The 1,153,433-nt window shown below is 37.2% G+C and overlaps 3 protein-coding genes across 10 annotated transcripts; 2 read left to right on the top strand and 1 right to left on the bottom strand.

The window, feature by feature from the left end:
* The first annotated feature begins 221,000 nt into the window (after positions 1–221,000).
* On the top strand, positions 221,001–911,895 carry LOC120534138 (voltage-dependent calcium channel subunit alpha-2/delta-1). Of its 4 annotated transcripts, XM_039761458.1 has the most exons (40): positions 221,001–221,307; positions 343,676–343,757; positions 386,126–386,242; positions 519,422–519,481; positions 551,239–551,280; positions 585,536–585,662; positions 677,975–678,106; positions 696,403–696,472; positions 701,039–701,089; positions 707,185–707,284; positions 751,766–751,924; positions 752,463–752,567; positions 760,521–760,599; positions 764,662–764,711; positions 779,184–779,273; positions 794,292–794,369; positions 795,104–795,178; positions 798,388–798,462; positions 807,368–807,424; positions 822,438–822,509; positions 822,942–823,013; positions 824,663–824,724; positions 842,084–842,160; positions 845,293–845,313; positions 846,151–846,211; positions 853,804–853,901; positions 872,931–873,012; positions 873,741–873,803; positions 874,811–874,914; positions 885,266–885,352; positions 887,336–887,403; positions 890,506–890,544; positions 890,632–890,703; positions 890,989–891,141; positions 891,292–891,344; positions 895,290–895,345; positions 897,803–897,929; positions 905,051–905,163; positions 906,344–906,426; positions 910,087–911,895. In XM_039761458.1, exons 1-40 carry the CDS (start codon positions 221,213–221,215, stop codon positions 910,201–910,203), a joined length of 3,324 nt encoding a protein of 1,107 aa, XP_039617392.1. In that variant the 5' UTR covers positions 221,001–221,212; the 3' UTR covers positions 910,204–911,895. The 4 variants fall into 4 exon arrangements, with proteins under 4 accessions (XP_039617392.1, XP_039617394.1, XP_039617393.1 ...); XM_039761460.1 differs by lacking the exon at positions 807,368–807,424; XM_039761459.1 differs by lacking the exon at positions 845,293–845,313.
* LOC120534139 (E3 SUMO-protein ligase ZBED1-like) lies at positions 241,689–269,281 on the bottom strand. 2 transcript variants are annotated; one of them, XM_039761462.1, is made up of 2 exons: positions 268,860–269,281; positions 241,689–241,851 (listed from the first exon to the last, which is right to left on the bottom strand). In XM_039761462.1, the coding sequence occupies exons 1-2, from the start codon at positions 269,234–269,236 to the stop codon at positions 241,839–241,841; spliced, it is 390 nt and encodes a 129-aa protein (XP_039617396.1). In that variant the 5' UTR covers positions 269,237–269,281; the 3' UTR covers positions 241,689–241,838. The 2 variants fall into 2 exon arrangements, 1 of the variants encoding a protein (XP_039617396.1); XR_005634686.1 differs by lacking the exon at positions 241,689–241,851 and adding an exon at positions 255,770–255,897.
* Positions 911,896–1,056,218: 144,323 nt separating the features above from the next.
* LOC120534137 (hepatocyte growth factor-like) lies at positions 1,056,219–1,151,189 on the top strand. 4 transcript variants are annotated; one of them, XM_039761455.1, is made up of 19 exons: positions 1,056,219–1,056,452; positions 1,068,847–1,069,003; positions 1,073,018–1,073,130; positions 1,079,909–1,080,023; positions 1,092,879–1,093,006; positions 1,093,450–1,093,570; positions 1,097,295–1,097,413; positions 1,105,117–1,105,282; positions 1,106,068–1,106,201; positions 1,108,822–1,108,921; positions 1,111,989–1,112,110; positions 1,113,696–1,113,734; positions 1,118,283–1,118,388; positions 1,128,022–1,128,096; positions 1,131,646–1,131,795; positions 1,131,967–1,132,073; positions 1,133,924–1,134,066; positions 1,143,203–1,143,348; positions 1,150,131–1,151,189. In XM_039761455.1, the coding sequence occupies exons 1-19, from the start codon at positions 1,056,404–1,056,406 to the stop codon at positions 1,150,150–1,150,152; spliced, it is 2,112 nt and encodes a 703-aa protein (XP_039617389.1). In that variant the 5' UTR covers positions 1,056,219–1,056,403; the 3' UTR covers positions 1,150,153–1,151,189. The 4 variants fall into 4 exon arrangements, with proteins under 4 accessions (XP_039617389.1, XP_039617388.1, XP_039617390.1 ...); XM_039761454.1 differs by having other exon boundaries at positions 1,092,864–1,093,006; XM_039761456.1 differs by lacking the exon at positions 1,143,203–1,143,348 and having other exon boundaries at positions 1,092,864–1,093,006.
* Positions 1,151,190–1,153,433: the final 2,244 nt, after the last annotated feature.

Below are 1,153,433 nucleotides of genomic sequence, written 5' to 3'. Positions count from 1 at the left end.
ATGGCTTGATTTAAATTTAAATATATGCCAGGTCTCTAAAGACCTTAGGTACTGTATATATTAGTGTTTGTTGAAAGTCCCATGTATACAAGGGTTAAATGTGAAATTTGTAATAAATATGACAAATATAGTAAACTCACTCATTCACACCCATTGGAGGATCATCTTTATTTTGACATACCATCCTCTACATTCTCTGTTATCTAACTAAACAATGTAGAGTTTGGAGATAGAAATTGCATATTTTAAAGAATAGAACTTAGTCATATTATAGTCATAATATTATTACAAAGTGGGGGTTCGTAAATATATACAGTAGAAGCTTGTTCAATCATTTTTATTATGTACAACTTCATCCAGTCATTTCAGTGACATTATGATAAAAAGAAAGTTCATTTTTTAAAATTGGGCTATTTCTGTTAATCTGGATCTCTGCTGCAAGAAGAGCTTCATTTCTTATTACTTCTTGCGTCAGATTATGAAGAAAGCGTTAAGTTACTACACTTTTAGGTTTAGGGAAAATGAAATGTTTGTATTAAAATGGGGGAGAAGCATTTAAGCCAGGAAGCACTTCTTTACAGAAAAGGTTATGGGAATATGGAACAAATTACTAAGCCTTGCTGTTGAAGTAGAAACCTTGGCAACCTATAAGAAATACCTGGATAAGATATTAGGACAGTTTAACTATTAGTTATATGAGCTTGATGGATAGAATGGTTCCCTCTCATTTGTCAAATTTCTTATTTTAAAAAGTTAGTTTCAGGCAATTTATTGTTGAGGTACTGTATTTGCTAATCCTTATACTATACAGTATTCTCCTTAACACTCTGTGCATTGGAGTTTTGTGGCGGAATCCTACTTTGGTTCAAGGCCAATATGATGTTGTCCATTATTTTAAGATGCACATATATTGTATGTACAAGGAAAACCAGAGTACTGTTAGAAAAGCCTATGGAGAATATGGAAAAGGAGGCATACATTCCATTCAGTCAATAACCAGGCAAGGGATTCAAATTTAGGATGTTTGATCCATGTGATAGTATGAATAACCACTGTGCCATTCATTTCTAATGGAACAGTGTAATGATTAAAAAATATTATAGAAATAGAAAATAGGCAAACAAAAAGGATAAATCAAATGTGAGAAACTTCATGTGAAACACAAAATTCTGGTGTTAAATATTACTCTCTAATTAAAAGGCAATGACAAATTAGTCAGAATTAGAAGCTTTTCCGGGGATTCTTCGGCTTAGAAATAATTTTATCCCTCTGCCTTGACTATTCACTTGTGTTCTGCATGTGATATTGGGCCTGAATAAAGGAGTGATAAATCTGGTGTTCACAATCAAATCTGGGCAACATAAAATTATAAATGTCATGATTTATGTCCACTCACACATTTTACAGATGTGTATAATATTGTACCTTAAGTGTTTTTTTGCTAGTGATCATGGGCATCATCTGATACCTAATATGGGTGGATGGTAGTACTGTAGATCTTGGTGGCATCAGGTCCAAGCCCCAGTTTGGGCTGATATGAGAGTGTACACCTGGGCTGTGGCTTCTGGATGTGATTGGCTGATGTTAATTTATTATATTTTCCTTATTCTGTGCCATGCTTATGACCACATCCATTCTTAATATGATTACAGTTTTGCAATATTAAAGTATAAAATGAACAAACAATACCATGCAAATCATGTACTAAAATATACCATTTTTAAATGCACCACAATACTTATTTAACAGAAGAATCATGTACTAAAAAGTGCATTTATCTCTCCAGGTTCTGAGCCCCCTTTGACCATTTTGGAATTAAGGAGAATCCAAGCAAAGTGCTACAGAAATCGACACAGCCTTAGAAAAGACACTTCCTGATAGCAGGCCAATTCAGACTTAACTAATACTCATGGCTGTGTGGAGAAACCAAAAAGACCAGGCATACACTCCTTGCCTTTGTGGAATCTGCACATTCTTCCTGAGTTTCATTTGGCCCTTCAAAAACATTATTTTGTGCATCAAAATGTTATCCTTGCATGGGACTGGAAAATCTTAAAAGTTCTTCCTAACCATGTAATGAGCTAAAAAAATTAAGAAAATGGATGGATGAATTTTACAATCTTTCCATTCTTAAATTCAAAATGACATACAATTTAATCTATTTTCTTCCATACATACTGTACAAAAATGAATTATCATATCTGGTTTTGAGGAGCTGGTTGCATTCTGCATCAGTTAGGTTTCTAAGAAACTTTGAAAAATGTGTATTCTCACAATCCTTTATGAAAATGTTATATTATAGTCAATCATTACTCATCACTGCCTCTTCTTACTGTTTTCTGCTGTTTTGGAAGTGATTTAAACAAACACATGTGACTTGTATGGAATGCTTCCCACAAAATCATGAAATAGGCACTTTAGAACATGTTGCACTTTCTTGCATGAAGTTTTGCATTTGCCACTGAATTCATGTTTCAAGGGTACTACTGTGAAGAAATAAAGATTTGTTTAAAAAGTGTTGTGTTTTTTTTTTTTTGCAATTGTAACCAGGTTCTCCCGGTAGTGATCCCAACTTGAGCCAATCCAGCTGTGCACCAGGGATATAAATTTGCTCTTCATTTCCACGCAAATAGCAGAAAACTAATGTCTTAGCTGGTCAAGGCATTGGAGAGTCTTTTCCCCACAGCAGACTCATTCTACTTGAGCTCTGCTACACAATGACATCAAGAAAACTTAAAATAGTTCTGAATTTTGCTCAAAATAAAAATGCATGTAATTTTAATGATGAAAATACAGGGAATCTTGTAACTATAAAAGTGACTGATATTACAAAACATACGTGCCTCTGGTTTGCACTGACCCACTCTGAGCTCTCTTACTTGAGCTGTGTGACACTTTCTACCTTACATTTTCTGAGTAAGACTCTTCCTACAAGTAAATATTATACAGTCTGTATTTTACACAATACAGTAATCCCTCCTCGATCGGGGTTGCATTCCAGACCCCCCCGCAATAGGTGAAAATCCGCGAAGTAGAAGCCAGATGTTTGTATGGTTATTTTTATATATTTTAAGCCCTTATAAACTCTCCCACACTGTTTATACAGTAAATATTCCCTGCACAGTTATACAGCATAATTCCTTTGTATTCTCTTAGATATTAGGTAAGATTCATTGAAATTATGTATTGTGGGGTACAGCCTGGACACAGACAGGCAGACATGTTCTTTCTCCACACACATGTTTATTTACAGCTTATATTTACAAGTAAAGTGCACTAACCCAGTGCCGCAGCACCAATCACCCCTTACAGTCCTGGCCGCACAACAATGCCTTGCTCAGTCCTTCTGACTGCCTCCACTCCTCTCCTCCGAGCTCCGTCCTCTTCCACCCGACTCTTGCTGTCGACTGGAGAGTGGTGGTCCCTTTTATCCGCACCCGGATGAGCTCCAGGTGCTCCCCGACAATCTTCCACTGACACGCCCCAGTGTGGCGGAAGTGCCGGCTGTTCTCCCGGAAGCTCTCCGGGTGTCCCTGCTTCTCTTCCCCCAGCACTTCCTTGTGTGGCGGAAGTACTGGGATCCAGGGTTCCCAAGGCATTGGGGCACCTCCTGGCGGTGACCACGGGCCCCTACAGGGTGGGGCTTCCATGCCCTGCACCCGTGGTCCCCAAAGCAACCAGGAAGGCGGCCCCCACGTGATCCCAGATGGGCTCACGCCCACTTCCGGTCCTCTAAGGCGTCCCGGCCGGGTCGTGGCCCCTGGTATCCTCGACAGTATGTAAACACACTGTTTATATACAGTTAAATCTAAATATTATTTTAAAGATATCGAGTGTTTCCGATATCACATATGTTACAGCCATTGCGATAGACAGGCCACCAGTAATAAATACATACAATGCAAGAAAATTTGTACACAGTAAATGTGTGTACAGTGACACCAAACATACGTACATGTACTAAGTACTGTAAGTAGAAAATTAATTATGGTTACTCACCAACAATGACACGATGACTTGTCCGATAATGATGAGTTTAATTTTACTGCACAACAAAGGAAAGCGTTACAGCCCTTAAAGGAGCCACTTCAGGCGATTGTGAAGCACTTCCGCTGTTCTTCTTCTGGCAGTCTTCAATCCAAATCCCTAAAGCAGATTCCATCCAGACTACTGCCTTATTACATCCACTTACAACTCGTTTTGCACCCTGGTTAAAAGGACACTGTGGCCATAGATCTTATATTCCTTTCCTACTTTTTAAATAAAAAGAATCGTAGCCTCATTGATGCTGTAACAGCGTCCTACAGCGGTGTAGCTTTTCCCTTCCTTCAACAAATCCAAAACGTTTACCTTTTCGGCAATCGTTAACATCTTCCGTTGGCACTTGGGCACGGCCCCTGAAGCAGTAGCAGGAGCAGATCGTTTTGGAGCCTTAATGAAGGGCTTGACTATGCACAAAGATAAACAAAAAAGAGCACAAAAGTTAACTCTTTACACAGCGAAATACGTTGATGCTGAATGAGCGAGACAAGACTTCCTGGTTAACACCGCATTCAGCACACAGGAACTTAACTGCGTGCTCTGATTGGTTAGCTTCTCAGTCATCCGCCAATAGCGTCCCTTGTATGAAATCAACTGGGCAAACCAACTGAGGAAGCATGTACAGGAAGTGAAAAAACCCATTGTCCGCAGAACCCACGAAGCAGCGAAAAATCTGCGTTATATATTTAGTTATGCTTACATATAAAATCCGCGATAGAGTGAAGCCACGAAAGTCGAAGCGCGATATAGCGAGGGATTACTGTATATAATTTAAACATGTACTTTCATTCCTGGTATTAATGTGGCCTTATTTATTTTTTAAATGAGTAGTTACGATTTATCAGACAGGTTTATTTCAATGAGGTGGCCTTGATTAAACTTATCATTCATTGATAATACAAAACGAGGTGCATTGCCTGTTTTAACTCTAGTTTTCAACATGTTTTGATGATGAGAGAGAACATTCTGGAACAATTCCAACAGTACAGTAGATGATATACATTGTACATGTATGTGGAGAGTTTCGCTGTGATTAGTGGAGCTGATGTTGACAAGTCCAGTCTCTTTGCTAGCCTGTGTCATCTTGATGCCTCATTGCTATTTCCCACGCTGTATCACATTCCTATATGTATTTCTTTACTGTAGAGATGGCACATTAAATGATAGTGTATAGGGTCCTGCTTTCCATGACCCCCGATATTAACTTGTATTCAAGGCAGTTGTCCACAAAGTAAACATTAAGTAGAAGGCTAAAAGTATTGTTAAATGTAGACAAACGTCATGTAGAGTGGATTGGCGAGATGAATAGAGTCTTCCATGTGGTGTATTACAGTTGAACTGTCATTCCCACAAAAGAATTTGGAGACAAACAGGAACATTTGATTTTTCGATTTGCCCTTAAAGTAATTGCCACTTTCCATCTTTGACAAGAAACTCATGTTAGACTGTGTAGTCTGTAGGAACAAGAAGAAAAACAGGACACCACCCATAAGGCATGTATTGCAAGCAATTTTTTTAATTGCATGTTTTTAATAGCATCTTACGGTTCACAAAGAGTGACTTTTCCTGAAAAAATATCAACCTGCAGCTATGATAGGGAAAAAAAATCAGCATTAACAGAGTTAAATTATGCATGGGTAGAAAATAAATGAAATAACAGATGGAGAGCTGAGTCACAGCTTTTGTTAAAACTATTACAAGTATGGCTTTTTTTTTCCAAGAAATAATCTGCAAGGAGTTTTGTCACCCTCTTGTGGTCCACATTTTTAGAAATGTTTCCCCACAGGCTTGGCCTATCTCATGCCTTGAAATGCTGTCTTTCATTTTTCTCAGTTTGTAACTGATGAAAAGCTCATCTTGTTTTATTCTTACAAAGTAAGAAGGGTAGTTGCCTTGAATCTTCCAACTATGTAACTCTCAAGTTTGCAAAATGCTTCTGTCTGTGCTTTATTATCACTTTGGATTTGCTAGGAGAAGGCGTGATAGACTTATTAGCACTTCACAGCAGAAATCTCAAATTAGGCAAACACAATTTTCTAAAAATGGAAGACTTTTTAAACTTAAAGTCATATGATTGCAATGTGATCAGTAAGTAATAGTCAACATTTGTACACAGAAAAAAAAACTCATGAGGCTGAAATGTGCCATACAGTTGGTTAGTAAAGTAAGTAATTGTGAGTTTATCTCTAGCTCATTTAGTGAGACAGGTAGATAATGTGATTCAGACTCTTTTTTATTTGGGGATGAAGATCAATGCCTTCGAGTGTAGGTATTGCATACTCTTTGTTATTGTTTGTACATAATGAAAGAACCAAACATTTTTCTGTCCTATTGGTATAAAGTATATATTATATTACTACAAAATACATACTTCTAACAATAGTGTCTTTATTACTTAAAACAATAATGATGTTTATGAACACAAGATGCCATACTGAGACACTAATTCCCTTATTAATGAAGGAAAATCACTGTCATGACAAAGAACTAGGTGTAAAATGAAATAAAGTGCTAAATCACAAACAGGTATTGCCTTCATACAGCAGCCTCACTTTTACATGGGAGACCATTTCCAATATAAGGTAGGATGTGGGGAAAGAAATTACTGTTCTTGAATAATGATATCAAACCCACTTCATGTTTGTAGGTGTTTTGATTTTACAGTTTTCAAATGTGGAAACTTTTATTTTGGACATGTTTTGTGATTTTCTTTTCATTTTTAGATTGTGAGTAAATTTTAGCATTTTATTTATATTTTGTCACTGCCATTTTGTATCTTGTTTTTAGTCATGGTGACAATTTGTGCATTTTGTCATGGCTGTGGATTTATTGTTATTAACAGAGCCCCTTTTGTTACTACATTGTTGCCAGAAGTTGAGATATGTGATGTTGTCAAGCTGCCACTATTTAAAATGCCAGCATATCATATATCAAGATGGCGCCGATTGGTGTGGCTGGCCGTCTGCTCATCTCTCTAGTCTATGTTTTAACATTGTTTTTAGGTTTAAGTTTATCCCAACGGTCACTGTCCTATGATCATGAGTCTTTATTAAACATATTTTCTGGCTTGCTTTCCTCTCAATTTTCATCTCCTGATTGTTTTTTTGTGAACCTCCACCTTTGTTTTATTCATCTGACTTCTTCACCTGGACGCCGGTGTTCACCTGTATCAGTGAGTTAAATGGCCCTCGGAGACGCAAACACACCCACTGCCTTCGTGGGAAAAGAGCCGGAATTGCTGTTAAACAACGCCAACTTAAATCCCAGAGCTTTGATTCCCGATGCCTGCGAGTCGTCTACGACCCATCTTCTCCTGCTCAGGACTCCATCACTGGTTCATGGGTGCTGGACACCGGATTTATTTTCTCCATTTCAAGAGAGCATCACTTTTCCTTGGTCTGCAATCGAGCAGTAAACACTGCTAATCTCCGCACGCTCACTCGTGCACATCCTGCAACAAGCTCTTCTACTTCTATCAAGGCTGCTCTCTTGAACGTGTGATCAGTGTCTAATAAAACTTTTATTCTGCAAGACTTTATTACCTCAAATAATCTGGATTTCTTTCTCATCACTGAGACTTGGATTTTAAATGGTGACTCTTCATGTTTTACTGACTTGGTTCCATCAGGTTATTTATTTTTAAACTCTCCTCGTCTGACTCATTGTGGGGGCATTACCACTGTTTTTAAAAGTATGTTCTTGTGTTGGAGCATTACAAGGGGTCCGTTTAGCAGCTTTGAACTTCAACTTTTCAAAGTGTGCAGCTCCCCTTCTCTGCTGTTTGCCGTGGTTTATAGACTGTAATTAATGATACTTTCATTTCTGAATTCTCTGATCTCCTGGCTGATGTTATCCTCTCCCATGACAAAGTATTTATTGCTGGTGATTTCAACATTCCCGTTTGTTGTCAATCGAAACCTTTGGTCAATGACTTTTTATCACTATTGGACTCATTTGATTTTATACAGCATATCAATACGCCAACTCACTCTCTCGGTCACTCCCTTGATCTTGTTCTTACTCGTGATATTTCAGTGAATAATATTGATTTATGTGATGTTTCTTTCACTGATCACTTTTCTATAATGATGGATCTGAATATTACTGTTGATGTCCCGACTAAATATAAACTCAGGTTTATATTCCTGTCTGCAACTCTGCAACAAAACAACTCCACAACTGTCTGTCTGAACTAAGATCCTGGATGACTAAAATTTTCTTGATCTGAATCAAAATAAAACAGAGGTGCTTATAGTGGGTCCATCAGCTAAAGCCCAAATTGGTCTTGGACTTCTCAGCTCTTTCTCTGTCTTTTCCAAACCTCAAGTCCGCAATCTTGGTGTTACCTTTGATAGTAACCTCTCTTTTGAGAAACATGTAAATTCTGTAGTCAAAAGTTGCTTTTTCCAACTTCGTCTATTAGGTAAGATAAAGATTTTTTTATCTTCTAGGGATCTTGAGAAAGCTACTCATGCTTTTATTTTTTCCTGCCTCGATTACTGCAACTCGCTGTATTTTGGGATTAACAAATCTCTGATACGCAGGTTACAGCTGGTCCAAAATGCTGCCGCTCGCTTTCTGGTTGGGGCAAGAAAGTATGACTCTGTTTCTCCTATTTTAGCTTCTTTACACTGGCTGCCTGTCAGTTTTCAAACTGATTTTAAAATCTTGCTGCTAGTTTTTAAATCTTTACATGGGCTTGCTCCTGCCTATTATTCTGAATTGTGTGTTTTACACCAGCCATCCAGAGTGCTTAGATCTTCTGGTCAGTTGTCTCTTGTTGTCCCTCGTACTAAGTGTAAAACTAAGGGGGTCAGGGCCTTTGCAGCTGCTGCCCCTCGCCTGTGGATCTCTCTACCTCATCATATAAAGGAGACGTCTACAATTGAACTGTTCAAAACAAGATTAAAGACTCATTTCTATTCACTTGCATTCCGTGACCTTCATTAATACTGATGGTTTCCTCTTTGTGATTATATAACATTATTTCTATTTATTATGTATCTTATTTTATGTTCACATATTTTATTTCTATTTATGTTTTTATGTTAATTGTTTTGTTTTTCTTTTATTGTATTATGGTAAAGCACTTTGGCTTCGCAGTGGAGAAGTAGTGTGTTAAAGAAGTAAAGAAAAAGAAAAGGAAACATTTTGAAAATAACGTAACATGATTGTCAAATTAATTGTTTTGTGTATTTGGCCTCAGCGTCACGAAGTTGTTTTCGTCTAGCTGCATCAGAAAATGTACCACAACGTCTGACACGCCTCCTTTTTAGTGTTTTCTCACAGCTTGGATTGCTGCTGTTATAATCGGTTTGAGTCTACGCACATATATATATATATATACATATTAATATATATACATACAGTATATACATATATATATAAATATACATATATATACACATATCTTCATATACATACCTATCTACATCATATATACACACACATACATACATACACACACACACATTCACGTGATCAAAAGTCTCCGCGCTCTTTGGAGGTCATTCATATATATATATATATATATATATATATATATATATATATATATATATATATATATATATATATATATATATATACTAATAAAAGGCAAAGCCCTCACTGACTCATTGACTGACTGACTGACTCACTCACTGACTCACTTATCACTAATTCTCCAAGTTCCCGTGTAGGTAGAAGGCTGAAATTTGGCAGGCTCATTCCTTACAGCTTACTTACAAAAGTTAAGCAGGTTTCATTTCGAAATTCTACACATAACGGTCATAACGGTCGATAACAGTCGACAACATCCGCCATGTTGAACTTTCTTATTCATGGCCCTATCTTCACGAAATTTGGTAGGCGGCTTCCCTGCGCTAACCGAAACCAATGTACATACTTATTTCGGTGGTATGACGCCACTGTCAGCCGCCATATTGAACTTTCCAACGTCACTAATTCTCCAACTTCCTGTGTAGGTAGAATGCTGAAATTTGGCAGGCTCATTCCTTACAGCTTACTTACAACAATTAAGCAGGTTTCATTTCGAAATTGTCCACGTAACGGTCATAACGGTCAACAACATCCGCCATGTTGAACTTTCTTATTTACGGCCCCATCTTCATGAAATTTGGTAGGTGGCTTCTCTTAGCTAACCGAAACCAATGTACGTGCTTATTTCGGTTGTATGACGCCACTGTCAGCCACCATATTGAATTTTCCAACATCACTAATTCTCCAACTTCCCGTATAGGTAGAAGGCTGAAATTTGCAAGGCTCATTCCTTACAGCTTACTTACAAAACTTTAGCAGGTTTCATTTCGAAATTCTACACGTAATGGTCATAACGTTCAACAACGTCCGCCATGTTGAACTTTCTTATTTATGGCCCCATCTTCTCGAAATTTGATAGGCGGCTTCCCTTCACTAACTGAAACCAATGTACGTACTTATTTCGGTAGTATGATGCCACTGTCGGCCGCCATATTGAACTTTTCAACAGTCTTTGTTACTTATGAGCCCATGTTCAAGAAATTCTATCGATCAAAGAACTGTCACTTACCGAGTGGTTTCCATGCCCGGAGATACCACCTACCTTTTCCATTCTCTTTGTTACATATTGCACGGCCATATCAGGCTCACTCTTGATATCCGGAGGAACATTCTGTCTTATGTATTGAATGACTGGGACAGGTTCAAGGTGTGGACTGATGACGGTACAGGAGATAATTATACTACACAGGAGCACTAGAAGAGTGAAATGCTTAAGCCCTTCACCTATGGTTCTGCATGTGAGTTGATGGCTGCCGCTGAATTGTTCGGTTGTCGCTTTCAAGTGTACCGAAATGGTCAAATATTTTACACCTTTCGACAACCGCCAATGCCTCTTAAACATCTTAGATTCACAGGTGACGATTTCAGTAGTAGACACTTTGATGTTTATGAATGTTTAAACTCTCAAAAGCTGGATGTGATTTTATCGATGAAACCGGTTGTGTGCTTACAACGCTTGACAGATGCCAAATGTCACTTCAACACAACAAATCCTGCAAATACTGTCGTAATTGAAACAAACCATGAAACTCAAACCGATTATGACAGCAGCAATCCAAGCTGTGAGATTTGAGACAAGATTACTGTTCACATGGCCAACTGTACGTTGCATGCTCAAGAGTAAGCTCAGCGCACAGCTTGGTCATGTTACAACCGGAGGGCGAACTGACAACATGGTATACAAAGAGATCCTTAACAAATAATTATTGGCATATTGTCCCACAGTTTAAAAGGTTTAATTTTCTTCTTAATAAAAATTTGAATGCAGTACTTCACCGCTGCGAAGCGCGGGTATTTTGCTAGTATATATATATATAAGGTGGTGTGAAAAACTATTTGCCCCCTTCCTGATTTCTTATTTTGCATGTTTGTCACACAAAATGTTTCTGATCATCAAACACATTTAACCATTAGTCAAATATAACACAAGTAAACACAAAATGCAGTTTTTAAATGATGGTTTTATTATTTAGGGAGAAAAAATCCAAACCTACATGGCCCTGTGTGAAAAAGTAATTGCCCCTGAACCTAATAACTGGTTGGGCCACCCTTAGCAGCAATAACTGCAATCAAGCGTTTGCGATAACTTGCAATGAGTCTTTTACAGCGCTCTAGAGGAATTTTGGCCCACTCATCTTTGCAGAATTGTTGTAATGGTTAAATGTGTTTGATGATCAGAAACATTTTGACAAACATGCAAAACAATAAGAAATCAGGAAGGGGGCAAATAGTTTTCACACCACTGTATATATATATATATATATATATATATATATATATATATATATATATATATATATATAACTGATCACCCATTGGCCTCGCTCACTGAGTGCAAGGGAAAAAAATAAAATGTAGTCTATAAGTTATTAAACAGTAAAAAATTAACATTTTAAGAAGTAAAACTACATTGACCATTACAGGAGTGGTTTCAGGTAAACTACACTTTAAAGACGGTGTAACACAACAGGTAAGTAGTACTAACAGCTGCTAAAAATGTATATGGATCATCTCTCAGTAGTAGATCCCTTTTGAAAGGCGCTACACGACGGCTGTGGTATAGAAATTACATTTTCTATGTGAACATCCAAATTTCTGCCTCTGGTAATGTGCCTTACTGGCATTACCAGCAATTAAAGAGTTTTGTGTCCTCTGCAGTGTTAAGAGAGAAAGGCTTTGGTTTGGGATAAAAGGAAGAAAGGTGTAAAGAAAGTAAAGTTGCCTTTTTCTTTTATATAGTATAGAGAGATGTCTTCGCTGATGATATGAGCGCCTTTTGGGGACAGTCGCGGTGGGTCTTGTGTAGACTGGTGAGAAGTCCCTGCCATTAATTGGCTGTGATGGCACTGTTGGTCCTCCACTCCTGTGCGTGTCTTCATAATCCGAGCTGACGACCTCATAATCGTATACGTGCAAAAGAAAGTGCGAAGCGCTTAATATTAGTTTGCTGCAATGTAGAAAAGGGGTCCCGTGTTTGCACTTGTCTGGGCTATAGCTCAGGGGGAGGAGGAAAAAAAATTAAAAGTGCTCAGTTTATCTTAAGGCAGAAGCGCAGTCAGCGTCTCAAAGGCCGGCACAGCTATGCACGCACGCCGGCTGCTCGACTTTTGCAGGGCAGGAGACGCCAATTTTTGCAGACACGTTCACGTGATCAAAAGTCTCCGCACTCTTTGGAGGTCATTCATATATATATATATATATATATATATATATATATATATATATATCTTGTCACGCTTGGGTCACAGATTTGCACAAAGACACTCGGGTTCGTGGAAAAAAAAAGAAGGAATTTTATTCAAGCACTGCAAATAAACATTTGTCACTTCAAACTTGCTCCTTGACAAAGATGGCTGTTTCGTCTTTCAATTAAAGGTTACATGAGTTTCTTCTTCTTCGAATGTAAACGCGTCAGGAGCAGAGGTAGTCTGAGAGAGAGAGAAAGCAAAAGAAATCAATAACAAAACCGACAGGTGCTGCGCACGGCTTTTTAAGTCGGCGGAGTACCGCGCGAGGCTTGTGTTGCGCGTTATAGTGCAAGGTTAATGAGCAATGCGGGGGTAGTCCGTGTAGTCCGTGTTTCGGGCTCTGTGGTTTTCCCAGGGGCGTCCGTATCTTCTTGGGGTGCGATCAGCCCTCCAGCTCACACCCTCCCCCTCAGCTTTATTCACATTCGTGTGAATCAAGCGACTCTCTAAACCAAGTTCATGTTCATGTAGTCGTGATAATACGTCTGCGTTGACGTGTTCAGAACCTGGTCGGTGCTTTACTGTGAAACTGTAAGGTTGTAAACCCAGAAACCATCTCATTAGACGAGTTTGTATCTTTTGTCGGTACAACCACTGGAGTGGAGCATGATCAGTTACCAAAGTGAAGTTTCGTCCCCACAAGTAATATCGAAGTGCCTCCACAGCCCACCTGATTGCCAAGCATTCTTTCTCAATTGTAGAATAATTACGCTCTCTAGGTAGTAATTTCCTACTTAAATATGTGATTGGATGTTCTCTCCATCAAAAATCTGAGACAACACTGCGCCACACCAAATGCACTTGCCTGTTTGCAAGATAAAATCTTTTGTGAAATCCGGGTTTCTAAGAACCGGGTAAGAAGACAATGCTTTTTAAATCGTTGAAGGAGTTAGCAATTTTCTGTCCATACGATAGGTCGGTTTTTCTTGCCTCTAGTAAGTTCTGTAAGGGGAGCGGCTCTATGTGCAAAATTTGGGATGAATCTTCTGTAGTAACCAGCAAGCCCGAGAAAGGCGTACCTGTTTCTGTGTCCCAGGTCTCGGATAAGCAAGCATTTCTTCTATTTTCCTTAATTGTGGTCTAAGTAGACCCTTGCCCATTGAATAACCTAAGTAATGAGTTTCGGACATGCCCAGTTTACATTTTTTGGGGTTAGCAGTAAGGCCAGCCTGTTTCAAGCTTCCAAGAACGGCTTGAAGCCGCTCTAAGTGTGTTTGCCAATCATTGCTGAAAATCACAACATCGTCAAGATATGCCCCAGCATATTCAGAGTGAGGACGCAGGATCTGGTCCATCATGCGTTGAAAAGTCAGAGGTGCCCGTGAAGACCAAACTGGAGTCTTGTAAATTCATAGAGTCCGTCAGGAGTCGCAAATGCCGTTTTCTCACAACTGCTAGCCTCTAAAGGCACCTGCCAATAGCCTTTCGTGAGATCTAGCGTGGAGATATAGCTCGCCTGACCCAGTTTTTCCAACAGTTCATCAACACGGGGCATGGGATAAGCATCGAATTTAGAGACCTTATTCAAGCGTCTGAAATCGATACAGAACCGAACCGAACCGTCTTGCTTTGGGACTAATACGACTGGGCTGCACCAGTCACTCCTACTTTCACGAATTACACCCAGTGCCAGCATCTTTTTTACCTCTTCGCGCACAATATTCCGCCGCGCTTCCGGTATCCGAAACGGCCGCATCTGTACGCGAACTTCAGGTTCAGTGGTAATTTTATGTTTTGTAATGTTAGTCTTGCCTGGTAAATCCGAAAAGACATCAGTGTTCCGTTCTATCAAAGATAACAGTTCTGTCTTTTGCGTGTCAGTAAGATCGTTACCAATGGTAACATCGGTCTGAGAAACAGCAGCCAAGGAAGTGTTAACCTCTTGTCGGTCGTGCCATTCCTTCAAGAGGTTAATGTGTAAAATCTGGAATGGTTTGCGCCGGCCCGGTATTCTAACCTTGTAATTTACTGGACTCACACGCTCCTCAATAATGGCGGGGCCCTGCCATTTAGCTAAGAATTTGTGTGGATCCGAGGGAACCAGTACCAAAACACGATCGCCAGGTTTGAACTCACGGAGCTTGCTTCGCCTATCGTAAAGACGCTTCTGAGTTTCCTGTTCTCGTTGTTGGTGTTCCACAGCAATAGAGGAAAGCATAGAAATTCTGTCTTGCAACGAAATTAGTCGATCTGCAAAGCTTGGACCTTAGCTGCTCTCTCGTTCCTATCCATTCCTCCGTACCACATCCAGGATGCCTCTCGCCGCCTGCGAATAACAACTCGAAGGGACTCAAGCCAGTGGGCGCCTGTGGTGATTCTCACGCGCACAAAACAAAAGGTAGGACAGTGTTCCATGTTGTGGGATCATTATGAGCAACTCGCCTGATCATCTGTTTCAATGTTTTGTTAAATCGCCGGTTAAACCATTCGTTTGAGGATGGTAAACAGTAGTACTCAATTTCTTAATAGCAAAGCTGTCACACAATTGTTTCATCAGAGAAGTGAAAGGTGTGCCCTGATCAGTTAAGATTTCTCTAGGGATACCAATACGAGTAAAAGTTTCACATAGTGCTTTGGCTACAGCCGAAGAGTTGGCCTTTTTCAGCGCAATCATTTCTGGATATCGTGTGCATAATCAACCAACACCAGCAAATATTGGTACCCATCCTTAGTCTTAGGTAATGGTCCCACAATATCTAATCCCACACGCTGAAAGGGAACTTCCAATATGGGCATAGGACAAAGGGGAGCCCGAGGAGGCTTATAAGCAGAGACGATCTGGCAGTCTGGACATGAAGTACAAAACCGTTCAACATCTTTTCCCATATTAAGCCAATAAAATCGTTTTGATAACCGGTCTCTAGTTTTGTCGGCACCTATGTGTCCCCCCAAGATGTGTGAATGTGCCAGATGCAAAACAGTTTCCTATGTGCTTCAGGTACCACCAGTTGTTCAATAAATTCCCTCCAAATGATCTGAGATCACTCTGAAAAGGCAACCGTCCTTTTCTATAAAGTGTGGGGTTTTCACCCCGGAATTACGCTCTTGGTAATAAGAGTCATTAGCAGGGTGAGCCTGTTTAAATGCATATTCTAATGAGCTATCAGTATGCTGCAAACGCACAAAATCTGATTGTTCGTTAACACTCGATTTGTGTTCGGAGGCGTTTGCAATCTGGGAAGATGTAGAAGGAGCAGCCCATTCTGGAAGATTGTCGGGGGTGACCTCCTCCGTCTCGCTGGAGAGATCGGGTTCAATTTCTAAGACGGGATTTAAATTTTCACCGGCCGCTACCAGTTCTTCGTCTTGGTTTTCTTCTTCTCCCCCCCCACTAAGTTGCATATTGGATTGTTCTACTGGTCCCTGACATTTATTAATCAGTTTAGGAAAAGGGCATTTCTCCGTCCTATGAGTAATGGCCATGGACAGGAATCTGACACTGCAGTCCAGACCTTAAAGCGACGACCCTGTAAGTTAAAGGAAGAAGTAATGTTTGATAAACTTTAACATCACCATGTACACATCTTATTTTTACAGTCTCACAGTCTCTAAGGAATCTTTCTTCAAGACAGTCTCGTCTCACAATACACAGTTCACTCCCCGAATCTAACAATGCTGAGATTTCTCTGCCCCCCAATTTAACTGGAACAAATAATCCATCCTTTCCTTCCGGCGAACATGTAATATTCGAACAACAAACCTCGGCCAATCCAACTTCCATCGACTGCGCTGGAGATAGACGACATTCTCTTGCCAAATGACCGAGTTGATTACACCGGAAACATCGACGGTCGGCGCCGCTGCCAAAATATCCTCTGCGACGTCCTCGTACAGCTGGTGGAGCTTCACCAGAAACTGGCATCTCTGTTACGACCGGGTTCCCCGGGGGCCTACCTGACCCCATCTGATTTTCCTTTCCACCAGGTTGTCGAAGTTGCTGACGCCGATCGAAGTATTGGGGATGTCCAGCGCGCTCGTTCCCTGTTTGCGAAGAATCGGCAAATCCACTGTAACCGCTTTTCTTCCAAGTTGCTTGTGAACCTTCCAGTCGTCTTGACATAATCGTTAACGACTCAATATCATGACGTAGAAATTCATCTCGAATAACTGTTGGTATACCGTTCAACAGTATATTCATTACCACTTTCTCTACGACTCGATCCATCTCACTTCCCTCAAACCAGCAGTTCACTTTATGTATCAAATCTTGAATCTGCGCACGGATCGGGCCATCCATATTCAGCTTCCAGTTGTTTAATTCGAACCCTTTTGCCAAAAAAGTCTTAGTTTTACGTAAAACCACTTGGTCTTTCAGGAACTCATAATCGCCAAGCTTGTCTCTGGGTACATTACGTAAAGAGTAAAGAGCATCTCCAGATAAAAAGGGTGTGATTATAACGGCCCACTGTCGTCTGTCCCATCCGAGCATAGTTGCGACTTGTTCAAAGGCTAACAAGAACATCTCAGGGTCATCGTTAGGGCCCATCTTTGTTAGTATATTTTTCGCATTTTCAGGTAGAGGAGGCAAAGGGGTGTATGGCTGACGGTTAACAATTGGAACATTCGGATCACGAATATGTCGTTGATTTCCCACAACAGGAATCTCAGGGATGTCATCCTCCGAATCAGCTGGGAGTGGAACACTTTGAGCCAATTGGTATAAATAATCTTCAGCATCCATCTGTGCAACCACTTCTGGTACCACTTGTCACGCTTGGGTCACAGATTTGCACAAAGACACTCGGGTTCGTGGAAAAAAAGAAGGAATTTTATTCAAGCACTGCAAATAAACATTTGTCACTTCAAACTTGCTCCTTGACAAAGATGGCTGTTTCGTCTTTCAATTAAAGGTTACATGAGTTTCTTCTTCTTCGAATGTAAACGCGTCAGGAGCAGAGGTAGTCTGAGAGAGAGAGAAAGCAAAAGAAATCAATAACAAAACCGACAGGTGCTGCGCACGGCTTTTAAGTCGGCGGAGTACCGCGCGAGGCTTGTGTTGCGCGTTATAGTGCAAGGTTAATGAGCAATGCGGGGGTAGTCCGTGTAGTCCGTGTTTCGGGCTCTGTGGTTTTCCCAGGGGCGTCCGTATCTTCTTGGGGTGCGATCAGCCCTCCAGCTCACAATATATATATATATATATATATATATATATATACTGATCACCCATTGGCCTCGCTCACTGAGTGCAAGGGATAAAAATAAAATGTAGTCTATAAGCTATTAAACAGTAAAACATTAACGTTTTAAAAAGTAAAGATACACTGAGCACCAGTGGAGTGGTTTCGGGTAAGCTACATTTTAAAGCCGGTATAACATAACAGGTAAGTAGTACTAACAGCAGGTAAAATGTATATGGACCATCTCTTGGTAGTTGATCCCTTTTGAAAGGCGCTACACGACGGCTGTGGTACAGAAATTACATTTTCTATGTGAACGTCTAAATTTCTGCCTGTGGTAATGTGCCTTACCGGCATTACCAGCAATTAAAAGAAAATCATTTTTGTGTCCTCTGCAGTGTTAAGAGAGAAAGGGTTTGGTTGGGGATAAAAGGAAAAAAGGTATAAAGAAAGGAAACTTGCCATTTTCTTTAATATAGTGTAGAGAGAGGTCTTCGCTGACAATATGAGCGTCGCGGTGGGTCTCGTGTAGACTGGAGAGACATGTGCCTTACCGGCATTACCAGCAATTAAAAGAAAATCATTTTTGTGTCCTCTGCAGTGTTAAGAGAGAAAGGCTTTGGTTGGGGATAAAAGGAAAAAAGGTGTAAAGAAAGGAAACTTGCCTTTTTCTTTAATATAGTGAGAGAGGTCTTCGCTGACGATATGAGCGTCGCGGTGGGTCTCGTGTAGACTGGAGAGACGGCCCTGCCATTTACTTCTCCGGGATGGCACTGTCGGTCCTCCGCTCCTGTGCGCGTCTTCATAATCCGACCTGACGACCTCATAATCGTATACGTGTAAAAGAAAGTGCGAAACGCCTTAATATTAGTTTGCCGCGGTCTAGAAATGGGATCCCGTGTTTACAGTTGTCTGGGCTATAGCTCATGGGAATGGGGAAAAAAATTAAAAGTGTTTACTTTCACTTAAGGCAGAAGTGCGTCTCAAAGGCCTGGCACAGCTATGTACGCCGGCTGCCCGACTTTTGTAGTATTTTTGCAGTGCAGGAAATGCCACTTTTTGCAGACACGTTCACGTGAGCAAAACTCTCCGCGCTCTTTAGAGGTCCTGCTTTCTCTGCGTACTGCGTTCATAGTCAGTTCACATGAGCTGCTCGGAGTACATGCATCGAAGCCTCTGAGCTGTGCCTGTGATATCTCACGATGTCCACGGCGTTATTTAATGTTAGCTAAGACCCGGCAGTTAAAATTTTCTCGCTACAGCAATTTTAACTCCGTTACTAAGTGATCCAAAGTCTTGTTTATACCTCGTGTCTTCTCATTAAACTTGTATCTTGCGAATAAAGTATTCTGCGCTCTTTGGGGGCTCTTCCTTCTTTTCTACATACTGCGGTCTTAGTCAGTTCACGTGATTATGTGGGAGGCGTGATGATGTCACACGTAGCTCCGCCCCCCACAGCCATCGGGCTAAGGTCCATTACAGTATATGGAGAAAAATAGGTTCCAGTTATGACCATTACATGTAGAATTTCGAAATGAAACCTGCCCAACTTTTGTAAGTAAGCTGTAAGGAATGAGCTTGCCAAATTTCAGCCATCTACCTACATGGGAAGTTGGAGAATTAGTGATGAGTGAGTGAGTGAGTGAGTGAGTCAGTGAGGGCTTTGCCTTTTATTAGTATAGATAAATTGACATTCTTAAATTAAAATGTTTGTGTCTTTTGCCAGCATTAAAACCTTTCTAGGGAGTCAAGACTTTGCATGGTTAATTAGCTTTTTTATTTTTGGTTTACATTTAGGCTTTAATGTTTTGATAAATTTTTTTATCCTTTCTCTGTTTAACTTTGTTATCTCTCTCATCTCCTGATGCTTTGGGCAATTTTTTCCAACTCTTGAATCTCTAAGAACTGTAACAGAAGCAAAGACATAAGTCAGGTCTGAGCAGGCATCAGTCCATGGCTGGGCCAATTTAGACTTGCTTTGGGTGATTTGGGAGGAAAACAATTCCAGAGCATAGTTTATAACTAATAGAACTAAAAACAGTTCTCTTCATATCTCAACAAGTTTTAATTTAGGTAATCTGAAATATAGTATACTAGCCATCCCCTGTAGTAGTGAAACAGGACAGTGAGGAGAGCCCTGCCCGGCTCCCTACTCCTGATGTCACGCTTCCTCCTGCCCTCGGAGCCTCTGTCTCAGATTAGCACAAATATATCACTCCTGCAAGTGAACTATGATTCATAGCGCGATGAGAGAAGTCGCAAATTCAACTGGAATGTTCAAGCAAATTATAGAAAAAAACCCAATCTAAATCTGTTAAATATTTCTCCCGTTCGCTAACTAAGTGGAGGTAAGGTATGCCCCAAGGCCCTGCCCCCCCTCCCATTGGCCCGCTGCATGTCTCTTTGATTCGTGCAAATAAATTGGTACCGCAAGCAAACTATGATACATAGCTCAATTTTTGAACATACCGTTAAGCGGAACGCATGGCTGAGGTCGGAATGGGCATACCAACTGGCTCCCTACCTGAAGGGAACGACGCAAAGAACCTACTATGATTTAACTAAGGAGTAGGCTGCTGATTATGACTCTCTAAAGTTAGAGGTGATCAAACGCTACGGCGTATCTCCGGAGCAGCAGGCAAGAGAATGGAGGTAGTGGCAGTTTGACCCTGAGAGGCCACTGCGAACCCAGGGCTATGAGGCTTGGGAAAAAGTTTGCCGCTGGCTAAGGGCCAAACATCAATAGCTCTCACAAAATGGCCGAGCTTTTAGCATGTGAGACTTTTGTACATGCCCTCCCTGAACATATCGCCCAGCAAGTCCGGAAGCATAATTTTGATAACATGGACACCCTGATAAAAATCTCGGAGCGCCAATGGGAGGCTTGTAAATCAGGGCGGTTCTCTCGCCGAACCCAACAGGCACATGGGGCAGCTCCTGAGCCCACCCAACAAGCTCCCAAACCTGCCGTCCATAGACGGGACAGACCAGCTAATCTTCCCTGCTGTTTCAAGTGTGGGGATATTGGACATCTGTCCTCTAAATGTTCCTTTGAGCCCATGGATTGCTCATTAGTGAAGGGAGAAAGGTATTGTGCCAAGGTGACTAAACCTTTATCTCTCCCATGTACAGATGCAGTTATTATTAATGGCAGAAAGGTAAGGGCAATGTTTGATTCCAGGAGTAACATTTCCATTGTTGCTGCCCGTTTCATTTTACCGCAACAGTGGACTAAGATAAAAACTAGTCTTAAATGTATTCATGGGGATATCTGGTATTATAAAACAGCTAGATGTGTGGTATCAGTAAATAATAACCTGACAAGCATGGCCATGGCTGTATTACTGGATCCCTCTTTTCCAGTCATACTTGGTAGAAATTGGAATGAAATTACCAGCAGTAAAGACGCAACTGTACCTAAAAATATTTAGGCTTAGAATGGAGAATACTGCTCCGACTACCTCCACGCCATGTCCCACAGTAGCACGGACCAATACGGGTACCTAATGCGAAGAAATCGATGTCCCATCATCCTCAGTACAGTTAACGTGGAGGACGTAGAGACAGAGGCCCCACCCCTTGAAGTCATGCAGGACCCAATTCAAAGTTTATATACCCAATTCCTATTAACACCATCATCTTTTAAAAAAGAACAATGGAATGATGATTCCTTAAAATTTGCTAGGAATGCAGTAGTGTCCACCGAGGGTTATACAACCCTAAATCCCATGCCAACGATGCCATTCTTTGTAATTAAAAATGAATTATTATATACAGTGGTAGAACAAGGGGGTCAAATGAGAGCATTGCTGTTAATTCCACGCACTTTTCGGCAACAAGTGTGTGAGCTGGCACATGCTCACCTTCTAGGAGCCCATTTATGCTCTGATAAAACTTTATAGAGAGAATAAAACTCTGATTTTATTGGCTGGGAATTAATGAGGAGTTCCGTGATTTTCCGTTTCCTGTCCAGAATATCAACTTCGCCAGATTCCAAGACGGACTCGAGCTCCTCTCGTTCCCCTTTCCCTTTATAAGAAATAATCATCACAATTGGCATAGTCGGCAGGATTTGTTCTCCTTTTATAAGAAACGCATAATTTTTATAAGAAATAATCACCACACTAGCTAAGAATTTTTTAAGATGGATGGATGGATAGATTTTTATTATTATAATAAATTAAATTAAATTATAATTTATTATATATTATTATTTTGTTAAAAAAATTTTCATGTGTTTAGAACATTCATTCAAGCATTATGTTTCATGTTTTTTAGATATTCATGTGTCATTTGTTTTTTAGCTATAGCCATAGCCAGACAATAAAATTGTTAAACTGAATGATATTTTAGATTAACTAAATACATTACAAAAGCTATGGTGATTTAGAAGTTGCACACTTAGGTGGCCCATGCAATGCGTTAAATGCTTGAAATACTTATTATATATACTGAAACATACACACAGCATACATGGCATTGTTGTTTCTGTTTGCTTTTGATGGAGTGTCAGCGCTGAAGGACAGTGAATCGATGACCGCTGACACTTGTAAAAAAAACTTGCACCTTTCACCCTTCAATTTTGGTCCGTGTCTCTTCTATCCTCTGTCCCCATTTGGTTCATGATCTATCAGATGTCCAGAGTGTAGGCTGGGGCCACATGTTGGTGTTCATCTGGCAACTTGTCTGTATTGACCAGAAAAAAATGGAATGCCTTAAAATAAACCACTTGCTATTGCATTAATAGTGACAAATAAAGAAATACAGGTTGGCTAATTTTCTATTTACTAACGCAACACCAAATTTCAATCAGATCAGTTGGAAGTGTTTTTGAGATTTTAGGTTTTCCATTGTTTTACTCTTAAATGTTAATATATCAAAATATCTTTTCTTAGCTGCCAACTGACCTATATGTGCCATAGTGTTTTGGCTGATGAGTGAGTGTGTCAGTCAGTCAGTCAACTTTGCATTTTATGTACAGTATACAACATAGTAGCCAAAGTTCCAGGTGCCTGGATATATTTGTGTGATGGTTTAGGGTAAGATATAAGGTAACATATTTCTGTATGTTTTAAATGTGTACCTTTTTGTCATTTCTGGGTTATCCATTATCTACACCAGTAGTTGTCAACCCCTTTTGTATAGTGGACAGTCATAGTAGTGAGTGCAATGTAATGGAGAGTATTGTTGGAGCTTCAAGCATCTTGTGAATGGGAGGGTCTGAGTGCCAAGATTGTTTAACCAGACATATTACAGCGTGTTTCTTCCAGGTATAATATTGGAAAATTTCAAGCAGACCAATGACATTTCTTAGACACTGTTGGACCTACTGGCAGTTGGCAATAAAAGTGTTACCTTCCTCTCCATATTTAGAAAAACCACACCAAAGCTCACAGGCACAACTTGTGGCACCTGCACACAACCTTAAAAGTAATCTTGCTAAGTATGTGTTCTTTGAGCTGTACCGACCTATGAGACTGGTCCAACAGTATGGATTTGTATAATGGATAAATATACACACACAGAGATCTGCTTTATATATTAGATCATCTTATAAACATCAGATATTTTGTCATAGCACTTATCTCTCTTTTGTCATTTTCCTATTAAGTCACCTTTTTGCTCTCTTTCTTGCATTCTAATAATGGCAATTAACAATGAATGAAGTAGACACCAGGACAGACATCACAGAATGGTGAAAGGCTAAAGCTACTTGAGTATCAGACCCACAAGTGTGCCCATTGGTTAATTAAGGCTAGGACTCCTGAACAAATGGAATAAAAATCATGATGAGGATGATAAACTTTAAAAAAAAATTAAGATAACATTAAAGTATTTCCATGTAACATACACAAATGCTTACCAATAAAACTTTGGAAATCTAATCTTGTCATTTTTGTAAATACATAGACTGGGATATATTTCTACTGCTTTTGGTCTTTCGCCCCAGAATGAGGAGAATGAGGCTGGACTTGACCAGACTCCAAGATCAGGCTGTTTCTAATGAGTTTGCGCAATGTTTGTGTGAGGAAATTTCAGAAGTAAATGCGACTGTCAATCTTAATGTGTTGTGGAAGACCTTCCATAACAAGACCCTGAAGGCTGCTGAGTGTTACGTTGCTCACAGGAGGAGGTATTTCATCTCGAAGGGCACCCTGGAATTCATAGAGAGGAGTTTCTGCACATGGCTTTATGGTAACTCTGGACTGAGAAGCAAAGCTGCAAAAGAAGTTAATTAGCAGCAAAAACAGATCACTAATTACGAAAAGGGTTAGAATGAAAATCTGCAGCCACTGCGGCCCTCCAGGACTGGAGTTGGGCACACCTGCTCAATAGGATCCGTGACCACTTGCTCACCTACCAGCGACCGGAACAGTCTGGTTTTATGCCTACGAAGTCTACTGTTGAGCTGGCACTGAGGGTTCTCATGGAGTGCAAACAAGAATATCGGAAGAGTTTCATTGCATCTTTTGTCAATTTTCATAAAGCGTTCAACTCAGTTGTTTGAGCTGCATTGTTGGACATCATGACACTTTGCATGATTCCTCCGAACTTGGAGTGTGAACCTCTGTTTTTTTCCTACTTGATCCCGGGGCTTATCAGGGGTGTGTTCTTGCTCCTATTCTATTCAGTGCTTGCGTGGACTGGGTGTTGGGCAAAGTCAATGGAGGCTCTAATAGGGGTTCCCGTGAGACTGAGCAAGGAGTCTGAGTGTCTGGGCTGGCGATTGTCCTTGATAAAAACCAGGAACCAGGCTTTTAATAACCTCTTGGGCACATCCATCACCAGGCATCTGTCTGTTAAGAGAATGTCAACCTCGTCGAGAGGTTTACTTACCTCTGTAGCGGCATTCATGGTTTTGGTGACTCTTCCTATGAAGTCAGTAGACAGATTGGGTGAGCGTGGGGGGTCATGAGGTCTCTGAAAAGGGGTGTGTGGCACTCCTGATATCTCTGCAAAAGAATCAACGTCCAAGTCTGAGTCCTGGTTCTTCACGTTTTGCTATATTGTTCAGAGACATGGACACTATCTAGTGATCCGAGACAAAGATTCCCCCAGTTAACAAGATCTTTATTGTTGAGGAATCAAGTGGCTGGACCAGACCAAAGGGATACCCACGTGACACTGGCTGTAGCAGAGAAATGGTCATTTTCGGGAAATGTGACTGGACCGTATGTCTGCTTGTGGATTTGCCTACCAGGATCCTGTTTCGTTGTGTGGTAGGTGTGACAATGAGCTGTACCAGTGTGTACTCCCCGACCTGACCTGACCTCCCCAAAATTTGTACTCTTAAATCCATATATCTGTATAATTCAATTTGTTTGCTTAATCCAAAAATAGACCACTCCTCTAGAAAGTATTTGTTTATGTCTTACATCTTGTTCTTCCCAAGAAAATGTGAGAGATACCAAATGGCAGAGCTCATGCATCAAGCCACATATAGCAGTTCATGTGAAAAAGCAGCAAAAAAAAGTTTAGTGCTTCTTTACCTTGTATGACTACTGTAAAAAGTTTATATAGCTGAATGACTGCTAACCTAATAGTCAGATAATAAAACCAGAAGGCCACAGCTTACATATCCGACACAATATTATGTGTATTACAATGCTTACTAATTCAAGTACTTGTCAGAAAGGACAACTTTTTTGTTTTCTGCTTCCTTTTTATTGCTGATGCATTTTAACATAACATGTGGCTTACTTATTTTGAGGTTTAATTATAAAAGCTAGAACTGTGATTTACAAAAAAGGTGTAGAGGTGTTTGTGTGAATGCCTAAAATATACAATAAGAGTATTACCCAAAACTGAGCATACAAATGTGAAGCCTGAGATTAATTAAAGTGTGTCATTTTTTGTTAACACACTGCTGTTAAATACAAAAAGAGTTATAAATAAAAAGGGAGCCAGTAGCTTTTCATTTTCACTCTATTTATCATAAAAATGCTTTGTGACAGAAATAAGAATAAAAAGTTTTATATTGTGGGTTGATAGAATTTTTCTGTTTTGAATTGCATTTTCAAGAATGTAACTACACACCTTTAGGACTTTCCGATGTAGAAGGACAAAAGCAGAATCAAGCCATTTGAACTGGCATGGCAGAATTCAGGTTTTTCCAACTGTAATGTGGTGGTTCCTTAATATGTCCCACATAAAGCATTTCTTCATGTTCTGCTCACTTCAAATGTTTTGGCCACAGTTTGTCCCTTTTAGCTAGACTTCATCAAAATTAGTGAAATTCTTGGATTTCTTATTCTAATAGCTTTGGCCTTTTCCAGTGTCTCTATATGAGGTCATGTGATGAGTCATATAGGTGGTGTATGTAGAGTGTAACCTTATAGTATTACAGAGGTACATCTTACAAACCTATCATATGTGATGGTGTAAAAACTGCTTTACATCCTGCTTCCACAGTAAAAAAAAAAAAAAAAAGATGCCTAACCTTTCTTTACAATTTAAACCCATTTTGGAGGAAAAACTAAGGGACTATGCATCTATTGGATTTTAAAAGAAGATAAATATAGCTATACAATATCAGTGTATTAATACTTAAATTCTTCTTATTACTACTAACTAAAAGTAATTTTGCAATATAAAATAGTTGCAGAGGCAGTTAATGTTTTTTACTGTAATATTGAACAGTATTTTATATGTGTTTTTCTGCATATTCCAGGATTATGAAACATGAGGAGTCAATTTCTGGCATTTATTGCATAACTCTCTATTATAATAAAAAAATCTTGGGAAGAGAGACGAGACGTGATTTTCTCAGAGAGATACTTTCACGTCCCGCGAGACAAGACTTTGTGCCAAAAGATTTAACTACGCCTGGGGCTAGAAATAAAAGACAAAGAGTAGATGACAAAGTAGAACATCATAAATAATTCAAAAAAGTTGATGCGATACACAGCAGGTTAGAGATAATGGAAGTACAAAAATTCTAAAGTCTCAAAAGAAAATAGTAAAAATCACAGCGCTAACAAACAAAAATTATTACTCAAAATAACGGAACAACGAAAAGAGATTGAATATAATGTTCAGATTTAATCTTTAAGTCGGATACTTGTTGATCATCTAATTCGTGTTGCCATCAGGGAAAAGTGGTGTTTCTTCTTTATGAAGAGATGTATCCGTGAGAATTAAAAGATTTGTTGTTTGGTGAAAGTGCAATCCCGCGAGAGAAAATTTGAAGCCTCTGGTTGGGTAAACCAACTACAAAAAAGCCTTTAGCATCAGTTTGCTTATTTCCCAAGTGATAGGATTTTGGTTTTGACTTTCATTTTGTATTTGACTCACAAGTATATTCTTGCTTTTTTTTGTTCTTGATAGCTGCGATTTAGTTTTGTTCTCATGGCTGTGACTCTTGGTTTGCCTGACCACGACTTGTTATAATCTCCCAGTACTTTTCAGTCCTCACAATTTATGGGAGGTATTTTCTGCAAAAAAAAAAATAAATTACAAAATGAAAATGCAATCTCTGTTTTGAAATTTCATTTTCAATGTCTACATGCAAAAATGCTGCAAAAATTAAAAATAAAATGAAATAACACTGTTTGCATTTTCAAAGTCTATCATCAAGAATGTCACAAAAATTTAAAATAAAATGAAATAACATCATTTGCAATTTCATTTTTAGAATGAACCGCAATGAAGCCACAAAAATGAAAATGAAAATGGAAATAAGCACTGGTGCCACCTGCTGCTTAGTGCATTTTCATTTTCAAGCTCTCAACCTACAAATAATGGGGGTCAATGAGTTGGGCTTTACATCTGGATTTTCCAGTTCTTGGTCTTTCGTAGCTATAGGTACTTTGATTGACAGAATACTTCTATCTACTTCTCCCTTCGACTGTGTTTACGTCACATATGATTTTAATCTTTTCACCTCCAAACTGCAAGTTTCACAGTGCAACCATCTTACAAAATCCGAAGACCATGCATAATTGTAATTCTGATGTAATTAATATGCTATTTAAATAAATAATAATAATAATACATTTTATTTATATAGCACCTTATTTAACATTACAGAAATTAGCCTTTATTACATCATAGTTTACACTGAAGTGGAAACGGAATGCTTTGAATTTTTGTAGTATTATGGTGTAGCATCTGCAGCAAGCAGGAGGTGCTGCAGTGTCTCGTGGCTCAGATTTGTAATCTGGAGCATCATTTAAAGCAGCAGTGCAGGGATGAAGACACCTGTACAGCTCCACCACCATTTCTCCATTTGCTAAAGTCCACTAGCCTGGGTATATGGACACTGGCAACACTTCAGGATCATGAAGCAGGGTAAAATTGTGGCAGATTGAGTAGCCAATGACCCCAAGTGAACCGTGAGAACCAGGGCTAGTGATATAAATGTGCAGGAAAAGGACAAGCAAATCGTATAGGCATTGTGAAGTGGCAGTGAAGGGAGAGCCTCAAAGCTAACATCCAGATCTGAAAAATGGTTTGTAGTGCCAGTTCAGTAAAGGAGAACAGCAAAGAAAGTGGAACATCTGCATCTCCACACTAGGAGGTTCGTCTACTTACCTATAGCTGACCAGTGTTGAACGCTCCAGCTACACTGAACAACAGCACAGCACTTAACATCCTAGTTATGCCACCTGTCAGTGTAACATGCAACATTGATACTGTGCTATCTGACAACACAGCTCTCCCAAACCCTGCTGATGTGAGATGAGAGAAGACCACTGTGCCATTTCGACAAGTACAAGGAGTGGCTGGTGGGGACAGAGACTTTGAAGGAAGGGCTATGCAATGGCTCTGGACAAGTTACCTTAACTAGGGATGAGTCACCAAAAGACTGAGCTTACAGGTATCACCAATAGCAGGAGTGTGTATAACAACAGCAACTCTGGACAATTTCATAGGTTTTTCCAGCTAGTGCGGCAAAAGGCAAGCAGTCCTTTTAAGGATAGCGTGCCATCTCAAACAGCCATGTAAAGAGCAGTGAATCCAGCCAATGTGGTGCTTGGCGCCAACACTACACCATATTACTACAAAAATTCAAAGTGTCCTGTTTCCACTTCAGTGTAAATAAATGTAAGTTATGGTATAATAAAGACTAATCTGAAGGTACTTGAATGTGTCCAATACAACAACAAAAACAATTTATTTCTTGTATTACTGAAAGTCACACAAGGAATGCCCCAATGGGCTGTTTTTTGATAGCCGCCCCCACACCCAAAGCTTGAATCCTTAAGGAGATAAGAAAAAACTCCCAAAAAACCCTTGTAAGGAAAAAAAGATTCAGGTAGGATGGGCATTCAGTGTATGTCAAAAATGAGGTAAAATGAGTTGGTCTCGATCTGGAGTTGGTCTCGTCCATTACGGGAGATGGACATCTGAAGCAGAGCTCCATTAGCAGCAGCTTTATTTTTTCACTTATTTCTGATTATCTCGAAGTATCCTGTATTTACCCAACCCGAGGAGTTTCTACTACAGTATATACACATGAGTAACAAGAAAGGGGGTCAAAGAAATGGAAAGGAAACTTAAAGTTACACCCAAACCTTTCAGCGACTGACCTGGAATAGGCAGGCGAAAGCATAGACTTCCCAGGACCCCGCTCCACCTCATCATCTCCAGTCGAGAGCGAAAATGGGAGCGAAGGTGTAAGTGATACATGTAGCTCGCTGATTCCAGAAGATCACTTGAAACTAGAACTGGCCTTGCAGTCCATGCTTTCATCTACTCCTCGCAAGCCGGAAGCATCGGCTGTAACCGGGGTTGCCACTTCACCCGCGGAGCACGAAAGCCGAAACAATTTGTCCGAGCTGAAGGAAATGATCGCAACATTGGCCACAGCCACAGCCATGGCCATAAGTGAGCTTAAGAAAAGCATTCAGAAAAATATGAAAAAGGAAATAAATGGCTTGCTCAAGACAAACGAGAAGCTGCAAAACGAGACTAACGAGAAGCTGCAGCAGGATAATAAAAACTTGGAAAAAAATATATATAATCGTTTTAATGCAACCTTTAAAGGTATACTGGGAAAAATTGAGGACCACATTCAGGAAAATGTGTCTAAACTGAGAGAACTTGCCGATCAGCTGGAAGACATTAAGCAGACATTCACGACTCAAATTGAAACAAATTGAAACATCTGTCACCGATGGAAAAGCTACAGCTGCGAATTCCGAATGCAAAAAAGCCGTGAAAGATGGATGCAGAAAGAATAATATTAGAATTGAAGGTCTACCTGAGAATCATGAAAGTCCAAACCCAGTGAAACACGTAGCTGAACTATTCTCAAAAATAACTGAAGAGGACTTTAAATTAGATACCGAGATATTGGCAGCTTATCGCATACGTGGATCAAATACCTCTAAACCTAGGCCTCTAATTGTTCGCTTTGAGAGATTACACTTTAAGCTTAATGTAATGGCACTTCTCAGACAGAAACAAGAGATTATATTTGAAAATAACTACATTTGTATTTTCCCTGATTTCTCACCCTCAACAGCTGTAAACATGTAGCTTTTTACAACATTAAACAGAGGTTACCGAAAGCAGATATTACATACAGCCTCTTGTATCCTGCCAAACTGAAAGTGAACATTCAAGACAAATATTACATCTTCTCCAGCAAAGAGGAAGCAGAAAAGGAATTAAGAAAGCTGATCCTGACACTTTTTGGAAATATGATAGTGAATTGCATCCTGTCATGTCATGGCAAGAAGACATTACCTGCTGTCTGATCCGCTTGCAACAATACGGGTGCCATAATTATACCTCCTTTTCTCTTCTCGGACATTTTTTGTTTATATTTTAATTACAATTATAGGCATATGTGTGCAAGAAATTAAAGCAGGTTTTTTTTTTTTAACTATTTTAAAGGAGACTGCTTAAAATCATATCCATGGTTTATTGTTATTGTTATTATTGCATTAAGGTGTACTATGCTTATCCAGGACCACTTTTTAACACTATTCCCTGGGTTTACTGTCTTAATATTTGAAGACTGTTGAAGATTATATTTTATGCTTATAGTATTTAGACTTTATTGGCAATAAATATCTGTACTTTTTAATCCTCATACGCTGCTGCTGGGGGGCTTGTTTTGTTTTGGACGTGCTCTGTCTCTAGGTATGTCAGAGGACTGGGACTTTGTGAAGTGGGGTCCAGCCTTACGTGGGGAGGCAAAATGGGGGGGGGGATAAGGTGGGGAGAGAAAGAGAGCAAGCTATATCTAATCTAGCCTCTTAATCCTTATAATTATAGCTACCAATGTAACAATATGCTGCATGGCAATAACTCGTGGGAAAATTGGAAATTAAGGTTAAAGCTATCTCACTTCCAGTTAAGACTACAAAATCACATCAAAAATTCAGAATCAATGTCTCCATGATGGGACAGTTAACTTTGTGAACTGGAATGTTAAAGGCCTGATCACAAATAAAAGAGAAAGAAAGTATTCTCTCGCCTAACAGGTTTAAATGCTAAAATAGTATTTTTACAGGAGACCCACTTACTAAGCAAGGATCAGTTCTGCCTGCAAAAAGACTGGACTGGCCAAATGTTTCATTCCAGCTTTACAAAGAAAACTAGAGGTGTGGGAATTCTGATACATAGAATAGTCTCATTTTTAGTATCAGATGTAGTATCTGATCCTGAAGGGAGATATGTGATTCTCATGGTCAATTTATTTAACTGTAAAGTGATTTTGATAAATGTTTATGCACCCAATGTAGATGATAGGGAATTCATGCAAAATGTATTTGCATCCATTCCTAATGAGAAAACTCATAAATTTACAATGAATGGGAACATTAATTATGTTTTAATTCCACTCTTAGACAGAACTCTTGTCACAGGGGGGATGACATCTAACACTGCAAAGAAAATTACACAGTTTTTAACTAACCACAACCTATCAGACCCATGGAGGTTTTTAAACCCAAACTCAAGAACATATTCCTTTTACTCACCAGTGCATCATTGCTACTCAAGAATTGGTTATTTCTTTATAGATAATAATTTCTTGCCTACGATTAAATCTTGCAAGTACAACACTATTTTTATTTCCAACCATGCCCCTCTGATCTTGGAGCTAAAATCATTATGCCCCACACACTCATCTTGTAGATAGCATCTTAATCTACTTCTATTAGTATATGAGAACTGTACAGAATTTATATCCAAACAAATCAGTTTCTGCCTAGAGACAAATACATCCTCAGAGGTCTCTGCAGGAATTCTCTGGAATACTCTAAAGGCCTTCTTAAGAGGACAGATTATTTCATATCTTTCCCACAGAAATACATTAGAAACCAAGAAGGTATCAGGGCTAACCAGCGAAATTACTACAATAGATGAAATACATGCCAGGTTTCCAAGTGAGGCTCTTCATAGGAAAAGCCAGGCTCTGCATTCAGAGCTCAACCTGTTAACAACCAAAAAAACTGAACAACTCATTTTTAAATCAAGACATCATTACTATGAACACAGCGAGAAAGCTAATAAGCTCTTAGCTCAACAAATCCACAAGCAAGAAGTTTGCAGTGCAATCGCAGCAATCACCAACACAAACGGAGATAAAATCATTGACCATAAAAATATAATGCACACATTTAGAGACTACTATAAATCTTTATATTCTGAGTTTAAAGAAGACAACACACAATCTAATGCATTTCTGGATACATTACAGATACCATAAATAGATAATTTTAGTGCAGAGGAACTGGATAAACCTCTGGCACTATCAGAAGTACTAGATCCTATAGTCACTTCAAAGCGGAAAAGCAGCAGGACCTGATGGCTACCCTGTAGAATTTTATAAGAAATTCTCCACTCAGTTAGCTCCCCTCTTATTAGCAACATTTACAGAAGCTAGAGACAATCAAATTCTACCTCAAACGTTTTGCCAAGCATTAATCACCGTCTTTCCTAAACAAAATAAGGACTTATTGCAATGTGCATCATACAGACCAATTTCACTTCTGAATAATGATTTTAAGATACTCTCCAAAGTCCTAGCTAGAAGGATGGAGAAAGTGCTGCCTTTGGTAATATCACAAGATCAAACTGGATTTATTAAAGGCCGGCACTTAGCTTCCAATCTTCGAGCAATTACATACATTCCAAATTTAACTTTCCAGCATCACAATTCTTGCACTATCTTTAAATTAGAAACTTTGTTAAACAGAACCTGCCCGATTTTCCTCATCTCACACCTTCCTCTATGCTGGAAAAAATTTGCTCAGTTTCGAGGACTCAGACAGCATTCCTGTAATATATAAAATTATTTTATAGTCCCTGCCTTTCAAAGATCCAAGAGGACAATGGGAAAAAGATCTCTCACTCAACATACTGTATCAGAAAAGGAGTGGAAGGTAGCAATGCAGTGAATTCACTCGAGCTCCATATGCGCAAAGCATTCAATTATTCAACTCAAAATTATATGAGCACATCTGTCTCACTTAAAATTGTCCAAAATGTTTCCAGGGCAAGATCCAACCTGCGAACGCTGCAATAAAGTCCCAGCCTCACTGCATCACATGGTTTGGGCCTGCACCAAATTAACATCATTCTGGACAAAACGTTTTAAGTGTCTTTCAGACAACCTTGGTGTCACAATCCCTCCTAACCCATTAACAACTGTGTTTGCTGTTCTTCCAGATGGGCTTAAAAGTGGAGAAGGACAAACAAACTGTGATTGCGTTCACTACACTATTGGCACATAGACTTATTTTACTAAACTGAAAGAATCCTAACTCTCCTATTTTAAGTCAGTGGGTAACTGATGTTTTATACTAATTTGAAATTGGAAAAAATCTAATTCTCAGTTAGAGGATCTGTGCAGAACTTTTTCAAATCCCGGCAGGATTTAATCAATAATATTTTAGAATAAGCTATTAAAGCACTGAGGAAGTAGATTCTCTTCCCATTTCTTTTTCTTCTCCATTTATCTTTTTCCGCCTATTAAACTCATCAATTTATGTATTTTTTAAAAGCTTTAAGCTTTACTCTATTGGCCATGCTCTCTTTCTCAGGGGTGGTGGTTGATTTGTTTTCAATCATATTTGTATTTGTATGGAATGATTACAATAAAATCAATAAAATAAAATAAAAATGAGGTAAATACAATACACAAAACAGGACAAAAGTAATCCTCTTCACAGAGCTGAATGGCCAGTCTATCATTGTTACCTCAGAAATACAATATAATCATACAAAAATACATACTGAGGATTCATTATTCACCCTAAGACTATACATTTTGTTGCAGAGGTTACTCATTTAAGAGAAGATCAAGAAGTAATGTAAGAACAACTGAATAAACTTGCTACTCGTGTGAATAGTCAATAAGTGACATTACAACCTTAAAACAAGCAGGAAAGGCTGCTCCCCAACTTTGAAGCTCATACATCATTCACCCTGAAGGAAATTCTGCAGACCTGGCCAAGATCAGAGGATTTGTTAATCATTGTAAGCTGATTTTTGATTGATAAGCCATTTGGTTGGGGATCCCCTCTGTATGTATATAAACATCTAGTGTACCATAAATTTAGACACCTTTTAGAAAGATTTTTTGCACAAATATTTAAACAGCTGGGCAGAATAAGTTATTGAAACTAAAACATGGAACAAAGGTAGTTAGTGAGTTCATAACATTTTTCAAAACTTTACTGTAATGCTCTGGTCGGGACGATGCTACTTAGGTGTTCCTATACAATATATCCTATCTTATATCTACCCCAGTCTAACTCTACCCCTAAACCCTTGGGATTAATAAAGTATATCTAATCAAATCTATGCAGAAGTGATTTATCTCATGATATTATGAGGACTTGGCAAATTATATTAGATGAAGTAAGAGTGCAGAGTGTTCATACAGTTTCAAAAACCCTACCTGTCAATTAAAGAACAGCAGGAACCTATGGAAGTTGTTAAGACTGGTACTGATCCAAAGGAACATTGCCTGAATGTTTTATGGGTTATGTTTTCACTGTGTTCAACCAGAGCATTTAGTTGCAAGCTGCCCTAGGTGTCAGTTCCCTTCTTATGAAAGGAATGGTGAGGAAGTGTATTTGAAGTCAATTCCAACTAAAAGCTAACTTGTTCCTCCTTGCCTTTTACATAAAAAGGAAACTTTGATGTTTACTTATTCAGATGCAGCAAAAATACAATATTATTCATGACTTTGCGAAAGAATTTGTTTACAACTATGACAGTGTGGGTCCTGCTCCATGCTCCCTCTTCCAATTTTGGGAGCCTCTTGAACCCAAATCACACTGATCAAGGGTATGGTGTCAAAAGTGTACAGTGCTTTTATTAAAAACAAAAACTAAAACATTGTCCACAGTGCAGTAATTCAAAGTTAATAAATAAACAATCCATGAAGAAGATGTGATAAAAGTGCAGGTTAAAATCCACAATAAATAAATCCTTTTTATAACGAAATTAAAATACTGGCTGGAAGTTTGCCTTTTTAAAAACCTTGTGCTTTCTCCTTTTAACTGACAGCTTCCCTGCTTCTCCCGTACAGGCCTTGCAACAGGGGAGTCGCCCTATCTGCAGATGCTGCTGACTCCCAGCTGGTCTGGTAGTCGTCTGTCCCCTGGCTTCGTGCAGCTCACACACTGGACAGAGCCTCAGTTCCCCAATGGCCAGGGCGCTCATGATAGGGCTCTCCCTCCCAAACCTCCTCGACTCCTCCTCATCCCTACGCAGTGAGCCATCAATAAGATTCTCAGAGAAGCAGGAGTGACCCAATCCATCTACCCAGAGTGTTGGCCTTACACCCTGTCAGGGCTCTCCTTCCAACTGCCTGCCTTTACTCAAGTGAACCTGCTCTGATCTGTGGACACCCCACTGTAAGCATTTTCATTTCTCGCTCCTGCACCGGCTTTTTTCTCCTTCTGCCTTCTTCTTTCTCTAACCTCTGTTCTCTATGTTCCCTCGCTTTCTTTTTCCTCTCGATCTCTTGCGTCCCATACATGTGCAGGTGCGTTTTGACCTAATTACCTCATCAACTCCCCACAGCTGTGCGTACGCACCCACTGAGACTGACATGGCCAAAGGATTATTTAAAAACACTGCCAGTCTTAAAGAAAAGCGTAACCGCTATATCACAACATTAAATCTGCTGCTACATAGTGCTTTCTAAAACTGGAAGTGTGGTTTGAAGCTTCTTTGAGCTCAACAAAAAAAAAAAAATTCAAACAAAGAGAGTGAGACATGATGTGTATTAGGCATGTTTTGTTCTACTGTGATGTCAAATTCAATACGTCACACCACAATCATAGACTGGCACATTAATGCTTTATGTTTTTTATTATTGCCAGAGCTCAGGTGGATCTTCAGGTTAATGTCTGTGTGAATTGTTGAGGTAACTTTCAACTGCCACTGTGGTGTGCACTGTGCATCTTACGTTTTACTAACATGGAAACTCCAAATGCTTGGACAAGTTATAAAGCATTCTTTAAACACTTACAGTTCTTATCAACTGTACTCTAGACAGTCAAACATTTAATAATGAAAATGCTTACAGTGGGGTGACCACAGATCAGGCAGAACCAAACCCAGAATGGATTTTGTGTGAGCAAATACAGTGGGATTGTAATCTCTCTTTGTATTGACAAGATGCATAGGCCTCAAATAGTAAAGTGTGAAAGATGCATTACCACAAATATGCAATCTGCTTTTTGTAAATTATTCACTTAACATTTCAAGTGGATTCCAATTGAAAAGGATTACAAAGCAGAAAATAATGTTTCCTACTTGATCCTTTAGTAGTAATTTTCAGAATTATTTGTTCAACATTGGTATAAATAAACACTATGTGATTGGGTTCTGTTGACACTCCCTTCACTGATCATCCTCAGGGTACTCTTGGGACATAATCTCATGTCTTTACTCCCAAAGAATATTAAAATCAACTAAGAACAAAGAATAGCACTACCAGGGCATGAAATGTATTGAGCTAGGGACTGTTTGCAGTAGTTTTATTTAATTTCAGCATTGCAAAATATAACCCATATATTAGTAGCCATGTCAGTGGCTTTCAGGGTTGGTGTTTTACAGCTTTTTGTTGAACTCTTTTATCAGAATGTGTAATTTTAATACAAATGGCCAGGAGATGTCACTAGTGAGATGGATGTCAAATGCTTTGAAGCAATTCTTGGCACAAATAGTTTTAAATGTCTTGGTGCTTTACTAGAAATTGTATGCTTTCATCTGAATATTTTTATATTTCTCCCATTCTTTATAAATAACATACTGTTTTACATTTTGAACTTGTCGGTCTTGTAAAAAAAACTTAAACTCAAAACTGGTTGAATACTAGAGGAATTATTAATCTGAAAAATTAAATAAACACTCAAACCTAACTAAGCAACATATTGGATTAAGGCAGTAAATTATGCATTATAGGCAGTACCACAGAGCTGCAAAGAATAAAATATTAACTAAAACTACAGTCATTTTTACATGGTGCATAAAAAATAAGAGATTAGCTTAATTCATGATTTAAATATGGAATCATATTCTTACAGATTCTTCACAATGGGTAAAAATTGAATCAGAGAGAGACTGGTTGTTTTTATTATCTCCTCTCATTTTATTCAAGTAGGCAACAAAGAACATCAAAACTTTTACCTTTAATTAATTAACTAGTTAACTAGTGCATAACACATGACAAAATGGTGACTGTAAACTGAAGTGAGGCATATTAACACATAACAATTGGTCAGTCCTTCTAAATCTGAGGGCATTAAACTTACAATGCATTGATTTATTATTGTTAGTCATTTATCATATTAGACAGTTGTGTGGATAACCTGGTTTGTGTGTTCTGAATTTTAGAGGTCCAAATTTGTTCTCAGAATGGAAGCCACTATGAAGGCAACTATTCAGGCACTTAGCACGCAATCCGGCAATGTCTTGGTTTGACTCCTTTGTAGAAAGGAAAGACGACAACTTTGAAGCCAAGAGTTACACTGTCCACAAATTACAGTGCCAAATGATTCAGGCTGACAAAAATCTCTGTTCTGGAAATACTGTTAAGAACTGGTTAGCTCCAGAGACATTACTAAGACACTCTCCTGGGGTGGGCATTTGGATATGAAGGGAGGCAACTAAAAGTCAACATAAGCTAAAAAGTTACTGATTTTTCATTGGGTAGGTAAACTTTACTTTTAGGGGGTACTACCCATAGTTATAGCCACACCCCTGGCTTGCCGTGTCTTAAAAATGCAGAATTTTGTAACTTTACACAATAAAAAATGAAACACTATTTTAGGACAGGATTGCTTTGCCTGGTGTGGATAGTTTATAATAGTACTATGAGACTTTAATTTGCTTGGTAGTGCTGAACAAAGGGATTGCTGCTCGTTGTATTGCTATTTTAGGTAGCTTGTTATCCTTTGATGGGCCATTTGCAAAAGTTACTGTACACTAGGATGTTGACTGCATGGTAACAGTGTTACAATATATCTCTCTATATATAAAATCCAATGTCTGTCTGTCTGTACGCTTTTCATGAGAGAACTACTTAACGGATTTAGATCAGGTTTTTTTCTATAATTTGCTTGAATATTCCGGATGATGTTGTGACTTCTCTCACTACAGTATTTATCATAGTTTGACTTGTGGTACCGATTTATGTGCACGAATCCAAGAGATATGCAGCAGGCCGAGGATAGAGGGGCGGGGCACTCGTCACTCACGTACCAAACTTGGGGCATTCCTTACCTCTGCTTAGCTAGCGAACGAGAGACTGCTTAATGTATTTATATTGGGTTTTTGGTATAATTTGCTGGAACATTCCAGATGATTTTCCGAGTTCTCTCATCGCGCTAAGAATCATAGTTCGCTTGCAGCAGCAATATATTTGTGCTAACCTGAGACAGTGGTAGCAGGCCGGGGGGAGGGGGAAGCATGACGTCAGGAGTAGGGAGCTGGGCAGGGCCCTCCTTACTGTCCTGTTTCACTACTATATGGGCATGGCCACGGGGGTCAGCTAGTTATATACTGTATATAATATGAATCATAATATAAGTACCAAATGACACATACTGAACAATTGTTATTAATATTGAGAAAAAATGTAAAATTGCCCATTTTTCCATTTGTGGAACATAAAATCAAAATTACCTTCATTTAAATGCCTTGTACTTTACATCAATAATCCTTAATTCAAAGGTTGGGAAGTGGTTTAAGATTCAGTCAAAATATGGATACTGACAAAATATGGAAAACACCCTGGAAAATCGCAACCAACAAGTGCATACTCTTAACAATAAAATAAAAAGAATGATATCACTCTCTTGCTTTAATTCCCATACTACAATACAAAAAATAAAAATACTCAGGATGGGTTGAAGTAGACAATGCTAAATCTATGTCCTATACCTTACTACTAGCACACAGACTTATCCTGCTCAACTGGAAGATTCACAACCCTCCTTTGGGTAAGCGATGTTGTATATTATTTCAAATTAGAAAACAAAAAATTTAAACTTGGCAAAAAATCATCATTATTATTTTAGAATAAGCATGCCGGGGCAGTAAATGACTCTTGTATGCTATTAATTGTTCCATTATATTTTAAAAGATTTTTTTTTCTCTCATTCCTTTTCTTTTTCTCTTGGGTGCGGGTTGAATAAAGTTTTGCTTTTTTCTCCATTATATTTCTAATTATTAATCTTGAAGTAAATCTTCATCAGTTATGTTATTATTATTTGATTGATTGGGTAGTATACCATTGTAATGCTCTGCTTTCTAAAAGTTCATATAAAAATTTCCTTGACAATGTTTACCTGTTCTTTCCTAAAAGGGAACAATATCAACTTCAATACAATATCAGCTACTGATATACCAACAGCAAAACAACTCCCAAATAAATAAAATCGTATTTATAAAATCTTTCTAGAAGTCAAGGCCACAACCAAATTACACAGTTATTATGCATGTCCATGCCTGCCAATAGACACAGCATCTAACAAAAGCCAAACTGTAAGCAGCAGAAAAGTAGCTTGCCTCTCACCACTCAGTGGTGCCTTTTAAAAACTCTAAAGTGAAAGCCTCACCTCTGACTTCTCAGCTGTTTTCCACCTGCTGCCTCACTGCCTAATTAGCAAGCAGGCCAATAGGACCTCAGCTTGTTTCCTGTTTCAGGGCTACACTCATGCATTTAAAAACATGAAATATGTGTGAAACATTAAGTTGTGTATAATTAAAGTCATGATTAAGTAAGTCAATCTTTATCTCATGAAGCACAGAAGGCATAATAAGTATAATCACAAGGCAGACAAGCTTGGAATACCAAGCCACCTTCAACATCACAAGACATAAAAATAATGAGAATCCATTTTTCAGTCTGTGGAATACTGACTATAGTGTAATTTTTAAGCATTGTGAATCTCATTTTTAGATCACTATAAATCAATAGGACCAAAGGAGATGACGTAACATTTAAGTGCCAAAAACAGTAGTTTGTAAATGACAACAAAAAAACATTTATATCTATAGTATATACTTACATGCTAGATGTAGCTCAAAATGCTTTAAAAGATGTCAAAGAAATAATTACACAGAAAAGCAAATTAAAATTAGTTAAGAAAAATAAAACATACAAGAAATAAATGCATTAAACAGATAAACAGTATAATTAGGTTGTCTTTTTAAAGAAGCCTTTTAAATAAATACAAAAACTGGTAGATAAATAAATAAATGAATAAATACACTCCAGAATGATTAAAAAGCAAGAGAATTAAAAAGAAGGAAAACTTCTAACTGGCTGTAACAGCTCCAGTGAGGCATTATGCATGCATATTGCTGTTGGTATAAAGGAGCCTCAGTTGTGTTTCTGTTGAATGATTCATTGGTTGAACATACTCAGTGTGTCAGAGAGAAGATGTGCAGCATGGTTCATAATGGCACTCAGTTTTGCTTTAATTTCCTCCTTTGCTACCTCCCAGTGAAGGTACCTGAGCGCCAGTAATTCTCTGAGACATTTTGGTAATACGCTGTTGTCAGAAGTGCAGCCAGAGTACCATGCTACAGTGCAGTATGAGACGAGAGAATCTATGGTGCACCTGTAGAAGTTAACCAGCAGCTGAATTCATTCCATGCAAAACGTTTACTCACTAAGTCACCAGTTAACCTAACATGTACAAAAGAATATAGGAGTAGGGTGAATATGCACACTCTATAGAAAAAGTAACTGGGTTGATATTTGAAATGAAGAACAAGATAACCAATGTGCTACCCAAAACCCAACGTGTAGTCAACAAAAATAATCATAGAAGAATGAAGAAAAAAGCACAGACACTAATGATATGTCATATACATACATGATACGACCATCTAGAATGCCCTTTTGTTTTACCAAGGTTTACACTGTAGTTCATTTAAATGACAACGTAATGGAATAAATCCAAAAATTAGTAATTTAAAGGCTAGGATGTGTTTTTTGTCAAGTACACATATTTTGTGAATAAAATTATTACATTTGGTGTCAGGTGAGAAGGGCGGCCAGGAACCTTACCTGGCTGAGACTCCCATGGCATGGTAAAACAACTGAACTGAGTGCTACACTAGTGTCTGGTCTTTGGGCAAATGGGATTTCCCCTGGTGGCCACAAAGGACACCTAATTATTTTACCTGTATTACCACAGTGGTGGTATCTATGTTAATTTTACATCACTAACAATCTGTGTAGCACAAAATTCATAACATTGTCATTAAAGATAAAAAAAAGAAACTATCGATGTCTGAATAAGCAGAATTGTTTTATTTACAGTAATAGAATCATCTATCCATATACTGTATATATGATGATATATATAACATGAATGGTCTGCAGTTATGCAACCCCTGCATTCTGAAACCTTCCTCTCATGGCCAGCACTATGTTTTTAGCAACTTGTGTTACAGCAGCTCTCCTGGGGGATTGGACCAGATGGGTAGCTTTCACTCCCCATGTGCATCAGTTAGCCATGGATGCCTATGACCCTGTCACCGGTTTGCTGGTTGTCCTTCCTTGGACCACTTTTGGTAGGTACTAACCATTACATACTGTAAACGCCCTACAAGACCTGCCATTTTGGAGATGCTGTGACCCAGTTGTCTAGCCATCACAATTTAGCCCATGTCAGAGTCACTCAGTTCCTTAAGCTTGCCCATCTTTCCTGCTTCCAACACATCGCCTTCAAGAATGGATTGTTCACTTGTTGCATAATGGTCGCAGTAACAACATAGATAGATAGATAGATAGATAGATAGATAGATAGATAGATAGATAGATACTTTATTAATCCCAATGTTATTCACTTCACCTGTCAGTAGTTTTAATGTTGTGGCTATTCAGCGTATGTATGCATGTGTTTATATGTCTAACCAACCATCTTTAAATTGAAAATAAAGAGACCATAACGGGAGGTAAGAAAAGAAAAGAAAGAAAAAATATCAAGAGGAGTTGGATATTATGCATTGTGCATTTTAACATGAGCTAGTTTATGACACTTCATATTTTTTGCCATTAAATTTTAATTGTGAGATGCATATATAATATGCATTACATCAAACAGGCAGCCAAAACTGTTATTCATTAATTACTAATGCAGCAAATTAACTCGGTTTCACTATTGTGGTTTCAGTGATTGAACAATGTAATTATGAAAGCATTTAAGCATATAATGAATAATTTCAAGTCAATGAAAAAATCTTTATAATTTAAATCACAGTTTTGGGTTCTCCTATAATTGTAAGACAATGAAATAAATCAGTTTTATGAACAAGAATGAAATAACTATTGTAGTGTTATTATGCCAAACATCCAGAAGGTGGTGATATTGCCATATACTGTACTGTATTGTATTTTTTGTGTTTAGTCTTTTAATGATAATAGACATAAAACAGATTATTAAAAAGACAAAAAAAAACCCAATAAATTAACAGTTTTTTTATGAAAATATACTGCATGTTATTAACCTGCATTGTCTGTTGAAACTAGTACTATATTTGTGTTTATCATTACATTTATTGTTAAGCATAATGCAGTTAAATTGATCCACAGTATATTCTTTGAATATCCGCTTGAATTTACCATATTTAATTTTCATTACTGGGCCCCCTGTGAAAAACTTTACTGTTCCTGTTGTAGAAAAGAAAGAGGCTTACAAAATGTTTCAAAATCAGGATAAGGGTAAGCCAGAGTCTCCTCTGGAAATATTGGATGGTAGGGAGGAACCTGTCCTGTAATCCTGTGGTCCCCAAACTTGGTCCTGGGGACCCCCTGGGACTGCAGGTTTTTGTCCCAACCAACGACTGTTGTTAATTGTACTCCTAGCTAAATTAAGTGAGCTATTATTATCCAGTTTCTGTGTTTTGGGGCCAATAAAGTAGTTATAAAGGTAATTTTAATACAAAATAAAGCATTTTTGTGTAGACAATGTAATTTTATTTTACTTTTTATTTATGTTCATCCTCACTTCCATTCAGCTTTTGCATTATTTTGTTATTAGCGGGTCTGACGCTGAAGCAGTTGCAGCCTTTCATCAATGAGTGTTGTTCACCCTGGTGTCTATTTTGCTTATTTTTAATTGTCACTATTGGGACACAATAAGGAGAGTAAACTACACAGAACAAGGGGAAAATAATAGGAAAACACTAAAAAAAACAGTTAAGCATTTAGAACTATAGCAAAAAATGGAAATATTTATAAATATTCAGAATAAGACAAGAGAGAAAAAAGGCCAGCTATCTAAATGAGATTACCTGTTATCAATTATTGTGAATCTTGTTGGAACAAGATCCCACAGGTGGTCCACAAGACTGAGGGCCCAGATTAGACTCAGATAAATAACCTTAGCACTTCTGCAAACACAGGGGGAGAACATACAAACCTCATGCAGAAAATGACTAAGGGCAACACTCAAATCCATGATGCTGAATTTGTGAAGCAGCAGCACTAACAACTGTGCCACCACTCTACCCCTAACCATTTTATTTAACTTATTTTTTATATAAACTGCAGTGCAGCCTGAGAAATACCATTCCAAGCAAGAAACATTTCATGCAAAGAACGAGTCCTGAGTTTGATTTAAATCTGTACTCTGGGGCTCCACTTCAATGAAATGGAATGAAAGGGTTTGAAAAATGAATTAATGAATCAATTATTATTCCAAAAAGAGTTCATGATTTAGTTATTTTGGGTGTGATGTACTTTATATTTAAATTTTGCTTTAAAAATAAAGTACTTTAAATAGTATACTGTGGTCACTGGAAGGAACTACAGGTTCTTAAGTTGAATGACCTGTGATAAGTTCTTGTAATGAGTGATGCTCCCTTCCAGGAACCAAGGGATATGAAGCGTGGGACCGGAAGGGGCGGAGTCAGTTGCCGTCACTGTGCATCTTGTCAACATTGTAGAGGGAAACACAGAGGATAAGGTTACCACCAGTACACCCCTCTCAATCCATGCTGGAAGTACATACTGTAACTCAGAAGAACCCTGAAGATGAATACTGATGCGCATGTGGAATTCTATGATAGCAAAACAGAGGTTCAGCTGCACTACCTGTTATAAACCAATAACGTTAACAAAAATAAGACTAACAAAGGATAGAGGCTCAGTGCATTTATATTCTGTTAAATTGAAGATATGTTGCATTTATTTTGTAGTTCAAAAATATGGGTAGATAATGATTCAGTTTTTAATGGGCTATTGTTTCTTTAAGAAGGGGTGCTAGATTGCAGGGGTTAATGGGAACTAGGAAGTATTATAAGTGTGCGTGTGGATTGATAAAGCCGTGGAAACACATAGTTTTCTTATTATGTCTATCTTAAGTTTCACTTCAACCAAAATAATGATTTTCACAACAATGCAGTGGATAAATGTTAAGCATCAAGGATTGGAAATTAATAAGTTACTGCTGTAGCTACTTTTAAATTTTCAGGTCGTGTTCAGGGACAATTTGTAATGCCATCACACACTTTTGAATGGCACCTTTCAAATATGACAACATTTTCAAGTTCCATCCATTCATTTTCCCACCCGCTGAATCTGAAAACAGGGTCATGGGGGTCTGCTGGAGCCAATCCCAGCCAACAAAGGGCACAAGGCAGGAACCAATCCCAGGCAGGGTGCCAACCCACCGCAGGACACACACAAACACACCAAGCACACACTAGGGCCAATTTAGAATCGCCAATCCATCTAACCTGCATGTCTTTGGACTGCGGGAGGAAACTGGAGCGCCCGGAGGAAACCCACGCAGACACGGGGAGAACATGCAAACTCCACACAGGGAGGACCTGGGAAGTGAACCCGGGTCTCCTAACTGCAAGGCAGCAGCACAACCACTGCGCCACCATGCCGCCCCATTTTCCAGTTTAAAAAACCAAAACAAAAACATATTGAAGAATTTTAGAAGGTTAAATAGAATTTTATGCATTTTTATATATAATAGCAGGTTTACATTGGTAAAATGCTGGCTCAATAGTAATTATTAAAATAGTTGCCACAGATTTCTTTTTTTTTTTTTTATTATTCAGCTTCACCCCAAAGTTATTTTATTGGATTAAGATCTGGGGACTACACCGACTATTGAAGGAAAGTAAAGTTCACTGCCATGCTAATGAACCAAGATTGAGATGATTCATACTTTGTCACTTTGTTCGTTAAAGAAAGGGCACATCTGCATCCATAAACGGATACACACAGTCTTCAATAATGCTTGAGTATGTTGCAGCATTCAAATTACACAATTACACTGCCAGCAGTTGACTGCATCATTGACACAATCCAGGATTCATCCATAGATACATGCTGTTTATGACAAATTTAAACTGTACCATCTTAATTTCATACCAGGTGACATTTTTCCAAAATTCAGTCAGACAGTTTTGGTGTCAGATGCCAACTATAGCTTTATTTTCCTTTTTTAGCTGACAGGACACAGTTGTGGTATTCTGCTGCTATAGCCCATCTACTTCGAGTTCCTACATCTTATTTGTTCACAGATCCCCCTCAGATGTCCCTTTGTACAAATCAGTCATATAAAGCTGTCATTTGAGCATTTCTGTTAGACTGACAGAGTCATCTCTGACCATTCTTGTTAACAAGGTGGCTTTACCCACAGAGCTTATTATTATTATAGAGGCATATGATTACTATTTTTATTTTATTATTACAATTATTAAATCGTGTTGTAACCTATGTAAAGCACTTTGAGCTTAATTAAATTATATACATTTATTGTATTAGCATTATTATTAGCATTATCTTAATTCCATCAAACAGGTGGGTTGATCTAAAAATTGCTTTCTGTTTTGCAAGATGGAATTAGCAAATATTGCTTCATCATTATTTAAACAGTTAACAGTGACTTATCTGAAGAGACTATTGCTAATGACCCCTACAGGTGATTTAATAAATTACAAAAGCATTTTAAAATTACTACATTTCAGTTCTTTCATTCTTTTATTATTCTCTATTTTCTTTTTTCACTATAGAGTTGTTGTGAAGAAGATTTTGTGACTCAAATACAATTTTCCAAATTATTGCATTAACATTCCAGGTCATCGGTCAGTCAGTGTCCAACCAGCTATATCCTAACACAGGGTCACGGGGGTCTGCTGGAGCCAATCCCAGCCAACACAGGGCGCAAGGCAAGAACAAATCCCGGGCAGGGTGCCAGCCCACCACAGGGCACACACACACACACACCAAGCACACACTAGGGACAATTTAGGATCTCCAATGCACCTAACCTGCATGTCTTTGGACTGTGGGAGGAAACCGGAGCACCAGGAGGAAACCCATGCAGACAGACGACTCCTGGGATTTTTTAGGTGATTCATCAGCATTACCTGGAATCACTCCTAGGTGTAATGGAAATTCATTACCGGACTCTGTAACTCTCCTTGGCAGCTCCCATGGGAACCAATAAGAACAACAACAACAACATTTATTTATATAGCACATTTTCATACAAACAGTAGCTCAAAGTGCTTTACATAATAAAGAATAGAAAAATAAAAGACACAATAAGAAAACAAAATAAATCAACATTAATTAACATTGAATAAGAGTAAGGTTCAATGGCCAGGGGACAGAAAAACAAAAACTCCAGACGGCTGGAGAAAAAATAAAATCTGTAGGGATTCCAGACCATGAGACCGCCCAGTCCCCTCTGGGCATTCTACCTAACATAAATGAAACAGTCCTCTTTGGATTTAGGATTCTCACGGAAGGGCTTGATGATGATGATGGTCACGTAGACTTCTGCCTTTTAATCCGTCCATCATTGTTGGAGCATCATGAAGCTTTGAGTAGGTGGAGGTGGCGCAGGCCACCACCACAAAGAAACCGGAAAAAGAAACAGAAAAGAGAGTAGGGGTCAGTATGGATTTTAGAGCCACCATGAATAGTTATTATGATGAATTGAACATATAGAGTATCAGGATTAAGTTAAATTAAGTTAAATGAAGTTATAAAAGGCCATGTTAAAGTAATGTGTTTTCAGCAGTGTTTTAAAGTGCTCTACTGTATCAGCCTGGCGAATTCCTATTGGCAGGCTATTCCAGATTTTAGGTGCATAGCAGCAGAAGGCCGCCTCACCACTTCTTTTAAGTTTTGTTCTTGGAATTCTAAGGAGACACTCATTTGAGGATCTGAGGTTACGATTTGGAATATAAGGTGTCAGACATTCCGATATATAAGATGGGCGAGATTATTTAAGGCTTTATAAACCATAAGCAGAATTTTAAAGTCAATCCTGAATGACACAGGTAACCAGTGTAGTGACATTAAAACTGGAGAAATGTGTTCTGATTTTCTTTTCCTAGTTAGGATTCTAGCAGCTGCATTCTGCACTAGTTGCAAACGATTTATGTCTTTTTTGGGTAGTCCTGAGAGGAGTGCGTTACAGTAATCTAGTCGACTGAAAACAAACGCGTGAACTAATTTCTCAGCATCTTTCAGTGATATAAGAGGTCTAACTTTACTTATGTTTCTTAAGTGAAAAAATGCTGTCCTAATGATCTGATTAATATGTGATTTAAAATTCAGATTACAGTCAACAATTACCCCTAAGCTTTTTACCTCCGCCTTGACTTTTAATCCTAATGTATCCAGTTTATTTCTAATAGCCTCATTGTATCCATTATTGCTAATCACTAAGATTTCAGTTTTCTTTATTTAACTTGAGAAAGTTACTATTCATCCATTCTGAGATACAAGTCAGACATTGTGTTAGTGAATCAATAGAATCCGGGTCATCAGGTGCTATTGATAAGTACAGCTGTGTGTCATCAGCATAGCTGTGGTAGCTCACGTTGTGCCCTGAGATAATCTGACCTAACGGAAGCATGTAGATTGAGAAGAACAGCGGACCCAGGATAGAGCCTTGTGGAACACCATATGGATATCATGTGTCTTCGAGTTGTAATTCCCACAACTAACAAAAATTTTCTCCCTGTCAGGTAGGATTCAAACCAATTTAAGACACTGCCAGAGAGGCCCACCCATTGACTAAGGCGATTTCTAAGAATATTGTGATCAATGGTGTGAAATGCAGCACTCAGATCTAAGAGGATGAGAACAGATAAATGGCCTCTGTCTGCATTCACCCGCAAATCATTTACTACTTTAACGAGTGCAGTTTCTGTGCTGTGATTTGTTCTAAAACCCGACTGAAATTTATCAAGAATAGCATGTTTATTGAGGTGGTCATTTAACTGCATAATGACTGCCTTCTCCAGAACTTTACTTAAGAAAGGCAGGTTAGAGATGGGTCTAAAATTTTCAAGAGTCGAGGGGTCAAGATTATGTTTCTTAAGTAGGGGTTTAACTACAGCAGTCTTAAGACAGTCTGGGAAGACCCCCGTATCTAATGACGAATTTACTATGTCCAGAACATTATCAATTAGCACGCCTGATACTTCTTTGAAAAACCTTGTTGGTATTGGGTCAAGGACAGGTGGAGGTTTTAATTGAGAGATTTTTTTTGTAAATCAGGTAAATCTATCCTAGTGAAAGAGTTTAATTTGTTTATAACAGGATGCTTAGGAGGATCCTTAGTGTTGGAGGGATATACTATGTTATTTCTAATATCATTAATTTTTGATTGAAAATACAGCGATAGCCTCACAGGTTTTACTGGAAGCACTTAGGAGGCATTCCTTTGAGTTACCTGGGTTTAGTAGGCGATCAATTGTAGAAAATAAGACTCTGGGATTACTAGCATTGTTATTTATAATCTTGAGAAATAGCAGCGTCTCTCAAGACGGACAGTGTTATTTCATGGTGGATAGTAAGTTTATTCTTCCTCCATTGACGCTCAGCTCTGCATGTTCTCTTTAAATCAGACACTCTTTGGGTCTTCCATGGTATAACAATGCTAGAAGATTTTTTCACTGTCTTTTCAGGTGCAACTATGTCAACAGCAGCTCTCACTTTAGTATTAAATCTTTCCACCTTACTATTTACATTATCCTCGCTATTATAGCTGGCACTATAAACGGACTGATTGCTTAGAATGTTTGTAAGTTTTAAAGCTGCTGCCGAGTCAAAGAAGCGTTTTTTAACAATATGCTTCTCATGAGTGTTTTTTATCATTATTTCTATATTAAAAAGTAGAAGAAAATGGTCTGATACACCAATATCAATGATCTGTGTTATATCAACTTTCAGTCCTTTAGTAATCACTAAGTCTAACGTATGACCTGCTTTATGTGTAGGCTGATTTATGAGTTGTCTCAAATCAAAAGAATCCGAGGTTCATAAATTTTTTACTTTTAGATCACACTGATTATCTATATGAAAATTAAAGTCGCCAACTATTAGGAGTGTGTCATAGTTAGTAATTAAAATTGACATTAAGTCAGAGAATTCCTCAAAAAAAGATGCGTTATATTTAGGAGGTCTATACACGGATAATACTAGAACTTGAGAATCTCCATGAACAACAACGGCGAGATACTCAAAGGACTTGAACTTGCCAAAACTGACATCTTTACATTTTAATCGGCTCTAGTAAATTTTAGCCATTCCGCCTCTCTTTTTCCCCTGGCGGTCTACACGAGTAAAACTGTAATCCGGAGGCGCAGATTCGATTAAAACAGACGCACTGTCTGAGCTAAGCCATGTTTCACTTAGTGCAATAAAATCTATTTTTTTATCACTAATAAGATCGTTGATAAAAAACGTTTTGTTAGTTAAAGCTCTAACATTCAATAGTGCCATATTTAATGTTTCGAAGGTGCCAAGATGAATACTATATGCGTTATTGATATTTGGAATAGGAACTAAATTACAATTACAAATTACAATTACAACAATGGAGGAACCCTTGGTGATACAGCTGCCCAGGAGAGCTGTCTCCATTATCCCAGCAGAGGTAATGCCTCGCAGGTGCTCTCTTCCCCGGTCCTTCCATCCTGCTGTTGTCACGGCCAGACAACAACCGTGGACACCCATCACTATATATATATACATATATACATACATACATACAGGGGTAAGCAAAAGTATGTTTACAGTTGTGAGTACCCAAAATGCAGAGTTTATTCTTGCATCATTAATTTATCTATTAATGTTTGCTTTATTCATTTGTATTACTTGTCTCCTTCTTATTATTATCATTGTTATTATGTCATATCTTTATGTAGGAAGTAGACTACAAGAATGTGTAAATAATGAAGGCCGGCAATTTGAGTACTTATGAGATTGTACCTAAGTGCACTGTGCCAATGTGACATTCTTTTGAGTTAATAAACCTACTTTTCTTCACCACTGCTTATAGATATATTTATATATAAAAGAATCTCAAAGTGGTTGCTGGCATTGACCCAGTGGATACTTGTTCTTTACATTGCCTTTTTAGGTACCTTGCTGTCACCATAGTAGATATATGGAATTGATATACGACTTTAGCAAGCCTAATATTTTTATAGGCCTGCCTGTAGCACTGTTACATAGCCTAGTCATTACTCATTTATTTTCAGCAACACACAAAGTCTTCAGAATGGCAGGGTGGTCTTCTCTTCCACTGCAGATGTATGGCCAGTGACAAGGACACATCAGCTGGTATGCTGAGTGCTGTATTACCAGATCTCACAGAAAGGATGTTAAGCACTGCAATGCTCTAATATTTACACATCTTTATGTGTGTGTTTTGGTGTTAAATTAGGTTTTGATATGTGAAGAGTCTATTTCTTACTTTTATGCTGCATTTTCAGTTGAAATACAAAAGTTGATTTTAATTACCTTCTTGATTTTTCTTTTTAAGCAGTGCATTATTCTTAATTATGTGATAGTGACATTTACACCATTCACATTACTGCACACTATAAATAAATTACACTTTAAAGTTATCCCTTGGTGGATGCAAAGTCACATTTTTTGAGTGTTAATTAGCTTCATTTCTAAATACACCCTTGTGTCATGTTTTGATTTTCTGCTTTCGAATGTCTGACTTTGACTTTTACTCTTTTTGCCCTATGGTTTTGGTTGCCTATTATTGTTTGGTCTTTTGGTTTTTTGACCCATGCATTTCCTTTCTAACCATGTATGCTCAGCATTAAGATCACCTCCTTGTCTTTTGTCAGCTCACAATAATCCTGGGGCATTTTGCATGTCCATAACAGCAGCAGCAGCAGAGGTGTTTAACACTGCATGTCAATGCAGAGATCCAGTGTAGAAGAACCTGAAGTGCACCAACATCTAGGCTGTCTTTCTTCCATGAACTGATGCTGCTACCAGTGTTCAGTTTTGAAAGTCTTCCTACTTGGCTAATCTGTGATGGCACTTTGATCTGTCATGTCCTTTGCCTGCACAGTGTCACCGCTGGTTCTGCCTCACACTACTTTCTTGGGGTCAGTGACAACATGAAATGCCACACTTTCGCCAGCTCCATGAGCCAATCTAGGCCTTTCATTTCTGAAGCTCTGCAGTAGACAGTACACCCAGGCCAATGAAACTTAGTGGACAAATTTATTGGAACTGCAGATACAGCTGTCAGTTGTTAGTCTTCCTTTCTGTATTAATGCTGCCCCCAGAATTCCAAATCTCATATCACAGCCTTTAGGCATTCTACCAACTCCTCTGAAGAGTCCAACAAGTCCATTTTGAGAGTCCAGGGGCCTCATGTATAAACGGTGCGTACGCACAGAAATGTTGCGTAAGAACTTTTCCACATTCAAATCGCGATGTATAAAACCTACACTTGGCGTAAAGCCACTCACTTTTCCACGGTACCTCATGCCTTGTCGTACGCAAGTTACGTCAAAGCAATGGTACTGTTCTTGTGTGATTACTCATTATTTTCATGACGCGGCTTTATAAATACACAGAAACTAACCGCATGTTGTTTATTAGTGTAATGCATCTGATTGTAATTAACTCGTAACAATATAATGGTTCAGGGAACAGCCATAGTATTCCAAATACCATAACTGCTTTAGCGTTGTTACTCTCACTTCTTCTTCTTCTTCTTCTTTCAGCTCCTCCCGTTAGGAGTTGCCACAGCGGATCATCTTTTTCCATATTACTCTTACTGCACGACTCGGAGTATTTATATCACTGTATCTGAGTGTGAATCACAGCAGCAGCTGATCGGAAAGAGAATTATCGGTATACAGCTTTAAGGACACGCTGTCTCAGCCACGACAAAACGTTTTAAAGCCTTTCCTGTACAGACCTTGCGGTTCAGAAACAGTTTAATCCCAAGAACTTTAAATGCACTCAATCACTTGCTCCTTGTAGAACGGTTTGTACTTATAAGTACAATCACCCCACTGTAAACTTGCACTACAGTTATAATATCTCACAACCTGAGCCACTTTATAAAGCGCGTATTTACATATGATGACTATATCATTTTTAAAGTGAAATGCAGCAAAATATGTTTGTTAAATTATACACATAAAACTTTAACTTCATTTAAATAATCTATATTCTTCACTGGGAGTGTCGTGAAGGATAGAATAATTAAACATGTACTACGTAAGATATTTCAATGTTCTTTAAACGCTTTTGAAGAATCGGCGCTTAAGCTTACAGATGGCTTAACGTCTATTACAGAGCTGATTGTGTGGCGATCGGTTACTTGGGGAAAGAAAAGCACTGACTGCAGTGACGGCTACACCAATATATATTGAATATAAAACAGAAAGAGAAAATAACAACACAGCTAAAAACGGAGCGACAAATTTCACAATAAATTATTTCATCGAAGTGAAACACATGTTTAATAACGTGCTTTAACTCCTATCATCATGAAAATGACATCACGTATACATCTCAGTATTTTAGTTATTCAGAGAGCTGTAATATCATGAATGTAATGGACTCTGTGTCCAGTTGGAGGAAGAGAGCCAGTTTAAGAAGCAAGTAGTGATTCACACACATAGAGCACATACGAGTAGAAGATCAAATACAAAACAAAGCATTTAACGTGCTACTTTAATTACGATGTGATTTGAGAAACTGGTTAATTAAACGATTTTAAGATGAAATTTATAATGTTCTACTAAATGACAAAATAAACTACGTGATTAAAGTGGAAATGTCGAGATTGAAGTTGACATTTCGTGCTTTTTCCCCACTGTGTGCCTTTTTTCTCTGTACCCTAATAAACTTTCATATGACACTCAGACAGTGGGCTTACAACTCTTCTTTTCACAGCAACTTTGATATGTGACTTCTTTTTTATTTCCGGCACTGTGCGATTTTGTGAATGTGAGCTTTCAAGTTTCTCCAACACGCTATGTCACTCGATCAACTTCCTTTTGTTGATTATACCACGGTTTATTTGAACAAATAGTATGTTTTTCCTTTGCCTCCACTTGGTATTCGCTGAAATTCTTATATTTTCCCCGTGCTTTTCCCATTGTCTTTTCACAGAAGGCTGTGCTTAAGGGCGATTTATATTGATTTGCATATTCAAAGAGGCGTAATTCTGGGAGGATTTGGGGCGTTACATAATGCGCGTGCGAAGCGTTAGTTTTCACGCTGATCGGGATTTATGTAGCGGAAGAACGTGGAAGTTGGAGTACGCACAGATTCCTGCATCTGGATTTTTCTGTGCGTAAACACATTTCGGCTTTTGTGCTTACGCCATGTTATAGTGCGAGTTCTACGCACGGCGTTATACATGAGACCCCAGGTCCTGCAGTATTGTACTATGTCAGCTTGCAGGTCTTCTCTTGATCAAATTTCTCACATCAATTTAGTACCAAATGCTGATCCAATGGATTCATGCTATTTTACAACACTCTTTTAGGTGGCTTGCTGTCCTTAGAAGATTCCTTTGCTTTACCCTTGCTACTTGGAAATTGTACAACTTTTGCCATTTTTACATTCTCCCCTGCAGCTGGCTCTGAATGTACTCATTTAAATGATACTAGATTATAATGTTGGTCACTCATCACTGATACCTGTGTTGTGACATTACTTTTAATATTAGTATTTTTTAACTTTTTATTTTCTCCATTTGGGTTGATCTTGCCCTTGTGTTGGGGGATTTTGAGGTCAGATATTTCAATATTGACATTTACTTTTTGATTAGTCATTTCCCCGGTGAGTTGTATCACTTCGAGGTAACATTATGGCTGCCCTTTTGGATCATTACAGCTGCCGCTATTTTGTGCAACAGTTGTTAGGAGAGCATTACATTGTTGGGGCATATCCTTGAAGATCAAGACCTGTCAATCAGGGTGACAGGTTTAAAGGTCAACGGAAAGTCCACATCATTATCCAAACTGTGGATTCCAAACCTAAAAACAAATCTTTGCTATTCTTGATATAGTAATGTTTATTTGGCTCTAAAACTTGCTTGTTTTTGACTTTGATTTTTGTCTCACATTTTTGGATTTTGCTTAGTATTCTTTGATTTCCTGGTTCTGACCCTTTTTGGCTTATGTGGATTTCCTGGTTTTCCCATTAAAACTATTTGTTAGTTTGTTAACTGTACAACAGCCTTTTATACCTGATGGTAAAGAAAAGTTGAGTTTTAAAAAGGGACAAAAAGAAGAGATGATGTTGTTACACCAAGTTAAAGTCTAAACTCAAAGTCAGTCCTGTCTTTCATTAAAACAAAATATTACACAAAAATTGTGTTAAAAAAATTGAAATTGAGAGGTATATTGTTTAAGGCAAATAATAAAACGAAATAATAAATAGCCATATAGAAAGAGGAGCCAACAATAAACTTCAATGTTTAACATACATTTTTCATTTATCCATCTTGTACGCATTCAGACTCTAATACAAACAATAACAACCTATTGTATTAGTTACTTTCTTGATATACAATTAAGTTAATCCAATTAGCCCACATAGAATATATAGATCATCCAATTAGAAGCAAACTTTAAACATGCCCTAGTGCATATTGATATTAAAATCATGCAATTTATACTTTAAACTTAAAAAAGAACTTAAAATTATGCACAAACATTATCTTCTTAGATTTGCTGTTTTGTACTGCTACACTATTTGTACTCAACTGGTAATTATATTGTTAAACTAAAGTAATCAAAGAAAGGAGGCTGTGCAAGATGCACCATCAATCATGTGTAAATTAAGACACATGATGCACAGTTCATTTGCATCTTGTCGCCATTATGATCATCACTGCTATTCTGCCAAGAGGAAAATTTAACGCATCCAATTTCTTCATTTCCTTCTGTCTCTGGTTCTTTGGCTCATGAAAGCATTCAAAATTTCCTTTTTCTTTCCATCATGCAATGTACTGTTTAAAAGCATGTATACTATACAAAAATAAACGAGCTGTAAAATAAAGTTCTTTAAAAGGCATTCCACTTATCTGTAGAGTTTCAAATGAAAAAGTAATCTAAATGCACGGTAATCAAATCAAAATATCAATAGACAGAAATACTAGGTTCAGTTGACATACTGCAATGATAGTTGTTTACAGCTTAAACACCATCTTCATTTTGGTAATTAAATATTTATTTGTGATAGCTTTCTTTGTATGACCAAATGATCTCCTCAGGATACAAAATTTGTTTAGCTACATTTAATGCACCAAAAAAGCCTTCTTATGTGGACTTTGCTAATGGTAGAAGCTGTCTAAATAAAAATGTTTTTTTACAGATTATATGAGAACTATTAGTGTGACAATGTAAGCCATGTCATTCAAGTAATTGCTTCTAAGCCTAACTTATGCTGTACAGTTTAATTGAGAAGTTCATGCCTGGCTTTTGCAATGATCATAGTAAAGAAAAGGCATTAACGGCTTTGACATACATTGTAAATGACATTTTAAGTATCTTCAGGTATTGTAAATTTTACTGTTATTATATTGTTAGATTTAGGTGCAGCTTTTGATGACCTTTGACCACTCTGTTCTATTTTATAGATTTGAAAGTTGCATTGGGCTTAGAGGTGTCAGCTTTGCATGATTTAAACCATATTTATCACATTAATTTCACTATGTACAGACATGTGATGTTACCTCTCCTCATGCTTGTAGTGAGATGTTTATTTTCAAGTATTATTCTGAGAAGAGAATAGATAAGCAAAAGACAGAAGCATGTTGCTAAATGTAGTGAGGGACAGAAAAGGGGTTAATGCCAGGATATTCGGACAGAGTGAGCAGTCAAGACACAAGGGAAAACTGGAGATTCAAAAGCCAACATCACAAAGGGAATTCCAAAACCAAACCTCAAAAGTGGCCTACATGTTTAGAAACTAGCTATAATAAAGATTTTGTTTATCCAACTGAGGGACACTGAAACATGAAAATGCCACTTCCTTTATAGAGTCACTGCTTGTGTGCTTTAAGGAGCACAATCACTGCAGTCACATGACTAGTCTTTCATATCATGTAAGCAAAGAATGAAAATAAAATAAACTTTGCAAAAACTAATTTAACATGAATATAAATCTGCACAAATAGAGTATCCATTCCAAAATAAAGCAAAATTCATGTACAACCATGCACCATTACAACATAATCCCCTCCCAAAAAACTGCTCTCCAAGCAGCACCATCCACCACAGAAGGCCTAAGCTGAAGGGCATGAATATCTCTGGCAAACAGTGCCATAACCCATCCAATCGACCAGATATTCCACCCTCTTACATCATCTCACAGAATTGGAAATTTGCACACCTCAAACTCCTGATGACTCTCAATAACCACAAGAAATGGCTAAAGAAATACAATAGCAAGACACTTGAAGTGTCTTAAACATGACATTGAAAAGGTGAGTACAACATAAAATGAGCCAGCAGCAGCAACTTATAATTAATTGTAGCTACACATTTAATAATCTTTTAAAGGCCAATAAACCTTTGGCCCAATTTATGAGATGGCACATGCAAGCGAATCTCAGAACATGCGAGCCACACTCTTTGCCTAATTTAACTAGCATGACAACATAATTTTTCTGTCCGCAAAGGATTTAAAAGAGGCTCTGAAAAAGTCAGAACAGAAGGAGATGCATCTGATTAACACAATATACCATTATTAACTCTCAAAAGGTATAATTCTTCACCTCAGATGTTTTAACACATTACTTGAAAATTCATCCAGAAGCAAAACTTCCACCTAATTTGATTAAAATGTGTTAATACACCTCAAAAACGTTTCCAAGTCTTGATTAACCCTTTCACAAAGCCTGCTGCATTCAAGATAATAACAGAAGTTAATTTCACCACAATCCCAACTTTAGCACAGAAAATCCTCCAAAATCTAGAGATAAACTAGGGACCCTGTTGGAAAGAATCTAATTTTGGAGATGTACTGACATGCTGACATGATGTTTTGCAAATGACAGAAAAGTGGCTGAGAGTTGTTTTCTGTGCTGTTAGTTAATTAAAAAATACATTTTTCTTTTATAAACATGTGTTTAGTTGCCAGTAAGGATACAAAAATATAATACAAATCTTAGTATTTTGGAAGAGTGTCGATGCAAAGGGCAAAGCCTAAGGAGTATACACTAAGGGGTATATGGGATAAAGTTTTAAGTGTGGTCACAGTCAAAGAGCAGTAGAACAGTTTTAAAAATGTTTTACATATAACGCAGGACAGGAACATGCTTAAATTTGGAATTAGAAGGAAAAAAAACACTTTAATGGGTTAATAAAGAGTTAAAAAAGAAGTTGCAGAGGAAAAAACAGCTGTATACAGTGTATAAGATCTAATAACTCCAATGTGAGGGAGTATGACACCATGGGGGAAACCATTAAGAAGGATATTAGGGAGGCTAAAAGACAGTTAGAGAGGAATATAGCAGATAAGGTGAAAGACAACCCAAAGAGATTCGTTCAGTATTTTAGTTTTAATAAAACAGTCAAGAAGGAGGTAAAGTGCACATAGTACAGAGAGAGAAAGAGATGGGTTAGGAGCATGCGTTGATACAGCACGTTGCCAAATAGTAAAGGAAATTAAAAAATACTGGCAGTGAAATAACGGATGCTTTAAAATTGCATTTTTCTGAGGTCTTCACAAGTGAGGAAGTAGATAACCTCACGGGGTAAAGGGAACTACTAAGGAGGTACTGAGTGATTTGGAAATTGTAGAGGGAGAAGTACTGCTTAAATTAAATAGGCTGAAATGAAACAATTCACCAGGACCAGATAATATTTACCCTCGAGTTCTTAAGGAGGATAGTGAATACATATAGAGTATAAACCCTTGACCTATATTTTTAGGAAGTCACTGCACTCTGGGAAAATTACAATGGAGTGGAAAATGGAAAATATTATCCCATTATATATAAAGGGTGATCAGGTAGATCCAAGCAAACTTTTAGCCAGTAAACTTAACGTGCATTACAGGAAAATTAATAGAAAGAATTATTAAGGGTATGATTAGGCAACACCTGGCAAGAACAGCTGTGTTATTGTAGAGTGGGCATGTTTTCAGAAGAAGAAGGTCATGTTTTACTAACAAGCTGGAAGTCTATTAGGAAGCAACAAAAGGGTATGATCAAAGTGGAGCATATACTGTATTATTTATCTTGACTTTCGGAAAGCATTTGATAAATTGGGCATCATACTAAAAGAAGTGGGAATTCAGGGTGATGTTTGTAGTTGGGTGCAAAATTAACTCGGAAACAGGAAGCAGAGGTTTATGGTGCAAGTAACCTTATCAGAATTGGCTGATGTCTAGAGTGGTGCTCTACACAGGTCAGTGCTGGGGCTACTGCTATTTTTAATATATATATATATAAACGGGCTAGAAAGGATACTAACAAGCTGGTTAAGCTTGCAGATGATACCAAGATAAATGGACTGTCAGATATTCTGGAATCCATTGAACCATTGCAGAGGGAGTTGGACAGCATACAGGCTTGGGTTCATTTGTTGCAGATGAACAGCCTCCATCTTGCTCCTAAATAAGCCATTTCCCAAAAACACACTACACAGGGTTTCATAAAATCCACTAATCTTTTGCCAAACCCAGCAACCAGATGTATCATTAGTTAAAATTCCAAAGTTTTGGAAGTACACTACTTTAGTATCTAAGAAAAGCGATGAATGATCCCTATCCAAAAACCGTCTCACCACCAACTCAGGAATAAACAAATTTACCCTCAGGTAATTTAGGCAGGATTGCAGAAATTATCCACACATTCCTTGGGACCTCCTGTAAAATCTGAAGACTAACATCATAACAGCCCCTACAAATTAATAGGGCAGAGTAATATAGGTTTGGGTTCTGACAACGCTGTATCCAGATCAAACATGCAACATAAGGTTTCAGCTTTAGTATTACTTTTCCATAGATGATATGTAATAACAAAATTAAATTACACAAAAAAAACCAGTAACTTGCTTGCTTGTCAAGATGCAGCAGATTTCTTTGTTTTGTGAATATAGCAAATTCATGACTGGCTCCTCCAGCTAATGATGCCAGGCCTAATTTCTCTCGGATGCCAATAATTTTTTAGGAAAAAAACACAAGGATAGAGCTTTCCAGAGCCAGGGAAATGCTAGGATAAAACAGCACCCACACATTTGACTCATCAACTTCAGTTTGAAACTGCAAGTAACAAAAATGTTGCTGAAGTGAAATTAGGAATTTTAAAAGACTATTGAGCTACAGTGGTCCAACAAGAGGAGCAATCAAAGAACTAAAATCTTTGGTAAAAATTAATGAAATCCACACATTTCTGGATAAGTTTAACACTTTTAGAAGGCTTTCAATTCAGAATAGCTGGACCTTTGTGCAGATCCATTTTACTCCAAGTGTGGCTGATAAAATATTACAAAAGTACCGTAATACAGAAGAGTATAAAATTCGCACTTCTCCAGATTGACAGATACTGATATTATTAGCCAGAAGACAGTGTAATACTTCCTTTACTTGAATGATACAAGAAACTAAACCTAAACCTGCCCGGGATTTGCTCCTGCCTTGCTCCCTGTGGTAGCTGGGATTGGCTCCAACAGACCCCATGACCCTGTATTAGGTTATAGCAGGTTGGAAATGGCTGACTGACTATGGGAGAGTGTTTAACAAACCATGAAAACCCCCAGATTTCTGCGTAATTAGATGAAGATAATACGAATGATGAATTCTAATGCAAGCTCCCTACCCATGTAGAAACTGAAGAAGTAATTTGAGTAATAAACCTTCTCCAAAAGATTCACCATCTATACCCACAACACACAAAGGAAGTTTGAGTAATTTGCATTCTAAACCATTCCTTAAAGCAAAATCAACACTTATGGATTTTTCAGTATCTCTGGAATCAATTAATACTTTATTCTCTCTGTCATTAATAACTGCAGGTAGAAAAAAATTCAAGTGTTCTTAACTGCAAAATCCCCTCCCAATATAAGTTTTCCCTAGTTTCATAAGCTTTAAAGGTGGCTGATTAAATGAACTAGCTTCTGAACTTTTTCATCATTGGGAACATTAAAGGCTTAAATATTTCTTTTTCACATTTGTTTTGCTCACATGTACTTACCAATCTTTGTGCAATACACACGGACTTGTCCAAAGTGTTTTCTAAATCATATTTTGCTAATTCATCCTTAATTACCCTGGCAAAGCACTCCAGAACATTGTAACTAAGGTGGCATCATCCCAACTAGAATCGGCTGCCAAAGATCTGACTGAGATAATAAAATCCCTAATTGGCTTATTTCCTTGTCTCAATTTTAAAAGAAAGTTGCGGGTAGTTTAAGTATGCTTGAAAGTGTTTCAGAAATAAATCCAAAAGGACAATAATTGAACTCTTGTTTATATAAGAAGCTGATGCCTACACATGAGACTTATCCGATAACAATGAAACAATAAATGCCACTTTTGTTTTATCATCTGCATAGGTGCAAGGCTGTAAACTGAACACCAACTTGAATTGGCTCACAGATCCACAAAATTTTTTAGGATCTCCAGATATGGGATTTGCAAGACATATATACTGGAACACAGGACTTGAGTCTTTAAAGTTTGTTTCTGTGACTTTATTAAATACATATTGGATTGTTGCTGCAAGCCCATTTATTTGCTTAATAATAGCAGTCTGCTTCAAATCCAGATACTGAGCTTCATCCACTACGTTCTTCATGTTGGAATTTCTCATGATTCTTCTGTATTGTAGTGAGACATTTATCTCAAGGTAATATTATAAGAAGAAAATAGATAACAAGGAGATGTAAATATGTAGCTAAACACAGGAAGGGACAGAAAAAGGATCAAAGCCAGAATAATCAGAGTCTGAGCAAACAAGACACAAGTACAAACCAGAGAATCAAAAGTCAATGGCACCAAGGGAATCTGAAACAAAATTTAGCACTTGGCCTACTTCTTTAGAATTTAACTACACTAAAGTATTTGTTTATCCAACTGAGTGATTCTGAAATACAGAAATACCACCATCTTTACAGCATCACTACCCATGATGCATCAAGTATGAAGATTGTGGCCACGTGACAAGTTGCGTCAACAAAGAACAAGATTACAAAACAATTACATTTTGCAAAAATAATATAAAACAGAAAAATCTCCACAAACAAATTCTTTATTTAAAAAAAAATAAAAACGCAAAATGCATATACAACCATTCACCATTACAACAATTCTATTCCAGCGTTAAACATGTCATGCAAGGCTGAGCACTAAGACCATTACTGTTTTCATGTTACATGCTACTGCTGGGAGATAGCACAGCTGAGGTCTATTATTGTAATAAATAATATCATCTTTGACTCATATAGTATATCCAGCTGTGAATTTTCTACAGTCATTCTACAACATGTTATCTTATAATATCCGTATTTGGTTGTGTCAGTGAGTAAAAAGAATAGATGAAAATAATTACCTATCTTTCAATATAGAATTAAAAATATTACTGCAGTGTTATTTGTTTGTACTATTTAAGAGCTAGCTTATTCAATCAGGCACTAATTCTGACCATGAGTGGTCTGTGTAATAAGGCATTCATTTAACTCTTTTCTTACAGGCATTTTCTAAGGCATCTGATTGTAATGCCATATGTTGTTCCCTTATTTATTGGTTTGTTGCTAAAAAATATTGAGGAGTAAGTCATCGTGACCTGGGAGACCCTAAAGCACAAGTTCAAAAACACTTTCAATAACTGCCCACTAGAGGGGTAAACCCTGACTAGAAACCCAAAAGGCAGAGAAAGTCTTTATAAAAATATAAGGTTTGTTTCCACTAAGGCCATGCAAGCACAAAGCTCCAAAGAGCATAAAGGACTGCCTGAAAAAGGCAAGAGAATACACAGTAACCAAAGTCCCAGAGGGCCATTCCTGGTGGTGATTGGCAAGTGGCCCCACCCGTGGTGGAACCTCCCACAAAGCACATGGAACATAACTTAGGCCTTTCTCACATAATGTAAACACAAAGAAAATGTGATAAATAAAAGAAATAAATACAAATAATTGATACACAATTAAACAAAATAGACCAGAAACATTACTTGGAAACCCAGCCAAGTGAGAAATGCTGACAAAAACATGACATAAGTGGCCTGTTTTATCCCTTCATTAATATTTTTTATTTATTTTTTTTTATTTTCTATTTTATTTTTGTTTCAAATAAACCACTGTAGTTGTTTTATCCAAGGAAAAACAAAGTTTTATATACATATATTGTGAAGTGTGAATACCTGTCTTGCACCCCAAAACACTAGTCTGTGTCTCAGTCCTTTAGCAAAGCCAGCTTTATTCCGCTTGAAACAGGAACAGCATTGTTATTTATTGTAGCAGGATCTACTACTCTCCTATACACAGGCACAGCAATCGGGCAGGGATGTGGCCATGTTAGTGGACAAGTAATCCTGTTCCCTACATTTATAATGTTCCTTGCATCACCCATTGAAAGCAAGTGTTTATACTGTGACCACTGTCGACTTGTACCTGCTTTAGCTGTGAACTGCTGCAGCACTGGGAGCCTGCAGTTGCCTCGGCAATGGATAAGCTGTCTTCCACAGACGCGGTCGCACTTCAGGATGGAGGGAGTCCCAAAAGAGCTTAGAAACCTTACAAAAGAAAAAAAAATATATATATATATATATATACACACATATTTATTCTTTTCAAGTCTGAATGGAAATCCGATTATTAGGAGGTTACCTACCAGGTAACACTTTGGTTGGTCGGCCAAACATCCACCATGTTCTCTCAGTTGTGAGAAGCAGATCATGGCATATCTAAATTATTACTACCTTATAACAAATACCTCTCTAATTTGAATTGAAGAAAAACTCTAGTAATGGTTTACATAAACTGCTCTAGTTCAGACTCCAAACTCACACTTGTGTGCAATGAAAACAAATATGGCAGGTTCTGAGCTGCTATCTCCTTGGCCTTACACATTTCCCCTGGTACAAACTGAGAGTTGAGACACCTGTTGCAGAATTATATTTATTACTATAACTCTACCAATATAACCAAGTGTAACTCGATTTTGAATTTCCTACCAAGTAGGCAATAGGCAGTAAAGTCAAGAAACAAGACTTCATCCTAATTTTAAATTCAAGCACCTTCTTTTGTGGTACTTCACACCTAGACTGCACATGTAGTCACCTTTTGACCCAATACTAAACATCCAGAAATAACAACCACAGTCTCTAATCCTACTGTAGTTTTCTGCAACTGCTGGAAATTCCTTGTGTGTCGGGTGTCCATGTACCAGACTTTTGCCAGTAAAACAGAAGTCACAGTATAAAATCCACAAGATAAAACAAATAAATACTGTAAGAGACATGCTGTAAGTAATGGATACACATTAATTTTTTCTTATGTACTATAGACCTATTCCAAAGTTTTGAATTTATGTTACATTTTTTAAGGCATAATATATTTTTATTCTATAGCACAGTAAGTTCTCAGTTGATGTGGACTTAATAAGAATAAATTGAACTGAATTGTATATTTGTATTTTGGTTTAAAATTTAGTGCATTAAAATAACACGAGTCTAGTTAATTGACAGTGTAATAGATTTTTAAGAAGTGATTAGTTGAACTAAGGTGACTGTCACAAACATTCATCTGATTCCTCCAAAGCTGATGCTGAATGAATGTCAAGTATGAAGTGCAGAGCAGATTTTATATGGTGACTCTGGTAAATGTGCCATAACACAAACATTATAATATACTTTTACGATACTTAAAATGCATGTGTCATCATTAATGACAAAGCCTAGTTGGAGGTAAAGGTGCTGGCATTTGTGTAGACTACAATTTAGTTGGTCCTTTTCTCTCCATTGCCATCTAGCCTCAAGAGTGTATATTCATACTTTTCATCTTAAATTACAATTATGCAGGTGCCCTAAGAACATAATTAAGAAGAAAATCCACAAATAAGAGATGTTCCTGTGTACATATTACTTGGAAATTTTTCATTTTGTATCATGTTATTTTGTAATTTATTGTAGCTGTATTACACATGATAATATGTGAAATGCCCAGGACTTGTTAATGAACATGTGCTGAACAGAAATATATTAAACTGAGTTAAATACACCCTGTGCTCCCTAAAGTTACTGGTGTTGATTTTTGTTGATATATTACCATTCTCCCAGGTAATCCAATTATGTTATAATGAATGTGTGTTACCCAGATTATAGGCACATTAAACTGACATTAATATTCTAAATGATTCAATTGTCTATTTGCCTCCAAGAGATACTGTTCATTATCTATGATGAAAAGACTAGCTCCCCTATATGCTCTTTTATAATTAAATCAGTAATGATAAGTGGTTTTATACTTTGTAAGTTAGTCAGATCTGATCAAAAATAGAAGCTGGAGACATCTTTTCAGCACTGAAAGGAAACTGATATGGATTAAGAATGTATCATGACTCCTTAAAAGGAAATATTATGTCAGATTCTTATGGAACATGGTGAAGCCACAATCAGGTTAGTGTTCATTTTAAAACCACGTCAAGAATATTATATTTAAAACACCTGCTGCAATAAAATAAGACAATAATTCATAACAAACAACTTGGCCATCAAGATGCATTTAAATCATCCAATGAAATCAAAGTCCAAAAGTTTAGACATATTATGAATCCCTCATTCTAACAAACAAGCAGATGAGTTTAGGAATGCCATAATTTTGGTAAATGAGTCTTTAGAAAATGATCCACAAATTAGTACCATTGAACATCCAACATTAATGGATGCTGATTTATTTCTGGGGGATCAATTACATTGGACAGAGCACCAAGTTCTCTTGGTTTGACAGGTTAGGGATGATGGTTGTCATCCTTGAAGTTAACATATTGAACTTATTTCATTAATTTAAATTAACACAATCAGATATCTCCCTTTTACATAAAGGTTTAAACTTCATTCCGACTCCTCCAGAAGGAATTGATTCTCCCCAATTTTTCCATGATCCATCAGTTTAGACTCTGAAAGAAGGTAAAATTGATTCTATTATTTTAAATCTTGTTAAAAAAGATCTCAGAGGGTTAGATACTTTGGGTCGAGTGGAGGGCGAACAGGATAATTTAAACTCAAGCATGCTTCTTTCCAATATTTGTGTAAAAATAAAAAATTACTAAACTGGAAGACAAGGGCTCAATAATAGTTATCATGGACAGGGAACAATACACCCATGAAGCATATAGACAACTAAATAACAGTTTACACTATCAACCTTTAAAAAAAGTCTTTACAACCTGACACTAAAGAAAAAGATTTTGTCTCTATTATCAAACTTGTCTAACAATGGGTATATTATTTCTAAACAGAAAAAAATATTTTATGGGTCCTTCTGTTCCGTCCACTCGCAAATTTTATCAATTACCGAAAATGCATAAATCCCAAAATTTGAACGGACCCCTTTCAGATACCTTCAGGGAGACCAATAGTGTCAGATTGCTCATCTGTCCTATAGAATCTCAGAATACACTGACCATTTTTTAAATCCTCTTTCGCAAAGGCACAATAATATTGTGAAAGACACATTTCATTTTTTACAAATCATCAAGACTTAAACTTTTCCATCTGGGGCATTTATGTTTTCTATGGATGTAGAATCCCTACATACAAACATTAATATTCAGCTTGGCCTACATCCAGAAATATCTAGATCATAACAGAAAAGGGGCCTTATGCATAACGCCATGCGTAGAATTCTCACTAAATTATGGCGTACGGATAAAAGTCAAAATGTGCAAAAACTTCAGGTGCAGAAAACCAAGCATCAGCTAACTTCCACGCACTTCTGCTACATAAATCCCAGTCTGAGTGAAATGTAGCGGTCATGCATGTGCCTGCCACCCCTCCCAGAATTACTCCTCTTTCTATATGCAAATCAATGTAAATATTATCTTAAGTTCAGCGTTCTGTAAAAAGACAATGGCTAAAGCATGGGGAAAAAAGAAGAATATCGGAGACTGCTAAGTGGAGGCAAAGAAAAGCATACTATTTGTTGGTTTAAGCATTTGTTTAAACAACAAAAGGAAGTTGATCGAAAGTTCAAGTTCAGAAAGTTGCACAGTGCCTGAAATAAAAAAGAAGTGGTCAGATATCAAAGTCGCTGTGAAAAGGCGAGTCATAGCCCACCATTTTGCTTAAACTGTAAAGGCTCAGCTCTTTTAATCTTTCCTCATAATTCAACTCCTGTAGCCTTGGAATCAGCCTAGTCGCTCTTCTCTGGACTAATTCCCTTCATAATTTTAAACACTTCAATCATGTCACCTCTTAATCTTCTTTTGCTTAAACTGTAAAGGCTCAGCTCTTTTAATCTTTCCTCATAATTCAACCCCTGTAGCCCTGGAATCAGCCTAGTCGCTCTTCTCTGGACCTTTTCTAGCGCTGCTATGTCCTTTTTGTAGCCTGGAGGCCAAAACTGCACACAGTACTCAAGATGAGGCCTCACCAGTGCATTATAAAGGTTGAGCATAACCTCCTTGGACTTGTACTCCACATATCGTGCTATATAACCTAACATTCTGTTAGCCTTCTTAATGGCTTCTGAACACTGCCAGGAAGTTGATAGCTTAGAGTCCACTATGACTCCTAAATCCTTCTCATAAGGTGTACTCTTGATTTTCTGACCGGCCAATGTGTATTCAAACCTAACATTTTTACTTCCCATGTGTAATACTTTACATTTACTGATATTAAATTTCATCTGCCACAAATCTGCCCAAGCCTGTATGCTATCCAAGTCCTTCTGCAATGATATAATAGATTCCAAATTATCTACTAATCCACCTATCTTGACATGATTAAAGTGTTTAAAATTATGAAGGGAATTAGTACAGTGGATCGAGACTTGTATTTTAAAATGAGTTCATCAAGAACACGGGGACACAGTTGGAAACTTGTTAAGGGTAAATTTCGTACAAACATTAGGAAGTTTTTCTTTACACAAAGAACAATAGACACTTGGAATAAGCTACCAAGTAGTGTGGTAGACAGTAAGACGTTAGTGACTTTCAAAACTCAACTTGATGTTTTCTTGGAGGAAATAAGTGGATAGGACTGGCGAGCTTTGTTGGGCTGAATGGCCTGTTCTCGTCTAGAGTGTTCTAATGTAAAAAATGTAAAAAAAATCTGAATGTCATATGGAAGCTTATTAGGGTACAGAGAAAAGAAATGAAATAGGGACACAGTGTAAAAAAAAGCTCAAAATGTTAATTTTAATCTAAAAATTTCCACTTTAATCACGTAGTTTATTTTGTCATTAAAGTACAATGTAATAAACTTTTTCTTAAAATCTTTTAATTTAATAGTTTCTCAAATCCCATTGTAACTAAAGTAGTACATTAAATGCTTCATATTCTATGTGTTCTTCTATGTGCGTGAATCACTACTTGCTTCTTAAAAGGTCTTTCTCATACGCCAACAGTATGCAGAATACATTACATTCATGATATTTTATCTCTCTGAGGAGTTTAAATACTAAGTTGTATACTTGATAGCATTTTCAGGAAATTAATTAGGACATGGTAGCAACGAGCTGGCGCTCTGTCCAGAGATTTTTCCTGCCTCCTGCAAGATGCTTTCTGTGCCGTGTTCAACCCTCGATAAAATAATTTATTGCAGCAGTACTGTCTCTTTCAAAAGTACTAATCCTGTCCTTCCTTTACTTTCTCCAAGTAACCAAACGCCACACAATCTGCTTTTTAATAAATGTCAAGCCATCTGTAAGCTTAGAATGCAGATTCTTCAAAACCTTTAAGGAACATTGAAATATCTTTGTAGTGCATGTTTAATTATTCCATCCATCTATCTATCCAGGGTCACGCCAGTCCCAGAAAGCATACAGCGAGAGGCAGGAACAATCCCTGAATGGGGCGCCAATTCATCGATATCGCTGTCCACTGTGTCCACACATTTAATAAGAGTATATATTATTTAAATGAAGTTAAAAATGTATCTGTATAATACAATGTATATATTCTTTATTGCATCTCATCTGAAAAATGATATCAAGAGCTCCAAAAAGATAGCAAGTTGAAATCTAAATTGACTTAGAAGCCAGTCATCATCATCTAAAAAATACATACTCTCTTCTATTGAACTGAATTTAATTCCTTTATTGTTATTGTATGGTGCAATGAGATTCAATATATAAATCCTTCATAAACTTATTTTCCTATAAAATGGTAAAATAACAACAAAAAAACAATAATAATAATAATACTATAAAAAAACTATAAAAAACATACAACATGAAAGCATAAGTGGCTCAGGTTGTGCAATATTACCACTGTAATTGTACTTATAAGAACAAACAGTTCTACCAGGAGCACTTGATGGACTGATTGAGTGTGTTTATATCTCTTGGGTTGAAACTGTTTCTGAACCGCGAGATTCGTGCAGGAAAAGCTCTGAAGTGTTTTCCGAATGGGAGAAGTTCATATAGATTGTGTGTATGGCTGAGGCAGCATATACTAGAAGCTGTACCCAGAGAATTCTCTCTGCGGTAGAGCTTTCTGATCAGCTTCTCTAGAGCTGTGATTTCACACTCAGATATGTTGAGTTAAAATACTCAGTGGTGCACTGAGAGTAACAACACTAAAGCAGCTATAGTATTGGAATAGTTTGGCCATTCCGTGCACCATTATATGGTTACAGGTTGATTACAATGAGATGCCTTAAACCAAAAAAACGATATGCGGTTAATGTCAGTGTATTTGATAAACCCTTGTCAGGGACGTGAATCTAAAACTTCAAGGGAAGCCACCCAGGAGCAGTAGCACTGCTTTGATGCTGAGTGCTGCCAGTTTGCAAAACTGAGCCAAAAACTTGCATACGCTATGGTTTGGGCTGGCATGAGAATGTGCGTGGCTTTACGCTAAGTTTAGTTTTTATACTTCACAATGTAAGTGTGGAAATGGGCATACGCAATATTTTTGTGCATACGCACCGTTTATACATTAGGCCCCAGATGACTACTTATTAAAACTTTTACATCTTAGCTTGACAGCTAATGACTTTAAGTTTAATGGTAAAATGTTTGTCCAAATAAAAACGTTTATAATCTTGGTGTTTTTCAATTAAATTATAGTCTACCCCAACTTTATTCTAAACTTAAAAATTCTTGGGGAAGTATGTTGTCATTAATGTTTAACATTATCCCTAAAATCAGATTGTTCTCCAAAGGGATGGGCTTCCCCAATATCTTTCCAGATCGTAACATTTTGGGCTTCTGCTTAATCTTAAGGAGTCCTTTCTGGACCTAATCTTCATCTGTGTGATTTTATGACAAAGATTAACTTTAATATTTTGGAACTCTTGCCTAACTTTAAAGACCCTAATTTAATTTGTGTAATCTAACGCCTAAGAATAACCCTAATGGTGTGACCTTGATGTCTTTTATTGATGGACAGGACAGTTTGCCTCATTTTGGGTCTTCTTTATCTTATACTGTGGTTGATAGGATTGAGATAGATAGATACTTTATTAATCCCAAGTGGAAATTCACATAATCCAGCAGCAGTATACTGATACAAAGAAACAATATTAAATTAAATAGTAATAAAAATGAAAAAAATTAAAATAAAATTAATTGATTGAGGGTTATGGGGTGAGACAGCAGATACAGGACAAAGGGTATAGTAATAAGGGGGTGGATGGGGAGAGGACCCAGTTGATCCCTTTTTCGTCTTCCAATACGAGTCGGCATAATCATTCTCAACTAAAAAATATTTTACCTATGGTATTTACGTATGGCTTGAATGCTGCATATCGTAAAAACAAAAATCTGAAAGATATGTTAGTACATGCATCATGTACCATTAAAAAGAATAACAGTTGTGCTTGGTCAGTACCTTTCATACATAAAAAATACTTAAAAATAAAAAGAACATCTAGGGAATTGACAATTCTTCAGTAATTTCAACTGTCTATAAACTTTATTTATGGAATTCGGTGTAAGACCTGCAGTTTCATATATTGGTGATACCAATACCTCTTTGAGACCATGTTTTGTATAGCATTTGAGACTTATGGAAAACCAGAGAAAAGATACCATTGACCAGAATAATCATTTTCCTGTTATTTTTGGTTTGGATCATAACAGTTCATGGAATAAACCACTTAGACTCAAAAAGGAGAAATATTGGATGGATACATTAGGTACATATTTTCAGCATGGTTTAAAAGAACAATAAAAGTTTGTTGTTTTAGGTTTTTTTTCCAGTGTTACCAAAAAATAAATTAAATTTAGGTTCTATATAGAGGGTCTGTGTGCCAGTGCTAGCCACAAAGCGTATTATCCCTTACGCTAAACCTAACCCTTGGAAGTAACTCACAAGGACTTTCTTCACTTCTCTTATCCTTTGAAGTAAAGCAAACCGACTTAGTAAAATCCAACAGCAAAAAAAAAGAAAAACACAAAGATGTAACTAAATCACCAAAACAAACTGACATAATTAGGGAAAAAGAAAGAGGTTTAATGGTTATGGAAATACCAGAGAGGAGATACAACCAAAATGACAGAATAGTCTGTGAAAAAGCACAACAAATATCACAAAGGCATCATTAATTAGGAAGAAGCTGAAACCTTCCCAGCAGAATTTCTGCCCTTTCAAATAATGGCTACACTGCTGCATGCCAGCAAAAGCATGCAAGGACAATGTGCAACACAAGCTCCACCACTGGTATGCTGTTTTTGAGTATCGAGATAATATTATTAGGAAGACTAAACTAACTATCCACTATGAAATATTAAAAGTTAAAATAACAGAATACAATAACACTGTCCGTCTTGAGTGGCGCTGCTATTTCTCTAAGATTATAAATAACAATGCTACTAATCCCAGAGTCTTATTCTCTACGATAGATCATCTGCTAAACCCACGTAACTCAAAGGAATGCCTCCTAAGTACTTCCAGTAAAACCTGTGAGGCTATCGCTGTATTTTTCAGTCAAAAAATTAATGATATTAGAAATAACATAGTATATCTCCCCAACACAAAGGATCCTCCTAAACCCCAGCATTCTGTTATAAACAAACTCTTTTACAAGGATAGATTTACCTGATTTACAAAAAATAATATCTCAATTAAAACCCTCCACCTGCGTCCTTGATCCAATACCAACAAATTATTTCAAAGAAGTATCGGGCGTGCTAATTGATAATTTTCTTGACATAGTAAATTCGTCATTAGATACGGGGGTCTTCCCAGACTGTCTTAAGACTGCTGTAGTTAAACCCCTACTTAAGAAACATAATCTTGACCCCTCGGCTCTTGAAAATTTTAGACCCATCTCTAAGCTACCTTTCTTAAGTAAAGTTCTGGAGAAGGCAGTCATTATGCAGCTAAATGACCACTTAAATAAACATGCTATTCTAGATAAATTTCAGTCTGGTTTTAGAACAAATCACAGCACAGAAACTGCACTCGTTAAAGTAGTAAATGATTTGCGGGTGAATGCAGACAGAGGCCATTTATCTGTTCTCATCCTCTTAGATCTGAGTGCTGACTTTTGACACCATTGATCATAATATTCTTAGAAATCGCCTTAGTCAATGGGTGGGCCTCTCTGGCAGTGTCTTAAATTGGTTTGAATCCTACCTGACAGGGAGAAAATTCTTTGTTAGTTGTGGTAATTACAACTCAAAGACACATGATATCCGATATGGTGTTCCACAAGGCTCTATCCTGGGTCCGCTGCTCTTCTCAATCTACATGCTTCCGTTAGGTCAGATTATCTCAGGGCACAACGTGAGCTACCACAGCTATGCTGATGACACACAACTCTATTTATCAATAGCACCTGATGACCCCGGTTCTCTTGATTCACTAGCACAATGTCTGACTTGTATCTCAGAATGGATGAATAGTAACTTTCTCAAGTTAAATAAAGAGAAAACTGAAATCTTAGTGATTGGCAATAATGGATACAATAAGGCTATTAGAAATAAACTGATTACATTAGAATTAAAAGTCAAGACAGAGGTAAAAAGCTTAGGGGTATTTGTTGACTGTAATCTGAATTTTAAATCGCATATTAATCAGATCACTAGGACAGCATTTTTTCACTTAAGAAACATAGCTAAAGTTAGACCTCTTATATCACTGAAAGATGCTGAGAAATTAGTTCACGCTTTTGTTTTCAGTTGACTAGATTACTGTAACGCACTCCTCTCAGGACTACCCAAAAAAGACATAAATCGTTTGCAACTAGTGCAGAATGCAGCTGCTAGAATCCTAACTAGGAAAAGAAAATCCGAGCACATCTCTCCAGTTTTGATGTCACTAGACTGGTTACCTGTGTCTTTCAGGATTGACTTTAAAATTCTGCTTATGGTTTATAAAGCCTTAAATAATCTCGCACCATCTTATATATCGGAATGTCTGACACCTTATATTCCAAATCGTAACCTCAGATCCTCAAATGAAGGTCTCCTTAGAATTCCAAGAACAAAGCTTAAAAGAAGTGGTGAGGTGGCCTTCTGCTGCTATGCACCTAAAATCTGGAACAGCCTGCCAATAGGAATTCACCAGGCTAATACAGTAGAGCACTTTAAAACACTGCTGAAAACATATTACTTTAACATGGCCTTTTTATAACTTCACTTTAACTTAATCCTGATACTCTGTATGTTCAATTCATCATAATAACTATTCATGGTGGCTCTAAAATCTGTACTGACCCCTACTCTCTCTTCTGTTTCTTTATTAGGTTTCTTTGTGGTGGTGGCCTGTGCCACTACTACCTACTCAAAGCATCATGATGCTCCAACAATGATGGATGGATTAAAAGCCAGAAGTCTACGTGACCATCATTATCAAGTTCTTTCGTGAGAACCCTAAATCCAAAGGAGGACTGTTTCATTTATGTTAGGTAGAATGCTCAGAGGGGACTGAGCAGTCTAGTGGTCTGGAATCCCCACAGATTTTATTTTTTTCTCCAGCCATCTGGAGTTTTTTTTTGTTTTTTCTGTCCACCCAGGCCATTGGACCTTACTCTTAATTTATGTTAATTGATGTTGACTTATTTTATTTTCTTACTGTGTCTTTTATTTTTCTATTCTTCATTATGTAAAGCACTTTGAGCTACTTTTTGTATGAAAATGTGCTATATAAATAAATGTTGTTGCTATGTCAAAATACAGCAGGAGCAAAAACTGTTAAAAAAAATTAATACAAAAATGACTGAGGAGCAACTTGGTCTACTAGCTACCAGTGAGAATTCTTTAGAGACATCCCAGGACTCATAGAAGGCACTCCTGACTCAGAAAGCAGGGGGTGGCCTCAGAGTAACTTAGGTGTGGATATAAAGTCTCTTATTGAAGTAGACTACCTGCTAGTTACTGACTAGTGCCTTTTTGTCAGGCCTAGTGTGACAGCTATAATTTGCTTTCTCTTTATTAGATATGTTGGTGTTCCTCCTGTTATCACCTAATCTTTGTATCTTTTTCTCCTTAACCATCTTTTTATATACAGTATTAAGATTTTGATTTTGATACTATGCTCAGGGTTTGGGGCCGCACTGGTGTGCACTGTATAGGTGTAAATTTCATATTTGTTACTCTACAACAAATGTAAACTGAATATTGTATGCCAGCTTTGTAAATATTTAACTAACAGATTACCACTTTTTCACTTTGAAAATAAGTCACAAATACTTTTTAATGTACACTTTTTCCAGTCCCTCGAAGAATCTGAACAGGCTGTTTCAAAACTTACCAACTTTCTCATGGAGGGAGCAAACACTTTCTCATAAATCAGCAAAGACAATGTGACTCAGACAATGGAATATATTTATTTCCTTGTAGATGCTTCTGTCATTTATCAGCACCTATCTAGAAAATGAAATTTACAGTAGCAGTATGATGCATGGTTATTTCCACTGTTTAATGACTTCTGCCTCTAGGAAGCAATCAGCAATTTTACAATCTTATTATGAAGCATGTAAAATAATCCACATGCCTTTTTCAAAGACAATGGCTTTTCTAATGAATAATTACCAAAGATCTGGTTGAATTACATATAATATAATCTTATAAAAATGAAGGGGGATTTTTCTTTAATGGCCTAAGGGGCTTTTATTTTAATAGGTACTTCAAGTATTGGAAATAAGAAAGAAATTCAGAAGAATTGCTTACCATTTTTCATGCATTTTGGGATTTCATTTGTTTTCCTTTTATAAACATTCAAAAATATATTAAACTACAAATGTAAGGATAAAACTGTGATTGTATCCTGCGGCAGATTTAAGCAAGTAAAGAAGAAATATTTGCATAAACTTGGTAAGTGAAAAATCTAAAACATAAGGCACCATTGTTGAGACTAAATGAGAAAGTGAATATTAGACAGTGGAGGAAGTATGGGTTCTAAAATATTTGTTCATAAAATTAAGTGATTCCAGGTAGGTCAGGATTAAAGAGAAATGTAATAAAAGGGAGTGTGAGTGGAGGTTTGGGGAGAACTGGGGGAAAAGTATGGACAAGAAAGGAGAGAAACTTCTGCAGTACTGTGGATACCCAGTGAACAGCCATATAACACAGATGATTTATACCCAAGCAGCAAGAGCAACAAATGGACAGTATTAAACTCCTTAACATTAGATCAGGACAGGGTTTACTACAGGTCAAACTAATTATGAGAAGTCAGGAAAGCCATCTTGGAAGCCAGTGTATGCTTCAATCTTTGAGCACACTTCTTACAGTAGTTTTTGAATAAAGCAGATTTCCCAGCTTTACCTTGATGTTGAGATTGTTAAACATTACAATTCAATAATTAGTACTACATGGCAGTCTTCCCAAGTCATCTAAATTTGTGACTGGAGTCTCTTAGTCTCCTGGGGTCTTATGTATAAACAGTGCGTACGCACAAAAATGTTGTGTAAGAACGTTTCCGTTTTCAAATCGCAATGTATAAAACCTAAACTTGGCGTAAAGCCACGCACATTTCCACGGTACCTCATACCCTGGCGTACACAAGTTCTCTGCTCAGTTTTGCAGACTGGCGGCACCCAGCGTCAAAGCAGTGCTACTGTTCCTGTATGGTTATCCTTTCTTTTTCAGATCCACATCTCTGATGCAGCTTTATAAATACACTGAAATTAACAGCATATTGTTTATTAGTTTAATACATCTGATTGTAATTAACCAGTAACAGTATAATGGTCCATGTAATGGTCAAACTATTCTAAATAAAATAGCTGCTTTACCATTGTTACTCTCACTGCACCTTCTTCTTCTTTCAGTTGCTCCCATTAGGGGTTGCCACAGCAGATCATCTTTTTCCATATTACTCTCACTGCACCACTCAGGGTATTTATATCACTGTATCTGAGTGAGGAATCAAAGATCTACAGAAGCTGAGAAAGAGAATACAGCATCAAGCATACGCTACCTCAGCCATGCTGTCTATTGAACTGCTTTCACAAGGCAAAGTTTCAAAGCCTTTCCTGTACTGACCTTGTAGTTCAGAAACAGTTTCAACCCAAGAACTATAAACGCACTCAATCAAGTGCTCCTTGTAGAACTGTTTGTACTTCTAAGTAGAATTACCTCACTGTAACTTACACTACAGTTATAATATTGCACAACTTGAGCCACTTTATAAAGCACATATTTACATATGATGATGATATTTTTAAGATGAAATACAGCAAAATATTTTTATTTTATTATACAGATAAAACTTTAACTTCATTTAAATAATCTATATTGGAGCCAATCCCAGCCAACACAGGGCACAAGGCAGGAAACAAACCCCGGGCAGGGCACCAACCTATCGCAGTAATCTATATTGTTAATAATTAAACATGCCAGGGCACGGTGCCGCAGTGCTAGCTAGGAGCTTGCGCTCTGTTCACGGATTGTTCCTGCCACGCACTATGTTCCTGCTTGTGCTGGCGTGAGCAAGAAGACACTGGAAGAATAGAATAATTAAACACATACTATGAAGCAATCAGCAATTTTACAATCTTATTATGAAGCATAATAATCGGCATTCTAAGCTTATAGATGGCTTAACGTCTATTACAGAGCTGATCGTGTGGAGATTGGGTATTTGGAGAAAGAAATTTAAGGACAGGAATTGGGAGTTAGTAAGTTTGAAAAAGATAGTACTTCTACAATAAAGTTTTTCATTGAAGGTCGCGCAAGGCGCAGCAAGTATCTTGCGTGAGACATGAACAATCACTGCGCCACCGTGTTCCCATGTTTAATAACATGATTTACCTCCTATCATCATGAAACTACCATGTATACATCTCAGTATTTTAATTATTCAGAGAGCGGTAATATCACGAATGTAATGGAATCTGTGTCCTGTCGGAGGAAGAGAAAGCCCGGAAGCAGATAGTGATCCACACACATAGAGCACATAGAAGATCAAATACAAAACAAAGCATTTAACATGCTACTTTAGTTACGATGGGATTTGAGAAACTAGTAAATTGAACGATTTTAAGATGACGTTTATGATGTTCTACTTTAATGACAAAATAAACTACGTGATTAAAGTGAAAATTTCAAGATTAAAGTTGACATTTCGTGTTTTTTTTCCACTGTGTGCCTATTTTTTTGTCTGTACTGTAATAAGCTTTCATATGACACTGAGACGGTGGGCTACAACTCGCCTTTTCACAACATTTTTGATATGTGACTTCTTTTTTATTTCGGACACTGTGTGACTTTGTGAATTTGAGCTTTTGAGTTTCTCCATCTGTCACTCGATTAGCTTCATTTTGTTGATTATACTACTGTCAAAACCAACAAATAGTACGTTTTTCCTTGCCTCCACTTGGTATTCGCTGAAATTCTTATATTTTCCCATTGTCTTTTCACAGAAGACAGTAGGCACGTGCATGTGCGCTACTTTTCACGCTGACCGGGATTTATGTAGTGGAAGAATGTGGAAGTTTGCGTACACACAGATTTATGCATCTGGATTTTTCTGTGCATACGCGCATTCCCGCTTTTGTGCTTACGCCATGTTATAGTGCGAGTTCTACACACGATGTTATACATGAGGCCCCTGGTTACTAAATCTCCTTAAACTAATACAAAGTAACAAATGCAAACTGATTGCCTCATACTAAATAGAGATTTGGAACAGGGATGTTACCTGCAATTTTGTTTTCATTAGTTTCCCCACATAGTAAAATTACAGAAGTTTAAAGGACTGCAATGCCCTGCAGTTGTCAAACACTTGGAGGTTGTCCACCATATTCTAGCACTCTGATGGCAGCAGAAAGACTGTCATTCAATGAAGTGGCACCATTTCATGGCAATATTATTTTCTCACCACTCTGTTATGTTGTCTTTTAAGTGTTATTTACTGTATTAAGCGACTATAAACTTCAGCAGATGGTTTTACACAGTTGCCTCATTTGCCATTTGTCTCTTGAACCTTATTTATTGTGTCGAGCAGATAAAAAGTAGCCTAGAACAATAATGAAATATAATTGATCAGCTCCAGTTAAACATCCAGAGCCTCATTATTAAATAGAAAAGAAATTTAAGACAGCAGATGAAAGAATGGTACTTAATAGGTAAGTCCACCCTTTATCCAGCTAGACAGCAAGGCATTTGTGTTTTACTTTAAGAGAAATTTGCAAAGGGATCTGAGAGACTGATGTGTTCTCTGCTTTACGCAAACTTGACTGACATCAAACATTCCCTTTGCAGTGAGTAAATCAATTAGCTGGGTTAACATTTTATTGCTTGGGTCACACAATCAATCAAAAAAGCTAATGGAAGTGGCATTTGCTTTTAACAATGCTTGGTGCACATACCTTAACAAATTGTGCGCTCCTAACCTGGAATATCTCATGATTAAATGTTGACACTTCTAGCTGAGAGAAGGATCTTCTGACACTGACATGGCTATGTGCATTTGTGGACAGGCTAATAATGTAGTAAGTTTCAATAATATTTATGGAGTCTTCTAAAAACATGAAAACCTGCTCCTGCAGATCGACTTCATAGTGGTTTGAGATTTCAGCCATTGTACTTTTAACATGCTAATACAATATGGTGAACACTGAAAAAGTATATTTTCACAAGTTATCCAGATATTTACAGAACAGTTACTAACAATACTGCCTGCTAGGGTAAGTATATACTCTATAATGGCCCAGTCTGAAAAAGTACGGTTGTGTACACGAGTTCTCAATGTAATGGAATAGTGTCCCAAGTAACCTTGAGCTGGAAAAGTGAGTTAGAAAATGAATGAATAAATTAATAGATATGTGAATGAATTGCATTGTAATTGAAGGCATCTCTCTGAAAGTATTCATATAATAACATTTACTTACGTAGCATTTTCATACAAATGATGTAGCTCCAAGTGCTTTACAAGATGAAGAAAGAAAAAATACAAAAATTAGGCAATACTAATTAACAGAGAATAAAGTAAGGTCCGATGGCCATGGAGGACAGAAACAACAATAAAAACTCCAGAGGGCTGGAGAAAAAAACAAACATATACATTGTCAAACACATGCACTTAGGAGGCAGCCAACAAGCCTTAAGGTGAGTGATCTACCACGAGATGAAGGGTTGATTTTGAGTGCTAACGCCTCTCTCTCAACAGAGCCAAAGAAGAAAAATAACAATCCTACGCACTTACCTTCAGTACTTCCAGTTTCACAAAATGGCCACTCCACAACAATCCCGCTTCCAACTCCCATGGATAATGTCACTTCTGACTCTGACAAGCAACCCCCGCTCCTATGGATGATGTCACTTCCGGTCCAACAGTGATGACAACACTTCCATCTCCCTATTGATGACATCACTTTGCCTTTCTGTATTGTCATTTCCTGCCAAATCACTTCCTGTCCCCATTTTTTTATATATAAACTCTCATTTCAACACTGTATTCTTTTAAATGCTTTGGTTTTTGATTGTATTTAATTCAAATCTTCATCAAGTCCGATGGACATTATACGGTGCAATTTCCTCAACTCTTTGCCTGAGTGAAATTATTTATTACAACATATAATACATATAAAACATAATAGCATAATATTTCCCAATTCACCAAATCAGAGTGGTGGGAACACTGGATTCCACCCTGCCAAAACTAGACAAAAGGTATGAATTGTCCATAGACAAGCAGCCATTCAATCATACGGTTCACTAAAATACATCCACACACATACTGAAATAAAATTATTTTGAATCAACAAATCACTATGATACAGTACCCAGAAGAAAACCCATGCAAAGATGGGGAGAATAAAGAAACTGCACAAAACATTACAAGGCACTGGAAATAAACTCAGGTTGATAAATCAATGATTCATCACAGCTAACCTCTGTAACAACCTATACTGTACTTGAATTAGACAGTAGCAATTTACTTAATAAAATTATGGATCTTTCTTGAAGGTTGTTCATAGCCACCTTCATGTTACGTTTACCCCTGGAAAAATGAGCCTAAAACAATGAGATTTTTTCAACAAGAAAAAATGTTATGTGTAATTGAGACATGTAAATATCAAAATGTGAACATATATCTAGTAGCAAAGGTATGTGTAGTGTCTACTGCTTTTTTAGTACGCATCCTTTAATATGTTTTTGAAAACTCAACAACGTACAACCTGTTGTTCCAATTGGGACAGTAGAAGCGTGTTTCTTTGCTCACTATTCTCATAATTTTGTTTTTGTTGATTGCACATGAAAAGATAGAATGTCAGTGTCTGATCCACATGATTAATTGAACATATTGTTTTATTAGAGGATACCATAGTGCAAGGTTTAGTGATTTCCACATTTTTACTGACACGAACATTGACAGTTGCATTGTGAACAGTCCTAAGGAGGCTAACACCTTTCTTGTCCTTCCTGTTGATCGCCATCATTTTTCCTTTTTGACACTCTTGGTCATGCTGAAGTATCACACAAGTGAAATCAGCAGCCATACTCATTAGTTTCATTAGTTATTTCCACACCTAATGACTAATTCACGTTGTTATCACTATCGCTTAATTCAGCTAAGTGTTCAGTTTCAGATTGTTCTAAAACTGGCTTTACAGCTTTTCATTTACAGTACATGCCACTGCTTTTTGGTTGAAGGGTCTACCCCACTCATGTATATAGTTGTTATCACAAAGTGGAAGCAAGCATAAAATATTCATGATTTTTATTTTTATTTTATTGACTAGATGGCAGCAGAATACTGCTCTGAGCATTATTTAGACTTAACACTTTATATCAGATTTTAACAGTTTTCCACGGTTACGCTTGGGGTTGATGCCAAGGAGATTTAAAATAAAAACACAAACCAATGTATGCTTGCTAAGAATAACATGTCATTTAGAATATTTTATAATGCCACTATTTCATTTCAGTTTATAATATCAAACAAGCTTTTTTTTAATGTATGCTACTACATTTTTTGCTGAATTGCACAGGTGTGAGTGAATATAAGTATGTGTATGACTGTGCCCTGCAATAGAGAGTACATTATAAAGCCGGTACAAAAGAAAAAAAAGGAAAATCACAAACCTGACAATAATTCATTACAAAATACATACCAAAATTCATGCAAAATAAAAAGCAAATCTAAATTAAAAAAAAATCCATAAAAAGACACACTTGAAGCTATAACTAACAATACCTTATTAACAAGGTGTGGATGTATAGGTGGTCCACTCCTACAAGTACTTGAGGGTCCACATTAATGATAAGTTGGACTGGTCTCGGGACACAAGGGAACTACCTAAGAAAGGGCAAAGCATGCTCTTTTTCCTTTGTAGACTGCATTTCTTTAATGTGGGAAATCACATCATTGACATCTTCTAAAACTCTGTGATGGCCAGTGCTTTGTTCTACACTGTGGTGTGCTGGGCTGGTAACATCACTTCAACAGAGGCCCACTGAAACAACAAACTAATTAAAAGGGCAAGCTAAGTTTGCACTCTGGACCCACAGGAGGTAGTTGCGATGGAGAGAGTTAAAACAAAATGAGTGCCCCTACTCTCTTTTCTGTTTCTTTTTCCGGTTTCTTTGTGGTGGTGGCCTGCGCCACCTCCACCTACTCAAAGCTTCATGATGCTCCAACAATGATGGACGGATTAAAAGGCAGAAGTCTACGTGACCATCATCATCATCAAGCCCTTCCGTGAGAATCCTAAATCCAAAGAGGACTGTTTCATTTATGTTAGGTAGAATGCCCAGAGGGGACTGGGCGGTCTCATGGTCTGGAATCCCTGCAGATTTTATTTTTTCTCCAGCCGTCTGGAGTTTTTTTGTTTTTTCTGTCCCCCCTGGCCATTGAACCTTACTCTTATTCGATGTTAATTAATGTTGATTTATTTTGTTTTATAATTGTCTTTCATTTTTTTCTTTAATATGTAAAGCACTTTGAGCTACTGTTTGTATGAAAATGTGCTATATAAATAAATGTTGTTGTTGTTGTTGTTGTTATTATGAACAATGCTGCACACATCCTCTCTCTCTCTGACACACTAACACTGTGTGTTTTCAGCCAAAGAATTATTCAGCAGAAGTGCGTCAAGAAACACTAATGGGGTTCCTTTATACCAACACTAATGTTACATTGGAACTGTGACTGCCAAGTCATTTTTTTTTCTTTTCAATTTCCTCCATTGTTCAGACCAAAGTATGTACAGATATTTGTATGTATGTATATATGTATGTTTTTATTTACTTACTTACTTACCTATCTACCCTATTTATGTACCATCATATGAAGGAGTTTGGGAACCACTCTTAATTTTTTGGATTATTGTTTATCATTGCTTGAGCTTTCAAAGTAGCAACTTCCTTTTAATATATGATATGCCTTATGGAAACAGTGGTATTTCAGCAGTGACATTAAGTTTATTGGATTAACAGAAAATATGCAATATGCATCATAACAAAATTAGACAGCTGCATAAATTTGGGCACCCCAACAGACATAGTACAGTAATCCCTCGCTATATCGCGCTTCGACTTTCGTGGCTTTACTCCATCGCGGATTTTATATGTAAGCATATCTAAATATATATCACAGATTTTTCGCTCGTTCGTGGATTTCTACAGACAATGGGTCTTTTAATTTATAGTAAATGCTTGTTCAGTTTGTTTTCCCAGTTGATTTCATACAAGGGACGCTATTGGCGGATGGCTGAGAAGCTACCCAATCAGAACACGTATTATGTATTAATTAAAACTCCTCAATGATATACGATATGCTTCCCACGCGGTGCTTCGCATACTTAAAAGCTCTAACAGCACCTAATGAGTTTTGATTATTTTCTTTGCTCTTTCTCTCTGATATTCTCTGCTCCTGATGCAGGGGGTGTTAGGAGAGGGGCTGTTTGCACACTGGCCTAGAGGATACGGATGCTCCTCTAAAAAATGCTGAAAGACTACCTTCACATTGCTCCCTTCCTTGCAGCTGCTTTGTTGGGCGGTGCTTCGCATACTTAAAAGCACCTATTGATTTTTGATTGTTTGCTTTTCTCTCTCTGTCTCTCTCACTCTGACATTCTCTGCTCCTGACACGCACTCCTTTGAGGAGGAAGATATATTTACATTGTTTTAATTGTGAGACGGAACTGTCATCTCTGTCTTGTCATGGAGCACAGTTTAAACTTTTGAAAAAGAGACAAATGATTGTTTGCAGTGTTTTAAAGTCCCTGTCTCTACAACCTCCTGTATTTCTGTGCAAATCTGTGACTCAAGCGTGACAATATAAAAATAACAATATAAACGTGTGGTTTTTACTTTGCATATTTTCACCTTTCGCAGGGGGGGTTCTGGAACGCAACACCCGCGATTGAGGAGGGATTTCTGTACATCAATACTTAGTTGAGCATCCTTTTGCAAATATAATTGCCTTTAGTCACCTCCTATAGCCTTTGATGAATGTCTGGATTGTGGATGGAGGTATTTTTGACCATTCTTCCACACAAAATCTCTCCAGTTCAGTTAAATTTGATGGCTGCTGAGCATGGTCAGCCTGCTTCAACTCATCCCATAGGTTTTTGATGATATTCAAGTAAGGGGACTGTGACGGCCATTCCAGAACATTGTACTTCTCCCTCTGCATGAATGCCTTTGTAGATCATTGTCTGGTTGGAATATCCAACCCCTGTGTAACTTCAACTTTGTGACTGATACTTGAACATTATCCTGAACAATTTGTTGATATTGGGTTGAATTTATCTGACCCTCGACTTTAACAAGGGCCCCAGTCCCTGAACTATCCACACAGCCCCACAGCATGATGGAACCTCCACCAAATTTGACAGTAGGTAGCAGGTGTTTTTCTTGAAATGTTCTTTTCTGCCATGCAATGCAGTTTTTGTTATGACCAAATAACTACATTTTTGTCTCATCAGTCCAAAGCACCTGGCTTGTCTAAATGAGCACTTGCATACAAAAAGTGACTCTGTTTGTGGCATGAGTTCAGAAAGGGCTTCTTTCTCATCACCCTGCCATACAGGTGTTCATTGTGCAAATTGCGCTGAATTGTAAAATGAGGTACATATACACCATTTGCAGCAAGATGTTCTTGCAGGTCTTTGGAGGTGATCTGTGGGTTGTCTGTAACCATTCTCACAATCCTGCACATATGCCGCTCCTGTATTTTTCTTGGCCTACCAGACCTGGGTTTAACAGCAACTGTGCCTGTGGCCTACCATTTCCTGATTACATTCCTTACAGTTTAAACCTCTGAGATAGCCTTTTTGTAGCCTTCCCCTAAACCACGATACTGAATAATCTTTGTTTTCAGATCTTTTCAGAGTTTCTTTGAGGATCCCATGATGTCACTCTTCAGAGGAGGGTCAAAGAGAAGCACAACTTGAAATTGACCACCTTAAATACCTTTTCTCGTGATTGTCACCTGTCTATGAAGTTCAAGGCTTAACGAGCTAATCCAACCAATTTGGTATTGCAAGTAATCAGTATTAAGCGATCACATGCATTCACATAAGCAAAATTACAAGGGGGGTACCCAAATTTTAGCACAGCCAGTTTTTCACATTTGATTTAATTTCATACAACTAAATACTGCTTCACTAAAAATCTTTGTTCGGAAAACACCCCAGTACTCAGATGTTCCTAGGAAATCAAAGACATACTACTGTGTTTTTTTTTATTGAAAGTAAATTATTATTATGTAGGCTGAGAGGCTTTCCCAAGGTTTTTCATATGACTGTATGTATTTATTTAAAGAGCTTCTGTAAAATGACAAATATCCCTTTGGAGATAAATACCTCTGTCTAATCTAATCAAATTCAATTTAATCTTACCTAAGTAGTTCTTAAACAGGGGAGACCAAATGGGTTATGTGGTAGGCCCCTGGACTCTACATTAAGAAACGCAAATAAAAAATAATTGAATAGAAAAGAGAACATTGGGAAAAACTCTACCAAATGATTAACTAAAAGGAGAACAATTACATATAATTATGAAACTTACAAAAGTCAATAAACTGAAATGGAAATGGTTACCAAATGAAATTAGAAAAGAAACGCAACACACAAAGTAAAAACAAGGCAAAAATTCCAGGGACAAATCCCAGTATGATCTTAACACATATGCTATTCCTCCAGTCTGGATGTGAGGTGTCTGGAATTGTAAAGGGTAAATTAATATATTGTTATTTGGAATACATGCATTTCATGTGTGTTCCGTGTCTGCAACGATCTGGGTAAATTTAGGATGACAGGAAATGCGAGGCAAGAAATGTTAAACACATAACTAAAACAAACAAACAAAAAAAATTTAATAATGCCAAAATGCAGATGTGAAATGTATAACTCTAGGTACCTCACAGCCAGATAAACAGACTTGAGCTGGGAGACCTTAAGCTGATTGACACATTTGCAAAACAAAGATGCTGATAAGGAGTTGCAAAGGAATTTAAGGTGGCCGGGCATTACGTCTTTTTTCATGGGCTCCAGGAATTCTAGTGTTAACCAAAGCTGGGTTACTATAATTATAACCGTCTCATTCTTTAAGGCTATTTCTGCTTTGAGTTAAACAAATGTATTTGAGTTTGATTATTGACTCCAGTCCCTGTACATTATAGAATTAGTGGGCACTTCTATAAAATGCTTGTTTTCTAAAATTAACAGTGGTATAAAATACAATGTATCATCACAGTAAACGCTTCAAATTAGAGTTGAGTTTTTTTTTGTTTCTTGTCATCAGTTTTTATTTGAATTTATTATTTTGCATTTTCCTCATGTATTACTAAGTGCCTGTTTCCAGTTTGTAATTTAATGTACTGAGAAACAACCCAGTACCAACATTATTCCTAATTCTGAAGGAAAGAAATTTTCAAGTTAGCTTGCTACTACTGTACAGAAAAAAAATAAAATCAAATCAGTTTTATTTCTGGGTAAAATGCTGGGGTATCAAGTTGCAGTGATCCATGTATTGCATGAATTACTATAATGTTATATTATGACATTGTTGCAAATTAGGAAAAGGGCTCAAAGATGAATTAGTAGAGGCTATAAGTTATGCAGTACAACATAACTGTTTGTTTTAGTCTAGAATTACCATAAAAATGGGAAACAAATGCATTAAATGATCCTTACCTAAAATAAATGAAATTTTGTTATCCATTACATCTACGGTAACATTGAGTAATGCATTAAACAAGCTAGAAATGGAGCACTTAAACACTAAATTGATTTCTTTATAACAGGCAATTTTAATGAGATTTCAGGTTGTGTCAATGAACTATACATAATAAATCATATTCAAGGTGAAATGTTGATCTCCTTCATTGTCTTTAATTTTACCTTGCATCATTACTTGAATGAGCTAAAGCTGGAAAAAAAACCTTACCATCCTGCTGTTGGGTAAAAGAAAGTTTAATTAATGTTCATCCAACACTAGATTGGGATGATGAGATAATTATCTAAGGTATAAATTTCTTCCTGTTTTTATATGGATCTCATTATGTTAAGGCATCATCCATTTATTGCATGAGTCTGTTTCCACATTATAGGCCAAATATAATAAAAAGTGTTTCCAAATTGAAAAATAATCAAAAATGGACTTATCAAAGATGTTATAGAATAGAGAACATCTGAAAAAATGAATAGGATAAAGGTAAGATCTTCAAGTAATATAGTATAGAAGTCAATCTTTTTCCCACTTCTATGTGGGATCAATGTGTTTGATCAAAATTCACTACAGCTCTGTCCTGTACCTCCTCGCCAGTGAAGGTGCATTTCTTTAGATATTCTTTTACTTTATCCATTCACCTCCACTTTAGTCTCCCTTGCTTTCTCTTCCCCTGTATGCCCATTCCCATCACTCGTTGCCCACATATTCATTGTCTCTCCTCATCACATACCCATATCACTTTAACCTACTTTCCTGTACTTTCTTAGATATCTCACCCACTTTGTTGTACAAACAGATGAAATGTTTATATTTCATACGTGTGTGAGCCTTGTATTGACCACTAGAGAGGATATGAGCACTAAGGATGGAATCTGGATTCAGTAAGTTAGCACACTTCTATTCTAACATGGACCTGTAAGAGCAGAGGCTGCAGATTTTTTCCAGCTAATATAATCAATTAGAAGCTGATTTCTGCCAATAATTAATGTGTTTTATATCCCTATCCTCATTCTCTCTCATTTGAAATCTTACCATTAACTTTTTGTGAGAACGTAAAAAAAACAAAAGTTTTTTAACTCCTAAAACAGTTAATCATTAAAAGCTTTGTCTAAACATTTGGTTTACAGAATAAGACTTCTTATATCTAAACTATTATCACAGAATAAAGCAAAAAGTTAAATGTTATATATGATCTAATATCCTCCGATAATGTGTACTGGTACAAATGGAGTCAGGATTGCCTAGTTTAACAGGCAGCCAGTTGTAATAGATTACAGGCAGTCCCTCGGTTACGTACGAGATAGAGACTGTAGGTTTGTACTTGAGTTGAATTTGTATGTAAGTCGGAACAGGTACATACATTTAATAAATGCTATTGTTGACCGACTGCAACCAAGTGCTCTGCCAATGAATGATGGAGTTTCACCTCTCTCTTTTTATTATTTCTACTTTATTTTCAATGGTGATGGTTTTTGTCTTCTTTACTGTATCACCAGCAGTTGCATCAGATTTGTGTTTCAGAGACATTGTTGAAGGGTGAAGACAAAAGATTAAGATGAGCTCTTCTGCACAGCACTGTACATGCTATCACAGCAGGAAGGCACCCCTTGTCAACACGTCTGATGTACTGACAAGAGACAACTTTCTGCTATGTACATAACAATACAAGCAGGCTTGCCATTGAAAATGAATGGGGGTACCAACGGGCGGTTCATCACCAGCCCACCTCACAGTCACCTCCACTACAGCATGCTGCCTGCAGCGCCCGCCCATCGAAAACGAATTGCCCAAATTCAATAGGCAGCCATCCGATGCACACTACAATGCTACCCCCTGCCGCCCCATTCACCCTCAATGGCCTCCGTTCAGCCACAACCGGGTCACCATTTGCAGCATTACCAGCCGCCCACCGAGAGGGACACTACGCTGTGTGAGTAGCGAAAAGTCACCGCTTACAGCATCCCGAGGCCAAAGATGACAGAGCGGTAATTACTGAGGCGCATGTGTTGCAGCTGCGGCCTCGTTCGTAAGTCGTAGGTCGGATGTCCGTACCCTGGGGACTACCTGTATATGGCTATTTTATATATGTAACAAGTGAATATAATATGTAATTCAAAAATAAAATTAAAGATCAGAGAAGTCAGTTTCTGACAAAACAAAATAAGGAAAAAACTTATATCAATTGTATACAAAACAATTACAAAGTGGTTGATCATATATCAGACTTGCAAAATACTCGTGCTTCGTAGCGGAGAAGTAGTGTGTTAAAGAAGTAATGAAAAAGAAAAGGAAACATTTTGAAAATAACGTAACATGATTGTCAATGTAATTGTTTTGTCACTTTTGTGAGTTATGAGTGTTGCTGTCATATATATATATATATACACACACACATATAAACATATATATATATATACATATCTACATATACACATTGTAATAGATTAGGGTTTGCTCGCACCCTTGTACCCTCAGACTATACGTCAAACACCAGGTAAAAGTCCAATAATGATATTTATTATAATAATAATGTGCACAAAGCACCACCACTCCACTATTCTTCAATAAACAATACAATAATTAATCACAATCCTCCACTCCCAGACGCTTAGCCACCCTGCCTCCCAACTCAGCTTGTCCGTCTGGGATTTCCCATAGTCCTTTATACTCCTTGACTCCTTTGTCCCTCAGTCCATGTGACTTTCTATCACTTCCGGGTCAGGTAAAACTTCTCTTTTTCTTCATCCCGAAGCACGCTTTTCTTCTGTCCATGTGAGTGGGACGCATTCGGAGTGTAGGGAAAATAGTCCCTGGGCCTCCCTGCAGCGACTCCTGGCGGCCCCCATGGTATCCAGTAGGGCACCTCTATGCTGCAAGGAGGGCTCCATCTGGCGGCCTGGAGGTATTGGCCAGGGTACATAGCCGGCCATATCTTACAACATATATATACACACACACATATATACATACTTATATATATATATACTTATATGCACATACATCCATTTATATATACATATATACATATACATATCTACATATACACGCATACATACACACATACATACATATACACACACAAATACATATATATATATACATACAGACATATATATAAACATATATATACATATACATTCATATCTACATATATACATATACACACACACACACACTCATAAACTGAAGAAAAAGCAAAGGATAACACTGACATTTAAAACCACAAAACTGAAAATAAGCCAAGAGGACACATAGAACAAAAACACATAAATTAACACCATTATATGATGTGAGGTTAGGAAAATAACCTCTACATGCACAAGTGCAGAAACATGAAACAGATGAAAAATACATGAGGCAGTCACAAAATCTAAACATAAAACCAATGCAAAGGTATAGCAGTCCATCGCATTGGGGTAACATGGTGCAAACTTTTTGGTTCAGAGGTGGCCTAGAAGGAGTAATAATTGATATCAGTGTGATTTTGTTTGGGATCTGTCATTGGCTTGTTTTGTTTATTATTTACTGTTTAACATTCTTTCTTTAGATGTTTTTGTTAGTAAAATTTTTAATGACTTTCTTTTATTATGTATTTTTTAACTTTTGTTAACCATTTTGTAATTTTCCTTTTGTCTTTTAAAAACGATTACTTAGTCTGGTGTTGACCTGTTACTCTTTATATTAAGCCCAGGAGGCAAAGCATTCCTGGGAGGAAGGTAAACATTTAGTTTTTGAGTATTTTTATATTTTTCTTCATTTTAGGTTGAATGACATATTTCAGTCACACGTCTTTTTGTGGATTTCTTTGAATTTGGAATGTTTGTGCCTTATTTTCTTCTGTACTTGGCCTTATTTTCTTGTGAGTTGTTTTTTGTTTACTTAGCTGAATTGACTTAATTGTATTTTGTAATGTAGTTTATTACTCATCATTGTTTTCAAACATTACTAATTATTGTCTTCAGTTAGTAAGTAATTTAAATTTTGATCCCACTTGTTATGTAATGATATGTAATGTTCCTTTTCTCTCTTTTATTCCTTTTATCAAGAATGGAAAGCAACTACAGTAATGTAAAACATGTAGCAAATAACAGATAATTACATAGGAAATAAATATGCAAACAGTGCATATAAAAATCACAAACTACATAATTACCAGAAATTGTATTTTTTAAATTAGAAAGCACATGCTAGCATCAATGTTTAGATTTAGAGTGCCTGATAGAATGTATTGTGATGTTACATTTATGTCTAGAGATGTTATGCCTAATTATGTGGAAGGTTTTCAAATGCATAATGAGGGCCACAATCAGAGTAGCAAGTAAATAAAAACATTTTAGAGTCATCAAGTCCTTATTGTCACATGCAAAGAGTACAGTGTAAGTCTTACTTGCATGTGCTAAGCAACACGTCACCATCCTCCGCTGTCATGATTAATGAGTATAACTATCTTACCTCAAAACTTCTTGTCTTTATTATCTGAAATAACTGCCTTAGGGGTAATGTCCAGGTTAGTGGAAGAGGGCCGAGTTGAGAAAAAGAGAGTAGAATGTAAATGATTAATTGCATAGTCTTTAGTGCTGGGACCTCGAGAGAAATAATAATGGTGGTTCTGTAAAAGTGGGATTAAGGTGATGAATATACCAGTGTTTTAAAACAGCATATTAGAATGAATTGGTGTATTGGGAGTGTGGGAGATCATAAATCAATCTACTGGTAATAGATTTTTGACATGGTGTAAGGTAATGATTTCGATCCACGAACAAGGCATGTTTGAATGTTTTGTACACAAAGTTCTTAGAATTCCAGTTATTGGAAAAACTTTTCATGTCATATACTAAGTAATGAAGTTATGACAAGTTGAGCACACCAATGAAAGCAGAAGAAACAGGAAGACAGGCAAATTGTGAATGAAAGCTGGATGTGCGCAGGAGAATATTACAGTTAGTTAGCTCTCTGTAAAGAAAGACCTGGAAAGAAATATTTAATAACAGTGACATGTAAAAGTAAGAATGAAATATCAAAGTAAGTAAATATAAAACCTAAAGACAAGGTTAATATCACCATTATTTAAAAATTTGTGAAACTGAAAAAACAAATTAATGTCACCCTCCTATAAAAAAAAAGCAAATCATGATTATAGCGATACCAAATATTTTCTTTTGAAAATGATTTGCCAAAGTGACTAGTAAAATGTGGACATGAAGTGTATATATTAACACATTTGGTCCAAAAGCAAATAAAGATAACTTTTAAATAAAATCTTTTGGTTTTGATTATGATTTTAGAAAACATTTTATTTTTTATACAAGAAACCTGTATGGCAGGCCTTATGTTAAACTTCTGTTCTTTTATTTATTTCTGCTTGTTGTACTTCTGATTGTTGTACTTAAAGATGATATCCACCCAAAATGTATACTTTTGTTCAGTTTGAATATAGCCATTTTGTTTTCATACACCTGTTTATGTTTTTAAGGCTGTTTGTTGTTTTCTTTCTCAGCACATTTTAGTTCTTTGGAGCTGTATAAAGTTCTATTAATTAGCTTTGTGAGGCAAATGATAGTTCATATTAGGGATTACACTACTTACCCTCTTCTGCATTTTGATTCCATGTTTCTGAAAACATTTAGACAATTCGGTGGCATTTTTGAACCTCTTGAATATTTTTTCACGCTACCTTAGTCATAAACATTTGTTGTTATGTGTTAATTAGGCGCATTAAATAATGATATGAAGAAAATGTGAACAACATGCAGCTTCTAGTCAAGATCTGACTCATCAAAAAGAAGACTGAGAACTCTTCCTGTTTTTAAATCTGTCATAAATGTCTGCTCCCATCTATGTCAAGTTGTATTTTAAAAACCATGCTTGTTCCAAAAAAGGCAGGTGATTCTTCACCGAATGAGTACAGACCACTGGCACTTACATCTTACATCATGAAGACTTTTGAGAGACTGGTCCTGGACTATATGCACCCTCTTGTGGTAGACATCCATGACGCACTGCAGTTTGCCGATCTGACAAAGATTGGAGTTGAGGATGCAATAATCTGCTCCATAAGGCTTTCTCTCATCTGTGATGATTATGTCCATCCCAATTAAAGGGTAAACTCAGAGATGTGAAGGTGGATGAGCCTATGTTGTCCTGGATAATGGATTATCTTTCAGACAGACCACAGTTTGTAAGACTTAAGGACTGTATTTCAGATAAGGATGTGAGCAACACTGGAGCACCACAAGGAACAGTCCTGTCTTTAAATATAACACCAGGTCATGTCACTGGTAGAAATTATCTCATGACTCTGCATTTATGGTGTGTCTTGATGAGGGGGTTGAGCCAGAATTTAACAGTCAGGTAAAGAACTTTGTTTCTTGGTGCAAAGAGAATTGTCTACAACTAATCATCAGTAAAATGAAGTAACTGGTTATTGACTTTCACTGCACCAAAGAGCCTATATGTCCGGTCACTATTCAAGGAGTGGATGTAGAGATGATCCACTCCTACAAGCACTTGGGGGTCCATATCAATGAGAGTTCGGACTGGTCTAATAACACAGAGGACCTATATAAGAAACCACAGTAACGGGTTTTTTTCTTAGGAGACTATGTTACTTTAATGTGTGTAATGACATGCTTCACCTCTTCTGTAACTCTGTGATGGCCAATGTGATTTTTCTACACTGTGTTGTATTGGGCTGGAAACATCACTTCGAGATAAGCCCATTGAATCAACAAGCTAATTAAAAGGGCAGGTTCAGTTATGGGACCCCCAGGAGGACATAGTGAAGGAGAGGATTAAAACAAACTGAATGCCATTTTGAACAATGCAGCACATCCTCTCTCTGACACATTAACACTGAGGACTTTCAGCCAACAAATTATTCAGCAGAGGTGTGTCAGGAAATGCTACAGGGGCTCCTTTATACCAACAGTAATACAACTGCATAATGCCACACAACTTCTGATTGTTAAAGTTCACACCATTAATACTGTAATAAGCAATCTCAATGCACGTAGAAAACCTAGGAAATACGGCATAAACTCCAATAATCTAATTAAAATCACTATTTTAGAGGAACAATGTATTAAAACTATAAAACAGATCGCAGATTAAACAAAAAATATACACAGAGCGGCGCTAATAATAATAATTTAGTTCCTATTCCAAATAACAATAACGCACATAGTACTCATCTCTGCACCTCCGAAACATTAAATATGGCACTATTAAATGTCAGAGCTTTAACTAACAAAACGTTTTTTATCAACGATCTTATTAGTGATAAAAAAATAGATCTTATTGCACTAAATGAAACGTGGTTGAATTCAGATGCGCGTCAGTTTTAATCGAATCTGCGCCCGGATTACAGTTTTACTCATTCAAACCGCCAGGGAAAAAGGGGGCGGATTGGCTAACATTTACTCGAGCCGATTAAAATGTAAAGATGTCAGTTTTGGTAAGTTCAAGTCCTTTGAGTATCTCGCCGTTGTTATTCATGGAGATTCTCAAGTTCTAATACTATCCGTGTATAGACCTCCTAAATATAACGCGTCGTTTTTTGAGGAATTCTCTGACTTAATGTCAATTTTAATTACTAATTATGACACACTCCTAATAGTTGGCGACTTTAATTTTCATATAGATAATCAGTGTGATCTAAAAGTAAAAGAATTTATGAACCTCCTGGATTCTTTTGATTTGAGACAACTCATAAATCAGCCTACACATAAAGCAGGTCATACATTAGACTTAGTGATTACTAAAGGACTGAAAGTTGATATAAAACAGATCATTGATATTGGTCTATCAGACCATTTTCTTCTACTTTTTAATATAGAAATAATGATAAAAACACTCATGAGAAGCATATTGTTAAAAACGCTTCTTTGATTCGCAGCAGCTTTAAAACTTACAAACATTTTAAGCAATCAGTCCGTTTATAGTGCCAGCTATAATAGCGAGGACAATGTAAATAGTAAGGTGGAAAGATTTAATTCTAAAGTGAGAGCTGCTGTTGACATAGTTGCACCTGAAAAGACAGTGAAAAAATCTTCTAGCATTGGTATACCATGGAAGACCCAAAGAGTGTCTGATTTAAAGAGAACATGCTAGAGCTGAGCGTCAATGGAGGAAGAGTAAACTTACTATCCACCACGAAATATTAAAAGTCAAAATAACAGAATACAATAACACTGTCCGTCTTGAGAGACGCTGCTATTTCTCTAATATTATAAATAACAATGCTAGTAATCCTAGAGTCTTATTTTCAACAATTGATCGCCTACTAAACCCAGGTAGCTCAAAGGAATGCCTCCTAAGTGCTTCCAGTGAAACCTGTGAGGCTGTCGCTGTATTCTTCAATCAAAAATTAATGATATTAGAAATAACATAGTATATCTCCCCAACACTAAGGATCCCCTAAACCCCAACATCCTGTTATAAACAAATTAAACTCTTTCACTAGGATAGATTTACCTGATTTACAAAAATAATATCTCAATTAAAACCTCCACCTGCCCTTGACCCGATACCAACAAGGTTTTTCAAAGAAGTATCAGGCGTGCTAATTGATAATGTTCTTGACATAGTAAATTGTCACTAGATACTGGGGTCTTCCCAGACTGTCTTAAGACTGCTGTAGTTAAACCCCTACTTAAGAAACATAATCTTGACCCTCGCTCTTGAAAATTTTAGACCCATCTCTAACTGCCCTTCTTAAGTAAAGTTCTAGAGAAGGCAGTCATTATGCAGTTAAATGACCACCTAAATAAACATGCTATTCTTGATAAATTTCAGTCAGGTTTTAGAACAAATCACAGCACAGAAACTGCACTCGTTAAAGTAGTAAATGACTTGGGTAAATGCAGACAGAGGCCATTTATCTGTTCTCATCCTCTTAGATCTGAGTGCTGCATTTGACACCATTGATCACAACATTCTTAGAAATCGCCTTAGTCAATGGGTGGGCCTCTCTGGCAGTGTCTTAAATTGGTTTGAATCCTACCTGACAGGGAGAAAATATTTTGTTAGTTGTGGGAATTACAACTCAAGACACATGATATCCAATATGGTGTTCCACAAGGCTCTATCCTGGGTCCGCTGTTATTCTCAATCTACATGCTTCCGTTAGGTCAGATTATCTCAGGGCACAACGTGAGCTACCACAGCTATGCTGATGACACACAGCTGTACTTATCAATAGCACCTGATGACCCGATTCTATTGATTCACTAACACAATGTCTGACTAGTATCTCAGAATGGATGAATAGTAATTTTCTCAAGTTAAATAAAGAGAAAACTGAAATTTTAGTGATCAGCAATAATGGATACAATGAGGCTATTAGAAATAAACTGGATACATTAGGATTAAAAGTCAAGACGGAGGTAAAAAGCTTAGGGGTGATTGTTGACTGTAATCTGAATTTTAAATCACATATTAATCAGATCATTAGGACAGCATTTTTCACTTAAGAAACATAAGTAAAGTTAGACCTCTTTATCACTGAAAGATGCTGAGAAATTAGTTCACGCGCTTGTTTTCAGTCGACTAGATTACTGTAACGCACTCCTCTCAGGACTACCCAAAAAAGATATAAATCGTTTGCAACTAGTGCAGAATGCAGCTGCTAGAATCCTAACTAGGAAAAGAAAATCAGAACACATTACTCCAGTTTTGATGTCACTACACTGGTTACCTGTGTCATTCAGAATTGACTTTAAAATTCTGCTTATGGTTTATAAAGCCTTAAATAATCTCGCCCCATCTTATATATCGGAATGTCTGACACCTTATATTCCAAATCGTAACCTCAGATCCTCAAATGAGTGTCTCCTTAGAATTCCAAGAACAAAACTTAAAAGAAGTGGTGAGGCGGCCTTCTGCTGTTATGCACCTAAAATCTGGAATAGCCTGCCAATAGGAATTCGCCAGGCTGATACAGTAGAGCACTTTAAAACACTGCTGAAAACACATTACTTTAACATGGCCTTTTATAACTTCATTTTAATCGTAATTTAACTTAATCCTGATACTCTGTATGTTCAATTCATCATAACAACTATTCATGGTGGCTCTAAAATCGGTACTGACCCCTACTCTCTTTTCTGTTTCTTTTTCCGGTTTCTTTGTGGTGGTGGCCTGCGCCACCTCCACCTACTCAAAGCTTCATGATGCTCCAACAATGATGGACGGATTAAAAGGAAGAAGTCTACGTGACCATCATCATCATCAAGCCCTTCCGTGAGAACCCTAAATCCAAAGAGGACTGTTTCATTTATGTTAGGTAGAATGCCCAGAGGGGACTGGGCGGTATCATGGTCTGGAATCCCTACAGATTTTATTTTTTCTCCAGCCGTCTGGAGTTTTTGTTTTTCTGTCCCCTGGCCATTGAACCTTACTCTTATTCGATGTTAATGTTGATTTATTTTTTTATAATTATGTCTTTCATTTTTCTATTCTTTAATATGTAAAGCACTTTGAGCTACTGTTTGTATGAAAATGTGCTATATAAATAAATGTTGTTGTTGTTGTTGTTGTGTTGTTGTTATTTTTTTATTTTTGATGTATAGTCATTCTGGTGTATGTTCAGACCAAAGTGTGTATATATTTATGTATCTACATATTTATGTATATATTTACTTAGAGAGCTTTTTTTAAAAAGCCAAATTACCCCCATGACAAAAAAGTTCCATTTATCTATTTACAGTATCTATCTTGTTTATATGTGCCTGACAGCAAGCAAGCAGTTAAATCTCATTCTAATGACACTATCAGACTAAGAGATCACCCTGAAACTTCAATGGCTACTGCACACCATTGCATCCTATTCTGCATCAAGAAAATGACATTTAAGGGTAGGTTCTCACTACAGATCAGATGGGCTTCAGCTCCTACCCTCTTAAAAATAAATGTGCCAGAGTAGTTTTTAAGAGTGATGCCATAAGGTAACCATTTGTGGTTCCTAAAAAATCCATCCACATGAAGGTTCCAGACATAACAATTTACTTCTTTAGATGTATAACAGGATCCATACAGCAAATAACAATAAATATATGGTAACCGGTTTGTGAGATACCAATGTGCTCTTCATTTTGAAAGGACTGTTGCTGCATACATTAACACAAGTCCAGGTTTTCTTAATCTGCTAGGTAGCCTACCACACAATAAATATTTCAGTTTTTTTCTACATTTGAGGAGGTTTTTCAAAGAACCAACTTCATATAAAAAGACCCAGCCACAGGGGGTGCACAAATCAGTGTGTTTCTTCGTGCTCGTCCCAAGCCCGGATAAATGGGGATGGTTACATCAGGAAGGGCATCAGGTGTAAATTTTTGCCAGATCAATATGCAGGCAATAATAGAGATTTCCATACCAGATCAGTTGAGGCCCAGCTTAACAACGGCCGCCACTAGTACCACTGGCCAACTAGGTGCTGGCGGCAATTGGGCTACTGTTAGCCAAAAAAGGAGAAGATGAAGAGGGGGGAGGCATGTCTGGAGGCAGGAGGAAGGTAAAAAGAGTAGTAGTGAAGATAGGAACTTTAGATGTTGACAGTATGACCTGTAAGGGGAGAGAGTTAGCTGATGTGACGGAGAGAAGGACGATTGATATATTCTGCCTAAAGGAGAGTAAGGCCAGGTGGATCAGAGGTGGATTCAAATTGTTCAATCATGGTGTGGATGGGAGGAGAAATGGGTTAGGGGTTTTCCAGAAGGAAAGGTATGTCAAGAATGTTTTGAAGGTGAAACGAGTGTCAGAAAGAGTGATGACTATGAAGATGGAAATTGAAGGTGTGATGATGAATGTTGTTAGTGCATATACCCTGCAGGTTGGTTGTGCGATGGACGAGAAAGAAGAGTGAGTTGAATGAAGTGGTGAAGATTTTACCAAGGGAGAGAGAGTGGTGATTGGAGCAGATTTTAATGGACATGTTGGTGAAGAGAACATAGGAGACTGGGAGCTGATGGGTAGGTTTGATGTCAAGGAGAGAAATGCAGAAGATCAGGATGGGCATGGCTGTGGTGAATACGTATTTTAAGATGTTCAAGAGTAGAGGAATATGCACAAACTTAGAGGATAATCTATGTAGGAGGGTCAGTCTAAAGGAGGCTGGAGACTGCAAAGTGGTGGCAGGGGAAAGTGTAGTTAGGCTACATAGGATGGTGTCTGTAGGATGACATTGGAGATCAAGAAGAGTAGGAGAGTAAGGGCAGAGCCAAGGATCAAATGGTGGAAGTTGAAAAAGGAAGAGTTCAAGGTTGAGTTTAGGGAGAAGGTGAGACAGGCATTGGGTGGCAGTGAAGAGTTACCCTACAGCTGAGCAATTATAGCAGTAAGTAGTAAGGGCGACAACAAGAAGGGTGCTTGGCATGACATCTGGACAGAGGAAGGAGGAAAAGGAAACCTAGTGGTGAATGGGGAAGTACAGGAGAGTTTACAGAGGAAGAGATTGTTGAAGAAGTGGGATAATCAGAGAGAAGTAGAAAGTAGGTAGGAGTACAAGGAGATAAGGCATAAGTTGAAGAGAGAGGTGGTGAAGGCTAAAGAAAAGGCGTATGATGAGCTGTATGAGAGGTTGGACACTAAGGAGGGAGAAAAGGACCTGTACCGATTGGCTAGACAGAGGGACCGAGCTGGGAAAGATTTGCAGCAGGTTAGGTTGATACAGGATATATTCACAAGCGGGGACAGTGTGTTGAGCAGATGGAAAGAGTACTTTAACAGGCTGATGAATGAAGAGAATGAGAGTGAGAGAATGATGATTTGGAATCAGGATGTACAACAGATTAGCAAGGAGGAAGTAAGGACAATCATGAAGAGAATGAAGAATGGAAAGGCTGCTGTCCAGATGACATACCTGTGGAAGCATAGCGGTGTTTAGGAGAGATGATAGTGTAGTTTTTAACCAGATTGTTTAATGCAATCTTGGAATGTGAGAGGATTCCTAAGGAGTGGAGAAGAAGTGTACAGGTACGGATTTTTAAGAATAAGGGGGATGTGTAGAGCTGTAGTTACTACAGAGGGATAAAATTGATGATCCACAGCATAAAGTTATGGGAAAGAGTAGTGGAAGCTAGGTTAAGAAGGGAGGTGATGATTAATGAGCAGCAGTATGGTTACATGTGAGGAAAGAGCACCATGGATGCGATGTTTGCTTTGAGGATATTGATGGAGAAGTAAAGAGAAGGCCATAAGGAGTTGCACTTCATCTTTGTGGACCTAGAGAAAACATATGACAGAGTGCCTAGAGAGGAGTTGTGGTATTGTATGAGGAAGTTGGGAGTTGCAGAGAAATATGTAAGAGTTGTAGAGGATATGTAAGAGGGAAGTGAGACAGTAGGAGTAGGAGTAGGAGTAGGAGTGACGGATGCATTCAAGATGGAGGTGGGATTACATGAGGGATCGGCTCTAAGCCCTTTCTTACTTGCAATGGCAATGGACAAGTTGACAGACAAGATTAGACAGGAGTCCCCGTGGACTATGATGTTTGCTGATGACACTGTGATCTGTAGCGATGGTAGGGAGCAGGTTGAGGAGACCCTGGAGAGGTGGAGATATGCTCTAGAGAGGAGAGGAATGAAGGTCATTAGGAACAAGATAGAATACATGTGTGTAAATGAAAGGGAGGTCAATGGAATGGTGAGAATGCAGGCAGTAGAGTTGGTGAAGGTGAATGAATTTTAAATACATGGGATCAACAGTACAGAGTAACAGGGAGTGTGGAACAGAGGTGAAGAATAGATTCCAAGCAGAGTGTCAGCAGTTATTTGTGACGGACGGGTGTCAGCAAGAGGGAAAGGGAAGGTCTACAGGACGGAGGTGGCAGAGTTAAAGATGCTAAGATTTGCATTGGGTGTGACGAGGATGAACAGGATTAGAAATGAGTACATTAGAGGGTCAGCTCAGTTTGGATGATTTGGAGACAAAGTCAGAGAAGTGAGATTGCATTGGTTTAAACATGTGTAGAGGAAAGATGCTTGGTATATTGGGAAAAGGATGCTAAGGATAGAGCTGCCAGGCAAGAAGAAAAGAGGAAGGCCTAAGAGAAGGTTTATGGATGTGGTGAGAGAAGACATACAGCTGATGGGTGTAACAGAGCAAGATGCAGAGGACAGGAGGATATGGCAAAAAGATGATCCTCTGTGGCAAGAGCCAAAAGAGGCCTTACCAGAATGAAATGATGCTTTGTCAAACAATGGTTCTACAAGGAACCACATAACCAAGTAAAAAAACATAAAATGCCATTGAAGAAATGTTACTTTTAAGAGTGTAGATGACTTCCTACAGCACATGTTTACATCATTCTTGTAGCACTCCCCTTCTGTCTTTTATTTGGGACACATTTATTGGTGAGCTCTTTTGTTTAAAATCAGACTGCAGAGATAAGCACCCCACAGTTACACAAAAGAATTGCATTTAAACAAGCACTCATTTGTTTATTATAGAAGATGCGACTTTCATTTACCTCATTAATTTTTACTGCATGTTTTTAACAAGTTTCAGACAAATAAAATTAAGAAAATCTGTGGGACATCCTGTTAGTGTTTTTGGCTGTTAAATAAGCTAATTTATGTGCACTTTGACAGGCTCATCAGATAACTAGGGGCCCACTACAAGGATGTTTGTTTTGTCTGACAGCTCTGGGGCATCCAACTGCTAGCATTTTTGGGCATTTTGTATCCATATATACTTTCCATTTTTGTATGCTTCATTGGTTATGTAAATTGCCCACCATCTTCTCTGTGTTATTTTCTGTTAGCCTTCATTAAAGCAAATTAATCACCACTTGCAGCCATTAATTAATTTTGGTAATTCTTTCTTGAAGTTCTGTATTAGAATATTGGTAATGATACAGCAGAAGTGCTTTGCTTATTGTGAGATAAAGTAAAAACATGGAATATTTTCAAATACTGAAGTGCTTGTTTCTTAATTTTGCTTTACTTTAGACTCTACTATTAAAGCCTAATTTAACAAACAAGTTAGAATTCAAACTGCAGTAGTTCTTCCAAATAAAGTACTTAATCACTAGAGGGCACCAGAGCTTAATTTTTGCAATTGCAATCTGAAATGTTAAAATTATAGGACGGTACAAAACAAAAATATTATTAATGTATGATATTTATATTAAATTGGATGTGATAGATATATTTTATGACAAAATTTCTGCATAAAATGTAGTATATATTTTAAATATCTCCAATTGTACATTTATTTTTTGAACAAATTTTTGTGCTGCATGATTCTGCAAGCTGAGATCTACTCCAGGACTATCAGAGACATGCCACCAGTCAGTTCTGAATAGGATGGTAGTGCATTACAAAACTCCTTTACACACACCAGCTCTCTCATGTAGGAACATTCTGTCATCATTTCACCAAGGACGCACATCTTGATGTACTGTAGTTGGTAAATGGACCCAAAGAAAACCCAAGGGGACATATGGAGAACACATTAAAAAGAAAAAAATACTTGAGACATTTGTCAGGCATGGAACTAAGCCCAGGTCCCTGAAGATGTGAACTTCATTAAGCATTAGGCCACACTTTCTAAATATGTGTATTTATTAATTTATAGTGTAAAATAGTTTCTATCTGATGGAACTGATGCATATATATGCATATATAAAAAATTATTAATATCTGGGCACTGAAAATTCACACACTCATTCATAGCGAATATCTTGTTCCAAAAACCTGCTGACACTTTTGGGCCTATGTTTGTGAGTAAATAGGAAATATAACCTGCAGCACTTTGATTATCTCTTTGAAGCATAAAATGAATATGTAAGCTGGAAGTATTTTTTGATATGTCATATAGTTTGGCAATAATTTCCTGAATTAAAAATATCATGCCGTTATCAACTGTAACCAATATAAATAGTTTGAAATTAGAAAGTTACACCAATCCAAGAGCAATAACAACAAGAGTAAATGGCAAAAAAATAGTAACAAAATAAAAATAAAGGTGGAAAGCAGTCGATAAACAGTTGCTATGTTTTAGGAACCTTTCAGATAAGACATCAGTCAAAGGTAGTAGATGAGAAAGGATCATGTGCCAACCATCGCTTTATTTACTTGACAAATTAGAAGTTACACTCTTAAAAGTTGTCATTCCTTAGTTGCATTTTATGGTTCTTTACTGGGCTGCATGGCTCCTTGCAGAACTATTGTTTGACAAAGCACCATTTTTCATTCTGGTAACGGTTCTCTGCATATGAAGTTGGGACTTTGTGCTTTGAAAAACTTCTTAATATGTGTAAAAAAACTGAAATCTTGAATCTGTAGTAGTCTTTTTACAATCATGAACTCATTGGTATTTTATTATTTGTTACCATCTATTCATGGTTATTTACTTTATGGAACCTGTTACAGATCTAAATAAATGAAAGTTTTTTTTGGATCCTCCATGGTAGGAGTCTTTTGGGAACCACAAATGGTACCCCTATGGCATTGCTCTGAAGAACCATTCTGGCACCTTTATTTTTAAGAGTGTACATCATTATTAGTACAGTAATTGCAGCCTCAGGTCTGTTAAGACAGTGCATAATTAAAAGTAGAATGGAGATAACACTGCAGAGTCTACGTCATTTGCCAGGGTCTCCCATTGTCTAATTTATTTCTACTTTTATGGTGTGGAGGGTGCATGTTAGGCCTTTAAAGTGTTCCACTGTGAGTGTGTCCAGCAAGAGATCAACTGGGAGGCTGTACAGCCTGGTGAGGGGTCAAGCAACTCAGAGGCTAGCTCGATATTCTAGTAGCATCCTGAGAGAAATTACACCCTGGAGCTAAGCAGTTTGACAGCACGTCCTGACCCTCACAATAACCCTACACTGGGGTTTATGAAGCTACTCTCAGGCAATATTGTTGGAGCTCAGAGAAAGGAATCAGATTAAAAAAAAAAAAAACTCATTAGTGAAGTGGCACTATGGTCTCAATAAAGACTGGGACTGACCAGACAGGACAAGTGCTCATTTGATCTGTAAAGCTGCTGAGGATCTGTGCTCACGTAAAGTATAATCAGGCTAGCAGAAGACAAGCAGCTACTTTTTGCATCACCTTTATGTTTTGTTTTTTTACAAATATTACTCTATTCTATGTTACATTTTTATTTTTAACAGTTACCCTAACAATCTTAAATGCAAAGTTAGATCTGATTAATTTGCACATTCAAATAAAACAAGAAATATTTTACGAGTTAGAGTTAATTAATAATCTACTGAGGCAAATAATGCTTACTGTTTATTTGTCATAACTTTGAGACAGAGACACATTATAATTTACATTCAAATTGAAATAATTTGTTCAAAAAAAGCATTTTAAAGTCTCTCAAAAATATTTGCCAACAAGCTACCTTGGTGATTAACTTATTACCAATAAATTTAAATCTGAATCTTGTGAATACAAGTGATGAGCTGTCATCTTTAACAGCTTCTTCCAATGACTTGAGGAATATTATGTCAAATTTTGACAAAAAACATCCATCCATCTATTATCCAAACCGCTGTATCCTAACTACAGGGTCACGGGGGTCTGCTGGAGCCAACCTCGGCCAACGCAGGGTGCAAGGCAGGAAACAAACCACAGGCAGGGCGCCAGCTCACCGCAGACAAAAAAACATTGAATGTATTAATAGGCAAAATTGTAGGTGTTGGTAATAAAGATATACAGTTCTATATTAAATATATCCTATTTAAATACAACTAATATCTCATCTGGGTGCACTATGTACTTATAGTATAATCAACACCCTACTGCAAAATAATTATTGATCCAGAACACATTTAAACAGACTTGAATTTTTAGCAAAGATGTAATAAGACAGAGCTCCATATTGAATATTAAAGGATTGAAACTGATAATTACTTCTCAAGGAGAGCATACACAGACCATCAAATAATTCATCCATTAATCTATCCATTCCTTTTTTAATCCTTTCGTCTTCCAGTTTTGCCAATTACAGGGTCTTGGAGAAGTGGAATCTGTTCTAAAAGTTCGAAAAAAGTAACAGTGAATGGGAGGACAAGTGAGTTTATATGAAAAATAGCTAAAATGAATCGTTAATGCTGAGATACATTTCAAATACAGTAATGTGTGCTTTCTGATCCTAATAATCATATTAAAATTAACAGAGGGACATTAACATAAAGCAGCTGATTTAATCACATATTATGATTATTTGATTTTCCTTGTTCATAACCACAAATATATGTGTTAAAAATGAATGCAAAAATTGTAATGTAAATAAATAGTTTGCAATGCCAAGGCTATGGATTTACTGTAATTATAAGCCCTGCATCAATTCAACATTACACTGAATGCATGCTTTTCCAAGCACCTTTGAAAAAATCGATAGTGTGCTCCCTTCGACTTTCTTGTATAGTGAGATGGACGAAAGGGTCATCAGAACCAGTTGTGCAATATTTCTCAAATATCATATGTCTCTGTTTCTCATCATAACTAACTGATAATATCAATACTCGATCACTTATCTCTATTTATAATCAAACTTTACTTTAGCATTATATTTCCGCACTTAGGGAGGTCAAAAACGGTGGTGAAAGTTTTTCATGATTACATATGCATTACCTAGATTAACTGCAAAGTAAAAAGATTTAGTCACCTATAAACATAGAAAAAGTGTTAGTATTATATAATATTTGTTGCAATAATTTGCTATAGGTAAAACAGCATTTAGCTACATTTTATTATGATAATGATGGCAGAAATTAATTTATTTAAATGTATTACCAGGAACACAATGGGGACATAGCAGCTTATTGTTCCCATTACATCTTTATATTTACATGACATCTTCAATGTTTACATGTTATTGTTAAACTGATGATGTATACATTTAAATAAAATTAATAATAGTTATTGAAAGAATATGTGTTATATTTAATAAAGTTTTTAATATCTTGGACACATTTATATTTCCATAATGCAAAAAATTTGAATGGTTGTTTAAATAAAATATTACTTCTGGTTGGGTAATTTTTCTGAGATCTCATCTATCTGTAATTATAACCGTAGTTTATTTGAAAATTTGCGAAAGTATTCAGTTAAAGTACCACTTATGGGAGAAAAGCTGTTGTTTGTGATTATGTGGGTGTGTCGCAGTGTGGGTACACTTTCACCTGCTGTGTGGGTTGTTTCCAAAAATTATTTTTAAACAGGCCCCCCGCCTTTTAACAGGAAGCAAATCCCATCTGGGATGCCATTGTGGAAGTTCAGCCCTTGAACACAGACAGACACGACACCAGATGTCCACAAACACACACATTTAATCATTCTTTTACTATACAGCACCACACAATATATAAATCAGCCTTCTTTCTTTCTTTCTTTCTTTCTTTCTTCCGCCCTCACTCCTTCACACGCAAGCTCTGTCTTCTTCCACCCGACTCAGGCTCCTCCAATGGAGTTAGGCGACACCTTTTATAATTCCCCGGATGTGCTCCAGGTGCTCCATGATGATCTTCTGGTGGCACTTCTGGGTGTGACAGAAGTGCTGCAGTCCAAGGCTCTATAATCCAGGCCCCAAAAGGGTTGAGCTTCTCGGCTGCCCTCTCGTGGTCCAGGGGAAGTATTATCCCTCTCCCAGTCCTTCCAGGCATCCTGGCTGGGCAGGATCCCCAGCCATCCACCACTAAGGATACAATTCAATAGACTTAAAATAAAATGCATTACAAATAGGAAACCAAAACACATTATAATAAAGTAAATATTAATAAGAAGATTTTTGCAACAGTTTTCAACTTTGATGTTTTTGTTTTGGTTATCAGTGTCTAAGAGCTTTTTCTGATTATTTTGACTTTTTCCTTATTTTGACACTTTCCTTGTTGATAATTCAGTTTACTTCTGTCCATTTTCCTCCATCGCCTGGTATTTTCTGTCTCAAATTATATTCCGAAGATCTGTCTTTCCTCATGGTGTTCAGTATACCTGTTCGTAGAAAGCCTGTGTTCTACATGCAACCAATCAGATGCCCCTGGAATACCGTTGAGATTCACAGAATACATACAGTATTAACCCTAGGTGCAGTTCAATATGAACATTTATTAAAGATTTTTTTTTTTAAATATTATACACTATATGTATAATGGAGGCTATGATTGGGGCTCTGGAGAGACTGAGCGAGGAGTCTGAGTGTCTGGACTTGTGAGTGTCCTGGATAAAAACCAAGATCCAGCCCTTTAATGACCTCTTAGGCACAGCCATCAGCAGTGTGTTTGTCTGCAGAGAGAGTGTTGACCTTGTCGAGAGGTTTACTTATCTCAGCAGCGAAATGCAAGTCTGTGGTGACTCTTCCAATGAAGTCAGTAGATGGATTGGGACAGCATGGGAGATCATTAGGTCGCTGGAAATGGACCCCAACCTGACCTCACCTGATATACTACAGTAATCCCCCGCCTATCACGGAAGTTACATTCCAGACCCATCAGCGACAGGTGAAAATCCGCGATATAGAAAGACCATATAAATAAACATTTTTGTTATAGTTTAAGCCTTAAAATACCTCTCCCACACGCTTTAAACATATGTAAACTTATTAAAAAACACTTTGAAAACACATATGATATGTGGATTCTAGGCTTATGATATGAGTAACATCTCTTTATTATAAAAAAAAATCTTGGCAGGGAGACAAGGCTTGATCTTCTCGGAAGACATTTTAACATCATGCAAGACAAGGCAGTGAGACAGAAGTACAGCTGCTGTACAGGCTTTTAAATGATCGACGCACAGAGTGACAAGCAGAACAGGCATCTTGGCAGAAGCAGCACAAAGCCAGTAGCCAATCTGTCTGCTTCCCCTTAGCGTGTGTTCAGCAGCCTCACAACGTCAGTGGGAGAGACACGAAATGGCAGGAGTGTAGCGCGCCTCCAGGGAGGTTAACTGAAGCGATCGAGACCAGATCATCTCAGAGAGACACTTTGACAACACGCAAGACTAAACGTTACAACCTTAGGAAGCAAAACCCGTGAGATGGTGACTTTTGCACATCACGCCCTACTTAAAAACAATTTAAAACAAGCTTACTGACATCAAACCTAGCAGTTGTTGGAATGCTTTTGGCAGACAAACTTCAGGTGCTCCCAGCTCTTAAAACAGTGACAAGAAGAACACTGCAGCTGCAGCAAGTCAGCAGATGATTTGAGCGATTATCCTTAGCTTTCTTTCAGCTTGCTCCCCAATCCCCCACTTCAGAACACTAGCGGCAGAGACAAGAAGTGGCAAAAGGACAGCTGCTGTACAGGCTTTTAAGTGATTGACGCAAAGCACGACAAGCAGAGCACACAGCTGGCCAGCAGCAGCAGCAGCAAGACAGCAGCTGAACCGATCACATCTCTTTACAACGTGAGCAGTGTTTTAAGTCCCGCGAGATGGATTTAACCACGCCTGGGGGCAGGACAAATATTGTTTTTACAAAAGCATGTTGTGGTAGCCGGCCCGGACACAGACAGGCGGACACGTTTAAGTCACCCACAACGCGTTTATTCCCCATATTTACAAGTGCACAAACCCCAAAGTCCAGGCCAACTCAAATGCCTTCTCTCTCTTCAGGCCGCCTCCTCCAAGACCTTGTCCTTCCTTCTCTCCCGAGTCCAGCCATCGTATGGAGGGAGGCAGCCTCTTTTATATTCCGACAATCTTCCGCCGGCACTGCCCAGTGTGGCGGAAGTGCCGGCTGTGCACCCAGAAGCACTCCGGGTGTCCCCGATCCTCTTCCCCCCATCACTTCCAGGTATGCCGGAAGTGCGGAGGTCCAGGGCTCCCAAGGCATTGGGGTGCCCCCTGGAGGTGACCACGGGCCCCTACAGGGTTGAGCTTCAAAGCTCTGTACCTGTGGTCCCCATAGCCACCAGGGCAGTCGCCCCCACGTGATCTGGGGGAGGCGTAAGCCCTCCTCTGGTCCTCCGGGGCATCCCAGCCAGGTTGCCCCCCCAGCCATCTGTGACAATATGTAACAATTCCCATGAAAATAACAATCTTTTTAAATTGTTTATCCGGTAAACCAAACCCAGGGGTGGGCGAGTGAAGCAAGCAGGGGGCAGAGCCCCCTAGTAATAATAATAGTAATAAATCTGCAATGTGGCAGGGGCGCAATAGCTGAACCACAATGTAGCGGGGGATCACTGTATATGTAAAGACTGGGAAATGTGTTGACATGGGCAAAGTGACACCAATGAGGATCTTCAAAAACGGCAGATTCATAGATGATGTTGATATGTATTTTATTTTTTTCCTTATATTTAATATTTCTACTTGTGCTTTCAAAACAGGAAAAGAAGATAATATAATGTAATATTTATTACACTCAGCTAAATACAGTAAAACAAACTAGTCATCAGTTACACCATTATGAATGTCTATGGAGGGTACTCACAGAATAACCTGCATCAACAAATTGCAAAATCCACATAATCAGTGCATGTGCTTGAAAATAAAGCCACATATGAGGTAGTGGAAGCACATCAGTACTTTCATGTAAATTACAATTTAGTGATACCGCAGGAAATCACTGAACAGAAGATTTTATAATACAATACAAGCAATTGTAATGTATAATAACATATAATCAAGTATGTTAACTTATATATTTATTATATATACAAATACAAAGTAAAATAAACAAGAAATTGAATCAAGTGAACAACTTAAATAATATTTAATTTGAAACTAAATACATTGGGCCAAATAAAGTAAATAAGCTGCAGAGACAGATTGGGATGGCTTAAAGCCTCAGTTCAAATCAACCTTTACAGATTTATGTGAGTTAATTTACTTCTCTCCATTAGCAGACATATGTTCTGTTAGGAAAAACAAGCTATTTTGACTTATAAATTTCTTTGAGTGTGTGAGTGTGTGTGCGCACTTGTTTGTGTCTCTGTGTGTGTCTACATATATATTTAAATAAATTATATATCCCAAAAACTACTAAACAGAGTACACTGCAACACAACAATCCCAGTTAATTAATCAATTTTTCTAGCAGTTATCATTGGATGTAGGTCAAACCATTTTGAAGGATATGGACCAAAAAATGGACCAAAAACACTACACCGGGAGGCTGTAAGGCAAACACCATGCAGCTTGTTTGAAAAATATCAATTTTTTCAGAAGTTATCACTGTACATAGGTCTTTCCATTCAGGATTGATACTGAAACTACTCGTTCTAAATGTTTGTATCTTTGCTAGGATAAAGTCATCGATGAGGCTCTACAAAATTTTAAGATGTGAAAATCAATTTTGGTTTTCCACTGACTCGTACATGCACACAGAGACACTATGCTAAAATCAACTTCCTTGAGGTTTGTAAGATTGAGGTTCAGAATCTTATTTTGATTCCATAGTGAATATTTGACCCCATCACCAAACTTCCATTTACATAGAAGTGATAAGGTTTTTGATTGTACTTGAATATTCCCATGAAAAACTATTTTAAATTTACCAGAAACACATCAAATGCTCATATAATTTCTGGTACTATTCAGTTGGTCAGGAAAATTAATTTTTACTTATGATGGTTTATAGTGGGAGACATGTTAGTATGGATTCTTGGGTAGGTTGTATCTAAGACTGTTGAAAACCTGCTTTGTGAAATAAAAATAAATGACTCATTGAGCAGTCCTGTAGTTTGAAATAAATCTCACCCATTATAATTTTTTGTTTTAGTTTGTTTTCAATAAAATAGTTATTTTCAGCAAATTACCTTTTTGTTTCTGTTCACTCAGTTATAGTCAGAATCCTTGTATTGTTACATTTTCTATGAAATGTTGCTGTCATCATTATAATTCATACTGACTAGAAAGAAGTCTTTTCAAAATTAAAGCCCCTGTCATGTTTCCTTGTAAAGGGTGTTAACACAAAGAATGTTTTTTTTCCATGAACTCATTTCTATAAGCTAGGTTCAAGTTATAATAATAATAATAATAATAATAATAATAATAATAATAATAATAATCATCATCATCATTGTCATCATTATTATCATCATTGTGTGATTTGCAGGGTCATGCTTGGTAATCATGTATACCTTCCTCTTGCAGCATTCCATTTGGTATAGATCAGTTGATAAAATGGCAGAAAACATTGTAAATAAGAAATAAAAAATAAAGCAAAAAAAAATTATGTTCTGTTAAATATTTCAGGCTACCAAGCAACAACTTTTGAATAAAATTTATATGAAAGTTTGCTTGATCAACCGATCACCACTTCTGTTCTATTCTTTGACATAAGGCAAAAATATATATATATATATATATATATATATATATATATATATATATATATATATATATATATATATATATACTGTATAATTTAAAGACAGCATCAAAGCACAATGGCTAGTGTTTCTGCCTTCCAGCTCCAGAGAAAACATTTGGCCTAGGTACTCCAGATTCCTTCCACATCCTAAAGAAGCACAGATTACATTAAAGCATATTTCTAAATTGGTCCAGCGTAGGTGTGTACTTGACTGTACTCAGTAGTACTCATTGCCTAAAGCTGTTTCCTGACCATGCTGCTAATATACACTAGAGCTTCACATGAACCATTAAATAAGAAAGTTTTATATTGTTCAGCAGGCGAATATCAGCCAAAGATTGTATTTTGGCAAGGAACAGGAAAGGCAAAAAGGAAAAAATATAATTTCAGGATCCAAAAAAGAGTAGTCTAAACTAACAGGCAAATGGTCTGAGTCCAGAAAAGACAATGATTGACCCTAAAAAACTAAAATGAAGATAAAAAAGTAAAGCCAAAAATTCAAAGTAAAAGGTTATAAATATAACTGACAATTCCTATTCCTCACTGAAGTAAATATACAAAGAGCACCACGACAGGGTTGGTTGATCCAAATGCTTGATATTTTGGTAGTGTGTGTCACCATGTTATATAAACAATGAAAGATCCATGCATCCATTATCCAACCCGCTATATCCTAACTACAGGGTCACAGGGGTCTGCTGGTGTCAGTTTCAGCCAACACAGGGCGCAAGGCAGGAAACAAACCCCGGGCTGGGCGCCAGAACACCGCAGGGCACACACCAAGGACAATTTAAAATCACTAATGCACCTAACCTGCATGTCTTTGGACTGTGGGAGGAAACCCATGCAGACACAGGGAGAACATGTAAACTCCACGCAGGGAGGACCCGGGAAGCGAACCCAGGTCTCCTAACTGCGAGGCAGGAGCGCTACCCACTGCGCCAACATTGCCACCCACAGTGAAAGATGACTTACTAAATTGCATTACTCCTGAGTTGTATGACTGGACAGACTCAAAGTGACCATTACAATATAACCGTGGCCAATGAAACCTTCACAAAATAGCAATGACTGAGGCAGAACTAAGGTACAAAATGGCTTTAAAGAAATGTTGCTGAAAATAAATGATAAAACATAATCACAAATGAATAAAGAAGTCATTCAAAAGTGCCTGAAAAGGATTCTACAAGTTAAAAACCTCATGGAGCCTCATGTATAAACGGTGCGTATGCACAGAAATGTTGTGTATACCCGTTTCCATGCACACATCGCAATGTAAAAAAACTAAACTTGGCGTAAAGCCAAGCACATTTTCACTCCAGCTCAATCCCTCGCAAGTTCTCCACTTAGTTTTGCAAAATGGCGGCACCCAGTGTCAAATCAGTGCTATTGTTCCTGTGTGGTTTCCCTTTATATTTTAGATCCCTGACGTGGTTTTATCAAATACCCTGAAAGTAACCGCATGTTGTTTTTTAGTTCAAGGCATCTGATTGTAATCAACCTGTAACCATATAGTGGTGCACTGAATGGCCAAACTATTCCAAATACCATAGCCACTTTAGTGTTGTTAGTCTCAGTGCAAACTACTCGGAGTATTTTACCCCCATTGTATCTGAGTCTGGAATCACAGCTGTACAGCAGCTGATCGGAAAGCTCTATGGCAGATTGTGTCAAGAGTACGTTCTTCCTTGCCTCTACTTGGTATTCGCTGAAATTCTTCTTTTTCTATTGTCTTTTCACAGAACGCAAAACATAAGGGGTTATTTATATTGATCTGCATATTCAAAGAGGTATAATGCTGGGAGGAGTTGGCGTGGGGCAGCAGGATTGTGCACAAGTATTACTTTTCACACTGACCAGAATTTATGAAGTGGAAGAATGTGTACGCACAGATTTATGCATTTGGATATTTGTATGCGTACATACATTTCTGCCAAGTGTTACTGTGAATTCTACGCACGGCATTATGCATGAGGCCCCAGGTGACTGTGGAGACCATTTGAGTACAAGAAACTCATTGTCATGTTCAAGAAATCAGTTTGAGATGATTTGAGCTTTGTGACATGGCACATTATCCTGCTGGAACAAGCCACCAGAAGATGGGTACACTGAAGTCAAAAACGGGATAGACATGGTCAGCAACAATACTCAGTTAGGCTGTGGAATTTAAACAATGCTCAGTTGGTACTAAGCAGCCTAAAGTGTGCCAAGAAAATATCCCCCACACTATTACACCAGCACCACCAGCCATGGATCCATACTTTTATGTTGTTGACAGCAAATTCTGACCCTACCATCTCAATGTCGCAGCAGAAATCGAGACTCATCCGACTAGGCAACGTTTTTCCATTCTTATATTGTCCCAATTTTGATAAGCCCTTGAGAATTGTAGCCTTAGTTGCCTGTTTAAGCTGAAAAGAGTGGTACCCGGTGTTGTCTCCTGCTGCTTCAAGGTTTGATGAGTTGTGTATTCAGATATGCTCTTCTACATACCTTGGTTGTAAAAAGTAGTTATTTGAGTTACTTTTGCCCTTCTGTTACCAGTCTGGCCATTCTCCTTTGACCTCTGGCATCAACAAGGCATTTTTGCCCAGTGAACTGACACTCACTGAATATTCTCTTTTTTTTTTGGACCATTCTCTTTAAATTTTAGAGATGGTTGTGTGTGAAAATCCCAGTAGGTCATCAGTTTCTGAAATAGTCAGACAAACCCATCTGGTACCAACAGCCATGCCACATTCAAAGTCACTTAAACCACCTTTCTTCCCCATTCTGATGCTCAGTTTGATGCTGGTCATCTTGATAATGTCTACATGCCTAAATGCATTGATTTGCTTACATGTGATTAGCTGATTAGATATTAGTGTTAACAAGCATTTAGACAGGTGTACCTAATAAAGTGGTCGAATAACCTGAACTGTGCAATATTTGGGAATTGGAGAAAGAAGGTGTGGAAATGCCATAACTGAAGGTTATGTCAAATTTAAGGAAAACATTTACATGTTTTTGGATTCAGAAAAACTAATATTCAGCCCTGTAACCATTATTGTTTTATTATCTGCAGAACAATACCTATTAAAAGACGTGTTTGTTATACAAATATAAGAACAAGTTTTACTTGTTCACTGTTTCACCTTGGTAAAATAGTTAAGTAATGACTTTACTGAAGAAATATCACATTATTTTTATTATTAAATGTTTAACATTTTGATTGCAAAATATCTTTTCTCATCACAGAATGTAAAGAAGAAAATAATTATTCTATTCACATATGACAGATTACATCATGTCTGTTTAAGTTAGTAAGGAGTGAACACACTCTTCAAATTTAAGTATATAATAGAAATGATTATATAAATATAAGTATACTAACTTGAAATAGTATCTTACAATCCAATTAAATTCTCAGTTTTATACAGATAATGCTGTGGTCAGTATTATCAAAATCTGAGCTAAAACTTAAACATATAATGGTTTTAGAATTTCCTACACTGGAGAAATTTGAATATCATTAAAAAATTCAGTTGTATAACTCATATCACTGATTCTGTTTTGTGACAAGCATGAAGGCTAGATTGAATGTTTCGATAAACTATTTGGAACTGGGAAGGTGAAGTTTTCACTTTAAAAATCATTGGTAAGTGTATTTTTATCCTGTAACTGGAATGGAAGACAGAATGATATTTTTCATGCAGACTTTGTGACATGTCCAGGTTTGGTTTCTGTCTTATAACAATTTCAGGTTGGGTGTTGACTCCTATTTACCAAGTGGAGTGAGTTCACCAAATGGATATATGTGTGTTTGTGCTTTATACAATAACATTTAAAAGTGGGGTTACAGTTTTCTTCAAATTTATAAAGAAATGTTGCAAATTTCAGTTCCTAAGAATGTGATAAATTATTTGTGATGTATTTAATAAAGATCTAACAATGACCACTTGAAGGAATCTGAAACAGTGCCAGTCAGTGAGAATGTCATAATTATGTTCAATAGACTGTGCAATTATTGTTAATTACTTTATCACCAAACAAATTACAATTAGGCCTAAAGGCTAGAAGGTTTCATTGTAAAATCTGCTGTAACAATGTCTTCCTATTTTTTTAATCCATTTCTTAATGTTGTTGGTGGTAATATTATGAGTAACTGTAGTAATGCAGTGATGGTTTAATGCTGGGTGTGTCACTGATAATAATAAAAGTCTCCCAGACACTAGATTCCATTCCAAAGTCACTAGGGTTGTTTTAGTCAAAGTGGCTGCAATATCAAGAGGCAGAGAAAGACTTAGTAGCAGTTGATCGTAGCACACACACTAACAAAACCTTACATTTGAAACGTTCTTTTCAGGGACATGGGCGGTCACGGCCTATCCTGGCACCATTCCCCTTCAACCAGACATACACACAATTTTTAGATGTGGAGGAGAACCAAAGAGGCTGGAGATTGGAGATTAATCCATGGAGAAACATAGAGAGAGTGTGTAGCCTCCACATGATGGTGACTGAGTGCAGGATTCATACCCAGGATGCAAGATGCGTGAAGGAGTAGAGCTAACCAATAGATCACCCCATACAAAGTCAACTGATACCATTTAGAGATTACTACTCTAGTGCTCAATGCATTCTATTTGCTATTGCATTAGTTTTATAAATCTTTTTTTTTATTATCGTATTGCAGGGAACCTATCCTGGTGGCACTGCGTTCAAGGCCGGGGCTTTTCATTTAGTTTAGAGTTGCCTGTTCAATTCAAAATACACATTGCTGGGAATGGCAAAGGAACAGGACATGAGCAGCTTGTATGTATTACACACAGACATTGACCTAAGGTTCCCTGAAGCCATGAAACTTTTAGCCAAAATACTAATATCACCTATATAGATAGTCTTTGTCCTTAAGATATACAGTATTTGTACCAATATCACTATTTGCCATAAATAATTCATTTTTACTTGGATCTGCACAAAAATGTATCTTCCTTTGCCTGTGCCCTGTGCCATCATTTGAAGTGGTTATGCTTATAAAAAAGGAAAATGGGATCCACTCTGTTCATTGTATACCACATTGCCTGTTCTTTAAATGATTGTTTGCTTTATTTGTCAAATAACAGATGGTACTGTACATGTAAACAAAGACAGGTGACCTGAAGTCTAAATTGGATTCAAATTACTGTTTACTTATAATCTCAGCAGCCACTCACTAGAAGTATAATATACAGGTGAACATTTTCATGACCTTTCTTGCTGGCAGAATAAGGAAATTTATAAAAGTTTAATTATATTTCCCATCCATCTTTACTAGCAAACAAAAAAACTATTGTAATACTTTTAATACTTATATATTCTGTGTTGTTTAACTGTATTGACTTTACATATGAAGCATACACTTTTTTGTGACTATGTGTTATTTCTACATTAAAATCATTGAAAAGAAAGTTAAAGGCACACAGTTGTGCCTATAAGTCTTTTATCATGTTTATGACTGAAAAAAAGAACAGGGTACATAAATAGAAGAGAAAACAGCGTACAAAACTGGCGGGGATAATGAGGAATGTGATACTAGAGTGGAAGTGAAAGGCAGCAAATGCAGAAGGTGAAGTAAGAGATAAAAAGGTCAGCAAACTTCACCTTTTTTTTTGTCTTTTTGCAGATGTCCACTGAAATAGCCTTTCACTAACTTGATACATTTGCTCTGTTTTTATTTGACACCTGATTGTTTAGTTATGAATGGACAGCCTGTGATTTGATGTGGGAGTCATAAACACAAATGAGCTCTGTTTATACTTTGTCAGGTGCCTTCATGGTCAATGAGAAATGGTTTGATCCTCTCTTAAAATAGTGTATTTGGCCACACTACAGTAGGTATTCCTTAGGTCCTGAATATCAGTTTTTATTTGCATGTGCTTGTAAGTTTTAATAACTAACTTTTTTTTAATCACACTGTCTATGGTCTGGAATTTCTTTTCTGGCTGTTGTGACAAAGACCTTAATCTGAAACAGATGTCCAAAAAAGTGATAAAGTAAGTGATCACATTTTAACAATTATTGAGCTGCACATTTATGTATATGTTGTCAGGGATGCCAGGGGCCATGACCCGGCCGGGACGTCATGAGGGACCGGATGTGGGTCTGTGCCCATCCTGGATCACGTGGGGGTTGCCTTCCAGGTTGCTCTGGGGGCCACGGGTACAGGGCATAGAAGCTCCACCCTGTAGGGGCTCGGCTCGTGGTCACCGCCAGGAGGCGCCCCAATGCCTTGGGGACCTGTTACCCCAGCACTTCTGCCACACCAGGAAATGCTGGGGGGAAGAATTAGGACAGCGCCCGGAGAGCTGCCGGGAGGACAGCTGGGGCGTGGCCAGAAGAGGAATGCCGGGAACACCTGGGGCTCATCCGGGGTCTGTATAAAAGGGGCCGTCTCCCTTCATTCGAGGCTGGAGTCGGGAGGTGGAAGGACGAAGCTCAGGAGAGCTGTGGATGCGGCCCAAAGAAAGGCATTGTGGGCAGGACTGTGATTGGGGTAATTGTGCACGTGACTGGGGTCTTTGTGACCAATGAACTGGGGTCTTTGTGACCATATCATTTGAATATATTGTAAATAAACGTGTTTGTGGGTGACATGAACATGTCTGCCTGTCTGTGTCCGGGTCAACTTCCACAATGTATATATATATATATATATGTATATATATATATATATATATATAATATAAATATATATATATATATATACAGTATATATTTATGTGTATAATTTATGTGTGTGTGCTTCATTACTGAACCGAATGAGAATAAAGTTGATTTTGAACAGATATATTGATAAATATTATTTTACATACATCAGTTTAACTGTGGTGTAGAAGAAAGAATGTGATGTGATCAAACTGATTTCAACTCTAAATGCTGAGCATCATAAACGTTGAAAAATGGTCAGTAATAACATGCTTTACAAGATTACATTTGACTACTGGGGTTTGAATAACCTTATCAAATCATTCAGGATATTGGAATTCCAAAGATAGCAACGGGGGACATGCTATAGGACAAATTTATCTGTTAAAGTGTATTTTGCTGCAAAAAAAAAACGGAAGTAATATGTTTGACTACTTGAATGCAATGCAAGTCAAGCCAACAGGAAAAACTGAACAATTTAAGTGAATCACATTAACAATATTTTTGGCTGGATGATTGAGGCTTCTCATTCCTCTTCTTCTTCTTTTTTCGGCTGCTCCCGTTAGGGGTTGCCACAGCGGATCATCTTCTTCCACATCTTTCTGTCCTCTGCATCTTGCTCTGTTACACCCATCACCTGCAAGTCCTCTCTTACCACATCCATAAACCTTTGCTTAGGCCTTCCTCTTTTCCTGTTTCCTGGCAGCTCTATCCTTAGCATCCTATACTCAGCATCTCTCCTCTGCACATGCCCAAACCAACGCAATCTCGCCTCTCTGACTTCATCTCCCAACTGTCCAACTTGTTCCTCTAAACTGAAAAAAGTATTGCAGAATAGTAAATTTCATTAATTTATTTAACAGTCTGTAAAGATCTGGTTAAAAAGATAAGACCAGTCCATGTGGTAACTAAATGGCAGAACCAATCACTAATCAGATTTATGTGCTTTGTGTGGCATTGATAGTTTATGCACAATAGGAGACATATTGTGCAATAATACTTAAACCAAGAGGAAACAGAATGAAACCAATTTTTCTTGGGAATAGGAAAAGAAAGTTCAACGATGGAAAAAAAAGAAAAGCTCAGCAGTGGATGTTTTTACTCCATCAGCTTAGAAAGGTTAATCTGTCCCAATCAAGGCTGGTCCAGTTTTATAGAGCTGTCATTCAAAGTATACTCACTTTCTCCATAACAGTCTGGTATGGCAATGCATCTGCTCACTTGAAAAATAAACTGTAGCATGTTATTCAAACAGCAAAACCAATTGTAGGACTGAAACTGGACTCATTGAGGTCCTGTATGCATCATCGGTCAGTAAATGTGATGGAAAAATAAGCCCTGACTACACTCACCCAAGCAATAATCTCTTTCAATTATTACCATTAAAGAAACTTTACTGGTCACTAAAGGCAAGAACTACTGTACACAGAAACAGTTTCTTTGCTACTGTAGTCACTATGGCTAAACACAGTCTCTGGTTCATCCCTGTCTTTTGCTGCATTCAAAACTACTACATCCAATCTAAATTATGTTCTTTTTAGTTTTTAGTATAAGGACATATTTGACATATTACTGAGCAGATCTACTTTATTAGATTATTTTAAATATTTGTGTTTTCTGCAATATATTTTCATTACTACTTGATATAATGTTGTGATGATGTCATGTATTTTATATTATATTGCTTATTTGTATGTACCTTGTTATATGAATAGATGTATCACCCAAAAGAAATTCCTAGCAACTATGTTGCTTGGCAATAAAGTTCAAAGTTCAAGTTGCCTTATAACTGATAAACCTCTAGTTTTTAAACACACCAACAAAAGAGCATGAAACAAAAGCATGGCAACAGATACACAGAGAAAAAACGTGCACAGGAACAATCCTCAAAACAACAAATATGCACAACTAACAAATTGTACTTTCCATCTTTGAGAGTGCAGAGAAAAATGAGCAGGAATTTAATTAAGTGGACACTTAAAAAAACGAGAAAAGGGTTTGCCTGTATGATGAAATGTGATGATGTGCCTGTTGCTTTCCCTGCATAGCTATAGTTGTCCAAAACAAGGTATGTCCAGTGTAATCACTGCCTGCAACAGTTCATAGCAAAATGTTAATGGTGCAAGGGATTGTTTGTTATATGGTGTTACAAATTGAATGGTCCTGCTAAAGTATAATGTACATGATTTTGCCTGCATGTGTGCTTTTACTGCTCTAGTTTTCATATTTTATTTTCTTCCCAAAATAAATGCATGAGAGTTAAAGTTATAAAGTAACTTTTTACGCCCTCTCTCATCCATGGCTACACATTAAACCAAGAAATTGTGAGAATATTGCAGTATCATTTGAAAACACTAATGAGAAACCTTATAAAATCAAGAAACTCTGAGAAACCACCAAAGAAGCAAGAACTTATGCCCTATCTTTAATGTAATATACAAACTATAATTTTCCTATAGTTATTTTGTTTATCAATAAGTTGTATTATTCTGTTTTTAAAATGAGTGTGTTTCAGTTACCTTGATATAAATCTAACAACTGGTAATTCTATTCCACCGAGAAAGGTAAGAAAAATAAAGTGGGTACTTCCATGAAATGCATAAACACTACTTTTATCAAAAGGAAATTCGATAATTAGTGGACTTGTTCATAATAAAGTCTGCATTTTCAAGTAATCATAAGTGTGTTGTGTACTTTTAGTTTACGTCATTGAAGAGCCTATATCCTTTAAGATAAGTGTAAAAAAGTTGGCTAACACTATAAAAAGATGAGATGTGCTTTTGTGTGATTTGATGCATAATGCATGATCCTACATAATGTTTGTTGATGTTTTACATACTGTACATTCTTAGTTTCATGGGCATTTTGGTCCTTCTCTCACTTTGTTCTGTTGAACTGAAATACAGCTGCATCCAGCAAGAGCAGTCAAATATCTACCAAAAGTTATGACTATCCTCTAAACAAAAGGCATCAGAGAATGTAAAAGTCCAAGTGCAAAATATAACATCACTTACTGTATATTGCTTGGCCTTACACCAATGATAGATCTTAGGTTTGTGTGACATGACACTACTTAAACCATGGAAATTTGCTAGGATTGATTCTTTGTGAGATTGTACTCTATGAAGGTTTAAATAGGTTTTCTTCAATTTGCCTGTGAAATATGTGGCACTAGAGGTTTACTGCTTATAAATTCACAAAAACTGGACATGTTGCTTACCTCTTTTTCAGTTGCCACTTCCATTGAAAGTATGAAATTCAACCATCATAAAATTACAAGGACATTCAATTTGGTATTCTTGTTACAGACCACACCTAGAATGTGATTTATTAGTAGTCATTTATTTGTACAAATTTGATATCCTGTTTAGTGCCATTAGTCTATCTCAGGTGTGGGCAATGTTCATCCTGGAGAGCCGCAGTAGCTACAGGTTTTCATTTCAACCCAATTGCTTAATTAGAAACCAATCCTTGCCAATCTCAGACCTTATTTAATTGTATGGCTTGTTAGTCTGCAATGTTAGGGTCTTATATCTTAGACTAGCCATGTGTGCCCAACTACGTTGCAGGTGTTAAAGTTGTCTGTGAAGGGCTCCCTGTTTAAATGCGGCTGCCAGTCATGAACTCGGCCCTTCATCGCACAGCATTATGATTTTTTATAAGGGAAACAAAATTAAAAAAGAAAACCCTTGGATATTGATTCGATAGGAATGGCCTACTCGGAATCACTATCCGAATCTTAATTATGTGGTGGTGTAGGAGCATTTCTGTTTCTGTCCGTTCATAGTCCGTCTCATTTTCAGGACGCTATCGTTTCCTCTCATGATGTCTTCTCAACCTTTCTCCAATCTCGCAGGTTGCTTTGTGGCAATCCAAAGAGTAAGGCAATATACACGGAGCAATGGTTATAAAAGGGGGACACATAGGTATCCAGGCTCTTTAAAGCATAAATAGAAATCACTTCACTGACATGTGAACATGTACAACTGTGAGATGCGCAGCATTCGCCGGCTACAACGTAACAATAATAATTTCCGGAACGTGCTGTTATGTTGTCATTCATTTTACCCACTGTCTTTCTTTTATTCATATGTTACGTAGGCACGTACCTTTTATCTTCGGCAATCTCATTCTCTAACCAGGCCTCAGGAGATAACCAGCGTAACACTGTCCACCACCCCTTTCGTTATTCCGGCACATTGTTGACATCCGTGAGTAACAACAACGTACTAAACTGGAAGGTGGTCTACGCATACATGGAATTCACGGACAAACAAAGATCAAGATTTAAATGAAGATCTCTTTGGTTAATTTAAATTACAACAATTTGTTTAGTTGGCATGTCTGTGTTTTGAGGTGTGACTGGCGTACTACAGTCTTCAGTAGTATAAGCCTGGAGGAGATTCTTAATGCAATGCCTATGTTTTTAGCTGTCTCTCTACTGCCATCTAGTGCTTCTTCTTCTAATTCATTCGCGGACATACAAAGATCAAGATCCAAATGAAGATTATATATAGAGATTTTTTTTCCTTTCGAATGATATCTTCCAAATGATTTGAAGCCTAAAATGGATAATCTTCAGCCTGTTACATTTTTCTATTAAGTGTTTTATTAAATCAAGCAGTGCATGATGAACACACACGGATGTAAATGGAAAAAAAGAAAGGGGAACTGCTGGCTGCCTTGTCATTTACATCTTATTGCTAATAAGGAGCCACTAAAACATTGAAGCTTTAAGATTGAAATCAGCAATTAAGGGTGGGGAGCCTTAACAAGCGAGATCACTAAAATGAAACATCAAAATGTCACTAGGGTGGTAAGTGCTTCATCATCTGCAATAATTGACTTCTCATTAAGAAACTGGGTTGGAACAAAAACCTGAAGCCACTGTGGCTCTCCAGGACCGACATTGCCCACCCCTGGTCTATATAATAGATGGCATAATGGTAGTGTCACTGCTTTGCAATAAGGAGACCATGGGTTCCCGTCCCGGATTCTCCTTGCACAAACAGAATTATTATTATTATTACTATATTGATTCACAAATATAAAATTGATTGAACTAAATATTACAAATGCTGTCTATTTCTCAAAGGCAGATTGCTGGGAATTACTTGGCATAAGGTCTCATTTTGTGGTAGTGTATACTGTACTTTCTGCATGTTTATCTTATGGGCCTGTGACCCTGTCTGATTAATGAATGATATGTAGTCCACGGTGGCGCCGTGGTAGCAATGCTGCCTCGCAGTTAGGAGACCCAGGTTCGCTTCCTGGGTCCTCACTGCGTGGAGTTAGCATGGTGTCTGCGTGGGTTTCCTCCGGGTACTCTGGTTTACTCCCACAGTCCAAAGACATGCAGGTTAGGTGGATTGGCGATTCTAAATTGTCCCTAGTGTGTGCTTGGTGTGTGGGTATGGATGTGTGTGTCCTGCGGTGGGTTGGCGCCCTGCCCAGGATTGGTTCCTGCCTTGCTCCCTGTGTTGGCTGGGATTGGCTCCAGCAGACCCTGTGTTCGGATTCAATGGGTTGGAAAATGGATGGATGGATGGATATGTAGTCCACAAGTCTCTTATCTGAAATGCCTGTACTTTTCTATTTATCTGTCATATGTCAATGTTTTATGCACCTACAAAAAGACAGCAAACTTTTTTGAAAGATTGTGTTTTGCCATGCTTTATAACAACAGCCAGAAGGTGCCCTCTGGAACGAAAATTTTATTTCAGTTATTTTTTTGACCAAACATACATAACTGATTGAATTTTTTATGTCTTCTGGTTTGTTGTTTTATAATGCTGGGATTTTTGCTTTGGGATTTACACCATACTTTAACTAAATTAACTTGATATTAATAAGATGTCTGGTCCATTTTTAACAATGGCTACCTTACACTTACCATGAATAAAACTGCACCAGACAACAAAGAATAACAGAATTAGAGGGTGTTAGTTTAGTTGTACAAAGCAAAGACTTGCTGTACAAAGGATTACATTGCAACATTAACAACGCTTCTATTACTTGCCTAACCTATACCAGCTTACAGAAGATTTGGGGGATGCTGTTTCTGTCTTTGGATGCAGCCTGTCTGGGTTGCCACTCAATATTCAGTATTTCTACAAAGATGATAGTTTTCACATACTGAAATACTTTCCATTGAAAAGAAGTGAAAAACAATATTCATCTTGACAGGTGTAAATAAAGCTACCTTAGATTTAGAAGCTATTCCTCTGGAAGGTTGCAGAAATAATCAGAGATTTAGTCAGATGTTTCACTCAAAGCAGACAATAGTTGGAAACTGATGTAAGGAAAAAACTTGTTCAAGAGATTAAATTCTTTAAGTGACATAAAAAGTGAGACAAGTTAAATAACTGCACAAATGGGAAAAATACTACAACATGCCTCTTAAAAGGAACCAAGATAAATTGATTCCATAATAAAGGCCAAAAACTTTACTTTGAAAAGTAAGTAAAAGTTCCTTCAAAGCACAAATGTGAACTGGACATTATTGAAGGAAATGCACCATGACATGATAATAATGTCAGTTTTTATTCTCGCTTCTCTCATTCTGTAATGGTCCTTTGGCCTGCCTTCCACTTCCTTGATATCACTTGCTGTGGCCTGTGACATTGTCTGATCCCAGAGACAGGTCTTTTCATTTACAAATACTGTTCCCTAATCTCACATTTTTGAAAATAGATGCAGGAATCACCTGATCATGTTATGGTTGTTGTAAAAACGTTTAGCTTAGTATGATCAAGTGGGAGTATGTGTATGATTGTGTCGTGGGATGAACAGGCTTCCAGCCTTGCATGCAATGTTCTCAGGATAGGTTGTGGTTAGCCAAACCCTATAATAGGATTGACCATGTTAGAAAGTGAATGAATGGATTTTTTGAACAGAGTTTTGTGCACAAGATGGCCACAAGGAGGCAGTTGAACACTAAATGCCACTGGCATGCATCACATAAGCAACAAGATTATTGTTTTCTATTTTATTTACTTATATACTTAAAACATTCTAAATTTATGCGTATTACATCAGCAAATGTATCCTAAAGTACAATGAATGTCTTTTTTACTTTATGTATTAAACAAATGTAGTGATTTATTTGTAGAAGCTTACATACTAATTGAAGATATTTAGCTTACCGGTATGTTGTTTTATTTATTATTTGTGTTTGATGTTTAAAGTTAACTATTTAAACAACTGTTGGACTGTTTAATTTAAATTCACATACATTTAAAAGTTGTTATTGTCTCTAGATTTTGGTGGTTTGTTAGTGTCTGTCCTATGTAAAGGCAAAAATTGGAATCTTGTTTTTCTCTGGATTCTTACCTAAACATGTTCTTATTAATAAATGGTACAGTTTGTGTTCACTAATCCACTTGGAATATGACATATTGAGAAAACTGGAGGCATATATACAATACATTGCGCAAGACAGGAGCATTCTTTGGCGATACCTGAACTCAAATAATCAATGTAGACCAAAGTAATCCAAAAATGCATATTTGTTACAAAAATTTAAGTCACAGGGCAGGAATAAACACAAGAAGCAGGACACTGTATCAAAGGAAATGAATAGAAAACTGACACCTCAATGAGAATCCCTAAATAATATTTACTGTTTTATCACAACCACCAGGAGGACTTCATTAAAGTCTTGATTGAATGCATTTTTTTTAAATAGAAGTTTTTACAGATGTTACAATATATAGGGATGTTATAGAAAGGAAACCTGAAGTTCAAACAGAAAATATCAGTAGAACATTCATTAAATGTAACTGGAGATCTCCAAATTCAATGTGGCTAACTTAACCCGAGTTGTAACATAACATAAACTATCTAAAGAGTTCTGAAAAGCTATGTTTTCATACCAAGTCATTCTTTTATGTTGCAACAATGTTTAGGCACTGTTTAATGCTAACAACCATCTATTATAACATGATGTAATATGCCCAAGAAAATACAAAAGGGTGGAACTTGTGCCAAGAAAATACTTAAAATATTGGTGCATTGTCTTTCAAAATAGTGATGAAGTGATGTCACTGCTACAGCAGTAAAATAATAAACAAATAATGCAATAATTACAGGGTGTTAATTAGAAGCTCTTGACAACTTTGTTTAACAGATTGGGTCTTCTCCATCAGAATTGTGCCTGGGCTCCATCCTCAGTCCTTCTTTTTGGATGCTTTTATCCCCTGACTGCACCCATCTATTCCCATTTACTCCACAATCCTTGTTATGTGATATTACGCAAACATTCATAATGGCCACAGTTTAGAGTATCCTGCATATTTTCGTTATTTCTTTTGGTTTTTATTTGCTTTGCTTTTTGAATTACAATCAGCATTTCAATGTTATTTTGCAATTGGTATTTTGCATTTGGCCACTGCATCTTTGTGCTTTCACATATATGACATATTGCCTGACTTGGATCTTCCTTTTAAGCTACAAATTTTGTAAAACGAATAACATCTCTTACTCTTCTGTCCCTCTTACTTTATTATCTTTCGTTTGACTCTCTCATCATTGTGCTTTGAAGCACTAACTTGCTTACTGCTGTTAATAGAATTTTCCATTATTTAGAAGATATTTTGGTTTATTGTTACACAGCAGCTGTGGCTGAGGTTGAGAGAGGAACTCTTTATGGGATTTCTTGTTTTATTCAACAAATGATAAAAATCAGCTGGTAAGGTTTCAATATAATTCCAAGCATATAAATATATACAGTATATATTTATTGTTTTCATCATTCCTCACTGAGATCTGCACAACAACCTTCATGCTCACAGCCGGCCACACTTTTGCAGTATGGTGTCTAGCCGTATAGTCCCTCGTTGCTGTTTTCTTTATAAGAAGCCAGTGCTGAGAGGCTCTAATTAATTGATTATTTATATTTTGGTGCACACTAGAACACCCATCACTTTTAAGTAAAACTAAATCTTTGCCATTGTGGTAGTTATTTTTGCATGGTCTACTATATTGAGGTAACCGTTAAAAGTGTTTCTAAAGTCACTTTTTACTGTTAAGGGAGGCTGGTAGCCTTGCTGTTTCCTATACCTCAAACCAAATACTAGGCAGTTTAAAAGCTGTGGTTATGACATACATTTTCCTTGCATTTTTATTCAGTCTATTTTACATACTGTAATAATAATCTCAATAGTTATATGTACAAAACTTAATACTATATTTTGGTAGTAACTTTAGAAAATACACTGTTGTAGTGACCCCTCCACCTGTCCCAGGGCAAAAATATACTGTACATGGTAGAGATGATTAAATGGTCTTAACAACAAAATATACACAAGGAAAACAAATCCATTTGCCTCTCTGTGTCTTTCCATATAAATCTTAAACCTTATCTGGTAGAATAACTTGCCAAAGTATTACACACAACACTCCTTTCTTCCATCTCCTGCCTCTCTGTTACTGTTTCTCTCTCTCTCTTTCTCTCCTGCACTCTTTTTCTGCTGCCAGTGGGCCATTGCCCTACTCACACACAAGACCATAAATGGCTTTAAATAACCCTACCTGAATTATTTCTGAAATTGGTCTGGGTTTCTAATGTTTCAGGTATATCAATCCAAGAGTTCTTTGTTCTTGGAACTGCTGCTCCTCTGCAACCTTCCTTAGCAATTACAATGCCAGGTTCCTTAAGTAAGGTGGTCCAGCAACTGCTTGAAAGTGCCGCACAGTCCAACTGCCTTCCACTCTGGGACTATGTACTATGTACTACTGGGTGGGAACAATGGCTTCTAGCCATTTCTCTTTCACTTCACCCACAGTAAGGCAACATATCTATGCTCTTTCCTTTGTTGACTGTGATGTTCTTTGCCCTTCTACACATTTTTCGTGGTCATCAAGTGTCCACAATTCCTTCAATCTGTTGGCTCTCCTACTCTTTAATGGTTTGGGGAAATGTTATCAGATTCCCTGTTGAATTCACTTCTCCTTACTGGGGCCAAAGTATGTTGCTCATCTCAGGTTACCAGTATAAATATAGGGCCTACTAAGCAAAGCCCATCCACCCATATGTGTGTAAATTGCCACTGGCAGTGCATTTTCTTGTCACTTTTTCTGAACACTGTCTCTGACCTATGCCACTCTTATTCCTCTCGCCATGCTACATATGCAGTAAGATTTAGCTGCCAGAGCAGGTGATACTTATAGCCTTATGCGATTAGACAGCCTTATAACACAATAGCCTGGTCAGTCCAGAGACTGAGGTGATTTCTGTTTGAGGTAAGCGTGTTCTTAGTGTGTTTATGTATGCAGTTCTTCAATCAAGAGACAAGTTGTAATTAAAAGTGCTCTGTTTTTGAATAAATCAGCCTTTTTTCCTAATGCCCTAACAAAGAAATTAAATATTTACATTTTTTTTTCACAAAAGCATAGCAAAAAACAGATAATTTGAGTGAGAATGGCAAATAGCATCTAATGCCCTTTACTCTTGCATTGAAACAGCGCCCATGAATTTCTACTGTTGTTTTTCTCCAAGGTCTTTCTTCTTCTCTTCTTTTTTCCCCATTACATTCCATTTTCCTTTAGCAGTGTTCTTTAGAGTCTCTAAGGTGCTCCTGCGTATTGCATATCCGGTCGTGCTGTTGCGCACTGGCAGTGTTGGTGTTACTTAGCAACAGTTGAAAGCCAAATCCCTCAGCAGCTTGCCTTCTCAGGCCCACCTGCTTCCCTACTAGCTATTATTTAATTTAAAAAACACCTCAGTCTCTGTAAACATATCATAAGAGTTAGAAAAATGTTAAGAGAATCCACTCATTAGTTGTTAAACACCCTTTATTTTTTAAATATGATTTGAATTATTTTGAAAAGGTATTAATGATAACTTTTCTTATGGAATATTTTATAGTATGCAGAAAAAGTCATTGCACAAAATCAAATTAGTTACAAGGCATTGCACATAAGGGAAACACATTAGTATGCATACAAATGTCTAAAACAGATTTTTGCAAATATCGACTTTATACATGCTGTACACTCTCATACAGGGAGGTGCTTGGTCAGTGAGCATCTTTGAAAGGAAAATAAAAAGTTGAAGATAAAAAATTTCACTGAAAAATAAAAAGAAAGTTTCAGTTATACATTTCAAACTGTTAACAGTTCAACAGCCCTTTATTTCTCTAATTGCTATTTGCTGCTTTATTTTTTATTTTAGATCCACACAATGGCAAAATACTTGTTGACTATGTCTTTCAGCTCAACAGTCAGGCTCAGATCTCATTCTGTCAAAGGCTGTCTGGAGTCTGGATATCTTGTATCTCTTGGTCTCTTCTATATATGGGCTTTTAATGGATACTCCAGTTTCTGCAAATATGCCAAAGATGTGCATGCTTGACTAACATCTCTAAATTGCCATGTACTGAAAGGGCCTACCAGACTGCCCTGTTCTTTACCCAATACTGTACAATGTTGACTCTTGCAGACCTGTTCTGGAATAAGCAGGCTTAAAAAGAGGGTGGATATATGTGTCTGTTATTAACTGCTGCCTTTTGACAAAATATTCTTTGGAGACAAATATATATCTCACAATAAACACAAGATTAAACACAGGTGGAAATAAAAGTATCCTGAAGTGAAAAACATTCTGTATTGTTCCTGTTCCAAAGACGGGTGGGTGCTCTTTCACCTAATGGGCCCTTACATCCCATATCATGAAGACCTTTGAGGGATTGATCCTGGACTGGATGAGTCCCCTGGTGAAAGATCTCTTGAACCCACAGCATTTTGCCTATCAGGAAAGGTATAGAGTAGAAGATGCTATCTAGAAGATATACCTGCTTCACAAGGCAAATCTGGCAAAACTATAAGGATTATTTTTTTTGATTTTTTACGGTGCCTTCAATGTCATCCAGCCATCCCTGTTAAAGGGTAAGCTCAAAGATATGCAGGTGGATGAGCCTATGGTGTTCTGATTAATGGATGAGCTGTCGGGCAGATGTCTGTGAAGCTCAAGAACACTGTCTCTGTGATATGAGTAACACTGCGCACCACAAGGAACAGTTCCGCCTACTTTTGTCAGAAAAACCTAAGAAATGGTTATTGACTTCCATTACATCAAAGACATTCTATGTCTGGTCACTTTTCAGGGACTGGATGTGGAGTTGGTGCTGCTTGGGGGTCCACATCAGTAAGAAGGTGGACTGGTCTAGTAGCACAGATGACATACATAAGAAAAGGCAGAGCAGACTCACTTTTCTTAGGAGACTGCACTCCTTTAATGTAAGTAGTGACATCCTTTACATGTTCTATAAGTCTATGATGGTCGGGGTTTTTTTCTACACTATGGGGTGCTGTGCTGGTAACAGCACTTCAAGAAAGGCCCACATAATTAACAAATAAATGAAAAGGCTCAGTCCTGGGATTTATTCTTGACTCCCTGGAGGTAGTAGTCAAGGAGAAAATGAAGACAGAACTATGAACATTATGAAGAATGCTGCATATTGTCTCTCTAACACACTAAAACTGAGTACCTTAGCCGAAAAGTGTCCGGTAGAAGATTGCTTATCATGCCTTGAACTTCTGAAAAATGTAAAATTTTTATTTTTCAGAGAGGTAAAATGCTATCTATCTATTTATCATATAAGTCGAATATAAACAGTATGCCCTGTCATCTTGGCCATTGGGATACTGACCCAAGTAAATGTACCCATCAATTGCTTTGTGATTGCCTTGGAATGGAAATTCTCCAGGAATACATTTCAATTATATATCATTCATGTTTAATGCATATTTGACTTCAGATATCATGTGCCTAGTCTTTCTCCCAATAATTATAAAATGAAGCATTGATGGTATGACAAGAAACTTAAACTACATAGACTTTCCTTCAGTGGTTAGGTAAAACTTCTGCAGTGAGATTTCTTTTAATGCCACTGTATGTGCACGTCAGGTGTCTTTTGTTGGACTGGTGAATTATGTCTTATGACCATGGTGTTTTTGATAACAATACTGCTATTATTTTTGTGTACCATGGTATGATGATGCAGATTGGTCCCACACTACTGGGTCCTTCCGGGGAGCCTCTTGAACCCGCTACAACCAATAACGTACCAAAGAATGAGCCAGCAGATGAGCAAACTTACACATACACACTCTCACTAAAAGCAGGGGGCTGGTGCATAAAAATGCCAAGTGCTTTTATTAAAGAAGAGTCCAAAACAAAGTGTCCAAAAGTTCACTGCAATCCATAATAAATAAATAATCCAATAAAACAGTGACAGTGGAGGTTAAAATCAATCCAATAAATATTCCATAAAAAAGAGGTTAAAGCACAGTGCAAGAAGCTGCCTATAAAAACAAGAGCCCTGGTGCACTCCTTTAAAAACTGACATCCCCTTGTTGCAGCCAAGGAGGCACCTAATCGGCAGCCTCTAATTCCCCTGCAGCCATGCTGCCTCTCTCCTTCCTTACGTAGAGTTTCTTCAACTGAGCAGTGTGTGGCAGTCATTACAGCTCCTAGGTCACTCAGCCGAAGTGACCTCCTTTAGTCCCTGGGCGTTTGCCATATGGTTCCTCGAGGGACCTCCACCCTACTGCCTGCCTGCCGTCTCTCTCTCTATATCTCTCTCTCTCTCTCTCATTCACCTGCACCAGTTGTATCCACCTCCTGCCTTCTTTCTCCTTCCTTTAAACTTTTTTTCCTTTCCGATTCTTCGATTCTCCCTTTCACATGCTGGCTTTTTCTTATATGCCTCTGTGGCCACAGATTCTTAATTGCACACCGCAGGAAGCCAATGAAGCAATTGAGACAGTCTGCACCTTCACATGCAGGTCCGTCTCACCCCAATTACTCCACCAACCCCAACAGCTGCGTAAGGATACACACTTATTGAGAGCGAGCCTGACAATTAATTATTTATTCATTAAAATTGCCCTCTTTTTCTAAGCTACGGACCCGCTATACCACATATGGAGACAGCCATTCCTACTACCCTGACCCTTAATGAAATAGGGGATGAGGTATTGCCATATGCTGATAAGGAACGGTCTAACTTATCATTACCTCATAGTTTATACTGTCAATTACTACTCCAGTGGCAACCCCATGTGGTTCTTGCATCTGACATCAAACATTTACCTGGGAACAACCTGCTTCAGGGAAGGTAGCAGTTGGAATTTTATCAATTTGTTTGGAGGTGAATTCTGTACAGCTCTCTTCTGCTAATGACAGGGGGTTAAGATGTCAGCTACAAAATGAGTGTTTAGGGCATACTGATTCAAGCTCTAAGATCTGAGGGACACGATAAAAGATAACAATAGTGCCATACTTGCAAGACTTGATTGTGGGCAATAAATTATTATCGATAAACAAAAAAACAATTCTTGAGTAACTATGATGTACTCTTAGGCTCTTGATTTGTATTAATAATCCCCAAGGATCTGATAAGTTATGATCCATTACAAACTGTTTGATTGTTTTTGTGATATTACATGTTATCACCACTGTAGCTGAAGATCTATTCAGGCTCCAGCCATTATAATTTTATGAGTGTTCATACTGGAAAGCAATGCAAATATACTTTTGATGAAATCTCAGTTATGCACATTAGTTCCATAGATATTTAAATTAGTTTACTTTAATTTACTTTCAAAATTACTTTAGCTTTAAATAAATTACCCTGACACAACACCCTTCTGGATCAGATACTACATCTGATAATACAAATGAGATTGTTTTATGTATTAAAATTTCCACACCTCTGGTTTTCTTTGTATAGCTGGAGTGAAAAAATTGGCCAATCCAATCTCTTTGCAATAGAAACTTGTCCTAACTTATTAAATGATTCCCCTATAAAAATGCTATATGTTGGCATTTAGTCCTGCTAAGTGAGAGAATATATTTTTTCTCTTTATATCATAATTGAGACCTTTGACATTCCAGCTGACAAAGTTCACTGTTTGGTCAGAGAGACACTGCTTCTGAACTTTTCAGGACATTTTGTAATCTTAAGTAAAAGTACTGTGTTGTTTCATAAAATAATTTTCAACTTGATTTCATATTAATGGCAAGTATTATGATGGAGGAGCCTATTATTATGTTGGCACTTACAGTTGTTGGAGTGGAAAAGATAAAAAAGAAGTAACTTGCTCTCATTCTGTCCCCCTGCTCAGAAAATTTTGTGACAGGTGTAACTTGCTCGTAGTAGTCGATTGCTCATAGCGCCATAGCTTTTTATTTCTTTGTCCCTATTACTATAAAGCAGAAATCACCATGTTCTAGTTTGTTCATTCATTAACGTTTCACAGACTAACTAATGAATTTAGGTTTATCATATTTGAGAAGCAAGATGAAACCAGCAGAAAACTGATATGGGCAGAGGAAGAATGTACAGGTAATCTTCACAAAGGCAGAAATCAGACAAAGAACTAAAGTCAGGTCCCTGTGTCCAGCTCTGTGTCTATGATATGTTGGCAGCTTCCAGATGGTTTACTCAAATTCAAATGCCACATATGCTGTGTAGCTTTTTTGAAGATACTACACTGTATCCCACAATATTGTTGGCATGGGTGTCCTCCAGTGTGCACATGCTCCTGACTGCCATGCTCCTTCAAGCAGCATTGCTGCATAACCAGATCACAGAGCCTAAAGAAGAGAGAGATATGTACCCAGAAGCAGCATACAACAGTGGAAGCTGCAGCTCAGTGGCACTCTGGTTATCTGGATGGGTGTATAATACTGAGCCTAAAATTAGTTCAAGAAATGCATTGCTGATTCTTTCAAGTACAACTTGCTCTCTGGGCAACCAGTTATGTATGACTTTGTATTTAATTTCATTATTGTTTTCCATTATTAGTGTATAATTGTATTTCTTTTGTGATTGACTGCTTAACATATCCCAGCATGAATTGTCAAACTGTGGTTTCAGTTAAGTAGCCCTGTTTTCACCTTTGTCTATACTAAGAGTGTTGTTTGCTTCTCTGTGTAAAGTGTTTTTTACCCTCTTTGGTAATTAGCAACTCCAAATGACTAATCTCAGTGACAATGAGAGTGGCACAACTCATTTATTATCATCGACGGGACACTCCCTAAGCACATTGCTGAGGTACTTTTCCTCAGTTGAGCTGAAGGCTTTCTGAATTCGGAGCATCCCCTATCATTTGAAGTTAAAAATAGAAATAAACGAAACAAAAGCAAACAATTACTCTTCTACAGCAATTAGTGTCCTGAGATTTGGTGTTATCAGCTTGTACTACTACCCTTGGGAAAACTTGTTTCTGCTGATCAGTCTATTAGCAGCTGCCAAACATTTTCAATTAATGATCCAAACGTTTGATTGTGCATCATGCAAGAACAGCTAGAAAGTTTTTCATGAAAACTGCTCATAATAAAACTGTTGTGGCATGCGGCTGGGAGTGGAGCCAAGCCGGGACACCCAGGAGAACCGGAGGAGGGCTTGTGCCTCCTCCAGACCACGACGGGGCGACCGCCCTGGTTGTGTTGGGGGCCACGGGTAGAGGGCTTGGAAGCCCAACCCTGTAGGGACCCGTGGCCACTGTCAGGCGGTGCCCCAGTGCCTGAAGAACCCTGGACCTCAGCACTTCAGCCACACCAGGATGTGCTGGGGGGAAGAGGAGCAGGGAGACCCAGAGGACGTCCGGCTACACAACTGGTGCTTCTGCCACACGGGGGTATGTCGGCGGAGGCTCCTCGGGAAGCACCTGGAGTTCATCCGGGCTGGTACTTAAGGGGCCGCCTCCCTTCATTCAGTTGCAAGAGTCGGGTGGAAGAGGATGGAGAGAGGAGAGAGGAGTGGAGGCGGCCAGAAGGAAGGCATTTGGTGACTGTAAGGCTTGGACTTTGGGGGATCGGTGCTGGACGCTCTGGGTTGTGCACTGACTTCTGTAAATAGTGTATATAATAAAATGAGTGTGTTGGGTGAGAAACCATCTACCTGTCTGTGTCCGGGTCCAGTTCCACACTGTACAATATCTCAGGGGCAGTCCATCTTAGAATATGGACTATGTGGCATCTCAGCAGCCACAGAGGGGTTAGTAGGGCACAAACAGTGTCATAAAATATTGCAAAGAAACAGTAACTGGTCGGTTTTGATGAGGGTGCAATGGTTATCATACTTACCTTCTAAACATTTTAAAGCACATTTTCATACAAGCAATGTGGCTGAAAGTGCTTTATAAGATGACAAAAAGAAAGTTATGTGAAATGAAAAACAAAAAAGATTAGGCAATGATATTAAAGAATAAGTAAAAAGGGAAAACTGTAAGATCAGATGGCCACAAGGACAGAAAAAAAAAAAACCTTTAGTTATGCTGGAGAAAAAAAATTAATATGCCGGGGTTCCAAGGCCAAAAAGACTGTCCAGTCTCCATTGGGATCTGCATAACATAAGCAGTTGATCTAAGTTTGATTCCCACCCATCACACGTAATCTTTTCTTTAGTCATAGGTTTCACTGGAACATACAGTGGGATGCAAAAGTTTGGGCAACCTTGTTAATAGTCATTATTTTCTTGTATAAATCGTTGGTTGTTACGATAAAAAATGTCAGTTAAATATATCATATAGGAGACACACACAGTGATATTTGAGAAGTGAAATGAAGTTTATTGGATTTACAGAAAGTGTGCAATAATTGTTCAAACAAAATCAGGCAGGTGCATAAATTTGGGTACCGTTGTCATTTTATTGATTCCAAAACTTTTAGAACTAATTATTGGAACTCAAATTGGCTTGGTAAGCTCAGTGACCCCTGACCTACATACACAGGTGAATCCTATAATGAGAAAGAGTATTTAAGGGGGTCAATTGTAAGTTTCCCTCCTCCTTTAATTTCCTCTGAAGAGTAGCAACATGGGGGTCACAAAACAACTCTCAAATGACCTGAAGACAAAGATTGTTCACCATCATGGTTTAGGGGAAGGATACAGAAAGCTATCCCAGCGATTTAAGCTGTCTGTTTCCACAGTTAGGAACATATTGAGGAAATGGAAGACCACAGGCTCAGTTCAAGTTAAGGCTTGGAGTGGCAGACCAAGAAAGATTTCGTATAGACAGAAGTGACGAATGGTGAGAACAGTCAGAGTCAACCCACAGACCAGCACCAAAGACCTACAACATCATCTTGCAGCAGATGGAGTCACTGTGCATCGTTCAACCATTCGGCGCACTTTACACAAGGAGATGCTGTATGCGAGAGGAAGCCTTTTCTCCACCCACAGCACAGACAGACCCGCTTGAGGTATGCTCAAGCACATTTGGACAAGCCAGCTTCATTTTGGAATAAGGTGCTGTGGACTGATGAAACTAAAATTGAGTTATTTGGGCATAACAAGGGGTGTTATGCATGGAGGAAAAAGAACACAGCATTCCAAGAAAAACACCTGCTACCTACAGTAAAATATGGTGGTGGTTCCATCATGCTGTGGGGCTGTGTGGCCAGTGCAGGGACTGGGAATCTTGTCAAAGTTGAGGGACGCATGGATTCCACTCAGTATCAGCAGATTCTGGAGACCAATGTCCAAGAATCAGTGACAAAGCTGAAGCTGCGCCGGGGCTGGATCTTTCAACAAGACAATGACCCGTAACACTGCTCAAAATCCACTAAGGCATTCATGCAGAGGAACAAGTACAACGTTCTGGAATGCATTCTGAAAAGCATTTTGCAAAAAATAAAATATATAATTTAATAGATATTCTGTGCTTGCTGTTACCTATGGCCAGGATTAATGGTAAATCCCCATCTATTGGGCATTTTTGGAAGTTTTTTTGGGACTCGTGTGCGTTGGGACTTCATCCAGCGCTGGTTCTTGTCTTCTGCCCAGTTATAACGTGATAATGTTCTGTGGCCAACAGTAGGCACACAAGAGCCATCTTTGAATCCAGAATGAAAACCAACCCTCAGCTAAATGAAAAAAATGACTATTATCTAAATTAAATGCACAAAAGGGGAACAAATAAGTCACAATAATAAACAATAACAGAAAAATAAAAAAGTCTTTATGGGCCTACCTAGACACAAGAATCAATCCCTTTTTCTCATGTGGGGTTTCTGGTCCACTTGTCTATGAAGAAATAAAATAAGCACATCTTCCTTACCTCCAATACCTTACACACAAATCACTTTGGTCTCCCTTTCATCCACCATTTGAGCCCTTCCTCTCACTATTTTACTGACTCTAAACTCATTGTCACAGTGAGTGCAAAATGCTTTGAAGGCTCATCTGGGAATTGTTGCTAGGTAAATTTTCTGGACTTAACCCAAGGTCGTGAATCCCCAAGTTTCCTCAAATTTCTGTGACCTTCCACCTAAAGTCCCCCTGGTGTTCTTGTAGATCTAAACCCCAACCTATGTTAAAAGGGCCAGGAAACCGTGTAGTGCCTTCACAAACACAATATGGAACACAAGGCCATGTGTAAGAGTACATGCCTCCCTGCTTTCACCCATTAGATTGTGAGTTTCTTAATTTACTTGTTAATGTCCTTCTATTATTCTGTCATCCTCATGGCAGTTACTCCTAATGATCCTTCTTAACTGGCAGTAGTGCAACAAAAAATGAGTGCCACTCATAGACTGGTACTGTATAAATGACCTTCCATTCAAGTCAAATGCAGATTTGTAAATCCTGCAATGATCATGTCTGTTTTTACGGTAGATTAAGAAATAGGATGGATCTATGATTTTCAAATTAGACCAACCATCTCAAATGCTACAAAGAATTTCTACAATCATAAATATTTTGTCATAATTTCAACAGTAAATCGGCACAGCCAGCAATGGGCAGAGATAGGATAGACATTAAAACATTAAACATTCATTTTAACCTACTGCATATAGGAACAGAGGGAAAATGATTTTTCCTGATATTTGTACCCATGACAAGAAATTACCAACTCAAAAAATGTAGCTCATGCCTGAGTTATTTTAATATAGAACATCATATTTAGACACACAAAGTTGGACTTACTCCTTGGTCCAGAATAAAAAAGTGTTTTTTTAGGATGTTAGAATAATTTCTGCCTAGTGGAATAATTAAGAGGGCATATGAACAAATTTTTATGAGTCCCCACAAACATTTTACTGAGTTGAAAGCATTGCAATCACATCTCACGTAGTCTCAAATTCCACAAATGTGCACATTTCAAGTGTTATCTACGGTAGTAATATTTCACTTTTTCATGAAGGTTTAAAATGGTAAGAAAGAGTTTTGGTTAGCCTTGAAGAGCATAGTAAGATAATAAGAGACAGACCTTTTAAAGAGCAGATATGTTTTCTCTGTAATGTAATGACTTAGTATAGCTGAATTTATGATGCTTTCAGCTGAAAGGGTGAGCTTTTCTCCCAGTACATTGAGATTAATGACTTAATATGAGGGTGGCATAGAAAGTTTTGCAACACAATTTTTTTTATTACTCGTAATTCATTTTAGAATTGTTTGAACATGCTCATATGATAACTAGATGCATTTTCTGCACTTCCCATTTTTCTACACAATCTCAGGTAGCTTTTTGCAGCCTTTCACCATTGAGAAATAAGAGTATATATCCCCTTGTTTTACCAGGCTGAATCCTACACTTGCAGCCACTTGTTTAGTTCTTCAGTAACCTTGTCATCACTCACAAATCTTTTCATCCATTTGGCATCCTTGACAACAAGAAATACATCTTTTAAATGCCTGTGAATGACCATTATACAATCTTTCCCATGACCAGAAGTTCAAAGACAGCCCGTTGTTTAAACACACATTACCACAGAAGATGCAGTGTCAAGCAGAACATTTTAAATTAACTTACAACAAATTTCTGTTAATTTGGACTCAAATATAGAATGTGTTACCATGATCGTTTCAGTGACCTTCAGTATATAACCTTTATCCTGCATCAATGATTGATATTCTTTGACTAAACTTTGTTCTCCTGGTATCCCGCACTGGATGCAAATATTTTGAAAAGAGATAGAATGGTATGTGTGCTGTAAATTGTTATTCATCATATGCCCTTCACATTTAAATGGTCAATTTTGGAAAGCCATACTGTGATGAGACTGGATTAAAAATGGGTTTGCAACTGTATCTAGATAATTCCAGACAGGAGGGCAGTTATAGCACAATTGAAAACTGCACTGTCATTTTGTGTGGTTGTGACAACAAATGGGAACAGTGGCTGCATGGGAACAGTTGTAAAATGGAAAAACAGCAGGAAGATTCATTCTTGCATATGGTGCACCCTGCAATGCACAATTATGTACAGGTAAACTTTTTGTTGCCTGCCCCATTAGTGAAAGATTGGTGTTCAAGCCTTATATGGGTAAACTAGAATGAGCATGAGTACGATAAGTTCATGAGCTTCCTAGCTTAGACTTAAAGCCGGAAGTGATTTTAAGAATATACTCAGAATTACTATATGAGTGTGGCTTCAAAGCCCTTTCAATCCATTAGATATTTGCACTTGGTGTTGGTTGGATGGGAAGTGAAGATTCAGCTCTTAAGAAGAAATATTTCCAGTTTAGTAGAAAAATATAGAAGGTAAAGGAAGAGCAAAGATATCTCTGTGTTTGTTGATGGGTAGGTGCACAAAGCTCCCCACCTGTGAAATGGGGTGAAAAACCTGGAAAGTTAACCCCAGTACCACAGCTAGAATGTTGGTTTTTGCTTGTTCTTCATTTTTTACTTTTTTATTCATTGTATTCTTTTCTTTTACATTTTTCAGTTTTGTAATCACAACATCTGTGTTTGGCATCCTTGTCTTATTTTTGGGTTTGGGACTGATTTAAATGTGCCACTAAGGTCACACCATATTTAATATACTATAGACCACTGTTTTCACATGCCATTGTATTCATGACCCACCATGATGAATTGAGCTTGGTGGGGGTTCCTACACAGTCAACAGAGCATTGGCACAATTGTCAATGCTTTTCCTCCTTGCTGAATCAAGCCTGATTGTCAGAGTGTGGGTTTGGATCTGCCATGATTCACCACCGATGCTGCCACTGTGAAAGGAGCACCATCATCAGAGAATTGGGAGGGGGCTGCCATAAAATATTTATTTAAAATAAAAAGGATCTAAATGCAGCCCATGTCCACTGGTGTCACCATCAACATGCCTATTGATGTTACTTGTGACAGGGCTGGTGATGTCACACATAGCACGCCCATTATCATTTTTATCAGAATTTGAATTAATTGTAGTCAGTTTATTGATCTAACACAGGGGACAGACTGAGTAAGATAACCCTCTCCAATCATACCTGTAACTGCAATTATGTAAATGTACCTTTACAGTGGGTATAGTGTTTTATGAGAACATCACAAGAGATACAACTTGGAATGATTGAGTGTTTTGAATAATGCAATTGACTGGACATGTCACAAGCAATGTTTGTAGGCATAACATGAATAGTTTCATAGCCACAGAGGATGGTAATTATACTCTATTGTTTAAAAACTGTATGTATACATTACAGGAACCGTGTAACTCAGAGTATATTCACTGCTTAAATGCTCTCTTGCTTCCATGTTTTTGGTAAGAGGTTTTTTTTTTTTGGGAGTTTTTCCTTGTCTTCTTAGAGAGTCAAGGCTGGGGGGCTATCAAGGAGCAGGGTATGTTAAAGCCCTTTCTGGCACTTCTTGTGTGATTGTATTGAAAGAGCACAAAAGGCCGGAGATGATGAGCAGTAACACAATAAAATAATGAAAACATAAGAGACAAATACAAAAGTGCAATTAAAAAATCAAAAGAGCAGATGAAACCAGAAGGCTACTTACACATATAATTTGGGTAGTTTTTCTGTGCTGAGTTATAGCTCAATTTACTTACATTTAAAATAATGCCATACAAAAATTCAGATGTTTTAGGAAATTGCTTAAGTCTAATGTTAATGTGAATGCCTTTTATTGTCACTATACACTGAGATTAAAAGCAGCTCCTTCAGTGCAGACATATATGTAGTACACAACAAGTAAATAAACAAATAAACAAATTGTGCAAAAAGTTGCAAAAAAAAAAGTTCTGCAACACTATATACAAATGGAAAGAATAATAACTAAACTGAGTTATTGCACTGCTGAGGCAGCAGGAGGTGTAAATGTCCATCAAGGAGGGGAGAGGGCAGCCGATGATCTTCTGTGCGGCCTTTACTACTCGCTGAAACCTCTCCCTGTCTGCCATGGTGCAGCTGCCGTACCATGCTGTGATACGATACGTCAGCAGGCTCTCGATGGATGAGCAGTAGAAGGTCAGTAGCAGGTTGGAGTCTAGGTTGTGCTTTCTGAGGACCCTCAGGAAGTGTAACCACTCCTGAGCCTTTTTGATGACTACTGTGATGTTGTCTATCCAGGAGATATCAGCAGAGATAAGGATGCCAAGAAACCGGAAGATGTGGACCCTCTCCACACACTCGCCGTTGTTGTAAAGGGGGGCTAGGTCGGTGCTGTGCCTCCTGAAGTCGACAATGATCTCCTCTTTTCTAACCAAATCGTGATATTATCACTTACGGTCTCAATTCTGGTTTTTGACTTGGCTTAGGGGCTTGATTATGGTTTAATTGTCTATGTTCAGTCTTAATCTTGATACTGCACTTTAAATAATCGCCAAGTACTGTACGGTATTTGCTAATCCTCCTCAAAGTACTTGTGGAGTAAGTAGTATGATATACCTTTCTGTAAATTCCATGGAGTAGTGTGGTCACAAGAATAAATTCAGGTTTTATTGGTAAAATGGATGGAACATTCTCTTGTAACATTTAGAATAGGTGCAGATGAATAGAATTTTCTAATAGATTCAGAAAAAAAAATATTAATAAACCTGCACATTGTCTCATTTAAGCAAAAAAAATAAATTAGTTATAATTGGGGTTAGAAAGAGCAGTAAACTGACTGCAAGCATTTGAGGGAGACTAGAGAGATGTGTATTTTTACCTTCATTTTTTTGTTAAATTGATGAGACAGATTTATTATTTAAGTAACAGTCTGAATATCACATAATTGTAGAGCTGCCTGCAATTAAATATTTTACATAGGACTGCACTTCACATACACAGAGACCATATGAAGTAAAAAGAAAAATCCTTTGACAGTTGGATGTCAATATCATGAGAAATTTGGATGATCTATGAGTTGTGGTGGATGCTTTGCACGCTTTGTGTTCCATTTTCTTTAACATTTTATATGTACTTCTGTTTTACAATCAACGTGTCTCAATACTAATTATTTGTAAAGACCTTGCAAAAAACTGTCTGACCCTCTAAGTATCACAGATTAAACTTACTGGAAAGGAATTCAGTTAGAACATAGGGTGATTGCCACAACATTAAATTTTAAGATGCATTAAAATAACTGTCAGACTTTACTGCTAGATTGGTGTACATTTGAAGAGTATTAAAAGTATACTGCATATAGAATTTGTAAATTATGTAAAGTATGTGAACTAACTACTCCATCTTGAATTCAGGACAATACTTGAATAGGATTTGATGTGAGGTACAGTTTGCTTTACATTTAAAACTTAATTAAGAGACACTGACATCTTTCACATTTACATCTTGATAGATACTGACACCTCATCCGGGGTTGGTTCCTGCCTTGTGCTTAATGTTTTTCAGAACAGGCTGAAGCCCTTGTGACTACATATTAGATTAAGCATGCTATATTATTTGGATCACGAAAGAGAGAGTTGTAGCTTTGTCTCTTATACAATAATAACTACTTCAGTGTACAATGGATTATAGTAGTTTTATTTTTGTGAATGAAACGGTCAATTATACAATCTTTATACAAGAAATTTTAGATCCTCCTATGTAATGGAATTATAATCATGCAACGGCCAATAAGAGTTCTGTATTCATTTCCAGGATTTTCATTGACGTCTCCTAACAGAACCTGCATTATCCAGGAGGGAATAGTCTTTAGAAGACCAAATACCTTTCTCTAGATGGGCCTTAATGTCTCACATATACAGCTGGGCTGTTCATAGATGGAATACAGACAGTTTGAACGGAAGGTGAAAAGGGCAGTGATACCCTTAAAAATGAAATCAATCAGAAAGTTATTCAGAAAACTGAATTGACTCGGTTACTTTAGAAAATTCAGCCATTTCTGATTCATCCTGGCTTCAGTATAGTCTGTGCACGGCCAAAATGGACAGTACAAATTTTAATTGGGTAAAAGACATAGGGCTTATAAATCTAAATGAACTCCCTGGGCAGCCAGATCAAAGCCACAACAGGTACTCGGCACTAAACAGCATGTCTGTTGAGGCTGACAATGAGAAAGTGTTCATAATTGCTGATTCCATAGTGTAGAATTCTAGAAATCGAATCAATGTAAAACCAAGCAGTTAAAATAAAATGCCTCTTAGGTGCCAATATTTCTAACACTGAGAATAAATTCAACCCTAATGAGGAGTAGAACAGAAAAGTTTTGTTTTGCATACAGTTTTTGCAAAATTATTCCTAAAATTTATTTAGCATGAATCTTTGCCATTGCGAAATACATAACTCCCTAAAATTAAATTTTTAGTGTTCTTCGTTGGAAAGCAAACCATTTTGTTTCCTAATGATTATTCCATGGTTGAAAGGACTGCTTTCTTCCTCTGCTGCCCTGGTCTTCCATGGCTTCTTCCATGCAGCTCTACACACAGACTCTTATCCACTTTACATGCTGCCTACCTTTTGATTTGCACTGCTTGTTTTGGGTGAAAAGTAATGCCATCTGCATCTACTTTCCCCAACTCTATTGCCTAATCCAAGTCAGGATCCTCACTGAGACTCACCGGTAGTCACATACCTAGACAAATGGATATTAGAAGCAGGAATGTGACTCCAAAATACTTGCAGGTAACTGTTCTTTATGTAAATCTATTCCACTCTCTATACCAGAATAGATTTGCACATGGTGAAAGTGTTGCAGATGACATGATAATATATGTGATAATGGTGTGAAGTTTACTGATTGCTTAATACAAACTCAGAGTTTCCCTGCAAATTTAATTTCAACAAATCATTTTGCTCATCACTCTTCAACTCTCTGACTGAAGTATCCACCTTTTTGCTGCATGTTGGCTCTGATATGATATCCATTTACAGTTAAATGGAAAGAGGAACTTCACATCTATATGCACCAAAACTGAAAGAAAGTATTCAAATTTAATTGTGTGGTACCCATTACAGGCTTATATAGAGGTAATATAGAACAAATTGCCTTCCTTTCACTGCTCGTTAGTGACTGTAGTGATCCATGCATTGGCCAAACTGTTGTGAGGCCTCCAGAATGGCCAGGAAAGCAGGCTGGAATCTTGAATGGACTGCATAGTATGGGTGCACATAAAGGCAGCCTGAGATCCAGCCAGCCTGCACAGGGGCCAAAATACATTCTTAAATATCCCAAGTATATCAAAAATGTCCAACTAGAAACAGAAAGATTATAATTCCTAGGCTAGGAGACAAAAAGGGCAAATGAAGATTTTTCATAGATAAAACATTTATTTAAAAAAATGTTCTCTATAACAAACAAAGCTCAAAGATACAGAAAGACATGAAAGTAACAAAAATTTAGTAACAAACAGAATCCCAAAACAAAATCCAAATAGAGTGGTGAAAAAAATAGAACAAGAAGGTCGAAAATCCAGTAATTCAATAATAGCAATAAGCAAAACACTTGTGACACTCAACACATACAATGTACTCTAGTTAAATGCCTGGCTTCTTATGGAGGTGGGGCCAGTCCCTAGACAGATGGACAAGTGGCCCCGCCGCAAGAGGAACCAAACAGAAACTGCAAGAAACTTGTTAGAACAAATTCTTACACAATAAAACTATACAGACTATAAAACTGACAAAATATAATTATCCAAAGAATAAATGTAACTAACAAAGTTAACATATGCAATAAAAATGAAAGAATTAAAAATAAAACAAAAAAGACATAACAAATTAAACATAAGCCTGTAACACTGGCTTAAACATAACAGTGGCATGGCGTGCAAATAAAAAAAAAGTAGTCTTTATAAAAAATTGGGGTGAATTTTGGGAAAGGTCTGAATTTTCTTAAGCGATATTGTCATCATCCTAATTAGTAGTAAACTTATATTTTATTGTAAAATACAGTAGTAAAATTGTCAGAGCATTATTCAGGCCACAGCCTTGTGATCTTATATTGCAGACTGCCTTCTGTCCAACTCTTTTATTCTTCAGTAGCTGCTACTCAAAATCCCACTATCACAGTATCTTTAAAGTTGAGTTACAGTTAAATAAATCCTAATCAGCTAACAGCCAACCAATATGGAGCATGCATACACAAATGATTCAAATCAGACCTTCAGCTAGAGTTCATATTAGTAGTTTTGATTTACTGTTGTCACGCACGAGCGCATGGGGAGCAGTTTAAGGACCCGCTGGGCGCCGTGATCAGCCGTGTCCTGGGGGACAGTGGCAGAGTATTGACCCTTCTTCTTTTGTTTCTAAAAAGGACCGAAATGCCAATGCAATAAACGTACCCGGAAGCCTACTATTACCTCCAGCTTCTGGGGTCCTTCCTAACCTCCGGTCCCCCAAAGATGACATCACTTTTCCCATCATTCAACACTGCTCTTCCCATCATTTACTGTGCACCTTTATAAAATGTCTGATGTCCTTTGTTTTGACTGTCTGTTGTACTGAGTAGAAAACACTGACTAACCTTGAGAACGAACCTTTTATTTTACAGTATACGGGGCTTCAAACACCCCAAATCTTTATACTTTTCTGTGCTTTATTACACTGTATATTAAAATAAAAAACATAACACCAACCCAAAAATATTTGTCATTCTGATATCAGCCTCAATACAGAAGCCTGGCTTGGTAAATCTACACCATATGTTTTACCTTCCTTAATAAACTAAGAAATATTGTGCTTGAAAGGCTGGTCTTGGAAAAAGTGCACATTGCAAATAAAAATGTAACTGATTTCAAATTCTTTGATGTTCTCCTGTTGGATATTAAAACAGGTCCTATCCTGGGCCATTTTCATTATTCATTACTGAATTTGGTAGCTTTTTATTTAACCTATCTATACATTTATGATTATGTAGTGTAGTTTTGATAGGCAATTTTAATATTCACATAGATGTAAAAACAGATGCATTTTAGATATGTCCTGTACACCTATTAAATTTGGTAGGGTTTTTAATTAATTATACATTAGATCTAATTAATTAATTTAACATCCATTTGACATTCAGCTTTTAGCTACTGCTCCTCAAAACAGTGGGGTGATATACCTGCTTATGCCTTACTTTTTTCAGCATTTAAACAAAATCCAAAAGTCTCAGTACTTTAGTCAAGCAGACCCTGATTAGAGCTGCTGTTTAGCAGTTCATATGTCAGTCATTTGTACAAAAATACAAGCATGAAAAGTTACTGTTCCTTCACCGTTTGGATTCTTTTCTGTGGCATTTGGTGTCAGTGATTTTATTCTTTATTTCGCCTTATACAATTTCTTGTATTAGGAATTTGTTAGTTTTCACATACCCCTTGGGGTCAAATATTGCACAGCACCCCTGGATCAATTGAAGGTTAAGGGCCTTGCCCAAGGGCCCAGCAGAGTAGGATTGATCTGTTTTGGCAGTGATGGGGATTTGAACCGGCAACCTTCAGGATACTAGCTCAGATCCTTAGCCTCAGAGCCACCACTCCACACCACTTGCCAACATTCTGCCCATGGCAAGCTTGATCATATTTACTTTAAGACTTGGAATCCAAGAATGGAAGGATTTAGTCTTACTTAACTGCCTAGCACATACTTACAGTGTGCCTGGGCAGCCAATTGGACAAAGACACAAGAATGGTGACTTTGATTGTGACTTTGTCTGTTAAAATTGGCCTTGAACATGTTTCCATTTCCTACTTTTCAAGAGAAAAGCTGATGACTTGATTTTGTGAATTTGTCTGCTCTAATCAACTAGCTATATTTTGCTCATAATGATAATAAGTTTACATTGGCATAATATGTTTATGTTTATAAAACACTTCGTTCAATTTAATTTGTGTGTTTATATATGTAAATGTATGTGTGGTTTACTTTTTTCTAGAATTTCATTATATTTGAAATATTGTGCTTTTAATCCTAAAGTTAGGGAAGTAATCTCAGATTAGTGCTACAGAAAGCCACAATAGTAAAAATGACTTGAAAAGCAGATATTGGGTGCATTTGTGTCTCTGTGTTGCGGCAGGCTGGTAAAGCTACATTCAGTCTGCAGTTTAAAGGCATCCCAGTTCTGAATTTTGGCTCATATCTTTTGATTAGCGAAATTCACCAAAGCATTTTTTGCAGTGAATATGCTGTGTTTACCAGTGAACTTGTTTACCAAATGTCATTGTAGAAATTTGCTGTGCAGTTGGCTTAGACAAACTTTTTTCCCCAGGACATCATGATGTTTTACGAAGCCAGAGTAACATCACAGAGCTGTAGTAGTTTCACTATTTATTCGTGTATGCACAGAACTTTTATTCATGCATACTGTAAGTGCACTTCATTTCACATTTTATGTTGCTTCCTGCTCTGCTCTCATGTCACTGTCTGCTTTGTACTCCAGCCAGATTTGCAACCCACGTTCATTTAAAAAAAAAAAAAAACTTGCAGTATTTTCATTTAAGGGGTACATTAGCTGACCATAATGAGAATATTATACATACATCCATCGTACATTGTACCTTTAACTGTTGGATTAAATGTGCTATGTTCCTTGCTAGTAGCACAGATCAGGTTCTGACAGGGACAGTCCCTGAGTATATACCCATACATCATAAGCTATGCTGGTACTCCAAAGCTCAAAGAGAAAAGTGCCAGTACTGATTAGCACATGAGTCAATTTAAGAGAAGCAGGCACAGGCAGAATGCATGCATAATTAGCCACGCTGCGCAGCAGCTGTCAAAAAATACCTTAAGGGAGCTTTCCTCTTCCAGAGTCAGACAAAATGTGAGACCCTGTGTAATAATAATAATAATAATAATAATAATAATAATAACAAGAGATCTATCACAAGGCATTTCTATCTTCTTGTTGGAAGAAAAAAGAGCAAAACATCTGCACTGATACATAAAAAACAAAAAATTGTGCCAGTAGGAATGAGCCAGTCAAACGCCACCACTTCATGGCATGGCCAATTAGTGCCCAAAAGGCTGGAATTCTGTGAGTACTTATTGTCAGTTTCTGGCTATTTGTTGTACTTGATTTGTTGTTTGGCGCACAGTGGTGCAATGGTAAGCATTTCTGCCTCACAGATCAGATTACATTTTTAATGACTGGTCCAGCGTAGTTGCCAGATACTTCTTTTTAGCCCTTGTGGAAACTAAAAGACTATTTCACCATGACAATCCACTCAACACTTGTTTAGTTTCTCCTTCCCTTTTGTCTTCAATTCATTTTGCTGACTTTGGTGAGGTTCCATAACATTTCTCTGATATCATAGAACACACAGTGAAGCAAACTCTTTTTGTTTTGACTGTTGAGATTAATTCTGCAAGCAGTTCAAATCCCGTATAAGTATGTACCAATTGCTATATTTTCTCCAGACAGATTTAACCTATTAGACAACCATGACTACCAGCCACATGCTGACTGCTATCATGCTAACCACTGACTTCAAATTGTTTAGGTCTCAGGATGACTAAGAATTCATCAGCGTGTGATGGGAAGTGCACAAAGATGCTTTCACTGAAATCATCATTGCCAATTCTGTATATACAACCTGGAAAAGCCACTTTGCCAAACTGTCTGGAAAATACATACATGAGGTGTGACATTTCAGAAAAAAATCTGTAGCAATTGCAGTATACTGACAGGTTTTCTTATTTTTTTTTGCATTTCAAAAGTCTCTCAAAAGATTGAATATGTGTGATGTTGGTGAAAAATTAGCAGTGAGCAGCAGTATAAACATAAGTATAAACAGGTAACTTTCCATTTAATTCATCAACCTAAAAAGTAGCTTCCAGTGATTGTGACAGTACAAACATAATCTTACCAAAGCAGCCACTATAAACCATATAAATTAAATGTAGGTTGTTATTGCTCATCTGACTGGCACCACGAGCTGAACCCGACATAGACAAGCGAGGGACACAAGTTCAAGGCACACAAGGTTTATTTTTTCTTTTTCCCTTGTGGGAAACGCCTTCCCCATTCCCCACAAGTATAACACAGTCCAAGCACAGCACACAAACAATACTCTTCCTTTACTCTTTCCCTTCTCCTCCACTCCACTGGTTAAGCTTTGTCTTCCTCCTTCCGACTCTGGCTCCCCAAGTAGTGGCTGCTGGCTCCTTTTATAAGGCACCTGGAAGTGCTCCCGCTGCTTGATTACTCATTTCCGGCAGCACTACTGGGTGTGGCGGAAGAACTGCCCATAAGGGCTCAGCAGCTGCTTCTGCAGCACCCACTGGCAGCACCTGCAGATCCTAAAAGGGCTGCACCACAATCCAACTTCCATGAAGCCTTGCAGGAGTCCGAGGCACTGCTGCAACCCAGGGTGGTTGCCATCTAGCACTCTGGCCATGCTTGCTCCCCCGGTCCTCCCAGCGTGGAGGCATTCTGGCCGGGCAAGGGCCCTGGCCGCACCCTACAGTTTCTGAAAAAAATGAGTAGCCTGATATAATCAAAAAATTCTATCAAATTAAGTATAATGATTGTCTTTAAAGATTAATCCCTAATTTTTGTTAACTGTCCCCTTAAATTGGGACCCGAGTGCTACCATGCACTGGGTGTTGGGCAACATCGTGGGGTCCAGCGGCTGTGGGGCATCTGTTGGTGAAGAAAAATTCATGGATCTTGGCTTTGCTGATGATGCTGTGATCTTCATGGTGTCAATAGAGGCTCTGATTGGGGCGCTCGAAAGACTGAGCGAGGAGTCTGAGTGTCTGGGCTTGCAAGTGTCCTGGATAATAACCAAGATCCAGGCCTTTAACACTAGAATTACCAGAGCCAATGAGAAAACTCCAGCCCATCATAAATCCATTCACACCTCTCCATCAGCATCTTTTGTCCTGTAAATGTGCCGATTAAGACAAGCAGCAAGCAGCCTGCTATTCCATCCCTCCACTGACTTAGAACATGCCCAAACTTCTCCCAGCTCATGCCTTGTTTGATTATCTGGAAGTGAACTGCTGGAGTTTTTGAGTGGATAGATACATTTAGAAGATAAAAGATGCTGACGGAGAGGTGCGAATGGATTTAAGGTGAGCCGGATTTACGAGTTTTCTCGTAGGCTCTGGTAATTCTAGTGTTAATGACATCTTCAGCACAGCCATCAGCAGTGTGTCTGTCTGCGGAGAGAGTGTAGACCTTGTCGAGAGGTTTACTTACCTTGGCAATGACATTCATGTCTTTGGTGACTCTTCCTATGAAGACAGTAGACGGATTGGGAGAGCATGGGGGGTCATGAGGTCACTGGAAAGAGGTGTGTGGCGCTCCCAATATCTATGCAAAAAGACGAAGATCCACATTTTTAGAGTCCTGTTGCTTCCTCTATATGGTTGTGAGACATTGATGCTATCCAGTGACCTGAGATGAAGACTGGACTCCTTTGGTACTGTGTCTCTCTGGAAAATCCTTGAGTACCGTTGGTTTGACTTTGTGTTAAATGAGCGGTTACTCATGGAGTACCGAATGAGGCATATTACCTGCATTGTGAGGAAGCATCAGTTACGGCACTACGGCCATGTGGCACGTTTCCCCTCCTAACTTGACTTGTCCCCTTAATAACGTTATTAAAGTATTGTTATCATTATAATCATTCAAGTCATAGCTAGTGTTGAACAATGGAGGGCAATATTTGCTGAGTTTTGATGCAAGCTTTAATGTAATCCATTTGAGAGTGTGACGGGCGGCTGGGGCCTTTGCACGGTCGGGACACTCCTGCTGCATATGTTTCAGGACGCTTGGTGGCTCTGGCTGACGGTGATGATTAGTACTGCTTGCAAGGCCACCCCGCCCCCTACAAAAGACGCTGCCGCGATGACTGACAGCGTGGCAGGGGAGCATGCGGGGAGGCAGCTGGTGGATGTCGGCTGCCAAACAACCTCACCCCGACTGCCAGCACCAGTCTCGTGACTGTCTAAAGGGGTGCAGAAGGCAAGGGGTCCCTCTTCTTCCCATCAGTGCACCCCAGAGAAAGAGGAGGACCCAGAAGAGGAAACCGGGAACTCCTGAAAGAATGCAGCGTCAGCCCATTGACTGGAGGGCACAGAAGGGCTATGCTGCAGAGCGGTGGAAACTCCGGAAGCCTTCAGCTGAGTGGGTGGAGGGGCAGGAGTTTCCTGCCTGTTTCCGCTCCCGCAAGGGACGGGCGGAAGGGAGTCGGGTGTGTTATAACTGTGGCCACGTCTGGAGGTGTTCTCCAGATAGGACGTCCGAGTGGCAGGGACGTTGGGGCAGCATCCCCAGACTTGTTTATGTTTTCACAGGGCGGAGCTGTGGATTGAAGGACGCCAATTCCATATCCAGGAGAGGACCAGCCCTCGCGGGACGTGCCGATGAACCCCACGAGGCTCATCTGAGAAAGGGGCAGTGTGACGGGCGGCTAGGACCCATGCCCAGCTGGGACGCCCCAGCTACATATGTTCCAGGGGAGCAGCCATACCTCCCCCAGGACGCTTCGTGGCAGCGTCCCTGGCTGACGGTGATTTCACAACCTCCCACAGGTCTCCATGGGAGATGGAGTCCTCCACAGCCTGATTGGGAGCTGAGGTGCCCACTAGGGGCAGCTGCTGTGGATTCCACAGCCCAGCTGGACAAATCTTCAGCCCCACCTGGAGGTGCAATTGGGACCAGGTGGGCTATAAAAGGGTCCAGCCACCACCACTCAGGGTCCAGATTTGGGAGGAGGAGGACTAAGCTTGAGGAGGAGTGGTGGTAGAAGAAGAGAGAACTGTGTTGTGGGTCTTTGTTTTGCTTTGGGACTGTGTTGGGCTGTGCAACATGGGGAAGACGTGCCCCGCGGATGAAGAGAATATAAAAAGGTTTTCAATTTATACGTACCTCCATGTCCATCTGTGTCGGGTCAGGCACCTATATAGTGCCTCTTGTTACAAGTGATACTCCTGCTTTGAATTAAGTCAACCTTTAGCAATGCATTTAAAGCCTGTGGCCATGTTGATTGTTTTATTTTACTTTACCTTCTTTTCCATCATTCAATTTTTTCTTCAGCACTTGCTGGGCATCATTCAGAGCCTCTTTGTCACCAGAGTTGAATGCTGTATTTTTCTCATTCAGGAGTCTTTTTAGCAACTTAGTAATCCAAGACTTGTTATTTGGAAAGCAACATCCTAGGAGTGAATCCTGAGCCAGATTCTCTTTAATGTACCATAGACTATCATAAGGGATAATGATAAAGAGTTCTTTGTCTGCCTTCTTTCAAAAACCAGTTTGACATGGGTAACTCAATCAGAAGCAAACATCTTAAGATTCCATAGGTTTAAACATTATTGAAACCCCAATCTCATTAAGAACACCAATCTTGGTCAAAAGGGGTTAAAAACCCTTTTATGTAGAAATATTAGTGCAAATGTGCAGTTTTTTTAAACAAGCAAAGCATAACATTTTTAAACCATTTTTTTCAAATACTACTGTCTATATGCGGTATTAGGAGTCATTTTAAATTCAACACTATCACATATTTAGATATTTTGCCCAAACTGGTTTAAGTGTGAAACAAGTGACCAAATGATTGAAGATCTTAACAGATTACTTAGCTTTATAGATCAAAATGTTTTACTGGTAAGAAAGATTAAAGGCAAAGTTGTCACATAGCCAACATAACGTTTGTAATACTAAAAAGTAGGAGAAATGTCCATTTCTGAACTCCATTGCATTGTAAAACTTTTTCATTGTTATTTCATTATGTTTGCATATTTTATTTTCACTTAAGGTTCAAGAATAATTATATTATGCTCTTATTTTAAAAAAAGTTTCAGGATTATCTTATTGTTTAAAAGATTATGCCATATTTATATTTCATAGAAACCGAAAAGTCAATTGTAAGATTGATTGGTGCCAATGACAGATTACTTTGAAAAATTAACATTATTAAAAGAAACATCGTAGGGTCTTTAATGGACTAGTGCCCTTTCCAGGGATGCTTCCTCTTATATAAACAGTGGGTTTGGTAATATTATAGTATGTTATATTCAAAGAGTAACCTGACATCCAAAGAAATTCATCCATCAAATTACTAAACCCTTTTAATTTCGATTTTCATTTTATATTGTGCTTAGAGCCTAATCTGTCGGGAACCAGCTGGCATGATGCTTGCATAGGGCAAACACATGCACTGACCCACACTCTTTAATAAGACCAACTTAGATTACCCAGCCATTCTCAAACACATGTATTTGGTCTGAGGTAAATTGAAGTATCACTCCAAAAAGCCCTACAAAATATGTAGAGAACATGCAATTTGAAAAATAGAAAGTCAGTGAAGATTCAAATCCAATAAAATTCATTCTCATGGAGCTCATTGGTAGTAGCTCTAACCATTGTGCCACTATTCTACCCATAGATGGTACTCTACTGATGTTCTTATGGAGTGTACAAAACTGAACATGGAAAAGAGTGGTATAACGATAGAGGGAACAATGCAGTGGATTACCTGAAGATGCTATGGTGTCTGAATAAAGTACTTGAAACAGTGCACTAAAGGAGAAGAATCGTCTGACTTAATTATGATAATTTCCAGCAAGCCTTTCTATCACCTGAGTTGATATTTGAGGATACCTGTTATTAGTTAAAGCAAAAGTAAAGAATTTAGGAGTAATTATTGACTCTGACCTAAATTTTAAATCACATATTAATCAGATTACCAGGACAGCATTTTTTTCATTTAAGGATATAGCAAAAGTTCGATCCCTTATAACTTTGCAAGATGCTGAAAAATTAGTTCACAATTTTGTTTTTAGTCGACTAGATTACTGTAACGCACTCTTTTAAGGACTACCCAAGAAAGACATCAATTGGTTACAGTTAATACAGAATGCAGCTGCTGGAATCTTAACTAGGAAAAGAAAATCCGAGCACATCTCTCCAGTTTTGATGTTACTACATTGGTTACCTGTGCTATTTAGAATTGACTTTAAAATACTGCTTATGGTTTACAAAGCCTTAAATAATCTCACTAAGTCCTATATATCGGAATGCCTTTCACCTTACACTCCAAATCGTAACCTTAGAGGGTCTGCTTATAATTCCGAGAACTAAACTTAAAAGAAGTGGTGAGGCAGCCTTTCTGCTGTTATGCACCAAAAATCCGGAATAGTTTAACAATAGAAATTTGCCAGGCTAATATGGTGAAGCATTTTTAAAGACTGCTAAAAACTCATTATTTTAACATGGCTTTCTCATATGTACACTTTTGTGTACCCCTGATAAACTATATATGCATTCAATTATCATTTTCTTCATAGCTTTGCAATTCATACTAATCCCTACTATTCTCTTCTGTTCTTTCTGTTGCAGCTTTTCTGTGTTGGTAATCTGCTCCACCACCACCTGATCAAAGTACTGTGCTGTCCCTACATTGATGGATTAAAGGCCAGAGGTCCACATGACCATCATCATCTAATTCGTCCAAATGAAACGGGAAAACCATGAGGACTGATTGAGATCATTTATGTTAGGTAGAATGCTCAGTGGGGCTGGGGCAGATTTTGTTTTTTCTCCAGTTCATCTGAAGTTTTTTTTTTTTCTGTCCTCCTGGCCATCAGACCCTACTTTATTCTTTTGTACTTTGTATTGTCTAATCATAGTTTTGTTCTTCATAAACCTTTCTTTCTTCATTTTGTAAAGCAGTTTGAGCTATGTCATTTGTATGAAAACGTGCTACATAAATAAATTTTGTTATTGTTATTTCTCCAGCATTAATAAAAATATAGGTTCAGGAACACTGCAATAGTACAGTGCTTCCAATAATTCAACCTTATGCTTAATAAATGTGTTTTTCTTTATTAAACAAGTGACAGGAAAGGGTCATGCCTCTTTATCAAAGAAATTTTTGTTTAAAGGCTGAAAAAGATGATGCATTCTCACAGAAGCAGGACCAGACTTCAGTGCAAGCTTTGCTCTAGGCAACACTCTTAATAGTTTCAAGAGCTCCGGTGCCCTTCTGAATATTTCACTATCAAAATGATGTGGTTTTATGAATCACCTATGCCACTACATCAAGGTGATAAGCACTAGACAATCATATAAATCTCCATGCCACAAGTCACTTCTGTATTGTGCTCACCTGCCATGTTTCCTTGCCCTAGGCAATTGCTCTCATCATCTATGTCACAGATAGGCCCTGAATGTATGGAAAATGTATTTATGGGTTTCAAAGGTCAAAACAGACTATATCACAGATGGATAAGATGTGAACTTACAATTGTTTGACTGACCGCAAAGTTTGTCATAAACTGACATTTCAATTTTGTTCAAGAACACGGCAAAATGAAATCCCAGATCCTCTAATATTTTTCTGCAAATTCCACTTCTGAAAAAGAGGCTTTATTTATATATCTGATAAGCTGTGATGCTTTCACATGACAGAGGGCTTTATAGAAATAAACAAATTTTACAAGATTGAGAAAAGCATAAAGTGAGTCTGTCAGATTGAACACAGTGGTTGTGCTTTTAATGAAAGGAGTAACATTATCAGAAATGAAAAAATAATGTGTAGATTTAGCATAGACAGACCCACAGACCATGTATTTGATCTTGAAATGAAGTTCAGTCTTTGTGGCCTCCTGTAGTTTTCTAATTGGGTTCCCACATTAATTAAAAAAATGCATCTTTCAGTTTGTTTTTCTTTTTTTTTTTTAACTAAGTGTTTTCTGAATAAAGTAGGAATAGTGTGCATAAGAATTCTTTTTTGCTTTTTAGCATTTTGTTCTTTTTATTTTTCTGGCCATTAATGCCATAATTTACTAATAGGCACATACGTGGATAACACTAAAATACAGTAGCAGCTAGTGTCTCATTTTTCTGGTGTCTACTATGCTGATCAGTAATTGTCAGTATTCAGGTACAATTAAGAGAGCAAACTCTATTGAAAAGGTGGATCTGAAAAGAAAAAAATATGGCAAAAATACAAATATTTCTTCATTTTTTCTTAAATGTAAATTTAACACCAATGCATTCTTCTGAATGCAAGAAAATAAATAAAAAGCAAAAGTAATTAAACAATGAGACCAAGGATAAGTAAAAACAGCTTACAGCAAGGATCTTTAAAGGTGCTCCTGAAGGGCCATAATGGATCCAGGTTATTGCTTCAACTCGATTGCTTAATTAGAAATCAATCCTTGCCAATAAGAGATCTTATTTATTTTATGGCTTGTTAGTACTTTCATTCTGCCATGTTACTGGCTTGATTAGGCTATATTTTCTTGATTTTTTTTTATAAATTTTCCTTGACCTCAAAAATTATTTAGACCTTGTTTTAGAGTGTTAAGATGTAATCTTATCTTGTTGTCACATTTTGTTTTGTGCCTGATATTTTTTTAACAATGCTTAAAATGAGTAACGATCTCCTGCTACGGCAGTTTAATTTTCTTATGGATGCTGCCATTTTGAGGGTTTTTTGTTGATAGTGAAATGGATTTTAGTGTCAGTTTAGTTATGCAAATTGAAACTTGCTTGTTTTGCTCATCCTACTCAGAATTCAGTGAGCTAAGATGTGATATAGGGCAGCATGGTGGTGTGTGGAGTTTGCATGTTCTCCCCTTGTCTGCGTGGGTTTCCTCCCACAGTCCAAAGACATGCAGGTTAGGTGGTGTAAGATATGGCCGGCCATGTACCCCGGCCAATACCCCAAGCCGCCAGGTGGAGCCCTCCTTGCAGCATGGAGGTCCCCAGAAGACCAGCAGGGCATTATGGACCATGTAGTTTTTATGCACCGCCCTGCTGGATGCCATGGGGGCCACGAGAGGGAGCTGCAGGGAGGACCGAAGAGTTCTTCATGCCCTATGACCCGGAAGTTCGTCATAGGAAGAGCGACGGGCTTCCGGGGTGAGAAAAAACATTATTTACCCTGACCCGGAAGGAATAAGGACTTGTGGACTGTTGGGAAGGAACACCTCCGGGTCAGGGAATATAAAAGGACTGTGGGAGCTCCCAGACGAGGAGCTGAGTTGGGAGGCAGGGTGGCTAAGCGTCTGGGAGTGGAGGATTGTGATTGAGTATTGTTTATTATTGGTTATTGAAGAATAGTGGAGTGGTGGTGCTTTGTGCACAATTATTATTATAATAAATAATTATTGGATTTTTATCGGGTGTCTGACGTGTGGTCTGAGGGTACAAGGGTGCGAGAAAACCCTAATCTGTCACAATTGGCGTAGTCGGCAGGATTCTCTGGCCGTCAGTTTGGCAGAGGACCTGAATTTAAAAAATTTATTGTGGACAGAATACCCCGGGAAGACAGCATCACGACACACACAGAAAAAATCGCCAGAAACCTCATCTTTATCAAGTCCGTCATGGGGAAGAAGAAGACAAAGCAGAGCGCCAGCAACAGCGGAGGTCTAGCGCTCGGCATTGCCTGCGCTCAAGAGGAGCTATGGAGCGGCTACGCATTTCGGGAGAGATTTCTGGAGGAGGACATCTCCGACGAGGTATGTATGGGGAATGTACTGAATAATCTTTTTAAATTAACACATGATGTCCCATGTACATACCTCCCAGATGTCCATCTGAAGGCTCTGCGGGAGGCAGAAGACAGACCCGAAGGCGATGTCGCGCTCTCATTCGGGCAAACGAGTAACCCGAAGCACTTCCGCATTACGGGTGCCGGCGAGGGACACGTGACCTATCACAAGGGATTCCAGGAAGGTGACGTTCCGTATCCAGCTGTTTGTGGCTTCGCCCAAGAAAAGACGGACTTGAGTTTTTCGAAGGGGAAAGGGGAGGCGATCGAGTACCGCTCTCCCTACAAAAAGGTAAGGAGGTCCGGGAAATGATTGATCGGTCCGTCGATTAATTGATACAGACGGATCGCAGTCAGCCAAAAGCGGCACCGCGGTCCTCCGAAAAGAACTCCAAATCCCAGGCTCCCTTGCGGGACCTGTCTGAGCATGTGCCAGGAGCGGCCGTGTTTATTGGCTCCCACCCGGAGGGTAAGGCTAATGATGGCTTGAGCATGCCTCCAGGTGAATTAAATAACTTTTTGGACGTGCACGAGCTGGAAAAGTTGCTTCAGCCCGTGCACAAATTTTTACAGGTGGTGGAAACAATAAAGAAGATCGTTGGGGACTTGGGAGCAGCGGCTGAAGCGCCTTTAAGAAGGCTGGATGAATACTTACGGCGATTTGGTCGGGAGCCTCCCGTGTTATGTGATTTGGTGGTACAGGCAGGTAATGTCGGTACCGTATATAATGTAATAGGGACGCAGTGTGATCCGGGCCCGCTTTTAATCCATAGCGGGTGCCAAATGGATGCGTGCCCTACAAGAGAGGCCGAAACGTTTATGGAGCGGCCGGGGGAAGGACCGATCGAGCCAGAACCCGAACAACAACTCCTCCTGGAGGAAGACATCCCTCGCGGGGCTGGCCGCTCCGAATCATGATTTGTCACGGGGGGGGAGTACTGTAAGATATGGCCGGCCATGTACCCCGGCCAATACCCCCAAGCCGCCAGGTGGAGCCCTCCTTGCAGCATGGAGGTACCCAGAAGACCAGCAGGGCATTATGGAGTATGTAGTTTTTATGCACCGCCCTGCTGGATGCCATGGGGGCCACGAGAGGGAGCTGCAGGGAGGACCAAGAGTTCTTCATGCCCTATGACCCGGAAGTTCGTCATAGGAAGAGCGACGGGCTTCCGGGGTGAGAAAAAACATTATTTACCCTGACCCGGAAGGAATAAGGACTTGTGGACTGTTGGGAAGGAACACCTCCGGGTCAGGGAATATAAAAGGACTGTGGGAGCTCCCAGACGAGGAGCTGAGTTGGGAGGCAGGGTGGCAAAGCGTCTGGGAGTGGAGGATTGTGATTGAGTATTGTTTATTATTGGTTATTGAAGAATAGTGGAGTGGTGGTGCTTTGTGCATAATTATTATTATAATAAATAATTATTGGATTTTTATCGGGTGTCTGACGTGTGGTCTGAGGGTACAAGGGTGCGAGAAAACCCTAATCTGTCACAGTGGATTGGCGATTCTAAATTTGTGTGTGTCCTGCGGTGGGTTGGCACCCTGCCCTGGATTGGCTCCAGCAGGCCCCTGTGTTTGGATTCAGCAGGTTGGATAATGGATGGATGGGAGATGTGATATAATAATTTTGCAATTCTGAAATACAATCCATTTTATTTCTGACTATTTAGATTTGTTTTGTTGTTATTGTTTTTACCATTATTCTGGCAATGCCATTTTTTGTTGTTTTGATATAGTCACCACTGTTTTCCTTCCAATATTTCCATGGACATATTGTTTATAGTTTCCATAGTTGTTGCAAATCACAATATATGGTTTAATTTTCTGATCTGTGCGTGTGCCTTTATTAATAAATGTGTCAGGATCTATTTATTCTTCCGGTTTCCTGTTATCTCTCTCTTTCTCTGTGCTTCTCTTTTTTTATTTTCTAAATGACCTCTAGGTCACTGTGACAATTTGTCCTTTTAATTCATAATTGAGACTTTTGACATTTCAACTATGAAAGCTTAATGAATGATCATAACTATCCTCATTCTCCTTTTAGTACTTCACATTTCTTAATAACAGAGGTACTGTACTTCATATTACGTTTTGCTATATAATCTGAGTTTACCTTAGTACGCATATTTTTTTCTTTGTAGTACTTTCTGAGTTAGTAAGACCTTGAATGACCAACAGAGAATGATTCAATCAAATGACTATATACAGTAAGCTGCTCAGACTCAGAATTGAATAAGAGCAGTTGAAGTTCCTCTTGTAGCCAGAGGACAGTATTTTTCATCTACACAAGGATACTGGGGAGATTGGCAAGCCTGACCCTGGCCCTATTTCCTATGTTCATGGGACATTAATAGTCATGAACTGAGGATGGAATAGTGCAATGAGGACACAAACAAGCTTGTCAAACATGCAAAAAGTGTTTTGGGCAAGTTACTATAAATCAGGCTGATTAAAATAAATAGTGTTGTGCAAATCTTCCATAAATAAATAAATATTAAAATAAAAACAAATACTCTTTGTGGGAGTTAAAAATCAGTCAATAAATACATAGATACAAATGAATATCAAGAATAAAACCATACATCTAAAATCAAGTTGTTTCCTTTATTTTCTTAAGTCTCAGTCTCTTTCTCTCCTCTGCTCACCCATCTTGTCTCGACTGTGCGGCTGATACATCAGCAGGTGTGGTCAAATATTAAGTGTCTTTCGTCCCAGCCATCTCAGCCAGCACACACTGGAACAGCCACAACCTGGTTTCATCATCTCACCATCCTCCCTTAGTGTCCATAGGATGATCCTCTAAGCCCTGGATCACTTCTGCTCCCTCAGTGCTCAACAGGAATGACCCTTCCCAGAAGCACCATTCCTCTCGCTCACAAATGCTTCGCCTTCTGTTCAATGTTCGAGTTTGCTCATCTAATCCTACTCTAAGTTCTTTCCATACTCTTTGCCTTCCCATTTCTCTCTCTGTTTCTTTCTTCTGTATTTTCTGATCTTTCATTCTAATCTATTCTTTGTCTATCCTGTTCAGATTAATTATGAAGAAAAATTAAAAGAGATGAGTTCTTTCAGTTCAAGCAAAAAGAAAATAAGAACAGACATGATTGAAGAGTATAAAATTATGAAGGGAATTAGTACTGTGAATCTAGACTGTTACTTGAAAATAAGTTCATCAAGAGTATGGGGACACAGTTGGAAACTTAAGTTTAAATTTCGATTAAACATCTTTACTAAGAAAACTTTAGACACATGGATTAATTTACCAGTAATGTCATAGACAGTAGGGCTTTAGGGATCTTCAAAACTCAACTAGATGTCATTTAAAAAGGAATTAATTGGATTGGACCGGCAGCTTTGTTAGGCTGAAAGGCCTGTTCTCGTCTAGATTGTTCTAATGTTCATTCAAGTGTAAAGCTGGAACCAGCCATGGCAGGTCTTACACACAGGGTTTATTTAGACTCACCTGTCAATGTAACACCAAGTCTTTATGATATGAGAGGTCACTGGAACTCCAATAAAAACCATTAAAGACACTTGGAGAGCTTGCCAACATTGACCAAGGCAGAATTGGAACTGAACTTGGGTCCATGATTTCTTAAGACAAATACTTTGATTGAAATAAATTATCAACTGATGCTTTCTTGAAAAATGTACACTTTGTAAACATCCACTATTACAATTTTTAAAGACATTTTAAAGTGATGAAGCATGAACAAAAAGCTTATATAAAATATTTAACAACGTGCTCTAACTTTTATTATTCATTATAATATCCTTTTCATCATTTAAATTGACTTAAAGTGTGTTACTTATAATGAATTTATTTGCATATGGTCCTTAAACCATTTTATGAATTTTAATGAAAGTGTTAGTTATTTTTTTTAATTAAATAACTCTTGCTTTGGGGTGCTGTAATTTTATATAAATTGTGTTTAATATGCTTCTCTTTACCCGACCTTAAATAAAAAAAGGCAATTTTCCAACATATAAATGACTTAGCTTGTGTATGGGTTTAAAAGAAACATTTCAGATAAGTTATTGTCTTTTATATTATGAAAAATGCATTGCTGGGAATACCTTGTGTTGACAGTTTAAGGACGAGAATTCAGCCTACCCCACCATCATCCTAGCTGTCATGTGCTAAAACTGTGAAGTTATTGACTTCTCTCAGGCATATTATACTGTACTGTATGTACCCACCTCTGATTTGTTTTGCACTTTGAGCTAGAGCATCACAAAGCAAGACAGAATTTCATGGACTTCGATGCTTGTGTGTTGGTAAGTGATTGTATATAATTCAACTGTATTCAGTAATGACTTCCTAATGATATATTCTGTGATCAACCTATTTGTGTCCTTGTAAATTACATAAAAAATGTGATTGTATTTTTCTTATTTAATAAAAGTCCTTTAAAGAAAATTATCATTTCAAAGCATTATAGACTAGTAAATACTACATAAAAGTAATCATTTTTGTGTGACAACATGGAGATCTCATTTTTTTCCTATGCATTTGTAGATATCCCTGGCCTATAGTACCTAGGTTTGGCAGGCTACATCGATGCAATTGACTAGAATTTTACATGTAGGGCTATATGAACAGCAGTGTACACACTGACATTGAGAAGCCATAATTGAGGCTGTATGCACCTTCACACTACATATGATTGACACTTCCTCGAAAGAAATGGAGCATTGCTTTGATTTCTTCTTGGATGACACATGACACTTATTAAGGCATGTTGAAACTGTTTACTCTTTTTCTTACCATTTTCATGCTATGGGACATGCAGAACGACCATGGCTAAATCACACATAATTTAATTTTCTTTCTGTTCTGAGCTATGGTTTTTATTACTTAAAGAAATACTGGAAGAACAAGGGAACAGATTTTCCTCATAGCTACTTTACATCATGTTATTTTTAGAATACTGCATTTTTTATATTTGAATGCTTGAACCTGTTTCATTAAGCAAGTAGAGATCTATTGCCTGGAATTTTATAAAGTGATGTAACTCTCTATTTCACACGATAATTACATAAAACGCACGTTAATCCTAATTAAATTTAATGAAAAATATTGCTGCCAACACACAGAATGGCATACAACAAGTAAGTTCTCTGATTGATTGGAAAATAGTCTTCATATGTGTATTACGGGAAGAACTGCACCTGGTACTTTTTATAAAAAGTCACACACAGAGAAAGATGTTACATTTAAAGGCTGAGTATCCACAAAATGTTGTCAAAATTTCTTCATGCTTTGCAGATGTACAGCTAGTAAAAAAGCTTAAAAATATTAATAATAATGTAGCTAAGTAGCAGATTTTTGGCTCACTATGCTAACAAGTTCCTGCTCAACCAGCCATCAATTCAAGATGGAAGTCAAGATGGATATATGTTTCTCTTATAGAGTGCACCTGCACAGGATTTTGAATTTAAATAGCACTTGCCTGAGTATCACTATTATTTTTATTCTTGATGTTGCCACCATTACCATAATATTAGTGTATAAAAATGTGCGTACAAGCAAGTAACATCTAAAACTGTTTCTAAGTTCAAATGTATTTGAATATTTACTTATTTTAAATTTGAATATCCAAACCCTGTTTTTTGGGTACTTTGACAGGGTAATAAATATGAGACTCAACTAGAGCTATACCAGCCTGCATAGGTGAAGTGATCAGGGGCCTTATGCATAATGCTGTGCGTAGAATTCACACTATAACATGGCGTACAGACAAAAGCGGAAATGTGCTTATGTACAAAAAAATCCAGATGCATAAGTATGTGCGAACACAACTTCCAAGTTCTTCCGCTACATAATCCTGTTCAGCGCGAAAAGTAATGCACGTGCACACGCCTGCTGCCCCATCCCAACTCCTCCCAAAATTATGCCTCTTTGAATATTGCTATTCAATATAAATATCCCTTAAGCTCAGCGTACTGTGAAAAGGCAATGGCAAAAGCACAGGGAAAACAAGAATTTCAGCGAATACCAAGTGGAGGAAAGGAAAAACGTACTGTTTATTGGTTTAAACAGTGGTATAAACAACAAAAGGAAGTTGATTGAGTGACATAGCTTGTCGGAGAAACTCGAAAGCTCAAATTCACAAAGTCACACAGTGCCCGAAATAAAAAAGAAGTTGTCAAATATCAAAGTCAGCATGAAAAGGCGAGTCGTAGCCCACCGTCTGAGTGTCATATGAAAGCTTATTAGGGTACAAAGAAAAAAAATAGGCGCACAATGGGGAAAAAAGCACAAAATGTCAACTTTAATTTCGAAATTTCCACTTTAATCACATAGTTTATTTTGTCATTAAAGTAGAACATCATAAACTTAATCTTTAAATCATTTAATTTACTAGTTTCTCAAATCCCATCATAACTAAAGTAGCATGTTAAGTGCTTTGTTTTGTATTTGATCTTCTATGTGCTCTATGTGTGTTAATCAGTACGTGCTTCTTAAACAGGCTTTCTCTTTCTCCAACAGGACACAGAATCCATTACATTCATGATATTACAGCTCTCTGAATAATTAAGATACTGAGATGTATACTTGATATCATTTTCATGATGAAAGGAATTAAAGCATGTTATCAAACATGGGAACACGGTGGCGCAGTGATTATTCATGCTTCATGCAAGATGCTTGCTGCGCCATGCGCGACCTTTGATGAAATAATTTATTGCAGCAGTACTGTCTCTTTCAAACGTACTAACTCCCGATTCTTGTCCTTAGTTTTCTTTCTCCAAATACCCAATCGCCACACAATCAGCTCTGTAATAGACATTAAGCCATCTATAAGCTTTGAATGCTGATTTTTCAAAAATTTTAAGGAACATTGAAATATCTTTGTAGTACATGTTTAATTATTCGATCCATCTATCCTTCCAGTGTTGCGCCACCCCAGCAAGAATACAGCACGAGGTAGGAACAATCTGTGAACGGAGCTCCAGCTCCTTGCTAGTGCTATGGCACAATGTCCTCACATGTTTAATTATTAACAATATAGATTATTTAAATGAAGTTAAAGTTTTATCTGTATAATATAAGAAACATATTTTGCTGCATTTCATCTTAAAAGTGATATTGTCATATGTAAATACGTGCTTTATAAAGTGGCTCAGGTTGTGCAATATTATAACTGTATCGCAAGTTTACAATGAGGTAAATGTACTTATAAGTACAAAGCGATCTGCTAGGAGCACTTGATTGACTGATTGAGTGCATTTAGAGTTCTTGGGATGAAACTGTTTCTGAGCAGCGAGGAAAGGCTCTGAAGCATTCAATAGACAGTATGGCTGAGGCAGCATGTGCTAGATGCTGTATACCGATAATTCTCTTTCCGATCAGCTGCTGTAGAGTTGTGATTTCACACTCAGCTACAGTGATATTAATTCTCTGAGTGGTGCAGTTCAAGGTTACTATAGTTAACGAAAACTGAAATCAAAACTGAAACTATTATTAAAAAAACATTTTCATAAACTGAAATAAAATAATTAATAGAACCAAAATGAAAAACTAAAACTAAATAAAACTATTAAAGTAGCTGGAAAGACTATCCATCCATCCATCCATTTTCTAACCCGCTGAATCCGAATACAGGGTCACGGGGGTCTGCTGGAGCCAATCCCAGCCAACACAGGGCACAAGGCAGGAACCAATCCTGGGCAGGGTGCCAACCCACCGCAGGACACACACAAACACACCCACACACCAAGCACACACTAGGGCCAATTTAGAATCACCAATCCACCCAACCTGCATGTCTTTGGATTGTGGGAGGAAACCGGAGCGCCCGGAGGAAACCCACGCAGACACGGGAGAACATGCAACTCCACGCAGGGAGGACCCGGGAAGCGAACCCAGGTCTCCTAACTGCGAGGCAGCAGCGCTACCACTGCGCCACCGTGCCGCCCGCTGGAAAGACTAACTGAAATAAAATAATAATTTACTAAAATATTTTTTGTTTTCATTTTTGAATTAATATTCTTACTGTTAGTCTTTAACCTTTGTAAGTTTAACTCTAAAACAGAAAGTCATCCACCATGAGCCGCCTGCATATATTCATCCAGTGAATGGCACCTGGTGACGGAGGGCGGGTGTTCATGCAGCATTTGCGGTGACAGAGCAAGCTGAATAGAGTGCGTAAAGCGTGTGAAATAGAAAGCAATTAACGTGCTGCCTTTCTTTGCGCTTGTTGTATATCAAGATGTAATTGAAAAGGCTGAAATCATAATGTGCTGGTCAACAAAACATTTACCATATGGACAGAAAAATCACGAGTGAGTAACGTTTCAGTTTATTTCTCAGGTGACTGCTTTTTGTCGACAGCAATTCACATGCTACTTTGCACAGGAGAAATCGTGTTTAATTTCTCATATACGAGGTATAGAGAAAGTACAGTAATCATGAAAACATTCAACCTCAATATTTTGATGAATCTTGACGTTATAGACCTACTAGAGTCCAAAAATACCATTTTTTGGAATGTTATGTGTGCGCAAGTGTGTCTGTGTGTATATAAACACGATAACTCAAAAATGCAACTAGATAGATAGATGAAATTTGGCATGTGGTTGTTACACTACAATGTAATGTGTATTTGGGCCAAATACATCACCCGGAAGTGGTACTTTACCTGAACACATTTTTTTTTTTTTATTCATGCAGCTGCAAAGTTCGATTTATTCAACTTTACTTTTATAATAATTGTTCAATATATTATTAATTTGATTTGATTTGTTGCTGATGGTTCCTTAATGTACATAATAAAAAAATATAATAATTTTCTTGTGGTTTACACCTCAAATATCCATCCCCATATCCAAGTATACAAGAAGGTGTACGGGAGACCACTCCTGGTTTTTGAAAATAAAACGGCACTGATCGAGAGACTGACTAGGTCATCATACAAGATCAGCATGTTGTTGCTGACCAATCACTTTTGCTTTAAAAACATAGTTTAACAATGAAGCGACACAAACAAAGGTAGGTAGGTGAAGAGAGTCTGCCAAGTGATGAAAAACTAAACATACTAGTGGGTTTTTTTGTATTTATTCTATATTTATTCATTTATCTTTTTTAGTTCATATTCTCAACTCAAAATACCTGATATTGTGAAAGTAATCCATTAGCAGAATTATATTTTAAAATATTTGTCTTCCTTTTTTCATGTTTCTCTCTCTCTGTCAATATAGGTAGTTGAAATATCATATTCTTTTTGTCCTTAACATCAACCTTATCATACGTATTGCATACCAGAGATTTTTCCTGCCTTACATCCAAACCTGCTGCGGTAAGCTCCAGGTTTCCTGCGATCCTGCTCTGGATAAACAGGTTAAGATAATGTATATATTGTTCTTACTCTCAGATGCTATCTCTTTTGTTTTATGCCTGTCCGTAGTCCTATTACAGTACCTGCTCTTGCTCTGCTCTAGGTTTACTGTCCTTTATGTTGAGCTATTCAATCTCACTGCCCCTAACCTTGACACTACATGCTTGTTGTTCTTTGTTTACCTCAATACTGCTAAGTGCCCTGTTCTTCCTAAGCCCCCGTGATTTTCATGAGAAAATATTTTAAAACTTATAAAATTGTTCAATTCAGTATCTAGTTTTGATTATGCTTGTTTTTATCAGACAAAATAAAAAACAGATTGTAAACCATGTAGTGCAGTAAGCTTCCACTAACATTAAACTAGTATCCAAATTTTAAGTGTACAGTTAAGTGTACAGTTCTGTCTGATTGTGACACAAAACTAAACTCCATAGGAGCTCCATGCCATAATTACTAAAACTAAAACTGAAACTAATAGATATAAAAATAAAATAGAAATGTCTTTGTGAAATAAAAACTAAACTAAAACTAAAAATACAGGATGAAGAAAAACTAAAACTAAACTGAATTTCCAAGTAAGGTCAGAAAAAATATAGAAATAAAAACTAATATAAAAAGGCAAAACTATAATAACCTTGGTGCAGTTAGAGTAATATGGAAAAAGATGATCCGCTGTGGCAGCCCCTAACGGGAGCAGCTGAAAGAAGAAGAAGGTGCAGTGAGAGTAACAATGCTAAAGCAGCTATGGTATTTAGAATAGTTTGACCATTCTGTGGACCATTATATTGTTACAGGTTAATTACAATCAGATGCATTAAACTAATAAACAATATGCGGTTAATTTCAGTGTATTTATAAAGCCGCGTCAGGGATGTGGATCTAAAAAAGAAAGGGAAACCACACTGGAACAGCAGCATTGCTTTGACGCTGGGTTCCGCTACTTTGCAAAACTGAGTGGAGAACTTGCGTATGCCAGGGTTTGAGCTACTGTGAGAATGTGCATGGCTTTATGGCAAGTTTTGGTTTTATACATCGCGGTTTGAGCGTGGAAGTGTTCGTAGGCAACATTTTTGTGTGTACGCACCGTTTATACATGAGGCGCCAAATGCTTCAAATGGGTATGACTGGGTAGTTGCTTTTTTCAGATTGAGGGGCTCAATGTGATATCCTTTCACTGGAGCCAGAATTCATGTGTGTTATATTCTGTAATAAATGAAGTCAAGAAAGGAAACAAAAGATTCAAATTTCTCTTTTTTAGTGATTCAAGATATTTCAAGGAAACTTAAACAGTTCATTCACAGAATGTTTCCATGTGTTATATATTTTCAGTCTATTGGTCATTTAGCATAATTTGCATTTATTTTTTATGGTTTTTTATCTGTGTAATGAAATATTTATTGACTATAAATAACAACAATGAGCAAAAAAAAGAAATAGTCGTCACAGATAGCATATAATAAAATGTCAAAAGAAGACATTCTTAATATTATAATGATTGTAATAACAGTAAAAACATAACTCCACCCAAATCCACCCCAACCACCCACAGAAATTTACCCTGTAAAAAAAAGGTAGAAAAAAAGATAGAAAGAATACTGCCTGTGCAAAACTAGGAGGAAATCTCTGCACGGACATCAGGTTCTGTTGAAATAAATTTTAAGTAGAAAGAATAAGTGTGTAACAGCAATAATAGGCCATCTGCCTATGCAGAATTTGCACCAGAACACACCATTTAGTAATTACTGCAGTAATGCAGTATGAAGATGACCCATTGATTACCAGTGCTAAGAGTTCCAGAAGAGTAAAATCGAAAGATGAAGCTTGCCAAGAAAGAAAAGGAAAAGAGATATCAGTTTTCCATTGGGAAGCTAGAGACTCCTTTGCAGCTATTGCGTCCAAACAAAACAGCCTCTGCTGGATAGAAGAGACACAGAGAGAGACAAGTGGTCCTCTAAAAAACATCTGAGGAAGGAAATAGGTATTAATGTGAAAGATAAATGAAAGAAATTTAATGATCGACAACCAGAAAACCAAGACCTTATGGGTGCGGGGACACTCCCAAAACATATAGAAAAAACAACCTGATATTTGCCTAACCTGCATGTTTTGAAGATTGCTGTTCTTTCATGAATATAAAATATTAGTAAAAATAGATTTCAAGAAACTTGAGGTGTTGAGGGAATGTCCAACTGCCAAACACTGAATTGGTAAAGGTCAATATGAAGCCTTGCACAGACTGGCATATATAGATGCTACTAATTTTTTATTTTTCATAGTACATATGACAAACAAGATACTAAACCTTAATGAATTTGCCTTTTTGAATTAAAGACAGCAGAAGGGGAGAGGTGAATCTGTGCTTAGTCTTTTGTAGTATTGCCACATCAGTCTTTTTGTCCTATACATAATCGAGCAGATGTTTGACTTGAGTCTCGAACATTCAAAGACAATATTTTAATGTTATTCATACTAGTAAAAAGAAATACATGTCAAAGCAAAGTATTGAAAAGTAATATAGATAAAAAAGCTAATAACAAGGAGTTGAGACTGGGCCATTGCCTCCTTGAGAGTCCTAGGCAAAGTAGTGAAACACATTACCACAGAGCAAATTCACCCAGCCTAAACCAACCCAGTAACGCCAACAACAATGAAAATTTAAATGAAACAATATCCTACAACTAAACTCCTTCACATCAACTACCCCCACCTCACTAACCTGCAAAATAACCTGTGGCCATATATCCTACAAACAGATTATTGTTAGACTGTGTGAGTGCAGCAAGCCCTCTGATGTTGCATCCCCTAAAAGCACACCAGATAAAGGCATATTAGAAGGAGACCTGAGCTGAAAATTACATACATATACATAAACATAAATTGAAAAATTAGACAAAAATAATCGACTGGAACAGGAAATGTTGCATTGTTGGAAAGTGGCGTAGAAAAACACAGCACCTTGATCTCAGGGTTTAAGACACACACTAGGCAGCCCTGGGAGACATGCCGAAAACCTCAAGGTAGTTATTTAATGATCCCTACCCCCCATCAAAACACTGAAAAATGCAGAAATTGAACAGCTGACTTCACTACTGAATAAAAGTTCTGTTGTTGTGAAAACTGTCAATGGCATCAAAGATCATATGCTCTAATCTATGGGACAATTACAGACAATTTCCATAAGCTCAATTTTTTGCCAGAATAGCCTTTCTAATACATTAGCAGGACTACAATTGGGATAAAAATATATTGGTCTTCAGAAGACAGACTAGGGCTTTCCAGGCTGCTCTCAAAACCATCTGCTGGTCAGCATAATTCAAAACTCTCAAAATCAGGGCCCAATATGAGAAGAGTTCCTGGATGAAGAATATATCCTGTGGCAACATTCAATTTCAGGGGCTAATTAAAAGAATTGAGAAAGACTATAGGCCACAGCCTTTACAAAAGCTGAATGGCACCATGGCCTTCTTTAAAACCAATAATACTACTATTATTTCTACGGTTTTGCTCTTCCACCTTGATTACTTTAGTGGAGAATGATAAAACCTCATCTGTATATACAGTATATAAAATCCAACATCTGTGTGTCTGTCTGCTTTTCACGAGAGAACTACTTAACGGATTTTGTGTAATTTGCTTGAACATTCCGGTTGATTTTGTGACTTCTCTCATTGCTCTATATATCATAGTTCGCTTGCAGTACCGATTTATTTCTGTGAATCCGAGAGACACACAGCAGGCCGAGCGGAAGGGGCAGGAACTTGAGCGTACCTTAGCTCCGCTTAGATGGTGAATGAGAGAATAACAACGGATTTAGATCGGGTTTTTCTCTATAATTTGCTTTAACATTCTGGTTGATTTTGTGACTTCTCTTATCGTGCTAAGAATGATAGTTAGCTTGCAGGATCAATATATTTGTGCTAATCCAAGACAGAGACTGCGGGCTGAGGGGAGGGGGAAGCGTGACATCAGGAGTGGGGAGCCAGGCAGGGGCCTCCTCACAGTCCTTTTTCACTTCTACATGGGCGGAGCTACGGGGGATGGCTAGTTCTCCAGTAATTGTATTCCACCATTGTGAGAATGCACCTTATTTATGAAGATGCTAAGTCCCTTTAGAAATCTGTTTTTGCTTCTTAATATCCTTGAGAATTGTAGCAACATTATATTTAAAATCAAGCTCGCTTCCAACAAACTTCTTTAAGTCTGCATAAGTGGCATGCACTGTGGAATTCACCATGTTTTCATCAGACTAGGCCTTGCCTTAAGCTGCCTTCTTTTTCTGCAGGGTTGTAACTTCTGAGTAGACCTCCAACCGGCTGGCATTGCAGGTGGAAAATATAGCTAAAGCTGAGGGAAAAAGAGGGTGTCTCAGGAGAGCTGAACTAGCTAGCATGCAGCACTCAGGGCCACATGATACAAGTATATAAACTTAACATCTCAAACAAAAACACATAGTACACCTCACGATCATGAGAAAACCACCAAATTGATGCCTGGAGGTTAGAATAAAAGAAAGATAATGGATCAGACACCAGTGTCGTACATTCTTAAATTTTCCTTGTTGTTTTAGTGAATTATTATTTAAATGTAAAAAGCTTCAATCAAAATATTTTGAAAAATTTCCAGAAAGATTGTGCGTGTAATAAAGTTTGCTTTAAAGATTATACCACAGCTATCTTATGTTCTACATCAATGTGTTGTCATTAAAATATATGACTTCATCTCGTAACAACAGAAAGACGTGTGCTACTGACGTGTAGATGAAGCATCCAAAATGCTTTGATTTACCCCAATTGTTAAGCCTGAACATCATCCATCTCTAGGTTTGTTATTGTATTATTGTTAATTTTTTTTTATTGATTTTATTAAAATCGCACAACATTCCATACAAATAAATCAATTTCTACAAACATAAGATCAAAAACAAAACAACTCCCACCCCTGAGAAAGAGAGCTAAGCCAGCAGAGTAAAACTTAAAGCTCTTAAAAATAAGTAAGTAGATGAATGAATGAATTAATAAGTGAATAATGATAAATGGAGAAGAAAAAATAGGAAAAAAGGGGAGAGAATCTGCTTCCTCAGTACTTTAAAAGCTTATTCTAAAATATTATTGATTAGATCCTGCCAGGTTTTGAAAAAGTTCTGCACGAATCCTCTAAGTGTGATTTTTCCAGATTCAAATAGTATATAACATCAGTTACCCACTGACTTAGAATAGGTGAGTTAGGATTTTTCCAATTGAGCAAGATATGTCTATGTGCCAGTAGTGTAATAAAGGCGATTACAGTTTGTTTGTCCTTCTCCACTTTAAGCCCATCTGGGAGTACACCAAACACAGCTTTTAATGGGTTGGGAGGGATTGTGACACCAAGGCTATCTGAAAGGCATTTAAAGATTTTGGTCCAGAATGATGTTAATTTGGTGCAGGTCCAGAACATGTGGCCCAGTGAGGCTGGAACTCGATTGCAACAATTGCAGGTTGGATCTTGCCCAAGAAACATTTTGGACAATTTTAAGCAAGACAGATGTGCTCGATATATAATTTTGAGTTGAATAATTGTTGTTACCTTTTGAGCCTTTGCATCACGCTCTTCCCAAATAATCAAAAGACAGCTTGGGTGAATATTAGGTGCAATTAAAATGGATGGATGAAGGATTAGAAGTAGAAATGTTATGATTAGTAGAGTTCACACAGCGGAGTTGCATATTGAGTTTTTTGGATGAGATGAATGAAATGGCAGACATAACCAAATTCAATAAACTAGAAATGATTTCCCAAAACACCAAATGCAAAACATTTATTTGAAATTAGAAACCAGATGAAAGCCAAGTTCAAAATACTTAGAGATTACTTTTGCTAAAAATTGAATTGCTTAGTTTGCTCTGCTTTTTTGGATTCTCCCTTTACACTTAAACAATTGGACACATGCTACTCTGCATGGCTATTTGTTATATCATGACCACCATTGTGTTATGGATCACATGATAAAGCATCGTATCGACTAGACACACAAAATGGTGCCTCCCATACTGTCACAAGAAATCAATATATTTGTACAAAAAATAATTCCATTGAACATAAACATGGTATTAAAGAAATGCAAATCTTATGGTATCCAATGAAACCCCCAAACACAGCCATGCAAATACATACATGAAAAGCGAATTTAACCATATAGATGGCGGTTATTACCATATTGTTCTCAATTCAATACACCTTCATTTTAAATGAAAAGTAGACTTTTAGAAAAAATAATTGCAACTAAATATACCATAATTTTTTTAAACAATAAAGAAGACTGAAATACTGCTATTCTTTCCCCTCTTTAAAATGAACCTCTATTTAACAAACAGAACCTATCGGTTTGGAGGCCATTTCAGGCATATTACATTTAGACTTTTTTTTCTTTTTCCCTTTCCCTTTTGTGGAATCACTTTCCCTAGGTAAGTCCACAAACGTAGAGGTACTTTTCCCATAAAAAGCCTGTATGCACAAGCAATTCCATTCTTTTCTCAAGTTGTCCATGTAGGAAATTGCAGGAAAGATGATTTCAACAATTTTGAGGTGAGACAACTGAAATACATCAAATGTAAGATGCACTCCAATTTTAAGTTTGTCAATATATGGAAAAAAAAGCATCCTAAATTGGAAGCAACATGTTATACTGTATATAGAACCCATTGTACACACTGTCTTATGTGCAAAGAGATTGGGTTGATCCTTCAGCTTCCACTAGTAAAATAATAGTTCCAGTTATTGAGTATTAAGTGAATATTTTGGCTTCAGAAATATATTATTTTGGAAGTTCTAGATTTAAATTTGCCTGAAGAAGAAAGCTGACTATTGTCTGTATTTAATATGTTTACTCTTGTATCCTTACAACTGTTAATATTTCCTGAATGAACTTGTTTTATGCTAAAGTCGATCTCAGACATCTTTCCGAGATTAAGGGTGCTTTAATGCATAAATGCATCTTAAACATTTCTAATTCATTTACTTATTTGTCACTATCCAGCAAATATAATGACCTAATTTTCTAAGAATATAACCTAATGTAGTTCACATTTAGCAAATTACAAACTGGCATCTGTTCACAGGTTAAATTGTCTCAGTAAGAAAGTAAAAAAATATTTTAATCTCAAAGTAAAGTTTTTCCTTTTCACATTCAAAAGGATATTATGAATCTCTGACAGGAATGCAAAATGTACGCAATTAATTTGTGTTAAATCCCCAATGATCGCAAGTTTTGTCAATCAAATCTTAAACTTGTTTAAATTAAACCGAATGGGATTTTAGATGCTTATTGAACAACAGATTCTTAATGAAAATCCAGATTAGTATAATACCAATAGTTCTCAGTGAAATTCAAAATGCCTTTGTTAATATTCCTTCATGCATCTGTTACTAGCTGCAGCCCTAATTAATGAATACAATGTTGCCCAGACTAGAAAGCCCCAAGTCTTCATTATTAAATAACCATGAGACCTGTGCAAGTTACTTAATATTCAAATTTATCTTCTTAAAATATTTTCTTATATTTCCACATGAGTTATATTTAGCAGTTCGGAATACTGTGCAGTATGACAACAAGACAAATATAATTACAGTCTCATCTTCTTGGAATCTGCTTTTTTACTCCTGGTCCATATACTGTAATTGTCCTTTTGCAGGTCTTCTTTTGTGACATAATGCAAAGACACATCTTAGTTTTATAAGACCAAGTTCATATGTTTCTAATTAATTAATTTAGTGAAACTAAAACAATCAGTGAAGTCAGTGTTCTCTCATGTCTCAAAGATCTACAAGTAACATTCACTGGATACTCTGAAATGGTCTAGTATGAACTGTGAATATGCTCTATAATAGACTGGTTCTCCATCCAGAAGGATTTCCTGCTTTACACACAGTGTTGTGACAATAGGCTGGTCTACTATTTATGTAATTAAGATACTGGATGGATGGTGTACTAAATTTAGATTTTTTTGATCATAAAAGGTTTTTGGTTGATACAGCACTGTGACATTATGAGATACTGGGAGCTTTGGAAAGATTCTGTCATCAGAAGGAGCACAGACTCCACTATAGAAAGCCTAGAAGGGTGTGGGCAGCCAGCTGGCCAAGGTCTCCAGGTTGGTGTTTGTGTCTGACTTGGTCTTTAACTTTTGCTGTTATAATTAATCAAGGACCCTTCAGAGGTTTATTTTCTACAGGGATGAATCTGACTGAAGTTTTTGTTTTCCTCTCCTCAGTTGTCTACTGACCATAGCTCACCAATTAATACATGAACAAATAATGTCGGGCTCCATTTATGTTAACCAGTTTCAAACTACTTTGTTTTCCTGAAGTGTTAAGCAATTTTTTTTTTTGCTTCTTTGGTCTTGCTTATTTTTTCTAACATATCCAGCTCACTTTCACTTTTTTTGCCCTTATAACTTATTAAGCATTGTGGGCCTTGATAAATTATGTACTAATTCTTATTTAGTAATTTGTAAAATGTATTCTTTCATTTTACCTGTCACAGCGGCCCGTGCCTGCACTTCGTGATGATGAGTGCTGTACAAAATAATTTGACCCCAAATCTATACTAATAAAAGGCAAAGCCCTCACTCACTCACTCACTCACTCACTCACTCACTGACTAATCACTAATTCTCCAACTTCCCGTGTAGGTAGAAGGCTGAAATTTGGCAGGCTCATTCCTTACAGCTTACTTACAAAAGTTGGGAAGGTTTCATTTCGAAATTCTACGCCTAATGGTCATAACTGGAAGGTATTTTTCTCCATTAACTGTAATGGAGTTGAGCTGGAAAGACGGGGGGCGGAGTTTCGTGTGACATCATCACGCCTCCCACGTAATCACGTGAACTGACTGTCAACGCAGTGCGTAGAAAACCAGGAAGACCTCCAAAAAGCGCTTAAGAAAACATGCATTATATAATTGAGAAGGCAGCAAAACAATAAGAAGCGAGCGAGTGACACATACTGTACAAGCATATTCATGCCTGCAGCTACTTCAGAAACAAAGCACGGTGTAAACCTAAAGTTTAAATTAAGTTCATAGACAGGCTACCGCTGGCGTTTCACATGCCCACAGGTAATGCGGGATACAAGTTTAATGAGAGGACGCAGGATATAAATGAGAGTTTTGATCACTTTGTAACTAAGTTAAAATTGTAGGTGAAGGGGTGTGTTTATGCAAATTCCGAGAGACTGTGTTTGTGGGGGATTGACAGTTAAGGCGGATGGGGGAGTCACGTCATCATCTCCCCTCCCATTCATCTCATTTCGCTCTGAGCTGAGCTCTGCGGCTAACGCCGTCTTCCGAAGCAACTTCGTCAGACTGCCACCAAATACTCACAGAAAAATCCACAAGTTAATACACACGCTGTCTCTAGAGTTTCTCCACACTGAATCCTCCAGGCACTACTTACAAAAGGTCACATTGACAATCGTGTTACATTATTTTTAAAATCTTTCCTTTTCTTAGCACAAGCACAGCTGAGAAGCTTCGATGCATGTGCTCCATAACACGTTAAAAAATAATGCATTTAATCACACTTTGCATTACAAGCAAAGGGGAGCTTTTGTCAATGCATGATTTCCTGGTACACCGATTACATTGATCAGCGCATCCCGATTCATTTTACCCTCGCACCACCTTAGTTTGAGAAGAAGTATGAAAAATATGAGGTTAACACAGAAAAACAGATCACCAATTCAAGCTTTATGAATAATCAATTCGCCATCAATAATTGTTTTGGTAAAGCCATCCTCCTTCCATTTTATAATTTTTCCGCCACTAGCCATGATTAAATGAACGGTAAAAAGTAAGAGCAAAGCGAGGGTGACTTATTTAGGCAGGCATATATATGACAGCAACACTCATGACAATGTCAATCATGTTACATTATTATTAAAATGTTTCCTTTTCTTTTCATTACTTCTAACACACTACTTCTCCGCTCAGAGGTGCGGGTATTTTGCTATATATATATATGAATGACCTCCAAAGAGCGCTGAGACTTTTGATATCATGAACGTGACTGCAAAACTGGGGTCTCCTGCCCAGCAAAAGTCGAGCAGCCAGCGTGCATAGCTGTGCCGCCTTTGAGATGCTGACTGCGCTTCTGCCTTAAGTCAAAGTGAGCACTTTTAATTTTTTTCATCCTCCCCCTGCGCTATAGCCCAGACAAGTGCAAACATGGGATCCCTTTTCTACACAGCAGCAAACTAATATTAAGGCACTTTGCACTTTCTTTTGCACGTATACGATTATGAGGTCGTCAGCTCGGATTATGAAGACACGCACAGGAGTGGAGGACTGACAGTGCCATCACAGCCGATTAATGGCGGGACGCCTCACCAGTCTACACAAGACCCACCGCGACTGTCCCCAAAAGGCGATCATAACGCCAGCGAACACATCTCTATACTATATAAAAGAAAAAGGCAACTTTCCTTTCTTTACACCTTTTTCCTTTTATCCCAAACCAAAGCCTTTCTCTCTTAACACTGCAGAGGACACAAAACTAATTTTCTTTAAATGCCGGTAAGGCACATTACCAGAGGCACAAATTTGAACGTTCACATAGAAAATGTAATTTCAATGTACCTGTACTTCTTAAAACGTTAATGTTTTACTGTTTAATAACTTATAGACTATAATTTATTATTTTTCCCTTGCACTCAGTGACCAAACCTATACACACACATAGAGACACATACAAACATACACACAAGTATATGTATGTGTATATATATATACACACACACACATACATACATACATACATACATACACACATATATGTAATTTGTGTGTGTGTATGTATGTATGTGTGTGTATATATGATGTAGATAGGTATGTATGTATATATATATATATATATATGTATGTATGTATGTATGTATGTGTGTGTGTGTGTGTGTGTATATATATATATGATAGCAGCAATCCAAGCTGTGAGAAAACAGTAAAAAGGAGGCATGTCAGACGTCGTGGTACATTTTCTGATGCAGCTACCGAAAACAACTTCGTGACGCTGCCGCCAAATACACAAAACAATTACTTTGACAATCATGTTACATTATTTTTAAAATGTTTCCTTTTCTTTTTCATAACTTCTTTAACACATGACATCGCTGCGAAGTGTGGGTATTTTGCTATATATATATCACAGCAACACTCATAACAGTGACAAAACAATTACATTGACAATCATGTTACGTTATTTTCAAAATGTTTCCTTTTCTTTCTCTTTCCTTTTTTAACACACTACTTCTCCGCTGCCAAGCGCGGGTATATAAATATATAGATAGATAGATATATATATAGATAGATATGAGAACAACATATATATATATATATATATATATATATATATATATAGATAGATAGATATGAGAACAACACTCATATCAATGACAAAACAATTACATTAACAACCATGTTACATTATTTTTAAAATTTTTCCTTTTCTTTTTCGTACCTTCTTTAACACACTACTTCTTCGCTGCGAAGCGCGGGTATTCTGCTAGTAAATATATACAGTGATCCCTCGCTATATCATGCTTCGACTTTTGCGACTTTACTCCATCACGAATTTTATATGTAAGCATATCTAAATATATATCATGGATTTTTCGCTGGTTCGCGGAATTCTGCGGACAATAGGTCTTTTAATTTATGGTACATGCTTCCTCAGTTGGTTTTCCCAGTTGATTGGCAGATGGATGAGAAGCTACCCGATCAGTGCACATATTATGTATTAAATAAAACTCCCCAATGATATACGATATGCTTCCTGCGCGGTGCTTCGCATACTTAAAAGCCCTAACAGCACCTACCGATTTTTGATTGTTTGCTTTTCTCTTTTTGTCTCTCTCTCTCTGACATTTTCTGCTCCTGACGCACACTCCTTTGAAGAGGAAGATATGTTTGCACTCTTTTAATTGTGAGACGGAACTGTCATCTATCTCTTGTCATTGAGCACAGTTTAAACTTTTGAAAAAGAGACAAATGTTTGTTTGCAGTGTTTTAAAGTTCCTGTCTCTAGAACCTCCTGTGTTTCTGTGCAAATATGTAACCCAAGCATGACAATATAAAAACAACAATATAAACATATGGTTTTACTTTGCGGATTTTCACATTTCCAGAACCCCCTACGATCGAGGAGGGATCACTGTATTAATTTATATGTCTGCACTGCAAAATGCTTATGCAAAACCTGGACAAAATAAATTTTAAATGGGAGTTGTTTGTCTTTTATTTACCAAAAAAGTCTGCCAATGGGGGTGAGCAAAATTTACTTGACAAGATTTCTTAAAGTAAGCTGAATAATCATAAATACAGATTTTTTTGATAAGTCACAATACAATAAGGAAAACAAGATTTACTGTCATGATGTACTATAAATACTTTTCCACTTGCTTTGATTTCATTTTTTGCAGTGTGTGTAATCTTTAGGACTCTTGCTCATTAGATGCCTACTATATCAAAAGTAAAGATAGGGCTGCATGTCAAATCTGAACATTTTCATTTTGTACGGAACTTCTGCAACTCATTCAGCATAGGCACATTAAACAAGTATGTAGCCTTTATTTTCTACAACACCAACACCACCTCAGGACACTCAAGAAGAGCTCCATAGTACAAACGTCACATCTCTTGTCATTTGGTACACAGGTGGCTTGAGTGATTTACTAATTGCAACACAATAAAATTGTGTCATGCGATCTACAGCACTGAGATTTTAGCCAGCCACCTGCAGCAGACCACACCAACATATGGTAACAGCAACAAACACTGGAAAAAAAAAGAAATTAATTAGTTAAATTAGTTTATGCAAAAAGTAAATACCTTGAAGCATCTGCAATACATTACATACTCAAATATGGTACTATATTGGTGCCAACAATTTTGCTACATACATATATTGTTACATTGATTGTTTCCTAAGGGAAATGCTTCTGAGAGAGGTGTAGGAAAAGACAAATTCTTGTGCTTAAAATCTAATGTGTCCGTTCAATTCCTTCAGAGAAATGTGTTTGGATTTGAAATTTGGATTTTCATTTCACACAGTGGTCTAACTACAAAAGGGTTCTGTTACACGGCTATGGCAGTCTAATGACCTTGGTGGAAGGATTATGCAACAGGGTCCACCTTAGAGAAAGAATATGCATTTCATAGAGTTATGGGCTGGCAGTGCTCCTACAGAGGACTATTTTGTTTTTGAGTCTTTTCCTAAGTGACAACCGAATAATAATTGCGGGTTTGGCGTGTTCTCCAAGCTCATTTCTTTTTGGTTCTTATTTAATAAATAAATAAATATATATATATATATATATATATATATATATATATATATATATATATATATATATATATATATATAAACTATATTATATTTTTTACAAGTATTTTTGCTTTAATGCTGTTGTAAACAAGTACTAAGTATACATAGAGACAAATTTATAATGTATGAAAAGAGGCACTTTGAGCATTCTTTCACATTGTCCTTATTGACTGAGCGCGCTTTTACTATTAGCTTTGTCCCCACTGGATGTTTTTCCACCTATGTGGCAACTAGATTTCCAGCTTTGTTCTTTTTGCATTCTTTGCCAATTCTTCCCACATAATCATTCATTCTCTTTCATCTTCAATTGTGCCCTCCCATATGCACAGAAGTGTTCTGCAATTTTCTTTTTGTTCCATTGGTTTCCTTCATTTTTGCTAATGCTTCCAGCTCACTTTCACTTTGTTTTTGGTTTTTTTTTGTTTTTTTGCCCCTCCAGCTTATAAACCATTGCAGCCATGGGTAAATTGTTAATTAATTGTTAATTTCAGGGACTAAAATTAATGAACAATTTTTAAAAGTCAAAATTCCTTGAATAACATATAACAATAGTTGTCACTTTTTTGAATTATGCAATCACATTTATTTTTTAAATGATGTAGTGTCTTTTTCGAAGTGCTTTAGAGTGCAACTCAGAAGTTAATATAATTTTTTTCTTGTTGGTATGCAGATAGATTAAGTCACTTGCTCAGGGCCAAAGAGAACCTCAGAAATATGACTTGGCCACTGGCTATAATGCCTGGAAACAGCAATGCAGGTTTGTTATATTTGATGATTAGGACTTTGTGGGTTAAAGAATAAATAAAATTTCAGGCAGCCTTAGACACACTTAATGATATATTATTTTAATACAGTATTCTTTCTCACTTGAGTGCATGTTTTTTTGGTTGAAAGCATCTTTTAGCCCAAAAATACATTTTCACCACATAGTTTTGATGAATATACTCTCTAACTCCCATGCAGAACCTTTACAAACTTACAATGACAGACTTTACAGACAGAGAAGCCTATCAACAGCAGACACCTTACTGGGAATTGGTTATAAAGTAGATCAAATGGGGGAGTGGCATGTTTTTTATCCTATAAGTATGCTCACTAAAATGTAGGATGAATTTTTGTTTCTTATTCATTCATTTCCAAAACCCATCTTAATTATAGGGGCCAATAGTACATCACATCAGTGTCAGCTGCAAGATAGGAACTAACCTTGAGCCATCAGTGGGTAATAAAATGTTACTTATATGGACTTTTGCAAAGACTTGTGTTTTAGGTTTATTAGATAACTCTATATTAGCTCAGTATAGGTCAGTCATGCATTAGCCAGTGTGATCTAAAATGGTTCTGTCTTCCATTCATCTTTGGTTCTCACTTTCTGTCAAATGCTACTAGAATAGGCCCTGAGTGCTTGCAATGACAAAACTGTGACCAAAAAATATATGGATGAAAAGTAGTTTATGTTGTGGAAAAAACTTTCCTCTATCTTCAAAGAAGGCAGCCATGTGCACAGAGTTATGCACAAATGTCTTATTCTGTGGAGTGAGCATTCAATTAAACAATTCATTGCTTTTTATAATTTCCTATTACCATTACCTCATCTAATACTGTACATCACATCATCTCTTAATATGCAGAAACTTTATGACCTTACCCATCAACTAAAGCCACAAGTACTTTCTGACTAGTATCGATTCTCCCATTATTCTTAACACTGCTGGTTAAGAGGAGTGTTTTGTGTCCAATTGATTTTAGCACTTCTTCATAGGAGGAGTGTAAGGGCTTTCCCATTAGTTTATTCTCATTTTTTAGAGGGGTATTCATTGCTCATTTACCTCATTCTACCCTTTGAGAAATATACTATTGTCTTCTTTAAGACAGGACTGAGACCTCTTCCATTATTTAAACCTTGAATTACACTCAAATCTTTTCCTTGTCTTTAATAATTCATTCTGTTATGGCTTCATAAGTACACTTGTAATATATTGCAAAAATTATTACATATTAACTAAAATTCCATATTTATAGACCAAGTACTTCTATCAAAAATATGTGATAAATATTTAAGCTAAAAAAATTGCTACCATCTTTTATCTAAAATTATCTATCTATCTATTGTGAAAGTAGCAGACATGGAGCCACTGAAAGTGTTAGTGAACCAGTGGGCCCCAGTTTAATGCAGGTTGGAATAAGGAAAAAAAGGGTCAAAGAAAACAGCACAAAAGGCCGATAAAGCAGTAAAAATAAAGTTGTGGTCTATATCTCAAATAACTGGAGCCAAGATACTGAACATCTCCTTCTGGTCCCGGGTGGTTTTATATGCTGGTTCTCAGACGGGGCAGGTCTTAATGGCAAAGACCCTAAAGTGGCATCACTCATTTTCTGGATGACGTTTACCTGAACTGCAGAAGGAATGACAACCCCCACAAAATCAAGCCAGATTATTATACATATTTCGCCAAACTTTACAGCAAACACTATGTTAATGTTATCCTGGCTTATGCCAAACCCAGATTCATACATCAGTGAATACATAGTGAAGCATGATTCATCACTCCAGAATCAAATGATGGTGTGCTTTACACCACTCCTGCCAGCTCTTGACGTTACGCATAGTGATCTTAGGCTTCTGTGAAGATGCTCAGTCATGAAAACTCATTTCATTAAGCTACCATTGCACAGTTCTTGTGCTGATGTTGATTCCAGAGGCAGCTTGAAATTCTTGTGTGAGTGATGCACTATTTCACATGGTATACACTTCAGTACTTGGGCTGCCCAGCTCTGTGAATATACATGGTCTACCACTTCATGTCTGAGCTGCTATTGATACTAGATGCTTCTATTTTACAATAGTAAGTCCTTCAGTTGACTGGGAAAGATCTAAGAAAGCAGAAATTTCTCTTACTGACTTATGGCAAAGGTGGCATGATATGACAGTGCCAAGTTTAAAGTCCCTGAGTTCCCTTTCTAGTACCAATGCTTGTAAATTGAGTCTGCATGGCTTATGCCTTCAATTCTATACAACTTTTAATGAGATGTCTAACTGAAACACCTGAACTCAATAATTTGGAGTGGTGCACACATACTTTTAGCCTTGGCTGTCTGCTCTGACTGTAGCGGCAATATATATTTATATCTATATCTAGATCTATAGCTATATACAGTGTTGCCCCCGGAACTCCCAGAACTCAAACAACTTGAAATCTGAATGAAAAATTTGAGCAAAGTATGCCCTGGAATCCAAATGTTGCTTTGGAATCTGAACGCCCAGCACGTTGTTTGTGTGTGTTTGTGCGTACGTTTCCCCAGTGCTCGGGCCATCTATATGCTTTGTCGTTCAGTTCGTTGTCAGAAGCTGTAGTGAAAGCAACTTGCGTGATTTTCGCTGTTAATTTAATGCTTTTGTGCCTGTTTTGTGTTATTTTTTTATATTATAACAACTTAGTGTATTCGCCATGGGTCCTAAAAAGTGTAGTGAGGAAAATAAGAGTAAGAGCAAAGCTGTTAGAGCTACAATTGAAGTTAAGAAAGATCTTATCACTTTTTAAGGTAAATAGAGGTTTTTATATTTTTAATTTTATGGGCATTTTTATTCAAATATTATTATTATTTGCTAATATTGTACCTTAAAATCCAGTGTATTTACTGTCAAAATAATTTTGAAAATTCGAGTTTATGGGGTCCAGGAATGGATTAATCCAGTTTCTGTTATTTTAAAGGGGAAAAATTGTCTTGGAACTTGAACGATTTGTAACTCGAATGGGATTCTGGAACAGATTAACTTTAGATTCCAAGGTATCACAGCATTAGGCGTGATTACCCTGATGGTCCCTGTTCAATGCTTTTTAAAATACAGTATAATGAATAATATTTCTAACTCTTTATTATTATGCTAATGTCTACAACACTAAAGTCAGTTCCAATGTCATGAGAACCATTTTGACTGAAATGGAAGTAAGTATCTCCAAGTTCCACCATGAAACTGTCACATATGTGAGTGTAGTGTACCTCCTGCAGGGACCAGTTTGAAGGGTGCATGGGAGGAAGACTTGCTTACAACACAGTCTCTTACCCATTTTTCTCTTCCACCCTCAGGAACCAAGAAGAGAGCCCCAAAAAATAGCCGTAGTCCTTCCCCTGACTACATCTCATCTGGTCTATTCCCTTAAACCCCATCCCTCAAAAAGAGTATGTGATTTGATGGACCAACATGCAGAAAAGTTGATTTACAATGCACCACAGTACTTCTTCACCCCTTTTGGCTCATATCTTTATAACTCAATCCAATGGCTTTTAAATAGGACCATCCTGATACCAAAAGATTTTCAAGTGGTTCTTGCATATCTCATTTCACAAGACACTAAGAAAAGAAAGGCAATGGGAAGCTCTTAGCAACTAGCTTTCAAAATTAGTGCTAAAATGAATAAAATCTGATCGACTAAAAGAGCAAAGCGATTTTACTCATAAGTATATTAAAAACTTTACCTTCAATATCATCATTATAACTTTAAAGGTCACTTTCCAGTTTTCTCTATCCTTGGTTCTAGGAAACCTTTGGGTTTGACTTATTCTTTTAATATAAATTAAAATAATCTTATTTGATCTCCTCCTGGGCTTCATTCTGTGCATCTCTTCACCCAAACTTCCTTTGCCTTTCACACTACATGCCCAAACCACTTCAGTATGCTTCTTCCCTACACAACACCTATCTCCTCTACAGCAAGACTTACTATGGCATTCATTTTCCTTTCATGGGGGAATGCACTCCATACATCCAACTGATCGTTCTCATCCCTGCTCTTTCCAGTTTTGCTTAATGTGTTATCTAAATTGACCATTTCTCAATTAGATTGAGTATTTTGCTCCTCATAAAATGTTCAGAATGTTTACCATTCAGTTTTAGAGAAGCTCTTTTAGAAGACAGAATGCCAATCAGCTCCCAGAAGTTTTACCAAACAGCTCTCACATTCAGGACTTGTCTGTCCATACAGGCAAACTAGGTGATTGCCTAGATTGACACTTGAGTAAAAGTGGCCAAATGTACCCCTTTAACATGTTATTTAACCTACTAGGAAGTTGATGGCACAGCATTTAATCTTACCAAGTTCTGTCTAATCACATCAAACTGCTGGGGAATGTATCATTCCTAATGGCATTGATGTCAATTAGTGGATTAGTGGAGTGAGAGACTGTCAATTTCAGCATGTTAAAATGATCAAATTGTATGCTAAAAGTACAAAAATAGGAAACAATACATTCCCTCAGAAAATAGAATTACATTGTTTTTTACTTTTCCTATCTTGATCATTTCAGAAGAATGAACCTTTGAAAGGTTAAAACTGATAAACATAAAACAATATAAGTGCCCTTGCAGTATAATGACAAAGGGCAGGTTTCTTGGACTACAACTACAATTTCCACTTAGCATATATTTGCACAGAAAATTCAAGTAGAAAAGGCAGTTAAGATCTTAACAGCCATGGATGACCATGAAAAGCTGGTGTGCACACTCCTAAAAAGTAAGCACAGTTATGCTCAGTAATGTTTAATACTTTTTTACTTGTAGTATGCAGCCAGTATGGGTTTGTTTTGAAACATTTTCCCACAGATATCCAGTTTGATTTTATTGACGTATATACAACAGAAGTGGTACATGATTTGTGTATTGTTCTGCTATCAAAACCTGCAGTAATTTCCAGGGCCACCATGTGTTTGAAGAGGTGCACCAAATGGAGATGGATAGATACATATTAGGCTTGAAGATGGGATTGTGGGGTTGTCCCCCATTCGTAAATTTGCAGCCTCCAAGATGCATTAAATAAATGCACAGGGATAGATGAAGGCTACATTAGTAACTGAACTGCATATTGGCAGCTGACTATAAATGCTGCTGGTATGCGTGAAACTCCTGGTACTCTAAACGGCTAATGGAGAAATGCCAGTACAGACTACTGGTGAGTACCAGCCTATTTCAAGCACTAGTCTATTAACTGAGTGTTGAAAGAAGAAGTGCTGTTGTGCTACAATATTCACTGTCTACAGTATGTGTATAGGCAGATAGTAGATTTCAGCTTTTATGTGTTTTTTGCTTTTTGGTGGTAATGTTATAAATTTAGTGAAGGTAGGATTAACGGGTTTTGTCTTGAGTAGCAGAATGGCATGTAAAACCTCTGCTCATATTCGCTATCACTGCTTTCGCCAACTCCCATGTGGTTGCTCATAACGTTACCCTAGTAGCAAAACCTCCCTGCTTTCTCCTAAACAAATACAATACCTAAATTTAAATTTATTATATTAACGTCTTGTACAATTTCAATGGACAAAGATCCCACTTGCTGCTTTAGGACCTTTATCAGCATACCAAAAGCTCAAATTTAATCTAGGCATTCAAAACTCTTAAAAATAGATTACTGTGTATTCAACAGATGGCTTCAAGATAAATTGAGAAACTACAAAGCTCTTCAACCCACTGAGGGCAAAATGTAGTGATTATCACTGCTGTCTATATACCTCCCAATGCTAGTTAGTATAACTGTTTTTTTTTTCATTGCATCTTTAGGAGTAGCTGCTCTGTAATTTCATGATGGTATGATGACCATAAAGGCTTCTAATTCTAATTCCAATAAAAGTAGTCTCCAGCTGCCCACTAGCATTGTCGAATGAGTGCCCTGTCTAGATTTAGATGATAGAGCAAATTTGATATATGGTGTCTGAAAAACCTGTATGACCATCCTGAATGAGTTTTGCCTTATTGTTATAAATGTTTTAATATACCTTTATTAAAGAATATTATTTCCCAAGTGTTTTTCATGGAACTGTGTACTGACAATTACAACTTAATACAAACCATTTCAGTTTCTATCCTTAGCTTTGCGGTTCCAATTGGCAGCCACTTTTTAGAGCCAGTTTGAAACTAATATATGTCTTGAAAATTACTTCTGTTTGTAGTATGTTGATTAGATATGTTTATAGTCACCAGCTTGGTGAAAGATGAGAAAAATAATGTAGACTTGAGAGGAGAAGGAGATCATGTGATTGTGGGGCAATTTAGTACCCATACAAAACCAAGCTTTCTGTTGTAATTTATCATGTTTGATGTCCAGTTAAAAAGACAATAATTAATGACACCATATGGTGTAAAAACCTTTTGAAAGTGCAACAACAGCAATTCATAATTGGTCATTTTAAACTTCAATGTGTGTTTCTTTATAAAGTGCATCCCGTATACATTTTCAAAGTTTGTGTGCTTTGTTAAACCTACATTTTGCATTCTGAGAGTCAAATTTCTTTTTTAATGATACTATGAAAAAAAAAATCCACTTAGTATCTGGGTTTAAAGCAAGCAACCCGTAACCCTGGTTAGAAGTTTAGCATGAAAACACTTTCAGATTGTCTGTTGTGAACATTGAAGCCTTGATTCAGAGATTAACAAAATTTCCATTGTTATTCCTGTGTAGTGCTCTTGACTTAGCACAGGCCCAGAGTGCTTACACATATTTATAATGATGAGGCACTATTAGTAAATTATTAACCTACTAGGCTGACCCGCCTTTTAAGGCGACCAAATTTTAAGTTGACCACTTCTTAAGGCAATTCAATATATAGATCAATTTGATATTTTATACAAACTCATTAATTTGGTTATATTGCATTTGAGCGGTATTACTTTAATACTCGTAGTTTCTGTTATTTTTGTGATGAAATTTAAACTTTTTTTCTATATTGAGGTTGCCCTTTTGAACCCCCCTGATATTTACTACGCGGTGAGGCATTTGTACTCCATCAACATTAATTATTTCCAGAGACATAATTTTGTCTATTTTTCAAGCGCATCACGCACAAAAGCAAGGGAACGTTGAGAGCACAAGAACTCTGCTCACATCATGTCGCTTCGTACCGCAAGCTGCAAGTAGTAAGTCTGTGATAAGCAGAATACCGCTACGCTTTCCACTCACGGGACGGAAGGACAATCCCGACCGCTTTTATATAGTAAGAAAGAAGAAGAAGATATTGCACAGTCTGGAGTAGAAAATCATCTTTTATCTAGAAAAATGAAACTACAAATCCCATCGTGCATTGCAAAATGGATGGGGCGTGTGTGAAACTCCGTGCCTGCGTAGCACTCACGAGACGCAATTCAATATGTAGATCAATTTGATATTTTATACAAACTCATTCATTTGGTTATATAGCATTTGAGCGATATTACTTTAATACTCGTAGTTTCTGTTATTTTTGTGATGAAATTTAAACTTTTCTATATTGAGGTTGCCCTTTTCGTACCGCAAGCTGCAAGTAGTAAGTCTGTGATAAGCGGAATACCGCTACGCTTTCCACTCACGGGACAGAAGGACAATCCCGACCGCTTTTATATAGTAAGAAAGAAGAAGAAGATATTGCACAGTCTGGAGTAGAAAATCATCTTTTATCTAGAAAAACGAAACTACAAATCCCATCGTGCATTGCAAAATGGACGGGGCGTGTGTGAAACTCCGTGCCTGCGTAGCACTCACGAGACAGAAGGACAATCCCGACCGCTTTTATATAGAAGGATACAACATCTCAAAAAAAACTGACACACAAATTAAGTAAAACAAACAGTAAACCAGAATGATCCTCAATGACTGGCATAAACAAATCAAGGCAGTATAAGATTCTGTTAACATTACATATAAAGAATGGCCAGGTGATGAAAGAAGAGGAGACAAGCAAAAAATCCAATTCCCACCATGCCTAGAGTAAATCATTCTCTATGATTGGTTATAAAAAGTAAAGTCAGTTTTGATGACCTAGGCCAACTGGAAAGCCTCCTCCTCCTGAGCATTATACAATATCATAAGTACGTGATGAAAAGTAGGATAATCCTATTGAATCTCAAGGCTTCCAAAATCTCTGGTATTGTTTTCAGCAGTAGCTTGGCAAAGTAGTAGTGGCGGCAAGTGATACTGAGAAAAACAGAATAATGAAGGGTCAGTAATAGTTCAAAATGATTGCCATGTTTTTATTTTTGAGAAAATGATTGCCAAACAGGGTGACAGTATGAGAATCTAATGAATACCTCTAATCAGCATGTGCTAGACTGAGTAGAGTGAGTCTTCAGTCTCGATTTTAAAAACTGTGACGGATGAGGCATCCCTTAAACAAGCAGGCAGATCAATTTGCAGCTCTGGGGCCTTGTAGTTAAAAGCTTGACCTCCAGTTGTAAGTTTATTTATTATTCCAGGTAATGGGAAGAATGGTGGAAAATAATTGATATGCTTTAACACTCAGCTTATTTGTGTAATAGATGAAGTGTTTGCATTTGAAGAAAATACATTTTCTCTCAGTTTTTTTGTCTGTGGTTTACATGTTTATTGTGAGTTGTCCAAAATTTAAACAGAGCTTATTTTTTATTATACGTACACAATACTCTACATTAACTCAAATTAAATCACTATTTTTCATCATATGGTGGTTTTAGGTTTTCAGCCTATCTCTCTACATTTTTAGTTTAGCAAAGAAGACAGCATAAGCTGCCCATTAAGAAAGTGCATGTAAACACATACAAGCCTTATTGTGTATCACATACCTGCCCGTGTGTAGTTTGCATGTTGTCTTCATGTGTGGATTCTTTTTCAAGTACTTTGCCTTCTTCCTGCATTACAAAGCTGTGCAGGTTTGGCTGACTTAATGAGTGTACCCTGTGATGGACTGACACCCTTATCCTGGGTTGGCACCTATTGTTGCTAGGGTAAGCATCATGCCTCCATGGTTGAGTAATGGCAAACAAAAAGTTACAAAAAGTAAGTGAATAATTAACAATGTATGGATTTGTCTCTAAATGACTTTAACTCATTTAAGTGAAATTTCTAATTAGTAAGTTGATTAATTGATTGATTGAGCATTTTGATAAGTATGCAGTTGTTTAAAATGTCACGATTTGCCTAAAATGATTGTGAGCAATCTAAAATTGGGCATGAGTCTTATTTTTTAGTGTTTTCTTCCATGTTTACTAAATGGATTAAGGTTTAGAATCTCTTTTCTTGTTGTTCCTTTTAATATTTTCTGTAATATAATAGTAATATTTTGGTGTTAAGTGATAAAGCTCATTCTTCTTGTGAATACATTTTTTTTCTTCAGTTGGCAATAATTGTTAGTAAGTGTCCTTGGCATTTTGTCTTGTTGGAAAGTTGCTGTTCACACTGATGTAGTCCTTCATGTCAAGGATGATTTTAACAGAACTTTGATCTAGAATGGCAAGGCCATGCAATAAAGGCACACTGTTGCGTGGCAGTGGGCTTTAAATTGATGAAGCAGGCATTATGCCCTGGCAGCTACACAAAGCAATTAGCATCTACAAAAGGGAGCATGGCCTCCAACACTCTAATTTTGGCTGTGTTTGAAGCCTGCACAGGATTCATCATGGTTGCAACAATGACACCATCTGTACAGACAGCCAATCAATACTGAATAAGGAAGTGAGGCCTGTTCTTTCTTAGGCAGGAAAGATGAGAAATGGAAATGGAAGCTGTCAGATACTGTTACGTATTTAGGATAAGTGGTGCACAAAGTACATTTTCAAAAGATAAACAACTGTGTTAAGATGTATTTCATCTTACTTCTTGCTTTTATGTTTTTCTGTATTCTTTAATGTCAAGTTATAGCAATGGTGCTCTCTGCATTTTGCAGACTGAAATGAATTAAAACATTTAGTCTCCATCCAAGCATATCAGAAATATTCTAAAAAGCATACTTGGTCTAATAAAGTACACTTTTCATATAACTCCATATTTTTTTTTTTATTTGGATAATCCAAATTGCAGAGCAATTACCTTAAACACCATTTAAAAAATAACTGCTGCTTCCAATAAATGCTAATTAACAGTGACAAGTACAGATAAATAATTTCAGTGGATTCAGAAAGTATTCAGACCACTTCACTTCCTGCACACTGTATTATCATGTGTATTCCCGTCAACTTGCTCTTTCCTTATTTTCTTCAGTGATACAGTAAGTGTACTCATCGGGTTTGTTGCTGGGTTGGTCTACTCTCACACCTTAAGATTAACACACACACACATATACACATAGACACACACCCTAACCTCAAAGTACCATATGAAAGATGTGTACACAGCCTGCTATTCTCTAGCACTTTAACCCAACCAAGTGCTGTGTGAATAACACATGCACAGTCCGTCATTCCCTAGTACACAAAGAGACTTACTTATCAAAGGCACGAACAACACACAATATCTTAGATATATCTAAATATTACTTTTGGTCTCAAAGAATATATTCAAACATACAAGATAACTGGCTATAGACCACGGATGTCTTACTTTAATGTACTGTTCACTATTGGAGAGAGCTCTTCGTCCTCAGCTGGTAAATCTCACACTTTAGATCATATAGCACTTCCTCACTGCTTTCAAAGATGAATGTCCCATGATGGCATTGACATAGAAATTGATATTGTTCATTACATGCTGATGATCAAATGAAAATGGTCGCACATCTCTCATCCTCTCCTAATGTTGCTCTGTCTTCTCCTCTTGATGTCTCATTGTCTTCTCTTCCCTCGGACAAGCTTTATTTATTTTAAAATTCCATGTGGGATTCCAGAACATGTGATGTTACACACATTTGATAGGCTGGCTGTCAATATGATGGATGTAAGTATTTAAGTATGTCAGTTTACCTTTCTTTCCTAAGCTGCAAGCCAATTTGGAAATTCCTTGTCCCAGGTATCAATACAGCTGAGGCATCCTAGCCATTTCTTGGACTTCTGCTTATTTAAACAGATGGAAATAAAAGGATAATAAAAAGGTTTGATATGTAACTGTCCTTGTAAAATTTTGTTCATTTTTATTTGTGTGGGCATTATATATATATATATATATATATATAGTGGCGGATGGCCGGGCCCTTTACCTGACCAGGAAACCCTGACCATGGAAGGACCAGAGGAGAGAGTATCTTCAAGACTGGAAAGAGGGCAGCCCCCTTTGCTTCCAGCAGGCACACGGGTAATGAGCATAGAAGCTCAACCCTGCTGGTGCGCCTGGACATTTGAAGGGCCCTATTTGGCAGCACTTCTGCCACACCCAGAAGTATTTCCAGAATATATATACTGTATATATATAAAGTGAAATATATATATATATATAATGTGAAATCCACAACACTTACACTTACACTGTAACTGAGCAGGAAGTCTTAACTTTAATTTCTAAAATGACGCCCACTACTTGTTCCCTAGATCCAGTGCCAACAAAACTAGTAAAAAGTGCCATGGATGTTCTTGCAGCCCCTATTTTAACCATTATCAATAGTTCATTACTGCATGGCACAGTACCTGATGCACTAAAACTGTCAGTCATTAAACCTTTACTTAAAAAGTCAGACCTAGACCCACACATACTAAATAATTATAGGCCTATTTCAAATTTACCATTTCTCTCTAAAATACTAGAAAAAGTAGTCGCCAGTCAGCTTCAGTCACACCTTACGCATTACAATTTATTTGAGAAATTCCAGTCTGGTTTTCACACTAGTCATAGTACAGAAACTGCACTAACACGGGTTGTAAATGACATTCTGATATCCTCTGATGAAGGAAACTCCACTGTAATTATGTTGTTAGACTTAAGTGCAGCATTTGACACCATTGACCATTCTATTTTACTGCACAGGCTAGAAAACGATGTTGGGCTTACAGGCCCCGTGCTCGCTTGGTTTAGTTCTTATTTATCAAATCGATTCCAATATGTACAGAAATGTGCTGACAGTACTCCTTCATTATACACAGAAGTTCAATATGGTGTCCCGCAGGGCTCAGTACTGGGACCTTTACTGTTTTCACTTTACATGCTTCCACTGGGATCTCTCATTAGGAAACATAATGTTAATTTTCATTCATATGCAGATGACACCCAGTTATACCTTTCATTTAAATCAAATGAAGTTTCTCCGATGTTGTCTTTAATTAGTTGTGTTATTGAATTAAAGGAGTGGATGAATGATAACTACTTGTCTTTAAATACAGATAAAACAGAGATGTTAATTGTTGGAGGGAATGACGCTGATCACAGTAATATTTTGTCATCATTTAACTCAGTTGGAATCACCATTAATTTTACTGAATCAGTATCAGAGTACCAGTAATCAGAGCTTTTAGTTACATGGCCCCTAAACTGTGGAATGGTCTTCCTGCTTCTATAAGAGATACCCCTTCGGTCTCAGCCTTTAAATCCCGGCTGAAGACTCACTACTTCAGTTTAGCATATCCTGACTAGAGCTGCTGATTAACTGTACAGACTGCATCTCTGTTGTTAGCCATTAGCACTCGAAAAAAATAAGTAACATGATAATTATAATTTGGCCACGGCCCACCTGCCAAGTTGTTTGCCTGCCTATGGTAAAGTCATCCCTGATGGAGGATCACAGGAATCATGGGAAAAAGGGGTCCTTTCATCGGATTGGTTGGCCGAGCAACGTTTCAGCCGTGAAATGGCCAAATGGGGAGGCAGCTTGATGGATGAGGTCTCCAGGACTCTAAACAAATCCAAATCTTATTATGTGATATCATCTACTGTTACATTCTGGTCTGTACTTTTAAAATCTTTATTATTATGCTGTATTAGGGACTTGTTCTGTTCTGTGGATTGTATTGTATTGTATTGACCCCCTTCTTTTTGACACCCACTGCACGCCCAACCTATCTGGAAAGGGGTCTGTCTTTGAACTGCCTTTCCCAAGGTTTCTTCCATTTTTCCCTACAAGGTTTTTTTTGGGAGTTTTTCCTTGTCTTCTCAGAGAGTCAAGGCTGGGGGGCTGTCAAGAGGCAGGGCCTATTAAAGCCTATTGCGGCACATCTTGTGTGATTTTGGGCTATACAAAAATAAACTGTAACACTACACACACTTTATTGTGATGCAGATTTTATTTTAAATGGATACATGTGCCATTTTGTCCATCTACACTTGATAACCCATACTGGCAAAGAGAAAGCATGTTTCCAGAAATGTTTGCAAATTTATTAAAAATCAAAAACTGAAATCTCTCATTCATATAAGTATTCAGACCCTTTACTATGGCACTTGAAGCTGTGGTCAGGTGCATCCTGTTTGTTTTAATGATCCTTGAGAGGCGTCTAGATCTTGTCCACCTGTGGCAAATTGAATTGATTGGAAATACTTTAGAAACGCAGACACCTGTGTACTATATATAAGGTCCAACAATTCACACTGCAAGTCAGGACAAAAGCCAAGCCATGAGTTCTCTGCAGACCTCCATAATCAAATTGTTCTGAGGAATAAGTCGTGGCAAGGGCATAAAACCATTCCTAAAGCTTTGAGTGTTCCCAGGAGCACAGTGGCTTCAATAATTGTAAAATGGAAAACTATTGGAATCATTAGGACTGTTTACGGAGTTGGCTGTACAACCAAACTAAGTAAACAGTGAAGAAGTGCCCTAGTTAGAGAAGTGACCAGAACCCAATGGTCACTTTAACAAAGCTTCAGAACTCCTCTGATGAGAACCTGTTGGAAGGATGACCATCTCAGCAGCACTCATTAGTCAAGTGTTTATGGTAGCGTGACTAGATGGAAGCCACTCTAGACTAAAAGGCCTATGTATAACAAATCCAGGATGCTGGTCTTAGAGACAGAGTTTCAAAGAAAAAGACCTATCTGAAAGTGGCAAATATAAAGAAAAATTTAAAAAGGGTAAAATGACCCAGGCATTGGATGAAAGATGAAAAAGTGTATTATGGTCAGCATTCTGTAATTTTCTTTCCTCTGTTGCAGATGACACCGGTATTGTATATAGCGAAGAAGCCAACTGAGGTGGTGTTTTTTTCTCAAACTACAAATTCTGATGTCTTTCTTCTCTTATGCAATTGGCCATCCGGGCCTTCTCCTCTTTTTTCCATAAACGTAAGATCCAGTCTGTCCTCTACTCACAAGACTTGCTTCTTAGGAACATCATTATTGATTCTGTGGTCCCCAATTACATTGTATTACAGTCTTTCATGGTGTGTAAACCAGTATTAAGATTTTTCTCATAAAGCATGTTGCTGCCTCACCCTCCTTTTGCAATGTGTTCTTTGTACAGCGCCTAAACTTCAGTTAAGGGTTTACACACCCATGTAAACAATTTGGAAATACACTCTTTTTTATATGAAAATGGAGTCTCCTTTTTAAACTTACAGTGAGAATACCCATTGGAATTAACAAGATTTCATTGATTGCTGATTTTACCAGACACTACAGTACAAAGCTACTACATGGTAGTCTTTTCTTTGGTTGATTTAGTGCCTGGAAAATCCTGGAAAAAGTCAATGTATCCTGTGTAATGATACACCAGCTGGTGGAGATCCATCACATATGCTGTAGAAAGACCTTAGTTTTGTCAATCAGCTCAAAGTACCTTTCTATCCTTTTTCCCCACACTGTAATACAAATGTAAAAGAGGAGGGAGAAGAAAGTATTGAGTGTTTTTTCTGATACTCCAGAAAATGTTCATGTATGTGTGTATCTCATGTCTAGTGTTTTAGAAAGACACTTTATTAATGCCATAACAATGGTGCTTACTTCAACTGGTAGCATTAAGCTAAATTTACTACCAGACTTCTTTAACCACTTAAGTACATCTGTTGAATGTGTGACTTGTTAAGGTTTTCTTTGGGTGAATTGGTGACTGCTGGCTTCTTAGTTCACATTCACCTGGAGTATCTTTTCTGCCTGGTGAAGAGACAACCATGGGCAGACATGGAAAAAATTCATGGCCATCATATAATGGCAATGATTCACCAGCAAGAAAGACCAGCCAGAGGAGCAGAGGCAGACCCAATTAACACACTACCAGTGTCTTGATACTGGCAGGAGAGTAACAGAGACCCCCGCCCAGAGACAAGAGCGTTCACCGGCACTGCTCTGCTGCTACCACTGTTGCGAACCTAAACAGATGGTATCCAACTGTCCCCAAGTGGATGATCCCATGGCTTGCAGATGGGACCCTGGAGACAGGTACTGTTTTGTGTCTGCGTCTAACCTTCCTGTGCTTTCTTTAAGAAACACGGCCTGACTTAATAGACACACTATCCACCTCCTATATAATTCTGGTGGTAACATTTCCATTATTGTAGGCCAATATGTCTTGTCACAACAGTATGAAGGTCAGTCTCATCTGTATACATGGTCAGACCTGGCTATACCCCACTGCACTTTGTTGCATCCCAATACAGGGGCAGTTAAGGATGTTGTGGTTGGTGATCATGCCAGGTCAGCTGCTTGCATTAATCCCATGACAAGACTGGCCACAAAGCAAAAACAACAGAGATTGACCATGTCTGGCTGGGAGGAGGAGCTTGACCATGAACAGTAATATCTTATCTGAAGGTGACACCCCACCGTACAAAAGAGCAGGTAAGGATGTGGGCACCCAATATGACATGGCCAATCTGGGAGAGAACATCATGGACCAGCTATTGGTGTTATTTGTGTACCAAAACCCTCATCTGGCAACTCTTGCAGAAACCATGCCTGACCCTTTGGTAAATCTGCAAGTGATGTTTCATTCCATGCCCACCTCCTTTAAGTATGCACAATGGAATGACAATTCCCTGAAGTCTGAGAGGAATGCAGTTGCCATTAGAGGAGGAGGAAGCATCATCCTCCTCCTGTAACATTATTGAATACATCACAGCATTTTGCGTCTGCTTCTCAAAACTACTGTACCTTGTGAAGGAGCATTTCGTGGCAGCTCAGTGATCCCAGGCCTGGCTGTATAACCCCGGTACCCACCTTTGAGAATGCCACCCTGTGGATGGGGTCATGGTCTTAGTCCCCACATCCCATTTAAAACTTTTGGCTCATTGGCCTTATGAAGCCCACCAAGGAAAGGGCCTCGTGGACTACCTTGTGTCATGGCATGATCATCACTCTGACAAGAGACACTGAACAGCTCCCTTGACACCCAAGCAGTGGAAGACATTGGTGCCAATGTGCAGGCCGATCCTCACTGATTGCCCACAATATTATTACTGAACCTGGGCTCCTAGGGGGAAAGAAAGCAGTGATGTAACTGTAGATACAAATAACGCTGGACCTCGATGTCATAGAAGCCAGCCATAATCTGTGGTTCAGTTCTATTGGGTTAGTACCCATTCCCGATGGGAGCCAGATGGACACAAACCAAGAGACAGATGCATGCTTTCCAAGGACTAGTAGGGCACTACTGCCAGTTTGTTCCCCAGTTCTCAGAAAGAATCATGCACTTGACATCTCTTACAATAAAGAAGGCACCTAACACTGTGGTATGGAACCCTGAGGCTGAAGCCATATTCAGTGACCTGAAAACAGCCCTTGCGTCAGCTCATATGCTATGATCACCTAACTTTTCTCTCCCTTTCTTCCTCCAGACCAACACTTTGGATAACAGCCTTGGTGCTGTGTTGAGTCAAGTCATCAATGGAGATGAACACCCTGTCATGTACCTCAGCTGGAAACTGTAAACCGGGAGATGAGGTATGCAGCAATTGAACAGGAAGCCCTCGCCATTCAATGGGCCATTACTCAACTCTGATACTACCTGCAAGTTTATCCTAATAACCAACCATGTGCAACTCCAGTGGTTGTATGCCTACAAGGATTCCAAACCCATGGTGACTCGTTGTTCCTCAGTATCCAACCCGACAGTATACTGTGTCCTACAGGCGCAGGTCCCTCCACGACAACGCTGATGCCTTCTCCTGGGCCCATGACATCACAACTCAGTCTGACTGCTGTGGTGGGGCTGAGTAAAAGGGCATTTCACACATTGCATGTCAGAGGGTTACCTACCATCTCAAATCGAGAAGGGCACTGCTCCCACTAACTGCCTTGTCTTCTCTCTGTCCCACAGCGCAGAATGACCGCCCAGTGAAGATAACACAATGCGCTGCTATTGTACAAGCTAGTTTTTACTCAGACGACCACAAGTAGCAATATTGGAAAAAAAAAAACAAGATCTTCATTGAGAATCCCTTCAATTTTATGATATTCTGGTATTTATTGATTTTAGACTGGAAGAATAGAAAGACTGACTCTTTAATTAATTTAAATCAGTGAAATCGAGAACACATTAATTAACTTTATTAGCTTAGTCAATATTTTTGCATTGTGCAATGTAAATGATCTTATATGAGATGAACAAGATTTAAAGCAGCACTCACTTTTTTGCTTTGGTTGTTTGCACCTTGTTTATCCATTAAGTACATTACTTTGAAGTAACATTGGATCTGCATACTTTCAGAAATAATCATCATCCAAAACATTCATTTGGTGTTAGAAAAGAAAATAGGTTCATGAGTCAAAATGGTTATTTGAGGAATAAATTCAACAATACAAAATTAATAATACTTTATTATGAAAACTCGCTGATCTGTTGTGGACTCTGACAATCAATTTTTGACATCATTATTGCCTACAATGAGTTTTATGAATGGGTCCTAACCTTCTTCAATGCCAAAAGCCTCATTTACTGTCTGTTTAAAATGTACAGTGGCTAATGGTTTAATCAATTTACCAGCTTTGCAGAACCGTTTAGAGAACTACTAGTCTGTGACTATAAATGGTATCCTCTGAAATTAATGGAAACTTCAATAAAACATTGTACTACAGACTTTATTTTCCAAATTTAGGATAATGACTCAACAATTATTCACACACACATACACGTGATAGGAACTCAAATTATGATTTCAGAGGATCTTAGACAGCTACAAAAATATCGGGGATAAAACTGTTTTAAATAAAAAAAACAAGTCTGTTAATATACATGTGTAACAAAGCCATCTTATTGTATAAGAGTATATCATGCTATAGCATACTCTTGTTATACTTGCTGCTGAGACTGTTTCCATTCACTCTGTTAATTGTGTAGTCATTTAGTGTTACTTTTTTTTCTATTTTCTTTCCCTTCTGTGGTGGTACTGTCCTCAGACAACATCTGTCTAGAAAGTAGTTCATATAGAACAGTTGTGAAACACAGCAGCATGGTAATCTTTTATGGGGACCAGTCCAAGAGCACTCCTGGGAAAGGACAGTGATATAGAATGGTTCATCGCATAACGTATGTTACATAATCAGTTTTTAATTGGAACCATAACTGATGCTTGCATATAGTGAGCTATACTACAATCATTGATAATGTCAATGAATTCCAAGTCTTATGCTATACTCTTTTTCAGATTTTTATAGTTTATATTTCATTTTTTAATAATGTGCATTACCCTGCATTATTAATTTGAAAAAGCATACACAATGCCCATAAAGGGATTACATATTCAGCAACACTACTTAGGAATCCTAAGTCATTCAAATCACACTCAACTGGTATTAGGATGCCTTATATGTACCAAGAAAACTCTGACCATACTTTCACACTATCACATCCAACCTGTGATTTTGACATAAGTGATAGATCTATGCATTAATACCATTTAGGCCAAATTTTGACCACATCACCTATGAGTCATAGTAGAAACAAACATTCATATAACCAGGCAACATTTTTCCAATTTTCACTCCTCCAGTTTTTTGTCCAGTGTAGACTCATCTTCATGTTCTTTGATGAAAGAAGTAAAACCTGGCTTTTTCTTCTGCTGCTGCAGTCCATTTTAAGGTACAGTGCCTTTCTCATTCTAATGCTTGGTAAAAGAACATCTAAATCACTTGATCATACATGCATGCAGAGTTGTTGCAATGCCTAAATTGACTGGAGAAGCAGGCTTTTTGCAGTAACAAACTGTGGTACCTAATAAATTTGACACTAATTGGTTATATACGTTTCAGAAATTACATTGGTATTTGATGAAAGCTTTTTGTAAAAATGGTTCTATGCCTAATAATTCATTGAGTAATTTTTATGAACCAGCTTATTCACTTATGAGGCTGCAAGGAGTCCACTCCTAATTGTTTTCATCTAAACATCAACTCCAGGCTAAGAACCAATCTAATATGGCATCTAAAGTCATCTCAGAGTGCGCATCCATGTACAGTACACTCATACTGGGTCACTTTTGTGTTGCTAATCAAAAAAGACCTGCAGTTTTTAGGGATGTGAGTGAAAACTGGAGTAACTATTTAAAATCCAAGCAGATGGATGGAATGTGCAAATTTTATGCAAATAGTCTGTAATTTTGACCCATGTCACTGGAACTATCAGAAGCTATCTGACCCAAATATTAAAACTCTTAAAAAGATATTAAACTCTTATAAAATGTTATAAAATATACAATTTTGTAGACTTATTTTCTTTACCTGCTTTTGCTTTTCTAATGGTTTCGCAGTAATCAGGTCTGCTTTCATCTCCAATACACTATAGGACACACTCGCACAAATTGCTCTAGGCAAACATAGGAGTTATCCAGCCACCTAACAAAATATCTTTGGATTATGAAAAGCAAGTAAATTGGACCCAGTAGAGGAAACTTATGCACAGTGGGAGAATAAGCAGACATCTCAAAAGTTGTATGGCAATTAGAATTCAGACTTGGATCCAAGTAGTCTAAAGTGGCAGCACCATCATGCAGCCCCTTGAGCAGCTGCTTGGGACCTGCCAACTGAATGACCATAAAAGTCTTGTTACAACTTTTAACATATTGACATTTGTTATAAAAATTGACAATCAGCTATATGACACTGCTATTGTGGGCTGCATCAGGAGTGGGCAGGAGGAGGAGTACAGAAAGTTAATCAAAGACTTTGTTAAATGGTGCGACTCAAACCACTTACACCTTAACACCAGCAAGACCAAGGAGCTGGTGGTGGATTTTAGGAGGCCTAGGCCCCTCATGGAACATGTGATCATCAGAGGTGACTGTGTGCTGAGGGTGCATACCTATAAATATCTGGGAGTGCAGCTGGATGATAATTTTGGACTCGACTGCCAATACTGATGCTCTATGTAAGAAAGCTCAGAGCAGAATATACTTTCTGAGAAGGTTGGCATCCTTCAACATCTGCAGTAAGATGCTGCAGATGTTCTACCAGACGGTTGTGGCGAGTGCCCTCTTTTACGCGGTGGTGTGCTGGGGTGGCAGCATAAAGATGAAAGACGCCTCACGCCTGGACAAACTTGTTAAGAAGGCAAGCTCCATTGTAGGATTAAAGTTGGACAGTTTAACATCTGTGGCAGAGCGACGGGCACTAAGCAAACTCCTGTCAATCATGAAGAATCCACTGCATCCACTTAACAGTGTCATCTCCAGACAGAGGAGTAGCTTCAGTGACAGACTTTTGTCACTGTCCTGCTCCACTGACAGACTGAGGAGATCGTTCCTCCCCCACACTATGCGACTCTTCAATTCCACCCGGGGGAGTAAATGCGAACATTAATTTTATTTTAATTCTTTTCATTTTTATTACTATTTAATTTAATATTGTTTCTTTGTATCAGTATACTGCTGCTGGATTATGTGAATTTCCCCTTGGGATTAATAAAGTATCTATCTATCTATCTATCTATCTATCTATCTATCTATCTATCTATCTATCTATCTATCTATCTATCTATCTATGACTAATACTCAAACAAAATCTTTATTGTATCCACCAAAGGAGATGACTGAAGGATTGATTTATTACTTTACTTATCTTTGTATTGTAGGAGATGTTGGCTGTAGCTGGAAGCCTCTGATAATAACATGATTGCATTTATTAATATAGGAGTGTGGAACACTTTGCTATTTAGCACCCGTTATAAAATAATATCTCTTCCAAAGGCTATATTTTTTTGCATTTTTTTTCAAACAAATACTTGAGTTGGTGCAATTATACCTTCTTGCACAAATCCCAAATAATCCAGCATGCAATTTATGCAGCCATGCTCCCTCTGCTCCATCCCTTGATGACATATAATCATGCATCAGAGTCAGAAAGTTCAAATGTGATGTATTTATATATACTGCATATTTATATAATTATTTATTTTGTAATTTACAAATCCAAATCAAAATAATTTTTTACTCTGATATAGGTGATTTTTAAAAATGATTAAAATCTTCAAGCATAAATGCATGAATGTTTGATTTCACTGGAATATGAGTTAAAAGTGTTTCTGTCAGTTAAGACCCTAGTGTAAATTATTTCCTGAAAATGCCCTGCCAATTACTAATATACATATTTTTAAATTTCTTAAATTATTTGAGGCTCAAAGCTGATCATCTGTAATTATAGATATAGACAGGAAAAGCTGTCTTAAAGCCAGTTGAAGACCATATACTGTATTTCTTGGGAAAGTTCTTATGGTGGTCATTTGTGTTGCCATGCAGGCATTGTAGCTTTTACATCAATATGGTTAGTACTTTTATATCGACTTTGTACAGCAAGAATGACTCAATGAAGTTTCTTGTGATCCTGTTGGCTACCTGTATGGCAGGTAACCTTTAAATGTTTCTCTTTTTTCTCAAAGCCATGGTCAGCATGATGTATCACTGCATGTTAAATTTATTACAGACATTTTTAGTTTTACAGGAAAAAGACTCTTTAACGTTAAAATGTAAACAGATCTCTACAAAATGATCTAGGTTTAACTATAAATATTAAACATAAAATAATTCAGTATTTTAGTAGATTCAGTTTTGTTAGCCATGACAGCGTTTAGTATGTGTGCACAACTCTGCACATATGGAGCCTGCAATTTTACCTAATTTTACTTTGCAAAGCTGCTCAAGCTCGATCAGATTACATGGGGATTGGAAATGAACAGTCTTGTTCAAGTCCAATCACATATTCTCAATTGGACTGAGGTATGAACTCTGACTTAGCCATTCCAGGGCATTTACATTGTTGTTTTGAAGATATCCCTGTGTAGCCTTGACTTTATGATTGGGGTCATTGTCTTGCTGGAGAACATATCTTCTTCCAAGGCACATATTTCTTACAGATTGCATTGGGTTTTCCCTGTATTTTGCTATGTTTATTTTATCCTCTATCTTCACAAGCCTTGCTGCAGAGAAGCATTTTCCCACAGCACAATGCTGCAATCATCATGCTTCACTGTGAGGATGTTGTGTTTTTGATAAGTGCAGGCCAAATAAGGAATATAGTCGTATTGGCCTCAACAGACCAAGAAATCTTCTTCCAGCTGATTTCAGAATAGTCCATGTGGCTTCCAGCAAGATGTCATGTGCATTTTTTTAATAGTGGTTTTGTCTTTGCTTCTTTCCCTTAAAGCTGTTACTGGTGAAGTACATGGACAACAGTTGTTGTCTGCACAATCTCTCCAATCTAAGCCACTGTAACATATAATTTCTTCACAGTTAAGATAGATCTCTTAATGGCATCCCTCACTGGCCTTCTCTAAGCAGGTACACTCACCAGGCCACTTTATTATATACACTTTGCTACTACTGGGTTGGACCCACTTTTACATTCAAAACTGCCACAAGATAGTGGAAATATTCCTCAGGTATTTTGGTCCATATTGACATGATAGCATCACACAGTTGCCACAGATTCATATCCTGCACATCCATGATTCAAATCTCCTGCTCTGCCACATCCCAAAGGTGCTCTATTGGATTGAAATCTGGACACTGTGGAGGCCATTTGAGTACAGTGAACTCATTGTCATGTTCAAGAAACCAGTTTGAGATGATCTGAGCTTTGTGACATGCCACATTATCCTGCTGAAAGTAGCCATCAAAAGATTGGTACACTATAGTCATAAAGGGATGGACATGGTCAGCAACAATACTTAGGTAGGCTGTGGCATTTAAATGATGCTCAGTTGGTACTAAGGGACCCAATGTGTGCCAAAATAATATTCCCCCACCATTACAACACCACCACCTGCCTAAACTTTTGATACAAGGCAGGAAGGATCCATGTTTTCATGTTGTTGACACCACATTTTGACCCTGCCATCTGGATGTTGCAGCAGAAATCAAGACTCATCAGTCCAGGCAACATTTTTCCAGTTTTCTATTGTCCAGTTTTGGTGAGGTCCTGTGAGTTGTAGTCTCATTGCCCGTTCTTAGCTGACAGGAGTGGCACCAGGTGTGGTCTCCTGCTGCTGTAGCCCATCTGCTTCAAAGTTCGACGTGTTGTGTATTCAGAGATGCTCTTCTGCATACATCAGTTGTAAGGAGTGGTTATATAAGTTAATGTTGCCTTTCTATCAGCTTGTACCAGTCTGGCCATTCTCCTCTGACTTTTGGCATCAACAATGCATTTTTGCCCAGAGAACTATCACACTGCATATTTTCTCTTTTTTGGGCGACTCACTGTAAACCGTAGCAATGGTTGTGTGTGAAAATTCCAGTAGGTCATCAGTTTATGAAATACTCATACCAGCCTGTCTGGTATAACAACCGTGCCACATTCAATGTCACATAAATCGCCTTTCTCTTCCATTCTGATACTTGGCTTGAACTTCAGCAGGTCATCTTGACAATGCCCACATGCTGAAATTCATCGAGTTTTGTTATGAAATGGAGTCTCACACATGCCAAAAATGGGTTGAGGGCTTCAAAGAGACCATGAAGCAGATCAGAACCTTGAATAACCTTCCCAGAATAGACAAACTCAAAATCAGCCTGTACCAAACTATTACCTGCTAGCTTCAGCGTTGTATGTTTGGGTTTTTGAAGACATTCTTTGAGCATTTATTTCAATTGTTTAAAATGATCTTACACTATGAGAAGGTTTTGTGAGATAGAAAATTAATTTCTACGGTTATTTTTTTTCATTTTCCAATTTATTTTTCCAGTTGTATAATTTTTTAAATCGTTTTTGACACCATGTTGTATTTCAACGATCACTACCATATCTGTACACCATTACTAGGACAGCCTTTGTGGATTATCATCATTAAAAAGCTAAAAGATTGTTAAAAAGAGCACTTTCTTATCAAAGCTGTGGATTCAAAACCCTTCAAATTCCTTACATCTTTGCTAGAACGTTTTCTTCAGTTCTTTTTGCAAACATACTTTTGACTCAGATTTTTTCTCATATCTTGCCAATTTTGCTCATGTTCTTCAAACTATGGTTTTGATATATTTCTATTTTATATCAATCTCCTGGTTCTCCTAAAAATGTCTTGTCCGCTCACTGGAAGAACCCCGTCTACAGACAAAAAAAGCGGAGCCGGCATTAAAAGTACAAAATATAAAGAAAGTCAACACGGGGAGGGAGAAAACCTGAAAACTCTGGCTTTTAAAGACAAGCCCCACAAAGAATCTTTACATTGAAAATGTATTCAAGAAAAATAGAAAAACAGAGCAAAATATCTAAAAGAGGAAAAAGGATTTGCCTAAAAGGCAATCTGAGGCAAAGAAGTACCAATACACTTAAATAATGGCATAATACAGCAAGATAAAGAATTAAACAAAGCAAGAGAAACTTAAACAAACCAGAAAGAAAGAAATACACAAAATGCCCCTAACAACTTGTAATAATCTGCCACTGTGATTTTCAGCTGAAGTGATATCCCAGCAGCAGTAAAGTCAGGGTGGGTCCACATCCTTGGGCTCCAATGACAAAGTACACAGAATGGGAGCACATTTAAGTTTCAGTATACAATTACTAAATCATAGAAACATAACAGAAATTACAAAAAAGCATGAAAGTTAAGAATTCAACAACAACACAAACCGAAAAACAGAAGATAATTACCAGCCACAGGAAAAACCCATGCTGTACAAGAACATGTTTTGTTTTCTGTTCTGAAATATTAAAACATTCTACTTTAACTTGCATGCTGATAATAAGTTGAATATTATGATCACATGTCAAAGTCAGTAAGCAGTTGAATCCAGCAATTGTTTTTATGGAGTTTTCATGACTTCTCTGTACTTGCCATCGGTTTTATCACACATCTCCAAAGACATGCAGGTTAGGCTAACTGACAATTCTGTACTGGCTATGCATAAGTATGTTATTTTATAATTGTGTGTGTGTTTGTGTGTGTTGTCATGTTACAGGAGCAGACTTTGGCGTCCTGCAAATCTGACTTATACTCAGCAATTTTACGAATATTGAAACACAGTTTAGCCTCAACTTTTCTTAGAAATGATTTTGCTATCACAGATGATTTGAACATTTAGGGAAAGATATTCTTTTCAAACAGCTTGAGGTTTTTCTGTGAGATTTAATTCTAATATTTTCACCATTAATGTGTATCATTTCATATCTTGAAAGCTACAAATTGCATGAAAACTGTCTGGGCCCTGCAGTGACTGACATTCCGAAAATTAACCACTAGCAAGGCATCTGCTAAATCTGCTAAATCAACCACCTGGCTTTTTTGTTCAGTGGTTGCTGCCATCTTATTTTCACTTAATATAAGGTTGGACCATATTCTGGTTTTTTAGGTAACTTTTTACTACTGTATTTCCTCTTCACTTTGTCAATATAGCAAGTATTTCAAGTACTTTTTAACCATTCATTCTCTGCTGTGATACGCTGTTCTCTCTGTTACAGAATAGTTGCTACTTTTGAGATATAGTGAGAGAAACTATTTAGTGAAAACTTCATAGGTTCAATCATTCGTAAGCTTCTCACCATCTCCTGAGGTTCTCTGAAAAAGCAAGTGAGAGTCTAACAAGCTCTTCTTTATTTGTTTCAGTTCAATAAATCAATCCATAGGAATAAAAAATATATATTTTATAGGAAATAATATTATAGCATAGGCAATGTGGTGTTTATGAGTGCAAAGTTTATTGAATACACAGACCAGAGTGATTAATTGAAAATCGATTGTACTTCACTGCTGCCTGCTGCAGGGCAGAGCGCATGCCAACAGCATAACTACTAGGCTGGACCCAATCTTGGATAGAGCACTAGTAGATTACAGGGCTCACTCATGCAGACACCCACACATGCCAAATTACAGTTTCCATTTACGTTAACACGCATATCTTTGGAAGATAGATGGAAAACTTGACAGAAAAACATAGGAAGATATTTTTTCACATATTTACACAGAAAGCAACTAACTGTTGGGATGAAATCCAGGACACTAAATCCAAGAAGCAGCATCTTCTTACCATTGTCTTACAGTGATGCTTAAAATGTGCATGATTTTTATTATTAAACCCAGCTAAAGTTGCACCCACCTTTGTAATATCACCCTTTATTATGTTCGTTTCTCCATTCAATATTTCAGGCTTGAGGTATAAATACTCCTTCCTTATTTTACCCTTGCATGGTCGTGTAAAAGTGGTTTTGATTCACTTTACATTAACTGTAATTTATTACTGTACTAGCTGTTCTACCCGACTTCTGCTCAGCAGAGTGATGAAATGTATGCTACATGTGTTAAAAAAAAACAGCAGATGTGACACTTTTGACCTCTTCATAGTTGCAGAAAGACATGTATTTTTTAGTATTAATTAGCATCTAGTGCTTCTGCACTTATTAAGGGCTTGTGAAATTTCACTGTGAAATTAAGTGTAAGAGTTACAGAAATATAATTAATTATGCAGCAAAGAACAATTTGTAGAACCATAATAATAATTATCTCTGTAGTTCAGTAATAATATTGAAATTTCTACAGCATGTAGAATGCACCACAGTCGTAACTAATAACTTGATCAAAGATATAAATGAGGGTCTAGTGGCACACATACCCTCCTTCTCCCTTGGCAGCCCTTCTGGCTGGACCCCCACAAACTGTCCAACCTTCTCTATTTTGCCATTTCAACAGACTTCTATTACTCCAGCTCAATGGTGGGTCTCATCACAAAAGGGTCATTTACTTGCTGTTTGCCCTAGACAAAAACTGAATATGAACAAACAGCAGAACAGGGTTTTACAAATTAATTATAAAGAAAACATGTATTAAAATAAAAAAGCTCATAAAAACTCTATACATTTAATTGCATATATACATTGGGAAAGATACTTACCAACAAATGTATTTTTCATAAACATTTACAATAACATTGATTTTAACTCCAACTGACTATAACCATACAGATCTCACTCACTAATCTGCTGTAACTCAAATGATAGAACTTTAAACCAATATAAACAACATTTACACTCACTGCATAAATCAATTCACAATTACAATTGTGTGGAATTTAATGAACCCATTTAGCAGTCCAAGTCTGTTAACATTGATAAACTGTGGTCACACAGATCTCATTGACACACCCAGTCTTATCCATTCTTATTAACACCAGTATTAACTGACGCGTTCATGAGATTTACATCCTTTTTTAGGGCTGTGATAATTAAATCAAGCACAGAGTGATTAGTTACACTCAAATATAAGAGTTGATTACAAAACAGAACAAATTTTAGCATGACAATTTATGATTAGTTTGTATAATCAATGACACACGTTGATACCCAGGTGTGGTACTCACAACAGCAAATTACCTAAAATACAAGGTATACCAATTTACTTTTTGTTTAATGAACTTACCTATGTTATTTAACCTAGTCAAGATTAACACAGGAACACATCTGCTCAACTTCATGTTATAAAAACTTCACAGATAAATACGAGTTGCAGATAAAAAGTGAACAAAAACAAGGAAACTTGCATTCCTTATGATTGTAAAAGTAACATCACCATCAATCAAAATTATTTATGTATTGAAGCCCAACATGTTAATTATCTCAGAAGGATCCTTCCCACATGACTAAACCGACAAAAAAATAAATAAATATTTAGCATTGAGAACCAAGCACTGTATAATAAATATTGCTATTCCTACCATTCCTAACACAAACATATCCATAGCATACCACTCCTGATGTTCAAAAAAACTGAATATGACCCTTTTTTGGTCATAAAATTAGAATTTAGAGGGGAGTAAATGGAATTTTGATGTGATAAGCTGTTGACATACTTAAATATTTAACTATTGTGGTTAACATAAACATCAGAAATTGGTGTTGTTTGGTTATGCAATTATTTATAATTCAAAGTAAAAATCATGTTGGTATCATGTTGTGTTCTGCAAAAATTTGAAGTTAAAAGGAGCAAAGGACCAGTATTAATACCAACATTTAGTGGGGTTGTCTAATTTTTTTTCTACATATTTATGCATAGAAAATGTAACATTTAATTAGTCTATGCCAGAAAAAATGTAAGTAGATATTGATGTGTTGATTTTCGAATGATGCTTGAATAGACAGACAGACAGACAGAAATTCAATTTTATATATATTACAATAAAAATAAATAAGAAAAGTGCCATTCCTTCCAACTTATTTCAATACAATACTACTGACCTGTTGCTGTCATCCAGCAGGTACACTGCATATTGCTATTAATTTAGTATTATTTCAGCTGATAATGTGAAGAAATAACTGCAAAGTTATGTAGAAATAAGTGTGGTGGTTTTTACGTGATGCTCTAACAGACAGACAGATATTCAATTTCATACATATAGATACTTACACTATAATACAAGCTAATGTGTCTTCTTTATCTTTTGTCACTTATACGGGGTTGATGTGCTTGATCCACCTTTTCCAAACAGCTTGGTCCTGCACTTCCACCTCAGTCAAACCCTTCTCCTTCAGATCTTCTTTTACTTTATCCATCAACCTCTGCTTTATCCTCCCTCACTTTCTCTTCCTCTGTACTTCCACTCCCATCACTCATTTGCCCACATATCCATTGTCTCTTCCATCACATGCCTATAGAACTTCAATTTGCTTTTCTGTACTTTCTTAAATATCTCTCGCATTTCTCTTGTACCTCTTATTTCTTATTCTGTACTTTTCTTTTCTGACTCAACACATTTATCTCAACATTCTCATTTCTGTCACATATAATGTCTTCTCCCTTTACTGCTCCCTTTACTGCCCATATCCCAGCTCCATACATCATTGCTGGTCTTTCCATAGCCTTAAAAACTTTATCTTCACCTTAATTCTTTGATCACACAATCCTTCTGTCACCTTCTTCCAACTGTTCCATCCTCATTGCACTCTATGGGTTATCTCTGCATCTTGTTTTCCAACTTGGGATACTAAGCTGTAAAACTACTGTGTAACTTTATATTATTACTATGGGCATATTGTACAACTTCAGTAAGCAATCAGCTATGAAATAAAAATAAGAAATTCATACATACTGTGCAGTCCCTATACATATTATTATTTGTGTTACCCAGTAGCTAAATAGCATTAATGCTATTTAAACTTATGCCATCGTTGTGATGGTATGAAAGATTTAAAATCCTTTCAATGAAGTACACAACGTAAAGCTTTACCACAGTTTTTCAACCTAGAGCCACAAATGTGAATGAGTAACACAGCATGGGCTTCCATCACCGTGCTTTACAGGTATGTTAAATGACTCTTCATTCATTAAAGTCATTGAATTTCCTCTTCATTTGTTATCCTGTCATGAAGAACATCTACTGTACATCCTGTACTATAGCTATTGCCTATGATGGCACAGGATATCCTTGTAACTTACTGTTCCCTTTAGCTCTCTCAGTATTTTTTAACAGTGCATCAGATCATATTTGATTTTTACATCATCATCCACCGCAAATCAAAAATATTAATGTATTCATGTTTTTCTTCTTGCTTATAGCCTTGAATTAAAATTAATTATTTGGATAGTTGCCTTTGATAATGGGGGCTGACAAACTGAAATGCTGGACTAAGATTTACAGTAGGATTTGAATAAATATGACAGATTAATACTTCTGTCCTAGGCACATCTTAACAAAGAAACACCACCTTGTAGCTTTAACACTGACAGATATTGATACACATACAAACTGTGTTGATCCAGACTTTTTTAATATTAAAGATTTCAGTACCTTGGATCCTTTTGTTGATTCTCAAAAGATTTTATTGTGTGATTTCTCTTTATAAGTAAAAGTATTCATGACTGTGCTAACTAATCTTATAGTATACTGACTCATTTTCTGAAACCACAGTACTAATTTCGTTATCATAGTACAAGAGCTTATCAGCTGTATTAGGCATAAAACAGAAACCCACACTGAATGGGACACCATACCTCTTCAGTGCATAGTTAAAGTCACAGTCTCACCCGTACTGGCGAGATTTTAAGATATAAGCTAACCTCAGAGGTGAGCCACGCAGACATGGAAAAATGTGTACACTCCACACTAACCGTGACCAGGTCTCAATTTAATCTCAGGATTATGGAGCTATGACGTGGGAGGATAACCATTGTACCGTCATGCACTTATCCGATAAGTTTTGAGTAAACATTATTTTCCCCCATCCAGAGCTTGTTCCTGCCTTGCAATATATACTTCTGGAATAGTGTCTAGTTCCCCTGTGACAAATAAATTGGGCTGAATGGGATTGAGAGATTTTATGCTATTAAGAACCATTGCAAATAAGAGAAGGCAACATAGAACAGGCTGCACTGCAGATAGATTAATAATTGGATCTTATTTAATGTTTTGTGGAGGTGTCAGCTTAAACACTATGGCTATGTAAACCTTCTACAGCACTCTCTGTAAAGAACTGACTTATTTCATTCTTAAAGTCATTTTGTCTTATTTTTCACTGGTGTCCAGGCTTGTCATACATTGTGTAAATTAAATAAATAAATACATAAACAAATAAATACTGTAAATAATGGTTTAACATCATAATATAGTCTTCTCTGCACAATATTAAACAGATTATATTATTTAACTGTATTGGAGCAAATCATTCATTTTTGGCTTATGGCATTACTTTGAGCCCCATTCTGTTCTGCTTCATAGTTCATGACACAGAAATGCACATAATATTGATGGTGGAATCTGACTTGTACATTGTATGGCTTGGCCTTGTTTCCACTAAATTGCAATGAAAAGATTGCACTATATGCTATATACATTGTAGCCAGAGAGGGACTGGTTCCTTACCTGGACGGGAGGCACCTAACAGGCAGATGGGCTTCCTGGCCGGGGTTGAAAAAGGGATCAGACCCGGAAGGAAGGGAGCGGCAGTCAACCCACTAGAAAGATAAGATATCGCTGGGGGCTTTTTACTCTCCCAGCACGCTAAATGGCAGCAGCCCCAGATATCGGTGCCCAGTGGAAAGTCAGCAGGGCATGTAGGGAGATGTAGTCTGGTTGCCGCAAGAGGGCGCTGCAGGGAGACAAGCTCCCTGCTGTAATGGACTTCTATATGACCTGGAAGTACTTCCATTGGTCAGTGTTTCTAGAACCAGAAGTACTCCCGGGTCATTAAATAAAAAAGGGCTGCACTCCTTTGGCCAGGCAGGTTGGAGCTGGGAGGAAGAAAGGAAACACTCAACTGGTGGAGGGCAGTCCAGTGGTGAGAGAAGTTGTGGGGAAGAATTACAATACAATACAATACAATTAATTTTTGTATAGCCCAAAAAATCACACAAGAAGTGCTCCAATGGGCTTTAACAGGCTCTGCCTCTTGACAGCCTGCCAGCCTTGACTCTCTAAGAAGGCAAGGAAAAACTTCCAAGAAAAACCCTAGTAGGGAAAAAAATGGAAGAAAATTTGGAAAAGGCAGTTTAAAGAGAGACCCCTTTCCAGGTAGGTTGGACATGCAGTGGGTGTCAGGAAGAAGGGGGTCAATATAATACAATACACAGAACAGAACGCAAGCAGTCCTCAATACAGTGTAAAAATAAAAATATTACAAGTACAGAGCAGAATTTAACAGTAGATGATATCACATAACATGATTTGGAATTGAATTGTGGAGAGAAAAACCTGTGTTTTTGTGCTTTTTGTTACTTGTTTGAGGAGTCTGGTTAATAAACCAACCTTTATTTGAACCCGAGAGTTTGCTTGTGTGTTTGTGTCGGGGTTTCCATCGTAACATATTATTTTCATTGCATAGGAAGATGTGGACATAAACCCTAAAGATCTTTTCATAACTTTTGATTAATAGCTTTCTAAGTCATTATTGCCACATGTGCAGAGTACAGTAAACTTGTTATCTGCATTTCCTAATCTACGTGCAACATGTCACCATTCCCCAGAACCATGATATTTGAATATAACTACCTTACCTCAAAATTTCTTGTCCGCATTATCAGAAATAACTACCTTACCTCGAAACTTCCTCACCTGAAAAAATCTCACAACAGATTTACATTTAATGCACAGTATGTATGCAGACTTAATTAGACTTAATTGTAGAGAAGATTGCAGTAATAAATATTTAAGAGGTGAAAACATTTTCAAGAGTCACAGTGGAATGACTGTAAATACTTAATTATTATAAATCAGATAGTGGTATGTTGTATAATAAGTCTACTGTTACTTATTTACAGAAGAATTGATCCAAAAGTTACAGAGTGCTAATTTTTTGCTAGAGTTGTCTTGCTTAAAACCAGACTTGAGATGTACTTACCAAGTAACAAAGATGGAATAACTGAACCAGTTATGTAAAAATACTGTATTGGAGAATTCAGAAAATAACCTCTTAAACCTTCTGTGCTACCCTGTCCTGTACTCCACATACTTTAATTATTATTGTTCTCAGAAAGAAGAATTACTACACATGTAAATGCCATTTAACCAGCCCAGTTATTAATTTTATTCTGGCTTTGTTCAATTTTGTTTAATATTTCAACAGTGCATCCTGCATTTGTTCTATAATCTATAATTTCATCAGTTTACTATCTATGCTTGCATGTTTTTTTACTGATACTGTATATAAAAGATTGAGGAACCTTATAGTACTCTATTGAGGACATCACTCAAGTTTGCCCACACTTTCCTTTCCCATGCTCTTTGCTTTTTTGTCTTATTGTCAGTGTTACATCCAAGTGATCATATTGTCATTATCTAGAGAACTGTCATTCTGAATGAGTTCCAGAAGACTTCAGAAAGTTGTTTAGGATTTCTTTAAAAATATCCCACATGAATTGCTCTTTAGAGCCCCATTATCTGTTCCACTTCAGCTTTCTTCATATAAATATCTTTTCAACAATGTTTCTGTAACAACAGGAACAGCTGTACATACCTTCTTCTGCATTCATTAAATATGTGAACCATTCCTTCATTACTTTCCTCTGGTTCTTCTGTGGATAAGACCCATCTTTTATTTTCCATTCATTTTATTAACTTACTACTGAAAAAATATTTCATCCATTATGCCTTTTTTCTTCCATTCTTCTTTGCCTTCAGAATTTCATTTTTATTTTGGCTTTCTTTACTTTTTTTATCTATCAAACTTTTGGTGCAATCTAAACTGAACTCTTTGTAAGCACAATTAGTATACTCAAACAAGAGTTATCTACTTCTCAAATTATTCCTGGAGGACTCAGCCTAGGTAAGTAGCTTACTCCAGTTATTCAGAAGGAATTAAACCTCTTGATATATAACCATAGTAAGTCTATTAGACTCTGGGTGATATGCAGATGTTTAATTCAATACAATACCTGCTTGAGCACATAAACCACTTTTAAAGTGTAATGCAAAGTGTGAACCCTCTCAGAGACTCTTGTTAAACCATACCATTTGAAAAATGTGTTCAATAAAATATTCTGCCAGTTCTCTTGCTGTTGGCAGCCTCTTTACTGACAGAAAATGAGCAGCCATAGAAAAACAATTTACCATTATTACAAATGGCTTGAAAGAATTCAGAGCTGAAAAGTCAGTGATGAATTCAATTGAAAAAAAATTGCTCACTGTCAATTATGTATCGACAACAGATATCATTAATTCTCTCCTAGACAGGAATTAATAGGTCTAGAATAGATACAAATTTAACATATTGTTTATTATCTTCACCCATAGTAGGTGTCAAGTCTCTCCTGATAAGCAGAGGGTCCTGAAATCAATGATTTGTGCTTTTTATTAGATACTTGTTGACCATAAAACCTCCTGTACAAATATTTAGGAACACAGAGAGTTTTAGAGTTTTGAACTTGTTTCATCAAGTGAAATAGTACAGCAGCAGATTTTTCTTTGCAGGAATAATTGTTATTGGATACATGCATTCCATGTTTCTTCAAATTAATGACTCAAAGTTTTTTTTTCATAGAATCAATAACAAAATAGCAAAGAAAAAAATTAAAAACAAGGCCCAACAAGCCTGACTGGAATTTACTTATTTTAGCAGTTGAAAGAATGATTATTGCCTTGCAATTAACTGATTTTAATATATTTTGCTGAAGTATTCAAATGATGATGTTAAACAAAGAGCAGACATAACAATACACCAAGTATGAGTATTTACTTGAGTGTCATTTTGACTTGCCTCATCAAGAGCAAGCTCCATGAGCAGCATGAATAGTCACAGTCCAGTCAGTCTACTCAGGATACATAGGTTGAGACCACAAGTACACCACAAAGAGAAAGCATGAGAAACACCAGATGTATCAAGGGATGCTTGTTTTTCTTTGCAGGAGTGGACTGGTAACATCATAAGCTGTTTACAACTTTGAGAGAAACCAGATGTCTTTAGGAAAGCAAACCACATCGTTGCTGTTAGCAGTGATGACAAAGGAATACAGCACTTCTGGTCAAGTGAAATGTGGAAGAGAAACAAAGGAACAGGTCTCTTCTTACTTTGATGAGACAGTTAACTCTGTCTGATATCATTCTAAAAATCAAACAGACCTATTGTGACAATTAAGGACAATTAAATTTCCTATACAAATCTATAATAAAGCAAAATTATAAAGGAAAATGAAGGAGTCATCATCTGATGACAAAGAACATTCTGATGTTATTCTCCAATTGTCCAACAACTTGGTTTAACTTATATTATTTCTCTTTAACAAAACGTCAAAATGGTAAGAGGCATAGGAATGCGGACACACTCCCTTGTTACCCAAGAAATAATTCACATGTTCTACGCCCCATAGTTTTCAGCACAAGCCTCACAGACCACTGAATGCAATGATGGCAATGCCACATACAACTGTAAAAGTCTTCTACATTCTTAATCTATTCTAAGCATTGTCTGTTGACCTACTGTCCCACCAAAAGAAAGATTGTGCAATGACATTTAGACAAGCTGAGAGAAGCCGCCAGTGGGAACATGGAAGAAAAGTTCACTTACACTTATGATGTTCTGTAGATGCACTTTATGGCTTCTTTCATAAACTTCCTGGGGATGATCTTATGCCTAATATGGTTATTCCAGAATGTTATTCCTTAAGTTACTCCTTAGTTCCTACATTGATATATTTTTCTTGTCTTCTTAAAGAGTCAAGGCTGTCAAAAAACAGGGCCTGTTCAAATTCATTTCAGCACTCCTTGTGTGTTTTTTGGTTATAAAAAAATAAATGGTATTGTATTGCATTGTATTGTATATACCATAAAGACAGTCACTTTGGTTACAAAAAGTCACTCCTTTGAGGAAAGCAGCAACTTTTCTGGCCATTTAGGGTTAAATAAATATTGTAAACCATGTATAGCATGTTCTTCCAGATTCCCGAAATTTTAGCTCCTCTTCATGTATTTTGTATGGCTGAAGTTAGAAAATGCCATGTTAATATTACAGTTTTTGTAGTTTTTATTCTGACTGTTGATTGTACCTTTCACATTTTATGTTTGCAAAATTAAGGCAATGAATGCAGGAAGAATCTGATTGGGGTATCTTCTTGCCTGGTTCTTTTCATTCTTGTCTCGTAGGAGAGCTTTAGCATCTATAAGTAAACTGTTAAAGCCCTCCATGTCAAGACTCTGTCTGCTCTTTATGCTACCTACTGTATGTGCTAAACAAGAATAACTGCTTACACATCCCTTAGTAATACAGTAATTTCAAGCATTTTAATACAAGTGACCAAATTCACACAGTTTACATGGCACTAATGAAGTTCAAGTAGTTACTAGGACATTGAATACAAAAGTCTATTAAGAAAAAGAGAACTTTTTTTTTATAACACTCTTGTTTTACATTGTACTGGCGAATTCCAAATTATTGAATATTTCTAGTTAGACCATTAGCAGATTATCTGTAAGTCAAAGAATAACTTTAACCTGCTTTAGAACTGTAAGTTAGTGTCACGCACATGCGAATAGGATGACGTTGTATGAACCAAGTGGGGGTAATTCCACGCCAGGCCAGGGAGTGGCGAGGTGCACTAAATCTTCTTCTCTTGTCTCTGCAGACCAGCTGTGGGAAAACCTGTCTAATTCATCCCTGAAGAATCACTTCCGGTTCTGGCACCCACATCACTTGTGGTGCCGGTGACCTAGGATGATGTCCAGCCCGGTTCCGGTGTCTGGACGACATCACTTCCTGTTGTGACATCAGAAGAAGGCAACTTCCGGTTTCCCTACATCACTTCCCTACACTCACCTTCAGTTCACCACTTCCTTTTTACAGAACATTATAGATCATGTGACAGATGGTGTCAGCATAGCAACTAGTCACAATGGAAAAATGGAGCATTACAGTACAGTCATGGGCCAGTGTGAAAAAATCTACATGGATTCAGAATCAAGGCAGCTGGTCAGCTCATTGCTCAGCATATAATCCCTTGCATATAACTTACAACAAAACTAATTTCTTCTACATATAATAGTATTGTGAAGTGAACTGCAAAAAATGGAAGGCTAAGAAAAGAATTTTCTGTCCGGTTACATTGAAAATTTCACAAGGCGTGGCCATTACAAGTTTTGGATACAGCTAGGGAGCAGAAATCCCAATTTATGCTGAAAACATCTCAAAGGAAGGTTTGAGGAGGATATGATAATTAGGAGGCTCCCTTAGTACTCCAAAAAATGGATCCTGTTGATGGACCAGCAGCACAGAGCCTGCAGGCAAAAAAAAACTCAATCCGAGTATATTCAATGGCAAGTAGAGCAGATTTTCTTCCTTTAAAGTACCTCGGAGTGCAAAAATGCAGCAGCAGTGGAGTCCACCCTTAGTATTGTGAATGTCTAATTATCCAGTGAATTATCTAGTATACACAAAGTGAATTGTATATTCTAACATACAAACCACGATAGATATGGAAAATGCAGATACTGAAACATTGATCCTTTGGGAAAATGGGATTATGTTTCAGTAGGACCCTGGGTTGGTGGAGAACCAGTGGGGGGAGATGAGATCTCTGCTCTTGCCTCTTGAGATTCTGTAATGATCCTTCTACTGTTTCACCTACAGAAACCATCTTACATATTTTACTACCTCTATAGTCAAGTTCAATAATCTCCAAGACGCTCCACCAGAGGCCTTGAGCTACCGTGGTGTGTCTGATCCAAGGACATCACTAAACCATCCAATGGGTGGTAGTGATGTGTGATATGTACAAATGGCAGGTACTTAAATTCTCACTTATAGGATCTGTACAAACCTTTTTCAAAACCTGGCAGAATCTAATCAATAGCATTTTAGAATAAGCATTTAATTTGAGGAAGTGGATACTCTCCCCTCTTTTTAATTCAATTTATTTTTATTCATTAATTAATGTATCTATTTACTTATTTTTACTAGTTTAAACTTTTACTCTGCTGGCCTAGCTCTTTCTCATGGGTGAAGGTTGATTTGTTTTGAACCTAGTTTTTTCAAACTTGACTTGCTTTTATGGAATGTTATATGATTTCATTAAAATAAATAAAATCTTTAAAAAAAAAAAGTGCAAGCGTATGATTCGTACTTACTGGGAACAGTTGAAAACCCTAGTCCTCATTACGAATGGGGTTCAATGGCTTACCCAACCTTATCACCGGGTAGACACACGTTGATACATTCTGTGTAGCGCACGTGCAACCCTGGACATCTGGGGGCGTCACAGGCCTCTTATTGCTCAATCTCACAAGCTACTCATGCTCAATAAACCTCTTGGATTTTTTTTTCTGCCATGAATGGTCATGAATACAACCCCCGATGTCTTCGCCAGTCCCATTCCGCAGTCCACAGTGAGGACCCACAAATAAGCATGAATAAACTGTGGTTGTCGCAAAATGGATTACACTTTTATAATAGCGGAAAAGCAAATCTTCCGGAATGTAATCTGCAGATAACAAAGATTTACTGTATATTACAAACACAATCATATGAACAGACACCAGGCTATAACATGTGTATAAAACATTTATAACTTTCAGTTTTTGCAACTATCACTAGACATTCATATTCTTTTGGACCTAAATCATCATTTATACACAACATTTCATTACGTACTGTATATCTGTTGGATCAATTAGTTTACAATGGGCAAATTCAACCTTCAATTTGCTATGAACAAACACATTAAATAATAAAGCAACCATGATCAGTCCATTTAATGCATATTTCTCCTGGCTTTTAAAATTTCCTTCTTAGGTTGACCCAGCAAAATATTGCCAAGTAAGCTTTTGGTTTTTTTTTTTGTTTTTTTTTCCTACAGCAGTAATTCCAAATATAAAAATGTCTTCACTGAAAACAATTCCTAGCTTTTCAAGCAATAAATCAAAGAACCTGAACAGTGGTATTAGCCTGAAAAGACATGATAAATTGTTATTTGATTACAAAAAGAGACACTCAGCAGTAGGGCTTGATCCAATAGTTTGAAAAAAAAAGAAAAAATAGTTTTAAATACCACATGTTGATCCCAAGTCTTGTTTAATATTGGAAATTTATACAAAGTCCTACATGCGGCACCAGGTAAGATCAAAGTGTTCGATAGGCTTTGCAATGAATAAAATTTGATACTTTTAAAAAGTAATCATGCAGGTATTTATTTCATAAATCTTGGAATAAAATACAGACCAAGTAAATAACTTTATAAATTATTAAAAATGGAAATGCCCTTCATGGTAATTAATTATGATCTCACATGATAGATAGATAGATAGATAGATAGATAGATAGATAGATAGATAGATAGAGTTTTTCAACTGACCATAATTAACAATTATATTCCAATTACAGTCATAAAAAGAGTCATCAATCTATAACAAAAAAAAATTTACAACTTACAGGCTTAGTACATTTTACCACTTGACATTCTTTTTCTTTACAACATAAAACATCATTATACCATACATTTTCTTGTCATTTCATGTCTGTTTGAGTAGATAATTCATAATACTGAGGCTTCAATCTGCTGCGAATGAACACCTAAAATAACAACAAAGCGTCGGGATTAGTCCGTTTTTATCCAAATTTCTTCTTGTTTTTAGAATAGCCTTCTTAGCTTGACCCAACTAAAAGTTGCCAGTTGATAGATAGACAGTCTGAAAATTATAATTCTTCGCCATCATAAAAGCAACTTCATTCTTATTTTTTCCAGTGGAGGGTGTCTACTAATTTCACTTGTGAACACATATTTTCATTTTAAGAAGGCTTAAGAAAAGTCTGCATAGTTATAAACAGCTTATATCATTAAACATTATAAAATGAACAGAGACAGTGTATATATTCTGCAGAAGCACTGGACATCTAATACAATATGTGCGTAATAGCATTAGAGTTATTTATTTAGATTTGAGTTTATTCTGCGTATTATTTCTGTATATCCAAGTACAATTAATACGTGGGGGCTGCTGTTAGCTAGTCGATTTCCCGCTAATTTGAATAAAAAACCTATCTATCTATCTATCTATCTATCTATCTATCTATCTATCTATCTATCTATCTATCTATCTATCTATCTACATGTTAGACCAATAATAACAGCACCAACATGCCTGATTCGTGTCGATTCTGCCGAATTTGATTTTCCTGAGGTAATAGCAGTTTCACTATATTGTAACTGGCTTGCGGCAAGTAAAGTAGCGCTTTCCTGCAAAATGGTACACGTGGGCGGATTCGTATCTTTATTACACATCCGATCTTACATTGTTGTATCAAATTGAACATACAGATTATTATCTTATTTAATGTTAAATTTGCTTGGAACATTACTATTGACACGCTGTGGTGTAATCATTCGGTTGAATAGGATGCTATGCTTAGCTTGGTAGGCCGAATCAGTTAAAATACTGGAGGATTAAATAACTAGAGTGCGGGCTCAGAGTTGAAAATAAAGTTGAGAATCAACGTGATTAGCGGTACCTGTAGCGTTGATGTGCCGATTCGGTTGCCAGGCTTGTACTGTGTAATAAAGCATCGGCTCAGCTGATCTGCCTTTCTTTTTAAACCGCAAGCGAATACAGCACGCCGCCACGCTTCTCTAGGTCCCTGGGCTCCGCTAGAACGCGCCGGGCACAATGAAAAGATCCTGCAGCTTTAAGTTTACAGCGATTTCGCATCGGGAGGTCTGGTTGTGTATTTGATCGGAGGCAGTGGGAGAAATCGAGATGAACAGCTGCTGAGTTGGTGAGTTCTCTCACTCCTTGTATGGAAAGGCAGTACAAGATCATCATCAAGAGAGGGCTGCGCGACGCGCTCGAGAATCAAGGCGGGGGGGTTCGGGGGTGTGTCTGATCGGGAGGGTCGGCTCTGGCTTTTCTCTCCTGTACGACAGGGAGGAGGAGACGCAAACACCATTCTCCAAATCTACAACCCAAAAAAAAAAAACCCAAAAGATAGGAACAACACAACTAAACAAACAAGCCCACAACAAATAAAGCGACAGAGCTCTGATGGCGGCTCATCAGATTAGCTAGCACTGTTATCTAGCTAAGTGTGACTAGTACCAGCTGCCAGATTGAAACTGTTTGTCTTTCAGTATCCACCGCGAGATCGGGAGCTTTTCGGAAGCTGTGCATTTACCTTTTGAAGGATGTATACCTCCTGGATAACCGTCTTAATTATGATAGTTTCTCTATCTGTAACGAGCAGCCCTTCTGCGGGGGAACACTTTCCTTCGCAACAAACGTAAGTAAAGCGAGTTGCGGGTTTATTTCAAGCACATGGGGTGCTTCTCAACTGCCTGTCATTGACTTGTCACTCCGATTGTTGCGCTTGGATTAACGGAAGGGTTTACTTGCGCACTTGTTACAATGCTCACTGTGTATCTGTGTGTTTAGTTTCCGTTACACTGCAAGCAGCTCAGGCACCGTTATTCTCGTTGAAACTGGAGTGTTTACACCTGATCAGTTTGTATCATTTTCACTTTGTGCGAGTCGGACCGATCCCTTGGATGTATAGAGTGGTGTATTTCAGGTTAGAGCATAAGGAAGTGTATTCCTTCAAGCAAATGGCCAATAAAAGAAAAACTTTTGTAACTTGTTCGGATAATTATACTAAAACGAGCAATCACGGGTGTTATTTTTGGAAAGCTACTGCTAAGTCTACCCAAATGTATTATTATTATTATTAGTAGCAGTAGTAGTCATAATAATAATAATAATAATAATAATAATAATAATAATAATAATATATATTATTAAAGTCCATATGAACAGATCATAAGGGCAGATCGTCATGTACTGTAATGAATTCAGCAATTGCAAGTAGTGTGACTGACAGATGCCACGTGTAAACTAATTCATCTGGAAACACAACATCAGCTAGGCCGGGGAGTGTCATTGACTATACATTAAAAACGAGAGGAGCCTTCGCACATTTATTGGAAACAAGTTATAGAAACAGAGGCCTATCACACCAAATCGTTGTAACAGTATCTGTACTGATACGTTTTTATATGAAGCAGACAATATGTTGACATTCTTCACATAACAATTATTTTTAATATTAAGTAGCATTTATGGAGCTGATCTTTCTTTTAGAAAGAATGCAAGATCGCACGACTGTGTTTTATAATTTGAAAAATAGTGCAGAATTCATATACATATGTCATTCTGTATGTGTGTTTTTATATGTTAGAAACAATATTCACAAAACAATAATTTAATGGGCACGATTAGACTTGATAAGAATTCATGTATACAGTTACTAGAACCCATAACAGGTGACCAGATAGATACATAGATAGATATTGAAATTATTATGTAGACATTTACTGCACAGGCACGAGTAACTGTGACAGTAAGACACTTTATAAAGGCATTGTGATGTAAGGGTAGCTACAAAATCAGTTAAACAAAGATTAATTTAATATAATATATGGATTTTTTTAATGATGTTTATACTTCTCAGCTTTGTGGGGATATTACTTTACACGCGTGCTGTATATTAGAAATATATGTTTATTGGTACAATCAAAATCGTATCTGTCGCCATTAAGACTGTAACATTACAGCATATGAAAGGACTTTTTTTACTTAATGAAACTGAACTTTCACTGTTGTGAACAACAATTTTAAAGACAGCGTAGAATGCGCTTTAGCTGTATAGAATGTTTTCTAAACGAATATAATGTTTCATTTATGTCAGAAAAACATGAGACAAAAATAAGATGAAATGCTAGATGCCAACTGTGTCCACAGAGTAGTCCTATATGAATAACCCAACATATCTCGATATAATAGATAAGCCTACATTTTGCCAGGGGATATTCTAAGGGGGAATATTAATAATTCATCGGATATGCAGACTGCTATACAAGCGCGTAACTGCTTTAGCACTGCATTTAGCATTCATGTATTTTCACGAGTGATTTTTCTGTATTTTATTTTGTTTAAAGAAATAGACAGCTATTATAAATGGTTCCAAGTTAAAGGAAAATAAAGGATTTCACGCGCAGAAGGCTATATCATAAATGAAGTAATATGAACTCTAGACGGAGGGAGTATACAGATTCTTGGGATTGGGTGGAGATCCATTGTTCCCTTACTTAAATCACATGATTTAATATTAAGTTCTCGTAGTCATTGTTTGATTATTTTTTTTTCCAGTTATGCATTTTTTTCTTTTTTGTACTGGTTTCTTCTCAACGCAGAATACAAAAGCTGTAGAAGTCGAACAATTAAAAAAAATGCATAGCGCTTACTGGAAAATCGAAGATGTGTGTTGCAGTAGGCAACGATTTGTAAATAATGCCTAATTTTCATTCTTTATGCATGTGGGAAAACAGCAGCCAACAACTGTATGCTATCACTGATCCATTGTATATTCCATTGAATATATTAATAATAATAATAATAATACTAATAATAATAATAATAATTAGACTGGCAGCATGCTGTATTTTGTACAATCTGAAATGATAAGTCTGCTCTCAGGTGTTGCCTTTTGTGGAGGGACTCTGAGCTGAGGAGGCCGCCTCAGTGCTCTTGTGTTCGTTATGAGTGGCGGGTGTGTGATCTTCTTAGGGAATATTTCAGGTAAAGTTAAGGGTCAGAATTTTAAAAGAAACGTTCGTTTATGTGCAACCAATGAACACAACGTCATTAAACGTACATTTCCAGCACACATGGGGCATCAGATTGCTGGCTAGAGGAAAATAAACAGATTAGCGATTTAGCCTCAGGATAATGAAAGAATATCACCAGTGTACATATTTGGGGCGCATTGTTTTGGTTTCACTTTACCTGTATATATACGAACTTCCAGAACCATCGTTTCACACATGAGAAGTCTAAGTAGAGAATATCAACATGCTTTGAAAACTAAAGGTATTAATTCTTTAGATTAGAAGGCCAATTAGGAATCTATTAAGTAGACAGTCAAAAAAGCTAAATCGAGACAGAGGACACCCCGCTTTTGCCCAAGTCAATGAGCTTATGTTCGTAAAGGCTCAATGGTTTATTGTTGATTATCGGGTGTAAGAGGCATTCAAGCCCACTTTAATGGTTAGAAAAAACAATATTTTTTTCCACCACACGAACTTTTCAATGGCTGATTAATATATTAATAAATTCATTATTTAATAAATTAATGTATAATATAGCACGAAAAATATTGAATTTGTCTGACCCCCGCTTTTATTCAGATTAGCAAAACGCTTATTTATAACTGCTTTACACGTTTTACGTTTTCAGTTGTTTATTTAAGGTAAAAAATTGCTTTTAGGACATATAAAGTGGTTTTTGGAATTGTTTTTGTTTTTTTCTTTATACGTACACTATATATTTTACAACACTGACATATTTAGTTATGTATAAGACGTACAGTAAGACAATTAATTTGGGTTAATCATTTATAACACCATATCCATCCATTTAACTAATAACGGGTGAATAGATTTTAAAGCAACTTCACTCACTCTCTCTCTCTCCCTCTCTCTCCAGAAAAAAAAAATTAAATTAAAAATGCAAATCCCGAGGAAGAGTTCCATTAAGTTCGTGATTTAAGCCTTATTGAAAGGGTTAGGGAGTGAACCTGTTGCACTGATCAGAGCACTTGTTATTACTGCTTTGACGACGGCAGGTTGATCTGATGATCATCACGATGGCTTAGGTTCAAATTGACATATGGGCGGGCGAGTGTTCGATTTGATAGACACACCTTAAAATGATAAAAACCGAGCATCACATCTACATATTGCATCAACACTGGGTACGTAAGAGAGAGGGAAACTTCGTTATGTATGCACACAAACACAAGTACAAGACCATTAAGTCCAATTTAAATTCGTACCTTTCCCGAAATCTGTTTGGACAGCGATGGCCGCACAACAGGAGCCAGCCCTGCAGAGGGCGCCAGTCCATCGTAAGGTACGCTGACGCAAACACACACTTGTAGATGATGGTCTCAATACAATTTCATATTTCATTTGTGACTGGGCAGTTGTTTTCATGTGTCAGTCCACGCCATCCTTGAAGCGTACATGTTAGTGTTAGTTACATTAAAACCTAAATGCAAAGGGCGTTGATTAAAAAACAAAAAAAATGATGTGCCTAGTTATACCGTTATACCGGAGGCAAAAATGAAGTAAATCGGCTTTCCAAAACGTCTGCCTTACTTTTTCTTTCTTAAGACAATACTGTGACTAACCTTGCAGCACACCGTTACGTTTTTTTGCCGCATTTATGATATATCTCGTAGTTTATTTCTTTATTTTATATATTTAATAGTTTTTCTGATTTTAACCCCAACTACAAGACTTATTTAATTTCTTTCTCTCACTCTATGTTTTGGATCTGAAAGAAAAAAAACCTTTCTGTGATTTTCTCTTATGATATGAACTTAATGACGTCTTCTTGTGTATGTCTGATTATCTTAAAACCCACAGTTCTTCTTTCGCTGCGACCACTCTTAATTACCAAATACTTAAGGCCTCCTTTTAATACACATTCTTCCCGGACCATTGCAATGCGGTTTGAGAAATGTGCTAATAACCTCATCATCTTTTCATGGCTACTTCTAATATGAGATGAGAAGGAGCAGCTGGCTGGCAGGTCTTTTGTTTTAATTCCAGATTAAGTTGTTGCGCTTGTTAGTGTGACTAGATTGTGATCAAGGTTAAAACCCAGCCTCAGGCACATTACCTAATCCAGTCATTGGGGTGTTCTATAATTTACACTAAGTCAGAAAATACAGTTGTTAGCATGCTAAAATCTTATTAAGTCAACAGTGTGTGATAACACTTTGTATTGTATTGTATTGGGGGCTGAAAGCTTTAACTCTAAAGATTTCATTTCTTTTCTTGTCCTCTAATGTATTTGTGAAAGCCCAACTATAACTTAATGGTAATATACTAAAGGTGTCTTGGGTAATTATTTTTATTAAATCGTTCTTATGATTACTTTTTAAAATGTAATGCCAGAGTGTCTATTGCATTTTGTTAATAATTTTCTTAAGATGTAGAGAGATGCTTCTGAAATTAACTTAAAAAACATCACTGTCAGGTTTTAGACCTTGAATTACAGTAATATTAAGGATGTTTAAGGATCTCTTGAGCTCTCCTTAAATGCAAATACAAGACCAAGAAAGTTAAAGGACAAAGGGAAAAAGTGTTTTTAATGTATGCTACATTTGGTGGTTTTATATATCAAATTCAAGCCCTTGTATGCTCACTATTTTAATTGAGTTTTGAAATGCTTTGCTGCATTATAATGTATTTCAATTAAATAATTTACACACAGTTTGCATTTTAATTTGAATTGTGTGTTTAAACTTTGAAAAACTAAATTATTAAATACTTAATCAATATACAAGTACATGTAAGAACAAATACATACACTACACACAAGCAGACAGACCCCCCCCCACACACACACACATATACACACACACACACACACATACATATATAAGCCTCGAAGTCCATCTTAAAGAGATAGCAGTCTGCCCAATGCTAACAGAAGAGTACCTCATAGCCTGCCAGAATATCAGAGTCACAACGTTTAATCTTCAAAATATCAGACAGTGTTCTTATTCCTTTATATGAATGCCCTCTCACATTACTTAATATAACATTCTGAAATCTGCTTTATCCATTTCATGGATATAGACATGCCATAGCCTATCCTGGCAGCACTAAGAACAAGTATAGGTTCAACCCTGGAGAGGACACCAATCAAGCAAATATGTGCACATATTCTCACTGTTGACCAATATGAAACTACCAGTTAACCTAACTAGCATATTTCTGAGGATGTAGGATATTAGAGAAAACACTCAGTACATGGTGGAAAAATGCAGTTAGACAGGAGAGAGTGTGCAAACTCCACACAACAAATTCAAGATGTTGGATCCATGAGGTCTCAGCACTCCCCACTGCTCCACCCTGTCCTCCATCAGTTTATTTGATATGCTTTATTTTTCAGAAGAAAAAGACTTCATATATGTGAGACACTGGAAAGACCTAAGGTTTTTTTATTTATTATATCATTGAATGAAATTGTTGTACATAAGGAATTTTTGAGCACATACAGCAAATACAATAGCTGGACATCACTCTATTCTTAAATCAGTCGTTTATATATTCATGTCCATTGGCTTTTAAGTAGCTGATATTTTTCTTGGCAAATATGAGTATAAAGCTTTCAAGTTCACAGTGTGTGTGTGTTCAGGCTGATAGGATTCTGTCTAATTTTGGAAGCAATTTATTTTGGTTCAATTAGTAGGAATAACTCACAAGTGGTTTTCAGTTTCAAAGCTGTCAGATGGTTTTGCTGATTGCTGTTTATGCTTTCAAAAATTTTAATCTAGATTACATTGTTTTGGTTTCTAAATTCATGAAATTGTACATTTTTTTTTTACTGCTTGTCAGTTCTTTAAAAATGTTTTTTTTTTAACCTTGATGGGGTTTTTTCATGGTGAAATAATGGTTACCAGTATTACTATTCAATAGAAATACTGCTGCTTCTTAATTTGTGTTAAGTATGAAGCGGGGGAGTGAAACAGCAAGCAATGACAATATGCACTTCAGCAGACAGAGAGTGGGCATAGGATACATATCACTTAATACTTACTCAACTATATCTGAATCAATGAATGCTGGGAATCACAAGTCAAGATAGACGTATGGATATCGGGACAAGCTACCCTGGAACCTTCAAATACAGGTTTACTGTGGACATATGCATCTGTTTTAGAATTGCTGGACTAGATAAATGTAGATGGGAAAGATTTTTTTTAAATAATCTGTTATCATTAAGTATTTTAGTTTAATTCAATTAATATCATTTAACGTTAAAGAGCAATTGTTTGGTACAAGCATTTGGTTTTCATTCCATTAGATAAACATGCACCAACAATACAATACGTGGTGAAAAAAACACAACAGACACAAATTGTTAGGCAGAATAAATACCTAAAGATATAACTGTTACAAATTAAAAATAAATAGTGCATAATATATATATACAGTAATTACAGTATATTATACAAGTCAATGTGTATGTTCTGTGTATAAAACACATGCATTTTACTTGTTTCATGTATTTTTATAATCTAAAATGAGGCAGTTAAAGTGACTTTATCAGGGTTACACAGGAAGACAAACAGGAATTAAAGTGGCAACCTTGTAGTTTATAAAATGTCATGCTGAAGCCTCTTTAATATAATGTAATATGTATGATTTATGCATATACACATAAATACACGTATATATTTATATAACATAATGCATGTCTGCATAAAATAGCATTTCTGTATGCCTTGCGTCAAAATTTTGTCAATATTTTGTAGTGAGATACATGCTTAATACTGTTGTAATGACACAAATGTTTTATTATATAATTAGTTAGACAATTTAACAATACAATCAGATAGCCGTCTTCTCACTCTGTTTATCCCATTCATTAACCAAAGATGGGCCAAGAGCGTGATTCATTTTAAATCGCTGAACGAGTTGGTGTTGCCATTATTTACTGGACTCCAGCCTTCCTCACATTTGAACCAATGGATTTTTACAAATATCCACAGCCAACATAAAATGTAGGTTCTAAGTGGTTATTTCTCCCTCACCACACCTTCAACCACCAACACCTTTGTATTAAATTGCTTTCTCAGATTGCAATATTAGGAGATTGTTTTCATTGTTGTTTGGGGAACAAAATTCTGTAATTATCCTGATTTTGTAATTTCAGGATACATAAATCTTTATGCATTCTTTCTTTTTTAACTACATTGGCTTTAAAATAACAATATGAAGCATTTTTACATTCATTTTGTTGATTTATAGAATATTTTCAGTTTTAGATGACAGAGCCGGAAATGCTGTAGTTGTTCACATACATAACATGCAGGACATCAATACGAAATTGATTTACTTTGGTTTTTCCAGGTCAAATGTTAATGCAGTCACATTTTTTATGGTGACATTGTTTTCTTATTTGTTAGGAATAGTAAACAACAGTGTGTTGATTTTTGTTTTAGGACAGCAATACTGTATTAGCATTTGGTTACATCAATACATGTTTCTTAATTTGGTTTATAGAAATCTAACATTTCACTATAGGCGTACTCTGCTTTTATTTTCATTATTGAGGTTCAATACTAAATAGAATGAAGTCTCCATACTTAGCAGCAAAGAATGGTCAGTTATAATGTGAATGGTCAGGTTGCTATACATATCACGACTTGGTTGATGTACAACATTTTAATGTCTCCATTGAAAATAACTTGTATACAGCCAATCAAAAGAATGTGCTTCATTTATGCCAGAGAACAGACAGATAACTTGTTGTGCACAATGAAGAACACTCACTGTTTCTTGGTGATAGACTGCTGATGTGATGTTTCGTCATCCATAATAGGCAGGGCTTATTAAGAAAGTAAATGTTATTATTCATAAATAAACATTATGTATAGTATATGACAATGTCATGAAGGTTTTGTGAAGTCATCTGAGCATATGTCTGTAAGCGGAGGTATGTAAATGACTATGTGATGGAAAAATGTGTTGTTTAGCTTTGATTCATTCCTTGCTACCAGTACAGGCGACTGAATGATTGAATGAACAACTTTTAATTTAACAAATTTAACACATTAGTAATTAAAGGTCCAGCAATTTTTAATGGCTGATTAATTTAAGTACCTGCCTGTTGGCATTTCTTGTTTTGCACCTGTTGTTTCTGTTTAAGGCTTCAGCTTAGAATTACTTTAAAATGACAAATAACTAAGGTGGTTGAATAATAGGGTATCATCTTTGTAGAAGTCTATGTCTGTATTTTAACTGTACCATCTGTAAGTCTTTTCACCCTCCCCGTGTTTCCATGGAATGTCAAAACCATGCTGACAATCTTCACCTAGCCTCTGCTGCTTTCACTTAGACTTTTGTCTATTAAGTATATACAGCACAATTTATATGCTGACTTAACCTTTTTTTTTAAATAATTATGATAAAGATGAGATTGACATAATTCAGTTGCTCACTTCCCCAATAAAGCAAAATGAATCCTATTAATAACAATGAGTGCTTTTAATTTTTATTACAGCCAAATTAGAGTTGGAATATCTGTGAAATCATTTATGCCAATAAATAGGCTGGCCCATAAAATTAATCAAAATAATGTTTTAAAGGGTAATCGATTCAACAAAGATATCACTATATATTTCTGTGGAGAGTCGGGTGGATTTGGATCACCGCTGAAAAAACACGTTTTACCTGTGAATTTTGTTTGAGCCCATTAATGTATCTGCTCATTTTGTAACCTGCTTAATCCAATTAAAGGTTGCAGCTGCCTGGTGCCCTATTCTGGGAGCATAAATCCCAACCGACCTGCCTTTTGAATGAGATAGAAGGGGAGAAAATTTGCCCTGCATGTACACTGTGACCAGGATTCAAGCCACGTCTCCAGGATCTGTAATGCAGCAGCTACAAACCAATGTACCATCATGTCAATAGGTTCACTGGAGCTCATTCACATGTATACATATATACATAAATAAATAAGGAGATTTCTTAAAAACAACTGTGTGATATAACAATGGCAAGATATAAAGGTTCTATCAGGATATGCATGCATATGCAGTACACACGTGGATACAGGCTCATAAAGCCAATTGTCCACCAAAAGAGAGCAAAAGAAAAGCTGATTGTAATCCTAAAGACAATAAATCCTTGGGGAGCTCCTATACAAAAAGTTGCTGCCTTTCGGAGCTAGCCCTGCTGGCAGCCTCTAAAGGCATTCAATAATGTACAGTTATTTAGGCAAGTGTCCATGTCTGGAGTAGAATCAGATAGTAATGTGACACAGAGTACTTCCACTGGTGACTCCATTCATTCAAGGGCAAGGTTAAGCTAATTATTGTTGATTATGTATTAGGACAGTCTTAGAGCGCTGCTGACATATGTATCACAAATTGGTCAATGTGACGTGAGCTGGTGTTTGAGTCTTTTATAGATCTTCAGCTGTTTCCCTTTTTAAAAAACAAAACTCCAAAACAAATGTTGAAAAATCTTAAATGTGCTAAAACCTGTATTTTTATAATGGGTAAAAAAAATGTTTAGGATCATAACTACTGTAGAAAGATTCTTTTTAGTGATTTTAATCTACATGTATAGTTGTTATTGTAGCTCCAAGAGCAGAACAAAGATTTAGAAAAGACATTAGAAATGCATTGGAAGTCACACCCAGTTAGCAACGCCTTGCTGTGGGCAAAGGTCAGAGTTCATTTTGGCTCGTGGCTCATTGAAAAATCTCTTTTGTGAGCTTGAATGACTCTTGTGTTTGTTTTTTCTCTTCTTTTTTTTCTGTTAACCCATGGCTCCACCATAGTAACACTGCTTTGTCAGACATTTTCGCACAAAACTGATTTTCTGTATAAGATTCATATTTTATTAGGATGCAGAATTACTTAAGTGATATCTTGGAAATGTGTAACTACAACTTATGGATAAGAATGAGTTTGCTTAAATGCGTTGCAATTATTCAATCATTTTCATAAGGATGATGTGTTATGTATTTTATACTGTATGTTATATTTATATTATACACTACCATTTAAAAGTTTTAGAGCACATCAGTTCTTCCAGTTTTAATGGAAATGCACGCAGTGTAATGTCTTAATGTTTCACGAACTCAAGGCATAGAACAAATAAACAAAGTCATGAATTCATTAAGCACACAAAATTTGATAAAAATTGTTGATTCATCAAAGTAGCCACCTTTTGCTGATATAACAGCCAAACTGTGGTGACCCTTTCAATTCAGAATTCCAGTCACTTCTGTGCAAGTTACCAATTCTGCCTCCAGCAAAAGAACCCCAGACCATCACGCTTCCTCCTCCATGTTTGACAGTTGGTGTCTCACACTGAGGAATCATGCTTTCACCAGCTTGATGGCATACAAACACCCTGTGTGATGAACTGAAGATTTCAAATTTTGATTCATTGCTCCTTATACTTACTTTCAGTCTGCAGGAGTCCACTGCCGGTATTTCAAGGCCCTATTTTGTCCTTTAATGAATGGCTTTCTTACTGCCACTCGCGCTATCAAATTTGCAGCACAAAGTCTCCTCTTCATAGTAGAAACTAAGACTTGCTTTCTTTGACCAACATTAAGGTGTGCTTGAAGCTGCTGTGCTGTGAGGTGTCTATTATGTGAGCTGGTAACCCTCAGAAACGTGTCTTCTGATTGGGTTGTGACTTTGGGTCTCCTAGATCCCTTTCTGTCAGTGTTTCTTCTAGTTTCCAATTGCCTTTGGATTGTGAAGGACACCGTACACACTGAAACTTTGATTGTTTTTGCAGTTTCTCTAAATGAAAGGCCTACACTTCTAAGGGTAATAATACTTTGTCTCATTTCATGTGTTAATTTTCATTTTCTTGCTATTATCACTTGAATTTACAAATTTCTAAAGTGTAATATTGTCCAAATGGTACTTTAGAGGGTGTAGTAACATAGTCTGTTCTTACTCCGCTTTAAGACAGACAGAGGGTGTCACAGGTGGCTGGGTGCGGTCGGCAATCAGCCGCCTATTTAAGGAGCCGCCACCCTGCAATCAAGGCTGGAGTCGGGTGAGAAGGAAGACAAGGTCGTGGCAGAGAAAGCGAGGAGAGGCCCAAGTTATTTGTGTGTAGAAACAGTGGCTAGTGAGAGCCTGGACTTTGGGGAGATTGGGGGTTTGGTGGCGGTGCACTTGACATTTGTAAATACTGTAAATAAACGTGTGGTGATGGCTAAAACGGTATCCGCCTGTGTGTGTCTGGGCCACTCCATTTCACAAGGGTTTTTAAGTAATCAACAGAAGCTGGGACATCTGCGCAAATCGTTTGTTTCAAATTACAAGGCTTAATTTATTTTAATTGCTGCAAAACCTCTGTAGATTGTAAACTATTACAGTAGTTGTTCCCCAAAGAAGGCCTATTTGTAATATTCTGAAATTTCCTTTTTTTCCAGTTTTGCTAAGCTAAACTTTAAACTTAAATCTCCGGAAGCTTACTGCTTCCATTCTCACCATTTTTGGTCATTCATTGCATTTCAAATGATTAAATTTGAAGAAAAACTGGAAAATCTAAGGTGTTCTAAAACTTTTAACCAGTAGAGTTCCTGCATATTGTAGATATACTCTCAAACCGGCTTAATCCTTTTTATGGTCATTGGGGAAGTGGAGGCTATCCTGATATCATAGTGGGCAAGGCAAGAACCAATCCTGAACAGGACCCCCATCTAATATAGAACTATTTTCTATTATTATTATTATAAGCAGAAAAAGTAGTTGTAGGGGTAGTAGTAGTAGTAAAAATCCTCTTTTTAGTATTATTTTTTATCTATGTGCCTGATGATGAAAGAAAACCATACAGTTAACATAAATAACATAAAAAGAAATAAAATAAATGAACATTTGCAAGGTTAAAAAGCAGTATGAAGCAAAACCTCAAAAATGCTAAAAAACAATATGACGGCTAAGGGTAGATAGAACTTTATTCCTCTCCATTGGATAATTTGGCTTTCTACAAAGTCTCAATAAATATACTGTATAAATTAATGAATTGAGTAAATGAAAATGATTATGTTATAACAAACAACAAGACCCTCTCAAATATACACTGAAGTGACTAAAAAGGAAATTAAAAGAAAGAAAACGTATGACTTGGCAGTTACAGTCCCAGTGAGGCATTATTCAGATGTTTTGCTGTTGGTATGAAGGATCCCCAGTAGCGTTTCTTGATACACTTCTGCTGAATAATTTGTTGGCTGAAAGTCCTCAGTGTTAATAATCAGTTCCTTGATTTTACAGATGTTAATTGGTAGACAATTATTTTTACTCCAATAAAGAAAGACCTCCACTTGTCTCCTATACTCTGTCTCATACTCTTATCAATACACCCAAAAGTGTAGAATCAGAAAACTTCTGCAATTGACATGACCTGTTGTTATATTTATAATCTGAGGTGTACAGAGTGAAGAGAAAAGGAGACAGGATTGTTCCTTGTGGTGCTCCAGTGTTGCTCACATCCATATCAGAAGCACAGTCCTTGAGTCTCACAAACTGCGGTTTGCCTGACAGAAAGTCCTTTATCCAGGTTGGCATAGCCTTGTCCACCTGCATGTCTCCGAGTTTACTCCTTAACAAGGATTCCTGGATGGTGCTGAAGGCAGTGTAGAAAAAAAATACAAAAAAAAAACAAAAAACAAAACAAAACATAATCCACACAGCACTGTCCGCTTTGTCTACACGAGAATAAGCCTTGGGGAGCAGTTGGCTAATTGTATCCTCCACTCCAGTCTTTATCTGATAGGCAATCTGCAGTGGGTTGAGGTGGTCTATCACAAGAGAACTCATATAGCCCAGGACCAGCCTCACAAAGGTCATCATGATGTGAGACGTAAGTGCTACTGGTGTGTAGTCAAGTGAAGAGACGCGTCCCTTCCTTGGACCAGGAACAATACAAGATGTTTTTCACAATAGTGGCACTTTTGCAGCCTTAATAACAAGCTGCGGAGGTGATACAAGACACAACAAAGTTGGTCAACACAGGCCTTAAGAACTTGATGACTGACCTTTATCTGGCTTTTCTGGTGTGTATCTTCCTCAGTTATGGACAGAACAAACATCTAGAACAAAAGGTTTTTTGGTGCTGCTTTCATTCATAAACAATTAATTTAAAATAAGTAAATCATAGTGAAAATGCAATGAAAAATCAGTCAAATATTCTCTTTTTCAAGTTTACAGAGATGAAGTCTTGCACATTGTTCAAAGTCCTCTGTCATTTCTAGGCAATGTTGTGGACTGTTTTCCTAGATCAGATGCTAATAATCCTAATTGTAGATTTGTGGTTACACATTAGGGCACTGTGAACTAGACGCTATATAGCGCCTGACCCGGCACAGATTCACATTGAGGCACGTGTAAAAAGACACAGGCTTTTATTTTTCTTCACCTGTGGGGCACGTCTTACCTGTGAACCCCACAGGCAATACACAGTCCCAAAAGCAATTAAATCACAGACCAAATACTCTTCCTCTGGCACCACCACTCCTCCCAGGCAACCTCATCCTCTTCTTCCTGATTCTGGCCTTGAGTGGTGGTTTCCAGTTCTTTTTATAGCCCACCCAGAAGTGCTCCAGGTGTTTGATCACCTGTTCCTGATTACACCTCTGGGTGGGGCTGTAGAGTTGTCCAGGCTGGCTCAGGGACCCATGCAGCACCCCCTGGCAGCCACCCCAGATCCCAACAGGGCTGTGGAGAATTCCATCTCCAATGAAGCCCTGTGGGAAACTAAGGCACCATCCTTAGTCAAGGAGGCTGCCACCAAGCGTCTCAGAGGAGGTATTGAGGTATTGTTTGCTCCCCCAGAACATATGCAGCAGGAGCATCCCGGCGGGCCACCACAGCACACATGGGCGGACATCCTAATACCAAAGCTGCCAAAAGTGACCTGTACTTTTTTTGGAACTCTTTAATATGGCAAATTCAGTTAACGTAACAAGAAAACACTTCATCAAACTTAAGATGAGACCTTACTGGCTGAATATTCTCCCAAGATAATTTTGTACCCTTTTTGGGTTTCCTACAGATTCTTCCAATCCTCTCCCAGAAAAGACAGTGGAACATGCTTAGAGGCATCTGCAGTTCCCTATATGCTCCTTTTCAGTTTCCCTCATTTTCACGGCTCTGACCTCATAATTACCTGCTCTGACCTGATATACAGACAACAGAAAATGAGTGTTGGGGTCCAGAAATATTCTCTGTTTAATGAAAAAATCTAAAAGATGAAAAAGAAATAAAGTATCAGCACAATAGTTTGAACAACCAAATGGCGTGTTGTTAAATGCCCACAGGCACACAGCTCTGTATTTCTCCAAAGTTGGTCTGTTACTGAATGCCATTTTCCAGCAAAGGCTTCAGTTAAATATGGTGGCTAATATATATATAAATATAGTAAGAATGAAGGGGAGACAAAATAAAGTAAAGGAAAATAATGAAGAGCAATTTGCATCAGGCAAAAAGGCTCACAGTCAAAGGGTGTTTTATCAAGGGAGCTCTGTCCTCTTCAGGTGCAGGTTCAAGAACTTACAACTGACTTCCGGTTCAACAATTTCATAAATACTCAGGGGGCTGAGTGCAGGAAGTGATGTCAAATGTCCACTCGTGCTTCCCACCAGCTCTCCAAATAATAGAGGAGATGGAGTAAATGATCCTGTTGCCTTGCTTTTTGGGTGGAGGTTGTTCTTACCTTGTTAGAGCTTTGAAGGTGCTTTTGTGGGTAGGTATGTGTGTGTGTGTGTGTGCTTGTGCTCAAGCAGGGCGCTGTATAGAGTTTGTCTGTGTGAATTGTTTACTCAATTATTCTGATCTTCTTATTTTCCTCCATTATGTTAAAGATGTGCAGTCAAGTTTAATTGGCTACTGTAAATGTCTTCCGTGTGTGTATGAATGTGAATATACTCTTGGGTCAGTTCCTATAATACATAACACCCAGAGCCACCAGGATGGCCCAAATCCTTTAAAATGATTTGATAATGACTAAGCACATTTGTAATTTATTAAAAAAATATCCATTTATCATCAAACACAGGTTGAAGACTTACACTTCCTTTGTTTGGTGGCATATAGCACACAAGTTGAACTGAAAACACAATGTGCTTTTAGAACATCATACAATACTATACTTTCTCCACTGAATTTGTTTTTTAGAATGACAGTGGTGCAAAGAGTACATTTGAAAAATATGTGGTTTTTATAACCAGCTGCTATGATTAACATATAGGTCATACCACAGTTCATCTAACATCACTAGTGAATAGAAAGAAACAGCAAGCTTTTGCCATTCTCCCCTCCTTAGCAGACACATTTTATTTTTAAAACTCAGGCACAAGTGTTAGGCACTGCATGTGCTTCATTGCTTGAGAATCTCTCTCTGTCTGCATCTGTGTCTCTGTCTGCTTCTCATGACAGGTGTAAGTAGATGGATTAATAAACTGTGGCTGCAGTGTGTTAATTAATTTCCACACATATTGTCACTCCACCACCCCTTGGTGCTATCCAGGATCTTGAATGAAAATGGCTACAACCACTATTAATGAAAAGTAAACCCTTCTATTTAAAAAAGCTAATAGGATTCACTATAGAAATACACAAGTGCAAAACAATAATGCCTGGCTACTTGATTTGGATCTTGCTGCACAGACTTTACAATCACTGACTCTTTGAGAGGGTGCTTCTTTCCCTTTTTCCTTAGCTTTTCCTCCTTTTACCTATCTTCTTCTTTGACATCTGAGAGCTTCTTTTCTTTCCTAAGAAACATTGTTTTTGGCCTTATGGTCTAATGTTATATTCTTTCAGCTTGAAGCAGCCTATTACCGGTGTCACATCTAGTGCTTAAAGATCACTATGAACATCCTTGGTCTGCAGTCACTGCTTCACTGTGTTTCCTGAGGACACTATGCTCATGGGCCCTTTGGCAGCATTTAAATTGCTACTAGATAAATTCCTCATATGTATCACACATATAACTTTCAACAGAGCCAGCTAATGCTAAATATGGGACACCACTAATCCCTGGTATCAAACATTTCAGTACAGGAAAGTGGACCCTCTGATGTCTTTCCTGTGCCTCTCAATGGCACAATCTCTCTCTCTCTCATACTCTCCTAGTCATTTGTCCAAGGTCCTACAGCAACTCTATCTGGGATAGTAGTAATCATCCATTCTAATTAAAGATTGTGTTTTTTTATGCTATTAATAGCACTTTCATACCACACTTAAAATATTACAGTGCTTCAGTAATTTTAGGTATAAGGCATTCTAATGAAAGTGCATATAGACATGAGGATTTTTAGGTTCTCACATTATCTCCTCAATGCATAACCATTTTGCTTTATTTGGCACTCTCCATATAGAAGGTTTTAAATCAAAGTTGATTATTAATTAATTATAGTAATTGCTTTAATTGACAGTTTGTTAATTTTTTTCTATTTTTTATCTCTTATTTGCATCCATGGTGGTGGATGATCATCACAAATGATGGACCTGTTTTTAATTGTATTTTTTTCTGCTAAAATTGTCATTGTTTAGTATCTATCTATCTATCTATCTATCTATCTATCTATCTATCTATCTATCTATCTAAATATCCATACATACTATAGACATGGCATATTTGGGCTGATTCCTTACATGGTTGGAACACCCATAAAATGGAAGGAGCAGATGGACATGTCATCCAGGCCATGGTTGTTTTGTGATATCTTTCCCTGTTAGGAGGTTGTAATAGTGAAAGGACAGAGGGAGACTGTCTATAGATTATACTATAGTTTAGTTGCATTTATTTACAAAAAAAAACAATAAAAAAAAATATAATAAAGTATTAACAAAATGAATTAATTTGCATAATATTGTAGTGACCAGCGTAATAAGCAAATAGAACTCAGAGGCACTGGAGTTTTCTACGTTGTACTTGGAGTCTTTGTTCCGTAACAAATGGTTACAAAGCACATTCTATACGACTCACGTTGTCTTTTTTTATACCACAAACTCTCCTGCTTATTGTCTCCTGACTCCCTACTCAAAACTTCCTTCCGCTGCACTTTCTTTTTTCTCCTAACTTCTCCTGTCACTCATCTTCTAAGAGGTGTGGCCGCCCCTCACAGAACAGAAGACCTTCACCCAGTCCTATCACTTACAGCATTCCCCCCTTTCTGCTCCCGCACAACGCATTACAAGCTGCCTGCATGACACAATGTATTAACAAAACATAACAGAATTTAATAAGAAAATTAACAATGGAGAAGAAGATTAACATTAATACAGAATAACATTACCATCAGTGGTTTTACATTTTCAACATATTATTCAATTTTGCATCATGCTTCATATCATTCACTGTAGTTCTTCCGACTCCGGAATTTGAAGCATTGAAGCACCTTTGCCATTTTGTAAATAATAATCTCAATTTTTTGTGACAATTCCAACACCACAAGCATATGTTTATTGCCGATAACATGTATAGTAGTTTAATTTTAACAATAGAAAAGGTACGAAATGCTATTAAAGCTGAAGGTATGTAATTGACACTGTGATTTCAAAATCCAATATGACATGAGGTGCAGGGGAAGAACACTACGTGATAGCAAAAGGTAGAGCTCTTCCAATGTGCATAGCTCACAGAGTATCGTGCGGCAGTAGTAGTAGGCAGATGCCTATGGAAACAGATAGTTAATCGAATGATGGATAATCGAGGTTTTGCTGTACTTTTATTGCAAAGACTGCTGTAGAGTATTTGTGTCAAGGTCATTGACATACCCTAGTGACATTATATGTATATTTATTTAGTCTTGTATGTTTCTCCATCTTGTGTTTATGGTGCATTTATTTTACTCATACTATATTTTATTCTATGGAGCACTGAACTGTTAAGTGAATATGTACCTAATAAGTATAGTTCAATAAAGTGAATTGAATATACAGTAGCAATGAAATCTTCTTGTCATTTAATGCACTTAGTAGTTAGACTCACCATGAACAGTGCTGTTTAATGATTTTGCATAATACAGTACTTTTTTTTACCCTAGTATACATTTGCATATTCCACTACTTCTATTACTTTTTACTGTACAAATTATTTACAGTTTAACTGTAATAAAGATAGAGTGATTGCTTGGAAGAACACAATTGCTTGGTATGAAAATAATTCAGTTTTAATGAAAACCCACGAGAAAACTAGGAACAAATCTTTAAATTAATTATATAAGCTCTTCTACTTGTTTTCATAAAAACATTAATATACAAAAATGAATGTTAGAAGCATCTTCAAGGCTTTAATGCGTAAAGGAAAATTTTATGAACTAAGTGATATATACCATATTAAATATTTAAATAAGTTAAATAAATATTTAATACCACAGCCACCATAAACAAAGCATTTTTTAACATTAAGGTGTAGAAGCTAGCGATTACAAGTAAATAAAGAAATTTTATGTGTGTATTTTAATTACTTAAGACCATTTTAAGTTATTGACTTATTTAGTTATCTTTAATATCAATGAAGGTGGGGTGGTGAGGGAAATGAATATGTCACCAAACATGACATACAGTAATTTAACTTCTCATTCCAGCAGTAACAGATGTAATGTGAGAACCAACCTGGATGGGTCAATTTCATCAAATTAGTGTTATATGTAAAATGTAAATATATGTATACATGAAAGATTTTTTTTGGGCCAAAATGTTTTTCATAAATACTAATCCTTACTCTGTATTTATTTATTGCTTTATGACTCATGTCTGTATCATTATTTCAGCATAATTTCAGTGAATACACAAATGCTTAACAAAGAATTTTATAAATCAAAGGACATACTTTATTGGTTTAGCCTCAATGAATCTTATACTCTACACTGTTAAGAAGAGAATCCATGTCAAAAGTGTAAAAGCTGTAGTGGATTTACTGCTTGATTTATGCAAACTGACACAATAAGAAACGTCAGTGCAAGGAACATAATTGTTTGTGTGTGTATGTGTGTACATATACAGTATATAAAATTTATTTATACTGTGTATTATTTCCATATAGAAGACTTTCATTTTCAGCAATAAACTTTAACCTTTTTTTTTGCTTTGCTTCCTCCCCCCTTTGAAAACACATCAGATCTCAATGGGAAAAAAATCCTGCTGGATATCAATACTGATATGGACTGGGTAATGTGTTAGGAACAAAAGGATGCCACATTGTTTGATGGAAATGAAAATTATCAACATACAGAGGGCTGAATTCAAAGACACCCTGAAAATCAAAGTGAAAAAATGATGTGGCACTCTAGTCCATTTTGCCAAAATTTCACTGCAGCAACTCAGTATTTTGTATGGTCCCCACATGCTTGTGTGCATGTCTGACAGCGTCAGGGTCTGCTACTAATGAGACGATGGATGGTGTCCTGGGAAATCTCCTCCCAGATCTGGACCAGGGCATCACTGAGCTCCTGGGCAGTCTGAGTTGCAACCTGGCGGCGTCAGATGAACCGAAACATAATGTCCCAGAGGTGTTCTGTTGGGTTTAGGTCATGCGAGTCTGGGGCCAGACAATGGTATCAATTCTTCATCCTCCAGGAACAGCCTGCATACTCTCACCACATGAGGCCGGGCATTGTTGTGCACCAGGAGGAACCCAGGAACAGTGCACCAGCATAGGGTCTGACAATGGGTCCAAGGATTTCATCCCGATACCTAATGGCAGTCAAGGTTCGTCTATCGTCCATGGATATGCCTCCCGAGACCATCAGTGATCCATTACCAAATCGGTCATGCTGAACGATATTACAAGTAGCATAACCTTCTCCACGACTTCTCCACACCCTTTCATGTCTGTCACATGTGCTCAGGGTGAACCAGCTCTCATCTGTGAAAAGCACAGGGTACCAGTGGTGGACCAGCCAATTCTGGTATTCTATGGCAAATGCCAATTGAGCTCCATGGTGCCGGACAGTGAGCCCAGGGCCCACTAAAGTACGTTGGGCCCTCAGGCCACCCTCATGAAGTCTGTTTCTGATTGTTTGGTCAGAGACATTCACACCAGTGGCCTGCTGGAGGTCATTTTGTATGAGTAAAGTACATTAAACAGAACATCTTTTTAGATGGGAGTCTGATTCTGACTTAACAAGATGGCAGATCTTGATGGTTATGATGATTTCTGGACACTGGACATCATGTCAGTGACGGAAAAGACATCAATCATCCAGTCTGCAGAGGGAGGAAAAGGAAACATGTTATTACAGAACACCAACCTCTGAAGCAGTGAAGACTTTCCATTACCAGAGCTCTTAAACTGTCCTTTATGAACATGCCAGTGACTATAAATATATATACAGTAGGTGACACATATTTATCATGACCCATAACCATGTAATACATGTTATACATGGTTAAACATTTTATGCATATATATATATGGACATTGGTGGCAGCAGTGGGATGAGCCAAGGTGGTGAGAAACAAAGAACAGAAGGAGAAACAGCAAGTGGGTTAGGTGCCAGACTTTTAAGTAACCCATGAGACTCAAGCCAGAGGAGGACATTTTAGAACCCTGAACTTTGTAATGGACATTTATTTATTGTTGTTTTAATAGTCATTTTAAAGTTCTTATTCTTTTTATATTGTTTTTTTAAAGGGGGCTTGGGTTTGGTTTTATGAAAAGGTTGCTTTTAGTGCTTTTATTTATTGGCTTTGTAACAATTGTCCAAAAAGGGGTGTGATTGCTACACTTCACCACCCGCAAGGGAAGTAGACAATATTCGAAGGATATATTAGCATTAAAAACTATTTGGTCCTCGATCCGTCTCCCCCACTCTCTGCGCCCGCCAATGCTTGACAGAAACCCAGATGGTAGTTTGGTTGGTTAATTAAGCAAGTGTATTGTAATTTAGAGTACAATATTTAGGCATTTATATGAAAGGTGACTGGGTGCTCGTTCATGATCCCATTTTCCCTGGGTGCTCTCCCCCGCCTCCCTAGCCTCCCTTCCCTCCCTACCCTCAGTGGCCAAACCTTAATCCCTGGTATGAAACACACACAAAATAAAAAGCAAACCTAAAGGAGAATGATTAAACATAGTTTGTGTGAAACGGCGATAATTCCGGTTGTACAGTTCTCATTGATGAAAAAAAATGGACCTCAGGCGAATATGGCTGCCTTCTTCCTATCCTGAAGACAATCCCGGACAATCACGGGTCCATATACCGCAACCACTTGCTTCTTCTCTGGGATTCACCTCACTGTTTCCAACTTCTGGGTGGCCACCCACAAATAGCGGACGTATCTGGGTGAAGTCTGATTGTCTGAAGGAGAGGAAGGAGCGAACACGGGATATGTTACGGAGGTGAAAGGAAGAAAGTTTCTTAATGTGATTTATGTGGGCGGAGTAAGAAAGGGAAGAATCAAAAATGACACCAAGATTCTTTGCAGTAGAGGCAGGTCTGATGAGATCACCGCCAAGATTGGCTGGGACGGAGCTCATTTCATTAAGTTGCATTTTAGTCCCAATTTGCAGGAGTTCAGTTTTGTTGCAGTTTCATTTTAAAGAGTTCTGCTCCATCCAGGTTTTAATTTCACTAAGGCAGGTTGTGAGCTGAGAAAGCTCTGATGAAGTTCCACTTTTAACATTGAAGTAGAGTTGAATATCATCTGCATAAAAATGATAGCCCAGTCCATAGCTACGAATAATATGGTTAAGGGGAAGCATATAAATACAGAAGAGAAGAGGGCCGCGGACAGAGCCCTGTGGAACTCCTTGTGTGACTGGGGCCAAACTGGATCTGCTGTTGCCAAGACTAACAAACTCTTGCCTATCAGTCAGGTAGGACTTGAACCACTGGAGGGCAGTGCCAGAGATACCCAGCATGTTCTCCATTCTGGACAGTAGAATGTCATGTCTGACAGTGTCAAATGCTGCACTGAGGTCTAATAGAATTAATATGCTGGTTTGTCCAGAGTCTGCTGCCATAAGCAAATCATTGGTTACCCATAGCAGAGCAGTTTCACAGCTGTGCTGCGCCCTGAAACCAGATTGAAAGGGTTTCATCAAATTATTAGTGGTTAAGTAATTGGTGAGCTGGGAGGCTACAACACACTCAAGAGCTTTTGACAGGAAAGGTAAGTGGGACATAGGCAGGAAACTGTTAAGATTGTCAGCATCAAGACCAGACTTTTTTAACATTGGGGTTACAGAAGCGATTTTAAAAGTGAGCAGCACAGAGCCAGTGTCAAGGGATGAGTTTATTATTGTTGTAACAGTCGGTTTATGGCATGAAGGCAGGATTTAAGTAGTGTGCTGGGGATGGGGTCCAGTACACAAGTAGTCGGTCTAATCTTACAAAGCAGGTTATTAACAAACGCAGATGTGACTGGTGAGAACTTAGAGAAGGAGCTGGATGGAGTGGGAAAACAGGGAAAAGATATAAACAGATGATGTATTTATGTTAGTTGAATTATTTAGATCTTTAATTTTGTTACGGAAAAAGTGGAGGAATTCCTCACAGACTTCAGTAGAAGAGGTAGTTGGGCCAGATGCAGGTTTGAGTAGTTTATTAACTACAGAAAACAAAACCCTTGGGTTATTGTAGCCACTTTCTATTATTCTGCCATAGTGGGTGTTCTTAGCAGCAGTTAGTGCTTCTCTGTAAGCTCTTTGGTGGTCAGAGAAAGCCTGGATGTGCACGGTGAGGCCAGTCTTACGTGACATTCTCTCAAGGCGTCGGCCAGCTGCTTTCAAAGATCGCAATTCTGAGTTATACCAAGGAGCTGAACGTTTAATGGAAACCTTCTTATGTTTTAAAGGAGCTGTTTTATCTAATGCTGAATGAAGGGCTGAGTTATAGTGGTCAACAAGACTATCTAGTGTTGACGGAATAGGTGCAGACAGTAAAAGATCAGAAATGGATCCAGAAAGGATAGAGGGACAGATATTTTTAAGGTTTCTGTAAGAAATTTGTCGTTTACAGGTAAGAGGAGGGAAAGGCAATGAGACAGTGAAAAATACTGCTTTATGGTCAGAGAGTCCCAAATCAGTGCTGTAAATGTTGGCAACAGATAGTCCAGAAGTGCAGATCAGATCCAATATATGACCACCAGAGTGGGTGGGAAAATCAACATGTTGTGTCAAGTCAAAACAGTCCAGTAAGGATAGGAATTCATTTCTCAGTTTAGATGTAGTAGTGTCAATATGGATGTTGAAATCACCAAGAAGGATAATTCTCTGAGAGTAAGAGCTTAGGTGGGTTAAAAGTTCAATCAGATCAGATAAGAAGGATGCATTGTATTTTGGGGGACGATAAAGAACAATGAGTGAGACAGGACCTGTTTCCGTTATTAGTTTAAGAGCCAGGCACTCAAAAGACAGTGGACAGTCAATTGGTATTCGTTTGATATTTAAGTCTGCTCTGATAATTACTCCAAGCCCACCGCCTTGTCTAGAGCTGCGAGGTTCTGTATGGAAAGTGAAACCATGTGGAGTCGCCTCCATGAGAGACGTCAATTTGTTTGGTTTTTGCCAAGTCTCCGTTAAACACAGTATTTCAAGTTTGGTGTCAGTGATGAGTTCTGACAACACCTATGCTTTGCCATTAAGAGATCTCGAGTTAAACAGTGCAATTAGTTAATGAGGCTTCTTTTTGCACAGAGCCATGATCAGGGTTTATTTCCACACAATGTAAATTTGGCACACTGACACCTCTATTTCCAGGGCCATGAGAATGAAGGCTTATTGTCTTTTCATGTGCAACCTGGTGGTGGCGGCGACCTGACCCGCGATTTATATATTTTGGGCACTGGAAATTACTGGCGTCTTTTAGGATGTTGCAGTCAGACCATTTGCTCTGGACAAACTGTTTAATAAGATGGAGTTTGTCATGAGAGTATTTTAGCATGATACTTGGCAATACTAATCTGAATAGCAGTGGAGAAGCAGCACAGCACACTGGAACCGGTAGGGCAGGCGTGTGTGGTAGCGTAGATGAGATGAGCGGCGATAGCAAAGCAGCAGAAAGCATAGCAGGTGGAGGTAGCAGGATTTGTAGGTTCCAATACACAGCCATAAACAGTAACGCTTGGTAATTCCAGGCGTGCTCGCCCCGGAGTCATAAGCCAGGTTAGTATGAACATCAGATCAGTTCCCAGTCGTAGAGTACTGCAAAACGAATTGGGAACAGATCAGCATAGTGAATATAATCACGGAGACAGATCATCCCGAGGTCATAGATCGCCAGGTACAAAGAAATATTTGTAGGTCTCGTCCCGCGATCCACAGACTCAGCTGTTCCCAGTCAAAGTAGAGTCCATAAAATCTGTAAATATTAAGCAAAATCCATGCAATTCAAGTCGGCTGTATTCATGAACTATACGTACAATGAAAGAAATAAAACAAGCGTGAGGAGTGTAGAATTAAGGCGAATTTTGCGAAAAGTGTTGTTAACAGGGAGGAGCGGCAGCAACTTGCCTGCACCAGCGTCCCCTCACCTGCTAATAATGCCTAAAGGGACATTTCTTTGTCAGCCTCCAGACCATATTAAACAGTGATAGCCAGTTCAGGAAGCCAACCCACGTGTAGTGTTATGTAGGCTTGCTACAGTTTTAGTGCATCTATTTGGCTACACCACTGACCTGTGCCACCAATTGCACAGGGCTGGTTGAGTTGTGGAGCCTTTCCATGCAACTGACAGCTTAAGGGGGTAGATGTGTGGAATCACTGCACCCATGGTGGCATATAAGGGGGAGCCGGTACAAGAGAGGGGACATCTGTGAAAAACAAAGAATTGAACAGAGAAAGAAAAAGGGAGACAGAGGTTAAAATGGATGGAACACAAGAGTGAGCGAGTGTAAGGGAGAGAGAGAGAAAGGGTAGACAACCAGGAGCAGAACCCCTTAGGAGAGCATGTGGCTGATGGCCTGGGGCTGAAGAAGGCCACTCTAGCTGAGCGGCTTAGGGAGCTGGAGTGACCCGGTGCTTGCTCCCATGCATTTCTGGGGAAGGCAGCAGGAGCTATTTGGAGCACGGCTCAGCTCAGATGGGGAGCTCTGCTGGCGAGCCATGGACTGTAGTGGCCTGGGCCTGTAATAGAAAGTGGGCTGTGCTTGTCAGCCAAGTGTCTCCTCTGCTGCATGGCCCTGTTGCAGGGTAAGCGGAAGAGCTGTCAGTTTTAAAAGGACGCACCAGGGACTATGATTTTAGAAAAGTTTTCTGCTTTAGGATTTTAACCTCTCTTTTAAGGAATTATTCATACTGATGGATTTATACCATCCATTAATTTTTGGATCACTGTTTTTATGGGATTATGTATTTTTAATCTGCACTGCACTTATTGGACACTGTATTGTGTTTAGATTTTAATAAAATCACTTATAACCTTTTTACACTAACCCTTGCTACTTGTATGTGTCCTCATTTGCCTAGCACATCTTGGTTATATTATTGATGGTTGGCGGGTTCAAGAAGCTCCCTGAAAGCAACAGGAGCTAGGAGCTAACCTGCTCCACACTGTCACACCTAATTTTGCCTTATATTGCTATTTTATAATAATTTTCAGAAAAACACATTTTGCAAAGCAAAACATTTTGCTATAAAAACAATATTAAAGTCATTACTGTATCTTTTAGACTGCATTAAAAATTCAGGAATACACAGTATATAAAGATGGAGAATAGTGGATTTGTGGTTTGGTATACTGATTAAATAAGCAAATATATTCAGTATACATATTCTTATTACAGAATTTTCACTGCCTTAAATCCTGACTGAGCCTTTTACAACACAAACATTAAATTAAAGAAAGCAGTGGCAGCAGGCAGAACAGGTGGCCTATTGCCTGCCCTGACCTAGCTAGGACTTGCCTAATAGCCTCTGCTCAGTATGTTGAATACAAATGAAATTCATATAAATTAAGATGATAAAAATGGGTGGAAAATTATATATTGTTAATCTTCCAATGAATTATTGAATAGCACCTTAAATTACATGTGTAAAAGGACAAAAGGAATTAGAAAATTGCAATTAATTAATTGTGCTTGTCTGATCATTATCTTAATGCACAGTTCTCTTAGAGCTTGTAATTTGTTGAACATTATCGCTCCTTTCTTAATTTACATGCTTGAAATGTATCAATGTTGACTTTGGAGACTAACATCAAACAAAGCATGACTATAATAGAACCATTAGAAAGCAATCTTGCATTTTAAGGATTACACATCTGTTTGTGTCACTTTATCATTTTGGACAGATCCGGTGCATTAAAGCCAGAAATTACAATTTGCCTTTTCTTATAAATGCTTTCTGGTTTGTGGTCTATGACATTTGTGTTATGTGGTTTATTTATATTTTTATTTGACTCCTTTATTATTACACTAGCAAAATACCCGCGCTTCGCAGTGGAGAAGAAGTGTGTTAAAGAAGTTATGAAAAAGAAAAGGAAACATTTTAAAAATAATGTAACATTTGCTTTCAATTTGTTTGCATAAGCACAGTCCTTCACCAGCAATTTTAACTTAGTTACAAAGAGATCAAAAGTCTCGTTTATACCCTGCGTCCTCTCATTAAACTTGTATCTCGCGAATATCGTATTCGATTTAGGCAGGACAAACGCCAGCAGCAGCGTGTCTATGAAATTAATTTAAAGTTAAGCTTTACACCTTGCTTTCCTATTCGTTTGCATAAGCACAGTCCTTCACCAGCAATTATTTAATGTTAGCTCAGACCAGGCACTTAAAAGTTTCTCTCGCACTTTTACTGAGTTTGTGCCAAACACTATTCTATCCCTGACCATCTCATCTTCATTTGCATAAGCACAATCCTTCACCAGCAATTTTAACTCAGTTACAAAGTGATCAAAAGTCTCGTTTATACCCTGCGTCGTCTCAGTAAACTTGTATCTCGCAAATATTGTATTCGTCTTAGGCATGACAAACGCCAGTGGCAGTGTGTCTATGAACTTAATTTAAAGTTAAGCTTTACACCTTGCTTTCCTATTTGTTTGCATAAGCACAGTCCTTCACCAGCAATTTTAACTCCGTTACAGCAATTTTAACTCCGTTACAAAGTGATCCAAAGTCTCGTTTATACCCCGCGTCTTCTCATTAAACTTGTATCTCACGAATATCGTATTCGTCGTAGGCATGACAAACACCAGCGGCAGCGTGTCTATAAACTTAATTTAAACTTACGGTTTACACCGTGCTTTGTTTCCGCAGTAGCTGCACTTATGAATATGCTTGTATGCATCACTCGCTTCATATTCTTTTGCTTCCTTCTCAATTTTGTAATGCGTTTTTTGTTCAGCGCTCTTTGGAGCTCTTCCTTGTTATCTGCGTACTGCGTTCAAAGTCAGATCACGTGAGCCACTCGGAGTACATGCATCAAAGCTTCTCGGCTGTGCTTGTGCTATCTCGTGCAATCTCGCAATGTCCACGGCTTTATTTAATGTTAGCTCAGACCTGGCACTTAAAAGTTTCTCTCGCACTTTCGCTGAGTTTGTGCCAAACACTAGTCTATCCCTGACCATCTCGTTTTCATTTGCATAAGCACAGTCCTTCACCCGCGAATATTTAGCGGTAGCGTGTCTATTGGATTGCCGCTGACAGACGGCCTTATATGGGCAGGCACTCAATTACGTGGGAGGTGTGATGATGAGGAACACAACTCCACCTCACACGGCGACCGAGCTGTAGGCTATGACCGTATATATATATATATGTAAGTAGGTTCCAGTTATGACTGTTATGTGTAGAATTTCGAAATGAAACCTGCCAAACTTTTGTAAGTAAGCTCTAAGGAATGAGCCTGCCGAATTTCAGCCTTCTACCTACACGGGAAGTTGGAGAATTAATGATGAGTCAGTCAGTCAGTCAGTGAGTCAGTCAGTCAGTCAGTGAGGTCTTTGCCTTTTATTAGTATAGATTCTAACGTATGTATTATTCACATATACTGTGTGCTTCACCTGATGTTTAAAGTTTCTCTGACTTGTATAGTTTATGTATTGCATTTTATATTTTGAAGAAGACCGGGAACATCTCTACCCATGATTAGATACATAATCTTTATATATAATACACTAGCATGGCTGTTCGTTTGTTTGGCCAGGATTTTAAATCAGCTCGCAAACTGTTTGACCTGTTGACCTGAAATTTGGTACACAAATACTGCGTGACATCTACTATCTGCTTTTCGGGTGATGATTCACCTCCAAGGTTATTCCTATTTTTATTTTTATTTTATTTTATTGTAGAATCCACTCTCGGCAGCAGCACGTGTGTACGAGCGCCGTTCTCATCCCTACTACCTTCGCCGTCACTTCTCCTTCCTCTTCATATCTTAAATCATTCTTGAGGCAGATTGAAGACTTAAGTGCTATCTTAAGTGAAAAATTAAGAAAAACATACTAAGTAACTGCAACACAAACACTTAATCAGTTTTAACGCGAAAAGATGCCAATGAAAGAAGAGAAGAAGCGAGCCGCTAGGGTGGAGAAAAGAAGAGCTGCTCAGGAAGCAGCAAGCACATCAACCTCTGAGCAAACGAATGCTAAACGTACAGAAAAATGAAAAGTATGAATGCTCAAGTCAAGCGTATTTGCTGCACGTTATCGTGCAGTGCGCCGTTACTGGTATATTATAATTGCTCTTAGAAATCTTCATTGTTAGTTTGCTGATCTTATACATAAATGCTTATACAATATAATAAATGTATGTTATTATAATTGTGTTGCCCTGTTAGGGTCTTGGTTTCTGCCTTGCACTCCATGCTGCTTGAAATACTTTGTGAGTCACAGAGGAACATATCTCTTATTATGTCAAACCATCGAACTCTGATGGACATTCCAGGCCCATTCCTTTAAAGGCCAAGAGCCAGCCCTCTATATCGTATATGCAGCAGATCTGATTCTTAATAATGACAAATAATAAGAATGATAAAAGAAGAATTATCATTTTCAATCTATTTCAAAGAAATTGCTAATATGTACAATACTAACTGTGCAGCCCGGAGCCTTCTTTATTATTAGAAATGTTTTTATTATTATTGTGTATGTTCATTTAAAAACAATGAGTATTTACAGGTAGTATAAACAACAGTGCAGTAGTTGTGATTATTACTTTTAGACCAATGAGAAGCGTTTTTTTCATTCGGTCTGTAGAATGAATATTAACTATTGAAATAACAGCACCAGTTCCAGAATACAAAGTATTCAAAGTACAAGTACATCCCTTTGTATTTAATGAATAGCACTTAATTGTGTTCACATCATGGAAAGACAAGCTGTTGGATTTAATGAATAAGAACATGTTTATCTTTATTATGTTGCTGATACTAAAACTACCAGCTACATATACACATACTGCCTATCCATATGAGAATAATAACATTGCTTTTAATAAAGTGATGACAAACTAATACTCAGTTATGTGGTTACAGATAAATGGATTCTTAAAGGTAAAAGATTTCTTAACTTGAGGGATTTCATGGACAATCTTTATTTTAAGAGAGATTTGCACTTTTGTTTGTGAGAAGTTGACATCATTAAAGGTTCAGCTTATATCATTTTAGGGGTAAAATCTGAATCCCACAAGATCAGTTTAGAAGGTAATACCAGACAAATAATATATAGTGGCAGAGCAAAAATTCTGTGATAACATGAAAGAATGGAAAGTTAACTTCAGCATATGTGGTGGTATGTTTACATGCAGCCTCATCAGACCAACATCTTTAGTGTACTCCTTTGTAATGGACTTAATAAGGTAGTTATCACTGAGACTATTACTCTGCTTTTTGCATAACTTCATCTATGATTTCATGGGAAAGGTGCTATATAAATAAAATGTATTATTCAATTTAAATGGAGGGCCACAGTCAGAGGACAGAAATGAGCAAATCAAATAGCAGATATAATGGTAATCAGTTTCTGCATCATGTGTTTTTAAGTCAGAAATTTTAAACATTATAACTGCCTGTGTCCATGTAAACAGCAGAAAAGCACTCCTTTTTGCCATATCTATTTTATAATTTTTTAGTAATTTATTCCATGTGTAACTTAAATGAGTCACAGGGAAATCGCAATCAAATAAAAACAATTTTTTTTGTAAAATAATGCATATGCGTATGTGTGACATTAATCCATCTTCTTCTTTAGAAGGGATTTCATGTTAACAAGTAGTAACGAGGTACATACAATAGAAATGTGTACATCAACTTGATTTCAATAAAACAGTTATATTTTTTCCTGAAGAAAAGTTTATATCTGGCTTTCTTGTGATGTTCCAAACTTACCCAGAATCACCCAGAATCCTGATACACTATGGTTTTCAGAAATATACTTTCTTTATTGCCTCCCAAGCTGTTCTATCATTCTCCTCCTATATGTGTATGGTCATTATACTGTTAAGGAAACTCCCAGGCAGATATTTATATTGTCATCCCATACACTTCATGAGTCCTAATGTGTGTAACACCCGTAAGTGGAGATCATCTTCTTACAGAAATAATCTTGACTGATTTGAGATCTCTGTCTTATGATTACCCCCAGGATTTGTCTACATTTGATGATGGATTACTTCCCTTTGGAACATAGGGTAGGTATCTGTTAATCAAATCCAGAAGCTGTATCTTTGGTTAAAGAAAAACGTTGATGTCAGTCATCTTTCAATGAGTATTCCAGGTCAGATGATCAATGCAAAGGTCAAAAACTCACATAAATGTAACAATAAAAAAACACACAAAATAAAAAGTTAGCAGCAGAGCTCAAGCCAAAGCCTTTGAATACTGCTACTGAATTTCTCCTCATACTAACAATGAAAATCATGAGTCACATGGCTGCAAGTTATTGCCTAGCAACAAAGCTCATAGGTGTAAGCTAGACGACTTATTATGCATCGTAAAAACATGGATGCAAGCATATGTTTATATGACAATGACTGTGAACTTGTTTCTTTTTCATAATTTTGATATGCATTTGGAGCACTTTTTTATTTACTTTCACAGAAATTAGCTTTCTAGTTACAAGCATATTGTGCCATGCCATAACTTTTACTGACTGACACACCTTCACCAACAGTATATTAGGAATGTTAAAGATGTTAAGGTACTAAATCATCTTTTGGACAGTATTCATTACAGAAAAATGGAATTATGCATCAGAGTAGACTTTTGCTTTAGGGCTGGAGTGCTGGATGCTGGCAATATAACATCCTGGCACCATTACTCACACTCAGGAGACTTGCAAGAGCTAATGTGTTAGGTATACAGTAATGGAGATAGGCTCATTAATTCTCCTGAAATATACCTTTGCCATTTGTACTTTCCTTTAAAGTTTTTGCTGTGATTGATTGGTCTTCTGTCCCCTCTTTCCTCCCTCATCTCAGTGTTATCTTTGGCACTTGATTCACTACTAACAAAACCTTTCCATTTTAATTGAAACCAATTCATATTTGCAGGATTTTGCTTAGAGTGTTCACTGGATGATTTTATATAATAATATGATGTTCACATATTCTGTCTTACTGAATCACTGGAAATTTTTCTTTTAACAAAATCACTTCTTTTAATTACTATATTATTAAAGATTTTTTTAATTGCCAAGTTTCTTGTATAGACGTTTTGTCTTTTGGAAGTGAGACTAACATATTATTAATCCGAGGCAGCAATCTTTCTATGGAACTGGATTAAAGGTTCTGTTTTATCATTATGTAGTACTACAAGAGTCAAATCTAATAACATTCATAATACTAGGATTATTATAGTTTAAAACTATATTTAATTAATGCATCAATAACTCAGTGGAAAATTGCTCTGGATCAAAAACATGTTAAAGTTCTTGAGTACTGTAGTTGGAGGGCCAATCGTCTTTTTGTCCATCTGGAATTATGAAAAAAAGTCAGCTATTAAAAATGTATGTTTCATATTTTATTCATTTCATCAGTGTCACATTGTAAGCCTTATTACAGCAGGGCTGACAAGCATTTCAATGTTGATTAGCTTGCTTTCATAATGATAGTGACAGGTGAAGTGGCCAGTATACAGGTGCCATCTTTATTAAAAAATGTGAGATCACCAAAAATATGCCTCGCAAAAAACCAGGCTGCCAAGACTTTTTAAATTAAAGATAGGGAGCACTAAATAGAATAGGTAAGCTATAGTATCAGTAGGAACTCATGTCACAGTTGGAGCGTTTAAAGATAAACCTCAACCTTTTTATAGGTGGAAGATGAAGAAGGTAACACAAATGAGAAATTGCAGATACTTAAATTGAAAGAGTATATCACTTGAAACTATATGATCTGCAGAAACTTAATATATTGGACTTGATTTAATCTTTAATGCATAATGCTGCCTATTTTTACTTTTTTATATTTGCTGATGCCACACTGAAGTGCTATGCTTGATGTCATTTTTGGGGACATGGTAAACATGAGAAGTAAAGCTGGTTGTTTTATTCCGATTTTACATTTTCATAGTCAATATTCGTACCATGACACTTTCTTATAAGGGAGAGGAATAATTAAACAGTGCTATAACACCAGGAAACCTTGTGGACTGCTATGTTGTTTGCTTTCTTTTTCACTCCAAGTATTAAATAAGCATTTTCCATTTTTATTGAGAAAATGAGCAATGACTATTGCTTTATGTCCGTTTTCCACTTATTTGTTATGGGCAGTTTGCATATTCAAAGTGAAATAGAATTATAGATGTTGAACTAAAATCCTAAGGAGTGGGAGTTGCACCTACACAACCAAAATCAATAACAAACAATATAGAAACATATGGTCTGTGTCTTCAAAAAATTAAAAAGAAAACATGTCATCTTAGAAATGCAGCATCTTTGAGAATGCAGCAATACCTTTAAAAATTAATGGTAAAATGAAATACACATTTCATTAATAATAGATAGAGACATTTCAGGACATTCATATTTACAAGCAAAGTATGTGTATTCTTAAAGAAATTAGCTAAAAACAAGCAGGATATGCTAAAAGTTAATTATTACAATGATTTAAAGGACTATTTTGTAATATACTTCTATACCTGAAAAAGTTGACAAATTAAAACGGATAGTATATAGAAAATGACGTATTTCATAAAAAAGAAAACATATACAATTTATTACAGTAGACATTCTAATGAACTCAGGGTATTTCCGCTGTAAATCAGCTGTGAACAAACTACAGTATTATCCAATGACTCTCTTATTGCAGGTGACCAAATAGATGCCAGGATGTTTGACCCTCTAATTGAAAGCAGAGTGGGCAGCATATTACCACTAACTAGTGAAATGATAACAGATTGCCCATTCAAAGGCGAGGTCAGAGAGGACTAACAGAAGTCAGGAGAACTCTACCAAGTATGGCATTTGGTCCCAGATTTTATATGTTTACAGTGTCATTGTTGTCACATGTACAGGAAAATTCTTATTTACATGCTGCACATTTACATTCTCCAGAGTTAGGATTAGGGAGTAGGCAGCTTTGAGGCTACCTTTTAAGTTCCAGCTTCGTAGTCCCCACTAAATAATCAGGAATACAAGGAGCCAATACAAAGACTTGAAATTTGCTTTACTTTAGAAAGAGAAAATTATGAGAAGAGAAGGGAAGTGCTTGCTACTGTTTTAGTGACCTACAGGTTGCAAAGGAAGGCTTTAGTAATTTTTTTTGGTCTGTTTATTTGTTTTTTGTTTCCCTTGTATTCATTCCTGCTTAGTTGCTAATAAAGGTATACATTTTTGCTTACATTTTCCTTCCATGGTAACATTATGGGTGGAAGAGCTACAAATAATTAGCACATGTCTGCCCTTTGGTAAGAAATCAGTGTGGAATAGTAGCGGTAGCATTAGACTTTAATTCGCAGTGCTGCGGGTTCAGCCCCATTTCTGAATCATTGTGTGACCCTGAGCAAGTCACTACACTTTCTTGTACTTTAATTGTAGAAAATATATGTAAACAATTATACTGAATACTGTATGGCACATGAAATATAATGGATAGACAGAATTTTATTTGTCCCCATAATGTAAATAAGTACAAAGTAATAAACACAGGAAGTAAAAATGTTGAAAACACAATAGGAGGTCTGAAAATCAAAAGTACACGTCATGAGAAGGATTTAGGAGTCAGAGGATGCACAAACCAGTGTGTTTCTTCGTGCTGGTCCCAAGCCCGGATAAATGGGGAGGGTTACATTAGGAAGGGCATTCGGTGTAGAATTTTGCCAAATCCATATGCAGACAGATGATCCGCTGTGGCAACCCCTAACGGGATCAGCTGAAAGAAGAAGAAGAAGAAGTGGACTCGACACTATCAAATGCTAGTCGGTGATCAGAAGCCATTAAGAAGGTAAACAGAAGGTTAGGTTACATAGCACCACGTGTGGAGTACAAGTCCAAGGAGGTTGTGCTTAAGCTTTATAATGCACTGGTGAGGCCTTATCTGGAATACTGTGTGCAGTTTTGGTCCCCAGGCTGCAAAAAGGACATAGCAGTACTAAAAAAGGTCCAGAGAAGAGTGACTAGGCTGATTCCAGGACTAAAGGGGATGAATTATGAGGAAAGACTAAAAAAGCTGAGCCTTTTCAGTTTATGCAAAAGAAGATTAAGAGGTGATAAGTGTATACAATTATGAAGGGAATTAGTACAGTGGATCGAGACTGTTACTTTAAAATGAGTTCATCAAGAACAAGGGGACACAGCTAGAAAATGGGTAAATATTGCACAAACATTAGGATGTTTTTCTTTACACGATGAAGCATAGACACTTGGAATAACTACCAAGCAGTGTGTTAGAGAGTAGGACTTTCAAAACTAGACTTGATGTTTTTTAGAAGGATTAAGTGGATAGAACTGGCAAGCTTTGTTGGGCTGAATGGCCTGTTGTCATCTAAATTGTTCTAATGATCTTATGTTCTAATAAAGGCAGCTGCCAAACAGGCAAGGTTACTAATAATTATTTTAGGGATGTTAAATGCTCCATTTTGGTTTAATAATTTAAAATAAGGTGACCAATGCTCTGAAAATTCTAGCTAGGGCCAAGACTAGAGGAACTGTAAGCAGTGCCTATACTTATGGGGTTAGTCTGCATATTGGTCATTCCACATCTGTGATGTGAGAGAGCAGTGAAGAATCTCAATATAGAAGTGTTTTCAGATTAAAAGTCTCTTCCCAAGTGCAAAGAGTCTAATTCTGTTAGGTCTGAATATACAGCACACACAGCGGTAGAAACCCAGGAAGAGAAACCATGGAAACCCATGTTCAGTGAAGGGGACCCAGGAGATACATTGAGTAAAATGGAAATAAGGCGACACATGAGGTCGTCTGGCAACTTGGGATAATAAGACTAATAACTATGCATATAACATGTAGGTCAACTTTTTTGTTTTTATTATTTTGAATTCAGGGATTTTTTTGTATGTGTGGATGTCATCTAATTATAGATTTAAAAAAGTATGTGCAATATTTATTACCCTAAGGAATAATCAAAAATAGTGCGTAAAATAAAGACAATAATTAATATATTATATGCACACTTGGCTAAATGGTTTAGCTAAATTAGTCTTGTGTTATAATTTTAGGTAAAAGTAGTTATTTTCAGCGTTCTGCACACTATATAATCATTTCTTCAATATCATTTGCAGTCTTTATTTTTTACAGTCTTTGGCATTCTGTGGGCCAAGCTTTCAAAGCAGAGTGATGTTTGCTTGCTAACTGCCCACTGGAGACAAACAACAAGAGAAAAGTCTGCCAGTTTTGCAATTCCAATGACTGATAAAACATGTTGGATGAAAATAGATTAAACTTTGAGCCAGAGATAGTAAAAAGATAGATGTCCTTGTAATTGATATACTGATCATTTTGCCTAGTATTGGTGGTAAGTGAAAGATGATATGGGCGTTGCAAACTGAAATAATTCAAACTACCCAAAAATCAATAACAAAAATAAGAAACTATTATACCAGATCCTGTATGTCTCTTTCTTGTCATATGTTGTACTGTGAAAATTTGGACCACTAGTTATTTGCCATGGTAGCTTGAAAATGTTGGGGTGGCTTAACTTTGTGTTTGTTTCTTTGGCCTTCTATTAAAAAGGCTTTTTTCCTAATCTCTTTTCTATGTTACAAGGTTACCAATGTGAGTGAAAGAGCACTTTGAAGACCCATTTTGCTTTTACAGCTCTGTCGCTGTGCTTTGTACTTGTGAAAAATGGTCTTTGCAGTCATCCATCTGTGTGCTGTATGCAGACTGTGGTTTTGTGATATAAAAATGAGACACATGCAAAGATACAACCTAATAGTTGACAACATTTAAAATTAAGGTGAGGAACTAGAAAGCCCTGCAATGACCTGAAATAACTGAACAGTTTTTCCAGAGATAAACTTGTGATCTTTGTGACAGAGATTTCAAATACAAATGCACTAGCCATACACTTTTCAATTCATCTTATTATATTAACAGCACAAAAGAGTTATTTTAGTTCAATTTAATCTTACATCCTACACTTCCCATTAGGTAGGCTTTTAAGTTCTATGCCTTTTCATAAATATGTCATATGCAAATAATTACATACTGTCTATAAATATCAAATCATATTTCAAATTCGTAATGTCCAGATAAAGTTTTAGATAGATAGATAGAGATAGATAGATACTTTATTAATCCCAAGGGGAAATTCACATAATCCAGCAGCAGTATACTGATACAAAAAAAAAATATATATGTATATTAAATTAAAGAGTAATAAAAAATGTATGTAAAAATAGACATTAACTATAATGTTAGCATTTACCGCCCCCACCCCCACCCCGGGTGGAACTGAAGAGTCGCATAGTGTGGGGGAGGAACGATCTCCTCAGTCTGTCGGTGGAGCAGGACAGTGACAAAGCTGCTATACAAGTTACACTATGGTGTGAATGCAGAAAAAGTTTGACAGTATTTATAATGTTTACATGTAATGAAAATGTCTAACACGTTCAGACAGTATAAACAATTTGATAATATTTAGATATAGCACTTACTACCCTGATGGGAAGCAGAGTGGCTCAGTAGATAGTGTAGCATCTTTACCATCCCTGGATTCAAATCCTGGGGCCCTGGTATTATCTTTTCGGAGTTTAGAAGCTCTTACTGTATCTTTGTCTTTTTCCCAGGTGCACTTCTTTCCTCTTATATCCCAAGCATATGGCTCCTAAGTTCATTAATGGCACTAAATTGGTCCAGTGTAGATGTGAGTGAGCCTTGCAACAGTGTTGTACGTTCTTCAGAGTTGATTCCTACATTGTGATCAATTCTGCCTGAGCCATCGCTATCCTTCGTGATGCTGTAGTGGACTCAGTAGGTTTAATAATGGATGGATAGATGGATGTTGAGTTCAATATCAAGAAGTATTTACTAGCGTAAAGGTGCTATCACAATATTAATGCATGATATATTAGGAAGACAAAGGACTTTGTAATATATCTAGGCGGAGTCATTTTGCAACAAGAATACTGCAATGAATTTAGCCACTCATGCCAAAGCATCCCAGTGTGCAGGCACATTTGTTTTTTTCTAAACGTGCTAAGTCGATTCAAGGAGTCAGTATCTGGTTTTTGATCCATACAATCCTTTGCCAGAAGCAGCTTGCTCTTTGCAACAAAGTTTAACTTTACTGTTTATCAATGAGGTGATCTATACTAATAAAAGGCAAAGCCCTCACTGACTGACTGACTCACTCACTGACTCATCACTAATTCTCCAACTTCCCGTGTAGGTAGAAGGCTGAAATTTGGCAGGCTCATTCCTTACAGCTTACTTACAAAAGTTAGACAGGTTTCATTTTGAAATTCTACGCGTAACGGTCATATCTGGAACCTACTTATGTACATATATACCGGCCATAGCCTACAGCTCGGTCGCCATGTGAGGCGGAGTTGCGTCCCTCATCGTCATGCCTTCCACGTAATTGAGTGCCTGCCCATATAAGGCCGTCCGTCAGCGGAAATCCAATAGAAACACTCTGCCGCTAAATATTCGCGGGTGAAGGACTGTGCTTATGCAGACGAAGATGAGATGGTTAGGGTGGTGTTTGGCACAAACTCAGCTAAACTGCGAGAGAAACTTTTAAGTGCCGGGTCTTAGCTAACATTAAATAAAGACGCGGATGTCGCATGAGATAGCACAAGCACAACTGCGAACCTTCAATGCATGTAATTCCGAGCGGCTCACGTGGACTGACTGTGAACGTAGTACGCAGACAAAAAGCAAGAGCTCCAAAGAGCGCTGAACAAAATACGCATTGCACAATTGAGAAGACAGCAAAAGAATATGAAGCGAGTGACGCATACAAGAATATTCATAAGTGCAGCTACTGCGGAAACAAAGCACACGGTGGAAAAAGTCAATGTTCAGCCAAAGGAAGACAGTGTAAAAAAAAACGTGCATGCAGTGTGTGATGTCTCAAATAAAGAGGAAGACGAGCTGTTTATTGACGCAGTAAGAAAGGAATCGATGAATGAAACCTGTTATCTTTACAATGGTTGATAAACACGGAATGTAACCTGAACACAACACATCCTCCAAATACGAACCTGATTGAAACAAATAATGATAATCAAATCCTTGATGACAGCAACACTCATAACAGTCACAAAACAATTACATTGACAATCATGTTACGTTATTTTTAAAATGCTCCCTTTTCTTTTTCATAGCTTCTTTAACACACTACTTCTCCGCTGTGAAGCGCGGGTATTTTGCTATATATATATTTTATATTCCCCAATCTACATACTGTCAAATAAACGAACCACACACCGTGGCGCAACGCAAGAGGCTTTGCCTCTAGCGCTGACGTCCCAGGCTCGATTCCCGAGAGGGGGTGCATTGAGTATGTACGCCTGATGAGCCCAGAATTAGGGTGAAACATGTGTCGCGTACTCTTTGCATTATTTGACAGTAAAACTATTTTTATATATATATATACACACACATAAACATATATATATATACCTGTATAAATATATATACTAGCAAAATACCCGCGCTTCACAACGGAGAAGTAGTGTGTTAAAGAAGTAATTAAAAAGAAAAGGAAACATTTTGAAAGTTACGTAACATGATTGCCAATGTAATTGTTTTTTCACTGTTATGAGTGTTGCTGTCATATATATATATATACATATAAATATATATATATATATATATGCACACATACATACATACACACACACACTATATATATATATATATTATATCTATATATATCTATATATCTAATATCTATATATATCTATATATCTATATATACACATACACACGCTGCTTGGTAAAATGGATGACTCCTGCTCTTATGTGCACTTCGTGGGTATTATGAATAAATACATTTTTCTTCAATATAGAAATTTAAAGACTAAATTCAACTTACATTCCTACCAAAGATATTTCTGTTGACTAAATAGAACCTACTTATATACAAATAGAACTTGAAAAGATATATTTTTTCGAATCTGATCGCACATTGTAGAGCGACTTGACGCGCACCACATCGAGCCTGCGAGCTATTGAGCTGTCGCCTGCCTGCCTCAATAAGTGACCCTCGCTTCGCTCTTACTTTTTTACCATTCATTTACTCATGGGTACTCGCGAAAAAATTAGAAAATGGAAGGAGGATTACACTGAGTAAGGCTTTACCAAAACAATTATTGATGGTGAATAAAGTATCCATTATTCATAAAGCTTCAATTGGTGATCTGTTTTTCTGCGTTAACCTCGTATTTTTTCATACTTCTTCTCAAACTAAGGGGATGCGAGGGTAAAATGAATCCGGAAGCGCTGAATTATGTATATTGAATATATTGAAATAGTTTTACTGTCAAATAATGCAAACAATACGCGGCACGTGTTTCACCCTAATTCTGGGTTCATCAGGCGTACACATTCACTGCACCCCTTGTCGGAAACCGAACCTCGGACGTCAGCGCTAGAGGCGAAGCCTCTCGTGTTGTGCCATGGCGTGGGGTTCGTTTATTTGACCGTATGTATATATGTATATATATATATAACTCCTGTAGCCACAATTTATGCCTTTATTGAATAGACAAACCGGGGTGAATAAGTTCCTTTCTACTGCAGCCACAGCCGCGACATCACATAAAAAACATCAATAATAAGTCATAAACTTGCAATATTATTTAGGAAAATCACAACATTTTACTCACCAAAAATTCAGATTATTTGTAAACAAAATCCATCCTCCTCTCTTTCCTCAAAAACAGTTTAATTACTCTTTCGTACGGATTATCCGTGCGCTTCAGTTCCATCAAAACATCCCTTTGTATCGCATTCCAAGCTAATGCTGAAAGGCGAACTCGCCCTATGGTATTTCTGGCATAAGTTTGAATTTGCTTTAAGGCTGAAAATGTCTGCTCGATAGAAGCAGTGTACATGGGAATGCTCACCGCCAAATATACCAATATGAACAGCTGCCCCAGGCTCTCATTCAGATTTTTCTGATGAAGGAAGTCAAGGAGATCAGTGGGAGATTTTCCTGCAAAATCATCAATGGCATACATTACAGTCAGTTCTGTTTTTAGCCGAGACAGATCAAAAAGCGCTCTGTGGCTCTGTGTTGAAGTGGAGAAGGCTGCATGCATGAAATTTTTCTTGTATTTCCGAAACGTCTGGGGCTCGAGGAGCGTAACAAACATCAGGTTTTCGTGGTCTTGAAATCTGGTCTGTGTCTGGCAAATAATATTGTCCAGTATCCTGCCATGGAGTTGGCCGTAGTGCGCACGATGATCTTTCGCTCGGAGTGTTTGCAGTGTGTTCAGTGGCCTCGGAGAGTTCCTCATATAGGCTTCTATCCAATGAATGGGTCTGAATACGGTGACGTTGCCGTACGCCTGCTAGAGGGCCCTACTGACACCAACTCAAAATCTGATTGGTTGAAGCAACAGGTTAATTGACATTTATTCTGTGTTAGAGTGCCTCCACAACAGATTGTGAAAGCCTCTCTGCCTGGCAACAAATGATGGCTGAAATGTGATTGGTTAAATGCTTTAATATGAAACTCCGCCTCCCACGGCTATCGAGCTGCATTCTATTACAGTATATGGACAAAAATACGTTCCAGTTATGACCATTACGCGTAGAATTTCGAAATGAAACCTGCCCAACTTTTGTAAGTAAGCTGTAAGGAATGAGACTGCCAAATTTCAGCCTTCTACCTACACGGGAAGTTGGAGAATTAGTGATGAGTCAGTGAGTCAGTCAATCAATGAGGGCTTTGCCTTTTATTACTATAGATACACACACACATACATATATATCAGAGCTTCCTGATTCATTTTACCCTAACTCCCCCTGTGACGGACGAGGCCGATTTCGCACCCCCTTGGTTTGAGAAATATGAAAAAATATGAGGTTAACGCAGAAAAACAGATCACCAATTGAAGCTTTATAAATAACGGGGCCATACTCAGTGTAATCCTCCTTCCATTTTCAAATTTTTTCGCGACTAGCCATGATTAAATGAACAGTAAAAAAGTAAGAGCGAAGCGACGGTGACTTATTGAGGCAGACAGGCGAGAACACAATAGCACGCGGGCTCGATGTAGTGCGCGTCAAGTCGATCTAAAATGCGTGATCAGATTCAAAAAAATATATTTGGATATAAGTAGATTCTATTTAGTCGACAGAAATATCTTTGGTAGGAATGTAAGTTGAATTTAGTCTTTAAATTTCTATATTGAAGAAAAATGTATGCAATGATGACTAAATTTAACTTACATTCCTACCAAAGATATTTCTGTTGACTAAATAAAAATGACTTATATTTAAAATTTAAATAGAACTTGAACAGATACGATAGTTCATAATACCCATGCAGCACTAAGTGCACGAAAGAGCAGGAGTGGATAGATAAATTAAGATTTTGTACAAATAATGTTTTTCATTTTTCTTTCTCGATGGATTCTGGCACCCCCAGCAACAGTATATATATATAACAGTATATATATATGTAGTATATATGTGGATGTATGTTTATATATGTATATATGTGGATGTATGTTTGCATATGTATATATATGTATATATGTACAGTATGTGTATATGTGTATATGTATATATATGTGTGTGTATATATATATGTATGTGTATATATGTATGTGTGTATATATGTAGATATGTACTGTATATATATGTATATATGTATGTGTATATATATATGTGTACCTGTATATGTATATATGTAGATATGTATGTATATCATGCTACGTTATTTTTAAAATGTTTCCTTTTCTTTTTCATTACTGCTTTAACACACTACTTCTCCGCTGCAAAGCGTGGGTATTTTGCTAGTTGTGTAATATAGTTAAAGCATGAACCTGTTTGGCTAATCAGTTTGCTGCAAGTATTTTACTTCTCTATTGCAATGTTTGTTTCAAGTGGAAAACTTGGGGCTAGGATATCATAAATGATGCTAGAAACACAATAAAGGATGTGTACATGAACTGGCAGTTCAACCCAACACCCCTCTCTCCAATATAATAAAAGGTATCCAGTGTTATTCTGAGAGTGACAGTTCTGAACAGTTCATTAAATATATTTCAATTATTTGTCCAAGTATTTTTTCCCCTTTTCTAAGGTGTAATTTTAATCATCTTGGAGATGACTACTCGCCTACTTGTTAAGATGAAAAAGTTAAAATCCTTCGGTTTTCAGTCTCATGGCTCCTTACCTTTCAGTCCTGGAGTAGCTGAGTGTTTTTTTCCAGTAAATCCATTCAGGTGTTGCACCTAGTTTTCTAGAGATGGCCTAACATGCAGTCTAAAATTCAACTTGGCAAACCATTTAGCCATGTATTCTGTTTGCCTTTTTAAAGGATTCTGTCTGAAATGGCTTCAAATGTCCTTTTAAATTACTTCATCTCTGGCCTTCTTTCTTTACCTGAGCAACCTACAGCTTTAATACACAACAAAGTAAAGTCATTATAGATTGCACTTTTACAACTCAATTACTTATTGTAGTTGCAGTGGTCCAATTAGCAATGATTTGACATTTGAGCATTATAAGAAAGTAAACACAAATAGTGCATGAAAGGTTTGGCCCCGGATGTGATCCCCGTATATTGTAAAAGTCAGGTAGAAAAAAAAAAGAAATGTTTTCTTTTACAGAAGTGGAGCCAAAATTTGTCACTGGGTGGCTAGAGCAAAACGACCCTGTGTTCGGATTCAACAGGTTGGAAAATGGATGGATGGATGGATGGAGCCAAAATTGGGCTGATTCAAAATGGCAGAGGAGGTAGTCTTAAAGGTGGTGAAGGGGAAGAGGTGGGCTCAGTAGACTAGAAACAGGAAGTGACATCATTGGAGACCCAGGGCCGCCTTAACAGCATCATAGGCACTCCCAGGCAAAGTAGTGCACTGGGGCCCCTGTTTTGATAGCAAGATAGAAAAATACATACTCAACAGAAACATTGTGGGACCCTATGCTCCTGGGGCCCGTGGCCAGAGCCCATTGTGCCCATATATTAAGATGGCCCTGTGGAGACCATTGTTTTTTCTGCAAAGGGAGGAAGAGAGAAGACATTAGATGAAAGCACCAACCCTTGGTTTGGAGTGTAGTTACAATTAAACAAACCCTGAGGTTTTCTCCCAAAAGCACATGTGTGACAGGATTAAAAGTGTTTTTTGTTATAGTGAATGAGTCAACATTAGTTGTTAGCATGAAAGCATGCATTGGTCATTGGTTTTCATTTGGATTAGAGATTCTCCTGAGTTTGTGTATTTATTTATTTTTTTAAGTTAGCACTGTTTCTCTTTAGTTACAGACTAACAGACTTAAACCTCGTTAGTCTTGAACAGAGAATGTTTTCTGGGGAACTAATCTTTTAAAGTCTCAAAGATATTGATAAAATTGATTCACTAGAAGTCTTTCAGGTAATAGTAATGATTTATGTGCTCAAGAGTACTTGTGGAAATTAAAGTAAGTGTTTTTAGGATTGAAGGCAGGAAGCCAATCTTCACACAAAATCATAGGAAGCTGGAACAAACTACTGAGTCATGTAGTGGGTGTGGAAACCTTAATATCTTTTAAAAAGTATCTGGATGAGATATCTGAACAGCTTAGCTATCAGCTGACCCAATATAGACTGATGGATTGAGTGCTGTCATTTTGTTTATGAAATCTCTTATGTCAGAGCTGTAGGGAATTTGTAAAGTTTACTGTTTTTGCAACATACTAATGTATCTTGGAAATTGGAATACTGTTGTAGTAGAGAACCCCCCAAAATACAAAGCCAGCTTTGCAATGGGCTGTTTATGGGCTCATGGTTATAATTACACTTTCAGAATTGACCATGCAGGGCAAACCTTTCCACTGAAAATCATCTCTTAAATGTAATCCTCACTAATACCATCTAATAACCAATGGTGACAGCTAAAAAGCAGAGTAAAGACAGATATACAGTACATCATATGCAGAAGCACTGCTGATGAAGATCACTGCTCTTCAGCTTCTGTCTTTATTTATACTAGCTACTTAAAAAGCATATCACACATTAGGCTCTCAAACTCCTCACTGTTGTGTCCTGTATTTTGTTGAATTTCTGTTATTCTTTGCATCACCCAAGCAGCACTAATTATTTTGATAGCAAGTTCCAGAGTATTTTGGTAAACACACAACAAAGATTTGTATAATTAAATATAATACTGTTTCAGCATTTTCAAGAAGTAAAATAACATATGTTTAATAAATTGGCATAAAATAAGAGATGCTTACACAAAGGTCAGCCTTGTAGATGTGCTAAGGAGCTCCACTTGGTTTTTCTGTATATTACTGTAAGAGCTACTAAGTCTTATATTAAATGAGGTGTAATGGAGAAGCAATACCTAACTCTCTTCTATGGTACAAATGTGTAGTATGTGCATTTCAGCCCTAATTGTGGCACAGTATTGTACACTACAAATTGTACGGGAAACTGCACTAAGACTTATGTAGCGCAAATAACAGGTAGGTATGCAATAGAGGTTGCCACATGGGCACTTTAATAATAGTAATAAGAATAATTTTCATAGACCGAGCTGAATCTCACCAAAAATGGTTGCACATTGGAAAAATACACTGATTATTTTTTGTGCAACACATATTAAAAAAACAAAAATCGGAAGTGGTCTCCCCTAGACTTTCTCGTATACTCAGATATAGGGATAAATATTTGAGGAGTAAACCACAAGGCAATAGGGATATAATGGTATCAAACCTTCACGGTACGGTAATACCTCGGTATGAATGGCATGGTACGGTATTTATTGAATCATTTACAGGAAAAACAAAACTAATAAAGAGACTCGAAAAAAGTGCCAGAAGTGTTTATTAAACAGTTTACATGAACACTGAACATATCAATGGCATACAAATTAGCCATCTATCTGTAAACTTTGAAACAGGAACTTCAATATTTCCATTTTAATAACAAAAAATTATTAAACCATGCAAAAAGTTTCAATTTAGTATTCTTGAAAACTCAGAAAAAATAAAAATAGCAGCCTACTTATTGCAGCTGGCCTATGTGCCGAATGAGTATTTGAGAACACTCACCTCATTTACTCACACACTCACTTATTCAGACAGAGACAGTTTTTTTTTAAGGAAAATTAGCATATCAACATTATCTGGTAAAAGCTGGGATCTCTGGGCATTTACAATGTCCCCTGCAACAGAAAAAACCCTCTCACTTGGGACTGAGGTTGCTGGGACAGAGAGATATGACTTGGCCAAGGTTGACAGCAGTGGGTAACGTTGTGCATTGTCTTTCCACCACTCGAGAGGACAAGCCATGAGTGAGATAGAGGTCTCTTTGCGGTACAAGTCAATGTCTGCATCAATCTGAGCAGTGTGCTGTGTTCTGCTGTGCCCTTAACTAAAAGAATCCCCAAGGAGATCTTCAAGAGCAGTCTTTTTGGATGGAGGAGAGACACCTCCCACAGCATGTGCTTTTGTGGCAGGTCAGTTTTTGAGTGTCCAGCTACATGTTCATGGCTGCCTGGTGCTGCACCTTCCTCTTCACTAGGGTTCTGCAGAAGCAAGCAGAGTTACAAAAATTTTAAATGTTAGACACGCACACATAATTTTTGTAAATATTGGGAACTCTAAAAAAGTCACACACACAAAGTATTTTTAAGCAAATACCTGGTTCTGCATCTGTGTTGCTTTTAACTTGAGCCTGTCATCCCTTTCGCTGTTATTCAGATGGGGGAGGGCCCGGAACCGGGGGTCCAACGCACTGCTCTCATACAGAAACTCTGCTTGCTCCCCTTGGTAACGGTCTGCCAAATCATTCAGTATTGCTGTCTTCATTTGAGAGATGGTGTTTGAGTCTACATCGCACGGTGCCATGCCCACTTGAATCATGTGTTTGAGAGTCATGATAAGAGAGATTGTTGGTCGAGATTCGTCGCACAGCACAGTGGTTGCTTTTTTCAAGGGTGTGAAAAGTTTAACGATGTTCTCAGCATCTGCGATGTCAGCTGCGTCTACTGTGTCTATTTCACGTGCATTGCTCCTGACTTCAGAATTCAGTAGGGCTGCAGCAATTGCCTGTTGTTGCTCCAGGTAGCGCTCAATCATGTCAAGTGAGCTGTTCCACCTAGTTACTACATCCATTATCAGTTTATTTACTGGCAGGTTTAACATTTGCTGCTTGGAGGTCAGCACAGCTGTTGCAGTTGAACTGCGGTGAAAAAACGCTGCTACATGCCTCACTCTGCCAAGCAGACGACTGACACGGTTTACCTTCAAACCTGCCTGGGACGCAAGGTTTAAGGTGTGAGCAAAACACTTTACATGTGGGGACAGACCAGCCTCTTTTACCGCTACACCCATGTTTCTTGCATTGTCAGTAACCACAGCAATGCCCTGGTGATTGTTGTTTAAATCATGTCAAGCTCCCACTCTGAAACAGCAGATTTTAACACCTCGCCTATGTTGTGTCCAGTGTGTGATTCAAAGAGTACCCGTGCCTGTAGGACAACATTTTTTATCTCTCATTCACTTGTCATAGCATGTGCTGTGATGGTAACATAGCTCTGAGTAGCTCGTGAAGTCCACCCATCTGTGGTGATTGAGATGCACTCTGCTTACTTGAGGCTCTGTGCAACTTTCGCCCTTGTCTCTTTGTAAAGAGCTGGTAAAATAGTTTGACTAAAGTGTGGCCGCGACGGGATTTTATACTTTGGCTCCAGCATGTTTACTAACCTCTTAAAACCTTCATTATCCACCACCGAAAAGGGCCGTAGGTCTTTGGCTATATATTCACCAATGCATCTTGTGATTTCTTGTGCTCTCGCACTGTTGTGGGGGAGTGAGGTTGTAAACGGTTCTTTTATAGTCTTTTGGCCCGACTTGATTTTGCTCCTCGTATCTTCACGTAACTTTTCAGGGTGATGATTTAACAAATGGCTCCTCATGTTAGTCGTATTCCCCGACTTGTATTTCACCACAGTCTGGCAGTGCCTGCATACTGTATTTTCATTGTCTGTCACCTTTTCTCCTTTCTCGTTTCTTTTCAGAGAGAAACTGAAATGCTTCCACACATCCGATTTAAAACCTGCTTTAGGTTCGACTATTTCCATCTCTTTTCCTTCGCCGCTACGATTTGCGCATTACTGGATCTGTAGCGACAACAGACCGCAAAGGATGATGGCCACGCCTGGGCTGATGGGAATTGTAGTTCCTGCTACCTCCCGTTCGCTCCATTCGCCTGAGCAAACTTTTCTCAGAAGACCTATCGTTTTATCGAGTCATGCGACCAGGGTAGTATCGAAAAAATTTGCTATTGTGGTACGACGGTATATACAATACCTTTACATCCCTACAAGGCAATGATTATATTATTATATTATGTACATTAAAGAACCTTTAACAACAAATCAAATCAAATTAAAAATATATCAAACAATTATTATAAAAGTAAAGTTAAATAAATCGGACTCTGCAGCTGCATGAATAAAAGATAGTTCCACTTCCGGTTAATGGAAGTAGCCCAAAAGTAGAACAAAAGTACCAGCCAGTTAATTAAACTGAAGACATGCCCCATTCAGGATAGCTTTATTTCTTGCACACAGTGGTATTAGGACAAGACCCTACCCCCGGGACCCTAAATCGGTGTAAGTTTGTTTGTAAATGGAAGGATACTGTACAAAGACAAGTAAATATAATATAAGAGACGGAGGTGTTGGTTAGAAACGATGAAGCTCTTCTCCTTATTATTCCTTATTTGTGAGATGACTTTGTACAAGACACCTTAAAATCAGTATGTATTTCATACACTTAATTCATTTCAAGTGATTGGTTAAAAAGCAATATTAAACATATTTTAAACTGTCTCGGTACTCCAGAGATTTGCTGTTTGCAAACTAAAGTACATTAAACCCCTTTGGTAAGTAATCCTAGCCATAAAGAAGCCAAAGACAGCTAAAAGCTAATGCTAAGGTTTCATGTGAATTATCGGTTATTAATACAAAAGCATCAGCAACAGGACTACCAGGAATGGAAGGATTATCTTATAGTTGTGATGAATTGTTAGCTACTTAATTTCCCGCTGAGGTGAATAAAAAAATCTATCTATCTATCTATCTATCTATCTATCTATCTATCTATCTATCTATCTATCTATCTATCTATCTGTCTATCTATCTGTCTGTCTGTCTGTCTGTCTGTCTGTCTGTCTGTCTGTCTGTCTGTCTGTCTGCAATCCTCCAACAAATAATAGCCAATAATTCTCAAATTGCTGCATATGTTTTAAAAAATGTTAGTGCTCAATTTGATCATTTCACAGAAGAGTTAAAGATTCCAGGCTTTAAATATAGCTTTAAAGTCTTCATATTTTTTGGCAAGTTTTCAGCTGAACAACAAAATACTTTAGCGTTTGAATTTAAATTTAAAGCTGGGATCAGTACATTTTTCTGTTACCATTAAAATGATAGCTTTCCCAAAGTACATCTTAATTCATTCACTCATCCACCACCAAAGCAATGTCATTTCCAGCTGCTTTAAAAAATTCTCCAAGTGGCTCATAATGTTAGATGTTGAAGATGTCTATGATGTATATTTACATTTCATACATTCTGCCTTAACTATTCAGACACTTAAGATCAAAATATTTTTAAAAAAGTACTGAGGATGTGTTAATGTCACAGGAGCTCTTATAAGCTGAGTTTTTGCACTTAGAATTTTAGAGTAAATGGCTTGAGGTTCAGTTAGCTGAAATGATCTTTAGCTACCAGGGAATTAAATTTTGATTTTCAAACTACTTCGGTTTTTTCTTGTGTTGAGGTACATCACTTTTGAGAAAAACATGTTGATTATTATGCAAAAAGGCCAACATAGCTAAACAAAATGTAATAAGAGAAGAAAATACAGATTGTTAGATATTATAGAGGGAATAAACATATATCAGATGAGTTATAATTTGAATCCAGGATAAATACATCCTGAATGGCAGGTATGTGGCAGAGAGGGTTTAGGATTTTTTTTTTGCAGTAAACTATCAGCTCAAAAACAAATCAGCTGTGAATGTTTATGCATTTTTCATGTGTCCAATAAAGATATGGCTTACCTAACAAAGTTTGCTTTTTCTTTACCTCTGTGCTGCTACAATATGCACTCTTAAGGCTGGATAGCTAGGTAAAGGGAAACTTGTGAACCTGAAAGGAAAACATATGATGTTAACTGGTAGCAAACAAAGTGTCTGATCACAACAGCAATACCCTCTGCCAGTTTCAGGCATTAGAATGTGGAGCTGGCTTTATGATGTAATGTAGATTTCTCTTTTCAGAAAACAGTGTGGATAGCAGCATTTTGCCAGACATATTCCCGTGTCAAGTTCAGTTTCACAGATGTTGAATATTACCCTCCAGAGAGCCCTGACTGAAAAACAGCAGACTCTTCTAAGTGTTTCCCTATCTAAAGAGCTTCAGTCTAGATTAACACTGTCTAAAAAGTTTCCTAAAATGCTTTTATTCTTGTTGTTTAAAGATATGCCTTGAACAGGGTATTTTTCTTCCAAATAGACACTATACGTCTTAAAAGAATGGTGTTTCTCAAAATTCTACCATTGAGCAACATGTACGTTGGCTGTGTGGCCTGTCCATTCCACTTCAGACCTACAGGTTTCTGGTTCAGTTAACACCTGTGGCTCACTATATGACCCTGGGCTATTATTTAACCAATGCTGCAGTGTATTTATGAACTAAGCATTCAGAAGTTAGACCCAAGGGCCAATAGTGTAATATAACAGTGGGCCAACAAGAACCCCTTTACAAATTGCTTCAGGACAATCCATGTATTCAGAGAGACAAAAAACTTAACTGTAAAAAAGAGCATCATTTTTTGTATATTTAACACTTTCAGCATAATACAGTAGTGAATTAAAAAGCAAGTGGAAACGCAGATGCAGCCCTAAGAAAATAACAATATTACCTGTATAACATAGAATTTCTTTTTTTTTTTTTCATTGATTATTTTTTGGAGGTTGGTAATAAAAAGAACATGCTATTGTAATACTGTGGTTATACATAGACAATTCTCCCCTGGGGCATTGATACAGACTCAGCTTAATTAAACTAGATGCAGGGAGATATATACTTTATGTATTGAGTGAAGCTGAATGGAGCAAATTTCCTTAATGAAAACCTGCTCCAGAGTGCTCTGGATCTCAGACTAGGCTAAAGGTTCCCCTTTCAACAAGACAACAACCCTAAGCACAAAGCAAATATAACACAACAATGGCTTAGGGACAACTATGGGAAAGTCCTAGAGCAGGGGTTTCCAAACTCAGTCCTGGGAACCCACTGTGGCTGCAAGTTTTTGTTCCAACCAGGTTCATAATCAGTAACAACACCTAATAACATTGTGCTCATTAAATTAGCCAGTATTTTTTCCCCTAATTCTACAGTCAGAAAAGCACAGCAGCATGATTATTAAATGTATAAGACATTTAGAAATATTTCTTCTTTGGCTATAGGTTTAAATGCTTAGTTCTCTTTTGTTTTTTTCATTATATTTTGCATTTTCTCTGTGCAGTTTTCCCCCTTCGTTGTATCTTATTAATGACGATTTAAAACAAGCAGACCAAACACCCAGGCAAATAACAGTGAATAATCAAAGGCTGCAAGTACTTTAGCATCAGACCCACTAATTAATAAATATTGGATTAATTAAACAATTACAACAACTGGAAAAGGTAGAATGAAAATGAAGATGAAACTATTGTTAAAAAGAAAAAAAATACATCATTCCCATATAAACGCTTGGTACATTTTAACATATTTTTTTTTTTTTACCAAACTTAGTTTTCTAATTTCTATATTGTTCCCAAAACACACAACTTGGGGAAATAACAGTTCACTTAATTAGCCCAGGAGTCCAATTAAAAAAAGAAGTTGGTTGGAACAAAAATCTGCAGCTACAGTGGGTCCCCAGGACTGAGTTTGAGAAGCACTGCACTAGAGGACTTAAGGGGTCCTCAATCACGGTCCTGGAGGACCGCAGTGGCTGCAGGTTTTGCTTTAATAAAAAGCACTTATTGCTCAAGTAACACTTCTGCTTCACTTTAGTTGTCTCGCTCGTTACAATTTTGAACCCTTATTGCTTATTTTAGTCTTAAGCAGCTGTATTCTTCATTTTTTAATTGCTCCTACTTAGCAATAACATGCAAATAACAAAAGAGACCAGCATTTCTACATTTAGCTTGTTACCATTTACACCTGTGTTTATCGTGCACTACTGGGTTTTATTAAATACTTGGATGGCAAGTGAAGAGAAAAAAGTGAAGGACCGAGAATTACTCATCCATTTTAGCCTTCAAATCATTTAGATGATATCCTTAGAAAGGGGAAGAAAATCTATGATATGAGAATTACCTGACATAGCAGAGTTAAAGCAATAACAAGCCATTAAATTAAATTATTGGCAAGGATTGCTTTCTAATTAAGCAACTGAGTTAGAACAAAAACCTGCAGCCACTGCGGCCCTCCAGGACTGTGATTGAGGACCCCCGTTTTGAACATTTCTGGAGAAACTTGAAAATCTATGTCTACCTATAGTCTCCATCGAACCTGACAAAACATTAGAGGATTTATAGAGAGGAGTGGCAGAAAACTCCCTAGCAAAACTGTACAAATCTCGTTTCGTCATACCCAAGAAGACCATAATCCTGCCAAAGATGGGATAAGTACTGAGTAAAGGGTTTCAATACTTATGTAAATGTGATTATTAGTTTTTATATTAATTGAAAAACATTTCTGAAATCCTGTTTTCACTTTGTTATTCTAGAGTACTGCTTGATATTAGGAAAAAATAAATTGAAATGATTTTAGCACAAAGCTGCAACGTAGGAAGATGTGAAAAACATGAAGTTGTCTGAATACTTTCGGAATCCGTTATATTCCCAAATAAAAACACATACCTATTTCTATCCATGAAACATTACCTGTAAATGATTGTAAGGTATAGTGCAGTGTTTTACCCACTCCTATATTTAGAGCTCTAATTTGATGTTAGTCTTGATTACAGTCACAAACATAATGAGTACTCGGGCTTGAACCTGCAGACTTCTGTTTTTCGGGTCAGTCCCTTAGACTAGAGGTCACATTGCTCTCCTTGTACGAGGATTGCTTTTGCTTCAGGTCTACTAGGCAGGACAACATCATAAATTATTATTTATGAACATAAAGCCTGGTGATGCTACAGTACAGCTGGTATAAAGTCTGTTCATCTGCTGCTTGAAACACTCAAGGTAAGTGTGTTCGCTGAAACATTGCATTTTAGAGATACAAAATTGAAAGGAGTTAAAGTAAATGAAATTTAAACTATCAGCCAATCTCAGATATACTATAAATGCACATTCATTTAAATAAACGTATGAGCCAAGAATACAGCATCACCTAAGAACATGCTGGCAGTATAGTTCTGATGAGTTAAACAGCTTTGAAGGCTGATAAAGTGAAATTTCATTTTGGATATAAGCATTAATCAATCAAATATAGTCAGGTCATCCAACGTTACAGTAAAGTTACCTCTTTGGCCAGACATACCTGACAATTAAGATAAAAAGAACAAAGAACAAGAATATTAAAACCTCCGAAAGGTCAGCTTCAGCCACACTAACCACTAATAAAATAGCAGTTTGAAAAGCTAAATTAAAAAAGCACATTATTGCAAACCCAGCTCTGCTGTGGTAGGCACCATAGAGAAAGTGTTCACTTATGAACACTTTGGTTTGCTCAGCTACACACATTTACAGTGACATTCATTTTCTAAACAAAATAAAATATCTTCTCTATTATGAGTATACATGCATCTTGTATGCATGCTTAGGGATACTGGTGGTTGACTTATCACGTGTTTGTGAAAAATAATCCATCAATCTTTGAATACTGGATTCTCATTTTTGCAGTTGCTGTTTATTTGTACATAGTGGACTTCTCAGCAGTCATATTTAGTGTCTACATAGATTTACAGGCACTAGTAATGCAAAAACCATCATACAACAGTGAAAATGATTTGTCTCCCTTCTGTGTTTCTATATTATTGCATGCTCTTAACAATTTATTCAGATCTTCTTAGTCTTGTGTACTATTACACTAGACTTTTGTGTGGAAGCCTGGTCTAGCTTCTCCCTGAGCATGCTAAAGTATCGCGGAGTCTGTGTGTGTCCTCATAATCACATAAGAACACAAGACGTTTGACAAACAATATGAGATCATTCACTTCATCAAGCTCTTTTGGTTAGCTAGTAGCCTAGTTGTCAAGTTCTCTGCTTTATCTGCATGACTCAAGTTTGTTATTTGTGTTAATTTCTATTGGATGAAGGTTTGTCAATAATGATTCCATGGGCTCCAAAACACTTTGCGTTTCTGTCCCACTGTTCACAAGGTGAATCTTGATGAAAGTAGTAGTGGGACTAAAGCAGAATATCAAAAAGAGAAAAGTGAATTTGGAAAATTAGTAAAAAATAGTTGATGATTGACACAATAATACTTTAGACAAATAAGAGACTTTTTAACATCAACAAATTGCCCTACCTAGAACTTTAATAAATACTGTTTTTTTTGTGTAAGGTTTGGTGGAGGATTGGTGACGTGTCCGTGGCTGATTATTGCCTTGCACTCAATGCTGCCAAGATAGGCTCCTTCCTCCCGTGACCTTGAGTTAGTTTAAGAAGATATGGGAATCTTGCTGTTTTTGCTATTCTTAAATAATTTCTGATTATCCTTGATTAAAATGCTAAGCCTGTTTGAGTTGTCTTTTACACAGAGAGGTTGATGAAGCAGAACTAGGAGCCCTTATTGTATAAGCTTCTATATTCTATGGTAAATTTATATATTTCATTATGGTGTGTTACACTAGCAAGGCAGAAATTAATGCATTTTATTTTTCAGTAATATTTTACTTTTGAAGAATGATGCCATTAATTGTGAACTCATGCAAGCGTAAAGCTCAGTTGCTTACCACATGTAAGGTGTTTTAAGCTCAGTGTGATGCCAGTTGTCTTTTAATGAAGGCACCCATTTTCAAAGGTCAGTTAGTGAGTCTGTGTTCACAACTGTAATAATATCTTAGGCAGCAGAAAATCTTTATACCTGAGTTTCTGTAAACCCAAGTCTCTACATAATTTTGAATAACTCGCTGGCTACAAAAGGAAAAATTTAAACAGATTGTGAGTTAAGCATTGCGGTAACTAGTTCAAACTGAAATAAATAAAAGGAAAAGATTTTGATATCCTCTATAATGAGAGACCTCCTTACATTTTCTGTTTCATAGCTGTAAAACAATTTCTAGAAGATGCAGTAGTATGAAGACTAAAATATAGACCATTTTCAAAGGTAAAACCCCTATTGCTAGCTGTTAAAGCAAATTTAAAAGTCAAGCACAGCAAATGTGGTAACATTATTTTGCTGTTTATAGAACTCCTACAGAATAACACTTTGTTACTTTTATCCAAATCACTTCCTGAACAAATTTTGCTGAAATCTTTCCAGTGGCTAAGAAAGCTAAATCCCTCTTGTTCACAGCACACACTAAACTATACAGTATATAAAATTTTAGTGTTACATTCTGATGGTGCTCTAGCTTTTTCTCAGGTAATGGAGGAACCACTGAAAAAATAACTGATTTTATTTAGCCCTTGAGTTTATTTCCAAATTTCTTGAATTTGTTTGTATAGCATTTGGACTTGTATTTCCTATATCATTTGTCCCAACAACTAGAGGGTCTTCATTTCAGTATTGTTGCATCAGTGGCACTCTGTAGGTACTATCAACCGTTTGCTGACTGAATTCAACTTTAAAAAACTGTTTTACCTTTTGCTTGTCAAGTTGCCATGAATTTCAATTATTTGAGTGGTCATTTAAGAACTACATGTGCCATAGACATCTCATCAGAAACTAGTTATATGTTGTGACCACAAGGTGGCGCTACTGAGTCCCAAACCCCAGACACATTTACACTCCACACAGTCACATATGCAATTCAAGATTTATTTATTTATACAACACCTTCACTAAACTTTTGACTTTGACTTATGTTAGGTAGATTGCCCAGAGGGGACTGGGCAGTCTCTTGGTCTGGAACCCCTACAGATTTTATTTTTTTCTCCAGCCTTTGGAGTTTTTTTTTTGTTTTTTCTGTCCACCCTAGCCATCGGACCTTACTCTTATTCTATGTTAATTAATGTTGACTTATGTTTATCTTTTATTGTGTCTTCTATTTCTCTATTCATTTTGTAAAGCACTTTGAGCTACATTTTTTTGTATGAATATGTGCTATATAAATAAATGTTGATTGATTGATTGATAAACAGACAAATCACAATCCAAAATGTAATTGCCTTCATTAATTAAAGTTTCCTTCCTCTCCTCCGGTGAGCGTCATCCCCTCTCTTCCTTATTCTGACTCCCTAAGTGAGGTGAAAAGGCGCTTTTTATGTTGGAACTGAGAGTTCTTCTGTTGTCCTGACATTACATGATGGAAGCACTTCCAGCTTATATGGAAGCTCCCCAAAGTAGGGCTGCCTTCTCCCAGCAGCGCCCTCTGGCAGCACCCAGGAATCACAAAAGGGTTGCCCTTCTGAATTATAGGTCCCATGAAATCCTGAAGGAGTACAAACAGGGGCCATACATAGTAATGCTGCCACCTTTCACCCTAGGGGATAAGCTGTCATTCATAACTAGTCTGCCCCCACCCGTCCATCCATTATATGATTGCTTCGACTGTGACAGGAACCTTGAGTTATCCCGGCTGGGTTGCACCTCCACTTATGTAGTTCATTTACTATGGCCTCCTGGCTGGGTAAGATTTCACTCTCCATCCCAGTCAGGATGTCAATCCATCTGTTCAAGTGTTTACAATGTCTAAATGAAATGGCTCATCTAAAAGTTTACATTAATTTACACACCTTCACATGCTAAAATTGATACTGATGTTATAAATGTCACACTTTATGAGAAAAGTGTTTTGGTGATGGAACACTGAAAATCAGTACATATGCAGCATACATAAATAATGTCCCTGGTAAGTGCTGTAGCATGTCCTCAGGCAGCAAAAATAAGTATTTAAATATGTGTAAGCAACAATAATAAACCTTTTTAATGTATTTCTTTCTGGCAATTAGAAGTAACAAACATAATTCCAGAGGCTGCAGGTTATTTTTAACTAGAATTGTGTGTAACAGACATTTTTAATTGGATTGATCTAAAAATAAAGATGTGTGTCCATGGAAATGGCCATATGTAGGCCACCAAATGTCAGATGTAAGTCATACTGAATTCTGTTGTCAGAGACAGATTTTTGTTTTAATAAAGATCTTATAAGTTTGTCAGCATGCATAGGCAGCTTAGTGGTGCAGTGGTTAGTATTATTGTCTTTCAGCACTATGGGACTGGCTTTACATTGTAGCCTGTTAAAGCTATTAGTGACTCTAAATTCACTCAGTGGGAGTGTGAAGGTCCTTTACTGCCCAGTATTGGTTAATATCCTCCCTCTAATGCTGTTGGAGAGGCTCCAGTGAATCTGGATAAGAGAAATAATGGGAAATGCATTGTGATGAAGTTAACATGGTGAAATTAATGGATGTGACCAATGAAAAAGTCTGAAATGAAAAGGGCGTAAGCGTTCTTTCTTTCTTTCTTTCTTTCTTTCTGTTCTGGGTGGTAAAGGATGAAAACCCTGAGAGTGCACAAACACTGTTGGAAACTCAACACGGATCAAGTGAGCTTTTGTAGTGGAATGAAACAAGGGATAGAGTCAAAAGATTACATTAACCTTTAATTCTTAACAAAGTAAAACTTTTTCATCTTAAGCAAGACGTTATCTTTCTCATTTTTTTAAAATCAAACTCATACGGGGATCCTCCATAAGGCCTCTTAAGTGCCATGATATTTATCATGTCATAAAGTGACACCCTTTCAGCTTTGTAATGAGTGTGGCACTTATAGCAGCCAGCTTGATACAACTTTTGTTAATTTAAAAAAATGGGAGCAAATTTAAAATGCTAAAAATGAATTTTAAATAGATAGAAATTCTGACACTAGAGCAGTACACTGGTGCATTGATTAGGATTGCTGCCTCATAGCTCCTGAGTTTAAGTCTCTACCCAGTCACAGCCTACGAGATTGGACATCCTTCTTGTAATAGATAGGAGTTTTCTTGCTGGTACTCTGGCTTTTCTTTCATATCCAAAAGATGTACATGTTAGGTTGATGAGTGTGTATGTGTGTGCAGTAGACTAGCACCCTGTACAGAGCTGGTTTCACTTTATGAATAGGTATCAACTCCCCCTGACCCTGAATTGGGTTAGTGTGTTAGAAATTGAATGGCTATATGGACAGTTACTGGATATTATATGTGAATGCTAATGAGCTTATCTAAAATTAAAACAAGAAGTAACGAAAACTTTTGATTACTGGTAATCTTGTCTGCTGCACTGCTGAATGAGAATTTGCTATTTATAAATTGTTAATAATCCGTCAATATGTTATTGATCTCCTCGTTGCACGTGTAATGGAAATCCAGCACTGAGTGTTATTTTAACCTAATTTAAGTAATAAACAAAATACTCAGTGATCATCTCGGACTGCAAGCTACCACTTAACTGCTATTTTAATACAAGGTGCTTTACAAAGTAAAGCTACAAGATAAAATCAGCTTAGAAGTAAGTAAAGGAAAACTGATTAACAGCAAGAGTAACAATTCAGCACTGCAGTTTTAGTTAGCCAAAGTGTCCAGATTCAGGGTGTTGGACCACAATAAGGAATACTTTAATTCTCCCTCATCCTTCCACCTTTCTGTTTGAAAGATCCATTCATTTGATTTGAAACTCTTTTTTTGTGGCATGACATTTTGATATTAGGTTAAAAAAGGGCTTAGTTCTGGTATGCCCTATTAATAGATGTGACAAACTGCTTGGCGGGCAGAACCTTGCTAGCTGGAAGCTGTGAGTGCCAGGCATAGCTCATGAGCTGTTGGATTCCCAGCATTAGAAAATCAAGTCGTTACAGATGTACCAGTGCTTCCAGTTTTATTCTTGGCCTAGTTACAATATTAATATGATATATTAATAGATTTTACTTAATATTGTGAAAATGCTTTTTTAAGGAAGTATATTTAGTATATCAAATATATTGTGATTAAATGTAGATACTCTGTGATTGGAGAAACAAAATTAAATTGTCACAATTTAGTTTAATGGGACTGCACAAGTATTAATCCATATGCAATATGAAAATATAAGATCCTCAAATCCCAGATAGCATTGGGTGCAAATCAGAAAACACACTGGAGGGTTGACTTGATTTGAACCTAGTTTTGTAAAAAATTGACTTGATTGTATTGAATGTTGTTTGATTTTAATAAATTCAATAAAATGTAAAAAAAAAAAAGAAAAGAAAACACACTGATACTCACAAGAGCCAATTTAAATCTCAAATCAAACTTAAACAGAGAAAAACTTAGAGAAAATCCATACAGGCAGCAACTGAATGAGGGATTTGAACATCAAGGCATGATTTTAGGCAATTTTAGGTAGAGCATTCATTTAGTAAATGTGCATGGTTACATAAATTTATTTGTATAATATTTCATAATAAAATTATAAAGAAACAGCAAATGAACTTCAGACCCTTTTTTTGAAACATTTGAAATATTAATTAAACATAATTTGATTTGTTGTAAGAAGGCCCTTGGTTGTTACTTATTACATGTGTAAGTAATGTTTAATTTTTTAATGTAATCAATGCCTGGGAAGGCAGATGGGAACAGCAGAAGCCAGAGAAGAAGCTGGGGGATGGGAACGAATAAGTGAGTCGCACGTTGGCAATAGCGAGCCTAGCTGTGCCTGCAGAGGTCGAGGGCTTAATTAGGCATCTTCCAGTCAGAGTAGGGGGTGTCATAAAGGACACCCTGAAGATGAGTGATGTTTAGGCCAAAAGGAACTAATTAGAGAAGGTGGGGGACTACGCAAGTGATGTGCAGGCATTGCAAAGCCTACAGAGTTTAAATAAAATCGTGTTGGTTGGCCTTACCATCTGCTTATGCTGTAGAAAACAAGGTTCACCATTACCACTTGACAACATATGCTGTATTTAGTCTTCTTGTAGGATATATAAAATAAAAAATTAGCACATATAAAAAAAAAAAACTGTAGGTAGTTACACTATATTAATATGGGTAAGCCTGCAATAGTTTCATGTTTTATTCCAATCTATTTCTTATTATTGCTGTTAATGGGACAACTCCTTTAAATAGATTCCTAACTCTGCCATCATAACAATACAAGAAAAGTGTGGGATTTGCTTATCTATTAGATTCACAAGGATAGTCATATGCAGTATATTAAGTCTGAAGATTCAAGGCTTCGACTTTCTTTTTTTGTCTAGACTATTTATTTATTTATTTTAGCTACAAATTCCAGTGATTTGTAAACAACAATTTGGCCAAAATTAGATTAGCTATCATAGTACTGTTCTCCTATTGTGCACTCATGATAAGTATATGAATGCAATAAAAGGCAAAGAAAGAAATAAAGCACATTGAGCAATGAAGGAAACTAATCCACTGTGGTTCACTAACTGCTTTTCTCGGCAATGTAAAATGTACTAATGTTGGATTGTCTGCCATGAGAGAATGAAAGCAAAACTTCCTATTTATAAAACATGCTCTTAATTACAAAAATCCCACCATCTCTGTGACCCTAAAGGAACTCATTATGAGATAATGCACTGTACACTATGTATTATTCGTATTGTATACGTGTAAAGGTTCAGAACGTATGTTGGCACCATCCAGCTAACACAGTAATTCCAATCTCCCCCGAGAAACACCAAAAGTTCAGTGTGCTGTCCCCTGGATCCAGTATCCAGGAATCAAAATGTGTACCCTGTCAATAGCAATGGGTAATTTGCATGGTTTTTTTTTTCTCGGGGTGCTCATGGTCATAAATGGAAATAAGATACATGGGACACGAGAGGAAAAACCACAGTAACCAGATAAAAAAAAATCCTGCAGAAACAGGCAAATTCTACACAGGTAGTGTACAGGCCGGAACTGGAACTCAGAACTATAGAGCAGTGGTATTTGCTGCCCACTGTGTGCTCCATTAAAAATGTAAGCATGTTTATTTTCATTATAATTGAAATATATTTGTTGTATTTATGAAACTAAACTTGTATTCAGTAAGGGTGTTTTGACTTATTACAATTAACAATAAAAAGGTATAACAAAACAAATGCAGTTTATACAGGGTAAGATCTGTAACGTTATGGTTAAAGATTATTTAAATATGGTCAAATCCTTAAATATTTCATACCTTTTAAGATTTATGGGCATGCTTTCCTAAAATTATTTTTCTAGCATAAAAACCTGAAGGACCTAAGGACCTAAAGTAACCTAACAATTTTGCAAAAAAGCTTCTTCAATATTACTTTGTACAAATATCAATTTTATCTTTTTTTAAAAAAGAATACTTTGCCAACAAATGCAATTTTAACCTGCCATAGGGAGTAGAGTTAATTTGCTCAATGTCACCATCGGCTAATTGCTTATCCATCGTCCAGACCTGCTTATCCAAGATGACAATAAAGTATGCCAGGTAGATACCAGTCCACCATAGGACATAGCCATCCACACACCCACATTTACTCACTGCTGGCTGAATTAAAGACATCAATTAACCTAACACAAAAAACTTTTGAATGTGGTAAGAAAACCAAGAAAAACTCACACAGACAAGGGAAGAAGTATGAAGTCCATACAGACAGTGACCAAGCCAAGATTCAAACCTACTCTCCTGAAGCCCTGAGACAGCAGTATTGGACACTGTGATTGAGTAGAACTCAGCTTGAGCTACCATCTTGTCTCAAAAGAAGTGTAAGGAAAGTGCATGGTATATGAACAGTTAATTATTAATTATGTATAAGTAATAACACCCTGCGGTGGGTTGGCGCCCTGCCCAGGGTTTGTTTCCTGCTTTGTGCCCTGTGTTGGCTGGGATTGGCTCCAGCAGACCCCCGTGACCCTGTAGTTAGGATATAGCAGGTTGGATAATGGATGGATGGATTTCTGTATAAGTCATAAAATGGGTGAGGGTCAGTATATGACATTAAATTTACAACATAATTCAAAAGCAAGCAGCTGTAATCTATCGCATTTTGTTGCAAACATGGAAATCACCAGGAATAAATATGAGAATTGCAGATCACCAGGAATAAATGTAAAAACGAATAAATCCATTCTTGATGGTAAACTTGCTATACAAAAACAAAGGAAAAGAAGGCCATGGGGGAAAATGAGAGAGAAAGACATTGCACAGAGAAATATCACAGTATGTTTTCACAGTATATAGTGAAGTATGGAGGCTTGATTTAAATTATTTCAATTGAGATGATAAGCTCACTGGAGCGCAGGGTATACAGTATGCTGGTCAGTATTAAACAGAGTTCTATATTTAGGGCAAACAAGACAAGCTGCATCATACTACCGATTTAGAAGTTCAAGAAAGACCCCAGTTGTCCCCTTCTATTATAGTCTAAAAATTCAGTGCAGTGAAAGAGTAGGATCTAAGACTTACCGGTTTGTAGTGAGGTTCAAGAAAACATCACCACTAAACATAATTTAACAAACTGGTGAAATCAAAACCATACTTACACACAGCTCTCGTAGATTACTTTTTAGTTTGGCATTAATGTGTTGGATTAAAAGAAATTTGGGAAACAGAAAAGGAAGTGTCATTGACTTAGTTAAAAAGAGTAGCAGGATTTCTTTTCCATTGCTTATTTTGTCTTAACAGTGAATCTGGTGTAGTACAAGGGACGTTCAAAAAGTTTCCACACTTTTTTTAACTCTTTTTATTAAGAATTTCAAAAACAAATTACATCAGTTTTCTACATAGTCACCTTTGTTTGCGATGCAAGTTTCCCAGCATTGTACCAGCTTTTTAATGCCCAGTTACTACTTCTTCCGCCTTCACCGTTTCCAACGAAAATATAAAAGTGCAGAAACTTTTTGAATGTCCCTCGTATATTGTTGCTTGAGTAAATCATTTCAGATTCTGTGGTGTTTTGATAGTTGTGGAGATAAGTTTAAGTAAAAACAATGACCTTAATGGCCTAGACAGTTACAGGCAGTTTAACATTCTTTCCTGACCAATCTGTCTAATTCTTAAAGTATTTCTACCTTTTTCATAGCATCCCACTTTTACACATATCCATACTTTTTGATCCAACCCTCTGTTAATTTTTTTCTAACCAGCATAATAATGTCTTCTCCATTTCTTTCATTGTGTCAGGTGTGTTAAAGAGGTAATATTTCAAGACATAACAATCTGTTTGTCACCTGTTTGTCATTAGATCTGGAGCACGTATACTGTACAGTGGTATCAGGCATATCTCACCACTTTTGACACTTCACATGCAATGGATTGACAAGCTGGGATGATGAATTGTTTGATATGATACTTTTTAGCCAATATACACTACATAAACTCAATAAAAGTCCACACAATATCAAATACAAGCCACAAGTTTTGCATCAGAAGTGTGAAATATTTGCAAATTCCAGAAAGTATTAGGCACATGACTACATTGAAAAGAAGCTGAAAATATTACTTTGAAAAATGTTACATTTTCTTTTGGCAGTGAATCTTTCATGTATTATTATGAAAGATGTAACATTGGGGAAGTTTTGTTTATTGTATATTGCACTTTGTCCTTGATAAGTTTCCATCCATCCATCCATCCATTATCCAACCCGCTATATCCTAACGATAGGGTCACAGGGGTCTGCTGGAGCAAATTCAAGCCAACACAGGGTGCAAGGCAGGAAACCAACCCCAGGCCGGGTGCCAGCCCACTGCAGGGCACACACACCCACACACCAAGCACAATTTAGAATCGCCAATGCACCTAACCTGCATGTCTTTGGTCTGTGGGAGGATACCGGATCACCCAGAGGAAACTCATGCAGACACAGGGAGAACATGCAAACTCCACGCAGGGAGAACCTGGGAAGTGAACCTGGGTCTCCTAACTGAGAGGCAGCAGCTACCACTGTCCCACCATGCCACCACTGATAAGTTTCCATTACCACCAAAACATGTCCTTGTTATTTCATTATTTATTGTACACTACCATTCAGCTAATGAAACAAAAAATTAGAAAGTTCAGCAAAAGATCATTAAAACGTCATCCATATTTTAAATGCTCAATTAAATTTGAGATAAGAAGCATTTACTTTCATATTAAACGTACAGAAATTAATTTTTTGTTGGATCCATTCGGCAAAAAGCTACCCAATGCTTTTTTTTACTCCTTCCACTAGGACAGAAGGCCCAATAAAGTTGGCAGTCTGGAAGACCACTCAGTAGAAAGCTGGCTCTGGACATCACCAAAGTCGAATACACATAATATAATATAACATACTTTGGATCATTTTTAAATGTTATGCAAGTAAAACTTTTTTTTGCCGTATTTCAATCTTATCTCATTTTTTGAAACCACTTTTCCTGGTGCAGATCGTGGTAGGAGCAGGCCAAGCAAGTCAGCCAACACTACAGATTCCAGCTCTTGCTGGGAATTTCCCATGAATTCCCAAAACAGTTGAGAGATATAATGCCTCCATTGTGTCCTGGATCTGCCACACAGTTTCCACCCAGTGGGATGTACCTGGAGCAGCTCTAAGGATATGCCCAAACCACCTCAACTGGCTTCCCACCAATCAGGATGAGTAGCAACTCTACTCTGGGGCTCTCCTGATTCTGTGTTATGGTGTGTCAGCCCAGCCATCCGGCAGAGAAGCATTGTTTGTGCCGCTTGCACTTGTGATCTCATTCTTTTTGGTCATTACCCACAGATCATGACCATAAGTGAGGACAGGGATATAGGTATATAGATTGACCAGTAAACTGAGAGCATAGTTCTTAGACTCGGTTCCTGCTTCACCACCATGGACCAGTGCAGCATCCAATCTGCTTGTCAATCTCACATTCCTTTTTTCCATAACTTGGTTGAATAGCCATGTATAAAACATGAGTGATATATTTATCATGCATTCATACTTCTTCTTTAGATTAGTAGAGCTTCATTTTTTTGAGTCTTGAGTCACAAAATGGTGTAGGAGGTTTGCAATTCTGTAGCAAGTAATTTCAAATGGACCGAACACAATATGCATATAAGTTGAATATGCTGGCTGGGAAACACTCTTTCTGAGTGGGTTAGAATGCTCTTCAAGACCCAGATACTCCAAAATTCCTGCCTAATTTACTTGGTCTATAAGAGAACTAAGATCTTGTTTTGCTAACCTTATTGATACTCCAAGGTCTTGAAAAGCAACTCTTTAATCTTCATACCTTTTCTTCAGAACAATCCCCCTTGATCCGAGGTTTTGAAGCAAGGTTAAAGACTACCTATTCAATACTGCTTTTTCACCCTGCTATTCTTGTATTTCTTTTGTGTGCATTTCTTGTCTGACATAGTGCCTACTATGAAGGAGTATACACTAAGAAATTGCAGGTTAAGAGGGATTTGTGAGACTCACCTTGAGACCCTGGGCAAGTTAGTAGTTAACTGTTGAAAAGCTAAAAGAGTTGTGTACTGTCATTTAAAAGTACAAGATAAATTAATACATCTGAAAATAGTCTTGACACTTTTTATTTTTGCTGCGTTTACATGCTGATTTTATTATGTTGTCTGCAATGCCCATTTAACTATTTGCAGTTATTTTGCAATCTTGTGATGGTACCCACTGTTACACATGCTATATAAAAGTTATAATTAGTCCTCATCATCTTTCATATAACTATATAGTCATAATCATTGAATGTTTTGTTAAAAGTGTTCTGCTGTAAATAGTATTTTCATTTCTCTTTTCTGTAAAATAATTTTTAAACTTTCACAAATCACTTTCAATCATTTGGGTTTCCACTATTCCTTAGCAAGGAGCCCCATCTTTTGAACAGTTTTCAGCTCTCGTATTTGTTGCCCAATTCCTAAAGCCACCCTTTAGTGACAAAAACACTATTTTGATGAGCTCATCCTTTACTGAAACTATATTATGCATCTTTGCCTTTCCACTGATTCATTTTTTAAACTGTTTTTCCTTTAAAGAATCATACAAAGTCTCTTCCTGCAGCAATATCAAGCCTAATGCAGGAGCCTCCTCTGCACAGGACTCCAGTCCATAGCCTGCCACACTTAACACACACATTCACACTCCTACTTTGTGAGTCCATTTCCTAATAGGCATGTCTTTGGATACCCAGTGAAAGCCCAGACAATGTACTTACTTCAGACAGAAAGAGATTGGGCTGGGAATCAAACCAGAGCACCTACCATAGTTCCATAACCAATGTCAAGCTGTAACTATAAATTTCTTTCCTATTTAACTCTTGTTAGAGTTGGCCAAAAACCAAAACAGTATATGAATGTGTCATATTGCATTTCATGGCTATAAATATTTAAAGGCAGGGTCAATTAGTATATTTGGACTAACTTTTAGACTGTAGCTTGGGAACTTTCATATTTTTACTCCTTTTTTAGAGTTACTATTTCCATCCCTTTCCTGAGAGAATCAACCACAATATACTACACTTTAGCCTTTTTTTCTGATTATGAGCTTGTAAGAAAAATTTCACTTTGTTTTTCCATTCATCCAATAATGATTTTCTGTTTATCCCTGGGAAACCTCAAAGGGCTTGTCTGTAAGCACATCTCCTGGGACTTCACTGCCAGCCTCATATACATATTGGAAAAGATATTTACTTCAAAGTCTGTCACTTTTCTTCTTCCTTTGCATTATCCGAATTACTGTATACTATCTTTCACTAAAATGTTACATGCAGTGTGATGAACTGCCACTGCTTCCAAGATTTGGTTCCTGTCTTGTTCATAATATGACCAGGATTGGCTTCAGCTCCCACATCCAAGATGATTAATTAATTTCAATTCAATTGTATTATCCCAACACAGAAAATTGGTTTGTCAGCAGTTTTTGTGGACAAACCACAAAATAACCTTAAGAAACACATCCACAAACAGTACAGCCTTTAAACATAAAATTAGCACAAATAAATAAAATATAGAAATGAGCATAAAAGCAGAAACATTAGACCAAACATAGTCAGTGGGGTGAATAATGCATTCAAGGACAGTACATTGTATTTTACTAGATCAGCTCTGTGCATTTTCGAGAGTCCCGTTTTCTGAACCATGCTCAGCTCTTGCTTTATAATTTTATTTTATTAATCATGTAGCACTAGACAAGTAAGACTAATTTGTAACTTCAGATGCAAATAATTCTCTGACAGGTCTGGCACTTTGTTTATATGTATAGTCTTGTATGGTAATACATTAAATGATCACAAAATGGACATTACAACATCTATAGTATGTAAATGCTTTTTATCATTTAGAGAAATGTTGCACGCTATCTATCTATCTATTATACTGTAGCTCATGCGATTAAAATATCCAGAGGTGAGTCACCATTTACAGTGTATTGGTACATCACTGTTACTTAGGCCTTGTTCACACGGGCGTTAAGTTTTTGGATAAACGAACTTGCTCTGAACGTCCTAGACGTTTATGTTGCATTTTGTGGTGGCGATCGATTGACTTCTACACCGGCGTTCGTTTGTGTCTGTCTAACGCCAGCCTGCAGCCCAAATTGTAGTTTGTGTGTTAACCTGTGGAGGCAGTGTCGGGAACTGGATATGAAAACCCTTGTCGTTTTATTTGAGGTGCCTCCTTTCAATATGGACCATTTTGCTATGTTAGATATTAATCTTCTTGTTTTAAAAATACTCGTAATACGGCGACGTAGGGAGAGAAAAATCGCCGCCGCTACTGGGTTCATCCTCTGACTGCACAACGTCGGGTTAAAGGAAGTTTTTTTGTGCTTTATGAAGAAATGCGAAAATTTCCGTGAAAGTTTTTTAATTACTGTCGGATGTCGGTTTCCACTTTTGATTGTCTGCTGCAGCTGGTGCAATGCCACACTGCACGCCGATCAACCAATATGCGACTTGGTGTTAGCCCCGAAGAGAGACTACTTGTCACTTTGAGGTAAGGAAACAGTAGTCGAGTATGCGCTTACTCCGGTGTTATGCACTGAAATGCCCCCCCCGCCATGGATTGCCCCCCCTACATAGTCGTTATCAAATATTATATTAGAACATAAATTAATAGGTTCATGGTTTACAAATTACATGAGACAATAAAATAAAATAAGCAATATGAAAATATATATGTTGTATATGAAAACATAAAAATATTAATATCATGGGATATATCAGGTCCTCCGAAGCGTAAAACAAACGCGCAGAAAACGAACTAGAAGCGGTTTCCTTGCGTTCGTTGGGTTTTGAACGCCAAGAAAAAGCTGCATGCAACGTTTTTTTGATGCCGTATAAACGCGCTGCCGGACAAACGCACGTCACCAAAGCCCGTGTGAACACTCTCATTGACTCCTACGTGTAGAAAACACTCGGCGCTGATCCGCTCACGGACGCTACTGACGCAAAAACGCTCGATTTTAACGCCCGTGTGAACAAGGCCTAAATGTATACAGACCGACGTTCTAGTCTGGACTACAACTCATATATTAGCCATGATACCTGTCACTACCATGGGCTGGAATAAACACTACCATGTTTGGCTTTTGAGATAATGTGGGTAACAGTGGAGCTTATCCTAGATTCTAAACAGAGCGGTGCCAAAGAACAAGGTGTTTTTTTGTGGAATGCTAAATTCTGCAATACTTTTGTTGCTTGTTAGATTTAGCTTGACTATGGAATGACAAGTTGATGTCATGGATTTTCTAGCAGTAATGTGTTCATTTGCTCTTGCTTTGAAATACTCTTGCTATTGTCTCTTGTTCTCACTAAAATTGGGCCAAACTGGATGAGTACTTCAGGCATTAATTATTTGTTGACACAGTTTAAAACATTTTTTAATTGTGCTATGGTTTGAAACTAAAACTAATATATTAGCCATGATACCTGTCACAGGCAGGTAATAGAATCATTTAAACTATTTTGCTATCTCTTGCTCTACACATACCTTCACCGCCTTGCCTTCTTATTCGTATGTGTGTGAGTACCTCTTCACTGGCGCTCCCTCTCTTGAGCACATTCCTGTAAATCTAGCATCTCATACTCTTTCATTATTTGTGAGGCACCTCCTCCTTTCTCACCTCCTGTCTGGTTTTATCCTCGCCTGCTTCAAAGGCAACTCTCTCTGCGTGGCTCATACACCTTTACTCCTCCACTTGTGCCCCACACTTGCACTTCCTCTTTTTTTGCATTGTCAAAGCCAAAATGGCCAATCACACCAAAGACAAACCAACCAATCAGATTCTTCTGAGAAAATGGACAGACAGACCTTAATGTTTTATTAAATAACAGATGTATATTTAAGAAATAAAATATTTTTTCTATAATACTTGTCAAAAACTGTCAATTTGCTTTAAATAAATTCTTCGCTGATATTGTACACTTTGCACTTAAAGCCACAGTTTTCTCTACTTTTCTGACAGGTACTATTGCATGTTTTGACACATGCCACTGAGTATACTGTATTATGCAAATGTTGTTTCTTGGATCAGAATATTATCAGAATAATCCACCTAGATAATAGTCAGTATCATGTGTTTTTAACAACGTAGAAAATTAGATGTTTATTTGTTTGAATCCTTCTCATATAAATATGAGAATAATAATAACTTATGGCAGTCAGTAGGTAGTATGTATACACTGACATAAATGCCACAAATTATTAAATGATAACATTCCTAGCTAAAAAGCCATACTACTAAATGAACCTGCAGCACATAAACTGAATCACTCATGTGACCTTTTACATCACAAGCACTACAAAGGCATTACATTCTTCACATGTTTTCGGTCACATGCAAGAGTCAATTTCTAAATTGTTCTGTGCATGCAGTAAATGCAACTGGACAGATGTGAATTTGAATTTTTTGAGATTTTAATTTTTACGGTCCCGTATTGAGAGATGTTAGGACAGTGCATTGTAAAAAAAAAAAAAAAAGAATAAATATGTTCTGGTGGCTCTGTCATCACAAAAGAGCTTTGTATTAGATAAAATAAATGTTACTGTTGGTGCTGTTTTGTTTGCTTTATTGCGGAGCTTTTCAAATAAGTACTGAAGATGAGTCTAAAATGCATAAGCTAACAGGAAAAATTGGTCACATTTTTGTTATGCATAGTTTGTGTCAGGATCTAGCAGCAGTATTTCAGACTGTTTGCTTCAATAATTTATCACCAACATATGAAGGGGTTTGAAAGACACTTGAGTCTTACGGTCTACTAAATGCTGTGAAGTTTAAGAAGTAATGTGTTAAAATTGTGCTAAAACTGGAAAATCACTATTGGTTTGAAGGTCAGATTCTTACTTAAGATGTATTTTTGTTGCTTTTGTATTTTGTTCAATAAGATTGTGTGGGTTTTCTTTGACTATGCCAGAGTCCTCCTACTCAACAAAGTCATGACAGCCTTTGCATTACAGAATTATCTTCATGACGTTTACTTATTAAAAATAATAATAATAATAATAGCATGTGCAAAAAAAGGAAGAAAACACCTAACAGTTTGCTGACCAGACATCTTTCAAAAAGTTGTCATTTGAAATAAATTGCATTTAAATGATAAGAAATTTATGAAATCTTTATAGCTCCAGAAATAAACAGATTACGGTATATGTTCATTCAAGGAAATCTGAGTGAAGGATTTGGAAATGAGGGTTTTTCATGTGGTATCTAATGTTCGAGTAATCTGCTCTGAATTCCGTCTGACTTGGTTGCATCAATAATTTCCAGCAACAGACAAAGATGAGGGGCAAGCCAGAAGTGAGAATAAGGTCTGAGGTAGAGTAAATAGCTTAATAGTAAGATAAAACAATTAAAAGTCTTCTCCATATAAGATGCTTGGTTTACAGAAGTAGGCAATAGAGTGTATTGTGAGCACTTTACTACAAAACTAGGAAAGGGGAAAAAAGGAAACAATCACTTTGTTCTTCACAAGTTATTTACACTAAATGATCCTTTAAAAAGTCATATCATTAATGCTATTTGAACTATTAGTTTGTTGTTTTCATCCAGCCCTTTTTCAATTTCTAGGCTATTGTTTAGCAATGTATGGTCCTTAAACAGTAAGACATATGAAATTTGATCTTTGATCTTGAATTGAGTGCTACATTGCACGACCTACTTACCTGTCCACCTATCTACATCTGGTCCATTTGGAATCACCATAACATTCAGGTGTTTTTGCTCTGTGGGCTTAAACTGTACTGTGTGTAATAGCCAGCAAATTACCCTGAAGATAGGTGAGACACGCTGGGTGATTGACAGTGAAATGTCACATAAGTATACCAAGTTCTACATTCCACAAACACCTAGAATATTCACTGTTACACTTTATAAGCCCTATTAGGTTCAGGAAGGCAAATGGAGACTCCCGGGGCACTGGATAAATACAGTCTCGCAGAAGACAAGTGGCGATCACAGAGAAAGGCACAGTGGAAAACGATTTGGGACCCGTGGAATAGTGAAATATGCTACAATGGCTGTGACTAGTTTCAGCAATGGTTACTTGAGGAGTCACTTCTCATGGCCTTAATAGCAGGAAGGGGATTCTTCTAAAAGTACAGCTGTAGATCATTTATTATTAAACTAGCAAAATACCCGCGCTTCGCAGCGGAGAAGTAGTATGTTAAAGAAGTAATGAAAAAGAAAAGGAAACATTTTGAAAATAACGTAACATGATTGTCAATGTAATTGTTTTGTCACTGTTATGAGTGTTGCTGTCATATATATATATATATATATATATATATATACACACACACATATAAACATATGTATACATATACACATATATATATACACATACATATACATGTAGGAATGTAAGTTAAATTTAGTGTATATGTATGTGTGTATATACGTAGATATGTATATATATATATGTGTATATATGAATGTGTATATATACATATATACAGTATATACATATCTACACACGTACATATACACACATACATACACATACATATATATATATATATACACACACATACAGTATATAAGCATATATATACATATACACATATACATATACATACATATCTACATATATACATATACACTCACCTAAAGGATTATTAGGAACACCTGTTCAATTTCTCATTAATGCAATTATCTAATCAACCAATCACATGGCAGTTGCTTCAATGCATTTAGGGGTGTGGTCCTGGTCAAGACAATTTCCTGAACTCCAAACTGAATGTCAGAATGGAAAAGAAAGGTGATTTAAGCAATTTTGAGCGTGGCATGGTTGTTGGTGCCAGACGGGCCGGTCTAAGTATTTCACAGTCTGCTCAGTTACTAAAATTCTCACGCGCAACCATTTCTAGGGTTTACAAAGAATGGTGTGAAAAGGGAAAAACATCCAGTATGCGGCAGTCCTGTGGGCTAAAATGCCTTGTTGATGCTAGAGGTCAGAGGAGAATGGGCCGACTGATTCAAGCTGATAGAAGAGCAACTTTGACTGAAATAACCACTCGTTACAACCGAGGTATGCAGAAAAACATTTGTGAAGCCACAACACGCACAACCTTGAGGCGGATGGGCTACAACAGCAGAAGACCCCACCGGGTACCACTCATCTCGACTACAAATAGGAAACAGAAGCTACAATTTGCACGAGCTCACCAAAATTGGACAGTTGAAGACTGGAAAAATGTTGCCTGGTCTGATGAGTCTCGATTTCTGTTGAGACATTCAAATGGTAGAGTCAGAATTTGGCATAAACAGAATGAATACATGGATCCATCATGCCTTGTTACCACTATGCAGGCTGGTGGTGGTGGTGTAATGGTGTGGGGGATGTTTTCTTGGCACACTTTTGGCCCCTTAGTGCCAATTGGGCATCGTTTAAATGCCACGGGCTACCTGAGCATTGTTTCTGACCATGTCCATCCCTTCATGACCACCATGCACCCATCCTCTGATGGCTACTTCCAGCAGGATAATGCACCATGTCACAAAGCTCGAATCATTTCAAATTGGTTTCTTGAACATGACAATAAGTTCACTGTACTAAAATGACCCCCACAGTCACCAGATCTCAACCCAATAGAGCATCTTTGGGATGTGGTGGAACGGGAGCTTCGTGCCCTGGATGTGCATCCCACAAATCTCCATCAACTGCAAGATGCTATCATATCAATATGGGCCAACATTTCTAAAGAATGCTTTCAGCACCTTGTTGAATCAATGCCACGTAGAATTAAGGCAGTTCTGAAGGCGAAAGGGGGTCAAACACCGTATTAGTATGGTGTTCCTAATAATCCTTTAGGTGAGTGTATATATACATACATCCACATATATACATATATACAGTGGAACCTCTGTTTGCGAGCATAATTCGTTCCGGAAACGTGCTCGCAGTCCAAAGCACTCGTATATCAAAGTGAATTTCCCCATAAGAAATAATGGAAACTCAGATGATTCATTCCACAACCCAAAACTATAATTAGTGATGAGTGAGTCAGTGAGTGAGTGATTCAGTCAGTCAGTGAGGGCTTTGCCTTTTATTAGTATAGATAAACGTTCCTGTTATTGGGTATTAATGTCATTTGGTGTGCCTATCTGGGTCTTTCCATATCAGTTCTCATTACTGTATTATTTTTAAAGTTCTTGCAGATTGCTTGTTTCAACACATTACTGTAGAGTACTTTGTGGGAGTGGCATGAATCTTTTATTTAAACACATTTAACCATATTCATGTTCCTTTGATGAATATTATTATTATTATTATCTTTGTGGTGGTTAATGTTAGTATGAGAAACCTACATAGCAACCTGTAGATTTCCAAGGAATCTACAAAATGTCTTCATGAGTGCCAGTTTGTAACTCGGAGTGCACTAAAATTGTGATGTCATTCATTTTCAAATGTAAGCATAGGAGGCTTCATAAATTCTTCTCATGTCTTACTCTGGGGTCAGACAACTTCTTATCCTAGTCAGACTGTTAGTATAACTCCTAGGAGTAATTCTGAAACACCTGATAAATATGGGCATTGACCTCATAAGTTTAATTACACAACTTCATGGACCCTGAATGCAAACTTTGCTTCTTGACTTTATAATTAAATGTAGAAATTGTGTGAGCCTAATGCTTTCCCCTGCTTCTGCTAGATTATTTTCCTTCCTCCATCTTTCAGCCTGGTGCTAATGTTCTAGTGCACTATACTTTCCATTTTATCATATATAAAGCTGCACAGCAGAATTCAATTTACACTTAAAATGTGTTTCCATATGTACACTTGTAAGGGTTATTTTAATAATGTAAGGGTTAGCGCTAGAGGGTTTTGAATGTATAAATGGCCTCCAGCATTTTCACAGAGCTTTTCAACACATTACACGTATATGTCTTAATGATTTCCTTTAGACTGATGCATCATCCAGATTAGTTTATACCCTACACTTGATGGTGCTGGGATAGGCTCCCGCTCCCACTGACTTTGAATTAGATTACGAAGGTTTAAGAATGTGCTGTTCTCTTATGTGAAAGATTTAATTTGGTGCACTTCCAGCCTCTCTGTGTCTGCAATGACAGATGTATGGACGTTTTCTAGTTCAGTCAATTGCATCAATACTGTCTGCATAGTTATATTTCATTATATTCTAAGAATGCAGTATCTGTTCCTAGCAGATGCATGTTGCCCAAAGTTAAAAATATTCCTGTCCATTAAAGAAAGAAAAAAATCCTAGCCCGACACAAGAACAGGTGCCATTATTGTTAATTTTTCATTGCCTTAGATCAGCATAATACAGATCACCGCTTTGCCTCCCACTTGACAAACGGAATGTAGATTAAGCTGAAACCCCACTGGTGCAAATCATTTTATGATTTATGTCTAAAGTGGCAGCAGCAGCAGTAGTAGAGAAAGACCACCAGAGCTCACTTCCAAATTTGCCCTGAATGGCTTTTCCATGAAACCCATATGTCAGTGACAATCTTCAGAAATTTTCTTCCATACTCTTTAAATTAAAACCTTTGAATCAGGCAGTAATATTGTGTATGTTACTGTCTTATGAAATCAGATTTTATATATTTTATTTATAAAGATGAACAACATTTAAAGAAGTCATCTGTGTTCAGTGCTTTGCAGAGAAGCTTCACACTCTGGGAGTCTAATTACGGTATATAGCCATACAATAGAAGCAATCTGTGGGTCAGTTTTGAAAAGAAAAGCTTCCTGTTCACATACAAGTACACACAGCAACATGCAGCACACACCTCCCCATGGACCTAATTATGACTGAACATTGAGCATGGCTTGTTAGCAGGATAAAATAAAAACACTGAATAGAGCTGGAAACACTATCACCCTGTCTCAGTATTTTTGATTCTTTTTATTGTTAGTTGAAATAGCTACCATGGCTAGAAACTACTGTTTTGTGTATATTCTTTGTGGGCCTTCAGGGATTTCAAAATAAGAAGTATGTTTTCTCTGCCAGCATTTGCATTTTAATCAGCTTAACGGAAATGGTCAAATGTTTTTAGTTTGCTGTAAATGCTGAGCAGCCACACGGTGGGATAGCTATCAATGCTGCTGCCTCACAGCTCAAACCCAAGTCTGGTTACAGTTAATGTAGAGTTTGGATTTTCTCCCTGTGTCCATGTGGGTTTTTCTCCCGTGTCCCGAAGATGGACACATTAGGTAAATTGGTGAGTCAAAATATATTAAGTGTTTCCAGGGATATACTCTCATCCTAACCCAGACTGAATACTACAAGAAAGGAAAAGAAAGAATGGATGCAGTTTCTAAAGAAAGCAACTTAGTTTTGCTCTGTACCTGACTGGAGACATGATGCACAACCATTGATAAAAATGCAACCAGTGTTGTAAATGATATTTAGAGATCATCATTCTTCATTTAAATGTGCTTTGTAATTTATGCAATGTGTTCCTAGGGCACAAGATAGGCAGTAGCTTCTGTGCCTATTTTCATCCCTAGAGAATGCCTGGCCCTGCCATTTCACTAATTGGCGTATCCTTAGTGATCACTCCATGCTCGAAATGGTGCCAAGCAGTTGCTCATCAGTTAACAACAGCTGTTCTCACAGCCAATATAAATGTAAAGAAGAAATTATACTTCTTTGAGGGAAAATCAAAAAAGCACAGTACTCACTTAGATGATTTTCTCAGTATGGTATCCATTTAATCTTTTCCTATATTTAATAAGATGAATCCAGCAAGGGAAACCAATTGTATTTCTCTGTAATGTTTAGAATGCCTATGTTACATTCCATTGAAGTTATGTATACTTTATGCTTAATAGTTGTTTTTGTAATTGTTGAAACCAATAAAATTCTAGAAAACATGCCCAGTGTGGGATAATTCATTAGATTTTGCCAGATCTGATTATAGATTAGCAAAATGTTTCAAATATCATAGTGTTCTCATTTCAGATATTTTTGTAAGTAAACCATTCATAAGAGACTCTGGGCCCTCTCCACACTACTATGTTTTCATTTAAAAATTCAGACATTAGATTTGGTTTTTGCTTTTTGTCTGCACTATCCCAGTGTGTTAAATCCATGAAAATGAAGGCTTTTCAAAATACCCTCCAGAGCTGTATACGCTAGTTCTAAAAAACTGCCTTGGCATTGTAATGGGAATGGTTGAAAATGCAGTTTTTCAAAAACAATGACTCTAATCTCGCTCTGATTGGTTTGTGCTCATTATGTGGTCCTTGCCCGATTGGGTCCTGCTAATTACAACATTTCATTCTCTGATTGATCACAGAAGAGTTGCTTTGCATGGTGATTGTTATGTTGCTTACCTGTAGCAGTTGCCATAGTTGCTACAGTTTTACGATATATCCTGTGGCCAGCAGCATTACCATCTCTTCCAACAATGTGTGCATGCCCCATGTAGGCAAATGTCTACATCATATGTGTTATGGGTCGTTTTAGTGTGGACGGAGACAGATTCATAAGTGATGTAGAAATGCCTTTGACAAAGACACCTAAGTGTCATTCAAAATCAAGAAATAGAAGTTTGTATATTTCACAAAGCTAGCCATTTGAAAAGTGTCTAGAAATGTAATAAATTCTAAAGTAAGGGAGCTAAGTTGCAGTTGTAGCCAGGAAGTAACCTTTTAAGAGTACTGACAACAAGTTTGCTTTAAAGTCACTATTTTGAACCAGCAATAGATATAGTGTGATCTCAAACTCAGGAGACAGCCTTTGTTATGTCCATTCATTGTGCAAAAATATTAGACTGTAAAAAGTTCACGACACAACCAGGACTGGCTATTTTTTTATTTTATTTTCATTTTTTTTTTTACAACAAACACATCAGTGACCATAGTCGCATACCTTGTGACCACTTTACACAATCTCCCTCTCCTTACTAGGCACTGTATCTATGAGATTTTTATATTACTAATTGTTGTTTATTAGCCCATTATTTCCTTTCCTAGAATATTTTCACATACAAGCAGACATACTAACATTCAGTGCACATTCCTCACTCTTGGGCCTAATTGCTACTAAACACCGAGTTTGACATTGTAGGCATGCTGCAAAAAGAATTGATGTTTCTCTTATGTCTGTAAATTTCATTATTAATATTGTCAGTTGAAATACAGTATATACCAAGTCCATAATTATTTTTTAATACACTCTTTCCGTGCCTTTTTTTAGACAGAAATATGTTGTCCTCACCATCATGTACATTTAAATCAGTATTTCTATATTAATAACTGAGTGACATGATGATGCAGTGGCTTCATCTCCACAAGGGATGGTTTATACTAGCTATTATCTGGGTGGGTTTTCATATCCTAACATAGCACAATGAAAAACAACAGGTTAAGAAAATGGTTAAAAGTACATTGCAATCATAATAACAATCTTCCTCCTTTATATAGCGATATAAACATCAAAAATAAAGAACCTATTTTCAACTAAACGGAACTATCATTTGTTTGTGGATTGATCCATTTCAGAATGTGAATGGCTTTGTACAATTGGAATCTGGACTTAAAAACCAAACATAAAGTATATACAGTATACAGACTTGTTTTATGTTACATTTCAGTTAGGCATACAATGTTTGACAATTTTAAACAGCTTGCTGATCTCATGAGTGGAAGGTCACTTAATAATAATATGCTGAACTGAACTAAAATATGACTGCTTTTTGCATTGATTTATTCTATATTAAAAATCAATTCTGTGACTTGTGATAATAAAAATATTGATGGTGCTAGTACAAACAGAGTGTGAGTGGTCAACTTGATAAGTAGCAGAAATGATTGAATTTAAAAATTAATAAGAGCAAGAGTTGTTGAAACCCTTGTAATATACTGTACTGTATAATATATTTTTCAGAAATAAAATTTTTATTTTTATATGCTGGTCAGTCTGCTGTGGTACCAAAAACACACTGGAATAAATCCATGTGCAGCTTTCATAACATTGTGAGTAAGTGCTGATAAATCCCAAAAATTACCACTAGAAATACTACCAAAAACTAGGCTAGTAACGCTAAAGTAACATAGAATCTTTATGAATAAATAGATTTATTTTTCACCAAAATGTTCTTGAACAATAAAAGCTCCACAGATCACAAGAGGCAAAAGAAGTTGCTTGATAAGCTAAAGGCAATCCAAGGCAAACAAGCAAATCCAGCAATCAAAGTCAAAAAACAGAGCACAGGTCAGAAAATACAGAAATTCACAAAATAGTCAAATTGCGAAATACACAAGAATCATTCACTAACTACTAAGCGCTGTAATAAAGAGACAAGAATCGTTCAAGATTTGGGGTTTTTAGCCCCGTATACTGTAACACAAAATTCATCAGTTGTTCCAATACAAGAAATCAAAAGACACTGAAGGAAGAAAGGACGGACATTTTATGGAGGCGGACCGGACATTGATGTGAGGGATGCTGGGATAGTCGTGATGGATTCTGGGATTGTGACGTCATCAAGGGTCAACAGAGGGATTGAATAGACCCAGTAGTGTGTGCTTCTTATAGCCGTCCGGGCGTTGTTTACGGGTGTGAGACTTCGGGCTTTCTGAAGAAGGAAAGAAAGACAAGTTAGTACACTGCCATTGATGAACCACAAGGGACTGTGGGTTTTCCTTGTTTTTAAAAGACTGATGATGCCCTGCCTCCTGGGGAACCACCTTCAAAAAGCAAAGAACATATTATGGGCATAGGAAACAAAGCAAATAATTAACAAAAGTAACAGTAATATAAAGACTCAAAAATTAATACAAAAGACATAAAGCAGGAATTTGAATCCTAGCCATTGGAGGAACCCTGGCTGAAATATAACACATAACATACTACAAGTATATGTGTTTTGCATTAACAAAAAACATTGAATTAATCCAAGGTAAATAGCAGAATATTTTAGGACTGGTGATTTTACAAATGATTAATAATACTAAACTTTGATCAAATTATTTTAATCTTTTTACATAGCACTTTGCTCTAGCAAACCCTCCTAAAATACTTCATAAGTATGAAAAAAATATGATGGTTTAAATGTATTTTTTAAAACTGGAAAACAGGCAAGTAAAGTGGTTTACTCAAGGTTGCACATTGAGTAAGGTAGTATTATTGAACAAACACCAATGGTCTAATCCTATCACTAGACAATCAGTAGGAGCTAATGAAATAAACATAGATATAATCCATAAGTTTGATAAAGAGCATTGCTTCAAAAATAGGTATCAAGTTTGTTTAACAAGACATAAAGCTGCTAACCAGCCAATCATAAAGCTTTCCTCTACCTAAATTTTATTCTCTAAAAATCACAAGCTGACCCAACTACATTTTTTTTACTTGTAAAGTGTGGCTGGACATCTACTCAGCATTTAGGCAGTAATAATAATAATTATAATTATTCTTTGCATTTATATAGCGCTTTTCTCAGTACTCAAAGCGCTCAGCAATTGCAGGTTAAGGGCCTTGCTGAAGGGCCCAACAGAGCAGAGTCCATTTTGGCATTTACAGTCAACACAATCAGGAAAGGAGACGTGTCCTCTTTGCACAAAACTGAGGGACTTTGTGTTTACAGACTTGTTTTTATTACTTGTGCAGCGACATGTAGTGGCAGCTTTGTTGGAGGTCAGGTTCTGGAATGGAAAGATTTAAATGGATCCTGGAATTAGTAAGCTGCCTTGAATAAAATGCCTGCTAAATCAAGAATAACATTAATATAGGTCTCAGCTGGCTGACTGATTGTGAATTGGGCACCAGCCTGTAATTCTCCTTGTTGAGGTTTAGCTTTTTTATATTATGTGTTATGCCATTTTATTACTGCCAGATCAGTAACTTGTAAACACTCTTCCTGAAGAACCAAGAGAAGAGGGAAAGGAGAAGAAAAAGACAGCCACGTCTGATGTATTTTAATATGCTGAATGTTTCTGAATTGTTTTCTAAAGTGCTCTGACATACCACTCAGGTAGAAATGTATTATATTCAACATAGAATACTTCTGTAGCAGTTCTGGTGCCTAGATTCAGTTATAGTCCATCCAAAATGTTGCCACTTAATTCCTGAATATATGACTGGCGACATTGTCAAACAGGAATGAAACTGCATTTCTATATAGAATTTTGTTTTTTTTTCCCTGAAGGTTAGAAGAGGAACAAAACATAAAACATAGTCAAAACCAGAAATAAGTTGAAACTGAAAAGGTGAAACCCATTGCACCAAAGCCTAATCGTTAATCAGAAAGCAAACTCAGTGGGAAAGCCCAAAGTGCAGAAGCCAGAAAATTGAGACAAGATGTAAATTCACACTATATTTATTTATTTATTTTTTTATCCAAATCACAGGTACAAATGAATCATGGCATTGGTATTTAAGGGGTTGTGCTAATAACATAAGACACAGTGCCATCAGAAACCACGTTCTTGGCAACCAGGAGTAGCGTGCGTGCCGGTAATGAAAATCATAACTTGGCAGTTCTCATATACAAAGTAAAATAATGTTGATGCCCCATGAAATAAATAATTGCTCAGGAAACATTATAATGCAAAACTAAATAGACAGAAATGTTCCAGAAAATAACCATATTACAACGTCCACTTTTATTTGGAAATATTTATCCTAAGATAAATAAATTTAATAAAGTGAACATCTTGTAATACCTTTAGGGGGCACTCAACAACAACAACAACATTAATTTATATAGCACAATTTCATATAACAATGTAGCTCAAAGTGCTTTACAAGGTGACAAAGAGAAAGTTACCAAAAAAGAAAAACAAACAGGAGAAGGCAATAATATTTAAAAAAATATAACAACAAAACAAGGTAAGGTCAAATGCCTGGGAGGACAGAAAAAATTAAAACAAAACAAAAAGAAAACTCCAGTAGGCAGAAGGAAAAAAAAACAAAATCTGCAAGGGTTCTAAGGCTAAAAGACCACCCAGACCCCACTGTGCATTCTACCTAACATAAATGTTCCTAAATCAGTCCTCTTTGTTTTCATGCTTCACATGATAGGATTAGTTGAAGTTGATCTCATGGACACCCACCTTCATTCCTTCATCTCAGGGGTCAGCATGGTGCCATGATCAGGTGGCGGTGCCAAAGATCTCCACGACAAAAGAAGCTGAAAAGACAACAGAGAATAGGAGGGATTAGTACAGATCCCTGCAAAATATGATAATTCTTTACCTATATAGTCTATTAGAAATACAACTGAAAAGTAGCTACAAAAAAAATCCAAAATGAAAATAATGTGTTTTAGCAATTTTTTAAAAATGCTCTACAGTATTAGGCTGGCGAATTTCTATAGGTCAAGTATCTGTCTCATAGCTTTCATAGCCCATTGTCCTCAATTACATTTTGAGGCTGCATATTAAAAGTTCCAACCTTTAGTTTACAAAATTTTGTATAATATGAGTAGATAGTGACATTATCAGATTATCAGGTATGGGTCTAATATCTACTCAAAACTCTACCCTTCACACTTGAGTTGTCCCTAATCCCACTATCTTTCCACAAAATTTCTGTCTTCCCCACCTTTAATAACTACCTGACCTTGACAGTTTTGCCTGACAATGCCACTGCTAGACAAAAGGATAAATCTGTGGACCTATATTTTTACTTATTTTAATCAATTTACGTTTTATGCGAAATTTGATTCTGTCTTTTTTTTAACTTTTGGCTATTTTTATAATCTGAATATTTTTTATGTCTCATGGGTCTCACTATTTTGTGGACGTTTGTGTACAGTTACTCCCTGGTGGGTATGCTAAGATAACTGTAAGTGTGCCATGCATAACATCATTGTCACAGCACTATAAATGTCAGCATTGTGCACTTCCAGGTTTTCCAATGTTGCAATATTTATGTAATGGACGGATTTGTTTGTTTTTATCTTGGCTTAGTAATTAGGGCTAAGAATGTATGACAACATCTTTTATGACATGTTTGATTACTATTTTTTGGTTTTGTGGATAGATTTATGACTTCACAGTTTTGAAGTTTAGCTTGTCTTATTAACTACCATCTTCCTCTTTCCTCTTTTGCTTTGCTTTGACAGAAAACTTTCATCATGGCTTCAGCAATTAGTGAAGCTTAGATTCTATAAGCTTGGGATTCATCCTAACATCCTTCTGCTGAGCCTGGCTTCTAAAGTTCCCACATAGTAGATTTTTATGACATGATGATGGGCAGGTAGCCTGCTTTTAAGGCTTGACTGGCCCATAACAAGCTTGACACAGAAGTATTGTTGAACCCCTGACATGCTGTCTAGGCTGACTATACTGGTCCCTACTAATATATTCTCCATGTAATATTTAATAATATCTATATATATAATTCACTAAGGGCAAGCAAGACACTGAGGAGACGCAAGACGATGAGTGCAAGCAAGACAGAGCCCCGCCCGCCAACTCTAAGACCATGGGATGCGCTCGACAGAGCCCCACCCGCCAACTCTAACCTTCCAATTGCATCATGGGATACGCACGACAGAGCCATGCATGGCAACTGTAACCGTCCTCCCGAGTCCAGCATTGCTCTTGAGGCACGCAACAACTCACGAAACACAGGCTCAGTCGCTTTCGTCTGTGCAAAACTCCACATGTACCTCTGAGCCACGTTGACTTTACACTGCACGCAAGACAGAGAGCCACACCTGCCAAAGTCCGCCCGCCAACTCTAACTAAGGGCACGCAAGACAGAGAGCCACGATTGCCAACTCACAAAGCCCCACCCGCCAAATCTAACTAAGGGCAAGCAAGACAGAGAGCGCACGCAAGACAGAGAGCCACGCCCACCAACTCTAAGACCATGGGATACGCACGCATTTCGTGTATAAATGGATATAAATAATTGCATGTAAACGATTCGCCAAAATCTGTTGTATGTAAACGATACAGTTTAAAATGTTATTGTTTTTTCATCAGAAAACCCGGTTTCCACGTCTACCTGTATTAGTTTAAAAGGCACATTTACCACTCGCAACAGGGCGGATGCGCTGACTTATCGTGTCAACTGGGCAACACAGTGAATGCGGTGTCTATCTATATATGTCTATGATTTCCATAGCCTGCTACAGGAAGGTACTCTCTCAACCATTGGCATTGGTTTCGCTCCTTGCTATTTTCATTATACTGTGATGGTGGTTTCCTAAGCATTTGTTATAATGAATTCCTTTCTCACCGTTTTCCGTTCCTATTCTTACACCGCCGTATGTAGTACCGTAGTAAATTATATTTTGGATTTAGGCAGTAAAATTATGATTAAAATGAATGTTTAAATGGCTAATTCCATGTATTTGAAATATTTTGAACACCCTTTGCAAAATGGTTAACACTTTTTCCCAAAATCTAGAGGGGCACCTCCTTGACATGTTTTGCTTAAACAAGCATTTGTCACATTCTTGTAGTTGTGTTACACTATATATTGTTGAATTTATTGGGCTATTATTATGATGCCAAACTTGCATCATTCAATCAAGGTACACAGGGTCTCAGAGCCATTCCAAGCATCACCGGGCAAAAGGCAGGAAACAGCCCAGGATGGGTAGCCATCCCATTGCAAGGCCCACTGACAAACATACCAGCAGTCACATTCTCACACATATAGCCATGTAACCCAACCTACATGTCCCTGGGATGTGGCAGTAAAACCCATGAAGAAGACATAGGGAGACATGGGTAGGACGTACAAATTTTACGCACATATCTCCAGACAGAATTCCATCTCAGGATAATGGATCCGTGAGGCAAAAGCATTAACCATTTTGCAAATGTATTTTCACCATTTAAAACAGATCTTGAAATATCATCGTAAACCTATGCAGTTATTCCTGCAATTCTCCATTAAAATTGCCCAGACCATGGAACATCTGTTACATAGTTGTAGTTACATACCCTGATGTTTTTATTACATTTTGAAAGTACAGATACATCGTAACTATGTAAGTACACTTGTTTTTGGATCAGTGATAAATTGTTACATTGTAATTATATACACTGTGGAATAACAATGACAACTGAGTAATTATAGCGTTATTTTGTAGGTATTTACATAGTAGTTACAGTGTAATTATGGACACTTAATGTAAAGTGTTACCGATATAATTTAGTCATTTTAGTACACATTCAGCCAAAACAACGGTTCCTGATGAATGCACACTGAGTTACAATAAATACAATTTGGGTAAAAGGTTTATTGTAAAAACTGCTAAGCATTCATTATGGATTCATATTTGTTATGATTTATGGGTATTGATTGCTGTGAGGCATACTGTTATATTTTCTGTTATGTCCCCATTCTTCTCTACCTTATTTAATATCTATCTCCATCTGGTGTTTGAGACAAATAATAAAACTAAATCAAGTGGAATATATGCTTCAGAAGTTCTAGACGTTTCATGAATTGGTTAGTCCCTTACCAGCTCTGCATGTTTCTGTTTCTGATAAGCGCCAGGAGCATGGCAAAAATGCACTATATAAATAAAATGTATTATTATTATTAGTATTAGTATTATTATACTAAGCATCACCCATCACACCTATATGTTTAAATTGCACATTTAGTGTTTCTTTCTTTTTTGTTTTTGCTGGACTTAGTCCAATTTAATTTTGGAAAATTAAATTAAATTGTATCTATGTATCAGTTTTTTTAATCTGCTTTTTCCTGTTTCACTCACTAGGCAATACTTTCCATAGATTTCATTGTTCAGCTCCATTTCTAACTTAAGAGGAGCTCACTCTTTTTGGCATACACACTCATTGCACTTTACAGTGCTAGCGATGACAGCCCAGGGCATTTCCTTCCACATTACGCGGGTTTTCAGTGGTTTTGTATTTTCCTCCAAAGGGCTTTAACTTACTGCACTTCCTTGTACTGTATTTCTGTTAAAATCTTTTGGCATGCATTATATTTCAATGGAACAGTAGCTTAAACATACTGAATTATGTCATTTTTGTGTGATAAATGTTAAAATAGCTTCAAGTATAGCTAGGCAGTTTTTTAATGTATACTTTATATCTAAATTGGTGAATTTCCTTTTTGAAAGAAACTTGAAAGACAAAACACATCACAACTAAGCATTTCCACACTGAATTTCAATGTATAGGACAAAAGCCTTGTATGTTTTTGTCATTGACCTTTCCAACTGAAAACATTAGACTTGCTCCATTTTAATTTCCTACTACTTTTGGGAGGTCAAGTCAATTTTATAAATATGGATCATGCTTTTTTCATTGAATGTTATTGGCTTGTCAGTCCACAGATTTATCGTAAAAGGTGTAAATATGAATTTGTATATATGTTCAATTCCAATTCAGAAAAAGTTTAGATGGTATGGAAAGTGCAAATAAAAACAGAAAGCAGTGGTTAATAAATGATCTTTAACTTGAAAACAATACAGCAACCCATTATTTGATTTTACTTGATGTTACACTTACTCCAAAAAAGTGTGGACAGTAAAGAATTTACCACTTTGTAATGTTGCCTTTCCTTATTACAACACCTAATAAACATAAGTATGGAAGACCCCAATTAACTGAGTGTTTTGGGTGTATTGTTGTCCCTTTTTCTTTACAAATAAGGTGTGAAACAGTATGTGGTCCTTATTGTCACATTTTGCATTTCACCTGGAGACAGGTCAGGAGATACCCTCTTTCTATACAGCCATGCCATTGTAATGGCAGCAGAATTTGGTTTTGCATTGGTGTCCATGGAAGAGATGTCTTGAAGGCAGCGTATGTTGCTCCAAAAGCTGTATGTACTTTTCGCAGTTATCGGTGGTTTCACAGAAGTGCGAGTTACTGTTGCCCAGAATACTGACACAACCCCATACCATCACAGACACTGGCTCCTGGACTCCCACTCTGGATGGTTGTTTTCTCCTTTGGTCCTGAGGACACAATGTTAAACCCTGAAATATTGATTTGTCTGACACAATCCATAATTCCACTGTGTGACTGTCCATCCCAGATGCCTCCAAGTCCAGAGAATTCTATGACATTTATGGACATTGTTAACATACATCTTCCTTTTTGCACAGTACAGTTGTAACCAACATGTGTGGATGTAACTAGTTATTGCATTATTTGATAAAGTGTTCCTGAGTCCATTTGGTTGCATCATTTATTGATGAATGATGATCCTTGAAGTAGTACCATCTCTGTGCCCTTGCCGTTTATGCACTGAAATTGCTCCAGACTCCTTAATTATTTAAATTATATTATGCAATTTTGAGGGTGAAATACCCAAATACCTTCCAATCTCTGAGAAGTGTTGCTCTTAAAATTTTGTATTTGTGGGAAAATTGGCAATCCTTGGCCCATCCCTGCTCCAAAAGGACTAGGCCTTTCCTGGATGCAGCTTTTGTACCAACACATGATTACAATCACCTATTGAACATCATGCTTCTACTTCACATTTTGTTATTTTTGATTTTAAGTCATTATTTGGCCTAAATTGCTCCATCCCAACTTTTTTTGGAATGTGTTACAGGTCCTCAATGGAAACAATGGATGTATTTACAAAAAATGTAGTTGACCAAACTAAACATTGCATATTGTGTATTTATACTGTTTTTGATGGGTCACATGTCAAAGTAAATTTTAAATTCACTGCTTTCTATTTTTATTTGCATTTTCCACACTTACCAAACTTTTACAAGTTGGGGATGTAAAAGTGCTACTTCATGCAATTCAATTTTTTTCCTAAGAGCACCGACTCAGTGTATTTACCATGGCACTACAAAGTAATGTTACCCTTATAAATGAGATATGGCTAAATGGCACTAACAGGAAAAAAAAGAAAACAAAAAAACTCCAAATAAACAGTATCCCTGGAGAAAATAAACCTTGAAGGAGTTATGTTCAGTTATAAGAGGAAAGGTCTTGAACAACACAGACCAACTGGCTACTTTGCCCATTCTGCTCTTGGGCTTGTGCTACTTGAAGTACCACTTGAATTTATTCATATTTCTGGCTTATTTAACTCTTTTTAGAATAGAGCAATTAAAACCCCTTTAAGTGGCTGATACATTTATCAGAAGTTTATGGTAGCAACCATACATTTACAAAGATAAACTCAGTTTTTGCTTTAGATTTAAATTTCACATACAAGAATTTTGTGAAATTCGATCTATTCAGTCCATTGAGCTTTCTCAATCATATTTGAATGCTGGATATCACTATTCATACAATAGCTCAAAGATGATTTTGGGAAGTTGGTTGTCTTGGTCCAAAAAACAAGTTAACTGCAGTTCCACTTATTTAAAGGTGAATACAGATACTATCTAGAATCCAACTATGTCAAAATATTTTAAACAATAATGTTTCTTGGTTTAACAGTTATTAAAAAAAAGCTTATATGTTAGTCAATAACAGTTGTTTTTAAACAAAATGAAAGGAGCATAAAATTTTACTTCAAAAATCAAAATGGAGAATCAAATTTTGAACTCAACAGTTAGATCATCAAGTAGTTCTAAAATCAACAACCAGTTTTCATTTTCCCAAAGCTAGGCGTCATGAATTTGAGTTTCAGATATCGCAAAAGCATAGAAGGCCAGGTCCACTACTGACCTCTCCAACTGCAAGTCAGCCAACACCAACAACTATCACCAGGTTATGTCCTGACTGCACCCAAAATGGGGAAAATGGCTTTTAAAGTTAAAAATGTACCTTAAAGTCCCAAAATATCCTAAGATGTCTCTCAAGTGAGGAAAAATGTGGAAACTCTAGCTTGTAATGACACATAGAAGCAAAGAATTTTTATAAATGAAGATATTATAAAATGGAAAACTATAACAAAAATGCTTGAAATAACAAAAAGGAATTCCCTAAAATGCAATGCAAGAAAAACAAGTCCCAAAACACAATCCAAGAGAAGAAATCTAATAACCAGAGAAGAATGTTAGAAGGAATGGAAAAAAATACTTACAAAGAACTTCAATTAACAAACTGCTACATGTCTTCCCTAGTACAATGAATAGCCAGGGAGAGTGGCACTAACATCAGCAGCAGTGGGCGTGCCTCTTAATTTACCACCCACAAAGCATAAGGAACAAAAGAGAACAGTATATTGCACATTAATACGACATGAAGCATAAACATCCATCCATTCATTTTCCAACCCGTTGAATCCGAACACAGGGTCACGGGGGTCTGCTGGAGCCAATCCCAGCCATCACAGGGCACAAGGCAGGAACCAATCCTGGGCAGGGTGCCAACCCACCACAGGACACATGGCCCCACACACCAAACACACACTAGGGCCAATTTAAAATCGCCAATCCACCTAACCTGCATGTCTTTGGACTGTAGGAGAAAACCAGAGCACCCGGAGGAAACCCACACAGACAACATGCAAACTCCACGCAGGGAGGACCCGGGAAGCGAACCCGGGTCTCCTAACTGTGAGGCAGCAGCACTACCACTGTGCCACCAGCATAAACATAACTATATTAATACAAATGATGTACATATATGACAAATACTTTAAAGTAAATGAAAAAGACAGTACAAGAATGTAAACCTAATCCAAGGAAAAACCCTGACTAAACTTTAAACTAGGTCTCCAGAAGCTGCATGCCACCATCCTAAATTGGCACACTGGGATGATGCAATTTGTAATTTTACTTATTTGTGATGTTATGCACAAAAGGCATAGCAACTATAAACAATGTGGCCATGACTGTGAAAGACAAACACAACTTGGCAGAACCTGTAATAAATAAGGGACCTAGGATGTCATCGAAATGAGTTGTCATGACAAAAATAGATAATAAGATACAGGACAAAACTGAAATGAAAATGAAAAGAAAAAAAAAAAATCATTCTTTCTGAAAGTAAAAAAAACAATACAGCAATTATTAGAGTGATATTTTGTGTCATTATGTGCAACGCTCACCTATAAAAGATGGCAGAGCATAGCTTCTGACCTTTGTGTATTGTAGCCATTTCCAATACACCATTACCTTTCTTTTTCTAGTGTTAGTGGAAACCAAAATGTGCATCTGAGAAGTGCTAGGGTTGATTTTTTGGGAGTCTGTCTTGACTTTGAATTTTGAAGATTTGGTTTTATAAAACGTTTCACAGTGTTTTTCCCTGCTTCAAGGGGCATCTTCTTTTCACACTTTCCTTCCTGTCTTTTGGCATTCTAGTTTAAAATCTTAACATGCACTTTCCACACCTTTGTGCATCAAAGAGCAGGGGCAGAACTACTATGAAGCTAATGAAGCTTTTGCTTCGGGGCACCAGAAGCGACTTTAATCTTCATCACCCATAACTTGAAAACTATAAGGCATAAGATTTTTTTATTCACACCAGTGACTTTGAAATGTGAGATAATCCAGTACAGAAATTTTAATTCAAAATCTGAGATGTAGTGGTTAAAATACAAAAAATAATAACAATGTGATGATCTGTCATGGACCTCATTGCTGATTGTGAAGGGGCCCCCATAACAGTTCTACTTTCAGGGCCATAAAAATATAGGTCCACCACTGTCAAAGAATATGGTGCTAGTGATCATATGTTTTAAAGCTAAACTGATGCAAGTTTCTTATTATTTAGTCCATGATGCAGTCTTTGTAATCTAATGAACTCTTATATAACATCAAACGAGTTAGTCACATTCACTCTAACTGTAAGACCTGCTAAAAAGTAACTTTCTAGCTAGTTTTACATTTATATACTGAATGTGAACATCTCCAAGACTCTGCCACAAACATAGAAACAGACAATATGCTATCTTTTAACTCCTTGAAGCCTTTTATGTTTCCCTGTTTCTTATTTTTATTTCTTTTTTTTTCCCAAGGAGCTTTATTTTCTTTTTTTTTTGCATGTGGTTACCATAGGAACTACAGATGAGAATAGTTAAGGCAGTTTTCATTTGCTAAAATAGATTTGCCTAAAGTGAAAATCAGCCTGAGTCATTGAACTTGTTTTGAGGGCAAGCTTTTGCTCTGTTCCATGTGTTTTATATAATACATTTACCGCTAGTAAGTGTTTTTGGTTTTTTTTTTTTGAGTTACTGTTGGGTGGCTTATGATGCGCAATACACTTACACACTGGATATTTTCTCTTGTCTATGTAAAACTAAAATTAATTCTGCCTAATTAGAACAATACCTTATATTTGGATTTTTCTTTGTTTAATACAAAGGGATTATCACTCATGGAAGGCTATAAAATGATTATGGATTGATAATATAGCACCTGTATAATTCAGCATGGTGATATAATTTATATAAGCTATTTTCTAGCTTTTCTGGTTTCATCATTATTCACATGGAAACACAGTACATCAGCAGACTAGTAGAGAAACTTGTGAGGAGAATAAGCAGTTGCTGTCATTCATCTATTTAGTATGGCATATGGAAGACCACTAAAAAAACATTCCTTGCCAGCTTCCCATTTGCTTTTTCTAGTGAATAAGTCACAAATGACTTGGATTTTTTTTTACCAACTGGCATCCACATGCACATGTATTTGGAATCGCTTTTTTATTCCAGCCTTTTGATACTTTGTCAAAACTCAATGCAGTTTATTCTTCTATAGTTCTTTTCCCTGAGGACTGGCTAAGAATATTCAAACTGAGCAAAAAAAAAAAAAAACAGTTAAACAGAGCAACAGAAAAATACCTCATCACAACACCAATTCCAGACATAAGAACATATATCAAGTAAAATAAAGAGTAATGTAGAGACCTATAAACTCAGCTTAAAATGGAATTCTTAGCTTAGTTTAGTCACTTTATTGCTGTATGTCACAAATAGAATGCAATTCATATTTTACACTTGCCTTCAGTAAGGAAAGAGTATATAAAATACTCTATATAAAATGATTATTCTGAAGGTTCACTACAGCCAGAGTCTGGAAGGGGCACCAGGTTTATTAAACTATTGCTGAAACAAAATGTATAATTTATTTTTAAGGTATTTAATATTTCATTAAATTTGTTACTATTTGAAGGCTGTATAATGTGTGCTTCTCTTGGGTTACAGTGTACATGAAATTATGACATTTTAAAGAATACAACAAACTCTATATAAAAAGTGTCACAATGACAATGCAAACCTAATAAAGCGATTTAATTAACTATATGCTAACTAATTATGCAATATTTAAAGGATTATACCATTAATAAGATTGTCATTATTTTTCTGTTTTAAAAGAAATGCTGCTAATGTAGAACAAGTGTGTGTGTGTGTGTGTCTACTGGGCTGATGAAAGTGATTCACTCCTGAAATCTAGACAGTCTTTCTCAATATCTTTATGTAAGAAACATAAGAAATCTGACAAACAAGAGAAGACCATTCAGTCTATCAAGTTTGTTTATTTAGCTAATAGCTAAGCTGTCCCATTAGCTCATCCAGATTCTTCTTAAAGAATTCTGCATCAGCTACACATCTCTGTAGTTTGTTCCAGAGTCCCACAACTCTTTGTATAAAGAAGTGCTTCCAGGTACTTTTGCATAATTTCCAGTGATGCCCTCGAGTACCTGATTCACCCTTAAGCTGAAAGAATGCTACTGGATCTACTTTATCAATGCCTTTGAGGATTTTAAATACCTGCATTAGGTCGCCATTTTTTGAGTCTGTTAGAGTCAGACATGTCCTAAAGTCCTGGGATATACTTGGTTGCTCTCCTCTGCACAGATTTCCACAGTCCAGAGTCAAGAAAAAAATATGTAGATAATTTATCCAGCAAATATATCTGAAACAGCATTGTGTCCCTCGGGAGGTTAAGAGATATGTTTATGTGCTGACAGCAATCTGAAAAATAAATAGGGGTATATGGGAACCACATTAGATGAGGTATCCCTTAAAAGAAGGTATAAATTGTGTGAATGTTATAACAGTTCTATATGCCAATAGTCTACCTTTTTACTGATAATTTATTATTATTAATACCACTGAAAATGAAACGTTTATAGACTCAATAGCTAGCTAATTTATACTAAACGTGAGTAACATTTATACAAAACACTTTGTAGTAACATGTTTCCTGCAAAAGACTGTCAAGCCTGGAGATGATTTAATTGTTTTATATCCGTAGAAAAGTTTCTTATTTTACAATAATTTCTTGTATACTGTCATTTTTAAACTGATTCCTTGATACATATAATGTTGAAAAATATTGCTTGATTTTTCATAAGGCTTTAGGATGTTTGCAATATTCTGAGGTCTAATTCTGCCAATGGTTCAGATGGCAAGAGGGACATTGGAGCAGAGGAAGGTTAGAGCAAGATTCATCATTTTAAAACAAGAAGCACATGCTGGTAGCTTGAAAGTTCCTGTGTTTGCCAGTACAGATGGATAGCTACATGAGGTGGCATTCCAACTTTTTTAATGGTGCACCAAATGCAGTTACTCAATGAAGGAGAGTTCATGTGGAAAGCGTGAACAGTCAGTAGGATTCCATGAGACCGGTGGGTTCAGCAGTGAATTCCCATGTGGAATAGATGTCTCCTTGTGAGACATTGTAGAGGGTAGACACTGTGAAAGCTGGCCCGGACACACACAGATGGACAACTTAAGTTCACCCAACACACCGTTTATTTACAATATTTACAAGTTTGTAGTGCATCAACCCCAGTGCCTCTTGCACCGATTCCCCCAAAGTCCAGGGCTCACAGTCTCTGTGCTTTCTCTTCCTGGCCGCCTCCAGTCCTCTCCCCAGCTCTGTCTCGCTACCTCCCGACATCCACCAATGACTGAAGGAAGGCGGCCCCTCTTATGGGAACCCGGATGGGCTCCAGCTGCTTCCCGGCAATTAGAGTTGGCCACACCCCTGTGTGGCAGATGTGCCGGCTGCGCACCCGGAAGCCGTCCGGGTGTCCTCTGTCGTCTTCCCCCTGGCACTTCCTGGTGTGGCGGAAGTGCCGGGCTCCCGAGATAAACTGGCATCGGGGCGCCGCCTGGCGGTGGCCATGGGTCCCTACAGGGCTGGGCTTCTAAGCCCTCTAACATAACCAGGACGGACGCCCCCTCGCGGTCTGGAGGGGACCACAGTACCATGGGATCTATTATGATTTCAAAACCCCTCAAGTGTAAACTGGGATTCAGGAATGCATAACCAGGAATGTGGAAGTGCTGAAAAGTAAAATCTTAAGACACCTTGGTAGCACATTGGGGTTCTTTCCAGTATTTCAGTTCTACTTGTAGAATTCTACATAAATCTTTGTTTCTGTTGGATAAATTTTTGAGCCTGCTGTTTTTCTTAAGTACCCTCTTAGAGCATTCCTAACCCTGAAAAGAATGTCATGGGATTGCCCTATGTTTATTTATTTATTCCATTTAGGTTTTGTTGTTTTATGTGCAGTACGTGTATGGTTTTTATCATGAAGAAGAGATTGACGGGACTTTTGGAAGTGTTTTTATTATTTTATTGGTTTATTGTTTTTAATTCATCTTTTGATATTGTGACTGACATTTGCATCATGCTATCCCGTTCGCTGTGTCTGTGATGTCAGCAGCAGCAAAATATAAATAGAGCAATGGTCTCGGCATGCATTAACCCTCAGTTGGATTCAAAAAGGAAAACAAACTTTGTTAGAGCAGTTAGTTTGTAATTTAAGTAGGTCTAGTGCTAGGTCCACCTCAACTATAAACCGTTTTTGCCCTTTACTTAGACAGTTGTTTTGTCAGTCAGTTGTTGATTGTCTGTTTCAGTTGCTCCTCCTGACTCTGACTTGGTTTAGCTCTTATTAAAATTCTTGTTATACAGTTATTCTCCAGGTTATTTTTCCTTTCTTCTCACAATGATCCCTGGAGACACTGTCTCAGTACTGACTGAGGGATCATGAGCGACCCCAAGAACATAAACATTGTAACTAAGATCACCCATCTTGTAGAAAAGGAAGAACCAATTAAGAAAGAGACTTGAAGCTACCATGCAGCATGCATTTAATGAGATGAGATTAGTACTTTGAAGCAGATAGTAAAAAATCACATGCAAATAACTAGTGTTTTGGAGCTGTAGCCTCCTCCATAAGAATGATTTTCAAAGGGACCTTCACTCTATTCATACATTGCTGCTGCTGATGTCACAGACGCAATAAATGGAATTACATGATGCGAAAATCAAAAGACAAAGTGAAAAATAAACTTCTTAAAAATAAATTAATGATAAAAGGCACAATGACACAAATTAACAATAAATACTATGACAGTTTTTAATTGGGTATGCCAATCCCAGTTCCGACAGTGTTGGGCATAAGGCAGTAACCAAACGTGCATAAAATGATCACGATACACAAGACTGTTGTTCATTAACAAGGATGTTCTTGAACTGGAAAATCAGTGTTCTTATTTGATAATTAATACCTATACTTATGTAGCCAAATAGCTAGAACATGCAAGAACTGGGGCTCAGGTGGAAACAAGCCTGACCTGGACTCCCAAAAGAGAAAACATTTGATAATTATTAGGTGGCAAAGCTTCCTGGGTGTAGACCACTTTTATAGTTTTGTTCTGTTTTTATATTAGTTGGTGCTGTGATATCCTGAAATATGCAATAATAATGACTGTGTTTTGTGATCATAGGAAATACAGAGTTCATCCTTTATATTATGCTTCGTGGTCTAAATTTCTGCAGCCAAAATATACAGTATCCATTCTCTTTAACCAAAGACCCAAGTAATGTGAAATTTGACTGCCACACATTTTTTTTTATACAATTAAAGGATTAAGTGAAAATATAGATACAGGTATCGTCACATATCACATACTCATTTTCAGTTATGGTGTTGTGGCCTGTGTGTGTGCTTGTTGATATGGAAAATTAACATGTGGCATACTGGTATGATAATTTCTATCTCTACCCATTGTATGTAATAAACACAAGTACCAGTTTTCAACTCTATCAGATTTGTTCCTTTAGATCACATTTCTCATTAGGCTCAGGGTGCCAAACATGTTTACAATGATAACGTATTTAAACAACATGAATTATGCACGTGTAACTGCAGTATATAAATATCTATGCATATTGTTTAAGGTTTATGGTTTTTAATGGTAGCAATATAAATATGTGGTAATGTAATGTAAATTAATTGATGGCAAATTGGGAATAGTAGAGAAAAAAATAAATGCCAAAATATGCAGACTGAGGACTAAAGTAAACATTTTAGAGATCTGCTGTCCTTGGAAAACGTCAAGCCTTCCTGGTTTAGTTAGAACAATTTCCATTGCGATTTCTTGCCATTCCTTAGTATGGTAGCTTGGTGCAGTTACACAATGGTCAGAGGCTGGATATGTTGCCAGTTATGCCTTGTCATTATCCACTCTTAGGTTCTACTTTCAGAAGAATCTGTCAATGTAATAATGGTACTAGTTGCAACACAGTCAACAAAAGAGAAAATCAATCTGAGAAGCTTATTAGCAGACGCTTTTAATAACATACAAAGCCAACAGGCAATAATAACCTGCAGCTCCAAAAAGGGTACACTGTGCTAAAATACAGTAAGAAATCTCTAGCTTTTATTACATGCCGAGACCAATAGGATGTATTTTATTCTTCAGTTGATCATTCCAGAGTCTCAAAGCTAAAATCTACATTCTTGGCTGATGTGGTTGATTATAGTTCACATCCTTATTTAAAATTTTTTAGTGTCTGTCGAATCTCCTAGAGGTAGCTGAATTTCTTAATCTTAATATTAAATAAAACAAGTAATTTTCACTCATGCAGTGTTTCATCTTATTATAACCGTTAAAGTAGAGGAATTATTATTAAGTTTTATGTTTATGCGTGTTTGAGCATTATCAAAATAACAATGAAATCTAATGGCAACAAAATATAACTTTCTGAATATGTCCGGAGACTTTAACCCAATCATAATCTTCTTCATTTGTGCTTGAGGCCTACTCAGAGTGTATGATTCAAACTCTGCAGCCAATTATTTTAAAATGAACTAACAAATATTTGCATATACAGTATTAAGAATTGTGTGTGTGTTCATGTAAATGCTTATCTTAATACTGTGAAATGTAGTCCATGAGTCTTACACGTTTAAATAAGAACCTGATGTAAACTGATCATTGAAATGGATTTTTCTCAAGAACTGCTTCTTGCATATTGTATGCATTACCCTTAGCAATATATGTTTGAAAATTAAAGCTAGATAAATATGGTGGGAAAAGGTAATTAAGAAAATCCAAGGAAAAATGGAGTTTATCTGCAATATGATTCTTTTAACTAACCTTCTTGTTCATGGAAAATGACAACTGTAATGACTGCAATTATGCTGAAATTGATTGGGCAGTTGTTTATTAGTAAAGGTTAGGCCAAGGTTAGTGCTTGTTATTTATTTCGTAGATGAATAATAATTTAATATTATATTACATATTAAAAATTCAGCTTGGTCATGGACTGGCATCAAATTAGATTTTACTCCTGGTTTGCAACTGATGCCTATAAGACAGTCTGTGACTCCCAATGACCCTTTTACTGGAATAAGTGTGTTAAGGAAATAAATAGATAAAAATTAATCAGGATAACTATTTAGGGATATTGATCATGGAATTACACATTTTTAAATGTTAAATATGATTTTTGCCTTCTAATAATATAACTGAATTGCCTTATAAATGAAACAAAAAACCCTGCGGTGGGCTGGCGTGCTGCCCAGGGTTTGTTTCCTGCCTTGCGCCCTGTGTTGGCTGGGATTGGCTCCGGCAGACCCCCCCGACACTGTAGTTAGGATATAGCAGGTTTGATAATGGATGGATGAAACAAACAATACAATTATTACTATTATCCACCCTTCCAACTCTGAATTGGACACCAGTCTATTTTGTATTTATTATTTTTATTCTCATCAGTCCAGCTAAATTAATTTCATGGTTGTGTGGAGGTCACAAGGCAGGTACTATTCTGAATGGAGTTTCCTGAGTCACACTCCCATAATCACTTATGTATGATGCATTTAGTGTCGCCAGTTTATCTTACCTGCTCCTTTTTGGAATGTTGGAGGAAAACTCCACATAAATATATAAAGTGCATTGTGCTGCCAGTACAGTTGTAACAAGATAATCAATGTTATTCACTTCACCTGTCAGTGTTTTTAACGTTGTTTCTGATCTGTGTATAAAGACAGGAATTTTGTGCAGCTTTGAGTGTAAGACACTGCATTGCCCTAGACAGGCTGTGAAGTCATCAGCTGCACTCAGAATGACAGAGACTCACAATCACACATCCATCCGTTTAGATGAGTCATTGTGAGGAAAATCAAACATCTTTAATATATGAATCAAGACTATAATTAATAGAGAACTTTTTCAGTGAATGAGAATGAAATTGGAATAAACACAAGACAATGTCTGACCATGAGCAAAGATACAAGCCACTGGAATAAAATGATCAATAATAAAAAATGCAGGCAGACATTTAACCTTTGTCAGTTTCAATCAATGTTTATCAGTTATCAACCTCTTATCAATAGGAGTTTAAAGTTTCTTTGTGCATTTCCTCATTTTTTGCTTGGGATTTCAACTCTGACAACTACAACAACACTTCCCGTGTTTGTAATTTGATCATTTGTTTAGTGAAATCTTTTTTTTAAAATCTGATTCTTTAAAATTATGTGTTAGAAGAGAAGGCTGAAACAGTCTCTTTGATATAAGGAGATAGATGGCAATACTGATAATAAGTTATGTACTGCTTTCATTTGCGTTGCTTGCTTACTATTTGTGAAAACATTTTTTCACATTAGTTTCCCTCATGGTAATGAACACACTTTTTATTGGAATTCTGAAGTTCTGGGATAAACAAGATCTTGCTAGATGTAATACTACAGGCTTCAATGTACTTGTTATTTGAACTTAGAATGAGAGCTTAGAAGTGAAATATAAGGATTTTCAATAATCTGGGATAGCAAAACCCTAGCATAGACAAAATAAGAAAATGTCAAGGTAATGTGCACTGGAATCCATTAGTTGGATTTAGGGGGGGAAAGAGAGATAAACAACTCAATGGGCAATGTATATGAAATATATTTAATTCATTTTTTATTTACAAACAATTAACACTTTTCATTGGATCCATATATGTAATATAATGATGTAATATAACAGCAGCGTCATAAAAGCACAAATACACTTATACATGCCTGCATAATATATATATTTTTATGTATGTATCTGTTATATAAAAAAATCTTGGGTCGAGACATTATCATCTCATAGAGACACTTTACAATACAATACAATTCAGTTTATTTTTGTATAGCCCAAAATCACACAGGAAGTGCCGCAATGGGCTTCAACAGGCCCTGCCTTTTGACAGCCCCCCAGCCTTGACTCTCTGAGAAGACAAGGAAAAACTCCCAATAAAAACCTTGTAGGGAAAAATGGAAGAAACCTCGGAAAGGCAGTTCAAAGAGACCCCTTTCCAGGTAGGTTGGGCGTGCAGTGGGTGTCAAAAGTAGGGGGTCAATACAATACAATATACAGAACAGAACAATTCCTTAAGACAGCATAATAATAAAAATTTTAGAAGTACGGTTTAACAGTAGATGATATGACATAATTAGGTTTGGATATTTTTAGAGTCCTGGAGACCTCATCCATCTAGCTGCCTCCCCATTTGGCCATGCCACGGCTGAAACGTTGTTCCGATGAAAGGACCCCTCTTTCCCATGATTCCTGTGATCCTCCATCAGGGATGACTTTACCATAGGCAGGCAAACAACTTGGCAGGTGGGCCGTGGCACCAATTGCCACATTTGGGTACCGAGAAAAGAAACAGAATAGCTGAGGGTTATGTCACGTGAGACGTGAACATCTTGGAGAGACACTTTGACGTCACGTGAGACTAGACATTACAACCTTAGGAAGCAAAACCCATGAGACGGTGACTTTGCATGTCACACCCTACTTACAAACAATTAAAAACAAATTCACGGACATCTAATCTCGCAGTTGTTGGAATGCTTTTGACAGACACACTTCATGTGCTCCCACCTCTTAAAAACGTTATACATTCTAGATGTTACATGAACAACTAAGCAAAGAAGAAAGAGCAGCATGTCAAAAAGAGACACAAAAGAGTTGGAAAGAAAAGAAGGCAAAAAAGGATGCACAAGAGAACAATAATAATCTATGTGCAAATTCAGGAAATAAGGAAAGTAATAATCAGCCCGGACATCCCTCGAGAGACACTTTGACGTCCTGCAAGATAAAGCAGTGAGACAAAAGGACAGCTGCTGTACAGGCTTTTAAATGATTGGTGCTCAGTGCAACAAGCAGAAGAGGCAGCTCGGCAGCAGCAAGCAGAAAGACAGCTCTCCTTAGCATGTGTTTAAATAACCCTCCCCCCTTCACAACCCGAGTGGCAGAGATGCGAATTGGCAGGTGCTTAGCATGCCCAAGGGAAGTTGGATGGTGGGCTTTGGGGTTAGCGAGTGAAACAAGGACAGCTGCTGTACAGGCTTTGAAATGATCGATCGACGCGCAGAGTGCGAGAAGCAGAACACACAGCACGGCAGGAGAAAGCAGGTAATCTGTCCATATCTCCAAAGCATGCGTTCAGCCACTCCCTTCACAACACAAGTGGCAGAGACGCAAAGTGGTGGGTGTGTGGCGCACACCAGGTTTGGGGGGAGGGTGTTGTCTCGCAATATTTAGCTAGTATATATACTAGCTGTCCCCTGCATAGTAGTGAAACAGAACAGTGAGGAGGGCCATGCCCGGCTCCCTACTCCTGATGTCACACTTCCCCCTCCCCTCAGCCCACAGCCTGAGAGCGAATGTATCGCTCCTGCAAGCAAACTATGATTCTTAGTGCAATGAGGTAAGTCACAAAATCAACCAGAATGTTCAAGCAAATTATAGAAAAAAACCTGATCTAAATCTGTTAAGTAGTTCTCTTGTTCGCTAGCTAAGCGGAGGGAAGGAACGCCTCGAGGGTGGCGTGTGAGTGAGGAGGGCCCCGCCCCCACTCCCCTTGGCCTGCTGTGTGTCTCTCAGATTCACGCAAATAAATCAGTACCACAAACAAAGTATGATACATAGCGCAATGAGAGAAGTCACACAATCAGCCGGAATGTTCAAGCAAATTACAGAAAAAAACCTGATCTAAATCCGTTAAACAGTTCTCTCGTGAAAAGTGGACAGACATACAGACAGACAGATGTTGAATTTTATATATATATAGCAAAAGAATAGGTCAGCCAAGAAAATATTTGGTATGTGGTAATGTGCTAATGTAAAATACCATATAATAATAATCACATATAAATATTAATACAATAAAAAGTAACAATAATCTTATGTGTTTTTCATTAATAATTATTTTCAATTAATCCTGGATGTAAATTCTTCCAAACTTCTTGTAGGATTTGTCATAACTCTTCTTTGGACTTTTTGCTGCATTTTGGTTTTTTCATTTTCCGGGCCGACTTTCATTCTAAGAAGTTCTTACTTGTGTTTATGTAGTCTTTGGGGCTATATGTCTGCTGAATCATGAAAACTGCTAATATTTCTTTTTCCCAGAAGGTACAGCATGATCAATCCAAATCTATTTATAGCAATTATCATTCCAGTTCGCCTTTACCATTATCAAAGATGCATTCCAGACCATAACAAAGCCCCAATGTGTTTCCCAATAGGCTGCAGACAGACATCAATATACTTCTTGCCAACTCATCTCTTCAGTATTAGCATTTGTGAGAACCAAGAAGTTCAAATTTGGACTAAAGTTTCCAAAATTTTTTTTTTTTTATTATCACTAATTGTTATGATGTTCTTTATGGTCTGTGGAATACTGCAGTTTCTTGTGCTTGTTGTCTTACCGCAAGAATCATTGCTTATTAGAAACATTCTGTATAAGACTATTTCTTTAAAATTTCTTTGCAATGTTGAGATATTTTCTTTGATGTTAGATGACTTGTTAATAATGCTGAGCAAGTATGTCCCTGGATTTCTTTTGGTCTGTTTAGCAAGTGACCTTTAAATGCTGTTCATTAAATGGACACAACATGTTTTGGTCTTCCACTGAATTTACTGTCTTCAACTTGCCTGGGTTCTTGTTATGTTTTTTTTCTAATGGCCACTCAAAACCACAACTTGAGAGTCCAGTGTGATGTTCTATTGCTTGCTGACCCCAGCCATGCTGAAACAAAACCAGGATTTTAGGTATGCCAAAGTGTCGTAGCTTAGCCATAGCCAGGTTCTCTTATCAGGGCACATGATGTATTTTCCATGGTATGGTCTAATTGTACAATTAGTCCACTGGGTTTGGCTAATCCGTACCTCGTTAAATTGAGTCAGGTGCACTGTTTGTGGAATTTAACAAATGCACACACATGGAATAACTTGGATCCCACAAGGACAGATTTGGAACCAAATAAGTGTTGTTCTAGCCATATCGTTCCTATATTATTCTTGGCTGCGGCCCCTAGCAACAGTGTAGCATGTCCTAGCAACATACAAATATATGCACTGCATATACAGTATACAATATATTTATAGAATGGTTGAGTTTTCATTTTCTTGAATTAAACAAGTAAAAATAGAAATTTTTGTCATTGTCAGTAAAAACAAATAAGGGTCTTAAAAATAAACCTGAACAACTGGCTTATATAGAGGATCTTGAGAGAAACTGAACATGCCAGCGGTATTACTAAGACTGTGTCCTTCATTTAAGAAACATTGCAAGAATTAGATCAATTATAACATATTTAAAATGCTGAAAATTATATGGACATTTTTGTTTTTAGACAACTATATTATTGCTATGCACTCCTAAAAAGATATCCTAAGGAAGGCATACATATGTATAATTAATATCATAGTATTTTATAGCATTTAAGGTAAGTGGTGTTAAATTTATAACTGTTTTGTCTGCATGTATCTCTTCAAATGACAGGGGAGGATGTGCTTTGATTGAGGGGTGGGGTTACTCAAGCTGAACAGGTCCCAACGGACTAGGACACACAGAGTGAACGTGACTGATATGCACTTTCATTTTATTTAATGAAGTGCTTTACCTGATAAGTAGCAATTGTGAACCAGATTGCTGTTGCCTATATATTTAAGATTCCTGTATTTTAACAGTGATATCTAATTTATTTATACATTTAATCAATTATAATTGCAATGAGTTTATTAGGGTTATATGTGTTTATCTTTTACAAAACACTTCCCTGCCTGGAAATGAAATGTACATGAAATGACAAAGCTAGCGGATCCTCTTTAGTTTTTTTAATGCTTAAAAATAGAGCCTTGATTTACAGTCTAAGATATTCCAGCTCTCCTTGACCTAAAGATTTTTGCTCTTGATTCTAAGAATAGTTAATTGAAATATCTTAATTGTCTGAGTCACTTGACAGTTCTGCATGAATCCAAATAATTAAGTAGCCAGTGTGCCTTTGAAAAAAAATGGATTTCTGTTCTCATCAGCTCTATGTTTGGATCAGCTCTATGTAAGCATGTCTAGCTGTTCTAGAATCTAGGAATTCATTTCTGTTTGTGGAAAACCAGAAGATCCTTAAGGACCAGAGTTGTTAATTCTGTTTTGAATTATTTGAATAAATTGTGAGTGACAAAAACACTGGGGAGGTTGGTTACATTTGTAAGCAACATCATTTTCCATTCTATGCGTGAAATGTTGACAGCAGTTAATGAATTCCGGAACCAGTGAAATATGTTAGTTTTTTTTCTGTCTCATTTATCAGCATTTTCGCCATCCATTTTTAATTTCTCACAAAGTAAGTGCTGTCAGTTTTTTATGCAAAAAACAAAACAGAAATGCGGCCTCATGAGCCCTAAGAATGTAATACTGTAATAGTGACTGAAATGCAGACAGTGTTCAAAAGGTCAGGCTGCCTAAGGTTGTGGGAAGAAATTTTGACCTAAAATGTGTATATGTATGAGTAATTAGCTATAAAAAATTAAAGCTAAGCTAGTTTCCTACCTTAAAAGAGCAAATAAAGACAGGTTAGCACCAGCGGTTTTCTAAAACCACCCTCCACACTAAATGAAATATGTGGAGAATGAAAGAATGTTAATTTACTGATATGTCTCATGCTTCTAAAGATACATCTGTGAGGGCGTATACCATGGCCATATCACACCTGAAGCTGCCTTTGACATCTCACTGAAAAATATCATATATCTATATATCTATTGATATTCAAAGATCTATTTCCATATTTAATTATTTCAAAATGGACTCTTGTCTGTTTAGGCATTATGGTGTTAGGACTATAGCATGGAACGTTTAGCCATAAGTTTGCTGGCTTAGTTGTGTGTGTGCCTAAGTAAGACACTGAACCTTATATACTGTGACAGAGGTAGAAACCCTCAGCAACGGTTCCTAAAAATAAAGCAAAATAGTGCTGCAGGCACAACAAAAGGCTTCTTCAAAGTGAAGGCAAGCTGCGCTCCAACACGTGGTGAGAGGTAAAGAGACTCGAACGGAGGCTGGCATGTGAGTGAGGAGGGCCCCACTCGGCTCCTCACTCCTGAGGTTGTACTTCCCCCTCCCCTCAGCCCACAGTCTGTCACTCAGATTTGCATGAATAAATCGGTTCCGCAACTGAACTATAACACTTAGTGAGATGACAGTAGTTGCATAATCAACACGAATATTCAGGCAAATTATAGAAAAAAACCTGATCTAAATCCATTAAGTAGTTCTCTCATGAAAAGAGGACAGACAGACAGATTTTATATTTATACTAGGGGGTTCCCCCTTGCTCGCTTCACTCACTAACCCCTGTGGCCTGCTCTACGTGCCAGCCACTTCACATCTCTGCCACTCCAAAACCCCCTCTTAAACGGTGATACAATGGGAAACAAATAGAGTTGTTTGTTTTACCTCCTGTTTGCTCGATCAGCTGCTAGCCTGTTGTTGCCATGCCGTGTAATCTGCATCTCGCACGGTGCTTCGAACGTTTAAAAGTCTGTACAGCAGCTGTCTTTGTCATCTACTCTTTGTGTTTTATTTCTGGCCCCCGGTGTGGTTAAACGTCTTGGCACAAAGTCTCATCTCACAGGACGTGAGTTCTTGATATTTTCGTTTATTACTTAAAAACAGAATAAAAAACTGAAAATCTAACAAAATCACATTAAAGTTCAATAAACTCTGAAAAGAGTGATACCAAACATATATATGTATATTTTAAAATAAGCCCAATTTAAAGCGTAACAAAAAACTTGACAAAAAAACATCACAGAAAATCGTTGCATAAAATCATTGCACATGGCTTAGGATTTTATATATATAGAGTAGATATTATATATATATATATATATATATATATATATATATATATATATATATATATATATATATATATATATATATATATATATATATACTGGCCATTGTACCTGTTGAAAACAGATAATAAAATAATTAAAAAATATTCGTTATATCTTGCCTTGTGTACTTTCAGTGCCTTTCCTCTGTATTCATGTGTGCCTGAACCTTTCCCCACAGGCCTGCTTCTCAGATTCTGTCATTATTTTCGAGGCACCTTTCTTGCCTCATGTCCAGTTTTATAATTTCTGTCTTAAAAGTGACTCTGTCAGCCGTTGCCTTCACATGTGTCTCACACTCACACTTCCTCTTTCATTATGTCACCAAAGCCATTATGACCAATTAGATTGCTCTGAGGGACTGGACATAAAGACCTCAGTGTTTTACTATATAGCAGATATACTGTACTAAGTATGGAATGTTGCTATGTAAAATAAAGGTTGTTTACAGTTAATAAGTCTGTTTGCATTGCTTAACTTGCCAATCAATCAAATGCCATATACAGTGCAGTTATTTCATTGTTTGTTTTTCTGTTTTGTTTCTTAGTTTTCCAGAATTATTTACTATTACTTATCTTAAATTCTTTTTAGGGTAAATGTAATTTCTTGTAAAAGTTTGTATATGTAAATGTACTTGACTGTGTGTTGGGATGGGGTAGCCCGCTTGATCATGTACCAGGAGCTAGATCCCTTTTAACTTTCAAACTTTTCAAGTATGAAAAAGAAAAATGAAATACAGCCAAAGAATCTGAAACTAAATGTTATCTTTATTGGCAACTCTGCATTGACATCCTGTGCACAGTTGCTTCCTGTCCTTGTCCTGATGCTTTGGAATAGTCTGGCTCTCTACAACCTAATTATTTAAAAAAAGGTATTTCAGTAAAATTAATGCCTGAAGTAAAAAAAAATACCTTCAGACAAAGCTAGGATTTTGCAGTAGGCTGTGTTAATATTGGATTGAGATTATTTGAAAGGATAAATGGATAAAGCTAGGCTGTACCTTTGTGAAAGTATTTTTTAATACTAAGACAAGCCACATTCTGACTATCTTTCTAGTGTGTTGAAATACTCCCACTACTCCAGACAGGCACACTGTTGCTTTTAGTAAATTGTGCCTGATTTCTGACTAGAGAACTGGTGTGCTGTCCAGAGTCAGTATCTGTCTTGAAATCATAGTTGCCTTGTTATGCTGTAGCCACCCAGTGACAATCAATTAGATTAACCGGGTCTGACAATGTTATGCTATCTATATTTAGCTTTATTTAATGTCTAATGACTAACTGATTATTATTCTTAGCTGTTGAAAGAGTTACAGATTCTGACAAAGGCAAACTTAAACCAGAATAACTACAATGTGACAAAAAAGTATGTCTTATGTTAAATTTATAGTACATTTAAGCTTGTTTTACAAAGTACATTTTAGAGTGAACATCATACCCAAAACACTTTGCTGGTATAGTAAGATGGCCTGCAGATATCCTTGTACATACAGCTGTGTTACAAACAGGCAGTTTAAGATGGACTGAGGATAACACAGTAAGCCAGCAGTGGGATTTGACCTTGAAACTTTTTGTTGTCAAATGCACGCTCCTGCCAAATAATATTAAACTAAGAAAACAACAATTAAGACTCACAGCTTCAGGGGACCGAGTTTGAATCTCAGCCCTGTCACATCTATGTGGAGTTTGTCAATTCTTTGCACAAATGTGGATTTTTCTTTTTTTTTATTCTGGTATTGATTGATGACTTCAAATTGGCTCAGTGTGGGTAAATGTGGATGTGTGCAATGAGTATGTCATGGCTGATTTCTGTCTCGCCCTCAGTGCTGCCAGAATAAGCTTCTGGAAATGAAAGGAAAAACGGAGGTTGTGATTAAAAAAAAAATGTTATAATGTTTTATTTGATAATTACATATATGTAGGGTCCTTGTTCTGTTTAACCTTTGGGTTTATTGGCTGAAAGATTGTAAAGTTCAGCTTCCCACAACAAAAAACTGCTAGTAAATTAGCAATACTAATTGATGACTGGATCACAAAGCAAAGCTTGCAGAGAGGAGTTTAAACAACAGTGTTTTTTATTGATAAACAAACAATCCAGTAGTAAAACTGAGGTAGTGTCTTGCCATTATCTGCTTTACTCATTGTTGAAATGTGTTATAAATATTTGGTCTTTTTGTATTCCGGATGAATGAAATTAAAATCCAGTCTATCTTAAGAAAAAAATTTGCAGAAAGGGTGGCCCCACTGGAACTCTGTCGGTCTGGGGGAGAATAAGTCTTGAAAATACTCTCTCCCCCTGGGCTTCCATAATCAGGTCGTCGTAGCCGGGTAAGATCCCTGGCTGTCCACCACAATTGGTAGATAGACACTGTACAAGAGAAATCAGAACTTTAGAAGGCAATTCATTTTAACAATATTATTTCTTCTAGCTGTACTGAAATGAAGATATGATGGAACCCATTGTCTTCCACGATACTCAAAACTGTTCTAAGACAATCAATGGAAAGAAATCTGGTTTTATTTTTGAATCAAGAAATTCTTTAAGCTTTCTCCAGTGGGTTTAATACATGTGGCACTGGATGAGTTTAGATCTATGATGGAGGTCACTAAGTCATCAGAATAGACAGATGTTTTTTGTTTTTTTTCCTCACAATCCACCTTATTTCAGACTTTTTCCGGAGACAACTAGATAGGGGTTCAGTAGCAATTGCAAAAAATATTTGTGGTAATGTTTTGTTGTGTTTTCTACTCCAAATGTGTATTGTTTATATGAACTAAGGCCTCTAGGCTAGAATGTAATCATTTGCATATTATAGTAATACAGTTTCCTAATTTAAATTTATTAATATCTTTATCTGTGGCCATCATAGATACCAGAAACTATGAAGGATCATAAACAAAACGATGGCACTAGTGGTGGGAGCATGTTTAACGTTTTCCAGAAATGTACATTTTGGTTTTATTTTTTATTGGTTTCTCCTGCACACTTTAATAGGTGAGCTTAAATTAGCTGCTATTAGTTGATGGCTCTGGTTTGGTGTATGCTATAAAGAGCTGAGGTTCAGTGGAAGCTTAACCTTTGAGTTTCTTCTTTAAAGGTTGTTCTTCAGCTCCCATAACTCTGAAGTGGACTGAGTAGATTTCATAATGATCTGATGATCTGAAAAATTTTAGTCAACATCTGTATCTCACATGCTGTAGAGTCTGTTCTGTGACTCTTTGTATTCATTTTTGTAACTAACTGCTGTCACTATAGAACCTACTAAAACTTAGTAAAATAATTTACAAAAATGACTGGGAGGTTAAGTATTTTTTAGATACTTTACTTGAATTTGCATTTTAGTTTGATCTCAGTTAGGGACATAATTGTGATGGTGACTCTGCTAACAACAGCATGCACGTGGCAGTTACCTATATTTACTGAATTGCTATTTTGTTCTACGATTCATATAAACATAAGTCCCAAAAGTAAATGAAACTAACCCAGATCTACACAGTTTGACATCCTCTCTTCTTTCTTTCTGTGCATATCTTGATTCATCTTATAGAAAACCAAACTGTTTCTATTCATACTCATGAAGCTGTGAAATCCTTACCAGTTACACAGGTGTAAGGTGCAAATATGAACAAAACAGAGTTTCATCTAATTACAGGCCACAGTCATATATACATTCAGGATCAGGTAAATTAAGGTTTACATTCAATCATGTATGAGCAAACCAAAAACATATTCAGATGCCAGTTGACATTTGCAAGTTCCGCCACTGCTGAGAAATGAGCCAGGACCTATGAAGCAACTATGCTGTCCATTGTGCCACCAGGCTTAGCTTTCCTTTAGGACATACTTTCGTGAAATCTTTATTTTTTGCATGTGATCTATTTAGAAATTACCTTTCCTCACATGATCAGTCCATAACAACCTTTATGAAGCCCAATGATACTGTCAATCTAAGGACTTTTTGGTATGACAGGCTTTAACTTAGAGCTCAATACATGTGCAGCTTCAATGTGTAAATTAAGTGACGGTATATTTTTTTTATAAAAAATTGGATCTAGAAGCAGCAGTTTATTCCAAGGCAAATGTAAGATACTGCATTTGAAAGCCTATACATTTATTGTTGCTTTTCATAAACCTTTCAAGTGTAAGTCAATTAAAATCATTGTCTCAATTAAAATTTCACACCTAGTAAAATTAAAATCTAAGAAAGATATAGTATTTTCTCAGAGTATTCCAGACATAAGAAGCAAGATCTTAGAAATGGGAATTTTGACCTTGCTTTCTCCTCTGTAGGACCAAAGGGAGTGATTTTTCTTGTTGTTTTGGTTGTTGTGTGAAAGCATTTCCATTAAAATGGAAAGTCTGAATAAGACTTAGATTTGTGGTTTCTAATGCACCCAAAGGAGCTTAGCTTAAAAACATCAATGGCTTTGTTTCACTGGGGTTTATTTAGTCGCTTAACTGACAAAGGTGGCTCAGTGGTTAGCACTTCTGCCACATACTGGGACTGAACACCTCCCTCTGTAACTGGATTCTGGACTTCCTGACTGACAGACCTCAGTCATCCAGGATTGGAAACAACATCTCCAAAACCACCATACTGAGCACCGGAGGCCCTCAAGGCTGTATGTTTAGTCTATTATTGTTCACACTGCTGACTCATGACTGTGCAGCAACACACAGCTCTAATCACATCATAAAATTCACCAATGACACGACTGTGGTGGGTCTCATGAGCCACAACAATGAGTCAGTATACAGAGAGGAGGTGCAGCAGTTAACGGACTGGTGTAAAGCCAATAACCTGTCTCTGAATGTAGACAAAACAAAGGAGATGATTGTTGACTTTAGGAAAACTAAGAGTGACCATCTGCCACTGAACATTGACGGCTCAACTGTGGAGGTCGTCAATAGCACCAAATTCCTAGGTGTCCACCTGGCAGAGAATCTCATCTGGTCCTACAACATCAGCTATTTAGCCAAGAAAGCCCAGCAGCGGCTCTACTTCCTGCATAGGCTGAGAAAAGCCCATCTTCCACCAGCTATTCTAACAACATTCTACAGAGGAACCATGGAGAACATCCTGAGCAACTGCATCACTGTCTGGTTTGGAAATTGCACGGTCAGGGATCGTAAAGCCCTACAACAGATAGTGAAGACAGCTGAGAAGATCATCTGCGTCTCTCTTCCTTCCATCACGGACATATACACCAAACTCTGCATCCGCAAAGCCACCAGCATTGTGAATGACCCAACACACCCTGCACACTCACTGTTTACACTTCTTCCATTGGGAAAAAGGTACCAAAGCATTCAGGCCCTTACCATCAGAATGTGTTACAGTTGTCTCTCCCAAGTAGTCAGATTCCTGAACACTCATGGACTGATCTGATATATGAGTTCTGCTCTGCAATGTTGCACATGGTTGCACATGTTTGCACATTTGTCTCACATGCACCTTGTTATATATTACGTGTCTTTATGTTATGTGTCGTGGATTCTTCGTTGTCCTGCGTTCTATGTAGCACCATGGTCCTGGAGGAACGTTGTTTCGTTTCACTGTATGCTGCACTACTGTATATGGATGAAATGACACTAAATACTCTTAAATCTTGAATACTTTATATCCAACATCCTTGGTTCAACATTGGTCTTACATTTCCAGTGACAGGCAGGTTAGGTTAATTGTTTGCATTGTGTTTATTTTAATGCTTCTTTGTACAGCACTTTGGCGCAACCTCTATTGTTTAAAATGTGCTTTTATAAATAAATAATCTAATATAATTAGTAACTCTAAACTGACTTGTGTTTGGGACTGTGTGAATAGGTTGTTTCTTGTCAGTGCTGCTGGGATGGGCTCCAACCCTGAGGTGAATTTACACTTAATTATTTGACTAATGTTTTATCAAACATTTGAAATACTATTGTTTATGTTTTTTTGTTTGTTTTTTTTTTAATTGGAGCACAGACAGGAGAAGTGACTTGCTCAGTGTCAGTTCAAGATTTGAACTCAAAACCTCAAGGTCTGAAGTCCAGGCCTTAACCACAATGCCATTACTGGGTTATTGGGGGTCTATATAATTGAGTAGTAGTCAGATTTCCCATCCTGCACTGGATGCCAGTTCATTTTACCTCAGCTGAATTTAGAATTAGCAGTTAATCTAACACACCTGCCTTGGAGGTATGGGCTGAAACTGAAGTATGCAGAGAAAATTTGTATAAACAATGTTCAAACTTCACACATTCAAAACCCGGTTCCTGGAGGATATACTGTATCATTAGATCTAGCCATTATGTGATGGTCATAATTAAAAGATATGTTTATTCTGAAAGTTGTAGACATACTTTTAGATGTTGTCATAAGTGGAATTTCGGGATGATAAGATGCTGTTCTTCCTTAGAAGAAGTACAAATAAATCATCCATCCATTTTCTGCACTTGCTAATAACCATTTTGGAACAGTAAGGAGTCTGAAGCTTGCAGTTCTGGATGAGACACAAGTATTTTGTGGAGCACAGTCATACACTTTCCTGCTGTCGCTAACCACACCGACCACAGCTAGCATGGACTTAAACTAGCATGACATTCTTAGATTTGCTCAATTATTATCGGGTGCAAGGTGGTAAACAGTCATGGATGGGGCCCAACCACGCATACAGCACATTTACAGGATATTGCAATTATGTATAACCAACATGTCCAATTGGCAGTTGATGTATTTAGCTGTAATACAGATTTGTTTAGTTTTCAATGAAAAAGAATCTAATATAGTTTTACAGGCAAACAGTGAAACAATAGACAAAGGAGAAGGCTTGATGTTTAATAATCACGCCCACCTTGGAGCAAGCAGTTTAATTCACTATGCAAAATACGTATGTATGAATATATTGAAAATAATAGAATTTACTCAAAGATGATTAATACCAGGAAAAGTCCTACTGGATATAAATTAAAGAAGATAGGAGCTGTAATTCCTACAAAAAATAAATCCATCTCATTCAAGAGCTTTAACTTGAAAACAGTACTACATTGTGGGCTGCTGTATTCACCCACTCATTATAATATACAATAACTGTGCAGCTTTAGTTCAAAGGCCCATGCTTTAAAAATAACGTCTATATACAGTATCATACTTATCTAAAAATATGAAGCTAAAAAGCACCACTCTTCTTCTTACTGTTTCTAGTCTTCAGTCCTGAAGGCTTTGCTGCTTCCTGTGCTCACTTACACTGCATTTCTTTATTACTTTTATGTTGTCATCATCATTTCTTGCATTTTCATTTAATGTCTTGTATCTGTTCAATCTATCCACATTTTTCTAGTCCTATACAAAACTTATATTGTGTGATATTGTATTGTTTCAAAGGAGTTATTTGTGTGCTAAAAAAGTAACCATATTATTGAGATATTGAGAATACTAGCAAAATACCTGGCTGTGCTATTGAGCTGAAATGCTGATTGTCATTAAGGAAATAACAAGCTAAAAGGAATCAAGAATGGAAGAGCTTTGTAAATAAATTCTGTGCTAAAGCTGTGTCACTGAGACATCCATCTGGCAGTTGTTAAACAAGAAACGGGATTGCCGGCGTGTTTAAGGCTTACTATTTCATCAGCATGGTGCTAAAGCAAGCTGCTCTGTTAATGATGTCCCAGCATAATGGGAAAATAACTGTAGCCTTTCCCAGGTGCAACATCTAGTCACTTCTTGTTAGTTTTCATTCATTCACAGTAAATAACAATCTAGATAAAGAAAATGGAGTGGGGTGGGGTCTCCATCTAAAGATTTGCCATTCACTTTGGTTTTAAATAATGCAATACAGAGTAGTTGGATTCTGCTTTTAAATAATGCATTTTGTATTACATGCAACAAAATAATAATTGTTTATAGAGCTCTTTCCGTGATAAACATTTGAATCTGTGGAAATGCACTAGACCTTTCTTAAAGATTTATTGAAAACGATGTAGGAGAAGAAAAAATTTAAGTCAAGAAACACATCCATTTTCTGAGCCCACTTACTGCAAATAAGATAAGCTCCAGCTTCTTGTTCTCCTAACAATATTGGCTGTAAGGCACAGACCAGACCTGGACAGGGTGCCAGCCAATCTGAGAGCAGGACTGGAGTAATTTAATCTGCACTTATTTGAGACGTGGAATGAAATATTGTTACTTTGAGAAAGAAAGAAAGAAAATAAAATAAATAAAAAAAACACAGAGGCAGTTAGAGAATATATGAACTGCACACAACCAGTAAATCCAGGTTGTAGGAGCTTTAAGGTAGCAGTAATGTCCACTACACCACCCTTGTAATATATACCATGTTTTAATAAGGTTATTTAAATCAGTTCCTTTAAAAATGGGTGCAGCATCTGCCTAACAGCTTTAGAGTCCTGGTTCAAAAAATCCCAATACATTCTTCTTTGGTTTGAGTGGATTACTCAGCTAATGTGTTCTTTCCCAAATCTCAAAGCTGGAAACGTTAGGCTGATTACCACATTGCAACTGTGTGAAGAATCATCCTATAGTTAAAGTCAAACACTGAGCTATTTAAAAAAAAAATGGAGAATTGTTTAGAAGTACTAGCAAAGCAGTTTAACTTGATAAGGTGCCACACAAGAGTCTGGGCATCAAACTAGAAGAAGTAGGAGTTCAGGGTGATGTTTTTAGATGGGTGGAAAATTGGCTCAGACACAGGAAGCAGAGGGTGATGGTGCGAGGAACTGAAATTGTCTGATTTTAAGAGTGGTATTACACAGGGGTCAGTGCTAGGGATGCTGCAACTTTTAATATATATGCAAATGGATTGGATAGGAAAGGTACTATATAAATAAAATGTACTATTAATATGTATTATTATAAGTAACAACCTGGTTAAGTTGGCAGATGATACAAAAATAGGTGGTTGGCAAATACTCTAGAATCCATTGAAGCATTACAGAGGGACTTGGATGGCATACAGACTTACGCAGAGTTGTGGCAGATTTAATGTAAGTAAATGCAAAGTGTTAAACGTAGGAAGTAAAAATGTTAGGTTTGAATACACAATGGGGAGTCTGAAAATTAAAAAAACATCTTAAGAGAAAGAACCTGGGAACTGCCAGACAGTGTCCAGAAGCCATTATGAAGGCTAATAGAATGTTAATTTATTGTATAGAGTACAAGTTCAAGAAGGTTGTAATCAACAAGTTTTATAGCTCACTGGTGAGGCCCCACCTGGAGTACTGTGTACAGGTTTGGTCTCCAGGCTACAAAAAGGACATTGAAGCACTGGAAAAGGTCCAGAAAAGAGCGGCAAGGCTGATTCCAGAGCTACAGGAGATGAGTTATGAGGAAAGATTAAAAGAGCTCAGCCTTTTTAATCTGAGCAAAAGAAGATTAAGAGGAGAGATGATTCAGGCCAGATAAGTTGAGAAGCATGCAGTGGTACAGCACATTGCCACAACCACCTACATGATAACACAGATTGAGATCCTGGTTGGCAACCCCCCAGGAAAAACACACAGTCCAGTCCCACCCTCTGGAAATCTATCTGCTACAGCCACGTGTTACATGGGCATCCCCTTGGCCTGGCCTAGCCGCTCGGGCCCCTAACAATGAAGATCCTGCGAGCTGGACCACCTTTGGGGAATCATGCCACATGGCCATAGTGCCATAACTGATGCTCCCTCGCAATGCAGGTAATGTGCCTTATTTGAGAATCTGTGAGCAACCGTTCATTCAACACAAAGTCAACAGTAAGCAAAGAAAACCAAAGAGATGCCGTACTGAAGGAGTCCAGTCTTCATCTCAGTCCAGTCTTTGCCCTGACATGACTGAAGGGTATAAACCTATGAGGGGAATTGGGATTAAGATTGTTACTGAAAAATGAGTTCACTAAGATGATGGGGAAACAGTTGGAAACTTGTTAAGGCTAAACTTCGTACAAATATTATGAAGTTTTTCTTCACAAAGAAATCCATAGGTACATAGAATTAGTTGCCAAGTACTGTGCTAAACAGTAGGATTTTAAAGACCTTCAAAACTAGACTTGATGTTATTTTAGAAGAGTTAAGTGGATAGGAATGGCAAGATTTGTTGAGTTGAATGGCCTGGTCTAATGTAGACTGTTCTAATCTTCTAAATGTTCTAACTTTGCAGCATGTACTGTATATAATGTTAATGTGGAATGTTTAGAAGTGACTAGGAAAATGGACTTCGATCCCATGATTGTTGGTTCCGACCTCACCTCCCTATGATTGTATCACTAAATCTGTCTGTGCAGCATCACACACTTCACCTGCAGAATATGTCAGAAGAATCTTATTTTATAAAAAATATTATGCCATTTACCTCAGGGTCTAAAAATTAGCTACTTATGGAAACTGAGCTTTTTGACTCATTAGCCACTAGTTTTCTACACTTTAGGGGCTATGAAGCTGGACTTTTAGGTTTAAGATAATGCAAACTAGTATGCCATTAATGATATTGACTAAGTAGCAGGATACCTATTTTGTATCAATATAAGCAATAATGAAAGGTGCCAGACAGCAGCTGCTGTTATGAATTCAAAAGACCCTCTGAGAGCTTGCTCAGTCTTTACAGATTGAGCTTGATCTGCATGGAACTTCAAAAATTCTGGCAGAAATGATGATTGCTTGAGGTCAGGTCACCAACTTGACAGCACTAGTCATAAAGAGGAAATGGGGGCCAATGACAGGCAAAAATATGTATGAGTTCATTGCTGTGTTATTAAATATTCATCATTTGCCTCATCATTGGGGAAAAAAATGAAGTGTTACACAGCCTGTACAGATAACCACACAATTCATTTTCTTGCCAGGTACACAGCAAAATTATCAATGTTACATGCACACTTAAAAATCAAAGTATATGTGCACATATGAAAATATATACACTTAAAAGTCTTTGGGCTATTTACTATGTTTAGAAACTGTATGCGAATCCCTGAAAAAGGCATCAAGGCACATGCAATAATCAATGTTTTTTCAGTTATGAGTCTATAAGCTATTTTTATTCAAACATCTTGTTTCTAAGATTTAAGAGTAAGTGAAACATTAGCAGTTCCACAATTAATTAACTTAATTTAGTATGTACAAAAGCTTAAAATATACTATATTATTTACTATATTATTATTATTAATAACGCATTTAAAAAATGTAGCCTTTGACAGACAGAATATGATCTTTTTCTGAATTTTGGCCACACCCCAAGTAAGAGTGTAAAAAGGCTTCCAATATTGAATTGGTGGAGGCTGACTCTATGTGGATAATGAGCTGATGGCCAGTTTATTGTTTTCAGCTGTTGGATCTGTTTGATAAATGTCATGTAGTACAAGAAGAACACTGCTGCCGAGCACAGCTGGCACCTCCGAATACATTTCAGTAATTGGATTTTCTAAACAGATGGCTAAATGTGTTTTTCACTAACTGTGGCCCATTTGTTCTCAATCTTCAGTTTAGGAAAATTCAATTTGTCCAAAAAAGGTTAGTCTTTTACATAATATGTGACTTTTGAAAGTGGGACTTGACTGGGTAGTATATGTTCAAAATATTTTCGAATATTTTCCAGACTCCTTTTTCACAATTAAAAAACAAAATGAGAAAAGAAAAAAATTTAATTGTACAATATATTACTTGGTAAACATGCTGTAAATATAGTACAATTTCTGCAACACAAAGATTCTGTTTCAGCAAGTACACTCTTAAAAATGAAAGTGCCAGAGTGGTTCTTCAGAGCGATGCCAAAGAGGAAACATTTTTGGTTCCCAAAAGATAATATCCAAATGAAGGTTCCAGAAAGAACAGGCTCCATACAGTTAATAACCAGGAATAGATAGTAACAGATTTGTGAAATAAAAATGGATCATAATTTCAAAGGGACTGATGCATATGTACAGTAACACAGGTTAATTCCAGATTTTCTTAATCTGTTAGTGTTCTGCCACGTGGACTGCCCTACATTAAAGATAATTTTTCAAAACGCAAAGAACCAACTTCATATGGAAAGATCCCTTCCCAGAATGAAATGGGTCTTTGTCAAGCAATGGTTCTATGAGTTACCACAACCCAGTAAAGAACTATATAGTGCCGTTAAAGAACCAACATTTTTAAGAGTGAACTTCATCTTTTATGGGAACAAAAAGAATTTGGATTACTGCTACTTTTGGTGGAAAATTTTACGAAAGCTTAACTCTTGCTGTTTTTACTGTATGCAGAATCACTTAGAAGTTACAGGACATATTTCAAAACTGTGTAAAATACATTGCATTCGGAAAGTATTCATAGCGCATCACTTTTTCCACATTTTGTTATGTTGCAGCCTTATTCCAAAATGGATTAAAATCATTTTTTTCCTCAGAATTCTACACACAACACCCCATAATGACAACGTGAAAAAAGTTTACTTGAGGTTTTTGCAAATTTATTAAAAATAAAAAAACTGAGAACTCACACGTACATAAGTATTCACAGCCTTTGCTCAATACTTTGTCGATGCACCTTTGGCAGCAATTACAGCCTCAAGTCTTTCCGAAAATGATGCCACAAGCTTGGCACACCTATCCTTGGCCAGTTTCGCCCATTCCTCTTTGCAGCACCTCTCAAGCTCCATCAGGTTGGATGGGATGTGTCTGTGCACAGCCATTTTAAGATCTCTCCAGAGATGTTCAATCAGATTCAAGTCTCGGCTCTGGCTGGGCCACTCCTTTCATACCTTGGCTGTGTGCTTAGGGTTGTTGTCCTGCTGAAAGATGAATCACTGCCCCAGTCTGAGGTCAAGAGCACTCTGGAGCAGGATTTCATCCAGGATGTCTCTGTACATTGCTGCAGTCATCTTTCCCTTTCCTCTGACTAGTCTCCCAGTTCCTGCCACTGAAAAACATCCCCACAACATGATGCTGCCACCACCATGCTTCACTGTAGGGATGGTATTGGCCTGGTGATGAGCGGTGCTGGTTTTCTCCAAACGTGACGCCTGGCATTCACACCAAAGAGTTTAATCTTTGTCCCATCAGACCAGAAAATTTTGTTTATCATGGTCTGAGAGTCCTTCAGGTGCCTTTTGGCAAACTCCAGGCGGGCTGCCATGTGCCTTTTACTAGCGAGTTGCTTCCGTCTGGCCACTCTACCATACAGGCCTGATTGGTGGATTGCTGCAGAGATGGTTGTCCTTCTGGAAGGTTCTCATCTCACCACAGAGGACCTCTGGAGTTCTGACAGAGTGACCATTGGGTTCTTGGTCACCTCCCTGACTAAGGCCCTTCTCCCCTGATCGCTCAGTTTAGATGGCCGGCCAGCTCTAGGAAAAGTCCTGGTGGTTTCGAACTTCTTCCACTTACGGATGATGGAGGCCACTGTGCTCATTGGGACCTTCAAAGCAGCAGAAATTTTTCTGTAACCTTCCTCAGATTTGTGCCTCAAGACAATCCTGTCTCGGAGGTCTACAGACAATTCCTTTGACTTCATGCTTGGTTTGTGCTCTGACATGAAATGTCAACTGTGGGACCTTATATAGAAAGGTGTGTGCCTTTCCAAATCATATCTAATCGACTGAATTTACCACAGGTGCACTCCAATTAAGGTGCAGAAACATCTCAAGGATGATCAGGGGAAACAGGATGCACATGAGCTCAATTTTGAGCTTCATGGCAAAGGCTGTGAATACTTATGTACATGTGCTTTCTCAATATTTTTTTATTTTTAATAAATTTGCAAAAATCTCTAGTAAACTTTTTTCACGTTGTTATTATGGGGTGTTGTGTGTAGAATTCTGAGGAAAAAATGAATTTAATCCATTTTAGAATGAGGCTGAAACATAACAAAATGTGTAAAAAGTGATGCGCTATGAATACTTTCCGGATGCACTGTATACAGTATGCAGGTTTGTCAATGTGTGTACAACAGAACTTGAATTTACAATTTGATATGCAGGTTTGCTTCAACAACTTCTGACAAAAAATATTTCAAATGCCGCATCGGACATTGCTGAGCATGAATTCTACATGTCAATTTGCTTTTAACAGATATTACAAACACATTCTTCTTGTTTTGCTTCTTTGTTCTATCTAAAATATGGAGACTATAGTTCATTCAACTTTGTCATTTGAACCATGTGAGAAATCCAGTGAAAAAATACTTCTTTCGCTTGAAAAATATTTCTGTACTCAGAATTTGATTATTTCAGGTTGATGCTGAATGCGTACCCCCATGTATTTATTTATCAAGGCAAAATAATTGTAAAGCCTTATTTTGTGTGCTTCTGAAGTCACTACAACAGCATTTTGGGACAAAAGTTCTAACTTACATCATTCATTATACTTACAGTGCTCTTAAAAACACACTGGCTGCATTTCAAAATAAACATCAAACACATGAATTACAATATCCTGCATGATTATTATGCATCTGTTTTTCATGCTTATGATGCACCTGTTCTTTATGAACACTTTTATATTTCTTCCGGCTCACTTCTCTTCTGTTTTTGATCTTGTTGTTCTTACTCTGGGTGACAAAGTCTTCTGTTTTTCTGCTTCTACTTTGTGGAAAGCTGTTTTTTTTCTTAGAGATTTTGTGAAGGTAAATCATTGACTGTTTTTTAAAGTACACTTATTTTTTTTACTGGAATAAACAGTATATTTACAGTAATCCCTCCTCGATCGCGGGATAGGTGAAAATCCGCAAAGTAGAAACCATATGTTTGTATGGTTATTTTTATATATTTTAAGCCCTTATAAACTCTCCCACCCTGTTAACATTATTATAGCTCTCTAGACATGAAATAACACCCTTTAGTCAAACGTTTAAACTGTGTTCCATGACAAGACAGAGATGACAGTTCTTTCTCACAATTAAAAGAAAGCAAACATATCTTATCTTCAAAGGAGCGCCGTCATAAAGGAGCGCCGTCAGGAGCAGAGAATGTCAGAGAGAGCGCTCGCAAAGAAAAGCAAACAATCAAAAAATCAATACGTGCTTTTAAGTATACAGAAGCACCTGATAAAGCGGCATTTTGTAGAAGAGCGTCGTGTCCTCTGTGCAAACAGCCCCTCTGCTCACACCCCCTCCATCAGGCAGAGAGCGAGAAGATAGAGAGAAGCAAACAAGCACCGCGCGGGAAGCATATCTTATAGCATTGAGGAGTTTTAGTTAATATGTAATACATGCTCTGATTGGGTAGCTTCTAAGCCAACCGCCAATAGCATCCCTTGTATGAAATCAACTGGGCAATCAAACTGAGGAAGCATGTAACCTAAATTAAAAGACCCATTATCCGTAGAAAGCGGCGAACCAGCGAAAAATCTGTGATATATATTTAGATTTAAAATCCGCGATAGAGTGAAGCCGCGAAAGTCGAAGCGCGATATAGCGAGGGATTACTGTAATCATTTTTATCATTGTTGTATCTTTCCCTAAATGTCTGAAAAAATAAAAAAGTATTCTTTAAGGTAAATATTTACTTTATGCATCTTGGTATGACACTCAAATCTGGTGATGAACAGTGTCTGGTGTCGCCATCTCCAATCTCAGTGCAGACTCTTCTTGTGTAGCTCCTGGCGGGTGAAACGAGCCCCCCAACTCCACTCAAAAATCTGACTCCCTCAATGTATTCAAGACGTGTTTGAAGACTCTCTTTTTGGTGAATTTCTGTTTAACTGATAGCTGTTAGGTTTTGTAAATGTGGGAATTGCATCTAGCTTATATATTGTTTTGAGCTTTTCACTTAATGGAAATCAATTTTCTAGCATTGTTCTGGAACATTTGTTCCCAAACAGTCCCCAGAATCTTATTACTCAAGTATTTTAAACCTATTTTGTAAATTGCTTTGGATAAAAGTATCTGCTAAGCAAATAAATGTAAATATAAATAATCCCTTCAATGTGTACATGTTACCCATTCTTCTACTTAACTCGACCCACATTGCTAAGTGAGTTGACATCTTATTGGGTTAGCGCTTTATCAAAACAGATAAATACTGTCCAGATTTACAATGAAGGTCAAAACGTGTCGAGGTTCACCTCAAGTTATAGAGCTAATGTGGAATGTGGTTACAGAGTGATGACCATTTGGCTAATGTCATCAAATCTTTGATGTTGCCTATTGTAAACATGTCTGGAGCAAACAGCAGGAAATTAACTGTCCTTTCGTCTAATGGCAACTGCCATGTCTCAATTCTTATGTTAATAGAAATTGTATGTTTATATTTTGCTACGAGTTCTGTGTTACCGTTTCTTTACATTGATATGTGTCTGTATGTGTTTTGTAATTTACTGTGAATTATTTCTCTAAATGTGTGAATGTGTACTGATCGTATAAGTAGTGAAAAGGGCCATACATTAATTGAATAGAACTGAGTATTAAGCATCGGTTTCCTGACTGCTGCAGCTGCTGTTTAGTTTCACTAATACATTGAGATATTTTTGGTTTTCCAGTTGCTATGTCACTCTCAAAATATCTAATCCTTATTTTCTTTAGTTTCCTATAGAAAGTTTTCACAGTTTATTTAAACAAGTAGATGTGTTTCCTTTAACTTGTTAAGAAGTTAAATTTAGTTTGGGATGTGTTTCATTAATGTAGCCATTTATGCTGGGGGGCATACTGTTGAAACTGAAACCAGTAATCCTGTAAAGACATCTGTCATTTGCTTTGGTGTCAGTTCATTATTAAAGTAAACTATATTCGAGCATTTAAAGCAGCAAATGTAATCTAGGAAGAGAGTTCTTAAAATAAGAAAAAATAAAATGAGACCTTCGCAAGTTTGTTAAAAGTTTTTGTAACTTTGTTATTTTAGAATGAACAACAGAAAGGCTATGTCCATCCATGCATTAGTTTACTGATTTGTCCATCCAATTGTTAAGTCCACATATTCCACACAGACCTGGCTAGAAATCAAAGTCAGACTCCTTAAGTGTTAAACATTGTGCCACCAACCACATCTCCCTAGGGAAATAAGCTGACTGATTATACTCAAGGTTATCAAACACTGCACCCTGAGTCTGATTCTACAAAATTACCACAGAATCAAGGAATATACTTAAGCAAAATGATTTATTAAAGGCAAAAACTGTCCTTTGAAGTACAAATTGATAGGAGTGATAAAAGAAACTGTGATCCTGAGTTTGGGCAGTGCTTCTGTCGTGTTCATCTTAATATTGACAGAATGCACTACGTAGGCTCAAAATTTCTGAAAACGGCAGTTGTCTCTTATTGTATTGCTTTCTTTTGTTGCATTGTATCATAATCCGTTGTAACGCTTAAATTGCCCAATGGAGAGAATGTCTAAAATGATTTTGTTATGATGTAGCTCTTCATCTGTGCCCTTAACTTTTTGTACTATTGAATAACATTGAGTCCCTTCATGTGGTTAGCACAGAGTCCTGAGAGTATGTTTAAGTGAGTTTGATAATGATTAAATATTATTTGTAAAGTAGTAAATATTCTGGTAATAATCTGGGTTTATTGTTATTTTGGTTTTTTTTTCCAGTTATTTAATAATTTTAATGTTACGCTTTTTCCAAAAAAAACCAGAGTGAAATATGAACACACATAGATAAAAATGCTTGTCAAAGACTAATATCAGATCTTTCTATGTGAAAGAGTCTTGACTGATGGCCATCAGCATCAATTTGCCAATCGGGGGCAGCATGTCACTTTTTATTTATGATCAAGATTCTTAGCCACCTTTACTTATGATCTGATTGGACATGTTTCTTCTTCATTTACAGGATAAAGTTATGGGTTGAAAAAATGCAGGAAGACCTTGTCACACTGGCCAAAACAGCGAGTGGAGTTGAACAACTTATTACAGTGAGTATAAACTCTTTGATGGTACATGTCAGTTGACTTCACCTGAAAACTGTAATTGAGAGTGCTCTCTTGCCTTAAGGGAATGGAGAAACATTCTCTCCCTGGATTGTATTGGTGATATCTGCAGGTGGCTTAAAATGCAAATGCAAACCAGTTGCCAGCGGATCTGTTTACTTTTCCTGTTTACCATTGTGATGGGTTTGGTAAAATGAAAGAATGAAAAGGACAGGTGCTGTCTTATAATGCACCCTGGACAAAAATGATGTGTGTTAACCCCCCTCCTTTTACCTTCATACAGTCCTCTCCAAATCAGAACTAGCACACCATGTCACTGGATTAAAAAATAAAAAAAATGTAAATATGGAATCAAATATATCTTCCTTTACTGATATTTCGTTTGTGTTTTGAGAGATTTTCGAATACTAGAAGATTACCAACAAATTTGACTAAGACTGCGTTCTTTTAAATGAAATCATTTTAAAAGTATGAAAGACTTATAAAAGTCTTTAATCTCCTAATTCTGAACCTTTTCTGTTACTTGTTTCTTAAATCTAGTCAGTTCCCTGTCATAATAAGCAGCACTTGAAGCTGTGCAGAGGAGAGCTCCAGGATTTATTGACGTATCTTTGCTCTAACAGAGAATTAAACCTGTTAAGTTTCGAGCAGAGGACACTGCATGGGGACCTAATCCAGGCCTTCAAAATTCTCAGAGGCATTGGTAAAGCAGATTCAGCAGAAATCTGTCAGCTTAGTGATGAAACACGTACTTGAGCACATCAATGGAAATGAAGGAAAAGTGTATGTAGGACTTCCAGAGTTATGGGACTCTGGAACAAACTACTGGGGCATGTAGCTGAAGCAGAAACCTTGACAGCATTTAAAAAGAATCTGGATGAGATATTAGGATTATGAACTTGATGGACTGAATTTTTCTAATTTCATATGTTCTTAGGTTCATATGTTCATAGTACGTTGGGGGCAGGAATAGTTTCAGTCTTGTTGCTCAGTGACAGCTGTTACATCATACTGTCTGAATGGACTGATATAATTAAATAAAATGTATAACATAGTGTAAAGTCACAAACAAATAGTAGCTTGTAAGTGTATTGGTTGAGTCAGGAAGTCAACATATTTGCTATCACCAAGTGTTTTGCCCATGTTGAATTTATAAAAAAAGCAATAGCTTATGCACATATACACATTCTACTGTCCATTTTGCATAGTTCAAATGAATGAACATTTTAAAGTAAACTAAAGTTAAGCGATCTAAATTTACAGATTACTCATATTTTATATTATGTTATATTTGAATACTGTATTTGAGTATTAATCTTTGAAAGCTGAATAGTTCAGTTGTTTGCTACTTAAACAGCACTAAAATGCTATTTGAAATTGTATGCAAATTAATGCAAAGTAAAGAATCACGTTTAGATATGCGTACCACTGACAAAATAAAATTAATAAATATATTTGTTTTAATGGACTGACTGTGAAACTGTTTGAGCAGCAGAGAGACATTTTCTCTATTATTTTGGGGTATCTATTCAAAGGGATTATCATTAGTCAAAAGAAATGGAGCACCTTAAACAAAATGTCCAACAAAATTCAAATAAAAGAAATCTTTTCCAAAGTTGTAATCAGAAACTTTACTATCTTAGTCTTGGAAGTATATTTTTAGACTACACTACACTTGAAATTTACTTTTCTCAGACAATTAAAGTTCATACACTTCCCTGAGAGCTATGCAATATGTCAATAGAGCAGCTTGATGACATCATACATCATTTCTCTTGTGTTTTGTGACTGACAACAGATGCAGTTGCTATAAACAATACGGTGACACCCATAAAAAGCAAACACTGAAGGCACCATCTATTAAAATAATGAAGATCTCATAACATCACAAAATTGTTAACCATGTAAAACATCAGAAAAGAAAATAAAAACAGATGAGTGCCTTACAATAAATAAGTTTAAAAAAAATGACAGGGAAGCTATGTGGAAAAAAGCATCAGCACAACAGTCAACACAAAGTCAAGTCAAGTCAAGTTGGGGAGCATGCACTGATGCAGTTGCGTTTCTGCACCCAAAACAAAACGAAACAATTCGGGATCCCGATTGGCAACTCCCCAGGCAGACATGCGTTCCAGTCCCAACCTCTGAAAATGAACCTCTACCTGCCACTGCCAGGTGTTACATGGGCAACCCCTTGGTCTGATCCACCCACTCAGGTCCCCAACAATGAGGATCTTACGAGCTGGATCACCCTCAGTGAAATGCGTCACATGGCTATAGTGCTGTAACTGACACTCCCTCACAATGCAGGTAATGTATCTCATTTGGGACTCCATGAGCAACCGCTCATTCAACACAAAGTCAAAGCAACTGTACCCAAGGATTTTCCGGAGAGACACAGTACCAAAGGAGTCCAGTCTTCGTTTCAGGTCGCTGGATACCATCCATGTCTCGCAAACATATAGCAAGACAGGAAGCACCAGGACTCTAAAGACTCAGGAGCGCCACACACCCCTTTCCAGCGACCTCATGACCCCCCATGCTCTCCCAATCTGTCTACTGACTTCATAGGGAGAGTCGCCAGAGACATGAATGTCACTGCCAAGGTAAGTAAACCTCTCAACAAGGTTGACACTCTCTCCGCAACCCAGACAAACTGCTAATAGCTGTGCCTAAGAGGTCATTCAAGGCCTGGATCTTGGTTTTTATCCAGGACACTCGCAAGCCCGGACCCTCAGACTCCTCGCTCGGTTTCTTCAGTGCCCCGATCAAAGCCTCCATTGACTTCGCGAAGATCACAGCATCGTCAGCAAAGTCAAGATCCATGAATCTTTCTTTACCAACAGATGCCCCATAGCCGCTGGACCCCATGACCTTGCCTAACCCCCAGTCCATACAATCATTGAACAGAGTAGGAGCAAGAACACACCCCTGACAAACCTCAGAATCAACCTGGAAAAATGCAGAGGTTCTGCCTCCACTCTGCACAGCACTCACAGTACCAGTGTACAGGCCAGCCATGATATCCAGGAACCTCGAGGGAATCCCGCGAACCCTCAGGATGTCCCACAGGGCAGCTCGATCAACTGAGTCGAACACTTTATGAAAATCGACAAAGGCTGCAAAGAAACTCTGCTGATATTCGCGTTTGCGCTCCATGAGAACCCTCAGAGCTAGGATGCGGTCGATGGTAGACTATTTAGGCGTAAAACCAGACTGTTCTGGTCGCTGGTAGGTGAGCAAGTGATCACGGATCCTATTGTGGATGACCCTAGCAAGGACCTTACCCAGCACCAAGAGCAGTGTTATCCCCCTGTAGTTGCTGCAATCCAGGCGATCACCCTTCCCTTTCTAGATAGGGACGACAAGTCCCGTTTTCCAGTCAGTTGGGAGGATGCCAGTCTCCCAAATGGAAGCAAAGATTGCTTGCAATGCCAGGAGTACAGCCTTACCACCTGCCTGGGGATGTTCACTCTGGATACCACAGATCCCTGCAGCCTTTCCTCTCCACATCTGGTTCACCACCTGTGCAATCTCAGTGAGATTGGGTGGTTCACAGCTAATTGTAGGATAGGCTTCAAGGACCGTGGACCCAGAGATATCCAATGTCCTAGCCAGAGGAAAACAATAACTGAAAACAATGTATGCACCCCAGCAAAATGTCCTATTTTAATAATAACCTTAAATTTTCTTAAATATTTTATTCAATCAAGTCAGCAGCTGCATCCTTTTCTGTTTTTCCTGCATATGTTGAGCTAGCTGTCAAACAAGAAAGGTTGGTCAATTTATAGTTATTCCACTCTATCCCACAACAGACAAGAAAGTTAAATAAAGTGCAATGTGGAATATATCCACAAATAAAGAGATCTGTACAGCAACATCTGTTGACATTCCAGGGAACTACACATGGTTAACTAGTGAATTACATGGATTCAACCCTCCAAATAACACAGGAAGTATGACAGAACATTGAGCAAGATGGTGTGGAATATTTTATAGCACATTAATCAGTAATGCCTCCAATGATTAGGTTAACACATCAAGGGAAAAAGCAGAAGCAAGAAAGATAAACAACAATCAAAAAAGAAATGCTAAGATAGAGGAGCTATATAAAATGTGCATGACCTTTAATACAAATACAAGAATATGCATAATATAGAAAAACTCTGGAAGTTCTATATTACAGGTATGTGAAAGAAAATTAGCAAGAAACAAGACATGTTTCTGTTATGTTTTCACTGATGACTTTAATTTTTTCGGACTGTTCCTTGGTCCTTTCAGGTTTATCAAACATTGTTTCCAGGAATTTAAATAAATCACATTTGTTTTTTTGTTTTTTTTTTTTGTTTTGCACCCTCCCCCACTGCTCACATCCAAATTTTTTTTTAAAGATTTTGAAAATGACCAGAGTTTACACATCGCTAACACAACTGTTTAAAAGTCAGCACTGTGCATTTTATTACTGTTTGACATTTCAGAGTCTTACAAAAAAAAAAGACTTTTTTTGTGATTGTTGTTGTTAGTATTTTTTATATATATATTGTATATCAGTTGCTGGCTGTACATTTCACACTTAGGCCTTCAGTGGTGTCCAACCTGAATTAATCCACCTCTTAATACCATCATTATGATGCCATGGGTATAGAAACCATCAATATTATACAGAAATGCAGTATAACAGGGCATTGCATCACAGGCAGGTATATCATGTAACGGGAATGAATGGCATTACTAAAGCATGAAACCCAGTTAATACAATTCAACAAGTCTCCTTTCACTGCTTCCACAGATGCACCACATACGAGGTGTGATCAAAAAGTACAGTGAATGTTGATGCAGAGCACCATCCAAGAGCAACGCATGACCGCCCGAGAGCCTAGTTTGTGACAAGTTTCACCTTGTTTGATACTGTCAGTCATTTGTGAGCCACTGTTGAGTTCAAGTGTGTTTTCAAGTTTGTCATTAATAATGGATATTGAGCAATGCATTAATATGAAATTTTGTTTCAAATTGCAAAAAGCTCAGGAAACCCATCAGATGTTAAAATCGGTTTATGGTGACACTGCATTGACAATTAAGTCTGTTTACAAATAGTTTGATAAATTTCATAATGGATCTGATCTGGTTGAAGACGAGAAAAGATCAGGACATTATTCAACATCAATAACCAAGTAAAATGTTGAAATGGTTTAATTCTTCATCGTGACAATGCTCTTTGTCACACATCCCTTCTTGTACGACAATTTCTCTTGAATAAAAACATTATGCTGTGTCTACATCCACCTTTTTCGCTGGATCTGTCACTGTGTGACTTCTAGATGTTCCCTAAATTGAAAATGACCATGAAAGGCAAACGATTCCAATCCATTGAGGACATCCAGGCAGCCACAACAGCCCAACTAAAGACACTCTCTGCTTTGCAAAGTGGCAGGAGCGTTGGGATAAGTGCATTCGAAGTGAAGGAAAGTATTGTAATATTGCAAAAAGCACTTCTGAATACTCAAAAACCCCATTAAATGTGTGAAGCAAAAAGCAAAACTCAAAATCATCCAGGTGTGCATTAAATCCACCAGTCCAAAGCACAAAGTCCTTGTCATACTAATCATGATGTTCCAGTATGTGGTGAAACAGCTCCTTTAGGGTAACTCTCTTCTCATCGACTTTACTGACCAGTCTCGATACGTATTGCCACCACCTTGGTGCCACATGAGGAAGACGCTGCTGGCAAATATAATTCAGTAGTTGCATGCGCCATAGGTATGTGGAGAAAAATGCAGCCAGGCCATTAAGGTGGGAAAAAAGATTTTGCATTCTTTAAGCTTTGAGTCAGTACTGAATTCAGCCAATGTGCATAGCAGTGTATAATAATAATAATACCATAGGTGCCATCTCCTTAACTTTAACCTGCACCCCATTTAAACCAGATGACATGACCGCTGCACCATTAAAACACTGTACTACAACTTTATCCAGACATTTATATTCCTCCAAGAAACAGACAATAAGAGCAGTAACTAGTAACATCTTCTAATCTGACAAACCACTCCTTGACACCTGTGCCCATCAAAGAATGCAGGACTAGTGTGAGCTGCACCACATTACTCATGTGTGTCGTCTCATCCACCACAACAGTGACAAAGGGTGCTTTATTAATCTCCCTTTTTATCTCTTCTCTCATCACTTCAGCAATAGCATTAATCAGATCGTTTTGTATTTTGCCTGATGTCCCACAAAACACTTTGTTGGTGGATAAGTGGTAATGTGAGTCTGTGTTGTTTCCTGCAAGAAAAGAAAGAAGCTCCAAATAGATTCCTCTTGTTGTGGATCCTGTGCTTTCATCGTGTCCCCTAAATATTTAATAAAACCAAATTTAATGAGACCCTATTTGTCTAATCCTGACATGAAATTTCATACCAAGTACCTTATAAACCTATTTGTGCTTTGAATTGCAACGTTAATATTACATTTGTTTTTCTACAGCATAGATACAGTATTCTGCCTTCAAACTGCATTTCTGTGAAGGTGTTTCCAACAATTTAATAAATGGTCCAAGAGACTAAAGGGGAGAAGGGCATGATGAAGACAGATGATATTTTGGAGTGCTTCCTGTACATGGTGATCAAGCTTCTTTTGACCATGTCAAACAACTCTCAGTGTAGCCTTTTATTCTATATTAAGTGTATCATAAGTTTCCTATATGAGGGTTTACTACAGAGACTCTTTTTTTCACAAGGATAAAGTGATACTGTCAAGTCCACATCATGACAAAAGACCTTTGCACTGGTTTGCTATTAAAATTCAACCACAACACTATTTGTTTGGTTTCTCTTTCTCTTTTTTTTCTTTTATTGAAATTAATTTTATTTGATAGAGTGAAGGAATGTAAAGGCTCAACTAGAGAATTCATATACTGTATTCATCAAAGACTAAAAAACAAGTGTTGTGATACCAAAAGAATAGCATATATTTAATCGGCTTAGTCCTTGACAAGTGAAGTGATATGAAACAAGAACTGACGTTTTTCACACTTGCCTTCAAAACTGAATGCACTATAGGAAGAGAGCCCTGCTCGGTTGATTATTCATGTTATTAGAGTGCAGTGACAAAACCTGACTAGAATGTTATTTCTCTCATGTGAATGATTCCAATGGATATTTAAAAGTGGATTTAAGTACTGTGCTTCTTCTTTGTTACCTTTGTTCAAGAACTCAAACTTGGTTTTAAAAAGAGAATAAAATCAGCAATGTTCAGCAGTCAATCTCTGTTATTATACAACCTCAAATATCTTTTTAACAAAGAGCAAATTTCTTAATATAACCTTGACAAATGATATTCTCAAAATTCTAATAGAAATTAGAAAAATAATAGATTAGGGCAGAAAAAGTATCCTATTCAAAATACAGCCTTTACATGATCCTAATAAATAAGGTAACAAACTGTAGTGACCTTCGTCATGATTTACAATATATAAACATACTGTTTATTCCATGATCTTTTAGAAAGAAAAAAAAAGTATTTAACAGATGCCAGCTTGTTCTTGCTAATTCTTGCTAGATATCTGGCATTTATTATTCAACTGTTAGGGGCTCATTAATTTATTCGACTCAACTACTGTACACTGTTGTACTGTAATTCCCACAGTCATCTTTAAGACAGTTACTTGCAGAAAATTAGAACTTTCTTTACATCATTGTAGCTGTTTCATTATTTCAAAAATTCGATGTAGTAAATGCTTACTGGCACCTATTCTAAAGAAAAGCGTGCTTTGACAGATTATAGATGTTTTGAACATATTCTTTTTATTTCACATTGTGTATTAAGTGCATTGCACTAATTACATTAGACACACACTGATTATCAAATGTGCAGTTGCCGTTGTCAGGTTCCCTGGTGCCAGTGTGTGCGCTCAATCACCTCCATCAGGGCAGCAATTGCAGCTCATCTGAGCTTTAAAAAAGAAATTACAGAAAAATCAAGTGATTTTCTGTGCAAAATAACAAGGGTTTTGCTCTTGTTTTACTTCTTGACCACATATTTTGGTGTGTCTCAAAATATTATTGAACAGAGGATTTTAGTAATTGAGCATTGTTTTTATCCATCCATCCATCTATTTATCCAATCCGCTATATATCCTAACTACAGGGTCACAGGGGTCTGCTGGAGCCAATCCCAGCCAACACAGGGTGCAAGGCAGGAACAAATCCCAGGCAGGGCGCCGGCCCACCGCAGGCATTGTTTTTATAGATGGCCTTATTTTGGTTAGTGTCCTTGCAGTTCCTCCACTTGTAATTGTCCACCCAATTAAAACAACAAGAGAGAATTAAAGAAAAAAATCGGATTCCTTTAGGAATAAACAAATTCACCCGCACACCCTGATGTCTCTTTTGGATGCTCATTCAGTTTCAGTATTTAACACTGCGTCTAGATACACAAAATTTCATGCTGCATTTTTTTTTTTAATTTATTATTCCTTTAATGTTGACTTTACCTATTACATCTTCCATTACTAATATAATTTTATTTTTGGGCTGTTCTTTCACTTGTTATATATCCTTTAAGGCACTGACATTTAACAATATAAACATTTCAGTTTAAAACAATAAAACTATGCATATTTCTGATTGTGCTTATCTAGCGAGCTGAATACTGAATTTACTTGGTACACGTAAGTAAAAATACCGTATTTGAAGTATGGATCAGTAAGGATATTTTACTACAGCTAGACAGTGCCTGGGGACTTGCACTGTTATGCACAATGCATCTCTAGAGAGGCAATTGAAAGTGAAATTTCAGACAAATAAAATGCAATATAATAATATCCAGTAAATTGAATTTATCTGATATCACACCATGCTGATATTTCTTCACCATTATGTAGAATATTAGGAATGGTAAAGGCATACTAGAGTATACAGACAGAGAAAAAGCAAATGCTTTGAACTTGCACCTTATTGAATTTTATACATGTGAAGAAGTCAATAACCTTCCAAAAGTAACAGGGACAGCTAAGAAGGTATTTAGTGACTTGAAAATTGTTCAGGGAGAAGTACTGCGTTGATTAAATCAGCTGAAACCTAACAAATCACCATGACCATTTAATATTTATCCTCAAGTGTGTAAGGAAATATGTGAGTACATATGCTGTATAAACACTTGACACATATTTTTGAAAAATATCTGCACATTAGGGAACTTCCTAAAGGCTGGACTATTTTCCTGTTGTATAAAAAAGGTGATTGGGCTGATCCAGTTAACTATACACCAGTAAACTTAACATGCATCACAGGGAAAAATGTTGGAAGCTGTTATTAAGGAAAAGATCAAGCAGCACATTTCTAGAACAGGAGTATTAGCAAATACTCAGCATGTGTTCAGATGGGGACAGTTGTGTTTCATTAATAGGCTAGAATTCTATGAGAAAAACCAGAAAAAGCATACGATAAGAAAGGTGCATAAAAGATTATCTATTTTGATTTTCAGAAGGCTTTTTTAACAGAAACATTTGTAGTAATACTAGTGGCCAGCTTCTCTCTCAGCCCCTCTGGGATATTCTACAGTATGAGTTCTGGCAGAAGAGCTTGGTTGGCGCTGACCCGACACAGACTGACACCGGAGGCACAGGTGAAAATGAAAATAAAGATTTTATTTTTCTTCCGATCACATCTTCCCCGTGTCCCTCAGCTACAGCACACCAAACGAAAACACTGAAAACACCAAAAACACCCACAATCACTCATCTTCCTCCACTCCTCCTAGGCAGCTTTGTCCTCCTCCTCCTCACGACTCTGGTGCACTGAGTAGTCACCGCAGGCTCCATTTATAACCCACCCAGAAGTGCTTCAGGTGGCAATTAACCTAAATTAGGCTGCACTTCCGGGTGTGGCTGCGTTACCGCCCACACGGGCTCAGGAAGCCTTGCAGCTCTCCCTGGCAGTGGCCACGGAGCCCAACAGGGATGAGCTCCGGTGTTTCAGGATAGTGGCTCCGATGCAACCCAGGGGTGTGCCACCAAGTGTTTCAGGGGACGTAGCGTGGAACCCATGGCTGCTCCCCCAGATCTAGTGTCAAAGGGGCGTCCCGGCCGGGCAATGGTCTCGGCCGTCCTCCACAAAGTATATGTTTGGGGAAGTCTAATAGGACTAAATTCTTCCATACTTGGATTCCATGGCTCCAATCACTTTGTTGTCATTTCTGATGGGTACCAGTGACACTGAGAATGCTACCAAGAATAGAAACAGAATACAGTATGCTACCTAGCAGCTCTAATGAGATGATACTTAATTAAAGTAGTGAGTCTTTACCCAGGGTTTTAATAGTTTTAAGACCAAAATGACAATCACTAACCCAAGCAGTTGGATCATTTCACAGTTTTAGGGCCCTGTGGGTAAAAGACTAACCTCTCAATGTTGTTTTTAAAATTCTTGATATATTTTGGAGAGTGAAAGCTCGAACATAACAACAAAAAAAATTCTAACGCAAAGATTTGGGCTTAAGTATCAGTTGCCAAAAATTCTTCTAAAACATTTATTAACTATACACAGGAATATGAAACCCTGTCATTAAAATAATTACATGTCAATAACAGCCAAATTACTAAGCAGGACGCAAACAGAATTGAGTGGTTTGAAATGTGGATTTGAAGGAACATGGAGAGACCAAAGCGACAAGGAAATAAAAACTACAAATTTGTCTGGAAAGCTACATAGAGCTTGTGAAGATCTATACAGAAACCAGAAGTGGCTCCATTTATTTTATTAAGTGATAATTTATTATTTCTTTTGCCATCTGTTATTAGGTTAATATATAGATGCTATTTCATTGAATTGATAATATTTAAGCAAATTAGAACCTAATTTGTTAAAAAAATATCTATAGATATATGAGTAGATATGTAATATTTTTAAATAAATATTTTATTTTGGATTTTGTTTATTGTTTTATATTTCCAAATTTGTAAATATGGGCCAAATTCCTTTATTATAACAGAATAAAATACGATAAATGTTAAACATAGAAGATACTTTGAATTCTTTACTGGCAGAAAACAAATGATGAAGATGCTAGGCTGGCTAGAGTCTGTCAAAAACGCAGCAAGAATAATGGCAAGAACTTGACAAATATGGAGTTATGTACAACACTGGTCATAAGCATCTTTCTTCAGGTCCACTTAAAATCTTTTTATCCAACACATTTCAGTTTCATGGCACAGTTTTGCACCTTTTGGTTATGTTCTAATCGTCAAGATTGTCTAGTTGCATAGCAACGACTGCTACATACATCATTTCGATTCTGTTTAATGCCTGTAGTTTATATAAGGGTCATGCGAGATGGTTGGTGCTTACTCTTTGAGCTTGATTTCAGAGTAAGAAAGAGATGTGAGATGTACTCATATATTTAGAAAAAGGAAAATAAACAAAAAAAAAATGGCCAGATAGTTTAATAAACTATTTTTGATAATAATACAGTTTTGCTAACTTAGTACAACTTCCTTGTCTGTCAAACTTACTGTCTGCATTCTCCTTTGCATCTTAATTTTTGTCTGATTGTTTAAATAACCAGCTATGCTTATCAATTTTGTCCCACTTGTCAGTTCCCACATCTGTAAAATTAAATATTCTACCTCATTTTCCTACCATGTTATAAGCAAGAAATTAAAGACAAGTAATTTATTAAGTGACTTGCATATTGCATTTGGCCATTTCACTCTGTAAGGTTACGGTCTGTATCATACAGTCGTATTAGCTTGTTTAGTTGCAAAGGGAGATAACTGTACCATTCTTTTATTTGGTGATCAATCGGTTCATACATAATTGATGGAAGTGTTAAATGCTGTCACGAGTATCATTTCAAAATAGCACATCGATGCTTAATGGGTTACAAAGTCAGGGGCTGGGAAAGTGTTTTAGTACAGACTAGATCATGCTCATCTACCATTGTATATTTTATGCTCAACAAATTGAGGCAACGTAGTCATGAACATTGCCCATATAATGTCAGAGATAAACATTTTGTGTTCTACAATGCTGTCAAATATGTGTATTTCATTTTTACATAGTTGGAGATTTGTTTATTAAAATGACTAAATTGTGAAGTTAATTTTCCTGTTAATGTTTTTACATCACACTTTATATTACAGTAAAGCAACTGAATCATGATCTCTTTTTCTCTTCAAGCTAATTACCAAACATTGACGCCACTTCTAAGTACACATAAACATTCTTATCCATTTTGGAACTTTTATGGTTATTATTTGCTGGCATATACAGTGCATCCGGAAAGTATTCACAGCGCATCACTTTTTCCACATTTTGTTATGTTACAGCCTTATTTCAAAATGGATTAAATTCATTTTTTTCCTCAGAATTCTACACACAACACTCTATAATGACAATGTGAAAAAAGTTTACTTGAGGTTTTTGCAAATTTATTAAAAATTAAAAAATTGAGAAAGCACATGTACATAAGTATTTACAGCCTTTACCATGAAGCTCAAAATTGAGCTCAGGTGCATCCTGTTTTCCCTGATCATCCTTGAGATGTTTCTGTAGCTTAATTGGAGTCCACCTGTGGTAAATTCAGTTGATTGGACATGATTTGGAAAGGCACACACCTGTCTATATAAGGTCCCACAGTTGACAGTTCATGTCAGAGCACAAACAAAGCATGAAGTCAAAGGAATTGTCTGTAGACCTCTGAGACAGGATTGTCTCGAGGCACAAATCTGGGGAAGGTTACAGAACAACTTCTGCTGCTTTGAAGGTCCTAATGAGCACAGTGGCCTCCATCATCCGTAAGTGGAAGAAGTTCAAAACCACCAGGACTCTTCCTAGAGCTGGCCAGCCATCTAAACTGAGCGATCGGGGGAGAAGGGCCTTAGTCAGGGAGGTGACCAAGAACCCGATGGTCAATCTGTCATAGCTCCAGAGGTCCTCTGTGGAGAGAGGAGAACCTACCAGAAGGACAACCATCTTTGCAGCAATCCACCAATCAGGCCTGTATGGTAGAGTGGCCAGACGGAAGCCACTCCTTAGTAAAAGGCACATGGCAGCCCGCCTGGAGTTTGCCAAAAGGCACCTGAAGGTCTCTCAGACCATGAGAAACAAAATTCTCTGGTCTGATGGGACAAAGATTGAACTCTTTGGGGTGAATGTCAGGTGTCACGTTTGGAGGAAACCAGGCACCGCTCATCACCAGGCCAATACCATCCCTACAGTAAAGCATGTTGGTGGCAGCATCATGCTGTGGGGATGTTTTTCAGTGGCAGGAACTGGGAGACTAGTCAGGATAAAGGGAAAGATGACTGCAGCAATGTACAGAGACATCCTGGATGAAAACCTGCTCCAGAGCTCTCCTGACCTTAGACTGGGGCGATGGTTCATCTTTCAGCAGGACAATGACCCTAAGCCCACAGCCAAGATATCAAAGCAGTGGCTTCAGGAAAACTCTGGGAATGTCCTTGAGTGGCCCAGCCAGAGCCCAGACTTAAATTTTATTGAACATCTCTGGAGAGATCTTAAAATGGCTGTGCACCGACGTTTCCCATCCAACCTGATGGAGCTTGAGAGGTGCTGCAAAGAGGAATGGGCGAAACTGGCCAAGGATAGGTGTGCCAAGCTTGTGGCATCATATTCAGAAAGACTTGAGGCTGTAATTTCTGCCAAAGGTGCATCGAGTATTTATTTTTAATAAATTTGCAAAAACCTCAAGTAAACGTTTTTCACGTTGTCATTATGGGGTGTTGTGTGTAGAATTCTGAGGAAAAAAATGAATTTAATCCATTTTGGAATAAGGCTGTAACATAACAAAATGTGGAATGCACTGTATATTGCGGGTTATTAAGAAAAATCCAACATGTGTATTAAATCATTACTTTTTTCATATACTGTATAATATTTACCTGTGATCATTTCAGTAAATGGCTTTTGTTTACATTAAGCTGTAAGACAGCAGTAGCTAAATTTGCTCACCTTCAGACTTGACATAATGAGTAAATTTCATGTATATTTTTACACATTCTATAATCTGGGATAATTTTTCTCTGTACATCCATTCCGCTATATCCTAACTACAGGATCACGGAGGTCTGCTGGAGCCAATCCCAGCCAACACAGGGTGCAAGGCAGGAAACAAACCCCAGGCAGGGCGCTAGCCCACCGCAGGGCACCCACACACCCACACGTCAAGCACACGCTAGGGACAATTTAGAATCGCCAATGCACCTAACCTGCATGTCTTTGGACTGTGGGAGGAAACTGGAGTACCCAGAGGTAACTCACGCAGATACGGGGAGAACATGCAAACTCCACGCAGGGAGGACCCAGGAAGCGAACCCGTGTCTCCTAACTGTGAGGCAGCAGCGCTACCCACTGCGCCACCATGCCGCCCTTCTCTATACACTATGTGTTTTTTTTTTATTTTATTCTGGTGATCTTGTAGTAATTCTATGGTCTAGTGTCAAAAGAACTACTCTTGGAAAATCAATTTATGTTATTAAAAGTCCCCTGTCTAACTTAACCTTCTTGTGCTTTAATCATATGAAAGCATATCTCGATAAGATATGTCATACTGCATCTTAAAGTACCCACGACAATGAAATGGAAGCATTTTCTTAATGAAGTTTATAATACATGCATTGTATATTTTGCTTGTGAGTGTTCCAAAGAAGTGGTTCTGACACAAATGAGGTATTATGATATCTGATTGTGGGGACAGCCTTTTGGGAGTGGGTATTCATAGGTGGGTTTGTAACCCTTAAAGAGTAAAGACTGATCCTCTATTTATGACTGTTTTTGGTGAGAGTTGGTGAGATTGTGTATTGGATACAACCACCCAACTCTGGAAGGAAGGTTTTTCTCAATTAGGCCCACCTAGCTCCATATTGGAGTGGGGAACCTCAGTCAGGCAAACTAAATTGTGGAGACGCCCACAGATTGTCTGAAGCCTTATCCTGACACTGTCCAGAGACCTCAGCTGACCTTCCTGCTTTTGCCAAGTCCGAGTCCTTGTCTCTATGTAACAAATCACCATAACCATTTAATATTTATCCTCAAGTGTGTAAGAAATATGAGTACATATATAATCACTTGCCACATATGTTTCAAACATTTCTGCATATTAGGGAAATTCCTAAAGACTGGAGGCTGGCAAATATTATCCTGTTGTATAAAAAAGACTCACTAGGCTGATCCATGTAAACTATACACCAGTAAGCTTAACATGTATCACACGGAAAAGTGATGAAAGTCGCTATTAAGGAAAAGATCAAGCAGCACATTTCTAGAACAGGAGTATTAGCAAATATTTGACAAGTGTTCAGACTGGGACAGTTGTGTTTCACCAATAGGCTGGAATTCTATGAGGAAACAAGAATAGCATACGATAAGAAAGGTGCGTAAACTATTACTTATTTTGATTTTCAGAATGCTTTTTAACTGAAAGATTTGCAGTACCAGTGGCCAGCTTCTCTCTCAGCCCCTCTTGGATATTCTACAATATAAGTATACTGTATATTTAGGGAAGTGAAATATGACTAAATTCTTCCATACTTGGATTCCCCAGCCCCAATTGCCTTGTTGCCACTTCTGATAGGTAGGAGTAGTATCTTGGTAATGTAGCAGTGACACTGAGTAGCATAGAAAACTACCAAGAATGGAAACAGAGTATACTACCCAGCAGGTTTAATGAGATGATACTAAATTAGAATAGTGAGACTTTAGCCTGGGTGTTAAAAGCTGAGTCCCAGTAACACAAACAGGATGATCATTTCACAGTTTTGGGGCTCTGTGGCTAAATGCTTAACCTCTCGTTGTTGTTTTCAACCTCATTGACTCTCTCCAAAACCAGGAATAAATAGGGGACCAACCTTTGCTACTTTCAGGGCTGTAAACCCACCTACAATTCCCCACTCTGAAAAGGCCATCACTGCAATCAGATATCATAATACCTCTTTTGCGTCAGAATAGCTTCTTTCAAGCACAAGCAAAATATACAATGTATGTATTGCAAACTTTATTAAGAAAATGCTTTATGTCACTGTCATTGCTACATTGAGATGCAGTATGACATATGTTATTGAGATATGCTTTCATATGATTAAAGCACAAGAAGGTTAAACTAGGCAAGAGACTTTAATAACATAAATTGGTTTTCCAAGAGTAGCTCTTTCGACACTAGAACACATAGAATTACTACAAGATCCTGAACCATATTCAGGCGAACCAATTGAAAAGACACGTTCAGGCTGTCTGGTGTCTTATCCTGATACTGTCCAGAGACTTCAGCTGACCTTTGTGCTGTAGCCAAGTCTGGATCCTTGTCCCTACTGTATGTCAGTAAGTTTAAAGAAGGTCAACATGATGGATCCACCTGCCTGGCTGCTATGAAGGTCCTGTGTTTCCATGGGGATGTGTAACTAAGCTAGGAACGGTGTAGCAGTCAGTCGGCTGCCAAGAAAGATAAGAGGGTCTTGCGATTGGATAGACAGTGGTAGACAGGCAACCAAAGTGAAGGCTTTTTGAAGAACCATCGGGAAGATGAAACAAAGTGGGCAAAGACTGGAGCCCAAAGAAAGTTAAGTGACAGCCAGGGCAAAAGCTGTCATCTTTCTTTTGGAGAAAGTGCATAAAGGAGAAGGAAACTTGGTGGTTACAACATTGCTACTGCTGAATTTGTTAATTTAGTAGACATTTCCTGTGTCCTAAATAACAGAAACGTTTAGACGGGTGTTGCACGATATTGCATTATTGGTTTGAAATAAAAACGGCCAGTCTCTGTTTTGTATGTTGGTGTTGTCCGTCGGATCACTATATAGAATTATACTGGCCCCAGACTGGTTTATTATACAAAATTACCTTTCCTGGATACTTCCTCCAATGCACAAGTATTCACAAGCACTTTAGGGTCAGGTAGAAATTCATCAGAATAGGGAGGAATTCACTAGACAGCACCCTCTGGCAGCCCCCAGAGACCCCTTAACGGTTGCTCTCTTAGACTACGGGTCCCATGATACCCTGTGGGTGTTCATGCTGGGACAAGAAAAAAGAAGCACTGCCACCTCTTTAGATGTACTAATAAGCAGAAGTAATAAAAGATACAATTATAAAGGCATTCATTCATTCAATGATATGATGTTCAATGTTTGTGCTGGCTAGTATTTAATTATCATTGTGTTTCACATCAATACCTGAATTTAGATTTATCAAGTGAATTTTAATATTTGAATTCGAAAAGGATATACAATTGAATAACTTTAAAACAACTAATCAAGCCTGTAAAAATCTGATCCACATTTAGTAATGGCTGAGTAAAGTTTAATTATAAAGTTATCAGAGATATGAGAACTGGCACATTTAAATCCAGGAATCATTTGAACTGTTAAGATATGCAAAGAAGACAGAAAAAAAACTTCGGACACAGTAACCTGAATGCAATTGGCAGGGACAAAGGAGAAGTTGAAGAGTAATACTTTAAATTATATTCCTTTCCATGTCAAATAGCTTTCAACAAATGTTAATTTTACGATGTGTGACACAATGGCATAGTAATTAGGGTTGCATCCACACAGCTTGAGGAGAATGGGTTCAGATGTTTACTCTGTGCCCTTGTGTCTATGTAGGTTTTTCTCCAGTTACTACAGTTTACCTCCTACATTCCAAGGGTTTGTGTTAGCTTAATCAACAAGTACAAATCGGATGTACGACGGATTGACATCTTTTTCAGGGTTAGTTGGCCCTTTACTCCAGCAAGAGCTCCAGGGTAATATCTAAACTGGAATAAGCTGATGAGAAAAGTGATAGGCCATTCTAATAAAGGAGATACGCACTGAGGCAACTCAGTGTATTTCTCCAGGTTTATTTCAAAACAACATGTATGTATGTCCTTTTAAAGTATCAGCCAAGTAGATAAAAGCAGTAACAGTTCTGTACAAACTTTCCACCAACCTTGAACTTTGAATGGGGTAGATGAATGCTAAAATGAGATGAATTTTAATAGGTCAGTTTAAATACCAGAAAAAAAAAAAAAACTTGTTTATCCACTTTTTCCTTAATGAGTATTAACTTTTTTTTCATTAAATGAGATTCTGAGTAGGTGAGGAGCAGATATTATATAGCTCACATTTGTCCTTTTCTTATGATAAGTGACAGGTATAACCAACCAAGACATTTAGAAATAATATAGCTTCATACATATCAATTTACTACAACAATCTGTCCAAGCCCCAGCGACATTCCAGCAATTGAGTTTTGCAGTATCTTAATGGTATCATAAGTTAAAGTAACCAGTATACTCAGTAAGTATATGCTAAATATCTGTTGAAAATCAAAAGGAATTGATCAACAATTAGTTTAAGGAAGGTATAATTGATTAAACAAGGAAATAATCACCTACGCTGTTTAGTGAGACATTCTTCAGGGACCCAAACTTAATAAAGATAAAAAAAAGAAATCACATAAGGGCATTTTTATAATGATCTGATTTTGCAAAGATGCACTTAATGATATTGAACAAAAAGTTGTATGGTGAAAAATGATGCAATTTGTTTGAAAAAGTCATTGTATTGTGTTATATTACTGTATAGTATTTGTAAAAATCACATTCAATTAAACCTGCACATGTATTAAATATATCTAATTTTTCACTCATATATTTAATTTCTGAAACAATTTAATTCAATAAGGAATTACAATGAGCTTAAACCAGACTCATCAACATCAAACAAGGGCATGATCAGGTTCTTGATGGGACATTGGTCCATCACAGAGCACAAACCCCACAGGGCTAATTTGGAATCACCAGTTAACCCAAAATGTGTGTCTTTAGATATGGGAGTAAATACAATTTATTTATTTGTATAGCCCAAAATCACACAAGACGTGCCGCAATGGGCTTTAACAGGCCCTGCCTCTTGACAGCCCCCCAGCCTTGACTCTCTGAGAAGACAAGGAAAAACTCCCAAAAAACCTTGTAGGGAAAAATGGAAGAAACCTGGGAAAGGCAGTTCAAAGAGAGACCCCTTTCCAGGTAGGTTGGGCGTGCAGTGGGTGTCAAAAGGAGGGGGTCAATACAATACAATACACAGAACAGAACAAATCCTTAATACAGCATACAATAAAAATTTTAGAAGTACGGTTTTAACAGTAGATGATGACATAATAGATTTGGATTTTTTTAGAGTCCTGGAGACCTCATCCATCTAGCTGCCTCCCCATTTGGCCATTCCACGGCTGAAACGCTTCCGATGAAAGGACCCTCTTTCCCATGATTCCTGTGATCCTCCATCAGGGATGACTTTACCATAGGCAGGCAAACAACTTGGCAGGTGGGTGGCACCAATGCCACATTTGAGTACCGAGAAAGAAACAGAATAGGTGAGGGTTAGTATTCAAATATAATTATCATGTTACTTATGTTTTAGTGCTAATGACTAACAACAGAGATGCAGTATGTACAGTTAATCAGCAGCTCTAGTCAGGATATGCTAAACTGAAGTAGTGAGTCTTCAGCCGGGATTTAAAGGCTGAGACTGAAGGGGCATCTCTTATGGAAGCAGGAAGACCATTCCACAGTTTAGGGGCCCTGTAACTAAAAGCTCGACCTCCCACTGTTATTTTATTAATCCTTGGAATCCTAAGCAGACCGGCATCTTGAGATCTTAATGTGCTCAGGTTTGTAAGTCATGATAAGTTCAGACAAGTAAGCGGACCTTGGCCATTTAATGCTTTATATGTTAAAAGGAGGATTTTGAAATCTGCCCTAAACTTAACTGGGAGCCAGTGTAAGATTTAAGAACTGGAGTTATGTGTTCATATTTTCTTGTTCTTGTAATAATTCTTGCAGCGCATTTTGGATTAACTGGAGGCTGTATAGAGAACAGTTTGAACAGCCAGTGAACACCGCATTGCAGTAGTCAATCCTACTAGAGATAAATGCATGAATTAATTTCTCACAATCCTGTTTATTTAGAAAGCCTTAATTTCCTAACATTTTTAAGATGGAAAAACATGTTTTGGACAACTTTGTAATATGCTTTTAAATGACATGCTAGAGTCAAAGATAACTCCTAGATTGCGGGCTGATTCAGTAAAATTAATTGGGATTTGAGTTAATGATGACAACATATTGCTGTGATCAGCGTCATTCCCTCCAACAATTAACATCTCTGTTTTATCTGTATTTAAAGACAAGTAGTTCTCATTCATCCATTCCTTTAATTCACTAACACAACTAATTAAAGACAACATCGGAGAAACTTCATTTGATTTAAATGAAAGGTATAACTGGGTGTCATCTGCATACGAGTGAAAATTAACATTATGTTTCCTAATGAGAGATCCCAGTGGAAGCATGTAAAGTGAAAACAGTAAAGGTCCCAGTACTGAGCCCTGCGGACACCATATTGAACTTCTGTGTATAATGATGGAGTACTGTCAGCACATTTCTGTACATATTGGAATCGATTTGATAAATAAGAACTAAACCAAGCGAGCACGTGGCCTGTAAGCCCAACATCATTTTCTAGCCTGTGCAGTAAAATAGAATGGTCAATGGTGTCAAATGCTGCACTTAAGTCCAACAACATAATTACAGTGGAGTTTCCTTCATCAGAGGATATCAGAATGTCATTTACAACCCGTGTTAGTGCCGTTTCTGTACTATGACCAGTGCGAAACCAGACTGGAATTTCTCAAATAAATTGTAATGTGTAAGGTGTGACTGAAGCTGACTGGCACTACTTTTCTAGTATTTTAGAGAGAAATGGTAAATTTGAAATAGGCCTATAGTTATTTAGTATGTGTGGGTCTAGGTCTGACTTTTTAAGTAAAGGTTTAATGACTGACACTTTTAGTGCATCAGGTACTGTGCCATGCATAATGAACTATTGATAATGTTTAGAGTAGGCACTGCAAGAACATCCATTGCACTTTTACTAGTTTTGTTGGCACTGGATCTAGGGAACAAGTAGTGGGCTTCATTTTAGTAATTAAAGTTAAGACTTCCTGCTCAGTTACAGGATTAAAATTACTAAAGTGCTGAATGCAATGTGAGGCAGGGTCTGCTAAGCTAGTATTTGGTTTGTACTGTGATGCTGAGATCTGGGATCTTATATTTTTAATTTTCTCATTGAAGAAGTTCATAAAGTCTGTACTGCTAATATCTGTTGGTATTTTGCACTGTTGATCTGAATTCCCATTTGTTAATTTAGCCACTGCTCTAAAAGTACCCTAGGATTTTTATTATTGCTATCTATTAATGTAGAATAGTATTCTGAGCGAGCTTTAAAGAGGGCTTTTTTATATTTATTAACACTCTCTGTCCATGCAATTTGAAAGACATGTAGCTTTGTTGTTCTCCATCTGCGCTCCAGTTTTCGACACTCTAATTTAAGAGCTCGAGTGTTTTCATTAAACCAGGGAGAGTTTCTATGTGCTTTGATCACTTTTGTTTTAGGGGAGCCACTGTGTCCAGAGCATCTCTCAAGGTCACATTATAATGTGATGTTAGCTGATCTAAATTGTTTTCCACGTTTACATTTGATGTTAACTGATCTAAATGGTTTTCCACAATTACACTCGACTTACTCAAGGTATCTATAAATTTTGAAGCAGAATTACAATCTAGATGTCGCACTGTCTTTGTTTTAATCTGTGAGTGCTTGGCATGGGCAGAACTAAATCAAATGTAATTAAGAAGTGATGGAAATAACTACATTTAATGGAGTAATATTTAAATTTTGAATTTCAACTTTGTAAGTTATAATTAAATCTAATGTGTGGTTATGATTATGAGTTGGACCTTTGACAATCTGACAAAATCCTACTGAATTTAACAAATAAGTAAAACATTTGCTAAAAGTGTCAGTTTCCACATCAATGTGTACATTAAAATCCCCATCAGAACTACGTGATCATAATTTATAGCCAAATCAGACAGAAGGTTGCTAAATTCAGTCATGAACAATGAATATGGCCCTGGTGGTCTGTAGACTAGCACTATAATTGTGTTGGAATCTGTTTTAATATTTAAAATGAATGCCTCAAAGGATGTAAAGTTGCCTAAATTTTTAGGAGTGATTTGCATTTTGTTACAATGAATTATTCCAAGGCCTCCTCCTCGACCAGAATCTCTAGACTTATGAAGGAACGAGTATCCATCTGGTGACCGCTCAGCTAGGGAACAGTGTCACATTTACTAAGCCAGGTTTCAGTAAGAAGACACAGATCAGATTTTGTACTTAATATATATCATTTACCAAAACAGCTTTAGTGCCAAGAGAGCGAATGTTCAATAAACAGCATTTAAAACTGCATGGTTCTTTCTGAACTGCTGATATATTTTTGTTTTAATTTGAATTAAATTTCTATTACAGATGCCCCTGGTGGAGTGTCTGGTTTTATCCCTTGGTCTAATTATACACCTTATTTTTGGTTATCAATTAATTTATGGTTTGTATCAAGACTAAATTTACTGGATGCCCCACAACAGGGATTTTGGGTAACAGCTTCAGGAAAATAACAGGTGGGATAAACAACAGCCTGTGATTTAAGATCACATGACTGCGGCCTGGATGGTGCTCTAATCAGTCAACCAGGCAGTTTTGCTGCCATATTTTGGGATAATACATAAGATCCCTCCAGTTAGGATGAAGACCATCTCTTCTGAAAAATCCAGGCCTTTCCCAAAAATCATCCCAATTGTTCACAAATGCTATGCTTTTATTTGCACACCAGGTTTCTAGCCAGCAGTGAAAGGAATGCAATCTGCTATAAATCACATCCCCTCTATATAATCTTGGTAAGGGGCCAGATACAATTAAATTCCGACATTTTTTTTAGCTTTGGTGCATAGAGAGATGAAGTTCCTCTTTAATACCTCAGATTGCTGTAAATAAATATCATTAGTGCCGACATGCAGCAATAAGGTAGATACTTCATCATGGCGACACGGTCCAATGCGACCTTTATGTCAGAAATCTTGGCCCCTGCGAGGCACTTAACATTAACTGCTGGTTTAACATAGTTTGGAATTCTAACATTCTGCACTGTGGAATAGCCAATTATGAGTACTTTCTTATTCTTGGTTTCCACAGGCGCGCTGCGGAGAGCTGAGAATCTGTTATGTGTCTGAATTAGTGACCTGGGTGCTGAGGGACTACATTTTGGTTTCTTAGACCCCCGTCTTTCTGTTACCCACTCGCCCTGTGGCTGAATTGGTGCTGCTGACTTCGGCCGCGCACTGACTACAGTGGGATCTGGAGAGACTGAAGCCGAATCAGACGTAGCCGAATTGTCGAAACAAACTGAGTCGATCCAATTTTCGGTTTGCCTAATGGCTATCAGGTTCCTAACGCGGTCCTCCAATTCATGTATTTTCCCGACCAACTCTAAATTAACTAAACACTTTTGGCAGGTGAAGCTGTCTACACTGTCGGCCGGAAAACCTGAACTGCACATGCTGCAGGACTCACAATATATAAATGTGCCCTCAACGGGCAGAGAACACATAGATCTTACATTTAGTGTTGATATCATCTTCTCCATTTTTGTAGCAGCTTCGGTGCTTTCCACATTCAGCTAAATCACTAAGAGACCGTTGTTTCCACCACCCACTGACTGATCGACTTCGATTTCTCACTGCCGGTTATTTCTCCTGGTCAGCTGCTGGCTTTACTTCAGTTGAACTTACTCAGGTGTTTGCGAAGGGCTACATGCCTGTGGGAGATGCCGCTGCTCTGTCCAGTACTCCAGTAAACTGGAGAAAACTAGGAGAATGTGAGCATGCTGGAATATGAACTCAATCTACTAGAGCCGTGAGGCAGCAGAACTAAGAAATGCACCAGTGTGCCACCCAATGTGTGAAGGAAGAAGGGGAAATTGCTTTTTTAAACATACCTATGTTGTACAATTTTATAGTACACCTAACCACTGCAAAGTAAAAACATCACATAACACTCTATGAATATTTAAAGATGATTACATTTCCCACCGCCAGAAAGGGAAAATAAGTTTTGGGAATCCATCAAATACATTTAGATATTTTTGTTTCTTTTCTTTCAGGTGGCAGTCTAAAGAGAATAATAGATCATTTTCAGAGAGTACAACAGCTGTCAGGTAGTTATATCAAGAGTATTGCTTCTTTGAGGATAATCACCATATCTTGAAGCTGGAAATTACTTTGGATAGACAGGATGTGAATGAGGGAATACCATCAAGATAATTTTTAGTAAGACCAGTTATTAGTTTATTTACGAACCACAATATTTTCAGTAGAAAATCTATCTTGTACCCTGCAGACTTTTCTGTTTTAGTATACTTAAATGTCAGAGGATTAGTCTGTTAAATCACAGTTCGCAATTATTAACCTCTTAATCAGAAGGAAGCTTTCCAAATTCCTGGAATCCTCTGATAAAGATATGTATTTCTGAATACTTTTCTAAACTTAGAGTAACATTCAATTGATATTAATCAGCTTTCCCTTTCACATTCACCATAGCACCTGACATACTAATGATCCTCCACTGATCATTGCAGCAGGTGCAGACAGAAGGCAACACAAAAGGCTCTTTATTGGGCTCTTCTTCAGACAAACAGGCTAGTGGGAGAGGTCCTTTTGGGGAAAGGACAAAGACAACACCACCAAAACAAAGAAGCAAAGAAGGCACTTAACTCTCTGGTGTCTAATTTACTAACAGAAGTGCTAAATAGGGTGGGGATTTCAATGCTGCTCACCCATTAAAACTCAGCCCTATTTTTCTATCAGGAGTTGCATGAAATAAGATAAAGAATATGACTTTTTTATTAAAAGCACATTTAAAAACCTGCCATCATTAACATCAACTTCTGTGTTATTTTTGATCTCTATCTACCATATATTACATGTAGGTTCTACACATATACTTGTTTTTTATTCATTTTTGAACATACATTGATGCCTTGTCAAATGTTGTTACAATTAACATTTTTTCCAAAAAAATACCATTGGTGTTCTTTATTTCATTTTCTTTTAATTTCCCAGTCAACTTTATCCTTAGTACACACCAAAATCTCTAGCGTTAAATTAACACTTAAAGTGAACATATGGAAGAACTGCTGAAAGAGTTTATTTAATAAAGTCAGTTTGGTTGTGTAAAAAGAGAGACAGGATGAGAAATGGATGCTCACCTATGATTATGACATCTGGCATTATTCAATGTGAATGGCCACCCTGTCATTATGATTAACCATTTAAATAAGATGAATTTATACCTGGATTTGGTTCCCAGTTTGGTCAATGGTAGATAACATTAATAGGCACGGTTTTGAAAGCAAGGGAGGAGCCAATGTTGGATTGGATGGAAATTGATAAGGGCATACATACTAACACCTGTACATTTAATCACAAAATTCCAATTTAGAGACACAAATTAACCGAATAAGGAAGTTGTTCAAATGTGGGAGGAAACTGGAGTGCTCAGACAAAATTCTCAAACAAATATTGAAAGTACTTGCAAAACTCTAAGGAGACAGTTTCCAGACTTTGATTTAAACTTTTGTTTCTCAATTATTAAAACAGCAGCAGCACTATTAAGCAGGGCCATTCTTAGCAGTTTGCTGGCCCTACAGAAATGTGAAGGCCCCAAAAGGGGGGGTCGGGGGGTGCAGAGCCCCCCTGTAGCGCAGGAAGGTGTTCTAATAAAACGTCAGGAAAAGAACGATAAAATTTAGGATGAGGAGGGTATCGTGACACATGATGTGAGGGACTGGCACAGACGGCTGTAGTGCCAGGGGCGAGACAGGGACCCCAGGCCCACAGTCCGACAACAAAAAAAAAAAAATTGTAAGTCGGGGCTGGGTCAAGGCCCTATGCGGATGCGTAGTTATATATATATATATATATATATATATAATATTTATATAAGAGTTGCAGAAAAAAATGTGCAATCAGTACTGAATCACCACCTTAAGCCAATTTCACATTATGTGAATTCTTGTAATGGGGTATATCTTATTTACCGACCACAGTTGATAGTCTTGTTTGCTAGGCCATGTCAGTTTACTCAACTAAAAATCACTGGGCATGTCTTCGTTACCAGATGAGTGCTGATCAAATGCATGTTCACTGATGGAGCCCATGCTGAACAAAGGGTTAATAGCTTCGGCAAATTCACTTGCAGTCTCAGCCTTTTTTTCCATTTTTCCATTCTGTTGTGATGTGTAAACGTGAGACAGACAAGCTTCTTTTCTGAACACTCGCATTGCTTATTCCTAGTCGCTACATCATATGCATTGTACTTAATGGTAAGCATTCATTGATTGTCAGCTCTCACATACATAAATCCTGTCCCTAAGACTAATCAGAAAGAGTCATGGACTAGTTGAAATGAGTCGTTGGATATATCACATTAGGCCACTGATTGACTCTGACTAACCTATATTATGTAAATGAAGGCTACTACTGAAAAGTGGTGTAATGTAACATAGCCTTAACATGGCTTTGTTTGGACTGATTAGATGTGAGACACAAACTTAAAGAGTGAGTATAATAATTGTAATGGTACATTTTAATTTATTCCTTTAAAGAACTAAAACAAAATGAGTTTGTTGTTCATGTATAAACAGAAAAATGTGACAGTTTAATTAGAAATTTAAAAGTGCCATCACATTAATTGGGAGCAAGGTGGCACAGTGATAGTCTTGCTGCCTCGCAGTAATGAAACTAGGTTCCAAAGACATGCAGGTTAGGTGAATTGGTGATGCTAAATAGACGATGGTGTGTGTGTGTGTGTGTGTGTGTGTGTGTGCACCCTGTATTGGACTGGCAGGTTTTTCCCCCCTTGCACCCTGTGCTAGTTGGAATAAGCTCCAGCAACCCCCAGGACCCTGGTCTTTATTAACTGGGTTCAATAATTACATTACATTATATTATTGAACAAATTTTCATTACAATTGCATTACATTTGGCAAGTCTTATTGTATATGGAATGGCACAGTCAATAGAGAAACAGCCTCCCAGCTCCAGAATTCAGGGTTCAAATCCTGGCCTACGCATTCTCTATGTGAGGTTTGCACATCTCATACCATATCTGTAAAACATTGGAGTTAGCAATGGACATTTTAAATTGGCCCTGACACCCTGTCCAGAGTTGATTCCTGTGGTGTGACTTACACTTAAAAATCCGTGTCCCTGGATTGGAAGTGTTTTTGACAACTGGGTGGTTCAGTGCTTCCCTTTCATACTACATATATTTTTCACAAACATTATTCTAGATTTCTTTCAAAAGTGGCAAAACATGGATTTTGGAAATTCTGTTCAGTATAACATTAACATACAAATTTTATGAATTTGTGTCCTTTTTATACCATATAAACATATTCCAAAATGTCATGTTCAATATTATTTCAAAAAAGAAATCTGAGTTTTCTTAAAAAAATAAAAAACAGAAAACAAGAGAATGGAAACAGCTTATCATCAGTACCATTATCTATGTAAACAATAGGCTTAAGTTGAACCCCTCAATAAGAATGTAACTTTAGGCAAAAGTTTAGTATCTATTTGTATTTAAAAGCTGAAATCTTTAGCCATGCAGCTCTAAACAAATTCTTTTTCTGAAATGACTTATTTTGAAAATGGTGTAGTAGCTCTAGATGCTAAACAACTATTGCATTTGGGTGATTTATCTTCTTTTTGTATCAAAGAACATTAGCTAAAAGGTTTAGTACAGGATTGATTGCCAGGTTTTCCATACTAATCTTGATTGTGTTGTGGTAAGGGATTACTCAGTGACAGTTGTTTGTGGAGGGTATGATTTTGTGAGCATCTGTCTTAGTCATTTGCTTGCATTTAATCAAAGGATCTTTTGCAAAGTCCTTTGTTTGTTTAGTTATAGTGACATCAAGCTGTAATTGATTATTTTGTATTTCTTCAGTTATCTTAAGCTATTTGGTAAATAGTGTAAGAAAATTCTGTAAGAGTTGCTTTTAGGCTCCAGAACTTGCTTGCAGAGTCAGATCCGGTGGCTTATGTTCCTGGTGGAACAGAGAGTTAAATTGTACATCTTTCTACTAACCCGTGGACCAAATATACAAATGAAGGATGTACTTCTGCAAGTGTTTTAGAGTTTGCTCACCAGGAAATGTATTATTTTATATAGAAATTGGCTGATTAGAGGTATTGTCTGGATGTATCCTTGAAAATAAATGACTGGTTGGAGTTTAGTCACTCATTGACTAGCCAATCTACTGTACATATCATTACTTACACAGAGATATATATATATATATATATTTATATATACATCCATCCATCCATCCATTATCCAACTCACTATATCCTAACTACAGGGCCACGGGGTCTGCTGGAGCGAATCCCAGCCAACACAGGGCACAAGGCAGGAAACAAACCCCAGGCAGGGTGCCTGCCCACACAGTATATATATATATAATATATATATATATATAAATATATATATATATATATTTAAATATATATGTCTTCTTTAGCTGTTTTTTTTATATCAATATTTAGTGGGAATAGAAAGACGTGGTTTAAAGGTTGAAGTCAGTCTTCTCTAACCAGATTTGAAACTCCCATCTGTGTGTGCTTTGGCCCCCACCCGACTACAAGATTGGTGTGCATGCTGTCTACCCGCAGGGGAGTTAAGGTCATCTCTGTAACAGGTGTGGATGACGATGAATTAGCTGCTGCTCAGTGGGATATATGCTCATTAGCACCTGTTTCACATAGTCAAAAATTTACTATCTGCTAAGAAACATTTACTTAGAAAATGGGCACACATCAAGCACATAAAAAACAGAATCCTGTTATGTGAATGAAAAAAATAGAATACAATTCATTTTAATGACTATCAGAACAGAAAAACCTGCTGTGATATGGTGACTACAGAAGCAGATTAAAAGTAGTGCTGTTAAGTTATAGAAGGAGTCCTTTGATTGAAAAATATTAAAAGAAAGCCAGTGGTTCTTCAGGGTTAAAGTTCTCCACTACTACACTCTTTTATTGCTTTTTTTGGAAAAAATACATTTAAATTAAAATGATCAAGGTCGGCAAAGATGAGTCTTATCTTCATCCCAGTTAATGATTTTTATAGACAGAATATCAAGGAATGGCAGAAGTTATCCTAATGCCATTTCTACTGTTTGCAAATAAGGGTGTACTCATTTTACAATCTGGATGCAATTTTATGTTTATCGTCAACCTACTTCTTGATGGAGATTGCAGTGAATGCTTGGAGATTTGGAACTATTCTGTATGTGTTACTTTTTCCCACAATGAGGAAAAGCTAACTTTAGGGCAGGAGCCTTGCTCATGAGAAAGGAAAAGTCAATCTTCAGAGCAATTAAACTGGCTGGAATGAGATGCTTTTAAAGAATCTCATGCACTTGCAGTATCTCAGTCTTTAGTCTGAATCATGATGGTGCCAAGATGAGCCAAGGAGTTATGCAGTATAGAGCATCTGATCTTTTAGAAGGAGATGATTTGGACATCAGTTGTAGATTGGTCTATGCTGCTCTTGCTGAAGGTCAGATGGGCATGGACCAAAAACTAGAGATTACTGATGTACTTGAGATGTCCTATAAGAACTTTGGAATTTTGCAGAAAATGTTGTAAAATTCTGCTAGGAAAAGGAAAATTTCATAAATATTTCTTGCCACTAATACCTGTTGTGAATGCACCACCATCAATAAATCCCTGTTTACATACAAAACTCTTGATTAATTTAATAATGAATACACAAAAGCAAAAACAAGTTCAAAGAACCTAATCTATACTAATAAAAGACAAAGCCCTCACTCACTCACTCACTCACTGACTCACTGACTCACTCACTCACTCACTCACTCACTCACTCACTCACTCACTGGCTCATCACTAATTCTCCAACTTCCCGTGTAAGTAGAAGGCTGAAATTTGGCAGGCTCATTCCTTACAGCTTACTTACAAAAGTTGGGCAGGTTTCATTTCGAAATTCTACGCCTAATGGTCATAACTGGAAGGTATTTTTCTCCATTAACTGTAATAGAGTTGAGCTGGAAAGACGTGGGGGGCGGAGTTTCGTGTGACATCATCACGCCTCCCACGTAATCACGTGAACTGACTGTCAACGCAGTGCGTAGAAATCCAGGAAGACCTCCAAAAAGCGCTTAAGAAAACATGCATTATCTAATTGAGAAGGCAGCGAAACAATAAGAAGCGAGCGAGTGACATATACTACCATATTTATGAGTGCTGTTACCTCGGAAAGAAAGCAAGGTGTAAACCTAAACTTTAAATTAAGTTCATAGACAGGCTACCGCTGGCATTTCACATGCCCACAGGTAATGCAGGATACAAGTTTAATGAGAGGACGCAGGATATAAACGAGAGTTTTGATCACTTTGTAACTAAGTTAAAATTGTAGGTGAAGGGGTGTGCTTATGCAAATTCAGAGACACTGTGTTTGTGGGGGATTGACAGTTAAGGCGGGTGGGGGAGTCACGTCATCATCTCTCCTCCCATTCATCTAATTTCGGTCTGAGCTGAGCTCCGCGGCTAACGCCGTCTTCCGAAGCAACTTCGTCAGACTGCCACCAAATACTCACAGAAAAATCCACAAGTTAATACACACACTGTCTCTAGAGTTTCTCCACACTGAATCCTCCAGGCACTACTAACAAAAGGTCACATTGACAATCGCGTTACGTTATTTTTTAAATCTTTCCTTTTCTTAGCACAAGCACAGCTGAGAAGCTTCGATGCATGTGCTCCATAACGCGTTAAAAAATAATGCATTTAATCACACTTTGCATTACAAGCAAAGGGGAACTTTTGTCAATGCATGATTTCCTGGTACACCGATTACTTTGATCAGTGCATCCCGATTCATTTTACCCTCGCACCACCTTAGTTTGAGAAGAAGTATGAAAAATATGAGGTTAACACAGAAAAACATCACCAATTCAAGCTTTATGAATAATCGATTCGCCATCAATAATTGTTTTGGTAAAGCCATCCTCCTTCCATTTTATAATTTTTCAGCCACTAGCCATGATTAAATGAACGGTAAAAAAGTAAGAGCAAAGCGAGGGTGACTTATTTAGGCAGGCATATTTATGACAGCAACACTCATGACAATGTCAATCATGTTACGTTATTATTAAAATGTTTCCTTTTCTTTTCATTACTTTAACACACTACTTCTCCGCTGCGAGGCGCGGGTATTTTGCTATATATATATATGAATGACCTCCAAAGATCGCTGAGACTTTTGATATCATGAACGTGTCTGCAAAAACTGGGGTCTCCTGCCCAGCAAAAGTCGAGCAGCCAGCGCGCGTGCATAGCTGTGCCGGCCTTTGAGATGCTGACTGCGCTTCTGCCTTAAGTCAAAGTGAGCACTTTTAATTTTTTTCATCCTCCCCCTGCGCTATAGCCCAGACAAGTGCAAACACGGCACCCCTTTTCTACACCACGGCAAAATAATATTAAGGCGATTCACACTTTCTTTTGCACGTATACGATTATGAAGTCCTAAACTCGGATTATGAATTCACGCACACGAGTGCAGGACTGACAGTGCCATCACAGCCGATTAATGGCGGGACGTCTCACCAGTCTACACAAGACCCACCGCGACTGTCCCCAAAAGGCGATCATAACGTCAGCTTAACACAATTCTCTATACTATATAAAAGAAAAAGGCAACTTTCCTTTCTTTACACCTTTTTCCTTTTATCCCAAACCAAAGCCTTTCTCTCTTAACACTGCAGAGGACACAAAACTAATTTTCTTTAAATGCCGGTAAGGCACATTACCAGAGGCACAAATTTGAACGTTCACATAGAAAATGTAATTTCAATGTACCTGTACTTCTTAAAACGTTAATGCTTTACTGTTTAATAACTTATAGACTATAATTTATTATTTTTCCCTTGCACTCAGTGACCAAACCTATACACACACATATAGACACATACAAACATACACACAAGTATATGTATGTGTATATATACACACACACACACACACACACACATACATACATACATACACACATATATAATTTGTGTGTGTGTATGTATGTATGTGTATGTATATATGATGTAGATAGGTATGTATGTATATATATATATATATGTATATGTAGATATGTATATAGAAGATATGAAGATATATATGTGTATATATGTATATATATATATGTATGTATGTATGTATGTGTGTGTGTGTGTGTGTGTGTGTGTATATATGACAGCAGCAATCCAAGCTGTGAGAAAACAGTAAAAAGGAGGCGTGTCAGACGTCGTGGTACATTTTCTGATGCAGCTACCAAAACAACTTGTGACGCTGCCGCCAAATACACAAAACAATTACTTTGACAATCATGTTACATTATTTTTAAAATGTTTCCTTTTCTTTTCCATAACTTCTTTAACACATGACATCGCTGCGAAGCGCAGGTATTTTGCTATATATATATATATATATATATATATATATATATATATATATATATATATATCACAGCGACACTCATAACAGTGACAAAACAATTACATTGACAATCATGTTACGTTATTTTCAAAATTTTTTTTCCTTTTCTTTCTCTTTCCTTCTTTAACACACTACTTCTCCTGCCAAGCTGGTATATATATATATATATATATATATATATATATAGATAGATAGATATGAGAACAACACTCATATCAATGACAAAACAATTACATTAACAATCATGTTACGTTATTTTTTAAATTTTTCCTTTTCTTTTTCGTACCTTCTTTAACACACTACTTCTCCGCTGCGAAGCGCGGGTATTCTGCTAGTTAAAAATAAATCAACAACAAGAAACTAAATTCTAAAAAGATGAAGAAGTAAAATGCAGAAATTAAAACAAAGCGTTCATCCCAAAAGTCAAAATATGCAGATATTTAGAGAATATACAAATACAAAACATAATACCAAAGCCAAAATCCTTAAGTCCAAAATCTAAAATGTAGAATAAAGCAAAAGACACAAAAAGCCAAAAAAACTCAATCGTCACCGATTACCAACTAACAAAAGGATAGAAGGACAGCAGATCAACATCTACACAAGGTTTATATCACTGAAACCAGCAAAGGCAACAGGTGGTTCTCACTGACCCAAGGCCCTGCTGAAAAAGCCTAATAGTAGATCAGAGGGAAATGACCTAATCTGGGTTCTCACGTCACAATTTAGCAAATAAGAAATTATTTCAGTTAACAAAACACTAGACGGAAGACATTACACTCATTAAGGAAACAAGACATGCATAATAAGCAATTAAAAAAAAATACAAAAAAAAAACAGTCTACAAAGAAAATAGGTAAGGAAACCAAATCTCATACAGAACAACCCAGAGTGAGACCTGTGTGAAATAATGACAATACCTTGATGAAAAAAAGAAATCGAGATAATGACGGAATGATTGCAAAATGAAACTTTAAAGACACGCATATTTATTTAGTAGAGATTTCCCTCTTTGTAATCTGTACACTGCAAATAATTCCATTTTTTTAGTAATTAGAACACCAATAGTTAACTAATTTGTTTCACATATAGTTGTGAATGCAAGTATGCCAAATGGGCAGGTTCAGGACAAAAAAATGCAATTAGCAAGAAGTTACTGTCAGGAATGAACAAGATCATGGTCAAGAATAGGGTGATAGTCTAAACACAGAGAACAGAGGGTGAAACATTGTCAGTCTATTCCGCACATTATAAAAAAGCGTATAAGGAAGGTATACCATATGAACACATTAGGGGTGATATAGTACCCTAATGCCCCTGCATAGCCCAGCACTGAGAAAGTAGTGGTAGATGGTAAGCAGTGCATTTCCTTTTAGAAAGCAAAAGAGCATTCTTCTGGTGCTTAGTAAGGAAGCAGATTTAGTGATAACCTAACACAGCCCATATTCATATGTGCTAAACTCTCAATGTTTATCTGCAGCCCAGCAACACAGCTATATATAGCTGATAAAAATCTATATCAGCTATACACCCAGGAAAGTGAAAATCAACTCCCATAGCAAATCTTTTGTATTTTACTCAATAAATGTAGAATAAAATGGTAATTTAAATAATTATTGTACATCCCCATACAGTATGCAGTATACAGTATGTACAGCATATCTTGTAGAAGAGCCATAGTAAAAAGAAGTCAGCCAACAATATAGCATGTTTTTTTAGGCCATTTCCACATATAAGGCAGGGAAGTAAGTATGTTGTGGATTAGGCCTTGCATTACTCACTAGCTACCATAGTGAAACAAATTTCAGGTAGCCACACTGTCAGATCCAAACCACTAACTGCTAAAGTCATAGCCTACAGCAGCACTCTTTTCCTAACCTTAAAATCATCTAAGCTTAAGATCCCACTCAGATGACAGTCAATTGAAAGGGGGGAGTGTTTTTGATCAGACAGTTGGTCAGAAATTTTTGGGAATCCAGTGTTGTCTAAATTGATGTCACCATGTAATTTTAACTGATGTGGGTTAATACAACCATAAAAAAAACATATACTGTTTAATGAGAGTTGTTAAATTGTCCCTTGTGCTGCCCAAGTGACAGACCCAGTGGGCACTGCTATAAAGGAGACACTGTAAGCTGTGCTGGCGATTCTAAGCTACATTATACAACAAGCTGTATGAAAGGCCTATAAAAAAACACTTTTCCTAAAAAATATATAAAACAAAAGTAAAATAACAAATAATATTTATATTTTCTTGATCCTTTTTAGTGTTACAGGTGTTGTGGTTGTCTTTTGTGGTAGCAAAATGCAAAGCAGGAAGCAGTCCAGAAAGAGCTACCAGTCAACCACAGAGCCTATGTTCATGTAAAGCCATCTTAAAAATTGTGGTCAATCTGACACCTGATTCTTGACAAAAAAAAAAAACCTTCCACAGATATGGAGCTTGTAAATACCATAAAGACAGGCAATGACTGATAAATATGTGTGAATACATTACACTCCACAAAGTTTCACTGTAGTGCCAGGTTATGTTGTGGTTAATTTTGTGGTCCCCATGTATATGACACTGTGCACACTGTAACTATAAAAGGCACAGTACCCTATAATATAACATATGTGGTGGGTACTATTTTATTAAATGTCTCAACAAATCAAAAATGTGTAGTAACATATTGAAATAGTAGAGGCAGCAACATGTGTATAAATAAATGAGCACATATACAGACTAGGGGTGAACCATCAGACATTGTGGTGCAGCCATAGTAATTTGGACCCTAATATTATTAAAAAAAAACTCATGAAATGATTATAGATTTTAGGAAACAGTCTTCTGCTCACACATCACTTGTTATAAATGGCTCATGACAGAGTCAATCTCCCTCAAGCAATAATTGTCCAATTCTTCACACCCATCATCAAGTCTATTCTGACCTCATCCATAACTGTCTGGTTTAGTGCTGCCAGTGTTTAGGCTAACGCCAATCTGCAGCACATCATCAGAGTCTGTAAAAAGATTGCAGGCTCTAAGTTACCTCACATTTAAGTCCTATATCAGTCCAGGATAAGGAAGCAGGCTGCAAAGATCATTGCTGATCCGACTCACCCAAGGCATCATGTGTTCCAAGGGCTTCCACCCTGCAAAAACATTCATGTAGTAAAAGCTAAAACAACACATCACCTAAACAGTTTTTTCTATGTGCAGTTACTCTGAGTAATCAGCTTTGAACTTCTACTCAATATCTAGACCTGCACACTAGACTGCCTAGACATTTTTAATCCTAATTTATTTACTGTATATATTATTTGCATTGCACTTGTATGCTGCATCATAATTTATTTTTCCTTGTATGTTGCACCAGTACTATCAAGACAAATTTCTAGTACACATTAGTGAATCCTGATTCTGAACAGTGAGTAATGTTTTTTTTTTTCTGTCGAAACAGAAGTCTCTGTAAAATTAAGAGGATGTGGCTGTATTCCAAATCATATATGATACTGAACGTACCATAAACAGTATTTATCAAAAACCGTGAAATTTGTAAAACTGCATTAATATCTTTATTGTAAGACATGATATATCATATCAATCCAATAGATGAGAATAGACAGCTGTAGAGACACCATGAGTTAAACTCCCAACTCGGCCTGTTATTTACTATAATAATAAGAATATCCAAACCTCTTGGAGTCAAGACACCATCAAGTCGTGTAGCTGCCACATATTGTGCACCCATTCTTCTACTACAGTATACAACTTCTTTTATGATCACTCATTCTATGATTCCATGATCTTTAACAATCCACATAGTCTCCTGTCAGGTCCAGGCATTACACCCTTTTGTATTAATCTTTAGGAACATGCAGGCATTATCTGTGTAGTATCCAGTTAGGTTACAATAACATTCTAAATCCTAGGACTCCCAATCTTGGACTTAATTCCATGTGGATTCTAGACATTCTCCTTTTGGTTGGTTTTCCTCACTGTATTCCAATTTTCTATCCACGTCCTCAAAGACATTTAGGTTATGTTAAATTGGAAATTGAAATTGTCCTTGTGGGAGTGTGCGAGAATGGGCCTTACAATGGAGTGGACTGGGGCTTGGTCCAAGACTGTTTCTTGCCTTGCACATGGTGTTGCTGGCATGGGTTTTAACCCCATGAAACTGCATGTGGAGCTAAACAAAAGATATTTTAGTGACAGTTCATTAGACAACTGCCCTATAGAGCTAGTTAAATAAAAAATACAAATAAATCACATCTATTAGTGTCAGCATATTTATACATGTGCAGAACCTGCTTATAGTACATTTCACTGAAATAAAACCTCTAAATGTACATTGTCATCAAATAAATAATTTTGCTGATATTTAAGCATCATGTCTATCTATAAATGTACTATAATATAATGAGCTGGTTTTACAAATAATTTTAAGATTATCTTTATGCCTTTTATGTTTCATATGTCAATTACCAATGTTTCTTTGAAGAGTCGCATGTCCCTGAAGTTGGTGGCCCTGACCAGCAAACACATGTGAGGTTAGCACACATGTTTGTTTATCTTTTTTTAAAAAAAGAACTTGGTTAAAAACGGTGAAAGCAAGCAAAACAAGTAACACATAGTCCAAACAACAACTGCATCAGCATTTATACCAGAGCAGTTGAATGAGGTGTGAAAATGCCTTTAACCTTACTGAAGTTGACTCAGAAAAGTAAAAACTACAACCTGGAAGCTTTCTTTGATAAAATGCATGTCCCTTGCAAGATTTGTGAATATACTCTGCTACATTTTTATATCCAACTCTTGGTGAAGAACCAGCAATCGTATTATGTTAAGTTTAATGTGTGCTTGTGCTGAAGTTCTCATGTGTTAATTTCGTATAATCAAGTATACAGCATTTTATAAATGCATTAAATGAATATTCTGTTGGATAAAATAGGCCTGCTGGGAGAAGAACGACCCTGGGCACACTTTAGGTTTTAAATCTATTGATAGTCCTGGATCTTCACCAGGATGTTTTGGGGGGGATAGTCAGTTCGTTCAACAAGTTGATAATATGACATTCACCAGTTAAGCTGGGAAAAAAGCAATGAGGAGGATGATGTTATAGATAGCATATGGATGCAAAGAGATACTATGGTTTGTTTAACATGCATTAGGTTAACTTCAGATTCTGAACTGGCCAGATGTGGCAGTGTTTGGTTGTGTGCATTAATGTGTGCCTGGAATCCGGGGCCAGTATGCTAAATAATTCCACATTTTTGCCATCCCTGACTTTAATTAGACATGAGATGATATAATTAATCGACATATAATACATATTGTGATATTCAGTAAAATTCACAACACAGTACTCAGACAACACAAAAAAAGTTAAATAATAAATATATTTTGAAAATAAATGAAAAATTTACAAAAATAATTAACACAAAATATTGGAGCAGCTAGCTAAATGTAGAGGCCAAGTATCTACAGTTTTACTGCAGAGGGTTAGCGCTTAGAGACAAGGTGGAACCAGCCATTTGATTGACAGCAAACTCTCTAGAAGCTTCTTTCGAGTGTGTGCTGTCCAAGGGCTGGGCACTTCGCGATGTGGACAGGAGCGCCGTCAAGTCCGAGAAGTCCAGTGTTTCCAATGCTGTGAGGTGGGAGCAAAGCACAGATTGTTTGTGAACATTTTGGGTGAATTACAGGAGTTAGATTGAGGAGCCAGGGGCCCTAATGATTGTTGTGTTGGGGAAAAAGCATCATGAAGAGGTGAGCACAAGTTGGCAGGTATGCGAGTTAAGAACAGCCTAGGAGAAGACAATGCAAGGTTAGGCATAACTTGTCTCAGTGTTTGGCAGCATGTTTGTTGTTTTGGGTAGCATTCCCTGTGGTCCTTAACAGTGGGGAGGTTTGCACAGTCATGGTATTATTTAGCATTCTGCATTGTGATGATAAACAATAAATACTCTCAACTGTCTGAGGGCAAAAACCTGCACATCCTAGGTAGCATGTCTGTATCTGTGTGTGCCTGACTTTTCCATTGCTATGCACATTATAGTATTCTTTACAAACAATAAAAATGGATAAATTCTGCCACTGTCCTGAAAACTGAAAGGTACCTGCTCTTTTTAATTAAACACTTGTGTTGCAAACTTTCATTTTGCCGACATTGCATAGTGAATGATGCCTGAATAGCATCCTACAAATTAACAAAACAAAATAAAATACAATAATTGAAATTCTTCAAATTGAACGACAATATCAAGCACTGACAGCCAATTTGATTTTTGGAAGTTTACTGTGCAGTGAAAGGTCTGCATTTTATGTACAACTTTAAACTTTTTAAACAGTTTTTAAAGGTAGTAAATAATTAAGGAACCCTTTATATATGTATAATTCATAAGGTTCATAATTAACTGTAATTTTTGGTGTTATTTCGTGATGTAAAAAATAAAACTTTTTCTGCTGCCTGAAGCAACAACAACAACAACATTTATTTATATAGCACATTTTCATACAAACAGTAGCTCAAAGTGCTTTACATATTAAAGAATAGAAAAATGAAAGACATAATTATAAAACAAAATAAATCAACATTAACATCGAATAAGAGTAAGGTTCAATGGCCAGGGGGGACAGAAAAAAAAAAACTCCAGACGGCTGGAGAAAAAATAAAATCTGTAGGGATTCCAGACCATGATACCGCCCAGTCCCCTCTGGGCATTCTACCTAACATAAATGAAACAGTCCTCTTTGGATTTAGGATTCTCACGGAAGGGCTTGATGATGATGATGGTCACGTAGACTTCTTCCTTTTAATCCGTCCATCATTGTTGGAGCATCATGAAGCTTTGAGTAGGTGGAGGTGGCGCAGGCCACCACCACAAAGAAACCGGAAAAAGAAACAGAAAAGAGAGTAGGGGTCAGTACCGATTTTAGAGCCACCATGAATAGTTGTTATGATGAATTGAACATACAGAGTATCAGGATTAAGTTAAATTACGATTAAAATGAAGCAATCAAATCTTTCCATACTCCGGCCTTGTTGACACCTCATCCATGGAGGACTGTTTCACTGTGATCAATGCTGCAAGGATAGACCATGAATTTGCTACATGGGCAGGAATGTTTCTTTTGTTAGATTGCTTAGTCAGTAGGATATATAGTAGGATATATTAAAGACTATATATATTAGAGAGTTTTTTTCTTAAAATACAGCAGGATATCAGTTAAATCTGCAATATAGTTGGTAGGCTCGTTTACGAACAGCAGGCAACACTTTACACTGTCTTTCTCTGTCATTACTAAGTAATTATTTGTGTAATTACTGCTTAACTATTTCCATAAATTTTCTATTTATTTTTTTTATTAAATACTCTTTCTAATAATTTGTAACTAGTGTCTAGATCTTCATATTGAACTTTTAAACTAATAGATGTGAGCTGTATTAGTAAATTTATTTCTTCTAAAAACAGAAGGCAACAGTATTTACTACTGTACCACCCCACTTCCCCAGAGTTATGATAAATTTAATCAAAATATTTCAAGTATTCATATTATGCAATGTATATGAAGGCTATGAAGAATTCTGTTTACTTCAGATTTTGTATAAAAAAAATCGATAATTCAGACAGTTTACAGTAGATGTCAGCATTCAGCATATCAGAGAATGTGTTCAGAATACTGTCTTAACAAACACAGGAATGATCATTTTAGAGCAAAAGCACCACTTTTTTCTCTATCTACAATGCTCAATGTATCAAAAACCATTTATATAAATTCATTTAATTTATGAAAACATACCATACATATTTAGAAATGCTTTTCATAATATGATCAATTTTAATACATAAAAAGAATGTTTTAATTGCTCGAGAAACATTTTTAGGAAGGATCAGAAACATTTAACAGTCCTTGATGCCTTCTGTGATGTATTTTCCTTGAATTATTTTGTTGAGTTAGGTTTCTTCCAAAGACATGTAATTTTTTTTCAAAATTAAGGAGAAATTATTTTCCCTCAGATTTCTTCTCCATTTTCTTCTTGTGCTTCTAAACTATTATGTTTGCTGTAGTATTTGAATGTGCTGTGGTTTTAAGAAAATTACGATTTATTCATTAAAAAGTTACCAAGTTCAATTTGTTTCCTGCATATGCCAAAAACTGCAATTATTTCATCAACCTCACATTGTCTTTATTTCTGAAAATTGAAAAGAACTTTAATGCATTGCTTGTTGATAAAATGCTCATCAAAATTGTTTAGCATTGTACGTCAGTACAGTCATTAGTGCTTCTTGGGTTGAGTTTGCATGTTCTATCTCTGTCTGCTTTTGTGTTCTTCTAGTTTTCCTCCAATGTAATCAACGATTTGTGTTAGATTATTTTTTTCATTTTTACTTGGTCCAATAGTTGTGTGAGGGTGGATTCTATGATAATGGACTGGCATCTTATCCATGGTTGTTTCTTTTCTTATGCCTGACAATACAACAAGTCCAGCATAACACAAGACACACAAGGGCTTTGTCCTTGACTTTTTGCATTTTTGTATCTACACGGTTCTTTTGGCAGTGTTATTCACAACTCATATTACTTGTACTTCTTAAGAAATCTATAGAATTATGACTTTTCTTGCAGAGGTTAACTGCCAGTATAGAGCACACATCTGTAAAATTGAACTGCAAAAAAACAAACTTTATACTGATTGGTATTAAAGCACATCTTAAGAAAATCATCATATTTTCATTCACTCCAGGTGACGATACTTTCAAAGCTTTAGCTTCTGCAAGGAACCTTGATGACATGTTTGATGTCTTCCTATCTTATTCAATTCATGTAAATCACATTAAAAAGTTTCTTACTTCCACCTTCACCTCCAAAACATGTTCTATGTTTGCTTGTTCTTCTCCTTTTCCGATATAGACAATCTTATCCATACTTTTGTCACATCTTTCACTGGGGTTCTAACACCAGGTGCCCTTTTGAATATCTTACCTTATATCGGCTTCAGCAGGTCCAAAAGCCTTCTGCAAGAGTTCCCTATCAGAACTGCAGCACTCAGCACATGACATCTGTCCTTTTCAGGCTTCCCTGAAATCCCGGACTCTTTAAATCCTATTCCTAACTTTGAAATGCAAAGGACCCCACCAGTAACCTCCTGTATCATTGCAGTCCTGTCCACCCACTCTGGTCCATTCATGCTGACAGTGTTCTAAGCAGCAGCTATTTTGATGTAAGCTAACTTGTGCCTCATGGCTGAAGTAACCTTCAGTTCTATTGTACTGACCCCAATAAAGTAATTAGACCTGCTCACTCAATTCACTTTATTAAAAAGAGACTTTAAACCCATCTGTTCAAAAAGGCATTTAACTTACACTGACATTCTTAACCTTTCTTTCAGATCAACGCCCAGTCTACAGGTGCTTTTGATGTTAGGTGACATTATCAATTATGTTATTTGTTTATTGTGTTCTAGCACATTGTATTTAATTACTTGTTACAGTATTTAGTGCTAACCCTGATTTTCATTATTTACTTTTATTTTGTGTAATACTTCAATGCTAGTTTGTATTTACTGTTATTTATTGGCCTCTTCCGTGCTTCTGTTTCTATATTATCCTTTTGAATATTTACTGTATGAAGCACTTTGAGTATGGGAGAGGCACATAGAGAAATTAAATGTGTAATTATTGTTTATACCATTATTATTATAACTGAGGGAAAAACCCCTACCTACCCATGAGCCTGAATTGGATTAAGGGTTTTGTGAGTATTACGTATGTTATATCTTGAAGTGCAGTAATTAATTGCTCATGACATGTAAACTGTATATAAAAGTATATGTAAAAATAAAAAGCTTTATTTGAACAATTAAATATAGATATTGAATACATTTTATGTTTTATAGATCTTCAATAAAAACCGGGACTCATACACTGTGGAAACAAATAATGCTCAACAGTTGGTACAGAGTGCTTCACGAAACATAGAAAACTTGCTGTTGAACAGGTCAAAAGCTTTGGAGGTGAGTACTGAATTTTCATTTACATTCTAAGTTTGTGACTAATGTTTTTCTTTTTTTCAAAGATATCCAGTTGCTCTTAGCATCCTTGAGATTCCCATTTTTAATGTACAGTACAGGCCAAAAGTTTGGACACACCTCCTCATTCAATGTGTTTTCTTTATTTTCATGACCATTTACATTGGTAGATTCTCAGTGAAGGCATCAAAACTATGAATGAACACATGTGGAGTTATGTACTTAACAAAAAAAGGTGAAATAACTGAAAACATGTTTTATATTCTAGTTTATAAAATAGCCACCCTTTGCTCTGATTCATGCTTTGCACACTCTTGGCATTCTCTCAATGAGCTTCAACAGGTAGTCACCTGAAATGGTTTTCACTTCACAGGTGTGCCTTATCAGGGTTATTTAGTGGAATTTCTTGCTTTATCAATGGGGTTGGGACCAGCAGTTGTGTTGTGCAGAAGTCAGGTTAGTTGGACGATCATTTATTTTTCAACAGGACAATGACCCCACCTCCAGGCTGTGTAAGGGCTATTTGACCAAGAAGGAGAGTGATGGAGTGCTGTGGCAGATGACCTGGCCTCCACAGTCACCGGACCTGAACCCAATCGAGATGGTTTGAAGTGAGGTGGACCGCAGAGTGAAGGCAAAGGGGCCAACAAGTGCTAAACACCTCTGGGAACTCCTTCAAGACTGTTGGAAAACCATTTCAGGTGACTACCTGTTGAAGCTCATCAAGAGAATGCCAAGAATGTGCAAAGCAGTAATCAGAGCAAAGGGTGGCTATTTTGAAGAAACTAGAATATAAAACATGTTTTCAGTTATTTCACCTTTTTTTTGTTAAGTACATAACTCCACATGTGTTCATTCATAGTTTTGATGCCTTCAGTGAGAATCTACCAATGTAAATGGTCATGAAAATAAAGAAAACACATTGAATGAGAAGATGTGTCCAATCTTTTGGCCTGTACTGTATTTCATCAGTGAATAAATTCTTCAATAGTTTAGGTACTGCAAAAATACCTTTGTTTACTTTTATGTAACTAGTCTTCTTAACAGTTTTGGTCTTCTTAACATTTATAAAATATCAGTAGATGGGTTTTTTGTCTCTGTGCAGTGTGGCATATTGACATGAAGGTAAAATTTTCTTGATAATATGAAGGATTCACTGGTCTTATACTAAATATGCAACATCAAGAGAAATGTGTTTAGTCACCTCAGTCCACCTTAAAATGAAGCTTTGTTAATAGGTTACATTGCAGAAATGAATAAACACTTTACTGATGCTTTGTAAGTGTTATGAAATTCCAAAGAAGTGTGTGTTAAGGTCTTGCTACATTATAGTAAATAAGTAATAGATGTGGTACAACATTTTCAAACATAAACTTGAATTAATGACAGAAAAAGAATAAAGATAAATTATATTTTGTATAGTTCAGGTGTTTTGTTGGCATGGTATGAAAATTAGAGACATACTTGTTTTATATAAAAGAAAGAATATGAAGTGACATAACCCCAGTGTTTATAGCAATGCTGTGTCTTTCAAAATCTGGTGCCTTAGTCACCACCTACAAGAAAAGATGACTTTGATGCTTCATTTTAGACCACTACCAAAGAATATTTTAGCTCATCTCAATTGTATACTGTTTATATCATGCACCTGCCACTTACCATCACTGATCATTACATCTGCCTCCTACTTTAATATGGTTGGTCAATTGGTAGCAGCCATTTTTACCTCTGGAGTTACAACAGTCAATTGCAATGGTAATCTCAACAAAATGGCCACCTGAGAAAGTTTATTAAAGCCTATATACTTACACCATGTTTTGTATTCCAATCAGTAAAGTCAAAGCATAACTTTGCTAGTATTACAGAAATAAAAAATAAAAATACATGAATATACAGTAAATAAAATATTCAGATTTTTATGATAAAAAATTCACTGTAGTAAAGATCAACAAGATGTGTTTCCATTAAATGTTATTATCTACACCCGCCATACTTCATTTATTCTGTTTTTCATGTGTAAAAAGGAACAGACTCGACACACGTAAAAAGGTTTGGGGTAGCCACCCCTATAATATTCCTGGCTGTAAATGGTTTTTTAAACAGTACAGAGCTTTTGACAATACTGAGTCCAAGATAGAACTGCCAAGGGTTGGAAAAGATGGCGGCTTTAAGGGATCAGACTGGAAGTGATGTAGGGGAGCTGGATTTCCTTCTGGCATCAGCCTGTGCGCCAGGAGTGACGTTCTTCTGGGCGCCGGAACCGGAAGTGACCATCTTCTGGGTGCCAGAACCGGCATCGTCATCACTATCTCAGAAAGGTTTTCCCATGGCTGGTGTGTAGAAATAACAGGAGAAGGTTTAGTGCACCCTGCCACCCCATGGCCTGGCGTTTAATTACCTTTGCTTGGTTCACACAACGTTCACCTACTCGCATATGTGTAACAATGTTAAATTCATATTAAAGTCCCCTGTTTTGAGCTGTTATTTATTGTATGCATAATCAGAATTACTCAATCAACTTATTAACTAATGAACACTTATCTGTACTAATAAAAGGCAAAGCCCTCACTGACTGACTGACTGACTGACTCACTCACTCACTCACTCATCACTAATATTCCAACTTCCTGTGTAGGTAGAAGGCTGAAATTTGGCAGGCTCATTCCTTACAGCTTACTTACAAAAGTTAAGCAGGTTTCATTTCGAAATTCTACATGTAACGGTCATAACTGGAACCTACTTACATACATATATACGGCCATAGCCTGCAGCTCAGTCGCCGTGAGAGGCGGAGTTGCATCCCCCATCATCACGCCTCCAACGTAATTGAGTGCCTGCCCATATAAGGCCGTCCATCAGCAGCAATCAAATAGATACGCTGCCGCTAAATATTCGCGGGTGAAGGACTGTGCTTATGCAAACGAAGATGAGATGGTCCGGGATAGACTAGTGTTTGGCACAAAGTCAGCGAAAGTGTGAGAGGAACTTTTAAGTACCGGGTCTTAGCTAACATTAAATAAAGCCGTTGACATCGCAAGATAGCGTGAGAGAGCACAAGCACAGCTGAGAACCTTCGATGCATGTACTCCGAGCGGCTCACGTGAACTGACTGTGAACGCAGTACGCAGAGAACAAGCAAGAGCTCCAAAGAGCGCTGAACAAAAAACGCATTAAACAATTAAGAAGGCAGCAAAAAAATATGAAGCGAGTGACGCATACAAGCATATTCATAAGTGCAGCTACTGCGGAAACAAAGCACGGTGTAAACCTTAAGTTTAAATTAAGTTCATAGACACGCTGCCGCTGGCGTTTGTCATGCCTACGACGAATACAATATTTACGAGATACAAGTTTAATGAGAAGACACAGGGTATAAATGAGACTTTTGTAACGGAGTTAAAATTGCTGTAACAGAGTTAAAATTGCTGTAACAGAGTTAAAATTGCTGGTGAAGGACTGTGCTTATGCAAACAAAGATGAGATGGTCAGGGATAGAATAGTGTTTGGCACAAACTCAGCAAAAGTGTGAGAGAAACTTTTAAGTGCCGGGTCTGAGCTAACATTAAATAAAGCCGTGGACATCGCAAGATCGCACGAGATAGCACAAGCACAGCTGAGAACCTTTGATGCATGTACTCCGAGCAGCTCACGTGAACTGACTTTGCAGGACTGGGAAAGGTAAACCCATGCATGCAGTGTGTGATGTCTCAGATAAAGAGGAAGACGAGCTGCTTATTGATGCAGTAGGAAAGGAACAACCCTCTGACGCTGAATAAGCCTTTGTACACATACTTGAGAGCAACTCAGGAGGCAACCCCTCATAACCAACTACACAAAACGGAGACTGCAGAACACAGGAACAGCTCGATCAGGACAGATAACATAGCATCCTTTCCTAGCAACAGGCTCCATCACAAGAGGAAGTCTGATTTCTAACCACAAATTCTTTATGAAACCAGTTATCACAGAAATAAATCGCAGGATTACATTTGTAGATGATGCTTGTAGTTCCTCCTAGACAATATTACCGAATGTTTGAGTAAACACATTGCTATATCGATTTCTACTTTTTTTCTGACATCATGCAAACATTCACTAAATACTGAATATTAATTTGAAAAAATAAGCTAGCAGTCAAGCAACCAGGGATGATTTGTATGTTTTGCCATGACATACATGATTTTGTTTCTTGTCACTTCAAAGTGCTATTCACTGCACTAGTGATTTGTTTGACAAGAATAAACTGACCGTAGGGCTTATTCCTTACTAGGGTGACTTAGTCAATAATCCAACATCACACTGTACCAGTATTTTGAATTTTGGAAAAGACCTAGACAGCCCTACCTGAATATACTGAGAACATGTGCAAACTCTACACGGGGTTTAGGAGTGGTAACCAAACTACTACTATGACACCCACACGCACATCATTTATAGTGTTCATTATTCATTTGCAAGTATAAGATACAATATTTGCAAACCCACCTAATCCAATTCAGAATTGTGGGACATATGTAAATATGGAAATAGTCATTCCTAATGATATGTTATGCAGTATGTTTCAAAATTGTGTCCTTCAGTTGAAACATTTTTCATTATCAAGAATAAATTTAAATATTGCTATAGTTTTCAGGAGTTCAACTTTTCTAACCAAGAAAAGTTTAATTACTTTGAATTTAAACCAGCAGATAGTCTCTATTTATGCAATGCATTTTCCCTCTAGACTAAAAAAGAATCTTACCCATTATACAAAATTGTGTTGTCTGATCTCTGACTGATTAGTTCCGTTGCTCTGAGCCCAAAACTAATTTCTACAAGCAATCTAAAATCCCCCCTCTTCTTATTAGACTTAGAGTTTGTTGGAGTCATAAATACTGGAGAATTTTAGCTTAGTCACTCTACCAGAAAAAAAAAAATCTGTGCCGTCCTTATGGCATTCTGAATCATTTCTGTCAGCTCCTTGTGTGAATGAGTTTATCCTAGGGCATTACATTTGACAGATGTACCCAAGAATAAAAATGCAGTATACTTCACACCGGGGTTAGCTCCAGCATGGCTATCACCCTATATGGCTCCTGTTAAAGCACCCTAGAGGTGGGAGCTTTTTGGGGGCTGTGGTGTCTTTTCCCAGCTCATGTGTCCCTGCCATATGGAAATGCCTGGACTATTGAAGATATTGCTCATGCATATACAGTATATTTCCAATAGAACCATAAAGATCATCTGCTAATGTGAAAGCTTATCTACATTTAAAGCATAAATGCAGTGCCCTTTATTGGCTTTGACAGATTTTGGAGTGACCTATTTAAGCAAGCAAAATGAAATTCAATTTAACTTCATAATAATTTTTCAAAATATCCCATAACAGGCCATTCTCAAATAGGAAATCAGGGTAATGAGGACTAAAGCCTGTCCTGGATGCATAGGCTGGGACTAACTTTGGTTAGGGTGCTGGATCACTTGTACATTATAGAGAAAATGTACACTTACATGAGGCCACTTTTTGATGACCAATAAATCTAACACCCTCATTTTGAGGGATGTAGATGGAAACCTAAAGCACATATAGTAAAAGCCCCACAGAATAGTCAGCTAGGCAGTATTAGCACAAGGCTAGAACCTATCCATAATGGGGTGTCAGTCCATTGCAGAGTTTACACAGTCACACTTGGTTATATAGGGTAAGAACTTGCTGTCAGTTTTACCTGCATGTCTTTTAGATGTTGGAGTAAAACTGGAATATGAGAAGAAAAACCAGTCTGGACAGGATTTGAAATAGAGCAGTGAATAAGAAAGAGTAACCCACTGCACCACCATGCCACTCTAACCACTGAACACAGTCCAATAAATGTATAGGTTGTAACTGAATAAATTACAAAAACCAGTGTATTTAGAATTGTTTTTGGTTGAATGTTGAGTCTATAACTTGTGTGTATTTATTTTTTATTGTGAAAATATAACTGTTTTACTTCTTTATATGGTAGTCTAGAATGCAGACCTTGTTAATAAAAAATAGTGTTTTGAGCAGTGTGAGCCACCGCTGAAGTAAAACCTATGTAAACTAGATAATGTTATACACCTTAAATTAAATATGCCAAGCCAAAGTCACAGGCAGCAGACATATCCTTTACTTGCAGAACTTAATTTTACATCTGATTAATGTTAGAGTACATGCAAGTGAGTTTTTTTTGTTGTGTTTGGTTTCTTTTTCCTTGGCCTATGGCATATAAATCATATTTTCTAAAACAGTTATCATACTCAAGTCAAGTAATACGGATCACATTTTTAGCCTAAGGTAGAACGACCAAGCATTTCTGCAGTTAATTAGACCATGTTCCATACAGTATTTGATTTATCTGCTTTCTGATGACATTTTGTTTTTACATTAATTGAATTAAATTGCAGGATATATACTCAGAAGACTGGATGTTATTTGTTTTCCGTAATAAGACAGCGGCAAAAAAAAAAATAATAATTATGCGCATGGAGCTTTGAACAGTCAAAACAGAACAAAACAATAATGTAAATATTAAAAAGTATGCCACATTCGGTGGGAAGGTTGACGGAAACAGGAAAAATTATAAATAATATTTGTTGCATGTGTAAATTCCTAGAGGCTAAGGCTAAGAGGGTTAACGATTTTATACCGTACAAGTTGGGAGCAGAATGAGCCCAAAGGGCAATGGGAAAGCTAGCATATCAAGCCGGCATCAGGTGAAACGTGAATGGCACACTCTTTTGTGGTGTACTTATACACAGTCACTCTAAAACAAAATTAGAGGGTTAGAGAATCTACATTTTCTATCTTGCTATTTAATTTTATGTCTTGCTTTTCGCAAATGAACCTAGGCAGCTGTTTGGACTGATGTGGAGTGAGCTTTTGTCTAAGTTACAGTGACTAAACTGAATCAGCACTCTTAATAGTCCAGCATCTGGCCATATGTGTTATGTGTTTTGTCTGCCCAGCCTTGGCAATTACCCAAAAGAGGAAAGTGAGGTGATATAATCTTCTCAGCTAAGGAATTGTGAGATTTTATAACATGAGTCTAGATACCAGTCAATATTTTGTTTTAAATCCACAGAATAGTGCATGAATGGCACAATATCTTTTTTTTATTTGTGTTATATTATAGGAGGAGTCTAACTACAGTATGACTGATTTTTGAGGTTTCAGGTCTGTGCACTATAGAACAGTTTTCACCCTTTTTGACCAGAGGACCAGCAGAAGTCTGAGTAAATCTTCACAAACTGGAGAGCTGGAAAATATAATAATCATGTTTACTTTTGTATCATAATTTGTCCAACCAATAGCTTAAGTGGAAAGAATTGGTGTTAGATCAGAGAGGGGGGTCCCCTTGCATGTATCGAGTTTCCAAATTTATTAACATGCATTTGCAGAGTGGCTGTGGGGTGAGTTGGGAAAGGGGTATCGTTTGGTGTTTCACGTGTCTACCACATTTACATACCTTAGTTTGGAGAGCTTTTACCCCTTGGAGTTTCGAGCATCCAGATTTAGGGGTTTGAATTCTATTAGTTTCCATTAAAACTACAAAGTGTTCACACTGGCTAAATAATGAACTGAGAATTCACTGAAAACATTTTACAGACTGGTACCGGAGGTTAAGAAACACTACTATAGGAAAAGACAAGCACTTTAATAAGTAAACATAAACAGAAAAATCATTATCAAGATGAGATTACACATCAACAACAACAACAATAACATTTATTTATATAGCACGTTTTCATACAAATTATGAAGCTGAAAGTGTTTTACAAGATGAAGAAAGGAAAAAGAAAAATATAAAAATAAAATTACTAAGTAACAAAGAATAAAGTAAGGTCTGATTGTCAGGAAGACAGAAAAAAACACGCCAGTGGGCTGGAGAAAAAAAAAAACAACAAAATCTGCAGGGGTTCCGAGGCCACAAGACCGCCTAGCCCTTACTGGGCATTCTACCTAACATAAATGATCTGAATCAGTCCTTGTGGTTTTCAGGCTTCACGTGGAAGAATCAGATGATGATGGTCATGTGGACATCTGGCCTTCGATCCATCAATGTACAAACTGCATGGTGCCTTGATCAGTTTGTGGTGGCGCAGATCACCACCACAAAAAAACAGTAAAAGAACAGCAAAGAAAGTAGGGGTTAGTAAGTATTGCGGAGCCATGATAAAAATAATTAAATGCATATACAGAGTATCAGGGATATAATTAAATGAAGCTATAAGAAAGCTATATTTAAATAATGGGTTTTAACAGTTTTTTAAAATGCTCCACCATATTAGCCTGGCGAATTGCTATTGGTAAACTATTCCAGATTTTAGGTGCATAACAACAGAAGGCTGCCTCACCACTTCTTTTAAGTTTAGCTCTTGGAATTATAAGCAGAAATCAGAAGATCAGAAGAAAGCAGAAGATATAAGGTTATGATTTGGAGTGAAAAGTGAAAGACATTCTGAAATATAGAACGGAGCGAGATTATTTAAGGCTTTGTAAACCATAAGCAGTATTTTAAAGTTAATTCTAAATGGCACAGGTGACCACTGTAGTCAAAACTGGAGAGATCAGCACAATAAAGGTCAGTATAGTATGTGCAGAAGAAACAAATAGGAAATATATGAAACTGAAATTCAAAAGTGAAAAGGTGAATTTTGAAGTATGCGAATTCCATTGATGGAACTCCACAGACAAGAGAGGAATTTTCAGTGGCCAACAGGTTCTGGTTCAAGATAAGACATAAGTGTGTAGTAGTAGTAATAACTGATTGTAAAGTATACTTTTCAAATGACTTAGAGGGTGTAGCTTGTGTTTAGACTTTAGTAGCAGATCAGAGTCCATGAAAGAAGTGTTGTGAGAATATTGAACTGCAGATAACACTCTCTAACTATTTAATGCAGACAGCTTGGTAACAAATTGAAAGAAATAATAACAATTTAAGAAATACTCTTGTTTTTGCTTTTTATGTTACATTATGGTTCCAGTATAGTGTTATTTTTGTTTGGATTTATTTTTTTTTACATTTTTTATATATTTATTTATATGTGTTATATATTTATTATATTATTTTGCATTAGTATCTGATGGATTTATTATAATCCAATTTAAGAAATGTTTTAATATTAGGCCCACTGTACTATATAACACATTATAACGGTATACTATTTTATTCTAATCTTTTCTGCTGTGTTCTCACAAATTTCCCATCATCAATAGACCTGTCACTCTGCATGTATGAACATCCTGACAGCCACCTTTGTTCATTTCTGTCACTTTGTACTCTTCTAGCATATTGAGATTGGCACATTTTCTTGTTTGATTTTCAATGTGTTACAATGGTTTTTCATGGGGTTTAGTATTGTAGGTTATGCTTGGTCCTTACTGTTTTATACCTTCTGTAAAAATTATGCTTTATATGTGACTTTTTGAACTAATCATTTGTATTTATTTTTTGATAATTTCATAATTTTTTGGTAATTTCTAATTAGGTTTGCTTGCTTAACCACAGACTTTATACCACATAATGGTAGCAGTAGAAATTTTTAGATGAACATAATGTAAAACATACTGTATTAATAGATTCAGAAATATCCTAATAATGCTCCATATTTTAAAAGATAGCAGTCTTTCAACTTAAAGATTTAAAAGTCTTGGCTGCTGCACATTGGGCATCTTGTATGTTCAACTGCATATATTACAACCAGGTCAATAGAATACCATTTTGCATATTGTTATTTATTGTTATTTTAAAAATAAATGCTTGCTTGACTCCTCAGTAAGAGGAATGACTTAAGTTGCATTGGTCCCATGACTAATAAGTAAAGTGCACAGATTTAATTTAATATGCCTGACGGCATAACAGATGCCATTTGGTAATGGAGAAAACAGTATTGTAGCTACTTGGGGAGCTTCGCGCAGACTTCAGATGAAAACGGTTGTCATTTCTTTTTCCCTCTCCTAGGGATACTTCATACATTTGCAAATTCAACACTTCTATTCATTGCCTACGCCAAGAGCTGACTTTTGAAATGTGGCATTTACGTCACTATAGTCTAGCACAGCTGATTATGCTAGCTACAGCAGCCTACTGTTTCATGGTGTGTTGGAAAGCCAAGCCATTATTTGTATTGGTGATGAATTTGGTTATCGTTAATGTGCCTTTTATAAGTCTTTTCAATATGTTGTTTCTTTTTGTGTATTAGTGTGGTAATCTTGCATTAAGGACTAAAAGTGTCTCTAAAACATTGTCAGAATAGTAAAATTATTGCTTTCCAGTAGACTAGACATCACTCAATGGCAAACCTGAATAGGCGAGAGCAGCATCTCACCAGTATGTCCATATACACAGTTGCTGACCCATTGATTGCTCTGTAGGTAAGCATTTAGGATTTGAACTTAATGCATGCTGCTTTAAAGAGCATATACAGAGGCCTGAAGAGAGGGGTGACATGCATCCCTCTTGGCTGATTAAATAGAAGAGGGGCAACTGTATTTTGAACTAACTGCAGTGACTTGATAGTACTTGTGAGTCTTCCTGCTACTAGTGAGTTGTAGTAATCCAGACATGACAAGACCAAAACCTGGGCCAGAAGTTGTGCTGAATACTTAGTCATAGAAGGTCTGATTTTGTTGATGTTACACAGAGTGAATCTGCATGATTGAGAGACAGTTGAAATGTAGATAGATAAATGTAAACAGAGAAAGAGAGCTGCTCATCAATCACTGCCCCCAGGTTGTGTACTGATTTAACATGTGTTAGTGACAATGAGCCAAGCTGTACAGAGACGGAAGTTGAAAAGACTGCCTGGCTGGGAATAACAAGGAACTTCTTCTTTGCCAGGCTGATCTGCAGATGGTGGTTCTTCAACCAGGTACTGTAGAACTGTCAGTAAGACAGGCAGAGACTCTAGTTGATACCATGCTGTCCTCAGGACGGAATGATGAGTACAGCATCAGCATAGCACTAATATGAGAAAACATGGTATTAGATGATGGGGCCCAGTTAGGTGGTATAGACAGAGAAGAATACTGGACCCAGCACCGATCCTTGGGGTATACTGCATATCTGATGCACCCTTGACATTTCCTCTCCCTGGAACACATGGAACACATGATAGGATCTGCTCAAGTTGTAGGACTCAAATCATCTAAGAGCAGTCCCAGTTATGTGTGTTAGGGGAGTGACACTTAAATTTGTGGAAGTGCAGTTGCATGAGAGAACAAGGTCTAGCAGATTGCCAGTTTTGCAAGTTAATAAAGTCTGGAGCTGTGCTATGTTGAAAGACGAAAGACGAGCGAGAAATCTGTAGCAGGAAGACTGTCCAGGTAGATACATTTGAGTTATATTATTAAACCAGTAATAATGCACTGCATGATAACGTGCAATGAATACACTTGACTTGAGCATTCATAGTTTTCATACTCTTTCTTTGTACGTTTAGCATTTGTTTGACAAGAGGTTGATGCGCTTGCTGCTTCCTTAGAAGTTCTTCTTTTCTCCACCCTAGTGGGTGCAATTACTTAGTAAGTTTTCTTTAATTTTTCACTTAAGCTGGCACTTAAGTGTTCAATCTGCCTCAAGAATGATTTAACCTGGGAAGAGGTAAGGGAAGTGATGGTGAAGTTTGTAGGGATGAGAACGTCGCCCATACATATGCGCCACACAGACACTCTGCTGGTAGCTGCCAAAAGTTGATTCTACCATAAAATAAAATAAAAATAAAAAGAGGATTAAGCTTGGAGGTTAATCATCACCCCGAAAGTGGATAGTAGACATCACATAGTATATGTGTACCAAATTTCAGGTCACTAGGTCAAACGGTTTGCAAACTACTAGTGATTTAAAATCCAGGACAGACAAATGAACAGCCACTGTAGCGTATATATATAAAGATCTTACAAGAATTATTAAATTTATTTAATTTTAGTTACAAACACTCCAAAAAAGTTGTGACACTGTGTAAAATACAAATAAAAACAGAATCCAGTGATTTTCAAATCTCATAAACAGATATTTTATTTATAATAGAACATAGAAAATATATCAAATTTTAAACTGAGAATGTGTATCATTTTAAGAAAAGAATTTGATGACAGCAACATGTCTGAAAAAAGCTGGGACAGGGTCATTTTTACCACTGTGTAGCATCCCCTCTTCTTTTAACAACAGTCTGTAAATGTCTGGGAACTGAGGAGACCAGTGGCTGGACTTTAGGGAAAGGAATGTTGTCCCATTCATGTCTGATATAGGATTCTAGCTGCTCAACAGTCCTGGGTCTTCTCTGTTGTATTTTTTTTATTTCATGATGCGTCAAATGTTTTCAGTTGGTGAAAGGTCTGAACTGCAAGTGGGCCAGACTCTTCTACTGTGAAGCCATGCAGTTCTAATAGATGCAGTGTGCTTGTTATGTTGAAATATGCAAGGCCAACCCTAAAAAAGACATTGTCTTGATGGGAGCATAGTTGCTCTAAAACCTGTCCATAGCTTTCAGCATTGACGGTGCCTTTCCAGATGTGCAAGATGCCAGTTCCACAGGCACTTAAGCACCCCCATGCCATCAGAGATGCACACTTTTGAACTGAGCACTGATAACAAGCCAAATAGTCCCTCTCCTCTTTAGTCCTGAGGATGCAGCATCCACGTTTTCCAAAAAGAATTTCAAATTTGATTTGTATGATCACAGAACAGTTTTCCACTTCGTCTCAGTCCATTTCAAATGAGATTTGGTCCATAGATTTCTGTATCATTTTCACATGTCTTCTTCTTTGCATGATAAAGCTTTAACCTGCATTTGTGGATGGCACAGCACATTTTGTTCACAGACAATGATTTCTGGAAGGGCTCCTGAGCCCATGTAGTGATTTCCATAACATAATCTTGACTACTTTTAATGCAGTGCAGCCTGAAGGCCCAAAGATCATGGATATCCAATATTGATGTTCGGTCTTGTCTCTTGCGCACAGAGATTTCTCCACATTCTTGAATCTTTTGATGATACTATGTTCTGTTGATGATGAGATATTCAATGTCTTTGCAATATTACATCAAGAAACATTATTCTGAAATTGTTCCACAATTTGTAGACTCAGTTTTTTGTAGATTGATGAACCTAGCCCATCTTTATTAATGAGAGATTCTGCATCTTTAAGATGCTCTTTTTATACCCAGTCATGTTGCCAATTAACCTATACTGTTGCAAACCTTTCCCTTAGCTGTTTCTTTTTAGTATCACTTACACTTTTATACTCTTTTGTTGCCCCGTCCCAACTTTCTTTAAACTTTTTGCCGCCATTAAATTCAAAATACGTTTCATTAAATAGTAAAATGTCCCCTTTTCAACATCTGATGTGTTTCTTATGTTCTATTGTGAATAAAATATGAGTTTGAGATTTGAAAATCATTGCATTTTGTTTTTATTTGTATTTTACACAACATTTGGAATTGGGCTTGGAAGAATTGGAATTAGGTTTGTAACACTTAATGTAGTTAAAACAACCTATTCATTATCCTTTTGAGTGATGTTAGATTCATAAATGTGTGAACTTTGTCATCAAAAGAGATATACCTGTACCTGTTAAAAAATATTTTATGATCATACATATATGCTGCAGATTTTCCTCTGTGAATACCAATTAATCTGCTGAAGCCAAAATCTTATTTTGCTGTTAGCTGAATGGCGAATTGGATTAGATTACCTTGTAAGCAACAGTGCTCCAGTATGTCACAGTATTCACACAATTCTCCACCTGCATCAAAGACTCTATTGTATACCTGGATAACAGTCTTCAAACCAGAGCACCACTATCACCAACCTGCTGTTTCAACACCTTTTACAAAGGGTTCTGTCCTTCACACGGCTGTCTAGTCATATCTTCTGTAAGAACCAAATGAAATCGAAGCTGGATGAATAATGGAAGTTATTGCTTTTCTTATGTGGACATTTTTGATATTAGAATTTAAGAGAAAATGGCATAATTCAACTAACCCATTATTTTGAAAAGTTCAGACATGAGGGTCCCCAAGATCTTATTTTCAAATACATTAATACTACTGCAGTTTTTGAAAACTTATATTTTGGGCACATAATTATATTCAAATTGAATTAAGAAGTGTTACAGTTTTCTTTACCAAATCTTTACTTTATTATTAGAAACACTAAAAATTATATAAATAATAATAATAATAATATTGTTACTAGTAGTAGTATAGTAGTAGTAGTAGTAGTAGTAGTAGTAGTAGAATCAAAGTTCAAATCTGTTAGGTACACTAATTACTCTTAATATACTGTTTTTAAGCATTTGTGTGTCTGAAAGTGAATCTGCATTGCGGAAGAAAATGAAGAGAGACAGAAAACTTGGTAAAGCACAGAACAAAGCAAACACTATTTTCCACCATTCAAACAATACCAAATGAAATTTAGTGAGACAGTATTCAGTTATTGATTTATCTGCCAAGCTGTAAGATATTGCTTAAAGGCCGTGTCTGCAACAGCAGACATTTCCTCATTAATTGTTCTACTGGCTGGAATCAATGAAGATGTGTTAATAAACTAGATGTTGAAGGGCTAGGCCCTTATAAATGGTTAATGAATTGTAAATTAAATTGGAGAATAATCAGAAAGGAGAGAAATTACAGGGGTATAGAGTCTTAGAATATTGATTTATTAGAGATGAATTAGTTCTGCCTGTGCCTTTGTGTAGACTAAGTGTCAAAGAAGACTGACAGTGTTCACAAACACGCCAAATCCTTTTCCCACTTGGTGTTTTATTTCTTTGGCTTCAGGAACTAAACTTGACAAAATCGTAGCTTGGACAGGAGAATTTAGATGCCAGTAGAAAGTGTGAATAATACTGTATTAAAATTTGTATACTATACCATATCAATTTCAAACCAGCTTAATCCATTTGAAGCTCACGGGTATATTAAAGTTAGCATTACGTTTTTTCCCCTTTTCTTAGTTCACAGTTTATCCTGTGATAAACTGCTATTTGTACTAAAAGGTATTTTCATGCATGTTTTCTTGTTACCAATCCTCCTGTTATCAGTTTTCAGTTTCTGTGGTTGCTTCATTCAGGTCTGCAAAAGTGTCAAAAGCAGTCATGTTGATAACAGTCAAAATGTAAAGTAAATTATTAGCGACAATCTAAATATTTATCATGAAGAGGGGAAAATGAAAAAGCAAAACCATATGATTTTACAAACGTATTCCTAGTTTACCGGATGCAATAAGAACGAAAAAACATCATGTTAATGTTATTTAAAAAATAATCAAAGGCTAAGATTTGACATCTCAACAAACCACACATCACACACGTTCTAAACTCAGTGCTTCTGCCATTAAAGCAAGTGATATGTTTTAAGCCATTTTTTAAAACTCTTCTATAATACTGACTGACACTAAATAAAATAATTCTAGACAGATACAGTAGATAGATAGATAGATAGATAGATAGATAGATAGATAGATAGATAGATAGATAGATAGATAGATAGATAGATAGATAGATGAAAAATTATTTGTCTACAGGGGGCAATTTGGCTTTTTACAGATGCTCTTTAAATAAATAAATAAATAGATATTTATACTGGGGGTTTGCCCCTGCCTGCGCTACACGTCAGCCACTTTGTGTCTCTGCCGCTGCTTGCTGCTGCTGCTGTGCTGCGTGATCTGCATCTCGCACGGCGCTTTAAACATTTAAAAGCCTGTACAGCAGCTGTCCTTTTGTCTCAATGCCTTGTTTCTACGACGTTCGACTTTGTCTTCTACTCTTATATATATATATATATATATATATATATATATCAATAATAATTCTTTACATTTATGTAGCGCTTTGATCACTACTCAAAACACTCAGCAATTGCAGGTTAAGCCTTGTTCAAGGGCCCAACAAAACAGATTCCCTTTTGGCATTTACGGAATTTGAACTGGCAACCTTGAGATTGCCAGTGCAGATCCCTAGCCTCAGAGCCACCACATAGAGAGATCCTATATATATATATATATATATATATATATATATGATCTAAGCACTCACCAGAATAACCTAAAAGGAAGAACAACTTCAGAAAGAAAACTTCAGATTTGGCAGTCCCACTCACAGTGAGGCATTACTGTTTGTATAAAGGAGCCCCAGTGGCATTTCTTGACACACTTCTGCTGAATAATTTCTTGGCTGAAAGTACTCAGTTTTAGTGTGGCATGGAGAGGATGTGTAGCATTGTTCATAAAGGCACTCAGTTTTGTTTTAATTGTCTTCTTTGCTATTACCTCCAGGGGGTCCAGAGGGCATCAATTAACTGAGCTGGCACTCTTAATTAGCTTGTTTATTTTTGGACCTCTCTTGAAGTGATGTTAACAGACCACCACATAACAACGTAGAAAACTGCACTGGCCATCACAGAGTTGTAGAAGATGTGAAGGATGTCACTTCCCACATTAAAGGAACACAATCTCCTAAGGAAAAATAGTCTATTCTGCCCTTCCTTATATAGTACATCTTTGTTCTGAGACCAGTCCAACCTGTCATTGATGTGGACCCCCAAGTATTTATAGGAATGCACCACCTCCATATACTCTCCCTGAATAGTAAGTAGGCGCAGAGTCTCTTTGCTGTGAAGAAACTCTATTACTAGTTCCTTGGTCAGTACAAAAGTAATTAATGTAATTTTTTGACACTGACAAGAAAGTGCTAATGCTTTCATTGATGCTGTGAGTAGTGACTTATGTGTACAGCTACCATCCTGTTCATTTTTATTTGCAGGCTTTTCTTAGTCTACTTTTTCCACAGCTCCTTTCACTCCGGCCATAATTCTCTGGTAAAGGATGTACAGTACAATACCTATGGAAGGCTTAAGAGCTAAAGCCTCTTGGTTTATTATGGTCTAGTTTTTAAACATAGAATTATTGCTTATGAAGGGTGATCAAAATGTTTCGATGTGTTGGAATAAAATTAACAACCATAGAACCAGTAAAATCACAAATTATACTTTTAAGATAACCCTTGTAAACACCCCTATGTTATATTACTCAAAAAGATTTTCTGTTGTACTTAAATGCAGTTACACTTCATGAGTAGCTGACTTGACTTTTTCATCACACAGCTTTCAGTAAAGGTTGTTCTTAAGATATGGAAACAAATGTTAGTCACATGGTTACTTGGTTTGGAGAACAGCGTTTGTTAGGAATGTCTTCAAATCTAGTCTTGCAGAGTAGCTTTTGCACTCCATACAGTACGAGTGGGAGCATTGTTGTTAAGAAGAAGCAGTATGGTTGACGGCTTTCCATGCAGATTTTCACATGGTTGTCTGCAGCAATAACGAAAGGAACTCTGTGTAATGTTGAACATTTTAGAAGAATCTTATCAATATAGAGTACACTCTCAAGATCATACATATTTGTGCAAGTGGTCTTGCCGACAGTGGTTTGGACATAGGATTTCTTTGTTTCTTGTAAATCTTGCTTGATTCCAATTCTTTAATTGTTGTTTGAACTCTGGGTCATAGTGATGTATTCAAGTTTAACACCCAGGTCTGGTTTCATTACACCAAGATTAATTTCAAGAGCCAACATTTTAAACATGCAATGTACCAGACCTTGCTTATGTTTAATTGTTTATGAAGAATGAATTCAACTAGTTAATTCCTATATCTCATACACTGTCACTCTTCAGTTCTCCATTACATTTTGTTCCACAGTGTCAACTTCTTTTCTGTTATTGATGTTGAAATGATGGCCAGACATTTGGGCATCTTCAAGAGATATCTTCCTATCTCTTTTGAAGCCTCTTGACTGTGGAATATGTAGAGGACTGATAGACATTGGCTAGGAGGGAACAAGTCTCTGAAGGCGTGTTGCTTTTTGCCGTACTCTCAGGTCACGTCAGGTTGAAGAGCATGCACTGGTAAAGAGCCTTGCCACACCCACCACATGACAAAACACCTCGGGATCCAGGTTGGCAACCCCCCAGGTAGACATACAGTTCAGTCCCACCCCACAGAAATGACCATCTATCTGCCGCAGCCAGGTTTTATGTGGGTGTCCTCTTGGCCTAGTCCAGCCACTCGAGTCCTCAACAATGGGGATCCTATGAGCCGGATCTCCCTCAGGGAATCGCACCTCATGGCCGTAGTGCCGTAAGTGACGCTCCCTAACAATGCAGGTAATGTGCTGTTGTACTTTTAATAAATTAAAAGAAAAATAATTACATGACAAGAGTGTTTTGAGCTGACTTAATCAAGGATTTCATATTAAACAACTGATAAACTGATGGACCTAAAATTAAATTCTACATGTTTATCATTTTTTTATATTTATAGTTTTCCAACTAAATAAAGGACATATAATAACTGAAGGATGGAACTATTTCTGTGAGTGATTTGTTCCTGTCATTTTTAAAAAGGGCTATTTACAAAAGAACAGGGCATTGAACCCAAATAAAGTGAGCTATAAAGGCAAAAATCTAAAATGGGTGCAGAGTCCTGGAAGTTTCTTGTGTGTGTGTTTTCTTAATAATGATGGGTGCATCTGTGATTTGGTAGATATGCATCAAAAAAAAAGGAACGCAGTTTCATGCAGGAACCAGTCACAGGATCCCATATTATTTTGAATAAAAATGAGGAGCTAATGATGTACATTGAGTAGACAGCAAGTACATTTTTAAGTACATTATGTGCATATTTGTAAATGCAAATTATACTAAATAAATGAACACAATCTTAAGATATTTTAAATTTAGGTTTCATGGACAATTGAAGCCACTTGGATCTAAATGTTATATTTTATATTACCTTTAGCAAACCAACAGTTTTGGATAACAAAAAACTTTTTTCTTTTATAACCTTAAGAGTTTCTTTTAATGGATTAAGGTTTTATAGTTTTATTTCACATAGCCCCTTTGTTTCTGTATTGATTATGGTGGCAGACTCTATAAATATTTTATGAGGATTTGACACCAAGTGGGGTGCGATAGTAGCTATTTCCAGAATAAAATCAAATATTTATTCACCAAGCTCTAGTTTGTTGTGTTTTCTTTTCTTCTCTTGTTGATTTCTTTCTTTTCTGATTTTTTCTATGCTTATAAAAGCAGAGATTTGTCCTCTCTGAGTATATGATCAATGTATATACTGCGCTAGTGGTCTACTACAATATATGTGTCATTAACTTATTGTTATATATTATATCAATAAAAATAATGTATTTTATTAGAACACTTTATTAATTAAATGCAGTTTAAGTGCTTTACAAAAACTAAAATACTTATTTAGTTCTCATTTTGCTAGTATACTGAATTAAATACTGAAGCTTGAGGGGGAAAATAAAGCAACTGGATTTGTTTATTTATAGAAGGATCAAGGCAAGAGCCTCTTTATATCTTGTTTTTAATATAAAGACCTCAAAGAAGTCAAATGACAAATGGTTCTACTGTTTTCACTTATACAACGTTCATGATCTATGTCACACTGTGATTGCCAACAATAACACATTGAAAATCTTGGCATGATAGGATACTGATCTGTTTCAGATAAAACTGAAATACCTTAACATATTTTCCCAATTCATATATTATTGTGGCGGCACGGTGGCGCAGTGGTAGCGCTGCTGCCTCGCAGTTAGGAGACCCGGGTTCGCTTCCCGGGTCCTCCCTGCGTGGAGTTTGCATGTTCTCCCCGTGTCTGAGTGGGTTTCCTCCCACAATCCAAAGACATGCAGGTTAGGTGGATTGGTGATTCTAAATTGGCCCTAGTGTGTGCTTGGTGTGTTTGTGTGTGTCCTGCGGTGGGTTGGCACCCTGCCCAGGATTGGTTCCTGCCTTGTGCCCTGTGTTGGCTGGGATTGGCTCCAGCAGACCCCCGTGACCCTGTATTCAGATTCAGCGGGTTAGAAAATGGATGGATATATTATTGTAGCGTGCACATTTTAACTGTTATGCCAGTTCAATGGTGCTTAATCAAAACTCAAAATGGATCAAAAGACACAGCATACAAAATTTGTGCACGTGGATTAGTGGACCAGTCTGAGAACATCATCCACAAACACTCTGATGTTACTCAGTAGACTCTCCTGTTCACATCCAACTGGAGGTTCATTCTTTCCTTTCAAATGACAGACATATATATTATTATAGATATAGATATAAATTGTGACATTTCTGGTAGGTGCACAACCTACAATATGTATAGCACGTTAGCCCTCACCCAAAAAAACTTGAAAGTGGCCTGGCTCCTGCCATTAGTTCTAGCATTTGTGCAGCAGGTACTAAGGCTCCATCAGTCTGTTAAAACCTAGTCCTCACATTTCTGTGAACTCACACATTGGCAGTGTATGTGACACCATGTTGTTACTCATTTCTCAAACCAGGTACCTGGTAAGTGTATTATTACAAGCTGATACATAAATGTGAAATGTTCTGCTGAATCACCAAATACGGTGACGTAAAGATAGTTAAAGAATAAAGCACATGGTGCCAAAAAGCCCTGATAGGCTGTATCACTAACCTGAAAAGGTAAGAGCAGCCCTATAAAAGCCTTCTTTATGGCACTGCACAGTCAATTTTGGCACTTGACTGTTTTAATTACACCACTAAAGGTACACAAACAACAACATAGTTCTGTAAAAAAGAGGAGTAAACAACATGTCTAAACGTGGCAAAATAATATGCAATGGTAACAAAATCTTGGAGACACAGCCACAAACTTATCTAATTATATGACTAACAACACCACCAAACAACTCTATGACAACTTATTAATCATCATGTGATCAACCATTTGTCCATCAAGCCATGTGATCACACTTACACTTGACCCCTTGATATAACACTCATCTTGGATCCCGGCAGAGAGAGTACATTCACAGCCCAATTATCCAAAATGAAAACTAAAGTTAAAAGGAGACTTAAACATGGCAAAAGTCGGTGTAAGACCTCCACAAATGAGCATAAAGCAGGCCGGGGCCCTCACTGCTAAGCCCAGAACAGATTCACCAACACTAGCATTAGCTTACTTCCAACCACCACTAAAAAGCTTTTGGCTGAACTAGGTCCAAAGTATGGGAAAACTGTTTTTTACACTTATTATAGATCTAAACAGTCCTAAAACGTTTCACATGAAGGAGAAACCATAAAAACTCTGGCATGTGACCAAAAGGCAGCAATGATTGATTGTGAAAAGGGAGTATTTTATTCAAGAGCAAAAATGATCCCAAAAGATGCATTACAAGAGCAATAAGGAGTTGCCTACACTACCAAGAAAACAGAATCCAATTAAATAGAGAAAAATGGCGAAAAAAAAACCAATAAAACACAAATACATAAAGCACAGTAACTTAGCGCATTCCAGCAGTTTCAATGACCAGCTGCTTGAGTTCCTATTTTTCTGTCTTAAATATCCAGAGGGAAGGCTCAGGAATGGTGATGTCAGAGTGACCCTGTCTTGTGAGGAACCACCCATGGTTCTGTGGAACTCAGACAGAGTGATCATCAGGTTCTTAATTACCAGTCTTACCAAGGCCATTTTCCCAGTTAGGTGAATAGGCCGTGTCTGGGAATGATTGTGGTTTTTCTGAACATCTTCCATTTACGAATTAGGAACTTTCAGTGCTACAGGAATTTTGTTTTTGTAGTTTTCCCTTAAACCATACCTCAACACAATCCTGTCTCTAAGCTGTACAAGCAATTCCTTTGACTTCATGACTTGGTTTTTGCTCCGATACACATTGTAAACTGTGGGACTTTCTGTAGACAGGTGTATGCCTTTCCTAATCATGCCTAATCAATTCAGTTGATCACAGGCGGACTCCGAACAAGGTGTAAAAACATCTCAATGGTGATCAATACAATAGGATGCACCTGAGCCAGATTTCAAGTGTCATAACAAAAAAGATCTGAATACTTGTATTAATGTGATATTTCAGTTTTTTATTTTTAAATAATCTGCAAAAATTGATCAAAATCTTCTTTTTGCTTTGTCATTTTCGGGTATTGAGTGTGTTCTTTAAGTGCTGTAACATAGCAAAATGTGAAAAAGTGAATGGATCTGAATACTTTCGGAATCCTCTGTATATTTTATATGTTGAATATGTATATGTGCATAATGAATGATGAGTTTGAATTTTAGACCAGCTTTGTATTTATTTTTCTCTAAATATGGACTTTCAAATAAAAGTATACTATTTAAAAATATGCCATAATTTCATATAGAAATGCATTACATTATTTGTTTTAGGTTTTGTGCCTTATTGAGGGCAGATGCAATTCACCTTTTCATGGCAAGTCATACTGTATATTCTCCATTACTCACCCTCTATTTAAAAGTAGGTCCTTCTTCACATAGTATAATACCTTATATGGATGTACTGAAATCATATTCTGCATATTTGGTGCTTACTTCTTTAAGAAATGAACAAGCTATGATTTTAATAGTATTTAATTTAAGTGATAAAATACCCTCTTCCACCTCATAGGGAGAGCAGCACTCTAGTGCCTGTGGTGTTTCACCCTGAGTGCCAGGTGTAAAGCTAGCATAAATTTTCACTGTGTTAAGTCAGCAGAAATGCAATCTGTTACCTTTGAGGCAAACTAGACGCTCCTTTATCTAAAGTTCCAGTGCTTGTATGTAAAAACACAATGACAAGGATAGTTGTAGAATGTACAGCAAAAATGAAAAATGTGCTTTACTGTTTTGATAAGGTATTATCTGTTAATTTTCTTAATTATTGTTTTTATGTTTTCCTGTTATACTAATTTGGATTCAGTGGGTTTAAAAATTGGGAGAGGGATAGATGAATAGATATTTTAGAGCTCACTCCTGTAAAACACATTGTGCTTTCACTTCACCTAATCACATGATGTATACTGATCAAAATATTTTTCTTGTTTTCTTAGTTGACAATTCATGATACTGGCAGACTAATAAAAACAGATAAACTTTAAAATAAGAATATGATCACATACTTTTAAGATGCATAAGGCACTATGTCAGACTGCTAATTACTTTAATACTTGAACGCTTTCACTTAAACTTGGTGAAAGGATTGTTACATGAGGAAAATACAGAATATGAAGTAAATTCAAGATTTGAGGGTGAAGAACCCATTCTGACAGCATGGTGTGACAGGAAGCAACTCTCAAGGGGGCCTCAGCCCAAGGCACACACATACATTGAGCTAATGGAGTTAAATGGAGCCAATTTTGAATTCAAACTAATCCACCAGGGTTTATGGTGGTGGGATGGGTAGTACTGGTGTCCGGGGTTCACATCCTACATCTGGATGTTGTTTGTGTGGAACCATGATTATTCTCCTTGTATGTGTTTTATTCCTGTTAATCTCTGTATTCCTCCCATTTCCACACCCAAAGATGTCTATGTTGGATTAACTAGCAATTCCAAACTGGCTCAGAGTGAGTGTGGGCGTGTATACCTACTTTCACCCTACAAAGGACCCTACAGAACAGTGTTTCTCAACCACCCAGTTGTGAGTTGCTATTGTTCAAAATGGTAGTGAGTTGCAGTGGGTTGCAAAGTGAGCTGTGGTGGGTCGTGAATGGGTCATGGCAGGTCGGTGCTGTGGCGATTGTGCTCAATCCACCTACCCCTGCTCTGACGATTATAGTCAGCACACCAAGGGGGAGCCAAAACCCCCACTGTGATGACTGCACTTAATTCACCAGATTCATCAAGAGGGACGCCATTCACACCCTTACTATGATGATCATGCTCTATTCACCAAGGAGGAAAACCGTTGGTGAGTCGCGAAGACAATTACATGGGAGAAGCAGGCTGCAACAACTCAAAGGTTTAGAAACACTGCTATAGTAGACCATACAAAAGACTGGTGTTCCATCTTGCAGCAAGTACTGCTGAGATATAACTATCCTTCATATAGACCTGGTAAGGGTGAAAGCTGAAAGGGGCATACAATATTTCTTACATGCAGTAAACTGTAACAAATACATTATATATGAATAAATTGCATCTGAAAAACAGAGCGGCATACCAATTATCTTTTAAGTTTTGCTTCAGTTTATTTCTAAAATGTAGCACATTGTGCCTCCCCCATTGATATCTGTAACAACCCATGATAACACTGCAGCCCACAAAGGCTTGTCTAAAAGCACTTTTCTTATTACAGTAGCTATTTTTTAATACCTAAGAGAGTGAATGTTCTTCTTGCTGGTTGTTGTGGAGGAGGCAGGATGTTAAATGTACTTTTACTAGATTATTTGCTATGCTTGCTTCTGTTCTGATTATAGGCTGTGTTGTCCCATAACACTTACTTCTAATCAGTTAAACAAACTGAAGTGAGGGATTACAGAACATAATTAGGGGTTTCTACTCAGTGGTGGCAATACAGCGTGGCCTGGATGGCACTTGTCTAAGTGGAGTGGGAACAAAAGAAAGAAGCAGGGGCTTGTTGCTAAGCAGATGGCTCCTTCCTGTGGTAATGATATGTCTGCTCAGCAGACAGACAAGGTCTCATGTAGCCAGAAGTGGGGGGCTGGTTTAGTGAACTGATGATGATCACACTTTTTACCTCTAACAAATAAACAGAAGCACAGTTAACTTACTGTAGAACGAAGACCCCATCACAATTTATTACAGCATTCTGTTGATGTTATTGTTTGCTTCTTGCAACAAATAGTTCCTCATTTAAAATGTTAACTTCAAATGGGCACCCTCACTAGCTACATGGCATGCTTGTTAGAATATATCTTTCTTGCAGATCTACAGTATGCAGTATGTTCTAGCACATTTAACACCATCATTGAGAGTATCTGATACATATGATGAAGAGAAGGTGTTTGTAATCCAGGTCTATACAGATTATTTTTAAATGTATACTGGCTATTTTGTGAAGTATAAAAAGATGAAGTTGCATTAGAAAGAACTCTCAAAAAATCTTTTAGTCACTTTTCAAGGCTGAAAGATCTCTTTTGTATTAACATGAAGAATGCATTGAGCTGAAAGATTTCATTAACGGTTAATATACAAGATGATCAGAATTTACGCACATAATGGAAGTCATTTGATTCTGAAAGAAATGTTAGTACATGGGGCCAGTTAGCTGACAATATGATGTATTGTAGCACCTTGGGTGTCTTCATGTATTTGCATGAACCTCACTTTGAGTCCCAATGACAAAAGCAAGATGAAAATGTTTGACATGAAAAGGTCATTTAGCAAAAAGAAACCATCGTACTGAATGGTCTTTTTATATTTATACCTATTCAGTTAAAATGTAATACATTCAGTTTAGGCTTTATGTAAGCTTTTATATAATGTGGAAATAATAATAAATACAGTTATAATGTAAGTTTTATGAATGCTTTCAGAAAGTTTTGTATTCTTTAATAACATAAATGACAGCATTACTCTGAATGCCCTGTATTTGAACACTATATAGCAGAAAGAATCACAGTATAGTATGAGTTTTAATTCAGCAGATATAGTGTAGAAATAGACAAAAGTTACATACAAAAGTGAAAAAAATAAAGTCTAAGAGCCTTACTAATAAACAGAGTTTTACTTAAAGCTATACAAGTGGTGTTGAATGTCCACATCAATGCACACAATAAATTACTCAACACACAGTGCCTAACTGCTGGGTAGATTTTGTCCCAGCATGCTGTGAATGTCCACATCAACAGACACAACAAAGTACTCAATCCATAATACATCAATGCCAGGAGAATTTCATCCCAACTTGCCACTGAGTTCTACACCCTAATAGGGAGAATCCATTTGTTCCTCAGGGGATTACTGGAGCCAAATGGCAAGCCTAGACTTTCCTCATAAAAACTTGATAAAGCATTGGCTCCTACAGGCAACCCTGGATTCTCAGGACTTCTGTTCCTTTACTTATACTGTACTTAAAGGGTTAGGCTTTTATATAAGTAACAAATAAATGTTTTTTATATAAAAAAACATCACAAAACATAATCACAAACAGAACTTTCCAAGATACCTTGGCGAGCTCTGTATGCCGTGCTTTTTCTTTGAAGGACAGGTGTGGGGCAGAGTAACTGGCAGGATGATGCCTGACCTGTTGCTGCATACAAGCGGTGCTATCTTTTGCCTTTACGCTTGGCTCAGCTGCTTTGTTCTTATGTGTGAATGGATGTTTCTTGCAGGGAGGGCTTCTGTTCTCTTTCTCCAATGTAGAACCCTCATCCTCATCTGAGTTCACCATTGCTATAGCACATCTTTATTTGAAAACAGCAGTGTCAGATTGGGGTGAGGGTGAATGCGACTGGGAGAATAAGACTTCTTCTTCTTCTCCTTTCATCTGCTCCCATTAGGGGTCGCCACAGCGGATCATCTTCTTCCATATCTTTCTGTCCTCTGCATCTTGATCTGTTACACCCATTACCTGCACGTTCACTCTCACCACATCCATAAAACTTCTCTTCTCCTCTTTTTCTCTTGCCTGGCAGCTCTATCCTTAGCATCCTTCTCCCAATATACTCAGCATCTCTCCTCTGCACATGTCCAAACCAACGCAATCTCACCTCTCTGACTTTGTCTCGCATCTGTCCAACTTGAGCTGATCCTCTAATGTACTCATTTCTAATCCTATCCATCCTTATCACACCCAGTGCATATCTTAGCATCTTTATCTCTGCTACCTCCAGCTCTGTCTCCTACTTTCTGGTCAGTGCCACCGTCTCCAACCCATATAACATAGCTGGTCTCACTACTGTCCTGTAGACCTTCCCTTTCACTCTTGCTGATATCCGTCTCTCACAAATCACTCCTGACACTTTTCTCCACCCATTCCACCCTGCCTGCACTCTCTTTTTCACCTCTCTTCAACAATCCCCATTACTCTGTAACTGTTGATCCCAAGTATTTAAACTCATCCACCTTCGCCAACTCTATTCCCTGCATCCTCACCATTCCACTGATCTTCCTCTCATTTACACACATGTATTCTGTCTTGTCCCTATGACCTTCATTCCTCTCCTCTCTAGAGCATATCTTCACCTCTCCAGGGTCTCCTCAACCTGCTCCCTATCATCCCTACAGATCACAATGTCATCAGCAAATATCATAGTCCACGGGGACTCCTGTCTAATCAAGTCTGTCAACCTGTTCATCACCATTGCAAATAAGAAAGGGCTCAGAGCCGATCCCTAATGTGATCCTACCTCCAACTTGAATGCATCCGTCACTCCTACCGCAGACCTCACTACAGTCACACTTACCTTGTACATATCCTGTACAACTCTTACGTACTTCTCTGCCGCTTCCGACTTCATGAATAAAAAAAATAAATAAAAAAACACTAACCTTTACAAGTACTGTAGATTTACACCAGCTGTTACAGACTCAAATGAAATGTATGTTTTTATTGTATAATAGTAACAATAAGAGCAGCTCACTACTCAAAATGTTTATTTTGGGAAGTAGCCAGGATCGAACCTACAATCTGTTGATTATGAGTACTGTAGCTGTAGCTGTACTACCAAAGCAGTCATGTCAAGGGAGTACACTAACCAGATTTCTTTTTCTTCGATTATATTCTTTAATAAAAGTACAATTGTTTTGTTATACTTGTACCTTTTGTGAAAGTGTTTATTTGATATTTGGACTTCAGTCTTCAAACATTATACACTTCATGTCAAAATTTTGTCGTTGGTACTAAAACATGAAAAATGTTTATCTTTTAGGTATGTGTTCAACATTTCTCGCATTTCCTGTTATCCTACATTTACACAGATTGTTGTAGACACAGAACATTAATGAAATGCATGTGTTCCAAATAACAATATATTATTTACCCTCTACAGCTCCCTGCACTTCACATGCAGATAAACAAGGTTTAAGCTGGAATATCTGTTTGCCCTTTCTGTGGCAGTGGGTGGGGGAATGGGATAGCAGGCTGCTGGCTGCTTGTGCTGATCGACACATTTGCAACACAAAAGACGCTGAATGGAGAGGTATAAAGGGATTTAAGGTGGGCTGGGATTATATGTTTTTTCTTAGGCTTCAGGAGTTCTAGTGTTAAGAACTTGTGTGGCTTTTGTAAGCAGACCTTTGATGGAGAAAACCACTCAACCATAAATCAATAAAGGTAGGTTAAACTTTCACATAATTAATTTATTTGAAACATACATTTTCAACAGTATTGAGGTGAACGTTCTATGTGTTGTCACAGGAGGCTGGGGGTCAGACCCAGCCGGGATGCCTGGAAGGACTGGGAGGTGGTCTATACGTCCCATGGGCCATGAGGGGGCAACCTGGATGTTGAGAGGACCACGGGGAAGGAGCAAGGAGGCTCAAGGCCACTGGGGCCCGTGGTCACCACCAGGGGGCGCCCCGAGTGTCGTGGAGCCTGGGAGATCGACACTTTCACCACACCTGGGAAGGTGTAGGAAGGACCTTCCATTGATGCCCGGAGTGCTTCCGGTTGCAAGGGCAACATTTCCACCACACCAGGAAGTGCTGCCGGATGAACGTCATCAAGCACCTGGAGCACATCAGGTTGGAAATAAAAGAGGCCACACCTTTCTACAGTCGGGGAGCTAGAGTCAGGAGCAGGACAAAGCTCCCGGGACAGGAGGAAGAAAGGCGGCCCATGGACATTGAGAGAAAGGCACGTGTTAAGGGTGATTGATGCTGGGAGCACTGTGTGCTGTGCGGATTTTATGGTGAATAAACGTGTGTTTTATAAAGTGCCAGTGTTTGTCTGATGGTGTTCGGACCCGTGCTCACAGTGTATGTGAGAAAAGTTTTCTTTTTCTGTTAATTATATTAAAGATTTAATCAGGAGCTGATGACTTCTTCTTCAATAGCATCCATCTTTCAGCTGAATTGCAAAAATGCAGTCAGATTTATTTAAGCCCACTATGACATTATTTGTCAGTAGGTTTTTGCCATATAAATTAAATGCCTGTGTGTTTAGCACAAAGTAAAACTAGTGTTATTTCCCCTCTTGCCAAAGCCTGATGTATTTCTCTGGTCTTTTCACTTCTTCAATAAGAATATTGTAGCACCTGCAAGATGTAACTGCTGAAGTGACTGCCAAAAGAGACAATGAGTCTTAGATTGTTTCACTGTGACTAATCAAAAAAATATTTACATTAGAGAATTTCTTTTTCCAGTGTGCTGTATACTATGTCTGTAAGACATATGAAAATGAAAATACTCATAACAAGCCAAATTAACATTTAGTGAATCTCAAGATACTAATGCAGTTATTGGTGAAACTCTATATTGAATTTAACTGATGTCAAAGTGAATAAATAAATGAAATGTCAGAATACATTTTTCAGATAGCACACTATATTGCCAAAAATATGCGGCTATCCCTATAAATTATTGAATTAGGTGTTTCAGCCACACCCATTGTTACCAGGTGTATAAAATCAAATACATAGCCATGCAACCTCCATTGACAAACATTGGGAGTAGAGTAGGTTGAACTAAAGACAAAGTGATTTTATACATGGTTTTGTCATAGGATCCCTCCATTGCAACAAGTCAATATGTGCAATTCCTGCTCTGCTAGAGTTGCCCTGGTCAGCTCTAAGTGCTATATTGTGAAGTGGAAGTGTCTAGGAACAACAGCTCAGCCTTGAAGTAGTACACCATGCAAATTTATGGAACGAGGCCGCCAAAGTCTGAAGCACATTATGCATAAAAGTGGCCTATCCTCTTTTGCATCACTCACAACAAAGTCACAAACTGGAAGCAGATCATCTAGGCTAGGAGAATGCTTCCGTCCAGACTGCATAATACCTACTGTAAAGTTTGGTGGAGGAGGGATAATTGTCTATTGTTTTTTTTTATTCATGCTACAGCATTCTAAACATTGTCACCTTCTACAGTATATATTCCCCCTCCTGATCTCTGCACCGCTCCATACGTATCTTACATTGATTGAAACAGTGTTTGAAGTCTTCGTGCTTGAGGCGCTTCAACAGGTTTACCGTTTCTGTCTTCACTTCATCCATTGAAGAAAAATGTGTTCCCTTCAGGTCACTTTTGATTTTTGGAAACAAGTAAAAATTACAGGGAGCAAAATCTGTCAAATAGGGAGGATGATCGAGGACAGGAATGTTTTTGTCAGTCAAAAACTGCTTTACAGAAAAAGCATTGTGTGAGGGAACATTGTCTTGGTGAAGCACCCACCCCTTCTCGACCTGGGGGTTTAATGTCTTCCACATTTTCTTGTCCTTCCTTGAAACATTTGTGCCACTCAAATGTGTGCAACACAAACTGTTATCACCGTATACTGTTTTTATCATTTGATAAGTTTCTGTGGCCGTTTTGTTCAGTTTCACGAGAAATGTGATGTTGATTTGCTGTTCAATTTTTTTTTACCCGTTTCAACTCTTGTAACAATTGTTAATTAAATACTGACTGGGCTCTTCACAGGATATACCTAGCTGGTCGGCGGTTTGGGAGGGCGTGTAGGAGGGGGTATAGTTCTATGATTCATGTTCAGCCAACCTTCAGACAGTTCTCCTGGAAAGCCCCAAGCCCAGTCCGGTAATTTTTGTGTCTCACCTTGTATAGTGTATATATGAGAGGTTTAGTTCAGAAATCAGCCTAACCACACTCTGTTGTTGCCAATGAAAAAAAGTATGCAAGCACCACACATACAGGAACAAGAATAAGATTTGAATCCACAATTCTATAGCAGAATCATTTACAGCATCAAATAAAGTCATCAGGTTGTAGTATATTTCCACCCAAATATGTTCTGACAATTATTACTTTGCCAGTATTTCATGCTATTATTGTTTTAGTGCATTAGCAAAACTCTAATACTATAGCAACCTCTCTGTCTGCTTTGATTTTCTGACAGAAAATCTCTTTATCCTATAAAGAAAGTCACTGAAATAGTAGAATATATTCATGTATCATTTTATGAAAGGATTGTGCTAAAACTGGTGAGGAAGGCAGACTCTATTGTAGGCACGGAGCTGGACAGTTTGACATCCATGGCAGAGCAACGGGCGCTGAACAGGCTCCTGTCAATCATGGAGAATCTACTGCATCCACTGAGCAGTATCATCTCCAGTCAGAGGAGTAGCTTCAGCGACAGACTGCTGTCACTGTCCTGCTCCACTGACAGACTGAGGAGATCGTTCCTCCCCCACACTATGCGACTCTTCAATTCCACCCAGGGGGTAAACGTTAACATTATACAAAGTTATTGTCTGTTATACCTGCATTTTCATCACTCTTTAATTAATATTATTTTTTATCAGTATGCTGCTGCTGGAGTATGTGAATTTACCCTTGGGATTAATAAAGTATCTATCTATCTATCTATCTATCTATCTATCTATCTATCTATCTATCTATCTATCTATCTATCTATCTATCTATCTAAAAATCCTATGTGACTTTAGAATGTTGATTACATTTATATTGACCCTGTAATGACCAGATAACATTTTTTCTAAGGACACTTACTGCATTGTTTTTCCGTGTGAGCTGTTGCTTAGCAACATGTTATGCTAAAGGCTTCACTAACTGGCATGACACATCCATTTTCAGTGTCCACCTTTTCTTGTCCATGGGTTCTCAGCCACCTCTGTGTAACATACTGCATACACAAAAAACAGAATCAGGCTAGCACTGCATCACAGCGGCATCCTGGTCTTTTGCCAGTCCAGGGTGCACATATATGCACCCACACAGAAATATGAGCCTACTATAACTGATCTGGTGAACCCAAAACCTTTCCTTGGACTGTAAGATGAAAGCAATGCACTCAGACAAAACCAACGCAGATGCTCAACACAGAAAAGCCTGAATTCTTTTTGATGTAATATCAATACAAATGTATTCAGTGGGGAACTTTCAATCAATAGGATCCATGTCTCCAGTCTGCTTCACTTAAATCCTGAATGCTTAGAGATTCTTTAGTATTTGTTGGACTGTGAATCGATGGTTGTTGGTTGTATAAGTATCAATAGTTTTATGGGGTAGAGTATCACAATTTGACTGAGATAAAAAAATAACAATAAAATGTAATCTGTGGATGGAAGTGAAAATAGTCTAAATTCTTCATTCGTTCAATGTGAATTTCAGACTTCTTTGAGGGTAAACTCCAAAGTCATAAAAGAGAGCATGGCAGGAACAAACTTCATTTTAAGTCAAAGCCCCTAAATTGTTAATAAGAGCCCTCCTAAACATTCAAACCAAAGTGAGGGTTGACCGATTTTATGCTGATGTGTGTTGGTAGCTGCTAGAGGGCCATCCCTCTATTACTAAACTTCTAGTGAGAGCAGTTCATGTGAAAGCTAATCTCAGTACACTTTTGGAAATTTGGGGAATCAGAAGCCTACTGAATGGCCCACAAGTAACTATGCCAAGGGCACTGGTCTATGCGAAAGGTCATGGGGAAAACCCACATAGCATTAGTAAAGCCTTGTGACTCACTATGGTGAAAAAGCAGTGCCAGACATTGTATCAGTGCCTGGCTCTTTGAGTATAAAACCCAAAAGACTTTATGAAGGTGTTCCTGAATCTGGATTTGGCTGTGTGAATTGTCTTGGTAGTAGCCCCCTAGCCTGAAGCACTTTGAGCTTGAAAATGACTGGTGAGTGGCAACAAAGGCTTAACCAGCATAAAGAGGTATGGACAGAACAGTGGCAGAAAGCAGCACAGACTGAGTATCAATCAACCTAGAGCCTCAAGCTTTATGTGCATTTTCATGGCAACAGAGTGGCACAGTGACTACACATAATGCTCAATATTTCACGTTAACTATCATTCAAGTGTTGCAATACAATACAATGCAATACAACTATATTGCATGTGAAAACACACTGAAACTGATTAACATAAATGAAAGCCAATAATATCTACCCATTAATGAGTTGTTGAACTACGGCCAGTTGAAAATTGAAGTGATTGAAATTATTAAAGAGAAAGTCAAAGAAAAAGTCAGACATAGTCACAAGTCTTGGAAATCTTAGGCAACTAGTCGCCTGCTCTTTCCTGGATATTCTATACCAGAGTCTGTACTGGGCCGTCGAATCTGATGAGAAAATCTTTTCCATCCAATGATTCCATTGCTCTTTTATCTGAGATGGCTTTTCCATAGGCAGGAGAGCAGCCTGGCAGTGGAGCAGTGGCACCAAGTGCCATATTAGGAGTTAGTAACAGTTTATAAATATTGTACTACGTATATTTCTGTACAAATGACTAACTAGCATATACAATAGAGATGCTTTTTGTACTCTCCATTGAATTGTGTCAGTCATTCCAGAGGCTTCTGATTCACGTTTGTTTAAATCTGCACCCGTATCTGTTGATTCTCCTAGGTTTCAGGCACCAGAACGATTGCACAAATTAGAATCATAGTTTCCATACAAATCTTTATACAACAAGTCTACGCAAATACTACTTTTCTGAGACAGCTTCAGTCATTATGATTTTGCAAAATGAATATTGTGTCTAGATTTTCACTCTGTTTGTGATTCACTTACCAGGAAAAAATGCTAAGTCTGTGTCTACACCTGATTTATTTACACTTTATATGTCCTTCTTCCAGAACTTCTCTTGTGGCAAGTAAGCTAAGTCAGACTTTTTTTCAAAATTGTTGGAACATTCTCTAATAACCAACCATTTCACTTCCTCGCTCAGTAAGAACATAGACTTGACATTTTTTCATTTCCCTATTTAGGACCCTTTTGTTTGGTATTTCTGATATATTTTCACCATTCATTAGTTTAGCTCAATGCATTGGATCATCTGTTAGGTCTCACAAATGCATTAATATATGATTTTTAGTATTATTTTGCACATATATTTGTTTAATTTTTTAGCCATCTATGTTTATAATATTCATTCATACATTCTTGGTTTGATTTCTTTTTACTTCAGTATTCAATGAGCACTGCAATGTTGTTTTTGTGTTGATACTGTGTATTGTTGGGCAGTGTGGCACACATCTGTGAGGCATGTGACATTGGCATGATTGCTTTCTAAAAGAAGGCAACATGCACAACCAAAGTGTTTGATCAACACAAAAAAAGACCCCACAATAGACTACTGCTTGAGCAAACAAGCAGCAAACAGCTATCAAGAAAAGGGTTCTTTTTTGAGCTAACCCTAATCTTAAACCAATTTTTGTTTATTCCTTTGAAGTTCATTTATAAAACATTAACAACACCTGAGATTTGGCCGTTCGCTACAACAACAGCACGCTTGTTTTACGCCAAAAGTAGAGGTTATTTTAACCACCTAAACACTATGTCTGAATGGATGTGCATTACCAGTATACATTACCCACAATATTCAGGCTCTAATAGTGAGACAAAAATTATTTACATAAATAACTTTAAGAAAGCAAGCATGCTAAAAATATCAGAATGGAATGATATAGAAATAATACATAGCACAAAGAAATTTTAAGCTATTAGAAATGGAATGAGGTGAAACAACAAAGGTTCATAGCACTGAACAAATAGGCTGTACTACTGTATGACTCTGTGGAATGACCTGCCTCACAGGTTGTAATAATCTTAGGCCATTAGTTTTGTAATTACTAATTAATCTGAGCTTTTGTTTGTGAGCATGTTACCTGTTAATGCTCAAGACCATGAGAGCAAAATGTGTGAAATAAAAGGACTTACTGTGTTCTGAAACATATTGGTTAATAGTGATTGCTTGTCTGCTTTACATGGAGAATTGGTAATAACCAATTTCGTCATTATTTCAGTTTTATAGTGTGCCTGTGCCTTTATGGTGTCATAAATTTTCTGATAATCTCATTCTGAAGGCTCATGTGAAACTTAAGTTGTGTTTTTTTTTTCTTTTTCTGTTATTAGATATTGAAAAATGTTCTTAACTATCTTTTTGTATTTAAATAATTGAGCATTACAACTCATTTAATTTTCTTTTTAATTATTAGAAAAACAGGATGTGAGTTTATAAAATAAATTACTCTAAATCCTGTACTACAATATATACAATACTTGATAAACAGCATTTGATGTGGCTCATGTATTTTATTCATGGATGGCTATTATTTTACTGTCAAATAAGATCACTCTATGGTGACTGATGAATTGCTTTTGATGATGTTTTCAGATTTATTTAAAGTTGAAATGGGATGTTAAGTTAAATAACATGTAATTGAAAAATTAAGGTTACATCTCTCAGTTTATTTCTCTTTTGGCATGCCTATTATGTGGACCTCAGTACTCGTCCTGTGGTTTCTTTAGCTTCTTCTCACACTGTGTTAGGCAGAATGGTGTAGAGATTACGCCAGAGGAGTGTAAATCACAATGTTGCCAATTCCATCCACTCCACAATTCATTTTTTGACCTTAGCCGAGAGTCTCTGACACAAATCCCAGAAGGCCACAGTAGCTTATGATTTTCATTACAACCACCTTTCCTAATTAGTAACCAATTACTGCTGCTAAGAGAATCTATTTCTTTCACCTTAATTTAAATTACTTTTGAAAATTCAGAGAACTTAAATATTGTTGTTTTATTTTTTAAAGGATTCTTTTGGTCAAAGTCGTTTTGTCACAATTATGGAATAGATTAATTTGCTGAAAGAAATTGTGTTGTTAAGTGCAGGTTTTTTAACACATTGAATAAAATCCCATAATGGTTCATACATTTTTTAAAAATGGGGTCTTCTTGACATTGTTGTAATTCAAAAACTTCCCAAATACATTCATTTTGAATCTGCAAATGATTTAGTCAAAAAAATATGCAACCATGGTGTCTGAGGTATGTTTATGAAAACAAACAGAGATTGAAAATTTTTGTCACAGAGGCCTTGCACTGAGGTAAGGATATCTTTACGTCATATGTTCTCTTCACCACAAATGCCATGGGTAGAGTTTTCATGTAAATAAGGAAGTAAAATGGCACAAAACCACAGATGTTTCTAAAGCTGTGTGGCACAGTAAAAACAGATCCATACACTGTTAGTAATGAATTGTCATTTACGAACAAACGCAGTACTGCATAGGTGAGTCGCTCTTATATAGAGCAGCACAGTAGTGGTTCTGCTTCATAGATCTACTATCCTGATAGCTTATTTGTCTAAATCCTGAGAAAAATCAGCGCCAGAACTGATTTAACAGGGGTCATTGGTTTTTGGTGGTGACAAGTTGGGGGGTTGCTTGATTACAATAAAGGCCATGGTAATTTCAGTTCACAAAAAATACAGTATGTGTGAGAGTGCATACTGTAGCAAGGAAAACAAAGACAGAAAATGATCACTGAGGTTCTTGAGAGAATTCTCAATTAACAACGGTGTTCTTGAAGAAAAAAATATTTTCGCAAGTACGATTGTTACAATATCATTTTGCCATTTGCCATTTTGAACTGAAAACGAATCTCAAGAGGCTTGGAGCTCCAGATTCCTTCAAAGTGGGTCCATGTCTGAACGACAATTTACGCTGGAACTTGACAGTTATATACCATGAGGGCTGAAGTGGGCAGGGTTTTGCCCAATGGGAAAATGATGCCAGTTGTCCTCTTGGGTTTTGTCTTCCTTAAGTCTAAGGAGACAGATGGAACAAAAGTTAGTGGCAGTGTTGCCCTGAATTTCTTCTCTGTATTTGCACAGCATAAAGCCCTAAACCCCTCCTTATGCCCGACTGTCTGACAAAATGCAGTGGAACGGTATGGAGTGGTAAAACATTGCTGTGGGCGAGACAGGCAATAAGGAAAAGAGCACAGTTTGTAAAATGGCAGAATCTAATAAAACTAATTTTATTTCCCTCAAAAATGTCATGAATACACAGTTTTACAATATGTGTGTATCTAGTCATGTTTCATTACTCAAGAAAGGTTTTGGCTTGAAAATTGAAATGCTGAGTAACTTGTAAGATTTTTGTTGTCAGATTTGGACCAACTCCTCATATACAGTATGCGATTTTAAACTACAAAAACAGGCACAGTACTTTTTAAATTTATAAGAAATACTACATTTAAGAACATAATTTCCTGTGGCAAATCATCTATACCACAATTGTGAAAAAGTTATTTCCTTGGAAAATAACAAATTTACCAATTAAACAGCAGCCAAACAATAATGAGATGAAAGGTATATCTAACCTAATGGCTGAAAAATATATGTAAACAATTGTACTATAGCTATCTCCTTTAGATAATAGTATTAATAGTATTCACTATAGAGCAGTGCTGTGTGAAGTTTCATTTTTAACTTTAATTAACCAAATATGACTGAGTGTGCTTGCTATTTAATACGCATCTGCACTTTCAGATGGATTGGTGTCTTTCTAAGACTAAGTCTTAGCTTGCACCCGCAGATGGATAGATTAATAGAGGGATCCCCAAAGGGATATGCACTTCATCTATCAGCAACAATAAACATAATGCTAAACAGTATGAATAGTGCAAAATATTCAGAAGTCTCACAAAATATAATAACAATAACATAAATAAAAAATTGTCCCTATGTCAGGTACTTGATGAAGCCCCTTGCTGTGCTTAACAGGACCCTACACCTCTGCTTTGTATAACCACTTACTTTTGGCACCATATGTGACTGCCATTGATGAGTACACTTGAAACTGCACTTGTTTCACAGTGTTGCCATCTCCAGTTTTAATGGATATTTAAGTGCTAGTTGCCTTATTCATGTTTTCAGGACTAATCTTTTTTGCCTGTTTTATGTATATTGCTATCTTTATGTTAGCAATGCTAGATATTTTTTTTCCTTTTTCAGACGGTTAAAAGATAGTAGCAACTCACTGTTGGCCAGTGGGGCTCTGCCAGAACTGTTGGAGATTCAGGGTAAGTTCTACCGGAGTCTGAATGAGACACTTTAAAATATTACACATAGAGCTCAGTCTATGCAGATAAACAACATGGTTATGACAAATTCTGCACCATGAGTACATGCTCTACAAGATGGTCAGGCTACTGGCTGCATATAGATACATTGCTTCATGGATGATATTATGTCTATCATTATCATTCACACAGAGCTTCCAGTGTCACCATGTCAAGCTCAGGCAGACTGACTGTGGATCAATGTCTTACACATGGCTGACAGCAACAACCACAGTAATGGTATAGTTCAAGATGAAGATTCGCGAGTAGAGTAGCTGGGATCGAAAGATGCAAAACTTATACTTGTATTACACCACAGGCAGAGGTCTAAATACAAAGCAAAGATACGAAGGCCAATAAAAAAGGGAAAAATCCAATACAAAACTGAAACAATAGCACCAGCTTCAGATGGTCATACAATATGTTGCGAGAATGGCCTAAATTAAGACCATTTTGGGGGAAAACATTTTGACTAACTGTCGAGTTTACAATTATTCTTAATCCTGTTTACAACAACAATATTTATTTATATAGCACATTTTCATACAAATGATGTAGCTCAAAGTGCTTTAAAGGATGAAGAAAGAGGAAAAAAGACAAAATATAACAATAAAATTAGGCTATAGTAATCAACATAGAATAAAAGTAAGGTCCGATGGCCAGGGAGGACAGAAAAAACAAAAAAAACTCCAGACGACTGGAGAAAAAAAAAAATCTGCAGGGGCTCCAGGCCATGAGACCTCCCAGCCCCCTCTAGGCATTCTACTTACCATAAATGATCTCAGTCAGTCGTCATGGTTTTCAGGCTTCACATGGAAGAATTTGATGATGAGTAGAGTAACAAAATAACATCGGATTGAATGAGATTATGTAATGATACTAGGGGGCTTTGCCTCCTGCTCGCTTCGCTCGCCAACCCCTGTGTTTGGTTAATTGGATATACAATTTTAATTTTTTTTTCTTTGGAATTGTTTCAATTTCATTATTTACACTTTTACTTTAAAGCTTCATTAAAAACAATATTTTTTGGAGACACATTGTGACAACGCGACGTATAACTGCCCGTGAGTGAATATTGTTCCTGTTTCTCTAATAAATAATCCTACTTTTTCTAATGTTTGTCCCTGTGATTTATTGATTGTCATAGCAACAGCTTTTCTCATGGTAAACTGTAAACATTTTAATACGAATGGCATATCAAGATCTCCTTTGGTGTCTAATCTTATTCGTAGAATATATACATTACCTTTCTTTTTGCCTGTTAAAATTTGCATCACTTCTCCATGATCATAAATACACACCTGACCGAATTGTGTATTCTTTGAAATTCAACTTGTTGTTGCTTTAACTGTTGCGGGACCACAGATTCTCATAGCATATATTCTATTATTGTGTAAATCCACGTTTTTTACATAAGAATGATGCGAATGCGAAAAGACTTTGTTATCTACTCTTTGCCTTTTATTTCTGACCTCGATTTGTCCTGCTCTTTTTTCAATTAAACCTGGTTCTGATGATTAATCACCTTTTGTTTTGCGGTAATGCGATCTTTTCTATCTTTTCTTTGATACTGTAGCAACTGACATGATAAAGTGTCACAGAAGTTTTACTTGAACAATCGCTGACTTTGTACCCCCAAACACAACTTTCTAGCACCTTCTCCAATCCCTCATCCCCCGCGTCTCGCCCCTCCCTTACCGCATCAATCAATACCCTGCTATCAGTCTTCCGTGCTGTACTCCACCCTCCCTCAATCGGACTGAACAGTCACTTAAAACCAAAAAGGCTGCAACCTGGCTGGGACGCTGCAATACTTTCGAATTTTACTGGTTTCATAATCTCTTATCTGCCATTTTTTCTCTTCAACTCCTGTCTATTCTCCGTATTGTCCTTATACGCTTTATATGTGTTGAGAGCACAGGATCTGTGTGCACTACGTGCTTTTACATGACTGACTGTTTTTTGATGGATGTGCTCTTATATGATATCTGTTGTAAGTAGGGCGTGTCTTGCAAGAATCTCATGTTCCATGTCCCAGCGAGACGGCCCTGGGACAGTCTCTTGGCACCAAGTCTCATGTCTACGGTCCCCACGAGATGCTCCATAGCAAGTCTCTTTTGTCTAGTGGGTCTTTTAAATATCTTTTGAGAACTTCCGAGAAGATCACGTATCATCGCCTTGCTTTTGCTTTCCAGGATTTTTTTTATAATAGAGAGATATATATTCAATGTGACCTCTTATGCATCAACTTACCATACTTTGCTGAATTTTAGCCCACCACCCATAACTCAATTTGAAAGTGATATATTATCCAGAACTGGAAAAACAACAAATTATCTTAGTGAGAGTTTTCAAAATATTGCCAAGAATTTATTCATGTTATTTTAGAACAAGCTGTTTCTACCTCTGTTCAGTTTTCCTATAAATGGTTTAATACATATATGAGGATAGAAAGCCTCCCAGCTATATACTGTAGATGCAGGTTTTTAAGTAATGATTAGGATTTCATGCATTTTAATTCTCTTTTGGAAAAATTGTTTTGCATTTATTTTTGAATGAATTGTGTTTACCCTATTGCACACTGATCATTAAGCTTTGTTAAAAAAACTGGCCATCAGGCAGCTTGTTCAGTTTTTACAACATGGATACCATATATGGCAGGGGTTAGCAGACTTTTCTGTTATTAAGAGTCAAATTACAAGCAATTGACAACAGATGTGCCAGTGGACAATAGCACATAGTTAATTTTCAATTGCATGAGTAAAACTCATCTTATTATTATATTAACTGGTGCACACACAAAACATGATCATATTAACATGTATTGAAAAGTAAATTGGACTTACAGTTTCAGTGTAATCACTATTCCAGCCTTTTATGGCTTAGCCGTGCAGTGTTAGGCCTGTAGAATGTAAATTTCAGCTGCACACATACTGCTGAATAATCTGTTGTAAATCAGCAGTGAGATGGATTTAACATTGGAATGCAAAGATTAATGCCAAGGCCACCTTTTTCAAACACTGCAATTTGTCTGGCAAATTCTCCCAACAGGCTGCAAGGGATGCTGATTGGTGATTATCTGTGTTTTCATGTGTTTTGCGGAGCTCTCTGAATTTACATGACCATAGTGAAGAGGTTTTGACCGCAGTCTGCTGCATTTCAAACTCCTCAATCCTCATCCACTCAAACTGAGGCAAAGCCAGGTTTTTCTCCTCAAACTTTTCTGGATTAATAAAAAATTGGGCTATATGAATATAATGTATTATTATTATTATTATTATAAAACAAAAATGTGGCCATTTTGTGTGAATCTTTTAAGCTGCTACAGAATTTTATTTCTAGTTCTTGAATGTAATGAATAATGTCATTGAGGTTGACAGGCTGATGTGATAACTGACTGAAATAACTCCCAGTTTGAATATCATGACAGAACATTTTAATTTTCACCAGAAATGCCTTTTATTCATCAAATAAAGCTAACACAATTTAGCCTGTGCCTCATAACCTCAGACTGAGGGTGTTGAGATGTCCAGTAATGTCTATCAAAAACATTAGTTTTACTAGCCATCACTCATCCTCAAGCTCCAAATAGTCCAAACACTTCTCTTCCAAAAATGTGCAGATCAAAGCACTCAACAAACCTTTCCAGTACTTTCTGGCCACCAAGCCATCTCACAAGGGTGTGGATAGGCAAATCCTTGTAAACACTGTCCATCTCTTCCACTAATGATCGAAACTGTGGGTTAATAACAAGCAAGCGATAAGAAAGTTAATAATTCTAAAGACATAACAGTGTCAAATCAGACTTTGATATTTTGCCAGATTTGAACAAATATTAATGGTTAATTGTGTGATTTGAACAAAAAATCAACATTGATGTTTTGCAACTTACAAAGCACTGATCTGAACAAATTGGGAAAGTATGCCAATATAAATAATTAATTCTGAAAAGTCCTCAACTTCAGAGACATGGCAAAGGGTGCATCCAGAAAGGGCTGGGATGGAGTATGCGCCTCTACATGACACAAAGTAGTTATTGCCACTTTCATGGATCTTATATATGTCTTCTCTAAAGATATGGAGTCATGTTCTCTCTAAAGATATGGAGTAGTGTTCTCAGTGTACCCGAGGGTACATTTAAATTATAAATGATTTGGTCTTATTTAAAATTAATTTTACATATTGTCATTCACAGTTTAAATGTCTTTCAGAATCAAAATGTATTATAAGTTAAATCCCAAGACATATTTATTGGAGTTTGAAATGTGCACTAGAGCAGTGCACTTTTAAGTGAGACCTCCTACCAAGCTCTGTCGCTTTTGTTTCTACTCCAATGTATTGTGGATCCTTCCTAAGAGGTGGTTTGAAGTGTTGCTACAGAAAGATGTAAAGCTGACAAGTAAAAATCACGAACTGTGTCACACATACTAAACCAATGTGTGTAATTTTCCCTTGTTTTTGTGGTGCACTGTCTGTTATTGAAAGCAACTCTGCTGCTAAAACATCAAAAACCATGGAAGAGAGATGGTTTGGTGGTCAGAGAATATACAGTAATGTCAGCTTCCACCAATTTGAACATAGCCAGAGAGGTAACTCATTGCTTTTTTTTTAACAATACCTGTAAAGTGTTAGATTTTCTTTAAAATTAGCACAAAGCACCCAGCAGCATGTTTATAAACTACTGTAGAAGCTTGCAGATGCTGCTGACAGGCAAACAAAGATCTCTTGCGACATTCATGTATTTAATTTTAAATAAACATCTGATGTTTCTTACAATAAATAAGTGTTAAGTTACTGTAAATATAGGATAAAGAGTTTAAGTCATAAATGTAAATATTTGCCATGTGAGTACAGAACAAATATTTATATATACTGTATATATTATTGTAAATTCCTGATTTTCTTAGCAGTGATCAAACATAGAGTTTGTTTCAGGGAAAAAATACTCATACTTGAGACACGAGCAGAAACATGGATGATGTATAAGGAGTGGCCCTGTGCAGGTACTGAAGTAAAAAAAAAAAAAACAATGTAATTGAACTCTTTGATGTAAAAACATAGATAAGGGAAAGCGTTTTACTAGAAATGACCTGTTTATAGTCTATAGTGTATAGCAGTAATATTATTTAACCCTTTGATGTAAGGAAACTGTCTATTAGGATATATCTACCTTTCAGTGGTAATGCTTATTCAAAGACTCTCTCTCACAACTTCAGGAGTATAACAGCAATATAAGTCTGTTTGATGTACAAATGTAGATAACAACCTGTTCAAATTGCTTGCCTATAACTTTTCTGTTTTGCAATAGATATTTTAAGTCAGACAGGAGAGTGCATCAAGACCCTGTACTGCTGACTCCCAAAGTGCTTTGTAAAAAATGTCTTGGTCCAAGTGGGTGATGTGGTGTTAATCCTGCTGCCTCTTATTAAGGAGTCTGGGGGTTGTTCCCTGCATCGGGGTTTCATGTGGGTTTACTCTGGTTTCCTCCCACAGCCCAAAAACTTGCAGATTGGGTGAATTGCTGATGCTAAATCATCCCCTGATGTGTGTTGTGTGGGTTCAATCTGTGATGGGCTGGCGCCCTGCCTAAGGTTTGTTGACACCCTTGCTCATTGCTTACTTGGATAGCTTTAGCTGCCCTTTCTGCCTTGAATAAGCAGGTCTAGACGATAGAAGAAAATACCATAGCAACTCTCTCATGTAGTTTGCCTATCCTTAAAACAGAGAAACATTCCATACAACTTTAGTTTTCTATTTCAGATTTACCTAGAGATATGTTATTTCAACTTGTCTGTTGTACAGTTTTTCTCGTTTGCAAGTCCAACAGCTGTTCAGCACAAGTGGTATGTGAATATGTGCCCAAGGTTACCCCTACCTGTACAAACTGTGGTGTGGGGGTCTAAGCAAATCGATCACATGTCACACATACCCTTGTGACAAAATATAAAAAAAAAACATAAATTTGATATCCATCTCTTGATGAATCAAATAAATAACAGAAAACATTACAGCGTTCAAAAGAGTTAACTGAGTCCCAGAGTGCATCAGAATGTTACTCCATGCATAAAAAAGTACTTAATTTGCCCCAATTACAGTAAGTAATCAAATAAACTTATAATACCGTTAATGGAATTGGTGAACTATTTCTTAATTTAGAAATTTAATATGTATTAATGGAAGACTTACTTCAAATGGTAGCTTTTTATTCCGAAGAATTTTTGATATTTGACACTGGATATGAGATAAATATGTAGCAACACAGCTGAGACTCTGAAAAAGGCAACTATGTTTAATGGTTCATTTGTCCTCCCTGAGCCTAAATGTGAAATACCAGCTATAGACAGAATTTCCAGATTCTACACAGAAGTCTCTGTGGTGGCATCATCATGCCATTGGAGTGTAATTAAAGAAAGAAAGAAAGAAAGAAAGAAAGAAAGAAAGAAAGAAAGAAAGAAACTTTCAACCAGTGGAGGGCAGTGATAGGACTGCTGCCTCACAAAAAGGAGGCCAGGGTACCCGTTGTGGGTCCTCCATGTGTGGTTTGCAAGTTCTCCTGGTGCTCACATTGGTTTTAATCAGGTGCTCCGTTTTTCTGCCACAGTCCAAAGACATGTCGGTTAGTTGGATTGACAATGCTAAATTGGCCCATGTGTGTCTATGGGTTCACCCTCTAATAGACTGGTGCTCTTGTGAATTATTCCTGCCTTGTGGCCTGTGCTTGATGGGATAGGTTCCAGCTTCCCCTGGACCCTGCTCAAATGGAAGATGGATGGATGAACAAATATAGAAAAAATAATCACACCATACTGATGCTGACGCAACAGTGCAACAAATGCAAAAAAATACAACACACTGGAGCTGATGCCATTCAACTTGTGACTATATTACACGTTTTTTGATTTCTGGGCCTGTTTTATCTCCTTGTGCCTTATGTAATTGCAATTTGTGTATCTACAGTGATTTCCTGTAAACTATAGGTACTTTTTGTACCATGTCTCTTGGTGCTTACCTGCACCCCTGCTGTCTTTGTAGGTTTCCTTGACAGGAATCAGTGATTTATTTCTTGTAAAAAGACTCTTCCAGAGTGAGATTTGGAGATACGTCCACAGCCACAGATTATATATAAACTATATACATATAAAATGATTCCCGGCAACAGCATTGTCTCATCTTATCTTAGTGAGGTGCAGAATTTTCTCTTCTCTTCAAGATAGAATGTTCTTTTGGAGATACCCTTTATCCTTTAACCTGATAAGCCAAGTTCACTGCTGTGTGAGGGTCCTTATTTTGTTATTCTTGAGCCTTATATGAGAGACTTTTATATATGATATAACAGTGTTTCAGTTCTTCAGTGTGAACATTTTAAAGTAATCTTTTAAATTATTTTTATTTTGGACTACATCATTAAAAAAGTTTGACGTTACATTGACAGCTAACAGCTGACAGCAGCAGCTTGTTTCTTATTTTACTGAATGCTGGCATTTAAGATAAGTTATTTCTGCATAGCTTTGATTCTATTAATTGCTCACATATGCTGCCATATTTAAAACACCCAGATGTTAGTCTGTGTGTATTTCATTATAGAGAACATACTCAAGAATTTACCATAGTATTAGTGTTTCAGTCATTCAGTCATTTTCCAACCTGCTACATCCTAACACAGGGTCCTGAGGGTCTGCTGGAGCCAATCCCAGCCAACACAGAGCACAAGGCAGGAAACAAACCCTGGGCAGGGTGCCAGACTACTGCAGGAATTAGTGTTTCATCTTTTTGTAATTTTTTTTTTATATGAATTTATTTTTTTACCCCAAATGTTTAAACATCCTCAGAACCCTTGGTGTACCTACATTCTTTATAAACCTGGAAAAATATATATATATATTTTCCTTTTGGCTTGTAGATATTCAGTTTGAGTGACTGCCTGAGTAATTCTGGAAAAACAGCAAGGTCATTGACATGTTTGCCTCTGTTTATACCAAATGGCATATGTCTTTTGAAAACTGCCTCTGGACCTCCGTCAACTTATTATCCTTAAAAGTTTGGTTATTTAATGTGCATACAAAGCAAAACAAAATGTATTTCTAATGGTTGCTCTGCCATTTAACAAGACTCAGCAAGGAAACCATTTGGGAAAATGCATTACTGTAAACTGCTGTCATTAAGCAGTAACTCCAAAGATTCTCAATGGTGACAATCCTAGAAAATTAAGTACCCATTAATCACAGGAAGTCCCTTCGTCTAATCTTTTGGTGATTTTTCTGATACACCCACTCCTGAGAAGTCTGGTGACACCCCCAAATATTCTCCATTTGTAAATTATTCTTCTCATTTTAGATTGTTGGACTTCAAATCCTAGGGAAATGGCCCTGACTGTATAACTCTTCCATACTGATAAACAGTAACTGGAGACACCAAATAATAATAATAATAATAATAATAATAATAATAATAATAATACATTTTATTTATATACCATGTATTCTAATTTCTCATTCAGTGGTTTAGTGAGATGACTTTATATCAAGTGCCATTTTACTGAAAGAATTTGTAATAGCCAATCAAAATATTTATAGTCCCCACAACTTTATTAAGTAAAATAAATGTGGATAAATGGATTGACATACAGTAGATGTGATGAGCAGCACTGTGGCTCAGGAGTCTTAAGAATCTGTGTATCCATTCTTTGCCCAGGTTAGTTTCTGCTAAGAGTGTATACATTCTCATGTCTGTGTGGTTTCCTTTCTTATCCATTCTCCTTCTCAGTTGATGTGGAAATGGTGTGAGTACAGTATATGTAGATGTCTCCTAATGTAGCACCACATGACCCGACAATAGCAGGCTCAAAAATGAATGCCTGCATGAGTAAATGTGTGTACTGTATGTGTACTTGACTATAGCCTAAAACAAAAAATTTGGTTGAATCCTATTTTCTGCATCCTGTAAATGCCTACAACCCCATAGTTGTTAAAATAGGTTCAGAAAATTGATAAGTAGAGATACAGGTGATGGTGTATTGTGTTTCTTCACAAATCATACTCCAGTTTATATAGGATATCAAAGCAGATAATGATAACACCCCAAACCTCTCAATTCAAGGCAGGCTTTCCTCCTATACTCATTCAATACGGCAGTACATTTTCAGTTCAGGAAACTTTCAAAAACTTGAATTTATGTTATTTGTGAAAAATAGGTGAGCTTTGTTGGGCTGAATGGCCGGCTGATTCTTTCAGATTGTTTATCACAGAACAGACACACTAGATTATCAGCACATGACGCAAAAGCAAACCAAACTATTTTGATGTCTGATATTTTTGCACTTTTCCCTTGCTGATTTCACTCTCATTCAGGGGCCATTATCACATTTTAGATCAGCAGTTTGACAGGTGTAGTAGTTCAGAAAAGTAGCCGCCAAAGGCCATACAGATGCATTCAAGTGCATTACATCTTGCCTGAAGAAGGGGTCTGTGCTGCTTCAAAAGCATATTGCATATTGTAATCTCTTTAAAGGTGTCATTTTGTTTGACTTCTCATTTATACCTTCCCCAAAAAGTGTAAGATCAGACACTTCAGTTTCTTAGTCCTCTGACATGCCAAGAGACACAGCAGAGTGAAAAACATAACAACAAAAACAAAGGTGAACATAGGTAAAGAGATATCAACATTAACAGCACAAAACATTATAATAATTCAGTCCTAGTGGAACAGACCTAAGGAAAGTTTAACTATAACATTAAAAAAAAGAATAGCAAAAACTTAACAAATACCATATTATCTGCAATTGAGTTAAAATTCAAATTATTTAACAATTTAACCATTGTATTGCATTTGATTTAGTTAAACAGAAGCATTGATCTTAAAAGGATTTAACTTTCTGCAGATTAGTGGACCTCCCTTTAGGCAAAAACTACTGCATATATGACTTACAGATTCACTTGATAGTCGTTGCAACAGACTAATCCTTTATACTTTGTTATTTTTGACTCAAAAATGAACAATGCTTGCTTTTAATAAAAGGTCAGGTTCATGTCTTGCTAGGATTTAATTCTTATTTACTGCTTTGGTTCTCTGTGAATATGGAACCTACTGTGTTCATCTGAATTATTGATAAGAGGATTTTTTGGTAGCACGAGAGGGATGCTTTACATTTCACTGACAAATAAATATGTCTCATAGTGAGATTTGGGTCACTAGAATACTTTACAGTATTTACTTCTTATGCACTGTTGAATAGATGTTAAGGCCCTATCTACAGATTTATAAAATTCAGTTAGTTTACATATAGTTTGGAATATCCTTTATTCTTTTGGATGACATTGCATGGAATCAGCCAGATTGAATGTCAGGTCAGAAGGGAGGATAGAGAAGAAAAGAGAGAGGAGACTCATCAAATCCTAGTTTTCAAAACCAATATCAGGAAATAAAGCAAAATAAATGTATATAATCTTACCCCTTTGTTTCCCTTGGCATCATCCTGTGAGACACTTTATATGCTTACCATATACAACTATATCGGGGGGAGGGGTTCAAAATTCAAAGAATTATTAAAAAAAAACAAAGTTATACAATTTACAGCAGTTCCATTTTAGTCACCATCAAAATACTCCCTTTGAGCTGCAATACAGTTGTCCCAGCACCTCTTCTATATCTGGAAACATTTCCTGTACTCATCTTTTGTTATTGTGTCTAGGACCTTGTGGCATTTTTTTCTAAATTTCTTCCACAGTAGCAAATCATCTTCCCTTAAGTTTCAGTTTTTATTTCAGGAACAAAAAGAACTCAAAAAGGATGATCGAGAGCTCGCATATTTGGGGGTTCAAAGAAACAACCACATTGTTTTTGGTCAAAAACCCTTTAGCAAAGCAGTGTGGGCAGGCATGCTATCATGGTGCAAAATACAGTTTTGCATACTCCACTGCGCTGAATGTTTTTTATTCCTGTTTCTTTCATGTAGATGCTTCAACAATTCACTGTAATGTTGCTGAATAAAAGTCTGTTCATGTAGAACAAACTCAAAAGTCCATCAGAGTTTAAACACTCGATCATCTTTGTATTGATGGCAACATGTGTTTTGCCCTTATTTTGGGCACCCATGGTGGATGTTTGCCGACTTGCAGACTCAATCATCTACATGTATATTGCGGAAGATCAGCCTTGACACAGACAGACACGCAGACTCAGAACTTCCAAAAACACACACGCTTATTATTTTTCTTCACAGCACACACAGTGCACAAATCCACAATGCTTAGTCCTTTCTCTATTCTTTCCTTTCTTCTCTCTTTACCGCCTCCTCCACTTCTCTCCCGCAAGCTTTCTCCTCTGCCTCCCGACTCTGACTCCTCGCATGGAGTGAGGCAGCCACTTTTATAATGCACCCGGATCTGCTCCAGGTGCTCCCTGACGATCTTCCTTCGGCACTTCCTGGTGTGGCGGGAGTCCTGCAGTCCAAGGCTCCGGGATTGTCCAAGCGCCCCCCTGGTGGTTGCCACGGTCCCCAACAGGATTGACCTTCCAAGCTCCAGTCCCATGGCCCTGATGCAAACTAGGGGGCTGACCTCTCGTGTGCTGGGGAAGGCATTTCCTCTTTTCCAGTCCTTCAGTTCTCCAGGCGTCCCAGTTGGACAAAGTCCCCGGTTGTCTGCCACAATGTATATATATATTAGCTGTGTATGCCCATTCTGTAAAAGGCCCGGGCTCCTAGAAACTTTTGAAATCATCAGAAAAAAATTGAAATGCAGAGCTGGCAGTTTCGTTTTGTAGATGTGCTCGCCCCCCTCTTTTCTATCATTGGCTAAGCGAATTTCTCTCTCCTCAGAAGTTTCATTTTGCTGATGTGCTCACCTTTCTTGTGTATTAGTGACTAAGCGAGTTTGTCTTTGTCTGTGGTTTCACTTTGGCAACAGAGTCATTCTTTCAGCTTCATTCTGTACCCTCGTTCCTCTTTCTTCTTCCAATTCGTTAACTTGAGACCACCTTGCCAGCTCTTTGAGTTTCATGCTGTAGCCTCGCACTTCCGGGTTGCCTCACACTTCTGGGCTGGACAGACAGACAGACAGATACACTTCCATGCGTATACATTTATATATAAGATATATAAATATACATACATAAAATTAACCTCTGCATGTTGCAGTCATTTATGAAAATAAGCAGGTTCTAAAATGGATTGATTATTGTACTGTACATATAACTTTATGTATAATGGAATATATTTCAATTAATGCATTTCACCAGATATTTGTTTTTCTTCCCTTTACTAATAATATATTAAAAGCTAAGATGGGCTGATATTGTAGGTAATTTTCTATTCCATACGCTACCTGACTTAATATGGTAAGCTTGAATTTAATTTTCTGTCATGAACTTGTGCTGCTTGTATATGTCTAAGAATGTAAATCTCCAATATGTTTGATGCTTTAAAGTGTCTAATTATGCTGACTACCTGAACAAGCCGTCAGTAATTAGCTGACATTTTGCAAAGTCTAACTAAGAGTGTCAATTACCTTATAGAACTTGAGTTTTTTTGTTCTGCTGTATTTGTCCAATTGATTATATCCTTAAGAAGGATTCCACAGGCTTCACAAGCAAAGTACAAATTACATTTTATCAAGTAAGGTCTTTTGATAGCAGAGTATTTTCATTCATTTTTATTCATTTCAGACAAATCTTTTGCTCTTGGTTTTGGCCGTTATACTCTCTTCATAAGAAAAGAAGTAATCTGTCCTGTGTTTCAGATTTCAGATATGGTTACACCATTCATGCAGTAAAAGGAAAGCTGTTAGCTTGCTAGAGGCAGAATCCAATCCCATTGACATGCTGTAGCATGTAGTGGCCTTTTTTCACTCCAAGTTGGAATCTTGTAGCGTAATTAAAAAATGAAATATTTAAGAAGGAGCATTAATGCGAAAGGCAGAAAGATTAGTCACAGGTTGGCGAAGTGTGAAAGCAAGATGGACTCTTCTCTGCTTGGCAGTGTGAATATTACCTGCATTGTAGCTTCAGTTATTCATGTCCAGAATGTGAGTTTGAGAGCGGCTCAATATCTTTTCCTTTCACGTCTCATGCTGCCAGGATAGCTGTAATCATGGAATGCCTTTTTCAATTCAGTTTTGACCTAGCTGTAAATTTTGAATTTTTAAAGACATATTTTACTTTTTAACATTGGCACAGAAGTGAAAAACACATTAACTTTACTGAGTGAGACCTCCATTAAGAAATTATTATTCTCTTATAAAAATTAAGTGTTGTCAAGAAAGTTTATTTTAACAATGTCTTCAAAAATTTAATAAGCTGACCTTTCCATTATCTAGTTAAGATTGTGAGAGGTTGTTTTTTGTCTTTTGGTGTGTTCACTGAATTAACATTAGATATTCGATTAGATGGATGTTGTTTACAGTATTATACACAATTCAAAATCCTCAAGATTAATTAGCTCCCACTTCATAGAAAGTTAGTTTACGAGTGAAAGAATAAGTAAAGGTGTTAACACCCAAGCAGTGAAAAGTGAGATGTTAATTCAAGAGAAACTAGTTTATAGCCTACAATGTGTTATGATGTTAAATATTTTAGTGAGATGCAAACTAGTGGAAAGTGTGGCATGAATAGAATCTTTCTGTGTTTGAGATCAGATAAAATGAGATTGGTGCCAGTGTACATTTTAATAGTGACCTTAGAAAACTGACAAGCTGACCTTGGAGTCATAAGCCCAGAACACAGTAGAGACCAAAGGTCCCATTTTGGTTTACCTTCTACAAATTTCCCTTTTTTTCATTTATCTCATTAGAGAGGTGGTTAATCTGAAAATGAAATACCATGTGATAATAACGTGGCACCACAGGGAACATTTTATGGCTAGGCTCTCTCTGTCCTTTTGTAAGGCAGGTTTTTAGTGTGTAGGGGATACGTTTTGTTTCTTAACTATCCTCTGTATCTCATTGTTTTACTGAAATTTTGTGAGGAACCACATCAAATCTGAGATTGTAGCATAATTTGCAGTATTTATTCTTCTTTAGTAAAAATTGGATAAAAGTACTTTGTAAACAAATGATATTTGCAATGCAAGTAGCAATGATTCAGGGTTCAAAGACAACTGGATTGAAAAATACTTTTTTGAATTAGGAAAAAATTAAGTCTTGCAGGGATCAGTGCAGTACTGATTATTTCGTTTTATGTAATATTCATGATTCAGAGGATCTGCAAGTTAGGTAAATGTACAGTTTCTGGATGTGCTTCATCTTTTATTCATTTGGCAGCACAGTTAGTGCAGTTACCTCACAGACTGAGTGTGAATCCTGGCTCAATCATGGCCTATCTGAAGTGGACACTTTTTATGTTGTCTGCATCCATTTTTCTTTCATTACTCTACTATTTCTCCCACATCTCAAAGACTCTTATAAGGTTAGTTGGTGAATATAAACTGGTGTGGCGTGAGTGAATGAATGAGTATGCATGTGTGAGTGGGCTCTATCCAGCCTCGGCTTAAGCCATGCACTTGCTAATGCTGAGCTAACCTCCAAACCCTACAAATGTGAACTGTAGAAGCAGGTACAAAAATGCATTAACAAATAAAAGTTACTGCTGCATAGACTGAGGCCTTAAATCAAGATCATGGGCACCGCTTACATGAATTTTTCATCTTCTGCATGTGCCTGTGTGTTTTTTTAAGTATTGGTTTTCCTCCCACATTCCAACACCTGTGTGTTCTCAATTACCTTGTGACAGTAAATAGGTGTGCTGTGTCCATGGGTGTGTACATGTGTGTGTTATCTGACAAACTAGTACCCCATTTTCTATACCCCTGCTTTGTCCTTGATGTTGCTACTTGTTATTATGTTGCTTAGGGTATGTTTTCCTTTCCTTTGGTGCCTCTGATTTCTCTGTGTATTCATAAAGAGCCTGGATGGTGTTCACTGTGTAAAAATTTTTTGAAGAAGAAACTTTGATTAATTTAAATGCTCAGCAGCTTTATATAAAAACCTAGCTCTTTACGCAGGAAGTTTCCTATGACAATGAATGTACCAGAAGTACTATGTAAGTAACTGAGTACCTTTCTGTATACAATATACATTTTTTTTTTTTAACTCCGGTCCTAATATTATTAGTTCACTCGAGTACCTTGGGGCCTGTCCACACGGGTGTTCAAATCCTGGTGAAAGGAATACGCCCTGAACGACCTATGCTTTTGTAGTGTTGCTTAATTGACTTCAATGTGATGTTACACTTTGTGCTTGTTTGCCTCTGGTAAATGCTAAGCTGCAGCCCAGATTGCAGTTTTGTGTATTTACCTTTGGGTAGTGGGCAGTTATAACAACAACAACAACAACATTTATTTATATAGCACATTTTCATACAAACAGTAGCTCAAAGTGCTTTACATATTAAAGAATAGAAAAATGAAAGACACAATTATAAAACAAAATAAATCAACATTAATTAACATCGAATAAGAGTAAGGTTCAATGGCCAGGGGGGACAGAAAAAACAAAAAAACTCCAGACGGCTGGAGAAAAAATAAAATCTGTAGGGGTTCCAGACCATGAGACCGCCCAGTCCCCTCTGGGCATTCTACCTAACATAAATGAAACAGTCCTCTTTGGATTTAGGGTTCTCACTGAAGGGCTTGATGATGATGATGGTCACGTTGAGTTCTGCCTTTTAATCCATCCATCATTGTTGGAGCATCATGAAGCTTCGAGTAGGTGGTGGTGGCGCAGGCAAGGCGTTATCAGGCAAGTGTTTTTAGCCTGTGGGTTTGAGGTTCATCCTTCATTAGATTTGCAAAATATGGATCAATTGGCTTTATTAGCCTGAATATTGACCTCCTTGTGTTAAAAATGCTTCTGATATGGCGACATTGGCAGAGAAAACATTGCCACCTAACCCTCTGACTGCATAGTGTGTAATCAATGAAGAAATGTGACGATTTCCTCATAAATTTTTCAAATTCTGTCGGTTGTCAGTCTCGAGTTTTGATTGCCTGCTGCTGATACAACGCCATTTTACATGCCGGGCAGCCAATATACAAATCAGTATTACCCCTGAATAGCGGCTACTTGTCACCTTGAGGTAAGGAATATACAAACAGTGCTTGCATATGCACTCAACCACCTGTATCAACAATCCATTAACACAAACCTACAAACTGTTTCAAAATCTGCATTATTATTTTTTTTGATAATGTGTGTGTGTGCGCGTGCATGTGTGGGATTTTGGCAGAAATTGACAGCAACAAGAAGCTGAATGTGACGATTTTTTGATGCCATACGAACATTTATCTGACCAAACACAAATGGTAAAAGCTCATGTTAATGGTCTGATTCGCTGCAATTAGCAGATGAACACTCATTGGTCAACCTGTGCTCACCTTGCGCTGCAGATGGCAGAAAAATGCTAAGTTCAAATGTCCATGTGGACAGGGCCTTACTCTTGAACGTACTGTACCTTAACCATTTTCTAAGCTCACTTATTCCCGAGCAGGGTCACGGGGGAGCAGGTGCCTAGCTCAGCAAGCATAAGGTGCAGGGCAGGAACACACAGACACAGTGCATTGCAGGATGAACGCGCATACACACACACACACAAACTATAGCCAATTCAGTGTTACAAATCCACCTACCCTGCATGTCTTTGGACTTTGGGAGAAAACTGGAACACCTGGAGGACTCAAACACAGACATGCGGAGATCTGAATGCTAGTCTTATTGCTGTGAGGCAGCTGCGCTACCACTGTGCCATCATGCTGCCAACTCTTCAACATGCTACATAAAATTGCACATGGTTAAAACATTTACTTCCATAGATTAATTCTTACTTTTTCTAATGACTTGGCTTTTCTTGATGGTCAGTGCAAAGCACAACTTTAGAAGAAACTGTATACTGTTAAAATCAACCTGGTATTTATTAGGAATAATGTGAACTTTGGGTATAAATATCATTTCACCCTGTAGCAGATCCTGTAAAACTGATGAATTCAGTCAGATTTGAATGAAACACCTTGATCTGTAATCTTGGACCATTACAAAGCTTTGGATAGTTTAGATCAAAAACAAAAAACACTGAATCATGGTTTCTTTTAATGTATTACATACAACAATGATGTTTACAGTCTGCACATTTAAGCATTGTACAATAAAGAACTGGTAAAAAGGTCACTTCCTAACTATGTCTTTGAGTTTCACCTAACTCTTCGTCATCCACTTCACATCTCATTTCCTGTACAGCTCAGAACCTCGTCTTTTTTCACATGCAGAACAGCGCCCATTTTTTCATTCCACCCACCAACCTCACTTATCAGCATCAGCTTGGTCAGTGACACTGTTCTGCTTGTACTCTTCATTTGCATGAACTCAATACTCCATTTCTTCGCGTGATCATAGCTGGAGCCAAAAGGACACACTACCTAAGAGTACCCAACTCTTTTTTTTTAGCTTTTTTACCAACAAATATCAACATATAGAAAAAAACGTGCTAATTTTCTTTTTTCTGTAACGTCACCAGATTTCAAGGCATTCTAAACATTTTAGGGTATAGTTTTTCTATTGTAATAGATTTTAGCCCTACTATATATCGGTATATCAAAATGTCCTTCGTAGCAGATACATACTGACACAGATGTACCATCCTGATGAATTTAAGCTTTTAACTAAATGGGAATAGAGTGAGTGAGTGAGTGAGTGAGTGAGTTAGTTAACTCAATGAGCTGCTGATGTTTTACTGGGCTATTCCTAGTTATCAATTATATACTCTCCGACAAATTATTACCATTTTGTTTCTTTGAAAGCTATTAGTGCATTATTAGCCAATTTATATCCTGCATCTTTCTTTTAAAACTTGTTCGTTGTACTGTCTTTTAAAAGACATACAATAGTTCAGTAATTTGTATCACAGTCCCGGTCATAAGCAACTATGAATCACACCTTGAAGTCTTTTTCTAATAATTTAAAACAAGATAAAGCAAGTTAACTTTTTGTAATTTCCATAAAGCAAATATATTTACCACTAAGTTGGGTTAATGTCTCTATACTGTACATATAAATGAGAGAGTTGTTTTAATTTTTAATAGATTTGCAAATCTTTCTGAAAACATTCTCTCACTTTGTTATTATGGGTTATTGAGTATAGATGGCAAAAATGGCCAATTTATTCAGTCTAAATACTTTCTGAATCCACTAAATTTTCAAACATTACTAAAAGGTGCCTTAGAATTCAAAAATACTCTGCAATTTACACTGTTTACTAAGACTTTCTACATTTATTGTGAATGACTTCTGAACTTACTCATCCTAATATAATAAATAAAACTCAGTGATATGGCACTGTTTTGTTTCAATTAGTTTTATATTGAACTAAATATAATTTTGATGCAACCTTGGTTGCTGGAATTGGTTCTGATTATGTATGGAGCCTGCAATTTACTATTTGTCACTGGTAATGGAGAAAAAGATTGTTTAGGGACCCAATGACTCTGCTGCTATGGGTGAGTTGTTTGTCTTACTCTGATGTCTTATTAAAGAGGTTTCAGTTTACTGTCTCTGGAGGTGCAAAAGTGTGTCCGTTTGTGAGCTGTAATAAAGAAAAACTACACACTGGGTCATCAAAAAAGATGCTCAGAATTTTAATGATTAATAAAGAAGTAAATTTCAGACATCTATATTCAGTATGTGTGTATATATTGTGATAGATGGCCAGGAACCCTGCTCTGCCGGGATGCCTGGAGGAAGGAGGAACCGGGAGAGCAGCGCTTCTTTTCCCTGGGCACTCGGCCAGTCCTTGCTCCCTGGGGGACAGCACTTCTGGGACACCAGGAAGTGCTGACAGACCAGGGATGGTTTATGCCCGGAGTGCTTCTGGGTGCAAGGGCAGCACTTCCGCCACACTGGGGAGTGCTGCCGGAAGTACATCATCAGAAACCTGGATCACATCTGGGATGAAATAAACGGGGCTGGCTCACTCCAATCAGGGAGCCGGAGTTGGGTGAAAGTAGGACAAATCTTGCGTGGCAGGAGTGGAGGCAGCCAAGAGAAAACCAAGGACTGTGAACTATAAATAGTTGTATATATTTGTGTAAAATAAACGTGTGTGTGGTAGACACTGTGTTATCATGTCTGTCTGTGGCCGGGCTAGCTTTTACAATATATATATACACACATGGACTGTCATCCTGACCGGGATTGAACAAGGATCCTTGCCTGGCCAGGAGACCAGTACAATGGAAGGTCCGGGGGACTATTGGTAAATATTTTCTCTCCTAATATTCTACGTGGCAGGCTCCCTGGATTATGATTGCCACATGGACACCCACAGGGCATGCTGGGATTTGTAATCCCATGGGACACCCTGTGGGTAACACTCGGGGGAGCTGAAGGGGTTATGCACTGTTATGCACTAGTACTCCTGGCTCCAAGATAAAAGAGAACATTCAACCTCATCCAGGTGAATTGAAGTTGGTTGGAAAGATGACAATACTCACTTAGGAGATGTCAAAGAGAAAAAAGAGAGAGACGTTTTAGTAGCTTAAACATTGTGGCTGATCGGTATATATATATATATATATATATATATATATATATATATATATATATATATATATATATATATATACTAGTAACGGCGCACTGCACGATAACGTGCAATGAATACACTTGACTTGAGCATTCATAGTTTTCATACTCTTTCTCTGTACGTTTAGCAATCATTTGCTCAGAGGTGGCCTGCTTGTTCTCTTCTTTCGTTGGCATCTTTTAGCATTAAAATTGATTAAGTCAGTGTTTGTGTTGCAATTACTCAGTACGTTTTCCTTAATTTTTCACTTAAGCTGGCACTTAAGTCTTCATTCTGCCTCAAGATTTTGTTATGAACAAGTGTCCATTTTGAGTGAAGTCTAAAGAACTCACACATTTTAAGTGCAATAAAATTTTGGTTTAAAGGGGACCTAATAAAAGTGTTTAAAAGAAGAAGGGTGAAAAGAGGAGGTTCTCTTTCAAATTTTCAGATGCTGCAGAAATTCACAATAGCAAATAATCAAGAAAGTGTTCAAAATATTTCAGCACACAGATAAATTTGAACATACCACCTATATACTGGAAAGAGAAAGGTAAAGAGCTTAAGGATCTTTAGCTTTTAATTTGATGTTATGTTTTATAAATTCAAAGTCATTTTAATATAGTATACTAAGATGAAATGTCTGTATCATTTTATGGCCTTACAAAATGGTTGTGTATTTTTTTATTACACAGTGCAGTGGTTAATCATACGGAGATATACATAGATTTGCCATCTTGGGTTCAGATCCTACATATAGTTATTATCTGTGTCGAGTCTGCACATTTTCCCTGTGTCTGCATGGATTGTCCACCAAACACTCTGACTTTTCTCCCACATGTGTGATTGGTGTCTCTAAGCTAAGCTGCTGTGTGCCCATTTCTGGACTGCTCTGTGCTTATTTTGTTATTAAGCTAAACAGGAAATATTGCCTAGAATCAATAAAATAATGTAGGTTGCCTGAGCTTATACATAATTTTGAGTAAGTGTTGAATCCATTATATGACCTTTTGTATTGTATTATAAAATGGTTTAAAATATGTTAATCCCAAAAGGCACTATAAAAACAATAATTGATTGGTAAAGCCAAGCTTTACTTGGAAAGAAATTGGTTAGGATTAAAATCAAGGAAACAGAGCATTCTTAAAAGATCCATTACATCTGACTGATTTGTATTTATTTGTTTTTGTAAAATGCTACTCAAGTGCTTTTTCACATTCTCATATTTCAGCAAATGCATGCCTATTTTTGTGCAGCACTTTGTGCTGCTACATCTATCAAGTGTACATCTGCTGCTTTTTACAACTAATGCTGACATTTTATACCTGGTTTTATTTATTTTCATTTATGTCTAGCTAGACTGTTCCAAATTTTTGTTTTTGTCAAGAATGCAAATATTTAATTACAGTGTCTTACATGTGTACTTTTTATCTAGTATCAGGATTGTGAGTAGCTAGAACCTAGCCAGAATGTTTAATGCAAAAACAAGAAGCAGTGCGGATGGGGTGTAAATTCATTTATTACTTACTCATTCAGCAAATCACTGCCATGCCACTCATATTATCTTGATGCTCAACGTATTTTGTTTTTATCTTTATAGCTGCTGGAGTGAGGATTAATTTATCTTTTACCCATTCTCACTTTTGCAGGTGCTCGCTGTTACTGCACTTCACTAACTACAGTATATAGAAACCTTGCTTTTGCCAAATGCCTCTAAACCCTGATGGTCTGTTTGACATTTGAAGAAACCAGCTAATGAAATCAGTTGCATTGGCATTTCGATTATGACCAGATTAAATGAAAATATGGCTGCATAATCAATGTGTTTAAGAGAAAATGCTCTAATTGTAAACTCAATTGCATCATTAAGTGGCAACTTACAAATTTCAGCTTGGTGCTTTTTAATTTGACAGAGCCTCGGAGATCATAGGTGTCAAATCTGATTCATAAACTGCATGCACAATATCAAATAAACATCCTCTAAACAAAATATGGTTGCAGTATTTTATCAAGTGAAGTTTTCAATTTGACCCTAATTTTAAAAAATGCTAAAGTAACACACATTTCTTTAGAGTAGTTAATTTAACTGATCTTTAATTTAACCACTTTCTTTGTTGCACTCCATGAAATATATTACAATGGGTTCAAAGCATCACCTATGCCCAAATCCTTCTCCTTCAGAATTGTAACCTTTGATTATGCAATTCCCAAGTCACCTATGGAACAAAAAAGGGCTAATCTTCTAAATACAATGAGTTAAATAAGCATTAATTTACTGTAGCCTGGTAAGCCAATATTGCTGATCCTTAATGTGTGGATGGTGACCCGCAACCGCATGTCTAATAGCTGGTTGTTTCATTAACTCGGTTGTATTCTGCTCTTTGTTACTGCACTTGTATGCAGTAAGGAACTCTGCTATTGTCTTTCTGTTAATTAAAGCAAACTGATGTATTTCAATATGGTTTTGTTTATGAAGGCAAAATAAAAAATATACTCACAGGAACTGCTGACAGGCACCATCTCACCATGTGTGTACAAATAGAAGAAAAGAAGGGATAAAGATTTAAATAGCTCTGGACAAAGTGAGTGTCATACACACCAAGAGAAATGTAGCCCTGTTTTACAAAAGTCAAGTTAATCAAAGGAGTCTAAAGAGGCACAAATGATTTGTGCAGTCAAATTTCCCAGCTGTAGTTATTCAACTTAATAATGTGTTCAGTACACTAGAAGAGGTGGAAAGGAACACAGAAGACACTCTATACTATGTCACGGATGGGTTTTGGAAGCAAACAACAAAAAATGTTGTAAAGCGATAAGAAATTTAAACATCCGACTCTAATTGATTGGGAACAATTCACACGGTCATGCTTAATATCGATTTGTGCTGTTTCACGTTGAAAGGAGGACCAGACTATAGCGGAATTCCACTGAAACTGCAAGTTCATTCTGCTAAGTGTAAATAATGTAGGCAGGTAGTGGTGATGTAATCGTGCATTTGTGTCTGATGGAAATCATGACATATACTGGGTCCCTTGATGAAATTAAAGCAACATTTGAATGATGGAGGTTATATCAACATTGTTACTGATAAACTACATCCCTTCCTGGTGACATTATGGAATCCAATGCAAATTGGATTTCCAGCACGACTAAGAGCTATAAACACTTGAAGGTTCTTATTTGATTTAGGAATGTAACTGTGAAGTCAGTTTTAACTAGTTTCTCCTCTGCCTCTAGATCATAATCCAAGCATCGCTATTGTGAGTACAAAGAGCAGATCAGCTCACTGTTAGTTTGGGATAGAACCTAGAAATGTGCAGATATGTAATGAATAAAGCCATCTAGAAAACCTACTTTTAAGTTCAGTAGGCACCAACAACTATCATCAAAAGCATTGGGTGCAAGGCTGGATATCCCGCATAAGTACATAGAGCACCATGTTTTAAATAAAGTTTTTATATATTTAAACTTTTGAATCTGAGAAAGAAAGAGGGAAACATATGAATGTAAGAAGATAGGAAGGTAAATGATGAAACATTTTAAATTGATAGAACATTATTTGTCGGCAGGCAAAATTTGGCTTTTTACAGAAGTTCTTTAAATAAATAAATAATTAGGAAAGTGAGTGAGTATATAAATAAATAAATAAGTATAAGTAGAATAAAACAAAATATGCTCATGTCAGATGATGGTTATGTAGGATGACGCTAAATTAATGTCAGCATCAGGTAATCCTTAGATATCTTTAGAATTATTGATTTATAAGCCAGCCAGGCTGGCACAATAATAAATGCCGTATATAAGTTCAGTTCTCCTGCGGATTGGTCGGGAACTGATTTTACAGTTTAATTTCTGGTACAATATTTTATAATGTTGGTCGTATGAGTCAAATGCGGAAAACTCACGCTATTGGTCCAAGAGATAATGATATGCTAACACCCACCTGAGAGAGTAACCACAGAGCACACTGCATTTTTTTCTACGTGGGATCGGCAATGCGCTGTATCTCTCTCTCTGTCTATTATGCCTATGAGACCACACAGTAATACCCAAACGATTCCGAACCGCCATTTGCACTAATTTGTGTTTTTTGTATCTCACACCCTCATACACCTTTATCGTAAAAGCATCCCTTATCTATGATGGAGCGTTTGATCAGAAGTAAATATGAAGATGGTTTTAAATTAAACATCATTGAAGTAGTGAAAGAAATTGGTAACTGCGCTGCTGCAACAAAATTTGATGTGTCTGAGAAACTGATGTGAGATTGGAGGAGGCAAGAAGATGTAAAAAAAATAAATAAGTAAAAATAAGTGTCACATTTTTGAACGGGTGTATAAGTCAGGGTCTGATTTTATGATACATTTTTCGGGTTTCAAGACTTGACTTATACGTGAGCTTATACGGTAAATACACGTTAATTGTTAGTAAAGATCAAAACACACAAGTTTTGTGTTGTATGCAGTTTATAGAAATTAGCATTATTGATGTGTAAGCCAGCTAGACTGGCACAATAATAAATAAATACTTGTTGATTGTTAGTAAAGAGCAAAACAGACAAGTTGTTTTGCATGCAGTTTATAGAAATAGCTCCTAAGATTATTTTTACATGCAATTTTGCAATTGCAAAATGTGAATCTCACTAAAATTAAGGTTGTGGGGGTATTTAAAGTTTTCTGTTGTAGAAAGCAAGGAATATTGTTTCCGCGGCCAAAACTACTGTCTTCTTCCTCGGCCACGATCTTCAATTTTAGTGATATTTAGTGATGGCAAACTTATTGCACTAGTGGTACTGCAAAAGATGCATTTCAATTAAAAATGTGTTAAGATCACATTTTAACCAGTCATTAAAAAGTCTGTTCTGAATTACAAATAATGAATTCATTAATTTAGACCCATTACTTGCTCAGATAGTGTCTGTAGTTCTTTGGTGATATTCTTCAAAAATTGCTTTCCTTCTTTCCCTATAAGCAATGATTTCATATAGTTTAAAGTACATATGTACGTTCTACATTTGAATTCACATAAGCAAAGTATTTACTACCAATGCCTCAATAAATGTCAATTTTAAAAGAAAATTACTGTTTTTTAAATAAGAAATGTTACAGGGATGAGAACAATAATTGGAAGCTCTGAGCTCTGTGTTATTTTAGGCTTTACTAGCAAGTCTTTTCTTGATTCAGTAAATAGATTAATGTGATCTGTAAACCAAAAAATTCAATTTAAAGAGAGCCACATGCATCCATGAGAAGAGGGGTAGTGATTAGCATCAGTGAGATGGATGTCCAGTTTAATTTAAAGTTTGATAGGGGAGTTAATTTAATCATGATACAGAATAAGAAAATGTACTTAGTTCAGATAAACATGCTCCACAATACTACAATCTATGCAAATGCAAGGCTCTTTCTAGTGATTTTTCAGCAATACATGGACATACTTATTTCTGTTTTTGACTCTTTAACCTTTTCTGAAGTATGCTGGAGTCTTCATAATATTAGGGTAGGCAAATTTATATACGTAAGTGTATTTTCTTTCAACTAAAAGAAGATAAACATTAGAGTTTTTCTGTTTCTATTGATTTTGTTATCTACTTAAGTCATTGCAAAATTAGGTTTGCTGTGATTTGTACTCAGTGTTTGCACATTATAAAATTGACTGCAAGTCCAGCATTAATCTGCTTATAAAGAATTCTGGAAAGAAGAGGCACTTTTTTTGACAAGATCAATTATATTATATATTTTTCTGGTAAAGTGAAACAAGTTCCACTTCTAAATGAAGGAAATAATTTACAAAGTAGTTCTTCAAACATAAGGGATAAAAATCTTCTTTTCTGTCACAGCCAGATCTTGTTGTTGATGCATGTTTTTAAGAAAAGTGTTTGTGCGTGAATGAAAATGTACTTAACTTTACACCCATACGTGACTGGAAGGTCGTATTAGTGAAAGTGGAGTGTTGATATTCATGAAGCAATTCTAAAGATGTTAAAGTAAGAAATATTGCATTCTTCAATTCAATTCAGACAGTTAGAAACTGCATAGTCCTGCACAGGGTAATGGGAGGTGCTGGAGCCTAACCCAGCTATCATAGGGCAGAAGGCACGAACAGACCCTGGACAGTTGCCAGTCCACCGCAGGGCACACACACAGACTCGAGCCAGACGCTAGGGTCAATTTAGGATTGCCAGGTCGCCTAAAGTGCATGTCTTTGGACTGTAGGAGGAAACTGGAGCACCCGGAGGAAACCCACACAGACAAAGGGAGAACATGCAAACCCCATGTAGGGAGGGCAAGGAACGTGAACCCTAATCTCCTTACTGCAATGCAGCAACGCTACCACTGTGCCACCTTCAATTTAATTTAGTTAATGTATTTTTCTAAAGTGCATTCAACCTAAAAGTCCATATCATTATGTACTAATTACAAATATAGTATAGCTAAAAAATGATGATAAAAATATCTTTGTGCTCATATTTAAAATATAAATATCTAAATAAAAAAGTATCTGTGTACCACATAGATAAAATATAGCTATCTAAATAAATTAAAATGTTTATGAGCACATAATTACTTTGGGCTTGTGTGCAGCTCCTCCAAGTGTGCTTTTTCCACAGAATACTCATATCAGGCCTCATATATTCCCTTTGCTTAGAGATATATATGTTCATTTTCTCTTTAGCATTTTTTAAAACGGTATATATGATGAAAGCATTTGAATTAATCACATTTGCCAGGTGCTGCAGGGATAGACTCTGGCCCCAGTGACCCTGAATTGGATTAAGCAAATTTGAAAATGTAATGTGGTGTTATGTTACATGTACATGGACAGCACTGGGGCTGAAGGTGACATACTCTGTTGGAGCCATTCTGTCACAGTCTGTTGCCTTGAAAGTAAAGAAGGAAAATTAATAAGTTTGAGGGCGATCAGCCCATCTGTTTGTAATTCCTAAATGTATAAGCAACTATTTTTCTGTGGTGCATTTACTAGTGCTATAGAAGTAGATAGTTCTTAAATATAAACTTGACCACAGTTTACCCTGGCATCTGCAGATACAGATTTATTGGTTCAAACTGGCACCCAAACAATTATATCCTCTAGCAGGATGAGAGTCTGAGAGTCCAGTCCAGGATCTTCTAAAGCTTGCCTAAATGGAGGAAACCTAATAAGGAACAGCAGGAAGAAACCTGTAGCTTAGTGTCAGTCAGTTTTTTGAAGACTAACGGCAATTAGGTGCAAACAGAAATGAAGGAAGAGGAACATTTTTTTTTTTTTGCATTTTATCATACAATATTATTTGAGAAAAAAAATGCTTTAAAAATAAAGTGCATGCCTCTTCATCATATGAGCTAGCCCACTTGATTAAAAGCTGTGGATCTGTCTGAGGTGTTTATTTCCTTCCCACATTGTACTGTTTCTGGCTACTCTTCATCAGAGAGGCATGTATTTTGTGAAACCTGCATAAGAACCTGTTGCTTGCTATAAACAAAACGTTTGAATATATATATATGTGAAGCAAAATGGCTTACGCAGCATGGTCCCACAATATCCAAAGATCCTTCAGTTATCAAAGTTCCTAATTCAGCTTGCCAACTAAATGCTTGTAACTATTTCACGTCATGTGAAAAATAATGTGTAGCACTTGAGGGTGAGTCACCTTAATTCTATGTCCTATGGGACTTGTAAGGAAGGAAGCAAGGCATGCCTTTAAAATCATTTGTTTAATGACTGCAATTTGAGTCTCTGATTTCAAAATTTAAATCAAATCTAGCAGACACCAAAGAATTCAATGGCCAGTTATGGCAAGAACAGTTTACTACATCATCAAGGAAACAGCTTAAGTTACATGTGTGCAAGAATTTTTTGTATAAGCTATTAGGATGCATAATATTTAGTGAAAAAAGGCATTATCATGGAAAAGATAAGGTGCACTTTTGCCTTGCTTTAACAATTGCGTATTAGATGAGTGGGAGTCATTTGACTGCATTATTTTAATGAATACAATATATATGTTTTACATGGTGTTAAAAATGAGCAAAGAAACTACAATAACAACAAGATATGTCACACCATTTAAGTGTAATCCATTTCAGCATCATGGTGGTGGAACTAGGAAAGGCCCAGCCTCCCGCTCACCCACATTCATTTGCTCACAATGCAAATTTAGAATTGCCAATTAACTTTAATATCGAATTTAGAAAGAAAACAACAGGACATGGAACATGCTGACTCCACACAGACAACAGACAGATGCAGGATGTAAATTCAGATTCATGAGACAGTAGCATTAGCCAGAGCAGCATTATGGCAAAGCACATTACAAGATCAGTAACTTTCCATGTCCAAATTAAAAAACTCTTGTCATCTATGTTGGTGTTCATATTTTTGGCCAACATGGAGCTCATAAAATGGTAAAATTCAAAATATATGATACCGTGCACACACATATAATTTAATATTTTAGGAGAAGTGATACATGAGATGAGATGATAAGTAGGATATTTGTAGTCTGTTAAGCTTTTGCATGTACAGTAGGTGTATGTTGACCACAGCTAAAAATTGTGATATTTGGAGAAACTCATGCTGCTGAGGTGTCACCTGTGTCCCAATCATGGTTCGTCATGTGGTGGGTGTGGTAACACACTGTAATCAGCACATACTCCCAACCTCTCTCTCTCTAAAGGCTCCAGTTGAACCATTTTAGGCAAAGAAACTGATTTAATTATTTTATCAATAATAACCAACCAACCACTTCACGTCTCTGCCACTCGCGTTGTGAAGAGGGGATCTGAATGCTCCCCAAGGAGACGCGATTGCTCCTCCAACACCCCCTCTTAAATGGTGATACAATGGGAAACACATCGTTTTTTCTTTTTACCTCTTCTTTGCTCAATCAGCTGCTGGCTTGCTGCTGCTGCCGTGCCATGTGATCTGCATTTCGTGCAACACACTTCTGTCATATCAGCTATGTCCATATATTCAATCTCTTTTTGCTTTTACCTTTTCATCAATATCGCATTGACATTTGATTGTTTCTTTCTCTCTACAAGAAATGTGTCTGACATAACCATGCAGGACTTTTCTAAATTTCTTTGCATAAGCTCTTGTCTCGTGGGGCTTCTTGCCCTGGGTGTGGTTACATCGCTTGGCACGAAGACTCATCTCGCGGGGTGTGAAAGTGTTTCTGAGACAGTCATGTCTTGTCTCCTTCCAAGATTTTTTTTCATAATAGAGAGAAAAGGCTAGCTGATTGCTAAGTAACATACAATGCAATGAAACAGATTATGCTTTCATTGTATTATACAAGCGTTCCTAGCAGAAATAACCATTCCAATTTTGAGCACTGGCCTGGTCAACCATATATGGTGACTTGTTACTGAGATCAGCTATGATTTCCTGTAATAAATAAATGTTAGTAGTTTCAGGAATAAAATGAATGAATAGGATCTTCAGTACATGGTTGTGGACCAAAGCCAGTAAACATCACGGGGATAGTCTAACTGTACTGTTTTTCATTTCATCCCTCTTCCTTTTTCCAGTTGTGAAGTATTAAAAGGACTTCGGCTAACATACTGTTGAAGAAAATGTTTCTTCCCCCTGCAGCGCTACAGATCTTGCCAACTTACCTCAAGCTGGGAGCTGTAGGTCACCCAGGCTGTAAAGGTTATGGAGCTGCAGGTTACTTTTTGATGCTAACAAATCTCTGTGCATGCTTTAGTACATAATCCAATTTATCATCACATGTTTCCAGATTATATATTCTTCAGAACTTTGTGTGGGCTTATTGATGCTTATGTTGTGAATTAGATGCTTAAAATTTGGCAGCAGCCAACAATAAGCATTAACGTATTGTGCCAAGAAAAAAAAAAGAAGGAAAGGGCCGCTTCCCCAATAGTGGCTTTATAGCTTTTCACTGTTCAAAGCCTACCATAAAATAATATCAATGCAAAAAAAATAACAGGCTTTCTTTCTTTCTAATGCATTTGTGAATCATCAGAAATGCTTCCCTAATATGCTATAAATACTAGTTATAGTACAGCTGTAAGAATGAAGGAAACGGACGTCAATCCAATCCTTGAAAACAACTCCTGCATTGCAGTGTTGCACACGTCTCCACAATGATATCAATTTCACATCTTATTTTAGAAGACTGGATTTTAATAGCATACAGCCTTGTATAGATGTGTCGGGTGCTGTACATCGTGAAATATTGAAGCATGTTCCTGGGCAGTTGGTATTTCCAAACACATTATGCTGTATTTTACAATTTTCTATATTGCCTCTTGTACAGTTTATTTTTATTTCTCTGGAAACAGCACATGTTAATATGAACGGAATAAAAATAAAACTTGCCATTATGGCATAGTGCATACCCACACAGCAAGCTGCCTTTTATCCAATGTAGCGATGAGTCTTTGGAAAATCATTACCTTGGGCTTTCTGTTTCTTCACTTTACTTCACTCTGAAACCAAGTGCTGCTTTCCTGCCCAATGGCTGTTTTCTTTATGTGGTGAAGGTGCTTGTCTATCTTCACTTACTTAATGCACTCGCTCAAGCTTTGTTTACTATAGCACCACTCAGAGTGAAAACCCTCAAAAGCCCTTCACAAAGCCAACTTGATTACCATAAAATACAATATTACTCAAAATTATAAGATGGGTGTTCTAGTAGGAGAATACCAATAGTACTGGCTGTATACCAAAAAGAAAATAAATACAGAAATTATATTAGTAGTATACCAGAATAACATAAAAACATAACTAAAACAACCAAAAATTGCAATAAAAGACTCATTAAGAGACATTTATGAGAGGTTTGAGTAGAACTGATGTTTGACAATTAAAGTACAACACATAGTGCCTAATGTTGATTTTCTTGCTCTCTCTTATATAATAATACATTTTATTTATTTGTAGGTGCCTTTCTAAACACTCAAGGACACCGAACAATAGACAAAACACAGATTATAATCAAAAGTAAAATACAAAAGTTAAAATCAGACAGAGCAATTGTAATCAAAGAGAAATTAAGCAGTCTTAAACAAATGAGTTTTAAGTTTACATTTGAAAAGTGAAAATGAATCAATATTTCTAAGCTCAGGTGGTAGTGAGTTCCAAAGCTGGAGAGCAGAACAACTGAATGCTCTGCACCCCATAGTGGTAAGACGGATGAAGGGGACAGTCAAGTGGACGGAGGAAGAGGAACTAAGGGTACGGGAGGGAATGGCAACATGGAGGAGGTCAGTCAGGTGTGGAGGGGTAAGGTTGTGGATAGCCTTAAAAGTTAGTAGGAGAATGCTGAATAGAATTCGGAACTGAACTGGAAACCAATGAAGCTACTGCAAAACGGGAGTGATATGGTGAATAGAGGAGGTTCTAGTAATGATGCGGGCAGCTGAATTCTGTACCATTTGAAGCTTATAAAGAGATTTGTGAGAAAGACCAAAGAAAAGGGAATTGCAATAATCCAGACAAGAAGTGACAAGGCTATGAACAAGGATAGCAGTGGCGTATGTACTAAACAGTGAGAGAACATCCAATTGCTTGAAAATCCTAAAACATTAAGGGTGCTAAATGTTTTATATTTCCAGATGTGGGTGGTCCATTAGTCAGTGCTGCTGCCTAAGAGCTTCAGTAGACAAGTTTCAATTTCCAGCGCAGTTATTGTCTATGTCGAGTTTTCACAGTATCCATGTGATTAAGTTGGCTTTTTCTGGATACTGTGATTTTCCTCCAAGTCCAAAAGATGTGCAGATTTGGTTACTTTGTTATTCTTTTTTGGTTCTATTTTAATGAACTGGTCTTATGATCAAGCAATGTCCCATTAGAATTGGCTACTGCTTTGAACAGTAATTCCATGATAACCTTAGTCTTTCTCTTCTCATGCTGTATTAGAAAAGCAGGTTCTGAAAATAAGCACAAGATATTTCACAAACATTAAGGACCACTCCATACATCAAGCTGAATTAATTAGATAGCAATTACGTTATCCTGATGCCTTTTCCAACTGTTTATTTTTTTTATTTTTCAATCAAGTCTTGTTAGTTTGTTTTATAGATTCTTATAGTTCTGATAATTTTGGATTCCTCTATTTCTTGAATGGTTATCCCCTTAAAATGAGAATGGTATATATTAAGAATGTAATTGTTTTTGTGAACTTGTGAAGATATTAGTTGCTTCTTCTTACAATGCACTATACAATGTGTTCACCAAGGGGCACTCCAGCCCCCCAGATACCTGACACAAAGGCTTGGACACAAGTTTAAAAGAACAAAGATAGGTTTACACATGGTAAACTCCTCCAATAAGTGTTTTTCACAGCACCAAGCACAATACAGCCAGCAAATCTCAAGCACTCAGCAATACTTTGTCCTTTCTCTCTCTTGATCACTGCCTCCGCCACTCCTCCGCACAAGCTTCACCCTCCCTCCTTCTGACAGTGGCTCTCTGAGCTATGGCAGGAAGCTCCTCTTAAGTAACCCCCGAAGTACTTCTGGTGCTCCAAAGGCTTGGCCTTGGAACACTTCTGGTTAAGGTGAGAGTCACATGTAGTAGAACACATTAGTTCCTGCAGCACACCCTGGTGGCACTCACAGAAACCACAGTGCTCATCAAAAGAACTCCAGTACTCATGATGCTCTTTGGGAATCCGGATTGCTGTTTTATCCCCTAGGGGTCCCATCTAGCATGCAGGGGGATACAATGCCCTGTACTTCCTGACTGAGGGTGTCCCGGCCCTCACAACACTGATAAGCCATAACCATAAAACCACCTACCTAATATTATTCTCTTTGTGCCATCAAAACAGATCTGATCCATTGAGGCATAGACTCCACAAGACCTCTGAAGGTGTCCCATGGTAGCAGCAGATCTTTTAAATCCTGTAAGTTACATAGTGGGCCCTTCATGGATTGGGCTTGTTTTTGCAGCACTTCCCACAAATGCTCCATTGGATTGAGATCTGGGGGATTTGGAGGCCAAGTCAACATCTTGAACTCTTTGCCATGTTCTTTCTCAAACTTGAATGATTTTTGTAGTATGGTAGGACTTAAAGATTATTCTGCTGAAAGAGGCCATTACCATCAGAGATTCGTGTTGCCAGGGATGTATATGGGCTGCAACCATCTTTAGGTAGGTGGTACATGTCAAAGTAACATTCATATACAGTAAAGGTCAGTACCCAAGATTTACCAAAAGAACATTACCTAGAACATTATATTGCCTCTGCCAGCTTATCTTCTTCCCACAGTGAATCATGCTGCCATCTGTTCCCCATGTAAATGATATACCAACACAAAGATGTCCAAATGATCTTAATGAAAACATGATTCACCAATCCAGGCCACCTTCCTCCAATGTTCCATGGTCCAGTTCTGATGTTCATAGCCCCAATGTAGGTGCTTTTGTTGATGGACAGAGCTCAGCATGAATTGCAATGTGCTGTGACTCACTGCATGTTCTGACACATTTCTCTTAAGGCCAACATTAAGTTTTTCAGCAACATATCCTACAGTAGCTCCTATGTGGGATCAAACCAGATAGGCTAGTCTTCACTCCCTTCATGAATCATTTAGACATGGGTGCCCATGAGCCTGTCGCCATTTTACCGGTTTTCCTTCCTTGGGCCACTTTTGGTATACGGTATGAACCACCGCATACCTGGAACTTCCCACAAGATCTGCCATTTTGGACATGCTCTGACCCAGTCGTCTAGTCATCAAAATTTGTCTATTACCAATTTTTCCAAATTTTCTTGCTTCCAAGACAAGAAAAGACTGCCTAACATAATCCCACCCCATGACAGATGCCACTATAACTAAAATAATTGTAATCACTTCATCTGTAAGCGGTTTTACTGTTGTGGCTGATCAGTTTATAACTCAAAAATTGTGTTGGTTTGTTTGTTATGCTAGAATAAGATAAGGAGGAAAATTCAGAAATCTCTTTTAATAACTATGCACTACTATACTATATCTACTTATTGCATGTAGAGTACGACCCGTTAAAAGTCTATGATATTCTCTAACCTGCAACCTATCAAAGTATGTATTAGTTAAAAGATAGGTAAGCAATTCAATGTTTCCCTGTTTTTCTGATTTTCTTCCTTTTTTTGCTCTCCTTTTTAATTTAGGAAGACAAGATTTACTGTATATAGGAGAGTTACTGTTTTATATAATGTACAGAATGGGAGGACCATAAAAATGCAAAAGATACCTAATCCTCACATATCCTCTTTAACCAAGCTGGTATTTTAAATTTAAAGTCATGCATGCCAGGTGAGAAAACAGCCCCCTATTTACCCTAAGAAGCAGATTAACTGTTAAGATGCGTTACATGCCATTTCAGGCTCTGAACCATTATTAAACTGCACCATGGATGAGCCTACAACATTACTAAGGTAGCAGATAATTGCATATTACAGTTATATGTGCAAAGGAAATGATATCTCAGGTTTTGTTTTTATTCGGTGTTAATTACAATCAGCGGGATCAGAAAGTTTACTGAACAGTAAAGCGTGTTTCTCTTTAACACATTTTTTATCTGCCTGAAATCAGGAAACTGGTTTTAAGGTTGCTAAGCAACTAACTGCTAAATTTAGTACAGTATACACATAAGGGATGTAGAAGAAGACAATAGAGTGGGAAAGTTTGCGTAGACATGGTCTGACTAGAAATTCATCATATACATCAGTAGGTATGAATGATGTAGCAATAAAACCAATGCATGTGCTGCAGTTATCTTACACTTTGATAGGATACAGAAAACCTAATCAAACAGATTTGTTGATATGGAAAAATTAAAGTACACCCTCAAGCATAAAAGACAACAATATTTAGGAAACAATAATCATAAATATTTACATTCATGCTCACATAGTACCTTCTTATTATTGCCACTTCAATATACTAAAAAAATAAACTGAACATAATTGCCATATACATGTAATCAGGCAAGGAATGTGAATTGATTTACATACTTGCTTACATTACCAGGTTCACTTAATCGAATTCAAGTTAGCAACAAGCTAGAACTTTTCTCAACAATACTTTGTGCAAAGAAGAAGTAGTAGGGGTAGTAGTGTCAGGTTTACAAACTTTAATGTTGTGTAGTAACCAGTGGTCTTAACATTCTGTAGTGGGGGTCACATTCCTTTTAATATAGCTCTGTTTCTCTGGTCAAACATTACTGTCCATTGTTCTTCTGTGTGTCTATAATAGTGTACTACCGGAAAGCAAACACCTTTACTTAGTGTATAATATAGTTAATCTATATTATTATATTTAAAATAGTTTATATTCATAAGCTTATAAGTGTCATATATGTCACATTCCATGGTTGGCATAATTTAAGTTCAATTTATAAATTCAGAGCACTACACTACATTTTTACAACAATGCACATTTATACATTGTGTACACTGTTGAGCAATATGACTTGAATAGAGAAAAATTAGAGAGCTAATATGAATTGTTTAAAGGTGGAGTCTTACATGCTAAGGCTGAAAGTCATTCAGAGATAATGGTGATGGATGATGGATGGTATTAAACTAGCAGTGCTTTTTCAGAGAATAGTGCAACAAGCATTTGGAATTGTGAGAAGGTGAACTTCAGAAAATCTCACCTCACTGTTTTTTCAGTACAGGGTCAAGGGAAATTAGAATCTGTCATGCCTATATAAGTAGCAAGGCAGAAACTACTGCTGGGTGAGATGTCAGCTTGTTACAGGCCACACTAATGCATATGTTAACTTTTCTAACTGCTCTATCTCTATAGGTTTAAGCTATATTTTAACTTTCTGTTTTAATTGTTAATGACAATAAGTATTGATCCATTTTCAGTTCTTCCTTATTTCAATAGAGTCACAATGGTGGAACCTGTTCCAGGAGGAACTAACCCTAGCAAGAATGCCAGCCAATTATAGGATATATCCACACCAACAATGACCTTATAGGCTTGCTCATTATATAAGCTACAGATCTAAAGGATGTGAGAGTTAATGGGTATATCCAGAAAACTCACATGAACTTACAATAAATTTGGAAACTCCAAATCAGACTCCAAAAACCCAGTGTGACAGATTGGGGGCGCTATTGTTCCCTTGAACTCCTGTCCAAGACTCCAGACATCAAGTAAAAGTCCAAAAGTTGACTTTATTTTCACAGCACAGTGCACAAAGCACACTCTCCTCCACAATACTCATTCAAATAACCAAATACAATAACCCTAAACTCTCCACCTCTCCCAGACGCGTTGCCCTCCTACCACCCAGCTCAGCTCGCCATCTGGGAGTTCCCACAGTCCTTTTATACACCCTGACCCGGAAGTGTTCCCAATCCCCAGTCCATGTGATTCTTTATTACTTCCGGGTCAGGTACAGGTCCTTTTCTTCAACCCGGAAGCACATCACTTCTGTTGTCGCTCTTCCTATGACGCACTTCCGGGTTATAGGGCACAAATGATTCTTCGGTCCTCCCTGCCGCTCCCTCTTGCGGCTCCTGTGGTATCCAGCAGGGTCGTGTATAAAAACTACATAGTCCATGATTCCCTGCTGGTCTTCGGGGCACCTCCATACTGCTGGGAGGGCTCCATCTGGTGGCCTGGGGGTATTGGCCGGGATGACAAGCCGGCCATATACCACACCAGTCATCTGTATGTGTTAAGCAGCATTGCTAACCACAGAATTGCTGGGCTGCTCTAAACAGATTTGTGAAAGGTAAAATGTTTACAGGGATTAACTAAATTCCTGAGAATACTGTTCCAAAAATAGACAGAAAAACTGAAACAAGCGTAGTAATTTAAGAAGGAAAAAATAGAGTGAGATGATGGATGGGTGCAAATCTGACCAAAATTTGTACTATCAATTTTAATAGTATACTAGACAACACCAGTAAAAAATGGATGCCCAAATAAGCATTGTGGTGTAGTATTTCTTATACCTGGTGCCACCTTTAAAATTTTTTGCTTACCAAAATACCATGTAATTCCAACTAATTTCCAAACTGAAATCAACAATTTTGTTAGTATCAAGAACAGCTATTGAATTGGTGTTGGTGCAACACGTGATCCACTTGTACACATAGTGCCAATTTAAAAATGCCAGTCAGGCCAGTTGGGAATGTAGGGATGTAGATTATTGAATTAGTGGTATGGAAAAGGGCAAGGAGTACATCAGAGGACCTGTTTTTTATTAAATAGAATGGCATTACATATTTGAATGCATTCTTGTTTATCACAGAGAATGAGGACATGGTTTGACATACTGGGAAGAATTTCAATGTACTCTGTACACACCATAACAGTTTTACTACCACTACTGTGTATTTATGTCAGAGTTCAGTTTGTGCCTTCAACACTTGCTAACTGACTAACCTAATTCTAATATCCATGCAAAGATGGCTGCAAAAAGATTATTGAAGAGTGAAATCATATAGATCGGCACTATAAAAAGTAAAAATAAAGCACACATGGTTGGGTATTTCTATCTGTGTAGACCAAGCTTTCAGTTAATCCAGCTAATTAGACTAGGTATTCACTTAATTAACTGTTTAAAGGCTTTTAGATCGCTCTCACTGTGAAAACAGATACAGAAAATAGAGGCTGATTAACTGAACAAATGCAGTAATGAGGTTCTGAATGACACTCCACTAGGAAATGCTACTAATAAACATAGTGCTTTTGTTCAAAACCAAGTGCTGTATGAAAAACATTTGTTAAAAGTAATGGATATTCTCAAAGTTTTCATTTGAAAAAAATTGTGTCTGTATTTTCATTTTTTCATGGAAATGTTTCACAGAGCTGCTGCCTTGCAGTTAGGTGACCCGGTTTCGCTTTCCGGGTCCTACTTGCATGGAGTTTGCATGTTCTCCCCGTGTCTGCGTGAATTTTCTCCCACAGTCCAAAGACATGCAGGTTAGGTGCATTGGCGATTCTAAATTGTCCCTAGTGTGTGCTTGGTGTGTATGTGTGTGTGTGTGTGTGTGTGTGTGTGTGTGCACCCTGCGGTGGGCTGGTGGCCTCTCCGAGGTTTGTTTCCTGCCTTGTGCCCTGTGTTGGCTGGGATTGGCTCCAGCAAACCTCTGTAAGGATATAGAAGGTTGGATAATGGATGGATGTTTCACAGAAGATTCGTGAATATTTTGTAACATATAATACCCAAATGACTTTATGATTAGGGGATTATTGACTTTACAGTCAATACTGTACAGTATCATTTTAGTAACATTTTAAGTCCTGATTCTCAGAATTCTTGACACTGTACTGTACCTCCCATTTTACATTTTAGCTACATTTCTTAGTCACAGAACAAAAAATGTTACGGAAGTTTTAACTGATATGATTTAGGGTCTTGTGTTCCATTCAATTACTTTCATATTGCTTACATGTGAGAGATCAGGTGAGACCACAGGTTAATCTCATTCAGCTCACTGACTCTTTCTGACTGACTTTTTCTCCAGCCGTTTGGAGTTTTTTTGTTTTTTCTGTCCCCCCTGGCCATTGAACCTTACTCTTATTCGATGTTAATTAATGTTGATTTATTTTGTTTTCTTATTGTGTCTTTTATTTTTCTATTCTTTATTATGTAAAGCACTTTGAGCTACTGTTTGTATGAAAATGTGCTATATAAATAAATGTTGTTGTTGTTGTTGACTTAATGATGTTGGCACACCTGATTACACTGACTTTCTTGGCCATGCTTCTCTCCAGTTCATGAAATGTATCTTCTTCTTGGCAACATTTATGGCAGTACTCTTATATGTATAGAGCTACTGGTAATCGTCTACAGTATATGAGTAAACACCGAATTGTTTTCAGCACAAGATAACTGAATTGTAAGTTCCAGTTTCTTATTCTGGTGTCACTTGATCTTTGCTTTCTATGACTTCTTGCTTTTGTTATTGTCTAATTGTACCCTGGCTTCATATGGCCTCATTCTTGGTTTGTTCCTGTGCTGCTTACATCTCAATTTACAGTTCACCATTTATACAGGGTCACCATCAACTGTCTGTCTGCTCTCTGAGGAAGCCTTTCAGTCCACATGACGCCAAAGCTTTATGAAAAGTTCAACATGGTTACTCAAGAAAAAGTGAAAATTTGTTGGAAAGTGTTTCATTTGGCTGTGGTCACTTGACAATATGATCAAGCCAGTGCTGCAAAACAGGAAACCCAACCACAGTTCATGTGTAGCCTCTCTACAATGATACACTAATGCATTGATGTCCACTATATCTACGAAGTGGTTTATAGAATGTATGAAATTTGCAAAAGTTTGTTCAAAAAGTTGCATCTAAGCCATGTTCTTCTGTCTTAATGCTACAAGTGCGCTAGATATTTAAGTAGTTCCTAGTTTCATCTTATGCATTTTTTGTTTATGAAATATTTATTAGTTGTTTTTCTTTGGGATGTGCCATTTTGTAGCAGTGGATTGACAGTGTGTTGATGAGCAACATTGGATACACCTGTACAGCAGGTGACTCCAGCAACATTGCACTTTAACAAAAGGTGGTGCACACAGTGAAGTGTTGTGAAAAAGCATCTTGAGAGGAAACATCTGGCTTTGAGAATCTTTGTTTGACTTTCTTAGTTTGTGTTCATGTGTAATCATTTTCTGATTCCATTGTCAATAGTTTTATGTAAATGTTTGTTATCTCTGATATGCTCTAAATGTAAATTATTTGTCTAAATGGACAACTCCACAGGTCCAATTTAAACTCAGCACTTACAGTAGATTAGCTGCCTAAACACCTACCTCAACAGGGAGCCGCATATCTTCCAACCTAAGTACTATGAGGACCATCCTTGCTTTCTATAAAGGTTTTCAACAAATTATAAAATTATTAACATTTGCAGGTTGTTTTGATCTCTCCCTGGTAAAAATGGTCCTTTGTCTATGTGTAACTCAGTCATGAAGAGATAAGAAAAAGTGATCACCACAAAGGGAAAGTTTTTAATTGAAACACAATTATCTATCTGAAGTCTAAATAAAATGTAATTGAAAATTAAAAATAGGAATGAAAAGACTTACATTTAATTAAAAGGTTTTCTTGCATAAACGTTTAGTGCCAGCCCTTTTAAGAATTAAAGCATTGTGATTTTAAAATAAGACAAGTAAACAAATTGTGTCGATTAGAAATGAAGATCAGTATGAGCACAACACTGCATTTAAAGCTATAATCATGAATGGTTGAATTGAGTGTGCTTTGTTTTTAGATGAGAAGTTTCCATAATGTAGGAGACCAATTCATATTTTGTTGAAGACTATATTATCCTAAGTGTCATTTATTCTGCTCGTGTGTAGAGAGTTAAGTGTTTCACTGATGAAACATAACAAGCTATTTATTAGAGAACACCAATTTCCTCCACACACCATGTTGAATCTCCGTAACAGCTGTAACATTATTTGCTGATGAGAGAAAGAGAGCTAACATTCTGTATTCTACAATTTACATATTTTAAAGGTAAACTAAATACTATTCTGTAACAGCAGGCACAAAAAATTATTGGCAAATTGTAATTATTTATGCTTTAGTGATTATTAAATAATTTGTACTACTTTATTGTTTTTAAGCTTGTCATGTGAAACATGTCATGAATAATACAGAGGTTTATAATTTTTTTTTATACAGTAACGTAACACACAAAAGTTACACATGGATATCACAGTTCCATTTTTGTAATTTCTTCTTAGTGTACTTTTCAGCAGATGAGCTCACTTCAAACTTTAAGCTTGTCATGATGTAGCACTTTGCGTATGCCACCAGAATGCTGGATAGGCATATTTTGTGTTGTTCCCATGACTTCCAGCGTGAGTTTATACTGGTCCAGCCCTCCCTGCTGTAATTAAGCTGGATGTGGTGCATTCCTCCAGTATATTTGTCATTTGGCCTCTGAAGATGAAGAACTAAGGATGGTCTGAATGGAGCCAAGACCATGTATTTGGCAAGAACATTGATCCTTCCTCTGTTTTTCTTTCTTGGATTGATATTGTTTGCTTTCTTCTCAGATTTGCTTACTGAAGGGTTTTCTACCTATCAGTAATATATTGGAAGTCAGTATTATTTTTTTTAAATATAGACCGTCACAGCTGAACACTTCTTCAGAGACATTTCAGAGACATTTTCTATGGACGACTTCTGCCTCGGCCCCACAATAAATTATCTAAAAACAAACGTCTGAATGGAAATGGACAGATTTCATAACTAAGTTTAGAATATAGCATCTATAATCAGCAGAAAAGAAAATCAATTCCTCAGATTTGGCAGGCAGAGAAGCTAGTGCCTAATACCAATCAGTTCATGTAAAGCCAAGGTGATTGTTGATATATTGATATGCCAAAAGAAAAATAAGCAAAACTGTGACAGTTTTACCTGTAGTATAAAGCTATTGCTTAGTCTGAGTCACTGGCAAGAGTATATTGCGTACACAGTGTAGTAAACCAAAGTATATTAACATTGAATTATTTGTTTGTGTGTTTAACATAGGTTTTTATTCAAAGTAACCTCAAATCACATGTACACTATATAATTGGTTTTGTATTTATTGGAGAAGAACACTGATTAAATGAATCATTTATTGCTACAAGTGAGTCAGTAATGGACACTGAGCCTCACTGTATTTGTGCTTGAGTGAGAAAATAAGCAAATTGTAGTGTTGGTCTGTTCATCATTTCAATAAATGTAAATTAAGAGATAACAACAGGAAATTCCTGTTTTCTATGATTCAATTCAAATGATTACATTTATGAAATATTATAAACATAATTTGTCTGATGTTTAAAAAGTAATAACTGTTATCATCACAGTTGCTTTAAACTATTCTTTACATTATTGTGACACCTTTCCTAAACTACAGTAAGTTGCTTTCCCGAATATTCTAAACAGAAAAACAAACACTAATTACAACCCACCAATAAAAATTTACAAATACCCGAGGAAGGCTAAAAGGCTGAAACGATCATTTTAAGAACTTACTGTATAAACAATCAATAAATACAATAATCAAAACACATTGGGTCTGTGACACCATAAACAAAGTTTACACTACTGTGAAATAAGACAAAACATTTGCCCTGTTTCTCTGAATTTATCGCAGCCTATATACAGCAAAACATTGAAAGATGTTTTATAACGCCTCCTTGCTCCAAATGTTGTACAGTGTAATAAGGTAAGCAGACCATCCAGAGACCCCTCTACCAATGTTAAAAAAAATAACAGTTGACACATATTAGTCAGACAACATTAGTTACAAATGAGCCTTTAAGTGTCAAAAAGATATTACCTCCTTCAATTTACATGCCTTGCTTTGCATTTTCTTAAATATACCATATGATTGTTTATTTAATTGGTCACCATTTGTCAGATAGTGAACAATGCAGTGGAACTAAAATGTATTGCCCATAGTTTCATTGTTTAAAAACAAATTGTAATAAATAACATTCCCCTGAAAAAGTTTATGGTGAGGACCAGCCAATAAATTGTAATATTTTCTCTTTAGTCCTAGGTATTGACAAATGCTTGACATTAAATGCATTACATTCCATCTTTTTTGTTCATAGAAACCAGCTGAGACCAAACTTCAGTGTCAAAAAGTAAATAGTAGTGTTGTTACTGTGACCTTTTTGGAGTGTGGCCAGTCTAATCAATCCTTCAGGTCACTTAAAATTAGATATGACAAATATACATCACTTCAGCTACAAAATAAAATGAAAAAAAAAAAACCAAGAAGATTATCATTAATTCCTTAATCATTTAGTTTATTAATTTATTTTGTATAGTGCTTTTGAAAGAGTGCAGGCTCAAAGCACTGTATCAACTTTAACCAGGTAAAATGCAGTTTCCCCTTTATAAATGAAATATTACATACATATAAATACTGTATACAGATTTGTAAACACACAGTAAGTAACTGTAATGGAACCTCTGTGTTCACTAACAATATTGTTGATTTATAACCAGTTGACAACTGATCAATCATCAGTAATTATCAGTTCATTATTTTAATTTTTATTGGTTACTGTAATGTTTCATGGATGTCCAGTTCTGCATGTGAGAGTGACTTCATCACTTCACTTCACCCTGAGTTTAGCAATATCGTGGACATTTAAGGAAATCATAGAAGTCAATGGTAAAGGTGGAAGTGAACAGTTAAGTGATCTGTAATGATGCAATGGCCTTAAAGACTAGAGAAGCATCTGACAATTTGGGTGAACTGATTATTGTGGAAAAAATGCGACCTGAGCTGTGAAACAACTGCGCCATTCTGCCTCAAACAGCAGGAAAATACAAATGGCCACAAAATAGCAATATGTAAAATGTAAATACACACACACACACACACACACACACACACACATATACTGTATATTTTCTAATATACAGAGTTGTTTCAGAAGCAGGTAGCTCAAACTGATCTTGATATCCCAGCAGTCATATGGTGGGTCCATAAAAGGGAAGGGGGTGTAATGGGGCCCAGAGTCAAAACAAACCTTAAATTTTGTGAAACAATAATAACAATAACAAAAGATTTATTACTTTTTACAAAATGTGTCTATCTTACTAACGGAAGAAAAAGTACAAAGCAGCAGCATGAACAAATCGGTGCTTCACACTTTTTTGTTGTATCAAAAAGATTAAACAACTTTTAAATAGTGATAAATCTTTCTTTATTATTATTATTATTATTATTATTATTGTTATTTAACAGGGTCACATACATTTTCTGACTCTGGGAGGAGTCAGGTCTCTTTAAGGATTGTTTTAACTAGGCGCTATGCCACATGGCTTATTGCGTTTGCATTCAGCCCACACCTCCTTCCTTTTAATGGACTCAACACACCACTACTTCCTTGTTTCTGCTTCGGAGTACCGCCAGATAATGTATGTGTAATGGTGTATACCTGCACACCCAGAGTGTCTGTGATGCAATGGATTAGTGATATATATTCTGGGTGCCTTATTGGTAGACACCTACCTTATGTGTGCTAGGAGCATAACATGCTTAATCCGGCAGTGAAGATACAACTATACAACAACAAAGTACAGTATTTTCATAATGTTCTCATAATGGTTAGCTAATGTGTTGCCCAAATTAAATTACTGTTTTTTTTTAACGCATGAGGGGTGCAAATCTAGCTGAAGTAGTGACACCATGCATGTGTGAAGCAGATTGGGCAGTGACTTAAAATGAGAAGTGGAGAATGCCTGCGTGAAAGTTCTGCATATGACTGCTACAACTCAGTAATGTCACACTAGACTTGCAGAGCATCATGGGGCTCTGGGGAAAAAATGTGTGTGTAAGTAGGCAATACAGTGAATTTTCAGGAAAACGTTTGGTGAATAGGTGTCACAGGAGAGCACAGCATATTCACTGCAAAAAACACTTTGACAAATTTTGCTGATCAGAACTAGCCCTGACCCACCACAAATATGAGTTGGAGGTTTATGCAGGATAAGTATGCGTGACATTTAGGTACAGGGGTATATCATGCCAAAGCTATTTCACTGCCTAGGTCATCCATTTTATGATTCCTTTAAATCTTATCTTGCTCTGTTCGTCTAATAGTTGATTTGTCTTCATGCTGTAAACAAGCAAAAACTAATCTCTATAATGAATGTCTCCCAAGTGTCATGGAAGGGGTAGGGGGGTCTTAATTTTACAGGCTGTTTTAATCTCCTCTTTTTTGCCTACCTCCTATAGTAGTACAATACAACACAATTTATTTTTGTATAGCCCAAAATCACACAAGGAGTGCCGCAATGGGCTTTATCAAGCACTGCCTTTTTTACAGCCCCCCAGCCTTGACTCTCTAAGAACACAAGGAAAAATCCCACCCCCAAAAAACAAAATAATCCTAATAGAGAAAGAAAAAATGGAAGAAACCTTGGGAAAGGCAGTTCAAAGAGAGACCCCTTTCCAGGTAGGCAGGCATGCAGTGGGTGTCAAACAAAAGGGGTTAAATACAATACAATACAACAACAACAACAACAACATTTATTTCTATAGCACATTTTCATACAAACAGTAGCTCAAAGTGCTTTACATATTAAAGAATAGAAAAATGAAAGACACAATTATAAAACAAAATAAATCAACATTAACATCAAATAAGAGTAAGGTTCAATGGCCAGCGGGGACAGAAAAAACAAAAAAAAACTACAGACGGCTGGAGAAAAAAATAAATATTTTAAATACATATAACAGAACACAAGTAATCCTCAATACAATATAATAGTGCAATAGAAAAATTACAAATACAGAGCAAAATTCAACAGTAGATGATATCACATAATACAATTTGGATTTGTTCAAAGTCCTGGAGACCTCAGCCATCAAGCTGCCTCCACCCTTTTGGCCATTCCAAGCTAGTAGTTTTGTAATTCTAAAATCTTATTGTTGTAGTTCTCTCTGAAATTTTGGAAGTTCAAGTAATTTTAGGGGTACTGTACTTGACACATTATAATGTATGATTCACTGACAATATTATCCATCCATTATCCAACCCGCTGAATCCGAACACAGGTTCACGGTGGTCTGCTGGAGCCAATCCCAGCCAACACAGGGCACAAGGCAGGGACCAATCCTGGGCAGGGTGCCAACCCACCACAGGACACACACAAACACACCAAGCACACACTAGGACCAATTTAGAATCGCCAATCCACCTAACCTGCATGTCTTTGGATTGTGGGAGGAAACCGGAGCACCCGGAGGAAACCCACGCAGACACGAGGAGAACAAGCAGACTCCACGCAGGGAGGAACCCAGGTCTCCTAACTGCGAGGCAGCAGCGCTACCACTGCGCCACCGTGCCACCCTGACAATATTATTTTGTACTGAAATATACTGAAATCATTACCTTTATGACAGGATGAAACAGTTAATGGAGTAATCAAAAATATTTTATGACATAATTTCTCACCAAAAGAGCATAAGAGTTGTAGTCGAATTGAAATATCAGTCACATTGCTATCAACCCAAGTGTTTTGCAATGAGTCATGGTAAGTGGAATTTTCCAATAACCTAGACTCATTACAGTGAAGCTACATGGGCTCAAAATAATCAGTGCAGGCTATTTGAAACTTATCAGCTTCCTTTCTAGTTAGCCAGACCCGTTGCAAACCACCTGAGCTATAGTCATTGCATTGAGATGGATTTTAATATTTGGCTGTAATATACTGGATATATTAAATTCTTCTAACAGTACATTGCTTTGTTAAAGACCTAACATTGTAGAATATGAGAAGAAAATATAAACCACAGAAATTATTTATTTTAGTATCTAGTTGATTTAATATTGCATCAAAACAATTTTAATTATATTGCAGGAGTGATTAAATAAATTGTTTCGATTTTCATTTGTTGTGGGAATGATTTTCTTAATTCATTTTGTCACAGACGAATTTGTTCCTTTGCTTGCAAACTGCAAATGTCACACTAAATCATTCTCATGAGATATTGAATCATTCAATTTAATTATGTACATTTTTTTTCCAAAACATCACACTGTTGTCCTCAATATTTATTAATCCTTTTTCAATATTTATTAATCCTTTTGCATGAAATTATTTTACATATTTCATCCTCACATCTGTATTCAGTACATACAAGCAGTTGAAAGTCTCACATTGAGAATCACTAGGAGAAAGTAACTGTGTTGGTCTGCTGGGTCTGTCATGCTAACATTTCATATAATTGAAGAAAATACATATCTTGTCTAGAATGTTTAAGGAAAAACAATGTCAGCCTTGTCTTTTGTTTTTATTATCAACTGTTTTACTAGATTTAAAAAAAAATAACTTTAGATAAAAAAAAGTGCTTTGTAATACTGCTTGCAAAATTGTAATCCTGTTTTATAGTGTGGGGACATATTCAGTTATAATATAAAAACAAAAAGTATCTCTTCTGTTGATTATTAATTGATGTACTGTAGACCTTGAAAACATTATTGATATTCTTTGTATTCATAACCAACATTTCATTAATGATGATGAACTAAAATTTTTTTTTTTACTTTAAGTATGATTTTATTTGTATGATTTTATGTAGCTTCTTTCCTCCAAAACAATTAGACTTCTTACAGATTCTTGCAATTAATTGTAATTGTTCTACCTATTGTATAGTTTTGTGTATCAGAAGTAGAATTTTCATCCTTTGTTACTTCTCTATTTTCTTCCAGTTTCGGGTTAGAACACACCCCCATTATTGGATCTTGCACTCAGTTCTTTTCTTCTGAAATATAGTTTTTATTTTTTATTTCTTTTTTTTAAAGAATTAGCTGCATTCAGACCTGAGGGGATAAGTTGTCAGGCATTACATATGTCACTTCTGCACAATGACCTCTGTCACCCCCAATCATGCTAGAGACCTCATTGCGAGCTCTGTAGGATGCAGATTGGTACAAGCGCTTCAGATGGAGTAATGCTGTGAAACTCAATTTGAAGTATAAAAAATGTTATAAGAAAAGTTATTGCTTCGTGGCTAAGAATATAAGTGAATGATATGGTGCTTTATTGTTTTCAGGATGTATAAGTAATCCTTAATTATATTTGAAAATAAAGGGTTTTTATATTTGTTTTGCATTAGTTCCATATTTTCATTTATCATATTGTTGACTAAGATTTTGGCTGAGAAGAATATTCTTTTAAAACTACTGAGAGCATTTGTGGGTTTTAACCTGCCAAGGTTTTTTTATACATTAGCAAAGAAAAATGGACTTAAAAGCAACAAAAATTCAAACCAATCGTTATATACGACACTGAATAATTTACTTCATTTGCTTTGCATTAACTTTAAAGTCTGTATTGACTCCATACACAGGCTGCTGATAGAGGCTCTGGCTCATCAACTTATAATACAGGAAATGGGTTAGAAAAATAAATGAATGCTTTATGGGTCACTAGTACAACAGCTCTCTGAGAGATAGTAGTGTATGCAGAGAAACCATGAATGATGTACTAAGAAGACAGACAGACAGACAGATAGATAGATAGATAGATAGATAGATAGATAGATAGATAGATAGATAGATAGATAGATAGATAGATAGATAGATAGATAGATTGTAAGGCTGAGAGGGCAGCGGGAGTCGAGGAGACTTGGGATGGAGAGCCAAAGCGTGAGCAGCCTGGTCACTGGGGACCCAAGTCTCGGTCCGGGGAGTGTGCTGTACATAGCCAGGGGACAGAAGGCTACCGGACCAGGGGAAGAGTCAGCTGCACCTACAGATAGGGCAACTCCCCTGTTGCAAACCTATATGGGAGAAGCAGAGGAGCTGCCAGTTATAAGGAGAAGGAACCAGGTTTTTAAAAAGGACAGCTTCCAGCCAGTATTTTAACCTAATTTCTTTATGGAATTATTTATTGGAATTTTAACCTCCACAGTCAGCTGTTTTTTATGGGTTATTTATTTATTAATTTTGAGCACTATTTATTTGGACGCTTTAGTTTTGGTTTGTTTTGATTAAAGCACTTTACACCTTCTCCTTGCTTTAAGAGTGTTTTGTCCCCATTTGCACAGCTCATCCAGTTACATTACCAATGGTATTGGGTTCAAAGGTTTCCAAAATTGGAAGAGGGGGCATGGAGCAGGACCCATACTATCACATACTGTAGATAGATAGATAACTTAGTATATTAAGTAAACTGAATGTGTGACAGATTATCTCTGAATTTTTTTTGCGTTTAGATTTCATTTGATATTATGAAATCTTCCAGTAGGTATAGGAGATCTTACATTTGTTCCTTAGGATTTTGATGGAGTGTTAATTACTCAGTGTGTGTTTAAATGACTGCACACATATAAATCCAGGGTGATGGTTTCATAATTTTGACAAGTCATTTCTTCATCAGTTCCCCTTGGAATGTCAGTTTGCCTCTCACATCCAAAACACAAATTTTAGGTTTCCTGGCAACTCAAAATTTTTGTGTGTTTATTTATGGGTGTGTCCTTTGATGGATAGTATTCCCATCTAAGGTTGCTTCCTGGACCATTGCAACTCTTAATTGGAACAGGTTTGTGAATGGATGTATAAAAGAATGGAATAAAATTTAAGCGGGGTGAAATGTTCAAAAACACTCTGCATAAATTACAGTAATAATCAATATGTATTATTAAATGTTAGGAGATAACACATCAAAAGGAACTTTCAAAAAGGGTTTCAGTGACACAGACTTGTTTGTTTTTGTTTTAGGAGCTGGTTAAATTAATAGTCAGTGATGCAGGCACAGGACAATCACATTCAGTTCTTTCACAAATACATTGGTGTTCTTCCAGATGGGCTTAAAGTGGAGAAGGACAAACAAACTGTGATTGCCTTCACTACACTATTGGCACGTAGACTTATCTTGCTCAACTGGAAGAATCCTAACCCACCTCTTTTAAGTCAGCGGGTAACTGATGTTATTTACTATTTGAAATTGAATTCTCACTTAGAGGATCTGTTCAAACCTTTTTTAAAACCTGGCAGGATATAATCAATAACATTTTAGAATAAGCATTTATATTGGGGAGAAAAACGTTTTTCTTTCTTTACTACTGTCAAAGTTTTACTCTGGCTGTTGGCCTTCCTCTCTTTCTCATGGATGGGGGTTGATTTGAATTTAGTTTTGTTAAATTTGACGTGATTGTATGGAACATTACATGCTTTTAATAAACTCAATAAAAGATAAAATAAACCAAGCAAACAAAAAAAAAAACAAAAACTAATAATCAGGACTCTACAAGTATTATTTCTTTGGCTTGCACTAATGCAGATTCACTCTGTATAATATCTGGAATCAGGCTATCTGATGGAGTATGCAGCACAATGTCTGGTTCAGGCTTTGATCTTGCCATGTCTAGATTACTGCAGCTCTCTCCTGGCAGGGCTACTAAGTGGTACCAAGTCAATGAGTATTCAAAATGTAGTGGCATGCCTTACAGTATATTCATCCAGCCAAGATGGGCACATGTCAGTCTTCTTTTCAGGTCACTACATTGGCTCCCTGTACTAATGCACATTACTTCCCAAGAGTATTTGTATCTATCTATCTATCTATCTATCTATCTATCTATCTATCTATCTATCTATCTATCTATCTATCTATCTATCTATCTATCTATCTATCTATCTATCTATCTATCTATCTATCTATCTATCTATTTATTGGAAGGCACTCAAGAAGTCCTACACTCCTTCTTGCCAAAAGCAGGTTTTCTAATGAATGATACCTATGTGAATTTCCCCCAAACCAAAACGAAAGTGTCCAAATTAATAGTGCAGTGCTCAAAATTAATAAATAAATAACCCATAAAAAAGCAGCTGACTGTGGGGTTCAAAATCCCAATAAATAATTTCATAAAAAAATTAGGTTAAAATACTGGCTGGAAGCTGTCCTTTTTAAAAACCTGGTTCCTTCTCCTTATAACTGGCAGCTCCTCTGCTTCTCCTATATAGGTTTGCAACAGGGGAGTTGCCCTATCTGTAGGTGCAGCTGACTCTTCTCCTGGTCCGGTAGCCTTCTGTCCCCTGGCTACGTACAGCACACTCACCGGACCGAGACTTGGGTCCCCAGCGACCAGGGTGCTCATGCTGTGGCTCTCCATCCCAAGTCTCCTCGACTCCCACTGTCCTCTCAGCCTTACAATCTATCTATCTATCTATCTATCTATCTATCTATCTATCTATCTATCTATCTATCTATCTATCTATCTATCTATCTATCTATCTATCTATCTATCTATCTATCTGATGATACTACCTCAGTTCTGCATGACATTTCAATCCTGACTCTTTTCACTCTTAGGTCTTAGCTAATGAAAACAAGCTGCCCACCTACATGTGAATGGTTATCTCTTTCTATCTATGTGTTTTAAGACGTCTTTGAGCACACTTTTGTTCTGTTAATTTCTTAATAATTGGGATGAAATAAGTGCATTGCCAAGCAAAATACAATTGAATGTATTGTTGGGATGAACATGACAGCATCTCTTTTTGCCTGTTACTTACTTATTAAAGAAATGCCCTTTCACCTTTGTGGTATGGAGTAAAGTACAGTATATTTCCTCCATGTACCCCCTTTAGGTTTTCAACCTGTAAGGAGGGTGGGGGACGCCTTGTTTCTCTAGACAGGTTACTGCATCACAGCATTCACTAACTAGCTGGAAAATTGTTCTTATAATTTTGTGCAACAGTTGGCCATTACACATAAAAAATAATTCATTTTTTAGGTACTGTATAGTAAATGCCAGCTAAGAAATGGAGTAATTTAACTCTTAGACACTTGATGTTAGGCAGAAAAAAACCTTTATAAAATTTTATTTTCAAAGCACATACCACTCATGTAAATCAAAACAGATTGCTTATTGTTTATTCCTTTTCTTTAAATGATTAAAAAGTGAAAATTGTCTCAGGACTCAACATAATTTGCATGAAGCATGGAAACATTGAGCAAGGGGGTGGGGGGCACTCATATAAGGCTGTGGGGAGTTTTGCACAATTGAGGATTGCTGTCTGAGCAGCTGTTACTCAGATACAGATGACATCATTAAAATTTCATTAGGCACCTTTCTCAGTGGGCTCTGCAAATAGAGTTTATAAAGTTTAATTATGAAGCATGTTCGTCGGCAGATGTCTCCAGTTACTGGAAAAATTAAATGTAAATTTTGTATTTTTTCATCTTGGATTAAAATAAAAAAAAATAGATTGGATTACCTAACATTTCTGTGTGGTAAAGTCACAACAGAGCTTCATATCAGTGCAGAGCTGCCAGACCAGTGGATCTCGAGGGGATTACCTACAGTAATTTCAAAATTACAAATGGCTTTGGAAAGCTCATTAGCAATCATAATGGCTTACACCCTTTAGAATACTGACAATGAAGAAAATGACACATCTTTGCAGCAAGTGACTTTTTAAGAAAAACCCTTTTAGGGTCCACAGTACAATATGTGTATTAAATATTTAATCTGTGCATTTAGAGAGGCCCACAAAGCAAGAGAGTGGCTGCTAAGAGTAGGGCACTTTATATATGTGCTGGCTTTCCCAGAAGAGCAACTGGCAGGGTCCCTACCACACGAGAGAGAGTGCAATATAGTTGAAATTGGGCAGTTTTCTGCTAGGACAATAGAGCTAGGTGACCCAGCAGATGGCAACCTGGAGTGAATGTTAGGGCAGTGAAGAAAGACTAGAGGGAAAATAATTCCAGGCCAGGAGCATCACTATGATAGGACAAGGTTGGGCATTGCCTACCTTCTCAGATTCCTTTCCCACTCAATCAAAAATTGATAGCAGACGCATTGACTCTTTTCTGATTGGTTAGAAGGTGATATGGTCCAGAGGAACACTGAGTGCAACGAAATTCGGTTTGTCACAACGTTGATGTGACCAACAATAATTATTTTTTGTGTGAATACAACAAAACATAAAATCTTCTAATTTTTGCAGTTTTGATTAAGTTGCCCAGCAAATGCCTTCCATTTGAAAACATCATATGATTTAGATTGTATTTATATACTTAAAAACTTCTCAATAACATTATAGTAAGCGTAATGCTGCTGGATGTATTGTTATCTAAAACCCAAAAAGAGTATACGTTTGTATTTTAAATGTATAAAAAGAAAAAAACTTTTGTCACAGTACGTAATTCTACTCTACGAAAATTGTAGAAGGCTTACTTTATCTTTTGGTCGTTATCCCAATAAGTGGATTGTTTATATTTTTTGTTGTTTTACGGTAGTGGTTGTTATCTAAAAGACATATAAATTTACTGCAGACAGATCTCCCAAAAAACAATAAAGCTGGGTGTCAGTCTGATCATAGTAGTAATCTGAATGAACAGCCTTTTGTTCAAGGAAATAAAATTTATACTCATCTCTGGTATTTTATTATATATCCTTGATAACATTGCATCACGTCCTAGGCTTTGACTGATTTTTTTTTTGATGCACAAAGTCAGATTTACTTCAGAAAAATAGGCCCAAACCAAAATAATAATAGTAATAGTAAAACATTTTATTTATATAGTGCCTTTCCCATGCTCAGGATTTCAAATGTCCACCTGGTGGTGCATTCTAGAAATGTCCCTATTCCAGGTTGAAATTTGCAGTTGTGTTGTCCTGTTATATGCTTGGAGCATGAATATTCCCAAGAACACTCAATACATATAAGGATAAAATGAAACTAAGGGGTTTATTTAAGATTTACTTAAAAAAATGATTAACTCATATCTCTAAAGCAAAAATAGCCCCAGAGTCCAGAAATTACTTCAGAGCTTGGCTGGAAGTGACCTCAGAAGTGGGTTTAAATATGCTTCATGGTCTAGAAGTCTAAAGTCAAGAGAAGATTTAAAGAAAAGTTTCAAATGGCAAGAGTAGAGCAGGAAAGCCCAGGACTGTAAAACAGAGATAGGGAAAAAGAAAGGAGGTGGGTAAATGAGAGAATGGTTATGCTCAGTACCAGGTGGGCAAACTGCATGTGACAGGTAGTGGATCAAGACCTAAAATGACTGAAAAGTTGTTCTTCCATCTCTGTAGTTTAATAAGAGTGTAATGCTTGCATCCCTTTCATGTGATATTATTTGCTCCTTAGCGTTACATTCATTGCTGTAATTTCATCAAATATAAAAGTGCATGTTCAGGACAGACTAAATGCCTTTGACAGAAATAAAACTGCAATATGATGCAGATTCTGGAGGAAAACAAACTCTTAGAAATTCATGGTTCTTGCCAGCAGAAATCTGTAATCTGAGTGCATGTTTTATGCTGAATTTACATTTACCATCCATAATTCATTTTTGTAATGTAGAGTTTTTAATTGAAAATTATAGCTAAGATGAGAAGGAAAGGAAAAAAAAAAAAAGATCTAAGCATATCAATCAGTCAGGTAGCTCAATAACTTACATGTTTGCTTAAGTCATATGTCAGAAAACTGAGTGGAAAACTATTTTTAATCATTAATTTGTACATTTAAAAAAAAACTATTTGCAGTGTCATTAACAACATGCATGGTAACAAAAATACAAGAAACAATAAACCGTTTTAAGTTTATGGATATCCATTGCAAAAATAAAAATACTTACTGCCTTTGCTACATTCCTTCACCCTGAACAGGAAAATAAACAAGTATGGAAACTGGGCAGAAAACATACTATGTTTTAGCAACAATCCACATTAAGCCACAAAATGACTCTATTGTGTTTTGACTGGGGAGCACTTATGTATTCTTTCCTTCATTTTTAAAAAAAACTTTTTTCTTCCAATATGTGGTCATATGGATTTAGAGCCTGTGCCAGAAGCACTGGGCAGAAATGGTGAATTTCCCCTGCATAGTGTGCCAACCCATCACAGTGTGTGCTAGTGTATTCATTTACATGTATTTACAGAGGACCAATTTTAGAGTCACCATTTAATCTAACTATCACATCCTTAGAATATAAGAGGAAATTCTGAAAGCCTGAAGAAAACTATGTTGGACAGAAAGAGTTATTTTCAGGATAGAGAATCTTTAATCTTTAACCTCTTACCTCTGGCCCACTGTTTTTATTTAGTCATAACTTAATAGTCAGCTTGATGGTTCTGTGATTACTAATTTGTTGATTAACTCAATAAAAGGATAGCTAGTACTAATGAAATAGTTGCCTTCATATGCTAAGGTTTTCCTTTATAGCTAGCTAGAGTGATCAGCATTTCATTCTGTCCTGTAGAACTGTATATCTGTTCGTCAAATATCAAGAAATGGTTCAATTTGAAATCTATCTATCTATCTATCTATCTATCTATCTATCTATCTATCTATCTATCTATCTATCTGTCTGTCTGTCTGTCTGTCTGTCTGTCTGTCTGTCTATCTATCTTCTAATATAAGCACTTTGTAAGCTGTAACTAATAAATATGCTTGGGTAAGACTGCATCACAGTTCAAAGCTTTTGCCTGATAATGCATCCATTTTCTCCCTTATTAAATACCCTGATTGCCCCTTTTCCTTTTCATACGGACTGATTGCCAGTATTTGTCACTCTTGCTATCTTCTTCAAATTCATTCTATGAGTTAATTTTAGTTGGACTTATAATTTATTACAATCCAGTCATATAAAATTAGTTCACCTTATCACATATAATTAGTGGCAATAGGAGTTTGGCTGACTCTTACTGACAAGTTTCCATGGACAGAACAAGACACATCGTAAATGTTTCTACACACTCAAATACATTACAGTTAGATGGACATTTATTAGTTTGTTCTCAAACAGTTAACTGCTGTAACCAATGCTTTTATTTCTTTGCCTGACTTATTACACTACACTGCCTAGATTTATAAACACATTTAAATGTTATGAAATACCATAAGAACAGAAATTTGACTAAAACTTTTATTTTTTGGAGAATATACACATTTCTGAATCCTAATTAAAATGCTTGAGTCTGAATATATTACACCTGGCACAGATATATCAGTGTGTCACAAAAAGTTATTTGTCATCTGTCATAAAAGATGAATTTTGACAGTCGCCAAAGGCATTGCAGAGCCAGTTTAGTAGTTCCTCGCTTTTGCTGTGAATAAAGATAGTTTATTTATTATGTTGAAACCTGTAATTAAAATAATTTAAAACACTTCTTAATTAAGTGTGTAATCTTTGCTGTCATAAGTAAAACAAATACATCTCCATTTGTCTTTTTTTTCAGAAGAACACTTACACATTCATTAAATTACAAAACTAATTCATGTTAAAACTGGATTTTTAGTCTATCCTCACAACATTGAGCACAAGGCAGGAAGAAACCTTGAATGGGAACTAGACACACCACATGCACACCCCACACACACACTCACGACAAGTTATCAGTCAACAAGCTCCTCTTCATTATGTAGATGGAAAAGCAAAGTACCTTGAGAAAATGTACATTCCCACACTAAATACATTAACTCATTGTGCTGAGAGTTGAACGCAGAACTCTGGACAAGCAAGGCAGCATCAGTTCTTTGTGTCACCTATCTTAAATATTATTAATGCATTCTCATTATTTTTATTGTTTGAAATGCATTAACTAAATTGATATTCTATAATATTCATAAACTGTTTTACAAACCAAAGTTTATAAATACATCGCGTATAAAGAAGCAAATGAAAATTTAACATAAATGTAAACTTTCTCAGAATAATTTAAATGAGCAGATCAATCAGTTCTCCCAATTTCTGTGTGAGTATTCCTCTATTATGTGTTTGCATACTAAAAAAAGAGGATTTACAAAAGCAGCAGCAGCTGTTTTATTAGTAGGCAATGCACTTTCTTCCTGCTTTGCATCCCAGATATGTATGTTCGGCTAACTGGTGTATCTAAATTGGCTTGGACTTACATTCCACTTAGAGTGGATCCTGCATCCCTGTGTCTTTACAAATGATGAAACTGACTAGTTCAGATACTGGATAGAACATCAGATTCAATTACATTTCGTATTTATAAAACCATCAGGCTTCTCAAAAGCTGTCAAGTACAGAGATAAATTACAACTGTTGAAAACTGAGAAAGGACTTGTGTTATAAGGAGGCAGTAGTCAATGGAGGCTTTGCTTTTGAACAATTAGAAAACTGGCTTTTAAGGATCTCAGCTGTGATGGAAGTTTGTAAGTGGTGCAAATTATTATTTCTGGTATTTATAGATTGTAGCAGTGATTTCATGGTAATAATAATTCTGAAATAGGCAGGTTCATTTAACTATTTGAGATGGTCATTTGTATTTGGTAGGAATCAGACTCTAGCACCAGCATTCTACTGATACCGTATGTCCTACTGAATCATTGCAGAAGAGAAGATTGTGCTAAATGTGCAATAAGATAATAAGGGCATGACAAAGACAACAATAAATTATCCCCAGTGTGATTTTGAGCCAAAGTCAAATATGATTTAAAGACCAAGAAATCCATACATCAGTTTTTTTTTTTAAACTAAATCTTTCTATTCATGATGATAGCTCATGGCTAGACTTTCAATTCTTGTTTTTATAATAATTGTGTCTTTATACAGAAGGAAGCTCCTGAATTCAAATAATGTTAGCAATGCTTCTATAACTGTGTTGGCATTTATACATTGGCATTTCCATAAAGGAAAAGGAATGATGCAGTATGCAAAGACTGATAAATTTACCATACAGCACATTATCCACTGTTAGATGTTAGATGTAACAATAGCATAAGACTTTGCATATTTAAATCAGTAGTATCCATCATAATCTGAATGCACCAGTGTTTATTTTCAAATATTTGTATAGTGATTTTGTTTACTGTGGTGAAAAAATGTAGAAAAAGAAAGGATTTATAAGTACGAAAACTCAAACACAAACATATCAACACTTATTAAGAGAGTTAATAATCACCTTACGTGTTTATGCTCGGATTTGATAGGTGCTTTTTGATTGGTTTCAAACCCTGATGACAGATTGGGTGTTTATTAAACTTCCGTGCTAAACCAAGTGCTGGAGTTCTGCTGAGTGCAGCAATGAGTACAATAGTGGTGTGCTCATTTTTCAAATGAATATTTCATAATGGCATGGGGAGTGGCACAACTGCACTTGGGATCCAATTTTGATTCTAAGTTGGAATAAATCTGTAATATGCAGTCTTAAATACATGGAAACAGAGAGAACATGCCATTTCCATACTCCAGATCCCTGAAGTTATAATCTAACTTAATATATACATTTTAATTTATAGTTACTTTTTATATGCAATAAAAATATGACATACCCTCATTATATTACTTTATTTCTAAGGTTGCTTGTATTAAATGTTTTATGACTAATATTTAACATTTACACAATAACTGGCACTATTCTATAACTTATACATATAGAATTGTATGTTAAGTTTGTAAATTAAATGCTATGCGGACTTTGCACATTGTGCATATCAGTCAGTGGAATGTGTCTGCTACCTAATCACAAATACATGCATGTGTTGTAAACTGGTGAATCCAAATCAGTTTGAATTGTGTGAAGTTGTGTGCATGAGTGTGCCTTATGATAGGCTGACATTCTGTTTAGAGCTGTTATATTAATATATTAAACTAATTTTTAGTTAATTATTATTTTTTAATCAAAGTAATTTACTAAGTGCACAGTATTTTCCTCAAATTATTTAAATCCTAAATAATCTTACATAGGGTTAATCCTAACTGTTTTTGCAACATATACCTGGTAACTGTGCTGTTTGTCTATTCATAAATCATTCATACTTGCTCAGTTTGTACTGTTTGATATCTAGATTATTTTTTTCATTTTTTTGAGTTAACTATGGAAATTTGTAATTGTTTTGTTCAAGAAACTGTTGTATTTATAGTGGATTGCAGTGTCAGGTTAATGGTGGGTTGAAATGGTGTTGTCTTGAGTTGGTTATGTCTTGTATCTAATGTTTTGAACATAACCAAAGCCAATTCTGGTATGTTTCACATGCTAGCAATACAGTGATTCTGATTCTGTTGAATCTCACTTTATGGGTGATAGATCCATCCATCCATCCATCCATTATCCAACCCTCTATATTCTAACACAGGGGTCTGCTGGAGCCAATCCCAGCCAACACAGTGTGCAAGGCAGGAACAAATCCCAGACATGGTGCCAGCCCACCCCAGGACACACATACACACACTGTGGACAATTTAGGATTGTCAATCCACCTAACCTGCATGTCTTTGGACTGTAGAAGGAAACCGGAGCACCCGGAGGAAACCCACACAGACACGGGGAGAACATGCAAACTTCACGCAGGGAGGACCCGGGACGCGAACCCTGGTTTCCTAACTGCGAGGCAGCAGAACTACCACTGCACCTCCATGTCGCCTTGGGTGAAATATGAAAATGGAAAATTTGCTATTTCAAGAGACTGTCACTAGTCTAAGACAGGACAGATAGTGTACTGAGCAGACAACTCACCATATTAATATAAAAATCCTACTGATGTTCTAATCTCATTGTAAAAACCTAATGTAAACCCTTTCACATGTCATAAGGGCCTTGCAGATATATTACAGATGGCTAAACCAATTGTCTGCGTGGGTTTCCTCCGGGTGCTCCAGTATCCTCCCACAGTCCAAAGACATGCAGGTTAGGTGCATTGACAATCCTAAATTGTCCCTAGTGTGTGCTTGGTGTGTGTATGTGTGTCCTGCGATGGGCTGGCGCTATGTCCGGGATTTGTTCCTGCCTTGCGCCCTGTGTTGGCTGGGATTGGCTCCAGCGGACCCCCGTGACCCTGTGTTAGGATATAGCGGGTTGGATAATGACTAACTGACTAAACCAACTGTGGAACAAAGGTCAGGACTTTTCCTTGTGTTCCCCAAGGACAGCTGTGACTGGAGTGTAAGTCAGAGCAGAGGGAAAATATTTTGGGTGCTCACCTGGATAAACCCAAAAAATGGTCAGTAATGATGGTGATATTGGTGATGAATAAGTTAATAATAAGCTCAAGTTATTAATGCATTTACTAAGAAACCATCTGCTCATTATCATTAGGATGATGATTATTTTGAAGTACATTTTAGGTGGGGTGGCACAGTGGCTTGCACTGCTGTTTCTTATCTCCGTAGTCCTGAGTTTGTATCTTGGCTCTGGGTTTACACATTCTGTTTGGGTCTACTTTGGTTTTCCTTCCTACACACCAATTGAGTGTGGGTGTGTATTTGAATAAGCTGGTTATTGCCTTCCACCCAATTATTCTTCGTAAGGTGCTGATTTACGGCAAATCTCAATTGGATTAGCGGGTTCAGAAAAAGGATTGATGGATGGCTGTCTTACCTATACTGCTGTAAGTTCTTGTTTATTCATTCCTATTTTCAGTGTTGCTAAAAAGGGGTGATTCAAAGGTATCAAGTTTCAAGCTTTCCCCAACAGTATATCGTTTGCCCTTTGCATTAATCCTTTTAACACTTTATCTGCAATATACATGGGCCACAGATTCCTCATTTACTTATTGTAAATTATCTTGCAAAACACACTGAAATTTGTATCCTAGGGAATGTGATGTATGAAATAAATGTTAAGCTAATTACTGAAGAAAAAAGTCACATGCCATCTACCATACAAAAAATGGATCTCAGGTTATCAGGTAGAGTCCACATTTCTATGCCAAGCCATGCGCCTGTCCCGTTTGACTTTACCAGCAATGAAAAAAGAAAATCACTAGCTCCGTTACTCATCTTGCCAATTGACTGGCAGGTGATCGAAGGCCCGTGCTTAGGCAGTGTGGCACATAATGAGTAAAAGGGTAGAGGCTAAAGCTTCTGCATCTGTCATGCCTGTGATTGGACTACAAGAGCTAAAGATGACCTGCTGACTTTTCCATTTCACATAATATCATTGCCTGCCTCTAGAGAGAAACATTTAATGAGTGCTTAAAATAGTGGCACAAATGCTCGGCTATTACCTGTGTCTGGAAATGTTAACACCGGGTGTGTTGAGCTAGCTGCTGTTTGCAGAGGCACTTGTTATTTGACGTCTGCTGTAAAAGGGAATTTAAATGTGACGCAGGAGAGAATGTGTAATTTTGAGCATGCAGGAAGCCATAACAACACATATTTATAAATAAAAACATTAACAGTGAAAGGACTAGCATTGTACAGAAAAAAAAATGCTCTGCAGTGATTCCAGACTTGGACTCATAGAGACAGTATACACAAATAAATAATACCATCAAATTTGATTATTGCCTGTTAATTAGTATTTAGGGTTTTGAAGATTTATTGGAAACATTCCACATTCCTTTACTGAAATATATTGACTCCATTTCTTACTTACAGCAATAATTATTACATTAGAATTGTGACAAGGACGAGCTTGTTAATCCTATTTATGTAATTTCCCAAAAATAACATCAAATTGAGTTTTGAAGATCCCTAATGTCCTGCTGTCTATCACGCCACTTGTTAATTTATTCAATGTGTCTATGGTTCTCTGTGTGAAGAAAAAAATTCTACTGTTTGTGCGAAATCTATGCTCAACAAATCACCATCTGTATTGCTGGGTTCTTGTTAAAAAACCTATTTTAAAGTAACAGCCCAGGATCAACTGTGCTAATCCTCATCATAATTGTAAACACATCAATCATGTTACATCTTAATCTAAGTTTGCTTAAACTTAAAAGGTTCAACTCTAGTCTTTCCTCATAGCTCATACATTTTAGTCCTAGAACTAATCTAAGTAGGTATTGTATAGACTTTCTCTAGAGCTGCTAGTACAGTATGTCTTTTTTGTACACCAGATGAGGTTTTGTAGTGCCTTTTATTTCTTTAGGATAATCTTCCTTTGCTTGTACACTACATATTGTATTATAAAATCTATTAGCCTTCTTGATTGCTTCTGTACAGTGTCTGGATGTAGGTAGTGATGGGTCTACTATGACTACTAGGTCCTTCTCATAAGATGTACTTTCAAACCTAATACTATAGATTCATAATATTTTAGCTGATTCTGCATTATGGTGTCTTCTTCTATTAAGACACTTTGTATGGTTCAGATTATTGTCATTGGTGCCATATACCAGTACCACAACCTTTAAAATTTCTTCAGGACTCCCATGTATTCCAAAAGGAAATCTTTTTTATTCTTAGAGGACTAAAACCAATTGCATTGATGTAATTCTGAGCTGGATAAGGAAGTTGGAAAATTGATTGATGGATTAACATTAGTCTGAATTTGAGTCTAACACCTTGTGAACTGATGGGTGTGAGAAGTTCATGGCAGTGTCCAGGTTTTAAATAAAAACAGTGCGCTCAAGCTTGGTTGAGGGTTTAGGTGCACATGGTAGTGTAGTGGCTCAGGGGTGTGGATGATGAAATTGGCTGATAGCACATTCATGTTCAGATGCGGCCAGCCCAGCCAGATTCCTAATTAGCGCTCTGGGAATTTTAATCAAGGCAACTACATCCACATTAGAGAGGTTGAGATGTGACAGCAAAGGGAGCTGAAATAAAGAAAAAAAAACAAACCAGGAAGTTAAATGGAATGGACAGTAAAGAAGGGCAACAAGATCGGGGGTGAGCTGATACTGTTATGGAGAACAGGCAACAATGCCCTAGGTGGATAGAGTGACTGGAGTGACTAGGACTGCTGATGCTGATCCCACAGATTGCCTATTGATGGCGTTGGGAAAAGGGAGCAAGGCACACAGGGTTCCTGAAGACACAGAAGGATGGCAGTGAGGATAGGATCCAGTTGAAGGGTTGACTACGCTCGCAGAGGAGACCACAGAGGTTAGGCAGAGGAGACGTTGGTTTTAGATGAATGCACCAAAGCTCATGAGTGGTTTTAATGGACTTTGTTTGGAATGCTTTTTTGTGAAAATAACAGCACAAAGCACTTTGGTACCATCTTTTGCTGTGTTGTGTTCTCATTCCCCAGTCTACCTTGGTTTCATGACTATCGATGTCCCAGGTTCAAGAAGGTAATGCGAGCAACTGAGGTGTCACTCTTTGGAGATTTTTTTGGTTAAATTGATTTTTGCTTGTACTTTTGTGGTGTTTTAGATCCCTATACAGTATTTGCACATGCACTTGTCAAAAATAATGTATCCCACAAAATTAATGTTGGGATCATTTGCATTAATCATTTCCATATGTCTTTGTCATATTGTCATTTCAAACTTCATAATCAAAATGCAGAATTTGTTTTAGGTAGTAATAAGCCAAAGTTTTTTTTCTATAGTGATATTAAATTCAGTACTTCACAGAAATATTTTTATTATAATTGGAATTTTTATGTTAATTGATAGTCAAGTATTTTCATGTGATGAATAGAGTCATATGCTGAATCATATTTAATCTTTTTTTGAATTCCTGCCAAAGTGGTGCTATAATCCCACCTCCCAGCCTTTTGACTCACACTGAAGGGTTTTCATGTAATGAGTGAAGAGTAATTGGATTGCTTTCCCATTACTTGGGAGGAAAAAAAAGCATATTATTCAGCCTTAAATGTACTTGTACAATAATTCCAAAAATCCAAAGGGATGATAAAAAAATGAATGATGAATCAGGAATTATGATAACATTTTTATAGACCTGGGAAAGTTAACTTGTTCATTTTTGCAATTAATGTGACCTTTTTAATGTGTTAAAAATATTGTCGCATCCAGGGCCGGCAACAAAGCAAATGCCTCAGGCAGTGCTTTGGTCAGGATGGCTTTTCATATATTTGTTTGTTTGTTTGTTTTTTATGAAACAATAATACAAATAATATAAGTATGTACCTAAAGAATTACATACCATCCAGTACTCTATTTATATACTACCTTTAAAAATTCTATGAAATAAAATTTTCATTTAAGGGTTTAATATTTTTTATTACGCGGTTCACAATGAAACGCCACTTGTCGCAAACGTGGCACTGTTTTTCATTATCTTGACTTGAATATACTAACTTACATGCCGTGGAGTGGATGGAAGGGGTGGGGAGGAGAGTTTATGGCAGTCTTGGTGCAATGCAAAAGAAAAACTGAAAAGGGAAGAATTACGCTCCATTATTTTTTTATTTCATGTGTCTGTAAGAAGATTAATTCAATGTCATATCACATATGTGCTAAATAAATTATCTTTGAGTGGCACTAAAACCAAAATAAGTCTGTAGTACTAGGTAGCTTACTGCGCTGACTGCTCTAATATAATAACAAACCTCTACGAAACAGAAGTGTAATGATTATCCCTACCCATTATTCCAGTTTGCAGTATTTTTGCTAATTTATGCAAAGAACGCAACATAACCATCTAAGTAATGCACTGTGTCAGCTTTTAAGTGAGATAGCAGTTACGGAGATCTTTTTTAGTGTGCAGGAGCAAAGGTGTAGGTAGAGCAGTGTTTTCCAAACTTTTTTCTATGGTGGCACACTTTTTGTAACCCAAAAAATTCCAAGGCACACCACGATTCTACATACCAAAAAACTATTAAATATGCTAAACTGTCTGAAGAGGTGGAAAAGATGGTGCAGGAAACAAAGGAGCTTGGATATTGCCATTTGCAGACACAGCACTTAATGAGCACTTTGGATAAATTTCCCAGCTGCTTAGTTCCTTTGCTCACTAATTCAAGTGGTTCTCTCTCTGCCTCACTCCTCTGTCCCAGGGTCAGAGACAACTCATATGCTCACAGACACTCGGCTCTGAAAGAGTCTCTGGCAAAGACGCACTCAGGCCCCTACACTTCTCCGGGCTGTTAAAGTGCTCTCTAAGTGCTGTGTGTGCAAAACGGTGATCATTTGAGGAGCATGTCTCTCTCAGGTTTGGACTCGGGAGCACTACACTGTTATTTGCACAGCGAACCAGTTGAAAAACGCTTGTATAGAGTATACTTATCAAGTCATTGATGTTGATGAACAATTGAGGATAGCATTTGAGGAGTTTCAACGCAAGTTTTAATGTATGCCCAATTAAATCAGTCTTTAGCAGTGCATTCAAAGTCAACAGTCGTTTTGATCATTTTTTTTACTTTGACACATCTGTGTCTCATATGTTATGCCAATTTGAGAATGAATACAGGGACCTTGTTTTCTTATTGCCTTCTTTTCGACTTGTCTTTTCGGGAAGGCATTCAAATTCAGTTTATACTTGCTCAGGCAGTATTTTGTTAAAAGTTCGGGTTTAAGGTCATTTTTCAAAATTCCTTTGTGTTGATTCTACTTTAATTTTGTGATTAAGAGTGTATTTACTTCTTCATTTATGCATTAATTTTAAAATTAAATATTCTAATGCTAGATACAATTAATAATGATTTATGCAATTAATTAGTTAACTTTTTTCTCTATTTCCAGCCTTGCATTTTTAGTAAGATATGTTTTTTTTAAAATATGCATTTCTATTTGTGTTGCTATGCATCGTGTTTTTAAACATCTTTCAAGAGATCAGCATGGCAGCGCCTAGTTCATCTGCAAGTCTTTTGTGTAAAAGACCATGGATGTCTAAAGTATGAGAGTACTTTAAGCAAAAGCCAAATAATAGCGTGTTCTGTACACTCTGTAAATGTCAAATGGCGTTTCATAGCAGCCCAACAGCTATGCAGGAGCATCTAAGACAAATGGATTCTGGAGCTTTCTATGAAGATGCCACCAAGACAGTGCCATCAGTTCTAATTACTTTTGTTAGTTCTAATTGGTAGTCACTTTTTTTCCTGAGTTCCGAATTCATAAACGACCCATCAGCCGGCAACAATGCAGTAGTAGGCTAACACTAAGTAACAAGACTTTTTTTTGGGGGGGGGAGCTTATAATTAGGAAAAAAAAAATTATGATCTTAAAGTAATTCATGGTGTGACAGAAACAGAAAATAATAAGCAGAATAATATATTGTTAGCTATGCGGTGGGCTGGCACCCTGCCCGGGGTTTGTTTCCTGCCTTGTGCCCTGTGTTGGCTGGGATTGGCTCCAGCAGACCCCTGTGACCCTGTAGTTAGGATATAGCGGGCTGGATAATGGATGGATGGATATATTGTTAGCTAGTGATTTTCGTGAGGTTTATGACACGTTACTTTACTCTCACTTCATATTTTTTTTTTTTTTAATTTTTGTTATATAATTTGAAATGTTACTTGAATTGATAAATTTGTATTCAGGTGTTATTTAAACTGATCTTTGCACTATGTTAAACTGCTAAACAGATTATATGTTTGTGTGTTATTGAAATCTGATTCAGACAAACTCCACTGTTACTTAATCTTGCGTTTTTGCACTTTCGCTGTACTGCTAAGCAGATCTGATCTGTAATATCTAATTCGAACAGCATTACTTGTGTTATCAAACATTTATTCGTGAACTGAAATTATTTTGATATGGAAAGATTTTGAGTTTGCATTCCTGTTTGTACTTTTTTACACGATACCGTGTTGATATTCTTCTGATAAAAGGTTTTCATGTTTGCTTTTCACCAACAATATCCATAACTGTTTATTTTAAGTATTTAGTTTCTTACTCTGACACCATGTTATATGTTCTGCTGCTTTATTCTATTAAGAGGATGACTTGTTATATGTGCCGTTCACGTCCTTCCCCTATATCCCACAATATAGATACCATCCCATAATATGCAGTTAATCCCATCAGCCTTACATTTAAAGTAACAGATGTCTCTGTAGATACTACAAGTTATTTATTAGATTAGTTGACTAATCAAAAAAATAATGAATAGACTGATCAATAAAAAATAGTTGTTAGGTGCAGCCCTAATTCCTATACAATACAGTAGTACTAATATAGTATCGGAACACCTGTGTCTTCTACCTTTATCTGGAATATTGAGTGCTAAAATCAAAACCCTTATCTACAGTCATTGCTTTATCATACAAAAACATTGACATTAATGGGAGAACATAAAAGTATCAAATTGACAGAAGACTAAACTAAATCAGGCAAGGCAGCTTTCCTATTTGGCCACCTTTCAAAACCTGCAGTGCACCAAGTACCACAACACTCTTCTAGTTCATCACCCAGCCTCATTTCTACTTGTCCACTCTTTGGTATGTACTGTACTCTACATATATAACATATATTCTCTGGCTTTAAAACAAACTGTACACCAATATGGCTTTCAGGAAATTACCCAGAATTTCTTGCAGGGTAAGAAAGGGCTCTTATTCTGATGCTTTTTCCCAGACATTTTTTAGGTCTGCTGAGAAATCTTTGCATTTGTGATCTTTGGTATGGTGCTGCATGGCAAGAAACTCTTGGAGACTTTAGCATTGCTTATATTGCTTACAATATACAGTACAACAACATCCTACCTATTTCATAGTGCTACCACCTAATAGTTTGTGGAAACGCTTCTGACCTTTTACCATGTGATTTCTCTCTCTCTCTCTACAAGGCCCATTGAATAATTACTTCTGGAGCATTCTTAAGCACATATGACTTACTGTATAACCCTGTTTAACTGAAAAGGACATTTAGACCTCTCCAGTTACCAGAGTGTACTTCAATTTTAAAACACAGACTCTGCCATGAAGTTTTTTGTGTCCTGTGGTGTATCTAAGAATATCCTTTCTACCCCAGCACACCTCTTTCACCCAAGCAACCTGTCTGAAATAGATAAATGTCCACAATCATTCATTCATTCTTCTTCTGTATTAGAATACTAGACAAAGTTTTAACACAAAATACATTCCTAATTTGTGCAATTTTTAATAAATCACTGTGCTCACAGTATGTTGGGTGGCTCAGTGGTACGTCAGTTAGTGTTGTTGTCTCTCTTACCTTGGACTCCAGTTGAATTCCTTTCTGTAGGGTTCTCTGTAGGGAGTTGTCATGTTTTGCAGTCCCGTCAACTGGTAACTCTTAACTGGCACACTGTGGGGATGTGCCATATATTGAATCCACATTCACAGCTACTTCTTGCCTAGTACCAAATTCTAGTGTAACAGGATCTGGCAACCCAGCACTGAAAAAATGATTTCAGGAATTTGATGGATGAAGCATACTGAGAGAAAAAAACACACAAAATGTGAATAGAATTCATAATCAGTTTTTAACAAGTGAAATATTAACATACTTCAGTAAGAAGTAAATGCACTGGCCAGGGCAACAGGTAGTTTATTGTAAGAACTATACTAAGATCTAATTTTAATGTACTGTATGGCATTACATTTGAATTTCCCTTGCTGCTGCTCCCAGACTTTTTAAATAGAAATACCAGTTATAAAGACATCCCATGAACAGTGGTTTATTCTGATGTAGCTCACTATGAAAAGCTGAAGTAATACCACATTTATTTATTTTTTACCTCTCATGAAAGGCAAAGGAAAGAAAGTCTCATGAATTTCATCTGATGGTCTAAGCTCTTCCAGGTCATTGTGGCAATCACAGTCTGCGCCATAATTGATGTTTATTACCTGACTGCTAAACCCAGTCTTACAGTTCAAAATGCACTGTACAATCAGGCAACTACACTGTCTCTGAGTTCTGCTTGTAGAGTATAATATGAGTCCACCACCAGGGTTTCTCTCTCTAAATCCACTCTCCTGCTTTGAATGTCCTGCAGAAATGCATTTGCAGCTGCATTCTAGCCCTTACACTTGCTCTGTCAGAATACTAACTCGATCACAACAATGAAAGACAGTGATGACTTGAATGTGGTGTGAAGCAAAGTAGTTTTGTATCCAGACATGGAAATTTGACATTTCTGTTCATCACAAGAGTTACTTTAACAGAAGAAATGACATTTTTCTGGCTGTGTTTCAGAAATGTATATTATGTGAGTGGCACCTTCATGGAGGGGATTAGGAAGCTGTTTTTCATCTTTTATTGAATTTATTAAAAGCATATAACGCTCAATACAATCAAAACTAAATTCAAATCAACCCCACCCATGAGAAAGAGAGGAAGTGCCAATAACTAGAGTAAAACTATTGAGAGTAGTGAAGAGAGAAAGAAGTCTTTTCCCCCAATATAAATGTTTATTCTAAAATATTATTGATTAGGTCCTGCCAGGTTTTAAAAAAGTTTTGAACAGATCCTCTAAGTGAGAATTAGATTTTTTCTAATTTCAAATAACATATAACATCAGTTACCCACTGACTTAAAAGAGGTGGGCTAGGATTCTTCCAGTTGAGAAAGACACGTCTACGTGCTAACAGTGAAGTAAAGGCAATCACAGTTTGATTGTCCTTCTCCACTTTAAGCCCATCTTGGAGTACACCAAACACAACTGTTTATGGGTTAGGAGTGATTGTGACATCGAGGCTGTCTGATAGGCATTTAAAAATTTTGGTCCAGAATGATGTTAATTTGGTGCATGCCCAAAGCATGTGGCCCAGTGAACCTGGGGCTCGACTGCAACTTTCGCAGGTTGAATCTTTCCCTGGAAACATTTTGGACAACTTTAAGTGAGATAGATTTGTTTGATATAAGACTTTGAGTTGAATTTAACTTTAAACTTATCTAACATTAAGTTTAATTGAATGCTTTGCACATAGGGAGCTAAAATTAATTATGTGCATGGCTGCCTTCCACTCTTTCTGAAATGTTGAGTAAGAGATACTTTTCCCACTGTACTCTGGGATTTTTAAAAGGAAGGGTCTTTAAAATGTTTTTATATATGACAGGAGTGCAATCCAATGTATTCATCCTGTGCTCCAGAAGGTGGACTTGAGGATGGCACATTTGCTGAAATTTTGTTCATATGCCTTGATAATCTGTAATTCTCTTTTTTAAAGAACAGTGAGCACTACAAAATTTTGGAGGACATGGAAGAACATTTTGTTACCATATGAATTTGGTACAACAACAAGTCAAGTAGGTCTGAGGAGAGGAAAGAAAAAACTCACAAAGTTATGCCCATCATTCATGAATCTCTTATCCTGCTTAGGGATTGTCAGTCAATATATATATATATATATTGTAAAAGATTCAAAAGCAGACAGGTTTGGGGTTTCCGGCCCCATATACTGTAGAAATATCCACAATTCAATAAACAAAATAAGGTCAAAATATAAACACAAATTGTTCATATGCGCGACACTGAATGATGGCGTCGGCGGCCATTTTATGAAGGAGGAGCCGGAAGTGGAGGAATGCTGGGAAGGAACCATGGGGGAAGATGGGATCGATGACGTCAGGAACAATGGAGGAGGAAGGGCGGAAGTAACGTGCTGCGGGAAAATTAGGCTTATGGTGGCAGAGCATCTTTTCTTCTGTAAGAAAGCAAAGGAGAAAGGTTAGTACCCCGCCATTCCCTGCTGGCGAATGTCTTCCCAAGTGCGTTAAGATCCGTCCGCGGTCTCCTACTCGCGCGTGTGTGACACGACCCCCCCTTAGCTCAAAACCGTCAGGTCGGGCGGACCTAACCGAGAGGTCGTGGATACGAGAGAGGGCATCGGCATTGGCCTGAAGGTTGCCGCGACGATAAGTGACGGTGAACTTATACGGTTGTAAATCCAGAAACCACCTGGTGACCCGCGGATTCGACTCTTTATGTAGGGACATCCACTGAAGCGCAGCGTCATTAGTTACCAGAGTGAATTCGCGTCCCAAAAGGTAGTAGCAGAGATGGGTCACCGCCCACTTAATGGCCATGGCCTCCCTCTCCACTGCCGCATACCTGGTCTCTCGGTCCAGCAGTTTCCGGCTTAAGTACATCACGGGGTGTTCGACACCATCGACGCTTTGGCTCAACACGGCGCCCAGGCCTGTGTCCGAAGCGTCGGTCTGGAGAATAAAAGGGAGCCCAAAATCGGGTGCCGACGTTAGGGCCTTTTTTAGGTCACTGAATGCGTGTTCCGCCTTGTCGTTCCATACCACGTATAAGGGAGCGCCCTTCTTTGTTAAATCGGTCAAAGGTGCTGCCCTTTCAGAGAAACAGGGTACGAACCGGCGGTAGTACCCCGCCAACCCCAAAAAAGCCTGCACCTGTCTCTTGGTATTCGGACGGGGCCATTCTAGGATGTCTTTGATTTAGGAACATTGGGGTCTCACCTGTCCCCATCCCACAAGGTAGCCTAAATACTTGGCCTCCTTTAAGCCAAAATAACACTTATGGGGGTTAATGCGGAGGCCGGCTTTAGCTAGCGTCGCGAGGACAGCAGAGAGCTGCAATAGATGCTCCTTCCAGGTGCCGGAATAGATGACGACGTCATCCAGGTAGGCGGCACTATAGGACTGGTGGGGCTTCAGCACTCTATCCACCAGACGTTGAAATGTCGCTGGGGCCCCGTGCAGCCCAAATGGGAGGACCTTGTATTGCCAATGTCCACTAGGGGTGCTAAAGGCCGTTTTTTCTTTTGCAGATGCCGTTAAGGGAATTTACCAGTATCCTTTCGTCATGTCAAGAGTAGTCAAGTATCGAGCCGCACCCAGCCGCTCAAGTAGGTCATCAATGCGGGGCATCGGGTAGGCATCGAACTTGGAGACCTGATTCAGACGTCTAAAGTCATTACAAAACCTCCAGGAGCCGTCCGGCTTGGAAATGAGGACGATAGGACTGGACCAAGGACTATGGCTTTCCTCAATAATGTCCATATCCAACATCCGTTGCACCTCCAGTTCCACTTCAGCGCGTGTTGCCTCCGGAAGTCTATAGGGCCACTCGCGGACGATTACTCCGGGGTCCGTGGCTATATCGTGTGCAATCAGCAAGGTCCGGCCCAGTGACTTGCTCACTACTTCGGGGACGGCCCGGATTGCCTGGGTTATCTCCTGCCGCTGTAGGGGTGTCAGCTCGTCACCGAAGTTAAGGGCAGACGTGCTAGCGAATAGGGAGAGGGACCTACGAGTGTCGGGAGACTCCTCCCTGTCCTTCCAAGGTTTTAACAAATTGACGTGGTAGATCCTCTCACTCGGCCGACGATTACGTTGTTTAACTAAATAGTTGACGGGCCCCTTTTTTTCCTTAACCTCGTATGGCCCTTGCCAGTGAGCTAGCAACTTAGAATGGGAGCACCATCACTCGATCCCCCGGGCGGAACTCCCGGAGGACAGAGTTGCGGTTGTAACACTGGGTCTGCGCTGCCTGCGCACGAGTCACGTGGTCCTTTAAGAGTGGTCTGATTTTAGCGAGTCTGTCGCGCAGTTGCGCCACATACTCCAATATATTGGAGGAGGGAAGGGCCTCAGCCTCCCAGCCCTCTTTTAGTATGACCAAAAGTCCTCGGGGTTGTCGCCCGTACAATAACTCAAAAGGGGAGAAGCCCATAGAGGCCTGGGGCACTTCCCGGTAAGCAAAAAGCATGAGCGGTAGGAGCTGGTCCCAGTTCCTGCCATCGGCGTTGACTACCTTACAGAGCATCTGTTTAAGCGTCTGATTAAAATGCTCTACCAGCCCGTCTGTTTGAGGGTGATAGACAGACGTCTTCAGGTGCTTTATTCGCAGTAATCTGGCAACCTCCCTGAACGTATCTGAGGTGAAGGGGGTGCCCTGGTCCGTGAGGACTTCTTTGGGGATACCCACTCTAGAAAATAAGTTGACTAATTCCCATGCGATTTTTTTTGTGTTAGCGGAGCACAGGGGAACCGCCTCTGGGTATCGGGTAGCGTAATCCACCATGACCAATATATATTTATGGCCACGGTTTGAGGGTTCCAGGGGTCCTACTAACTCCACCCCTATTCCGTCAAAGGGGATATCTATCAGGGGTATTGGGACGAGAGAAGCGCGGTCCCTCCTAGGAATCTGATGAATCTGACATTCCGGACAGGATTGGCAGAAACGCCGGACCTCCTTGTTGATCCCAGGCCAGTAAAAGTGGAGTTTAATTCTCTCTAAAGTCTTTTCGGCCCCGAGGTGGGCGCCAGGAGGTGAGCGTGAGCTAGTTCGCATACCTCCCGCTGGAAGGGGTGCGGAACTAGCAGCAATTTCCGCACCTCGCCCTCGTGGGTCGCCACCCGATACAACAGATCGTTTTCAAGCACAAAAAAAGGGATTGTGTGGTATGGATCCATCGGTTTCTGAGCTGTTTGGAAGAACAACCGCATTCCGGGCAAACCGCAGGGAATCGTCATTCCACTGCTCCGTCTTAAATGAGGCCGGCGTGGACCGAAATTGGTGATCCAACCTATTTAGAGGGTCTTGTGAGCTGGCCACCGGAAGAGTTCCCTGGCTCGTTCCCTCCCCGGCGGATACTTCCGGGTCAGGGTCCGTCGCCAAGGAAGGGTCCCCCGATGTGCCAGCGCCATTAGGGCCTGCCCCAGCGTGTGGAGACCGCAGGAAGGGTGCCTTGCCCCCTCATAGCCAGACCCAACGAGGCCCCAGGAGTGGTGTGTGTCTTACGACCTGTCTTGTCCCAAGATCATAGGATAGGGGGGTTCCGGCAACACGGCGACCACCAACTTAGTCAATTCCCCCTTCCAGGTTATATAACACTGTGCGGAACGGTAAGACTTGGTCTCTTAATGCATGCAAGTGACTTGCAAATGTTGTTTCAGCCACTGTCGCGGTAACACATAATGGCGAGCCACAATGGTTATGTTGCTGCCGGAGTCAAACAGAGCCACCACCACATGCCCATTCAACAACACCACTCCCGTGTTCGGACTCGCCAGGGGATGCGATGGGGTACAGTACCTTTCCGCTGTGGCCCAGGTGCAGTCCATTGGCTCCATGGTGATGTTTAAGGGACAGGTCGGCAGCAGGTGGCCGGTCTCACCGCACTTGTAACAGCACGGGGATGCCGGGTTTTTTTTGGGTTTCTGTAGCTGTTCTGCAGCGCGTCGAGGGGGCTCCGGGTGGCCGGCCGTCCCTGTCGGTTCCCACGAGCTTGCCTTTCTGACCCCCCGGCTCGGAGGACCGCAATCTGACACTCGAGGACTTCCAGGAGTCCTGGCATATTCTTATAAGGATGGCGCCGGACCTGCTGGGCGAGGGAACTGGGCATCGCGTTGACCAAGCCCTCACAGGCCACCTGTTCCACGACCTTCCGGGCGTGGGGTCCCTCTTGCCATAGCCAACGCCCCATCTTGCCCCAGAATTCAAAGGCCTGTGCTCAGGCTGGCTTCTCGGGGTCGAACTGCCAGTTCCGCCATTCTCCCGCCTGGTGGCCCGGGGTGATGCCGTAGCGTGCCAGGATCTCCGGTTTTAGGAGGTCGTAGTTCGCGGCCTCCTCCTCGGGGAGGTCATAATAAGCCCGCTGCGCGGGTCCCTTCAGGTAGGGCGCCAGAATGGACGCCCACTCGGACCGCTGCCACTCATTCCATGTGGACGTCCGATCGATGACGTCAGGAACAATGGAGGAGGAAGGGCGGAAGTAACGTGCTGCGGGAAAATGAGTCTTATGTTTGCGGAGCGTCTTTTCTTCTGTAAGATAGCAAAGGAGAAAGGTTAGTACCCCGCCATTCCCTGCCGGCGAATGTCTTCCCAAGTGCGTTAAGATCCGTCTGCGGTCTCCTACTCGCGCGTGCGTGACAATATATATATATATATTAATTGCCAAGCACTCTTTTTCAATATTTGAATAATTACGCTCCCTGGGAAGCAGCTTTCTGCTGAGAAATGTGATGTGGTGTTCTTCCCCCTCAAAACATTGTGAGAGCACCACTCCTAAACCGTAAGCGCTCGCATACGTTTGCAGAATAAATTCCTTCAAAAAGTCTGGATTGCACAGAACCGGGAATGATGATTAAGAAGCAGCTTTTAAGTCAAAGAAGACTCTCTCACAGGTGTTGTTCCAGACACTATTATTCTTTCAGCCCTTTGTCAAGTCAGTGAGGAGGGCAGCCCAATGTGCAAAGCTGGGAATGAACCACCTGTAGTACCCCGCAAACCCGAGGAAGGCATGAAGCTGTGTTTCAGGATGTGGATATTCAAGCACCTCCCACACCTTGTACATCTGAGGCTTGAGCAAACCCTTCCCCATGGAATATCCGTGAATTTCCCCTTGGGATTAATAAAGTATCTATCTATCTATCTATCTATCTATCTATCTATCTATCTATCTATCTATCTATCTATCTATCTATCTATCTACAGTGCGTTGCAAAAGTTTGGGCAACCTTGTTAATAGTCATTATTTTCCTGTAAAAATCGTTGGTTGTTACAAAAAAAATGTAATTTTGTTTGAACAATTATTGCACACTTTCTGTAAATCCAATAAACTTCATTTCACTTCTCAAATATTACTGTGTGTGTCTCCTATATGATATATTTGACTGACATTTTTTATCGTAACAACCAACGATTTATACAGGAAAATAATGACTATTAACAAGGTTGCCCAAACTTTTGCATCCCACTGTATCTATCTATCCCAGATAATGGTTTTCCGACATACCCAGCCTGCACTTCTTAGGGTTAGCTGTCAACCCCACCAACCGTAAACTGTCAAGCACTGCCTGAAAGATGGACGAGATAAGTTTCCCAGTAATTACTTAAAATGAAAACATTGTGATAGGCACCCGCGTACACGAAATAGGGACGCAGGATCTGGTCCATCACCCACTGAAAGGTCAACAGTGCACCATGAAGACCAAAAGTGAGTGCCATAAATTCAAATAGCCTGTCGGGAGTGGAAAATGTGGTCTTCTCGCAACTGGACTCCTCCAAGGGTACTTGCCAATATCCCTTAGTTAGGTCTAGGGTGGAAATATATGAGGCCTGCCTGAGCTTCTCCAGCTTTGAGTCAGGTCCACTAAGCCAGGGATCTGTCCTCATATGAGGAGGTCTGGATCAATATGCTACAGATGAAATAGTTCCCCTTGACCACTGGGCTCACAGCTGTGCAGAGGAGGATATGTTTCTTCAAGAAGTCATAATCATCGAGTCTTTCAGGAGGGAGGTTTCACAGAACCTTTAGGGCCTCCCAAGTTAAAAACGGGGCCATGATAGCTGGCCAGGTTCCCCTGTCCCAGCGCATCAATGTTGCTGTGCGAAGCAAAACGGGAAACATTTCTGGGTTATCTCAGGGAGCCATTTTCACCAGCAGAAAGCCTGCCGGAGCCTCATTTTGCTCCACTGGTATTGTGATATCATATGCCTCTTGGGGCTCCACTGGTGCAAGACTCGACTTCTGGTACCATGTGACATATGAGTCACTGTCTTGCACCCCAAAACATGAGGCTGAGTCTCAGTACTTTAGCAAAATCAGCTTTATACAACTAGAAACAGGAACAGCGGGGTTATTTATTGCAGCGGGTGCTACCACTCTCCTATTCACAGACGCAGCAAATGGGCATAGTCATGGCCAGGTCAGTGGCCAAGTTATGCTGTTCCTTGCATTTATAAAATCCTTTGCATCATCCATCGGCGACAGGCATGTATATGGTAATCTTGATTAGCTCGTAATTGTTTCTGCGGCGCTACTGTCCTCCGAACCTGCGGTTGCTTCAGCAACAAAAAAGCAGTCCTGCTTCGGCGTGCCATCCCATTGGGGGTGGTCCTAAAAGAGTTCAGAAACCTCACAATATAGATATGGTACAGGTAGTCCCCAGGTTACGGACATCTAACCTACGACTTACGAATGGGGCCGCAGCTGTGACACATGCGCCTCAGTAACTGCCGCTCCGTCATCTTCGGCCTGGGGATGCTGCAAGCGGTGGCTGGAAGGAGGCTGGACGGGGGGCGATTTCGCTGCTTGCGCAGTGTAGTGTCCCTCAGGCAGCTCCCAGCGGCAAGCGATAATCCGTGGTCCAAAGTAACATCTATCGCTCATGTGCAGGACAGAGGCCTGATTGGGCATTTCACTGCCTGCCCACTACACACGGCTGCCCCGTTCATTCTTGTTGGGTGGCTGGTAATGCTGCAAGTGGTGACCTGGTTGTGGCTGAACGGAGGCCATTGAGGATGAACAAAGTGGTGGGGGGTAGCATTGTAGTGTGTCACGGTTGGCTGCCTGTTGAATGGGGCCGGTGGTGGGCGATTCACTACCCGCCTATGGCCGAACTGTGTTTGTTCACGGTGGGTGGACACTGCAGGCAGCATACTGTAGTGGAGGTGACTGTGTGGTGGGCGAATGGTGAATCGCCCTGCTGATCTTATTCATTCTCAATAGCAAGCCTGCTTGTACTGTTACACACATAGCAGGAAGTTGAAATACAGAAAAGCAGTGGGCCGAGGACAGAGCCCCGAGGAACTCCTTGTGTGACTGGCGCCGAGCTTGATCTGTTGTTGCCAAGACTAACAAACTCTTGCCTATCAGTCAGATAGGACTTGAACCACTGGAGGGCAGTGCCAGAGATACCCAGCATGTTCTCCATTCTGGACAGTAGAATCTCATGTCTGACAGTGTCAAATGCTGCACTGGTCTAATAGAATTAATATGCTAGTTTGTCCAGAGTCTGCGGTCATAAACAAATCATTGGTTACCCGTAGCAGAGCAGTTTCACAGCTGTGCCACACCCTGAAACCAGACTGAAAGGGTTCCATCAAATTATTAGAGGTTAAGTAATTGGTGAGCTGGGAGGCTACAACATGCTCAAGAGCTTTTGACAGGAAAGGTAAGTGGGAAATAGCCCAGAAATTGTTCAGATTGTCAGCATCGAGACCAGACTTTTTTAACATTGTGGTTACAGAAGCGATTTTAAAAGTGAGCGGCACAGAGCCAGTGTCAAGAGATGAATTTATTATTGTTGTAGCAGTCGGAATTATGGTATGAAGGCAGGATTTAAGTAGTGTGCTGGGGATGGGGTCCAGTACACAAGTAGTCGGCCTCATCTTACAAAGAAGGTTATTAACAAACGCAGATGTGACTGGTGAGAACATAGAGAAGGAGCTTTGTCTTCACCCTTCAAGAATGTCTCTGAAACACAAATCTGATGCAAGTGCTGGTGATACAGTAAAGAAGAGAAAAATCATCACCACTGAAAATAAAGTAGAAATAATAAAAAGGTCAGAGAGAGGTGAAACTCCATCATTCATTGGCAGATCACTTGGTTACAGTCGGTCAACAATAGCATTTATTAAAATAATGTACCTGTTCCGACTTACATACAAACTCAACTTAAGTACAAACCTACAGTCCCTATCTCGTACATAACCCGGGGACTGCCTGTATATATAAAACTTATCTTTTATGCACATGCAAACGTGTAACATGAAAATAAATTTATATTCACATTTGCACCTTCCATTAAATGAGCATTTTTTGTAAACAGTGATCTTGTTCTACTGCATCATGAAATATATTTCAGTTTGATCATTCATTTTCTAGTCCTGCTTAATTTTATTTTGGAATGACAAAGGTTGGAGCCCATGACAATGACCCTGTGCCAGGGCACTTCCACATACACAGGTTTATAATTAGGTCAGTTTAGAGCAGAGGTTCTCAACGTCGGTCCTGGGGACCCTCTGTGGCTGCAGGTTTTTGTTCTAACCAGATTCCTAATCAGTGACAACACCTTATAGATATTATTTATATATATACTGTATATATATATATATATATATATATATATATATATATATATATATATATATCATTATTAATCTCATTTAATTAGCTGTTATTTTTTTTCTTTTATTCAACATTCAAAAAAGCATAGCAGCATGATTTTTACATTTATAAGACATTTATAAATATTTCTGCTTTTGCTGTAGATTTAAATGCTTAACTCTCTTTTGTTGATTTCATTTTACTTTGCCTTTTTTCTGTGCAGTTTTTCCCCCTTCATTGTATCTTAATAATGACAACTTAAAACGAGCAGAGCAGACACCCAGGCAAACAACACTGAATAATCAAAGGCTGCAGCTACTTTAGAGTCAGACCCACTAATTAGTAAATAATGGATTAATTAAACAATTAGAACACCTGGAAATGCCTAGAATGAAAATCAAGATGAAAATACTGTTAAAAAGAAAAAAATACATTATTCCTTATAACTGCTTGGTACATTTTAATATATATATATATTTTTTAGCAAACTTAATTTTTTAATTAATATATTGTTCCTTAAACACAGAACTTGGGAAATATCGGTTCACTTAATTAGCCCAGGAGTTCAATTAAAAACAGAAGCTGGTTGGAACAAAAACCTGCAGCAACAGGGGGTCCCCTGGTTTAGAGTTTCTGCCTTATTTGCATATATTTAGGATGTTGGTTGAAAAACAAGGTACTCAAACACAAGTATAGCAAGGAAATACCACAAAGGCAATACACAGACTGGGAATCAAACCCAGTCTCCTGGAGCTGCTCCACCATGTAGCTCTGAAATACTTTGCTTACTTAAAAAATATTTTCAGTACATTTTTTGATATGCATATTCCTATATCCTAAAGAGACAAGTTTGGTTAATTGGTGCACTTTTTACAAACCAAAGCAAATTTGAAAACCTTACATGCCAGCAACTCTGCTGTGTATGTGTTGTGGCTGTTATCGAAAAACAGAATCACATTGTTTCTGGATTATAATGAAATGTGTATTTTATGAATGCTGCAGTTGTATTATTTTTGAAACGAGAAAAATTAGCTGGGTTCAAATAAAGAAATAGCTCATTGTATTTTTATGAGTTGAACAATATACAGTATAGCATACAATATATTACTAATAAGAAATGACTCCACACCATGCTTTTTGTGATAGTCCATAATATTTGAGTATGGAGTGCACATTCATGGTTTTACTAGCATAGTGCAAGGGATTGCTTTTATGAGGCAAAAGGGATTTTTCAAAAATATGTTCAACTGTGTATAATTTTATCATCCATGCACTGCACTATGTGTTCTTTTTTCGAAATGCATGTAGTTAAATGATGAATTGGCCTCTTGTGAGTAAGAGAACATCTTAATCTCAGCCTTGACAGGGTTCTGTACAATAAATAATTTATGAGGCATTGGGCTAAATGGAAAAGGCCTCAGTAAACGTGAGTTTGTGACAGCTTTTTTTCTCCATGACTAGATAGCCATGACAAATTTCCCATAAACCAAATATTCTTGGATAGCCTCCATTGCACATTTTTATTTACATCTTAAGGTTCCACATTCAAACTACTGACTCACAGTATATTATTTTGAAGCTGTTTTCCTAGAACTGAAACTTTGATGAGCTAGTCTGTAGTGTTTTTTACTTTTTAAAAAAATATTCCAAAAAGCAAAAGTAGTCTCCATACTTTCCAGTGATGTTTAGCATTTTAATCATCATTATTATCATTTTATGAGTCCTCTTTTCCTAGTGAGAGTTAAAGTTGCCACATACTGAGCCGGGACAACGGAAAAAATCTCTGTCCCAAGCAACATTCTCCACAGCTTTTTGAAAAATACCCCAACACACCCAGGGTAATTTGGAGATATAACCAATACAGTGTGTTCTGGTTCTTTCTCTCAGTGGGCTGTGCCTTGTCTGTCGGCCATAAGGGACACCTAAGGGGCATTGTAATTATGTACCCAAACTATATCAGCTAGCTCCCCTTGATCTGGAGAAGCAGCAGTTCCACTCTGAGGTTTTTCCATACTGCAGAGCTTCTCATCCTATCATAAAGATTGAGCCCAGAAACCACTGCTTGTATATGCATTTTTAGTTCTTTAACTTACAATCCAGCATTGCTGACTGCAGGTTAGGTTGGGGATGTACAGTAGTCTGATCAGTAAATCAACAGCTGCAGTGGACTTACATCATTTTAATATAAAAGATAAAAACAGATAATTAGAAGAAAAAAAAAATCATTTATTTTAATAAAATTTAACCACACTGTGATAGTTCATTATAAAACTGATTTTAATCATTGCAATATATTAAAGCAAACATATATCAATACCTATGTTGCTTGTTGTTATATGGTTAGTCAAACGCCTTTTAGTGGTATTTCAGAATGTATTTTTAAGATGCATTTTGGCATAACTGCTGGCCCATCATGACCAGTTTAATTTACTAAATTCTGTGTAAATCTTGCATTTTCTTGCATACTTCTTACATTTTTCTTTCATGTTCCAAAGCCATGCTTCCAGGTTAGTTGACTCCACTGTACTTGTTCTTCTTACTCTGAGATAGATTGGTGTCCTATCTAGACATAATTTCTGCCACCTACTCCTGGGATAATATGTACCCCGTCATTCTGCAATAATCAAGGTAATGGGTAGACAGTAGATAAAATACATTGAATATTGTAACAAACACATTAAAATCATAATGCAACGCAAAAATCTAAATTTATCCTTTTATCATTTGATCTTATTTATTTATTTAACAATTGTGCTGCTACGTAGCCTCTGGTCTCTTAAGTGAATTTTCTTTCTGTTAGAACTATGGTGAAAGCCTCTAAAACAACAACTATGTAACACTTTTTATTCTGCTTGTTGTGCATCAACATTTTTAGTGTGCCTTCTTTTACAATAAAACTCAATTACATTATTCAAATATTACAAATAAATAGAGTAATACAATGCCTATTTTCAGAGTTCTGAAGTTAATTTTACTCTATTTTAATAGTTCCCATAGACATTTTGAAATAATATCCAGTGCATTTAAAGATATTGTATCCCATGCATGCATACTAAGTTATCTCATAATTAGGAGTTCAGACAGTTTCAGGATTTGCAAAACATATACCATATGGACAAATGTATTGGGATACCTGACCATTACACCAACAGGGGCTTTAATGACATTGCATTCAAATAAATAGACTTTAATATGGAGTTGCTCCCCCCTTTGTAGCTATAACAGCTTAGACTTTTCTTGGAAGGCTTTTCACAAGATTATGGAGTGTTTCTGTGGGTATTTGTGCCCATTCAATCTGTAGAGCATTTATGAGGTCAGGTACTGATGTTGGACAAGAAGGCCTGGCTCACAATCTCTGTTCCAGTTCATCTCAAAGGTGTTCGATGGGGTTGAGGTCAGTACTCTATGCAGGCCAGTCAGGTTCTTCCATATTGAACTCATCCAACCATGTCTTTATGGACCTTACTTTGTGAAATGGGGCACAGTCATGCTGAAATAGAAAAGGGCGTTCCCCAAACAGTTTCCACTGGTTGGATGCATAGCGTTGTTCATAGTGTCTTAGTATGCTGAAGCAGTAAAACTGCCCTTCACTGGAAGTAAGGTGCCTAGCCCAAACCCTGAAAAACAGCCCCATATGATTATCCTTCCTCCATCAAACTTCACAATAGGCAGAATGCAGTCAGGGAGGTAACATTCTCCTGGGATCGGCCAAACCTAGACTCACTCATCTGACTGCCAAACAGAGAAGCATCATTTGTCACTCCATAGAACATGTTTCCACTGCTCCACAGTCCAGTGGCGTTGTGCTTTACACCACTCCATGTGACGCTTGGCATTGGACTTGGTGATGTGAGGCTTGCATGCAGCTGCTTGGCCACTGAAACCCATTCCATGAAGCTCCCGCCACACAATTTCTGTGCTTATATTAATGCCAGTGAAGTTTGGAACTCCTTAGCAGTTGTTGACCTGTCTCTGTGACTTTTCGTGGTCTTCGGCTTCATGGCTGAGTTACTGTTGTTCATAAACGCTTCCACTTTCTAATAATACCACTTTCAGTTGACCGTGGAATATCCAGCAGGGATAAAATTTCACGAACTGTCTTATTGCAAAGGTGGTGTCCTAGCACAGTACCATGCTTGAAGCCACTGAGCTCTTCAGAATGACCCATTTGTTTCAGAAATGTTTGTAAATGGAGACTGAATGGCTAGGTGCTTGATTTTATACACCTGTGGCAATTGGTCTGATTGAAACACCTAAACTAAATAATTAAGAGGTGTGTCCCAATAATTTTCTCCATATAGTGTATTTCAACTGCATAACATAACAGCAAATACATTTCCAGCCCTGGCTGTTAAATTCAAGAATACGTTGAGAAAACGAAGATCTGACAGTCAATGGATACATTTTTCAAACACGTTTCTGAGAAAAGATGTTAGTTTGAATTCTATGCTTATATGGAATCTGCATGCTTTCTCTGTGTGGGAGTGGGTTTTTCTCCAAGTATTGGGGTTTTCCTCCCACAAAGATGTGCAGGTTTGAACACAAAGTGGCCCAGAAGCTCTGAAGTTTGCATGCCAATCACCTGTTTTTTCCACAAAATGACCAATCTAGGTAATCTTCTGGCAATGAGTATTTAAGAGTAACTGCTATGATGTTTAAATCAGCTAACCAGGCATGTGTGTTTCTTTCAGGAATAAAATTATATAATAAAACCCACTTTCTCAAAGACTCAAGATTGATTGGAAACAGAAATAAGCCTTTGAAAAGAGTTTTCAGTTTCTTTTTTTTAAAGCAGAGAGGTTTAACTGTAATCATTGTCCAACAAGACTTGTTCATCAAAATTCTTCTTTTTTACCACAGCCAAAACACTAAGACAAAAATTGAGTCAAGGCAATAATGCTGCCAGTCAAAACCAGAATATTGAAATGTGGATCAGCTCTATCAAAGAATTGTGAAAACATGGATTAGGTTTCCACACAACCTTCTCCACTGAAGACTAAACAAGTTTAAGTTCCTGAGCCTCTCAGAGTAGGACATGCCCTTTTGTCTTAATCAATGCTAACCTGATTTTAACCACAGAAACTTTTTCTGTAGAATGAACATTTTACAAGATCCAGAGTTATCAATACTGAAGAAACTATAAAGCCATTCAATGAGTACATGTTACTGGCAATGCAATTAATTGTAGTTTAAAGCTACAGTAGAGACAGTTATAACATTCTAAGGTGTGTTCCTGAATGTTTATATGTATCATCATATAAGGCTAGATGGATTCAAATCTAATTCAGTTTCTTTTTGTAAAGCACAGCAGATTTAGAAAATGGACAGATGGGTTGACACTTCCATTTTTAAGCCTAGAATACCACAAACTTTTGCAAACATGATAAACCTAAACTAAAACATTACATACAGTAAAAGCACAAAATCACTGTCCTGATCACAAGCTCATTATGCAATACTAGGCTGACCCGCCTTTTAAGGCCGACTTTTAAGTTGACCACTTCTTAAGGCAATTCAATATGTAGATAAATTTGATATTTTATACAAACTCATTAATTTGAATGTATTACTTTAATACTCATAGTTTCTGTTATTTTTGTGATGAAATTTAAACTTTTTTTCTATATTGAGGTCACCCTTTTGAACCCCCCTGATATTTACTACGCGGTGAGGCATTTGTACTCCATCAACATTAATTATTTCCAGAGACATGATTTTGTCTATTTTTCCAGCGCATCGCGCACAAAAGCAAGGGAACGATGGGAGCACCAGAACTCTGCTCACATCATGTCGCTTTGTACCGCAAGCTGCAAGTAGTAAGTCTGTGATAAGCGAAATACCGCTACGCTTTCCACTCACGGGACGGAAGGACAATCCCGACCGTTTTTATATAGTAAGAAAGAAGAAGAAGATATCGCACAGTCTGGAGTAGAAAATCATCTTTTACCTGGAAAAACGAAACTACAAATCCCATCGTGCATTGCAAAATGGACGGTGTGTGTGTGAAACTCCGCGCCTGCGTAGCACTCACGAGACGGAAGGACACCCTACCGCTTTTATATAGAAGATTATACATAGTTTCTTACATTTCTTCATAATTAAATGAAAGTATGGCTATTTAAAGTGAAGGTCAGCTGGAATTATTCAGAGTAGTTTAATAGCAAGAATTTAACAGTAGTTTCTAACTTTACTCTGTGTAAGCCACAAAATCATTTTGATTCACTTAGCATGGAAAAGTACTTTTTTGTTGTTTTGCCAACCATTCAATTTGTGCTGTGGACATTTAAGATGCGGTTACACCAGATAGTGAATGAGAGATAATGGCTTTAATAAAAATGAGATCATTCACACAATTCATAGGTTTTATATGTACAGACAGTCAAAATATTTTTATTAACATGAAAGTGGAAAAGCAGCCTTTCATGGCTCTTTTGCTTCAGTGTCTGATGTAACATTAGTCTAAGGGTTTAATTTATCGGCAGCATCATAAAGCGTATCACCTAAAAATCATGCTCCGGTGTATGTGTTATTGGTGATTTATGCATATTATATAGCATCTGTGCACTTAGTGCTGTAAAAACCAAGGTTAGATAAAAGCAAATACTGAAGAAATAATATTGAAGAATTAAAATGCAAATTACCTTATCATACATATATTTCCTACCTAGCCCAGATTCAAATTATTATCAGTATGATGCAAAGTATTTTGGTAAAAAAAAAAATAGTTTTGTTTTATAGTTCTACTAAAGAATTTAGGTTTTAATAACATGCAGATCTTTAAAAAGTTGCCTTCTGCAGCTTTTTCAGTAAAAATGATTTTTTTTTACATAGCATTATTCTATAGTAAACAGCATTCCGAGTCACTTTACAAGTGGTATGATTTTATACATCAGCAGCTGAGGACTAACATTAAGGTGTAAAGCCCCGTACATTCATCAGTGGACCATGGCAACAGGAGAGTCATGTGTAAAACTTCACTTTACACCAGAAATCCCTAGAGAGCTGTTTGGAAGGCTGAGCAGTTACAACTGAAGATGTGTTTGTCAAGAATGTTATATATAAACGTCTATACATGGCAGTGTGTGTGTCTGTCCGGCTCGGAAGTGAGAGGTGGAGTCAGGGTAAAGACTCCACCTTCGAGGATATGCAAACGAGGCCAGCACGTCGGCAAAGCAAAATCACCGAAGAAAGAGTCATTTGCTTAGTGGCTAATACAAAAGCGAGGCAAGCACATTGGCAAAATGGTATCCCTTTTACTTTTCCTCCCACTGCTAATACACAAGCGAGACGAGCACGCTGGCAAAACGAAACCTTTGAAGAAACTTTTTAATAATTACCTGACATCTCGACATTTCATTTTTTTTTCTGACGATTTCAATAGTTTCTACGACCCTGTTCTTTTTACAGCACGGACTTACACAGCTAGTATTATATATTTAGGAAACACCATCCCCAGCATGAAAAACCACATCAGTTTACACAGCACAGTTCTGTTGTAAGTAAGGTAATGCACTGGTTAGTGGTCCTGCCTCACAGACTCAGGGTTGTGCGTTTGAATAACTTGCCCAGGTGGTATTAGCCTATAGTTTGCATATTTTTCCCATGCCTGCATGTTTTGTTTTTTTTTGCATAAGTACATTGGTTTTTCCCTTCAATCCCAAAAGTATGTATTATGGGTTAATAGGAATTGTTACATTTACTCTGTTGCTGTGTTTATACTGCAGAAGCCTGAGGTACTGTCACTTCTATATTTGTATTGTAAATTTTAAATAGTCTTTTTGAAAAATTGTATCATAAATCTGTTTGTGACCTTTTAAACTACAGTTAAATAAGGTTTAAAAATTTCCTGTTACTGAAAAAAACTAATAGGCATTTCCTACAGTATATAAGGGTTGAAAGGTAAAACTATAATATCAGTTAGTACAGCCTTCACTCCTGTTACGAGTGTAAATTCCACTTCTTTGTTGGCAAGAGGAAGAATTTAATAACAACTACTAACCTTTAGCATGTCAATACTGGAATGGTTGTCATGGAAACCCACACCAGCCTACCTTTTATCTTCATTGAATACAGAATAACAATACAGATCTGATAGATTAACACAACCAAAACAGGTTTTCTTAGAGATACAGTGTGCAAAAGTATCCTTCTGTGGATCTTTTAACAAGAAGAATTAATAAATACAATTATATCTTTAAAATTACACTTATAACTAATCTTCAGGTTAGGGAGCGTTGCAGTTTTATTACTTTTGCATAAACCATGTTAAAAAGTTATTTCCATGTTGTACCATTCAGAAAGTAACAAAATTATTAGTTTACATCATTTACACTGGCAGTTTTACCAGCTACATTCCACATTTCAATCGGTTTGATTTTCCTAAGTGGAAATGCATGAAATCTGTTTTCCATGCCCACATATTATAGGCATACTGTTTTAATAGCCTTGGATACCTACAGTAGAATGAATTCTAACTGTATGATCTTAGATAATAGAACTCTTAGCTAATACTGCTCCTTAGTGAAGTCCACATTTCTTATAGTTTTATGCCTTTTCAGGGAATGCAAATGTAGGTATTTTTACAGTAGTTCTGCCTAAAGAAGGCATTGACAGTCCACATAATATATAGAAGAGCAAAGCACTCTGTAGAATACAGTTTTCTTTTTCACAATTGTTATCATTATTAGTAATTTAAAATACCAGTACTTCAGGAAAAACAGTTTAAAATTTAAAACCATTAACATATCTTAAACCACATCAATAAATGTTCTAACAAGAATTTGTGCTGTGAGAAAAGTGTATTATCATTGATTTATAAGAACTTTAATAACAAATACAGTACATAATATGTCTTTTTCTAATGGTGTCAAGGCTTTAACAATGCACTGCAGGCACCTTGACTTTCTGACTTTCAGCTCTCGGACGTTGTAGGCTGTGCCACCACCTTACCACATATGATTGACATGCTTTGACATTAAACAATTGAAAATGGGCTCACCAGCTGCAAATTGAAGCCTTGTTGGTTAGGGGAGAGAATGTCAAGAAAAGACGATTAATGAAATTGCAAGGTGTCTTATTGTTTGACAAGTGTTGGGAGATCTTAAACATGTCTAAAGTGTAGTTATTATTACCTCCTGAATGAACTGAGGAAAATGTTTTCTTTTCATGCTTTCCTCCCTATCACATACCATGAGTTTTAGAAAACGATATCTTGTGACATGTGCCGCTATATATCGAAAACTGTCTACTTCAATAATACATGTTGGAATCTTGAAGTGAGCAACCTTTTGAAGATATTTTTTTATACTAGTATACTGAAAGAGAACAATTTACAAGACATTAACCATTCTAAAAATGATTCCTTAAACTTAATTATAAATCCACAGAAGCATTTCAATTCTCAGAACACTGGGCTATAAGTTAAAATTCATACTCAGTGACATTTAAAAGGGACTTGAACTAAAAAAAAAAAAACACTTTTGGACACAAACAATTTTATTTGGAAAAATAATTTAGGAATCTGTCTTGTTTATTTTCTCATCAACATATACTTTTAAATTTGAAAAGAAGAACTTTTTGGCTTTCAGTTGTTGCATCTAGTACAAGAGTAGGGTACAGCAGCTAAGAATGGTTACTCTCATCTCCAAGAGACCAGGTTCAAATCTTGAACTATTTGTGAGGAATCTGAACATTATTTCAGTGTCTGCTTGGGTTTTTACTCCAGGTACTCTGGTGCGCCTACAAATCTGAAATGTGAGTGTGTTCGTTTGGTTGACCACTCAAAATTGGTCGAGTGGTGGTGTTTGCCCTACTATGTTCTAATTCTTATCCTGATTAAATAATCAGTTAAGTAGCTCATTCTAGAATGATGGTATTTAGTTCTGGCCATTGGGGTCTATGGTGGCTACTTATTATTAAAACATATTATTCACAAACCTGTCTTAAACTATTGCAGGATCACAGAAGGCCAAAATGTACCTCAGTAGCAAGGTCAAGAAGGCAGGAACCAACAATCATAAGGCCCACTCATAAACATACTCATATGTATGAAAAGTTAAAGTTGCCGTTTAACTTAACACTCATATCTTTGAAATGTTGTAAATAAACTCCTACATTATCCTTGACAATAAAAATCAGGTAGACATAGGGATAATATGTTGTGACAGATAGGGGACGCTGTCGTCCCCTTGAACCCTCAGACCAGACGCCAGACACCAGGTAAAAGTCCAATAATTGGTTTTATTACAATAATAAAGTGCACAAAGCACCCTCCACTCCACTATACTCATAAAAAATAATAATCCACAATACAATAATAAACAATCCTCCACTCTCCCAGACGCGTTGTCCCCTGCCACCCAACTCAGCTCAACCCTGGGATCTCCCACAGTCAGTTTTATAGTCCTTGACCCGGAAGTGCTTCTGATCCCTCAGTCCATGTGATTCTTAACACTTCTGGGTCAGGTGAAAACTCCTTTTCTTCATCCCGGAAGTACGTCATTTCCTCTGTCGCTGTGACTAAGACGTACTTCTGGGTTATAGGGCAAATAACAGTCCCTGGGCCTCCCTGTAGCGACCCCTGGCAGCCCCCATGGTATCCAGCAGGGCTGTGCATTAAAACTCCAATGTCCATGAGGCCCTGCTGGAATTCGGGGCATCTCCATGTTGCAGGGAGGGCTCCATCCGGCGGCCTGGGGGTATTGGCCGGGATGAATGGCCGGCCATATCCCACAATGTATAGGAACTGGGTGTGGGGTTGAACCCAGGATGGTGGAACTGTAAGGCAACAGTGGTAATCATTGTGTAATCGTGCTGATTTTTATTCCTACGAACTACTTAAATAGAAACAAATATGTGTTGTTAATTATTTGACATAATTGAATAAGCCACCATTTGATTAGATGGCTTAATCTCAACAAACATAAGAACTGAAGTGCAGGGAAAAAGAAGGAATTATCTTGTCAATTTAAAGTTATGACAATCATCAGAGATGTTTAGATGGCTTATGTCAGCTCTTCTGCAATCTCATGCATGATCGGTACAGCTCTGTTGATAGCCATACCTTTCACTGCACAAGTTAATTCCTTCTTTTTCCCTACCTTTGAGTTTACTTGTTTGTTAAGAGTCACATACTTTAATTGTCTTGTTTTCTCTTAAAAGACTGCCAATTAACAATGAACCTAAAACAACAAAATATATCCAGCAGTGAAGTAGCTGGAATTACATCATTTGAGCCAATAAATGTTCATCATAAAATAGTTGACAATACTAAAAAAATAAATAAATATAAACAAATAAATGGTTAAAGACTGGCTATCAGTTTGTACACTTTTATCATTTTCCAGATAATTAAAACACAAATTGTTAAGTCTTTTATAGTACAGTAGAATACACTCTGCCTCTTTACTTTATTGTACAATACATTAATAGAAAGAAATGCATTCTAAGAAATTAGAGAAATTACTTGAAAGTAAAATATTAAATCTCCAGTACCACAGGTAATGGCAAACATGGATGTTTTGACTGGACTATTTGCAAATGTAAATGTATCTACTTTAAGCGTAAAACAAAAAAGTAATTTTTAAAATATGGAGAGCAAGATAAAGCTCCAAAAGTAAAAATCCCTGAAGTCGAGGTTAATAGGATGGATCAGGTTGTTGGGCTGAATGGCCTGTTCTCATCACCATTGTTTCAAAGTTTAATTTTTATCAATATGTGTCTGCCGACGGAATTTGCTATAGCATGCTGGCTATTTTTCTTCCTCACTGTAAATCTGTCCCTTCTCCCTCCATAGTCTTTATCTTGTTTTGCACTTGTTCAGGAAACCATTACTGGACATGCTGGTGAAAAGAGTCAGGCCACTGTATTTTTGGGTGTGTGGCTTCTAAACATGAAGGAAAAAGACAACTATGCTACAATATGTTTCCTGAGTTCAATATCACACCTTCCAGTCTTCCCGTTATAATGGTCGAAACTCAATGATGGGATTGTAGACTGCTTACTTGATGTCAGGCCATAGTACTGTCTTACATATACTGTAGGTGACATGAAACTCATGTGTAATTTGTGAATTGTAGAACCACCATGCTTTGAGTGACTCAGAGAGTAGATTTGGAACATCACACACAAACTGGATGTATTTCAGAGAAAGCTAGGCTTTAATGAAAAACTGATTTTGGAAAATAAAAGGAGGTTTACGAATCTCATGGCTTATTTAGTGTTATGAAATATGAGAAGAGAGATAATGAAGTGAAGCATAACATAAAGTGGTTTGCCTTTCTTAATGTGACTCAGCAGTTGCTTACCATGAAATATATTTCCATTAGTCTATTGACATGAACTGCTCACTTTCTTTTTTTCGAGCCTGCATTTTCTTTCTCCTTACATTAGGCATTAATTATTTCAGCTGAGAGAATTCTATAAAGTAAATCCAAACAGATGAAAGTGTGTTTATTTTTAGTGCTTACTACTGTACACTCTACTATAACAGAATGACTACAGAAGGAGAAGAGAGGTTAGCATTAGCCTGGAATGGTGCGTCGAGAGCTTAGAGAGCTGCCACCCCCTCTACCCACAGGTGCTAGTTTCAGCAGTATGTTATCACCAGCAGCTGCTCAGGGGTCACTCAGCTCTCACGTCAATGGCTAAAAATATAGCTGGTCTCAGATCAGCCATACCAAACCTAGCTGCTGATGAGATACAGCCCAAGCAAGTAGATTTTCAAGTAGATAATTTTGGAATCGGACATGAAAGAATAGCTGAAAGAACTTTCATTGCTATCAACATAAAATTCTGATCCTGTAACAGAATATTCTAAATACTATCATTTGTATACGAAAACTATACTTTTAAGATATATCTATTGCTGGTGTCCTAGGATTGTTTTTTTTATATTTTACGTCTGTTTGCCCTTAGCTGCAGTTAAATTTCCCTTTTGTTCTATGGGATAATTCACATAAATAAAATATTAAAATGCAAAAATGGAAGACTGTCTTTGTTCTTTTAAATTATTCAGTTGTCTTTGATTAGAAAGCAGACCTGACAGCTAACCCTCCACTTTAGTGGAAAGAGACTGTCAGAAGTAAGCAGCTGAGTCCACTTCCCAGTGGAGCATTTAGATGGTGTCGCCGTCAGCCGGATAGTAATCGTTACAAACAAGACTTAACTGATAGTGCTATCATTTCTCTTCACTTGAGCAATTGTCATTTTAATGACTATTAGGTCATGTATTCAAGTGTGTTTTCTTTCATGTTTCCTTTTGTGCGATGATATAGCTTTAATGTCAGCATTGTTGCTTTAATGTTATTTCTCATTCTCTTTGTTGAAAAAATACACTTTTTCTTAGCTGAAAATAGGCTCAGAGTATTTAAAAAGATTTACAGATATAAGACAGAAGGTAAAAACTATACATTTATATACATAATCACGCACATCCATTTAAATGAACAGTAATAAAAAACATTTAACTGCAGCGCAATTGTAAAGATGGCTGCCATCTTGTGTCTTAATAACTAATTGCTTTCTGTCTGGATCTCTGTTTTATGGTTTGCAATTTCAGAAGATCTATCTCAACAAAATCTTTTCTCTTGTGACAAGAGAGAAATACAAAATCCTCAGTTGAGTTGACAGCATTCTGAAACAACTGAATTCTCGGGGGTCTGCGGTCTTTTAAAATAAGCCAAGACTTCAGCTGGCCTAATTGCAGTATTCTAATCTGGTCTGCGTTACTTTTACCCAACATTCTACAATATCTCACACCATATTTGTTAACTGTGATAAAATGTTATTTTCACATTTATGAAATGATTGTTGTTAAATGTGAAAATTAATGTTTTATACGTCAACATTAATTAGACTACTGCATGGACAATTTTTCTGAACTTACCAACTTATCATGATAGCCATGGTCAATTGCCCACCTAGTACTCAAGAGGGGATACAGTACCTGTTGCTATGTGAGTGATTTTTACAGAGTGTTCTGGAGGGCTCACATGGGAGTTGTCATTTTTGAACTACAGAGTATGTAGTAGTGATGCTATGGTATAAGACTGTGTCATACAAAATGGCTACAGGCAAAAAAGTTGTAACTATAAGGAAACTGCAAATGAATTCAGCAATATCAAGGCAAACTCCCTAATGTCTTTCAGATATTTTCTTAAGGTTTTTAAGCAAAAAGAAAACATCTCATTGACCTTTTGCAATTATTTACCTAACAATATTAATCGGCATTAATTTTGAAAATACTTACCACCTTATTTATATAACTGTTTCTCATATGTGATGAAGATCTTGCTGATCATCGAAGTAAATACATATTACATTATGAAGAAAAATATACAGCAAATTGATCTAATTGGTCCAGTTGCAATATCCCACCTAATTAAAAACAAAATATTTTCTACCTTGCCAAGCACTCAAACAAATTGTATGTGTTCTGATTTTTTAAACATTTTAAAGTTACTTTTAAAAATTGCAAAGTAAGTAAGTATTTTAACTAAAGAAAGAAAATTCTAAAGTGAAGTAAAGGTGGCTCATTAGTCTCACCTGCATTTGTCTGCCCGTTCTCTATATGGAGTTTGCACATTCTCCCAATGTCTGCATAGGTTTTTCTATGGATGTTCTGGATTTCCTCCCACATCCCAAAGACTTCCTTTTTGGATTGTTGATGATTCCAGCTTGACACCTGTGAAACTGGAAGCTGTCATGAGTGTGGGTCTAGTGCTGTTGTATAGTCTCCAGCCCACTCAAAAACATGAATTGGATCAAGTGGGTTAAAGAATATGCTAATGTTATGTTTGAGCAATATAATACAAAAAGAATGAGTTTTCTTCAGTGGATTGACATTTCATTCAGGTTTTAAAATTAGGCAGAGAATCTATCGGAAATAGTAAAATTGAAAATAGTGATGTAGAATGCTCTGTGTCAGGAGAATAGCTTCCAACATAAACATAAAAATTGTAGTGAGACCAGCAATGTTGTTTAGTGCAGAAATGTGAACAATTAGAAGGAAGGCTAGAATGGAAATTTAAGAGATAATAATGTGGCAATAAATGTGTGTAGAGTGAAAAAATGAATTGACTTGAAAATAGATCTATTAGAGTAATCGTAAAGGTGAAAGGAACACGGTGAAATGATGGAGGGAAAACTCCAGAAGTCTAAACATGTATGGAAACAAGAGAAAAACAGTGTTCTAAGGAGAATATCAGAGGTGGAGTTGCCACAAGAAATGTAGACTTGAAATTAGACAGAATGATGTGGTAGTAATGATATGTGAACAGAATGTGATGGAAGACACCTTCATTGGGTTGAAGAGGTGAAAAGGAGTTTAGCAGGCATTTCCTGTGGCCTAACCAACAACAAAGTTTAGCTTGTATCTGGAGTTGTTGTTTTGTTAGTTTGAAATAAAACGGCAGATTTGGGTTTCGATAAGTGTGTTGTAACTGCCACCCCGTTGGTCATTACAATTATATATTATATAGAAGAGCAGAGCATCATGTTCCTATGTTGCGCTCTAATATATTTACTACTGAAGATTAATTTTCTGTGTTTGTAATGCATCCTTTTGTGTTTTTCTTTGCATTATTTTTTTTTTCTTCTCAAAAAGTGATTTCAGTCACTGTTGTCCTTTTTTTCTATAAGGCAACTTTTAATATATATTATTATATTAAATATTATTTATTTATTTATTATTTTGGTAGATTGTAAATGGGTAACTAAAGCTCACATGACAGAGAGAGAATTACATGAGACAGTGTCAGACATGAGCGATACTTGGGAATGAAGATGACTAGGATAGTTTTCAGCCACAATTAACCTTGAATTCTGTTACTCAATTCTGAGAATGCTATGTAATTTAACTTAGTATTTTATCCATCCATCCATCCTTTATCCAACCCGCTACATCCTAACTACAGCATCATGGGGGTCTGCTGGAGCCAATCCCTGCCAACACGGAGCACAAGGCAGGAAACAAACCCCGGGCAGGGCACCAGCCCACCACAGGGCAAACACACACCCACACACCAAGCACACACTAGGGACAATTTAGAATCACCAATGCAACTAATCTGCATGTTTTTGGACTGTGAGAGTACCCGGAAAGAGAACATGCAAACTCGGTGAACTCAGGTCTCCTAACTGCAGTGCTACCACTGCGCCACCATGCTGCCCTAGTATTTTATTTTACTTATTTTTCAAAAGTACTATGGCTCATTAGGTAGTGTTTTTACCTTGCAGTTCTGTGTCCTTAAACTTAATTAACAGTGTGTGTGTGTAGCTTTAGAACATTTTAATAAGCTTTAGTAGGGTATTCCAGATACTCTGTTTTCCTCCCTTATCCACAAGATGCCCATCCATGCAACTTTTCATCTTTCCATTTTCTAATCGGCTTATTTAGTGCAGGGTTGTGAGCATAGGATACTTATCCCTGCAAACCATACCTGAAAAGAAAACCTGAACAGAACACTCACAAACACCCACACTCGCTTTCACTGGGTCAGTTTCAGACTTTTCTAAACTTTCTTGCTATGACTTAGCGGGCATGTGTGTGAGTGCCCAGCAGTAAACTGATGTCCCATGCAAAGCTGTTAGCTCACTGCCTATTTTTTTCTCAGAATTGCTCAGGCTGCCCTTTTCACACTGGCTTAGAGGTGTACTGTACTGCTTGAATAAAGAAAAAAATAACATTTATTAAAAAGGCAGCAACTTGAATATTTCACAAAATATGGCACCTTTATACTTTTATCAAGTCTGTAAAGATAAACAGGGGATAGGCCCCAGAAAAGGACAATGTACATAGAATAGAACAAAATATTATGAATTTTCAGTAGTTCTTGCATGAAGTGTTTTTCTTCCCAAAATCCAATCAAAAATACAGTATATGTGAATTAAAAATGGCCAAGTATAATTTAATAGTTTACATTTTTTTTATATATAAAAAGGGCTGTAAGGCCCAAGGGTTTCTTAATGTCATGTATGGCATTTAAATGGATTTGAGAGATTTGTTATACAATATTTGTTATATACTGTAAGTCGGTATGCCAAGCTGAGATCTAAGAACCAGTCAACCATCCTGTTCTTAGAGGACCACTCTAATAAGACTGGCTTTTACGATTTGCTAAGGGCTGTTTCTGAATGCTCCAGTTAAGCAGACCCATTTACTTTTTGTAATCAGGTTATCTTGCCTAAATAAATTCATAATTTTTGAATTGTATTGACTATTCTAAAATGTTTCTTAGGAAAGGTTTTGCTGCAAAGTGTTTGGTGGCAAATATTTTGTGTTCTTACAGAAAATGTATACAAACATTGCAACATTTTCAAATATTCTTTGTGAATCACTAGGAGTTACTGTAATGAAATATAAAATAGAGACATATAAAATATATAATGTAAAAATAATGCAATATAAAAATATTCTTCAAGTGTAGTGCATAATTTAGGGTACACTGTACTAAATATGTCATGTCAAAACATTTTCTAGAGTTATTAAATGTAATTTTTTACACCATATTGTGTCAGTTTAATTAAGTATATATATCTGTAGTCATCACACATGGCCAAGAAAGGAGATATAGGAGCACAAGATTTAATCTTTTTTTTTAATTTTTAAAATGCTCTGAATAAATTTTCCCTAAAACTGATAAGGCTTAATTAAAGTCTATTGGGGCCTGCACTGAAACCCATTTTAATTTCTAACTAAAATATTATGTGGCATCAATACAGTGTTACTTTCCCATATTAGAGGCAGAGAACAATATTATCATTATTATGTAAAACAGGGCTCAAGCGAGTAAGCCTGTTATAAATTGTGTATGACTGACTCCCTCCCCAGATAAAAGCCTGAATAGAGCTTCGGATTAAAGAAGTGCTGCTTTGCCTTAATTGGCTATGGTGGTTTGCTTTTTCACTGCTTCATCGGGAAAATGGAGCAACTGTTCGGACCTGCATTAACTTCCTGGAAGGAAATCTTGCTTCCAGAAGTCATGCAAAACACACACAATGAACATGTGGCCATCACTTTTGAAAAGAAACATAATATATTTTGTTCTTTTTTTTCAGACTCTTGCAACAGAAGCAGAAAAATTTCAAATGGATCATCAGTGGAAAAATGAATTTGCAGTAAGTATTTGAAAATGTTTAATCTAATATGCTTGTGCTCTACTTTGTATCACTCAACATTAAGTTTACTTAAACTGAGTAAAATGCATAATGTTTTATAACTGATTTATGATTTGTAGATAATTTTAAGAAGTTTTTTTTTATTTTGTTTGCTTGTTTGTTTTGTTAATTTCATTATCCCTAAATACACTGAGGCTAAGGCTAATGATTTCTCTCAGCACAGCACTTTCATAAATGATAATCATAAAACACTGATTATACAGGCTTTGAAAATGGACCAATGGGTGCAAACATGTTCTGTTAATTAGTAATTGTAATTAATGTAAATTTTAAATTGCACATACAGTAGAGAACTATATGAAAAACATCATAAAAGGAAATACCTAGGAAGAAGTGTTAATTAGCAAGCCCTTTTCTTTATGTCTGGTAGAAAAAATAAGAACCTCATTATTGTAATTGTATTTCAGCCTGTGACTGAGGCATCAAACTTTCTTCTGACAGAAAATCAACCGCGTCTTATTGTAAGATCTGCCAGTCAAGGACCTATCCATAGCATATACTGTACATTATAGGTTTTGCTCTGAAAAATGAGATTGTAGAAACCTTCAGCTTGACAAGTGCGGATATAGAGTTAATTTGATATTCATTTGTTGTTGTATTTTTTAAAATGCCAGCTTCACCTGAAAGCAGACTGAAACCTGGTAGGTGGCATGACTAAGTTCTACAGATTATATGCATAAGTATTTTACCAATTCAATATAATGTATAAATAAAAACAAATAGTTTTTAATTCTAATTGTTATTGAAGTCAAGCAACCAGAGAGAACAAAACAAACACAAACAGTTTTTGAACAATGTAAAACCTAAGACCAAAAAACCTAGTGCTGCTCATCCACCAACTTTAGGTTAACCCAACTCATCCCAAACAAATCCTGTGAAGGAGGTCACCAGGAGTCTCAGATATAGAAATGCCACAATAATCCAGGGACAGATGTGCAAAACACACATCTTGTCTTACAGCATGAACACTACAAAGAGGACAATCAGAAAATTAAGAATCAAGATCATGGCAACCACCAGCCATCCATCTCCACATCAGTTCAACAGATTGGCACTTTCCAATGTTGGTGTCAAATGATCCATTGGCTGCACTATGAAAAATAAAAAATAACAATAAAAAGATAAGTTAGAGAAAGAAGTTTTCAAAAGGGCACATGAGAAAGAAACTAAGCAAATGTTGAAATGCTGATTTTACAGCAACCAAAAAATAGCCACTTTTACATCCAGTACAATAAATATTTATGATAAAGGCTGAAATATTTTTTAAAATCACAAAGAGATGGCCAGAGTGCCAACCAAAATGCAAATATCAGGAAAAGTCCCAGAACTTATGAGCATATGAAGAAAAATGTCTATGCTGTTCGTTATAAAGAAATGGTGGCTGGAATCTGAAGAAACACCAATTCAAATGAGAGGGGGAGAATATAAAAAAGGATACATTTTTAAGAAAGGTACATTTTTAAATTGAATGTATTGTAAGTTTGTGCTTTTAAAAGATAAGTTGATGTTTATGGAAGCAGATTTCCATGACATGAGAGGAACGTTATACTATCAAACTGAGAATATTGATGAGAACTTGTATGTTCACTTACATAGAGCAATGTACAAAGTGCTATTAGCTTAAAAATTGGAGAAAAGGAGTGAGAGAAAATATATACAGTAGGAGATGAGAAGAAAGATGGAAGAATAGAGCAACAACACTTATACCTCAAGAACAGTTATGAGCTGAAAGTAGAGGGAAACGAAGAAAAGAGGACCTTCAGAACCTTAGACATGTCCAAGGGGGTTACTACTACTACGAAGATCTGAATTTTGGAAAGAAGGTTTGTGTGAGTGCCAAACTAGACATGAACCAAGATGTTGCTCAATTAACAAGAAGAATTATAGCAGCAGAGACAAATAAATAAGTGATGGGTTTATTTTAATTATGATAATCAATAATTAATAAAAATTAAGTTTAAGAGGAGCAGGTAAAGAAACCTTGCACATGTATATACTATGCTATGTCCATTGCAGTCATGGCCTAATAGACACAAGGGAAAGGCAATTATACCTAAAACTGATTAGCCCATTCATTAATTTATTGGAACTTGATAATCTGTTTCTGGATCACTATCCAAGTAGAACAGTATACAAGAAGGGAGTCAGTCCTGGACAGGATCCTAGTCCATTTTACACACAGCTACATTTATTCATTGTGAGCTAATCAAAAGCCTCTATGTAATCTAATTTGCATGCCTTTGAAATAATGAATGAAAACTTGAATTCCACAGAGACACAGAAAGAAATTACAAACTCATTGCAGGCATTGACCAGGCTGTGAATTAAACCTAGGACTCTGGAGCTTTGAAGTGGTAGCATTAACCACTGTGCTACCTTTGCTGTTTCCATTAAATTAATTCCAGGTCATGTGAAGGCAATACTGCCATTATTTTACATCTTTTTAATATTACTAACTGCAGGGACAAATGACAGCCTGAAAATAACAATATTAAGAAATGCACTCACCAAAATATATTTTACAGTAAAGCATCTACCAATCCAAGCAGTCGCCTACATTGCACAATAATTTTGATGACATTGTTTTCAAGTTGATAGAAACACTGTAATTATCATCTTATGTATTATCAAAATGTCAAATCCTAATTCCCATCATTATTCTTAAAGCCTAACAATAGAGTTATGGCTTTATTTTGTAAAGGAGATTTAAATCTGATGAACATTTATATGTGTTCATGCCAATGATATGGTTATGGAAACTGTATTGTTATTTGTATTTGAGTTTTTCTATTTAGTACATTTGATGTTTATTAGCATATGAAACATCTAGCTTTTGAAATATCCAAATGTTTTTCTGGTGGGAGTGTTTGGTAAAACTTTAGTTTAGGCACTGCAAAAATGCATCTGTTACTAATACTATAAGAAGACCTTAACAATGGCTTCTTTTGGTCTTTATAACGCTTATAAAAGCATCAGTAGATAGGTTATTCCTCTCTGTGTAGTGTGGCATATTGACGTGATGGTAAAATTACTTGATCATATGAAGGATTCATAGGTCTTATACTAAATATGTAATATCAAGAGAAATGTGTCTTAGTTAAGCCACCTCAGTCCACTCCAAGGTTAAGTTTTATTAAACAGTAGATCACATTGCAGAGATAAATAAACACTTTACTGATGCTTTGTAAGATCCAAAGAGGTGCATGTTATGGACTTGTGTCATAGTAGTACCCCCTGCCTGGGGTTTGTTTCCTACCTTGTGCCCTGTGTTGGCTGGGGTTGGCTCCAGCAGACCCCCGTGACCCTGTAGTTAGGATATAGCAGGTTGGATAATGGATGGATGGATGTATTTTTACAGTACCTAAACCAAAGGTTTACAAAGTGTTTCTAAAATTGTAAAATCACACAAAAAATGTAATCGAATGAAGAGATACAGAAATGTGTAAAAAAAGTAAATAAATGATTTTATACTACACTCTAGTGTGCAGATTGAAAAGATTCTCAATAAACTCTGTCTACTTATACAACAAAAAACTCCATATTTACACAAGGTCACTACACAAGATACTTTCAAACCCAATTATCCCACTTCAGGATCACAGGGCCTGGAACATATGCTGGTAGCATTGGCCAGAAGACAGTAACTAACCTTGGATGAAATGTCACTCCTTTACAAAAACACTCAGGAGCAATTTAGAACAGACATATAATTTATTATGCCTGTCTTTTGGGTGTGGAAGAAAAGACTATGAGCAGGTAAATGATTCAAATCCATGATTCTGCATATATGAGGTAGCAGCCCTAACTATACTGCTATGCTGTATAAATATTAAATCAAATATGAAAGGTTTGCTTCCCGGGTCCTCCCTGCGTGGAGTTTGCACGTTCTCCCCGTGTCTGCATGGGTTTCCTCCGGGTACTCCGGTTTCCTCCCACAGTCCAAAGACATGCCGGTTAGGTGCATTGGCGATCCTAAATTGTCCCTAGTATGTGCTTGGTGTGTGTGTTTGTCTGCCTGTGTTGGCTGGGATTGGCTCCAGCAGACTCCCGTGACCCTGTAGTTAGGATATAGCAAGTTGGATAATGGATGGATGAATGAAAGGATTATCAGATTTTTTTTACAGTGCCCAATTTGTCATTTGTAATAGTTAACAGGAACAATTAAGTAGCTAAATGATGGGACATCATCCAATGAACTTTGATGCAAAAGGTGAAAGGTGTGGTAAAGTGGGTGTAGGTCCGGTTTATTCTTGAACTTCTGTGTCCTGACATGTGAATTATTGGTTCTCTGTTATAAAAATAAAACATCAAACTACTTAAATATATTAGACACTCAAAGATGTGAATTTTATAAAAGGATACAATAAAATAATCTTATGTGCATGTCATAAACTACATACATATTTTCAACCTCCTGAATTAAAAAAAAAGAAGAAATTTGATGCAGTTATAAAATTATTTTAAAACTAGAGTGGGAACGAGAAACAAGTGACTAAGACAAGTTTGGCGATTCAACCTGTGACTGGCTGCATGAGCAAATCATTTTCACCTGCCAATGTTAAAAAAAAAAAAGAGATGTGAGCAATGGCACTATGCAAGCCATTTAGGATAGTGCTCACTACAGCAATGCACTATGAAGTATGAAGTTGTATGTTTCTTGGATGACAAGACCCTTGCTAAGTCAGGCACACAGTGTTCAATGACATTTTAACACTGCTGTCCACTACCAGCTTTCAGAGTTGAATTTTCTTCAATAATATGGTATCAGATAGCCGCATATACTGTACTAGTTTTAACAGTGTAGACATTCAATACTTTCATTAGCAATTATGTACAATGCCTGACAAGCTTAACTAAATCTTACAGTAGGGTGTACTATATTAATAGGTTTTCTGACTGCTTTACACTTATGCTTTTCTAGGATTTTATATTAACAATTGAATTTGCATTTAAGCACTTTGGAATTGGTAGTTTTTGGGCTTGTTATAGAGCATTTATTATCTTTATTGCTATGTAAGATAAACAAAGCCTTTTGGTATATCTTATTATGTAGTACTTAATTACTAATAGATCATTTTTAATATTGTCTTTCATTTCACTTTATTTGTATGATTTGCAATCAGATGAACATTCAAGTAAAATATCTTCCAAATGCTCATTCAGACCAGGAACTCAAGTCCAGAAGATGCAATAAACATATCTTAAATTTAGGCGTGGAGATATAGTAGAACCTTAAGTTTCTTTGTTTATATCTTACATTGTTAGTTATATCTCAGATGGATGACATTATGAAAAGGCCAAGTTATTGTCATGTGTACACAGTACAGTGAAATTGTTACTTGCATGTCTCCACAGAACAGTTAACAAAATTACAATAATAAAAAAGTAAACAATAAATAAGTGAATAAATAATTGCAGTTATACATAGCACATTATATATACTGTACACACATTATATCCTGTATGTTTTTCAGGTATTGTGTATACTGTATATAAGCTGTTATTTTACAGTATTTGCGGGTTCTCCGGTTCCCTCCCACAGTCCAAAGAAATGCAGGTTAGGTGCATTGGCAATTCTAAATTGTCCCTAGTGTGTGCTTGGTGTGTGTGGGTGTGTGTGTGTGCTTGTGCCCTGCCCGGGGTTTGTTTCCTACCTTGCGCCCTGTGTTGGCTGGGATTGGCGCCAGCAGACCCCCTTGATCCTGTTAGGATATAGCACGTTGGATAATGGATGGATGGATGCTCTAATGCATAGTTTTTCAGCAATCTTAAGACTTGTGGGCAGAAACTGTCCTTGAATCTACTGGCTCGAGCGTCAATGGTTCTGTACTATTTGTCCAGAAAGTAGGAGTGACAAACATGGCATTAAAGATAGGTCTTTAATTGTCCTGTTTTCCTTTCTAAGGCAGCAAATACTGTACATGTCATGAATAGCTAGGTGCTGGTAATATTCAGTGCCACCTTCACCACCTTCTGCAATGCTTTACAATCTTCAGCTGCATAGGTGCCGTACCAGGATGTGATGCAGACAATGAGAATGGACTCCACTGTGCACATATAGACATTTGTGAGAACAGATGGGGAAATGCATGCTGTGTTCAGACGTCTGAGGATGTAGAGGTGCTAGTGAGGCTTTTAGAAACAAAATGTGTTTTGCATACATCAGTTTGTCATTTATGGTATCTCCAAGAAATTTAAAGCTGCTCATGCTTTCAATAGTATCTCCTCCAGTTTAGATGAAAGTGTGATCTGCCTGTTGATTTCTGTAGTCTATGACCAGATTTTTTTTGATTATTGGCCTAGCAGAATTGAGTTACCTGGTAGACCACTTCTCTGTAAGCTGTCTCATCAATGTTGGCATTGACGTTAATGACGTTGATGTCATCAACAAATTTAGTTATGTAGTTGGAGCTGTGTCTGAAAAGACAATCATAGGTGAACAACAACCTACCCTGTTGAGTGCCTTTGTTGAGAGTCAGCATGGAGGATGTGATGCTTCTAATCCCTTCATGCTGAGGTCTGTTATATAGGAACTCTCATTTGCACAGGGTGATCCTGTGCCATAAATTGAAGAATTTGGTGGTCAGCATTGCTTGTACAACAGTGTTTTAAATATTGAGTTGTTATCTATAAACAGGACTCTGGTGGCCTAACAGTTTTCATTGTGTGCCAGTATGGAATGAAATAAATGAATGAATTGCCACCACTCCGTGTTCATTCAGACAATCTACTTTTGTTTTCTTAGGCGCAGAGATAACGCTTGGTTTATATATTTACTGTATAATTGTGTTATATTCATTGGTTGTTATTAATGTAGTCTTCTGTTTTACTGCATTTACCGGTAAGTGTATTTCTGTGATGGTGCACTTACAATATGGTGGCAAAATCACTGCTCTCTCAGCACATTAGAGTATATATCTCTTAATGATATTAGCTATGCATTTGATCTTAAATACCCTAGAAAAGTATTTGGTTCAAATTAAATTTCCAGGCTACTGAATACATATCTTCACCTTTATAATGCAGAAAAATTTTGTAAATGTACCATGAAAAAAATAATAGGGATGCAGATAAAAGTTTGGGGTAGCCACTCTGTATATAAACTGCTCAAAGAAATTAAAGGAACACTTTGAAAACAAATCAGTTCTCAATGGGAAAAAGAAATCCTCCTGGATATCTATACTGATATAGAATGGGTAATGTGTTAGGAACGAAAGGATGTCACATCATTTGATGGAAATGAAAATGATCAACCTACAGAGCCCTGAATTCAAAGCGCCCAAAAATCAGAGTGAAAAATTATGTGGCAGGCTAGTCCATTTTGCCAAAATTTAATTGCAGCAACTCAAAATTGTACGCAGCACTTTGTATGGCCCCTGTGTTCTTGTATACATGCCTGACAACATTGGTGCATGCTTCGAATGAGATGACAGATGGTGTTGTGGGGGATCTCCTCCCAGATCTGGACCAGGGCATCACGGAGCTCCTGGACAGTCTGAGGTGCAACCTGGTGGCATTGGATGGACCAAAACATAATGTCCCAGAGGTGTTCTATTGGATTTAGGTCAGGAAAGTGTGGTGGCCAGTCAATGGTATCAATTCCTTCATCCTCCAGGAACTGCCTGCATACTCTCACCACATGAGGCCAGGAATTGTCGTGCACCAGGAGCCACTGTACCAGCATAGGGTCTGACAATGGGTCCAAGAATTTCATCCTGATACCTAATGGCAGCCAAGGTGCCTTTGTCAAGCCTGTAGCGGTCTGTGTGACCCTCCATGGATATGCCTCCCCAGACAATCATTAACCCACCACCAAACTGCTCATGCTGAATGATGTTACAGGCAGCATAATGTTCTCCATGGCTTCTCCAGACCCTTTCACTTCTGTCACGTGCTCAGGGTGAACCTGCTCTCATCTGTAAAAGCACAGGGCACCAGTGGTGCATCTGCCAATTCTGGTATTCTATGGCGAATGCCAATTGAGCTGCATGCTGCTGGGCAGTGAGCTCAGGGCCCATTAGAGGACATGGGGCCCTTGGGTCACCCTCATGAAGTCTTTCTGGTTGTTTGGTCAGAGACATTCACACCAGTGGCCTGCTGGAGGTCATTTTGTAGGGCTCTGGCAGTGCTCATCCTGTTCCTCCTTGCCCAAAGGAGCAGATACTGGTCCTGCTGATGGGTTATGGACCTTCTATGGCCCTCTCCAGCTCTCCTAGAGTAACTGCTTGTCTCCTAGAATCTCCTCCATGCCCTTGAGACTGTGCAGGGAGACACAGCAAACCTTCTGGCAATGACACGTATTGATGTGCCATCCTGGAGAAGTTGGACTACCTGTGCAACCTCTGTAGGGTCCAGGTATCGCCTCATGCTACCAGTAGTGACACTGACTGTAGCCAAATGCAAAACTAGTGAAGAAACAGTCAGAAAAGATGAGGAGGGAAAAATGTCAGTGGCCTCCACCTGTTAAACCATTCCTGTTTTGGGGTCATCTCATTGTTGCCCTCTAGTGCATCTGTTGTTAATTTCATTAACACCACAGCAGCTGAAACTGATTAACAACCCCTCTGCTACTTAACTGACCAGATTAATATCCCATAAGTTTCATTGACTTTATGCTATACTCTGATTAAAAGTGTTCCTTTAATTCTTTTGAGCAGTATATATATATATATATATATATATATATATATATATATATATATATATATATATATATATATATATATATATATATATATGAAACAAAAAAGCAAAAATCAGCAATCAAAAGGTTCAAGACAGAACTGAATTAATAGGAAAAAAATGGCATTTTTATAGCCGGGCCATAGGAAGTAACATCATTGGAGCCAGTACTGGAAATAAAATCATTGGGTTGGAACCGGAAGCAATGTTGACAGGCTCAGGCAGGATTTCCCTTGGTTGGTCTGCAGGGGAAAGAAAGAAAGGTTTAGTGAACGCTGCCACCCCCATGGTCTAAAATGTAATTACTACCTTTCAGGTCTGTTGCTTCCACTTTGCATATGTGTGGCAGTATCAACAAACTATTTTGTGGGTATGCAAATGTTGACCAGTTTTATTACAGAATTTGCTGTGCATCTCCCTATAACTTGGTAAGATTGCATTCAAAACACCTTATTGCTCACCAGAAAACTCATGCTGACATTGAAAGAATTCTGCAATGACAATGAATAATTCTTTTTAATAATAATTCTTTGCATTTATCTAGCACTTTTCTGACTACTCATAGCACTCAGCAATTGCAGGTTTGGGGCCTTGCTCAAGGGCCCACCGAAGCAGAGTCCCTTTTGGCATTTACGGGATTCAAACCAGCAAGCTTCCGATTGCCAGTACAGATCCTTAGCCTCAGAGCCACCACTCCGCCTGAATGGGTACAGGACCCAAACCCATGATACTTGATCCACATGGCAGCAGTATTAACCACTGTACCTTCATGCCATCCATGGTCTATATGTGCTGATGATGCATAACAGCCTCTATTTGTGAAATTTGAGGCTGGTTCAGCATCAATTTTATCTTATGTTTCGGTAGACTTTTGATCTTCGATGAGTCTTTAATAAACCAATTGCATAAAACACAAGATAAAATATGAATTTCAAAGTTGTTACACTGTTCTGTCAAGTGTCATGCCATGAAGGCTCATAGATATTTCTAGGTAAGGTTTCCATATGCTGTTCTTTGCATTGCTGTTCTGTCTTCTTTGTTTCAACAACATCTTATATGGAGCGAGGGAGTGGTCACAGGTATGTTGCTATAATAGTTCTTGAGTTCATTGTGTTTTGCCAGCAGATGGCAAATGTGATATGATACTGAACTTTATACATGTAAATTAATAAATAATAAATGTTGAGCCGTTAAATTACTCTGGCAGAGTTTAACCTGCCTTAATCTAAACAGTCACTTTTCAAAAAATCTTCAGCCAGTATGCTATTCCAAATTTATCTTTCTAACTAGTGATACTGTTTGTTGACAAATAAGACACAAAGTTTATTTCCTTTTTTAAACTAGCAAATAAAGTTTTTTTTTCATTCTTTTCAGAATTTCTATTCATATTGGGCTATTGAAAATGTTGTTTAATAATAATAATAAAAATAATAATTAAGTTTATTTTTCTTTTTCAAGAAACTGCAAAACTATAAACAAATTCTAGTAACTTTAATTAGAGATTTACATTTTATTTAATGCAAAGGCCAAAATAAAAGTTTGTTCATATCTGTTACAGGTGTGGCAAATTTAACATATAACATGGCTTTGACGCCCAACTGGGGAAAAATGCCACATTGCCCTCTACTGGTGCTAACTAGATTTCTGAATAAGTAAGCTTGAGAAACACCTTCCTGTTCAAGGAAGGGAATACAGAGAGACTAAACAGAAAAGAATATAAATATTAAACTAAAACATTATGTGTTTCTTGTAGATCTGGTCTAGTCAAACTTGTTTCTTTCTTAGAATGCACATTGATTCTTTCCTAAGAGTGCATGAGGCAATTATTCAAAATTCATTTGATTTATATTTTCTTCAGGTTTGCTAAGTTAAATTCTTCACAAGGGAGAAGCTAAACATGTTTGCAGGTGCAATCTTACATGAATGATGCCATCAACAATCCCAGGCATCTGTCAATTCCAGCACTGCTGTGACTTCATGCTAAGCACTCTGTTATGAGAATTTTTAATTACCCATTTAGAATGCACTGGTATGTTAAATAAAGGGGATTGGTTCAGTTCAAGAGCAGCATCCAGCTTTTGTCATTAATTACTTAATTACAGTTCAGGTCCAGTAGTCCTGCAAACAAGAATACACACATTACACATAGGCAGAGGCTTTGTTCTTGATGAAATGAATAAAAATGTTACTTTATAGAAAAAAATAAAACTGTTCAACAATGTCTTCCTGGATTCTTACATGATTAAGATTGTAATATTAAAATTAAAATTACCTTTAATACAGAGGAATGTGCATAGAAAATTCCTCCCCATCAGCACAAATATCAATAGATATTATAAGAAACATATAATCAGTTGCAGAAAATATATAGCTCAATCCTGAAATGGATTAAGCAAATTTCAAAATGAATTAGTTAATGTACAATGGATTATCCATCCATCCATTTTCTAACCCACTGAATCCAAATACAGGATCACGGGGGTCTGCTGGAGCCAATCCCAGCCAACACAGGGCACAAGGCAGGAACCAATCCTGAGCAGTGTGCCAACCCACCGCAGGACACACACAAACACACCAAGCACACACTAGGGCCAATTTAGAATCGCCAATCCACCTAACCTGCATGTCTTTGGATTGTGGGAGGAAACCGGAGCGCCTGGAGGAAACCCACACAGACACGGGAGAACATGCAAACTCCACGCAGGGAGGACCCGGGAAGCGAACCCGGGTCTCCTAACTGCGAGGCAGCAGCGCTACCACTGCGCCACCGTGGCGCCCATACAGATGGATTATATATAATATAATATAATATAATATAATATAATATAATATAATATAATATAATATAATATAATATAATATAATATAATATAATAATATGGGCTGCATGGTGGTGCAGTGGTTAGCGATGCTGCCTCACTGTTAGGAGTTTGCATATTCTCCATGTTGTTGTGTGGGTTTCCTCCAGGTGCTCCAGTTTCCTCCCACAGTCCAAAGACATGCATGTCCCTAGTGTGTGCTTGGAGTGTGTGTGTGTGTGTGCGCGCGCCATGTGGTGGGTCCTGCCCGGGGTTTGTTTTCTGCCTTGCGCCCTGTGTTGGCTGGAATTGGCTCCAGCAGACCCCCGTGACCCTGTAGTTAGGATATAGCGGTTTGGATAATGGATGGATGGATAATATAATATAATACACTCACCTAAAGGATTATTAGGAACACCTGTTCAGTTTCTCATTATTGCAATTATCTAATCAACCAATCACATGGCAGTTGCTTCAATGCATTTAGGGGTGTGGTCCTGGTCAAGACAATCTCTTGAACTCCAAACTGAATGTCAGAATGGGAAAGAAAGGTGATTTAAACAATTTTGAGCGTGGCATGGTTGTTGGTGCCAGATGGGCCGGTCTGAGTATTTCACAATCTGCTCAGTTACTGGGATTTTCACGCACAACCATTTCTAGGGTTTACAAAGAATGGTGTGAAAAAGGAAAAACATCCAGTATCCGGCAGTCCTGTGGGCGAAAATACCTTGTTGATGCTAGAGGTCAGAGGAGAATGGGCCGACTGATTCAAGCTGATAGAAGAGCAACTTTGACTGAAATAACCACTTGTTACAACCGAGGTATGCAGCAAAGCATTTGTGAAGCCACAACACGCACAACCTTGAGGCGGATGGGCTACAACAGCAGAAGACCCCACCGGGTACCACTCATCTCCACTACAAATAGGAAAAAGAGGCTACAATTTACACAAGCTCACCAAAATTGGACAGTTGATGACTGGAAAAATGTTGCCTGGTCTGCTGAGTCTCGATTTCTGTTAAGACATTCAAATGGTAGAGTCAGAATTTGGCGTAAACAGAATGAGAACATGGATCCATCATGCCTTGTTACCACTGTGCAGGCTGGTGGTGGTGGTGTAATGGTGTGGGGGATGTTTTCTTGGCACACTTTAGGCCCCTTAGTGCCAATTGGGCATCGTTTAAATTCCACAGGCTACCTGAGCATTGTTTCTGACCATGTCCATCCCTTCATGACCTCCATGTACCCATCCTCTGATGGCTACTTCAAGCAGGATAATGCACCATGTCACAAAGCTCAAATCATTTCAAATTGGTTTCTTGAACATGACAATGAGTTCACTGTACTAAAATGGCCACCACAGTCACCAGATCTCAACCCAATAGAGCATCTTTGGGATGTGTTGGAACGGGAGCTTCGTGCCCTGGATGTGCATCCCACAAATCTCCATCAACTGCAAGATGCTATCTTATCAATATGGGCCAACATTTCTAAAGAATGCTTTCAGCACCTTGTTGAATCAATGCCACATAGAATTAAGGCAGTTCTGAAGGCGACCGTATTAGTATGGTGTTCCTAATAATCCTTTAGGTGAGTGTATAATATAATATAATATAATATAATCGATATATATATAATTCACTAAGGCAAGACACCCATGGAAAGTACGGCGGAAGGGGTGTGGATTCACTAAGCCGCCGAAAAGTAATTCACCTATGGCGCACGCAGGAAGGAGCCACGCCGGAGGTCAGTCGCCATATGCAGCGTGTAAAACGGTTTGCAAGGGGTATCCCATGGGATCCTTAAAACAATCCTTTACAACTGAGGTTAAAACACAATGAAGTAAGCAGTCTTTAAAAACTGAGTTTTCGCTTACGACGCACGACCGCATGCACCATAGCAAAGTGTTTTACACGCTACATACAGCAATTCGCATCCGCGACAAACATGCATCTTCTTAGATGCTCCTGCAGGAACACGGAAAGTCTACGTGAGTCACAGGTGCATCTGGACTGTGCAAAGATGACAACGACTCAAGTGACGACTTGGATGTGGGCACATGAGCAGGCAGGGCGCGATGGCGGTCCGCCAGTTTTTAGTCACGGATGATTGTGTGTTGGTTCGTTCCGTGCATTGTTACAATGTTGCTTTTCTTGCTGATTTATTACATTACCGATTTTTCAAATGTTAATTTTCTCCCTGTGCTTAAAAATCATTAAAAAACCGGCCTGATTATGCGGCGTATGGTACGCTGTGGGTTGGCTAGTAAAATATAATATAATATAATATAGAGTAACCTAGTGGTGAGTCCAGGGTTTGAATTCTACATTTGTTAGGCCTGTAGTAGCTATGCGTGTTCTCACCATGCTTACACTGATTTTCCTTCCATATTCCCAAAGATGTACTAATCAATCCTAAATTTACCCTATGTGAGTGTGAGTGGATGTGTAAGTGGGTACTATGCTGGAATGATGCACTGAGTAGGGTTGTTTCCAGCTTTGTTACCTGTATGATATAATCCTCTTATATAATACGCTACCGTGGCTGTTTGTTTGTCTGTCCAGGATTTTAAATCACCTGTAGCTCGCAAACTGTTTGACCTATTGACTTGAAATTTGGTACACATATACTACATGATGTCTACTATCCTCTTTCGGGGAGATGATTTTTAATACTCTTTTTATTTTTATTTTATTGTAGAATCAACTCTTGGCAGCAGGGCGGCTATGCGGCACATGCGTATGGGCGCCGTTCTCATTCCCTACCACCTTTGTGGTCACTTCTACTACCTCTTCATATCTTAAATCATTCTTGAGGCAGATTGAAGACTTAAGTGCCAGCTTAAGTGAAAAATTAAACAATACGTACTAAGTAATTGCAACATAAAAACTAACTTAATCAGTTTTAACACGAAAAGATGCAGACGAAAGAAGAGAAGAAGCGGGCCACTAGGGTGGAGAAAAGAAGAGCTGCTCAGAAATCAGCAGGCACATCAACCTCTGAGCAAACGAATGCTAATAACTATATGACTATAAAAACTATGAATGTTCAAGTCAAGTGTATTCACTGCACATTATCGTGCAGTACGCCATTACTGGTCTTTATATATAATATGCTACCGTGGCCGTTTGTTTGTAGGTCCAGGATTTTAAATCACCTGTAGCTCGCAAAGCTTTGACCGATTGACCTGAAATTTGGTACACATATACTATGTGATGTCTACTATCCGCTTTCAGGGTGATGATTGACCACCAAGGTTATTCCTCTTTTTAATTTTAAGAAGAGAAGAAACGAGCCACTAGGGTGAAGAAAAGAAGAGCTGCTCACGAAGCAGCAAGCACATCAACCTCTGACCAAACGAATACTATGAATGTTCATGTCAAGTGTATTCACTACATGTTATCATGCAGTATGCCGTTACTGGTATAATATAATATAATATAATATAATATAATATAATATAATATAATATAATATAATATAATATAATATAATATAATACGGTGGCGCAGTGGGTATCGGGGTTCGCTTCCGGGTCCTCCCTGCGTGGAGTTTGCATGTTGTCTGCGTGGGTTTCCTCCGGGTACTCCGGTTTCCTCCCACAGTCCAAAGACATGCAGGTTAGGTGCATTGGTGATTCTAAATTGTGCTTTGTGTGTGTGTGTGTGTGCCCTGCGGTGGGCTGGCGCCCTGCCCGGGGTTTGTTTACTGCCTTGCTGTGTTGGCTGGGATTGGCTCCAGCAGACCCACATGACACTGTAGCTAGGATATAAGGGATGGATGGATGATATAATATAATATAATATAGAAATCTCTTAGCAACTTCTCATCCCAGAATTAGTCCAATGACATTAAAAAACCAAAACCACATATGTTAAATTAAACAGATAAACAGAATGGCAAGCAAATCTTTTTGCCTCTTTAGCTCTGCCAAACAGGTCCAAGTCTGTATTTACTAGGCAAGGTAACTATCCCATTCAGTTATCATCTAGCACCTCAAATAAGCACTTCCTTTTACTTCTTCTGTTTCTCACACTTTCCTACAGTACCTCTCTGTCTTCATAGGCCTCTCTTTATCTGTCCAGCTGAATATCCAAACTCACTTCTAACCAAGTCCCAGGATTAGTTTCCTTTAATCATAACATGGACACAAGACTAGATCTCTAGCTGGTGGCTCTTGCTGTTGCTACACCATTAAGCTATCTAGATCTTCTTTGCAGATGCCTGCACTATTTAAGAAGAAGTGCTTTTCCACAGTGGACCACTCTCCCTCACTCTCTTCCTCTCTTTTTACCTGCTAGATCGCTTGCCCCTTAGCACCCTGAGGTTTCATGACAGGCTTCCACCTTTTCTTGCACTGCTTCTCTTTTTAATTCTCTTGTTTCTGCCTGTTATTCCTCTGAGGTGCCCCACACGTACAGAGGTTTAACATTCTGTGGAACTGGCAAGTATTTTCCGACAGCATAATCACTGAGCAGACATGGAAACACAATAAGGTATAAAAGGTAATTAAATATGAGGATCTTCTCATCTAAGTAGTCCTTAATAGTTCAAATATAATTGTTGTATATTTTGAAATATTTTATAATAAAAATAATTTTAAAAATTTAAAATAATTTTACAGATGGAGTATAATGTAGTGGAAAGAAACATGACAGAAAAGCTGTTATCTCTCTGACCACTCTTCCTTAAAATAACATTGGTTATCAAATTGTTTATTTGGCAGGTTCATGCAATAAACATCCCATTAAATAGCTATAAAAATGGTATAATTAAAGCCTCTGGTTCAGATATTAAGTTTTCCCTTTCAGTGTTTATTAATTTATGCAGCATCACGCAATTTATTATGTGTGTGAAAGCTGAACAAAATTGGGCAAGGAAAAAAAAATGACTGCTGAATGCGAATTAATTTGTACGGTTCTTCAAGCATATCACTCACCGTTCAATCTGATATGATATTTGATTGCACTGAGACGGTTGGTTAGTTAAGGTAATTTAGTTTCCAGTTGGGGCACTAACATTAATAGAGCTTACACGTGTAGTAACATGAGCACATATTGTTAGTCTTGGATTCTGAATGGCATATTTGTCCTTAAGGGAAATGTTATTTGTGTGAAGTGATTTTCAAAATCACTTTAACTACTTAGCATGTCTGCACCAACTGGAAAACCTAATCCGCTTTAGAAAATGCTGTGTGGGCACATTAGTTCCATAAAATATTTTAACACTTGTTAAACCGTTTTGTATATAATTAAGCAAGTCTCATGCACATTAATTGTTACTAATATTTTGAATATACAGCAATTGAAAATACATTGTATATTTACATTTTATTTATTTAGATATTCTTTACTGTATAAATAAACCATAGTGTAGGTATGCACCTTTATTTTGTCATATAGATAGCTTAAACACATGAGAGATAATATCTTAGGTATATCTGCCTACATTTTTTCAAAATAACATATGATCTTTATCAGGTCTTCCATATTCCTTACAAATTTACTAGTCTTTTTTTAATAAATCAACATCCTATTAATGCTCATTACAGAACACCATGTAATCAGTACAATCACACAGTCATATTCCAAACCTACTTTCTCTATTACGGGTAGCACAAAACTGGAGCTTACCTTAGCAGCATCATGCACAAAGTATTGATCAGCCCTGAATGGGAGGATAGTCCATCACAAAGCACACATATGCATAAACCCACACTTAATCTGACATGGCAAATTTACAGTTGACAATTAGTGTGCATTTATACTATATAGGAAAGGTCTGGATTAAACAGAGAAAATTCACACAGACACATGAAGAATTTGCAGACTTGCAGAGTGCGGGGCGAGAGATCAAACTCAGATGCCAGAAACTGTGAGGCAAATGAATCCACTGCCGGCCAAATAAAAAACATCTGTAGCTAAAAAATTCAACTAAATGCTGATACTGTTACACAAAGAGCTTAGAATGTTTATCTATTATCTTTCAAAAACTACTAAAACTAATATTTGATTATTAAAATAATACAGATATGATAGAGGGAGGGTTTTGTCTCGCTTATCCAGAGCCATAATATACTAAGAAACTACATATATAATATGGAGTATACTGACTGAGATGGGAGTAGACTCACACCTGGTGGCATGGATCATGGACTGTCTTACAGACAGACCTCAATATGTGCGTCTTGGGAACTGCAGGTCTGACATTGTGTTCAGCAATACAGGGGCGCCGCAGGGGACTGTACTTTTTCCGGTCCTGTTCAATCTATATACATCAGACTTCCAATATGACTTGGAGTCCTGCCACGTGCAAAAGTTCGCTGATGACACTGCTATTGTGGGCTGCATCAGGAGTGGGCAGGAGGAGGAGTACAGGAACCTAATAAAGGACTTTGTTAAATGGTGCAACTCAAACCACTTACATCTTAACACCAGCAAAACCAAGGAGCTGGTGGTGGATTTTAGGAGGCCCAGGCCCCTTTATGGACCCCGTGATCATCAGAAGAGACTGTGTGCAGAGGGTTCAGACCTATAAATATCTGGGAGTGCAGCTGGATGACAAATTGGACTGGACTGCCAATACTGATGCTCTATGTAAGAAAGGTCAGAGTCGACTATACTTTCTTAGAAGGTTGGCGTCCTTCAACATCTGCAATAAGATGCTGCAGATGTTCTACCAGACGGTTGTGGCGAGTGCCCTCTTCTACGGGGTGGTGTGCTGGGGAGGCAGCATAAAGATGAAAGACGCCTCACACCTGGACAAACTTGTTAAGAAGGCAGGCTCTATTGTAGGAGTAAAGTTGGACAGTTTAACATCTGTGGCAGAGCGAAGGGCATTAAGCAAACTCCTGTCAATCATGAAGAATCCACTGCATCCACTGAACAGTGTCATCTCCAGGCAGAGGAGTAGCTTCAGTGACAGACTTTTGTCACTGTCTTGCTCCACTGACAGACTGAGGAGATCGTTCCTCCCCCACACTATGCGACTCTTCAGTTCCACCCGGGGGAGTAAATGCTAACATTACTCAAAGTTATTGTCTGCTTTTTTATTTTTATTTATTTATTTTTTTCATTTTTCATTTTTATTACTATTTAATTTAATATTGTTTCTTTGTATCAGTATACTGCTGCTGAATTATGTGAATTTCCCCTTGGGATTAATAAAAAATCTATCTATCTATCTATCTATCTAGTATGTACATGTAGCACGTGAGCTTTCTGGCTGCTGTACTGGCAAATAATGTATCAACTGCAAATGTTATACTTTTTAACATAATGCAAATTACCAAAAATGTTTTATTTAATATAATTGCTTTCTAGCATATGTTAATAATCATATAATAGATAGATAGATAGATAGATAGATAGATAGATAGATAGAGACTTTATTAAATCTTTATTAATAGGAATATTCAAATGCATATGGCAGCAGAAATGCAAGCAAGTACACAGACTCACAGGACAGATAATACATCCAAGCAACAAATAAATAAATAATGAGTACATCTGGTGGAAGCATTACATTGGAAAGAAAAGATGCCCAGAGGCAGTTCTTAGCATAGCATGGTGGAATGAGTCAGTGGCTGAGTGTTCCAAGAGAGCACCACCTGGAGGTGATGGAGGTTATTTTTCATGATGACATCCAGTTTTGCCATCATTCTCACAACAGTTTGTCCAGGGTTTGCCCTGTGGTGGTGCAGACTTTCCTGTTAAGTTTGTTCAGGCATCATGCTTCTTTTGGACTCAGGTTGCTTTCCCAGGAGACTGCAGCATAGAACACCACACTGGTTACTATGAGCTGGTAGAACATTTCCAGCTGCTTGCTACACACATCAGAAAGACCTGTGTTTTTGTCACACATCAAAAGACCTTAGCAAGTACAATCTCCTCTGGCTTTCTTGTCCAGTGCCACTGTGTTGTCAGACCAGTCCAATTTGTTGTTTATGTGAACCTTCAGATACTTGGAACTCTGTACCACTTGAACATCTTCCCCCGAATGATAACTGATACTCGGAGGATTCTTGGCATATCGGAAATCCTCCACGTGCTCTTGCTGATGTTGAGTTGCAGGTTGTTGTCCCTAAACCACAAGTCAAAGTCCTCCATGATTTTGCTGTATAGAGAATATTGTAGGAGAGAGCAAAACTGAAAGGTGACAATGATGGGGGGTAATGAGTAGTGAAAGAAGAGGCAAGATTTTGAGAAGCCTGTGCAGTATGGTTTTGGGGCAGGTATTCAGGAGTGTGCCCCAGGGGAAGCAAACGCTTGAGAGGGGGCTAAAGAAAGGGCACTGCTATAGAGGTACATTTGGGAGTAATAGTAAAACTATTGTATAGCGTCTTCATTATGGGAGAAATGAGTGAGGTTCTGTGTAGTGACCTGCTGAAACAGAGGGACTGGTGACGGTGGACAAACCCCGGTTTAAAAGGTCGACTGTATCTGTAGGTGGGTGTCTCCTCTTGTTGCAAGGCTCTGAAGAAATAAACATAGGAGATATCATGTTAGAAAGATGCATTGAGGCTTATGCGTGCTTTAATGGAAGAAACCACCTCTGATTTTCATTCCCTTTTTTTAATATTCATTGATAATTTATTTGAGACATTTAATCTCCACTTTCACCTGTTTTTATCTGGAATTAATATATGTATTGCACTGCACATTCTGCACATGTGGGATTTTTTTTGGAATATAAGCACTAAGCCTTATAGATAGATAGATAGATAGATAGATAGATAGATAGATAGATAGATAGATAGATAGATAGATAGATAGATAGATAGATACTTTATTAATCCCAAGGGGAAATTCAAATCTTGACAGTGTGTATCCTCATCTGCCCAGCTCATTCTTGGTTCTGGGTTCAAGCTGCCAAAGGACATAGAGCTAACCAGACTATCACAATCAGGTCTTTGAAAAGCAAGAAACTAGAAACACTTGAACAGCTTCAAAAATGACCATAGCTTAGTCTTCAATGTTGATTTTCAAGCAGTGTTTAAAGGAAAAAAAATCACTTCCAATTAAAATTAAATGACCTTTAGCTAATTTTCTAGATTACTGAGCCTTGCTAAATTAATTTTTAAAATTGTATTTTACTTGACAGTGCTGTACCCTTTTTATTTAATATAAATGGGGGTGGGAGGGGGGTACAGGTATGAAGAGAACATGGGCTATGAGTAAGTGGTTTTCTACAGTGGTCATGACCCACTCACGTGACCTTACATTTGTTGAAATGTTTTCTTTCTGTTTTTGTGTTGTTCTTTTAAGTATGTTTTAATTATCCTTTTGGCTTAATGTCACAATGAGCTATAACCATCCCTGTTCTAAGAAGCACCATTCAACAATGCTTCCAAAATATGTTGCAAAGGTGAATTAGATTTTTTTTGAAAGGTTCCAGTAGCAGCACGGTGACGCAGTGGGTAGCGCTGTTGCCTCACAGTAAGGTAACCTGGGTTATCTTCCTGGGTCTTCCCTACATGGAGTTTGCATGTTCTCCCCGTGTCTGTGTGAGTTTCCACTGGGTGCTCCGGTTCCTCCCGCAATCCAAAGACATGCATGTTAGGTGCATTGACAATCCTAAATTGTCCGTAGTGTGTGCTTGTTGTGTGTGTGTGTGCCCTTCAGTGGGCTGGGATTTGTTCCTGCCTTGCATCCCTGTGTTGGCTGGGATTGGCTGCAGCAGACCCCCGTGACTCTGTGTTAGGATATAGCGGGCTGGATAATGACTGACTGAGGTTCCTGTAATAAAACTAATTCTATGGAGGCTATTTAACTTGTGTTATAGCTTAAATAGTATATTTACAGTATAATATTAAACCTACTTTGTATAAATTGTATTTAGTGCCCACATGTATGAAATCATAAAGCTATACAAATGGTATTTTGATGTATGTTACAAACAATTGGTAATGGACTAGTGCTCTGTCTAAGACTCTTTTCCGCCAGGTTCTACCAATATTGACTTTGGCCCCCAGAAACCCTGAACTGGATTAAAGGCATTTGAAAATTTTATGTTATGCTATAAAATATATGTCAATAATGTGTACTTTATACCTTTTGTACTTTAAAATTTTAAATTAGTTATATTCGTTGAGTCACTTACCATGTCAATAGAGTTGGAGTGATGCTTTAAAATGGTTATTCAGTGTGTTTTTTTTTTTAAATGTTATATGACCATAGTAAAATAATTCAAAGCAAGCTCCTATTATTCATGCATACTAGCAAAACTCCTAGGACATGAAATAGCCACACTCTTCCCATTGTGCAGTGTCATATTATGATGGTGCTGCTTACAGCTCAGCTCAGTGGAACATGTAGTTAATTGTGGTAGAGACCCAGGTGCATGTGGGTTTTATTTAATGTGATAATGATGTAGGGCTGCAAGTGCCTGGCAGGTGGCAGCAGTCAGTGAACCATCACAGTGTCTCTTGGGTTGCCATATGTCATAACACATGGATTCTTGTTAGTGGCTGTTGTATGGTAATCACAACTCTGCTCTAAGTGCTTAGTACACCAGCATGATGCATTCAAATTCAGATCACTCAAATGTGCGTTTGTCCACTAACTACTAAAAATATTTATTTAAGAGCAATTGTTTTTTGTTAACTTATTGTCTCATCCATTCCGATTCCAGATTTTTGCATATATAACATAGAACAGATTTTTTTTTTTCAAGTAATTCTCCAAACGATACATGGAATATAATGCTTAGAACCAAAATGATAGTCACTCTATTCTGTGGATTTCATTTTCATTATAAGTCTGACTTTTAACATATTATCAGCTTTGTTTTTTGATGGTAAATGTACTGCTTGTAGGGTCACAACATTTACAAGCATCCAGAACCCCATGAAACCACCGCAGGCCCTGTGTCTGTAACACTTTGGAGTCGGCCCCTCTCCCACTCCCTATTGCAATTCTAACAGAGCACCCAGACACAACAGTGTCTTCTTGTTACTGTATCCAGTGTTTCAGAGGTTTGGATTTAAACACACCTTGTATTAAAAATGTAAATATTAATTGAATCACAAGAATTATCCATCCATCCATTCATCCATCATCCAACCCACTATATCCTAACTACAGGGTCTGCTGGAGCCAATCCCAGCCAACACAGGGCGCAAGGCAGGAAAAAAACTCCGGGCAGAACACCAGCCCACTGCAGATCACAAGAATTAAATTGATATATTTATTTATTATAATTGTCAAGAACTGGCAAATAAGTATTTTTATAGAGGTAAGTAAAAGATGTAGATGCATATATAATTTACTTTTCTTTTAAGGATTGATCAAAGCATTGTGAAATGAAGCACTGTTTAATACATTATAGTCTTAGTTCATCAATCAGAATTGTCAGAACAAAACTAAACTCGCAGGTGACTTAAATATCCCTCAGGTAACTGCAGCAATAAATTAATTGGACACCTGCCATTATAGAAGACAATGAAGGGCAAGGCATCAGGAGCAAAAAGGAAACCAAAAATAATTTGTTTAAAAAAATAAATAAATAATAGCCAATAGAAATGATAATCTCAAAGAAAAGGGGCGAGGTAACGCAAAAGTACTAACAACTAACATTTGAGGAAAGTTGCCATTAATTAACTTTACAACACTGCATTGGCTCACAACTTCAGCGGCACTAGGTGACAGCAGAGAAGCTACATTACAGTCTGTCATATTTCCTTAAAAGCATCAAGTTTCTAGCATTAATATCATGCCGTGTCTACCCGACTTTAATGTATGGCATTTCATGTGCCAACACAGTTAATTTCAGATTGCCGAATAACTTAGTGGCCAATAAGTGAAGGTAGCACTGCTACCTCACTTTCATCTGTTGTTTTAGACTGTAGAATTTAGACTATATGTAGCCTATTAAGAAGTGAAAATATTTAGTGAATTTATGATGTGTTAACTCTTTGAGGGCTGAATATTTTTTCCAAAAAACACAATTTTCTGAAAAGTAATGGCTTCACACAGAAATCAACATAAAACGTCTGTTGCTGCATGCTGTGGCTGCCAGTTTGCCAAGAACATGCGGCAGGCATGCTGCCAGGCTGTCTTTGCTTGGCTGGGGCAGCAGCAGCAGTCACGGTCACAGTCCACTGCAATCTGATTTCTACGTCTTAAGTGGCAGTCCTCCAAAGCAAACAGTGCCGTAGCCATGCCAGCTACATGAATACATTCAGCACCACGATTAGCTGGGGACTAGTCAGCTGAAGCTGGAACCTCACATTCGTTTTTGATTGCTTGTATCAAAATCAGAGTCCAACAAGTCATAGTCTAATTCAGAGAGAACGTCGTCCACGGAGTATGTTGCGTTATGCATCCGCTTTGATCTCTCGTCAGATGTCAGTGCCATTTTTGCCATTGTTAGCACCTTGCTGCTCATCGGAGAGTAGGAAATCTCAGTCAAAACCAAGAAAGCTAACTTTCCTTTTAGCAACGGGAGTCTAAAACATAACAGTTGGTTTTGTCACAGTTTACAGTTGATTACCATCATCAGGTCCTCCTTTTAACAAAAGTTGACATCAGCCCTGAAGGAGTTAAGCGATAAAAATGCAGCCTACTGCGGAGCAAAATACTGACGTGTTTGTCAATTCTGCTCCCACTAGCAGCCACAGAGAGTCAGCCCTGTGATGCTGATGAGGTAGGGTCAGGAGGTTGCAAAGAAAGGACAGCAAGAGTTATATGCAACATGATGTTGCAGTTATGTGATGATAGAATGGAGGTTTGCAGTTATTTTTTTAGTGTTAAAGAAAATTATACAGTATGACCAGTGTGATATATTATTATGGCTGTAGGATATGAAGACATTATTTATGGGAGGATATGCAGCAATAAATTATAGCTTTATATGCTTTATGTATTGTGTAGTGTAAAGTTAGAAATAGCCATTGTACATAGTAATACATACTTGGTAGTAATCTTACTAATTACTGAATTTATTTAATATTAAAGATAAGGTTTGTCCTGTGGAAGTGTGGATTACATCAGCTGCAGGATCCATGCCAGAGACAAGAGAATGTTGTACTTCTGGGTACATGACAGAGCGAACAACAGCTGAGGAGAATAAACAGATCCTCAGGCAGATGAAGGGAATGTAGAGAAGGCTGCAACCAGCTTTGATTACTTAATACGTCCCCAGTCCAAAGATCTCGACCTGTTTTTGTGTCCTCCAACAGTCCCTAAGACAGAGCATGTTGTTGATGCAGTAAAAGTGACTGGAAAGTGTGGCCTTAACTATCGAGAGTATAAAGCTGAAGCTACCTATACGGAGTGGTCCAGATCTAATTATGCAGATCCAGATCGTCTGGATGACTTTGATTTATGCGGGGACGATTCCAGTTCGACGCAAACATGATTCTTCATATCGTTAGTTCGCACACTTCTCAATGGTCCAGGATTTTTCTGGTGATTTTCTATGTAATAAACTTAATAAGTTATAGCGTAATGAAACTTCCATGATTAGATCCGGACATCCCTATACTCTACAAAATAATAATCTTGACCATAGTGACTCATGGCTCTACCTGAGTGCAGTTCAAAGAGTAAGAGACATCTGATTTGGGAGTTTTATGTTTCTTTTCCTTTGTTCGCAGTTACCATGATGGCCTATAATAAAAACACACATCCTACTCCTGAACCCCCCAAGTGGAGGTAAGGACTGGTTTGTGTCATGTCACTCCGTGGCTGAAAGACAGTCCCGTTCTATCCCTGCTTATGAGGAACCACGTTGGGTTTTTTTATCATATGGTTCTATTATGTGGGTAGGAGAAAAAAGTAATGTGTGTGCTTTTTAAGCTGCAAAAAATAATAATCATAAAGCATGAAACGGGTGACAGTAGCTTTGAAAATATGGCCATCCAACATTTTTATTACCTAAACTTTCTCATCAACAATGATGGAGGCAGAATCTTTCCAGGTGCTCATTATGCCATGCATTTAAACATCACTGTGAGAAATTAAGTCAACAGCAGTGAGAATAAAGATGAGTGCAGTATTTTGTTTCCTTATTATTTCTCATGTTTACATAGATTATTACATTATGTTATTCACATAAATATGATGTCACCTGCCTGGACTATTGTTTATTCATATATGCCAATTATTTCATCTGTGTAAACACTGAGATAGGAAATAGGCCTTATGCAAACATAAGTATACTGTAAATGGTCATACAAAAGATTGAATTTAAAAAGACAAAAAGATATCTCTGTAATTTAAACATGGTATAAGTCTTTTTTTAAACTCTAGGCAGTTTGCATTGAATAAGCGCAGTTCCACTTCTGTTACTAGGTGGGTTCATTCATAAAACATACACTGAGCTGATATTCCTGGAAAAAGAAAACCATTCAAATAGGCCTCACTAATGCATATCTTTTGTGAAGGCTGCTTCTTTCTGATTTGTCCAAGTCTTCAGGTACATTAGAAGCTTGCAGATTTCTGTATTCTATAGTACAGTGCTTTTTCTAATTTAGTTTCAGAAGCCTCATTTAGTATGTATTGTTATCAAAAAATACAATAGTGTGAGTATGTTACGACCATTGTGTTTTAGTTGCCTTTACATTTATTGAATTAAAATGTAACATCCACAGTTACCTAAAACGTAATGGCTAATAACAGGGCAATGAATAGCACATGCTCCATTAAAACATGGCCACATGACTAAACACATTACCATGAACTGTAAATGGAAAAATGACCTTTGAGAAAGATAATTACTGGCCCCAGGTGGTGGCATTATAAAATAATGAAATTTTATAACATACACTACTTTTTAACTGTTATAATTCTGCATTGATTGATCAAAACATTGTAAGTGAAAATATTATGTTTTATTGTATTATTATTAGTAGTATTATCAGTCCATCATATGCATATATGTCTGTGGATCACCTTATCAGCTCAGACCAGGTACGTAATACTATTCTGGGATGAGAAATGCTCTCACTACAAATCTTTCTCTTCCTTCCACAGTTCCAAGAAAATGCCCCATGAGGGCAAGTAACCCTAGCCTCGTCACTTTAAAACATCCCACCCCTTCTGGTCCAAATAATATAAAGGTGGTTGTTTCTGGGAAGGAAGCATCTCAGTCTTGACTCGAACTTACCGTAGGATGGAGCTTCACAGACAAACCCTTAGCATTTTGCTACTAAAGCCATTTTTCTTTTCTTTGTTTTCTTATTAAAAGGTAGAAGGGTTGGCACCCTAACCTAAACAGTGTTTTCCTCTAAATAGTTCCAGAAAACTGAAGTTTATTATTTTTGAAAATGCAACTTACAAAATGAAACTTCTCAAATCTGCCTATAGTTAAATTTTGTTTAGTACAATGCCAGTCAGAGTGGATTGCATCAGTGCAGTGCTACAGGGCTGAAATATTACATTCGTGCAATTCTTTTTTCAATTAACTATTATGACATCAGTTCTGAAAACCTAATTATATTTCACAAATGTGCAATATTTTTATTTAGCCAATGTAAATTACTTTAGTTGTGTGTTAGTGAATGCATCTTGTCCTGGGGGTGTCACCTAATGCTGCTTAGAATACTGGACTCATCAGGTTAAGGAAATACTGTACATTGCTTGTAGCCATGAGAAACATAGCGGGGGAAATGCTTAATTAAACAAAAGGCAAAAGGCGGTGGGTGAGAATCAAACCTGGATTTTTTTGCCTCAAAAGTATGCTAATCATCATGCTACCATTGCAACATACAGTATGTGATGTGTTTCTTTTAATAGACTGCACTGTATAATTTCTTACAACTCGTTAGTTTGAAACTGTTGCTTTGTTTCCCTGATTAGTATTTCAACACTTCACTAAATTTAAATTAACAAAATGTGATTAGGTTCAAATGTTAGTCTTAAAAGATTTGAGTCCACTGTGGGATTTAACAAAAGTGAGAAATAACTGGTGGTCACCAGGGTGTCTGAGACACCCTAAATAATCCTTTATACCCCTCCTAAAGGAAAGATAATCAAAATCGTGAGGAAAACTACATTTTCAAAACCTGTTATGGTGTTGTAAATGACTCAGTTTTCTTTACTGGGTTTTTTTTTAGAAAATATTATAACAGCCAGCAGACACCTCATTAGAGGCTGGGTGGGAGGTTAGCTTTCTGTGTGCATTTTACAAGCTGGGAAAGACTAGATGGTTCATTAGCAGCAGCCAGTCCTGAAATGAAGGGGATTACATCCTTTGACAAACCTCAGGAGAATTTGAGAAAGATGGTAGAGACTTTTATAGAAAATAAATAAAAAGGTGTTACTACTAGTGCATGGGAACTGAGCATTTAGGAGAAAGAATGGACCAATGGTCTAATTATTGAAGCAAAGTGGTTAACCAACAATTCAAAATAACCTGTTGCTAAAACCACTATGCTAAAGTAACAGGATTGCTAATTTTCCAAAGTCAGTAAACAATAATCTTTTTTTATCCACAATCTTGGATGAAGTGCACTGTGAACTTTCACTTATAAAGTGTGGCCTATGTGATGTCACCTTCAAAAACATGCCCCAGCAATTAGCCAGTGTGTCCTTGAGAATAGAGCCACAAAATGACAGTGACGCTGAAAAAGAAAAAAATGTACTATAGATTAAACAAACTATAACATGAATAAGCTGTATATTAACATTAATTAAAGTCAATGAAATGCACAAGAATAAATAGATAAAAAGCATTTGTCTCTATGGTTCAAAACTTGTAAAACATTTAGGTTCAGCAAAAAAATCTTCAAACTCTGCCCTAACGTGACAATAGGCGCTCCACATTAGTGCTTACCTTTTTCTCCGTGATTGTGGATAACATAAAACAACAGCAGTTGCTAATCACGTTATAACAGCAGGGCAGAGAAATAGCATAAGGTTGTTTTCAGCTCAATTCGTGTTTTTTCTTTTGATTTTAGCCTGCTTTACTCTCTAAATTATACACTTCTGAATTCTGTGTAACTAACTAGAGCTGCAGCGCTGATCTGTGGAAGGGTTCACCTTAATCTATAGGATGAAATATTACATATGTATGTCTATGTAGCATGAAAAGTATCTAGTCTGCACAATGTTTTCCAGAAGATGAGGATGGTATGTGTTTAGTTTGCAGATCACATATCAATTTGTGATGTAATTCCTCTAATTAGTACAAGAGTCTCCAATATGTCACTCACGAGCTAATGGTTTCTTTGTAAAAGTAGCTCTCAGGGGTAAAAAGGTTGGGGACTTCTGACTTAGGATATACATACTGTATCTTAAGTAAAAACAATATTCATTGCTAAATGTTTTATCTATTACTAGTAAAGGCACACTGCACAATAATGTGCAGTGAATGCACTTGACTTGAGCATTCATAGTTTTCAGACTCTGTCTCTGTATGTTTAGTATTCATTTGCTCAGAAGTTGAGCAGCTCTTCTTTCCTCCACTCTAGCGGCCCACTTCTTCTATCCTTTCATCGGCATCTTTTCACGTTAAAACTGATTAAGTCTTACTTGGTACGTTTTCTTTAATTTTTCACTTAAGCTGGCACTTATGTCTTCAATCTGCCTCAAGAATGATTTAAGATTTAAGAGGGGAAGTGATGGCGAAGGTGGTACTGATGAGATGGGCGCCTGTATGCATGTGCCGCATGGCCACTGTGCTGATCGCTGCTGAGAGTTGATTTTACAATAAAATAAAATAAATATAAAAAGAGGAATAACCTTGGAGGTCAATTATCACCCTGAAAGTGGATAGTAAATGTCACGTAGTACTTGTGTACCAAAGTTCAAGTCAATAGGTCAAACGGTTTGCGAGCTACAGGTAATTTAAAATCCTTGACAGACAAATGGACAACCACGGTAGCGTATTATATATAAAGATTATGATCAGCTGCTTTTTACCATTTTTTGTTTTTCTTGGGCCTTTATATAAGTTGTAGGTGTAGAAAAGCGTTTTCAAGTCAAAAGACTCTATTTCTGACCATTGTGGTTCGTTTTACCTTAGTTTTCCTAATTAGATTTTATCACTGTTTATTGATTTTTTGGTATTGAGCTTAGACTGGATTTTTTTAAAAACATTTCATCTCCTTGTTCTTTCATCAAAAAAAAAAACTATCTGTATTTACCTGCAGGTGTCAGAACATCTGTGTTCTATGTATCTATGGGACCACTAATGGGACCACCAGGTTACCACAGGGTCCGCCCACACTGGTTACAACCACTCACTCTGACACTGAGCGCCACTGCCACCCTAAGAGGTAGAGAGGGGAGTAAGGCTAAAAGATAAATGTCAAAACCTGGACTTCTGCAACTTGAAACAGAGAAATAGCGCTGGGCAAGTTCTGATGAGAGCACAGTAATTAAAGATTATGCTTTCAACCCCAAACTGCAATAAATAACTCCAGAGAAAATATACCCTCACCTGAGATGGCATGGGGCCATTGAAAAAACAGGGAAGTAAATGCTTGATTAAAGAAAACGTTACACTAAGTGTGTGGCAATCAATCCCAGGTTTCTTAGTTGTAGGCCAAGCATACTTAACCATCACACCACCAGAGTGAAGTTTCTCTGGCAACAGATAACATTGTAGTATTTCTTGCCACTTGCTCAGACCCTGATTTGCCTTCACCCTAAACAAGGCTGAAAGTTCAATAGTAAAAGCATGACTTATGTGAAGTGCCTATGCGCCAAATTTCAAGTCTGTGGCTTGAAAACAAATCTATACATAAAGAAACAGAGATTGTGCTTTATAGATACAAAGATGGAAAAACATTTTCTTATTAATTTATCCACTTCCACACTGATGCAGCCCTGCAAGGATGATAGAAAATAGTAAACAGATTTTTTTTCCTTGCCACACTTATGATAAAGATTTGAAGGCAGTGTTGATATCACTTGTATAATTTGAACATGATGTATCAAGTAGTTTTTCTGTCGTTAATTTACTGAGAGAATGATGATGGCAAGAGAGCTTTTAAGCCATTTGAATCAGCATGGTCAAGGTGAATTCAGCTATAAATAATTAGAGAGCATTACTCATTGTGATGCAGCAGACAAGTCTCCTAAAGATTTCATTTGCTGCCTGGTTTACAGATTTGCGTCAGAGGGATTTTTAAGTCATAATGACTATAGGGCTGGCCAAATGACATTAAATGAGTATTTTTTTTCTTCTTAGGAATTACAAGTTCAAGTAAACATTCATATTTTTATTCTAACGGGTTAAGCAAATATGGTTTTGTGAATTTTGCAACTAGTTACAACAGGATAAATACATAATCTAACGTTGTCAGGTCTGGCATGGTGGCATACTAGTTAGCAATGCACTCTCCCACCTACAGAGTTCAGGATTCAAAGCAGCCCAGTCACTTTTTGTATACCATTGCACGATCTCTCCAGTGTCTCAAAGACAGGTTATTTGTCAGTGCTAAACTGAAAAGTGTGGTGGGCTTGGTGAGTGAGTGTAATCTTTCATGAATGGATGATCTGATCATAGTGGGTTCTTATCTTGTTCCCCATTTTGCAAGAAAAAGCTTTTTTCCATTAGCGAGTTCAGAAAGAGGATGCATAGATGGTGTGAATTGGGAAGTGGTTGTAAGAAAAGTTGGGGTCCCAGCCTGGAAAACCCAGATTCATTTTCTGAAGGGTAGCTTCTCACTTGAAAATACATAGTTCAGGGTAGAGGGATCTTCCCTCTGTTAGTTGCAGGTTGAAATGAACACTGAATACCTGTGAGAGAGGGTGGCTTTGGGCAAGTTTGTGTTGAAGCAAAGGTGACACCAGATGACTTTCTACCCTATAAGGACAGGAACAGAATTAATGTTAGTAACTGTGTGACATCCTTTGTCCTTCTCTTGGTTGATTATTAATATAATTGTACATATTTAAGGTAATCATTTCTTTCACAGCCCTTTAAACAGAAAATTAAAAGGCACTCACCTAACCCACGTGTTTGTCAATGGTTAGGGCTGTCAAGCTATTTTTTACACATTTTCATTAATTTTGACTAAAAATGTTGAAGTTAAGTCAACATTAGTATGTTTATATGAACACTTCAGCCTTTTATCTTTCAACTCACTCTTTTTTCCGGCTGGGTGCTGCAGTACTATTGTCTTCTGAGAATCTATTTATTTGATGAGTTCCTCAAATGTATTATGACATTTAAAATTATGACTATACTTTAAACATATTGTATGAATAGCAACTTATTTTCACTTTTTATTTTTTCCAAATTAATTTTGGCCTTTTTTTATTTCAGGAGAACGAGATAGTCTACTACAATGCAAAAGACAGTTTAAATGTAAGTATCAATGTTTAATTATTGGGTTATTTTTAAGAAAGAAAATTACCCTGACTAAACACAATTCAAATAAAGTTGGTTTAAAAGGCTGACACTTCTTTCAGCAATTTTAACTTAAAGTAATCATTAGGTTCTCGAGCTTTGAATTCCCTGTAAGATGAACACTAATTATGGGATGTATTAATATGCACATTTATAGTAAAGTATTGCATTTCAAGTTTGTAGGTGGGGCTTTCTATGGTACAGATGCAAAGTCTTTATTTTTTTTTTAATCTTACATTTTGACATCTGAAATTATTGATAAATGCACACACATTTGCTTAAAATCACTTTGCAGATGGCATTTGTGAACAAAACAAATATCGCATTTATAAATTGTATTATGCAAAGTACTGTAAATTCATCCAACATGTCTTATATGCACATGTATAGGAGACTCTGATGCTATGTGTGTGTTATATACAATATGTCTATGCACTGTATGTCAATGTTTAAGTACAGCAGTGGTTCTGAACCCTGATCCTGAAGATACAAGGGGGCTTCTACCCTTATTTCTACCAAATGTCTTAATTATAAGTTCATAGAACCTGCTAATGTAACATATGATTTGGTTACATTGATATATTTTGCTGCCATTCTGCTGCATTATAAAATTCCACAAATATTTATTTTAATTTCTGTAAAAAAAAAAATGTATTATAGATTTGCATCATAATGTGAAATTTAGTCATCAATTCAAAACAAGACTAATTTGACTCCTTTTCATGAAACCCTTTTACTTTTAACAAAATTGCCACACCTGCACCATCAGTAATTTCACAGAATGGTAAGTCGTCCAAATTAATGAACAATTAATAGCAGAACATTGACTTCTGGTTGAGGTATTGTTTGGAACCAATTAACTAAAGAATTCATGTAATTAACATAATTAACTCCTGCTGAATAAATTATTTCTAGGTGCAGTACCATAGGATGTCATATGGACACCATTTTCGAAAGGTTAAGTCCAGTTAGATCTAGCATGAGTGAAACTAGCTTTAGAATGATTTAATCCTTTCCTGTTTCCTTTCATTGTATTCACTTGGTGTTTTTGTGTGCATGTAGAAAGGGAGGTGCATCAACAAGAGGTATTCACTGTTGATTTGTATCTCACTTTCTAATAGAAGTCTATTTTAATGACCAACATCATTTGTAGGATCTGCATGTGAAAATAATTTGTACTCTAGTTCTTTGCTTCCTAGTTGTTTTCCTGATTACCTATCCTTTGTGTTGGGTTTTTAGCACGTAATCACTGAATAATAATCTACTGTACATTAAAAAAAAAACATTTCTGAGTAAGAATGTTAAATTGCTTCTTGATTTTTCATTTTTCTTTTGAATACTTTTGCTTATATCCTTTCATACTGGGAAGAAAACAGAGCACTTTTATAGTGTGTAAATTACTTTTAAATTAATTTTATGAGTAAATGTTGCAATAAACAAAATTAACAACATCTTTTTAGCTAGGGAAGGCTGCAATACTGAACCCATTTATCATGTTTCAAATTGTTCATTTGTCCATTAGATTTTTAAGCAAAATATTCTCCACTTATACTGTATTAAAGAACAGTCCCACAGTCCTTTTCCTCCTATGGTTGTGAATTTGTAATAAACAAATGTTATGATTTTGTACTCCACACATCGTGGTATATAACCTAACATTGTATTTGGCTTCTTAATGGATTATGAACACTGTCTGGAAGTTGATTGTGAAGAGTCCACTAAGACTTCTAAATCCCTCTCATAAGGTCTACTTACAATTTTCACATCTCCAACTGTATAATCAAACCTAATATTTTACTTTGTGTGTGTAATACTTTACATTTACTTAAATTAAATTTCATCTGCCATTAAATTTCATCTGCCTGTGTGTTGTCCAAAACCTTCTGTAATTTTTCAACGGATTCAAGATTATCTACCAGTCCTTTCAGCTTTGTGTCATCTGACATCCTTTACGTGTTCTACATCTGTGATGACTACTGCGATTTTCCCACACTAAGGCATGCTGGGCTGCTAACATCACTTCAAGAGAGGCCTGCGGAATCAACTAGCTAATTAAAATGGCAGACTCAGTTATGGTATGCACTGTTGAACCACTGGAGGTAGTAGTTGAGGAGAGATTAAACACAAAATCGATAGCTATTATGAACAAAGCTGACTCAATAACACTGAATACCTTCAGCCAACAAACTGCTCAGCAGAGGTGTGTCAAAAATGCTAGTGGGGTCCTTCAAACCAATGACAATATATCTGTATAATGCCTTACTGGGACTGGGACTGAAATGTTTATCTTTGGAGATAGTCACAGGATTCAAGTTCAACACGCACACATTTATTTTTTCCTTTTCCCCCCGTGGGAAATGCCTTCTTCCCTTTATAGCATAGTTCATAGCAAATACACAGTTTCTTCTTTTCCCTCTTTCTCTTAATCCGCCTTCACTCTTCCCAGCAAGCTTTGTCCATCTCCGCCAGACTCTGGCTCCCCGAGAAGTGGCGGCAAGTGCTCCAGGTACTCCACAACCTTCTTCCCGCAGCACTTCCGGGTGTGGAGGAAGTACTGCAACCAAGGGCTCAGCAATCGTCCTCAGCAAGAGCCCCAGCTGTACACCACAATATATATATTGTGAAAGGCACTATATAGCGCCTGACCCGGTACAGACTACGCAGAGGCACGTATAAAAGTCACACAGGCTTTTTATTTTTCTTCACCCGTGGACGCACGTCTTCCCCGTGACCCACAGGCAATACACAGTCCCAAAAGTGCTTTGTCACAAACAACAACACCTCTTCACCTTGCACCACCACTCCTCTCAGGCAACCTTGTCCTCCTCCACCTGACTCTGGCCTGCCAGTGGTGGAGGCTGGCCCGTTTTATAGCCCACCCGGAAGTGATCCAGGTGCTTGACCACCTGGTCCCAATTGCACCTCCGGGTGGGGCTGATGACTCATCCAGCCAGGTTCTCGAGTCTCTGCAGCACCCCCTAGCGGCCACCCCAGCTACCTCCCAGGTGGTGGAGGACTCAATGTCCCATGGAGCCATGTGGGAGACTGGGGAATGAACATTGGCCACCAAGCGTCCCAGGGGAGGTATTGAGCTGCCCATGGTGGCTCCCCCGGAACATATGCAGCAGAGGCATCCTGGCCGGGCATGGGACCCAGCTGTCCATCACAATATATATATGTTTGTGTGTGTGTGTGTGTTTTCAGTTCAGTTACATTTTTAGGTTTCCTGATTCCTTGGAAGTGATATGCAAGTAAGAATGAATAATTGCTGTAGTGTACATATACAGTTTGTTTGCAATAAATGTTGTTGCTCAGTGCTTCTGCACTTGATTTACCAGCTTTAGTGCAGTCAGTCACTTGGCAGATGTAAATTCTCCTTTGTCAGTCACACCACTAAGTAGGCTATGCTATGTAGTCAACCTGGGATAGCAGATTTGTAAAGGGTTGTGCTTTGGCTTCAGTTTAAAGAATAGTGACCAATCTGCTTTTATTAACCAAAGTGTCACCTATATGTAACCTGTAGACTCTTGTTACTGTTCTTTGTGGTACTTAATAGGATTAAAAGTGGAAAGATGCATGCTTTCCCTCCTTAGTCCTGTGCTCAGCCATATAAGACCAAAATGAATTCATAATGAAATTTAACAAAGCTATGCATTAATGCCTTTACACAGTAGAAAATAACTTTTACATTGTAACTGGATTTTTGGAACTCGCCTACTATCCTACATTTATAAAATATTTAATCAAAATTAATTTTAGCATTCAGTTATAACTTTGAGGACTTCTATACCACTTCTACAATACTTACTCATCAGAAATTAAGAAATGTAGAATTTAGAAAGCCCTTTCCAAACATGTCAGTTAATGTTCAGTATGCCTAAGGAGTTCTATTTTCAAACCCTGTTAATTAAGTGTAGGGTTGCAGAAAGCCAAAGTCTGTCCCGGCAGAAAAGGAAAATTGCAGCTACAGAAATATCTGCAATCCTCACAATGATCCAGTACCTGGCTATGATTAAATGTTACGAGGTACAAATGACCTGCTATTTCCATAAGATTAAGTCTGAGGAATGCTTTAATACAATTAGAGAAGAGGTGTACTTTCAGTTTAGACTTGAGTGTTCAAACTCAAAAGCCCTCACAAGCTAATTTAATGAGAATCATCCAAATTTTAGGTTCCACCAAGTGAATGAGTGCTCTTATAAAATACTTCAGTACAGTACATTTGCACTGCTAGAAGGGTTTCTTTATTTGTCACCCAGGTTAAGTAATTCTGAGAGCTTTTCTGTATGATTTAATTTTACTAAGATCTCTGATCATCAAAACCACATACATCTGCCATGACAACAAAAATACAAATTAAGACCTTCTCTGCAGGTTTCTTTTTTTAACAATATTTGGATGTTCATTGTAAAGTTACTTTGGCAATGCTGTATCTATTACAAAAACATAAGCACTCCAAGACCAGTGTTAAGTTAATACTAGCCCATATTTTTGAGATGTACCAGTTTAAATTCTTGGGCTTCTTGCATATATTGTGGTCCTTCCATCAGAATGATTCATTAAACCTGGCAATATTTTTTATTATTCCTCCAAACAACTACAACCTCAGCTTCTTGTATTTCCTTTGGTGGGATTGGATCCCTTTTGGGTTTTTATTTCTGTGTCCCATCCTTGACAAGATACAATGAGTTGAGTGTTTTTATTTTCTGTACCTCTGTTAATACAACAGTTATATTTGAAAGCTAATTGAATACTTTAGCTTATAAGTTATTATGCCAAATTGTGTTAGCATCTGGGGCAACTTTTGTAAAATATTAATTCATATTGCATTTATTATATATTAATTTATATTTATTTATATATGTCTTAATTAACACTCAACTGAAATTCATATAAGCCCTTTATAGCTTCTGAAATGCTAAAGGGTTTATGGAAAATACATTAGAATCTCTAGAGAGGAGTATGGTGGATAAAATGATAGTAGTGTGAGCAGTTACAAAAGTATGTCAGTAATATTAAAATTGTATTTTGTCATAAAATATATGTGGCTTTTGTATTTTGTCATAAAATATATGTGGCTTTAGCACACAATTCTAAAAATTGTGTTTAAGGCACAATTATAAAATCATATTTAAATACAGTAAAACCTTGATTATCCATCTGTGGACCTGAGGCCATGACGAATACAAGAAAAGACGGATAACAGAACAGCTACTTTAAAAATGATATACCGTAGATTAGATTAGCAAATAGTAGCTGGATTTATTTACAAATAAATCTTAAAATATAGTATTAACAAAATTAACTAATTTTTATAACATCGTAATGACCAGCGTAATAATAACAAATACAATTCAGTGATACTAGAGTTTTCATGTTTTACTTGGAGTCTTCGTTCCATAAAAAACAGTGCCCTGTCTTATACTCCATTATCCAGAGCACATTTTCAAAACAATAAAAGAAAACTTTCCCTACCAATAATTATCTCCTGCCACTCATGTTCTGTCTTTTTCTATGTCACAAACACTCCTGCTTATTGTCTCTTGACTCCATACTCAAAATTTCCTTCTACCGCACTTTCCTATTTCTCCTAACTTCTCCTGTCATTCATCTCCTAAGAGGCGTGTCCTCCATTCACAGAACAGAAACCCTTCAGCCACTCCTTACACAGCATTCTGCCCTTTCTACTACCGCACAGCGCATCATAAGCTGACTGCACGTCACAATATATTAACAAAACATAATATAACAGAATTTAAAAAGAAAATTACAATCCAGAAGGACATTAACATTAATACAGAATAACATTATCGTCAGTGGTTTCTATTTTTGACATGTTTTTCAATTTTGTCGGTATCATGCTTTATCTCGTTCACTGTTGTTTCTCCTACTCCATAAATTGCATTTAGTTATAACAAGAGAAAAGCTATGAAACGCTATTAAAGTTGAAGATATGTAACTGACACTGTGATTTCAAAATGCGGCATGACACGTGGTGCTGGGGAAGAACAGTATGCGCTAGCAGAAGAGAGAGTTGTTCCAATGTCCGTAGCTTTCAGCATATCATGCATGCAGCAGCAGTAACAGGTAGATGCTGTTGGTATAATTTTTTTTTTTCGCCCTGATAGTTAATGGAGACTGACAGTTAATCGAGTGTCAGATAATTGAGGTTTTACTGTATCTGTTTCCATCAGTGCTTCCCGAATCTGCTATGCTTTTACAGTCCAAATTAGCTTCTTTTTGTAGAGTGCTCTTCCCTGAGTATAAGCTTGCGACATTGTAAATGCGTAAATCTCAGAACACTGTTAAATCGGTAATCATCAGGATATCATTAACCTTTAGAAATGCAAATTATGTGATTTCATGGTGACTCCTATGTTCAATCTGCACCACTGACAAGGTGATTGCCTCGTTCTTGTTGGCATCTAGACCATCATAATCTGAACTGATAGTATTTTAGACAAGTTATCTGTTGTGTTATAGTTTTTAAGTATGAGACAGTTAAAAAAACACGGTACCTACATAATGAACCGTAAACAATTATTAGTTGTAATGTGATTCATGAAAATTAATCACTGAATAGTACAGAAGTAAGTAAAGGCATAGGACACACAGTATTATTGTGGCAGAAATGAATAATTTTAAGTATAATAATAGGGTTGTGTAATGGTAGTTCTGCTGCCTTGAAGCAAGAAGACAACAGTTCACATCCCAGGTCCTCCCTGTGTTTGTTTTTCATGTTCTTCCAGTGTTCGGATGAGTTTTATTCAGGTGCTTCAATTTCCTTTTACAGTCCAAAGACGTACAAGTTATGTGGTTTCATTATGCTAAATTGGCTTGTGTGTGTGTGAGAGTGTGTTCAGTTTGAAATGGACTAGCACCTTGTCCATGTGTTGTTCCCAACTGAAACCCGTTGATTGCCTGGATAGACACCAGCTGCCCCACTAACTTGCTCTAGATAAGTGTGTCAAGAAGATGGATGGAACTATAATAGAAACAATTTAAAATTCCTAGAAATGGACATTATTGTCGTTTAAGACAACTGTAAATATGACAGAACCTTTTAGATTACTTATTTAAAAACAGCAGCAAAATTTTGATTTCAATCTAAATTTGCCTTAATTAATTGTGCCTTTAAATTAGTTAAAGAGAGTATTTATTGAAACATTTGTAATTTTCAGTGAAACAACCATAACATTACATTTCTGTTATACTGCATACTAGAGTAATATACAGTAAGAAAAGCATTCAGTGGAACTGTACACTCTGAAACATCACTTTATATTAGTAGCTAATAATATTTAACACAATACATGTAGGTTTTCTTCACTGAATATTGTCTCAGCAGGGTCAAAATTTATTATAATAGTTTAGTTGAAATTCAGGCCGAATAGTGTAGTAATGGATAATGGCTAATGGAAGATGTTTAAAGACATTTGAAAGAAACTGAGTGGTTACCATAGACCTTTAGTGTTCTCTGTCTGCAACTAGACACACTAATTCAACTTGTCGATAGGTTCCAGACATGAGGTTTTTCTCCCCTTCAAAATGTTTAACTAATTTTATTAATGAACCATACTAAATCAGTAAACTCTAACCAGGGTTGACAGTTTTGTTTACAAAGTTGCTAAAATCAGAAGGTCATTTGAGCTTTACATTTTAGTGTTATGAAATAAAGATTCTGATTTTAATTTATGTATATACTGTATTTACTATTTTCTACAATCTAATTATCTTTGCTTGTAACTTTTTAAGATTTTGTAAACGTAATGTGTACAGTTTTTTGAACCATTTTTTTAGATAATAGGGTCACAGGAGCCCTAAAATCCGTCTAAGCACCACATGCCATAGAGCAGGGAAGAGCCTGGACACCATGCCTCTCCATTGTATGGCACATGCCCATTCCGAGGCATACAGTGGTCAATTTAGAGTTGCCAATCCAATTGGCAAGTATCCGGAATGCTGAGTAGTGAGGCAATAGTGTTAACTACTGCAGCTCTGTGACACCTCTTTTTAAGTTAATAAATATCATATTCTGATATAATAATACAGTAACTGCAATAACAACTAATAAAAATGGTTCAAATACAGTCACTACTTTTTGTTATTTTATGTTTAAAATGGGAGACGCTATCTCAGAATCAAAAGCAAAGTTCTAATTTACCTTAGATTGCAAAAAAAAATCCATTTACAGAAATCTGTTTAGTATTTTCACAAAACTTGGCAAAAATGTTTTAATGCAATATTAAAGTATATATGCCAGGCCTGTGCTGTTTTATTTAGTTATTGTACAATACATAAAGAACTATTTTGGATGGGGCTCTGTAGTCATATACCTCTATTTGTTACGTAGGCATTGCTGTTCATCGCATCGCTGTTGTACTTGCTATGTTACTTTCGTTTGCTTGATTGAGTTCTGTTTTGTTATTTGCTTTCTTTCCCAACTAATAGGATGATGAAAAATGAAGTAGCTTGAGTTCATGTGAAGGTCACTTATCTTTTTTCTTTTACAGTTGTCATTCCGTTCAACTTTTGCTCCCTACCTTTTTTCATAGAGCAGAATATCTTCCCTTAAGCTATACCAGAATCTTTTTATTATTTGTTTTGTTCAAGGTGTTGGGAAGCTGTAAAATGTCTTACTACTTTTTACTATAGTAATCAGAAAAAAATTACTTTATGAGCAAAAATATGTTACAGAGGGAGATTCTCACATATCCATGAGACATGATGAAATCTGTTTTATGCAGTTGTTAGAGGAACCTATTGACATCAACAAACTTTTGATTACTTCCATGCTGAGAGAGCTCTGCTGGGTACTGCATAAAAATCCTTTAAATTAGTCTTTCAGGCTTTGACATTTCTCAGTCTGCTCATGTAGGGTATATCAATCAGTCAACTGTAAGAATTGTACTCCTAGCGTATGTTGCAAATACTACAAAAGTGTTTGGTTTCCAGGCATGAAAAAATGGCATAATGTTTCAGAAATGCCAAAAATTCCAGTCATTGCTCTTATGCACTTTAGAATTCAAAAAGACACAATTATTTTTTTTTCTGTAAGGCAGTTGTCATGGATGACAATTTTTCTTTTTGGACTCCATTTTTTTTGCTAATATAAACTCTTCTCAGTTGCGGCCGGTGAATGACACACTTTTGTGTCTCATTTTAGTATTATTTAGTCCATACGTACTTTCAAATCCACTGACATTTAATTATGTTAAAGGGATATATACCTCATGCAGATGGAAATAGGTGTCCATTTAATGATCAGAGATTGTAAGGTGCTCTGTTTTGAAGTATTTTCATTTATCAGCAATACAGATCCCTTTCTCCCTAACTATTAATACATTTGTTACTGTATCATTTTAGTCACAAGATATATGGGAACTCATTGTCAGTTTCAAAGATATAGCATCTATCCATTTGGCAGCTACATGGTCACAGTAATCCAGGAATATATCCTGGCAATATCAAGTGCAAGAAGCATAAACCCAAAACAGGTACTGATCAATCAAAGGGCAGAGTCACTCACACATGCCCACATTAATCAATACCAAGCCAATACAGTGTTAACAATTAATGTGATTTTCATAATATTAGGATTTCAGATGGAAGCACATAGTGCACGATATTGCAAATCTCATACAAACAGTGGCCAGGATTTTTAATGATTAAAGCTCCTAAAAGGTATGAGGATGCAGCCCTTACGTTGTTGCAATATAATTAAACCTAGCCAATGTGACATCTGAAATTACATATTGGATTTCGAAAATATTAAGCCTTTCCCAGGAAAGCATCATGTTTTGACTTTACCGCTTTACTATTTGGCTAGAGCTTCAACCTAGTGTATACAGTATGCCATCATTAGGTCCTTGAAATTGTGACACACACACAGACACACACACATATATATGTATGTAGTGAGGATCCTTTGAGCTCGGAGAATCATGCCTCATGGCAGTAGTGCTGTAACTAACACTCCTCAAAATGTAGTTCATGTGCCTCATTTGCCATGGAGTGCTGGCACCCTGCCCAGGATTTGTTTCCTGCCTTGCACCCTGTGTTGGCTGGAATTGGCTCCAGCAGACCCCCGTGACCCTGTAGTTAGGATATAGCAGGTTGGATAATGGATAGACGGATGTACCTTATTTGGGACTTCATGAGCAACTGCTCATTTGATACAAAGTCAAACCAGCAGTACCCAAGGAATCTTAAAAGAAACACAGTACCGAAGGAGTCTAGTCTTCATCTCAGGTCACTGGACAGCATTTATGTCTCTCAACCATATAACAAAACAGGGAGCACCAGGGGCCTCATGCATAACACCGAATTTGCACTATAACATGATGTAAGCACAAAAGAAGGAATAAACCTGTGTGTTCACCAACTTCCACGTTCTTCCGTTACATAAATCCCAGTCAGCGAGAAAAGTAACGCATGTGCACGCGCCTGCTGTCCCACTCCGTCTCCTCCCAGAGTTCTTTGAATGTGTAAATCAATATAAATAGACCTTAAGCCCAGCATTCTATGAAAAGGCAAAAGCATGAGGAAAAATACAACAATTTCAGCGAATACCAAGTGGAGGCAAAGAAAAACGTACTATTTGTTGGTTTAAACAATGGTATAAACAAGAAAAGGAAGTTGATTGAGTGACATAGCATGTCGGAGAAACTGAAAGCTCAAGTTCACAAAGTTGCATAGTGCCCGAAATAAAAAAGAAGTTGGCAGATATCAAAGTCGCCGTGAAAAGGGGAGTCGTTGCCCACCGTCAGAGTATCATATGAAAGCTTATTAGGGTACAGAGAAAAAAAAAATTAGGTAGACAGTGGAAAAAAAAGCATGAAATGTCAACTTTAATCTCGAAATGTCCACTTTAATCATGTAGTTAATTTTGTTATTAAAGTAGAACATCATAAACTTCATCTTAAAATCGTTTAATTTACTAGTTTTTCAAATCCCATCGTAACTAAAGTAGCACATTAAATGCTTTGTTTTGTATTTGATCTTCTATGTGCTCTATGTGTGTGAATCACTATGTGCTTCTTAAACTGGCTTTCTCTTCCTCCGACAAGACACAGAATCCATTACATTCGTAATATTACAGCTCTCTGAGTAACTAAAATACTGACATGTATATGTGATGTCTTTTTCATCATTATGTTATTAAACATGGGAACACGATGGCACAGTGATTGTGCGCGACCTTCAGTGAAATAATTTATTTCAGCAGTACTGTCTCTTTTAAATGTACTAACCCCCAATTCCTGTCCTTACCTTTCTTTCTCCAAATACCAAATCGCCACACAATCAGCTCTGTAATAGACGTTAAGCCATCTGTAAACTTATAACGCTGATTCTTCAAAACTTTTAAGGAACTTTGAAATATCTTCATAGTACATATTTAATTATTCTATCCTTCACGTGAAGCATACAGTGCGAGGCAGGAACAATCCGTGAACGGAGCACCAGATCCTTGCTAGCATAGCAACGCCATGTCCTTTAATTATTAACAACTAGCCGAAGCCCGCCGTAGCATATGTAAGAATAGGAATGGAAAACAGTGAGAAAGGAATTCAGTATAACAAAGGCTTAGGAAACCACCTTTGCAGTATAACGAAAATAGCAAGGAGCAAAACCAATGTCAATGGTCGAGAGAGTACCTTCCTGTAGCAGGCTACGGAAAACAGAGACATATATAGATAGACGCAGCATTCACTGTGTTGCCCAGTCAGCGCGTCCGCCCTATTGCGAGTGGTAAAAGTGCCATTTAAACTAATACAGGTAGACGTGGAAACCAGGTATTCTGATGAAAAAACAATAACGTTTTAAACAGTATCATTTACATGCAACAGATTTTGGCGAATCGTTTACATACAATTATTTATATCCATTTATACACTAAATGCGTGCGTATCCCATGGTCTTAGAGTTTAACACAATTTTCTTATCAGGTATTATTTTTGTCTACTCCCAAATAGCTACACTATTTGTTCTAAGGTCAAATACCTACCATTGCTTGACTTTGCTCTAGAAGGCAGCACATCAAGTAGAATAAAATTTGAACTGTTTTTAACAGTATATTTGAATAGAGGACTTGCTTTACTATAGGGAAATACAAGGGCATCATTTCTGTTAATGTTTATGCTTTGATTTTTTTTTCTAAATATAACACTTTGATAAACACTGTCAGGGATGCCAGGGGCAAAGACCCGGCCGGGACGCTTTGAGGGGCCGGAGGAGGGTCTACGTGTGCCCTGGATCACGTGGGGGCCGCCATCCTGGTTGCTTTGGGGGCCACGGGCACAGAGCTTTGAAGCTCCACCCTGTAGGGGCCCGTGGTCTGCACCAGGGCGTTCCCGTGCCTTAGGAGCCCTGGACCTCAGCACTTCCGCCAAACCAGGAAGTGCTGGGGGGAAAAGAGCAGGGACTCCTGGAGTGCTTCCGGGGATGCAGCCGGCACTTCCGCCACACAGGGGCGTCGGCGGGTGATTGCCGGAACCCACCTGGAGCACATCCGGGTGATAATAAAAGGGGCCACCTCCCTTCATTCAAGGCAAGAGTCAAGAGCGGAGAGGACTGAGCCTACAGGAGGAGGCAAGGAGGCGGCCTGAAGTGGAAGAAAGGCATTGTTGTGGCCAGGACTTTTGGGGGTTTTGTGGTGCACTTGTGAACTTATATTTGTAAATAAACGTGATTGTGGGTGAGATGAACGTGTCCGCCTGTCTGTGTCTGGGCCAGTCTCCACAACACCTATTAAATACTTAATAATCTGATAAACACCTACTACCTAAATGTATTCTTTATACACACATACATCCAGATCAAAGCAGGTATAGCAATTTTTTTCCAGTGTGCAAATATATTGTCCTATATACAGTAGAAAAAGCAAACACAAATAACAAGCCATTAAATAACCATTTTGAGCTCTACCCACCGGATATTCCATACAGTTAGATGAAGAAAGATTTAAATGTACTGCTTAATGCTCTAAAAGGGCTAAACCACAACATGGCTCTGTTTCACTCATTTCTGATGAGCAAAGAGCTTTACTGCTGCTTTGGTCATTAGTTTCTTTTTAATGTACAAGTTTAGAATTAGAAACAGTATTACATCTCTGTCAACCATTTAGCACTGCCACAGTAAGGTCAAGTAATTCACTCCAGATTTCACATTCTAAGAGCCTTATCATCTATTCTTACACACATAAACCCTGATCTACAGATGTTGTCTGTTCCACTGAATGTAGTTCAGACCCCTTTATCAGTATCTGAAAACTGAATGTCCTCTGAGTTAGTGAAAAGCAAAGAAAAGAGTATTACAGTGTAAATACATCCAAAGGCAGTCCTTAGTACAATAAAATCATTGGTATATGTGGAAAGACATTTCTAAAAATGTGTCCCAAATATAAGGATATATTAAGCAACTTTTCCAGTGATATTCAGTCTTAACCTTCATGTACATAATCTTAGCCAGTTGGAGGCAGTTGATCTTAAAGGCTATCGTCTAGTGCAGGGGTGAGCAATCTCGGTCCTGGAGAGCCGCAGTGGCTACAGGTTTTCATTCAAACCCAATTGCGTAATTAGAAACCAATCCTTTCCAGTTTCAGACCTTATTTAATTTTATTGCTTGTTAGTCTGTAATGTAAGGTTCTTATTTCATAGATTGTTTCCATCCATTTTCCAACCCGCTGAATCCGAACACAGGGTCATGGGGGTCTGCTGGAGCCAATCCCAGCCAACACAGGGCACAAGGCAGGAATCAATCCCAGGCAGGGTGCCAACTGACCACAGGACACACACAAACACACCCACAGCCAATTCAGAACCGCCAGTCCACCTAACCTGCATGTCTTTGGACTGTGGGAGGAAACCCACGCAGATACGGGGAGAACATGCAAACTCCATGCAGGGAGGACCCGGGAAGCAAACCCGGGTCTCCTAACTGTGAGGCAGCAGCGCTACCACTGCGCCACCGTGCCGCCCTAGATTGTTTCCTTTCCAAGGATATCATCAAAATGATTTGAAGCCTGTCACATTTTCTATTAAGTGTTTTAATAAATGAAACAGTGTATGATGAACGCACAGAGATGTAAATTGAAACAAGCTAGATGGTGTACTGCTGACTGCTTTGTCATTTACATCTTATTACTGTTGTTTTGAAGTGTCTGGTGTTGTCACCAGAAGGTTTTTTACCTGAAAATGAAGGCTATTAGGACTCGGGATAGACAGACATTTTAAAGCTTTATTGCAATAAAACAACACAAAAACAACAAGGACTCAACCCAATATGGCCAAATCGAGATGAGCCCTGAACGGTTCCACAATCAAAGCTTATATAACAATTTCTTATCACTTTTGACCTCGTTCAATTAGCTCATTTGCTGTTCTCCTCTGACTCCCTTCTACTCCTGTCCAGCCAATTTCACATCTCCCTGCAGCTAGGCCCCTAGTATTTCACTGTCTATTGTTCATTTCTAGTTTCTGTTTTGCTTATTTCTTTCACTGGCCAAGGCCGGTACAGACATTCATCTTCCTTATATGGGCTTTCCTCTTATCACTTCCTTTATCTCTGACTTGAGCCGGGTTGTCTGATGCCCAAAGCTAAGCTTTAATTAAAAAGAAATATGATATGTGCTTTTATTTAATGATTGCGTGGCAGTCCTGGCTTGTCTTAATTTCTATGCTAAATTTAATTTCTAATATAGTCTTCTATATTTATTACTAATGCCTGAATATACTAATGTTTCGTTCATGCATTACATCACTGTGACCTTCCTTACAGCAAAAGCCTTTTGTTGCCTTTCTGCTGATTCATCAACCCTGCTGTCTTCTTTACGTGCCTACCAGAGCCATTTTCTATCTGTAGTATCGTTCCCTTAGCTTCCCAGCCTTGGACACAGGTGTTCTCAATCTCTTATCCTGTTCTAAGTTGGTTTCTGTTTGTCATTTTTTTGTTCTTTCTCACATCAGCAATTCTGGTGTAAGCTTGAAAAATAATGCAATATGACTGATTTTTTAGTTAACTATTTCCTTGACCTATCTTATTTTCTTAACATTCTGATTTATGCTTAATCTAATGTTTTAGAAGCTTTTAATTACTTTTATGGCTCTTTATGCTAATTTTGCTATTTTATGCTAATATAAAAATTTTTCCTTCTACATTACTAAATAAGGAGCCATTAAAAACACTGAATGCAGCTGTTTAAGATTGAAATAAGCGATAAAGGGTGGGGAACCTTAGTAAACGAGACCACTAAAAGGAAGCATCAAAATGTCACATAAGCAATAAGTGCTTCATCAGCGGTAATTGACTTCTCATTGAGAAACTGGGTTGGAACAAAAACCTGCAGCCACTGCGGGTCTCCAGGACCAACATTGCCCACCCCTGGTCTAATGTATCATACCTAATGACTGAGAACAACAAGTCTGCGACTGGCAAGAGAAAATCAAACAGGCTTGATTTTGTCGTTAGTCTGAGGAACAGGCTATGTATGCAGGAGAGCTGACAATCAAATGAACCAATGAATGCACATTCGGAGGTATAATTGCATAGAATGTATATGGAACACTTGTGCTTTGGCTGTCAGAAAAAGAGGCAAGCACAATATCTGTAAATGTGACATAGGCTGCGATTTTCTCTTGTGTAATTTGACATGGTTGATATGAGATCTGCGACTGTGATTAACAAATCTTACTTGCCCCACAACAAAAAGTCACATCATGTGACATCATCTTAACTGCTCTGGTATACATAAATGTTAGATGCAAAGGTAGATAATCTTGGATGTGAAATAACTAAAGGAGTTCTAGCTCTTTTGTAACCATAATGAAAGCAACACATTGTTTATTTTGCTTTTATTATAGTCCAAATTGTACTATTGAACCTGTACAATGTACTGCCTGAACTAGAGTGAATTAGAACATTAGAAAAAACTTTTGATAAGAACAGGCTATTCAGCCCAACAAAGCTTGCCAATCCTTTCCACCTAATTATTCCATAACAACATCAACTTGAAATTTGAATGTTCCTAGAGGCCTACTATCTACCACATTACTTGCTAATTTACTCCATGTGTCTATTGTTTTCTGTGTGAAGAAAAACCTCCTAATGTTTATGGAAAATCTACCCTTAACAAGTTTCCTGATGTGTCCCTGTCTTCTTCTTAAACTAATTTTAAAATAACAGTCTTGATCCACTGTACTAATTCCCTTCATAATTTTAACACCTCAATCTTGTCTCCTCTTAATCTCTTTGCTTAAATCATCTTAATCTCAATTTGCTTAAACTGAAAAGGTTCAACTGTATCAATCTGTCCTCATAACTCAAATTGATGGCTCAATGGTTAGCACAGCTACTTCACAACTCCAAGATACAGGGTTCTAATCTTTACATGTCTACTCTCAGTGTGAAATTTATCATTTTCCCGCAGGCCTTGTTGGTATTTCCCTCCCACATCCTTTAGATATGAGTCTTAACATAACCGGTCATTTTAAATTAACTATATGTATACTGTAGGTGTGTGATCATGCCTTTTGATGAACTCCCCATTCAAGATCGCTTTTTAACTTGCATTTAGTACTATCCGGATAGCCTTCAGCTCCATGAGCAACTAGGCCAAGCAAATAGGAAAATGAATAAATTGATGTTCAGAGCCACTGATAATGTGGAAAGTCTAATCAATTTAGGCAGAGCACATTTTTTTCCTAAAAAACAGATCATATTTGATAATCATACACTTCTCATGATATTTTTAGTGGTGTGCTTCAATGTAATGCAACAACTAAAACAAGCTTACAAACTGAAAAAGAACAAATATATAAAAAGTCACATTATTTTAAAAGCAACAAAGGATACTCAAGTAAGGATTTTGCCTAGTGGCAAAGGTCCTCAAGGATCCAAGTTCAAGGCCCATCTAGGTTGGCTCGGTGTGTTTTAATAATAATAATAATAATTCTTTGCATTTATATAGCGTTTTTCTAACTGCTCAAAGCACTTAGCAATTGCAGGATAAGGGCCTTGCTCAAGCGACCAACAGAGCGGAGTCTCTTTTGGCATTTACGAGATTCGAACCAGCAACCTTCTGATTGCCAGTGCAGATCCCTAGCCTCAGCAAGTTACTTTATCCTGTCAGTTCTCCCTCTGGTAAAAAATATCTTTAAACAGTAGTACTGTAGCTCTGTGCTTGTAGCCTGGAACAAGGCACTGTAAATTAAAAGTGTCCTGAATCATACACTTAATTGTTGACATATTAGTAGATAGTCTGCTCTGAGGCCTGCAGTCACTTCTACATAATTTACATAACTCTGATGTGAAGTCATAATTTAACACTGTCGTAAAAAATGTGACCTTTGTGACAGAAGTGAAGTACAGAGAATTAGTCAATTTCTAGGTTCAGACCTCCAAACATGCTCTGCTTGACAGACTAAGAAATTTGATTAAGAGATGCAGGCTTCTGGTTCAATCATTTTCCAAAGCGGTTTTTCTGCCGGCATGATTTTAGATATAATGAAGTAAAGGTTACAGAGTAGTTGACCGGATGAACTTTGAATCACGATGAACGATCCCAGGGATCCCTTTTCCATCTTTAGTTTTTATCCCTTGCCTGTAAAACTCTTACTAGCTCATAGTTCACACTTATTCATTAGACTTTAATTGGGCACAGCTGGCAGAGCTGCTTGTCACATGCTGTGTTTCTAATTGACAGATGCAATTTATTACAAGAAGATCAGTTCCTTTCCTCTATGGCTAGAGGATCAGCCATGACTGATGAAATCTGTGCTGTTTGTATATTCATTTTTAAACAGTAGCAGGCTTACAAATAAGAAAAGCACAACTAAAACTACTTAAAAGAGCCCAAAGACATGAAGTGTCTACAGTTGAGAACTGGCTGAAGTTCCAGAAAAGCAGCCAAAATGTTTGACAGTTAGTTTGCAGACATATAGAAGACATGTGCTCTATTGTAGTTCTTTATGTATGTTCAGGTTTATTTATTTATTATTTTACTTCTGAACAACGTGATTATTATTCTAACACTCCTAAAATATTTTTGCGAGTTTTCTTTCTTCTCAGTCTATAATTTTCACAACAAGATTTTCTGTATCATATTATTATGGGTGACTTCTGCCAGGAATAGGAGGAGCTGAAGTAGCTTTCAAGATGTTCCATGCTGTGCATGTTATTATGAAACTGACTACTTCTGTGTCCGCTCACAGAGCACAGAGCTTACTCAGAGACAGCTGCTTAAAACGTATATGTTTAATTGGCCAAAGAAGAGCAGTGCATTAAACTTGGAATTATATTAATTTATAATGGTGCAGCAAAGGAAAGACTTTCTAAGATTGAAATGAAATAGTATTTGTATGAGTAGATAGATAGATAGATAGATAGATAGATAGATAGATAGATAGATAGATAGATAGATAGATAGATAGATAGATAGATAGATAGATAGATAGATAGATAGATAGATGGTACAACCTGGTTGTCATTCCAGTGTTAAAAAATAAGGCAAAATATAAAGCAAATCCAGTTGCCCTGACTTTGTGGTAAATTGGATTCCCTATTTTTACACTTCCCAAAAAGTTTCCCTCTCACCATCCATTCTTTCTCTCTCTCTCTCTCTTGCTTTCCTTTCTGTCAGTGAGTCTTTGTCCTAAGTGATCTCTTGACTGGTGACATTGGTGGAGGTTAGACTTGATGCCTTATTCAAGGGTTACTTCCGGGGTCAGAGATACACATTCAAAATTGGCTTTAGCCATCTTAAATGAAATTTGTCTGGAAGCCTGATGTAACCCCATATACAAATAATCTTTCATTTTCTGTAAAGGGCAAGGCACACTAGTTAACCTTGAAGTTGGCTGCTTTCCAAACTCAATTAGGTCAAATTGTGTGTTGTATCATAAATTATATTCTTTGTTGTTTATAACTCTATTTGAAATTACTTTCTAATTACCCAAGAGTATGAAAATTGTTTTCAGGGGACCATTGATAAATCCATCTGCCTAATATTTATAGACCTTTGTGTCTTCATATTTGCATGGGTTTTCATTTCCAGGACATCTACTATGCATACAGGTTAAACAATGTTTGGGTAGCTCCTGTTTTAAAACATTAGAACAATCTGAATGAGAACAGGCCAGTCATCTCAACATAGCTCAACAATCCTATCCATTTAGTTCCTGCAAAACAGCATCAAGTCTAGCTTTGAAGGTCCCTAAAGTCTCACTGTCTACCACACTACTTGGTAACTTTCTCCATGTGCCTACAGTTCTCGGTCAGAAGAAAACTTTACTAATGTTTGTTGTAAAATTTACCTTTAGCAAGTTTTCAACTGTAGTCCCGTGTTCTTGTTGAACACATTTAAAGTAATGATCTTGATGCACTGTACTAATTCCCTTCATAATTTTCTTCAATCTTATCAGCTCTTAAATACTTTTTGTTATAAAGGCTCAGCTCTTTTGATCTTTCCTCATAACTCATTCCCCACAGTCCTGGAATCAGCCTAGTCTCTCTTCTCTGTACTTTTTCCTACCACTTCTATATCTTTTTTGTAGCCTGGGGACCAAAACTGCACACAGTACTCCAGATGAGGCCTAACCAGTGCATTATAAAGCTTGAGAGTAACCTCCTTGGACGTACTCCACACATTATGCTATATAACCTAATGTTCTGTTTACTTTCTTAATGGTTTCTGAACACTGTCGGGAAGCTGATAGTGATGAGTACATTATGACTCCTAGATCCTTCTCATAAAGTGTACTTTCAATTTTCAGACCCCACATTGTGTATTCAAACCTAATATTTTTACTTCCTACGTGTAATACTTTACACTTACATTAAATTTCATCTGCCCAAGTTAGTTTGCTTTCCAAGTCCCTATGTAAAGATTTAACACAAGATTATCTGCCAGTCCACATAGCCTGGTAATTTGCCCACACCGACTTGTTTATATGCTCTCCAGTTACCAGTATTGTCTTTCAAAAGACATTAGCGCATGATTAGGTTTGTAAACCATTAAGTTTATATATCCATTACTATAGGAATCACCACTTGAGGTCCAGACATTGAATTCATCATACATTACCCAGAGAGACAAATAGGGAGTAAGTCAAATCATAGTGATCCTGGAGCCTTGAACTTCCACCACAGCACACCAGTAATACCACAATGATACATTTAGAATATTTATATATGATTGAGTCAGTTTAATAAGAGTCAGTTTATTGCTGTGATGTCAAGTATTCAGGCGTAGTTATCTTTGTCCATAAAGATGTCACAGTGAACAGAATCACTGGAGTACTGGCATGTTTTGAGACAGTTCAACTAGGAAGAATATTTAGACCATTAGATAAACATTTTATGAGAACAGGCCATTCATCCCAACAAAGCTTGCCAATCCTGTCCACTACAATCCTCTAAAACAACATCTAGCTAGTTTAGGGTCATGCTGTCCACCACTTTACTTGGTAACTTACTGTATTCCATATCTTTATGGCTGTCTGTGTGAAAAATAACATCCTAACATTTCTGCAAAATTTCCCCTGTGTTTCTGTGTTATTTTCTGTACTAATTCCTTTCATAATCTAGACATTTCAATCATGTCACCTTACTTAAACTGAAAAAAGTTTCAATCCTTCAATCCGTCCTCATAACTCATACCCTGCAGTCCTGGAATCAGCCTTCTTGCTCTTTTCTGGACTTTATCTAGTGCTGCTACATTTTTAATAGATCAAAGAACTAGTACAGAGGAAAACGATAAAAATACACTACTTGTGTATTCATCAGAATAGGAATCAGTACAGTAGTATTGACTGGAATATCACAGAAATGCAGTATTCAGAAGGTCAGTTTCCATGATGGTTCAGGGATACCTTTAAATAATGTAAAATATGAAGATGGTTTGAAAAGAAATACAAATGCCCATGCCAAAAAAACTGTATCATTGTGTGCAACCAATGTCAACCAATGTCTGAAACACAGTCTCACAAGTTACCGTGTAAACTAAAGCTGTTTGTAAAGCTAAAATCTTAGAATGTCTGTTCCTTTAATGAAAACAATTTTGAAGTCTTTGTGTTCTCCAAATATGAACATAAAGGTGAGCTTTGCTATCACAAATATGAGAACAGCAGTATCTTTTTTATACAGTGCATATGAAATCACAACATAGTTAAAGCATGGAGCATATCAGCCAACACAACTATTAGTCAGTATGTAAAGACTCAATTATACCAACATGCATGGAATGCACACAGGAAACAGAGAATAAAAAAAGTGAATCTTTGAAAAAACAACCCCCTGTGGATCTTTAGGTTTTGCAATAGCAGAATGACCAATGGTCAGAATCCAAATGGCTACCCACTCCATAGCAAGAACTATTCAAGAAAGTGTTCTGGACATGGAGCTGACCCAATTCTCTGAAAAATCTGTAATAACCCTTCTTGTCTGATAAGAGTGTGAGGCCAAGCTCCTTAGCTTGGAAAAGTCACTTGGCCAAAGATTAAAGTGATGCCCAAAGGACTGAGACAAGAGCGAAAATATAATATAATTATTTAGGAGGGATGATGGTGAATACAATAATAAAATGAAAAGTGAAAAGACATCTCTGGATGCCACACACCACTCTAGCAAAAGTAGGTGTTGCTTTTAATGCTGAGACCACCCAAGGTTTAGGGTCTCTATAAACAAACGCTCTACAGCCCACAGTCATTTGGTTAATCATCAGAACATATATCATGGAGTCAGAGGCACTATAAATCCTGGGGTATACTCAAGCACTGCTATAGTCTATTCACATTTACCTCAAAAGGGGAACATTTTTAAACTGTTTATGAGTGTTTTTATTTTCTATTTTTAACTGCACCTTATTATAAGGTCTGTTTAGAAAGCTCTACTTTGTTTTCATCACTTAGCTTAATTTCTCATTAATAAAGTGTTCTTTATTTAATGTAGCATGAACACACCAACACCAGTTGTTTAAAGAAGAATTCGAATTAAAGCTGATAAACTTATGTGCAAAATGAAATCTAATCTGTAAAACAAATATAAAGAAGAATGCAATATTGACTGACACTAGAAGGAGTTTCATTTTCAAGAACTGAGAATAATGTTCTGAGAAAGCAAAGAAATTGATTGAAACAAGAAGCTGAAGACACAGTAGAGTGTGTTTTGGGGATAAAGCTGTAAAGACTGACCAGGTCATCATTGTTGCACAGGTTTATATGTGGCAAGCAACGTAGGCTGCTTTTCTGAAGAGATGGTGTTGACTGTAAATTAACCACAGAGTTTTATAAATGAGATTTTATATGTTGATATTTTTTACAGTCGTTTAATTTGCACATATGTAATATGGATGGCATTCATCATGTTTTTATCATTACGGCCCCACTAACTCTAATTGACTTCGGTATCTGTAGGTTAGACAAGACCTTCATTTGACGAAGATGCTCACACACCTTTGGAAACTGCAAGAGCAGAAATGTAAAATGTCTGCATTTATAGGTAAAATAAAGAACATGAACATAAAGTAAGAGACAGATTGGCTGTGGAAACTGAAACAAAATGCAAAATGCTACTTCAGATTTTTAAGAAAACAAATCATCAGAAGGAGACCCCTCTGCTGCCTGGGTGTCTGAATGCCATATTTGCAAAATTAAATAGTCCTTTTTTTCATATAATCCTCCCTTACCACTTTGTCTTGTTTTGGCAGGGTTTACTGAACTTTACATCTAATCAAAATACTAAAAGGATTTCTAATTTTCAGACAAACGTTCAAAATACTGTACAATGTTGTACATTATGCTGACACTTTTTGCTTTTAGACAATAGAAATAAACAACCATTCCTTTTTAATTTATAAAATTGTCAGTAAGATATACAGTACATGTACATTTTGTGCAGAAGCAGATAAGATGACCTGAAGTTATTTGCATGCTGCTCTCACCCCCTCAATTAGATGTTATTTGAACTCTTCGTGAGGTCTCCCTGACATATTGCTTTCTCTATGATCTTTCTGTAATCCTTATTCTTTACCCCATTTACCCTTAAAGAGCCAAGATCTACTGTGCTGTTACAGTCTGAAACTGAGTTGTGGTTTTTTGTAGGAATAATGCACTGTTTCAGTTCCCCACCCATGCTACATGGTGATTGGATGAACATATTGACCTGTACTGTCACTTGTAACTTGAAGGTAATCTTCTCGATTCCAAATAAGTTGACTTGTTTGTGCAACAGGGCACATTTTCAGACCAAGAACAAATTGCTGTAATTAATTAAACAAGGGGACTAGTGGTAGGATTATGGAATCACCCACAATAACCATATGAGTTGCACTGAATAAAAGAATGGAGTCTGAAGTTTTACCTCCATATTTAGATGACAAAATTAATTTATTCATTCATTCATTTTTTTCTTTATTCTGATATGTTCCATCTTATTCCTTTCCAATCAACATCAACATAAGACATTGGCAGCCCCTAAATCCTTAAGAGCCACACTCCCATATACTGTACTTCTCTCGTGTCCTCTCATTTGTCAAGTTTCTGATTTTCTTATATTCACTCACCATTTTATACCATCTTGCACTATTCTGATGTACTTATATTCCCTCAGGCTATTTTAAAGCCGAAGTAAAGGAAATGGAAAGTAATTTTTATGAGAAGCCATAAACCAAATAATCCTGTTTTTAACATGACTGAACTATGTCTAGTTATTTGGAAAACTTCAACCTTTGAAAAAGGAACAACAACCTCAGGAAAATATACTGAACTGCTACACTGAGGACTATAAAGAGACAGAAATTGAAGTCAGCTTCTAGTAGAATTGTAGTGAAATTGGTACTGAGCTCTATTTCAGAGAAATGAGTGAGATATTTTGCTGACTGTCAGTCGTAGGAGACAATGTAATTCAATAAACTGATAACAGGGTTTGAATAGATGGAAAATTAATCTGTAGCCCATGCCTCCCATGAGATTTTGTTTTGTTTTCAGCCATGTTTTTTGATTGCATTCTTGCTGCGGCCTCTGGAGAAGAATCAGATTCACTTAGAATTTAATTGCATGCACTGTTGTAACAGATTACTTTAGCTGCCAATGCGTTGTCTGCATGGCATTTTTTTTTAAATTAATCTCACAGAGGTGAGAAACTCGATTGGATTTTAATTCAAGCCATTAAATCTGCAGTGTATTGCATGACACAAGTACTCTGGCTTTCATTACTGAAGTCTTCTCTTCAGGTAGTTTATACATGGTGGGGCATGAATTAAGTTTAGAAAAAAATATGGTGAATACAGAGGAATAAGAATGCTTTCCATTTGCTGGTTTTTATGGTTTCATTAAAAAAGAGTTAATTGGGGTTTGAAAGATTTCAATTACATTGCACAGACTAAGTTGTTTTCCTGGGTTAGACACTGCCATGTCATTAACACGTTCTTAGTCAATAGCAGCTATGCTGTATGCTTACTCTTTCTGGTTGCCGTGGGGCCTAAAGGGAAAGCAATTGCACTAAACAGATTCATTCTGCTGTTCTGTGAAAATCATTTAAATTGTTTGAGTTCTAATTTTACAGTAGGCTAATATACATTAAAATTCTGCAGCACTTGTGAAGTATTCTTAATCTTAAGTTTACGTATTTCTCATATGTCACAAATGTATTTGGACACTTGCATTTGCTTGTGGTTTTATTCAATAAATCTCATCTTATTTTCAATTATTTGAAGTAGTGGGCAGAGGATAGACAACAGCCCTGGACACACACCATCACAGTCCTTTAATAAATTCATAAAAATAGAAAATGAGAAAAATGACTATCATAAACATACTATACAACAAACAAGTCAAGTTCAAGTCAAGTTGGGGAGCATTCACTGGTACAGCGCATAGCTGCACCCACTACACGGCGAAACAACTCGGGATCCCGGTTGGCAACCCCCCAGGCAGACACATGGACCAGTCTTACCCTCCAGAAATGACCCTCCATCTGCTGCAGTCAGGTGTTACGTGGGCAACCCCTTGGCCTGGTCCAGCCACTTGGGTCTCCAACAATGAGGATCTTATGAGCCGGATCACCCTCGGAGAAACGCGCCACATGGCTGTAGTGCCGTAACTGATGCCCCCTCACAATGCAGGTGATGTGCCTCATTTGGGACTCCATGAGCAACCGCTCATTCGACACGAAGTCAAACCAACGGTACCCAAGGATTTTCGGGGGAGACACAGTACCAAAGGAGTCCAGTCTTTGTCTCAGGTCACTGAATAGCGTCCATGTCTCACAACCATATAGCAAGACTAGGACTCTAAAGACTTGGACCTTCGTCCTTTTACATAGATATCGGGAGTGCCGCACACCCCTTTCCAGCGACCTCATGACCTCCAATGCTCTCCCAATCCGTCTACTGACTTCACATTTCAGTGAGCCACAGTCACCAGAGACATGGATGTCACTGCCAAGATAAGTAAACCTCTCAACAAGGTCAACACTCTCTTCATAAACAGACACACTGCTGATGGCTGTGCCCAAAAAGTCATTAAAGGCCTGGATCTTGGTTTTTATCCAGGACACTCACAAGCCCAGACCCTCAGACTCCTCACAGAGTGTCCCGATCAGAACCTTCATTTACTCCACGAAGATCACAGCATCGTCAACAAAGTCAAGATCCGTGAATCTTTCTTCACCAATAGAGGCCCCACAGCCGCTGGACCGCACGACCTTGCCCAACACCCAGTCCATACAAGCATTGAACAGAGTAGGAGCAAGAACACACCCCTGACGAACCCCAGAATCAACTGAGAAAAACGCAGGAAGTTTTTATTTAAACAAAGAACCATAGACACTTGGAATAAGCTGCCAAGTAGTGTGTTAGACATTAAGACTTTAGGGGTTTCAAAACTCGACTTGATGATTTTCTAAGAATTAAGTGGATAGGACTGGTGAGCTTTGTTGGGCTAAATGGCCTGTTCTCGTCTAGATTGTTCTAATATTCTAATGTCTTCGACATCCTGGCCTTAAATACAGAAATGCCACTGTTCATTAACTAGTAACTTTTAAATTTATTTTGTTGTAATGACGTGGAATTTTTATAATATTCACTGTGCTATTTATTCAGTCTGCACGGTACTATTTGTAACATAATAATGACAGCAAAAGTGCAGATATGACTGCAATGTATTAGACATTAATAATGTTTGCCTTTGTTCAAAATGTTTTTTTAGGAAAACTCTGAAGTGATTAAATTCAAAGACTGGCACCCTGTGCGGAGTTGTTCTTTACTTCATGTTCATGGCTGCTCTTGCACTTTTTAACCAGTAAATTGAATTAATCGGGATTGAGAATGTATTTAAGAGTATTGGCAAAGAAATATAGCACAGTTTCAAAATTGTCTCTTTTGAATAGTAATGTTCATTGAACCTATAAGGACATGTAGTAGAACACATGTACCAAGTAATTATACTGAAAGCAAAATATTTTCTTAGCAGGTCCTTTATTCATTTTCTACTCTGGAATGAAAATGAATTTAATTTTACAGCCTTTTTCAAGTTTAGTGATATAACATTAATACTGTACAGTCATGAGTGCATCCATTATAGGTTGAAAAATGCTATCTGCATGAATAGTATGGACAATTAGTATAAGTAAAATTAATATTAAACTAAATAATAAATAAAATTAAGTGCAGTGTTTTGAATTGCAAAATTGTGATTACTACTGGTTCATCTGTTCTTCACTTAGGACTTTGGCAGTTGAGTGGTATCTTTTCATTTAAATGGTTATAGGTCCAAATTAAATCTCTCCATCTGTTGAATTTAAATATAAACCAGATTGCTTCTTGATATGCATGTCAAGTTGAACCACAACAACTTGGATACAGAGGTCTCAAGTGGGCAATAATATATAATTTGTGTATTCTTTTCTCCAAGACCATTCATGGTATTCTACTGTGGTTCTGTTGCAAAGATCAGTACAAGCACAGGTTTATAGCACTAGTGCCTAGATTATACCACAGATGCTTGAATACATTTTGGAATTTGTGTAGAATTATTTTTAGTCTTCTGATAATAATAAGGACAAATGAAGGAAATGAGTTTTTATTCCACATTATCACCCGCTTTATACAATAGTTACTGGCTATGCATTGACACATACTGTACTGGAATCATCGACTGGTGAATGCAATTTTCCAAAAGCAGTGTACAAAATCAACACATCATTTTTTTTCTTTTGTATCAGTAAGATACTCAATGCACATGGTTACGTTCTGCATTAATACTTTATTGCCCATGTTTAATCTCATGTCCATGCATCTCTTTTAGCAAAGATGCAGGTGGTTGTTTCTTTTTCTTTGTTATTGTAATTGTCAGCAGGGAGCTTTGTAAATGCTCAATCTCCCTTTCATCTGACACACACCCTCACACAGAGCTCTGATTTCATTTCCAGAGCTTTACTCAAGGAAGTATCTCTGTGTTCTCTGTGGGAAATCGATACAACAGATCTGAAAATGTCTTAAGTGTGAAAGATCATCTTTTTGAATATTATAGGCACTGTTTAAAACTCAGTAAAATGAAAGGAGTCTATTATAAATTTTGCACAGGGTATATTACATCTACACTTTAAAAACTAGTCTAAACCTGTGTGACAGCAAATTATTATCGAAATCAGTACTTTTAATCATTCTTTTTAACTTGAAAATTCAGCTCTAAGCATATGCATGAGATTTGAGGCAGAGACATTTTTAAATATAATAGCTTTTGGATAATCATGTGAACAAAGATGAAGATTAAATGCTTATATTAGTTGATTCCTCTACTTAAGTTCTTTCATTTTTCATACATCCTATACTGAGCATTAATTAAAAGATATGTTTCTGTATTATTATAATTATGCTGGTATATTTTAGTTGACACATTATGAAGCTGTTGTAAACACAAAACTCACTTATCACAATATGCATTTCAAATTACAAAAAGAGGAGGCAGTCACTGCACTTACAGGTCATGAAGTGACATGCAAGCAAGTTAAAATAAGTTCTGTGCATATCTTTTAAATGATGCCATAAGTAAAACTAGCTCCAACAGTTACTGCTTCTTTCATATACCACATTTTACACTATGCATCAATAACCTAGCTACAAAAACAGACAAGGTCAGTCCAAGCCATCATTCTTTGCACAAATCTGACATTTTTCTGAATTAAATCTGATGTCAAAGGGAGCTGAATATACGTTGGTATTGTTGCCCATGATGTGTGTCAATCTATAGTGAAATTCCTATCAATTTCTGAAAATGTGTTATGCGTTACATGGGGCACATCAGGTGCAAAGCAGGATCAGCTTTGGATGGGTCATCAATCAAGACTAACCTTCATATCTTAGGGATATGGGAAGGACTCTGGAATAGCCAGAAAAAAATCTGGAGAGCTACTCAAACTTTACAAAACATAGTGACTAGGCTAGGTATGAATCCCATGATGTAGCCTCTGAGAGACAGCATTAATAATCACTGCATCAATATGCCATCAACCAAGAAAAAAACTTACTGCTTAACCATGGAGCTTCACAGATGCCACCTTTAAAAAATTTAATTTAAACAATTTAAATATTTTGAAAGTTTGAGATGTGGAAAAAGACCATAAAAATGCTGATACTGGTAGTGTGTTCCTTTTAAACAAGATTTCAATCAAACTAAAATGAACATCCATCAATCTTGCAAGTTTAACAATGAGAAACAGTTTTCATTAAACTTGGAAAGCATATGAGGTTAGTGCCTGGCATTAAATTGTCAACATTGCCATTTCAGTGAGCCATATAAAACTTTTAGTCAAAAGGAACATTTAGTCAATGCATCCAATGAAGGCCCATTGACAGACATAGATACAGATATTGTGAACACGGTGAACGCGGCCCCAAGGGGACCCTCTTAAACAGTGATACAATGGGAAACAAACACAGCTTTTCATCTCCTCTTTGCGGATCAGCTACTAGCCTGCTGCTTGCTGCTGTGCCGCGTGATCTACATCTCGTGTGGGGCTTCAAACATTTAAAAGACCACATTGTAGCTGCCCTTGTGTCATACTGCTTTGTCTCTCTTCCCCCAGACATCCTCTGCTCCGGCCGGCACTCCTAAGCTGCCATGTCCCTTTGAGGGGGAAGATTTTGTGTTCTTTTGATCAAGAGGCAGAGCTGTGGCGACCGTTTGACAGTGTGCCTGGATCGCTCCTGAAAGAGTCTTATGCTTGTTTCTGTCTCTGAGTGAACCTGTTTAACTTTGTGACCCAAGCGTGACAATATAAAGTAGATACAGATATTGATATACAGTAGATATAGATATAAATAAATACACAATTTGTGGTCTGATTAGAGCTTAGAACAAAAAATATATCTACAAAGTCAAAGGTCTGATCCTTTCATAAATTTCTTTTTATACAAGTTGTTTGAGTTTCATGCCCATTCTATAAATATGACAAATAACGTTCTTGGTGTATAACACATATACAAGCATGATTTTGCATCTTCTTTAATATTTGGAGATGTCAAGTGCTTCATATACTAATAACATAGACAAAGACCACTTTGAGAAGAAAATTTCAGATGAATACTGATGCAAAAACTATTTTAGAGACTAAACATAAAATTTTGAAACCCACTTAATCAAATTGAAGGTCCTGAGAGACTAGTACCTATCTTGACAAGACTAAGTGCAAGGTAGGAAACATCAATGAACAAGGTGCCATTCCATCAAAGACCCATTCACTCACACATTCATACTCACAATGGCCATTTACTGTAATCAAATACACACATATTTGTGCTTTGTGGAAAGAAAGCCCAAGTTCAGAGAAATAAACGCCACACAAGCTGCAGTGAGTGTAGGATTTAAACCCAGGAAACTGTATCTTTGATGTAGTGCTAACCAGTATGCCAAGATAATTCACAGTAAGTCAGTCTTAGCCAATCTGCAATATAATTTTTATGTGTGGGTTTACTGTCAAACAGAACAACAGGATGTCTTGTAGTAGGTATCTTCTGACCCCTAAGAAATTGGTTTATTTTCAACTGATTTGCCAGACACCCTGAAAATGTAATTTGGTGTGAAGAATATTTGCAAGACTGGTCACATAAAGCAACAAAAGGTCAGTACTTGGCATACAAAAGATCATACAAGAAGCAGCTCCATTTAAATGATGTTTACTTTTAGGGAATTTGCTGAAATCATGCATTAGCATTATTGATTTAGGCAGCGAGCATGTCTGTGACTGGCTATCATTATGCAAGGCATGGGGAATAAGGGCCATGTTGACAGATCAGAGAAAGATAAAAACATCAGATAGTGAAGAGACACAAGCCAGTCTGCGGGACTGTCCAGAAGTGAAGGATGTGGTAACAATTTTAAAAAGAACTTCCTTTTAGAAATGTATTCTTTAGTATTTGCTTATAGTGAGCACATATAAAGTAGTCTGTTTAGCAAATAGAACAATACTTCATAAACATGTAATATTTTACATAATAAAACTATTAATAAATAGAGAGATAGATATCCTGCGGTGGGTTGGCACCCTGCCCAGGATTGGTCACCAACCGTGACCCTGTGTTCGGATTCAGCAGGTTGGAAAATGGATAGATAGATAGATAGATAGATAGATAGATAGATAGATAGATAGATAGATAGATAGATAGATAGATAGATAGATAGATAGATAGATAGATAGATAGATAGATAGATAGATAGATAGATAGATAGATAGCATTTTGCATACACCCTAACATGATCATAACATAAAGTGGCATTTTTTCAAAGATAAATAAAGACTACATGTTTAATTATGCATCCACAATTATTACCAGGTGATTTAATTCAATTTGAGACAACAGACCTCATGAAGGAATAAGAGTTCAGCACTTTCAGAATTTTCAGAATTAGCAGTTAGTTAGAAGAAGTTAAACAAAGTGAATTATCCATTGTCAGCATGTAAAAGCTCATTCATAATCTGAAAATCCACATTTTCAATTCAAGGCATTTCAAGATTAAAGGGTCATTCTCCTGCCTGGAACTAGTATTTATTAGATGTGATCACATATCTTTGCAATAAAAGTGGCTGTATGAAATAAACATGAATTGAGAAGACTGTAATCTCCATAAATTCACTTTGCTACAATGTATTCCACATGACTACTTATTAGGTACCACCTACCTAGGTTATTTAATTCATTAGTACTTCATTGACTGCATCAAATCTACACAGTCCAGTGTAGACTAGAGGGATGGGTAATAATGGATCGAGTGTATGTGTGCAATTTAGATAGACGATTGGCAACACATTAAACATTTACTCTATAAATGTGACATGCTATTGGCAGTTTTTGTAGTTATCAGGGTTAACAAGTATGCCAAGTGTTTTTTTTCCTCCACTTGAACGACATTCAGCCAACAACAGCTTTATAATTTGAAAAAATCATTATTTAAAAGGCTGGCTGGAGTCATACTTATTAAAAAAGTACAGCTTACAGCTGAGGAAAACATTAGTGTCAAAATAAGCATATTAGAATGTACAATATGCTGGATTGTCACTGGTGAGTTATGACAGGTGATGACGAAATTGAGTTAAACTGCTTTCGGCAAAACAGAGAAGATGAGCAGCAGAAAAGTAATGATGAGAACAGGCCATTCTGCCCAGCATAGTTCATTAGTTTCTATTCATGTAAGTCTTTAAAAGAATGTAAAAGTTGAGATTTGAACATGCTACAGTTACTGTCTTCTAACACAAATGGACATTACTATTGACAAATATGTTCTGAGATTTATCAGGAAGACAGAAATTTCAATGTTAGGTAGTTATAATTATTTATCATGGTGCCAAAGAGGGGTAACATGTTGCATGTGAAAGTATGAATTTTACTATTCTCTGTACACGACTGTAAGGGCCCTATAAACCTATAAAAACCTATAATCTATACTTGGTAGAAGCGTACTGTGTAAATGGTTCTCTTAGTGAAGAAATACTTTGTAGCATTTGTGTGAAATTTGCCATTAACTTCAACTCCAATGTTCTTGTGATTAAGAGGATGAGTTTGCTTGGGCATAGAAACAGAAAGACTGAAAACATGAAAATCTGACGTGGTGTGATGAATACTGGTTCATGGTTTTCCAAACTGATGGCAGTACCGGGTTATTACACAAATTCATCAAATCTTCAGGTTTATCATGCCATATCTCAAAAATACATACTGGTGGTGGCAGTGTAATTATGTGGATGTTGTTTGTGAGGACAGACTGGTTTTCATAATTCAGGAAGAGGAATGTTTGAATACCAATAATATCTTAAAATGTTTGGTGCATTACTTGATAGGGGCAATGTACCTAATTATGAGCTTTTTTCAATAACATTATTTTATAAGCCACTAGGAATAGAAATTCATGGACACATGACAATGACTTAAATTTCATTCAGTGCTTTCCAGCAGATCTCAGTCTAGTTATGTTTCTTTGGAAGGAGACAGAATAAGCTATTTGCAGTGGAATTTGTATGTATAATTAGAAAAATGCTTATCATCCATGATGTGAAAATTTGTCTTTGTCTCAAAAATGTAACTGTTCAGAGAGCAAATAAGAGAACAAGTTACTGTTAGATAGGTGGCTTCTTAACGTATACTGTGAAAGGAAACACCTTGACACAAAAAAAGGTTTGGGGCAGCCACCCATATACTAGAATAAGGCTGCAAAGAATTGAGTACAGTTATGTACAGGTTGAGTCCAAAACAGAACTGAGTTCACAAGCAGAAGCGGTCTGGTATTTAAGGTAGGTTAGCGGAAGTGACATCATCGTGGCTGGAACCAGAAGTGATGTTATCAGGGCCGGAACAGGAAGCAACATCACCATGTTTGGTCTGCAGGAATAAAAAAAGTGGTTTAATGCACCCTGCCACCCCCTGGCTTGGTGTGGAATTACCCTCTTTTAGTCCTTTTAGCAGTCTCCCATGTGCACGTGCGTGACTATACCTGAAAATTAAAGCAAATTATAATTCAGCAGTATATGGAGGGTAAATATTTTTCCGTGTCCCTTCACAAAATGTGGAAGCTTTAGTTTTATAGAATACTACTGCTCAATATCATGGGAGTTATGCTTTTGTACCTTTATATGAAGCAAATATTTTTTCCTTCTTTATTTTCTGTGATATTTCCTCTCTCAAAATTAGACTGAAAGCATGATTCATGGCAGCAGGAAATCTCAGGGGAATCCTTTCCACTGTTTTTAGAATGCTGCTGGGTAGGTTTGTGCCAGATGTGTCTTCATAATCAGATATTTAAATATCAGCAATATGGGGCTCACACAGAATACAAACTGAATTGAAAAGAGATAATAGTATCAATGAATTCACATGTACTTTTTCATTCAGTGATTGGTACTTATTTTTTAATTCATTATGAGGACTGCAGTAAAGAATTACAAGCTTAGAACAATAATTTAAATTTGCAGTATATTATAACAATGCCTTTGTTTGACACATTATTTTCCTTTGTTGGCTCATTTTTTTCTTATATGTATTGTCCTATTGGCTTTGTAAAGTACATTCTGATGGTGCTGACAATAAAAGGTCCATCCATTTATTCATTTTAAGAACCTGCTTTCGCTATTACAGCAAAATTGAGCACAATGTAGCAGTTTAATTCAGTTAATGTTGCGTACTTACATTTGCAAGCTCCTGTTGTTGCCCAAAATTATAACTGTAGTAGTGTATGACAAAAGAAAAATAATTACAAGGCTTTATATGAGCATGAACTAATCGTCATGAACTAATGGGCTTTCTGTGGGGCACAGCTACAGTGTCAGTGGGCACAGTCCTCTTTGGATAAACATGCAAGCAGCAAAAAAATAACAAGACAAATAAGAAACTAAAGTAACATTTTTAACAAATACCCTGTAAAAATGAAATGCAAAACAAAATACCAAATAACGAAATTTAACAAAAACAACAACATAGAAAAATAAGAAAAAATAATCAAAAAACATAAATAACAAACTAAAAGGAACAAAAAGGAGAGCCCAGGGTAGGAGACCTGGTAAAGTTGTGACAAGTGATGAGGCAGCCTTGCTAGCATGGCACCACCAAATCATCCAGCATTTCTAATATTTACTGTTTATATTGTATTGATGTCTAATATAATTAATTATAAACTAATAATCATAGTGTCTTTTATGTGACTTTTCTCATTGTATTTATTTCACTCTGAAGTATGATTCAAATGAGACTGCTGAACAAAGGAGGATCAAGCCAGAGTTCAAAGAGGACCCTTCCTTCAAACGCCTTATTTCCTACAATCACACTGCTGTCCATATCCCAACAGACATCTATGAGGGCTGTAAGTAAACCCATTTTCTTCTCTTGCTCAAAGGTATTTTAAAGGCTAAAAACCTAACATGTATAGAGCTCTTTTTAAAGGTTGTTGTGTAAAAATCTATATTATTAAATCCACTGTAATAACAGGTAGTTATGTTAGTGAATACAGTGTGCTTACTAAGATTGGAACACATAAGTTGTATTTAAATGAATTAGTGGCTTTCAAAAGGGAGTTGCAACATTACTTTAAATCAAGATACCAATGCATATTAAAAATAAAGGATCAAGGTGTTCATTGTCATGTGATTTTTCAGTAGTCAGGGGAATTATTAACATGTCACCTAAAGTATATCACTTGTATAATGTGCAAGGATCCTGAAGTAAAACGCAAATGCTTAAGCTAGTGGATGTTCTGGTGGTTGTGCGACATGCAAAATGATCTCATGTTAGACAGCTTCTGGTATTCTGCTATTAATATGTATTATTTTGTGCTTTAAGGAGCTGAGCTATTAGGTAATGTGTACCTGGTAATGTATTGAGCTGCTCTAGAGCTAATTTTCATGAAGTTAGTTTTCAATAAAAGCTAAAACTAGATCAGATGTTTGAATACTCTTATTTTTACACGTACATTTTAAAGAAACACTGTTACAGAATCTGGTTGCAGCTATCTATTATTTAAAAAAATGTAATATATGACTGAATTAAGTATTTGTCATAATGTCACATATTTTGGCCCCAGTGTTTGCAAACCCCTTAATAAATGTGTGGTTTTACACTCAACATGAGAAACCAATAAGCATACAGTAACTATTTGATGGTAATTCCAATTTCTACATCTCGATATGATGAATCGCTGAAATTTGGGTAATGGCTTTACTGTTAGAATGTATGTGAAAAAAATATTTTCCATTTTTACACTACAAACATTCAGGAGAGAGTAGAGAGGAACAGCTGACTCCATATCAATCTTTTTTATTACAGCTTTCGGAATAAGTGGCACAAGCACAAAGTGAGCAGCATGTTAGGACTGTAGTAATTCCTTCCCCTGCCTTCCTTTTCTCTATTTATTTATTTTCTTACATGTTGTTTGTTGTCCACTGACTCGTTGCTCCCATATATATATATATATGTTTTTAGTTTGTTAGGGCAGGGTTGCTAATGGGAAATGGGATCATTCCAGTCACCTGAGACGGAATACAATGTATATAGATGACTGCAGAAATTAGTAAAATTAGTAGGGTGGAGGTCAGATTTTGATTTAAAAAGAGCTCATCAGGAAGAACATGAGAACAGAGAGGGATGCTGGGTAAGGGTAAATTTTGTGTAAAATCATTTCTTCGCAACACTGCACTTGTTGCATATGATATAATTAGTTACCTACAAATCTTAACTACAGATTATTTTTTCAATAGTTATTAAGTTATCAAGTAGTGAAGTAGACTTTGGGGATTGAGGTTGAGTCAATGGTATTTTGAAAGAATAAAAACAGTCTGAAAAGCCATGTTGGGTTAAATGTACATATGATTTGACAGACCTCAGACATTAAATATAACATCAGGTCTCTTGCAGAAATTCTCACATGATTCTAAGCTGCTGGTTTTCATTGACAAGGCAGGTGAGATAGAATATAGGAGTCAGATGCAGAACTTTTTTTTTTGGTGCAATGAGAATTGTCTACAACTGAACATCTACTGAGACTCCTTTATAACTACAGCAATAAGCTTTTATAGTGCCTCACTGCAACTGTTCTCATCTTTAGCCCTGTCAGAAGTTTGCTTCTTTTTTTGTAATTCTTCTGTTTTCTTGAGGTATGCCGTTATTGTTGTTTTTGTTTGTTATAATATTCCTTACGTTTCTGTAAAAAGCAAAATTTTCCACTTGGGACAAATAAAGTACTATCTAAATCTAAATCTAAGCCTGAATGACCTTTTCTTGTCAAAACCCTTCTTAAGTTCTTATATAGAAGAGACAAATTATGTCAAGTGTTGATGTTAGAATCATCTGTTGCTTTCTTCAATACTTCTTATACTTGACAGAAAAAAGTTGTATTTTAACGGTCTTGCAAGTTATGCCAAAGGATTTTTAGGTACAGTATGTGTTCAATATGACATAAGACATTTTTCTGTTAAATAATATTTCAAATATGATTCACTAATTTAAAGATAGGAAAAGTTTGTAGTGGAAATTGTCAATCCACCCATTTGAACATTTGTTATCAAGACCATTTGCTGCTTTTAGCTGAGACCTGAGTTGACAGCATTGGCCCATGATGTGATCTAACCAGGGATGGGCTGCAAATCCACTCATATGGTGCAAATAAGGTGCCTTTGGAGAGAAAAGGCCTTGAACACAAACTAACAAACTTAATTAAAACCAGTCTCCCTTAAATCAATATGAACTTATTTAAATTGCTTTCAGATGTGCTGTCAATTAATCTCAATTTAATTAATTTATGAATTTAATTAATCTCAAGTTGCATGTAGATTTCATAGTGTCGACAGTGTCCAGATATCATGATGTTTTCCAAAATGCTCCACTCCCTGGTGACAATAAAAGTACTGCACAAGTCAGAGCTTCTCACCATTCAATGAGCATTGCTGCACCCTGTTTGCCTGATAAGTTTCTGCAATACCCATAAGATATCTGTCACTTCTAGGCCTATAGAAAAAGCTGGGCCTGCCTAATCATCTGACAGTAAAAATGATTTAGAATGCTGATTTTATTGTATTTAATGTATATTCCTTCAAGTTAAATATGCTGAGATACAGTCGGCAAATTCTTAAGTTGTCTGTACACAAGAATGGAAAATGTTAAATTAGTTCTCCAGATGGCACCTGATGAATGTCACATTTAATGAAATGTGTGCAAGAGAAACGAGCAGAAAAAGAAATGACACTGGTGACCTTCCGCTGTCATTATATCGTTCCTAGGCTGAAAAGAAAGTTTTCTTAGTATAGTTTATGTTCTTTTAATTAGATGTACTGTGCTCTAGCAGCACAACTAAAATAAAACTTATTAAAAAAAAAAAAGTTCCTTTGATTAATTCTGGAAATGCAAATTTAATGACAGCTGTACTAAGTTTTATTTCCTCTTAATTGTCATTGTCTTTTAGAAGAAAACAAAATAAGAGGTTTCTACAGTACTGCAACCAAAACGAACACAGTGAAGATCAAGTTTAACATTTTGGTGGTGTCAGGAGAGGTTATGATGCTTATTTCACCATAAAAGAAAAAAATCAGTCAGATTCTAACAAACATATTGTGACACTCAATGAAAGTTCAATTCAGGCCCTTCTTCTTACTTTATACATTGCTCGAAACTGAAGAAAAAGCCAGACAATTTATGTTAATTTACAAATAAAGACAGTAGCAATAAACAACAAAACTCTTTAACCTTGACATATGTATATCCTTTAAAATGTGTCCAGCATTCCATCCTTTCCTTTTCTGCTGCTTTATTACAAGAGGTTGAGCCTAGCAGGGACTAACCCTGAGTGGGTTTATTTTAGACCATTTTCACACAAGCACATTCCAGTCACAGCAACTGCACAGGTTTAAAGTCCCGAATAAATCCAAAGTGTCTGTGTTTTGGGAAGAATTTGTAGTCCCAGGAGAAAATGTACATAGACTGAAGACAGGCTAGAAATCGAACACCAGTCCCTGTCAACAATGTTAACTACTGTTGTTAGTAAAAAGGATTTCTAAAGTACTGAGTGGGTGACCTTGCTTTCTACTTTAAAGTGCCACATGACTGAAGTTAATTGTTTAAATATTGTTTGATAAAATTAGTCTTGACTATTCCAAGAATTTGAAATGGAAATAAATGAAGTCAAGTGAAATTGCAGTCTTGAAGACCATAAACGGAAATACATAGAAGATTATTTCCTTTTTGGAAAGAAGACACTTTTATGTCATTCTCTTGATCTAATTTTCAAAAAATGCTTTTAGTGAACTTTAAAAGCAGTGTTCCCTCGCAGTCCAATTTAAGATCACTGAGGGTTGGAGGCTACACTGGCAGCACTGGACTCATAACAGTAACATACCCTAGATAGGGGCTCCAGTCCACATGTCCACATCCAAATTCCAACTTAAAGCAGGTGAATACTTCAATGTGTTTGCTGTTGGGATGTGGAAGAAAAAATATGGAGTACACGGAGAAAACCTATAGGAGGACATGAACATGGAAACTCCACACATAGGGCATACTCAAGCATGAATACAAATATCATTCATTTTTTAATCCGTTTTATCTTATCCAAAGTCACAGGGGTTCAGCAACATTATAGACATGACAAGAAACACGCTAGGATAGATGCCAGTTCATTACACAGCACACTCCTGCATTCACTTACACTCACTGGTATGGAGCCATGTTAGAGTAGCTAGTTGTGATACCCTGGGTGCCTACAGCCTTGGCATTACCCATTTCCCAGGACATTGATAATCATGAACTGAGGATGTACTAGTGCAATGACAAAGCAAAAGATCAAGGTTGGTGCAACAAAAAATGCATAGTGTATTTTATTCAAACAGGCAGCCCAATAAGTGTTCAAAATCTGAGGTGCAATCAAGACTTCAATAAATAAATAATCCTTGAAAAAAAGCAAATGATCTTTGTGGGAGTTAAGATTGTTCAATAAGTAAATAAATCAACAAATCCAAAGATGATTGTTAATATCAAGTTTAAAATCACAGAGTTAATACTGAGTTCTCTTGCTCTGTATTCTTTTACAAGCCCAGTGCATCTCTCTGTTGCCTCCCCCGCTCACCCCTTTGGTCTTCTCAGCTGGGCCAAATCACAGTGATCCGTCAATAGCTTTCGCCACATCCACCTCAGCCGGTTACCTGCTGAACATTCAGAAGAGCAGCAGTGACCATTTGCTTCATGGATCATCTTACAGACACCAAGAGATAGTGGTGGGATAATGGAGCTGGGCTTTGTTCCATTCCTCTTGATCATGATAGGGCCTCCCAAAAGATCTCCATTCTTTGCTTTTTTTTTTCTAAATGATGTTCCTTGAATTTACTCCTCCTCTCTGTTTCTTTCTTTCTTGATCCTTTCTTTCTCTTCCTTTTCGATCACCACCCCCCTATATGTTCTAACCAGACCTCTTATATACTTTGTACGTGTGGGTGCTTTGGTTTATGACTTCCAGAGTGCCAGCAAGAAGACTGGTTTAGATGATCATGTTTGCATATGAGCAACAAATCAGCAAATTTCTCCATTATACATCTTGCAGCCACACAGCTTTCCAATGGCACACACCCACCCCCACTTAGTCTAAGCCTCACTGTTTTTATTTTAAAATCACGCATCCCCATGGACTCCTATTGCGATTTACCACACCAATTAACCAAATACACATATCTTCGTAAGTGACAGGAAAGCTAAAGAGCACAAAGAAAAACATACACGTACATGGACAAAACATGTCAATTTTATACAAGCAGTTCCAAAGCCAGCATTCAAACCCAGGAGTCCAGAGGAATAAGTATTCTACTCTCTCTAAGCATTGACAGTTTAATGTTCTGGATTGGGTTTCTAAAGAATTGTGGGGTTTTTTTGGTTAGGAAGTTCATGTTTAAATCTTCAAGGAACCTTTGTGTCTCTCAGTCTCTCCTAAAACTTAGCGACTCTGGTAATACGTTCTTGTCCTTTCTAAATTTACCCATTTCCCTCCTTCACTTTAAAAGTGTTTGCTTCTTTTTATGAACAAGGAACCTACTAAATAAATGGAGTTTCTCCCACTACTAAGGTCAGGGTTCTCAGTTCATTGAAACTCTTCTGAAATGCCTGTACCTTGTGATATTAAACACTGATAATTTTGTTGTAGTGGGTGGATGAGGCTTCTCCATGTACTCCGATTTCCCTCACAATCTCCTCATCCCGATATGGTTAGTTGATGACTAGCCAACTAGATATAAGACATGCCCTTGGAAGGATGAGGTTGACGCTCCGTGTTGATTCCCGCCTTGCTTTCCATGCACCTGGGGAGAGTTCATGAATGAATAAGTGCTTTAGAAAGTGGATGGATTAATGGATATTGTATGCACTAAACTCTGTATTTACATTTAGTATTTGATGAATTCTCTTTTCCTTATTTTTGTGTGTTATGACTGTAGTCATGATGTTGATTACATTCTGTATAATACAGGTAAATGGGTGTGCAAGTCTTAATTTTTGGCAGTTTATGACTCTTTGAATATGCCTGTGGTAGAAGTGGAGTCCAGTAGTGTATTTATTGGATTTAATCAAATGAAGGAAATTGCTTGTCACATCGGTACAATACCACTTAGAGACAATAGCAGTAGAAAAACTTAATTTCAACAGCTGCAAAATTACTGCAGTGCAGTGCATAGATTTAATAAATGCTGTTTCAGCTGACTTACTTAATTTGGCGTTACGGTTACTTGAGCAGCTCCATTTCCATTTATAATTGTCCATTATTCTTTGATCAAGAGGCATTTATGATAGATGATTTTGTAAAAATGTAAAATGTTTCAAACACAATGTCTATGCTGTAATGTTCTTAACTGATCAAGAGTTTTTCTGGATTTTCTGTCAAAGTGAAAATATTTTTTATAATGTTTTGTACACTGTACTTAACATTGAATTATAAAATCAGGAACGAAAGGTGCTGATTATACACCCTATTTTGCTTTGTCAGTAGCAAGACTGAATTTCTTTGTGGTTTTTCATTTTGATTAAATACAACTTGTATGTAAAAAGCCTTTAACGTTGCACCAACATATATCCTTCAATGGGCACCTATCAGCCATGTCTCAAAGTTTGTATTCTGTTGAGTGTTTCTACCCCTCATAATATACAATTCTTACTAATTATGCACTTTACCAAATCAATGAATACACCTATCCATCTCTTTTCTACCCCACATATAATGATAGTTAGTCCTTATTTTCAACCAACCCTGGTCAAGGTCTCTGTCTGTCATAAGACACTCACACACACTTATATCAGACATTGAAATTTAGGAAAAAATTAGAGTACCTCAAAGAAAAAAAAATAGACATTGGCAGAATTTGTACACTCCAGTCCGGAGTTTGAACCCAAAATCATGAAACTGGGAGGCACCACCTCCCATTGCTTCACCCATTACTGTAGACATGCAAATAATAAAGCATTAACCTGTATACTTAATACGCATTACAAGATGCAAGGACCACCATTTACTAAAGTAAAGTTTCTCTTTACTTTGTTCTTATTTCATCTTGCAATATGCTATAGATTAACATTTCACAATGTGATACTGATAAATCAAAAGGATTATACAACTATCCTGTGTATACCTGAAAATATAGTGATATGAAATTAAAATTTCCCAAGTAGTAACATAACAGCCTGAAACCCTGTTCATCCAACTAATTTTAAAGAGTTGCTGAAACCTATCCTGGCAGTATTAGATAGAATCCAAGCCTAATTTTTCCAAATGATAGTAAGATTTTGTTCAATTGATCAGTTTAAGTTTTATGCCATATTGCAAATATTTATTTTCTGTATTTACTTCACTTCTTTCTGGAAGGCTTGGCACCCCATTGCAGGGCCCACTCATACATAGGGTTTTGGAGTCCCTAATTCACCTAACCTGTAGGGTTTTGAATATATGACAGGCAGACTGGAGTACACACAGACATAGGAAGAATGTGCAACTGCTGGGTGGGGGATTTGAACAAAGGAGGCTGAATATTAATTTAATTCTCACATCCATTTAATCCAATTCAGGGTCACAGTGGGTTGGACTCTGTCCCAGCAGCACTTTTGCGCAAGGCATAGACAGGTATGTCAGTCCATAGCAGAGCCCACATACTCACACATAAAAGCTAACACTGGGCTAATTTGGTTTTGCTAGATGTGAGAGAATAGCCAGAGTATCTGGAGGAAAAGCAGTGCAGACGTGGGAAGAATGTGCATATTCTATGCATGTAACATACAGCATTTTAATTAGATCTCTCCCAGTGTGGCTTTGCATTGACTGACAAGTTTTTAGTTTTCCTTTGTTGAACCTTAATCTTAGCAGTTTTAGAAAGCCTTTAATTGCCCTTGAGTTCTCTTAGCTACAGAGTTCTATCTCACAGTATTAATTTGTTTAAAAGCAGAATAGAAGACATCCCGTTTCCTTGTAATAAATAGCACTCATGTCTGTAACATTAGTGTTACTTTTGAATATCTAAGGAAAGTTTTTTGAACTCATATAGCATTTTAAAAGTGAAGATCTATACAACCATCTTACATCCTAATTCTATATATAGTAGGAAAAACTTGAACTGGCAGAATAATGAGCTGTCAAGTGGGTTTTCCATACAAATGTCCAGTCTGTGTCTAGCTGAGGCTTTTGCAGTTATGTTTCAGATTTCTTCTTTGCCTTCCAGTAGCATAAAGATCTCATTGTGATAACATATGCAACTATATATGATTGCTTTAACCAAAAATCTAGAAATTGTGCTCTGGTTCACCTATGAATTTTTAAACTGTATTGTGATGGCAGGCTTGGGTGCATAAAAGACAGGTCTGCCCTGTTTAGGGTCACAGGTAGCTAGTGATTACTTCATTAGCACTACATATAAGGTAAGAAGCAATTGTTGTACAATCAGAAGAATTTCTGTCGTGTCAGAAATTTCGGTCAGCTGTCTTATAGTGTGAGTAGTCTCATAACCAGATTTTCTGATGTTGCTATAAAAGTTAATTGTGATCAATTGCAGTATATTGTATACTAGCAAAATACCCGTGCTTCGCAGCGGCGAAGTACTGCCTTAAAATTTTTATTAAGAAAAAAAGTAAACCTTTTTAAACTGAGGGAAAATATACCAATAATTATTTGTTAAGGATCTCTTTGTATGCCACGTTGTCAGTTTGGCCCTCCGGTTGTAATATGACCAAGCTGTACGCTGAGCTTACTCTTGAGCATGCAACTTACAGTTGGCCATGTGAAAAGCAATCTTGCCTCAAATCTCACAGGTTGGATTGCTGCTGTCATAATCGGTTTGAGTTTCATGGTTTGTCTCAATTACGTTAGTATTTGCAGGACTTGTTGTGTTGAAGTGACATTCGGCATTTGTCAAGCGTTGTAAGCATACAACCGGTTTCATCGATAACTTCACATCCAGCTTTTGAGAGTTTAAACATTCATAAACATCAAAGTCTCCACTACTCAAATCGTCACCTGTGAAATTAAGATGTTTGTGAGGCATTGGCGGTTGTCGAAAGGTGTAAAATATTTGGCCATTTCGGTACACTTGAAAGTGACAACCGAACAATTCAGCGGCAGCCATCAACTCACATGCAGAATCATAGGTGAAGGGCTTAAGCATTTCACTCTTATAGTGCTCCTGTGTAGTATAATTATCTCCTGTATCGTCATCAGTCCACACCTTGAACCTGTCCTAGTCATTCAATACATAAGACACAATGTTCCTCCGGATATCAAGAGTGAGCCTGATATGGCCGTGCAATATGTAACACATAGAATGGAAAAGGCAGGCGCCATCTCCGGGCATGGAAACCACTCAGTAAGTGACAGTTCTTTGATCGATGGTGATCACCTTGCTAGACATGTTAATCGGGGTACGGTTGGAATGATAAAGGGAATAGGAAAAGTCTAAAGTATCTATATAATAACTATAATCGTAATAAACAAACAATTAAACAGCGGAGAAGCCGTGGATTAAATAAAAAGGCTGTAGTTATCAGCAGTGAGACGTGAATACCATGGCGAAGCAAGGAAGGGAATGAAGAGACCGGAGCGATGGACGGCCTTATATAAGCCGGCAGCCAACAACGTGGGAGGCTTGGGGATGGGGGACCCAACGCCGCTTCACACGGCGACCGAGCTGCAGACTATGGACATATATATGTACGTAAATAGGATTCAGTTAGCGTTGGGAACCCACGTACCAAATTTCTTGAAGATGGGCCCATAGGTAACAAAGACCGTTGGAAAGTTCAATATGGTGGCCGACATTGGTGTCATACCACCGAAATAAGTACGTACATCGGTTTCGGTTAGCGCAGGGAAGCTGCCTACCAAATTTCATGAAGATGGGGCCACAAATAAGAAAGTTTAATATGGTGGACGTTGTCAGCTGTTATGACCGTTACGCATAGAATTTCGAAAATGAAACCTGCTTAACTTTTGTAAGTAACCTGTAAGGAATGAGCCTGCCAAATTTCAGCCTTCTACCTGCACGGGAAGTTAGAGAATTAGTGATGAGTGAGTGAGTCAGTCAGTGAGTCAGTGCCTTTTATTTGTATAGAAGATTAGGTATTGCTGTTGTCATGCGCATATCTATGTAGTTCAATATGCTATTTCTTTAGAATTAGCTCTGTCCCACAACCTCCTTGCTTCCTTCCCCATTTTGAACCTCCAACCCTTATAAACTGTTATACACATATACACAACTGTTGTTGTGTTCTTGATTACTACATTATCTGGCTCATGTGTTTTAAGTAACTACAATACTTTGTAATACTTAGTCGAGTCTGATTGCAGTACCACTACTCAAACCAAGTGTCTATTTTGTCAGTTTTGCCTCTATGTAAAGTATCCTCATGGGCTTCCATGTTAGTTCCACAATTCTCTATTAAGCATCATTAACAATTTGAATCTCTAGCATTTTTCCAGTTGTGGAAGCCAGCCCCAGACACAGACAGACAGATGCTGGGACATCTACAAAAAATACACATTTATTCATTTTACAGTTCACAGCACACAGTGCCCCTGAACTAATCACCATCTTTCAAGTCCTTCTAAAGGTCCTTCACCGCCTCCACTCCTCTCCGCCAAGCTCTGTCCTCTTCCTCCCGACTGCATCCTGAAGTGGTGACTGTCGGCCTCTTTTACAGCCCACCTGGAAGTGTTGCAGGTGCTCGTTGACCTACTTCCGGCTGCACCTCTGGGTGTGGCTGCGTTCCCACCCAGACGACTCGTTAGGCTGTGCAACTCCCCTGGTGGTGGCTTCCATGCTCAGACTTCGTGGCTCCCAAACCAGGCAGGGAGGCTGCCCTCTCGTGTTCAAGGGGAGACACAGTCCCTCTCCTAGTCTGTCCAGGTGTCGCGACTGGGTACAGCCCCCAGCCGACAACCACACAGTGTTAAAACTTCTATGAACTTTCCATTACCTAACTTATAAAACAAGACAAAACAGTTTGGGTCAGTTGCAGCATGCTATGAGCTGGAGATAATCCTGTGCTGATCTGGTCTTAGTACATGTTGATGGTAACAAAGATAATTTTCGAATTTAGCACTATTTGAGTGTGCTTCAGAGCTATGGTTTATGCTGCAGCAGAACAGACTAAGGCTAATTTCAGTTGCAGTATGTTTCTTGGAGTCAGGGAAGGGGAATAAAGCTGCATGTACTAACAGGTTCAACAGACTTATTATGGGGGGTTATGTTATAAAATGAGTTTTGCATGCAACAGACAAACTGTTATCATCATGAAAATGCACTTGCAGTATATTCCATTAAAAAACATGAAAACCATATTTATATGTATATTTGGAGTGAAGTATAACATAACACAAAATTAAACATATTTACCTCAATGCCACAGAAAAAGATAAATGGTGCATGGAAATATAAATTTTTTGTAATATATGAAATAGAAAAATATTGACCAACATATATTTAACCATTAATCTTCAGCAATGCATGAAGTAGAAACAAATGAGTGCCAGTACTCTATGTTTTTGTCAGTTTCTTCGTCCTCCTCCTGATGCATTCCAAATAATACATGATTTCTTAATGAAGTGCTTGGGTCCCGCTTGGAGTTTTGATCATTATATTATAAGTACATTAGATTGGATGGCTTGGAGGTTGGGTTTCACCTTCAAGGTCAGAACATGAGATACCAGTGCATCACAGCGAAGATTGGAATAAAGCCACTATGCCATACCAGGATTGTAAAAAATAAAAACTCCCTTTTTGTATATTTATGGTCAATTTATGACTGCTTTGAATATTTAAACATTGAAATAATTTCCAGCTATTCTTAAGTAGAAAAAAAAACAATTAAGGGTTGCAGTGGTAGCGCTGCTGCCTCGCAGTTAGGAGACCCGGGTTCGCTTCCTGGGTCCTCCCTGCTTGGAGTTTGCATGTTTTCCCCATGTCTGCATGGGTTTCCTCCGGGCACTCTGGTTTCCTCCCACAGTCCAAAGACATGCAGGTTGGGTGGATTGGCGATTCTAAATTGTCCCTAGTGTGTGCTTGGTGTGTGGGTAGTCCTGCGGTGGGTTGGCACCCTGCCTGGGATTGGTTCCTGCCTTGTGCCCTGTGTTGGCTGGGATTGGCTCCAGCAGACCCCTGTGACCCTGTGTTCGGATTCAGCGGGTTGGAAAATGGATGGATATATATATATATATATATTGTGAAATGCACCATGGAGCTAGATGTATCTACATTTTCTACATTTACTAATATTAAATCATTCGGAGAGTATTGGTGTTAGAGCTTCCGAATATATTGACAGTGGGGACACTGCTACTTTTAACTGATAGATAGATACTTTATTAACCCCAACGGGAAATTTACATAATCCAGCAGCAGTATATTGATACAAAAAAAAATAATAAATTAAAGAGTAATAAAAATGCATGTAAAAACAGACAATAACTTTGAATAATGTTAGCATTTACTCCCCCGGGTGGAATTGAAGAGTTGCATAGTGTTGGGGAGGAACAAGCTCTTCAGTCTGTCAGTAGAGTAAGACAGTGACAAAAGTCTGCAGTGAATTCTTCATTATTAACAGGAGTTTGCTTAGTGCCCGTTGCTCTGCTACAGATGTTAAACTATCCAGCTTTATTCCTACAATAGAGCCTACCTTCCTAACAAGTTTGTCCAGGCTTGAGACGTCCTTCTTCTTTATGCTGCCTCCCCAGCACACCACCACGTAGAAGAGGGCACTTGCCACCACCGTCTGGTAGAACATCTGCAGCAACTGCTATAATCTTTTTAAAATAATGCTTTTTATATTAGTTAATTTCACATCTTTCATATCCAAAAAAATTCCAAACAACCAACTTAATCTTGCAGCCTTTCTTTGGAACAAACTCATTTTAAGAGAAGTGCTGCTCATCATATTCTTTTCATTAATATGTTTTGACTCTACACATGTGACCAGCTGATCAAACTAGAGTGTTTGCTTGACTGTTTAACTGTACCATTGATAATTAAAAAAATATTTTATTTTCATATTTAAGTATTGCTTTGAGCTAAACAATTTAATTGAGAAAAATGCCTAGCTCTACACTGTACAAGTACTTAGGAACCAACTTCAAGCCCCGATCTTTAGTAAAACAAATTCCCTAATCAGGAAATCGCTTGACCGCTCTTCTAAAAGTGTGCATTGAAAAATGTTGGCAGCTTCTTGCATGCATTATTACTTCTGTTTTGGAGTGTAGTGGAGATATCTTTGTGGATGTCTCTCAGCACTGAGATTTCTCAAAATATATATTATATAGAGCTTGTGCTCTACTTGTATAGACTGCACTGTGAATAGACATTCTTTATGAATACTGTCAAGCCTCTTACTAGATATTTTATACACTTTACTTACTGTTGGATCAATTCAGTTATTAGGGAAAGCTAAGTGCATAATGAATAACAACTCTGTTCTGTTAACTACACAATTGGGAAATGAGTTACAATGAGATAATTATGCTTTAGATATGCTTCTATAGTATGTACAGTACTTTTCAACATCATTACTTTCTATAAAGGGATTTCGGGGCCTTTTCATAGTCTCAAAGTAAATAACATTTAAAAAATTGAGCTCTGGCCTGCAAATAAACCAAATACATTTTTTGGGTTAATTTTGAATTCTAAAGTTCTTGTCTTCCCTGTGAACAATATACTTTATTACTATTTACCAGGCTTTTCTATTTTTTTGATGGAAGGAAAACATGAGAAAGATCTGCACAGAAAATGTAGATTGGATGCACATGGCACATCTTTTATTTTTCTTTCTGATCTGTGCAGATTGTTCACACTTTTTTCTTTCATAAAAAAGAAATATTTAGTAAATAGCAATGAATCTTTTTTTATTTTTTGTTTTGATTAGGTGCTGCACAGCATGGCTAATTACACATGCATTCGGCCTCTCTCCCCATCCCTAATATGGATCAAGTGTGCAGCAAGTTGGCTGCCGAGACTCAAAGATTGGTTTGCGCTACTTCGTACAGGAACTTCCCTGTTTGAGCTTTGGATAATATATGCGTACCAATGTGTATCTGCACACCCACAGAGCCTGTGATGTGAGGGAACTGTATCTTATACCCGAAGAGCTGTTCCTGTCTACACTTTAGCACAATGGGGCACTGAAAACAAAATGTTTGCCTAAGTCACCCACATGGCAAATTTCTAGGAAAACATTTGGCATACGAGGCCTACAGCAAACACAACATATTCTCTGTGAAAAATTCTTTGGCGAATTTTGACGATCAACACTAGCAGTAACCACTGTACTACTGTGTCACTATACATGCCCTGATGATATCTGCAAAAACAATTCTTTCTTGTAAAATAACAGCATTTCAAATCCAGCAGCATCACTCACATAGAAGGAACTGATTTTGGGAGGGGTACTATTCCTTTGCAAGTCACAATCACACTTACAACTATAGAGGCGATTTAGCATCATGAATTAATTTGACATACGTGTGTTGGGAATGTAGCAGGGAAACCCCACACAGACACAGAGAGAACATGCAAAACACAGACAAAGACAACTTCCAGATATTGGATCTAAACCGGGATACTGTATTCATGAGACAGCACTGTTTATCTTTTTTTTTTTTTCAAAATCTGCAGTGTTTGTTCTTCCATGTAAACATTCCCTTTTCTATACAGTGCAATACACCCACAACTTTGAAACCTACCACTGTCAATTTTAGAACAAGCAGGCTGTTAAAACTATGTTTTGGTTTCACATTCTACTGTCAATTGTGTAAGATATTGTGAGGTTAAATTATGATATAGTTGAAGTATGCAAACCAAATGACTCTTCATACAAAGAATCAAATTTTTCCTGGCCTTGCATTGCTAATAGGCTTTATGGTTTGCCTAAAGCTACAGTAAAAGATTTCAGTCAGTCCTTCATTTTTATTGTTTATCACTGCATGTGTCTTCATTAGTCATACAGACAATAAAGGAGCTGCCACATCAATGTAATTCTAAACACCTGCTGTTGTCATTGCTGCCATGGCAACAGACCTTATTAAAATTGAACATCTGCGGCTTTTAGTAGATAACCTGATTATTCAAACTATTAAAACATGATTCTTTATTGCATTTTTTTCCTGTGTGTCTATAAACAGTTCACACATAGAGATAACTTCATGAGAAACGTTTATTACTGCCCAGCGAATCTCTGTATAGAAAAAATAGATCTTAAGTATACTGTATGCCGTGAAAAAGACAAGATGAGGAGAAACAGTGACTCCTCAGTCATAGCAGGCCAGGGGTTGATGGGATTTTAAACTTTAAAAGACCTTTTCCTATCCCCACCCCCTCTTATTTGGGTCTAAATGCCCAGTTCAGTTTTACAGGAATCGATTCAATAGAGCCAAAGCACACTCAGTTGATTTTAATTCTGTCAAAATGTGTTGCCTGGAATAGATGTCTGCCATTTGAAAAGGCAGCTATGTACAGTGTGGTGCCCTCTGACCAGTCTTTAGAAATAAATCTATTCACAATAGGTAAGACTGATCATTTAACTGATTCGAGTTTTGATATCTGTGACAGCAGTATTAAGTAAAAATATATCATTTGTTAAACAACCTGACACAGCAAACATCATATAGTGTTAAATTAACCTTTAAATGTGTATATAGCGGAACATGTATTTAGTTCCAAGTTTGATTTGCTGTCCTGCAAGGTGATACAGCTCTACTTGAAAAATACTGTATGCTGTTTGACAGCTTATTTCTTCATTTGCAAGTGATGGTAGCACATTGGAGGAAAGTAGGCACTTACTAGTGGCTTGTGTTGCTGTTATTAATCAATATAATAAGAAGGAGAGTACATCACAATTAGTACAAATTGATCTCATCTCTCTTTGGGGCAGAATATAGAGTTGTATACAATAGATCATGTCTTGTTGCTGATTAAGTGCAATCACTGGACATGCATGTTTAATATGAGGTAGAAACAAAAAAGTAAACTGACAGTAAAGTAAATATACTGTAGAATCTTAAAGCTTCAGATAGATGCTCATAGAAATTAGGACCATATGTTTTACCTTCAGTAACGTCTGTCATCTTGTAGGGAACACATTGATTTCATGGATATATCTAGTCCACGAGTCAGCCTTCTTTCTTTATTACCATTTCAAGATGGAATGCAAGCCTAATTATTCCAATGGGGATTAGCCTTTAGTTCAGTTGATTATCTTGAGTTTTATGCCATATTGCAAACAAATATTTTACTGCCTGCATTTACTCCACTTATTTTGTTAGTACTTTTTTTCTTCTATTTTTATATTATGTAAATCACTGAATGATAGTGCTTACATAAAATAAAAATAAAAAAACTAATTGAAATGCATAAACAGTCATGAGGCCAGTGGATTCTGCAATGTGGCATGTGTCCACAAAGCCTTTAATTAAACTAGCAAACTGCCTCATTGTAATTCAGAAAAGAACTATATATAGCAGGTTATCTCATGCATACTGTATGCATAATGCTAAGGTATTCACAACTGAAAGAGTGTCCCACAACCAAGAAGACAATATTTTCTAGTAATTTGTACATAATCATCAGAACAGAGTAGTCTCAGGTCAGGAAATTGTGAAGTTGCCCAATCTCTAACCTGAGTGAAACCTCTATAACACGGGGTCAGGCATGTACATGCAACCTGAAACCTTGAGCCTATCGGTTTTCCAGGTGAACACCTCATACAATTCCTGTGAATATACTCATTTTTTATGTATATAGAAAAGTAAAAATCTGGCAGGTTAAGCATGCAGAATTCTACGATGCAAAACTACACTGACACTGATATTAGTGAACAAATGATAACACATGGAGGCATTGATTTCTAAATATCCATAACAAATTGAATCATTTCTTATTATTTCTGTTGTAATCTATTTGTAAAGGCATTGAAAATAGTAAGAGTTCTAAAATTATGGAGCTTGTCTTCATCCAAGACATGGAAGTAACTGTTCAGCTTAGTTACTGGTGATAGAAGAATATACTGTGCGCTTTTCTCACTTAGGCAGTAGTGAAGCAGTGCAAAAACAAACGGCAAAGAACTTCTCTGATGGGAAACAGGCAACTTACAGAAATGCTAAAACTGTAGATTTTTTTTCCATCCAATGTAGAGCCTGTTTTTTAAAAGTATCTGTGCAATTCCTGTTTGTTTCACATTTGTCTGGAAAGTAGAGCAAACACAAATTTAAGCAAAAACAAATTGGATATTAATGGTATTTTGCTTTGTCTTTGTTTTCTCTGGTTATTATGGTTGTTTTTTCATTTTAATTATTTTGAATGTTTTAAAGAGTCTTTTTTTCATCACTGTTTTTTTTTTTTGGTGCTGCCATATTGTTTATGATAACTGCCCCTCTGTTAATCACATCATGTCACTGCCTGGTGTCTATATGAGATGGTGGTGCATAGCGGCCTGTATTTTGATTTGGATTCCCTAAATTTAAAGCACAAACCTCACTGAATTTATTATAACAAGGGAAAAGGATTTTTCTTACCATTTTGGACCATTCTGGTTTGATTTGACTGTGTATTTTGTATGTGATTCTAGTTTTGAATTTTAGTATTGAAAGACTCCCCTGCTCTGACCTCTTCTTTTAATTGACCATTATTTGCCTGCACCTAAGAAAGACTGTCATCTCCTGCTCTTCAAAATACCTTGACAATAAAAATGTGTTTTGCAGTTGACTATTACCATTTTGCCACAATAGGTGTTTGCAGTCTTTTTTCTTACCATTTGTGACTCTGCTCCTTTAACTATGAATATTTTGTGTGAACATTATCCACCTGAAAAATTATGTGTGAGTTGTAAACCCCAGTAATCTCCTTGGATACTTGAACCAGAAAAGTTTTTCTCCTATGTGTAAAAGAGGAAAATATTTAATAACTAGCAAAATACCCATGCTTAACAGTGGAGAAGTAGTGTGTTAAAGAAGTTATGAAAAAGAAAAGGAAACATTTTAAAAATAACATAACCTGATTGTCAATGTAATTGTTTTGTCACTGTTATGAGTGTTGCTGTCATCAAGGATTTGATTATCATTATTTCTTTCAATCAGGTTCGTATTTGGAGGACATGTTGTTTTGAAGTTACATTCCGTGTTTGTCAACTGTTGTAAAGATAACAGGTTTCATTCATCGAAGTGTTCACTACGCAAATCGCTACTCGTGAATGTAAGATGTTTAACAGGCATTCCGGGAATTAACTTATGCTAAACGTACCATGGTGTGACGTAAATTGAGCTGACTGTAAAAAGGCAAGGAGGTGCATATTTTGAACGAAAAGGGAGAAGACAGTGAAGCAGCGGAAAAGTGAGAAGGAAAACTGTTTAAATAAAGAGCTAGGAAGGTGAATGGAAAGAAGCAGCCAGCGGTAAAGCAAGGAAGACTTTGTAATAAGGACGGTTCGGTGCACGTAGAAGGTGTAACAATAAGATTGTTAAGCCTTATGATAATGTTCCCGCATGGAGGATTTAGAGAGATGCACTGGGAGAAGTATAATCTGAACCTCTCTACAGTTTTGTTTATTTTCGGGTTGTAATGTTCATCAAATTTACGTATCATCTGGTCCAGTGGCGAACCGTGCATTTCTCACCAAGGCCTTCAGTAGTGTTCCGTCTGAATCAACCCGCCCCTCAAAAACTAATTTATGGTTATAAAAACAATCTTAATATGCATCGCAGATAGATAACTCCTGTAGCCACAATAAATGCCTTTATTGAATAGACAAACCAGGGGTAAACAAGTTCCTTTCTACTGCAGCTACAGCCGCGACACACATAAAAAACATCAATAATAACTCATAAACTTGCAATATTATTTAGGAAAATTGCAAAATTTTACTCACCAAAAATTCGGATTATTTGTAAACAAAATCCATCCTCCTCTCTTTCCTCAAAAACAGTTCAATTACTCTGTCGTACAGATTATCCGTGCGCTTCAGTTCCATCAAAAAGTCCCTTTCTATCGCCATCAAAGCTAATGCTGAAAGTCGAACCTGCCCTGTCGTATTTCTGGCATAAGTTTTAATTCACTTTAGGGCTGAAAATGTCCGCTCGACAGAAGCAGTGTATACAGGAATGGTCACCGCCAAATATACCAAAGTGTACAGCTGCCCCATGCTCTCATTCAGATTTTTCTGATGAAGGAAGTCAAGGAGATCAGTGGGAGATTTTCCTGCAAAATCATCCATGGCATACATTACAGTCAGTTCTGTTTTTAGCCGAGACAGACCAAAAACTGCTCCGTGTCTCTTGTGTTAAACTTGAGAAGGCTGCATGCTGGAAATTTTTCTTGTATTCCCGAAACTTCTGGGGGTCGAGGAGCACGACAAACATCAGTTTTTCATGGTCTTGAAATCTGGTCTGTGTCTGGCAAATAATATTGTCCAGAATCCTGCCATGGAGTTGGCAGTAGTGCGCTCGAGGATCTTGCGCTCGGAGCGCCTGCAGTGTGTTCAGTGGCCTCGTAGAGTTCCTCATATCGGCTTCTATCCAATCAATGGGTCTGAATACAATGACGTTGCCGTACGCCTGCAAGAGGGCCCTACTGACACCAACAAAATCTGATTGGTTGAAGCAACAGTTTAATCAACATTTATTCTGTGTTAGAGGGCCTGCAGAACGGATTGTGAAGGCCTCGCTACCTGGCAACAAATGATGGCTGAAATTTGATTGGTTAAATGCTTTAATAGGAAAATACATGTCTGGAAGCAGCACAACCATCGGAAAAGCTATGAAAGGAAGCGGACAGACTATTTGGAATTATTTAATAAAGTATTCATGGACAAAATATAATTAACATCAGCTTGTGAGTCAGATATTTTTTTAGGCCAGCAGAGAAGGCCTTGAAGGCCCTGACGGCCCACCACTCAAGCTCATGGTTAACTCATCAGGTCTTACATCACCAGTCAGCGCCTGACACAATTCTCTGCCGTTCTCTCCAATAAGATAATGGAATAATCTGACCTTAGTGTTTTCCTCTGCCTCCGGCATTGCAAGTTTTGTGTATAATGTGAACTTGTCCTTCCATGTTCTCCATGACTTCACCAGGTCTTTAGCATCGAGGCTTTATACCCTGCGTCTTCTTATTAAACTTGTATTTCGCTAATATCTTGTGCGATCTTGCAATGTCCACGGCTTTATTTAATTTTAGCTCAGACCCGGCACTTAAAAGTTTCTCTCGCACTTTTGCTGTGGGAGGGTTTCCCGCAGTAGCTGCACTTATGAATATGCTAAGCACAGTCCTTCACCCTCGAATATTTACCTTATATGGGTAGGCACTCAATTATGTGGGAGGCGTGATGATGCGAGATGCAACTCCGCCTCACACAGCGACCGAGCTGCAGGCTATGGCTGTATACAGTATATGGACGAAAGTAGGTTCCAATTATGACCGTTAAGCGTAGAATTTCAGAATGAAACCTGCCTAACTTTTGTAAGTAAGCTGTAAGGAATGAGCCTGCCAAATTTCAGCCTTCCACCTACATGGGAAGTTGGAGAATTAGTGATGAGTGAGTGAGTCAGTCAGTCAGTCAGTGAGGGCCTATATTAGTATAGATAACCCCAAGATTCTAAGGTAGACTGTTGACAAAGGTGACCCCATCAAAGGTTGTAAATTAATGATTCCTGCCTGGAAAACAGTGCAGAAGTCAAAGGAACAAACACCTTCAGTTAAAGTAAGAGAGCTATGAAAATCTTTGTGTATGGAGATGAAAGATTGCCAGTATGGCATGTTTTATATTGTAGCAACCTTCAATAACTTTCCATAAACTCACTTTGGGCTAGTGTTTAACAGAATGGCAAAGGTCTTTTTTTAATTTGCTGTTAAGGGCCATAGCAGAGGTATGAACACTAGAAGCTAATGTTGGCAACATCTATCCATCCATCCATTTTCCAACCTGTTGAATCCGAACACAGAGAGAAATTCTAAATTTGAAGCTGCTTGTCAACGCTGTTGTAAGACTTCATATGTAACGCAGCTAATGCAGTATATGCCTAGAAACTCACAACATTATAGTGAAAAAAACATTCCAACAATGTTGTCCATGAAAAACAAATAAACTGAATGGCACCAAGCATGACATTTACTGCCATAACAGTAAAAATCCTGAAAAAAAGATGCCACTTCTGAAGTCATGACATAGAGTACTGCATATGACCTATGTGGGGTATATAAACTTTTTTTTTGTTAAACCAATCTGTATCTTTGCATATATTTCCTTTATTTTTACATATTTTGTGGGTATTAGCATAAACAAAAAAGCAAAACAGTGACACCAAGTACCACTACCACCCATCATATATTTGACCATCATCATCACCTTTTAGTTATTAAAAGAATAACATTGAAAGCCTAGGGTGCAGGAAATTCCAGTAATGACTTTATCTTTTGAAAACCAGATATTAGTTGACAGTTTTGGAAATGCTATCACTGACCTTCATATAAATTTGTTGATTTCTGATGTAATTATTCACACATCAAATCAGAAAAAAAGAGTTTTTTTTTTTTTGTTCCCAGTTATGAATAAAAATTACATTTTGTTTTGTACTATGGTCAAACTATAAATCACATGCATGTGTCAGCCTGCTTAAGAGTATGTGTGGTCTGGCCTAACACCACAATATTCTGATAATTGTACTTTATCTGATAAGTGCCCTGCCTTTTAATTCTTTGCTAGTCTTTCGGTCTGCTGTTTCATCCTTACATCGATTTGAGCTTGGAAACTGAGAATTTTATTTATTGTTGAATCTAAAAGGAATACTTGCACTGTGTGTCTCATGGGACTATCAGGTGGCAGATTAAAGATTAATTAAAGTGCTGGACTATGTTGAATAATGATCTTTTCAGCTCAGCAAAGTACCATTAGTAAATACAGTGGCCATTTCATGACATTAAATCTAAAGCAAGGACCTGCTTAGCAGCATATGGACAGAATGTATGCTTTAAATGAAATAAGGATATTACAAAATGTTTAGATTGCAAGACATACTCTGATGAATTAAAAAAAATGTGAATTAACTATAAATATTTAAAATTAATTTTAACAGCCATTTGCTATACAAAACCATATATGCCTAAATCATATTAAAGTGTTATACTACCTCTTATACTCAATATACTGAAAAAAAAAAGTTTGCTCAAAACTTTTATTGATGACATTCTACATATATTCCTTTTTAATTGCATTTACCTGTACATAGTCCATTTTAATACTATTTTTTATTGATCATACATTTCCCCGTACTTTTTTATTGTTCATCCTTTTTTATGCCAATTCAAAAATGCACAGATTGTGACAATAATTTTCACAAAACAGAAACCATTTACAGTTAAAGACTATTATGCTTGATATTCATAAATATAATATTTATTAGACTGTAAGTTTCATAATTTTAGATTACAATCATTTTATTATGTATTGTCATTCCTAGAATTAGTCCACTTTATTAAATGGCTTATGTCTTTTCTGGCAAACGTTGCCAATTTGTATCCAGATTTTGATAATATGCATAAAGAACTCTAATAAAAAGATTATAAACAGCAATAATTTAAAGTAACATTTGAAGAGTAAAAGCTTTTATTTTTTTTATTCCTGAAAAGTTTGTGGGGACAAGATCTACTAAATATTTTATGGCAGTTTGTAGTCTTACAAAGAATACCAGTCCATCCCAAAGCACACACACTTCTAGACACAATAGAATGTGGAAGAAAATAAAACCTATTTTGTGATAATAAGGATCTGCTTTTTAATTTGAAAATTCATGAGATGTGGCTAAGTGTCGGACTATAAGGGAAATGGAGTCTGTCCTGGCAAATGGTGTATTACCCACATACAAACACCAACAAAAACTCAGTGGTCTGTAGAGAATGAAATCTATGTATACTTTCAAAAGTATAAAAAGTACGAGTATTTTGTGATATGCAATTTTTATTGGGCAGCTTTAAAATGCTACTATACATAATGTGACGAACCTGGAAGGGGCAAATGAGCTAACTTTCCTTTGTAAAAGACATAAAAATCATATGAAGAGTTGGGGTACCGGGGGCACCCCCATTTCTTAGCCTCTAAGAACAGGCTAGTAGTGTTGGTTTTCAAAAAGGAAAAATAAAGTAGCTGCTAGCAAGACTTCTTGCTGCTGGTCCATCAAAAGATTCCTTAATGTTCGAAGCTGGTTTTAATAGCAGGAAAGGCAGCAGAAAGGGCAGAGTTACAGGTGGAGTCACGAGTCTTTTTCAGGACTTTCTCTTAATGACTACAGGCGAAATGGGAAGACATACAGTCGGCTATGCCACCTCCAGGTCCTTTACCCATAAAACTGTTCCCAGTAAAAGACACACTATGCCTGCAGATTTATTTGTTAAACAATATTTTTTGAATGTCTAGAAGTAGAAGTCAGTTTTCTTGTTACAAGAATCCTGAGAGGTTCTAGACCAGGGGTGGGCAAAGTCATTCCTGGAGGGCCACAGTGGCTGCAGGTTTTTGTTCCAACCCAATTGCTTAATAAGAAGCACTTATTGCTCTAGAAACACTTCTGCTTCATTTTAGTTATCTCCCTCATTAAGATTTTGAACCCTTATGCTTATTTAAGTCTTAAACAGCTGCGTTCTCGGTTTTTAATTGCTCCTTATTAACAATAAGATGTAAATGACAAAAGAAACCAGCAGATATCCATTTTGCTTGTTACTTTTTACACCTGTGTGTATTTATCGTGCACTATTTGGTTTAATTAAATATTTGGAAGGAAAGAGAAGAGAAAAATGTGAAGGATTGAAAATTACCCATCCGTTTTACACTTCAAAGTATTTGGATGATATCCTTAGAATGGAAAAAAAAAATTAGGATATGAGAATGACTTGACATGGCAGAGTTAAAGAACTAACAAGCCATGAAATGTAATTATTGGCAAGGATTGTTTTCTAATTAAGCAACTGGGTTAGAACAAAAACCCACGGCCACGTCGGCCCTCCAGGAATGACTTTGCCCACCCCTGTTCTAGACATTCTAAACAGAGGTTCTAAGGGATTCATTTGTTATAATTCCAAGATACCCTCTAGTGCCCTTATATTATGTAAATGAGAGACAGAAACAAGATAAAGATTTGGAGGTTCTACCCCGTAAACTGTAGGTTTCAAGTAAAAAGAAATTGAGATAAGTAGTCCTCTAAGACTGAGTCCTAACAAAGACTGACTAAAGGAGATGAATGATAGGGTTTTATTGCTGGAGGGCAGGAGAGGCGGGTTCTCAGGCGAAAATTGACTCAGTAGGGGGGTGTAAACTGCTGCCGGAAGTGGGAGGAGTTTTAGGCGGGCTTTCCTTCTGGAGGTCTGTGGAAGAGGGAGAAAAGGCATTAGTGCAATTAATCAACCCCAGACTCTGCATCTTACTACCACCTACACCCTTGGACTGCTTCCCATATGCACGTGTGTGACAATTAATAATAAGGAAACAAATTTGTTACCTTACACAAGTATATGGCTCCACTTTCTTTTCCTACTCTTCAAAGGCAGCACATTTTTGCTCCTATTTTAATGTAGATGAAATTTGGGATATTCTGGACTAGATTCATTGCTGTCTTATTTTCTTTCTAAATTAAATGTGCATTTGTGTATTATTAAGTGCCTTTCAAGAGCACATCATCAAAATGTCACATTTAAAACACATGAAAACAGTGTAAATTATTTTTTTTTAATTTTTTGTTAAGAATATAGTTTTCTGGATTTTCAAGAATTTTCACCAATTTGGATTTTAATTTTCATTATATAATGAGCATCTTGCCCAGCTATGGACATCAATTACTCCTATAGTCCTGGTAAAAAATTAAACTTATTAATAGTCATAGTTTATTCATTTTGATGCAATGTCACACTTACAGTACAGTCAGTCATTTTCTAACCCACTTAGACCAGAACAAGGTTGAATGAGGAGTTGAAGCCTATCCCAGCTAGCATAGGATGCAAGACAGGACTAAACTCTGGACAAGATGGCAGTCCACCACAGAGCGAATACACACACACACACACACATACACCAGCCAATTTAGGATTACCAATTCACTTAACCTGCATGTCTTTGCACCGTTGTTGGAAACTGTAGAGCCCAGAGGAAACCCACAAAAACAAATTTTGGGTGCCTACTTTATGAGAAGGTTTTTTTTTTAATAATATAGTGTAATTCAATTACAATAATTGTATTAATAAAAATTAAAAGATTATTGAAGTATCAAAAAGTATAATTTGTGGTGATCTGTCGTGGAACAACCTCATTAAAGAAGATAAGTGGTTACCCAGACCTTGTTGCTGGTTGCGAAGGAGCCCTCATAACAGTTCAAGTTTCTGGAACCTGAAAATATAGGTCTGCCACTGGTGAGTACGTATTTGCTCACTCTATGCTTACAGAGCAAAGCTTACATAATTCTTTTCTTTTTACATTCATATCTCAATAAGTTCCATTTTTTTAATTGTTAATGTAAGGTGGAGGACAAGTGAGCTGGTACACTAGATGTGCAGTATAAACATGTTTGCCTTTCCCAGCATTTGAGTAATATTATGGAACCATTTTGCTATCAGAAACAGCTGTCAAACAAGTAAAAGAGAAAAATACATAAAATATGTGAGTTTAAGTGACCTTTCTCAAGGTAGATAGGAAACAGTAAATACATCCATAAGTGAAGTCACACACAATATTTCTCTGTTTTAAGACAGACAATTTTAAAAATTCAACAAAACTTTTTAACTGTGAATGTTCTAGATTTCAGGCGGCATGGTGGTGCAGTGGGTAGCGCTGCCGCCTCGCGTTATGGAGAGCTCCCTGTGTGGAGTTTGCATGTTCTCCCTGTGTCTGAGTGGGTTTCCTTTGGGTACTCTGGTTTCCTCCCACAGTCCAATGACATGCAGGTTAGGTGCATTGGCAGTTCTAAATTGTCCCTAGTGTGTGCTTGGTGTGTGTCTGTGCACGCCCTGCGGTGGGCTGGCGCCCTACCCGAGGTTTGTTTCCTGCCTTGCACCCTGTGTTGGCTGGGATTGGCTCCAGCAGACCCCCATTACCCTGTAGTTAGGATATAGCGGGTTGGATAATGGATGGATGGATATTTCAATGATATTGGTCCACTTGGAGGAAAGTTCTTTCATGATGTCTCATATAAACAGAAAGATGGACAGCGCAACCTCAGTAAGTGCTTTACACATTATATGCAAACACACCTAAAAAGCAAGAAAGATGCCAATATTTAAAAATCAAAAATTACATCTCTGTCCTTCTCAGTAATTTGGCTGGCACATACATAATATTGCACTGTGACTGTATCTGTATCTGTGTTTATACTATAGTGAGTGTGCATATCTATCTATCTATCTATCTATCTATCTATCTATCTATCTATCGGTCGGTCGGTCGGTCGGTCGGTCGGTCGGTCGGTCGGTCGGTCGGTCAGTCGGTCAGTCTGGCGGTCTTATCTCATCTTATTTTGAGCTTTTGTGTCTTATCTAAAGCTTTTTTTGCAGAGCTATACTTCTCTATCTATCTATCTATCTATCTATCTATCTATCTATCTATCTATCTATCTATCTATCTATCTATCTATCTATCTATCTATCTATCTATCTATCTATCTATCTATCTATCTATCTATCTATCTATCTATCTAATCTTATTTTATTTAATCTAATCTTATTTTATCTAATCTAATCTAATCTAGAACTTTTGTGACACAGACAGTCCTATCTACTTCTACATCTATTATTCCCATAGCTAAAACTATACTGAATTGAATAATTCTCTTCGTCAGGGATGTTGGATTGACACAAGCACAATTCAAAGACAGGAAAACTTGTTTTTGGAAATCAGCCAACCTCAAACTGACTGCCTTTTCAAACTCTAACACTGAAATGAGTCACTTGTTTTCTTTTCTTCTATACCTTGCCATCACTATGCAATCCTTCACTTTTGTGTCAGTGGCATACACTCAGGAAGTCTGCTCTCAGCCATGTGATGCAACCACAATTCAAGCTGGTAACTAATTGAGACAGGCGCTTTTATTTTATTTTTTACTGTTTCAACACAGCCTTCTAAAAATATCTCATACTATGGACTTTGCATCACTAATAATGTGTAACTATGAAAGAAAAAATGTTCCTTGACTAGGGAGGCTCATTTTTACATCACCCTGCAGTTTCATAATAATGTTTTTTCTCTGTCTGTTTTACCTTGTATCTTCCAGATGATGACACTGGTTTCACATCTATTATATTTGACTTGTGCTAAAACTGTCACTACTTTAAAAATGATATTTTGGTGTTATTTTTACCAAGAATGTAAGTTCCAGTAGAGGCAGCCTCAAGGAAATCAAACAAGCCTGGAAAAAACTTGCAAACATTTGTGACAAATATCACAAGAGCAGAACTCTAGGTTTTCATTAAGGGGATATGAGTTTACACTTGAATACATTTATGATGCAAGATTCCTGTGTCCTGCCAAGGGTTAGGACATGGAAGCATTTGTTTGGTGGCTTCTAGGATAGCTCCAGCCAAATTTCCAATTTTTTTGCAAATAATGTATTTTTTTTATTTTAGTGTTATTATTATTCTGTGATGCCATCTTGTTTTTCATGGGTGTTGTCATTTCATGGGCTCTGTTGCTTAGATGCCATTTGGTATGGTCATGTGCATTGCAACCTCTGACACCACAGCTGTTCAGGGTTAAATACCAACATGATATCTTTATCGATTCATGATATGGATAACAAGACCTAAAAATCTCATGCATATTTTTCTAGAATTGTTGGTTTAGAATTCTTGATTTTCCCTTTGTCTGCAATCTTCACATTTCACTCTGGTTTTTGCTTTTCGATAGGGTTGACTCTTTTCCATTCCTTGACTTAATTTTATTTCCTTGTCCTCTGCATTCGCATATTTTCTTACTGTTTAGGGTTTGGGGCTTGGAATTGGGGTTCTTCTTTTGTCACCTTCTTTCACAGTGCCATGTATGTCCTCTGTTCACTTTATCTGTGAAAATACGAAGGGACATGGATTAAATTCAGCTCTTCCCTAAATGGTTCTTAGTTGTCTCCATTTTTGAGGAACCTATAACAATCATTTTATTTTGTCTGTTATTCACTTCTTGATGTAGTACAAGAAGTATTTCAGACAGCCAATGAGTTAACTATTGTTAAATTGAAATATTTAGTTCCTTGGACCATGGGTGGCCACCGGGCCTTTTTATGTACCCTAGAATCTAAGGACTACTTAGCCATATTATCTCATCCTACTTTTATATATGAACTGAAATATATGGGCTGGAGCTTCAAGATGATGACTGGATATGGGTTAATAAAAAATAAAACACACCAGAATGCATATTATCTGGGGACTTGTAAACAGTGTTAAAGATATTTGAAACTTGGGAAGTAAATACTATTTATTTAATTGTGTAGTTAACCCCTTTTCTGTTTAGTTGAATTATGGTGGAAAAGATCTCATTCCCTTTTTATTTTCTCTCCTCCACATAAACTGCATTTTCAGTTTTAATGTGTTTCTTGCCATATCATAGCAAACTTAAGAAAGATAGATAGATGGATGAATGGTTGGACCTTAATTTGATGCAAGGGAGAAATTTTGCATTTGCAGAAGCTCAAGAAATATTATAGCAAACAACAGGAACCCCCTCAAATGCACACCATAAATAAAACAAGTAGTAAACTTGGCTAAAGATCAAAGAACAGTCACTGTAAGTATAATGCTGTGAAATGAACATATACTTCAAAAATTATTGGCCAAGTTAGTGTTGCAGATTTTCACATGGAAAAATAGCCAATCAATGTAAGGTTGTATGAATAGATGATTAAAAAGTTAAACAAGGCTGCATCTGAAATAATCATCTTGTAAACAAAAGACATTGAGTTCCTCATGTTCAATGCATATGTGTTACTTTAAATTGGGAGTCAAGTTACTTTGTAGGGTTTACGACATAAAACTGAACAACAGTTGCATCACGGAACAGATTACTGTGCTGCATTACTCAGACAGTGGAAAATGCCTTGAAATAGAAAAAGATGTATTGACAATGGGCAGAGGTCAGGGAGATTGAGTTATAAGTTAATAGGCAGGCCATATGTACACATTTGTTTTTAACTTTCTTACTTGATGCAATTAAAGATAGCCTCACTGATGAAAAGCTTTCTTAGTGGATTTGACAGATCTTTACTGCCCAGTACATGTGAAGGCCAGATTATCCTTGACAAGATCCCCAAGGCTTTTAAACAGTTTGTAGATCCCCCTCACAACACATTTGTTAAATTATTTTATTTCAGTCATAGCTGCTGCATTAGAATTTCAAATACTGCAGCTATTGTAGGTGCCAGTGTCTGCAGTGTAACTATTTGTCAATGAGGTTTGACAGTAAGCATTAATTTGATTAAAAAGAATATTGAGCTGCCTGCATCTTTTTGATGTCTTCTTTCACATGTTAATTTGACTTAGTAGTTTTAAAGATAACATGAAAGATGCCTTATCTACTCTTTAATTAAAAATTAATATTTGTCAAATGCTGGTTCCTTAGCTAGAGTCATAATTGCAAATTTCTTGTATTAAGTAATATTCCTCACTCATATTTGATATTACATATTTAACTCTCAGTAGATCATGTTCACCCTGTAATATAAAGCTGCTTTATGCAATAATTTAATACAATTAAAATAACAATATATTCCAGTTTAATTTTTTTATATGAATGTGTGGAAGTCACATTATGTTTTGTAGTAGTCTCTATATTGCAGTAGCTGCAGTGTCTAACTTTCAGAGTTGCTGATTTAATCTTTACCTCAAATGCTCAGTGACTCTGAGCAGTTCATTTAGCCCTACTGTGTTTCACGTGTAAAACGTGTGTGAACAAACATATCCTGCCATTGATTGTGTCATTGTGTGTAAATATGTGTATTCTAAGTCTTTAACCAGAGCACAGTGCTGTTTTAGAGTGCACTGAATTTTAGCCATAAACAGTCTATACTTTGTTCCCTACAGTTGGGTTGTGTACTTCTCATGTATTGCTTCCCCTACATAGAGTGTGTATATCTATCTATATATATAATTCACTAAGGCAAGACAACCATGGAAAGCACGCCGGAAGGGGTGTGGATTCACTAAGCCGACAAGTGAGACACCTATGGCGCACGCAGGAAGGAGCCACGCCCACCAACTCCAAGACCATTGGATACGACGACAACTCACAGAGCCACGGCCACCAACTCGGACGCGACGACACAGAAAAGCCGGCGTCATTTATATTCGTCTGTCGTAGAGGTCACATGCAGTTCCGACCCACGTTGAGTGTTAATAGAGGCATGTTTCTCGCGGAGGTGAATCGCCATATGTGGCATGTAAAACTGTTTGCGAGGGGTATCCCATGGGATCCTTAAAATGTTCCTTTACAACTAAGGTTAAAACACAATGAAGTGAGGAGTCTTTAAAAAACGAGTTTTCGGTTATGACGCACGACCGCGTGCACTATAGCAAACTGTTTTACACGCTACATACAGCAATTCGCAACCGCAACAAACATGCGTCTTCTTAGATATTCCTGCACTTTGTACACACCCCCCTCCCACCGTGGTCGGGTGTCTTGGTGGATTATATATAGAAAGGCAGCAAAAACCGCACAGAGCAATGAAAAGTCTACGTGAGTCACAGGTGCATCTGGACTGTACAAAGATGACAACAACTCGAGTGACGAGTTGGAGGTGGGCACATGAGCAGGCAGTGTATACTGAACGAGAAATCAGCAGACTAGCATGACGGAGGGAGCGGAGTGGATGCCCTTCTCCTCTCCTCCCGTTCCACCCTGAGCGCCGCACGGACGATTGTGTGTTGGTTCGTTCCGTGCATTGGTTAAAACCCAATGAAGGAAACAGTCTTTAAAAACCAATAAGACCTGTGCCTCTGTTCATTACCGTCTCACCTGCTTCACCAATGCAGGCCCCGCAACAGGCGATTTGGCGGCGTCATTCCCATGACACGCTGGGCAGCCAACCGGGTAACCAAAGTCTTTGGGTTCAGGGGGGAGTATGGTTACAAAGCTGAAACTTAAAGGAATTGACGGAAGGGCACCACCAGGTGTGGAGCCTTTCGCTTCATTTGACTCAACACAGAAAACCTCACCCGGCCCGGACACGGACAGGATTGACAGATTGATAGCTCTTTCTCGATTCTGTGGGTGGTGGTGCATGGCAGTTCTTAGTTGGTGGAGCGATTTGGCTGGTTATTTCCAAAAACGAACGAGACTCCCGCCTGCTAAATAGTTACACGACCCAATAGCGGTCAGCGTCCAAATTCTTAGAAGGACAAGTGGCTTTCAGCCACGTGAGATTGAGCATTAACAGGTCTGTGATGCACTTGTATGTCCGGTACTGCACGCGTGCTACACTGAATGAATCAACGTGGGTCTACCCATGGTCGGGTGACTTGGTGGATTATATATAAAAAAAAGCAGCCAGAACCGCAAAGAACAATAAAAAATCAACATGGAAACCGACTGAGGCAGTGTTTGGAAAATTAACAGTCAACGTGACTCACAGGTGCGTGTGGACTGTACACAGACAAAAGCAACTCAGGTAGGGAGTTAGGGGCGGGCACATAAGCAGGCAGTGCGTACTGAACGAGCACAGTTCAACCCCGTCCTTCGCTTTGAAAGGAGAAAGCGCGACAGCGCTCCTCCGGTTTTCAGTCACGGACAATTGTATGTTGGTTCGTAGCATGCATTGTTGCAATGTTACTTTTCTTAGTGGTTTATTAAATTACAGATTTTTCAAATGTTTATTTTTTCCTCTGTGCTTAAAAATCATTTAAAAAGCGGCCTGATTAGCCACGGGTTGGCTAGTACTGTATAAAACTGAGTTGGCACCTGTTGGTATGAATGTACGTTTTTTTCAGGTATTGAGAAAAAATGACTATGCATATTTTCATAAAAATTGAAAGATAACTTTGGGGTTAGTTCAATTTGAAATATAATCTAAATAACATCATGCCCATGAGGCAGAAGGGGCAGGACAGCTTTTGGACAGGATTAGTTTTACATCAGGAAGTGGCATGAAGTGATTATTAATGGAAGTCCTTTGTAATTTTAGTCCCGTTCAGATCATTCAAGTGTCCACACTCTCATCCACTTGACCAACGTGATATGAATCAGTCTGAAGAGGTTTAATGTGGGCCAAATACAGCATGGACAATTTCTTCAACTGCCTCCATTTTTTTAATCTTGATGGAAATTCATATTCACAAGAAATGAAGGAATTATATTGACCTGTTTTGTCTGTTGTTATGTTTTCCAAACTTTTTATAGAAGGTAAAAGGATCCATAATCTTTATTGAGATGTGAACGTGTAGTCGGTACAAAAGTTACTGGCAGGAGCAATTCGGATGGGACTAAAATTAGAGAGGTCATTTGGTAATAAATACTTTACCACACCTGATCCCATCCATTTGATATCTGGGTTGCCCATAGTTGGCATAACATCCTTAAACCTGGGACATCCACAGAATTAGGGCAAATGGATACACGGAAAAACAAGGGTAGGTGCAATGCTGAAAGGTTTTATTTCCAATTGTCCAACAAGTGCAATGTAGTCATCCATTCATAAAAGTTGTCAATAAAGACAGTGCTTGTGGTAATTAAATTGGTTAAGATTAAGGCTAAAATTACAGTCACAATCTGTTTCTCAAAACAGTTCAAGAACCTCTGAGCTATGCCTCCTCTGCTCACCCTTCCAGTACTGCTCAGCAAGAGGAGATGCCCACCAGAAATTGCGGTCAACCCCACAAACACTGCTCCCTTCTTCCACCCTATCCTTTGGCATCAGTGAAATCTCAGAGCAGGTGGTCACTCCTGCTCCTCTGTAGCACTCAGGAGGAGTGTCCTTAACCTTGGAGCTAGTGAAAATTATTTGCAGAATTTTTATGATGTTGTGGGAATATTTGATACTGATTACATGCCTCAAAATGCCCATATCACTGGTCTGTATCACACTTATCTGCTTTTGCATTTGAAGCAGCCAGTAAGAGAAAGGCTGTGCTTTTACCACAGTGCCACTTTTCACACTACATGGATTGTAAAGACTGCTCTGCAAAACTGCAGATTCTAATAGATGCCACAATTCTGCAAACGTTGGTCAATATGAATAAGACTGAATAAGATATGAATAAGTTCTGCATAATCTCTCCTCATTGCTACCTCTATGAAATGTACTAGACCAATGAAGAAGTGAAGTCTAGTCAGCTATAGAACAGTGGATGCACAAACTTGTCAAAAATGTTATTTGTGAGCATATTGAGAAGAATATTAGTTTTCACATGCATTAAGTTAAATTATGTTAAAAAATAAATTATTGGTGTTTTTTCTTAATTGGTGAGTCTCAAAAATATATAATATATAAACTTCTATGCGTGGAAGTGTGTGTGTCTGTCCATCCCAGAAGTGAGAGGTGGTGTTGGGGTAAGGGCTCCACCTCCAAGGATACACAAGCGAGGCCAACATGTTAGCAAAACGAACCCTCCAGAGAAAGATTGTCGCTTAGCCACTAATGCACAAACAATGTGTGCACTTCGGCAAAACGAATCCTCCTAGGAAAGAGACGCCTACATCTCTACATTTCAGGTTTTTTTTCTGACGATTTCAGTAGTTTCTGGGACCCAATGCTTTTTACAGCTATAATATAATATAATATAATATAATATGAAATGTATGTATGTATAGGTATGTGTATACAGTTTATACAGTATATATTACATATATGTCAAGGGACGTTATGTTCAAGCTATATAAAGCACTGGTGAGGCTGCATCTGGAGTACTGTGTGCAGTTCTGGCCACCACAGTCCTATTTTGGCAGACTCAGAGAATTAAACCTGTTTAGTCTCAAGCAGAGGAGACTATGTGGGGACCTAATCCAGGTATACAGTATAAATTCCTCAAAGACATTGATAAAGCAGATCCAGCAAAATTTGTTCATCTTAAGAATGAATAACATACTTGAGAACATCAGTGGAAATTAAGGGAAAGAGCTTTTAAGACTGAAGCCTGAAAGCAATGCTTTAACCCAAAGAGTTGTGGGACTCCGGAAAAAAAAACTATTGAGTCAAGTAATTGAAGCAGAAGCCTTGGCAAACTTTAAGAAGAATCTGGAAGAGATATTGGGAAAGCTTGGCTATTAGCTAAATAAACAGGATTGATGGACTGAATGGTCTCCTCTTGTTTGTCAAATGTATTAGCTTTCTTATGTTATATTTATAAAAAATATTGCAAGAATATTGCAATCTGCTCATAAATGGTACTTTGAGTTTTTAATGAATTTGCTTGTTTCAGACATCCATGAACATGATTTGACCATTTGTGTATATGCCAGTGGTTCTCAAACTGTGGGGTCGGGCCCCTCTAGGGGGGCACGAAGTAACAAAAAGGAAACTACATTCTGATACTAGAACTATAAATATAGAGTTAGATAAATGTCGATAAAAGTTAAGTAGGTATAATAAAATATGCATCTACATTTAAAAAAAAATTACGGGGGGTGGAATTAAAACTTATGAAAACTCGGGTAGCAAATACTTAAAGTTTGAGAAACGCTGGTATATGTCATTATTTGCACTGTAAAATGCCAGAATCGTGTTAATTGTAAGAAATATTGCTCCAGTTGATTTTGCTCTACAGAGATAACTACACTGTAGACATTTGCATATGAAAAGTAGTCTAATAGGGTCACAATTTTCTTTTGAGTTTTCAATGGTTTTATATATTTTAGACAGCCCAGGCAAAATGTGACATTTCTGTGACCTAAGTCTCTGTCTGTTTGGATATTTCTGTGTTTGTCTTTCATTGAACATAATATATCAAAATCTACTTAATCAAAAAGGGACAGCTACTAGCATTTTAAATGTTTTTCAAGTGATTTATTTTATTAGTTGTTTTGTTGAGTCACAACTGCATCACAATTGAGGAAGAAAAATATACATTTTTCAGAAGAATGGAATTAAGTGTAGGTGTAGTCACTAAATAAATTCCCCAGTGGAAAATATCTTGTCTCCAAGATAAAATAAGGAGCAACTTAACATACCTATGCAAATTCCCAAAAGTGACTCTTAGAGGCACTTGCCTAATAAAGCAGAGGTATGATTAAATAAAAATATCCTGTGGTCTTCTCCAATACAAGTAGGGGAATATTTGAAAACTTTGTTGGAGATCAGTTCAGTGGTGTAGCTTTGTATGCTGTTCAAACAAAAACACACTTTCAGCTTTATATATTAGATTGCAAGCATCGAGACAATAGAGACAGACGTACCAACACACTATTAGCACTTCAGTCCTCTCCTGTGGGTATATTTATTTTTCATTTTTCAGCACTCATACACCTCTGGTTGCATTGCTTACTCTATGAAGCCTGCCCTTTTGTATAAGTCTCTCTTTTAACTATTTAAATTCCCCATGGGGTTGCCCAACTCCACACTGCAAATAATCATCCAAAGGCTATACTGAAGACTCCTTCATAAAGTGTAGATGCCTTGCTCCAATCTGTTTGCTCAATCTGAAGGCTGCAATGATATTATAAAAAATTAGCCGGCAAACTTTTTATGGTACAATCTCAGTTTTACTTAGTAATCTGCATTTATTGGACACATCTGATTCTTCTTTCATTTGCAACTCCTGTGCTTTACATAAAAGTACTAAAAGGTATAACCAGCATGAAATTTCATATTATTACGTCTAGACAGTGGGTGCAGGAATATGAAGTTTGCAATAGCTCAAATGTCTACACTAGGGTTGAGTGATATGGCAAAAACATAAAACCTTATTTTTGTGTAATTTATGGACTATTTATGATTTCTTTCAGTAATTCAGTAGTACTAGGGTGTTGTACCGTGTTAGCCATTATGAATGAAAACTCAAGCAAAAAAGGCCTAAGTTGCCTCAAAAGCTATTTTTAGTTAGCCAATAAAAGATGTCATTTTGCTTGACTTTTCACTACTTTCAGTAATTCAAAATTGAAACTATTTTTAATTGTCCTTGAGAGAAACAAAACTAAATGAGAAGGTTGTCCACATTTTGCGACCTGAAAATTCTGTATTCTTCATGGAAATATAAAAATGTACAGTATATATATAGTCAATGAAGAAAGAGGCAAAATTAGAAAACTCCATTCTGTGCATACAAGTCTGTACATTTTTTTTCAATTTGTTTTTACATTTGCAGGCCTCATTTTTTCATTTTTCTCTGCAGCATCCACATTCCTTTCACATCACTTACAGGTAACCTTTCTTAACTTTCCCTATAACATAGACATGTCTTCTGCTATTACCACAGGTCAGTATTATTATTTTTTATTTTATTTTTAGTTTTCACAGCACATCAGCCATCTTCTTCCCTATGCCACAACTACTGCTCTCCTAAGTTTATGGCCTGTAGAGCAGTGGTTTTCAACCTTTTTGACTCATGGGCTATTTTTAGTTTGAGAAATTCATCCTGGACCTTTATGGATTTTTGAGTAGCATCATTTACTAACATTTGATTAGAGAGCACCCTTGGAGTTGCGTGTGTCTACATTTACTAATGTTAGATTGATCAAAGAGCATGGGAAGTCGAGGTTCTGGATTTATTAACAATGGAGGACAGTGTACAGGCAACATGCCTTGCCTGCTTTTCACAGTCTGGCAGTTGAGAATGACTACAGTAAAATATATGACTTGTTTGAGTCTCACAGACTGGCAAGAATATTGTACAGACTGGTGTCGGTCAGTGGATCAGCAGTTCATAAAAAAAACACTGCTGTAGAGGGGTTCTTTCCTCTAAGCACGTCTTGGTAGCCCTCCCACTGCTTGCTACAGGCAGCCTGCTTGTAGCCTGGATGCACAACGGAAATCTCTAGCATATTCTTTTCCCTGCCTCAGACAAGGCATGCTCTCTTCCTAATGCAACCATGCTGTCTAACTGGATATATATTAGAGACCGTGCCTTGTGCAGTAAATGCCAGGGATACCAGACCAATTCTAGACAACTGACTTAACATTAAAGTCTTTTTGAATAAACTCATTTGAAGAGAAGTGCTACTTGTCATACTCTTTGCATTCATCTATTTTGACTATACACATGTGACCAGATGATCAAACTAGGGTGTTTCCTTAATGTTTAACACTAGAATTACCAAAGCCTATGAAAAAACTTGTAATTACAGCCCACCTTAAATCCCTTTGCACCTCTCTGTCAGCATCTTTTGTCTTGTAAATGTGTCGATCAACATAAGCAGGAGGTAGCTTGCTATCCCATCCCCCAGCCCAGTGCCACAGTTCAATTTGCAAAGAATGTTCTCAGAGCTAAGGTCCGTTTATCTGGGTGTGAGGTACCTGGAATTGTAGAGGGTAAATAATACATCGTTATTTCATGTGTGTTCCATGTCTACAACAATCTATGTAAACACTTCGTTAAAACAGAAAAGTTTTTCATGCTTTAGTAATAATTGACAAAATGTAGACATGAAGTGTGTAATGTGTGAAGCCTGAAGTCCAAATATCAAAAAAACACTTTCACAAAAGGGCCGAGATTACAAGTTTTTTCTTTGGCTTTAGTAATTCTACTGTTAACTGTACCATCGATAATTAAAAAATAAAGTGACTTTTGTGTTTGAAAATTACTTTAAAACATTAATTCAAATTAAAGTATTCCATCAAAAAAAGCGTCCAACCCTAGTCTACAATATTCTGAGATTGTTTTCCACACATAGCACAACTAATTATTTATTTGCACTTACACAGATGGAAGTGAACAAATGTATTACATAAATACATGTCATCACTAAGTGCTCAGTATGGTGTTTGTCATTTCTGGAAAAAATTGACGGTCAGTTGCAGTGATTGGTTTGGGTAATATAGTTTCAGTCTTACTTTGCCATTATTAACAAGTAAAATTGAATCCATATTTTTATTTTCCTTATTAACTCAATAAATAAAAACCAAGAACACAAATATACAGTATATACAATACTACTCTATATTATGTTGAAAACTAATAAAACTTAGACACTATCAAGCATTGAACAACATATAAGATGATTCAAAATTCACAATGCGAAGACAGCCTTGTCATGTTTTAAAAAAAGCAAATATTTTGACATTTTGAAGTTATTATTTCTGAAATACAGCAAAGAATTTAATTCAAATATGTTTTGGATACTTGCAATGTGTAAATGAGCTTTATTGTGTAAATTATCCTCTGTATTGTGATGTTTGGAATCAATTAATGTAACAATTAATATTATTATTATTTATTAGTATTTTGGTTCATTAAGTCAATCCTGTTTGTTCATTTGTTTTCTGTTCTACAGGATACCTTTCACTGCATCTCATAAAAATTTCACATTCATATATAGTCTACTGTCATCTTGTCAGACCTGGCACAGTAATATAGTAAACGGATTACTGTTCCCCTCAAATATCATCCTGCTGGAAATTTTCTAAATGTCAGGTAGAATGAGAACGAACAAGAGACAAATTGCTAATGGGCCTTGTTTGACACTAACAGAAAGGAGAAAATATGAAACAAGCCTTTCAAAGATTTTGTTGCTGTTCCCTAAGTGACTTTTCACTGAAGCATAAAGAATTTGCTAACCAGCATTCTGTTCATTATCTATCTGCACAGTAAAACCAAGGTCGTTACATTTCATTTGAATGAAATAACAGATGAAAAGAACAATTCTGTGACTCTAACAAACTCTCTGTGGAATTCAGAGATTATTTTATTATCTTGCATTTCAACACTACAGGACAGGAAACTTGACTAACAAATAATATGTAACCTTTAAAATGTTATAAGTAAAAATATCAGCAACAGTACATGTGTTTTGTATGCTCTGTGGTCAGTTTGAACTGCCAGTGCTTTGAGTACACTTTTGTTTGTAGCAGGTCATCCCGTGTATGAATGCATCACCCTGTTTCTATTATAATGTTTTACAATTGAAAACTTAGTTTGCTTTTTCTCCCCATGTCCATGCAAGTTTTTTTTTTTTTGGTTTCTTTAGTTTTTTTTTTTGTCTCACATCTGAAAGCTGTATGTTTTAGGTTGTTGTGAACTTCTAAAATTGTGCCCAAATGAGTGAGTGTGAGTGTGCCTGGCGATGGTCAGTTGCCTGTCTTGAGTTGGGATTTGTTTTACAATTATTGTTAGTGAGAATTAGACAAGTCAAACTGGCCAATGAATAAATCAAAATTGCAAAGACAAATCAAACTTCTGTTTGTGTACGATATCTGCAAAAACGATTCCCTATTGAAATCAAATATACTGTATATCATATTTTTTTTCTCTTGAATAATTCATTTTTTATTCTGCATCTTATTTTAGAGAGAAAAAATGTAATAATAAGACATCTTTCATGTTTCCATAAACTGAATAAATGTAATTCAGAGTTGCTTGCAATTTAATCCCTGCTCAGAATGAGATTGAAAGTAGTTAAGAAGTAATTCCAGTGATATCAGTATGTATTTCCAAATAAAATTAATACTGATGCCTGATTCTATAACATAAATATCACACCTATCTTCAAAATGCTTCAATAGACAACTCCCATCTCTGACACCATGAGTGGTTCGAAGCAAGTTACTCTAATTTGCTTATGTTCTTTTTGTAAAAACATATAAATAAATGATCACTGTCACTATCTTGTAAGTCATCCTGATTAAAGACAACACAAGTGTTCAATGATAATAATATTACAAAGTCCAACTATGCACTTCTTTAGCAACATTAATTTTTCTTTATTGCTCCTGCCTAGGGGAACCTCATGCCCATGTCTGTCTGTATCATTATATTTAATCAAAATTGGCTATCTTTCCATTTCCAAACTGGCTTAAAGTTTTAGAAGTTCTAAAGAAGCCAATCCAAGTAGTAAGGCTGGAACTAGTCCTGGGCAGGACCCCATTGCATCTCAGTCATGTTCATGCACACCCACACTCAGTTAGTCTGAGCCAGTTTACAGTTTCCAATAAGCATGACCAGCACACTTTGGGATAATATAAAGTTGTGAAAAACACTTTGCTGGATTCAGTTTTTTGGGAGACTGGAGCTTATCTTAAAAGTGACTAACCTTGAATGCAGTGTCCATTGCAGGCACTCACACTCACACAGAATCCATTTAGAATCACCAGTTTACCTAAAACATAGGTCTTTAAAAGGAAGGAAAACCCAAATGGAAAGAACCTGCAAAGTCACTATAGACAATGACTGCATATTATTCAAACATACGACAATGAAACTGTGAGACAGCAGTGCTAATTATTGAGCTGAAAGAATATATGCTGCCCAATATTGTAAAAAATGGCAGAAAGGGTATCCATCCATCCATTATCCAACCCGCTACATCCTAACTACAGGGTCACTGGGGTCTGCTGGAGCCAATCCCAGCCAACACAGGGCACAAGACAGGAAACAAACCCCAGGCAGGGTGCCAGCCCACCGCAGGGCACACCTCCGGGACAATTTAGGATCGTCAATGCAACTAACCTGCATGTCTTTGGACTGTGGGAGGAAACCGGAGCACCCAGAAGAAACCCACGCAGACACAGGGAGAACATGCAAACTCCATGCAAGGATGACATGGGAAGTGAGGCAGCAGCCCTACCCTCTGCACCACCGTGTCACGCAGAAAGGGTACCTTGAGGAAAAAATCCAAAAAGAAGCAGAGATAATCTACAAAGTCTAAAAGGCAAACAACTAAGAAGTTGAAGCAGTAGTGATTTGTTTCCACATCCATTTTTTTAAGAATAATTTGATGGTATGTCTATAAGATATAAATGCTTATTGAATTTCTCTTGTGAAAGCAAAATAAATACTAAAGGTGACATCCACAATACAGACACACAGACATTTCTGTTAAGCAAAAGCTCAAAAGAAGGTGGATTTGACCTCTTATCATGAGAGTAGCTGGCATGAAAAACAGTAGCCAATGCCACACTCAAGGCAAAATGACCTGCAGTGCTGTATGTAATCTCTGAAAAGTTGATTCTATTGCCATTCCATGTAGCATAACGGTGTAACTTTATTTTCCTCTTCTATATCATTCATAACAGATAATAAAAGTTCACCTTACCAAAGTGCACCTAAGTGGCTGATTATTCAAATGCTTTTTGTCAGTGTGTATTAATTGTCCTGTAGAAATTGTAACAGGCTACTTTTTGTTCTTGGTATTTCATGAATAAAATATGGCTCTCTAGATGTGGCTGCAATAATAAAGCACATTTCTAAACCTCTTCTAGCATATTTTGGTTACACATCGCATATAATGATGTTTTCACTAATCTAAGGTCATTTGTGGATGTAGCTGGGCTTCTCAGTGTTATAAAAATGGTATAATGAGAATGCAGACATCCCAGAATGTTAAATGTACTTGAGTATACAGAAGTTTCAGCATTTATGAATAATAATAGGTATATTATGACAAGAACACAAGCAAAAACAAAATTAATATAGTAAAAAATAATAAAACCTACTGCAGCTGCCTAAAGAATATTAATATATTGCCTTTCCCATGCTAATAGTACTTTCTAAGTACAGGTCCATCCGCTTTCCAATCCATTTAATCCTGGCAGCCTCAACTGTAAATCAGAATATTTCAAATTTCACAATGAAGCTGTTAATTCATCAATCCATCCATCCATTCTTTGAAGCTATTTATTTATTACTAGGTCACAGGGGGCTGGAGTCCATCTCAGCAGTACTGAACTGAACATGTTATAAGAAAAAGCTAAATGACATGCTTTGAAAACAGTGAATTATCATTCAATTATTATTATTATTATTATTATTATTATTATTATTATTATTATTATTATTGAATTATTGCATTCTCACTCTAAATATGAGTGACATACACGCAGTTACTTAATGTATAAATATTTGTGCCCAGTTAATATTCTCCATTTGATCCAGTCATCAGAAGATGGGTTTTGTCTTTAGATAGCCACTGTCTGTGTTTACCAGCCTAACAAAATCCCTCCCGTGTTATATCACCATAAAGCTTCAAAATGCCTTCTGTAGCCTGTCATAAACATTCATACGGACAAAGGACTGAACTTAGACTCAGGCATTCTGTCACTAAACCTTACAAATCTCTTCTTCAAATTCACATACTTAAGGTAATCAACAAAAGGGATCAGTACAATGAAAAAAGTGCATTACTTATTTTCACTATGTCAGACACTTTTAAAAAGTTAAACATTTTTCTTAGATGGAAGGTCATTTTTTTATAGTTTACTGTACATTACTGGCTTAAACTTTCCTCTTTTGGCAAGATAACGTTTTTTTGTCAATTTTCTTATTTGTTGTCTGTACCTATTTGAAGTTTTCTTTATTATTCTAACATACAGTAGTAGCTGATTAGTTACCAATTTGCAGTGCTATGATTTAGTAAAATCATAGAGTATAGTCATATGCCTGCATTATTTTCATTACTATCTATATAAGACATGAAAAAATAACCAATTTCATCATTGTACATCTTTAAAAATATATTAATATACTGTATGTGGTAACTCACATTACATTTCTATAAAATAAGAATGTCTGTTTGGGCCAGCCTAGGTTGGTGGGCTTTGAAAATATTTGGACATACAAATAGAGAAGGATGGCAGTTTTTCAACTCATTTAAACTGTTCAGTTTTACTCATTTTCATTCCTTAATAGTTCTCAATGTAACTTTGGGTTTAAAACCAACAGCCTGTGATTTACTGTAGCTGTTAGGCCTTTCTCTAGTCTTGACTATCCTACCAGCTCCCCAGTGTACTCCACGTGGGCTTCAAAAAGGAGGAGCAGTTAGACTGTTGAAGTAACAGAATGAAGTGACCTAAGGTCACATTTATAAAACCAGTGTATGTACAAAAAGAGGCTTGAAATGTGTCTATGGAACTTTGCACATAAATGTCGGTATAAAAAGTACTTGATGCATATATTTGCAGCAACTCTAACCCATCCATATTCAACATTTTTGAGAAACTGGGAAATGACGACATCCTTAATCAAGTAGAGAAATGCAGCCAAACTAGCTAAATGACATCTCACGTTTAATAATTCATATTACCAAGCCGTTATTATAATGTGCATTGATGTGACAAATATATTAAACATCAAACGTTATGAATAAGAAGTATAGACTCAATTTGCAGTTAAAATTTTAAGAGGGCCAATGATGCATATTTTTACTAAAGAACGTTTTTGTCTATCTGTTGTCACTTTTAAGGATTAAAAACCAAAGTGCAGTAAAAACACAGGCATGATGAACTCGCAGTATACAGTACAGAAAGGTCTAATTTTTATGTCCGATAGCCTATTCATAGCCTAATGGCTTGACAAAACTAAAACTTGCTTGGTACTGTTCAAGGACTATGCAAATGGTCATATACAAAGGTAACAATCTTTTAGGCTAATCTGAGATTTTCTGCCCATGATGATGACTGACTCATGAGCCTGATTTAGACTGATAAGAGCCCATCTCCTTGAGCTATGTGCTGAGTTGGCTGTAGCACTAAAAAGAGACCAACCGAAATCTGGATACTCCTGTTCATATGCAGGTTTTAAAAATGGTTGGCTTTCTGGCAACAGGCACCTACCAGATGGAACTAGCTGTCATAATAGGAATATCTCAGCCAGCTTCAGCTCCATCATGCCCTCTGTACTGGATGCCATAATGACTGACAAGGCACTACATTCAGTTTCCCATAGATTGGTTTTACATGCCAACATACAAAGGAAATATGCAGCACTGTTGTAATATCCTAACGCAATTGTGGCAATTTACATTACTCATATTGTAAATAGTGCACTTGGATAGAATGCCACTTATTAACCACTAGCAAAATCCCCGTGCTTCACAGCGGCGAAGTACTGCCTTAAAATTTTTATTAAGAAGAAAAGTAAACCTTTTTAAACTGAGGGAAAATATACCAATAATTATTTGTTAAGGATCTCTTTGTATACCACGTTGTCAGTTTGGCCCTCCGGTTGTAATATGACCAAGCTGTGTGCTGAGCTTACTCTTGAGCATGCAACGTACAGCTGGCCATGTGAACAGTAATCTTGTTTCAAATCTCACAGCTTGGATTGCTGCTGTCATAATCTGTTTGAGTTTCATGGTTTGTTTCAATTACGTTAGTATTTGCAGGACTTGTTGTGTTGAATCTGTCGCATCTGTCAAGCGTTGTAAGCATACAACTGGTTTCATCGTTAACTTCGCATCCAGCTTTTAAGAGTTTAAACATTCATAAATATCAAATTGTCCACTACTCAAATCATCACCTGTGAATCTAAGATGTTTAAGAGGCATTGGCGGTTGTCCAAAGGTGTAAAATAATTGGCCATTTCGGTACACTTGAAAGCGACAACCAAACAATTCAGCAGCAGCCATCAACTCACATGCAGAACCATAGGTGAAGGGCTTAAGCATTTCACTCTTATAGTACTCCTGCGCAGTATAATTATCTCCTGTACCATCATCAGTCCACACCTTGAACCTGTCCCAGTCATTCAATACATAAGACACAATGTTCCTCCAGATATCAAGAGTGAGCCTGATATGGCCGTGCAATATGTAACACAGAGAATGGAAAAGGCAGGCGCCATCTCCGGGCATGGAATCCACTCAGTAAGTGACAGTTCTTTGATCAATGGTGATCACCTCAATAGACGTGTTAATGGGGGTACGGTTGGAATGATAAAGGAAATGGGTACCTGAACAATGTAAAGTAAGTCTAAAATATCCACACAATAACTATAGTCGTAATAAATGAACAATAAAACAGTGGAGAAGCCGTGGATTAAATAAAAAGGCTGTAGTTATCATCAGGGAGATGTGAATACTGTGGCGAAGCAAGGAAGGGAATGAAGAGACTGGAGCGACGGATGTACTTATATAGGCAGGCAGCCAACAACGTGGGAGGCGTGGGGATGGGGGGCCCAACGCCATCTCACACAGCGACCGAGCTGCAGGCTATGGACGTATATTTGTACGTAAGTAGGATTCAGTTAGCACTCGGAACCCGCATACCAAATTTCTTGAAGATGGGCCCATAAGTAACAAAGACCGTTGGATAGTTCAATATGGCGGCCAACAGTGGTGTCATATTACCGAAATAAGAACGTACATCAGTTTTGGTTAGCACAGGGAAGCCGCCTACCAATTTTCATGAAGATGGGGCCATAAATAAGAAAGTTTAACATGGCAGAGGTTGTCGACCGTTATGACCGTTACACGTAGAATTTCTAAATGAAACCTACTTAACTTTTGTAAGTAAGCTGTAAGGAACGAGCCTGCCAAATTTCAGCCTTCTACCTACACGGGAAGTTGGAGAATTAGTGATGAGTGAGTCAGTGAGGTCAACAAAGACCGCTGGAAAGTTCAATATGGCGGCTGACAGTGGCGTCATACCACCGAAATAAGTACTTACATGGCGGACGTTGTCAAACGTTATGACCGTTACGCGTAGAATTTCGAAATGAAGCCTGCTTAACTTTTATAAGTAACCTGTAAGGAATGAGTCTGCCAAATTTACCAGCCTTCTACCTACACGGAAAATTGGAGAATTAGTGATGAGTGAGTCAGTCAGTCAGTTAATGACTCAGTGAGGGCTTTGCCTTTTATTAGTATAGATAAACAGTGACATTCCACTGACATTCCAGTGACATTAATGCAAAAGTCATTTGCGATGCCAAGATGAGACAAAATTCACGGCTTGTTTGGCTGGTTCAACACATAAATCATTTATTTTGAGGGAAGGTAGCATTGATCAGATCTTGCGGAAGGTGCTGTAGGTGGTGGCTGTCTTCTTGGTAAGGTAATTGTCTGAACCCTTAGTGTTTGATATGGTCTATACTATTCATTGTAACAACAATTATGTTACAATGATTGTAACAATGAGTGGCTACCTGCGCTGATGCTGGTGCTTTATACCTTCCCCAGAACCCCACAACACAGAGAAGCGGCACTTCATTGCAGTGTGGAGAGTGGCATAGAACTCCCCAAATGCAATTGGCTGTGGTTGGATTCGTCAGGTGGGAAGCTGCTCTACCAGCCAATGAACGTCTGATTACATGTGTTCAGTATGAGATTCATTAGCCTAGTCCATGTTTGGTTGTTTGAGGGTTGCACGGTTTGAGGCGTGTTCATGTACACAATTTTACAAATGACTGTGATTTATAAAAGTAAATAGTTTATAAATGTTTGCAAGCCAGGATTTTAAATATCTGATGTTTTCGGCACTGTGGTGGGCTGGTGCCCTGCCCGGGGTTTGTTTCCTGCCTTGTGCCCTGTTTTGTCTGTGATTGGCTCCAGCAGACCCCCGTGTCCCTGTAGTTAGGATATAGGAGGTTGGATAATGGATGGATGGATGTTTTTGGCATATGCATTTTCCTGTTTTTTGGTGTGTGCATATTTTCATGCTGGAATCCACACAAATGTGTATAAATGAGAGCACAGGAAAGCAGTATAGGAGATTCTGTAGCAAATGTAGGGCAGGCCCAGACTTCAGGAGCTACATCATATAGTCTATGATATAAAAGAGAAAGGGAAATAGATGGAAGCTAAGAAAGGAACTGCTAAGTGCTAATTCTGAGGTGAATAAGTGAGTAGACCATCACACTAAGTACACAGAAGTTGCCAAGGGTGGAACCACTTATTTAGCTTTGTACATTGTGTTCTCCCTTTTTTGTACCCCAATTCAAGTGTGCATTTAAGTAAACATAACATCCATCCATCCATTTTCTAACCCGCTGAATCCGAATACAGGGTCACGGTGGTCCGCTGGAGCCAATCCCAGCCAACACAGGGCACAAGGCAGGAACCAATCCTGGGCAGGGTGCCAACCCACCACAGGACACACACAAACACACCCACACACCAAGCACACACTAGGGCCAATTTAGAATCGCCAATAAACATAACATTTTGGACATTTTAGTATGTTTTATTTGGGACAGTCTCCTATCAGAGCACCCTAGCCTGTTACAATATGAGCAATATTAAATGACAAGTAACAACAGCCTGGTAGCTTTCAAAACCTGGAATGTCATGGGAGTGTTAAAGGGTGTAATCTTTCCTTACAAACCACACAGAGCAGTGTCACAAAGAATTAAAGGAGCAAAGTATACTTAGATTTCACAAATTTCTAAAGAATGTACATGAAGCAAAATCCAACTGCCCTTCTGAAACCTTACTGACCTTCTGAAGATTTTGCCCTACCTCTCTGTCCCACTTCTCCAAGGTTGTGCCACACCAAAACTTGGCCTGTTCAATAAACTTTCACCTTAACTCTTAGTAGATGTCTTATGTAAACCTTCCACTTTAGAGATTACTAACGCTGATGAGGTCAAATCATGTTGGAGAAATAACAATCCCTGAGTCTGTGAGATCAATGGGTGGAAGTTAGACAAAGATTAGCTGGTAATGAGATAGTATGGCCAGAGATGGGACACTTTAGAATGTTATATCTGCTTTGCCGTGAGTGGGTAAGGATAAGAATTGAAAAAATCACAAAGAAGCAGGCCCTTGCATTATTCTCTCATTTTTATGTGTTTCTTTCTCTATAAATCTATAAGACATACTAGTTTTGAAATATAACTTTTGAACTTTTGTTTCTCTTTCACTCTTAGTCTTTACAGGTATTTATAGGACTGTTTTATCATTTTTGAGGCAACTCTGTGCCACACAGCTAAAATTAAATAAAAAAAAATATTTGTGATAATTGTATAGTTAAGACAACAAAAATCTCCTTAAGTACAATACCACATGCTGGAAGAAAATCAAGAGCTAGGCAAAGCGAATTAAAAAAAGCAGACTAACACAAAGAGGATAAAAAACACAGCTTTTGAAAATAATTGCCTGCTGTTTCTCTACTTCATTATACTGCAGACTTTCAAAGTTATAATGAAATCTGTTAAAGTGTTCCAAAATGGATTTGAAGTGCTAAACTGCATAAATGCTGAAAATATAGATGCACTCGGGAAGCAGAAGTTTATAATTAAGCTCTGTCTGGCCTTTTGCCATCACCCCGATAACTACAGCAGATCATTTTTAAAATCTCTTGTGTGTCAAGGACGAGACATTCATTAAAATATACAGATTCTCTGAAAGTGAAAGCATATGATGTGTATGTGATGTATGTGTGCATATGTATCATTATTAATTTATTCAATAGTAATTGACTCATTATTTTTCTATTAAATAGCGGATGGATGGATGGATGGATGGATTACTTGATTATTTACAGGAAGTTAGAATACATATTTTAAGGCTTCAGGTTGAACCATATTGTTGCATGCTATATACTAGATAGATAGATAGATAGATAGATAGATAGATAGATAGATAGATAGATAGATAGATAGATAGATAGATAGATAGATAGATAGATAGATAGATAGATAGATAGATAGATAGATAGATAGATAGATAGATAGATAGATAGATAGATAGATAGATAGATAGATAGATTACAGTACTTAAGGTACTGCACAAGTTGAACTTGCTGAAGTGTTCACCATTAAAGCTGATCATAAAAATCAGTAAGTTTGTTGGTGGAAATATCTTGGATTCAACCAGCTCTGCTTTATTGTTTTCATTTTAAAGTTTGTTGTGATGTTGCTTGGTGTTAAAGATGCTAGATTCCTAAATGCTTGTTTACTGATGTACTAAGGCATCTTCTGTGGTGTTGGTCCCCAGGGTTTTGCATCCTTAAACACTCATAAATGTTCGATACATATTATTAACATTTAACTGTGAAGTATATTATTATGCCACTTGATTGTTAGTGTGTAGGTAAATATTGAATAGTAAAGTAATATGGTAACATTACCATGATGCTTGAAATATTTCCAGTGGTTCAATTAGGGAGAAACTGATCTCGGCAAAGACTGGGAATTTCAGGTTACTTTTATCTCTTTTGTTACCCTGATAGCAGAGAAAGGAAATGGATAAACAAGAACTTTTAAAATGGTTATTAAAATTATTTTTTGTATTGTATATATTGGAGTATGCCATCCTAATTTAAATTCTAGCTTAGAATAGTTTAAATTATAGCTAAAATAGTTTAAATGATTTCTCACATGTAAATATATGAAAGCATACTTCCCTTGTCAAGGAAGTTTGTCAGTCTGTTGCTACATCTTCTACATTTTATGGTTTGTTTTATAGACAAAATGGAGGCTGAAGATTACTAGCATACAGTCATATTAAAAAAGGTTTAAAGTCTACCATTCGTCAAGTCACTTCATTTTACAATGGTTTCTTTCAATATTTCCCCCAAAAAGAATTTAATCCACTTATCAGAGAATTATCAGTACAAGTTTCTGTAAGTAAAAATGTTAAACACTTACTGTAATTTTAGATTGGAATGGCATCTTGTTTTTACCTGTTAGTCTACCTATTAGAAGCAAATATTGAATGAGTCAACGGTCATGTAAAGCTGTGCCAAAACAAGAAGTGAAAAATCTCTAAGTAGGTGATATTGGAGATATAGTGGTATGGACAAAAGAAAAACCTATTGGCCATGTTAACCGATGGCACTCAAAGAATGATTTGGCATTCTAGTGTATCTCTGGGATCTCAGACATATGCTCATGGACAGATTAAGTTCTCAAAAGCAAATTTGTTCTAAAAGTTGGTCACTTTCTTTTGAATAGAATATTTAACAGAAGACCTTTTACCTTTTAGCTCTGAGAGAGAAATCAAGTCATGTACATTACATTAATAACTAATAAAGCTATATACAGTATATTTCAGTATTTAAATAAATATTTACTCAAATACCACTGAAGATTAATAAATAGTCAGGCCTCCGACTGCCCTAGGCTGCAAATTGATGTCTGGTGTTCTTAAAGATAAGAAGAAGTATTTATTTGAAATGCTTTTTTTTCTAATATCATTATAGACACATTTCAAATGCATAGTAAGATTTACAAGACAGTTACACTATTCAAATTTGAAAAACAAGTCAAAGTTTACATAAGTGCTGCATGATGATAGCTCATCCCTTTATACGAGTGACATGTAACCAGGCTGGAAACCACAACATGGCATGCGTGTTTCTCAGTGTGTCCTCACAACATTAGTAAGTAAAAAAAAAGTGGTTGTTGAACAGATGGCTTTTCCTCATACGTGTTCTGTAGATAACCTGAAATGTACAGTAAGTGCCATTGAAGATGTTTTAATTAAGTAATTTAAAGAGAATTTTTAGGGAATCGAGTAAATAAAAAATACAAAGAGGAGGTAACCACGACAGCATATGAAAATGATTGAGACCTTTCTCCGCAGTATTTAAAGGTACCACACCACCCTTCATGCTAGCTAATGACAGACAAGGCACAAAACAAAAAAAAAACCCTCATAAAATTAAATTCAAATCAATTTTGTGTCTGAAATGTAAATGGCGTGGACAAATGTTAATAATAACAAGTTTTTTTCTCCAGGAATTCTCCAGGTTTATTGTCACTTCTCACTGATATATATTTGTACTAATCCATGTGATATGAGCAAGGAGGACCCTCTGATGGACTTTCATTTCATCTAGAGGTAGCCCCTGCCTGGCATCCCAGTTTTTTCACAGTGGCTTCAATAATGAGAAAAATTGGATTTGCTAAATGGGCCAATGCATAGATTAAAAACAAGCAGCTCTTAACTTGCTACTAAATTTCTGAATTTATCTTAAACAGCATGTTCATACAACAATAAATCTTTTTATAGACGGTGTTAGATTGTGGATTAAACAGCCTGGGTGATTGATAGTGGAACTCAGCTGAAGATTCACATCTGTGTTCTCTTTATTGATTGTGAAGTAGGAACAACCATTTGGGATTTTATACTTATCTTCGCAGAATCAAAGCTTCACACCACCTTAGGGCGACAATTTAGTAGACAGATTCAGGAAAAATATTTAGTGTATTTCTTACAGAGGAGGACTGAGAACAGTCTGTCTCCTTCTTTATGCACATGACTAGGGATCTGAATTTTACTGTTTAAAGTGTTGTTATGCATCAGCTGTTGTTCAGTTGTATCCATTCAATTACCGTTGAGTGATTATACTCCAGAGTATTTACTAGACATGTTTTAGGAAGGAAGAATTGATTATCTTTCATTTGTGTGACAACATCTATCGATATTGAAGACATACACTCCGTATTTGCATACTAATCCCAGGGGAAATTACATATAATGAACAAGCAGCTGCTGAATGACAGAATCTAGAAATTGCATTGTGCAGTTTATTTCCTGTTTTTTGAATAGCTTTTCATGTTAAATTGCAACCAGCATTTACCTACTAATTATTTACTATGGCACAATTGATAAAATGTCACACTGTAAACTACAAAGTTCTGGACCTACCTTTCACTCACTGCCAGGACTTCAATATAAATCATATTCCTACAGTTCCATTTCATAATGTAGTTTGGAATAGTGATCACCAAGAAAGGCACTTTATTAAAAGGTTATCTTGTAGGTCCAGGCCACAAAGGAGCAACACAATATTAGGTCGGTGGTCTTAATGTTTTAACTCATCAGTGTATGTTTGTATATATATACAATACAATACAATACAGTTTATTTTTGTATAGCCCAAAATCACACAGGAAGTGCCGCAATGGGCTTTAACAGGCCCTGCCTCTTGACAGCCCCCCAGCCTTGACTCTCTGAGAAGGCAAGAAAAAACTCCCAAAAAAAACCTTGTAGGGAAAAATGGAAGAAACCTCGGGAAAGGCAGTTCAAAGAGAGACCCCTTTCCAGGTAGGTTGGGCTTGCAGTGGGTGTCAAAAGAAGGGGGTCAATACAATACAATACAATACACAGAACAGAACAAATCCTTAATACAGCATAATAATGAAGATTTTAGAAGTACGGAGCAGAATTTAGCAGTAGATGATATCACATAATAAGATTTGGATATTTTTAGAGTCCTGGAGACCTCACCCATCAAGCTGCCTCCCCATTTGGCCATTCCACGGCTGAAACGTTGCTCGGCCAGCCAATCCAATGAAAGGACCATTTTCCCATGATTCCTGTGATCCTCCATCAGGGATGACTTTACCACAGGCAGGCAAACAACTTGTCAGGTGGGCCGTGGCACCAATTGCCACATTTGAGTACCGAGAACAGAAACAGAATAGGTGAGGGTTAGTAACAAATTATAACAATCATGTTATTTATGTTTTAGTGCTAATGACTAACAACAGAGATGCAGTCTGTACAGTTAATCAGCAGCTCTAGTCAGAATATGCTAAACTGAAGTAGTGAGTCTTCAGCCGAGATTTAAAAGCTGGGACCAAAGGGGCATCTCTTATAGAAGCAGGAAGACCATTCCACAGTTTAGGGGCCCTGTAACTAAAAGCTTGACCTCCCACTGTTATTTTATTAATCATTTCAGGGTATATATATATATATATATATATATATATATATATATATATATATATATATATATATATATATATATTTAGATATCATTTCAGTGTTTTGTGGAGCTGGAATCTATACTGGTACCACTTGGAACAAGGCAGGGAACAGCCCTGGGCAGGCTAACATTTCATCATAAATTCCACTCACATTCCCAATTACACTTACATGGAGCCAGTTTACAATTTCCAATTAAATACAACACACACACACACACACACACACACACACATACATATATATATATTATTTTTTTTATTAACTCCAACATCTGTCTGTCTGTATGTCTGTCAGCTTTTTACTTAATAGATTTAGATTGTTTTTTTTTCTATAATTTGCATGAACATTCTGATTGATTTTGCAACCTCTCTTATTATGCTAAGTATCATAGTTTGATTGTGGCAGCGATTTATTTGCACAAATCCGAAAGACAGGCTGTGGGCCGAGGGGAAGGGGAGCCCGGACCTCAGGAGTGGAGAGCCGGGCTAGGCCATAGTTACTCACACACCAGCTTCTATTCGAGTTGCTGTACCTCTTGTCACATGTTAGAGTGTACTTTGCCTCCACTTAGCTAGCAATACTTGTTTGTTCAGCAGACATTATCATCTAGAGATTGTTAAAGAGTAACTTTTGACGCTTTTGAGAGAGAGATCGCAGCTACATGTGTTTTAGAGGGTATCTGCTCATTAGCAGAGATATCACGGTCACATACTCTTCACCCCACGCGGGGGACACTCTCCCATCAGAGCTGAACATGATCAGATACAATGGCAATGCGTAACATTACAGCATACCTACCTTCCGCTTGGCCAGAGATACCTTGCCAACTTTTTACTTTTTTGGCAAATTGATCACAGCTACATTGTTATCTCTGATAGCAAAACCAAAAATATTGTATATCAAGAGGATCTCGGATACAAAAGCTGTCAATATAACTTCTTCTCAATACAAATTATTACATTTTTCTTTTATTGTTTTTATTGATCTTTGAGCAGTGCACTTTGAACATTGCTTTTGTTTTTGTTTTTAATAAAAGCACTTGTGCACTTTTTACACCATTCCCTTGCTCCCAGTGTGATTTTTCCTCATTGCACAGCTCATCTGGTTACATTACCGACGATGTTGGGTTCATGATGCTCCCAAACCAAGAACAGGGAGCTTGGAGGTGGACCTGCACCGTCACACATACACACAGAGACATATCCTCTTTTTTAAGGTGTATATACATTTTGGCCACCAGGTGGTGCTCCAGACACCCGACACAGGTTTTATTCATGAGAAACAAATGTTTCCTCACTCCACAACCACAATACAGTATAAGCACACAACAGTGCTCTGTAATATTGTCATCGTCTTCTTCTATTTTCTGTCTCTTATTCTCTGCCTCCTTCGCTCTTCCCAGAAAGCTTTGTCCTCTTCGTCTTCCTGCCGACTCTGGCTCTCAGAGTTGTGGTTAGGCAGCTCCTTTTATTTTACACTCGGAAGCACTTCCAGGTGAGGTGTGAGCTCGACAAAATAGGGCTCCACAGTCCCTGCAGCTCCCATGGAACCCAACAGGGCTGAGTCGAAACAATCCGTGGAACTGCCGTAACCCTAGGCAACTGCCATCTAGCGATCCAGGAGAGTCAATGCCCAGTTCATGCTGTTTCTCCCTGTCCTTTAAGGTTGAGGGTGTCATAGCAGGGCAAGGTTCCCTTGCCATCCCTCACAACATATATTTATTAAATAGCTTGAGACAATTTGGCGCCAAAGAAACATTGATTTAATCCCAAAACATGTTGAGCATTTGAGCTCATAGTTTAAAGAAAACATCTGTTTTGGCAAATATATTTGTTTAGAACTGTATTGGTCTATTGTCAAGCAATTCTGGAACTCCAAAAGCAAGTCCTTATATTGTTTTCTATTTAATTATTATTTCTGTCAAAAAGACCTTACTAAAGTTTCACCTAGTTCAAAGTTTAATTCTGTGTAATTAAATAGCAATTCGGGTTATTTGTGCTTAGAATGTATTGTTAATTTGAACAGCCATGGTACTGTACATTAATAATAGTTTATGAATACTGGTCAATTTGTTCATTGTAATTAGCAAACAACTGCCTATTAGATTATTCCAGTTTGTTTATGATGCTTTACACTCTTTTTGCTTTTGTAATAGGTTGTAAATTAGTTGCAAATAGGTTGCATGTAAATTCATGACTGTTGTTTGTTTTACTTTATGGCCATACACACCAATAACACAATTTCCTCCATTTGGGTAGCTTTTTCCTAAGATGTGGACAAACGGTTTCTACTACCTGAATCTTAAAAGATCACACCAATCAGGCATTCTGGTAGTCATACCCTCGACTTTTCTTAGCTTTTCCAATTACTGCTTGCCCATCTGGAATCTAGCGCCTGCTGTCATACACACCACATAGAGGAAGAGTTGTGTACTTTATTTGAAGTATTCATAGCTCGGTTTATAGAATGGTGCACATTTACTGCATTTCATAAAACATATTAGAGGGGGAAAATATTCAAAATATGTTTGTTTAGAATAACATAAAACACAACTGCACTAACTGGCAAATGGTTTATCTGTAAAGGCAATTATGCGGATTGTATCCTTAAGGTTCACACAGCATTATTGTTTCAGACAATCTATGCTACTGATTGTATTCCAGATGCTTTCCTCTGCTTTCTTCCATCCATATTGTCCCAGAGGTCTTCTGAGGAAGTCACATCTGCTTCTTTGTTAGCTGAATAATGCAGTCCAATTATTCCTGTGTCATGTGTTTGTCAAGTTTACAGGGGAAGGCTCAGCTAATATACTTCTGTAGAATCTGCTTGATGAGAGTACATTTGTCAAATGTGTGTCATGCACTAATGTAGCTGGGAAGCTTCATTCATTCGTAACTAAAGACATTTGATAAAGCTGGTTCTTAATGAGACAGAGTATAATTATAGTTGTATAAATCCATCATGGCAGATTACAAAATGTAGAAGTGGAAACAGATAATAAAACTTATGGAGAACTGTAGAAAACAGAAACTTTGTTTCAAAAAGGCCTTAGGTGGAGTTGTGACTTGGCATCAGTGCTATTCAGTGGCACACAATACAAGACAAGCCTTAAACTTTAAGTGGAGTTTCTGAAGGTCATAACTTTTCATACTGTTTTTAAATACTGCCAGACACATATTGCCATAAGATGTTGGCTGCAAACAAATGTGGCTCTTTCACATGGCAGGCTGGATAAAGAGTTGGACTGGAGAAAGCTGAGTTGATCGCTTTAAACATTGATATTCAGGTATTTATCCAAGCATGGGGTGAAGATTTGCTTATTAGACAAAGTGGAGTTGCTGGCAGTAAACTTAGCTGAACCCCCAAATTCTTAATAATCGATATAAAATCAACCCAGTACAAGATCTACACAAAGGTGAAGCTTTGTTACAGCAGATTACAATAGACATGGCTTGGTAGGTGTCAAACAGTAATCTGACGAAGCTGTCAACTTTCTAAATCAAAAACCTTTACAATTTCAAAGATGACCTGCGCTATTAAACATGGACTCCATTCTGCCAAATACTGGATTGGCTATGTAATGCAAAGCAGGTACAAATCTTTCACTATGTCTGACTATGTCTGACTTTTAAGCAGAGAAATACCTTCAATCAATAGTTTAAAAAAAATTTTTTGCTAAAGTCCAAGAATGTGATGAATGTGGACACCGTCTAGACTAAACTCAATAATTTTTCTCTAGTGTGATTGCATCAATAAATATGGATCACACAGTTAGTGTGTTAAAGTGGTAAGTGGTTAGACTGATCCACTTTTTTAGCTTACTGTCGGTAGGTATGTAGACTGCTAATATTATATTAAATTAAGGTGTGCACATTTAGAGTGAAGTAAACATAGCCAAGAAAAACTGTGAATTAATGCATATTTTATAGCCAGAAGTTTTCTTGCACTGGCACTTATTTTGATTGAATTAAAACACTACAATTCTCAACTCACAAAGCAATAAAGTCAGAGGTTTTTCTTGTGCCATAATTAAGCATACTTTCCATTCCCCTGCTGGCATGCATCCTGTATTATGGGATATTATGGGGCTTCTGTCCATTTGCCCACATGGGATCCAGAATGGATCTCATCCTGACAGAATTCTAGGACCTCATCGCTGTGACGTCCTACCTCCTTGTAGGCAATTCTTAGGCAGTCTGCCATCTTATTACTATGACAGTATTTGAGTACACATTCACTGAAATATACTTTTAAATGTTAAATTTCACAGTTTTTGATGCAATTATCTTTTTTTTTAATTTAAAAAAAAATCTAAATAAGTGTCCTGTTGGCCATACTCGCTTTGCACCAATAAGTTCCTGCCATAAAGAACCTTCATTGATTTTCTCTCTGAAATGCCTTTTTTATGCACCTGAAATACCTCAAAGTGCCATGCAGGTTGACCTTCATTGAGACGTAATTTACAATCCACCTCTTTTTAGCTGACCAATTTAAAGGACCAGATATTCAGAGAAACCATTCTGGTTAACTCATCCAAATACCAACCAGACAGAAACTCCTGAGGCACTGGTAAAGTTAATCTATGCTTTTATTTAAACTGTTTTAATCGCAAAAAAGTATTTTGAGAGTGACATCAGCAGTTTTCAAGAATATGGGACTGCTTTATAGGAGAGACCTTAAAAAAGCTAAACTGACATCAGATTTTTACAGTTTTATAAAATATGGGTTTCTTACATTAAAATATTTCAAATTAAGTGGAATTGTCCTAATCATGGCACATTACTTCTGGCATATGAAATGGGAACCAAATGTGTTTAGCCTTTCAATTGTGGCCTTCCAGCTGCCCCTAAGCTTTGCTGCATCACATTCAGTGAATGCTTATTAAGTCTGATATTTTCTGCAGTCTCTAACATTATCTATCTACAACAGCAAAAACATTTATTTATATAGCACATGTTCATACAACTGCGGTGGGTTGGCACCCTGCCCAGGATTGGTTCCTGCCTTGTGCCCTGTGTTGGCTGGGATTGGCTGCAGCAGACCCCCGTGACCCTGTATTCGGATTCAGCGGGTTAGAGAATGGATGGATGGATGTTCATACAAATGATGTAGTTCAAAGTGCTTTAAAGGATGAAGAAAGAAAAAAGATCAAAGTAAAATTAGGCAATACTCCTTAACAAAGATTAAAATAAGGTCCAATGGACAGGGAGGACAGAAAAAAAAAAAAACTCCAGAGTGCTGCAGAAAAAAAAAAAAACAAAATCTGCAGGGGTTCCAGGCCATGAGACCACCCAGCCCCCTCTAGGCATTCTACCCAACATAAATTATCTCAATCAGTCCTCAGGTTTTTCAGGCTTCACATGGGAGAATTAGATGATGATGGTCATATGGACCTCTGGCCTTCAATCCATCAATGTAGGGACAGCACGGTGCTTTGATCAGGTGGTGGTGGTGCAGATCGTCACTACAGAAAACCAGAAAAAGAACAGCAGAGAAAGTAGGGGTTAGTATGGTATTTGGATCCATGAAAAAAATGATAATTAAATACATATACAAAATATCTGGGTTACACTAAAATAAAGCTATGAGAAAGCCATATTTAAATAATGGGTTTTTAGCAGTTTGTGCTCCATATGAGCCTGGAGAATTTCAATTGGTAAGCTATTCCAGATTTTAGGTGCATAACAGCAGAAGGCCGACCTCACCACTTCTTTTAAGTTTAGCTCTTGGGATTATAAGCAGACACTCATTTGAAGATCTAAGGGTACGATTTGGAGTGTAAGGTAAAAGGCATTCCGAGATATAGGATGGAGCGAGATTATTTAAGGCTTTGTAAACTATAAGCAGTATTTTAAAGTCAATTCTAAGTGACACAGGTGTCCAGTGTAGTGACATCAAAACTGGAGAGATGTGCTCAGATTTTCTTTTCCTAGTTAGGATTCTAGCAGCTGCATTCTGCACTTGTTACAGTTGATTTATGTCTTTTTTGGGTAGTCCTGAGAGGAGTGCGTTACAATAATCTAGTCGACAAAAGTGTGAATTAATTTCTCAGCATCTTGCAAAGTTATAAGGGATCTAACTTTTGCTATATTTCTTAAGTGAAAAAATGCTGTCCTAGGAATCTGATTAATATGTGATTTAAAATTTAGGTCAGAGTCAATAATTACCCCTAAATTCTTTACCTCTGTCTTGACTTTTAAGCCTAATGGATAAAGTTTATTTGTAATACCCTCATTATATCAAGTTTTGCCAATCACTAAGATCTCTGTTTTCTCCTTATTTATTTTGATGTCTAGGTCTGATTATGAAGCTTTGTTTAAATTAATGCTCTTTAATTTGAAAACTCTTTCTTCTTTCATTGCATTAAATCTCTGAAATGCACACTTGACTCTCCTATAGAATCTCTTAGTGTATAGAATTTCTTAGTGTTATTCAATGTTGCTTTTTTCTTTTACTTGCTCTTTATAGTGCCTTATAATGCTGTATGCTGTTAGCAGTGCTGTATAAATTCCTTGTCAGTTCTTCCTTAAAATCAATGACTGTTTTCCCCTGATCAAAATCGTCTATGAATATAATCAAATACCTTATCAGAAAACTGCCATTATTTGTAATCAGAAAGGGTAAATTAGAGTAAATTAAGGCATATTTAGCTTATTTAGCTTATTCTAAAGCAGTGTTTTTTTGGATTTTTTTTTCTCTAAAAATGATGTTAACTTCAGCTTTTATTTTCCTCTCCTCCTTTGTCATTAGTCAAATCTGGTAATTTTATATTCTAAAATTTATGTTACCAGAACTTTGTTGAGATTGAATTTGCTTTATTACTTGTTTACTTTGATATGTCAGTTTATAACTATACTTGCAGTGCTACTCATCTAAGACAGGTTGAAATCTGAATAATTAATATGGATCTCAACATTATGTCTGTGTCCATTATATATAGGATTCATGAAAACAGTGTTAATGTTAGTGATGCAGCATCTGTTTAAATGACAAACGCAATGCATTTTATTACTAAAAAGTTATGTGACTCAACATCTTTTGGAGCGACAGAGACTTAGCAATCAGATGGACACATCCTTTTATTAAGATGGAAATGTAAGGCTTAGTCTTTCAACATACCAAAGTATTTCTGTTAATCTGCAATGGCACGGTGAGACTACTTAGTGAAAAGCAACATAAAAGAACAAACTGGATTTAAGTGAATGATTCATTTTCTTAGAAATATTTGCAACATATGGTCTTAATCGTGAATTAACTTAACTTGCAGTTCTTGGAGAGGAAAAACAGAGCAATAAAAGAAACATCCACGCAGACGAGAGGAAAACATGAACAGTAACCATGAATGGAATTCGAACAAAAGAATCCAGCAGAAGTGCTAACCACTGCACCACCATGGGGCCCTTAATCTCCATTATATTTTATATTAAAATATCATATTCATTTTGCATAATACACAAGCATTAATTTCAGTAAATTGTCACTGTTGTTTATTAGCAACATTAATATAAAATTATCTACTTTGTTTTCTTCTGCTCAGGGTGACATGGGAACATGTGGTTTAAAACTCAATAACTTAGCCACTATACAATATGTTCAGTTCCCACCGCTACCAGAAAACAAACTTCATACTCGAGCTCACATACAGCAGCTACTCAAATCTGATGAGGCAGAAGCTTCATGTTTGGTAAAAGAGGAAATGACTTATTAAAAGTGAGTAGCCAAAGCTGCACTTGTCAGTGATGTCTCTGTGTGTTCATTAAGTATAAATACATGTGGTAATCAAAAGAACATATTCTTCTCTCTGATCATCTCTGTCTTTATCATGTCCCCAGTCCCTCCTGGAGCTATAACACAGCCATAAAATGCATTGGCTACTTATTACATTTTATTCTTATTATTAATAATAATCATAATACTAATAATAAAGCTAGATAGATAGATATGGGGCAGCACGGTGGCACAGTGTTAGAGCTGCTGCCTTGCAGTTAGGAGACCCAGGCCCACTTCCCGGGTCCTCCATGCGTGGAGTTTGCATGTTCTCCCTGTGTCTGCGTGGCTTTCCTCCGGGAGATCCGGTTTTCTCCCACAGTCCAAAGACATGCAGGTTAGGTGCATTGGCGATCCTAAAATTGTCCCTAGTGTGTGGGTGAATGTGTGTGTGCGTGTGACCCCCGTGACCCTGTAGTTAGGATATAGCAGCTTGGATAATGGATGGATGAATAGATAGATAGATAGATAGATAGATAGATAGATAGATAGATAGATAGATAGATAGATAGAACTTTATTTGGGGGAATTTGGCTATTTACAGAAGCTTTTTAAATAGATAAAGGCACAGGTAGGTAGATAGGTAAGTAAATATATACACATACTTTGGTCTGGTCACAAACTAGAATGATTGTAAGGCAAAAATAAATTAAAATTAAAACTGTCTTGGTTGCCACAGTCATAGTGAGGCATTATGCAGACATGTTGCTGTTGGTACTACAGCACCAGATTTCATTGCATCACTTTTACTGTTACTTATCAATACATTTTAAATTCCACGTAATCAATCAATCAATCAATCAATCAACATTTATTTATATAGCACATATTCATACAAAAAAATGTAGCTCAAAGTGCTTTACAAAATGAATAGAAAAATAGAAGACACAATAAAAAATAAACATAAGTCAACATTAATTAACATAGAATAAGTAAGGTCCGATGGCCAGGGTGGACAGAAAAAACAAAAAAAAAACTCCAAGAGCTGGAGAAAAAAAATAAAATCTGTAGGGGTTCCAGACCACGAGACCGCCCAGTCCCCTCTGGGCAAATGTTATGTAATGTTGTTCAGGGCCATCACACTATCATGTGTAAGATCCAACCTTGGATTGTTGTTTAATATGTTGCTGGCAATTTCTTCAACAGTAGGCTAAATCTTAAAATAAGTACAAAAGAAATGACCACAGGGAGCATAGTGGCTCTGTGGTTTGTATTGCTGCCTCCCCCTGTAGCATTTTTGACACACTTCTGCTGAGTATTTTATTGGCTGAAAGTCCTCAGTGTTAGTGTGTCAGAGATAGGACGTGCAGCATTGTTCATAATGGCACTTGTTTTAATTCACTCCATTTCTATGATCTCCAGGGGGTCCAGAGTGCATCCCATAACTGAGCTTGCCCTTTTAATTAGCCTGTTGATTTGGTGGGCCTCTCTTAAAGTGATGCTACCAGCCCAGCATACCACAATATAGCGAATAGCCATCCCAGTTATAGAAGATATGAAGGATGTAATTTCCTACATTAAAGGAATGCAGTCTCCTAAGGAAAAAGAGCCTGCTCTGCCCTTTCTTATGTAGTTCTTTTGTGTTCTGCGACCAGTCCAACCTGTCATTAATGTGAACCTCCAAATACCTGTAGGAGTGGACCACTTCTACCTCCACCCCTTGTATAGTGACCAAACATAGAGGCTCTTTGTTGAGGCAAAACTTAGTAACCAGTTCCTTGGTTTTTATCATGTTAGGATGCAGACAATTCTCTTTTTACCAAGAAATAAAGTTTTCCACTTGATTCTTATACTTCTTAAACCCATCCCGTTTATTAATACACCCCATAAGTGCAGAATCATCTGTGATTTCTTACAACTGACATGACCTGGTGTTATATTTATACTCAGACGTGTACAGAGTGAAGAAAAAAGGAGACAGGACTGTTCCCTTGTGGTGCTCCAGTGATGCTCACATCCATATCAGGAGCATAGTCTTTGAGTTTCATAAACTGCGGTCTGCCCAATAGTTAGTCCATTACCCATGTCTCCATAGGCTCATCCACCTTCATATTTCTGTGTTTACCCTCAAACAGGGTTGGCTAAATGATGCTAGAGGTGCTGGAGAGATTAAAAAATATATTTCTCACATTGCCACCAGCTCTGTCCGGGTGAGAATAAACCTTGTGGAGCAGAGGGATAATCAAATCCTCCTCTCCAGTTTTTTTTTTTCTGATGGGCAATCTGCAGTGGCTCTAGGTGCTCTACCAAAAGAGTACTCATATAGTCCAAGACCTGTGTCTCAAAGGTCTTCATGATGTAAGACATTAGTGCCATGGTATGTCATCTTTTGGCGAAGACGTGTCTGCCTTCTTTGGAACAAGAACAATGCAGGATTTTTTCCACAGCAGAGGCCCTTTCTGGAGCCTTAGGGTCAGACTGAAGAGGTGACAGAGGACACCACAAAGTTGTTCAGCACAGGCCTTAAGAACTCAAAGACTGACTCCATCTGGTCCTGTGGCTTTTCCTGTGTGTTGCTTCTTCAGTTGTCTCCTTCCTTGGTGTTCAGTCATGGACTGTCTGCAGTGATAGTCAGAGGTGGCCATTCCAGTTGACGTGATAGGAGTTGTTGATGTAGTAAGGATGGTGTAGGGAGACTAGTCATTGATAGAAGATGGCAATGGGAGAGAAAATCTATTAAAAATTAATACTTTTTATTAATAAAGTACCTATCCTATGCGCAAAGCAGTTCTGCAGATTATAATAATTTATTTTATCACAACACTGCTGTTCATGTTTACATGCTTTTGTGATTCTATGGCACTGTTAATTCCATACAGTGCAGATGTGTTCTTCAGCGTATCAGGAACCTTTCTTTTTTTACCTTTTCATTGAAATTCAACCATATCTGTCAGCCATGTAAGGCACCTGCATATACTCTAAACATGCTTGTTTTTTTTGTTTCATTTTTGTTTTTTTCTTTTCATATATATATTTTTAACCTAATAAGTATTTTTAATACACATTATACATACCAACAGTTCATCATACAATAAACCATTCAATTCTTTTGTTTCTTCATTTTCTAACATTCTCTGGCAGGAAGATAGCTCAGATAAAAGTTAATCTTATAGATTGCTAAATGATGTTAATGAAAAATAAGTGAAATTAAACCCCAAAAATTAAGACACAAACCTCAAGGGCAGTAGCACTCATTCTATTCTAAAAATGTACTGTATGTGACACATTTTGCTAAAGAAATTACTTTTAGATTTAAAAATTCAAAGTATGCCTATTAATGTACCTTCTGACCAATAAACTCTTTAATATTTCATTATTTCCTTGGGACCTTTAGAAAATTAAATTTGTTTCTAATTATTCAGTGGCTGCTGGCTTTATCTCTGTCAAATTTCTTAAAGCTGACAAAACAGAATGAACCTTGTTTTAGATCAAGATAATTTATACAGCAGAACAACATCCTGTTAATATTTCTGCATTGTAGTCTAGGAGCCTGACAAAACAGACAGGCAGACTTTCAAGAATAAAAGGTTTGGATTTGACAGCAATCCTCACTAAATGAAGCTTGATTTGGGACTAAAATTCATTATTCAGTAAGACTCTCCCCAATGTTATTGTTCTGTCTTACGGCCTGAATGTCTATGGATTTTATGACAGGGCCGACTAGCATTCTTGATTTAGGTCCACTCGTCTGCGATTTCCATCATCCTGTCAGCCAGGAACAGCTTTCTGAGAGGTCTACACAACTTAATCTGTTCATTCTTCAAACGGTGAGTTAATTTAAATCTCCTCGGTACAAAATTGTGTCTCAATGAGGTCTGTCTGTAGTTTACAGAGGGCACAAGCTCCATTTCCTTGAACATACAGTCCCAGTGGATTTTCCATCATTCTAAAACAGTATAATGTAAGTCCTGTTTATCAGTCCATGGGGTATATAGCATTCACACGGCCTTTTCACCTTGTAGTATTAACTCCAAACTACCACTTGAGCTGCAATATTGGTCAGTTAAATGCAGATGCTCTTTTTTATTTGCTTTTTGACTAAGAAATTAAACTAAAACTTGCTTAGTCCAATTCAAGGCTGTGAGGTGTCTTGAGTCTAACCGAGCAGCTTCAGCTATAAGAAAAGGATCAGCACTGGAGGGTTGCCAATGAATTTCAGAGCCCACACAATTACACTAAGCCAATATAGAGGTGCCAAATAACTGAAAACACTCACATTTCTGGGTAGTGTGGGCTTAACTGGAGTACATGGAGAAAAACCCACTCAGATATGGGATGGAATTGAATGCTCCCCACAGACAGCAAATGGCAAAAGGATTCCAACTCAGAAGGTTTGATTTCTTTACCATTTAAAATATATGTATTCTTTCAAATATAATAATACATAATCCCTAAATGTCAGGTTATTCAAGTTATTGTAACACTATGCTACAGCACCAGATTTCATTGCATTACTTATACTGTTACTTATCAATACATTTTTAAATCCACATAATGTTGTTCAGAGCCATGACACTGTCATGTGTAAAATCCAACCTTGGATTGTTGTTTAGTATATGTTGCTGGCAATTTCTTCAACAGTAGTCTAAATCATAAAATAAGTAAACCAGAAATGACCAAAGGGAGCATAGTAGCTCTGTTATTTGTATTGCTGCCTCCCAGCTTCAGGAGGCTATGTTTGAATCCTGGCATGGTTGCTGTCTGTGCAGAAGTGATATGTTTTCCCCATATCTGCATGTGGTTTCCTTCTACATTCCAAAGTTCTATATGTTAGGATTGTGCAAAAATACACCTTGACACAAGAAGAAGTTTTGGGACAGCCACCCGTATACTTTGAATAAGGCTGCAAAACAGATAATTCGATGCAAGGCTGCTTACAGATTCAAGTCCAAAACAGAACTTTCTAACAGATGGAAGATGGCAGTTTTTAAAGCCAGTCAGAGGAAGTGTCGTCATCAGGCCCAGAAATGGAAATGGTGTCACTTGCAGAACCTGTGTAACCTTGCAAAACCATCACTGTGTGATGGAAAAAAGTAACAGTTTTTAGATATCTTCAAATCTAGTGTATTGTCATGTGTACACTGTACAGTGAAATTCTTACTTGCATATCTCCTCAGAACTTCTTGGAAAAGTATATTATGAAAAATAAATAAATCTATCCATCCATCCATCCATTTTCTTATCCAGGCCAGAGTAACTGGACAGCTGGAGCTTTTTTTCCTTGTTGTTAACTAAACTTCTAAACACTGAACTGAAAGCTTCCATCTCTAAATAGATTTGCAATTTTTTGACAAACAAGAACAGGAAACAGTATGTTTGGATGGGCGCCCACCTTTCAGATTTTCTCTGTATTAGCACAGGTGCCCCTCAAAGCTGTGTAGTTTCCCACTGTTCTGTTCCTTGCAGACCAATGACCGTAGGCTCATGGAGATGAAACAGTATATTAAAAGGAGGTGACTCATCTTCTGTCTTGGCGCGCTACAAATATCCAGGTACTCAATACCAGCAAGACAGTGAGAATGGTAATTGCCTTTCACAAACAAAAGTTACAAGCTCTCTATAGTGAAATCCTTCAAATTCCTGAGCACAACCATTACAAACACTCACAGCTGTGACATTAATTAACAGCACTTCCATCACTAAGAAGTCTCAGTAGTAGATGTATTTTCTATGCCAACGAAAGACACAAAATATTTCCTTAGTGGTGTTCTACAAAGCCAAAATTAAAAGTGTGATGACATTCTCCATTGGTGTCTGGTTTGGTTCAGCAACAGTCCACTCCATAAATAAATTTCAGCATGTTGTGAGGTCTGCTTTTAAAATAATTTGCTGTGCTTTCCATCATTTGTAGACCTGTATGCATCTAGTGTCACTAACAATGTCAAAAGGATCACCATGGGCACATATCACCCAGGTCATCACTTGTTTGAAAGACTCTCCTGTGGTCAACACCATAAGCCAATTCAAATTTAACACTAGAATCCCTGAAGCCTACGAAAAAACTCCAGGCCCACCTTAAATTCCTTCACACCTCTCTGTCAGCGTCTTTTGTTTTGTAAATGTGTCAATCAGCACAAGCAGCCTGCTATCTCACTCCCCCACCCTTGATGGAGCAAAACATGGGCAAAAAGTTCTCCCAGCTCAAGCCAAGGCTCCTTATCTGTGTGTGAGGTGCCTGGAGTTGTATATGGTAAAGAATATATCATCATTTGGAATACATACATTTCATATGTGTTCCATGTCTACTGTGATCTGTGTAAATGTAGGATGAAATGCGAGGCAGGAATTGTCGAACACATAACTAAAAAAGAAATGTTTTTCATATTTTAGTAATAATTGACAAAATGTAGACATGAAGTGTATAATGTGTGAAGACTGAAGTCCAAATAACAAACAAACACTTTCGCAAAAGGTACAAGTATAACAAAACAAGAATAACTAACATACACCTAAACAGTTTATTTCCCAGAGCCATGGCCCTCAGAACCCAGTAATTTAGCCTTTCTTTCTCACTTATTTGTGTGTTCTCTTATGTACCATATGAAGTTGTGTGTGTTTGTACAGTATATGTACATGTATGCATGTGCCTACATACTATACACACACACACGCTTTCATCCTTACATCTTTTTTTTTAAATCTCCTTTATAATTGCACTATTCTGCATGTTGTTTAACGCATGTTATCTATGTTATTTGTATGTGATATTGTGTTCTGTTAAAAGCAGCTCAAAAGATACCTACACAATAAGTACTGGCGATTCTGAATCTGATAATTATGGTGTAAAGTTGAGCAGTAGACTCAATGCCAGTAGCATTTTTCAGTTCTTTGCATTTTTGAAAATGTATAGTACCAGGAGTCCACTGTTCACAGATAGATGTAGTAGCAGTGGTACTAGTAGTAGTAGAGTGTAACAAAATTCTTACTCATGTCTGATCAGCAAGAAACACATCACCCCTCTCTGACCCCATTATAAACAGGAATGCATTAAAATAAACAACTCCATTTTATTTAACAGAAACAATGTAAATACTTAGAAAAAAAAATTTAAAAACCTAGTAAAACCTTCCAATATTGTCCTGGCAAGTATTCTATTTACTTTTGCAGTTGATATTAACTTTGTCATATGAGATATTCCTGTTAATACACAAGAACTTTCAATTAGACATTGAAAACAGCTCTTAAAGATTGATCCATTTTTCAAAACATTTCCATTAATGCAGAAACTACAAAATTTGTTTAGTATGTTTGATAACTATATTCATTAACTTCTTTGAAGTTTAATCTGTCATCTAGAAAAGAATCCAACTATTTAAACTTATTCACTAAGTAGGCTTGCTGCAAACTGCTATGGCCTGACATAACAGAAGCAAATCACTTCTTTTTTTTCTGTTATTTCCAAATCATCAGTCTTCTGTCATGATTAAAATACAGTCCTTTGATCTGTTTGTCTGCCTGGATAACCAAAGCCATACAGTCTCTGTGTTATAAGGCACATATAAAATGCTTTACCTCCAAAAGTACTATATGAAAAAATCTAACTGAACTGATCTCTGGCTACTTATTTGCACTTCCACCAGTTTCTGTGCTTCACCTTTGACTGATGCTCAGTGATCCAAATAATTTTTCTGAGGTGTTGCCAGCTCTCTAACCCAGTTTAAACCTTCTTTCTCTGTTAGGCATGCTGTTTTATTCAAATGTTTTTGGTTCTCAGTTTCCGTCCCTAAGTTCAGCTTACAGTACTTACATTTTCTGCTATGTAAACTGAAATTAAATCAAAAGCATTATTTTTGCTTGGTTATAAGTTAAGTCCAACCTTTTGCATAAAGTAACTAAAGTGAAAAGCAAATCATTCCCAATTGAAATAAATTAAAAATTCAGAGCTTCTGCTTGTGATGTTGTACTATGCCACAGTGTTGAAGTTACGTAGCATCTTGTTTATATGATAACACCATATAAAATAAAGTGTAAAAAAAGAGTTCATTATTGCAGTGACGTTCATTTGCTATGGCCTCTTTTAGAATCTCACAATTTAACTATAAATACTGTATATCAAAAAAATTAATTACTATAATGCAGCGTCTTTGATTTCTCAACAAATGCACGTTGAAGTAAGAAAAACATGTTTAGCATGTGGCATTCCTGTGGTTTTCATTGTATTACTTTCTCTTTCCTTTGGTCTTGAGGATGTGCCAACTTTTTTGAGTCTCCAGCACTTACAGAAAATAAAATACAGTATATGCCAATAATATACTACTTCTTGTCTACAGAAATAAATACTTGCTTGCAGTGCATCTTTTGTTCATGAATTTTGTTTCTTTTCAGTGGGATATAGTATCAAGAGCAAAGGACTTTGAATTAGAATATTTCTGGTTCAGATACCACTTCCTATTCACTGTGTCTCTTACCTTCTTGTGCTCCCTTTGAAAAATATTAATATAAAGTGTAAAATATCCTGATCCTAGAAGTTGACCTTTGCTATTGTAAATATGCAATATTAATAAAAATCAAGCATTATGGCTAAAGCCTGAGCAGTTTCTTATGTTGTTCATCTTTGAGTCAAAGTTCTGTTATTTGTTAAAGCTGCAGAGAGAGACAGCAATAAGCAGCTGTCAAAAGGCATGTAATCAGAGGAGCTGTGATATATCGCCACTCCGAACCTTGAAAACTTAGTGCTAACACAGTAACGGTGCAAAAAAAAGTTATTAATGGTGTCTTGAAGGCCAGACACTCTCCTCTGAGGTTGCAATACACAAGTTGATTAAGTTATGTGCCTTTTTGCCTTGTTGGTTGTTGACTTGGTTTAAATGGTATAAATTACATTGGACATGGTTAGAAAGCATCGGGGAAGAGAGTCAGTAAGTACTGCCCATACAGACAGGGTATTGGCTATAAGGCTATATTCAGCTGGCAGAGCCTGCAGTTAAGCTGGAGATGTAAAATGTTTAATGTAGTATTCAACTTTACCTGAAATAATTCTGTTGTGTTAATAGTGTAGCCTATGAGTACATTTTTAAATCTAATAATACGGCTTCTCTCTGCATGCTGTTTTCTGCCTCACAGCCCAGATAGTCTGCTTCTTTCCGTGCTCTAACTTTGAAACATTTGAATGGTTTATCACCAATCTGTCAGTTAAATGCTGCTGCTCTGTTACACAGCTCACATCTAAGCATTAGGGAATGACTTTCGATGTGACTTTAATTGCTCCTTTGCCAATTTCTCCCCTCATGTCAGAGCTTTGCCTAAAATAAATGCCACGGGACGTAACAAGCAGATACCACCTGTCTTGTATCAGCTGTCTGCTCATTCGGTGTGAGTGCTGTCATGGTTCAGCTTGGTTTGCTTTCACTTACAGGATGTTTTCCACAGCATAAACATTTACAATGGGTAAAAAAAAAGAAAACAATTTGAAGAAGGAATTGTGACTGGATGAATATAATTATGCATGCAGAACTTTTAGTAGAAATATATACCATATTTTGTTCTTTTTTATATACACAAAGTCAATTTCTAAAAGTGGCATGGAAGTGCAATGGTTAGTGGGCCCTATTCCCACAGTCCTAGTGGTGTTGTCTATGTGGAGTCTGCATGGATGTTCCTCCTGGTACTCCAGTTTTCTTCCCACATCCCAAAATGCTCTTGGATCACATCAATTGATGAATCTAAACTGGCATTTGGTGGATTTGTTTGGGAGTGAGTCCTGCAATGGACTGGCACCCTGAACAAGGTTGCATTCAACTGGAACTGTGCCTGCTCTGACCCTAAATTGGATTGGGAGAGTTTTGGAATATTAGCTTATATGGTTCTGCTGCTCAATATCTCCAGTCTTTGATCTCTCAATTTGTCCATTCAAGAAGTCTCCGTTCTGCTTCTGCCTGTCTGCTAGATGTGCCAAGACTTGACAATGCTTCTCTGTTCTTGCTCCAAAGCTATAGAGTAATCTTCCTTTGCCTATTTAAACTTTACTCAATTTACTCATGTTTAGGTCTTTTTTGAAAATGCACCTTTTCGTAAAATATTTTGGAATGGCTTTGATTATTTTCTACAGAATAGCTGCTGTTGTACTGACAAAGATTCTGGGATACTGATTTTGCCTTAGTCTAGTTGCAGGTAATATTAAGTAGTAGTACTACTCCCTCTTTTTCTCTGTTGCTGTTGATGCTTACACCTTCTAATCATTTTTGTATGTTATAACATGCTTTGTAGGTCACCTTGGATAAATGGGGTATTATGATATTCTTAAAACGATGAAGGAAATAAGACTGCGTAAAGCAATTTTCTTAACATTACACAGTGAGTCAGTAGTGATGACTTAAATATTAGCCACTTTTTGCTGTCAGTACATAACCTTAACTTTCCTGATTAGTGATTTTATTAAGTGGCCTAATATTTAAAATATTCTTAATTTATGTATGCTCTATTATTCAAATATAAGTATGTTCTATAAACTGATACCTTAGTTCAAAGCTTTACTCAGAAATGGTGCAAACCATATGTAGATGTACACCATTGATATTATTATTATTAGGTAAGTATTATGTCTGGTTCTGAAAGTAAACCACAGGTTGCAAAACAATGTTGATAAATCCTTGATAAATCATTACTCATTCTTGATAAAGTGAAAAACTGGAGTGCAAATCACTTTTGCTATGCATGTTTTCTTCTTCTTCTTCTTGGATATGAGAAATAAACATTATTGTGATACAAATTGGCAAACTAAGTTGGTATGCCTAAAATTAATTTAATTAATCACAAGGCGGATGTTCAGACAGCCCAGTGTGAGATATTAGAATGTTGAAATTATAAAGTTGATGGTTCCCTCTGGCACCAAAACAATGTTGATATTTCCTTGATAAAGCACTACTTATTGATAAATTGAAAAACTGGAGTGCAAATTGCTTTTGCTATGCATGTTTTCTTCTTCTTCTTCTTCTTCTTCTTCTTGGATAGGTGAAATAAACATTATTGTGATACAAATTGACAAACTGACTTGGCATGCACTAAAATTACTTTAATTAATAACAATGATGATGTTCAGGCAGCACAGTGTGAGGTATTAGATTGTTAAAATTATAAAGTTGATGGTTCCCTCTGGCATCTGACTCACTGTGTTGCTGAATTAGTCAGTTAACCTGCTTGCCAATCAAAGGTTTAACTGGGTAGAAAATACTTTACAGTTACTGTACACTACAGTTTGGGGTGACGTTCACAATATAAGGATGCTTTATAAAATAATATTTTTTGTTGTCACTCTAGAAATTTGTCAGGTTGTTAAAAAATACACAAGATGTTAAATAAACAGAGAGCCGCTGATATGTAAATTGTTTCAGTCTTGTTGCTGAAGAGAAATAAAAGCCAATGTGTTCTACTGACAGTAGATAACAATTAAAGGAAACAGCCCTCTAGTATATTAGAGAAAATGGAGTTTGTGTTTTGGCTTTCTTTAAGATGTGGAGCTGCAGCATCTGGCTTAGTTTAATTGTGTCCAAAGTTTGGTCGGATACATTACAGAGAGGGTTGCTTTGATGCCAATAAGCTTTGGCTTCTAAAATAGATTAAATTAGATTTTATTGTGAAGCTTAGCCAAAAAAGAACACTCTCTGGCTTTTCTTTAATATTCATTAATGCTTCTGGGCTTTCTTCTGATTCATTATGTTAAACATTTAATTAGGCTCCAGAATAATGATGCTATAGATATTTGCCTATTGTTTTTGGACGACAGTGTAACCTCTTATGTGCTGCACTGAAGTCACACTGCAAAATAAGGTTTGATTAAGGCATGTATTTAACTTGTTGGCCTTCAGCGACTTGGATGTCTCCATTATAAAAATTACACTGCAGTAGTAAGTCAGTTATATACCGTATAAATACCCTGAATGTGTAGGAACATTTAAAATTCAAGAGTATTTTTAATTAAATAAAATATAGCATATAAAATATTTCATTTCTTGGATAGTGTGACTCTGTCCATCCTCCTAAATATTTTCATTTGTTTTTATCCATCCATCCATTATCCAACCCGCTATATCCTAACCACAGGGTCACGGGGATCTGCTGGAGCCAATCCCATCCAACACAGGGCACAAGGCAGGAAACAAACTCCGGGCAGGGCACCAGCCCACCGCAGCATTTGTTTTTATTTTAAATCAAAATTTGATGGTTTATATAGTCATAATTTACTTTCATGATTATCTCACATTATGTAATGAACCTTTCAGTCAGTCAGTTAATCAGTCATTTTCTAAACTGATCTATCTATCTATCTATCTATCTATCTATCTATCTATCTATCTATCTATCTATCTATCTATCTATCTATCTATCTATCTATCTATCTATCTATCTATCTATCTATCTATCTATCTATCTATCTATCTATCTATCTATCTATCTATCTATCTATCTATCTATCTATCTATCTATCTATCTATCTATCTCAGCTAGCCCAGGGCAGGAACAAACCTTGGACAGTGCAGTAATCCATTGCAAGGCAAACACACACACACCCATCCACACACTTCGGCCAACTTAGTATTGCCAATCCACCTAACTTGCATGCCTTTGGACTGTCGAAGGAGAGCAGAGCACCTACAGAAAGCCCATTCAAACACGGGGAGAAAATGCATATTCCACACAGGGAGGACCCAGGACAAGAACCCTGGTCTCCTTACAGCAAGGCAGCAGCGCTACCACTGCACCACTATGCCTGTTAGATAAACCTTTAAACTACTGTGAGCAAATCTATACATGTATGTACTGTATAATGCAAAGTTGACTGATTCACTCACTCATCAAGAAAGCACTGTTTCCCATTTGATTAAAAAGATGAAATTTGGTAGGATGGTAGATACATGCCAGTAGGCATCTTCTAAATTGGGATATTTTGATATATCAATATTTAGGTTTAACCAAATAGAAAAACTAAAGTCCTAGTTTCAAATTTCAGCATGGCTACTGTCCTTGTTGGGTTTGTACATGTAATTTTTCTCCAACATCCCAGGGACAGGTTAACTGCTCTGCTCTGTCCAAAGTTGGTTCATGCCTTGCAGGTGATTCTGCAAGAATAAACTTTGGAACTCAAAACCATCAACCAGACCAACTGGGTTAATGAATTTGATTTTATTGGTCTGGAAATGTATTAAACTGTATATATTATATATATTTTAACTATACTAGCATTAAATTGAAGTGGGCATGACCTCAAGACCATGGTGGCTCCAATTGTCCTATATGTCCTGAAATCTGTCTGCTGGTTTAACTGACATTTTCTAAAGTCTCCTAAGTTGACTGGTTGCTGTACAAGTCTTGGGGATATTGGAGCAGAAGATATTACAGATGGATGCCCGTCCTAATGCCAACCTCTTTTAGTCACCTGTAATGACACACAAGAGGGCTGGTGACCACATTCTAATTCCAGGTCACAGGATCTAGTATTTGAACTAATATGGACCATATTCTTTTTGTTGTTATATCTCTAATAAAATAAAAAAATATAAGGCATAAGAATATAAGACAGTACAAAAGGAAGTAAATACATTAATAGTAAACAGCAAAAACTGGTACACATTCATTTGCTATATTACTAATTTTTGCCTGTGCTGTAAACCCATAGAAAATGATTTTTTCCACATTTTCCTTTTTTTTTTCTAAATCAGTTTATTGTTCTCAGTGCTGTGTATAGCTCTCTGGGGAAAAAGTCATAGGAAACAAGGAGCATTTTGATATTTTTCAAAGGATATTGAACTTGACATTTTCATACTGTTCGCAGCAAAATCATTCCTTAAGGATAAAAGCTGTAAATGAGTGGCAGGCTGCTGAAGTTTGCGTTATCACTTATTGTGGGTTGATGAGAAATTCCAACCAGGGATGTATAAACACTCTTAAGGGAGGTTTGTATAAATTAAGATATTTTCCAATTATTTTAGACATGTTTGTCTTCTTTTAGGCAGAGCTTTTACTTTATAATTACAACATGAAACACTGTTGGGGATAACTTTTATCTCAGCCATTCATTTTATGATGTCTCTTTATTTCAGTTATAGAGAGGTGAGATTTAAGTTGGCAGCATTAGGCATTTCAGCATGGGGCACACTCATAAACACCAGGCCAAGGTAGTGTTACAGAACAATACAGACATTCACTGCTACTTTGGACATCAGGAGGACACCAGATACGTCTGGGTAAACATGTAGACACTACCAAGAATGTATGTCAGCCTGAAGACAAGATATGATCAAAACACTTTAAAGTAATGTTATGGTGAACATTATGCCAAAATGAAACGCAGGCACTAAAGAGTAAAATTATAATTATATTTTGTAATATTTAGAACAGGCCTGTTAAGTAACATGTTCAGAGTCACACAGCAAGTAAGTGGTGGCTCAAATGGTTCCTCTCCCTACTCTTTTAGTGTACCCAGGTACTTAGCTATACTTTTGTTTTAGCATGCTTTTTTATTTGATCACTTTTATTAATTACGATTTGTAGTGTATCAAGTGACCTTTTTAGGTAGTTTAAAAGATAATGTAAAAGGTAAAACCCATATAATTGTCATAGACAAAGGAAAACTGAATGACTGAAAAAGCACTGTGCCTTTCTCATCAGTCATCTGTAGACGAATGCCATGTTTAAAATGTGGCAGAATTTATTCTTTTGAGAGAGGAAGAGGAGGGACCAAAGGCAGAGTCCAAAGTGCAGCTGCTGTCTTCCAAGCACAGAGGCCTCATGTATAAATGGTGCATATGCACAAAAATGTTAAAAAATTAAACTTGGCATAATTACGCACACATGGAGCTTTGTACTGAATTGGGGCCAGGTTTTCAAAGGCAGACTTTGAGGAATTGTGCTGTACCTGTTCCTTTGTAAGCTCTGTCGACCCTCAAATGTTTAGCTACAGGGGTTTTTCAACATGACTTAGCTGACCAATTGGGTATTTCTCAGTAATTACTGAACTGCTCCATGCCAGCTGTATGGGATGGTATTATTCACTTCTCATCCAGATATATAGGATTTCCTTATACTGTTGTTGTTGAACAGGCAAACATCTAAGCGCAATTCGCAGCAACATCCGGTTTTCCAAATGGAATTCAGATACATCGACTGCATGCACATTGCTATAAAGACGTCTTCAGAGAATGATTTTGCTTATATAAACAGAAAGCATTTCCACTATATTAATGTGAAAATTATCTGTAATGCGAAAATGCGTCTCATTAATGTTGTGATAAGATATGTAAGTGTCTTGCCAGTAATTATAGAACCTCAGTGTTCAAACAGTGTGAGCCCTGGAATTTCGTCACCTCCTTCAGTACTGTTGACACTTAGACAGTGGACTGTGACTGTCCTTTTCACATCGGGCTTGTATGCAGCTTTCTGAACTTGAACTGTTGAGTGCCTTTGCCACACTATGCCACTCCATCAATTTCCTTTTGTTGCTTATACCACTGCTTACGCCACCAAATAGTATGTTTTTCCTTGCCTCTCTTTTACTGAGCAGGACCTCCATTTCATATTCACTGAAACTCTTCTTTTTTCACATGCTTTTGACATTGTCTTTTAACAAAACACTGAACAGAAGTGGCCATTTATATTAATTTTCATATTCAAACAGGTGAAATTTTGGGAGGAGTCAGGGTGGGGCCATAAGTGTGTGCATGTGTGTTAAAGTTCATGCTGATTGGGATGTATAAAGGGAAAATGCATAGAACTTTGATTATGCACATTTTTATGCATCTGAATTTTTTGTGTGTACACACATTTCTAGTTTTGGCCATACTCCACTTTTATTGTGAATTCTATGCAAGGGATTATACATGAAGCCCCAGGTCTTCCTGACTGTCACATTAAGATCACTCTGTTGTGTATTCTTTAAATTGGTCCTGAAAGGAGGCATAATAGGCTCATACTCTTGATAAACTAGAAAATAAAATATTCACTCACTCATCCATCTATCCAGCGTATCTCAAACTTTAAGTATTTGTGACCCAGTTTTAATCACACACCCCTAACGTTTTTTTGAAAGGAGCCCACTAATACCAATTTGTTCTTTTTTAATTAATGATATATCATAGATGTATATTTTATTATACCTACTTAACTTTTATCGACATTTATCTAACTCTATAGTTATTTTTCTAGTATCAGAATGTAGCTTAAGTTCATTTGTTTTGGTTTCAATAGATGTATTTTTCATATTTTTGATTCTTGTTTTCTTTTTTTCAAATCTTCGTGCCCCCCTTTTTGTTACTTCGCGCTCCCCTAGGGGGGCCCGTCCCACAGTTTGAGAGCCACTGCATCCATCCATGACCTAAATCTACTCAATCTAAATATAAACTGTATGTGGAGCAAGCAGGAACATACCCTTGATAGGTCACCAGTCCATTATTGGAATCACCTACTCTGAGCCAATATGTACCCACCATTTAACCTGTGTGGAAAACCCCCAGATGGACAGAATGTGCAAATTCAGCACTAACAGTGAGCCTGTCTCCTTTTTTAACAACCACAAAACTGTGAATTTCAAAGGAAAATACATATTCCTAAATGTATGAAATAAGGTTGTGATGTATATCGTAAAACCTAAATTTTGAAATGGTACTATACCAGCATTTTGAAATCTTCGATACCGAAAGTAAACATTAGCTTTCCTCCTAATTCCCACTTTGGTGGACAGTTGCTAGTGTAGATGTGGAAAACATCTATTGTGTAGACTTCAGCACTAATATGAAATTATTACGCCTATATGCACTGTTATTATAAATGACATAATAAATAAATTATTCTATTATATAGACAAAACAGTAAACAACATATTTTTCTATTCTGTATTTTTTCACATAGAGATGACCAGACCACCAAGCACTATTAATTAGTATACAAATTCAAATCAAAAATACAGTACATTTGACACGCTTAGTAGCCACAATGAAAAACAAAAACTCCACTCCAGTGAATTCTATTAGGTTGACAAGGTGTTTTTTTTTTTTGATGAGTGAATTGATTTGGTCAAAATTGAATTTGCAACAAAATTGACTGTTTTGCCTTGCAAATGAATTAGTGAAATAAAGTATGTTTCACTTCCAGCAAAATTCACGTCGTTCACAAGAAGAAGAAAGACATTTAGTTCCTGCCTGAAAGCATTTTCAAGCATAAATTCCAAATGTCTTTGCTATGAATTAGCATCCATAGAACTGATTTTACTGGTGTGGGGTGATATACTGCATTACATGCGTCAAGCAGCTATAGAAAGGTATACAGGTAAACACCTAAGTGTAAATGAAGCTTTAAGATCCTTTTTTTTTTTTTTTAAATACTTTAAAACCTGAAAAAAACCTTCAGTAAGGTGAAATCACCAGTGAATCAAGTTTTAGTGTCAGTTTCACTAAACTTCTGCAAATTGAAACTTGACTGCTTTTAAGTGGGCTCAATGTGAAAAACTGAGTGGATGGTGTACTTTTCCTGTAGCAGAAGGCATTTTATTCTGAGTTAGTTCTTTCCTTATACTGGTGTTTGTTACAGGATAGGAGTGTCTCTCAGGGGTCACTTCAGCCTAGAAAGTCATTATCTCTGTTCCCAAGTGTGCATGTCTGGCTTCTCTGTCTCCAGGCAGCACCATTTTCTTTAATTCACAACTCGATTGCAAATTCAATCAGTCATTAATAGCACCCGTTAGTCCTGATTTGGGGTTACATCTGTATATACCCGATGTAACTTTGAAGGTCAGAGACATCCTACAGACCATCGGGGCTACTGACGTCCAAATGAGGTACTACATCACAGCTCACTTTTACTCAAGGAATAGGTACACATAGTGCAATTCAGGCTGCTTTCCGTCTGATGTCTCCTGAAAGTCTCCAGTTCCTCATTAGGCTAACCTACTGTCCTCTGCAATCTTAGAGGAAATCTTGTCAGCTTCTTCACAGTGTGACTTGAACTCTTGTTTATATTGGTACTTCAGTGAAACTTTCCATTCAATCAACACTCAGCAATTGAAGGACTGGTGGCTGCCATTCACTCTTATAGGCTTGTAGTGCAGATTTCCAATTGCAATTGTGGGTTTCTGTCTTTTAATTTATATTAACCACTAGGTGGAGCCTTTTTGCAACTTATTCTCAGTTGAGCAACATCTTGCATATACTGTGTAACATTAACATAAAATAACATTCGCAACGTAATCAATTTCATGGTCATTGGAGGTCAGAGCCTATCCTTGAAGCATTGTGTGTAAGAGAGAAGGCAGACTTGGACAGGGGTCATATCCAATTCTGAATCCCCTTTTAAACTGACTTGAAATTTTTTGTGGATGTGGGAGGATAGCAGAACTATCCAAATAAAAACCCACACTGACCCAGGGAGAGAGTGATCACTCCACACAGACTATGATAAGGAATGGCATCTAAAGTTGTGATGCTGGATCCATGTGGTTGAAGTGCTTCCCACTACACACTAATCCTGGGCATATTCTGTAAAATTGCAAGATATTTTTTTTCTCCAAGAATTCTGTATCATTTTTGCTTGATTTCAGTATGTGAATTCAGCTTGTTCTCCTTTATTTTATATTTGTTTGCTACTTCTCCTATTATATTCTTCTCTAACCCTATGGCTTTCTTCGGAATTATCAACTCTGATCTGTGGACTCATTAGAACTGGCATGGCATGTATAGCACTAAGCTGCATTTATACAGCTAAATATCTACAGTGTATCCATTTCCATTCTTATGTTGCTTGCAAGATTAATGCACAGATGAAGAGGCATTTTCGTCAAGATATCACAAGGCCCTAATCCTGTGCTCTATGAATGTGCCTTTTTGGGAATAGAAGGTTTTATCATTTCAGAGATAGTAAATAACCCAGAGGCTCTTCAAATAAAGACGTACACCAAGTTTCAGCACCAAGGCTGGCAGATTAAATAAATCATCAAAAGTGCATTCTTCCTGCTCTGTTTAAGTGGGAGAGAGAGAACGCGTGCAGCAGAGCTAGAGGAGATGTAGCACAATGTAATATTGATTACAATTTCAGGAGAAAATTGAATTCACAAAATTGTCAAGGCTTTTTTGAGCCCATGTCATAATGACATGGCAGAGAAAAGAGAGAAGCTTGGATCTCTTAGGAACTACTACAGAGAGATATGTGTCATCTTTTGTGTTGCAATGAATATTATTTATTTATTTATTTATAAAAAAAAAATTCCAATGCCTTATGTGATCTTTCAGCACTTTCACTCTTTGATAGAGACATGAGATGATGTGCTGACCCTTGAACGGCTTTGTTCAGCCTACTCTTTATAAAAGAATGGACAGTTTCAAATCTATTTGAAAGTTTTACAATATTATATTTTACAACTAATTCCCTAATACATCAAGTGTGGTGTTACTTGGTACTACCTTATCAAATCACTTAATCATTTATGTAAACTATTCAGTTTTAGAAGTTGCACAGGAACTACAACTTAAAAAAGCAAACATAATGAATGATATGGGATTAATTCATTATAACAGGTGTATAGATGAGTGAGTAATTCATATAAAAAGTGCACAAAACATGCATCTTTTTTTCACAAGGATGCAAAATACAGGAAGGCTGAGGATGAATCAGTAATGTGACTCCTGACTAAAGGCTGCTGGTAGCATTTGATCTATTTGTGATTGAGTTTTGGAAATGTAATGGTTGACTTAGTTGTCAATTGTGATCATTCCTTTTATACTGATACCTTTATTGGATAAAATATTTTTGTATCCTTTGTTATGCTTTTAGCATATGCAATTCATCCCAATTAATCTAAGCACTGGGACTAATTTTGTTGTTGTTTACTACTGCGTATTACTATGTCAGGGAAATATACCCGAAAAAGTGTCCTTGGTATAAATTCTTTCAGTTCTGTATTCTAGCCTGTAAAAATGAAACTGACATCAAATCCTAATTGGGAATTTTGCAAAAGCTTGCTTCATTTATCTGGCTTTACACAAGTCAGAAGCCAGCACCTGCCTGACATTGACTAGTTCCTGTATGCGCAAAATAAAAAAATAAAAATGAAATAGGAAAATTTTCAGCTACCCTACTAAATATTAATAAAAAGTAGCATCACAACATTGAGCACTCTGAAGCATCAAACAAAACTGACAAGATGCCTGCATTCCTCTTTTCAATTTTATGAGAACTGTTATCTGTGAAAGGTCAATAATTAGCATGTGCATTATGGGAATCAGAGACAGACATCCACATTTTACAGGTGTAGACCCTCCAAGACTACAGTGGTGAAGTCATAACTCCATTCTGCAGGCAAACAAGTACATAGAAGTTATGCCTGTAAGCAAACAGGGAGCAACTAGTTGTAAAACGAGAATATGTAACTGCTTATAGTATATCCCTCCTTGGTTGATTTTAGGGCCTACACCTTTGGTGATGACACAGGTACATTGTCATTCACTGGTGTGTATAACTTGTAACATCAACTGAAATATTTATGCTGTGGCGAGTGGCTGGGGCTACTGCCCACCCGGGACGCCCAGAAGGTTAACAGACTATGTGGTGGCCACCGCCCTGGTACTTTTGGGAGCCACAGGTACAGAGCTTTGAAGCTCAACCTCGTAGGGGCCTGTGTTTACCGCCAGGGGGCGCCCCAATGCCTTGGGAGCCTGGACCTCAGCACTTCCGCCACACCCAGAAGTGCTGGGGGGGAAGAGAAATTGGGGACACCCGGAATGCTACCGGTTTCACAGCCAGCACTTCCACCACACTGGGGAGTGCTGGCGGATGATTGGCAGAAGGAACCTCGAGCACATCTGGGTGACTATAAAAGGGGCCGCCTCCCTCCGTTCATTGGCTGGAGTCGGGAGAGGAGAAGGACAGAGCTTGAGAGGATAGGCAAGGAGGTGGCCTGAAGAGAAAGAGGCAGTGTGGTGTTGCCCTGGACTTTGGGAGAGTTTGGGGTTTGTGGTGCACATTTGTAAATAGTGACTATAAATAAACTTGTGGTGGTGCTTGAAACGATGTCTGCCTGTCTGCGTCCGGAGTTAGTTCCACAATGTTGAGTCAGTGTGTGAGGATCTCCTAATTTCCAGTTATCCTTGCTTTTTAATTGAAACCCTCCTTCTGTTATACAGTATAGCCACTCAAACTAGCTGAGACGATGTGACTGTTTTTCCAGAAAGCTCTCTCCTCTCACTATAACAAAATCTTTGCTTTAATGGTCCTATTCAATGTTTCTCCACTGGTGTCAGGTTTAGAATTTATTTACCCACTAACTACCTGGCTTCATCCAGAAAACGTTTTCTTAGTCAATGGACCTCAGCTATAGTGCCATTGGGTAATCAGATGTATCAGAAGTACTATTTAACTAAGCACTTTTCTGTACAAAATATTTGTATTTTTTTTACCAGGGGCTAATATTATTAGTTCACTTGAGTTGCTTACTGTTGAACATGCTATATTCAGTCCTTCGTGGTGTTGCTGTGAAGATTTCAGCAGAGCTCCGTATTAATGAATATCACCAATTGTGGTATTTGGTAATGTTACAAAGATGATTTAAAGTTGATTCAATCCAAGCTAAAAACTGCTCAAATTCTCAACTCTCCATTAGCACCAAAACATCAGTTTTAGTGCTGCCTCAGTATACAGTGGATTTGAATAAATGTCTGCCAACAAAAAAAAGCAAAGTTACAAATTGCTTTTACTCACTCAAAAGTACCATCATGTTCTCTTCTTATCATATTTCCAAAAATCAGCAAATCAGCTGTAAAAAATGCACTTCGTTCGGCTTAATCACGGTTTGGCTCTATTGGTTAATTTGCAGGTTTTTTTGTTTGTCTTTCTGTTTTTATTTCCTCTTTGTTTTTTTTTTAATAACTTCAAAAATTGCTTAACACTAATTTTTGATTGGTATCGAAAATTTAATGATGATATGCAGGTGGACAAAAGTGTTGGATTTTTCAAAAATGTAAGGCTGTGCACTAATAAAAAATGCAGTGTAATCAGATTATCTCAAATTTATTGTTATAAGTGACACAGCTCTAAACTAGCAAAATGATCGCAAATGCGGCGTGATATTTTTCCCCGTTTCTAACTGTGCTTGTTTGACCAAGGGAATCCTCCTCTTAAAGTTCTTCTAATTGTACCGATACACAAAAAGGGAAAACCCCCTGCTCTTAAAATGCTCGTATGAGGGTGGCCAAGGAACTTAGAGAGGTGAAACTGGGTCCCAGAGCAATAAAGTATGAGAAATACTGCTCCAAGATAAACACTGTAATCAAGAGAATCAATGAAGTTGTTATCCCAAAGTGGCTAAGGAAAAAAAATGCAGCAGTTGCTATCATTGATGACATGCCACTTTTATTGAGGCTCTTATTTAAAGTTTATGAGTGCTGATGAAATCTTCTTAAGCAGGGCACTGGCTGATGGGAGATGTAGTCCCACATCAGCATTTACATAAGGTTGCAGATAACCTGGATGGGTTAATATATATTGAATACTGTATATACTCGTGTATAAGTCGGGTCTTGAAACCCGAAAAATCAATCATAAAATCAGACCCTGACTGATATGCCCGTATAAAAATGCAATACAATTTTTTTTTACACCTTCTTGCTTCCTCATACCAGTTTCTCACATACGTCAAATTTTGTTGCAGCAGCACAGTTACCAATTTCTTTCACCACTTCAACAGTTTTTCATTTAAAACCAGCTTGATATTTTCCTCTGATCAAACGCTCCATTGTAGATAAGGGATGCTCATACGATAAAGGTGTATGAGGGTACGAGATACAAAAAAACAAATCAGTGCAAACGTCACTTAAGAATAGTTTGGGTATTATCATGTGGTTACTTAGGCACATTACATAGAAAAAAAGGCAGTGTGCTCCATGGTTACTCTCTCAGGTGGACATTAGCATATCATAATCTCTTCAACCAATAGTGTGAGTTTTCCGCAATCGACTTATACAACCGACATTATAAAATACCGGAAATTATACGGTAAAATCAAGTCCCGACTTATCCGTGGGAGAACTTAAACGCGAGTATATACGGTACCTTTCTTACTGGATCAGTTGCAATAAACTGACTGTGTTCACAGCCAAAATGTCTGGTATGTGTTTGCTAAATACGTCTTCTTCAGCTTCATCCAGCTTTTATCCTCCCACCTTGTTTTTGCAGACAGCCTGCATTTGCATAAACTGACATGCCACATTTCTCTGTGATATTACTGTTAGCGATGATGAGAAACAATTGGACATAATCGGTAAGACTGTCCCAGTTGCAAGAGCATTATTAATGACAAATAAAAAATGCATCAGCTATTTTGTTTTCTACCGCATCACCAAATTTCAATCATCCGTCAAGGCAAGGCTTTTCTTAGACTTTTGTGGTATTTAGTCTTTCTGTTGTGTGTTTTTTTTTTTCTTGTAAATATTGATATATCAAAATGTTCTTTCTTAGTGGATACCTACTGCCCCAGATGTACCATTCTGCATTTTGGATATTCTGACTCTTTATAGCAATCCTTCCTTGTTTGACAATTCTATTAAGATTGTACCTATAAACTAGCTCGGGCTTCTGTTGTTCAGGATGTAAAAGTTAAGAACATAAATTCATCAGAGCCTGATATATATATATTCACAAATAACCTCGTGGCCACTGTGCTACATATTAAAAAAGGAAATAAACCAGGCTTACAGGTGCTTTGTTGGTTTCTCTTTCATGAAGACAAAAAATTGAAAGAGAATGTAATCTGTCTATCAAATAAATGGCATCTTAGCCAAAGAATTTAGGAGCCTTTGTTTCATAGTGTTGTTCTTACCAGGTGTCTTTGCTTCAGTACATTTTGTTTGTGTTGGCTCCTGCAGATCATTCCTGTTTGTCGAAGTAGTAAATCTCAATTCTCTATGTCAGGGCTATACAGTTCCAATCCTGGAGGGATGCAGTGACTTCAGGTTTTCCTTCCTACACCATTCTTAGCCAATGACCAATTTCTGCTCTTAGTTGATTTCTTTTCAATTTGTTTTAATTGATTTGTTTTTTAACACTTAGTACTCTGAATCAGGTGTCATTCCCAATTGGCAATCACACAGTTCTGGGCCATCATTTTTCTACTTGTAAGGCTGGCAGCCATCACCTTAAAGTGTCCCATGTCTCTACTTGAGGTTAGAGCACAGCTGTTCCCTCCCTTTGCATTGGAGAGTCCAGGAAGATCACTTACATTTAGCCTTTATGTTTAACCTTCTGGTGATCCAGTCCAATTCCCAGTTAATTCCTTAGTGACCTGTCCAGGCAGTGATCCACCCCAATTCACAGATGGCTCAGTCATCTCCAGTCTGGGCAATTGTCCATCACAACTCCCAAATGGATGAAAACCACTTTAGTGCCTCTCTACCACCTGATGTTCTTGGCAACATTAACAGTATTCATTGTTGTGCACGTGACTTGACGTCATTGCTGCGGGTAACATCTACTCAAGGGTTATTTATAAAGGAAGCACATGTTATCGGCTGTGCAAAGTTTTGGGTTAATTAGAAAACAAAGCAAATCCTTCACAGTTTATTGTAGTGAGTTGAATAATCTTCTAATTATATTTTGGATAATGTTTTTCAGTGTTTATTTAGACTTTTTTTTGGTATTTGTTTTGTTATAGTTGCTCTTCATACTAGGACTCTCCAGCAATCTGGCCTTTGCTTTTTCACCTGAGTATTCTTTAATGGCCATTTAACGTAAATTGTCTTCACATCCTGTTTTGGTTTTCTTACAAACTATTGTTTTAAAAAAAATTCTATCTGGTCACTATAGTAGTCAAGCTTAAGAAACACTTGTTTAAGGCTGAGGTAATTAACACATCAAGAGGGTCTATAGTTTGGGATAAACAAGAGTCAAACCCAAAAGACATGTTCACTTAAAACATGCCCTTGGTCAGAGACTTACCATTTTTTTAAAGCCTGTAAGTATTCGTTATAAATTCATCAGGAGTCTTAATGCTTTTATGAACCTTAAGTTAACTGATGAGGCATCATATATTCATGACCCTCTAAAGCCTCAGAAGAATTTAATTTCAGAAAAGGATGAGGGTTTAATGCTCTCATGATGAGAAAGAGAAAAAGCGGCAAAAGCAAAGTGAAAAAAAAAAAAGACAGGGTAATGAAAAATCTTTAAAGGAGCGGACAGAGCTGCCATCAGGGAACAGACTTAGGTTACAATATTGGGAGGTCAAAATCTAAAAACATTAAGAAAATTTTCAGACAAAAGAAGTGGAGTACTGCGGTGGGTTGGCGCCCTGCCCGGGATTTGGTTCCTGCCTTGTGCCCTGTGTTAGCTGGGATTGGTTCCAGCAGATCCCCGTGACCCTGTAGTTAGGATATAGTGGGTTGGATAATGAATGGATGGATAGAAGTAGCGGAGTAAGAGGGTGTAAAATTGTCAAATAGCCTTTCCCCAACTAATCCCTAATCAAACAATATTTTTAGAGAGTTTTTTTCTAAAACATACATGTCTGTATTACCATGCCACCCTACTGACAACACAATGACATCACATTTAGCAGCGTCACTCTCATGTGAACTGCAGTGGACACCATTGTTATAATCAATATGAGCAAACCATAAAATAGTTGGCATTTGGTATTTGGTACAGTGTACTAATCCCCAGGGGGGGAAAAATAACATCTCAAAAGGGTGATGTCCACAGAAAAAAACTAGAACAAAGTAGCCATAATGGCATAATTGCAATTGCAGTCAAATTTTATAACCATAAAAACTATGCACACAAAATTAACAAACTCAGTCTGGCCTGAATCTATATATCTCCTAAAGTAAGATTCATTACAGAAAGCATATTAAATTTTCAGTTTCAAACTAATAACAAAAGAACTCTTTCAGTAAGACAAGAACATCCTCTCACTTTAATCATAGAGATTTGTTGCGCATTGGGGCCAGTGGCTCCGCTTCTCTTTTCTAAATGTCAGACTTCACACATTTCCCATTCTGCAGTTATGGAGTTGGGTTTGCAAAATTGTTTGGAATTAATTCAGAGCACTGAACAGATTGAAGGCAGATTATCTGGTCATGCTCCAGGTTATGTGGGTAAGCCAACACCCTCAACTAAGATATTATTACCTTTCTCAACATGAAGTTCAAGAGGCAGTAAGACATTTCACTCCTTGACAACAATGACGTGGATTTTAAAGAGCTTGTCTACTGTACATCACATTTGTAATGTTACCTCAGACAATTGTTTATGAAGCTGCTATATGACTAGGCATTCACTCATGTTTTTAGGTGGACATGATTTTGTGAGCAGAAAAAATAATTCATTTTCACCTTTTAAACATATTAAACTCCTTTCACAGATTTACAGTTACATTGGTAATGCATATTTAAAGCCATTTATAATGTTTTTACTTTTGTATGATTTAACTTTAAAAATTTTCTTTTTAAAGCATGCACATACATCCAATAATATCCTCACGTTGCACTCCAAACAAAGTATTCATTTATAACAAAACTACGTTTTCATTCTGATTTCTTACAATAATGTCCTCTTTAAATCCAACAGTTATTTGGGTTTTTTTACATTTTTTTAATCTCATCATTATTCACTTAACTGATGACTGTTTATTGAAATAATTGACAAAAATAAATAGAATACTTAACTTAACAAATGACAATTTTTTAAAACAACAACAATGAAAGAAAAATCCTAAGACATATAACCTATTCCATTACCACTTTGAAACTTGTATTAATTTGCTTCGTCTTTATTTTCATTCATTTAATCAAATTTATAATTGCAAAGCCCCATGTAAGATTGCGACCTTGTTAAGGTTTGACAGCTTCTGACTTGTATGTCAGAGTAGAACCACTTAAGCATGTAGCGAGGATGCTTCTGGAGGCCTCCATTAGGTGCCGTTCAAAGCATCACCCACTGAGAGAAGACTGAGGAGCAGACCCAGGAAATGGCGGAGAGACTAAATCTCTTGAGAGAACTTGGAGTGCTTAGAAGAAGCTGGAGGAAGTTTCTAAGGATAGGTTTGCTGGGTTGTCCAGCTCAGCATGTTACCACTTCAACCCTCACCAAGAAAAACAGAATGAAAAAAATGATCATTACATTAATTACAATTACATTCTGCATGTGCAGTACTTACAACAAAGTACTGTATATGCAAGTTAGGTGGATACTAAATTCACCCTGGTGTGTGCGTAGGTGTGTATTAAATCTGTGATGGACTGGCACCCTGTCTAGGGATTGTTCCTACCTTGCCAACTATGCTTTCTTTGTGAGTAAGGTTCTAGCTTCCCCATGGTCAAGACCAGATTAAGATCCCCACAGTTCCCAGGATGACTTAATGAATATAGCTATTTAGAAGGGTGTTTTAAATATTTCAGCATTTGGACACCCTGCCGTTTAATGCACATGAAGACTCTATTCCAGTGGAGACACTACTGGAGAAGAGGCTTTGGGAAGTGGGGGGGTTGTCCCTTGAAAGAGTTTGACACATGGACAACCAGTCGTTTCATGGAGCCAAGTAGCGGTGATTTAGGTGTACATGACCACCTTAAGTGAGAAAATTGTGAGTGGTGAAAAGGACCCTTGCCTTCACGGGCCCCTGGGCATGACTCCATAGTGCCCAGATGGTAGATCTGCCCATGGTTTAGGATAAGTGGGCTTGGAAGATGAATTGGTGGATGATATTTGAAAATGAGTGGAAATTAGTGCACCTTTAATAATCTCACTACTGTCCCACATAGATAAACTGTCATTAATATTGTATATTTTGTGCTTTCATTCAATTAATTTTTCCATGACTTTATTCAGTACTGTACCACAATATGAGAATATGCACAGCTTAAGAAATTTTAATAGAATGTAGAAGATTTTCTGTAAAGAGCCTGTAATATTCAGCCAGTGGTTTATTTATCATGTGCCAGTGCTCAACAGACACTAGCTAACTGGTCCACTTTTGCAATGTCAAAAGTATCCAATGGACTGAAACTGTGAGATTTTCAAACCAACAAATTGTATAAATAGATTCTTGCCATGATATGTGAGCAAGCTGTGCTCCCAGATGTTGTAATGTAAATTCAAATCCTTACACTGATAAACTTAGCAAATTTTCCATCTGTGCATATCTAATTTAAAGATAAATGGTTTTGGAGCAGTGTTCTCCTGCATGGTGCTAAATTTATGACTTAGGAGCTCTTGCTCGGAAGTGATCTTTGAGCCATATTTGTATATTTGACAAACGCTTACAGAGAAAGCCAAGAGATATAATGTTAATGACAGCACTGCTGTCTCAAATGCCCAAATTTATTATTTGCTTGCACACTGTCTATGTGAAGTTTGCATGTTCCACTAGAGTCCTTGTGAGGTTTCTCCAGGTAGTCTGGTTGTCCACTTACCTTTCACATAATTTAATTTTATATGTTGAAATAATGCTGCCTAAAGATAATGTGTTTTTTTATTTTCTGTGCTCATTTGTAGGTCATTAATATTATGTTTTTCTTAAACATTGGTATTTTCATTGATGCTCATGCATATTTTGCCATTTACATTATTACTGTCTACTGCCAGACCACAACATTAACAAAATATGTATATATTTCCAGGAAGTTTATCTTCTTGACACCTGATGGTCAGCCATCCTTGTCTCATCCAGAGTACCATGGAGCACAGTGCACTAACTTTCAAGTCCATAATTACAATCCAATCTTTGAGCCATATTTGTATATTTGACAAACGCTTACAGAGAAAGCCAAGAGATATAATGTTAATGACAGCACTGCTGTCTCAAATGCCCAAATTTATTATTTGCTTGCACACTGTCTATGTGAAGTTTGCATGTTCCACTAGAGTCCTTGTGAGGTTTCTCCAGGTAGTCTGGTTGTCCACTTACCTTTCACATAATTTAATTTTATTAAAATATCTATATTTTACTTACTATGACCTTGCAACAGAAAAATCGATTTGAAAAACGAGTAAGTCAATGAATATTTTCATTTTGTAGATATATTTATAACTGGTTTTGTCCAAACTGAATACTTACAGTAAAATTTCAAAAGAAAAAATTCTGCTTTAGTACAGGTTTAGATTTTAGTTCAGCACATCCGATTCTGCCTTTTACTAATAGTGTGACAAGGTTTGAAGTAAAACTTCTGGCATTTTTATCAAGTTGTGTTAGTGCAGTAAACAAGCCTTATAGAAATGAACATGATGACCTTGAGTACACATCTCCAAGCTTTTCATTGAGAGTAATACTACAAAGCAGTTTTCAAACCATTCAAAGACAATCTTGCTGACAGAGAGCGCACAGTGCTACAGAAAGGACAAGGATTCGGTACTGCAAGGCCACACTAGTATTTATTATTAGTATTTCAAAAGAGGAGAAAAGCAATTCAGGTGAAAATAAAGTACAATCAAATGAACTCACTAATAATCTCAGAAGTGTGCATCTCTAGGTGCCTTCTTAAACTTACATCCATTTTTCCTTTTTCCTAGCCTGTTTTTAATTTAGATATCTCCGTTGTAGGAAATGCATTTGAATATTTTTTTTTATTATTTTTATTAATTAAAGCCCCCATGTGCTTTCAGCCATTTTCTTCTGTTCTTCCAATCCACCAAGGTATGGTATTCATTCATTAAGTGTGATTTGCCTGTTTTTTGCTCCTGGACACAACATTCTGCATTAAAGTATCGGAGTATCTGGTAAATACAGTTAGTGCCAGGGCCACATAAACACATTAGACATTTGATTACTACAAGTGCATCTTAATTAAAAGAATCAAGATTGATGTGCAATGTTGGACGTACTGTATATTTAGTCATTGGCCCAGTTCCACACATTAATGTGCCTCTTTCCTCACATTTGATACACTATCAATGGATGTCTTTTTGTAAGAGTCTTTCCATTAACTGAGAGAGTAGCTTTCATTTTTAATTAGTCCTTTCCTTTTCTTTAAAGTATGTTGGGTGTTGTTGAGTCACGGTAAGCATGCATTATCTCACCCCTTTGAGCACTTCAGACACATAATGTATATTTGCTCGAATATGTTGTCTATAGAATGCCATTAAGGCCCATTTGCAAAATCGGTCTTTAATACAGTGATCTGTTTTGTTGCCTCTGGATTTGGCTCTCTTTCTAGAAAATGTCAAAGACGAGAGGTCTTCCAATGAGCTCTTTGTTTCAGCCCCGGAGCTCACCATTGCAAAATGGAAAACAGGAAAACTGAACACTGTTTAAACAATGACATGAAAACCTAATATACTTTAGAAAAGGTTTTATGTATCTTTCAATGGCACGTAAAACCTTTTAGTAGCTCATACTTTTGTGCTTTTAATGGTCTGTAGGTTTCCCGTTTTGATGTTTGCTTTGTATCTGTTGAAATAATGCTGCCTAAAGATAATGTGTTTTTTTATTTTCTGTGCTCATTTGTAGGTCATTAATATTATGTTTTTCTTAAACATTGGTATTTTCATAGATGCTCATGCATATTTTGCCATTTACATTATTACTGTCTACTGCCAGACCACAACATTAACAAAATATGTATATATTTCCAGGAAGTTTATCTTCTTGACACCTGATGGTCAGCCATCCTTGTCTCAACCAGACTACCATGGAGCACAGTGCACTAACTTTCAAGTCCATAATTACAATCCATGACTGTGCCAGTCACATAGAGATCTGTCAGTGGGGTTGTTCAGTTTACAAGGGTTTGTGGGTTGTGTGCACACACACCTACCCTGTCAAGACTCATTGTAATAAAATAGTCATTCATGTATACTGAAGTGGCTACTGCTGCCAAATGAGCAGAAGAAGTTAACTGCACTAAGGAGATGTTTTTTGAAGTTATTGGGGTTCATTTATTTGTCCTTACCACATTGGTTGAATGCTTAAAATGGTGCATGTTGCACATGAGGGTTGATTTAAAAAGCCATTAAAGTTCGAGAAAATGAAAGTGTACTTTATGGTATAATTTGTGGTATAAAGATAAATAGTTTGTCCTAGCCATTGTTATAACCTCTTGTTTTTATAAGCTACTCAAATTTTTAAACAGTTGCTGAATATAAGTAAGTTTATTCCTGAACATCAGATTTAACAGATGTTAGTAGTTCTAATAATCTGAAGGAGAATGTAATAAAAAAATAGGAGGTGGTTTTCTTCTCATTAGATGCAGCATTGGCACATTATGGGAGCAGGAATCCCTCTCAACAATTCTTGATGAAATGAGTAATTTCTCCAAAAACATTCTGTATAGAAAGAGGCATTACTTTCAAAATGTTCAACATAGCTGATAAATACATATTCATTTTCATTGCTAGCCCAAAAACACAAATCAAAACTAGCTGAAATGAATGAGAAAATGGTCTATATAATAAAAGTTCTACATTTATGTGACACTTAAAATGTCAAAAGCCCTTCGGCAATGACTAACAACTCAACCACCAGAGAAGCTGAAATTATAGAAAATAAGTATAACCTATATGGCACCTCATAATTATATATTTTATATACTGTACATATAGCTATAATGCAGTGTAACATTTACATTTATTTATGTGCTAATGGTAATAGTTTTTTTTACTAGAGAGCTATGTTACAAAGAGCCTATAATGATCTGTGCCATTTTTCCACCGTGCTTGCAAGACCACTAAAATTAGGGTAGAAAAATTCAGGTAGATCTGATTGCAGCTCTGGAAGGATTCTTTCGCCTAAATGGGTCACCAGGGCAAGATTTAATAATTTTATATGCATATTTTTCTCTATGTTATATTACTCAAAAGTCATCTGCTTCTGTCTATGGATATTCTTAAATATATATTAATAAGTCAAGATGCTATTTTTTTAAGATATACTCTGTTCAGTTTCTTTGTTTTACTATTTAATAATAATATCAAGAAGCTTAAATATTAATTTCTTTATTTCAGCCACTATTGTGTTGAATGAATTAAACTGGACAGCAGCACTGGATGAGGTTTTTAAAAAAAACAGAGAAGAAGATCCTACCTTGTTATGGCAAGTGTTTGGCAGTGCAACGGGTCTGGCACGGTATTATCCAGGTTAGTACCGAATTACATTAACTGTACTGCATACTAGAACAAGGGCTGGATATTTGTAGCCCAATTAAGTTATCTAGCAAAGCAACTGTCAATTGTATTGTCCAAATATGAATCAACAGATATGTTAAATTGCTTTGGTAAAAATTGGTATGGCCGACATTAGATTACTATTTTAATGAATATGTGTGCTACTGGATTAAAAAAAGACATCAAGATGTAAGAGTTATACCCAAAGGAATGAGTACAGTATATTGGAATTACCAAAAAATGTAGAGTATTGTAGCAAGTACAACAGTTCAGGCCATCATTTCATACTTCAGTGAAAAATGACATCACCCATCTCGTTCACATTTCATTGCTAAAGGAGGGCATGATGTTTCAGCAGTTCCCAGTGATTTAATACCTTGTGACCGTGTACTTTAATATCTCACTCTCAACTACCACTATTATGATTGTCATGCATTCCTTCTTTAGGATATGCTCATGACTGTTTTGTTTTTTTCATTCTTTGCTTGCAGTAGACTTTTTTCGTTTTTTGCATGTAGTATGGGCAGTTTCCAAGTGGGTGCTGCACAGCTGAAAGGCAGATGTCTTTGTTCCCGACTTGACACTGTTTTAGTCATCTCACATTGTTGTTGCTCATGGACTCCTCTATGTATACATGCTGAAGCTGCACATGAATGTCAGTCATTAGGAATAGGAATTAGGACTATAAATAAATAAATTTGACTATGAATTAGGGCAGCATGGTGGTGCAGTGGGTAGCGCTGCTGCCTCGCAGTTAGGAGACCCGGGTTCGCTTCCCAGGTCCTCCCTGTGTGGAGTTTGCATGTTCTCCCTGTGTCTGCGTGGGTTTCCTCCGGGTGCTCTGGTTTCCTCCCACAGTCCAAAGACATGCAGGTTAGGTGCATTGGCGATTCTAAATTGGCCCTAGTGTGTGCTTGGTGTTTGTGTGTGTCCTGTGGTGGGTTGGCACCCTGCCCAGGATTGGTTCCTGCCTTGTGCCCTGGGATTGGCTCCAGCAGACCCCCGTGACACTGTGTTCGGATTCAGCAGGTTGGATAATGGATGGACTATGAATTAATGACTTTAGTTTTCATTTAGGTATGAGGTCATCAGTGGAACTATTAGCTGCTGTAACACTCGTTTTAGAATTCTCAGGCATGTCTTTGTATTTCCAATATTATTGTTACATTTGGTACTACTCTTATACCTAATATTTTTAAAAGTAATGTATTACTGGTTTGTGATTTCTCTATTTTTACTGTTTGGGCACTGCTTGTTTCCTGCACCACTCTTTCTGGTTTGCATGGGCATGAATGACCATTGATTTCTTTTAGAGTCCTGTTTTGCAGGGTAGTTGTGGATTGTGGTTGGAGTGGGCTGGAATGGGCATCAGTGGGGTAGGAGGTATTATTGCTTACGTGTTCCGCTTGAAATCATTTTTATGACAGTTGTATGGAATTTTATTAAGTTTAATTGAAAAATTAAAAACCACAACAGACCCAAAAGTTTAAGTGTATCTGAAACTGACAATTGCATTTTCTTTATTTTAGGGTTTCTTTTCTCCCTATCCAATCGTAGCAAAACGTTGTCATGTTTTCTAGCTTGCTATATATGTTTAGCTTCATTTACTGATTAATAGTTTTATTTGTAGTCTGCTCAGAGCTCTGAGCCATGCGGCAGGCATTGTGTGCATCTTTTGTAATCCACAAGGCCAGCAATTCATTCCCCATTTATACTCCTTGTGACCTTGACCAACACTCCTGACTCACCAATACTCCAAATATGAAATGTGTAAAAATGAAATTAAACCAAAGTTTTGATTTGTGTGAAGCTTTAGATGTAAGTTTCAGATAAATGCATGTAATAATATGAAGAGTGTTATGTGAAAAGAATTGGGGTTAATTAAATTGTCACACTTTATTGAACTTCAATGCTGATGTAAGATTTCATAAGTAGACTTCATATGAGTGTCTGTGCTTTCAAAGAAACAGATTGTAGCCAAACCTTTTTTTTATTTAAAAGTTGGACTACTATTAATATTGGATGTTTATTTCATCTTGATATTTGCTCCCTAGTTTATGGAGCTACCCAGTAACTAAGCACTCATCCATACAAATTTGAAAGACTGAATCGTATTCTGTGTTCTTTCCTCTAAAAATCAGTGTAATTCATTTACTAGCTGTAGAATCTAAAATAAATGTGTGAATGTAGCATCTGGGCGACTACTGTGAGTTTATATTTAAATGTTAAGTTATGTAGCAGTGTCTATTGACTTGTAGGTTCTTCATTCCTCATTCAAATTCCTTTCCTCTATATGTTTTTTTCAATAAAATTATTTGTTGCTCTATTACTTTGACAAATAAAAATAAAAAAATAAAAATAGAAGTAGATATTATTGTTCTTCACTGATTTTTAAGCCACTTCATCATTCATTTTTGCCTTTAGGCTCAAAAACTATACCTGCTGCTTAAAAAAGAAAGTCTAGCTATAGATCAAAATTGCCTATGTACATAACAAATCCAGTAATGAAAGTTCACAACTAATTGTAATCTGAAATGATAGTGTTAAAGGAAATACTTACACTTTACTGGCCATAGTTCAGAGCATATTTTTTAGAGGAATTTATGTATCTTTTGTATTTCTAAAGTGTGCTACGCTTCCCTTCACATTTGCAATTTCTGTTTTTAAAATGACGTTGTGTGTCATGCTTTCTTGCACTATTTCCAATTTAGTATTTTATGTTTCTTGATAATAAGACATCCAACACACTGCCCCTTATAGCATCTGTTTACTCTTTCACCAGTAAGTGAGCATTCATGTATATTTGGTTCAATAGAACACTTCTGTGCACCAAATCCCTGGTTTCTCATTTTTCCTTTGACTTTGCTTACCTAGCATTTGCTTTAGTTTTTCCAAAGACAAAGCTGCTTTGACATCATTATTTTGCCTGATCACTGCTCAGATCTTTTTTAATAGTTTTTTTTTTTATCATGTTTCTCTGTTTTGTACTAAAGCTATGCACAAACATCCACAACCTCTTTATGACCTCTGTGGAAGATGACCCGGACACAGACAGGCAGACACGTTCAAATCGCCCACAACACGATTATTTACAACCATATTTACAATAAGTGCACACTAAACCCCAAAGTCCTGGCCAACCAACAATGCCTCACTTTTTCAGGCCGCCTCCTTGTCTCTCCTCCCAGACCTTGTCCTCTCTTCTCTCCCGACTCCATCCTTAATATGAAGGGAGGCAGCCCCTTTTATGCTCCCCCAGAAGCACTCTGGGTGTCCCTGTTTCTCTTCCCCCCCAGCACGTCCGGGTGTGGTGGAAGTACTGAGGTCCAGGGCTCCAAAGGTACCAGGGCAGTCGCCCTCACATGGTCTGGGGAAGGTGTAAGCCCTCCTCCGGTCCTCCTGGGCGTCCCAGCCGGGTCGCCCCCCCGAGCTATCTCCGACACCTCCTGCTTTTCTGTATAAATATACTCAGAACAACTCAAGGTCAAAGCCAAAAGTCAAAAGTCAAACCAATCAGAATGTCAAAAACGGAAACACAAACCAGAATTTGAAGATCAAACAACAGGAATTAGAATCTAAACTCCACTCAGATAAAATGTAAAGCTTTCTAATGCACCTGTTTAGGTTTTAAACCCTCAGTCTCAAATACTGAGGAAGTGCTCATTGTGATCTTCATACCCATGACCCTGTGATGTCACCACTAATTGTTTTATTCTGGATGGATTTTGGTGTGACCCTATCCTAAAACATTAGATATGTGAATTCAAATGCCCAGATTCATTGTAATTTAGACCATCTGGTGTTCTCTTATCTTTGCACTCACCTAGCCTGGAAACACAATGCACTTGCAGCTGGGCCTCTGGACTGACTTTATCCAGGACTGACTATTACTGTGCTTCACTTCTTCTATTAGAGGACATCTTCTCTTTCTCTATAACCTAGACTGCACGGTTGAGCATCAAGAGAAGCAAGGGGCTCAGGGAATTAACTTTTATGTTAAGTTATTATACTTTTTAACATTCTTAAATATTGTAAGTAGTGCAAAAAAGAAAAATCAAATAACATATAGCTCTACTACAATAATAAAAATCACATTCCCTTACACTGCTCATTATCAAGTTGTTTCCCTAGAAATGCAGCGACAACTGCTTAACAAATTTGAGGCACCTGCAACAAACAAAATAGCATGACAGAAAAGACAATAAAATAATTCAGCTTTTTCAATTCACCTTAACATGAAAAACAAATGTTATTTCTGAATCCTTGATCCTAAAATTCATCAGGAAGCTACAGTATATACTTTGTCTACATAGGGACCCTCCAAAAGGGACCCTCCAAAAAAATTAATGAAAACCACAGATCATAACAGCTGCTGTATGACTATTTATTGGAAAACATCTTAAAGCAATATTACTAATTACTGCTGTTTTTCTATTCTGACACCAATGCTCTTAAATCCAGACAAAGCCTCACAGCCAGGCTCAGAGAGAGTTGGCATGTGCAAGGAGGTAATGACCAGGGGCTTCATGTATAACACCTTGTGTAGAATTCGCACTAAAACATTGCATACGGACAAAAGTAGAAATGTGTATATGCAAAAAAAAATTCAGATGCATTAAACTGTGCATAAGTAAATTTCTACGCACTTTTCCTTTATAAATCCCAATCAATGTGAATTTTAACACACATGCATGTGCCTGCAGCTCCACCCCAACTCCTCCCAGAATTTTGCATATTTGAATATGTAAATCAATATGAAGAGCCCTTTTTATTCAGTGTTTTATTAAAAGAGAATGGCAAAAGCAAATGTAAAAAAGAATTTCATAACTGCTCAGTGAAGTGGAGGCATGAAAAAATTTATTATTTGGTGGCTAAAGCAGTGGTGCAAGCAGATCTTCACCAAGATGATTTTAAAATAATAAAACTGGGCATTTCTCATCATCATAGCTATGGTAACCTCAAAGAAAACCTAATCACGGTAGATGTTTGACCACCAAGAACTCTGACAGTTGTATGAAAATCTCACTAAATGTGGACATGTTGACTGTTATGTTGTGTGTTCACAAGTAATAAAAGGACATCAAGTCTCATAGTATGGATAAGATTAATATTTTCTTTGAAAATACAATCCATCCCCTTTCTTTACCTGCTGTGCTATATTACAGAATCATGAAGAGCAGGAAAAGTGTGCAAAGCAAGGAATCATCCCTTAATAGGATTGTAGTGAATTACATGGTTTACTTGCACACAGCATGACAATTTAGAATTACAAAGTAGTCTTATAAACACATATTTGTTATGTAAGATGAAACCACCTCTGATAATCTTCTTAAGTCAAGAAGTGTGACTTAAGTGTGGCTACGGCATTAACCCACAATGCTTCTGGTTCAGCTCCTGCTTCTGACTTGCTCTATGAGTGCATCCAAATCCTGTAATCTGTCTATTTTCCAGCTGTACATGAAAAATGAAAAGAACTGTCCAATGAATCTTTGCTTATAAAGCACCTTGAAATGGTCACTATAGAAAAGGTGTGTTTTTTTTTTTGTTTTTTTTTTATGAAATGACCTCTGTTTAAGATTTGTTTTCAGAAAGTTCATCTAAGGATAAAATCACAGTGGGCTAATGAAATTCCAGTTATATTAACAAAGAATGCTCTCTATAATTGTACCATATTTCTTGTAACATAAAACTGCTCCATAAATGTAGATATTTAAAGACTGTCACTCATGCAAGAGACTGAATTTAAAACATTTCATGGTTTTGTGACTATTTGAAAATGCCTTTTAAATGTTCCTTTTTCCTTCTCTGTGATCTACAATATTGGCAGAAAAGCAACTTTGTTAAAAGGGTCAGGACATTGATCGCAAGCTGTCAAGTTGTTTTATGCTTCTAGTCCAGTAAGTTCTTATTATAAAACATACAACAACGAAACAAAAATAGTTCAAGCCTTATGTCAAGATAAGATAAAAATGAATGTCCCTTTATACTCCGCATGCTCTTTCTTTCTTTCTATATCGGTGACAGGGTCAGGAAGCTTACAAGAAAAGTTTTCAGATACATGTGTTTGCCTCCTAAATGTTTTTTATTCTTATTTTGGCAGAAATGAAGTAGCAAGGAATCATACACAAAGAAAACAAACCAATTGTATCTGCGTCTTTCTGTAATTCCCCAGTTTCAATAAAATAATTAAAGTCACCTAATGTATCAGTGGACTTATAAATGATTTATAAATGTTCTACTTATCTAGCCACCTTTATTTATATTGGGTTGTAAAATGATTTATGCAGCCACTTTTAAGTTCTGTGAGGTTTGGTATAGTACCAGCCTGGTGATCAAATATGTCAAGGACAGATTAAGACACCCACAGTGCTCTTGGGCAGTATATCTCTTTAACAATGAGCTTATCATACTTTCAACAATGCAGCACACCTATCATCACTTTAAGAGGGGATCCCCCCTTAATAATATTGATTTGCGGAGGGGCCCCCTTCATTATTTCAGCATGAGAATACTCCTTCGTTACTTAGGGCTAAGGGGGAAGGGTCTTGGTAAAAAAGCCCCTTGCCATCATGGGACCCTGGGCATTCACCAAGATTGCCTTGATGGCACATCCACCTCTGATCTGTCTTTAAGGTTATACTGTTTCCCTTTATTTTTCCTTTTCCTTTCAGTTCCCAGAAACTCATTAGACAGGTTAACAGATTTATTACTGATTATGAAATTATTTTTGAGTATATCCTATGGCAGAGTTAACTCGTGCAAAAGAATAATTTATGTGCAGATGTTTGAAAACTTAGGTTAAAAATCTAGCCTGATTTACTCCAGCTGCTCGCATTAAAGCTCAGAGTAACATGTACTTACCATCAGAAGTGAGGCCTACAGGTTTTACAGAAGGAGTGTCAAACTCAGTTCCTCATGGGCCATAGCGGCCGCTGGTTTTCATTCCAGCTACTTTCTCCATTAGGATTCCAATTATTGATGTTAATGCTGCATTAATGGAGGTTGTTTGATTTTAATTGACTTGCCATTTTATTTGCTTCATTTAAACAATTCCATGCAAAGCAACAGATGACCATTTGAGATCCCATTTTCACAAATGTCGATACAATATCTGTGTCAATAAAAAAATTAAAAAGTGAAGGTCTGAGAAATATGGATCTGCAAAGGTCTGCAAAGCATTTAGCTGGTGATCTCTTAAACAAATCACTTTTTGTAAATTCCTGGTGTGGCAGAATGAGAACAGTAACCAGCGATGTAATTAAACAAATGGTTTGGGTTTCATTCACAGTCAGCGTGATTGATAGAAGTGAAAATGGTGGCCTTCCAGGACTGCTTGAGATCCCTGAGTTGGATGGTCATGTAATGGCTTGCATTGAGTTTTTGAATTATTTGGCTGGCATTTAAGAAAAAAAAATTAAGTTCAGTTAATTATACTTACTACAAAAAAGTATACGTCTACCAAATAAGAAGGTTGCTGGAAGTAAAAACCTGTAGCCACTGCATCTCTCCAGGATCTGAGTTTCTGGAGCCTCATCATATCATGATCAAAAGAAAAGTGTAAAAACCTTTAGAAATAAGCTCTTGGTGTTCATTAATTTAAAAAGGATTACAAAGCTTGCTCTGATAACATTCAAAGCCTTATTGTCTAAATTAATAAAATCAAGAAAAAGATGATATGAAGCTGCCCTCTTCCATCCGAGTTGCTGATTCCCATACTGTGTTAAAAAGTATTTGAAGACTCTGTTGTTCTGTGAATATCTGTGTAATTGGTAATGGTTTTAATGTTAGATTCTTAATAGCTAGGAAAAGAGTAACTGGTCTTGTGTTGATCTGTTTAGTTTAGAGATTTTTACATGTGACATCCAGTTTCATAACCTTGTCCTGAAACTTGTTTCTAAACAGTCCAAAGGATTATATGAAGTCTGTTGGCGGGCAGCCCGGTGGCGCAGTGGATAGCACTGCTGCCTCACTGTTAGGGTTCACTTCCCGGGTCCTCCCTGTGTGGAGTTTGCATTTTTTCTTTGTGTCTGTGTGGGTTTTCTCCCACAGTCCGAAGACATGCAGGTTAGGTGCATTGGCGGTCCTAAATTGTCCCTAGTGTGTGCTTGGTGTGTATGTGTGCGCCCTGTGGTGGGCTGGCGCCCTGCCCTTGGTTTGTTTCCTGCCCAGTGTTGGCTGGGATCTGCTCCAGCAGACCCCCGTGACCCTGTAGTTAGGATATAGCGGGTTGGATAATGGATGAATGGATGTTATGTTGGCCTGTTGTGTAACTTGCTCTTAGTAAAAGTGTTTGATTAGTAAAGAAATGTAAATGTAAGATGTTTAACGTTTTGAAATGGCCTTATCAAAGTCCAGACATAAACCCTGTGCATATATTGTGGCAGGTCATGAAAAGATAAGACCATTCCAAAATTTATTGCATAACTTTCTTAACTAAGACATGAGTATCAACAAAGTGTGTTACTTGTTCATGGGGTCTCTTTAATCTAGTACAGTATTAAGTTCTGTTTGAAAGTCTGATAACATGCACTTTAAACCAGAGACATGTATTGATGAGTAAAGTGACACATTTTTGTGATACTATATAAAATTAATGTAAGATTACTACAAGCATAAAATAAAACTATAGTTAGCATGTTTTCTTAGTTAATCATGAATAACTCTGTATAAGCAAAGCAAAAGGCTAAATAGCACTTTTCTGACCGGTACATGTACTCTATATACTTTTAAAATACAAGTCTGTATTAAATTTTCAATTTCAAAAATGTTTATTTCTAATACATTTCATAGAAAGAAAGATCAAACTTGTTCAAAATATATAAAATATTAAGTAAAATCTTCTGCTTAATCAAAATGCAATGAAAATCGATTTATAACGAAATTAAAAAGCGTTTGCAGCCTGCCTTAAAACTTTATTAATGCAGATAAAATCCCATATCAACCAGTCAATCAATCATCGTTAAAACGGGATTGAATTCCGTACAGACAGGATTCATCAGATTGAAGCCATCTAGTTATACGGTATTCCAAGTAATTCAACACCAGTATGAACCTGCGCTCTCCTGGTATTCCTTTGATGCTGCCCCCTCAGTTTTATCGCTAGCAAATGAGTGACAGGCTGATTTCTTCAGGGTCATTTTTATGCAAGATTGCTTATCAGATTTGCAGACAGAGGGATACACTCGAGCTGCCATCTCCAATCCTTCTGAAAATTGCAGTTGAATAAATTAATTACACTATAGATTTGCATGGGTCTCTGTCGGTTTTTGCCCTTTTTTACATTCCAACAGTCATTTCAAGTAAAGTAGTAAATGGTCAGTGCTGTCACAACAGAAGGTTTTACTAGAGACCCATTGAACACTGTCTGGAATTTAATATTCAATAAAAGAAGTTTCCTGTCTTTTAGAAAATAACTGATGACAAACTGGCCATTTTCAGATGGCATCTGTACATGACTCCACTTTTGAAGGCATTAAATGTAGTTTATACTGCACAGTTCTCCGAAATCAAAGAGCAAAAGAGATTAGTGAAAAATATACTACGTATGCATGTTCTAGTTTTTGGAGGAATTTTTCATTGTGTTAAAATGGAGTTGAAATTATCAGGTTTACTTGCTTGTAATAGTACACGTGATAAGCTAATATTTAACCTTAATAACACACCCAAACATCCATTTTATTCATTATTCCATTTCATGGCTCAGTAGAGCTTTAGCTCATCTTGGCAACATCAGGTGCAAGACTGGGAAACAGTCAATACACTTAAACACCCAGCAGAGTTACGGCATGTAAATAAGAGAGGCATGGGTGTAGTTGGGTTACCTGGTTGTCAGTATCTAATGCTTGGGCTATTAGCATTTAATTTTTGGGGAACTCTGGTCCTTCACAGCTCCAGAAATATGGTTTTGATTTATGGACTAGTCACTGTCACTGGAAGTGTGCATGGTTCCCCTGTTCTCCAAGTAATATAATTTCATTTCACATCCTAAAAGTGTACCGCTTAAATTGATAGGTGGCTTTAAATTAAACCTGTATAAGAGATTTTGAAAGCGTTCATGATTGTGCCCAGTATTTGACTGGCATTATATTCAGCTGCTACCATACTTATATCTAATCCTGTTGGGAAGCACCCAGACACAACCAAACCACACAGTCACGGGTTCAAGGAGAAATATTTTTATTTAAACAAAATGCATTTCACAGTCACAATTTCTTTTCTTTTTGGCCTCCAATTTCCTCCAAGTAAGCCTTGTCCAACTCTGACCCTCGGATGAGGCAGAATAGCTACTTTTCAACCCGAAATCTGGAGTACGTCTGGTACAATAGCATTGCCACCTGGAAACACTTTTGGGTCCAGTGGATCCTTTCTGTGACAGGGTAACCTGCTTCCGGTACCCAGGAACAAGAGGGCTGCCCAGCAAATCTGCAACACCCATGCTGCCTTACTGTGGGTGTCCAAATTGGAGCCACACAAGAGGGATACTGCCACCCTGTGTGCTGGGGGAACACATATTCCCAGGGGGCAGTCATCCACGGGCATAGATGCCCATCCATCCATATCCTTCCTTTATCATGGATGCCAGTCAACCCATGTCTTCTATGGCAGTAAATCATTTAAAAATTTGAAGTTTTTGGTGTGTCTTTGTAATTGAATTTTTGAACTTATTTGCTAAGTAATATCTGTTTTTAATATTTTATTATTTAAGAAGTAGCTTTAAAAGAAGATTTTATTTAGAGCTTTAGCTGAAAGTATGTGTAGAGTATATTCTCCACATTGTTACAATGCTTTATTTAGGAAATTGCTTTTCTCTTATATTTAAATGCATCTTAGGTAGTCACATGCCCGTTTTCTTACTAGAGATTATGTATATGTTAAAGTGCATTGAAAATAAAAATCAATGCAACACTGTACAATGCAAAAGCTCATTTCCTTCAACAGTTCTGAATCTTGAGTGCATATCAAACAGATGAAGTGAAACAAGTCAGATCAGTTAGGGCACAATATCGAGATAATGATAGTGATCTGAGCAGATAAGGTATGGAAACATAACAAAACTGTATACGTGGTGTGGCAGTAGGGGGCAGTAGTGCACCCTTGAACCCTCAGGTACAACTCCGGAGACCAGGTAACAGTCCAAGACTCTTTATTGTTTCTTCCAGTGCACCAAGCACCTTCCACACTACTCACAAATCTCTACAAATAAATACAATAACCTCTCCTCCTCGCCCAGACACTTTGCTCCTCTCCCACCCAGCACAGCTCAGTGTCTGGACTGAGGCACCATCCTTTTATAGCCCCTGACCCGGAGGTGTTCCTGTCCCAGCAGTCCATAGTTCCTTATTCCTTCCGGGTCAGGGCAATCAGTCTTTTACATCACCCCAGGAGCACGCCATTCCTTCCCGTCACGTGACTGTGACGTACTCCCGGGTCATAAGGCACAACAGAACCCAGAAGTCCCCCCACAGCGACTCCTGGTGGTCCCCAAGGTATCCAGCAGGGCTGTGTATAAACACTACAGAGTCCATAAGGCCCTGCTGGACCTCGGGGCACGATCCTGGTGTCGGGAGAGCTCCTCCTGTCGGCCTGGGGGTGCGGACCGGCCTGGGAAGCCGGCAGTCTTCCACAGTGGCAAAGCAACAAAAACCATCCAAGTGCAATGAAACTGCTGTTAACCTTTCCTCATACTGAATTTCTGTTATTTAAACTTTTTTTTTTTCTGCAGGGGATTTTATATGGTACCCTCTAGAATGTTTTACTAATAAGTTCATAAAATTTGAATATTTGAAATAAGAAAATTATATCAGTGTCAGAAGACTCCCTTCTCCCAATAATGAATTCATTGATTCATCTTCTGACAACTCGTCTTTAAATACTATAATGTTGTCATACCAAGCTCTGACCTAGTGTACCAAAAGGTATCTGTCTGGACATAAAACATACCGGACACCTGCTGACTTTCTTAGAATCCATCACACCAAGAATGACCATGCGGCTTTCTTATCTACACACTTCTAATTCTTTTCTTTCTCTTCACAAGGTGCAGCTATGAAGGCTCAAGCTCCAACTTTACACTAATATCTATTAAACATTTTCAAAATATTATTTCTGTGATTTTTTTGTTTTACTTTATTTTGTTCCACTCATGTGGGTGTACTATATTTAAAATTACAGAAATTGAGAAACCTGCACAAAGCTACAGACAAGTAGATAGATATTATTTTTGTCAAACTATGCATAAATCCATCGATCCATTCATTTATTGATTCTACTTTGTTAAATTTTATGGCAACAGACCTGGAAGGCATGAACCAACCCTGGACAGGATGCTGCTCTGTTCTTATATTTTCTCACAGTATTTTTCATTTAAAATACCATACATAAGTTTGGTATGTGAGAGGAATACCAAATTTGTTGAAGAGAAATCCATCAGAAATGGGAAGAACAGACAGTGATAGGGTTTTACTTAGAGTAGCAGTGAGGCAGCAGAGATACTACTGCATCTTCATCATGCTGCTCCCTTGATGTTAATGAGGATGTGAATAATTCAAAACTGTGTTGCAGCCCTGGAATATTACCACAAATACAGAAATGCCTGAGAATTAAAAAAATAACAATCTTAAGTTTAAGAAAAATGCATACGGTGAAAATCAGGAGGAGAAAAATGTAATACTTTCCCCCTGTTTACCCCAAAATAAACATACTCAGTCTCATACGTAAATGTTTTCACCTAATCATACTAACATCTCACTTGAGAGCAGTTATGTTTTACTTCCCACTCCCAGATCCTTGATCTATGGCTGACGGTCATATTTGAAGTGCAGTATTAAGACTTTTCTGCATTATAACTGATGGTAATAAGTTCCAAGTCATGTGTCTGTTTCTGATTTATAGCAAAATGATGAAATATTAATATAAATTGAATATGAATAACTCTCCACAACAGTGATATTTTTCTTCATTTGTCCAACGTAACATATAGTGTCAAATAGACATGCTACTGATCTTGAATTAAGAATTATTTACATCATTTCATGCACATACTGTACTGTATATTGAATATTTCATGAAAATCCTCCAAACTGGAATTGATTGGATTTTGTAATTACTATTCATCAGCTGGAAAGTGAGAAGAAAGTTATGCTTAGAATATGACATTTAGAAATTAGAATTAAATGGAAAGTAAGACCACTCCTAGCTCTCAGCACCACGTGGATATTTGTAGCTATTCAACAACCTGTTGTGAGACGATTACATCCTTACAGGCAGACAGTCTTTTCACAATCCATTTTCTAATGCACCTTGTCAAAGTTTCAGTAGCTGTCAGAAAATGTCTGTCTAGTCTGAACTTCTCTCTCTTGGCAGCATATGTGCTATTAAATTATTAATTTATTTTTGGTACATTTATGTACATTTTGACATTAAAAATCTTCATTCTTCATGGTGACACAATGTCTTTCTTGGTCTGTCAGTTTCAAGATATGAAACATAAAATCTGATAAAATCAAAGAGAAAAATGCTCATCTGACACTTAGCCATGCTACTTTAAGAATGTGACATTAGAAATGTTGTCAAGTTATAAAGTGATAAATAAAATGTGATGGCAATCATGAAAAAAAATTACTAGCAGAACCAGGCTAACAGTACGGCCATCAGTTTTTATAGAATACATTTCTCACTGCTGTGTACCAGCTCTTAAAAATAAAGAGTACCAAAGCAAGAACCCATGAATTCATGTGTTTTGGCTATTCTTTCTAAAATTTTTGATTTTCACTTTCTTCATAGGAATTCCATTTTTTGTACTCAACACCTAATCACACCTCAAGTAGTCATGGTCTAACAGATGACATACTGGTTTGTCCTCTTCCCACAGGTTACATTCAGCATAAAGGTTCACAGCAATATTTTAAAGTATCCTAATTTAACATCTTATGTAAAAAATAATTAAAAACAATAGAGCAATTATCTGTTTTAGGCTGATCAATGGCATATTCCATATCTCAGTATGGCTTTAATCAATTTCAGTCTTTCTTTTTATCTACAGTATATTACTAAATGAAGGTTGTATATATATGCACGGATGCCAGAAGCCAGCCGCACCCACTTGTGAGTGCATGGAGTGCTAGCATGAATGGAAGATATGAGCATACATTCTAATACCAGCATTCCAAATGTAATTATGTATATTAATCATTACAAGCAACACAATAAGTTCCAACAGCTGCTCATCCTGTCCTATTTGGGCTATCTGAGAAACTCATCACCTTAATTTACGGCCAAGTTATGAAACCAAATAGCAGAGAGCAGCATACAATTGATGTTTTATTCCCGCTTCCGCATACAACAATCTGAGCAGGGCCCAATCAATTGAAATTATATTTAGTGCATCGGGTATCAGTTTGCCTCTCCCAGGACTCACACTAGCATACACACCTCATGGTGTCAACAAATTGCTGAATATATTAAAAAAAAAAAAAAACTTTGCCAGAGACAGTCGGGAACTTTGAATATACTGACAAATTGCATTTTTGGGTTGTTTACTTTTCAGATCACTTCTAGTAGTGCATGAGTGATGCTATAGGCGTGAGGTATCTCACTTACTTAAGTGTACAGTATATGAGAACAAACATATAACAGGATATTTTTTATTCAATGACGGTGGAAAATAATTGAAATATGACAATGAAAAATGATATACAGTGGAACCTCGATATACGTCCTTAATCCGTTTCAGGTCTTTGGACTTATACCAAACAGGACGTATAACAAACTAATTTTTCCCATAAGAAATAATGGGAAAATGATTAATCCGTTCCCATGAAAAAAAATCCTATTGCTATTGGCATATTATACATTGATGGGGTTGTATAAAATAATTTAAACACTGCTTAATACTAAAATACATAAATACAAAAGCAATTAGATGAAATAAATGAAAATTTTACTGCACTTTACTTTTTAATAACATCCGTTTTTCACAATCGTAGGTACCGTCGTTCTCAGCAAACGGTATGCAACAGCCATGTCCCGGATACGCATGCCACCTTCATACTTTTCAACAATCAATTCAAATTTACATGAAAAAAACACAAAATCACATTGTGACGATGCAGGTTTGCTGTATGCTCCCATCTGCTGCCGGGGAGCCCTTGAACCCTACACTGTCGGTAATGTGCCTCACTGCTAGGCTCATCGGTAACAACAAAGCAAGGGGATGGTGAAAAAGTGCAAAGTGCTTTTATTAATACAATTAACAAAACAAGGTGTTCAAATTAAAGTGCAGTCTCCAAAGTTCCAATAAATAATCCACAAAATCAGAAGTGAAACGTGGAGGATAAAAACAATAGAAAAAAGTCTTCCTAAAAACAACAAGGTTAAAATACAGCAGGAAGCATTCTTTAAAAAAAACAAAAACAAAAAGAAGCCCGGTGCCTTTTTACCTGGTGGCCCCCCTGCATCCCAACAGGGGAGTCGCCCTACTTGCAGCTGACCTTAACTCTGCCTACTTCAGCTACTTCGCTCGCGCTCTCTCTCTCTCTTTCAACCTCCCGTCCGTTCTTTCTTTTTCCTCCCCTTCTAGCCGACTCGCGCTTCTATTTATCAAGATAAGCAGCCCCAGGAGCAATCACGAATGCGGATGGTCTCTCACCTGTGCACTTTGCTGATAAACGCCCACATCGCTAATTGCTCTGACAACCTTCAGCCACATAACCACCACGCCACCTCACCAAGCTGCGAGCGCGGTGATTATTTATTTTAAAGCTGGACTTTGACAGGAGCTGTGGACCCGCTATATCACACACGTGAAAGTTCACAGAGAGTTATAGTGCGGGTTGTTCACTGAATGCTAGCAACTGGCGCACTGACGCTCGTGGGCAGTCGTGGCTTTGTCTCGAGAGAGGTAAACAAGGTTAGCACGCGAGTTGGATTCCAAATAAAGGTCGAATACCAAGCAAAATTTTTCGTGTCCAAACAGGACGTATACCAAGTTGGACTTATTCCAAAGCAGACGTACAGTATACCGAGGTACCACTGTATTAGATATATCTAATTTTTGATTGTCCTTTACTAAAAGTTATTTACTACACAATTCCATCCCTAATACTAATAATAATTATCCCACATTACCAAGTATTGAGTAGAGAATATTGCAGGAATCCACAAGAGCTTTGCATACATGAGAGAGTGCTAGAGGAGAAATTACAACATAGCAGCAATGACTGAAAAACTTGGAAAAGCTTTTACTTTGATAAAGAATGTCTTTCAGTGGCTGTACTTGGCATGTGTTGTGGTAAAGTTATGCTCAAATATTTGCCTTTTGCAAAAATACAGTAACTCACCATGTAAAAAATGTTACTGGACGTCCAAGAGCAGTAAAAGAAGAACACTTTTATGACTGCACAAGGTAGATAATTTAACTTAGAGCTGCACGTGTTTAATGGTTAATTAATAATCTTGCTTAATTATTTAGATCAGAGGTGTCAGGCTCGTATCCTGGAAAGCCATAGCGTTAGAAAATTTTCATTCCAACCACTTTCCTACTTAGTAACCAAACACAGTTGCCAATGAATCACACTTAATTTTCAGTTTATTTTCTAATGCTTTGTTTTTTAAGACTCAGATCCCCTTATCGTTTTTTTTTTTTTAACCAGTAGACAGATGTTAATGAGATGCAAAGTGACCCAACAAATTACCAGGCAACTTGATCCCATTTGCACCAGTATGTACATTATGCCTTATCTGTTTCAGTGAATTATTTGAAAAGAAAAAAAAATGTGAAGGTCTAAGAAATATCAACCTATTCTGGTTCACAAAACATTTAATGGTGGTTGAGGAAAAATGTAGCTATAATGCTGTAACTGTGGCACGATTCCCCGAGAGTGATCCTGTTCGCAGGATCGTCATTGTTCAGGACCCAAGTGGCTGGATCAGGCCAAGTGGACGCCCATATAACACCTGACTGCAGCAGACAGACGGTCATTTCCAGAGGGTGGGACTGGACCACGTGTCTACCTGGGGGGTTGCTAACTAAGATCCCAAGCTGTTTCGTCATGTGGTTGGTGTGGCATGCATGCTCCTCAACCTGACCTGAGGTAAAATAAAAATCTACAGTTTTGCAAATGTTTGGTGTTGCAGAATGAGAGCACAATCAAGTCATTGAATGATGTGTTTCATCAACAGGAAGAATTGGCTTCTAATTGAGAAGTTGGTTTGAGCAAAAACTGGGGATGTTTGATATCTGAGTTTGATACCTCTGAGCTTTCTGGTCATCTGATGGGTTACTTTGTATTTGATTGTTTAGCTGTTAGTTAAGGATAAAAATACAGTCAAGGGATATGAATCTTACAAAGCAAGTTATTTCAAATTAAAGAGTATGTTCCATTAGTTATTAAGTAAGAAAGTAATCTGGAATGAAAACCTGCAGAACCTGTGGCCTTCCAATGACTTGAGACTCACACCCCGATATAAATATTTAAGCAAGCTGAATAACTAATCATTAAACATTTGTAGCTCTTGTTTTTCACTTTCATTTCAGTCCTTCTATGGTCATTTGACATGATCCTAAAAAAATTATGTACAACTGATGAAAAGACAGACAGGCAGAACTATTAGAATAGGCAACACATCTTCCCTACCAAAAACCAATCATAATGCCACAGCCCCTCAGCTGTCTCTTGGCTTTCCAGAATTCCCATAGGCTTATTAAACTTTATCTGGTCTAATCTAATCTAACAACGTTTTTTATGTCAGGAACTATTTTTTCTGAAATTATCTCTCTAGACAGATGCAAAGTTGAACAGCTGGTGGCATTCTTTTACAACAGCAATTTCTTTTTGAGTGTCACACTGAGTGTTGTTCGGGACATTCAGAACAACACAGAAATGGGCTTTGCTAGGTCTTTTTCTTAACTGACCAGGCCCACCAACAAAATGCCGTGCATGGTGGTACTGTACCTTTTTACCACAGAGCAGTGCGGACATATGAACAGATCATGACAACTTTCATAACCTGATTTCTTATCCATGCCTTTTCCGATTTATTCAACAGATGATTCCACTAATATTTTACTATGTTTGATACTATACAAATCTTACCAGAAAATATGTTTTTCATTAAATATGCAAAAGTGAAATAAGAACCTCATGTATAACTAGACTATTTAGTTTCTTTTACAAGTTTTTGCTAAAAATGTTTTTTATTTGGACCCATTTGTTGAAAACTTTAATCACTAAAAAAACCATACATTTTATTCTGTGCTTTTTTTTATTTAGCTTCACCTTGGATTGATTCCCAGAAAACACTTAACAAGATTGACCTCTACGATGTCCGTCGTCGACCATGGTAAAAGGATTATTTTTTTAATATGTATTGTTTCATAACATTCTCCATTGTTTTTTTTTTTCTCCTTAGCTACTTCTAAGAGACAATTTTATAATTAAGTAATGTATTTTATCTCAAATATCTACATATTACCCATTGTAGTCTTTGAAGTGCAATCAAATTTTGTGCCTGTTATCAAATGGATTTATTTACATTTTTCCTTTCTGGCTAGGCAGTGTGGTCTTGTGTCTAGAACACTGGACTGTAAATTGTAAGGTTGTTTGTTCATATCTCAGCATGTCTCTTAGCCTGCCTGTGCCCTAACTATAAAACATGTACGTTAGTTCTTAGTCTGTAAAACACCTTGAAATGTTGTTAATTTTAAAAGGGAAGTATATAAAGTAAAGATGTTTTGTAATTCTCAGTTTCCATACTTATACCAAGGATTATTCATGATCTAGCAATTTATGATCTGTTTTACTTCAAGCCATATGTTCTTCCTTGGTAATGTGTCTGTTATGAACTCTTTGATTGTACTTGCTGTAAAAAAGGAGAATAAATTTAAATAAAAAGATATAGCTATAAGGTTCACATTGCTTATTCATAATTATTGACAGACATATGCTGACATTTCAGATGAGGTAGTGCTTATTGTATATTTGCTGGAAGCGGTCCTCATGCATGAAATATTGAATAGTATGCCAAAAATGCTGCAAGATCCCAAATGTAAGCTACATGCAGCACCAACATTACACACAAATGACCTGACTACTAGTGCATCATGCCTGGTGTCATTTTCAAAATTCAGCTACTAAAAAACTCTCCTTTACATTTCATCGCCTGTAATCCCTGCTTCATTACTATGAACCCCTTTAAAGTGACAATGAGCTGACTGTATAGCCAGAATACACACCAGATCAAGGTTAGGAAGGATAATTTCATAATTAAGAGAGACAGGTTGGAGCATGCGCTGATACAGCACGTTGCCGCACCCACCACATGATGAACTAATTCAGGATCCCAGTTTAGGACCTGAGTGAAGCCATGCAATGGGTGACACCTCAGTACCACACTAGTTCAGATGTAATGAACAGTGTGAGGTTTTTTATGGTGGCTGGAGTGGGAATTCTGCCACCACAGGTTTTTCCCTGCTGGTTGGAGGGCCTACATTACATGCAGAGCTGGATGCAGATTAACGTCATACCCAGGACGGAGTAATTGCAGGTTAAGGGCCTTGCAATAGGGCCCAACAGAATAGAGTCACTTTTGGCATTTACAGGATTTGAACCAGCAACCTTCCGATTACCAGTGCAGACCCTAGCCTCAGAGCTACTACTCCACCCTTAATAATATAAAGAGAGTCAAAGAAAGAGAAAGATAAAAAAGGTGTAAAATATTAAAACTGTGCCCCTCTGGACCTCAACTTTACAAATTAAAACCAATAATCTTCCTACGTAAACCCCATACCAAAAATACTGCTCTCCTTTTCCTCCTCTTCCTCCTAACCAGACAAGCTGCTCCACTCCTGACTCCAGCTCATTCCCAGGTGTACATCCGGCACAACCCCAGCCCTCTGGAAGCACTCCTGGAGCACCTGTATTCCCACAGAGACTCTGGCAGGAACCTTAGATACAGCAGCAGGGAGTTGCTGCTGCCCACTGGTAGTGACGGGGAATACAGCTCCTTGTTTCATCATGCTGCCGATACCAACATAATCCACACGTCTGTGCTTGTCTTCATTTCAGAATAATTGTCATTCCAAAGTTCTGCCTGTTTAAAAGGAGAAATTAAATATATTTTACATGCACATATAAAATATGGAAAGAAAAGGACAAGGACTGTTTTTTTTCATTCCTGCAGAGTAAATGAAGCCACATAGATATATTACAATGCACTTAGACACATGAATTAGAATCAAAAAGTATTTAATCACAGGTTAGAAAGAAAAAGCATCGTAACATAGTTCATTTAACCAACAAAACAATATGACTAAGCGTCAGTACCACTTCTACAAAATAAACATAAATTTATTTGTATATAAGAATAGTAACATACTGTAACTTCATCCTGTATGAATTTTTCAAGTAAATAATTGAAAGCGTAATGCACCTTTATAATCAGCTAGTTTGATTTCCATGTTGTTAATATTGTAGCAATTGACCCCTAGAACATTTAATCTATCCTTCAAATTCAAACATATGAGTTCCTTTATACAAAGCCAGCTACCAACACAGGAGCACTTAAAGCAATTTTCTTGTACTGAGGAGGATTAAGATTAAATCTTTCCCAGAAATGGAGGACAGCTTTAACACTGACATGAAGTGCTTAGACCAATTTACTGCTTCTTTTGGGTAAGAGTAACGTTAAATTTGCCTTCAGGGTGTATAAGAAAAATATGATTTGCGGCACAAGAGTCTTTTATTGACAGGGCACATGTTGTGCTATCTTTAAGGATTTCTTTTGTTTTTTGTGCTATAACCTTAGTGTACTCTGTCTATGATTTTTAGGCTTCAGTGTTTTCAGAGTTTATGTAAGAACAAGAGTCCCATCATGATAAAAGACATAAACAAATTAAATGAGAATACAAAACTGCTATTATTATGGGTAGACATCCCAACCAAAATTAGATATTCTAATGAATCTTTTTAAAAGAAGCTGCTTGGAGGTTTGATATGTGAATTAAGAACTCCATCTGCCATGGTGGTTTTGCTAAATAATCTTATTTTAAAACAAACGAGAGAACAAAACTTTCAGAAAGACTGTTCACTCTGTTTGACAAAATGTTGCATCATGAAACAGGTGTTTTTGGGAAGACAACTAGTTATAAAATGCTTATGTGAAGTATATTCATTTAGCTATGATGTTCGTTAAATAGTAATTAATGGCTTGGGAATTACAGATCTGTGCAGTTAAATATAGAATCATTCACAATTAATGCTTACACAAAGGAGGATTTAGAACTACATTTACATTTAACATAATGTGTGGAGGTGCAGATTAGTTAAGTATCTCAAGATCATACAGAACTTGGTAGGAAAAATGGAGCTAACAATGGTGTACGATAATAATATAAACCTAAATTATAGTATATTTGGAACTGTAATTATTTTGTACATGGTTTTATTTCAGAAAAGTTTTTGCTAAGCTGTAATTTATAGAGTAAAATCATTTTCTGAAATTTCCTCTTATGGTCCAATGACATGTGCAAAATGTACACTATGAGGACCTAGGAGTTGTAGCGGACTCTTCATAGTCCACATTCAGACAGTTTTCAAACATGATCAAGAAGGCTGATAGTATATTATGTCACATAATACAATATATGGAGTACAAGTCAAGGGAAGTTATGATTCAGCTTTACAGCACACTAGTGAGGAGTCACTTGGAGTACAGTATGCAGTTCTGTTCTCCATGTTATGTTAAAGTCTTAGTAGTGCTAGAGAAAGTCCAGAGAAGAACCACTAGCTGATTCTGTGACTGTGAGATATGAACTATGTGGAAAGACTGAAAGACTTGTTCTTTTCCAGTTTAAGTAAACAAATTAAGAGACAACATGATTGAAAGGTTTAAAATTATTGAGGACATTAGTACATCGGATCAAAGCTGTTACTTTAAAATGAGTTCTTTAACAAGAACAAAGAGACACAGGTGAAAATTACCTAAGGATAAACTTAGAATAAACTTTGGAAAATTTACTCGGTACTATATTCACATGGGGTAAGTTAACATACAGGATTTTAGAAATCTTCAAATCTCAACTTTACTGTCATTTTAGAGAAATTAGGTTAGGATTAGGATTGAAGAGCCATTTTGGACTAAATGGCATGTTTTCATTGAAATTGCTCCAGTGCTCTACTGGGGAATTTCAAGACACTTTCTGCTTAACTTAAACACATAATCACTCTTGTGTTATTTGAATCTGCCAGAAGCCACCTGCTACTGGATAGTGCTGTATATGATTGTTAATGCGAGGTACCAAGGAGTGTTCTTTTTAGATATCTATCTGATCCAGCTCCTCTCGATTCAAAGCTCAGCTTGAAAGGTACCCCTGGGTTCTGAAGCTCCTTAGCCCTGGGCCATCTTAATGTATGGGCACAATGGGCACTGGCCAGGGGCCCCAGGAGCATAGGGACTCACAATGTTTCTGATGCCTATGTATGTTTCTGTTTTGCTGTCAAAACTGGGGCCCCAGTGCACTACTTTGCCTGGGGCCTATGATGCTGTTAAGATGGCCCTTAGCCTGTCATACATAATATTCCATGTAACATTGAGGAGTATTTTTATTTCAGCCATTGGTAATTATTTTCTCATTCTTTTGTTCCTCGCCCAAAACACATGAATAGGTGAGGATGTGAAGGTAAGATGACCACTTAAACAGCTCTCTCTGAGGACTTAACCACCACTATCATACTATGAAATGCCCATAGTATTCTTTAATGCACTATTCTATTATTTAATCATTGGTAGAATATGATAGTGAAAATAAAACCAATAATGTTAGGGTATATACTGTATGTGTGTATTTAATTACATCTTGTCGCCAATGAAAAATGTGCAAGTTGTTTAATGCATGTATATTTTTTTAAGGTACATTCAAGGAGCTGCATCGCCAAAAGACATGCTGATTCTTGTAGATGTGTAAGTATTTGTAAATGTTTATCTATGCATGTGTACATCTTTTTAATTTTTTTTTATAATGAACTTTTAAAATGCCTTCCTCTGACGTTTTACATATTCATGATCTTCAAAATTACTTTAAATGTAAAGTGAACTGAAAAATATTTTAGTTCAGGAAATTGCCATGCAATTCTAAGACACGTCCTTGGCTTAATGCTTTATTTTATTTAATGCTTGATTTGCACTGAAGTTTGAAGTTTCCACATTTCTCCTACTGCAAAATGCTAATCACACAAGTAAATACTCAAAGTATAATAGAATAAAATAAAAAAACAGAACAAAATGATTTTTCAATGTATAAGCCCTCCAGACATATCCTATCTGTTTATTAAGATTAGATTATATTAGACTAGCAGACCACGTGCGCTTCGCTGCAGTCGCTGTAGTTGGAATAATTATGTATCTACATGCGACTTATAGAGCTTCTTTATATACAACATTTTTGGTTTGTCCTCCTGGAGCCAAAATATATAAATTTTCTCTATGACCAATTCGTGAACATGCTACATAAAAAATAGAAACGGGAAAAACTGCACCAGCGCCGGGAACAACAGTAAATGAGATATAGTAAAAATCTACCAAACACCAAATGAGATAAAGTAAAAAAGGGCAGCAGCGCCGGGAACAACAGTAAAAAAAACAACAGTAAATGAGATAAAGTAAAAGTCTACTAAACACTAAAGTACAAAAACGAAGTAGAAAGTAACAGTAAACCGCAACACCGCCAGGAACACCGGAACACCGCGTCTACTAAACACCAAGAAACACTAAGTAGAAACACTAAAGGAAAAAATACTATTCAGTAAGTACTGCGTCAAGTAAACAGTAAAGGAGAGAGGACAAAACAGTAAGGAAAAAGAAGGGCAAGACCGCGTCAGCTCGGAGCGAAATGGAGTGAATAAAATGAGGTGAATGGGAGGGGAGATTATCACGTGACTCCCTCATCCACCTTAACTCTCCATCCCTCCACAAACACACAAACACAGTCTCTCGGATCCCAACTCTCCTTTATACGTATAGATTAGATTAGATACATTTTATTAATCCCGTGGGGAAATTCAAATTCATACAGCAGCAGAAACACAACAAAAAGGATACAGGCTCACATGACACATAATATAGCCATTCAGCCAATCAATACATTAATTGATAAATAAATAAATAAATAAACTTAATAAGTACATTGGGTTGAAGCACTGAATTGTCTGATAGCAGTGGGCAGAAGAGACCCCCAGAATGAGCCTGTGGTTCAAAGTGCTCCAAGAGAGCGCTCCCTGGAGGAAATGGAGGGGAGTTTTCATGATGTCATCTAATTTTGCCATTATCCTGTTTTCCACAACAGCTTCCACTGTGTTCAGGGTTCACCTTGTGATGGAACAGGCTTTCTAGATACGTTTGTTCAGGCATTGGGTTTCTTTTGTCCCCAGGAGACTGCAGTGTAGAACACCACACTGGCTACTATGGACTGACAGAACACTTCCGCCAGCTTTCTGCACACATCAAAAGACCTGAGTCTCCTTAGCAAGTCTGCTCTGGGTCTATTTATACAGTGCCACTGTGCTGTCTGACCAGTCCGGTTTGTTGTTTATGTGTTTCTGTCAACCTCCAAATACTGGTAGCTCTGCACCACTCCCACATTCTCCGCCTTAATGTTAACTGGCCTCAGAGGCTACTTGGCACGCCATAAGTCCCTGCTGATGTTGAGTTGCAGGTTGTTGTCCCTGAACCACAAGGCAAAGTCCTTCACAGCTTTATCTATCCAGAAATCTGTCTATCTTACTGTCTCTTAGCTTATAGTTCTATTTTTCCACAAATCTTCATTGCCTCACATTCAGATCATTCCATTGTCAAGCAATAAGGCTTTTATAAACTCCCAACATATCCTATTGCTATAGAGAAGTTAAGTGCAACTATATATCCTAAAGAATCATTTTCATCTGTTTTTCATCTGTAATAATGTGCTCTTCATGACAAGAAAACCAGCCACCTGCCACATCTGCTGTCATATCATTGGGGAAATATAAAAATCTTTCTTGGCGCCTGAATGTGAGTTCGCTAACATTATCACTACTTATTTTACCATCATATATAGTTTGAGATTTAAGAGCAATAATCCAGCTGGCAAAAGTGATTAAAAAACAGTAAAATCATGCCTAATCATAATTACTTATTGTAAATGGAATAAAAGATGAATATTTGTTTCTGGATATTGAATTGAATCATCTAGAAAGAAAAGAGTGAACAGTAGAAAAGCTTTTACAGATGGCTGTTATTCCCACTATGTGGACCAGACATATACAGTACTTGCATATATGTAATCAATATATGCCATTATTGGTTTTTGGATTGCTTTTTATCATCTTGTGTTTATCAAGAACAATTTTAACTTCACTGCATTTCTTTTATAACTTAAACAAAATGCCTCCTAAATATTATGTATTGCTGCATAGCCATTGCCAGTTAATAAACATTACAATTCCTGAATGAATGTGTAAGACTGGAACGGAATGAGCCTCTTGTGAAGAGACACACCCTTGCAGGTAGAAGCCTGAATAGTCACTGGAGCTGATGGAGTTTGCTTTTGGTTTGGCCAGCTGACACGACTGCTTGCTTCATTATGCATGGGGTGAAGACCCGCATTTTCACTCCAGAAATCCAGCTGAGATATAATGTGTAGGGTGTGCAATGTAAGCAAAGAGAACCTGATTGCAATGGCACTGTCTGGTGGCCCTATGGACATGTGGAATAAAGACTGCATACCCAGAAATGCAGTAATGTATAGGAGAAATCACCTTTCCAAAAAGGACAATATTGTAATATCACTAACTTAAGGTTTGACAGTAGCTACAGTCCTGTCTGCTCTGCTGATGAAGTGGTTCTACTGTAAATTGGAGAGCTGGAATGATGCCAAAGCTAAATGGACTATAAAAAGGAAAATCACATTATTTCTGTTCAGTTAACCTGTCATAGAAAGCTCAGTTTTTCTTGGCATATTGTCCATTAAATATGAAAGCTGCAGTACATTCCAAGTACTCTTTTAATGTTGTCTCCTTTTTGCTTTTTTTTTATTAAATATATTTGGTTAATTAGACCCTCCGGTTATACATTTCCAAAATGTTATTGTATAGAATGTGACAGTTTGTGGTAATGACCTGTAGAGCACTATGTAGCAGAAAAAGTGAGACTTTGACTTGTTATTTTAAAAATAAGGTTTTTTGTTGTCTTCACACCTTCTTGCAAAAGCAGACATGGAGGTAAAGACTGGAGTTGTAGATATGCTGTATTGTCAACCAACTGAAACTCACAATAAAACAAACTCATTGTTAAACCCATCACATCTTTTTCTTATATTCATTGTAAAACGTTTCTTACTATTTTGTAGTGCGCTTAGCATCTTGATTTTTAAGTACACACTGTTCCCATCACTATTTTATTTTATTTGTTTCTCCATTTCTTATATGACAGAAAGCAGGATGTTGCAAATATTCTTCCCAGTGTGCCATAATTTCTGTTGGATTACTTTCCTTCTAAAGATGGCATCTGAAAATTGTTGCTTACAAATAATGTGATTTTTTTCACTTCCTTCTTCAAAAAGATGTTTTGCATGCAGATTGAAACTTTTGCAAACAATTCTCCCAAACCAGGGGGATTTGAAGGAACAGTGATTGCTATTTTAAGAGTGATGTGTACATGTTTACATATTTAGGAATGAAAAGCAATAACATGGCAAGCACTCAATGTCTCATACCAAGTTCTTCATTGTCTCCAGGAACTCAAGTTTCCCTACTAGCAATAAGGCAGTATCAGTACTGCTTGTGAGGAATTATGTTCCAAATGTTATGATTGCTGACATTGAGTCAAATCTGATTGTGGTTATTGTATTGGGAAACATTTTAGTAAGCAGTAATGCATATGTTGTGATCTCTGAGCAGAGACACATAATGAGAATTTTAAATTGTGATAAGAAACTGAAACATCAGTACAAATCCAAGCCTAATTCTGTAACTGGGATTCCATTCTAAATTTCTTATAAGCCAATAAACAGAACCAAAATCCGTAGTCCAAAGAATAAGAGCCAAGCATGCAGGAACCAGAGAATCTAAATTGTACACAATATAGTACACAACACTGTAAAAAGCATTGATTATCCATAATCTCAATTGATCCAGAAATCAAATGTCTCGACCTTTGTATATTTGAGTCTACGAAGTACTGTGCTACACATTTAGCATAGGCTACTGTAACAACCCATAAACAACATGACTGCACCTAATATGAAAATAGAATAGCATCAGATAGACTCAAAAAATAATGTAAATTCCAGATATAAAAACAAATCAATAGATATATATATGTTTATTTAAAAGCCAGAAAGTATTAAAAAGTCAATATATAACTATCCAATTGAGGTACACTCATAGACTTCAGTAGTATACACCAATCAGCAAAAACATTAAAACCACTGAAAGGTAAAGTGAATAACATTGATTATCTTGTTACAATGTCGAATGGTGGGATATATTAGGCAGGAAGTTAACAATGAGCTGAGATGATGTGTTGAAAGCAATAGAAAATGGGCAAGGATGAGGATCCAAGCAGCTTTGACAAGGGTCAAATTGTAATGGGTAGACAACTGAGTCTGAGCATCTTCAAAATGGCAGTTCTTGTTAAGTGTTCCCAGAATGCAGTGGTTAGTGCCTACCAAAAGTGGTCCAAAGGAGGACAACTGGTGATCCAGCAACAGGGTCAGGGGTGCCCAAGGCTTATTGATACATATGGGGATTGAAGGCTAGCCCATCTAGGTAGAACAAATTGCTGAAAACCTGATGCTGGTCATGACAGAAAGGTGTCAGAACACACAGTGCATTGCAGATGCGTAGCCTCAGACTGGTTAAAGTGCCCGTGGTGACCCCTATCCACGGTTGAAAGTGCCTACAATGGGTGTGTGAGCGTCTGTACAATACAAATGAGTGAGGCAATATTCAAAACCCCAGAATTAAAAAAAGACCCATAAACATAACAAGCAGAGGAAAAATTTTAAAGGAAGAAAATCATAACAGTATACAAGGAAGCAAAAACTAATGGCCCTCAGTTTATCAGGGGCAAATGTGAAAGAACATCATAAATCATTTTATATTTTGTTGGCTGTCATTTTATACTTCTTACTTTTCAAGTGCTGTATTCATCACAGATCCTTTATGGAAGCGCCTGTATTATACATATGTAGCAAACTATTTCTTGTTTTCTATAAGTATTCCCTTAAATGAACTTCTGTTGTTTTAAATATTACTTAAAAGAAAGTAATCCACGATTATTTGTATTATTTTTTAATGAAGTTACCAGTTCCAATAGACAACTACAATCTACAACTTTTCAAAGAAAAAACCATAAATGTTAAACTAAATATTTACTGAACTATGTTTGGCTAATGTCAGGAAATTGTTGATGCCTATAGTATTCCTATAGTGTGGAGTGGCTGTACTTGGGAACTCCTCATTGCTCTGAACAATTAAACCTAGATATTAGTAATGTCATGTGTTCATATTCTAGTTCCCCTCACTGACATACAAGAGTTAATACATGTTTCCTTCACAGTGCTCAAATATTCACCTTGTAATCAGCATCAAGTAACTTACCTGAGGCTCTCAACACTTCCCATAATTCCTGAGCATTAACAATTTTCTTTTCAAGATACATTGCCCCTAGACAGAGGAGCATTTGGCAATGTGGATTGATAAATGAATGCACTCCTCTGGTCACGCAGACATTTCAGAATGATGGGTTCTGTTTTTGAGACATAAAATAATGTGTAACAATTTCAAAGTTTAATTGGGATCTTTATAGAGTATTATGTAATTAATCAAGGGATTACTGTAGTTGGAACAAAAGGCAGTGAATATTGTGGGACACCATGACGTGGTTTTCACAATCCCTGTTTTACACATAGTGTTATGCTTGGTATTTTTTATTTTAAAATAATAGTATTATAACATCACCTTTCTTGATGTATGACAGATTTCAGTTTATTAGAATTGTTTTAATATTTTCCATTATAGGAGTGGAAGCGTCTCAGGCCTGACTCTAAAGCTCATTCGGACATCTGTCTCTGAAATGCTGGAAACCCTTTCTGATGATGACTATGTGAATGTAGTGTCTGTGAGTATTGGCTTGTTATATATGTCTGAGAAAGTATGCCATAATGTAAATTCATTAAATACTTATCTGCAACTCAGAGTTAGGTAACCTGAATGTCGGAATTGATAGGTTTGCAGAATAATGAACAAAAGCAAGCAAGTCAAGGTTTGTAATTTGAATCATTGTGTCAAAGCAGAAGGTAAAAGGCTATGATTGGGAAGCAATCAGACAGGCATCAATTTTTCCACATTAAGGCAAAGTAAGTTTAAAAGACCAAGTCTGTTGTGTTTCACCTCAGTCAGATATACTTATTCATCAGGCTCCTGGCCATGAATGTATCTGATCTACCAACAGTATATTCTATTGTTTTACTGCAAATGTATTTCTTATACTCAAAATGCAGTCATGTGATAGAAATGAAACAGAAGCAGAAAAAAAGAAAATGTAATTTAATAAATTATGCATTCCTTAAAATGTTTTTTGATATTATAATATTTTTAAAGTTGATTCCATCATTTTGCAATTTAAAGTTCTTTTATTATTGTTTTATTATTATTGTTTCTGGTGCCCTGGGTGAGACTTCTATATGTTTGTAATTTTTATATGTTTATTTAAAAGCCAGAAAGTATAAAAATGTCAATATATAACTATCCAATTGAGGTAAACCTATAGCCTTCAGTAGTATACACCAATCAGCAACATTAAAACCACTGGAAGGTGAAGTGAATAACATTGATTATCTTTTTACAATGGTACCTGTCAAGTGGTGGGATATATAAGGCAGGAAGTTAACAATGAGCTCTTGAAGATGATGTGTTGAAAGCAATAAAAAATGGCAAGGATGAGGATCCAAGCAGTTTTGACAAGAGTCAAATTGTAATGGGTAGACAAATGAGTCTGAGCAAGTGTTCTCAGAATGCAGTGGTTAGTGCCTATCAAAAGTGGTCCAAAGTAGGACAACTGGTGATCCAGCAACAGGGTCAGGGGTGCCCAAGGCTTATTGATACATATGGGGATTGAAGGCTAGCCCATCTAGGTAGCACAAATTGCTGAAAACCTGATGCTGGTCATGAGAGAAAGGTGTCAGAACACACAGTGCATTGCAGATGCGTAGCCTCAGACTGGTTAAAGTGCCCGTGGTGACCCCTATCCACGGTTGAAAGTGCCTGCAATGGGTGTGTGAGCGTCAGAACTGGACCATGGAGCAATGGAAAAAGGCATCCTGGTCTGATGAATCATATTTTCTTTTAGATCATGTGGATGACTGGGTGTGTGTGCATCATTTACCTGGGGAAGAGACGGCAGTAGGATGCACTTTGGGAGGAAGCCAAACCAGTGGAGACACTGTACATTGGGTCCTGGCATTTATGTGGATATTACTTTGACAATTACCATCTACCTAAAGATTGTCGCAAGCTATAATTATGATTTGCTTCTTCATTGCAACATTATTCCCTGATGGCAGTGGCCCCTTACAGCAGGATAATATACCCTGCCACAATGCAAATATTTTTCAGGAATGGTTTTAGGAAAATTACTAAGAGTTCAAGGACTTGACAAGGCTTCCATATTCCCAATCTCAGTCCAATAGAGCATCTGTGGGATGTACTGGAAAAACAAGTCCAATCCATGGAGGATCCACCTAACAGCTTGGAGGACTCAAAAGATTTGCTGCTAATGTCTTGGTGCCAGATACTACAGGACACCTTCAGTGGTCTTGTGGAGTTCATGCCTAGATGAGCTAGAGCTGTCCTGGCGACACAAGGGAGACCTTACACAATATTAGACAGGTGGTTTTAATGTTTTGGCTGATTGGTGTATATTCTAGTGCTATCCTTCCATCTGAAATTCATTTGTAAAATATTACCTAGAAAACCCAAGATGATAATTCAATATCCTTTTATCATGTTGAGAAAAAAAGCTGGGTGAAGAGATATTATTAGATCTATAACTTCTTTATATAGATTGACTGATAGAAGAAAAAGCCCTGCTAAATATAATGAAAGTCACTTGGCAATGAGAAAATAATGAAATATAGATCTGATGTTGAGCTGTGCTCTCGGAGACTAGTCTTTAATGAAATCAGCCATATTTCGCCTTTGAACTGGATTGGAATTATTTGTTAACCCATTTCTTTGGGGAAAAGCTGAGGCCACATGCAAATCAGCATCCATCATCTTTTTATACGTGTGGTTGTTGTCTAGAAAGCCTGCAAATTATTTGTCAGCCTCCTTCAGAATTCCCAAGGTAGAGCTGTTTTTGGAAGAGCTACAGGCTGAAAGTTTGCAGTTGAATGAACTTTGATCTAAAATACACAGTAGACTTTGGCAAGGCACATTTGTGATTATCTTTGCTAATTAAAACCATTAATAATTCAACAGCAGTCACAAATGGCACTCTTTGTAAATACAGTTTTTAATTTATTTAGGACTAGTGGAAGTATATATCTGCAGAAGTATTTGAAAGTATGCTGTATAATAGTTAAATAAAGACCTAGGGTAGCTCTGGAGAGAGGGAACAGTGGGCTAACCCCGTCAAAGAGCCCAGAGTTGCATCCTCCTTAATGCATATTAATAGTTGGACTGTCCAGGTTTGTTCCATAACACTTATATCTGCCTGTGTAATGATGGGCAGGTATTTCACAAGAACTTTGCAGTATTTTTAGGAAATGTATTTTCATCCATACTGGCTGTGATTTGACTGTGCTTGTTTATATTAATAATCTGTTAATAATGTTATTAATCTTCAAATTGATTTTAACAAAACGTATGGAAAGCAGTTCAATATTTTGCAAGTCTGTTAGTTTTGGTGTTTATTACTGTAAATGTAACCCTGATTACAAATAGTAATGTTAGTTTGGTTACTGTACCTATCTAACAAGCTCCATTCAAAATGCATTCTTTCTACCAGAAGAATTCAAAGATGGGCCCTTTTGTGGGAGTTGATTGGTAAATGGTGGCAACCAGCTCTTGGTGTGCCAAGGATGCACACGTTTTGTAGATTAATAAGCAGTAAAGAAATTGTCAGTGCGAGACAAGCAACAGTTTAGACAACTGTTTATTCAGACTCCACATTTTGGTGCCATAGTCCAGTGCATCAATGTCTTCTGCTGCACATGGGGGCTTTGAGTGTCCATGTGATGCTGTAGCAATTCACTGGTGCTGAAAACAAAAGAAAGAAAGAAAGAAAGAAAGAAAGAAAGAAGTCAAATTTCTTTGCTTATCTAATTGGTTTACAGAGTCATTAATATTACTCTGTGTAGCTACCAAAACATATTCATATACTTGTAGTCAATTAATATTTCAAATTACTGAAATAATAATGTAAGGTTGAATGAACAGTGAACAAAAGACTCACTGTACACAGCAGGTCAGTATAAACCTGCAGTTTAGAGATTCTAAAAAATGCAGTTTTAAATAATGTTCCATCAAACTATAAACCTTCAAGCACTGACTTCCATCTACAAATGAATGGCAGGGATTGTGTTTTAAGGCTAAAACACACTTTCAAGCACTTTTTTCTTTGAAAGAAAACTTTGTACCGATATTAATAATCATCCATTCATGTTCTAAACCCAGTTAATCTAAATCAAGCACACACAATGGAAGTGCAGCCTGGGGCTACTGTCATATTGTGACAGAACTCTCACTGTTTATGGCAAATAAAGTTTAATGTTCAATATATGTTAATACTGTGAAATAACACTTACAGGCAGAAAAAATATTAGATCTAATTAAGTAATGGGGAATTTCTAGCTGGGGGGGGCTCATTAATGCAGTGCTTGCTTGTGTTCAATGCTGCCAATTATATAAGAAAAGTAGGCTAAGGAAATGGATTTATGGATGATGTTTGGAGCTTAAAACTACACCCTATGATAAAGACATTGGAACCTCAGGAGATCCAGCAGTGTACAGTATGTCCACTGACCTGGGCCTTGTAGAGGAACAATGAAGACATTTAGAAATACTATGGAAATACTAGGATTATTAAAACTTCATTTTGCATTTATATTATAGAGATGTAAATGACTAATCAATAGTCAGTTATGACAGTCCAATCTAATATCAATCATATATATTTTCATTTCTTTTTTAAACATTATAAGGCTGGAATTCAGATTCATGTTTTATGTCTTATTTGTTCATTTTTGATTCTTTGATTTATGTTTAGAATTATTCTTTGTTTTTGAGTTTGTTTATTTACTGTATGTAAGCTACCTTTTTTTGTGAATTTTAGTCTGTATTTTGACTACTCTTGGGATTTTGTTCCTTGTTCTTATTACTATCCAGGATGGTAAATGATGGGATTAGGTAAAGCATCAAAGACAGCCATCCAAATTTATTCTTTAATCGGCAGTGGAAGCATATTTATTGGTAAATAAACCACCCAAAAATGAAGTTTCTGTGAAAATGTTGTATAGTTAGCAATTACTTGCATTTGCATTAGATGCATAGATAGCCACAGTGCCTTGATCTGCCCATAGACTGTAAGTGGCAGGACAGTCATAGACTAAAAGTGTAGGCAGTATTGCATCTGATAAGTATTTATTCGAGTGATTATATGGCTCCGTTTATGCTTTCTTTCTGCTTAATTACCGCAATAATTCAAAACCAAAATTACATACATATTTCTGAAGTGATTATACTAGTTAATGGTTGATCAAAGGATAAGTTTGGCATTTTTCAAGTCAAAGTTATTTCTCACTATCATGGTAAATGTTAATTTGACAAATGAAACTGTGTTCTAAAGTTAAACATTTTTTGATAAATTAATAAAAAAATCCTAGACAGTTCTTGTTTTTAAATTTGAAGCCAGAGTCTAAACATAAGGCAAAAGGCTTAAACCTTACTAAATACATCCACTTTTAAAGAGGCAAAGGTTCTTGTTTAGAAAAGTATGCCCTCAAACACTGACAACAAAAGTAAAAATATTTTATCATAGATTTTTGGTACTATTTTCTAGAGTTAAGGATTCTTTTCCTGTTTACGTGCCCGCTCACAGCGGCATTGGGGGTAGAGTTTTTTTATCTTCCACAGGTGAACCCCCAATTGCCAAATATCTGCAGCTTCATCATAGCTATTTTCCTTCTTTTGAATTTCCAGTTCTGTTTCACCAACAGTTATATTCTGCCATGGCTTGTAACAAATAATGCCTTGCAAAAAAATGTGCCCAGTGGTTAAAACAACAGTAAAGCTAACAGTAAGCTACAGAATCATCTGATTTGGGTATCTCCTGTCAAGCCATTGTGGCTGCACATTTTTAAGAACTTGTGCTAGCACCAGTGACATGTGTACTCAAATCATATTTTTTTTATGCAATGCCAATGCACAATCACATACAGACACAGTACAGAGTCATGTAGTTGAAGCAGAAACTTTGTCTTTAAGAAAAATTTGGATGAGATATTGAGACAGCTCAGCTATTAATAAATACAAACATACCTGAAGGACTGAATGGTCTCCTGTCATTGACTGTGTTGTAATGTTCTATTAGTTTAATTGAAGATGTACACTCAAACCATATGATTTATTTTTTCCCTAAACAGCGCCTCATGTAAGTCAAGTTCCACATTGCATTGATCTTTCTGGAAACAACCACAGTACAATCTCAGATGCACATCAGCATTAAGCAGAGTAAAACATCTGTTTATTGTTGTATTTCCATTATGTTGTCAGGTCAGTCATATCTGTTAGCATACCACCTTCCAGAATTGTACTTTTCAACCATAGCTAGCCCAGGCTACTATGTGTCAGCTTCTCTTTTCCCCACTTGGAAACTTGTACAGGCTGTGTGCTAATTACATCAAGTCTGTAAGAAACATGTCAATGCCATTCCAGGGGCCTCATGTATAAACGGTGCATACGCACAGAAATGTTGCGTAAGAACTTTTCCACGTTCAAATCGGGATGTATAAAACCTACACTTGGCGTAAAGCCACGCACATTTCCATGGTACCTCATACCTTGTCGTACGCAAGTTCTCCGTTCGGTTTTGCAGACTGGCGGCACCCAGCGTCAAAGCAGTGCTACTGTTCCTGTGTGGTTACTCTTTATTTTCCTGACGCGGCTTTATAAATACACTGAAACTAACTGCATATTGTTTATTATTGTAACGCATCTGATTGTAATTAACTTGTAACAATATAATGGTCCAGGGAATAGCCATAGTATTCCAAATACCATAACTGCTTTAGCGTTGTTACTCTCACTGCACCTTCTTCTTTCAGCTGCTCCCGTTAGGAGTTGCCACAGCGGATCATCTTTTTCCATATTACTCTCACTGCAGCACTCGGAGTATTTATATCACTGTATCTGAGTGTGAATCATAGCAGCAGCTGTTCGGAAAGAGAATTATCGGTATACAGCATCAGGCACACACTACCTCAGCCACGGCAAAACGTTTTAAAGCCTTTCCTGTATGGACCTCGCGGTTCACAAACAGTTTCATCCCAAGAACTATAAACGCACTAAATCACTGCTCCGTGTAGAACTGTTTGTACTTATAAGTACAATTACCTCACTGTAAACTTGTACTACAGTTATAATATTGCACAACCTGAGCCACTTTATAAAGTGCGTATTTACATATGATGACAATATCATTTTAAGATGAAATGCAGCAAAATATGTTTATTATATTATACAGGTAAAACTTTAACTTCATTTAAATAATCTATATTCTTCACTGGGACTGGCGTGAAGGATAGAATAATTAAACATGTACTACGAAGATATTTCAATGTTCCTTAAACTTTTAAAGAATCAGTGCTCTAAGTTTACAGATGGCTTAACATCTATTACAGAGCTGATTGTGTGGCAATCGGTTACTTGGAGAAAGAAAAGCAAGAACTGCATGGCGCCACGCCAATACATATTGAATATAAAACAGAAAGAGAAAATAACGACACAGCTAAAAATGCAGCGGCAAATTTCGACAAAAGTTAAATGCTTGTGTCATGAGCACGAGGCGGCTAGTGTCTGCAACGGACGTGGCCATCCGCCGTGCATAAGCTACCTCACTGACATTGGCGGGTGAAGGAGCCACCGATTCTTTTTCTGCCCAGTGCCACCACAAACCTAGAGCCACCCCTGATACTGCTGCAATAAATAATTTCATCGATGGTCGTGCACAATCGCTGCGCTGTAAAACCCATGTTTAATAACGTGCTTTAACTCTTAATGATATCACGTATACATCTCAGTATTTTAGTTATTCAGAGAGCTGTAATATCACGAATGTAATGGATTATGTGTACAGTCGGAGGAAGAGAGCCGGTTTAAGAAGCAAGTAGTGATTCACACACATAGATCACATAGAAGATCAAATACAAAACAAAAAATTTAACGTGCTACTTTAATTACGATGTGATTTGAGAAACTGGTTAAGTAAATGATTTTAAGATGACGTTTATGATGTTCTACTTTAATGACAAAATAAACTACGCGATTAAAGTGGAAATTTCGAGATTGAAGTTGACATTTCGTGCTTTTTTTCCCCACTGTGCCTTTTTTTCTCTGTACCCTAAAAAGCTTTCATATGACACTCAGACGGTAGGCTACAACTCGCCTTTTCACGGCGACTGATATCTGAGCTTTCAAGTTTCTCCAACACGCTATGTCACTTGATCAACTTCCTTTTGTTGATTATACCACGGTTTAATTAAACAAATAGTATATTTTTCCTTTGCCTCCACTTGGTATTCGCTGAACTCGTTATATTTTCCCCCGTGCTTTTCCCATTGTCTTTTCACAGAAGGCTGTGCTTAAGGGCGATTTATATTGATTTGCATATTCAAAGAGGCGTAATTCTGGGAGGATTTGGGGCGTTACATAAAGCGCGTGCACGAGCGTTAGTTTTCACGCTGATCGGGATTTATTTAGCGGAAGAACGTGGAAGTTGGAGTACGCACAGATTCCTGCATCTGGATTTTTCTGTGCGTAAGCACATTTCGGCTTTTGTGCTAACGCCATGTTATAGTGCGAGTTCTCGCACGGCGTTATACATGTGGCCCCAGGTGATTTTATATATATGGATTTGCCTAACTGAATCCTTAACCACTGGTTACATTCTGTGTTGTGATTTACAAAGCCTGTGGAAGGAGATTCATGAGTAGTGGCAGGGTGGTGTATGTTGGTCAAGCATGCACATATACATTTCCTTGTACCTTCTCCTCAAGGCAATAAATCTGAAATGAACTAATTACACCAAAATGTACTCTTTAGTCAATGCCTTAGATTGCTGAAAGAACCAATGCCACCTGTATGTCAATACTAAGCTCATAATGCCAATCAACACTGAGCATTCCACACTTTCTAAGGCATGGCATGTTCATGCAAAATGTAAAAATACTGGAGACTATGCAATACAGCTAAATAACAAATATACAGATTGAGGCAGTGCAAACCAATTATTCAATTTTATAGCACATCCTGTTTTTATGATTTTGGCACCAACATAGCAAAGACCCACAAAAATAGGCCAGATTGCTAAGTGACTTACTCAAAGCATGTTTCACACCAAGGAAATGAGAGGTTGGCTAAAGTACAAAAATCACAAGAAATGTCTCAAAATATAGGCCAAGACCCACAAGAGGGAGGCTGACTATAAACCCCTGGCTTGTAAATGAATGGGCAAACAAAGAATACTTAAAGAAGAGGACATTTATTCATAAAAGAAAAAATACAATAAAAGACTCAAAAATAGCAAAAAGGAGTTGCTTGAAAGGAAATCCTAAAGCAAACTCAATCCCAAAACAATCCATTAACAAAATCCAATTAACAGAAGCAAAACGTCAGCAAAAACGAGTAAATCCAATTAACAAACAATACAAATGTCCCTGAAGAACTCATTCAATGAACCTCAAGGAACTCGCTTCCCAGCCTACTTTATCAGCTGGGATTGGTGCCCAGCAGTAATGCAAAGAGAGGCCCCATACCTTTGGGCTCCACTCATAAAATACAAGAAACATAGTAAAATGATTAACCGCATAAAAACAAAAAATAAATAAATAAAATTGATAGGGAATATATAATTAGGCAAATAATTAAAATAAATAATATCTACTAAAAGAAATTTAGTCATAAACAGGGGAGGAGCCCTAGCTTAAACATAACATTGAGTTGCTCATGCTTAGAATTAGGTAGTAAGATATCATTTTTAAGTGAGTAAAAGTAATTTATACTTTCATTGTTTGTTCTCAATAGACATTTACTCAATCCATAATATGAAAAAGTAGAGTTGTGATTTGTAGCAATTTCATATCAACTTTAAATAATTTTTAATAATGTATAATATATTAATACAGTAGAGTCTCGCTTATCCGACATTCTGCCGTTTATGTTGGATAATGGCAGGTGTTAAGAAAAAGCCTATTAAACGTCAAACTATGTTATAATTTTACACATTATGAACCTAATAATCATGTTTTACAACAAAACAACAGAATAAATTAACTGAAAAAATGAACTTACAGTTACAGAATTGTCTGGAGTTAAATAAAGTATGTACTGTACTTAAAAGGTTCAGTCCTGTGATGATTTAAAGACATTTTTGATCGTAGTCTGCTTTCCTGACGAGTGCCGTTTCTTCACTTCAAGTCTCGCCATCTTTGCAGCATCATTATGTCGATTCCCGTAGCAGCTTCTTGTTGCTCAATGTCTTTAATTGCAGTTTCCATAGCCTTAACTCCGTCACTCAAATAGTCAACATCCGTATGAGCGTATATTGTTTACTACAGCACGGTTATTTATTTTAGCGGTATCTGCCACTCTTCAATACACAGACACAGCAGTCAGGCAGGGTCGAGGGAAAGTAACACTGTGCCCTGTGCATTTATAATGTTCCTTATTCCTTGTATCACCCATCGATGGCAGGCAAACTTTTCAGATTGGCCTTTATGGCGAACTGCTACAGCGCTGGGAGACTGCGATTGCTTTGGGACACTCTTCCACGTGTCGTCCCGTTGGGTGGAATCCCACAAGAGTTTAGAAACTCACTCACACCAGCCATGATTCTTTTCAAAGGTAAAGTGCAGGTTAATTTGCTTTATTTATTTTTACTTTACATTATGTTTTAATCATTTTTATATGAATAGTTTTGGGTTGTGGAACGAATCATCTGAGTTTCCATTATTTCTTATGGGGAAATTTGCATTGATATACTGTACGAGTGCTTTGGACTGCAAGCACATTTCCAGAACGAATTATGCTTGCAAACCGAGGTTCCACTGTAATTAGCTGCGGTAGAGTCGGGAGCAACAAAAAATTGAGTACGGTCACACTCACAACTTGCAGTTCTTGTTGCCGATTGATGCATTTTTTTTTTTTTTGTGGTAGAACGTCGAATAATACGGAATGTTGGATAAGCGAAGGTAGGATAAGCGAGACTCTACTGTATATAAAATATAAGTGACACACCATCTATGGTCGAGTGATTACAGAGAAATTGAAGAATTATGCACATCCAAATCTGTTCCTCAGGGAGTCGCAGTCAGGGCGGCTGAACAAATGGTCCTTATGGATGACACTGCAGTTGTGACCCGCTGGGCGTGAGCAGCTGTTTAAAACTGACCCTCCGGCTAGGACATTGGACATCTCTGGGCCCGTGGTTCTTGAGGCTGATCCTCCAATTAGCTGTAAACCACCCAATCTCACTGAGATTGTACAGGTGGTGAACCAGCTGAGGGTATGGAAGGCTGCAGGGATCTATTGTATTCGGGGTGAACTTCTCCAGGCTGGTGGTAAGGCTGTCCTCCTGGCATTGCAAGCAATCTCTGCCTCCATTTGGGAGATGAGCATAATCCCAACTGACTGGAAATTGGGATTTGTCATCCCTATCTGGAAAGGGAAGGGTGATCTCCTGGATTACAGCAACTACAGTGGGTTAACACTATTGTCGGTGATGGGTAAGGTCCTTGCTTAGGTTGTCCTGAATAGGACCCGTGATCATTTGCTCACCTACCAGAAACTGGAATAGCCCGGTTTATGCCTAAGAAGTAGTCTACCTGGCACTGAGGATTCTCATGAAGTGCAAAGGAGAATATTGGCAGAGTTTATTATATACCCAGCAACAAACATGTATAACCATATATGCTAATATCCTAAAGAAATTAAGTAGATGCAAGTATACATATAAATTACCGCTCTATTTCCAACCGGGTGACACAAATGGTGACTGTGGAACCGACCAGCGTGTAGTTGAACTAACCTATTACGCTGCCGGTCAAAATTCGCATCATCTATTGCATGCTCAATGGGGAAAAATATAAACTGGCCTCGCAAAGTACGTTTTCCTAAAAGCGAAAGTGGAGCTTCACCGCGTGCTCATGTCAGCGGGGGTGCAGCTTAAGAACAAGCAGGCAGACATAGACAGTGCTTATTTAATTTTATGTTATTTTTATACAAAATATATATACAAATGGCAAAAAATTCATACAAAATAAATATTTGTAAAAATCCACTATTTGTGCTTATCCAAATAACATATTCGGATTCAACTCCACCCTTACATTACAGGGTAAGGCAAAACATTTAATCTGGACCTAAGCCAGATCCAGAATGCCATATAAAACTGAACTAGCACAGGTTCAATTTCTTCACTTGCAAATATGTTACGTTAAGTTCACCGTTTTTAGAAAAATGTGCTTGTTCAATGAACGTGCTCTTTTGATCTAGTGCACAACACTGACCGAATGAATATGCTGTATACCATAATTTAGAACAAATAACTTTGACATTAAAACAATGCTAAACCTTTCTTTAAATATGGCTTTGGTTAATGTGTATCAGTTCTGTATTTGCAACAAACCCACAGCAAAACCTTCTATAATTAAAATGTAGCAAAACCTGCTACAAGAATGAGGCATGCATACAGAAGTTAAGAAAGACTTCTGGGTCCTCTACAAATCTCGATTAGATGAGAAGCTGGCTCCAGCTGCTGGTAAAATTAAGAATATTACACAATCAACATTGTCATGAATACAAATCAATTTATAAATGTTTATTTTATATATCACTATTAACAACATTTACCATCAGACAGAACAGAGCAAACAAGATGACACTACCATGTCACATATCAAAAATAAAATCAGCACGATAATTCTGTAAATAAAAATAAATGCAGCTTTCACAAATACCAGGAACATCTTGGAAGTATACTGGATAAATATTTACAGCAAATATTAAAAGCAACTTTAGGAATCAAACACAGATTGAAGGGTGCGTGACAGAAGAGATCAACAAACAGTCTATCAGGATGACCTGATAATTGTAGTGCAGCGCTTTTGAAAATAAGCAGAGCAGATTAGTAAGTACATACCTATTTACGGGCATAATACAGTATATGTGGGGGACAAGTCAAGCTGAAAGGTTTTAAATAGTGTTTAACACCCCCTCAACACAATTCCAAATGCAATAAAATAAATCTGAAAAGACGACATGATTACGGTTGCCGGTGAAAGTTAAGCTAGCCCCATTTCTTAATAGATCCCTATAGGAACACTGTCAGTCAGAACAAAGTAAGTAAAAATTGGAAATTGTATTCATTTTGCATGTTCCTATATAAATTATATTAGCAAGCATTAATGCTTTGGTACAGATTTTGTCAACTGACTTTTTATTTTATTATTTTCATTATATTTTTGCTTTTACAATGGGATCTAGATATAGAATTTTTAAAATATAACCAGATTTATGTGCATTGGGGGTGATACATAGTCTGGTAAATTACTGTATATCAAGTCATTTTTAATGCAGAACATTAATTGAAGTGAAATACATCAGTCTATACTCATTATTTCTAGGTTTGCCACATAAGGATTTGGATAGCTATTAGTCAGTTTTGGTGTTTCTGCTAATGTAACCCAAAGTATTTAGCTTGGATCCTATATTATTTGCTGTGCATTATTGATTGAGAATTTAAATCTTTTGGCTTTATCTTGCTTCTCATCTCACTGGAGTAACAGTAATAGAGATGAAAGAAATATAAGAACAGCCTAAGGGGGGATAAAACTAAATGCTTATGTTCTTTGCTTTGATCTTTGTGATTGATCCGTTGTATTCAGTGTCCTTAGCTAATGCTTCTAGTTAGATGTAGACCTAATGTTCAATTTATGAAATGTCCTTATTAATCTGTTGTACTTGAATTGCTTGTTTGCTTTATTGTAAGAAAATAAATGCTAATACCTTGTGTGTGTGTTATTCAGCCAAATAGAATTATGTATATATATTGTGGCAGATAACCGGGGACCTTGTCCCACCGGGACAGCTGGAGAAGGGAAGGACCGGGCCATGGGCAATATCTTCCCCAGGGTGCAAGAAGGCAGCCCCCCTGGATTACATCAGGGCCATGAATTTGGATCCTGGAAACTCATCCCTTTTGGGGTCCATGGCCTCCGCCAGGGGGCGCCTGGACGATCCTGGAGCCCTGGATGGCAGCATCTCCGCCACACCAGGAAGTGCTGCAGGAAGTTCATCAGGACACACCTGGAGCACATCTGGGTGCAACATAAAAGGTGCTGCCTCACTCCATTTGGGGAGCCGGAGTCGGGAGGCAGAGGATGGAATTTGCGAGTGGAGGAGTGAGGGTGGCAGAGAAGAAGAGAAAGATAGAAAGGAAAAGAAAAGGACTGAGTTATTGTGGCTATTGTAGTGCACTGTGTTGTGAGGAGAACTGAAATAAATGTGTGTGCTTTTGGACTTGGGTGTCCTGTGTCTGTCTGTGATACAGGCTGAATCTTTCATAATATATATAATATTGTAATCAGAGTAGTACAGCATTCATGTTTTATAACTTATGTAATGGAAAAATAATGCTCCTTTTTTTTAATGACTGTTTTGGACGGTGGTTAGTCAGTAGGCCTTTGTTCTGTTTTACAAATCTAAGACTTCAAGCATCCCATTTTCTACATCAGTTTCTCAAGGCTGCAGAATTTCGTTCAGTGTACAAATGCAAATATGTAATCCCTAGCAAATTTCTAAATATTCTAGAATTGTTAATGAATGTTTACTTATGGCTTTACACAGTAGCAGTAACAGATATGACACAAAAGACTGTCATTGCCTCTGCCTAATCCTGTTGCAGGACTTGATACCAGTCACTGATAGACGAAAGCCAAAGAAATTCAAATGATAAGGCTATAAATTATAAAATGATTTCTAAAGAGATTACTCAACATACGTACAGTTTTCTGTTGACAACTGGGGGACAAGTTGTGGTTAAAAGTACAAAACACTAATATATAATTCTCCTATGGCTTGTAAAACCAGTACAGAAAAAATGCATTTGAATTGCTGTAAAGATCTTAAAGGTCAACTGAAGAAATATTGTGCTATTGATTGCTTTTTTTGCGACATGTCATTAGAAGATTTCTGCTGCTATTCAGATATAGCTATGAATCTTTTCTCTTTTTCAATAAGTTTACCAGTCTTTGGCATGGGCAAAATGGTAATCATTTCTAATTATGTTATCTCAATTCTGTTCAGTCTTTTTAAATAAATATGCAACATACTGTACTTGGGTTTGTTTGAAGACTGCATTAAGGATCAGTTAAACTGACAGTTTTACACAAAACAGCTTACAAACCTCAAGCTTGTAGCACCAAGTGAAAATATTTATACAAATGGAGTAGCCACCATTGACTAAAATTTTGATGCAGTTTTAATAACTCCTAATGTTATGTATAAAGACATTATGCTTTATTATTAAATTGTACTGATTCATCAAGAAAAATTTAATATATCTATTCACAAAAAAGTAAAATGTAAATTTCAAAATTGAATGTATTGCAAGGCTTCTTCAAATTTCTAAGGGATGAATACTTTTTATAGCTACTGCATACTGTATATATATATATATATATATATATATATATATATACTGTATATATATATATTGCACTTTAAACCAGGGCGGCATGGTGGTGCAGTGGTAGCACTGCTGCCTTGCAATAAAGAGGCCTGGGTTCGCTTCCCAGGTGGAGCTTGCATGCTCTCCCCCTGTCTGTGTGGGTTTCTTCCAGGTGCTCTGGTTTCCTCCCACAGTCCAAAGACATGCAGGTTTAGGTGCATTGGCAATTCTAAATTGTCCCTAGTGGGTGTGCCCTGTGGTGGGCTGGCACTCTGCCCGAGATTTGTTCCTGCCTTGCACGCTGGGATTGGCTCCAGCAGACCCACATGACCTTGTGTTAGGATATAGCGGGTTGGACAATGACTGACTGACTACCTTTAAACCATACAAGTACTTACTAATTGTCAATTGTGAGGTTTCTAGTTGCAGTCTTCTGATTTCTAATCCAACTCTACATTAACCAAACCACTGTGGCAGCAGTAATTTATTACACTGATATCATGCATACATTACCATTCCTTGTACTGATTAATTTTCATCTTATCCTGCTGTGTTTTTTCCATTTTGAGTGATTGAATCATTGACTTTTCTTAATCCATCCAATCTTTAATCCACTTTTCCAGGTCAGAGTAAACAGTGCCACACCTTATCTCTGCTGTACTTTGTGCCCCTTGGGGTTGATGGCCTGTCACAGGGTAGTCTCATGTGCACACACAAACACACACACGCACGCACGCACGCACATTCACTTGTGCCAGGCCAATTTGGAGTCACCAGTCATCTTAATTAATGTGCACATATGTCTTTGAGATTGGAGAGGAAAACCCAAGCACAACCTCCCCTGAGGTTTTTTTAATTACTGAAAATTATTCCGCAAAATATGTAATGCTTGTGCAGTGCAAATTCCTTAAAGTTCACCTACATCAGTCGTTCTCAACCTGTGTGGCATGCAAATTAGTAGGTGGCATTTGAGATAACCCAAAAAAAAAGAATGCAGGAACAGAAAGTACAAGCGAAGAGAAAGAGGCAGAGAGAGAAACAGAGAGAGGGAGAGAGAGATATGCTGTTGCATTTGCAGTTGCATTTACACCTCAATAAGCAGAAAAAAAATCCTGTTCTTTCAATAAAAAAACCCTCTCTTTATTAATATTTTTATCTGTTAATAGAATAGGCTCAGAAGTAAAAATAATAACGTGCACCTACTTTGAGAAAGAAGTAATATGACCAATCGGCTGTCATTTGCTGTCATGTTTATTAGTAGTGTCATCCAGTGAATGAGTGTGTTCATAGGATGCCCAGGTTAATCACTTTTTAATGCAGCACCATACTTAGCCCTGATAAATGACCAGAGGCTTTGTATTTATCTCCTGATGGTAATGAACATGGCAACAGTTGTGCGCCCAGCCACCCATCCATTTTATAATTAAGGCAGTTCAGATTAACATGTAATGTGTTAACAAAAGTGCATAATCTCAGCAGTGGCAGCTGGTGAAAAAAAATTGGCAGGGGCATAGCCTCTGGGGGAACAAATTGAAGCAGAACGTATCTATCTATCTATCTATCTATCTATCTATCTATCTATCTATCTATCTATCTATCTATCTATCTGTCTGTCTGTCTGTCTGTCTGTCTGTCTGTCTGTCTGTCTGTCTGTCTGTCTGTCTGTCTGTCTGTCTGTCTATCTATCTATCTAGTGCCTTTCACATCTATTTATAATATAGTGCCTTTCATATCTATCTGTTTATCTGGTCATTCCACATGCTCTCATGATCCTTATAATAGTGTCAATGAACATCTTGGTCTGTTGACCACCAGACTGATAGGACCAATCCAGGCTAAAATGTATTATACCCTTTCCACTACGCTACCCAATCTGATGCCAGTTTTTCCATTTCAACTGTGCTCCAAAACCTCAGTGCATGACATCCACAGTCCCCTTATTCTTCCCATAATTTGCCCTCTAGATGTGAAAAGGAACAGATGCCCGTCCCTCCTAAATTTTATATTACAGTACACCTGTCTCTAAATTTCCCCATCTTCTGCAAACTTTCCCAGTTCTCCATTCTGCCAAAACCTACACCATAATGTCTGCATTACAAACCGCCACTGAATCTCAGAGACACTTACTCATTGGAGCTGCTAAAACAGTGTACTTAAAATTGCTGAAATTGAACCAACAAAAACCACATTTTTTAAAAATTAAACTAATGTTCATTACTATAACAACCAAAATGCAGCAAACATGGTGAAAGTACAAATGGCTTATAATTTGATAGTAGAGCAGCAAATAGGATACAGCCTCCAGTTATCAGTAATTACTGTTGTCCAATTCAGTGGTAAAATCTAGATTAGTGCAGTAAAGGCATGAGCAATAGCACAATAGTTATGTGTCAGTTTGAACATAACAAAACAAAGGCTGTTTTATAGGAATTCTAACATAATAATCTTAAATTGTTCAATTTAGTAATAATAATACATTTTATTCACAAAGTTGTACCATATTGCGTAAAAAAGAGAAAGCATCGGTAGTTTGCAACATTTGAAATTTGAATTAATTTGACTTGTCTATCAAGTAATGCATCATTCTTCTTTAAGTGTTATTAACTAGCTAATGTTTCTTCTATTCACTGATGCAATCTCACACAATGCAAGTGTCACAAACCTGACAGAGGAATTGTCTGACAAACTTCATTTGAAAAGTGTGGTGTTTTTCACACTGCAATGACAAAACAGTATTTGATTTTTTTTAAATTGGTTTAATATCTGTACAAAAATGGGGGGTGGGAGCAGAGAAAATATCACCTCTGGTTTTAACTAATAAGAGTCCAGTACTTAACACCTTAAGACATAAAGAAAGTGGCAGTAGTTAGAAACATTTCAATTCTCGGGGTTGGTACGCCAAAAAGAAATGTTTGAGAACCCCTTGACCTAGGCATTTTATATTTTTTGATTTGTTGAAATCATACTGGTTTAGGTTCTTTACATAAGCTAAGTTACATGGTAGTGTTCCTCTGTGTTCTCTGAAAAAGCACATTCTCTGGTGTTTTCTTTGTAGAATACCTGTTTACAGACAAAAAAGAATAATGTGTAATGATCAGACAGCTCTGTTTTGAATTGAGTAATACTTCACTTAAAGAAGAAGGTCTGACAAGGCTTGATTCAATCTATCAATTCATATGATGTATTCTATGATAAAAAATATTGCATTAGAATTGCAGTAGTAAAGAATAAATAATGGACATAGTGGGAAAATATTGTGAACGCAAGAGGTAGAATAAAAACCACAGAGACCAGATACTAGAAAAAGATAACAACCCCTTTGTTAAAATGATCAGCAATGTGTTTGTTAATTTTGGGAGCAAAATTAAATTTTCTGCACATTAGATTTGGTTGGCCACATTACAAATTACTGTATAACCAAGTCTGAGGTTTCTAGGAGTCCACTGTCCACATTGTAGTATAAGAACCACATTAGAAGTATTGACTGATATGGGCATCATTGTGTTTTATCATGTTAGCTTACATTACGCTCTGACGTATTTTACACAGGGTATTCCCAGATTTTCTAGCATTGAGAAAGGTCTTTTTGCATAGAGCACATTTTTATTTCACCAGAGTTGATTTTTTAACTTATTGTGACCAAGAAGACCTTCTTTCAATGAAAATTAGAGAGTGCCACTGATCACTGGTTGAGGAGAGAGTGATACACTCTAAAATTGTAATCATAAGACAAGCAAGGGTTGAGTGATAGGGTGAACTTTCTTGTATTCGCAAAATCAAAATTAAAGTAAACGAAACAGTATTTCTAAATGAAGGTTTTTCATTTATTTTCATGTAAAATTCACACAGTTAACCTTTCGTATTTAAATAAAATGCCATCTAACATGTCATCAATTGATCCTTGAACAGCAACCAAGCTGCAGTGGAAAAGCATCTCATGAAACCAAAAGCAGCATACAGTGACATCATTATAAATGCGACAAAAATAACAAGAACTATACATATAAGTAATTTGAAAGAAAACAAAATGTGAAAAAAGTTCCAAAATGATACAAAATAAGTGAAATCTGCAGATAACCTCGGAAAGACATAATGTTAGTTGTAATACAAACCATTTAGACTAGACTTGTACATGAACTAAACAAAAAGGACAACATTAAGTCACTTAGACGAGATAACTGAATAGTGAAATATAAATGTATATAAATAACTTGTTATGACTAGCTAAATAATTCAATGATGATTCTAATTCAAAGCAGGAATTAGCACCTGATTTAAAACAGCAACTTGTATGGTCCCCCATTAATTCAGAAGGTGCATTTTAACAAAGACCACCCTAGGGGTGATTATGTTTTTGAGACTGGAGTGCTATTTAATGAAGGTGAAGAATTATCAAAGTTCAGGTAACAATTCTGTATTTAAAAAGATTACAACCATAGTGAAGCTGTCAGGGGTTTATTTTTTTTAATTGACAATTCACGAGTACGTAACAGACTAATCATAAAAATAAACTCTTCTTAGATTTTTGCCATCCATGTGGACAAGTGTTTTTGCTGACATGAGGTCTACTGCTACCCACTGGAGTAAGCATCACTGCATTAAATCATTTATTAAGGTAGCCCAGTAAGTCAAAGACGTAAGTAGTCATTTATTTTCTACTGACATTTGACAAGTTAATTGTCAAAGTATGATTTAGATGCTGCAACAGAATTCCAGAGAGTGGTCGTTAATCAGTTGAAAAAGTCTCTAATAAGAGCAGACTACTGAACTGTCTGATAGTGCTGAATGGTGACATATGTACAAAATTGTCTTGTGAGAAGCACATATAAAACAAGCTAACAAGGGTAAAATTACTTTGGAAAAATTCTACATTTCTTTTAAATATTTTCAATGTAAAAAGAATATATAATAATGCAAGAGATATGAAATGGCTTCTTTAAATGTTGAAGACAAGTACAATTTATAAGTGATGTGCGCTTCATAAGCTGTTGAGGTATTAATTTCAGACTCTATGCTGGCTTTTTTTCTGTATATGACATAACTTGTGATTGACTGCAGTTAATTTGCATTGGGTAATATTAGCTGGCATTTGTCTTTATCCTTTCTCCTAACTCCTAATATCTTTTTATAATCTTGGATATTGAATGGCCTTTCCAAATCTCATACTCCATAATTGCCTGGCCACAATATACTTTTCTACCGGTGACAGTCAGATTAACACTGTAAATAGCAAGGTGCTGTTTTCACTTTTGTATGTATGTCCTCTAAATATCAGTTATGTTCTTTATATTACAGTTGTGTGTAAAACTGGATTTTAACAGAACACTGAACATTTTTTGTAAAGATGGTGTATATTGCATTTCACCTTTCTTTACACCCACCCATCAATGCCTTTTCTGTACCCTTTCTGTCAATTTTTAGAACACAGAGTGCAGAGGCCTGACATAGCAGTACCGAACACAAGGCAAGAACAAATCCAGTGTAGGGTGCACATTTATGCATAAATATACACTCACAACCTCATGACAAGACAATATAGACAAGCAGATTATCCTAACACACATATCCTTGGTATATGTTACATAAAAAGTATGTTGCATTTTGTAGCATTGCTTTGCAAAAAAATTATGTGGACTCCTTTTATTTCTCTTGTTGCTTTTTATTTACTTTTTTAGATTTTTCTTAATGTATTTTGTCTGCAACAACAACAACATTCATTTATATAGCACATTTTCATACAAATGATGTAGCTCAAAGTGCTTTACAGGATGAACAAAGAGAAAAAATACAAAATATATAAAAAAATAATATTATGCATATATAATAAAAGTAAGGTCCAATTGCCAGTAAGGACAGAAAAAAAAAACTCCAGAGAGCTGGAGAAAAAAAAAAATCTGCGAGACCACCAATCCCCCTCTAGGCATTCTACCTAACATAAATGACCTCAAACAGTCCTCATGGTATTCAGGGTTCACATGGAAGAACTTGATGATGATGGTCATGTGGACTTCTGGCCTTTATTCCATCAATGTAGGGACATCAAGGTGCTTTGATCAGGTGGTTGTGGCACAGAAAACCAGAAAAAGAATAGCAGAGATAGTAAGGGTTAGTGCAGATTATGGAGCCACCATGAATGATAATGATAATTAATTGAATATACAGAGTATCAGGATTAAACTAAAATGAAGCTATGAGAAAGCCATGTTTAAATAATGTGTTTTTAGCAATTTTTTAAAGTGCTCCAATGTATTAGCCTGGCGAATTTCTATCGGTAAGCTATTCCAGATTTTAGGTGCATAACAGCAGAAGGCCGCCTCACCACTTCTTTTAAGTTTAGCTTTTAGGATTATAAGCAGACACTCATTTGAAGATCTAAGGGTACAATTAGGAGTGTAAGGTGAGAGGCATTCTGAAATATAGGATGGAGCGAGATTATTTAAAGCTTTGTAAACCATAAGCAGTATTTTAAAGTCAATTCTAAATGACACAGGTAACCAATGTAGTGACATCAAAACTGGGGAGAAGTGTTCGGATTTTTCAAGAGTTGTAAAATTAATATAGCAAAACCAGAAACGTTTAATTTAAAATTAACTAGAAACAGAGAACAATGGCTTAATTAAAAGTCATACTATTTTGCTTATCTGCATGTAGAATAAGATAACAGAAAAAGACCAGCTAATTAAATGAGATCAACTATTATCACTGATTGTGAATCTGGTTGGGAAAAAGGCCTGCAGCCTCAGAGGGTCCCCAGGACTGAATTTGAGGACCCCTGTTCTAGCTGATGGTAATGTTATCTTTTTGATAACTCCTATTTTTATTGGTGGTCTAGACTACTAAATTGAACAATGATCTTGACAATGCCATTGCCAGTACCGAGCAAACTGCAAGTCAAAGTTTCACTTTGCTTAGTAAAATGAAGGAAGAGCAAAGAAACATCTGTGTAATGGAAAACAGAAAATACAGAATATTGTGATTCACAGTTGGGGATGCTTACACATCTTATCCAGAATGATGCCAAGGAGGACAAATTATTCACACAACAGGTATGCTTATTAAATTAAACAAGGAAGAGATTAGTTTAGATAAAACACAAAAGTACAAATATAATAAGATGTCTGTTACCTCTTTAAGTCTAATTGTGTGGGTCCAAAACCCTGCTTAATAAGTAGATGACTTGCACACTTCACTCTTTACTACAGTTCACCTTTTCCTTCACCCTCTTTGCCCCTGATCCCTCTGTATCTCTCTCCAGAAACATTCTCTTCCTCCTGCCAGCCACAAACACGTTGGTAGCTTATTATTTGTTATTTGCATTCTGTTTTTATATGTTGTTAGATTTAATTTCTTGTGTTTATTTGTGAAGTTGTTGGCATTGCTAGATTGCATATTGAAAGAAGGTGGCACACTACAAGTAGCTCAGATTTTAAGATTTTGTTATAGTTACAACTTGTGAAATTAAAAAAATAATACTTGTAGGAATACTTCTAGCTTTACGAATGTACAGGTAATATTGAGGTGATTTGAGCCTAGTTTTTCTCTAAGGACCAGTAACGGCACACTGCACGATAACATGCAGTGAATACACTTGACTTGAGCATTCCTAGTTTTCATACTCTTTATCTGTACGTTGAACATTTGTTTGCTCAGAGGTTGATGCACTTGTTGCTTCCTAAAAAGCAGCTCTTCTTTTCTCCACCCTAGTGGCCTGCTTCTTCTCTTCTTTCGTCGGCATCTTTTCACATTAAAACTGAGTAAGTCAATGTTTGTGTTGCAATACCTTAGTATGTTTTCTTTAATTTTTCACTTAAGCTGGCACTTAAGTCTTCAATCTGCCTCAAGAATGATTTAAGATATGAAGAGTTAGAGGAAGTGATGGAGAAGGTGGTAGTGGTGAGAACACCGCCCATACGAATGAGCCACACGGTCGCCCTGCTGGCCGCTGCCGAGAGTTGATTCTACAATAAAATAAAATTTAAATAAAAAGAGGAATAACCTTGGAGGTCAATCATCACCTAAAAAGCAGATAGTAGACGTCAAGTAGTATATGTGTACCAGATTTCTGGTCAATAGGTCAAATGGTTTGTGAGCTACAGGTGATTTAAAATCCTGGAAAATGGACAGCCACGATAGCATATTATATACAGTATAAAGATCATATGCTGTAGTATATATCAGATACTTTCTAATGTTTGATTTCTAGTTTGCCCTTCACTCAAAGAAAGACATTTTATTATCTGTCAAAATCAGTTATGATTGGGTATTTTCAGCAGTTCAAATGGAGCACACCACCACCAGTGAAACCTTTGTTGAACATCTCCTGACTAGACTCAACAGCTTGGCATGCAGCAGCCTTTAAACCAATGTACTCCAGGGGTTACTACCAGGACAATCTTCAGAGCCACTTTGGATTTGAGGAAACTTCTCTTAAAGTGCTGGGGACTTCGCCCCAAGTGTATGTGCATCCATGAGTCCTGACATGCAGTTGTTGGCAGGACTTAGTTCTCTTTCTCCTTCTCTGTGCTGCTTACTCTCACCTTTCATTCTGTTAGCAACAAATAAATATTTTATATTTGCTGAATAGAATAGGTGATTCACAAAATGCCTAACATAAAAATTCACAAAATGCCAGTTAGTTAGCAGCTGCCTCTTGACTATTTTGCATATGTATACATACAGTAAACCACTGATGCTGAATCCTATGATCCATTCTATTAATTTCCTAGGTAACCCCGAGCATTACATGTTAAAATCATTAGTATTCAATATTATTGTTGTTTTGTGCTAAATATGATTCCCTAAGGCATTGAGTTTTTGGTATTTATTTATATTTACATTGATTCATTCAGCAGACACTTCTATCCAAACCGACTCGTAAAAGAGGTTGACATAATCAAGTAAATATAAGTCTGGGACTATTTAAAAAACAAGTATTATAGAATAAGTTTGCAAAATTCACCTCTGCAAGTGAAAAGCTCCAAATCAAACAGAACAACAAAAGTCTATTTGTCCTTTTCTTACTGTAGCTACAAAGAATCTAGCCTCAACGAATTCCATTAGGAAATGGAAATTCACGGAACAAGAGAGTCATTAGTTTGGAGGTTATTCCACCAGCTAGGAGCTACACATGGAAAGGATTGAGATTTGAGACCAGGTAGAGTTAGGATCACCAGATTTATGGAGCTTATTTTACTAAGGTTATTCACATGTACAAAGTGGACCAGCATTATCTACTAAGTTTCCGATTAACATTTACGATCAATCAGAAAATATAAAGGCAGAAATATTCCAAAAATATCTTTGTAAAACAGTGTTGTGATATGATATTATGTATTAATTTACATTATGATTGTTTGACAATGAAGTTACACTGGTAAAAACCAAAATAACAATATATATTTAAAGAACAAGGGAAACCGATTCATCATTCATTCTTTAGCCTGCTTGACTAAGGTTCAAGGAGAAGGTTAGAAGAGTACCTCGATAATTGCCTTTTTTATTTAAATATATTCAGTATATGCTGGTTGTGCTATGCCTTTTAACATTTGAATTCTTATGTAGATTTTTTTAATTATTAAGATGAAAACAATAAACACCTGCTTGTTACCTTATATCAAAATAAAATGCCTGTGTCAGACAATTCAATGTATGAATAGTGAGGTGCTGATAGTGCACCGTGAGAGATGAAGTTCAAAGGATGATGAAGGTGGCATAATAAGCATAGGAGCCTTGAGCTGGGTGATAGATAATCAGATATAACACCAGAATTTTTGAAACATTATCAAAATAAAAGTTTAGAATACACAAATTACTTACAGATTACTTTCATTGCAGAACACAGTGCAACATGTAAGGAAGTGTTGTGAACTGTTCACACAAGCTGCCCAAGAAAAATGAGTGTATAATCCTAATATGTTGCAAATTACTCATTCACAATTAATGGCTGTATGTGGCGGCAGTAAATCTTCCTAGGTTATTTTGAAGCCTAAAAAAAACAAAGACTGATAGACTCATCTGCAGTATAACAAAGCACTTTCGGTGTAGTGAGAGGCATTTTAAAATAGCAGTATTAGAAGTTGTAAAAATCCTAATGGGTCACATTGACCTGAAATTCTGTAGTGAATACAGCATAGATTATTTCACAAGAAATGGGCATATGCAACATGCATACTGATATGACAGAATCCAATTAGTGCTAATAATTTAGCTTGCATTCCCAAAAGAGCCCCAGGAACACATTGACCCTCTTTCCATTCCTTAGTGGATTAACCCTCTGATCCAATTACCCCAGCCCTGTATATAAAGTGAGATTTACTTTCATGAGAGGTCTAATCTAATGAATACTACATTGCCTTGCTGTCTGTTGCAATACAATTATGCTACAAAGCTGCCTGCATATTTTTAATAACATTTTTATAGTGCATCATATAGCGCATCTTATTTTGTATGTCTCTAGTTGCTGCACTTATCAGGCAAATCAGACATATGTTATTTACAGTATTTACTGTCATTTGAATGAATGAAATCCATTTTTACACAGGAAATGTCCACTGAAGCAATCCTTAATCAAATCTTTATTAATGACAAAAAATATAGCAGCATTATCTTTGTCGTGTTTTAGTATTTCGTATACAGTATGGTTGTAGATTGGCATTTATAACCATACTGAAGACAGAAATTTACATTAGAATGCATATAACTATTAAAATACTTATCTGACATCCCTGGTGTCTCAATCACTCCTAACCTGTTAACAGCTGTATTTGGTAAACTACCAGGTGGGCTTAAAATGGAGAAGAATAAATTGATAATTTATACAGTACCACACTAGATAGATAGATAGATAGATAGATAGATAGATAGATAGATAGATAGATAGATAGATAGATAGATAGATAGATAGATAGATAGATACTTTATTAATCCCAAGGGGAAATTCACTACTAGCACATAGTCTTATTCTGCTTAACCGGAAGAATTCCAAAACACCTTTTATAAGTCAGGGGGTAACCGATGTTCTATATTGAACATGAAATTGGGAAAATAATGAAATTCTTGCTGTCCAAAACTTTTTTTAAAACATGGTTAAGACTTAATTAAAATTAAAATTGAATAAGTATTCATTTAGGAGAAAAGAATGTTTTCTCTTTTTTATTTAAATTTTTTTTTCCTAAGCTCCTAACTCTCCTGTCTTTTTCTCAGGTGGGAGTAAAATTTTTCCTTTGTTAGGTTTTTGAAGGTATTTGCTGCATACTTTCTGCATCTTTCATTTCCTACATTTTATACTACATTACCTTTTTGAAATAAAATTCTTAAATAAAGCTACAGCACACATCAATGCAATAAAAACTGGCAGGAGTTGCCACAGTGGATCATCGTCTCATATCTTCCTGTCTTCTGCATCTTGCTCTGTCACACCCATCACCTGCATGTCCTCTCTCACCACATCTATAAACCTTCGCTTAGGCCTTCCCTTTTGTCTTTTTCCTGTCAGCTCTATCCTTATGATCCTTCTTCCAATATATCCAGCCTCTCTCCACTGCACATGTCCAAACCAATGCAATCTCGCCTCTCTGACTTTGTCTCTCAACCGTCCAACTTGAGCTGACCCTCTAATGTACTCATTTCTAATCCTATCCATCCTCGTCACACCCAGTGCAAATCTTAGCATCTTAACTCTGCCACCTCCAGCTCTGCCTTCTGCTTTCTGGTCAGTGCCACCGTCTCCAACCCATATAACATAACTGATCTCACTACTGTCCTTTAGACTTTCCCTTTCACTCTTGCTGATACCCATCTGTCACAAATCACTCCTGACACTCTTCTCCAGCTACTCCACCCTGCCTGCACTCTCTTTTTCACCTCTCTTCCACAATCCCCATTACTCTGTACTGTTGATCCCAAGTATTTAAATTCATCCACCTTCGCCAACTCTACTCTTTGCATCCTCACCATTCCACTGACCTCCCTCTCATTTACACACATGCATTCTGTCTTGTTCCTACTGACCTTCATTCCTCTCCTCTCGAGAGCAAACCTCCAACTCTCCAGGGTCTCCTCGACCTGCTCCTTACACTGAAAGAAGGAAATGTATTTTGGAAGTTTTCTATGCTGGTTACTGTTGTTGAGAGCTGGATTGCTATTTTTTGCCTAGTTTTGGATTAAACATTAGCAATTACTAACAATTCCAAGAAACTTCATTAAATATTTAATAGCTTAAGCACATTATGTTCTTGAAGCAGACAAGTGAATAAGATGAATTTTTATTTTTAAATCTCTTAAAACTCTGCACAAAAATATTACCAAATATGTTTGATATCACATAATATTCTCAGACCAACTTAATCCAATTCAGGGTCACCAAGAAGTTAACGTTTATATATGAGATCCTTCAGCAAATAAGTATAAAAGTTGGTGCAATGCAAAATGAAAATTATCCTTTTTGATCTTGACTATTTGATTTGAACACTAAAGTATGTTCATTTCAACTTTAGAATTTAAATATTTTAAGCCCACTTATGACCTTTCTGAAGCATTAGCTCCCCTATCAGGTTTTTCCCCCTTCTCTTCTGCATGGTGACAATCTGGCAGCTGTTATGCTGAAGTTGTAAACATGGATGATAATTAGTATTTATCCAGCTTTATTTATATAGATCCTTTAAAATGTACCTTAGTTTATGATCTAACATTACTTCTGATGCAAACATGTTTCCTTTTTGTTTCGCATTGCATGTAATTTATATTGTGGTTGTATATATATCCATCCATCCATTTTCCAACCCACGGAATCCGAACACAGGGTCACGAGGGTCTGCTAGAGCCAATCCTAGCCAACACAGGGCACAAGGCAGAAACCAATCCCAGGCAGGGTGCCAACCCACTGCAGTGTATAAATATCTCAGCATTAAAAACATTTAACCCAAACTTCAGTGTTATTTTCAAGATTGTTCTTTTTGGATAGCCCTCCCAGAGGCATAGTTAGTTTTTGCTAGCATTTAATCTGCCTTTTTATTTGAATTTGCTAAGCAGGAGTGTATCACCTCACAAAAATCGGACCTTCCATTTATTTTTTGGTGGTTAGTGGGGTTCAATATAAATGCAGATCAACTGAACCATGTACTTTAAATACACATTTCATATGTATTAATTACATACTGTAAAATGATTCAGAAATGGGAGCTCCCTGGACTATTGGAGGCTTACTTACTATACTCATGATATTTGCTTTGGCTGGCCCTGTATCTACATTAAGCAGTAAATTCAATTCAGTTCAGTGTGTTTTTTGTATAGCTCTCTTCACTGAGTGCTGGGACAAGTTCACAGGTAAATGCAATTATAAACTTTTCTATTTACATAACGAATACACCTAAAGACACAGGTTTGTTTTTACAAATAGAAAAAAGATAGTTTGCAACTGGCCATTAGCATTATTATTGAACAACCAATTTGCTTGTTTTGCTTTAAATATTTTACTACAAAAGTAAAAGAAAACACTGAGTATAGTATCATCTAAAGCATACAGGATTACAATCACACTATTTAAGGCTCTGCACTTCATATATAACATTAAACATCTTAAATATTTTCTCACTTCTTCCTAACTTGAAAAACAGGCGTTATGAATGTATTATGATTGATCAGAAATGTCTAAAACAAACAAAGATTTATGAGAAACCAAATGTTTTCCTTCTACTGCAGATTTTCACTTGTTTATTTTGTTCTCCCAAGCCACTCATAGAACATAAAAAGAAGACAATGTGAATACAGCAGTTAAACAGCGAACCTGTTGATTAAAAACAATATGAGTAATAGTCTGCTAAAGAGCAGTAATAGTCTGCTAAAGAGCATTGCACTAACTGATTTTATTCAGCTATACATGCAGTGCCAATTAATGACAAAGAAAATGCCCTCTAGAGAAATATTATTCAATTTGTAGAGTAGATTTACCTGTTAGTTATGCTGCTCTCTATTATAGGAGCAGAATGTCTGGAGATTATACGAAAAATAAAAATGAAAAGGTACAACTTTTTCCCATAATTAACACTCCCTGTTGTTTTCTGCCTCATTGGCCATAGGATTGGAAAATCCTATTCGATGAAGTTTAAGTCCATAGACAGCTACACAATTACTGTTTTTGTGTGTGTATATGATCTGTATGGATTCAATTCATTTAGTATGTTTAAATAGAAGTGGCAGTGTTTGTGTTATTCTGACTGATTTTTTTTTTCCCCAAATATAATTTACATATGTTTTTCTTTATATCCAAAGACTGGTTTCAGAGAGGCGGCACGGTGGCGCAGTGGGTAGCGCTGCTGCCTCGCAGTTAGGCATTGCTTCCCAGGTCCTCCCTGCGTGGAGTGTGCATGTTCTCCCCGTGCCTGCGTGGGTTTCCTCCCACAGTGCAAAGACATGCAGGTTCGGTGCATTGGCGATTCTAAACTGTCCCTAGTGTGTGTTTGTGTGCCCTGCGGCGGGCTGGCACCCTGCCCGGGGTTTGTTTCCTGCCTTGCACCCTGTGTTGGCTGGGATTGGCTCCAGCAGACCCCCGTGACCCTGTAGTTACAATATAGCGGGTTGGATAATGGATGGATCGATGGTTTCAGAGAAGATGCTTGGTTTTTACTAAGTCAACTGTCAAGTTGTAAACATGATTTTAAAAAATGTAATGAAACAGGTTTATATAATTATTAATATATATACAATTTAATTTAACAATGTTACAAACCAAGGAGTAATAATAATGCACTGTGTACCATATCATACAATGTACATAATACTACTGACAGTAAAATGAAAAAGGATAGGTAGGTAAACAGAAAAACAGGAAAGACAACTTTGTCACAAGTTTTCATACGCAGCCTGAGAAAACCTGTATAACGGATAATCTTTACATTACAGCTCAAAAGGTTACTAGACTTACAATGGAAAATAATAAACAGATCTGCAGTATTTTCTCCTTGGCATTTTGTAGTATAATGTTCTGATCTGTTGTAGAGGTAATACTGCTTACTGCATGCAGCCTTATAATGAAACTTAATGTATACTTGCTAAAATATAACCCATCAAAGGTATCATTAAACAATCAAACTCTTTGCACTGTGCTTTCAATTGTGTGACCCTGGTGAATGACCACTGTACTTGTTCTCATTGTAGTGATGATGGTGTATAATAGGAGCATCAAACTCTGCTTCTAGAGGACCACAGTGGCTGTACATTTCTTTCAGGCCACTTTCTTTTAGTAATCAATTACTGCTGTTATATGAAGCTAACCATGGGCTTTTAAAGATTCAGAATTCTTCATTTATTTTTATTTTCTTTTAAATCAGCAGCCAAAAAAAATATGAGATGCAAAGCAATCCAACAGATTACCAGCTAACTTAGGGGTCTTAAATGCAATTCCTGGAGGGCAACCCTTTTTGCCCCAACCAGTCTTTCTAATTAGAAGTCAAATCTTAATGTCAATTAAATGTTATTTAAATCAATGGTTTTTATTGTTCTCATTCTACCAAAGCAAATATTTCCAAAATGTTTGATTTTCCTTTTTGTGTCAGCACCATTATTTGTACAGAATGTTGTGTTGAGTAAAACAGATCAGTATTTCACAGACCTTCCTTTATTTCTTATCAATATTTTAGTAAAACAGATATTTTATAATAGGTAGATATGTGCAAATGAGATCAAATAGTTACATTGGTGAATTTGACTTCTGTCTCTTTTCCCCAATGTGTTATTAAAAACAGAATAGCTGACCTCCCATAAATGATGAATAAAATAACATAGAATATGTTCTTATTTGAACTAACAAGTTTCATTTTCAGAAAGTGTTATGAATGTGTTTGAATGGTGACAGTGAATACATCAGCTATGCTTTCCGATGCTTTGCCAGTGAATCATGCAATCGTTCATACTTTGGAATAAGCTGAACTCCTAAACATATTTAGACATTGTCTTACTGCACGTGCTCCTGTCACCTTTGCCTATGAAATGGTACTTGTTTATACTACACTTCCACTCACTTATTTTAGTCAGAGGTCTCAAACTCCGATCCTGATGTGCCACACTGGCTGCAGGTTTTTATTTTGTCTCCAGCCAGTTACTATCGGTATTCGCCTTTATAGTAATTTAACGTGCTTTTTAAGGTTACTGAAAACCCAATTACTTCTGGTTTTCCTTAACCAGCTATCAATCAAAAAATATTGAATTGCTTCAGGTTAGATGATGTTCTCAGAAAAAGAAAATAAACCATTTTGGAAATGTCTTACACATCAAAGTGCAAGTACTGCCAAGCCAAATACTTAAATGAAGTAATATGTATGGTTAACACCAAGAATTGGCTCCTAATTATGAAACAAGTTGCTGCAAAAATGTGAACCCAGCTAACTTCCAAGAACTGAGTTTGAGACCCTTGATGCAATTTTTTTTTACATATATGGAGCAGTTCAGTTATTATCTGGCAAGAGATTAAGCAAAATTGTAATATAGGTTTCAAGAAACTTAAAAGCAAGTCAATTAAAATTAAGAGTGAAGGCAGTGTAGTATGTTCCATTAGCAGCAGTAATTAACTCTTAACTGTGAAACTGTCTGGAATAAAAACCTGTATCAACTGCGACCCACCAAGAAATTAATTTGAGACCCCACTTTAGCCTATCAACTGAAATTCTTCTTGATAAACAGGTAGTCAGTGGAGATGAGGGTGGATCTGTCACAAATAGTCATGAAAAATGGAGCATTAAGCTTTAAGGCCTTTCCAGATTAACCTAGATTGAATATACCCTGCTTGGAAGATAAAATGTAAAGTGTGCTCTGCTTGTGTTGAGCTGCAGACTCTATAAAGATCTTAAAATGTTTGCATCTATATAGTATGGTAAATCTCATTTGTCAGGCATGAGTGATGACAGAATGATGAAGATGTAGAAGGTGTGCACATTTGAAAAATAACTAAACATGCTCAGTAGGTGTAATGAGAACTTCGGCAAAAATCGGGTTGCAATTGACCCCATATTTTAGGGGCAAAGTAACATCATAGTCAGGATATAACAGAGAATCAAGGTAATCAAATTATACTGTCCATATCATATAACAAAGGCCACCACACAAAACCAGCACACTGTAGCCAAAATAATTGTTGCAAAGGTCATAACAATAGCTTGATTATTTAAGTCTCTCCCTCTCATGGCAGCGCATGATGAAAGAATAATCTCTGCATCCAGTAATTGACAACATGCATAAGAACTATAGCCAACTTGGCCATGCAAAGATGGATGCAAAATGACAGCAACCATACAAAAAACAAAACTTTAAATGGTGTTGCCACAATAAGAATATAATATATAAAAACACAAAAATAAATGTATAAAAATTCTAAACATGGAACAAGTAGTCCACCACACACATTCACAACAGGAGGCACATCAAAAATAAAAATAATGTTGGTTGCACATAATTTACTACAAACAAGGCTTTAAGTTGTGTATTGGAAAACCAAAATGTAGACTGCGTGTGTTAAACAAAAATCCCCAAAAGGCCCCTGCACACTTAGGAAAGAAGTTAAATCAGTAGCTTTAGAAGGAGCCCACAAGGATTTTCTATATGAATTAATGTATGGGTATGAGTCACCAGAGTGCTATACTATATATGTCACAAACTCGAGACAGAGTCATACAAAGTTTTGAGGCAGCCACCCGTATGGTTTCCTGGCTGCAAAGTTGCTTTAAATAGATACAGCACTGATGTGCATAAAACCGAATCCAAAACAGAACTGAGGGAATAGGGAAAAGGTGGAGGCTTTTAATGGGGAAGACAGGAAGTGAAGTCAAAGAGGTGAGGCTTATGTAGGTTGTCTGCCATTGGTGCGAGCCTGGATGTGACATCACAGAGGCCGGAGCTGGCCAGGTCTCCTTCCATTGGCTCGGTCCGGGAAGTGACGTCAAAAGGACCAGGTGGAATCTTCCGGGAATGGTCTGCACGCAAGGGAGAAAAAGAGTCAGTGCACTCTGCCACATCCCAGTATGTCTCGGATCTGCCCTTACTTAAGCCCTTTAGCTGCCTCCCATGCACACGTGTGTGACTATATACATATATATATATATATTGTGGCAGTAGGGGGCGCTAGTGCTCCCTTGAACCCTCAGGTACAACTCCAGACACCAGGTAAAAGTCCAAGACCTTTTTATTTTTTCCACAGTGCACCAAGCACCATCCACACTACTCATATACAAAACAATAAACCAAATCCTCCTTGCCCAGACACAGCCACCCTACCTCCCAGCTCAGCTCAGTGTGTGGACTGAGGCACCGTCCTTTTATAGCCCCTGACCCGGAGGTGTTCCTGTCCCAACAGTCCACAGTTCCTTATTCCTTCCGGGTCAGGGCAAACAGTCCTTTTCTTCAACCCGGGAGCACGTCGTTCTTTCCTGTCACATGACCGTGACGTACTCCCGGGTTATAGGGCACACAAGAGCCCATGAGCCTCCCTACAGCGACTCCTGGTGGTCCCCAAGGTATCCAGCAGGGCTGTGTAAAAATACTACATAGTCCATAAGGCCCTGCTGGAACTCGGGGTACAATCCTGCTGTCGGGAGAGCTCCTCCTGGCGGCCTGAGGTTGCGGACCGGCATGGGAAGCCGGCAGTCCTCCACAAAATTATATATATATATATATATATATATATATATATATATATATATATATAAACAAAACAAGAAATAGGCTAATACCTACACAAATATATCTATCCAAACAACACAGAAAAAGCATAGGTCAGATTTTAAAAGATTCAACACATACAGTACTAGCAGAATTAAGCGTCTAAAATGACCAGGTCTTACAACAGTGTCAAATCATGCTTCTGGCCTGCTTTATATTGAGGAGAAAATGCCTTCTAGAACTATGTGAGGATGAACCATGTGGCCATGTATCCTTGACAGCACATGCAGGCCATGTGATAACACCCTTGCGTACTGTGGTGATCAAAATTGTTTTATCCTTCTGGTTATTTTTTTAGAGAATTATCCATATACTGTATAGGCCTTGATAATTATATTTTCTGCAAAAGAAAATTCACTATTGCAATATGCTAAACTAACACTTTGGAGAGCAGTAATATGTAATTATCACAAATTTATAGAATTAATAAAATGCATTTTTCAAAAGGTAATTTTCTATTATTTTGATGCAGTTCTGGACCTTCTAGAGTTTATATTTTTCCAATCAGAGCTACACCGTGTACCAGAATTACTTTAATTATATACAGTCTGTGTGGGAAAATCTGATTATACATGTCCAAATAATGTCTAATAACAGTAAGAATAAACCTTATTTCTAATGTGCAATTCCAGATATGAAATTGCACATATATAACAAAGCACAAAAGCATTTATCCATTGATTTTTTTGAAATTACTTATTCTAATAAAAGGTTTTGGTTGGGACCTGTGCTGCTTTTGACATGAAAATTCTGGTAAATCAACAGGGACCTAGGAGAGAGAAACTTTCAGAAGGGCTGGAACTATCCTGTGAAGCCATGAAACGTGTGTGCGTGTGTAAGTGTAGAGAACAAGAGAGAGATGGGTGTATGGAGAAGGGGGTTTATTAGACTCTTAAAGAGAAGATCTTACAGGAGTTGCTGCTCTGCTTAAATCCTTTGGCTCGGGTATGTGGCTGCCAACCAATCTTGGGGAAAAAAGCTGGGTTGGATTGGCTGAGGAAAATTACTACAAATTGTTTTGCCTCAGCATTGGAGTTGCATGGAAAGATCTGTGGAAGTGGGGTCTGTGTGAAGCCGAGGAAGGAGATTGCTTCCACTAAACCTTGAGTGAGGAAGCAAAGTAGAGGGACTGTGTTTCACAATGTAGTAGACTAACAACGCCAGTGATGACATAATGTCAGCTAAATAATACCATTAAAAAAATCATACAAAATGAAGACTCTTAAACATAGTGTCATATATTGACACCACCAAAGGACGGTATTAAAAATATCCAAGAACAGTATTAAGGAATATCTCAATATCAACATCCGTTTTGGGCAGATCCTATTCCAGTAGTATTAAATAAATAAATAAATGTCTGGGAAATACCGTTCCATCCCAAGGCAACATACTCACATGCCCTTCCAGTGCAGTTTACAGTTCCTACTTAAACTGACCTGTAAATTTTTGAATGCACAGTTTAAAAAAGGTTTGGGGGGCAGACAGAAACTCCCCATTGAAGGTGCCTAAACAAGAGAGCTATGAGGCATCATCGGTACATTTTTAAAAAGAGTTAATTCAGCTAAGAATCACCAAGACTGTTGTCAGGTTCTTGTCTTGTCCTTTATCTTGTTATTATGAATTATTTCCAATATAATGTGAAGCAAAAAGGAGTGGCATTTTGTATTAAACCAGCACTGTCAGGTACTACAGAAATTAGGGCTGCAGTCACTTGAAGTAAGTATAAAAGTTCTCCGTTTCTTACCGTACATTGTCTTTTGCTCCTGCTTCAAGAGTATACACTTTGTTTTGCAATGTATTAGGTTTATTGGGTAGGTTACGTTTTTCTTGTGTCCCTTTGGGTTTATGTAAAACTCCCATTTTTTTGGATTTTAGTATATTGGGTATTGAATGCAACAGTTTCAAATTTGTTATATTTGACCATTTTTTGTTCCTCTGGATTATGCTTTTCGATATCATTTTGGCTTGATATAATTTTTTAATTTATAGTCTTTTTTAAATTCTTTTATTTACATATAATAATATAACTTATTTAATTTTAAAATTTATAGGTTTTAGCAAGGGTTTTTTAAAAGTTTTGGTCTTCTCCTGTTACTTAAGTAAGCTTTATTGCAAGGCATGAATCGCACCTTCACACTTGAACATATACCCCCACTATCTCAAACTGGCTTTATTTACATTTACCAATTAACTTAATATGCCAGTCTTTATAATGTAAAATTAAAAACTGGAGTTGACTTGGAATGCGCAAATGAGAGACAGGCAGCTAGCAGGCCAGATTTCAAACCCAGTTTCCTGGGGCTTTCAGGCAGTAGTACTAACTGGTGTGCTCCACTTCCACTCATAATAAAAAAGTACCCCTATATGTCTGACTTCAGTGGAGCCCTGGATAGGAGGAACCAAGAAATGGTGGGGAATATATTGAAAAAGTATAAAATGTGCACATGGTGTACTGTGATAAATTGATTTAGGATGACTCTTGTTAAGTCTTCTTGCTCAGTGCAATTGTGTCAATGGAGCTCTTCTATCACCTGTCACTTTCTATCAAGTATAATGTGTTTGGATGCGCATAAGCAAGCACTGTACAATGTAATAGGCAGCCTTCTGTTAAAACAGGTTAAAACAATATCAAGCAATAAAAGCAACAGCAAAGTGGCAGGGAAGCGGGCCACTCTCATTTGCACATGTTAGAGGGAAAGAAAATGATTTAATGGTAAAATAGCAGTAAAGTGCACTCTCCAGAGAGATGTAAAACTTTCAGCTTCTGTGACCAGACTTTGGCAGACACATCACAATAAATATTGATACATATTAGATCTATATGGCTGCAAAAGAAATTAGTGACACTAATCAATAAGTACTTGGATGAAAAAGCAGTATGGTGCGAAGGCTTTTAAAAGGCAATGACTAATAAACCTAAAATTATATTGATTCTTCTTTTGATTTATTAACTGGTGTCTTTCTAAGCTGAATTTAGAATGTGAGCTAGAAGACAATGTATTTCATCCTTTAATTAAATATATCTAAAAATAAATGTTTATGGAACACTTAGCATGAAAGATAGTGGGTGACTTCAAGAGAATTTTAAAAATGAAGTACTTGAAACTTACCACAGAACAGCCAAGCACTTTTTTTCACTACTGATTCTTTGATTTAGTCACTCTAAGAGAGTTTGTCTTATGAGTACAGGCTGAGTACAACGTTGAACAAAAAACAGATTTTGTTTTAAAGATAAATATCGTATAGCGAATATTGTATAGTAAGGGTACCTTAAATGTTGAAATACAACTTAAAACCTGTATTATTCCTTGACAGATTTAGCACGATAAAATATAACATCTCAAGTAATTAAACATTTTACTCATAAAGCATTTGACACCTCTTATAACCCATTAATATTTTACTGTAATGATTGTGAAATTTGCAATTTGGTAGCATTGTAATTAGCACATGGGTTGTTAGGAGCCACTGGTTCATATCCCACCCTTATCACTGTATGAAATTTGCAGATGTTATCTTTGTTCACTTAAATTTTCTCAAGGTACTCTAGTTTTCTCCCACATTAAAAAAGATATGCGGTCTAGATTGACTTGTGACTGTGTATGCTGTTGGTTATTGTTTTGCATGCATTAACACCCAGGACTATCATTCCACAACCCCATTTTAGAGTAACGGAAATTGCCAAATTAATGTATAACTATGGACATTTTAATCTACTGTCCAAATCTTTCCAAACCTGTAAATCTCATGTCGTCAGAAATTTTGATGACTTTTATTATATCTTCAGTATGTGTATATGCACTGGTGACACAAGTATGGGACTGGATCTTAAATGCTTGATTCTTATGAAGTACTCAGATGAGGCAGTTATAAGTAATGTACAGAATTTGCAGTGGAATACAATAACAACTTATTTACGTGTGATCTTGTTTCTGTTTTATTTATTTTTTCATGTGATTTACAGTGGTGTGAAAAACTATTTGCCCCCTTCCTGATTTCTTATTCTTTTGCATGTTTGTCACACAAAATGTTTCTGATTATCAAACACATTTAACCATTAGTCAAATATAACACAAGTAAACACAAAATGCAGTTTTTAAATGATGGTTTTTATTATTTAGGGAGAAAAAAATCCAAACCTACATGGCCCTGTGTGAAAAAGTAATTGCCCCTGAACCTAATAACTGGTTGGGCCACCCTTAGCAGCAATAACTGCAATCAAGTGTTTGCGATAACTTGCAATGAGTCTTTACAGCGCTCTGGAGGAATTTTGGCCCACTCATCTTTGCAGAATTATTGTAATTCAGCTTTATTTGAGGGTTTTCTAGCATGAACCACCTTTTTAAGGTCATGCCATAGCATCTCAATTGGATTCAGGTCAGGACTTTGACTAGGCCACTCCAAAGTCTTCATTTTGTTTTTCTTCAGCCATTCAGAGGTGGATTTGCTGGTGTGTTTTGGGTCATTGTCCTGTTGCAGCACCCAAGATCTCTTCAGCTTGAGTTGACGAACAGATGGCCGGACATTCTCCTTCAGGATTTTTGGTAGACAGTAGAATTCATGGTTCCATCTATCACAGCAAGCCTTCCAGGTCCTGAAGCAGCAAAACAACCCCATACCATCACACTACCACCACCATATTTTACTGTTGGTATGATGTGCTTTTTCTGAAATGCTGTGTTCCTTTTACGCCAGATGTAACGGGACATTTGCCTTCCAAAAAGTTCAACTTTTGTCTCATCAGTCCACAAGGTATTTTCCCAAAAGTCTTGGCAATCATTGAGATGTTTCTTAGCAAAATTGAGACGAGCCCTAATGTTCTTTTGCTTAACAGTGGTTTGTGTCTTGGAAATCTGCCATGCAGGCCGTTTTGCCCAGTCTCTTTCTTATGGTGGAGTCGTGAACACTGACCTTAATTGAGGCAAGTGAGGCCTGCAGTTCTTTAGACGTTGTCCTGGGGTCTTTTGTAACCTCTCGGATGAGTCGTCTCTGCGCTTTTGGGGTAATTTTGGTCGGCCGGCCACTCCAGGGAAGGTTCACCACTGTTCCATGTTTTTGCCATTTGTGGATAATGGCTCTCACTGTGGTTCGCTGGAGTCCCAAAGCTTTAGAAATGGCTTTATAACCTTTACCAGACTGATAGATCTCAATTACTTCTGTTCTCATTTGTTCCTGAATTTCTTTGGATCTTGGCATGATGTCTAGCTTTTGAGGTGCTTGTGGTCTACTTCTCTGTGTCAGGCAGCTCCTATTTAAGTGATTTCTTGATTGAAACAGGTGTGGCAGTAATCAGGCCTGGGGTGGCTACGAAATTGAACTCAGGTGTGATACACCACAGTTAGGTTATTTTTTAACAAGGGGGCAATTACTTTTTCACACAGGGCCATGTAGGTTTGGATTTTTTTTCTCCCTAAATAATAAAAACCATCATTTAAAAACTGCATTTTGTGTTTACTTGTGTTATATTTGACTAATGGTTAAATGAGTTTGATGATCAGAAACATTTTGTGTGACAAACATGCAAAAGAATAAGAAATCAGGAAGGGGGCAAATAGTTTTTCACACCACTGTATATCATGTAGACATAGGCACCGGGTGCCTCTCATGAGTTAAAGAAATATCGTTCTCTGGCAGATTCAGAGAGTTAAACCTGTTTAGTCTCGAGCAGAAGAGACTGCATGGAGACTTAATCCTGGTCTCAAAATCAATTTAAGGGTGAACCATGTACTCAATGACACCAGTGGAAATGCATTTAAGACTTTAGCCAGGAAGAATTCTTTACACACAGATTTGTAGGAATCTGTAACAAACTTTTGAGACTCTTCAATAATGTGTTTCAATTCAAAGTCACTACACCAAAGGGACATCCCCGATGCTGTTGTCAATAAAAATAAATCAAGTCCAAAAAGGTTGAGAATCACTGTTCTAGAGCACCCCAAATTCGGAAGCATGTGAAAAAGGAAACCTTGAATACACAGAAGGGCATTTTGTTGAAGATAAAAGCATGATGGCCTATCCAATAATATGTTTTGTAAGGTAAATATCTTTACAATGCAGAACAAAAAGGTTTGAAATATCAAGACCATGGTAATTGGAAAAACTGGAATGCTGAAAAGCCTGGGCAAGACTTCAGACACATATTGTCGATCTGTTATAATAATGAATGTTTGTGTATTTTTACTCATTTGAGTGTGGTATCATCTGGGTTGGGCAGCACGGTGGCGCAGTGGTAGTGCTGCTGCCTCGCAGTTAGGAGACCCAGGTTCGCTTCCCGGTCCTCCCTGCGTGGAGTTTGCATGTTCTCCCCGTGTCTGCGTGGGTTTCCTCCGGTTTCCTCCCACAGTCCAAAGACATGCAGGTTAGGTGGATTGGCGACTCTAAATTAGCCCTAGTGTGTGCTTGGTGTGTGGGTGTGTTTGTGTGTGTCCTGCGGTGGGTTGGCACCCTGCCCAGGATTGGAAAATGGATGGATGGATGGATCATCTGGGTTTCACTATAAATATGTATGGTCAAGGAAACATTCCCAAAAGGTCGCTACTAACTAAATGAAGAAACAATTTCTAATTAATGTCATGTTCTTTTGGTGTTTGACTTTTTTGGCACGTTGACTATGGATTTTGTTTAACTCTTTTGAATTGTAACAATCATTTATTTCTTATTTGATTTGCCTGGTTTTGGTAAGAGACTTTATTTAAATTAATTACGTAATGTGAAATAATCATGAAATAAATTTGTTTATTTGGACAATGTGCCTGGTGTCAGAGCATGTCAACATCCATAAAAAATTGATTCCGATTTGTCTTTGTTTAATTTCTGTGTAAATAAAAAAAAATATTCTGGAGTAAAGGGCCCTGTCCAAATGAGTGTCTATGTGAGTCCTTTGTCTTTTGGCAAGCAGGTGACCTGCTCAGGCTGCCGTAGGTACTCCCAAATTTCTTGGCAGCGAAGTAGTATTGTTTTAGGTTTTTTTTTATTTAATTTGATTGGACAATCATCGACACACTACAGTTCACACCTGTCTTTCACGTTACGTAACTACAGATGAGTGAGTGCAACTTTGATAGCCACCTTCAGTGGAACTTTTGAAATGAAAGAAAATTTGAATTTATTGTACTTTATTTATTATATTATTATATGTTATTTCTTTAATGAAATACCCCTTAATAAATTGTTCACTTGAAGAAAAAAATAAGACAAAAGAGCTTGGACCAGTCCAACCTGACTTAAGAATTTGAAGATGAGCTTACACACTGATGTTTTCTAGCTCTTGTTATGATAAATGGAATTGGTTGACTGGGTGTGGTATAAGTAATGCATTTTTTTTGCGTTCCATGTTTAATGATTCACAGTTTTGGTACTGAAGCATTGTGGACAACAACAAGATTTTAAGCATCTTTCCGAAAAATGAAAGTAGCATGAAAGTAGCCGCAGTCAACTAGACAATAGCATGAGGTTACATTTTTCAATCAAATCAAATCAATCAAAATCTTTATTGTCATTGTAGCAATGAGACAGTGTACAACAAAATTTTTTTAGGTGCAATTTTCCAGTGCAGAAAAAATAAAATGAAAATAAAAACAAAAACAAAATACAGTTACTCAAGTTACAACTAAAATAAGGGAATAAAATAAGTATCCAAAATTGTCCATAACAGCAGAACAATGTTTTTCACTCATACATACATTATATTGCACTTGTCCCTTATCTAATGTTAACTTAGAATGAAGGTGCACTCGGTCAGATTGACCACTTCGCAGTATTCAGCATGGTGATGGATGAAGGATAGAAACTGTTTCTCAGTCTATTTGTCTTAGTCTTTATGGATCTGAAACGTCTGCCTGAAGGCAGGTGCTCAAACAATGCATGTCCTGGGTGTGATGGGTCCTGCAGAATTTTCTTGGTGTTCCTGAGACAACAGGAACTATGTAGTTCTTCTAGTGATGGAAGACGACAGCCAACTATCTGCTGGGTGACCTTAATGACCCTGTGGAGCTCTTTCTTCTGTGGTACTGTGCAGCTGGAAAACCAGGATTCACTCTACTGTGCAGCGGTAAAAGGACACCAGCAGTTTCTCATGGATGTTGTTCTTTCTGAGCACCCTCAGGAAGTAGAGTCTCTTTTGGGCCTTCTTCACTACCTCAGCAGTGTGTGTTTCTGCAAGGCTTAGTATTGCTGAACAGCTAGATGAAGGCTTCAGGATTGGCATTAGTAGGCACAACGAAGAGGTGACCAAAATCAACTCATCCTGTCCAGAATAATAGAAGAGATATACTCTATATGTGTTTGTGGTTAGCAGAATAGTGGTGTGCCTTGATTTTGGTTACATAAAGTACAGAAAGAAAGGTTGGGAACCACAGCTCTAGACAATAGCTGTAATAGTATGTAGGTACATTTTTGGTAGGCTTAGTGAAATGACTCTATTTAATAAGAAAATAATTTAGAAATTTTCAGGACTGAAGGAAAGGAGGATAAAATTTATATTCAAGGAAATATAGATTTCCTGATTGAAAAGGCAGAATAAGATTTAGGCTGGGGTTGTTCTATGGGTGTAGTACAAGACAGGTTGGGGGGGCTTATGTTTTAAGATGTGGGAGTCTATGACTCTTACAATGTGAATTTGTGCCCAGGTGAGGTAGGCCGGTCAAACGTGTATAGTACTGGGCAGACTTGCAGCAAGTGTAGAATAAAATCGGGATGGGAAAGACTCTATGGGTGTGGTAAATTAGATGCAAGACTTAAGAAAAATCAGAGGACTAGTGATGGTATGATGTGCATTCTGTTAGCAGAGGCAGAATAAGATTTGGATTCTACTTGCTATAGATGTGTTATTTAACAGAGAGAAGTCCACATGATTGGAAGGTTACGGAAGTAGGGATGTGGACATTATGGTGTGTGTTTTGGCAGAATGGGGAACTGGGCAAGTTGGCAGCAGACTGGACAATTTACAGACGGGTGTAGTATAAAATCTGGTTGGCAGGTGCACCTGTTCCTTTTCAAATCTATAGGGCAAGTTATGGGAAGAATAAGGGGACTGTGGATATCACAGAATAAAGTATTTGAGCACAATAGAAATGGGAAAACTAACATCTGTTTGGGCAGCATTTTATTCTGGATGCGTCTTTTGGGTCTGGTACTGGTCAGGCCAACATATGGTTTGACACTTTGATGAGGACCACAAGAGCATGTGGATTGACCAATTACAGTAGATAGATATGAAAGGCGTTGTATAATAGATAAAAAAAATAAAAAAATGTACATGAGAGATTTTCTCTTCCATACTAATTTTTTATTCATTCACATGATATGATTCCTTTAAAAGTGATTTTAATTATTTAACATTGGCCTAGCTTTGACCCAACCTCCACCAAAATATAACCCCGTTATCCACCAACTTTTATCCATTATGATTTGTATTATTGCAGTTTACTAAGCTGTCTTTTGCTGGCTCTCAAAACTGCCGAACAGTGTGATTTTGGTCAGGTGAAACTGATGGCATAAACATAGCATTTGAAGATAACTTATTATAGTGTCTTTTAAGTATTTCATCATGATTGCCCTGAAAATATCTAGGTAATGTTGGCCTAGATTTCTTCAACCAAGAGGCAATGGTTTCATATTTAAAGGATCTAACTGACACCACTGGCTAAAAATTGTGCCGCAGATCTTTACATGGATATGTAATTTCCATGTTTAGATTATTCTGTGTCAATGTTATTTTTGATCACTTCAACACATTGCTATCATTTATTACTTGGCTGATGCCTTTATTAAATGCACCTTACAGCGTTTGAGATATAATTGGTTACATTTCTTTTGTTTTTCTGATTGGCGCATAGGCAGGTCATGTGACTTGTTCATGGTCATACAGTGCAAGTAGCAGGATTTGAACCCACAACCTCAGAGTTTGAAGTCCAGTGTCTTACCACCACACTACCAGCTTCAGAAAACAAGGAAACCCTGCTACTGCTCAGTTTTCCTATTTTTAGCTGTGCACTGGACCATATAAATCGCTATATAACTAAACTTCCATGATTATATATAATCAAGCACAACAGAATACATTGAACATAAACTTTAGAGTAATGCTTCATATATAATAAAGAGGAGATCTAAATATCATATAAAAACAATTAAACAATAAAATACTTTACATCCAACACAAAAAAGTACCATTTAGCTCTGTTGGTTTCTGTTTTGATCCTAAGTGGGAGGAATCCATGCTTCATTGAAGATTATTAAACAATCAACAAGATCCCCAAGAAAGAAAAGTTACAGCTCACCAGTTCACACAGCCCAGGGAATGCATCATCTTCTGGAAAGATCCGAAAGTTCTGTCCATACTTGCTTCCTCAATGTGCAAATGTAAATTATATCCCAACTCAAACTACTTTCTTCCTAGGGTTCCTGAAATGCTTTCCTTTTTTGCATTCAGTCTTACTTCTGCACAATCCATGTAATTACTTGTTCAGTTCAACTCAAGTGGCTTTATTGTCATACCATTCATACACAGTATTTCAGTATACAGTGGCAATGTTCCCCAAAACCTTGTCCCTCACCTTTTTAAGTTGGGACAATCTCCCTCTCAATTCTGGAAATATGGTGGCCCCGAAAAGACTCACTTCTAGGCTCCTGTTTATCTATTAAATTTCTGAAACACTGTTCACATTAGGTTTAAGTTTAAACAGGAAGTACTGAAGAAAACAAAAGCCAATTTAACACCTTTTGATAGTCGATACGTAGTTCATTACAGATTCTGTTGTGGTAGGCAGCATGACCTTGACTTCAATGAATGGATGGATGGATAGCAACATATCAGTATATGCTTAATTCAACAGTCCTTTCAGGTAAAAAAGATAGCAATTGAGTTTTAAGCATTTAAAGAATACTAAGTGATGGGTTTATTTGAATCCAAACTGATTATTTTGTTGTTTTTTTTCTTTCTTGCAGTTCAATGCTGATGCAAAGAATGTCAGCTGCTTTAACCATCTTGTGCAAGCCAATGTTCGCAATAAAAAAGTCTTAAAGGATGCCATTCAGGACATTTCAGCAAAAGGAATCACAGATTATAAAAAGGGCTTTCGATTTGCCTTCGAGCAGCTATCAAACGTAAGAGTTTTCTGTTCTCTTTTGTCAATTTTGTTATTTATTGTCTCTTAAAATGTACCAAACACACAAAAAGATGTAACAAAGCAAAAAAATAGTTGCAGCTTTGCAGTGTTCTCATCCTTCTGCCTGAATTATATCTATACTTGCACTTTTCTGAAGTCTCATTTTAAAACATCTCCTTGATGTTTTTAATATTTTAGTTATTAATCTTTAATGTACATATTTTTAGTGTGTGTTGGAAATTTTCTGTTTATAATTAATCTTTTATGATTTCTATATCACATTTCCTTATTATATTCTTCTTTGCATGCAAATACTTTATGATCTAATAAATGATAGAATCCTGTAAATGTCTGGTTAAAATCTAAACTGACAAATAGTGACATCTCCTGGACAGAAATGTTATTTCAACTTCAAACTGTGTGATGTAGTACCACCTACTGGAAAGAAATATTATTTCACTTAAGTGAGATTTTAACAGGGGGCTGGATTGACAAAGCATATATAAAGTATTACACTTTTTCATTTTTTTCTTCAGTATAATGTGTCTCGAGCAAACTGTAATAAGATCATAATGTTATTTACTGATGGAGGAGAAGAGAAGGCACAAGAGATATTTGAAAAATACAATCCAGATAAAAAAGTAAGTACAGTTTTGTTTTGTTTTTTTTTTCACTCCATCATTTATTTTCACAGGTCTTAAATTCTGAGGATCAGCTCCATACAGACATTATTATGTATTGTTTTATAATGAATGTAGCAATAGATTTTTATATAAAATAGGAATATATTACTTTAGCTATCTTACATGACATTTTGGGAAAAATTGTGAAAATATAAAAGATGAATACATTTTCAATCAGTTTTAATTAGCCTGCCTGCCTTCAGTATGATGTGCACTGCTCACAAGTCTTTAAAACAGAGGTTGCCTAATATTTACACAAATGAACAATCTAATTCTCTTTTGTAACAAGAAAAATAACTTTACTAATTTTAATGTTATTCACTGTAAGATATGCAAGTTAATGGTGTGAGAATACTTTTAATCTTTGCAGCCTGCAGACAGCAAAGATCATAGTCACTAAAGCAAAAAATAGCCGTAGGAAGCATGCCTTTATATGTCTGAGAGACAGAGGTCAATCTAAAAGTTATTATCATAACTATTATTGATTCTGTTTATTCTCATTTGGAAGAACTGATTTTTAAATATTAAAGGAAACTGTGATTTTTGGAAGGAAACTAGACAAGTGTTGTATGTAAAACAAATATTTCTTAAAATCAGGATGGAATTAGACATAAATAATACTGAGCATTTTGGCATTTTTCTTGAAGTGTGAGATAGAAAATAAAATAAATTAGTATTTAATTGCTTGAACATAATGCTAGTTAGCTATTTGCTTGTATTTAATTAGCTTTCATTATTTGTCAAGTTACAACAAGCACCAAATTACAGGTAAATTGAAGTTAATAAAGGTTAATTTAACTTGAAACTGCACACCACCTGAGTATTCAGTGATAAATCAATCTGCCATTCATCGTTGTAGAGTAAACCAAAACATTAAAGCTGTAAGTAGTAGACCAATGTGTCCTCACTTTTTCATTTGTACGAAAGCAATATAGTGGATTTTTGTATATGTTTATGTGGCATTTGCTCTAGCTCTAGTGTCCTTGAAGTGTACTAATGAATGTGTTTCCTTAAGCAAACTTCTCAACATTCCCAACCAATATATATAATATACTAATATACTATATATATATAACCTATATATATATATAGTAGATACATAGTGTAAAAGGAAACAAGAACACACATAAAAGGTTATGGCACCCTCAGGCAAACCCGATATGTGGGCCAAAATAACACGATTTAACAGGTGACATGAGGAACATCTTCACAGATGCAAAAATAACATTAGACTGGAAAAATATGACAGTGGTACAAGTTATGGAGTCGGTAAGGTGGAAGGGGCAGATCCTGGAGTTCCCAGATCCAAAACTGATGTCATGTGATGGGAAGATGTTGGTTTCTAGATCTGCAGAGGGAAGCCTTAAACCTTTTTTGTGGATGCTTTTTGACTTACCACCCATTATTGAACCTGTTTAATCCACATCCACACTCATTTACATGGAGTTACAAACATCTTTGGGATGTATAGTACTGAGCAGAGCACCACAAAAAAAAATCATGCAGACACAGAAAAGGAAAGCAATGAGACTGTGTGTGTGTGTGTGTGTATATATATATATATATATATATACTGTATATACTGCTCACAAAAATTAAAGGAACATTTTTTTATTGGGCCTGGCATGAAATCAATTAAACCTGTCTGATAATTTTCTGGTTGGTTAAGCAGCTGGGGTCATTGTTAATCACTTTCAGCTGTATTGGTGTTCATGGACTTAACGACAGGTGCACTAAAGTGGCAACAATTAGAAAACCCTCAAAACAGGACTGGTTTTACATGTGGAGGTCATTTCAAGTTTCTCCCTCTTGATCTTTTTTGGCTGGTTTTCCACTCGTGCTAGTTTTGGCTTGAGTAATTATCTCTACTGGCAGTATGAGGCGATTCCTTAACCCTACAGAAGTTGCACAGGTTGTCCAACTTCTCCAGGATGGCACATCCACACGTGCTGCAGCAAGAAGGTTTAATGTGTCTCCCAGCACAATCTCCAGAACATGGAAGAGATTTCAGGAGACTGGCTGTTATTCTTAGAGAGCTGGACAGGGCCGTAGAAGGTCCTCAACCCATCAGCAGGACCGATACCTGCTCCTTTGTGCAAGGCAGAACAGGCTGAGCACTGCTCGTGCCCTACAGAATGACCTCCAGAGGGCCACTGGTGTGAATGTCTCTACCCAAACAATCAGGAACAGACTTCATGAAGATGGCCTGAGGGCCCGAAGTCCTGTAGTGGGCCCTGTGCTCACTGCCCAGCACCGTGGAGCTCGACTGGCATTTGCTCAAGAACACCAGAATTGGCAAGTCTGCCACTGGCGCCTGTACTTTTACAGACAAGAGCAGGTTCACCCTGAGCAGCTGTGATAGACGTGAAAGAGTCTGGAGAAGACAAGGAGAACGATATGCTGCCTGCAACGTCGTTCAACATGACAGGTTTGGTGGTGGGTCAGTGATGGTCTGGGGAGGCATATCCATGGAGGATTGCACAGACATCTACTGCATAGGAAATGGTGCTCCGACTGCCATAAGGTATCGAGATGAAATCCTTGAACCCATTGTCAGACCCTACGCTGGTGCAGTAGGTCCTGGTTTCCTCCTAATGCACGACAATGCCTGGCCTCATGTGGCAAGAGTATGCAGGCAGTACCTGGAGGATGAAGGAATTGAAACAATTGAATGGCCTTCATGATCCCCTGACTTAAACCCAATAGAACATCTGTGGGACATTATGTTTCAGTCCATTAGGCACCACCAGGTTGCTCCTCAGACTGTACAACAGCTCAGGCCACAAGACACCATCCGTCGTCTCATTAGGAGCATGCCCCGACGTTGTCAAGCATGCATACAAGCTCGTGGGGGCCACACAAGATACTGAAAAGCATTTTGAGTAGCAGAAATTAAGTTTTTGAAAAAATGGACTAGCCTGCCACATCTTCATTTCACTCTGATTTTAGGGTGTCTACACAATTGAGCCCTCTGTAGGCAGAAAACTTTTATTTCCATTAAAAGACTTGGCATCCTTTTGTTCCTAAGACATTGCCCTGTCGTTATTTGTATAGATATCCAACTTCATATTGAGATCTGATGTATCTAATGTGTTTCTTTAAAGTGTTCCTTTAATTTTTGTGAGCAGTATATATTATCAACCTACAGAGGGCTGAATTCAAAGACACCCTGAAAATCTAAGAGAAAAAATGATGCAGCAGACTAGTCCATTTTGCCAAAATTTAATTGCAGCAACTCAAAATCATACTCTGTAGTTGTATGGCCCCCACATGCTTGTATGCATGCCTGACAACGTCCGGGCATGCTCCTAATGAGATGATGGATTGTGTCCTGGGGAATCTCCTCCCAGATCTGGACCAGGGAATCACTGAGCTCCTAGACAGTCCATCCATCCATCCATTTTCTAACCCGCTGAATCCGAATACAGGGTCACGGGGGTCTGCTGGAGCCAATCCCAGCCAACACAGGGCACAAGGCAGGGAACCAATCCTGGGCAGGGTGCCAACCCACCGCAGGACACACACACAAACACACCCACACACCAAGCACACACTAGGGCCAATTTAGAATCGCCAATCCACCTAACCTGCATGTCTTTTGGATTGTGGGAGGAAACCGGAGCGCCCGGAGGAAACCCACGCAGACACGGGGAGAACATGCAAACTCCACGCAGGGAGGACCCGGGAAGCGAACCCGGGTCTCCTAACTGCGAGGCAGCAGCGCTACCACTGCGCCACCGTGCCGCCCTCCTAGACAGTCTGAGGTGCAATGTGGTGGCGTCAGATGGACCGACACATAATGTCCCAGAGGTGTTCTATTGGATTTAGGCCAGGCAAGCTTAGGGGCCTCAATTCCGTCATCCTCCAGGAACTGCCTGCATACGCTCACCACATGAGGCCAGGTATTGTTGTGCACCAGGAGGGCCCAAGGATTTCATCCCTATACCTAATGGCAGTCAAGGTGGCGTTGTCTAGCCTGTAGAGTTCTGTGCGTCTCTCTATGGATATGCCCCCCCCAGGCCATCACTGACCCACCACCAAACCAGTCATGCTGAATGATGTTACAGGCAGCATAATGTTCTCCACGGCTTCTCCAGACCCTTTCACGTCTCTCACATGTGCTCAGTGTGAACCTTCTCTCATCTTTGAAAAGCACAGGGCACCAGTGGTGGACCTGCCAATTCTGGTATTCTACGGAAAATGCTAATCAAGCTCCATGGTGCTGGGCATTGAGCCCAGGACCCACTAGAGGACATTGGGTCCACAGGCCACCCTCATGAAGTCTGTTTCTGATTGTTTGGTCAGAGAAATTCACACCAGTGGCCTGCTGGAGGTCATTTTGTAGGGCTCTGGCAGTGCTCATCCTGTTCCTCCTTGCCCAAAGGAGCAGATACCGGTCTTGCTGATGGGTTAAGGGCCTTCTGTGGCCCTGTCCAGCTCTCCTAGAGTAACTGCATGTCTCCTGGAATCTCCTCCATGCCCTTGAGACTGCTGGGAGACACAGCAAGCCTTCTGGCAATGGCACATATTGATGTGCCATCCTGGAGAAGTTGCACTACCTGTGCAAACTCTGTAGGGTCCAGGTATCACCTCTTGCTACCAGTAGTGACACTGACCGAAGCCAAATGCAAAACTAGTGAAAAAGCAGTCGGAAAAGATGAGGAGGGAAAAATGACAGTGGCCTCCACCTGTTAAACTATTCCTGTTTTGGGGGTTGTCTCATTGTTGCCCCTCTAGTGCACCTGTTGTTAAGTCCATAAACACCAAAGCAGCTGAAGCTGATTAACAACCTCCTCTGCTACTTAACTGACCAGATCAATATCCCAGAAGTTTCATTGATTTAATGCTACACTCTGATTAAAAAGTTTTTCTTAAATTTTTTTTGAGCAGTATATATAATATGTACGTGTGTGTGTGTGTGTGTGTGTGTCTGTACTGTGTATTGCCTCAGATGTTTCTAAAGACAGAGCACTTGATAATTATGTGTGAATATTACATATATAAATATAGAATATAGTAAACACACTAAAGAAAAAAAGAAATTGCAGGAATCTGAACTCTTCCCTCAAATTTTTACTTTCATGCTCCAGACACTCCTTAGAATGACATTGGAACATACTTCTAATCTTCATTGTGCCGGTAGTCCGCCAATATCCAATTTCCCTGCATAGCTAGTTTGTCTAGAAAATGTGTTTTTTTTATGCATTTGAAAGTAGGCAGAGAGTATCTGATTAAAATGTGCCAGCTAATGACTCAAATGTTGTTTGGTACATGCGTACAAATCAGATTGCCCTCTCCATTAAAACAGACTCCTAATATAACTAATCGGCTTACTTTGTCATCGACATCCATCAAGGGTACTGCTTCTATTGCATTAAGCTAAGGTGACTTTCAGGGAGAAGTAAAATGAAAGCTATCTTACAGTTAGAACGAAAAAAAGTAGCATATTTCATCTGACTGTTTCTCTGAAAGGAAAAAAGTCACTTTTTATTTTAAGTATGCCCAGCCCATACTCTTACATTAGTTCATCTGTTCATTATGCTGATCTACATCACTGTGCGTCTTTCATACACTGCAGTGTGTGCCTTATGTGACATTACTCTTAGTAATAATAGTTGTAGTTGTAGTGTGACTTGTGGATCACATCCTCACAGTCAGACTCTTGTTGTATGCCAAATACAAATATAAAGTCATTGTTTTTTTTATGTTATCACACTACGTGTACGGAGAAAATAGTTATAACATCTTTGATCCATTCTAAACTGTGGTATTCTGTAAATGACTAACAGCACTGAAACTTCATCCTGATGACTGATAGTCGTGCATTCATACCAGAATTTTAGAAAGAGGATATTATTATTCTGCGGTGGGCTGGCGCCCTGCCCGAGGTTTGTTTCCTGCCTTGTGCCCTGTTTTGGCAGGGCTTGGCTCCAGCAGACCCCCGAGACCCTGTAGTTAGGATATAGTGGGTTGGATAATGGATGGATAGATATTATTATTATTATTATTATTATTATTATTATTTCTACATCATTTACTAAGTTACATTCTTTTCCATGATTGGATTGTAATATTGTACATTTTGCCAGCTATAAGTATATTTGATTAACTTATTTGTATAAATTCCTGAAGCTCTTTTTTTGTTTTATAATCATTTTTGTTCTTTGTTCAAGAGCTTTATGGCAGTGCTTGGCAATAAAATTTACTATGTAAAATTTAAATGATTGACTATATTTAATGATTAAAGTACAGGATGGTGTAGTGGTGCTTCACATTTCAATAGACCTATGCTTAGTTTCAGCACTGGTTGTGATGAATCTGCACATTGTTTCTGTTCCAGTGTTTTCAATCAGTAAGTTGGGTTCCCCCCATATTTTCAAGATGTTCAGGTATGAGTAAGAGTAGGTAGGCTGGAACAGACTGACATTAAGTCTAGGATTGGTCTTTGTTGGGTATGTTTCGACTCTGTACTGCTTTGTCATTGGACTCCGGATTCTGCCTACTATCCAAAAATGTAATGTCAGCTACTTGGATAATCTCTATCTGAAAGGGTGTAAGCATGATTACACTGATTTTATGTCCAGGACTGGTTTGTATTCTGTGCAAATTACAGCCAGGGTAGCCTCCAACCTCCTGTGGATCCAGCATGTCAATATAATTGACACATTGTTGATTCATAATTTTGTAATTTGGTTGTGTACCATACTGAGTTTCAAACCCAGTTTCTCCTTTCCCCGTGCTAGTTGCCTTTGACAAATTATTTGTAATTGTTTTATTGCTCATTAAGCAACAATAGTTTGATTACAAAAGAAAAGCATATACTTTAGTGTGCCCTAACATTATGCCTTTTACCCTCCAACGAAGCTTTTAGAACCTCATAAGGTGAATTGGTTTCAGATGATGAAGCCTTTAGAGTCCTTATTTAGTGTTTGACTGATTTGAAATATCTAGATTTTTACCTTCATGTTTAAGTGGACTCTCATGTTGACTCATGTTTTACCTTCTTCTGTTGCTTTATGTTTTTGGATCTCCAGCCTGCCAGTTATCTTATAAATAATGAAGTATACTAATTTCCTATTTATATACTCTGACCTTTGCATCATTAAAACTCCCACTTCTGCTTCTGTCCATATGTTTCTGCCTGTAATATGCGTCTTACTCATGCAGGCAATGCCGTTTTATTCATTATTTTAATGCATTTCAAATGCAGAGTTAGCTATTTGTACGGTACAATGCAACTCTAGAACATTGTGATGGGTGATCAACATGGTAACACGACTGGCCCTGTGAACACAAATATAATGTATTGTAGAAGCCATAGAGAATACTAGAAATAGTACATTTATGTTATCTATCTATCTATCTATCTATCTATCTATCTATCTATCTATCTATCTATCTATCTATCTATCTATCTATAGGCATTGGTAACTTGGTTATTTTGTTTTCTAATAGTACTATCAGAACAAAACAGATGCTTCATTTTTATATTAGAGACAAAATTAAAAATTGTCTGAAAACTTCTACTTGTCTTAATTAAATGAGTTTCTACAGATTTTGTTACGAACAAAACACAGATTATTATAGTTTGTATTGCTTTTATCCACACACACCTTCTTAAAGGTTTACAAAAATTCAGTACATGGTGTTCATTAAAATCTTTATTGTTGCTGATGCTTTGTAATCACCCTTAACCACAGCTTTGAAATGATGCTCCCATTAACGATATTCTGATTATTAGTTTTAATTAGTATTTAAATTTTCAATATAAATATTATTCTGATGGATTGGCTCCAGCAGACCCCCGTGACCCTATTCGGATTCAGCGGGTTAGACAATGGATGGATGGATGGATAACAAATACTTTACAATGTTCAATATTTAAAATATTGTTTTTTTTTTCTGACCTAGGTACGTGTATTCACATTCTCTGTTGGTCAACACAACTATGACAAAGGACCGATTCAGTGGATGGCTTGTGAGAATAAAGGTACTCATCTTCCTGTATTTTACAAGAACTCGTTATTTGCAGGGTGACTCTGTAGTTAGGATACAACAGGTTGGATAATGGATGGATGGATAGTTATTTGCAATAAATATACTGTACTGTATAACATTGGGGAAGTATGATATTATTTCTTTCAAAAATCTTTAGGCAAACAATATATACATGTTCAAGTGATAAAATAAGTATGCCCGCTTTCATGTCTGCTTTTACATATCGGGAGAAGAATAACAATTACGAGGCCACACCAACTCCTAAAATCAGCCAAATCGTATGGTTCAAACAGAGTATAATAAATTGGATTTTGTTATTTATTCAAGAAAAACTAAACAAACATGCAAAAGCCCATGATTGCAAAAAGGAAATGTGTCCTAACTGCTCCTTTTTCATTTAAGAAGGTAATTTGAGTCAGCTACCGCTAATCAAGAGCATTTAATTAATTAATGATTTGGAAGTGTTACCAGCTTTTGGTCGAAGTTAAAATTTAAGGTAACCTTGTCAATGTCAAGGACAAAAGACATTTCCATGGTTTCAGAAAGGTTTTGTTCCTGCTTATTAGTCTAACTGGGATTATAATGAGATTTCCAAAACAAACTGAATTCCATCATTCTGCAAGGAGAAGCAAACGGCAAACACTGAAGACAGTTGCCAATCTTGCCAGGCGTAGTTGCCAAAAAAGTTCACTCAGTGATTACATGGTCTGATGTTCTGAGGAATCTCAAAAACCCCAAAAGTTACAGTCAAGGATCTGTAAGTCTTAACCTAGTACATGTCACTCACTCCTCAAGATTCTACAGCCAGACACAAAGCAGAAGAAGTATGGCTTTAATGAAAGGGAAGCATAAATAAATCTTTTTCTGTAAGAAAAGTGCACGGAACCACATCTTAGCACTGCAAAATTAAATGTAAACCAAAAACAACATTTCTGGAGCAATGAGTCCTGTACAGAAGAGATGAAAATAGAGTTGAATGTGTGTTTTTCACAATGTGTTTTGATGAAAACCAAACACAACTGATAACCACAAGAATCTTATACCAATCGTCAGGTAATGAGGTGGAGGAGTGATAATTTGGAGGTGCCTTATAGCTGGATATCTTCTAAATATTCAGTTCAACATGAACTCATCTTTATTATACAGCTTTCTAGAGACAAATGTGAGGTGATCTGCCTGATAGTAAAAGTTTGATCAAAGCTGGTTTATGGAACAATACAAAGTAGGGTTTCTGAAGAAATCAGAAAATCTACAACTGCATAGTTGAAAAGGAAATGAATCAAGTTTTTGGAATGGCTGACTCGCATCGAGATGTTGTGGCAAAATCTTAAGAGAGCCCTACTTAACGGATCACATTCAAAGAATTCAATAAATTGAAGCAAGAGTTGGACACAATTCGTTCAATATGATGTAAAAGGTTGATAAACAAAACATTTACTCCAATTTCTTACTGCCAAAGGTGATTCTATGAAATGCTGAATCATACATCATGAGAAAGAAATATGTGTTATGTTGTTTGTCAGACAAGGATAAATGTATTAATTTCAGGTGAGGACAAAATGGTTGTTAATCATGTTCTGATGTGAAAAAATGAACAATTGGAAGAGGATGTGCTTAGCTTTTCATTTGACTATATTTAATGATCTAGCCGCTAAAGTATGCAGTACACCCAGGAGTCATTAAAAAAGAAAACATGATTCTGACATTGTATTTTTGCTCTTATTCCAAGCTTTTAACTGCTTTCTGAATGTATATGTTTTGTTTGTAGTAGCGTTTGTTTTCTTTTCAGTATCTATCTACTTATCTATCTGACTACGTGTCCAGTGGGACTGACCAACAAAGTGATGCAATGGCAGTAGTTTTGTGTTGTTACAGATCATAATAGTGAAGTAGGAGCTACTATAAATTATGAAAGAGTCAAATCACAAGTACAAGAAAGAATGAGGAGCTTCAGCAATACTAGAGGACCTTGCACTAGAACGGCGACTTCTGATATGAATGTACTGCTAATTTTTGTAATAAAATATATGAATAGGTACAATTGTATCTTAAGTGCATAACATAGTAAGTGGTGTTCACAAGGGACCAATAAACAGAATAAAATACAATGAAAAGATCATTGCCTAATGATTTAACGCTAGCTAATGCAGGAGTGTAATTAGATGGCTATCTGAGCTATTTGAGATGAGTGTAAAAGTAAGCTGTTACTGGAAATCTGCCTTTAATTTTGGTATTGTCTTTTCTTATCAGCTGTTGTATCTGCTAATTTGCAATTGTCTTAAAAAGTTAGTTCTTGATTTTGTGTATCAGTCCTTGACTGTAACAACTACTGTATGTCACTAATTCCACCAATTACTTGATAGTTGCATTTGAACCTATCATAGGCACTCCTCAATCTGCTCTCACTGACCATTGCATTGCAAATAATGTGTTCACATAGTTAACTTAATGTGACTCGTGGATGTGATGGACAGAAGGTTTCTTCTAAAGTCAGTATCCATTTCATTCTATCTTCAGTACTAAAAAAGCACAACAAAATCAGTCTGAGCTACTGAAACATTAATTTACTTTTATTTCGCTAACGGCTTTACCATATTAATTATTGTGCTAAAAATGATGAGATCTCTTCCATTGTGCAGTGCTTAGCCAGTTTTATATTGTTAGAAGATAAGACCATTCAGTCCGTCAAGCTCATTCGGTTAGCTAGCAGCTAAGTTGTCATAATGCTTCATTCAGATAGTTTTTACAAGTTATTAAGGTTTCCACTTCAACTACATGGTTTAATAGTTTATTTCAGATTCCCAACACCTTTTTTACGAGGACGTCCTTACTCGTTTCCATATTAAATGTACTTCCTGTATTTCTAAGAGATTCTTGAGAGCATTCTGTTTAGTTAGTTAATCTTGCTATATTGTCAACATCTTAAACAACGATCAGTCTGACAATAAAGTACTAGTCTATTAATTCAGTGCAATTTACAATTTATCTTTGCAATATATTGTTGATTCTCTTTTGTTTAATCGTGTTATTTAATTATCATTCTTGTTTATTTTTATTGTTTATTCTTGAGCATAATTGTGCTGGGAGACGTGATTTTGTTCTGCTGTTCACTGTTTATTAGGTTTCTAAATGACAAACAAACATGGCCTTAAACATGTAGGTCTTATTTTATTTGAAAGCATGATCATTTTTCCCCCAAGTTTGATTTTTTGAGATATGTGGTCTCATGTATAAAATCTTGCTTGGATTCCATGCATAAATTTAGCTTGCGCTAGGAAGGTAAAAATGACGTACACACAAAAATTTAATTCAAAAACTCAATTTTTAAAGCCTAAGTTAATGTAAATATGTTATTCAATGAATTTGGTGCATAGTGAAGTAATGGTAGGCATTGCTGTCTATGTTACCCCCAACTGCACTGTGTGGAGTTTGCACCAGGGTCCACATAGGTTTGCACCGGTTTCCTCCCACATTCCAAAGATATAAAGATTAGATAAATCAGTAGGGCTAAAGAGTCCCCTAATTATGTGTTTTTGGTTTGTTTACCCTGCGACAGTCTGTCGTTCTGTTAATAGCACATTTCTCTGCAGTTGATAGTCGATCGCCTTATCAGTGAAGCCTGGTCATTGTATCATGTTGTATAAAATTCTTAGCAGAATTCCTGATAAATTTGCCAGCTTGTGCCCAAATTTGAAATTTCCAGTAAGATGGCTAAGAATTGTTTTACAGTTTATCATTACACCTTGAACTCAGGCAACTGGCTGAGAATTTTCTTTCTTCTCAGTTTATAAAAGATTAAACACATTGTACTTTCTAGTGTAATCACATCACACCTTTTACATAGTAATGGAAGTCTCACCTTCTAACCATCATAACTATAATAGTGCACAACAACTTTCCATGTATTTTGACATTGTTTTTGCTTCTGGGTTTTCATGCTTTCTGGCAAATGTAGGTTAATGTGTTGTGTATATGTGTATGTGTACATATAGTTAGGAATTTGCATAAAGTGAAAGCTATCAATTTAATGTCATTTTTTTCCATTTTTTACTAGGATATTATTATGAAATTCCATCTATTGGAGCAATACGGATCAATACACAGGTGACAATATTTTTCACAACTTTGTTTCAATTGTTTTTGTTTGATAGAAATATGATCAGTGTAGTTTACACAAATGTACATCAGGGCAAAATGTTGAAGACTTGATATTCTCTAACTGTGTATGATGTATTCTTTTTCAGCATTTATACTATTAAAAGCTTGATTTACAGTAGTCTTTACTGTAAGCTGTTATATACATTGGTGTATGGTCTAAAATATATAATAAGCTACAGCCTTTGAAAATAAACAAGGGATTTTTCCAGCTATCGTTAGAACCTAGACACCTGGAGTAAGTTTAAAATTGAGATGCAAGTAACATTTTTCAGTTTCTAACACTACGAAGGACCTTGTACGGTTATAAAACTCCTAACTGACTGATTCAGTTTTAACAAACAGGTAAGAGTGGGAGACTTAGGGCAAGTCATTCTCAAGAGAGCACTTTGGAGGTACCTCTCAGTTCTTCTTGCGCTTCACTGTCAAACTGGCTGTTTCCAATAATTTTGACAAATCTCAAAACATGTCTGAAACCTGAGATAGCTGCTTATCATACAAGGAATTGTAATACAAATGCAAAATCTTGTGGTATGTTATTCATGTATCCATCCATCTACTTTCTGAATCCACTTTTTAAAGGTTTGTGGCAGTCGGAGGCAAACTTGGAAATGTTCAATACAAGGCATGAGCCGCTCATGGATGATATGTCGGCCCATTTCAGGATACTCTTTCACTCTGCTCATGTTCACTTATACTAGGATACTTCAGAGTCACCAGCTAATCCAACAAACATCTTGATGTGGACAGAAACTCCACAATATCATAGAGTACTACATTTTTCAAATTTTTTATAAGCTAATTTTATGTATAAGGAGTGTTCAAAATGCTTTACCTCTCAGCCAAAAAAGGATAATATTAATAATAATTCTTTACATTTATATAGTAAGTGGGGAGCCACTTTAACCACCACTAATGTGTAGCATCCATTTGGATGATACTACTGTAGCCATTTTTGCACACCCCACATTAGCTATTATGTGGTGAAGTGGTCAGAGAGAGAGCCAGTTAGATACAGGGAATGATTAGGGAGCCAAAACGACTAGGCCATGGAGGGCAATTTAGCCTGGACATCTTGAAACCTCCTGGTCTTTACGAAGGATGCCCAGGAGTCCTTTATGACCACAGAGAGTCAGGACCTCAGATTTACATGTCATCCGAAGGATAGTGCAATATTTACAGCACAGTGTTCCCATCCCTACATTGGGTCCATGGGATCCATATCCAGACCCATAGAAAACACTGCCTGCTGGCTTCACCAACACCTCTTTTAGCAGCAACCCAAGCTTTCCTAGGTCGTCTGATATCCAAGTACTGGGTTCAGATGGATGACCTCTTCTGAAGTGCACATGGTATGGCTGCTGGTATATTCTGTGGTGCTGAATTTTTAAGTGTTCAAAAGTTAGATTCTGTGTATAAAAATATGTGAATTGCAGGTTTCCAGAAATTATATTTATAGAATGCCATTTTTGAATTTTTAGCACTAGAAACAATACATTTTCTTTCCTCATCAGTGTTTACCAGGGACAGTCCCCCTTTATATGAGACAATTAAGAGATGGGTTGCATAATTCTGTCATCTGCTGAAGTCAGTCCAAGGTTTAGCTGGCCTTTAATGTCTGTTACAGAAGAACAGGCTGTGTTAAGGGAGAATTGAAGATCGATGGTGCTGGAGATGCCAGACACCATAGTGATTGGTTATAAGTCAGTTGAATGTATTCTTCATGAGCAATTAAACATAAGCAAGGTCTGTGCCTGTTAAGTTCCTAGAATGTTGACTCCTTAAATGAAGCATCGCTGCATCCAGTTGTCCAAGGAGAATAGCAAACTAATTAATTTAGTGTGAGAAAAATGTAAGCAGTTCATAACTAAGGATGAAATTAGGAATGAAATTTGGATAAATCCAAGTCCAAAGAACAATCACAACATTGTAAGCATGGCAGTCCTCCCATGCTTAAGAAATTCAAGGTCAAACACGGTGCCAGCAAGATCATATGCATAGCTAATGCCATTCTTAGTGTCATAGAATAAACCAATGGTGAGTTTTGAAGCTTTAAACTTCTAGTTTTCTGTCCCATTCACCATCAATTAAGACATCGTCTGGAAATGTAGCTATGACAGTGAAAAGACTGCTATATAAACTAAGGATTTACAATTCAGAATTATTAAAGGAAGAAGCTAACCTAGACTTAGAGCCCCTAAGCTGAACCTTAACTAGACATTGTGATGAGCTCAGGGGTACCATAGCAAGCAATTACCCAGGGTACTGTAAAAACAGTCATTAAAAGGCACAAATTAAATGTACTTGAACAGATAACACAAATGCTTTGAACAAAGGAGCAGCTAAAATAATTGGTTGTTAAATACAACAAAGGATAATAACAAAAGACAATTAATTAAAAGGTATCATTTCACCCTACTTTCTCCTGTAAAAGGCAGTTATGTAAGGGAGAACAGATAAAAGAAGACAGCACAAACCACAGATCTTGGATATGATATGTATTTAGTATTGGCTTGAAGGGAAAGTAAGCACAAGTCCCAAGAAAAGATAAGAGTTGATGCCAAAATAAACTTTTATTGTAAGAGGTATTAATTTTTTCTGGAACTGTCAGTTCATTTCTTTTATCATGCAACCACAATATTTTGCCACATTGGTGAGAATGTTATTACAGTACAATTTAAGCGGTTTACTGTATACTAAAGAAATATAAACATTTTAAAATCTAAAATTACATTTATAAATGTGATAGATGTGACAGTATTTATCATATTCTTCTGTTAAAGTCAAACAGAAGAGGACCTTCATGGCATGAAGACAAACTCCAAGGAGGCAAAAAGATAACAAAAGTGGGTCCTGTAAATAACCAAATTCTAAGGTGACAGGTGCACAAAACTATAGGTTCATACGAACTACCCAATTAACAGAACAAAACAATAAATGAACCTCCCCTCTTCAAATCCCAAACTTTGTCTACCAGATGTGATGGCCTGCCCATTTGTTCACCTTCAGGTAAAACACAGACACTTCATTAACCTCTTACTGTATCTCTCTAGACCCAGGCTCCTCTTCTTCTTGCCTGTTGAATGTTTGTCCTGACTGACCTCCTTACTCTATACTCAGTCTGACTCTTGCCATGAGATGTCTTGAAACCTCATCCTGGGGTTCTTTTCAGCTTTGAAATTGCTTTCTAGAAATGGAGTATTCCTATATTTCAGGCACCAGGTTGCAATTTCCTCTTGAGGCTCCTGATTTCCTTATACACCTTATGCTTTCTTTGGCTTTAGAGGTCTAGATCTACCAGGAAATATTTTTGTTCCTTACTCTCCAAAAGTGATAGCATGGTTTCTTGCATTATTAGCCCAAACCCTGTGCCCTAAAACAACAAACAGAAATTACCACCTCTCGAATTCCCATCCTGAACTCAGTATCTCTTTATTGGATAGAAGGCTATACCTCCCAGACAGCCTCTCTGTCAAGTTTATGCTGGTGCTCTTCTCTATGGGCAAAGTCATCCCACACTGGCATCTCCCACTACTGCCAATGTGGCTCAGCTTTATTTTTAGTGGTTTTCTATAAGTCCTAGTCCTGATATGGGCCATTCCCAGGAGTGACCTTGTCTTAGGCAGTGTCTTACCAGTCAGATACCCCCTTACTAACACATAAACACATTTGCTTGCCTTTTTCAACACCTAAAGTTGGCATATTATTGCATAATGTATGTACAATACAATACCACTGGGAAGCCCATCTTGTCGAGTACACCACAACCCCAAAAGTAATGTCTTATTCATAAAAAGGAAAAGTCCCAACAGGAAAAGAAAAAATTTTAGGCCAGGGAAGAGACACACCTTAAAATGGAGACTGGTGTGTCAGCTGAATGCACTGTTTGCCTATTAATATCTTATGCCAGCAAATAATGGACCTGGGTTTTAACCTGATCAGTATGTCAATGGCCACTTTCTAAGACTTCTGTGCCCCAGAATTAAAGTGCACAATGAACCATTCAGTTACTGAAGCTAACACAGGCTACTTTAGGGATGCGTAGCCTTGTGAGTTGTAGAATCTAGGTTGGTTTACATTTAGGGGGTGTTAATTCTTCTTGTCACTTCCTTTCTTGTAAGGCACAACAGAAAATCCCTGGGAATAGATAATACAGTTTTACTGTACAGGTGTATTACATACTTTTTTTGCAGTTTGTTATTATGAAATTATTGGAGTAATCAGGACTGCAGTGTCTTCAGGAGTCACTCAGACACATTTTGATGTTGCTGTTTCCTTGACTCCAGAAATGAGCCTAAGAAGGATAAGTAATAGGTATTTCCCAGCCAGAGAATATGGACCTGGAGTGTGAGCTAAAAACACCTCCCTGCTAAGACATCCTAATCCTTTACTGAAGTTATTGATTTGGCAACGACTAATTTGTCAAATAAAAGGAAATCAGATGCATGATATATCAGCTGTGGTCTCCTATTGAGGTATACAAACATTACAAATACACAGCTTTTACAGTGTGGTAAAGGGTAGTTATTGGGTTTTTAAAATTTTTAATTATTAACTCATTAAAAAAAACTCATGAAAATTCAGCTGTGCAACATTTATATGATAAAGGACAACAGTAGTAACTATAATGCTTATGAATATTTAAAGTCAATAGTTGTCAGATATTTGGCAGAAATTAGAAACACATAAAAGCAGCTACAATAAAACAATGTTAAATGTTAAATATGCAAATATGAATGTTATTCAGATTTTGGCTGATTTACAGTGGATGAATAGACATGACTAACAAAGTTAAATGTAACTTCATACAAGGCTTTGCCACAGGATGTAAAAAATCTGTATAATTTAACAGTTGAAATTTAGGGCTATAACAATTCTGGACTGCAAGAGGACTCATTTCAGTTCATTAAAAGACATATTACATGAGTGATTAAAGACTAGTAGGATGTTCTGCTGTTTGGCATGCCAAGTGGAATACATGTCAAGAAGGAGTGTGCTTAAGCAAGAGGTTTAATGGGTCATCAGAAATGTTGTGTACAGATGTTGGTGCAGTTTACCAGTCTAAGACATATGAATTTCTCCCACTCATGCATCTGTAACAGTTGGCATTGCAAATGAACCCCAAACTTCATCCTGATAACAGGTCCATGATGATTCTTTGGACCAAGTCACACAAACATTAAGAAGTTTTTATTTACAAAGAGAACCATAGACAAGTTACAAATATGAGTAAGTAATGTGGTAGAGAGGAGGACTTTAGGGCCTTTCAAAACTAGACATGGTTTTATTTTAGAATTAAGTAGATAGGAACAGCGAGCTTTGTTGGGGTGAATGGTCTGTTCTTGTCTAAATTGTTATAATGTTCTAATGTTCTAAGTATGAACGTGGATGGTCAAACTACCATTAGGTGGTAAACACCTCTCCAATGCCTGACTCCAGGAAAGGGGCTCCATTTACTATTCTGGGTGAGATTATACTACATTTTTGGAAAGTTTTATTTCTGGATTGTTTAATTTCCTGACTCCTCACCCTATAGTGTTCAACAAGCATTTTGCTACAGGGAGTCTTTCACCTTTACTTTAACAGGCTTCACTTGCTGACTCCAAATCTGAAAAAGTTTTTGTCCAGCACGTCCCATTTTTTAGTTATGATGTTCCAGGTCTTGGACAACTAGGGTGACTGGACAGTAAAAGTGGATAACCATTTTGATAAATACCGGTAATTCCACTAGGGATGACATTGACATAAAAGACTTTGCTACACGTTACTAACAGCTGTGAGTTGTTTACCTTGTCATTATTTTTATTTAAAAAGTATTAATTTTTAATTAGCAGAAAAAATATTTGTTACTGATAACCAGGGGCCTCATGTATAAACGGTGCGTACGCACAGAAATGTTGCGTAAGAACTTTTCCACGTTCAAATCGCGATGTATAAAACCTACACTTGGCGTAAAGCCACGCACTTTTCCACGGTACCTCATACTCTGTCGTACGCAAGTTCTCTGCTCGGTTTTGCAGACTGGCGGCACCCAGCGTCAAAGCAATGGTACAGTTCCTGTCTGATTACTCATTATTTTCATGATGCGGCTTTATAAATACACCGAAACTAACCGCATATTGTTTATTAGTGTAATGCATCTGATTGTAATTAACTCGTAACAATATAATGGTCCAGGGAACAGCCATAGTATTCCAAATACCATAACTGCTTTAGCGTTGATACTCTCACTGCACCTTCCTCTTCTTATTATTTTTCTTCTTCTTCTTTCAGCTCCTCCTGTTAGGAGTTGCCACAGCAGATCATCTTTTTCCATATTACTCTCACTGCACCACGCGGAGTATTTATATCACTGTATCTGAGTGTGAATCACAGCAGCAGCTGATCAGAAAGAGAATTATCGGTATACAGCTTTAAGGACACACTGTCTCAGCCACGGGAAAACGTTTTAAAGCCTTTCCTGTACAGACCTCTCGGTTCGGAAACAGTTTAATCCCAAGAACTTTAAAAGCAGTCAATCAAGTGCTCCTTGTAGAACTGTTTGTACTTATAAGTACAATCACCTCACTGTAAACTTGCACTACAGTTATAATATCGCACAACCTGAGCCACTTTATAAAGCACGTATTTACATATGATGACGATATCATTTTTAAGGTGAAATGCAGCAAAATATGTTTATTAAATTATACAGAAAAACTTTAACTTCATTTAAATAATCTATATTCTTCACTGGGAGTGTCGTTAAGGATAGAATAATTAAACATGTACTACGAAGATATTTCAATGTTCTTTAAACGTTTTGAAGAATTGGTGCTAAGCTTACAGATGGCTTAACTTCTATTACAGAGCTGATTGTGTGGCGATCGGTTACTTGGGGAAAGAAAAGCACTGACTGCAGTGATGGCTACGCCAATATATATTTAATATAAAACAGAAAGATAAAATAACAACACAGCAAAAAATGCAGCGACAAATTTCAGCAAAAGTTAAATGCTTGTGTCATGAGCACAAGGCGGCTATGCAGTGTCTGCAACGGACGTGGCCATCCACCGTGCATGACATTGGCGGGCGAAGGAGCCACCGATTCTTCCTCTGCCCAGTGCCACCACAAGCCTAGAGCCGCCCCTGAGTACTGCTGCAATAAATTATTTCATTGAAGTGAAACACGTTTAATAACGTGCTTTAACTCCTATCATCATGAAAATGACATCACGTATACATCTCAGTATTTTAGTTATTCAGAGAGATGTAATATCACGAATGTAGTGGACTCTGTGTCCAGTTGGAGGAAGAGAGCCGGTTTAAAAAGCAAGTAGTGATTCACACACATAGAGCACATAGAAGATCAAATACAAAACAAAGCATTTAACGTGCTACTTTAATTACGATGTGATTTGAGAAACTGGTTAATTAAACAATTTTAAGATGAATTTTATGATGTTCTACTTTAATGACAAAATAAACTACGTGATTAAAGTGGAAATGTCGAGATTGAAGTTGGCATTTCGTGCTTTTTCCCCACCGTGTGCCTTTTTTCTCTGTACCCTAATAAACTTTCATATGACACACAGACAGTGGGCTACAACTCGGCTTTTCACGGCGACTTTGATATGTGACTTCTTTTTTATTTCCGACACTGTATGATTTTGTGAACGTGAGCTTTCAAGTTTCTCCAACACGCTATGTCACTCGATCAACTTCCTTTTGTTGATTATACCACGGTTTATTTGAACAAATAGTATGTTTTTCCTTTGCCTCCACTTGGTATTCGCTGAAATTCTTATATTTCCCCCGTGCTTTTCACAGAAGGCTGCGCTTAAGGGCGATTTATATTGATTTGCATATTCAAAGAGGCGTAATTCTGGGAGGAGTTGGGGCGTTACATAAAGCACGTGCACGAGCGTTAGTTTTCACGCTGATCGGGATTTATGTAGTGGAAGAACGTGAAATTGGAGTACGCACAGATTCCTGCATCTGGATTTTTCTGTGCGTAAGGACATTTCGGCTTTTGTGCTTACGCCATGTTATAGTGCGAGTTCTACGCACTGCGTTATACATGAGGCTCCAGGTCTTATATGACTCTAAAGCATAATGACAAAACTCAGAAATGATGGTGCAGTAGGTAGAGGTTTTACTGTTAAACATAACATTGCATTTCAGGGCATTTTGTTAATTAGATTCGCCATTACTTTGAAAATTTTGTCAAGACAGTGGACAGAAAAGGTGATGCTTTTCAGCATTTAAGAAATAAGTTTGGTCTCGAGAAAAATGAAGCCAAAATTAAGGAAGGTGTTTTTGTTGTTCCTGAAATCCGTGAACTGATGCTTGATGATGACTTCAAAAGGAAACAAAGCCAACTGAATCGGCAGCATAGGAAGCATTCGTGTGGGTTGTCCAAAATTTTCTTAGCAGTCACAAAGCAGAGAATAATGTTGAACTTGTGCAGAACCTGCTGTAATCGTATCAGCTTATGGGAGCCAGAATGTCACTGAAGATGCATTTTTTACATTCTCATCTTGACTTTTTTCCACCAAATCTGGACGATGTCAGTGATGAGTATAAGGAAAGATTTCATCAAGATTTAAAGGGGATGGAAAACTGATATTGGGGAAAATTCACTCCGAGCAAGATGGGTGACTACTGTTGGTTCTTGCAAAGAGAGACGGATGTGCAGTAGAAGTGGAAAAGCAAATGCCTCCAACGTTTTTGGGGACACTCGAGTCCCCAGCATTGTCTTCTGGTTTGTTTTCAGAATAAACACATCAAAACAATTTTGGTGGGACATAGTCCAAACTCCAGATATTGTGTTAATATACAGTATTATATTGATTTTCAAAAGTGTCAAAACGTTAATGATGTGTATTTAAAAAAACTGATATGCTAGCTTAATTCTGATTTCTTATATGAAATCAGTGTAACAAACTTAATAAAGAGCTACTCTGAAGTTTCCAGTAGCGTACAAAAAATATTTTTTTGTAGACCAGTGTTATGGGCAATTCAACCAAGAGTACAAGCCTCCAAACAACATGGCTTTATAGGGTAATTTAGATACACAAGCCCCTCCACATTGAAGAACTGGTCAATATGGTATTGGTATTAACGTCAGACAGTTAAAGTGGTTTGAACATGTACTAAGGATGCCCCTTAGCATCGCTATGTAATAAACCTGGACAATATGTTGAAGGCACAAGGAGAATCCTAAGAAATGCAGGATTATCAGATTATGCTTGTTATCTGGACTGGGAATGCTAAGGAATTTTTCAGATCTATCCCATGCTCTGTCCAACTCAATTTGTTATCTGCCACGGTGACCCTCAGCAGGGGAAAGAGAGTCAGTTGTATAAATTGTGTACTCCACATTGCAAACTGAACATAATATACTGCACTTTCATTCTCAAATATACATTAGTTAATCCAGTTTAGGTTCACAGGGAGTCAGAGTCTATCCAGCCTACTTTGGATTTGGCAAACTCCACGCAAACTGATCAGGGAATTCGAACCTAGAAGGCTGGATCCATGAGGCAATGATACTATCTGCTGCACCACTTTGTAGCCTAAGCAGCAAAATAGAACTGAAAAAGTGTTGAATCTAATCACTCTAAACAAATGAAGATAAAGAGTCTTGACAGAAATTTTTTAAGTTATAAAAGGAATAAGTGGGATTGATTTCAACTAGCAAAAAGAAGTGTGCGCACTGCAAGCAGATTGAGAATATATTTTACAGAAATATTTGAGAGTTTGGAAGCAGTTCATCACTCTGAGGGCTATAGGTACAGAATAATGAATGAGGTTTTTTAGTAGAATACTGCAGTTGAAAATATCACTTTGGGGACCTTCTGATCTCAGATCAAATTATTTTGGTCATGTTAGGTCAATATGAATTGACAGGCCATCTAACCTTTGTCTTATTATTTAGAACTTTACCTAATCTGGGTGCAGCAAATGAAAAAGTTTATGACCAACAATTTTACATACATGTAAATGTGTATGTATATGCATGGGTCCCGGCTGGGACGCCCCTTTCATACTGGGACTGGGGGAGCAGCCATGGGATGCACACACCATGTCCCCCGGAATGTGTGGTGACAGCCCTCCTGGGTTATATCGGGGCCACAGGCGTGGGACTTCAGGGCTCAGACCTGTTGGGCTCCGTGGCCACCACCCAGAGGAGCTGCTCAGCTTAACGAGCCTCTGTGGGCTGGAATGCAGCCACAACCGGAAGTGCAGCCTAATTAGGCCAATTACCACCTGGAGAACTTCCTGGAGGGCTAAAAGAGCAGGCTGCAGCCCCTACTCGAGGTGCCAGAGTCAGGACGACGAAGACAAAGTCGAAGCTGCATTGGAGGAGTGGAGAAGAAAGATGAGTGTTTTGTGGTGGTGTTTTGCTGTGTTATTGTGTGTTTTGGGACTGTGTTAGGGCTGAGGGACACGGGAAAGACGTGCAATGTCATGTTAAATGGAAATTCTAAAATGCTTTTCAACCTTCTAAATGATGGTTCTTCAGTGTGATGTTATAGGGGAACAATTTATTTAGAATTGTAACAGGTTCTACAAATAACTATGAATGAATAATGATAGATTTGTAACATACAATAGATTCCCATCTTTAAAAGGACTCTTGTGGCATACACTAACAGACTAAGCCCAGATTTTCATGATCTATTGGCATTCTGCTAGGTATCCTACTATACTTTAACAATTTGTCCACATGATAGGAGCAAATGCCAAAGAGCCAATTTCAAATACAAAGAACCATTCACAAAATGAAATTGTTCATTGTCGAGCAATGTTTCAACAAGGAACCACACAATCCAGTAAAGAACGATTTAAGAACTATTATTGTTAAGAGTGTTATTAGCCCTGAGCTGGATGAGCAGTTTATTATGAACATGAATGGATGGAAACACATGGATAAAATAACCACTAAATGTTCTCAATTCAGAAAATGACATGCTGTAAATGTCCGCCCTGGTTAAGGAAATTGTTCAAGTTCATACGTGAGATTCCTTAAGGTACCTCAGGGCATAGGATGTAGCTTTGCTGGATGGTTGCTGACTCTGCTCATAAAATTTAGGTTTGGCTTCAATATAGCTAATAGAGAAACTTTCTGTTTAAATTTGTGAGGAATGTCTTGGTGAACAATGACTTTTGAGAGGTGGAGGAGTAAAGGTATGCAAACATGGAAAGAAAGTGAAATGCTAAAAAGGGAAAGAGTATGAATTTTGTACTTGGGGTCAGGAAAGTAGGGAAGCCACTCCATTTGATAAAAAGGACCATGAGGCACAGTGCACTTTGACCTTCTTCAACATTTTGCTTTTATCAGTCTCTCCAGTTGTTCACACTGCTCAACAGAATATTTCTGACATAGAATGTTACACAGTTTTCCCACATTGTATGATTTTTGCAGTTTGAATTTCATTTACGTTACATACCATGCAACATAAGTTTGATTAAATATAAAAAAAAATCCCACCAGAGCCATCAGAAGGGGTAATACAAGGGGTATTAAAGCACCACAGCCCAGATGCAAAAGGAGTCCAAATAGAGCAGGCGGGAATGGACAAAAGAAACAAGACTAAACCTGTATTTGACTGAGAAGCATACAAATGGAAGCTGCCCTCTCCCTCAGGATGTTATTAATCATGATTACAGCTTCACAAATTATGCCAATCTTTCTGTTGAAATCTAAAACAATGATTCCACCTACCCATGCCCAAATAATTTTCTTGCACTTGTAGGGCAAATTTATGCTGTTGCACCACAGCCTATAATGTACTGTATATTCCCAATTGCTGAATTAAGCAAACATAATAGCCTTAATGAACTGAGAAATATACTGTTCAAGTCACTTAATCCTTCCTAAGATCATTGGAATAATTTCAGTTATGTTTTAATTAAAGCTAAAATAATGCTAAAGGCATATAAAGATTTCTGCAACAGGTTTGTGTGATTGATGACAGAGCTTGAAGCTAGAGGCTATTTTCTACCACACCCAATTTAAAAAAAAAGATTCCCCATTGCCATCATTGGTGCCTTTAAAATGATATTTTTGTCTTCTCGGAATTTCAGTTCTCTCTAAGGGATTCTGGGGCAGTGTAATCTCGCTGAGTACTGGAGTCTTTTGCAGCTGTTTGTTTGCCAAGTAATCTGTGTCAGGTCAGGTTGGACTCCACTGAGAGTAAAGCATGGGTTTTTAAATCATCCTGCATATATACATCATTAAGTACTATTATTGTACTTAAAGGATTTTTAGCAGGAAAAAGACAAAGCAGTGTGGAAATCATACTACTACATTTGTGAGATTACTTTGAAGCAAGGAGAAGGAGATCATTCTTCTGTAACATCTAAAAAGAAAGGCTCCAGGGTGAGGAGAAGGAACCCTAATTATGTGTTACCTTCTTTTTGTATTCTTATTTGTGCTATAAATGCACTGTAGCACTTTTTGAGCCTCTACACAATGTGTGTGGCACCGTAAGAGGGCCTCGGTTATATGGTGTATATCAGGATCAGCTAAAGATTATGTTTTTATTGTGTATATCTAAACACCAAACTCTTGCTGTATTATCAATACAAATATGTCAAAATGTTCACCGATTTTCTTTCTAATAATCTACTAGAAAACTGACCCTTGGCTTACCTCGACATTAACATAATTTGGAAAGATTTTTCTCTATGAAGGTGTGTTTATTAAACAAGCACACCAGAGATAGATAAATATAGAGAAAAGATGCCTTAATAAACTGGTAAAACAATACTCTTCCACTGAGACTACCTAAAAAATATTGGTCCTGCTAAAGTACTAATTTCATACTCTCTTTCTCTTTAACTTCTACATCTGTTTTTCTTTTCTGTAAACTCTGGCCTCTCTTCTTCCAAACAGTAAACATTTTCTATAACTCTGCTCCCAACTCAAAACACAGACTTTCTCTGTTGTAGATAAGTTGACACTAGAGGTCGCTTTTGCCCCTTAAACCCAACAGACAGACGCACAGGACACAGGGTAAAAGCACTAAGAAGTGTTTTAATAATTTCTTCTTTTAAATAGTGCTCCTTCAAAGCAACCTAGCCAAACTAAACCAGGAATTAAATGAACACAATATTCTCAATAATAATAACAATAATTGTCTCCTCCACATCAAGTTCTGTGACACTCCTCCTGACTCCGGCTCGCTTGCTGGGTCTCCAGTATTACTTTTTATAGTCCTTGACCCCGAAGTGCTTCTGTCCTTTAGAACACGTTACTTGGTAGCACTTCCGTTTCAGATGGAGAACTGGTCTTTTCTTCAGCCCAGAAGTACTTTGGAGCTTCCATCCTTGTGACATGGGAGTACTTTCGGGCTATGGATGTGGCACGACTCCTGCTGTCCCTTTACAGCTCCCACTGGCGGCACACACGGCACCCAACAGGGCTGAGCAACCCAACTCCAAGTTTCTGCACTGCTACTTTCCAGGGAAGCTGCCACCTAGTGTTTTGGGGGAGACAGTGCCCAAAAGTATCTGCCTTCCCCCATCCTTTCATCCTTTGGCCGTTGGGCCGCCAGTCGACCCTTGCACTGTTAAAGGGCAATCTGTAAACCACTTTCCAATGCTACATTTGGACCAAGTCTACCATTTGCCATCAGAGTTAGAAACTGTCTTTTATAGCTACAGCCTGTACATTCAGGTACTCTTAAAAAACAGGGCAACAGATCTAATTTGTCCCATTCTATCTCATTTTCTTTCTCTTTATGAATTGGAGGAGTTGCCTCTTGACTATTCTGTTGACAATGGCATCACATATTTCCTGCCTGTACTTGGTGGCCTGCTTTAACTGCCAGTGTCGTTTGCTGGTGTGGTCCATGTTGCCTGTTCCATCATGCTGGGACCTTTACCCTGGTAATCACACCCGAGCCTAGAAATTCTTCACCCATATTTCAAATTGTTAACTCAGTCCTCCAACTTTAATTAAAAGTGCACCTACCTGAAAATGTAGTTATTTCTCAATTTTGAAAGTTCTAGAATGCTTAAAATACAAATAATTTTACAGATATAGAATATTTTAGACTCTTTAGCAGGCATTGTAAGAACAAAAGGTCATCACTGCCAATTTCTGATGCGAGACTCTACCGTCCTCTTTCTCACAGTTTACATTCTGTACATATTTCAGTTCTTTGTATTTTGCAGATGTCATAAGAGTACTTGGTAATTTATGATTTTTATCCCAGAGATAAAAATATGTAAGATATAAGTAATAAAATTATGTTCTCCTAACAGCCAACATGTTAGTCAATCCAGGCAATAATATTAAAAATACCCTTAGGTTGTTTATCTTGAATCACTAAAATGTATTCTTTATTGTATTTTTATATTAGATTTGAAAGTTTCTTTTTTATTAATTATAACAGGCTTACAGTTTTATTTGTATTATTTTCTTTGCAGGAATATCTTGATGTGTTGGGAAGGCCGATGGTTTTAGCTGATAAAAAGGCAAAACAAGTGCAATGGACAAACGTGTACCTGGATGCTCTGGTGCGTGTTTCTTAATTATGTTTTTTTTTATCAGTTAATAATGTAACTAATGCTATATCTAAATTATTTAGTTAAAGTCACTTTTAAAAATCTGTCTTTGGATACATAATAGTGCAGAACTATGCTGGATTTCTGAAACTAGTCCTAGCATTTTTAGAACAATGGATGAAATTAAATATTATTTATGAAAATTAATAGTAGTGTTTTAATATAAGTATTATGCAAAATTAATTTTGTAATTATCAACTTACTGCCAAGCTCTACCCTTAATAATGTATCTAAACTTTAATTCTCCCCATAATTGTAATTGGCAGTCCTTGTGTGAAATGATTCCCATGAACTTACAGTATGTTTTTGCACTGGATTTTATCCAGAATTCTTTTAGAAGTCTTACTTAACCACAGGATTTGTTTGGAAACCTGTCTTTGTAGTGGACTCTGTGGAATTGAAACATCTCTCAATGTCAGTGCAGTGTAAAAGTACAAGAACTGAATATCTTGTTTATCATTTTTCTGATAATTCATGTTTACAATGGCACAAAACCTGTAAGGCCTTGAGCTTAATTACATTGCATGTGTTATAATATGTAATGTTCAGTTATCTCTGAAAATAAATCATTCAATAAATCTTCTTATATAATACGCTACCGTGGCTGTCCGTTTGTCTGTCCAGGATTTTAAATCACCTGTAGCTCGCAGTTTGAACGATTGACCTGAAATTTGGTACACATATACTACATGACCTCTACTGTCCGTTTTCAGTGTTATCATTTTTTATTACTCTTTTAATTATTATTTTATTGTACAATCAACTCTCGGCAACGGCCGTGCAGCGCATGCATAAGGGTGTCGTTCTCATTCCCTACCATCTTTGTCGTCACTTCCCCTACCTCTTCATATCTTGAATCATTCTTGAGGCAGATTGAAGACGTATATGCCAGCATAAGTAAACGTACTAAGCAATTGTAGCACAAACACTGACTTAATCAGTTTTAACGTGAAAAGATGCCGACGAAAAAAGAGAAGAAGTGGGCCACTAGGGTGGAGAAAACAAGAGCTGCTCAGGAAGCAGCACGCGCATCAACCTCTGAGCAAACAAATGCTAAACGTACAGAGAAAGAATATGAAGACTATGAATGGTCAAGCCAAGTGTATTCACTGCACGTTATTGTGCAGTCCGCTGTTACTGGTATTCCATATTTACTCTGACTATTTGAAATAGGTTCAGGATCAACCAGTTCCCTCCTGAAGACACATTAATCAAATGGAGTCCATCTTTGCAAAATCAGGGTGTTTCATATGCATTTATCTTAAGGGATTCCTCTTTAAGAAATTTTACCTTGATTGAAGTTAATAGATTTATTTACTTTCCGGTCCCATTCACTTCGATTCATTTTATAACAGTGTTTAAAACACATTCTCAGATTTCAAAATGTTTTTTAAAAAAATTCACATAATACAAAATGCTACATCCTTATTTGTATTTCAACACATCGTCTGTTTTTGGTCAAGGATGACTTAACTCTTTAGTCCTGTCTTCTGTGCTTAATTGTGTTTCATTGTTTGATTTCATGGAGGGGGGTAACATGTTTTAAGTTGTTTAGTTTTCTTTATAAGTCTGAATGAATAATGAGAAGACAATTGGACCAACCAGATGCTCATTTAGTGGCAGGTGAATGCTTTGTAAAGGGCTGTGTTCATTCTGTTGGTTAAGCTAGTTACTTTATGGTTATGTTCTAATATCTTGTAATTGGGTAAATGAATTGCAGATTGAGTGATTGTCCAGGGCTTTCTGAAATAAGGGGTCTGTTGGCCAATGAAGCATTTTAAAACTTTAATTAAATGAATGGAGGTAAACATGTCCAAAAAGTATAAAAACTTCAGGAATGAGTTATAGGACACAAGGACATTGTAGATTTTCAGTAGAATTCCTCCTAAGATCAATGATAACAAAACTCTGAACGCAGTTCTTCTATTAAACTGGCCATTACAGCTACGTCCTTTGGACAGAGATACTCTTAAAAAAACAGGCTTAAGGCAAAGCCCAGACTGTCTACCTCCTTGAAGGGTCAATAGATCCAATTTGGCCCATTCTATCCTATTTTCTTCCTCTTTATGGATTGGAGGAGTTATGTGAGCCTCTTGCCTGTTCTACATGGCCTCCTCCCTGTTTACAATGGCAGGGCATACTATCTGTCTGTCCTTGGTGGCCTGCTTCAACTGTAAGTATGGGTTGCTGTATGGTCTCTATTGGGACTGAACTGCAGAAACTTACATAGAAAGTAAGTGGAAAAACCTGCAGCAATCTTCAGAAGCCTCAAAGTTGGCATAAACATTATGCTCTAAATATACAGTAAGCAAAATATAGAGGAAAAGCAACACAAATGTTAATGTTTGGGAGAAGCCCAGACCTCATTTCAGGTCAAAATGTGTGCTTTGGTTGTGTTGCAGTTGCAAAGAATTCAGTTTTCACATGCACATACCTGGGAAGACTCTGCCTAAAAGGCTGTATTTACTAGCAAAGATTCTTTTCCCAGGCTTTGATTTAAAGGTGCAAATTCTTATGGAATTTGTACTTTTCTGTTTATTATTAATACATATGTGGCTGGGATATGTGCAGTTTTGTTTTCAGTTCAATATTTTAAATTTACTGGTCAATAACATCCATCCATCCATTATCCAACCCACTATATCCTAACTATAGTGTCACGGGGGTCTGCCGGAGCCAATCCCAGCCAACACAAGGCACAAGGCAGGAAACAAACCCAGGACAGGTCGCGCACACACACACACACCAAGCACACACTAGGGACAATTTAGCTTCGCCAATACACCTAACCTGCATGTCTTTGGACTGTGGGAGGAAACCGGAGTACCCGGAAGAAACCCACCCTGGTCAATAACAAAAGGTATTTATTAAATACAGTACATTAATATTCCCAAAAAATGTACACAGCTGTAAAGTGAGTGAATAAACTGCTTTCTAAAGTCTCTTGGATGGGCCCCACATGAATTTGAGATTTCTAAACCTTTTTTCTGTGTTTTATGTGGTTATATATTAGGCAACTTTAATTGTAGCAGTAATTTTAATTTATTGCTTTCCTCTGTATATTTTTGCAGATGTATAATAGCAGAGATGGACAGATGTGTGCCAGAAATCTAAGTTATTTCATCTTGTCAGTAAACATTTAACATACGTGTGATATTACCAAAGGGCACTTAATAAAATATTAATTATATTCTTCCTTTATAGCATGAATCATATTGCCCAAAAGGCATATAATTAAACACAATACTCTCCTGAATCTCATCCTATATCTTGTAAAAATACCTCTAATATACTTTAGGCAACATGTTTTTTGGATGCGTCCACACATAGAGTAATGACTTACTGATAGATAGATATTTTATTAATCCCAAGGGGAAATTCACATACTGTCATCATCATGTCCTTCTGTCCATGTGAAAGCACTAGTTTATCAATTGTATTACAATTTGCCACACTTATGAAATGTGTCTGTAAAGTTGTTTTTATTGAGATATCTAAAGTAGTGCACACTACACAAATATCCATCTTCTAACCCGCTGAATCCGAATACAGGGTCACGGGGGTCCTCTGGAGCCAAACCCAGGGCACAAGGCAGGAACCAATCCTGGGCAGGGTGCCAACCCACCACAGGACACACACAAACACCAAGCACACCCTAGGGCCAATTTAGAATCGCCAATCCACCTAACCTGCATGTCTTTGGATTGTGGGAGGAAACCCACACAGACACGGGGAGAACATGCAAACTCCACGCAAGGAGGACCCGGGAAGCGAGCCCGGGTCTCCTAACTGCGAGGCAGCAGCGCTACCACTGCGCCACCGTTCCGCCACACTACACAAATATTTTAAATATAAAAACCTGCCATTGTAAAGCATTGGCAAAGTCTCAGACTTGTCTGTCTTAAAACAGAAAATGATTGTGGACATCTTCAAATACAGCTTAGTTTACTGTTTCAAATTAGCCTTGAGAGTCACTTGCATGTTTTGGATATCTTCATCTTTTTGCTTGTTTGATAGCTGCTCCTGACAGCAAAACAGTGAAATAATAGCCGGTCTTGATTGCAACACAGTGAAACGCAAGCAGATTTGTGAGCACAGCAGCTGCTTGTGCCTGATGTTGCCTGTGGAAGTAGGTAATGCAGTGACTGCGGCAACTTGTGTGAACCTCTGTCACACAACCTCACCGAGTTCACATGATTCTCCTGACCGTAGAAGTAAAAAATGCGTGGAACATAACATGTTTAGAGTTGAATGGAAATGGGAATGAGTCTCCTAACCATGGCTTGGTTTCACATTATACGGTACATGCAGGAATAAACGTATACTCAGTATTTACATTACTGTACATTAAGAATGCCTTCCCTGCTGCATTATCTGCAGTGTATGATAATTGAATGTTTCTTTGATATTATAATTTATCTGAAAAGGGCTCTGTGACTTACTGTCCATCATGGTCACATACAGCTACCAGTTTTAGCCTAAGACTTCCACATAGATTTTAACTTCATCAGGTAATTCTTTCAAAGATTTTTATACTATAGGGCAAAAATAAAATGGGCCAAGCTAAAAACTGCAACAAATTTAGTTTATCATGGTTTTAAAAAAGAAATCAATGGTCAGGAAACAGAAAAATCAAACAAATAAGTACAATAACCTAGTGTGAGGGAACCTTCCTGTTAGATCTCCATAAACATTGGAGCTTTGTGGGTAAACTTGTAGACAGTTTTTGACAGAAAGAAGAGTCAATATTGTTCCACTCTGTCTTGATAGCACCCTGGCCCATTCTTTTGCCCTATATAGTATGTTTAAGAAATTTGAATTAAAATTAGCCAAGGAGCCACCACAACCAATGACTAACAAAAGGACATAAGTTGTTGCAATTTTTACATTACTTAAGTAGTTAACTACTGTCTATGCAATTTCCTCCAGCAGAAGCTTATTTGAACTCCTTTTTTCATTATATATATTATTTATATATATATTTTGTGTACTCTAATACATATAAATAGATTCTATCATCATTTTTATCTTTTAATAGGACTCATGGCTACAACAATATTAAAAAACAAAACGTGATAACTAACAAAAATATGCTCAAACTAGTAAAACAGTTAACCCCCGAATGTTACATTTTCTAACTTGTCTTTATCTTTATTTGTAGGTATATTTTAATGCCATTTTGTACCACAAACAAAAATGCATTTCCATTTCCATTGATTTATTCTTTTCATGCTACTGGTTCATTGCCATCGAAGTTGAATCTGCAAGCCTTGTAAAGCTACTGCCATACACCCTTCCAGCTTATAAGTTTTATATCATTTTTAAAAAGTAGCTTTTTTGGATGTTGAAATCCTTGCCATATCTTTCACTTGTGGTAGCACTTTATGAAACTTATCTGCCCATTTAAGTATCTTTTTTTCTGGCATTCTGGTATAGCATTGTGAACATCTGGAGCTATACTATGACTACAGGATCAAGAAGCCAAACCTGAGGTTTCATTTTTTATAAAACTTTGCATGGATTTGATTGTTAAAGTATGCATACATCCAAAAAAATCTGATTTATCAAACCTGATGTACACCACATTTCTATGTAATTTACCCTTTACAAATTACAATCTTCTTGTAAACGTGTATACGTAAACGCTCCCTGTACACTACCCAGATGCCACCCTGAAACAACCATATGTGGACTATGCTAATCAACCTCATACATATGCAGTCATGATACTGCAGACCTTCATTGGGTGGTAGAGCAGCATCCTACCTGATGCATTGAGACAAACACCACCTGCATTTGAGGAGTCCTGTGGAGCACTCTGCAACTGAGCATGCAAGAACATACACAATATCATAGAGCCTCTCCTCTGCATTCTGGGGTTCCATGAAAGATGTAAGGTGTCAGTGACTGAGTAGATAGCCAATATCAACTGGCATGTGTAATGACAAGATTGCTGTTGCAATAAATAGTACAGGTCTTATGAAGCAGCAAGGGTTCAGCGAGTTACCTTATCAACAAGCCAAACATTACATACAGCACCATCACATCTGCCAAAGCTACTTTGTCTCAAAATAAATTAATCATGGGTTGACCCAGGCCACGAGCCACAATGTTTGGCAGTCTCATCTTGGCATCACAGATGACTTGTATGTTAATGGAATATAACTGCTTACGGTTAACAAAAGCAGCTTCATTGCAATTTGAGTACTGTCAGTTGCCACAATTATTTTAGCTAAACTGGACTCTGCTGAAAATTGTTTTTTTATGTCATCAAAAATATGTTGTGGTTTTAAGTATGTACACCCACACCTTGTGGAATCTGAGTGGCTTCCAGCACAGTAGACGTGATAGAGCTAAAACTTGGCTGAGATATTCCTGACCTTTTGGCCAGCTCTCTTAGAAGTAAACAGGTAGCTGATACGAAAACTAATGAAAAACCAAAAAAGTTCTTCAGTGCAAGTACACAATATTGGTCCATTCAGAAGGGAATTAAAATCTGTAGATCATATTCATCACTTCTAAGGTTTAATATGTTTGTCACATCAATGTACATTATAATAATGGTGCAGTAATAGGAATCATTTATGCACGGGAGTCATCATTTTATCGTGTCTGGCTGCATTTCTCTACTTGATCTAGTGTGCCGTCAGTTCCCAGTTGAAATGTTTGGTATGAATGGGTCAGATTTGCTCTAAATATACACAAGCTTTCCTATCAAATTTTCTTTTATATATCCCGACTTTGACATGGAAGGTTCAGCATACATATTTCGGGGCTGTTTTTGTGCATACGCAAGTTTTATTAAGTCTGACCCCTGAACACAATACTAATCCATTCACACTGGCACTTTATCTTGCCAGGCATTGACAGGTTTTCATGATAGTCCAGTTGCTTAATTTGAAGTTGATCCTTGTCGATAATGAAATGTATTGTCTAATTTCATGGCTTGTTAATGTTTTCATTCATAAGCTTTTTTTTCCTTTATGAGGATATCAATGAAGAATCTGTGACCCGGTGCAGATTAGTAATTGGCAGTCCGTCAATTTTTTCTTTTTCATTTCTTTCCAAATGTTTTATTAAAAAAGATCCTCCATGATAAACACAGCCAGAGTACATTGTAAACTGCTGGTTTCTTTATCATTTGCATCTTCTTGTTAATTAGTAACTGCCTAAGAAAACAAAGACCAATTAAAAACACTGAATGTAGGTGTTAAGACTAAGAGAAGCAATGAAATGTTGGAAATCTTACTTAGCAAGTTAACAAAAATAAAGTACATTACAAAGCAGGGTCCTTGAGGCGGTAATGTTACTCAATACTTTGAAATGCAGACAGATAGATTTAAATAGTGCAGATGTGTTAAATTTCTCAACTTATAAAAATCACCAGAAATCACTGAAATAAACAAGAAAGTATATTTTATGTAATCCATGTGCCATTTTTTTAAGTATCCAGTTTTGACTGATGCTAATTTAATGCATTTGTACAGTATTTGTTTGTTTGCCTTTTATGTGCTTAGTGTATATATATATAAACCAGTCACAACATGTCCCTTTACGTTCCTAACTCAGGGATTTGTTTTTATTTATTAGTCTTTTATTGTCTCCTAATTTGCTCTGTGCATATGTGTTTCCTTCAATGGCATGACTGTCTGTATAGACAGTCAAGTATGAGGTGAGCCCATATTTGAAAACCAGGTTCAGAAAATGGATTGATGGATGGTTTAGCCTCACAGTTTATGGCCCTTGTCATATATGCTTTATCTATGAGGTAATCTATAAAGCTGTAGTTCAGTAGATTCTTTCTCAAAACATCATATTTTTTTCCCTAATGTTTGTATTAATTGTGTTCTCTTCATATTTTTGGAGATTGAAGATTATCATGATATTTTAAGGACTGATTACACTTTGATTCAAATCAGGTGATTCTCTGCGGAGCTGTCCAAGTGTAAATGCACTAGGAGTTCTTACTCTTGCTGAAATCACTACATTCGACACTAGGGGTCACCAAAGTCCAAGTGTCACCATTGTATCTGCAAGCATTTTTAAGGTCGGAATATATTTTGCCCCCACAATCTCCTTACATTTATGCCTCTAATAGGGCATTATGCAACAAACATTTTTTTTTTATAATTTTGTGCTGTATTACCATCATTTCTACTGTGGGAAATCCATGCGTACACAACTGGAGGACCATGTTTTTTCCATAAACTTCAAAATATTTTCGTGTTGTACACTCTGAGGAGCATTTTAAACAGAATTTATTATGACCATACTTTTCAACCATACTTTCAACAATTGACCCATTTTTCTGTATTTGTCTAATTGTACTACCCAGGACTCATATGCTTTATTTTGCCTGAACTAAAATAAATTCTTGTCATTAGCCATTTACTCATTTTATCCTTTATATTTCATCTACTTGTTTGTGACACTTATTTGATTTAGTTGCACATTGCATGTTAGACTCTAAATTCTATTAAAACTAGTTCCATAGTGATGGTAAAATATAATGCAAATTAAATTTTTATACTCATATATACATATACTGTATATGCTCATTTTATTATACATATATATATATATTTCATGATATCTTTTAGTAGGTCTCCATTCATTTTGTCTTACTAACATGCTGTATTAACAATACACATGCCTTATCATTTATTTTCAAAGTATTCAGATAACAAGTTGAAGGAAGTAAAATCCTAGCTTAGTGTCAATGGATGAAAAGCACCAGTCCAATGAAAGCAAGCCCCTCTGTGAATTATGTTAAATCAATGCAGTGTGTTAACAAAAATCCACAAGTTGGGTGTCTCCGAGCTGTAAGTTTTAAGATTAGAAACAAAAAAAATTTTAAATATCGTTAATTACCCATTGGGCGGCATGGTGGCACAGTGGTAGCTTCCCGGGTTCTCCCTGCGTGGAGTTTGCATGTTCTCCCCTGTGTGTGTGGGTTTCCTCCGGGCACTCCGGTTTCCTCCCACAATCCAAAGACATGCAGGTTAGGTGGATTGGCGATTCTACATTGGCCCTAGTGTGTGCTTGGTGTGTGGGTGTGTTTGTGTGTGTCCTGTGGTGGGTTGGCACCCTGCCCAGGATTGGTTCCTGCCTTGTGCCCTGTGTTGGCTGGGATTGGCTCCAGCAGACCCCCGTGACCCTGTATTCGGATTCAGCGGGTTAGAAAATGGATGGATGGATGGATAATTACCCATTAACAGATGAGCATTAAAACACTTTCTAAGTATTTAACAATACAAAATGGTTATATTTGACATATTGAAATTGGAAATCCTCTTGGAATTTTTTGAGAGAGTCCTTTAAAAGGTGTAACTGACAACTTTTGAAGCAGATTTTTAAAATAAAATTCAGGTTCACAACTTGACAATCTGTTTTTGACATTGGGAGAACTTTTTTTTTAATTTGACATATATACATATACACCATGTTTCTCCTGAAACATTATTGGCCCAGTTTATTCAGCCAGTAATTAAGACACCATCATCTCAAATACATAGTGTAGCCTCAATGTCCTTTTTTTTTTTTAACGGGATAAAGAGGTTTACACATTGCATTGATTATATAGCACATTATGTTATGCCCATTTATAATGAGTCAAACTTTATAAGTTCATGGATTACAAAACAGAACCTACTAGGAAATAAATATTCATTTTTGTAATAACTTTTAAAATTCAAGGTACATTTTGTAATAGCACCAGTTTGAAAATTGCATAAGCAATCATTCAGACTGCAGTATTTTGAAATAATTTAGCTAAATGCCTTCCAGCTGGCTTGATTAACACAGTTGGTATTGTTAAGTTTCTTTTACACTTTTTTGAATTAAACAAAGTGACAATTAGATTTTCATCTCATTTGTGCAACTCTTTATGTGGTGCCTGACTTTAACATCTTTGAGTGTCATATTTCCAATGTTCTGCTCTATTCCATATGGCAATAAAGAGGATAATGACCCCTAAGTATATTAAGGTCAGGATTGGGCCTGTTACGTCTCACTAGGCAGGTGCCTGTACCCCCAAGGAAAATATTCATTTCTTTTTACCCATCTGCTCATTCATTATTTACTAACACAAGTAGTCTGCTGTTTAAAGAGGTAGCATTCGCTTGACTGAGAACACAATAAGAGGTCAGCAGTTCTCCTTAGGGAGTCATAATTGTACCTTTATTAAAAAGACGGCGTCCAGGGCTAGCCCTTGTTTAGCAGAATATGACATACATTTATTTGTTTGTATGTTATTTAATCATTACTTTCAGGTTACTGAATGTTTAGCCTGATGAAAAGAGCGGTGATTATCTTTAACCAAGAGTATTTCAGATTTGGCTAAAAAACTGTTTCAGTGTACCTTGAAAAAAACTTTACAAAGTAGCCTTCTAACATACCCTTCCATTAGTTGATGTACCCTGCTTAACAGTTTAATGATAGCCAATAAGTCTTTATTTCATTTTAGATCTTTTTGTTTTACAAACCTTATATCATAACATTTTTACAACTGAAGTGGTGGCAAATCACACTGTCATGTACCCAGTCAAATTTACATTGTTAAGTCTGTGGGCTTCATTTATTCATTTTTGTGTCTGTAATAATTTATATAATTTATTTTTGTGATGTCAGTGTGTTTTTTTTTGTCTTTCCTTTCATGGGTACAGCCAGTCTGGAAGTTATTGGCACCACCATTTTGTACATGGCAAAAATGTCTGCTGTTAGTCATGTGTGCTGATTACATACAGCATGTGTTGTCGTCACACCACGATTGAAAGTGCTGGTAAACTTAGTAAGGCAAATCCAACTTTATGAAATCTCAGGAAAGACCTGTGACAAACTTACTCAAAAATATGTAATTATGGAATTTTGTTTGGTCTTGGCCTCTGTTTTGTTTTTCAATACAACGTTTGTCGTATGTTTCCCTCTATGACCTGTTCACTGTCAATCTTTTTTTGATATCTTAAAGTATATATTAAATCCCTGTCCATTCAATTTACCTTCTAGTCCATTTGGTCTCTCTTCAAAAAGAACCTAACACACACATGTTAATTAGGATTGCATAGTCATCATGAATTGGGGTTGGAAACTTCAGCATTATATTTTCAAGTCCAGTATAAGAGGGAAGAGATGAATGTAGCTCATTTTAAAGCTCCATGTTCCCTCTGGTTATTGAATCAAGGCCACTACCAGATACAGAACCAGTGCCTCACACTGTTGCCACTCATTGAATTATAGTTCTTTGCTTGAACCTGGGTTTCCATGTGGGTACCTTCATGTCTAAAGGAGTTGCAGAGATGTTAGTTTAAATATGATTAGCAACTTTGTTATCAGATGAAGTACAAGACTAGTTAAGAATGTTACAAGATGCAGTTAGCCATTTTATCAGTAATGCAGGTTGGGGGTGAAGCTGAATTTCTGCACCCCTGTTAAATCTGCTGTCTTAACAAGCTTTGTGGGCCACTAAAAGACTAGCAGAATGGACAGTGCAAACATTCTCCTACAACACTGTTTTGTTCTACATAAATGGATTGCGTTTTTTTGTTTTTTCTGGAAAGACTTGGTAAAGCTGTTCAGCTTTAGTGTACCACCAGATCTGAAGTCTTGTTCAGTACTGCCTACAGATTTTATTTCACTTCCCTGATAAATAACTCTTTGAAACATTTTAATTTCATGGAGAATTGACTCACCATTCCCTTCAACTCCAACAACTATTTTGTGGTCGTTTATCTGTTATTTCATTTTATATGGTTCTTTACAAATTGCATACCAAACCTACATTAAGAAGCAAATCAACATTTTATACGTATTCTTATGAATTAAGTTTTCCTGCACTTTTATTTTGCATATTGGTCCAACTGAATGTCGCTTATAAACATCACACTATATTATACATTATGTATAATCTGGTGAGTCTGTCATGACGTCTTAAGCAATTGAGAGCTGCAATCTTCTTATCAATTAATTCTCATCAGAGGGATTGTTCCTTTAGAAAATCTTGAGAGGGCCTCTTTTTAGTTGGGGAGCTTATGGAAGTTGGTGTCTCATTGGGGGGACTTGGTTGGTATTTAAGGTGTTTGCAATGATAAGAAACAGAGATCCGGAACAAAGAAAACGTTATTCAACATTGACAAAAATAAGAAGGAAAAAGTAAACGAATATAAACAGTACGTATATTTCTAGAAATGAAAAATAGGTTCTTGACAGGTTTGTTCTGGTGTGCTAAGAGCCAAAGAAATATTTCCACATTTTGTCTTTAGCAAAACAGACGAGGAATCTATGTTAGAAGGCCGTAGGGAGCTTGATTTGGCAAGCAATGGTCTTTAACCTATTTTTCTGGTTTTATCCCTACACTCTGCCATTAAAATAGTTATGGGTATACTTTTACTGGGAATGATATTGGTCTGGTAAAGAATCTTTGGCTGTTCTCCTAGTTAATAACCTCAAATTCTTTGGAACCAGAAGTTATCACCCTCACTTTGAAATCTAATTATGATTTTGTTTAGCATCTAGGTTAATTAGATAACTATTTTTTCTGTCTCACTAGATCATGACGATGATGTATTTCCACACACACATATAATTACTGTATATATCTATGTATCTATATACAGTAGATTTGGGGTCCTATTTGGGGAATCCTCATTTCTTGCACACATTAAATTGAAGTGAAAAAAGGAAAAGTGCAAATAATGAAGCGTGTTCCTCTTGTGCAATGGCAGCATAAGGAGATAAGTGCTTGGTGCTCCATGTGACAGCTGCTGCACAAATGATAACAACTTCAAGTTGTCATCTTTTTATTTTCAGTGGACTGGAAGGGGCAGAGCCAGGAGAGAGCAAATGTGACATCAGGTGTTGTTGGACGGGACTTTTTCCTGTCTGGGACAGAAACTAAAAAATTATGCCCACATATTTGACAAAATATATATAGTAGACATACACATGCCTACAGAGAAAACTATGCAAATTATGACCTTGAGAACTAAGCTGTACATGTATTTAATTATGGATGGTCTGTTGGGAACTTTTCCTAAGAGGAGTGAAGTACAGTGGTCTTACACTCTTTCTACCCTTGAGCCGTATGACAGGAGTTTTTGTGAGCAGTGTCTGTCACCCATTACGAACCTAACCCATGTGAGCTCTAGTGATTTTGAGGTGACTTACCCATCATAGGTGCAATAACACTGTACTGCAGAGTAAGAATTCCACCAACATAGTATCTAACATAATAGTACAATTGTACCATGTAGGGGATGTGTTGGTCATTCATCCTGACCTTAGTCTTGGTCTACAGGAGTCATAATTTGTTTATTCTGTTTTACCATGTCTCCCATGCAAAGCCTGGACATGGTATGTGGAGTTTGTCATTTGTAGTTAGTAAAAATGAATTAGGACGAAAAATCTTTACATGTACTATAGCATAACAGCAGAGTGATGTGCTCATAGACAGTACCAGAGAGGCTTTCTGGAGCTGATTATCATCATTCTCTGGGTGCCATTACTAATGTTGTGATTTGGAGATGCTATCACAGACAAAAAAGTTTTGTGTAGTGGTAAATCAAAAATATAGGAGTGTGAAAAACATATAAAGGACATGGTTCCCCACCTAGATCTCAAAACTGGCATTTTCACTACAGTGCAATTACAGACACTCCGGCCTCAGCTTTACACATCTGTTTTATATCTTAGAACAACCCAGGTCTGTCAAGATATATTACTGTGTTTTCTATTAAACAAGATGAAGTTATGTATTTTATTGTATTTTTTACATTGGTGCTGGAGAAAATTAATGGACATGAACATGCAAGTGAGTATTTCTTTGTACTCTGTACACATGACAATACAACTACGATAACATACACCTTCAGAACACTAAGAGCAGTATCATAATCAGCAACCACAGCCTTGTATATTGCTGCCAACACTGCCAAGTTGTTAAGCTGTGACTCCCTTCTACAATGATGTCAACCAGCAGTACAACAGGTTCTTACACATGTTCTCTGGCAGCAAACAGCAAAAGGGCAGTATACAAACTAGTAGACACTGAAAGCTGGTCTTAAAAATATGTACTTATTATGTGCATTATTATAATCTTAGAGCTGTTATAAGAACTCCAGCAATGAAATGTGCTATTCATAAGTGAGGAAGTTCATCATAATGTACGTCATATCACCACTTTGTGCTGTGTAAACTATCCCAAGGGCTGATTAAGTTCCTTTTTGCCAGTAAGACTGTTTTATCTGTCTCATCAATCATAGTTTTTTTATACACTTAATATTGTTAGTATCTGCATGCTCAAGTAAGTTTTTGTTTTCATAATCTCTTTTTTTCTACAGCATGACACTTGTACTGAAAAAGTAAATGACATTATATCTTTCATTTTGCTACATTTTTTGTCTGAAATAATTGACAGATTAAAGCACTGGTTTAAACCAGCAATTTTATCCATAAAAGCATGTAATTGGTAGACTAGAACAAATTTATCTGTTTTGGACACTGCTCAGTAGGACGTTGACCTTACTGCAATATAGTTGTTCCTCTTACTGGAAAGAGAAGGGATGTTTAGAGAAAAATACAATATTTTTCATTATCATGACATAGAATGTACTTTATAGACCCAATTGATAAGAACTCATTCATAACAACTTTTTATTTTTAACTCAAAAACGTGAAATTGCAATGTGCGTAAGATATTAAATTAGAGCAAACTCACTTGGGACAAAGCTATTAAGAGTACTTGTTATAAGGACATACCATTAATAGTTCAAGCACAAGCTGCACACATTTATATTGCAATTTCTATGTAATGTTTAGTCATTGTACTAGCTATAAAGCATTTAATCAGTGAACACACAGATTTTGGATAGATTAAGTTTAAAAGATATTTATGTTAATGAAAAATATGAGTGTTTTGTAATATGTTTCATTGTTTGTTTACCCTTATCTGTTTTTATTTTCCTGCTTTTCCAATAGGAACTTGGTCTAGTGATCACAGGAACATTGCCAGTGTTCAATAAAACAAAAGAACTCAAAGATGGCTCTTATAAACAGGTACAAATTCTTTACATGTCTAACTAAAATATTTTTATGTTTAACAAAATGTTACTTGATATGTATTTTGCACATATCTGAAAATGAATGTTGTGCTTAATAATGGCACAACATTATTATTATGGCACAACTTAATTATTAATGCCTTTGGAGTTAATTTTTTTGTAAATATAAACTGTCCACAGACCGAGTCTCTTAAATCATACACTTTACTTAAATGTGAATGTTCAATATCTAGACTTAAGATTATGTTTGAGTGATAGGCATTTGGGATGAAGCCTTTCCAAAACTGAAAGGATTGCCTAATCATTTTGTATTATATACTGAATAAAATGAAAGCCCATTATTTTATCATGCACAAACATTTGTAATAATTGTAGCATAACCTACCTGTTTTCTGCCAAATATTAAGGCTTTCATATTATTTCTGCATTACTCAATTCATACACTGTCCAAACATTTAGATATTACTAAACCTTCAGCATGCTAGTGCAAAAATATTCACAGTGAAGCACCTAAATGTGATTGATCCTCTCTCATTGTATGTTGACTGAGCATCTTGATCAGCTGTTGCTTCCTGTTTTGCACTCATTACACATTGTCTTCTAAGCTATTTGATAATGCTATTTAAAGTCTTTTCAGTATATTTCAGTATTCGGATCTGCGTGATGTTTAAAGGTTTTGAAGCTTCAATTTATATTTCCATAACTAAAACACTGATTTGTTTCAATCAGAACCAGTTAATTTTGGGAGTTATGGCGATTGATGTATCTCTTGAAGATATCAAAAGGCTCACTCCACGGTTCACAGTAAGTATCCTCCATAGTTTCTTTCTTTATACGTGTAGTATATTAAGTATGTCTAAGTATGTCAGAAGTGTCACAGTTATAATGTACAGGTACACTGTGCAGGTTAAATGGTTTCCACCCCCACCTTCCAAGCTCAGCACAGTACACAAAAAATATCAAAATAAATATAAAATAAATATATCACACTGTACTTATACTGTATACAGCTTGGAAAGATACTGGGGACCCGTTATCTAGAAACCATAAACTAAACATTTATATTTGCAAAGATTAACAGACCTTTTTAGGTATTTTGTGATTACAGTTCATCCATAAAGATATAGTTATAAAAACTCAATTTAGAAACCCGTCTCTCTAAATCTCTTTATATTAAATATATACTTGTTAACATTAAATTAGGTATTTTCTTTAATGTTAGGTTTCTGAGACTAATATACTACAGCAAGTGAAGTATTGCTATTCAGCAGGATCAAAATAATTTCAAGCAGCTAGAGCCATTTTCTGTAATATAATCGTTTGTTTTAGGATGCCTTTGATTTACAAAAAATCTAAAGTTAAGCACGTTTCTGATTTACACTTACGGTACTTGGTCATGAATGAGTTTAACAACATAGATTTGTATGGTTAGTACACACAGTATTTATTGTCACAGGTGTAATGTATTAAACTAGGCACCACATACACCTAGGTTTAGGCAGTTGTTCTCATTATAATCAGAAAGGCTGATTTAAAAAATATGTGAACCCTCATACAATGATTTGTAACAAGCCAACTGCTTCTGATACTTAAAAAAAAGGGATTTACAGAGTACTTGCAAAATGAGGGAGTTTAGTTTTTTTTTTGGATTGAATTTAATAATATGACACATGTTTTAAAGTGGTGTATTTAGAACATATTGTGTCTTTTTTTAATTACAAACCACATTCTTCCTTCTTTATATTGCTAGATTCAATTCCTGGAAGGGTCATTGTCTGTTTGGAGTGTGCATTTTTTCTGATATCTCTAAGTTTACTCCCACATCTCAAAAATGAACACATTAAGTAATTAATGTTTTTAAATTGGCTGGGTGTTTATTTCCATTAAAAGTTATGAGTTTGAGTGTGTTCTACATTGGAATGGCATCTCACCATGGCTGGTCCTTGCCTTGTGCCAGTATAGGTGGGGGTATTTTCTACTTCTCGTAAAACCCTGAATTAGAAAAAGACCATTAAAATTCAGTCCATCATTTTCCAACCAAAATTAATGGGTTATGTATTTTTCTGGTTAAACATCCATTCATTATCCAACCCGCTATATCCTAACTACAGGGTCACGGGGGTCTGCTGGAGCCAATCCCAGCTCACACAGGGTGCAAGGCAGGAAACAAACCCACCACAGGGCTCTTGTTAAACATATTAACGAAATTATAATGATACAGTATATATAATTTTTCATCTGTTCTTCTGTTTTCTAAGCCACTTATCTAGTTCAGGGTTTAAGAGAGGGTGTACCTATCCCATCATCACTCGGAACAAGTCATGACCATGACGGAGTGACAGTTAATTGCAGGGTAAATGTTGATGCATGCACACAAAAACACAAACAGTCAACCAAGCAGACATTCCTTTGAGATGTAGGAGGAAAACCAATGCAGGCAAAGTAAGAATGTGTGCAATTTCACACCTGCAGTGCTCAGGCTGGATTCAAACTAGTCATGCAAATCTGTTATTATATGTGATAATTTTACTGAGGTATCAATTTTTTTTAAGTATTTTATTGATTTTATTAAAATCACATAACATGCCATACAAGCAAATCAAGTTTAACAAAACTAGGTTCGAAACAAATCAACCGCCACCCATGAGAAAGAGAACTAGGCTAACAAAGTGCAACTTTAAACTAGTTAAAATAAGTAAATAGATAAATTAAGAAATGAATAAAAAGACGTATCTATTATTAATGAATTTGTCATTAAGCCCTCTTATGATGCAAGTAGTCCAATATCCCAAGAATTAACAAAAAATGCTTATGGTAAAAAGGAACCAGTTTAAAAATAATTTTTACATCTGATAATATTAGTGTACAAAACAAAAAAATTTACATGTCCTTTATAGATTTGAGGATGATGGATCCAAATCTGGTAACAGAATTGCTCGGTCGTGTCTGGTTTTTCAGAGATGGTTTCAATAAAAAAAACTGTGTTTTAAAGAGAAAACATAATATATTTTTACAGTCAATTATTTAAACTTGAAAAAATGCTAAATTACACATATACTCGTTTGAAATAGAATAATTACTTACAAAGTAGTCAGTCTGTAGTTTTTTTTTTTTACACTTTTAATCCTCTGAAGGTGTTTCATATGGAACTTTACTGTACTTTCCGATGCTGAGGCGGATGCTCTTGTTCCTCAAAGCCCATGCATGTTCTTGCAGAAAAAATCCAAATGGGGATGTAGAACGAGAGGAGCTCCTCTAATAGTTTCTCGTAATTTGCCGCCTTTGTATTCCCAAGTAAACAGTGGCACATGCATTTCTTTTCTTTTTAATAAAAGATGGATGCGTATTCTTTTACCATCTGATTACCTTGTACCTGGTCAAGGCAATGGATGGATCAACTCAGCCTTACATGTTTCTGTAAAAAATGTTTTAACAACAACTTTCTTTATTTTGGACAAGAGAAACGCATCTTTCTAACCTTCTAAATATAAACTCCTGGATATTTTGAAGTAAAAAGAACAGACACAAAATGATATTTCAGAGCAAAATATATGTAGCAAATAAATTGACTGTTGATTTTTTTTTTTTTTCCACTTCAGTTAATGTTAAAAATAAGGCAGGCTGACATTTATCAGCTTGAAATAATATTCTCATCATGGAAAATACCTTTGCCACAACAAAAATGCACATTGTTTTTAAGAGACATTTTTTCACTGAATCCTATATCATGTGGAAATGGTTTATGGTATAAAAATTACAATTTCAGAAAACTGATTCAGCACTCCGAAATCTGTAAAGTGTCAAATTTTTTGCATGGCAGGATTTTGGTGCAGACCAGTGTAATGGTTTTAAAAAATAATTTTTAATTTTCCCTCATTTCAAAAATGTAACTTTGCTAGTAATTGTTTAATAAATTTAAAGTCACATAGTAACAATGACTTGCATGAAGTTATGCCTAAATTGCTGTTGGTAATAAAAGGACTATCATTAGGTTTACATTTTGTTTGATACAGATTGGCCCAAACGGTTACTACTTTGCCATTGATCCAAACGGATATGTTTTGCTGCACCCAAACCTTCAGCCAAAGGTATGTCAAGCTTCCTTTGTGACTTTGCTTTTTGTGCTTATGTGGTAGACTGAGCCCTTACCCTTATCACTCGTTTTTTACATTTTTTGTGTTTGTGATATGTATCTACTGGATATACACTGCAAAAAATGCATATGCAAAAACTAGACAACACACTTAAAATTGGAGTTGTTTTGCTTTTATTTATCACAAAACTCTGCCAATGGGGTAAGCAAAATTTACTTGACAAGGTTTCATAAAGTTTGCTAAATAATTGTAAATAAAAAAAAATGTAAATTTTGATAAGTCAATAATTCTTACAATAAGGAAAACAGGATTTAACATCATGATATGAATACTTTTGGTTACATTTCATTTTTTGCAGTTTCTGGCCCTAAACTTGTGTGCTTTTTAGCTATGAGGATTTAAAAGTTGTACAGTTCCAAGTATTTTTCCAGGATGTGTTTTCCTTTGATCTACAGGTTAAGTTTGACGTCTTTCACTGCATCAAATCAACACATTCTTAAAAATGAAATTGTTTGTCCTGAGGCTTTAAACAAAGTCCTGAAAGTGTTTGATTTGCTGCCTTATTTTACTGTTTCTGTAGTTTGTTTCTCTGAGCATATCTGAAAACTGCCAGAATTATATTTCAAGATAGTGTTTAGGGAATTTAGCAGTTTATGACTAAGCAATGTAATTCTAAAAGCACCTGGAGGAATCACTGTGTACATCTGAATAAGATGGATTTCAGGGGCTGGCTTGGCGCTCTTAAATGAAAATAATATTTGAGATATACACAAATTGATTTTATATAACAAATTAAAATATGTTTTGAAAACAAACTGACATACTGTAATAAACAAAGGCAGAACATGTCCCACAATGCACGATAGATGTAATAAACAGCCGATATTACTTTCTAGTTTCAAATACTGTACTGCTATATTTTGAGACTTAGATATTCAAATCTGGTTGAGGTATGGTATATTTTACTTTTGCATCTCACTCATTAGCACTTTTCAATGTATCCTTATCAGCAGGTGTCAATTAGGTTTGTGTCATAATTTTACATTTTCATAAAATTTTAGATATCAAAAGCAAACTGTTTGTGTTATATAGACAAAACGTATTGTAACAACTGGTAGTTGAGTATTGAAGTTCTCGGAGCTGAACTTTGCTGCGCACTTCCCCCAAGCTATCGGCTAGCAGAATGCCAGTGCCATACACGCAGCTGTACCTAGCTCATTAAGCAGGTGAACACTCGTGTCCCATACACCGCACGACCCCGAGTGTCTCTGTAAATAATTGCATAGATGGAATATCTAGCAAGACACAGCTCTGTCCTTTATTACCTCTTTAATAGAGCAGAGAGTCAAAAACAAAGCTTAATACATGCAAGGCCATAGCCAAGGTCATTCATCAACACATCTTTCTCCATAAGGGTAACTGTTACACTTTTATATACCTGGGCTGCAAATGACCCAAGCTCACCCAACTAACTGAAACATAAACACATATAACATTTATAGTGCAAAAGAAATCGATTGCCTTGCTTAATTAACACAAAAAGTAAACTCTAACGAAATACCCATAATGCACCATGCTTTTAACACTGACTACCGGGTCATTACAGTATGTTATAAAATGTCCCTAGTATTTATTTGTTGATAAAATATTGATTTATCGGCCTAGTAGTCATATTAAAGGACATTTCATCATTTATTCTTTTAGTGAACCAAATAAAAAATATAAACAGAACTATGATTACATTTTTTATATAGACTAAGTGTATTTATTAACACTGACAAGAAAAAATAAATCTGAAATTACAGAGCACAATGACATTGTGTTCTAAAACATATCCTAATAAAACTAGCAAAATATTATAGTGACGTACAAAATGCATTCATTTTATTACTTAATGATTTGTGTCTTTTACTAAATCAATTTAATTCTGTATTAGATCAGACAGCCAAGTTGAACCCAGATAATGGTCGTTAACCCAGCTGCTGTTTCTGCATTATTTAAATACTTCCAAACAGAGACTTCCAAATTTAATTCTGCCTGATCCTTCCTTTGACCAATTGATTTTTAATGAGTACCCTGTTCCTGTCATTAACTGGACATCTGCTTACTTAGAAATATTGTATCTGCTTAATGATATAGCATACTTCCTCATTTGAGGGAATGTCCTTCTCATAAATTTTCATTCACAGACATTTATTACCTGTCCCTCATTTTAATTTCAGTAATTTATTTATTAATATTGAGGCAGTTTTACTGTCTTAACGGTTTCCAAATAGTTAATTGGGAAAGTAAGTAAACAGTCGGTAGAGATGCTAATGAGAAGTTGTCCCAGGCACAGATAATTAACTTTCTTTCCAAAAAAACAATGCAATCTTTTAACAATCAGGTTTAATGACTCTAAACAAGCGCACATTTTTACAAAATTGCTTTCAATAGTGAAAGCAAAACCTTTTAGATATTTTCACGTGGAGGCAGGAATTTACAAATGATTAACCTCTTTGACTTCAACCCCAAGCGTGACTTGGGCTTGGAATGCTATGCAAGCATGGTTAACCGTGAGTCATGTATGGGGTGACGCGTAATGATACACTTTATGGTGTTCAGCCAGTGTAATGCTTGGAAAGGTATAATGCTGCCATCTAGTAAGTGAAACAGCATGAAAAAAACATAACTATTTCTATTATTTCTGCCACTTTAATCATATTGCTATGGTAACTCATCTATATTCATGAGTGGGGCAGAGCCTTCAACAAAGAGTACAATGCCAAACGAAAAGCCATAAAAGCAGTTCTAGTATGAACTGAAAGTAAATCATTGCTTGAATCGAGTGATAGTGACGACGATGTGAATTGGTCATCAGATACTGACACAGAAAGTGAAACTGATGCATGATACAGCACTGTACATGCTGTGAAATGCCTGCAGAATTTCTTTGCATGAAGCTTCAGCATGATGCAACAGTAGCTGCATCTCCAAAAGTCAGCAAGGACAGTCAAGAAGTTAGCCCCCTAAGCACTGCTCACAATGCAGCAACTGTCAATAGTCACATCAGTTGAAATGTATAAGTCACTAAGCCTTACGCTATGGTGACCTGCAATAACATCAGGAAACGTCAATTATGCAGATCAAGCACTGATATTCTACCCTCTCATGTGCAAGCAACAGAAAAAAATAAGGAAAAGTTTGCAAAGAAGCACGCTTCTACTGTCCCAATTGTGACATGAGGCTGTGCATTGGTGACTGTTTCATAACATGTCAAACACAAAACATGTACTAAAACTGCATCAGTACAGCACTGGACACTAGACAGAGCTTATCTGTTGTATTTATGTTGCATTTTGGTAATTACATGTTTCTGCTACACGTAAGAACATTTATTCTTGCTGGCTCATTTTTCCTGGCGTAAAGACAAAGCTAATGAGGTTAAGTTGATCATTTGGATTGTAATGTAACAACTACTGGGGTCATCCCAGAGTTCAGCTCCAGCATCCATTCTTGGAATATTGGTGATATGAAATAGTCAGTTATTATTTTTCATAGACACTGGCATCCTTTTTTGTTTGACCAGAATGGTCACATCTACATCATGGCACAATTCTGAACACAGTAAGTTTAAAATCAAATGAGGGGACTAAGGTTACACCAATGATATTAGACAAAGCATGACATCAAAAGTTAAAAGATGGATTTTTTTTTAATTCATAATAAATTTTGAAATTAGACTGTGATGCCTAGGTTGCCCAGCTGGCATTACCTCCTTTAACCTGGTACATCAATAGTCATGACCGAGAATGGAGTGGGCAATGAGGACACATAACAAGCAAAAGTTGGTGCAAAGTACTTAAAAAATGCTCAAATTAAAAGTGCAGTGCAATTTCTTCTCCAAATAAATGATCAATGATAAAAATAAGTGCCTTAGTGGAGGTAAAAATGCAAATAAATAAATAAACAATTCACAAGTGGTTAAAATTACAGTTAAAACAGCCAGGATCGATCCCTTTAAAAACCACTACAAGCCTCAGTGTTTCCTTCTAATTCCACATCCCGGCAGCTCACCCTTCTAGTCTGCTTAGTAAGCAGAGATACCCTTTGGAATGAGGTCAACCATTTTAACTGACTTAAGTCACCATTACCGTCCCTCGATGTCTGTAGGCACCCCATGAGCTTTGTTCCCTTCTCCCACCATCATCCATGAGAGCATTTGGATGCTCCTGCTTTTCATCATTGCTCAGCAGGAGGGGCTCTGCCTCTCTCTTTCTGTCTCTCCAGATTTCTTTTCTTCTTCTTTTCTCCTCTTTCGGGACACTTTTACGCTCCTATGAATGTGGAATCCTAATTACAATTCACGGAGTGCCCATATACAACAGTTGAGCCAACCAACTGCCTGTTAACAGGTAACCGGCTCATCTCCACGCCAAACAAACCGCGGCAGCAACCTCAGAACCCACTGTTTTTATTTTAAAAAATGGCACAGCCATGGACCTCTATCTCACTTCGTCACATAGATTAGTTAATTCACAAATAATTAGCTTATCTCTGTATCCTGCTTTTATTATTAAATAGCAGTTTGTTTCCCATTTTTTCTGAACAATAGTCAAGTTTATTCTTGTGTAATTGGTCAGTCCCTTTGAAACAGAGGCTGCTTAAAAGAACTATAATTCTTTACCAATCCCATTGCTCATTTTGATAGACATTTAGGAACATGAAAGCACTAGTCAGTTATATGATAAAAATGTAATCGTAATTTGGTTTACTTATTCTTTCTCCTTGGGATTCCATTTACTTCATCTAATTTTATTCTTCTTGATTTAAAAATGTCTTTTTCAACATTTTAATAACAAACCATGGATCTTACTACAGACTGCTGATTTTAATTAAATCCAAATTTAGAGACACGGAAAAAATAGCTCAGTTAAATACCAAATAATGTATTATTTTAAAAATATTTTGTGGTATGTTTTAACATTTTACATAAACCAAGACATTTTAATAAATGTGGAAATTCCTGTTTAAAAGGCAATCAGAGATAATGTACAAATAAGTACTGACTGTATATGAAATATTTCTTATAAAGCGGAAAAAAATTACTGGGGAAGATGTGATGCATCTAAAATAACAGCAACACAAATGATCCATCTTATGCAGTAAATGCAGTGTGTATTGTTCTGTCTTTGTTTACTTTATTCTTCTGTGCCCCAGATTTGCAAGGTCTACAACTGAGTGGAATGAACCCCAGCTGATTACTTACATAAACTTAGTAATGTGGCCTGACCTTACCCAAGGCAAGTCATTTTGACCAAACAAGAATTTGTAGGGTATTTACTTCTCTAAGAGAATTCCCCCAAACACTGTCAATATGTCTCCATCCAGATGCTTTAGAATGTAACTGTCTATAATGAAGCAATATGTAATCTTACTAACCTGAATACTTTTACTCCCATGCTAGAGAAGAGTACAAACAACTAAACGTAGTAGCAAATATGAAATAACATTCAAGGTGAGAGTGTGCTGCAGCTGTAGAATTGTGATGCAATTTTGGGATTTAAATATTAACACCATATTTCCAACAATCATTAACATATTGAATAGTATTTCTCTTGAGTGTGTTTTTTTTTTTTGGTCTTCCATTTTATGCCATGTTTTTAAATATCAACCAAATAAAAGTTTTCAAGCCTCAGCTTTACTGTCCTTCCTTTGAATACAGCAGACTGATAAATTCTTCCCCTTTAACATTCCAAAGCACAACTTAACTATGCACTCAGGAAGTGTGATAAGGTCTCTCACACAGAGACAGAACTGGATAAAACTCATTATTTCACAGAAACGTGATTCAGTATACAGCAACAGTAACTTCCTTTCATGACGAGCACCATCCTGAATTGCTTTACATGCACAGTATAGCATTTACTGTATATTGTTTTAGCCTAGTGATTATTATACATTTGAAAAATTATTTTAGACAAAGTCTTCTGCAACTATAAGTTTCACTCAATATGTTGGCTGAGGTAACACTTCGGGGCACCCAGGTCCTGTACTTAATGGGGACTACAGATTCTTAAGAAACAAATTGCAGATGTTGTCCATTTACAGAGAATCCTCCCTTACTTCTACTCTGTTGTGAGTTGTTCACCTTAGAACCAAAAACTTGTTCTCCCACATATTGTGTATAACAATGTTCCAAATTAAAATGAGGCAAATTTTCCCAGAAATGTTAATTGAGAGAATATAGATTAAAATACAAAGAGATTTGTACTACTGTACTATAATTTTATGATTCATTATAACAATAAAAGCAGGATAGCCTTGAAAAATGAAAACCTGTTTGCACTTTTATTTGTGCTTTTGATATTTTATTTGCCTACTCTGGCTTTAAATATCTTTCTACACATGAGAACCTAAGACAAATAAAAAGAGAACATTTTTAAATTACCAGGTTTATTTTTTTTCCTTAATTATATGATTCAGAATTTTTTGATTTCCACAACTTTTTTTGTGAATAAGTGCTTCCTGGCTTCAGTCATTAAGGAGAAGTTTGCCATTTTTCAATTCAAAGTTATTTTTTCACAATAATTTTCTGCTGGAAATTGCATTCCTAAGTTATTTTTTATTTTTGGAAATAAGAAAATTTTATGTTTATAATGCAGTTCAAAATGGAGACTGCTGGCTACCGGTCCTAACATGTTAACAAAGTTTTAAAACATAGAGAATATGTTCACACTGAATGAGGAAAAATTTTAATTTCAGAAAACATGACTTCTACATTTTTAAAACACCAAAAGATTCCTGACCCTTTTTTTTCCCTCACATTGGTGTACTCTCCACTTCGCTTGACTTTTTAAAGCATGTGTGGAATTTCATATAAAACGACCCGGAGCCCAATAACATTCCGGAGAAAGCCTGCACCTCTAATTCTTCTGTCATGTATGACTTTCCTTTGAGCTTGGAGTGTCTTACTGGCATGTACAGTGAAGGAATCAGTCAGCCTGTGCAGTATGCTTCACTGTTGAGCTTGCTGCTGCACACACAGCTATGTTTTTCCTGTTAGTCACGGCACACGACCGCATCTCCACTTGCAGTGAGAAGGACACCAAGCCCAGTTTTATGGCTGAGCTACTCTGTATGTTCAGTTCATGCGGTCGCTTTACACATATTACATCATAAGCTCTTAATTGAGGCCAAGATCAAAGCTCAAGACCAAATATATATCCATCCATCCATTTTCCAACCCGCTGAATCCAAACAGAGGGTCACGGGGGTCTGCTGGAGCCAATCCCAGCCAACACAGGGCACAAGGCAGGAACCAATCCTGTGCAGGGAGCCAACCCACCGCAGGACACACACAAACACACCAAGCACACACTAGGGCCAATTTAGAATCACCAATCCACCTAACCTGCATGTCTTTGGACTGTGGGAGGACACTGGAACGCCCGGAGGAAACCCACGCAGACACGGGGAGAACATGCAAACTCCACGCAGGGAGGACCCGGGAAGCGAACCTGGGTCTCTCTCTCTCTCTCTCTCTCTATATATATATATATATATATATATACACAGTATATAAAAAGAAGTAAAATAGTGTTGTAGTATGTGGCCGAAGCTGTTTAGTGCATCATCACTTTTGCACCAAAATGTGTTTAAAGTGTATGGCCCAGAATGTGAAAATAAAATGAAAAAATCAAGTGTTAACAGTTTCCATCAACCCCCTTGAAGTTATGGCTTATACAGTAGCACTTAATTCTCTTATGAACAGACCACTTTCAGACCAACAAAGGTAATCTATAAGTTTTTGGTGCTCACGTTTCCAAAGATGACGACTTGCAGCCTAAGAGGAAAAGAAAGTGTTTCTGGTCGCTTCTTTCTGAATCCTACTGCAGTTCCGAACATTATCTACGTGTGTCGTTGAAGATGAAAGTGAAGCGAGGTCAAATGTAGAGTATTAGCATTGCAAATAATGTTTACTCCTCAGCGGCTAAAAGGTTGATGTAGAGGAAGACAGGCAATAATATAACGATCACAGGGGGACATAAATGCCAGAAGCTCACAAAAATATTTTTATCTTCCAAAAAAAGACATGAATATATTACTTTACAATATATGTGCAATCTCGAGATGCAGATCAACACTCAAGAACATTTTTGAGTTGACAATGATGTGTTTGTTAAGTTTTGAAGCTTTTGTTTTCACCCTTTTAGACTGGTGCCCTGTAGGTGCCATTTTAAACTGCAAGAAGAGGAACGGTATATTTAAAATCTATATAAAAAAGCTTCACTTAAGAACTCAGTTTTCCATGGAACATGGACATATACCATGAGTATGAAAAGATAACTTTGACTTCCAGATTTAAACTTTTAAGTGCATGCTTTTCCACTTTTGCATTTTATTACAAGCTTCACTGTTTTACTCAAAGTTAATGATTTGAAAGCGTCTGTGAAAAAATGTGCAAATGAGGTTCTTAACAAAAACACTTTTTTCAAAGAAGAAGAGCACTGCATTGCCCGTGATATCTGTGTCATTTGAAATCTCAAAGATAACTGCTGTAAATAAAATAATAATATCATGGGTAACTCATCATTTTGTAGAGTCATCTGAAAGTGACAATGAGTAGTGACATTTTATGTTATATTGAAAATTATTTGTTTAAAAAAATCCCAAAATTGTGTCATTATTAGTTATTTTTGTCTTTTAGAAATTGCACTAGAACCATATTTTGAATATACTGTGCATCAATTATTTATTTCTGGTATTTTTTAACTTTTTTTGTTTGTGATTTTGGTTGGCCATTAAGAGGCTTGTAACAATAAACTAGTATTTTCAGAACTTTATAAACTCAGACACCCTTGCCACAATCCAAAGTAAGGGTAAACTTTAAATGAATACTGCTTTTTCATTACCTCAGACGATTGGTGTAGGCATCCCAAAGATTTATTCTGCGAAAAGAAGGCCAGTTTTCCAGGTAAAGGCTAATATGAGTAATAACAGCTGCTGGAGTGGTAGCGCTGCAAAGCTGCTAAAGCTCAAATTGCTTTTGGCTCGCTTTATCATAGAGAGCAGCCCGGACCGACATGAAAAAAAAAATGGGGAAGTTGTCTTCTATAATTTTTTTCATATTTCATTCTTAGGTCTTAGTAAAGTCTACATTAATGGAATTGAGATCTTTCCAAAACAAAGGGTGTGTCAACTATCTGGGCTAGCAGACCATTATGTGGTTATAGTAGTAGAAATTGGTGTTTTCTGAGGGATGAGAAATGAAACTGGGCATGAACATGCCAAATTCCATTATGAGAGAACTGAGATAAATTCACAGACTTTTGGCATAGAGCATTTATATTAACTCATCCAGCCAGCCCAGATTTTTGAGACACCCTAGAGAGGTGGCATTTGTTTGCAATCTGCATTGTAATTTCATAGATCTGTGTCAAACAATAGACTTTGATTCTTAAATTTAATGCAGATCTATGTCACCGTTTGGAAACATATACTGAAACAAAGGTGACAGTTACAGACAGATGCTTCACTTGCTGCTGAAGCATGCCTTGCACCTTTATAGAAGACAGTTGTCTAAACACAGTTAATTGTGCTAATCATCAAGATTCAACATAAATTGTCTATGTTCTTGAAGGGAAATAGGAAAAGGGAATAATATCACACAGCATTTTTCCCCTTTCCTGCTCAGCTTTTGACACTGATCTAATAAACTAAAAGAGCAGATTTTACTGGCCACTACTCTGAAAACATTTGTAAATGTATACTCCAATAATGCTGTCTTTGTATTTCTGGCAGTATTTCATTTTTCGTTACCTTCCAGCAAGGCAAGGATCATGTGCTGACCACCCTGAAGGGTGCCCCCAAAAGATCCAACTTTGCCTTAGTTGGTCCAGATCAATTTCAGATAAGCTGAGGATGTCGTAAAAGTGGCTGCTGCAGCAGGCAGCTTTCCAGCTTGCAATGCAACCCACCAAAGTACTCACAGTGGCAACTTAGTAAATGCAAAGCAGCTGCTAATCTAGTTCCAATACAAGTAGCGCATCCTACTGTTCTGTAGCTGGCGAGCTTATCGCAATCACTGCCATGCTTTGGAATCTGTTGTTTAAAATTTGTTGTGTTATGAATTTATGATTGTTTATTATGCTTAGCAATGTCTGTCTATTTTTAACTAAAGCTCTGAGTCACATTTTTACTGAAAATGTTGTAGTGTGCCACTTTCTTGTAGTAAATATTTACAAAAGTGGTTTACGACAGCCAGTTTTACAATAAGTAACCTTTGGCATTTGAAACTAATAGCTACATTTTGTCACAACTCTGTGCAGCAGTTTGAAAACAAAAATGCCAAGATTTTGTTTTCTGCAATGGTTTACAATTTGATATTGTACAAACAGTAGCATAAAAGAGAATGAAAGGAAGCTGGAAAACGTCTTACATTTTAGTTTGCGATATCCCTAATCTTAACCAAAACACATCGCCGCACGTACAGACGATTTGCCAGTCTTCCGGCTTCAGACTCGCTCTTACTGGATTTGTGTGTTCTGTCCAAAGTAAACACTGATCACTCACAAAAAATGATTATAAGGAGACTAAAAAAGAACATATTTAACAGCTCTATAAAGAATTTGATTTCTGGCATTGTCACAGTTTGTGTTCCTTCATGTCTGTGCTGTTTTTTAGAAAATATGAAAATAGTAGAACTATTGTGACACAAACAGGTCATTCGGCCCAATAGCCACAGCCATCCTATTCACCCATATTCTTTTCTGTATGTTGATTTATTTAATCACTCTGCTTTGTTCATCCTACATTCCTAAGATTGTCCAGAATGAGAGAATGTGAACATATTCTTTAATATACTTTGTGATAGTCCAGAGTTTTTACGGATGTTGTTTTTTTGTTTGTACTAGTGTGCCAGTGATTATTGTATACCATCAACCTGTATTGGGGAAAGTTTAGTCAGAAAATACATGGATGTTTAAAAAAATGGTACAGTATGGGTGGATGAATAGACAGCTTGATTTATTACTAGGGATAGAAATAAACAGGGACAGTGCAATACAATATTGTCATGGTATTTGGGTCACAGGTCTTTTCAATTCATTATGTTTAACTGCATTTTCACTTACATGCCCTGGGCACTATACAACAATAATTACAGTAATAATATGAAAAAAATTAAAATTGGTAACCAGATTATTCCAGACTTTGAGTGCCCCAAGGCTAGAGGCTCTTCCTTCTACAGTATAGTAGTTTTATGTTTCTGTGGGATATTAAGGAGGCCTACACCTTGAGAACAAGTTTTATGTCCTGGAATGTAAACGCTAAATAGTTCAGAATCAGAGTTCACTTTATTGGCCAGGTACACTAATATGAAATAGGAATTTGTATTGACATGGCATGCAAGAACAATATAACATATACAAAATAAATTAGAATAAAACATGAAGGAAAAAAGCCCACGTATACATGGGTACTGAGTAAAACTCAAAACTGTTAAGTCAAAAAAATTGCATGTGAAAACAAAACTGTTTAAGTGGTGTGATATTTTAGCTTTCACCACTCAAAGGCATTTGCTGGAGGGAAGCTGTTGAAATAAGTGCTGCCCTGGGTGAGTTGGATTAGAAATGATCTTTGTGGCACATATCCTTACAGTGGACTCGATGGACTGGATGTTGCACTAAACAGATAGGGCTTGAACAGATGGTAGGTTACCGTATATGATCTTTTCACAACATCAGATGATGTGCTGCAGAAGGACCTTAGCCTGAACAGAGGCACCATCAAACCATACAGTTTCAGATGAGGTCAGAATGAATTTGATGATGGCTATGTGGAACAGGAACAATTGTTCGTGGGGAAGATTGAATTTCTTCAGCTAGTGCAAAAAGAAGCAAGTCCATTCTCTGATGGACTTGCTTAAAAATACATGTGATGTTTTTGTCCCACTTATGGTTTTATGACAGCACCATGTCCAGAATTGTAAATGACTCTGCCATTTAAACAGCGGAGCCATCGAGAGTGAGTTTTTTTAATGTAAAAGTCTAGATTATTATGTCTACACCAAACTCTCATATACACAGTACATGGACTCATCACTGTTTGAAATGAGGCCTGTTTATGTGAAGTCATCTGAAGGTTTAAGTATGACAGATGAATCACCTTCATTTGTTTTGTGGTTAAAAGTGTAGGGGTATGGACACTGGTGCACCAGTACTAAGAGTTACAAGGTCATATAAATGTTTGCTGAACTGCATGTACCGTTTTCTGTCTTTAAGGAAATCTATAATCCAATGTCAGATTGAACTAGGTAAACTAGTTCTTATTATCTTGTAGCTCTGGAATGATGGTATTGAAAGCAGAGCCAAAGTCCACAAACAAGATCATCACATATGTCCCAAATTCATTGCATCATCCATAGACTAGTTGGCTGTTTATGCAAAGTGAAATGGTTTCAGGAAGTCTTTTGTCATATTTTTGTTCTGTATGGTAAGTGGAAGCTAAACCAGTTCTCATTTTATACATACAATTGTCTATTAACTTATTTGGAAACCAATGAGGTGTTCTAAGTACTCGAGTTTTAAGGTGATGCTTCCTAGTTCTAGGTAAGAACTTTGAAATATTGCCGGCCTCATACATTGCATGTCATTAGACATTTAACATCCTGTTTTCCTAATAGATTATGTGTAAAAAATTCTATACACAAGCAAAATATGATCAAAATGATTTTATATACTGATCATTCAATGTTAAAGCCAGAAACTTCTGCAAGCTCCCTAAGCCTGTATTATGACCAGTATGCAAAAATATTGTGAACTGTTCTGAAAATCATATAAAATTATGGTTCTTAAATTAAAAAAAAATCTAATTTCCTTTCCTGGTAATGGTCCTCAAGCCCTTCACATATTTTAAAAGCCATCATTATTAAACATAAATCTATGCAAAGAAAATATGCAATGACCGACATAATGCTGCAAAATCTACAGAACAATATAGAAGTGTTATTGAACACAACTTGGGAGAGTGGTGTCATTTTACAATTCATCAAGGCCAAGAAGAACCAAAGTAACCTGAGAAACTCAATTTTAAATCTACTGCATCAGTCAATGCTGATCAATATAACCAGGCAGGAGTCTAAATGCAATCTATGTATGTATGGCATCCTAGAAACACTGCCCTTTGACTATTCTTAAATACCTTGCAAAAATATTCTTTTGACAGATTTGAAAACAGAAGGTGACTTTCAGAATTAGGCTATTTCTCAGGTTTTTTTATATATTTGGAGCGCTGTACATTCAAGTTCCTCAATGGCATACATTGTGTTGGAGGTGATGACTGAACTAGCAGCCCTGCAGTGTAACATAGCCATTATATTATATTGTCAATCTAAACAGTTGCAATGGATAATTTTTTCCTGCTATGGGTCTGTAGAGTATTTTATATACAGTAATCCCTCCTCGATCGCGGGGGTTGCGTTCCAGAACCCCCCGTGATAGATGAAAATCCGTGAAGTAGAAACCATATGTTTGTATGGTTATTTTTTATATATTTTAAGCCCTTATAAACTCTCCCATACTGTTAACATTATTGGAGCCCCCAAGACATGAAATAACACCCAATAGTCAAAAGTTTAAACTGTGCTCCATGACAAGACAGAGATGACATTTCTTTCTCACAATTAAAAGAATGCAAACATATCTTCCTCTTCAAAGAAGTAAACGTCAGGGGCAGAGAATGTCAGAGAGAGAGAGTGAGAGAGAGAGTGCGGAGAGTAAAGCAAACAATCAAAAAATCAATATGTGCTTTTAAGTATGCCGAAGCACCGCGATAAAGCGGCATTTTGTAGAGGAGCATCCGTATCCTCTAGGCAAATAGCCTCTGTGCAAACAGCCCCTCTGCTCACACCCCCTCCGTCAGGCAGACAGAGTCAAGCACCGCGCGGGAAGCACATCATATATCATTGAGGAGTTTTTTTTAATATGTAATACATGCTCTGATTGGGTAGCTTCTAAGCCATCCGCCAATAGCGTCCTTTGTATGAAATCAACTGGGCAAACAAACTGAGGAAGCATGTGCCATACATTAAAAGACACATTGTCAGCAGAAATCCGCAAAGCAGCGAAAAATCTATGATATATATTTAGATATGCTTACATTTAAAATCTGCGATGGAATGAAGCCATGAAAGTCGAAGCGTGATATAGTGAGGGATCACTGTACACAGCATGCCATTAACACGTTTTTATTTCCATGAGTTTCATTAGCTTGTAGCCAAAACTTTAACTTCACTAGGCAGTAACTCGGTTTATTACTTTTGACTATCTTATGACATGACAATCTCAACCCAGTTTAATACAATTCAGGATGGAGGGGCACTAAGCCTATCACTTTAACACAGGGTTGCATATCAGAAATCAGCCCTGGACAGCACACTAGTCCATCCCAGGGATCAGTCTTGCACTCATCCACGCTCATGCCGGGGCCAAATTGGAATTGGAATTCATCCAAATCCACATGTTTTTTGGGACGTGACCATGAGAAGAACATGCAGACATTCGGGCACAGGATTTAAACCCTCACTGTTGGCTTTTTGAGATGCCAACTCTGTCAAGTATGCCACCAACTTACAACCCCAACTCACAAAATGTTGGGATAGTATGGAAATTGCAAATAAAAACAGAAATCTCTGATTTCAAAATTCACTTTGACTTGTAATCCATCATGAGCAGTACAAGACAAGATATTTAAGGTTTAGTCTTGTCAGCTTCTTTTTTTCGCAAGAAATACATTCATTCTTGCCATTAAAGAGCTTGCAGCTCATTCCAAAAAAGTAGGTATGGGGCAATTTGTGGACGATAATAAGTTGAAAAAAGAAATGTGCAATGATGATGGTCAACAGGTGATTGTAATCATATTTTGGTATTTAAAATTGCATTTAGGAAAATTATAGTTCTTTTGGAGTAAAGATGAACTGAGGAGCAGCAGTTTTCCCACAAATGCATGTTTCTTAAGGACAGATTGGAAGGGATTTGGACATTTCACCCTCAACAGTGCATAGTAAAATGATAAAATGCATTTTTATCATTCTTTAATTTAATATTGTTTTTTTATCAGTATGCTGCTGGTGTATGTGAATTTCCCCTTGGGATTAATAAAGTATCTATCTATCTATCTATCTATCTATCTATCTATCTATCTATCTATCTATCTATCTATCTATCTATCTATCTATCTATCTATCTATCTATCTATATCTAGGGAAATTTAAGTACTGTAAATGAATGGTAAGTGCACAAGCCTAAGCTGACTGCCAGCATCTATGATGGGATGGGATGAGTCAGTGCCCTGGACAATGGTAACTTGCACTTCTATGAAGGCACCATTGATGCCAAAAAGTACACACAGATTTTGGAGCAACATATGCTGCCTTCAAGATGTCAAATCAATGAAATCAAATTGATTTACAATGTCGATAACAATTATTAAATTTGTGTTTCTTAGAAATATGAGGTTTTTACAGCAGAGGGCACTGATTATTAACTACTTGCTCTTTGCAGAATATAGAGAATCCAAATGTTGTAGATTCAAACTACACAAATTGAGCTTGCAAAAGTGTTTCACTATAAATTGTAAATTCATTAAGATCAAGGGGCTGTCTGTTAGCAGCGTTGAGGGTAATGCACACTGAGTGAAAGTGACAAGAGTAGTGAAAGGAGTAGTTGAATGTATGAGGCACTGTGGCTTACAATGGACAAATGTTATAACTGATTGGATTTGACACATCAAAGAGAAAGGCTGCAGTGTTTCCGATTTCAGTAAGAATGAAAAAAAAATGACAGAAGGAAAGTATGAATACCATGAGCTTCTGATTTTGTTACTTGTTTCTTGTGTTGTTATGGATTGAAAAGCGTAAGTACTTTTGGAGAAATATACTCTGTTTACCCTATTTGTAATTCATAAACTAAACACTTAAGCCTAGATGTGCTGATGGCTTTTATTGAGTGTTATCTTTTTTCTGTATTTGCTCATAACCTGGGGGCTTAGCTCCAGTCTCTTCTTTTACCTTTTGCCAGCCTTGTTTGTTGGCTGTGGCTTCCAAGTACCCCATGGCTTTGGGCGCTCCGTGAGCTCCTGTATTTGAATTACATAAACAGATACAGCTGGCTCTAATTCAACATGACCTTTCTGAATTCCATCTCTGCTCATGTAATCCTTATAATCATTTGCATTTGTGAAGGATGTATTGCAAGACAGTTCCCCAGCAATGCATCCTGTACAATCAGTATATTGTGTAAGAAACATGTTCCACAAAGTTACTATAATGAATCTGTAATGGTCTACTGTTCTGTCTAAAGTGAACGACAAGGCTCAGAACATTCGATTTCCTTCACTGAGGATTATATGAAACAGGTGGAGTGAAGAGGGCTCTGATACAGGCCTGTTAAAAACCTAAAAACTCAACCACAGGACATGCCATTTTCATCACAATGGATTTTATTAATTAAACGGCAAGGATGGAAGAGCCTTCTACATCATGAAAACATCTGTTCAACAGGACTGACTTCTATTCAGTGTAAAATAAAAGTTAAAGCATGCAAAATGTACTCTTCATCATCATGGATTTTTATTTGGGGTTTTGGATGGGGAGGATGGAGGATAGAGCATACGCCAAGAAACTTTAGTCGTAATGATTCCACTATTAATCTTCGAAACTGCTTCAAATGAATGTCAAATCATCGAACATGCGGTTTTCATCATTGAAAATTTTGTGAGTAAGTGGGTCCAAGGTGGCCCTGATAAAAAGAGTCAATACAGTCGACCCCCAAAATTCATAGGGGTTACGTTCCTAGAGCGCCCACAAATTGTGAAAAACCGCAAATTTTTGATGTGGTCAAAAAAATGCCTATAAATGCCTATTTTTATACTTTAAACCCTAAATATGCCCCCAAAACACTTTCATTTCATTTAAAACTCATCTTAATACATTACCCTAAAAAAAAGAATGTTAAAGTAAACCCATATACTGTATGGTACTGTACTGCTATGTACTGTAATTCATGCAAGCATGTTTTCTTTGGTATGCGCTGTCGTTTCCTTTGGTTTAAGTAGGGGTAAATACAGTAATAATTTAATTTAATAAAAATACAGTAAAATGTACGGGTACTCACCGATAATGATTGAAGATGATGATGATGAATTAGCTGTGCAGTATGATGAAGGTATGTAATGAAGGTAATGACTGAACAGCAAAGCAGAGGATTTACAGCTCCTCGGGTGGAGCCTCTTCTTCAGCACCAATTCCTGGTGAGGAGAGTTTTATACAGTATGTCTGAAAGGCAGCATCGATTGCTTTGTGTTCTCTCTACAGTACTAAAAAATGTATACAGTATTATATTTTATATGGAAATTTAGCTGAATTCACATTCATGTTTATGTTACAAAATTAGTAAATTATATTGTTCTTAATAATTTAGTGTTAAAACGAATGAAAAATGATATATTGCCACGAAAAAAGCCATAAAAAATTGTGGAGGATATTTGCGGTTTCCACAAGCAATTATGAGTTAGGTAGTTATTTCGCGAACAACTGTGGCCACAAACTCGAACTGCGACTTCACGGGGGTCGACTGTATATATTTATAGGGCCATTGTTGTGAAAGAAAGAAAGAAAGAAAGAAAGAAAGAAAGAAAGAAAGAAAGAAAGAAACTTGTTCCCAGGGGGAGATTTATCTTATATAACACCTATAAGAAGAATTATTTATATGTATACTACAGTTTGACAGTACCAGGTGTCGGTCATTGGCACAGTACTGTATATTGCACATAGTATCATTGTCTGTGAACATATGTGCTAGACCACCTCAGCCAAAACTGACCCCACATTGAGTTCCTTGTGGCAACGCAGTTGTCCCGTAAATTAACCTTTCAGTTTCAGTCTGAACCCAGCATCATTGAAAACATGATACAGTGATTTACAAAGATGGGCAGAATTTATTTGCCGTATGCAGTGTTTTGAAATATGAATGACAAATCTATAAACTTTGAGTTTCCATCACTGTGAAATCTGTGGATAAGTGGGAATGAAGAAGCTCCCCATAAGAGCCAATGAAATTCATTCATTGCTATATTAATTTCCAAATACAGCTAGCATAGGAACACGCTAGCAGGAACAAACCCAGGACAGGGTGCCATTCCATCACAGAGTGAACACACAACACACACACTGTATTAAGGTAAATGACAAAATAACATTTTGAAATCTGCATGAAGTAAATAAGAGTCACAGGATATGGGCAGAGCATACCTTGACATCATCAGGTACAAGGAAGAATATCAGCACTGAATGGGCTTCAAGTCTGAAGAAGTACCTACTCAAACACATACTCATGCAACCAATTTAACGTTATATACCCTCCTTTAAGGACATGAGAGACAAGTTGGACAACCAGAGGGAAAACCTGCATTAACCAATATGGAAACTCCACACAGATGGGAAATGGGCACAGGATTCAAACCCAACACACTGGATTAGTGACTCTGAAGCACTAGCTACAACCAGAGAAGAGTCAAACTAGGAGAATTAATTTCCATCACTGTAGGTTTTGTGAGAGGCTGCCCACACTGTGCCGCTAGTAATGAGGCCTACTACACAATACTTATCATCTTAGCATATTAGATCATTTGTGAATGCCTTCAAGAATGCTCTCTAAGTTTTGATTGTTTACTTGCCAAATGGGCCACAACCGTCAAACTGAATTTGAGTCATACCCCGGATGGAGTTTTCACCTTCCTTTTGTGTATGCATACTCTGTTACCTCTCACATCTTAAAGACATGTATGCTACATTAATTGCTGGCTCTTATTTGACTGGGTATGAGTTGGAGAAAGAGTACTGCATAGAAATGATGTTCATTTTTTCTATTAGTTTCTGCTTTGCAGACAGTGCTATAGTTCAGTGTTCTAAGATCCGGTAATTGACAATGTACAGGTCCAGAAGTTTTCTTTTTTTTTTTTTTTTTGCAAAGTATATTTTGTCTATGTTCATATAAAAAGTGGCTTAATTAGTTTAGGAAGAACCAGTGCTAAAAGAATATTCTGAATTCCTCTTTCCAGACACACATATACTGTATCACACAACATTTTAACATGAAAGTGAAATGCTCAATCTGTAGTGTTATGTCAGCCACACATGATTAACTAATAGGAAATCAATACATTAATACACAAATGAGAAAATATTTATGTTCACTACATTAAATGCTGAGCAACTAGTTCTGGCTTATTAGGCCATCCTAATACTACATAATTACAAATTTTCAACTAATAGACTCTTTGAGGCTTCACGGACATCCTTAGGCTCTCTGAGGCTCATTAGGTACCTCATACCATTCATTTTTTAACCTTCAGTGAAGTTTTTTTTTTTTTTGGAAGTTGGATTCTGTCCCAGTGAGACGTGTTTTAGAGACATTGTCATGGTTGGGTATCCTGTAGCTGTTTACCATCAGCATTTCTTTTAGATGAAGTCACTTCCTTTGATTGCCCATCATGCTTCACATTGTGTAATGTTCTGTGCACTGCCTGTGATCCCACTTTCTGATATGGCTTTGAATAAGCTCTACTTCGTTATGGCCAGGAAGTTTCAACTAGGCTATCTGAGTGCAGATTTGCTTATCCAACTGTTCTGTAATTCCTGGATGTTCCAATGTTAAGATGAATTCCAAGCATTATAAAAATATTTTGAAAAATGTACTTTCTTATTAGAAAGCAGTAAACCACAACTATAACACCACAACATTTATGAAAGAGCAGTGGTGCAGTAAGTAGTATTAGAACCTCACAGTGCTTGTATTAGGGTGCTATTACTGGTGTTTCCCCATGACCCAAAAAATATACAATTTAAAGAAACTGGATTAAAAGATTAAAGATTAAAACTTGGCAGCTGCAGTCAAATTCTTTTTTAGATATTTATCATCATCTGTCAAAAACCACTGAGACATAGCAACACAGTGAGAAAGTTTTGGGTGTTCTTTGACAGGCACTGAACATTATTTACAGTGCTAGTAAACACTCTCCAGACATTTGTATACAGTGAAAAAGGAGGTCGTCAGGGAGTGCAGTTGAAATGATACTACTATAATAAAACACACTATAGCAGTATACTGGAACTCAGGAATCAGGCTGCAAGATGCCTAGGTGACAGGTACACTGACATTTCTATCACTGCTTGTGATAATAAGCCACCATCGATAAGGGGAGCATTACTTACCTGTACTATGTAAAGATTTCCAAAGAAAGGGAGACTTTTTATCTGATATATTTCTTTGTGCTCCCCAGTAATGTTTGTTAAACTGTGCAGGGGGTTGTCCGAACTTTTGCAAGAAGGCTGGGCTCCTTTGAATTTGGGTATACTTTTGGTGGCTCTGGGAAGTTCTGCCTGAATGATCCCAGGGATTCCCTAGGCTTTTCTTGACGGTGTAAGTGGAAGCTGAGCCTCCACCAGAAGTAATTCCAGACAGGGACTAAAAGGCCTTACTGAACAAATGTTAGGTGTACTTGAAGTTGGGAGGTCTAGTGGTGGCAAGAGGACAGCTGGTAGGATAACAAGAAACCTGAGAGGAATAAAAGGAAAAAATTGCAACGGAAGAGTAAGAATAGATAAGTTACAGTATGTTAAGGTAGGCAAGTGAGCCAGACAACCTCCAGACACTACACAGTCATAATAGAGAGAAAAGAGTCATATACTATATTAGATAATTAGTCTCCCTGCTGGCATCAAACAGCATGGAGGACTCGAGACATGCTTCCCATCATCCACCAGTACATGGGACATTCAGTGGTGGTCTAGCAGTCATTTGCTTCTGTGCTTCATATGCAATATTGAACCACACTGTCCTTTATCAACTGTTTTGTTCTCACTGGCATTGACAATATTATTAGAGTACCTGCCTCTTAACAGACTGATGCCTGCCTTGCACTATATAACAATTAGAGTCCCTGCTAGGCCTCCTTTTACAACCGTTAAAACAACTTGACCAGGTTTACTTTCTGCACCATTAAATGAATACATTTATTGCATGAGAAAAACTTTTTAACTCTTTACAGTTATATCACCAAGTTAATATGTCAAATGTTGCCTGGACCACACACATATACAAACACATACATAAAGAAGAACAAAAAAAAGGAACACACAATAATCACAGACAGTAAAATAAATAAAGCCTGAGGCCCCATGCAGGCGCAATTAAATAGCAGATTGCTCTGTCTGAGTGGTGTAGAATAGCTCTGCTTGCCCATCATAATTCACACTCCCTGTCTGCTTTGTTCATTTAATAATCATTTCTGGATCTTTTTCAGCCATGCACAATGCACTCCTATTGTTGAATTATATAATATTAGGCAAAAGGAAGCCTCACAAAGAATCATGAGTGAAGGGTGTGTATATATGCAAAATATCCATAACAGACAGGACTATTTTCTATAGTCAAAAAATCCATATGGTCAGTAAAACAACATTTTCAAAAAGTAAACATTTTTTTTCTGAGAGATTTACCATGTTTTGTCTATAAATGCAATGTTAATCTTTTAATTAAACACCCAAAAATGCTGGAAAGATAAGAAATATGTTTAGTCACAAATGTCAAGTAGTAAGTTATCCAACAAAATTTTGCTCCTCTTGGACTGTTACCAGTAGTCATGTAGTAAGATTAATAGCAAAGCAGTGAGGGATTGAAATAGGCAAAAGGCCGGTATAACCTTATTAGCAATGTGGTCCAGTATTGAATCGTTAGCAATACAAAATAGTTAAACTGCGAGAAATGTTAAAAATAAAGTTGAACATTGATATTTTATTACTGTCTCATTTGGTGCATGTGTGAATTTTGTATAGTGTCTTAATTTTTGCATGGGCCTTCTTCACAAGTTCTGTCTTTTCCTGCTTATTTGGCACACTGGTGATTCATACCTGGTCAGATGTGAGTGAATGTGGATGTGTGGTTGAGTGTCCGGAATAAACTCTGCTCCCCAATGAGCCCAATGAGTCAGTTCAGCAAATGAGTTGATTGTTTGATGATAAATGAAAAATAATGGAACACAGCATACACAGCACTGGTTGCATTCTTTTTGATATAATCAGAGTAAAGACTTGGATGTTATGGAATATCGGATATTATCTTGCATATTTTATCATATGCAAGCTACTGTGTTTTTAATTTTAGTTTTGTTTCCCATTCTGGTAATTAAATATTTTTATAAATCCACAGCAAATGCTGATATCAGCCTAGAGATTCCTTAGCTCATGTGCTGGTATGAAGGTGGTTTATTTTCTTGTGTGACTCAGTGATTTTCTGACATTAGCTGCCTTGGTCCTTTATGGGCAAATGAAGCCTCCAACGTGCAGAGAGACCAGGAGTTGCCAGAGAGAGTTTTAGCTCAGTGTTTCTGGTGTTATTGAGAAGCAGCTTGTCACCTTAAAAGTTATTTGATGGCTCATACCGGGGTGACCACAGGGTGGGGATTAAGGATCAGTATGCTTCCTAATACTGAGGGGAGAGTAAGGGGAACACTGACAGGGCATAAAAGGAGAGCAACAGATGAGAGGTGAGAAATGAACTGTATTGATGGCAAAGACGTCAAGCCACTACAACAGGTATATGCATGAATGAAGCCCAGAAGGGCATCAGCTTTTGTTACAGTATTTTAGCTTTGTTTATTTGTACTTTGAATTCCTCCCTTTTGTGTATCCTTCCCAGAAGTTTTTTTTTTTTTTTGTAATAAAGGAGCTATGTTTTGTACCTTTTTGTTCTGCATGTAGAGAGCAGACCATTCTATAACACTGCCAATAAATAAGTTGAAACTGCCAAGTATCTTTTTGGGTCATAGGAGATTAGTCTGTTCTGAACAATCATCACATATCTAGTATTCATGCCTTATGAATTTACCTTTTTAATGTTCTAAATCTACCCACATTAATCTTCTATATTCTTACTTAGAGAAAATATCCAGATCTGCTTCAGCTGATTTATGGGACATTTAGTAAGTTCATGTTGTTTGTATATTTAAGGTCATAGGAATTTGCTGCCAGAAAGTGTGGCTGTCTTTCTTGCATTTGATCTTCAGTACTTTTCCACTGTTACAAATCGAGGCTCTTTTCCGCAATTATTTCTTCATGACAGCTTTTTGTAGACAGTGCTTTGCTTTGCTTTGCCTTTTGGTAATGTAGCTTTCATAAGAACAATTATCTCTTGCTATTTTTCAATTTACTGCATTTTAAAAGTCATGGGAGCGCCATTGTAATGCAATAGTCATGCTGCTTCCTGAAACCTCTAAGGACCAAAGTTCAATACCTTGCCCAGATGTAGTCTATGTGAATTTACATTTATTCCATATGTGTTTCCCCTGGTCTTTCACACAAAGGTACCAAGGGAAGACTCCAGATACTCATGACGCTGTTAAAGGACGAAGAAGATGGTTAAAGAAATGAGTAGATGGTAGCCACTTTGTGCTTACTTTACTAAAGAAAAGCATAACAACTCAAAACTCCTTTTATATTTACTTGTACATGACATGTTATATGGTACTATTTTTTTCTCATTACCCATGCAACACTAAAGTTCAGGTCAGTGCATTCAATGACTGGTTGAATGAATTTAATAATTTGTAATGATTATTTTATTTATCTGTGATAATTTTATATTGATTATTATACTAAGATTGTTGATTCATTAAAGTTTCCTACAATATTTTTCCTTTGGTATAATGGACTTAACATACAGCATCTAACAAATATCAACATATTTACAATTGAAAAAAAATCCTTTCAACATATAGAAGGAGAACAAATATTACACATATGAATACAAATGCACTCAAAATCAAATGTTGTGCAATGTAGCATAAACATTTTGACACAAACCCCAGACCTTTTCAAAGAAAAATGAATGAATCCAGAAGTTGGGACTCACACTACTTCTGTTCTTCTCTAGAATCCAAAATTCCAGGAGCCAGTAACGTTGGATTTTCTGGATGCTGAACTGGAAAATGACATCAAGGTTGAGGTAACAAAATTCTTTTGTTGTTCTTATTTTTCTAGACAGACACAGCAATAGATTCATTTTTATACTCTGGTATTACAAGTTAAATATCCTCATACTGATTAAATGAACATCTTACATTTAATAAAGATGTCACTAAGATGAGACTACCTCAGCTCCTGATTTATTTATATTTTTCATTTTTCTGGTAATTTTATTCCTTTTCTTTTGAATGTGGGACAGCCCAGTGGCTCCGAGTTTAGTCCTGTTGCTTTACCACTCTAAGGTCCCAGGTCCAAATTTCAGCCCTGATTTTTGTAAACTTCTCATGGCTGTTACATTGACCAGTGAGTCCACATTGTCTAAGTATGACTAAGTGTATGTTTGTGTGTGTGTTTATGAAATAATAATCATAATAAATTTGCTTTGTTTTTTAATTTTTTTAATTTCAAATAGATTCGACAAAAAATGATAGATGGAGAAAAGGGGAATATTACCATAAGTACACTTGTGAAGTCTCAAGATGAGGTAAAGTGCAAAAAATAAGAATTCTGTAAAGTCAAAAAATAATTATTGGGCAGTATCTATCTATCTATCTATCTATCTATCTATCTATCTATCTATCTATCTATCTATCTATCTATCTATCTACTTGATGTATAATTTACTTTTATAACTTTTATTTTTATGTTTAAATTTTTGTTTCCCTTTTGCATGCAGAATTCAATTGGTATTTTTCTTCTAATCATTTGTGGATTTGGTCCCATCCCAACTTTCCCTATGACTACCGCATTCCTGGTAGTCCTATGTGTGGGGTGAGCTAGCAAGACAAATTCAGACTGTTTGTGAACAGTTTATACCTTAGTAAATCTTTACTATTTCTCTTGATCAGTCTAAGAAAAACAAAGTGCTAGGGGGTGCTGTTTTATGTTGTTTTCCTTCCCCCCCCCCTTGAATCCAGAACTGTTCTTTTGTAATGCCACCGGGACAGGCACCCCAGAGTATTAAAGTCAGATAAACGTCTTTATCGGAAGTCCAGGCTTTGACCTTGACTGAATCATTTCAGCAGGGAACTAGAAAACAGATTTTGAATTCTTGTCTTTAAAGTTTTTACACATGATGGCATTTCTCCTTCTGTGTATTTGTCAAATCTGCAATTTTCTGCAGCACCCTTTATTTTGCTTTCCTGCCTTGTCACACTTTGAGAATCAGCAGGAAGCCAGAAGTCTGGATAGGATGCTAACCACAAGACTGTAGGTCACCATTCATTGTACACAGTGATCTTATTGTGGCATTTTACTATCAAACGCAAGTGTTCCAAGTCATGATAATAGAATTTTCTAAATAAACATAAAGGTCTAATTACTCCAAAGCAGCTGCTATCAAGTTAGTAAATATAATATTTATTTATCTTATTTCATTTTATATAATGTGGAAATAGTGCTCAATGAGTCATGGCTTTCAGTTTTTTTTTAATGCTATAGAAAGTAGACGATTCACTGTCTGTGCTTTTATTTTAATTTTAAGTTTCTGTGCAATTTCTTCTGCCAGTCTCATTTTGTGAGCTGTCTTTGCACCCTCCTGGCAGGCTGATGCTCAATGCACTTAATTTTCTTCTCTTTAAATCATATTACCCCTACAGAACCCAATAGCAAAAACTCAACAGGATAAGGAATTTTAAATGAAACCCCTTCATTATTTTACTAAGTTAACTTATAAAGGATAACAGAAACAAAATTTAAAGGAGTCATGCATTAACCATATTCCCATTTTGTATTTGTCAATTAACAATTAAAAAAAAATAAAATCCTTATTTATTGCATTACATAAGGAAGGATTATACTAGAGCTTTTACATTGGAATACTGTCAGGAATTGAGTAGCTTAATGTACAGTAATACAAGTGCCTGCATGGCCTGTACTTAAAGATAAACTCTCATTTTACATCTTGAAATCCATCCTAGAAAATGTCTAATATAATTTTATCATAAGCATAAATAATCTTTGGTTTGTATTACAAATTGCTTAAAACTGCACAAGTATAAATCTAAAAATTCTGCCTGATGTGTGCATTTACAGAGAAATCTTTACAACTGAGTAATTATGTTGCTGTTTTGTATCCAAATATTATACACATATGCATATAAAACATGAACATGTCTTTTATAATATTGACAGCGGTATATTGATAAGGGAAACAGAACATATACCTGGGCTCCTGTGAATGGAACGGATTACAGGTAACTCATCCTTACATACAACCTTATAGAACGAGTGCATCTTGATAAGTAGAGCTCATCTGTACGCCTGTGTTTTGCAGTCCCTGCTCCTTGTTGCCTGCTGTGTCTGCTGTTTTCTATTACAATTTTTCTTTTACTAATATGATATGTATAATGCCATAAAGTTTTTGAGGTGGTGGTACTGATTCAATTTGTACATCTGTTTGACTTACTACAGCCAACAATGTGCATGTGCAAAAATTAGAAGGGAAGAGTATCAAGTAAAAAAATGGATGAAGTTTACAGATAACATGTAGACAGCACTGTACTGTACTATTAGTTGAGGTAGGCTAGATAATACAGTCACAATATAATAATCATACAACAAAGTTAAATTCTATGGTACTGGTTATTTGCCCCACAGGATTTTAATGTAGAGGATCTGATGTTGTTATAATGATATTCAGTCTGTGTCATTTTTGGACTTTTTACACTTGTTTTCTTCTTGCTTATTATTTTTATTGTTACTTCGGCAGTGCTACTTTGTTTCTTGTTGTGACAAGGTCGGCACCATTTCTTGTTGATCTCTGCATGATCACAACCATGCTGTGTATGTTTGCTATGTCGATTGAGGGTCAATATAAGATGATGGCACACAACTTCTGGTATCCAAGTATTCAGATTCACTTTTAAATCAAATTAAAATGATTAGCGCTAAATTGGGGAAATAAAGCAAGTTGGTGTAGGGAACTATTGCAAGGCTATGTTTGAATTTGACTTTCCTGGTTTTGATAACTGTTTCGGTGGTTTTAATTTTGGCTTTGTGACCCTTGCTTGTGTCTTTATTAATGACTCTGCCAGCACATATTCATTACTTTCATCTTCATTTTTTTTCTCTGCTTCAGTTTCCTCTGAGCACCTGCTTCTCTCTAGGTTACCATAACATTTCCTTGTTTTCACAGTATATTATTTTTTGCATACAAACTGTTTAAAAATAATATTTACTTATCAGAAACATGATAACAGTTTACAGGCATATAAATAAATGAATCTTCTGTTTTGCTCAGAAAAGTAAAATTCACTAAAATAAACTAAAGAGTCCAGAGTGTCATGGTGGCACAGTTGCGCCTGGATTCAGATCTTAACCTTAGGTCAATTGCTAATGCTAAATTGGCTATGCTGTGTATGTGTCTGTGTGTGTGTGTGTGTGTGTGTGTGTGTGTGTGTGTGTGTGTGTGTGTGTGTGTGTGTGTGTGTTCATCCTGCAATTGTTTCTGCCTTATGCCCTGTTCTTGCTGGGTAATCCTCCAGCACCCTCCACAACCCTGCTCAGCATTAAGTAGTCTTAGAAAATGGCATGGTATAAAATCGAATTTCACATGTAAAAGTTCACATAAACATAATGTTTGAAAATGTAATTGTTAATAATTTACTTAACCTTACAACGCAGTTTCTAAATGTCTGTACATTTCATAATAGAATTATAGTTCTAGTTAATAGTCCAGTTCAACAGGTAGAATCAACTTTGGATTAAGATTTATAGTGTATGGATTATCAAAAACCTTCTTAAAGAAGCCTACGTCTTCAATATTCAACACATGTTACGTATGACCCTTGAGACTGTTAGTTTTTTCAAAGACCCCCTTTAAGGTATGTTTTTTATAGATTATATCTGTCTTTAATTTAGCTTTATTACAGTTACACCTGGAATTAAAATGCATCTCGATGGTCCACTTGAATTTACCTGTACAAAGAATTTGACATTCCACACTGCCAGGCGTGACAGTCTTATGAAGGAGACGGTAGCTTGACACACACCACTGTTCTCAGCTGCGCTTACGTTATAATGCTGCACAGGAGGCAGAGCTCACCACCCATCCACAGCTTATCTGACTGCTGCGGCCGCCCTGCGCTATTCTCCTGTCTTCTGATTTGATTGTGAAACGTGGAGAGAGAACATGCATTTGCATTTCCTTTTTTTTTTTAACTTTTACTGAATTTAAACTATGTTCACACCCAGTTTTTTAATGTGGTCAAGTGCTCATCAAGATGCATGTTAATGCAGGTATAAACAGATGTACTTTGCTTTACAAATTCTCGTTTGTGTCTGAACTGCAGCTCTCATGCACTATTGTCAGTTTTTTTCAATCAATGCTGGTTTCAGTGCTGTTGCTGCTGGTAGCTTCTTTAAATTGCTGCACTGCCAAAGAAAAGAAAAGTTAATAAAGAAGGAAGACACTTCCAAGAGAGATGAAAGGCAGAATGATGTGCAGAGAGGTACCAGTATATCTTGTTTGTAAAGAAAACATAGCAGTTGTTGTTTATTGACATATTATGAACTGCATTGGCTATATGAAGTGTTATATTTGTCCATCAATAAACCAAGCTTGACACTTCAGGTATAGAAAAAGCAAAACGTATATTATGATTAACTCATGAAAGTGTAGACCAAAAATTCAATGTAGTCATGACAGTGGAAGTGACTAGCAAAAAGTCCTTGTGTATATTTTGTATGAGACACTATAAAATAAAACAGATTTGCTTAAAATTCTCCTTGTTTTTTTGCATGCTATTTAATTATTCATTACATTATTTCTTAGTTCGTCTATTTTTATTTGTCAATTCCATTTACATTGGTTGGGGTGTAAAAAATCACAAGCTTTGCTAAAACACATGATGCAGACATAGTATTGCCACAGTTCAAATATAGTACAAATCACATATCTTAGCAGCTCCTACAAAGTACAGTGAAAACTTGAGATGAATGTTCCAGTAGGGGTTTCATCACAGAGAAGTATGGTATGATAAGGCCCATGAGATGTATGGAAGTATCGAAAGCTTTACATTCATAAACGAAGAAATCGGACTAAAAACTTTTACTTTTATCTATCTTCTCCCTTTTCTTCTGTCATATTAATACTGTGAAGTGCAGTCTCTACAGAAAACGTATCCTCTATTATCAAACATCTTTTAAGAAAAATCTTGAATTAAAAATTTTTATTTTGCTGATTGACTTACAGAGGCCTGATTACACATGTGCTATAGTGAATAGGCACAAGGCTGCAGCATCATATGGCTTTTCTTTGTGTTTTTTCCAAATTTGTAAATTAACATATCATGTTGTTATATAGTAATATGATGATGCCACGCAGGTGCCAAAATAGAAAGAGAGAAATCCTGAACAACACCATCATAAATTAGTCACAATGTGATTTCAACAAACTACCACTGGCTTTAATTAAGTGAATGAAATAATAGGGCTCTAGAAAAATAGAAACCAATAGGAGGGCTGTATTATTTGTACAGTCTCCTAAGCAGTAAGCAAATTACTTTTTTGAGTGTGTTCTTCCTCCTTTGCAATAATTTAACCTTTACAACTTCTGAAGCAGAGCTGACCCAAAGCTCCATCATTCAGGATTCAAATCTCAGGCCAAGATACTGCCATTGTGCAATTTACATATTCCATCTGTTTAATTTATATGTGAACATTATTCATTTTTATTTTTAAGATTATGTTGCCTGTATTTATTGTCATATTTTGTCATAATTCTATTTATTTGTTTTCACTGATGTCACCATTTTGTGTGTCTGTTCACTAAGATGCAAAGTGGTTGCTAGGCCATGTGATGGATGTGCAGTGTGATCTGTGACTTCATGACTGCATTATATAAGGAGGCCAGTTACACTTAACAGTGTTTGAACATTAAGACCTGTTTTGTTGTAATGATTTGGGAACTAAATAGAAAAATACCCAGGGTGGTTATCTAGTTTTGTTTCTGATTTTGCATTCTGACTCCTATGAATGCCATCTTTTTTTTATCTTGAATTCTACTAAACATTTTGGGTGTGGAGAAGAAACATTCAAAATTTTGTTTTTGGGAAACTATTATTTTCCAAATCTCTTTACAAAGGTTGCTAGTCTAAAAACAATGCAACTGATCATATTTTACGTAGCTTAATCTCTTCTCATACTTAGGGTGGAGATGCGCATCTCTTCACAAAAAAGAGGTATACAATTAAGACGTAGGATCAGTCATCATACCCTGACCAAAATGTATAGCTTTCTGCCCATCATTGTCTTAACAGAAAATATATATATAGTTTTACCAAAACAAAAAATAACATAAGTTATACATAAAAAATTGTAACAAAATATTCAGAATTGGAATAGTAGATCTTGTATATTGCAAAGGCCACCTTCCCCTAAAATCTTCCTAAAAGATGTTTTCATGGGAACGTATATCTCAGTCCATAGCTCCCTTGTATTTCACATCAAGGCTTACGGTTTTCTTCCCACACTTCAAAAACATAAGTGTTAGGTTATCTGTCAATTCTAATTTGGCCCAGAGTGATTAACTGTGAGGGTATCTTTTAGTAGACTTGTGGTCTTGCATGCTCTTCATAATTTGTTACTGCCTTGAACACAATAATGTGCATTAGTGAGTTAAAAAATGGACAGAACGAAGGTGTAAAGTCCTGTCAATCCTCTAGAAAATGGCTGGATTAGTGAATGGACCAAGGGGTGAATAGAAAGGTTTTATTTGATAGTTTAGCTGAAGGAAGGATATGCCATCCTTCTTTCCTGTTGCTCTCAAGATTCAGTGTCCTAGGTTAAAATCCATGTCTAGCTATACTATGTCTGAAAGGGGTTTCTCCAAGATACTCTGGTTTCCCTCCCACATCTCCAAAGATGTGAATACTAGCTTGAATGGTGACTTCTTAACTAGTCTGAAGGATGTTGTCTGCATGTTTTTCCAATGAGGAACTGGAACTGTCCAGGGTTGGTTCCCATTTGTGGGGATAGGTTCTGGCTCCCTGCAGTCCTGAATTGGATTCAGCACAGCAGATTTGGGAATATATTTATGAAGCTTATTTTAAGACAAAAATAATGTTGAAAGCAATACAATTTGTTAGTGTGTACTGTACAGTATGTACAAGTCAAATTATCAAGAATTAATCATGTGCAATTCCTGTAGCCTGTGAGGTTTGCCACTACTTTGCATGTTGTTTAATGCTATCTAGAAGATACAAAATAATTGTTCTAAATTTACAAAGGTATTTCCTCTTAGTTACTTGGTGTTAGTTGGTTTTACCACAGTCAAACATGAAGCTGTCTTTGCAAAGCTTCAGTAGCTATGGTAATGACCCTTTCCTATTTATCCAAGTGCCTTCTGATTAATGGCGAATCATCATCCTAACTTCAGCTTTCTTTTGCATGCCCCTTATGATCAGCCCCTTCAGGTCACACCTCTTCTGATTATAAAAGGAATGTGCCAATGGAATGCTGTTAAATTATATTCTGACATTGCTATATGAAAAGACTTCCTGGACTGGATGAAGTTTCAAATTTTACATTGGCAGTATTTTATTTTTATATGTGCTACTAGAATTTGCCAATCACAAAATATAGAAGCACAAATAAACTGAGGACAACTGAAAAGCTCTCAATCAAAATCCTTTTACTCCATCTTTTATCACTCCTGTCCTGTCATAATGCTATTACTGTGGTTTTACTAATCCTTTAATGTTCATTATATCCAGCCTAATCCTAAATGATTACGATTGTCCAATTATTTTGTGACAGCTGAAGTACAACTATTGCGCAGAAATGTTCTTATCATGTAGCAAGGAAAAGTTGAACTAAACTGCTTAAGCTTTAGCCTAATGTTTCCAATGTTTCCTAGAGATAACAATATAGTAAATCACTTTGGTACAGATCGCAGCGCCAAAAAAAACTCTCTATAGTGACGACTCCCCCATCTGCAATCCTCACAAACATCTGACTCTTGTGTTAGTGTTTCATTTTTGTCCCACTTGCATCTGCTTAATGAAAAGCACAAATCACTTTAGATTAACTAACCTTTTATTTTCCTTCATTTGTTTTGAACAAGGTCACATTAAGACACGTATGCATTTATCAAATGACTAAAGATCCCATACTTGTTGGCCCTTTTTATAAATATTTATCAAAGTCGCCCTGTCCCCCAAGCAAACTCCTATTACTGCCATCTGTTTTTTATCTTCATGAAAAACAAGAAACCTGGTATTCAGTGAAATTCATGGGAATTAACTTTTAAGCCAGCTGCTAAAAACATTTACATGAATCAAACTCTGCATTTGCAGCTGTGGGCTAACAGCAAGATGTAGGGCAACAGAAACATGTCAGTTATATCATAAAATAAGTTCTCAAAAAAAAAAAAAGATTGTTGGTTCTAACAACCTACAGCTGTAAACTGTGGAGCAGAGTTAAATAAGGTGGACAAACAGTTACAAGTTTAAAGTCTTAGAATCCTGATGAAACTGCTCTATGTGCCACCTACTGGCTGATGCATGTGATGAAAACTGTAACCCTCAAATTGTGAGATTTGGCCTGTACAGTGGCAGTGCTACCAGTGACTCAGGCTCAATACCATTCTAGTCACTGTCTGTGTAGAGTCTGCATGTACCCCATGTGTAAAGAGGTTTTCTATGGATACTCTTTTGTCCTCTCACATCTGGAAGATACTTCACTAAAGTTAAGTAATGACACTTAAATGGGAAAGTGTAGGAAGTTGCCCCCAATTGACTGGCATCTTGTCAAGGTCTGATTCTTGCATTGTTACCAGTGTTCCTCCTGTAGTGAAACATTTTCCAAGATTTCACAATTGTGTTAAATATCAAAAAATATATTTCTTCATCTTGCTATAATAACTAAAAGAAACTGTTTTTCATAAGAAGCTATAACCATTATTAATATTTTATTAGTCAAACTAAAAGATGACACTGTTGTGGTGCAACCTTTTGAAATGTTTTGTTTAATTTCTGGAAGCCTGTGCATTATTTCTCAGCAAATTTACCTGAAATGTTCAGTGTGTTGAGATTCTGAACCTGACAGATAAAAAAAAAAAAAAACACAGAAATTGTGAGGTCCATGAGATGGAAATGTTTCTTTTCAGGAGAAGTACAAGGAGTATGTTGATAGCTGTCCAATGCATATAGGATTAAATAAAGATATGAACTAAAAATATGTTCATTTTTTTATAATACATTTCACCGACATACAGTAGATGTCATTATAACAGACTAAAACAATCTGTACTTTTTAAATGGCAAACAGTGTAATGAATGTGACAGCACATCTAATAGGAAAGAGGTGTCACAACCTAGACAATGGCAGTGTCAGAATGGAACTGGAAAGAGATGTATTTTCATTCTGGATTTGAATGTTGAGACCAGAAGATCACTACTGAGAGATGTTTAGAAAGTATTTACATAGATTGAGACAGATTTCAAATAGACAGATGCTAGTTCAAAATTATAGTTTGGACTGCCTTATAATGAGAGACAATAATGTCAATGTCAGAATGTGAAGAATTGTTAGACTGTGGCGTCTGCTTTTTTTGAACCAAAGTAAGTCGATACAGAAAAGTGTATGAAGTTCTGCCTACTCAATTTTAAAAACACAAAAAACAAACTGCACCGACATCTTAAAAGAGTGAAGAGCCAGTGAGACGGTGTCACCATAGATGGGAAATCTAATCAGAAACAGATTGTGCTTCAGATAACAATCTAGTCATAAAACAAGTAATATATTTAAGTAATGAAATAAAGAAAGAATATGGACTCTGAAAAATGTAAAATCCTTGGAGCAATCTGAAAAGAAAAGTTTGTAATGTATAGCAACCATACAAAGCAACAGCTATTTACTAAGTGAAACATTCATCTGTGGAGCTACACGTGGCATGTAAGCTACCACAGAATTGCCAGATCTCTGGCTTCTGATTTCTATCATTTAAAACCATACAAGCTATTAGGAGTTTTTCATCCTATTGAATTTCATGCCTTCTCTGTTAGCTGGATCTAAAAAGGCCAATTGTAAAGGGAGTAAGAAAACCCAAAAACAAATGAACAATAAAATATTCAAATAATAGAAATCTCTTCTAAGAGAAGAAAAAGAAAAATGTGATTAATTTCTTCCACATCATAGCTACACATTGCACTAAAGAGAATATTCACTGTATCAGAGATTATAAAGAAGGTACGCCTGAAAGTATTTCAGAAAAAAAATTCTCCAAGACAAGGTAATAAGCCGTACTGAAGTAACAAAGGAGAACAATACAGTCTATGTATACTGCAGATAAGGTGCCTTTATGCTGTTTTCAGACATTAAGAGTAACTGTGTAATGTACATCATCAAGATCCAAAAGAGTATTAAAATGTAGATTATTATTGATACAAAGTCAGTAAAGTGACTAAAGCAGTCCAAACAGTATATAAATACTTTATGTGGCTTGTAAAGGACATAAATATACTGTAACAAAAATGGCAGAGTTCACTTTTTTTATACAGTATAACATCCTTTACATTGAGCAATAGTACAATGAGGAAGTTAGAGCAAACCTTTCCAGTAACTCTGGGTTATCAAAACCAGGAAACCTATAAATCTATACATTTCAGTATTAATTATTAAAAAGCCATACAATTAAGGAAAAACATTGGTAACAGAAATAGTACAGAAAGTACTACATAATTTAAAAACTCTCTATTGGACATATACTGTATATATCTCTTTTATTTTATGTTCATATTTCACCCAATACAGAAACATGTTTGAAGTATTTGTTTAAAATTCAGGGCACCACTTTTTTTCTTCTGCACTGATTAATCATTTGACTTTTCGAGCTATGGACTTCAAACTTGCTAGTTAAAGTTAACAGTAGGTATCTAACATTTTCAAAATCATTTTATTTAGTCATTTAGCTCTCATGCAAATCTAAGGGTTATAACCCCATTGTGATTTAAAACCTTAAGTGGTGTCCATAATCTCTGTGTGTATATTTAGCATTAGTCTCTCTGATGCAAACAATTTCTTTTTCCTAATAAGCATTTGTTTGAATAGTAGTCTTTTTCTTTTGCTTTTTAATACCAGGCCTTATCCAGGAAAGTGAATGGACCTCAACAATAATTGTAATTAGTTGCTTAATCGGTTGTATCAGAATTATTATGTGACTAAATACTTTTCTGCATATAATATTTGTATATTTTATAATTTGTTTTTTTTACCTGGGCCTAATATTAGTTCATTTGAGCTGCTCTCAACCCACAGTGCCTGGCAAGTACTTGCTAAACGTGTCTTCTTTGAGTTTTGCCAAAATTTGCCCCTTTCACATCATTTATGCAGGCTGCCTTCATTTACGTGGCCTACCCCATTTCTGTGTGTATTGCTGTCACCACGTGTGGAGAAAAGGGGATGAACTGCATTACATTGTCCCACTAGTTAAAGCATTTTTAACAACAATATCAACAAATAAAAAAAACACACAGCTAATTTCCTTTTTTCTAAATCACCAAATCCATTGAAGTGTTTTTACAATTTTGGGGTATTTAGTTTTCCTATTGTGGGGTGTTTTTACCCCTAGATATTGATATATCAAAATGTCCTTTCTCAGTGGATACCTGCCCTAGTTGTAACATTCTGCCAAATTTAAGCTTTTTAGCCAAACCGGAGATAGTGTTTTTGTTGAGAAGTGAGTGAGTCAGTCAGTCAACTTTGCAACATATATATAGATTTGGACATCACATTGATGGCACCACTGTCTAACTATGTAGCAGTGGCAACTGACCTTAGAAAAGAAAAAACACAAAATTCAAGTTTGATATCACCAAAATAATGTTAAATTAAAAAAACATTGGACAAAAATACAATTCAGAATTAAACAGATATGGTCCTATTGGATTCCTACAGGAAGACTGGATGAAATGTGCTAATTAATAATTAACTAAGAAACGTTCAATAAAGTATGCTGTTGTAAATGAAAAACAAATGATTCAGAAGATATGCTAGTGTTTTCAGAGGAAGATGCAGCTCAGACAATAAACAGTTGTTAAGTGACCACAGATTTAAGCGGTGAAGAGCCACGAGAGAGGAATGGGCAATGGAAAGCATTATGGAAATCCCCTACCAAGAAATAATCACCATCTTCAAATGTTTTTTTTTTTCCAAAAAGCTAATATTTAAGTATTTTAGAACTCTGTGGTAGCTACTGTTACAATGGATGCCTTCGTCACAAGGACCTATGTTTGGCAGATGTATCACAGCAGTTAACAAAGTAGCACATGAGTTTCACTAAGGATTTTTCAACCCCTCTCACAAAATATCTGTGAGGCTGAAACCTTTTTTATTATTAAATTTATCATAAGCACATTATTGCAATCAATGACATAATTGGTTAATTATGATAACTTGGTTTTAGTCTTAGTCTGAGAGGGACATATGGCATAGCTGCTTATGCATAAGCCCTGTCATTTATCCATACCTACAACTACAGTATCGTATTCAGGATCTGTGGGGGTTCTGCATTAAAGGCCATTGGATGACAGCCCCATCAGAAATAAGTAATAAATAAGTAATAGGCTTTCTTCAGTAATTTAATGCATTATTAAAATGTTTACAGCAATCTTCAAGTTTGTCTTCTTAAGTCATTTTCTTCCAATTTTCCATCATATACTCAATATAATTTTATATGCAAGAAAATATTGGAGTTTTTGTAGTATGTGATGTTTTCTCTGTGCTGGGTTCTTTAAACCAGTTTCTATCAGATGTGGCTACTTCAGTGGGTATCACAATGACCGGATGGTACCAGCATTTGTGTTTTCTTGGTGATCCAAATGATATGTAAACTCATTAGTCTTTAGAAGAAAAGTGAAAGATATTGATAGTTATGTAAGTTAATGTTAACATTAGGGAAGTCTGCAAACAAAAAAGCAAAATTCTGGTATGAACCCAGAGCCAAATACCCAGAAAGCCACTGTTCAAGATCACATGGGCTGGAGCTCATCTGGTTGCACTGGGCACTAGGCAGGATCGAGCCCTGGATAGAGCACGAGTATATAGCAAGGTACACTCTTAATCTATATTAAAATGACTTACTTTAACACTCACATTTCATACTCAAATTATTTGGGAGTTTCAATTTGCATAACACCAAGTAAAAGCTGCTTGGTTCTGTTCCAGTTTAGTAGCTTGTTATTAATGAACATACTCATCACTCTGTCACTCATCAACAGAAGAGTATTTGTCTGGACGGTACATTAGGCATAATAATTATGTGGCCTGGTTCTCTTCTCTGCCCCAACATTATGCATATTTGTTTTTCTCAAGTGGTGCAGGTTAAAATACTTTAAATCTTTATATTCACGATTTGGAGTAGAGAGAGGAATAAATTAAATGAGACAGGTAGAAGGTGCCTATGCAAAGAATGGCTGATTATAAACTAAAACAGCGATTTAATCTTTTTATGAAGATTTCTGCTTTGACTGCATTACTTTTTTATTTACTCTTGTAGTTTGTGTGAAGAAGTGTTTCTGTCTTTTTTTTTCTATCTTCTGTCTGATTTTGTGACTACATTCCCTTAGTTTCCACTGGTGTCTTATTTTTCCAAAAGAATTCTACATGATCAACATTATTGATCAGGTTTGAAGTCAGGTCTTCATGCAGTCCTTGTCCTCTCAAGAGTAGAGCAGTTTGATTGCCTTAACCTGTCACAGTTGGATATGACCTTCTACACTAGAATGTACTTGGTGAGTTCTGTGCACAGTTTCTAGAGCTTTTATTAATTTGTTGTAAGATGAAGACCTGAACTTTGTTCAGTTCACCAGATGCAGTCTCACAAGTGCATTATGGAGCCAGAGTAAAACACATCTTTCAGTAAATGTTATTCTATAGTTTAAATAAAGAACATATCATTATATTTGCCTTTTTGACTGCTTCTGCACATTGACTGGATGATGATAATAATAAATCCCTAAATCATCATCAGCAGTATCTTCCTGTATGTCAGCATCACATGTCTTGACTTTACAATTAAATGTTCCTACTGCTTGCATATATTTATTCTCCTAAACCAGGGGTGGGCAAAGTCGTTCCTGGAGGGTCGCAGTGGCTGCAGGTTTTCGTTCCAACCCAATGGCCTAATAAGAAGCGTTTATTGCTCAAGTAACACTTCTGCTTCATTTTAGTTGTCTCTTTTGTTAAGATGTTGAACCCTGTTCGCTTATTTTCATCTTAAACTGCTGTATTCTTGGTTTTAATTGCTCCTTATCTACTCTATATACAGTATATATATCTGCAGTATCTCACAAAAGTGAGTACACCCCTCACAATTTTGTAAATATTTTATTATATCTTTTCATGGGACAACACTGAAGCCTTTTTGACTGCTTCTGCACATGAACCATGGATGATGATAATAATAAATCCCTAAATCATCATCAGTAGTTTCTTCCTATATGTCAGCATCACATGTCTTGAATTTACAATTAAATGTTCTTACTGCTTGCATATAGCATTTTGTACTTGTCTACAGACGATACTTAGAAGTGAAACAATAGAAATATGCTGAGAAGACATATCAGTATATAGGCATACAGGAACTTGTTCATATACAATGTTTTTCCCATATTAGTACATCCCTAAACTCTAAAATGGAAATTATCACCTTGAAAAATGGTGGGCACCATTAGACTTTAGAGTTTTTTCTTCCAACAAATAGACATAACCAATACAAATGATTTATTTAGCTAAGAGAGTCTTTATTTTTTGTTTAGGAAGAGAAATGTGACTGGTTGATGAAGCAGATAAATAATTACACTGTCATGAGGTAATGTGCTGCAATGGATTAAAAGACTGATCTTAACCTACAAAGAAGATGAATTGTAACTGGGGCAAGAGCTAAAACAGTAATACACATGAAACTGCTCCTCAACATGAGTTCATTTCTGTTTATTTAAAAAAAAGCAAATTCACCTCAATTTGCTTGTCAAACAACTAGTTTGACTAGTTGGGCTACCAAGCTTCCTTCCTAGGTTCTACTGCTGTGTTTTAAGAAAATGAGTCTATGGGTAGATATATAAAAAGACAAGTGGTCTTCAAGAAATATCAGTGTAGGCAAAATTGTCATGTGCAACAGTCCCCTAACTATGTTCCCAGTGTATACCTTTCGTTTAGTGATTTTTCTTAAATCCCCTGTAGTACTTTATAAAACTACCAAGCAGTTTCCTGTATAACCCAGGCCCTCTGATAGCTCAGTGCAGCTATGATGTTCAAGGCATGCAAAGACAGTCTTCATTGCTCCCAGCAAACCCAAACCAGGAGGTTTGTGTTATTCCCAAGTTTACAAAAATATATTCCATACAGTTCTTATTATCTTTCTTTTTGAGCCACCCTGTAAGCCGGTCACACTGTAGCATGAGTGACAATGTCTTAGAGAAGTGCATTTTCCTTTTGATAATGAGGCACATCTTCTCTCAATTATTCTTTAAAATGCCACACATGTCTGTAAAAGCACTTTAGACTTTCTTAGCACAGTACCATATAATGAGCAGCTTTTACATTCAAACCAAGACATATTCAAAGGTTTTAACATTCACAATATAAAGGAAAATGATATTTGCCTAAAGTTCGAACACATTGTAAGAAAGAAAAGCAATGTGTTAGTTAACATTGTTGATTGAACTATTTATTTATGCTATGATAATACGCTACATTTTCCTGAGTAAATACAAAGTGCATGTTTTAACAGTCAGTGCATGTTTAACTATTGCACATTGCTCATCATTCCTTCAATCTATTTTCATTTCAAATTCTCTGTTGAAGACTACAGACTTATTGAATTGAATGTTTAAATAACACGATGTGAAATATTATTCCAGTTTCATCTTTTCAGAGCTCAACAAGACAGTCATGACAGACGACTCTATTTAGAACAATAAATCCTATGCAATATGTAGACATTTGTACCATTTCTCTAATGTCATACTTTTGTGCTAACAACACTGTGGCATTAAAAGTATTCAGTCTGTAAATGGTAGTAACACTGACAAAATGTAGGAAACCCCGACATGCCATTCTCTGCTGCATCATCTCTAAGCACTGTCTTTCACATTTGTTAATGGAGATCTTTTGATCTTTATATTTGTTGCACCTTGATGGCATTTAGATACTGACTTTTTCTTCTGTTATAAGTGATATTTAATTTTCTGGTTCTGTATCAGTTGTTCTTGTTCTCTCTTCTCAAGTGTAACAGATGTAAACTAAAAAAAAAAACTTAATGCAGTTAAGCTTTCTATTGAAAGAATAAGAATATATAACATAAACATTGATTCATTGATAAAGTCAGTAGTTATGTGTATTAATTCAGTAAACTGACCTGAACTACAAGTAATTTAGACTTTAAATTTGTACTGGTAATTACTAAAGGCCATAAATGTATTTTACAGAATTACATTTTTAGGGTGGATAGGCTCCAACCCTAACCCTAGTTGGAATTAAGCAAGTTGGAAAATGATGTGACCTTTTTAGGGTACATGGTATGCAAGTAAAACCAAAATCTTAGAAGATATTCCTTTTCTAAAAGCACAGTGTGCTTTCTGAAAAGTACAGAAAGTATTCCAAAAGGACTGGGTGTTTTCCAAAAGAGAAGGGGTGTCTTTAAATTCAAAGGTTTGTCTTTCATTCTGAGAGATTGTTTTTAAGAATACATTTCTGCACTATTTAGACATGAATATTTTGTTCAGAGGGTGACATGGTTGTTGCAGCCTTAAACTTCTAAATTCATAGGTTTGAATCCTGACTGGCATTGTCACTGGCTGTGTGGAACTCCTTCTTGAGCTACCCCACTTTGGCCTCTTTGTGTTCGCCCCATTTAGACAAAGCTATATTGTTAATTCTTTCATAGTGTCAGAAGGATAGGAATGGTCTGAGTTTAAAACCATGCTTTCTTGTTTATGGATTCAATGTATGTTTGGATGTGTTCAGGCCTGATATACAGTAGTTTTATCTTCTTTTACTAGAAACAATTAATTCAAAAATGAGAAGAAATATGGTATACAGTACATATACATGTTGATTTAAAGTGAGTGGCAGAAATTCACATTACGAAATAATTAAAAACTCAGTTTTGGTACATACTGGTATAATGTTTTTCTATATACTTTTCTGACTTTTTTTTAATAAATAACAGATGTAGCAATGATTAATTGTGCCAAGGTGTGCCTTCTATCTCTTGAACACTTTTTAGCACTGCTACTCATTGTAATTCAATAGCAGGCAGTCAGGTTTTTGAAACAAAAAAGCCCAGCTTCATTTTCACTCACTCCACCACCAAGCAAACACAGCACAAGACACTGCATTTTCCTCTCCCCTCTTTCTGTTTGCATTGACTTTCCAATCAGGTTGAAGGGCACAACACGCTTAGCCAAATTCTTAACAGGGTTAGGCTATGTTATTACACACATTTCACATACAAGCACATACACTACACTAATACATTAACATAAAATAACAGTGAACAGATTTGTACATGTTGTATGACAGAACATGTTTTTTGCTTTAAGGAATACTCCGTCCAAAGTGAAACATTTTTACATATCACTTTCCCCATGTAGTTTGTGGTGGTGGGTGAGGAAATTTTTAATTTCAAGTTTTTGTGGTAGAAAAACATGAAGAAGATTCTGATTGAATGGGACCCAATAGTGACCAATGCTGGAAAACGTAAAACAATGTGAAAAATGTCCATGAAAAGAAGAAAAAAATTCACGTTATTTGTGTTGCTTAAGTCAAATGTCACTTATCTTGTCCTCTGCTCAAAACATGCAAAATCAGTACATTATGCAACATGGGTAACCTGAGATTTTTCTTCCATATTATTTGATGTTGTCAAGCATTGATTACTAAAGAGTGGTATTCTATCAGAAACGATATTATGTCCTTTCTCCACAAAAACCTGAGACTAAAACCTTTTCTTAGCCACCACCACAAACTACATTTGTTAAGTAGCATATAAAAAACATTTTTGGTTGAAGTATTCATTTGAATGTTCATAAATTCAGATTATTTAGCGTATCGGTAAAATCTTTTCTTCAGATTTCATACTGCAATATCCAGTATACAGGATGAACCTGTTTATCTCCTACTCCTAATTCGTACATCTGATAATACCATGTAAGCCAACGATCCCACATCATTTTATACTGCAGTAACAGAATATATTAAGCAAGTCGAATGTGAATGTGTACAGTCAGCATGCTTTTTATTCCATATTACTCAAAGGAAGTGGTGCAAAGGAAATATATTTTTTATCAGAAGAATAACAAAGCAGATGGAGAAAATGAGCATCTAGGAGGAGTGGACATTTATTTCAGTCAGTCTAAAAAGAGTGAGCAATTTGTGGTTTCTTAAAGGCCAAGTCAGGAAGAATAATCATTAAAAAACAAAAAGCTCAAATGTATCATCTTGTGTTATTTAAGAGATATGAATATATTAGATAGCTTTCTTCCGCAGTTATTTATGCATTGTTGGTACTTCATCTGTTGACATTTTTATTCGAAATGTTGTTTCCACATATGAGATCTTGTAAACACTTTAATGTAAAGGCTGCTTGTTTGCCTTCATTTAATTTATTAAGCAGCTAGCACCCTGCCACAGTTTTTCCTGATTTCAGAGATTACATTTGGAACCTGAATGTGCTCTTCATTTCCTGAGCCTGACCTGTACTAGTGCCGTTTTCCTTACTGCATTTGAAGACTCTCTCTGCAGGATGTGACATTTGACATTGATGCTGTCACCACCTTGTGATTTCCTGCTACTCCGGGAACTGCATTGGGTGTTTGTGGAGGTGGTGAGGAATGGGAGAACACAATTTGTTTTTATTAATACCAAAAAGATTAGGGATGTTTGATTAAGTACAATTACAACGTGTATGTGAGCATCATAATATTATATCAGTTGCTGCTATTTTCTAATACGTCTTCCAGCGCATGATATGCATGATATGGCACAGGGGCACTGCAGGTTGTGTTTCCACCTCACAATGTTAAAACCCCAGTGTAATTCCCAGAAGGAATGTTTTCTGTGTAGGAAATGCATGTTGACATGTTAGATCGAAATTGTGTGCACGTGTGTGTCAGTATGCATGCAATAGACTTCTGGTCTTCTCCTGCCTAAACTATTGTTGGTCATAAATCTTTTATCTCCCTTCCTCTTACCCTAAACAGAAAATTGAAAGGTTGAAAAGGGGCAGATGGGTTAATATTATTCTATTGATTTATGGATTCTACATTTGGCATAGTGTATTCCACTAAATTTGTAACTGTTATTTAACATTAAATTAGTAAAAGCTTGCATTACATTATTTAGTATCACATTGTACTACTTTAATGTAACTTCATTCTGTTGTGATTCTGTTATTTTATTTTTTTTTCAAAGAAGAAATCAGATGGCAGTGATGAAATTGGTGATCCAAGTAAATTAACATTGTAAAATGTATGAAATTACAGCCATGTCCCATTATTTATTGCAAGATAAAAAAAATAATAGATAACAAGCAATTTATCTATGTTTCAGCCTGGCTCTGGTATTACCTTCATACAGTATGTACTACATTAAGGCCAAAATTGAGGATACCATCACACAGGCAAAATGTAAGTACTACAGCTCTTGCAGAATACATTTTATGTGTTTGTCTTAGTCATGAAGGATCAGACAGGCTGGCAAATTTACAAATGGGACACTGTTGATTTAAAAAAAAATAAAGCCAACAAAGTCACAAAAAGCTGCGGTCTCCTGTTTTCCCACTGTGACTACAGTTGAAACAATGATTCTTAAGTATAAAAGCATGCAAGGTTTAAAAGTCATGTATTGCCATGATTCATCCTTCCACAAATCCCCCCACCCTCCCCTTACCACTTGCAATGCAGCTTTTGAATCATTGTTTTCTTAAATCTCTTCTAACTAAAGGTTCATAAATGTTCAATCAAACAATTATTAAAACAGTTCACTCAACAAGGTGCTTTCAAACGTGAAAGTCTCCCAACTCTTTGTTTATACATCATTACGATACATAAAAGTAATTTAAACTGTTCTTGGCTTTGTCCCAATGCGATGATCTCTCTTTAGACATGTCTGCACTGCTTTAGGAAGACTGGTTTTGGCAATGAGTGTCTTTCTTTGACAATGGGAACTATTGAACAAAGCCAGTGTTGAGCAAGCAATAACTGCTTTTTAAACTATTGATATCTAGTCATTGCTGGAGGGAAAAGTGAATGTAGCGCACTGCGTTTTCTTACAACATTAATACATTCAGTACTTTTGAGTTGTCCATCTATCACTAGGGCTCTGGCACACCATAAAATAGTCATTCCCATTGGGGGAAACATCAATAGGCCTCAGTTAGTCTTTCTAAGCCACCACTTAAAAAAAACATCATTGTGGATTTTCTAGGGGTGTGTTGTTAGTTTATTTTTTTCAAGTGTAATGCTGCTCCTGGCTGTTGTCTTATTTGACTTACATGACAAAGTGAAATATGAGGGCATTCATAATATCTCTTAATTCATCACTTTTTGAAAGTGCTAAATGTTTAATCCCACGAGAATAGAATAGAATCACTTTTATTCGCCACAACTTTATTGTACTGGAATTTGACTTGGAAAATTTGTAACGGCTTATAACATAACATATGAATAACATAAATAACATAAACATAACATAAATAACATTACTGTATATAACTAAAAACTACTACTATACGACTGTATATAACTAAAAAGGCCACAATAACTTACGAAGCCACTATTTGTTAACCCTAGTTCTTTCAGGTAATGCCAATAATATTTCAATAGCTTAGCCACCTTTTGTTTTTGAGTTTAAAAGACTGTGAATTCCTTTTGTAACTCTTTAAATGTTAATTTTTTGGAAGCAAATCGTTTAAAATCAAGACTGCTGTATACTTTTCTGCAAAAAGTGTTCATATCTACATATTTCATACATTGTTTAGAGGAAATGACACATGCAGTAGAATAATAAATGCGTAAGTAAGAATTTACTTATGGACAAGAGAACCCCTGGCTTACTTAATTAAACAAACATGGTCCATATTAGTTCGGTTTTGATTTTTTTCCCCACACTACATTGTCCCAGATGTCTGGTATTACATTTCACTTATGTATTTTTGCTTTTCTTTGAGAGCATAGGTGTGTTCCTTCCTGATCTCCCATGTAGAACAAGTTTGTTCACCCTCTTTAGACAGTTACCTTGACATTGATTAGAGCCTTTATATTAGAGTTTAACTTTTCACTTGGGATTGCATAGGTCAGAAGACCCATACATTAAATGTTTCAGTGAATATCCCCAGTCTGTAAGTAATCCATTACACTGCAAAGTGATTAACTTGAAATTCCTTTAAAATTGCCTTGTAATTCTTCCCATACCATACCATCAGAACTATTTTTCTTTTGTGAGTTTGTCTGCAAGCTCTGTTGATTGTAGTGAGATGTGACGCCATTCAGCTGATTGGATAAGACCACATATCTCATTTTTATCTTAAATGGTTTTTCATTGTTGCTGGTTTTCACATTATAATCAGGTTAGAGAAAGATAAATAATCTATGTGAGTTTACTTGTATTTATTGGTTTCTTTTTTTTACTGCATGCATCAGTTCCTCTAAACTGTACAGTAACCTGTTCCTTTTATAGCATGGACTGGTTTTGATTAAAGAGCAATTAGCAAAAATATAATATTAACAGAAAATTACAACAAGTCTCACAGACTGTAAATAATTAATTCCATTCACTTTTAAAAATCATGGGTCTAAAATGGTGCCTTACTGGGTTGTGTGGTTCCTTGCAGAAACACTGCCTGACAAAGAACTGTTTCATTCTGGGAAGGGCCCGTCGCATATGAAATTGGTCCTTTAGATTTTGAAAAGGTTCCTAATATGTGGACAAAACAGAAATCTTTTAATGTGAAGTAGGCTTCCTAGCAGGACACCAACAGATCAAGAAAATCTGAACTCACCCTGTGTTATTATACACTGTAAAAGTCCTTGTAAAATCATGAAGACACATATCTGTTATCATCTATTCATGCTTATTTATGGAGCCTGCTATGGATCTTAATAAATAAATGTTATTTCCGGAACATCCATGTGGCTCATTCCTTTAGGAACTAATAATAGCATGGCATCAACCTGAAGTACCACTTTCATGCTACCATTTTTAACTGTAATAGTTCGCAGACTAAAACACCCCGTCATCCATGGCAGCTCCTTACTTGGCTTACTGATAGTACTGGCTCTGCAGAAACTGATTTTCTTTTTACCATAATGAATTATGTTCACATCATGACAGACAATTATTACAGGAATAACTGAAAAAATGTTTTTCCTTCAGTTTAAATAGGTTTATTTAATACAGATCATTAATTTGCTAGTTAACTTTTGAGCAATTGCAAATTTTGATTTTCAGCCTTTGCCATGAACTAGAGAGAGGGAGAGTTGTGTTCCATATTTCACATATCCAGTTTTCAATGATCTCAGGGATGTCCTCCGAGTTTATAGTTTCTGTAGAAAAAGAGATATTTGAAAAGTGGTACCGACAATGTGTCCTTAGTCTTCTTGCTAAGCCTAAACAACATAAAACCTATGGATCAGATTGCAATATTTTTATTCAAGGCAAGTTCATTGAATAAAATATTGTCAGCTCTAGCCCCTGTTGTTTTTACCCTCTTTTTCTGTTTTTCTGTTTCCCTGCTTACTCTCTCTTCTGGATTCTCACAGCCAAAAAGGCCAAACCAAAGGGCAAGTATTTACTTGTTAGTCATTTTCCTCTTGGAGTATTTCCATCTTTTGTTCTAGTGTCTTTTTGCTATGAAACTGTCCTTTTGGTCTCATTAATGTTGATCTTCCTGTTATAATCCAAGCATTGTCATTTGTTACTATTTTTACGACTATAAAGTACATGTACAGTAGGTAACCTTTAGATATTACATAAATCATCAAGTCTTGTTTATAATATCTTGCATAATGTAGCATCATGCTCAGTGTATGGACATGTGTTTTGCAAATGGAAATGTTGTAGTCTGAAAACAGTTATGAATATCATTTTCAGGCTCTTCTCAAAGATATGAAAACATTTCAAAGGGTTTACGTTTAACTGACTTTGCAAAAACATATCATATATATATATATATATATATATATATATATATATATATATATATATATATGACTTCCGTTTTGGTTCTGATCATGATAACAACTACAATGAGGCTGGTTTGTATCCAGATGTTTATTCTGTGCTGCAAAACTGAATATGTGCCCACTGGTAAAATGGTGTTCTCAGGGCATAAATCTTACTAATTTGTGTAACATTTCAAAATTAAATTTGTTTATTCATTGCTACAATACAGTAGCTACAATCAATAAATATCACTTCCACTGAGAAATGCCATATCATATCAACATAAAACTAAATTTCAGCTATTTTAATGCTACAAAAATCTGCTTTAAGTTAAAAGGTAATATTTCTCTAAAATTTTCTACATACAGTAAGTTCACTTATAGCCAAAAATATTGTTTTTTTGTAAATTGTTGTTTCCATGTGAAAATAAAATAATAAATTGCATTTTTTAACAGTTTCTGAAACTCTAAAATATGACAATTTTGATGAATATGGACACACTTTCATCGCTCCTAGGTAAGTAAATTGGAATGGTTGGTCTAATGTACGCCTTTGTGAGTTTGCATATTTTGGTTCTGTTTTTCTGCTCACATCTCAGTGTGATTTATTACATTATAGTAAGCTCTGGTCTGAGTGAGTGTACGTGTGTGTCCTGTCCAGTGTGGGATCCTGCCTTATGCTTAATGTTATGAGGAAACCTTCTACTCACCATGAACTAAATATTGAAGAGTAGTTTCAGTAAATTGATCGATAGATATTCCTTTAAAAATAAGGAACCTAGAATTTGAAAAATATTAAAAGGCAGTCAGAGATATTTTATGTATGCACTTACCAAATGAAGTAATTGATGATATTTTAAGAAATCCAGAAGCTTGTTAATTTTCATGTAAACGGACATCATGTAAACATAAGCAGTTCTCCTTTTTAATTTGGTTTATCACTTGTCATTTCTCTTGTGCACTAATTTAGATATCAAGATGTGGGTTTCAATCAGCAATGTATTCTTGCTGGGAAATCTGGTATCCATTGTGCCTGGTTTCTCTCTCTGTTAAACATTTTTTGCTTCTTTTAAAGTGTCACTTCAGATTTTCTGAGTTGATAAATTGTTACAGTAAAATCCCCAGCACATGTGTTATATACAAGTGCATTATTTCAGATTGATGCCAGTCGCTTTTGGATTTTTAACTTAGGTTCATAGATAAAAGTCGATAATAGAATAAAAAGAATAGATGTGGAGTTAAACAGCTAATAGGAAATCTAACAATGGTAATTATTTGCATTTATTTTGTCTCTTAATACCGAGTAAATGCTAACTTGAGCTAATAGTAGTTCATGAAAGCATTTCATATCTGGTAGAATGTTTCTTGTCACAGTGTAAAGCAATATACTGTCATTGTTTATTCCTAGAGTAGGGACATGCTGCATGAGTATGTACGTAAAGTGGAATTTTGTAATGTCTGAAGGGAATGAATGAGATGGTTATTCCACTGTGCATCAATCAGTAAAATGACAGATTTTGCTTTTTTCTTTCGTGTAATGTTTGACTAACTTGCACATTTTTCAGTTAATCACTCAAAAGTTTAGTTTCATTTTACATTTGGAACTCTGTGGAGAAATCAGCAACTGCAAGTTTTTGTGTATTTATTTTTTAATATGGCACTCTACACGGAGTCCTTGTTGTACAGTAAATATGTCAGTCAAGCTCAAAATTAGTAAATTTTAAAGCATGTGATTCATTTTTCTTCAGACATCCAAATTTGACTATATATGGTACCTTTCAAAGAGAACAACATTAACTATACATTTTTCAAAAATCAAGACTGCAAAGTAGGCAGTATGGCTACACAGAATCCCAATTTGGCCCGCTTGTATGAATGTGTGGATTCTCCTCATATCCGTGGCCTGCTGTTGAAAATCATTGGATTGGATATGTTATTTCATTAATAATTGGCTTTGTGTTTGTTTAAGACCATTTTATTTTTTATTTTTATTTTTTTCAGAAAGGCTGTTACAATACTTTTCTTTCCTTTTCATTGCTTGGAGAGAGATTGTAGCCATTAAACTTAAACCAAGGTTTAAAAAAAGTTAATTGGTAACAGAAATTGGATAATTGAGTACATGTACACACAAAAGAAAGACAGCCAATAACAAAACATGACACAGAATAAGCTGTTCTTAGATCATTTATTGATTTATGGTTTTCCCTGAAAACTTGCTAGTTTTGTTTTGCATTTGATTTCATACATTTTTTCTTGGCTCAGTATGATCTTACAATTCTGCTGTTTTTCACATCTAAATATTCTGTGACATCATATATACATTAAACTTTGTTAATTTAATATATAACTTTGATTGAGAACAAAGAGGTTATGCTATACTGTGGGAAAGAATTTAAATCTTATTTCAAACAGTTCATAACATAAAACTTTACCCAACACAATTATTACTGATCTTGGATACAGAGAAACTACTCAACTTGGCGAAAGGACAAATAATAATACTTTGGCTGCCTGTTTACTAGCTATTTGCTGTAGATTTCTAACATATTTTGGCAGATTTAAAGCAGATAACTATATCCCAGAATTTAGGGCAACATGTGACATTCTGGGAGTGAATATTGTCCTTAATCTGTGTTTCACAGAGAACTTGTGTGCTGTGATCTACAATAGTGCAGGGGCAGTTAACCTTTTACTTGGAGGACCATGCTGAGAATTTAGCACCATTTTCTGGCTTAAATTGTTATATACGGAACTCTTATTAGGTTAAAACAAAAGAAGATATTTCTGTATCAACCACCAGACAATATCACATGGTTAGGGTGTTTGGGGTTAACAAAGTTTTTGCAGATACTTTTTGCATCTTTTGTATTTTGTAATTTTTATATCTATTGTTTTAATCAATTTATTTTTTTTATATGCTGAACAATAGTATGATTTGATATGGAATAAAAATTCGAAAGCCTAAAATTTACAAATTTGTAATTTACAAAAAATTTGCAGATCTTGAAATTTATGTGTGGCCAAGAGGGAAGACTTCTCTCCAGAGTAGTAAAAAATGGAGGAAGGAGAGGATGTTACTGGCTTTGGGGGACTACCTGATGTGTCTTATCTTGTGTACATAATAAATGCATTCACTTTTGTATGTCCATTAACTGACACATAAACACTGCTTAAGATTAAATTAAAATAATATTATGTCATTGCCATGTGTATCCATAAAAATCAGAGAATACCAAAACGTAACTTTTTGGAACTTTGTTTATATATCGTGTATCAGTGCAAGCTCCCAACCTCCTCCTTTAAAGCTGTTTTTATAACAGCACACTTTTCTGCATCAGTGAATGAAAAGTACAACAGCTAATTAATAACACTTATGGAACAGTATTTCAGTAAGTCAAATTAACTTAAATTCAGTCAGTCAAATTAACTTAAACTTCACGTTGTCACAAATTCTACAAGCTTTAATTTTCCACATATATTTTCCTCCTTTTTTAAGTTTTGTTGCAACTTTATGGCTAACTTTGTGAATAAAGTGTATTATTAAAACCTGGCAATTTAATATTATGATTATTTCAAAATTTGCATAAAACTAAATTTGTTGTGTTGTTTTAGCAGCCTCAAATAACTGATTATGCCTTTGGACTAACGCACATTTAGAAAGAAATTTTTACTCATAACTGGAGGCTGTGCCACTTTCACACCATAATATCCCATAATGCCTGCCTAGCACCTAGTGCAGCTGGGATAACACCTACTTTCAACTATCTTGAAATGGAGAAATTGGTTATAAAATAGATGGGTAGCTGGACGCATAACTTCATCCATGTTCATTACAATCAGAGGATGAATACAAAGTCTCCATTCATTTATTGAGGTTACATATGGTGCCATGTTAAAGTCAATTAATCATTTCAATTCCTTCATTTAAAATATGACACTACAAGTTAAAATGACTGCAACTAAAAGGGAATCGATCATATTACCACATTCTAAAAGTAAGCACATATAGAGCATTTGTTTAACTTCTGAATGAATTTAATAAATACATAAAAAATTTAATATTTTTTTTTGTTTACCTTGAGGTTGCCTCTTGAGGTGTAACTGCAACTTGGACTGTTTTTTCTCTGTTTCTTTTGTGCAGTGGGTTCTTCTTTCTCTCTAATCAGCTCCAGAATTAATGGTCTAGTGGGCACCTGTGTCTGTTGCTCCTCTCTGCTTGCTTCGGCGTATGGATTTATTCCTTGTGCTCCATAGATTCCTAGAGAAAGTGTTACTTATGCATAATGTAACTATTTTACACATTGTTAATGTTGCACCACACTTTTCACCAGACTGCATATTCAATGTGAGGTTTTTCCAGGAGACAGCTTTAGATCCATTTCTGTGATCAGGCAAACACCAAACTTCAGATATAAGAACAGCTCTACTTTTACTATAATGGACCTATGTTGCTGAATCCATGAGTCACTTCGGTAGCCATTGAAGGGTTGGATCTCTCAGACAGATTTTTAGCTGTCCAATCTGTTAAAGTCAACTCATGGTCCTATCTATTCATACTTAGCATGGTGCATCCTTTGCCAGTTAGGAGGTCTTCTAGTATCTTGCTACATCTTCATGGTTTCTATGTCCTCTTTTAGGAAGTAGCTTTTCAAATCCCTTTATAAAGAGGAACTCCTTGCTTTAGCATGAAGATTGTTCAACCTCTTTCCAGCCCTTCTTACTCTCTAAGTTGATGATCAGGCTTCCTTGGTACCTGCTTCATCATCCACCCAATAGTATCCTTGAAGAATATTACTTGTTTGTCTCCAAGCCATATCTCACTTTATTCCATTGTCCTGTTATGCCCATGTTATGTTCCTTAGCCCACATCTTGTTTTCTGTTGGCAGAAATGTTGCTTACTGGGGCAGCTACCATTATTGATCTCTACAAATTTATGATATATTTTTTTTCTTGATATGCCACTTTCAGCATAATAATAAACTCATCTGTTAGTTGTTCTACGGCCTACCGTTTACAGTCAAGTTGTGCTAGTCTGTACAGCTCTGTTCATCAGTGGTTCAGTATGGAACACTGAAATGCTGTTGCCTCGTGTTTTTTTTTTTTTGGCTTTTTTCATTCTTTATAGGTCTGACACACTGTTATATACGAAAACCTAAGTCGGGTTATTTTTTTCTTCCTTCATATGAGTCATCTACTATAACGCTGTATTAAGAATTATTTAAAAAATATAATTATGTTCTTTTATCCACCAAATTCTCCCTGCTTCAGATAGTATCTGTACCTTTCATTCCTAATACAGACCTAATACAGTGTGTAATCAAGGCCAGTTGAAGGGATAATAACAATTCAGATAAGTTATTCGAGCAGACATGCGTCAAAAAATAATGTATCAGACATTGCAACAGCAGCGTCGGTCTTTGCTAAAATAACGGGTCAAGCCTGAATCATTTTCAAATGTTGAAATAAATTAGATTTGCTGTCTGGTCATTTGAATTTTTGCTAATCCTTGTGATAAAAACATGTTCTCTAGTATTTAAAATTTAATATTTAATTTAGTTAAAGATCATCTAACCATTTGATTGAAATGTAACTTAAAATAATGATTTCGAAATTAATATTACATTTAATGAAGACCTTTAAGTATTGAATCATACTCATTAAGACTTGTAGTCTGCTGTCTGCTATCTTAGTGTGTGTGTGTTGAACTATTTTTAGGTAAGCTCATTTAAAATATGAAAAGAACGTCTTATAATTGTCATATCTCTCATGGCCCCCCATGGACCAGTTTCATTGAAATATGATATGCTAATTATACAAGGAATGTTTTCAGGAGCGTTCAGTTTTCCTTGAAATATTTTTAATTGAATCCATTGCACAGAATTTTTTAAATTTGTTTATCAAAAAAAGTGTGGTATCCCCTAGACTTTCTCGTATACTCAGATATGGGGGATGGAAATCTGAGGAGTAAACTGCAAAACAATGTTTTTATATTATGTACATTAGAGAACATCCATTCATCCATCCATTATCCAACCCACTATATCCTAACTACAGGGTCACAGGGGTCTGCTGGAGCCAATCCCAACCCACAGGGCGCAATGCAGGAAACAAACCCCGGGCAGGGCGCCAGCCCACTGCAGGGCACACACACACACACACACCAAGCACACACTAGGGACAATTTTAGAATCACCAATGCACCAAACCTAAGTCTTTGGACTGTGGGAGGAAACTGGAGCACCCGGAGGAAACCCACGCAGACACGAGGAAAACAAGCGAAACCACTGTGCCACCCATTAAAGAACAATCAACAACAAATCAAATCAAATTAATAATATATAGAACAATTATTATAAAAGTAAAGTTGAATAAATCGGACTTTGCAGCTGCATCAATAAAAAAGTACCACTTCCAGTAGGCGGTAATAGCTCAAAAGTGGATAGAAATCTACGTTTTGTACGTAATACTTGTATCCAAAATTTGGTTGACCTAAGTGAAAACATACTCAAGTTATCGTGTTTACACAGTCAGACAGACACACAGACATAATTCCAAAAAATGGTATTTTCGGACTCAAAGAGGTCCAAAACGTTAAGATTCATCAAAATCTCGAAATCAAATTTTTGGGCTATTACAATACTTTCCCTACGAGAAAGTAAATCAGACTCAGGGAGGTCTAAAATGTCGAGATTTATCAAAATCTTGAGTAAAAAAATAAAACAACCTACATTTATAGTATCAAATCTGCCTTGATACAAAGTATTTCAACCTGTAATCAGTACTCTCGGGACTCTCTGCAACACCAATTTATTTTCAAATCATACTAGGTAAGTACAATTTAATGAAAAATGTCATAATGAACTGATACCCACAATGGTCGACACCATTGCAACCAACTGTTTTAGTTGAAAAGTTCAACATAGATTTTAACTGTACATCGGGTACTTCTTTTAAAAAAATTATAATGAAGAAATATTATCTATTGGCTATAGACTCTTCACAACCAACAACTAATCATAATATAATCGATTCACTACTGGGTTGGAGTCTGGTGTCTATGAAAGATATTTCAGGTACCACAAGTCTATTTGGTCACACTTTTTGAATGCATGGTATTGTAAAATGATATTAAAAACTTTGATTTTAAATGCTTAACTACTATACAGTATTTGATTATATTCTAGTATTACTGTTATTTTCTAATTTGTTTAATATTGACTGGTTGTCTGAATTTTGTTGGGTAAGTAAATACTTTAACAATAGTTGAGTGGATTTACTAATGTAATCCTACTTAAAAACAACATACAATTTTCTAACCTGCTTAATCCACTTCAGGGTGACTGTAGCCAGTGCCTACCCAAGCAGCATCGGGTGCAAGGTGAAAAACAACTGTGTTTTATGGCACCTCCATCAAAGGGCTAATCACGCACACGCTCATGTGGGCAGCGTAGAATCGCCGGTTATCCTTACACACCAACAGAGCTAGAGAACCTGGAAGAAAAAAACACACGTGCACAAATGTGAACATACAGATTCTGGACATTTATAAGACTGAAGCGCTTTCCTTCTGCACCTTTAAATCTTTCATGTTTATCCTAATTGTATTGAGGCAGGGCAGAAACAAATCCTGGATCAGACACTAACACTTTGCTAAGCACTGTCATTCTAACAGAAGCAATTTGTATTTACAAGTTAAAACAACTTGATAATTTTTAGTATGTGGGAGAAAACCAGAATGCAGTGAGAAAAATCCATGCACACACACATACAGTGAGAATCTGTAAAAACACTTGGCCTGGACCCAGTGCATTGCAGATCACTTTGTCATTCCATTAGCTCACTAAGTTTATACATAATATATCACTCTTTATTACCATAATGTACTATGTGTATTATGTGCATTGGACTTTTTATAACTAATACAATCATTACAATGTATAAAAATGATTATTACTAATATAAATTTGTGCCAGCTCAGTATGATTTTCTTATGTTTGTCTGTTTGTTTCATTTGTTTAAATTTGTGAAAATAATATAATATCCAAATCTGTATTTTGAACAGCAAGATTTACTGCAGAGACGCTAACTTAATGTTTAATTTTATTTAGACAATACTGCAAAGATTTGAAGATGTCGGACAACAATACCCAGTTCCTTTTGGATTTTAATGAATTTATTGACAGGAAAACACCGAACAATCCATCATGTAAGTTTACTTTATGTGAACATGTCTTGCACACGTTTGCGTACAATCTCTTAAAACAGGGTGCTTTGACAAGCATGCACTTCAGGAATAGTGACATGTCTGTTAAAACTCACACAAACAGAGCTTTTTAATGGTAATGGTATCTTTACTGTTGTTAAATCAAAAAGCTTAGAAGACTAATTTCAATAAAGCCCAGTAGACCACATTTTACTTTCGCTGTACAATTTGATACCATTTCATGCTTGCTGCATCTGGCAAGCTAAACAACCCCTTAAAAAAACATCACAAGCCACATTTCACTCTAAATAAAAGGAGGCATGTAAGGCCATTGACAAAATGTAGGAATACATCTTTCTTTCAGAAAGATCATTACTGATTGTGTACTCTGGACACAAAGAACTTCCAGCTTCCTCTCTTTCTCTCACTCGTTACCTCCTTGGAGGTTCAATTGTGTGATGAAAGAACACAGAGCAGTTGTCAGAGTAAGGGATAACATTTAAACCCAACACTCCAGGTCTTCTAAGAGATTTTTATGGTTTTGAAGCCTTTCAATCTGCACTCAGGAGAATATGTGAATGTACTGTTTGAAAATGCCATATAATCATTTATAGTGCTTTAATGGTAAAGAGATTTTCTTATTGCTTATTTTCTTCCCAGGCTACACAATGTATTTTAAGTTTTTATTCTACCATGTTCAATTTGTGTTCTTATACTCTGAACCTGTCAAAGTTTTTTCTGTCACAAGTAGTCTATAAACTGCTGAATATTTTGAAAGTTAGTTCTGAACCACTTGTCCAGCAAGATACCCCATCAATCCAAGGGCCTGGATTTTCTTTATATAAGGAATCAAATGAAAGTTTCTCATTTATCTTATTTATCTTTCGCAGTTACAGTGGGACCTGTAAAACAAACAAAGCTGTAGTGGTGTTTAAAAATGCAGAATTTACATAGCCATAATTAAAGTAATTACTATGTCTATGAATGTTATTTACCATAATGATGATAGATTCTGCAATCTACAGGAAAGTTAGGAATGAACAAAGGTGCATGATTTAATTAAACATTTAAAATGAACTGTAATTGATTAATTGAAGTATATCTATCTATCTATCTATCTATCTATATATATATATATATATATATTTATATATATATATATATATATATATATATATATATATATATAGTCAATGTATGTGTGTGTGTATGTATATATGTTCCAGCATCACTTCCAAACGGCTGGAGCGATTTTCATGAAACTTGGTACAAATGTTTCTCATTGGTCGACTAAAATAACTGTAGGGTGAAATCAACCCTAACCCACCCCCTTCTGGGTAGGGTGGGGGGTGATCTTGCGGTCTTATATGCATGTTATCATCTAGTTGACACTCGGAATGACCACCAGAGGGCGAACTGAAGGTGATTGCCAGCATTCTTTATGTTTGAGCACCACCGCAGCCCTGTTGCTTTTGAAATTAAATAGAGTTGGTCGGTTCCGAACATCAGCTGGATGATAACATACATATAAGACTGCAAGGCAAGCACATTAGTGAGTCTTTATTGTTTGTTAATTTAGTTTTATTTTTAAAGTTGTGGGGTTTTTTTTAATTATATTTTTCTCAAACAATAAAAAAAAACCCACTTTATTTTCATCCCTGGCAATGCCTGGTATTTCAGCTATGTTAGCTAGTAGGAAATATAATTGCATTTTTTCACTTTCCAACGGCATGGCACATTTCTACAATAAAGTAAGCAAACATGTAATACATTCAAAAATATACACTAACTGGCCAAATTAGGAGCACCTGCACACCTGCTTACCCATACCAGTATCTAATTAGCCAATCATGTGCTTCCAGCTCAATATTTAAGTCATACAGATACTGATCAGGAGCTTCAAGTAATGTTTACATTAAACACCAGAATTGGGAATAAAAATAGGATCTCAGTGATTTCTACCATGGCATGACTGTTGCTGCCAAATGGGCTGGTTTAAGAGGTTCTGTAACTGCTGATCTCCTGGGATTTTTTCACGTACAACAGCCGTTAGAGTTCACACTGAGTGTGAACATCCAGAGAGCAATAGTTCTGCAGACTGAAGTGCCTTGTTTATGAGGGAGGGCAGAGGAGAATGGTCAGAGAGTTTTGAGCTGACAGAAAGGCTATGGAATCTCACATAAACACTCTGTACAACTGTGTTGTGCAGAAAGGTGTCTCAGTGTCGAACATTGAGGAAGATGAGCTATAACACCAGAAAAGCATGTCAGGTTCCACTACTGTCAGCCAGTTGAAGACTGGAAAAAACGTGGCCTGGGTTCTTGAATCTCAATTTCTGCTGAGGCACACAAATGATAGGGCCTGAATTTGGCACAAAATACAAGAATCCATGCATCTATCCAGCCTTGTGTCGACACTGCAGACTGGTAGTAGTATAATGATGTAGGGAATGTGTTATTGGTATACTTTGGGCCCATTTATACCAACCATCCATCGCTTGAATACCACAGCCTACTTGCATATTGCTGCTGTCCATGAGCATTCCTTCATCTCCATCTTTTAATGACTATTTTAGTGCACCATGTTACAAAGCACATGTTGTCTCAAACTAGTTTTTATGAACATGTTGTCCTTCTGTGGCCTTCCCAGTCACTGGATCTGAATTCAACAGAATTCTTTTGGGATGCAGTGGAAGGGGAGAGCCAGAACATGAATGTGCAGCTGATGAATCTGCAGAAATTGTTTGATGCAATCAGGTCAACGTGGACGAGAATCTCAAACGGATGTTTCTAGCATCTTGTGGAATCCATGCTATGAAGCACTGAGGGTGTTTTCTAAGGACAAATGCCCTACCCAGTATTAGTATAGTGCTCCTAATTATTTGCTCAGTAAGTTTACATTAAAAAATAAATATAATGTATCTTATTTAGTAATAATTTTGTTGTTACTGTCAGAAAAATTCCAGGAGTGAAGCCCAAGCTCACATTCAACAGCTCAGAAAACAAAGCTGTTCTGAATCTCATTTTCAGAATTAAGTAATTTATTCCAAACTAATTTTGTTAATTTCTATTGCTTATTTTATTTATTATAAAGTTAGTGCATTATACATTTTCACATTTCTGCAGCTTTATTTTGTTGCCATTGTTTTGTCGCTTACCACCATTTTGGGAATTGTTTTATGTGCAGTGGCCATGTTGTATGAATTATAAAAGATGGCGGCACAATAGTTTAAATGTCATAGTTATGGGATAAGAACTGTAAAATACAGAAGTTTAGTTAGTAAATTAGTTAGGGAAAGGCTTTCAGTAAGAATTAAAACCTTTTGCAGTGTAATTTGATTTTTTGGTGCTTGTTTTTCTGGCCCTTGTTTATACATATTTGTGATTTTACCAAGTATTTTGCACTTCTCTCTATTCCTTAACTTCATTCCTGCTAGCCCCTTAGTTTATTTCACTTCCTAGTCTACCTTACTACTAGTTTACTAGTTTTAGTCTACTAGTTTTTTTTACCTTTATTCTTCTTCAGTTGTCTTTTATAAATTAGAGCATCAAAGAAAATTGCAAACTGGGGAGTTCAAAGCAGCCAGCTGTTCTTGGCAATGAAGTTGGTCACATTATTTTCCTTGTGTGTTGTCTCCTGTTATAATATAATGTGTGAGATTTGTTTTGTTGTTTTATGCTGTTCTTATTATGAAAAAAAGTCATAATAGATTCAAATGGGAATTTAAAAAATCTGATCTGTATTTTAGATTGGTGTTTTAAATAAAGAGAACTGAAGTACTGTATATTGAAAAGATCTTTTTCATAAGTATCTATTTCAGGGAAATCTAGCTGATTTGTTGTTTGCATTTGACAAAAGTGGTTTATGAAGTATTAATTAGTTGTATGCATCTTAGTGCTTGGGTATATATGTTGGTTTTCTACTTTTGGTAAATAAATTATGTAATTAGAATAGGTCTCTTTTCAATTGTGCTTTGGAGTGAAAAGCTGAAAACAGATTTCAGTGCTTAAAATAAAATATTTTCGCAATTTTATACTTTCCAAAGATGTCAACATTCTGCTGTTTGCATAGGACTTAATTCAGTGTTAAGTGGTTCGACATTCACTGCAATCACTGTATGCTCCCAACGTAGGTGATATGTTTTCCAAGGTGAATGTTTGGAGTCACTTTTATTACAATTATAACCTTAATAAGAGGGGTTTTCTTCCTTTAACTGACTTCTTTATTAAACTGAACCCTGAGAACTAATGAATGACAGAAACACGGCTTTGTAATTTAACATCACGTGTACACAGCGGTGTCCAAATTATAATAGCACCTTCTAATCCTGCTGTTAGGTGTTGCAAGGCACACATCTAAAATAAAAAATAAATTAATGTCTATTTACTGTTCACTTAGTTTTCTACACAATGGATTCCATCCTTTTCCACTTTCTCCTCTCCACCTGAACGCAACACCTCGTGAATCTTCTGTTGGTTTCCTTTCTCTATCTTTGTACTGTTGTTCCTCCATCCTCTCTATACAGTAATTAAGCATATGACTTGCAGGTAATATGCTATATGGCCAAAAGTTGATGGACCATCACACCAATATGAGCTAGGTGGACATCACATTCCAAAACCATGGACATTAATATGGATTTGCTCTCCTTTTTAGTTATAACAGCCTTCACTCTTCTGGGAAAGCTTTCCACAAGATTTTTGTGAAATTTGTGCATATTCAGCCGAAAGAGCATTTGTGAGGTCAGGTACTGATGTTGGACAAAAAGACCTGGCTCACAATCAGCTTTTCGATTCATCCCAAAGGTGTTCAATAGAGCTGAGGCCAGGCCTCTGTGCAGGCTGCTTGAGTTCCTCCATGTCTTTATGGACCTGCCTTTGTGCCTTTTAAGTCACTTAGCTTTTCCCCATTCTGTTGCCAACGTTTATCAAAGGAGATTGTATGGCTTATGTGCTTGATTTCATGCATCTTTTAATAATGGGGGCTGCTTAAATGCCTGAACACAATAATATTCTGTATCTAGACCTCTTCTCATAACTCTAAGTTCAACTTCATGACATCACAATAATTTGTTTTTTTCATTCAGAATTTTCTGTTAAAGTACATAACTATTACATATATTGGCTCTGCATTATACTGTATAAGACACTTCATAGATCAAACCTATAGGCTTAGTTCGTGTGTTTTTTACAGCTGGTGCATCAGTAGGTAAAGTGACTTGCTCAGGGTCACTCTGAGTCCAAATCCATGATAAAATCAGCAACCATGGGTTTGAAGTTCAACGGATTAGCTGCTGTGAACTGAGAAGTAAAGTACTCAACAAAATGCTATAAACAGTATGAAAATCTAAAGATTTTGCACTGAAATAATACTCTAAATGTATAAAAATACATTATTTCTTCCATTACATAATAAAATAATACAGAATAAGGTTTGCTTATATGAAAAATGAAGATAGTAAGAATATCTTCATTCATTCAGCATTCTATATTGCAGCTGTAATGTTAAAAAATATCCTGATATATTTGCAGGAATACTAAAAAGTAGCTGTTGGTGCTCTTGTGACCACCTACTCCCACACAATAGTTAAGAGTAACTACTGTATATTACTTTATTAAGCGTGATGGCACATGACATCCTGAGTAGCCTTGATAAGAACCTGTAAAACTGCAGGGCTTTATCCATAAATATGAATTTGCAACAGCAGCCATTTGATAATGAGCAAGCACAAATGGAAGCAGTAATGAATACATATTTTTTCTCACAGCAAACAGTGTGTATTAATAAATGTTTTCTAAAATTGCAAGTACTATCATGTGTTACCATTTAAAACAAAACATGAATACTAATGGTGGGCAAATACTCAATTATTAAATGTTAGTAATAAACAACATAAAATGCACAGTACACTAGGCATATATTACAATAAATAGATCACAGTTGATTGATGTGCTCTTGTTTTCATTGTTTTGGAAAGGTGATAGACAACTAATTACTTTTTAGGCAATTTTCTACAGGTGAATTATTTTCTAGATGAATTACAGCTCATCAGTTTACTAATGCCTTCACATTTTGTTAAACATAATTTCCATCAATCATTATTTATTGTATACAATGTTTAATGACTACCATTACATAAATAACTTAACAAGCAATCATCAACAGTTTTACAGAGCAATCTGTAAATATAGCACAATAACAAATACATTTTTTCTTTCACTAGTTATCTCACATTTTTTAAACTGTTTCTCTATTACTATTTGCTATTGCCTGTGATACCAGAATAGACCCTGGCTTGCAACACTGCATTTTACAAAACCACTTCAGAAATGCTTATGAATGGATGCAGTTTAAATTGTAAACTAGAACGGCCAATAATATTTCTGTTCTTCTTTTGCCAGCATACTGTCTACATTGCAGACTACAGGGAGCTGTTTCTCTGCACCAGTTTAGTAATTTTATAAAACATCTTTAAAACAGTTTTTTCTATTAATCCAGTTGATGGAGCTACTCTTTAAAATATTTTTCATTAGTAGTGGCAGGGCAGGGGTGTAGACTTTTTTTTTTTAATTCTAGTTTAAAATTTCATTCATGCCTTTTTTTGCCAGGTTTGGACTTTCAGGCTCCAGTTTAATGACTAGATGGGTGGATTTGATAAATGTTTTGTTGCTTACGTATTTTATTATGAAGACTAAATATTCATGCTTTCCATATGAAGTATAATTGCACATTTCATGAAAATAAATATAAGAAATGTAAAAAGTAAGGTCTTAAGCTGGATCTGTACTACTATAAATGCAACCCTAATCACTATAAAGGTATAAATGTATTATACACTTGCGAGTGTTTTATGGTAACTTTAGAAACATATGAATGAGTTGTTAGAGACTTTGCAGCACATACTGCATATTAAACTTTATGTGTATCGAGCTTTCCTTTTGGTTTTATTGATATCTTTAACACAGTTCAGTGATTGTTGAGGTGGACTTGTTTGAGGGTTACAATAAATCTCATAAAAACAATGTGACCTGAAGTCAACTTTATTTGAGCATACAGACCATTAAAGTATAAAACATATTAGACAATGTTTTCTGGAAAACATATTAAAGAAAACAGATTTGACTATTAAACCATATGGTGCACTTTCGATGTCCATTCACTACTTATGGCAACTTCATTATCTAGTTACCTTGTGAAGAACAAGCTGCTCTACTGGGAATCACACCCAAGAAATCATAAGGCCGCTTATTGAGAGACAAGCTAAACTTTTCCATACTTTTAAAATATATACTTACATTAGTATATTTATAATACATCTATGTGTGTATGTATATTTATATATATATATATATATATATATATATATACAGTACATCCGGAAAGTATTCACAGCGAATCACTTTTTCCACATTTTGTTATGTTACAGCCTTATTCCAAAATGGATTAAATTCATTTTTTTCCTCAGAATTCTACACACAACACCCCATAATGACAACGTGAAAAAAAGTTTACTTGAGGTTTTTGCAAATTTATTAAAAATAAAAAAACTGAGAAAGCACATGTACATAACTATTCACAGCCTTTGCCATGAAGCTCAGAATTGAGCTCAGGTGCATCCTGTTTCCCCTGATCATCCTTGAGAAGTTGCTGCAGCTTAATTGGAGTCCACCTGTGGTAAATTCAGTTGATTAGACAGGATTTGGAAAGGCACACACCTGTCTGTATAAGGTCCCACAGTTGACAGTTCATGTCAGAGCACAAACCAAGCATGAAGTCAAAGGAAGTGTCTGTAGACCTCCAAGACAGGATTGTCTCGAGGCACAAATCTGAGGAAGGTTACAGAAACATTCCTGCTGCTTTGAAGGTTCCAGTGAGCACAGTGGCCTCCATCATCCGTAAGTGGAAGAAGTTCAAAACCACCAGGACTCTTCCTAGAGTTGGCCGGCCATCTAAACTGAGCGATCGGGGGAGAAGTGCCTTAGTCAGGGAGGTGACCAAGAACCCGATGGTCACTCTGTGAGAGCTCCAGAGGTCCTCTGTGGAGAGAGGAGAACCTTCCAGATAGACAACCATCACTGCAGCAATCCACCAATCAGGCCTGTATGGTAGAGTGGCCAGACGGAAGCCACTCCTTAGTAAAGGGAACATGGCAGCCCACCTGGAGTTTGCCAAAAGGTACCTGAAGGACTCTCTGACCATGAGAAACAAAATTCTCTGGTCTGATGAGACAAAGATTGAACTCTTTGGTATGAATGTCATGCATCACGTTTGGAGTGAACTTCTTCCACTTACGGATGATGGAGGCCACTGTGCTCACTGGAACCTTCAAAGCAGCAGGAATGTTTTTTGTAACCTTCCTCAGATTTGTGCCTCGAGACAATCCTGTCTTGGAGGTCTACAGACAATTCCTTTGACTTCATGCTTGGTTTGTGCTCTGACATGAACTGTCAACTGTGGGACCTTATACAGACAGGTGTGTGCCTTTCCAAATCCTGTCTAATCAACTGAATTTACCACAGGTGGACTCCAATTAAGCTGCAGCAACTTCTCAAGGATGATCAGGGGAAACAGGATGCACCTGAGCTAAATTCTGATCTTCATGGCAAAGGCTGTGAATACTTATGTACATGTGCTTTCTCAGTTTTTTTATTTTTAATAAATTAGCAAAAACCTCAAGTAAACTTTTTTCATGTTGTCATTATGGGGTGTTGTGTGTAGAATTCTGAGGAAAAAAATGAATTCAATCCATTTTGGAATAAGGCTGTAACATAACAAAATGTGGAAAAAGTGATGTGCTGTGAATACTTTCCGGATGTACTGTATATATATATATATATATATATATATGTATGTATGTGTGTGTGTGTGTGTATATATGTATATACTTAAACCCGGACACAGACAGACATGGACTCTTTTTCTTTTCTTCTGTCACCACCACTCCTCTCTTGCAAGCACCATCTTCTCTGGCTCCCCGAGTGGAGTGTGGCGGCCTCCTTTATGCTGCACCTGGAAGTGCTACAGGTGCTTCCTGATTATCATCTGGCTGCACTTCTGTTTGTGGCAGAAGTGCTGCATGCCAAGGCTCTGGAGCTGTCTAGGCGCCCCGCAGGGTTGAGCTTCAAAGCTCCAGTTTATGAGGGGCTGCCCTCTCATGTACCGGTGGAGGTACTGTTGGTGATATGTCCACTCCCCTGGTCTTCTCCTCAAAAGGGCATCCCGACCAGGCAAGATCCCCAGCTGTCCATCACAATATATATATATATATATACTTCTTAAATGTGTAGGTTTGATTATTTACAGTACTTTAAAAATGTCTTCCTTTCTTTTCACTTTTACTTTTCTTTCATTAATGTCTAAAGTTCCCAGATCTTGATCTTTCAGCCATTATCAATGTGCTAACTGATCGCTTATCCTAACAGATAGATAATAAATGAGTGAGTGTTATCCTATCTCTGACACACTAACACTGAGTACTTTCAGGCAATGAGTCATCTATCTATCTATCTATCTATCTATCTATCTATCTATCTATCTATAATAGAACACAAATCTTTGCAACAGTAATGCCCACCTGTTAGTTTCCCCTACAATGACATCTTACAGTGCACTTCTGCATAAATTTAAATAAATAAACTTGTTGTGGACATCCTTGTATGACAGTGCCCACTTTCACCCTTCTGTAATCCTGATTACATATGACGCCATGTCACTCCCAGTGTTCATCTTACTCAGATCTCTTCAACTGAACATCCTTAGCTACCAGTTGAGTTGGCTTAGTTGTGAATGTTAATGGGCCAGTCCAGACATTTTGGGTGTTTATGGACATCATTCACTATTGTGTTTTAAAGTGACCATGTTGAGCAGTGGGTATACAGTATATTTTGTGCACCTGTGCTATAAGACCTGCTTCTTTCAGTGTACAGCAAGAAACCCTACAGTGAAAGCAAAAATCTGCAATGTCTTAATGTAACATGTTTGTGAAGTCAAAATTTAAACTCTAATCATATTTCATTTATCATGCTATGAGTATTGCAATGCAAAATAAGACAGCAATAATTTGCAGATCTTATGCTTGAGGGGAATTTTCTTTTGTATTATGCTTTTGTAATTGTTTTAACCTTAGTAATGTTGTGGTTATTAAAAGAAAATTAAAGAAATACTGGTATGTAAATGGATCAAAAACTTATTTGCCACTTTGTGGCAAACCAGTCTTTAACTACTGTAATTTCCTTTGTTATTAAATCCATTTAGGTTTTACAGAACATTGATTAAATCTGAATTTGATGGGGCTGCTTTATGTTTGGGCCCAGGTATTTTAGCACAGCCCCACAATTCTGTGATCACAAAGTATATGTCAATATCAGTAATGAGGGAAGAACAATGCATAAGCAGGCCACAAAACAGTACCAGGAACATCTTTGGAAACTTTGAGAACCTTTATCTAACCTAGACAATGACTAATAACAATGCGACGTTTAGACTATTAGCAACACAACTCATTTGAACAACACTGGATTATAAATACATTTTACATGTAATGATTCTGAGTGTTAGTTTTTCCCATTAATCTGGAATCCAGAATTTTTTATCTATCTATCTATCTATCTATCTATCTATCTATCTATCTATCTATCTATCTATCTATCTATCTATCTATCTATCTATCTATCTATCTATCTATCTATCTGTCTATCTATCTATCTATCTATCTATCTATCTATCTATCTATTCTGCCTTTCCCTTTAGTTTATCTCCTGGCCATTTGTTTGTCTGTGTCTGTGTATTGCCAATCTTATGTCATACAGAGAGTGCTTGAAATCATGTTAAGAGAGCAGAGTTGATTTCTTAGAGAATCACAAATACGAAAATGTTAGTTTTACCAAAACAATGACCCATAAATCAGAAACAAAATAGTGGGAAAGTCATAGCTTGCGAGTTCAAGCATCCATGTTTTAATGTAAATGTTTTGATCAGAATTATCACGAAAACATCTCTCAGAATATTACATTTTATGTAATGTGCATTTGTTAATGTTTAGAAATGTTAGATGATAATTAAAGTTTGTAATGTAGCAAGTAAAGAATAAAAATAAAAGAAAAACCCAAGAACTCCACCACAGCACTAAAACACAGATTGATCTGTTGATCAGTTGGCAGTTTCAAGGCAACAAAGGACGAAATCTCAAAAAGACATGAGCTAAAAAAAAACTTTCCCTTGAGGTTATATTTTTATATGTCTACACATCTTTTCACGCTACAGAAAAGCTACAATGAAAAACTTTATTTAAATATCCCCAGCACATATCAGTCTATGTACAGTAAGCTTTAATCTGTAAATAATTAATAAAAAACTGAAGCTTTCACTGTCTGCCAACAACAATTTCAATGGCTGAATTTAATTGGACCCAAATGACATGAAATAGGGCATATTGTTTAAATTACTTAGAGCAGCCAGAGACACCATGTTTAATTTAGTATTACAAAATGCTTAGTTTTGTAAGATTTTGGACTCATGTATTCGTGATTGGTCATTCTAAGTCTTAGTTGTTTCTCAAATAATATGAAACTAAATCTCTTACTAGTGAGGACCATGTAGCAGAAATAAAGATGCTTAGTTAACACAAACAAATCAGTTACATTAATTTTTCTGGAGGTTTCACTTTAAAAAGAACATTGATATTAGTTATAGTCTATATTTATGTTTGATATTAAATATTGATGGCAGCATTATTGTGCAGTAGTACTGCTAATCATTGCACAGAGTTTGCATGTTCTCCCCATGGCCACAAAGGTGTCCCCTAGGTGCTCCATTTTTCAAAGACTTGCAGGATAGGTGGATTGGCAATGCTAAATTACTGTATCCATGGTGTGGGTGTTAATGCATGGGTATCTATGTGTTGCCACTGCATTGAACTGGCATGCTTTCCAGGGATTGTTCATGCCTTGTGCTCTATGCTTGCTGGCTCCAGCTTACCTGCCACCCCAGTCAGGATAAAGCAGGTTTGGAAGAAGAATGGATGAATTAATAATAGAAGTACGAATAAAATAGAAGGAAGGTGCAGAGAATGAATTCATTCTCAAATTAGAAAACTTTAAGGGCCACTTAATAGGAAAAAACATCAAAAAAGACTGACCTTACATGGCCTGAGACATTGGAACACACCGACCAGATTTCAGTTAATGCAGCATAGTTGTTCAAAAATTTCTGAAGATCTTTGTGGTCCAAAACAGTAGTAAAGTTAAGATGAAGCAATAAGGGGACATCCTACATAAATGACAGCTGTTCTGATGTTAGGGTGAACTTAAAAATCAAAACTGGTAGATATACTATTAATATATTATTAATTAAATGTGGGATCAGCAGAGTATAAACATTACAATTTAGATGTTTCAGACAAAAGAGGGATAGTTAAGCAGACAAACATTAGCCAAAACAGGTAAAGAGTGCATTTCTACATTAGGGTAACAGTTATTATAAAGAAACATTGATAGGGAATGAAAATTCAATATCAGTAAAAAAATGTACTGTCTTTGTAGGGTCAGTACATCCCATGGTATGTTTTCACCTTCCTCTGACCACTTGTTGTTAACTACATATTGAGTAGCAGCAATTCACAATTTTGTGAATGACTGTGGGAGTGGCAGCAATTGTAGAAAGGTACAACCTCTGACATTTAAGGATTGATCGATTACTCTGAGCTGCTTAAATAACATGGAGACAAGTTCAAAATGGGTTCAGGCTAATTACCGAAAAATCAATAAAGATAGTAAATACTGTAAAGAAGCAAAGACAAGGTCAAAAAATTACGAAAGCCCCAACACGTTCATCTGTTCATTCATCTTTCACACCTACTAATCCAATTCACAAGTGGTAAGACGGAGAACAATAAATCTATACTAATAAAAGGCAAAGCCCTCACTGACTGACTCACTCATCATTCTCTCACTAACTGACTCATCACTAATTCTCCAACTTCCCGTGCAGGTAGAAGGCTGAAATTTGGCAGACTCATTCCTTACAGCTTCCTTACAAAAGTTGGGCAGGTTTCATTTCGAAATTCTACGCGTAATGGTCATAACTGGAAGCTATTTTTCTCCATATACTGTAATGGAGTTGAGCTCGAAAGCCGTGGGGGGTGGAGTTTCGTGTGACATCATCACACCTTCCACGTAATCGTGTGAACTGACTGTCAACACAGTATGTAGAAAACCAGGAAGAGCTCCAAAAAGTGCTGAAGAAAACATGCATTATATAATTGAGAAGGCAGCGAAACAATAAGAAGCGAGCGAGTGACATATACAACCATATTCATGAGTGCTGCTACTTCAGAAACAAAGCACGGTGTAAACCTAAAGTTTAAATTAAGTTCATAGACACGCTGCCGCTGGCGTTTGTCATGCCCACGGGTAATGCGGGATACAAGTTTAATGAGAGGACGCAGGATATAAACGAGAGTTTTGATCACTTTGTAACTAAGTTAAAATTGCAGGTGAAGGGCTGTGCTTATGCAAATTCCGAGAGACTGTGTTTGTGGGGATTGACAGTTAAGGCGGGTGGGGGAGTCACGTCATCATCTCCCCTCCCATTCACCTCATTTCGCTCTGAGCTGAGCTCCGCAGCTAACGCAGTCTTACAGAAGGGATTTTGTGACGCTGCTACCAAATACTCACAAAAAAATCCACAAGTTACTTCACACACTGTCTCTAGAGTTTCTCCACACTGAATCCTCCAGGCACTACTTACAAAAGGTTACATTGACAATCGTGTTACATTATTTTTAAAATGTTTCCTTTTCTTAGCACAAGCACAGCACAGCAACACTCATATCAATGACAAAACAATTACATTAACAATCATGTTACATTATTTTTAAAATTTTTCCTTTTCTTTTTCATAACTTCTTTAACACACTACTTCTCCGCTGCGAAGCGCGGGTGTTCTGCTAGTGTTTAATAAATTGTAAATTAGGAAGTTATTCTTATTAAAGCTGTTGCACTTGCTAGTAAGGCCAGTCAATTGATCTATAGATTGTCATTATATTTGCAATAACAAATGCAGTATAACTGACATCTGCTTGATAACTTTTATTATTGTTTCATTTCAGTTACAGATTCAACTCATAGTATTTATATGCCTTTAAATAACATAAATGTAGACTAACATAATATGGAATATAATCAAATTATTGTTCCAAAACGTATTTAATAAATTGCTGAATTTGAATTCGATAAGCAAGTTATAAAATTAATGTATTGGTGGATGGGTATGGCAATTAGTTAAATTTAAATGAAAACTACATTTCAGTTTGTTATTATTCCTTTCTTAAACATTCATTAAACCTTTTTATTTCTTTAAATCTCATGGATTGCACAACATGCCCTTTAAAGGAATGTTTTTTGGGGGTGTCTGGTTTCATTATATAGTTTCACTCCTTGTCACCTCTCTTTTCTCAAGGTAATAATAATAATAATAATAATAATTCTGTACATTTATGTAGCGCTTACCTCACTTTTCAAAGCACATTACACAATGAGTGAGAAGCCACATCAACCACCACCATTGTGTAGCATCCACCTAAATGATGCAACAGCAGCCATTTGGCACCAGCACACTCACCACACATTAGCTGTAAGAGACAGTTAGCCAATAAGAGACAGGGGATTATTAGAATGACCAGGCCATGGTGGGCAATTTAGCCTGGACATCAGTGTGTATATAAAGGAGAAAGAGCTTTACAGGAAGCAGTGATGTATGGCTCATCGTTTTACTGTCTTTACTGAATTAATCTTTAAAATGTGTGATCAACTGATCAGTAGTGTTTGTTTGTCAATGTTAATACTTATAAAATAATATGCAGTATGCAGCTATATGCATTTAAACACTATGTACACTATATAACATTATAAAATCAAGAAGAAGAAATCTACAGTAATCATAATACCAATTTAATCACCTTTCTTCTCCAAACATGTTTTTCCACAAGCTTAATCATATCTAAGAAGATATTTTTTATTGAGCAAAATTGTTTAACTTGTAAAGTTGCCTAATGGCCTACACCTGTTTTGCAAGATCTATTTGTTTTTGCATCAAAATTCTCTGATTTATATGTATTTCTTTATATTATGTATACACACTTTCCTGAATCTCAAATGGTCTGGTCTAACTCCAAACATCTGACAACATCATCATGAATAACATGAACAAAATCAGATGTAAGTGTTGAGACTGATGTGGCCTCTCTAATATTGGGTTGATACATCATTTCAGAGTTTGGAATGTTACAAAATCTGCCTCACATGGTGCTTTTATTTTTGGTTAGAATTAATAATGTGTCTGTAAACAATTACACTATTATGCCATCCTTAAGGAGTTTGAAGAAATCTGAAATAAAGCAATGATATAATTAGGCCAAGCTGGTGTGCAGACACATCGGGAGAAGACGTGCAACTATGGTTCCTGCCAGACTTTACCAGGCTGAATATATGTGTAACAGTGGCATTGTTGGCAAATGCTGGTGGAGCAGCATGGACCTGGGAGAGAGGCGCTTTCATAAAGAAGTTGTGCAGAGGATGTCTGTGTGTGGGTGTGTGTGCATATGAGAGAGTAAGTGAGTGAAACAGAAAGAGAGATAGCAATGATAAAGTACATGGAGATTCTCTCGAAAGAGGCCCTGAATATTCTGTTGTAACTCTCATTAGGATGTAGTAATCTGAACCAAAGAATATGCTATATACCTTAACGTATATGTAATCAATTGAATTACATGCGATGCTGGAAGTGGTTTCCGTTTTCTGCCAGAGACATTTTGACGCGGCACTCCATGTTCCTGAACGTAGCACACCCCAAAGGAAGAAGTCTGGTGGTGTCAGATTTGGCAACTGTGGTGGTCAAAGCCCCTTTGAAATTATCCTGTTGCAGAAGAAGGACTCAATTTCTGCCATGCTCCTTGCCGATGTGTGATACATTGCTCCATCTTGCTGGAAGTAACCTTCCATTAACTCACGATTATCCAGTTGATTCTGACATCGCTTAAACAAATTGGTAACCCTGATGTGAAGTCAAGTGAGTGAGTGAAGGGGTATGGGCTGTGTGCACCCAGAAGTTGCAGGGGGATCTCAGCTTGCTTGACGCTCCATATACTGAGGAGCGCATTGCAAGTCGTTTTGTTCAGATTGCTTTGTCCTAGCGAGAGTTATTACAGAATATTCTGGACCTCTTTCAAGTGAATGTCCCTGTACTTAGAGAGTAGTATTTATTAGTGTTGTTTTGCTTCATAAATCCAATGGCTTGAGTATGTGGCCTGGAATGATCCTGGCTTAGATCCACAGATGGAGGTGGGGCAGGTGAGTACAGCTGCTGTTGTCTCAGACCACAACTGAGTTGTGTGAGGTGGGCCCAGCAACACCAATGATTAGACAGTAGATACAGCAAAAAACAAGATCATCAGATTTGCATGGAAGAATCCATGAAAGATGAAATCTGTGACAGCATCATTGGAGGGTGGCTAATCAAGGAGACGGCTTCTAGTAAACCTCACCTGGGGGAGCAAGGGAGAGAAATTATATATCACAATACATTGGGATACTAGCACCGGTAATGATAAAATGGTAGCCAAATAATGCCATAAAGGATCACACAAACTAAGAATTTATCCATATATTATTTTGTCCTAGAGTACAACCAAAAAATTACAATATTCAAAGAAATCAACACTGAAAGTAGATACACTAAGGGAAAATTAAGGTTTTCAGACAGTGAAATGGAAAATCCTCCAGAATTGTATTGTTATGATGTTTTCACATGTGAATAAGTTGATAATCCCCCAGCAGTAACAGGGAATACCAAGGAGATACTTAATGATTTTGAAATTGTACAGGAAGAAGTGCTGCTCGGATTAGAAAGGCTGAAATCAAACAAATCACCAGGACCAAATAATATTTATCCTTGAGTGCTTAAGGAGGTTAGTGAGTGCATAAACCCTTAACTTGGCAAACATCACCTCACACAAATTTTCTAGACTGGAAGATAGCAAATATTATCCCATTTATATAAAAAGGATGATTGAGTGGATCCAAGTAAGTATAGGCTAGTAAGCTTAACATGTATCACGGGTAAATTAATCTAAATAATTATAAAGGAAAAGACTGAACATCACATGCAAGAATAGGTGTATTTATGAACAGTTAGCATATGATCAGATGGGTAGATTGTGTTTCACTAATATTTTGCAATTCTATGTGTAAGAAACAAAAGGATTAACTAGAGACACACATATGATATTGTTTACCACAATTTTCAGCTAACATTTAATGAAAACAAGTCCCACATAAGAGGCTACACATGAAATTAAAATAATGTGGAATTCAGGGCACTATGTGTATAAAGTGCAAAAACTGGCTCAAGTAATGGGTTCTGGTGCAGGAAACCTTATCAGAATTTCACAATGTTAACAGTGCTAGCTCTCAATGAAAATTTCAACATACTCTATAAAGAAATATTTTTCTAGATAAGAAATTGCATTGACTGTATCATGGAAAGGTGGAAATTTTTGATCATGACAAATAAGTTGAGTTTACTAAAAAAAATTTAACAATACATGAAATTATTAGGGCAAGTTGACTGCAAATTTAATTTCTGCAAAACAGCACCATCTACTGGAAGATGAGAAGCAGCACTCCACTTGCCCTTTATGTAGCAATGCTACTGATATATAGTCTACTAATTCCAATCATGTCTCTTAGCCACATTCACATTCTAAGCACTTGTGTGGCTCATTATAGAGTTGTTATTGTCTGATGGTTACCTTCACAACTCTGACATCATATTACATTTAAAAAGACTATATTGTAGAGTTCACATACATGTATTCTGCTGTCATGCGATTTGTCTTAACTGAAGAAACTGAATTGCCCTGTTGTTAGCGTTTGTCTATGTTGTGCACATCTTAGCTTCCCCTCTGTGTTATGATTCCTGAGTGTTTTGCTCTCACTGTTCTGTCTTATCCACAGCACTCTTATCCACATAGAGATATTGTAACTTTGGAGTCTTTAGCAGCAAGTTCAGTATGCACCGGATGTGTACGTTGTATATATGCTGAGTGGGAAGTGCTACTGGGGTAATGCATTTTTTCACCTATATGAGGAACCAGTCTGGAGGAACAGGGACTAAGAATACTAGTGAAATGTGAACGAAAGACAAAGAGACACCCCTATTATTTGGTGCCCCTCAGATTTATTCTTCAATGTTTTTCCTCCTCACAAATATGGCTTAGTTTTGTATTATTCAAGTGTGAATTGTAATTAAAATGTCTGTTGACAGCACTGTTGCCAACCCAGTGAACTTTAGTTTTCTGTATTACAAGACTAATAAAAAAGATGTTAATTATAGCAGGATCAAAAGCCTTCATATGTTTGAGATTCACATCTAGTGAATTTAGTAGCCTAACTACAAATTGGAATTGCAAAAGAGGGCAGATAAAACAAGTGCAGTATCATAGCCAGGACTCTACCAGATGTAATACATCTGTATTTGGCCATTACAACCAAACTTTCCAAAGTGTAGAAAAGTCTTGGCTATAGTCCCAAAAATGTTAACGACTATCAAGGGAAGGTCTGGAATACTTTATGACTTGTGTTTGCACGATACTAATCAAAGGCAAAGGGAGCTGTTTTTACAATGGCGTGGATTGTTAGGAAATAGTATAAATTGTAATTGTTTTTGTTTTGATAGTAAATGGTTTTGTTTTAAGCATTTGGCCTAAACTAACATAATCATGTACTTGCTAATACTGACGGTTGAAAGGGGCTTCTCCTCTGCTGACAACTTGCAGCCCAGCTTATTTATGCTACAGAATATTTATATATATTTTTAACTACTATGTCAATTTGTTAAATTTGACACTAAAAATACTGCAACAAGTAATTAAATAACATCTTCATAGAATTACTTTACTTAGTGGATTGACTATGCAATACTACACATTGGTAAGTTTCATATATAATATTTTAAAACAAATCTTTTATATTTTAGGTAATGCCATACTGGTTAACCGACTTTTGCTGGATGCTGGATTTACAGCTGACCTGGTAAAATACTGGAAAAATCAAAATCCGTAAGTACTTCAACGATTTTTTCCTTGTATCTTCCAAGCACTGCATTTTTTAAGACTCTGTACCATTATGTAATGGCAACTTAAAATAAAAAAGAAATTTTTAGGAGTCTTGCAGATCAGTGAAACATAAGTACAGCAGATGATGCGCGCAACTAACTTTGGATATCAAAGATTAGAGAAGATGGATCAATCTATTAATGAACCCACTAAATTACTTTGTAAAATGAGTAATGTTTAAAGTTTTTAATTTAACAGATTTGTTTAAACTTTACTTTTTGAATATTGATGGGACTACAGTGACATGTTTCTCGTTGTGTGGTAAAAATAAGCTCTATTAATAAATTAAATATCATCTCGTTTCCTGAAATTTTCTTGCTAGATCTGCTGTAGGATGACCCACCTCCATGTGTTGGCAGCTTTCCGGGGTGCTTGCTTGTATTTTATGTTTTGAATTAGTGACCTTTGCATCCTTATCTATCTGCATTTTCATACTGAGCCCACTTCAATGAAATTAATTAATCATAATTCTAGATGTGAATCTAATGGTTTTGTATTAACTTGAATAATGGAATAGGATAATAGGTGTCAAAGTGGAGCAATTATCAAGCAAAATGTCTAGCGTAAAGACGCTGAAATGTTACAAAGCAAGCTGTTCACTTTAACAGCCCCCTTTTAGTATTATTTTTTCTTTTTAAACTCAAATGTGTTTATTTATGTTTCAAATGTAGTCGAGGAGTTCTTGCTAGGTTTGCTACTACAGATGGCGGGATCACAAGAGTTTACCCAAAAAGGTAAGGACACCTTTTCTGCTTTTTTCTTTTTTGTAGTGTTACTTTAAAGCGTATGCTTGTTAAATTGTAAGTAACAAAATACAAGGTCGGTCCCCCAAAATGCAATAAACCATGACCATATAAATTGACCCAGGCATGTGGGTCTAATCACTTGGCATGCAGGATATGTTTATTTCATTACTTACAAGTCAAGTTTTAAAATTATATGAATGATCACATTTTAAGAAGAGAGCTTTGCATACATTGAATTAATAAGGCGTCTAAACACACACTGCATTGTGCTATGCTTTGTTTCACTTGATAAATATGTAAATAAATGGTCTTGAAATGGAAGTTGTGTTGTAATTATTATTAAACTTTAACCTTTTAAATGTTTTCCCTTTCAAAAATATACATGTTTTTGATTTTTTTTTTTCTGACACTACAAAAGTGAATCTGCAAATTGATTTTATAAACCAGTTCTTGTAAAGCATTTTAATGTTTTAACAATTATCATGACCGGCTGGTTTAAATTGAGTAAAATATTTCATGTGGCCACTATAAAGGGAAAAAAATGTAACTGTTCCCTTGAGTCTTATCATGCTCGCATTCTATAAGATAACATATTTCTTTCATGTAGAGACAAGGTTCTTTTGTGGATGAAAGTAATTCTTTTTAAAAATCACAACATATTCAAAAAATAGCACCATACACTTTTGTTATAAACACTGTTTTACATAGCATGTATTATTTTATACCAAAGGAATTTGTGTAAATCACATACAATCCACATTTTCAAAGCAGCCTGATTAAGATTAATATGATAACACTCACATGTGTATATAAATTTAAAGTCTATTTAACTTTTTAGCCTTTTACTGGAAAAATTAGCTTGACTAGTGTTTGTTTTTACTAACCTCCAGGACTATTATAGTTCATAAACACATAGTTCTCATTTTTACAAGGGAATACCAGTAGAAAAATGAAAGCAATTTATTACATCTTTATGCTTTATCCATTTCTTTCAGTTCGGGAGAAGAATGGGCTGAAAATGCTGAAACCTATGAATCTAGCTTTTACAAGCGGAGTTTAGATAATGGATTTTATATCTTTACTGCACCCTACTTCAACAGTAAGTTTATTTAATTTGTCTATTTTTATTTTTTAAATATACCACTGAGCTGCATTAAGAATTTTTAAACTGTAAAAAATAAAAAAACAATCCTGTTTTTTTTTCTTTTTAATTATGACATCGTACAACTCTTTTCAGAAAGTATGAATTGTAAAATTGTTAGATGGCTTTGTACCAGCGCTGTCGTGATTGATTCTTTTGCCTCCTTGTGCAAGGCTGCCTAGTTCAAATCTTGGCCCAGGCACTGTCAATGCCGAGTTTGTACGTTTTTTTATTTTTGGGGTTCACCTCCCAGAATTAAATGACATGATGTTAGCTTAAATTGTAGCTCTAAATTAGGCAGTTAGTCAATTTAACCTGCATTTGGTCCAGAGCTGGTTGTAGTCTTGACTCCAAAACAGCCACTGAACAGTTTTTGTCAGTTTTTTGTAACATTTATATAAGCGCAGTTAGACATTTGGCCATTTATTTATCCGATTTTGACTGCCTGGTTTAACCAGATCCTAAAACGGAGCCAATAAATGTGAGCCTGTACTCTACCTCTGGAATCTGACTATCAACCACTTAAAGAACGTTCTAAAGAACTGCAGAATAACATACATTTTTATTTACTCTGTTGGCTCATTAATGTGACATTTTTATATTGAAATACATAGTGTGCAGGCAATTGTATATATATATATATATATATATATATATATATATATATATATATATATATATATATATATATATATATATATATATGTTTGTTTTTTTACTGACTTCCACTGCTGGTAAGAGCTTTGTAGTCTTTATGGCATAGCAATAAAGCAACTAAATGTAAGAGCGGTCCAACCAGATCTTAAACATTCTGGCAAACTAGAGTAACTGACTAATATTTAGAAATATCAGATTGTCATTGGAGCATGGGGCACACATACTAAACCAGCAGATGAACCGTTCTAAGAGTAACTGAAAAGGCACAATTAACAATACCCTGTCAAAATAGCCCCCTAATCTGTGTTATTTGCATATTCTCCCTGGATCTGCTTATGGTTCTTCTAGGAACTGCAATTTCCTGCCACATATATATATACAATCCAGGAAAGATTCATTTCTACCTTAGGCCATATACTGATGCGTGATACATTGTAGCTCCTTGTGATTCTTTCTTGGAATAAATATATGGTCTTTTAAACTGTAAAGAACATGAATCCGTCCCTAACACTGACTCAATTTGTGACCCTGACTGAGCCACATGAATGAATAGCACCTAATCATCAAAATACAAAAACACACTGGTAATTGAATTTAGGAATGATGTTCACTATGGAAAGGCTGGCTTTGTATGCCATTGTGAAAATCTTAGTATCAAATAAAACTGAAACATTCCTAAGAACTATCTTTTGTATCTAATACATTGTTGATCTCTTTTGTTGCATTGTTGTGATATATAATGCCTTTTACGTTGAGCATTGTGCTATAATACTTTACATAAACTTTATAATACAAATAACAGAAACACCAATTTATTTTTGCAATTGCAGCCCAGGCAGGTAAAATTCCTAGTTCAAGGCATTAGGAATCAAGATATGTGAGTAAAAGCCAACATTTTGTGTGTTAAGGAGCTTTTTTTGTCTCCACATAAAATAAATGCACTTACAGTCTGGGCCACTTTCAAACAATTCTGTTAGCAAAACTAGCAGGTCTGTAATTTACAAATGAGCAGCCAGATAGCAAAGCCTATATTACAAGAAATGTTGACTGCAGCCAAGACCTTAGTGACTAAGAAGAACAAGAAATGGCAGTGCCGCACAAAACTATGGATGGTGGTGGTAGAAAGTGCAGTAAGACATTTTTAGGGTTTAAGTAATAAAAGTTGTAGTACTACGGTGTTATACCGTGTTGCCATTTTGAATGTAGTGAGAAGTCAAGCAAACTACTAACTAAAAGGATTACAATATGCAAGCTTTCGAGGTAACTCAGGCCCCTTCTTCAGGTATGATGTAATGGAACTCCAGTTTCTGTATTACAAACTAGAAAGTTTGTAGTTTTTAGGGTTCTAAAGCTGTCAGTTTTCATTGCCATAATGTTTTGCATGTAAGACTTTGCAAAAATAAAATCTTCTAGTAGTATCCTGGCATAAGCCTGAGTCAAAACCTCCCTCTAATAGCCATCTAGAGGAAACACCAACATGAGGTACTGTATCTTTGTAGCCTTTGTCACTTAACATCCCATTATTTAAACTGCATTAATGCCATTCTCCGTTAGACACATTTTTCACATTAAGCAGCTGTATATAGAATTCACTATGAAAGATATTCACTATATGAAAACTTATTCCGACTGAGTCCAGAGATGTTTCACTTTGCACAGAAAATGCTATCCACTTTTAATTTCCATTTTTGCTATTCAACTCACCTAATATATCAAGTATTTTTTCAATGTGGTGTGTTGCTCAAGCTCTTTTGAACACATTGGCCTTTTTTCAATGTTGGACTCTGCTGAATCAGAGAAAAATCCCACCGCCAACTATGCCAATGTCTTTAAAATAAGTAATTTGAGTAGCTAAAACCAAACACATTAAGAAACCTTCTTATTAAGCAGTTTTAGGTTTCAAATGTGCACTGGGTATTTCTGATTTTTCTGACAATTTTCCATCAAGCTCCTTTGAGTATATGCATTAAAATGCATTTTATGAGCTTTTCAAAGACCAAACTCCAGATTTAACTTTCTTCAGTTTGGTCTTGCCTGTTCTTTATCCAGCATGCAGGTTGTATTCCTATAGATATTCACCAGAGGCCCAGGCACTTAATGCAGGTTTAGTAGGCTTTAGCTACCTGTCACTCTTTATTATCTAAATGCCAAATCTCTGGCAGTAGTCACAAAATAAAAGGAGTTTTCATTTTGCACCCACTTTAGCTAAATTAAAAGAACATTCCCAATGCAAAGAATTAAAATTATACATACTGTATCTGAGGCAGGTATTCTGCAACTGGTTATGGATTGCATTGGCTGTTTATACAAGTGAAAGTGGTTGCAGATAACTGGCTTGACTAATCTGAGGTCTCGTATGTAAACCATTCTTTCTTGCCAGAACAAATAAAGATTATGCTTAAGGGCATCTCAGTGACTAAGCCATAAAAGCATTATGTGTAGCCATAATAGAGAGGCTGTGAGGTCAGGGAATTTCCAGCTGTACTTCTTTTAAAAGCTTTCAGCTGGAGCACTTTTGGGTGGTTGTGTAGTTCCTAGGAGTTGTCCAAGGAAGCACCATTAGAAACTAACAGAAAGAGCAGTACTCATTTTTATACAGCACCTCCTGTACTGAAGAATCATCTCAGCCTTCACATTTTGTCCAGTCTTCTTTATTAGTGTCTTTCACATTGTCATGTTGGTTGACTAAGCCAATAACTCTTTAAAAATGAAAACTGATTATGCTATACAGTACATCTTAAAATCTATACAAACCTTAAATTAAAATTGTGCAATGGGATTGACACATTTTGGCAAAATATCTTATGTAAAGCACAAACCTTAGATAGTTAATGTATTCAGTTACTCTACAGCATTTGAAAGAAGACCTCTCCATTAATCACCCATTTCAGAAAGCTAGTAACTAATAAACATCTGCTCTTCTGCATATTCTGGATAGTTGTTAGGTGTTTTACTGTTGTATGCCCCTACCTAGTTGATAATTACTTCGTCAGCTTAGTGTCATGTTTCAGTTCTTCAATTGATCTTTAATGAGGGTAGTCAGGTTCAGTAGTTTCTGTTATTTTTATGCTCTTTCTACGATTACTTTTATTTATTTATTTTTGCTTATCACATTCCATTCCTTAGCTGGTCATCATCTTCTGTCCCAGGGATCTTAAATGACTGTAAACTTATGACATTGCTGGCAAGTGACAGAATGGGCAGAGTAACCTGAGTCGGTGTGTGATGTAAGGTGACCATTTCCCATATATAAGGAGGCCTGGAAGCATGTTAATATAATTAGGATTCTTAATACTGGTAAAGATTTTAGAGGACGTTTTTGGTCCATCATTATTTAGTTGAGTGTTGAGTTATTCAGGGAGCCACATACAGCTAATAATGTTTAATCTTCAATAAGTAGTCTATTTTTTTTCATGCCAGCAATAGGGCATGTCTTGACTTTTAATACCATGTGCTGTTAACTTCATTTGTCTTTGTTTGTACAAGTCCCCGGAGGTTATGCTCAAGCTTTATAACATACTGGTGGGGCCTCATGCATAAACGGTGCGTACGCACAAAAATGCTGTGTATGCCCATTTCCACACTCACATCACGATGTATAAAAACTAAACTTGGCGTAAAGCCATGCACATTTCACGTCAGTTCAAACCATGGTGTACGCAAGTTTTCAGCTTGGTTTTGCAAACTGGCAACACCCAATGTCAAAGGGAAGCTACTGTCCCTGTGTGGTTTCCCTTTATTTTTTAGAATCCATGACGCAGCTTTATCAAATACACTGTGTGACAGACATCCAGGAAACTTGCCCCACCGGGATGCCACGAGAAGAGAAGGTCCAGGAGAAGGGCAGTATCTTCCCTGGAATGTAAGAGGGCAGCCACCCTGGATTGTATGGTGGGCATGGACCTGGGGAGCTCAACCCTGTGAAGCGACGTGATCACCGCCATGGTATGCCTGGGCAGCTCCGGAACTGGGATATGCAGCACTCCCACCACACCCAGAAGTGCTGCCAGAAGAGGAGCTGAACTCGCTAGGGGAACTTCCGCCACACCCGAAAGTGCTGCCGGATGTTAATTGAGGAGCACCTGGAGCACTTCCGGGTGCTGTATAAAAAAGATTGCATCACTGCACTTGGGAGGCCAGAGTCGGGTGGATGTGGACAGAGCTTGCAAGAGAGGAGTGGGGGCAGCAAAGAGAGAAAGAAGTCTAAAGGACTGTTTTGATGGTGATTAGTGCACTGTGTTATTGTGTGGTGCAAATGTGTTTTGGGACATTCTGCGTCTGCCTGTTTGTGTCCGGGTCAGAACTTTCTACAACTGACATTAATCGCATATTGTTTATTAGTTTAAGGCATCTGATTGTAATCAATACCATAGCTGCTTTAGCGTTATTACTCTCAGTGCACCACTCAGAGTATTTTAACCCACTGTATCTGAGTGTAGAATCACAGCTTTACAGCAGCTGATCGGACAGAGGATTATCAGGATACAGCATTTAGCACATGCAGCCTCAGCCATGCACACAGTCCATTTGAACTTCTCCCATACGGCAAATGCTTCAGAGCCTTTCCTGTAGGGACCTCACAGTTCAGAAGAAATTTCATCCCAAGAGCTCTAAACACACTTAATCAGTCCATCAAGTAGTCCTGAACAGGCCTAGAACTGCTTATACTTATAAGTACAATCACCTCACTGTAAACTTGCATTACAGTTGTAATATTGTACAACCTGAGCCATTTTATGAACCATTTCACTATCTGCACTGTATGTACATGTATATTGTACTTATGCTTTCATATTGTATATTTGTCATTGTTTTTTATCTTATTATTATTATTACTGTTATTTTATCATTTTATAGGAAAATAAGTTTATGGAGGATTTGTATATTGAATCTCATTGTACCATACAATAACAATAAAGGAATTCAATTCAATTCAATAGAAGAAAGCAGATATTTACAGATGATGACAACTGGCTTCTAAGTCAATTTAGATTTCCAATAGCTATCTTCTTGGAGCTTGTGATATCATTTTTAAGATGAAATGCAGTAACGTATGTATATTGCATTATACAGATAAATTTTAACTTTATTTAAATATTGTATATTAAATACATGGGCATAGTGAACAGCGGTAGCGATGAGCTGGCTCCCGTTCAGGGATTGTTTCTGCCTCGTGCTATATACTAGCTGGGACTGGCGCAACCCCGGATAGACAGATGGATGGAATAGTTAAATATATACTACAAAGACATTTCAATGTTCTTTAAAAGTTTTCAAGAATCGGCATTCTAAGCTTACAGATGGCTTAACATCTATTACAGAGCTGATTGTGTGGTGATTGGGTACTTGAAGAAAGAAAAGGAAGGACAGAAATTGGGAGTTAGTACGTTATTTAATTGAGGGTCACGCACGGCGCAGCAAGCATCTTGCGAGAGGCAGGAACAATCTCTGGATGGGGCACCAGCTTGTCACTACCACTATGCCACTGTGCCCCCATGTTTAATACATGCTTTAGTTCCTATCATCATGAAAATTACATCAAGTATACATCTTAGTATTTAAATTATCTGGAGAGCTGTAATATCATGAATGTAATGTATTCTGTGTCCTGTCGGTGTAAGAGAAAGCCTGTTTAAGAAGCACATAGTGATTAACACACAGAGTACATAGAAGAACACATAGAATACGAAGTATTTAACATGCTACTTTAGTTATGATGGGATTTGAGAAACTAGTAAATTAAACGATTTTAAGATGAAGTTTATGATGTTCTACTTTAATGTCAAAATAAACTACATGATTAAAGTGGAAATTTCGAGATTAAAGGTGACATTTTGACAATATGTCAAAATCATTTCCACTGTGTCCCTGTTTTTTTCCTTTTCCTTGTACTCTAATACGCTTCCATATGATATTCAGATGGTGGGATATGGCTCGCCTTTTCACGCTGACTTTGATATCTAACGACTGTTTTTTTATTTAGGGCAGTATGCGACTTTCTGAACTTGAACTTTTGAGTTTCTCCACTACTCTATGTCACTCAATCAATTTTCTTCTGTTGTTTATACCACAGCTTAAACCACGAAATAGTATGTTTTTTTGTCTCCATTTGGTATTGTCTGAAATTCTTCTATTTTCCCCGTGCTTTTTGCCATTGTCTTTTCACACAATGCTGAATTTAAGGGTCTTTTATGTTAATTTGCACGTTAAAAGAGGAGTAATTCTGGGAGGAGTAGGAGTTGGGTGGCAGGTGCATGCATGTGCATTACATTTTACGCTGACCAGGATTTATGAAGTGGAAAAACATGGAAGTTGATGTATGCACAGTATGCATCTGAATTTTTTTTTGTGTGTACGCATATTGCTCTTTTTGTCCGTACACCATGTTTTAGTGTGAATTCTACGCATGGCATTATACATGAGGCCCCTGGAGTACTGTGCGCAGTTTTGGTCTCCAGGTTACAAAAAGGACAGTAGAGTGATTAGGCTGATTCCAGTGCTACAGGGGTTGAATTATGAAGAAAGATTAAAAGAGGACTTTAAATTTAAAATTATGAAGGGAGGTTCATTAAGAACAGGGGAACACAGTTGGAAACTTGTTAAGAGTAAATTTCGCACAAACATTAGGAAGTTTTTCTTTACACAGAAAACCACTGACACCAGGAATAAGCTGCTAAGAAGTGTGGTAGACAGTAGGACTTTAGAGACCTTTAAAACTCACAAAATCAATCAAGTGGATAGGACTGGTAATCTTTGTTGGGCTGAGTGGTATGTTCTCATCTACTGTAGATTGTTCTAACGTTTAAATATGCAGCATTAGTTCTTTTCCTGTCATTACATCAACACAGTATCATTTTTTGTACATATCCATATTTATACTTGTATACCTGCTGGTCAGAAAGCGATGAAGGTTTTGCTTCCTGCCCTATGACCTAACCGTGTATGTCCTAAAGTCTTATTTAAAATGATGATTAAAAGTGTTTCCTTAAAACACCGCATAATTATAATCCAGTTTTCTATAACCTGAATAATCTTAGGGAGTAACCTAATTGAACAGGACTACTGAAAACAATTATAAAACTTGTATTAATTGTAAATAACATTTATTATTCTTGATGTACCTCACAGGTGTTCAGATTGACAGACTAATGTTGCACAGCATGTGGAATGTTTAGTTATTTAAAAGTTAAAGAATTCTAAACAAATGATTTCCATTCATTTACTGAACCTGTCTAAATTTGCAGGGTGGGAGAGGCAAGTTATTTCCCTAAACATTTCTGAGTTTTTATCCTTGCAAAGTAGGCAGGTAACAGATGTCACCAGGAGGCAATATAGTATAGTTCTTTACAACTCTTGCCTGAAACCATATAGGTGAAGGTGCAAATACCACGTTTGTCTTCTCAAAAACCACTTACTGAATCCTACATATGCAGTAAGTACTTTTGTAAGCTGTACCCATAATCAAAGATGTGAAATAAGGCTGTTTTAGGTTGATTGTGACAGACTGGTACAATTTAAACATTTGTGAATAAATAGAATAAAAGCTATTAAATTGGCTGTGCATATGTGAATAAGTGCTTTGAGTTTTTGCTGTACAAGTCACAATGCAAAACATAACATTTATAAGTCATTAGTAATCTTAATTATAAAAAGTTGGAGTTGGAGATGAAAGGTTTATTTGTGGGCAAGTGCTTGCTGGATAAAGAGGGAGGAATAGGAGAGTTAAAGGGTCCAGGAGTGCTGTTAAATTGTGAAAATTTGCATCGGCAGTGACAATGTTACCATCATGCTTGTGTAGAAAGGGCAGCACTGCCAAGGGGTGATAAACCCTGTATATGAACTGAATTTCTTTAAAAGTCAAAAGGCAGGAACCTTAGTAAAGAAGAATTTAAGTTGCAACACATGATGTGATAGATAGATAGATAGATAGATAGATAGATAGATAGATAGATAGATAGATAGATAGATAGATAGATAGATAGATAGATAGATAGATAGATAGATAGATAGATTTTGGGATTTGACATATGAGAATTCCATTTCTGACATGGAATTAAATTAACAAAGTTTTTTTTTTGTTATCATACTTTTCTTTGTTTATCTGACAGCATTTGGAATTTGTCACTTGAAACATGAACTCTTTCATCCTGCTGATTATGTCATGGCAGTGATCGCACTGTGTGTTATTCCTCAGTAAATAAAAATTTCAAGAATTTTCATTGTTAGCTAACTTATTTTTCAATTCGGCCCTAGCATGAGGTTTGTGCTCTGGTTTTTGACTTTGGTTTTGCACCATTTTGAGTATATGTGTTTTAAAATATACTTAGCACTTATTTCACCTTCTTGTTGTATAGCTGTTTCCCAATATTGGTTTTCTCAGGCACTGCATCATATTTTGAATTTATATTTATTATTAAATGAATATTCCACCTAAAAATTATATTACTTTTATGTAATGTAGTTTGTAGTGATGGTTAAGAAAAAAAAATAATCTCATGTTTTCAAGATTAACAGAGATAACAATGTTTTTAATAGAATGAGAACTTATGGTGATCAATGTTGGACAACAGCAAACAATATCAAAAAGAACCCATGAAAAAATCTCATATTACTTTTGTTATATAATCCAAATGTTAAGTCCTCCAGTCTTATGGTCACAACATGTAAAACGTATGCATTTTGTGCTAAAATATTGTTAAATAAGTACCTCTGGAAAATGAAAGTATTCCACAAACAGGAATTTTGTTCACACAGGATTGCCATTTTAAAGTGAAGGCCCTGCTCTCTCCCTAATTCATTGGTCAAATTCAAAAGTGTACTCTTTCTTGCCCACATAGTTTAAGAGCTTTAGATTTCCCAGTGTCTGACTTTTCCTTTTGTTCTTCTTATTTTAGTTCTTTAATTAATAATTTGGTTGCAATGAGTGTTTAACATTACAGATCTCTAGTTTTGATTTTGGCATTGATTAATGATTCCTCTCCTTGTCATCCCCATTTCTTAGACAGCCTTTCTGTGTGTAAGGTGTAAAAGGCTCCTGATTACCATCTTGTCCTTTGAATTCTGCTGGCCTGGCTATTTTTGATCACTCGGTTTTTACTCTCCTCTTTGCCTGACTAAGTCATCAGTTTGTGATTCATCTTGTGGTCTTTCAGCATTCACTATAATCCTCAGAGACATATTGTGCCTCAAAACAGGCATAGATAGATAGATAGATGGATAGATAGATAGATAGATAGATAGATAGATAGATAGATAGATAGATAGATAGATAGATAGATAGATAGATAGATAGATAGATAGATGGCACCCTGTTTAAATGTAGTTTAGGTGGGTAAGTCCAAACTAATAGACTGGAGTCAACTACCTTTTTCAAGATTATTTCTGAAAAGTTCAAATATAATTTATGTTTATAATAATGACGTCTAATGATCTACTATCCATTGTTCGGTTTTTCATTTTTTAGTGAAACCATCAGATAATCAACCTTTACTTAACACAGCTTTCTGAGCCTTACTATCTTAGGCTTCATAACTGTGATTAAAAGTTAAAGCTCAAGTAAATTAAGTGTTCCAGAAGAAGAATGACAATACCAGCTTTGGAGTGCAACAGAGCAGAATACATTTCAATTCAATATATATTATTTTTATTTCAGGAACTGGTGGGAGTGGATATGAATCCGGAATTATGGTGAGCAGAGCAGTGGAAATTACCATTGATGGTAAACTTCTAAAGCCTGCAGGTGCGTTTATTGCATTTTATTGTGAGGACCTTGTAGAATGTTAATGAGTATACGGGGGGATGCTTTCACTTCACTTCACTTCACTTCGTTTGTATATGCTTTTCTTGGAAATGGCCTTGGTAGGTATAAACATGCTAAGCTAGACAGACTAAGCAAGACTGTTCACAACAAAATTTTCCATTTTCAGAATGTCTGGGATTTGCACTTTTGTCTTCTATCAGCCAGCAATACTTCTTACACACTGAGGAGAAGGCACCAGGAGCATCCTAGCTATATACCCAAACAACTTCAATTGGCTCCTTTTGATCTAGAGAAACAGTGACTCTTCTCATAGATCCCATCATATTTCTAAGCTGTTCACCCTATCACAATAAGTCCTGCATCCTTTCTCAAGAACCTCATTTATTTTAGCATTAATCCTCTAATTGGAAGTGACAAACCCATGTAATCTTTTTTATAGTCACGAAAAGTAAACAGTTTGTATGATATTTTGAAATATTGGAAGATGAACTAATATTTGACGTATTTTGAAAAGGGATTATTTAGGTAGGTTGGGGAATCTAAAAAATTACCATTTATGGTATCAGATAATCTGACCTTTCCTTGTATTCATAGGCATCAGTTTTTTTTCTGGTGACCTCTGATCGATCAGTAGTCACTGGTAGGATGCTCACATAGATGCGCACTTCCTACAAGGGCTGCTAGAACTTACGATGCATCCCTTGAAAAGTAAGCAGAAAAGATATAATTTTATTGAGAGCAAATGCCAACAAGAGTCAAGCCAAAATATTTAGTAGAAAAATGACACTTTTCTGTCATTTTAGTTTTGTTTGTGCATTTACTCAGCTTGTCTGTAAATGCACTATATTATAATACCAGTGCCCATTTTACTAGTCTGTTTCATTCAAGTCCCCCACCCATGTTAACATCAGACAATTTTTAAGATTGATTTCACATAATTTGGAAGTGTGCATAAAAATTCATGCACTCTGATAAACTGCTGCCAATGCCAACAACTCTCCCTAAGGCACTAATGATGCTTTTGATAAGTGTGCGAGACGCAGGATGCAGGTGGCTAACATAAAAAAAAAACCTCAGCTGACAGCACCAAAGTCAATCCGCTTGCAATAACAAGTCAGACAGGCCTTTTAAGCCAGCTGGCTTCTGTTTTGTTCAGTCGGATGCCTGTGTCATGCAAGGCAGATTTCCATCAGTTACAGGGCTCTGGGGAGAACACTGTTTTCAAAGAGAAAATGAAGTATGGAACATTTTACTATGTTTCTTTATCTCTACTAGATGCCACTTTCATTTCTCAGTCCATCTCAGTCTTTTATCACATTGGTCTTGAACCCTACAGAACTTGGATGTAACTGTTCGCAAGGTTCTAAAGTAAAACCTTTGATTTGATTATTCTTATACTCCAATCACAGGTTATAGTAAAGTGATCCATTCTACTACTGATCTATTAATTACCTCAGCCTCTCCTCATATGGTGTGAGATCTGTCTGTGTGTAGCTCTGTATGAACTGGTGGAATTTTAACTGGAATCTGTAGTAGGATGTTATGATGTTCTGGTTAAATGGAAGTTATATTGATCATTATTTTTTATCTATTAAAATAAAGGTATGATGCTTGGATTATTTCCACAGAACTAATGAAATTGCAAACATTTGGTTTCAATGAATATTCAATGAATATTGCAACATTTGGTGAAATATGCTATTGTAATAGTTGACGTTGTCTACAGTTTGTAAACACTCAAGGAGAATAATAAAATTCTATAGACATGCCTAGTAGCCAAGAACCTGGATTTAATTATTCATTAAAACCCATTTTTTAAATTTCTGACCTAGATTTTTTTTTTTTTCCTTTATTCCTAACAATGGAAACTATTCCTTTTACTGGTGAATATGTTGTTGTTTTTCTCCTAATCCATTACACTCCTCATTATGTGGGTTTTTTCCTTGTTTCCACATTTAACAGTGGTTGGAGTAAAGATTAATGTAACCAGCTGGATGGAAAACTTCACAAAAGCAACAATAAGAACTGATGTAAGAAATTATTTTTTTAATCATTTTACCACATTTGTCAATATTGGTAAATGATATTGTTATGAATTTTCCTTGAATTTTTTACTCCCTATATTGGTAGAACAAGAACCATGAACTGTTGTTATAAGAACAAACAAACCTTATTTAAATACTTTCTGTAAAATGGAGGATTGGGTACTCTTTCAGGACACTCAAGAAAACATTTTAAGGGACACAAATTACCGCTTACAAAAACTACTTAAGGATTCACAGATATCTTAAAATAAAATTCAGCCCAACACCCTTAATCCACATTTTCCATGTCTTATCAAATCAGTTTCAATATATGATTAGTTCTTTTTGGCACATTATTTAATGTATTAAAAGGATACTACTACCAATTTTAAAGAATAAGGGGATGTGCAAAGCTGTAGTAACTACAGAGAGATAAAGCTGATGAGCAATAGCATGAAGTTATGGGAGAGAGTAGCAAAATCTAGATTAAGAAGGAAAGTGATGATTAGTGAGCAGCAGTATGGTTTCATGCTGGGAAAGAGCATCACAGATGCGATGTTTGCTCTGAGGGTGTTAATGGGGAAGTATAGAGAAGGCCAGAAAGTGTTGCATTGTGTCTTTGTGAACCTGGAGAAAGCATATGACAGGGTGCCTCAAGAGGAGTTGTGGTATTGTATGAGGAAGTCGGGAGTGGCAGAGAAGTATGTAAGAGTTGTACAGGATATGTACAAGGGAAGTGTGGCAGTAGTGGGGTCTGCTGTAGGAGTGACAAATACATTCAAGGTGGAGGTAGGATTACATCAGGAATTGGCTCCGAGCTTTTTGTTATATGCAATGGTGATGGACATAGTCCCCATGGACTATGATGTTTGCTGAAGATATTGTGATCTGTAGTGAGAGTAGTGATCAGGTTGAGAAGACCTTGGAGAGCTGGAGATGTGCTCAAGTGAGGAGAGGAATGAAGGTCAGTTGGAGCAAGACAGAATACATGTGTGTGAATGAGAGGAAGGTCAGTGGAATGGTGAGGATGTAGGGAGTAGAGCTGGTGAAGGTGGAGGAGTTTAAATATTTGGGATCAATAGTACAGTGTAAGGGGAAGTGTGGAAGAGAGGTGAAAAAGAGAGTGCAGGCAGGGTGGAGTGGGTGGAGAAGAGTTTCAGGAGTGATTTGTGACAGATGGGTACCAGCAAGAGTGAAAGGGAAGATCTACAAGATGGCAGTGAGACCAGCTTTGTTATATATACTGTATATATACAAAAAACAGGAGACAGAGCTGGAGATAGCAGAATTAAAGATATTAAGATTTGCATTACGTGTGACAAGGATAGACAGGATTAGAAATTAGTATATTAGAGGGCTAGCTCAGGTTGGACAGTTGGGAGACAAGTTTTGACAAGCGAGATTGAGTTGATTTGGTCACGTGTAGAGGAGAGATGCTGGGTATATTGGGAAAAGGATGTTAATGATGGTGCTGCCAGATAAAAGGAAAAGAGGAAGGCCTAAGAGGAGGTTTATGGATGTGGTAAGAGAGGACATGCAGTTGGTGGGTGTAACTGGGCAAGATGTAGAGGACAGGAAGGTATGGAAAAAGATGACGTGCTGATGCGACCCCTAATAGAAGTAGCTAAAAGAAGAAGAAGAAGATGTAAGCATAAATTTAATGCTAAATTTTGCTTTGATGATTTTTTAATGAATAAGTAGTATGTTATTGCTAAAGGTATGAAAACTGACTGGGATAAAAAGAAAACGACCTGGGGCCTAGCAAAGACTCAGTATACCGTGACAATGTAATTAAATTGATAGTGAAATACCAATATGCAAAAACATGAGTAAAGTATAAAAAAAGCAAAGTTCTTACAACATTTTAGCTCTCACTAATCTAATAAATTTGTAGAATTTCCTTTATTTTAGGGAACCCAAAACTAGTATGGCAGCTTTCTTTTTTACCCCACCATCTTTTATAGGGGTCAGATAGTGACATCACCAATTATGAGTCATATGACTAGAAAAGGGGAACATTTCTATAAACATTGTTAATCTACACTAAGAATGGTTGTTGTCAAACAAAAAAAATCCAAAGGGCAGTGTGTTGAGGACACCAATAAAATATTAAAAATAACAAATGAAAAAGCTTAAATACATGTCAAGTTTTAAAACATATTTTTTCCTGACAGCCTCCATTTTGAACTACCAGCAGAACTTAGAATCCTAAGAACAGAAGAAAGTTTAAAAGAGAAACACCATTAAGTCCTTTGATTCAGTTTGGTTAGTTAAATTCCGAAGTTGTCAAAAAATCTTGTCCAGACCATTTCAAAAGTTAACAGGGTGTCTGCTTTTGATATATTCAAGTTAATTCAAGTCATTCTTTTATGTATGGTGCTATTCAGTGAGTACTGTACTTAAGTTACATCTCTAGTTATAAAGGAGGGACAGAAATGTATCATGTATCATTTACATTCGTGAACACACAAGTTAGGTTTAGCAAACCCTAAAACTGAAACATTTCAATGTAACTAACATAAAATTATGACATTAGAAGTCCACTGACATTATACTTGACATATGATCATCTGACAACTGAGAAGAAGAAAACAAAATCTAGTCTTCAGCATTCCTGGAAAAAGTAAAATCCCGGATTCCATCTTGAATGCACATCTCCATAAGTTCTACAGGTGTTCTTGATTGTGTAATTCACGATTTTACTGAAAGCATTTAGACATTTAGCCCAGAAAAGGACTGAAGTAAAAGTCCTACTAATGCTCAGTCCATAATTCATGGTGTACAGCATAATCATTTAGAGTTAAATTAACATGTATATGGAAAGACCTTTTCTACATGTACACTTTTTTAAAGTTTACATGTATACTGTAAGCATTAATTAGATACTGGTGTTTTTGCTGTTTGGTAAATATATTTTTACACTCAATATCCATTGTGCTGGTATAATTCACAAATTTTATATTTAACATATATACGTATTTCAATAATACTCATAAGGGAGGCTATTTTTGAAAACGAGAGTTTGAACTTTTTTTTGTTTTTGAATAAATTTTGTGGGATTGGCAATTTGATTGATGGAATAAAATGATATCAAATCATTTATTACAGTGCAAGAATGAGATTTGTGACTGTGAAAGAAATAACAAGGTAAGAAAACAGTTTTGTGCATTTTAGATAATTAATATTTCAAAGTGAAGCGAAGTGTTTTTTCGATACTGATTCATTTTCTGTTAGTTTGTAGACTGTGTCATTTTGGATGATGGCGGCTTTCTCCTAATGTCCAATCAAGATGATCATATTGCCCAAGTAAGTTTATTTTAAGTTTAGATTTTAAGTTTAACCTAAGAATATCTTTTGATTGCCTTCTCTCATTCATTTCTTGAAATAGTCATAGTTTTTTTAACTGCATAAAATGTTTTATCAGTGCGAAAGAGCAACTTAAAAGATTTGACATTTAAAATACTAAATTGTAGCAGAATTTTCTAGGGAGTAGAATATATTCCCAAATCTGCTCATTAACAACATTGGCTGAATATAAAAATATATTAAAAAACTATTTGATGATATTCTAACTTGTGATTCTTTGTAAAGATTGGCAGGTTCTTTGGAGAGATTGATCCAAGTCTGATGAAGAGTCTGATTAAGAACTCCTTGTATTCTTTTAATAAGTCATACGATTACCAGTCTGTATGTGACCCAGAGAAAGACATGAAAACTGCTGCTGGTTTGCGTTCTGTTTATGTGGTAAGTTCAGAAATCAATAATACAACTATACGCATTTATTGATAATTATCAACATTGTAAGTTTCTTTGTATTGTGATGAAATGACAGTTTTAAATTATATGCTCTTTCACTACTAACCTCATGGTTTTTCTTTTATGTTTCCTATCTAGCCTACAATAGCAGATATTTTAAATATTGGATGGTGGGCAACAGCTGCAGCATGGTAAGCCTAGATAATATTTTAATAAGAATATTTTTTATCCAAGATGGTAAAGTTGCCATCTCACAGGTCGAGAGACCTTTATCTGATTCCCAGCTCATTGATCCTTTTTATGGAACTGCAAATTTTCCCAGTGTCTCTGTGGATTTTCTCTTAGTACTCCAGCTCTTGTTCGACATAATCAAGATATACATATTGGTCACTTTACAGCTGGCCATGTCAGATGAATTGCTGTCTAGGGGTTAGCTAGCCACAACCCTATGATGGAAAAAGTGGGTTCAGAAAAATGATTAGAAACTGAGAAAAATATAATCTTATAGTATTACACAAATTCTGAAAATATTTGCCACATACACAGTATATGTTACTTGTATAAATATATAGTATATTCTAAATGTTTTATATTGAAATGTTTATTACAAAAAGAGTTTTATTTTCAGCCATTTATTTAATCTAGTTCAGGGTTGCAAGGTGCCATAGCCCATCCCATCAACAAAGAGCACAAGGGAGAAACCCTACTTATGAATCAGAAAGACATGTATGGATACAGGGTCAGTTTAGAGTTGCCAAATGCTCTGACTTGGACATCTCAGAGAAATGAGAGGACCCAAGGTAAAGACTCCATATGGACATGGGAAGAATGTGCAAACTCCAAAGAGACAGTGATGGGCCAGGGTTTGATCCCAGGACTCTAAAGCTGTGAGGTATTTTAAAGGAAACACTAGTATCAACTGCTGCTATACCTGAAACACTTGTTTAAAATCCCAATAAAACAGATGCAAGCCAAAAACATGCCATTGAGATCTGTTGGTGGCAGCCTTCAATTATTTGCTGCCTTTTGTGTAACAAAAGTGCTTAACTTAAGCTAAACTTAAAATAATGTAAACCATTAAGCAATTGGTTGGACTCAGATCTGTAAATTGTTTGGTTATCTCCATGTACTTGGAGACATAATGTCCTATTGTGGTGTTCTGACACAAGGTCATAGATTTAGTTTCAGCAGTCGGTGCAGCTTTAACCAATTATAGTATAATGCTTAAGGCAAAAATAAGGTAACAGTAAAAACCAAATTTGTCCTGACAAAATTTTTTGATTTACTAGTTGTTAATAATGTCTTTGAAAAATCGAATTCCTCCACATTATGATTTTTAAAGCTTGTGATAGGTTCACAAAAATATGTATTTATTAGAGTGTCTATTAAAACACAGCATCAAACAGCAACTCAGAATATCTAAGCACATGTCTGTTGTCACATCTGAATCTACAGATGCAAGGACATGAACAATACGTTTCATGTGCCTGTCATTTAAATGGTTTTGACGTTTCTAATAATAAGGTTACGCCAGCATTCTTAATAGTGACATAGTTGCACAGTGCTTAGCACTGTTCTCTGACAGATTCAGAAATCAACGTTAAATTCCTAGTTTGGTGTTGACCTGTAAGGATTTTGCATATTCTTCCTTTATCTAAGTTATGTTTTGTCTGGATACTCCAGTTTTCTCTAATAGGTTAGGTGTGGAAGGTATAGGTTAGGGTTAGGTTAATTGTTGACTCAGAACTGGCCTGATGTGATAATCTGCTCTGTCTGTATGCCCAGTGGTCGTCTGCTGTTCAGTCTAGGGTTGGTTCCTAACTTGGACCATGTGCCTCTGTCCTGAAAAATATCCATTTAAAAAATAGATGAATGAGTCTTTTGGTGACTTATTTTCTAAGTCTTTGCATCTGAGGTGTAGTGCTAATGTGACAATGCTCATTAACTGCCACGCCAAGCTTTATAGCTGTAAATGATTTTCTTGACAGGCTTTTGAGCACTATGAACAAAATGTTCTGACATTGTTAACATGCAGTGCATCTAAAGAAACAGTGGGACCACGTTTTGTTATGTGTGATACAAATGTAATGTAGAACTTGGTACTCTAGTTCAGATTACCATTAGAGATACCTCTATTTGCTACTAGTTTTTTATTAGAGCCTTAAGTGATTCATTTTCCAAAATCATACTTAATATTTTTTTTTTTTACTTTTTAAGGTGATACTAGATATATTTCTGTGGTGGTGCCCGGAGTTTGTTTCCTGCCTTGTGCCCTGTGTTGGCTGGGATTGGCTCCAGTAGACCCCCGTGACCCTGTAGTTAGGATATAGAGGATTGGATAATGGATGGATGGATAGATATATTTTATTTTGGAATATGCTTACGCAATAATATCACCAAACCTTTATATTAACACTATAGTAAGTTTGTAAAAACTCTCAGAACTCAGTTAAATAAGTATTTTTTTCTAAATTGAACTATGGCAGTTTAGGTAATTGTGGATTGGTGGTTTCATTGATTTTATAAACCCAGAATAAAACCATAAGAATGTTTCCAGTGAGGAAAGAGTGTACAGTCTACCTTTGCTTATTTTAGTATCTTAATGGCACCATCACACCATTTACTTTAGTTAATGTATATGTAGTTTTGATGATTATATATTATCACTTTAACCTTATGAAAGGATAATAAGGTACAGAATCCAACCAGCTACTTTCTTAAATGCATTATCTTAACATGTATCTGCGATCTCGACATAAGAATTTTTCGTTTTTGCACTTCAGTGATTCATCTGGCTTGTCTGTATAATTTTTCTTCTTTAGTCTACATGTGCTAGTGAAACCCTTCTCAAACGCATACTGTGCTTGTCTTATGTAAATTAATAGCATCACAACATTCAGATTACAGGTCACCTGATGTAGAAACTGACTTTAATAGTCTTATCAAGCTATTTGATGAATATGTTTTGGTTAAATTGGTTGTCTGGGGCAGTTGGGAAATGATTACACAGTACCTGGTGTCCTTGTGTTGTATGTTTGTGTTTATTCCATTCAACTGATGTTGTTATGCCAATAAAGTGTACAAAGTACAGAGTTGATCACCACTTTGTAATCAAAACGGCTGGGATAGGCCATGGTTCCCCATGACATTATAATGGAAACTGCCAGATCAAAAAAGATATTTCTTGAAAGATCCTTGAGGGAGCTTAACCAGAAATAGGAACAGAGTTCTCCAGGGTAGAACTCACAATGATAAAGTAGCCTTCAGAATTGTGAAGGAAGGTTGATTTTTTTTATCAGGAGATTTCAGATTTATAAAAGATTTAAATTTGAGTAAGCAGTGTTAATGAGTATTTACATGTTTAAATTAGTTTTGGAGACAGTGAGCCACTATAGACAAGGAGGATTAGGAGTAAATATGGCTATTGTGAGAATCGCATTTATAACTGTTATCTATTAGTCATTAGTACCTGAGAATGTCATTCATAAAAATTCTTAAAAAATGAGTTTCTTCTAGTGTACTGAATAAGTTTACCACTAAAGCAGGATTTACAGCTTAATCAAAGGGAACGTGTTTTGACGCCATGTTTTTTTTTTAACATCTAATTTATTAAATTATACAAAACACTGGTTTTCAGAGACTTGTTTGTGGTCCAGGGATACATTAACAAGTATGTCAACTTTCAGCCTCTACAAGTTATCATAAAGAGTTTTGGCCACAAATAAGTCACCTCATCCATACCAAAATGAGTTCAGTAGTTTAAAGAAGAGAGATTCGTTTAAAAAATATAAATAACCTTCTATAGACAGACACAATTTATTAATTTTGTTTATTGTTTTTCAGGGCCTTCAAATGTTTGCATGAAGTTGATGTTTGTTTTTCATGTTTGTGTGCAAGCTCAATATACAGTGTAATGGCTTTGGTGATGTACAATACAAGACGTATTGTAAGAGACTCACAGTGTACTATAAAAGTGTGTGTCTTATTCCTGTATTTGGATGGTATTTCTTCTACAGACCATTAAAAGTAGCTGCTACTATAGAAGTCAGGAATGAAATGGCTTTCCAGCATGTACTGCAGTACTAATGTGTCTACATTTTATTCAGTTTCACATTTGTATGTGTTATCTTTTTTAGGTCAATACTTCAGCAGTTATTTGTAAGCTTTACTCTTCCAAATTTCCTTGAAGCAGGTGAGTTGACACTATTGTAACGCTGAACTGTGAATAATCATTCCTGTTATAGGTCAGCAAAATGTGTTTCTTTTATTTGCCTTTTGACTTCCCTCATAAAAATGGAGTTAAATTGAAGTTATTGCTCACAGTCATCATGCTGTAGATTGTGAGAAGACATATAATCGGTTACTATATTAAACTTTCTAATACGCGGATGAGAACAGAAACAATTTGTAGCATTTTTTGAAATGTAAATAACCTTTTATCTGTGCCCTCATGCTCTTGTCAAGTAATTGATTTTTAATTAAATTCAGTGAACTCCTTCGAGATGTAAACATTACTAGGATTAAGCTCTTTCTTCATGATGTGTAGGCTGTAGTCATGGAATAAATCTTGTTTGTCATCTTCAGACTTTAAGGATCATTGTTATTTTTTATTTCTATGATCATCTTCACTTTTTTTTAATTTGTTCTCCAAATTACTCATCTAACTGCAAAAGAGAATACTTTGAAATTTAAAATAAATACTTGAAAAAGGAATGTCTGGTTGCAGACCTAGATCCAAATGACTTTTATGTTAGTATTTTTAATCCTAGCAGTATTTTCCAGTTTTTATTCTATTCTGTAACTTTTTATTCGGTAGTGTTGTTTTTATACACTTTACTTACTGTATGACTCAATCTCTAAAAATACTGAAAACAGTCTTAGAGGTGAGTCTTACATTATTAATAATATGTCTCCCTCTAACCTTCAGCTGCTGCCCTCATTGTTTTTTATAGACGTTATAGAGCTGTCTTTTCTGCAGTAATTTCTTTCACGGTTCCTTACTTACCCACTGACAAGATTGGTTGTGTTATCTAGTTCTTATAACTTTTATAGTGAAATAATAATATATTATACAGTATATACAGCATGTACACTGTTAAATTTACTTTTAAATTAATTGCTCTGTGATGGCCGTTGTGCCTGTTCAAAATTGAAAATAATTTTAATATGTTAAATTTTTTTGTAGATTCACTCACCACTTTTAACTTTACTATGAGTCATATACCTTCTATATTCTGAATTGTGCTGTGATAATTATTACAGAATATTCAAGTTGATACACAATAAAATAATTATTGCTTACATCTATGATCTTTGTTGGCTTTTAAACTCTGCTCTCTGTTTAAACACTACTATAACACTACTGTAAGAAATCAACATATTTCCATAAAAAAGAACACTAAATATTAGGATTATACACAATAAGTGAGTAACTGGTAATGACATCATCATGTTTAAAAATGATTTGACATCAAATCTTTATAAATAATGAAAAAGAGCATAGAACAAATTTTTATAATAAGTAAGAAAAAATCAACACATCCCACCCCCCCTAACCTTTTTCTTATAGAGGTAAGTAGTACACTAAGGCAGCAGATAGCAAATGCTGCCTGTACAGATGTCAGCAAACATGAGGAGAAACAGCAAACTGAATTGCCTCCTTCATACTGCTAACACTTATTTTACACACAGCTCAATTAATCTTTAAGTTTTCTGACTCTTGCTCCATATTTAGAACACACCATGTCTTTTGCACCTCCTAATTGTCTACTATTTGCATTTCCTGGTCATGGTGTGCAGGGGAAGAACACACAATTAGAAGTACCTCATGTGGCTTTGTAAAATGTTCTAATAAATTAATCTGACAGACACGCAAGTTATGAATAAATTACATATAATGTGGTGTTAAACATCCACTAAACATTAATGTGTGGTGAAATAACCAATGCAAATGATTTGTGATTGTGTTCCAGTACCTTCGAGGACCTTGACTGGGCCGCATGCCCAATTGAGGGGGGTCGTAGGTTAATAACTTCTGTTTTTATTACACTTAGTCAAAATCTGACTTGTATTATTTTAAATTTGTGAGGTAATAATATAAGGTTTACTTTTATTATATGCAAGGCATGCAAATTCCTTACTTTGTAACATCAGTCTATAGTAAACACTATTATAATTCTGTTTAAGAATAAATTATAAAATAATGTGAAGAAATGTTCAATATTATATTGTTAATCAGAGTGTAATGATTTAATCTTAAATGCTCCAGGAAGAATACCCCTGGCTTTGTCCGTTGGGGACATCCATTTCCTTCTCATTATATAATTTCTTAACTCATGTCTATTATTATTTTATAGCATTTCTGCTAATATAATTCAAAGTCTGACTTAGCAGAGTTAAAATGCTTTGAAATTCTATTCATTTTATTCACAGAAACATATTACAGTTCTTCAACAAAGAGAAAAATGTAAACACAGTGGATATCATTTACTGCTATAATTGGGATATGTTTCGACAGTCTGTTCCTCCAGTAAATCAGCATGTTCCATATAAAATGTGCCTCTTTTGTAAAACAAAGTGTTGCCACTGCCTTTTAGCATAGTTGCTCTTGAATTTAAGCTGTAAGCCTGTGTTTCTTTTGCCCTCACAGCGGATGTTGAAGATGAAATGTCATCAGCGATGTCAAAACAGAGTTGCATTACAGAACAAACACAATATTTCTTTGACGATAACAATACTTCATTTAATGGATTTCTGGACTGTGGAAATTGTTCCAGGTAACACCTGTTTGATTTACTATTTTAATATTCTGTTACCACAGTGACTGTTGTCAGGGCAACATGGATTTAAAGGTGTATATTGCTCCATACTTTTTTATGATGTTTGCTTGGATAATTGCCAGCATCATCTGATAAACATTTTTAATTGTCCTACAGCCTCCTCCTTCTTCACGAGTGATTTTCAATGAATGTTGTGCTTTCCATAGTGTTCTTGAGTGTACAATTTTAGATTCTAATTGAGCAGATAGGATTTTCATTCTACTTTACAACTATTATAATCATTAGTTAGTTTAAACTACACTGTCCATTCTATCCTTGACATACTAATATAGCCACTTTATTCCTTTTGGAATAACTTAATAATCTGAATTATCACTTAAAATGTATCATTTTTCTTATTCAATATATTATTGCTTATCTATCCATCCATCCATCCATCCTTTTCTGCTTATCCAAGATCGGGTCGCGGGGGCAGCAGCTTGAGCAGAGATGCTCAGACTTCCCTCTCCTCTGCCACTTCTTCCAGCTCTTCCGGGAGAATCCCAAGGTGTTCCCAGGCCAGAGACATTGTCCCTCCAGCATGTCCTGGGTCTTCCCCGGGGCCTCCTCCCGGTTGGACGTGCCTGGAACACCTCACCAGGGAGGCGTCCTGGAGGCATCCTGATCAGATGCCCGAGCCACCTCATCTGACTCCTCTCGATGCGGAGGAGCAGCGGCTCTACTCTGAGCCCCTCCCGGATGACTGAGCTTCTCACCCTATCTTTAAGGGAAAGCCCAGACACCCTGCGGAGGAAACTCATTTCAGCCGCTTGTATTTGCGATCTCGTTCTTTCGGTCACTACCCATAGCTCATGACCATAGGTGAGGGTAGGAACATAGATCGAGTAGTAAATTAAGAGCTTTGCCTTACGGCTCAGCTACTTTTTTACCACGACAGACCAATGCAGAACCCACATCACTGCGGACGCCGCACCGATCCGCCTGTCGATCTCACGCTCCATTCTTCCCTCAAACCGGAAAAAGACCCCGAGATACTTGAACTCGCTCCCAACCCTGAGAGGGCACTCCACCCTTTTCCGGCTGAGGACCATGGTCTCGGATTTGGAGGTGCTGATTCTCATCCCAGCCGCTTTACACTCAGCTGGAAACCGATTCAGAGAGAGTTGAAGATCATGGCCTGATGAAGCAAACAGGACAACATCATCTGCAAAAAGCAGTGACCCAATCCTGAGTCCGCCAAACCGGACCCCCTCAGTGCCCTGGCTGCGCCTAGAAATTCTGTCTATAAAAGTTATGAACAGAATTGGTGACAAAGGGCAGCCCTGGCGGAGTCCAACTTTCACTGGAAACGTGTTTGACTTACTGCCGGCAATGCGGACCAGGCTCTGACGCCGGTTGTGCAGGGACCGAACAGCCCTTATCTAGAAAACTTTTATTTGAGTTGTTTGGACCTACAAGTAAGAATTTCACTATACTCTGTACATGTGACATTACAGCTGTAACTACTAATATTCCCGCTACTATTAGTTTCTATTGTCAAGGATAGACAAATAAAGAAGCCAAAAAAAAGGCTTGGGGCAGTCACCTGTATAATATTCCTGGCTGCAAAAGGATAAACTGGTTGTACAGATGTGTACAGGTTCGAGTCCAACACAGAACTGATTAGGTACGGAAAAAATGGCGGTTTTAAGGCTGACCAGTGGAAATGACGTAATTGGAGTCGGAACTAGAAATGAGGTCATCATGGCCAGGGGGAATTTCTCGTAACTGGTCTGCAGAGAAGTGAGAGAAAGGGTCAGTGCACATCGCCTCCCCGTGGTCTGGCATGGTGTTACTTTCATTCAGGCCCTTTAGCTGCCTACTATGCACACATGTGTGACACTATAAAAAAAACAGCACAAATGTATTTGACATAGCACTTTTTCCACAAGATGAATTCCATTTAATGTGTTTACCTGTGACATTTATTGAAATGTGCTTTACAATTCCACTGCCCTATTTTCAAGCCCATTTAGTAGCTTATTTCAACAGCAGTAAATCTAAAGTCAGGATTTACCATGTGCAGGGTGCCTGTCTACTGCAAAAGCAAACTCTGCCATATACAGCAAAGTACATCACTAACCAGTCTAACTCACTTGGCGCTGGGATGTCAGAAGAAAACTACTATAGAGAGAAAACATGCAGACACAGAGACAGTGTGCAAACTCCACATATCCAGGATACAATGCCAGCGTGTTTGCATCTGAGAGGTGGCATCACCAACCACTTTACCACTCAGACCACAAATTCACTATATGATAAACTATTCTACAAATGGAGAGCTGGAAGTTAAAGAAACAGTAATATTTACCTCATCAGTCTATGAAAGAAGACCTCCTACTGACTAGTACTAGGTAGCAAAAGCTCTTAAGCCATGCTTGCCAACAGAAATATCTAGAATATTTCAGAGCACAAATTCTTAAATAGTCTGCAAGGACAACTTCCTCCATGTACGCATTTATTGCAGTTGAGCGTCACCCTTTTCATTAAGCTGTGTAGAGGAGGCCATTAGCCAAGTTTTGTATAAATGTATCTACATACAGTGCTCAGCTTAAAACAGGTAACAAAAGAAAACTACAGCAAACAGTATAGTGGTTAGCACTGCTGCATCATAGCTCCAGGAAACTGGGTTTTAATCCCAGGTCTAGTCATTGAATTTTGTTCTCTTTATGTCTGTATGAGATGTTGGAGGAAAAAAAAAACTCTAAACTGGCAGCATATGTAGGAGTGTGGGCATGTGAATAAGCATAGATTAAAAGAATTCATTCAGTAGATGGATGGACATTACTACTTGGAGCTTCACCGCTCCACAACACTAGCGCTCATTACCTGGGTTTGTTTGGGCTTTGTCCATGTTTCTACCCACATCCCAAAAATGCACTTGTTAAGGTAATTGATGATTCTAAAATGAACCAGTATGAGTGAGTTTTACTTTGGGTGATTTCATGAAGGTCCCCTGTATACTATCCAAAGTTAGTTTCTGACTTGATGGATATTTCAACTTTAAAATCTGGCCGTGCATCATCTTTTAAAAACCTAATCTCTTAAAGGCTGTTATTTACTGGACATTTATAAATGCTGACTTACTTCAGCCTGTCTGTCCTTGGCATCAATCATATGCCTTCACTGTCAGAACTCATATGGCAATCCAGATACTACATGCATTAACACACTTTTACTAAAACTATGCCAATGCAGCGCCCCCCTTAAGTGGTCTCACTCACTCTGTAATCTTCCTGGACATTTTTATGACCTATAATGACCCAAAAAATGATTGGCAATTACTTCACTGAAGCAATACTTCAAACATTGTTGCCTAGGAAAAAAAAACTTAGGTTGACCAAGGAACTAAAAACAGACCTCCTCTAAAGGAGTGAAGTGCTCCTAAGCGGCATGGCTGGCCCCTTTGAGGACCCACCGGAGTAATAAAATCCCCAATCTGTTTTAAAGTGACCTGTTTCACAGTAATTCCTAAAGCTTTTACAGCTGACCAACTTGCATCCATCTAGACGTTTTAACTTTTACAAGGATATTGGCATCAAGTCATTTTCAGCTTCTTGAAGTCACATTAAAGTTCAATAACGTATGAATGCAAGAAAATAATTTGGACAGAACAGACCATTCACAGCAACAGATCCTGTTGGCTTAATATGTATAAAATCATTAAGACACACAGACTAAAAGCACTTTTCAACCACATTTGGAAGCAGCTGGGTTACATACTGCAAATGTACAATTTTACTAAGTGAAAAGCTGTTTTTGCCAACATTTTGTGTAAACTTTACTCTTCACTAACTTCCAGACATCCCAACTTATTTAAAATAATAACTAGGATCCTCCTGAATTTACACTATAGAACAATTCAACAAGATATTATTACACTCTCAGTTTGCTTTGGCTGAAAGGACTTCCTTCAGTCTTTCCTCCTATCCTTTCCTTTCCCTTCATTTCCATTTAGTACGTGTGCAGTGGGCCAAAAACACTTTACAGGGCAAGGCGCAAAAAACAGAACCAGAATAGTTTTAACATATTTTGAAAGCTATTGATTTACCATTTCTGTGCATTGTATTTTATAAAAATGATGTCTACTCATTCAAAGTGTTACTTCCGCTAGTACTTCAGAGCTTAAGCTTTGAGCTCCTAGCCCTCTGATTGTCTTTGAGATAAATGGATACTCTTCTCTCCTAGCACATTTGGGTCCCAGTTGGGAGAGATGAGATTTGCTTGTGAATCCCAAATAAGGGATCTACCTCAGATCTGTGCACATCCACCTGTCCTAGTGTTCTCCAGGCTCTGTTTTTAGCGTTTGTGTTTTGTCTATGTTATCTCAGGTATTCTTATATTATATTATATTATATTATATTATATTATATTATATTATATTATATTATATTATATTATATTATATTATACCAGTAACTGAGCACTGCACAGTAATGTGCAATAAATACACTTGACTTGAGCATTCATAGTTTTCATACTCTTTCTCTGTATGTTTAGCATTTGTTTGCTCAGAGGTTGATGAGCAGCACTTCTTTTCTCCACCCTAGTGGCCCACTTCTTCTCTTCTTTCGTCTCAGTCTTTTTGTGTTAAAACTGATTAAGTCAGTGTTTGTGTTGTAATTACTTAGTACTTTTTCTTTAATTTTTCACTTAAGCTGCCCCTTAAGTTTAATATCTGCCTCAAGAATGATTTAAGATATGAAGAAGTAGGGGAAGTGATGGCAAAGGTGGTAGGAATAAGAACAACGCCCATACGCATGCGCTGCACATCCGCCCTGCTGGCCACTGCCGAGACTTGATTCTACGTATAATAAAATAAAATAAAAATAAAATGAGGAATAACCTTGGAGGTTAATCATCACCCCAAAAGCAAATAGTAGACGTCATGTAGTATATGTGTATCAAATTTCAGGTTAATCGGTCAAACGGTTTCCGAGCTACAGGTAATTTAAAATCCTGGACGGACAAATGAACAGTCACAGTAGCGTATTATATTATATTATATTATATTATATTATATTATATTATATGTGTTAAATGTTGGTTGGACATGCCATTAAGAATTTCACTGTACATGACAATAATGCTGCTGCTATTATTACTAAGATGCCTATTCTGAATGTGTTTTGTTTTTGTTTTTTTAATTTTTCGTTATTTTTTTGGCACAACATCTAATGATTCTAGTGATTGAATGATGTTTTTTAAATACACATGATCACCTCTTACTCTGGTACTTCAGCAGCTCACTCTTATCAGGGCAGTTCACTATGCAGATAAAAAGGGGAGCTGGCAGAGATCAACATGGTGGATACTGCACTCCTGCTGCCACAGGAACCCTGTCTTATGGACTGTGCTCCACTGTTTCAGCAATGGAGAATTTCAAGGCTTTCTTCTGCACCATGCAGCTCAGTTGTACACATCAAGTTAGTTCAGGAAAAAGTATATGGGCAAATTTCTATGGAGCTGCAGGGTGTCACTTTAGCATTCTTACATTTTTCAGACCTCATTGCCACTGAAAGATTGTCGACACTGTATTGATGATGGTTCAGGGAGCTGAATCAGCTTCTAAGAGTGCACTAGGCCATATTAACCTTTTTCCACTGAGGAACTGATTACTTTTTAATTTTGGAATACGCCTTAAAGTTGTTCCATTGGTGTTCTCCATCATTGTTACATACTTCTCTTGGACAAACATCTGGCAGATGAAGTAAAAGACATATAAATTCTGTAGGTCTAAAGATGCACCATATTTTAGAGTTAATATTTAAGAAGTGATCTACATTGACATGCAGTTAAGAAGCACCATGGTATAATTTAAACCTTTCAAATGAAAACTTTGAAAAGTTTAGTTTTTTTTTAATTAACTACAGAAGTAACTTGGTCTTCTCATAATTAAAATTAAGGCTTCATATTATTTTAAAAGCTGAAACATGGTTCTTGTCAATTTGTCAAAAGATATCTGAGCAGAAGGCTGTGTTTTATGGAGAGTGAAAGCCATTAGTATTGTGTTGTGCGTTTTTTTTTTTAATTCTGATATTACCTTGTACTTTGAGCTGACAGTTTATATGCAGCTGTATAATGGCTTTAATGAATTTCATGTTATTTATAATTTTACCGTGAAAACAAAAATGTGCATTGCTGTAGTTCTTAGTTTATCGAAAAATCAAGAAATACATTCTCAAAATGTATTATATAATAAATAATGAATGAAGAAAACAGGTGAACAGAAACCTTTTTTTGTAGAATTTCATCTACTGGAATTATATGCATGCTTTTTTTGATTTATTTTCTCATTTTTGATGACTGCAGTGGAACCTCTTTAAACATTTAAACATTTTTTTTTTGTAGCGCACTATTCACCAAGTATAGAGGCTCAGCTCTCTAGCAAGTTTACAGCCAGCATACAAATTGAAAATTTTACAAAATACATACTGTGTACACATAAAATGACAGGCTAGCTTAAACGCAAAGTGAAACAAAGTAATTTCACACTGATTACCATAAATGGATCGTAACAATCTATACCCATTAATACTGTCATTCAGATATGGAAAGCTGGCAATGGATGAAAGGAAAATGAAAACTCCAGTCAGCATCATTCCCGGAGAAAATAAATCCCCGGATGGTCCAAAATCAATTACAACTCAAACTCATACAGTCCTACGTCTGGAAACATAGGCCAACTGGCCACTCATCCCATCCTGGACTTCAGATATCACATTTGCCCTAATTGCCTGCTGCAGGCCGTCTCCACTTTGTACAGAATCCTAGAACTTCAGGCCACTCCAAACGAGCCTAAAGGCAACCTAAATGGCAGAAATAAAGAAGGGTCTCTGTAGTTCACACAGCAAGCCTCACATTACTTACATGACTGCTATAGTAACTGCATTTTAACACTGTGCATAGAGCAACATATGCATGATACGTACAGAAGCACTGTGTGTTAGACTGTTATATGTTCAAAACACAATCACTGAAAATGAATAGTTACTGTTGTCAATATTCAATGGAATTACAAGCATATTCTGCTTTTCTGTGTCTTCTCTCTATAATATTATTGATTCATTCTTTTACAGATTATACCATGCAGAAAAGCTGTCCAATACAAATCTGGTATTTCTGATCGTTGATAGCAAAGAAACCTGCCTATCCTGTGATTCCAGCCTCTTGATGCAAGCTGAGCAGACATGTATCCTTTAAATAACCCAAACTAAGATTGTCATCCTCAGATGAAGAAAGGATATTTGAAACCATGATGCACTCTCAAAGAAATGGTTTAACATAAATTCTATACCTTCTGGAGTCTTCTAGTTCATATTACTCACTAAACTGTATCATAAGTAAATATATGTGGATGTTGGCATATATAAAACAATGACCACTTCCAAGGATAGTCTTTTAGATGTTTTTAACGATCTGTGCCATAAGAGAAGGCCTGTTGTACTAATTATTTTGAATGACATATTCACCATTGAGTGCGAATGGGCTCTGTCTTCATGAGGTGGACAGGCTGTGGTGAAGCTCGCTAACAGGAAAGAAGACACAAGAAGGGGCAAGTAAGACCAGGCCAAGAATTTCATGGAACATACATGATTCGCAATGTTTCAGAGGCAACCTTTTTAACTGACATGGTATGTGCTAACGCTTTTTTTTCTCTCTCCTTGCAAAGTTATAACACCATGCACTTCTTAGTCTCCTGAGGTTGTGGATTCTGAAAGAGCTGGTGTGTTTCTTTGTAAAGTTCCCCTGGTTGAAGATTCCTTCACTCTGCTTTTTTGAGTACATTTTTGGTTTAAAGTCTTGGCTTTGTTATTTCGTGAAGTTGAGTCTCCAGTTACAAACTTTGGCCAGTTTGTTTCTTCCTTTTTTATTTTGATTTTGGTTTTCATCCTCTCGTCCCTATTCTCAGTACCTTACAGTTTTTTCTGCTTCAGCAGAGCAATTATGATGTGTTGAACTGAAAACATTTAGAATTATTGCTAACCATTGATAGTTATATGATATGATATGTGGATTTCTCAAATAATCATTAAACACTGACCCTTAAAACTGACACTTTAAATATCTAATTTAGAATTAAGGTAGCAGAAATATATCAAATATAGAAATGACGCTTGTTATGGAATAGACAAAGATGCCCATGTTCCCTTTTTGGCCAGCACAATTTTTTTAGACATTCTGAAATTTTCTTGGTGAAGACTGTCATTTCTTTTGTGTTTGCAATGCACATATTATAAATAAAATATACAGGCTGTCATTTTTAGGTGCTACAATTTTTACATATATATTAATGCATTATTACTGTTATGTGTTATATTTCTTATTAAATAATTAAAGAATCAATTATTTCCTTAATTGTTGATATTCAGCCCAAGGCCCAGATCCATGTATCTTGGCCAAAACCCCACGGTACAGAAAAGGACCAGATGTCTGCTTTGATTATGATGAGAAAGTAAGTAACAAGATGCAGAGACCATTTTGGTCATTTGTTTAAAATAGTTGCAGCACTGTATTTATACCAGCAAGGTCATTTTGAGTTTGTTTTGGATAGTTTTTTTCCTGTAAATAATTATTAGATTTGCTTTCTTTTCTCTTAGTACACATGCATTGTGTCATACTCTATTAATGTGCAATAATTAACCTGAATTTGGCTGCTTTTATCTGTCTTCTGAATTAATATGTATTCTGAGTTTTCACACAAAAAGGGTGATCACTTACAGATTTCATTATTTTGAATAAAATCAGAGAAAAAAATCCTATTTTATGCATCAAGATAACTTACTGCACATTCATGCAATGGTAAAGTTAAAATCCTGAATGTGAACAAATTAGTGTTTAATTACTTTTATTCAAAATGGTTCTGCCCTCATTACTGTACAGGTATGTGAAAGGTTAGGAGGATAACTTAATAAGAATGACATAATGCCTGGATACAAGTGTGTTCTCCATTGTGATTATAAAAATGCTAACCTGTAGCCAACCTCTGTTCATTTCAATCTTATTTTGTCAATATGTGCCACTTTGAGCACCATACTGGAAAAGTCAAGAATGCTGACAGAGAAGTAATGGCCTTGGACAGTCTGAATAGAACAAGTATGGAGGAAGTATCTGTATACTGTACAGGTATATACATGCGTTTTCCTCCAAGTATCTTAGTTTCCCTTCCTTTCTCCCCAAAGTCGTGCAGGCTAGGTTAATTGGTAACTTAATATGGCCTGTATGTGAAATATGACTGCAGTCTGACCAGGGTGGTTTCCTGCTTGTAACTAGTGCTGCCAGGATGGACTGTGACCTCCCTGAAGTGGATTAATCAGTCCTGAGAATGTATGTGTGTCTATATTTAAGGGATAATTATGTATGTACATAACCTAACTTGCTGTACATCAGATTGTCAAACTTAGATCCTGGAGGTTCATGACGGCAACACGTTGTTAGTGCTGCTAATAGAAGAGACTACTTTTGCCTTAATTTCAACTGATACAAAACATCAAAGAAATTTTGACAAGAACAGACAATTCAGCCAAATAAGGTTGTTCATCCTATGCACCTTGAATGTCCAAAATAGTATAAAGTTGTCATAAAGTCTCTACAGTCCTACTCTCCACCACACTACTGTTCCTTATTTCTGTGGTTCTTTGCATTAAAAAAAAAACTTTATAACATTTGTGTGAAATCTGCCCTTAAAAGAGTTCAAACCATGTCCCTGTGTTTTTTCTTAAAAAATGTGTATCATTTTACCTCATGATCTCTGTTTACTTAAATTAAAAAGGCTCAGTTCCTTGAATCTCTCCTTATAGTTCATACGTCTGAGGAATAAGCCTAGTTGTCCTCCTCTGAACTTCCTCTAGTACTGCCACGTCTTTTTTGATATAATATTGAGACCAAAACTATACACAGTACTCCAAGTGAGGACTCATTAGTGTGTTTCAGGAAAGTAAGGTAGAATGAGTGTTTAATTTGACGTGATTTCATTCGATACTTTAAAGAATATGAGCGAGTAGGTGTTTGAAGTTTTACAGACTCCCATCTGAGGACGTACTTTGAGAACTGGGCAGTGACCAAACCCTATTATTCATTATTCAGACCTGGTATACGCTGCTACTTAATTTTCTGCACTTAGAAAATGAATCAAGTCCATTGCAAGACTTTAAAAACTCATTCATACAAGTACGTCCTTGAGCAACTGGCAGAAACCAGAGCGACGCCTATGGGAAACTTGCAAATTTTGGGGTTATGAGAAACAGTACTTAACAGGAAAACCTTGGGATTTCAATGCATCAACAGCAATACCCATGATTCGAATTAAATATTTCTAATAACATGCAAAATGTTATTACTACTATATATGAAATTTTAAACAGAAATGAACCTTTTTGTGTGAAAAATCTTTTCTCGCTCACCAGCTTCATGTGTTTGCTGAGCTGGCCTTAACTGTGTTATGGTGTAAATTTTAATTTTTTTTGTGGTACTCACTCTAACTCTCTGCTATAAGTGAATGATCTTTTTCTGTCTCTTTCTCTCTTTCTCTCATTAATTCTGCTAACTGCTAGCGAAAAGACTGCATGATTTCTCATCTCGTATGTCTCTTGTGTTTCTTTCTTCGTTTCCTACTCGCTACTTATGCCTGTTATTAATAGGATGAGCCTATATGCACACCAAGTCGTGCCACTGCCATGGCGTCAACTCCTCTCTTCATTTTACTGCAAGTTTTCATGTGGTGTAAAGGGTCAGTTATTTTCTTTCCATTTTGTTTTTTTTATTTAAGATAGAACAGGAAGTTTTCCATAAGGAAACCATTGCATCTGGGTTTTGTTTTTATTTTCAAACAAATGAGTAATAACCATAAGATAGTACTTAAAATTTAAAGGCATGTAGCACTAACAAGAGTTGCTTACATTAACAGAAAGGTCACATCTCATGGTTTGATTACTTTTTATTAATAAACATCTAAAATGTCTGTTAGTTTTATGGTAATTTCATTCCAGCTTTTCCCTAAATCGAGGTGTGTAATAAACTTTGTGTTTACTTACACTTTGCTGAAGCAGATCCATGGTAGGAATTTCCTTATAACGCATCGTTCAGGATAAACTTTATTGGTTTAAGCTAAGCTACATTCATTCATATTTTTTAAGCAGTTTCTGATATGTTTTAACTAATTTAATAGGTATATATATATATATATATATATATATATATATATATACTCTTAATGTAAATTTTTTTTTTTTTAATAATTCTACTCTTGTAAATGAAGTGTTATGCATGCGTAAAATATTTCTGTAGTGACCCTTTCTATTTCAGGTGTTTTGTTAAGTTACATGTGATAGTAACACCAACCAGTTTATTATTAATATTTTATGGGTCTAATGCTACTACAAAATAGTGATGTAATTAGTAATGGTTCTGATTGGGGTTAAGAGAAAACATTATTCTATAGTATGCTTTAATAGTCTAACATAAGTTAATATTTATTTTTAATTCTGGAGAGCCATAAGGTGCCGCTACCAGCTTGACGACCACAGTCTGTGCTGGAATGAAACTCTTGTCCAATTATACTCCTTGTTTTTCTGTTTCTGTGTTCATAATAACCTGGCACATTACAGTTTGGTTTTCTCTGTTGTATAAGTTTAATTTTATTGTTTCGCACATCTCAGTACTGTATTTACTGTGTACAAGTTTGATTAGATCACTCATTTTTTTCAAATGAGCAGACACTGGTTTGAATGACAAGTCTCTATCATTAACAGTGGTATGTCGTGCATCAAAAACTTGCTTATTTATAACAGTTCTTGAAGATACAAAATGAAGAGGCCAAAATGAGACCGATGATTTCAATAAAAAGGCAAATATGCACTCATGCATGGAAGAAAACCAAAACTAAGAAAACAAAAATCACACTAAACAAGGAGTCCAGTTCAGCAAGGGTTTAATATAGAGGCTCTTAAATGACTGGAATGAAATTACACAGCCACTGTGGCTGTCCACGACAGGGTTTGTTAACCATTGATTGATCTATAATATTTGGCAAAATGATTTAAATAAACCCATTGCCCCTTTTTGTGAGCTTGTTCTTTTTAGTAACATGCTGTTTTTTTTTAAACTTTGATAACAGGAGGATTATAGGGACTGTGGTGGTGTCTCTGGATTGAGTCCATCACTCTGGTCCATGATTGGAATCCAACTTGTGCTGCTCTGGCTCCTAGCTGGATCAAGACATTACCCATCATGACCACAGAGAGAAGAACTTGGCCCCATACTGCATACATTTCAAGGTCCTGCCAAATTATTTTCAAAAACTGTAAGTTGACAGAAATTGAAGAAAAGTTGACAGAAACATAAGGAATTGTCCCAGGAATCCGAAGAAAGGTCATGTCCATATGTCGTGTCATTTTCTCCTGGGAAAGCTCTTTGCTGTTTTCCCAAGAACAAGAGTGAACATTGATCCATCTAAAAGTAGATGTTCCCACAAGGGCTGATGTGTGGGCTCTTTGATCCTGAGAATGAAATGTGAAGGGAAAGCTGCTTCATTTTATTGTGGTTTGATGTGCTTAAAGAAAAAAAATAAAATAAAATAAACATAATTTAATGATCTGGAGGTTTTACAACTACGAAAACCAGAATTGCTACCCCAGGAGTTTTTTTATTAGTATTTATTTTCTTTGAATGTTTACATTTAAGGGTTTCAGTAGGCTAAGGTTCCACAATGATGTAATTGGTATGAAAAGAATGTTGGCCAAATTAGAGTTTTATTCACCAAAAATTTAAAAAGGCTAAATGCGATATATAGAAATGTATAAATCATAACCGAAGAAAAGGAATATTACAGATTTTGATTCACTACACATTTGTATCATTTTCCCTTATTTGTATTTGCATTGGGCTTCCACAGATACATTGTGAATTTTTCGTTGTTGAAACCCAAAGCAATGTGTGATACTCAGACAAAATCAGCCCATTAACAATATACAGTATAGCTGCAAATATTTGGATCATGTATAAAAATGAAAAATCTCTTGTCATTGCTAATTTACTTGAACCTCCCTGTTAATTTTGGTGCTGAACTGTGTGGGCTTTACCAAATAGAAACCAGTAAAACGTGTGCATTATTGGGTTTGTCATAAACCTTTCTGAATTCAACTTCAATTTACTACCTTTGTATCTAGTGGGGAGCTGCATTTGACAAGCAAATGTTTCCGCTAGGGTTTCAATGAGTGGCTTTTTACAAATCCCTAGCTGGTGTTCATGAATTGTGTTTCCTCACTCTTCACATATTCTTGTTTGTAGCACATAGTTTTGTTTTTATTATTTATTTTTTTTTAAACTATACACACAAATCAGGGAATCCATTGTTCCTTTGCACCTTAAATACTCCTGTGCTGTGCGCGTGTATTTGGAAGTGAGCAGGCATGAGTGTCCGTGTGTATGTATTTATTTTCCATTCATTGTGAGCCGTAAGATTGGTACCTCATCAGTTCTTGACCGTCTGGGAGGAAGTTAGTTCATCTGTCATTGTAAAATTCGGAGAGAGGGACTGTGTGGTAGCACGTGGCAGTGAGGCTAAACAAACAAAACAAAATCATTTTAGTGCATGGGTGAGGTACCTTTACACTAATACAACATAAATATCTAGGTACGTTCAAGCCTTTTTTAAAACATGGGTTGTCCGAGTGATCAAAAAATACTAGGAAAAAATGTTTTTTAGAATGAATGATAGTATAGCATATTTGTAAAAATTTATAACATGGATGAACTGCATCAGTGATGCTTTCTTCCAAATTTTGCCATTTTCATTTTTTTGTTTTCTGTTCAATAAATTGATTTTGAGTTTTAACTTATACAAATGTATTTGGGAGGGTCGACATGAACTTATTACAGATGCTAACATTCTTTCCAAGCACTTGTTTTGTTTAAATAGAAAACATTTCACTGTACGGTAGTTTTAAACTGGATAAAATGATTTGTTGTGGTCATTCAAACAGCTTTAAAGAGTGCTAGTAGTGACACTGATGTGTATATAGAATTTTATATCACTTATACTTCAGTTGATACCAAATTTATTTTTAAAGATCAACATCACCCTTCTACCCCAGAAGAAAGAGTGTAAGAGTTACCCACAGGTAGCTTAATTCATTTGAATGAAAAGTATGAATTGATAGGAAATTAGGAATTTAATGACCTGTCAAGATATCCACCATTCTAACTTTATCAGAACCCAAAGTGACCAAACAAATGGGCTCCTGACCTCTTAGCTTAACAGCACAGCCTTTAAGGAATTGGACTTACTGTATTTTACTTCAGTACTTTATATATAACAATCATACCAAAGGAGAAGGCAACCAGTAGCTGTCTAGTTTTGCCACTTCAGTCTCTTTGGCCACACTACTAAGATCTCATGGGTTCATTTTAATAATGAAAATGTCTGTGGCAATGGACTTTGGGCTCCTAAGGGAACTTTGCATGCTGCTGCTTTTTATTTGTTTATTTTTTCGAGACTGTTCTTTTACATGGAGTGTTTTCTTGCAAAAATTGCAAATGAGTGGATTTGTGTGGGGTGAGGAATTGCACTGTGACATAAAATTGAGTCATATATATTAAAATATGGAGAGATGGCTGGCAAATGAACAACATTAAAGCCTTGCTGCCTGAAACTGCCCTTAACAATGTTCATGATGCTATTTAATTGAAACACACTTATGTTCATACATATTCCACTTGTCTGCAGGAGGATTCATTATTGTAAAATACTCATAGTCTTCAGTGTAATGTTTAAAATGTCAGTTACATTTCTAATCAATCAACATAGATAAAGCGCTGTCTTGAACTTGAGGATCAAGTTTTTGCTTCTATTCAAAAATTCACTCTTCCATTTGCAAGATCCACTTAATTCTATGTGAGAGATTCCTGTTTCAAAGTAAAGTGTATTTGATGCTCTTACATTTTGAAAATATTATCGAGCAAGAGCCAACCAAAATGCTGTTTTATTTTTTTTCTGATGGCCTGATTTTGATTGAAGGCCATTGTATTTGTTTACACTAAAACTTAAAACTAAATTGTATTCTGGCCCCTTTTGTCACCAATTGAGTATCCACTTCATTTAACATTTTGAATATCATGTAGATATTATACCGTTTGATTACAGACAATGAACAAGAAAGAGATGGCAAATACTACAGTATAACAACCCCTTTTCAAATCATTGGAACCCTTAGGTGTTGTATGATAACAGCTAGAATGCTATACTGACTGTTCAAACTCTAGGGCAATATGTTTTTAACCTTTTCATTTTTAAGAACGAAAGATTTTCTAAGGATACATTTGCTTCATTATGTAAGGAGTGACTGTTTTCCGTTACAATATTTGAAACAATTTCTAAATCTTTCAGTTGAGAAATATGCAGTTTACAAAATATTCTTGTTAGTTTCAGAAAGGAACTTGGAAGAAACTGAATGAATGTACAGTATATACTATACATACATACACACATATATACTATTGATTTATAAGAAAAACAATCTAAAACTGGCATTTTTTGTTCACCGGCTACTGTCCCATGCTGGATTAAAGTATTACAATGCATATTTTTGCACATCCTTTTTAAATCCATCAAAGAGTTCAATTGTCTTAACTACAACACTAGCCTCAAAATGTCATTTCTTCACTACCGTGTGCACTGATTCATATCATTTGATTTAAAATCCCTCTCAAGCTGAGGGTCTCTCCACTTTCATCCCCTACATGTATTGTTTAGAACAACACTACACTGTCATCACTGTCACACTTTTCCATCTGCGCCATTACGTCATCTGTCTAGTAGTTTTTACAATCTCTCAAAATGAAGTGCCATATGCCTTTAGCTTTCTATTTATTTTTTAAATCTGTTTTTTGAAAGAATCTTATTAACAATCTGAGACGGGATGCTCCATTTTAGCAAGTCCTAACCTGCATATTTTGAAGATGTTTGCACCTCTGCTGCATGGCTTAATAAACATCTGTGGAAGAAAACTAAAATGCAAAACAAAAAAAAGAATTAAAAAAAGTAAGTAAAATGTGTATTCCTATTCAGTATTCAATTTGCAAAATATATTGCAGTGAATATAATAAAAAGCCTTTGTTTTTTAACTAATCGATCAGCACTACTGCCATTTTACTTAAAGAGACAGACTTTTCATTTTAGCTGGGAACTGCTTTTAAAATGGGAGTGTGGTTGACTTGGTGAGAGGCATGGCACAATCAGTGGTAGAGCAAAGTGAAACGGATCCTATCTGCAATTAACTTTTCATTTTTTGCCTTCTCAGAAAAAGGCATTCATGATTAAGAAAATAAAAAAAGGAATAAGAGTGAATATTTTCAATATCTTCATATTAAGGTATATAACAGCTAATTTACAGTAGTTAAACTATTACCACAGTCACTCCGATTTGAATATGGCCAATGTTAAGTTGTGCAACTAAATCATCTAAATCTGTGATATTTAGCTCGCACACAGAAGTTCGGCCTCATTCTCTGAAACGAAGCGGTCCGACCCTCCTTGAGGTCCTGGTGCTTTTCTTTGGACATAATGCATGCTGATTGCAGTGGTTCCATAAGGCTAAAATGAAATGCTGTCACTTTAGGGTCAGATATTGCAATGTGATTGAAAGTGTATTTGATGCTATCAATGCTCTTTGTGCAGATTGTCTGGATCCTGCTTTTTTCTGGACTGTTTTCTTGGGATTGCTTGATGTGTGTTTAATCTGAGAGCCCTTTTACTGCTAGGCTGTTAGCAGGCTACTTACAGGACTCTCTTTTAATCTACTTTGATTGTGCTTTACTACATAACTTTTTGTGGAACTTAACAAGCCTGAAATAAATTTTGTATACATTTGTATAATAATGTTATTTAACTGAAAAAAAAAAACTGTTTATAATCCTAGAAATGGTGTGTTAATTATTGTGCAGAAACATATATTCAGAATAAAGATTTATCATTCATATCTGTTAATTGTCGTGTTATTTCTGCAGGCAGATTCCAAAAGCAAACACAAATCTCAGTTTGAAAGCATTTTGTCAGCAATTGTACCTTGCTTTTATTTCTGTTCCCTTGGTGTGGAAATTGTTCCAATACACATCCCTGTTTCCATACATTGTCAAAAAAACATAATTCCTTATAAAGAGATGGCCCTGAGTGGAGCCAGTGTGGGCATGATGCCCGTCAAGCATTCACGTAACGTGAAGTGATGTGATGAAGAGGTATTCCATCTAATTGGTTGGTTGGTGAAAACTGGTGGCGTGTTCAAGTGAGTATGCCCAGCTATGGTCTGCCATCTGTGCTGTGCCTTTCCAGCTGAGATAAACTTCAAACAGAAGACAAGATGAGTGTCTTGAAGGCTAAATGGATGCAGTGTACAATGAATGTATTTTGGTGTTTGGTACACTGTATTACTTTCCGAGAGGACCTTTGTACAGTAAGTCATTTTTTAACACCTATATGCTAAAAAAAGTCTGAAATATTGATAGATAGTCTTTAAAATCAACAGGCACAAGAGTGAAGTGATCAGTCATTTAATGTGTTTTATGTGTGAGCAGATGTATACAGTACACGAATACTGGACACATTGTCCAAATATGGTAGTTTGTGATCACAAATAGCTGATAGACTACCTGTAATTAAGAACTTGCTGTCAAATGTGAAGCCTGTTATCTTCAGCAAGTTGAAAAATGGCCAATCCATAGGTATTAATTTGAAACCTTGATCTGAATTTTGTGTAAATGTGTGTGTTTTATGCTTTCATGGTTAATACTGTACATGTATTGTGTAACTATTTGACACTGCTGCAAGCAAAGACTTTCTCAAGCTCTTAAGATAATGAAAAACTGTTAATAGCTCATATACAGCTGTATTAAAGACGATGGCTCATCAAACTATACATTTTAGATATACAGGAACACTGAAGTTAGTAGTTTAAATAAATTCCCTTAATATGAGCCATATCGCCATGGATTCTCCATACCTGTGCAGATTTTAAGTTTTTTGCTAATCCCCAATAATTTTGAGCAGGTTTTGCTCAAGCAATTAAGGCATTCCTTTCTTTGAAGATAATTTCAAAAGGTGTTAAAACTATACAAAACCATTTTTTATTGCACTCACAAGCATGTGTGACACAAACCATTTTAACGCATTTAAAAAGAGAACCTTCAAGAAATCATCCGACATTCAGAGTGCATAAACCTGGTTCCGCAAATTCAGAAACGAAAGCTTTTTTGGATAGGTTTTCATCTAGAAGTACGTATGTGCGTTCAGTGTTATTCTGCAACTACAGCCAATGCCACATTACACAACTTGTTGGGTATGTCAGACTTGCTGACCACAGTTGCTAATCTCATCGCCAGACCATGTCCATTTAAATGACTGAAAATTGCTGCACATATCACATTAACCAATCACGTACTGACCTTCGACCACAGTTGTGCTTGCCGCTTTTTGTGACAGCCAATAACATACTGCCTGATGGAGCCGGTACAGTATGAAGGGTTAACACATGCAGTGAGTTCAGCTGCAATCTTGGCCCTTTATTTCTTTTTTCTATTCTGTTGTAATATGTAAAACACAACACATCGGACAGACATGCTTCTCTTTTGTTTGGGAGGTCCAAAACACCCTTTTCACTGTATACTGTGCACGGTACTTCTGGATGAGAATTCATTCATTGTGCACTTTCATGCACACAAGTCCACACCAATGACTAAAGTCAAGACTTTATTCCAGTGAGTCTCTGAGTGTGTGTCACACTAGATCACTGTCAGTCTCAGGAGCACCGCTACTGCCTCCGACGTGCTGTGAGTGTGTAAATGAAGGCTACGACTGAAAATCACTGGAAGAAAGTATTGTGATGTAGCTTTAAATAAACATAGTAATCAAGTAGCAGAGGAGTCTCACAATTACCAACACTCAATATGGGTGAAACTGACGTTTATCCTTTGATCTAAAAGTTTCTTTAAAATGTTAGGGGAGTCTGAAAGAAACTCTCAGGAGCATGATAAAGAAAGGCATATTCCAAATTTGTGGCTCCCCAGCCGGTAATGCCCATCTTATCTTTCTCAAAACTATTTAAAAGTGATTCATTTTCAGCTTCTAAAAAGTCTCTTACAATTATCAAATAAATGTAACACTTCACTTGTTTACTTTCTAGAAGCCTATTAATCTGTCCAACATCAAACCCACTTTATCCAGTTCAAAGTCATGGGGATTTTCCAGAAATGTCTTCTCAAAACTTTGCGTAATGAAATAAGGTTAGTCTTTAAATCATAGTGAATTATTATAAGCACCGTTTTGAATGGTGTTGATATGATAAATGCACAGGTCACTTCTACTTTTCTACTTTTTTACAGTCCCACAGTTCAGCTACATGTTTTTAAGAGAGGTTGGTACATGGTTGTGCCCTAATAGAGGCCTGTGTTTTTCTGAGAAAAAGTAAATACGTCTTGGTTACATTCTATTAAAAGACAGTTCAAATGTCACAAGATTTATTAGTATAGAAATATTTTATTTTTCAAATTTGCTGGAAAATTGCATACCAAGAAAATAATATCCCATAAAAATAAATACAGTGTATTCATTAAAAAAGCAAAAGAAATGTTTGGCTATGTTGCAGAGGTCCAACAGCATAGTGAGTCAGCATTCTTTTATTAACTACATTATTTGCTTTCCTGTACATCTGCAGGTACTTATTAGAAAGTATTAAATAGACAGCAATTTGGCTAAATAGAACTGAAAATTTGTCTATTGTCAGTTTTTTTTTTACTAATACAGCAAATCTTATGTAGGCTAAAGAAGACCCATAGGAACAAAAAAATCCAAAAAGAGGTCTGCTTTATGTCTTGCTGGTTTTTCCTACACAACAATGAGACACCAGTCTCTTCTTCTGCGATTCAGCACAGATCTCAGCAAAGTCACACAATGGCCTCAGATTTTCCAGGCAGTGTCTTGACGTTTTTTTATTCAGTTTGAAAGCATTTGCATTGTATGCTCTGTAATATATGGTTAATTGTATTGACAGTTGTGGTAATAAAACTATTTACTTTGATTACTAAACTGTAGTCTTTGTGTCTGAATATGATTATTTGCTGTGCTCCAATTAAACCACACTCCTTCTAGTAGAAAAGGACTACAGTGTGGCATAGCAGTTAAGACTTTGAACTTCTAACCCTGAGGTTGTGTGTTCAAATCCCACTACTGACACCATGAGGCCATGAGAAAGTCACTTCATCTGCCTGTGCTTCAAAAGAAATGTAGCCAATTATATCTCAGATGATGTAAGTCACCTTGGATTAAGGCATCTGTCCAATAATGAGCAAAAGATTCGGAGTCTTGAAAGAGGTTGAAACAAGACTACAAAAAGATCTCACAAAATATCACATGCTTTTCAAACCAAATTCTCAAACTTGACTCCTTTTACCTCAGTTGAATCTCATGTCTCATTTGTGTCAAAAGCTATTTCTCATGAGAAATTTTAGAAGAAACATCTGCGACAACGTTGATTCTTAAATGAAACACAAATGAAAATCTATTTTAAGTCTCATGAGCCTTCAAAGATCAACCTTTGAGGAGTACATTTTTCCTATGGGGAGCCACATTTCATCCAGACATTTATTTGGTTTGACTTGGAGTGTACTATTGAAAGCTACACATTATAATTTTTAACATGTTTAGAAATATCCATCCATCCATCCATCCTCTTCCGCTTATCCGGGTCTGGTCGCGGGGGCAGCAGCTTAAGCAGAGAGGCCCAGACTTCCCTCTCCCTGGCCACTTCTTCTAGCTCTTCCGGGAGAATCCCAAGGCATTCCCAGGCCAGCCGGGAGACATAGTCCCTCCAGCGTGTCCTGGGTCTTCCCGGGGGCCTCCTCCCAGTTGGACGTTCCCGGAACACCTCACCAGGGAGTCGTCCAGAAGGCATCCTGATCAGATACCCGAGCCACCTCATCTGACTCCTCTCGATGCGGAGGAGTAGCGGCTCTACTCTGAGCCCCTCCCAGATGACCGAGCTTCTCACCCTATCGTTAAGGGAAAGCCCAGACACCCTGCGGCGGAAACTCATTTCAGCTGCTTGTATTCGTGATCTCGTTCTTTCAGTCACTACCCATAGCTCATGACCATAGGTGAGGGTAGGAGCGTAGATCAACTGGTAAATTGAGAGCTTTGCCTTACGGCTCAGCTCTTTTTTTACCACAACAGACTGATGCAGAGCCTGCATCACTGCGGATGCCGCACCGATCCGCCTGACGATCTCACGGTCCATTCTTCCCTCACTCGTGAACAAGACCCCGAGATACTTGAACTCCTCCACTTGGGGCAGGATCTCTCCCCCAACCCTGAGAGGGCACTCTACCCTTTTCCGGCTGTAGGACCATGGTCTCTGATTTGGAGGTGCTGATTCTCACCCCAGCCGCTTCACACTCAGCTGCGAACCATTCCAGAGAGAGCTGAAGATCACAGCCTGATGAAGCAAACAGGACAACATCATCTGCAAAAGCAGTGACCTAATCCTGAGTCCACCAAACCGGACCCCTTCAACACCCTGGCTGTGCCTAGAAATTCTGTCCATAAAAGTTATGAACAGAATCAGTGACAAAGGGCAGCCCAGGCGGAGTCCAACTCTCACTGGAAACGGGCTCGACTTACTGCCGGCAATGCGAACCAAGCTCTGACCCGGTTGTACGGGGACCGAACAGCTCTTATCAGGGGGTCCGGTACCCCATACTCCTGGAGCACCCCCACAGGATTCCCCGAGGAACACGGTCGAACGCCTTTTCCAAGTCCACAAAACACATGTAGACTGGTTGGGCAAACTCCCATGCACCCTCCAGGATTCTGCTAAGGGTGTAGTGCTGGTCCACTGTTCTGCGACCAGGACGAAAACCACACTGTTCCTCCTGAATCCGAGGCTCAACTATCCGATGGACCCTCCTCTCCAGAACCCCCGAATAGACTTTTCCAGGGAGGCTGAGGAGTGTGATCCCTCTGTAGTTGGAACACACCCTCCGGTCCCCCTTTTTAAAGAGGCACTGTCCCCGATGTCCATGTGATATTGCAGAGACGTGTCAACCAAGACAGTCCTACAACATCCAGAGCCTTAAGGAACTCGGGCATATCTCATCCACCGCCGGGCCCTGCCACCAAGGAGTTTTTTGACCACCTCGGTGACTTCAGTCCCAGAGATGGGAGAGCCCACCTCAGAGTCCCCAGGCTCTGCTTCCTCATTGGAAGGCATGTTAGTGGGATTGAGGAGGTCTTCGAAGTACTCCCCCCACTGACCCACAACATCCTGAGTCGAGGTCAGCAGCGCACCATCCCCACCATATACGGTGTTGACACTCCACTGCTTCCCCCTCCTGAGACGCCGGATGGTGGACCAGAATCTCCTCTAAGCCTCTCCAAGCTCCTCCCATGCCCGAGTTTTTGCCTTAGCAACCACCGAAGCCGCATTCCGCTTGGCCTGCGGTACCTATCAGCTGCCTCCAGAGATCCATAGGACAAAAAGGTCCTTTTTATAGCTCCTTCTTCAGCTAGACGGCATCCCTTACCACCGGTGTCCACCAACGGGTTCGGTGATTGCCGCCACGACAGGCACCGACCACCTTACGGCCACAGCTCCGGTCAGCCGCCTCAACAATAGAGGCACAGAACATGGCCCATTCGACTCAATGTCCCCCACCTCCCTCGGGGCGTGGTTGAAGTTCTGCCGAAGGTGGGAGTTGAAGCTATTTCTGACAAGCCGTTCCCAGCAGACCCTCACAACACGTTTGGGCCTACCAGGCCTGACCGGCATCTTCCCCCACCATCGAAGCCAACACATCACCAGGTAGTGATCAGTTGACAGCTCCGCCACTCTCTTCACCCGAGTGTCCAAGACATATGGCCGCAAGTCCGACGACACAACCACAAAGTCGATCATCGAACTGAGGCCTAGGGTGTCCTGGTGCCAAGTGCACATATGAACATCCTTATGCTTGAACATGGTGTTTGTTATGGACAATCTGTGACGAGCACAGAAGTCCAATAACAAAACACCGCTCGGGTTCAGATCATGGGGGCCATTCCTCCCAATCACACCCTTCCAGGTCTCACTGTCATTGCCCATGTAAGCATTGAAGTCTCCCAGCAGAACGAGGGAGTCCCCAGAAGGTACACCCTCTAGCACCCCTTCCAGAGACTCCAAAAAGGGTGGATACTCCTGTTCGGCGCAACAACAGTCAGGACCCTTCTCCCCACCCGAAGGCGGAGGGAGGCCACCCTCTCGTCCACCAGGGTAAACCAAATGCACAGGCTCCAAGTCAGGGGGCAATAAGTATACCCACACCTGCTCGGCGCCTCTCACCGGGGGCAACTCCAGAGTGGTAGAGAGTCCAGCCCCTCTCAAGGAGCTTGGTTCCAGAGTCCAAGCTGTCCGTCGAGGTGAGTCTGACTATATCTAGCCGGGACCTCTCAACCTCGCACACTAGCTCAGGCTCCTTCCCCTTCAGAGAGGTGACATTCCACATCCCAAGAGCCAGTTTCTGTAGCTGAGGATCAGACCGCCAAGGTCCCCACCTTCGGCCACCACCCAACTCACACTGCACCCAACCTCCTTGGCCCCTCCCATAGGTGGTGAGCACATGGGAAGTGTTTAGAAATATTCTGATGCAATAAAAATGTCTTATCTCGCAAAAAGTGTGCTGTAGAGGTTAAGACTTTGGACTTTAAACCCCAAGGTTTTGGGTTTAAATACCACTGTTGACACATTCTGACCATGAGTTTGTCACCTGTCTGTGCTCCAATTGGAAACACAAATGAAATGCAAACAATTGTAACTCAAATGTTGTAAATTGCATTGGATAAAGCCATCAGTCAAATAATAAATAATTAATACATTTATGTATTATACTATCTTTAAATGGATATTCAATATGTAGATGTTAAACACTCACTACTATTTTCGGGAGTTTTGTATAGATGGAAATACTGTATAATGTATTACAATATGAGATATTTCTAAGTAAACGTAATGAGGGTGACTAGAACAGAATGGCACCACATTTAGAGAAAGTTTTGGCCTCTGTTTAGCACTGCTGAGATCAGCTGTGGTCCCTGCAATCCTTGAATTGGATGAAGTATGTGTATGATGATAGCAAGATAATGTTCATGACAGCCAGCACCCTTCTCTATGCTACCACCCTCTGAAGGTCCAGGCTACAGTTTCAACCTTTCTGACTAACTTATTGATCTGATGGATCGATAGAGAGGTAGATAAGAGGGTCCAAATAAGCATATATATACACATGCATATGTACATTTTCCAACCTACTTAATCCACTTCTGGTTTGCTGTAGGACAGGGTCTGTCCCTGCATGTCTGGACGCAAGGCAAGGGAGACCCATGGACAGGGTGCTAGTATATCAGAAAGTGTGCTTTCACACTCTCACATTTAAAACTTATTTTGACTCACCAATTTACCTAATCTACACATTTATTGGGATGTGGGAGAGAAACAAGAATACCTGGAGAAGAACACATTCTGACATGAAAAGAATATGCAAACTATACACAAGGACACGCAAAGGCCATTGGATCAGTGAGACAGTCACACTACACACTACATCATTGTGCTGCCCTGTTCCACATCGTAAATGCGATTTTCAAAACTTTTCCAACAGTCGATCGGAGATGTGGGGCGGTGCCAATGCAATGCACTCTGTGAGGAAATCAGTATATTCATGCTTCCAATTGTAAAGGAAAAATAAATATCTAAAAAGGGTTACAAATTTGTAAACATCTAGTGACAAATGGCCACTGGCAATCCAAACAGGGTTAGGCTTACAGTTAGGGCCATGCCACCCCTGATAAAATAATTATAGTTAATTTACAAGGATATCATCGGTCCAAAATCCACACAAATTGAAATACACTTAAAAAACAGACATAAAAAAGAAATATATTATAAAGAACAATAGGCACTTATTGAATATCAAGGAAAAAACAGAACAGAAGCATCCATTCTGTGATACTCTTAGGTTGTTAATTGCCCAATTTTTTATAAAAATGCCACTTACAATAGAGGAATGTGCATCTCCCAAAATGGATGAACTGTTCTGAGCCTACCACATTGATGCTTCAGTATAGAGCAGTTCAGTCCACAAGCATGATATGTGGAGATGTGTCTTCCCTTGTAATGCGCAGTCAGGAGCCTCTCTAAAGTCAAAATCCTGGGAAAGCACACAGGTTTTCCACGGATTAAGAAGACACAGTTAACTCTTTACGGTGAACAAACAGCACGTTCTTAAAGTGTGAGGCGAGAGAGAGAATGGACCAGGAAATGAATTGCATGAGAGTAAGATCAAAGAAAACAAGCAAGGGTCCAAACTATGATTATTCAAAAGATCAATCAGGAAGGCTAAAGGGGAGCATGAAATTTGTGGTCAAGAAATAACTAGATTTTGAATTTCACATTGAGGGTTTGTTTTTTAGATGTATTCGACCATTTAGAATCATCTTTTAGCAAATTGACATTCTTCATAGTCTGCATTTACTGATGTCACGTATAGTGCCAATGGCCAACTATAAACCATAAATAAAATGGTAATGCTCAAAAAAAAAATGAATAACATAAATTAAAAAAATTTCACAATGAAGTAAAATCACATAATCTGCAAAATATAACATTCATGAAATCTTTGATCTGAAGTGTATTCCTCAGTTATACTGCTCTTTTTTTACTTCCCACCTATGGCATGGGCAGAGTTTGGGGAGTAGCGGATGCACTATGTTACTAAAATAAGTCACAAATGACGGGGATTTTTCTCGATATTTAAAGCCCCAGTAAATGTAAATATGTTAATCAGTGAATTGGGTGCATGGAGGAGAAGAAGTGCTAGCACTGCTGCCTCATAGTAAGGATCCTATGGGTTACATCCCTGGTGTTCCTTGTGTGGAGTTTTCATGCAGGTCTGCTTCCGTTTCCTCCCACAGTTCAAAGACATGCAGGTTGGGTGAACTGGCAGTGCAAAAGTGTCCCCTGATGTGAGTGTGTTCACACTGTGATGGGCTACCCAGGGGTTGTTCCTGCCTGCACCCATTTGTTGCTAGTATGAGTTCCAGCTGCCCACTGCCCTGGATAAGTGGGTTTAGAGAATAGATGGATCAACCAACACTATAATCCATCCTGCCGAATGCCACTCTCTCTTGCACGCCATCAATCGAGTAATACTCTGTGCAGTTTCAGCTATGGGTTAGTTTACTGTTTCAGATTTAGCTTGAGAGAGGTTACCTCAGCTTGAACATTTTGTCGTTTTTTACATCCAATAGCCAATCCTATCAGCAAAACGTATTATCAGTGGTCAACATGAGTGATTGAAGTGGCAGTGCATGTGGCTGCAGCTTATGCCTGTCTGTACAAAAAGCAATGTGGTGGTCTGAGCAAATCTGCACCACACATACCACTATGACACAATATTTAAGAAACAACAATTATGCAAATAAATAACAGAAAACACTCCAACTTTCAAATCACATAACAAAGTTGCACCCGTATGTTTCACCAGGAATCTCAAACTCCAGTCCTGGAGGGCCACAGTGGCTGCAGGTTTTCATTGTAACCCTTTTCTTAATTAGTGTTTTTGCTGCTAATTAACTTCTTTGGACTTAATTTTAATTGACTTGTTTTTTATGATTTGTTCCCCAGAATTTCTTCATTGTTCTTCTGAATAGCTTTATTTGTTTTCTTAAACAGAAATGAAATGTGAAGTGAGTGAGCCAACAGGCGACCAACTAAACTAGGGCCTCAAATTCCAACAAATTTCACTCCAACCAGTTGCTTAATTAGACGCCGAGTCTTGTTGTTAATAAAAGCCACTCTTTAATTACATGGATTGTTGCTGCTCTCATTGTGCAATAGCAGACATTTACAAAATTGTTGATTTTTTCTTTACTTTTCTAAGAGCACTGTCAGAATGTCTTAGGGACCTAAACAAATCAACATTCCTGAGACCTCCCTCCACCCTTTTTATTATCAGATATTGTATGATGGACACAGTTTGCTGGTCATGCTTTGGTTCATTTTGTATCTCATTATTGTCTGGCTGCTAATTAAGGAATGAGAAACAATTAAGGGGTCTGAGTCTCCAAGAGCAAGTTAAATAAAATGAATTCAAAAGCAGGTCACTAATTAAGAAAAGGGTTAGAATGAAAATCTACAGCCACTGCAGCCCTCCAGGACAGATGCCTGTGTTACACTATGCATACATTTTCTAACTTCTTAAAATAAGAAAGTGCTTTTGCCACAATTAAGATACTGTATGTATACCAACATAAAAAAGCAACATTTTTCTGTTATTCAAGAATTAACAGCACGTGTGTACTTTTTCATAATTTCAACTTTTAAACATGTTTTCAAAGTGTAATTTGTAAGTGAGACCTCATATTATAAATTTACCAGTAACGGCGCACTGCACGTTATACCCTTGACGTGAGCATTCATAGTTTTCAGACTCTTTCTCTGTATGTTTAGCATTCGTTTGCTCAGAGGTTGATGTGCTTGCTGCTTCCTGAGCAACTCTTCTTCTCTCCATTCTAGCGGCTGGCACCTTCTCTTCTTTCATCAGCATCTTTTCACATTAAAACTGATTAAGTCAGTGTTTGTGTTGCAGTTACTTAGTACGTTTTCCATCCGCCCTGCTGGATGCTGCCGAGAGTTGATTCTACAATAAAATAAAAATAAAAAGAGTAATAACCTTGGAGGTCAATCATCACCCCGAAAGTGGATAGTAGACGTCACGTAGTATATGTATACCAAATTTCAGGTCAATAGTTCACACAGTTTGCAAGCTACAGGTGATTTAAAATCCTGGACAAATGGGACAGCCATGGTAGTGTATTATATAAAATATTGCAAAAATTTACCATATTTGACATAAATATGTATCAGTACACCCTGCGGTGGGCTGGCACCCTGCCTGGGGTTTGTTTCCTGCCTTGCACCCTGTGTTGGCTGGGATCGGCTCCAGCAGACCCCCGTGACCCTGTAGGTAGGATATAGCAGGTTGGATAATGGATGGATGGATGTATCAGTACAATTAAGACTAACAAATGCAATTGTTTTTTATGGTCCCCTGGATAAACCCAGGCTCCACCTACCCATGCCCACCAGTCACACTAAATCTTGTCGATTGGACGTGCCCCTAACAGTGTAACTGCTGCCCATTTTACCTTTGAGGTCAGTCACAGGACATTCCAACATCACACAACACCCACAGCGTCAGTCACAAAACACCCAGCTACACTATGGTTAAGATGAGGATTGTGGTTTGGGTGGGTATCTGACTCAGAGGGCGTTTCGTGACTGACTTTGTGGGCATTCCATGATGTCATGGGCGTTATGCAATCTACCTATTGTGGGCTACAGTTAGATGACTCTTCGTTCCCATGGCACTTTACTCTTAAAGGTGTATTTTATTTATGAAAAAGCAGATGGACATTAAAAAACAATAAAACATACATCTATATATAGAATCTACAAAATAAGTGGTCCCTACAACTTAATATCAAAGTCTGCAGACTTGTAGAGGGGCAGACACACAGCACACACCTTAGTGGAATTTGAAAGAAAAAATTACTTGTGTCAATTACTACAGACCTTTACACAGAGTTATTAGCCTCTTTGTACTCAAAACTATTCAGTTCTGCCTCTGTAATGTTAAGAAAATTGGGAAAGCCTGGAAAAAGACTGTCAAACCATTGCACATGCACAAACATAATCAACAATGGCAAAAAGGTTGGACTTTAAGAAAAAAAAGGGAAAGGCTGTATAATGGCTCATATGAAATCACAGTTAGCAATTCAGCATAGGTTTATAGGGTCATTACTGTCACATGTACAGAGCAATTTTACCGATTCAACATTTCTGATGGTTTACAATTACTGTAAATGAATTCTTGCACTGTAAGCTATTTTAAATCTACTGTAATTTGTATATTCTAGTACAGGAGGCTTTCCTATTGCTGATGTACTAGGCTAACATCTTGCCTGAAGAAGGGGCCTGAGTTGCCTCTAAAGCTTGCATATTGTAATCTTTTTAGTTAGCCAATAAAAGACTGTAATGTTTATTTTAATATTTACAACGCCCATTTATTGTCTGGCAATTTTTTCCAAAGGCAGCTCACCTTATTCTATTAATGTGTTAGAATTTATGTTTCCTTTCAGCTAATTACTACGTGCTCCAGCAAGTGTAATTCTAACAAATTGTAACAAGGCATCTGCAGACTGAGCCATCTCATGACTGAGTTTCAGTGTTTCCAGCTTTGTTTAATCTTTATCCAGTCTTCAGCCTGAGATTGCTTTTTGTTTATTGTTCTCCTTCTTTGTCTTTTTTGTTTTAAGCAATTTTGTGATTCTCTTAGAGGTTAAAGAGTTACGTTAGGGAAGACATCTTTGTAGTTAATATCTGGTACATTTCTGTTTGAATCTCATCGTTGCTAAATCTTGATACTACATAGTTTCTCCGTCACCTCCTAAGCACAAAAATGTTCTCAACTACACAAGAGGGTTCTGCTCCACTGAGGGAATGCACCGTTCATGAACAAAACAGCCTTGTCAGATTTCTTTGGACAGATAGAGTGAAACCTGCTGATATTCACCACAGAATGTTGGCTTGTGCAGATCAGTAAGCTGTTTGGGTATCCATCTTGCGCAAACTTTACGGTAACCCAAGTCATCATGCATATGATCTGCACATCCATAGCTGATATCCAAATGTGCAAAAACTGCAAACAACGTAATCTGTCGGTCTTCTCTGATGATGTCATTTGCCATGTTGATGGTTGACCAGATCGAGCTTTGTCTGTTACACTTGTCCTGCTATGCTTTAAACCTTTCTACCCTTTCAAACATTTCTTTGAGTCATGCTGTTTTCACTTCCATACTGAGTCAACATCCTACAGCGAAATGCAGCAAGTTTCACTCCGTCTCCTCAAAGAAATCTCACTACAGCATGTTGTTCAATAATGGTGCAATCTTACAGCGTAGCATCCAAGTCCATTTGAGTTTGGCTTCAACTAGACTAATTACAGAGCATTGTGCTGTCCTTGATCAAACCACCCATAAGCCATCACGAATGTCTTGTATTGCGGCAGCTTTTATTTGTTGCAGTTAACATGTAATTTTTAAATTGTCTTTAGTTTTTGATTTACCCTTGTATATGGACCTCCTACTGGACCGCTGATGTAACTGCTCTGTTCAGCACCTGCTAGTGAATCTTCAAATGGATTGCTAAAACTGTACAAAAAGTCTATCTTTAATTTGACGGTATTCTTCATCATTTATGTCAACAATAAGGTCTTAAGGCTGCTGCCATTACAGGTGCTACAAACCTGACTGTCATATCTTCCTTACTTATTCAAGAACTTATCCAAGAAAAGATGGATGAGATGGACCCTCATTATCCATTATGGTCTTCTGGGTCTGCTTAACATATTGTCTAGGGTATTGTGCCTTTGATGGAAAGGACAGAAAGAAAAGTCCCAGGGGGAAAGAGCCAGAAAAAAGACTGTAACTGGAAAGATGGTAACTGGTAGTCAAAAATCAAAACCACTAAGTGTAAACACAAATTTTTAAACACACATACTTATTCTTTGTTTCATATCTGCAAGTTCAGACAATGTGGAAGTTCTGTGGACTGAACGTTCTACCCCTTGACCACTGACGAGATGTGCTGCATGACCAAATCTTCTCTCTGTGGCAACTCTTTAGCAAACATATTCATAAGAGAGCAACATGCAAGCATTCTAAGATTGTGCATGAGAAAAACATATACTTCTAACCTTAAAATGGTAGAATTCAAATGAAGTAATATAGGAATAAAAACTCAATAAAAAGAAAAACAGGACTACGTATGCAATATTAACATAACAAAGAAAATAAATGTACTCATAAGATGGCCAAATGGTAACTAATTGATTGTTCAGCACCGTCCTTTACTTGGATTTCCAGAATTTTCAGTCTAAGATCACTCCACGGTTTTGATTCTAGGAGCAGTAGCCTTAGGACTGTGTAAATGAAGTCATATTGGTTGGTCAATGAGTAGAACTTCTCTGGATTACGACAAGCCAATGGAGGCCCACTGGTGTACTGAGAATAATCTGTAGAGAGAAGACCTGTGGCAGACCCAAGAGACACTGGGGGAGTCCTATCTATTGGTTGGCTTGGGTGTTCCAGACAACCCATCAGGATCAGTGGGAGTCTCTTGCTGGGAACAGAATGGTTTGGTATATTCAATTCAGCACATTGCCACTGCAGCCCTCACTATGAAGGAGAAATGATAACTTAAAATTGGTGTGTCCAAAATCAGATATTGTTCTGTTTCAGCAAGAGACTTAATTATGAAATCAGGAGATGAAATATTGTTAAAAATATAAGCAGGCATCTTTCCCAAAAAAGACAACCTGATTTTTCTTCAAGCCAGAAACGTAAGACAAGAATCAGTAATGAATGAGCAAAAAAAAAGTCAGAATTCTGAGATAAGAAAGGTGCACAGAATCACACATAGAGAATTTTTATCCAAACACAGATAAATTACAATCACAAGCATTGGAACCTATAGGTGGAGCTGATGATTACACGTGTCTGGGAGGGTTGCAACGGCTGACAACCATTTGGGTCACCATTTAGCCTACTGGGTGGTAAAATGACTGCAGTCTGCCTAATAAATATTTGAAAATGTGTATGTTCAAGGGAGCACATTTTTACCTAAGAGACAGATTGAATTTGTTGCAGACAGGACTTTCATGACTCTGAGACAATCATCCCAGTAAATAGGGGATGTCTACAAAGAACTAAATTCCTGATGTGATGACTTAACAAAAAAGTGTAAAAGGTGCTGTATATGTGTCGACAAACGGGTTCATCTTTATGGCCAGTAATCTGTCTTGCTGATTGCTTGTAGGTTTGGTTGATCTGCCAATTTCCTCCTGAAAAAACACCCAACACCCCTAAGTGGCAAAGCTATTTCTTTGGTATGTCAGGCTTGGGACAGAAAGAAGTCCTCAAAGACTTTACTGTAGTAACCAAGTTTAATCCTGCATTTGTTAGTATTAGAGCTGGGGTCTGTTAGGGGTTACCACAATCTATTCATGTATCAAATCATCACTAGAAGAAACTGTGTTTCAGCATGAAGACTTCTCTACAAGCTGAGACCTGATGGTAACAAAATTGGATGTTTTGCATGTCAACTAGTAAACTGACTCCAGAATTTACTACTTTAATTTTTTTCCTTTCTGCAGCTGTTTCACAAATAGTTCACAGCTGCCATAAAAACGAATTCCCTGCTTAGGAGAACAGATTATTAAAAAACAGATTTTACTTCAATTTCTCAAATTTTATGAGTTTCTCCATATCTAGCATGAGTATACATTCAGAATTAGTAGATTAGTTAGCCTAAAAATGTATTTCTTAATTTCAAGGTACCCCACTAATGGTGTACACATTCTAAGAGTCAGACGAATTACTTCCTGCAGGGAGTCACACAAATCAGAACTTATTTATTTTTGTCCATGATGGTCTCTGGCAGTCGCACAAATGATAGTGGCCTCATTCCAGGATATATCAGCTACCAGTATTTTAAAGTCAACATTCTGATTACGTCACAATCTGTTTGGATGTTTTAAGAGCATCTGGATGGAGTTTGTGCAGTAGGTTATTAAGACGTTTTGTAGAAACTGTAATTGCTTACAAAGATTTCCCCATCGATTGAAGTACAACAAATGCTAACTGTGGTCCAGTTCAGTGCTCAGTAAATCACCAAGCTAAGGAAATCGGCAGTGTTAGCTTTAGGGGCATTTGCACTCATCATGGGGGTTACCATATTTTTTAAACTTTTCTTCCGTCCCCCATATCCTCCATTTTATAGCACCAGAGTGAGAAAGATTTTTTAAAATTTATAGAAAGCTCTTAACTTTGGAACACAATTTCTTGTGACAAATGCATGTATACCATGTTTGTGAAGAAATCATTTTGACTTGAAAAATACCACTCTTATCCTTTAAGCAGGCTGCTCACCTTATCCTGGTTCTGTATGTGCCCCTAAACGCACTCCCTCTCTCGGTTGGTCTTTGCATTGTTTGGAGAGGCATGTGGTTGAGGAGGTTTGAGGTGGGCGACTGGGACAGACTGAACTTTATTAAGTAGTTCTGTTAAGATATTGATTAAGCTCCATCTTTGACCTCACCTTTGACCTCTTTTTAGAAGGTGTTGCTTAATTTTACTACAATCATGTGATAGAAATAGCAAGGAAATAAAACAGGGCGCTTGTGTGAAGGGCTTCACTCTGGCATTATAGTTTTTTTTTTACATTGTGGCTTGTAGCCTGCTTTTTAATGGCACTGAATTCAGTTGTTCCTCCTGACCTGTAACCCTAGCTGGGCTTGACAAGACTTTTAAGTCAGCTGAACTAGATCAAACTGTATGTATGAATGCTATTTTTTCTTTCCATGAATCATTTATGTATTCTTATTAAATGCTTATTCTGGCAGTTGCTTCATGAAACAACTATATAACTTTATAATTGTATAAATATATAAATAACTGGAAGTACTTAAATGGTTACCTCTTGGTAAAAGCAAACAAGACCTCCACAAACAGAAAATCTGATATCTCTTGCTGATGGAAAGTTAAAAAAAACTAATTATTTAAAAAAATAAAAGTTTTATCACAGCTACACCAAAAATATTTGCAATATAAATTAATCTAGACCTAGAATCAAACGGACAAGGCAATAGTTTTCCTTTGTTGCTTCTGACATGATTTGAAACCTTAGTGGTCACTAGGGTTAGGGTTAGAGTTAGGGTTAGTAACAGTACAATTATAATCCAAAATTAATCCTGATCCTAAATAATATGCAATGACTGTGTATTTATATGTCATTTTTTTCCTTCCCTATAAGCAAAATCACAACCCTATTCTGGCTACAGAAATTAATGTGTATTTAAACCTTACTACTCGCTGTCTCTCCTCAACCGTGACTTTATTATTTATCTGACTCCACTTTAGCAGTCCAAGAATATTTACTTCATGGACTCTTTAAGATCTCTGCTCTTTCTCTTTTCTTCAGGGCATCACTGATTTTCACAATTTGACTTATTCAAATAACTGATTAAATCAGGCATCAATGGTGCCTTAATAATTCCTGATGTTCTTCTTATCGTGTACCTCATAATAACATTACAAACACCTGGTGACTCTTTCCATTTTTATTAGTAGATATTGACTTTGCTAAATATAGTTCTTCACATACTGCTCTCTTTTATTGAAACTGATTCTGTTCTAGAGATCATTGCAGCAGTATACAAAAGGAAACTGCAAAGAAGGGGGATAATGAAATTATCCAATCTAATGTCTAAACATGATGATGAATATTATTATAGACCCCACCCCAAAAGAAAAAGACTTTGGATTTGACTGCAGAAATGAATACTCTTGCAGATATAACAATTTCATCACATGTATGTAATGCTGTTAGATGACTACAGAAGCCCAAAAAAACAACTTTCCTAATACAGTAATTTAATGTAGGAAAATGGTTCAATTAGTCACTCAGTAAATTAAATCAGGTTTGCCTTCATCAATGCCGGTAATTAATTAAAACAATTAACAACTAACAAGACACCCACCCAGGGATGCTAAATTAATGTAGATTGAATGAAGGATCTCTGTTTCAGTTTCTGACCAGGACACCAAAAATATGAAGAGATTTGTACAATTTATGAACAAGGTATATCAATTGGTGAAAGTCTGCATTAACACTTTCCTTTTCCCTGTTGTAATCCAAATGTGTCAATAGATACTTTCACAAATAACCCTCACACACTTTTTGAAATAAATGAAACAATACAATTCATTTATAACATACAGATAACAGAAAATAGATATATGCAAGTACATATAAACATATATATATCTATACTAATAAAACGCAAAGCCCTCACTGACTCACTCATCACTAATTCTCCAACTTCCCGTGTAGGTAGAAGGCTGAAATTTGGCAGGCTCATTTCTTACAGCTTACTTACGAAAGTTAAGCAGGTTTCATTTCAAAATTCTACGTGTAACGGTCATAACTGAATCCTACTTACATACATATATACGTCCATAGCCTGCAGCTCGGTCACCCTGTGAGGCGGCATTGCGTTCCCCCATTCCCAAGCTTCCCACGTAATTGGCTGGCTGCCCATATAAGGCCGTCCGTCACTCCGGTCTCTTCATTCCCTTCCTTGCTTCGCCACAGTATTCATGTCTCCTTGCTGATAACTACAGCCTTTTTATTTAATCCACAGCTTCTCCTCTGTTTTATTGTTTGTTTATTATGCTTATAGTTATTGTGTAGGTATTTTAGACTTAGTTTACATTGTTCAGGTACCCATTTCTTTCACCGTTCCAACCGTACCCCCATTAACATGTCTATTGAGGTGATCACCATCGATCAATAAACTGTCACTTACCGAGTGGTTTCCATGCCCGGAGCTGGCACCTGCCTTTTCCATTCTCTGTGTTACATATAGCACGGCCATATCAGGCTCACTCTTGATATCCGGAGGAACATTGTGTCTTATGTATTGAATGACTGGGACAGGTTCAAGGTGTGGACTGATGACGGTACAGGAGATAATTATACTACACAGGAGCACTATAAGAGTGAAATGCTTAAGCCCTTCACCTATGGTTCTGCATGTGAGTTGATGGCTGCCGCTGAATTGTTCGGTTGTCGCTTTCAAGTGTACCGAAATTGCCAAATATTTTACACCTTTGGAGAACCGCCAATGCCTCTTAAACATCTTAGATTCACAGGTGACGATTTGAGTAGTGGACACTGTGATGTTTATGAATGTTTAAACTCTCAAAAGCTGGATGCGAAGTTATCGATGAAACCGGTTGTATGCTTACAATGCTTGACAGATGTCGAATGTCACTTCAACACAAGTCCTGCAAATACTAACATAATTGAAACAAACCATGAAACTCAAACCGATTATGACAGCAGCAATCCAAGCTGTGAGAAAACAGTAAAAAGGAGGCGTGTCAGACGTCATGGTACATTTTCTGATGCAGCTAGACGGAAACAACTTCATGACGCTGCTGCCATACTCGCAATACTCACAGAAAAATCCACGTTAATAGACACGCTGTTGCTAAATACTCGCAGGCAAATCCACAAGTTCATAGAGACGCTGCCGCTAATTATTCGCAGGCAAATCCACAAGTTAATATCGGGAATGCCTGTTAAACATCTCAGATTCATGAGTAGTGATTTGGGTAGTGAACACTTCGATGAATGAAACCTTTTATCTTTACAATGGTTGACAAACACGGAATGTAACTTGAACACAACATGTCCTCCAAATACGAACCTGATTGAAAGAAATAATGATAATCAAATCCTTGATGACAGCAACACTCATAACACTCACAAAACAATTACTGTATATTGACAATCATGTTACGTTATTTTTAAAATGTTTCCTTCTCTTTTTCATAACTTATTTAACACACTACTTCTCCGCTGTGAAGCGCGGGTATTTTGCTAGTATATATATATATATATATATATATATATATATATATATATATATATATATATATATATATATATATATATATATATATATATGACAATAACAAACAACATCCATCCATCCATTATCCAACCTGCTTTATTCTTAATACAGGGTCACGGGGGTCTGCTGGAGCCAATCCCAGCCAACACAGGGCTCAAGGCAGGAAACAAATCCTGGGCAGGGCACCAGTCCACCACAGAGCAAACAACATAAAATATAAAATTATGATGGCTATGATGAATGTAGAAATATAGAAAAGGGCACACAACTTATGAATACTGAGCTAGTTATTAAGTTTCTGTTGCCTGTACCGTTGTGTTGATTTGCTTATTGCTGGTGTTTACCTTCACCCCATGTAGTTTCTGTGCATAAATAGGTGAGAGTTGCTGCTCTGCACTTTCTTAATGGCTTTCTCTGGACACATGGAAGAATGCTTTTTGTTTTAGGGGCTCATCTCCTTCTTCGCCTTGTTCACACCATCTGTTTGCAGGTGGTACTGCAGTTTCTCTTTGAAGTTCAAAGACACTGTGTCAGTCCACTTGTTGCTTGCAAAATCATCTCTGTTGAGTCAGCTGGTAATCAGTTAGTTAACATTTTCAGCAAGATGACTGCACGGCCTCTTGTTTGGACTTCCACTGCTTAAGCATTTGTATACTTAGCAAGGTTTGAACTAATGGCACACCTCATCCAACTACTTTTATGGACAGTCTTCCATTTTTCCAGTTCTGCACTGCTTACCATTTGGAGTAGAAGGGATTGTTCTAGCCTTTGTTACCACCACAGCATTTAAGCACTGCATCTCAGCTATTGAGGAGAAATTACAGCCAGGTTGAGAGCAATAATCTGATAAAGGAAGCAAAGATTTGGGGTGTGTATAGAGTTTTTAAAGGAAGGAACAGACATCTTTTTATTTGTTTCTTGGGTGCACACAGGCCCATCCTTTTTGGCCAACTAATGGAGCAAAGTTTAGTCTCTTAAGGCTGCCAATCATTGAGTTACAGCTGTTTGTTTGAGTATGGGTATATAGTAGGTAACTCGGAGAGCCATCTCTGGAATGTCACTTGGCCTGTGATTGATCATTTGATCAGATAAACATAGAGTCTGCCTTGCAAACAGAGGTCCAGTTAAGAAGAAGCTGATATTAAGAGTGCCTAGATCAGTGGTTCCAAACCTTTTTTTGGCCATGCCTCACGTAGGCCTCTCTAAAATCATGATGTCCCCCACTGTAACATATACCTTATTCTTATCATTGCCTATTCAAAAAGTGAACTCCTACTCACGTGGAGGAAGCCCATAATGTCATTCATTTGGTCTAAACAAGCTTCCAAAGAACATGGAAACAAAAGAGGGAAAGGATAGTGGAAGTATTGACAAAGAAAGCACTATGAAATTGTTAAAAAAAATTATATAATATGACGTAATATGAAAATACAGCAAATACAGTTTTGAAAACATATAATAAGAGATGTACATCCATCCATCCATTATCCGACCCGCTATATCCCAACTACAGGGTCACGGGGGGTCTGCTGGAGCCAATCCCAAGGCAGGAAACAAACAACAGGCAGGACACCAGCCCACTGCAGATAATAAGAGATGTGATATTCATAAATATAAAATAACTTTAATAACACCTTTTTCTGTACTATTTTGATCATTTTATATTTTGTTACATTGCAAAATTGTATAATCATTGTTGCAATTCATATTATTTTAACAGTAAACATGATTTCTAAGTAGGAAAACCCAAGCCAGTTGTAAAATCATAAATTAAAGGGTTCTTCACCATCCTTTATATGTTTATATAAATATATAAATGTCTCTGTAAAAAAAATAAAAATAAAAATTATTTGTTTATTTTTTTCTATCATTTTTAACAGTGAAATTCTGTTTTTTTCATTTTATAAATTGTTTAATGTACCTAAATTCTCAAATTGACCCCCTAAAAAATCAAATTGCCCCCCAGTGGGGCGTGTGCCCCACGTTGAGAATCACCAGTCAAGATGTAGATTCCTAAGTCAAATAACAAAATGGATAATGTCAGTCTGCCCAACATTAGATACACCAAAATGTCATATCTAGAAAAAAAATTATGAATAATTTGACATAAAATTACTGAAAGGTTTCTGTTCCATATGAAAATAATTCAGTCTGCAAGCAAACATAAATTAGAATTTAAACTAAAAATACTCTCAGCTATCTTTCTTCATGTTAATCGTATCAATTAAGAAACAACTCGTCAAAATTCTGCACTATCCATTTTTATAAGAAAATAATAAATCCCTCTCAAAAATGTAATGTTTTAACACCAAAAGTAACTTGAAAAGGTTTTTCAAGTAGAATTGGGAATATAGTGCTGTCCATCATCTTATATGATCAGACTAGGCTTCTTAAATGCAGACAGTCATTGCTTAATCTACAATGCATCTTAAATACATTTATCCATCATCAGCATCCCTTGAGTTCCTACTATTTCTGGCTGAAGAAAAATCATTTAACTGAGTCAAATCAGTCAACTTAATAAATTTGCCACGTTTTATGAATTAAATGATTATATTCTAGGCATGAAGCCTTAGGTCACAGAAGTATAAACTCTGACTCATTTATAGAGAACATGATATTTGGCAAGGCTGTCCTCTTTCCATTTACTTTTAATAATATTTTCACAAACAGAGATTTGGGTTCTAAACACCAGACACATGCAGCATATGCTTACATTAAATAGGGAAGAAACTCTGTACAATTGCTGTTTCAAAATTAACTTTGATAAGAGGATGTAACTGTTCCAAAACTCAGTCTAAATGTAAACATTCCCCTCACACTGTTTGACACAAACCAAATAATACAGAAATTAAAATTACACTATTTTAAACTCGTCATCAAATTTAAAGTTAATTGGAGCATGATAATCAGATTATATTAGCTGACCCAGCATTCTTTTTTTGAAAAGAAGAACATTACAATGGTACACTACTCAATCAAACAAATAATAAAAACATAATAGATACAACAACTTACTTCAAAATAAATCAAGGCAAAACAAGAGAAAGATAGACATCCATAGAAAAAAACACAAGAATCAATAGACAGAAATAAACAGAAAAAAAAAATCTAACTTTTTAAATTTAAAGAAATTATTTAATTTAAGGGAATCACTTGTGTGCCTGGGATGCTTATTTTAAAATAATATTGTTTGGAGCAAGAGAATTTGATTGTTTTTAATTTGAGATAATACAGAACATCACTTACCCGCTCAGTTATTGAAGGTTGGTTGGGATTCTTTCAGTTAAGAGGGATAAGTCTAGTAGTGTATTATGGGGGACTACAATAGATTTCTCCCTATGTGCTTTAATGCCAATTGGGAGTACACTAAATATTGCTATTAATGGATTAGGAGTGATTCTAACAACAAGGTCATCTGAGAAGTATATAAAGGTTTTTGTCCAAAATGATGTTAATCTAACACGATCTCAAAAATTATGGCCAACAGAAGCTAGATGGCTGCTCTCACAGACTGGGCCTTGCCCTAGGTACATTTTAGAGAATCTATACTAATTAAAGGCAAAGTTCTCACTGACTCACTCACTCACCCACTCACTCATCACTAATTCTCCAACTTCCCGTGTAGGTAGAAGGCTGAAATTTGGCAGGCTTATTCCTTACAGCTTACTTACAAAAGTTAAGCAGGTTTCATTTTGAAATTCTACACTCAACGGTCATAACGGTCGATAACGGTCGACAACGTCCGCCATGTTGAACTTTCTTATTTATGGCCTCATCTTCACGAAATTTGGAAGGCGGCTTCCCTGCGCTAACCGAAACCGATGTACATACTTATTTCGATGGTATGACGCCACTGTCAGCCGCCATATTGAACTTTCAACTGTCACTAATTCTCCAACTTCCCGTGTAGGTAGAAGGCTGACCCCATCTTCATGAAATTTGGTAGGCGGCTTCCCTGCGCTAACCGAAACCGATGTACATACTTATTTCGGTGTCGGCCGCCGTCGCCGTCGGTGTCGGCCGCCATATTGAACTTTCCAGCGTCACTAATTCTCCAACTTCCCTTGTAGGTAGAAGGCTGAAATTTGGCAGGCTCATTCCTTACAGTTTACTTACAAAAGTTAAGTAGGTTTCATTTCGAAATTCTACACGTAACGGTCATAACGGTCGAACAACCGCCAATGTCTCTTAAACATCTTAGATTCACAGGTGACGATTTCAGTAGTGGACACTTTGATGTTTATGAATGTTTAAACTCTCAAAAGCTGGATGTAAAGTTATCGATGAAACCGGTTGTATGCTTACAACGCTTGACAATTGCCGAATGTCACTTCAACACAAGTCATGCAAATACTGTCGTAATTGAAACAAACCATGAAACTCAAATCAAATTTTAATAAAAATTGAAGTGCGGGTATTTTGCTAGTATTAAATAAGATACAATGCACTTCAACTATTATTGGCACCCCTTGTAAAAATGAGTAAGAAGGGTTAGAATGAAGGCTTTGCTTTTCTTTGAATGAACCTGTTCCTATTAAAAGTCAGATTTTTTTCATTTTTCAGTCCAAAATGACGGTTCTTTAGTAAACAGTGATTTTTTTCTAACCCTTCTTATTAATTTTTACAAGGGCTGCTAACAATAGTGGAAGGCACTGAAAATGTGATTCATGAAAAACTTTAAGTTGAATTAGGGAATGAATGGTGCACATAGAACAAGAGTGTATTCTATGAATGGCTGAGTTCCATTCCTTTTCTAAGGCACCAATTGAAAAGTCCCTAACTTACTGTTCCTCAATATCCTTTAGGGGTCAAGTCTTTGAAATATTTTTATATACTGTTGAAATGCTCTCTGAGTCTTCATCAAGATCAGTTAGTATGGTCTCTGGAATAGATATGGGTGTGAGAAAGTTGGCCAGGTTGTTTTCTAAACAAACTTTCTAGTTTATATATAACTATAGAATTAAATTTGGAGTTTCATTGTTCATAAATTGTTTATATAATGATCTCTAGAGCTTTCCATAGGTTAACCACTAAGTAGGTTTGAGCAGGCTACGAAAGGTGATTATCATGTGCAGTAATAACAGATAAGACATTATCTACTTTGAATTGCATCCTGCATTGGTTCAATATTTTGAGTTACTGGTAGATGACTGGATTTCTGGTACATTAATGATAGAGTGGAGCACAAAGCAGGGCATACAAACAGTATTTAGAACATTTTAATTCAATTGCAAGCCAGACCAGTGCTTATTTGTGAATTTCTAACAATTTCCAAGATTTTATTGTGTTTATATTTGCTGCACGGTATTAAAATTGAAAGTAAGGTAGTGCCATGCCACCTTCTGCTTTAGATCTTATAGAGCCGCCTTGTGAATGCGGCTGATTTGAATTCCAGCTGGATGATAATTGAGTCTACTGAAAATTATCTTTATGTTTACTTGTGATGGTTATACTCAGGTATTTAAACAGTTTTGATATTATGAATGAGTAGCTTTCTGATTTAGTATGCTGTGCTAGAGAATTCACAGGAAAAAACTTTATTTTTTCAAATTCATTTTGAATCCAGAGATTTTATGAAATTCTCTAAACCAGTTTTACACTTGAGATGATTCTGAGTCTGATATATAAACATGTATAGTGATATTTCCCTTTTGTAATAATCCCCTCTATCTCTTGTTTCATCCAAAGATGGACAGCCAATGGCTCAATGGCTATCATGAAAAGCTTTGATGATAGTGGGCACCTTTCTGAGTACCACATTTTAATTTGGAATAATCTCAGTTCATGTTATTAATACGGACTGAGGTTTCTGGACTAGTATAAAGTCATTTAACTCAAGCAGATATGTTTGGGCCAACCCCAAAAAAGTCCTTAATCCTAAAAATTCCTCACAGAGAAGTTATGAAAACAAAATAAGAAAATCTTGGTGAGAGATCACAACAGTGTTATACTTAAAAGATTTGATAGTGGGCAGAACCTTGTTATCAATGAAGAAATAATTTCTTTAATAGCTGTGATGTATTGGCAAGAAGAAGGAGTATTCTCTTGAATTTAGATATGAAAATCTCCATGAATCTGAAAGATTGTGCTCCACAATGAACTTTGTAATTATCTGTGCAATTGTAGATGTTATAGTCGCTGTGGTCGATAACCTATACATGTCTGGGTATAAAATTCAATCAGAATCTCCAGCTATTATAATTTAATGTATACTTATTTTACAAACTATTGTGATTATGCTTTGCATAAATTCTCTGTTGCCCATATTTGGTGCTTATATGTTAAACAGAATTACTTTAGATTTGAATACATTACCCACCATCATGACATAATGCCCTTTAGGATAACATACTACATGTGTTGATGCAAGTAAGATTGTTTAATGAATTTAAATTCCCACACCTCTTAAAAGATTTGAGAGGTTTTCTTTTTATAGCTGGAATGAAAGATTTAGATTATCCACTTTTTCTTGAGTAAAAACAGATACTTACTTGTCAGATAAGTCTTCTGTAAAAACACTGTCTTGGTCTTTAAGCTTGTGAGATGGGAGAATACTTTTTCCTGTTTAGGTTGTGATTAAGACCTTTCACATTCCAGCTTACAAAGTTCAGTGATTGGTCAGAGATAAACGCTTTTGATCTATAGGAGATAGTTTCTGATGTAGAAGCAGTGAGCTATTTCAGATTTCAGCATTAACATTAATTCCAAGTGTCTATTGCTGGGTATTGTAGTTATTGTCCTGCGTCTTCTCAGCTACACCAGTTCAGCCTCAATACTTCTCTTTCCAACATTCATCTTTAACTCAAATTTAACTCCCAGTTTCTCTTCTTCTCTTTTCTTTCTAGATGCCCCAATCCCTCCCCTCATACTCTCTTTAAACTCCTGTGGGTGCTGCTCCCTAGAACCTGCAGAACACTGATTTGGAACAGCTGAGCTGATCGCACCTGTACGTTACCAAATAATCAGCTCGCCTCAACACCAAACACCCTGCAGCTGCATAGCTCCTCTACCAAGTGCAACTCCAGAGTCTAAGGTTTTATTTCTTAAATGTCACAATACCACAGACCCCTGAATACTTTACATGCTACAGTATGTTTATATATTTTATATTTTAATTATACTGTAGCGCCATTGGTCCAGGAGGCCGAGTCATGTTAGACTGGGCAGGGCTACCTGAAGAAGCCAACAATAAAAGCACCACATAAAGAGTGTTTCTTATGTGTCACCCTGCAGCTTGGTCTGGGTGGACCCTGGCCTTAGGTCAGCTCACAGTGCCAAGGGAAAGAGTGGTATACTAGTTGCTTCTGAACCCAGGTGAGTGGAGTGAGAAAAGGCTTATGACGTGCTTACACAAGAAGAGAGATAAAATAGTGAGAGGTGCATGGAGCCATAAGTGGGTTTGACCGCCAAAGAAACCAACCATTAATTTCGGGGCAGACTACCACCAGCTATCCACACAGTGCTAACTCCAGTCTCCTATTTCTTACAATTCTAGGTTGTTACATTGCTGGCAGAAGAAGTGACTAATGATCCAAAGATGGAGGACTGGTTTAACATTACCCCTGGCAGACCCCTCAAACATACTTTTAGATTAGATTAGATTTTTTATTTATAAAAGCACATTTAAAACAACAGAGGTTGTGCCAAAGTGATGTACAAAGAAACATTAAAATAAACACAATGCAAACAATCATGCAGAAGCAGATTAATAAAACAACCAATTATAACATCCACCACAATCCCATTATACATAGTGAAAAGAGAAAAAAAACAAGTACATGCAAGGGTTTGCCTCAAGCTGAGCAGACCAGATTGCCTGACAACCCTTGAATGGCCCAGTGCAAGAACATTTGTTTTCCAATTGGCACACAAGCCAATTTGATTTTCTCTTGGTCACACCAGTGTCAGTAGCAGGATGTGGACCCAGAACCTCAGGGTTTGAATGCCAAAAGTCTTAACCACTACAACACAGACCTTGGCTTTTCTTCCAGAATGAGTATGATCTAACTGGAGCACAAAGATATAAATTAGAACAAATAATCTTATTCAGAAGCAAGGACTACAGTTTTGTAATCATAGTAAAGTGTTTTATGGCTACAAACAACTGTCCATACGTTTCATGAGATATTACGGAGCACACAATGCAAATACTTTCAAACTGCAAAAAACGACACTACTTGCAAAATACCGAGAGAAAAATCTGAGAAGCATGAGACAAAAGATTCCTTTCTGATCTCTCTAAATTTGTGGCAAATGACATTTACTATACAGAGGAAATAAAAATGTTACTTTCAGTTTAAGTAAATGGAGATTAAGAGTTGACATGAAAGACATGTTGACATTTATGAAGCAAATGAGTACAGTTGATCGCTGCTATTACTTTAAAATAAGTTTGACAAGAACATGGGGACACAGTTGGAAAACTTGTTAAAAGTAAATTTCACACCAAGGTCATAATGTTTTTCTGCACACACAGATCTAGAGACACATGCGATGTGCTTCGTAGAGATCGGACTGCTTCAGTGCTGTTTACATTTTCCCCATATTTTTAATTTTTTCCCATTGCTCCTTTAATGTTTTGATTCTTTTTCTTTAATGCTTCCCTTTGTTCTAGTTTTGTAGGGGCAGGAACACCACAAGAGTTGAGCTTTTCTTTGGCAGTAGACAGCCTTATTTTTAGTTGAAATGTTGCTTTTAATATGAGTACTTTGGATTAATGTGCTCATATATCTTGAGACTTCTGTCTTGCAATTTTTCAAACTTTGGTTTATAGTTTTGACTTTTAGGACTTTAGGAACTGGATTTTGTTATTTTGCTTTGGCAATTAACCATTTTTAATTGTTTTGCTGGTTGATTTCTTTGTTTTTTTTATTTTATATTGAGTTTATTTGAATTATTTTGAATAATTTTGCTACTGGAGTGAAATAAAGTAGAGGTGTGGTCATGAAATACATTTCACAAACTGAAATTTCACTGAGTAAACCCAGGATGGTGTGCAGCTTTGCATACTGTGCCAAGTCCAAAAAGTGCCTCCTAAGGGCAAACATAGCCAGTGGTCTTCCCTGCACAAATGGAGACTCTGTGCAAAACTTGTCGGAGATCCAGTGGATGGAGTAGATTTTCACACCAGACAAATGTGCATTCTGCTTTACATACTAGATTAGCAGTTATTGTTAGGTAAACTATTATTATTATTGCATTTTTCATTTTTAAATGTAGGATTGTTTAATTAATTCAATCATTTAGGAAATTAACCAGATTTTGTATTGAGTTATGGACAGATAAGATTAGACAGGAGTTCCCATGGACTGTAATGGTTGGTGATGACATTGTGATCTATAACAAGAGTAGGGAGCAGGTCGAGGAGTCATTGGAGAGGTGAAGATATGATCTAGAGAGGAGAGCAAGAACAAGACAGAGTACAAGTGTGTAAATGAGAGGGAGGTCAGAGGAATGGTGAGGATGCAGGTAGTAGAGTTGGAGAAGGTGGATGAGTTTAAATACTTGAAATCAACAGTACAGAGTAACAGGGATTGTGGAAGACAGGTGAAAAAGAGAGTGCAGGCAGGGTGGAATGGGTGGAGAAGAGGGTCAGGAGTAATTTCTGACAGATGGGTACCAACATAAGTGAAAGGGAAGTTCTACAAGAAGGTTTTGAGACCAGCTATGTTATATGGGTTGGAGACCGTGGCACTGACCAAAAAACAGGAGAAAGAGCCGGAGGTGGCAAGAGTTGAAGATGCTAAGATTTGCATTGGGCGTGACGAGGATAAACAGAATTTGGAACAAGTATATTAGAGGGTCAGCTCAGGTTGGACCATTTGGAGACAAAGTCAGAGAAGGTAAGATTGCGATGGTTTGGACATGTGCAGAGCAGAGATGCGGGGTTTATTGTGAGAAGGATGCCAAGGATAGAGCTGTCAGGCAAGAGGAAAAGAGAAAGGACTAAGAGAAGTTTTATGGATGTGGTGAGAGAAGACATGCAGTTGGTGGGTGTGACAGAGAAAGATGAAGAGGACGGAAGAAGTTGGAAATAGATGATCCACTGTGGTGACCCGTAACAGAAGCAGCTGAAAGACAAAGAGGAAGAAAATTGAGTTGTGACAGGGGTTCATGCAGTTCTGGCCTTACCATCTTGGTGTGTGCTGGTGCCTGATTCCTGAGGCCAATAAGGGCACCCACTCCCCATGAGTCAAACAATGGACGGATGTTACAACTTTATTATATTTCAATATTTTAATCATGAATAATCTTAAACAAGTATTTTTACATATTCATGTTATTTCAGTGATTCATGATTAAGCACTTATCATACCAATTTTGTTTTTTCTTTATAAATTTTCCAAGATAAGCAGCCTTGGTTATGACTCTGACATTCTCTCTCTCTGGCAGTTTCAGACATCTGGTGTCTTATTTACTGTTTCATATTTACTAGTGAGAAGTGCTAGTTCTTATTGCCTTGACCTGGTAACATTTAACCTTATCAAAGGTCAACCTCTTAGGAAATTGGTTTACTAACAAATGAAACCTGAGATCATGGGTGACATCCTAATCCCATATATGACGTCTTCATCCACTTTCATTTGGCGTTGTTCCCGTATCATGCTGAGAAAATATGTATTTTTAACTTCCTGAGAAAGTGATTTAAATTTAATTTAAAACGAGTACACACGTCAGCCATGTTTAAAATGACACACTTAGATCTCTACGGGACCAAATCAATCATTGTGCTAGACCAGCGATTCAAACAGCATAGCACTTTCACTTCAAAGAAAAGATAACATTTTACAGCTGAGCGGTACACACATGAAGCTGTTGCAATGCACGCATATTTCACTGCATTATTACTTTAATGCAGAGGCCATAGAAGTGATGTTCTTCTCCTTTCTGAACTGTGACAAATGCAGATATCCAGTTGTTTGTTTCCATTACACCTAAATTTTATGTCCAAATGTTTCTTGATTCATGTCAACCTTTTATTTAAAATAGTTAAAATAATTATTGAGACTGGTGTTTACACTGACTTCATTAAACCATTGAACTATACTGGTACTCTAGATTTGTTTTACTGCATACAATGCCCTTCATGTAATTTTATAATATACTAGCAGTCCCCCGCAGCTCCACCCGCATAGTAGTGAAACAGGACAAACTTTAAAAATCAATAAACAAACAGGCATCGCTAGCTAAGAGGAGGTAAGGTACGTTCCAAAACATGGCCAGAGATAGATCGATTGAAACGGAGGCTGGCACGTAAGTGAGGAGGGGGCCTGCAGCCGCTCTCTTTGATTCGTACAAATAAATCGGTACTATGATACTTGGTGTGATGAGAGAAGTCGCAAAATCAACCGGAATGTTCAAACAAATTATAGAATAAAAACCCGATCTAAATCCATTAAGTAGTTCTTTCGTAAAAAGTGGACAGACATACAGACAGGCAGAAGTTGGATTTTATATAGAGAGTGATACTTTAATAGAATGCATGCCTGTCTAACTCTACACCTATGACCTGTAAATGTCAGGAATGTTCTACCCACTGCTATCAGGCAATTCAATGCCTACTCACGGGGCACTTGTTAAGTTAATTTTGAAACACCATTTTGAAATATCTGCACAATATGCATTTATTTATTTATTCTTATCAATTGATTGATAGATTGGCTGTATTATTTATCCCATGAATCTGTATCCTTGTTTTTTACATTTCTGCTGCTGTATGCTTTGGAATTTCTCCATGGGATTAATAAAGTTTACCTAATGTAATCTAAAGCACTAAGAACATTTACTCGGAAAGAGTTTGTAAAAAAAGTTGTTTGTACTAGTTTCTATGTAAAAGGCTGGTTTGTGAGAAACTCATAGGATTGTGTGGCACTGTTTTGAGGTGACAAGTGTCAACTCCTTCTCACATTCACCTCAGATACAAGAAGGGAAAACATCCTTGTATGTTTACAGAATTGTCAAGATCGAAAGAGTGAAAAACTCTCTAAAAAACTTTCAAATTCCAAGATTGTTCTTGTTAATGTTAACTATGTTTGAGATAGTTCAAGAGGAGATAACATTCTAACCCCAATATAATGCTGCCCATCGATTATTGTCCTGAAAGAAGAATAAAGACCCTCAGGAATGTGCAGGCCAATCTCACTACTGAATAATGATGTCGATGGAATGGGGAAAGCTTTAGCTTTCAGTAATAGCACTGGATTATTCTGGATTTGTATTGCAATCATGGTTTTAGAACCTTTTTTCGTGGACATATTTTATAAATTTAATATGTTGTTTTTGCAATTATTTAAACTCTGATAGCACAGTTTTGTGTTCTGTTTGTTTAATGGTTGACTTTATAGTTTGGCTATTTCTGTATCTTTAACAGTTCTTGTGTCATCATTTCCTCCCTATAAAAATGTCAACATAGTTCCGGCCATCAGTTTATTGGACTGAGGTTAAAACCTTTTTTGTCTTTTTATGCATTAGCAGAGGGGGAAGGAACATTGACTAAGAACCAAGTATTTTTAATTTGATTTTTAAATACCAATTTATGGCTTTGCTACTTGCTTCTTTATGAAAATTATTTATTTTTTGTAAAGTGTTTGCTCTTTTCCTTTTGTGTATAAAACCTTTACTTCCTGTTCCTTCTGTTTTTACACTTTTTACCTATTCTTTTTCTTGCAACCATAATAATTTTTTTAAAGTAGATATCTATTATCAAACCTTCAACAATTGTTTGATGCACCATACATTCTCTCAGCTTCTCACTTTCCAGATGGTGTACCCATTGTGGATGCATAAAAAAAGCTTTAGATAGAGAACAATGGGAATTTGTGTTTATGAGACTGACAGAAATTTGTAAAATATGTAAACATCTGTTGTTGTGGTCTTGTTAGGTTTTAGTGTTTGGGATTGTCCTACATTAAGAATGTTTTTGCTAGTAATGTTTGGCTTAAAGTTTTTGGTTAGAGTAATCACTTTTAAATGACAGGTTCCCACATAAACTGGAATTTTTAGCAGATGTAAGTAACACTTTAGGCACCATTTTATAATCCATATGATTTGCAGATGTTATGATGCTGAAAAATTAGGGAAGAAGACTGTTAAGCACCACCTGTTGGTTTTGCAAGAGTTCCATATTTTACAATAAAATGTCAAGGGTGTGATTATGTGCCATGCGCCTCAGTAAAATTCAGTCAGGAGATGTGTTTGTTTCAGAAATGGAGTTTTCATAATATATAAACATTATGTAGTCAAGCACGAGCACTTAGGAGTCATCTTCAAGGCTTTGAGAAGGTAAGCAGTTCCATTCCAAGCCAAGAGGGGCCACCAATATTAAAGCATTCTTTAATAGTTTAGAAGCTCATCAACAGGAAAAACAATGAGGTCATTTCTGGTCCCTCCTTCAAGTTCCGACCCATTCTGAGCCATCAAATTTAAGGACCCTGACAACCAGAAGTGGATATTCATTACAAACTAGGGGACCAGCTTGACCATTAGGCGCTCTCATTTTTGTTTATTGGATTGTCAGCTCTTTCTAAAACCCTTTGCATCTTCATGTGCCTGTTTATTTTGATTAATTTAAAACAAATGACAGGTTTGTACATATACATAAAAATATAAAGCGAGAGAAAGAAAGAGAGAAATTATGATCTATTAAAGTCTTAAAATATCCGTTTTTGCTCTGACAGGGGTTTGGTTCACATTTCTAATATAAAAATAATATAGTAGAATTTTGTTTAATATGTATTTAATATGTATTAATAAACTATACTTCCTTCTGACTATACTTCCTTAGAAGACTGGGGTCCTTCAACATCTGCAATAAGATGCTGCAGATGTTCTATCAGACGGTTGTGGCGAGTGCCCTCTTCTACGCAGTGGTGTGCTGGGGAGCCAGCATAAAGAAGACAAATTGGTGAGGAAGGCAGGCTCTATTGTAGGCACGGAGCTGGACAGTTTGACATCCGTGGCAGAGCGATGGGCGCTGAGCAGGCTCCTGTCAACCATGGAGAATCCCCTGCATCCACTGAACAGGATCATCTCCAGACAGTGGAGCAGCTTCAGTGACAGACTGCTGTCACTGTCCTGCTAAACTGACAGACTGAGGAGATCGTTCCTCCCCCACACTCTTCAATTCCACCCAAGGAGGGGGGTAAATGTTAACATTATACAAAGTTATTGTCTGTTATACCTGCATTTGTATCACTCTTTAATTTAATTTTTTTTTATCAGTATGCTGCTGCTGGAGTACGTGAATTTCCCCTTGGGATTAATAAAGTATCTATCTATCTATCTATCTATCTATCTGTCTATCTATCTATCTATCTATCTATCTATCTATCTATCTATCCAGACAGTATATTAATGCAACCACTAGAATTTAATATTTTAAAAAGTACCTTAGAAATGATCCAGTTGCAGGGAGAACTATTCTCCAGATGAGCTACACAAAGTCAAAAGGTGAGTCATTTCTGATGACTCATAATCTTACGAGATGCAGAAGGTTCAGCAAAATAAAACTATTGAATGTCACCATTTGTCAGCAGAGTGGTCCTACGCACTAGTATCAGTGTTTTGCTAATCATTTAGTCTTGCGTCAGTCTTACAAATAAGGTGCTAGCGTACTGCTGCTGCTGCTATATTATCTGCTGGATCTTTAACTCTGCAGTGTTTACATAAAAATCTTATTTATAAAACCAGAAAGTTGCATTTGTTTTAAGGAACAACTACTTAAATGAGGGCTGGGTTCTTATTTGCCTTCAGAAAATAATGTGTTTGGACAAAGACTCAACAAAGTGTCAAAAGTCAGTTGCAGAGATAATGGCCTATTTCATCTCTGATATGTTGCACTTGTCACATATTAACAGCTGATAAGGAAGGTTACTGCATGAATTTAAATTCTGATTTCAGCAGTCTTTCCAGATCTTTCCTAGTCACAGGGAGCGTTATAATGTTGAAACAGATTAAAACAAGACTAAAAGGAAATCTTACAAAATTTGCCATACTTTTCAAACCAAATTCTCAATTTTGACTCATTTTGCTTCAGTTGTCTCTCTTTTGTCTAATGTTAATCTCCTAAGGAATTTTAGGGTCAGGGTGGATTCTTAAATGAAACATGAATGAGAATCTCTTTTAATTCTCATGAGCCATCAAAGATCAATGTTTGAGCAGTAAAATGTTCATATGGGTAGCATTGACCTCTGTGAGACACATAATTCTGATAAGGTGTTTGACAGTTCTGAACCCATCAAAACACTGTGCCTAGAATCACCTATTACTGACTATTCAGTAAAATTCCCATTCTTACCTTGGGTTGCTCAACCTTTTCTTTAATAATCCTTTCCACTAATTTTTCCTGTAATGTATGTTAAACTTACTGGCATATAATTATTTGGTTCTGCTCACTTATTATATCACAGGGCAATAGATGCTAGCCTCCATTCTGTAGGAGATTTCCCAATATGCATTGACTGTTGAAAAATATCCATCAAGAACTTATATATGTGTACTCACTAACCTCCTTAAGCTATATGGGAGCAGCCAAAAAAAAGAGATTATCATTTAGGAAACTTTTCTTACAAAATGTAATCATGCATATTTGTGACAATTAAGGAGACAATTGAAAATAACAATTCTATGAAAAGTTTGTGATGTTTAAAACTGTAGTTTACTCCTTGATTACTTAGTAGCAGTAAATTAACAAAAGTTAGTCAATGTTCGAAATAACAAAGATATTGTGAGTGAAGCTGAACCATACAGACCTTAAAAAGTTCTGAGGTGTAATACATTGAGAGACTGTTGGTGATAGCAAGCTGCATATTGCAAAGTTTTGAATAGAAACAGCAGAAAAGAACTAAGCGGTACTATTCAATAACAGCGGAGTTAAAATATATTTATAAAGGCTGTACATCATATAAGCTGAGCTAAAGTCTGTACAAGAGGTGACTGTGTGCATTGAAGAGCTGAAATGAAAGATGTCTAGAATGAACTTTAACAATATGGACTAAAAGGGATGAGGTCACAGGGCAGATCAGAAATGGTAGTATTGTTCTTGGGGATTACTACAGTATACTAAATACCAAATTACAAGAGAATAAGCAAGGGGAATGGCTACTAGTTATTGTGCAGTAGGATATTTAAGGAGACTTGGAAGAGGTGGCAAAGTCATGAGGACAGACAAATGACGGAGAAGGAGCAACAGGAAAGACTTGATAGAAACAACAACTCTGTTCTGAAGTGTTAGTGACAGTCTGGATTCTACTATATTCTAATTCCATTAACAAACTTTTATTGGTTGACCATTTTAATAGGTCATATGTGTAAAAAACAAAGCCACCTATCAGAAGTTTTCAGAAGATGTATATTGCTGTGGTTCTAAAACAACTTCCTTTGCGACCGACATGACTGCTGGAGATTTAATATAAGGCGTGAAAAGAACTTGCAAACTCAGTAAAGATGACTAGGATAGGATTTGAACCCAAGACTCTGTGACATCTGATATCACCCTGATATTGGAGAAGTTTTAGTGTTATCCACTACAATTCAGGTGTAAAATGGAACAAACTGAGTTCAATGCAAAACTGGAAACAGTAAACTAGGCCTTATGCTTTTGTTTTTCTGTTATTTTGGATACCTGGTCAAAGATATCCAACTAATACATTTGAGAGAATCATCCTCTACAAACCTGGGCTGTCTCTCAGTTAGACTATCATGTCATGTAAGTTGTCTTCAAATTTATTTCTTACAGTAGTTTCTGTAATCTTACTAGAAACAGAAATAGACTTACTGGTCTGTAATGGTGTCCATTTGCATCTGTTATCCAAACCAAAGGACACTGGATCTGTGAGTCGCTAGTCATATTTGCAGTTTACTACTTCTCTGGTATTTCTCCTCAAATGATTGTATCCCTTTATAAACAATGCACATCTGCACTTCTAGAATGCCCATCAGGCCCTGAGCTTTTCATAGTCTTCGAAGTACTTACTGCCTCAAGTGTATCTGACTGTTCAATTTTTAAAAACATTCAAACACATAGTTTATTTTAACGTCTGTCTCTTTTACTAAAACATGGTTGAAATATGCGGTTTATCTCTTGACTATCTATAAGATCTCTGTAAAATTATGAAAATGTTTTTGATTGCTTTTAATTGCAAACTTGTAAAAGTTGGTTTTTTTTTTATTTAAACTTTTTAAAACGTTTACATATGTTTTTTTGATCCACAGTTACAATGTTTGTATTCCTCAGGAATTGTTCTTCCTCACTCTTTTTAAAATTTTAGGTAACATGAACTATGTAATTATTTATAATGTCTTTACATCTTTAATTTAGAATATTTCTTTTCTGTTTCATGCTGTTTGCTCTCCAGGACTAACGATCTATGGTTTCTTTTAAAGAAACTTCTGCGGAAGACTACCCACGTCTTCATAGCGAGAGAGTACATAGTGCATGCTGAAGGAAAATTAGAAAAGTTGTCTAGGCCTCTTTTAGCAAAGTCTCAAACTTGCATTTAGAATGAAAAAGATATTGTAGCTGCATTTGTTGAAGGTTTGTAAATAGTTCATAATAGTTCAAATGCAGCTACCAGAAAGGCATTCCAACAGTAGTACGACTTGCTGGACATAAAAACATTCTACAGTCCAACTGAATGAAATTTAAAGCAAACAGTTCACACAAAATAAGGAAAAAAAGTTGATAATAAAAGCAAAAAAAAAAAAAAAGAAATCTTCTTGTCTATGGTATTGTTCTTAAGGATTACGTATCTACGGTAGGTTACATTTCTTCAGGTTTGTATCTGTTTATTATATACACTAGGACATACGTTTGACTTACATACATAACGGTCAGAAAATTATGTGCACTTAATGCCAATCTGAAAGTTCATGATTCTTTCTGGCTGTCTAACTTCAATCTAAGGGCTATTATTCTATTGTCACACAAAGCTAACATTAAGAATATTCCATTACCCTTTAGCTTATAGGGTTGGAATAGAATCATCCATTATCTGTATTAATTCTAGATTATAATCAAGTTCAAAATTTAGCAAACTAAGGTAAATTTACCATTAACATTAAGAGATTTGGCGTTTACAGTTATATTTGAGGCATAACTGTGCAGAGAATGCAAGTAGTGTATATTGTGTATATATAGTGTATACCCTAAGCACAAAAATGTGTAGCGGTCTCTAACTAAGCAGCTATATTTCTGATTCCTTCCATACTCTCACCATATATTTATTAAAATTTGGCGATGACTGGGCACAAGAATTCAACCCAAGGTGTTGGATTCGTGAGCTGGCAGTGCACACAAGCAGTCTGTAATATTATAATTATATTTACATTCATCTTTATTATTAAGACAGTGCAGTCTTGTGGCTGAAGTACTGGCCAAGGCTGAAGGTTCAGAATTTTTGCTTGACATTGTGCACATTATCCAACCTGCCTATGTTTCAGTTCTAAATAATGATGAACATGAAATTATTTATAAAAAAATCTTCTGATCTTGTGAGTTGCAAAAAGTAAAGGTGTCTGCCTGTTTTACTAAAGAACATCACTTTTATAGCACGTAAAGAGTGCAGGATTTCACCTCAAATTCCATCTACTTGTCCTGGAAGAGGCTGCAGTTGGCCACAAGCTGAATTGGGCAGATTAGGCATTCCTATTCCTGTTAATAATTTCCGGGTCCTTTGAGGGAATTCCTAGGCAGTAACAAGCTGGCTGAGAGACTATTAATGCATTTTGAATTGAGAAGAACATGGTCTTGCATTTGTCTGAGTTCAGAAATTGTGTTTTTTTTGTTGTTATTTTTGTATTGTTATTGTGTTTATATAGTGTTCTACCATTTTGTGCTTGTTTGTTGCTGGTATCAGTTTCCATTGCTAGTGCACAATGACCAGCAGTTGCATCATGCCACATCAGAGGATCAACAATATTTAACATGGTAATGTATCAATCCTCCTTGTCTAAGATTCTTGATATCGAATATATACATTTTGCGATGTTTCGGAGTGATTGTGTAAGGCCTTTTAGTGTCTGAACTTTTCTTTTTTTCTGTTTTTGGCTAGTGGTTTGGGCTTAGTTGTTTGTTCATCTTCCTAGTTTTGACTGCAATCTATTTTAAAATATTATGGTTCCATCTTGTCTCCCAGTCCTTTTACTAAATTCTACCACTTTCTTCACTGGATGTACAGTTACCAATGTAACATTTATGGTAAATGTGTTGTGGGAGATGGCTGAGAGTATTTTTAGGATGAGCCCAAAGCCAAGAGAAGCAGTGATTCTACTCTGAGATCCTCTCATATTGTCATGCTCCTAAGAAGCTTCATTACATCTGCTTCTACACCTGTGCTGATTTCTTGTTTTCAGTCAAAACTCAGCGCTTTTAAGTAAGGATGTGATGTAAAATATCCACTAGAAGGTCGTGTGAGCACTTAATGCTCATGTCCAGCACAGATTTCACAAAACTGCAGGTGATGTAGTAGTTAATTGGCCAATCTTACTGTTGCTTCTACACTCATTTCAAAATCAGTTTTAAATTAACACTTTATATATATATATATATATATATATATATATATATATATATATATTCTAACAGAACAGGAAAAATGAGTCTGGAGACAATGGGAACAACTCCAAACATGAGTACAACATGTCGGTGGCAGCCACCCAGATCTCTATAAATATCACCTATTCTGAACCAGTCACATACAGACAAGTCCCATTTGGGGCAGGAGAACACCCTCTATTAAAACCACAGAATAAAAATGGAAAGTTCATAAAATATAGTATCCTGCAACAAGTAAATCCCCAGAACTATATCTAATAAACAGTGACCCTTAATATTACATTTTATTATGCTAAATTAGATCATTTTATGTTACATTCTCATATTTTGTTTGTCTTAAATGATGACAATGTTTGTCCAACACCTTGAAATCTCATACTATTGGATAAATTGAAAGATTGGTCTTGGTGGTAATGGCCCTTCATATTGCTCACATGGCCAGTTCATCAGACTTCATGTACCTCCTAAGTCTGGAAAGATGAGATACAACAACTGCATAGATGTTGTCGTGGTCTTTCAATTAAGGACCTCAGTCTGTTATTGAGGAAGTTGATCAACCATCAGTTTCTTCAGTTCTGCTCTCTTCCTTTGGGGTTCATAGCCCACCTCACTGATGCTGCTTTTCATCTTAAAACTGCAATGAATAAGAAACTCTCCTTTAATGAAGATGTAAGTTTAGATCATTTTAAATTGTAAAAAATGTAAACTTACACGAGGGACGTTGAAAAAGTTTCTGCAATTTTTTTATTTTCATTGGAAACGGTGAAGGCAGGAGTAGTAATTGGGCATTAAAAAATTGGTATGATGATGGGAAAATTGCATTGCAAACGAAGGTGACTATGTACAAAGTGGAGTCTTAATAAATAGAGTTAAAAAAGGTGCAGAATCTTTTTGAACATCCCTCGTATGAATTGCACACCACTTAATAATTTGTTACACTTTTTTGTGTCAGAACTATTTAATAATTCAACCCATGCACATTTAATTTTTATTTTCCTGCTGCACCTAATTGATGGCCTATGATGACCCACTGCTGTCATCATACTGTTACTTTGAACCATGCCACAGAATCAAAGCTCCTTGCTGGTTTTCCCTTCTCCAATGATGTGCACAAGACTGCATAATTCAAAGTGGACTTCTGCTTTAAATCATGCAACAAGTTTCAGAGAGAAGCCATTTGGGAATAGAAACTACACATTGGCTGTTGGCGCCAGTAGATGGGTTTTCATTTATGTCACTTTCACATTCCTCTGCATGCATCACTACAAACTACTGATTTTTTTTTTCTTTAGCTGCTGTAAGTAAACTTTGATTATTTCAGAGATGGATCTGACACCATAACATGTGTTATTATAATATAAATCTCATGGTTTAAATCACTAAACCTTACTTTTGCTTATTTCATTTCATTATACTGCTGGAGTATTAGTTAGTTCCGCTGTTTCATACATGGAGTGCCCTGTGTTTGAATACTGTCCATGTGGAGTTTGTATGTTCTGCATGTGACAGTTTTCTGCACCATTTGGACTGAATTCAATTGAACTGGACTGAGTGGGTTTTAGGTTGTGTTGCATTATACTACAGTAATGAATGAAAAAAAATGTGAAGACACATGAAAGTATTTTAATGTGAACAAATACCAAATGCTTTTTATATGTATTCTGCAAGAGAATCAAGAAATACTACTAATACAACTAATAAACATTTGAATTTCCTCTTCGGATTAATAAAGTATCTATCTATTTATCTATCTATCTATACTGTTTCCCTTTGTCCTCACACAATCCCTGTCTAATTTTCAGCCCTTTCTTTTCTAAATCTTTTTTGCCCATTTCATTTCTGCTCCTGCTCTTTATTTCTTCTTTCTTATTACCGGGTTATTCAGGGCAGGGCCACGGGGCAGCTGGAGCCTATCCCAGAAATTGTATCTTCTTCTCCCAAAGATCTATGTGATGCTGGGCTGCCTAGTGCTGCTCTGCTCTGTTGGTCAGACTCTTCATAAAAAGGGCCACTGACTGGTGCATAGCATGGACTCCTTTGTGCTTTCTTTAGTTTGCCTATGGAACCATTCATTTCATTTTGGTGCCTTTGCATTCTTTAATGCTTTGTTTTTGTCCACCACCTCCTTTTGAAGGCAGATTTTTCCAGTTTCCCACAAGTGTCACCATTCTGCTGACCTGCTCCACTATGGTTGGTGTGACACATTCCACTAGTGTGTGTTTCTTCTTTTTCTTTTGTAATTTTGTTCTCAATACCCTTCTCTTTAATTTATACACCATTTGCACGATCAAGGGGCACTCTGTTGAGCAAGTCAGATTATTATGCAGTGTCACACTCATTGTAAGGTGAACTATTTTGAGTGTATTCATAACTTGGGTGCTTAGGGGTCAGCTTCCACAATCTTGGGATAATTTAATATCTCTACAGTTATGTCCCAAAGACATCCGCATGTATACAATGGGATACAAACTCCTACAATGCAGCTTTCTTTTTAGAAGCCCCCGTGAGTGCTCATTACAGTTTAAAAGACTGATTCATCTGCACTTTATTACAGATCTCATACTAATCTGTGAGGCAAAACTCAGTCAGTTGTGTGTAATTCTGCATACAGATTAAAACTAATTTTGGCATGAATAAATTGCAATGTCTACTTTTATCTTCAGGACTATAATTAGGATGCCATTATACTGTGGGGAAAATGAGGTGTTTTCTGTTGTCGCTAAATAATACTGATGAACATTTTTACAAAAATGATTAGATAGGTCCTTTCCATTGCACACTCTATATAAAGCAGTGTATATTATGCACCACATGACAATATTTGCTGTTTAATTTTCCAATCTTTACCTGCATAAAATTAGCACTATTTAAAAAATATTTTAGTTAGAAATGTATTTTAATGCATTGTTAATAATAATCTAATCAATTACATTAGAGAAATCATAGTATTAGAAAAAACATAGTTAAGCATAGTAACTACTAAAATGGCTGCACAAGTCAAATTTATTATCCAAGAAATGCCTGAAAGTTAAGCCTCCATCACACTACACTCCCTTTGTAGCAATTTACAGTTGTAGCTTGCATTTACATAACCTTAGCAAGTTGTGGACAGGGATGTCACATACCCATGACCCCCAGTTGTGGATATTCCTAGAAATTCTGTCATAGTGCTCTGTGAGTAGCCGTGAGAAAATCAAACAGGTCTGAATTATCATAAGTTGTAGAGACAGGCTATGAGCGCAGTGCATGCAATTGCTGCAAATATAATGTAGAAGAGAAAAAGGTGACCAAAATAAATAAAGAGAAGTGAGTGCTCTGGACTGCAGGAAAGGCTTGTAGAAATCTGGAACCAACACAAATGTCTGTTCAATGTCTTACCTTTATCTTATGGTGTGTTGTTCAAAAATAGAGTGTCCATGTTCATTTGACCTTGGCTTCAGCTAGACTAATGGTAGAGCACTGTGCTTTGCATGATCAAACTACCCTTACACCATCCCAAACATCATGTATTGCATTTGCTTCTATCAGTTGCATTGACTGCATTATTTTCAAATTGCCTTTACTTTTTGGTTTGCCCATATATTTAGAACTAGCTGTGCTACCTGTCTATGATGAGTTGAAATCTAAGTAATCAACTTAGCCTTCAGCGTTAACGTGTGCAGTCTATTGGAATGTATTTTGTAATGCATGCAGTAATAAAATATATTACATTTGTCATTCCAACAGATGGCACATCACAAACATTTGTAGTAATAAAATGTACTGCTACAAGCATTTCCTTTCTTACCACAGTTGTAAATTTAAAACTGTGCTCAGATGTGTTAATAGAGATGGAATCCACCATCCCCTGCAAATCCTCATCTGATAGCCTGAAAGGCAATGAGTACAAGCAAGCACAGTTAAAGGGTGTCATGCTCACTGACTCAAAAGTAAGCTGTATCTATGGTATCAGTCCCTGTGTGATACTTCAAAAATAGCACAAAAACTACTCCTGTCAATTGAGAAAATCCTGGAACTTCTGAAAATGGAGCCTCTGGCAGAAGGGATGTTGCTTATCATTTGGTGTGGAACCACATATTTAAAGTTCTCTCTTGGCTTTCTCAGGAACACCAAGTACAAGACACAGACTAAACCCTATTAGATCAGAATAGGCCGCTCAGCCCAGCCTGGCTTGTCAATTGCTATGTAATCCAATTAGGGGTCATGCAGTGCTGGGCCCAAACTTGGCAGCATGCGACAAAATGCATCAACCATTCCTGGATAGGAGACCAATTCATCATTTTGTGTGCTACTTAGTACAGTAGATTCCAGTAATTACTTTAAAATAAACTCTTTAACAAGAACATGAAGACACAGTTGGAAACTTGTTAAACTCAGATTTTATCCTAATGCTTGAAATTTTTTCTTCACACTGTGACACGCAAGTCACTATCCTGCACCCGAGAGAAGATGCTGAAGCCAAAGGCTTCAAGAAAACCAAATTTATTTCAATCAAAACAGGAACAGTCAGGGTATTTATTCAAACAGGAGCTACCATTTCAATATACACAGCCACAAGCAGGGACAGGGCCTGGTTATAATGTTCCCTAAATCAGCCATTGGGCCACTCTGTGGCATTGCAAAACCTGCGGTTGCCTCAGCAATGGACAAGCAACCCTTGACAGATGTGTCAATCGCGTTTCGCCATGCCGCATGTTGGGGAGGGTCTCAAAAAATGCTAAAAAATCTCACAAAGAACCATAGATACATGGAATACATTACAAAGTAGTCTGGTGGAACGTAGAACTTTAAGGACATTTAAATCTTGAATTGATGTTATTTTAAACAGACTAGATGAACAGGATGGACAAGCTTGTTGGGGTGATTGGCCTGTTCTCATCACAATTGTTCTAATGTTTTTATGTAATTATGTAATGCTTTCAAAATAATATCGACTTAAGGTGTGACAGTCCCCAAAGTGTTACTATTACATTACACTACCTAAATAACTTACTCCATCCATCCATTAGTTTTCAAAGCTAATTTATCCAGAGCAGGGTTGCAGAGAAGCTGAAGGCTATCCCAACAAGCATCGTACACAAGTCAGGAACAATCTCTGGATAAGGTTCCAGATCATTGCAGGGTAAACACACAGTAGGCCTCATTTAGCTTGGCCAGTTCACCTACCCTGCATGTCTTTGGACTGCGGTAGGAAACTGGAGCATCAGGAGGAAATCCACAAGGTGGATGTGCAAACTCGACATAGGGTAAACCTGGAGATGAATGTCAGTTTTCCTGTATAAAAAATTAAAAAGTCATGTATTAGCACAGATAGATATTCATTTAGTAAGAGCTTTTGTAAGCATTAAACTTAGTGTGAATTAGATACAGTATGCCAAGTAAACAGTTAAATAAAGGCATATCCCGTATTTCTTTTTTAGTTAAACAGAAACTACTAATATTTAGTAACCCAGAAAGACAGAGAAGAAAGACAATGACGCCCACAAACTGCCTGAGGTCAGAGAATGGGGAACAAGGGGAACACCTGTTGTTTGAAGACCAGTTAGGAAATAAGGGAAGCAAGGAATAATACTGAATGACAAGATACAGTAAATATTGGTGGCCAAGAAAGGCCCGTGAGAAGTCAACTTGAGCAAGGAGTCAGAATAGACAGCAAAGCCATTGTTATGAGTGAGGTCAAGAGGATAAGAAATGATTATATAAACTGATTTTTGGCCTGTTTGGGGCTCAGCTCAGTTTGGCCTAATTGGGTTAAGTTTGTGTTATTGTTTATTGCAATAAACCTAATTACTCTGTTTGCCTATCCTTCGACTCCTAGAGCTTTCTTTCAAAGTGAGAATCTTCTGTGAATTTTACGCCCCAACACCTGTTCTGAAGGTAGCAATAGCACTGCATTGTCCCAATAATGTATTACATGTTATACATCTAGATACCCGGATAAGAAATCTCCAAAGAATGAGTCACTCACTTAGCCGCTAATAAAGAAGCGAGGTGAGCACATCAGCAAAATGAAACCTCCAAAGAAAGACAGTCGCTCAGCTGCTAATGCACAAGCGATGTGAGCACGTTGGCAACATGAAACTTCCTAGGAGAGAGATGCCCAAAGTAGTTCCTTTCAATTATCTGACATCTCTACATTTCAATTTTTTTTTTTGATGATTTCAATAGATTTCAAGTACCCCTATGCTTTTTACAGCATGGGATTACACAGCTAGTTTTATATTCTAAGTCTCTAAAGATGAGTACAATGAGAAAATCATAGGGTTGGAAGGACAGAAAAAAACTTTTTAAAACTTCAGATAAGTTTGAGATAAAAACAAAATGTGCAGGGGTTCCAATGCCAAAAGATCACCCAGCCCTCACTGGGCATTCTACCAAACATAAAGTTACTTGTTGTTCTTTATTAGCAGGTTTTGTCCCGGATGATTCACCACAGTGGGTCTCCTGGACAACCAGGGCATCCACCTTAATTTGAGCATCACTGGTAGCTGCACAGTGCCTCAGTCAGGTAGTGGTGGCATTTTGAAAAACCAGAAAAGAAAGCAGAGCTTAGTCATGACTGCACAGCCAAGAAGAACATGATTCTGCACATGCATAGGTTATTAGAAGTACAAGTAAAATGTAGCTAAGAAAATAGCCAAATTAAAAAACTGTGCTTTAAGGAGTTTCTTAAAATGTTCCAGTTTTACCCTGGCGTGTTTATATTGGTAAAGTGTTCCAGATTTTTGATGCATAACAATTTAAAGACCACATCACCACTTCTTTTATGCTTAGCATTTGGAATCATTAGCAGACCTTTATTGGAAGATCTAAGGTTACGACTTGAAGTGTAGGACAGGCACTTCAAAATATAGGAAAGACCAAGATTATTCAAAGCTTCATATACCATTAGTAGTATTTTAAAGTCAATTCTAAAGTGTTGGGATAACCAATGTAATAATGCTAAAACTGGTGAGATGTGCTCTAGTCAGTCTCAATCGGTGTTATTTTGCATTAGCATTCTTGGTATTAACAATTGATCTCTACTTTTTTGTCCCATCAATCTTTTTCTAAACTCACTTTTCCATTACAGCAGTGCTCCGCAACCGGTGTGCCACGGCACACTGGTGTGCCTTGAGCCGATACAGGTGTGACGCGGTCAAATAAGACAATTTTCTAACTAAATAATATTTCAACGGTCCTCCTTAGAAACACAATAACGAGAATATGTGCAATGAAATATTCACGTAAATAGCTTTTTAAGGGTTTCATAATTTTACGTGTCATTTCTCTGAAATAATAAATCCCATCGCCTGGCGCCTACGACATAGGCCCTACGTAGTCGCCAGACAACTGCGTAGTATGCTTTGATAGGCAGAGCGCTCCGTGCCCTCACCTAGATTTAATTCAAGCCGACGTATTAGTCGTGCTATGTCGCGTTCACTTGTCTTGCGGCAGTAGTTATCATTCCTTACTATTAGTTGTGTTGCTGAATTGTGTATGGTTAACGTTCTTCATTTGATTCATATTTAGTTTTATACCCCTTTAAATATGGATACATTTTTACATGGAAAAGATTCGTCTTCACGTACAGATGATGAAGAACCCAGCACAAGTGCTGCAAAAAAAACAAAGAACATTGTGAAAAGGAAGTACAACGAAGACTACATTCAATATGGATTCTTGTGGTGTGGTGACGAAACGGCTCCAAAGCCACAATGCATCATTTGCGGCAATCAGCTATCAAATGAGGCAATGGCACCCAGTAAACTAAATTGCCATCTAAATTCAAACCATCCCAGTTACGCCAAAAAAGACAAACAATATTTTCAGAGGTGCTTAGAACAAAATCAAAAACAGCAGCAATTTATGAAATTGGCCGTTACGGTTTCTGAAAAGGCCTTAGATGCTAGCTACCATGTTGCAAAATGAATTGCACGTCAGAAAAGACCACACACTATCGGCGAAACACTTATTAAACCAGCATGCATGGAAATTGTTCGACTTATGCTTGGGCCCAATGAAGCTAAGGAAGTGAATAAAGTTTCATTGTCTGCCGATACTGTTAAAAGACATATTCACGACATGTCAAGCGATATTTTAGGAACACTGATTAGAAAACTGATATTGGCTGAAAAATTTGCACTTCAAATTGCCGAATCAACCAATATTAAAAATAAAGCACAACTGATAGCTATTGTATGTTTCGTTGACGAGGACTTTATTAAAGAACATTATTTATTTTGTAAGGAGGTTCCAGAGCGAACTACCGGTGAAGAAATTTTCCGAGTAACCGATGATTTCTTCAAAATATATAATATTCAATGGAGCAATTGCATTGCTATTTGCACGGATGGCGCTGCGGCAATGACGGGTAGTAAAAAAGGTTTTGTCTCTTGTAAAACAAAAAAATCTGATAATACAAATTACACACTGCTGCATACATCGAGAAGCATTGATGGTCAAGAATTTGCCAGAGGAACTTTTGAACACGATGAATGAATGCATTAAAATCATAAACATAATTAAATCGAGAGCCCTAAATTCGCAAATCTTTGGAATACTCTGGGCAGAAATGGGAGCCAAATATGAATCCTTATTGTTTTATACTGAAGTTCGTTGGCTATCCCGAGGCAAAGTTTTGGCTAGATTGTTTGAGCTTCGCTACGAGGTCCGTGAGTTTCATTTAGATCAAAATATGCCCGAACTATACCAGCGCCTCGATGATTATTACTGGATAACCAAACTTGCATACATGGCTGATATATACGAGCATCTGAATGAACTTAATAAAAAAATGCAAGGACAGAATGAGAATATATTGACATGCTCCGATAAATTACAGGGGTTCAAAAAAAAACTCGAACTTTGGCAGGAATAGTTGCATGAAGGATGTTTAGAAACCATAGTACGATTGAAAACAAGCAATTAATTGTGGATTTGGCCCAACAACATTTAAGTATGCTTCAGCAGAAATTTGATCACTATTTTTATTCTATTAATACAGAACAATACGATTGGATTCAAAATCCTTTTGCAACCAATGCAATAAATTCTACGGAAGCACTGTTCCTGCAAATTTGAGAGGAATTTATAGAATTAAGTAATGACGGGATGTTAAAACTTCATTTCGCCGAAGTTCCATTAGATGTTTTCTGGATTTCCGTTAAGAAAGAATATCTTTGCATTTCTGACAAGGCCATCCTAACATTACTTCCATTTTCGACGACATATTCATGTGAGCAAAGTTTTTCAACTCTTGTGTTAATTAAAAATGATAAGCGGTCATGCTTAAAAGATCTTGACCAAGACCTTCGGGTTGCGCTGTCAAATATTGAGCCGAATATAAAACTTTTGTGTTCATTGAAACAAGCGCAGGTATCACATTAATCAGTCATTATGTTATAATAATTATTAAGATTGCATAAAAGTAAATATAGTATAGTTTTTATGTATGTATACTTATAATAAATGTATACTTATAATAAAAAATGAAAATTTATTGTAAAATTTGTGTATTAAATTAATATCTATATATCAGTGGCGTAGCTGGAGGTCATGTTGCCCGGGCGGTGAAAAATTTGACGCCCCAAAGCTGAAAGAAATTTTTTCTTGCGCCTCCTCAAGGAACAAAAAAAAAAAGGGAAACTACCGTAGTTTGGACGCCCCTAAATAGCTGGTGCTCGGAGAGGACTGCCAACCACAGCCCTAGCTACGCCACTGCTATATATTTTAGTTTTTGACGTGCCGCGGAATTCTAGGAAGTACTTTGGTGTGCTGTAGGTGCGAAAAGGTTGCGGAACACTGCATTACAGGATTCCCCACAGCTTATGTGCACCAAGACAGTGAGTAGAATTTGAAGTGAGCCGACTTTGAATTGAGCCTACATCTCTAGAACTGTGAGGCAGTACTGCTAACCGCAGTGTCACCGCAGTTAGTTTAAATATTTCTGTGATGCTCTCCATAACCTCTCTTTGCCTGAACTTTAATTTGTTAGTAAATACTGTGGCGGATGGTCGGCTGCTCAACCCAGTTGGGACGCCCAAAGAAGACAAGGATGGGGGAAGGCAGATACTGAAGGACGCCAGATGGCGAGTACCTTGCAGCATAACAGTGCCCCAGATTCATGGGATCTGTGGTTCAGCATCACAGCCCTGCTAGGTACAATGGGTGCCACCAGGAGACGCTGCAGGAAGATCTGGGGATTTTTTTCTGTATAGCCCAGAAGTACTCTCAAGTCATGGGGTCGGAAGCCCCAAAGTACTTCCGGGCTGAAGAAAAATCTAATTTTTCATCTGACCCGGAAGTGCTAGCAAGTCAGATGGATAGAAGAACAGAAGCACTTCCGGGTCAAGGACAATATAAAGGACTGTTGGAGACCAAGCAAGCGAGCCGGAGTTGGGAGGTAGAAGACAAAGCTTGCTGGGAGGTGTGGTAGAGAGATTTGTGTGTTATTGTCATTATTATTATTGATATTGTATTGCCTGTGTATGGTGGCGGAGGTTATTCAGGGCACTACAAGAAGAAGAAAAAGAATTAAAAACCTTTGTGGTGATTTTACCCTGTGTTCAGTGTGTCTATCTTTTTGGTTGAAAGGGGCAACAGCGACCCCTAACGTTTTACAATATTTAAGAGTTTAAATGTTTCCTCACAACTCACTCCCTGTAGTGTAGTAGTTATTTTCAGGACTTTCTTGTAACATTGAGAAAAAAATTGTACACATCCTGTTTTACAATTTAAATGTAGCCTCATTAACGTATCATGTCACCAAAGAGTGGCAACATGTTGCAACTCCATGATTAGTAACAAGTTTTACTCTGAGAACTTCTGTCTTCCATACCTGAAATAATGAGCCTACCTCTATCTGACTGCATATGAAGTCAAAAGACAATTTCTCATTTAATTATGTAGCTAGCTATTAGAATGTCAGTATAGAAAAAAAATTGTAAATACAGTATATTTCTAATGAAAGATTTTCTGTAGTTTGTGATTCACATTTGAGTGATGAGTTTTACAAATTCCATTGCTGCTAGATGAAATATGAGACATAGTCATTTTTGTCAGCTACTAATATAAGTTCATCACCTTTATATGTGAATCATTAATATAAACTGAACTCATCCATTAATGTCATAAGTCATCCATATGGGACCCCAATTTTGAAATCAGTCCATTTAGAAAATCGTATTTGTGCACTAACCCCTTTTTTTCTTTATTTAAACAAATTCTGAGACCATATGCAAAGTGCTCTCAGTGTAGTTTGATGAGAAACCTCTCCTGAATTGTCGCAATCTGACACATGCTACCCATTCACAGAGATGAAATGGAAACTTTGATAACTTTTAAAATACAATATACTTTAATGAAACAACTTAGCTAGTAAAGGAAAAAAGTCTTGATGGGCAGAACTGCCTCATTTCACATATCTTACATTTGCCATCTCCCTGATTTAGAAATGTAAAGGTTTATATATAGACAAATATGCAGTAAATCAGTGTTACAATACACCACTGTGATGGGGGATCAAGTACCTTTTGCTTTGTGGATATAACTTTTAAGTATTGTTTTTGTCACAGATCCGGTGACAAAGGGTGGTTTGTTATAATACTTTTTTTTTCTTTAATATTTATGTCACTATATCTAGACAACACTGTTAAAGTATCCATTCACATGTGCATGCTAAGTTTGGCACACAGGGGCTCAGCATTTAGAATTGCTAGCCAAGCATAGACTAGATAGCCAAAGACAACTGGAGGATTGTATAGTTAGCTTAAACACAGAACAGTATTTCTGTCCTCTGTCAGTACAAAATCTTCTTTCCTTGTTTGGAGAATGAGAACCGGCATGTAGGCATTATGTTATTTCTGTATTTTGTGGAGAAGGAGTTCAGTCCCTACCTGCCCTTGTTTGGAGACAGAGAAGACCAGCAAGTGAAGCAGACAGTATTAACAGGCTTGGACAACAGCCAAACCCTTCGAAGCTGTGTCGGACCTTCGTCCGAAAACCCTTTCAGCGTGGTGACGTAAAAATTGCGTAGATCCAGACTCCCACCTGGATAAAAGTTTGTCATGTGCCTCCTGTCTGTAACCGCGTCAACCGTCAGTAAATGTAAGCTAAAGTATATTTTTCTCATGTGATTCTTATACCGCCGTAATCACGAGGGGAGAGATATCGCCTTTTCTGTCATATTACTATATTGTTTAGTTACTTAATGTGCCGCAATTTCAAAAGAACACATTTCCGGAGAGCTAATGCCTCTTAAGGAAACAAAATTGGCGTAGTCGGCAGGATTGTGGCTATATAATATATAACTATATATTATTTATAATATTCTATATATATATATATATATATATATATAAAATATGCTTCTGATAATGACGATATGAGAGGCTCGGTCAAAATATTTGTTATATTTGGGATGATTGCGCGCACTGTCATGGACTCCCGTGACCAAGATAAACTGCCTTAAAATGCCTGGCCCGAATTGGAATAGGGATATTAATCAATCCCATCAAAATACAAGAGGCACTCTTGTCAAAATAGGCACAGTGCATGAGGCTGGAAAGAAAACCCGACACCTGTCAGCGACTCGTGGTAGCGTCTTCTACCTGCGTTATGCGAGTGGACTTTTAAGTTCAAAGCATAAGTATAAATGTGGGAATAAATAAAACGAAACTAAACCGGACAAAATAAATTGAAAACAACAAGGTTTAAACTTCTAGCACGAGACTGGCTGTCCAGTAAAATGAAACGGCACCCACGGGGGCAGCACAGATTAATGAACTGCCGTACGAAGTCCAAAACCTGCCTGAAAAGTAAATGCCGTGTTGGGGAACACTGTTATTTAAATAAATTACATTACTAGCCATTAGAAAACAATATTGAAAAGCTATAAAGAACTGCGCGTTATTGTATTTAGTTGCGGTAGGCAGACAGACATGCAGGCAATGCACTTACCTTGCCGTTTGACGAATAATCCAGTGGAGCTGAAAAACTAAAGATGAAAATAAAGCCAACAGCGATAAAATCCATAAAGGCTCGATCACACTCGCTAAAATAACTTGTAGAAATCTTTAGTGGCATTATAGCATCAACATAAAAATACACGGTTCGCCCACGTGTTAAAAAGCAGTCTGAATGTTGGCCAGCTGTTCGAATCACTCTGCCTAAAAGATTAAAGGTTAAAGGTTGTGGCAAAACCCCCACCTATTATGGTACTTTTAAGTATTTGCCGTGTGTTTAAACATACAGAAATTATAAAATTGCCTTTTAAATATAGCTTAAATTACGAACCTACATTATAAGCTAATGTTTAAAAAGAAACTGTTAAATGGTGTACATATAGTATATAGCACTAAAATGCAAAAGAGGTCTAACTAAAAATTGGAAAAAGAATAAATACATTTGGGTTTAAAACTTGCAATGACAAACATGCCTTTGTACCTTCTGGTAAGTACTGGCCAAACTTTGTTTTAAGAAGGGATTAATTGGATAAGTGTGAAGTTAAAAAATGAAGCAGTTTCTCACATGACAAAGAAAGATAATTATTGATATGTTTAATTGGTTTAAAGCAAATAAAAATAGAATGTCTGCACTTTTGTTTAAAGCTTGTAAACGTGCAAAATATTTTTCCTTTTAAACCCTGATCAAGTTTAAAGGAAAAATGCTCCTTTAATAATACTAAATGAGAAGGGAGACAAGTTCTTGTGATAAGCAGCATGTGCTCGATTGTGCATGAATGGAGGTTGTGTATTTTGGGAACTCTTAAGGGAATGTATGGTGGCGCAGTGGTTAGCACACTTGCCCGGTGATATGAGACAAAGGTTCAAGCATGTATGTTTTCCTTGTTAAGTCAGGATATTCTTTTTGACCGCGTAACTTTTTCTGGGAATACTTTCTTGTTGTGGAATTGTGTTGCGTGATTTTTTCCCCACGAGTGGAGTTACCTTGCTGTCGCTGAATCCAAGGATCGCCACGGAAAATATTTTTTCCTTGCTCCTGCTGAACCGGGGGTTCGTCACAGAACTTTCATGATCTGGAAAATAGCGCGTATGAAACTGAGGTAAGAAGTACTCCTAATATTTACAGTAGTATCAGCTTGCGGCCTGAGATGTTGTTTGATTAGCATGAAGGAAAAGATGCGTTTAAGTGTGTTGCACGGTGAAACCTTATAGATAAACAAAAAAGCACAACCTTGAGTGAGTTTATAGCACGTGTGCTAGAGATCTTTGTGAATGAAATACAAGTGGAAGAGAACTTTATTCTGTGAATGAAGTGTTATTGTAAAAGAGAACGTGAGTATGTGAATATGTGAAGATATGTGAAAGAATGAAGCAATTGCCAAATACAGTACTATGTGTAGAAATGACTGAAACGAGTGAAGGTTGATTGTCTGTTCTCCAGTGAACGAATTTCTGCTTTTGCCAAGCAATTTTGCTTGGGCATAAAGTGGGATTTAGAATCTAGCAAAGAAAAATAAAAGACAAATAAATTATTTTTATTCAGAGTCTGGGGTGGCAGATGCGTGTTTATGTTATTTGTAAGTCTGTCTTTCTATGTTCGTCAGCTGACTAATTAAGAATGTTAAATAAAGTTCTAGAAAATGGGAGACGTCCCATATAATAATATAATAATATCATAACATAAGAATATAACTGTTATAGTAATAGGGATCATATCCAAATTTTAATTGTATTAGATATACATGTGAATATCAACAGTGATCATGACTGGTGATTGATAACACAATCTGTGCCTAGTCTGTGTCTTTGAAGCCTGCAAACAGATGCAGAGTTTAAATAAAGCCCTGGCTTATTGACCTAGATGAGTCTCAGAATAGCCTGTAGCATGGTCAGTTAAAGAGTTAAGAATTTCAAGAAAAGTATTATAAGCATAAAAGTATTATTTAAATCTATAGATGTTCTTTTTCTCCAGATTCAGCAAATCTGGTGTCCAACGGATGAAAAACACAAACTATGTTTCTATACAAGCTGCAAGAAATAGCTTAATAGCAAGTTTGGGCAGAGCATTTAGAAATAATCTAATCAAAGTGTGGTGAATGTTTATTAATCATACATTAATGAACAGCAGCTATTGGAATCATTTTCTTGCATGCTGATTAGTGCAAGTGTAAAATGTTTAAATGAAAATGCAAACAAATTAAAACGATAAAACAGTATAGAGGGTTTACATATTTTGATGTACAGTATAACAAATGATTATTATTATCACTTCAGTAATTACAAAATGTATTAGAATTGAAATACATGTATTGATTTGTCTCTGTAAGTGATTAATTTTAGGAAGAGTTGTTATTATATCAATGTATTAAGTTAATGCTTAGTGATAATGCACATAGCTAAATCGATTATTCAGTTATACATTAAGAACCAGTAGTCTGTATGAACTGTTGTAAAACCGTACAGACATTTAAAAGATTTGTCTCTTAATAAGATGAGCTACAGGTTGCTATATGGTATAGATGTTATAAGATATTTTGTTTTAGAAAAACAAAACAAAAAAAAAATGAAAACACTTAAATTCAAATATGTAACATCCTGTTATAATTTAAGACACTTGGATAACTGAGGCAATGTGTTAATTTTGTGTAATGTATCATCCGACTGAAGAAACATTGTCACTAGCTTGATTTAAATGTATTCTATTTCTTACTGTTATTTTATGAGACTGAACTGCAGGTCTAGAATTGTCATTCATAATGCTGCATTGTATGATACATATGATTGGGAAAGAATTGTTTTATGTTATGTATTTGCTCTACCTTGCATCCTTCTTTAGTTAGCCTAGCAAGTATTTTAATTTGGCCACTTAATTTAGTAGTTAAAGCCTCTCCATTCAGTGGTAAAGTTTTATCAAGAAAAAGGTGGTGTACACACAATTGAAGATTTAAAGAGACTGTACTGCACTAATGACTTTTGATCTGTTGCACATACCTGAGAATAGCTGGTAAAGAAACATTTGTTTTTCCAGAGGGAAAGTAGTACAGAACCAAACGAAAGATTGTAAGTCCAGTCCAGAGTAAATCTGAAGTCGTGCTATGTGCAGACATTTTTGCTACTTAGACAAGTTTTATGGACTCTGGCAGGGATAGGCTGTAGCCACTGAGGTGATGTGACAGCTGTTGAAGGCTCCCATGAATGACTACTGAATACAGTGCAAGCCTAAAAAGGGACAGTCACCATGTGTACATCTCATCGCTTCTTAAATCCCTTCACACCTCTCCGCCAGCATCCTCTAAATGTGCTGATAAAGAGAAGCAAGAAGCAGCCGGCTATTCCATCCCCCCAACAATTTAGAACGTGCACGAACTTCTCCCAGCTCATGCCTTGATTGAGTATCTGGGAGTGAAGTGGAGTTTTAGAGTGGAAATAATAGATCCGTCCCACCTTAAATCGCTTTTTAAATCCCTTCACACCTCTCCACCAGCATCCTTTGTCCTCTAAATGTGCTGATGAAGAGAAGTAGAAGCAGCCGGCTATTCCATCCCCCCACTAATTTAGAACGTGCACGAACTTCTCCCAGCTCATGCCTTGATTGAGTATCTGGGAGTGAAGTGGAGTTTTAGAGTGGAAATAATAGATCGTTATTTGGAACACACGCATTTCATGTCTGTTCCGTATCTACAGTAATCTGTGTAAACACATTGTTAAAACAGAAACGTTTTTTATATACTAGTAGTAGATGACAAAATGTAGGCATAAACTATATAATGTTTGAAACCTGAAGTCTAAATATCAAAGAAACATTTTCACAAAAGGTACAAATATAACACAACAATTGCGCTTTTATTCAAAAATATAGCTGCAGAAAAAAAGCCGCTTTAACATGTGACATTGACACCCACTTATTACGACTGCCTCTGTGGCCCAATACAATCAGCTACTGACGGGGAATCAAAAGGTCGCGAGTTCGATCCTGCACCACTCTGTTTTGAGAAGTAAACTGCTCTTATTCTTACTATTTTAGAATAAAAGCATACATTTGATTTAAGTCTGTAAAAGCCGGTGTAATATATGATCCTTGTAAAGGTTAGCTTTGTATTTTTTTTTTTTTTAATTCACTTTTCATTCTCTCAGTCACGTTCAGAATCAATCCATACAACCCCATCTGACACGGCTGTTTTCACATAAAGACGCGCTATAGCTCTGCAGTGTACTTGTGACTGCATTCTTGTACCAATGTTTGCGAAACGAAGTGTCTGCGTGCACTTTTCGTGGCATTACACGTGTATTTTTTGAGCATGCCCGTGTCGCTCAAACACAGGAACATATGTTGGTGTAAAAGTATAACAAAACTAGTGCACTTTTATTCAAGACTACCTGTATAACCGAAGAAAAAAGAAAGCAAGTTACAATAGGCGATTGATACGACAGCTTGCATGGTGCAATGCTAAGAAGTGCTGTTTTCCATTCCGTGCTATATAAAATCACTAGCAAAATACCCACGCTTCGCAGCGGAGAAGTAGTGTGTTAAAGAAGCAATGAAAAGAAAAGGAAACATTTTGAAAATAACGTAACCTGATTGTCAATGTAATTGTTTTGTCACTGTTGTGAGTGATGAGTGTTGTTGTCATATATATATATATATATATATATATATATATATTTACACACACACATAAACATATATATATATACATATACACATATATACATACATACATATCTACATATATACACACACAGCTATTTCGTATCAGTGCAATACGCTGTTTGTTAAAACGGTTGACTCCCGCTCTTACATGCAAAAACAAATCAAATCATTCAGTTGTCTTTGCTCATATGTCATTTTAGAGCTGGACGCCTGGCATTTTTTTTTGGCCACAAGTTCGTTTCTGTTTGGTGTGAGGTTCTGTGTTGTGGAGATTCTCAGGATGGATTGCAGGTGCTCATCAGTGAGGCAACTCCTGTGTGCTGTTTTGTTAGTCTTTATCACTGAGAAGAGCTTCTCACACAGATATGTGCTACCAAACATGCACAAGGTTCGAGCCGCATGTAGACAGACTTTTTTGTTCTTCAAAGTCACCAAAGCGCCGTGCAAACTCAGTGCTAATAACTCTAGCTTCGCAATAACTTGCAGCATCATAAGGTAGACTTGATTAACGCGTAAGTGTTGGCAAGGCAGCTGAAGCGCTGCATTATGGGATCTGTAGTTTATTGTGTTACCAGCGCTTCATATACCCGGGCTTTAATAACAATAATACAGTATATAAAATGATCTCGGGCGGATATAATTACACGCGGGCGGATGTGGCCCGCCCCTTGAGTTTGACACATATGGACTAAATAGAACTTGAAAAGATATATTTTTCAAATGTGATCGCAAATTCAGATAGAGTTGACGCCAAGACTACAGCCTGCATGCCTCAATGAGTCATCCTCCCTCGCTCTTACTTTTTTACCGTTCATCTAATGAATACACTGAGTATGGCTTTACCAAAACAATCATTGATGGCGAATAAAGTATCCATTATTCGAGTATGTAGAGCGGATATATATATATATATATATATACATATATATATACCAGCGTATCGCAGCGGAGAAGTAGTGTGTTAAAAAGGTAGAAAAAGAAAAGGGAACATTTTAAAAATAATGTAACATGACTGTCAATATACAGTATTTGTTTTGTGAGTGTTACTGAGTGTTGCTGTCATCAAGGATTTGATTATCATTATTTCTTTCAATCAGGTTCGTATTTGTAGGATGTGTTGTGTTCAAGTTACATTCCGTGTTTGTCAATCGTTGTAAAGATGACAGGTTTCATTCATCGATTCGTTTCTTACTGCATCAATAAACAGCTCGTCTTCTTCTTTATCTGAGACCTGACACACTGCATGCACGGGTTTTTTTTACACTGTCTTCCTTTAGCGGGACATTGACTTTTTCCACCGTGTGCTTTGTTTCCGCAGTAGCTGGATTTATGAATATGCTTATCAGACGCTTCATATTTTTGCTGCCTTTTCAATTGTGTAATTCGTTTTGTTCAGCTCTTTGGAACTGTTGCTTTTATCTGTGCACTGCGTCAGTTCACGTGAGCCACTCGGTGTACTTGCATCGAAGGTTCCCAGCTGTGCTGGTGCCATCTCGTGCTATGTCCATAGCTTTATTTAATGTTACCTTAGTCCTGGCACTTAAAACTTTCTCTCGCAGTTTCGTTGAGTTTGTGTCAAACACCACCCTGACCATCTCATCTTCCTCTCCATAAGCACAGTCCTTCACCCGTGAATATTTACCCGTGGTAGTTTGCTATTGGATTGCCGCTGACGGACGGCCTGTCTATGAACTTAATTTAAAGTGTAGGTTTACATCGTGCTTTGTTTCCGAAGTAGCAGAACTCATGAATATGGTTGTATATGTCACTCGCTCGCTTCTTATTGTTTCGCTGCCTTCTCAATTATATAATGCATGTTTTCTTGAGCGCTTTTTTGAGGTCTTCCTGGTTTTCTATGTACTGCGTGATTACGTGGGAGGCGTGATGATGTCACACGAAACTCCGCCCCCATGGCGTTGAAGCTCATCTCCATTACAGTAAATGGAGAAAAACTGCTTCCAGTTATGACCATTACGCGTAGAATTTCGATATAAAACCTGCCCAACTTTTGTAAGGAAGCTGTAAGGAATGAACCTGCCAAATTTCAGCCTTCCACCCACACGGGAAGTTGGAGAATTAGTGATGAGTCAGTGAGTGAGTGAGTCAGTGAGTCAGTGAGTGAGTGAGGGCTTTGCCTTTTATTAGTATAGATCACATTCAGATATTAACAGTTCCCACACACCCAACGTCCTTCCTACATTTACGACACGTGTACTTGTTGCGGTGTACACACCTCTCTGTGCTATGGTTCCTATTACACTGAATGCGCACCTGACACTGTACTTTCTTCCCTTGGGGAAGCTGAGGTCTTAGAACTGAAGCTTGTTGATGCTGCATCATTTTTTCTTTTTCCATCTCCTTTTCCTGTAAGAAGCGACGACGAAGTTCCTCTGCAGTTCTAAATTAGTGGGGGGATGGAATAGCCAGCTGCTTCTACTTCTCTTCATCAGCACATTTAGAGGACAAAGGATGCTGGTGGAGAGGTGTGAAGGGATTCAAAAAGCGATTTAAGGTGGGACAGATCTACGAGTTTTTTTGTAGGCTCTGGTAATTCTAGTGGTAAACAAAGAACAGTATTTCTGTCCTCTGTTAGTACAAAATCTTCTTTCCTTGTTGGGAGAATGAGGACCGTCATGTAGGCATTATGTTATTTCTGTATTTTGTGGAGGAGGAGTTCAGTCCCTACCTGCCCTTGTTTGGAGACAGAGAAGACCAGCAAGTGAAGCAGACAGTATTAAAAGTCTTAGACAACAGCCAAACCCTTCAAAGCTGTGTTGGACCTCTCAGTGTGGTGACGAAAAAATCGCAGACTGCGTAGATCCAGACTCCCACCTGGATAAAATTCTGTCATATACTTCCCGTCTGTAACCGCGTCAACCATCAGTAAATGTAAGCTAAAGTATATTTTTCTCATGTGATTCTTATACCGCTGTAATCACGATGGGAGGGGTAGCGCCTTTTCTGTCATATTACTATATTGTTTAGTTACTTAATGTGCCGCAATTTCAAAAGAACACATTTCCGGAGAGCTAATGACTCTTAAGGAAACAATCAGTCTTAGTAATTTTAAATTCAATTAATGTTAAATATATACATTAAGTTTATTAGTAATGCTGTCACACTAGAAAACTAAACAAGAATACACATTAACAATGTTTGTTACTGATTTCTCCGTCTTCTTTTTTCACCACCAAATTGTTCTTAATTTGCGCCATTACTGTTCTGTTATTGCTTGAAGAAATGGCTTAGCTTGCTGAGCTAGAGGAATGTTGCTTTGCCCTGAGATCATGCTGTTCTTTTCCTTCATTGTGGAGATGGTGATTTCAGCTTCCCTCATTCTCCCGACTATACTACTTTCAAGCATCATCAGCATCATGAAGATTTTTATGGTCACGATAGCAACACGCTAAGCTGCACTAACCAGGCCACCCCATCCTCAGCACTGCCTTACAGCACTTTCTGGAGAATTCTCTGATGCTATAAACTCAGGTGGGAAATTTAATCCCTACAGTTTGACCTGAGGCTATCCTTGGCCTATCGTCAGTTAATGCTTGTTTTTCGTGCCATCGTCATACCTTTTCCAATTCTGAGATACTGTATCATTATCAAAAGCTGTAGGTTGTTAAAGTGTAAGGTTGACATACTGTACATAATCATGGTTCATTTTTGTTTAATGTATTTGTTTGTAATGATATAATATAACATAATATTTCAACTTGTTGGTTTGTCATGTGGTCAGTGCGGCAATGCGCTGTATCAGCGCGTGCTCCTAACCTAACCTTATTAATACTGTTAATAAATCTGGAACATTTTTCCCGTAAAATGAGTAATAAAGTTTATGCTTTTTTTGTTGTTTTTCCATTAGCTAACATTTGTATTGTAAGTTCCAACTTATGCGTAATGAACAACATAAACAACAGAACATATTCATATCTATCTCTCTATCCATCCATCTATCTATTTATCTAAATGAGAGAAGGACCTACATTACTATTTATATATAAACAAATACCTGGTTGTTGACCTGTCTAGACAGTGACATCGGTGCTAAAGCCTTGCTATGTTGTCCTGCAGCCTATATGTTTCAAAGGGGGCAGTATAAAAAAAACCAAAATGGCAAAGGGTAACACAGGCTCGACTGGCTGCCTTACGAGGGCCATTTCTTCACAGTGCCAATTCTGCATAATCACTGTTCTCTGTCAGCTCTAGGGCTTGTGTACACTGCCTTAGGGAAAAGAGAGGTAAGTCATCAGTGATCAAATTACTTACTTAGTCATAGTGACCTTGTGTCTGGCCCAGCTTCTCGATGATGTCAGCTGCAGAGAAGCTAAGAGGATGAAAAATGAAAAATGAAGATGACGCTGGAGTTGATCACCAATTCATCACTTATCCCTTGCTCTCCTGGAGGTGCAAATGTCAAAAAGACTTGAGTGACTCCCTGACCGGATATATTTTATATGAGATGAACGGAAAAAGTAATGATTTAAAAACATGTATTATAACTTAATGCATGGGATAACAAGCTGGGGCTGAATATACTGACCTTAACAATTCTCGGCATGTGGCTATTATTGCCCTTGACTTTTTCACAAAGAAACGATTAATGTATGGAAAATATTAGTGTATGCGGCTCCAGACTTAATAAAGCCTGGAAAAGGACTACCAACCCAGCTAACATAAAAATAAGGGGGCACTGTATGTAGCTTTTAAAAAGTTAACTTTTTCTCCCTTTAGCCTACCGTTTCAAAATACTGTAGCACCATTAGCTGCATAAGATAAAGGAAAAAATGCCTGGTTCCCATGGCGTTTCACCAAATGAAAAATTACTCATTCAGCCCCCGTCTCTTTTGTATCAGAAGCAAGGATGCGTGGTCTAACACAGTCATCAGGAGTCATTAACCCAGTATAAAATAAACAAGCAATTTGTCTTCCTCAGAAGGACAAAGGCAGCCGGCAGTGGGGACAAACATCAAGGAGACCTGCTGGGGAGTTATCACTCTTTCCGTATTGATTTTGATTTGCACATTTCAAAGCATCCAAATGGATTAATATTCCAAACATCAAAGCTAGAAGAAGCATGACTAAACTACATAATTTGGTGTGGTTTTTTTTATCATCACTGGCTTTTCAGGGTTTGCTTTTAAGAACAAAATAGGAAAAACATTAAATAAGATGGAAAGCAACAATGCCCATATTCAGTTCCAGTAGCAACTACATAAACTCACAGTTTTATTTAAACTTTTATGTATGACTGGCAAAGTGGTTAGCCCGGCTGCCTCACAATGCAAAAGATCTGGGTTCAGTTCCCAGCTCTGTTGCTCTTTTATGAGTTTGCCTGGGATTTCTCTGGGTAATCCATTATTCTTCTAGATCCTAATGATATTTGTCTTAGACTTGTTGCTATCTTTAAGCTGAGCTAGTGTGTATTGTGTAAACATACCTTGCCAGGCAATGGTGCCCATTTACAGTTGGTTGCTCCCAATTTCATCTTACAGAACATCCTAATAAAGACATAATAATTTCTTTTTAAAGCCAATGAAATGTTAAAGATGTATTCTAGGTATAAATATTATGGAAAGAAAATGAACTGTTTAGGGCACTGGAGAAGAGAGAACTATGTACAGTTAAAAGTTCAGTGGTTACACTTTAGTTAAGGTACTGCAATAATGCATCTATTTACTCTTATAAGTAACAAGACTTTGACGAAGGCGTCTTTTGGTCTTCATAACAATTCTAAAAAAACATCAGTTATTCATGTCTGTGCACTGTGGCATACTGATATTAATTATTATTATTATTAATAAAAAGTTCTTGTTATTATAGAGGATTCACAGGTCTTACACTAACTTCGTAATATCAAAAGAAATGTGTCTCAGTTAAGCCATCTCAGACGACTCCAAAGTTAAGTAGATCAAAATGCAGAAATGAATAAACGCTTTACAGATTCAGCATGCTGGATTTATGTTCCACATTTGGTCACTGTCTGCATGGAGTTTCACAGTTTGTTTTGCATCTGTATGTGTTTCTCACAGGATACTCAAGTGTTTTTCTTACTCTTATTTTAAAATGGTGATTATAAATTGTAAAAGTATGTGTGAGAAAGAGTCTTGCCACAGCATCTTCACCATTTTTCCAAAAATACTACAATGTGACCTTATTAGTATGGCTTGAGAGAAAAAAGACACTCCAGATGGGCAAGGATTAGAAGACATAGAGCCAAAAAATTAAGAATGGGTACAGTCAAAACGCCAAGCAAAGATCTAAGAAAAAAAGTCCAAATGAGCTACCACAAAAAGCCAAAACATAAGACAAAAATTAACTAAAGATCCTTTCCCTAACATAATTGTTATGATCTGACTTTTGTTTTTAACTTTCCCAAAAGTTTCTTTGTCTCCAAAAATAGAATGTGAGTTTTAGAGGCCAAGGAATCCAGTGGTTAAGTTTGTTTCTTGTTTCAATGTGTGCTTAACAATATTAAAAAGAATAATGTGTTCTCCTGCTGTGCCATTTTGTTTTTTTTAAGGCTCTCCCATTTTGAGACCTTTCTGTTGACGACTGTTATGCCATTCATAGGTAATGGTCAAGAAGAAATGTGTGCTGTGTGACATCACCAGGTTAAAGGTATAAGCAAGGGTATTAAGTTGTATCCAGAAACTCGGACAACTTAATAGCCTTGCTTGACTTTCTTTATATTTTATCTTGATTTCAGGTTACAACATCTTTCTGTCTTTTAACTGCGCCCTTCAGTTTTGTGTCTTTACTCTGTTCACAAAATATTTTACTGGTTTTCAACTCCAATGCTATGTCCCTCTACAATTTTGGTTTCTTGTTCTGAGTTTCTTCAACTCACGATCTATCGGTTTGGACCTTGGCTAGTTTATATTACCAGTTCCTGTCTTGTGATTCCATTCTCATTTCTGACTGCTGACATTAGTGTAATCAGTATAATAACAAAAGGGCACACTAATGTTGATGGAAGTAGCTTGGGTGCCGAGGACAGTATGTGCATCCATCTTTTATAAGGGTGGTGTGGTAATGACTGGACTCCTTTGGTACTGTGTCTCTTTGGAACATCCTTGGGCATCACTGGTTTGGCTTTGTATCAAATGAGCAGTTGCTCATGGAGTCCTGAATGAGGCACATTACCTGCATTGTGAGGGGAGTGTCAATTATGGCATTAGGGTCATGTGGCGTGATTTCCCTAGGGTGATCTGGCTCGCAGTATCCACATTGTTGAGGACCTGAGTGGCTGGACCAAGCCAAGGGGAAGCCCACGTAACAAATGGCTACGGCAGATAGAAGGTCATTTCCAGAGGCTGGGACTTGACTGTGTCTCTGCCTAGGGGGTTGCCAACCAGGATCCTGAGCTGTTTCATTGTGTGGTGAGTGCAGTAACATGCTGTACCACTGCATGCACCCCAACTTGACCTGACCTGACCTGTGGTAATGCCCATGCAATTTTAAGGCCGGAGTTATACTTCACGCGACGCATGCTGCAGCAGACTCTCCTGCTGCGCCACCACCACCTACTCAAAGCATCATGATGCTCCAACATTGATGGACTGAAAGCCAGAAGTCTACGTGACCATCACCATCAAGTCCTTCCATGAGAACCCTAAATACAAAGAGGACTGTTTGATTTATGTTAGGTAGATTGCCCAGAGAGGACTGGGCGGTCTCTTGGTCTGGAACCCCTACAGATTTTATTTTTTTTCTCCAGCCTTTGGAGTTTTTTTTTTTTCTGTCCACTCTGGCCATCGGACCTTAATTATTCTATGTTAATTAATGTTGACTTATGTTTATTTTTTATTGTGTCTTCTATTTTTCTATTCTTCATTTTGTAAAGCACTTTGAGCTACATTTTTTTGTAGGAAAATGTGCTATATAAATAAATGTTGATTGACTGATTGATTGATTGATTGAAGCGTTGTAGTGTTCATATTTGCGCGCGTACCTTACATAAATCTGGAGAAATCCACCAGGTGGCAGTGCGAGATATTATCACGATGAGAACATGTTTGGCTTCTCTGTGTTGTGAATTGCCTGGAACACTCATTAAATTCTGATGACACCTTACCGCAATATCTCTGAAAAGGATGTTAATTGATTAAATCCATCAATCCAGGGATGTGTCCATTCCATCAAGCATTGGGCACGAGTGAGAAACAATCCCTGGACGAGGCCTCAGCTTATCGCAAGGTGAATACAAGCACTCGCATACACTAGCGTCATTTTAGCGGCACCAAATCCCCAAATCTGCATATCTTTGGAAGGAAACCGGAGCACAGTGTGGAATACAAGCAGGAAATACCAGCAACATAACTCCCTGCGAGACAGCAGTGCTATCGCTCCACCACCGTGACACCCCCATGTGTGTAATTATTAACAGTATTCATTATTTAAACAAAATTATATGTAAAATGTAACATACACACTTTAATGCATTTCATCATGAAAGTGGTATCAAGTAGAAATCTAAAGATTCTAAATGTGCAGAGAGTTAGAATATCATACATTTAATTTGTTCTGTGTGGTGATCTATTGCTGCTTGCTGCTGCTGTCAGGTCCAAGAAGCTTGTAGCAATTAAAAACTAGGATGACGTTTACGATGGTCTGCATTAATGATAAAATAAACTACGAGGTTAAAGTGGACATTTCGAGATTAAAGCCGAAATTTCCACTTTAATCACAAAATACACGTTTTCACCGTGTCCTTTATATTTTTTTAATGGCTCAAATACAGTGCTATACATTATGTTGCTGTTGTTAAGTTGAAAAAATAAAAAAAAAAAGAAGACACAAAAAATGGTATGTGAGACTTTTAAAATATATCGTGTCATTACGATTGGGAATATGCTTGAATATAAAAGCACCACGAATGCATCTGTATGTTGGCATTTTGCTTCACCACATCGAAGCATTCTCACCGTAGGATCTGCATAGGGGCTTTTTGTCACATGTAGATAGTAAACAGAGACACTGACGTCACATTTCGACTTTTAGCACACTGTGCCCCTCGACTTTTTGCTGGTACTGCAACTCGCGCACACGTCGCGCTAATTTCTGAGGACCTGCTCAGAGGACACGTGAAATGAACGCTAGGAACGCGTGGCAGCCATGATGCGGGCGCATACGCGTTCTGAGCGTGAAGTATAAATCGGCTCTAACACACCATGTCCACATGACTGGAAAACAGCTTTATTACCATAAACAATATGACTGCTGATATGGAAAACAACCACAAAATGGTTAGTAAAAGTGTTTATAAGCAAAATGGTGCTGAAATGAACCCAAAGAAATAGTGATAGTGATCGGGACCTCAAAAAAATGTATTTAGAGAGGATGGAATGAATCAGGCAGAACATAAACATAGAACAGAACATAAACAAAATTCTCCTGCCATTCTGGACTCACTTTCACAGGTTGGTGGTAGGTTTCTACCCTTTCTTTTGATAAGACACCAAAACTTTCCCCTTCACTGTTTCACTTGAAGCCCATGGCTATTCTTCTTCCTTCCTACTGGTGAACATTTACCACAGCTCTGCTGACACTACTGGGTTCCTTTCCTCACTTATTCTTGTTCATTTCTTTAATTTGGTGTGCCTCCTGTAGTTCTCAGATATACAGTAGCTCAACTCAAACTGAAAACTGTCTCTGTTTTCACCTCATAGCCAACAACTTACCAGAGTTCTGTTGACCTTGTACCTATGTTTCAGAATACTATTGCCACCCAGTACATACCCTAAGGTGGAGAGCCCCTCATCCTAACACTGGATATGCAGCAGCAGCAGCCCACCCTTACCTCAGGTGAATGAAGACACATCAGTGAGTACAGAAACAGATTAAGTTCCATTTTTTAACTGGACCTAGTGTTAAGTAATTCTTCTAGATTGGTAAAATGACATTTTTACTCACTTTTGGGAAGATATTTGAATTCCTAAACCCAAAAACAGACAGACCCTCTTTGATTTATGACTTTGTACAATACAGAGGAAAAACCCTGGGGCTAACAACCCGAAGAAAACTCTGCAGCCAAATCCTTGTGTATCTAACCTTTTTCGACTTTTCAGCAAAGTTCTTTGCGCCCACATGATGACGCAGGCTAAACTTTTTTCACACACAAGAACTCAAGCTGTTATGCTCAAGGTTAAATGACCTGCACTTTACATTGCCTGCATGCCCCAAAGGCAGCCTTTCCCATTTTAGGATGTCATTTCCTAAATTAATTTGCTCTCCTGAGAAAAAAACAGTTTCATTTGAAACAGCCTACAGTAACAAGACTTTGAAAGCATCTACCATTCAACAGTGCACATACAAAAGATGAATTGTCTTTTAGAAACGTAATAGAGTTATTGTTGGCCATCATCCTTCACTCTGTACCTGATTAGTGGGTGTCCACCATCCAGCTCGTAGAACCTACTGTACTTCCAACTCTCTTGAATACAGGCTGGGCTGCTGTGGTCTGAAGACATCCGGATTCATGCTGATAACTGCCTAGTAAGAAAAAGCCATTATCTGATATAAAAACTCCTGTAGTGAAGAAGAGGACTGCCGTTCTCAGACCTGCTTAATTCAATTCAGGGCTGTGGAAAGGCTGGGGCGTAGGACCTAGGCAGGACCCAGTGTTGAGGAGGATGCCATTCTGCACACCCAGACCTACACAGGGCCCACCATACTAACACGCAGACACAGGGAGGTGATGCAAACACTGCACAGACAATGGCTATGTGCAGGATGTAATCCCAGTGTGCTGCATTCCTGCGGCAGAAGTGGTGCACCACGCACTTTACAGTTTTATCTGCTTGATAGGATATTATTAAACATTGCTTGAGGCAGCATTTTCCACCTCCATCAAGCAGGTGTGAACGTATTGATTTTCTTACGGGTGTATGATATGTATTTTATTTTTAGCTTTCATAATGGAACGGAATCCTCTTTCCATCTAGCATACACTGGATTTTCCTGTTCATTTTCTATTAATCTTTTTTCTGACCGGGACTAGAAGGGTACTGATTCTTGACAGATAATAGGGTAACCTTATTTACACAATCACATGCACTCATACTGGAACAAATTGATGTCATGAATTAATATGACCTGCACAGAATGTGAGAAAAGTAATGCTGACACAGAGAGGATGTGCAAATTTAACATGGACTGTGATCAGGCCTGGATATGAAATCAGTTACTTGTAATAGTAACCTGCCACGGCCCCCCGCTCTGTCACTGTTACACCCTCTGCAGATAGAGAATGTAAAAATCAAAAGTATAATGACCAATTTTCAGTCAGCTGAATCCACATACTGGTTGCAGAGGCACTGATGCCAGTACGATGTAGTGAAGGAAAGAAAACAAATCCTGAATAGGATGCCAGTCCATTATGCACACTAGCTAACCATTGTCCACATTAAAGTGACTGATCAACCTAAATGTCAGCATGGCGGTGCAGTCGTTAGTGCTCACAGATCCAGCATCATGGGTCCAAATCTTACGTCTGGTATTTTTCTGTGTAGAGTTTGCAGACTTACTGGAACTGCATAGTTGTTTTTTTATGTTGAATACTCTGAAAACTGCACTGGTGACTCAACATTGCCCCCCATGTAGGTTTGTACCCTGTGATGGACTGGTGCCTTATCAACAGTGTTTCCTGCCGCGCATGGGACAGGCTGTGGCCCTCACATCCCTGAATTGGACTAAGCAGGTGCATGTGCAAGTATGTAGTCAACTGATCATGCATGTCTTTAACATGTGGGAGGAAAACCTGTATACTAAAACATAGGATAAAAAAAATCTATATACCTGTATATACTGTACAATTCTAAGGGTTGTGTCTGTTGGTCATGTAATAACTCTAGAACCACTGGAGCTACAACTTGGTCTTAATCAAAGGCTTATGACATAATATGCGCTGGTGAAACAAAAAACGTGGTTAGTGGTAACCTCCACAAAGTTATTGGGGTTCGCTTCCTTCTTACAGAAAGCTGCTTAGGCAAACCGATCAAGAAGGGGACAAGGCAGAAAGAAAAAGAACAGCAGTAACATCAGTTGAGTGTCAACCAAAATGCAAAAGACGATTATGTGATAAAAGGAAGAATGGTAGCCCTAGCATCCGCTGTGTCAGGCACATGTGGTTGCAGGTCCTCACAAACTGCTGGTGCTTTAACCTTGATTTTAGGAGGACAAGAGATCCACATGTTTTCTTGTAAATATACTGTGCATCCCCTGCAACTCATTATTTAGGCAACACTTAAGAATTGTATAAGAATTGTATAACTGACAGAGAAACACATAAGTATAGTAAGAGAATAGATCCTAACAATTGCTTATCATTTCCAAATTTGTTTTGGAACATGATGCCAATATGAAATGTGCAATTTTCAATTGAAGTGGAACACTTGCTACCGCTTGACCTCCAGCCACTTCCTTAAAGAACAACCACTGTCAGAATCACCAACTTTGCTTACCTTGAAAAAGTATATCATTTGTGTATTTTGACTATCTATATATATAATTCACTAAGGCAAGACACCCATGGAAAGCACGCCAGAAGGGGCGTGGATTCACTAAGCCGCCGACAAGTAAGACACCTATGTATGCAGGGAGGAGCCACGCCCACCAACTCCAAGACCATTGGATACGACGACAACTTACAGAGCCACGCCCACCAACTCGGATGCGACGACACAGAAATAACGGCGTCATTTATATTCATCTGTCGTAGAGGCCTCATGTACCTTCGAGCCACCTTGACTGTTCATAGAGGCATATTTCTCGCGGAGGTGAGTCGCCATATGCAGCGTGTAAAACGGTTTGCGAGGGATATCCCATGGGATCCTTAAAACAATCCTTTACAACTGAGGTTAAAACACAATGAAGTGAGCAGTCTTTAAAAACCGAGTTTTCGGTTACGACGCACGACCGCATGCACCATACCAAACTGTTTTACACGTTACATACAGCAATTCGCATCCATGACAAACATGCGTCTTCTTAGATGCTCCTGCACTTTGTACACACTTTCCTCTCACCTCGCTACTACCGGGGTCGGGTGTCTTGGTTGATTATATATAGAAAGGCAGCCAAAACCGCACAGAGCAATGAAAAGTCTACGTGAGTCACAGGTGCATCTGGACTGTGCAAAGACGACAACGACTCAAGTGACAAGTTGGAGGTGGGCACATGAGCAGGCAGTGCATACTGGACGAAAAATCAGCAGACTAGCATGACGGAGGGAGCGGAGTGGACGTCCTTCTCCTCTCCTCCCGTTCCACCCTCCACACCTGAGCGCCGCACGGACGATTGTGTGTTGGTTCGTTCCGTGCATTGTTACAATGTTGCTTTTCTTGCTGATTTATTACATTACAGATTTTTCAAATGTTAATTTTCTCCCTGTGCTTAAAAATGATTAAAAAAACGGCCTGATTATGCGGCGTATGGTACCTCGCGGGTTGGCTAGTATATATTAATAAATTAATTCACTTTTCCTATTCTGCTCATTCGATTACATAGGCTAAAGACTAATAATGGGAGCACTGGGCATTAATCAATTACCAGTCCTACTTCCAGTACATCATATGGCACACTTACTCACACAGCCCGTCCACTTCATACTGAAGTTATTCAGGGTCACTACCTAATCTAACATACATCTTTGGGTTTTTGGAGGAAATGCTAGTAATGCTGCGGTGGGCTGGCGCCCTGCCTGGGTTTGTTTTCTGCCTTGTGCCCTGTGTTGGCTGGGATTGGCTCCAGAAGACCCCTGTGACCCTGTAGTTAGGATATAGCTGGTTGGATAATGGATGGATGGATGGATGCTAGTAATAAAAGAAGGTGCTCAAGTAGACAGGGAGAGAGCATCCAGACAGTAACCAAGCTGAGATTTGAATTTAGGACCCTGAAGGCAGAAGGACTAAGCTGTGTGTTGTCCACATTTAAGAAAGTATACTTTCTATTAATAAAAAGTATAGTTATATAAAAGAATATTTGTATTTTGAGTTGCTTCAAAAAGTATTGCTTGCCCTTAATATTCTCTATTGTGATGATTAATACAAATGATGACATAATAACTCTCACTAGGGGATGCTTGAGCAGGACTAGACTTTAGGAAAATTGATTTCAGATGTGTAGACCGAGAAAAAACTTAATCTCTTTAAGGAGCACCAAACTGGCACATATGGAAAAGAACTGGCTATTCATGACTCTGGCAATGTTCTATTGTGTATAATACAAAAAATATCTCTCCTAGATGTTATATTAAAATGAATTGTATTTGTAACGTTCAAACTTAATCACAAATTCCAAGCCGCAATTGCGCTACGTTGAGTTCGGTGGAACTGTATGACAGTTGCGCTTCATGCGCAATCAGCAGCTGCAAATGGGGTTTGTCATTCTGAACATTCTGCACCCAAATTGTGATTAATTTGTTGCTCATTAGAAGCAATCAGTTAATCAGCACCACTGTACGGTAACTAAAATTAAATGGTCATTGTAATTTTAAGAGTGCTCTTAGATTTCTTACACTAAATACCATATTGTTAAGTAATGAATCACAAAGCAAATGCATTTAAGAACATTTCACAGATGTTCTATAAAAACAAAGGACTATGATGTCTTAAATATATTGTGATTTTTTAGCAGTAAAAGCCTGAGATTTACTGAAATGAATTATTAGTTTAATCTTTTGAGTGGCCTGAACTGAGACTGCCTCCTCCCCACATAGTTTTATATACAGATTTAATTACTCCTTTCTGTTTTTTATTAACATAAAGGATGCTTCTAAATATGATGTACCTTAGGACTGCACTGTAGTACTCAGCATGTAGTGTACAAGAGAACACCAGCCCTCCAGCTAATTAACAGTCACCATCAAACAGATATTATAGACAGGGAAGCCATGGCACCTACAGTTTCATGTGAATTAAAATAAATGCACCAGAAGGTGCCATATAATGGAGGCTGACTAAGTTGTGGCACCTCAATGTGACCAGGCAGTGTAAAAGACAAGGGGCGCCACTGAGCTGCAAAACCCCACACACACTGCACTAAACAGTCCTAGGTCCTGGTCCTAGTCCAAGGTTTTATTGTACAAAATACCTTCTTAGAGACCAATTCACTCCACAGCCTTCCAATAAACAATCCTGACTCCCTGGAGGAGGATGGAAGTACTTCCGGTAGTAGGGCACAGCCTGACGGAAGCTCTTCTGGGTATCAGGAGGCTTTTCCCTGCAGTTCCCTCTGGTTGAATCAAAAGGATCCCAACAGGGTTCTCCCTCAGGACTACAATTCCCATTAATTCCTGCAGGAGCCCTAACTGGGTCCACTGCCATTCATTATATTGGAGGAGGAACTGCTTTTGATATCCCAGGCCCTCATAACTGGCCACTACTCTATCCCTGTGCACAGTCATGTTGATTCAGCCCCATCCTGACTGGGATATGTCTCCTTCCATACTGTCTCCATCGCCTAATAACTAAATATGTTCTTAAAAGTCCAGATATGAAAACTATAAGAGGAATTATAAAAAAAGGTGGTTAAATGGAAAGGATGTTTGTAAGAATGTATGGATGGATGGGTGTAGGGATAGATGAACACATTAATATAAAGGCGTTCTGAGGTCCACCTTTCATTTTAACTTGCCAGAATGGAATTGGTCACCTAATCTTCCAGTGCACCCATCCGGTCTGAAACACATGTGGAAAGGACCTCATTTCATCGTCACTCAATAGGAGCTCTTTGGTTCTTTTTCTCTTACTAGCTAGTCTGAGGTAATTGGCTTCAAATGGATGATGTCCATCTTTTTTGTAGGATCTTTTTTGGATGTGGCATTCTTTAAACATTGGTGCCTATTTGTGAGTCTGTCTCTGACACACATATCTTTGTTAAAGATGTTATAAAATAATACAATTTTAAAACTCAGTGTAGGTTTACATATAGCTGATTCACGTCCCCGCAGCAAAACAAAAACCTACAGTGCTATCTCACTCACGTGCGGGCATTCTGGAATTGCTAATAATACTAATAAGAAAGTAAGACGTAGCTGGGCATTATGGGTAGCACATGTCTAAATGGTTCAGGTTATAAGTGAAGAGGCACAACAAGAGTACGCAACAGTAATCTGTCTGGAAATGCATGAGCCTCATAGGTGGGACTGTATGATATGGCTGAACAGAAGCAGGATCAGTCCATCCTCTTGAATGACATACTCCATTAGCCACAACACTTGACTTGAATAAACTGAAAAACATCAAACACTGTGGCATTTATAGGCTAGGCTGCCTACTCATTAAAACTCCGATTGTTATTTGTGTGAAACTAAGTTCACATCCTTAAGTGTCTAAAACTAGCTGGAAACTCTTAGTCAAAGTCATTTTTGTAAAAATAATCTATTTTGAAAAGACGCAACTGCTTTTCAAATTTTTACCAGACCTTAGTTATGCTTGTTCCTTAATGATTTCAGAGATGTTTACAAAGAAAACTATTTTTGAACATATTAAAGCATTTTCTTTTTGTATTAGTGCCTTTTGATCTTCACTGACTTTTACATAATTTTGCAACCTGTTCTGACTGTAGTGTATACATGCACATCTGGACTCTATATACGAGAAAAATGAATAAATGCACGACTTATGACTACCGCTTAATCACTAGACAATTAAATGATTCCCAACATATTTGTTAATGATGCACTTCTGTTTTATTTTTGAAACAATTTTGTGGTGAATTACACATGTGACTCAGAATCTCATTTCCAGTAAAAATTCAAATGTTTATAGCCACTGAAGTCGGGCAGCAGAGTAGTGGTCAAGTCCAGTCTTCTGCTCAGGACTTCACTCTTTCTGTTTTCACAAACAGCATGCATTTATTTAGCTCATTTTTCACACTAAAGTGCTTTGCAAAGAATAAAAGAAAAAATAATAAAACTGCAAAAGGAAAAAAAAAACACATAAAGCAAGCAAAAATCAGAAAGAGAAGAATCCCTAATGGAGATGAACATAAATTAAATTACAACTAAATTCACAAAGGAATTTTCCAGTTTTCTCCAGCATTTAAACCATTTAGAAACTCTGCCATGGCTGCCCAGTTAAGATGTGTCTAGTTTTGTGGGTGTCCTGTGATAATTCTTGTCTAAAGTTGACCCCTGTCTTGCACCTTGATGCACTGTTCTGTTGTTCACATACTGTTTTCTTCATACCTTTGTTAGGTGAGCCTCATGTTAGTGTAAATGAAGGTGTCTGTAATGAACTGCTGTCATGTTTAAAGTTATTTCCAGCATGGTGCCCATTACAGACAGCACAGACGCAAGTCTTTCATGCTCCTGAATTAAGTGGGTTTCAGAATTTTAACTTCTATTATTTAAGTATTTGTATTTATGTGTTCTGTGGTGTTTTTTTGGCTTGATCTAACTAAAAGTTTACATTCCTCTTTGCTTTTCTTCTTTGCCAATCAATATCTTCACCTTTTGCTGGTTGCCCACATCTCCACATTATCAAATAAAATTTACACCACATATCACTCAATGAAGTCCTCCTTTCTCACTTAAGCATGGCAAAGAGAGCTGACCGCAACATGACAGTGTTATGAAAATACTAGCTGTGCGCCCCATCTCCGTCTGAGTTATCAACATAGACTTCAGTTTTAATGTTTGCAGTGCACCATGCAACGTGAATGTCGCTGTTATATGTCATTTGGTATGGGATACGTAAAAGCAGTTGTAATGATTGTGATGCGCCATCTGTTGCAATGACATATGCAATGAATTTCATTCTACGAATATTTTTTATCTGTTGGAATGACAGAGACATAGCAACCGGACAGACACACAGACAGAAACTTCCCCTTTTATTAAGTTAGATTAACTCTTGTCCAGCTTTGCATCAATTTCTGCAAAAACAAAAAGTATCAGCCAAGCTGAGTTAAACAGGTTTGATGATGGACAGATGGACAGTCTGTTGGCTAATGATTGTCTGTAACTTTCAGTTGAAGGTGGAGCCCCAGAATGGACCCCCAACTCCAACACCGAGCTTTAGACTTCACACTCAGCTTATTCTGTCTTTTGCCTGTCATTTTTTGCACCTGACCCCTCCTGTCAGTGCCTGTTACTGTTCAACGTTAATCATGCCGCAGTCACATGATGGATGGGGCACTAGAAATAAGAGGTGGCCTAACTAAATGTCTATTGTACAGTCTGCCTGTGCAAAACCATCTACTCTAGCACCCCCAAGTGTTGTGGTTTAGGAGTTTAGTGTTTTAAGCTTGCTTGATTTTATAACTCTGATATTTTGTCTAGAACTTTCAGATACTTTTGCTTGTGATTGTCAGCATTGTTTGTGACCTCCTTGACTGTCAATTGTGAAAGATGTCTACTGGATTATGAACTTGTATTATTACACAATATTTCTTTCACCCTTTGTCATGCCAGTTTTGTTGATGGTTTGCCCTGATTTTCATAACCAAATCATTTCAGGCAAGCCAGCTGTGCGCTATGTATTTCATTCCTGCAACTTCAAGCAAGGTTTGAATAACGGTACTTGGGGGCTGTGATGTGCATGTCCTCCCTTCCATGGACATGCAGTTTCTGTACATATGAAGATTTCTTAAAAACAATACTGTATATGCCATTCATTTCTTCTTTGCCTTGAAAATGGCCCCTCATGTGCTAGTGACGAGAGAAAGGATAGAATAAACCCGTTCACCACAGAGACAATTACAAGAAACATTTTAAGAGAAGCAAGGAGAGCAACAGAGAGAGACACAATAAGAAGTGCCCAGGCTTTTTACACCTCTAAGGCACTAATGGATATTTAACCTCAAATTATTTACACTTCATTCTCAAAGAGAGCCAGGGTCTCTCTCTGTATTATTGAACACAATGCAGCAATCAATGTGTTAATCTTGATCTCAAAGTCTTAGAAAGGTTGATTGAATAGAACAATTACACACACATACACTCCGTTATACTAATTATAGTAACATACGCTCCGGTTTGGGAAGTATGAGAATAAACAGATTACCCAGAAAACATTCACAGACAGAAGGAAAAAATGTGTAACGTCCACACAGATGGATTGCCATGGATGGGCGTATATCAAGACTGCCATTAACTCTCTGATCTTGGTAAATAGTACAGCAATGGACAGAGAGTTGTTGTTTTTAAGTTATGTTAATTAGTTTCAACTTGTTTATGATTTATTATAACAAGTATGTTATAGTTCTGTATTTGTTGAGTGGTATAATCTATTTTTGCATTCTACTTTGAAAGATGTCATGGCACTCTGTAAGAAGCTCTGTGCAAAAACAACATAGTTTTTACTAATGCATTTATTTCTGAGGTGATAAATTCATGATAGATTGGTGATCTAGCTCTCTGAAGAAGATTATTTTTTTGTGAGATGCATTTACCCAATGTTTTGACACCCATTGCTCACCCAACCTACCTGGAAAGGGGTCTCTCTCTGAATTGCCTTTCCAAGATTTCTTCCATTTTTTTCCCCCACATGGTTTTTTTAGGAGTTTTTTCTTGTCTTCTTAGATAGTCAAGGCTGGTGCTGTCACAAAACACAGCCCGTTAAAGCCCATGTGTGATTTTAGGCTTTATAAGAAATTCATTGTTGTTTTTATTGTTGTTGTTGTTGTTGCTAGAAGGGAATTTGAGCAAAAATAACACCCTGAACCAATTTTTAATGGGTTTCTCCTGCTTCCACCACTACCTTCTTCCAATGGGTATTCCCCAAAGGTATTCCTCTCCCACCCCACAGCATCCCTATTGTATTAATCACTAGCTGAAATACCCAGCGTTGCACAGGAGGGAAATAAAGTGTTTTTTTTTTTTTAATTGTTTGAGAAAAATGCAATTAAAAAAGCACAATTTTAAAAATAAAAATAAATTAACAAACAAAGAAGACTCACTAATGTGCTTGTCTTGCGGTCTTGTATGTTATGTTATCATCTAGTTGACGCTCAGAACTGGCCGATTTAATCTCAAAAGCAACAGGGGCGCGGTGGTGCTCAAACATAAAGAATGCTGACAGTCACCTCCAGTTCGCCCTCTGGTGGTTGTTCGCAGTTTCAACTGGATGATAACATGCATACAAGACCACAAGATCACTCCCTACCCTACCCAGAAGGGGGTGGGTTAGGGCTGATTTCGCCCTACAGTATTTTTAGTCGACCAATGAGAAGCATGTGTACCAAGTTTCATGAAAATTGCACCAGCCGTTCGAAGTGATGCTGGAACATACATACACACACACATACATTGACTTTTAACTTTATATATAATATGGTACCATGGCTGTTCGTTTGTCTGTCCAGGATTTTAAATCACCTGTAGCTCAAAAACCATTTGACCTATTGACCTGAAATATGGAAAACATATACTATGTGATGTCTACTATCCACTCTTGGGGTGATGATTGACCTCCAAGGTTATTCCACTTTTTATTTTTATTTTATTTTATTTTATTGTAGAATCAACTCTCGGGAGCGGCCAGCAGGGCGGTCGTGCGGCGCATGCGTACAGGCGCCGTTTTCATCCCTACCTCCTTCGCCTTCACTTCCCCTACCTCTTCATATCTTAAATCATTCTTGAGGCAGATTGAAGACTTAAGCTCCAGCTTAAATGAAAAATCAAAGAAAACATACTAAGTAATTGCAACACAAACACTGACTTAATCAGTTTTAATGCAAAAAGACGCAGACGAAAGAAGAGAAGAAGCGGGCCGCTAGGGTGGAGAAAAGAAGAGCTGCTCAGGAAGCAGCAAGCACATCAACCTCTGAGTATATGAATGCTAAACGTACAGAGAAAGAGGAGAAAAACTATGAATGCTCAAGTCAAGTGTATTCACTGCAAGTTATCGGTATATATAGATTACCATTAACACTTCAAGAGGATACAATGCACTGAGTGACTACCTTGAACTATAACACCCAACGCCAAATTGCTCTTATAATTGGGGACCTATCATGGATAAGAAGTTCTATTATGGTTAATACCATTGATGATTACTACAGAAACTTTACTACTTACTACTTTAGATTACTACTAAAGACTGTTACTACATGGCCAGAGGGTGCCTCTCAACAGCTGCAGGATTGCTTTGATAAAACCAACTGGAACATCTTCGAACATCAAGACCTGGAAATATTCATGGACAGTGTTATCTGTTACATCAAACACTGCATAGACACTGTCACAGTGGACAAACATATCCGGGCTTACCCCAACCAAAAGCCCTGGATGACCCGGGAAGTCCGACAGCTGTTAAAGGAGAGGAATAACGCCTTCAGGTCCGGTAACAGGGACCACTACAGTATGGCGAGAGCCAACCTGAAAAGAGGCATCAGGGAGGCCAAGGCGGATTACAGGAGGAGAATTGAGAACCACCTTGAAAGCAAGAACAGCCGGTTTGTGTGGCAGGGTGTCCAGAAGCTGACGAATTACAAGACCAACCTAGGCGCTGCTGAAGGTGACTTAGCACTGGCGGAGGAGCTGAACATCTTCTTCACCCATTTTGAGGTCACTGCACCGGATGCTTTAGAGGCACGGCAACACCACACAGCCCACTGTAGTACCATCATCACTCTGGAGGAACATGAAGTGAGGCGCACCCTGCGGGCTGTAAACCCGAGGATGGCAGCTGGTCCTGATGGCGTACCAGGACATGTACTGAGGGATTGCGCAGACCAGCTGGCTGAGATCTTCACCAGGATCTTCAACCAATCACTCGCACAGTCGAATGTCCCACCCTGCCTCAAGACCTCCACCATAATATCCTTGCCCAAGAAACCTCACATCTCCAGCCTTAACGACTATCGACCAGTGGCACTCACCCCAGTGGCGATGAAGTGTTTTGAGAAGCTGGTCCGTTATCACATTACAGCAGCCCTACCCCGCAGCCTTGACCCTCACCAGTTTGCTTACAGAGCAAACCGATCTACTGAGGACGCCATGGCCATAGCACTCCATGCCGCCGCAACACACCTGGAGAGGCAAGGAAGCTATGTACGCATGCTTTTTGTAGATTACAGCTCTGCATTCAATACCATTCTTCCCTGCAAACTGGATGTCAAACTAAAAGACCTGGGGCTTCCTCACAGCACCTGCAGATGGATCAACAGCTTCCTCACTGGCCGCAGACAGAGAGTGAGAGTGGGCTGTCACATATCACCAACCCTAAGCCTTAGCACTGGGTCACCTCAAGGCTGTGTGCTTAGTCCACTGCTCTACTCTCTCTACACACATGACTGCACCCCCGCCCACCAGAGCAACACCATTGTGAAATTTGCAGATGACACTACCGTGGTGGGGCTCATACCTGGGGGAGACGTGTCTGCCTACAGAGATGAGGTGGAGCAGCTGTGTTCTTGTTGCAAGGATAACAACCTCCTCCTAAACACTAAAAAGACCAAAGAACTCATAATAGACTATAAAAGAAACAAGACAGAAGTTCAACTACTAATCATCAGCGGTGACTGTGTGGAGAGGGTGGCAGACTTCCGGTTCTTGGGAGTCAACATAGAGGAAAGCCTATCCTGGAGTGTGAACACCTCTGAGCTGCTGAAAAAGACCCAACAGAAACTGTACTTCCTGAGAGTACTCAGGAGGAATAACATCACACAGAGACTGCTGGTGTCCTTCTACAGAGCCTCTATAGAAAGTATCCTAACATACTGCATATGCATATGGTACGCTAGCTGCACAGTGGCTCAGAGGAAAGCACTTCAGGGAGTCATCAATGCTGCCCAAAGGATCATCGGCTGCCCTCTCCTCACACTAGAAGATCTACACAGCTCCCGCTGCCTCAAAAAAGGCCATAACATCATAAAGGACACCTCACACCCTGGACACTCCCTATTCGAACTGCTGCCGTCAGGCAAACGGTATAGAGCAATACATGCAAGGACAAATAGACTCAAACATAGTTTTTACCCAACTGCAATAGCACGTCTCAATGCCACTAAAAGCAGATAATGGTCACATAACAGCTATATGAATTATGCACTGACTTATGCAATTTGCACTACTGACATGTTTGTCTATAATGTTTGTTTAGATTCACTCGTTTTTTTTTATAGATGTGATAATTTGCACTACTGAATGGTTGTTTATAATGTTTGTTTATATTCTACTCGTTTTTTTTATATATGTGATAATGCACTGACCAGAGATATCTTCCAATTTCGTTGTACCTGTGACAATGACAATAAATATCATTCATTCATTCATGATTATTATGTGTTAGCAGGGAGTGGTGGCTAAGCTGGTTGACAGCATGGAATTTCTCATTTTTCTGTGTTAAGCACCCCCAAATGAACGCTGTACCAGACCTGCTTCTGCCCTTTTCAGGCACAGAGGTGTGCCATCCACATGCAGCAGTCTCTAGGTTTCTTTGAGCTTCTTCTAATGCAGCAAACTCCCACTATATCTCTATGGAGCCAGTTACTCTCTTTCACTCTCCTAACACCAAGGAAACTAAGAACACAAAGGATGACACATTAGATAGAACTGCTGTTTTTTATTGCAGTACCACAAAACTTCAGACTGAGAGGGAATCAGTTGACTCTCCAGTTGATGCCGCACACCAGACATGACAGTAGAGAATTAGATCAAACCTTAAAGTTATTAGCTACATGGAAATAGCAAGACTCCCCCATTCAAGGCCCACTCCTCACCCAGGAGTCAGCTGTAGTTATGAGCACTGCAGTCTGACCTGACTCCCGAGCCTTTAAGGTTACAACAATATAACAGTTAACTTTTTTTTTCTTTCTAATAAGTACTCCTCAGCCCCCGAAAGGTTTCTCTTTAAATCTCTAAACACATTTTTTCTTGTCATCTAGTGACTCATCTTGACCTTAGATTTGCACCTCCTTCTTCTCTCATCATCTTGCTAACGGCAGAATCTTTCGGCCTCCCTGAAGGTGCCCATGAGAGAGAAGGTCAATCTGAGGCTTAGGTAATTTGCAACAGTTGAAACCGAACACCGTTTCGAAGACTTTCATGACAAATCCCTTCAAAGCTCCAGAAAAATCTATCAGCACCCTAGGGGCTTTCCCTTCTTGACTTCAAACTAAACAACAGCAGGAAAAAGTGAATTAGAGTGTTGCCATGCTGTGAATCAGGGCTTAATACTGCAGAAAGATTTGTAATTTTTAGTCAAGTCTAGTGCAGATACCAGGAGTTAAGAACAGAGATGTTTAATGAGCAGAACTCCACAAGCACAAAAGTGCAAAACTGGTAATCCTGAGTGTGCGCATGCATGAATGCTTCCCTAAAGCATTAACCTAACTGTTGCAAATATGGAATCAACTAAAGCTGTATCGTTCATTTTAAATTGGGGATCTTTAACCATTTTTTCCACATTTTTTTATTAATCCCCACTGTGTTATCATTCTTTGACTGAAGTCTAGAGAGAATGAATTAACATGAAGCCCATGATTTCAGCTGCCTCTTTAACCTGGCTGTTGAGTGAATGCTTAACACATTAAAACCAAACCATTACTCTTAAGAAACATTCCAATGTAATAAAGCTTAATCAGCCCTGTTACATTTTGTAATACTTGATCCTTATGATGTCAAAGAAAGCTAAATACAGCCTCACTGCAATCAGCATTTTCTCATATTACAGTTGTTTAAATCATACCAAAATTATAAATGTCTGAAAGTTCACAATGCCACACCAGGTTAATCCCAGCAGCTTTAAAATGAGCTGGTTGATTAATTAAAAACAACACAGAGCAACCAGTGGTCCTGGAGATGTTTTTGGCCATAACAACCCCTTTGGAAAATAATTCTAATTTTTTTAACTCTTAACTATACACACAATGTAGGTAATTTTTAGCGTTTTTTATTAGATTGGGCTTTGCAGTAAACTGCACAAATATAAAATGAAGACACGTGAAAATTATGTTATAGTTTTATATTTGTAGATGTGTTATTGTGCTATGAGTTCATCTTCCAAGAAAGGTGCTATGTATTTCATTTCATTTTCCACCGCTTATCCAAGCCCATGTCACAAGGGCAACAGTCTTAGTAGTAAGGCCCAGATATCACTCTCCCCCGCATACTTGTCAACTCATATTGTGTGATCCCAAGGTGTTCCCAGGCTGTCTGGGAGATATAATCCTCCCAGGAGACACTAGGTCTTCCCTGAGGTCTCCTTCCAGCTGGTCATGCCTGTAAAACTTTTGTAGGGAGACATCCAGTAGGAATCCGTATCAGATGGCCAAACCACCTCATTAAGAAGGCCACTTTCATTGGACAACTGTCCTCCTCGTAACGCCATTCCCACTGGGCAAAACCAAAGAAGTTATAAAAGGCCATGTTAAAGTAATGTGTTTTCAGCAGTGTTTTAAAGTGCTCTACTGTATCAGCCTAAATATATAAGATGGGGCTTATTTAAGGCTTTATAAACCATAAGCAGAATTTTAAAGTCAATTCTGAATGACACAGGTAACCAGTGTAGTGACATCAAAACTGGAGTAATGTGTTCTGATTTTCTTTTCCTACTAGCAGCTGCATTCTGCACTAGTTGCAAACGATTTATATCTTTTTGGGTAGTCCTGAGAGGAGTGCTACAGTAATCTAGTCGACTGAAAACAAGAACTAATTTCTCAGCATCTTTCAGTGATAAAGAGGTCTAACTTTACTTATGTTTCTTAAGTGAAAAATGCTGTCCTAATGATCTGATTAATATGTGATTTAAAATTCAGATTACAGTCAACAATCACCCCTAAGCTTTTTACCTCCGTCTTGACTTTTAATCCTAATGTATCCAGTTTATTTCTAATAGCCTCATTGTATCCATTATTGCTGATCACTAAAATTTCAGTTTTCCATTTAACTTGAGAAAATTACTATTCATCCATTCTGAGATACTAGTCAGACATTGTGTTAGTGAATCAATAGAATCGGGTCATCAGGTGCTATTGATAAGTACAGCTGTGTGTCATCAGCATAGCTGTGGTAGCTCACGTTGTGCCCTGAGATAATCTGACCTAACGGAAGCATGTAGATTGAGAATAACAGCGGACCCAGGATAGAGCCTTGTGGAACACCATATTGGATATCATGTGTCTTGAGTTGTAATTCCCACAACTTATTTTCTCCCTGTCAGGTAGGATTCAAACCAATTTAAGACACTGCCAGAGAGGCCCACCCATTGACTAAGGCGATTTCTAAGAATGTTGTGATCAATGGTGTCAAATGCAGCACTCAGATCTAAGAGGATGAGGGGCAGGTTAGAGATGGGTCTAAAATTTTCAAGAGCGAGGGTCAAGATTATGTTTCTTAAGTAGGGGTTTAACTACAGCAGTCTTAAGACAGTCTGGGAAGACCCCAGTATCTAGTGACTTTACTATGTCAGCTACCTGGGTTTAGTAGGCGATCAATTGTTGAAAATAAGACTCTAGGATTACTAGCATTGTTATTTATAATATTAGAGAAATAGCAGCCCATGTTCTCTTTAAATCAGACACTCTTTGGGTCTTCCATGGTATACAATGCTAGAAGATTTTTCACTGTCTTTTCAGGTGCAACTATGTCAACAGCAGCTCTCACTTTAGAATTAAATCTTTCCACCTTACTATTTACATTGTCCTCGCTATTATAGCTGGCACTATAAACGGACTGATTGCTTAAAATGTTTGTAAGTTTTAAAGCTGCTGCGAATCAAAGAAGCGTTTTTAACAATATGCTTCTCATGAGTGTTTTTATCATTATTTCTATATTAAAAGTAGAAGAAAATGGTCTGATAGACCAATATCAATGATCTGTTTTATATCAACTTTCAGTCCTTTAGTAATCACTAAGTCTAATGTATGACCTGCTTTATGTGTAGGCTGATTTATGAGTTGTCTCAAATCAAAAGAATCCAGGAGGTTCATAAATTCTTTTACTTTTAGATCACACTGATTATCTATATGAAAATTAAAGTCGCCAACTATTAGGAGTGTGTCATATTAGTAATTAAAATTGACATTAAGTCAGAGAATTCCTCAAAAAGCGCGTTATATTTAGGAGGTCTATACACGGATAGTATTAGAACTTGAGAATCTCCATGAATAACAACGGCGAGATACTCAAAGGACTTGAACTTACCAAAACTGACATCTTTACATTTTAATCGGCTCGAGTAAATGTTAGCCAATCCGCCCCTTTTCCCTGGCGGTTTGAATGAGTAAAACTGTAATCCGGAGGCAGATTCGATTAAAACTGACGCGCATCTGAATTCAGCCATGTTTCATTTAGTGCAATAAGATCTTTTTCAAAAGAATTGGTTCCAGAACCAAGAGAGTGTATGGACACGAGCTCAGTTATATCTAGTTGATAACACTCCACCTCACCCACTAACTCCGGCTACTTCCCCCCCAAGAGAGATGACATTCCACATCCCAAGAGCCAGTTTATGTGTCTGGGTTCCAATCTGCCAAGACCTCTTTCTTCGACTGCCACCCAGGTCACATATCACATGGCCACAATTCCTCCTACAGGAGGGCAGTCCTGGCTCTCACCTGTGGGAAGTGACTCCCGGTTGAAGGCACCAGTAACCTCATACTGGGCTGGGTACTCTTTTTATAATTGTAGTCCTGTATTATTAAGGGCTGTGAATCGCTCTTTGTCTGACCCCTCACCTGGGACCAATTTTTCTTGGGAGTTCCTGCCAGGAGCTTCAACTCTGGACAACATAGATCCTAAGGTCACAGGAGCACACAAACCTCTCCAGCACAATAAGGAATAGAGAGGAACTGCTATGTAAGCATAAATACAATTAAACTGAATTGAATGCACTATGTCTGTAAGGGTTAATAGTGGGTCTTCCACTAGCTTATCTGTTATTCCAGCTCTGCCTGCTGCTAACAGTATAGGACATGTACTCAGTCTAAAATAAGACAAAACAAGCACTGTGGAGGCCACCCATATGATACTGGCAGTCCAACTGAGCAAGCCGGCTGGAGCTGACATTGAGCTACTGGCTCCAGGATGTGTGCAGTTACACTGTGCTGATAATACTTCAACAAGTTCATCTCATTTCAGGATTAAACTGGTCAAGCACAGATTTCAGGTCCTCTGGGTGATGGGTAATGTTTTCACATTATTTTTTTTTTTTTGGTTTATTTAAATACATGCCATCTGTAACCTATTTAAGAGATTCTTAAAGTTCATAAAGCCTTAAAAAGACAAACAGTGTGAACACAATATTAGTACAGCTTTATTATTATAATCTTATTACAGCATTTGAGATTTTAAGTTTAATATGTATAGTAGTAATAATGAAAGTAAAATACATGTAAAAGTATCAACAAAAAACTTCACAGATTAAAGCAATGGAATCGCATGTCGAAACAAAATATGTATGTTTTATGCAAAAGAGCCCTCAATTTAAAAAAGATCATATTTGCTAATGTCTTTGCTATCATTCAAAGCTCTGTAAGAAATCTTTTTTTCAGCAGTTTTGTAGCTTATTTTCCCTGACAGCCTAAATAATAATAATAATAATAATAATTCTTTACATTTATATACAAAGGTGCTTTTTTCACTACTCAAAGTGAGTGGGGAGCCACTTCATCCACTACTAATGTGTAGCATCCACAAGGATGATGCCACAGTAGCCACTTTTGGGCCAGTACGCTCATCACACATTAGTTATTAGGTGGTGAAGTGGTGAGAGAGAGCCAGCCAATTAGAGGCAGGGGATGACTAGGGGCCAGAATGACTAGGCCATGGAGTACAATTTAGACTGGACATTGAGATACACCCTGCTCTTTATGAAGGATGCCCAGGGATCTTTAATGACCACAGAGAGTCAGAATCTCAGTTTTACGTCACATCTGAAGGTCAGCACCATTTTTACAGCACAGTGTTCCCATCACTGCACTGGAGCCTTGTGATCCACATTCAGACCACAGGGCAAGCACCCCCTGCTGGCCTCACCAACAACTCTTCCAGCAACAACCCAAGCTTTTCCTAGATGGTCTCCCATCCAATTACTGTCCAGGCCAGAATATGCATAGCTTCAGCTCAATGACCTCTTCTGAAGTCCCAGCATGGCTGCTGACTTTACCAGAGTATTTCAAACATTTAAGAAAATGTATTTTGTTTTAGATCAGTGAATATTTGTGTGGAATAAGTGGATTCTCTCTATTTCAGATGCTTTCAGCACTCTCTTTGCCTCAGTTTCCTAGCAGTCAAACAAATCAATTTACCATCTTTACCAGGATATCCTCAGTTTTCTTCAAACTTTGCTCCTTTTGAGACCAAAAACTATAATGAAAGAAGCTTTTTAAAACACTGTGAAGTTTACTACAATATATGCTCCAAATATAACTTCTAAAATGAATACAACATTTAAACTGGTAAATACACAACATGTTTTTGTTGTTTTAATCTCAAAGTGGTATTACAGTCCTTTTTACATTTGAAACCTCCAACCTTTGTATTATTATTAATTTCATAAAACAAAGGAACTCTTTCAGGAAAAGATCCTGTGATCTTCCCCTTGTCTGTGGTCTCTATTTTGAAGATAGATATCTATTTCCATTGATTTCTATTTCTGGCCATCTCCTTATTAGACTTATGTTAGAAGTACTTTAGAACACTCTAGACGAGAACAGACCATTCAACCCAACAAAGTTTTTAGTCCTGTTCACTTACAGTAATTCCTCCTAAATGACATCAAGTCTAGTTTTAAAAGTCCCTAAACTCCTACTGTCTACCAGATTACTTGATAACTTATTCCATGTGTCTATGGCTCTCTGTGTGAAAAACAACTTCTTAATGTTATGACAGCTAATCTCCTGCATATCCTCCTCTACCACATCTTTCTATTTGGTTTCTGGTCTCCCTCTTCTTCTTTCTGCTAGCGAGTCCAATATTAATACTCTCCGTAGAACACTTGTCTGCATAAACATCCAACGTACTGAATATTTCTCTTTACATTTCATCATATCCCTTATACTCATCCCATGCATCCATCACATCATTTTTATCTTGTGAACTTTAATGCCTGTATCTTTTTCTTTGATACCTTTACATTTAGTAAACAACTAAACACAACATGCTTAAGTTGGGGTGTCTTTATGACTATTGAAATTCTGTTTCCTAAGATCCCTCTTTCTCCCCCTCCTAAATTATGGCAATCCATTAAATCTCTAGTGGCACTCCACTCTGATCTGCGACAGTTCTAATGATGGCATCTCCCTCCTTGACTTTGATCTATACTACCTTGTCGTTACTCTAAGGCCAATCTGGAGCTGCATCTGCCCTCCCCAGCATCCTCCTTCCTGGTTTCCCATAGAAACAAAATATCATTTTCCCTCATTGCTCAACTTCATTTCCATTTCTTTCTAATAATTCAGAGTTTCTATTGTTAGCCCCATTGTGTCTGATGCCCTTCAAACTTGGAGAAGTGTTGAAACATTGATGGGTCCTCTGCCAAGATGGCACCTCCACACTCCTTTCTTTCACAATTGTTCCCTAAATATCAGAGCCCATCCTCCTCTTCTTGGTGCCAATCTGATATATCTGTAGTAGGAGATATATTTAATGGGTCAGGGCTGAAAGTGTGCCCTTCTCTAATTTTCTATTCTGTCCCTTCCACTTTCTGCTTTTTAATCCTAGTCACCAGCACATACAATTTTTTCATAGACTATACAATGTTCCCTGGTGACATTATCTAATGGCACTTGAATAAAATCCCCTTTGTCAACGTTGTCCTTTTAAAGTCCCACAAACTTTTCTCCACATGTTCTGAGAATGTCCTTCGGCTGCGGCTCTCTGGCATTGCAATATGGGGCTGAATCCCTCTCTATGATTCTTTCTTTCCCCATTCCTTTGTCACTTCAAGCTATTCTCCTCCTAGGCCTTTCTTCTCTTTCCTCACTTTCCATTGCTCTCTCCCAGTGGGGGCTTTTATTGACTGCAACCTTTGCAGCTAAGTTGCTTTTAGCCTGTTGCTGGAAATCTCCTGTCCTTTTCTCTCCTATTTGAACATCCTGTGTCTCGGATCAACAACCCTTCCAGCTCTACTATCCAAAACTGGCTTTATCTTCTGGTTATTTCACCAGTTTGAAGCTCAATACTATATTCTTCACTATGAACCTACTGGAGAGCATAGGGTTTTAAAATTTAAATCTGTTAAGTAGCTGTCACTATGACATTCCCTTTATCTCTGGTAATAGCCTAAAGGCCTTACCATTGCCACCTTTAATTGTTGATCCAAAAATGACAGGCTTGGTTTGTCTTTGCATTTCAATGTTACCCCTCTGATATCCTTTACAATATCATTTCTTTCTTCAAAAGCTTGGTTAGGATCAATCAATATATGAATACTCTACTCAGTTTCCTCACAAAACATGAAGTTGGCAATAGCTGCTTACGACAATCATTCACTAGAGGAAAATAATCAACCTATATGTATGATAAAATGAATTCTCTTGTTCTTACGCTGACACCATCAGTATGGTGCCAGAAGTTGTCTTTAGTAATGTAACACTTTGATACAAAAGCAGAGCTGCTGTAATTTCTTCAAAGTATACAAACTATTAAATACATTTTGAATACATTCTTATTTATCATGTTGCATGTTGGTCCATCACACAAATAAGAACTTTCCTGCATTCACTACATGACACTATTACTACTGCTACTACACTAACACAGCTGACACTGTGAAGAGAATCTGAAAACTCTCAGGTTGGTGTAATTACATACTGTAGTGCGCAGCTAAAAATGAAAACAGAAGTTGTTCCTCCAGTATCCTGGCACAGTCAACTCGCAAGTTTTTTTTTCCATATGGGCACTCTCTTTATTCTCAGTGTGAGCTAATATGGCGGATGCAATACTTTTAGCAATGAATCAACAAGCGCAAAGCAAATTACTCATGTCGAGACAGGATGGTCCCTGAAGCACTTTGTTTGGTGTGAATGTAGGACTGTAGCAACTTTGGGTGTGAGGATTGCTGCAGTGTTCCACTCTGGTTTACATTTATCTCTTTGTCATTTATTCCCCTTCTTCATAATTACTTACTTTTTAAATCTCTCCATCACTTTTGCTTTGCTTTGTTTTTCAGCATTATGGTCCTGAGTTTATTTTTACTTGAACTTTGATTTTGTACCTTTAAAAATGATTTGTGCAGTTTTGGCACAGGTTGCTTTTGTTTTCTTTTGTCTTACTTATTTTTATCCTTTCATTCAAATAAAGCCTGTTCATCACTGGTGTATCCATCTTGTTTACTGTTACTATGTCTGTTCCTTTTTCCTAGATAATGGCTGCACCCAGCTCACAAAATTCTGTATATTCAAAACATTTGTATCTCTTGTTCATTTTTTGTTCACAAAATACTTCTCACTTTTTGTCTTGTTGAATTTGTCTCATGCTCTAATGTTTGTTATTTCGGTTCTATGACTTTGTTGCTGTGATTTCTTCATGATTCTCTACATGATTTCTGAAGTAGACATAGGGTGGCATTATGGATTTTATAGTACTGTGTTAATTCAGGCCTCAGTTACAGTGCCTGAGAGTCCCATATAAGACACCTGCCTGGGGATAAGAAAGCTTGTGTGCTTCAGCCCCACTTGTGATTTTGTTTGTGAAACGATTGACCATTATGAATTGTGCTTGTTTTTTTGTTTTTTTTGATTTGTTACATTTTGAAGTTACAGTTTTACAACATTTAGTACTTTGAATTTAGTTTTATATTTGGGTTCAGCAAATGTCTCTTTTGCTCATTATTTTAGTGCTATAGAATTTTTCTATAGCTTACCAATAGAAATTTGGCAGGCTAATACAGTGGAGCATTTTAAAAAACTGCTAAACACTCATTATTTTAACATGACTTTCTCATAGCTACATTTTAGTGTAACCCTGACAAACTATATATGCATTGAATTATTTTCATCAAGGCTCCACAACCCCCATACTAATCCCTACTATTCTCTGCTGTTCTTTCTCCAGTTTTCTGTGGTGATGCTGATCAGTCCCTACAATGATGGATTGAAAGCCCGATGTCCACATGACAATCATCATCTTATTCCTCCACGTGAAGCCTGAAAACCATGAGGTCTGATAATGATCATTTATGTTAGTTAGAATGCCCAGTGGGGGCTTGGCTGTCACATGGCCTTAGAACCCCTGCAGATTTTGTATTTTATTTTTCAGCCCTCTGGAGTTTTTTATTTTTTTTGTATTTCTGTTCTCCCGGCCATCTGACCTTACCTTATTCTTTGTTATTTAGTATTGCCTGATGCTATTTTTGCTTTTATATTTTTATTTTTTATAAACTTGTCTTTCCTCATCCTATAAAGCACTTTGAGCTACAACATTGCTATGAAAATGAGCTATAGAAATAAATGTTTTTATTACTTTTAACTGTTTTGCCTTATAAATTATTATTTTTTCTTTATTCATAGAATGTTTTATTTATTTATTAATCTTCCATCCATCCACTATCCAACCCGCTGAATCCGAACACAGGGTCACGGGGGTCTGCTGGAACAAATCCCAGCCAACACAGGAACCAATCCTGGGCGGGGTGCCAACCCACCGTAGGGCACACACAAACGGGCCAATTTAGAATCGCCAGTCCACCTAACCTGCATGTCTTTGGACCGTGGGAGGAAACCAGAGTGCCCGGAGAAAACCCACGCAGACACGGGGAGAACATGCAAACTCCACGCAGGGAGGACCGGGAAGCGAACCTGGGTCTCCTAACTGCGAGGCAGCAGCGCTACCACTGCACCACCGTGCCGCCCGTTTATTAATCTTTTAACTAATAATTATGTATAGATAGATCTTGTCAAGTTTAGGTTGTAGAGTTGCACAGCAGACAGGAAGATTAACTTTATTGCTGAACAGGCAGGAACAAAGAGAAAGCTGCTACAGGTGAATGTCCTGCTCTAGCTCCACCCTTCAGTTTAAAAGAACACAAAATCTTTTTTCGTCGAGCAGGTTCACTGGCTCAGAAGCAGTAACTGGGGCGGACGCAGTCTCAGGGAGAGAGACTAGAAGAGTGAACAATTGGGCTGATCAGGGCTCGATCTTTTAAATTTTCTAAACAATGTCCAAGAAGCATGTTATGCGGTAAGAGGGCAAAGTCGCAGATGATCCCGCAAAAGGCTAGTTAAGTGTGTTTGAGTTTGTTTCCCATTGAAATATTGTTTAGGAGGGAGTTTTCAAAGGGCAGCTGTGTTTCTTTTCCATTGGTTTACTGTTTAACAGAGAGTGAGCTCGCATCTAAGAGAGTATCAGCACACATCAGCCGTCGTTACGCAGTGCGAAAACGGAGCAGAGGATCCACCAATCAAGGATGACAAATGGGCTGGGATAAGGGTCTATATATATATATATATATATATATATATATATATATATAAATTATATATATAATTTGTAGATTTTCCATCCCTGCTGGGTGTAATCACAGTACTGTGACTTGGCACACCACATCATATAAAAACATCCATCCAGCCATTATCCAACCCGCTATATCCTAACTACTCATATAAAAACATATGCTTTTAAATGCTTCAAGAAAAAGTTCAAGCAAGGAGTGCTACCAAACATTTAACTGTAATACTCAGATAAAAAGAGAGACAAACTGCATCTTCTGTCACAGGGAGAAAGAAATGTGCAGTCTCATGGCTAGAAGACAGAAAAGCTGTAACTTTGGCAGAAAACAAGTGCAGCATTCCACAACTGAGGAAATAGGAGTCTGCACTGCTAATGGGAGAACACAGCCACATTTCCGAGCTTACAAAAGGTGAAGCAGCACCTGTTACTGAGGAAGGGAGCAGCATGTCTAAGCTGAATGCAATGAACTGATATTTTTTAATAGATACAGAAGGATCCCCATTTAGATCGGTCACATCGGGTCATCTCTTGCTTAGGAGCTGGTTAGAGCACCCTGCTGCTAGATACAATATTTTGCAAAGATCGTAGGACACCCAAAAATACATTTTATAGATAGTTATAGGGTAATAAGTGATTACGTTTTCGATAAGAAAATACTTTATAACATTAAAATAAATACAAATAAACATTGATACCATAAAGAGTAACAAGAATGTATTGTGTTTTCTAAAGAAAACTGATATCTTGTGAGGTGACTAGAACATACAGGTTTGGCTTCCAGACCTCTCCTTGAGGCACCCCAGGCAATCCATAAATTCTGAAAACAGCACACCTGATTCAAATTAACGAGGTGGTGATTCAGGTGTGCTAGTGGTGTAATTTAATGAATAAATGAGTGTATTAGATAATAACCGCGAGTTCTTGAGGTGCCAAGAGGAGACATTTAGAAATGGCTTAGCATGTACAATTTAAAATGCAGAAAATCAGTTTTAGTTTTTTGTATCAGCAGGGCACCAATCCCAAAAACTACACATAAATGTGGTGTTAATGATGTCATAAAGAAATTAGAACAAAGTGGGAAAGACAGAAAACACAGAACAGAAGTGCTTGCATAGAATATGGCAGAGGTGCACACTTCAACCATGCAAAGAACTCTTAGAGGAAATGCTCTTGGAAGGCTTCCTGTGGCTAAGAAACCATTCTAGAAGAAAGACAACACACAGAAGAGATTGCAGGACAAGAAAGATCATAAAGCATGGAGTGAACCACTGGTATAATGTTTTAAGAAGCAATGAGTACAAATTTGAAATTCTGGTTCACAAAGACAACAGTGTGTCTGAAAAGTTGGTGAGGAAAACAATTAACGCCTGTCTGCAGGTTTTTGTGAAGCACAGTTATCCTGTATCAGTGTCTTTTCAAGCAATTTGGACATAAGCAATCGGATAAAGGACTGTTTAGGAATACAAACAGATTTTTATTCATTGTGTTATATCTTTAGAAAAATTACATATCTTCAAAATAACTATCTTTCAGGATGACTTCAAACATATTGCAAGCATTATTAGGATGTAGTTCAAGCAGAACTCAGCAGACAAAACACTGACCATATTTGAATTTGAAAGCTTTGCCAATGTAAATGAGGCTGTGTGAAAAATATATGAAGCTACAGCAAATCATGTAAGAAACTTGGAAGAATTTACGACAAGAAAAAATTCTACAGCAATTAACCAAAGTGAACTGCTTCAGTTTTGCACTGTAAAGAAGGCCACATAAGATAGGTTTATAGAGTCAAAATTGTTCTTACTGGCATGGGTAATATGTAACTCGCTGCCACTCTCATGTGCGTAGCATGTGAATAAAATACTGACTTATTTTAAAACACAATAAATTCTTCTTAATTTGGTATTAATATTTGTGTTTATTCTAATGGTATGTAGTGTTTTTCACAAGCAAATAAATGCTTACAGTCCAGAAAAAGATTGGGTGGTGGTTTACTGCACAACCTTTGTGAATGCTATACTTGACGGATTGTTAAAATAACTGAAGAGAAATAGTTTGTGAGGTGAAACATGGCCAATGGATTTTCCTTCTTAGTAAATGTGTTTTAAGCTAGCCACACTATTTCCTCAGTGTTTAATCAACCAATTGTGTTCAGAAAAGTAGTTCATCATACACCTGTAATCTGAAATAATTTCCAGATTTATATAACATATAAATGTTATTCAAATTAACAGTTTCCACTTACAAATTGCTTATCTTTTGCAATTAGCATTTGTCCACTTTACAGGTATAAGTTTAAACCTGTTCACTACAGGCCTGTGTTAATAGTGAATTTTTACCTTTAAAGTTATGACTTCAGCACACCTTAGATTTTGATTTTCTTCTGTCTATCAGTCTTTTATTTTACACTACACACATCGCTCCATTTTTTCCATTAGCTCATGTACAAAACTTCACAAGCACTTCAGGCCTGGCCAGACCATCTAAGAAAAGAGTGGGTTGCTGATGGAAGAGGTGTTGGTGAGGGCAGCAGGCAGCACATATCCTGTGGTCTGAACGTGGATCGCAGTTCCTCAGTGCAGTGACAGGGACTCTGTGCTGTAAAAATTGCACCATCCATTAGATGAAACAAAAAACTGAGCTCCTGACTCTTTGCGTTCATAAAAGGTCCCTGAGCAGGGTGTATCCCAATGTCTTGGCTAAACTGCCCACACAGGCCTAAGTCATTCTTACCCCTTAATCAACTGTGTCCCTACTTGACTAACTATCTTTCACCACTTCACCTCCTAACAGCTAATGTGTTGTGAGCGTACTGGCACAAAAAAGGCTGCCGTCACATCATCCAAATGGATGCTTCACATTAATGGTGGTTGAAGTGGCTCCCCACTCAGTAAATCGCTTTGAGTAGTGAGAAAAGAGCTATACAAATGTAAATAATAATATAAAAATATTAATAATTTATTAGATATCCAAAAATGCAGCAGATGAGACCAGTCAGAAGATGGTGGGGACAGAGAGAAAGAGTAGAGCCATGGATGGTTCAACTGGGTTTTAAAAGTCTTGAGACTGAAACAGAGTAAAACGTAATCAAGTCTCGGAAAGCAAGATCTGGGTTGTACCTTCAGACAGGGAACTGAAGGCTCAAGGGTTCAGGGATTCTAGGGTTCTCTAGAGTGAGCAGTTGCTTGGAGTCCCTGTTGCAAAAGTAATGATATTTGTGATTGGATGGACCTTTTTTTTTTTGCTTATTTTGCTTTATTTTCAATAAAATGTTCACTAGTAGAGTGCCTTCTCATTGTAATAAAATGTAAGCAATACTTATCTAAAAACAAAAATACTTTTGAATACTTTTCTTTAAGTTATATATGATCACAGAAAAAGGTGAAAAAGACAAAAGAAAAATGACTTAATATTGATTTAAACATAAATATAAATAATTTTCAAACCTTTATTTTTCTAATTTTGATTGTAGTATTTTGTTATCCCATTGATTGTATAAAAACATATGTACATCTACCGAAAAAAGCTAAAAATAGTGTAGAATAACATTTCCAAATTGTTTTCAATTATTATTCACAGTATGTTTAAGTTTCTAAGAAACTAATTTAAGATTACAAAACTTAATTAGAAAATTTGTGTAATTAAACAATATTTACCGTTAAACAAAATAAACCAGAATTCACACAGGGACAACAATAATTGTTCAAAGTCATGAACAGATGACTGAAAATGTGCCAAAAAGTATTTATGTTTCTTAGCAGTCGTAAGACCCTTTAACAGGGCTTTGCTGCAGGAAAACATCAAAGTAGGCTTTCAAAAGGGGAAGAGCCACCAGCTGGAAATCTAATGTGGTCTTTGTACTCTCCCCAGTGAAATTACACCCTGAGAACTCTAGCTGTACCCAATTTTGTCCTAGTAGACCAGGAAGCTTGTAAGAATGCGGACCAAATGAGAAAAGAAGGAAAAAGAACATCCCTTCTCCTCTCAAAGGACAAACCGGCTACTCTGGATCCAGTGAGTTTCAAAGGGTCTCTGATGTATAATGCTTAGTAAAGGCTCGTGAGTCATGATTGTCTTCTTTCCAAGTTTGCAGTAAGGAAGAAGACGTTTTTTTCCAAACCTTTGACACTCTTCCAGTGTGTTCCAATGGCAATACATATGTATAAACAAACTAATATCCGCTTTCAGTCTTTCTTCTGCTGACATGTTGCAGGTTTGGTGAGAAATTGCTAATGGAAGTGATATTAAAGTATACAGTAGAGCCTCGCTTATCCGACATAAACGGGCCGGCCGAACGTCGGATAAGCGAAAATGTTGGATAATGGCAGTTGTTAAGAAAAAACCTAGTAAACGTCAAACTATGTTATAATTTTACACATTATGAACCTAATAATCATGTTTTACAACATAACTGAATAAATTAACTGAAAAAATGAACTTACAGTTACAGAATTGTCTGACATTAAATACAGTATGTACTATACTTAAAAAGTTCAGTCCTATGATGATTTAAAGACATTTTTGATCGTAGTCTGCTTTCCTGATGAGTGCCGTTTCTTCTCTGTGAAGTCTCGCCATCTTTGCAGCATCATTATGTCGATTCCTGTAGCTTCTTCTTGTTGCTCAATGTAATTAATTGCAGTTTCTAACCATAACTCCATCACTAATATAGTCAACATCCGTTCGAGCGTATACTGTTTGGCTTTTACATCAAACTGCTACAGAGCTGGCTGCCTGCGATTGCTTTGGGACACTCTTCCGCATGTCGTCCCGTTGGGTGGAATCCCACAAGAGTTTAGAAACTCACTCACACAAGCCATGATTTTTTTCAAAGGTAAAGTGCAGGTTAATTTGCTTTATGTATTTTTTACTTTATATTTTGTATTAATCATTTTTATATGAATAAAAATGGGTTGTGGAACGAATCATCTGAGTTTCCATTATTTCTTATGGGGAAATTCGCATTGATATACTGTACGAGTGCTTTGGACTGCAAGCACATTTCCAGAACGAATTATGGTCACAAACAGAGGTTCCACTGTAATTAGCTGCGGCAGAGTCGGGAGCAACAAAAACTAGACTACGCTCACGCTCGCAACTTGCAGTTCTTGTTGCCGATTGATGCATATATTTTTTTTTTTGTTTGTTTTTTGCCGTGGGATGCCGGATAATACGGAATGTTGGATAAGCGAAGGTAGGATAAGCAAGACTCTACTGTACTTAGTTTTCAGAAGTAATTTATATAACACTGTCACCAAGGCTACATCCAAACTGCTACTTATTAATTTATAAACATAGTAGTGACATCTCCATCCACACAAACATGACTGAAAATGCATAAGACATAGACATTGCCTGTACTGGGAATGCATTCATTAGTGGAAAAATCTTGGATGGGATGGTAATGTTGTTAGTCACAGGATTTGAAGCAATTGAAAAAAATATAGTGACCAATAACTTATTTGCCTTTTGCACTCAAATACAGCATTCAAATTGTACAAAACACAATTTAGTTGTATACAAATAAGCAAGACAGCCAGCTTTATGGAAAGCAACTCCTCTCTGCCTGATATGTTGGAATATGGTTTTCTCCCATTAAGGGTGACCAATCAGGGAATGAGACGTAATGAGCAGGAAAAGGCCAAGCAATAAGCATGAACGAATCAGATTGTAATTAGAGTCTGCATTTTTAAGTGTCCGTTTTCCTCTATCCACATTTTGATTCTGAGTCTGCATTTACATAAATATATGGTTAAAGAGAGCATATTCAAAAGTCGTCATTTCCATAAAAAGGCAGAGGTAGTGTGAATAAAAGCTGAAAACAGACACTAATGTCTGCATTTTTAAACATAAATGTAGTAGTGTTGACATAGTACAATGTATACACCTAACTCTCCATTTTCTGCTTAATTTAATCTTAGGTTTACAAAAACTTTACTCCATGTTTGGCACTGGGGCAGCAGTCTGTTACAAGGCACACTCATTAGCACTGGACAAACTCAGACTTACTCTTTAACCTAACACAGGATTTTTAGATATAGGAGAAAAGCCAGAATAGACAAAAAATGTGGGAAAATGTGGAAACTTCAAACTAAGAAGTATCAATTCAATACAAGCAGCAGCAAATGTCACTGTAAAAGAACTCCAAATCATTGATAATATTTCAGTGTTTTAATAACAATCAAGAAACATATTATACTGCACTAGCCGACGCCCGCCGTAGCATACGGCGGTGAAAGAATAGGAACGGAAAACAGTGAGAAAGGAGTTCAGAAATCAAGAAGAAAGAAATACTTCTTGAAAGACGCAGTTGTGAATAGGTGTTTTGCTGGAGATGGCAGATAATGAGTAGAAAGATCTATCCGTAGACAAAGCCACATACAACTGACCGTGGCTGAAGACTGGTTGTTGTAGATTAATGCAAATCTTTGCAAATGTTTGTCCTTGGGACTTGTTGATAGTCATGGAGAAGGCAAGTCTGAGAGGAAATTCTGTGCATTTAAATTTAAAAGGGAGATTGGTGTCGGAAGGAAGGAGAGAGATTCTAGGAATGAAGATTGTTTCAGAATTTTGGATAGCGATCAGTTTGTACTCAATAATATCTCATATATATTTCTCTTCTGGTTCATCCTGCTTCCTCTTCAAACCCAGTCCCCCCAACACGCAGCCCACATGCCATTTCTCGATTCCTATTCCTCCTCTTCCAAACCTTTCCCCATGCTGCCTGTGACCTCCCATACACCCCCACTCCACTTTTCTCGATTCCTATTCCTCCTTTGGACTACCGCGTTCCCCGCTCCTCTCTCATGACCCCATTGGTGTCACTTCACTGCCCTATATCTAGCCTGACCATGTGACAATTTCAAGAGGAAGCAGGACGAATCAGAAGAGAAATATATATGAGATTTTTCTATTTTAGTTTACAAATATAACAGCAATATATTGAACATGTGTGTAGATACAAACAATAGATGAATGCTTCTCTGGTAAATGTAATAAGCTTCTCAATATAATACACTTTCTATAAATTCCCTTCAACTACAACATTTCGTTATGATAGCACTCAGTCAAGCTTCAGCTATGATGAATCTCATAAAACTGCTGAAAGCACAAGCTCTCTTGAATGACATACTTTGCACAGAATACAGACAAGTGAAATAAAACTGTGTAAAATTTATTCCTGAGGCATCAACTCAACAATAACAAACATGAGAAGAAAAACAGTAATGTCTGTAAAATAGCTCACACCTTCTGATGTCCAGAAGCACCTCTCTGATAGGTCAGCATAGCACCATTATTCTTTAACAAAAGCAGTCAGCATGACAACAAAAAGAGGTATGTCAGCAATTAGTCTTTACAACTAGTGACAAAGAGTTAAATTGCAGACTGCTTACACAAGAATTAAGATAAAGTCTCAACACATAAGTAAAATACAGGAGCTGAAAGATATAGCATTGTAAAATGGCCTATGACATGCTTTATTTTTTCTGACAAAATTTCATCATCCATGTTCTTTTGTTTCAACAAGTTTAAGAAGCGTAAAAAAAAAATATTCCAGAAAATAAAAGGTGATGATCACTTTGTGGACATGACTCCCTAAAATGTTAAAGTCCAGTACATGATTTTACTCTGTGCAGAATGCCATTTCCTTTATGTAAATATGCTCTATACATATGAGATAGTAGTAAAATGATATATATGCCGTAAAAATGTAGCAGTTTCAAAGAAGCCTGTGTTAGTAGGACTGCTATTTTATTTCTTAGCCTTTAATTGAGTCATAGTTGTTACAGTTTTGATGGTCTACTTGTAGTCCCTTAGGGTATTCCATCCCAAACACTGTGAATTAAAATATGAAGGCTTATTTTACATCCATCATATCATCTATGAAGAACAGAGTTGAGCTACATTGGTCCTTTCCATGTTGCCCTAAACCCAAAATTGACCATATGTCACTTGTAATATTTTCCATGTGCAGCCAAATTTATGATTGCTTTTACAAAAGAAATAAAATAAAGCAGTAAACAGACTATGGAAGATTAGAACGCATTGGCACTTTCAGGCAGCAATTCATTAATTATGATGGTATATTTTTGGTCAGAGGAACAAATTAAAATATTCAGTTTTGTAAACAAAATATCATTTTAGAAAAACTCAACTACTGAAAGACTCTGAATCCCAAAAAGAGCTGTCTAGCTATATATAAATTAACTGAAAGTTTTGTGCGAGATACTCAAATTAATTTTAAATCAAATTCTTACCGATGATGTGTATAAATTAGAAGATTCACAGAATAAAAAAGGCCAATCTCATTGTAAATCTTTGCAGAAAAATGCTTTTTTTTTCACACCGTTAAAAAAATTCTCAGCAACATTCTGAAGGCTTTAGCTAATGGCCTGGCTGAGCCATACTCCAATTATTAAAGAAAACTTAAAGTGCTGATGCTGGGAATTACATTTCAAGATATGCACAAAGTGTAAACAAACATCCTTTGTGATTCAAAAGCTCTTGCTTATTTGTTCCAGCACACTTGTCAGAGGGATCTTGACGTATTCCCTTTGCTGTTATTTCAGGCCGCACCAGTTATGCGCCTATGACTATAATGCTCACTCAGATGAGACGTGAGAAGGACAATGACCTAGTGACATCTGCCCCAGTTTCCCTAATTCAATCAACTGAACCTTGCTCTGCTTTCAAATGGCCTCGTGTTACATACTTTTGAGACCTTTGACCAGCATAAATGTTTTATTGCTTTTAAATATTCTCTTCTCTTGTTACTATCAATGCCTGATGTCCATTTTTTTGAGCCACAGAAAACTGAGACCCCCGATCCTACCCTCAGTACAAAGGATATATTCACAGCTTTTTTGCTCGTTTTGTTGCTGTTACTTTTGTTATTTTACTTTTTCACCTCTAATGTTTTGTGTCGTTCCAAACTCTGCTGATAGAAGGCCTCCCCAAATTAATAATGGCATGTCGGACCCACCAGAGTTTGAAATGAAAAACATGCAGGCAACTTTGCCCAAAGCTTTGTAAGTTCAAAACATTATCGTGACATCTTAGCTCCCAGTTTACAAGAAGATGGATATAAAATGCAATTAACATTAAATGCATCGCTTGATATATAATAATATGATTTCATTTCTGTGTTGCACTGTTGCTCTTATTTGTCCATTTACTACTTTCCCATTTCCCATTTTTTTCTGTATCGTTCTTTGTCATTGGCAACTGATTACTATGCACATAATATTCACCTAAAACATATACTAAAGTGTATAATATGTTAAGCGCGCAAAATGAATACATCCATTTGTCATGTTTCTTGTCCAGTGTAATAAGAGCAATGATCAGTGCAATATACTGCTTTTTTGAACATATTAATTAGTCACAAATGTATGTTGGTTAGCAGATGCTGTAGCATCTGTGTGGAATTAACACATTCTACAAAAATACATTTTTTACATCCATTTATTTCAATTAAAGGGTTGTCAGAAGCAAGAGTCTGTTCAAGTAACATTGAGGAACAAGGCAGGTCCTAACTGTATTATTCTTTAAATAAACTAAACAATTGGGATTAGAGAAAAACAAAATATAAAACTGCATGGAAAGAATGAGGTTCACCAGTAAGATGGATGAACGTCTATGAAGAATAATGCAGCAACAGATTGTCACATTTATGCTGTGCTGAAAGCAACAGACAGATTAATCTGCTATTTTCTGACCCAACAATAAGAATTTAGATGGACTTCAAAAATCTGTCAGCACAGAAAAACTGGATGTCTGCAAATTTTATTTTATCATGTCTCCTTAGATTCACTTATAGGATGAAGCTCCAAACAACAGAATATACTTACAGAATGAGTCATGTGTTGTATATGTGTTCACTATTGAGAGCAAGCAGCACAAGGACTGTTGAATTCTATTTTACTAAAAAAAAATTAAAATCTGATACAGTTTCAGGGGATTAGCTAAGGGTGGGCAGTGTCCACTCATAAAGGTTATCTGCCCACCCAATGAAAAATCAGTTAAAGTTTTGATATCCGGGTAATCACTTAGTTAAAATGTGACAGTCTGGCGTTGGTAATCACTAATTAAGATGGTGTGTTCACTGAGTATATGGCCAGACATCTTTGACGATTAAGGAGCTATGGCTGCAATTGTTCCATTAGAGAACTTTGTACGCGTAAATGGTGCGTTTTACAGAGAGTCTGTTCTCATACTCATAACGAGGAATGGCTTACAGAGCATTGTCATCTACCAAGAGCATCTTCATGGACCTCTGCCAGCTGCTGCGTCCCACCCATGAGTGCTTCACTACACCCTATCACGTTGTTCCAGTGGGGGTGCACGTTCTGCCTGTGTCTGGGGTTCTAGGAAATGGGCCCTTTCCAAAGAAATCTTGCAGACAGGTCAGGAGTTGCTCAGCCTATTCTCTTGTCTGCTGACCTGATTCTGGTTGCTGGTTTTATTGACTCCAATTGTCATGGCCTGCCAAACAATTCCATTTTGACTTTTTCAGCCACCCCACTGCTAGGGTTAACAAATATTTGCTCCGTGCTTTACTTCTCTCATCAGAACCTCTGTCTTAATTGGAGAGAATGGCTTCTTTTTCCTTTGAATATGTCATTCACTTGCCACCCATCAGTCATGGGTGATTTCTTGCTGTTTATATTATACCCCACTGTAAAAGGATATTTGAGCACAGAGTTTGATCATGGATAGTGTGCTTGTTTAAGTACACACATACTTAAGAGGATGTGTGGTTTATTTACAGGGCAGACGTGGAAAGGATTTGTGACCATTTATTCACATATGCAAAGGTTTACTAAATTATTTCTAGCAATGTTTATGAAATAATCACACTTGCAAATATAGGATCAGTCTACACCTCTTTGTTTTAATTTAGGCTCCTGGCTTCTTAAAGAGGAGCTGGTATACATGCAGGGTCACTTTGTGATTTAGCTTTGGACTTCAGTTTTGTATAAAGTGAACCAAAAAATATAAATGGATGGAAAAGTTTATACTAATTATACTATAAGACAGTGTCATTTACCTTAAGTCTGTGGTACATTTGCTATAAAAGAAAGGTTCAACAAAGTTAAAACATTTTCTGATTATTTTCCAACGTGACTCGGAGCAAGTGCCAAACAAAACAATGACATTCATTAATTCTGTCATTCATGTTACTGCAACTGACTATAGAACGGACAGTCTTATTATTCATCTACACATCGATCAATCCATTATCAGACCTGCTTAATTTGTTTCACAGTCTTAGGTGTTTCTTATTTGGAATATAATAGAAGTCCAATTACTACACAAGGGTAAATCAAAAAGTAAAGGCAATTTGAAAAGTACACTGTGACCACAAGGACAGAAGCTCATACAACATGTTCACAATGGCTTATGGGTAGTTCAAGTACACACAGTGCAGTGCTCTGCTGTTAATCTATTTAAAGCCAAAGTCAAATGGGCATGGACCCTCTTCTGTGGGATAGCACTATTGTTGAACAACATGCTGTAGTGAGATTTCTTGGGCAGAGGGAGTGAAACTTATTAAAATTCATAGATGCGAGTTTGTGCAGCGGTGGCACAATGGTAGCCTGCTGCCTCGCAGTAAAGAGACCTGGGTTTGCTTCTCGGGTCCTCTCTGCGTGGAGTTTGCATGTTTTCCCCGTGTCTGCTTGGGTTTCCTCTGGGTGCTCCGGTTTCCTCCCACAGTCCAAAGACATGCAGGTTAGGTGCATCCTAAAACTGTCCCTAGTGTGTGTGCTTGTTGTGTGGGTGTGTGTGTGTGCTCTGTGGTGGGGTGACACCCTGCCCGGGTTTGTTTAGTGCCTTGTGCCCTGTGTTGGCTGGGATTGGCTCCAGCAGACCCCCGTGACCCTGTAGTTAGGCTGTAGCGGGTTGGATAATGGATGGATGATTGGTTTGTGCAGATCATGAAGCTGTTAGGGTACCCATCTTGTGCAAACTTTACGGTACCCAAAATCATTGTGTACTTTGGCATGTGCAGATCAATAGCTGATATCCAAATGTGCAGTGACAGCAGATAACATAATCTGTTGGCCTTTTAACAGCAATATATTGAACATGTGTGTAGATACAAACAATAGATGAATGCTTCTCTGGTAAATGTAATAAGCTTCTCAATATAATACACTTTCTATAAATTCCCTTCAACTACAACATTTCGTTATGATAGCACTCAGTCAAGCTTCAGCTATGATGAATCTCATAAAACTGCTGAAAGCACAAGCTCTCTTGAATGACATACTTTGCACAGAATACAGACAAGTGAAATAAAACTGTGTAAAATTTATTCCTGAGGCATCAACTCAACAATAACAAACATGAGAAGAAAAACAGTAATGTCTGTAAAATACCTCACACCTTCTGATGTCCAGAAGCACCTCTCTGATAGGTCAGCATAGCACCATTATTCTTTAACAAAAGCAGTCAGCATGACAACAAAGAGGTATGTCAGCAATTAGTCTTTACAACTAGTGACAAAGAGTTAAATTGCAGACTGCTTACACAAGAATTAAGATAAAGTCTCAACACATAAGTAAAATACAGGAGCTGAAAGATATAGCATTGTAAAATGGCCTATGACATGCTTTATTTTTTCTGACAAAATTTCATCATCCATGTTCTTTTGTTTCAACAAGTTTAAGAAGCGTAAAAAAAAAATATTCCAGAAAATAAAAGGTGATGATCACTTTGTGGACATGACTCCCTAAAATGTTAAAGTCCAGTACATGATTTTACTCTGTGCAGAATGCCATTTCCTTTATGTAAATATGCTCTATACATATGAGATAGTAGTAAAATGATATATATGCCGTAAAAATGTAGCAGTTTCAAAGAAGCCTGTGTTAGTAGGACTGCTATTTTATTTCTTAGCCTTTAATTGAGTCATAGTTGTTACAGTTTTGATGGTCTACTTGTAGTCCCTTAGGGTATTCCATCCCAAACACTGTGAATTAAAATATGAAGGCTTATTTTACATCCATCATATCATCTATGAAGAACAGAGTTGAGCTACATTGGTCCTTTCCATGTTGCCCTAAACCCAAAATTGACCATATGTCACTTGTAATATTTTCCATGTGCAGCCAAATTTATGATTGCTTTTACAAAAGAAATAAAATAAAGCAGTAAACAGACTATGGAAGATTAGAACGCATTGGCACTTTCAGGCAGCAATTCATTAATTATGATGGTATATTTTTGGTCAGAGGAACAAATTAAAATATTCAGTTTTGTAAACAAAATATCATTTTAGAAAAACTCAACTACTGAAAGACTCTGAATCCCAAAAAGAGCTGTCTAGCTATATATAAATTAACTGAAAGTTTTGTGCGAGATACTCGCAAATTAATTTTTAAATCAAATTCTTACCGATGATGTGTATAAATTAGAAGATTCACAGAATAAAAAAGGCCAATCTCATTGTAAATCTTTGCAGAAAAATGCTTTTTTTTTCACACCGTTAAAAAAATTCTCAGCAACATTCTGAAGGCTTTAGCTAATGGCCTGGCTGAGCCATACTCCAATTATTAAAGAAAACTTAAAGTGCTGATGCTGGGAATTACATTTCAAGATATGCACAAAGTGTAAACAAACATCCTTTGTGATTCAAAAGCTCTTGCTTATTTGTTCCAGCACACTTGTCAGAGGGATCTTGACGTATTCCCTTTGCTGTTATTTCAGGCCGCACCAGTTATGCGCCTATGACTATAATGCTCACTCAGATGAGACGTGAGAAGGACAATGACCTAGTGACATCTGCCCCAGTTTCCCTAATTCAATCAACTGAACCTTGCTCTGCTTTCAAATGGCCTCGTGTTACATACTTTTGAGACCTTTGACCAGCATAAATGTTTTATTGCTTTTAAATATTCTCTTCTCTTGTTACTATCAATGCCTGATGTCCATTTTTTTTTTGAGCCACAGAAAACTGAGACCCCCCGATCCTACCCTCAGTACAAAGGATATATTCACAGCTTTTTTGCTCGTTTTGTTGCTGTTACTTTTGTTATTTTACTTTTTCACCTCTAATGTTTTGTGTCGTTCCAAACTCTGCTGATAGAAGGCCTCCCCAAATTAATAATGGCATGTCGGACCCACCAGAGTTTGAAATGAAAAACATGCAGGCAACTTTGCCCAAAGCTTTGTAAGTTCCGAAAACATTATCGTGACATCTTAGCTCCCAGTTTACAAGAAGATGGATATAAAATGCAATTAACATTAAATGCATCGCTTGATATATAATAATATGATTTCATTTCTGTGTTGCACTGTTGCTCTTATTTGTCCATTTACTACTTTCCCATTTCCCATTTTTTTCTGTATCGTTCTTTGTCATTGGCAACTGATTACTATGCACATAATATTCACCTAAAACATATACTAAAGTGTATAATATGTTAAGCGCAAAAATGAATACATCCATTTGTCATGTTTCTTGTCCAGTGTAATAAGAGCAATGATCAGTGCAATATACTGCTTTTTTGAACATATTAATTAGTCACAAATGTATGTTGGTTAGCAGATGCTGTAGCATCTGTGTGGAATTAACACATTCTACAAAAATACATTTTTTACATCCATTTATTTCAATTAAAGGGTTGTCAGAAGCAAGAGTCTGTTCAAGTAACATTGAGGAACAAGGCAGGTCCTAACTGTATTATTCTTTAAATAAACTAAACAATTGGGATTAGAGAAAAACAAAATATAAAACTGCATGGAAAGAATGAGGTTCACCAGTAAGATGGATGAACGTCTATGAAGAATAATGCAGCAACAGATTGTCACATTTATGCTGTGCTGAAAGCAACAGACAGATTAATCTGCTATTTTCTGACCCAACAATAAGAATTTAGATGGACTTCAAAAATCTGTCAGCACAGAAAAACTGGATGTCTGCAAATTTTATTTTATCATGTCTCCTTAGATTCACTTATAGGATGAAGCTCCAAACAACAGAATATACTTACAGAATGAGTCATGTGTTGTATATGTGTTCACTATTGAGAGCAAGCAGCACAAGGACTGTTGAATTCTATTTTACTAAAAAAATTAAATCTGATACAGTTTCAGGGGATTAGCTAAGGGTGGGCAGTGTCCACTCATAAAGGTTATCTGCCCACCCAATGAAAAATCAGTTAAAGTTTTGATATCCGGGTAATCACTTAGTTAAAATGTGACAGTCTGGCGTTGGTAATCACTAATTAAGATGGTGTGTTCACTGAGTATATGGCCAGACATCTTTGACGATTAAGGAGCTATGGCTGCAATTGTTCCATTAGAGAACTTTGTACGCGTAAATGGTGCGTTTTACAGAGAGTCTGTTCTCATACTCATAACGAGGAATGGCTTACAGAGCATTGTCATCTACCAAGAGCATCTTCATGGACCTCTGCCAGCTGCTGCGTCCCACCCATGAGTGCTTCACTACACCCTATCACGTTGTTCCAGTGGGGGTGCACGTTCTGCCTGTGTCTGGGGTTCTAGGAAATGGGCCCTTTCCAAAGAAATCTTGCAGACAGGTCAGGAGTTGCTCAGCCTATTCTCTTGTCTGCTGACCTGATTCTGGTTGCTGGTTTTATTGACTCCAATTGTCATGGCCTGCCAAACAATTCCATTTTGACTTTTTCAGCCACCCCACTGCTAGGGTTAACAAATATTTGCTCCGTGCTTTACTTCTCTCATCAGAACCTCTGTCTTAATTGGAGAGAATGTCTTTTTCCTTTGAATATGTCATTCACTTGCCACCCATCAGTCATGGGTGATTTCTTGCTGTTTATATTATACCCCACTGTAAAAGGATATTTGAGCACAGAGTTTGATCATGGATAGTGTGCTTGTTTAAGTACACACATACTTAAGAGGATGTGTGGTTTATTTACAGGGCAGACGTGGAAAGGATTTGTGACCATTTATTCACATATGCAAAGGTTTACTAAATTATTTCTAGCAATGTTTATGAAATAATCACACTTGCAAATATAGGATCAGTCTACACCTCTTTGTTTTAATTTAGGCTCCTGGCTTCTTAAAGAGGAGCTGGTATACATGCAGGGTCACTTTGTGATTTAGCTTTGGACTTCAGTTTTGTATAAAGTGAACCAAAAAATATAAATGGATGGAAAAGTTTATACTAATTATACTATAAGACAGTGTCATTTACCTTAAGTCTGTGGTACATTTGCTATAAAAGAAAGGTTCAACAAAGTTAAAACATTTTCTGATTATTTTCCAACGTGACTCGGAGCAAGTGCCAAACAAAACAATGACATTCATTAATTCTGTCATTCATGTTACTGCAACTGACTATAGAACGGACAGTCTTATTATTCATCTACACATCGATCAATCCATTATCAGACCTGCTTAATTTGTTTCACAGTCTTAGGTGTTTCTTATTTGGAATATAATAGAAGTCCAATTACTACACAAGGGTAAATCAAAAAGTAAAGGCAATTTGAAAAGTACACTGTGACCACAAGGACAGAAGCTCATACAACATGTTCACAATGGCTTATGGGTAGTTCAAGTACACACAGTGCAGTGCTCTGCTGTTAATCTATTTAAAGCCAAAGTCAAATGGGCATGGACCCTCTTCTGTGGGATAGCACTATTGTTGAACAACATGCTGTAGTGAGATTTCTTGGGCAGAGGGAGTGAAACTTATTAAAATTCATAGATGCGAGTTTGTGCAGCGGTGGCACAATGGTAGCCTGCTGCCTCGCAGTAAAGAGACCTGGGTTTGCTTCTCGGGTCCTCTCTGCGTGGAGTTTGCATGTTTTCCCCGTGTCTGCTTGGGTTTCCTCTGGGTGCTCCGGTTTCCTCCCACAGTCCAAAGACATGCAGGTTAGGTGCATCCTAAAACTGTCCCTAGTGTGTGTGCTTGTTGTGTGGGTGTGTGTGTGTGCTCTGTGGTGGGGTGACACCCTGCCCGGGGTTTGTTTAGTGCCTTGTGCCCTGTGTTGGCTGGGATTGGCTCCAGCAGACCCCCGTGACCCTGTAGTTAGGCTGTAGCGGGTTGGATAATGGATGGATGATTGGTTTGTGCAGATCATGAAGCTGTTAGGGTACCCATCTTGTGCAAACTTTACGGTACCCAAAATCATTGTGTACTTTGGCATGTGCAGATCAATAGCTGATATCCAAATGTGCAGTGACAGCAGATAACATAATCTGTTGGCCTTTCTTTGATGAAGGCATTCACCATGTCATGTGGGCTTATGTGCATGAAATTGATGGTTGACGAGATTGAGCTTTGCCGGTTACATTTATTCTTTCCATTTTAAACCTTTCTACACATTCTTAACCTTTTTGTTGAGTCATGTTGTTTTCACATCTGTACTGAACCAACATCCTTCAGTGAATTTCAGCAGGTTTCATTCCTTCTGCCCAAAGACATCACACTATGATGTGTTGTTCAACAATGGTGGAATTCCACAGTGGGTTGTCCATGTTCCTTTGACCTTCGGTTCAAATAGATAGACTAACACCAAAATTACCCATAAGCCATCACAAGTGTGTTGCATTGCATCAGCTTCTATCCATTGCGATTACTGTGTAATTTTCAAATTGCCTTTACCTTTTGGATTTACCCTTGTCATTAAAACTAGCTGAGCTACCTGTCCAAGGCTGGTTGAAATCTAAATAATCAGTGTTAACATTTGCAGTGCACCATCTACTGGAATGTAATTTGCAATACATCTTATATATAAACATAACACATAACTACATTTGGAAGTGTGTGTGTCTGTCCGACCCGGAAGTGAGAGGTGGAGTCGGGGTAAGGGCTCCGCCTCCGAGGAAACAGAAAACTAAATGTCTACGCATGAAAGTGTGTCTGTCTGTCTGTCTGGCCCGGAGATATGAGGCTACAACAGCATGAAGCTCGGAGAGCCGGCAAGGCAACCCCAAGTTAACGAGTCAGAAGAAGAAAGTGACTCTGTTACCAAAGTAAAACCACCGAGAAAAGAAAGAAACTCTTACGCAAGCGAGACAAGCACATCAACAAAATGGTATCCCTTTTGCTTTTCCACAAACCGCTAATACACAAGTGAGATGAGCACGTCGTCAAAATGAAACCTAGGAGAGAGATGCCCAGAGAAGTACCTTTCAATTACCTGACATCTCTACATTTCAATTTTTTTTCTGACAATTTCAATAGTTTCTAGGACCCTGGTCTTTTTATAGCATGGGCTTACACAGCTGGTATAGTAATAAAATGCATTGCATTTGTCATTCCAACTGGTGGTGCATTGCAAACATTTGTAGTAATAAAATGCATTACTACAAATGTTTGTAATATGTCATCAAATGGAGTGACAAAGGCGATGCACCATCTTTTGGAATGATAGAGAGATAGCAACTGAAAAAACACACATACACTTATCCTTTTATTAAGGCAGAAACACTTATATATAATTAACAAGTATCACAGTTTTACCTTTGACTTTACTGAGGCAGCCTGACACATTGATGTTGTAAACATCTGTGTTTGTTTTCGTATGCACTGGTTGCCTGATGTTGATATCAGTTGAAAATGACATGCCTGTCATACTGAGGCTTCTCAAATGAAATGCTTAGGCAACAGTTAGAGGACAACAGTTTGAACTCACACACACTTGACTACTCTGCCCATAAACAGTATCAGGGCAGTGAAGGCATGCAAGGTTCATATTATGTTAATAAAAGGTGAACAATCTTTACCTATAAAAAGGCAATATTGACTTGAAAAAAAAAAACATTTCACCAGACTCCATAAGATCAGAAAAGTTAATTTATCAGATCACTTCTTTCTTTCCAACTTTAGTGCTTGGTTGGGTGCAAAAGAAAAGGAACAGAAATTCAAAACGTTCTGTATATTTTATTTGGTCACATTTTTAGGTTATAAGTAAGGAGCATGCAATACAAATACAGTTAACTGGCAAATCTGAGGTTTAAGGCAGAGGTGCCCAATAAGTCGATCCCGATCGACCAGTAGATTGCAAGGGTAGTGCAGGTAGATCGTGTTGCATTAAAAAAAAATGTTTTTAAACGTTAGTCTATCATAGATCCTCCCTATGGCATTTGCCACTTGATTGACATATAGGGCGGCCAGTCTGAGATTTCTTCTAACACACTGGTCATCCCGCACGCACAAGCAAACGCGAGGACTACTGCAAAACTCCGCCTGTGATCTAGTTAGCCTTCCAATTTAGATCGATTAATTTTTTTTTTTTTTAAATTTGTTGGTTATGGGCTGGATGTGGAATTGGAAGAGGATTTTTTTCTCTCACAATGTCACAATCGAAGTGCATTTGTCTGATCTGTCAATCTATCATTGCTATTCCAAAGAAGGAAATGTGGAAAGGCACTTTCGAACTGTTCATTAAAACTACGAAACTGACTTCCTTCTAAAAGCGATCTGAGAAAGAGAAAGGAGAGGGAACTAAAATCGCAGTTAATCAGATAGCTGTCATTTTTCACTCGGCTGAATTCAAAAGCAAAGGCAGACACACCGAAGCATCGTTCTGGGTGAGTCACTCAATCATTAAGCATAAGAAGTCCTTCCAAGATGGAGAGATGACAAAATAGGCCTTCATTGAGGCAGATGGCTAGGGAGAAATTCCTGCTGAGAATTCAAGACCCCTGGTCGGAGAAAAAGGAGTTTCTCCTTGTCATTAAACATGCAGAATACAAGTAACTTAATAAAGATCAATGGCCGCTAGACGTGGCATTTTTTTTCCGATCTGACCAACATGTTGAGTGAGCTTAATTTACAGCTGCAAGGAAAAGAGAAAACCATGGTCAATATGATTAGCTCAGTTAATGCTTTCAAACGAAAAGTGCAACATCTGTCCTCAAAGCTGCAGTGCATTGATTTGGGGAACATCCAAAACCTTGCGTCAGAGCTGGAGACGCAATGAAAGGCATGTGCGCAACTTAACAGCATACTCTACAGAGCAGATTGAAAAGTGTCTGTCAGACTTTATCAAATGGAAAAATAGTAACGATTCGAGTGTTGCCCAATGTAGTGGAGTAAGAGTAGCGTTTCCTCTTCACAAATGTACTCAAGTAAAAGTAAAAAGTATGGTGCAGTAAAAAAACTCTTAGAAGTACAATAATTTTAAAAAGTTACTCAAGTAAATGTAACGGACTAAATGTAACTCTACCCACCTCTGATGCTCAGTATATACCTGTATATCATTTTTAATGTAGGTAGATCATTTTCACCTGGTCATTTTAAAAGTAGCTCGCAAGCTGAAAAAGTGTGGGCACCCCTGCTTTAAGGCCTAGGGATTGGCTCCCTCCAGCCATTAAGAAAATGACATAACATGATTTACATGTTGACCAACAGCCTGGGGAAGAAAAGGGGACGTGAGTTATCTGTTTGCAATTTGTTGATCTTGCTTCCGAAAAGGAAGGTGATTAAGTTTGATTCTTTGACTTTTACTTATGTCAGCACCTGGGGCAGACAATGTTATAGCTTCAAAACTGGGAGGAGACGTTCTCACACCTTAAGATGTGATACATAAAAGCTCTGTGGGAGGGCCTGTAGGTGAGATAGGAGGGCAAAATTTATTTAGAGCAGTTCTTGTTTTAAATCTGTTACCTAAGCAGTCAAGCTCAATTCATTCACACCTTTCAAGCTAACACATCGTTGGCATCGTAAACTTAGTCATTCATTAACCAACTGCCCTAAATAACCATTTTCCTTCTTATTTCTTAACATTATATTTGAAGGCCTTTTCTGAAGGACTTTTGCAATGTCAGATATTCTCACACCTCTTATAACCATTTGAGGTTTTTAATAAAATTGACTTTGAAAACAGAAGTGACCAAATCAGTGAAAAGGGAATTAGTGATTGCTGTGCAGCTCCAAGCAAGTGCCTGGACTGTGTAATCATTTGTTATGTTAAGGCCACAAATAAACATTTTTGCTCTAATCATCTTCTAGCCATTATCAACAAAGACCACTAATTACTGGTGTAAGAAAGACAAAATAACAACTGTAATGACCTGGGGCACCAGATGGTGAACCCTGTATAATTTGGCAGAGTGGTTTGGCCAAATAAAAAACACAATTAATGTAAAAGATCATTATGACTGCAGAGAAATGTCTTATTCAGACTGAGTCTATATCTAACCTTTTAGATGGTTCTGGGAGGAAGAGTCAGGCCCAAAACCAGTAACATAAATGAAGTCCTCATACCACTGATTTTCTGTTCTAATAGGAAGAAAGGCAAGATGATATGACTGACAGAAACATCTCCTGAATCAGGGTGTATTAGCGATTAAAAGTTAGACTCTGAAGATGTTTCTCAGGCTTATTTTAAAGTATCTTACCAGGAATAAACTTACCTTATGGAAAAAGTGGTGTAGCAAGGCATTTGGTTTTATAGCTCCAAACCAGCCCCCCCACCACCACCCCCAAATCAAATGATTTTTTTTGTGTAACGTGTAAGTGTTGTCAGGGATCGTCTGGCAACCCGTCCAGAGGGAAACCTTACCCCTTACCAGGAGGGGAGACTACAGTGAAAGGACAACGGTGTATCAATGTCCCGACCAGGTCAAGAACTGGTCCTTTGCCAGGAGGGAAGGCCAGAAAGATGAAAGGACCGGGGTAGTTAGCCATCCTGGAGCCTATACTTCTCAGATTTACTAGAGAGCAGCATTCTTGTGTCACTGCTCCTTTTCTTGAGCCCACAGGCATGCTGTGAGGTGAAATCCTATGATGCAGCCTTGTTGTGTGCCATAGGTGCTGCCAGTGGGAGCTGCAGGGAGGAACCATACCTGCATTATACAAACTTGTGCCTGACCCAGATGTGCTTCTGTAGCACTTTGGGTGGACACTAAGTACTACTACGATCCAGTTTAAAGAGAGCATTGTCTTTGAGAGTCGGTGTTGGGAGGCAGAGGACAACACTTGCGAGAAGAAAAGAAATAGGGAGAGAGAAGAAGAAAGGAAGGATTCAGCATCCATATATGTACTGTATTATATATAAGGTACTTGGAGGAATATAATCCATTATAATTGAAACCATGACTGTGTGTGTGTAAGTTGTGTCTTGGGTTTGGGGCTTGGTATGTATTTGCCTAGTTCTAAAGATTTTACAGGTCATACCATAACATCCGCACCTGCCTATGCCAAAGAGGAAATAATTAGTGGATGGAGTGCCATCTTAAGGTTGATGTTGACTTCTTCCTTTACATTTAACCACCAGAAGAATATTACCTTGTCTTCTGGATGCTGAGGGAAAGAAAACATAACCACACTAGTGTCATTATTTTAAGTGAATTTGGAGCTGACATCCTGATACCTCAGGGAAAGAGAAAAGGGAAGTTTGAATCTGAATAAAACTTGGAGTGTACATACAGTGCATCCGGAAAGTATTCACAGCACATCACTTTTCCACATTTTGTTATGTTACAGCCTTATTCCAAAATGGATTAAATTCATTTTTTTCCTCAGAATTCTACACACAACACCCCATAATGACAACATGAAAAAAATTTACTTGAAGTTTACTTCTTCCACTTACGGATGATGGAGGCCACTGTGCTCATTGGGACCTTCAAAGCAGCAGAAATGTTTCTGTAACCTTCCCAGATTTGTGACAATCCTGTCTCGGAGGTCTACAGACAATTCCTTTGACTTCATGCTTGGTTTGTGCTCTGACATGAACTGTCAACTGTGGGACCTTATATAGACAGGTGTGTGCCTTTCCAGATCATGTCCAATCAACTGAATTTACCACAGGTGGACTCCAATTAAGCTGCAGAAACATCTCAAGGATGATCAGGGGAAACAGGATGTACCTGAGCTCAATTTTGAGCTTCATGGCAAAGGCTGTGAAGACTTATGTACACGTGCTTTCTCAGTTTTTTTATTTTTAATAAATTTACAAAAACCTCAAGTAAACTTTTTTCACGTTGTCTTTATGGGGTGTTGTGTGTAGAATTCTGAGAAAAAATGAATTTAATCCATTTTGGAATAAGGCTGTAACATAACAAAATGTGGAAAAAGTGATGCGCTGTGAATTCTTTCCGGATGCACTGTAAGTAAGCAGAAAAGTCAAAACAGCTAAAAAAACACTCAACTCCCTCTGTATCTCTATCTGTAAAATATACATTACGTCTATTTCTGTCTGTCCAGCAATAATACTCTGTTGGGTATATTCAGCATGTCTGTGATGTGCCATCTATTGGAATGTATTTTGTAGTGCATGTAGTAATGAAATGCATTATATTATTCATTCTAACAGACAGCGTATTCGACACATTAGCACTGCTGTATAAAGAGGCAACAGAAAAATTGATACTATATCTTGGAACATCTCAATAGAAATAAAGTATATGAGATCTAAAGAATGGTAGGGAGAGTATTGCAATCTCACTCAAATCCATCAAACATTTTGTTAATCTACCCTTGTTAAAGTAGCAAAAAGAGAGCAGGAATTGATCATGGAAATCAAAAACAAAATCCATTAACTGCTAAAAAGAGCGTACGCTGGCCTCCCAGGACCTGAGTTTCAAACTCCTGTGGTCATACCATCAGTTGTGTGACAGCCAGTGGGCTCTATTGGGGGTAGTTCACACTCTATCAGAATTTTTATTTTCTGCATTTTTTTACTATTTAAAATTTTCTTTATTAGTTTATAGTGTCAGTTGTATATGCCATTAGTTGGAATGAAGAATGGAATAAATTTCATTAGTGTACATAACAAATTACACATATCGAGAAATGAAACCCTTGACTGAGTGTGTAGTGAGTGACATTGTACATATTGTGGACTGAAGTTAAAATCTGTTGAATTCATTTCAATCAGATGGCACTTCTATTCTTGAATTTAAATGTTAGACCAATAATCTGCGATTTACAGTATTGTGAAAGAGGCCAGCTAGTTTACAATGTCAGTATTCACCAAATGATGAAAAATATATGCAAGATGTTATGCATGTGAAACAAACTATCCCAAAGCTTCAGCTTTGGACTGAACTCACAATGTGAAAAAGACTTCTCCGTCCACACTAAAACGACTAAAAACACATATGACATGAACATTCACCTACAAGGGGCATGCGTGCATCAGTAGAGAAATCCTTGAATGCCACCAACCACGGGATTTATCACAAAACTTTAGCGACCAATAAATTATTCGCCTTTTGCACATGTAAGCAGCATTCAGACTGTACAAAATGCAATTTAGATGGTAAGCAACATACTAAGCGCCATGGAAAACGACACTGTGTCCACTATGTTTCAGTATGGTTTTCTTCTGTGAAAGGTGACTAATCAAGGAAAGAGATGTTGTAATGAGAAGCATCCAGTCAGGGAAGGGACACATTATAAACCCAAACAAATCAGGATGTGATTTGGATCTGTGTTGAGACAGAATTTTCAAATGTTTATAGCTTTGGAGAGTGTTTTCAAAAGACTGAATTTCAGGTGGTTGTAAATGCAGGGGAAATGTGGATTATAGGTAAAAACAGAGATTAATGTCTGCTTTTTTCTACAGAAATGTAGTGGTATGGATGAGACCTAAGGGCTCTAACGCAGTGGTTCACAGACTATGGTCCATGGACCATCAGTGGTCCCCAAAAGTGAAGAAGAGCACAAACTAAAATCTCCAGGGCAAAATGTCTTTTAAATTGGTCAGATATGTTAGTTAGCCTGTTATGAATGTACTGAAGCATTTATTTGTAACAGTCAACACATCTATTTGACATCAGCACTACTAAATCAATATACTTACATACACGAGAAGCAGCTCTAAAAGTACCATCATGGAGCACACCATCTAGTTTTTGTAACAACATTTACTTTAATTCCACACCTTCCTCCTGCTTGCTTGCTGCGGTTGACAACCCTCTCTCTCACTTACATATAGCACTTCTTCAACCTCAGTCTCCCTCCAGTCCAAAAACTCTTGGTCACTGAGCAGGTCTCTTTTCTCAACTCATTTTGATGTCAGTCCAGAGAGTCCATGAGAGAGTCTTTAACAAAGTGATCCTCAGTCCTAAACACTTTTAAGTATCACTGTTCTAAGAAATATTCCCTTTAAGTTTGTTTACATCTATGCCTCTCCAGAATAATTCCTAACTGCTTCAACACCAGGGCACATCCATTCTTAGCATACAGAGAAAATGTTGAAGAAGAAATCATCACACCCATTCCCACACTATCCATCACTGCACCACCCTCCACAAAATAGTAGAGCACAAAATAGCCACAGAAAATAAGTATATTGCTTTATCATGAAACAAATTTCAAGCATTATCTCATCAAAAAACACACTATACTCACCATCTGGCTGTTTTCATTTTCTAAATGTGGGTCACTGAGCCCTGGAAAAATTGAAGGAGAACCTGGTAGTCTGTTTCATGTGACTGAAGGCTCCAGAATTTTATAGTGACAGAAAATTTGTACCAGAAGTGTCTGTTTTGTTATGAACAACTGCTTTGGCACTTCTGGGTCACTTCTGCTAAAGCTATTGGCCTGAGAATCATTATAGCTTCTGGCTTCAGATGAGATAAGCAAGTCCTAATTTTTTGTTATCTCCGATGCCACAGACCTCATTTACAAATGCATAAATTACGAAGGAAATCCAAAAGACAACATTCATCCATTTTCATGATGTTGGGGTCACAAGATGTACACACATGTGTAAACATAGCTGGACTACCTTCATTACAGTGAACACACTGTTCATGTATTTTTCAAATTTTCACTTGGCCATTGTCCAAGTATGATGCCCATCATCTTGAAATGTTTCCAGTTTGTTTTGCTTTGTAAATTGAAAATCTTCACAGCCTTGTTCTGTTCCATTAGGTTCTTATTTCTTTCTCTTTAAGTAAATTAAAGGTCAATGGCTTTTCTGTTCATGTAGACCTATTATTTGAAATGTTATATTTTTGTGCCATGGTAAAGCAGTTCAAAGTATTACAAACTGTGAAGGAAGTCACCCTATTTGCAGATAGAATGTTGGTTATGCTTTATATTTTGTAATTTACTTGGTGGAAAAAAACTAACGCAATAAAAGAATTAGTAGGCTCTTAAATTAAACTTCATTTTCTATACAAATTAAAACTGTTTTAATGAATTATTTTTCTGTGGGATGCTTGAGATGCTTACACCCCAAACCCAGCTGAATGACAGCAGGTAGGATGAAGATGTTTTTCAACTGTGCCACAAGCCTTATGATATGTTAGATGAACTGCTGAGGTCCACTGAAAACTGTCAATGTTCACTGAGACAGGACACTCAATGCACAATGTCATTATTATCAATGTTTGGGTGCATTCCCAAACTACAAAAAGCACTGTATGGCAAAATAGTCTGTTCTCTTCAAAATTCTTCTACAACACAAACAAAATAACGATTACTGTAATAACAATGAGTGAATCCAATTGAGTTTTCCTAGGATGCTAGACTATGTGCTCAAAATCTTAGCTTAAAGAGCAATCTTGATTTACTTTCTCCTGCTTGTTAAGGCTCATTCCAAGTCCTGCTCTTGTAAATTGTACTTGAATACGCCAATGTGATTTCCCTGTATAGTTTAATCTCTTGATAACACTAGACAACATTTTGCTTCATCATAGCATCCATCTTGTTTTTAATGAGCAATAAGATAATGATTCCCAAATGGCAACACCTCATTTATTGAAATGTGTTTATCCCCCTTCACAGATATCTAGAACTCAAATATTGAGGCAACTGAATGCATCAGTTGAAGAAAAGAAATTGCTGTCCAAGATGCTTATTCACCTTAGCAAGAAACAAAAGAAGAAAATGGTTTGGACTTTTAAAAAATTCAGCCCTAAATGTTACAATTGGTGTGGATAAATACAAGAATTGTAAAACTATTGTTTCATTTAATGGGTGATCTGGACCATAATGTCATGTTAATTTTAACCAGGAGTTAAACCTTAGTATGTCAGCACCAACAGACACAAAGCAGGAGCCCATATTACGCAAGATGAACATCCGTGTTCATTCCTTTTCATAAAGAAGTTATGTACAAGTCAAGATCATGGGGAACTGGAGCCTACTATAGAAAGACGGGACTATTACCAAAAAGGCCTAGCAGTCCATTGCAGAGCAAATGAACGCATAATTTAGTTTAGGGCAATTCTCAACCTTCAATTAACCCAACAAGCATTCACAGTAAATTGGCTCAGAGCCCTAAATAATGATATATATATATATATATATATATATATATATATATATATATATATATATATATATATATATATATATATATATATATATATATATATATATATAGTCATGGATTGCTGGGGTGCCTCTTTTCTGGTAGGACAGTACGTCCCCGGAATGGTAGTTGGCAGCTGCCCTGGGTTGCTGCTGTGCCTAAGACTTCCGCAGGGCTTCATGGGAGTTGGAGTTTGGTGCTGCCCTGTTGGGATCCATGGGTGCCACCATAGGGTGCTGTAGCTGCTGCTGAGCCGTGGAAAGCAGCTCTTCTGCTGCTGGGAATAGTTTTCAAATACCTGGAGCACTTCTGGGCTATAAAAACTGCTGCTGGATTATGTGAACTTCCCCTTGGGATTAATAAAGTATCTATCTATCTATCTATCTATCTATCTATCTATCTATCTATCTATCTATCTATCTATCTATCTATCTATCTATCTATCTAAAAGGAGCCAGCAGCCACCACTCCGGGAGCCAGAGGTGGGAGGAGGGAGACAAAGCTTGGAGAAAAGAAAAGAAAAATAAAGGATTGGGTTGTGATAGTGTTTGTGCAGAGATTGTGTTGTGTACTTGTGGGAATGGGGAAGATGTGCCCACAAGTGAAGAAACAAAATAAAATTAAGTGTGGTTTTGAAAGTGTGCCACTACCATCTGTCTGTGTCAGGTTGGGTGGCTGCTATTCCTCCACAGAGTTGTCACAATCGATATATATAATATACACTATATATATATATATATATATATATATATATTGTGAACGCTGGCCCCGGCACAGACAGACGGACATCATATTGTCACCACACACCATTTATTATGTACACTATTATTTACAAAGTTTCCTCACGTGCACCCCCAGTGCCTTCTTGCACCGATCTCCCCAAGTCCAGGCCACACAGTCCTTTTGTCTTCCTGGCGGCCCCTTATATAATGCTCCCGGATGAGCCCCAGGTGTTCCCAGTATCCGCTCCTTGGCCACGCCCCAGCGTGGCGGAAGTGTCGGCTGTCCTCCTGGCAGCTCTCCGGGCGCCACATAAAGTCTTCCCCCCTGGTGTGGCGGAAGTGCCAGGCTCCCGGGATAATTAGGCACTGGGGCGCCGCCTGGCAGTGGCCACGGGTCCCTACAGGGCTTGGCTTCCAAGCCCTGTACCCGAGGCCCCCTGCATAACCAGGACGGACGCCCCCACTCGGTCTGGAGGAGGCACACGCCCTCCTCCGGTCCTCCAAGGCGTCCCGGCCGGGCTCCAGCCCCAGCCGAGGACCGTACGGGATAAACCGGCATCGGGGGCGCCACGGGCCCCTACAGGGCTGGGCTTCCAAGCCCTCCACCCGTGGTCCCCAACAGAACCAGGACGGACGCCCCCTCGCGGTCTGGAGGAGGCACAAGCCCTCCTCTCGTCCTCCTCTCGTCCTCCTGGGCGTCCCGGGATATATATATATTTTAAGTAATCTTACAGTTTGCATTTTACTAAAAAAACATTCGTTTAATGCCTGCAATGAGGCAAATACTAACCACATTTACCATCAGTGTGCGGTTTCCAAATAAAAAAGGTAAGATATACAAAACAAGGTTATCATCCACTGTATGTGGCGACAAACAAAGTGACATGCAGTTTAACATTGATCTGATGACAGCAAGTAGTCAGCCTTCAGGCATCTCGTATGTCATGTATTCTGACTCATTGCTGCCTCAGGATATGTCACAAGCTCCACGCTGATCTCAGGAATTAACCTCCAAGAAGCATAAAACTGTCCTCAGGGATGAGGAGCCTGTCATCAAGTAAGGCACTGTGAGCAGGCAGATTTAGCAGAGTGCACTCTGCAGCACAAGCCATTATCAGAAACAGAAGTTGACAGCGAAAGAAAAGTGAATAACTGTATTGTTTGTAAAGGTAATACTTTTGGCGAGGGCAGGAAACACATCAAAATCACAAACTGGCAAACTTAATTGCCAAAATAGAGTGCTGCGACAAAACAGACTAAAGGTCGGGCAGTTTTGAGTACCTCAACAAGCACAGAGGAATGCACAAAGGCTATGAGGTGCAATGCTATAGTTAGTGTTGAATGACAACCTCCACCATAAATACAAATTATCTTCCATTGTGTTACTGCTCAGTAATTAATGTTGCTAATTCACTCTAAAGCATGGGCAAAATTCAAAAAGTTACATCCATGATATACAGTAGTTAGGAAAAATAGCAAATGTGTGGAAGGAGGAGACAAAGTTGAGAAACAGATTCAGGACAGCCAGCTAATTGTTACCATTAGGGTTTTGAGACATTAGCTGTTCATTTCTAGAGGTCGCTCACGTAACACCTGGTTGCAGTAGATAGTGGGTCATTTCCGGAGGGTGAGACTGGACGGCGTGTCTGCCTGGGAGGTTGCCAACCGGGATCCCAAGTTGTTTCGTTGTGTAGTGGGTGCGGCAACGCACTGTACAAGTGCATGCTCCCCAACTTGACTCTCAATTTGAATTCTTGCATTTGTAAGAGGAGCTGCTATTTTGTGAGGTTTTGGTCAAATTGCCATTAGATAGTGATGCCAATAATTAAGCCAGCATTTAAGAAAACATTGTGCTTTATTTTGTATCAATTAGTGTTCAAAGTCCTGGGTACTTAAAAAACAATACTCAGCATGCAATAGTGAGCTATTTTGTTCCAAGGTTACAGGTTTCTCTGTGATTTTCTTCGACTATGAATGAGTTTTACTTATTAAGTTCTGGTAGTAGGTTAAAAGGCAGTGTATGGTGTAGTGGATGGAGCTTTTTGAATTATTTGGCCCATCTCCTAGTCCCTTTTCTATTCTTGTGGCCTGTCATTTAGGCACAACACCTACTGTAAATGCATAAGAAGAAACTTCACAAAGGTAAACAAGTTGAAAGGCTGATAATATGGAAGTCACAAGAAAAAAACAAGACGTGTTGAGAACTTCAGTAAACAAAAGTGAAAAATTAAGTAAACGTGAGTAAACATATTTCATTAAATATTGTCATAATAACTAAAATCTGGTGTTCTAATATACACTTCGATAGGAAGACACTTGATGGAGCAGTAAGAGAAAACATCATAGGTTGCTTGTATAGTGTCAAACATGACAGTGGTGTTTATTTTGATTCTAGTATGGATGCATTATACTCTAAATAACAGTTTGTGTTACAGCACTTATGCACCATCACTCTCTGTCATCTTTACCAATGGTCTAGCTCCTAGACTCACCTCTCATCAGCTATCGTTATATTATCACATTCCCTACTTACCATTTTTGATTTCCACAGCCCTTACTCGGCGGTCACTTCAAACTCATTTGAACTACTCTGTTTTAGGCTGTTGGCAGCTGTTCAGTACTACATTGTTGGAGAGATTCCAGTCTCTCCAGTATTCTCTTGTGGCTTCAACCTTCATGATTATTACTCTTGGCTTCAAATTTGATTAGCCATTTCTCTTTGGATTTGCCCTGTTTGTGTTTTTAACATTTTGTCTGGTTTTTCACTACAGTTGTAGTCTGATCACTGGTTCCTATTTCTGTTTGTATGGTATAGTAACCTCTGTGTGGTCAGCCATGTTCCCATGTCATCTAGCTGTTCAGCTCTAATTATCAAACATGTCCTTCAACAAGGGCACTACTGGTTCATATCTTTCTCTCCCCTATCTCTTTCTATTTCCTATCATTTAAAGACAATACTCAGATGGGAACTTTAATCATGATATTTGACAGATATTTCATTTTCCCATTTTATTCTCACCCTGTTTAACTTCCTTAACATTTCACTTAAAACTGTAAATGCTGCAGGGTAACACAGAATTGCCAGTAAAAACTGAGCAAATGAACATGGTAACCTCTCGTTCAATTCTCAAATGCATGTAGGCATTTGTGCTGCTCTCGGTAAGTCTGACACAAAAGCAAATAACCTATTGGATTGTTGAAACATTTAATATAGCAAGTCCAGTCATATCTGAGTCTCCTGCTTATCAAAATAACCTTCACCTTCAAACCTTCACCAAATATCTCCATGTTATATTCAGTCTAACATAGTGAATTACTGATCTACACAGGACTGTAATAGAAAACAATGGAAGAGACTATTCAAGGTCATTTGGTTAACTAGAAGCCAAGTGATCCCAATATCTCACCCTGATAGCCTTCCAGTTCAACTGTGTCGAGTGGCTTCTTGTTCCAGATTTCCTTGATCATTTGTGCAAAGATGTGCTTCCTGGTTTCCATTTTCAGTACGCTTTCCCTTAATTTTCACAGGTGTCCTCAAGTTTATAATTTAGTTTTATGCCTACTAAATGAGTAAACTCAACAGAATACAAAAATGCCCTGAAGTATGCAGTAAATCAGACACAAGAACAGGCGAGAAACGTTGCAAACATACTCTGATGAAAACTTAAGAAGAGATCACTTGAAAATAGGCAACAAATGAAACATTCAACAAAACTAAAAGGAGAACCTGGGGCCTGATGTAATGGCACTTTGTAGACCAGAAGCCAGAGGAAATGCAAGTTTTACTACTGAAGAACAAAATGAAAGACATTTGATCACGTGTTCCTAAGTCCGATAAGGGATTGCAACTTAATTCCTAGCATAAATATTTCAAAATTTAATGAAAATGAAAATAACTTAAATCACACAGAAGAATGACCAAAACGTCACCAGAGAGGCACCCAATGAAAGTTGTAGCAAAACAAAATTCTCATATATTGCATAATGAATTCAAACAGATGGCCAATTCAAACCTTGGAATTAAAGTTCTAGACTCAGTACATCTGAAAATTACAGCCCATTGTGAAAAATAAATATGGTATAAAAAGACGTGGGGGTTTCAGACTGAATACCCTGTTTATTATTATTGGCAAAGATGTTTGGAAACTAAATGTTCATAGCCTCAGGACAACACCAGTGTCTCCTACAGCTTCCTGTTCAGCATCCTCCTTCTAGTGACTGATACAGGCAGGTGGCACCTGAAGCAATGGCAGTGTCATTGATCTTCGTCTGGGTCATTCAACTTCCTGAGTGGAATTAAAAATGATGAACCATTGTGCAATCCCTAAATCCTTCCCTGCTTCCCCTTAAAATCGATCATAGAGAAGGTCTGTGGTATGCTAGTACACATGACACCATATATTAAATTACAAAACAGAGGAAAATAGGAAAAAACAGAAGCCCATGTGGTCAATAAAGAGTAACCAGGGTAGGTGGCTTATCCTTCATGCATATGTCAGGCCAGGAAGTAAAGGGGATTTCTTGCTCACTATAATATAGGCCAGGCCACCATCTAGTATTTACAACATGTGTGCCTAGGCATATAAAACATCATCAGGAATTTCAGTATAATCAGCCCAGAGATTCAGAACATAATGGTAGGCATATTACTTTTTAGGGCAACTCCTGTCCCCACAAATAATTCTGGCAGAAATTATTTTAAGAAGATATAACAACAAGGAGAAGCTGAAGATTACTGCTGTAGAGAACTCCCACTGTGTTCCTTCTTTAATGTGTGACTGTGTCTGTCTGACACATTTCAAACAAACAAATGACAAGAATACCAGTAAAGCTATAGCCACACTGTGACAGAGAAATTTATGCTGTTGCTTTACAACACCAGAGAGATGGGTTTGATGCATGATTTAGTTTGGGGTTTCTTCGTACATCTCAAAGATGAGCATGTTACATTGATCAGTAAAGGGTTATGCCAACATACACTTTGAAAAAACACAATGATTAGGGGTTTTAAAGCCATGAGCAAGTGTCCACAAGGAATATTATACAGTTCTGCAACTAACATTCTTTTTTGATTTTTTTAAGTGTGGAAATAACCTACTGTGTTCAGGGATTACCTTCTCTTTCCGGAGATGAGATATAAAGATCTGTGTTGGTATCTGGAAAATTTCCAATTCAAATCCTGTTACTGCCAGAATGGATCTTCCTCAGTCGGCCCTTGAGCAAGACACTAAACTTGAGAAATTGCTCCAGGGGCACTGTACAATGGCGCTCTTACCTGCAAAAGGTCATGTAAAAAGATGATTTCCCCTCAGGGATTAACAAAGTATATCAAATCAAAAATAAATACATACAGTATGTCTGTGATACATGCTTTGGCAGCCACCTGATTATGGATCTTAAAACTGGATACAGTACTAGAGAATATCAAGCATCAAGAGATAGGTTTATAGGCAGCTAAGAGAGGCCCACAACGGTCAGTGACAAACCTAGTTGTATGGTATTTTTAGTTGTCTGGTGCCAGCTCAGGGGAGCTGGTGATCTTGTCCTAGGCATGACATAACAGTGTGTTCTTCAGGCCATCTGTTGACAAGTTCATGTTGACATGTGACCCTAGTGCTTATTTCTCATTCAACTATGCTTGTTAAGGTAAGACATAGTTATTTAAAATATATATCTGGTTACACAGTTGTTTTCATGAAGTTGTAACTAGTCTAACACTTGTCATTCCCATTCATTGTTTGTGTATTCCATCTGGACTGACTAGCATGGCAGTTGATGTTCGGACCACGTGCTTCCTTATCAGTCCTGTTTAGGTCAGGTGGGCTGTCCAAAGTAATGAAAAGTGGTGTAGTAGATAAAGCTCTGTGGTTATTTCATACATTGTGCCCATTGCGCCTAGGATAGGCTCCAGCTCTCTATTACCTTCTGTACTAAATATTAAGTTCTGAAAATGGAGGGACAAATGGATTAATGGATCAATAAAAGAAGAAGAATAGTGATTCTAACTAAGTTATACAGTATGGGTGCCTTTAGGGTGCACCAATTGTATGTCGTTTTGAGTATATGCACTTGCACTCAAACAGCAATAGGAATATAACTGATGAATCACTATTTTCATCTCTGAAGTAAGGAAAATCAGAGCAAATTGTCTAGTAATTATGCCAATGGCATTAATTACAAATGTAAATAGGTATAAACAGGTGTCATGGATGGACATCTAGAGGTCCCCTCTCAAGTTCAACTTAGGTAAGCACTACGGGTCAAGGGGGTGGTACTGTTGTTAATGGTATTCTCTCCATTCTCCTCCCATTGATGCACAGAGCAAGCCCTGTCCCTTCTGGTCTATCCACCATATAAAGCATGGCCCAGGAAGGTGACATCTCATTGCCAACCAAGACACAAAATGAAGAAACGTAAGTGCACTTGGCTGATAATAGTATCTGCATCTTTCCTGTTGCACATTACCCAACCATTTTGTTTTAATTTTTAATGATGATTAAATGGGGCTACTGGAGTGGTACCTCAACTTTTCTTCCTACTCCTGGCTGTTTTCTTGCCACCCGTCACAAAAATGCAGTGGCCATAAGGTTGGGAAGTCAAGAAGACTGGGTAAACTCTCTCACATCTAGAAACTACCATAGTTCTGTTAATTTTAGGGGTAGTAATGGTTTGTTACTAATGATACAGACTAACTAAAAGGTACTGATCTCCTCTAAACTTGTTTATATTTCATATTATTTTATTTTGGGCAGCATTACTGCACAATGGCGTTGCCTAGCAACAAACAAGATGGATTTCACTTCCCAGGTCCTCCCTGTGTGGAGTTTGTATGTTCTACCTGTGTGCGTGAAGGTTTCCTCCACATGCTGTGGTTTCCTCCTACAGCCCAAAGACATGAAGGCTTGGTTTATTAGCAATGTGAAGTAGGCCCAGGTGAGTGAGTGATGGTGTGCCTGTGTGTTCACCCCAATGGACTAGCACCCGGTCCAGGAATTGTTCCAACCTTGCGCCCAATGCTTGGTGGGATTGGTTTCAGTATCCATGTGACCCTGCTCAGAATAAACTTTGTTTAGAAAATGGCTAGATAGATGGAGAGATGGATGAATTATTACATTTCATTGTCATGTTTGAGATTGGTTGTTGTCCAGTTTGAGTTTCAAAGCATCAATAGTTTGAATCTCATACCCAGCCAGGTCTATTAAGAGTTTACATGTTCTCATCATGTATGAGTAGGTTTTTCTCAGGGTACTCTTGCTTTCTTCCCCAGTTCCCAAAGATATGGAGGTTAGGTTATTTAGTGAGTCTATGTCAGCGGGCTCAGCAATGGTCACCCCTTCCAGTTCCCTACCTTGAACTCAATGTTGCCAGTGGATGATTTTTGCTCGCTGTGATGCTGAATTGTATTAATTGGGTTTGAGATTATAATGCTCTAGTTGTCCAAAATAACGATTCTTTGAAACTGATAACTCACAACTGGTAAAGAGAGAGTAAATGAAAATTGATATAACTCACACATACATAGTAATCATTTAGTCAATAATTAATTGAGTTACTGATTTTGCAGATCATGTTGAAGTAAAGATGATAACAAACATTAGCCTTTGTGGTGAAAAGTTACCATAATACACATGAGCTCATATCATTTGTAAATTTTGGTTTCTGACTATACTGATATTCAACACCTGCCTAGAAGACTTTTTATTGACAATCAAAAATTAGAAGAAACTTATATTATTGCCTTGAACTTTTGATATAACTTGTAATGACTGTAATATCTAAATAACTAAAAAAAAAGCTCTAATAAAACAAAAGTGAACACATTTAATTCTTAACTAAAAAGAGGAAATGTATATGGTGTTACCTGTCACTATTAGTCCAATTAAATGATGACATCTGAGACTGGTGGTCTAAGTATGGAATCATCTGTTTTAAAATAAGCATTAAGTTCACTTAAAATCTTACATGGTTTCTGGGATTGAAGCAGTTTATACAAGTGAGTACTTTATTCAGGACTTTTTAGTTGAAGGCTGTGAAACAATGTTATTTTTATAGCACTAACTGCATGCTGGGTGCAGTTTGTTAGTATTTCTGCCTGTATATATATATTCATTTATATATTTCTATAGTCTGGGGTTCAAGTCCCAGGTGTCTATGTGGAGTTTGCAGATTAGTCTCACTTCCCAATGACATGGGTGTTTAGCTGAGTGCTGATGACTGATTAGTTTGGTGTGAGTATGTGAGGGTGTGTGGTGAACTAACACCCTGTCCATTGATGCTTCCTGTCAAGATAGGATCCAGTCCCCCATGACCCTGAATTGGATTAGGTAGGTTAAGTAATGGTTGAATGAGTGGATGGATTCTGAAACATGTGTATTATACAGGGACATATGATAATACACCATAATCTGGGATTTCAAATGTGTGGTGTTTGCATGCTCTTTTTGTGGTAACAAGGGTTGTGGCCCTCACCCCAAAAATGTGCAGATTAGGCCAAATACTGACTTTAATCTTGGCCTGCGTTAGTAAAAGTGAATGCATACATTGCAATATCCTACATTGAACTGGTATTCCCTCCTAGGTTGCTTCTTGCCTTTGGCCTAGTAGACATGTGTTCAGAAAATGAATAAGTAATTACATACAGTAAATGCTGCATATGCACTATATAATGGTGTGAGGAGCCCTGTCAGAACTGGTGATTTTAAGAATGGTGTCCCTCAGAGGTTAGTGCTAGGGTTGCTGCTATTGTTAATATATATGAATGATTTGGATAGGAAGATAAGTAACAAGCTATTTAAGTTTGCAGATGATACCAAGATATGTGAATCAGCAGCTAATCTGGAATCCGTTATATCATTACTTGGACAGTATACAGGCTTGGGCAGATTTGCGGCAGATGAAATTTAATGTCAGTAAATGTAAAGTATTACACGTAGGAAGTAAAAAATGTTAGATTTGAGTACACAATAGGAGATCTGAAAGTTGATCTGAAACCTTACGAGAAGGATTTAAGAGTCGTAGTGGACTTGACACTATCAACTGCCAGGGAGTGTTCAGAAGCCATTAAGAAGGCAAACAGAATATTAGGTTATATAGCCTAATGTGTGGAGTACAAGTCCAAGGAGGTTATGTTCAACCTTTATAATGCACTGGTGAGGCCTCATCTGGAGTACTGTGTGCAGTTTTGGTCTCCAGGCTACAAAAAGTACATAGCAGCACTAGAAAAGGTCCAGAGAAGAGCGACTAGGTTGATTCCAGAGCTACAGGGAGAGAATTAAGAGGAAAGATTAAAAGAACTGAGCCTTTTCAGGTTAAGCAAAAGACGACCAAAAGGAGACATGATTGTTGCATTTATGAAGGAAATTAGTACAAAGGATTGAGACTTTAAAATGAGTTCATCAAGAACATAGGGACCCAGTTGAAAATTTGTGAAGGGTAATTTTGCACACACTTTAGGAATGTTTTCTTTAAACGGATAAGCATAGACACTTGGAATAACTACCAAGTAGTGTGGTGGACAGCAGGATTTAGGGACTTTTAATATTTGACTTTAGTGGATAGGATTGGTGAGCTTTGTTGAGCTGAATGGCCTGTTCTAGATTGTTCTAATGTTCTAATCTATAACACTCATGCCTAGTGCAATACTTTCACTTCAGATTACATCCCCACTGAAAATGGAAAGTGCCAGGGAAATTAGCCAGTTGGGAAAGTTGTGTATATTTTAAAATGTCACTTTCTGTCCTTTTAATTAATGCATGTCAAAGGCTCATTGGTGGTCAGTTACAAACAAGACCTTTATGTTGTCAACATGGTGGAAGCTGCAACAGTTTTGAGAAAAATCTTTGAATAGAGGCTGGAATTGAGGCATACTGTGAGACTAAGGTTATTAGTGGAGTAAGGACTGAGGATGGAGTCTGGAAAGAGGCTGTAGCTGAGCACACAACTAAGAGTGATGAAGGGCCCATGGCTAAGCCTGGATTTCATCTAGAAATGGTGACAATGCTGCAGCTTCGTCGGCGGCTGGAAGTAGGCCAGGGTTCGACTAGATTGGAGCTTGAGCTAAGACTTAGGTTGATGTTGAGAATGGCATTGAGGCAGGAGCAGAGCTCTGAGCGGGGAGAACCCAAATGATTTTGCTCAGTGTTTAGTTGCAGGGAGACCATCAAAGAGGAGGTGTGGAGATGCCAAATAGGGCTAAGAAATATATTTTTTCTTGTAAAGCTTACATCTGCAATGTATAAGATGGATTACTTGAGACTGTAATAAGAGTCTGTGCAAAATATATCCTTCAGGTTAAAGGGTTTATCATTACAAAAACAAGACATATTACATTGATCTTTTAAGCTCTGCCGCTATTTTCTATGAGAATGCAAATAGCTATCAAATAAATACTGTAAAGGCTTAGTTAGGAAAATATGTGAAGGTAATATGAGCATTAAAATCCATGCTTTACAGTAAGTTGCCCTTTGCTTCTCATTTTTACGAGTGTTGTGTTTTGAGATATTGGTGTTTATATAGCTTTGGCGTATGCGTTTACTGATAGCTATGCTTTGCCTCTGATGAGTCATTTTCTACCTTTTCTGATTGTACTCATGTCCCTTGGGAAGAAAAGCAAACACAAGAAGCAATCTCAGCTGGCAAAGCCTCTGTAATTGTTATGTGTGTGCCATGAACCGTACCGCTCTATTCTGTGCAAGTTTTTAATCACGGATCAGAACACCTTCAAAGTCACAAGGTGATTTTCTCAGTTTCTCCTTGTTTGCCCGGTTTTCTTCTTTAGTATTAAACTCTTTAAGTATTCATGTTCACTTCACAAAAGTTTGTCAGTGAGTCTTTCAAATCTAAGTGTTTATTCATTCCAGATACCAATAGGCTTTTGCTCATGCAAGTCACCAGAGTATAATAAAGTCAGGAGGCTTGTTCCTCACAAGGGTTAAACTTCAGATCTATCTCAGGATCAAATGTTTGCTGACACTGGACACCACAAGGGTATGCATGAATACAGCAAGCTTGAACAAGGGCAATGCTCTGCTTTTGAAATGCCTGCAGAAAATTAAAAAAAAAAAAAAAAGGTAAAATCATAACTCACAGCAATAAAACGGCTGTGGGTTAAATGGAGCTGGCTTACATGGGAGCTAAGTGTGTAAAATGGGTGTTCTCTGCTCTGCACCAAATAACACACTGGGCTTTGATTTCTCACAGCCCTTGCTTTATTGAATTGCTGGCAGCTTGTTGCGACTGATCAATGTCACATTGCTGGCAGCTATTTTGCAATTGTTAAATAGCAATTAACTTTGGGCCCTGAAAAACATTTAACATGTGTGCAACTTGAAAAGAAGACTTAAACATTTGGATTCCATTAATGTCTGCTCTCTTGACTCTTTTTGTGATCCTGGTCAGTTCAATATGAAGTTAACTGGCATTATGTGATGCCATGAAGGACGACCTGGTGCTGAGGTGGTTAGCACTGGGGCCTCACAGATTTATTGCCTGTGCTTCAAATCATGTATACATGTAAGGTCTATGTGGAGTCTGCATGTATTCTCCACATATCTTTGTGAGTTCTCCTCCAGGAGTTGCTGTCTTCGTTCTCACATCAAAAATGTGGGTGCGGGAATATTTTACAAGTTTAGAGGACATCTGCCTTCAGCACTCAGGCACTCAGCTTCCTGAGCTGGATAAACGGGTTTGAAGCGAAATGAAGAGTAGAGAATACTATAAAGCTTAGTAATGCCTGGCAAACCTATAAACTCTACTATCATTTTTAATTTCCATATCTGTTGTAAATGAACACAGAACACAGGACAGGACTCACAGGGGTTAACATCCATTACTACTCTTAGGCTTCCTCTGTTTGTCATAACTGGAAAACGTGTGTCAGAAAAAAGATGAATGGATGGATGGTGATTTACCAGTGTTTCAGTTTTAAACTCTGTGTTTATTACGCAAACACCCTTGGTGGAATAATTCATGGTGTTTGAAAACTGCTGCACTTATGCCTTTTTCTTCTACCAGAAGATTTTGTTTCTGATGGAAAATTCAACTCTCAAAAGTGTTTTACAAATGGCTAAAACATTAATTTGCAATATGAAGGCAATTCAGGAGGTTTACAAAAATGATAATTATTAGGATTTCCATCAAAGACTCTATTCTTTATAGTACAGTATATTAATTGTCACAAGTAAAGAAATCCCAAAGTTATTTTTACATGTCTTCAGTTTACAGCTCTTCAATAGACAACACAAGTAATATTTTGCATAAACATATTTAAACAATAATGTATCATCCTTTGGAGACTCAAAGACCAAGAGGCTGGTTCACACTGTAGTTTTCTATTTGATTTCAAATCCACTTCTTAATTCAGCCTCAAAAAGGTCATGATAAATAAGTACTGTGAGAAGGAAGACTTTAAAATAAAGTGAGAAAAAGCCTTTCAAGTATTTACTGTAGCTCAAAAAATTAGAACCCTTTACAAGAGCTGCAGGCTGGTCAAGTGATGTACTGTTACATCTGTTTTTACCTGTCCTGTTGCATAAGAGAATTGTACAATTGCTGTCAGTTATTTTCTAACCCACTTAGTCCTGAGCAAGGTCACTGGGGTCTGCTGGAGTCTGTCCCAGCTAGCATAGGGTGCAAGGCAGGAGCAAACCCTGGACAGGGCAAACACACACTCCTGCACTCATCCCACACTACAGCCAATATTGGATCACCAATTCACCTCACCTGCATGTCTTTGGACTGTGGGAGGAAACTGGAGCAAAACCATGCAGACACAGAGAGAACATGCAAACTCCACATAGGGAGGACCCAGGACGTGAACCCTGGTCTCCTTACTGCAGCGCTACCTCTGTGCCACCATTACAATAGCTCCATACCCCTGATTATTATTTGATCTACAGAATGATTTTATCACATTATTGTTTATTTTTAACAAATAAAAAATATTGGTATTTTTTTTGTTTTTTCCTTTGATCATGCCAGTGCGATTTTATGTTCACAATATTTTGTTGCTGGGAATAGGAATTTGTAAGGAATTTGGCAACTATGTAAGATGTCAGCGCAGAGACACTACTGTCCAAAGACTAAACCTCTAAGATCCTTGAAAAATTCTTCATGTTTTGTGGCACTCAGGATATCTTGCAATTTTTAATTTATGACTTTAATTTTGGATTTAAAATCTGGGCTTTGACATTCAGTGTTTCTAGTTTTTACTTGATAGTTCATTCAAACTATTCATTCATTGTCCTTCAGTGCCCTACATGCTGATCAAATAATTTGTACGGACTAGCGGTTGAGAATGAGGTTTTCTACCTGTTCACAAAACTAATTCAATTTGATATAAAATAATCTTGTACACCATTTTGATGGGATTCAGCATCACTGATAAAGAGTTGGGTAGTATTTTAACACAGTGGTTGACACTGCGGTCTCACAGCTCTTTTAATATGAAAAGGACAGGCTCTCGCCACAAAGGACCACTTGTGGCCATTAATAATACTCAAGTACACTGTGGCATTCAAATGAGACTCGATTAGTGTTAAAAAGCCTGTGTTGCAAGACAACATGCTCCGCACCATTACTATTATTAAAACCAGCCTGTACTGTTGACACAAGGATTCATGGTTTCATGAGGTTTTATGCCAAATTCTGACCTACCACCTATAGTATATGCTGAAGCAAATTCTGAGATTCATCAGAACAGGTGACATTTTTCGAGATTTCAGTCATCCAGTTTTAATGTTGATTCCTCCAGTTCTTTGCTGACAGGATTTGAACCTGGCATTACTGTCTTCTGCTATAACACATCTGCTTTAAGGTCCAGTAGGTGTGTTCAGAGATATCCACTGTGGTAACAAGCTCTTATTTCAGCATTTTTGTCATTTCTGAGGTGGAAATGACAGATTGGCCATCTAGCTCTTTGAGGAGGATTACTTGTGTTCTGTTTTGTGTGTTGCATTTTTTGGCGCCCATTGCACACCCAACCTACCTGGAAGGGGGCCTCTCTCTGAAATGCCTTTGCCAAGATTTCTTCCATTTTTTTCCCTATCAGTTTTTTTTGGGGGAGTTTTCTCTTGTTTTCTTTTGAGAGTCAAGCCTTGGTGGGCTGTTAAATCAAGGCCTGTTAAAGCCCATTGTGTGATTTTGGCTTTAACAGGCTTCATAAGTCTGTGGTGCATGAAAATCCCCAAAGGGCAGCTTTCTGTGAGATGCTAGAACCACCACATCTTACTTGCTCACCATATATATTCATGTATAAGTCAGGTCTTGCAACCTGAATAATCCATCATAAAATCAGACCCCGACTTATACACCCGTTCAAAAATGCAACACTTCATTTTTTTTTTTACATCTTCTTGCCTCCTCCAATCTTGCATCAGTTTCTCAGATGCATCGAATTTTGTTGCAGCAGCGCAGTTACCAATTTCTTTCACTACATCAATGATGTTTAATTTAAAACCAGCTTCATATTTTCTTCTGATGGAATGCTCCATTGTAGATAAGGGATGCTCTTAAGATAAAGGTATATGAGATAGGATGTGAGATACAAAAAACACAAATCAGTGCAAACATCACTTTGGAATAGTTTGGGTATTACTGTATTGTCATGTAGGCACAATACATAGAAAAAAAGGCAGTGTGCTCTGTGGTTACTCTCTCAAGTGGGCGTTAGCATATGATAATCTCTTGGACCAATAATGTCAGTTTTTGGCATTCGACTTATACGACCAACGGTATAAAATACCGGAAATTATACGGTAAAATCAAGTCCCGACTTATTCCGCAAGTATAGGGTGGTCCAGATCTAATTTTGAAGTTTTCATTATGCTATAACTTATTAAGTTTATTACATAGAAAATCACCCGAAAAATCCCGGACCATCGAGAAGTGTGTGAACTGACAACATGAAGAATCGTCTTCGCTCCAAACTGAAATCGTCCCTGCATTAATCAAAGTCATCCAGACGATATGGATCTGCATAATTAGATCTGGACCACCCTGTATATATGGTACTTAGACTTAATACCTCCTGTGCTGGGTGGCACATTGGGCACCAAGCAATCGCCATTAAGGATGGATTGATAGAAATGTACAGAATGAGAAAATTGCTCTAGCAAATAATCAGTCTGTCACCACAATGCTGCCGAGGAAGGTGAAGTGATCCACTTCCTTGAGGCGCTGTTGAGCAACAAAATAAAAACAAAACCTAATGTTTGTTAACTTACTTATATATTTAGTCATAATGTTTTTAAATCAGTGTAAAATGTACGCTCAAATGCTGAGAATGAAATAAGCAAATTTTTAACATAAGGCATCATTGTTCCCCAGCCAACCACAATAAACAAGTAGTTTAAAGGGATGCCCTCTCTTGAAAAATCAGGTAAAACAAAAGAGAGGAGATTTACATTTACTTAGTTGACTGACACCTTTATCCAAGGCGACCTATAACATTTACAATACAATTGGTTAAATTTTTTTTGGTTTTCATATTGGAGCACATGCAGGCCAAGTGACTTGCTTAAGGTCACACAGTATCAGTAGCAGGATTTGAACCCACAACCTAGGGTTTGATGTCCAAAATCTTAACCACACTGCCTGAGGAAATAGAGTTCAAAAGAAAGATCACACAATTTCCTAAATCTATTGATTCTTCTAAACATAGTCAAGCTCATACAGCATTGAGAAGAAGATACATGTAGAACTAGTCATTATTGTTAGGATGTCATTGTGGAAACTCACCATTAACCACACAACAGCTAATTGATGGTGCGCACAAGCAATTAAAAGGACATTTTATCTACAAATATATTTTTTGGAAAGTGACCCTGAATCCAGCATGTTTGGCAAAACCTTATGCTAACATAAAGCTTCTATAGGTGGAATATTGCAGTATGGTTTAAGATTCTGTGGTGCAGTGGCCTTGAATTCAAATCCTAGCCCACTCACTGTTTATTTCGACATCTGTCTGAGTTTTTCTAGTTTTCTTTCCAAAGGCCAAAATTTGTGGGTATTATCTTAACTGGAAACTCCAACTTAGCCCAATGTCAGTGTGCACTGGAATGGGTTAGTTTCACATTTAATATTTGCTCCTGCTGTATGCTCGATGGTGCTGGGATATCGTCTGGCTCTCCTGATCCTAAGAACTGGACTAAGTGAATAATGGATAAATTATGGTTTTCAGCACAGGACTCAAGGGCTGTGTGGCAGTGGCACTGTGACTGCGTTATTCATATACAATAAAGGACATTAATTATTTAGTTATTTAGTGTTGAGACAGCTAAACAGGGTCTGGTGCCTCTGTACATGTGAAACTTTGTCCATCCATCAGCTGATTCTTTGTTAGAGCAATTTACTTATTCTGTAAATTTCTATCAATCCATCATCTATACCCACTGTGGTAAAATGCATTTAGTGTGCATGGCAGTGCATGAGCTTTTTTTTTCTTAACTGTTTGCTCAGGTTCCAAGCAGGCGTAGGTACATGCAGTAGCACAAATGAGCAACATGAGGTGTTGATGAGGGAATTGGCGGAGTCCACATTCATGTGCAGACACACATGGTTCGGCTGATTTCCTCATTAGCACTCTGGCGGTACATAATGAGACGCCTGCGCCCACTGAGGTATAACAGAGCCTGAATAAGTAGGAGGATCAATCATGTAAGGAGAAATGAAGAAGTAAGAAAACTGTCAAAGGTTAGGGAGAAAAAGAAAAGAAGACAGGATCAAAGCTGCGTTAGTATGATGGTGTGGAGGCAAGCGGCTGAGAAGTGGCCCAGAGAGAATTGAATGGATGGCACTCAAGGGGCTGCATTACTCCTGCTGGACACTCAAGGAACAGGAGCAACCAATGCTCCAAGTAGGCTCCACTGAAGGCCAAGGAATGTCAGCGGGAGAAAGCAGCAGAGCTTGCGGGGTTTCCTGCTGAAGACCATGAGATGGTGGTGGAAACATGAGCTGCCTTTGAGGGAAACACATCTCCTCTTTCCGAGGAGATGGAGAAAGGGTGAGTAGAGGGAACATCAATTTTAGAAAGAATCACTGAAGTTCATATTGTTTTTTGATGAGCAGACACTGGTAGCGATTAATCTTATTTTTATCTTTGGATTATTTATTGTTTTTAAACTCTATTACAAACATTGTTTTTACTGAGGAGTATACGTGGGGGTAACCAAAAACAACCGGAATTAAAAAATAAAATTGTTTTAATAATTTTTACTTACTGAAACTTTAGTCTCCTTCAAAGTACTCATCATGTGAATGAATGAACTTGTCCCAACGGTTTTCCCACTGGTGGAAACATTTTTAGATTTGCTGTAGATGAACGTTGTCCAATGCCTGCAGCGATTTTTATTTGACTTCCTCCATGCTACAAAAATGCTTTCCTTTGAGTTCTTTTTTTCATATTTGGGAACAAGAAACAGTCACACAGTACAAAATCAAACGAATAGGGAAAGTGGCAAGAACTCCAAGACACACAAGTCAATTCAGAAATCTCTTCAGTAGTCCGACGACGATCTTTGTAAATTGCACTGCAAGCTTTTTCAAGATTTTCTTCATTCCTAATTGTGGAAGGTCGGACAGATCTTGGTTGGTCTTCAAATGACATTTTCCCTCATTTGAAATGTGAAAAACACTCATAGACCTGTGTCTTACTTAAAGCTTCCTCTTTAAAAGCAGTTTCAAGCACAACTACAGTTTTAGCAGCTATTTTCCCTAAGAGAAAACAAAATTTAACGCAGACTCACTGTTCTTTATGATCACTCATCACAAAAATCGCAGAATACGTTTAATAAGCACCAAGAAAAACTGACATGGAATGCTGTACAAACAATACAGAGCAACAGCAGTTGGCAGACTGCCACAGAATACTGTGAGTATGCAACACCTAGCGGTGAAATTCTCAACTAATTCTAGATTGCATGCCCTGTACAGATTCTAGATATTTTTGGGTACCCCCCTCATAAATTTATTTACAGAAGATATGCATGGCACCCTGTTTGATTTTTGAAATACTTTATTGTGGAACAAAGTGAAAAAGCACATTGCACCTTCCTCTTACTGTGTTGTGTCCTCATTCGCTCTAGTCCATCTCGATCTATGACTATCAACATCCCGGGTTCAAGAAGGTAATACCAGCTATAGGCAACCCTGGCATCACACTTACTTATTGCAATGGATATCAACTCAAATTAGAATGTGTCTCAGCAGCTTAGGACACAAGGCAGTAGTTAACTCTGGTCAGTGCACCACTGAATCACAGAGCACACTCACAGTCATTCTTACAAGGCCAATTTAGAGGTACTCATCAACCTGACCTCCACTGTAATTAATGGCAAAGCATGTCATATTTGTTTTTAGATATAAAAAACAGGTAAAACTCCATATGACAACTGCTGCTTAGAAGGGGTTTGTGAATGTTAGCTGCAATCCTTCTCATCACTCAAGTACCAGATTCAAATTTAGCCTACAATGCCTTTAGTATACGAAGACTCTTACTTTCATGTGACTCAGCTAGGTATCTGTATGACATCTGTTTAAGATAGTAAGCTGGAGCCTAAGATGGCAGGAAGGAGGGAAAACAATATCTTGCCTCAGGCCCATTATAAACACCATACTCAAGTATAACGCATACAGTTGAGAATGTTTAAGGAATTCAAAAACTTAAAATGAGGGTGTTTCAATGCACCTTGCAATGAACTGGTGACCTGTCCAGATGTGTTTCCTACTTTCCATACAAAGCTGTCAGAATAATTTCTGAGTTCTGCAACCCTGTGATTATATTAGGCACATTAAGTAAAAACATGGAAAAGAACTCAATATGGAGTTTGTACCTCCATTCTGTAGTTGTGTGAGGCCTTTACTGTTTCATGCCACAGTCCATGAACGTGCTACTAGGCTGATCAGCAGCAGACTTGCCTGACTTGGACAGCTGGCACTCAACAAAGGTCTGGCATCCCTTCTTGTTCTGTCTATTGCTTCAGGGCTTTGTTTCAGAATAAAATAAGCAGGGATAGAAAAATAAAGGAGTCAGGGTAATTGTACAGCATGGAAGGTATCCATTTAAAATTAAAATCTATGACTTATAATCAATGCAATTTCTAAATGGGGACTTTACAGTCATATTAGAATGCTTTTGTTATTGTACTTTTTTCACTTTTATACAAGAAGGTTCATTTCCTATTACTTTGGACACCATGAAACATGTCAGTTTGCAGATTTGCACAACGGTGAAAATCCTGGTGGTGAGCCATGAACGGTCAACCTCTGGCTCAGAAACAGTCTCCTTACAGAGTGAGCTAATAGGAGAACTCCTAGCTTCAGCCACACAGAGACTGCTTCTGAAGTTGTGAACACTGTGAGTGGAGTACTTCCTGATGACAACAACTAAGCTCTCTCTTTCCCTCTCTCTACCTCTCTCAGCCCCCACATTATCTGTGCAATATTGCTACTACACCACACCAATGTACAGTGCAAATCCACAATTGTTTCCAAGTTTATTGCTATTGACTCACACCACAAAGCATCTCAGTTTGCAGATTTGCACTGCGGAGAACTGTCGGTGGTCAGCTGCAAACATGCAACATCTGGCTCAGAAATGGTCTCCTTACAGCGTGAACTAATAGGAGAACTCCTAATCTCAGTGGCACCGAGACTCCTTCTGAACACTGTGAGCGAAGGTGAGATCAGCTGAGCTCTGTCTCATCCCCCACCTTATCTGTGCAACACCACCAATAACACCTACTATTACTGTGGTTTTCAGATTATTGCATGGCTTCGAAAAAAAAACAAAGGTAGAGTATTTTAAAGCAAACAGGGCACCTTGATGGAAACAATGAATGTTCCATAGCAACTTTCCTCTTGTGGTGGCAGCTATGAAACAAAGATTTATACTTGGCCTCTGCAGTGCCATGGATCTGGGTTGATTTGCAGTATTTGTCTTATGGAGCATATATCAACTACCTGTATCTATGTGAGTATTTTCTGGATACTTTCACTTCCCTCCATATGCATCTTAGGTTTATGTCATCTCCAAATGGGCTCGATATGATGGAGTGTTGAAGTATATTTAAATACTCAATGATGAAATGGCATGGCATGTTGTGTTGGTGACCTGCACGTATCAGATTCTGCCAGGGTAGGCTTTAGCTTCTTTTGACCTTGTAAATGGAGTTACATTGGCATATGTACAGAATTGTATTTTTAAAAGCTGAATTCTCACAAATAAATAAGTGATATCCTTGTGATTTGACTGAAATCTGCTTATAAATAAATGTGTAACACTTTAGGAACTTGAAAGATTGGCTGAGGTGTCCCTATTACTCATTTCTTGATGTGTAATACAAACAAAACCTTTGTTAACATCTGGTTACATGGCAGTGAGTGAGTAACAGATGCATTGTAGGTAAGCCATTTACTGTACATTGCTGTTTTTGGTGTTTTGTAAGTCTTACAGCCAAACAAAGCCTTTGTTAAAGTCTTGTTACTTGGCTGTACATGACTAATGCATGTGCCATTGGTAGCCATTGTAGGACATGCAAGACTATAAAGAGCTTAAATTTAGTCCTGGGGAGTCCTATGACTACAAGTTGTCACTCCAGCAAATGTCACAAATAGTGTGTCCTTCCTACTTTTAAATGATCTCTTTGTTTAGTTATCCGTAATACAGATATTCCTAAGAAATTGATATATATTTGTGCTTTTGTCACAGCCTTAGATGCTTACTTTCTTGTCATTCTCTTTTAGTTTACCTTTTTCTTTGAGTTTGCACCTTTAACTGTATCCAAATGCTGATGATTACCAGTGAGCAGTGCAGGAAAAGATGCAAATAACTTTGAACGCTAAAAGGAAGCAGTTACTGCACTGCCATTTTCCCTTGTCTGCTAATTAAGAACAGTTTTTTTTTTCTAATGAACAGACAAGTGAATATGGCTCTGAAGTAATTGCTCCCATTCAGCATTCAGTGTTGTCAGCACTTGAGTAAGGGAGCAAATTCTAAAGAAAACGGTGCATTAGAAAGAAAATGCCAAAGAAAAGAAACATTGAACGTTTTGGCAAAAATAAAAATATTTTAGAATTTATTAGAATAAGTGAATAAAAAACGGTAGGTCACTAAATAATAAGATCAACTAAAAGTATGGATGATAGACTGATTGTGAAATCGGTTGAAGTAAAAGCAGCAGCCGCGGGAATCCCTCGGGGCGGAACATGGGAACCAAAGGTATATCAGATGTAGGGAGACTCAAGTGCATGGGCACAGTTAGGCTGCTACTGTCTCTTTGGGGACAAGCCCACATGAAGTACCTGTTTTATAAATAAGTAAATATTAAAATATGTATAGGTTTTGTTCCAAGTCTTTTAGTAATTATACCAGTATATAAAATATGTTAAAATGTACCAGAGAAAGCTTGACAATAAATCAGCGCACCTATAAATGTAGTGCAACGAGTTGAAGGGATCGACATTGCCAGCACGAATCAGACCTTCCTCTAGTTAAACTATTTGGCAGAGCAGTTACATACAACACTCCTTATTGCGGCGCTCGCTGCAGACGCAATGCTCACGGTGTGGAATGTGCGCCCCCCATCTTCAAAAAAAGTTTTTTTTTTCCTCCAACTTTCCGACTGCTAGACAGATGCAGGAGGGAAGCTTAGTTCAATGCTCGATGTTGTGTTCTCCTAGTGAGTGCGTGGGGTAAAGACTTTACCGGTTACAGTGAACTGGTCTGTTGCACTGTCCGTCTCTTGCCTTACCTTTAAATAGCGGTTTGGGACAGGCACCCGCTCCCCGGCCTTTATAAATTTGAAACGTGCATGTTCAGAAAAGGGATGGATAGTTTACATTCACGCAAAACCTTTAGTTAAAGAATCGACCAGCCCTGTCACCCAGTGTCCGGTATAAGACGTACTGTACAAAAGTGAACATCAATTCAGTCACCGGCACGTTTAATGTGTAGGCAAAAGGAAAACGTTTTTGCTTTAGCGATCGCATTGAGAAAGTCACTGGTGGGGCACTCGTAAGACACTTGCTGAGTGAATGACCACCCACAAGGGTTGATCAGCATCCGACTGCGGCACACGTCTTAGCATCTAACTATTCTGGTGTTGGGTTCCCTTTAAATGTTTTGTTACTGGACAGGGGGAGGGGTAACGGTGTGATGTGTGTGTGTGTGAGAGTGAGAGAGAGAGAGGAGATGGGGGATTGGGAGGGGGAGGTTGAGCAGAGGACAGCTCCTTCCAGTAAGGGGAAATCTTAGCTCTACGATGATTTTTTCCAGTTAATCATCTAAGGCGACGGTGTGATGAGACCATAAAAGCGGGAGAGAAGCTGCTTGTCGGGCGCAGTCGTTGCGGAGCGGCAGGATTTGCAAGTTCACAGGCAGGATCATGTGGGCGGTGAGGCTAGCACTGTGTTTTGCGTGGCTACTCTGCTCAGGTGAGTTGAAAGAAAGAACGCAGCGAGCGACATTGCCCGAGTGGTAAGCCACGCATGCTTGCCCATGCAGCAGTGTGGGACTTTTCTGGATGACGACCTGCAAAGATGACTCTTCCGCATTACCCGCCGCAGGCACCTTGCTTAAGATACACTTAGTGCACTTCACTTTCTGAATACGTGATTCATAGGATTGCTTAGTTGCTGTCAGTTGGCTGATACAATAATTTCCTTTGGTTCCACTAAGTGTTTTGGCGAGCTGTATGAGGCATTTCAATCGCATCGCATTTATTTACGGCACTCGTCTTCAGCGGTGTTTTTTTATAGAGCCACAGGGACTGCTAATGTGCTTGATAAACACCATAATGACCTCATTATTCTTTCTAGGAGCACGGTGGCATGGAACTTTGGTAGTGTCACTTGGTAGTGTTGGATGAACATGCGCTTCCCGAAGGGTATCCTTCACTGAACTTTCGGTAATGACATTAAAAAGTGAAAAAAGCCATCGGAGTTTCACACGGTTGTATTAAGCTGATGCTATTTGAGGTTTCGCATTATTATTTACACATTTGCTTTTGTTTAAGCGTATCCTCCGAGTTAGCAGATGGTTTATCTTTGGTGCGATCGCGGGAGGAGAAGTTCTACCTGGGGCACATCGTAACAAGGGCGCCTTTGCGCTCGTCTTTCCTCTCTGCTCCAGGGGCACATGTGTCCGTCTTCGTTTTCTTGTCACGCCACCGCACAGACGTGTTCAATCGGTGAATCCCCTGCACCTATCTGTCAGAACAACAGAACCCGTGGTCAGCGCCTGGCACCCCGTGAAGCGTCCACCGCCACTTGTGCTACACTATTCTGTTGAGAGTTGTTTCCTAGAAAGAGCGGGGACCGCTGTGCACAGAATGAACACAGAGATTCCTGACAAACAGATCATGAGCTGTTGGGCTCCTTTAGCTTTAGGGAGCTGCAACATCAGTTGACTTAAGCGGACACTGAGGGGTCTGCTCCAAGTTTATCACCGATTAACGAGACGCCTTGTTCATACTTTGATCATCAGACTTTGCGGGGCAATACAAGAGATGCAGGATGTGTTTAGATCTGCCCGCGTTTTAATGTTACTGACTACTTTACAGAGTTGGATGCCAATTGGAATTACAGTATCTGCCTTTTTATACTAGCGCACTAGTAGCTTATGTCACACAGAAGTGAGACTCTGAATCCGCTTGCATAAGAACGGTGGACCTTCAGTGCAGGTTTCTGCATAGTGCCTTTGCTGGTAATTGATCACTGTGAAAGACGCTATATAAAAAGATAAAATGCGGAGTGGAACATTAAAAATATGAACGTAGTTTTGGGCTTCAGACCTCATGTTAGTAATATAGTGGAGAACATCTCATTAATTGAAATAACTCGTTTTGTGTGTTTTTGTTGTTAGTTGAAAGCCTTAACTTTTGCTATTCTTTTTAATTTTATCATTTTTATGTTGCTGTTTGAAATATCTTAATGTCAAGCATTTTTATAACACACTCAGGTTTGAACTGCTTTCTTGGCATGAATAAAAGGATGAGAAATGAACGTTTAACTGCGTTTATCAGAGTTGGCACAATGCCTCATTCCAAATTCCCATCCTGCACACTCAGCGTGTGTCTGTGTATACACGTGCGTACATACTGTACATGTGCCTGGCATGTAGTTGTGCAAATGGGTGCTAATATCCATCTAGTTTTTCCAACCCACTTAACCAGTTGTATATATTTTGTTTTCTCATTTGTTTGATTATATGCTAGGTGACATGGTGATGCAGTAGATGATGTTGCTGCCTCATAGTGCATTTGTGGGTGGCCTTTGCATATTCTTTACTTCCTACATTTTTTCCAGCTAGACAGCCGGTTTCCTTACAGAGTACAAGTACTTATGATTAGATTGGCTGGCATATCCAATATGAGTACCTGGACGGTTCTGTGTACTCACTGTTTTTTATTATTATTGTATTGCTATGAATATTAGACTACTTCCCTCTCTTGCTTGTCTTTTTTTTTGGCCATGGATTCATCAAAATGCTTTTTAGAGTAAAGATTGATCTCCTTGTGTATAGGTGTATTTTCTTTCCATATCTCTAAAAGCATGCAGGCTATTCCATGTTAGCTCCGTCTGAGCCTGGTGGTGAACTGGTGTGTTGCTCAGGGCTGCATCCCCTTGTGCAGCCAGTGCTGCTGCTTGTTATGGGCTCTCCTCCAATCTGACTTCCATTAAGTGTTTTGAGAATGTTAGGTTGATATTGTAAGATCAAGTCTAAAGTTGTTAGATTTATCGTACTAAGTATGCAAACTGTAATATATTATCTTTTATAATCAAGTTTAAATGATAATCTTATTAATTGATTATTGGATAGAAATGTAGAAAAGAGAGGAAAAACTACTGCATGTAGATGTCACAATCATACTGTAAGTATCGTTTATACTAAACAGTATCATTAGGATAAAGAAAAATGTGTAGTTAAAGTTTGTTTTTTGTTTAATGCTGTTTATATATTGCATTACTCCACTGTATACATGACTAGCGTTACCCAGTGCTGCTCAGAGCTGTGGGCATCAATTACATTTCAGAACGAAACATAGCTTTGGTGTCTATGGGGAATCCATGCAGAAGTTCATGGAAGCAGGGTCCGCGGTGTGGATTTATATACCAGACAAATTCAAGCAGGGGTCCTCTGCAGTGCCAGAGGTGAGGACACTGACTAAATTCTGGAACAACACATGGTCTCCCATCTTTCCCTGTACAAATCTGTGGAACATTTGGCAGAGATGTTCGGCGGTGTGGATTTATGATTTATTTAAGACAATCACAAATGCACATTCAGCTTTATATAATATGTTAAGAAATGAAGTAAAAGTACTTCAAACAAAATGCAAGAGTTTATATTTGAATTACTTTGAAAAAAATATTGCTAAAGGAAATTAAATTACTTAACGTTGTTGATTTGGCGTTACTAACAAAAACTAAGCTGGATCTGTCAACTGAATTTTAGTTATAAGCAAAATGGATTTTGCAAACGAAAACCACAAACAACTGTACTGCTATGCCAAGTAAAAATGATTTGTGGCTTCCTTTGTTTATCTGTGTTCATTTCCATCTCAGTTGCTGTTTTAAATCCAGATTGGCACTCTCAATTTGACACCTGGCTTCCTTGTTGTTTTTTTGTGTGACAGGTTCCCAAAGAGAAAATGTAACAAAAGTTTCACGCTTTTTGTCGTTGAAGCCAAATTAAACATGGCACAGTGACAGACATCATAGTCAAACTAATCTTGTTTTATTTATTTTTTTGTAATCTTATATCCTTATATATCAGTGTTTACTACCAAAGCCTTGTTCCCTGTAGACTCTTGTGGCTTTCCAAATGTTTAGGCTTATGTTTGCAACAGTCTTTCCCAGTGTTTTGGTAAATGTAGCATTCAGTCTGCCTTCCCTGTCTGAATTCCTGTTAACAACTGGTGACAGATCTAGCTCACTGGGGGAAGGATTCCATAGTTGAGAGCTTTATTTAGTGTTCACTGCTTGTTTCCTCACACTGCAAGCTGTACATCGGAGGTGCTGATGGTTTTACAATAAGGATAAGAGAATTGGCTGCATTCATCATTATTCCTGTGGCTTGGTACAGTATGTCACATAGTGGCACACCTGTTTTCTGTGTGCTGCACTTCACCATTTAAAAGCATTTCCGTTATGGCTGGTTTTTAGTTGTCATGGTCAAACCCTCATTACTGCTTCTTTCCCAATGTCTTATTTGTTAAAATAGTATAAATAGTTTGCAACAGTAGTTTGTGTCAAAAGCTTTACACAGAAAAAATGTTTCAAGCTAAATAGAATTATGTGGTATGAAATTAGCTAGTGGAAAATAATACCTATAATTTGAGGCATTTTGTTTTCATCATTTGACCTTTTCAAACTGATGTCAATTTGCAAATTTTGTTGTATTATAAAATATATGGAAAAAATTCCAATGCAAATCGCTATGCATGGTGTTTCTGGTTATATTGAAAATCTCATTGAATTGCTGTACTTAACAGCTTATTTTTAGCTTCACAACTACTTTCTGGCAGTATTCACTCAGTGAAATGAGTAAGATATAAATATTTTGTTGTCAACAACAGCATGTTTTCCTCAGGGGGATATTTGGATTATCAATAAATCAAATGATAGTCTCCAGTTCTAAGTTCAGAAATGAGCAACTGGCTGCACACAATGTCTTTTGCGCTCACTGCTGGTCAGTTACTGTCTCACCAAAGCTTGCTGTTCGCAAAATGGTGAAAAGTAATATCTTTCTAATATGCTGATCACCTGCACATTGACACTATTTTGTAATTTATATTTGTAATTAATTTGAAAAGATCTGTTTTCACTAGTAATGTATGACTCAATCAAAATTGGCTGGTTTTTGCTTGTTATTGTAAAGTTGGAAATTGTCTTGTAATTGGCTGATCTGGCTGCTGGATTTGTGATGTACAGTATGTTATGATGGGAGCATATACGGTACCAGCAGAGCACAGTAAGTGGAACTGCTGACGAAATTAACTGCTATTTGGAAGTAGTTGAAAGTGACAGAATAGCTATCTGTAAAGTTTATAAGGAAAATGTTCATCATCGTGGATTTAAAGCAAGATGTTTGGTAAGACTAATATGACTAGACGCTTGCGGGTAGGTACATCCCTCAGCTGAGTGTGCCAACTTTCAACACTGTAGTGAAAGCAGTAAAACCACTAAGGGACCAAATCTGTTTAGGCATCAGAAATGGCACTGTTTTGAAGAGAAGCAGAAATATGACAGGGGCAGCGAAAAATCAAAGTGTGTTACTAATAAGATAATGGAGTTCATTGTATTAAATAACCAAGAATTTCCTTTAGTAGAAGATCTGGGATTCCATAATTTAATTCAGCACTTGGATGCATGATATGCTTTGCCAAGCAGCAGATTCTTTTATGACATGGTGTTTCTTGAGATGTACATCTCCAGGTCCTCTTATGTGCAAGACCCCCTTTAGAGGTAACTCAAGTCAAGTCAAGTTGGGGAGCATGCACTGGAACAGTGTGTTGCCGCACCCACTACACAATGAAACAACTCGGGATCCTGATTGGCAACCCCCCAGGCAGACCTGTGGTCCAGTCCCACCCTCCGAAAATGACCGTCTATCTGCCGCAGCCAGGTGTTACTTGGGTGACCCCTTGGCCTGGTCCAGCCACTCTGGTCCTCAATAATGAGGATCTTAAAAGCTGGATTACCCTCTGGGAAACGCGCCACATGGCCGTAGTGTCGTAACTGACGCTCCCTCCCAATGCAGGTAATGTGCCTCATTCGGGACTCCATGAGCAACTGCTCATTCGACACAAAGTCAAACCAACGGTACCCAAGGATTTTCTGGAGAGACTCAGTTGCAAAGGAGTCCAGTTTTCGTCTCAGGTCACTTGATAGCATCCATGTTTCGCAACCATATAGCAAGACAGGAAGCACCTGGACTCTAAAGACTTCGTCCTTTTGCATAGATATCGGGAACGCCACACACCCCTATCCAGCAACCTCATGATCCCCCATGCTCCCAATTCGTCTACTGACTTCATAGAAAGAGTCACCAGAGACATGTCAATGCTAAGGTAAGCGCACCTCTCGACAAGGTCAACAGTCTCTCCGCAGACAGACACACTGCTGACAGCTGTGCCCAAGAAGTCATTAAAGACCTGAGGTAATACAACCTCAATAAATTTTCAAAGTGACATTTGGAGCTCTGGTGTGAACGCTCAATGGATGAGCTCTGATTTCTACTAAAATAAAGCTATTCTAGATGCAGAAGAACTTTCTTACTCACTCATAGAAGTGACTTGACTTGGATTGGTACGTACTCCACACTGGCAGTTCCCTTTGCTGCCCCTACGAGTATCGTCAGGTAATATTTGCAGACCAGCACCGGTCATAACATAGGCTCTACTACAAACTTGTATTTAGAAAACAAACAAAAAATAAAAATCATTTTTGATGAGCTTTTGCATTTCCAAGGCAGTCCCAAAACCCAGTCTGTAAAATAGTTTCAGCATATAACTGCATTTTGGGTATTTTAGTTGTAGGACACATTCATGCACAGTCACTAACTCACTCTCACCTGGTCAGTTTTGAAGTGGTCTATCATCTTCACCTACAGTTAAGAAAATTTTAAAAGTAAAAGTAATGTTTAGGATGTGCAAAGAGACTTGTGACAACTGTGGGATGAAACCCTTGCAGACAGTTCCTGGGGTGGGGTATAAATTCATCCCTCTAGGAAATCACACAAAAGGGTACTTACAATGGTAAAACAAGACATGTTAACAGTCAGTATTGTTGATGGCATTTACTAAGAATTACCTTGAGCCAGGATATCATATTTAATCTACGGGCACTGTCACCAGCGGTTTGGGAAATATTTTATCAAGAAGGCACAAGCTGAAAACCCAGCCAGCCACTGCCGAAATGCTTGTACTTAAACGTTATTTTTGGATAGTGCTGACAAACAAGAATATCACAGTTGTGTGCCAGTACATAGATAAATACTGACAATTGAATAGACAATGCTACAGACATAGTTTTCCAGCCAGGCATACAGCTGACAACCTTGCCAGGAAGCTAACTGTTACAGTGTAGACATGGAGAACAACATACAGTGTGACTCTCATATCCCTCAAAATATTGTGGTCACTAATTCATGTATCATCATAACCAGACCCTTGCTAGCTTATTTGGTTTATACTCTATAACTCTCATTTAATAAAGGATATATCATAATAATAAAATAATACATTTTATTTATATAGTGCCTTTCCCATGCCCAAGCCGCTTGCATGCATCTTAACCATAGCAAGAGACCATTTGAGTATATCCAAAACATTATTAACGTCAGAGGAAGTGTTCTCAGATACCAGACTAAGTTGGCAGTGTAGATGACTGACATCAGATCACACTGGTATCATATTTTAAACATGTAAAAATCTCATTTTACTCATATAAACAGACAGTTTGTAACATATTTTCATTCAATGTTAAAAAAATGAATTCTCCCAACCTTATTGTATAAATACTCAAAATTTAGTATTGGCAATGTATTCTTTGACCATTTTCTGAGTTAATAATTAGAGCATCTCTTTTAATGAATAATGAGTATTAACCTATCAAAGTAGGGCTATCCATCAGTTGTGATCAATATTTGCATGCTTTGTTTGAGCTGTCATTGTTTTTATCTGAAACCAAGTGTCACTATAGCTTATAATTTGCCAAGAAGCTAACAAGCAAAAATTGTCTGGCGGTCACTAATTAGATTTGCATAGTAATGGAAACTTATTATCCTTTAAGTTTTGCATGCTGCTCATATTTCATGATATGTTCCATGAACCTTAACTGCATGATACACAAATCTAGAGTTACAACTGGTGACTCTTTTCAGTTTAGTTCTTTTTGAAGTTGTCTATAAAGTTAACCTTTATGCTTTTCAGGATTTTCCTTATGGGATTCAGTTCATTTGGAGAGAAAACTGGATTCTGTTAATGTTTTTGGTGTTTACTGTTGTGTGGATTTGTTGGCTTCTTTTTTTAAAAAAAAAAAAACAAAAAAAAACAAAACAATTGTATATCATGAAATAGCACAATGTAATGGCATGTGCTTAAAACCAATAACATAAATGTTGCCTTTAGAATGGTGCTAGAGGTTTTCTGACATTTGTTGTCTTTGAAGATAGCATGAGAGCAGGCTGTTTCATGTTACTAGTTCACTGTTCCAAGAATCACAGCTTGATTTGTGCTCTGGACACTACCAACATGGGTTCTTTCTGGGTCTTCTACTTTCCTACCATATTTCAAAGATTGCATGTCAACTGGTCACTCATAATTACCTCAGTATCCATAGGATACTCTGTGGTATCTCATCCAGAGTTGGATCCTGAATTGTGCCCACTGCTATAAGGATAGGCAGCAGCTGATAATTCCCTGTACTTGAATTCAGTATTCTGGAACTATGAGGCAGCGGTGCTAACCACTTCCAAACCATCTCATTTTTTTTAAACATTATGGTTAAGAATATTTGTAAAATTAGTTGGTTGCATTTGCACTTGTGCCAGTAGCTGGATTAAATAAAAATATATTCATTCATCTGCATAATTATTTAGCTAGTAATAAATAATACATTAGTTAATAATATAGACAAATGACTTTCTCTACTTGCTTACTTGTATTAGAAAAAAGAACCACTTGTTGAGAACATGCGCATCATTATAATAGAATGGTGACTTCACACTGCTGTTTCACTTCCAGTTTCCTAGCCTGGGTACTGGCTCTCTGGAAAGCATGCTTTTAATGTCTTTGTGGGTTTCTCCTTGAGTACTCGGGCTTTCTCCCACATTACAAAGATATGTGTTAGGTTAACTGGCAACTCTAAAATTGCCTAGTATGGATGTACATTAGTGCTATGTTGATGGAGTAGTGTGTTGCCCAACAATCAGTTCCTGCCTTGCACTTGGTGCCTAAACTAAAAGAAAATGGGTGGCTTTTTCCAACATAGAAATCCTACTCAGTCTTTGTAGTTTATACATTAATAAGCTAATGAATGATGCCCCCTTATTTAGTGATTTTTATTTTCTTCTAACTCTTCTAATATCTTACAAGTCTGAAGAAGGATGAAGATAAATTGATCCCTTGGTCTGCTTAGCTACTAAGCCATTAGCCCCTCTCTGAGAAGGCCTTGAAAGTAGGCAGAGTATCCATTTGCACTGATATAACTTGGCAGATGATTCCAAAATCCACCATCTTCATTTTAATAAGGAAACACATCTTTACAGAGATATTCCTTCTGCTTTTGTTGAGTGATAGTACCACTTGTGGCCACGAGGGGGTGCACCACCCATCCGACTCTGACAGACAGGTCTTTGCAACACATACATTTTATTTCCAAGCTTGCTTTTCGTTCCCTCTACAACACAGTACCATAAACAGCACACAACACTTTCTTTTCTTTTCTCTTTCTTCTTCCTCTCCTTTCCACTTCCATTCTTCCTCTGGCAAGCTCCTTCCCGACTCTGGCTCTCCTAGTGAAGTGAGGCGACTCCCTTTATGCTGAACCTGGGGGCACTTCAGGTGGCTCATCAGCGGTATCTGGAAGTACTTCTAGGTGTGGTGGAAACCCAAAGTAGGGCTCTGCAGCTCTCCCTGGTGGCCCCTATCTAACCCAACAGGGCTGCAGAGAACTCCAACTCCCAATGTGCCCTGTGGGAATCATTGCAGTTACAGCAACCCAGGGGAGCAATCTAACGCTTCGGGGGAGACAGTGTCCTGTTCCTGTATATTGGCCTTTTGGCTGGGAAAGGGCCATGGCCATCTTACATGCACTATTGCTCAACAAGAGAAATTTTGGTGAATTTGTAAAGTTCATAGCTTTCAGAAATTATGGTCCTGATTAAGTCCAAGCCCATTTACAGTGTACAGTGTCCATAACACTCCCGGTAAGTTTTCACATGTTATTGCTCTATAACATTGAATCACAGTATATTTAAATTGGCTTTTTTGAAACTGATCTGTGGGGGAAAAACTGTTTAATGTCTAAGTGAAAACACATTTCTTTAAAGTGGTCTAAATTAATTATGACTATAAAGCACAAAAGAAATGATAACATAAGTATTCACCCCCTTTAATATAACACACCTAAATCATCACTGATGCAGCCAATTGGTTTTGAGAAGTCTAATTAGTGACTTCAGTGAAGATCTGCTGTCTGTACTCAGAAGGTTTCAATTACTTGTACTATAAATGCACCTCATCTGGATGGTCTAACCTGTGGTCAGTCAGTATCATGGCCTAACCTACGTAATGAAGACAAAAATAACACTCCAAGAAACTGTGATAAGGTGACCGAAAAGGACCGAAGGATGGAGACATGAAAATATCAAAGTCACTGAATATCTCCTTGTAGTACAGTTGAATTGGTCATTAAGAAATGGAAACAATATGACACAGCTCTAAATTTGCCTAGAGCTGACCATCCACACAAACCGAGTGATTGTCCAAGAAGAAGGCCAGTGAGAGAGGCTACCAGGAGACATATAATACAGTATTTCTGAAGGAATTGGAAGATACAGAGGATTTGCCGGCCATATTGCCTGGATACTTCCCCAGTAGCAGCTTTATAGAAGAATGACAAGGACACGGCTACTGATAAAGAACACACATAACATCTTGGCTAGAGTTTGCCAGAAGGCACATGGACTACTCTGAAATCAGCTGGAAGAAGGCTGTATGGTCTGATGAGGCCAAGAGCTTTTTGGCCATCAGAAAAAAATGCTATGTTTGAACACTACACATTATCAAACACTCACATTTCCTCATCATCGGGCATTCTGATGACAGCATCCTGCTGTAGGGACTTTAATCTGCAACAGGCAATGGAAGGCTTGTGAGGGTAGAGGGTAAAATGAATGCAGGGAAATCCTGAAAGAAAACCTGATGCAGTCTGATTCTTGCTGAAAATCAAATCAGTAACCCCAAGTACAAAGCCAAAGTTCCACTTCTTAAAAATACCAACGTTAATGTCCTCTAGTGGCCAAGTTAGGGAGTTGCTATACCAATCCAATTGAGATGATGTGGCTGAACTTGGAAAAAGTCTGCTCACTCACAATTCTCATGCATTCGGACAGAGCTTGATTAGTTTTCACAGAGAAGAATGGGGAAAAATGCAGTGTCCAGATATACCGATCGAGACATGTCTATGCAGACTCAAGGTTGTCATGGTTGCCAAAGAGACATCTACAAAATGTTGACTTGAAGGGGATGAAAACGTATGTGATCATTTTTTGTGTGTGTAATATTTATAATTAACTTAGACCACTTTGCCAAGATCTGTTTCCACTTTGATATTAAAAATTCTTTTTCTGTTGATCAAAATTCAAAAAAGCGAAATTAAATCTGCTGTGCATATTAATTTTATGAGCTTTATGATTTCAAGTTGGCACATCATGCTTGATCTCCATACAAGAGCAAATAAGTTGGATAATTCTGTGGGAAAGACCGGCATTGACCACTTTATTTTGGCTCACAAATATTTTCCTTAAGCTGTAGCTGCAAGGCCCTTCTTCACTGACACTTCAGCTAAAGTGTATATTTTCCTCATAGGGCTTCTCGCTAGAATGGGTTTTTTCTTATAAGACTGATGGATTACAGTCAAATGACATCCAGAGATGCCTTAGCTAGGCACCATTTGCTACACTTGTTTAGTGAACTGTAACTCCACCACTGGCCACTTTAATTGACAAAACCTTTCATTAATTATCAACCAAAAGGTTGGGTTTACAGTATATGCACCCAAGAAACCAACTGCAGAATGTCCCCTACATCCTTTATAACCCATTGTAAGTGCAAACTCTGTTTCTTGCCCAGTCATAACTTCAGCTCTGCAGCAAGAACACTGTTGCCTAGAGTGTTGCCATAACAAAGGCCACAGTGATCCCTTTTATAACAAAGAGAGGAAAACCATCCATAATGGAGTTGGCTGTTGATGCTGCATTGAGTCAAACCTTGCTAAGTTACAGCAAGGTACACAAGCAACAAAGACATAAAGCAACATGTTCATCTTACTGACAAAGGGAGTTGACTGATCACATACTGCTCCACAGGTGTTGTTTTTATGCAAGCAAACTATAAGTAAAATGTGTGCCATACTCACCACATAGAGGAGCTGGGTTGAGCTGGGCTTACAAACGAGCTGGGAAGAAATCAAAATGCAGTCAATAAGAAACTTTATAACTAAGTTAAGAATATTTTTTCTAACTTGCTGAAAGACCAATACTGTGAAAAGAACATTTAAAAGCCATTCATGAATGAATGATGTTTCCTTTTTTAGATAAGAACAATGGAAATAGAAGTAATAGTTTTTTTTTCCCATTATTGTCATGTATGTATAAACTTGCATATCTTCATTTTCTATTATCCTTACGTTATGAATAAGTTGTATTGTTTTGTTTACTGGAGCAAGCATGTTCAAGTTGTTTCTTGAATAACATTTTTTTATTGCCATGTCATACCAGCAAAGTGAAAGTCAGTAGGTGTAGATTTTCAACAACATATGAACTTCAGTTATAATCGGAACAGATCTCTTTCTAGTTCTGGCATCCTGGGTGAAATATGAAACCATTTTAAGAACTTTGTAGCAACTTTGTGATTATCCGGCTGCTAGTTACCTATGAATGAGCAAGTAAGCCATAGAGAGCATAGTCTGAAACACTGTGATCACAGAGTAACTGATTAGTCACCGTTGATATTTAAATGTGATTCTATGAGCAGACTCATTCATATTACAATAACAAAAATGATTCACAATAATGATGCTGTTTTGTTTTTTTTTGCAGAGAGCCTGAGGAGGAATGCTCTGCTTGATTATGAAAAGAGTGAAGGAGTCACCTTGAAGAGAGATGATAAATCACTTCCAATGAAAAGTAAGCAACTCAGTCTAGTGAAATGTGCCAGGAGATGCAATCGGAATAAGAGCTTGCCATTTGGTTGTAGGTGAGTAGTTGGTCAAGTACTATATATCCAGTAACTATGATATTTCACAGGATTCTTCCTTTGAACTGAAATAGTGTTGCTCCAGAATTGGTTTGCATTTTGAGTGATGCTCTATTAATACAGAACTGTATAAAATGTATCAGATCTCTTTTTCTGAAGTGGCAGTTGCTTTACTTAAGTTGCTGATTTGCAAATATTTCAACTTCAGCATTCTAGCATTAGTTTTAATAAGGTCTAATGCTCTATTTTAAAGAATCACAATATAATGTAACCAAATACTGTTTACTAATAAGATACTCAAATACTCATACATCCTAACAAATGGGCATAAAGAGAAAAACATTTGTTTAAATAAATAACATTTAAATAGTTGGGACTGTGGTGCAGTGGGCAGTGCTGCTGTTTTGCCTCTGTCTCAGTGCTGCAAAATATTCAGCTTGAATATAGGCCCATCTGTGTCTACCTGGAGTTTGCAAGTTCTTCCCATGTTCTCTTTTGAGTTTTTTCTCCCATATCTCAAAGAAATAAGTTTTAACAGCAACTCTGGTGCCATATGGCTGTATTGCTACTATTGGAGGTGCCGGTAATGGGTATAGTAGTAGTAATTGTATTATCACATGTACAGAGTACTGTACAGAGCAAGAGAGAGAGAGAGAGAGCGACACACACACACACAGGCGTCCGCGAGACACACACACATACACACACACACAGGCGTGCGCGAGACACACACACACACCACACACACACACACACACACACACAGGCGAGTGAGACAGAGGCACACACACAGGCGCTCCAGGCTCGTGAAAGAGACACACGCACACACGAAAGAGAGAGAGAGCGAGCGAGAGAGGGAGGGCTGGACGCATAAGGTAGAAAAGGCTTGTTTTTGTTTTCAGTTCTGTTTACAGCCATCGGTTCATAGCGTGCATTGCGGCAATGTTACTTTTCATGGTGGTTTATTAAATTACAGATTTTTCAAGTGTTCATTTTTTTCCCTGTACTTAAAACTCATTAGCAAGCGGTTTCTAGCACTATAGTGTGAACTATTGCAGTGTTAGTTTTCTCTGTTGTTCAAGGTTTTCTCAGTGTTATTCAATGTTTTTACATTTAGTTTACTATTACGCTGTGCATTCTATGGTTTAATTAACTATATTTGCGTTTAAAAACTAACAAAATATATATTTACATACAGTTCGTATGGTCTGGAACAGATTAATTTTATTTACATATAATCCTATGGGGGAAATTGCTTCGGTTCACGACCAAATCGGTTTACGACCAGAGTTTTGGAACGAATTATGGTCGTGAACCGAGGTTCCACTGTATAGTGAAAATCTTACTGACAACATCCGACCAACATGCAACACATTGCTACTGTCCAGCACCATGATAAGCAAGAATTATTAAAATACATAAGTCAATTTTATTGAATACAAAATCAGTTTAAAGTGCATTCTTCTTTAAAGCATTGACTGATTACCTTTATATTTGTTTTACTGAGAGGTGGGTGCTTCTTGGTCCACTGATTCACAAGTCCGCAAATGTACTTAGACTCAAACACAAGCTAGCTCATCACTGGAGATGTGGTGGTCAAGCCCAAAAAGACCTAGGGAGGACATGTTGAGTCCACACAGAAAATGCCCAGATTTAAAACCCCTAAACTGTCTCTCATCCTTATCATTCATATATACAGTATGTATGTACATATATATATATGTATATATATAGTATATGAGTGAAAGATATTTATTACTTAATCATATTTTAATACTCAACCCTATGATATACTCTGTTTATTTAGCTGCTGATACTTTTATACATTTTTGTATGATACTGTTCATGTTTCTTCATTTCCTTTTACTCCTGATCAATATGCTGTGCTGGACACAGTGGTAGGTTTTTCATTGTAGGGCTTGTGGCGCAATATTTTTTATTGGCCTCTCTCCCCTGCAATCATAATATTTAGCTATGAATATTAACACTATATCAAACACTAATGATTAGCCATGAAAGCCAAGCCAAAATTAAGCTGTAAAATGGAAACAGCTAACATTTGCAACACCCTGTTCTCTTGTGGCATTTTGATCATCCACGGTCCTCCATTTTTTAAGCAGTTTTTTCTAGCTGGTATGTTTATATTTGTTTAATGTCTCAGAGATCTCCTAGTAGGGTAACATATTGATGTTTATGTTCAAAATTACTCTCCTGGGGGACTCTACAATTCATGTGTATCTAGAAACCACCATGCTGTTTGTGGCAGGTAAGCATGTATAAAAACTATCAATGTTTCCTTACAAATGATAGTATAGTGCAGAAGAAAAGTGCTAGGCATGTGAGGTGTAAACAAAATGTTTTGAGCCTGAACTTGAAAGTGGAATTTTGTGGTGTAGATTTTATATGTGGCCCTAAGGTTAGTTTGCATCCCTTGGAGCCTTAGCCACCGGCTCATACTCCTGGATGGGCATCTTGTAGTACATTGCTGGGGGCAGACTACAATGAGAGAGGAGGCAGACAACAGGATTTATGCGTGCAAAAAGGTGCTAAATTTATTAACAATTTTGTCCTTGTAGAAAAGGCACAATTAGAAAAATCATAATAAATAAACACATTCATAAAAACAAAAGGTCAGCAAGTAGTCTAGCAATAAAAGCAAAAAACCAAATTGTATTAAAATCCTCTGGAGAAATGTCCCAACAGAGTGGCAACCCATCCAGCATCTCACTTACAGCATTCGGTCTGTGAATGAGGCCTTGTTGCATCATTGCCACTCACCTGATGAATCTACTAATGACAAAATGTTAGTCTCATCCACTCCTTCATCACGCCAACTTGGCCAATATCTTTAAGTCCAAGGTCCCCCAAAAGGCATTTTCATACCTTTCCATTACCCTACTGGCAGCCTAGGCATTGCCATCGTGCCTGAACTCCTGAGCTGCCGCACATCACGCACCAGCTAGTTGTTCTTCCTGCTCCGAGAGTAGGGTCATCTCTGGTGCCCTGCAGCTTTCTGAAGGTAATTCCATCACTTTTACAATGTACATTTCTCCATCACCTCACTTTCACTTTCTCTCATCTTCCTTATCTCTTTTGGTTTCTCAGTTGATTGACATAATCCTTTTTATCTGTACTATTTCCTGTAATTTGTACACAGGTGTGCCTTTTTAAAACCCAGCTGAGCTGTACTTAATTCTTTAATCAATCTGTAACATGTATGGTGGCGCTAATTCCCTTGCCTGGATATTACACTTGTAGTGGCACTACTTGGGATTCCAGTACTCAATCAGTGCAACTCCCAGCTTCCCTAAGTATCTTACCACCTTATTAAAAGAAATGTCAGCATTGGGACACAAAGTTTCACATAGTTCCAAAATACCAAAATATAATGGTATATACTGTATACATTTCTAACATTTCTCATTAGCACAAGAAAATGTTGCCACCAAGGAGCAAATCGTAATGGAAAACTGAAGAGAGATGGTGAATGAGCTGATTCTTCATGAACAATTAAATACAAGCAGAGTCTAGAGCTGACTCCAGAAATGGTACATCAATGCATTCAGTATTCTAAGGAAGATCTCCTGCAAATGTGTTGAGGCTGGTAGAAAAAGAAGAGTTTCATAAATGGGAATGAAACTTGAATAACACTATGTGTTACTGCAAACAACAATGAGAATTCAAGAACTGTGATGCTGTCATGCTAAAAATGTCAAGGTCCAAGCCAGCACCAGCAGGACTATATGCACAATTTCCTTTGATGTTGATTGTCCATATTGATTACATGACCCAAAAAGCCCACATAAATGGTTAATATTACACTGATTTACTTTTAAAACATACTAACAGGTGTAATAGAGTTCATGCTTATTATTTTGAAAATTCAAAAAATGATTGGGCTTACTGGTATTTCCTTTAATACGTCAGGCTCCAAACCTTTTAATCACTTATTTACTGCATACAAATATCTTTAAAATTTTTTATAATGTAATCTTTTTTTTCTCTTCAACCAAGGGCGTTCTTCTATGACAGAAAATTGAATCGATGCTCATGGCTTTCTTTTAACACCAAGACAGCAAGTGTTAGGAAAGTGGAAGACTTTTTGTTTGATCTGTATGAAAAAAAAGGTAAATATATGCTAGTGACTACCTACTTTCAAAAAACATTGCGTTTTTTTCTGCTTGTTCAATTGTAAGAACAGTTAATGGAGACTCAGCTTCTTATAAAATGCATTATGGGTTTACTCTGACAAAGATTTTCATGGATAATTTACAGTAATTTTGATGGAGTTTTTCCAAATATGAAAAGAGATACAGATATGATCTCACCAAAACAGTATCACTAAAATGATTTTCTCTTTCTACATGTTCATGTTTCATATGTCAGCACTGAGACTAATACAGAGTTACCTTCTTATTTTACATTTGGAGTTTGTGTTAAAGCTTCTTCAGAAGCTGACTTCAGTATTTCATGTAATGTAAAGCAGTACCACACCATGCATTGCTGTAATCTTGCAGCATTACCTCATATCTTGGTAGAGGGTAGAGTTTCACATTCTGAGAATTTATACCCAAAGCAGTTCTATTTTACAAGTGTGTCTGAATTATTTTTTTTTGCTTTTGTGGATCACATTTAATTATTTATTTTTTTATCTGTCCAAGGTTAAGTTTTTTTGACATTCAGAAGATTATTTGGTATCACTTTCGATCAGGCGTCCCTAATTATGCTGTAGTTGCCATTTGATTACCTGTATAAGAGTAACTAGGCATTGTTACCTTTTACTTACAGTGTTAAATTACACAGTAAGTAAAAGGTTATAACACCTAAATTAAGCACTCAATTGTAATTTATTATTCCATAATTTATATACATATGTCCTTATAAAAACAGTTGAATAACAATTACAATTGAGTACTTAATTATAATGTCGCACTGTAATACACAGTAAGTACAAGGTAATAACACCTAGTTACTATGTAAGTATACAGGTAATCACATGGTAAGTACAGTGTAATTAGGGATGCCAAAGTGATACCAATTACTTTTAATACTTTGTAGATGTTCTACTTATTCTGCTCATGTTTTTTCCTTTTCAAGCTAGTTAAAGAACTTGCACCTTTTCAGTTCTAACTCCCTTCCTTTTCTCCCAGTGAATCCTTTGTGTCTTCCCAACCAGTTCTTCCTAGCCAGAGTCAAGCTTTTTCATGCCACAATTGGAGCTGATGCACCCCAGAAATGATGATTCTGTTACATGCGACCATGTCTTGCTTGGGCTTTCTTTACTCTTGTTAAAAAAAGGGTAGGCTTTTCTTTGTTAACCCCTGTAGTACTAGGGTGTTGTACCGTGTTAGCCATTATGAATGTAGAGAAAAGCCAAGCAAAGACATCTTGCCTGAAGAAGGGCCTGAGTTGCCTCGAAAGCTTGCATATTGTAATCTTTTTAGTTAGCCAATAAAAGGTGTCATTTTGCTTGGCTTTTTTTTTGTTAACCCCTGAAACAAAGCCCGTTGCAACCTGTGTTGGTTACAAAGTTTCACAAGATAATGTGCCTTATGACTCTATACAGTATGTGGCGTTGTCATCCAAGGTTCCGGGCATCTATGATATGTGAGTGAACCCTTTCAAATGCTAGAAATACATGCTATTCAGCAATATGATGTTGCCAGCATGAACCATTTATTGTATTTCTAGTTTTACAACGTACAGTATATATTTGCAATTAGTGAACTGAAGTGAAATCAACTGTAAATTCTTTGTTATCCCAAAAACCTATTCAATGAAATGCTCCCCTTTATAAAAAAATTTTAATACAAAAAGCAAAAGTGCTACAAGGTTGTGGTGTCAAAAATTTCAATCTATTGTCAAATATCGATTCTGAAATTTTGAAACCATACAATGCATGTTTTCTCATAGTATCAGTTTTGTTTATATCAGAATTGCTTCCTGCTTGCTCACTTCTTGACAGCAAGTTCAGACCCAGGATGCACACATACACATAGAGCAGCATCCCCACATCCTATCGCTCACTATGCTGTTGTTAAAAATCAGCAGTGAAAAGTGCAGCCTTCAAATGGAAATGCCCCGTGCAATTCAGTGCCCCATTTCGATTCAGCTCAGGCATATTTAGGCATGGTTATTCATTATCTCCTTGTGCTTGTGTACCTTTGCTCTTCGTTTCTCCATTTAATTTATCATATGCTCTGTTGGTGAAGTGCAGACAGGGCCACTTCCTCTGCTGTTTATTCCTATAGCTTGTATTCCTAGTTTTCTTTAAAAGCTGACAGTATACTTAATTGAAGAAGGTATTTAAAAAAATGCCACTTTTTCAAAAAGTGTTCTGTTTTATCTTCAACCTGAATGGTATGCATGCTGTGTTTCTACTTGGTCCCCTGCTCCTAAACTTTACTTAGGCAGTTATTATGTTGGGGTGTCAAGCAGAATTTTTAAACTCTTTAGGATGTTTTTCATCGAAGAATTTTGAAAAGCCCTGCTCTAGGGCATTGTGATGTTTATAGAAGTGTGCACTACATACATTTTACTAACTTGTGCATGCGTGAGTGTTAGGTGAACAAGTGCCTTATAATAAAAACGTAAGCTTTTCATTACTGTAATCTCTGCATTATTGTTCTTTTTTTTGGTATTTATTGACTTTTAAATATATGACAATCTCTAAGGCTTTTTGAACAAATGCACTCCCTCAAAGAATCTAGTTATCTATACTAATAAAAGGCAAAGAAAGCCCTGACTGACTGACTGACTCATCACTAATTCTCCAACTTCCCGTGTAGGTAGAAGGCTGAAATTTGGCAGGCTTATTCCTTACAGCTTACTTACAAAAGTTGGGCAGGTTTCATTTCGAAATTCTACACCTAATGGTCATAACTGGAAGGTATTTTTCTCCATTAACTGTAATGGAGTTGAGCTGGAAAGACGTGGGGGGCGGAATTTCGTGTGACATCATCACGCCTCCCACGTAATCACGTGAACTGACTGTGAGCGCAGGACGTAGAAAACAAGGAAGTGCACCAAAAAGCGCTGAAGAAAACGTGCATTATACAATTGAGAAGGCAGCGAAACAATAAGAAGCGAGCGAGTGAAGCATATTCATGAGTGCAGCTACTGCGGAAACAAAGCACGGTGTAAACCTAAAGTTTAAATTAAGTTCATAGACAGGCTGCCGCTGGCGTTTGTCATGCCCATGACTAATGCAGGATACAAGTTTAATGAGAGGACGCAGGATATAAACGAGAGTTTTGATCACTTTGTAACAAAGTTAAAATTGCTGGTGAGGGGCTGTGCACCAATACTCACAGAAAAATCCACAAGTTAATACACACGCTGTCTCTAGAGTTTCTCCACACTCTGAATTCTCCAGGCACTACTTACAAAAGGTTACATTGACAATCATGATACGTTATTTTTAAAATGTTTCCTTTTCTTAGCACAAGCACAACTGAGAAGCTTCGATGCATGTGCTCCATAACGCGTTAAAAAATAACACATTTAATCACACTTTGCATTCCAAGCAAAGGGGAAGTTCTCTCAATGCATGATACTGCGGAAACAAAGCACGGCGTGAACCGTAACTTTACATTAAGTTTATAGACACACTCCCACTGCCGTTTGTCATGCCTACCACGAATGACTGTATTCACGAGATACAAGTTTACTGAGAAGGTAATAAACGAGACTTTGGATCACTTTGAAACTGAGTTAAAATTGCTGTAGCAAGAAGCTGAACAAAACGTTAATCTTTAACTTTTAATAACTAATAGACTACATTTTATTTTTTTCCCTTGCACTCAGTGAGCGAGGCCAATGGGTGATCAGTTATATACTGCTCAAAAGAATTAAAGGAACACTTTTTAATCAGAGTATAGCATAAAGTCAATGAAACTTATGGGATATTAATCTGGTCAGTTAAGTAGCAGAGGGGGTTGTTAATCAGTTTCAGCTGCTGTGGTGTTAATGAAATTAACAACAGATGCACTAGAGGGGCAACAATGAGATGACCCCCAAAACAGGAATGGTTTAACAGGTGGAGGCCACTGACATTTTTCCCTCCTCATCTTTTCTGACTGTTTCTTCACTAGTTTTGCATTTGGCTACAGTCAGTGTCACTACTGGTAGCATGAGGCGATACCTCGACCCTACAGAGGTTGCACAGGTAGTCCAACTTCTCCAGGATGGCACATCAATACGTGTCATTACCAGAAGGTTTGCTGTGTCTCCCTGCACAGTCTCAAGGGCATGGAGGAGATTCTAGGAGACAAGCAGTTACTCTAGGAGAGCTGGAGAGGGCCATAGAAGGTCCATAACCCATCAGCCGGACCAGTATCTGCTCCTTTGGGCAAGGAGGAACAGGATGAGCACTGACAGAGCCCTACAAAATGACCTCCAGCAGGCCACTGGTGTGAATGTCTCTGACCAAACAACTAGAAAGACTTCATGAGGGTGACCCAAGGGCCCCATGTCCTCTAATGGGCCCTGAGCTCACTGCCCAGCAGCATGCAGCTCGATTGGCATTCGCCATAGAATACCAGAATTGGCAGATGCACCACTGGTGCCCTGTGCTTTTTACAGATGAGAGCAGGTTCACCCGGAGCACATGACAGAAGTGAAAGGGTCTGGAGAAGCCATGAAGAACATTATGCTGCCTGTAACATCATTCAGCATGAGCACTTTGGTGGTGGGTTAATGATTATCTGGGGAGGCATATCCATGGAGGGTCACGCAGACCGCTACAGGCTTGACAAAGGCACCTTGGCTGCCATTAGGTATCAGGATGAAATCCATGGACCCATTGTCAGACCCTATGCTGGTACAGTGGCTCCTGGTGCACGACAATTCCTGGCCTCATGTGGTGAGAGTATGCAGGCAGTTCCTGGAGGATGAAGGAATTGATACCATTGACTGGCCACCACACTTTCCTGACCTAAATCCAATAGAACACCTCTGGGACATTATGTTTTGGTCCATCCAATGCCACCAGGTTGCACCTCAGACTGTCCAGGAGCTCAGTGATGCCCTGGTCCAGATCTGGGAGGAGATCCCCCACAACACCATCTGTCATCTCATTAGAAGCATGCACCGATGTTGTCAGGCATGTATACAAGAACACAGGGGCCATACAAAGTGCTGCATACAATTTTGAGTTGCTGCAATTAAATTTTGGCAAAATGGACTAGCCTGCCACATAATTTTTGCACTCTGATTTTTGGGGCGTCTTTGAATTCAGGGCTCTGTAGGTTGATCATTTTCATTTCCATCAAACGATGTGGCATCCTTTCGCTCCTAACACATTACCCAGTCTATATCAGTATAGATATCCAGGAGGATTTCTTTTTCCCATTGAGATCTGATGTGTTTTCAAAGTGTTCCTTTAATTTTTTGAGCAGTTTATATATATATATATATATATATATATATATATATATATGTGGAGGATTGCCGGCTTCCCAGGCGGTCCGCACCAGGCCGACAGGAGGAGCTCTCCCGACAGCAGAATCGTGCCCCGAGGTCCAGCAGGGCCTTATGGACTCTGTAGTGTTTATACACAGCCCTGCTGGATACCTTGGGGACCACCAGGAGTCGCTGTGGGGGGACTTGTGGGATCCGTTGTGCCTTATGACCCGGGAGTACGTCACGGTCACGTGACGGAAAGGAATGGCGTGCTCCCGGGGTGAAGTAAAAGACTGATTGCCCTGACCCGGAAGGAATAAGGAACTGTGGACTGCTGGGACAGGAACACCTCCGGTCAGGGGCTATAAAAGGACGGTACCTCAGTCCAGACACTGAGCTGAGCTGGGAGGTAGAGGAGCAAGTGTCTGGGCGAGGAGGAGAGAAAATTATAGTGTTGTGTTTGGTTTACTTTATGAATAGTGTGGAGGGTGCTTGGTGCACTGTAAAATATAATAAAGAGTCTTGGACTTTTATCCGGTGTCTAGAGTTGTACCTCAGGGTTCAAGGGAGCACTAGCGCCCCCTACTGCCACAATATATATATATATATATATATATATGAATGACCTCCAAAGAGCGCAGAGACTTTTGATCACGTCAACGTGTCTGAAAAAAGTAGCGTCTCCTGCCCTGGAAAAATACTATTAAAGTCAAGCAGCCGGCGTTGCACGTATACTCTTAACACTTCAGAGGACACAAAACTAATTTTCTTTAATGGTTGGTGATGCCAGTAAGGCACATTACTAGAGGCAGAAATTTGGACGTTCACATAGAAAATGTGATTTCTATACCATGGCCGTCGTGTAGCGCCTTTCAAAAGGGATCTACTACCGAGAGATGATCCATATACATTTTAGCTGCTGATGGTACTACTTACCTGTTGTATTATACCATCTTTAAAATGTAGTTTACCCGAAACCACTCCAGTAGTGCTCAATGTGTCTTTACTTCTTAAAAAGTTAATGTTTTACTGTTTAATAACTTATAGACTACATTTTTTTTCACTTGCACTCAGTCACCACAGCTATACACACACATATAGACACATACATATATATACACATATATATAATTTGTGTGTGTGTGTATATATATGTGTGTATGAAGCGTCGGTATTTTGCTATATATATATATAATATATAATCATGTTACATTATTATTAAAATGTTTCCTTTTTTTTCTCATTACTTCTTTAACACACTACTTCTCCGCTTCAAAGCACGGATATTTTGCTATCCTTTATATAATTTAGAAAGAGTGCATCTTTCAAACCCCACACACCCCAACCCTACACCTGTCCTATCACATCAAATATTGGTACTTTTTGTAGTAAGTGTAGCAAAGTTGTGAGTTTCATTATGGTGATAACTTTACTCCTCATAGTATTTTTGTTTGTACTACACAATTTATTTGAAGTGAAATTATTCATAACTTACTATTGCAGATTATATAAGAGAATGCATAGTTGGCAACGGTGCAAACTATAAAGGTACACAGTCTGCCACAGAGACGGGTCTGAAATGCCAGGCATGGAGCTCTATGGTGCCACATGAACATAGGTAAGAGAAATGCTTTTTTTTTTTTAATTTTTTCCTCTCAGCATAACGTTTGTTTAATATTATGCATGATTAAGCATGTTCTTGTTCTTTCATGCTTCAGTTAATGGCATGAATGAAAGCCAGATGTAAATGTCTGGCATACACAATACATCTTTTTAAAGGCTGAAACTGGAATAAAGTCATAAGGGCATTTGTCTTGTTACCTTTATTATTAAACTACAAGGCCAAAAAAAGAGGATGTGTAGTTTACCCAAGATGTTTGATAAAATAAATTTTGTTTGATAACTTAATGTTAATTAACATATTTATCTGTATAAAGTGATGTCTATTAATATGCAGTATGCTTATTATTTTATGAGAATGTGGAAAGATACCAGTGCTGCCTTGACAGTATCTACTCTTTGTCCCGGCTATATTTGCTTCAGAGTTAATTGCACCTTGTTTTATATAAATGGAAATGAATATTTTTCATAAAATGGTAATAGAAAAATGCTATGTATTCTTTCCTACCAAACTGGTCTTCATTTCGAATTTATTTTGTTTTATATGACGTGTTTTGTGTGTGTGTGTGCGTGTGTGTGTGTGTGTGGTGTTTTTTTATCTTTAAAATAACAGATGCACATTTGAATGCTTGGAGTACAGGCAGGTTAAGTGTTTTGCTCAGGGTCATATCAAAGCCAGCTGGGTGGTGTAAGAACATCAAATCTTGTAGTTTCAATTCCAAAGCCTAGTCAGAAGGGTCTATTATGAAAACAACTGCTGAAGCTTTGCTGTGTTTGGACTTCTTAAAACTCCACAGAGCTGCATGACAGCAGAAATTAGCAAAATCCCTGCTGTGAACAAAAGTTGTAACTAAAATGGATTGGTTGCCTGTCACCTAAGTTTTCATTTGAATATGAGAGATCTTTTATTATTCATTACTGTAGCCGATTGTTTAAATGTATATACAGTTGTTTGCTTGTTACTACATATCAGATTCTAACAGTCAACATTCTCTTCCTCTGAACTTTGAGTCTACAGTTTAGAATTCCATACACAAGCAGTAACAAATGCTTTTAAATTGCTAATTCTCAATTTCTTTATTAATTTTTTTTACAGATATGATAATTCAATAATAGACATTTCAGAACTATTTTGCATCTTAAGCAGCTAGTCAGAACTTTTCCCTTTTGATAGTCTGTATTAATATCCGAAATCGTCTGGAGATGGCATGATTTTTGTTTGAGTCTGACAACATTGACATAAAGTTTCCAGTTGTGTTTTTTTTTTTTTAATTTTTGCACTCTGTTCTTCTGATTAGGATGTGAAGGCAATTAATGTAAGAATTAGTTGAGAAAGGGGAATAAAGATGGCAAGGATATACAACATTTTTGAGGAAATGAGAAATCTTTTTCCCTTGTCTAAATATGCTTATTGTTCTTGTTGGAGCACCACAGGTAATGGGTTGCTCTTTCCAACTTGGAGTCTGCTGTGGAAGAATGTAATAAAATGGTCACTTACAAAAATAAAACCATTCCCCTGCCAAAAAAAAATATTTTTAGTTTTATGATTTGTGGGACATTACCTATCTGCCACTTTTCAGTCCTATTCATTTCATAGTGTCTATAAACTCTCTGTCCTCTACCTCGATCTGTGGCATATCTATAGTATATGCTCTTCTGTGCAAGGCCTCATATCAACATTTGTCATTTCTCCCTGCTTGGCAGTGGGGCTATGCGTTTTTTTCATTTTTTTACTTTAATAAAAAGCAATATCTTTCCAGTTAAAACAACTTTCAGTGGCAAAATCTCAGTTTACGAGTGGCTAATATATCGTAACTGAAGTTATTTTTATATTATACTATTCATGTAACAGAGAAATTATTACCAAGGGCTGTTCACTGCCTGCATTTTTCCACGTATGCATTCGTCATCACCTGCATTTGTCCACCACACTTTAGTTATGCCACACTTTTATTTGCCAGTGTCTCATTTGCAATTGTATTGTTCTTGAGCATGCTGTACTGTGTGTTTTATTTGTTTCATTATATAATGTAATGAGCACTATTAGTACAAACACTTGGGTGACAGCAGGGAAAACATTTTATTTATTCTGCAGATACCACATTGTCTGGGTTGATTTTTATTCTGGTATATTTATTCATATATTCATTGGTGTCTTACTTCCTCAACTTTATAGTATATGCCACAGCTGATCCTGAATTTTGATTGTAATAAAGCAAGCAAAATACATTCAGTTCAGGCTGCATTTGATGAAATATGGTCTAATTTATAGAGATGTTACAGCATCTAAACTGTCTGTTTCCAATTAATGACATACTTTCATCCACCTAAAAATCCATACAGGTATAAATATATTGAGCAAAGGAATCTGATACAAAATAAGCCGATAAATATGCAAAGCTACAAAAAGTGATATAGACATAATAGGCATAAAGCATTTTTAAGGTGCTCAGTGCTTTTTACACCTTTGTTTATGATCAATTTCATTGAAATTGCTTTTCTGGTTGCCCCACCTCTGTACCTAGTAGCTTCTGTTTACCCTTGCAACTCTAATTTCCTCAAATGTGAACTTGAGTTCTTTAATGTGTCACCAGGGTACCACATGCCAGAAAACAGATGTTACTCCAAAAGTGCCAAGTCGAACTTATTTTTGCTTTGCCTTCATGCAACTCAGTCCCCTTTTCACTAGATATATACAGTATGATGTTTTTGTTCTTCTGGTCTTAATCATGTACTGTATGAGTTTTATTGCACTTCTTTTCAGCTCCTGTGTAGCTTCTAGTGAGAAGACAATTGGTTAATGCTAGTAATGGGGACTGTGTACCTTTTTGCAGACAACCTGTTAAGTGTAGCTTTCCAAGCCTTCTGCCATAGGTGCATTGTCAATAGAAATTTGGAGGTACACCTGTAAGCAACTCTCCATGTATCTTTTCAGATCCTGAATGATAAAAAGCCTGAGATTTAACAAATATGCTTCATTTGGTACTGCTCTATAGCACTGATAGTTTTGCATGAGGACTTACCTTCTTTGACTAGTTTTTATGATTTGGTATTTAACGAGTAAAAGTGCCTTGAGCATGGGAAAGGTGCTATATAAATAAAATATATCAAAAAAGGCATCAAATTCAAAATGAGTGAAGATTTGCAAAACAAAAATAAAGTTTATCAGTTTGAACATTTGACATCTTGTCTTTGTAGTGTATTCAATTGAATATAGGTTGAAAAGGATTTGCAAATCATTGTATTCCGTTTTTATTTACGTTTTACACACCGTCCCAACTTCATTGGAAATGGGGTTGTATTATTATTATTAATTAATGAATGAATAGTTGATGAATTTCTGTGAGTTGATTCTCACAAATTAGGAAAAAAAGCAACCGGAGAAGCAGCTTTTACAGCACTTAATAAAAACTTTCAATGTCTGGGTTCCAAACAGACACAGAATCCTAATATGCCTACGTAATTCTTAATTCTCTGTTTGGACTATATCGGGTTCATAGTCTGGCTCATAGAGGAGTTAGCTGAGTTAACCAATAAATGAAAGACTTTATACTTTTAGACTATCTTCTGGAAATTCTAATTAGACTTCCAGAATGAAACTTATGATGTAGTCCTGTGTTATGTCTCTGCCATTTCTGTTTCTATTACCTCTTAGTCAGACTATTTCCTGTAATACTACAGTATGAGTGATGAAAATGCCGAATGTTCTTATTCCATAAGCTGAAGCCGTATATTGCCATCTGTCTTTCTTTTACTCATTTTCTGTTACATTTGTAATTAATCTGTTTTTATATGACTCAAGTGTTAAAACAGTCACTCAAATCACCAGAAAACTGTGCTTTTGTGTTTTGACAGATATGTTCCAATGTCATAATTTAACAAGTAAAGTAAAACGATGGAGGGTAGCGATTAAGTTAGCACACTCTGTGATGGCCTGGCATTCCATCTAGGGCTGTTTCCTTCCTTGAGCTCTGGCTCCTCATGAATGGGATAAGTACGTTTTATGGCGTTAGAAAGATAAATAAATGGATGAAAGTTTGATTACTTGTATATTTTTTCAGATATGTTTTCCACCATTCAGATTACTCTTTAATGAGATTTACTCATAAATGTGAAACTTCAAATCTGTATAGGCAAATAAATGTCTTGTGTTATTTTAAAATTAGTTGTCTGTGATGGAATTTGGCTACCTCTGCATTATAGGAGAAGACCAGGATGGTTAAGATAAAGAATGATGTCCTGATATGCACCATTTTGTACAATTACAAAGCATGTGGTCTGTGTGTGTATATTGTGATCTATAGGCAGTGTCTGACAAAGCAAAGAATTCAGTCACAAAGGGAGTAGAAATTCTCATGTGTGGGAGGCTTATTTGGAGTTGTAAAGTCTCTGTGGCAATGCTGATCAACATATTTCAAAGTAGTCTTTTATACATTTCTGGAAGTCCTGAATGATCTCTGTTCTTTACTGTGAATCTTCTTTATTGGAGAAGTCTCTGGAACCTTTTGTGAAGAAAAGTTTGTTACTTGTTAGTTAGAGGAAATAAAGAGATGGGCTCTAAAACATTGTAAGTGAGAGCACTGACCTGCTGCATGAACAAATTATGTGCATGTGTTTGCATGTATATTAAAGACAATATAAATATACACAGAGTCGGTACTTTTATTATTATTATTATTTTTATTATTATTATTATTTATTATTTATAAGAAACACACACCATATGATTTTTCTTTTTTTGGTCAGAAAGTGGTGGTCACAATAGAGCTCACACCAGTCCTTTGTAATTTGGCTGATGCCTTTATCCAAGGTGACTTACAATATTTATGATTCAATTGGTTACATTTCTTTTGGTTTTCCAGTTGAAGCACAGGCAGCTCAACTGACTTGCTCATGATCACATAGTATCAATAGCGGGATTTGAACCCACAACCGCAGGGTTTGAAGTCCAAAACTTTAACCACTACACACCACACTGCCTTGTTTAAAGGTGGAAAATGCCTAAAGGAAACGTCCATTATTATTTTGTCAATAGATGAACACTGACTTTGTAAACTGACAGGTTTATTCAAGAATTCAGCAGTTTTTAAATATGTTCATTTTGGAATGGATTCAAATTATTTCTTCAAAGTTGGCACATGCTCTTGATTCTCCTTCTGATAAACCTGTTTGTGAGATGAGCAGGTTATTCAGATGTATCCAATGAGTGTTTGCAGCAGATGGTGCAAGCTTGTAGTTTTATGCAGGTTTACTAGAGCAATTATTTTTCAGATCCTAGATAATAAGAACCTTACCTCAACTCACTTTAACTCCTTCACCTGTTACTTTCTGATAAAAGTTAAGCTTTTTATAATGTATAGATACCATTTTTGGTCCCTTATGAATAACAGTTGTTTAATCTGGGTTTATTTATTTGCATTTTAAGTGAATCAATGGATTTTATAGGGTATCTTCTTTTTTATTATACAAAATGGACTGACTTTAAATACTAAAAGCCCATGGTAGTATACTCCCATTTCCTGACAGATTTATCTTTAGCTCTACTCTTGTTTTTAACAAAAATCGTAATCTCCCTAGTAGGTAAAAATGTGGTGGTTTGTTCTTCAGCATGTCTTTAAATCATGTCTCCTCACTCCTCGCACTCAAACTTTCTTTGGGTATAACACTTCAGTAAGGTCAGGTCTCCTGGGGAAATTAATGGCTACATAAACATACCCTTGCATGTCGGCGCTTGGTAATGCTGTGGGCAGCGTAGCGTAAATGGGAAACCTGTGGGGGTGATGGGTGAAAAGAAAACATTACAACATTTGGGGTTTATTAGCACATTGGTTTCAGCTCTGAGGTTTTTTTTGGGCACAACATCAGAATGTAAGTGATAATGATCTCTAAAGCAATAGAAAGAGTCTAGACTGAGAAGTCCACACAAGCTTCAAAATGCATGGACAAAGTTTTATTAATGACAAATTCCTCCTCAGATATTAAAGCCAGTATGTGTCATCCTGAAAATGAATGTCATGTATACCTCAGTTATGTTATTATTTAATTAATATTTATTGTATAGTTTAAAAAAAGGATAAACTAGGTGTGAATGGCCTTTTCATATTTTTCTGCTATTCTATCAAGATGCAAATGAGTTTAGTTCTGTTGAAAGAGGAAAAACATGAAGCACAGCTTCATGCACATATGGTATCTTCTTCTGCTACACCACTACATACACAAGCTCTCTGTCCAAAAAAATGTTTGGAGATTTATAATCTGGAGTTTAACTAATTTGGAGTGTAAAGAGCAATAAGGTTATGTTCCATTCTATGAACTGCTCTCTTAAGTGACATTTTTCTCCTTTTTTTAATATCTGCTTGATTTCACGTTTGAATATTTTGACCTTTATACAAACTTACCTGCTCTATTGGTTGTGTCAGAATGATGATGGCAAAATGTGTCATATAAATTATTTAAGAATTTCACTTTACACTGTCTATGAGACAGTACTACTACTATTATTGTTTTTGTTACAAGTCACATTTTCATTTAAATGAAACTTCACAATTTTTATGTGTTGTGTTTATAGCACAAGCTGTTATTTAAATACGACTCCCAATTTTTTACAGTCCAAACGAGTTTTTCTTTATCCTTACATGAAGTGTGAAGAATTTAAGCATTAAGTTTTACAGTAGGATGTACATTATTGAAACGTCATGTTGTAACAGAAAGCACTTTTCCCCCTTAAAAGGGTATCTAGAATAAATTAAGTTGTACTCGTTGATTAATACATTTGAAAGTGTAACAAAGGGGCAAGAGAAGATATAAAGGTTTGGGAATCCAGCCTGTGATCAAAAAAGACTGAGGTCCAACATAGACTGAGGAGGAAAAAAGGTGCGGGCTTTTATAGTTGCTGTGCAGGAAGAGGCGGAACCATGCTGGGGTTAGTGGAAGTGAGGTCAGTAGGAGGGTGTGGCCTGGACCGGAGGGCTGAAGATGGTGCTGGTTTAATTGGTAGAAAAGGGAGAAGAGAGGTTAGTGCACTTTATCAACCCTGGAGCTGACATATTACCCTCAGTTAAGCCCTTTGACTGCCTCCTATGCGCACGTGTGTGACAAAAGGTATTTACAATTTATACCTGCTGAAGAGCAGTTTGTCTTAATATTGTAAATGATCACCTGCACATACAACCACTTCCAATGGTTGGTTTGAAAATGTTTAGATGCAGTTAGAAGATACAGTATGTGATTATTTTTGTGTCATTGTTTAGGGAATGATTTACTTTGATTTATAGGCATATTAGGTGTCAGATTAAGATCTGTTAGTAGTACTAATATTTGTATTAATCTATCCATCAAACCGAGCATTTTTAAATTTTACAGCTTTCAGTCACAACGTGCAATCAATATCCTTGAATTTAAAGGTTGTAGCGGCTCAATATTAGTGAGTCAATAAGAACTTGCATGTCCACATTTGTATATTGTAAACTATCCATTTTCTTCTTCTGTATTTAACATTAAGAATTTGAAACAAAAAAAAAAACACAGTTTGGCACAAGAGTACTTTATTTTCCCTCACAACCCCCTTCTGTATTCATAAAACAGATGAATTTGTTAACAACTTGCCTGTTATTTTTAATAGAGTGTTATCTGTAATTAACTACAGTCTCCACCTTGTCTGTTGGAAGGCTTGTAGTAAACATAGATCTTTAGTGAAATTACATCACTACCATATACAATGCATTATATGCAAGCCAAAACTGATATGCTCTGGGCATTCAAAAGACGATTAGAAGAAGTGAATTCTTTCAAGAGCAAAAAGTTTCCAAAGGAAGGGCTGGATCAGTCCCGCTAGGTTTCCATGCTTTTATAGATCTTTACCAGCAAAGCAATTGTCCACTCTGCAGTGTATTAATGACTGCAGATAAAACATGGTGCATTAATAATATTGTTGCTATTGGAAACACTTCTGATGTAATTGTATTTATACTTTTCCTTTTTCAATGCCCACACCAACTTCCCCCAGTCTGCATACCTTAACATTTTAAAGTGAAAGCTCATGCCAAGTATTTGTATCAAATTTACTATGACATAGTCTGGATAATTGTGGATTGAAGTGTGTTTAGGACGTGTTTTTTATTTGTTGCTTGAAAGGATAATACATGTGCAGTTCTTTGTGTGAAAAGCATTTGGTGTAGAAAGTGCAGTGGTGCAGTATGGGTTAGTTAGAAAATAATTTAGTAGGCCAATAGGAATCAGATGTGATTAGTATGTTTGCAATTGCAGATCTAAGAATGCAGCATGCACCTTTACTATGTAATACTGGGGTCTACATTCATTTATAATCTAGTATGTATTTTAAGAAAACCACCCCACTTTTCACCAGTTCTTCATCCAGGGCCGATTGCTTCCTTCTACCTGATGCTAGCAGTAGGCTTCACCAGTCCCCTCTGATTTGGATTAAATAGATGGACAGATAATCCAGAACATCACATTTGACCAATCCATCCATTCATTTATTGAACCCACTTCATCACTGTGGCATACCTGACAGCACTGGACATGAAGCCCACACAGTGGGCCAGGTTAAGTAACCAGTTTACCTAATTTGTGCATTTTAAAGATATGATAATACGCAGGAATACCTTGAGAAATCCGATGCAAATTCCACACAGGCAGTGGGCCTGCTGGGAGTTGAACCCCTATCCCTGGAGCTCTGAGTCAGCAATGCTAGTGTATCAAGCTCCTTTTTAAGTAAATTTTAAAAATGTCTGACTTGCACTTTCTAAGAAGACATTTGAGTCTAGCGGATGGGTGCGTCCGTCCTGCCTTCATTTGTAAAATATCTTGATTTTTATAAAAATATCTCACTTAGCTGCACTGTATTTTAAAATGAATTGCTATTGCAGATGAGTTATGGAATATTTTAAGTAAGAAGAAGCTGATCTGTTTGCACGGTCTCCATGGACTACAAGATTATATTTATTTAGCTGAGTGAGACTCTGCTTCTTCTGTACAGAACACAAATCACTTACTTAGTCCTCTCTTCTTTATAAACCTTTCAGTTTTGTACTTTTAAAGCTATTAGAAACGTATGTTCATAATGGTGTGTGCCTGCCCTGGTGGAACACAGATGTTGAGTTTTTGTGAAGATGGGGGCTGTAATGTTCTGTGCTTCCACTTTAAATATAGGTAAACTTTAAAAGTATATTTCTTATGATCAGTTTTTAGCAGATTGGCATTAATTTTTTTTAAACCATGCTTTTTGCAGGTTTAGCATTTTTAGGATAGTTTTGCTGGACACTTTATTCAATATGTCCTTGTATGGAAAGTATTATTAGGCATATGATTTTTTTTTTTTGTTTTACATAAAATCTGTCATAATTTGTAACACATCCTGACAAACACCATATTAATAATGCTTAACTGTGCATTTGAAAATCTGATTACATTTCTATGATTTAGATGTCTGATTTAACTTAAATACCAAAAATGTTGTGTAAGCATTAGCAGTTCTATTAGCAGTTATATTCCTAATGGGTTGGAACAGGTCCATAAATCACTGTGCAGATAGCACTAAGACTTTTTTACACAAATAGGGGAGGTAAAGAAATAACTCTTTATAATAATACTGTAAATAATGAAGAAGAACATATGCAAGGATATGTGTGCTTTTGCTAAAATTGTGTATCTTTACCACCACACAAGCCCAAGCCCAATCTGTTATTTATCCATTTCTTAATTGAATTATACCTAATTTTGTAAAGAGAGAAGTTTGGGTGGTCTAGACTAAGCTAAGCATTATGTGTGCAAATGAAAAGCTATTGCCACTTGTGTGGTTTTGCTTTGAGTTGGTATCTGATCACTCTTTTGTAAATGCATATGAGGAGAGACATTATGACTGTTAATTTCCCTGGTAGCCGTTTGCAGCTGAAGTCACATTTTTTATAAAAAAGAACTGCATCACTAAATGTTCTAAAAAAAACAGTTTGGAAATACACAGTCAAGATAAATTGTCAGGTGAAAGAGATGTTTAGTCCAGTTAAAGAGAAAAGTTTTAAAATATTACCTCATTTTGACTTATTTTTTCCATATAAAACTAAGCATCACTTTGGTGACTTTCTTTGACAATAGAGCTGATATAAGCACAATATTCATTTACATTATATTTATTTGCTTAGCAGACACTTAACAGACCCAAAGCAACCTGTAAAAGAAATCCACATAATCAAGTAAAAATCAGTCTGGGGAACTGTTTGGGAACAGTTGTTAGAGGACAAGGGTACAAAATTGACCACCACAAGGGAACTGCTTGAAACAAACAAGCAAGTTACAATTCCTATTTTACAAAGACCAAACAGCTAGTTAGATAGAACTTCTTCAAACAAGAGATTCTTCAAGTCCATCTTAAATGCAATGAAGGAGTCAGAATTTTGAATGGAAGTTAAGCCAGGAGCTACACATGGAAAAAATCTGGATAGAGATTTGATGTCAAGCAGAGGTGGCACCACTAAATGCCGGGTATTACCAGACTTGATTTGTCGAGAAAGAGACAGCCACCTCCCTTTATATAGGTTCTGACCCGCTGATTACTCTGTAAGCAAGCATCAAGGATTTGGGCTTAACACGTGTCACTACAGGAAACCAATGTAGTGATCAGAAAAGAAGGGTGACAAGGGCCCGCCTCGACTGATAGGACACCACACATGCAGATGCATTTTGAATCATCTGCAGTGGCTTGGTGACACCTGCCAGTACTCCAGCTAGTAGAGAGGTGCAGTAGTCCAGATTTGACAAGACCAAAGCCTGGACCAGGAGTTGTGCTGCATGCTCTGTTTACTTGAACACAACACTGTAGTAGGATACTTGCATTACATAATTCCTGTACAACATGTATTTACCTTAAGCATACAATCCATCCACCCTGCTATATCCTAACACAGGGTCACGGGGGGTCTGCTGGAGCCAATCCCAGTCAGTACAGGGCAGAAGGCAGGAATAAATCCTGGGAAGGGAGGCAGCCCACCACAGGATACACACACACAATCCAAGCACACAATAGGGACAATTTAGGATCGCCAATGCACTTGACCTGCATGTCTTTGGACTGTCGGAGGAAACCCACACAGACACGGGGAGAACATGCAAACTCCATGCAGGGAGGATCCGGGAACGAATCAAGGTCTTCTTACTGCGAGGCAGCAGCGCTACCACTGTGCCGCCCTAAGCATACATTCAAACAGTTAGTTTCTAAAAGCACTGCACATTGAATTACATATAGCAAAAATATATAAAGAAAAATAAAAAAACAAGGCTATCTTTTCAAATGTTTATAGTATTAGTGCACTTTAAAATGCATCACAATATGTGTATATATGGCTGTTTTTTCTTTTCCATATGGCAGAATTAACTTACTGTATTTTCATAATTTAACTTTGAAAATAAATTCTAGAGTAGCTCTGTAGCTTTTGAATGTACAATTGCTTTTTATGATAAAATTTAATGTATATTGACCATCTCATCGTTTGGACTCACATTTCTGCTCTAGGAAGTTAGGAGACTGCAATGAGAGGATGCTCATGTGTCCATTCTGACTTGGGGTTGATGAATACATAATTTGGCGCAGGGCTTTTCCCCTGCTTGTGCAGTACACAATTTTATTTGAGATAGATTTATGGTCATATGTTATGCACTCATAGAAAAATTCATATGTTATGCAAAGGTTTTTGAATATTTTTTTACATTTTTAGAGGATCAAAAAACAAGCAATTAGTGGGCACAACAGTTGTGCAATTGTTAACATTGCTTCTTCTTTGATCTGGTGGTGTTGGTTTGAATTCTGCATGCAGATATCGTACATGTGGATTTTGTAGGTAATCCTTGTGTTTATGTGACCTTTCTGGATTGTTCTTTTGAGTTTTCACTCTTATTGGTGTTTGGAAAATTGACTGTTTGAAACTGGCCCAGTGTGGACCCTATGGCAAACTACTGCCGTTTCAGAATGTTGAGTAATAAAGTTTCTAGTTTTTTAATCATTTGAAATTATGTATTATTTACTCATGTGTCCATTCAAGACATTCATTTTACATATTATTTATTAAATAATTATATGCAGTTGCATCATATTTGCAATATGTTTTTAGAGAATTTACTAGTGCATTTCTTTTATATAAAATGTGACTTCAGCTGCAAAAGCAAAGGAAATTAAAGTTTTTTACAATCATAATGTCTCTCTTCATATACATCATCCCAACATACTGGAAAATGGGATTTATTGTTCCTACCTGGAAAGGGAAGGGTGATCGCCTGGATTGAGGCAACTACAGGGAGAAAACACTGCTCTCGATTTCGGGTAAGGTCCTTGCTAGGGTCATCCTCAATAGGATCCATGATCACTTGCTCACCTACCAGCAACCGAAGCAGTCTGGTTTTAGGCCTAAGAAGTCTATCAACAACTGTATCCTGGCACTGAGGGTTCTCATGGAGTGCAAATGTGAATATTGGCAGAGTTTCTTATGGGCATTTGTCAATTTTCATAAAATGTTCGAGCTGCTCTGTGTGACAATCTCAGACTTTGTGGGATCCACCCTCAAGTTGCTGGATATCCTGTACACTGGAGAGGGGGCAGAAAATCTGCATTTTTTCCCAGTTGATTCTGGGGTTCACCAAGATTGTGTTCTTGCTCCTACAGTGTTTAATTCTTGCATAAATTGAAACAAAGCAAAAAATATGTAGATCTCTAATTGCACAGTAAAGTAAAATATTTGTTGGTGATTGTACATTTAAAGTGAAAAATAATTGTGCTTCCTGAATGTTGTGCATGCTTATAAACTTGTATTGATTGTCATTTTAAAATTAGCTTTTTGCCTTCGAGCTACCGGAATAAGGACCTGAAGGAGAACTACTGCAGAAACCCCGACAATGAGACTTCAGGACCTTGGTGTTTTACTACTGATCCTGATGTTCGGCATCAGTCTTGTGGGATTCCTCAGTGCTCTGAAGGTAATTTGATTAAGAGAATATGAATGTTACTTTCCATAAGTGGAATGTTTGGCTGTTTTTTTTTTTTTTTGTTGTCCAGACTTTAAAAGTAAAGTGCAGTACTTGCAATATTTCCATCATAGTTTTCCTGCAGTACTTACAGCTGAGCGTATAATACAGCATATACAGTTTGTAATTTCCGTATTCTTTGTTTGTGGCTAAAACACATCAGTTCTTAAATAATTTGTGCCCATGAGCAATATACACCATTAATGTTTCCATCTGAAATCAGTTTTATAATGCCAAAGATAATTTGCTGATGTCATTAAGTGAATCATACGATTTCAGTTAAACCCTAAATAGCTACAAGCAAATTCTGTTAAATGTTAGGTAGAAATGTTTCCAGTCAACATTTTGTCTTATTGTTAGGTTGCTGATGATTTGTTTTTTTCTTTTTCTTTAAGTTGAGTGCATGACATGCAATGGAGAAAACTATAGAGGACACGTGGACCACACAGAGTCAGGGAAGGAGTGCCAGCGCTGGGACTTGATTAAACCACATAATGACTTATTTTACCCAAAACGGTTAGTAGATTTGTGACATTTGGAAGAATCTTAAGCAGCCATTATTTGTGACCAATACAAACAATGGCATTACACATTGCACATTTGGCAAAACAATCACTTATAGTCTGAAGTGAACTGGTATTCTGTTCCTGCCTTTGTCCAAAGGCTGCCTAGACAGGTTCCAACTTGGAAAATGTTGTTAACTTATAGAGCCACAGCCAAAGGAAACAACAAATGTAACCTCCATGTACAGAATGGTGAATATCCTATACATTTGTACCACAAGTTGTTCTTTAAGAGACATGATGGTTCACTGGTTAATACTGTCAGTTTTCTAAGTTATTATCCACCGCTTACAATAAGAAAATTCATTATTACTTATCGCCATTTGACAGTAGTGGATCTTTGAAGGAATGATTGACTACTCAAATTTTTTCTAAAGTATTAAGAAGTTTCTATTGTTATAGTCTTACTATATAATATGCTAACGTGGCTGTTCGTTTGTCTGCCCAGGATTTTAAATCACCTGTAGCTCGTAAACTGTTTGAACTATTGACCTGATATTTGGCACACATATACTACGTGACATCTACTATCCGCTTTTGGGGTGTTGATTTTTATTACTATTTTTATTTTTATTTTATTTATTGTAGAATCAACTCTCGGCAGCGCACAGCAGAGTGGCTAGACAGCGCATGCGTATGGACGTCGTACTCATTCCCTACCACCTTCACTGATCATTCTTGAGGCAGATTGAACACTTAAGTGCCAGCTTAAGTGAAAAATTATAGAAAACGTACTAAGTAATTGTAACACAAAAACTAACTTAATCAGTTTTAACGTGAAAAGATGCCAACGAAAGAAGAAAAGCAGCGGGCCTCTAGGGTGGAGAAAAGAAGAGCTGCTTAGGAAGCAGCAAGCGCATCAACCTCTGATCAAACAAATGCTAAACAGAGACAGAGAAAGAATATGAAAACTAGGAACGCACAAGTCAAGTGTATTCACTACACGTTATCGTGCAGTACGCCATTATATTATAATAAGTGCACTGTTTAAATGGAGGCAACCACACATATTAAGAATTTTTTAAATGTTAAGAGCATGTTAATAACAATGTACATATTGCCTACAGTATGTGGAGTCTGCATGATTTCCCTTTGTTTCTGTTGGATTTCTTAGAGAACCATTAATTTATTTACAAAATCCAAGACATTTAGTATTGGTGACTGCATTTCTAAATCTATGTAAGTTATTGACACATGCAGGAAAAAATACTTCACTTATTCCACAAGTGGGACTCTCCAAGGCAGATGCAAGCATAAACTGAAGAGAAAAAGAGGAGAAAAAAATAAAACCGTTGAATCACAACACCACCATCATTTCCAAGTTCACGAGAGGACTTAAAGTAAGCATGCTATAACTGCATGTCCAGAAACAGGCAAATGGGCAAATCTAGGAAAAAAGTTTTAATGTACAGGACATAAGACATAAGAGTAGATTTTTATAAAAATTTTACAAAACCCCTATATTTGCAGTCATAAGTTCATCATTTACTACACTAACATTTCACACAAAGTATTGTAAATATGTAATTTATACAATTTACTCTGCATTTGGAATAAAAATAGAATCCGCTAAGTCTGCACATTACAAAAACTGTAAGTAGTGAAAAAAGCACCATATATATTTAAAGAATTATTATAATATTTAAAAAAATGTAAGTAAGGTACATGTCCAGACTGAAAACTTATTATAAATCATCCCAAGGGTACATTTATTATTTTTAACACTTGTCAGGTCTAACCACCCCGTTATCTCTCTCTGTCTCGTTTTCATGTCTTGTTCTTCCCTCCTTGTCCATTTTTTGCCTTTTTCATAAAGGTTCCCTAAATTACTGCATGCCTTTCATAAATGTAAGTTTAAAGAACTGTTAGAGCCATGTCTTCAGTATACAGTACTGCAGACTACAAAGCCCCGGTAACAGTTAAGAGTACCCCAAACTGGCTTTAGGGTTCAGGCGTTGTGTGTTTACTTGGCATCAATGGGTCTGAATGCTACAGAAAAAAAAGTTTGACATGTTCTTCCATGACAACATTTATCTTGACTGCTTGGTGTCTTTTCATCTTTTAACAGCCTCATTAAACACCCTATCATTATCAGGAATCCATGTTCAGCACTGAAAAATTATTCTTAATTTTGTTAAAATGCAATCCACAGTTATCAGTGTCTGTCCTATATACAGTATGAAAAGTTTTGCACTGTTTAAAGTTAGTTATTTTTATTAATTATTAAAAAATGACATCCTTTATTTAAATTGTTCGGTGTCTTTTCTTATGTTTAGGTTGAGTTTATTTCTTAAAGTTATGTATATTATTTTTAAGCTTTTAAAATGGAATCCAAAATGAGACATTTTTGCCATTTAAGTCCAAATTATGACTTATCATGATCCACATGCTATCACCAGCTTAAGTGAACTGTCAGCCAAAACACTGCTGGAAACCCAAGAATTCAAGCAAAATATAGAACTTTCTTTTAATATATTATATTTTAATATATTTTAATGCACACCAAGAACGTGACCATAATGCACTTGTATAAGGTATCCCTTCCTATTTTTTTCACTAGGGCATTCTTTTTGATGAAGCCCACATCTGTTTATGGACAAAATTATGAGACAGACTGGCCTGTAATAGCATATTCTTCAGTCAGTGGATTTTGACTATCAGCTTTAATTGGCTCTAAGTAATTGTGGATGATTTTGTGGCAAATTGTGTTCAAAAAAAGGTTCAGTCTAGAAAAGTAGCCAAGACTTGCCAAGAGAAGTATGCTGTTTATATTGAGGCATGTAAGAACCTGTCATAAAAGAAAACTTCCTTACAAAGTGTACTAGATTTTAGCTAATTATTATACAGCATGTACAAGAGTTTAACGTTCTTTCTTTCCAGTTGGGATTTTTGACAAAATGAGCAGCTGGTTACACCCTTCAATAGACCAGCTCTTTCCCATCATTAGTTTATTGGTACCCCATTACTTATGGACATTTGAAATCGGGTGTCTGTTATTTGAATATTTAGCCGGAGTGACAGAGGAGATCAGGATTCCTCATTGTGTTTCATATTATACTGCATATACAATGTGTGTGTGTGTGTGTGTATATATATATATATATATATATATATATATATATATATATATATATATATATATATATATATATATATATATGTGTGTATATATATATATGTGTGTATATGTATATTTACTGTATCTTGATTATTTTGTTTTTTGGCAACAAGAGTATAAGCTGATTTAAGTGACCTTCTCAAGGGCCCCTAATGAATAACATGAAAAGATTAGGCCAACAATACCTTGTGGCTTAAATTCCAATACCTTGCTAATATGTTCATTATAAAGATAGGAAATATTTAAAACATGAAACTGTGGTAATATTTCAGTATAGTAAATATAATGTACAATATTTTTGCCCTTGACGTTCTTCATATAACTTGCTAGTTGCGTGGACGTTCACTTAACACACTCCAAAATTCTTTTTATTTTTCTCATCTGCATTTTTTTTTTCTTTTTTTCTCTAAGAAGTACAATGTACCTGATGAAATGTGTTGGTCAAAGAGTCTACACACAGTATATTATAAACCAGTATAATTTCAATTTGACTATCATAGTAGTTCTTTAATTTTTTTTTTAGTTTCTGCTTGCACTGATGTCATCTTATTCTTCACAGGTATCCTGATAAAGGCCTTGATGACAATTACTGTCGAAATCCTGACAACAGTCCCCGGCCGTGGTGCTTCACTCAGGATCCCATCCCCCAAAAAGAGTATTGTAACATTAAAGTTTGTGGTGAGTGTCCATTAAATTTACTGCTTCCTTTTCCTGTTTTTCTTTTTTTTTTTTTGTTTTCATTCTATTCATTTCACACCTCTCTAGTTTAAAGTTTAAACTGTGGAATGCTTTCTCTGCATTCACATTGACCAACCTGTAACCTCTGACACTCTGAAATAGCAAACAGTATAAGGTAGGGAATTAAAAAGAAAATCACAAATATTAAATGAAATGTCTCATTTTCTTGATTTCCTTTGCTGTAGAAGTTATCTCCCAGTGTCATTCTTTGCTTATTAAAGTGCTTGCATGATTTTGTCTTTTTCTTTTATTGTGTAACTATAAGTGTGCACTGTCTGCTGGTTCTTATTGTTACCAGTATCAAAATTAAAGACTAATTATTGTCTTTTAACAAACTTCCCCAGATTAATTATACGTCCTTTTGACTTCTTCCAAAATCCAGTATGATATTTAATACTGCTGTATAATTTGATGTTTTTAACAACTTTATTTATTACTACTTTCTAATTAATATCATTATTGCGGTTATATGTTAGGTAGTGTTGCTGATGCAGCTTGGGGGCTTCACCTCTGCCTTTTTCTCATAATTTTTGTCCTTGCATGGACTTCCTCTTCACAGTCCATTTCTTCCTACATACCTAAGACATGCAGAATTGAACACATGTCAGATTTTATTGTATTTCTGTTGTTGCAGAATAGTCATTTACATTCACCCAATGAAACTTTAAAGCTAACCTCTGATATGGTAAAGTAAGAACTTCATAATGGATTTAGAAAGTGTTCGTACTCTTTAAAATTCTGCATACTTTATTGAGTTTTTGATTTAATATTAAATGAATAACTTTGCCATTATTGTCCATCAGTCTACACTCAATAACCCATAATGATAAAGGAAAAATATGTTTTCAGAAATATTTGCAAATTTATTAAAAATCAAAAACTGAATTCTCTCTTTCATATCAGTATTCAAACTGTTAGTTTAGTACTTTGTAGATGCCTCTTTAGCAATAATTACAGCTTCAAGTCTTCATTTGTAAGTCTCTAGAAATGCAGCACACGTGGATTTTGGCAGCTTATCCCATTCTTTGTGGCAGATCCTTTCAAGCTCTGTTACACTGGACACAAAGTGTCTGTAATCTGCCATCTTACGGTCTCTCTATAGGTTTTCGATGTGGTTTTAGACTAGTCTTTGGCTGGGCCACACAAGGACAGTCAGTGACTTATCCCAAAGCCATTCCAGTGGATATATGCTTTGGGTCATTGTCATGCTGAAAAGAGAACTGTCAATCCAGTCTGAGGTTGCGTACACTGTGGATTTTCCTCAAGGACCTCTCTTTATTTAGCTGTATTTATCATTCCCTCAATTCTGACCAGCCTCCCTGTCACTACCACTGAGGCGAACCCCCATAGCATGATGCTACTAGTGGCGCTTTTCCACTGCATAGTACGGCACGACACGGTTCAGTTCAGCTCACTTTTGGGGGGTTTTCCACTGGGAACAGTACCTGGTACCTGGTCCTTTTTTTAGTACCACCTCAGCCGAGGTTCCAAGCGTGCCGAACTGTTACCAAAACGTGACGTGTAAACTCTGCTGGTCACTGATTGGCCGGAGAAAATCGTCATTACTGCGTCACTGAACTTGCGACACGAGACACAACAGACCCGCTAGATTTTTAGCACAGCCAGCGAAGGTTCGGATGCACCATTTTGTTTTAACCAAAAATGGCTGTTTTGTGTCTATTGAGGAAGTACAGACGTTCCTCTCGTTGGTAGCCGAGGAGCGGATCCAGCGAGAGCTGGATGGGGCGACGCGGAATGAAAAAGTTTTTCAGGAGGTCGCTAAGTTCTTGGGCGCACACGGCTACCATCGGACTTACAAACAGTGTAGGGACAAGTTAAAAAAAATGAAGAAAAATGTGTTTGTTTGTGGCACGTTTACGATGATGTCACGGCAGTAGAGGCGGCGCAACTATAACGACACGTGAATAATCCCGCCCACTCTAAAGCGGTACTAAACTGCAGTCGAAACGCAAACCGAGCCAAACCAAGGTGAGCTGTACTGAACCATGCTGTGCCGTACTATGCAGTGGAAAAGCGCCATTTCTCCCTTCTTCATCATAGGGATGATATTAGGCTGGTGATGAGTAGTGTCTTGTCTTTGCCAGACATAATACATGGGGTACTGTCCACAGAGTTCCATTTTTGTCTCATCAGACCAGAGAATCTTTTTCCTTATGCTCTCAGAGCCCTTTACTCAAGTGTGACTTCTGCATAGCCACTCTACCATAAATGCCTTCTTAATGGAGATGGTCATTCTTCTGACAGGTTCTCCCATGTCAGCAGAGGACTTCTGCAGGACTGATAGAGTGACTGTAGTCACCTCCCTGAACAAGGGAATTTTTTTTTCCCCCCTTTTGTCCTGGGGCTGAATATTTTTCCAAAAAACTATTTCTGAAACTTGCACAAAGCAATAGTTTCCCACATTAATCAACATAAAATATGTATTTATGTCATATGTCACTCTGTTTTATGTTCCATGAGGTCCTACAGTGTGTAAATTCCCATACTTATTAATTACGTGCTTGTCTCATCACTCATGATGAAAGTGCTGAAAGGCACTTTCTGGAAGAAGTCGAGTGGCTGGGAGTCTGTAGTGTCCACTAGCATGGCGTGTCACTTGATGAAGTCCTGTTGTCAGTTTGTCTCCCACATATCTATGTCTGTGTACTCCTCCCAGGATGAACACTGCATTAAGCGTGTCAGCTACATGAGCATGTTCAGCACTATGATCAGCTGGGGGCCAATCAGCTGATGCAGGTTCCTGACATTTGGTTTCGATCTCCAGATCACTTGCATCAAAATCAAAGTTTGACAAGTCAGAGTCCGATTCAGCAATAATAAACAAAAATAATAATATGTGCAGAGTAATTTACTTTACGCATTCGCTTCACTTTCTCACCAATGTTGATGCCATTCTAGATACTGTTTACACAAGTCACACACATGCAGGGATTCAACGTTAAATCAATGAGTCCACCTATAACATAATGATGAGTTTTATCAACATTTCCAACTTTTTTTTCTTCCCTCTGCCCCAAATGTCGGCATCCACCATAAAGGAGTTTTTTTTTATTTTTAATACATTTACAAACCCTTCGGAAAATGTGTTTTCACTTTGTTATTACAGTTTACTGATTGTAAATTGAAAAAAAAAAGGCAAATTTATCCACTTTAAATTAAAACTACTACACAATAAAATGTGCAGAAATGAAAAGGGATCTGAATACTTTCTGAATAAACTGTATATATAAAGGCACACTGTGCTATTCTTAAAATTGTCATCATCTAAATTTCCATGTAAATAGACTCATTTGTTTTCTCCAACTTCGGAGGATTTTTCACATGTTTTTGTGAAAGATTAAGAAACATATTTTTGTCTCTTCTAATGTGGGATTTCTGAATGCTTTTTCAAGTAGTCCAAGTTTCATGATGTAAGAGGTTGACTGGCTGATGGTAAATGACTGTCCTGGAATGACATCCTTGCAATTCTAGGAAACAATGGAAACCAGATGAAATTGTCTCCCCACAAACTGATTTTTTTTTTAATCGGCCAAATGTGACACAGGGTCCGATCATGGCCTTAGATGAGATATTGCCCAATCCAGGGTTGTCACTGGACTTGTTTCCTATGCTAACAGTATGGATTCTGGTTTTCCAAAACTGTATAATGGATCAGGAAAGAGGGATGATGGAATGAACAGGTATTAAGAAGGTTAATATTGTGTCCTGTAAATAGTAAATAAGCATTGCTCAGTATTCTTTACAAAGCATTAAAAGAATAGAGTGTTAATACATTTCTTTCCACCTCAAAAGAAACAAATTTCATTTTTTTTAATAGCTTGCATTGTAACTGGTTTCAGACATAGAGTAAGATGAATGGCTGTAATTCAGCAAGCGTTGCATTTTTAGACACAAATGAACCTTTTGAACGAAGAGAAAGAGTGCAGTAAAAACTTGCAGATGCAGTCTCTGTGCAGGACTTGGGTTTGAATAAATGAGTTTCCACATGTATTTTTGTTTCCCCTTCCATATGTAGTGCACTTACTGTTCTTTCCCACTTTCAAAAGAAAACGTAATACTGCCATTACCTACCTCTTAAATGAATTATTTCTTTTTTTGTGGATCACAATACAATCTACAATTTATTCTGTTTTCCCCAGACTGGCTTTTTTCCAGTTGAATGACATTTTAAACTGCACAGATTTACTCCCCCACCCGCACAATACCAAAGGTTGAACATTGGTGTTTGGGAGTATTTATTATAGTAATAAAAGATAAACAATTGTTAGCTTTTAGATTACTGAACTAATATGTGGGTCTTGGAAGTAATATGAATCACTTTATGGGAGCTAAAAATGACTTAAAAGAATAACAAATATTTATGTTACAACTGTTGGCAGAAGTGTTAGCAACTGCGTCGAAAATGGGGCTGTTAAATGCACTCAGATTCCATTACAGAAACCTGCATGTATAGTGTTACTAATATTACTGATGCAGAATGGTTTGGGTCCATTTGTATGAATTTTGTTAATAAAATATTGAATTGTTTTTTGTATAGTATTACTTTATTTAAAAAATGAATACAAATTGAAGCTATCTGCACGATATGTCTGTGTACTGTGCTAGACAGGATATCTGATTTGTTGTAAATTGTTTCAAGTTCTTGATCACCTTGTATAGCTGCTTATGTTCCATTCCATTCATAGCTTAGACCTGAGAAACCGGCATAAAAATCTGGCTTTGATTTTCTGGTTCAGACAGTCTTTTTCAATTACACTGTTTTAGGTCTCCAATAATTCAATAAGACATTTGTAGACCTTTTAGCTTGAGTGTGTGTGCATGTTTGATTTGTACATTTCTTAGAATATCTTCCTCGCTCAGTGCAGTCTGCACTATATGGACACCAATAGGAAACTACAACAACTCTGCCTGACCAATTATGCCCCCCACTGTAAGACTTTTAAAACATGGCTGGGCTTTGACTACTTTGATGTAATCTTGCACATTTACTTGGAGTTATTAGTACAACAGTACATCTGTTGGTAAAATACCTGAAGAAGTAAGACTGATCCCTGCTCATGTCTGCATTGCTGGTGCAAAAGTGGATTACTAACATATTGTCCTGGTCAAGATATGAACAACCGGATATCCATTTGAGCATAGGACCATGGACACCTTTGGTGTTGAAGGTGAATAACTATTTCATTAGTACAGGTAGTGCCTGGTAAGCTCTACTGAATTAGAATGATTAAGACTAATCTACCTGTTAGGCGGTCTTTTGAAAGTCTTTGGAACAAGTAGCACTGTAGTGGGTGTACTTGAAATAAAATTTTTACTGTCAGAGTCATTCACAAAGGATCTGTAGCTTATGCTTTACCTGATAATTTACTACTACAGATAGTAGCGGTCAATATGCTGCAGCCTGTTCATAAAAGGAAAAATTTGGTATGTAGCTTTTTTCTTTTTTTTGGCAAATAGCCTAAAATCTGTCAAAACCCCAAACTGTTTGTATGTTTAATTAAATTATGTCTTGGATGGCATGTGTTAGCTTGAAAAAAAAAAAGAATTGTTTATGCAGTTTTGCGTGCATAGAGACCTTGGCTACTGTAGAATTATGCCAAAATGGGCTAAAGTGTAATTACAAATCTTATAAATGGTGTACATTGGTAGTTAACCGGTATCACAGGATGACACAAGCCTTTAGGTAATTTGCTCTATAAATAATATAGCAGAAAACATTACAAGGGCAGTTTAACTTTAGTTTACAGATATTTAGTAGATTTATGGAATTTAGGCTATGCAACTTGTCTATTTCTGCTGTAATGTTTGTGCATTCATCTGTATATTTGTGTCTGTAGCATACATAGCTGTAACTTTAGAACAGATGAGCTGAAGATTACAGTCTTAAAACACTACAGACTGAACTAAATCACTTTCTGCACTGCGATCGTTTTATGTTTACGGTGAGGAAAAGTTGGTTTGGTCAATGTGCAATACTTTTTTGAAGTGTGTTTTGAATTGCATAATTGTATTTTAGCAATAGACAAAACTGTCTAGAAGATTTTATGCTTTGTTCAAATGTGCATTGATTTTGAACTAATATAATGCTGAATACTTATAAATATGGTCACTGAAGGAACAGATGTTTTACTGATGACAATTATTCGAAAATACAGTATGTTGTATGACCATCCCTGCTATTAATATCTCCCTTTCAAAGATCTAAGAGGACAGTGGGAAAAGGATCTCTCACTTAGCATCTCAGAAAATGAGTGGAAAATAGCAATGCAGAGAATCCACTCAAGTTCCATATGCGCAAAACATACAATTATTTAACTCAAAATTATATATCGAACACATGTGTCTCGCTTAAAATTGTCCAAAATATTTCCAGGGCAAGATCTAACCTGTAAACGTTGCAATCAAGTTCCAGCCTCACTAGGCCACATGTTCTGGACCTGCACCAAATTAACATCATTCTGGACCAAAATCTTTAAATGCCTATCAGACTGCTTTGGGGTCCCAATCCCTCCTAATCCATTAACAGCTGTGTTTGGTGTACTTCCAGATGGGCTTAAAGTGGAGAAGAACAAACAAACTGTAATCGCCTTTACTACACTATTGGCACGTAGACTTAGGATTCTTCCAGTTGAGCAAGATAACTCTCCTATTATAAGTCAGTAGGTAACTGATGTCATGTACTATTTGAAACTGGAAAATCTCACTTAGAGGATTTGTGCAGAACTTTTTTAAAACCTGGCAGGATCTAATCAATAACATTTTAGAATAATCTTTTAAAGCACTGAGGAAGCAGATCCTCTCCCCTTTTTTCTTTTCCATTTATCTTTATTCACTTATTAATTCATCTATTTGCTTATTTTTACTAGTTTTAAGTTTTACTCTGCTGGCTTAGCTCTCTTTCTCAGGGGTGGGGGTTGATTTGTTTTCGATCTTATGTTTATAAAAATTGACTTCTATAACATAGCAGTAGCATAAAAACGTTTAGGGTTCGGCCAGCCCATATACTTGGAAAAACTGGTATGCAAAAACATCTTTACAGACTGGAGTCCAAAACAGAACTGCAGGTGGGTTCTGAATACCAGATGTGGCATCATCTGTGTGTGGGCGAAGTGTCATCATCATCAGGTCCAGTCTTCAGCTGGTCTGCAGAGGGACTAGAGGAGAAAGGATCAGATGACAACAGCAACCCCTAGTCCAACTGAGAAATTACACTATTTGAGTCCATAAACCATCTCCATTGTGCGAGTCTGAGACTATATATAAAGAAATACTACTTCTTAATTTTGGTTATTTTATGGTTTATATTAGAAATTTCGTTTTTTTGTTTCAGTATGTAAATAAATGTAACATATGCATTATTTTGTTTACAGGTAAAATACTGTGACATTACTATTGCTACACATAAAGTTTTACTTGTCAAGTTATGAATATAGTCTACTGTCAATATTATCCAAATTAGGAAGCAGTTTCAGGAAAAAGAAAGATAGATTAAGCTAGAATTAAGCTGTGTGAAATTTCTGGAAAACCTCTATAAATACTAATGTTTGACATAATGATCATTTTGCCATTAATTTATTTAGACATTTTTATTGTCCTAAAGATTTTCTTTTTTGTTTTGCCAGATGAAAGTATGAAACTAGATCCCAACATCACTTATAAGTGCTTTAGAGGTCAAGGTGAAAAGTACAGAGGAACAGTTAACACTACTCCTAGTGGTGTCAAGTGCCAGCATTGGGATTCTCAGTTTCCACACAACCACTCATACACTCCACAAAATTACAAATGCCAGTAAGTTGGGAAGTGCTGCTATTCTATTAAAAGTTTTACATATAATAATGTAGTATTAAAATAGGTTTATCAATCACAGCAGATAATGAATTTTGACCATTATACATTGTTAGCACTTGCTAAGCTTGTTGTGTGGCTCTAGTAGCAATATATGAACTTGTTCAAATATTCATTACATAAAACTGCAGTTTTTTTAGTTAAACATGTTAGAATGCAGGCATTTGACCACTTTTGGTGACTTAACTTCGGGCGCTGGCCTTATCTCCTTTTCAAGTGTATCTTGGAAAGAAAGGATGAACTTTTTAGCTGGTCAACTGCTCTGCTGTATCTAATTTTATAAAATACACAGACTTAAGATTAGTGTCAATCCATGAGCATCAGTATTTACTTACCAGTGGTTGACATATTGATGAGTAATACTTTACAGTAAGGAGATTGTGGGATCGCTTCCCAGGTCCTCTCTGAGTGAAGAGTGCTTGGAGTAGTGAGAAAAGTGCTGTATAAATGCAATAAAATTCTTATTTACTTTTTATTAGTATCACTATCTTTGAAGATGCATCATTGGCATTGTATTGTATGAGAAAAATTCATTATAAAGCTCTGTAATCGGATCCCATCCCCACATCACACTTGGTCAGATAAATGTTTAGAGATGAAGTCATCATGCACAGCATGTCCTTTAGTAGAATTTGCAGCATGTAGTTAATGTGAAATTTAACTGCAGCATTTTCATCAATAATATCTTGTTGGATATGGTATTCACAAGTAACACACTTTTTTATCAGAGATTTGAGAGAAAACTATTGCCGGAACCCTGATGGTGCTGAATTACCCTGGTGCTTCACTACTGATCCCAATGTACGAGTTGCTTTTTGTACTCACATCCCAAGGTGTACTTCAGAGACGTCTGACACAGAAGGTGAGAAATTTTCACTAGAATAAGATTAGTCAACACCAAATATGCTTAATTTAATATTAATTGAATATTTTTGCCAAAAAAAAGAAAAACACGAAAAAAAAACAAAACTCTACATTATTGGATTTTGTTGCTTAGCCCTTTCTGTAACCATTACTCTATTAATAAATGTACATTTTTTGTGAAACTTGAATCTGATCGGTTTCCATTCTACTACATTAGTATTTATTAATGATTTTTCTAGCTGCATCCATCCTGCCCATTTTGTCCCTACCATCATTTAGTACAATGTGCTAATATGTTCTATGAAATTCCTGGATTTATTTTGTTAATACAACATGTAGATGTTATAAGCATCAACAGTTTTTTGATGGTCTGATGACTATAGTAAAGTACAAAAACAGAATTGAAATTAGAAATGTTGCCTTGTGGTGCAAGTACTGTTCATCCAAATATCTGAAAGAAAGTTGGTTAAAAGCCCACAGCAGACACAGTTGAAGCATATTAGAAAAAATAATGATGTTTTTGAGCAGAAGTCAGTTTATAACTATGTGCGCTGGACAATTCCTATGAAAGGGGACACAGTGATTCTGTTTACTTTGAATAGCAAGATGAGCCCATTATAGAAGCGTTTTATGGAACAGTTGAAAACCATTTTTCTATCAATTGCTTGCTCAACTACTACTTTATAAACTCTCCTCATAAGTCAAGCATTGACAATATTTCTAACAAGTTAAATAATTGTATTTAAAATTTACTCTGCTTATTTACATTATGAAATAACATTCTTTGGTCTGCAGCTAGGCCATATTTCCTGAAAGTGATATAACTGTTGGGATGCCTTCTATCCCCTATCTACTGTATCAAAGTTGTCCTAGACCAATGGAGGTGTCTGTGTTGAGTATGCCCTAGGATCATTTGGTCTTCTATTCGGGGCTGGCTACTGATTATACTAATATAGACTGTACCTCCTCACAGCTTTCTAATGGACTAATGAAGTTAAGAGGACTAACAAATAATCATTTAGTCCACTGTGTTTGTATACTGTACTCCGTTTTAGTTTGTGTTTTTAGAAAGTAATATCCTGATCTTTTGCCACACTTTTGAAACTATTTTATTGGTACGTTCACTTTCTCATTACCTCATGGGGTAGGCATCAGACCCCTTCTCCAGATCTGTAAATAAATAATGCATATATTTGCCCTCTTTTGCCTGAAGTCTTTCAAGCATTTACCTCACAAGAAAGACAGTATCCTTTGTTCTCACCCCAAGCATGAAACTAAACAGCCTTTCTTAGTAACATTTACCTGATGTTCAATTTTCTCAATCTCAGACACTCTCTTAATCAATGCCTTGGCGTGCTTTAAAAGCTTGGCTGTACCAACACTACAGTCTATCAGACATCTTCTTTATATATATTGAAATGAGCAAACTTCTTTTTTGATCTGCCAGCATTCTTCTTTCCTTCATTTTACTCCTACACTTTAGTTGTCTTCAGTTATTTCAACAATGCTCTCTATTGGCATGCTGCCTTCACTTCACATCATTTCTTTTGACAGTCTACTGTACACCGTACTGTACACTGTACTGTCTTCCCCATTTAATTTCTCCTTAGTCATTTTTCCTATTTATTCATGATTATATTACTATCATTTACAGTGTCCACTTCTACTTTTTTAAGAAATCCATAAATACTGTATCCTTTTTCATTTGCTTTATGAACATAAACAGGTTCTGCTTTCCTTAGTCCTTCTGCGGCTTATTAAAAAGCTACTGCCTTTTGAATTATTGCACCTTTACTACCACTTTTCTAGCTTTTTGCTTCCTTTTCGACATGTGGCGTTTGCCTTTTCTTTAGTCACTACTTAAGCCCTTCGCCTTTCCTTTCATTTATCTTGGCTACATCAGACTTCCAGTACATTATCTATGCGTGCATCAGCAGTCCTTTATTCAGCTACAAGTTTCTTTATTGTTGTTCCTCATTGCCTTCCACTTAATATCCACTCCTGAAGCTACTAAAAAATAGTCACATTTGTAATTTAATCAGAGCAAATGCAGATTTAATGCTCTCCTCATTCAGCTTCTAAACCTTTAGCCTCAGAACACATGTCCTTTTGTGGCCAAGTTTTTCACTTGACAGCATTCCCTATGACTGGACCAATAATGGATGGGCTTGGCATCTGAATGACATTTGTAGATGTAATCCATTTACTCTTACACATTTCCCAGGCAGTATTAACATTTTATAAATGTCTTGGGAAATTATAGTTTTTTCCTCAGTTCTGTTTATATAAAGCTTTATACCACTGAACTGTAAATCATTAGAAATGTACCTAATATGCAGTGTAATATATGAATTTATTTTCAGACACTGGATCACACACAGGTTTTGTATGAGTGTGAGATGGAGTATTTGAATTTAATTTGGGTATACAATATGTTAACACACCCATACATAAATGCTATGAGAACTAATCCATTAAGCGTATAAATGTATATAATTTATTGGAATTTGCTTGAGGCTTTTAAGTTTTCTCTTCCTCAAAATGTTGTTATTCATTTCTATAAACACAGAGTGAAGAACATCAAACAGGTTAACTAATTAGTATATTTTCTTCTCTAGTTTGTTATAATGGAAGTGGCGTAGATTACAGAGGACATGTATCCAAGACCAGATCTGGAATTCCTTGTAAATTATGGGACAGAAGCCCCAAAAATATGAGGTACAAAAGATTAATTTTGACACAACACATTTTATATCTGTGTGTGTGTGTATAATATTTAAATGTACATGTGTGCTTCCATCACAATACATGCTTCAGTTTGCTTAACATCTTAATCAACTGAAGAGCAAAATGCTATTTTTGCTTTATTATGAATATAAAACACAAATATTCATAGTCTGCTTAACAAATTTACTGTCAACAATGTACAGTGGTGTGAAAAACTATTTGCCCATTTCCTGATTTCTTATTCTTTTGCATGTTTGTCACACAAAATGTTTCTGATCATCAAACACATTTAACCATTAGTCAAATATAACACAAGTAAACACAAAATGCAGTTTTTAAATGATGGTTTTATTATTTAGGGAGAAAAAATCCAAACCTACATGGCCCTGTGTGAAAAGTAATTGCCCCTGAACCTAATAACTGGTTGGGCCACCCTTAGCAGCAATAACTGCAATCAAGCGTTTGCGATAACTTGCAATGAGTCTTTTACAGCGCTCTGGAGGAATTTTGGCCCACTCATCTTTGCAGAATTTTTGTAATTCAGGTTTATTTGAGGGTTTTCTAGCATGGAACCGCCTTTTTAAGGTCATGCCATAGCATCTCAATTGGATTCAGGTCAGGACTTTGACTAGGCCACTCCAAAGTCTTCATTTTGTTTTTCTTCAGCCATTCAGAGGTGGATTTGCTGGTGTGTTTTGGGTCATTGTCCTGTTGCAGCACCCAAGATCGCTTCAGCTTGAGTTGACGAACAGATGGCCGGACATTCTCCTTCAGGATTTTTGGTAGACAGTAGAATTCATGGTTCCATCTATCACAGCAAGCCTTCCAGGTCCTGAAGCAGCAAAACAACCCCAGACCATCACACTACCACCACCATATTTTACTGTTGGTATGATGTTCTTTTTCTGAAATGCTGTGTTCCTTTACGCCAGATGTAACGGGACATTTGCCTTCCAAAAGTTCAACTTTTGTCTCATCAGTCCACAAGGTATTTTCCCAAAAGTCTTGGCAATCATTGAGATGTTTCTTAGCAAAATTGAGACGAGCTCTAATGTTCTTTTGCTTAACAGTGGTTTGCGTCTTGAAATCTGCCATGCAGGCCGTTTTGCCCAGTCTCTTTCTTATGGTGGAGTCGTGAACACTGACCTTAATTGAGGCAAGTGAGGCCTGCAGTTCTTTAGACGTTGTCCTGGGGTCTTTTGTGACCTCTCGGATGAGTCGTCTCTGCGCTCTTGGGGTAATTTTGGTCTGCTGGCCACTCCTGGGAAGGTTCACCACTGTTCCATGTTTTTGCCATTTGTGGATAATGGCTCTCACTGTGGTTCACTGGAGTCCCAAAGCTTTAGAAATGGCTTTATAACCTTTACCAGACTGATAGATCTCAATTACTTCTGTTCTCATTTGTTCCTGAATTTCTTTGGATCTTGGCATGATGTCTAGCTTTTGAGGTGCTTTTGGTCTACTTCTCTGTGTCAGGCAGCTCCTATTTAAGTGATTTCTTGATTGAAACAGGTGTGGCAGTAATCAGGCCTGGGGTGGCTACGAAATTGAACTCAGGTGTGATACACCACAGTTAGGTTATTTTTAACAAGGGGCAATTACTTTTTCACACAGGGCCATGTAGGTTTGGATTTTTCTCTCCTAAATAATAAAACCATCATTTAAAAACTGCATTTTGTGTTTACTTGTGTTATATTTGACTAATGGTTAAATGTGTTTGATGATCAGAAACATTTTGTGTGTCAAACATGCAAAAGAATAAGAAATCAGGAAGGGGGCAAATAGTTTTTCACACCACTGTATGCAGTATATACAGTTAGTTCTTGTTGCAGTGCTTATGTACTTTATCTTTAGTTAATGTGTTTTGTTTTGTTCAATTTTTAGGGCCACCTGTTTATCCATGTAACTGAAATAATAATTAAAATAATAACGTTGCCAGTCCTGTTTTTGTTTTCAGTAAATTTTCTTTGCAAAGAGGTTTAAATTGGTTTCTTAATTTATCTTGACTTTCAATAGTACCTTACTATAAACTGGTTGTATTTTCAAAACTTGAAATTCCAGTTTTCCTCTTCCATCTCATAGATTTTCAGGCAGATTTATCTGGTAACTATACATCTGCTATAAATAAGCTCAGAGGCTAGGGATCTGCGCTGGCAATCGGAAGGTTGCCAGTGCGAATCCCATAAATTCCAGAAGTGACTCTACTCCATTGGGCCCTGGAGCAAGGCCCTTAATCTGCATTTGCTCCATCCTATGACATTATGAAATGACATTAACCTGCATCCAGCCCTGCAAGCAGGTCCTCCAACTTATAGAGAAAATTTGGGGGTTGCTGGCAGGATTGGCACTCCAGCCAGTGTAAAAAAGAAAACCTCACGCTGTTCCACTCCATTCAAACTAGTGTGGTGCTGAGATGTTGCTGCATTTGGGTACTAATTTAGGATACAGAGGTGGCTCGTCGTGTGGTGGGTGCAGCAGCTTGCTGAATCAGTCCACACTCCCAACTTTTTCTCCCCTCTATAAATTGGCCCAGTGTGGATGTGAGTATACATGTGCTCGCCCCAAACTGGAACCCTTGCAAGACTGATTATGACTTGTGCCTAATGTAGTGTAACAGTGTCTTGGCATGTCAAAAAAAAATGAGTATCTGTGATTCTTTCAGTGAATTCTCAAAAGCATATTCTTTTTAATTTTGATGTTTTCATTTCTTAAAGTATTTCATTCCTAGCTTATGTATGTATCATCTTTAGTTTAACATTAAAGTTTGATTTGTATGGTACTTTGAAGTTTGATGTCTGAGTCCTTACAATGTAAAGATTATTGTCCATCACTATGGGATAGCTATAAAATTCCATTTTTTTAAGAAGATAAATCATTTAACTAAAACCACATGCTTATGTAAAATTGTATGGGAATGCCATAAGACTATTCCCCAGACACATTTTGGAACTAAAATTGAGCACTACCTAAAGATGGTGAAAGTCAATCTACAGTCCCCATTTATGGAAATTTTACTTCAATTGCAAATTATAATTGCTTAAACGTTTTTCCTCTTTAGTAAATATGCCGATGCTGGATTGGAAAAAGCTTATTGTCGGAATCCTGACAAAGACAAACACGGTCCCTGGTGCTACACAAACAACCATTTTTTTCCATGGGACTACTGTGATATAAAGCGCTGTAAGACACAATTTTTGTTAACCTTTTAAAAAATTATTTATGTATGCATGTATTTACTGCAGCTTTCTTGTTTAGTGAGTTTTATTATGAATTCAAAATACTAACAATTAGATGAACTACTATTTTATCACTACATAACAGTGAAAAATGTGACATGCCCAGCAGAAATATTATAAAAGAAGCAAGACATTTTATTTAATCAAGTTCACTTTGTTAGCTAATCTAATATCTTCTGACATGAACAACTTGGCAGAGAGAGCATTTACCTTTGTATAATAAAAGAATTTTAAGCAAGATGTAGTCATACTTCTTTAATCATTTTAATAACAAGTCTGAAGCATTAGTTGTTTCATTGATTCCTGCATATTAATTGTTTCTAAGGAAATTTTCAATAATATAAATGGCCCTGCAGCCTAGTACTTGCCAGCATATATACTGTAGTGTAGATACCATAGCTTTGTCAGAGGGTAGTAAAATGTGTATTTTTAATATTTAATTTAAATTTAAGGAAGCACACAGTAATGGGAATCTTGATTTACTGTAACTTTTCATATGGATTCTGTTAAGGGAAACACAAATGAACTTTTACGTATTTCCCATAATATTGAGTATATATCAATTTTGAATATTTGTAATTCAGAAAAGAAACATAAAATAAAGAAAGGAATTTAGTGTTGCTATAAGCATTGACATCTGCAGATTAATTCTGTGCAATCTGAGTTTGATACTTTTGCGCACATTCTGTTAAAATTGTATGCTTTAAAAAAATGGACCTTTCTTTGGTTATCCATTATATTAGCTGGGTTATTAGCTTGGTTACGTGTGCTTAATAGTACACATCACTTAACAAAATGACTTTGACTTGGAATATATCAGGCTTTGGAAGTAGCTAGGTGAACCACAGACCAGTGTATTTTGTGTCTGTTTACACTTCAGATGCATAGAAGACTCAAACTGAATTTGAAGTATAGCAAATTCACGATTAAGCAAAAGAAGATTAAGAGGTGACATGATTGAAGTGTTTAAAATTCTGAAGGGAATTAGTACAGTGGATCGAGACTTGTATTTTAAAATGAGCTCATCAAGAACACGGGTACACAGTTGGAAACTTGTTAAGGGTAAATTTCGCACAAACATTAGGAAGTTTTTCTTTACACAAAGAACGATAGACACTTGAAATAAGCTACCAAGTAGTGTGGTAGACAGTAAGACGTTAGGGACTTTCAAAATTCGACTTGATGTTTTCTTGGAGGAAACAAGTGGATAGGACTGGCAAGCTTTGTTGGGCTGAATGGCCTGTTCTCGTCCAGAGTGTTCTAATGTTCTATACATATTACTTCTTTACATTATAATTGTCTGTTGTTGTAAAATAACATTCTAATGTATTAGGTGCCCTCATGTTATAATTAGTTAAACAGCATCAATCAGTTTTACTAAACAAGTTAAATGAAATCTGTGCTGCTTTGTGAAATGGATACTCATAGTAACCCTTTATCTTTTGAAACTGTTAACACAGTTCAAATGTGAACTTTTGTTTTATGGAATGTTTTTTCTTGTCTTATGAAGGACACTTTGTTTCTTTCAGGCAATGCCTCATCAGAATTAAATAAGGAAACATTTAAAGGTATGCATAGCAAATTTGTTGCGGATTTGTTAAAATGGGAACATATGGTATAGTAATTTGCCTATTGCTTTCTCTATTTGAAAAATGAAATTAAAACATAATGCTGTATTTTGTTAAAGTGCTAACATCAAATTCTGCTTGTTTTGATTTATTGCGCTTTTGAAAAAGTCTCTTTATTACATTTACTCTTGAGTACAATTACTCTCTTTTCTAAGAAAGCTTGCCAGTTTTCCTTCCTGTGGGCCACATACTGTATCTAGCTATCTCTCACACATCTTTATACCAACGCCTTAAGAACTGAGCATGCTATTCTTCTGAATGCTAGTATGTTTCAGATCAGCATATTTTACCAAGAAAATTGAGACCAGGTAAATTTGCCATATACGACTTTAGTAGTGGACAGTAAAATGAAAATGTTTGCAAAAGTGTATGAAATGCATATTATGAAGCAGAATACATATTTTCTGCACTGCTATCTGTTTAAATATTGTGCATATAGAAGAAATATATGTTCACAAGTATCACCGTTTCCCACTACTGTTTTATATTTAATGGTGATAATTTTTTACAAATATTTCTGTGTCCTTCTTGTGAATGGGTCATTTTTCATTATTTAAGTTTAAGTTAATATCTAAAGCACAACCCAAAAACTTGTAAATATATGTGGTTTAATAAAGTTTTTTTTTTTTTTTAGTTTTGATATATTGCATAGTTTTAATTTATAAACGTTTTTTCTTCAGTTTGCTTTTTCCCTTTTCCTTCCATCCACCTTATCATGTTGCTTAGAGGGCCAGGGTGGTATTGCAATGTTTAGTTCAGCTGCTGTCTAAGAGCTGTAGAGTCCAAATTTCCAATGCCACTGCCACTGTGGATTTTGCACGTGGGTTTTGCTCTCTGGTTTTCTCCAACATACTAAACAAGTACAGGTTAGAGTAACTGGAAACTAATTTTCTTAGTGTGATTATTAGTGGGAGATAGAAAAGTGCCCCATTCACGTAAGGTGCGTGTCTCATGTACTGTAGGATGCACCACCTCCCTACCATCTTGAATTGTGTTGGAAGATGGATAAATGGATGGATATTACCTAAAGTGTTGGATGGATGCTTAGTCTAAGGCAAATGGAAGAGGTAGGGAACATTTTCAGTTATAGTAAGAATTAAAATGAAGCATTACTAAAGAACCCGGCAGAGATCCAAGTCCGAAAGAATGTGCCAAAGGCAAATAGAAAGAAGATACAGGCTAAAAACGTTGGGTTACACTAGAGAAATAATGAGATACTAAGCAACTTAAACATATTGTACCTTAAATTGTTTAGATGGTTAAAGTAGGAGGGGTGAATTGTATTGTAGCAGAACATATAAAGCATTTTAAAACGATATGAAGTTATTAGGGATATGTAGAGAGTAAAAGAGAACAGACAGTTTCATTTTTATATTTGTAGAATGTAATGGTCAGATGAAATTCCTGAAAACCATTCTGAGATTAGAAAACATTTTGAGGAATGTTTGAGGGCATAATAAAGTGAGAGAAAACCAAAGAACCTACAAGAGCATTATTCTGTGACACAGAATGAGGGAGCTTATGTGCTCGTGCTCCACGAACTAGACGTCTTGAATCAGCGTCTGGACAGAACGGCAAGAAAAATTAAGCTGTAGATGGCACTGTAAATAGAAAACTGTATACCCTGTACGAGGTGTGACAATTTAATTCCCAGAATGGCCATGTAGTGTCATGTGTCATGTAATTGTATTGAAATTAAATATGTGTCTAAATTGCAAGCTGACAGAGCTGGTTGTAAGTTAGGTACTGGGAAGGTAATAAATATCTGCGTGTACACTTTGGCGTAAAAATAGGTGATCGAAATTTAGAACAACGTAATGATATTAAATTTTGTGTGAAAATCGGCAAATGCACTACTGAAACGTTACAACTGTTGCAAGTGGTATATGGTGAAAATGCTATGAAAAAGTCGAGTGTGTTTGAGTGGCATAAGAGGTTCAGAGATGGGCGAGCAGATGTGACGGAGCATACAATGGAAGTCCCCAGGTTCACAGCGCCCTAAAAAAGCACGCCTGTCACACTTGCAGTTTAAGACCATGCTGGTTTGTTTCTTCTATCACAAGGGAATAGTCCACCAAGAATTTATTGAACAGGGACAATCAACCAACAATGCTATTTATATGTACTGAAGAGATTACGAGATTCTGTTCAAAGACCTGAATTGTGGCCTGACATTCATCATGACAATGTGCCAAGTCACAATGCGCTCACTGTGAGAGACCTTTTAGCCAAGAAACCGATTACACAATTAAATCATCCTGCCTGTTCATCAGAATTAGCTCTCTGTGGTTTCTGGCTATTTCTAAAATTAAAAGCTGCACTGAAAGGACAAAAATTTTCAAATATAACTGATATTCAACAGAATGTGAGACAGCTGCTCAACAGTATTCCAGAAAATGAGTTCCAGGCCTGCTTCCAGAAATGGGAATGCCATTTAAGTCAGTGTATAGATGCACAAGGGGAGTACTTTGAAGGCGACAGTAGCCACTAGTATACAGTTCCACGTGTATAATTTTTAAAGGTGTATTCCAGGAATTAAATTTTCACTCCTCATATAGTACTCACGGATTTCAATAATTGTCTTTTTGTGTATTTCTGTAACTTTCATCATGTACACTGCTCAGATTTTGTGAAGCTCATTATGCGCTTGTAGGTTTTGTAAGCCACTACGGGGCGTACTGCCACCCTAACCCTCGGACACAGACAAGCAGGACACAGGTTCACTCAACACCCGTGTTTACGTATATTATGCATATTACCAACAACACAATATACAGTCCATTCCCTTCCTTGCCGCCAGTCCATCTGCCTCCACTCCTCCTCGGGCTTTGTCTTCTTCCTCCCGCGGGAGTCCATTAGAGCAGACGTTCATCTGCCCCGCTTTTAGCCAAGCATCCACGGTGCTCCGACACATGCCGCCCACTCTCTTACATGCTTCGTGGAGGGCAGTCCAGCCCCCCACCACCCCTCCTCCCTCAGATTGATCCTCATGGGTGCATGATAGTCCAGGCGATCCTCCTCCGGTGGACATCCTTTAGAGGGCAACGAGTGCAGATATTCCTCCGAGTTCGCCCCGCCATAGCTCCTCGGATCGGCATAGTTTGGCCATCCAGGCAAATCAGCAAACTCACTGTCTATGAGGTAGGTGTACAGAAAAGAAAAACACGTTCCACAGGGCAATCGGTCCCCAGGTCCGACACCTACCTCTTGGATTCTTCTTTCCACTGTGTGCATCTTCCGTCCAGCCTCTTCTTTAGCTGCACTGATCTGGCTGCTGCTTGCAGCGGCAGGCGAGTGGGTGGCCGCTGCTTTTAACCCCCGCCTGGGCTTCTTCTTCCCCATCAAGAGGGAGCGGTGCTCCCGTGAGCTCCTGTGGCTTTTTTTTTTTCTTTCTTTCTTTCGGGCATGGTTTCAGCGCCTGCCACTGACAAATCGAGGGTGTGCAGGTGGCTGTGCTACTGCTACGGGTGAGTGCCTTCCGCTGCTGTGTACCTCGCACTGCTGTATCAGGTTGGGCTACAAGATTATTTAAAGGGCTCCTGCCAACAGATGGCCAGGAGTCCCATCTGGGATGCCATGTAGGCCATTAGGCAGCGTACTGCCACCCTAACCCCCAGACACAGACACGCAGGACATAGGTTCACTCAACACCCGTGTGTTTTTACAGTTTATGCATATTACCAGCACAACATTATATAGTCCATTCCCTTCCTTGCTGCCAGTCCATCCCCCTCCACTTCTGCTCAGGCTTTGTCTCCTTCCTCCCGACTCTGGCCCCTCAATGGAGTGAGGCAGCTCCTCTTATTCAGGTCCTGGGATTGTTCCAGGTTGTTCATCACTATTACCTGGAATCACTCCCAGGTGCGCTGGAGGTCCACTACAGGGCTCTGCAGCTCCCCCTGGCAGCCCGCACAGAACCCAACAGGGCTTCACCAAACTCCGGTTCCTGACATGCCCTGCAGGAATCTGTGGTGCCACAGCCGCCCAAGAGGGCTGCCCTCTAGTGTCCCAGGGGAGGTATTGCCTCATCAATGCCCTTTACCCTGGTCCTTCCACACTGCTGGCGTCCCAGCCAGGTAGTAGCCGTGGCTGTCCATCACAGTTTATAGGATCATTATTATCATGTGTACAAAGTAGAGTGGAATTCTTACTTGATAATCAGTATGCAACACTTAGCCATTCCCTTGCTCCATGATTAGTGTGTAGAATTACCATACCTCGTAAAATCTTTTTTTTTTACCTAAAAAAATTGAGAACACATTTGTTGTTGCAGACAGATGCACTAGTAAAGCAAAATATTAAAATACGTTTTGGAAAACTTTGAAGGATGATGTTCGAAACTGTTCTGTATCTGAAATAAATGTAATAAAAAATAGTACTTGGCAAAATGTAAGATTTGTGGTATTATTAGATATTTACTTGTTTGACAAGTTATTAGATTCTTTGATGTGCTGATTAATTGTTTTTTTTTTTGGTTTTTTTTTTAAGTTGACCCACAAAATACATGCATTGTTCACATTAAGGCAACTAGAGTTGTTGGAGGAGGTCCAGTCAAAATTAAAGAAGCCAGCTGGATGGTTAGCATACAAAAAGGGTAATGTTCCTTCAAGTTTTAATATCAGAGCTATGCATTTAAAAATTTTAAATGTTATACTTAGAATACTTTTTCTGAGTGTATTAAAGACTTTTAAATTTTATAACTTACATGTCAAGAACATTTTGTAAGCTTTAGATTTGTAGCAGATTTCATTATTAATAATGTCCTTTCCTTCTACTGGAAATAAAAAATAAATCTTCTTCAGATACAATTTTGCAAAACCCAAAACATATATGAATGAGGTGGTTGTGATTAACACCAGATCTGAAAATTAAGTCTTATAAGGTACTTTTCTTGAGTACATTTCAGCTTTAATTACTCAAAGCAAGGTTCCTTACAATAGGAATATTGTAATCCATGTATGAGTATGGTAGAGGAATTTAATTGACATCATTATAAACAAGTTTATATTTCATCTATCAGTCATTAGAAGAATGTTATTAAACTGCACAGTACACTTGCTGCTACCTTGTAGCAAATGTTTATTTAAAACGATGTGCCTTGATTTAATCAAGTAAGAGTACTGTAGCATGCAACTCTGGAGACTCAAGGACTTCTTGTGTTACAAACCTTTTGTGTAAATTCTATTGACAATAGACTAACTATATATATATATATATATATATATATATATATATATATATATATATATATATATATATATATATATATATATATATATATAAATACATCCGTTCAGGTATATACACAGGTTTAGATACATTGGTTGAAATATATATAAATTGGTTTGCATAGATCCATTCTGATATATATACATTGGTTGAGATATATATATTGGTTTAAATAGATTGGTTCAGATACATCCATTCAGATATATATATATTGGTTCAGATATATCCGTTCAGATATATACATCGGTTGGGATTTACGGGCAGGCACAATGCGGCCACCCAAGTTTAGCACCTCCCTTTCGCTTCATCATTGCTTCAATGTTGTCATTATTGTGCATATATTATACAAGTAGCATATGCCTGTCTGTCGCGTTTTGTGTTGTAAGCCGTCTTGGTTGGGGGTCCTCAATTTCAAAACACTTTTTTCCTTTCATTATTTAAAACACTCGCACAGATATCCGCCTCCTCGTCCCGCCCGGCTCAATGCACCCACCTCACTCGCTCCCTCTTGTCCCTTCCATGACAGATTCTTCTCAAAAGCCGAGTTACCGTAAAGCATTGATCGCAACCTTAGTACGTCCCATTTTTTCAACTCATGAGACGCTGGTTTATCATTGACTGAAAGCCACCCAGTGATTTCTGTTATTCCGTATTGCAAGCATTTCATTAAAGGGTGATCTGCTTCAGCAAGGAACTTAGTCCCATTTGCTGAAAGGATGTTATGGAGGAAAACACTGGCGTTGCTCTGTTTCTTTTAAATGTTGATCAGGGATCAAAATGATCAGAATATTCCTGCTTCATAAATAACTGATGTTTAACAGTTTTTATAGTAAAACTGACAAAACCACACACAAGCACGTACACGCTCACAGAACACACTCAAATTCACAAATCGTGGGTCGCACATACTACTGATTAAGAGTATCTGTCAAGGGCGATTCATTTTTTCACCCATAAAACAGATTCTTCTCAAAAGCTGAGTTACCAGGAAGCATTGATAGCAACCGCAGTACCTCACATGTTTTCACCTCAACAGACGCTGGTTTATCATTGACCGAAAGCCGTCCGGTGATTTCTGTTATTCCGTATTGGCAGCATTTCATTAAAGGGTGATCTGTTTCAGCAAGGAACTTAGTCCTGTTTGCTGAAAGGATGTTATGGAGGAAAACACTGGAATAGCGCTGTTTCTTCTGAATGTTTATCAGTGATCAGGGATCAGAATGATCAGAATATCCCTGCTTCACAAATAACGGGTGTTTAACTGTTTTTATAGTAAAACTGACAAAACCACACACATGCACATGCACACGCACACAGACACGCATGCACACCACACACGCACACGTACATGCCCCCACAGCCATCTCCGACACTGCCCCACTGCTAGCAAAGACCTGTCGAGTGGAGCGGCACGTCCCGCGAGGGCACCTTACCCCCGAAGTGGGTCCTACTCCTGAAGCTCCGGGGTCCAGTCCTGTCAAACAAAGAACAGAAACAGGGACGGAGACGCTGCCTGGACACCACCACTTGGCGTTCTTCCGTGCCTCACACAGGCAGCACTCTCTCCTCCTACCAGCACCCCGGGGCCTACTCCTTCAGCACCCCTTCCAAGGTTTCTGTGCCACTTTGGTTGGAGCAGTTCGCACCTCTGTAGCCTCCGCCAGCTGTGGCAGTGCCCCATCGCCAACGAAGAGCTGTCCAGTGAAGCGGCCCATCCCGTGAGGGCAGGTCCCCAATGAAGCGGGTCCTACTGCGCGTCCAGGGTCCAGTCCTGCAACCAAAACAGAGAGAGGGGAAGAGACACTGCCTGGACACCACCACTCAGCGTCCCTCCATACCACGCACTGGCAGCACTCCCCCCTCCAACTGGCACCCCGGGACTTGCCTTTTCGGCACCCCCTTTGCGGGTTCTGTGCCCTTTCTGCTCGGAACAGATGGGTCCGCTCGTATGTCCGACACCTCCACTGACTCTGGGGCTTCCCTCTGCCCCCACAGAGGGCGGCCAGCAACCAGACATGAGCGTCCTGCCTCACGTCCTCCCTTATCGGAGGAATCGGCATTCACTCCTCGATTCCTCCTCTTTCTCTGGGACGCCGTGATGTTTTGGGTCTGCACATGGCAAATGCACAAATCCTGTCCCGTCTGCGTCCCCATGGAACAATGTGAGACCACCACGGGTTCTGGGCATAGGGCACTAGGACCCAGGGCTGTCATCAGCCTGCATCCTGCCAGCCCTCTCGGTCTTTCCCCTTTCACCGCGTGCATGGCACTCAATGCCGCGTCCACTGTCAGAGAACCCCCCTACTTGGTTCCGATCGTTTGCATCATGGGCCTTTTCGGTGGACTCTCCTTTATGCTTTGCAGGATCGGCTCTACTCACCATCCCCGCCATACTGCTCCGGCCAAAGGATCCAGCGTTGCGTCATTCTGTCGAAGCACGCAGCATCCGTAGTGACGCGATTGCCTTCCTCTCCTGCTTCTGCAACTCTGCACTGAGAGCACGTAGCACCTGCGGAAACGACTCTGCGGACTGAAGGCACACCTCCAGCTCACGCAGGGCTGCTGACAAGCACAGAAAGCCAGTCGGCGATTGACTCACCTGGTTGTCAGTCATGTCCACCGACTGCTTCCTGTGGGGCCTCTCCTCCGGCCCAATCGGGTCCTTCCCCGGCACGAGACGGACATTCCTTGGTCCCGCCTCCATCCAATCATCGGCGGGCACGCAACACACACTGTCCGATCCCACGCCTATCTCGGGGAGGGACTTCCGGTCCGCAGCCATTTTGGCTCCCTTTCCCCTAGCACGGTGATGAGCTGGCTTTCTGAGTAGCAGCGTCTCCTCCTGCCTGCTAAACACAAAACACACGCGGCCCCATTGGGCTGGTTGCCAGCAAGCATGGATCTTACCTCCCGGGTCCCGTCTGTCCGAGGAAACGTCCTCACGTGGTATGTATGTATATATATATGTATATATGTATATATGTATATATATATATATATATATATATATATATATATAGTATATAGTATATATATTACTATATGTATATTAGCAAAATACCTGCGCTTTGCAGCAGCGAAGTACTGCCTTAAAATTTTTATTAAGAAGAAAAGTAAACCTTTTTAAACTGAGGGAAAATATACCAATAATTATTTGTCATTGATCTCTTTGTATATCATGTTGTCAGTTAGTCCCTCCGGTTGTATTATGAGCTGTGCGCTGTGCGCTGAGCTTACTCTTGAGCATGCAACGTACAGTTGGCCATGTGAAAAGTAATCTTGCTTCAAATCTCACAGCTTGGATTGCTGCTGTCATAATCGGTTTGAGTTTCATGGTCTGTTTCAATTATGACAGTATTTGCAGGACTTGTTGTGTTGAAGTGACATTCGGCATCTGTCAAGCGTTGTAAGCATACAACCAGTTTCATCGATAACTTCGCATCCAGCTTTTGACAGCTGAAACATTCATAAACATCAAAGTGTCCACTTCTGAAATCGTCACCTGTGAATCTAAGATGTTTAAGAGGCATTGGCGGTTGTCCAAAGGTGTAAAATATTTGGCCATTTCGGTACACTTGAAAGCGACAACTGAAAAATTCAGCGGCAGCCATCAATTCACATGCAGAACCATAGGTGAAGGGCTTAAGCATTTCACTCTTTTAGTGCTCCTGTGTAGTATAATTATCTCCTGTACCGTCATCAGTCCACACCTTGAACCTGTCCCAGTCATTCAATACATAAGACACAATGTTTCTCTGAATATCAAGAGTGAGCCTGATATGGCTGTGCAATATGTAACACAGAGAATGGAAAAGGCAGGTGCCATCTCCGTGCATGGAAACCACTCGGTAAGTGACAGTTGTTTGATCGATGGTGATCACCTCGATAGACATGTTAATGGGGGTACGGTTGGAACGATAAAGGAAATGGGTACCTGAACAATGTAAATTAAGTCTAAAATACCTACACAATAACTATAATCGTAATAAACGAATAATAAAACAGCGGAGAAGCCATGGATTAAATAAAAAGGCTGAAGTTATCGGCAGGGAGATGTGAATCTGGTGGCGAAGCAAGGAAGGGAATGTAGAGACCGGAGCGACGGATGGCCTTATATAGGCAGGCAGCCAACAACGTGACCGAGCTGCAGGCTATGGACGTATATATATGTACGTAAGTAGGATTCAGTTAGCGTTGGGAACCCGCGTACCAAATTTCTTGAAGATGGGCCCATAAGTAACAAAGACCGTTCGAAAGTTCAATATGGCGGCCGACAGTTTCGTCATACCACCGAAATAAGTACGTACATTGGTTTCGGTTAGTGCAGGGAAGCTGCCTACCAAATTTCGTGAAGATGGGGTCAGCCTTCTACCTACACGGGAAGTTGGAAAATTAGTGACATTGGAAAGTTCAATATGGCGGCTGACAGTGGCGTCATACCACCGAAATAAGTACGTACATCGGTTTCGGTTAGCGCAGGGAAGCCGCCTACCAAATTTCGTGAAGATGGGGCCATAAATAAGAAAGTTCAACATGCCGGACGTTGTCAACCGTTATGACCGTTACGTGTAAAATTTTGAAATGAAACCTGCTTAACTTTTGTAAGAAAGCTGTAAGGAATAAGCCTGCCAAATTTCAGCCTTCTACCTACACGGGAAGTTGGAGAATTAGTGATGAGTGAGTGAGTGAGTGAGTGAGTGAGTGAGTGAGTGAGTGAGTGAGTGAGTCAGTCAGTCAGTCAGTCAGTCAGTCGGTGAGGGCTTTGCCTTTTATTAGTATAGATATAATATAAAATATACAAGTTGGGACCCAAAAATGAGAATTGTTCTTCTGGAGGCTGGAGGGATGTTAGTTGTACTTAGTGGCAGACAGCAGGTATACTGAAGGGCTCAAGCGATTGCCTGATGCTGCGTGGAGAAAATGACCTGAATTGTGGTGATAAGGCATCTGCAACACAACAATGCTCCCACCCACACAGCATTGAGAGTGTGGCTGTTTCTCACGAAAATCAGGATGACAATGGTCCCCACATCGGACCTTGTACCCTGTGATTTTTTTCTTATTCCCTAGAATGAAGGGGGACCTTAAAGGATGTACAGGTGGTCAAGAAGCAAACGGCAGAGGCACTGAAGGCTAACACTTTGCAAAAGTTTCAGAACAGTTTTGAATAATGGAAAAATGGTGGGGCAAGTGTATTGAGTCTCAGGGAGAGTTTTTTGAGAGTGATTACATTTTGGAAATGTTCTGAGAAATATACGATTTAAAAAATAATAATTCTCGTTAATTTTTGGGTCCACCCTCGTGTATATAAACTTAACTTGATTGTTAATCCATTTTCAATAGAATTGCGCTACTTTTTCCTTTTAATTAAAATTTACACAAAAGGGTTGTCAGACATGAAGGCTTTTGAGTCTGCAGAGTTGCATGCTACAGTACCCTTACTTGATGAAATTAAGGCACATTGTTTTAAATAAACATTTGCTACATAATATATATATCATGGGCACGAGAGAGAGCATCAGCGTTGGCATGGAGAGAACCCTTACGATGAATAAGCGAAAACCTATAAGGTTGAAGGTCAAGAAACTACCTAGTGACCCGTGGATTCGACTCATTGTGAAGGGCCATCCACTGTAAAGGAGCATGATCCGTCACCAGAATGAACTCCCAGCCCAAGAGGTAGCACCTCAACTGTGTAATCGCCCATTTGATCGCAAGGGTTTCCCTTTCCACCGCTGCATACCTGGTCTCCCGATCCAACAGTTTCCGGCTCAGGTACATGATGGGGTGTTCAACACCATCAATGCTTTGGCTCAGCACGGCACCCAGGCCTGTGTCCGAAGCGTCCGTCTGGAGAATAAAAGGGAGAGAAAAATTAGGAGCTTTTAATACAGTATTGGTGCTGACGTAAGAGCCTGGTTTAAATCACTAAATGCAGTGTCCACCTTGTCAGTCCATACCACATGATTAGGAGCCCTCTTCTTTGTAAGATCAGTCAAGGGCGCCGCTCTCTCTTAAAACCGTGGTACAAACCGGCGGTAGTACCTGGACAACCAGAGAAAGGCTTAGACTTGCCTCTTGGTTCGTGGACGGGACCATTTAACAATGGCATCTATTTTTGAACACTGTGGTTTCACAGTACCTCGACCCACCAGGTAGCCCAAATATTTAGCCTCTTTTAATCAAAAGAAACATTTCTTGGGATTAATACAAAGCCCGGCTTCTCCTAGTGTCCGCAATACTGCAGTGACCTGCTGTACATGTTCCTTCCATGTGCTGGAATAGATGATGACATCATCCAGATAGGCAGCACTATACGCATTATGGGGTTGGAGCACTTTGTCCACCAGACGCTGGAAAGTCACAGGAGCCCCGTGTAACCCGAATGGAAGAACACGATACTGCCAGTGTCCATTAGGAGTGTTGAACACGGTCTTGACCTTCGCGGAGTCCGTTAAATGAATCTGCCAGTACCCTTTTGTCATGTCAAGCGTGGTCAAAAATTCAGCTTGTCCAAGTCTCTCCTTGAGGTCATCCACACGAGGCATGGGATAAGCATCAAAAAGGGAAACCTGGTTAAGCGGACGGAAGTCATTGCAAAGCCTCCAACTGCCGTCAGGCTTACTAACCAAGACAATTGGGCTGGACCAGGGACTATAACTTTCCTCAATCACTCCTAGTTCTAGCATCCACTTTATTTCCAGCTCCACTTCTGTTTTCTTTGCCTCAGGAAGTCTATAGGGGCGAACCCCGGAATATAACCCCTGGTTCAGTCACTATGTTGTGCACAATCAGAGAGGTCCTTCCGGGTTTTTCACTCATCACCTCTGAGACAGACGGATAGCTGATTCCAGCTCCTGTCTTTGTCTATAAGTTAATTCCTCGCCGAAATTAAGGGTGTCTATGTGAGCAAAGAATGAGCAGCGCTGAGCGGAGGAGGGATCTGGTTCCCTCTCCTTCCACGGCTTCAGCAAGTTCACATGATAAAACCCTCCGAGAGAACATAATAAGCCCTTTTTGTTTCATCCCCAGAAACCAGCCTACGCCTGTATGTCCCCTTCACATTCTCCATTTGGTAAGTTATAAGCCTGGGGTTGTAACTGAGGAGCGGAGCCTGTACTGAGTCCTTCCTGACCCCCAAACACACTCCTCCCCCCGGAAACTCTGCCCCAGTACTTTCCTACCTGGATGTTTACATGTCCAAGCCCCGGTTTCTTCTGGGACTTCATCCTGCCGGCTACGCCACTGTCATACAAACGAGTCCAAGACATTTTAAAGGTTTGGGGCAGCCATCCGTATATTGTTTTTCCCAGGTGCAAAAGGGTTTTCTGAATCAAATACACGATGTGCATATCACAGAGTCCAAAACAGAACTGGCTATAGTAGTCCAAGATGGAAACTTTAAAGGTCTGGAGAGGAACTGACATCATCAAAGGGGCCGGACCCAGAAGTGACGTCATCAAAGGGGCCGGCTTCGCAAGTGACGTTATCAAAGGGGCCAGCTTGCAAGTGACATTATCAAAGGGGCCGGCTTCGGAAGTGACATCTTCTGAGGCGCTGGAACATTGCAGGATTTCCCGGGAAAGGTCTGTAGGGAACTGAGAAAGACAGTCAGCGTATTCCGCCGCCCCCTGGTCGGATGTTTTATTACAATTACTCATGCCTTTTAGCTGCCTCCTACTCACACGTGTGTGACAATATATATATATATGTATATGTGTGTGTGTATCAGTGCTTTGGTTAGGATGACACTTTCATGTATTTTTTTTTAACACATCACAAAACAATAATACAAAAAAGTTAAGTACGAACCTAAAGAAAGAATTACAATACACATCCTGTACCATATTTAAAGTTTCAAATTACATGTTTCACAATGCCTTGCCATATGTCAGTACAAGGTACTGGTATTAATTTTCTTGATTTATACATACCAACATTGATGCAGGGGTGGGAAGGGGGTTAATGGTAGTCCTGGAGCAATACAAATAAAAAAAGGAACAAAGATAAAAATTACATTATAAAATTAAAAAAAAAAAATTCTTCATGTCATGTTTCTGTAACATCGAATCAATGTTGTATCACATACGTGCAAAACCAAAATTAGTCTCTAGTGCTTCTGTATTTAACTAGCCAGTTTGCATGGTAGTTCACAGTGCTTATTTGCCGTAATATAAAGACAAAATTTATGCAAAGAACGCAACATAACCAAAAAAATCCCAAGTCACACCATGATTCGGCCAACCACAAAATCATTACATTTCATAGATGTGTTAAACTGTCCGAAAAGGTGAGACTATCAGAGTCTATCACTGGCAGAATATAAAGAAGCTTGGAGGTTGGCATTCGCAGACACAGCACCTCGTGAGCACTTTGGATGCATTTTTCCAGCTGCTTTGTCCCTTTGTCCGTTCATAAGGTGGTCCTATACAGCATGCCTGGGTAGCTCTCATTGCGCACCATTTGAAAACACTTCTTTAGAGTATAATCATAAATTAGTTGATGGTGATGAACATCTGAGGATCATTTGCAGAGTTTTAACTCAAGTTTTAATGTATGCCCATTTAAGAGGTGCTTATGATTTCAATTAAGTCTGTCTTTAGTATTGTGTTCAAAGTCAACAGTCGTTTCAATCGTTTAATATTACTTTGATATATCTGTGTCTGATATGCCATACCAATTTGAGAATTATTAAGTCATGAACTCTGACCTTAACTAGGGCATGAAAAACCTGATGTTATGTAGACAGTTTAAGGATCATTTGTGACTTTTTTTTATACTATGTCTTGGAATAATTTTGACAGGTTGCTCACTCCTTTGAAGATTCCCAAGAGATTATAGCTCTTACTTCTTCTCTCTTCTGAAATTTCTTTTTTGAATATAGCATTATGTACTTACATTTTTGTGCCAGTTTCACAAAAAACATTCACTTTATTATAAGACTATTTATATTTTTTAACTTTAAATTTAGTTAATTTTTTTATTCAATTTTCTACAGAAATACACACTGGTGTGGAGGATCATTAATAAGAGAGGACTGGGTTCTCACAGCTAGGCAGTGCTTTTCTTCATGGTATTGTATAGTTTTTTTCCCTTTTTCATGCCAAATCCTGCAATTAGAAATCCATTAAAAACAAATTTATTTTGCTGTTATGATGATATTGTTTAATTACAACATAAGTAAACCTCATAAACTTCTCAAAACATTAGTCACTGAGCTTAAGAATGCTAGTAATGAACAATGTTTGCAATGATGGCTCTAATGTATGACCTTATTAAATAAAATAAGATCTTTTCATGATGGTGCAAACAAATGCAGAATTGCAAAATTGGTATCCTATCAATACATCAAAATTGTGGCCAAAAATCTGCCTCAGTCAACTCCATGATGCGCCCTAAGACAGACATTTAATTAGAAAGAAAATTGAAACAAAAATCTCTGTACTTCCAAAAAAAAAAAAGTTAAAACGAAAGTACAATATCGCAGAGCATTAAAACAGCAAATTGGCAAACAAAATGTGCTTAGGTACTGTTAACATATATGACACAATAAACCTTCATATCTGTTATGTAAATTTTATGTAGATAATTACTTGCAGCTTACTAGTCATTAACCATCTTCATGCATTTTAACAGATATGGTGTTTACACGAATAAAACCTGACACATTTCCATTGTTTCACACTGTTGATAGCAGTTCAGACGCTTTTTGTTTTTTTTTTTTGTTGTGCCACATAATTAAAATATGTTTACCTCATATTTTTCCAGTGCTGTTCAACAGTGGTAAAGGTTGAATCTAAACAATTAATAATTGTAAAACACTATACAGTATTGGGGAGGTGGCACAGTTGTGCAGTGGTTAGCTTTCTTTCCTATCACCTCAAGAATTCAGAGTTCAAATCCCACATGTCCGGAATCCATATTGGCTCCATGAGTCTTCCTCCCACACCTCCAAAACGGTGCACGCATGACTGACAAATGACTCTAAATCCTATTAGGCACAGTCGATTTGTTTTTTTTTGTTTTTTTTTTTGTAAAGCTTGAGTTATTTGTATGGAATGTTATTTCATTTTAGATTTTATATATATATATATATATATATATATATATATATATACAGTATATATAGAGGAAAATCCCTGCACCAACGAAGTACTGCTTTTAAATTTTTATTAAGAAGAAAAGTAAACCTTTTTAAACAGAGGGAAAATATACCAATAATTATTTGTTAAGGATCTCTTTGTATACAACGTTGTCAGTTCAGCACACCGGTTGTAATATGACCAAGCTGTGTGAGCTTACTCTTGAGCATGCAACGTATAGTTGGCCATTTGAAAAGCAATCTTGCCTCAAATCAATGGCAACCTTTTGTAGGGTCTGTCCCTGAGACTTATTAATTGTCATCGCGAAACAGAGCCTTACTGGAAACTGGAGGCATTTGAATTGAAATGGAAGATCAGAGGGTATAACAGGGATGCCTTACTGGAAATTAGAGGCATTTGAATTGAAATGGGAGATCAGAGGGTATAACGGGGATGCGAGGAATACAAACTCTCTCCCCTGAGCAACTGCCAGTAAAAATAGTTGCCTCAATTAGGTTCTTTATCAGACACGTGACCTGAAGTCTTGTGCTGTTACAAAGTCTCGTTGGCTGTAAGGTTTTCAGTAACATTATTGGTGTCCCAACCCTCAAAACTAGATTATGCTCAGTAGTGCCTGGAGGATTCAGAGTGTGGAGAAACTCTAGAGACAGCGTGTGTATTAACTTGTGGATTTTTCTGTGAGTATTTGGTGGCAGCGTCACGAAGTGGCTTCCGCAAGACCGCGTTAGCTGCGGAGCTCAGCTCAGAGCGAAATGAAGTGAATAAAATGAGGTGAATGGCAGGGGAGATGATGATGTGACTCCCCCACCCGCCTTAACTGTCAATCCCCCCCCAAACACAGTCTCTCAGAATTTGCATAAGCACAGTCCTTCACCAGCAATTTTAACTTAGTTACAAAGTGATCAAAACTCTCGTTTATACTCTGTGTCCTCTCATTAAACTTGTATCCCTTGAATATCGTATTAGTCGTGGGCATGACAAACGCCAGCGGCAGCCTGTCTATGAACTTAATTTAAACTTTAGGTTTACACTGTGCTTTGTTTCCGAAGTAGCTGCAGTCATGAATATGCTTGTATGCGTCACTCGGCATGACAAACGGCAGCGGGAGCGTGTCTATAAACATAATTTAAACTTACGGTTTACACCGTGCTTTGTTTCCGCAGTAGCTGCACTTATGAATATGCTTGTATGCGTCACTTGCTTGATATTCTTTTTCTGCCTTATCAATTGTGTAATGCGTTTTTTCTTCAGCGCTCCTGCGGAGCTCAGCTCAGAGCGAAATGAAGTGAATAAAATGAGGTGAATGGGAGGGGAGATGATGATGTGACTCCCCCACCCACCTTAACTGTCAATCCCCCCCCAAACACAGTCTCTCAGAATTTGCATAAGCACAGTCCTTCACCAGCAATTTTAACTTAGTTACAAAGTGATCAAAACTCTCGTTTATACTCTGTGTCCTCTCATTAAACTTGTATCCCTTGAATATCGTATTAGTCGTGGGCATGACAAACGCCAGCGGCAGCCTGTCTATGAACTTAATTTAAACTTTAGGTTTACACCGTGCTTTGTTTCCGCAGTAGCTGCACTTATGAATATGCTTTTATGCGTCACTCGCTTGATATTCTTTTTCTGCCTTATCAATTGTGTAATGCGTTTTTTCTTCAGCACTCTTTGGAGCTCTTCCTTGCTCTCTACGTACTGCAAACGTTCACATGATTACGTGGGAGGCGTGATGATGCGAGACGCAACTCCGCCTTCCACAGCCATCGAGCTGCAGTCTATTACAGTATATGGACAAAAATGGGTTCCAGTTATGACCATTATGCGTAGAATTTCTAAATGAAACCTGCTTAACTTTTGTAAGTAAGCTGTAAGGAATAAGCCTGCCAAATTTCAGCCTTCCACCTACACGGGAAATTGGAGAATTAGTGATGAGTCAGTGAGTGAGTCAGTGAGTCAGTCAGTGAGGGCTTTGCCTTTTATTAGTATAGATTAGGCTGTGCATTCTATGGTATAATTAACTACTGTATATTTGTGCTTAAAAACTCAAAAATATATATATTTACATACAGTTCTTATGGTCTGGAATGGATTAATTGTATTTACATGCAATCCTATGGAGGAAATTACTTCGGTTCCACTGTATTACTGTCAGAGAAAATGACAGACATTTTACGGAAATACAAAGCACTATTACTGCAAGAGAAAATTAAAGGCACACAATACAGTGATGCATATTACAGCCACATACAAGGTCTATATACAGGTTTATGCACTACTGTTCTAGCGCCTGTTATTGTAATGGGCTTAATGTCTAGTAGATATTATTACAGAATTAGTGCTTTTGTAGCCCTATATTGTGATTACAGATATTAGAGTAGATTCTGATGCTTGTATTACTGTGAATACAACAGAAGAAAATAGTACACAAGTCAAAGGTTCAGTGTTGCTGTTATTTATAAAGAACAGGAGAACTAAACTTTTTGTTTTCATAGTATTTTTGCTTTTTTATCTTGCAGCATACCTGATTTAACAGAATATACTTTGTGGGCGGGTTTCCTTCATCTGAATGAAACAGGACGAGAGGTATCAAATAAGCAGGTTCTAAAGATATCCCATCTTGTCTGTGGGCCAGAAGGGTCTAACCTGGTGATGCTGAAATTATCAAAGTAAGGGTTTAAATAGCAATAAAAGTATTATGCTTCTGAAATAAAAAATGGAAATAAATATAGTTAATTAACAATGTATGAATTGTGTTTTGCCAGAAAAAAAAGTTAATTATATTTACACATACTGCTCTATATTTTGAATTCTCTGAAATTACTTTTTTTTTAAGCTAGGCCTGCTTTGCGCAGTGAGAATGTTAGCAATATCTCACTTCCAGGAACCGAGTGTGTGGTTCAGGAAAACACCAACTGCACAGTTTATGGTTGGGGTGAGACAAAAGGTAAGGGCTAACTCACGTTTGATTTTTCTTTTTTCTTTTTTTTTGTGGAGGGGGTGGTATTTAAAATAAATTCCCTAAAAGTGTATATATTTTAAATGCAATATAAAATAAACTGAATTAAATAAATTGATATTCACTGAATGCAGACACAGAGAACTGTTAAGAAGTTCATAGGTAAAATGCAATAACAAACTTTAAAAATTACAGTTGACAGCTGAGGAGAGGAAAACAAAAAGTCTAAGCCGCAGCATCCCTGCAGAAAATAAACCTCTGGAGGGTCCACAGTCAGTTTACAACAGGCAAAGTCGGACACAAGCACAGTTCGACTATGGCCAACTGGCCACCCACTTCCTCCTGGTCATCACATAAACTTGTGTAGGCCAACTTCTCTCCTTTGTAAACTTTTCTTATTTTGTGAGTAAAATTTTAATATATGTGTTTAAAATACATGCTTCATCGAATTTGATAGAACATTATAAAAACTGAAATGATGGGTAGTGTAATGCCTTGACTTTTGGAAGGGCTTTTTTGTACATTATAAAATAAAATACACTTTTAAAATAAACAATCTATAATGTGGTGCTTTACAAAAGCATATAAATAAAACAAAGTCTTAAAGAACTAATAAAAATAGAGATTCCATTCATTCTATAAAACAGTAATGTATATTGTTCTTTTTTTTTCTTTTTCTACTCGCACATCCTACAGTTCTTCAAATTAAAAATCGTTCTAAATGTAAAATGAAAATGAAGGCAAAAGGGTAGGAGAAGGCACTCCTCATTGTATGCCACAAAATCTGTCCACATTATGAATAGGTTTAAAATTCATATCTTACGACCAGTTTGTTATCTAAAATCAAATGCACTCATCGGTGCAAAATAATGTCAAGTTCAATTTTCAAATGTTATGAGCTGAGGATTTATGCAGTTCCTGGAATTGTCATTAGTGTCTAATGTTGGAGGCCAGCGTCTTAACCAGTTTTGCTTATTTTATACAGAGGCAGACTTACTTTATAGGCAGGCACGTGTTCCTATTATTTGAACAGATATAACAAATACAAAGTATATTCGAAGAAGTTCATTGCCACTGACACATTTCCTTGTAAAAGAAACCTGCTTTTCTAATTTAACTTTTGATCGGTTGAGAGTAACAAGAATCTGTAGCATAAACTGCCTTTTAATTGACATTCATGGTGTTCTAAATCTAACATTGTCCTGAGGGTTATGAGCAAATGAATACCATCTGAGAAATAAGCTCACTATAATCATCTATATGATGAGAGCTTCAATGCCATTCCAAAAGGTCTTAGCCTTTCCCTGACTGTAAAAATGTAATAAATGCAATGGTATGTTTTCACATTCCCATAGCCTAAGCAGTGCACAGGCTTCATTAATACGTTCAGAGATGTGCATGTCCATTTCCTTTTACTTGTCACAATTCATTAAGGGGCACTGAGCTGGTGCATGTGCCCATTTTCTTATGTTTTCATTTGTTTAGTTCCAGACTAAGTTCCAAAAGAGATCACTTAAAAGTAAATGTGTTCAATTTACAATTGTTAGTGACCTACCCTTGGATATAAAGAAAATGTGCACAGAATAGTTTTTTTTAGTACTTTTTTCATTTTTCTATACTTGTCAGAAATTGTATTGAGGATTTTTAGGCTTCAGTTGGGCCTAATGGTTTTAAAGTAAACGTACTTTTATGATGGCAAATTATATTTGAGTGTATTTCATATGCTATTGTTTATCAGCCAGCAGAAATGGGTTTCTCATTTTTCATTATTTATAGAATTTTCAAATATTCTATTCTATTAACATATTCATTTTTAAATAAAATTATTATTTTTTAAGGTACTGGGCATGATGGCATTATGAAAGCAGTTAAACTACCAATTGTTGGAAATGATAAATGTAATGAATATCACAAAGGGAGGATCACAGTAAAAGATTCAGAAATCTGTGCTGGTGGAAAGAAAGATGAAGGAACATGTGAGGTAAGATCATGATTTGGTGTTACGTAAACAAATGTGTGCATAAAATATTTAACCACCTGTGGACCTGTTCAGTTTACCTACACTGAATGTCAAATAAATGATCCACTGATTCTCTTATTTTTCTATATGGTATTTTAGTTTATTGTTTCACTTGATGAAAATGATGGTGCAATGAACACAGTTAAATAGTTGTTGGTTCACAATCAGAACTCCGCCATTTTCTGTCTAGTTTTACCACACGTTTCCTGCATCCACATGAATTTTTCTTCAGTTACCCCAATTTCCCTCTCAAATTCTAAAAGCATTCCAAGGTTAATAAGCAAATCTTGATTGGCTCTCTGATAATAGAGGCGTGTGTGATTTGCAGTGAACTGCTGTCCTGTCTAGACTTGAGTATTTGTTTGTGCTCAGTGCTGCCAGGATTGGCTTCAGCTGACTAAGATACTAAAGATGAATTAAGAAAATTCAAGCGATAGATGTTGTTTTTGCTAAATGCCTTTAAAGTATTTCAGAATAAATTGTCAGGCATTTCCTGAAAGTTATGATTTTTCCCATTTAACCACTAGAACATTATACTGCTTATACCAAAAGACAGACTATTACCACTGGTCTTTTGTTGAATTGTACTTAATAAACACATCATATAAAACACTGTGGTTACACAAAGAGACCTTCAACTGATAAGTTTTCTCTTCTGTCCTGGGTCTGTAATAGTCACCATGGAAAAGTCCACTAGTATTAAGGGAGTGTTAACAGTAACAATAACATGTAGTACGGCTTAACATTCAGATGTACACTGTGTGCACAATTATTAGGCAAGTTGTATTTTTGAGGATTAATTTTAATATGGAACAAACACAGTGCTATCAGTCAATCCAAAATGTTAATAAACCTGAAACCTGAATGTTTCACAACGGAAATGTGAGTGTGAACATCATCAGGGGAATACATATGTGCGCACAATTATTAGGCAACTATTAGTGTGCAGATTTATTATGCAACTAAAGGAAAAATGAAAATTTTCCCATCTTACTTGTTTATTTTCATCTGTTATAGTGAGAATAACAAACAAACACCTCAAAATTTACAAATAAACATCTCTGACATTTCAAAAAAAATAAATCAATCAATCAATGACCAATATAGCCACCCTTCTTTCCAATAACAGTCATAAGCCTTTCCATTCATGGAGTCTGTCAGTTTCTTGATCTGTTGACGATCAGCTTTTTGTGGAGCAGTGACTACAGCGTCCCAGACACTCTTCAGAGAGGTGTATTGTTTTTCTCCCCCGTAAATCTAGCGTTTAAGAAGTGCCCACAAGTTCTCGATAGGGTTTAGGTCAGATGAGGAAGGGGGGCCATGTCATTATTCCTTCATCTTTAAGGCCTTTACTGGCTGGCCACGCAGTGGAGAACTTCGATGCAAGTGATGGAGCATTGGCCTGCATAAAAATCATGGTCTTTTTCCTGTATCACTGTTTGAAGAAAGTGTCTTGAAAAACTGGCAGTAGGTTTGGGAGTTGATTTTGAGTTCATCTTCAATGCAAAAGGTCCAACTAGCTCATCTTTAAAAATACCAGCTCATACCAGTACCCCACCTCCACGTTGGAGTGGAGCTCTGTGCCCATTACTGATCCACAGGTCCATCCATCTGGTCCATCAAGAGTCACTCTCATCTCATCGGTCCATAAAACCTTTGAAAAAAATCTGTCTTCAGATATTTCTTGGCCCAGTTTTGACGTTTCAACTTATGTTTCTTGTTCAGTGGTGGTTGGGTTTCAGCCCTCCTTACCTTGGCCATGTCTTTGAGCACTGAACACCTTGTACTTCTGGGCACTCCAGGTAGGTTGCAGCTCTGGAATATGAAAGTACTGGAGGATAATGGGTTCCTGGTAGCTTCACGTTTGATTCTTCTCAAATCTTTGGCAGCTAATTTGCGTCTTTTGTTCTCAACACGTTTCTTGCGACCCTGTTGACTATTTGCAACAAAATGTTTGATGGTTCTGTGATCACACACCAATATCTTAGCAATTCCAAAAGTGCTGCATCCCTCTGAAAGACTTTTTACAATTTTGACTTTTCAGAGTCAGTTAAATCTCTTTTTTGGCCCATTTTGCCTGAGGAAAACTAGCTGCCTAATAATTCTGCACACCTTGATATAGGGTGTTGATCTCCTTAGGCCACACCCTCCCTCATTACACAAATACACATCACCTGACGTGCTTAAATCCAATAAGCATTCAAGTTAATACAGCTTGGAGTTGGAATATACGCATTAAAAATGATGATATGGTCAAAATACTCACTTGCCTAATAATTGTGCACACAGTGTAGTCAATGACTGTTTACCAACATCAAAGTTGGATCTTTTTTTTTTTCTTTTAGATACTTCATCTAGGAGTCAGTTTTTGCATTTTTGTTTATTAAATATTAATATTAAATATTTTGTAACAATGAGTCCTATTCAAATGTAACAGTTAAAATGTAATACAATTACATGTGTTAGTAGGCAACAGATTAAATGTGTGCTTTTTAATGATACTTTACAGCATCATATAGCTGATACTGTAGCCTAAATAAGTTTTATGGATCAATAGCACAGCAGATTCCATTTCAACTGACTGAAAAATGGTATTGATTGTGTGTTAATGGTGGCATGCCTGTTGATTCATTTTCTTAAACACATTTTTGAAAGTATACCCAATAGAGTAGTACCCAATAATTTCCAGAAAAAAAAAAACGACTATTAATACAAAATGATCAATGCTAGCATAAAATCAACATTAAACTATGAAAGGGGAAAAGTAAATTACGTTCCCCATCCAGCCATTAGTATTAGTTAAAACATAGTAAGTCATTTAAATTATTTAAATAACTAAGAATTGGTCAATCGTATACTGGGAATACCAAAGGTGACAATTATCTGAAAGATTGTGATACCAGGCTGAAGATACCCTAAAGCAAAAGAGGATCTTTGGGCACTTTTGCAGCTCAGTCTGTTGTACTTTATACTGCAAAGTAACTCTTTCAGCACAGCATAAATTGTAATCCTGCAATGTCCTTGTTTGTGGCACAGTCAGCTTCTTCATGCACTATAGAAAGTGTATATAACAGTATTGTCCTTGTTACTTACCCAGCGGCTCTGATATCCTAAACGCACATTAACTGTCACTCCCTTTCAAAACACAAGTTATGATTAAGAGCAGCAGAAGTGTGATGCTGAATGAGCTGCTTGCACATCTGTGCACTTTTCCCTGGCATTATACCATCCATATGGACTGGCAGACGAACAAGTAAAAGAGAAAAATACACAAAATATTTGTTAGTGTAAAACTGAAACAGTAAACTATTTTGTAGTTGATGTTGCACAGAATCTTTCTTTGTTTAAAGATCAACAAGTTTGCAGATTTGCCAATGCTTCTCAGTGGGAGCTTTTGAAATTTCAGAACTTTTTACAGTGCGATCTGTTTGAGATGTCTCAAGAAAAAGTGTGTGGTCTTGACAATTGTTTTTTAAGAATTACATGTGCAAAACATTTCAACACAAATCAGTCCACACGGGGTGCTGAGTTGTTTCATGTGAACAGACAGATGTGACTATTGCATTTGGTGTTTCTTGCACTGCATGCTGATTTACTGATCACTAGTGGTGCAACAGATCACTGTTGATCCGTGATCCGAACCGATTCCTGTCCACGGTTCGGTACGCACGTGATCCGAAGATCCGAGAAAAAAAAAGTTCCACTGTATTGTGCGCGTGTCTCTCGTGCACTCTCTCAACCTCTCTCGTGCACTCTCTCAAACTCTCTCGTGCACTCTCTCAAACTCTCTCGCGCATTAACTCTGTCTTTCTCTCTCGCACTGAACTACAATTAAACTTCTCTCACGCACTCTCTCTCTCGCTCACTAATTCAACCTCTCTCACGCATTTTCGCTCGACTTTTGTCCGGTTTGCCGTTTCATACGCGTGGTCATGCACAGCGGTAGCAGTTATAGCAGAGGAGCTCGACAAACCACCAGCATCATTTTAAAAAAAGTTTTAATCATCAATGTAACTTCCCCTGCAGCATCAATATGCAGCACCAATAGGAGCAGACACATCTCCTCAAAAGAAGTCGGCAATGGCGGGGCTATTTGGCGAGACCTTTTCACAGAAGGACATGGTCAGCAAGGCGTTTGCTGACACCATTAAAGAGGAGGTGGTATCCTATGAGGTAGCAAGTGGCATTCCAGTCGATGGTGATCCACTGACTTGGTGAAAAAGCAACGAATGTAAATACCCTCACCTTGCCACAATGGCAAAACACCATCTTGCTGTGCCTGGCACTTCAGTGCCTAGCGAGAGCGTGTTCTCAACAGCAGGGGACATAGTTACAGCAAAGAGATGTACACTTTTCCCAGAAAATGTAGACATCCGCATGTTTTTGAAAAAAAAAAATAGAAATTATAAGCTCAGGTCTGCTTTCTTCTTTTTTGATGATGTGGACATAAGCTAGTTTTTATTCCTCTCTCCATGTTCAAAGTAAGAAGCAATGATGCCTTAAATTGCATTTAAAGTTGTTTTTTATTGTGTCCACATTAAAGGAAATAGTTATCATGCCCTTATGCACCTTAATTTGTATTTATATAATCGAATGGAATGAGTCTTGAGTTGAATGTTTTTAATGGGCAAAAAATAATTAAATAAATGGAGAGTTAAATTTGTCTTGTCTTTATTTTTGGTTTTTTTTTTTTGCTGATCCGAAAATTGATCCGATCCGTGACTTAAAACCGTGATCCGATCCGAACCGTGAGTTTTTTGATCCGTTGCACCACTACTGATCACCAATCGAGTCATTTAAATGAAAGGCAGCCAGTTTAGATGGCTGAGTGATTGGAGCGTCACAATCAATTTTGTATTTAGGCATTTACTTGAATTTTGTTATACACATGGAATCTCTAGTTTATGTTTCAGTTTAGTTTAACATAAAGAAATTAAAGAAGAGTATTTTTGGTAATATATAAAGTTGCCATTTACAGCCTGGTAGGATATGTTTTGTTTTTTTTACCCCATTGTTTTACTATAGGGGCAGCACGGTGGCGCAGTGGGGAGCGCTGCTGCCTCGCAGTTAGGAGACCTGGGTTCGCTTCCCATGTCCTCCCTGTGTGGAGTTTGCATGTTCTCCCCGTGTCTGCGTGGGTTTCCTCCGGGTGCTCCGGTTTCCTCCCACAATCCAAAGACATGCAGGATAGGTGCATTGGCGATTCTAAATTGTCCCTAGTGTGTGCTGCGTGTGCCCTGTGGTGGGCTGGCTCCCTGCCCAGGGTTTGTTTCCTGCCTTGCGCCCTGTGTTGTCTGGGATTGGCTCCAGCAGAAACCCGTGACCCTGTAAGTAGGATATAGTGGGTTGGATAATGGATGGATGTTATACTATATTATCTATATCACTTACAAAATACTTATATTTACAAGAACAATGCCTCTGCTAAAAGTAAACTAAGAAGAATATGAATATTTCATCATAATTTTAAGTTTCATTCAAAATGGGATGTAAATATTGCTAAGCCCTTTTAATGAATATTGATGTTACTACATTCTTATATTTATTGAGCAGTTGAATCCTAAGTAACAGGCCTTTATTCAGTGCATTTTCCATTATATCCAACATGCCACATACAGTATTACAATAAAACTAATTAACTAACACCATATTCATTATGGATTTTTAGACATGCACTGGTTCATTATTCCTGAATGAACGTAGATGTTTAAAGTCATTAATGATTTCAAAAGGGAAACTATATGTTTAAAAGAGGTTAACAGTTGCACCAAATGCAGAGGCAGTGCTCGCATCAATAAATGAGCACATCTGCACTGACAGCTTTCATAGTGTATGTTCACGACCAACGCAAATAAACCTACTCACTAGTACACCTACTTCCCTGGGCCAAATATATTATCTTATTGTTGATACATTTTTATTTTTGGAGACATTTATTGTATGGACTAGGATAGTAGATTATGGTTGCAGAAATAAGAAGACTTCAGTAACATTTGTATTCAACATATGGAATGCTTAGTAGTATAAGAAAAAAATGTAGTTTTTTAATGCAATTCAGAACTACCATATTTATAAATGAATAGCATTGCAAGAGCACTGCGTTGTGTAGGCACGTTTTTTACATCTATTAACTGGTTGCAGTAACCTCAGAGGCAACCAAGGATGACATGGCTCTTTGGCATCTCCTAGTGGTAATGTGTTGTGACAATTCTCCAGCTTGTCCTATACTTCTTTGACATAATGAATGACTTTGAAGTAAACTTTATTGTTCAGGTTTTTTTTTCAATTTTGATTAACATTCAATTATAGCTGTGATTTACAATTTCTTCTGCTTTAAATTAACATATTTGTTAATCTAGACATTTGATTGCTGTTTAATTTTATTTCTGACTTCTGGCTTTGTCAAAATACTGCATAATCAATTGAACCTGACAGAATAAAAGCAAAAAAAATGGCTCATTGTAGGTATAAAAAAAATGAAATAGCATCTTGTAATTTACAGTAATCTGGCTATTGTTGCTAGATGGGCCTCAGCATGCCTACAGAAACTGAATATAAATAAGTGGCCAAGGGATATGGATGAATGAGACACATTTCCAAAGTGTGTATGTGTGTGTGTTTATTTGTAAGCATGTGGATTCAAAAAATGGGTTCTGCTATAAGGACATCTTGTTTTTGGATGCTATAGTGTAGTGGTTCTCACACTCCATCCTCATGTGGCTGCAAGTTTGTTTATTTCTTTTTTCAAATGGACTACTAGCCTAATTAACATTAAAGCTTTTCTTTCCCGGTTTCTGTGTTTGGGTGTCAATGTACAAATTACAAAATTAAATCTGGTGAATTTTTATTTGAAGGTACTAAATCTTTACATACAGTGGTGTGAAAAACTATTTGCCCCCTTCCTGATTTCTTATTCTTTTGCATGTTTGTCACACAAAATGTTTCTGATCATCAAACACATTTAACCATTAGTCAAATATAACACAAGTAAACACAAAATGCAGTTTTTAAATGATGGTTTTTATTATTTAGGGAGAAAAAAAATCCAAACCAACATGACCCTGTGTGAAAAAGTAATTGCCCCCTGAGCCTAATAACTGGTTGGGCCACCCTTAGCAACAATAACTGCAATCAAGCGTTTGCGATAACTTGCAATGAGTCTTTTACAGCACTCTGGAGGAATTTTGCCCCACTCATCTTTTGAATTGTTGTAATTCAGCTTTATTTGAGGGTTTTCTAGCATGAACCGCCTTTTTAAGGTCATGCCATAGCATCTCAATTGGATTCAGGTCAGGACTTTGACTAGGCCACACCAAAGTCTTCATTTTGTTTTTCTTCAGCCATTCAGAGGTGGATTTGCTGGTTTGTTTTGAGTCATTGTCCTGTTGCAGCACCCAAGATCGCTTCAGCTTGAGTTGACGAACAGATGGCCGGATATTCTCCTTCAGGATTTTTTGGTAGACAGTAGAATTCATGGTTCCATCTATCACAGCAAGCCTTCCAGGTCCTGAAGCAGCAAAACAACCCCAGACCACCACACTACCACCACCATATTTTACTGTTGGTAATGTGTTCTTTTTCTGAAATGCTGTGCTCCTTTTACGCCAGATGTAACGGGACATTTGCCTTCCAAAAAGTTCAACTTTTGTCTCATCAGTTCACAAGGTATTTTCCGAAAAGTCTTGGCAATCATTGAGATGTTTCTTAGTAAAATTGAGATGAGCCCTAATGTTCTGTTTGCTTAACAGTGGTTTGCGTCTTGGAAATCTGCCATGCAGGCCGTTTTTGCCCAGTCTCTTTCTTATGGTGGAGCCGTGAACACTGACCTTAATTGAGGCAAGTGAGGCCTGCAGTTCTTTAGACGTTGTCCTGGGGTCTTTTCTGACCTCTCGGATGAGTCGTCTCTGCGCTCTTGGGGTAATTTTGGTCGGCCGGCCACTCCTGGGAAGGTTCACCACTGTTCCATGTTTTTGCCATTTGTGGATAATGGCTCTCACTGTGGTTCGCTGGAGTCCCAAAGCTTTAGAAATGGCTTTAAAACCTTTACCAGACTGATAGATCTCAATTACTTCTGTTCTCATTTGTTCCTGAATTTCTTTGGATCTTGGCATGATGTCTAGCTTTTGAGGTGCTTTTGGTCTACTTCTCTGTGTCAGGCAGCTCCTATTTAAGTGATTTCTTGATTGAAACAGGTGTGGCAGTAATCAGGCCTGGGGGTGGCTACGGAAATTGAACTCAGGTGTGATACACCACAGTTAGGTTATTTTTAACAAGGGGCAATTACTTTTCACACAGGGCCATGTAGGTTTTGATTTTTTTTCTCCCTAAATAATAAAAACCATCATTTAAAAACTGCATTTTGTGTTTACTTGTGTTATATTTGACTAATGGTTAAATGTGTGATGATCAGAAACATTTTGTGTGACAAACATGCAAAAGAATAAGAAGTCAGGAAGGGGGCAAATAGTTTTTCACACCACTGTATGTTATATGGAGATAATTTTTTTTTATGAATTGTTCTTTATTTGTTTTTAACAAATAAAGATTTTTCATCATTCTGTTTTTCCAGGTGTTCTGATTATTTAATCCATGATTTACTAATGAGTGCATTAGTGGCCCAGACACTGAAGCAGTGCCATTCTTCCAACATTCAGTGTTGTTTTCTTGGGTGTCTGCCTTGCTTGTTGTTGTCATTATTAAGATACAATTAAGGAGGCAAACTACACCAAAGACAATTAATAGCAAAACAACAGAAGAGTTAAGCATTTAAAACTACAGCAAAAAACGAATATTTCTAAATGTACTATAAATATAAAAATCATAGTGCTGTGCGTTTCTGAACGCAGCACAAAAGAAGAGGGGAAAAAAGGCCAACTAATTAAATTGACTCAAATTGACTCAGTGACTGTGAAACTGGTTAGAACAAACACCTGCTGCCACATGTGGTCTCTAAGAGTTTGAGAGCTATTGGTCTAGTGTATAATTCATATATTCAGTATTATAGGTTTATTAATTGCAAAAATTTCAACAGTTGTACATTTTAATCAGTGTCTGCCACTTTGATTATTTATTTCATTATTTTTGTTTCCTCTTACAGAATGATTATGGAGGCCCTCTTGTGTGCGAGTTTCATGAAATTAAATATCTACACGGTATAAGTGTCCGTAGCAGAGGATGTGGTCGTTTGAATCGTCCTGGGATTTTTGTTCGAACAGCATATTACAGTGACTGGATACGTAAAGTGTGGGTAGACTGAACAGTACCACTAATGGCATTAAAGGCAACTAAATTGTGCAGTAGATATCTGAGCTAAATATCTTGACAATCATAATGGGGTGGTCTTTCAAAGTTGCTATTATTGAAAGCATCTTTCCACCCTTATTTTCCTTTCTACGTGCAGCTTTTAACTGAAGACTGCTTTAGCTTGGGCATAGCAACTATCTAAAGTTGTGGACAATTATGGACCTTCATGGTTATACTACCTTGTTTTAAAGGATTGTCCCAAAGCTACTGGGTCTGTACATTTCAGATGGTGGAGATATGTTATGTGTAAAAGGAAAACAGTATCAAATTCAACAATAATGTGTGGACGATATAAATCGTCCACATAACGAAGACGTGGCTGTACAGGAAAAAGTGGAACATTTTGATCATGGTTTGTCAACTGTCAGAATGGTTAATGTGCAAAGTGGAACAGTACAACAACTAGCAATAAGTTTGATCACAGTCTTGCACAAATACTAGCAAAGGTAGTGGTGGCTTGTAAGAAACAGAACACTGTGTTTGAGACTATTTTGTTTTACTACACAGCCTTAAATGGAAAAATTATGAACAAATGTAGCAGCAGAACTGGTATTAAATGTTCATAGCATGCAGTGAGCTGTCAAACACATTCGTTTTATATTTATTTATTTAGAAATGTGTGTTTCCCATATACTATAAAATAAGTCTTGCATTGCATTTCATTTCAATACATTTTATCACCTGCCATTAACTCCTCCCAGTAATCTTTTCTGAATATACTTGAATCAATGAAGGAAATAAGTCAACTTTGGCTCACTGTTAATTTCTGCTGGGTGATTGTGTTATATTGTTGTAGGGTAGTTACCTTTAGAGCTGAAAGGTGAAAAGCAACAACTATGAATTTCAGTTCAGTTAAAGAGTTATAATGTTTAGTAGATTTTGGTAAACTGCATACGTGCAATTCCAAATTTACAGTAGGTCTTATAGATCTTGGTATGTTTTGAAACCTTGTAAATAACTGTATAACTTAAATTAAACTATGTTATCGTCAGCTGTGGTTTTAAATATTTTAAATGCAAACAGTGCATGACCTTATTTAGCCTCAGTGTAATTAGGTAGGGTTCTCTTTTCCACTTGCCTAGAAAGATGTTTGCTCAGTATTGACAAGTGACTTGTAAAATGAATGCTGTATATTTATAGAGCAAAAAGTCTGCCAGGAGGACTATGCCAGAGCACAGATGAAATGAAAAGCTGTAAACCCTAAGGCTTGCTATCCTCCAAATGCTGTTGGGGTGTACACAGAGTAAGCAAATAGTATAAGCAAGCAATACAAGTTACATGGACTTTCCTATTTGAGGAACACTCAGAAAGGGGAGGAGTTATTTTTATTCAGGACTGATTGTGGCAATTAATACTCTGTATTATGTGCATCTTACCAAATAACGCAACTACGGTTTATGCTATTAAGATTATACACGACTTCTTAAACAGGCAGAGTATTTGTGTACTGTGTAAATGTGAATGGTGTCTACATGTAGGCAATTCTATAGCACATTGTTTTTAAAATGAATCATGACAAGCGCCATAACAATTCTTTAGCATTTTTAGTACTTTAAAGTAACATTTTATGTTTGCCATTTTATATATATATATATATATACAGTATATATAAATAAATATATATATAAATAAATATATATATTTATATATATAGGTGGCGCAGTGGTAGCACTGCTGACTCGCAGTTAGGAGACCTGGGTTCGCTTCCCGGGCCCTCCCTGCATGAAGTTTGCATGTTCTCCCCATGTCTGCATGGGTTTCCTCCCACAGTCCAAAGACATGCAGGTTAGATGGATTGACAATTCTAAATTGTCCCCAGTGTGTGTGGGTGTGGCTGTGTGTGTCCTGCGGTGGGTTGGCGCCCTGCCCGGGATTGGTTTCTGCCTTGCGCCCTGTGGTGGCTGGGATTGGCTCCAGCAGATCCCTGTGTTCGGATTCAGCGGGTTGGAAAATGGATAGATGGATTATATATACAGTACAGGCCAAAAGTTTGGACACACCTCCTCATTCAATGTGTTTTCTTTATTTTCATGACCATTTACATTGGTAGATTCTCACTGAAGGCATCAAAACTATGAATGAACACATTTGGAGTTATGTACTTAACAAAAGGTGAAATAACTGAAAACATGTTTTATATTCTAGTTTCTTCAAAATAGCCACCCTTTGCTCTGATTACTGCTTTCCACACTCTTGGCATTCTCTCGATGAGCTTCAACAGGTAGTCACCTGAAATGGTTTTCCAACAGTCTTGAAGGAGTTCCCAGAGGTGTTTAGCACTTGTTGGCCCCTTTGCCTTCACTCTGTGGTCCAGCTCACCTCAAACCATCTCGATTGGGTTCAGGTCCGGTGACTGTGGAGGCCAGGTCATCTGCCACAGCACTCCATCACTCTCCTTCTTGGTCAAATAGCCCTTACACAGCCTGGAGGTGGGGTCATTGTCCTGTTGAAAAATAAATGATCGTCCAACTAACCTGACTTCTGCACAACACAACTGCTGGTCCCAACCCCATTGATAAAGCAAGAAATTCCACTAAATAACCCTGATAAGGCACACCTGTGAAGTGAAAACCATTTCAGGTGACTACCTGTTGAAGCTCATCGAGAGAATGGCAAGAGTGTGCAAAGCATGAATCAGAGCAAAGGGTGGCTATTTTATAAACTAGAATATAAAACATGTTTTCAGTTATTTCACCTTTTTTTGTTAAGTACATAACTCCACATGTGTTCATTCATAGTTTTGATGCCTTCAGTGAGAATCTACCAATGTAAATGGTCATGAAAATAAAGAAAACACATTGAATGAGGAGGTGTGTCCAAACTTTTGGCCTGTAATGTGTGTGTATATATATATATATATATATATATATATATATATATACACACACACAATAAAGGGTGTTAAACAGAACATCACTTACCATCATTACAATGAAATATCTGTCAATTTTCATGTTTTTGTCCTTTCTCATGAAAAATCTAGCCCACAGTATTCATACCAGATAATTAACAAAAATACACTTCAATTAAAGATCAAGGTTTAGAGATTCCTGCTCTTATGATGTAAAACATTTTTAAGAGATGTCTTAATTTGTCTAATTTCTATCTATTTGTTTTTACTCAGCATACAATCATGCAGTGTTGAAAACACAAGAAACATGTTCTTCAATGTTAAGAACTTATCAAAGCAGATGTGAATTTTGTGTGTGTATGGTCCTTTTTTCATTTTATGAAAGTAATAAAATATTTTTTTTACTATAAAGCTGTTTACTACACTTTCTAATATGTTAATAGTTATGTTTGCGACTAGTTGATTCATATCTGCAGAGTGTTTTTCCACTTACTGTAGTAGCCAAGTAAATATACAAAGACAATATTGTATCAGAAAAAATATCTAAAAATTTAAAAGTTTTTAGGGGGGAGGCACAGAGAATTTACTAACTGTAATACAATATTAAGTTCTTACCTATAGTTAATCTGCTATTTGCACTGGACTGTTTCCAAAAATATACAGGTTTGTAATAAAATGGTTTAGAAGCAAAATGTCCATTAAATTATACAAAAAAATAAGACTCTATATCCTCCGGATTTCAATTTAAAATATCTATCCATTATCAAACCATTGTTTTTTTGTTCACTGCTGGGGAATATTATGGACAGATCCACAATTACAAGTATGAAGCCAGTAAAGATATGGCACTTACTATACATACATATTTTTCGGCTGCAGGAAGAACACAATAATAACGAGAAGTTATTTATATAGCACATTAATATAGAAAGAGTACAGCTCAAGGTGTTTTAAGACAGTGGTCCCCAAACTTTTTGACACCAAGGACCGCTTAACTAAAAGCCAACTTTTCCAGGGACGTTAATAAAGGATTTGGGGCAGGTTCATAGGGCAGTTTTATACACAATTTACATTACATTTTTATTACTATTAAGTTATAATATCACAATAGAAATTATACAACTTACAATAATGCAGAATCAGTGGAAGCCCTGAGCTTGTTTTCCTGTAACCAGGCGATCCCATCTGGGGACGATGGAAGACAGTGACACACGAAGCGTGTTGCTGATCTTCAGGCTACTCCATAATCTCATTTTGGTTGCTGTCACTGCAGAAAATGCTGCCTTACAAAGATAGGATGTTGGAAATGGAAGCAGACTTTTCAGTACTTTTGTGGCACCCTCAAGATATTCCGCCTTAATTTTAATCCAAAACGTATGGAGATTTGAAGTTGTCTCAGACGTACTTTTAAGGCCACCATCATTTGCAACCTCAGGCAGTTAATCCTCTTCAAGCACAGACAAAGTTTATTCACCTGGCTTATTCACAAATGGGCCACGGATCCATTCCTTTCCATTTCGGGCGTCTTTTGTGGTTGGGAATAATGCTCAAACTCTATTGAAAGCTGAGATAGGTGATCATACACCAGCTGGGATAAAGAAGACCCTGGCTTGGTATCTTTAACAACCTCTGCTAACGTTTGAAACATATCAAAAAATCCCAATGTTCACTCGTCTGCCCCATAAATCAAGTTTCGCCTTAAAAGCAGCCACTTTATCTTCCAGCTTGAACAACGGGTATCTTCTGCCTCTGTCCCATGTGCAGCTGCTCCACCACTGCCTCAGATTTTCTTCCTCAGGCTCCTACAGCCTGGTTGGATACTGAGTCAGCAAAGTGGGTAAAGGTGGGGTGCCCAATAGTGCTTGTATGCCTGTTCATATTGTGAGGATTCTGAACTCTTTTGGGATTCCCAAACCCCACCCCACCCATCAATGGGAACAGGTTGTGGTCGTGCTATAAGTCCCTGTCTTATACCCCAAAACACGTCTTAGTGTTTATTCAGCTTGAAACAGGAGCAGCACGGTTATTTATTGTAGCATAATCTGCCGTTCTCCTATAAACAGACACAGCAGTCAGACAGGGTTATGACCAGGTTAGTGGACAATGAATCATGTTCCCTGCATTTACAATGTTCCTTGCATCACTAATCAAGATCTTTTCTGTTTGCTTTGGCGGGGTGACGCAGCAAAGCTGTGAGCTGTGTGCCCCGGCAACAGATAAACAGTCTTCCCCAGATGCGGTGATTGCACTTCGGGATGGTCTTCGGCGTATTGTCCCATTGACGGAGGTCCCAAGAGAGTTTAGAAACCTCACATTTTCCTTAAAGAGTGCCGCATTAATAGGAATATTTCTTGAACGAGTATCACTGAACCACATAAAAATATGCAGTTCGCATACATTTGCAACCTGACATTTTTGTTCTTTTTTTGCATATAACAAAGACATATGCATTACATTTGTCATTCCAACAGATTGCATATCACAAACATTAACACTGTTACCGTTTTTTTGTGTCTGCCGTTTCTATAGAAGGGTGACAATGAGTTAAATTCCAATGGATGTTTTTCAAATGTTGACGAGCAATAAGCAAAAGGTATCACTGAAAACCACCGAAAACAAAAACAGCAAAAAAAAAACAGTACGGGGAATTTTTACAAAGTTTCTGTTTGGGGATCGTTGTACACAACTGAATTGTGACCACAGAACTAACTGCTCAGTGGATGATTCATTCAAGCATTTCAAGGTCACTTCGTTGTAATGAAAGTATCTGCTGAATGTACTTCGTAGTAACAAGATTTCTATAGACTCGTGTCATATGGGGAAACAGTTGGGACTATAAAAATACTTTGTTGTAATACTCTCTCACCTCAGTCTCACCCCTCTCTCTGCGCCACCGGAAAGCTCCGCCTGCCTAGCATTCTGAAAAGTGTCCTCAGTGAAGAGGGGCATCCATTTTGCTGTAGCCCCTCACTAAATGAGTCTCCGTTGCCGGCGGTTTTCTCGGGCCGGGGGTTGGGACCCCTGTTTTAAGGGATTAAATTATTATAATTACAAAGAAAAAATGATTAACGAATAAATAAAAGGCAATACAAATAAAAATATAAATCTAATTAAAACTTAAGAATCTAATAGAATTAAGCATAAGTTATATTACTATTATTTAGGGATGCTCCAGTCAGGTTTTTTTTAGATCCAGTACCAATATCATGTTATTAGAATTGGCTTAATTTTGTCTTCTTACACTAAGCCCCTGCACAACCAGCTATGAAGAAATTTTAATGTTCTATATTATAATGGTATTTTTACAATATCACAGGTTACCTATTAACAAAATAGAATACTGTAAGCCTATTGTTCAATGACCATAATAAATAAAGTCCTCTTAAAACTAATATAACACATACACAAAAGATGTATCTGTAATAAATATGTCATAAAAGAAAACACATTGATAATTACAAGCCACAGCTCTGATAAAATGGTTATAAATTGTTTATCAAAAATATACACGGCTAACACGCATTTATTGATGGACTACGTTTGTGTGGATGGTAACATTTCCACCTGGCATCATCTTCTCTCCGACCATAGCAGAGAGATGAATTTAACTTTCCAAAAATACACTGGACCTGGTTGCTTTCTTAATAGGACTACGGACCTTTCCAAACTTATGCTTTCCCTCAAATGAAAAAACATACATTTTTGCCACTCTACTTTTTCACTTCTAAAGGTGTGCAGCCAGAATACTGATTTATGAGAAACTGTTCTTCCACCTCTGCTGATGCAGGGAAACCCAGGGCTGACTAAATACTTTCTGTTCTTTGTGTGATGGTTTAGGACACCTGAATTTTTCTTGTTGTTTAAATCCTAGTTATGATCACCAACAAGCCTGAGGCACCTACAACATCTACTTGGTCTAATGAGGAGTGTGCTACTTGGCCTGTATGCCAACTGATGGAATTATTCATTGAGGACATGTTCTGTCTCCTGCTCAGATTAAATGTGCTTCCATCTCAGTACCTCAGAGAAGTCCTATCAGAGATGGCCTGTGGTATGGAGCAATTTTTCTGTCTCACATTTTTGGGCCTGTAGCTGGAGCAGAAATAAATGAACTGACCGATGAACTACTACTGGTGGCTAATGTCACCTCTGAGGCCCTTGCTACAAATTAGATCAAATGGCCCAGAATATGCTTTTAGCAGCCTAGGGAGGCATCTGTAAGGTGATAGAACAAAAATGTTGCTCCTACAATCCAGACACTTCTCAAAATTTATCTGACCTCGTCTGTAAGGGTCTTAATGTGGCCGATTCAGTTTTTGCTCCCAATTGGACACCATGAATACTGGCTGACTGTTTAATGATTTCTTTTTCTTCCTGTCTTGGTTACAACCAGTATTTGTTGCATTATTAACTTTTGTCATCATCATTATCTTCAAATGCTATTTTTATGCCTTTTGTCACCAATATCATGATGAAGCAATTAAGGAGGGGAGCAGAAAAGTTTATCATCTAATACTAATGTAGACCTGCCTGAATCAAATGCTTATTGCTGATCTAGAAAAATAAAAGCAGGGTACTGTAAGAGTGGATTTTTACTCGTAAATGTGATTTTCACTAATTGATTAGATATTAGTCATACTAAATGATTTATATTATTGTTTGCTGTAGCTGTTAACTAATTAGCCTTTCTCTTGAGCATTCATAAAAGGCATTTTAATTAAAGCCTCTTGATCTGTGACCCAGTCTTGCTGCTACTTTTCTACAAGAAAAACAGTAAAATCTAGTGTAACAGAATTCTGATTGTGAAGGTCCATTTATCAGTAACTTAGAAGAACATGAGAAACAAAGCTAATCACGTACCTCTATAAGTCATTCATCTTTTCCATGCATTAAATGTGCATGTCAATAAAGGCATCTTTCCCATCCTGAACTGGCTTTGTGAATCTGACTTTGACACAGGTTTATACATAAAATTACCACCTTTGTTTCTTAAGCTAGCAAATTTATTGTTTACTAAGCAGTTTTTATTTCTAATTAAAATGTGAATTGTTCTACTAAACACAAGCATTCTCACTATTCACATTCAGATAAGGAGTGTCTGTTTTAATTAAAGGACAAAACAAGCAGGTCTGAACTCATTAACCAAACGATGCGGAGGAGCAGCGGCTCTACTCTGAGCCCCTCCCGGATGACTGAGCTTCTCACCCTATCTTTAAGGGAAAGCCCAGACACCCTGCGGAGGAAACTCATTTCAGCCGCTTGTATTCGCGATCTTGTTCTTTCAGTCACTACCCATAGCTCATGACCATAGGTGAGGGTAGGAGCGTAGATCGACTGGTAAATTGAGAGCTTTGCCTTACGGCTCAGCTCCTTTTTCACCACGACAGACCGATGCAGAGCCCGCATCACTGCGGATGCCGCACCGATCCGCCTGTCGATCTCACGCTCCATTCTTCCCTCACTCGTGAACAAGACCCCGAGATACTTGAACTCCTCCACTTGGGGCAGGATCTCTCCCCCAACCCTGAGAGGGCACTCCACCCTTTTCGGGCTGAGGACCATGCTCTCGGATTTGGAGGTGCTGATTCTCATCCCAGCCGCTTCACACTCAGCTGCGAACCGATCCAGAGAGCTGAAGATCACGGCCTGATGAAGCAAACAGGACAACATCATCTGCAAAAAGCAGTGACCCAGTTCTGAGTCCACCAAAGCGGACCCCTTCAACAACCTGGCTGCGCTAGAAATTCTGTCCATAAAAGTTATGAACAGAATCGGTGACAAAGGGCAGCCCTGGCGGAGTCCAACTCTCACTGGAAACGGGCTCGACTTACTGCCGGCAATGCGGACCAAGCTCTGACACCGGTTGTACAGAGACCGAACAGCTCTTATCAGGGGGTCCAGTACCCCATATTCCCGGAGCACCCCCCACAGGATTCCCCGAGGGACACGGTCGAATGCCTTTTCCAAGCTCACAAAACACATGTAGACCGGTCGGGCAAACTTCCATGCACCCTCCAGGACTCTGCTAAGGGTGAAGAGCTGGTCCACTGTTCCGCGACCAGGACGAAAACCACACTGTTCCTCCTGAATCCGAGGTTCGACTATCCGACGGACCCTCCTCTCCAGAACCCCCGAATAGGAAAAAAAAGGAAGAAATCTTGGGAAGGCCAGTTCACAGAGGGACCCCCCTTTTAGGTGGGTAGGGCATGCAAAGGGTGTCAAAAAATTGGGTAAATACAACACATGACACAAGTAATCCTATTCATAGATTTAGATAGCCAATCTATCATTGTCACCTCAGAAATACAATACAATCGTCAAAATACTTTGTTCTTGTACAGCGCTCCTCACAAAGTGCAGGCAGAGAGTGCTGTAACAACTCTCAAGGAAAAATGCAAGAAAAGATGATACCATTCACTATATACAGAACAATGACATAATCAAAAACAAAATGAAAAGTAATTAACATAAATAAAAAACTACAATATGCATCATTCACACTATTAAAAATACAGACAGTTTAAAATCTATCCTAATGGTAAAAGTCAGAGTCCAATACTATGACCAGAGAACAGACAAAAACAAAAAATCAGTGATGAGATGCTAGAGGCAATAAACCTCCAGAGGCATTTGTAGGTGACAAAAGTTGGATTATCCACATCCTCCGAAATGAAAGGCAGCTACACGGCACTTCAATAAACTGACAGTGGAGTGGGTCAGGTTGCCACTGCAGGAAACTGGAAAAGAAAAAGAGAAAACTAGTGGACAGTGACTAGTGCAACTTACTACTACTACTTTAGGTCTTTCTTAGGTGGCCCTTACAGTGCATTGCAGTAGACTAGTTGTTCAAAACCCACTTAAAAAGCTCTTAAAATACTTCTTTAATGAAATCACAATCCAATATGGTAAATATATGATTTAGACCTTTAGGTTTACATCCAAGTCCATAATAACGCCAAGATTCTTTACTTCTGGCTTGACTTGCAAAGCTAAATAATTAAGTTTATTTCTAACACCGTCATTTGTTATTGCTGCCAATAACTAAAATTTTGGTTTTGTTCCTTGTTCAGTTTATGGAAATTATTATCATTTATTCTTTAATGCTATTAAGACATTGGCTTACAAACATACACACAGTTGTTAATTTACTGAGTTTAGAGCATACACTGTCTAA

This window comes from Polypterus senegalus, chromosome 8 (genome assembly GCF_016835505.1).
Source record: "Polypterus senegalus isolate Bchr_013 chromosome 8, ASM1683550v1, whole genome shotgun sequence".
Classification (NCBI taxonomy): domain Eukaryota; kingdom Metazoa; phylum Chordata; class Cladistia; order Polypteriformes; family Polypteridae; genus Polypterus; species Polypterus senegalus.
This window is presented reverse-complemented; position numbering and strand designations above follow the sequence as displayed.

Bases quoted from the DNA above. Each gene is read 5' to 3' on its own strand.
- LOC120534139 (XM_039761462.1), bottom strand. From the start codon at position 269,236: ATGGAAATAGTCGAACCTAAAGCAGGTTTTAAATCGGATGTGTGGAAG.
- LOC120534138 (XM_039761458.1), top strand. From the start codon at position 221,213: ATGTATACCTCCTGGATAACCGTCTTAATTATGATAGTTTCTCTATCT. The intron at 794,370-795,103 runs GTACAAATTCTT...TGTTTCAATCAG, and splicing joins AAGATGGCTCTTATAAACAG to AACCAGTTAATTTTGGGAGT. The intron at 891,142-891,291 runs GTAAGTTCAGAA...TTTCCTATCTAG, and splicing joins GTTTGCGTTCTGTTTATGTG to CCTACAATAGCAGATATTTT.
- LOC120534137 (XM_039761454.1), top strand. From the start codon at position 1,056,404: ATGTGGGCGGTGAGGCTAGCACTGTGTTTTGCGTGGCTACTCTGCTCA. The intron at 1,106,202-1,108,821 runs GTGAGAAATTTT...TTTCTTCTCTAG, and splicing joins AGAGACGTCTGACACAGAAG to TTTGTTATAATGGAAGTGGC. The intron at 1,131,796-1,131,966 runs GTAAGGGTTTAA...TTTTTAAGCTAG, and splicing joins GTGATGCTGAAATTATCAAA to GCCTGCTTTGCGCAGTGAGA.